Source organism: Scyliorhinus torazame, chromosome 4 (genome assembly GCF_047496885.1).
Source record: "Scyliorhinus torazame isolate Kashiwa2021f chromosome 4, sScyTor2.1, whole genome shotgun sequence".
NCBI lineage: Eukaryota > Metazoa > Chordata > Chondrichthyes > Carcharhiniformes > Scyliorhinidae > Scyliorhinus > Scyliorhinus torazame.
The window spans coordinates 209123111-210242400 of record NC_092710.1 but is presented as its reverse complement, the minus strand read 5'-3'; the positions used below and the strand labels follow the sequence as shown (position 1 = coordinate 210242400).

General features: G+C 48.4%; 3 protein-coding genes and 1 pseudogene across 9 annotated transcripts; 1 reads left to right on the top strand and 3 right to left on the bottom strand.

Moving 5' to 3' along the window:
- Positions 1-31800: 31800 nt before the first annotated feature.
- Positions 31801-75291, bottom strand: LOC140411471 (vesicular inhibitory amino acid transporter). Its single transcript, XM_072500568.1, is given in 6 exon segments — positions 31801-31854; positions 31857-32311; positions 32314-32636; positions 32638-32660; positions 32982-33257; positions 75202-75291. Coding segments are annotated over 6 exon segments (1221 nt in total).
- A 123017-nt stretch (positions 75292-198308) lies between these two features.
- Positions 198309-945407, top strand: lama2 (laminin, alpha 2). 6 transcript variants are annotated; one of them, XM_072499221.1, is made up of 65 exons: positions 198309-198474; positions 412538-412708; positions 415905-416017; positions 479488-479730; positions 482879-483058; positions 485396-485485; positions 499183-499300; positions 512643-512821; positions 522180-522279; positions 522373-522533; positions 540061-540201; positions 543836-544009; positions 566178-566270; positions 585829-586040; positions 598318-598429; positions 604758-604871; positions 618407-618534; positions 623780-623866; positions 665400-665611; positions 671867-671973; positions 673443-673727; positions 683882-684059; positions 688840-688976; positions 707608-707841; positions 715816-715959; positions 717997-718176; positions 725484-725669; positions 733341-733468; positions 734702-734819; positions 738298-738432; positions 741055-741179; positions 749951-750037; positions 754796-754851; positions 761555-761697; positions 778065-778163; positions 779258-779369; positions 790272-790434; positions 806814-807024; positions 808583-808699; positions 821980-822140; positions 829539-829677; positions 839857-839959; positions 846700-846816; positions 847268-847450; positions 851030-851184; positions 851274-851417; positions 860283-860416; positions 864638-864797; positions 873795-873919; positions 881048-881210; positions 881312-881456; positions 881542-881680; positions 893789-893909; positions 894743-894919; positions 895657-895805; positions 899722-899898; positions 903034-903190; positions 906930-906989; positions 909799-909911; positions 922725-922914; positions 928105-928260; positions 930566-930719; positions 939642-939772; positions 940638-940860; positions 944924-945407. In XM_072499221.1, exons 1-65 carry the CDS (start codon positions 198399-198401, stop codon positions 945073-945075), a joined length of 9477 nt encoding a protein of 3158 aa, XP_072355322.1. In that variant the 5' UTR covers positions 198309-198398; the 3' UTR covers positions 945076-945407. The 6 variants fall into 6 exon arrangements, with proteins under 6 accessions (XP_072355322.1, XP_072355320.1, XP_072355324.1 ...); XM_072499219.1 differs by having other exon boundaries at positions 754796-754989; XM_072499223.1 differs by lacking the exon at positions 673443-673727.
- LOC140411185 (proteasome subunit beta type-4-like) lies at positions 382224-391453 on the bottom strand (annotated as a pseudogene).
- A 33985-nt stretch (positions 945408-979392) lies between the features above and the next one.
- On the bottom strand, positions 979393-1097356 carry arhgap18 (Rho GTPase activating protein 18). Of its 2 annotated transcripts, none has more exons than XM_072499216.1 (15): positions 1097150-1097356; positions 1040880-1041079; positions 1036531-1036736; positions 1031283-1031364; positions 1030200-1030348; positions 1025655-1025820; positions 1023091-1023182; positions 1018416-1018493; positions 1015047-1015206; positions 1010261-1010343; positions 1002712-1002906; positions 995721-995873; positions 994998-995131; positions 994725-994783; positions 979393-983079 (listed from the first exon to the last, which is right to left on the bottom strand). In XM_072499216.1, exons 1-15 carry the CDS (start codon positions 1097254-1097256, stop codon positions 982988-982990), a joined length of 1956 nt encoding a protein of 651 aa, XP_072355317.1. In that variant the 5' UTR covers positions 1097257-1097356; the 3' UTR covers positions 979393-982987. The 2 variants fall into 2 exon arrangements, with proteins under 2 accessions (XP_072355317.1, XP_072355319.1); XM_072499218.1 differs by having other exon boundaries at positions 1025655-1025760.
- Between the last annotated feature and the right edge of the window lie 21934 nt (positions 1097357-1119290).

Below are 1119290 nucleotides of genomic sequence, written 5' to 3'. Positions count from 1 at the left end.
ATCACCGCATTGACCCTCTTAAAAAATGTCTTTGGGATAAAAATCGGGAGATACAGAAATATGAATATAAATCTCGGGAGAACCATTATCTTTACGGTCTGTACCATCCTCGCCAGTGACGACAGGAGCATATCTCACCTCCGAAAATCCTCCGTCATCTGCTCCACCAACCGGGCCAAATTTTATTTATGTAGCTGCTCTCATCCCCGTGCCACCTGAATTCCCAAGTATCGGAAACTCCCTCCCACCACTTTGAACGGCATCTCCCCCAATCTCCTCTCCTGCCCCCTCGCCTGGATCACAAAGACCTCTCTCTTACCCATATTCAATTTATACCCCGAAAACCAGCCAAATTCTCCTAGGATCCGCATAATCTCTCCAATCCCCCCCAAACAGGTCAGAAATATAACATCAGGAGGTCGTCTGCAGATAACAAGACCCTGTGCTCCACCCCCCCCCCCCCCCCCCCACAAACTAGCCCATGCCAGTCCTTTGACGCTCTCAGGACCACCCCCAACGGCTCTATCGCCAAGGCAAACAACAGCGGGAAGAGCGGACATCCCTGCCTCGTCCCCTGGTGCAGCCTGAAATATTCTGAGCTCACTCGGTGCCTCGTACAGCAACCGGACCCAGTGTACAAAACCCTGACCAAACCCGAACCGCCTAGGACTTCCCACAGATACTCCCAATCCACCCATTCTAAGGCCTTCTCCGCATCCATAGCGACCACAACCTCCACCTCCCTACCCTTGGAGGGCATCATGAACACATTCAGGAGCCTTCTGACGTGGGCCGTTAACTGCCTCCCTTTCACAAACCCCGTCTGGTCCTCCCCTATCACCCTCGGAACACAATCCTCTATTCTCGCGGCCAAAATCTTGGCCAGAAATTTGGCGTCTACATTCAAAAGGGAGATTGCTCTGTACGACCCGCATTGTTCCGGGTCCTTCTCCCACTTCAAAATCAGGAAAATCGCTGGGAAAGAACACCTCGCTCGCTAGTCTCATTGAACGCCCTCACCAGCAAGGACCCCAGCACCCCGGAAACGTTCTTGTAGAATTTCAGTGAGTACCCATCCGGCCCCGGGGCCTTGCCCGACTGCATAGCGTCCAAACCCTCCACTACTTCATAAAACCCAATCGGCGCTCCACCAGCTCTTTCTCCACCCTCGGAAACTCCAATCCTTCCAATATCCACCTCATCCCCTCCACCCCAGCTGGGGGTTCAGACTCATACAGCCTACTACAAAATTCCCTGAACACTCTGTTCACCCCCGCTGGATCCAAGATCGTGTTTCCCCCCTCTATCCTTCACTCTCCCTATCTCCCATTTCCTAAGCTGCTGTGCTGGCATCCTGCTAGCCTTCTCCCTATATTCATACACCACCCATCTCACTTTTCTCAACTGCCCCACTGCCTTCCCTGTAGGTAGCAGCCCAAACTCCATCTGCAGCTTCTGCCGTTCCTTCAACAGCCCCGCCTCCGGGGCCTCTGAGTACTGCCTGTCTACCTGAAGAATCTCCCTCACCAGCCTGTCCATTTCTGCCCGCTCCACCTGCTCCCTGTGCGCCCGTATCAAATAAACTCCCCCCTAATTACTGCCTTCAATACCTCCCATATAGTTGCTGCCAAGATAGATTTTCATAGAATTTACAGTACAGAAGGAGGCCATTCGGCCCATCGAGTCTGCACCGGCTCTTGGAAAGAGCACCCTACCCAAGATCAACACCTCCACCCTATTCCCATAACCCAGTAACCCCACTCAACACTAAGGGCAATTTATCATGACCAATCCACCTAACCTGCACATCTTTGGACTGTGGGAGGAAACCGGAGCACCCGGAGGAAACCCACGCACACACAGGGAGGATGTGCAGACTCCGCACAGACAGTGACCCAAGTCAGAATCGAACCTGGGACCTTGGAGCTGTGAAGCAATTGTGCTATCCGCAATGCTACCGTGCTGCCCTCGTGTGTCGTTTATCTCCACATGTTCTCGATGGCCACCCTCACCCGCGCACACACTTCCTCCTCCGCTAACAGTCCTACATCTAATCTCCAGTGCGGGCGCTGACCCCACTCCTTGCTCACCCGTAAATCCACCCAGTGGGGGACATGTCCGACACTACAATTGCTGAGTATTCGGCGCCTATCACCCGCGCCAGGAAAGCCCTATCAAAAACAAAAAATACCATCCGGGAGTACACTTTGTGTACATGGGAGAAAAAAGAAAACTCCTTCGATCTCGGCCGCCCAAACCTCCACTGATCTACCCCTCCCATCTGTGCCATAATCCCCCTTTAGTTCCTTTGCAGCAGTTGACACCCTCCCTATCCTCTAAACCGACCGATCCAGTCTTGGATTTATAACCGTATTAAAGTCCCCCCCCCGTGATCAGCCGATGTGATTCCAGATCAGGAATCTTCCCAACACCCGCCTCATGAACTCTACATCATCCCAGTTCGGTGCATAAATGTTCACCAGAACTACCGGCATCCCCTCCAGCTTCCCAAGCACCATAATAATGTACCTATCCCCCCCACTGAGTCCACCAGTATGCTTCCCACTTCAAATGACACCCGCTTATTAATCAAAATCGCTACCCCGCTAGTTTCAGATCTAGCCCCGAATGAAATACCTGCACAAACCAACCCTTAGAACATAGAACATAGAATATACAGTGCAGAAGGAGGCCATTCAGCCCATAGAATCTGCACCGACCCACTCAAGCCCTCACTTCCACCCTATCCCCGCAACCCAATAACCTCATCTAACCTTTTTGGTCACCAAGGGCAATTTATCATGGTCAATCTACCTAGCCTGCACGTCTTTGGACTGTGGGAGGAAACCGGAGCACCCGGAGGAAACCCACGCAGACACGGGGAGAACGTGCAGACTCCGCACAGACAGTGACCCAGCGGGGAATCGAACCTGGGACCCTGGCGCTGTAAAGCCACAGTGTTATCCACTTGTGCTACCATGCTGCCCATCCTCAGCTTAGTCTGATCTGCCACCCTCAGGTGTGTCTTTTGCAGCATTGCCACGTCCGCCTTTAAGCTCTTCAGATGCGCGAACCCGTGAGCTCTCTTGTCTGGCCCATTCAGCCCTCTCACATTCCATGTGATCAGCCTGGCCAAGCCCCCCCCCCCCCCCGCCCCCGATCAACCATAACCCTTCCTAGGCCAGCCTCCAGCAACATCTCAAACATGCTACATATGCACCAGCGTCCGCTCGCTCACTGCCTTCCGGCAGGCCGACAATCCTCAGATTCTGTCTGTGCGATCTGTTCTCCAGATCCTCCACTTTGTCCTACAGCCTCTTCTGATGGTCCCTCATCAACCCCACCTCCGCCGCCATCACGGCTAGCTGCTCCACGTGTTTGCCCATCATCTCCTCCACCTTCTGGACCCCCTGGCCCTTGGCTTCCAACCTCTGTTCCATCCGGTCAATCCCCACCTTTATCGGATCCACCACCCTGGCCAGGTTCTCCAGATATTCCTTTCTCTGCTGAGCGAAGAAATTAAAAAGTATAAAGTACAACAATTCCATTGGGAGTGTGAATGGAGAACGCATGTACAGGTTTTGGGGGGGCTTGTTTGCTTTATGGCACCCAGTTGCCCTGTACCGCTATTTATTCCAGGGGCTTTTTTGAGGTCACCCCGGTCTTTTCTCCTCTCTCCAATGCCCTTTTTTCCTCCAATCCGGTTTCCCCAGTGTCCTGGGTTGTGTCCTCCCCTCCTCCTCCTCGGATTATTTCTCCCCCACCCTCGCACTTTGTTCTCCCTTGCTTCCCCCACTGCTCCCTCTCCCCTGTTACTCCTCCATCCCCTGTTATTTTACGATATTGTAATATATATATTACTCTTTTTGTCCAGCTGAGTTGTTGAAATATTGATGTAGTCTTTCCAGTGATGATAAAGTAATTTAATGAGTAATATAATCTCATGAGTTCTTTTTGCTTAATACTGAACTAGTAAACAAACAATTAACTATAGATTAAACTATTAAATAAGATAATGCTATATACTGATATCTATTAACTTCTTCTCTCTAGCTGTCTCTCTTCTGTACTCTCTGCACTCCTGATACACTCTCCTCTAGTAAAGAGCAGGAAAACCTATTTGTAGACCCTGATAGTGTGGTCATCTAGTGTTCAATTGCCTGTACTTGCTTAACATAGTCTGATCATGTATTACTACATACAGAGATCTCCACATTCCCCTCTCTCTACTTTTCATTCTTTGTCTGTTCCAGTATCCCCCTTTCTCCTATTGGTTGCTGGCTACAAACAGGTCCTCGAACAGTTTGGTGAATTGCTTCTAGGTTTTTTGGAAGCCCTCTTCTGATTCTCTGATGCTGAATTTTTTTTCCCCCAATTTGAGGAATTTGGCTCGGTCTGACAGCCAGTCCGCTTTGGTGGCACTGCTGATCTCTAGCCAAGCAAGATTCTCTGGCGGGCGATCAGGGAGGCAAAGGCTAGGGCTTCATCCCCTCTCCCCGTGAAGAGCCCTGGCTGTTCTGATACCCCGAAGAGCGCCATTTTTGGGCATGGCTCCACCCTCACCCCCACAACCTTGGACATGGCCTTGAAAAAGGTGGTCCAGCACCCAGCCAGTCTTGGACATGACCAGAACATGTGAGCATGGTTGGCTGGGCCTCCCTGGCACCATTTGCATTTGTCCTCCACTTCTGGGAAGAACCCACTCATGCATGTTCTGGTCAAGTGCGCCCTGTGCCATACCTTTAGTTGCACTAGGCTCAGCCCTGTGCATGAGGAGGTGATGTTTGCCCTATACAGTGCCTCAATCCAGAGTCCTAACCCTATTTCCAAGCCTAGTTCTGCCCCCCATTTTTCCTTTGTCTCGTCCAGTGGTGACCTTGTTTCCTCTAGTAGCCATCCGTACATGTCAGCGCAGTTACCGTCCCCTAGTTCACCCGGGGTCAGAAGTCCGTTCAACAGGAGTGTCCTGGTCATCGGGGGAACGATTCGTTCTGTTAGCGGTGCAGGTTCTTTAATTGCAGGTATCGCAAGCTGTTCCCTTTTGGGAGCTGTCGTTTGTCTGTCAGTTCCCCAAAGTCACTATCCTGGCTTCTACATGTAGGCCCCCTACCGTCAATGTCCCCTTGTCCTGTCTCCAGCTTTTGAAGGAGGCATCCACACCGCCGGGGGGAATTTATGGTTCCTGCAGATGTTGGGCCATGGCGGACCTTGCCACTAGTCCATAGTGTTGCCTGAATTGGTTCCATGCTCTGAGCGCCAAAACTAAATTCTCCATCGCCTTAACAGCGTTCCACTCCTCACATACAGAAAACACCTTGGCCGTCATTCTCCGACCCCCCAGAGGGTCGGAGAATGGCCATTGGCCGCCGTGAATCCCGCCCCCGCCGGTTGCCGAAGTCTCTGAAGGGAGAAAAGTCGGCGGGGCGTTAATGTCGCCGCTGCCGCGGAGAATGTCACGGGTCTGCGCAAGGCAGCCGATTTTCGGTCTGCAGATATTCTCCCTTCCGGATGGGCAGAAGTCCCGTCGACGTGATGACCGTTCACGTCGACGTAAATTAAACCTCCTTTTCATCGGCGTGACCCTGTGCTCCAGGTTAACGCCGACCAGCGTGGAGGTGAGTGACGGCCTGGGGGGTTGGCTCTGGGCAGGCGATGGCGTGGCCGCAGTCTGAATGCATGAGGAGAGGTGTGTCTCGGGTTGTGTATGTGGAGGGGGATGGGGGGGGGGGGGGGGGGGGGGGGGGGGTCCGTGCCGGGGAGGGGGGTGGGGGGGGGGTCCGTGCCGGGGAGGGGGATGGGGGGTCCGTGCCAGGGTGGAGGTTGGGGGGGGGTCCGTGCCGGGGACGGGGATGGGGGTCCGTGCCGGGGTGGAGGTTGGGGGGGGTCCGTGCCGGGGAGGGGGATGGGGGTCCGTGCCGGGGTGGAGGTTGGGGGGGGGGGGGTCCGTGCCGGGGTGGAGGTTGGGGGGGGTCTGGGCCGGGGTGGAGGTTGGGGGGTGTCCGTGCCGGGGAGGGGGATGGGGGGTCCGTGCCGGGGTGGAGGTTGGGGGGGGGGGTCCGTGCCGGGGAGGGGGATGGGGGGTCCGTGCCGGGGTGGAGGTTGGGGGGGGGTCCGTGCCGGGGTGGAGGTTGGTGGGGGGGTCCGTGCCGGGGTGGAGGTTGGGGGGGGGTCCGTGCCGGGGAGGGGGATGGGGGGTCCGTGCCAGGGAGGGGGATGGGGGATGGGGGGGGTCCGTGCCGGGGAGGGGGATGGGGGGGGGTCCGTGCCGGGGAGGGAGATGGGGGGTCCGTGCCGGGGTGGAGGTTGGGGGGGTCCGTGCCGGGGTGGAGGTTGGGGGGGGGGTCCATGCCGGGGTGGAGGTTGGGGGTGGGGTCCGTGCCGGGGTGGAGGTTGGGGGGGGGGGGTCTGTGCCGGGGTGGAGGTTGGGGGGGGGGGGGGTCCGTGCTAGGGTGGAGGTTGGGGGGGGGGGTCCGTGCCGGGGTGGAGGTTGGGGGGGGGTCCGTGCCGGGGTGGAGGTTGGGGGGGGTCCGTGCCGGGGAGGGGGATGGGGGGTGCGTGCCGGGGTGGAGGTTTGGGGGGGGGTCCGTGCCGGGGGTGGAGGTTGGGGGCGGGTCCGTGCCGGGGTGGAGGTTGGGGGGCGGGTCCGTGCCGGGGTGGAGGTTGGGGGGGGTCCGTGCCGGGGTGGACGTTGGGGGGGGGGTCCGTGCCGGGGTGGAGGTTGGGGGGGGGGGGGGGGTCCATGCCGGGGAGGGGGATGCGAGGGCAAGTGAGTTGGTCCACCTGGCCAGGTGCCAGCCTCCAACAGTTGGATCCATGCGGTCCATGCCACCTGGCTGGGAGAAGGAGGGGATATGGGCAATGATGACATGTCGTTGTTCCCTTCCCCCCCCACCAGGCCGTCATGTTTTCCGATCATCCAGCGATGTTGGCCGCCGTGGCGGCAGCCGCTCATGTCTATGTTGCCCTGGATGAAGAGGAGGAGGAGGAAGAGCGTGCCAGAGAGGCGGCGCAGGCTGCCGCAGAGGGACAGGCGGCAGCCGCCCAGGCTGGAGGGACACCTGACCAACAGGACGAGGAGGGGGAGGAGGACGTCGCGGCCCCACGGCAATGGAGGCACCCGAGGGCGCCCCGTGTGTACCGGACCCGGCAGCCATACCAGGACCTCACGGACCGGGAATGCAGGAGGAGACTCCGGATGAGGCGGGAAACCGTGGCTCACATCTGCCACCTGCTGGCACACCTGTCACCGCGTGGCACTGGCGGGGTACAACCTCTCCCCGTGTCCGTCAAGGTTACGGTGGCCCTGAACTTTTATGCAACGGGGTCATTCCAGGCACCGAGTGGGGACCTGTCCGGCATATCGCAGCCATCGGTGCATCCGGGCAGTGACAGATGCCCTTTATGCCATGGCGCACCGCTACATCCGCTTCCCCGTGGACCGGGCCAGCCAAGATGCACGGGCCGTGGGCTTCTCTGCCGTGGCCGGGTTCCCCATGGTCCAGGGCGCGATCGATGGGATGCACATCGCCGTGCGGCCACCTGCAGATAACAGGGCCGTGTTCACCAATAGGAAGGGGACCTATTCGATGAACATACAGGTGGTCTGCGACCACCGCATGATGATCCTGCATGTCTGCGCCCGCTACCCAGGCAGTGTACACGACTCATACGTGTTGTCGCGGTCATCCATCCCGGCATGTACGAGGGACGCCATCCCCGGCTGAGGGGCTGGTTGCTGGGCGACAGGGGCTACCCATTGTGATCGTGGCTGATGACGCCTATACGGAGGCCACGCAATGAGGCGGAGAACCGCTACAATGATGCCCATGTAGCGACAAGGCGAGTGATAGGTGCTGAAGATGTGTTTCAGGTGCCTGGACCTCTCTGGGGGCGCCCTCCAGTATCGGTCAGATAGGGTCGGCCGCATCATTGTGGTGTGCTGCGTCCTGCACAACATAGCCCAGCAGAGGGACGATGTGCCGCAGGCAGAGGAGGGCGGAGTGGAGGAGCAGCAGGAAGAAGCGCAGTCCTCCCCAGATGAGGGGGATGGGGGTAGTGGCCAGGGCAGACGGGGTAGACGCAGGCGGGTGGCTGTCCACCGTTACCGGCTGGCCCAGCGGGCACGGGACAGACTGATAGCCGCCCGCTTCACTGACTAGATGGGCGTGGGAATCGGGTAGTAAGACCACAGACCGCACACCATGGCAACAGCCGACCACCCACACCCCCCACCCATCCACCCACCCAGCACCCTCACCCCCCTCCCCAACCCCACCCACCCCACCCGCATGCACACCACCCCCCCCCCCCCCCCATTGCCGATCCACCTGCGGGACAACGGGCCGGGCTCACACAGTTGCGGGTGGACGCGTGTCTATTGCAGGCCATGGAAGATGATGACAACCCGCCCTGCGGTGAGCTCCTGGCTCTACATCGTTGGACTATGTCTGACCCATGGCCACAGTACCACCATCCACCCGGACCATCCCTGCATGCGGCTGTGACACTGCAGCGCACGGTCCCGTCCTCTGCCCGGGGGATGTTGATGGCGGCCCAGGGGGAAGGGGGCAGACTCACCTGGGGCTGAGGCAAGACCACCCCTCACACACACACTTGCGCTCAACGTACATGACACCCCCGCACGCTTTGGACAGAGCACAAAGGCAGCTTCTGTAGGTGTAACATTGACTTTAATAACCAAAGGAGTTCATGCACGTGCCCTAGCCCCTAAAACTCATCTGTGCCCTGCACCCGTGCCAACTTACTCAGTGTCTAATTGTTTGGCCTTACGGGCCCTTTGACTACGTCTACGTGGTTCCCCAGACGGTACAGCAGAACTGGAGGTGGACTCCTGTGATTCCTGCCCTCTGACACTGGATCCCTTTGCGACGACCGGATCCCCGTTTCCTGGGGCGTCCTGGCCTAGATGGGCCAGGCTGCGGCCCGGGCGACTGGGATGACGAGCTGCCAGCCTGTCCTGCCCGTTGCCCACCCGATGCACCTGGGACGGAAGGGGGGAGTCCGAGGTGTCGTGGTGTACCGGGACCTCCCCTACAGGGGGGAGCCGGGACGGACCACACCACCTCCTCCTCCCTCGGGGTGCCCGATGGCCCCCAGGCCTCTACATGGGTGGGGGATGCGAACGGACTGGCCATCCGACGCCCCCCCGACATCTGGCGCTGCCAGTCCTGGAGGCCCGTGCTGGTATCGACAGGGGTCTGCAGGTTTGCAGCCATGGAGCCCAGGGGGTTGGCAAACCCTGTCTGTGACAGTGCGACGCCGGCTCGCACATGGCCACTGGCGTCGATGCCCTCAGCGATGGCCTGCAGAGACTGGGCCATGGCCTGCTGAGACTGGGCCATGGCCTGCAGAGAGTGGGCTGTGGCGTTGAGCGCCTCTGCCATCTGGCGCTGGCACTGGCTCATGGCCTCCTGTGAGAGGGCAGCCATTTCCTGGGCCACAGACGCCGCCTGCACGGAAAGCCCCAGGCCTCGCAAACCGTTCCCCATGTCTGACACCGTCGCACCCATTGCCTCCACCGCGGACTCCACCCGTGCGGTGTCAGCTTGGGTGGCACGCATGACCGGCACCACTCCCAGCTCCTGGACGCGGGTGGACTCCTCCACCTGCGACTGCAGCCGCCGCAAGCCGCCCGTCACCCTCTTCGCTCGTCTCCGGGTCGGTGGTTGCATCGGATCTATGTGTGGGTGTGGTAACTCCAGGAACCCGGGATCCATCTGGGCGGCAGATGTTCGCTTGGGCTGGGCTGCCCTCCGACCGCCCGGCCCCTCTGCTGCTCCTACCTCCACCTGCTGTACCGGGACGGCTGTGTTGTGCGCACCAGTGAGTGTACCAGACGCCTCATCACTAAAGTGCCCAACCGAGGTGAGTGTTTCTGCGATGGTGGAGGGTGTTGGTGACAGCAGTGGCGTTGTGTCGTGCTCTTCGTCCCACTCTGAGTCCATGGCACTTTGGGGTGGGGGTTCGTCTCCACCCATCCACTCTGAGTCACTGTCCGGTATTTCGTCTTCCTGGGTAGTGCTGTCCCGGGTAGGGGTGTCCTGGGCAGTGCTGTCCCGGGTAGGGGTGTCCTGGGCAGTGCTGTCCCGGGTAGTGATGTCCCGGGTAGTGGTGTCCCGGGTAGTGGTGTCCCGGGTAGTGGTGTCCCGGGTAGTGGTGTCCCGGGTAGTGGTGTCCTGGGTAGTGGTGTCCTGGCTCGGATGTGACGGGGGCCTGTGGCTGCCCCCCTCGTCGCTGGGTGGTCGCTCCCGCACGTGACGGGGGTGTCGTCTCCCTGTTGCTCCAGGTCTCTCCGTCTCCCATGGTGTGCGAGGGGCATCCTGCGGGCGTCGCATGCTGGAGGGTCCGGGTCTCTCCGTCTCCCGTGGTCTCCGAGGGGCATCCTGCGGGCGTCGCATGCTGGAGGGTGCGGGTCTCTCCGTCTCCCGTGGTGTGCGAGGGGCATCCTGCGGGCGTCGCATGCTGGAGGGTGCGGGTCTCTCCGTCTCCCGTGGTGTGCGAGGGGCATCCTGCGGGCGTCGCATGCTTGAGTGTCCGGGTCTCTCCGTCTCCGTGGCCTCCGAGGGGCATCCTGCGGGCGTCGCATGCTGGAGGGTCCGGGTCTCTCCGTCTCCCGTGGCCTCCGAGGGGCATCCTGCGGGCGTCGCATGCTGGAGGGTCCGTGTCTCTCCGTCTCCCGTGGCCTCCGAGGGGCATCCTGCGGGCGGTCTGCATCTGCGGGGATGGGTGCCTGGACGTTCGGTCCTGCGATACACAATGAAGCATGCATGGTTAGGCATCAGGCAGTGATCAGGTGATATGGGGGAGGGGGATATAGGGGAGGGGGGATATGGGGACGGGCTGTCGGTGGCCCACTTGCTACTACGCCCCCGACCTCTGCATCAGCAACCTCCCGGTCGTCAGGTCCGCCAGCCAGTTCCAGGCCCTTTCCTCGTGTTCGGTCAGTGGCCTCTCATCAGCGGGGCCTCCTCCAGTCCTCACATGCTCCCTATTGTTGTGTGCGCGCTTATCCTGTGGGGGAGGGGTGTGGCAGGGGTAAAAGGCAACACTGTTATGCAGATATATGAATGCACGCCATCGGTTGCGCGTGCATTGCAGAGGTTAAGGTTAGGGCTGGATTCACTTGGGGATATGGGGGAGGGGGGATATGGGGGAGGGGGGATATGGGGAGGGGGGATATGGGGGAGGGGGGATATGGGGGAGGGGGGATATGGGGGAGGGGGGATATGGGGGAGGGGGGATATGGGAGAGAGGGGGATATGGGAGAGAGGGGGATATGGGGGAGGGGGGATATGGGGGAGGGGGGATATGGGAGAGAGGGGGATATGGGGGATATGGGGAAGGGGGGATATGGGGGAGGGGGGATATGGGGAGGGGGGGATGCTCACCCTGCCTGCTCTGACGAGGTCGTTCACCTTCTTGTGGCACTGGGTGCCTGTCCGTGGTGCCAGGGCCGCAGCGGTGACGGCCTCTGCCACTTCCCTCCACAGACACCGGCTGTGGCGTGGGGCAACTCTGCGGCTGTGCCCGGGATACAGGGCGTCCCTCCTCTGCTCCACCGCGTCCAGGAGCGCCTCCACATCCCGTGACTCGAACCTCGGGGCTGAGCGGCAGCCAGCCATCCAGTCGGGTGTTCCGGTCGGGTGGGGGGGGAGCAGCGCGGCCTTATGAGCCGTCACGCCATGCGGCGTGTATGACGCTGCACGGCGTGAACCACTGCACAAGCGCGGATCCCGTTACGTCGTTGCTAGCCCATTTCGGGCCGGAGACTTTCGACCCATTTTTCCGACGTGCCGCAAGTCGGATTTGGGCCGTTTTTTGCGCCGATCGGCGGACTTTCCGCCGATAACGGAGAATTGTGCCCCTTTTGTTTATCATTAGTGGGCCTGACCCGGTATTCTCCGGGGCCTCCATGATTCTCCGTCTCCTCTGGGGGGAATTCCCAACAGCAAGGTTCACTTGTGCTTTAAAAAATCGAGAAACAGGCGCCGAGGCTGATGAGGGAGAGGGAAGCGGTAGGACATGGAGAGGCGCGACCGTGGGCTGCCGGTCCTGATACTGGCCCGGCTGGCTGGGGGCTTCTGCCAGGGCCAGGGGTGGGGTGTGACGGGGGGATGGGCCATGGGGCCGGGGTAACCCCCCTCCCCCCCCACTCTGGGGACAGGCATTGCCTTGCTGCGCACTCCACAGACCACTCACCTTGGCACCTGGTTCTGCATAGTGCCACTCTGGACCTATGAGCGCTTCACCCTACCACACCCGCACCTTAGCCCCCACTCACTACCCCACCACCCTTGCACCCCATCACCACGCAACACCCTCCACCATACGACCGCCCCCCCTGCCCCTACCGCCCACCGCCCGCCAGCGGGGCATAACGCAGCCCACCCAAGATCAACGCCACAGTAGCCCCTAAAGGGAGTTCACCAGACTGGAGCCACCAGCATACCGCCGGCATGGGTAGCTCCAGCCCACCGTACCCCTGGCAGAAGGGACAGGCAACCCTCCCAGTGCTATACTGGAGGCCCCTCCAGAACGGTGCAGGCACATGAACTGCATCTTTAGGAGGCTGAGGCACCGCTCAATCATGCCCCTGGTTGAGGCATGGGCATTGTTGTAGCGGGTCTCCGCGTTGGTCTGTGGCCTTCGGACAGACGTCATCTGCCACAACCGCAGTGAATAGGCCCTATCGTCCAGGTGCCAACCCCCCAGCCGGGGGTGCGCCTCGAAGTGGCCAAGAATCATCGCGTGTACCAGGATGAAGGCACACTGCCCGGGTATCGAACGCAGTCGTGCATGATACGCATCTGATGGTCACACACCAGCTGCACGTTCATCAAGTGGAACCCCTTTCGGTTGGTATAATGGCCAGTCATCTGCAGGTGCTTGTAGGGGGACATGCATCCCGTCGATGACCCCCTGGACCTGATGAATCTCGCCAATGGCGGAGAACCCCGCTGCCTGGTGGGCTCGGTCTACATTGAAATGGATGTATTGAACCACCTGCGCATATAGGGCCACTGTGATGGCGCCGATGCACCTGTGCACCGAGCTCTGTGAGATCCCAGACAGGCCCCACTTGGCATCTGGAAGCAGCCCGTGGTGTAAAGGTTCAGGGCGATCGTCACCTTGACAGCCACTGGGAACGGGTGTCCTCCCCTATTCCCCTGCAGTGCCAGATCTGCCATCATCTGGCGGTATGTTACACTGTCTCTCTGCTCAGCCGGGGTCTTCAAAGACATGCCCGGTCCATCAGTCCTCGAACGACAGGCGCTGCCGGTACACACAATGCCTCATTCAACGTCTCCTTTGCACTTCCTCTCCTCGGCCTGTTGGGCGGCTGGCTCTCCATCCTGAGCGGTTGCCACCTGTTGTTCTGCGGCACGCTCCATTCCTGTAGCTTCCTCCTCCTCGAGCAGCTCCAGCTTGTACAGCCACAGTGCTCCCCACAGAGCTGAGGCGACTAGCAGGAAGGCCACCATTGCTCGTTGAATTCCAATACCCATTGTCTGCAGGAGGTGAAAGGCCAACATGTTAGCATGGCGCATACCTCTGTGCCCAACCTGGTCCACCGGGCTATCTGGTGGTTCGGGTTGGCACTGCGGACCCTGCCCCGGCATGCCCCCCCCCCCCCCCACCGCATTCCTGCACCCTTGGCCCCGTCAAGAGCGTGGGTTCAATTCCCATACCAGCTGAGGTTATCCATGAAGACCTCACCTTCTCAAACTTGCTACACATCTCAAACCAGCTGTCCAACCAACTGGGCTAACCAACCCCCATTAAGGAAGTACAAAGCCAGGGAAAAGGGAAGCACAGGGGCGGCACAGTGGCACACTGGTTAGCACTGCTGCCTCACAGCTCCAGGGACCCAGGTTCAATTCCGGTCTGGGGTGGCTGTGTGTGTTTGCACTTTCTCCCCGTGTGTGCATGGGTTTCCTCCGGGTGCTCCGGTATCCTCCCACAGTCCAAAGATGTGGTGGTTATGTGGATTGGCCATGTTACATTGCCCCTTAGTATCCAAAAGGTTAGGTAGGGTTGCTGGGATACAGAGATGGGGTGGAGGCGTAGGCCTAAGTAGGGTGTGTTCTTTCCAAGGACCGGTGCAAACCCGATAGCCAAATGGCCTCCTTCTGCACTGTAGGGATTGTATGAAAGAACAATAGGGAAAAATCTGTGAAAAGCTTGTCGGCTGGAGTGATGAAGTGATGAAAGCGATACGGAACAAAGCACAAGAGGTAATAATGAGACAAGTATAGAAAAAAAGGGTCATGATGAGGCATAAATGAACAGCAGGAAAGCTGAGGGGTAGGGAGCATGAAAAATCTGGCAAAGTAGGTGGAGGGGGGTCAACAACAAAGAAATCCATGTCTGGTTACAGGCGCGTTTAGCAGGGTGTTTCTCGGTGGCTGCCTCGCCGAAAAACACCCTGCTGTCCCGCAGTACTTTGCCTTTTTTTCGCTCCGGGGGGTTTTCAATCTGCCGAGGGCACAATTGAGTCATTTCCTGCTACGAGCCCAGCAGAAAAGGCTCCTCACATATTGGCGTGCCGTTTTAACTGGCTGCCCCGATCTCTGCCCCCCCCCCCCCCCGCCCCCACCCCCCAACCCTTTCAGACTCCCCCCTATTTCTGGCCCCCCAAACTCGGGGAGGGACCCGGAAACACCCCCTCACCGTGAGGCAGCAGTGCTGACCACTGCTATGTCCACATGTTTTGGGCCTGTCCGAAACTGCAGGGATTCACTGACGTTTTGTCTGTGGTGTTAAGGGTGAAGGTTGTACCTAGTCCAGAAGTGGTGATTTTTGGAATGTCGGAAGACCTGGGAGTCCAGGGGGCGAGAGAGGACAAGGTTTTGGCCTTTGCCTCCCTGGTAGATGGATCCTCGTGGAATGGAGGGACTCGAGACCGCTGAAACTGGTGGTGGTGGATGAGCAACCTCGTGAAATTCCTTAGGCTGGAAAAAAATCAAGTTCGCCTTGAGAGGGTCTGTGGAGGGGATTGCCCGGAGATGGAAACCGTTTATCTACTTCTTCAAGGATAATGAAGAAGTCAACAGGGGGAGGGTGGGGGAATTCTGGGGTGGGCCAGATTTTGGGATTAAAAAAGGCCAGTTAGGTGGAGGTTAACGGCAGGGATTATTATTTGTTAAGTGACTTCCTGTTCTCTTTTTGATTGTGGTTGTGTTTGATGTATATATATATAAATGCCTTCATAAAAACATTTTTCAAAGAAAGTGTGCTGCCAGCCACAGTGGAGGAAAAACGAAGACATTTTGAAAGCACTGGTGCTGGAGGTAGTTTTGTTGGAACAGATGAGACAGGGAATCTGGGGGAACAGAATAAAGAGTTTCTCATAAGTGAAGTGCGAGGGTTTATAATTAAGATAGCTGAGAGAGTAGGTGGGCTCATTTTGGACACCGGTGGACGCCTATCCTTAGAAATGTAGAAATAAGTTGAGGACAGGAACGGAAGAGTTGGAGATGGACTATATAAAGACAAAGCAAAGATAATTCCATTTTCCTGTTCAGGGTGAGAGCAAGAAATGGCATCAATGTATCCACTTGCGTTAAGAGTGGGATCATGCTGATATTCCGAGAAATCATTCAAAAATGCAAGCGTGTAGTTTCAAGCTAAAGGTTTGTCCTATTGTGAAGCCATTTGTTTATTTTTTTCCTGGCAAAATTTGGAGTATTATGTAAAACCATTCATCTCTTTGTTTGTCATAAACTAGTATAATTATGGCATGACCATTCTCCAGAAACACATTCAGTTGGAATAATAACACTGATACAAAGCCACAGTTTTCAAAAGCTAAATGAAATAGATTCTTAGTGCTGTGATGGACTGCACTTAGAATTGACACAAATAATGAAATAAAAAACTGGTAGAAAAAAAAAATCAATTTTTTGCCTATTCAACACGAAAAGTATTGAATAGCTGGATTGCAAAAGTCAAATCACAAGCTGTTTTATTGACAAAGGCTATGTGCTAGACAATTCTATTTATAGCATTGTTCAAGTTATTTTCTTGATAGCTTTTAAATTGTTCTTTAATTTATGTATTTTTCTTTAATCTCTCTGTCTGGTCCTGGAGAAATTCTGACAAAACCAAGGATCTAAGCTGCAAAGTACTATTGAATGAATGAGTGGGAAGGGTTTTGTGGAATTAGAATTGTGGATTCTCAATAAAGACTGTATTGGTCCAAAGACAGATGAGACTGCCAAAGCATCCAGGTGCGATAGAAGAAAGAACTTCTCTTTATATTGTCTTTCAGAGCTTCAGAATGTCCCAAATATGTTTTTAGAGCCAATAAGGTAACTGGTTTGAACACAATGAAGCCTGCCTGGAATCAGTGAGAAGAAACTTTTGGTTCCAAGTTGGAAAGTTACAGGGATCTTGGAAAGAGTGAGATGGACGAATGCAATGAAAAGTGTCTGTGCCATTTACAAAAGGTTTGGTCCAAGCCTTCAGCCCCACACCTCTCACGCCAACAAAGCAAACCTTGACCCAGACCTCTCTCATCCAGTTGCCTCTTTCCCCCTCCACTTAGAAAGATTGAAACAAGCAGCACAAAAGACTCCTTTGTTCATAGCTGTCCCTCTGACCTAGGGAATCTTGCATCTCTTCACTGGAATGAGTAGGAAGTTGTGGATTGCATTCAAATCTTTAACAAGCTTCAATTTTATTTGTTCTTGACTAGTTGCATCTCCTTTATCAGACCCTTCATCTCTATTTCTTTTAAAAAAATATATATTTATTAAAATTTTTCAACAGATTTTAAACAAACCCCCCCCCCCCCCACAAAAATAAACAAGAACACAACAATCAAAAATTATGCGTTGGATTTCCCCCATATACAATAACCCCCCATATGACATTTAAAAGCATCAGTAGGGACCCCCCCCCCCCACCCACCCAAACGCCCCCCCAACAGAACTTCCCCCCCCCCCCCCCACCCCTGGGCTGCTGCTGCTGCTGACCACCTCCTAACGCTCCGCAAGATAGTCTAGGAACGGTTGCCACCACCCGAGGAACCCTTGCACAGACCCTCGCAAGGCAAACTTTATCCTCTCCAGCTTGATGAACCCTGCCATGTCATTGATCCAAGCTTCCACACTAGGGGGCTTCGCATCTTTCCATAGTAGCAAAATCCTCCGCCGGGCTACCAGGGACGCAAAGGCCAGAATACCGGCCTCTTTCGCCTCCTGCACTCCCTGCTCGTCCGTTACCCCAAATAATGTCAACCCCCAGCTCAGCTTGACCTGGGCTTTCACCACCTTGGACATAGTCCTCGCAAAACCCCCCCAAAATCCATCCAGTGCCGGGCACGACCAGAACATATGGATGTGATTTGCCGTGCTTCCCGAGCACCTCCCACATCTGTCCTCCACCCCAAAGAACCTACTCAACCTCACCCCTGTCATATGCGCTCTGTGAGTAACTTTGAACTGTATTAGGCTGAGCCTGGCGCAAGAGGAGGAAGAATTAACCCTACTTAGGGCATCAGCCCACAGACCCTCATCTATCTCCTCCCTCAGCTCCTCCTCCCACTTGCCCTTTAGCTCCTCCACCGAGGCCTCCTCCTCTTCCTTCAGCTCCTGGTAAATCGCCAAAACTTTGCCTTCTCCAACCCATACACCCGAAATCACCCTGTCCTGAATCCCCTGTGCCAGGAGCAGCGGGAATTCCCTCACCTGCCGCCTCACAAACGCCCTCACTTGCATATACCTGAAAGCGTTTCCCGGGGATAACCCAAACTTCTCCTCCAGCTCCCCTAGGCTTGCAAATGTCCCATCGATGAACAGGTCCCCCATTCTTCTAATCCCTGCCCGATGCCAGCTCCGAAACGCCCCATCCATCCTTCCCGGGATGAACCGATGGTTCTCCCGAATCGGGGACCAAACCGAGGCTCCCACCTCGCCCCTGTGTCGCCTCCACTGCCCCCAGATCTTCAGCGTCGCCGCCACCACCAGACTCGTGGGGTACCTTGTCGGTGAGAGCGGCAGCGGTGCCGTCGCCAGCGCCCTCAGGCTCGTGCCCACACAGGACGCCATCTCTAGCCTCTTCCACGCCGCCCGCTCTCCCTCCATTACCCACTTACGGATCATCGCCACATTGGCTGCCCAATAATAGCCGCACAAATTCGGCAGCGCCAGCCTCCCCCTGTCCCTGCTATGCTCCAGAAACACTCTCTTCACCCTTGGGGTCTTATTCGCCCACACAAATCCCATGATGCTCCTACTTACCCGTTTGAAAAAGGCCTTGGGGATCATAATTGGAAGGCACTGGAACACAAAGAAACCTAGGGAGGACTGTAATTTTGACCGACTGCACCCTACCCGCTAGTGAGAGTGGCAGCATATCCCATCTTTTAAAATCCTCCTCCATCTGCTCCACCAACCACTTCAAATTGAGCTAATGCAGGGCCCCCCAACTCCTAGCTATGTGGATCCCTAGGTACCGAAAGCTCCTTTCCGCCTTCTTCAGCGGTAGCTCGTCTATCCCCCTTCCCTGGTCCCCTGAATGCACCACAAAGAGCTCACTCTTCCCTACGTTGAGTTTATACCCCGAAAAGTCCCCAAACTCCCTTAGGATCCGCATGACCTCCGCTATCCCCTCCACTGGATCTGCCACATACAGCAACAGGTCGTCAGCATACAGCGACACTCGATGTTCCTCTCCCCCCCGGACCAGTCCCCTCCATTTCCTGGACTCCCTCAGTGCCATGGCCAGTGGCTCAATTGCCAGTGCAAACAACAAGGGGGACAGGGGGCACCCCTGCCTCGTCCCCTGGTACAGCCAAAAGTACTCCGACCTCCGCCGATTCGTAGCCACACTCTCCACCGGGGCTCTATATAGCAGCCTGACACAGCTGATGAACCCCTCCCCGAACCCAAACCTCTGCAACACTTCCCAAAGACACTCCCACTCCACCCGGTCAAAGGCCTTCTCCGCGTCCACAGCTGCCACTATCTCCGCTTCTCCCTCCACCGGGGGCATCATAATCACATTGAGGAGCCTCCGCACATTTGTATTTAATTGCCTACCCTTCACAAATCCCGTCTGGTCCTCATGAATCACCCCCGGGACACAGTCCTCAATTCTTGTAGCCAACATTGAGGAGCGAGATCGGTCTATACGACCCCCATTGCAGTGGATCCTTGTCCCGCTTCAGGATCAAAGAAATCAGCGCCCTAGACATTGTCGGGGGCAAGGTCCCCCCCTCCCTCGCCTTATTGAAAGTCCGCACTAGCAACGGGCCCAGCAGGTCCACGTATTTCCTGTAGAATTCAACGGGGAGCCCATCCGGCCCCGGGGCCTTCCCCGCCTGCATGCTCCCCAATCCTTTAACCAGCTCCTCCAGCCCAAACGGCGCCCCCAAACCAGCCACCTCCTCCTCCTCCTCCACCCTTGGGAACCTCAGCTGATCTAAGAATCGTCGCATCCCCTCCTCCCCCGCTGGGGGCTCAGACCTGTACAGATCCCCATAGAAGTCCCTAAATACCTCATTTATTCTCACCGCACTCCGCACCATATTCCCCCCTCTATCCTTAACTCCACCAATCATCCTCGCTGCCTCCCTCTTGCGAAGCTGATGTGCCAGCATCCGACTCGCCTTCTCCCCATATTCGTACGTCGCCCCCTGTGCTTTCCTCCACTGTGCCTCTGCTTTCCCCGTGGTCAACAGGTCGAACTCCGTCTGGAGGTTCCGTCTTTCCCTGAGTAGCCCCTCCTCAGGGGCCTCTGCATACCTCCTGTCCACCTTTAAAATCTCCCCCACCAACCTCTCCCTCTCCCTCCCTTCTCTCTTCTCCCTGTGGGCCCTAATAGAGATTAGCTCTCCCCAGACCACCGCCTTCAGCTCCTCCCAGACTTCCCCCCACCTGCACCTCCCCGTTGTCGTTGGCCTCCAAGTATCTTTCAATACACCCCCGCATCCGCCCGCACACCTCCTCATCCGCCAATAGTCCCACATCAAGGCGCCACAGTGGGCGCTGGTCCCTCTCCTCCCCCAACTCCAGCTCCACCCAATGCGGGGTGTGGTCCGAGATGGCTATGGCCAAATATTCCGTTCCCCCCACTTTCGGGATTCGCGCCCTACTGAAAATGAAAAAATCTATCCGGGAGTAGGCTCTATGGACTTGGGAAAAGAAGAAAAATTCCCTGGCCAGCGACCTGACAAACCTCCATGGATCCACTCCCCCCATCTGGTCCATAAACCCCCTGAGCACCTTGGCCGCAGCCGGCCTCTTACCCGTCCTGGACCTAGAACTATCCAGTGCTGGGTCCAGCACCGTGCTGAAGTCCCCCCCCATTATCAAGCTTCCTACCTCCAGATCCGGAATCCGACCCAGCATGCGTTTCATAAATCCGGCATCATCCCAATTTGGGACATATACGTTCACCAGTACCACCCGCACCCCCTGCAACCTACAACTCACCATCACATTTCGACCTCAATTATCCACTACAATATTCAGTGCCTCGAACGACACCCGCTTCCCCTCCAGTATTGCAACCCCTCTGTTCTTCGCATCCAGCTCTGAATGAAAGACCTGCCCTACCCATCCCTTTCTCAGCCTAACCTGATCTGCCACCTTCAGATGTGTCTCCTGGAGCATAACCACGTCTGCCTTCAGTCCCTTTAAGTGCACGAACACCCAGGCCCTCTTGACCGGCCCATTCAGGCCCCTCACATTCCAAGTTATCAGCCGGATTGGGGGGCTACTCGCGCCCTCCCCCTGCCGACTAGCCATCTCCTTTTCTAGGCCAGCCACCTGCCCGCGCCTCCCGCACCCTCCAGTCCCCCAGGCGGCGGACCCCCGCCCCGACTACCTCTCCTACTTCCAGCTCCCCTTTGGCCAATGCAGCAGCAACCCTGTTCCCCCCTCCCCCCCCGCTAGATCCACATCTAGCCATTTTGCTCCCCCCATGACACTCACGTAAGTCAGCTGACTCCTGCTGACCCCGGCCTCTCCCGCCATTCCATCGACCCCCCAGTGTGAGAATCCCCCCACCCCTTGGCTGTCAGTGTGTGCTCCTCTTCAGCACCGCCCTTCCCCCCCCAGCCCTACCCTCATCCTTCCCTAACGTGGGAAAAAGGCCGCGCTTTCCTGAGCTGGCCCCGCCCCCTCTGCGCAGCTCCTTTTTGCGGCCTTACCCCAACTCCCATTCCCCGCGCCTCCACTCCCCCTCTTCCTCCGTGGGGCCCTGCCCCTCCAACACCGACGCCCACAGTCTCCCACAGCCCCCACATCAAATCCATTCACCCATCCCCACCCAGCACTCAAACCAAGAGAACATTCCCCAAACACAATAAACATCCCCCCACGACCAACCCTCAATTTGAGTCCAACTTTTCAGTTTGTATAAAGTTCCATGCCTCATCAGGCGTTTCAAAATAGTGGTGCCGATCTTGGAACGTGACCCACAATCGCGCTGGCTGCAGCATCCCGAACTTCACCCCTTTCCGATGGAGCACCGCCTCAGCCCGGTTAAAACCAGCCCTCTTCTTAGCCACCTCCACACTCCAGCCCTGGTAAATTCGGATCTCCGTGTTCTCCCACCTGCTGCTCCGCTCTTTTTTGGCCCATCTCAGGACACACTCTCTGTCCATAAAGCGGTGGAACCTCACCACTACAGCCCTTGGTGGCTCGTTGGCTTTGGGTCTCCTTGCCAGGACCCAATGAGCCCCATCTAGCTCCAGGGGCCTTGGGAAAGCTACCGTGCCCATCAGCGAATTTAGCATCGTGCTCATATATGCCCCGGCATCGGGCCCCTCCACTCCTTCAGGGAGACCCAGAATCCGAAGATTCTTCCTCCTCGACCTATTGTCCAGGTCCTCAAATTTTTCCGCCCACCTCTTGTGCAGCGCCTCGTGCGCCTCCACCTTCACCGCCAGGCCCCAAATCTCATTCTTGTTCTCCGAGGCTTTTTGCCGCACCTCCTGGATCGCCGCCCCTTGGGCCTTCTGGGTCTCCACAAGCTTCTCAATCGCCGCCTTCATTGGCACCAGCATTTCTGTCTTCAGCTCCTCAAAGCAGCGTTTAAGAAACTCCTGCTGCTCCTGTGACCACTGCACCCATGCTGCTTGGTCTCCACCCGCCGCCATCTTGCTTGTCCTCCCTCGCACTTTTCGCTGCCACAGGATCACTTTTTTAACCGCTCCACTCCTGGTCCAATCCATATAATGTCGGGGGGACCTTGCTGTCACCTTCCCACACTGGAAGCCGTCGAACAATTTCCATTGGGGCCCCTCTAGAGAGCCCAAAAGTCCGTTCCCGGCGGGAGCTGCCGAACGTGCGACCTACCTCGGCATAGCCGCAACCGGAAGTCCCTCTCTATTTCTTGATGCTACCCACCTACTGACTGCCAATTCCTTCCTCCATCGACTGGCACCCACTGCATTCCCCAGCGCCCTCCAGCCCCTCCCCGGAGCAGCTGCAAATTCATTCTCCTTTTTACCCACCTTTTCTTCCAGATCAAAAGCGTCCCACACACATCAGCTTCCCCACATCTCTTTCACTGAACTGCATGCTTATTTCATTCTCTCCCCATAATTTTCTTCCTTCTTCTACTGTTCTCCATTCTGTGTCATTCCCATCCTCCATTTGCTTTCCCTTCCTCCCGTTCTCTCCTCTCCCCACCCTATCCCGACTCCCTCACTCCCCATCTCCTTTCCCCCTCTGCTCTGTTTCCTAATCACTCTTTACTCCCTTTTCTCCTGTTTGGTTACCATCTGCTTATTCCCTCTACTTTCTCACACCTCATCCTTTCCCTCCTTACGTCATTCCATCATCTTCCTCCTCCTCTTCCCTACTCTCTTCCACTTTCCCCACACTGTCCCTCCAACACCATCATCTACTTTTTTTCATGGTTGCCATTCAATCTCATCCTCCTTCTATTTGCCCTCCCTCCCTCCCTTCCTTATTCTGTTCGCCTCTTTCTCCTCTTCCTTCCCCCAATTATTCTCACCCTCTAGCCCTACTTAACCCGATTATTTAACACTCGTCTTGATGCAATGGGAGATTAATTAGCAATCCAAACTTTGAGATCCACAATGCATTGCACCTGCACAAGTTTGCTTCTAATATCAAAAACATACATTATGTTCTTCTATTGCCTTTTATATACCTGTTCACAGAAAATATACTGAACACAGCTTAGTGGTAGATAATTTAATACTTGTAACAGAGCAAACTACCAAGATTTTACTGAACATACAATCTGCACAAGGTAAGCTTTGACACATCACTGTAAAATAGTAACATGGTTTTGTCTAAAATCTTGCTCACAAACATCTATTTCAGAGCTTGAAATGATATACATGGGATAAATTGCCATCTTCAACAGCTGGGCTGCATGCTGGCAGAATGGATCACCTACCTGTTGTGACAGCCACCTGATTTTCATTCTATTAGGGATGGATAATGGGCAGGTTCTCTAATTGGTGGTGGCCTGCTTTGCTAGATTAACTTCCAAACAATAAAGATGAACATGTATGCTGCATGGTTTAAAAGTACCTTAACAATATGTCAGAGAATCCTGAGGTGCAGTGATCCTCAGGTTAAATTGCCACCTGTCAGCTCTCAAAGGGGAGAGTAGTCTCTGGGATATTGGTGATAATTATATTTTTTTTAAATTTAAAGTACCCAGGGCTGGTTTAGCTCAGTGGGCTAGACAGCTGGTTTGTGATGCAGATCAAGGCCAGCAGCATGGGTTCAATTACTGTACCAGCTGAGAATTCTTAATTCTCCCTCTGTGTTCCTGAACAGGCACCGGAATGTGGTGACTAGGGGATATTCACAGTAACTTCATTGCAGTGTGAATGTAAGCCTACTTGTGACAATAAAGATTATTATTATTGCTAATTCTTTTTTTTTCCAACTGAGGGACAATTTAGCATGGCCAATCCATCTACCCCGCACATCTTTGAGTTATGGGGGCGAGACCCACGCAAATACGAGGAGAATGTGCAAACGCCACACGGCCAGTGCCCCTTGGCCGGGATTGAACCCAGGTCTTCAGCACTGTGAGGCAGCAGTGCCAATCACTGCGCCACCGTGCTGCCCTACATTTATTTGTATGTAATAATTATAAAAATGCAATTTAACACCAATAACCAACTCACAAGTCGTTTCAATGTTATTCAGAATTTCTTACCCTGACTGTTGTAATGATGGAAGATTTCCACCAAAGCAACATACTAATATGTTTAACAGTACCCCAATAACGTATTCTTGTATGGTGCACTACTAATTTCCTTACTTGTGTTGCCAAGTATGGGGTTGAGAAACTGAGGGATAGAACATTTTCAGCAATGGTACATCATCCGAGGATCTACGGTCAAAAGCAAATACAAAGCACCAAATACAATGTACACAATCAATATAAGCATTTTGCTTCAAATACTTGGTGGCCAGATACATCTTTTAGGAAATTACAAGAAGGATTAAAATTGTGTGGCGCGAAAAATGTCAGAGATCCTACGCAGTTATGCAGAACAACCACCATAATCGGAGAATGCCTGCTGATAGAAAATGATGAAATAATGAGAGTTAGCTTCTTACACTCTCCACATCTCAAGTAATGTAAGAGAACAAAGGCTGATTTATTTGTATTCATTACTGTCAAATCAAAGAATCACTTCAATTCAATGGACATTACATTACACTGCATTTCACAGAGACTATATTGAGAATTTATTATTCAACAACAGTAGTCACTAACCCTTTGAATGCTGAGTATTATTTACTGCTTGAAAATGATTTATTCCTATTGTACAGTTTTTATAAATATTAGTTCTTGAAAGTACATAACATCGATTGCTTTTTAGAGGAGTAAGTGGGAGGAATGGGCAAAATATGGTATTCAGAAGAGGTGACCAAACAAATAAATTTAATTTGAGCAGCTTTGGATGGATTGGTTACACTTTGAAGAAGAAGAATTAAGTTTAGGATTGGTAAGTAAAAATGAATAATGCAAATGTTCTTTCGTCTGTAGGGGTGTAACTGAGATATGGAGGGAAATTGAACTGCCTCTAACAGTCAACAGTTGGCTGCCTCAATGCTACTGTTTCCTTGAACAGATGACATGCAAATTTAACTGCCTAACTAATGAAGGAGATTCTCTTTTTTAATACTTTCATGGATGTGGGCATCACTAGCAAGGCCAGCATTTGTTGTCCATCCCTAATTGTTGTTGAGAAGGGAGTGAGTCACCTTCTTGAACTGCTGCAGTCCATTTGATGTAGGTATGCTGTTAGGAAGGAAGTTCCAGGATTTTGATTTATTACCAGTGAGAGGACAGCAATAGAGTTCCAAGACAGGATGTGTTGTGGCTTGGAAGAGAGCTTGCAGGTGGTGCTGTTCACATGCATTCATTGCCCTTGTCCTTCTCGGTTGTAGATGTCGCGAATGTGGAAGGTGCTATCAAAAGAGGCTTGGTGAGTTCCTGCAGTACATTTTGTAGATGGTACATGCAGCTGCCTCTGTGCATTCATGGTGGAGGGAGTGAATGTTTCAGGTGAAGGATAGGGTGCCCTTTAAGTAGGCTGCTTTATCCTTGATGGTATCGTGTTCCTTGAATGTTGTTGGTGCCACACTCATCCAGGCTTATGCTGCCTATTCTGCACTGTATTATTCTGTGAATTCAGTGTCTGAAATGCCATTGAATGTCAAGGGGAGATGGGTAGATTTTCTTTTCTTGGAGATGGTTATTGCCGAGCTGGTATTTGTGCAGTGTGAATTTTATTAACCACTTATCAGCCCACCAGCTCTGCTACTAAAAACTGACAGACTCCAAGCAGAGATGCAGTCAAATGTGGGGTAAGGAAGAACAGAAGGGTTCCTCTGGGCCCCACAAAGAAAAGATGGTCACTGCCATCCATGGCTGCATCTAATCTAACTCATGAAATATTCTAAACGCTGCCCCCTCACCCAACTTACCTGAGTGCAGGCCTAATAGACTCTGGACTAATTAATCTTCGTCAATCCAAATCTGGCAAGCTGGTTCTGGGTTTTGTTCGTTATTACTTTTTGCAGGATGTGGGCTTTGCTGACTAGACCAGTATTTGTTGCCCATCCCTAATTGCCCTTGAGAGGATGGTGATGGTGAGCTGCCTTCTTGACCCGCTGCAGTTCATCTGGTATAGATAAACCCACTGTCCTATTAGGTAGGGAGTTCCAGGATTTTGACTCAACGACAGTGAAGGAACAGGGATATATTTCCCAGTCAGGATGGTGAGTGTCTTGGAGGGAACTTCCAAGTGGTGATGTTCCCATATATCTGTTATCCTTGTCTTTCTAAATGGTAGCGGTCATGGGTTTGGAAGATGGTGCCTAAGGAACTTTGGCGAGTTTTTGCAGTGGATCTTGTAGGTGGTACACACTCCTACTATTGTTCATCGGTGGTGGAGGGAGTGGATGTTTGTGGAAGGGGTGCCAATCAAGTGGGCTGCTTTGTCCTGGATGGTGTCGAGCTTTTTAAAAAAATATATTTTTATTCTCCTTTTTCACATTTTCTCCCAAATTTGCACCCGCCAATAATAAACAATAATCAGTAACAAATATAATGTCAATACCCATATCAATAACAACGATCCCATCCTCCCACCAAACTCCAAACATTAGCCCGCATGTTAACACAGGGAGGAGAGGTTGCTCTCTATCACATCAGAATCCGCCTTCAGGCGATCAATGTTCAACATCTGCCTCCACACCCATTTCCAACTGCGGCTGGGCCAACACCCCGAATATGCCCTCCCGAGGGCCTGGGTCCAGTTTCCCGTGCATCACTTTAGAAATTACCCTAAAAACCTCCTTCCAGTAATCCTCCAGCTTTGGACAGGACCAAAACATATGAACGTGATTTGCGCACCCACCCCCCCCCCCCCCCCCCCCCGGCAACGCTCATACACATCTTACACCCCTTCAAAGAATCGGCTTATCCTCGCACTTGTCAGGTGTGCTCTATATACAACTTTCAGCTGTATCAGCCCCAACCTCGCGCATGGGGTGGAGGCATTTACTCTCCGGAGCACCTCACATCAGACCCCCTCATCCATACCCTCTCGCAACTCTTCCTCCCACTTTGCTTTGATCCCTTCCAGTGGTGCCTTCTCTTCCAAAATAGCTCCGTAAACCGCTGACGCTACCCCTTTCTCCTGTCCCCCTGTCGTCAGCATCTCCTCCAGCAACGTGGTGGCTGGTTCCACTGGAAAGCTCTGTATCTCCTTTCTGACAAAATCTCGGACCTGCATGTATCTAAACATTTCCCCCTGCTCCAGCCCGTACTTCGCTTCCAGCACCTTCAATTGTGCAAACTGACCCCCAAGAAACAAATCTTTTAGTGTCTTAATCCGCTTCTCCTCCTATTTCCGAAAATTTCCAACCCACTTCCCTGGCTCAAATCTGTGGTTCCCCAGAATCGGCATTTCCTTTGACCCTGCCCTCAAACCAAAGTGTTGGCGAAACTGCCTCCAAATTCTCAACGAAGCTATTATTACCGGACTCCCTGAGCATTTCCCCGGCACCATCGGGAGCAGCGCTGTTGCTAGCGCCTTCAGTCCCGACCCCCTGCACAAACTCTCCTCCATTCTGACCCACTGGGTATCAACCTCTCTGACCCAGCTCCGCACCTTGTATACATTCGCCGCCCAGTAGTAATACATCAGCTTCGGAAGACCCAAACCCCCTGCCTGCCTTCCCCTCTGTAGCAGCACCTTTCTAATTCTGCCACCTTCCCTCCCCATATGAACGAGGTAATCATTCCTTCAATCTCTCTGAAAAATGCCTTTGTCAGGAAAATCAGCAGGCATTGGAAAATAAACAGAAATCGAGGCAATACGTTCATTTTAACCGCCTGCACCTGACCCGCCAGTGACAGAGGGAGACCATCCCACCTTGCCAGTTCAGCTTTCACTCTCCCTACCCAACTAGAAATTTTGTATCTGCGAAGCCCCCCTCCACCACTCCCGGGCAACCTGCACCCCCAGGTATCTAAAGTGAGTCCCTGCCCTACAGAATGGCAGCCCCCCCACCCCTGCCCCCACTCCCAGCCGAGAGACCACAAAATACTCACTCTTGTCTAGATTTAGTTTGTACCCCGAGAAAGACCCAAACACCCGAAGCAGCTCCAATATTCCCCCTATTGGCACACTCGGTTCCGACACGTATAACAGCAAGTCATCGGCACATAAGGACACCCTATGCTCTGTCCCCACTCCCCGTACTATCCCTTTCCATACCCCCGAACGTCTTAATGTGATGGCCAACGGCTCAATCGCGAGTGCAAACAGCAGGGGGGGACATAGGACATCCCAGCTTAGTCCCATGGTGGAGAGAAAAGTATCTCGAGCAGATGTTGTTTGTACGGACACTCGCCCTCGGCTCCTTATTTAGTAGCTTTACCCAGTCCACAAATCTTGGTCCAATCCCAAACCGCTCCAGAACTGCCATCAAGTACCCCCATTCTACCCGGTCAAATGCCTTCTCAGCGTCCAATGCCACAACCGCCTCTGTTTCCTTCCCCTCCGCCGATGCCATAACCACGTTCAATACCCTTATAATATTTGAAAAGAGCATGTCGAGCTTCTTAAGTGTTGTTGGAGCTTCATTCATCCAGGTATGTGGGGCGTATTCCATTACACTCCTGACTTGTGACCTGTAGATGGTGGACAGGCTTTGGGAAGGCAGGAGCTACTCGCTGCAGGGTTCCTAGCCTCTGACTTGCTCTCATAGCCACAGTATTTATATGTTTAGCCCAGTTCAGTTTCTGGTCAATGGTAAACCTCAGTATGTTGATAGTGGGGGATTCAGTGTTGGGAATGCCATTGAATATCAAGGGGCGATGTTTTGATTCTCTCTTATTGGAAATGGTCATTGCCTGGCACTTGTGTGACGCGAATGTTAATTGCCACTTGTCAGCTCAAGCCTGGATATTGTCCAGGTCTTGCTGCATTTGCCCGTGGACTTCTTCAGTGTCTGAGGTGTCGTGAATGGTGCTGAACATTGTGCAATCAGCAGCGAACATCCCCACATCTGACCGTATGTTGGAAGGAAGGTCATTAATAAAGCAGCTGATGATAGTTGGGCAGAGGTCACTACTCTGAGGGACTCCAGTGGTGATGTCCCGGGACTAAGATGACTGACCTCAAACCAGCACAACCATCTTCCTTTGTGCCAGGTATGACTCCAACCAGTGGAGAGTTTTCCCCCTGATTCCCATTGATTCCAATTTTGCTAGGGCTCCTTGATGCCATATTTGATCAAATGCTCCCTTGCTGTGACGAGCAGTCACTCTGACCTCATTTCTGGACTTCAGCTCTTTTGTCCATGTTTGAACCAAGGCTGTAATGAGGTCAGGAGCTGAGTGACCCTGGCGGAACACAAACTGAGCGTCAGGTTATTACTAAGTAAGTGCCGCTTGATAGCACTGTTGATGATCCCTTCCATCACTTTACAGCTGATGATTGAGAATAGACCTATAATTGACCGGGTTGAATTTATCCTGCTTTTTGTGTACATGACACACCTGGGCAATTTTTCGCATTGCCGGGTACTTGCCAGTGTTGTAGCTGTACTGGAACAGCTTGGATAGGGATGCGCGGCATGTTCTGGAGCACAAGTCTTCAGTACTATTGCCGGAATATGGTTAGCCTTTGCAGTAGCCAGTGCCTTCAGCCTTCTCTTGATATCAAGAGAATTGAATAGGCTGAAGACTGACTGAAATTAAATGAAATGAAAATCGCTTATTGTCACAAGTAGGCTTCAAATGAAGTTACTGTGAAAAGCCCCTAGTCGCCACATTCTGGCGCCTGTTCGGGGAGGCTGTTACGGGAATCGAACCATGCTGCTAGCCTGCCTTGGTCTGCTTTCAAAGCCAGCGATTTAGCCCTGTGCTAAACAGGGACTGTGGCCTCAGGAGGAGATGGATCATCCACTCGGCACTTCTGGCTGAAGATTATTGCAAAGGCCATGTGCTGGATTCTCCGTTTCCCGACGCCGAAATCGTGTTCGGCGAGGGGGCGGAGAACTCCGATGATGCCAAAATCGGGGGTGTCACCGCTTTCGTGATGCCCTGCCCCCTCTAGGAGTACGCCGAGCCACGTATCCATGGCCTCAGGTCCACACCGCAACGCTCCGTAATCGACCGGCCGAATTCCCAACGGCGTGGGATTCTCATGGTCTCACCCGTCGTGAATATAGCGTGGCAGCTGCGGACTCTATCCGGCCCCACCATAGTCGGTGGAGGGCCGATCCGTGGGCACGGGGGATTCATTCGGGGCTGGGGGCACTGTGGGGGGTGGGGGGCAAGCTGCCGAAGGGGGCTACTATTTTTGCGGTCCAGGTCTGCGGGCTGAGTCCGCCATGAAGCATGGCGCGGCCGCTGAAGGCCTCCGCCGTGCGCATGCGCGACCACAGACCTGGCAATGGCCTAGGCCACATTGGCTGAGAGCTCTACGCTACCTCCCTGCTGGCCCCCAGTAAAACGGCAAATCGGTGGCCATTTTGCGCCAATTTTCCTGGCGTATAGCACCACCGTTTCCACGCCGGCCTGGGGGCTTAGTCTTCCAAACGGAGAATCCAGCCCCTTGTCTTTCTGCACCGATGTGCTGGGCTCCTCCATTGAGTGCTAAAGGACATTAGTGAACTAGCTGTTTTTTTTTTAAACAAAAAAAATGGTTTTATGGACATTGTTAGACTTTTAATTCCATATATTTATTTGATTCAATTTCTACCACCTGCCATGGTGGGATTTGAACCCAGGTCCTCAGAGTGTTACTCTGAATCACCAGCCAAGGGACATTATCTCTATGCCACTGCCTTCCCCCGTTTTATGAAAGTAGTTGGCTGGTATGATAATGTCACAAGTAGGCTTGCATGAACACTGCAATGAAGTTTCTGTGAAAGGCCCCTGTTTTGTTATGTTTCCTTTGTAAAATAAGCGGCTTCCTTGTGTTGCATTTGTCAAAAGAAGGTCCAGACGTGTAGATAAGTTCAACACATTTATTTACACTATGTACACTTTTATAACTTGAGTTTGACACTACTGCTAATCCTATTATAGCTACCTAAACTGACTAACCAGCTGCTGTCTTCCATGTGGTAGGTGTAATATTGAATCAACCCTGTGCCTCTCCTCACTGACTGTCTCCATTGGCCAAAGGGCAGATCATGTGTGTGGTGTCCTTTATATATGGGTTGGTGTAATGCCCCCCTGTGGTCATGTCACCTCCTTGTGTATCGTGAATGTCCATTGGTCGCCTCCTATCTAACTTATCTATTGGTTGAGTGTGTGTGTGTGATGTTTCTGGTGCTCCCTCTAGTGTCTGGCTAGCTTACATGTATTTACAGTGATGCACATCACCACAGCCCCTATTCACCACATTCCAGCGCCGGTTTAGGTACACTGAGGGAGAATTTAGAATGTCCAATTCACTTAACAAGCATGTCTTACGGGACTTGTGGGAAGAAACCGGAGGACCGGAGGAAACCTATGCAGACACAGGGAGAACTTGCAGACTCTGCACAGAGAGTGACATCCAGCCATTAAATGCATCTAGCTTCCCTCTGCAACTTGCAGACATGTGGCCTGCACATCCCAATGGCATCTCACCCAGGAATTAAAACTCTTCCTTACATATCTCATAATAAGAATAAGAAACTATGATAAGGCAATGAACCAGATAGAAGAACAAGTAACACTAATTAAATGATAGGTTTCGGATTTGTTTACGTAGAACGGATACTTAATTTCAGCAATCAAAGGGATGAGGCAAATTTAACTTCTTCTGAAAGTATGAATTAACCCTTTCACTGAACAGAATATCCCAGAAATCCTAGGAAGATAATTGAAATGTCCAAAAATCTTTGCAGGTTACCTAATTTATACCAGAGCAGCCTCAAGTGAAAAAGTGAAGGAAGAAGAAAAGTCAAAAAAGCTCCTGTAACACTGCCTGTTAATCCCATTAAGAGGGCAAAGTGAGATATAAATATGGCCATTAGGAGTGTTAACACCAATAAACAGCCTCGCAAAACAAATGCCAAGACTTGAGCCTTTTTATCCACCGAGCTTCGATTCAAAATGCTGCTTTGTAGAACTTCAGCAGCTGCATAAAAGGGCAGTGGATAAGAATGGAGGGCCTTGGCAACCAAGCACACATTCACCAATATCCGTAGGGTGAATGGCAGATTATCTGTGATTACTTCCTTTGTTTCATTTCCCCAGGTTAAAAATGTGACAAGGGCAAATACTGTCTGAAAGATACATGCAGACCAATGAGTCCAGGTCACATGCACACAAAATTAGCCTTGTTTTTCAATCTGCCTTCCAAGGTTGGCAGGAAGATCTGTGAAGTGTAGCTAAAAATAATAACTCCGATGGAAACCAAAAACTTTTCAAAATCTACCGAAAATGTGACCATTTTCCATGACCATTTTTGCACTTGTGTCATGCAGTAAGTAATCACAATGAATGTCACCACAAAATGAACCACAGAACAAAGAAGACCCAGCTTTGATACAATCCGAAGATTTTGTATGAAAACACATGGGAGCAGCATAACAACTGCTATTACAAACCAGGCTTCCTCTGATATTTGCGTATGTGGGAAACTGGAACATGAGATTCCCACTTACCACCTGTCATGATATTCAAGTGAACATCACAGCACATACACTCATACATAATGATAGACAGAGCAACGGACCAATTAGCACACATAACATGACAGCCAATCACAGACAAGAGCATACACAGTACAAAACAAGAAACACAACACTTCCTGGGCAGTCCATCAGGAGATGGCACAGAGCAAGGACCTCAAAGCCAGACACTCACACAGTCACCACGTGCTGAGTACCAAGTTTGTTATATAAATAGTTTAAAGGAATAAAACTGCGTTGTACCAATCGCAAAAGTGTTGGTTCGTCTGTATCTCAGAGCACCCAACACTTCACCACCAGATATAAAATACAGGTCATAATTAGTTCAGCTAACTGGACACAATTAACAATTTTGCCTCCCAGTTCAGGGAACAGTTGCTTGCAACAGGCGTTGGCAATGTCTTCATCTGATGTCCTCGCTCTGACATGCTATCCTTCTTCATTTTCTTCATACAAACAAGTAATGAGAATTTTGCCAGTGTAGCAGCAAATAACAGCAGCTAACCTGATGAGAAACAACCCAGCATCTCCACTGTGCAGAACAGCATACGGCAAACCCAGGACAAAAATACCCTGAAGAAAACAAAATAGAAAGCTTTCAAACAACATTGCCTTTTATAGCAAGGTAATATGTAAAACCATGCATTGCTGTTAATAATATATTCATATATTCAGCTGACGGGAAACAAAAAAAGCAATGGATTAAATCTGCAAAAGTCAAACTGGTTGCATTTGTACGTAACAGAAATTAACCTGAAACTCATTGTTCATGATATTAGTGTCAGGATGTCCAACATGCTGCAACATCTGTGTGACATTCTTGACCTGCCATTTGAATGGAGCAAATAATCTATTTTATGCAAATGGATTAAAGCCTCCATTGAAACAACAGATAAAGATGTTTCAAAAATGATTACTTGTGTTGCAAACAGAAATTTCCAGACTATTACTCTATTTTATTTATTAGGAGGCAGTATTTTTTCTCAGAAATAATCAAAGCCAATGAATTATATCAGACTTTAAAGGGAAATCTTCCTTTGTGGTTTTGCTTCAATCCATAAATAGTTGTTAATACACTAATTCAAACCTAATGAGGCCAGCCAAAGAAGATATAGCTTCAAGCCTCATATTCATTAACTTAGCTTACACAGTGTTTGTGCGTTTATCCTTTATTAATATGCCCACGAGGAAGCTGTACAGAAAAAAGCATGAAATATTAATAAATCACATCAATGGTAAAAAAAATTACCAAATCCTTGACTAAAAGTTTGAAACTGATCATGAGTTTTCATTTCTCTCTTGTTGGCCTGAGCATTACTTATACAACAGCAAAACCATCTGAAATGACTGCAACAAAACCATTCACTATCTTTGAGACCTCAGTTGCAGGAAAAGGCTGGAGAAATTGTGTAGAATTTTACGATGCCCTAGTGGCAGGTCTGCAGGTGGCAGAGGGGGAGCGGTGGTCAAGTGGGGAAGTAGAGCGGGGGGGAGGGGGGAAACATCAAATTTCCTGGGTGGCCTTCCCAGGTAACTATGGATGTAATAATGTGACATCTGAAGAGTGACATCTTGTATCCTTAAATGTTGTCACGTGGTATTGGTAACATTAATGCAGGGCATGAGGGTGATGGGTGGTGCAGGTTAGGGGTGGGCGGGCAACAACTTCAGAGAAAGAATAAATCTTGAGATTTCTCCCCAGGGAAATGAAGCATGTGTTTTTCATTTGTATTTATTTTATTCACTACACAAATGAGTACCTAATACAGCTGCTTAATTAAAACCTCCTGTAAACAATTATTAATTTCAATTCTCAGTATAAACAAAATAAAGAGCAGTTTCTGTAATCACCCATTTCATCTTTCCTTCAGTGGTAGACCCTCGGAAGTAGCAGCAATGGCATTTAACCCAAAAAGCTTCTGTCATGACTATTACTTGCCACTTGTCATCCCAAACCTGGATATTGTCCAGGTCTACCTTCCCCACTTCTGACCTTATGACAGAAGGAAGGTCATTGATAGTCCATCTGAAGATAAACTCCTGTTGTGATGTCCTGGAACTGAGATGATTGACCTTAAACAACCACAACCATCTTCCTTTGTGCTAGGTATGACTCCAACCAGCAGAGAGTTTCCTCCCTGATTCCCCTTTGCTCCAGTTTTGCTTGGATTCCTTGATTCTCACCTCACCTCTGGAGTTCAGCTCTTTTGTACTTGTTTGCTATCTTGGCAGAAACCAAATTAAACGTCAGTGGGCAGGTTATTGCTAAGCAAGTGCTGCTTGATAGCAGTGTTGATGACACATTCCATCACTTTACTGATGATCAAGAGAAGACTGATGGAATGGTAATTGGATTTTTGTGTAGATCATACCAGGGCAATTCAATTTTATATCAAGATAGCTGCCAGCATTGTAGCTGTACTGGAGTAACTTGGCTGGGGGCGCAGCAAGTTCTGGAGCACGTCTTCAGTAATATTGCCAGGATATTGTCAGAAGTTGTAGCTCCACCAGGTTGACACCTCATTTTTCGGTATACCTGATGTTGCTCCTGGCCTGCTCTCCTGCAGTCTTCATTGAACCAGGGTTTATCCCTGGTTTGGCGGTATTGGTAGAATGGGGGATATGCCCGGCCATGAGGCTACAGATTGTGGTGGAGTACAATTCTGCTGCTGTTGATGGCCCACAGCACCCCATGGCTGCCCAGGCTTGACTTGCTAGGTCTGTTAGAAATCTATCCCATTTAGCACAGTGGCAATACAACACAACTTGATGGAGGCTGATGGAGACTTTGTCTTCTCAAGGACTGTGCAGTGGTCACTCCTACCAATACTGTCATGGACAGATGCATCTGCGGCAGGCAGCTTATTGAGGATGAGGTCAAGTGCTCTTTGGGGGAGTTTAAACTAATGCAGCAGGGGCATGGGAACCTGGATTGTAGTTTTAGGGTAAGGGAGAATGAGAGTATAGAGGTCAGGAGCACAGATTTGACTTTGCAGGAGGGGGCCAGTGTTCAGTTAGGTGGTTTGAAGTGTGTCTACTTCAATGCCAGGAGTATACGAAATAAGGTTGGGGAACTGGCAGCATGGGTTGGTACCTGGGACTTCGATGTTGTGGCCATTTCGGAGACATGGATAGAGCAGGGACAGGAATGGATGTTGCAGGTTCCGGGGTTTAGGTGTTTTAGTAAGCTCAGAGAAGGATGCAAAAGAGGGGGAGGTGTGGCGCTGCTAGTCAAGAGCAGTATTACGGTGGCAGAGAGGATGCTAGATGGGGACTCATCTTCCGAGATAGTATGGGCTGAGGTTAAAAACATGAAAGGAGAGGTCACACTGTTGGGAGTCTTCTATAGGCCTCCAAATAGTTCTAGGGATGTAGAGGAAAGGATGGCAAGGATGATCCTGGATAAGAGCAAAAGTAACAGGGTAGTTATTATGGGAGACTTTAACTTTCCAAATATTGACTGGAAAAGATATAGTTCGAGGACATTAGATGGGTCATTTTTTGTACAGTGTGTGCAGGAGGGTTTCCTGACACAATATGTTGATAGGCCAACAAGAGGCGAGGCCACGTTGGATTTGGTTTTGGGTAATGAACCAGGCCAGGTTTTGGATTTGGAGGTAGGAGAGCACTTTGGGGACAGTGACCACAATTCGGTGACGTTTACGTTAATGATGGAAAGGGATAAGTATACACCGCAGGGCAAGAGTTATATCTGGGGAAAGGGCAATTATGATGCCATTAGACGTGACTTGGGGGGGATAGGGTGGAGAAGTAGGCTGCAAGCGTTGGGCACACTGGATAAGTGGAGCTTGTTCAAGGATCAGGTACTGCGTGTTCTTGATAAGTATGTACCGGTCAGGCAGGGAGGAAGGCGTCGAGCGAGGGAACCGTGGTTTACCAAAGAAGTGGAATCTCTTGTTAAGAGGAAGAAGGAGGCCTATGTGAAGATGAGGTGTGAAGTTTCAGTTGGGGCGATGGATAGTTACAAGGTAGCGAGGAAGTATCTAAAGAGAGAGCTAAGACGAGCAAGGAGGGGACATGAGAAGTATTTGGCAGGTAGGATCAAGGAAAACCCAAAAGCTTTCTATAGGTATGTCAGGAATAAGCGAATGACTAGGGAAAGAGTAGGACCAGTCAAGGACAGGGATGGGAAGTTGTGTGTGGAGTCTGAAGAGATAAGCGAGATACTAAATGAATATTTTTCGTCAGTATTCACTCAGGAAAAAGATAATGTTGTGGAGGAGTATGCTGAGACCCAAGCTAATAGAATAGATGGCATTGAGGTACGTAGGGAAGAGGTGTTGGCAATTCTGGACAGGCTGAAAATAGATAAGTTCCCGGGTCCTGATGGGATTTATCCTAGGATTCTCTGGGAGGCCAGGGAAGAGATTGCTGGACCTTTGGCTTTGATTTTTATGTCATCATTGGCTACAGGAATAGTGCCAGAGGACTGGAGGATAGCAAATGTGGTCCTTTTGTTCAAAAAGGGGAGCAGAGACAACCCCGGCAACTATAGATCGGTGAGCCTCACGTCTGTAGTGGGTAAAGTCTTGGATAGGATTATAAGAGACAAGATTTATAATCATCTAGATAGAATAATATGATCAGGGATAGTCAGCATGGCTTTGTGAAGGATAGGTCATGCCTCACAAACCTTATTGAGTTCTTTGAGAAGGTGACTGAACAGGTAGACGAGGGTAGAGCAGTTGATGTGGTGTATATGGATTTCAGCAAAGTGTTTGATAAGGTTCCCCACGGTAGGCTATTGCAGAAAATACGGAGGCTGGGGATTGAGGGTGATTTAGAGATGTGGATCAGAAATTGGCTAGCTGAAAGAAGACAGAGGGTGGTGGTTGACGGGAAATGTTCAGAATGGAGTTCAGTTACAAGTGGAGTACCACAAGGATCTGTTCTGGGGCCGTTGCTGTTTGTCATTTTTATCAATGACCTAGAGGAAGGCGCAGAAGGGTGGGTGAGTAAATTTGCAGACGATACTAAAGTCGGCGGTGTTGTCGATAGTGTGGAAGGATGTAGCAGGTTACAGAGGGATATAGATAAGCTGCAGAGCTGGGCTGAGAGGTGGCAAATGGAGTTTAATGTAGAGAAGTGTGAGGTGATTCACTTTGGAAGGAATAACAGGAATGCAGAATATTTGGCTAATGGTAAAGTTCTTGGAAGTGTGGATGAGCAGAGGGATCTAGGTGTCCATGTACATAGATCCCTGAAAGTTGCCACCCAGGTTGATAGGGTTGTGAAGAAGGCCTATGGAGTGTTGGCCTTTGTTGGTAGAGGGATTGAGTTCCGGAGTCATGAGGTCATGTTGCAGCTGTACAAAACTCTGGTACGGCCGCATTTGGAGTGTTGCGTACAGTTCTGGTCACCGCATTATAGGAAGGACGTGGAGGCTTTGGAACGGGTGCAGAAGAGATTTACCAGGATGTTGCCTGGTACGGAGGGAAAATCTTATGAGGAAAGGCTGATGGACTTGAGGTTGTTTTCGTTGGAGAGAAGAAGGTTAAGAGGAGACTTAATAGAGGCATACAAAATGATCAGGGGGTTAGATAGGGTGGACAGTGAGAGCCTTCTCCCACGGATGGAAATGGCTGGCACGAGGGGGACATAGCTTTAATCTGAGGGGTAATAGATATAGCACAGAGGTCAGAGGTAGGTTCTTTACGCAAAGAGTAGTGAGGCCGTGGAATGCCCTACCTGCTACAGTAGTGAACTCGCCAACATTGAGGGCATTTAAAAGTTTATTGGATCAACATATGGATGATAATGGCATAGTGTAGGTTAGATGGCTTTTGTTTCGGTGCAACATCGTGGGCCGAAGGGCCTGTATCTGCGCTGTATCGTTCTATGTTCTATGTTCTAAGTATGTTTTTCCATCTTGTTGGTTTCCTCACCACCTGCTGCAGACCCAGTAGGGTTGCTACTGAGCCACTCCTCGTGAAAATCACTTTTCGTCCCCCCACCTACAGTACAGTTTGTGCCCTGCCAATGCTTCCTCCAGTGGTATTCAACATGGAGGGCTACTGATTCATCAGCTGCGGGGCAGGGAGGGGGCGTTTGGGGCAGCTGGGGGAGGTGGTTGAGGGGGCAGCATTAGGTGGTAACCAGCAGGTGGTTTCCTTGTCCGTGTTTGACTTGATGCCATGATACTTCACAGCTGGGTCCCCAAAGCTTTACCCTGGATAACTAGTCCAGCGATAATACCACTGCCCATTGCCCCCCCTATACTGAGCAAGTTGCAAAGGAACAAAAATGTCGCAATGACACAGACATTGTGTATTCTTTCCAGATTCAGACGCAGGTCTATATATTTTGAGATGTGAAGAAGACTGACAATCATTGTTCTTGTAGGCCAGGATTAACATTATGATTGACAAAATAAATTAAAGGCCCTCTGTTAGCTTACTGTAAACTATTCAAAGCCTGCACTATCAATCATATTTTAAAACATCCAGAGTGTCTAGGAAATGACAGTCTTATCCTTTCACTGTAAATTTGGAACCTTCCTTGACCAACTTTATTCCAAATAAAATTGAACATTACTACATTGTGGAAGCAAGAACAAATAGTCTGCTGTAGCATTTTTAATTTAAATTCCAACTCACTTAAATGATGCTGTCCTTGTATTTGTTTTATTAAATAAATAAACATGAGCAGCAATCATGACTTGTTTTCATGCATACCTTTTCCCACTGAATGTCAGGTTTGAGTGATTCATGAGTTTTTCTGACCCTGAAAAATATTGAAGTACCATTATTGATGCCGCATTCTATTTCTGTATATATCAGTCTCACCACATAAAAAGATGGTGAGGACGAATGAGTTTATTTCCACTGCTTTTTAATTTTGTTCATCGCTGTTTAAATCTCCCTGAACAATACCCTCTAATGCCTTTGCCACTCTCAAATTGCATATATTAGACAATTTACAACAGTGGACTTTGGTGACTTATTCTCTAATTTGCCTTCCTTCTCTTGGCAAGTATCTCCCCAGACGGTGTGGTCAAGACTGGCAACACAAGATGGGAAAGATTTTCTTTGTAGCATGTTCAGCAAATCACAGAGTGTTCTTTTAAATGTCATAGGGCATAGAGCCCTACAGAACATCCCAGGCATGTTTTTGGAGTGCACATAAAAGACGATGGGGCAGGCCCACTGCCTTTCTGCCCAGTCCCCATAAAATGGGAGGCTCGTGTTGAAATCGAGAACTCTCCTGATATGAAGAAAAAGATTACTGGGCAATTGAGCTTATTAACAAGTCAATTATCCAAATATTACATTGCTCATGCCAGAATACAATGGAAGTGGGCAGGCAGAAAAGAGTTAGAATTCTGTTTTATAAATGAAGGGGAGGAATCTTGGGGTGGGCTGGGGGCGGGGGGGGGGAGGAGGTGGGGTCCCCTGTGCACATTGTTGTGGGGCTCCCCCTAAGATGATGCCTCCCTCCTTCTTGCATCTCTGGTGGTTTGCAAAACCCATTCCCTTAATCGGCTCACACCCCAACCTATCCCAATCCCTTCCCTCCCTAAAAGCCCAGGATTTACTTTAGTCTGGGATCCATTGCTCTTCTTCCTGGGGCCTCCGTGCATTCCCCACGGAACCCACTACAGCTTACTGGCACTGCTGGGAGTGCTAGTGCTGTTGGCCAAGCTCTGGCAGCTCTCCAGCAGTGAATGTGTGAATAAATAATCATCTGCATTTCAACCCAGAAAACTTGATGCTGTGCTTCAAATTGACTCCATAGTTGAGGTGGCTAAACTCCATCCACACACTTTTTGGTTTATTCCAAACTCAAAATCAATGGATTTTTGGGCATCATCTCTCCAAATTCACAATTTAACAAAAGAGAACTGCAGAAAGCTAGTTAACCACAAATAGTTGTGAATGACCATCATCTATCTCCATTGCTTCGCAATGGCTTTTAGCTTTAACCAGTTTGGGTGGACATTAGCAGTTGATCATGTGACCAAACCTCACTCTGATACCAAAGCCCTTTACACATGCAAGGGGCCAAGGGGCACAGGGCTTGTTCAGAGGACTCCAATTAAAGTCCAGTTTTGCGCGCGTTTGCTGGGAAGTTTCACAACAGCCAGTGAGGTCGGTGGTGAGATCACGACCCCTAATCAACGGGTGCCAAAAACGAGTCCCCACAAGATTCTCAACATTACTGGCTCCCCGCCGTCTGACTCACCCGACTGTGCCTCAGCAGCAAGGGGAGCTCTTTTTAAGTCAACACACAGGCAGCACGCAGACCTGCTCCTCCTTTTGGGAATGCTGACCCCACAAGGCTTCTCGAGGCTGTGGATGAGGGGATGAGAGGTGGGACTGACGATTCCCTGAGGGGGTTGGAGGACCAGCAGCAGGGTCAGCAATGCCGCCTGTGAGGCAATGGCAGTAGCTGCCAGTGCAGGCAGGATGACCAGGAGGACCGCCATCCAATGTCAGAAGAAGACCAACGACCTCCAACGAGTTGCAAGACTAATTTACCACCTCTCTCCTGGCATTAGTTCCACTGCCACCTCATAAATTCCCAAACCGTCTCCTCGAAACTAGCTGACACCTCGCACCCTCCACACATCCGATCGTCATGATTGCTCCTCAGAACCCAGTGGCACCTACTAACACCCCTTCATGTCCAGGTGCGGTGCCACACAGGCCATCTGCTATAGACACCCCCACCCCCCAAGCCATCAAATCTTCACCCCCGCAGGAGAAAATAGCCCATTATAAAAGAGAAAGGGCCAAGACAGGTGGAGGAACCTCATAAATCTGAATCTCACCCCTTATGAGGAATATAAAATTGAGGGGCTGCCTGAGGAGAGAGCAGTTAACGACAGCGAGATTGGCCTGAGTCAGAGAGATGAGGAACCACTGCCTCTTCACCCAGATGACTTGTCTCCAGTGAGTTGTTCATGTCAGACAAAATTATCCTTCCCTCTCACTGACCACATGTCCATTGTCTCGCAGGATCACCATCTCATGGAGTAGAGCTCCGAGGAGGCAACTGGCAACATGTCACTGCTTTCACTTGCACCTTGCTCTAGGGCAGAGACATACACCTTATCATAGAATCATAGAAGTTTACAGCATGGAAACAGGCCCTTCGGCCCAACCAGTCCATGCCGCCCAGTTTTTACCATTAAGCTAGTCCCAGTTGCCCGCACTTGGCCCATAACCCTCTATACCCATCTTACCCATGTAACTATCTAAATGCTTTTTAAAAGACACAATTGTACCCGCCTCTACTACTACCTCTGGCAGCACATTCCAGACACTCACTACCCTCTGAGTGAAGAAATTGCCCCTCTGGGCCCTTCTGAATCTCTCCCCTCTCACCTTAAACCTATGCCCTCTAGTTTTAGACTCCCCTACCTTTGGGAAAAGATGTTGACTATCTACCTTATCTATGCCCCTCATTATTTTATAGACCTCTATAAGATCACCCCTAAGCCTCCTACGCTCCAGGGAAAAAAGTCCCAGTCTATCCAGCCTCTCCTTATAACTCAAACCATCAAGTCCCGGTAACATCCTAGTAAATCTTTTCTGCACTCTTTCTAGTTTAATAATATCCTTTCTATAATAGGGTGACCAGAACTGCACACAGTATTCCAAGTGTGGCCGTACCAATGTCTTGTACAACTTCAACAAGATGTCCCAACTCCTGTATTCAATGTTCTGACCAATGAAACCAAGCATGCCGAATGCCTTCTTCACCACCCTGTCCACCTGCGACTCCACCTTCAAGGAGCTATGAACCTGTACTCCTAGATCTCTTTGTTCTATAACTCTCCCCAACGCCATACCATTAACTGAGTAGGTCCTGGCCTGATTCGATCTGCCAAAATGCATCACCTCCCATTTATCTAAATTAAACTCCATCTGCCATTCGTCGGCCCACTGGCCTAATTGATCAAGATCCCGTTGCAATCCTAGATAACCTTCTTCACTATCCACTGTGCCACCAATCTTGGTGTCATCTGCAAACTTACTAACCATGTATCCTAAATTCTCATCCAAATCATTAATATAAATCACAAATAACAGTGGACCCAGAACCGATCCCTGAGGCACACCACTGGTCACAGGCCTCCAATTTGAAAAACAACCCTCTACAACCACCCTCTGTCCTCTGTCGTCCAGCCAATTTTGAATCCAATTGGCAACCTCACTCTGGATCCCGTGAGCTTTAACCTTCTGCAACAACCTACCATGCGGTACCTTGTCAAAGGCTTTGCTAAAGTCCATGTAGACAACGTCTACTGCACTGCCCTCATCTACCTTCTTGGTCACCCCCTCAAAAAACTCAATCGAATTTGTGAGACATTATTTTCCACGCACAAAACCATGCTGACTGCCCTGAATCAGTCCTTGCCTCTCTAAATGCTTGTAGATCCTGTCTCTCAGAATACCTTCTAGCAACTTACCTACTACAGACGTTAGGCTCACCGGTCTGTAGTTCCCAGGCTTTTCCCTGCTGCCCTTCTTAAACAAGGGCACAACATTCGCCACTCTCCAATCTTCAGGCACCTCACCTGTGGCTGCCGATGATTCAAATATCTCTGTTAGGGGACTCGCAATTTCCTCCCTAGCCTCCCTCAACATCCTGGGATACATTTCATCAGGTCCCGGGGATTTATCTACCTTGATGCGCTTTCAGACATCCAGCACCTCCTCCTCTGTAATATGCACACTTCTCAAGACATCACTATTTATTTCCCTTAGTTTCCTAACATCCATGCCTTTCTCCACCGTGAATACCGATGAGAAATATTCATTCAGGATCTCACCCAACTCTTGTGGCTCTGCACATAGATGTCCTTGTTGATCCTTAAGAGGCCCTACTCTGTCCCTAGTTACTCTTTTTCCCTTTATGTATCTGTAGAAGCTCTTTGGATTCTCCTTTGCATTATTTGCCAAAGCAATTTCATGTCCCCTTTTTGCCCTCCTGATTTCCCTCTTAACTCTATTTCGATTTCCCTCTTAACTCTATTTCAACCTTGCTGGACGACATTAGTGGACAGGCTTCTGGGGCACTATCTGTAGCTAGGGGGAATAGAAATCTGTCACAGTGAAATGTTCACTATTAAAAACATGTCACACCTCGTACATGTGAAGCCTCTGGCACGATAATCTTCACAGCGGGCCTGACCGCACACCGTCCCACTGTTGTCCTCCGCTCCACCACTCCCCAGCCATCCAGCCCCTTCACCCACTACCCCCCCAACCCCAGGCACAGTGGTTCAAGATCAGACCCCTTCAAAGGATGGGTATGAGCGTGCTGTCAGCAGAAAGACAAGAGTCAGACTTTAGCAGAAACAGAGGTGCACCAGAACTTGTATGTGAACCGCTGACAGTGCCAACACAGGCCCATCACCCTGGAATGATCATCGAACCATAGAAAGGTTACATCGCAGAAGGAGGCCATTTGGTCCATCTTGTCCTTACCAGCCTAAGGCCACCCAAGTTCCCTTTCTAATCCAACCTTCCAGCACCCGGTTCATAACCCTGTAGTTTACAGCACTTAAGATCCAGATCCAGGGGCGAAATTCTCCGGTATCGGCGCGATGTCCGCCGACTGGCACCCAAAACTGCGCAAATCAGTCGGGCATCGCGCCGCCCCAAAGGTGCGGAATGCTCCGCATCTTGGGGGGGCCGAGCCCCAACCTTAAGGGGCTAGGCCCGCGCCGGACCAATTTCCGCCCCGCCAGCTGGCGGAAAAAGCCTTTAGTGCCCCGCCAGCTGGCGCGGAAATGACATCTCTGGGCGGCGCATGCGCGGGAGCGTTAGCGGCCGCTGACGGCATTCCCGCGCATGCGCAGTGGAGGGAGTCTCTTCTGCCTCCGCCATGGTGGAGACCGTGGCGAAGGCGGAAGGAAAAGCGTGCCCCTGGGGCACAGGCCCGCCCGCGGATCGGTGGGCCCCGATCGCGGGCCAGGCCACCGTGGGGGCACCCCCCGGGGCCAGATCGCCCGGCTCCCCCCCCAGGACCCCGGAGCCTGCCCGCGCCACCTTGTCCCACCGGTAAGGTAGGTGGTTTAATCTACGCCGGCGGGACAGGCATTTTAGCAGCGGGACTTCGGCCCATCCGGGCCGGAGAATCGCGGGGCGGGGGCCCGCCAACCGGCGTGGGGCGATTCCCGCCCCCGCCGAATATCCGGTGCCAGAGAATTCAGCAACCGCCGGGATTCACGCCAGCCCCCGGCGATTCTCCGGCCCGGCAGGGGGTCGGAGAATCTCGCCCCAGGTATTTTTTTAAAGAGTTTATAGATATTACACAGACTCTTGGAGAGGGAACAGGGTGGTCGGGGAGGGGCCAGTATGATGGAGGGGTGGGGAATTGGTGGGAAATGGGGTATGGGAATGAGGGGGATTGGGGGATAAAGAAAGGAATGGGGCGTAGGGAGAGAAATGAGCGGTAGGGCAGAGGGTTGGGGAGGGGAATGGGGGGAGGTGGGAGGAAAATGGAGGAGAGGGGAGGGAGAGAAATGGCAGGGGGTGGGTGTTGAACTGATGGACACAATCTTGTCCTAGGAGAATCTAGAGATGATGAGGGCCTTCCTGGTACTGCTGGCATGTTGGACCCTTGCTGCCACCTGTCCTCCATCGTCTTGCTCCTCCTGCACCCCACAGGACCGCCTCCTCTTCCTCCTCAGATGAGGCCGCAAGTCGCGCCACCTCCTCCTGTTCCTCCTCCTGCTCCTCCAGCATGTACCCCTCTCCTGTGCACGATTGTGGACGGCACAGCAGACCATCAGTGGGAGACATTCTGGGGTGCGTACTGCAAGGTATCGCCAGAACAGTCAAGGCATCGGAACTGCATCTTGAACAGCCCGGTGCACCATCCAAGACAGCATGGGCGGCACCATGGGCCTTATTATATTGAGTCTCCATCTCGTTTTCAGGCCTCCGATGGGGACATCAGCGGGTATCCCTTGTCCCGTTGAGCCAATTTGCCATCCTGGGGTAGTCCTAAAGACACTGGGGATCTCCAAGTGCCCCAGGATGTAGCTGTCATGCACGTTCACAGAGTAGCAGGCAGACACACGCATGATTCGGTGCGATAGGCGTACACAATCTGAACATTCATACAGGGGATGGCTCTGAGGATGACTCACTTTTGCGCCTACTCAAAGTACAACAACAAAGAACAAAGAAAGGTACAGCACAGGAACAGGCCCTTCGGCCCTCCAAGCCCGTGCCGACCATGCTGCCCGTCTAAATTAAAATCTTCTACACTTCCTGGGTCCGTATCCCTCTATTCCCATCCTATTCATGTATTTGTCAAGATGCCCCTTAAATGTCACTATCGTCCCTGCTTCCACCAGCTCCTCCGGCAGCGAGTTCCAGGCACCCACTACCCTCTGTGTAAAAAACTTGCCTCGTACATCTCCTCTAAACCTTGCCCCTTGCACCTTAAACCTATGCCCCCTAGTAATTGACCCCTCTACCCTGGGCAAAAACCTCTGACTATCCACTCTGTCTATGCCCCTCATAATTTTGTAGACCTCTATCAGGTCGCCCCTCAAACTCCGTCTTCCAGTGAGAACAAACCGAGTTTATTCAACCGCTCCTCATAGCTAATGCCCTCCATACCAGGCAACATCCTGGTAAATCTCTTCTGCACCCTCTCTAAAGCCTCCACATACTTCTGGTAGTATGGCGACCAGAATTGAACACTGCACTCCAAGTGTGGCCTAACTATGGTTCTATATAGCTGCAACATGACTTGCCAATTCTTATACTCAATGCCCCGGCCAATGAAAGCAAGCATGTCGTATGCCTTCTTGACTACCTTCTCCACCTGTGTTGCCCCTTTCAGTGACCTGTGGACCTGTACACCTAGATCTCTCTGACTGTCAATACTCTTGAGGGTTCTACCATTCACTGTATATTCCCTACCAGCATTAGACCTTCCAAAATGCATTACCTCACATTTGTCTGGATTAAACTCCATCAGCCATCTCTCTGCCCAAGTCTCCAAACAATCTAAATCCTGCTGAATCCTCTGACAGTCCTCATCGCTATCCGCAATTCCACCAACCTTTGTGTCGTCTGCAAACTTACTAATCAGACCAGTTACATTTTCCTCCAAATCATTTATATATACTACAAACAGCAAAGGTCCCAGCACTGATCCCTGTGGAACACCACTAGTCACAGCCCTCCAATCAGAAAAGAACCCTTCCATTGCTACTCTCAGCCTTCTATGATCTAGCCAGTTCTGTATCCATCTTGCCAGCTCACCCCTGATCTCATGTGACTTCACCTTTTGTACCAGTCTGCCATGAGGGACGTTGTCAAAGGCCTTACTGAAGTCCAGATAGACAACATCCACTGCCCTACCTGCATCAATCATCTTTGAGACCTCTTCGAAAAACTCGATCAAGTTAGTGAGACATGACCTCCCCTTCACAAAACTGTGCTGCCTCTAGCTAATACGTCCATTTGCTTCCAAATGGGAGTAGATCCTGTCTCGAAGAATTCTCTCCAGTAATTTCCCTACCACTGACGTAAGGCTCACCAGCCTGTTGTTCCCTGGATTATCCTTGCTACCCTTCTTAAACAAAGGAACAACATTGGCTAATATCCAGTCCTCCGGGACATCACCTGAACACAGTGAGGATCCAAAGATTTCTGTCAAGGCCTCAACAATTTCCTCTCTCACCTCCTTCAGTATTCTGGGGTAGAGCCAATCAGACCCTGGGGACTTATCTACCTTAATATTTTTCAAGACACCCAACACCTCATCTTTTTGGATCTCAATGTGACCCAGGCTATCTACACACCCTTCTCCAGGCTCAACATCCACCAATTCCTTCTCTTTGGTGAATACTGATGCAAAGTATTCATTTAGTACCTCGCCCATTCCTCTGGCTCCACACACAGATTCCCTTGCCTGTCCTTCAGTGGACCAACTCTTTCCCCGGCTATCCTCTTGCTTTTTATGTATGTGTAAAAAGCCTTGGGATTTTCCTTAACCCTATTTGCAAATGACTTTTCGTGACCCCTATTAGCCCTCCCGACTCCTTGCTTAAGCTCCTTCCTACTTTCCTTATATTCCACGCAGGCTTTGTCTGTTCCCAGCCTTCTCTCCCTGACAAATGCCTCCTTTTTCTTTTTGACGAGGCCTACAATATCTCTCGTTATCCAAGGTTCCAGAAATATGCCGTATTTATCCTTCTTCCGCACAAGATCATGCCGGTCCTGAATTCCTTTCAACTGACATTTGAAAGCCTCCCACATGTCAGATGTTGATTTACCCTCAAACATCTGCCCCCAATCTAGGTTCTTCAGTTCCCGCCTAATATTGTTATAATTAGCCTTCCCCCAATTTAGCACATTCACCCTAGGACCACTCTTATCCTTGTCCACCAGCACTTTAAAAACCTTTTGTGCTTAACTCAGCAGACGAGTCTGGGTATAATCCCAAGCTGGAACAGGCACAGACTGTCCAGCACATCCTGGCATCATCAATGCGTCTGCAGTGGTGCCGGGGGAAAGGGCAGCGATTAATGAAGATGGGACATGCTCACAAGCCCAACTGGTCCTCAGAAGGTCGACCAGAGTTAGGCGCAAGACTGATAGACATAACCTGTGACTGAATACTCAAAAAATGTGGTTGTAAACAGAGTGTTTAAGACATGTGGTTGTAAACACACCTTTCCACAAAGGAAGGGGGATGTGGTGATATGCACATATGCATATCTGTATATAACTGTACTGTTATGGGCCAGGGTTTAGAGAACCCCAAAGTATATCATGGAGTTCACCTGACCTACAACTGTTTATAGATTTTGGTTATGAGGAGCACAAGGGCCCACTTTCCAGGTTGTATTCAACAGAAGGCTGTAAGTACTTAAAATCAAAACAAAGTTTATTCTACGAGTTCAGTTAACATTTTATAAACACACAGTAAGCATTTTTTATCAACTCCAAACATAAATTCCCCACACTGTCTTTAGTACTCTATATTTATATAACCATTAATAATTTCACTTTCTGCTGTTTCAACTTGATAACAACATCCAATACCAGACAAACCCTTTTTACCAAAACAGTAGGTATGAATTTTTTTTACAGAAAGCAGTTATCACTTTTAAACTATCAAGTGATCTGGAGACACCTTTTTATCATGCAGAGAAAAAGAGACCAAAATAAACTGAATGCAGCTTCCAACTGTCTAAACCGAAAGTAAAACTCAGAGCCACAAACAGCTCCCAGGTCAAAACGAAAATAAAAGCTAGAGCCATAGTCTAGCTCCACCCACACAATGACATCACTGCAGCCATTTGAGAAGACAAACAGTTCTTAAAGGGGCATTCCCATGACAGTACATAGTTGCACCAATGTACATAACTGTACATACCTATATATAACAGTACCAATGTATATAGCTGATGATCATTGTGAGTCATTCAATGAGCTGGCAGACACCATGTGCTGCAAAGACTGTGTCTCGGCAGAGAGACAGCGCAGCACCTGTGAGATATCCTCGCGATTATTATTTTCTGTGGCTCCCCTGATCATGAAGTCATGACCTCCTGCCAGTAGGTGAAACCAGACACACATGGAGACACCGGGGGATGGACGAGATGCGCCCACTTGGCGGCAGGACGGACAGCAATACAGTCACATCTGACCTTAGCTCTAAGGTAACTTAGATATAATTGCCTGTACATAGAATTGCTGGTTACCTTTCCACGGGTCAAGAATAAATACCTGTTGCAACCATTCACTCATGTTCTATTGTGTCTTCATGATCAGGGGAGCCACAGAACACAACAATTGTGAGGATATCGCACAGGTGCTGCGCTGACTCTCTGCTGAGACACAGGGCGCGATTCTCCACTCCAACGCCGGTTGGGAGAATTGCTTGGGCCGCCAAAATTTCCGGGGACGCCGGTCCGCGCCCTCCCGCGATTCTCCCAAGCGTCGGGAAAGGCCCGGTCGAGTTTTGCGGGCCGCAGGCCGGAGAATCGCCGGAGACACTGAAAATGGCGATTCTCTGGCACCCCCGCTATTCTGAGGCCCGGATGGGCCGAGCGGCCAGGCCAAAACGGCAGGTTCCCCACTGCGCCATCCACACCTGGTCGCTGCAGTCGTGGGCAGTGTGTGAACGCTGGGAGGGGTGGCCTGTGGGGGGGGGGGCGAGGGGGGATCCTGCACCGGGCTTCACCTGGAATGGGGTCTGGCCCGCGATCGGTGCCCACCGATCGTCGGGCCATCCTCTCTGAAGGAGGACCTCCTTCCTTCCACGGCCCCGCAAGATCCGTCTCCCACCTTCTTGCGGCGTGGACTTAGAGAGGACGGCAACCACGCATGCGCGGGTTGGCGCCAGCCAACCCGCGTATGCGCGGATGACGCCCGTTATGCGGCGCCGGCCGCGTCATCTATGCGGCGCCGCTTTTACGCGGCCGACAAGACCTGGCGCGTGTAGATGACGCGGCCCCGATCCTGGCCCATTGTCAGGGCCTGAATTGGTCGGGACCGGGGCCATTCCGCGCCGTCGTGAACCTCGACGGCGTTCACGACGGCGCGGCCACTTCGGCGTGGGAGTGTAGAATCCCGCCCACAGTCTTTGCAGCACATGTCTGCCAGCTCATTGAATGACCAGCAATGTCTGAAGCTGTCGCTGGCTTCCCCTTCTGGGTCCCTCCTCAGCCTGATGGGCAGTCGAGTCTTCAGGATGTGCGGCAGCCCCTGTACATGGGGTGCCACCTCCAACCTGCCCTCCTCAGCTACCCACCTTACTCCCACAATCAATGTTAGGGCAGCCTCCATGGGATCAACTACAGCAAAGAAAAGAGAGCATTAGGAAGCTGAAAGAGGAGCGGCATTGGTGAATCAGTGGTAAAATTATCGCCTGCTATGTGGGAGGCCCAGATTTGATACCCGGCCAATGCAAGGCCGGTCTTTCATTGTTATTTCTCTTCCTTACACTACATCTCTGTGGTGGTCACATGCAGTTTGCTTCAGCTGCTACTCATCAACATCTGCTTGCAACTCAAGTATTGGGATCAGAAATTCAGCTTCAGCTGTGTGGTTGGCATTGGTGGTTTCGTGGAAGAATTCTTGTTTGCCACGCAGGAGGCACGGGTTTGATTCCCGGCCAATGCCACAAATGGCACTTGAGATGTGATGGAAAATGAGGTACTCTCACAACTAACATGGCTAATTTCTTACTTGAAATAGTCTTCAGCTGTGAAGCTAGAGGCTGCTCATAGTCAAAGAGAAATTGAATTTCAGGATAGATGCAGCTCCGGGCTCTGTCCTGGTAGGACAGGTAGGATGCAGCTGTGATTGCCCCTGTTATAGGTCTGCACAATATAATTTTTTTGAAAATATTTTAATTCCATTTGTAACATTTTAAATATGCAACACAACAAAATAAAACAAAAAAAAACCCAACCCCCCTCCATCTTTCAACACCATAGTAACCCAAATCAACACACTGTCATCCCTATCCCCGCTTCCCCCTTCCTCCCATTAGTAGCTGAAGGTAACCTACTTTTTAAAGTGTAATATAAACAGGCCCCATCTCTTGTAGAACCCCCTCACTCACCACCCCCCCCCCCCTCCCCCCGCCCCTCAGAATGAACTTAACCTTCTCCAAGCACAGGAATTCCATCAAGTCCCCCAGCCACACTCAGGCACAGGGCAGAGAGGCCGACCTCCACCCAACAGGACCTGCCTGCAAACAATCAGTGAGGTGAAGGTAAAAACACCTGCCCACATTCCCGTCTACATCTCCAGCAGGTCTGACACCCCAAAAAAGGCCCCAGAGTATGGGCTCCAAATCCACATTCAGGATCGCCGACAAGCTGCTGAAAATCGATCTCCAGAATTTCACCAGCCTCAGGCAGCACCAGAACATGTGTACATGATCGGCTGGGCCCCCCCACAACATTTACTAATGTCCTTCACCCCCTCAAATAACCGTGTATCATCTTTAGCTGTATTAATCCCAGTCTCGCACACAAAATTGAGGCATTCGCCCTCCGCAACACATTGCACCACAACCCCTCCTCCAGTGCCATCCGCAGCTCCTCCTCCACTTAAATTAATCTCCTCCAACTGCACCCTATCCTCCTCCAAAATTCTCCCACAGGTCGCCGAGATGACTTCCTCTCCAACCCCATCATCGACAACACTCTCTCCAACAATGAGGAGGGTGTGCCATTGGAAAAGCCAGGAAAACCCTCACAAAATCCCGGACCTACATATAACTAAAGGCCTCCCCCCTGCGGAATCCCCAAATTCTCCGTCAAATCCTCGAAGCTCGTAAACAGCCCTTCGAGAAATAAGTCCTTCATTTCCATCAACCCCAGCTCCTCCCAACCCTGAAATCGAGCATCCAGCTTTGCTGGCGGGAACACACGGGGCGGGATTCTCTGTCAGCCAATGCCGAAATTGGGAAAAGCGATTGCTGGAGAATCAGCCATGAAGCCAAAATTGTGGCCGGCGTCAGGCGTGCGTCAGAATACCATTCTCCGGTGCCTCAACAGCGCCAATGTTTTCTCCGCACATACAGCAGCACGGTAGCACAGTGGGTAGCACTGTTGCTTCACAGCTCCAGGGTCCCAGGTTCAATTCCCGGCTTGGGTCACTGTCTGCGGAGTCTGTACGTTCTCTCTCTGTCTAGGTAGGTTTCCTCCGGGTGCTCCAGTTTCCTCCCACAAGTCCTGAAAGACGTGCTGTTAGGTGAATTGGACATTCTGAATTCTCCCTCTGTGTACCCGAACAGGTGCCGGAGTGCGGCGACTAGGGGCTTTTCACAGTAACTTCATTGCAGTGTTAATGTAAGCCTACTTGTGACAATAAAGATTATTATTATTAAATGCCATCCACATATCGTTAGCAGGTCTGACCTGGCAGTCACGATGCTCTGCCTCCGCCAGGGGTAATTACCGATGGCGTGTTTCACTTGTGAATTCAAAAATTGGGAAACAGTTGCACGCCGATGAGGGAGAAAGAAGAGGTAGGACATGCAGAGGTGCATTTGTGGCCTGCCATACCTGCCACTGGCAGGGCCGGCTGGGGGTGGGGGGGGGCCATCCAAGGCCTCCACTGTGGACTCCACCCGTGCAGTGTTAGCCTGGGTGCCACACATGGTCGGCACCACCTCCTTCACCTGCAGGCAGTTGGACACCTCCAACTGCACCTACAGGCATTGGATGCTTGCTGACATCCCGTCCTGGCTCTGTGTCTGCATCACCACAATCAATGGGACCGCCCTTTCCAGAAGCTCAAAACCCTCTGGGCGGCAGCTAGTCCCTGGGGTCTGGCGACCCTCTGACCACCTGCCCCTGCGAGGGTTTCTACCTCGACCTGATGAACCACAGGGCGTGTGTGCTGCACACAGGTTAGTGCCCCAGAAGCCTCTTCACTAACGTGCCCAACTGAGTGCATGTCTTTGGGATGGTGTTGGAGACAGCTGTGTTGGGAAGTCAGTGTCGTCCCGGACTGGTACTCCAGGGTGTCTCGGGCTGCGGGTTGAGGGCTCCCGCCGCTGTCCGTGTACTCCTCCTCGTTGCTATCCACTTGGGGTTGGGGTTGCGGTGTGGGTTGGGGGACATCAGAGAGACCCACCCCATTGCCAGGAGATCCTGCAAGACACAAGACATGATGCATGATTGTATCGTGGGTTGGGGTGGCGAGTGCTGGTGGAGGGGATGTGTATGAGGGTGGTGTGGGGGTGGGAGGGTGACGTGGGTGGAAGTATGGGGGTGATGGTGGTGGGGGAGTGGTAGGGGTGTGGAGTGGCGGTGGTGGAGGGAGATGTAGGCTGTGTGTGAGTGGAGGAAGGGTGTGGGGAGGGGGGGGTGAGAGGGAGTGTGGCAGTTGTGGTAGTGGAGGGGTGTGTGGGGGTGGTGGTGGTGGAGGGGGGTTACAGAGGGTGTAGGTGAGGATGGTGGGGGTGGTGTGGCACAGGTGGTATGGGGTGGTGGTGGGGATGGTGACACACGTGCCACCGGGAACCACAACGCAACGGGGTCTCACTTGCTCGCTCGGTGTTGACTTCCAACCTCAGGGACTGATCTCTCTTCAGGCCCACCAACCAAGTCCAGTGACTGCTGCTCTGCTGCAGTGAGAGGCTGCAAGTCCGGTGTTCCCCTCCAGTCTTTTCTCTCCCCTGTCAGTTGTGGGCTGCCTTCTCCCAGGGGCGGAGACAGAAAACGCAGTGTTAGACAGTCGGACACAGGCAGCACAGGGGATGGGTAGCTGGTGGCCTTCGTAATCATGGCACCCGGCCATGGCGACCGATATGAATGCTGACATGTGGTGCAGGGTGGGTGTTTGGTCGCCCTCCAGGTGGAGGGAGGGTGGGGTTACAGATGTGTGGGACATGTGATAGTACCAGGGGTACAGTGCTGTCTGCTCACCCTGGCCGCCCTGAGGCGGTCGTGCCGTTTTTTACGGCACTGCTGTCCAGTCCTGGCAGTGGGTTCTCCCTCTCACACCCCCTCCCCACACCCTTCCTCCACTCACACACAGCCTACATCTCCCTCCACCACCACCACTCCGCAGATTGAAAAAGAATGCCTAGGACTGGTAATTGGCCTGGAGAAATTCCATATATATATGGCCTACCCACATTTACTGTTGAGGTGGATCGTCGACCACTGGTTGCAATCATTAAAAAGAATCTCAACGAAATATCTCCACGAATACAGCGTCCCATGATGAAGCTTTGAAGGTACAATTATGAGTTGATATATATGCCTGGCAAACATATAGCAGATGCGTAATCCAGAGCCATCCAGATCCATGATGTCAGGTCTACTGGAGAAGATATACAGGCTCACATATACATGATCACTGACACACTGCCAGTATCAGACACAAAGTCAAAATGAATTGTCGCAGCGACAGCAAAAGATGAAGTGTGGCAGATGGTAATACAAAACGTTAACAATGTTTGGTCTAAAGGTTCATGCACATGAACTTCATGAAATCAGATCTGAGCTAAGTGTCGTAAATGGGCCGCTAATTAGGCAAGAAAGAATTGTGATTCCACAGTCTCTACGCAGCGATATGTTAAAACAAATTCATGAGAGTCACCTCGGGATTGAGAAGTGCAAATGGAGAGCCAGAGATACTGTGTTTTGGCCTGGTATAAACAAGGATATACAAGACATGATAAGAGAAATGTGAAACGTGTCATAAGTATCAGCACCGGCAACAAAAGAACCAATGAACATAGCTGAAATACCATCAGCTCCGTGGCAAAAACTTGTAATGAAATTATTCTACCTTAATGGCAAGGAATATCTGATAGTCATTGACTATTATTCAACTTTTCCAGAAATAGCCCTTCTGTCAAGCTCCTCAGCAAGTTGTGTGATAATGCATACGAAATCCACGTTTGCAAGACAGGCATACCTAAAACTGCGGTAAGTGATAACGGTCCATGTTTTAATTGCAAAGAATGGCAAGAATTTGCTGTGCAATATAATTTTGAACACATTACTTCAAGTCCATTATACCCACAATGAATGGTAAAGCGGAGAGGGGAGTTCACATAATAAAGCTGCTATTAAAAAAGGCTATGGACAGCAAAACTGAATCATATCTAGCTCTACTGAGTTCTAGAACTTCACTTTTACGCTGTTTGTCACCTGCACAGTTACTGATGAACCGTAAGCTACGTACCACATTGCCATTCCTCACAAAGGCAAGGCAAAACAAAAAAAGTTAAGATGTAAGCTGAAATCTCAGAAGCACAAACAAAGGCTTACTATGATAGAAGAACACCAGGAGTCTTCAACCTTAGTTACCAAGCGATGTTGGAAGGATTGAGGATCCTGATGGATGGTCTAGAAAAGCTACTATCCTACAAGAGGCAGGTCCAAGATCATACACGGTAATGACAGAACAAGGACAGATTTTGAGAAGAAATCATCGGGCACTATTGTAAACAAAAGAACCTGCTCAAGAACAGCAAGACAATAGTTTTAGTGAAGACTTCTATCAACCTGAACCAACACAAACATTAGAAGAGTCAGACTTGAATATACAGCTTGACATACAAAACAGTGACACAACCTTATCAGATACACCGACAGATGTTCAAAGTAGTAACACAGGTTCACCAAGCATACCAAAGTTGAGATTGAAATGAGGTTCAATTCCCGTAACAGCCTTCCCGAACAGGCGCTGGAATGTGGCGACTAGGGGCTTTTCACAGTAACTTCATTTGAAGCCTACTTGTGACAATAAGCGATTTTGATTTCATTTTAAATGAAAATAGCTTATTGTCACGAGGAGGCTTCAATGAAGTTACTGTGAAAAGCCCCTAGTTGCCACATTCAGCGCCTGTTCAGGGAGGCTGGTACAGGAATTGAACCGTGCTGCTGGTCTGCTTTAAAAGCCAGCGATTTAGCCCAGTGAGCTATTGACAAGGAAGTTAAAGAAACCAAAGCAGCTGAATCTGTTATTTGACAGTAAAATGAGTGAATTGTGTAAAGTACGTTGTTACTCATACCATGTGAATTGTTTACAGAAATGATGTGTAGTATGTTTTTAAAATCTCAAGGAAAGGGGATGTAATGATATGCAGTAACAGTGTATATAACAAGTGTGTATAGCCTCCAACCACTTGGTGTCATGCAAGAGGAACAGGACACTGGAATCGGACATGGCCAGAGTCACAGGAGCTGTTAGTAGCATGGTAAGAATCTCCACCGTTTGGTTCAAAATAGTTTAGTCTACCCATGGTTTATTGAACATTAAATAACTAGTCTTGAACTAGATGCCCTGTCATACACTGATTTATTTATTATCATAATACATGAACATAACAATTTCTATTTCTCATTTGATATTATTATCTCTTTCTCTTCTGTTTCTCAAACTCTCCTGTTTTCCCCCCTGTAATATGTCTTATTTTCCCTTTCCTCACTTCTGTTTCTCGTTCTTTTACTTCTTTTTGTCTAATTTTTGCACATGTATTTGCTTCTCTAATTACCATCTTTAATTTTGTTACCTCCCTAAAATCAGTGACTACGAATGATAAATGTTTTCCAGGGCACTGGTAGGCAACTGGTATCTTGCCCAAGTTTACAGTGCTGATGTGAGCCTGGATGGTATGTGTTAACTGGCTATTTATTTGATTATAGCAGGCAGTCATCAAGTGGAACATCCAAGTAGGCTTAATCCTCCTCCTATGACATGTTGCGATTGGGCCTGCTGCATCACCACCATGCTCTCTTTGCTGCTACTATTGCTGTTCCTTTTGCTTTTCTTCTTCTGCCCAAAATTTAGTTTCCAGAATCACTTCAACTCCTGCACTCTGTACTGAACCATCCTGAAGGCAAAGAATCAATTCAGCCAAGGACTGACGAAGAACCTCTGTATCATTTGCACATTGCTGTCCTCAGTTTTGTTGTATTGTATTCAAACTGTCTTACTCCAGGTTTCTGGGATAATGGCAATGGCAGAACCATTGAGGGGGTAAGAAGACTTTCCCCAATAGTTTTGGGGCCTTTCTATCTTGTTTCCACTGCATGCAAGGCATTAACATACACTCAGTGTTTTTATGGTGCAGGAAGATTTGAAGCCAATTTTTAACAAATGATGGCAAAAAGTGTAAAGATCCTGCAATATTAGAAATGAGTCATTAATTGATGTGTACCAAAGTCTAACACAAGAATAGTAGATGTTGGCTATAGTTGGTTTTTATGCTTTGTCTATATTAATCATTGTGTAATATTCTTGTTTCAAGGTTAGACTGCAGAGCACGATGGCTAGTTTTGCTGAAAAATGTCAATTTGTCACTTTTGGAGAATGTATATGTGTGTGTATATGTATATATGTATATGTGTCTGCGTGAGTCTGTGTATGTGTGCGTGTGCAAAAACTGCTCATACTGAAAATGTGAAGTTGCACATCTGGAGATGTCACATACTGACTCATACAAATCAAGCAGAGGTTGCAGGTTAGAAACGATAGAATTAATGATATATTGTATGTACTGATGTATTAAAGTCTGTTAATGCTTGCTTTATTATGAAATAATTTGATAAGACTGTACTCTGTTAAAACCTTTTTGTAAGAACACTGGAAAGGATAAAATGGAGGCTTTAGTGCTTGCTTGCAGAAGATTAAGGATAAAATGTACGTTGAAATAGCAGATTTGAGAGGTTGAGCCAAGAACAGAAATGTGATTCGTAGAACCGGAGGATAAACAGGAAGCATCTGGAAGTGCCTTTGTGTGGGGGCAGAGGGAGTTCATGGACTATTAATGGCATCAGCTTGATCCAATTATATTGGCCAGGGCATATTATGGCTTTGAATGGCATGATAAGTGTTCCTTATGTGGTTAAAAAAAGGAGGCGATGGGACATCATTGGCACATCTAGAAAAAGACAGACTGTGATCAACAGAATCACAGATAGAAATAAAAAAGACTGTCCAAGAGAGCTCAGAAGCAGGAACCATTGGAACCAAGTCTCAATGTATATTTATTGCCACTGTTGAGTATTAACTCTGTATGTCTTTGCGATACTTGATAAACTCTTTGAGTTGATTAATGAATGAGAGGCCATACTTTGAATGTCATAATTGGTCAAGAACCCTGAGAGTCAGGTTGGTGTATCCTCAGTTTCACATAGATGATCATGTCCAGGGTCTTTTTGTCCATGATAACTCTCAGAGAAATGCAGCTTCTCAAACATATTTTGAAAGTTTAGAGTTTTTTGTTCTGTAATGTCTCAGGAAAGTTCTGAACCAGCAAGAGTTTTCATGAAATAACCTGTAAATTACCTAATTAGTCAATGTGAAGGATACCTAGAATACAAATTTACTGTGAAACAAGAACAGCACTTCAGTAGGTATACTTTTATAAAAGCTAGAACAATAATTAATTTACATACTTTTAAAAGATTTGTTAAAAATATTACAACTGTCAAAACTGTACACAAAGGTTAATTTAAATTGTTTATTTAGAATTCAGATTAATTTCTCACATAATTGCTACAGTTATATAACAAAGAGAACATTGTTATCTGTTGATTCAGATAGCCAATAGCTTATTGGGCTATTATTGCCATCTTGTAAAAAGAACACATGATTCTTAATGATGGCCCTGAATAACACAAACAAATCCATCGATATTCTTATGCCACTGCTCATGAATTGAGATTGACCTGTTTTTAACACTATTAAGCCGTAATAGTTTATCTTTCTAACTTTAAAAGTTATCCAGCAAGCTCATAATACTTTCTGCCATTCTTTCTGTTTTACAACTAAGTTTCTTCAAAGTCTCATTTATTAAAAGGGGAGTAAATTACACTGTATTGCAACGGATAAAATGGATCACACCAGACCAGATTCTCTGTGATTGTAAATTACATTGTAAATGAAGATGCCTTTATATCAATATGTTCCTCTGTATTTTCCAGCATTTGGAATATAATATGTGTGAAGGAACCTGTGGTTTCGAACATTGTATTTTTGAGACAGACCCGAATTGAAAAAGGAAACTGAGAAAGGAAACCGAGGAAGGAAACTGGCCTAAGAAAGCAAAGACTAAAACTGATATTGGAAACCAAAACTTCTGGGGAGACTGAAACTGGTTGAAACCATATCAAAGGAGCCATCAAAGCATTTTAAAAACTCATTAATGGGATATGGGCATCACTGGAAAGGCTAACATTTATTGCCCGTCTTTAATTGCCCTTGAGAAGGTGAGGTGAGCTGCATGCTTGAATTGGTGTAATCCATGTGGTGTAGATACATTCATAGTACTAGGCAATTTGATTGAACTAAGCTGTTTGCCAGGCCAGTTTTGGAGTCAACCACACTGCTGTGGAATCACATGAAGGTCAGACCAGGTAAGGAGACCAGATTTCTTTCCTGAAAGGACATTAACGAACCAGATGGGTTCTTATGACAATTGACAATGCCATAGTGGGATTCGGACCAGGATCCCTGGGGCTCTAGATCACTGGTCCAATAGATCATAAGAAATAGAAGCAGGAATAGGCCATTCAGCCCCTCAAGCCTGCTCTACCATTCTACTTATTCTAAGACTATGCCCTCTGGTCCTAGGCTCTCCCATGATGGAAAACATCCTCTCAGCATTTACCCTGTGAAACCCCTTAAGAATCTGACATGTTTCATGAGGTCACCTTCATTTTTCTAAATTCCAATGAGTAGAGACCTAACCTGTCTAACCTTTGCTCATTAGTCAAACCCTCCATACCAGGATCATCGCAGTAAACCTTCTCTGAACCATCTCCAATGAAATAATATATTTCCGGTGGCACGGTGATTAGCACTGCTGCCTCACAGCTCCAGGGTCCCAGGTTCAACTCTGGCCTCAGGTGACTGTCTGTGTGGCGTTGCACTTTCTCCCTGTGTTTGCGTGGGTTTCCTCCGGGTGCTCCGCTTTCCTGCCACAGTCCAAAGATATGCAGGTTAGGCAGATTGGCCATGCTAAATTGCCCCTTCATGTTGAAAAGGTTAGGTTGGGTTATTGGGTTACGGGGATAGGGTGGAAACATGGGCTTAAGTAGGGTGCTCTTTCCAAGGGCCAGTGCAGATTCAATGGGCCAAATGGCCTCCTTCTGCACTGTAAATTCTATGATAAGGGACCAAAACTGATGGTCACACCACTAACTTGTACAGTTGCAGCAAGACGTCCCGATTATTATACTCCAACACCCTAGAAATAAGGATCAACATTACATTAGCTTTCCTGATCACCTGCTGCACCTGCGTGCTAGCTTTCTGTGTTTCCTGCACAAGTACCCCCAAGTCCCTATGTGTTACAGTTTTTCATTTAAATAATACCGTTCTTTTGTTCTCCCTTGAAAAATGAACAACTTAACATTTTCCCACATTATACTTCCTTTGCCAACTTTTTGCCCACATACTTACCCTATCAATAGCTCTATGTTTGCATCCCTCTCATACCTTGCCTTTCAACGTATTTTTATGTTGTCTGCAAATTTGGTTACAGTACATTCACTTCCTTCCTCCAAGTCATTAATATATATTGTAAACAGTTGTGGACCCAGTACTGATCCCTGTGGAACCCCAATGATTATAGGTTGCCAACCTGAAAAAGAACCCCTTATCCCCACTCGCCGTTTCCTGCCCGTTAGCCAATTCTCTACCAATGCCAACATCCTACCTCCAACACCATGGGCTGTTATATTATGACTTAATCTTTTGTGAGGTACCTTGTTGAATGTCTTCTGGAAGTCCAAATATAATACATCTACTGGTTCCCCTCTATCTACTCAGGTTGAGACTTCCTTGAAAAACACTAAAAAACTAGACATGATTTCCCTTTCATTAAGCCAAGCGGACTCTGTTTGATTAGATTTTGATTTTCCAAGTTTTCTGCTTTTACTTCCTTAATAATTGATTATTATAGGGATGTTGCATTGGCGGTTTTCCAAACCTCTGGTACTTCTTCAGAATCTAAAAATTTTTGGAAAGTACAACCAATGCATCCACTATCTCTGTTGTTACTTCTTTTAGGATCGTAGGATGCAAGCTAACAGGGCCAGGGGATTTATCTGCCTTTAGCCCAATCGGTTTGTCTAGTACTGCTTCTCTAGTGATGGTGATGGCATTTAATTGGCCCTATATTTTTTAATATTAATGGGATGTTCGAAGTATCTTCCACTGTATAAACTGATGGAAAATATAGAACATAGAACATAGAACATTACAGCGCAGTACAGGCCTTTCGGCCCTCGATGTTGCGCCGACCTGTGAAACCACTCTAAAGCCCATCTACACTATTCCCTTATTGTCCATATGTCTATCCAACGACCATTTGAATGTCCTTAGTGTTGGCGAGTCCACTACTGTTGCAGGCAGGGCATTCCACGCCCTTACTACTCTCTGAGTAAAGAACCTACCTCTGACATCTGTCTTCTATCTATCTCCCCTCAATTTAAAGGTATGCCCCCTTGTGCTAAACATCACCATCCGAGGAAAAAGGCTCTCACTGTCCACCCTATCCAATCCTCTGATCACTTGTCTGCCTCAATTAAGTCACCTCTTAACCTTCTTCTCTCTAACGAAAACAGCCTCAAGTCCCTCAGCCTTTCCTCATAAGATCTTCCCTCCATACTAGGCAACATTCTGGTAAATCTCCTCTGCACCCTTTCCAATGCTTCCACATCCTTCCTATAATTCGGCGACCAGAATTGCACGCAATTCTCCAAATGCGGCCGCACCAGAGTGTTGTATAGCTGCACCATGACCTCATGGCTCCTAAACTCAATCTCTCTACCAATAAAAGCCAACACACCATACGTCTTCTTAACAACCCTCTCAACCTGGGTGGCAACTTTTATTTTCTGGGGGGGTCTATGACACTACAGCACTGTCCCCCCTGCTGAGATGATGATTCCAGTCATGCAGCACAGGCAAACTGAAGAAGGCAGAGTCTAGATCTAGAAGCTGAAAATAGGAATTTTTCAGTTGCTGCAGTTGTTTCTGTTACTTGAAGAAATTTATGTGATTCGGACCATCGTAAGCACAGTTGAAGAGGTTCTGAAGATATGTGTTACTTTCAATTAAGACCCTGTTATGGAATGCAGATTGATTGTGCACTGCTGTCAGCTGGGCATCAGGCGAAATCTAGAACAGGAGCTCAAATTATTTGTGAGGAAAAAAGAGTTTTTTGAATGGCTTTCTGATTGAAATTGATTACATATATGCTGAGTGGACTGCTGAGTCAATTTGTCAGAACTATCTTAAGTTGTATCCGTCATTAAGACTGTGAGGTGCCATTTAATGGCCACTTTGCGCTGAAGCAATCGCAGAAGAGGCCAAAAATGAGAACCACATTGGGCAATCTAACCAGCCTGCTCCCTTTGGCGAAATCAGGAACTCGCCATAGCATGACAAGAAATCAATAATCACCACTTAAGGCCAATCGCCAAACAATCAAAGGGAGCGATCACCTATTTTTATTTTTTTATAAATATTTTATTGAAAATTTTTGGTCAACCAACACAGTACATTGTGCATCCTTTACACAATATTATAACAACACAAATAAAAATGACCTATTTTATAAACAGAAAATGAATAAATAATAAATAACAAAAATGAAAACTAACCCTAATTGGCAACTGCCTTATCACAAGTAACACTCTCCAAAAATATAATTTAACAGTCCAATATATAATTATCTGTAGCAACGACCTATACATATTATACAGTATATATTAACAACCCTGAGAGTCCTTCTGGTTCCTCCCCCCCCCCCCCCCCCACCCCGATCCTGGGCTGCTGCTGCCTTCTTTTTTCCATTCCATCTATCTTTCTGCGAGGTATTCGACGAACGGTTGCCACCGCCTGGTGAACCCTTGAGCCGACCCCCTTAGGACGAACTTAATCCGCTCTAGCTTTATAAACCCTGCCATGTCATTTATCCAGGTCTCCACCCCCGGGGGCTTGGCTTCTTTCCACATTAGCAATATCCTACGCCGGGCTACTAGGGATGCAAAGGCCAAAACATCGGCCTCTCTCGCCTCCTGCACTCCCGGCTCTTGTGCAACCCCAAATATAGCCAACCCCCAGCTTGGTTCGACCCGGACCCCTACTACTTTTGAAAGCACCTTTGTCACCCCCATCCAAAACCTCTGTAGTGCCGGGCATGACCAAAACATATGGGTATGATTCGCTGGGCTTCTCGAGCACCTCGCACACCTATCCTCCACCCCAAAAAATTTACTGAGCCGTGCTCCAGTCATATGCGCCCTGTGTAATACCTTAAACTGAATCAGGCTTAGCCTGGCACACGAGGACGACGAGTTTACCCTGCTTAGGGCATCTGCCCACAGCCCCTCCTCGATCTCCTCCCCCAGCCCTTCTTCCCATTTCCCTTTTAGTTCATCTACCATAGTCTCCCCTTCGTCCTTCATTTCCCTATATATATCTGACACCTTACCATCCCCCACCCATGTCTTTGAGATCACTCTGTCCTGCACCTCTTGTGTCGGGAGCTGCGGGAATTCCCTCACCTGTTGCCTCGCAAAAGCCCTCAGTTGCATATACCTGAATGCATTCCCTTGGGGCAACCCATATTTCTCGGTCAGCGCTCCCAGACTCGCGAACTTCCCATCCACAAACAGATCTTTCAGTTGCGTTATTCCTGCTCTTTGCCACATTCCATATCCCCCATCCATTCCCCCGGGGCAAACCTATGGTTGTTTCTTATCGGGGACCCCCCAAGGCTCCAGTCTTTCCCCTATGCCGTCTCCACTGTCCCCAAATCTTCAGTATAGCCACCACCACCGGGCTTGTGGTGTAGTTCCTCGGTGAGAACGGCAATGGGGCTGTCACCATAGCCTGTAGGCTAGTCCCCCTACAGGACGCCCTCTCTAATCTCTTCCACGCCGCTCCCTCCTCCTCTCCCATCCACTTACTCACCATTGAAATATTAGCGGCCCAATAATACTCACTTAGGCTCGGTAGTGCCAGCCCCCCCCTATCCCTGCTACGCTGTAAGAATCCCTTCCTCACTCTCGGGGTCTTCCCGGCCCACACAAAACCCATGATGCTCTTTTCGATCCTTTTAAAAAAAGCCTTCGTGATCACCACCGGGAGGCACTGAAACACAAAGAGGAATCTCGGGAGGACCATCATCTTAACCGCCTGCACCCTCCCTGCCAGTGACAGGGATACCATATCCCATCTCTTGAAATCCTCCTCCATTTGTTCCACCAACCGCGTTAAATTTAACCTATGCAATGTGCCCCAATTCTTGGCTATCTGGATCCCCAGGTAACGAAAGTCCCTTGTTACCTTCCTCAACGGTAGGTCCTCTATTTCTCTACTCTGCTCCCCTGGATGCACCACAAACAACTCACTTTTCCCCATGTTCAATTTATACCCTGAAAAATCCCCAAACTCCCCAAGTATCCGCTTTATTTCTGGCATCCCCTCCGCCGGGTCTGCCACATATAGTAACAAATCGTCCGCATACAAAGATACCCGGTGTTCTTCTCCTCCTCTAAGTACTCCCCTCCACTTCTTGGAACCCCTCAACGCTATCGCCAGGGGCTCAATCGCCAGTGCAAACAATAATGGGGACAGAGGGCATCCCTGCCTTGTCCCTCTATGGAGCCAAAAATATGCAGATCCCCGTCCATTCGTGACCACGCTCGCCATCGGGGCCCTATACAACAGCTGCACCCATCTAACATACCCCTCTCCAAAACCAAATCTCCTCAACACCTCCCACAAATAGTCCCACTCCACTCTATCAAATGCTTTCTCGGCATCCATCGCCACTACTATCTCCGTTTCCCCCTCTGGTGGGGGCATCATCATTACCCCTAACAGCCTCCGTATATTCGTGTTCAGCTGTCTCCCCTTCACAAACCCAGTTTGGTCCTCGTGGACCACCCCCGGGACACATTCCTCTATTCTCATTGCCATTACCTTGGCCAGGATCTTGGCATCTACATTTAGGAGGGAAATAGGTCTAGAGGACCCTCATTGTAGCGGGTCCTTTTCCTTCTTTAAGAGAAGCGATATCGTTGCTTCAGACATAGTTGGGGGCAGCTGTCCCCTTTCCTTTGCCTCATTAAAGGTCCTCGTCAATACCGGCGCGAGCAAGTTCACATATTTTCTTTAGAATTCGACTGGGAATCCATCCGGTCCCGGGGCCTTTCCCGCCTGCATGCTCCTAATTCCTTTCACCACTTCTTCTACCTCGATCTGTGCTCCCAGTCCCACCCTTTCCTGCTCTTCCACCTTGGGAAATTCCAGCCGATCCAAAAAGCCCATCATTCTCTCCCTCCCATCCGGGGGTTAAGCTTCATATAATTTTTTATAAAATGTCTTGAACACTCCATTCACTCTCTCCGCTCCCCGCTCCATCTCTCCTTCCTCATCCCTCACTCCCCCTATTTCCCTCGCTGCTCCCCTTTTCCTCAATTGGTGTGCCAGCAACCTGCTCGCCTTCTCCCCATATTCGTACTGTACACCCTGTGCCTTCCTCCATTGTGCCTCTGCAGTGCCCGTAGTCAGCAAGTCAAATTCTACATGTAGCCTTTGCCTTTCCCTGTACAGTCCCTCCTCCGGTGCTTCCGCATATTGTCTGTCCACCCTCAAAAGTTCTTGCAGCAACTGCTCCCGTTCCTTACTCTCCTGCTTCCCTTTATGTACCCTTATTGATATCAGCTCCCCTCTAACCACCGCCTTCAGCGCCTCCCAGACCACTCCCACCTGGACCTCCCCATTATCATTGAGTTCCAAGTACTTTTCAATGCACCCCCTCACCCTTAGACACACACCCTCATCTGCCATTAGTCCCACGTCCATTCTCCAGGGTAGGCGCCCTCCTGTTTGCTCCCCTATCTCCAAGTCTACCCAGTGTGGAGCGTGATCCGAAATGGCTATAGCCGTATACTCCGTTCCCCTCACCTTCGGGATCAACGCCCTTCCCAGCACAAAAAAGTCTATTCGCGAGTAGACTTTATGGACATAGGAGAAAAACGAGAACTCCTTACTCCTAGGTCTGCTAAATCTCCACGGGTCTACACCTCCCATCTGCTCCATAAAATCTTTAAGTACCTTGGCTGCTGCCGGCCTCCTTCCAGTCCTGGACTTCGACCTATCCAGCCCTGGTTCCAACACCGTATTAAAATCTCCCCCCATTATCAGCTTTCCCATCTCTAGGTCCGGAATGAGTCCTAGCATCCGCCTCATAAAATTGGCATCATCCCAGTTCGGGGCATATACGTTTGCCAAAACCACCGTCTCCCCCTGTAGTTTGCCACTCACCATCACGTATCTGCCCCCGTTATCCGCCACTATAGTCTTTGCCTCGAACATTACCCGCTTCCCCACTAATATAGCCACCCCCCTGTTTTTCGCATCTAGCCCCGAATGGAACACCTGCCCCACCCATCCTTTGCGTAGCCTAACCTGGTCTATCAGTTTCAGGTGCGTTTCCTGTAACATAGCCACATCTGCCTTAAGTTTCTTAAGGTGTGCGAGTACCCGTGCCCTCTTTATCGGCCCGTTCAGCCCTATCACGTTCCACGTGATCAGCCGGGTTGGGGGGCTTCCTACCCCCCCCCCCTTGTCGATTAGCCATCCCCTTTTTCCAGCTCCTCACCCGTTTCCCACGCAGCTGTATCTCCCCCAGGCGGTGCCCCCCCGCCCATCCCCTCCCATACCAGCTCCCCCTCTCCCCAGCAGCAGCAACCCAGTAATTCCCCCCCCCCCCCCCGCTAGATCCCCCGCTAGCGTAATTACTCCCCCCATGTTGCTTCCAGAAGTCAGCAAACTCTGGCCGACCTCGGCTTCCCCCCGTGACCTCGGCTCGCACCGTGCGACGCCCCCTCCTTCCTGCTTCTCTATTCCCGCCATGATTATCATAGCGCGGGAACCAAGCCCGCGCTTCTCCCTTGGCCCCGCCCCCAATGGCCAACACCCCATCTCCTCCACCTCCCCTCCTCCCCCCATCACCACCTGTGGAAGAGAGAAAAGTTACCACATCGCAGGATTAGTACATAAAACTCCTCTTTCCCCCCTTTTTAACCCCCCTCTTCGCCCCCCACATTCGCCCCACCACTTTGTTCAAACTTTCTTTTTAATAACCCGCTCATTCCAGTTTTTCTTCCACAATAAAAGTCCACGCTTCATCCACCGTCTCAAAGTAGTGGTGCCTTCCTCGATATGTGACCCACAGTCTTGCCGGTTGCAGCATTCCAAATTTTATCTTCTTTTTATGAAGCACCGCCTTGGCCCGATTAAAGCTCGCCCTCCTTCTCGCCACCTCCGCACTCCAGTCTTGATAAACGCGGATCACCGCGTTCTCCCATTTACTGCTCCGAGTTTTCTTTGCCCATCTAAGGACCATTTCTTTATCCTTAAAACGGAGGAATCTCACCACTATGGCTCTGGGAATTTCTCCTGCTCTCGGTCCTCGCGCCATCACTCGGTATGCTCCCTCCACCTCCAACGGACCCGCCGGGGCCTCCGCTCCCATTAACGAGTGCAGCATCGTGCTCACATATGCCCCGACGTCCGCTCCCTCCACACCTTCAGGAAGACCAAGAATCCTCAGGTTGTTCCTCCTTGCATTGTTCTCCAGTGCCTCCAACCTTTCCACACATCGTTTCTGATGTGCCTCATGCATCTCCGTCTTCACCACCAGGCCCTGTATGTCTTGCCGCTTGCCTTCCTTGCCGCTGTTCTAAAGGATCCACTGCAATCCGGCCACTTTCTCCTCCTTTTTTCATCCGTATCCAGGGGGGATTCCCTTCTGGTTTACCGCACAGTGTTTTTAGCCGTCAAAATTGCCGTTGGGGCTCCTATCAAGAGCCCAAAAGTCCGTTTCACCGGGAGCTGCCGAAACGTGCGACTCAGCTGGTCATCGCCGCACCCGGAAGTGAGCGATCACCTATTTAACAGCTGCCTGTGATCTAACTGCCTCCCCAGCAAGTGGTTATGCGGGCGCCGATTAGTACACCTTTAAAAAAAAAATTGGGTAATCTAAATTAAAACAATAAATAAAAATAAAAATAACTCACACTTGTTACATTGCATGCCTACCCACTGTAATCCACTTGGTGCTGTGAAGTACTCACTTAACAATGATTGCCAATTCCCAACTAGCAATAGCCTTCAGTCCCGTGGCCAGAGGCCTCTGTAATCAGTGGGAGTTATGGGTGGTCAATGCGACAGACAGGCAGTGGGCGTCAATCAAGATGAGGAACATTTTGCCCATAAATGGACCAGTGAATTCCACATGTAACCTAGTCCATGGCTACCAGGTTACATCCAAGGATGGGGGTTGGCTGTGGGTGGCAATGTCTGCTGTGCCTGGCAAGGATCACATGGCACACCATGAGTTCAATATCTTTATCTATTCTGGGCCACCAAATGTAGCTATGAGCTAGCATTTTTATTTTTGTTTGGCCTGGATGGGCACTTCTTGTAACCCCTTGGCTGTGGGCACTACCACTCGGGAACTCCAACCTCACAACTGGGTTTGTCCTTACATGCCAGGTAAGATCTTAAAGTCAGACTTATCATGGTGCCACCCAGTTTGGATAATGCATTTCACTGTGGACACTGGGCCGTGTTGTGTCCAATTCGTTATATGACCTGATGATATTGGCAAAGTGTAAAGTATGTTGCGTGCCAGGATGATTTCTTGAGGCATCAGTGGAGGAAATAGGAGCCGACTAAGCACATCAGCTTTTTTTTTGGGTGCCTGGCCTATGCTGAAAGATGTAATTGTAGGCCACGAGCAACAAGGCCCACTGTTGTATCCTGGTGGAGGCGATTAGTGGTATTGGCTTATCTTCACAAGGGAGCCCCAACAGAGGCTTTGGTCCATCAATTTTGTGATATGTTGCCCCGAAACATTCTGCTGAAATTTCTTGACACCACAGATTATGGCAAGGCCTTCTTTCTCAACGTATTTTCACTCAGTAAAAAAGTGTTCTGGAGGCAAAGGCAATTGGCCCCTCTGAGTCATCTTCCATTTTATTGGGTACGACCAACCCTAGCCCATACAGTGTTGCATCGCAAGTCAGGATGATGGGTTTTCCTGGGCCAAAGTGAACCAATAGACTCGATGACTAAGACATATTTGACGTATTGTAAGACCGGCTCCTGTGGTTCCTTCCAATATCAACGTTGGTGTTTTCTTTTTTTTTTTTAATATATTTTATTCAAATTTTTTCCGGTCAAACAAAACAATACAAAGGTTTACCTTTTTACAACAATAAAACAATATGTATAACAGTGACCGTTTTAACAAATAAATAAATAATATATAAACTAAATGGCAACTGCCGTAACAAAAATAATAACTCCCCAGAGATAAAATCAAACAATCCAATATACATAACCAAGTACAAATATCTATACAAATACACCCCTGAGAACATGCCGAAGCCCCCCCCCCCGGGTTGCTGCTGTTGCCTTCCCATTTCCTTTATCATTCTGCGAGGTAGTCAATGAACGGTTGCCACCGCCTGGTGAACCCATGAGCTGAACCCCTTAATGCAAACTTTATCCGTTCTAATTTTATAAACCCTGCCATGTCATTTATCCAGGTCTTCACGCCCGGGGGTTTGGCTTCCTTCCACATAAGCAATATCCTTCGCCGGGCTACTAGGGACGCAAAGGCCAAGACATCAGCCTCTTTCGCCTCCTGCACTCCCGGCTCTTCTACAACCCCAAATATAGCCAACCCCCAGCCTGGCTCGACCCGGACCCCCACCACCTTCGAAAGCACCTTTGCCACCCCCACCCAGTACCCCTGCAGCGCCGGGCATGACCAAAACATGCGGGTGTGGTTCGCCCGCCTTCTCGAACATCTCCCACACCTATCCTCTACCCCAAAAAATTTACTGAGCCTTGCTCCGGTCATATGTGCCCTGTGCAAAACCTTAAATTATATCAGGCTTAGCCTGGCGCACGAGGACGACGAGTTTACCCTACATAGGGCATCAGCCCACAGCCCCTCCTCAATCTCTTCCCCAGCTCCTCTTCCCATTTCCCCTTCAGCTCATCCACCATGATCTCCCCCTCGTCCCTCATTTCCCTGTATATATCCGACACCCTACCATCCCCCACCCATGTCCCTGAGATCACTCTATCTTGAATCTCCTGCGTCGGGAGCTGCGGGAATTCCCTCACCTGTTGCCTCGCAAAAGCCCTCAGTTGCATGTACCGAAATGCATTCCCTTGGGGCAACCCATATTTTTCCGTCAGCGCTTCCAGACTCGCAAACGTCCCGTCTACGAACAGATCTCTCAGTTGCACAACTCCAGCTCTCTGCCATGCTCCAAATCCCCCATCTATTCTCCCCGGGACAAACCTATGATTATTTCTTATCGGGGACCGCACCGAGGCTCCCGTCCTTCCCCTATGTCGTCTCCACTGCCCCCAAATGTTTAGCGTTGCCACCACCACTGGACTTGTGGTGTATTTCTTCGGGGAGAACGGCAACGGCGCCGTCACCAGTGCTTGTAGGCTGGTTCCTTTGCAGGACGCCATCTCCAATCTCTTCCACGCCGCTCCCTCCCCTTTTCCCATCCACTTACACACCATTGAGATATTGGCGGCCCAGTAGTATTCACTTAGGCTCGGTAGTGCCAGCACCCCCCTATCCCTGCTACACTGCAAGAACCCCCTCCTCACTCTCGGGGTCTTCCCGGCCCACACAAAACTCATGACACTTTTCTCAATTTTCTTGAAAAAAGCCTTCATGACCATCACCGGAAGGCACTGAAACACAAAAAGGAATCTCGGGAGGACTACCATTTTGACCGCCTGCACCCTACCCACCAGTGACAGGGGCACCATGTCCCATCTCTTAAAATCCTCCTCCACCTGTTCCACCAATCTTGTTAAATTAAGCCTATGTAAGGTTCCCCAACTCCTGGCTATCTGAATCCCTAAGTACCTGAAATCTCTTATTACCTTCCTCAGCGGTAAATCATCTATTCCCCTGCTCTGCTCCCCCGGATGCACCACAAACAACTCACTCTTCCCCATATTTAATTTGTACCCCGAAAATTCCCCAAACTCCCTGAGTGTCTGCATTATCTCAGGCATCCCCTCCACTGGGTCCGCAACATACAGCAATAAATCATCTGCATACAAAGATACCCTGTGTTCTTCTCCTCCCCTGAGTACTCCCCTCCACTTCCTGGAGCCCCTCAGTGCTATGGCCAGGGGCTCAATCGCCAATGCAAACAGTAACGGAGACAGGGGCACCCCTGCCTCGTCCCTCTATGAAGACGGAAGTAGTCAGACCCCTGCCTGTTCATGATCACACTCGCCACCGGGGCCCTGTACAGCAGCTGTACCCATCCAATAAACCCTTCTCCTCAGCACCTCCCACAGATAATCCCACTCCACTCTGTCGAATGCTTTCTCGGCATCCATCGCCACCACTATCTCCGCCTCCACCTCTGGTGGGGGCATCATCATTACCCCTAGCACCCTCCATATGTTCGTGTTCAGCTGTCTCCCCTTAACGAACCCAGTTTGATCCTCGTGGACCACCCCCGGGACACAGTCCTCTATCCTCGTCGCCATCACCTTGGCCAGGAGCTTAGCATCTACATTTAAAAGGGAAATGGGCCTGTAGGACCCACACTGCAGCGGGTCTTTATCCTTCTTCAAAAGGAGCGATATCATCGCCTCCGACATAGTCGGGGGCAACTGCCCCCTTTCCCTGGCCTCATTAAAGGTTCTCGTCAAAAGCGGGGCCAGTAGGTCCATATATTTCCTATAAAATTCCACCGGGAATCCATCCGGTCCCGGTGCCTTCCCCGCTTGCATGCTCCCAATCCCTTTTACCACCTCCTCCATCTCAATCTGTGCTCCCAGTCCCACCCTCTCCTGCTCCTCCACCTTCGGGAATTCCAGCTGATCCAGGAAACACCTCATTCCCTCCTTCCCTTCCGGGGGCTGAGCCTTATATAACCTCTCATAGAATGCCTTGAACACCCCGTTCACTCTCTCCGCTCCCCGTTCCATCTCTCCCTCCTCATCTCTCACCCCACCTATCTCCCTCGCTGCTCCCCTCTTCCTCAATTGGTGGGCCAGTAGCCGACTTGCCTTCTCTCCATACTCATACTGTACACCCTGTGCCCTCCTCCACTGTGCCTCTGCCTTACCCGTGGTCAGCAGGTCAAACTCCACATGTAACCTTTGTCTTTCCCTGTACAGTCCCTCCTCCGGTGCCTCTGCATATTGCCTGTCCACCCTCAAAAGTTCTTTCAACAATCGCTCCCTTTCTTTACCCTCTTGCTTCCCTTTATGTGCCCTTATGGATATCAGTTCCCCTCTGACCACCGCCTTCAACGCCTCCCAGACCACTCCCACCTGAACCTCCCCATTGTCATTAAGCTCCAAGTACCTTTCAATACACCCCCTCACCCTTAAACATACCCCCTCATCCGCCAAAAAACCCATATCCATTCTCCAGAGTGGGTGCTGTTCTTTTTCCTCTCCTACCTCCAGGTCTACCCAATGTGGAGCGTGGTCCGTAATGGCCATGGCCGTATATTCCATCCCTGTCACCTTCGGAATCAGTGCCCTTCCTAAGACAAAAAAGTCTATCCGTGAGTATAGACTTGAAAATGACTATAAACTATAAACTATAAAATGACTATAGACTATACAATGAAAACTCCTTGCTCCTAGGCCTACTAAATCTCCAGGGGTCTACCCCTCCCATCAGCTCCATGAAGTCCTTGAGCACCCTGGCCGCTGCCGGCCTCCTCCCGGTCCTGGACCTCGACCGGTCCAGCCCTGGATCAAGCACCGTATTGAAGTCTCCCCCCATTACCAACTTTCCCGCCTCCAGGTCCGGGATACGTCCCAACATACGCCTCATAAAATTTGCATCATCCCAGTTCGGGGCGTATACATTCACCAGAACCACCGCCTCCCCTTGCAATCTGCCACTCACCATCACATATCTACCCCCACTATCCGCCACTATGGTCTTTGCCTCAAACAGTACCCGTTTCCCCACTAAGATAGCCACCCCCCTATTCTTCGCATCTAAACCCGAATGAAACACCTGTCCCACCCATCCTTTACGTAGTCTGACCTGGTCTATCAGTTTCAAATGCGTCTCCTGCAACATAACCACATCTGCCTTTAATTTCTTTAGGTGTGCGAGTACCCGTGCCCTTTTAATCGGCCCGTTCAGCCCTCTCACGTTCCACGTGATCAGCCGGGTTGGGGGGCTCTTTACCCCCCCCCCCCTTGTCGATTAGCCATCCCCTTTTTTAACCCAGCTCCTCACCCGGTTCCCAAGTACCCGTATATCCCCCCGACGGTGCCCTCTCGCCTCGACCACCCCATCCCATAACAGCTCCCCCTTCTCCTTAGCAGCAGCAACCCAGTTAACACCCCCCCCCCTCCGCTAGATCCCCCTCTAGCGTAGTTGCACCCCCCATGTTGCTCCCAGAAGTCAGCAAACTCTGGCTGACCTCGGCTTCCCCCCTTATCCTCGGCTCCCACTGTGCGAGGCCCCCTCCTTCCTGCGTCCCTGTTCCCGCCATAATTACCATAACGCGGGAACAAAGCCCGCGTTTCCCACTCGGCCCCGCCTCTAATGGCCGGCGCCCACAGTTCCTCATGCTCTCTCCCCGCCCCCCCCCCCCCCAACATGGGGAAGAGAGAAAAGTTACAGGATCACAAAATTAACAATTGAAAAACCATCTCCCCCCCCCCCCCCGTCCCCTGTAATCACACCATCACTTTGTCCCAAAAGCTCTTTCTCTCGCCAGACTATTCCAGCTTCTCGTCCACAATGAATGTCCACGCCTCTTCTGCCGTCTCAAAGTAGTGGTGCTTCCCTTGGTGTGTGACCCACAATCTCGCCGGTTGCAGCATTCCAAACTGGACCTTCTTTTTGTGAAGCACCGCCTTAGTCCAATTGAAACTTGGCCTCCTTCTCGCCACCTCTGCACTCCAATCTTGGTATACGCGGATCACCGCATTCTCCCACCTACAGCTCCGAGTTTTCTTCGCCCATCTGAGAACCGTCTCTCTGTCATTGTAGCGGAGAAACCTCACCACTATAGCTCGAGGTATTTCTCCAGCCTTTGGTCTTCGCGCCAGAACTCGATAAGCTCCCTCCACCTCCAAAGGGCCCGTCGGGGCCTCCGATCCCATTAGCGAGTGAAGCATCGTGCTCACATATGTCCCGACGTCCGCCCCTTCTGCGCAATCAGGAATACCCAGGACTCTTAAATTCTTCCTCCTTGAGTTATTCTCCAGCGCTTCCAACCTCTCCACACACCTTTTATGCTGTGCCTCGTGCGTTTCTGCCTTCACCACCAGGCCCTGTATTTCATCTTTGTTTTCAGCAGTCTTTGCCTTCACGACCCGAAGCTCCAGCTCTTGGGTCCTCTGCTCCTCTTTTAGTCCTTCAGTCGCCTGCAATATCGGGGCCAACAGCTCCTTCTTCAACTCCTTCTTCAGCTCTTCCACACAGCGCCGCAGGAACTCTTGCTGCTCCGGGCCCCATAGCAAACGGCCACCTTCCGACGCCATCTTGCTTTGAGCTTCCCTTCCTTGCCGCTGCTCCAGAGGATCCTCTGCAATCCAGCCGCTATCCTCTCCCTTTTCCATGCGTGTCCGGGGGGATTCCCTCCTGGTTTACCGCACAGTGTTTTTGCCGTTTAAATTGCCGTTGGGGCTCCTATCAAGAGCCCAAAAGTCCGTTCCAACGGGAGCTGCCAAAACGTGCGACTCAGCTGGCCATTGCCGCACCCGGAAGTCTGTTGGTGTTTTCTTAAGAACAGGTATAGTGGTACCAACATCACTGCTATGTTGGGAATACAATGACTACAGTAGTTTAACATTCACGTTCTTAGGTGTTTGAACTTCTCTATGGCTGCCACCTTGTCGTTAGGTGTGTGCAGGCCTTTTGAACCCACTTTCAAAACTAAGTGAGTGACCTCACTAGTTTGAAAAATGCACTTCTTGTGTGTCAATCGGATTCCCGCATCTTTAAATCTTCTCAGTACCTCTTCTAGGATTGTGAGGTGCTCTTCATATAATGTTCCTATTACTAGAACTTCATCCAGGTAGATTACAACCTGGATGCCCTGGAGCATTTTTGTGCGATGGAATATCGCACACAAATTTTGGTCTCCTTTGTGCGATGGAATATCGTACAAGTCAAGGAGATGCCAAAGGGAAATCTGGTGTATTGAAACAGTCCTTTATGCATGTTACTTGTCGCAAACTTTTGGGAATCTTCATCCAGTTCTAGGTACAAATGGGAATGTCTGAGGTTGTGTCTGGTGTAAGTATGGCCCCCCCACAACTTCTCATGAATGTGGAGACTTCCGGTAATGACAAGTAGGAGAAGGTCGCACATACAATAGCTCCCACCATGGTCTTTGTTTTTAGGACTTTTTAACCTGGTTCCTGGGATTTTGATTATCAAAACTGCCCCGTCGTATGGGATAAGGAATTTGTCGGTGAAAATATGTCGAAACCTATGGAGGAGGTTGGTGGCAAGATGCTTACAGGGAGTAATCCTTCGACGGAGCCAGAAAACCCACGAAGCTCAGCAGGAGAAAATACAGCAGACCCGATCTTGGGTGTGGCTGCTCATATCACGGTGGAAATGCTGACTGGGGTGATGACGGAGGAGTTGGAAAAACAGTTTGCGAAGCTTTTTGAGGAGCAGGGCAGGATATTGATGGAAACCCTTAAGCGGTCAATTGAGGAGCCACTTGACCCGATTCCGGAGAAGCTGGGAAAAATGTTGGAGGCAGTGAAGGAGCATGGGGAGGTGCTAAAGGGTGTGGAGGCGGGCTTGTCGCGGCATGGTGATCGAATCACCTCGTTGGAGGCTGAGATGTTCCTGGTGGAGGAGAGGAAGAAAGCTCTCAGGGCAAAGGTGGATGACTTGGAGAACAGATCGAGGAGGCAGAACCTCAGAATGGTGGGGTTGCCAGAAGGGGTGGAGATCCCAAAGCCGTCTGAGTACTTTTCTCAGAGGTTTGCCAAGCTTTTGTGGGGGGGAACGGGAGAATGTCTCCTTCAAATTAGACCGACCCACCGGATACTCCGGCGGTAGCCTCGGGTGAATGAGCTGCTGCGGGTGGTGACTATTGGATTCCACAGCTTCCAGGAGAAGGAGCAGGTTCTGCAATGGACCAAAGTGAATTGGGACTTGAGGTGGGAAGAAAGCATCATCCGGATATACCAAGATGCTGGAGCGGAGTTGGGGAAGCGGTGTGCAGCTTTTAATAAGACAAAGTCAGCACTATACAGGAGTGGAGTCAGGTTTGGAGTGATGTACCCGGCGAAGCTGAGAATTACTTTTCAGTTGAAAGATCATTTTCTCAATATGTTGGAGGAAGTGGAGGCTTTTGTCAAGGAGCATGGAATTGGATTTGATGAAATGGATTCAATTGGGACTTTAATGGGCACCGTTGGGAGGGGTTGGTTTGCAATGTGTTGTAGATTGTATCTGTTGTATGTTTGGGATTGAGGGGGCTACAGTTGTTGGGGGATAGTGGTCAGTATGGGGAATAAATGGCTCACGGGGCGAGTTTAAGTATTGTAAGGATGGTGGGCTTTGGTTACTCTTCTGTAGCCAGGACATGCTGAGGAGCATCATTTTTCTTTGTTCTTTGAGCATAAAGCCCAAAGGGTTTACCTTTGCTAGCTGTAAACTTTCAGCTAGTGAATGGGAGTGAGGTGGGGGGAGGGGCTGCAGCTTGTTGGACCTGCTTGGACAAGGTTCAGTGAGCCTAGCTTGCTTGTTTGATGAGAGTGGGTGGGTGGGGGGAAAGAGGAGGAGAGAGGAAGGAGTCATTTTTCTGGTAAGCTCTTTTCAGGTTTTTGGAGCAGGGACTAGGGGGGGCGGGGAAGGGGTGTAGGCGAGGGGTAGAGATCTGACTGGGACGAAATACTTTTCTTTGACTCAACTTAGGGCCGGGTTTGGTGGTTGTCTTGGGTGGGTCCTGGGCTTGGGCCTACCGGAGGTGGTGACCTTTGTCTTCTACCTTTAGGAATTGGTCACAATCAGTGGTTCAGGAATCAGTGTTGTGATTTGGGATTTTTTTTCAAGGGTTGGGATTTGCATATGGCATTTTGTTTGTATGGATTTGTTTATTTTGAGTTTTATAAAATGAAAACACAGGGATGATGGGGCTGCCCATTCGGAATATTGCATAGCTCTGATAATTCCAAGTTCTACCAGGCGTTTATGTTCGGCTTCCAATTTCTGGTGCAAAGCTAAAGGGACCAGTCTCACTCTGCAAAATTTTGGTGTTGATGTAAATCTTAGCTGTTTCTCCCTTTATACAAGCCATCCCATTCTGGAATAAGTCTTTATATTAGATGAGACTTCCTGGAAGACACTGTCCGAGATTTTGAAAATCTCCAACCAGTTCAACTTGAATTGAAGCAACCAATCCCATTCCTCAAGAGTTGGTCGATGTCCCTCGACAATGATCATAGGTAGCTGGGCATTGTGTTGTTAATATGACACTAGCGTTGTGATTGTCCCCAAAATTTTCAGGGTCTCCCCCAAAAATGTCGCCAACTTGTCCATTGTGTGACTCAAGTTCAAATACTCAACTCCTCCTTGAAGATATTTGAACGTTCGTTCATCCACGACTGTGCCCAATGCCCCAGTGTCAATCTCCATCTTTAGTGGTCTTCCACTTACTGTGAGGACTATCTCAATTGGGGCTGTTTTGCTCACTTTCACCATGTTTAATATGTATGTTTCTGGTTCTTCATCTGAATTCCTTTCTACTTTGTTATTGGAGTCATGACTTGTAGCTATTGTTCTGAATTGGCGTGTTGTGACAGCTGTGGCAATGTGCCTGCATATGGTCCTTCCTATTGCATTGAAAACAAATAAACTCTCGGCAATGGCACAACTCTTGGGTGTGGTCTCCCCCACAAGAATAGCAGTCATCCTGATTTCTGAGCTGACGACCCAATTTCTTTCCTGGCCACTGACTGCGATCCTGCTCCTGGAATTGTGGTTGAACATCCTCTGTGCCTGTTGACCTGGCTGCTTGCCATGCAGCATAGCACCCCACAGCTGCTTCAGTTCCCCTCTCGCATGTTTTGAAGCTCTGACGTGCCCCTCTCAGTGCACTTGGCCACTTGAGTAATTGCCCTGTCTAGGGTAATCTTCATTTCATCCAGAAAGCTTCATTTGCATACTTAAGTTGTTAATACCGCATACGAAACGATTGTGCAGCATGTCACCGAGCACTGTGCCAAACTCACAATGCTCAGCAATTTGAAGGAGTCTGAGAATCATCGGGGATAATAACATGACTGTGAGGTGACTGACACTAGAAGGGCAGCGTAGACGGAAATCATCTCCCCTGGGTCCCTGACAGCCAAATTAAACTTGGATCGCTGTAGTATGATCGAGGGTCCAGGGTTAAAATGCTCCCTGACCAGCTTCACCAATTGACCAAATGACTTTGTGTCAGGAGCTTCCGGGGACGTTAAATTTCTTGTCAGGTTTTAGATTGTTGGCCCACAATTCATTAATAGAATAACCTTTTGTTTATGTTCCCCAATATTTAATTTGCTGTAAAAAAAGTAATGGAGCCACTCAATATACTGGCTCCAGTCTTCGGAACAGGCCGAATAGGTCCAACTTCCAAACCATGGGCATTTTTCACACACTGTTTTCTGATGCTGTCAATGCTTTTCAACTTCTCTGTTAATTTTGGAGGCTTCTCCCTTCCCCCTTGAATTCTAACTACTTACACTCATTGCCAATGTGGCGGTTCAATGCAATATGAGGGAGATTTCCAGTATAACAGAACAAGGGTTTACTGATAACAAGTAAAGATAAATTATACACAGGTACAGAGTGTTTAAACAGATGTTCACTCTCTGGCACCAGGGTCCACTCTGCCCAGGACCCTGCTCCCAGGACCCTGCACCTTTCCCCCGTTGGTCAGGGTTTGCACGCTACCATGCGGTAGGCCCTAAGTCAGTCACGTGGACTGCAAGAGCACGCCCCTTAAAGGGGCCACTCTACCACACCTAGCTTGCTCTAGAAGGAGGAATTTCCAGTTTAATCCTCACAGTGGAAGTCTGTTCTGGGGTTAGAAGTTAACTGGCTGATGAAAGCAATAAGGAAGCAAGTCATCAGGAGTTGAGAATAAATTTAGTCTGGTTCCTGGAGAATGAAATGCCTATTTAAGGGAAAGTGTAATGTCAAACCAAAATGGGAGATTTTGGTTTATGCAAAAGGTTTAATACAGAAATTCCTGTCTGTTATTTAGTGTAAAAGGTGCCTACTGAATCATGTTTAGACACTGTTGCTTTTCGTTTTTTTGTTACAATAAAAGTCTTAAAACTTGAAATCTTGATGTGTGATCCTTACAGTCAGTCAGTGGAAATTCAATATCCTTTTTAAAAAGATATCAGCCTCTATGGGAATCATAACAAGACAGACGGAACTTTCAAAAGGATGCTATTATTTAAGATCCAACCTAAATGTTGTAAGTGAGAATGTGTAAAAATCATTTGCTTTTGCCTTTTCACTCTCAAAGACTCTTTCAGAATTAGCAGCAGTGTGATTAAACAGAATATTGAATGCTGGGCCAAACTTTCATGTTCAAATTACAGTCTGATTGGTATTCATGTTTAAATTACTGGATTTTATGTCAGAACACTGACAGCGGGACAAACTGTCAGCTCTAATGATAATGTAAAGAAGTTTTAGGTGCAATATTTTCAGAATTATCACAAATTGTCCTCAGAATGGAGACAGTCATCATACTGAATGCTTGTGAAAACACTAGTGCTAAGTAAATTATAAAACCATATACAAATTAAACAATCTTTATCAGGGATAGAAAACCAGCCATCAACATCTCATGCCTGCAGATGGTTTTTTGAAAGAGATGTAAAAATACACTGTCTTAGCTGGACTGTGCTATCTACAATCTGAGAATGAAAAGAGTAAACAAAGTGACCCAGCATATCGAGGTGCCACTGCTTCACTGATGTGAGAATCATTAGGGGTAATAACATGACTGTGAGGTGACTGACACTAGATGGGCTGAATTCTTCTAACATGTCACTTAGATTGGACTAGAATTGAAACATTTCTTTGAAAATTACAGATAAGTATGATAGTGCTTTTGACTCTAAAACTGATCAATTCTAGTCCTTTTAGTAGTTCTTGTGGTAATCTTTGCAATAGAAAATGTAAGATCACTTTGTTTATTATGTGTAGCAGCGTGCCTCGATAAAATCCGCAAATGGATTTCCAATAGAAAGAGAGAAAGGTTAGAGAGGTTATGATACGAATCAAATGTGGGCAAATAAAAGTGTATCACTGAGATCAATGAGTTGAGATATTTTTCCAGACAGTCAATATACAGCTACCCAAGATATAAACAGCAGCAAAGGATGGAGAAAGGATAGATAGCGCCTCTATCAATGGAGGCTCAGCACTCTGATTTCTGTTAAGGCCAATACGACCTTTTCAGAGTTCATCCAGGCCAGCCTATTAGAATATGGTTAAGTCAATTTCTGGAAATGCTGCTAATTGCATGGGTCATTTATACCTGGTCATAAACTGACGGTACACCTCAAGACATTTCCTAGACAGATTTAGGTGAAGAGTTAAAGATTTGCCTGCATTTCTAGTGAATATTTTTGTCAGTTTATTAATCCCATTATTCTTACAAAGTGTACTCTGTCATTTACTTGATGGCCAGTTGCTCGGAAGTAAACAGCCCAGTATATCCTGATGTTTAGACATGCAGGCTGCAAAATTCAGTTGTGCAGCGCCTATGTAACGCTGATTTAATGCTAGCAGTGCCATTTTCAACCACTGTGCATCCTGCAAAGTTTTAAGAGATGCAGGCTGGCTTTAAGAATTGGAGGTTAGGGTGGCACAGTGGCACCGTGGTTAGCACTGCTGCCTCACAGTGGCGAGAACCTGGGTTCGATCCCAGCCCTGGGTCACTGTCCTTGTGGAGTTTGCACATTCTCCTCGTGTCTGCGTGGGTCTCACCCCCACAACCCAAATATGTGCAGGGTAGATGGATTGACCATGCTAAATTGCCCCTTAATTGGATTTTTTTTAAAAATTGCAAGCTGTTTGGAACTCATCTCTTTCAATTTTTCACCCTCTGGTCTGTATGCAGCCACTCAACAGCATGTTTAGCACAGGTAACACACTGAAATCATATAGATGAGAAGCCAGTGTGAGATTTGCATGTTGCCTGCATCAGAGGTGATGGGAACTGATTAATTTCATGTCATGATCCCTTGGTCCTGTATGGTTTTATCAAATTTCTTGACCATAGAATCATAGACCTAGAAAGTTACTGAACGAAACACCAGGGTGAAAAATATGCACTTTGATATGCTGATGTTTCTATTTATGCTCAATAACACGCAATGATTGCCTCATTTTAATTCATCATTGATCTCTCACGATCAATTCTGGTAGACTGAGGTATTCTTTCATTTTTGCAATGCATGGAAAGAATAAAAAATATGTATGTGGAACATAATTTTTCTTCAGAATTTCTTTGGAAAGAGCCTAAAATTTCTCTTATCATCAGTCTCACTGATTGATCTGTCAAAATGATACTTTTCATGTGTGGTTGAGTAGGCTGCCAGGCTCTGCCAGACACTGACACAAGGAAATGCTATTTCAGGTTTATTACTTATTAACTGATGTTTGCTTTAATTTCAGGTTTAAACAATTAAACTAATAGTTTTACATAAATGTGATCAAAATAGAATGCTACTATGCATTATAAATTTTCCCGTTTTTGTCTGAGATTTTATGAATTTTATTCAATCCAACCAACCGTTTATATTTAATGGTCTGGAAATTGCTGCCAATAGAATGCACTGTGCTGAAGGCAGTTGATGGAAGGGGACACGGTGTCAGCAGTATGGTGCAATGCTTACAACCCTAGCAAAATTGCTGCAGAGTAAAAAAAATCAAATGTGAATGTTTTTGTTTACAAATCATCAGATTGGGTAATTAAGAGGCCAGATTGATTTGTTCTCAGTTTGTAAGTTTCTGGCTTTGACAAGTGTTCCTTTCACGTCTTCTGTAACACCTGAATTGGCACAGTGCAGGGATAGGCTGCCTGTGAAATAAAGTGACATATACAGGGACTGGGTTTTACTGACCTTGGAGTAACAGGATTGGAGGAACCAGTAAACTGGAGGGGGATATGTCGGAATGGAACCTTGACATTTTTCAAACTCTGGCCAAATATTAGACACAAAATTGCCGATCTTCTGTTCATCCATTCTTCAATTAATCTTCTTTCGCCTTACAACCCTCCAAGATCTCTGTATTCCATAAAAACGGGCCTTGTAGTCATTAAATGCTTGTATCTCACCCTATTGTTATGGAGTCCTTCTTCCTCCTCTTCTTCTTAGACAGTCCCTCAGAGTTGAGGATGACTTGCTTCCACACTACAAATTAGGCAAAGTTTGATCAGAAATAGCCAGCATGACTTTGTCAGAGGGAGGTCACGCCTAACAAATTTGATTGAAATGTATTTTCGGCTATTGCAGAAAATATGGAGGCTGGGGATTGAGGGTGATTTAGAGATGTGGATCAGAAATTGGCTAGCTGAAAGAAGACAGAGGGTGGTGGTTGATGGGAAATGTTCAGAATGGAGTTCAGTTACAAGTGGAGTACCGCAAGGATCTGTTCTGGAGCCGTTGCTGTTTGTCATTTTTATCAATGACCTAGAGGAAGGCGCAGAAGGGTGGGTGAGTAAATGTGCAGACGATACTAAAGTTGGTGGTGTTGTCGATAGTGTGGAAGGATGTAGCAGGTTACAGAGGGATATAGATAAGCTGCAGAGCTGGGTTGAGAGGTGGCAAATGGAGTTTAATGTAGAGAAATGTGAGTTGATTCACTTTGGAAGGAATAACAGGAATGCGGAATATTTGGCTAATGGTAAAGTTCTTGGAAGTGTGGATGAGCAGAGGGATCTAGGTGTCCATGTACATAGATCCCTGAAAGTTGCCACCCAGGTTGATAGGGTTGTGAAGAAGGCCTATGGAGTGTTGGCCTTTATTGGTAGAGGGATTGAGTTCCAGAGTCAGGAGGTCATGTTGCAGCTGTACAGAACTCTGGTACGCCCGCATTTGGAGTATTGCGTACAGTTCTGGTCACCGCATCATAGGAAGGACGTGGAGGCTTTGGAGCGGGTGCAGAGGAGATTTACCAGGATGTTGCCTGGTATGGAGGGAAAATCTTATGAGGAAAGGCTGATGGACTTGAGGTTGTTTTCGTTGGAGAGAAGAAGGTTAAGAGGAGACTTAATAGAGGCATACAAAATGATCAGGGGGTTAGATAGGGTGGACAGTGAGAGCCTTCTCCCGCGGATGGAAATGGCTGGCACGAGGGGACATAGCTTTAAACTGAGGGGTAATAGATATAGGACAGAGGTCAGAGGTAGGTTCTTTACGCAAAGAGTAGTGAGGCCGTGGAATGCCCTACCTGCTACAGTAGTGAACTCGCCAACATTGAGGGCATTTAAAAGTTTATTGGATAAACATATGGATGATAATGGCATAGTGTAGGTTAGATGGCTTTTGTTTCGGTGCAACATCGTGGGCCGAAGGGCCTGTACTGCGCTGTATCGTTCTATGTTCTATGTTCTATGTGACCAGGTGTGTAGACGAGGGTAGTGCAGTTGATGTAATTTACATGCATTTCAGCAAAAGGCTTTGATAAGGTCCCACATGGGAGAGTTATAAAGAAGGCTGATGCACAATGGGATACAGGGGAACTTGATAAGGCGAATTCAAAATTGGCTGAGCTGTCGGAGACAGAAGGTGTTGACAGGTGGCTGCTTTAGTGACCGGAAAATGAAATGAAATGAAATGAATGAATGAATGAAAATCGCTTATTGTCACAAGTAGGCTTCAATGAAGTTACTGTGAAAAGCCCCTAGTCGCCACATTCCAGCGCCTGTTCGGGGAGGCTGGTACGGGAGACAGTGTCCAGTGACGTACCGCAGGAATCTGTGCTGGGTCCCCAAATATTTGTCATTTTTATAACGACATAGATGACTACGTGGGGGGTACCGATCAATAAGTTTGCGATGACACAAAGATTAGCCGGGTGGTTAACAGTGAGGTGGAGTGTCTTGGGTTACAGGAAGATATAGAAGGGATGGTCAAATGGGCAGAAAGGTAGCAGATGGAATTTAACCTTGAAAAGTGTGAGGTGATCCACAATGGAAGGAGTAATATGACAAGGAAATATTCAATGAATGGTCTGACACTAGGAAGTTCCGAGGCACAAAGGAACCTTGGCGTGTTTGTAAATAGATCTCTGAAGGCAGAAGGGCAGGTTATTAGGGTGGTGAAAAAGACTTATGGGACACTTGCCTTTATCAATCGAGGCATAGATTATAAAAGCAGAGAGGTATTGTTGGAGTTATATAGAACATTGGTGAGGCCAAAGCTGGAGTACTGGGTGCAATTCTGGACGCTACGTTATAGAAAGGATATAATTGCACTGGAGGGTGTGCAGAGAAGATTCATCAGGATGTTGCCTGGGATGGAACATTTAAGTTATGACGAGTGTTTGGATAGACTTGAGTTGTTTTCGTTGGAGCAGAGAAGACTGAGGGGCGAGCTGATCGAGGTGTACAAGATTATGAGGGGCATGGACAGTGTAATGTTCTTTTCGGATGGCTTGATTTATATTACAAGTACACTTGTAGCTAAAGCTATAAATGATTTATTAACATTAACTGTGGGTCAAATATATACAAAACGACAGATGAATACCAGTATGAACATGCACAATCCACTACCTCTCCCAGCTCCCGAGTCAGTCTGAGGTCACCTGACTCTAACATTCACTTACATACTATTGAGACTCCTAGTGGTAAGTTGGTGAATTACAACACAACCATGCTATCACTACAGACAGGGTGGATTGGGAGCAGCTGTTCCCTTTAGTTGAAAGGTCAATTATGAGGGGACATAAGTTCAAGGTGAGGGCCAGGAGGTTTAAGGGGGATTTGAAGAAAAACGTTTTTACCCAGAGCATGGGGACTGTCGGGAATGTACTGCCTGGGAGGGTAGTCGAGGTGGGTTGCCTCACATCCCTTAAAAAGTACCTGGATGAGCACTTGGCACATCATAACATTCAAAACTATGAGCCAAGTGCTGGCAAATGGGATTAGGTAGACAGGTCAGGTGTTTTTCATGCATCGGTGCAGTGATGGGCCGAGGGCCTCTTCTGCACTGTGCTATTCTGTGAAATTAGTTCTCAGGTGACTGAGGAGTCCAATGCATGACCTACACTCTCTGTCACAGGTGAGGCAGACGGTGGTTGGAGGAACGGGTGGGTGGGGTGTCCGGATTGCCACACGCTCCTTTCGCTGTTAGCACTTGGCTTTAGCTTGCTCTCAGTGATGAAGCTCGAGGTGTTCAGCTCCTCAGATGTTTTTCCTCCACTTGGGCCAGGGATTCTTAGGTGTTGATGGAGTTATTGCACTTTTTCAAGGAAGCTTTGAGGGTGTCCTTGAAGCGTTTCCTCTGCCCTCCTGGAGCTGTTGCCATGTCAAAGCTCTAAGTAGAGCGCTTGTTTTGGGAGTCTCATGTCAGGCATGTAGATGATGTAGTCTGCCCAGCAGAACTGATCGAGCATGGTCAATGCTTCAATGCTTGGGACGATGGTCTGAGCGAGAACAATAATGTTTGTGCACCTCTCCTGTCACTGGATTTGAAGGATCTTGCAGAGGCACCGCTGCTGGTACTTATCAAGGGTTTTGAGGTCCATGTTATATATAGTTAACATCTCTGATCCATATAGAAGGGCGAGTATCACTACTATTCTGTAGACGTGATCTTGGTGCGGAGCCAGAGGTCCAGGTCTTCAACCGGTTTCTTCCTCTGCTGACCGAATATTGCGCTGATGCACAAGGCAGTGTTGAACCTCATTGGTGATATCTGCCCATGTTGACAGTATGTTCACAAGGTATGGAAAGTGGTCCACATTATCCAAGACCGCATCCTGGATTTTGATAACCGGGGTGCAGTGCTGTGTGGTGAGAGCAGGTTGGTAGAGGACCTTTACCTGATCGATGTTTAGTGTAAAACCGATGCTTTCATACATCTTGGTAAAGGTGTTGATGATGGCTTGCAGCATCGTCTACGTACTGTAGTTCAGTGATAGAGGATGGGATGACCTTGGATCTGGCCTCCAAGCAGCGGAGGATGAACAGATTCACGTTTGATCTGTAGTCTAGCCCCACATCAAGGGGAGCTTGCCAAGGGTAACATGGAGTACTGCAGCAAGGAAGATTGAGAAAAGCATTTGTGCGACAACATAGCCTTGCTTGACCTCAGTCTGAATGTGGATTGGGTCTTGGTGGATCTATTGGTTAGGATCACAACTTGCATGTCATCGTGGAGCAGGCGGAGGATGGTGACAAATCTTTGGGGGCAGCTGAAATAGAGAAGGGCGCTCCATAATCCTACATGGCTGGCAGTGTTGAACACCTGTGTGAGGTCAAAGAAGGACATGTGCAACAAGGGTTGGTGCTCTTCCCTACATTTGTCTTGTAGTTGCTACACGGTGAAGATCATGCCCGTTGCGCGTCTTAGTGGCAGATTCCGCATTGTGACTCTGGGAGGAGAAAGCGATAAAGGAGGACACTTGCGATGACCTCCCCTGTGGCCAACAACAGCGAAATTCCTCTGTAGTTACTGCAGTCGGACTTGTCACCTTGCCTGAAGATGGTCATGATTACAACACCTGTGAGATCTCCTGGAATGTTCTTCTCCTTCCAGAAAAGGAAAATGAGGTTATGTATTTGTGTTAATAGTGCTTCGGCGGGGATTCCATCTGCTCCAGATGCCTTGTTTTTTAGTTATCGGGTTGCCTTTTCTACCTCATGTCAGGTTGGGGTTGTGCTGAGATGGTGGTGGGTAGAATGTCATGGGTTGGAGCCGAGGAAACTTGCATTGAGGACAGAGTCTCTGTTAAGAAGGTCTTCGAAGCGCACCTTCCACCTGGCGCTGACTGCCTCTCTGTTCTTGGCCAGCAGTGGGGCTTTGGGTGTTTGGACCCTTTAGCACAGTGGTCTTCATTGTGCTAAACAAACCGCACGTGTCATGGTTGTCGGTTAACTGCTGGATCTCCTGCACTTTTTCCACTCCCATAGGTTCTTTAGGTCACGTTTTTTTTTTTTTGCAGGATCTCTGCCGTCAGCCATCTGTGAAGCTTCTTCTGTGGAAATGCTTCCCTGCTCTCAGATTGGGTTGCTGTTTCAGGTTCAGAAAAGCCTTGGTTTTCAGCTTATCACTCCTGTATCTCATGGGCATTCTCATCATACCAGCCTTAGCTTTTCCTGGTCGAGTGACGAAGTGTCTCTTCGCAGAGGCTGATCATGGAGGCCTTAAGGGCAGACCAAGTGCTGTGCACACTGTGGCCGTCATTCTCCGACCCCCCAGCAGGTCGGAGAATGGCCATTGGCCGCCGTGAATCCCGCCCCTGCTGGTTGCCGAAGTCTCCGGTACCGGATATTCGGCGGGGGCGGGAATCGGGCCGCGCCGGTTGGCGGGCCCCCCCGCTGGATTCTCCGGCCCGGATGGGCTGAAGTCCCGCCGAGAAATTGCCTGTCCCGCCGGCGTAAATTAGAGTACCTATTTACCGGCGGGACAAGGCGGCGCGGGCGGGCTCCGGGGTCCTGGGGGTGCCCCCACGATGGCCTGGCCCGCGATCGGGGCCCACCGATCCGCGGGCGGGCCTGTGCCGTGGGGGCACTCTTTCCCTTCCGCCTCCGCAACGGTCTCCACCATGGCGGAGGTGGAAGAGACTCCCTCCACTGCGCATGCGCGGGAAACTGTCAGCGGCCGCTGACGCTCCCGCGCATGCGCCGCCCGGGGATGTCATTTCCGCGCCAGCTGGCGGGGCAACAAAGGCCGTTTCCGCCAGCTGGCGGGGCGGAAATCCCTCCGGCGCCGGCCTAGCCCCTCAATGTTGGGGCTCGGCCCCCAAAGATGCGGAGCATTCCGCACCTTTGGGGCGGCGCGATGCCTGTCTGATTGGCGCCGTTTTGGGCGCCAGTCGGCGGACATCGCGCCGTTTGGGGAGAATTTCGCCCAAGATCTCTGGGTCACCGGGAGCCACAAGGTTTGCAATGAGGCGCTGGCTGCATAGGGCTCTCTTAACAGAGGCTTTGTGTGCCTCAGCATTGATTTACCTGTAGCATTGTTTCTGCTGCCATTACTTCTTTAGGGCTACATTGCTGTGCTTTAAAAAAATATTTTTATTGAACATTTTTGAATATATAAATACAAAAATATAAAACAAATGAACGATCCTCAAAAAAAACAAAGGACTACATTGATGTTGATTACAGAGTGGATTAGACGGTGATCCTCCAGCCGTCGCGGCTCCTGTTGTGGAGTGGGTGATATGCACGTCCTTATGGTCCCTCACTTGGACAATGCTTGGAACAAGAGTGTTGCCAAGAGGCCTTGTACTTGTCTCTCTGAAGGAACAAGGTGTTGGCAGGTGCAGGTCTTTGGCTTTGGATTTCCCTACCCCTCTCTGCCGATTACACCTGTCCAGAAGTCTGGGCCCTTGTCAAGGAGGATTAGACTCTGGCTAAAGATTGTTCGAGGCTGGAGCTAAATTTCTCTTTGGCGTTGTCTGTAGTTTCCTCCAAACATTCTGATGGAATATGAATTAATGATTGCTTTTTGCTACATGGTATTTTCTTGCTGAGACAGTGAACTTTGGACTCTAGAGTGACTCTAACAAATGTATCTTCCAAAAACATTGGGTCAATGATGGCCGGTTATTCTAAGCTGTCAAAACAGCTGCAGGACTGGCAACCCATAACCTTATGATCTTATGTATCACGTGCGCAACATATGGATTGGACAGAAAATAAGCTTCTGTGTAAATAATTGATAGCCATATATGGCATGAACTGAGATACTAAGAGAATAAGGATTGATAACTAAATATGGTATGAACTGCGATACTAAGAGAATTGATTGACTATGTAAATGAGAATACAAACTAATTCTGCTTTTGAAAGAGTATATTAACCCAGTTTAAGCCACAGCTCAGTGAGAAAGTGTACCGGCAAGACTGCGGTGTCTAGGATGTTTCTCCCAGAGCTCTGCAACAATAAATTGCTTCTTTTGCCCATGTTAAGGTCTATTTGTGAATATTTCACCCAGCACTTCCACTGTTGGGAGGACTGTTGCACACCGGTTCTAGGCTGGAGTGAGCTGAAGGGTCATGAGGTGTTCATTTATCCCACAAGGGGAGTGCCTGAGACAGCCAACTAGCTCATTTATAATGGCAATACCAACTGTGGACATGGCAATCTTCTTCTGGTTTACCTTTCCAGAAAAAGGTGCAACTGCCACCTTGTTCCTTTAGCTGGTCTTCCATTGCCCACCAGGTCTCACTTAGGGCAGGGTTGCCAATGTCGAAACGCTCAAGCTCCTGCTATGATTGTAGTATATCGTTCCAGCCTGCCTGTCACTGTTGGGATTGTCCATGAAGGTCAAGACATTCCAGGTCATGAACTTTATTTTAAGGGGTGGAAGATGCTGATGTGTGAGTTCCTTTAATGTGTGGTGGCCATTGCACACCAGCTACCATTTGGACTTGACGGAGCAAGGCCTTGGACTAGTGGCAAGGGGGTCCAAAATGACTGGAGACCGGGCTCTGCTGTATGGGCCGAGGACATATTGGCACACACACTCCCACTGTCCTCCTGTCTCCTTCCCATAGGACCTCTCCCCCTGGGATTCATAAAGTGGCCTCATGAACTCATGAGGATGGCACTGTGGGTCTCTTTCAAAAAATGTGATTCCGTTTGACATGGAGTCCTTGCTATGGAGTTCACCAAAAATATTCCCGAATATATCCTTATTATGAAGTTAGAACAGCAGCAGGAAAATGGGAAAATGACAGAGGAATTCAAGATAAGGCTATTCCCAAGGCCATTGATTAGGTACATTTCCCCCAGAGTCAACAGTTGATGCTTCTTTCTCAATGGTGTCTCAGAAGAACTCTGCTTAAAGAGGAAATTATTGGGGTTTCCGGGTGCGGTGATGACCAGCTAAGTTGCATGTTTCGGCAGCTCCCGTTGGAACGGACTTTTGGGCTCTTGATAAGAGCCCCAACGGCAATTTTAAACAGCCAAAATCACTGTGCGGTGAAATAGAAGGGAATCCCCCCCGGATATTGATGGAAAAAGGAGAGGATAGCGGCAGGATTGCAGTGGATCCTTCGGAGCAGCGGCAAGGAAGGGAAGCTCGAAGCAAGATGGCGTCGGAAGGTGGCCGTTCAATATGGGGCCCGGAGCAACAAGAGTTCCTGCGGCACTGTGTGGAAGAGCTGAAGAAGGAGGTGTTGGCCCCGATGCTACAGGCGATTGTGGTGTTGGGCGTTCTGACACACAGATGAGCCAACACGGTTGTATATGGTACAACGCTATTTTATTTAAACTTTCTATGTACAGTTTTGTCTTGATACTCTGCACGTGGGGATTCCCTGTTTGTGATCTTGTAACAGGTCTTGTCCGTGTCTTTGTCCCCAGACCTACTGAACACCAGGTGTCGTGCTCGTGCTTTTTATGTGGTTGGTGTTCTTGTGTGTGATTGGTTGTGGTGTTGTGTGCTCTGATTTGCCTGTTGGTGTGTCCATCATGATGTGTGTGTTTGAATATCATGACATCCCCCCTTTTTACAAAGATATGTGCCTACGTGGTAATAAATATGATCGCGTCGTGAGTGCATCTAAGAGTGTGTGTGTGTCGTGTACAGCATGTGCATATGACGTAACTATTTACATGGGGCGATGTCGGGTGCGTCACACGAACAAGGTTGTACCATAACATAACATGAATGCTAACGAGAAAAAAAAACTTGAACAGTTGTCGAGTCAGACGATATCTGGAACGATAAACAACAACAGGTTATCATGTAAAATTGTGTAACTTGTTAGACATATGAACGGTGTTATAAGTCCAGTCTAATGGGCTTGCGACGAGTTCGGGTTGACCGCCTCAAGGGTGGATCAAGAACCACCGGCTGCTGTGCAAGCATGGCGATGGAAAGGGCGTGATCTGCGGCAGCTCCACAAAGTCATCCTCGGAAGCCTGTTGAGGGTCTGGCGTGTGCGTACTGTGTGGCTGTGAGCGTGGAAGTCGGCGAAGGGCGCGCCGATTGCGGCGACGCACTGAACCATCCGGCATGCGAACCAGGAACGAGCGGGGAGCCACATGTCGGAGGACTTCGGCCGGTGCTGACCAGCCACCATACGGTTGATGGATGCGTACTTTGTCTCCGGAGGACAGGGGGGGCAGGTCCGTCACTCGTGTGTCGTACCGACTTTTCTGGCGATCACGCTGCATTTGCATGTTCCGAAGAACCGTCTCATGGTCTGTTGTTGGTGCCAGGATGGAAGGTACCGTCGTCCTGAGGGAGCGACCCATTAGTAGCTGCGCTGGCGAGAGACCCGTGGATAGCGGGGCCGATCGATAGGCCAGCAAGGCGAGGTTAAAGTCCGATCCGGCAGCAGCCGCCTTGCACAGGAGCCGCTTGGCGATGAGGACGCCCTTTTCAGCCTTCCCGTTCGATTGTGGATGTAGAGGGCTGGATGTCACATGAGTGAAACCATATGCTGCGGCAAAGGCCGACCATTCACGGCTGGCGAAGCAGGGTCCATTGTCTGACATGACAGTCCTTGGAATGCCATGGCGAGCAAATGTTTCCTTGCAGGCCCTAATGACTGCGGACGACGTCAGATCATGGAGAGGCATGACTTCCGGGTAGTTTGAGAAGTAGTCTATAATAACGATGTGATCTCTGCCGAGCGCGTGAAATAGGTCAACACCCACCTTCGCCCAGGGGGACGTCACCAACTCGTGTAGTAGAAGCGTCTCCGGAGGTTGCGCCGGCTGAAACCTCTGACAGGTTGTGCAATTGAGCACCATGTTGGCTATGTCTTCATTAACACCCGGCCAATATACCACCTCTCGGGCCCTTCGTCTGCATTTTTCGACGCCCAAGTGGCCTTCGTGTAGTTGATTAAGAATCATCTGCCGCATGCTGTGCGGAATAACGATCCTGTCTAATTTCATAAGGACCCCGTCTATGTTGGTAAGGTCATCTCGCACATTATACCCTTTGAGCCACCCTTCCGTCATGTGGCGCATCACTCGCTGCAGAAGGGGGTCAGTCGCCGTCTCTGCGCGTATGTGGGCCAGACTAGGATCATCAGCTGGCAGATTTGCTGCTGTCAGAGTCACGTGTGCCTCAATTTGACGCACGAACCCCTCCGCATCTGGTGGTGTGCTCACTGCTCGGGAGAGCGTGTCCGCCACGATGAGATCCTTCCCCGGAGTGTAGATCAGTTCGAAATCATACCTCCTGAGTTTAAGTAAGATGCGCTGGAGGCGAGGGGTCATGTCGTTCAGGTCTTTGTTAATGATGTTGACCAGGGGGCGGTGGTCAGTTTCAACCGTAAATCGTGGCAGGCCATACACATAGTCGTGGAACTTGTCCAGTCCAGTTAACAAGCCCAGGCATTCTTTTTCTATTTGCGCGTAGCGCTGTTCGGTAGGGGTCATGGCTCGTGAAGCATATGCAACCGGGGCCCATGACGACGTGCTGTCTTTTTGCAGGAGTACCGCTCCAATACCAGATTGGCTGGCGTCTGTTGAGATCTTTGTAGGGCGAGTCGTGTCAAAGAACGCCAGCACTGGTGCCGTGACCAGTTTGTGCTTGAGCTCCTCCCATTCCAGCTGATGCGATTGCTGCCAGTGGAATTCTGTCGATTTTTTTACGAGATGGCGCATATTCGTTGTATGAGAAGCCAGGTTGGGAATGAACTTCCCAAGGAAGTTGACCATGCCCAGGAATCTTAGGACAGCCTTCTTGTCAGCCGGCCGTGGCATGGCTGTGATGGCGCTAACTTTGTCTGCATCGGGACGGACCCCTGATCGTGAGATGTGGTCCCCGAGGAATTTCAGCTCCATCTGGCCGAAGGCACACTTGGCGCGGTTGAGACGCAGGCCATTTTGTCGTATGCGGGTGAAGACACGTCGTAGACGATGCATGTGTTCCTGCGGAGTGGTGGACCAAATGATGATATCGTCCACATATACACGTACCCCTTCGATGCCTTCCATCATCTGCTCCATAATGCGGTGGAAAACTTCAGATGCTGAAATGATGCCGAATAGCATCCGGTTGTAGCAGAATCTGCCAAAAGGGGTGTTGAACGTGCATAGCCTTCGGCTGGCCGGGTCCAATTGGATCTGTCAAAATCCTTTGGACGCATCCAATTTGGTAAATATTTTGGCTTGCGCCATCTCGCTGGTGAGGTCCTCTCGTTTCGGGATGGGATAGTGTTCCCGCATGATGTTGTTATTCAGATCTTTAGGATCTATACATATGCGGAGCTCGCCAGAGGGCTTCTTTACACAGACCATGGAGCTGACCCATGGCGTGGGCTCCGTGACCCTGGATAGGACCCCTTTGTCCTGAAGATCCTGCAGTTGTAACTTGAGGCGGTCTTTGAGTGGCGCAGGAACCCTGCGAGGTGCGTGAACGACAGGGATGGCGTCCGGTTTGAGTCGAATCTTGTACGTGTATGGCAATGTCCCCATGCCTTCAAAAACCTCCTGGTTGTGAGCAAGGAGGGAATGGAGATTTGCGTGGAACTCAGCATCCGGGAAGTCGGATATCTCATCTGGAGAGAGAGACATAATGCGCTGTACCAGGTGAAGGACCTTACACGCCTGTGCGCCCAGTAACGAGTCTTTTGATGAGCCGACAACTTCGAAGGGGAGTGTGGCCGTGTGCATCTTGTGAGTTATCTGTAGCTGGCAAGATCCTATGGACGGGATGACGTTCCCGTTATAGTCAACCATCTTGAGCCGGGATGGCGTGATGGGTGGTTTGACCTTCATGGCCTGGAATGCAGAATGTGCAATCAGGTTGGCGGATGCGCCGGTGTCCAGACGGAAGGTGACGCGCGATCGGTTGACCGTCAGGGTGGCACACCACTCATCGGCTGGATTGATGGCATTGACCTTGTTGACATCGATGACGGAAACGCGGAAGGCATCCTGGTCATCTGCATCACTTAACTGGAAGTCTTGATGCGTGGGCTGGACGGTCCTGACTTGTCTGCGAGATTGTCGGGGATGTGCAGGATCCATGGGTTGAGCCGAACGACAGTGGGCAGCATCGTGGCCCATCTTGCCACATCTGAGGCACTGTCGGTTTTTTGCAGGACATTGCCCTTTTAAATGTACAGCTCCACAATTGCCGCACGTCATGACGTCACGGCGTTCGTTGCGCCACTGCGCATGCGCAGTGCGATCTTGCGGTGGGCGCGCCTGCGCAGTGCGTCCCTCGATGTGGCCGTTATTTCTGGCGCGCACCAGCGCGGGAGACCGCGAAAAGCGCGGGAAGCGGCCGCTGTCGTCCGGGCCGTGGGTCGGGAAGTAATCGACGGCCTGGATGCGTTCGGCGTCGTGGGCGGCCTGGCTTGCCGATTCGACGGCTGGGGACCCCCTCCGTGCCAACTCGGACGCCTGAAATCGGGCAAAACGGCAGGTAGCATTTTCGTGGAGGACACCGGCTTCCACAGCAGATGCTAAGGTGAGGCTTTTTATTTTAAGAAGCTGCTGGTGTAGGCCACTAGAGGCAACGCCAAAAACAATCTGGTCCCTGATCATGGACTCTGTGGTGGTGCCGTAACCGCAGGACTGCGCCAGAATTCGGAGGTGCGTCAAAAAGGGTTGAAAAAGCTCCTCCTTACCTTGCAGGCGTTGCTGAAAGAGGTATCTTTCAAAACTTTCATTCACTTCAACCTTAAAGTGCTGGTCCAGTTTGAGGATGACCGTGTCATATTTGGATTGGTTTTCGCCTTCTTCGAACACCAGTGAGTTGAAGACATCGAGGGCGTGCTGACCTGCGTAGAAGAGGAGCATTGCAATCTTCGTTTCATCCGAGGCACTCTGTTTTTCGTTGGCACCGATGTACAGGTCAAATCGCTGCCTGAAGAGCTTCCAATTGGTACCTAGGTTCCCCGCGACTTGCAACGGCTGCGGTTTGTCGGTGCGGTCCATGTCCAGAATGGCAGGTTAGTTGGCAGGTATCGATCCACTCCTGTACCATGTGGTGTTGGGCGTTCTGACACACAGATGAGCCAACACGGTTGTATATGGTACAACGCTATTTTATTTAAACTTTCTATGTACAGTTTTGTCTTGATACTCTGCACGTGGGGATTCCCTGTTTGTGATCTTGTAACAGGTCTTGTCCGTGCCTTTGTCCCCAGACCTACTGAACACCAGGTGTCGTGCTCGTGCTTTTTATGTGGTTGGTGTTCTTGTGTGTGATTGGTTGTGGTGTTGTGTGCTCTGATTTGCCTGTTGGTGTGTCCATCATGATGTGTGTGTTTGAATATCATGACAGCGATTGAAGGGCTAAAGGAGGTGCAGAGGACCCAGGAGCTGGAGCTTCGGGTCGTGAAGGCAAATGCTTCTGAAAATGAAGATGAAATTCAGGGCCTGGTGGTGAAGACAGAGACGCACGAGACGCAGCACAAGAGGTGTGTGGAGAGTTTGGAAGCCCTGGAGAATAATTCGAGGAGGAAGAATCTAAGAGTCTTAGGTCTTCCCGAGGGCGCAGAGGGGGTGGACGTCGGGGCATATGTGAGCACGATGCTTCACTCGCTAATGGGATCGGAGGCCCTGACGGGCCCTTTGGAGGTGGAGGGAGCTTATCGAGTTATGGCGCGAAGACCAAGGGCAGGAGAAATACCTCGAGCCATAGTGGTGAGGTTTCACTGCTATAATGACAGAGAGATGGTTCTAAGATGGGCGAAGAAAACTCGGAGCTGCAGGTGGGAGAACGCGGTGATCCGTGTATACCAGGATTGGAGTGCGGAGGTGGCGAGAAGGAGGGCAAGTTTCAATCGGGCTAAGGCGGTGCTTCACAAAAAGGGGAAATTTGGAATGCTGCAACCGGCGAGACTGTGGGTCACATACCAAGGGAAGCATCACTACTTTGAGACGGCAGAAGAGGCATGGACATTCATAGTGGACAAGAAGCTGGAATAGTCTGGCGAGAGAAAGAGCTTCTGGGACAAAGTGGTGGGGTGACTATGTGGGACGAGGAGGGGGGGGCGGAGATGATTTTTCAATTGTTAACTCTTTAATCCTGTAAATTTTCTCTCTTCCCCTCGTTGGGGGGGGCGGGGGGGGGGGGGGTGGGGGGGGGGGGGGAGTATGAGGAACTGTGGGAGCCGGTGGGTAGGAAAGCGGGGCTGAGTGGGAAGCGCGGGCCTCATTCCCGCGCTATGGTAATTATGGCGGGAACAGGGACGCAGGAAGGTGGGGGCCTCGCACAGTGAGAGGCCGAGGGCAAACGGGGAAGCCAAGGTCAGCCAGAGTTCGCTGACTTCTGGGAGCAACATGGGGGGTGTAATTACGCTAGAGGGGGATCTAGCGGAGGGGGGGGGGAGGGAGCTAACTGGGTTGCTGCTGCTAAGGGGAAGGGGGAGCTGTTATGGGGCGGGGTGGTCGAGGCGGGAGGGCACCATCGGTGGGATATACGGGTACGTGGGAACCAGGTGAGGAGCTGGGTTAAAAAAGGGAATGGCTAGTCGACAAGGGGGGGGGGGTAAAGAGCCCCCCAACCCGGCTGATCACGTGGAACGTGAGAGGGCTGAACGGGCCGATTAAAAGGGCGCGGGTACTCGCACACCTAAAGAAATTAAAGGCAGATGTGGTTATGTTGCAGGAGACGCACCTGAAATTGTCAGATCAGGTCAGACTACGTAAAGGATGGGTGGGACAGGTGTTTCATTCGGGTTTGGATGCGAAGAATAGGGGGGTGGCTATCTTAGTGGGGAAACGGGTACTGTTTGAGGCAAAGACCATAGTGGCGGATAGTGGGGGTAGATATGTGATGGTGAGTGGCAGATTGCAAGGGGAGGCGGTGGTTCTGGTGAACGTATACGCCCCGAACTGGGATGATGCAAACTTCATGAGGCGTATGTTGGGGCGTATCCCGGACCTGGAGGCGGGAAAGTTGGTAATGGGGGGAGATTTCAATACAGTGCTTGATCCAGGGCTGGACCGGTCGAGGTCCAGGACCGGGAGGAGGCCGGCAGCGGCCAAGGTGCTTAAGGACTTCATGGAGCAGATGGGAGGTGTAGACCCTTGGAGATTTATCAGACCTAGGAGTAAGGAGTTCTCATTCTTCTCCCATGTTCACAAGGTATATTCACGGATAGACTTTTTTGTCCTGGGAAGGGCACTGATTCCGAAGGTGACAGGGACGGAGTACACGGCCATAGCCATCTCGGACCACGCTCCACACTGGGTAGATCTGGAGGTAGGAGAGGAAAAGGAACAGCACCCACTCTGATGAATGGATATGGGCCTGTTGGCGGATGAGGGGATATGTCTAAGGGTGAGGGGATGTATCGAAAGGTACTTGGAGCTTAATGACAATGGAGAGGTTCAGGTGGGAGTGGTCTGGGAGGCGTTGAAGGCGGTGGTCAGAGGGGAACTGATATCCATAAGGGCACATAAAGGGAAGCAAGAGGGTAAAGAAAGCGATTGCTGAGAGAACTTCTGAGGGTGGCCAGGCAATATGCAGAGGCACCGGAGGAGGGACTGTACAGGGAAAGACAAAGGTTACATGTGGAATTTGACCTGCTGACCACGGGTAAGGCAGAGGCACAGTGGAGGAGGGCACAGGGAGTGCAGTATGAGTATGGAGAGAAGGCGAGTCGGTTACTGGCCCAACAATTGAGGAAGAGGGGAGCGGCGAGGGAGATAGGTGGGGTGAGGGATGAAGGAGAGATGGAACAGGGAGCGGAGAGAGTGAATGGGGTGTTTAAGACATTCTATGAGAGGTTGTATAAGGCTCAGCCCCCGGAAGGGAAGGAGGGAATGATGCATTTCCTGGATCAGCTGGAATTCCCGAAGGTGGAGGAGCAGGAGAGGGCGGGACTGGGAGCACAGATTGATGTGGAGGAGGTGGTACAGGGGATTGGGAGCATGCAGGCGGGGAAGGCCCCGGGACCGGATGAGTTCCCGGTGGAATTTTATAGGAAATATATAGACCTACTGGCCCCGCTTTTGACGAGAACCTTTAATGAGGCCAGGGTAAGGGGGAAGTTGCCCCCGACTATGTCGGAGGCCACAATATCGTTACTTTTGAAGAAGGATAAAGACCCGCTGCAGTGTGGGTCCTACAGGCCTATTTCCCTTTTGAATGTAGATGCTAAGCTCCTGGCCAAGGTAATGGCGACGAGGATAGAGGATTGTGTCCTGGGGGTGGTCCATGAGGATTAAACTGGGTTCGTTAAGGGGAGACAGCTGAACACGAACATACGGAGGCTGCTAGGGCTGATGATGATGCCCCCACCAGAGGGGGAGGCGGAGATAGTGGTGGTGATGGATGCCGAGAAAGCATTTGACAGGGTGGAGTGGGACTACCTGTGGGAAGTGTTGAGGAGATTTGGTTTTGGTGAAGGGTTCATTGGATGGGTACAGCTGCTATACAGGGCCCCGGTGGCAAGTGTGATCACGAACAGGCAGAGGTCTGACTACTTCCGTCTTTATAGAGGGACGAGGCAGGGGTGTCCCCTGTCTCCGTTACTGTTTGCATTGGTAATTGAGCCCCTGGCCATAGCACTGAGGGGCTCCAGGAAGTGGAGGGGAGTACTCAGGGGAGGAGAACACCGGGTATCATTGTATGCAGATGATTTACTACTGTATGTTGCGGACTGTATGGAGGGGATGCCTGAGATAATGCAGACGCTCGGGGAGTTTGGGGAATTCTCGGGGTACAAATTGAACATGGGGAAGAGTGAGTTGTTTGTGGTACATCCGGGGGAGCAGAGCAGGGGAATAGAGGATTTACCGCTGAGGAGGGTAACAAGGGATTTCCGGTACTTGGGGATCCAGATAGCCAGGAGTTGGGGAACCTTACATAGGCTTAATTTAACACGATTGGTGGAACAGATGGAGGAGGATTTTAAGAGATGGGACATGGTGCCCCTGTCACTGGTGGGGAGGGTGCAGGCGGTCAAAATGGTAGTCCTCCCGAGATTCCTTTTTGTGTTTCGGTGCCTCCCGGTGATGGTCACGAAGGCTTTTTTCAAGAAGATCGCGAAAAGCGTCATGAGTTTTGTGTGGGCTGGGAAGACCCCGAGAGTGAGGAGGGGGTTCTTGCAGCGTAGCAGGGAGAGGGGGGGACTGGCACTACCGAGCTTAAGTGAGTACTATTGGGCCGCCAATATTTCAATGGTGTGTAAGTGGATGAGAGAAGGGGAGGGAGCGGCGTGGAAGAGATTGGAGATGGCGTCCTGCAAAGGAACCAGCCTACAAGCACTGGTGACGGCACCGCTGCCGTTCTCCCCGAAGAAATACACCACAAGTCCAGTGGTGGTGGCAACACTGAAAATTTGGGGGCAGTGGAGACGGCATAGGGGAATGACGGGAGCCTCGGTGCGGTCCCCGATAAGAAATAATCATAGGTTTGTCCCGGGGAGAATAGATGGGGGATTTGGAGCATGGCAGAGATCTGGGATTGTGCAACTGAGGGATCTGTTCTTGGACGGGGCGTTTGCGAGTCTGGGAGTGAATTTCGATACATGCAACTGAGGGCTTTTGTGAGGCAACAGGTGAGGGAATTCCCGCAGCTCCCGACGAAGGAGATTCAGGATAGAGTGATCTCAGGGACATGGGTGGGGGATGGTAGGGTGTCAGATATATACAGGGAAATGAAAGACGAGGGGGAGATCATGGTGGATGAGCTGAAGGGAAAATGGGAAGAAGAGCTGGGGGAAGAGATTCAAGAGGGGCTGTGGGCAGATGCCCTACGCAGGGTAAACTCTTTGTCCTCGTGCGCCAGGCTTCGCCTGATACAATTTAAGGTTTTGCACAGGGCACATATGACCGGAGCAAGGCTCAGTAAATTTTTTGGGGTAGAGGATAGGTGTGGGAGATGCTCGAGAAGCCCAGCAAACCACACCCACATGTTTTGGTCATGCCCGGCACTGCAGGGGTTCTGGGTGGGGGTGGCGAAGGTGCTTTCAAAGGTGGTGGGGGTCCGGGTCGAGCCAGGCTAGGGGCTGGCTATATTCGGGGTTGCAGAAGAGCCGGGATTGCAGGAGGCGAGAGAGGCTGATGTTTTGGCCTTTGCGTCCTTCGTAGCCCGGCGAAGGATACTGCTTATGTGGAAGGAAGCCAAGCCTCCGGGCGTGGAGACCTGGATAAACGACATGGCAGGGTTTATAAAACTGGAACGGATAAAGTTTGCACTAAGGGGTTCGGCTCAGGGGTTCACCAGGCGGTGGCAACCGTTCATTAACTACCTCGCAGAACGATAAAGGAAATGGGAAGGTAACAGCAGCAACCCAGGGGGGAGGGCGGGGGGGAGGGCTCAGGTGGGTCCTCAGGGGTGTTTTTGTAAAGATATTGGTACTTGGTTATGTATATAGAATTGCTGATTTTATTATTTGGGAGAGCTATTATTTTTGTTATGGCGTTTGCCATTTAGTTTATATATTATTTATTTATTTGTTAAAATACGGTCACGGTTGTCTATATTGTTTTGCTGTTGTAAAAAGGGGAAAAACCTTTGTACTGTTTTGTTTGGCCGAAAAAGTTGAATAAAATATATTTTTTAAAAAAAGAGGAAATTATTCAGTAAAAGGTAGAGAAGGAACTAATTGCAAACTCATCTCCAAATATTGAGTAGAATCTCGTTGGGGATGTGCCTGTTGGTTTGAGAACTGACAACAGGACCGTACTGCCTCTTTTCAGGAAGGTCTGCAGAATCACCTCCAAATAAGGCACTGGCAGGGCCAGCAACGGGTGTTTCCCTGGAATGAACACCTTTTGGGGGATGGCAGGGGAGGATGTCCCACGTTCTGAGAGCTGCAGGCATGGGGTCAGTGGAAGGGATGAGTCAGTCAGTAAGGCGATCAGTATTCACGTTTGACAGGCCCCCTGGGTGGAACCCGGTTGTTCCTCACTTCTGTGGTGACTGTCAGCCTCCGCGTGGGTGACCGATTTATCCTTGGCCACCCCAGTCACCTCCAGGGCCCGCTCCTCCAAGGAGGTGAGGAATCTTTTGTTTGACACCCCGCTGCCAGTCTCCCGACGATTGTGGGAGAACTTTTCCTGAGGAGACACAGAGAGACAATCGTTACCCACACATGTGGTTCACAGTGGTGGGAGAGAGGATGTGAAGACGGGGTTGGGGGGGTTGTGGGGGGAGGAGGGGGAGGGCTGGATCTCCTGGGAGGGGGGCGGGGGCGGAGATGGTGTCTACTCACCTGTGCTGCCCGGTGTAGGTCATTGACCTTCTTCCTGCACTGAGGGCCAGTCGTCTTAGTCGTACTAATCAAGCTTACCGTCACCTCCACCTCATCCCAGGCAGCACTGGCTCACCCGCCGGACCCTCGGGGGAACAGGACATCCCTCCTGGCCCCCACTGTGTCCAGGAGCTTCACCAGGTCAGCATCCCCGAATCTTGGGGCTGGCTGGGGTTGACTGAGCAAGTGCAGCTTAAGTGCTGCTTGACCTTGTTAGCGGGAGACTGGCGGGTGCAGTCCAGCGAATCAGCTTGGGGAGCCTTCATTTGTGGTCAGAAGCCTGTGAGGCCTCATTAAGTGGACCAATTAACGTTGAATTGCATTGCCAGCCTCGCTGGGCTGAGCGCCGGGAAGCTTGCGGTAATTCCTGCTCACTACCACACTTAGAAATTCTTCCAGCGAATTGTGCCCTTAGTCTCAAGAACGGATAATCCAACCCTATATCCTTCAAGGCACATGCAGATGCGGAGGCGAGGAGGGAGAGGGAAAAGCTGGTAGACAATATTATAGGGGTTGATCGCAAATTTGAGAATAGCACATACTCAGAGCTATTAGCGGAGAGAGGAAAACTGCAAACGCAGTTCAATTTGATCTCTACGGATGGAGTGGTGCAACAGTTGAGGCGAGCAAAATGGGGAGAAGGCAAGTCAGCTCCTGGCATAGCAACTGAGGAAAAGGGAGGAAGAGAGGGGAATTGTCCAGATTAGGGCGCGGGATGGGGGCTGGGGCTGGTCTCGGCTCAGGATAAGTTGAATGAGGTATTTACGGCCTTCTGCGAGAAGTTATAGAGGTCTGAACTGCTGCGGATGGGAGGGATATGTTGGAGTTCCTAGGGGAGTTGGAGTTTCCCAAGGTGTGTGTAAAGGTATGGGAAGAATTTGAAGCTCTGTTGGAGTTGGAAGAGCACAGTAAGAAGTCTTACAACACCAGGTTAAAGTCCAACAGGTTTGTTTCGAATCACTAGCTTTCAGAGCACTGCTCCTTCTTCAGGTGAATGAGATGCATATTTACCTGAGGAAGGAGCTGCGCTCTGAAAGCTAGTGATTTGAAACAATCCTGTTGGACTTTAACCTGGTGTTGTAAGACTTCTTACTGTGCTCACCCCAGTCCAACGCCGGCATCTCCACATCGAGTTGAAAGAGACCAAGGAGGCACTGATGTTGATGCAGTCGGGGAAGCACCGGGGTTCAATGGGTTCCTGGTGGAATTTTACAAAAATCTGTAGACCAGCTGGCCCCTTTATTGTTGGAAATGTTCAGGGACTCCTTGGAGAGAGGTGCTCTGACACAGGCGTTGGGGTAGCCATCAATTTCCCTGCTCCTGAAGAAAGACAAAGACCCCGCCGAATGCAGGTCTTATTGTCCGATCTCAATGTTAAATGTGGATGTGAAGCTTCTAGCGAAGGTGCTGGTGGTAAGACTGGAGCCTTGACTCCCGGAGGTGGTGGGGAAGGACCAAATGGGGTTTGTAAAGGGTTTGTTGACAGTAAACATGAGGCATCTGTTGAATGTGTTACTTACCCCGGGGGGAGGGCCAGATGTCAGAGGTAATTTCACTTGATGTGGCGAAAGCATTCAACCAGGGAGAGTGGGATTATCTGTTGCGATACTGGAGACGTTTGGGTTTGGACCAGCCTCGTAGCATAGGTGCGGCTGTCGTATGTGGCCACATTTGCCAGTGTTTGCTCTAACAAAGTGTTATGAGTCCTTTTGTCTACACAGGGCACCAGACAGGTGACCCCTTTGCTGTTTGCGATAGCAATAGCGTCACTAGCCATGGTGCTGAGGACTTCTAGTTAGAGGAAGGGTGGAGCATAGGGTCTTGCTGTATGCTATGTTGTTATGTGTTAGGGATCCGGAGACATCAGTGGGAAGCATTGAGGGGATTTTGCAGCACTTTGTGGCCTTCTCTGACTAAAAGCTAAATGTAGGAAAGAGCTAATACTTGGTGGTTGGGGCACCGGGGTGGAGAGGGGAGCTTGATGGGTTGCCGTTCCGGCTAGCAGCAAGTCATTTTCGGTATCTGGGGCTCTAGATAGCAAGGATACCAAGGATAAGGGGAAACTCCAGAGGTTAAACTACATGAGTCCGGTGGGGAAAGTTAAAGAAGACTTGCAAAGGTGGGATGGTCTCCCATTATCCCTGGCGGGCCGAGTGCAATCGGTTAAGATGAATATCTTGCCGAGATTTTTATTTTTATTTCAGTGCCTCCTGGTGTTCCTGCTGAAGGTGCTCTTCGGAGAGATCGACTGGCTTGTGACTGGGATTATTTTTGTGGGTAAGGGCCCGGGAATCAGGAGGATGGTGCTCCTGAGGGAGAGACAAGTATGGGGCTTGGCCTTGCCAAACTTTCAGTCTTACTGTTGGGTGGCCAATGCTGAAAAAGTGCGAAAGTGACGTGGAGATTCGGAGGAGCAATGGGTACGGGTGGAAGTGGAGTCTGTGAGGGGTGCAAGCCTGGGTAACAGCTCCACTCGCGGTGGTGCCAAAGAAACATTCAACTAACCCAGTAGTAGCAACCACGTTATAAATTTGGAGATAGCTCCGTCAACATTTTAATTTGAAGATTGCCTCAAGGTTAGCTCCCAAACATGCAAAACAGTTATTCGGGCCTGCTAGGCTGGATGTGAACTTTAGCGAATGGCAGGAAAAGGGGTTGGAGAAGGTGGGAGATTTGTTTTTAAAAGGTCAGTTCGCTAGCCTGGGGGAACTGAAGGAGAAATATGGACTTACAGATGCTGATAGGTTCAGGTATCTCCTGGTCCGCAGATGGATCAAAAGGCATTTTCCAGCCTTCCAGGTGAAGAAGCCTTCGACCTTGTTTGAGCGGATTTCATCCTGCTCAGGGTCAGAGGTGGCCAGTACATTGGGGATATACCAGTGGATAGTGGGGGAGGAGATGTGCTCGGTTGAGGTGTGAAGGCAAAGTGGGCAGAGGAGCTGGGGCCAGTTTTGGAAGAGGAGGTTTGGAGCGAGGCACTGAGGAGGGTGAATGCAGCCTCGTCTTCTGTGAGTCTGACTCTCATCCAGCTAAAGGTGGTGTTTTGGGCACACCTCACAAGGCTAGAATGAGTCGGTTTTTCGATTGGGTGAAGGACAGATGTGATCGGTATTTGAGGGGGCCGGTGTATTATGCGCACATCTTCTGGTCGTGGTCAAAGCTGGTGGGCTTCTGGAGGTCCTTTTTTGATACTATGTTGCCAATTGTGGAAATTGGGCTGGAGCCTTGCCCAGTAGTGGCAATTTGTGGGGTTTTGGTTGTGCCGAAGCTCTGGACGGGGCCAGGGTAGACATTCTGGCCTTTGCCTCGCTTGTGGCAAGGAGGTGGATCCTCTTGGCCTGGAGGTCAACTACGCCCCAAGCTCCTTGGCGTGGCTCAGTAACTTGAAGGAGTTTTTGCACCTCGAGAAGGTCAACTTTATTGTGAGAGAGTCGATGGAAGGGTTTTACCGTAGATGGTGGCTGTTTATAATATATTTTAAAGAATTGGTCACTGTTAGCTGTAAGGGTGTGTGTGTGTGTGGAGGGCGGGTGAGGTTATCGTGTTTGGGAAATTTGGGGGGGGGTTCTTACTGTTTGGTTGTTATTCTGTCTTATTGCATGCTTTGTAGAAGAATGGTTAAAAATTACAATAAAAACATTTCCCCCCAAAAAAGCTTGGTAGCTTTGAGGTAGCTCTTAAAGAGAACCTCAAGATGGATAGAGTGGTAGAGAGGCTGTGAGCTTCCGGGAGAGAATATCCAAAGTTATTATGGCCAACAGGGCAAAGTGAAGATGTGGTAACATCACTAGGCTGGTGCCCAGAGGTGCTGACTAATGCTATGGGATGATGAGTTCAAATCCTACCTTGGTAGTTGTTGGAATTTAAATTCAAGAATGAATAAATCTCTAGCTGGTCACAGTAATGATGACTGAAGCTACTGGATCAGTATTAAGTAAATTAGGCCAGTGAGTGCGCCGCCTGAGTCGTCCTCTTCCTTCTCAGTGGGCCGCAAGATTGACGTTGGGCATGTTCACTAACCATGACTATGAACAAGATTAAATATATTTGATATACACCAAATATTTTATTTTATTTTGTTTATTTATTAATTTTAAAAATAAATTTAAAGTACCCAATACTTTTTCTTTTCAATTAAGGGGTAATTTATCGGGGCCAATCCACCTACGCTGCACATCTTTGGGTTGTGGGGGTGGGACCCATGCAAACACTGGGAGAATGTGTAACTCCACACAGACAAGTGACCCAGGGCCGGGATCAAACCCAGGTCCAAGACGAACCCGGGTCCTCGGCAACTTGAGGCAGCAGTGCTAACCATTGTGCCACCGTGCCGCCCACCGCATATTTTATAACGGGTTATGGAAAATAATTAATCATTTATATATTAATATATTCATCATCAACTTCAAATGGTAAGAACAAAAGAAATATTTACGCTTGCTTGGACACAGACGAAGAGTATGGCTCTCACAGTCAATATCGTGTATAATTAACATGCACACTCATTTCATGAGCCCTTGCTTTAGGTGTGTCGCTTGAGTCATAAAAATAGGAAAAAATTTATACGGATGGAAATCAGCAACCCTGCACGTGGGCAACGGTCAACAAAATGTCTGGTGGGCCAGACTCAGAACCCAGAAGGACCGCATGTGGCCCCCTTGCCACAGGTTGCCCACCACTGTACTGGATTGTTGTAAAAGCCATCCAGTGCACCAATGTACTTTTGGGAAGGAAATCTGCTGTTCCATATGTGACTCCAGACCTCCAGTAATGTGGGTGACTTCAAATTGCACTTTGAAATAGCCTAGAAAGCCATTCAATATTATGAAATTTCTGCAGATATTTGAAAAAGACCAGATGGACTGCAAAGTTTCAGGAAGCCGTATACTTCAGGGCAGTTAGGGATCAACAACAAATGGTGGTCTTGCCAATGATACTCACATTCCCCCCCCCCAAAACAATCCTGCATCCTCTTTGAACTACTAATTCAACCTTATATCATCCTCTTGCTCTGTTGCACTTTCAGCCTTAACCCTCTCTGAATTCTCCACCCACCTCAATTTCAGTAAAGACCAGTGGTGAGAGGCCAGAGACCCTTTTGACCTGCTTCCCTTCAACGAGCGTAAAATTTCACATCCTGTGACTGCTGAAACCAATCTGGCACGACTGTTTGAAAACCAACTGCCCCTACCAGCAAAATAGCTATTTTTGGAATCACTAGCTTTCAGAATGTAGCTCCTTCATCAGGCGAGTCACCTGATGAAGGAGCTGCTCTCCGAAAGCTAGTGATTCCAAAGAAACCTGTTGGACTTGAACCTGGTGTTGTAAGACTTCTTACTGTGCCCACCCCAGTCCAATGCCGGCACCTTCACATCATAAGTAGAATAAAGAAAGACCTTCTATCTGGCTCTCTTTGTTTCTCTTTCTTCCCTTTTGATACATATTAGTGACTGGAATTGGTGTTTCACAAGTGCAATCAATTAGAACATTTAACTTTTCTGCCTGTTAGCAAAGTACTGCTGAGATAATTGGTTGGTTTCAAAATTCTGCCAATTGTTCTCTTTTTAAAAAAAAAAAATGCAGTCGATTTTAACTTATCAAAATCAAATGTAGCAGGCTGTTGATCACCTCAAAACGGGATCAGTAGTCTTACAACTCTTTTAATGCTTATAGTCATCTTATAGTCACTTTTACAGGAAGTGAATCACCTGTCTGTTTCATGTGGGGGGGGGGGGGCTCCTTATAATAGGGATAAACATGATCCTATGAAGTAAAGAGCACTTCTGTAGTAGCTAGCCACTTTGAAGGGCTAGCACCGTTGTGGAACATTGCCTGAGGGAGGGGTCATGTGACCCACTTGTCCAATCAGGAATGAAGTTGGGAATTCACTGGGAAGTTGACCCTGGAGTTGGACCCAAGAGATGAATATGGAAAGGCTGTTTTGTAGCATTCTGTAAATAGTGTTTCTAGTTTAAATAAATCATTTCTTACAAGTTAACTGGTGGAAGCAATTCTTGAAGTTATTTGGAACCTATGCTTGAAGTTATTCGATTGTCTTTTTAGGAAAAATTGGTCAGATCATGCACTCTCCTAACCGATCATTGGAGATAAAGCTGAAGAGATAAGTTATATTATTTCTTCAGGGGTTGGGGCAGAAGGACTACAGGCTGGGTGGCCTTTGTTCAATCTGAAACATGCAAGTCTGAATTTGGTCAAATATATGAATGCCTGCATGTCGTCACACTAGACTGCAGTAGGGACCTCAGCTGCCTCTGAAAATTATTTGCTAAAAATGACAGTGAGTAGAAGTACATTGAAAATTCAGCATTAAGCACTCAACTATTATGTTCGCTTCCTGCACACCAGATTTCTGTTGTCGAGACAGTGTTAAAAATTGGGACCAAGGAGCCTAGCATCACCAAAATGTTTGTATTTGTTCAGTTAATATATTGCATAGCAGGAATAAACACATAATTCTAGATTTATTTAACTGAAACAGCATTATCTGAGACAAGGCATTTATCACACTGGATTCTGTCCACGTTATCAAATTGTCAAATATAATTTCAATCTTTGTGCAACTGGGGACCCAAATCTCACCAGCAGCACCAATAATGTTGTAGGACCATGGTAACAGGCAGTATAAAGTGCCAAAATAAAATTAATTTTACTCAACTCAAAGCAAAACAGCACTAAATATGCTTTATACTGGAACAAAATATACACCCTTATCATATATTGAAATAGTACAAATTTTCATTATTGCATCATCGCCTCAAAATGAAATACTGTTAATATGTATAGAAGTGTACAGTCAACTAGATAAGTGAGCGGCGCTCACAAAAATCCCTCCGTAATAATGCTGAAAACAAAGGTTTTGGAATTCAGCCAAAAATAATGCCAACGTGATGAGAATAACAATAAAATCATGCAGATTTGATTTGAAACATGACATTTTGATTTATTGTTGTTAAGCTTCATTAGTGCACAGTTTTCAGCATCATTCTTTTTGGTGTAAAGGAAAAATGTGTAAACTTAAAAGGGAACATTAAAGATATTTACAGCAATGAATTTACTCTCACATTGAATTTTTTTAATATTACCAAATTTGTTATGGCATTGCTGATTATAAGTTGGAAGGTACAAAATCCAGAGCATCAAGCCATGCAGCTCTATTATTGTATATGAATTAGAGGAGTATTTATACCTTTTTATACATTTTACAATGTAAATTACACCACAGTCCCAGAGGCTGCTCTCCCCTTTGAGAGATAGCTGACTGGTCATGATTTAACCTGAGAGTTACCCCACCTTAGACAAAGGACAAGGTTGAGAAGGCTTCATGAATACCCCCAGCAGGTATGGCAATTGAACCTGGGCTGTTGGCGTCACTTCACATCACAAATTAGTCATCCAGCCAACTGAGTGAACAAACCCCCTTTTCCAGGTAGGCATAATGGGACTGCCTCGATGCTAACACCTTTTTACTGTGGTGGAGCTATACTTAATCCAGCCAGCTTCTCTCTGCCCAAGTCTAGGTCGACTAGAGAAGAAACCCAATGTGCTAACAACTTCCACACTTCCCGCACTGTCACATAGTCTATCTCTGACTCTTCCACTCCTCATGTCTCCATTTCTGAGCTGATATTGACCAATATTCACCATAACCCCACTGACATCCACAGCTATTTTACATACGCTTCCTCCCACCCTGCTTCTTGAAAGGACTCTATTTTATTCTCCAAGTTTCCCCATCACATGATCCCTTTGCTTACCAGAGCTTTCAAAATGTCTCCCTATCTCTTCAATCAAGGATTTCTCTTCACCATGGTTGACAGTGCACATGATAGTGTGAGTTTCATTTTCTGCACTCTGCTCTCATCCCTTCCCCTTGCTCCCAGAATCACAATAATGTTCCCCTTGTGCTCACCTTCCAGCCCAAGAGTTTCCACATTCAATGGATCCAGTTTATTACCTCCAGTTCAATACTGCCACTTACCTCTTCCCTTTCTGAAGGACTATTTCCTTTGTGATATTCTGATGCACTCCGTAATGACCCCCCCCCCCCCCCCCACCCCCCCAACATCCCTTTTTTAATGCAACTATTTATTACTATCTTATGCTTATGGTACTTTGTTTTGACTCCTACCTTTTCTTTACATCTACCCTATCTTACCCCTTCATGGCAAGTTTCCTACCTGCTCAGGAGTGACTTGTTTCTACCGATTAGGTGCAAATGTGGCATATTGTTTTAATATATGACACTTTCAAGTGTGATTCAAGCTTTGACAGTGCTGGAGGCAAGATTTCTAATACACATCTAAATACATCGGCTGTCATGTGGCCTGTGATGAATTGGAAATTATGCTGTTCAAAGGAAACAAACAGGACCCTCAGACATTTAAGCCTGAGACAGAGTGAAAAATCGAAGTAGTATTTCTGTAGGAGGAGGAAGTGAATGTCTAGGATTGTGAAGGAGCCTGTCTCTGGACTAGTAAAAAGGAATAATAAAATAGGATTAAGTCATTCAACCCTGAGAACTTGCTCCACCATTGGAATAGATTGTGGCTGATCTGTAACCTCCACTTCATTTACTTACCATGTTTTATTTGCCTTGATACCCTTATTCAGAATTCTTTTTAAAAATCCGATAACATGGAATAATTTGTTCCCAGTCATACTAAGGTTAGAGCTAGACCTTCGTAATCATACTCTTCATATGGTTTGATGTTTTTAATTCAAAAATAAACATATTCATTGCCTATTTTCAAAAGCCTAATGTTGAATTATTGCCTTTGTGCTACCACTTACCTGAAGAAAATTCAGGCATGGCTTGACAGACCAGATGGTCTTTTCCTGCTCGTCATTTTCCAATGTGTGTATGCTTTGTGACTAGCCAGTTTGCTGTCAATCAAAATTAAAAAAAACTTCTGGCCAATATATGTAGACTCAGATGCATGTCACCTTGTAATTTGTTATCTGTTAAGCCTCAGTAAATAATTGTGAATAGTAAGTTGCTTTTCCAAGAGAAAATTGAATTGTTTATTCATTTGAATTAGAATAGATAAATAATGAAGGAAAGTCGGAGTTTAGTGCGATAAGTGAATTATCAGTTTATTCAAATTACAATACAGGTATTGATAATTGACTTTTTTAACATTTCCTGGAATATGTTCTGGGAACTGTTGGGAGCCTCGATCTGCCACCTGCGCATTTCTGGTCTACCCATCCCTGGAAGCGACAAAATCTGTACACTTTACCTCGTCCAGTAAGCTCTCAATGCACCCCACTTCTCCACCTCCCCACAACCTTCCATTCCCAACAGAATAGAAAATTATGCCTCATGGTTTCCTTTATAAAGGGCCAGCACTTAATCTTTAAAAAATCTTTACATTTTTCTACAGGAAACAAAGGATAAGATAGGTTCTGTTTCAAAAAAGAAACACACATATACCATCTGGGATTGAGAGAGAATCCACAATCAGTCTTGTCAGTCTTGTACCTCTAATGCAGAATACCATAGCGAGGCAAATGTTTCTTTGTACTCTAATAGTTTAAGTGCAACATTGTCTACCTGCTTAGTTAGATCTGTAAATGCTCAATTGAGTCAAACAAGGGCTTTTGTATTTTAGATGACAAATAAGTGAATGTCTACTGGATGTGTCTGAAAAAGAAAAGAACCCACCTTTTTCAGATTTCAAATATATTTCAATAGTTGATCTGTTAACTATTAGGTGAGCTGTGACCTGCTTTTGGTACATGGTCAACTGCTTTTAGTAATCTTTCTTTCTGAACAGATTTGTTCAAATATTTTGACAAAATTATTTTGGTTTAAGTTAATGTTTTCAATGTGAATTCAAGCTCAGTATGCTTAAGGATTAATTTTCAAGTGTGCAACCTCCTGACACCTTGATAGAGGAACACAGGCTGAACTCATTGAAACAAGGGAAAGGGCCAGGGTGTTAGTAGCTTTCTTAAAAGTTATCCTTTATAATCTGATGAGGTGATGGGGTTAGACGAAGAATGTTGGGAGCAAGCTAGAGTTCAATATGGGCTCACAAACCTCTCTCTGTAAAAGAATTTGTAACATTGTATAATCTGGGATCTTCTCCTTTACAGTCTCTCAGGATTGAGGAGGACTGGTTTCCATTCCGAATCGGAGTTCACCAGAGGCTGATAAGACCAATGTCTGATCCGCATACTCTGCGACATGTGGGGCAGGTGGTGCCTAAAGGGTTGAATCGATGGGTTGTTTGGAGGTTTGTGCGCTGTCATGATATTCAGATAAACATCATGGTGCAAACATACATACACACTGATGGACAGATCAACGGACCAATCAATACACACACAACATCACAGCCAAGAACATACACACTATAAAACGGGGAACACGATACTTCCCGCTCATTCCAGCAGGAGACAGCTCAGGGCACAGAGCTCACAGCAAGCCACTCATCCATTCACCATGTGCTGAGTGTTTCTCCAAGATAGTGTTAGGGCTAGGCCCACAGGTTAGAGGGTAGTGAACAAACCACAGTAGCCAGTTTACAGATGTTAATATTGTTAGTAATAAAACTGAGTTGTACCATCCGCAACCGTGTTGGTTTGTCTACGTAGCAGAGCACCCAACACGACATGCGCTTTCTGCAGCACCTCGATTTTGCCCCCGGATGTTCCCAATGAAGTCTCTTGATCTGTTCGATGCCTTCTCAAGTGAGCCTTCTTTATTTTGGTCATTAATAAGTCAGGGTCTTTTATGTGTCAGAGGTATATTTGACCTCTGTAGGGTGGCACAGTGGTTAGCACTGTTGCTTTACAGCTCCAGGATCCCAGGTTCCTGGCTTGGGTCACTGTCTGTGCGGAATCTGCACGGTCTCCCTGTGTCTGCGTGGGTTTCCTCTGGATGCTCCAGTTTCCTCCCACAAGCCCCAAAAGATGTGCAGTTTGGTGAATTGGACATTCTGAATTCTTCCTCATTGTACCTGAACAGGCGTCAGAGTGTGGCGACGAGGGGATTTTCACAGTAACATCATTGCAGTGTTAATGTAAGCCTGCGTGTGACAATAATAAAGATTATTACGATTATTATTATTCTTGTTGTCCTCCTGGGAGTCTCCTGTTGCAACCAAGTTCCGAGTAGAGCAGTTATTTCAGGAGTCTGATGTCAGGTTTATGAACAGCATTTATCACACAGCGGAATTGGGACAATATGGGATGGTATTTTAACTGCACTCAATTTTTAGTCACTTCCAGAAGCCACTCACATGAGATGTTAGGGTAGGCTGCATTCAAGCACAAGCAACATAAAAACGTCCATGATATTGGTTTGGGTGGCAGGCCAGCTAGCTAATTGATGGACAAAATGAGGGCTAGAGTTCAAATTGTGAACTTCCTATCCAACAAGTAGATACAATAGGCAGATATGAGGATTTGTGGATCAGTTTGAAAATTGATTACTGACAAAAACAGGCAGGACAGGCAGAGAGACAGAAAATGCTGGATAACGTTCGCAGGTCTGACAGAATCTGTGGTCAGAGAAACACAGTTAACGTTTTCAGTCCATGTGACTCTCGTTCAGAGATAATGAGAGGGAGAAATGGGATGGCACTGTTGGCAGTGGTACCAGTGACTGGCGTTACCCATGCCAGCAGTACACTCTGCCTGCCCCTATCCAGTGCCCTCCTGTAGACCTTACCATGGGCTGCATGATGCTCCACCGGCAACTGGCATCCGGTTGTGGGTGGGGGAGAGGTGTAGTTGGGGTGGGCGTGAGGTGTAGTTGGGGTGGGGGTGAGGTGGAAGGAGGAGTTGCACGGAGGGTTTGGTGGGGTGGAGGAATGTTTGGGTTGGGGGGGGGGGGCAGTGTGTGCCACCATACAGCCGGAGCCTCTCTGTGCAACCAGGGTGGGTGGTCAGGGCGGTGCGCAGCAAGGTGGCTGCCGTGCAGGCCACAGCAATGGTGGTCCGTGCCTGGTTACTGCTCCGGTCCTAGGGGCCATCGCGGCCCACGGTCCATGCCCTGGTCACCACCTGCTTCTTCCCCCCTTGGCACTAGCAGATGCCCTCCCTCCCCCCAGCCAGCCATGCCAGCAGCAGGACAGGCAGCCTCCTGTCACGCCTCTGGGAACATGTCTTACCTCCTCTGCCTCTCTCAGCATCCACGGTGCCTGTGCCAGCCATGATTTTCGTCTCATCGCAATTTCCCACTCAATCGCGTTTCACGATTCCGGCGTCGCTGGACGGAGAATCCGTCTGTAGCATCACTACATTTAAGTGATCTTTGGAAAGGAGGAATAAAAGCAAAGAGTTGAAAACTGGAGACTATCAGGAAATCTAGTCGCTCAATAGGCATGAGAAGGAAGTTTTACAAGTGGGGGACAAACACTCTAGAGAGCCAGTGAGAGATGAATAGGTTGGGAGAAAGTTGTCAGTTTGGTAATGAGACGGACGACCCACAAGGTTGCATGTTTTACTATCATACAACATTTTTAAAAAAAAATAATAATTTTTATTAAGGTTTTCATAAAATATCAATAACAAAATGAAAAAAGAACCCAACAGGGTTAAGTACAAAACACAGTCTAGAAAAGCAACCCTCCATACCCCCCTCCCCTTGTACATAGATAATAACTTAACATTAACTCCCCGACTTAACACAACACGTATATACACCCCCTCAGACCCTTCAGTGTAAATAACAAAAATAAAGTAACCCCCCCCCCGAGCTGCTGCTGCCATTGACCAATGTCTACCGTTCTGCCAGGAAGTCTAAGAACGGTTGCCACCGCCTAAAGAACCCTTGTACCGACCCTCTCAAGGCGAATTTCACCCTCTCCAACATAATGAACACTGCCATATCGCTGATCCAAGATTCCACGCTTGGGGGCCTCGCATCTTTCCACTGAAGAAGAATCCTTCGCCGGGCTACCAGGGATGCAAAGGCAAGAATTCCGGCCTCTTTCGCCTCCTGCACTCCCGGCTCCTCTGCCACCCCAAATATTGCGAGCCCCCAGCCCGGTTTGACCCTGGATCCTACCACCCTCGACACAGTCCTCGCAACGCCCTTCCAAAATTCCTCCAGCGCTGGGCATGCCCAGAAATAATGGGTGTGATTTGCTGGGCTCCCTGAGCACCAAACACACCTGTCCTCACCCCCCAAAAAACGGCTCATCCTTGTCCCCGTCATGTGTGCACCTTAAACTGTATGAGGCTGAGCCTCGCGCACGAAGATGAAGAGTTCACCCTCCCCAGGGCATCTGCCCACGTCCCTTCCTCAATCTCCTCCCCCAACTCCTCCTCCCACTTACCTTTCAACTCCGCCACCGAGGCCTCCTCCTCCTCCTGCATCACCTGGTAAGTTTCCGAGATCTCCCCCACTCTCTCCCCCAATTCCATCACCTGCCGTCTGGCAAATGCCCTTACCTGTAAGTACCTGAAGGTTTTCCCCGGGGGGAGCCCGTACTTCTCCTCCAGCTCACCCAGGCTCGCCCTCCACCTGTTCTCCCTGGGGCGAACCGGTGGTTCCGCCGTATTGGGGTCCACACCGAGGCCCCAACTTCCCCCTATGCCGCCTCCACTGCCCCCAAACTTTGAGGGCAGCCGCCGCCACCGGGCTCGTGGTATACCTCCTTGGAGGGAGCGGCAGCGGTGCCGTTGCCAGCGCCCCCAGACTCGTACCCACACAGGACGCCGTCTCCAGCCTCTTCCATGCAGCCCCCTCCCCCTCCATCATCCACTTGCGCACCATCGTTGCATTGGTGGCCCAGTAGTACCCACAGAGGTTGGGCAGCGCCAGTCCCCTCCTATGTCTACTCCGCTCCAAGAACACCCTTCTCACCCTCGGAATCCCTCGCGCCCACACAAACCCCATTATACGCTGTTAACCCGCCTAAAAAAAGCCTTCGGGATAAACATGGGGAGGCACTGGAACAGGAACAAAAACCTTGGGAGCACGGTCATTTTGACTGACTGCACCCTACCCGCCAAGGACAGCGGCAACGCTTCCCACCTCTTGAACTCCTCCTCCATTTGCTCCACCAGCCTCGTAAAATTAAGTCTATGCAGGGCCCCCCAGCTCCTGGCCACCTGGACCACCAAATACCTGAAGCTCCTCTCCGCCCTTTTTAGTGGGAGCTCGCCAATCCCCCTCTCCTGGTCCCCTGGGTGAACCACGAACAGCTCGCTCTTCCCCATGTTGAGCTTGTACCCCGAAAAGTCCCCAAATTCCCTAAGAATCCTCATTACCTCCGGCATTACCCCCATCGGGTCCGCCACATACAGCAGCAGGTCGTCGGCATAGAGCAACACCCTGTGCTCCTCTCCACCCCGCACCAACCCCCTCCAGGTCCTTGACTCCCTCAGTGCCATAGCCAGGGGTTCAATCGCCAGTGCGAAGAGCAGGGGGGACAGGGGACACCCCTGCCTCGTCCCTCGGTGCAACCGAAAGTACTCGGACCTCCTCCTGTTTGTGGCCACACTCGCCATCGGGACCTCATACAACAGCCTGACCCACCTGACAAACCCCTACCCAAACCCAAACCTCTTCAGCACCTCCCACAGGTACCCCCACTCTACCCTATCGAAGGCTTTCTCAGTGTCCATCGCCACCACTATCTCCGCCTCCCCGTCCCTCGCTGGCATCATGATAACGTTCAAAAGACTCCGCACATTCGCGTTCAACTGCCTCCCCTTCACAAACCCCGTCTGGTCTTCATGGATGATCTGCGGCACACAATCCTCAATCCTCGTGGCTAAGACCTTCGCCAGCACCTTGGCGTCTACATTTAGCAAGGAAATCGGTCTGTAAGACACACATTGCAGGGGATCCTTGTCCCGCTTCAGGATCAAGGAGATCAGTGCCCGGGACATCGTCGGAGACAAAGCCCCCCCTCCCTTGCCTCATTGAAGGTCCTGACTAGCAACGGGCCCAACAGGTCCATATATTTTTTCTAGAATTCGACCGGGAAACCGTCCGGCCCCGGTGCCTTCCCCGCCTGCATGCTTCCTATCCCTTTGGTCAGCTCCTCCAGCCCAATCGCGGCCCCCAATCCCACCACCAGTCCCTCTTCCACCTTTGGAAACCTCAATTGGTCCAGGAAGCGGCCAATCTCTCCCCCCTCCCGTGGGGGCTCGGATCGGTACAAATCCTCGTAAAAGTCCCTGAAGACCCCATTGATGCCAACCGCACTCCGCACCACACTCCCTCCCCTGTTCTTAACTCCCCCGATCTCCCTAGCTGCGCCCCGCTTCCGAAGCTGATGCGCCAGCATCCGGCTTGCCTTTTCCCCAAACTCGTAAATTGCCCCCTGGGCCTTCCTCCACTGCACCTCCGCCTTCCTGGTGGTCACCAGGTCGAATTCGGCCTGGAGGCTGCGCCTGTTCCTCAACAACCCTTCCTCGGGTACCTCCGCATACCTCTTGTCTTCCCTCACCATCTCCCCCCACCAGCCTCTAACTCTCCCCCCACTCCTTGTGGGCCCTAATGGAGATGAGCTCTCCCCTCACCACTGCCTTCAGCGCCTCCCATACCATCCCCACTCGGACCTCCCGTTGTTGTTGGCCTCCAGGTACCTCTCTATACTTCCTCGGTCCCGCTCGCTCACCTCCTCGTCCGCCAACAGCCCCACCTCCAAGCGTCACAACGGGCGCTGGTCCCTCTCCTCCCCCAGCTCTAAGTCCACCCAATGTGGGGCGTGGTCCGAAATCGCTATCACCGAGTACTCGGTACCCTCTACTCTCGCTATCAGCGGCCTGCTCAAAATAAAAACGTCGATTCGGGAATAAGCCTTATGGACATGTGAGAAGAATGAAAATTCCCTAGCCCCGGCCATACAAATCTCCAAGGGTCCACCCCTACCATCTGGTCCATAAACCCCCTCAGCACTCGAGCCGCCGCCGGCTTCCTACCCGTCCTAGACCTGGAGCGCATCCATAGGCTCTCCCCCTCCCATCCCAAGAGCGGGAAACAACCCTCACTTCCCCGCCCCGGCTCCGCCCCTCCAGACTTCAGCGCGGTAGAAAGCCCGCGCTTTCCACATACCCGGCCCCGCCACCTCTGACGCAGCTCCTTTTACAGGCCCAGTCCCCTCACCCCCGACTCGGGCCTCCCCCCTCCCCCGCGGGGCCCCATCTCACCGCCGGCCATCCACACCTGTTCCATTTGCTTACCCCCCTCCAAGAGCCCCCCCGACCAACCCAACCAAAACAGTGCCCAACCCGCCCTAACCACCCTCACCGACCAGAAAGAGAAAAACACCGAGAAAAAGAAACCAGGAGCAAAGCAAAGGCCCCCCTTCAAAAACAATAAAAATAACATATCCACCGCAATCCCCAATCGCCCATCCCGACCCTCAGTCTGTGTCTAGCTTCTCGGCCTGAACAAAGGCCCACGCCTCCTCCGGAGACTCAAAATAATGGTGCCGGTCCTTGTAGGTGACCCACAGTCGCGGCGGCTGCAACATGCCAAACTTCACCCCCTTCCTGTGCAGCACCGCCTTCGCTCGATTGTACCCGGCCCTCCTCTTCGCCACCTCCACACTCCAGTCCCAGAACCTCCGCGTTTTATCACCTGCTGCTCCTCTCCTTCTTGGCCCACCTGAGCACACACACCCAATCGACGAACCGATGGAACCTCACCAGCACCGCCCACGGAGGCTCGTTAGCCTTGGGCCTCCTCGCCAGCACTCTATGGGCCCCTTCCAGCTCCAGGGGCCCCTGGAAGGACGCCGCTTCCATCAGCGAGTTCAACGTGGTGACCACATAGGCTCCCACGTCCGGCCCCTCCGGGAGGCCCAGAATCCGCAGATTCTTCCGCCTCGGCCGATTCTCCATCTCCTCAAACCGCTCCTGTGCCTCCAGCTTTACCGCCAGGCCTAAGATCTCGTCCTCGTTGTCAGAGATCTTTTGTCGAGCCTCACGGATCGCCACCCCCGGGGCCGTCTGTGTCTCCAGCAGCTTATCAATAGAAGCCTTCATCGGCTCTAGCAGGTCCGCTTTAATCTCTCTGAAGCAGCGCTGGATACCCTCCTGCTGCTCCTCCGCCCACTGCATCCACGCTGCCTGGTCTCCGCCCGCCGCCATTTTGTTCTTCTTCCCTCGCACCTTCTTCGCGTCCACCACCACCTTTTTAGTCGCCCTGCTAATAGTAGAAGCCATATACTATCGGGGAGCTGTTATAAACTCCTTCCCACACCGGGAAACGTCAAAAAAGTGCTGTTGGGGGCCCTAAACAGAGCCCAAAAGTCCGTTTTTGCAGGAGCTGCCAAATGTGCGACTTAGCTCCGCATAGCTGTAACCGGAAGTGATCATACAACATTTTGATTACTGATATTATTGCTCAGTCTTAGCTTGCGATTGACAAGTCAAATAAGGGCAGCACGTGGCATTGTGGGCAGCACTGCTGCCTCACTGTGCCAGGGATCCGGGCTCAATTCTGGCCTTGGGTGAGTGCGTGGAATTTGCACATTCTCCCCTTGTCTGCGTGGGTTTCCTCCGGATGTTCTAGTTTTCTCCCACAGTCCAAATATGTGCAGATTAGATGGATTAGCCGTGCTAAATTGCCCCTTAGTATCCAGGGATGGGCAGGTTGGGTTATGGGGATAGGGCAGGGGAGTGGACTTGTGTAGAGTGCTCTTTTGGAAGCTCAGTCTAGACCTGATGGGCAATATGGCCTCTTTCTGCACTTTGGCTATTCAATGAAATGACACTCTTCTAAAATGAATGTACTATGTGTATCCCACAGATGGAGCTAAAGCTTACAGAAAGAATCTTCCAACAAACATCATGGTACCTCCAGGGAGTCCCTTCCCTTATTTTGTCAGCACATATGAAAACACCTGTCCGGATACACACATTCAGGATTGGGATGGTGGTGGGGGTGGAATTACTGAGACAGAGGGTATATCATTGCATGAATCACTGTAAGGGAATAATGACAAAACAACCCTGTTGCAAAAATGGCTGACCTCTGACACATCTTGTATCTTTTTCAAAAGAGCTATACATTTGAAGCACTGATAATATGCAGGCTGTAGAGACAGTTTCCTTGCAGATGGTAGAAAAGTGAGAGTATTCAGCAATGCAATGCAGAAAGTGTGGCATGACATTATGAATACTTTGATTGTAGCCTCAAAAGTCAGAAACAGACGTCAGGGGCAGTTGTTGCTTCCAGAGTTGCAACAGTATATGCCCTGAACAGCACAGCAGTTCGGACTTTATGGACTTAATTGGGAACATTGGGCTTGCTTTCATGTAGACCATTCCTTCAACTGAGCCTGCACTCAGCACTGATGGGCTTAATATGCTGTAGATATTGTTGCTTCATTGAATTGTATTGGGTGCACAAGCAACATGACATTGAAATCTTTTAAGGACAACAGGATTATGGAGATGAATACTACCTCAGTTCTTGAAAGCTTTGTCAGCACATCTGAAAACACTTTGCACAGCCACCTTGCAAACCCATGACCACTATCACCGAGAAGGACAAGAGCAGCAAGTACATGGAAATGCCACTGGAGGTACCCCTCCAAGCCACTCACCATCCTAACTTGGAAATGTATCACTGTTCCTTCACTGCCGCTGTGTCAAAATCCTGGAACTCCCTCCCTTACATTTGGGTGCACCTACAGCATGTAGATTACAACGGTTCAAGAATGCAGCAAGCCACCACTTTCTCAAGGGCAATTCGAGATAGACAGTAAATGCTGGCCTAGCCAGCGAAGTCCTTGAATGAATACAAAAATAATAAAATGTATAAACATTAACTGCTGTTGTAATTTTCACAGCCACAGAGAAGATACACCGCGGGTCAAAAATAATGTAAAGCACATACCAACAGCTGACATTTAGGTCTCAGGGCCTGAGTGCTGATAGAAAAAGGCAAATAGGAAGGCCATGGTTCATTGACCCTATACTATGGATTCCTGTGGGATGCTGTTGCAGAAATCTACATTCTTTTGGCTTCTATCCATTCCTCCTCCATGTCGTTGCCATTGTTCTCCAAAAAACAAAGAAAATTTCACAGGATCAGACCGTTCGGTCCTCCAAGCATGCACCGACTATGCTGCTCGTCCGAACGAAAACCTTCTGCACCCCCGGGGCCCATTTCTCTCTACTCTCATCCTATGCATGTGTTTGTCAAGATGACCCTTAAACGTCACTATCATACCCGCTTCTACCACTTCCTGCAGGCACTCACTACCCTCGGTGTAAAACAACTTCCCTTGCACATTTCTGCTAAACTTTGCCCCTTGCACCTTAAAGCTATGCCCCTAGTAATAGACATGTCCTCCCTGGAAAAAAAAGCTTCTGACTATCCACTCTGTCCATGCCCCTCATTATTTTGTGGACATCTATAAGGTCACCCCTCAAGCTCTGTTGTTTCAGTGAGAACAAAACGAGTTTATCCAACTTCTCATAGCTAATACCCTCCATGCCAGGCAACATCCTTTTAAACCTCTTCTGAACCTTCTCCAAAGCCTCCACATCCTTCTGGTAAATGTGGCGACCAGAATTGAACGCTATATTCCAAGTGTGGCCTAACTAAGGTTCTGTACAACTGCAGCATGACTTGCCAATTTTTATACTCATTGCCCTGGCAAATGAAGGCAAGACCTGGTGCTGGTTTAGCACACTGGGCTAAATCGCTGGCTTTTAAAGCAGACCAAGGCAGGCCAGCAGCACGGTTCAATTCCCATACCAGCCTCCCCGAACAGGCGCCGGAATGTGGCGACTAGGGGCTTTTCACAGTAACTTCATTTGAAGCCTACTTGTGACAATAAGTGATTTTCATTTCATTTCATTCATATGCCTTCTGGACTACCTTCTCCACCTGCTTTGCCACTTTCAGTGACCTGTGGACGTGTACACCCAGATCCCTCTGCCTATCAATACTCTTTGGGGTTCTGCCATTTACTGTGTATTTCACACCTGTATTAGACCTTCCAAAATGCATTACGTCACATTTGTCTGGACTAAAGCATCTGCTATCTTTATGCTCAAGTCTGTAACCGATCTCTGTCCTGCTGTATCTTCAAACAGTCCTAATCGCTATCCGCAATTCCACCAACCTTTGTGTCGCCGCAAACTTACTAATCAGACCAGTTACATTTCTTCCAACTCATTTATATATACTACAAACAGCAAAAATCCCAGCACTGATCCCTGTGGAACACCACTAGTTACAGCCCTCCAATCAGAAAAGGACCATTCCACCGCTACCCTCTTGTCTTCTGACTGAGTCAGTTCTGTATTCATCTTGCCAACTCACCTCTGATCCTATGTGACTTCACCTTCTGGACCAGTCTGCCATGAGGGACCTTGTCAAAAGCCTTACTGAAGTCCATGTAGACAACATCCACTGCCCTGCCTTCATTAATCATCTTCGTCACTGTCTCAAAAAACTCAATCTAGTGAGTGAGACACAACATCCCTTCACAAAACCATGCTGCCTCTCGCTAATATGTCCACTTGCTTCCAAATGGGACTAAATCCTTTCTCGAAAAATCCTCTCCAATAATTTCCCTACCACCAGCTTGTAATTTCCGACAATACCCTTGCTACCCTTCTTAAACAAAGGAACAACATTAGCTATTCTCCGGTCCTCTGGGACCTCACATGCAGCCAGTGAGGATACAAAGATTTCAGCCAATGCCCCAGCAATTTTCTCCCTCACCTCATTCAGTATTCTGGGGTAGATCCCACCAGGCCCTGGGAACTTACCTACCTTAATGTTTTTCAAGACGCCCAACACCTCCTCCCTTTTGATCTCAATGTGACCAAGGCTATCTACACACCCTTATCCAGACTCATCATCCCCCAATTCCTTCTCTTTGGTGAATACTGATGAAAAGTACTCATTTAGTACTCCGCCCATTTCCTCTGGTTCCACACATAGATTCCCTACTCTGTTCTTGAGTGGACCAACCATTTCCCTGGCTACCCTCTTGCTCTTTATATATGTACAAAAAGCCTTGGGATTTTCCTTAATTTTGTGACCCCTTTTAGCCCTCCTGACTCCATGCTTAAGTTCCTCCTGTCACGATTTGCAAACATGCAGCTAATGAATACGTAGACTAGGTCACGACGAATGAGCAGTCAGGACACCTCTTTCATGCGAATGGTCGCGACTACGTATTGATCATCGACTATTTCTCGAATTACCCCGAGGTGCTGAAGCTCCCGGACCTCACCTCTCGGACCGTCATCCAAGCCTGTACGGAGACGTTCTCAAGGCATGGCATCCCAATCACCGTCATGAGCGACAATGGCCCGTGCTTCAGCAGTCGACAATGGTCCACGTTTGCCAGGTCATACAATTTCCAGCATGTCATCTCCAGTCCGCACTATCCGCAGTCCAATGGAAAAGTCGAGAAAGGGGTGCACATTGTGAAACAGCTGATCTTCAAGGCCGCGGACTCTGCTTCCGACATACACCTTGCACTGCTCGCGTACAGGGCGACTCCATTGTCCACTGGCATGTCGCCGGCTCAACTCCTGATGAACAGGGACCTGCGGACGACGCTTCCAGCCATACACCTGCCCAAGCTGGATCACCTCCCGGTGCTGCAGAAGATGCAGCAGCTCAGAGACTGTCAAAAGCAGGGCAATGATGCCCGTGCCGCCGATCTGGCCGTGCTATCCCCGGCAGACACTGTCAGGATCAAGATACCAGATGGTGGGTGGCCTGCCCCGGCTGTCGTTGTTCGACACGCAGCGCCCCACTCTTATGTTGTACATATGGCTGATGGCTCCATCGTGCGATGGAATCGACGGGCACTGCGCAAAGTTGCCTGCCCGCAACCACTTTCTCCTCCATTTCCATATGTTGAATTGCCACCTCCTTATACCTCGCCCCACGAGGCCACCAGTCAGGCTTCCATCCCGCCTGTCAAGGCGCCTTCGTCCCCTCCGCCACCTCTCCGGCCGTCGACCAGGATCAGACGCAAGCCTCAGTGACTGGACTTGTGAACGTTTGTTTTGTTTGCTATGGTCTGTTGTCCTCCTTCAGTCACGTTTGACAGACTCATTCACATGTAAATACATTCACATACGCCAACAAAACATTTTTAAAAAGGGGAGATGTCATGATATGCAAACATGCAGCTAATGAACACACAGAATAGGACATGACCAATGAGCAGTCAGGACACTCAGGGGTGGTATCTCACTATAAAAGGGATGAGGCACTCACACCCCGCCTCTTTCCACAGACCAACATCTACAGAGTGAGACAGGGTGTATCCTCAGCATCACACCCCAGCACGTGGCTTAGAGCAAGGCCAGTTCAGTAAGACTGGGTTACTACATTTAGATTACCAGAGAGTCAAACTCATTGAGAACTGTGCTAATAGTTCAAGAAAACATATTGAACTCACTTCAAAGTCTGGAGCATCTTTTACTCAAAACTGCATCAAGTGGCAGCTTGTGTTATTCCGAATCACATAACATAACATGATACCAGGAGTCTGTTCAATCTAGTTAGTTCAACCCAGCAAGATCCGTGACGACCAGCGAATGTATGCCGGCACAATGGAAAAGATTACGGCTCCTCACCAGCTCAGGACCTCCAGCAATCTCAGTGCCAACTGGCGGACATTCAAGCAGAAGGTTCAGCTTTACGTCGAGGCATCAGACCTCAATGGTGCGTCTGATGCACGGAAGATAGCTCTTTTCCTCACCACAGCGGGTGATCATGCCTTGGAAATATTCAACTCCTTTCAAAGACCAGGACAAGTTTGACAGCCACTGTGAGGTGGACACAAACAAAATCTTGGAGCACTGCATATTCAAGCAGCGATTGCAAGGTAAAGACAAATCCTTCAACTCATATTTAACTAACCTTAGATTGTTAGCGCAATCCTGCAACTTCGGTGATATCACTGACTCCATGATCAGAGACCAAATTGTTTTTGGAGTTCACTCTGATCCTCTGAGAGAGCAGTTACTGAAGATCAAGCATATGACCCTGCCAGTCGCGATTGAAACATGCACAGTGCATGAGCACGCTGAAAATCGCTATTCCCAATACGAAACGGCAGAAAATGATAAACTAGCCTCCCACAAGGCGGAGTGTGTGCAGGCCATCTCCCGGATGCAACGCCTTAACATTGACGAAAGCGGATATTTCACGTGCTCTTCCCGGGGCCCGACGCATGCGCGATACGAATGGGATAACGAAGCGGCCGAAACCCGTACTGCACAGGTGCAGATGTCTGAGAACCACACTGTGCATGTGCAACGACGAATGGGCGTCAGGACGCCGACGTAATGACGTGTTCGAACTGTGGCACCGCCCATTTAAAGAAACACTGCCCTGCAAGAGGCAGACGCTGTTTAAACTGCGGGAAGCCAGGCCACTATGCAGTCCTGTGCAGATCTGCACCACCAGTCAGGAGCCAGCGCTCCCAATTCCGATGAGTGTGCAACAACGCCCACAGGATTCTGATCCCGGCAGTGCAACGGATCCAGATGATGAATGCCTGGACAACGCCTACCATGTGGGCATTATTACAACGTGTGAATATGCCACACCAGACTCATCGCAAGTCCAGTCAATCCTAGCTGTGGATTCCGAGGACGACTGGCGAGCAGTGGTGAAGGTCAACCACTGCCCCATCCAGTTCAAGCTGGACACAGGTGCCTCTGCCAACCTCCTCTCACAGGCAGACTTCAGACGCATTAAGAAGCCCCCCACGGTCCTTCCAGCTGCCTGCAAGCTCCTGGATTACAACGGGAATGCCATCATGGCACTGGAATCCTGCCATCTGCATGTATCCAACCGACACACACAAGCACGGTTACACTTTGAAATTGTTAAGCCGGACAGGGATCCCACTAGGTGTGCACGCCCAAGCAGCTGAACCTCATTCAAAGGGTTTACACCACGACATCCTCGCCCAGTATCCAGATGTGTTCAACGGGATGGGCACGCTGCCGTATCGAGACAAGATTCTGGTATGACCTGATGCAAAGCCAGTGGTCTATGCACCACGATGTGTCCCTGCTCCACTGAGAGAGCGCCTGAAGGCACAGCTTAAGGATCTTCAACAAAAAGGCATCATATCCAAGGTCACCAAACCGACTGACTGGGTCAGCTCGGTGTGCGTAAAGAAGCCTTCGAGGGGCCTGCGCATCTGCATTGATCCCAAGGATCTCAATAAGAATATCATGCGGGAACACTACCCCATCCCGAAGCGGAAGGAACTCATGAGTGAGATGACACACGTGCGCTTCTTCACCAAATTGGATGCATCACAGGGATTTTAGGCAATTCCAGCTGGAAGAGTCCAGCAGAAAGCTCTGCACCTTCAACATGCCTTTTGGCAGATACTGCTACAATCGCATGCCATTTGGCATCATCTCGGCATCGGAGATATTCCATCGCTTCATGGAGCAGTTGATGGAAGGCATTGAAGGGGTCGTGTGTACGTGGACGACATCATCATATGGTCCACGACACCTAAAGAATATGTGTCCCGTCTCCAGAAGGTATTCCGCTGTGTACATGCCAACGGCTTAAAGTTAAACAGGTCCAAATGTTGTTTTGGCACATCGACGCTCAAGTTCCTAGGCGACCAGATCTCACAGCATGGTGTGCGCCCGGACACAGACAAAATCAAGGCCATCAAGGCGGTGAAGGTGCCTGAGGACAAAAAGGCGGTGCTGCGCTTCTTGGGTATGGTCAATTTTCTGGGCAAGTTCATTCCAAACATGGCCACACACACCACGGCCCTATGCAACCTGGTGAAAAAGTCAATTGGCTTTGAGTGGAAGGCGGCACACCAGACAGAGTGGCTGGAGCTGAAAGCCAAGCTCATCACTGCACCAGTCCTGGCATTCTTTGAACCGGACTGGGAGACAAAGATATCCACAAATGCGAGTCAGGATGGCATTGGTGCGGTGTTGCTTCAACGAGATGACACATCATCCTGGGCACCAATAGCCTATGCATCAAGGGTGATGACGCCCACTGAAACCAGATATGCACAGATTGAGAAGGAGTGCTTGGTTCTTCTCACCGGCACCCTCAAATTTCATGATTATGTCTACGGCTTGCCGACATTCACTGTCGAGACAGATCATAGGCCTCTGGTCCACATCATCCACAAGGACCTGAACGACATGATGCCTCGGTTGCAGAGAATCCTGCTTAAACTTAGGAAGTATGACTTCAACTTGGTGTACACACCTGACGAGGAGCTTAACATCGCTGAAACATTGTCCCCGCTCCATCACCTCGCCCAGTGAGCCGCTGGAGATCATCCAACACATCGAATCGCAGGTGCAGCTGTGTGCTAGCACTCTCCCGGCGACAGATGAGAAGGTAGTTCTCATCCGTGATGAGACAGCCAAAGAACCCCTCTTGCAGCACGTCATCCACAACCTCACCAATGGCTGGCAGAAAGGGCAGTGCTCACAATTTAACAATGTGAAGGATGACCTGACGGTAATTGATGATATCCTCCTCAAGCTGGACCGGATTGTTATTCCGCTCAGTCTCCAGAGCTTGGTGCTGCGCCAGATTCATGAGTGACACCTGGGTGTCGAGAAGTGCAGACGCAGAGAGCGGCAAGCTGTCTACTTTCCCGACATCAGCCAGGACATCACGAACATGGTCCTGAACTATGCTACCTGTCAGCAGTTCCAGCCAGCGCAGAGCACGGAGACACTCCAACATCATGACAGTGACCTCACCGTGACCTCTTTCATGCGAATGGTCGCGACTACGTATTGATCATCGACTATTTCTCGAATTACCCTGAGGTGCTGAAGCTCCCGGACCTCACCTCTCGGACCGTCATCCAAGCCTGTACGGAGACGTTCTCAAGGCATGGCATCCCAATCACCGTCATGAGCGACAATGGCCCGTGCTTCAGCAGTCGAGAATGGTCCACGTTTGCCAGGTCATACAATTTCCAGCATGTCACCTCCAGTCCACACTATCCGCAGTCCAATGGAAAAGTCGAGAAAGGGGTGCACATTGTGAAACAGCTCATCTGCAAGGCCGCGGACTCTGCTTCCGACATACACCTTGCACTGCTCGCGTACAGGGCGACTCCATTGTCTCCTGGCATGTCGCCGGCTCAACTCCTGATGAACAGGGACCTGCGGACGACGCTTCCAGCCATTCCCCTGCCCAAGCTGGATCACCTCCCGGTGCTGCGGGAGATGCAGCAGCTCAGAGACCGTCAAAAGCAGGGCAATGATGCCCATGCCGCCGATCTGGCCGTGCTATCCCCGGCAGACACTGTCATGATCAAGATACCAGATGGTGGGTGGTCTGCCCCGGCTGTCGTTGTTCGACACGCAGCGCCCCACTCTTCTGTTGTACGTATGGCTGATGGCTCCATCGTGCGATGGAATCGACGGGCACTGCGCAAAGTTGCCTGCCCGCAACCACTTTCTCCTCCATTTCCATATGTTGAATTGCCACCTCCTTATACCTCGCCCCACGAGGCCACCAGTCAGGCTTCCATCCCGCCTGTCAAGGCGCCTTCATCCCCTCCGCCACCTCTCCGGCCGTCGACCAGGATCAGACGCAAGCCTCAGTGACTGGACTTGTGAACGTTTGTTTTGTTTGCTCTGTCCTGTTGTCCTCTGTCAGTCACGTTGGACAGACTCATTCACATGTAAATACATTCACATACGCCAACAAAACATTTTTAAAAAGGGGAGATGTCATGATATGCAAACATGCAGCTAATGAACACACAGAATAGGACATGACCAATGAGCAGTCAGGACGCTCAGGGGTGGTATCTCACTATAAAAGGGATGAGGCACTCACACCCCGCCTCTTTCCACAGACCAACATCTACAGAGTGAGACAGGGTGTATCCTCAGCATCACACCCCAGCACGTGGCTTAGAGCAAGGCTAGTTCAGTAAGACTGGGTTACTACATTTAGATTACCAGAGAGTCAAACTCATTGAGAACTGTGCTAATAGTTCAAGAAAACATATTGAACTCACTTCAAAGTCTGGAGCATCTTTTACTCAAAACTGCATCAAGTGGCAGCTTGTGTTATTCCAAATCACATAACACAACAACTCCTACTTTCCTTATATTTCTCATTGGCTTTGTCTGTTCCCAGCCTTCTAGCCCTTTCAAATGCTTTCTTCTTTTTGACTAGGCTCACGATATCCCTCGTTATCCAACATTTGCAAAACTTGCCACTTCTCCTTCTTCCTCACAGGAACATGCCATCCCGAATTCCTATAAACTGATATTTGAAAGCCCCCCACATGCCAGACACTGATTTATCCTCAACATCCACCCCAATGACTTCCGGGTGCGGCGATGACCAGCTGAGTCGCACGTTTCGGCAGCTCCCTGTGAAACGGACTTTTGGGCTCTTGATAGGAGCCCCAACGGCAATTTTAACGGCTGAAAACACCGTGCGGTAAACCAGAAGGGTGTTCCCCCTGGACACGGATGGAAAAAGGAGAGGAAAGTGGCCGGATTGCAGCGGATCCTTTGGAACAACGGCAAGGAAGGCAAGCAGAAACCAAGATGGCGTCGGAAGGTGGCAGTTTCATATGGGGCCCTGAACAACAAGAGTTTTTGAAACGCTGCGTGGAGGAGATAAAAAAGGAAATGAAGAAAGAGTTGTTGGCTCCGATATTACAGGCGATTGAAGGGCTGAAAGAGGAACAAAAGACCCAGGAGCAGGAGCTTCGGGTCGTGAAGGCGAAAGCAGCAGAGAATGAAAACGACATACAGGGCCTGGTGGTGAAGTCGGAGATACAGGAGGCACACCAGAAACGATCTGTGGAGAGGTTGGAGGCACTGGAAAATAACGCAAGGAGGAACAACTTGAGGATTCTTGGCCTTCCTGAAGGTGTGGAGGGGGCGGACGTCGGGGCATATGTGAGCACGATGCTGCACTCGTTAATGGGAGTGGAGGCCCCGACGGGTCCGTTGGAGGTGGAGGGAGCATACCGAGTTATGGTGCGAGGACCGAGAGCAGGAGAAGCTCCCAGAGCCATAGTGGTGAGATTTCTCCGTTTTAAGGATAGAGAAATGGTCCTTAGATGGGCGAAGAAAACTCGGTGTAGTAAATGGGAGAACGCGGTGATCCGCGTCTATCAAGATTGGAGTGCGGAGGTGGCGAGAAGGAGGGCGAGCTTTAATCGGGCCAAAGCGGTACTTCACAAAAAAAAGATAAAGTTTGGAATGCTGCAACCGGCAAGGCTGTGGGTCACATATCAAGGGAGGCACCACTACTTTGAGACGGCGGATGAAGCGTGGACTTTTATTGTAGAAGAAAAATTGGAATGATTGGACTACGAAAATGAACGTTTGGACAAAGTGGTGGGACGAGTGGGGGGGGGGGGGGGGGGGGGGGCGAAGAGGGATTGTATGATTAATCCTGCGGTATGGTAACTTTTCTTTCTCCCACAGGTGGTGATGGGGGGAGGTGGGGAGGGAGAGGAGATGGGGCGTTGGCCATGGGAGGCGGGGCCGAGGGAGAGGCGCGGGCTTGGTTCCCGCGCTATGATAATTATGGCGGGAATAGAGAAGCAGGAAGGAGGGAGCGCCGCACGGGGCGAGCCGTGATCACGGGGGGAAGCCGAGGTCAGCCAGAGTTTGCTGACTTCTGGGAGCAACATGGGGGGAGTAATTACGCTAGCGGGAGGTCTAGCGGGGGGGGGGGGGGGGGGAGGGGGGAATTACTGGGTTGCTGCTGCTGGGGAAAGGGGGGAGTGGGTGCGGGAAAGGATGGGCGGGGGGGCACCGTCTGGGAGAAATACAGCCGCGTGGGAACTGGGCGAGAAGCTGGAAAAAGATGATGGCTAACCGGCAAGGGGGGGGGTGGGAAGCCCCCCAACTCGGCTGATCACGTGGAACGTGAGGGGGCTTAACGGGCCGATAAAGAGGGCACGAGTACTCGCACACCTTAAGAAACTTAAAGCAGATGTGGTCATGTTACAGGAAACGCACCTGAAACTGATAGATCAGGTTAGGTTGCGCAAAGGATGGGTAGGGCAGGTGTTCCATTCGGGGCTGGATGCGAAAAACAGGGGGGTGGCTATATTAGTGGGGAAGCGGGTAATGTTCGAGGCAAAGACTATAGTGGCGGATAACGGGGGCAGATACGTGATGGTGAGTGGCAAATTACAGGGAGAGATGGTGGTGTTGGTAAACGTGTATGCCCCGAATTGGGACGGTGCCAATTTTATGAGGCGAATGCTAGGACGCATCCCAGACCTAGAGACCGGAAAGCTGATAATGGGGGGAGACTTTAACACGGTGTTGGAACCAAGGCTGGATAGGTCGAAGTCCAGGACTGGTAGGAGGCCGGCAGCAGCCAAGGTGCTTAAGGATTTTATGGAGCAGATGGGAGGGGTGGACCCGTGGAGATTCAGTAGACCTAGGAGTAAGGAGTTCTCGTTTTTCTCCTATGTCCATAAAGTCTATTCACGCATAGACTTTTTTGTGTTGGGTAGGGCATTGATCCCGAGGGTGAGGGGAACGGAATATACGGCTATAGCCATTTCGGATCATGCCCCACACTGGGTAGACTTGGAGATAGGGGAGGAAACAAGAGGGCGTCCACCCTGGAGAATGGATATGGGACTAATGGCGGATGAGGGGGTGTGCTTAAGGGTGAGGGGATGCATTGAAAAGTACTTGGAACTCAATGACAATGGGGAGGTTCAGGTGGGAGTGGTCTGGGAGGCGTTGAAGGCGGTGGTTAGGGGGGAGCTGATATCAATAAGGACACATAAAGGGAAGCAGGAGAGTAAGGAACGGGAGCGGTTGTTGCAAGAACTTTTGAGGGTGGACAGACAGTATGCGGAAGCACCGGAGGAGGGACTGTATAGGGAAAGGCAAAGGCTGCAGGTGGAATTTGACTTGCTGACCACAGGCACTGCAGAGGCACAATGGAGGAAGGCGCAGGGTGTACAGTATGAATATGGAGAGAAGGCGAGCAGATTGCTGGCACACCAATTGAGGAAAAGGTGAGCAGCGAGGGAAATAGGGGGGGTGAGAGACGAAGATGGAGAGACGGAGCGGGGAGCGGAGAGAGTGAATGAAGTGTTTAAGACATTTTATAAAAAATTGTATGAAGCTCAACCCCCGGATGGGAGGGAGAGAATGATGGAGTTTTTGGATCGGCTGGAAATTCCCAAGGTGGAAGAGCAGGAAAGGATGGGATTGGGAGCACAGATCACGGTAGAAGAAGTGGTGAAAGGAATTAGGAACATGCAGACGGGAAAGGCCCCGGGACCGGACGGATTCCCAGTTGAATTTTACAGAAAATATTTGGACTTGCTCGCCCCGCTACTGACGAGGACCTTCAACGAGGCAAAGGAAAGGGGACAACTGCCCCCGACTATGTCAGAAGCAACGATATCGCTTCTTTTAAAGAAGGAAAAGGATCCGCTACAATGCGGGTCCTACAGACCAATCTCCCTCCTCAATGTAGATGCCAAGGTCTTGGCCAAGGTAATGGCAATGAGAATAGAGGAATGTGTCCCGGGGGTGGTTCATGAGGACCAAACTGGGTTTGTGAAGGGGAGACAGCTGAACACGAACATACGGAGGTTGTTAGGGGTAATGATGATGGCCCCACCAGAGGGTGAAACGGAGATAGTAGTGGCGATGGATGCCGAGAAAGCATTTGATAGAGTGGAGTGGGATTATCTGTGGGAGATGTTGAGGAGATTTGGGTTCGGAGAGGGGTATGTTAGATGGGTGCAGCTGTTGTATAGGGCCCCAGTGGCGAGTGTGGTCACGAATGGACGGGGATCGGCATATTTTCGGCTCCATAGAGGGACAAGGCAGGGATGTCCTCTGTCCCCATTACTGTTTGCACTGGCGATTGAGCCCCTGGCGATAGCGCTGAGAGGTTCCAAGGGATGGAGGGGAATACTTAGGGGAGGAGAAGAACACCGGGTATCTTTATATGCGGATGATCTGCTACTATATGTGGCGGATCCAGCGGAGGGGATGCCAGAAATAATGCGGATACTTGGGGAGTTTGGGGATTTTTCAGGGTATAAATTGAACATGGGAAAGAGTGAGCTGTTTGTGGTGCATCCAGGGGAGCAGAGTAGAGAAATAGAAGACCTACCGTTGAGGAAGGTAACAAGAGACTTTTGTTACCTGGGGATCCAGATAGCTAAGAATTGGGGCACATTGCACAGGCTAAATTTGACGCGGTTGGTGGAACAGATGGAGGAAGATTTCAAGAGATGGGATATGGTAGCATTGTCAATGGCAGGGAGGGTGCAGGCAGTTAAGATAGTGGTCCTCCCGAGATTCCTTTTTGTGTTTCAGTGTCTCCCGGTGGTGATCACGAAGGCTTTTTTCAAAAGGATAGAAAAGAGTATCATGGGTTTTGTTTGGGCCGGGAAGACTCCGAGAGTGAGGAAGGGATTCTTACAGCGTAGTAGGGATAGGGGGGGGCTGGCACTACCGAGCCTAAGTGAGTATTATTGGGCCGCTAATATTTCAATGGTGAGTAAGTGGATGGGAGAGGAGGAAGGAGCGGCGTGGAAGAGATTAGAGAGGGCGTCCTGTAGGGGGACCAGCCTGCAGGCTATGGTGACAGCCCCATTGCCGTTCTCACCAAGGAACTATACCACGAGTCCGGTGGTGGTAGCTACACTGAAGATTTGGGGACAGTGGAGACGACATAGGGGAAAGACCGGAGCACTGGGGGGGTCCCCGATAAGAAACAACCATAGGTTTGCCCCGGGGGGAATGGATGGGGGATATGGAATGTGGCAAAGAGCAGGTATAACGCAATTGAAAGATCTATTTGTGGATGGGAAGTTTGCGAGTCTGGGAGCGCTGACCGAGAAATATGGGTTGCCCCAAGGGAATGCATTCAGGTACATGCAATTGAGGGCTTTTGCGAGGCAGCAGGTGAGGGAATTCCCACAGCTCCCGACACAAGAGGTGCAGGACAGAGTCATCTCAAAGAAATGGGTGGGGGACGGTAAGGTGTCGGATATAGATAGGGAAATGAGAGACGAAGGGGAGACTATGATGGACGAACTAAAAGGGAAATGGGAAGAAGAGCTAGGGGAGGAGATTGAGGAGGGGATGTGGGCAGATGCCCTAAACAGGGTAAACTCGTCGTCCTCGTGCGCCAGGCTAAGCCTGATTCAGTTTAAGGTATTACACAGGGCACATATGACTGGAACACGGCTCAGTAAATTTTTTGGGGTGGAGGATAGGTGTGCGAGGTGCTCGAGAAGCCCAGCGAATCATACCCATATGTTTTGGTCATGCCCGGCACTACAGGGGTTTTGGATAGGGGTGACAAAGGTGCTTTCGAAAGTAGTAGGAGTCCGGGTCGAACCAAGCTGGGGGTTGGCTATATTTGGGGTTGCACAAGAGCCGGGAGTGCAGGAGGCGAAAGAGGCCGATGTTTTGGCCTTTGCGTCCCTAGTAGCACGGCGCAGAATATTGCTAATGTGGAAAGAAGCCAAGCCCCCGGGGGTGGAGACCTGGATAAATGATATGGCGGAGATCATAAAGTTAGAGCGGATTAAGTTCGTCCTAAGGGGGTCGGCTCAAGGGTTTACTAGGCGGTGGCAACCGTTCGTCGAATATCTTGCGGAAAGATAGATAGGGGAGAACAAAGAAGGCAGCAGCAGCGGCCCAGGACTTGGGGGGGGGGGAGGGATGGGGGGGGGATGGGGGGGGGGTGTGGCCTGAGACAAGGCAGTTGCCAATTAGGGCTAGTTTTTTTTTTTTTTTTTGTTATTTAATATTTATTTATTTGTTGTTGTTTTTGTTTAAATTAAAAAAAGGTCATTATTATCTGTATTGTTACAATGTTGTGTAAAGGATGCACAATGTACTGTGTTGGTTGACCAAAAATTTTCAATAAAATATTATTTAAAAAAAAAAAAACATCCACCCCAATCTAAATCTTTCAGTTCCTGCCTAATAGTGTTATAATTAGCCTTCCCCCAATTTAGCACCTTCACCCGAGGATTACTCTGATCTTTATCCAACAGTTCTTTAAAACTTACTGAATTATGGTCACTGTTCCCGAAATGCTCCCCTACTGAAACTTTGACCACCTGGCTGGGCCTATTCCCCAATACCAGGCCCAGTACGGTCCCTTTCCTCACTGGCCTATTTGCATATTGTTTGAAGAAACCCTCCTGGATGCTCCTTACAAACTCTGCCCATCCAAGCCCTAGTACTTAAGTGAGTCCCAGTCAATATAGGGGAAGTTAAAACCATCCACCACAACAACCCTGTTGCTTTTACACCTTTCCAATATCTGCCTAAAAATCTGCTCCTCTATCTTCCACTGGCTGTTAGGAGGCCTGTAGTAAACCCCCAACATTGTGACTGCACCCTTCCTATTTCTGTGCTCTACCCATATTGCCTTGCTGCATGAGCCCTCTGAGGTGTCCTCCCGCAGAACAGTAGTGGGGCAATCAGTAGTGCTACTCCCCCACCCTTTTTACATCCCCCTCTATCCTGCCGAAACATCTAAATCCTTGGACATTTATCTGCCAATCCTGTCCCTACAACCAAGTCTCTGTAATGGCAACAACATCATTGTTCCAAGTTCTAATCCAAGCTCGAAGTTCATCTGTCTTACCCATCTTGTGCCTGCTCCGCCATTTAGTGAGATTATAACTGGTCTGTTTGTGTTTCGAAATGCACATTCTCATCTACCCTTGATAACTTTTGATTCCCTTGCCTAATAAGAATCGATCTACCTACATCTTAAAAATATTCATTAATCCCACGTCCACTGCCTTCTGAGAGTTTCAAAGTCGCACAACCCTCTGAGAGAAAAGATTTCTCCTCATCTGTCCTAAATGAGTGACCCCTAATTTTAAAAAGGTGCCCTGAGTTCTGGACTCACCCCCAAGAGGAAACATCCTTTCCACGTCCACCTTGTCAATACTGTTCAGGATCTTAGATACTTCAAGTACCACTCACTCTTCAAAGCTCCAGTGGAAACAAACTCAGTTTGTCTCACCTTTCCTCAGAAGACAATCCACTCATTCCAGGTATCAATCTTGTAAACTTCCTCTGAACTGCCTCCAAGACATTTGCACCCTTCCTTAATTAAGAAGACCAAAACTACACACAGTAGTCAAGCTGTAGTCTCACCAATATCCTGTATAACACCCTTACTTTTATGTTCAGTTGCTCTTGCAATAAAGGATAATATTCCAATAGCCTTCATAGTTACTTGCTGTACCTACACACTGACTTTGTGTCTCATGCACTAGAACACCTCAATCCCTTTCCACCTGGAATTCTGCAGCCATTTCCCATTTAAATGATACTCTGCTTTTTTATTCTTCCTGCTGCCAAAGTGACCTTCCCATTTTCTCACATTTCACTCCATCTACCAGATTTTTGTCCATTCACTAAACCTGGCATTATCCGTCTGCAACCTCCTATGTCCTCTTCACAGCATACTTTACTACCTATCTTTGTGTCATCTGCAAGCTGAGCGAGTGCCTATGCCTTCACTCTCCTCATCTAAATCGTTGACATAAATGGTAAAAGGTTAAGGTCCCAGAACACACCCCTGACAGGACTCCACTTGCCATTCAGAAAAAGACCCATTTATGTTTTTTGCCAGCCAGCCAACATTCTATCCATGTTGATATCTTGCTCCTGCCACACTTTGAGCTTTTACTATCTGCAATAACCTTTTTCCCGAAATGTTCACAATTTACAACAACCCCATAACCCCTAACCCCCGCCCCCTCCCTTAGAAATCAATGGTAATCAACTCTCCAAAATGCAAAATAAACAAACCCTTACAATTATAGAACCCATCATTTGCCTACTATCTGCCCTTTACAAATTCTGTCTGATCTTCCCCAATCACCTTTGGAAGGCATCGCTCCAACCCTAATGGCAACACCTTTGTCAATATCTTGATGACTACATTCAGCAGAGGTATGGGTCTGTACGACATATACACTCCTACAGATCCTTGTCCCTCTTAAGCAACACGAGATGGAGGCCTGCTCCATCCTTTGCGACATTACACTCCTGTCTATTGCATCCTTGAACATTCCCACCATCAACGGCACCAGCCTATCTTTATATCTTTTGTCAAATTCAACCAGGAATGCATCTGGCCCCATTGCCTTCCCTGCCTGCATCCTCCCGATTGCCACCGTCACCTCCTCCACACCCATCGGCTTCTCCAACCCTGCCCTCACCACCTCCCACAACCTCAGGTATTCTAACCCACCCACAAACCCCCTCATCTGGTGGCTCAGACTTATACAAGTCCCTATAGAACTCCTCGAATGCCTTAATTGGTGTTGTTTTTTTATTGTGCTCTTCACTGGGAAAGGCTGAAAAATCAAAAGAAAATAATGGACTGCCTGAAGGATCATGAGTAATAAAAGCTGCAACAGGACTCCAGAGCCTGATCTTGGAACATGTCTCTCAAAAGCACAGTTTAATTTAGATGATGGCAAGTTTCCCTCCCAGACATTGAATAATGAAAGTTGAATGTAGCTTTAAGTAGCCCTCAAGATACTCAACAAACAATTGTTTACTCCGGTTCAGCTGGTCGATGTTAAGAAAGGTTGTTAGCTGAAGTGTTATCCACCAAAATGGCATGTAGCCTCTTTAATGAGCACTCGTCGGCAACTTAATTGTCAATCAGTCCCTTAATGATCTGCTCTGTGACCATTCCTCGTATACTTCAACTCCTTCATCTAGAAGGCATCTTGTGCAAGATGTGAGTAAACAGGTGTTGCAGCTCAACACCCCATCTTGGCCAATTCTTTACCTCCTTAGAACCTGAAGTGTTCAGTAAAAATTGTTCCCATCAAAAGGCGTTTGATGAAGTACCACATAATAGACTTTTTAGATCTGGGATTAAAGGGGCACCAGCTGGGTGGATAAATTGGTTAAAAGACAGAAAGCAGAGCGTTGTAGAGAATGGTATTTTTCCAGGTAAGTTGGTAGTGTTCCTCAGGGATCAATGCTTGAATCACTGCTCTTTGTTATATATTGTTGACCTCAACTTGGTTATACAGGGCATAATTTCAAGGTTTGCAGCTGACATGAAACTCAGAAATGTTGTAATGAGGATTCACTCATGGGGGGAACCAGACAGGCAATTTTGCTTACATTGATGTGAGACTCCTGTAGTGTGTTGCCTCCCAGGTGCCCGTAAGGGAAGGTACTGAATATTTTTCAGGGGTGGGTGCAGGGAAAAAGCCACAAGTTATGTTCCATTTTAAAACCCACAACATTGTGCAGAAGAGGGTGGAAGTCCTGCAGTTAGAGTTTATGAGGATACCAAGGAAGTTAAAAAGCAGGATCTGCAAGGTCGTAATTGTAATAACCTGTAGGGGACACACGGGTTTGGATCAGTTGCCTTCACCATGTGGCTCGAGGAGTATGAGCTCCCCCGCTAACTACAGGGCTGAAAAACCCTCCCGCTCCCGCGACTAAGTGCCCATGCCGTCGTGAACGCCGTCGAGGTTCACAATGGCGCTAAACAGCCCCGATCTCGACCGATTCAGGGCCCGAAAATGGGCTAGGATCGGGGCCACGAGAAACTCTGGGGGGGGGGGGGGGGGGGGGGGGGGCGCGGCGTGTCGCAAAAGCAGTGTCGTCACCGCGCGACAGATGAATGACGTGGCGCTGTGCCATAAATGGCACGACCCGCGCACGGAAGGACCCGGAGTAGGAGAAGGAGTAGAGATAGTTGAGCTCCGACGAGCCGCACCGAGGTTCCGGGACACGGACCTGGACACCCTGCTAGATGTGGTGGAGAACAGAAGGGCCACCCTCTGCCCAAGATGTGGGCATTGCCAGCCATCCAGCGTGGAGAGGCACGGTTGGCGTGATGTTGGCACCGCTGTCAGTGCTGTGGGGCAGACCCCCCGGACAGGGGAGCAGTGTTGGAAGAAGCTGCACGACCTCACTCGGGCTGCCAGGTAAGTGCCATGAGGGTGCCCCCACCCCCCCATGGGCAAGAGGGGGGGAAGTGGGGTGGGGGGGGTTTGGGGGGTCAGGGTGCACAACGATTTACTCGACCCACATGAGCCCCGGGACCCCCCCGTGGAGCGATGCCATGGCGTGGCTCCAACTGTCTCCTGAACCTAGAACCGGAGGGGGTTCTCCGGTGCTGCACCCCCTAAATGTTCACGAGCAGAGGGCCCTGGACCTCGCTGGGGGATCCGCCACCCGGGAGGTCGCGATATTCCAGGTCGGAGGCGCAGAAGCAAGTGAGACAACCCTGCATGTCCTCACCCCCCCCCAACCCGTCATTGCCCCCCTCACACTTTGCCCATTGCAGCCTCTATCCTCTCCCCCCTCACACTCGTGACACTGCACCCTCGCTCCCCCCCCCCCCACCCCCCACCCTCACACTGTGCCCCCACCACCACCATACACCCGGCCCACCGTGTCTAATGAACCCCGTATCTTTTATGTTCCCCAGGGCCAGCTGCCGAACGTCCCGGGATGTCTCGGCCAAGAGACAGCCGAGCATCTCCAACGTCAAGCGCACCCAGGGACGCACGCCAGAGGGTGGCAGTCGGTCGGACAGGAGGGCCATCCTCTCAGTATGGGACGCAGGACGGGGACGCTCAGACCACAGACAGAGACAATACTGAGGGGCACAGGGCGGACAGTGCTGAAGACGCACACATCATGGCCACACACCCCGTGGATTCACCTGGCGGCCAGCACGACATGGCCCGCATGTAGCTTGGGCTGGGCCATGAGGGGGAGCAGTACACACAAGACTGCCTAAAGGACGATGACCTCGAGCTAGCGGCACTGCTGTCTCCCACACCAACCACCATTGCAGAGACACCGCGGTTGGGCAGATAAGTGATGAGGCTCCCGGGTCACGGACTGGTGCGCATCCCACATCCGACCCGATACAGCAGGTGGAGTTTGGAGCAGCCGAGGGGCTGGACGGTCGGAGGGCAGCCCAGGCCCAGCAAACAGCTGCCGCCCAGACGGTTCCCGGGTTCCTGGATGTACTTGACCCACCCAGACAACCGATGCATGAGGACATCGAGGGACTGAATAACGGGATAAGGGCCATCTTCCAGGACCTGCACACGCAGTTGGAGGAGTCCATTTGCGTCCAGGAGCAGGGAGTGGTGCCGCTCATCGCAGCCACGCAAGCCGCCATCGCACGGGTGGCGTCCGCAGTGGAGGCAATGGGTGAAACTGTTTCGGCCATGGGTCAGGTTCTGCAAGGCGTTGGGCTTCACGTGCACGCGTCATCCATGGCTCAGGAGAGGGCTGCCGTCTCACAGGCAGCCACACGCCAGAGCCAACACGACATTGCCGCCGCTCTCCGGGCCCTGGCCGATTCTCACCATGCCATGGCCCGGTCCCAGCAAGCGATGGCACAGTCCCAGCAGTCAGTCGCGGAGAGCATTGACCGCCTGGCGCACGTGATGGATGGCGTGGCGCAGTCACAGGTTGAGATCGCACAGGAATGTCGCACTCCCTGGGCTCCGTCTCTGCGAACATTCGGACCGTGGTCGATCCCGCTGCAGGCCTCCAGGACTGGCAGCGCCAGGTGTCGGTGGTGCGACGGGGCATGTCTCTGATCACATCTCCATCCCACAGTGAGGCCCGGGGGCCACCGGGCTCCCCGAGGGAGGAGGAGGTTCTGGGGCCGGTCCCGGTACCTCCAGCAAGGGACGTCCCGGGACACTCTGCCTCCCCCTGTTCCGTCCCTGGCGTATCTGGTGAGCAGCGGGCAGGTCAGGGTGGCACAACGCCATCCAGCACACCTGCCGAGCAACCTGGCCCATCGAAACCGGGCCGCCCCAGGAAACGTGTGCCGACGGGGAGCCATGTCGAAGGGCGTGATTCTCAGCAGTCCGCCTCCACTCCTGCTGTACCATCTGGGAACACACCTAGACGTAGTGGTAGGGCCCGTAAGGCAAAGAAGTTACGCACATAAGTTGGCACGGGTGCAGGGCACAGTTTAGTTGTAGGGGGTATGGCATCTGTATGTTAATCTCACAAATAAACTCTGTTGAATTTGACTTGTAAGACTCTGTGCTATGTCCGGTGCCAGGGGGCTCGTGAGGGTGCCCGATTGGCCCAGTGGTATACGAGCGGTTCAAGGTCTGTTCCGGATGTGCTGTCCCTTTCCCCCCTGCCTCCCATAATCGGACACCGTTGTCCTCGGCACACCGACGCCAGCCACCCCACACGGGCACGTGGTGAAATATCCGCCAGGAAGGCTGTGACCACCGGAGTGCATGGTTCAGCTATAGTCATGAGTCAGACCTTGGCTGGCGAATCTGAGCACACAGCTCATCGCAGAGCGGGCCGTCATCATTCAACATGGCACTGATCACACCCGCTTACCCAATCATCAATGTTGTGCCACCCTGTAGCGCCGCAATGGTAAGGTGATGTGGAATTGGTGCTGTGAACGCGGTGCGGTGGGGAGGGGGGGGTGGTGGTGGTGGTGGGTGCTGTGTGGTGCCCGTGTGCAGGACTGATGGTGCAAGTGGCAGTGTTCAGCGAATCCCACCCCCACAATGCGTGAACCGTGCGGCCACCAATACGTCGTGTGCCTGCTGTCCGCGACGGTGTCGTCGTCCAGCCTCCTGGACGTAACCAGCACCCGGGCAGTGTCTGTGTCCTGCGCCCCTTCCCCCACCCTGATGCGCATCATCATCCTCCTCCTCCGCATCCTCCTCTTTCCCCCTCCCCCTCCCCCTCGTTTCGTGAGCGTCGGTGCCGTCGGGTCCTCCCTCCGACTCCTCCACCAGGGCATCTCCCCTCTGCATGGCAATGTTGTGCAGCGCACAGCAGACCACAACTATGCAACCGACCCTGTCGGGCCGGTACTGCAGGGCCCCTCAGGATCGATCCAGGCATCTGAAGCGGATCTTCAGCAGGCCGAAGCACCGCTCCACCACACCCCTGGTTGCTCCATGGGCCTCGTTGTATAGGCTCTCCGCATTGGTCTGAGGCCTCCGTATTGGCGTCATCAGCCATGACCTCAATGGATAGCCCCTGTCGCCCAGCAACCAGCCCCTCAGCCGGGGGGGGGGGGCATCCATCGAACATTGCGGGGATGAATGACTGTGCCAGAATGTAGGCGTCATGCACACTCCCGGGATACCTTGCACACACATGCATGGTCTTCATGTGGGGGTCGCACACCACCTGAATGTTCATGGAATATGCGCCCTTTCTGTTCATTAACGCTTCCCTGTTGTCTGCAGGTGGGTGCATGGGGACGTGCACACCATCGATGGCACCCTGGACCATCGGTATCCCGGCCACCTTGGCGAATCCACGTGCCCGTGCTTCCTGCTGTGCTCGGTCCTCGGGGAATTGAATGTACCTGTCCACGATGGCGTACAAGGCATCGTTCACGGCCCTGATGCACCTGTGGACCGATGCCTGTGAGATCCCGGATAGGTCCCCGCTCGGCGCCTGGAAGGAACCAGTAGCGTAAAAGTTTAGGGCCACTGTCACCTTGACGGAGACTGGTGTAATGTGTCCTCCACCCATTCCAAGTGGTGCGAGGTGTGCGATATATGTGCGACTGTCTCCCTGCTGAACCGTAGTCTCCTGCATGTGATGTCCGTTAGGGTCTCAAAAGATATTCTGTCACGGTACACCCTCCTCCTCCTCCTCATCCTCATCCTTCCCCCCACCCCCAAGCACTTCCTCTGCATTCCTCGCCGTCGGGGGGCGGGGGTCAATGTTCCCCTCGGCATCCCCCTGTACATTCGGGTCCTGAGTGCCTGCGGCCTGCGCGGCGACAACGGGCCACTCCGCGGCCATCCCCTCTGCTGCAGCAGCAACCGCTGCATCTGCAGCCACTGTGGGCCGTCTGACTCTACGCTGCCGGATGGCAAACTCCAGAGCTGCGGCTCCGACCATGGCAGTGAACATCGCTGTCTGGTTGGCATACATGGTGACCAGCAGGAGGGTGGTGGGGGGCAGAGAAACGACATGTTACACGGAGGTTCTTCCAAACCTCGCCAGCCGGGTTGCATGGGATATCTGTGTGCCCCGGTGGGATGGTCGCGCTGCAGATACGCAGCCAGCCTAACACCTGGTCACTGTCTGCGACCAACAGTCAGTTCGCATCGTTCTCACCAGTGTGCCAGTCGACTGTGCCCATCAGCCACACGACAACCTGCGGCCGTGTCCTCGTCACCGTCCTGCCATATCAGGGCGGCTGACGTGGCATCCGCGGATGGACGATACCATCCACACACTCCCTCACCCCCCTCCCACCTACACACTCACCCTCATCCCCCCCCTCCCACCTGCACACTCTCCCGCACACCCCTCCCACCTACACACTCTCCCTCATCCCCCCCTCCCACCTGCACACTCTCCCGCACACCCCTCCCACCTGCACACTCTCCCTCATCCCCCTCCCACCTACACACTCTCCCTCATCCCCCCTCCCACCTGCACTCCGCTCCCTCATCCCCCCTCCCACCTACACACTCTCCCTCATCCCCCCCTCCCACCTGTACACTCTCCCTCATCCCCCTCCCACCTACACACTCTCCCTCATCCCCCCCTCCCACCTGCACTCCGCTCCCTCACCCCCCCCACACCTGCACTCCGCTCCCTCACCCCCCCCACACCTGCACTCCGCTCCCTCACCCCCCTCCCACCTGCACACGCTCCCTCACCCCCCTCCCACCTGCACACGCTCCCTCATCCCCCTCCCACCTCCACACTCCGCTCCCTCACCCCCCTCCCACCTGCACTCCGCTCCCTCACCCCCCTCCCACCTGCACACTCTCCCTCATCCCCCCCCACCTGCACTCTGCTCCCTCATCCCCCTCCCACCTGCACACTCTCCCTCATCCCCCCCACCTGCACTCTGCTCCCTCACCCCCCTCCCACCTGCACTCCGCTCCCTCACCCCCCTCCCACCTGCACACTCTCCCTCATCCCCCCTCCCACCTGCACACACTCACTCATCCCCCCTCCCACCTGCACACTCTCCCTCATCCCCTCTCCCACCTGCACACTCTCCCTCATCCCCCCTCCCACCTGCACACTCTCCCTCATCCCCCCTCCCACCTGCACATTCTCCCTCACCCCCCTCCTACCTGCACACTCTCCCTCATCCCCCCATCCCACCTGCACACTTTGCCTCATCCTCCTCCCACCTGCACACTATCCCTCACCCCCCTCCTAACTGCACACTCTACCTCACCCCCCCTCCCACCTGCACACTCTCCCTCAACCCCCCCCCTCCCACCTGCACACTCTCCCTCACCCCCCTCCTAACTGCACACTCTCCCTCATCCCCCCCATCCCACCTGCACACACTCCCTCATCCCCCCCCATCCCACCTGCACACTCTCCCTCATCCCCCCCCCTCCTACTTGCACACTCTCCCTCATCCCCCCTCCCACCTGCACACTCTCCCTCAACCCTCCTCCAACATGCACATTCTCCCTCACCCCCCTCCCACCTGCACTCCGCTCCCTCACCCCCCCCCACCTGCACTCTCCCTCATCCCCCCTCCCACCTGCACTCCGCTCCCTCACCGTCCTCCCACCTGCACACTCCCCCTGAACCCCCCCTCCCAACTGCACTCTGCTCCCTCACCCCCCCCCCACCTGCACTCTCCCTCACCCCCCCTCCCACCTGCACTCCGCTCCCTCACCCCCCTCCCACCTGCACACACTCCCTCACCCCCCCACCTGCACACTCTCCCTCACCACCCTTCCCACCTGCACACTCTCCCTCACCACCCCTCCCACCTGCACTCCGCTCCCTCACCCCCCTCCCACCTGCACACTCTCCCTCACCACCCCTCCCACCTGCACTCCGCTCCCTCAACCCCCCCTCCCACCTGCACACTCTCCCTCACCACCCCTCCCACCTGCACACTCTCCCTCACCACCCCTCCCACCTGCACACTCTCCCTCACACCCATCCCACCTGCACACTCTCCCTTACACCCATCCCACCTGTTCTCCGCTCCCTCAACCCCCCTCCCACCTGCACACTCTCCCTCACCCCCCCACCTGCACTCCGCTCCCTCAATCCCCTCCCACCTGCACACTCTCCCTCACCCCCCTCCTAACTGCACACTCTCCCTCATCCCCCCCATCCCACCTGCACACTCTCCCTCATCCCCCCCATCCCACCTGCACACTATCCCTCATCCCCCCTCCCACCTGCACACTCTCCCTCACCCCCCTCCAACCTGCACACTCTCCCTCACACCCATCCCACCTGCACTCCGCTCCCTCACCCTCCTCCCACCTGCACACTCCCCCTGAACCCCCCTCCCACCTGCACACTCTCCCTCATCCACCCTCCCACCTGCACTCCGCTCCCTCACCCCCCTCTCACCTGCACACACTCTCCCTCACCACCCTTCCCACCTGCACACTATCCCTCACCACCCCTCCCACCTGCACTCCGCTCCCTCACCCCCCTCCCACCTGCACACTCTCCCTCACCACCCCTCCCACCTGCACTCCGCTCCCTCACCCCCCTCCCACCTGCACACTCTCCCTCACCACCCCTCCCACCTGCACACTCTCCCTCACCCCCCCCACCTGCACTCCGCTCCCTCAATCCCCTCCCACCTGCACACTCTCCCTCACCACCCCTCCCACCTGCACACTCTCCCTCCCACCTGCACACTCTCCCTCACACCCATCCCACCTGCACACTCTCCCTCACACCCATCCCACCTGTTCTCCGCTCCCTCACCCCCCTCCCACCTGCACACTCTCCCTCACCCCCCTCCCACCTGCGCACACTCCCTCACCACCCCTCCCACCTGCACACTCTCCCTCACCACCCCTCCCACCTGCACACTCTCCCTCAACCCTCCTCCAACCTGCACACTCTCCCTCACCCCCCTCCCACCTGCACACTCTCCCTCATCCCCCCTCCCACCTGCACTCCGCTCCCTCATCCCCCCCTCCCACCTGCACACTCTCCCTCACACCCATCCCACCTGCACTCCGCTCCCTCACCCCCCCCCACATGCACTCCGCTCCCTCACCCTCCTCCCACCTGCACACTCTCCCTCATCCACCCCTCCCACCTGCACTCCGCTCCCTCACCACCCCTCCCACCTGCACACTCTCCCTCACCACCCCTCCCACCTGCACACTCTCCCTCAACCCTCCTCCAACCTGCACACTCTCCCTCACCCCCCTCCCACCTGCACACTCTCCCTCATCCCCCCTCCCACCTGCACTCCGCTCCCTCATCCACCCTCCCACCTGCACACTCTCCCTCACCCCCCCTCCCACCTGCACTCCGCTCCCTCACACCCATCCCATCTGCACTCCGCTCCCTCACCCCCCCTCCCACCTCCACTCCCTCCCCCCCCCCCCCCCCCCCCGTTGGCCGCAGCCTTCACGGGGAAGCTGACCCGGTCTGCAGGAGCTCCGGAACAGTCCGTTCACCTCCTCACTGCTCAGCGTCAGCCAGCACGACTGGCTGACGACTTTAAATAGCAGGTGTGAACGGCGACGGTGTGAACTGGGGTCACGCCGTCGGGATTTCGGCCCATCCGGCCCTGAGGATAGCGGGGGTGGCGGAGAATCGCCATTTTGGGTGGCTCGGGAGATTCACCGGACTGCACCGCGCAGAACTCGATAGTGCCGATCTCGCCGCTTGGGTGCATCGGGCGTCGGACCGGCGTCGCGTGATAAAATGGCGTCCCAGGCGATTCTCCCAAACGGCGCGGCATTGGAGAATCGTGCCCATGGGCGGGATTCTGTGATCCTGAGGCTAAGTGTTGACGCCGTCAGAGACGCCGTTGCGTTTCTCGACAGTGCCAACATGGCCTCAGGATCAGCAATTCTGGCCCCTACAGGGGGCCAGCATGGCACTGGAGCGGTTCACACTGCTCCAGCTGCTGATCCTGGCGTGAACTGGGTGCCATGGGATCCGCGCAGGCGCAGTGGCACCGGCGCCAACGCGCACATGCGCAGTGGCTTCCTTCAACGTGCCGGCCCTGACGCAACATGGCGCAGGACTACAGGGGCTTGCGCGGAGGAAAGGAGGCCCCTAGCCAGAGAGGCCCCCCCCCCCCCCCCCCCCCCCCCAAACGGGTCGCTCCCCCCGACCCTTCCATGCTGAGTTCCCGCCGGCTGAGAGCAGGTGTGGTCAGCGCCGGCGGGACTCGGCATTTTTACGACGGCTGCTCGGCCCATCCCAGGCCAAGAATCGGCGGGCCGGCTGCGTTAAGCGGCCCCCAACCGGCGCGGCGCCAACCGCCAAACGCTCTGCGGAGAATTGCGTGCCGGCGTCAGGGTGGCGTGGCGCGATACGTGCCGGTCGCGGGGATTTTCCGGCCCTGCGCTGAGAGAATCCCACCCCATGTTGTTTAAAAGGTCAGCCAGATAGGAACAGACCAACAAAGAGCGGACCTGGTGAGGTTTAACCAGGCCCCATGAAATAGTTCTTAGAAATAAACGGCTTCTTTTGGTTATTCGTCTGATTTCCCTCGCCTTTATTAAACTGCCGACAAGGATAAACTGGAACTGTCGATGTGCAACTCTGCTAACAACACCTCCTCTCCGTAGCTTTGCTTCTGCCAGGACTAAGGTATGGCGTTAAGTGCTTCAGTCTGCCTTTGTTTTGTCGATTGGATGCTTTTGAGTCTGCTGTTGAATTCTGGAATCAGTTTGTGGAAGGCCTGCGATACCTTTTCAGAGCAAACAACGAAAACGAGGGCCAGACAATGGTCCTATTGACGGTCTATGTCTTGCACACGCTCAGCGTGATTAGGGACATAACTTTTAGTGGCAGCACCTGAAATGGTAGCATTTGACCAGCTTAGCACGCTGGTGTGGAATCATTTCAACCCGATTCCATCCATCGTTGGGCATGCTAAATTGCCCCTTAGTGTCCTAAGTTGTGTATGTTCAATATGGCAAATTCAATATGGTGGAAAGAGTGGAAGGGGAGTCAGTTGCCGAGTATGTTACCCGTTTGTGAGAAATCATCAAATGTTATGAATATGGCGCTGTTTTGGCAGATTTGCCCCGCGACCGCCTGGTTTGTGGTATTAACTATCTCAAAATCCAAAAGAAACGTCTCGATGAAGGTTCCCTAACATTCCAGCAGGCTTTTCACAGGAGAGTTCTGCTTGCAGTGTCCAGGAACTCCAGAGAATGGAGGGGAATGTTGTTCGGTGCTGCCCGACCCACGGCTCTTCGACTTGAGCGGAGTGCCGTAATGCTATATCACCAAGGTCTCGAGGCCCTGGACCACGGTGCACACACTCTCTGGATTTGTGAGGTGACTACTCCGCCCCCTGCAAGAAGTGTGGATGTCGGGGTGGTCGAGGTGGCCGGCATGTGATGGACAGCGCCTGACCGTCTGGGACAAGGTAGGCGTGGCCGCATGCGAGAACCCTACATTTGGACAAACCTGAAGAAGCTCTGATGAGTCGAAAATGCAGATGAACCGTGTGGCTGCACCACGGGTGGTCCCTATTCATATCCTTCTGCAGGACAATGGATACTTAATCCAAATGGAGTTGGATACAGGTACTGCTGTCTCAGTGGTACCACACCACATGTTCAATCTGATCCGACACTGGCTGAGTCAATTATCATTGGCTGATTCGGTCGCTCGTCTTGCCACGTATCCATGGAAGCGTTTGGCTATTGTTGACTTTACGGTCACACTTGTGGTCTACGGTCGTCAGTGATTTAAAAAAAAAAAAATAAAAAATTTCGAATACCCAATTCATTTTTTCCAATTAAGGGATAATTTAGCATGGTCACTCCACATACTAATGCATCTTTGGGTTGTGGGGGTGAAACCCACGCAAACACTGGGAGAATGAGCAAACTCAACACTGACAGTGACCCAGAGTCAGGATCGAACCTGGGACCTCGGTGCCTTGAGGCAGCAGTGCTGACCACTGCGTCACCATCATTAGACCTTGAACCTTGCCCTCACTGTGGTATATGGGGATGGCCCCAACCTGCTGGATCGGGATTAGCTGCACCATTTGCAGATCGACTGGCAATGTATCATAGAATCTGTACAATGCAAAAGTCTGCACTGACCCTCTGATAGAGCACTCCGCCCTATCCCAACCTAACCTACACAACATTGGTCACTAAGGGTCAATTTAGGCCCAATCCACCTAACCTGCACACCTTTGGACAGTGGGAGAAAACTGGAGCACTTGGAGGAAACCCATGCAAACACGCAGAGAATGTACAAAATCCACACAGTCACCCAAGGCTGTAATCGAATTTGGGTCCCTGCCATTGCGAGGCAACAGTGCTAACCACTGTGACACCATGCTGCCCTCCAGGTTTAGACAGGGGCTTATATACAGTCCCACGAAAGTTCCCTGACATTTCCGGGTCCGGCCTTGTGCAAATTAAGGGAGCCATGACGAAAATCCAGGCGGAATGGCAGACCCTCCCTTATGCTGTTGTTGGTAAGGTTGAGGCCGAACGGCAGCGATTGGAGAACATCTATATAATTCGGCTGGTTTGTTTCGCTGACTGGGTAGCGCCGATTGTTCCAATGATGAAGCCGGATCGGATGTCTGCCTTTACGGCGATTACAAGTTAACTGTCAATACGGCTTCACGTTTAGACAATTACAACGCCACGGTGGCAGGGGGTGGGGTTCTACATTTACCAAGTTAGATCTGAGCAATGCTTATTTACAGCTTAAATTTCACAAAGCCTCGAGAAAATATGTTACAATCAATACTCAGAAAGTATTATATGAGTACACCCGGCTTCCATTTGGCGATTCCTCAGCTTGCGCTATGTTTCAACAGGTCATGGAAGGGATATCATGTGGTCTTCCATGCGTTGCCATCTATCTCGATGATGTGTTAATCATGGAGGCTATGGTTGCCGAGTACCTGCAAAACTTCGAAGCAGTATTGCAGAGATTTCCGGACTTTGGCATCCACCTGCGTTCAGTGAAGTGCATTTTCAATGCTGAAGAAGTGGTGTACCTGGGCTACCGGGTCGACCAGGATGGCCAGTAACCGACAAAGTACAGGCAATCAAGATTGCCCGTGCCACGTGATGCTACAGAGCTTTGTTCCTTCCAAGGCCGGATCAATTATTACGTGAGTTTTATTCCAAATTTAATGATGATCCTGGCTCCCCTTCACTTTCTTCTGCGCAAATGCTGGCCCTGGGTTTGGGGCGATGAATTGTAAGCTGTTTTCTGGCTGGTGAAGTGGACATTGGTTTTGTTAAGCGTACTGACCCATTTTGACACAACTAAGCCTCTGTGCCTGACGTGCAATGCATCGCCGTATGGCATCGGTGCCGTCCTCTCCCATTGATGGGCGATGGCCATGACCGTCCAGTAGCTTTTTGTCTCCGGGACGTTGGCAGCCATGGAACATAACTGCACACACCGAGAAGGAGGGTCTAGCGGATGTGTTCAGAGTCAAACGTTTTCATCAGTACGTTTACGGCTGCCATTTTTTCATAATTACTGATCATATAAACCACTGCTTGGCCTGTTTAGCGAAGATAAGGCAGTGCTGCCGATCGCTTCAGCCCAGATTTAGAGATCTGCTATTGGCTCCGTACAGTATTCCTTCGAACACCACCCGGGAACACTGGTAGTGAATGTGGATGCATTGAGTTGTCTTCCTGCCTGTGGTTTCCTTGGATCTGCCTGCGGCCGACAAAATTGTTGCAGTCCTAAATTTCATGGACACTCTGCCCAGGCCGGCTGCCTGTATCCGTGAGTGGATTCAATACGACACGATGCTGGGTAAGGTGCAACGTTTGGTTTGTACGGTGGACCGTGACAACAACTTCCAGTGGAGTTGAAGGCTTTTTCTACCAAGATGTCAGAGCTGACCGGCGAGGATGGTATTCTCTTGGGGGGCACGAGGGTCGTCGTTCCTGCAAAAGGGAAAGCTTTGGTTCTGAAAGACCTTCATGTGGCACATCCTAAGTGTCTCCAAGAAGAAAATGCTAGCTAGGAGTTATGTCTGGTGGCCGGGAATCAACGCGAACCTTGAGCAGACAGCCCAGGACGTCCTTTTTTGTCAGGAACATCAAAAGCTTCTGGCAGCAGCGCCTCTGCACCCGCAGGAGTGGCACGGACGTTCCTGGGCTCGTGTTCATATGGATCCATGTTTCTCATCTTGGTGGATGCACGATCAAAGTGACTGGAGGTCCACAAAATGGCATCTATCACCTCCCGCGTAACCATTGAACATTGCGTACCTCTTTATCAACCCACAGCAAACCAGAGGTGCTCGTTACCGACAACGGGGCCTCGCTTACTCAGGCGGAGTTCACTGCATTCAAGAAATCAAATGGCAGTTGCTAGGTTCACACCACTCCTTACATCTGGCCTCGAATGGTCTGGTGGAGTGTGCCGCACGGATGGTGAACCGGGCCTGACAAACCATAGGTTCGATGGATGGCAGGCTGGTACGTTTTCTATTCTCATATACAACTACACTTCATGCTGTGAATGGGGTGAATGTTGATGGGTCGCCAACTTCGGACTTAGTTGGATTCGTTGCTCTTTGACAACAGCACAAAAGTGCACAAAAGATTTACAAGTGGGTGGCCCGACTAGTCATTGTTTCCTACAATACTTTGCACCTGACGACGCGGTCTACACCCATAGCTTTGATGAAGGTCCTCGCTGGCTCCCGGGAGTTGTCATTCATTACTCCTGGCCTGTATCATACCATGTCCGTGTTCGAGGTCAGCTAATGAAGCATCACCTCCGTGTCTGGCGGTCCCCCACTTGGGAGGCTCCTCGGGGGAACTCCATCCAGGTCCTACCGTTGCTCCGGTTCCAAAGCCTGTGCAACTGGTTGAATCGTCTTTTTCCCATGATACAGAAATGTCTGATGTCTGGTCATCTGATTCCGGCATGGAGCCACAGACCTTTGGGGTTTTTGATTTGGATGTCGTCGTTCAGAGGGTTTTCCACCCAGACGTTCCAGCCACAAGTGTTGTTCTCTGGCTTGGTAATCGCCGGCTGGCCCACCGCCAGGCAACGATGTGCTGAAGCCAAACCACCTGCGTCATCCGCCATCCATCGGGACCGCGCTGGTTTCTTCTGTTCCTTCCTCACCATCGATGTTTTTAAATTCACCATTGAAGTGGGAAATGGTTCAAAAGGGCACTTGGCACAGAAGATGGCTGTCTGCCACAAAGAATAAAGCAGACATAACTGATGCCTGGAATCCAGCAGGGTGCCAGTAGGACAGATAGGAACAGATCCAGGACAAAGGAAGCCAGACAGGAAGATTAAGAAATACATAAATGCGTGACACCACTTGAATAAAGCTGACTTCAGCCAAGGTGTACACAATGATATGCTAATACGAATGTCTTGGGCCATTTCCTAAAACAAAGGGACAATCGATACTACCTTCCTGCTGCCTGTAACCTGTTAAACCTCTTTGACTGTGGCCATGTGTAAATGGCAAAATGCTTACAAATAGCGATGTACAATTTATCAAATGTTTAAAGATAACAAGGTGATAATTGTTTTGTATCTGGGCTCATTGTGAACCCAAAGTATAAAATGAATGACTGCCATTCAAACCGGGAGAAAGGCTGGCTACTGTACCGCGGGGTACGTACGCTTTCTCCCGAAGCTTCGTGTAACAATAAAACTGCATTTATCTGATGACAGCAAGTCTGACTCTTGAAGTGGTTGATTTTTTCCCACAACAATCATCTACTCATCATCCTCATCATTCCCTTTGGGGATCTTCCAACTTTGGGAGAGGAGGGGTGTAATAACCTCCATGGGACACATAGGACGGGCTTAATTCGTTTCCCCGTGTGGCCTGAGGACTTTAGGTCTCCCGTTAACTATGGGGCTGATAACCACGTTGTATAAAAGGTCGGCCAGATAGAAACCGACCGACACACATAGAGGACCTGGTGAGGTTTAACTGGGCCCATGTAAATAGTTGTTCTTATAAATATATGTCCTATTTTTTTTATTTGTCTGACTCCCCTTGCCTTTATTAAAATAATCTTCTGATTCTTTCCAGAGCTTATGACAGTAGAAATAGGAGATTGTGGCAGGACAGTGTGTGAGTCGTGACCTATTGCAGGAGAGAGAATTTCCTGGGACTCTGGAATCAGTTCTATGGCAGGAGAGATCTGCTGAAGATAAGATGGATCACCGATGGACAGAACTGGGACCAATATCCTTGCAGGCAATTAAAAGAATGCTGAAGAGCCAATTTAAACTCACTCAGAAGGAGGCTGAACATCCAAGATGTAGTATGAAAAAGTCGAAACAAGTTGCACAGAAGACTAGGAGTGGTAGTTAAAATTACCAATAATATAGACTATAAAATGCAGTATCAATTAATTTTGAAGTGCATGTGTGTAGATGTACAGAAATTGGCTAATCAGTTGGTGAGCTGCTGGCATAAATAGCAATATATTCATATAATGTAGTGGTAATAACAGACCTGGCTTAAAGAAAAGGAGGATTGGATGTTTAATATTCTAGTGTACAAGGTATGATGAATATAGGAATTTCATTATAGGTATTTGATGCAGTAAGGGTTAAAAGTCTGGGTTAGTGTGTGTGTGACTGCTGCAGTCATGTTTTAAAATAAATCCGAGTTTCAAAGAGAACAAAGGTTTTGGGAGCCAGGGGTGCAATTTAGCCATCCTGATAATCTTGTGCTGATGGAGTTTTGTTTGGATTAAGGGAATTCCCTGAGGAGTTAATTAGATTTCAGCTTGGTAAGATGGTGTTGTTACTGAGTGGAGCTAAGGTATCAGGCATTTTGCAGAAAAGTTCAATTGTGAGCTAGATGGAGCTGTGAACAGAGGTTAAGCAGTTTGCTCTCTGCAGTTCAGTTAAAAGATATGCCTGCAGACAGAATGGAAAGGTGAACAAACCAGCTGAACAGATTCTGAAGAAATACAGCCAGAGCTTCTGCATGGGTCTGCCGGTTTTCAAGCATTTTCTTTAAAGCGGTGTCAAAAGATTTATCTTTCGCAAAATATATGTGTGTACAGCAGGTATTCCTATGTGCTAATGGTAGTTAAAATGGATTGAGAGCTGAGATAATTTTTCTTGTTGCTTGAGTGGGAATAAAGATAGCAGTTAAGGGTATTGTATTCACTATATTCAGTAATGTTGTTTAAGATGTAATTGTATGCTATTTTCCGATGTGATGCTATCTTTAATGTTTATGTTCGTAATACGTTTGTTTTAATATACCATATTCCTATTTATTCGTGAAATCAATCCTGGAGCGAGTTATCCTTTCCTCAGTGTTACAAAAGTAAAATAAAATATTGGGGTTACTGTCCAGTATCCTAGCCACTGTTGGGGTCTGGCCTGGGATCGTAATAAAGGTACACGGTATTCAGGAAAGGTGGCGAATAAAAAAGGAGGAGCAGTTGCAGTTTTCATTTAAAGAGAGAATATCTTTGAGGGTCAAAGACTAAATCCATTTGGTTGGAGTGACAAAATAATATGGAAACTATTCCACTATGTAGTGTATTATAAAGGCCACCAAATAATCAGAAGAAGATAAAGGAGTTGATTTGCAAAGAAATTGCTGACTGGTGTAATAGTGATAATGATATAGAGCAACAAGTCCAATATTAAATATGGTAGTGATTGTTTTGCTGTCAGAGATAGAGGAATTTCTGAGGTATTTTCAGGCGAATTTTCTTGATCAGTATATTTCTTGCTCAATGAGGTATTACTGAATCTAGTTCTGGGTCAAGTGGGAAATATATTCAGGTAGTCTCTCTGGAATAGTGATCACAATATCATTAGAATTAAGTTGTGTAGTTGGTGGAGTTCTGAAACTAAAAACAGAAAATGGTGGAAATACGCAGTAGGTCTGGCCTGGCAGTAGACAACTAAAGGGGCCCAGATTTCAGAATCACAGACTTATTATGGGGCAGAAGAAGACAATTGGCCCATCATTTTTTCACTGGTTCTCCGAATTAGCATTATGGCTTAGTGCTATTTTCTTACCTTTTCGCCACAATCCTGCACAATTTCACTTGAAATAATCATCTAAAACTTTTCGCACCGTGCCTGCATTGCCTGCAACTGTGGTAGAGGCAAATTCAATCAAGGCGTAAATGCACCCTAACCACTTACTGTGTGAAAAGTTTTTTTTCTTGCATCACATTTGCTTCTTTTGTAAATCAGTTTAAATCTGTGCCCTGTTGTTCTTGCACCTTTTACGAGCAGAAACAGTTTATCCCTATCTGCTCTGTCTTTCCCCCCTCATGATTTTAACACCTCTATCAAATCTCTCCTTCGCCTTCTCCTCTCCAAGGAGAACAGTCCCAACTTCTCAAATCTTATCTTCATAAATGAAGTTCCTCATGGCTGGAGCCATTTTTGTAAAACTCTTCTGCACTCTCTCCAACGTGCTCACATCCCACCTGAAGTGTAGTGCCTAGAACTGTACACCATACTCCAGCTGAGATCTAACTAGTGTCTTGTATGAGTTCAGCATAACTTCCTTGCGCTTGAACACGGCGCCAAAAAAGCTGAGCATACAGTATATTTTATTAACTGCTCTCTCCCCATGTTCTGCCACCTTTAATGACTACAGCTATTCATAGTATCAATGAAAAATATCTATTATCCAATTCACAACTCTTAATCTTATATAATTAAACACAAAGGCATTGAAAAACTCTTCCAAGAAGGAAAACTTATCACAAGGTCATAAAGATGTAAATCAAACGAAGCTTACACACCCCTGACAGCCGTGAAAACATTGCCTGTGCAGTGCCAAGAGCATTTGCAATTCTTCAAGTTCAGTCAGGTGTTCATAATGATGCCATCTAGAAAAACAGTTGTCTGGCCATCTGTTCAAATTTATTCTGTAGGTACATTTGCTCCTAACACCATGAACCATATATGGTATCTTATCAAATGCCTTTTGGAAATCCAACTACAGCATATGTAATGACCTCCAATTGGCATTATTGGTTGGCCAATTGGAGTATGAGCTCCCTCAATGATAGCTCATTGGGGGCCCATATAAGCACCTGTGTAGGCTTTCTGATCGAGTCTTAAGTTGATTGGAATGCTAGCAGCACTGTTTGGAGCTGCTCTTGGATATAGTTATTGCAAATAAATACTGTTGTAGTGACGGTACCCCTGCCTCCTGTGGATTATTACAGTGGCGACGAGGTAAACAAAGAACCTTGCGGAGACCAGCTGCCGCACTCGGAGGGTAAGCCTTGATATTTCAAAAATGCCGTTTTTTGGGGAAGTTAGATGCATTCGACCCGACTATTGAGGACTGGTCCCAGTATGTGGAGAGAATGTGTTACTTCTTCCAGGCCAATCAGATAATGAACGACGAAAAGAAACGGGTTATTCTGCTGTCGGCGTGTGGACACTCCGCCTTCGCCATTATACGTAGTCTAACTTATCCCGATACGCCGGACAAGATACCTTTCCAAGAATTAACGAAATTGGTGGAGGAGCACTGTGACCCAAAACCACCCCTCATTTTGCGTAGGTACAGATTCTACACAACGAAGCGGGAAGACAGAGAGTCAGTCACAAATTTCTTGACCCGCCTGAGACGGCTGGCGGAAAAATGTGAGTTCGGCCCGACGCTAAATGAAATGCTTCGGGACCGGTTAGTGTGTGGCATAAATGACCTCCAAATACAGAAGCGCCTGTTGGCGGAAACGCAGCTAGACTGCAGGCGGGCGTTACAGCTTGCACTGTCCCTAGAAAAGGCAGCAAGTGGGGCGCAGGAACTACAGGGCACGCCAATGGAGGTAGATACCTGTGAGAGGGACTACCACAACGGGTCCAGCTACCAGATAGCCACCCTCAGGAAAAGCCTGAGGAATAGAGGGCCAAAGGAAAACCCCAGAACTGCCCCCAAGTCTGCTAGGACTAACTGGAGACAGAGGGAACTACCGGCTGAGGCTCCCCCAACAGAGGAGGACCGTTTCTGGCACCAGACAGAGTGGGGTAACAGCGACAGAAACCCTAGAAGGAGGTGGCAAAAGAGGAATAGCAGGTGGGGACGCAGGGAAGTACACAACCTAGACGCCCCATCCTCCTCCGAAGGGGAACAGTTATATAATATTGCGACAAAGAAAGCGGAACCTATTAAGATTACCCCACGGGTGAACGGTCGGCTGACAATAATGGAAATAGACACAGGTGCGACCGTAGCAGTAATGGGAGGGGCAGCATTTTGAAACAAATCATAGATGGACTCCAGCCACTAACCCTAACAAAAACATCGACGAAACTTAAAACCTACACTGGGAAACCCCTGGAAGTTCTAGGCACGACTCAGGTACCCGTGGAATATGACAAACAATTGCTCAGATTACTGTTGATGATAGTAGAGGGCTCCGGCCCGAACTTAATAGGACGGAACTGGCTGAAAGACCTAAAATTAGATTGGATGAAAAATTTCCAGAGTAGAAGTGGGCAGTTGAGTGGAGTACTCCAAAAATACCCTGAGGTCTTCCAAGAAGGTTTGGGGGAAATTATAGGCGCCAAAGCAACTTTGCACGTGGACCCAGAAGCCCTTCCGAAATTTTGTAAGGCCAGGCCGGTACCTTTTGCATTGAGGAAGAAAGTAGATGTTGAAATAGAAAGGTTACAGCGCGACGGCATTATCAGACCAGTACAGTTCTCGGAATGGGCAGCGCCGGTGGTACCAATTTTGAAGCCAGATGGCTCGATACGTCTCTGTGGAGATTTCAAACAGATGGTAAACAAATACGCACTACTGGCCAAATACCCGATCCTGAAAATAGACGACCTATATGCCAAATTGGCAGGTGGGCTTTAAAAATTTTTTAAAAATATATATTTATTAAAGTTTTTTTAACAGCACAATTTTTCTCCCTTACAAACAATAACCCCCCCCCATAACAAAATAACAAAAAATCGCACTGAGCAAGATATATACATGGCAAAATGGTATATTTACATAGCTTTATACACTGGTTCTCTCCCGCATGTGCCAGTTTCCCTTCATGTTATCTCTAGCTCATCCATCCCCCCCAAGCAGTCCCCCATTCCCCCCCCCCCCCCTGGGGTTGCTGCTGCTGCTGACTGACCTTCCTCTAACGCTCCGTGAGATAGTCTAGGAACGGTTGCCACCGCCTGTAGAACCCCTGCGCAGACCCTCTCAAGGCAAAATTTATTCTCTCCAGCTTAATGAACCCAGCCATGTCATTTATCCAGGCCTCCACGCTGGGGGGCTTCGCCTCCTTCCACATTAGCAAGATCCTTCGCCGGGCTACTAGGGACGCAAAGGCCAGAATGCCGGCCTCTTTCGCCTCCTGCACTCCCGACTCGTTCACTACTCCAAATATTGCTAGCCCCCAGCTTGGCTTGATCCGGACTTTCACCACCTGAGATATTGCTCCCGCCACTCCTCTCCAGAACCCCTCCAGTGCCGGGCATGACCAAAACATATGGACATGGTTCGCCGGGCTCCCTGAGCACCTTCCACATCTGTCCTCTACCCCAAAGAACCTACTCAGCCTCGCCCCCGTCAAGTGAGCTCTGTGAACCACCTTAAATTGTATCAGGCTGAGCCTGGCACACTAGGAGGAGGAATTAACCCTACCTAGGGCATCAGCCCACAGACCTTCCTCGATCTCCTCCCCCAGCTCCTCTTCCCATTTACCCATCAACTCTTCTACTAGCACTTCCCCCTCTTCTTTTATCTCCTGGTGTATTGCCGACACTTTGCCCTCCCCGACCCATACACCCGAGATCACCCTATCTTGAATTTCTTGTGCCAGGAGCAATGGGAATTCCCTGACCTGTCGCCTCACAAAAGCCCTCACCTGCATATATCTAAAGGCATTTCCCGGGGGTAACTCAAACGTCTCCTCCAGTGCCCTAGGCTCGCAAATGTCCCGTCAATGAACAGGTCCCCCATTCTTCTGATCCCCGCCCAATGCCAGCTCTGGAACCCCCCGTCCATCTTCCCCAGGACAAACCGGTGGTTACCCCTGATCGGGGACCACACCGAGGCTCCCACTGCACCCCTGTGCCGTCTCCACAGGCCCCAGATCCTTAACGTTGCCGCCACCACCGGGCTCGTGGCATACTTTGACGGCTAGAACGGCAACGGTGCCGTCACCAACGACCCCAGGCTCGTTCCTTTACAGGACACCATCTCCATCCTCTTCCATGCCGCCCCCTCTCCCTCCATAATCCACTTGCGGATCATCGCCACATTTGCTGCCCAGTAGTAGCTCCCTAGGTTTGGCAGCGCCAACCCTCCTCAGTCCCTACTGCGTTCCAGGAACCCTCTCCTTACCCTCGGGGTCTTATTCGCCCACACAAACCCCATAATGCTCCTACCTACTCTCTTAAAAAAGCCTTTGGTGATCACGATGGGAAGGCACTGAAACACAAACAGAAACCTCGGAAGGACCACCATTTTGACCGACTGCACTCTACCCGCCAGCGAGAGCGGTAACATGTCCCAGCTTTTGAAGTCCTCCTCCATTTGGTCCACCAACCTCGTCAGATTCAGTTTATGTAGGGCCCCCCACCTCCTGGCTATTTGGATCCCCAGATACTGAAAACTCCCCACCGCCCTCCTCAGCGGTAGGTCCCCAATCCCTCATTCTTGGTCCCCTGCCTGTAATACAAAGAGCTCACTCTTCCCTACATTGAGCTTATAGCCCGAAAACTCCCCAAATTCCCTTAGAGTCTGCACGACCTCCACCATCCCCTCCATTGGGTCCGCCACGTACAGCAACAGGTCATCCGCATAGATGCTCTTCTCCCCCTCGGACCACCCCCCTCCATTTATTAGACTCCCTCAATGACATGGCAAAGGGTTCGATCGCCAATGCAAACAACAGGGGGATCAGGGGGCACCCCTGCCTCGTTCCTCCGTACAGCCGAAAGTACTCCGACCTCCGCCGGTTCGTCACTACACTCGCCACCGGGGCTCTGTAGAGGAGCTTAACCCAGCTGATAAACCCTCCCCCGAACCCAAACCTACGCAGCACTTCCCAGAGGTACTCCCACTCTACTCGGTCAAAGGCCTTTTCCGCGTCCATAGCTGCCACTATCTCCGCCTCTCCCTCCTTCGATGTCATCATTATCACGTTTAAGAGCCGCCGCACATTGGTATTTAACTGCCTGCCCTTTACGAATCCCGTTTGGTCCTCATGGATCACCCCCGGGACACAGTCCTCAATCCTCGTGACCAGCACTTTTGCCAACAACTTAGCGTCCACATTGAGGAGCGAGATCGGCCTGTACGACCCACATTGCAGTGGGTCCTTTTCCCGCTTTATGATCAAAGAAATTGTCGCTTCCGACATTGTCGGTAGCAGGGTCCCCTCCTCTCTTGCTTCGTTAAAGGTCCTCACTAGTAGCAGGGCCAACAGGTCTACGTACTTTCTGTAAAACTCCACCGGGAACCCATCCGGCCCCGGGGCCTTCCCCGCCTGCATACTCCCCAAACCCTTGCTCAGCTCCTCCAACCCAATTGGTGCCCCCAAACCAGCCACCTCTTGCTCCTCCACCCTCGGAAATTTCAGTTGGTCTAGGAATCGTCTCATCCCCTCTTCCCCTACTGGGGGCTGGGTTCTGTACAGCTCTTAATAGAAGGCCTTGAATACCTCGTTTATTTTCGTCGCACTCCGAACCGTGGCTCCCCTTCCATCTTTGATTCCCCCTATTTCCCTCGCTGCCGTCCTCTTACGGAGCTGGTGTGCCAGCATCCGACTAGCCTTTTCCCCATACTCCTAGGTCGCCCCTTGCGCCTTCCTCCACTGTGCCTCTGCCTTCCCTGTGGTCAACAGGTCAAACTCCGTCTGCAGCCGTCGTCTTTCCCCTAGTAATCTTTCCTCCGGGGCCTCTGCGTATCTCCTGTCCACTCTCAAAATCTCCCCCACTAACCTCTCCCTTTCCATGCCCTCTGTCTTCTCCCTATGAGCACTGATGGAGATTAGCTCTCCCCTGATCACCGCCTTCAACGCCTCCCATACCACCCCCACTCGCACCTCCCCGTTGTCGTTGGCCTCCAAGTACCTTTCGATACACCCCCTCACCTTCCCACACACCACCTCATCTGCCAGCAGTTCCACATCCAGCCGCCACAGCGGGCGTTTGTCTCTCTCCTCTCCCAGCCCCATTTCCACCCAGTGCGGAGCGCGGTCCGAAACGGCTATGGCCGAATACTCCGTCCCCTCCACCCTCGGGATGAGCGCCCTGCCCAGAACAAAAAAATCTATCCAGGAGTAGGCTTTGTGCACGTGGGAGAAGAAAGAAAATTCCCTGGCCTGCGGTCTTGCAAACCTCCATGGGTCCACTCCCCCCATCTGATCCATAAACCCCCGAAGCACCTTGGCTGCCGCCGGCCTCTTTCCAGTCCTTGATCTGGAGCGGTCCAGTGCTGGGTCCAGCACTGTATTGAAGTCCCCTCCCATTATCAGGCCTCCTACCTCCAGGTCCGGAATGCGCCCCAACATGCGCTTCATGAATCCAGCATCATCCCAGTTCGGGGCGTATACATTTACCAACACCACCCACGTCCCTTGCAACCTACCGCTCACCATCACATATCTCCCTCCATTATCCATGCCTCATAGGTTATTAGGCCAATGTCATTACCTCTACACCTCCATCTCCCCTTTGGTGTTTGCAGTGTCTTGGCTTTATCTATGGAAGTGTAGAGTACAAAACCAAGGATGTTATGCTAAAACTTTCTAAAACAAGGTTTAGAGTATTGTGTCAAATTCTGGGCACTCAGAAGTATGTCAAGGTGAAAGGGAGTGTGCAGAGGAAATTTACTAAGGTTTCTATCAGCGATTAAAGATACCAAATATATGAAGAGACTAAAGAGACTGGCATTGTTCTCCTTCGAGTAGGAAAGGTTCAATAGAGATTTGATAGTGTTCAGAATTATGAAGGGTTTTGATAGCGTGTTTAAAAACGGTTTGCAGTAGCCAGAAGACTCCGATTTAAGTAATTGGCATGAGAACCTGAGATAACATGAGGAAAACTATTTTTTCACTGTGAGTTGTTATGATTTGGAGTGTGCTATCTGAAAGGGTGCTGCGATCAGGTTCGATAATTACTTTCAAAAGGGAATTGGCAGATTTACAGGTATGGGGAAAGAACACAGGAGAAATTGAATAGTTCTTTCAAAGAACCAGCAGAGGCATGATGGGTTTTTTCACCTCTTTTGGTGCTGTATCATTCTATGATTCTATGGTAATCTTTGCATGAAAATAAAATGCTAAGGCTAAATGAAGCACAATATAATTAATCTAAAACAGAAACAATTTTCATCTAGATGTTTTTAATTGGAGGGCTATAAGTCAACTTATTCGGTTGGTATCAAAATCAATATTTGAGGGAAAATCACTCTGTTACATGAAAACCGGTGGATTTACATATTAACAGTGAGTAATGTGATCTAGTGACAATGATTTATCCTTTTTCAGCCTTACTACTGAAACTGCTGAAGTTGTATATTTGTCCTGTTTGCATTGTTAAATGCCTGTACAAATGCCAGTCAAGTGATTTGCCAAATTCAGCAGTCTCACACTGGTTACGTTTCAAAATGTTTCTCTCCTAAGAGTTAGCACTTGAAAATAGAAATGCTCAGCAGCAACTCAATTTCAAAAACAAGTTTTTAATTGAAATTGGTCACATTGTAGTCAGCACCAATAATAATGAAGTATTGGGAAAGGAAGTGAGGTTGACAGCTCTAGACTGTGGGAGGCATTGGCGAACATTCGGAATACACCCCTATCACTGTTGTCAAGTGTAATGCTCCTGGATCAGCTATCTCGAGCTGTCAAAGAAACAGTAACCAAGAAGTAGCAAACTAAATAAAGAATGGGTGGGTGATAAGTGCCACTTTTTAGAATGAGACCTACAGATATATTGGGCTACGGGGATCACTGTTTCGGTGACAATTAAAGTAACTACTGCTCTAAAGCTGTACCCATCAAGGTCTCTCACTCTCGCGACTATCTGCGGTCATAGAATGTGAAACGTCTCAGGCAAGCGACCAGTCAGAAGCAATAACTGTAGAAAAGTTTGGTTTTATTCTCCTACGTTTTACACTCCTCCTACTCCACGAAGGATCTCTTGCCCCTGACCCAGGCCAGGGTATTTATATCCCAGCAGTCCTAGGAAAAGGGGGGTGGCCCCAACCGCTCATCTGGGTAAATCTTATTCGGCAAGGCCAGAGGGACTCGGATGTTGCAGATCCCTGGGCCTCCTGTCAGGTTGGAACAGCATGACTAAGCCAAGTTGCAGTGCCTTTACTTTTATCTAATTGCATCTAACCTCCTTTGCAGTAAGAAAGACAAAAGCGGGTTTGCTTTTCTCTGTGACAGTTCTTGCAAGGTAGAAGATGCTATTACCATGTCATGATCATTATACTGATGGAACAAAAGGCGAATAACAATCCGGCTCTTTAGGATACGGGTGGACCATGCTATTGCATGTGTGAACAAAAGGGATACCTTTTCACAAATGATCTTTTGAGAGGCTGGGCATACAGGAACTCTAGGCATCGGGAGTGCCCCATGCCACGCCCCCCCCCCCCCCCCCCCCCCCCCCCCCACCACCACCACCACTGTACCCACCCAGTATTTCCTATTAAATTTGGTATGCACTCTGCACATGTTAAATTTCCAATTGTAATGATAGGTGCAAAATGGTCCAACTCGAGAGGCAGCATGATTTCTTCCAAATTTTGCATCACCATTCCACAAGGCCACAGCACTTTATAACCTTCTTACAGGAGTGAATAGATCCTCTTTCCAAGAGTGCCTTCAGTACATTTGCACCATTAAAAATCAGCTTATGCAAAGAAAGGAAGAGCATAACATTTATTATGTATAAATTGTGCTCAATGATAAATGGCTTTAGCCTTTAATGCTCCTGTGCACTCACTACTTACCCTACCTCCTTCATTAGCATTAATATCCTGTTCAATTTCCCTGTTAGCTAGGTCCACAGTATTGTGAAAATAATTTATGCAGCTTTTCACATTGTGAGAATTATGCAGTTTATGTATATAAGTGCCTCATAATGGCTGGTCTCAGAGGAAACACTTGTGTTTTGTTGACATACGCGATTTGCGGTTGGACAATTGAGATAACATTTGAAATTGACCCATTTAACGTCATTCCATAACATTGTATGGCAGGTATGTCCAAAATTGGAAGGAACGGCAAATCATTATTATGTGAAGCATTTTAAGTTAGAAATTGACTGAGGGGACTGTACAGGAAAAGGCAAAGGCTACATGTAGAATTTGACTTGTTGACTACGGGTAATGCAGAGGCACAGTGGAGGAAGGCACAGGGTGTACAGTACGAATATGGGGAGAAGGCGAGCAGGTTGCTGGCCCACCAACTGAGGAAAAGGGGAGCAGCGAGGGAGATAGGGGGGGTGAAAGATGAGGAGGGAGAGATGGAGCGGGGAGCGGAGAGAGTGAATGGAGTGTTCAAGGCATTTTACGAAAGATTATATGAAGCTCAGCCCCCGGATGGGAAGGAGAGAATGATGTGCTTTCTGGATCAGCTGGAATTTCCTAAGGTGGAGGAGCAGGAGAGGGTGGGACTGGGAGCACAGATTGAGATGGAGGAAGTGGTGAAAGGGATTGGGAGCATGCAGGCGGGGAAGGCCCCGGGACCAGACGGATTCCCAGTTGAATTCTATAGGAAATATATGGACTTGCTGGCCCCGCTACTGATGAGAACCTTTTAATGAGGCGAGGGAAAGGGGGCAGCTGCCCCCGACTATGTCAGAGGCAACGATATCGCTCCTCCTAAAGAAGGAAAAAGACCCGCTGCAATGCGGGTCCTACAGGCCCATTTCCCTCCTGAATGTGAACGCTAAGATTCTGGCCAAGGTAATGGCAATGAGGATAGAGGATTGTGTCCCGGGGGTGGTTCATGAGGACCAAACTGGGTTTGTGAAGGGGAGACAGCTGAATACGAATATACGGAGGCTGCTAGGGGTAATGATGATGCCCCCACCAGAGGGGGAAGCGGAGATAGTGGTGGCGATGGATGCCGAGAAAGCATTTGATAGAGTGGAGTGGGATTATTTGTGGGAGGTGTTGAGGAGATTTGGCTTTGGGGACGGGTATATCAGGTGGGTACAGTTGCTGTATAGGGCCCCGATGGCGAGCGTGGTCACGAATGGACGGGGGTCTGACTATTTTCGGCTCCATAGAGGGACGAGGCAGGGATGTCCTCTGTCCCCGTTATTGTTTGCACTGGCGATTGAACCCCTGGCCATAGCATTGAGGGGTTCCAGGAAGTGGAGGGGAGTACTCAGGGGGGGAGAAGAACACCGGGTATCTCTGTATGCGGATGATTTGTTGCTATATGTGGCGGACCCGACGGAGGGGATGCCAGAGATAATGCGGATACTTGGGGAGTTTGGGGATTTTTCAGGGTATAAACTGAACATGGGGAAAAGTGAGTTGTTTGTGGTGCATCCAGGGGAGCGGGGAGTTTGGGGATTTTTCAGGGTATAAACTGAACATGGGGAAAAGTGAGTTGTTTGTGGTGCATCCAGGGGAGCAGAGCAGAGAGATAGAGGATTTACCGTTGAGGAAGGTAACAGGGACTTCCGGTACTTGGGGATCCAGATAGCCAAGAATTGGGGTACATTACACAGGCTTAATTTAACGCGGTTGGTGGAACAGATGGAGGAGGATTTCAAGAGATGGGACATGGTGTCCCTGTCACTGGCAGGTAGGGTGCAGGCGGTTAAAATGGTGGTCCTCCCGAGATTCCTTTTTGTGTTTCAGTGCCTCCCGGTGGTGATCACGAAGGCTTTTTTCAAAAGAATCGAGAAGAGTATTATGAGTTTTGTGTGGGCTGGGAAGACCCCGAGAGTGAGGAGGGGATTCTTGCAGCGTAGTAGGGACAGGGGGGGCTGGCACTACCGAGCCTAAGTGAGTACTACTGGGCTGCCAATGTTTCAATGGTGTGTAAGTGGATGGGAGAATGGGAGGGAGCGACGTGGAAGAGATTGGAGAGGGCGTCCTGCAGGGGGACTAGCCTACAAGCAATGGTGACTGCACCGTTGTCGTTCTCACCAAAGAAATACACCACAAGCCCGGTGGTGGTGGCTACATTGAAAATTTGGGGGCAGTGGAGACGGCATAGGGGAAGGACGGGAGCTTTGGTGCGGTCCCCGATAAGAAACAATCATAGGTTCGTTCCGGGGAGAATGGATGGGGGATTTGGAGCATGGCAAAGAGCTGGGGTAGTACAACTGAGAGATCTGTTTGTAGATGGGACGTTTGCGAGTCTGGGAGCGCTGACAGAAAAATATGGGTTGCCCCAAGGGAATGCATTTCGGTACATGCAATTGAGGGCTTTTGCGAGGCAACAGGTGAGGGAATTCCCACAGCCCCCGACGCAGGAGGTGCAGGATAGAGTGATCTCAGAGACATGGGTGGGGGATGGTAAGGTGTCGGACATGTACAGGGAAATGAGGGACGAGAGGGAGATCATGGTAGATGAGCTGAAAGGGAAATGGGAAGAAGAACTGGGGGAGGAGATTTGAGGAGGGGCTGTGGGCTGATGCCCTACGTAGGGTAAACTCATCGTCCTCGTGTGCCAGGCTAAGCCTGATACAATTTAAGGTGTTACACAGGGCGCATATGACTGGAGCATGGCTTAGTAAATTTTTGGGGGTAGAGGATAGGTGTGCGAGATGCTCGAGAGGCCCAGCGAATCACACCCACATGTTCTGGTCATGCCCGGCACTACAGGTGTTCTGGGTGGGGGTGGCAAAGGTGCTTTCGAAGGTGGTGGGGGTCCGGGTCGGACCAAGCTGGGGGTTGGCTATATTTGGGGTTGCAGAAGAGCCGGGAGTGCAGGAGGCGAGAGAGGCTGACGTGTTGGCCTTTGCGTCCCTAGTAGCCCGGCGCAGGATATTGTTAATGTGGATGGAAGCCAAACCCCCGGGTGTGGAGACCTGGATAAACGACATGGCAGGGTTTATAAAGTTAGAACGGATTAAGTTCATGTTCAGGGGTTCGGCTCAGGGGTTCACCAGGCGGTGGCAACCGTTCGTCGATTACCTCACAGAAAGATAGAGGGAATGGAAAAGAAGTAGACAACAGCAGCAACCCAGGGGGGAGGGGGGGGGGGGGGGGGAATCGAACGGACTCTCAGACGTTATTGTATATGTATAAAATGTATAGGTATTTGTTATAGGTAATTGTATATTGGATTGTTGGATTGTATTTTTGGAGAGTATTTATTTTGGACAAGGCAGTTGCCATTCAGTTTTGATTTTGTTTATATATTATTTATTTGTTTAAAACTGGCCACTGTTATTTATATTGCTTTATTGTTGTGTAAAAGAAACACTACGTACTGTTATGTTTGGCCAAAAATTTTGAATAAAATATATTTAAAAAAAAGAAATTGACTGAGCAACTTTTTCACATGCTAAGAGCAATATCCAAGCAATTATTTTTAGAAAGGAAATATTTGACAATAAAGTACTTTGTATTTCATCCTCTGAATGCATGGGGCCTGAAACCCCGTTGGGCTTTTGATCCTGAAATGTGCTCAGATCCATCTTCTGGGAACTTCTGTCTGTGTGCCAAATTATGCACGATGAGGGGGAACTTCCTTCATTAACATGAACCTGTCATTGCACAGGAGCTGGAAATCTGAAACTGCCCTGGAGGCAGCCACTGGCACTGGGATAAAGGGACAAATATTGCCACAAATTCGACTTCTTTCTTCGGAAACTGCTCAATACAAAAAAAAGGTTAAAAATCTGCAGGCATCATGAGCAAGTTTCTCCAGTGGCCTCTATTCTGTATGGCTGGAAGGTAATGGGTTGTTTATGAATTTTGCTTGTGTGTGTGGGGGGGCGGGGGGGGGGGGTGAATTGGAGAAAATAAGGTTCAGAAAAGGCTGTTTTAAAAATTCTAAGAGGATTAGATAATATAGATCATGACAGGTGGGTCCCTCTTGCCCAGAATAGTAGAACTAAAAGACAAGCCCTGCTCTTGAAGAGGGATGGGAGGGGTAAATTCAAAATCAATTCCTGGAAATAATGACCCCATCGCTCCCAAGACAATGGGCAAGAAATGGTTGGAATGGGGTTAAATTCCTAAAAATCAAAATTCTGCCTCCCAGCAGCTATGATCCTGGCTGCTGTCAAACTGACAGTGATGTTTTGGGCTCTAAATGAGACTCCCACTGAAAACAGACAGAAGCCTACTTAAGATTTAAGTCCAGGACTTCCGGTGGTGGCTATGAAGGAGTAAGTCGCACATTTGGTGGCTCCCGCTCTGGTCGGACTTTTGGACCTTTCCCCAGTTTTTCTACCGGAATTGAATTGTAAAATGGATGTCAGTGGCAATTGTTGACTGAATTCCCACTTCGGTGCATGGAGAGAAGGACTAGAAGTCTTCGTAAGGGCAGATACAAAAGGATAGATAAGGCTTGGGTTGTAGTCGCAACAGGAGACAGCATGGCGGAGGGTCGGACCTCTGGTTTGTCGAGCCAGCAGTCTATGGAGCAGCTGATGCAAGTCATTCAGGAAGGCTTTGCTACGCTGAAACGGGACTGCTTGGACCCGATAAAAGAGCCGATTGAGCGGCTGGAGCATAGATTGGACGCCCAGGATCGGGCGATCCAGAAGGTGGAGAAGGTGCTGGCTGAGCAGGAGGAACATCAGACTGCGGTGGAGCTGGAGGTGGGGTTGCTGAGGGACCAGCAGAAGAAGCTCCTGGAGAAGGTGGAGGACCTAGAAAATAGGTCCCGCCGGCAGAACCTAAGAATTGTCGGGCTCCCAGAGAGGTCCGAAGGAACGGACGCTGGGACATACATCGCAGACATGTTTGTGAAGCTGCTGGGGGATGGGGCATTCTCCCAGCCCTTGGAGGTGGATAGGGCTCACAGAGCACTCGCAAGGAAGTTGCGAATGGGAAACCCCCCGAGGGCAATGGTGGTGAGATTCCACAGGTTCTCTGATAAGGAGCGCATTCTGCAGTGGGCCGAGCAGACACGGAGCTGTAAATGGGACAATAGCATCCTGCGGGTTTACCAGGACCTGTGTAGAGGTGGCCAGGAGGAGAGCAGGCTTCAATCAGATCAGGCCGATCCTTTTTAAGAAAAAGGTCAAGTTTGGACTGATACCCAGCCCGTCTCTGGGTCACACATGAGGATCAGCACTTCTACTTCGAGTCGCCTGAGGACGCGTTGGACTTTGCGAAAAGGAAAGGGCTGGTGATGGATTGAGAACTTTTGAACTTGGCTGCAACGTTCATGTTTTTGTTTTTTCTTTTTGTTTCTCTGTTTTTGTAAAATGTTTCTCGTTTTGAGTTTTATGGAAGATGTTTGTGATGACGTTTGCACTGATTTGGAGCCAGCGGTAGAGCTGAGTGAGTTAAGGTTTTCATTTGCACTGCTGGGGTTGGAGGTGTCCTTGTTTTGATCTTGGTGATTTTCTGTTGGGCAATTGTGTGGGGATTGTTTGATGTTGGAGTTTGTTTGTATGAGCGGGGGGAGGGGGGGTGGAGAGGGAACAATAGGTGTTTGTATGAGCGGTGGGGAGGGAACAATAGGTGGGAAACTATCTGGCGCCGGGGATGGGAGCCACCAAGCTAGCTGGGCGAGCTAGCTCTCGGACGCGGGGGGTGTGCATTTGTTTTATTTATTAAAGGGTTGGGTGACAGGGTGTTGTTACTAGGACAATGATGGACTGGTGCAGGTGCGCAGCACGGGCTGGAGGAGGGCCTAACAAAGGGGATAGCTGATTGCTGATCGCCGTAGGGGCAATGAGCCCCCCAACCAAGCTGATCACCTGGAATGTTCGAGGGTTAAATGGGCCGGTCAAAAGGGCACGTGTGTTCGCGCATCTTAGGGGATTGAAGGCGGACGTGGTAATGTTGCAGGAGACGCACCTTAGAGTTACGGACCAGGTTAGACTGAGGAAAGGCTGGGTCAGTCAGGTCTTTCACTTGGGACTAGATTCAAAGACTAGGGGTTGCGATCCTGATCAATAAGCGGGTGGTGTTTGAGGCGGGTAGAATAGTCTCGGACGTGGGAGGTCGGTACATTATTGTCAGTGGGAAGCTAGAGGGGGTGCAGGTGGTATTAGTAAATGTTCATGTGCCAAATTGGGATGATGTGGAGTTTATAAATAGGATGCTGGGGAAGATATCGGACCTGGACTCGCACAGGCTGGTCATGGGAGGGGGGACTTCAACACCGTTATGGACCCTGGCTTGGACTGGTGAAGCTCGAAAACAGGCAGGGTGCCAGCAATGGCAAAGGAACTAAGAGGGTTCATGGAGCTGATGGGGGAGGGGGGGGGGGGGGGGGGGGAAGCGATCCATGGAGATTTGGGCAGCCGAGGGTGAAGGAGTTCTCCTTCTACTCCCACATGCATAAAGTGTATTCCCGGATTGATTTCTTCATTTTGAGCAGCGCCTTGCTGACGGGGGTGGTGGACACGGGGTACTCAGCGATCACAATCTCAGACCATGCTCCGCACTGGGTTGACCTGCAGGTTAGTCAAGACAGTAACCAGCGCCCGCACTGGAGGTTGGATGTGGGACTTTTGGCGGATGAAGGGGTGTGCGAACGGCTGAGGAAATGTATTCAGAACTACCTGCAGGTCAACGACATGGGGGAAATCTCAGCAGCGGTGGTGTGGGAAGCACTGAAGGCGGTGGTCAGGGGGGAGCTGATCTCCATCCGGGCCGGTAGGGAGAAGGTGGATCGGGCAGAGATGGACCGACTGGTAAAGGAGTTACTACAGATTGATAGGAGATATGGGGAGACCCCAGAGGCAGGGCTTTTAAGGGAACGGCGGAGGTTACAGGTGGAGTTTTAGCTTGCTGACCACAGGGAGGGCGGTGGAGCAGTTGAGAAAGGCGAGGGGGCGATCTATGAACATGGAGAGAAGGCCAGCAGAATGCTTGCACAGCAGCTTAGGAAGAGGGAGGCAGCTAGGGAGATCGGGAAAGTAAAGGACGGGGATGGGAACGTGGTTGGTGATTCAGTAGGGGTGAATAAGGTGTTTAGGGATTTCTACAGCAGGCTGTACAGGTCGGGACCCCCTACGGGGCCAGAGGGGATGAGGCACTTCTTGGAGGGGCTGAATTTCTCAAAGGTGGATGGGAAGTGGGTAGAAGGGCTGGGGGCCCCAATCGGGCTGGAGGAGATAGTGGAGGGCTTGAAGGCCATGCAGGCGGGTAAGGCCCCGGGTCCGGACGGGTACCCAGTGGAGTTTTATAAAAAGTTACCTGGGATATTGGAGCCGGTGTTGTTGAGGATGTTCAGTGAGGCAAGGGAAAGAGGGGTGTTGCCCCCGATGATGTCACAGGCAACAATTTTGCTGATTCTTAAGCGGGACAAGAACCCGTGGGTCTTATGGCTCTGTGGGTCCTATAGGCCGATCTCCCTGTTGAATGTAGATGCCAAGTTGCTGGCCAAAATCTTGTCCTCCTGAATCGAGGATTGTGTTCCGGACGTTATTGGGGAGGACCAGACGGGGTTTGTTAAGGGCAGGCAGTTGGTGGCCAATGTAAGAAGGTTGTTAAACGTGATCATGATGCCCCCGGAAGGGAGGGAGGTAGAGGTAGTGATCGCGATGGTTGCAGAAAAGGCTTTTGATCGGGTAGAATGGGACTATCTGTTCGTGATACTGGGATGGTTCGGATTCGGGCAGGGCTTTATTGACTGGGTCAGGTTACTGTATCAGGCTCCTGTGGCAAGTGTACGGATGAATAGGACAACATTGGACTATTTTAGACTGCACCGGGGGACGAGACAGGGATGCCCCCTCCCCACTGTTGTTTGCGCTGGCTATAGAGCCGTTGGCAATTGCTCTGAGGGCCTCGAGGGGCTGGAGAGAACTGGTCTGGGGGAGGGCGGTGAAGCACAGGGTCTCGCTCTATGCGGATGACCTGCTTCTGTACATTTTGGACCCAATAGAGGGGATGGAAGAAATCATGAGGACACTAGGGGAATTTGGCCGGTTTTCGGGATATAAGCATAATATGGGAAAGAGTGAGATGTTTGTGGTCCAGGCGAGGGGGCAGGAGAGGCGATTGGGAGAGCTGCCGTTTAGGTTAGTAAAGGGAAGCTTTAGGTACCTAGGCATCCAAGTGGCGCGGGAATGGGACCAGCTGCATAAATTGAATCTGGCCTGGCTGGTGGACCAAATGAAGGACGATTTTCGGAGATGGGACGCGCTTCCGTTGTCTCTGGCTGGGAGGGTTCAAACGGTGAAGATGACGGTCCTCCCGAGATTCCTATGTATATTTCAGTGTCACCCCATCTTTTTTCCGCGGTCCTTTTTTTAAGCGGGTCAACAGAGTGATCACGGACCTTGTATGGACGTGCAAGACCCCGCGTGTAAGGAAGGTAATGCTTGAGCGGAGTCGGGGAGAGGGCGGACAGGTGCTGCTAAATTTTAGTAACTATTACTGGGCTGGGTGGCTAATATAGCCATGCCCAGGAAGCGTGTGGTGTGGGAGGGGATGGCATGGGAGCGGATGGAGGCGGCTTCATGAAAGGGCACCAGTTTGGGGGCGTTGGTAACTGCGCCTCTGCCGTTCCCGCCGGCATTCCACCAGTCCAGTGGTGGTGGCGGCCCTGAGAATTTGGGGTCAGTGGAGGCGGCATGTGGGAGCAGTGGGAGCATCGGACTTGGCCGCAATCTGTGATAATCACCGGTTTGCCCCAGGGAGTATGGACAGGGGGTTCCAGTTATGGCGGAGAGCGGGGATTGAGAGGATGGGGGATATGTTCATAGAGGGGAGCTTTCCGAGTATGAGGGCGTTGGGGGAAATGTTTGGGTTCGCAAGGGGAAACAAATTCAGGTATCTGCAGGTGTGGGTCTTCCTTCGTAAACAGGTATCAACTTTCCCGCTCCTACCGCTAAGGGGGATTCAGGACAGGGTAGTTTCCAGAGGATGGATAGGAGAAGGGAGCATTGCGGACATTTATAAGGAGCTTATGGGGTCGGAGGAGACGCAGACCGAGGAGCTGAAGCGCAAGTGGGAGGAGGAGCTGGGAGGAGAGATAGAGGATGGTCTATGGGCGGACGTGTTGAGTAGAGTCAACGCGTCTGCAACATGTGCCAGGCTCAACCTGATACAATTTAAGGTTGTTCACTGAGCTCACATGACAGTGGTCCGGATGAGCAGGTTCTTTGGGGTAGAAGATGGGTGTGCAAAGTGTGAAGGCGGGCCAGCAAACCATGTCCACATGTTCTGGACATGTCCAAAGCTGAGGGGATTTTGGCAGGGGTTTGCAGATATCATGTCCACGGTGTTAAAAACAAGGGTGGTGCTGAGTCCAGAGGTGGTGATTTTCAGGGTGTCAGAAGACCCGGGAATCCAGGAGGAGAAAGAGGCAGATGTTCTGGCCTTTGCTTCCCTGGTAGCCCAGAGACGGATACTATTAGCATGGAGGGAGTCAAAGCCCCCTGAGTCGGAGACCTGGCTATCGGACATGGCTAGTGATGTGTTGGATGTTCTGGATCACAAACAGGTCACCAACATTGGAAGTGGTGCAACTCTATTTTATTATAAGGTTAACTATATTAACATACTTGAACTGTGGGTAAATGCAATACCAGCTTTAACTGTTGACCCTTGCCTAGTCCTAACCAGGTGATGCACTCAGCACATGTTGAATGTCTGCGTTGCAGGCTGTGAGCTCTGTGCTCCGAGCTGGCTGCTACTAGAATGAGCGGGAACTCTCCTGGCCTCTGTCTTTATAGTGCGTGTGCTCTCACTGGTGATTGGCTGCGGTGTGTGTATGCTGATTGGTCCCACTGCATGTCCATCAGTGTGTGTGTGTGTGTGTCTGCACCATAATGTACTGGTGTATATTATGACATCCCCCCCTTTTATATAAAGAACATGTGCCTGCATGACAATAAATATCGTGTACTGAATGTACCTGACTATGTGTGTGCATGTTATTTACATGACTATGTACATGAGGCTAATCTATTTACACGGGAAGGTGCCTGGTGCAGAGAAATGGGGTGTCACACCAACAATGAAATGTACATTATATACAAACTACTGGAACGATGAAACAGGATAACAGAACAGATCAAAGAGTCCGACATTGTAAAACTCATGAGTCAAGTCTCTGAGGTGGGCGACAAATTCTGGTTGACCGCCTCAAGGGTGGGTCAGGAGCCACCGGCTGAGGAACGGGCTGGGCCACGGCAGAGTGAGGAGGATGCAGAGTATTCGGAATCTCCACATAGTCCAGGTCGGGGACAACAGGAGGGCGTGGCACCGGTGGAGGATCACGTAGCTAGCGTGGAACGAGACGAAGGGCACGCCGATTGCGGCGGCGAATGGAACCATCTGGCAGACGAACTTGGAACGAGCGGGGAGACACCTGCCGAAGAACCACCGCTGTTGCAGACCAGCCACCCTCCGGAAGATGGATGCGGACATTGTCATCCGGCGCCAGAGCAGGGAAATCAGTCGCCCGAGCGTCATGCGCCGCCTTGTGTTGTGCACAAGACTGTTGCATCTGCTGAAGGACTGGAACGTGGTCGAGTACTGGGACATGAATGGATGGCACCGTGGTCCTGAGTGTGCAACCCATGAGCAGCTGGGCTGGCGACAGGCCCGTGGAGAGTGGGGCCGAACGATAGGCCAGCAAGGCGAGGTAAAAGTCGGATCCTGCATTGGCAGCCTTGCAGAGGAGCAGTTTGACGATGTGGACGCCCTTTTCCGCTTTGCCATTGTCTGACATCACAGTGAGTGGGATGCAGTGATGAGCAAAGGTCTCCTTGCAGGCACGGATGACCAGCGATGATGTGAAGTCGTGCAGGCATACCACCTCCGCGTAGTTCGAAAAATAGTCTACAATCAGACCATAGTCCCTGCCGAGCGCATGGAACAGGTCCACGCCTACCTTAGACCAAGGGGACGTGACCAACTCATGGGGCTGTAGGGTCTCACGTGTTGGGTCGGCTGGAACCGCTGACAGGTGGGGCAGTTGAGCACTGTGTTGGCGATGTCCTCATTGATGCCAGGCCAGTACACAACCTCTCGGGCCCTCCGTCGGCACTTCTCCATGCCAAGATGGCCCTCGTGTAGCTGTTCCAAAACGAGCTGGCGCATGCTGTGCGGGATCACGATGCGGTCCAGCTTCAGGAGGACACCATCGACTACTGCCAGATTGTCTCTGATATTGTATAACAGCGGGCATTGGCCCTTGAGTCACCCGTCCGTCATGTGGCGCATGACACGCTGTAGTAGGGGGTCAGCCGCAGTCTCGCGGCAAATGTGGATAAGTCGTTCATCCGTGGCCGGCAGATTGGAGGCCGTGAAGGCCACATGGGCGTCAACCTGGCAGACAAACCCCTCTGGGTCACACGGGGTGTTGACTGCCCTGGACAGAGTGTCGGCTATGATCAGGTCTCCTTGCCCGGGGTGTATAGGAGCTGGAAATCGTACCGCCGGAGTTTAAGCAGAATGCGCTGGAGGTGAGGGGTCATATCATTTAGGTCTTTTTGTATGATGTTGACCAGCAGGCGATGGTCAGTCTCGACAGTGAATTGGGGGAGGCCGTACACTTAAGTGGTTTCACAGGTCGGCGCAACATCGAGGGCCGAAGGGCCTGTACTGCGCTGTTATGTTCTATGTTCTAATCATGAAATTTGTCGACCCCAGTCAACGGCCCCAGGCACTCCTTTTCGATCTGCGCGTAGCGCTGTTCCGTGGGGGTCATGGCACGTGACGAATATGCAACGGGGGCCCATGATGAGGCCTCATGGCGTTGCAGGAGCACCGCCCCAATGACGGATTGGCTGGCATCCGTTGACATTTTTGTTTCCTTCGTGGGATCAAAAAATGCCAATACCGGGGCCATGGTAAGCTTGGTCTTAAGCTCCTCCCATTCGCGTTCGTGGGCGGGAAGCCATTGGAAGTCTGTCGTCTTCCTGACCAGATTCCGGAGAGCTGTGGTATGGGAGGCAAGGTTGGGGATGAACTTCCCCAGCAAGTTGACCATGCCCAGAAATCGGAGGAACACCTTCTTATCCGCTGGCTTCTGCATGGCCGTGATGGCTGCCACCTTGTCTGCATCCGGCCGCACACCCAACCGGGAGATGTGGTCCCCTAGGAACGAGTTCCGTCTGGCCGAAGGAACATTTGGCTCTGTTGAGGCGAAGACCTTGGTCCCGTATTCGTTTGAAAACGCGTTGGAGGCGACTGATATGCTCCTGCGGGGTGGTGGACCAAATGATGATGTCGTCAACATAGACGCGCACACCCTCAATGCCCTCCATCCTTTGCTCCATGATCCGGTGGAATACTTCTGATGCCGATTATGCCCAAACGGCATCCTGTTGTAGCAGTATCTGCCAAACGGGGTATTAAAGGTACACAGCTTTCTGCTGGACCTGTCTAGTTGAATTTACCAGAATCCTTTCGAGGTGTCAAGTTTGGTGAAGATGTTGGCTCGAGCCATCTCGCACGTGATCTCCTCGCGCTTGGGGATAGGGTAATGCTCCCTCATTATGTTGCGATTCCGATCCTTTGGGTCAATGCAGATCCGGAGCTCGCCGGAAGGCTTCTTTACGCACACCATAGAACTGACCCAGTTGGTTGGTTCCGTCACTCTGGAGAGCACTCCTTGGTCCTGGAGGTCCTGCAGCTGCTCTTGAGGCGGTCCTTGAGGGGTGGTGGGACTCTGCGAGGTGCATGAACCACAGGCGTGGTGTCTTGTTTGAGCAGGATTTTGTAAGTGTATGGAAGAGTGCCCATGCCTTCGAAAACGTCGTGGTGCTGGTCGATGATGGCATTGAGTTGCGCCCTGAAGTCCGCATCCTGGAAGGCAGACGTGTCCTCTGGAGAGAGAGAGTGTACTCGTTGAACGAGGTTTAGGAGTTTGCACGCCTGTGCGCCTAGCAGAGAGTCCTTCGAAGAGCCCACAATCTCGAAGGAAAGGATGGTTTTTCGCGAGTTGTGCATCACTTCGAGTTGGCATGAACCGGTAGCAGGAATGACATTGCCATTGTAGTCCACTAGTTGGCAGGTTGATGGAAGAATGGTTGGTTTAACCCCAAGGGTCTGAAAGTCTGACCACGCTAGGAGAATAGCGGAAGCACCAGTGTCCAGGCGGAATCGTATCTGGGATTGGTTGACCGTCAGGATGGCACACCACTCGTCTGGATCAGTGCTGTGCACCGACAGCGGCTGGTGGTTTTGATTCGGGGACAGCCTGTTCTTTGTTATAACAGCGACTCGAAAAGGCTCCCTCGGGTCCTCGGTGTCATTGATCTGCGGGAAATCGGAATCTGACTCTGTGAATGTGGGTTGAATTGCCCGAACGTTCCTGCGAGGCTGGCTGAAGCGATGCGAATTGGCAGGCTCAGCTGCTCAACAGCAGGCAGCATAGTGGCCAAGTCTGCCACATCGGAGGCATTGTCGCGATTTTGCAGGACATTGCCGCTTTAAATAGACGGAGCCACAGTTGCCGCACGTCGTGACGTCAGTATGCTCGTTGCGCCACCGCGCATGCACGGTGCGGTCCTGCGTGGTGCGCGCCTGCGCATCATGTTCCTCCACATCACCGTCCCCTCGTTTGGCGCATACAAGCACAGGAAGCCGCGAAAAGCGCGCAAAATGGCCGCCCTCATCCAGGCTGCAGCCTTGGAGGTGTTCAATTGTTTGGACCTGTTCGGGACCTTGCCGCGCTGTTTCAGCCGCTTGTATGTGGGAGTACCAGATGGTGGCATTTTCATGCAGGACACAGGTCTCGATGGCAGTCGCTCGGGTGAGTTGCTTAATTTTGAGGATCTGCTGATGCAGGGGATCCGACAGAACACCAAATATGATGTTGTCGCGTATCATGGAGTCGGAGGTGGGCCCGTAGCCGCAGGACTGCGCAAGGATGCAGAGGTGTGTTAAAAAGGATTGGAAAAGCTCGTCCTTACCCTGCAAGCGCTGCTGGAACAGGTATCTTTCAAAGCTTTCATTGACCTCTATGCTGAAGTAGGTATCGAATTTGAGGAGAACCATCTTGTACTTTGTCTTGTCCTCGTCGTCTGCGAATGTGAGGGAGTTGAAGATGTGGATGGCGTGTTGCCCAGCCGTGGAGAGGAGCAGAGCAATCTTCCTGGTGTCCGAGGCGTACTCCCTGTCCGTGACTTCGAGGAAGAGCTGGAAGCGCTGTTTAAAAATCTTCCAATTGACCTCGAGATTGCCGGCGATGCGGAGCTGATTAGTTGCAGGTGGGTCTCAGAAGTGCGAGTATGCAACCACTCCTTGTACCATGATGTGTTGGGTGTTCTGGATCACAAACAGGTCACCAACACTGGAAGTGGTGCAACTCTATTTTATTATAAGGTTAACTATATTAACATACTTGAACTGTGAGTAAATGCAATACCAGCTTTAACTGTTGACCCTTGCCTAGTCCTAACCAGGTGATGCACTCAGCACAAGGTGAATGTCTGTGTTGCAGGCTGTGAGCTCTGTGCTCCGAGCTGGCTACTACTAGAATGAGTGGGAACTCTCCTGTCCCCTGTCTTTATAGTGTGTGTGCTCTCACTGGAGATTGGCTGCGGTGTTGTGTATGCTGATTGGTCCTACTGTATGTCCATCAGTGTGTGTTTGTGTGTCTGCACCATAATATACTGGTGTATATTATGACAGCTAGCCTTCTCTGTTTGGAGAAAATCAAGTTTGCCTTGAGAGGGTCACTGTTAAGGTTCACCTGGAGGTGGCAACCGTTCGTCGACTTCTTTTGTGCAGGAAATTAATTGTCAGCAGACGGGTTGTGGGGGGGGGGTAGTTTAGATTAGAGTAGGGGGTCAATATGGGTTTGACCTGCACAAGAGATAAATGGCTTTTGTACTATGTTTATGGGTTCATGTATATTGTTTATTTTGTTGTTGTCACTATACCAAAAATACCTCCATAAAATGTTTATTAAAAAAAAAAGATTTATGTCAAGGTCCAATTATGTAATTGGTATCACAACATAATTCTAAGATCCATTGAGTCATATTTCATGTCCTCTACAGCCAACCGTGTCAACATGGCGGCAATGAAATTGCAGTATTAATGTAAACCTACTTGTGACACTAATAAAGATTATTATTAATTACGAGAGACAGGTGAGTTTTGAAACTTTGTTTGTCTTTGAGCTTCTTGTGGACCAGGATTCTGCCTCCTAGGTTCTTCAAAGAGCCCTTGGACATCCCTGATCTTTGTTCAATTCCCAGCAGGGAAACCTTTGCACTTTCTGATCTATTACAGAGAGGAAACTGCTGCCAGCTTTTTCAACCAAAAGCCAAGGGAATCCCCTCCAATTCCCATGGGTCTGCATTGCTGCCCCTGCCACCAAATTTCCACTCCCACCTGTAAACTAAATGGTCAATCTAGCAGGACTCCATATTTGTTCAAATGAGACATGGCCATTCATATCAGCACAGCCTCCATGCTTCTGACCATGACAGTTTTGTCACCCACTACCAGGCTCCTCTGCACCATTCTTGCACCCTGTCTAAATATCAATGCGATGATTTTGGCAATCTATGAAGCAGAACCCCTCTGGAGGCAGGGAATACAGAAAGCATTGTTTATTTAAAATGCAGATCAGATATTTTGGACGACAGCATGATGACAGCGCAGACGCATGGGAATTGAAGGGGATTCCCTCGGCATTCGGTTGAAAAGGCAGGTTGCAGTTTCCTCTTTGTAACATATCAGAGAATGCTCAGTGTGGTAAATCACTGCATTGCATTGTATTGTGTTGTGCATGCCTGGGCTTGTCCCGGCTGGCTCTGCCTGTGGCTCCTCCCCTCAGGCTCATGTATAAAGGTGACTAGTCTCCGCCTCCGACCCAGTTCGGGTCCAGAGGCAGGAGGCTTTCTGTTTAGTGTATTAAAGCCTCAGTTACATTTATCACTCGTCGTGTGTTCATTGATGGCACATCAATTTAATACACTAAACATCAAATATGAATTCATCACTCAAACCTGATCGCCTGGAGCTGGACCCACAGGCAGCCGACGCCACAGAAACATTCGAGCACTGGCTAAGCTGCTTCGAAGCGTACCTCGCATCCTTCACCAAAGACTTCACAGACCTCCAGAAGAAGCAGATCCTCTATGCACGGGTGAGCCCACGAGTCTTTTTTCTCATCAGGGACGCCCCCTCGTATGCGGAGGCAATAATGCTGCTGAAGGGACAATACGTGAAGTCCGTTAACGAGGTGTATGCTAGGCACCTCCTCGCCGCGAGATGGCAAAGCCCTGGGGAATCACTTGTAGAATTCCTGGATGCCTTGCGTGTACTCTGCCGGAACTGCGATTGCCGGGCGATATCGGCTACCCAGCACGCGGAGCTGCTGATTAGCGATGCTTCTGTCGCAGGCATGAAGTCAAACTATATCCGCCAGTGATTACTAGAAGAGGGTACACTCAGCCTCCCAGAGACAGTGCAGCTCTCAAACTCGCTAGAGGTGGCCTCCCAGAACATGGAGGCCTACACCTCCACCGTGCGGCACCCTCGTGGACCACGTAGGCACCACCATCATCCGACCCGGGTGCGACACAAGACTGTGCGCGCAGCGGCCCCCCGAGCTGCTACTTTTGCGGCCAGGATAATCACCCCAGTCAACGCTGCCCTGCACGGGACATGACTTGCAACGGGTGTGGGAGGAAGGGCCACGTTGCAAAAGCCTGACAGGCCCGATCTCCCCCTAAAACCTCTAGGCCCAGCAGCGCTGCCTGCTGCCTGTCGAGGCCGCCCCCAGTTGCCACGCCACCCGCCATGTGCAAACCTTGGGCGCCGACATCTTCAACGCCATCTCCAATTTCGGCCACCACGTGCGACCCATGGGTGCACTTTAACGCATCCTCCAACTGCCACGCGTACCCCACGGGGGCCGCCATGTTTGATGCCATCACCGCTGCCACCCGCCATGTGCGACTCATGGGTGCCTCCATCTTGAGACCACTCTGCAGTCTCCCGGGAGCCCGGCTCACCCACCCATACGCTGGCCGCCGCTACCTCCGACCGGCCTACGAACCGCCTTCCGAAGCTCGCCTCCAACACGCTCGACCGGTCCCGGCCGCACCACCTCGCGAAGTCTATGATGACCGTACGGATTAACGGGCACGAGACAGCCTGTCTTTTCGACTCCAGGAGCACAGACAGCTTCATTCACCCAGATACGGTAAGGTGCTGCTCCCTCCCAATCTTACCCGCGATCCAGAAAATCTCCCTGGCTTCCGGATCACATTCAGTAGCAATCCGGGGTACTGTGTCGCGACCCTCACTGTACAAGGTGTAGAGTACGCTCACTTCAAACTCTACGTCCTTCCCCATCTCTGCGCGGCCCAACTACTGGGGCTCGACTTCCAGTGCCACCTCCAAAGCCTTACTTTAAAGTTCGGTGGACCCCTGCCCCCCCCTCACCATCTGTAGCCTCGCGACCCCTAAGGTCGCCCCACCCTCGCTCTTCGTAAATCTCACCCCGGACTGTAAGCCCGTCGCTACTAGGAGCAGACGATACAGTGCCCGGGGCAGGGCCTTTATCAGGTCGGAGGTCCAGCGACTGCTGCTAGAGGGGATCATTGAGGCTAATACCAGCCCCTGGAGAGCCCAAGTGGTGGTCGTCAAGACTGGGGAGAAGCACCGGTTGGTCATCGATTACAGCCAGACCATCAACCGGTACACGCAGCTCGACGCGTACCCCCCACCCCCGCATATCTGACATGGTCAACCAGATTGCGCAGTACCGAGTCTTCTCCACAGTTGACTTGAAAACCGCGTACCACCAGCTCCCTATCCGCCCGGAGAACCGCCAATACACTGCCTTCGAGGCAGATGGCTGCCTCTACCACTTCCTCAGGGTCCCCTTTGGTGTCACCAATGGGGTCTCGGTCTTCCAAAGATAAATGGACCGAATGGTTGACCAGTACGGGCTGCGGGCCACATTCTCGTACTTAGACAATGTTGTGTTGTGTTGTACATGCCCGGGATTGTCCCGGCTGGCTCCGCCTGTGGCTCCTCCCCTCGGGCTCATGTATAAAAGTTTTGTCACCCACTACCAGGCTCCTCTGCACCATTCTTGCACCCTGTCTAAATATCAATGCGATGATTTTGGCAATGTATGAAGCAGAACCCCTCTGGAGGCAGGGAATACAGAAAGCATTGTTTATTTAAAATGCAGATCAGATATTTTGGATGACAGCATGATGACAGCGCAGACGCGTGGGAATTGAAGGGGATTCCCTCGGCTTTCAGTTGAAAAGGCAGGTTGCAGTTTCCTCTTTGTAACATATCAGAGAATGCTCAGTGTGGTAAATCACTGCATTGCATTGTATTGTGTTGTGCATGCCTGGGCTTGTCCCGGCTGGCTCTGCCTGTGGCTCCTCCCCTCAGGCTCATGTATAAAGGTGACTAGTCTCCGCCTCCGACCCAGTTCGGGTCCAGAGGCAGGAGGCTTTCTGTTTAGTGTATTAAAGCCTCAGTTACATTCATCACTCGTCGTGTGTTTATTGATGGCATATCACTCCGGTATCCCTTCAATGTAAAAGGGGGTATGTCAGAACTGGGAACTGAACAAAGATCAGGAAAGTCCAAGGGCTCTTTGAAGAACCTAGGATGAGGACTCCTGCTCCTCCTGATCCACAAGAAGCTCACTGGCGAGCAAAGTTTCAAAACTTACCTATCTCTCGTGGCCAGTTACTCTTCCAGCAATGTTGCTGCTGTTGGGCTGTAGAGGACATGAGTTACAAGAAATATGGTGACTTTTGTATGTTTCAAAGAAATAGAGGACTGGATTCTCTGTTCCTGCAGAGGATCTTGGTGTTCCATGACGGAGAAATTGGTGCCCACCCGCATCGATTCCGCTACCAGTGAGGGGCTAGCATCAGCGCCACGTGAAACAACGGCTGGACGCGCGGAAAATGGTGGGAGATTTGCCGTGTCTGTGTTGGACATGTGCAGGGCTGACAAGCTGCAGCCGTGTGTCCTCCTACACCCCCCACTCATGCACCAATTGCGCCCGAAAAGATGGCGTCGGTTGTTCTGGACTGCGTACCCGTCCACCCCTACCCCATAGCCCACCTCCTGGTCACCCCCCACTACTCCCTCCAGTCCTGGCAGACCCCCCCCCCACCCCCCCCCCCCCGGCCAGCGGCACGGCTTTCGGCAGAGTATGGCGATGCTGGACACTGTCCGCATGCCCTCTCTCTCTCTCTCTCTACGCAGCCACCACGATAGGCTCACGGCCGCTGAGACCACACGTGGCCTGTGCCATTGGGAACTCGGCACATCGGAGGTGGAGCATCGCGGGCGGGCCCCGATAATGATATTCAGACACTGTTGCGACTGCGCGTGTTGTGCGTCTCGATGACACCGATTTGGAGCGGGCGGAGCACCGCGACCCGGCGTCAAGCCGGCACCTGCTGCCATTTCGGCGTCGAGAGCCATACTCCACCCGATCGCCGTTCCCAATTTCGGCGTCAGGCAACGGCGGATCCCGCCCAGGGAATTTTGAGCACATGCTTCCCAAAAACCTTGATCATTGATCGGTTTTATCTTATCTTGAGGCTCTTGATGAAGATTGATTAATGTGATTAGTCATTAATTCCATTTGTTGTAACATGCAACTACCTGAATAGTCGAAGGTAAACAAAATGCAGCCCAGTCTTTTTTTGTTTAGTAATTCCAACGACCCTATGAATTCTTGCAAGAAGGCGAGATGCAGGACGATTTGGTTCAGATTCATGGTGAGGAAACTGATGGGTGATTTGAAACAGGCTGCTAGTTTGACCAATAGTCTTTTATTGGCAAAATCATTACCATGTTACGACGACCTTAATATATACACCCAACATTCCTTCACCTGTGTGAATGAAAGCCTTAAAAGGAATACACATGTGGAATTTGTGAGACAAATAAAATAACTTTCGGTGTGATTTTCAATTGACTAATAAATGTTCTAAATCTGTTGGAGGTATGGGTCTTGCAAAATGTATTTATTGCTTTCAAGTGGATCTGGGCATATTTTCCAACAGCCCAATCTGCCATTTTTAGGAACTAATTACTTCTGTACACCATAAAATATTTTCTCACCGTAACAGCATAATCGATTATTGGAAAGAATGTAAATTTATGGTTTATTAAAGATAAATTGTCTTTGCCAATTATGGAAATCCGAAGTATTTATTTTATATCATTCAGGATTTCAGTCCTTGGTTGGGAATTTTTGTAAGGGCCACGAAGAATCCAGCACGAGTTTTAAGGATACAAAGTAATAACATTTATTTACGATAACATATATACATAACAGTAGCAGTAACTTCCCTTGCTACATACTCCTTCCTGCTGGTTCCTGAACTGGCCAGCTTTATTTATACTAGGAGTTTACTAGTGGTTTCTCCGCCCCCCTCATTGGGGAAGCTCATACTCCCACAGGATTGTGGGATAGTCATTAGTCCCCAGCCAATGGTAAGTAGGCAGGTTATAATAGGAATATTTTAAGAAATCCCACTTGCTAATTACTTCTGTGCTGCAAAAGGACAATCCTCTGCACCTGTCACCTACTTTTCTAACTGCATCTCTGTATATGAGCATTGATACCATTCCCTTTCTTTTGCTGCTCCACACTGATCCATTGATTATTTGAATCAATTTTAAGAGATAGTCATTTAGAAAAGAACAGATTATCAATAATGTCAGATCGTGTGTTCTGGATTGCAGAAAGAGGTGGTTCTGGAAGGAGCGTTGTGTTTATCTATTCCTGTATATAGTTAATATGTGAATAAAGCACAAAGAAAAATTACAGCACAGGAACAGGCCCTTCGGCCCTCCAAGCCTGTGCCGATCCAGATCCTCTCTCTCTAAAACTGATGTCTATTTTCTAAGGATCTGCATCCCTCGGCTTCCTGCCCATTCATGTATCTGTCTAGATACATCTTAAATGACGCTATTGTGCCCGCCTCTACCACCTCCGCCGGCAATGCGTTCCAGGCACCCACCACCCTCTGCGTAAAGAACTTTCCACGCATATCTCCCTTAAACTTTTCCCCTCTCACCATGAACTCGTGACCCCTAGTAATTGAAACCCCCACTCTGGGGAAAAAGCTTCTTGCTGTCCACCCTGTCTATAACTCTCATGATTTTGTCGACCTCAATGAGGTCCCCTCTCAACCTAATGAAAATAATCCTAATCTACTCAACCTCTATTCATAGCTAGCGCCCTCCATGACAGGCAAAATCCTGGTGAACCTCCTCTGCACCTTATCCAAAGCATCCACATTGTTTTGGTAATGTGGCGACCAGAACTGTACGCAATATTCCAAATGTGGCCGAACCAAAGTCTTATACAACTGTAACATGACCTGCCAACCCTTATACTCAATACCCCGTCCGATGAAGGAAAGCATGCCGTATGCCTTCTTGAACACTCTATCGACCTGCGCAGCCACCTTCAGGGTACAATGGACCTGAACACCCAGATCTCTCTGTACATCAATTTTCCTCTGGGCTTTTTCTTTTTTTTTTTTTAAATATGTTTTATTGAAACTTTTTTCCCAAACAACAATTTTTCCCCTCTTACAAAGCAAACGCAACAATAATACAGAAATTTTTAACAATACACAAGTAACAAAACCCCTTTATCTTTGACCTAAACTAAACTAAACCACCCCCTCCCCCCTCCCCCCTCCCCCCCCCCCCCCCCCGCTTCCCCCTGGGTTGCTGCTGCTGGTCATCTGCCTTCCCTCTAACGTTCCCCTAGGTATTCGAGAAATGGCTGCCACCGCCTGGTGAACCCTTGAGCCGATCCTCTCAGGGCAAACTTTATCTGCTCCAGTTTAATGAACCCCGCCATATCATTTACCCAGGCCTCCAGTCCGGGGGGTTTCGCCTCCTTCCACATGAGTAGGATCCTGCGCCGGGCTACTAGGGACGCAAAGGCCACAACGTCGGCCTCTTTCGCCTCCTGCACTCCCGGCTCTTCCGCAACTCCAAATAGAGCTAACCCCCAGCCTGGTTTGACCCGGGCCTTCACCACCCGCGAAATCACTCCCGTCACTCCCTTCCAATACCCTTCCAGTGCCGGACACGCCCAAAACATATGTGCGTGGTTTGCCGGGCTCCCGCCACACCTCCCACATTTGTCCTCCACTCCAAAGAACCTGCTCAATCTTGCTCCCGTTATGTGTGCTCTATGTAGTACCTTAAATTGAATCAGGCTAAGCCTGGCGCATGAGGAAGAGGAATTTACCCTGCTTAGGGCATCAGCCCACATACCCTCCTCTATCTCCTCCCCTAGTTCTTCTTCCCACTTTCCTTTTAGTTCGCCCACCGACTCCTCCCCCTCTTCCCTCATCTCTCGGTAAATCTCTGACACCTTGCCCTCTCCGACCCACACCCCTGAAAGCACCCTGTCCTGAATCCCCTCTGTCGGGAGCAGCGGAAATTCCCTCACCTGTTGTCTAATAAACGCCCTCACCTGCATATATCTCAAGAAATTTCCACGGGGCAACTTATACTTTTCCTCCAATGCTCCCAAGCTCGCAAAAGTCCCATCTATAAATACATCTCCCACCCTCCTAATTCCCAACTGGTACCAGCTCTGAAATCCTCCATCCATTCTTCCTGGGGCGAACCTATGGTTGTTCCTGATTGGGGACCCCACCAGGGCTCCCCGCACCCCTCTCTGTCGCCTCCACTGTCCCCAGATATTCAATGTTGCCGCCACCACCGGGTTTGTGGTAAACGTTTTAGGTGAGATCGGTAGCGGCGCCGTCACCAGCGCCTCTAAACTCGTCCCTTTACAGGACTTTCTCTCCAGTCTTTTCCATGCCGCTCCCTCACCCTCCATCATCCATTTACATATCATTGCCACATTGGCAGCCCAATAGTAATCGCCCAAGTTCGGTAGTGCCAATCCTCCTCTGTCCCTACTACGCTGAAGGAACCCCCTCCTTACTCTCGGAACTTTCCCTGCCCACACGAAGCTCGTGATGCTCCTGTCTATTTTATTAAAAAAGGTCTTGGTGATTAGTATAGGGAGACATTGAAATACAAATAAGAACCTCGGGAGGACCATCATCTTAATTGCTTGCACCCTGCCCGCCAGCGATAGAGGCTGCATGTCCCACCTCTTGAAGTCCTCCTCCATTTGTTCTACCAACCGTGTCAGATTAAGTCTGTGCAAGGTTCCCCAGCTCCTAGCGATCTGAATCCCCAGGTATCGGAAGTTTCTTTCCACTTTCCTTTGAGGCAAGCCTTCTATCTCTCTACTCTGGTCCCCTGGATGTATCACAAATAATTCACTCTTCCCCATGTTTAGCCTATACCCCGAGAAATCCCCGAACCCCCTCAAAATTCGCATAACCTCTATCATCCCCCCCGCTGGGTCCGACACGTATAACAATAGGTCATCCGCGTATAACGAGACTCGGTGTTCTTCTCCCCCTCTAATCACCCCTCTCCATTTCCTGGAGTCTCTCAACGCCATGGCCAGAGGTTCAATTGCCAACGCGAACAACAATGGAGACAGCGGGCATCCCTGTCTTGTTCCCCTATATAGTCGGAAATACTCCGATCTGTGTCGACCTGTAACTACGCTTGCCGTTGGAGCCCCATAAAGAAGTCTAACCCAGCTAATAAACCCGTTCCCAAACCCAAACCTCCTTAACACTTCCCATAAATACTCCCACTCCACCCTATCAAATGCCTTCTCTGCGTCCATTGCCGCCACTATCTCTGCCTCCCCCTCCACTGGGGGCATCATTATCACCCCTAATAGTCGTTGCACGTTAACATTCAGTTGTCTCCCTTTTATGAACCCTGTCTGGTCTTCGTGCACCACCCCCGGGACACAGTCCTCTATCCTCGATGCCAGTACCTTTGCCAACAATTTGGCGTCCACGTTCAATAATGAAATGGGTCTATAGGACCCACACTGCAACGGATCTTTATCCCTCTTCAAAATTAACGATATCGTCGCCTCCGACATCGTCGGGGGTAGAGTCCCCCCTTTCCTGGCCTCCTCCTCTGGGCTTTTTCATTTACCGTATTGTTCGCTCTTGAATTGGATCTTCCAAAATGCATCACCTCGCATTTGCCCGGATTGAACTCCATCTGCCATTTCTCCACCCAACTCTCCAATCTATCTATATTCTGCTGTATTCTCTTACAGTCCCCTTCACTATCTGCTACTCCACCAATCTTAGTGTCATCTGCAAACTTGCTAATCAAACCACCTATACCTTCCTCCAGATCATTTATGTATATCACAAACAACAGTGGTCCCAGCACGGATCCCTGTGGAACACCACTGGCCACAGTTCTCCATTTTGAGAAACTCCCTTCCACTACTACTTTCTGTCTCCTGTTGCCCAGCCAGTTCTTTATCCATCTAGCTCAGTGTTCTTCAACCTCGGGCGCAGACCCACAGGTGGGTCGTGGGTGAGTGTTGGCAGGGTCGCGGAGCCATCCTTCACGACGCTCCCGATCGCGCAAATCCTCGCGCAGCAGCCGGCTTTTAATAATGCCGGCTGCAAGCGGCCATTAAAATGGGCGTGAACATGTAAAAGAAATTTGGCCGCATTGCTCATGCGTGCCGATGATTGGGCGTGCCTGCGCAGTGCAGCCGCTTTTTAAAAAACGGTCGCAGTTTTTTGTTTTACAAGTTCGGGGTTTTTTATTCATTTATTTTATTCAATTTTTATTTGTTTCATTTATTTTATTCATATTTCTTTTACAAGTTCGGGGGCTTTTAAAAAAATATATATTTTATTAAAGTTTTCAAACACAATTTTTTCCCTTACAAATCAACAAAAATGGTAGCATGATACCTGCTATATAACATTGTTTAAATAATATAGTAAACTAACCAAATAACCCGAAGTAATGCTCCCCCCACCCCCTCTCCCCATCTAGAACACAAACAATTTACCCCCCCCCCGGGCTGCTGCTGCTGGCTATCTATCTTCCCCCTAACGCTCCGCTAGATAGTCGAGGAACGGTTGCCACCGCCTGGTGAACCCTTCAGCCGATCCTCTCAGCGCAAACTTCATCCGCTCCAGTTTTATGAACCCCGCCATATCGTTTATCCAGGTCTCCAGGCCGGGGGGGTTTCGCTTCCTTCCACATGAGTAAAATCCTACGCCGGGCTACTAGGGACGCAAAGGCCACAACATCGGCCTCTTTCGCCTCCTGCACTCCCGGCTCATTCGCTACTCCAAATATAGCTAACCCCCAGCCTGGCATGACCCGGACCTTCACCACCTTCGAGATCACTCCCGTCACTCCCCTCCAGTGCCGGACACGACCAAAACATGTGTGTGGTTCGCCGGGCTTCCCCCGCATCTTCCACACTTGTCCTCCACTCCGAATAACCTGCTCAACCTTGCTCCCGTTATGTGTGCTCTATGCAGCACCTTAAATTGGATCAGGCTAAGCCTGGCACACGAGGAGGAGGAATTTACCCTGCTTAGGGCGTCAGCCCACAAACCCTCCTCAATCTCCTCCCCGAGCTCTTCCCATTTTCCCTTCAGTTCGTCCACCAGCTCCTCCCCCTCTTCTCTCATCTCCCGGTATATCTCGGACACTTTGCCCTCCCCGACCGACACCCCTGAAAGCACCCTGTCCTGGATCCCTTGTGTCGGGAGCAGCGGAAATTCCCTCACCAGTTGTCTCGTGAACACTCTCACCTGCATATACCTAAAGGTATTTCCCAGGGGCAGCTCATACGTTTCCTCAAGCGCTCCCAAACTCGCAAACGTCCCATCTATAAATAAGTCTCCCACTCTTCTGATTCCTGCCCAGTGCCAGCTCTGGAATCCTCCATCCAGCCTCCCTGGGGCAAACCTATGGTTGTTCCTGATTGGGGACCACACCGAGGCTCCCAGCACACCCCTCTGTCGCCTCCATTGCCCCCAGATACTTAATGTTGCCGCCACCACTGGGTTCGTGGTAAACCTTTTCGGGGAGAGCGGTAATGGCGCCGTCACTAGCGCCTGCAAGCTCGTCCCTTTGCAGGACTTCATCTCCAACCTTTTCCACGCTGCTCCCTCTCCCTCTATCATCCATTTACGAATCATCGCCACGTTGGCGGCCCAATAGTAGTCGCCCAAATTCGGCAACGCCAGTCCCCCTCTGTCTCTGCTACGTTGTAGGAACCCCCTCCTTAACCTCGGGGCCTTCCCTGCCCACACGAAGCTCGTGATGCTCCTATCTATTTTTTAAAAGAAGGCCTTAGTGATCAGTATAGGGAGACATTGGAACACAAATAGGAACCTCGGGAGGACCATCATCTTAATTACCTGCACTCTGCCCGCCAGTGACAGCGGCTGCATGTCCCACCTTTTGAAATCCTCTTCCATTTGTTCCACCAGCCGTGTCAGATTGAGTCTGTGTAAGGTTCCCCAGCTCCTGGCTATCTGAATCCCCAGGTATCGGAAGTTTCTTTCCACTCTCCTTAGCGGTAGGCCATCTATCCCTCTACTCTGGTCCCCAGGGTGTATCACAAAAAGCTCACTCTTTCCCATGTTAAGCCTATATCCCGAGAAATCGCCAAACTCCCTCAATACCTGCATGACCTCTGTCATCCCCCCCACTGGATCCGTCACATACAGCAGTAGGTCATCCGCGTAGAGTGACACTCGGTGTTCCTCTCCCCCTCTAACGACCCCTCTCCATTTTCTGGATTCTCTCAGCGCTATGGCCAGTGGTTCAATTGCCAGCGCGAACAGTAATGGGGACAGCGGGCATCCCTGTCTTGTTCCCCTGTGTAGTCGGAAATACTCCGACCTTTGCCGATTTGTGACCACACTTGCCGTTGGGGCCCCATAGAGGAGTTTAACCCAGCTGACAAACCCCTCCCCGAACCTGAACCTCCTCAGCACCTCCCATAGATACTCCCACTCCACCCTATCAAATGCCTTCTCTGCATCCATTGCCGCCACTATCTCTGCCTCCCCCTATGCTGGGGGCATCATTATCACCCCTAATAGCCGTTGCACGTTGACATTCAATTGTCTCCCCTTTATGAACCCTGTCTGGTCTTCGTGCACCACCCCCGGGACACAATCCTCCATCCTCGTTGCCAGCACCTTTGCTAGCAACTTGGCGTCCACATTCAGCAGTGAGATAGGCCTATAGGACCCGCACTGCAGCGGATCTTTATCTCGCTTCAAGATTAGTGATATCGTCGCCTCCGATATTGTCGGGGGTAGGGTCCCCCCTTCTCTTGCCTCGTTAAAGGTTCTTGCCAGCAGCGGGGCCAACAAGTCCACATATTTTCCATAGAATTCCACCGGGAACTCATCTGGTCCCAGGGCCTTCCCTGCCTGCATGTTCCCCAGCCCTTTGGTCACCTCGTCCACCCCAATTGGCGCCCCCAGGCCTGCCACTTCCTGCTCCTCTACCTTCGGGAACCTTAGTTGGTCCAGAAACTGCTGCATCCCCTCTTTTCCCTCCGGGGGTTGGGACCTATATAGCCTCTCGTAAAAGGTCTCAAACACCTTGTTTATCTTCCCTGCTCTCCGCACCGTGGCTCCAATTTCATCCCTAACTCCCCCTATCTCCTTCGCCGCTGTCCTCTTTCGCAGCTGGTGGGCCAACAGGCGACTCGCCTTTTCCCCATATTCATATCTCATCCCCTGTGCCTTCCTCCACTGTGCCTCTGCCCTCCCTGTGGTGAGCAGATCGAACTCCGTCTAGAGTCGTCGCCTCTCCCTGTATAGTTCTTCATCCGGGGCCTCCGCATATTTTTTATCTACCCTCAAAATCTCCCCCAGTAGTCTTTCCCTTTCTTTGGCCTCCGTTTTCCCCTTGTGAGCCCTGATGGAGATCAACTCTCCCATGACCACCGCTTTTAGTGCTTCCCATACTACTCCTACTCTGACCTCCCCGTCATCGTTGGCCTCCAGGTATCTTTCGATACATCCCCGCACCCTTCCGCAGACTCCCTCATCCGCCAATAATCCCACATCCAGTCGCCAGAGTGGATGCTGCTCCCTCTCCTCTCCTAGTTCCAGGTCCACCCAATGTGGGGCATGATCTGAAACAGCTATGGCTGAGTACTCAGTTCCTTCCACCCTCGAAATCAGTGACCTTCCCAAAACAAAGAAATCTATCCGGGAGTACACCTTATGGACATGGGAGAAAAAGGAGAACTCTTTTGCCATCGGCCTAACAAATCGCCACGGATCCACTCCCCCCATTTGGTCCATAAACCCCCTAAACACCTTGGCTGCTGCCGGCCTTCTTCCGGTCCTAGATCTAGATCTATCTAACCCTGGGTCCAGCACGGTGTTGAAGTCCCCCCCCATTATCAGGTTTCCTACCTCCAGGTCCGGGATACGTCCCAGCATCCGCTTCATAAATCCCGCATCACCCAATTCGGGGCATGTACATTAACCAACACGACCTCCATTCCCTGCAGTCTGCCGCTCACCATCACATATCTGCCACCGCTGTCCGCTACAATGTTCCTTGCCTCGAATGACACCCGTTTCCCCACCAATATGGCCACCCCCCTATTCTTTGCGTCCAGCCCCGAGTGGAACACCTGCCCCACCCATCCTTTCCTTAACCTAACCTGGTCCGCCACCTTCAGGTGCGTCTCCTGAAGCATGGCCACATCTGCCTTCAGTCCTTTTAAGTGTGCGAACACTCGGGCCCTCTTAATTGGCCCATTTAGGCCTCTCACGTTCCATGTGATCAGCCGGACTGGGGGGCTGCCCGCTCCCCTCCCCTGTCGACTAGCCATCACCCTCTCTGGGCCAGTCCCACGTCCCGGTTCAGCGCTCCCACTCGTCCCCCAGGTGGCGCATTCCCGCCCCGACCACCTTTTCTTTTACCAGTTCCTTCTCGGTCTCCGCAGCAGCAACCCATCCCCCCTCCCTACCCCCCCCCCCCCCCCCCCCCGCTAGACCCCCATCTAGCATGGTTACTCCCCCCATATTGCTTCCAAAAGTCAGCTGACTTCAACTGACCCCGGCTTCTCCCGCTCTCTCCTTGACCCCCCCCCGTGTGAGGAACTCCCATCCACCTTGCGCCTATCTTCCCGCCATCATCTTTCTGACGTGGGAACAAGAAAAAGAAACCTTGTGTTCTCTAGAGCCGTCCCGCCCCTCGTGGCGCAGCTCCCTCTGCCGCCCCACTCCCATTCCCCATCCCCCGCCTGAGTCTCTTCTTCCCCCCCCCCCACAGGCGCCCACATTTCTCAATGTCCCCCCCTCCCCAATTTACATTTCTATATACATCGGCATTGTCGTTCCCCTCCAACATCAATCCCTCAGTTCTGATCCAGTTTCTCGTTTTTAATGAAGGTCCATGCTTCTTCCGCCGTTTCGAAGTAGTAATGCCTCTCCTGGTGTGTGACCCACAGCCGCGCCGGCTGCAACATCCCGAACTTCACTTTCTTCTTGTGCGGCACCTCCTTGGCTCGATTGAAGCTCGCCCTCCTTCTCGCCACCTCCGCACTCCAATCCTGATACACTCGTACCACCGCATTCTCCCATCTACTACTCCGTACCTTCTTGGCCCATCTCAGAACCGCCTCTCTATCATTGAAGCGGTGAAATCGCACGATCATCGCCCTAGGTGGTTCTCCCACCTTTGGTCTCCTCGCAGGGACCCGATGGGCCCCTTCCATTTCCAAGGGGCCCGAGGGGGCCTCAGCTCCCATTAGCGAGCGTAGCATCGGGCTCACGTAAGCCCTGCCGTCCGCTCCTTCCACTCCCTCGGGGAGACCCAGGATCCGGAGGTTTTTTCTCCGTGATCTGTTTTCTAGGACTTCAATCTTTTCGATGCACTTCTTATGGAGCGCCTCGTGCGTCTGCATTTTGACCGCCAGGCCCAGGATCTCGTCCTCGTTGTCAGTCACCTTCTGCTCCACCACAAGGAGCTCTATCTCCTGGGTCTTTTGTGTCTCCTTAAGCCCCTCAATTGCTTGTAGCATCGGGGCCAGCACCTCCTTTTTTAGCAGCTCCACACACCGTCTTAAAAATTCATCCTGGTCCGATCCCCATGTCGCCTGGGCTCCCTCCGCCGCCATCTTGCTCCTTTCTTCCTTCTGCCACTGCCCTCGAAGATTCTTCGAGATCGGGCCGCCGCCACCGATATTTTTCTTTTTCGCTGGGGAGGACTCCCTGTTGTCTCAACCCACACCGGGTTTTGTCCCGAAAAAATTCTTAAAAGAGCCTGAAGGTCCGTTCAAGCTGGAGCCGCCGAAACATGCGACTTAGCTGGTCATCGCCGCAACCGGAAGTCAGTTCGGGGGCTTTTATTCATTTATTTTATTCATTTTTATTTTTTTCATTTATTTTATTCTTTTTTTTTATAAGTTCGGGGGGATTTTATTTGATAAAATATTACAGGAAAAAATGCCAAACTTTGGACAGATGGAGACTCCATACTTTCCGACACCGGATGGCTTCACCTTCATCCAACAGGTTCCATTGGAGGAGCGTGTAAGAGGGCCAAAGGGATCCAAAACCATTTCCTCCATTTTTATCAGCAGCGAACAAGGTCAGAGAAAATGGTGGGTGGTTCAGGTCGGCCGGCGGGGTCGCTCAAGTCGGCCGGCGTGGGTCGTTCAGGTTGGCCAGGTTGGGTCCCGAAGGTCAGCCAGGTTGGGTCCCGAAGGTCGGCCGGGTTGGGTCCCGAAGGTTGGCCAGTTGGTAAAAATGGATCCCCGGAAAAAAAGTTTGAAGAACACTGATTTATATAGAATTTAGAATTTACAGTGCAGAAGGAGGCCATTCAGCCCATCGAGTCTGCACCGGCTCTTGGAAAGAGTACCTACACAAGGTCAACACCGACCCACTTCCACCCTATCCCCCTGACCCAATAACCCCTCCCAACCTTTTTGGCACTAAGGGCAATTTATCATGGCCAATCCACCTAACCTGCACATCTTTGGACTGTGGGAGGAAACCGGAGCACCCGGAGGAAACCCACGCACACACGGGGAGGCTGTGCAGACTCCGCACAGACAGTGACCCAAGCCGGAATCGAACCTGGGACCCTGGAGCTGTGAAGCAATTGTGCTAACCACTGTGCTACCGTGCTGATCTAGCTGGTACACCCTGGACCCCATGAGACTTCGCTTTCTCCATCAGCCTACCATGGGGAACCTTATCAAATGCCTTACTGAAGTTCATGTATATGACATCTACAGCCCTTCGCTCATCAATCAATTTGTCACTTCCGCAAAGAATTCTATTAAGTTGGTAAGACATGACCTCCCCTGCACAAAATCATGTTGCTGATCACTGATAAGCCCATTTTCTTCCAAATGGGAATAGATCCTATCCCTCAGTATCTTCTCCAGCAGCTTCCCTACCACTGATGTCAGGCTCACCGGTCTATAATTATCTGAATTATCCCTGCCACCCTTCTTAAACAAGGGGACAACATTAGCAATTCTCCAGTCCTCCGGTACCTCACCCGTGTTTAAGGATGCTGCAAAGTTATCTGTTAAGGCCCCAGCTATTTCCTCTCTCACTTCCCTCAATAACCTGGGATAGATCCCATCTGGACCTGGGGACTTGTCCACCTTAATGCCTTTTAGAATACCCAACCCATCCTCTCTCCTTATGCCGACTTGACCTAGAGTAATCAAACATCTATCCCTAACCTCAACATCCGTCATGTCCCTCTCCTCGGTGGATGCAAAGTACTCGTTAAGAATCTCACCCATTTTCTCTGACTCCACGCATAACTTTCCTCCTTTGTCCTTGAGTGGGCCAACCCTTTCTCTAGTTACCCTCTTGCTCCTTATATATGAATAAAAGTTTTTGGGATTTTCCTTAACCGTGTTTGCTAAAGATATTTCATGACCCCTTTTAGCTCTCTTGTTTCCTCGTTTCAGATTGGTCCTATATTCCCGATATACTTCCAAAGCGTCGTCTGATTTCAGTCACCTAGACCTTATGTATGCTTCCTTTTTCCTCTTAGCTAGTCTCACAATTTCACCTGTCATCCATGGTTCCCTAATCTTGCCATTTCTATCCCTCATTTTCTGAGGGACATGTCTGTCCTGCACTCTTCTCAACCTATCTTTAGAAGCCTCCCACATATCAAATGTGGATTTACCTTTAAACAGCTGCTCCCAATCCACATTCCCCAGCTCCTGCTGAATTTTGGTATAGTTGGCCTTCCTCCAATTTAGCACTTTTCCTTGAGGACCACTCTCGTCTTTGTCCATGAGTATTCTAAAACTTACGGAATTGTGATCACTATTCCCAAACTAATCCCCGACTGAAACTTCAACCACCTGGCCAAATATGGCCCTTTCCCGAGTTGGACTATTTACATACTGCTCTAGAAAACCCTCCTGGATTGGATGCTCCTTACAAATTCTGCTCCATCTAGACCTCTGACACTAAGTGTATCCCAGTCAGTGTTGGGAAAATTAAAATCTCCTATCACCACCACCCTGTTGCTCCTACATCTTTCCATAATCTGTTTACATATTTGTACCTCTATCTCACGCTTGCTGTTGGGAAGTCTGTAGTACAGCCCCAACATTGTTACCGCACCCTTCCTATTTTTGAGCTCTGCCCATATCGCCTCACTGCTCAAGTCCTCCATAATGCCCTCCTTCAGCACAGCTGTGATATTCTCTCTGACCAGTAATGCAACTCCTCCACCCCTTTTACCTCCCTTTCTATCCCGCCTGAAGCATCGATATCCTGGGATATTTGAAATGAAAAAAAAAAAAAATGAAAATTGCTTATTGTCACGAGTAGGCTTCAATGAAGTTACTGTGAAAAGCCCCTAGTCGCCACATTCCGGCGCCTGTTCGGGGAGGCTGGTACGGGAATTGAACCATGCTGCTGGCCTGCCTTGGTCTGCTTTCAAAGCCAGCGATTTAGCCCAGTGAGCTAAACCAGCCCCTATTTAGTTGCCAATCATGCCCTTCCCTCAACCAAGTCTCAGTAATAGCAATAACATCATACTCCCAGGTACTAATCCAAGCCCTAAGTTCATCTGCCTTACCTACTACACTTCTTGCATTAAAACAAATGCACCTCAGACCACCAGTCCCTTTGCGTTCATCATCTGCTCCTTGCCTACTCTTCCCCTTAGTCACGCTGACTTCATGATCTAGTTCCTTACAGGCTTTAGTTACTACCTCCTTACTGTCCACTAACCTCCTCATTTGGTTCCCATCCTCCTGCCACATTAGTTAAAACTCTCCCCAACAGCGTTAGCAAAAACACCCCCAAGGACATTGGTTCCAGCCCGCCCAATTTGTAGTCGTTCTACCTCTCCCAGAACCGGCCCCAATGTCCCAAAAATCTGAACCCCTCCCTCCTGCACCATCTCTGAAGCCACGCATTCATCCTGCCTATTCTTTCATTTCTACTCTGACTACCACATGGCACTGGTAGCAATCCTGAGATTACTACCTCTGAGGTCCGACTTTTTAACTTGGCTCCTAACTCCCTAATTCTGCTTGTAGGACCTCATCCTGTTTTGTTACCTATATCATTGGTGCCTATATGCACCACGACAACTGGCTGTTCACCCTCCCCCTTCAGAATGTTTGCAGCCAATCTGAGACATCCTGACCCGTGCACCTGGGAGGCAACATACCATTTGGGAGTCTCGTTTCCGTCCACAGAACCACCTATCTACTCCCCTTACAATTGAATCCTGTATGACTATAGCCTTTCCACTTTTTCTCCTGCCCTTCTGTACAGCAGAGCCAGCCACAGTGCCATGAACCTGGCTACTTCCGCCTTCCCCTGGTGAGCCATCTCCCCCAACAGTATCCAAAACGGTATTCCTGTTTTGGAGGGAGATGACCGCAGGGGACACCTGCACTGCCTTCTTGCTTTTTCTCTGTCTTTTGGTCACCCATTCCCTTTCCCCATCAGCAATCCTAATCTGTGGTGTGACCAATTTGCTAAACGTGCTATCCACGACTTCCTCAGCAGCGCAGATGCTCCAAAGTGAGTCCATCCACAGTTCCAGAGCCGTCATGCAGTCTAACAAGAGCTGCAGCTGGACACACTTCCCGCACGTGAAGGAGCCAGGGACATCATCCACGTCCTTGAGCTCCCACATTGAGCAAGAGGAGCATAACCCGTGTTTCAAAGTTCCCTGGCCTTGTTTCCAGTAGTCTCTGTCAAACACATCCTGGTACAGTTTATGATGATATTTCACTCCCACATTGAAGTCCCAAGACTTTAGACCCATTGAACAACTTGATCATTGTAGATTTTTTAGTGGCATTCCACTCCCACTTCCGGCGCCAGTTTTGCCCCACCCCACAAGCTCCCAAACCCAAATGCTGCTACCCCCAAGTACAAACTATTAACACCCAGGCCATTCTTCTCTCGTGCCTTAGAGACCCACAACCCTGTTATACACGTCCGAGCACTGATGACCATTTCCACCCCAGAGCTCCCGCCTGTTTCAACGAAGTTCGCAGGGCACCAAAAACTGAGGTGTTCGTGAACATCAAAGGAAAATTCAAAAAACCAAAGTCACTCAATAAGGCACAGTTAAATACTGGAGACAGGAAATTCAGCTAGTAAGAAGTGCACATTTTTTGTGGGAAAGTGATGCTCGGCTTTGTTGTCAAGAATCCAGCACCTTCAACATCTATCTGTTGTGCTCATGCATTTTGCTCAAGAGTTGGAGGGCAGTCCCAGGACTGATTCACTGATCGCATTGGCGCACTCTCTGCCCTGGGCGCCAGGGGGCGCTTGCACGTGTCTGTGCTGCGGGAGTGCGAGCAGCGCAAGGAGCAGCAGCCCCTCAGTGTCACTTCAACTCACTGAAGACAGAGAGAGCAAAGTTTGCTGAAGTGAATGAAAGCTCTGGTAATGAAGTAAGAAAATCACAAAACAACAACAAAAATGAAAACGTCTCGTTTACTTGTGTTTGCAGTCACTGCACTGTTATGTTGGCATTGCAGCAGCGGTCAGCAGAGAGGTAAGTGAAAGTTGACAACTATTTTTAGTGAACTGTTACGACTGAGCACTTCATTAGCAGCAACTGCAGTGTCAAACTTTTCACATTTGTATCAGCCTCAGAAATATTCAAGTGCTGTGTATTACATGACAAGCACCGAAACGGTACAGTGTAATCATGTTTGAAATCTAACTTCGTGGAGAATACATACTTAAAGACACCGCTCTGGAGGCAGTTTGGAATAGTCCATTAAAACAATGGGGCTGCAGTAATGCAATGCCACTGTAGTTCTATCCGGTTGCAATCGAACTGTAAGCTAATTTCCAGACTTGAACTTCTTTGAGAAATTAAATATTAACGTGGTGAATATGGTAATTAAAATGTAAGGGTATTGAAGATTAAAGTATTAATCTTCTAGTTCTTTGATAATTAGTAAGTTTGCTAATGTGCTCATTGGCCGATCTACTTGATTGTGGGAAATTGGAATGCTCAAAATCAAAAGTGAATTCTGTAATTTAACAAAAAACACAAATTTCACCCAGTACATTGCGGTGTTCTGAACAATTGAAAATTTATATTTGGGTATTTCATCTTTTTAATGCGGCAGAATTTATAAAATGTCGCAAATCAATAGAGATTTTCAGAGGACAGAGATACAAGCAGAACAAGAGAACAACAAATGTATAACTTAAAAGTATTAAGAGTTTAGAAATCATCGTTGATATTTCTTGTAGTTAATGAAAAGTTTAGTTAAGAAAGCAACAATTACAGATATACTGTAGCATGTAAATTATTCCAGAGATTTGTATAATTTACTTCTGTGGCAGGGCAAAACGTTGGAGAGATTAAATTGGGTTAAATTAATAGAGACACCACTATTTGACACATCATTCTTTGGGGAAATTAGTTTTGTTAGTTCTAATGGGTATGTACAGTGAGTAATTATGTTACTGCAGTACTAATCTAGGGAACACAAATTCAAATCCTGCCATGACAAGTTGAGAATTTCAATTTTAGAAAATCATTGGGATCAGTGATTATGACCATAAAACTGTTGGATTGACAGCAAATCCCAACTCATTCACTAATGCCCGAGAGGAAGCTTAAACCTGCTATCCTTACCCAGTCTGGCCCAGGTCCCAGACCAACCTGATTGACGAGACTGTCCTTCAAAGTGTGTTAAATTGTTACAAAGAATCTACACGGGCTGCAATGGCTCAATGAGATGATCCACCAGCTTCTCAGTTACAACTAGGGTGAGACAATTAATGCTGGCTTGCCAGTGGTGCTCACCCAAGAGCAATTTTTGAAAACGAAAAATTCTGACCACAATCAGCACTGATTTTCTCTTTGACAAGGATTTTTAAAATATTAATTATTTCTGGTCGTGTATAAGTTTTGCATCAAGTAATTTTAATTACTAGTTAGTTCAAAATGTGTATAGCGTTAATACTTGAACATGATGACCTAAAATCAACATTGATACAAATTATTTGATGAAATATTTCAGAATTTCTTCAATATCAAAAGGGAGCATTACTATATATTTAAAAAAATGAATTTATGGGATGTGGGTGTCGATGGTTAGGCCAGCAATTATTGCCCATCCCTAGTTGCCCTTCAGAAGGTGGTGGTGAGTCGCCTTCTTGAACCGCTGCAGCCTTTGCGGTGTGGTACACCCACTGTGCTGTTAGCAAGGGAGTTCCAGGATTTTGTCCCAACGACAATGAGGAAAGGCAATATATTTCCAAGTCAGGGTGGTGAGTGACTTGGAGGGGAACTTCCAAGTGGTGAAGTTCCCAGTTATCTACTGCTCTTGTCCTTCTCGATGTTAGTGATCATTGATTTGGAAGGTGCTGTCTGAGAAACCTTTGTGAGTTCCTGCAGTGCATCTTGTAGATGATAGATAAGGCTGCCACTGTTCGTTGGTGGTGGAGGGTGTGAATGATTGTAGAAGGGGGAGCAATCAAGCGGGCTGCTTTTTACTGGATGGTGTCTAGCATCTTGAGTGATGTTGGAGCTGCACTCATCCAGACAAGTGGAGAGTGTTCCACTGCACTCCTGACTTGTGCCTTGTAGATGGTGGACAGGCTTTGGGAGAGGGGGTCAGGAGGTGAGTTACTCACCGTAGGATTCCTAGCCTTTGACCTGCCCTGGTAGCCACAGTATTAATATGGCTAGTCCATATGATGTATACATATAGCCCACTTGTCTTTTCTCTCTGTACATGTTCATTATGCAATTACTATCTTAATTAAATAGAGTTAAAAGAATCACAGAATCGGGAGGCCATTCAACCCATCATGTCTGCACCGGCTCTCTAAATGAGCATTTCACTCAGTGCCATTTTCCTTCCTATTTCCCATAAACCTGCATGATGTTCCTTTTCCAAATAGCGGTCGAATTCCCTTTTCAATGCCATGATTGAGGCTGCCTGCACTATACCCTGAGACAGTGTATTCCAGACCTTAACCACACTGCGTGAAAATGTGTTTTTTTCTCCTACGACTTTTTCTTTTTCCAATTACTTAAAATCTGTGCTCACTTGTTCTGAATCCTTTCATGAGTGGAAACGGTCTCCCCCCCCCCCCCCCCCACCCCACATCTATGTCCAGACCCCTCATGACTTTCAATCCCACTATCAGATCTCGTCTCGGCCTTCTCTTCTCAAGAAAAACAGTCCTAACTTCTCCAATCCATGCGCATAAATGAAGTTCCTCATCCTTTGAAGCATTTTCGTGAATCTTTTCTGTGCTCTCTCTCCAAAGCCTTCACATCCTTCCTAAAGTGAGGAACCCAGTATTGGATGCAATACTCAACCTGAGGCCAAACTAATGCTTGATACAAGTTCAACATAAAAGATGTATGTTGGTAAGGTTGGCTAAGAAAGAGGTCAGGGGCTTAGAGTCTGAATAGTAACTATTTATTGTAGAACATAACTGTGTACAAATATAACTGACGGTAAGCTTTTTCAGCCCAAGCCATGAGCCATTTACATTCAGACTACACCCAGACAACTAGGCATGTACTTCCCTTTGCATCATCATGTGTGTCATACTGTTTCCCTAGTCCCGCATTAACCCTTTCAGTTTGAACACCCTAACACTACACCTCGCCTCAAGTCTTTATCACAATATATTTACATTTATATTTACTTGTCACCCCCTTCTCCCTGCAAGATCCTGACTCTACATGTTTGAATAGTCAGTAGGTTTCACGACTCTTCCTGATCGGGCTCTTTTGAAGCTTGATTAGTCTCAACTTGGGTCTCTTTGTTATAACTTGCTTGTTCTTCAGTAGAAGCTGCAGTATTTGGTGCTCATTTGTTTGAGGTTCAATGCTTCATCCTTTTATTCCTCTCCTTGCTATTGTACTTTTTGCTATCAATAAATTCCCTTTCATGGCTGGATGTCATGGGTTTATCCTATTTTACTTCAACACGTGGTGGGCCAGTCGCTGACTCTGGGCTACAGCATGCTTCCAGCTGCGCACTGAAAAATGACTTGCCTCCCAATGCGGCCTGGTTACTGCGGCTTGTTTAGAAACTTTAAAAAACTGTTTGCTCACACTTTCTCAATTGTCACTAGGATCTTTGATTGAGCTTTCTGATCAGGGCTTTTAACGAACCTTTGCATGCCATGGTGGAGTCTGCCTTTAGATGCACAGTTGATTTCTTCTCGACCTCGCAGCCTCCACAGGAGCTTTTATGGTGATCTATTGCTGCATGCGTGCATATATCATGTCTTCGGCATGCAAGCACATTCAAATCTCCATAGGAAGGGTGGTGGTCTGGCAGTTTGTGCTGGATTTGGCCTGGCAGTTTGTGCTGGATTTGTACTCTACTTGTGTTCCTTCACTCTAGCCATGGGTCGGATCCAACAGTAACCTGGTGAGGGGTATTGGGCACCTCAACCTTCCTCCACATGCCTTTTCCCATAAGAATCAGGGAGGGGCCCACAACCACCCACAGGGAGCTGGAACATCAGCCAGGCATCCTGGGGCATTCACCCAAGACACTCCGAGGGTGACCACTTCCTATTTCCCAGTGGCCCACCATCTCCAACACATTAGACTGAGGAGGGGGCACCTGCCCCAGAGCAGGAGACCTTTAGCAGGCCAGGGCCCTATAGGCCTCATGACAGGTTACTGGGCAGAACAGTCAGCAGGCTGCCTCAAACTGTGCTGCAGATGTCACAACTGCATCGAAATAAGTGGTAGAATAAGGAAAATTTAAAAGTTTGAATGCACGTTGGTGGCACGAGTATTGACTCATTGTATATACTTTGCACTTTTGTAAATATGTTCTATTTCTTCGTCTCATGGATTCAAAGAATATTCTAGTGATACAATGGTTGCATGAATTCAGGGTGAAACATACTCCCCACCAAGGAACTCGCATCTGGAACTACAGATGCATTGATTCCCACATGATCTCACCACACTGAGTAGGCTTTGTTTTCACATCTGCGCCACAGCAATATCACATAACATGGGTGGCACAGTGGTTAGCACTGCTCATAGTTTCAAAGAACTGGGTTCAGTTTAAGCTTTGAATGACTGTCTGTGCGGAGTTTGCACATTCTCCCTGTGTCTGCATGGGTTTCCTCTGCCTGTTTCAGTTTCCTCCCTCAATCCAGAGATGAGCAAGTTAGGTGTCCTGGCCATGCTAAAAGAACATTGCCCTTAGTGGGGCTAGAGTTTTAGGGCCGGGGAGTGGGCTGAAGTAGGTTGCTCTTTTGGCAGGTCATGCAGACTTGATGGGTCGAATGGCCTCCATTTGCACTGTCGGGATTCCATGGATATGTGAGCATGGTGGCTGGCGAAGATGTGACCATTCAATCTCAAGCAGACATCATGGCCGGGATTCTCCGAGCCCACGCCAGGCCTGAGAATCGGCGGGGGAGGCGCGAGAATCCCACCATGCCGCCGATTCTTTGGCGACCGGAGAATTGGTGGCAATCGCGCCCGCACGGTTGCGGCGCCGGTCAGGGGCCGTTGAAAGCGGCCACCTCGACGATTCTCCGTGCTTGACAGGCCGAGTGCCCGCCAAGTTCTGCCGTGTCTGGCCGATGTGGTTTACATATGGTCCCACCCGGTGGGACCTCGGTGTTCTGGCTGCGGGGACTGTCCTGGTGAGGGGGCAGGGGGATCCGACTCTGGGAGGTGGCTCCATGGTGGCCAGGCCCACGATCGGGGGCTACCGATTGGCGGGCGCGCTCACTCCGGGGGGGGGGGGGGGGGGGGGGGCGCCTATGTTCCTCTGTACTGTGCCCCTGTAGGGCTCCGCAATGTTGTGCAGGGGCAGACGCGGAGACGGCAACCACGGGTATGAACTGGCGCGGAGACGGCCGTCGCGCACATGCGCAGATCTGCGGCAGCCACGCAGAGCCGGCTTTCGACGCTGGAGCAGCACACAGCACTCCGGCGCCGTTCTAGCCACCGAAGAACAGGAGAATTACTGGGCCTGGAGGCCCGTTGACGTCGACGTCGCTCATGCCGGTTTTGACGCCGGCATTAACACTTGGCCGCGATATCGCAGAATCCCGATCCATGTGGGTGAGAGAATCACTCACCAGGCTTATTCTCTGGGTGGATGTTCCCAGGGACATGAATTGCCTATAAAGTATGATTCCATGAGTATGACTATGTCAGGCTGTTCCTTGTCTATCGATGGGGCAGTTCTCCGAAACATGTCACAAGCCCTCAGATGAGGAAGTCTTCAAGGCTGATGGGATTTGGTGTGCCATTGCCGTCTCCATTGTCTCGGTTGGTGCTGGATGGTCTGCCAGATTTAATTCTTTTAGACATTGTAGCGATTTTATACAACTGAGTGGCTTGCCAAGGCATTTCAGAGGGCATTTAAGATTCAACCACATTGCTGTGAGTCTCGGTTTTATGACCATGATTTTGTGATTAGACTAGCTTTTAATTCCAGATTTATTGAATTTGAATTCCACCAGCTGCCATGATGGGATTTGAACTTTCCCCAGAGGATTAACCTTTCCCTCTGAATTACTCGTCCGGTAACATCACTACTGTGCCACTTCCTCCCCTCATTGTGTAGGATGTACACTTGAGATTTGTCCGTGAGGAGTAGACGTAGAACCTTGTGGCTGCTATTCCAGTACCGCTGACTCCAGCATGTAAATATCGGTTTCAAGATTCCAGTGTTCTGTTGTTTAGCCAATAAGCTGCCCTGTCTCTTTTTCAGCTGTGGCTGTGTGGACTTGTGTAATCTATCGGAGAGTTACCTGCAAAAAAAGGAGCTTCATTCCTGTGGATCGGTGAAGGGGGGATGATGGATGGGAGGGAGTGCGAGAGCCATATAGGGATGGGAGCACTGGTCATGGTAGGTTGGGTGGGATATGTTGGGGGGGGGGCGGGGGTGGTGGAACCGGTGGGCGCCAGGTCCCGGAGGGAGACCGTATCCTGTCGGCCATCGGGGTGTTCTATATAAGCGTACTGGGGGTTGGAGTGTAGGAGCTGGACCCTCTCTACCAGAGGATCGGACTTATGGCTCCTGACATGTTTTCTGAGTAGGACTGGCCCCGGTGTCTTCAGCCAGGACGGAAGCGAGGCCCCTGAGGTGGATTTCCTGGGGAAAACAAATAGGCGGTCATGAGGGGAATGATTTGTGGCCGTACAAAGTAGGGATCTAATAGATAGAGTGGAGCGCATCGGGGAGGACCCCCTGCCAGTGAGAAACTGGGAGATTCCTGGACTGTAGGGTCAGTAGGACGGTCATCCAGACCGTCGCGTTCTCCCTCTCCCCCTGTCCGTTTCCCCTGGGGTTATAACTGGTAATCCTGCTCGAGGCGATGCCCTTACTGAGCAGGTACTGACGCAGTTCATCGTGCCTGAACGATGAGCCCCGGTCACTGTGGACATAATTGGGGAAATCAAACAGGGTGAATACACTATGTAGGGCTTTAATGATAGTGGACGTGGTCATGTCAGGGCAAGGGATTGCAGAGGGGAAGCGGGAGAACTCATCAATAATGTTGAGGAAATATGTATTGTGGTTTTTGGAGGGGAGGGGCCCTTTGAAATCGATACTGAGGTTCTCAGAGGGCCAGGATACCTTTACCAGGTGGACATTATCTGGTCGATAGAAGTGCGGTTTACACTCCGCACAGATCTGGCAGTCCCTGGTCATAGCTCTGACCTCCTCGGTGGAGTAGGGTAGTTTGCGGGCCTTGATATAGTGGATAAGCCGGGTGACCCCCGGGTGGCAGAGGTCATCGTGGATAGCCCATAGTCGGTCATCTTGCGCGCTGGCGCATGTGCCGCGGGACAGGGCATCTGGGGGCTGGTTGAGCTTCCCAAGATGATATACTATGTTGTAATTCTAGGTGGAGTGTTCAATCCTCCACCTCAAGATCTTATCGTTCTTGATTTTGCCCCTCTGCCTATTATCGAACATGAAGGCTACCGATCATTGGTCGGTGACGAGGGTAAACCTCCTACCAGCGAGGTAGTGCCTCCAGTGCCGTACGGCTTCTACGATGGCTTGGGCCTCTTTTTCGACTGAGGAGTGCCGAATTTCGGAGGTGGTGAGGGTGCGCGAAAAAAATGCTACCGGTCTGCCTGCTTGGTTGAGGGTGGCGGCGAGAGCGACCTCTGATGCATCGCTCTCCACCTGGAAGGGGCCGTTCTTGTCCACCGCGCACATCGCGGCTTTGGCGATGTCCGCCTTGATGCAGCTGAAGGCCTGGCGGTCCTCGGCCGCCAGTGGGACGATGGTGGCCTTGATTAGTGGGCGGGCTTTGTCCGCATAGTTGGGACCCACTGGGCATAATATGAAAATAACCCGTGGCACCTCTTTAGGGCCTTGGGGCAGTGGGTGAGGGGGAGTTGCAGGAGGGGGCGGATACCGTCAGGGTCGGATCCTAGAACCCCGTTTTCTACTATGTAGCCGAGGATGGCTAGTCTGGTTGTTCGGAAAACACATTTCTCCTTGTTGTACTTGAGGTTTAGGGTTTGGGCCGTTTGGAGAAATCGTGGTCCTGCTGATCATGGCCGCAGATGGTGACATTGTCCAAATACGGAAATGTGGCCCGCAGCCCGTACCGGTCCACCATTCGGTCCATTGTTCTTTGGAACACCGAAACCCCGTTTGTGGCGCCAAAGGGGACCCGGAGGAAGTAGAAAAGGCGGCCGTCTGCCTCAAAAGCCGTGTAGTGGTGGTCCTCCGGGCGGATTGGGAGCTGGTGGTATGCAGACTTCAGATCCACCGTGGAGAACATCCGGTAGTGCGCAATCTGGTCTGCAATCCGGGGAAGCGGGTACGCATCGAGTTGCGTGTACCGGTTTATGGTATGGCTGTAATCTACAACTATCCTGTTCTTTTCCCCGGTCTTGAAGACCCACCACTTGAGCTCTCCAGGGGCTATTGCTGGCCTCGATGACTCCCTCCAGCAAGAGTCGCTGGACCTCGGACCTGATAAAAGTCCTGTCCTGGATGCTATACCGCCTGCTTCTGGTGGCGTCTGGTCTGCAGTCGGCGATGAGGTTTGCGAAGAGTGGGGAGTGTCGACTTTTAGGGTCGCGAGGCTGCATATGGTGAGTGGGGGTAGGGTCCCCCCGACCTTCAGGGTTAGGCTCCTGAGGTTGCATTGGAAATCTAGTCCCAATAGGAGAGGAGCGCAGAAGTCTGGGAGCACATATAATTTAAAATTGGCGTACTCGGCACCCTGTATTGCTAGGGTTGCGGTAGTGCACACTCGGATTTGCACCGAGTGCGACCCAGAGGCGAGGGAGATGGTTTGGTGCGCCGGGAAAATTGGGAGCGAGCAGCGTCTTACCATGTCCGGATGAATGAAGCTCTCTGTGCTCTCGGAGTCGAAAAGGCAAGGCGTCTCGTGCCCGTTTACCCGGGCGGTCATCATGGAGCTCCGGAGGTGCTTGAGTCGTGATTGGTTCAGGGTGACCGCGCTGAGTTGCGAGTAGCCGGCGTGGTCGGAGGTGCTGGGGCGGTTCCACGATGGCTGCCCTTGTTGATCATATGCGTTGAGCGGAGTAGCAGATGACGGCCCCTGTTGGTTGAGCGTGGTGGGCGGTAAGGAAGATGGCATCCAAGATGGCGGCCCCCACGGATAGCACAAGGCTGATGACGCGTCTACAGGGGGGGAAGTCTGCCAGCCGCGTGGGAGAGGTTGGCCAAGCTGGCGGCCTCCGTGAGCCGCACATGCTGTGAGGGCTGGAAGATGGCCGCCCCCATGGATAGCACGAGGCTGATGACGCGTCTACAGGGGGCGGAGTCGGCAGACACGCTGCCACACGGCGGGGTCTGTGGGCCTGTGAGTCTGAGGATCGGGCCTGTGAGTTAGAATTCTTGGACCTGGCCAGGCAAACTTTGGCGAAATGTCCTTTTCTCCCGCAGCTGTTGCAGTTCGCATTACGGGCCGGGCAGTGCTGCCGGGGGTGTTGGGACTGCGAGATAGGCCTTGAAGCAGCGGAGCCAGTGCGAAAAAATTTATTTCGCCGGCTTGCGGATCGACCTCCAGTCGGTCAGGTTTAAGGGCCGATTCCATAGTTGCGTTTAAGTTGATTAAATTGATGCGACCATCAATTCACTCGAGACGGGAGTAGAAGTAAACTGTGAATTTAATTAACTTCGAACAGCCTGCGACTGATCCAATACTGAGAACCACCTCCAGGTCGACTACTCTTTTCCCTCCCTTCAAGGGGAGGAGCCATGGTCGGAGCCCATACAGGCCCCAACATGTTCCCCTCTGGATAATACCATACAATGGCCCATAGGAGGAGCCCACAAGGGCAACAGCATAGCACAGATACAAATACAAGGGCAACAGCACAGATACAAATACAATGGTGGATTATTGGCATAATACATTCACCACAGTGTCACACACAGACACACCCAACACTAGTCGGCAATGACCAAGTTTTGCAGTTTGCTTTTATCCCAGACTTTGTATATTCCTGCAAGGCAAAAATCCACAGATTAGACTGGAACATTGCTCACAAAATATAATTCCTGCTGAGATTATAATCCACTCCCATTATCTCCACAGAAGGTGGCTGTTAGTTTCTGTCTGGCTTTCATGCATTTGAGATGTATTTGTTTGGAAACGGGGTGCAGCTCCATTGCCTCTGCTTTAGCATCACCCACCAGCAAGTCAGTCAGACTAAATGAATTAACATCCTCAGCCATGTTTTGCTTGTATGCCCATTTTTAAACCAACAGGTCTTATTTACAAATTCAGTATGTCTCTATGTAATTCAGGGTTTACCTCCATAATCAAAATTCAGGTGGTAACTATTATAACCCCAGTGCACACCATTAGATTTCCCGTGCCCTCTGGGGAATACGAACAGCCCCGGTAATGGGGCGGGGCTTCCCCTGAACAGGAATAGCCCCTCTAGTATTAAAACCCCAACCTGGGTGCAGGTTGAGGAAGGAGACCCTCTGGGGAGTAGTGGTGTTCGACTATAACAATTAATAAACCTCTTTGTGCTTTTCCAAATGACCGTTTATGTATGGCTGCTTACCTCTGATCTAACACTGGCGATGAGAGTGGGATTCAAGGGAGCTGCCATCGGCACCAGTTGCTACGCGCCCGGTCTCATCAGAGTCCACTGGAAACCATCACAATGCCGCATATCGGGAAGTTGGAGCAATTCGATGCAGGTACGGATGGCTGGGGACAGTACATCGAGAAGACACAGTACTTCTTCCGCACTAATGTGATTATTGGTGACGAGCAGCAGACTGTTACCTTACTGACATCATGTGGGGGGGCCCACGTACAGCATTAATAAAAGCCTACCCCACCTGGACCCTCCAAACACCTGCTCATTCAACTCCCTGGTAGCCTTGGTGGCCGAGCACTTTGACCTGAAGCCTCTGCTGATAGTGCGCTGTTTTAGTTTCCACACAGGCCCAAGGCGAACTTATCAGCAAATTTCTGGCCCACCTCAGGAAACTTGCTGAGACCTCTGAGTTCATCCCAATCCTGGTCGAAGCTTTATGTGACCACTTAATATGTGGGATATGCGATGTAGCCACGCAAAGGAAACTGCTAGCCGAGGCTCATTCAGACTTTCAAAAAAGCAATGGAAATTGCGGTATCCAGGTAAAGTGCTGAACAAGGAGCCGAAGAACTCCAGTGGATGGTGCTTCCCAGTTTAGGACACCAAAACAGGCCCCGCGATCTCCCGTTAGGACCAAAGAACCCATTCCTCAGCACTGGGACACCTACAGGCAAAGGGTGAAATGTGGGAATAGGCCCCCGGGAACACCACCAAAATGTTTCTCCGGATCAGGAGTATGATTACCGGCCTGCAGTGGTTGCAGCGGGACGCAGAAATCCGGGACACACAAGACCCCACGAGGAGACACACACCCACCACACCACCCAGGTGACCTCCCTGTTAGTGACAGGGCCCACTACATGGAGGATGATGACGAATGTTACCAACAACTACATTGCGTAGTGGCACCAACGATTGCGGCCATCCAAATCTCTCGCTCCAGGTGATCAGCCACACGTCCTGCATGGAACCCGACAAGGGGGCTTCCTTGTCCGTCGATTAAATTAGTCGTCACACCTTTAACCATATATGAACCGGAATTCGTCCACTGACTCTTCAGGATACCAACGCGAGGCTAGTGACCTACACAGGAGAGCCTCTCGCGATTGTGGACATGTCCCCGTTGAATAAGGCTGCCAGTCAGCCAATCTATCATTCATCGTTATACATGGGAGTGGCACAAGCCAGTTGGAGTGCAACTGGCTTTGGCACCTTCGCTTAGACTGGCCCGAAGGCAGACTGGCCAGGTTTTCGACTGTATTCCAGGAATGTTTGGGGACCATCAGGGGGGCTGTATCCTGAATAAGTGTGGACCCCATGGCCCAGCCCATGGCCCAGCCAGGCTATGTCTGCCCCACCCCATCCATTCGCCTTTTGTCCAAAGGGAGGTGTGGCGTTGAACCGCATGGAGAACTTGGGGATCATTGGACCAGTATAATTTTCCAACTGGACAGTGCCGGTCATACCGGTAATGAAATCGGAGGGGTAGGTGCGTCTCTGTGAGGATTATAAAATGACAGTATCTGGGAGGCATTGAAGGCATGGTTCGGGGGGAGATCATCTCGTTCAAGGCTCATGGTGACAGGAGGAAGAGAGAGGAATATGGATGATTATTGGATGAGATAGTCGAGGTGGACAGGGATTATTCGAGGGACCCCACCCTAGAGCGATTGGCGAAGAGAAAGAAGTTACAGGGGCAATTCGACAGGCTGACGACAGGAAAGGCTGTTGGGCAGCTATGGAGGGTGAGGGGGTGCAATATGAATATGGAGAGAAGGCGATCTGGATACTAGCCCATTAGCTATGGAGGCAGGTCGCGTCCAGAGAAATCCTGAGAGTACAGACAGGGAAGAGGGAGGTAGTGTTGGAGCTGGGGAGGATAAATGATGCATTCAGGGAGTATTATGGGAAACTGTTCAGGGCTGATCGGAGGTTGAGGAAGGGATATGGAGCAGTTTTTGGACCGGATGGAATTCCCATGGCTGGATGAGGAGAGGAGGCAGGTGCTAGTGGAGACATTAGGGTTGAGAGGGGCGATGGAAAGCATAAGAGGGATGAAGTTGGGGGAAGGCCCAGGGCCGGACGGCTATCCAGTGGAGTTCTGTAAGGAGATTGCAACGGAGTTAGCACCACATTAATTGGGTAAACTAATAGCTATCTTGGGGAGAAAGGAAGAAGATTCACCAACTACTGGGGGGAGGTAAGGAACTAGAAAACAGGGCACCTCTTTTTCCCCTCTGCAACAATTCCCACGTGAACCAAATTCCCAATTACAAACTTTGTTGACATCTCTCTCTGGCAGTCTCCTCTTCTTGCATCCTCTTGTGGGGTTTGAAAAATCTGTCTACTTCTATTGAGCCTCAATAAGTCACTAGTTAGCTTACCTACAGTAATTAACACCTAATGATCCAACTAATTTCAACTGATTGCCAAATTTAATAGATAACTGTCTCTGTCAGGCACCTCATTGTTCAACAAAGCTATTTTACTCACTTTGTGGCTGCAAATTCTATATCAGAGCCTGACGCTTAATCTAAATTCAAAATTGAGAACAAAGTTACCCGAACTTACCATGTGAACCAAATTCCCAACTATACACTCTGTCAATGTCTCATTCTGTAGTCTCCTCTCTGTGCGTCCCCTAACTCCGAGAAAAAATAATTTACTTCTTTATTAATACTCTTGACATTTTTATAGTTTGCCTGAGGATATTTTTAGAGATGAGGCACACCTCGTGATAGAAATTACAACACATGTATGCACAAACACAACACAGAAAAGATTGCTTACATGTGTATATAGATGCAATGATTTATACTGGTATATATTAAATGGATAACTTCTGAAATTTGGCCGGTAAGCAAATATTTTAAGCCCTGTGAGATTTGAGAAGTGTGAGACTGTATCTCTCAATAGGAATCCAAGAATAGCATTTGAATTTTGGGTGACAGTGAGTGATTTCTGGAATCTGTGCAAATACACATGCCTATGTGCATATGGTGTTGGTGAAACTGGAGTTGTTATATTCAAGTTTCACAAAGAGGCTACTATTTAAGTCAATCAAAACTGAAACAATATAAGATCATCCATGCAACTTAACCTTGAAGGTTAGTTATCTGACTTTTAAGTGCATTGAAACCAGGGTGATAAAGCAAAGAGTTTGTGAAACTGAATGGAAATAACATTGAGGTTCACAAGATAACTAGAAGATGAGGAATGTCATTTGGCTCATCTTAATTTATCTATTCCGAGAGATCCAAACCCCATTGTAATATCTAGTTGTTTCGTAAATTAATTGAGAGCTTTTTCATCCACTATTCATGAGCTTGGAAATGTATTTCCTACTCATTCTGTGAAGCTGATATCTGCAAATTATCTTTTACTAGTTCAAGCCCATGCACGCTGGTTGTGCTACATTTTATTCCAGTTAACGTTTTCTCAATTTTTAGCAACCTCATTTTAATAGCAAGCTAGCTTCACCGTCTTCACCGAGTAACATAAAGAAACAAAGTTTTATTTACAGCACAATATATACACAGCCCGGTAGATCCCTACCGGGTTCTATTTTGATTGGTGCCTTACTGGCTGATCTTTTAAACAGAGGTTAATAAAGATCTCCCAGCCCTAGCAGGGGAGCTCGTATTCTGCAATGGCCATGGGCAAGATAATCATTCTCACCCTACAGGCCCCATGCAGGCTATTACACTCATTTATCTCTATAAAATCACCTCATTGTATTTCTATGCTGAAAAGTCCATGCTCCAGTAGTCTTTCCTCATTATGCAATGGCAATGGTGATAAAGTAGGCTGAATTGAATCTCACCAAGCTAAGTTGTGAAATTGAATTGAACAAGTCTATTTTAAATTAGAATAGAATAGAACATTACAGTGCAGTACAGGCCCTTCGGCCCTCGATGTTGCGCCGACCTGTGAAACCAATCTAAAGCCCATCTACACTATTCCATTATCATCCATATGTTTATCCAATGACCATTTAAATGCTCTTAATGTTGGCGAGTCCACTACTGTTGCAGGCAGGACATTCCATGCCCCTACTACACTCTGAGTAAAGAACCTACCTCTGACATCTGTCCTATATCTATCTCCCCTCAATTTAAAGCTATGTCCCCTCGTGCTAGCCATCACCATCCGAGGAAAAAGGCTCTCACTGTCCACCCTATTTAATCCTCTGATCATCTTGTATGCCTCTATTAAGTCACCGCTTAACCTTCTCTCGAACGAAAACAGCCTCAAGTCCCTCGGCCTTCCCTCCATACCAGGCAACATCCTGGTAAATCTCCTCTGCACTCTTTCCAATGCTAACATAAGAACTAGAAGCAGGAGTAGGCCATTTGGCCCCTCGAGCCTGCTCCACCATTCAATGAGATCATGGCTGATCTTTTGTGGACTCAGCTCCAGTTTCCGGCCCGAACACCATAACCCTTAATCCCTTTATGCTTAAAAAAACTATCTGTCTTTATCTTAAAAACATTTAATGAAGGAGCCTCTACTGCTTCACTGGGCAACGAATTCCATAGATTCACAACCCTTTGGGTGAAGAGGTTCCTCCTAAACTCAGTCCTAAATCTACTTCCCCTTATTTTGAGGCTATGCCCCCTAGTTCTGCTTTCACCCGCCAGTGGAAACAACCTGCCCGCATCTATCCTATCTATTTCCTTCATAATCTTATATGTTTCTATAAGATCCCCCCTCATCCTTCTAAATTTCAACGAGTACAGTCCCAGTCTACTCAACCTCTCCTCATATACCAACACCTTCAGCTCTGGGATTAACCTAGTGAATCTCCTCTGCACACCCTCCAGTGCCAGTACGTCCTTTCTCAAGTAAGGAGACCAAAACTGAACACAATACTCCAGGTGTGGCCTCACTAACCACCTTATACAATTGCAGCATATCCTCCCTAGTCTTAAACTCCATCCCTCTAGCAATGAAGGACAAAATTCCATTTGCCTTCTTAATCACCTTAATCTTCCTGTAAACCAACTTTTTGCGACTCATGCACTAGCACACCCAGGTCTCTCTGCACAGCAGCATGTTTTAACATTTTATCATTTAAATAATAATCCCTTTTGCTGTTATTCCTACCAAAATGGGTAACCTCACATTTGTCAACATTGTATTCCATCTGCCAGATCCTAGCCCATTCACTTAGCCTATCCAAATCCCTCTGCAGACTTCCAGTATCCTCTGCACTTTTTGCTTTACCACTTATCTTAGTGTCGTCTGCAAACTTGGACACATTGCCCTTGGTCCCCAACTCCAAATCATCTATGTAAATTGTGAACAGTTGTGGGCCCAATACTGATCCCCGAGGGACACCACTAGCAACTGATTGCCAACCAGAGAAACACCCATTAATCCCCACTCTTTGCTTTCTATTAATTAACCAATCCTCTATCATGCTACTACTTTCCCCTTAATGCCATGCATCTTTATCTTATGGAGCAACCTTTTGTGTGGCACCTGGTGTGGCACCTTACACATCCTTCCTATAATGCGGCGACCAGAATTGCACGCAATATTCTAAATGCGGCCGCACCAGAGATTTGTATAGCTGCAACATGACCTCATGGCTCCGAAACTCAATCCCTCTACCAATAAAAGCTAACACACTGTACGCCTTCTTAACAACCCTCTCAACCTGAGTGGCATCTTTCAGGGATCTATGTACATGGACACCGAGATCTCTCTGCTCATCCACACTGCCAAGAATCTTACCATTAGCCCAGTACTCTGTATTCCTGTTACTCCTTCCAAAATGAATCACCTCACACTTTTCTGCATTGAACTCCATTTGTCACTTCTCAGCCCAGCTCTGCAGCTTATCTATGTCCCTCTGTAACCTGCAACATCCTTCCGCACTGTCCACAACACCACCGACTTTAGTGTCATCCGCAAATTTACTCACCCATCCTTCCAAGCCCTCCTCCAGGTCATTAATAAAAATAACAAATAGCAGTGGCCCCAAAACAGATCCTTGTGGTACACCACTAGTAACTGAACAACAGGCTGCACATTTCCCATCACCCACCACCCTCTGTCTTCTTACAGCTAGCCAATCTCTGATCCAAACCGCTAAATCACCCTCAATCCCCAGCCTCCGTATTTTCTGCAATAGCCGACCGTGGGGAACCTTATCAAACCCTTTACTGAAATCCATATACACCACATCAACTGCTTTACTCTCATCCACCTGTTTGGTCACCTTCTCAAAAAACTCAATAAGGTTTGTGAGGCACGACCTACCCTTCACGAAACCGTGTTGACTATGTCTAATCAAATTATTCCTTTCCAGATGATTATACATCCTTTCTCTCATAAACCTTTCCAAGATTTTGCCCACAACAGAAGTAAGGCTCACTGGTCTATAGTTACCAGGGTTGTCTCTACTCCCCTTCTTGAACAAGGGGACAACATTTGATATCCTCCAGTCTTCTGGCACTATTCCTGTTGACAAAGATGACTTAAAGATCAAAGCCAAAGGCTCAGCAATCTCCTCCCTAGCTTCCCAATGAATCCTAGGATAAATCCCATCGGGCCCAGGGGACTTATCTATTTTCACCCTTTCCAGAATTGTTAACACCACCTCCTTATGAACCTCAAGCCCTTCTAGTCTAGTAGCCTGAATCTCTGTATTCTCCTCGACAACATTGTCTTTTTCCTGTGTGAATACTGACGAAAAATATTCATTTAGCACCTCTCCTATCTCCTCGGACTCCAAGCACAACTTCACACTACTGTCCTTGACTCGCCCTACTCTTACCCTAGTCATTCTTTTATTCCTGACATATCTATAGAAAGCTTTAGGGTTATCCTTGATCCTACCTGCCAAAGACTTCTCATATCCCCTCCTGGCTCTTCTTAGCTCTCTCTTTAGGTCCTTCCTAGCTAACTTGTAACTCTAGAACTCTAGAAAGGAATAATTTGATTAGGGATAGTCAACACGGTTTTGTGAAGGGTAGGTCGTGCCTCACAAACTGCTCCTCTGCCACCCCAAATATTGCGAGCCCCCAGCCCGGTTTGACCCTGGATCCTACCACCCTCGACACCGTTCTCGCTACGCCCTTCCAAAATTCGCCCAGTGCTGGGCATGCCCAAAACATATAGGTGTGGTTTGCTGGGCTCCCTGAGCACCTAACAGACCTGTCCTCACCCCAAAAAAACCGGCTCATCCTTGTCCCGGTCATGTGTGCCCTGTGCAGCACCTTAAACTGTATGAGGCTGAGCCTCGCGCACGAAGATGAAGAGTTCACCCTCCCCCCATCTGCCCACGCCCTTCCTCGATCTCCTCTCCCAACTCCTCCTCCCACTTACCTTTCACCTCCAACACCGAGGCCTCCTCCTCCTCCTGCATCACCTGGTCAGTTTCCGAGATCTTCCCCACTTCCTCCTTCCCTTCTGAGCAACAGGGACAGACTCTGTGCCAGAGACCTGTACCCCATGGCTTACCCCTGGCTCCTCTCCCGCGCTTTTAAATCTCCGGCTCCTCTCCCGTGCTTTGAAATCTCCGGCTCCTCTCCCGCGCTTTTACATCTCCGGCTCCTCTCCCGCGCTTTTAAATCACCGGCTCCTCTCCCACTCTTTTAAATCTCCGGCTCCTTTCCCGCTTTTAAATCTCCGGCTCCTCTCCCGCTTTTAAATCGCCGGCTCCTCACCCGCTTTTAAATCTCTGGCTCCTCTCTCGATTTTAAATCGCCAGCTCCTCTCCCGCTTTTAAATTGCCGGCTCCTCTCCCACTTTTAAATCGCCAGCTCCTCTCCCGCTTTTAAATTGCCGGCTCCTCTCCCGCTTTTAAATCGCCGGCTCCTCTCCCGCTTTTAAATCTCCGGCTCCTCCGCGCTTTTACATCTCCGGCTCCTCTCCTGCGCTTTTAAATCTCCGGCTCCTCTCCCGCGCTTTTAAATCTCCGGCTCCTCTCCCGCGCTTTTCAGTCTCTGGCTCCTCTCCCGCTTTTAAATCGCCGGCTCCTCCGCGCTTTTACATCTCCGGCTCCTCTCCTGCGCTTTTAAATCTCCATCTCCTCTCCCGCGCTTTTAAATCTCCGGCTCCTCTCCTGCGCTTTTCACTCTCTGGCTCCTCTCCCGCTTCTAAATCACTGGCTCCTCTCCCGCTTTTCAATGTCCCGACTGTCTCTCCTCTGGCGCTGTTTCACTCTCCCGGCTGTCTCTCCTCTCGCGCTGTTTTCACTCTCTCGGCTGTCTCTCCTCTGGCGCTGTTTTCACTCTCCCGGCTGTCTCTCCCCTCGCGCTGTTTTCAATGTCCCGACTGTCTCTCCTCTCGCGCTGTTTTCACTCTCCCGGCTGTCTCTCCTCTGGCGCTGTTTTCACTCTCCCGGCTGTCTCTCCTCTGGCGCTGTTTTCACTCTCCCGGCTGTCTCTCCTCTCGCGCTGTTTTCACTCTCTCGGCTGTCTCTCCTCTCGCGCTGTTTGCACTCACCCGGCTGTCCCTCCTTTCGCGCTGTTTTCAATGTCCCGGCTGTCTCTCCTCTCGCGCTGTTTGCACTCTCCCGGCTGTCTCTCCTCTCGCGCTGTTTTCACTCTCTCGGCTGTCTCTCCTCTTGCGCTGTTTTCGCTCTCCCGGCTGTCTCTCCTCTCGCGCTGTTTTCGATGTACCGGCTGTCTCTCCTCTCGCGCTGTTTTCACTCTCCCGGCTGTCTCTCCTCTGGCGCTGTTTTCACTCTCCCGGCTGTCTCTCCTCTCGCGCTGTTTTCACTCTCCCGGCTGTCTCTCCTCTCGCGCTGTTTTCACTCTCCTGGCCGTCTCTCCTCTCGCGCTGTTTTCACTCTCCCGGCTGTCTCTCCTCTCGCGCTGTTTTCACTCTCTCGGCTGTCTCTCCTCTCGCGCTGTTTTCACTCTCCCGGCTGTCTCTCCCCTCGCGCTGTTTTCAATGTCCTGACTGTCTCTCCTCTCGCGCTGTTTTCACTCTCCCGGCTGTCTCTCCTCTCGCGCTGTTTTCACTCTCCCGGCTGTCTCTCCTCTCGCGCTGTTTTCACTCTCCCGGCTGTCTCTCCTCTGGCGCTGTTTTCACTCTCCCGGCTGTCTCTCCTCTCGCGCTGTTTTCACTCTCTCGGCTGTCTCTCCTCTCGCGCTGTTTTCACTCTCCCGGCTGTCTCTCCTCTGGCGCTGTTTTCACTCTCCCGGCTGTCTCTCCTCTCGCGCTGTTTTCACTCTCCCGGCTGTCTCTCCTCTCGCGCTGTTTTCACTCTCCCGGCTGTCTCTCCTCTGGCGCTGTTTTCACTCTCCCGGCTGTCTCTCCTCTCGCGCTGTTTTCACTCTCTCGGCTGTCTCTCCTCTTGCGCTGTTTTCACTCTCCCGGCTGTCTCTCCCCTCGCGCTGTTTTCAATGTCCTGACTGTCTCTCCTCTCGCGCTGTTTTCACTCTCCCGGCTGTCTCTCCTCTCGCGCTGTTTTCACTCTCCCGGCTGTCTCTCCTCTCGCGCTGTTTTCACTCTCCCGGCTGTCTCTCCTCTGGCGCTGTTTTCACTCTCTCGGCTGTCTCTCCTCTCGTGCTGTTTTCACTCTCCCGGCTGTCTCGCCTCTCGCGCTGTTTTCACTCTCTCGGCTGTCTCTCCTCTCGCGCTGTTTGCACTCACCCGGCTGTCCCTCCTTTCGCGCTGTTTTCAATGTCCCGGCTGTCTCTCCTCTCGCGCTGTTTCACTCTCCCGGCTGTCTCTCCTCTCGCGCTGTTTTCACTCTCCCGGCTGTCTCTCCTCTTGCGCTGTTTTCACTCTCCCGGCTGTCTCTCCTCTCGCGCTGTTTTCGATGTACCGGCTGTCTCTCCTCTCGCGCTGTTTTCATTCCCCTGGCTGTCTCTCCTCTTGCGCTGTTTTCACTCTCCCGGCTGTCTCTCCTCTCGCGCTGTTTTCACTCTCTCGGCTGTCTCTCCACTTGCGCTGTTTTCACTCTCCCGGCTGTCTCTCCCCTCGCGCTGTTTTCAATGTCCTGGCTGTCTCTCCTCTCGCGCTGTTTTCATTCCCCTGGCTGTCTCTCCTCTTGGCGCTGTTTTCACTCTCCCGGCTGTCTCTCCTCTCGCGCTGTTTTCACTCTCTCGGCTGTCTCTCCTCTTGCGCTGTTTTCACTCTCCCGGCTGTCTCTCCCCTCGCGCTGTTTTCAATGTCCCGACTGTCTCTCCTCTCGCGCTGTTTTCATTCCCCTGGCTGTCTCTCCTCTTGCGCTGTTTTCACTCTCTCGGCTGTCTCTCCTCTTGCGCTGTTTTCACTCTCCCGGCTGTCTCTCCTCTCGCGCTGTTTTCACTCTGCTGGCTGTCTCTCCTCTCGCGCTGTTTTCACTCTCCCGGCTGTCTCTCCTGTCGCGCTGTTTTCAATGTCCTGGCTGTCTCTCCTCTCGCGCTGTTTTCACTCTCCTGACTGTCTCTGCTCTCGCGCTGTTTTCACTCTCCTGGCTATCTCTCCTCTCGCGCTGTTTTCACTCTCTCGGCTGTCTCTCCTCTTGCGCTGTTTTCACTCTCCTGGCCGTCTCTCCTCTCGCGCTGTTTTCACTCTCCTGGCTGTCTCTCCTCTTACGCTGTTTTCACTCTCCTGGCTGTCTCTCCTCTCGCGCTGTTTTCACTCTCCCAGCTGTCTCTCCTCTCGTGCTGTTTTCAATGTCCCGGCTGTCTCTCCTCTCACACTGTTATTAGCTCTGGAAGAATAAAAGCAAAATACTGTGGATGCTGGAAATCTGAAATAAATACAGAAAAACGCTGGAAAACCTCAAGTAGGTCTGGCAGCATCTGTGAAGAGAGAAACAGAGTTGACATTTTGAGTCTGTCTTGACTTTTCGGAGCTAAAGAGAGGGAGTAATGTGATGGATTTTATGCTGCATAGGAGGTGGAGCAAAGTAGAAGATCAGCGATAGGTGGGAGCTGTGAGAGATTCCACATAGATGTGTTGGGCACAAGACTAAGGACATGCCAATGAATGACATGTGAAGGACTATCGGAAATGATAAACGCTTCCCTATAAAATAAACCGTTTAATTGACCTTTAACTTACAGGAGCGGATTAGAGAAAACTGTCCATTTAAGGCATTAAAACCAGATGCTGGAGATGTTCAGCAAATCTGTCAGTGTCTGTCGAGAGAGGACTGGCAGGTTGATTCGATCATTGTGCCATGAGTCCTGCTGACTGATCCGCCCTGCTTCAGTGGCCTGTGGGACCGAGAACAATTCATTGGCTATTGACGGGCCTGCCATCACAGTTCAGAATGGTTTCCCATCCCCAGGAGCTTCTAGCATATCAGAGATTCTGCAGCCTAGCAGTCCCACTGGGAGTGCTTCCACGACTGCACCTGGATGATGCCCTCACAACCTGGGTCTATCACAGGATCGTTTGGTCAGGGCAGATTGCTCGGCTGTTGCAGAATTGACCATTGCTATTGGGCATGTCACTCCATAGGCTAGTGTGTAGTCAAATTGCGGCCACTGGTAAAATGGCCATTGGTTGTGGCATGAGGCCCTTAATTGGTCACTTAAGTGTCTCAACTGACCTCTGGGTGGGAGGACTGTCTGCCACCTTTTGTGCTACCTTTGCTCACTGTTTTAGGGACCCCCCCCCCCCCCCCAATCCCCAGAGGACGATTGAAATCGTTCACGGTGTTAAACATTCACTTTCATTGAAACTAATTTGAGAGTTGTGTTTGTGAAGGATTTTAGGTTTTCCCCTTAAATGGCAGGGCCACTGAGCATGTAACGTGGTTAGGATTATCTCCCAAGTAGTTGGTGAAATGTAATTGTCATTTCAACATTTAGCAGGCTTATAGTACAGCAAAAGCAACATGGATTAAAATTGTTTCTTATATGTTGCGCAAATATATTCTTTCTCCTTGCACTAATTGAAGCCAGAACACTTAGGTGATTTATCTTTTCACTGTACTTTTGGTCAAAATACCTGTCAGTAGGAAATCAGCTTTCTGATGTTATTAATTTTGATCAGTACTGATATGATTGTGAGGCAGGTGCTTGCTGTAGGTTTAAAGGATGGATATTTCTGTTATTCTGGAGAATAGTACTAAAAGGCATGAAGAATCCTTTAACTAGGTGTCTGACTAGGTAAGGGAAAACTTGCCTTTAGCAATCATTCCATCTTGCCCCTCAGACCCTCTGATTTGAGGGAGTCCTGATGCAGTACCCTGTGCCAGTTTCATGGTGGTCACGGGAAGTGCAGCAGAACCTGATATTTGTGGATGAACAGTGGCTGGAGGAACAAGAACATTTTAACACTGCCATGTTGAAAATCTGGACTTACATTTATTGGGGATGCAAACTCTCCTAATTAGGAAAGCATTTGAAGATAACAGCAAGGGGGAAAAGACTCAATATTACAGGACACTATCCTCTTAAACTTTTCTAATGCTTGGGAAATGAGAACTCCTCAGGCTTGTAGAGAGAAAAATTAGGAACACCGTGAACATAATCAACTTATTTTCTGAAGCATTATGAATAAATGGTGCATTATCTGGGAATTCGGGTCAAAATAGCAATAGAACATGCCCAGTTGGTGTAGCTGCAATTAGAATTGCTGCGAAAGTGATGAAAATGCAGCATGTTTTTTGTGTTCTCGATATGCTACAATAGGCAGCACGTGATCACACATTTTCCTAGAGGTTTCCACAGGATCGTGTCTCTGACTCTTGGACACATGATCATGTTCAGAGGAACATAATGAATACTGAGATACACAGCACTGGTGCGAATGGTCAGGTGATTTTGACAACTGAATACCAAACTATTGCTGCACAAACGTTCAATTTTCCTGTGACCTTCATCACCATTCTCTCTTTTGGGGAATTTAGGAAGGGTTTCATATGAGATCACTGCTTATTCTGGGGCAACCCGAGATACCCCTTTGTCTGCTGATTGAGATTGTATGTGGATGACTGATGGATCCGAAACCTGATGGATCCCTGTTCAAAACAAACTACTGTCCTCTACTGGGTTATTCATCCCTTTTCACTCCATATATTTTTAGGCCATTAACTGCACAGACCCTTTTAAGTTTAAAATATTCAACCTCCTTCCTAAGTTTGAATAAGTTCTTCCATTGCGCTCTTTATGAAGGTAGACCCACTTTTACCAACCAGCTGACTTTGTGACACACCATTTTCACTTACCTTTAATGTGACCAGTGAGCCTTTTGGTCCCCATGAACTCACTTGCTTTGTCATGCAATGTTACATTTTTGCTTAGGACTTAATTTAAGTTCTCGCTGCATCCATTGAAAAAAATCAAGAGGTTTGTCCTCAAACTCACCAGGTTTCAAATACTTTTGACGTTTTGAGGGTTTTAAACTTTCATTTGCCAGTGCTTCCCTGCATATATCATACATGGGTTTTGCATCCTGATTTGCACAATTAACAAAGTCAAGAAATCATCTTTATTCTGCTTTGTTCCCATTTTCAATTTCTTCTTGGTTTATTCACCAGAGGCCCTATAGCTCTGTATAGAGCTCGTACTAGCACTGCTTTGTCCTGCTATGGACACCCTGAGTAGCTTTCTCCAGCAGATTCAGTTGTGAGATCCTGGCTGTGGTAAACCACTGTGTTCTTATATTAAGGGTTGTAAGGTAGAACCTGCACTACAGTTTCACCTGGGCCCCTGCATGCTAGCTCCGCCCAGGAGCCGGGTTATAAATAGGCGTGGCCTTCAGCTCGCAGCCATTTCGTCAGCTGCTGTGGGAGGCCACACATCTGATACTGATAAAGCCTCAGTTTGAATCCAACCTTGTCTCCAGCCAAATTGATCGTGCCTCAATTTATTAGTATCAGATTCAGAAGATGGACTCCGGATTAAACCAGATCGACTGCAGCTGGATCCACAAGCATGCGATGCCAGAAAGGACTTCCAGCACTGGCTAGCTTGTTTTGAAGCGTATATCAATGCGGCGCCAAACCCTGTTCCAGAGGCTCAGAAGATTCAAATTTTGTACTCCAGACTCAGCTCTAAAGTCTTCCCGCTGATCCAGGATGCGCCCAATTACGCTGATGCTATGACTCGACTCAAAGAAAGTTATGAGCAGAAGACTAACACGCTCTTCGCCAGACACGCGCTCGCAACGTGTACTCAACTACCTGGTGAGTCAATCGAGGACTTCTGGAGGGCCCTGATCCCACTAGTTCGGGACTGTGACTGCCAGGACGTTACAGCTAAGGAGCACTCAGGTCTCCTTATGAGGGACGCTGTTGTAACTGGGATTGGGTCCGATGTTATCAGGCAGCTGCTCCTAGAAGGGGCGACGCGCGACCTTGCAGAGACTAAACCACTAGCGTTTTCCATGACGGTCGCCCTGCGCAATGTACAGTCCTACGCCCCCAACCGCGCGGCCCACTCCTCTACGCTTCATGGGCCCCACAGGCAGCCGCCCCAGTGGGGGCGCTACCCACCCAATACGCCTGCGCTACACGCCAGCCAGTGATCTCCGGGGGGCCCGATGCTATTTTGGCGGCCAAACAAAGACACCCCCGCCATTGCTGCACGGCCCGCGCTGCCCTTTGTAAGGACTGCGGGAAGAAGGGCCACTACGCAGCGGTGTGCCAGGCCCGCTCAGCGGCAGCGGTCCTCCCCCCCCCCCCCCCCCCCCGCCCCGGTCACACCGCCGCTATCCTCCCCTCCCCCCTTGCCATGTGCGAGCAATGGGCGCCGCCATCTTCTCCCTCGCACAACACGTGCGTTTCATGGGCGCCGCCATCTTGCTCCACCCCCGCAACGTGCGTTCCATGGGCGCCGCCATTTTGTGATCCCCAGGACCTCCGGGCGCCGCCATGTTGTCCACCTCACAGCACATGGAGACCAATGGCGTTTCAGGACCCCAACTCAGCGGCCGCCTCACTACCCAACGATCAACCACGACTCACATCCATGGCAATCGACCAGACCCGACCACATACTCTGACCAACGCATCCACCAGCGTGAAAGTCAACGGCCATGTGACCTCCTGCCTACTGGACTCTGGGAGCACCGAGAGCTTTGTACATCCAAATACGGTAAGGCGCTGCTCCCTTAAGGTACACCCTACCAATCAAAGTATCTCCCTGGCCTCCGGATCCCATCGCGTAGAGATCCAGGGGTACTGCACGGTCACGCTCACAGTCCAAGGCGTAGAGTTCCACGGTTTTCGCTGTTACGTCCTCCCTAACCTCTGAGCTGCACTTATCCTCGGCCTGGATTTTCAGTGCAACCTCCAGAGCCTGACCCTTAAAGTCGGCGGACCCTTACCACCCCTCACTGTGTGCGGCCTCGTGACCCTAAAGGTCGACCCTCCTTCCCTCTTTGCCAATCTAACTCCAGATTGCAAACCCATCGCCACCAGGAGCAGACGTTACAGCACCCAGGATAAGGCCTTCATCAGGTCCAAGGTCCAGCGGTTGCTTCGGGAGGGAGTCATCGAGGCCAGCAACAGCCCCTGGAGAGCTCAAGTGATAGTGGTCAAGTCTGGGGAGAAAAAACAAATGGTCGTGGACTACAGCCAGACCATCAACAGGTACATGCAGCTCGACGCATACCCCCTCCCACGCATATCTGACATGGTTAACCAGATTGTACAGTACCGGGTCTTCTCAACGGTGGACCTGAAATCCGCTTACCATCAATTCCCCATCCGTAAATCACCGCCTTCGAGGCAGACGGCCGGCTATATCACTAACTTAGTGTCCCCTTCGGCGTCACCAATGGCTTTTCGGTCTTCCATTAGGAGATGGACCGAATAGTCGACCGGTACGGCTTGCGGGCCACGTTTCCGTACCAAGACAATGTGACCATCTGCGGCCATGATCAGCAGAACCACGACGCCAACCTCGCTAAATTTCTCCGCACCGCCACTCTCCTCAACCTCACGTATAACAAGGAGAAGTGTGTGTTCCGTACAAACCGCTTAGCCATCCTCGGCCACGTGGTCCAGAACGGAGTTCTGGGGCCCGGTCCCGACCGCATGCGCCCCCTCATGGAGCTTCCCCTCCCGAACTGCCCCAAGGCCCTCAAACGCTGCCTGGGGTTCTTCTCGTATTACGCTCAGTGGGTCCCAAACTATGGGGACAAGGCCCGCCCACTCCTACAGTCCACTCATTTCCCCCTGACGGCCGAGGCCCACCAGGCCTTCGCTCGGATCAGAGCTGATATTGCCAAAGCTGGAATGCACGCCGTAGATGAATCACTTCCTTTCCAAGTAGAAAGCGACACATCGGAAGTCGCCCTTGCCGCCACCCACAACCAGGTAGGCAGGCCCATAGCATTCTTTTCCCGCAGCCTCCATGCCTCCGAAATTCAGCACTCCTCCTTCGAAAAGGAGGTCCAGGCTATCGTTGAGGCTGTGCGACATTGGAGGCATTACCTGGCCGGCAGGAGATTCACTCTCCTCACTGACCAACGGTCGGTTGCCTTCACGTTCAACAACACACAGCGGGGCAAGGTCAAAAGTGACAAAATCTTGCTGTGGAGAATCGAGCTCTCCACCTATAACTACGAGATTAAGTGTCGCCCTGGCAAACTCAACGAGCCCCCAGACGCCCTATCCCGAGGTACATGTCCCAGCGCACAGGTAGACCGACTCCAGGCCCTGCACAACAGCCTTTGTCACCCAGGGGTCACTCGGTTGTACAACTTCATTAAGGCACAAAATTTGCCCTACTCCATCGAGGAAGTAAGGACGATCACCAAGGACTGCCAGGTCTGTGCGAAGTGCAAACCGCACTTCTACCGGCCGGAGCGCGCGCAACTGGTGAAGGCCTCCCGCCCCTTTGAACGCCTCCACGTGGATTTCAAAGGCCCCCTCCCCTCCTCCGACCGACACACGTATTTCCTCAGTGTGATCGATGAATACTCCCGTTATTCCTTCTCCATCCCATGTCCCGACATGACGTCTGCCACCGTCATTAAAGCCCTTAATTCTATCTTCACTCTGTTCGGCTTCCCCGCCTACATCCACAGTGACAGGGGATCCTCCGTTCCTGCTCAGCAGGGGTATGGCCTCCAGCAGAACGACGAGCTACAACCCCCGGGGAAACGGACAGGTATAAAGGGAGAATGGGACGGTATGGAGGGCCGTCCAGCTGGCCCTACGGTCCAGAAATCTCCCAGCCTCCTGCTGGCAAGAGGTCCTCCCTGATGCACTACATTCCATTCGCTCATTACTCTGCACTGCTGCTAACAGTACACCACATGAATGTCTTTTTGCCTTCCCCAGTAAGTCCACACCCGGGGTATCACTCCCAACTTGGCTCACAGCTCCGGGAACCGTGCTTCTCCGTAAACATGTGCACCTGCTCCATGCAAACCCACAGTACGCCTACATGACGTTCCCCGATGGCCGCCAGGACACCGTCTCCCTCAGGGACCTGGCACCAGCAGGTTGCACCCCCACACCACCCCCGTCGCCACCCTCCCCTCCCCCACCGCCCCCATCACCCCCCTAGGACTGTCCATCCTACCCCTGCCCACCCCTGTTGATGAAGAGGATTTTGGCATGCTCCCGGAGTCAACTTCGACCAGGACAGCACCAACATTGCCGGCTCCACTTAATCGATCTCAAGAGGACGATCAAGGCGCCGGACCGGCTGAACCTCTGACCGCCCCGCCGGATGACCAGAGACATTGTTTTTACTTTCTGTAAATATTAAAGATTGCGAATTGTATATAGTTATCCACCGCCCCCGCCGGACTCAATTTTAACAAGGGGTGAATGTGGTAAACCACTGTGTTCCTATGTTAAGGGCTGTATGGTAAAACCTGCACTACAGGTTCACCTGGGCCCCTGCATGCTAGCTCCGCCCAGGAGCCGGGTTATAAATATGCGTGGTCTTCAGCTCGCAGCCATTTCGCCAGCTGCTGTAGGAGGCCACACATCTGATACTAATAAAGCCTCAGTTTGAATTCAACCTTGTCTCCAGCCAAATTGAACGTGCCTCACTGGCCTATTTGTGTCTCTGGCCCTCACTCTTCCTTATAACAAAACGAGCCATCTTCAGTTCTGCATAGTCCTGTTGTCTTTTTTGCTCACAGCTAGAAAATGGAGGAATCACTCCTCTATGATTTTGTGCAAAAAGCACAGATATACAGGGTGTGCGATGCCAGTGTACATGCGAGGCACGTGACCTGCTCTCTGCCACCACTTCAGGTGGAACGATTGCATTGTTCCATTGTAAATCCCGGCTGTGGACGGCAATCTCAACTTAAAGCCGGTCGTGGCCGTTGGGTGCTTCTCCCGTGATTGGGAATGCCGCGACCAATCGCTCCACAACCCACCCGTAGGTTGCAACCCACAATTTGAAAAAGCCTGCATTACACTGTGCACTTAAAGCCGGTCGCGGCATTCACATTCATGGGCGAAGCACCCAACAGTCGCGACCGGCTTTAAGTTGAGAATGCCAGCCAAGGCCGGGTTTTGGAGGGAGTCTGTATACAAGGTGGTGGATTGAGTGCCAATTAATTGGCTGCTTTGTCCTGTTTAATGCTGAGTTATGGAGATGCATTCATCCAGTCAAATGGCATGTGCACCATCTCACTCTTGACTTGTGCCTTACAGATGGTGGACAAGCTTGGGTATTTAGGTGAGGAGTCACTCACTAGATAATACCCAGCCTCTAACCTGCGATTGAATAATTATATTGTAAAATACTCCTATGCTTTTGTATGACTGTAGTATCTTGAAAGACTGGCAACCACCAAGTATCTAATAAACTGTTTATTAGGGCAAATATCTATAAACAGAGAGTGCGACAAAGGCTACTATTCTCAACGACTCCTAACCTACAGTAAAACACGCTCAGCCCCAGGCTTCTCGAGCTTTGGCCGGATTGGCCCTATGGGTCACCTAACTTTTGGAGAACTTGCTCCCTTAAAGGGGCATGCAACCACAATGCTCTTACTTCATTTCTTAACTTAACTAAGGTAATAACTAATTTCAAAATAATTGAAAAATATTTTAAGTCATTAAATAGCAAGTCAATCTTATATAAAGTGTCCAGATGGTGGTAATGCATCACATGCTTTTTCAGGTCTTCATATGATCAAAACAGTCTTTCTGGACCACTGAAGATGCTTATGAAAACATAGAGGGTGCAATCTAACAGAAACGTTTCTAAAGTGTCATTTGTGGAGGATTTTCCTGGGAATTTCACCCGGCTCTGTCGGTGAGTTCCCACCAGTGTCTAACCACACAGTCACTTTTTTGGGCCGTGGAGAGTTACTCCTTGGTCAAGCCCTTAGAATTGTTTTCATCATTGGGTAGCTGAATTCGCTGGCCGGACCAGCTCCTCAGATATTGGGTCACCATTTTGAAAGGGTTCCCCAATTTCTAAGTGGCTATGCGGACACCCAGCTATGGGATCGATGATGACGCCCCTTTTCAGGCCCCCCCCTTCCCGGACTCCCACCCTTCACACAGCCCCTCTGCCCTCCTTTCATGAGCATGGCCCCCTCTCAGGCCCTGACATCCTGACACCTGGGCACATTGTCAGTGTCACCCTGGCATCCTGGCAGTGTTCCTGCTGCCTTTGTAGTGCCATCCAGGCACCTTGACCGTGCCAGAGTGGCAACGCCAAGATGCCCGCGTTCAAGGACGAGGGCCAGTGAGCCACCCTGCCTGTTCCTAAACACCCCCGGGGCTTCCGATGACCCGGGAGACCCCACCTGTGTGCTGTTCTGCCTGGTCCAAAGTTTGTGTAGACCAGTACTGAACAGAGCCAGGCTGGTGACTCCTTGGAGGCCAGGAGATGCTGGGAGCCGGATAGCTCCCAGCATGCCTAAGTGGGTTTTACACCTACTTAGGCATGCAGGGCTTGGTCCTGCCCATTGTGGGTGGGATCCTGATCATGACGCCTCACGAGACCTGGGTTGTTCTCGTGAGGCGTACTGACTGTCAGGAAGGCCACAGGAGGCCTCTCCTCGCATCTACCGGCTGCGTCGCACCGTTTGGGTACAACCCAGCCGGTAGATCTCGCCCATAAACATCATTGTCACATTTGTTTTTTCAAATTTCAAAATTTGGATATACAATTTTGCATTTAGTGCTCCTACAAGGGTGCTCGAGTCTTAATTTGGGCAGTGTGGTAATTAAAGTGGTAAGTGGCGAATTCAAATCTTCAAAACTGTTTTTCAGTTAAAGGATCAGGCTGATTGGCTGAAGCTGCACCCACCCGAATTGCTGAGAGGCAGTTATCTGTCAGTCACCTGAAGCCTGTTTAGTGGCACAAGGGGGGGTACGTTGTATTCTTCAGTTTAAAGCTTAAATAGTGTGACTCATCTTGATTAGCTGGGTTCTGTATAAAAGACAGACAGAAAGCGCACTCAGTAAGCTTTGCGCAGGTGAAGGAGACACAGCCTGAGTGAGTGAGACACAGCTAGATTGGGAATTGGAATTTGGTAATTTGGGCAGTGTGGTAATTCGGCGCGGAGTGGGAGGAGGTGCTGTTTCCCTTTTTGTTCTGTTTCCTTCATTTGGCTTTGTAACTGGTAACCAGCAGGGAGAGATCCAGAGTGCATTCAGGGAAGCAGAGAGAAAACCAGGGAGCAGCCTGGGAAGGTAGGTGATATGAAATCTTACCCCCAGGTTCTAGCGGCCTTCATTTCCGGGAGCGAGAGAGCCGGGGAGCAGCTTTGGAACAGGTAAGTGATAGATATTCTGCTATTCTGAGTGATCCGAGGGGGGTGGGGGGGAGAGGAGACCGAAAAGTGCCGTCACAGGAATGCTGTGACCTGATTGGCTGATGGGGAACCTGCACTAAATGTAAAAATTAAACCAGGTTAAACTAATTAAACATAATTAATTAATTACTTAATCATAATTTAGAGGAGTATCTAAGCCAGAAATCAGAGAGTACTGTATGTAGCTTTTACATTTATAGTAGAAATCTAGAGCTAGGAAACATATAGTTAACAGTAACTTTAAAAAACATTTTTTTAAATTTAATTTACTAATTAATTAATGCAATGTCAATTAGAGGGGTGCAGTGCTCTGACTGTGAGATGTGGCAGGTCCGGGAGGCTTCCAGCGTCCCAGATGGCTTCATCTGGACCCAACTGGAACAAAGAACAAAGAAATGTACAGCACAGGAACAGGCCCTTCGGCCCTCCAAGCCCGTGCCGACCATGCTGCCCGACTAAATTACAATCTTCTACACTTCCTGGGTCCATATCCCTTTATTCCCATCCTATTCATGTATTTGTCAAGATGCCCCTTAAATGTCATTATCGTCCCTGCTTCCACCACCTCCTCCGGTAGCGAGTTCCAGGCACCCACTACCCTCTGCGTAAAAAACTTGCCTCGTACATCTACTCTAAACCTTGCCCCTCTCACCTTAAACCTATGCCCCCTAGTAATTGACCCCTCTACCCTGGGGAAAAGCCTCTGACTATCCACTCTGTCTATGCCCCTCATAATTTTGTAGACCTCTATCAGATCGCCCCTCAACCTCCTTCGTTCTAGTGAGAACAAACCGAGTTTATTCAACCGCTCCTCATAGCTAATGCCCTCCATACCAGGCAACATTCTGGTCAATCTCTTCTGCACCCTCTCTAAAGCCTCCACATCCTTCTGGTAGTGTGGCGACCAGAATTGAACACTATAGTCCAAGTGTGGCCTAACTAAGATTCTATACAGCTGCAACATGACTTGCCAATTCTTATACTCAATGCCCCGGCCAATGAAGGCAAGCATGCCGTATGCCTTCTTGACTACCTTCTCCACCTGTGTTGCCCCTTTCAATGACCTGTGGACCTGTACTCCTAGATCTCTTTGACTTCCAATACTCTTGAGGGTTCTACCATTCACTGTATATTCCCTACCTGCATTAGACCTTCCAAAATGCATTACCTCACATTTGTCCGGATTAAACTCCATCTGCCATCTCTCCGCCCAAGTCTCCAAACAATCTAAATCCTGCTGTATCCTCTGACAGTCCTCATCGCTATCCGCAATTCCACCAATCTTTGTATCATCTGCAAACTTACTAATCAGACCAGTTACATTTTCCTCCAAATCATTTATATATATATACTACAAAGAGCAAAGGTCCCAGCACTGATCCCTGTGGAACACCACTGGTCACAGCCCTCCAATTATAAAGGCATCCTTCCATTGCTACTCTCTGCCTTCTATGACCTAGCCAGTTCTGTATCCACCTTGCCAGCTCACCCCTGATCCCGTGTGACTTCACCTTTTGTACTAGTCTACCATGAGGGACCTTGTCAAAGGCCTTACTGAAGTCCATATAGACAACATCCACTGCCCTACCTGCATCAATCATCTTAGTGACCTCCTCGAAAAACTCTATCAAGTTACTGAGTCACGACCTTCCCTTCACAAAACCATGCTGCCTCTCACTAATACGTCCATTTGCTTCCAAATGGGAGTAGATCCTGTCTCGAAGAACTCAAGCTCCTCACAAACCGCATGGTTTGGTTGGAGCAGCAGTTGGATGCACTTAGGAGCATACAGGTGGCGGAAAGCGTCATAGATAGATGTTATATAAATGTAGCCACACCCAAGGTGCAGGCAGAGAAATGGATGACCACCAGCAGGAGCAGGCAGTCAGTGCAGGAATCCCCTCTGGTTGTCCCCCTCTCGAACAGGTATACCCCTTTGGATACTGTCAGGGGGAATAGCCTATCAGGGGAAAACAGCAGCAGCCAGAGCAGTGGCACCACGGCTGGCTCTGATGTTCAGAAGGGAGGGTCAAAGCACAGAAGAGCAATAGTCATAGGGGATTCTATAGTCAGGGGCACAGATAAGCGCTTCTGTGGATGTGAAAGATACTCCAGGATGGTATGTTGCCTCACTGGTGCCAGGATCCAGGACGTCTCCGAATGGGTAGCGGGCATCCTGAAGAGAGAGGGCAAACAGGCAGAGGTCGTTGTACATATTGGTACTAACGACATAGGCAGGAAGGGGCATGAGGTCCTGCAGCAGAAGTTCAGGGAGCTAGGCAGAAAGTTAAAAGACAGGACCTCTAGGGTTGTAAACTCGGGATTACACCCTGAGCCACGTGCCAGTGAGACGAGAAATAGGAAGATATAGCAGCTAAACACGTGGCGAAACAGCCGGTGTAGGAGGGTGGGTTTCAGTTATCTGGACCACTGGGAGCTCTTCCGGGCAGGTGTGACCTGCATAAGAAGGGCGGGTTGCATCTAAACTGAAGAGGCATAAATATCCTGGCGGCGAGGTTTGCTAGTGTCACATGGGAGGGTTTAAACTGGTATGGCAGGTGGGGTGGGCACCGGAGTAATATGTCAGAAGGTGAAAAAATTGAGGGAGAACTAGGAAATAGGGCCACTATGGCTCTGAGGAAGAGCCGACAGGGAGATGTTGCTGAAAACAGCGGGACTGGTGGCCTGAAGTACGTATGGTTTAATGCAAGAAGTATAACAGGTAAGGCATATGAACTTAGAGCTTGGATTAATACTTGGAACCATGATGTTGTTGCCATTACAGAGACCTGGTTGAGGGAAGGACAGGATTGACAGCTAAACATTCCAGGATTTAGATGTTTCAGGCGGGATAGAGAGGGAGGTAAAAGGGGTGGAGGAGTTGCGCTACTGGTTAGGGAGAATATCACAGCTGTACTGCGGGAGGACACCTCAGAGGACAGTGAGGCTATAAGGGTAGAGATCAGGAATAAGAAGGGTGCAGTCACAATGTTGAGGGTTTACTATAGGCCACCCAACAGCCAGCGGGAGATAGAGGAGCAGATAGGTCGACAGATTTTGGAAAGGAGTAAAAGCAACAGGGTTGTTGTGATGGGGGACATTAACTTCCCCAATATTGACTGGGACTCACTTAGTGCTAGGGGCTTGGACAGGGCAGAGTCTGTAAGGAGCATCCAGGATAGCTTCTTAAAACAATATGTAGATAGTCCAACTAGGGAAGGGGCTGTACTGGACCTGGTATTGGGGGATGAGCCCGGCCAGGTGGTGGATGTTTCAGTAGGGGAGCATTTTGGGAACAGTGACCACAATTCAGTAAGTTTTAAAGTGCTGGTGGACAAGGATAAGAGTGGTCCTCGAGTGAATATGCTAAATTGGGGGAAGGCTAATTATAACAATATCAGGTGGGAACTGAAGAACATAGATTGGGGCAGATGTTTGAGGGTAAATCAACATCTGACATGTGGGAGGCTTTCAAATGTCAGTTGAAAGGAATTCAGGACCGGCATGTTCCTGTGAGGAAGAAGGATAAATATGGCAAATTTTGCGATCCTTGGATATTGTAGGCCTCGTCAAAAAGAAGAAGGAGGCATTTGTCAGGGCTAGAAGGCTGGGAACAGATGATGCCTGTGTGGAATATAAGGAAAGTAGGAAGGAACTTAAGCAAGGAGTCAGGAGAGCTAAGAGGGGTCACGAAAAATCATTGGCAAATAGGGTTAAGGAAAATCCCAAGGCTTTTTACACGTACATAAAAAGCAAGAGGGTAGCCAGGGAAAGGGTTGGCCCACTGAAGGACAGGCGAGGGAATCTATGTGTGGAGCCAGAGGAAATGGGCGAGGTACTAAATGAATACTTTGCATCAGTATTCAGCAACGAAAAGGAATTGGTGGATGTTAAGCCTGGCGAAGGGTGTGTAGATAGCCTGGGTCACATTGAGATCCAAAAAGACGAAGTGTTGGGCGTCTTGAAAAATATTCAGGTGGATAAGTCCCCAGGGCCTGATGGGATCTACCCCAGAAAACTGAAGGAGGCTAGAGAGGAAATTGCTGAGGCCTTGACAGAAATCTTTGTATCCTCACTGTCTTCAGGTGATGTCCCGGAGGACTGGAGAATAGTCAATGTTGTTCCTTTGTTTAAGAAGGGTAGCAAGGATAATCCAGGGAACTGCAGGCCGGTGAGCCTTACGTCAGTGGTAGGGAAATTACTGGAGAGGATTCTTCGAGACAGGATCTACTCCCATTTGGAAGCAAGGGGTCGTAATAGCGAGAAGCACACGATTTTGTGAAGGGAGGTCATGTCTCACTAACTTAATAGAGTTTTTCAAAGCGGTCACAAAGATGATTGATGCAGGTAGGGCAGTGGATGTTGTCTATATGGACTTCAGTAAGGCCTTTGACAAGTTCCCTCATTGCAGACTGGTACAAAAGGTGAAGTCACACTGGATCAGAGGTGAGCTGGCAAGATGGATACAGAACTGGCAAGGTCATAGAAGGCAGAGAGTAGCAATGGAAGGGGGCTTTTCTGATTGGAGGGCTGTGACTAGTGTTCCGCAGGGATCAGTGATGGGACCTTTGCTGTTTGTAGTATATATAAATGATTTGGAGGAAAATGTAACTGGTCTGATTAGTAAGTTTGCGGACGACACAAAGGTTGGTGCAATTGCGGGTAGCGATGAGGACTGTCAGAGTATACAGCAGGATTTAGATCGTTTGGATACTTGGGCGGCGAGATGGCAGATGGAGTTTAATTCGGACAAATGTGAGGTGATGCATTTTGGAAGGTCTAATACAGGTAGGAAATATACAGTGAATGGCAGAACCCTCAAGAGTATTGACAGTCAGAGAGATCTTGGTGTACAGGTCCACAGGTCACTGAAAGGTGCAACACAGGTGGAGAAGGTAGTCAAGAATGCATACGGCATGCTTGCCTTCATTGGCCGGGGCATTGAGTATAACAATTGGCAAGTCATGTTGCAGCTGTATAGAACCTTAGTTAGGCCACACTTGGAGTATAGTGTTCAATTCTGGTCGCCACACTACCAGAAGGATGGGCAGCACGGTAGCACAAGTAGATAGCACTGTGGCTTCACAGCGCCAGGGTCCCAGGTTCGATTCCCCGCTGGGTCACTGTCTGTGTGGAGTCTGCACGTTCTCCCTGTGTCTGTGTGGGTTTCCTCTACGTGCTCTGGTTTCCTCCCACAGTCCAAAGACGTGCAGGTTAGGTGGATTGGCCATGATAAATTGCCCTTAGTGATCAAAAAGGTTAGGATGGGTTATTGGGTTACGGGGATAGGGTGGAAGTGAGGGCTTATTTTGGTCAGTGCAGACTCGATGGGCCGAATGGCCTCCTTCTGCACTGTATGTTCTATGTGGAGGCTTTAGAGAGGCTGCCCAAGAGATTTACCAGAATGTTGCCTGGTATGGAGGGCATTAGCTATGAGGAGAGGCTGAATAAACTTGGTTTGTTCTCACTGGAACGAAGAAGGTTGAGGGGCGACCTGATAGAGGTCTACAAAAGTATGAGGGGCATAGACAGAGTGGATAGTCAGAGGCTTTTTCCTAGGGTAGAGGGATCAATTACTAGGGGGCATAGGTTTAAGGTGCGCGGGGCAAGGTTTAGAGGAATGTGCGAGGCACGTTTTTTACATAGAGGGTGCCTGGAACTCGCTGCCGGAGGAAGTGGTGGAAGCAGGGACGATAGTGACATTTAAGGGCATCTTGACATTTACATGAATAGGATGGGAATAGAGGGATACGGACCCCGGAAGTGTAGAAGATTTTAGTTTAGATGGGCAGCATGGTTGGCGCAGGCTAGGTGGGCCGAAGGGCCTGTTCTTGTGCTTTACTTTATTCTAATAGGTCACAATATTTTCTGAGAGCTGTATTAAATATTATTTAATTATAATTATTTTTGAAATATATCTGAAGTCATGTATATGACATGCAACTGTGCTGGTTCTGATATTGAGCAGAGATTAGATTGCACCTCAGGCAGATTCAGAATAAAGCTTTTGATTTATTCCAAAATATGTACCTTGCCGTTATCTTATTTTAGCAGTACAAATTGTTCTTTTATCACAACAGCCATCCTTGTATTTCTTGAAATGAGACAGGTCTGAATTATGAGTAGCTTTGCATAGTAAACTGACACCCACTGAGAACTAGATTGAAACCTCTAAACTCATTCACTTCAGACCCCTACAGTAAATAGGATTAATATCTTCTCCCTCTGACAGCTGGAATCCATCACAGAAATGAAAGTATATTGTTGCGACCCACTAGAGTCTCAAATCGCCTCTACTGATTTAGATTCTATAATTCTAATCAGCCTTGGACTCTATCTGATGCAGTCGTGCCATCCATGCCTCTACATCAGAAGACTGGGTTCACGTCCACTGCAAAATTTGAGCACAAAATCTAGACACCTGTAAATTATTGTTGAGGATGCAATGTCTTTTGAATTAAATGCCAAACAATCCACTTTCCAATCTTAGCTGAACTGTTGGGATGCTACCAAATGTCTTGGATATCCTTCATCCTTCAACTAACATCACAAGACAAATTAGCTGGTCAGCCATCTCAGTGGTGCTTGTGTGATCTGACTGTGTATATATTGGTAGTGTGCTTGCCTACAAAACAGCAGACTGTATTTCAATAGTAATTAAGTGGCTGTGTGGCACTTGGGCATTCAGAGGACATGAAAGGAGATATATATGTGCAAGGGGCAATTTAGTGTGGCCAATCCACCTAGCCTGCACATCTTTAGATTGTGGGGGCGAAACCCACGCAGACATGGGGAGAATGTGCAAACTCCACACAAACAATGACCCAGAGCCGGGATCGAACCTGGACCTCAGTGCCGTGAGGCAGCAGTGCTAACCATTGTGCCACTGTGCTGACCCCCCTTTCTTGCAATAAGTTATGTTACTTTCTGCACACTTAACAGATTGGTTTATATTTTCTGCATTTGTACATGAATTTCTTTCAAATATGAAGGCATATTATAATTTTTAAAATATTGTTTCAATATTGGAGAAAATGGTTTAGAGCAAGTCAAAGAGGCAACACTCATCTCCACTACTTAGAAGAACAAAAGCAGAGTGCCATGGGAGTAGCATCTGCTCCATTGTTTTGACTTGGACATGTGCCAGCGTTCCTTTGCCGTTACTTTGGCAATATTCTGGAATTCTGTATCTTACATCATTGTGGAAGTTGTCCAAATAAAACTGCATTGCTACCCCTCTGACATCAAGAGATAAACAATAAGTCTTACCTTCTTGGCATCACCCACATCCCGAGCACCATTTTTAAAAAAATCATCACAACTAAGGAACACAAATGTTGGTGAACGTCGTTTCTGACAGATTGCAAAAATGTACTGCAGTGTGCTAATAAACACATGGGGAGATGATGCTCTTGTGGTGATGCCACGAGACCAGTAATACAGGGGCTCAGGCTAGTGCTCTTTGGACAAGAGTTCAAACTCGCCACACTCCTAACCAAACTGTACAGCCACAACACTGGCATCTACCTGACAATGTGAAAAATTGCCACGCTACGTTCTGTCCACAAAAAGCACAACAGATCTAACCTGGTCAATTTCCACCCCAGCATTCTACCCTTGATCATCAGCAAGGTAATGGAAAGTGTCATTGACAGTTTTATCAAGCAGCAGTTAATAATAGCCTGCTCACTGAATTTGGTTCATCCAGGTCACTCAGCTCCTGACTTCATTACAGCCTTAGTCCAAAGATGGATAAAAGAGCTGAACTCAAGTGGTGAGGTGAGAATGACTGCCTCTGTAATCAAGGCACTTGACTGAGTATAGCATCAGAAACCCAAGGAAAAATTGAAGTCAATGGAAATTGTAGGATAACTCTCCACTGGTTGGAGTCATACTTCGCACAAATGAAGGTGAATGTGATTGTTGAAGGTCAGTCATTTCAGTCCTAGGACATCACTCTGGGAGTTCCTCAGGATTGTGTCTTAGGCCCAACCATCTTCAGTTGCTTCGTCAATGATCTTACTTTCTTCACAAGGGCAGAAGTGGGGACTTCTTCAGATAATTGCAAAATTTTGAGCACCGTTCACCACTCCTCAGATACTGTAGCAGTCCGACTCCATGTTCAGCAAGACCTGGACAATATTCAGATGTGGGTTGATCAGTGCCACACAAGGACCAGGCGATGACAGTCTCCAACAAGAGAATACCAAGCCATCTCCCCTTGACATTCAATGGCGTTACCATCACTAAATTCCCCACTATCAACATCCTGATCGACCAGAAACTGAACTGGACTAGCCATATGAATACGGTGGATGCCTGAGTCTGGAAACACCACGGAGAATAGCTCCCCTTTAGACTCTGCATACCCTGCCCACCATTTACAAGGCGTAAGTTAGGAGTGTCATGGAATACTCTCCATTTGCCGAGATGAATGTAGGTTCAACAACACTCTAAGAAGCCCGACATTCACCTGAGACGTTCACACCCTCCACCACCAATGCAGCAGCACCAGTGTGTACCACCTAGAAGATACACAGCAGAAACTCAGCAAGGCTCATTTGATAGCACTTCCAAATCTGTGACCTCCACCACGAAGGCAGCAGATGCATGGGAACACCAGCTACACACAACCCTGATTTGCAACCGTACCTTTGTCCCTTTGCCGTCTCTGGATCAAAATTCTGGAACTTCCTTCCAAACAGCACTGTGGATGTTCCTACAAAGCATGGACTGCAGCAGTTCAAGAGGACAGCACACCACCATCTTCTCGAGGGCATTTAGGGAGGAACACAAGTCTTGTCCTGGCCAGTGACACCCACATCCCATGAATGAATAAAAGAAACCCCACCAGGACAGCTAGTGGAATTCAAATTTGATCAATTAAATCTGGAATTGAAAGCTAGTCTCAGTAACGTTGCCATGAAACTATCACTGTTGGTGTAAAAACCCATCTGGTTCACTGATGTCCTTTTGGAAAGGAAATCTGCTGTTCTTAGCTGGTCTGACCAATATCTGATTCCATACCATCAGTAATGTGGTTGACTCTTAATTAACTGCCCTATGAAATAGCCGAGTAAGTCACTTGGTTCAAGTGCATTTAGGCATGAGAATAAAATGTTGATCTCACCAGCGACACCCACATCCCATAAAAGAATTAAAAAATGGTAAACTTTATGCCCCCTTTTTTTGTAAAGCAGCAGAAATCCATGAAATGAATTTTGTGCACCTTCTGGTGAGCTGAGTGCATTAGGTGACTTAAATGTGACACACAACTGAGTAGGCAAATGTGAAGACCTGAAAAATGAACAACCGCTTGACATTAAATTTCTTGGAATGCTTTTGAGTTCCTTTTCCCCCCAAAAAGGACAACATTTGGCTGCACATGCAAAATGACAGTTTCTAGCATACATGAGGAGGAGTCTGTTGTTCAATCCTCAGATTGCACTATTTTTGACAAGCAGATTAACCTTTATACAGGTTTCTGAAAGCAGATGCATTTGTTTTAAAATATGATGTAATGTGCATTGCACATGAATTAACCATGTACCCGTAGCAACTTAAAGCTTTTTTAAAATTAATTTTTTATTTAAAACAAATTTATAACATTTACAGAGAGAAAAAAAGGCCCTATGCAAAGAGCCTTAACATAGTGAAAACGAACAGTGGGAAAGAATAAACATGTTAATAAGGCACTTCCCCTGTCAGCTCTGTTTGCCCATGCCACACGTGTTCAACTAAACTAATGTGGCTCTAAACCCCCCCTTGGGTGCTGCTGCTGTCGGTTTCCTGCGCTGTTCCCTGAGAGTCTGCAAGCGACCTTCTCCCCCCCGGGGGATCCCTGGTTAGCCCCCCTTGCCCACTTAAGTCTCCTCTGCTCTACTTCTCAGCTGCAACCCCCCCCCCAACCTCCCCCCCCCCCCCCCCCCCTCCCCTGCCCCCCGAGGCCTGACCTGCCAGGCCAGCCCTGCGTTTGGCCCTAGCCCGCCCCTCCTCCTACTCTCCCTGGTGCCTCCTGACCTACGCTAGCTACGCTGACCCCTGCCTTTGGCGCCTGACTGTCTCCCGCCCGAGTGCTCGGGGCCCTCCACCCACACACCAAGAACCCATTAACCTGATTGTATCTCCCCGTGCCGTTTCAAGTCCCTTAACCAGTCCCTAGCCCATTCCCCTGTCAGAGGCCCCGATCTCCCGCCGAAAGATACCAAGTGCAGGGCCCCCTTTACAGGGACCCCCTCCCCCTTCGTTGCAATCTCCCAAAAACACCCTAAGCAGTGCGCCCTCCAGCCCTTGCTCTCTGTCCAGGCTGAAAACAATCTTGGATAAAACATTACAGTACAGGATAATTTAACAAACCGCCGCCAAACAAAAGCTCTGAGAGCCCAGAGTCCTTTAGTTCAAGTCCAGCTTCTTCTTTTAATAAAGGTCCACTCCTCGTCAGAGCAAATTAGATTAACAGACCGCCACTACTGTACAACACTGAAAAAACTAAGTGCCCGTCAGTTCAAATCCAGCTTCTTATCTTTAATGAAACCCCAAACCTGTTCTGGTGTCTCAAAGTAGTAATGGAGTTCCTCAAACGTAACCCAAAGCTTCGCAGGATACAGCATTCCAAACCTCACCTCCTTTTTGTAGAGGGCTGCCTTTACCTTGATGAATCCTGCCGCCTCTTGGCCAGCTCCGTTCCCAAGTCCTGGTAGATGTGCACCTCGCAGTTCTCCCATCTGCTGATTCTCTCCGCCTTGGCCCATCGCAGCACACGTTCCCTGTCAGCAAGCCGGTGAAAGCGGAGCACCAAGGCCCTCGGTCGGTCGCCCGTCCTGGGCTTCCTTGCGGGGGCTCTATGCGCCCCATCCAACTCCAGGGGTTGAGGGAAGGCCTCCGGTCCCATCAGCGCCTTGAACATACCCATCACGTATGCACCCACATCCGATCCCTCGCAGCCCTCGGGGAGGCCAACGATCCTCAGGTTCTGCCTCCTGGCTCTGTTCCCCAGCTCTTCAAACTGCTCCTGCATCCTCCTCTGGCGGGAGTTCAGCTCCTCCACCTCGTGTTCCAGCTCCATTACCGTGTCCGCCTGGCTGGAGAGCTTCACCTCGACCTCCCTGAGCACCTTCTCTTGGACCGCCTGTGTCTCGACCATTCGGTCCATTACCGCTCTCATCGGGTCCAACGTGTCCCTCCAGTTCGGCGAAGCAATTCCTGAAGAACTCCATCTGTTGCTCTCTTGGCCAGTGGGCCTCCGCTCCCTGGTCCCTGCCATCCGCCATGCTTCGCCGCCCGGTCTGGGGTCCCCGCTGCTCCCGCTTCGAGCCCTGCCGCTCCACTCGACCACTTCTGGTCCAGCTGTCCATATCCCGGGGGGGAAAGCCTCTTCCCTATCGTCCCCTCCACCGATTCAGGTCACCAGGTCCCGAAAAGGTCCGTTTGCCCATCGTGGGCAGGAACGATCCGACCTGCCAGCAACTTAAAGCTTATTAATAGACAAACCTCTAATGCGGCACAGAATTTAGAAGATTACTTGCATCTATATTTATATCCCACAAGTACTACAACCTTGGTTACTGTAGAGCCATTGTTAATATGTCATGTGCATGGGGTCATTGAAGATGGTGTTCTTTAGTATAGCTTAGACACAAACTACTTGGAGTTTTATTTTCTGTATTTAATGGTTAAGGATAGAGTTCAATGTTGATGGAAACAAGTGCATTTCAGCTCAAGGTTATCTCAGGGACCAATGTTTTTATATATAAAAATGATTTGGATGTTGGAATTGTTGCGTCTGTAAAATCTGAGAAACTTCGACCAGTTTATTATTCAAATGTTTTACCCAGGTGCCCGTATTTGCAAGATGAACGAAACAGGCTCACGGTTTAGCGCAATTTTAGATGCAATTCTCTCACTTGCACAAAATATGACTCAGACTCACAGCTGACCTCTAGGTATTAGTGAAGGAGGCTGGCCAGGCTATAATCACTCGATGTGGATGTCTTCTCTGGGCTTCGAAACCCAGTGTCCCTTCTTACGGTGGTTATGCCTCAGGGACTCCCAGGTTATCACTGAAGATCTGTTCTGATGTTCCTTCCTTTATACTGGTCCGCTAGCATTGAGTCATTAGCCCATAACTGGCCTGAGTTTTATTGTTCCATCCAGACCTAAACCCATTAATGGGAATAAACAGGATACTCCTGTTCATCCAGGGTGATTCAATCAAGATCCATCGCTTTCTGAAACACCCCTGTCTGACCAGCTGTTAGCCCATTAAGGAGTCTGATGGCTTCTTTTGTCCGTCCATTGTTCAGCTGAAAAGTTGATAACCTATGTCTGGAAACTCGTTACATATCATAGCATGGTCTTGTTCTTTTGTGTAAACACAAGTGGGTAATCACAATGTCTATATAGCAATAATGAGTTTATGTGTTAACTGGAGTGCTCTCGCAGACAGCTAGTATTAATTCATCCAGGATCTTGTGGCATTTTCTGTTCCTGGTTTTTTGTGTCTCATCAGCCTGTTTCCTTTACCACAGAATGCAGACTATAATTTTCAGAATTTGGCGATTATACCTAAATTGGAGGCGTGGCTGACGGGGAAAAAGACATAGATAGGCTAGCAGAATGGCAGACAAGTGGTAAATAGAATTGAATACAGATAAATGTGAGGTGATACCCTTCAGGAGAAGGTATAGCGTGAGATTATCTGGACTAAATGGCACAGTTCTACAAAGTGTACAGGGCCAGAAGGACGAATAGGTTGAAAGTAGCAGGACATATTGAGAGAGCAGTTAGAAAATGGATGGGATCTTAGGTTTCATATCTAGAAGCATTTATTACAAAAGCAGGAAGATTATGCTGCACCTACATATATGGGGAGTAGAAAGCTTTGGTTAGGCCGAAACTAGTGTTGATTTCACCTCTGATCATCACACTTCAGGAAATGAGTCAGGGTCCTTGAGAGGATGCAGAGGACATTTAGCAGAATGGTTTCAGGATATAGGATTTTAGCTGGAAGATTAGGTTGGAAAAACTGTTTTTTTTTTACGTGGGTGGCGCTGTACTTTCCCACGTATCGTACTAACTCTAAGGGCCGGCCTGAACGTGTCCGGCTGGAGAAAATGGTCAAGGCTCACAACCCTTTTGAACGGCTTATTGTAATATTGATAAACTTGAAATTATCAGTGAGTACCCTGTTTCCCCCAAGTTAAATTGGCACTGAGAGAGCCAGCATTGACAAAGTGTCACCCAGACTCGAAACTCCCTTCTCTCTTCACAGATGCTGTCAGACCTGCTGAGATTGTCCAGTATTTTCTGTTTTTGTTTCAGATTCCAGCATCCGCAGTAGTTTGCTTTTAACTTAGAGATGCTGTTTACCATCGATAACTTTCAAACATGTTGTCTGTCCCCTTAAGTTGAATCAACACTACTTCCAAATGTCGTTCCCGTAATGTCTGAACTTCACTAATGTTGTTGCACCTGAAAAGAATTACTGCTCTTTCTTAAATTCCGTTAGCTTCATCATCCCATTCTAGTTAATCTAATCCACTTATTAAACATATTTTCTGAGGAGCTTTATTCTGTGTGGTGCTGTTGCTGTTAAAACATGTTTCTTTAAAACTGACAAAAAGTCACATCGATTGCTCCAAGCCCCTCTCACTTTTGAATGTACCTTCCTGCATATTGCAAAATCTTGCATTCTGGGTTCATGCATAGTTCATTAACATTGTAAGGCATTTTGATGGGGAAGATTGTGGTTTATCACATCATCAGGTCTCATTCTAGTGAAATAGTTTTTGGGGATTAGGGTTTCCAAGGAATGTGACATTTACGAGGAATGTTTCCCGACATCCTGGAAACCACATCTTATTAGCTTGTAAGTACTATTTGCAATGTTCAATGGTCCAAGACACACCATTTAATTGGATAGATGCATGCCCATTGTGCCCCATTTAGCTGGATAGGTGCATTACTGCTTGTCTGCTTTGTCTTGACTAGTATTCCAGAAGTCACTTATGGGGGGATGGGCGGAAGAACCTTTTAATGTAGTGAGTGCCAATGATTTGGAACTCGCTGCACACGAGGGTGGTGAAAACAGAGATGATAAATGATTTCCAAAGTAAATTGAAATGGGCAGTTGAGTGAGATAAACCTGTGGAGCTATGTGAATAAAGAGGGGTAATGGACTGATTGGATTGCTCCATGGGGAACCAGCCGCAGCAATTGGACTCCTCCTTCTGTGCTGATCTGACTGTAGGGGTGGAATTTAATGTCCAGCTCCTAAGGCATGTTCTGAGCAGGGGCAGCCATTTGATCAGGCAGAAGGGCGTGTGGCTAATTGAAGCCCTCAATTGGGCCGTTAATGCCCACATAAGAGCCTCATCTCATTGGCGTCTCTGGTATTTAATCAACAGCAAGCAGGGACTTGTCATGAGGGAGATGGACAAGCCAACCCGATTGTCTTTGTTTTGCAGCCTAGTGATGGGGGTGGGGGTGGGTATGGGAGGGGAGGGAAGGGAGAAAGAGTCCCTTATTCAAGCCTGATCGAGGAATCTAGCATCGTGAAGAATGGGCTGACTGAGCCACCTTACTGCCTTTTCCTCAGACCATTTCCACCCCCCCCCCGCCCCCCCCCCCCGCCCCACCACCACCACCATTCACACACACTCCACAGGGCATCCCCAGTGTTATGGTCAGATCCCAACCAGAACCACAACGTTTTTAATTTTTAAGACTGCGGAACGATCGATTGGCTCCAGGAGCGATTGCATAAGAAGTAGGGCTTGGTTATTTTTACAATCAAAACATTATGAAAATAGAAGAAAAACCTGTATCTCTTAACCTAATACACTATTTCCCATTAGACAACACATACAATGAACATACACCTCTCAACTCCACTAGACAGGCAAAAATTATACTTGCATTTACAGAACATATTCCTGCTGTTAGTGCAGCTTCTTCAGACCCCTGTCTCTGTGGTGGCTTTCCAAATACTTCTGTCCTGGGGTGTCAAGACTTGAACTCATTATTGCTATCTGGGCTTTTGCCCACTCCCGTTTACACAAAAAAACAGAGCCATGCTGTGAATATGCAATTAACCACCAATCCATTTTGAGTGAATCACCCCGGCTGAACAGGGGTATCCTGTTTATTCCCATTAATGAGTTTAAGTCTGAATGGGACAAGGTAACTCAGACCAGGTGTGAGCATATACCTGTGACTCAGTGCTAGCTCTTTTACTCTCAGTCTGTTAACCCCTAAATTGCCCACTACATCTTCGATCCAATTTCCAAACATCTCCCTATCGTACCACCCATCCTGCCCACATTCACTTTTCTCCAGTGCTTCAGCAATGATCCCTGGTGAAAATCCAAGTGTATTACAGGCAGCAGCCACTGCTGATGGTGGAAATGCAATTAATGGAGAGCTCCTGGCCTCTGATTGTGGAGCCGTGAAAAACGTTCTCTCCTCCAATTAAGGGACATGATTCCTACGGGGCTCCGGGAAATCAGGTCAGTAGAGGTGCCACAGTTTTGTTAGCAGACGCTAGATCTCCACCACCCTTGTTAAATTCTGCCCTCTGACACTCTACTTCTACGTAGCCCTTTGAAGCTACAGCACACTAAAGTTTCAATTGTTCTGCTATATTCAAGCTGTAACAATATTTTTGTGGAGTTGAATAATTCATTGTCATATTTCTTTGAACAGGGTGAGTAAATGTGACTGGAATTATTTCTTTGTGTTGATTAAATACTGGCTCCGCTTGTGTCAAATGCCTTTTTTCTGCATTGTAACTTTTACACATTTGTAATTGTAATTGAGAAGGCAAAATTGCCTCCATATGCGGGCTACACACTGGGTGGGCAGACACATAAATATGTTGATTTAATGGTTCTGTAAATATTTCTGACTTCCGTTTCTTCAAATCCCAATTTGAAAAGTTAGACATTTTGGACCATCATTCCTTGATGCTTGTCACATCTGTAAATTCATCAAGAGGTCATTTTCTAAATTCAGACAGAACCAAATTGCACAGAGTTTGCTTACAAGCCAACTCGTCATACTGACTGTAATTGACTAATCCTTTGATGTCCTGAGCCTTGTTGAGAGCTCCTGTTGATAGGTTGTACCAAAACCTTTCCTCTGCTAATAGTTTGTCACAATTTCGAGCTTGATGTTCTGAGCAGTAGACATCTGGTCTTATTTTGCTGAAAAAACATAAAAACATTACCTCTATCACTCTGTGTTTTACAGCTCCTAAAGGCTGTGCTGCCAATGAAGTTGTGCAAACAATTTTATACAAGTCGTTGGGTGCAATTCTCCCCCAAAATTACTAAGTATCATTTTGGGCAGTTATTGGGGTGATTCCTGCCGGGTGTTTGCGTGCGATCCAGATCTGTATTCACCCACATTTAGTTATCCTCACCCATGGACATTGTGAACCCCCCCCCCCCCCCCCACAGACATGGGAAATGCCCCAACCTTGGACCCTGGAGGGGCAACTGGCCTCCATCTCAAAAAAGACCGCCAGACACCTCCCCCCCCCCCCCCCTCTTCTCCCCTTCCCCTCCTCTCCCCATCACCACCCAAGCATGAGGCTGACCTGACCCCACACCCATCCATTCTCGTCGGCATTGGGGCATCGCACCGTCCCCCCCACAAGTGAGCATTCCCCTCCATGGGATCGCTGAAGTCCCTTTTGTGGGCATGGTCTCCTCAGTCCTTGCCCTTTGGCACGCTGACAGTGCCAACCAGACACTTGGGCACTGCCAGAATGCCTGGTTGGCATTGCCAGGGTGTACCATATTGGTAGTGGCAGGTTGGCAGTGCCAGGGCTCTGAACATCCCTGCTCCCAACCACCCGGGAGTTCTAATGGCCTCCAACACCCCCCCCCCCCCCAATGTCAGGTTTCCATTTTGACCAGTACGATTTGCGCCCGCATGACACCTCGCCGGTGGGGCCTGTAAATACTGGGAGCCAAGAGACTGCGCCTTGAATGTCAGTTCAAATTAACTTAATGTCTTATTTATATATGCTGATCTCGATCATGTGCGGAGAGACCATGATTTAGATTGCGCAGTCTAGCGGGTCAGGTGCATCCGCGTGGTTCGAAGCCCAGCGCGAAACCTATTTTTGATCTTTCCCGCTCTTAAACCGATGTAATGGGATCGGCGCCAACAAAGTGGGAAAATCGCGCCCTTTGTTTTTAAATATCAGCAAATGCTTCTATCATCTAATTAAATCCACATCTCACTACCCAATGCTCTACAATCCAGACATTTGAAATATATAATATTGCTTTTAATAATTGTTACACCGGAACTTGATGGTTTTGCTGACACAGACTGCTGCTTGCTAAGCATCTCATAGGGGCATTGAGATTATGTTGCAGTAAGTATATAACATTGCCACGGTACACAAATCTGTTCACAATTTCTTCCACGTAATATTCCCCCCATCTTTCTCTCTGCTGGCTTGTAGTTTATTCAAGGCAATGAAAAGAGCTTGCTAGTTTGCTGCCCTTTTGCAACCTTGGCCAAAGAGTGTTCCTGAATTATTCAGTCATTCAGGTCATAACAACATCTCACATGAACACATGCATTTCGAGCAGAGGTTGCTCAATAATAGCCAGAAGCAAGGGCCTATTTCTTTCCCCTTGCCTGGGGCTGAGCGTAAGCTAAGCAGAATGTCAGCTTGCCCATTGAGAAAGATTAACTTGACATAGATGAGGAACAAAAAAGAACATTCTAGTTTTGAAACTTCAGTGTTGCATCAAGCAGTCAATTTATTGAATGTTGTAAATACCAATTGACATCGTCAATTGGAAATAATTGCAAATGAGGTTTGAAAACTTTAGACTTGCTTCTGCTGATGGTTCATCCAAATATCAGCAGCTTTTTTGACCTTGGTTTCCTTTTCTTTGCGAAGCTCAACTGCTTTGTCTTGAGTTTTCTTGTAATTCAAAAGAGTCTCCTTGACTTTGTTCTACTCGTTCTCTATTCTTGTGTTAATTTCTTCATACTGCTGACGGTTTGTACTCCTTTTCTATTTGATCTTGAATAACCAATAGCTGTTCTTTCAACTGCTTATTTTCTTGTTGACATCTTGCCAACTCGTGTTGTGCTCCAGTGCATTGTTTTTTTGTTACTGATAGATCCAACATTGCTTTTTCAAAGTTGTAGTCAACATCTTTTTTTAACTCCTCGTGTTTTTCTATGGCCATGTATTGGTTTCATCGAAGAGTCTTTTAAGGCAGTGACTTCTTGAGTACCTTTTCTGCATGCTATTGTGCCTGGCTGTAATTCTGGTTGAGTTCTTCCAACTCAGCTTTGACAAACATTTTCCTTTGGAATAGCTTTGGAATAACCTGGAAGTTCTCCCCCAAGTCACTCACCACCCTGACTTGGAAATATATTGTCATTCCTTCACTGTCGCTGGGCAATGTCCTGGAATTCCCTCCCTAACAGCATAGTGGGTGTACCTACACCTCAAGGACTGTAGCGGTTCAAGAAGATAACTCACCACTACCTTCTGAAGAGCAACTAGGGATGGCCAATAAATGCTGGCCTAACCAGCAACATCCACATCCCATAAATGATTTTTTTTTTAAAATCAGCAGATGTCTGCCCTTGAGAATTAACCTGTGGAACAGTTATTGCAAAATAACACACAAGTGTAGTACTAGGCATGGAAAATATTTTGTAATTCGATGTAGTCAGTAGAATGACTTAACTATTGGCGAATTTAAAAATTGGATTATATCTTGTAGTACAAGTCCGGAATAACAAATCCACCAGATGACAATGAGATGATAGGCTTTTCAGTACGTTTGAATGATTATCCAGATGTTGCTGGGAGTTTTTGTATGTGTGCTAAATGCATAGATTTATTGTTAAAACTTCCTTATTACTTAACTTCCTGATGGACCTATTTAGCTTTTCAAATATGAATATCTGTTTTTTCATAAGATATAGGCAACAAAATGGAATAGAGGAGTCCAAAACAATGATATTCTTGAACAACCAAAGCCGAAAGGCAGAAATGCTGGAAATACTCAACAACTGCATTGAAGAGAGAAACAAAATATTTCCAGCATTTTCTATTTTATTTCAGATTTCCAGAATCCATGGTATGTTACTCCTTTTTAAAATGCCTTTATCCCCTGCATTTCGCATACCACCACAACATGTCCACAGCAGACGCCATCTCCCTGGCCCTACGCTTATCCCTGGAGCATCTCGACAGCAAGGATGTTAGTACGGTGGTTAGCACTTCGGGCAGCATGGTAGCACAGTGGTTAGCACTGTGGCTTCACAGCACCAGGGTCCCAGGTTCGATTCCCCGCTGGGTCACTGTCTGTGCGGAGTCTGCACCTTCTCCCCGTGTCTGTGTGGGATTCCTCTGGGTGCTCCGGCTTCCTCCAACAGATGTGCAGGTTAGGTGGATTGGCCATGCTAAATTGCCCAGAGTGCCCAAAAAGGTTAGGAGAGGTTATTGGGTTACGCCGATAGGGTGGAAATGAGGGCGTAAGTGGGTCGGTGCAGACCCGATGGGCCGAAAGCCTCATTCTGCACGGTATGTTCAATGACTCCTACGTCAGAGTCTTATTCATTGACTACATCTCCGCCTTCAACACAAGAGTCCCAGTCAAGCTCATAGGACTTGGCTCTTCCCTCAGCTATTGGATTCTCGACTTGCTGACCCATAGACCACAATCAGTAAGGATGAACAACAAAACCTCCTACATGATAGTCCTCAAGACCGGGGTCCCGCAAGGCTGCGTACTTAGCCCCCTACTATACTCCATGCACACACATGACTGTGGTGGCAAAATTTGGTTCCAATTCCATCTACAAGTTTGCTGATGATATGACCGGAGTGGATCGGATCTTGAACAACAATAAGTCAAAGTATAAGAGGGAGACAGAGAACCTTGTGGCATGGTGTAAGAACAACAATCTCCCTCAACGTCTGCAAAACTAAGGAGCTGGTCATTGACTTCAGGAAGCAAAGTATCGTACACACCCCTGTCTGCATCAATGGTGCCGAGGTGGAAATGGTTGACAGCTTCAAATACTTAGGTGTGCACATCACGAACAATCTGTTCTGGTCCATCCACGACGACACCATGACCAAGAAAGCACAACAGTGCCTATACTTCCTCAGGAAACTAAGGAAATTAGGCATGTCCACATTGACTCATCAATTTTTACTGATGCACCATAGAAAGCATCCTATCTGGCTGCATCACAGCCTGGTATGGCAACTGCTCTGCCAAGACCGTAAGAATCTGCAGAGTCGTGAACACAGCCCAGTCCATCACACGAACCTGCCTCCCATCCATTGACTCTGTCCACACCTCCTGCTGCCTTGGGAAAGCGGGCAACATAATTAAAGACCCATTCCACCCAGCTTATTGTCTCTTCCAAACTCTTTCATCGGGCAGGAGATACACAAGTCTGAGAACACACACTAACAGGTTGTTACCAAACTCCTGAATGACCCTGTTATGGACTGATCTGATCTCTTCACACATCTCCTCTACTGAGTAGTACTACACTCTGTATGCTTCACCCAAGAAAATTAGAGACAACTTGTTTATCACTGATTTAGTGCACCGGAGATTCGGCGGGGCCTGGAATCGCGCCGCGCCGGTTGGCGGGCCCCCCCCCCGGCGATTCTCCAGCCCGGATGGGCCGAAGTCCCGCTGCTAGAATACCTGTCCCGCCGGCGTGGATTAAACCACCTCTATTACCGACGGGACAAGGCGGCGCGGGCCGGCTCCGTGGGGGCACTCTTTCCCTTCCGCCTTCACCATGGTCTCCACCATGGCGGAGGCGGAAGAGACCCCCTCCACTGCGCATGCGCAGGGATGCCGTGAGCGGCCGCTAACGCTCCCGCGCATGCGCCACCCGGCAATGTCATTTCCGCGCCAGCTGGCGGGGCACCAAAGGCCTTTCCCGCCAGCTGGCGGGGCGGAAATCAGTCCGGCGTGGGCCTAGCCTCTCAAGGTTAGGGCTAGGCCCCCCAAGAAGCGGAGGATTCCGCACCTTTGGGGCGGCACAATGCCGGACTGATTTGCACTGTTTTTGGCGCCGGTCGGCGGACATCGTGCCGATTACGGAGAATTTCGCCCCCTATATTTCTCATTGCTGATTACTGAGCTGATGGTAAGGGTGCAGAGTCGCAAAGAAAATGCACATTTTGGATTTTCAGTCAAACATTTTACACTAAACATTTAATCCTAGTTATAATTAGGTTTAGTGTTGCTATAGCGTATAATCCACAAACCCTGCATGTGCACCTGGAACTGAATGCAGCAAGATGATGGTGATGATGAACACAGGAATAGGATGAAGTGCCAGTGCACATGACCCCTACAGATTACTTAATTTTGAATGTAAAGCAATTACTGAGGTTCAGCAGAGAATTTACCGATGAATTCAAATGATGTCTTTTCTTCAAAATGCCAGATGTCTTAAAGTGACAACGATAAACACTATGGTACTGGCTGCTTCTGGACAAATAAATTGATTTTAAAATGATACATGATAGGGACAGTTTTCAGAGTAAATACTGACAGCAGGGTCCTTCCCGACTGGATGTGCTGCCTATGATTTTTCATCCATTTAAGTTTATTTATACAGAGCAGAGCAGGAAAGGCTGGCAAAATGGCATTGACCGGTATCTGATGGTGTGCCCCTTGTCTTCCTGCTGCCAAGCAGATTTGCTAGCTATGGGAAAGATGACCTGCCCAACTGGTAGCATATTGAAAATTGCTTTGTGCATTTTGTTCACTTAAGGTCAACATACCCATATACCAACAGATGGAATGTAGAAGGAGAATAAGGGAATCCATGTTTTAACAACCCGCCCAGCTGTTCTGATTTTTACTGAATCTTTCTGTTTTCTTCCAAGAAAATCACACACCTGGAGCCAGATTGAGTCATTCAAGTGACCAATAATAAGCCCATTTCTACCAGTGACAGGGTGACCTTCGATCACATGGGAGGATCAGCAAGTAAATCTCGGCAGCTGGGATCTGAGGGTCAAGGCCTCCCTTTTCGACCTTCTTTGGGCCATGAAAGGGACCTCAGCAGTGGTGAACACCCCTGTGGGCATCACCTTCTTTCAGCAACATTGCCCCGCAATCTCTGAACCAACTCCCCGCCACAAGTCCTGTTTGTTTGACTCCTGCCCCCAGACTCCATTTAGTGTAACTTGAGGATATCATCCATTGATACATCCTCATTCTTTCAAGTGCAACCCTAATAGTGGCCATCACTGTTGGTTGTGACTACTGGCCCTCATTGAGGTCTGACAGATCTTGCGGGTGAACTACCATCATTAATAGGAACAGCAGCCCTGATTGTAACCACTTAATCGGCTGCTGCTAGCAAAATGCAGCCCTGGGTCCCACCAGCCAGCAAAGTGGGGTAAGCTTCTCCAACCACCTCCCGCACCTTTGATTCTAGTGATGGGCGGAGGGCACGGAATCTGTCATGTCCAACAAATAATCAATTTTTAAAATTTATTTTAACATTTCGCAATCTTGCCATTCTTCTTGAGTATAGAATATTTTATCTGGCAAGGAATGAAATGAAGAAAAGATTTCTGAGAAAATGAATCTATTTGGCTGCAATAAAGACAAACATATGTTATGTTTGCAATGCTCCATTAAAGTACTTTACCTTATGAACTTGGTTATGAACGCTAACCTGGCTCTGCTCTTATAAAGTTGCAAATGTAAACATCTGCTGCAATGTCAGTTGCAGGGGGAGGGAGGATGGGATTGTGTGGGTGGCGGAGAGCCATTTGCTCTACGCAAGTAGAAATTCTCATTTGGAGCTGAATAAAATAAATGAAATTTTGGTGGCTGGACCAACATTGAAACTCCCAGTATCGGAACCTAAGGCCGGAAAACTGACTTGCCTGTAAACTGCTGGGTATAACCTAGAAACAGGATACTTGAATCTTATTTGTTAAGTATTAGAGTGAGGAAGCATCTAGATTTGGGGAGAAAATGCCTAAAGAAATAAACAGAGAAAAGAAACAAAAGCTCTAGAGCAAAGTCTTGATATTATCTTGAATAAAATTCAGAATTGTTTTTGGAACTCCAATCAGTTCATGAATTAGTTTAATGCTAAATAACTCATTATTTCTATAACGAGTTATTTAACTTTAAGGGCAACAGCCAACTCTGGAAATCCTGCTTAATCATGTTTAAAGTTCTGTACATTTTGAGTGAGAGTGTAGGTTCAGCACATGTTCATTCATTTAAATGTTGCTGGCTTCCTCTCAGAAATACACCATTTATTTTCTTATTTCCATCGTTAGTCTGGTTTTCTTTCTGTGCTGACTGTGTTGGTTCATGAGGGCATGCAATTCCATGGTCACTGGTTGTGAAACATCTCATCAAAGAGGACGTTTTCACCATGTGACCTTACAAAGGCCAGTGCAGCCTTTTGCTCTGAGATGTAGCTGAGCCCAGTGCTGACATTATCCACAGTCCAGTTATTTTTCTCAGAGTAGTTTACTGGACTGCAGTCAGTAGCAGCAATCTTTGTCAATTATTTCCACCCTTAGCCTGGGATACTGAAGATTCGTTTTGATTATTAAACAGATTTGTAATACCCCTCAGGAAGATGTTTTTTTGCTCAGTGATGTAAAATAGGATGATTATGTGGCACTAACAATCTTGATTGAAATTTAGTCGAAGAGCTTGCAAGAAGAGTATCCCTTAATTTCAATATCTATTGTAGTTAGTAATGCCATTGTTACAGGCTGCTGACAGTTGCAAATGAGATCCCGGAAAAAGATAAGGCAGAGAAGGTTCATAAACATCAAATTATCAAGAAACTTTGAAACGTCTTTGACATGTTCTTTTCCAGTTTTTCTCCCATTATTTGGGAATCTGTTTGGCAATTCGTTGATACCTTTTAGAATCTTAAAATCATTCTGCACAAGAGAAGTACATTTGGCCCACCATATCTCTGCTGGCCCTTTGAAATAAATATCCAAGGGTTGGATTTTTAATTGCCCATCGGGCCAAGTTTCAATTGTACAGGTACAATTTGAAAATTGTGTTTCCAGATAGTGCCACTGAATCCCAATGGCTCCAAAGCATGAGGTCATTTTCAAAGGCGGAGGGAGCCAGAAACGTGCACGCCGAATATTAAAAAGCTATTTTTCTGACAATGGAGGCATTGTTTTTGGTCCCCACTCCAAACTCCATTCCCGAGCTACCAACTCCATTCAACAGTTTGAGATTAAGCCAGTGTGTCCACAACCTTGCTGTCATATTTGATCCCAAGATGTACTTCCGACCTCAAAATCACACCATCGCTAAGCTGCCTATTTCCATAACCCTTTCCGACTTCACTCATATCTCGGACCATTTCAGGGTATGGATTGGTTTGGGTCAGAAGCATCACCCTGCACTCCTGGTGTGACAGGCTTCATTGCAGGGATAGGCATGACCTAGTCCTCCACAATTTTCATGGATTCAGGCCAGCTTCAAAGATGGCCTGAGAGGTGTCCACACAGTCAATCATAATTAAATTGAGGATCGTCTTTTGTCCTATCAGAAGTGGAGACCCAGTCTGAAATCCGTAATTCTGTCTGGTGGCCTGGATCCATTTTGAAACTGTCTTTAAATTCAGTCCAAGATATTTTTTTAAAAAGTAACCTTTCTAAAAATTTGCAATATCATAACTATGCAACAAGGTCTAATCCACCACCTGCCCGCAAAACAACCCCTTGGCTCCTCATGCTACCCATTTCAAGGCATGCTCCCCATCCCCAAAACTCACTATGGTCCCTCATGAACATATGCTAAGGTATATCCTCAAAACAGCCCTTGCGGTCCCCCATTCTCCCACTGTACACTATATAGAACCAAATAACCCTATAGTGACAATACTACGCAAAAAAAACTTTTGATGAAAGTTATTCATCGATAACTTTCCATTTTCTTTAAAAAAAAAGCTTTTTAACGATCAAGCAATAAAATATCAATCATTCAAAGTCTTTAAAATATTAATAAGAAACTGAAAGCCCTTGAAACGGTGTAAATAAACATTGTGGAATTGGCAACACAGATTAGAGAGCCCGAGCTGAAAATCAAGCAATGTTTTCTCTGGGGCTCAGGTGTTTCAATTAGCGAATAGATTTCTGGGCTCTCAGCGAAGCTTCATTATGTGTTCTTGGCAGATAGTCCAGACATTCATTCAAGTTGTTTGTGGGTGCGCATGAGGGGCCATAGGGGGTGGTTGGAAGGCATGAGTATGTAGGTGGATATGACATGGGAGTATGTGTGTGGTGATGATGAGGGTTGAGGATTGGAGGACCTTTTTGTTTTAATTGTAACTGGGATGAAGTCCTATAGCACCTATGCGGGCATTTTAAACAGCCCATCTCAGCACCCCGCGCCCCAGTGGCTGCTTCAAACTTGCTTTCCAGAGCAGCTCTCCTGGCTGTAGCCCACATCTGTGCCCCAACAATAAAAATCCTGACTTACGGGCACTTTCTCCTGAGGATGGCAGGCCAAACAAACAATTTCCCCAAGTCTTGTTACTCACCTTGAGGATGAAAATCCCACCCAATATATCCTTATGTGGATTGGTGTCATGTTTTCTTGTATGATTTTTATGTGAATTCTTTTGGGACATTCGTGACATTAATGTAAGTTATTGTAAGCTGTTGTTGGATGAAATTATTGACTGGAAAGCAGCTGGCTTCCACTCCAAGCATCTCTGCATCATCATTGCTACTGAATGATCCGTGCCATAACGTTTCGCTCTTTCTGTGTATGTCAGCGTGCTGCTCGTGCATTCACTCAGAGTAGTGCTGTATATGGCTCTCCCAAGAGGGCAGCACAGTAGCACAGTGGTTAGCACAGTTGCTTCACAGCTCCAGGTACGAGGTTCGATTCCCTGCTTGGGTCACTATCTGTGCGGAGTCTGAACGTTCTCAATGTGTGTGCGTGGGTTTCCTCCAGGTGTTCCGGTTTCCTCCCACAGTCCAAAGATGTGGGGTTAGGCGGATTGGCCATGCTAAATTGCCCTTAGTGTCCACAAAAGGTTAAGTGGGGTTACTGGGTTACGGGGCTAGGGTGGAGGTGTGGGCTGGGGTAGGGTGCTCTTTCCAAGGGCCGGTGCAGACTCGTTGGGCTGAATGGACTCCTTCAGCACGGTAAATTCTATGAAGAGGTTGGCCACTTTCTCAGTGGAGGAACTTGTACTCAGAGCCCTCAGTCACCAGAGAGTGCAAGCACTTTATGGACTCCTCCATTGACTGAACATGGCTCTGCAATGCCTCAGGGATCTCTGACATTTGGAAACGCTGCTGCTGATGTTCCAGAAAACCCCTCCTTGTTTGTCACACCTGAGGTCCAGCAACTCCTCCCAGCAGAACACAGCTGTGTCTGCTCCCCCACCACCCCCTCCCCATGCTCAGAGGGGCACCACCCACTGCTTACCCTGTCTCACTCCCTTAATCCTCACACAGGATGTGCTGTTCACCCTGTGTCCCCTGGTCTAAGCAGGAATGAGGCACAACTGAGGTGAGGGTGTCTGAACTGGCGGCAGGGGGAATTATATGAGGTTGCTATCTGTGGAACGTCTCTCCTCGCTGAAGAGGCTGGTGATGTTTTGGTTGGGCCAACCTACTCCCCCCTCCATGATGTGGGAAACACAAGAAAGTGGTGTTGATAAATTGGGCACTTTAAGTGCCTTAGCAGACCCAACCCCATAACTGTACAGCCACAGTTTGCATTGGGCAGGAATGATGCCCATGTCCTTTACCTGAAGGTAGAATCATCAAAGGACACTGCTCTTCACAACCTCCCATCACACTCTTTCCAATGGTTTTGTGAAGGCATCTTCACAATGTCTAGCATTTTTATTGGGGTCAATGTGTGCACAACATCCCCCCCCCCCCCCCACCTTCCTGGCACACCACCACCAGTTTGAGATATTTCCCACAAGTCATTCACTCTTTTCATCTGCAGGATAAGGACATAAAGATTTATGACTAAGCTGCCCTTCCTCACCTATTCCACCATGATATTCAAATGAGGTGTTGTCTTCCTCATTGATGCCTCCTGTTAAATCATGCTCCAAATGTTCAGGTTGTTGATACCTTCATGCATTTGTTCTGTCAATGTTCAGGAAAACAATTAGCACTCAGTCTGCGCAGCTTGTGTACACACAAAGTTTGTCGCCTAGGTGTCTCTTTCCTTTACAGACTGTATCAAGTCATTGATTCTCATTCTGCTTTGGACCCACATCCTTCTGGTCACTCCCCGGCTGCTGACCTCTATTACCACCTCCATGCAGGCCCTCTTTGAGTCGTCAGATGTATTTCGTCTTCCAGACCTGGGGCCAGGTTATATCTCCTGTGTCTGTTAAAGGCTCAAGGGAGATATCTGAAAATCATGGTGCTACCTGCGGTTTCCTGCGCTATCCCTTTGTGACCACTGCGGCTGCATTGCATCAGGAAACGGCAAGCCCGGCAATGGGTGTGTTCACCTTTTCAAAAGGCTTTCAGTTACGAGGTCACTTCTCCAGACCATGGCCAGTGAATGCTACTAATTGGGCCCCTGACCAGGCCCTTTGCCTTTCAAAATTGCATCGGTTCACTGCTGCTGACACATGGGCTCGGGACCCAGGAATAATCCAGGTTTTGTATTCCTCACCTTGGATTGAAATTCAAGCTCATCCATTTAGTGGCGCTCGATGAAATTTCGTCATTATCCTGCATTTTATTCCCAAGATGTATCAATTCTCTTTTGAAAGTTATCATTGAATCTGTTTTCATGACATTTCAGGCACTGTAACCAGATTACTGTCACAGTTTAAAAGGGTTCCTCATGTCATTGAATTTACAATGCAGAAGGAGGCTATTCGGCTCACTGAGTCTGCACCAGCCCTTACAAAGAGCACCCTCCTCAAGCCCAGTTCTCTACCCTATCCCCCTAACCCCACTTAACCTTTTTGGACACTAAGGACAATTTAGCGGCCAATCCATCTAACCCACACATCTTTGGACTGTGGGAGGAAACTGGAGCACCTGGAGGAAACCCGCGCAGACACGGGAAGAACGTGCAGACTCCGCACAGACAGTGACCCATTCATATTTGGGCTGATAAGTAATAACTAACAAGTGCCAGGCAATAACCATGTCCAACAAGAGAGATTCAAGGCACTGATCTTTGGTATCCAACAGGATTGCCATTGCTGAATCCCCAACATAAACAATCTTAGGGTCACCACAGATCAGGAAATTAACTGGATGCATATAAACACTGTGGCTAATTGAGCACATCAGAGACTGGGCCAGAATCTTCCCTTCCCATTCATGGTGGATTTTGAGGTGGGGGTCAGGGTGGTGGGAGCAAAGAATTGCATGGATGGGATTCCCTCCCAGACACCAGACTGGAAAGAATCTTATGGTGGGGTGGGGAGAGGGAGGGGGTGAGGATAGATGGGAGTGGGCTGGAGAGCTTACCCTTGCCCTAAGGCTTGCAATAGGCCACTTAATTGCTATTTAAGGATCTTTTTACACCCAGCCTTCACTTTCTGGCTGGCTGGCAAATGACAGATCAGGGGCGAAACAAACACCAAACCTATAGTGTGGGTGGGCAGGGAGGGGCCTTGGAGGTGGGTGGGGTGGTGCCGCCCCACCATAAGCTCCCTTCTGACTGGGGCACCCTTCTCTTAAGGCCCAGAGATCTCCGGACCCCTCTCCTTCCCTAAAATATCCCCTGGGACCTAAAACACCCTCCTCAAAACTGCGCCCAGGCATCTCCAACCTTCCTCTCTCCAAAACCCTTGCCACTGACCTTTCTTCTGGCTTCCTGCACTTAGTTCTTCCAGCCCCTGCAGCGCTGAACCTGGTGGGATTGATTGGCTGGCAGCCCTCCAATGCGCAACGTCCACCAAAGTGAGAACAGAACTCCTGCCTTCTGCCAATTAATGCTCGCTAAATGTGTGAAGTGGCAGAGGGCATGTCAGAGTTGGGTTCCCTGTCGACTCTCCGGATGGTATTGGCCATGCCCCCACCATCCTAAAAATTCAGCTCTGGGTATTTTGCACTCACCACAGAACATACAAGTCAGGAGTATGAAGGAATACTTTCCACTTGCCTGGATGAGTGCAGTTCCAACAACACTCAAGAAGCCCAAAACAATCCAGAACAATTAGTCCGCTTGACCAACACCCCATCTACCACCCTGTACATTCACTCCCTCTACCGCTGGCACACTGCAGCAGCATTGTACACTACCTACGGCAACGGTTTCCTTCATGTGAACCATAGATCGTCATCTAAGGCTTTTGCAGACAACAATGTACGCACCAATTTTAAACATTCTTTTTTACATCGCCTATGTCTGAAGGGAGTCAAACCTATATCAAAGGCTGTTAAATATGCCGTTATTCCTACTGATTTATGAAATATTTTGCAAATTAAATTGCACAAAGATGTTTGTGATTAAAATTACATTGCAAATAATAATGTAACATCGATTATGGTACACACAAGGTACATGTAATTCTATTACATTTGTCCCCACGGAGCAACTGCAGTACTCTTGCAGACCACCAGTGGTCTGCAGATCACAGATTGGGAGCCACTGACCTGTAGTATCCACTGCAGCAACTCACTAAGGCTCCTTCACAGCCCCGTCCAAACCCATGATCTCTATATCTAAAAGAACAAGGGCACCAGATCCATGGGAGCGCCACCAACTTACCTCCAAGCTTCACACTATGGCACTGGGCATCGAAGGCCACGGGAAGTGGTAAACAGCTGGATGCCTTCGTCTCTGATGAACTGGTTCACATGATCCAGGGGTTGGCATGGTGGTGCCACATACGGTTGCTCCCAATTGCATCCCCCAGCACCTCCAGCAACCTCCCCATCCTCCCATGGCAGCCGGAGGGTTCCACAGCCCCAGCTGAGGATCTCCCAACTGCCATCGAGCACTGCGGTGGCAATCCCAGCACCCCGGGCTCTTTGCCTATGAGCAAAGATGGCTACTTACCTCCTTGGCTCCCCACTGAAGCACTTCCGTCAGATTCACATTATTCACTTCCCGAAGACCCTGGATCAATAAGGAACCCCGACCGAAGGTGAGGGAGAGCGGGGTGCAAGTTACGGGAGGCGATGAGAGGTCGGAGACAAGGGCAGGAAATTGCCTTTAGTCCATCTCGGCTCTTTCCCAATGCAAAATCTATCAATCAAGCTCTTTCAATCAGACAACTTTGAATGAGGGACCCGCTTGAAGCCTGTAAGCAAATAGGCAAATGCAACATGGTTTTCTTTTTGGACTTCACTCATAGCGACTGATCTGTCTGCCACTGGTTTAATGTCATTAATTGCCTCAATTAGGGATTTAGTGGGAAGGCCTTACATAAGACTTCCTGCCCTGGACTTAATCGGGCAGAGGTAGGAAGGCAGTGGGGCTCCCACCTCACTATCTCCAAACTTGTTGCCAGGAGATATTAAATTCCAACGTTACTTTGGGGTATAGGATGCAGGACGCCAGGTTTTAGTTGGCTGCAGTCATTGGGTAGGATGTTGGTTAGTATTTTCTGTCACAACACTCATATAGAGACCCATGATGGTTGGACTTTATTGGCCAAGTCAGTTAACTGTGCAAACCCTGAAGGGCCCATCAGGAAATAGCATTGGGCTGCTGTTCTGTGGACCTCGGCGCCAGCATCACCACTTGCTGGGAAGGCCGCTGAATGACGGGAGGCCGTTGGATATGGGGTGGCTCTCATTAATTGTATAGAAATAGGGTTTAAGTGGTGATAATTGGTTTCTTGCCACGCTATGGTGAGATCCCGATTTCACCTACAGGAGTGGAACGGTTGCATCGCAAACTGTTTGTAGCCTGACACGCTTCTAATTTTTGGCTTCTCCTGCTATTCACCAGCCTCTTTTCACTTGAGTGAGAGTGTAACCAGGCTGGAGAATCATGCCCTATATTGCTGTTCCTTCATCATTGCTGGATCCAAATCCTGGAACTCCTTACCTAACAGCACTGGATTAACCCACACCACGCAAAGTGTGAACGTTCAAGAAATTGGCAAACGAGTACCATCCCGAAGGTAATTAGGATTGGGAAATAAATGTTGACCTTATCAGTGACCAACAATATCCCATGAGTGGATTAAAAACATTCCTCTCTAAGGTCCTAACATCCTTCCTAAAGCATGATGGTCAAAATTGAACATACTACTCCAGCTGGGACCTAATAGTGTTTGTTAAAGGGTCAGGCTAACTTCCTTACTTTTATACTGTACACCTCTATTTATAAAGCAAGGATCCCATATATCGTTGTAATAGCCTTCTCAATCTTGTTGGCACAAATTAGATTCGAATCCAAATTTCAGATGGATAGTGAGAGTAAATCTTCATCCGACTTTGGATGAATGGATTTATATTCCAATGTTTTGTGCTAGCATTGCTTAGTAAAAATTGTTTTCATCTTTGAGAATTAAGAGTCTGTAAATATGTTGTAGATATGCTGGGCTAATGACCAAACGACAGCTGCCTCATCAGATTGCTCTGGTCCGGTTCATCTGGCTGACGTCTAAGATTTATGGTCCCACATTGTGAGGCTAATGTGCTGCAAGATATCAAAAAGAATCTTGTCCAACTTTGATTTATTTTCTGTGAAATTGCATAATGTCAGATGGCTTTTAGCGCAGGTGGTTAGATGGTTGAATAGTTGTCTAGGGGCAGAATTTAATGTTTGTGATGGAGGGTCTCCCTCTTGGCTGCAGAACTGGCAGGAGCCCCACGTGTCCACCATTCGTAAAGGTATGTCAGCATACATGCCCATCAGGTAATAATAATAGCTTATTGTCACAAGTAGGCGTCAATGAAGTTACTGCAAAAAGCTCCTAGTTGCCACATTCCGGCGCCTGTTCGGGAAGGCCGGTACGGGCATTGAACCCACGCTGCTGGCATTGTTCTGCATTACAAGCCAGCTGTTTAGCCTATTGTGCCATACCAGCCCCTAGATTGTGCTAAAGCAGTCCCAGGTACTTAATTGTCCAGCTTGAGCCTTCCCTTAGATTAAGGACCGCTGGGTTGGAAATCCCTCCTGAGAGTTGCCAGCCAACCAGAGTTTGGCAGCTTTCCATTGCTGCCAGCCTCTCTGGAAGTGATGATAGCTGTCCTTTATTCACCTCCTGGATCAATAAGGAATCCCGACCGAAGGTGAGGGAGAGCGGGGTGCAAGTTACGGGAGGGGATGAGAGGTCGGAGACAAGGGCAGGAAATTGCTTTTAGTCCATCTCAGCTCTTTCCCCAATGCAAAATCTATCAATCAAGCTCTTTCAATCAGACAACTTTGAATGAGGGACCCGCTTGAAGCCTGTAAGCAAACAGACAAATGCAACATGGTTTTCTTTTTGGACTTCACTCACAGCGACTGATCTGTCTGCCACTGGTTTAATGTCATTAATTGCCTCAATTAGGGATTTAGTGGGAAGGCCTTACTTAAGACTTCCCGCCCTGGACTTAATCGGGCAGAGGTAGGAAGGCAGTGGGGCTCCCACCTCACTATCTCCAAACTTGTTGCCAGGAGATATTAAATTCCAACATTACTTTGGGGTATAGGATGCAGTCATAGTGCCTCACCGTCAATTCTGATATCCATGTGCACAGGCATATTCTACTATGGGGAATTAAATAGTGAATATTAGTGTGAACCAAATCTGATTCTTTCCCTCCTCTCCCCAAGGACACTGATCAATTACAGTACTATCACTGGTGCTGGCTGAGATCACGTCACTAAATATGGATTTAAGATAGAGACATGAAGTGCCGACTATATGGTTCATCATTGAATCATCATACCTATGCTTTTTAATACCAGTGATTTATGAAACTCCACTTTAATCTCCCAATGCAGGAAAATGGTTTTGTTAAAAGGGTCTGCTGTAATGAAGTGTGGTTGTTGAAATCCCCCCAAAAATCACATTAAAATGTTCCCTGTAATAGATGCGGGCTATTGAGCTGCTCAAATCTGACATAGTCCGAGGTATTATTAACAATGATCAAATTATTTGTGAGAATTAAATTGCGTCAAAGAAATTGAAGAGCAATTTTCCAAATAAGGCAGTAAATAGAATTAGCAGTACATTGTGAAAACTCATTTCAAATAGTGTCAAAACCTTGCCCTGAAGCTCATAGTTTCATTTTAAAACTGGTTGTATTGATTGATTGCTTCTTATTGTGGATGTATCACTTAAAGCAGTGTTCTTCAAACTTTTTTTCCGGGGACCCATTTTTACCAACTGGCCAACCTTCGCGACCCACGCCGGCCGACCTTTGCGACCCACCATTTTCTCTTCCCGTTAATGCGAGAGGTGAGCCTGCTTGGTCCTCACGATCTCACTCCAATCAGGTTCACAGGAAGAGAGGGTTATGCGCATATCGGGTGAAGGATTCAGTCGGTTCCTTTGTGAGGGCGGAAAATCTAACCTCGCACATGTAGGTCGTTGTGAAGGGCAAGAGCAAAAGAATGCTTGATTTACTCAGCTCCGGATACTCCTCAGAGATGCTACTCCAGAATGCTGACAGCCTCATTTACTTGTGCCGTGTTTTTAATATGCTGTCACAGCTGAGACGCATAAGCTCAATTTCTTCTTTTGGAGTCAGCTGCAAGTTAAGAACTGATTCTGGGGTCTCAAACTCAAAGGGATTTTTCACCCACCCCCTCTCTCTCAGAATCTTAAACTTCTCCTCTGGAAAGTAGCGACCAAAATTGTTGATCAGGGCAGCCAGATGCAACTCAATAAGGCTTGCCAATCCATTTACAGTTTCCTTACTAATGCTGTTTTCTTTAGTGTGTCGTAGCAGTGTGGGAAACATGTAGTAGTTTTGGCTTCGCACTCGCAATTGCCAAACTTTCAATATCTTGATGCACTATCAATTACGACGAGACGAGAGTAGAGAGTAATCAAGGCTTTATTACGCAGAGATGTGTGGCCTACTACAGCTGCTGCCGAAATGGCTGCAGTTCGGTGAGCACACACATTTATACTCCGCCTACTGGGCTGAGCCAGTAGGCAGGGATCTACCCCCGTACCTGTAGTGCAGGAGCCTTACTGTATTACCTCTCATATATAGAACATAGAAAAATACAGCACAGATACACCACAATGTTGTGCCGAACCTTTGTCCTAGATTAATCATAGATTATCATAGAATTTACGGTGCAGAAGGAGGCCATTCGGCCCAGCGAGTCTGCACCGGCACTTGGAAAGAGCACCCTACCCAAGGTCAACACCTCCACCCTATCCCCATAACCCAGTAACCCCACCCAACACTAAAGGCAATTTTGGACACTAAGGGCAATTTATCATGGCCAATCCACCTAACCTGCACATCTTTGGACTGTGGGAGGAAACCGGAGCACCCGGAGGAAACCCACGCACACACGGGGAGGATGTGCAGACTCCGCACAGACAGTGACCCAAGCTGGAATCGAACCTGGGACCCTGGAGCTGTGAAGCAATTGTGCTATCCACAATGCTACCGTGCTTCCGTTAAGAACAAATTAATCTACACTATATCATTCTACCGTAATCCATGTACCTATCCAATAGCTGCTTGAAGGTTCCTAATGTTTCCGACTCAACTACTTCCACTGGCAGTGCACTCCAGGCCCCCATACTCTCTGGGTAAAGGACCTACCTCTGACATCCCCCCTATATCTTCCACCATTCACCTTAAATTTATGTCCCCTTGTAATGGTTTGTTCCACCCGGGGAAAAAGTCTCTGACTATCTACTCTTATCTATTCCCCTGATCATCTTATAAACCTCATCAAATTGCCCCTCATCCTTCTCCATTCTAATGATAAAAGGCCTAGCACCCTCAACCTTTCCTCGTAAGACCTATTCTCCATTCCAGGCAACATCCTGGTAAATCTCCTTTGCACCTTTTCCAAAGCTTCCACATCCTTCCTAAAATGAGGCGACCAGAACTGTACACAGTACTCCAAATGTGGCCTTACCAAGGTTTTGTACAGCTGCATCATCACCTCACGGCTCTTAAATTCAATCCCTCTGTTAATGAACGCTAGCACACCATAGGCCTTCTTCACAGCTCTATCCACTTGAGTGGCAACTTTCAAAGATGTATGAACATAGATCCCAAGATCTCTCTGCTCCTCCACATTGCCAAGAACCCTACCGTTAACCCTGTATTCCGCATTCCTATTTGTCCTTCCAAAATGGACAACCTCACACTTTTCAGGGTTAAACTCCATCTGCCATTTCTCAGCCCAGCTCTGCATCCTATCTATGTCTCTTTGCAGCCGACAACAGCCATCCTCACTATCCACAACTCCACCAATCTTCGTATCGTCTGCAAATTTACTGACCCACCCTTCAACTCCCTCATCCAAGTCATTCATGAAAATCACAAACAACAGAGGACCCAGAACTGATCCCTGCGGTACGCCACTGGTAACTGGGATCCAGGCTGAATATTTGCCATCCACCACCACTCTCTGACTTCTATCGGTTAGCCAATTCGTTATTCAACTGGCCAAAATTCCCACTATCCCATGCCTCCTTACTTTCTGCATAAGCCTACCATGGGGAACCTTATCAAATGCTTTACGAAAATCCATGTACACTACATCCAATGCTTTACCTTCATCCACATGCTTGGTCACCTCCTCAAAGAATTCAATAAGACTTGTAAAGCAAGACCTACCCCTCACAAATCCATGCTGACTATCCCTAATCAAGCAGTGTCTTTCCAGATGCTCAGAAATCGTTTCCCTCAGTACCCTTTCCATGACTTTGCCTACCACCGAAGTAAGACTAACTGGCCTGTAATTCCCAGGGTTATGCCGATTCCCTTTTTTGAACAGGGGCACGACATTCGCCACTCTCCAATCCCCTGGTACCACCCCTGTTGACAGTGAGGATGAAAAGGTCATTGCCAACGGCTCTGTAATTTTATCTCTTGCTTCCCATAGAATCCTTGGATATATCCCGTCAGGCCCGGGGGACTTGTCTATCCTCAAGTTTTTCAAAATGCCCAACACATCTTCCTTCCTAACAAGTAGTTCCTCGAGCTTACCAGTCTGTTTCACACTCTCCTCTCCAACTATATGGCCCCTCACATTTGTAAATACTGAAGAAGAGTACTTGTTCAAGACCTCTCCTATCTCTTCAGACTCAATACACAATCTCCCGCTACTGTCCTTGATCGGACCTACCCTCGCTCTAGTCATTCTCATATTTCTCACATATGTGTAAAAGGCCTTGGGGCTTTCCTTGATCCTATCCGCCAAAGATTGTTCATGCCCTCTCTTAGCTCTCCTAATCCCTTTCTTCAGTTCCCTCCTGGCTATCTTGTATCCCTCCAATGCCCTGTCTGAACCTTGTTTCCTCAGCCTTCCATACGTCTCTTTCTTCCTCTTAACAAAAAATTCAACCTCTCTTGTCAACCATGGTTCCCTCACTCGACCATCTCTTTCCTGCCTGACAGGGACATACATATCAAGGACACGTAGTACCTGTTCCTTGAACACGTTCCACATTTCACTTGTGACCTTCCCTGACAGCCTATGTTCCCAACTTATGCACTTCAATTCTTGTCTGACAACATCGTATCTACCTTCTCCCAATTGTAAACCTTGCCCTGTTGCATGCACCTATCCCTCTCCATTACTAAAGTGAAAGTCACAGAATTGTGGTCACTATCTCCAAAATGCTCCCCCACTAACAAATCTATCACTTGCCCTGGTTCATTACCAAGTACCAAATCCAATATGGCCTCCCCTCTGGTCGGACAATCTACATACTGTGTTAGAAAAGCTTCCTGGACACACTGCACAAACACCACGCCATCCAAACTATTTGATCTAAAGAGTTTCTACTCAATGTTTGGGAAGTTGAAGTCACCCATGACTACTATCCTGTGACTTCACCTTTCCAAAATTTGTTTCCCAATCTGTTCCTCAGAATGCAGTATACAAACAGTGGTGACTACCACATTCACCCCCTGTTAAAAAAAGAGTCCAGCGGGAGTTGTGGAAATACTATTTACATGGTATGTGAGCAATTTTAAAGTGTACAGATTGGTGAAAGTTCACAAATTTAGCCGGTCGGGTGCCTTGATCCTCTGTTGTGAGCGCTGCAGTCCCGGTGACGATGCAGGCGCCGGCTTGGTCGCCGGTGACTCCGGGAGCGTGTAGTCCTCATCTTCATCCCCGGGTGGACCCAATGGGAGGACGGATCGTCCTGGAGCGGGGGCTGTGGTGAGGTGCGCTGGGGGGAGGATGGATGGCGCTGGGACAATTGGAGGGGGGGGGGGGGGATGGGGACCCAGCTGGTGCCAGGTCCCTGAGGGAGACTGTGTCTTGGTGGCCATCGGGGTATGCCAAGTAGGCGCACTGCGGGTTTGCATGCAGCAGCTGTACCCTTTCGACCAATGGGTCCGCCTTGTGGAGCCACACGTGTTTGCAGAGGAGGACGGTTCCTGGAGCTACCAGCCATGTTGGGAGCGAAACCCCGGAGGTGGACTTCCGTGGAGGGTTGGATGAAGCTTTCTGTGCTCCCGGAGTCAAGAAGGCAGGATGTCTTGTGCCCATCGACCTTTACCGTCGTCGACGCGGTTGCGAGATTGTGCGGCCGGTACTGGTCGAGCGTGATGGAGGCGATTTGCGGTTGGTGTTGGTAGGCCCCGGATGGTTGGCGGCGGTGGCAGGTGATGAACGGCCCGATGAAGTACCCAACGAGCAGGGGTCCTGAGGCGCCATCCAAGATGGCGCCAAAGATGGCGGCGCCCACGGGGCACACATGGTGGGTGTCGTTAAAGATGGCGATGCCCATGGGCCGCACGTGGTCTGTTGGGAGGAAGATGGCGGCACCCACAGGATGCACGTGTTCTGCTGGGAGGAAGATGGCTGCGCCAAATGGGCCACACATGGTCTGAGGGGATGAAAATGGCGGCGCCCAGGGGTCGCATGTGAGGGATGCAGGAACAATGGGCCTGGGTACAGCGGCGATCCACCGGGCCTGGCACATGGCAGCGAAATGTCCCTTCTTTCCGCGGGCCTTGCAGGTTGCGCTCCGCACTGGGCAGCGTTGTTGGGGGTGCTTTGTCTGCCCGCAGAAATAGCACTTGGGCCCCCCGGGGTTGGCTGGCTGCCACGCGGCGCAGGCTTGGGGTTGGCTGGGGCGACCGCTTATGGGGCCCACGATGTCCATGACCGCCGTGCGGTCGGGGGTGTATACCGTGCAGTCGGGGGCGTACGACTATACGTTGCGGGAGACTACTGTTAGTGAATTCGCTAATTGCCTGGTCGCCGCGAGGTCAAGCATACCCCCTTCTAATAGGCGCTGACGGATGTACGCCGACTGCATGCCTGTAACGAAAGCGACCCTGATTAAGAGTTCTGTGTGTTCCTCGGCCGAAACTGCCTGGCAATCGCAGTTCCTTGCCAGGATGTGCAGGGCACGCCAGAAGTCGTCTAACGACTCACCGGGGAGTTGTTGCCGCGTGGACATAAGGTGCCTGGCGTGGAGTTTATTGATCGGCTGGATGTAGTTCCTTTTCAGAAGCGCCATGGCCTCAGTATAGTTGGGCGCATCCCGGATAAGTGGAAAAATATCGGAGCTCATTGTACTTTGGAGGCTAATTGTACTTTGTCGTTCAATGTAACATTTCTGCTGAGGACTTTAGCCGACGATTTAAGTTCTCGTTGCATCCTTTGAAAAAAATCAAGAGGTTTGTCCTCGAACTCGCCATGCTTAGCCTTCAAATGCCTTTGAAGTTTTGAGGGTTTTAAACTTTCATTTGCCAGCACTTCCCTGCATATAACGCACATGGGCCTTGCATCCTGATTTGTATTGGCACAATTAATAAATCCATACCTTAAAAAATCATCTTTATACTGCTTTGTGTCTGATTTCAGTTTCTTCTTAATGGGCTGTTCACCAGAGACCCTGGAGCTCACACCAGCACTGCTTTGTCCTGGCGTGGACCCTCCTGAACAGCTCACACCAACACTGCTTTGTCCTGCTGTGGACTCTTCTGAACAGCTCACACCAACACTGTTTTGTCCTGCTGTGGATTCTCCTGAGCCACTCTCTTCAGCAGGTTTAGTTGTGAGATCCTGGCCTGTTTGTGTCTCTGGTCCTCTCTTCCTTATAACAAAACAATCCATTTTAAATTTTACTGTCCTGTTGCTTGTTTGCTGCTAACAAAGTGGAGGAATCGCAATCGTGCCCAAAGCACGTGACGTCGACGTTCGGGGGGCCTGACCTGCCCTCTGCCTCCATTTAGGTAGGAAGATTAGATAGATTAGGTAAAAAAAGTCTTCTGTGTCTCTGCAGCAGCTGGCTTTTAATAACGCCGGCTGCAAGCGGCCTTCAAAATGACCACGAACATATTTTTTAAAAATCGGCCGCATTGCGCTTCGCGGCCCGATCATCGTGCGCACTGCGGCCGATTTAAAAAAAATATGTTCGTGCCCATTTTGAAGGCCGTTTGCAGCCGGCGTTATTAAAAGACGGCTGCTGCGGCTGATTCGCACGATCGGAAGCGACGCGAAGGACGGCGCCGCGACCCTCCCGACACCCGCCCGTGACCCACCCGTGGGTCGCGCCCCCGAGTTTGAAGAACATTGACTTAAAGTTCCTGTAAGATACAATGCAAAGGAAAATTATGAGTTATATAAAATGGAAGTACTCATTCAGTTTATTACAAATTTCAATGCAAATTTCAAATTTAGGATTCGGATTTGATCGTTTTCAGCCATGGCTCAAGGTGAACACTTCTCACCTCAAAGTCAAAGTCATGGGGCTGGATTCTCCATTATTGGGACTATGTCCCCACGCCGGCATCAAAACGGGTGAATTTTACGCCAGAAAAATTGGCAACAAAGGACACGATTTCCCAGCCCTGCAGGGGGCTAGCAGGGAACCGGAGTAGATCTTGCAGTTTTGCTGCAAATACGGGCCCCTCACGTCCGGGTCGGAGGCCGCGCACGTGCTTGGCGGTGGCCTCCAGCGGCTGCTCCATGCTCCATGGCGGACTCAGAACAGGGAGCTAGACCCACAATAAAAGACCCCCCCGATCGGCCGCGCGCCCGACCCTCAAACCCCACACAAACATTCCCTGGCCGCCTATAAGGCCTCTCCTGGCCTCCACTTCGCCCGCCCCTGAATATCCCGACCAGCTGGAGCTCATTCGTTCCACGCTGTTGGGACATCGGCTGGTTGGGGGCGGAGAATGGCTGAGCGGGTCTCTGGCAATGGCACCAGGCAGGTCCCATGCGGCGCACTTTTCGGGGCCAGCAGAATCGAGGAACCACCGCCGGTACCGATTTCTTGAGGGAACATCGATTCTCCACCCCTGCGCACAATTTTGGCGCAAAGGTGCGGAGAATCCAGCCCATGGATGTTTGGATGGCAAAATCTCGGTGATATTCCAGTGCAGGACTGAGCAAGTGCTGCACTGTTGGAGTTGCTGTTTTTTTGGATAAGATGTCAAACTGAGGTCCTGTTTGCCTTCGCAGGTAGATGTTAAGGATCCTGTGGCACTAATTGAAGAGCAGTAGAGTTTTTCCGGTGTGCTTGCCGACATCTCACCCTCATTCAAAACCTGAAAAACAGATGATCTGGTTATTATCACATTGCTGTTCATGGCACCTTCCTGCGGGCAGTTTCACTGCTGTGATTTTCTGCAACCGTTTTCACAATGTGCATCATTGGCTTTAAGTGCTTTTGGATGAATTGAGACCATGACGGGTACTATATAAATGCAAGTCTTTTTGTTTAAATGTTCAGAATGAGTAATATAAAAATTACTTTATACATGCCTGAAATCCAGGATTGAGGCACTACAAGTGCAAAATCAAAAGTCATTGAATATCCTTCAATCTGACTAACTTAAATTGCTTAAATTTTATTTAAATGCTATCGGTTACTTCACCTTTTGTTTTGGAAATTTAGATTTGGGTGCTGCATACCTATATGACACTACTGAAGTGATTAAGGTTCTAGAAACAGTAAACAGGATTCACTTTGAGAGCTACAATATTACTACTGGGCAATCCAGCACTTTAGATGGTTGATTAGAACGCACTCTCCTTTAAGGTCCCATGAAAAAACATTGTTAAAGCCGCCGCTTATCCACTACATAATTTGGTCTTGTTGGAAGTAGCTGATTGAGTTCAATGGCCCAACACAGCAGCTGCTGCGTGAAGAGACGCCTGCATTTGGATTAAGCTTCCATGGCATGTTCAGTTTACTCCCATGTTGTGCAACAGTAAATTCCCAGAAGCCCAGCTCTTGCATAAATTTCAGAAAAATGTCACACATCTGCTACAGTCTCAGTCTTTTTCAAGAACTTGTGAGCAGCTTGGCCGTTGGGAGATATTTTCTTATATTTCAATCCACCAATATATCTGGAACCTTGATATACATCACAAGTTTGTAGAAGTGCAGATATCTAGAACTTTGCTTCTGAGACCTTTTGAAGTGCAACCAGGCACTTAACTGGATAGCAAATGGCCTCCCATGCGATCAAGGCCCCAAGGGCGTGCAAATACCATCCCCAAGAGCTGTTGGCCAATCAGAGACCGACAGTTCTCTGTTGTCAGGAGTGGTGGTTGCTGCTGCTAATGCTTTGAGCACTTCACCAGGGATCACCGCTTGATTGGATGGGATGGAATTCACTGGGGAGGTGGTGGTGTTGGAGGTGGGGCCTGTGCCGGATGCAAGACAGGGTTTGGATTTTCAGTGACTGCCTTCACCTTCTGATGCTGAGTCTCTCAATCGGGCTCTGTACCCATGAATGAGGAACCTAATGTTAAAAACGCCAGTCTGCCATAATATGGAAGTAGGCTCCATTTAAAAAAAAAAAATAGTTAACAAGCAGTGGATGCGGGGGAAACACAGTCACTGGGAGTTATGGTTTATATCAGGAAGTGTTGCAAAGTATGTAAAGGCTGTAAGTGGGATTATCACCAGAACAGGGCTGGGAGAGATTGCTGTTCTGGTAATTGGGCTTTTCATTCATTTTAACACGGCATTTGGGATTTTCCTGAGGCAAGGGATCAATCAGGAGCTCAACCAACATTTTGCAGTGTATCAATTGTGCTGATCACCACAGTTCCCATGGGAATCATACATACAGTGGGAGGCTTCTCGTTCAGTTAGCAGAAGGTGAGGAGAAGAAGAAAAAGGAGGGCAGCTGACCAGGGACTGGTGCATCCTGCAGTCAAGGAGGTTGAGGGACTTGCTGCAGCAGTGCCAGGGCCTGTGGAGAGGAGGCAGCAGCAGAGGCAGACGGAGGAGAAAGCAGTTTCATGCTAATAGTTTACCAGACAAGTTGTCTAGCTTACAGATGATCAGTCCTTGGAAGATTCTGGCTGTTGAGGGAGACAGTCACAGCAATCTGTGATATCGGCTGGCTGCCGATATTGCATCCAGTTGCATGTGGTCTTGTGTTATGATCCATGCTGATGTGAGGCTATCCCGAAACCCAGAAGGGTAACTTGGAAACGCCGGTTCTTAGTGTGTATATTTTCAATTTAGTATAATGTGAGGAACGATAGGCAAACCAGTGCGAATCAATCCAGTTTTGTTGTAATCAGTTATTAAAGAATGTTTATTAACTTAAAAGAAACACATAACTGTTATGGGCCAGGGTTTAGAGAACCCCAAAGTATATCATGGAGTTCACCTGACCCACAACTTATAATAGATTGTGGTTATGGGGAGCACACGGGCTCACTCTGCAGGTGTGATGCAAACAGAAATCTACAGTACTTCTAAATTAAAACAATGTTTATTTATGAAACCAGTTAACACTTTATAAACCCACAGTAAACATCTGAACAACTATCAACACCAATAAATCCCCAAAGAATACAGCACTCAATAGATAACCCTCAATAAATTCCCAAACAACATCCGGAAGACAAAAGACCCTTTTTAACACAGAGATCAGGTTTAAATTCACTATTGAGAGCAGCCAGCACTTTGAAATCACCCAATTGATTTGGAGACAATCTTTAGTTTGCAGAGAGCTCCTTATACAGCTCCTTGCTTTACCTGCAGCTATCCAGCTCTCAAAATGAAACTAACCACGCCTGTAGCAAACAAAACGCCTAAAACGAAAGTAAAGCAGACAGACAGCACAGCTCCACCCACTCTCTGACATCACTGCAGCTCTCTAATAAACACCCATTTCTTAAAGATACTCTCATATGACACCTCCACCCAAGAAAAAAAAACCCATCAACTTCAAGATGGTTTCATTTTTCACCTTTTCACTTACCTTTAAGAAATATGGACAATGAATATACGTTTTCTCAAACAAAACAAAACACACAAACATTTAATAATAACAGTCCATTTTGGTTCTTCTTCCACCAACTGGAATCCTTCTCGATTGACTGTCCCTTTGGACAAGAAGGGTAAGAGTAGGGCCAGTCAAGGACAGTAGTGGGAAGTTGTGCTTGGAGTCCGAGGAGATAGGAGAGGTGCCAAATGAATATTTTTCGTCTGTATTCACACAGGAAAAAGACAATGTTGTCGAGAATACTGAGATTCAGGTTACTAGACTAGAAGGGCTTGAGGTTCATAAGGAGGAGGTGTTAACAATTCTGGAAAGGGTGAAAATAGATAAGTCCCCTGGGACGGATGGGATTTATCCTAGGATTCTCTGGGAAGTTAGGGAGGAGATTGCTGAGCCTTTCGCTTTGATCTTTAAGTCATCTTTGTCAACAGGAATAGTGGCAGAAGACTGGAGGATAGCAAATGTTGTCCCCCTGTTCAAGAAGGGGAGTAGAGACAACCCCGGTAACTATAGACCACTGAGCCTTACTTCTGTTGTGGGCAAAATCTTGGAAAGGTTTATAAGAGATAGGGTGTATAATCATCTGGAAAGGAATAATTTGATTAGACATAGTCAACACGGTTTCGTGAAGGGTAGGTCGTGCCTCACAAACCTTATTGAGTTCTCTGAGAAGGTGACCAAACAGGTGGATGAGGGTAAAGCAGTTGATGTGGTGTATATGGATTTCAGTAAAGTGTTTGATAAGGTTCCCCACGGTAGGCTACTGCAGAAAATACGGAGGCATGGGATTCAGGGAGATTTAGCAGTTTGGATCAGTAATTGGCTAGCTGGAAGAAGACAAAGGGTGGTGGTTGATGGGAAATGTTCAGACTGGAGTCCAGTTACTAGTGGTGTACCACAAGGATCTGTTTTGGGGCCACTGCTGTTTGTCATTTTTATAAATGACCTGGAGGAGGGCGTAGAAGGATGGGTGAGTAAATTTGCAGATAACACTAAAGTCGGTGGAGTTGTGGACAGTGCGGAAGAATGTTACAAGTTACAGAGGGACATAGATAAGCTGCAGTGCTGGGCTGAGAGGTGGCAAATGGAGTTTAATGCAGAAAAGTGTGAGGTGATTCATTTTGGAAGGAATAACAGGAATACAGAGTACTGGGCTAATGGTAAGATTCTTGGCAGTGTGGATGAGCAGAGAGATGTTGGTGTCCATGTACATAGATCCCTGAAAGTTGCCACTCAGGTTGAGAGGGTTGTTAAGAAGGCGTACAGTGTGTTAGCTTTTATTGGTAGAGGGATTGAGTTTCGGAGCCATGAGGTCATGTTGCAGCTGTACAAAACTCTGGTGCGGCCGCATTTGGAGTATTGCGTCCAATCTGGTCGCCGCATTATAGGAAGGATATGGAAGCATTGGAAAGGGTGCAGAGGAGATTTACCAGAATGTTGCCTGGTATGGAGAGAAGATCTTATGAGGAAAGGCTGAGGGACTTGAGGCTGTTTTCATTAGAGAGAAGAAGGTTAAGAGGTGACTTAATTGAGGCATACAAGATGATCAGAGGATTGGATAGGGTGGACAGTGAGAGCCTTTTTCCTCCGATGGTGATGTCTAGCACGAGGGGACATAGCTTTAAATTGAGGGGTGATAGATATAAGACAGATGTCAGAGGTAGGTTCTGTCATGATATTCAAACACACACATCATGATAGACACACCAACAGACAAATCAGCACACACAACACGATAACCAATCATAGACAAGGACAGAGACAGTATAAGAGAAGAAACACGACACCTGGTGGCCAGTAGATCTGGAGACCAGGACAAGGACAGGACCTGATTAACATCACACACAGGGAGTCACCACGTGCAGAGTATAAAGACAGAACTGTAAATAACAAGTTGAAATAAAACAGCGTTGTACCAAATACAACCGTGTTGGTTCATCTGTACATCAGAACACCCAACACTACATGGTACAGGAGTGGATCGATACCTGCCGGCAAACCTGCCATCCTGAGATATGGACATCACCAACAAACCGCAGCCGTTGCAAGTCGCTGGGAACCTTGGCACCAATTGGAAGCTTTTCAAGCAGCGATTTGAACTGTACATGCGAGCCAACGAGAAACAGAGTGCCTCGGACGAAACAAAGATTGCGATGCTCCTCACCACCGCAGGTCAGCACGCCATCGAGGTATTCAACTCACTGGTGCTCGCGGAAGGCGAGAACCAATCCAAGTATGACACGGTCCTCCTCAAGCTAGACCAGCACTTTAACGTTGAAGTGAATGAAAGTTTTGAAAGGTATATCTTTCAGCAACGCCTGCAAGGTAAAGATGAGCTCTTTCAACCCTTTCTGACGCACCTCCGCATACTCGCGCAGTCCTGCGGTTACGGCACCACCTCAGAGTCCATGATCCGGGACCAGATTGTTTTTGGTGTTGCCTCCAGTGGCCTACGCCAGCAGCTTCTTAAAATTAAAGGCCTGACGTTAGCGTCTGCGGTGGAAGCTTGTGTCCTCCATGAAAATGCAACCAGCCCAATTTCAGGCGACCGAATCGGCACGGAGGGGGTCCCTAGCCGTCAAATCGGCAAGCCAGGCCGCCCACGAGGCCGAATGCATCCAGGCAATTGATTATCTCCCGGCCCGCGGCCCGGACGAGGGCGGACGTTTCCCGCGCTTTTCGCGGTCTCCCGCGCTTGTGCGCGCCAAAACCAACGGCAACATCGAGGGACACACTGCGCAGGCACGCCCGATGCAAGACCGAACTGTGCATGCGCAGTGGCGTAACGAACGCCGTGATGTCATGACGTGCGGCAACTGTGGAGCTGTACATTTAAAAGGGCAATGTCCTGCTAAAAACCGACAATGCCTACGATGTGGCAAGATGGGCCACTACGCTGCCTACTGTCGAGCGGTTCAACCGATGGATCCTACACATCTCCGACAACCTCGCAGACACGTCAGGACCATCCAGCCCGTACATCAGGACATCCAGCCAAATGACACAGATGACCAAGATGCCTTCCGGGTTTCAGTCATTGATGTGAACAGTGTCAACACCATCAATCCGGCCGATGAATGGAGTGCCACCCTGACGGTCAACCCGAATTCGTCGCACACCTACTAGATTGGACTTATGAGACTGTTCACACGTTAAAGTTGAAACACTATTGTATTGTAACATGTTACTGTTTTATCATTCCAGATATCGTTTGACCGGACCACACTTCAAAGTTTTTCGTCTTCCTGTTTTGTTATGGTACAACCTCGTTAGCATGACACACCCGACATCACCCCATGTATATAGTTATGCCACATGCACCTGCTGTAAATATCACGCACACACACTTTTAGATGCACTCACGACACATTTGTATTTATAACCTCGTAGGCACATAATTTTGTAAAAAAAGAGGGATGTCATGATATTCAAACACACACATCATGATAGACACACCAACAGACAAATCAGCACACACAACACGATAACCAATCATAGACAAGGACAGAGACAGTATAAGAGAAGAAACACGACACCTGGTGGCCAGTAGATCTGGAGACCAGGACAAGGACAGGACCTGATTAACAACACACTCAGAGAGTCACCACGTGCAGAGTATAAAGACAGAACTGTAAATAACAAGTTGAAATAAAACAGCGTTGTACCAAATACAACCGTGTTGGTTCATCTGTACATCAGAACACCCAACACTACAGGTTCTTTACTCAGAGAGTAGTAAGGGTGTGGAATGCCCTGCCTGCAACAGTAGTGGACTCGCCAACACTAAGGGTATTCAAATAGTCATTGGATAGACATATGGACGATAAGGGAATAGTGTAGATGGGCTTTAGAGTGGTTTCACAGGTCGGCGCAACATCGAGGGCCGAAGGGCCTGTACTGCACTGTAATGTTCTATGTTCTATGTTGTACGATCCATCCATTTCTCTACAGCTCGGCATTTCTATATAAAGTCAGATACTTTAGTTCAATCTGATCACAGAGTCCCTTGTAATGCTCCAACACAGGAGCATTGGTCATCACAGCTTTCAGGCAGTCAAATGTCTGTTGAAACTCTGCTGTCCACTTACATTTTCGATGTTTCTTCAGCAAGTCCATTCGTGGAGCAACCACGCTACAAAACTTTGGCACAAATGATCGATCAAATCCACTCCTGCCAAGAAATCGCATTATTTCCTTTTGTGTCGAGGGTATTGAAAACTCCTCAATAACTTTGTTTTCACATCCCATGTGACCATTCAATCCTGTCCAATTGTATGGCCAAGGAAAGTGACTTGGGCTTTTCCAAATTCACTTTTGACTAGGTTTACCACCAAACCCACCACCTGAAGTCGATCGAATAACTCCATCAGATGTTTTAAATGTTCTTTCCATGTCAAGCTGAAAATTACCAGATCTTCGATGTACACCGCACAATTGGGTAATCCTGAAACGACTTGGTTAGTTAACTGTTGAAATGTGGCTGGGGCGTTTTTCATGCCAAATGGCATAACTTTGAATTGGTACATACCACCTGGAGTTACAAAAACTGAAATCTCCTTTGCCCTCTCGGTTAAAGGTACCTGCCAGTAACCTTTAAGTAAATCCAGTTTGGAAATAAATGCTGATTGTCCCACTTTCTCAATGCAATCCTCCAAACGTGGAATAGGATAAGAGTCCGTTCTTGTAACTGCATTAACCTTCCTATAGTCCATGCACAACCGTTGGGTACCGTCCGGTTTTAGTACCATCACTATGGGTGAACTCCATTGGCTACAACCCCTTTCAATTATGCCATTTTTAAGCATACTCTCAATCTCTTTGTTAACCTGTGCCAATTTTAAAGGGTTAAGTCTATATGGATGTTGTTTGATTGGATCAGCATTTCCCACATCTACATCATGTACAGCCATTTTAGTACTTCCCAATTTATCTCCATAAACTTGCCCATGTGATATCAATAACTCTTTCAGGTCAGTTTGTTTTTCCTCTGGAAGATAACTCAAAAATTTATCCAAATTTTGAAAAACATCCTCGTTTTCCAATTTAATTTGAGGTATGTCAAATTCGAAGACATCTGGATTTGGTTTGTCACTTTGAGTTAGAATCATTAAAACCTCCTCCTTTTTCTCTCCTTCCTTTTCAAAGTACCTTTTAAGCATATTCACATGACACACTCAGTGAGTTTTCCTTCTATCTGGCGTTCGTACCACATAATTCACCTCACTTAATTTCCTTTCAATTTGATAAGGTCCACAAAACCTAGCTTTTAAAGGTTCGCCTACCACTGGTAACAATACTGAAACTTTATCTCCACTGGCAAAACTACGAACTTTGGATTTCTTGTCCGCTACCCGTTTCATCACGTTTTGTGCACCTTTTAAATGCTGTCTAGCCAATTCACCTGCTCTATTTAATCGTTCCCTAAAATTTGACACGTAATCCAATAATGTAAGTTCCGACTGCTCACTCACTAATTTTTCCTTAATCAATTTAAGTGGTCCTCTTACCTCATGACCTAAAATTAGTTCAAAAGGACTAAATTTGGTTGACTCATTAGGTGCATCCCTAATTGAAAACAGTATGAATGGATTTCCTTTATCCCAATCCTCTGGATAATCTTGAAAATAAGCCCTCAACATTGTCTTTAATGTCTGATGCCACCTTTCTAACGCTCCCTGCGATTCTGGATGGTACACAGTTGATTTAAATTGTTTTATTCCTAAGCTATCCATAACTTCTTTGAATAACTTTGAGGTAAAATTCGATCCTTGATCCGATTGTATTTCCGTGGGTAGTCCATATATCGTAAAGAATTTAAGTAACTCCTCCACAATCTTTTTAGCTGTAATATTGCGTACTGGAATGGCCTCTGGAAACCTAGTAGAGACATCCATTATAGTCAAAAGATATTTGATTCCCACTTTTCGTTTTAGGAAGTGGTGCTACACAATCAATTAAGACCCTTGTAAAACGTTCCTCCAATGCTGCAATGGGTATTAAGGGCACTGGTTTTATTACTGCTTGAGGTTTCCCTATCACTTGACATGTGTGACATGATCGACAAAATTTAACTACATCTGTAAGTAGTCCAGGCCAATAATAATGTTTTTGGATTTTAGCTTGAGTTTTCCTTACTCCCAAATGACCTCCCACTGGTTCCTCATGTGCTACTCGCAACACCTCCTTTCTATACACTTCTGGCAATACCACCTGATGAACATCTGCCCATTTTTGTCGTGGAAATCATAATAAAGACAAATTCCTCGAGTTTCGATTTAAGGAAATTTATTTACACAAATATATTTGCGGAGAGAGAGTGTTCCAGCTGCAAAACCAGCACACTGCACTCTGAGATTCGATTGAAGAATGCATATTTTTGTAGTCTGAAGTAACAGCTTGAAGTAAACAGGCATGTTTATATTAAATAGACCTTGGAAAGTACCTAAGATGAAATATGTAGTACGTGTGTTCTTGCCCTTGGCTAAAAACAACTCGAGTACACATTTTGTTATCTTTCGGAGGACAATGTGTTTTCATAATAAGACCTAGACCAGAATATTAAGTAGTATTTTGTATATGTTACCGGACCGACTTATTTTAGTCCAAATGCAGTATTGAACTATAGTGAAGCACTTCCCAGCATGCTTCTAAGTTGGTTTATGTTAATTTCCTTTCCACAATTCCCTCCATGTTGATATTTTGATCAACTCCTTTTCGTAAATTATTGTGTCATCCGTAGAGAAGGGTGGTTTATAATGTGAGGGGAATGGACGTATGACAGTTCCTGCGTGTTATGAGCCTGGTAGCAAGGAGGCAAGGCGGCTAGGGCTGTTCCCGTGTTCGTACAATAAAAATATCTTGCGCAATATTAAAACAGTAACCATACGACAATCAAGATTATAATGGCGATTATAATCCAGAACACAATCCTCTGTCCTAACGATCCTACCATCCACAGCCAAAGTCCCATCCCTCATTCTCATGTAATCTTGATTCCTCTCTACGAATGTGATCCACCAGATTATCAATTTTCTCTGAGTTATCAGGGATGTATGTGCAACAGTCACTTCCAATCAGGGCACAAGTGCCTCCCTTTTCAGCCAACAAGAAATCAAGAGCCATCCTATTCTGTAGGGGAACCGCTCTTATAGCGACCATCTCAGTTTCTATCTGGTTAACAGCTTCTGCAGTGTCATTGGCGACCTGCTCAAGGATGTCTCGTAGTTCACGTAGTTTGTGTGCATTCGTGGCTATTCCTAATGGTGGTATCATTATTCCCAGCATTTGTGCCCATGTCATAATACTTTGTGTCGTCCTATGATGGGGATGGTCCTGCAATTGCTGAACGTGATGCACATAAGGGACTACGTATCCAAATAGCAGGAGCCTTCCCAATTTTCTGGTATGGCCACAGATAAAATACGTGCCATTATATGCGGTCAGGTTTCCTTTACTATCAGTCATCATTAGTCTAATCAGATCCCCTTCCCAGGAGCCTTCACTAGTTTGATTTTAAACTCCTGACCAATCAAAGATGAATAGTCCTTTAGCTGTAAGGTGGAACATAGGGGGTTGCCAATTCAAGGTCTGATCACACTGACTTGTGCCTACTGAGTGGGTCCCATATGTTTTATGATTCTTAAAGCATATACTTCCTTTTGGGACTCCAGTATAATTGGGAAGGATCAACCAGGGCGGTTGATGTGTTACATTAAACTTAGGCCCCCACCATTCCTCAAAGCTATTCATGTCGTATCCAGCTAATTTCCAATCTAACCTATTCTGTGTATCTTCACCACGTCCTGTACTATTTTGTCTTAGAGCCCATTCTGCTATCTCTTTACTGGTGAATGGGCTATGTCGCACAGGGAAGCCTCCGACAAGCATCTGGGAATTTGTGTACAAATCCAACAACTGAATTTATTTACCCTCTCTGCGTATGAGTAAGACATATATATCAAGGTGTTAGTGTTCACTTCCGGTTGCGGTTATGCGGAGCTACGTCGCACATTCGGCAGCTCCCACTACGGACTTTTGGGCTCTTTTCAGAGCCCCCAACGGCATTTCTTCAACGTTTCCCAGTGTGGGAAGGAGATTGCAATAGTTCCCCGACAGTGTGTGGCTTGGACCAGGAGCGGGGCGACTAAAAAAGTGGTAGTGAACCCAAAGAAGGTGCGAGGGAAGAAGAGCAAAATGGCAGCGGGCGAGGACCAGGCAGCGTGGATTCAGTGGGCGCAGGAGCAGCAAGAGGTTAGCCAGTGCTGCTTCAGGGAGATTAAAGTGGACCTGCTGGAGCTGATGAAGGCTTCTATCGACAAGCTGCTGGAGACCCAGATGGCCCAGGGGGTGGCGATCCGCGAGGTCCGACAATAGGTCTCCGACAACGAGGACGAGATCTTAGGCCTTGCAGTAAAGGTGGAGGCGCACGAGGTGTTCCACAACAAATGGCAGGAACGGTTCGAGGAGATGGAGAATCGGTCGAGGGGGAAGAATTTGCAGATTCTGGGCCTCACGGAGGGGATGGAGGGGTCGGACGTGGGGGCCTATGTGGTCACCATGCTAAACTCGCTGATGGGAGCAGAGTCCTTCCAGGGGCCCCTGGAGCTGGAAGGGGCCCATAGGGTGCTGGCGAGGAAGCCCAAGGCTAATGAGCCGCCGCGGGCGGGGCTGGTGCGGTTTCATCGGTTCGCTGATCGGGAGTGTGTGCTCAGGTGGGCCAAGAAAGAGAGGAGCAGCAGGTGGGAGAACGCGGAGGTTCGAATATACCAGGACTGGAGTGCGGAGGTGGCGAAGAAGAGGGCCGCGTACAATCGGGCGAAGGCGGTGCTGCACAGAAAGGGGGTGAAGTTTGGCATGCTGCAGCCGGTGCGACTGTGGGTCACCTACAAGGACCGGCAACATTATTTTGAGTCTGCGGAGGAGGCGTGGGCCTTTGTTCAGGCCGAGAAACTGGACACAAACTGAGGGTCGGGATAGGTGGTCGGGGATTGCTGTTGGGGTGTTACACTTTGAGGGGGGTTCTTTGCTCTTATTTCTGTTTGGTTCGATGAGGGTGGTTAGGTTGGGTTGGGCACTGTTTTGGTTGGGTTTGTCGGGTGGGCTCTTGGAGGGGGGTAAGTAAATGGAGGGTGGCCGGTAGGGGGGATGGGGCCCCGCGGGGGAGGGGGAGGCCCGAGTCGGGGGTGAGGGGACTGGGCCTGTAAAAGGAGCGGCGACAGAAGTGGCGGGGCTGGGCAGGTGGAAAGTGCGGGCTTTTTCCCGCACTGAAGGCTGGAGGGGGCCGGGGCGGGGAAGCGAGGGTTGTTTCCCGCGCTTGGGATGGAAGGGGGAGGCGGAGAGCCTGTGGATGGGTAATGGAGGAGGAGGGTTATGTCCCACAAAGGGAGGATTCAAAGGAGAGGCGGGAGTGGCCGGGGTCAGCGGGAGTCAGCTGACTTGCGGGAGTGCAATTGGGGGAGTAAAGCAGCTAGGAGGGATCCTAGCTGGGGGGGTTGGGGGGGGGGCGTGGATGGGGGGGAACTGGGTTGCTGCTGCTATGGTCAAGGGGGAGCTGGAGCGAATAGAGAGGGTCGGGACGGGGGTCTGCCGCCCTGGGGAACGGGCCGGGCCGGGCATGGGGTGCGAGTGCGTGGCTGGCCGAGGAGGGGTTATGGCTAGTCGGCGGGGGGGGGGGATGCCAAAAATCAGGGGGTGGAAAAGAGGGTGCCGTTTGAGGCGTCGAGCATTGTGACAGACAATGGCGGCAGGTACGTAATGGTAAGTGGTAAGCTGCAAGGAGAGAGGGTGGTGCTGGTCAACGTGTACGCCCCGAACTGGGACGATGCGGGTTTTATGCGGCGCATGTTGGGTCGGATCCCGGACTTGGAAGTGGGGGTCGGATCCCGGACCTGATAATGGGGGGAGGGACTTTAACACGGTGTTGGATCCGGTACTGGATCGCTCCAGGTCTAGGACGGGTAGGAAGCCGGCGGCGGCTAAGGTACTGAGGGGGTTTATGGACCAGATGGGAGGGGTGGACCCTTGGAGATTTGCAAGGCAGGGGGCGAGGGAATTTTCATTCTTCTCGCATGTTCGTAAGGCTTATTCCCGGATCGACTTCTTTATTATGAGTAGGTCGCTGATAGCGAGAGTAGAAGATACCGAGTTCTGGGTGATAGCCATTTCGGATCACGCCCCGCATTGGTAGACCTAGAGCTCGGGGAGGAGAGGGACCAGCGCCCATTGTGACACTTGGAGGTGGGGCTGTTGGCTGATGAGGAGGTGAGTGAGTGGGTCCGAGGAAGCATAGAGAGATACCTGGAGGCCAACGATAACGGGGAGGTCCGAGTGGGGATCGTATGGGAGGCGCTAAAGGCGGTGGTTAGGGGAGGACTGATCTCCATTAGGGCCCACAAGGAGAGGAGAGAGCAGAGGGAGAGGGAGAGGCTGGTGGGGGAGATGGTGAGGGTAGACAGGAGGTATGCGGAGGTGCCGGAGGAGGGACTGTTGAGGAAGAGGCGTAGCCTCCAGGCCGAATTCGACCTGTTGACCACCAGGAAGGCGGAGGTGCAGTGGAGCAAGGCAAGTCGGATGCTGGCGCATCAGCTTCGGAAGCGGGACGCAGCTAGGGAGATCAGGGGAGTTAAGGACAGGGGAGGGAGTGTGGTATGGAGTGGGGTAGACATCAATGGGGTCTTCAGGGACTTTTATGAGGAATTGTATCGGTCCGGCCAGCATGGGAGGAGGGAGGGGTGGACCGCTTTCTGGACCAAGTGAGGTTTCCGAAGGTGGAGGAGGAACTGGTCGTGGGATTGGGGGCCCCGATTGGGCTGGAGGAGCTGGCCAAAGGGATAGGGAGCATTCAGGCGGGGAAGGCACCGGGGCCGGACGGTTTCCCGGTCGAATTCCACAAGAAATATGTGGACCTTCAATGAGCCAAGGGAGGGGGGGGCTTTGCCACCGCCGATGTCCCGGGCACTGATCTCCTTGATCCTGAAGCGGGACAAGGATCCCCTGCAGTGTGGGTCTTACAGGCCGATTTCGTTGTTAAATGTAGATGCCAAGGTGCTGGCGAAGGTCTTAACCACGAGAATTGAGGATTGTGTGCCGCAGGTGATCCATGAAGACCAGACGGGATTCGTGAAGGGGAGGCAGTTGAACGCGAATGTGCGGAGGCTTCTGAACGTTATTATGATGCTGGCGAGGGAGGGGGAGGCGGAGATAGTGGTAGCGATGGACGCTGAAAAGGCCTTCGATAGGGTAGAGTGGGGGTACTTGTGGGAGGTGCTGAAGAGGTTTGGGTTTGGGGAGGGGTTTGTCAGGTGGGTTAGGTTGTTGTATGAGGTCCCGATGGCGAGTGTGGCCACAAACAGGAGGAGGTCTGAGTACTTTTGGTTGCACCGAGCGACGAGGCAGGGGTGTCCCCTGTCCTCCCTGCTTTTCGCACTAGCAATTGAACCCCTGGCTATGGCACTGAGGGAGTCGAGGAAGTGGAGGGAGTTGGTGCGGGGTGGGGAGGAGCATAGGGTATCGCTCTATGCGGACGACTTGCTGCTATATGTGGCGGACCCGGTGGGAGGAATGCCGGAGGTAATGAGGATCCTCAGGGAGTTCGGGGATTTCTCAGGGTACAAGCTCAACATGGGGAAGAGCGAGTTGTTCGTGGTTCACCCAGGGGACCAGGAGAGGGGGATTGGCGAGCTCCCACAAAAAAGGGCGGAGAGGAGCTTCAGGTACTTGGGGTCCAGGTGGCCAGGAGCTGGGGGGCCCTGCATAGACTTAATTTCACGAGGCTGGTGGAGCAAATGGAGGAGGAGTTCAAGAGGTGGGATGCGTTGTCGCTGTCCCTGGCGGGTAGGGTGCAGTCAGTTAAGATGACGGTGCTCCCAAGTTTATTGTTCCTGTTCCAGTGCCTCCCCATGTTTCTCCCGAAGGCCTTCTTTAGGCGGGTGAACAGGAGCATAACGGGGTTTGTGTGGGCGTGAGGGACACTGAGGGTGAGAAGGGTGTTCCTGGAGTGGAGTAGGGATGGGGGGGGGCTGGCACTGCCCAACCTCTGTGGGTACTACTGGGCTGCCAATGTGGCGATGGTACGCAAGTGGGTGATGGAAGGGGAGGGGGCTGCATTGAAGAGGCTGGAGACGGCGTCTTGTGAGGGTACGATTCTGGAGGCACTGGCAACGGCGCCTCTTCCGCTCCCTCCAATGAGGTACATCACGAGCCCGGTAGTGGTTGCTACCCTCAAAATCTGGGGGCAGTGGAGGCGGCACAGGAGAGAGGTTGGGTCATCGGTGTGGACCCCAATACGGGGGAACCACCGGTTTGTCCCAGGGAGAATAGATGGAGGGTTTTCGGGGTGGCACAGGGCAGGGATAAGAAGGTTGGGGGACCTGTTTGTGGACGGGAAGTTCGCGAGCCTGCGAGAGTTGGAGGAGAAGTATGGGCTCCCCCCCCGTGGAACACCTTCAGATATTTACAGGTAAGGGTGTTTGCCAGGCGGCAAGTGGTGGAATTCCCGTGACTGCTGCCACGCACAGTATAGGACAGGGTGCTCTTGGAGGGGTGGGTTGGAGTGGGGAAGATCTCGGAAACTTACCAGGTGATGCAGGAGGAGGAGGAGGCCTCGTGGTGGAGTTGAAAGGTAAGTGTTTTTTTTGTTTATTTACCCTGGGGGATCTGAGGGGGTGTATATATTTGCTATGTTTGCTTTGTGTTAATTCGGGGTGTTAATTTATTATTTATGTATGGGGGGAGGGGGGCACGGGGGTTGTTTTACGTTCTGTATTTAATTCTATTGGGTTCCTTTTTCATTCTGTTGTTGCTATTTTGTGAAAATCCTAATAACAATTTTTTTTTTTTAAAGTGTTAGTGTTCAGTTTACCCTCTACATGATGTTGGATTAATATGATAATATAAAATCATCAATGCCGTCATTCTCTTCGGGTCAGCGTTTCGCGAGTACTCTCAAAGTTCCATTTGATGTAGTTTACACCGAGTTACGTGGATCCCATCTGGCTTTTCTTTTACTTTAACGGCTGTTCGGGTTGTTAGCAGCACTTGGTGGGGTCCTTTCCACCTGGGAGAAAAATAATCTTTGTTTAGTGCTTTCACATATACTTGATCTCCAGGTTTAAAGGGTGTGTGTTTCCCTCTTTTGGATGCCTGTCGCACCTTTTCATGGTTTATTATTTTTTTCCTAGCGGTTTCACACAAACCCTGGGCATATTTTAGTGATGCCTCATCTGCCCATATTAAGGCTACTGCCGCTGGAGTCATTGGGGGTTTAGTTCCAGTTGTCATGGGACGTTCCATTAATATCTCATACGGAGTTAAACCTGTATTATGATTTCTCTGATTTCTCAGGTCATACATTACTATGGGTATGGCATCTGGCCATAGCATCCCATCTTTTTTAATACTGTTGATTCCGATATGTAAAGGCAAATAGATATTGACACACATTTTGTTGACACACTTTTGTAACTGCAGCTTTAAATATTCCACCCACCCTTTCCCCCATTCTGGCCATAAATATCCTGGCCGCGAGGTTTGCTAGTGTCACACGGGAGGGTTTAAACTAGTATGGCAGGGGGGGTGGGCACGGGAGCAATAGGTCAGAAGGTGAGAGCATTGAGGGAGAACTAGGGAATAGGGACAGTGTGGCTCTGAGGCAGAGCAGACAGGGAGAAGTTGCTGAACACAGCGGGTCTGGTGGCCTGAAGTGCATATGTTTTAATGCAAGAAGTATTACGGGTAAGGCAGATGAACTTAGAGCTTGGATTAGTACTTGGAACTATGATGTTGTTGCCATTACAGAGACCTGGTTGAGGGAAGGGCAGGATTGGCAGCTAAACGTTCCAGGATTTAGATGTTTCAGGCGGGATAGAGGGGGATGTAAAAGGGGAGGCGGAGTTGCGCTACTGGTTCGGGAGAATATCACAGCTGTACTGCGAGAGGACACCTCCGAGGGCAGTGAGGCTATATGGGTAGAGATCAGGAATAAGAAGGGTGCAGTCACAATGTTGGGGGTTTACTACAGGCCTCCCAACAGCCAGCGGGAGATAGAGGAGCAGATAGGTAGACAGATTTTGGAAAAGAGTAAAAATAACAGGGTTGTGGTGATGGAAGACTTCAACTTCCCAATATTGACTGGGACTCACTTAGTGCCAGGGGCTTAGACGGGGCGGAGTTTGTAAGGAGCATCCAGGAGGGCTTCTTAAAACAATATGTAGACAGTCCAACTAGGGAAGGGGCGGTACTGGACCTGGTATTGGGGAATGAGCCCGTCCAGGTGGTAGATGTTTCAGTAGGGGAGCATTTCGGTAACAGTGACCACAATTCAGTAAGTTTTAAAGTACTGGTGGACAACGATAAGAGTGGTCCTAGGATGAATGTGCTAAATTGGGGGAAGGCTAATTATAACAATATTAGGCGGGAACTGAAGAACATAGATTGGGGGCGGATGTTTGAGGGCAAATCAACATCTGACATGTGGGAGGCTTTCAAGTGGCAGTTGAAAGGAATTCAGGACCGGCATGTTCCTGTGAGGAAGAAGGATAAATACGGCAATTTTCGGGAACCTTGGATGACGAGAGATATTGTAGGCCTCGTCAAAAAGAAAAAGGAGGCATTTGTCAGGGCTAAAAGGCTGGGAACAGACGAAGCCTGCGTGGAATATAAGGAAAGTAGGAAGGAACTTAAGCAAGGAGTCAGGAGGGCTAGAAGGGGTCACGAAAAGTCATTGGCAAATAGGGTTAAGGAAAATCCCAAGGCTTTTTACACGTACATAAAAAGCAAGAGGGTAGCCAGGGAAAGGGTTGGCCCACTGAAGGATAGGCAAGGGAATCTATGTGTGGAGCCAGAGGAAATGGGCGAGATACTAAATGAATACTTTGCATCAGTATTCACCAAAGAGAAGAAATTGGTAGATGTTGAGTCTGGAGAAGGGTGTGTAGATAGCCTGGGTCACATTGAGATCCAAAAAGACGAGGCGTTGGGTGTCTTAAAAAATATTAAGGTAGATAAGTCCCCAGGGCCTGATGGGACCTACCCCAGAATACTGAAGGAGGCTGGAGAGGAAATTGCTGAGGCCTTGACAGAAATCTTTGGATCCTCGCTCTCTTCAGGTGATGTCCCGGAGGACTGAAGAATAGCCAATGTTGTTCCTCTGTTTAAGAAGGGTAGCAAGGATAATCCCGGGATCTACAGGCCGGTGAGCCTTACTTCAGTGGTAGGGAAATTACTGGAGAGAATTCTTCGAGACAGGATCTACTCCCATTTGAAAGCAAATGGACGTATTAGTGAGAGGCAGCACGGTTTTGTGAAGGGGAGGTCGTGTCTCACTAACTTGATAGAGTTTTTCGAGGAGGTCACTCAGATGATTGATGCAGGTAGGGCAGTGGATGTTGTCTATATGGACTTCAGTAAGGCCTTTGACAAGGTCCCTCATGGTAGACTAGTACAAAAGGTGAAGTCACACGGGATCAGGGGTGAGCTGGCAAGGTGGATACAGAACTGGCTAGGCCATAGAAGGCAGAGGGTAGCAATGGAGGGATGCTTTTCTAATTGGAGGGCTGTGACCAGTGGTGTTCCACAGGGATCAGTGCTGGGACCTTTGCTCTTTGTAGTATATATAAATGATTTGGAGGAAAATGTAACTGGTCTGATTAGTAAGTTTGCAGACGACACAAAGGTTGGTGGAATTGCGGATAGCGATGAGGACTGTCAGAGGATACAGCAGGATTTAGATTGTTTGGAGACTTGGGCGGAGAGATGGCAGATGGAGTTTAATCCGGACAAATGTGAGGTAATGCATTTTGGAAGGTCTAATGCAGGTAGGGAATATACAGTGAATGGTAGAACCCTCAAGAGTATTGACCCTCAAAGAGATCTAGGAGTACAGGTCCACAGGTCATTGAAAGGGGCAACACAGGTGGAGAAGGTAGTCAAGAAGGCATTCGGCATGCTTGCCTTCATTGGCCGGGGCATTGAGTATAAGAATTGGCAAGTCATGTTGCAGCTGTATAGAACCTTAGTTAGGCCACACTTGGAGTATAGTGTTCAATTCTGGTCGCCACACTACCAGAAGGATGTGGAGGCTTTAGAGAGGGTGCAGAAGAGATTTACCAGAATGTTGCCTGGTATGGAGGGCATTAGCTATGAGGAGCGGTTGAATAAACTCGGTTTGTTCTCACTGGAACGAAGGAGGTTGAGGGGAGACCTGATAGAGGTATACAAAATTATGAGGGGCATAGACAGAGTGGATAGTCAGAGGCTTTTCCCCAGGGTAGAGGGGTCAATTACTAGGGGGCATAGGTTTAAGGTGAGAGGGGCAAAGTTTAGAGTAGATGTACGAGGCAAGTTTTTTACGCAGAGGGTAGTGGGTGCCTGGAACTCGCTACCGGAGGAGGTGGTGGAAGCAGGGACGATAGTGACATTTAAGGGGCATCTTGACAAATACATGAATAGGATGGGAATAGAGGGATACGGACCCAGGAAGTGTAGAAGATTGTAGTTTAGTCGGGCAGCATGGTCGGCGCGGGCTTGGAGGGCCGAAGGGCCTGTTCCTGTGCTGTACATTTCTTTGTTCTTTGTATTCCTGAGGATTGTGGCTTATATGGTATATGCAATTTCCAATCAAATCCCAAGGCTTCTGTTAGGGCTTTGGTCAACTTGCTAGTGAAATGAGTTCCTCTGTCACTGTTAATACCCATTGGTATCCCAAACCCAGGTATTATTTCCTTGAACAGAATATTTACCACTGTTCGAGCATCATCTCTTGTGGTTGGAAAAGCCTCTACCCACTGTGAAAGCATGTCCAGTATCACTGATTGGTCCTTTAACAAATCATACATGTGCGGGCTACTTTTTCAATTGTTACCGTAATATCTCGAGCATACCATTGTTGACATATGTCATGTGTCATTCCTCCTTTGCCCACATGAGCCTGCCCATGGGCGAGGCGACAAGAGTGGCAAAAACAGACTTCTGGGGCATACTGCGTGGGTATCTGGGTTGATCCAGATTTGATGATTGTCTTGATAGCAATCACTTATTGTCACAAGTAGGCTTCAATGAAGTTACTGTGAAAATCCCCTAGTCGCCACATTCTGGCGCTTGTTCGGGGAGGGCGGTACGGGAATTGAACCCACGCTTCTGGATTGTTCTGCAAAATGCCCTGTGAAATTAACTAGGAGAGCCACTCAGTTCAAGGGCGATTATGGATAGGATTCTGGCTTTTCCAGCGATACTCACCTCCCAAGAAAGAATAAAGAAATAAAACATTGCTGTACATTTAGAGCCACATGCAGGCCAGATTTCCTACCATAGAAAATAGGAACAGGAGAAGGTCATTCAGCCCTTTGAGCCTGCTCCACCATTAAACCATTGATCATGGCTGATTCTCAATTTCAACACCATACTTCGGGGTTCTCCCCATACTCTTTGATTCCTGCAGAACATAAGGGGCGGAGAACTTGGAATGATGCCATTTACGTCTTTTCACGTAATCTAAAAACTTATTCATATTCAATTACTTTTATTCGTAAAGGCACTTTCTTTTAAACTGATCGTAATTTCCAATGTTTCCGTTCATTAGAGAAATCTCAACAAAAATCACTTCAGTTATAATCTCTGACTCACAATGACAGACGATAAAAAATACAACCCACCTAGCACTTCATGCTTTGACTAAAATTAAATGGTTAAACAAAACACACAGATTCTCACAGCTCACAAATATCACAGTTAACCAGTAGCTTTATCTCACGGTGACAGACAAATCTGAATTCCGTTTTTCTACAGGAACCCATCTGTTATGCTTTTACCTTAATCTTCTACTTACTTTTACTCCCCTGTTTTTTATTCTGAGAGGGGGTCAGCTTCATTAGATTCCCATGCGGGACATATAGGTTTTCCTACCTCATTCCGTTGCTTTACGATTGTTTCTTTTCATTTTCTTACTCATTTTGACTCCCTTATCTGTCCTCTTTCAGGAGTTCACCTTCTTTCTCGCTCCAGATGTTCTTTACCGAGGCTTTGGGATGACCTGTGAGGGGGCGTCGAGTTTATTGCTCATCGTTCCTTCTGCAAATTACTTCAGAACATATATATAACAATAACAACGACTGCGGAAATCATTTACAAATACTACAAGGAGCACACACCAGTGTTTATCCTTTCACGAACCTCAAAGTCTTTTTAAAAAAAAAAAATTTAGTCTCTAAGGCACCTTTTTTTCTTTCCATGCAGCTATCATTAATTTATTAATTAAGATAACTCTCCTAGCATGAGTCACTGGCCAGTAATTAAGGCTGCTTTCAGCTGGGGCGCGCTATGGCTCTCTCCCTTTCAGCTGAGAGTGTCCTGTTTAGAGATACGTTTCGGGGTTCACTTCCCGTTAAATTAGGGAAATTGCAACGACTACGCCAATTTGCTGTGAAAATCATAATAAAGACAAATTCCTCGAGGTTCGATTTAAGGGAATTTATTTACACAACTATATTTGCGGAGAGAGAGTGTTCCAGCTGCAAAGCCAGCGCACTGCACTCTGAGATTCGATTGAAGAATGCATATTTTTTGTCGTCTGCAATAACGGCTTGAAGTAAACAGGCATGTTTATATTAAATAGACCACCTTGGAAAGTACGTAAGATGCGCTGGCGCAAATGCACACATGCGCAGTGGCGCCGGCGACAACGCGCGCATGCGCAGTGGCTTCCTTCATCGCGCCGGCCCCAACGCAACATGGCGCAGGACTACAGGGGCCGGCACGTAGGAAAGGAGGCCCCCAGCCATAGAGGCCGGACTGCCAATCGGTGGGCCCCGATCGCGGGCCAGGCCACATCGGAGGTCCCCCCCAAGGTGGGACCCACCTCTCCGCCCCCCCCGCCACAGGCGCCATCTGACCCTTCAACGCCGAGGTCCTGCTGGCCCAGAGCAGGTTAGAACGGCGTCGGCGGGACTTGGTTCTTTTCTTACGGCTGCTCGGCCCATCCGGGCAGGAGAATCGGTGGGCCGGCTGCGTAGAGTGGCCCGCGACCGGCACAGCGCCAACCACGCTGGCGCCAATGCCGCCGATTCTCCGCTCTGCGGAGAATCAGGTGCCAGCGCGGGGCGGCATGGCTCGTTCACAGAGATTCTTCGGCCGGCCCCGGGCTGGGAGAATCCCGTCCCATATTCCTGATGTAGTGAGAACTCATGTGGAAGAGCAGAGGTTAAAACAATGAGATTAGCAGCATAAATGGCAGATGATTATGAATTAGTTCATAAATCAAAGTTTGGTTTCCGACATCAGTTTCAACCTGTGAGGGATAGAATCTGGGGACATGAGAAAAACTCAAGTGGTAAAGGTAAAGGTGATCTGATGGGAGATAATAAGGAGAGTGTACCTCGGATTAAAAAGGAAATCCAGGAGGGTGGAAGAGAAATGAAAAGTTTCAAATGTTTTCACTGTAATAAACTAGGCCATGTAAAGTCACAGTGTTGGTGGTGGAAGAAAAGCACTGGGTGTGTATCAGTTTGCAATTCAGTCGGCCCACTCCCGATGGTGAGTTCCAGATCATGCCCGAAACTTGAAAGTATATAATTTACTCTTATTTGCATTCATTTCAATCCCATTAGCGAGACTGAAATCGAATGCAGCAACCGCCTGGGAGATACCTGACTCCCCAGCAAGAAATCACGTGGGTATTCTTTATTACTCCTTTCTAAAAACGCAGAGCTCCGCGATGGCTTCTGAGGGGAGGTGAGCAGGTGAGCAGCCATTTCCATTTTCCAGCATGCAGCTCACGGGCACTTGCGCTGCTGCCCCAGTTCTTGGGTGGGGGGGACAGGGGGATCTCCTCAGGGAAGGTTTGGCTTGGTCGGAGGGCTGAATTGTTCCAGGCCAGGGTTCATTCCAGGGCCGGGGAGAGAGGTCTTCAAGTTGTCTTTCAATATTGTAGGTACCCATAATGGTTGAGCTGCAGCCTGTCTGTCCCACCAAACACTTCCAGGACAGATCCTTTCCTTGCTGTGCCTTCAGTACTGAAGCTCAATTTCACTCCCTTTGACTGCGAGCAGCCTCTAGCTGCACAGCTGAAGGATTTTGCAAATGATGAATTTGCCTTGTTAGTTGTGAGAGCACTTCCAAGCTGCAGGTTGAGTTTGCTGCTGCTTAGCTGCAAATGCCTGGAGGCTGCAGCTGAGAGTTTGTTTGCTGCTGCCATTTCTGCTTGTCTGCTGCCTCTTCCCCTTGGACTTCCTTGCTGCTTTCTGGATGAAGAGAAGGTAGAAATAAGGCCTTTCGGTCACTTATACCTGGAGTGAGGTGAGGGGAGAATTTTGGCAGACTTAGGACGTAGAAGGACTTGCTTGAGCAGTCTGTGGGTGTTTTTAAAAGACCTGTTTTGTGCGTTGATTGTGTATTCTGTTCGAGACGTGTGGGTCACCTGTTAATGCCACCTGTGCTCCTGTGGCCCGGTCCTTCAACAAGGTGGTGATGCCGATACTGCAGGAGAGGAGAGGCGGCGGCGGCATGGCTGGGCTGCGCAGCCCGAGGGTTGCATCCAGACACTTAATGGACTACCGGTGGTGTTTTATGTTCAGTAGCTATCTGGTCCCATTATGGGAGCCGTGCAGGTCGCTGGTGCCTCTTGTTTTCCTTTTGTTCTATGTTTGGTCTGTTCGTGTTGAGTGGGGGGGTGGGGGGATTGTATGATGGCTGCCATGTAACTGCGAATGCAGGCCCTTCCCCCGTTTTTGTGGCCTGGGAGTCGTTGGAACCAGGCGCTGCTATTGCTGGAAAGGGAGAGGTGGTTTTTGCTTTCTCTCCCTCAGCTATGCTCCATGTCAGTACGATCTTCAAGTGGTTCGCTCACCAAGTGCCTTTCCACTGTTGAGGTCCACTGTAGGGTAGGGGGGGTGGGGGGAGAGTCGTTTTTGCACCATTGGCAGTGAGTTGTTTTTTTTGTCTGGCAGCTATGTGCTTGTCTGCTGCGACCCCTCTCGCTTCTATAGCCTGGTCCCTTGGCAAATTACTGGTGCTGGAGAAGGGGTGGGGTATTCTTTCCCCTTACTCCGCAGTGCCCCATGTCAGCATGCCCTTTTCCAGTGGTCTGTGCTGCTCGTTCTCAAGCACAGGTACTCTAACAAGCATGCCACGCACAGTCATTCACACACATACTCTTTATGCATGCACATACTTACCGATATGCACGCATTGATGACATATACATATCTTTCTGTATACACATTGGACGCCTTTCGACCAATGTGGGTCTGCTGCTGCGGGGGGTGGGGGGGTGAGGGATTGGGGGGGTGGAGGGTGGGGGGATGGGGGGGGTGGAGGGTGGGGGGGGTGGGGGGGTGGAGGATAGGGGATGGGGGGGATGGGGGGGTGGAGGGTGGGGGGATGGGGGGGTTGGAGGGTGGGGGGGTGGGGGGGGTGGGGGGTGGAGGGTTGGAGGGTGGGGGGATGGGTGGGTGGAGGGTTGGGGGATGGGGGGGTGGGGGGTGGAGGGTAGGGGATGGGGGGGGTGGAGGGTGGGGGGATGGGGGGGTGGAGGGGTGGAGGGTGGGGGGGTGGGGGGATGGGGGGGGTGGAGGGTGGGGGGATGGGGGGGTGGAGGGGTGGAGGGTGGGGGGGTGGAGGGGTGGAGGGTGGGGGGATGGGGGGGTGGGGGGATGGGGGGGTGGAGGGTGGGGCGGTGGGGGGATGGGGGAGTGGAGGGTGGGGGGATGGGGGGATGGGGGGGTGGAGGGTGGGGGGGTGGAGGGTGGGGTGATGGGGGGGTGGAGGGTGGGGGGATGGGGGGGTGGGGGGATAGAGGGTGGGGGGGCGGGTGGAGGGTAGGGGGGTTGTGGGGGGTGGGGTGGGGGGGGGAGATGCGCTGCCTCGGCAGCTGGTGGTGTTGTTCCTTTGTTTTTTGCTTTGGTTTTTGTTCTTGGTGTACGGCTGGTGACTTTGTCGCCTTCCTGCCTGTTTTATGCTCTGTTTGGTGGTTGAATCATCATAGATTCATAGAGAAGGGGGTAGTATCTGTGGTTTATGGGGCTATTTTGGAGGAGGAGAAGGCGCCACTAGAACGGATCAAGGCAAAGTGGGAGGAAGAGTTGGAAGATGATATGGAGGAGGGGTTCTGGTGTGAGGTGCTCCGGAGGGTGAACGCCTCCACCTCATGAGGTTAGGGCTCATACAGCTGAAGGTAGTGTATAGAGCACACCTTACAAGGGCGAGGATGAGCCGGCTCTATGAGGGGGTAGAAGATGTGTGTGAACATTGCGGGAGAGGCCCCGCAAACCACATTCATATATTTTGGTCTTGTCCAAAGCTGGAGGATTACTGGAAGGAGGTGTTTAGGGTAATCTCTAAAGTGGTGCACGTGAAACTGGACCCGGGCCCTCGGGAGGCTATATTTGGGGTGTCGGACTAGCCTTGGTTGGAAACGGGCGTGGAGGCAGATGTTGTAGTCTTCGCCTCGTTAATCGCCTGAAGGCGGATCCTGTTAGGATGGAGATTAACCTCTCCACCCTGTGCTCTGGCCTGGCGGGGGGACCTGCTGGAATTCTTGACGCTTGAAAAGGTAAAATTTGAACTGAGGGGAAGGATAGAGGGGTTCTACAATTCGTGGGCGTTATTCGTTATGCACTTTCGAGAATTGGATCACATCGAACATTAGGAGGGTTGGGGGGGTTTATGTGTTAATGGTGTGAATGTGTTAACTTTATGTGTTAATGGTGGCTATGGGTGATTCCTGATACCTTTTAGTCATTTGTTTATGTTAACATGTGGGCTAATGTCTGGGATTTGGTGGGAGGATGGTATCGTTGTTATTGATATGTGGATTGATATTACATTCGTTACTAATTATTGTTCATTGTTGGGTGTAAATTTGGGAGAAAATGTGAAAAAGGAGGAAAATAAAAAAATATTTAAAAAAAAAAAAATCATAGATTCATAGAATTTACAGTGCAGAAGGAAGCCATTTGGCCCATTGATTCTGCACCAGCCCCTGGACAGAGCACCCCACCTTTGCCCTAGCCCCACACCTCCACTCTATCCCCATAACCCGACCTAACCTTTTTTGGACACTAAGGGCAATTTAGCATAGCCAATCCACCTAACCTGCACATCTTTGGACTGTGGGAGGAAACTGGAGCACCCGGGTGTAACATCACTCCACGTGTGTCGGCGACGTCAGCAGGTCAATATACAAGACAGGAGCTTGATGATAACTTGCTGTGAGGAAAGCTCTGGTGCCCCTCCGTTTCTGCAAAAGTCTGACTCCTGTCTTTCTGCTTAGAGTGGGCTCACGCCGATCCTCTGAATGGGATCTGCATTGGGAGCATTTGATCTTAGACCACTGTGCCTGAGGAGTGGGGGGCAGAGGAGTGGAGGGCAAAATGGGATAGTGGTGTAAGTGGTGTCATTGTGGAGCAGGTGGATGAGTATGATGAATTTCTGCGGGCAGCCAAATTTGCAGAGGATGCTCCACAGTCCCTCATGGTTGACATGGTCAAAGGCCTTTACAAGATCGAAGAAGGCCCTGTACAGAGATTGAAGCTACCCCTGCACTTTTCATGGATTTGTTGCACGCTGAAGATCATGTCCATTGTGCCTCTTGATAGGACGCACTGAGACTCAGGGAAGAGGCGGTTGAGGAGTCTTTTCACGATGACCTTTCCAGTGGCGGAAAGTAGGGAAATCCCTCTGTAATTTCCGCAATCGGACCTTCTCCTTTCTTGAAGACGGTCACAATTAAGGCATCTCTCTGAGACCATCCGGCATGTGCTCCTTCCAGACAAGGGTGATGAGGTTGTGGATTCTTGTCAAGAGTGCATCGCCATCATATTTAAATACTCCTGCGGGGATTACATCTGCACCAGAGGCCTTGTTGTTTTTCAGTTGTTGGGTGGCTTTTTTGACCTCAAGGCGAGCTGGGGTTGCACTGAGATGGTGGCGGATAGCGTGTTGCGGGATGGTGTCGAGGGCACTTGTGTCAAAGGCTGTGTCTTGGCTGAGGAGGTCCTGGTAGTGCTCTCTCCAGTGGTCGCTGACTGCCTTTCTGTCTTTCATGAGCGCCTTTCATGATCTGTTTTTGGATCTGTGAGGTGGGCCCTGGGGTAGTTGGACCATAGATGGTTTTGATTGTGCTGAAGAAGCCATGCACATTGTGGTTGTCACGAGTTGCAGAGTCTCCTGAACTCTTTCCACCCACCATCTATTCTTTAGGTCACGGATTCTTTGTTGCACCTTGGCTTTCAGTTGCCTGTAGGCTTGTTTCTCTCACTTGAGTATTGGTGGAGCTGCCAGTTCAGGAATGCCTTGTGCTTTCAGTCAAGGAGATCCCGGATCTCCGGTTCATTCCCGTCGAACCAGTCTTGGTGTTTCCTGGTTGAGAGCCCGAGCATCTCCTAGAAGGTGCTGACTATGGTGGCTTTTAAGGCGGACCAGGCTCTGTGGACTTTCTGTGGCTCTGGCTTGTTGGTGGTTGTTGCCAGATTAGCTGTGAGGCGCCGGCTGAGTAGCTCTTCTCAGGGTCTTTGAGTCCAGCGACATTGAGTTTCCTGCGGCAGAGTTTCTTCTGCCTGAGCTGGTTTGGGGCCAGGATGATGGAGATGATAGAGCGGACTAGCAGTAGTCAGTCCAGCAGTCTGCGGCTCCAGTCATGCCGCGGGTGACATAACATAGAACATAGAACGATACAGCGCAGTACAGGCCCTTCGGCCCACGATGTTGCACCGAAACAAAAGCCATCTAACCTACACTATGCCATTATCATCCATATGTTTATCCAATAAACTTTTAAATGCCCTCAATGTTGGCGAGTTCACTACTGTAGCAGGTAGGGCATTCCACGGCCTCACTACTCTTTGCGTAAAGAACCTACCTCTGACCTCTGTCCTATATCTATTACCCCTCAGTTTAAAGCTATGTCCCCTCGTGCCAGCCATTTCCATCCGCGGGAGAAGGCTCTCACTGTCCACCCTATCTAACCCCCTGATCATTTTGTATGCCTCTATTAAGTCTCCTCTTAACCTTCTTCTCTCCAACGAAAACAACCTCAAGTCCATCAGCCTTTCCTCATAAGATTTTCCCTCCATACCAGGCAACATCCTGGTAAATCTCCTCTGCACCCGCTCCAAAGCCTCCACGTCCTTCCTATGATGCGGTGACCAGAACTGTACGCAATACTCCAAATGCGGCCGTACCAGAGTTCTGTACAGCTGCAACATGACCTCCTGACTCCGGAACTCAATCCCTCTACCAATAAAGGCCAACACTCCATAGGCCTTCTTCACAACCCTATCAACCTGGGTGGCAACTTTCAGGGATCTATGTACATGGACACCTAGATCCCTCTGCTCATCCACAGACATCTTTGTGGTCCCTTGCTTGGACGATGATGTAGTCTATTAGGTGCCAGTCCTTGGGAGTAGGGTGTTGCCATGGTGTCTTCTGCTTGATGCTCTGGTGGAACAGGGTGTTTGTGATGACCAGGTCATGTTCTAAACATTTTGTTAGGAGGAGGACTCCATTGCCATTTGTTTTCCCCACACCTTCCCTGCTTAACTCGCCGTTCCAACAATTTGCATCTTTGGCATTGTTGTTGCCGAGGACAATCAGATTGTCTCCCTTTTGGGATGTGGGACCGCGATTGGTCGAGGCTTGAGTCAAATGCCTCTTTTGCCTTGTCTGTTATATCTAAGGTTGGGGCGTTGGCACTGGTGGCTGTGATGTGCTGTTTCTGGGGCAAGGTGAGCCTGAGGGTCATGAGTCATTCACTTACCTCACAGGCTGGTTCGTTGAGACGTTTGACCAACTCATTCTTTACGGTGATGCCGACCCTGTAGAGATGCCGTTCTTCTTCTTCAGATTAACTAGACCAATGACGAGGGTTAAAGTTTCGGCAAATAAGTGTTGCTTGAGCTGTTGAATGGGTGATGCCCTATTTAATACTTTTTTGGTTTCGCTTTTTTTTTCGATGTACTTATGCATCCTTCTGAGATTTTCTACTGTCCTTGTCTCTGTTTTTTGACAAATTGTGTTCACGTTGCACTTAAATGCAGCCCAATGATTTGAGTTCTGATGAAGCGACCTAAACTATTGGGCTGAACTTTCAATAGGAGGGCCAGGAACCAGACATGCAGATGACTTTTGCAACCCAACCCTATGCCCGAGCTGCACGGCAATTACAATGTTATTTTTAACATGCAATAGTTCAATTGGTCAGGCTGGGAGCTTGGTTCCCAATGAGAGGCACTTCGTGCAGGAGCGACCTGCATGATCCCATCAGCAAAGGCAGGCGGCAACCATGATGGTGCTGCCCAGTGCTGGTTGGTCCATCTTATTTCCATTTTTAACAAACAACAATAACATTTCAAATGGCCCCGAAATGAACCTGACAGTTGGACAACAGAATGTTTGGGTTGACCAAAATAAACGTTGAAATGAACATGCTTGGCCACATTCGCACCCCATAACAAATTCTTCAAGGTGTTTTCAGGCCTGGCAATGGGTGGTGAGCAGGTTACCCGTTCCACATCTCCCCCCGCCTCCACCAGCCAGGCCTTTGAAAATTAAAACTGTCCCAGAGGCATTGGGGTTGGGTGATGACCTCTGGGACCACAATTTTCAAAACCCTCTTGCACTGGGTCCTGCCCCGTGTCCCTTTGAAAATCCCAACCATTGTTTTTCTCTTCGCAATTAACCTGCTGAATGTTGTGACATTGCAGTTGATGGAAATCTGAAATAAAATCAGTAAATATTTGCTTTTGATATAGTTGTAGGTTCATCATTGCAAGGCCGGGGGGTTAAAAAGAAAAATAGTTAGAGGGAAAGATTTGAAATAAACAGACCCTGTCAACTGAAGCATGAATGAGCTGATGCATAATCAGTTATGGTTTTTAAAATGCTAGGTTTCAATAAGGTAATTAGGAAAAAACGTTCCTCTTATTTTGTTGACAGTGGTGAGAAGTCACTAATTTGAAATTATAATGTGAGGAGAAATTTTTGAAGCATGGAAATAATAGGACGAGTTGCGGTAGAAATAACAAAATATTGTGGGAAGCATGTGGAGCAGAGGATACAAGACTCTGGAAGGAGATCCAGGGCTCTGGGATCAATCTTTTGAGTAAGGAGTTCTGGATTTGTGTCCATGTGGAGTGACCTGTCCATGGCTGTGTGCAGAGTAGCAAGACTTATAGTTCCTTGCACCAAGCGACAATCTGAACAGGATGCTCTGACCCTAATGACTAGGGTCACAACGATCCATTTACATCTATTTAGTGGGTCTGGCGCCCTTTGCTTCGGTCGCCCGTAATTCTCCAATCCCTGCGGCTTCAAAACATGTGGGCACGGATCACGTGTGGTCTCAGCAATCGTGAACCTGAGGTGGTGGACTGGTGCCCCCTTGGCCACCGCGGGCTCCGCCACATCAGGGCCAAGCTGGTAGAAACCGCCTGAAACAATCCAAGGGCCACCGGACCCCCCCCCCACAAACAATGCACTGCCTGCCCATTCCTCCTCTAACAGACCCTTCCTGAGGAATCCATGTATTAGGGAGCCCCTCCCCCCCGCCCCCGCACAGGGACTGCTTTATTATTAGGGAGATCCTCACAAGGACCCTGTAACCCTGCAATAGGGAGATCCCTCCAGGGACCCATGTAATAGGGAGATTCCCCCCAAGGAACCACTGTAATAGGAGCCCCCTCAGGGGACCTGTGATAAGGGGACACCCCGCAGGGACCCCCTACCTAAAGGAACCCCCTCCACTGCTCCCCCCCCCAACAGACAGATTCCGCTCTCCACCCCCGCTCCCCAGAAAAGGGACCCCCTATCTGGAAGCTAGAGAGCAGTCCAGACAGGGGCAGCCGGAAGCTTTATAGCTGTAATACTTAGCTTACCGCCCCACGTTTCCATTCCTTGAAGGAGAGCAGCTACATTTGTACCTGGTTCCCACAGATCCACTATCTGCAAGCCATTCATAGCTTTAGAGTAGTTGTCTGTGATTGACAGCTTGTAAAAACTATCTGCAGCTTTGTAGCATTCACCTCCATTCATGCTTCAGTGGCCAATGTTTTCACTAATATTTGTAAACACTGACCACATCAAAGATGTGTAAGTGCATTCCGATCACTCAAACATGTGATTTCATTGCACTTACCTCTGTTTGATGTGGTCAATGGGTGGGGAGGGGTCCTCCTATTACAGGGGTCTGGGGCTGGGGAGCAGGTCAGGTTACCCCAGGTCACCCAGGGGACTGGGGAGGTAAGGGGTCGGGGCTAATTTGCCGTGCAGGGGAGGGGGGGATTGGCTGTCTGTGGGACTTCGGGCCGCTCAGTCAAAATGGATGTCAATAACTGGATTCCCTGGACACCTTTGGATTCCACACCATGCATAGATGTGGGGTGGAGCACTGAATTGGCGGCGACCCCTCACTGCAGTGAGCGACGAGCACCGGCGGCGATTGAAACTCCCGCCACCCACATTGGAAACAGCCTGAGAATGGCTAGGTCCCGGGCCATGCATGTGCACGGCTGAGGACCTGCACCGGTCGCGCCGTACAACATGAGTGCTGGCCGTGCAAGTAACCTAGCCCTCAAACCGTGATCCCATATTCCACCCCCCTGGCCCTGCGCCACCAGTCCCCCCAGCCCTAGTAGAGGCCCCCCTGGCCAGAGACATGGGTCCCAAGTGTGGCGGCATTGGACACAGTCCGCAGACGGCAAGCCGGCTCAGGCCACACGTTTCCTGCACCCTCGGGAACTCGACCCATTGGAGGGGGAGCAGCGCGAATGGGCGGCCGATGATGTGCCAATGGCGCTGAAACGGCATGCAGCATGTGTCATGGTGACGCCATTTTGGAGGGGGCAGAGCATGGTGGACTGACGTCAAACCGGCACTTACCCCGATTTCGGCGTCGGAGTCCATTCTCCGCCCGATCGCCGAACACTATTTCCGGGCCAGGCTGTGGTGAATTCTGCCCAGTGTCTCCAGAATGGAGAATCCCACCCAACATCTCTGCAACAACTCTTTCCAGCTCTGTCAGAATTTTATACCTTTCAAATAAATCCCCTCATTTCTCTGAATTCCACTGAATATGGGCCCAATCTTTCCACTTACGGCAACCCTGCCATCCCAAGAATCAGTCTGGTGAACCTTTGCTGCATTCCTTCTGTGCAAGTATATCCTTTCTTGCATAAGGAGACCAAAACTGCACACAATAATCCAGGTGTAGTCTCACCAGGTGTAGTGTAGTTCTGTTTCGACATCCTTGATCCTGTACTCAATTCTTTTGAAATTAAGTCCAACGTACTATTTGTCTTCTTAACTGGTTGCTGTACCTGCATTCTAGCTTTCAGTCAGTACGCTAGCATTCCCCAATCAAGCACTATTTACGTAATACTCGGACATTCTATCTCTCCATCCAAAATGGATAACTTCATGATTATCCACATTTATACTGCATTTGCCCTGTATTTGCTCACCCTGCAGCCCCTCAACAGCCTCCTTCACCACTCACATTCCCACCATGTTTTGTGCCATCAGCAAACTTGGAAATATTACTTTTGGTTCCCTTACCCAAATCTTTGATGTATATTGTGAATGACTGAGGCCCAAGCCCTGATCCCTGCGGGACCCCACGAGTCATTGTCTGCTACAGAAATAAATTCCTATTCTGTTTCCTGTCTGTTAACCAATTCTCAATCCATGCAAATATATTACCCCCAATCCCATGCACTTTAATTTTGTGCACAAATCTCTTGGGTGAGATTCTCCGTCGGCCGACACTGGAATCGGGAAACGCGATTGGGTGGAGAATCGGTTCCCACACCGAAATCGCGGCGGGTGCCGATTTCGCACCAAATTGTAATTCTCCGTCACCTTGGCAGGGGTGTCAGTGCATTTCAGAATGCATATACGGTAAACATGTTGGCATATCATTAGTGGGCCTGACCCGGTATTCTCCGTGGTCGCCATGATTCTCCACCTCCAATGGACCAAATTCCTGATGGTGAGGCTCACGTGCTTTGAAAAATTGTCAAACCGGTGCCGTAGCTGCTGAGGGAGAGAGAGGGGGTACAGAAAGTGTCCCAACATCGGCACAGTTTGCAAACAGTTGTGCCGCTTGCCAGGGGGCGTCTGCCAGGGCCGGGGGGAATAGCAGAGGGTGCAGTTGGGGTGGACTGGCATGAAGCACCATTGTGGCAGCCTGCAAGGCTGCCATGCAGCTGCACACACTGCTGACTGCCCACTGCGAACTTAGAGCCACGGGTCATATGGGTGTCCCCCGGGCCGCTGACCCCCCCCCCTCAGTGCCGTCTGTTCCCAGCCGACCCATCAGCCGTATGGACTCACTCCAGCATAATCAGTGCCATTTTGTTGGCTGGGATAGTGTGTGTGGAGATTGAAGTGTGTATATGCGGCTGCAGCTTGTCTGCCTCTTGAGTGTCAATCGCAAATCCAACACCATTTCTCATTGGAATCCATTGTGTTCCATGTGGCGCCCGTGCTAGCCCCTTAACAGTCACTGAATCGGTCCAGGTGCGGTACCAGTTTTGCTGTCGTGGAAGTCCACGAATACTGCCCTGGCATCAACGCTTAGTCTCAGGAACGGACAATCCAAACACCTATATGGGACTTTATCAAAAGTTTTCTGAATATCCAAATACATACATCCGCTGGTTCACCCATATCTATTCTATTTGTTACATCCTCAAAAGACTTCAGTAGGTTTATCAATCACAATTTCTCTTTCAGAAATCCATGTTGACTTTGTCCAATCCTGTTTATATTTTCTAAGTATCCTGTTATCACATATTTTATACATAGACTCTAGCATTTTTGCTACTACTGATGTTAGGCTAGCTGGTCTGTAATTCCCTGTCTTTTTTTAAATAGCAGGGTTACATTTTCCACATTCCAATCTGCCACGACTGTTCCAGAATCTACAGAATTTTGGAAGATGATAACCAACGCATCTCCTATTTCTATGGTCACCTCATTTAATATCCAGGGGATGTAGAGTATCAGATCCTGGGGATTTATCGACATTCCATTCCATTAATTTCTCCAGCACAATTTTTCTAGCAATATTAATTTCCTTCAATTTCTCCTTCTCACTAGATTCTTGATTCCTTCGCATTACTGGGAAGCTAATTGTGTCTTCCTCCATGAAGACAGAACTAAAGTAATTGCTTAATTGCTCTACCATTTCCATGTTTGCTGTTATAGTTCAGACTGTAAGGGAAGTACATTTGTCTTCCCTAAATGACCGTCTCTTTTTATATACTTACAGAAACTTTTACAATCGACTTTTTTGTTACTTGCAAGTTTATCGTCATACTCTATTTATCCCCTCTTAATCTCTTTGTCCTCCTTTGCTGAAATCTAAACCTCTCCCAATCCTCAAGCTATTTTTTCTAGCAACTTTATATGACTTTGGACCTTTGGACCTTCACTCTCCTTAGTTTATTTTGTAAGGCATGATTGGGCGTCTTTTGTAGTTACGTTTTTGCACCAGAAGGGAATGTATAACTGTTGCAAGGTGTTCATTCATTCCTTAAATATTAACCATTGCCTAGCCACTGTCACGCCAATTAATGAAGTTCTCCAGTTGATCTTAGCCAACTTACACCTTATAGCTTCATCGTTTCCTTTGGTTAGATTTAGGACCCTAGTTTCAGATCAGACTTCTTCACTTTCCATCCTAATGAAGAATTCTATCATGTTATGGTCACTGTTCTCTAAAGGACACTGCGCAACAAGATTATTAATTAACTAGTTCTCATTGTATAATATCAAATCTAGAATAACATGTTCTTTAGTTGGTTCTTCAATAAAGGTCAAAAATAACCATCTCGTATACACTCTAGGAATTCATCTGCCACAGCATTGTTGTTAATTGTTGGTTTGTCGAATATCTATGTAGATTAAAGTCATCCATAATTACTGTAGCACCTTGTTACATGCATCTCTAATTGCTGTTTAATGCCATCTTCTACCTTACCACTATTGTTTGGAGGCCTATAGAAAACTTTCAAGAATTTGTTTTGCCCTAGCTCCACCCAGACTGATTCGACATCTCTATTTTCTGTCACAATATCTTCTCATTATTATACTGGTTTCATCTTTAACTGCACATTCTTTCAGTGTCTGTGTGGATTTCCTCCGGGTGCTCCAGTTTCCTCCCACAGTCCAAAGATGTGAAGGTTAGGTGGACTGGCCATGCTAAAAAATTGCCCCTTTGTGTCCAAAGGTTAGGTGGGTTTACAGGGCTAGGATGGGGGCATGTTCATTTCAGAGATCGGATGTTCTTTCAGAGGGTTGGTGCAGACTCGATGGGCCGAATAGCTTCCTTCTGCACTGTAGGGACTCTATGAACTCCATTCTATGAACTAACAATACCACCCCACCTTTCCCTTTTGTCTGTCTTTCCTAAATATCGAACACCCTTGGATATTCAGTTCCAAGCCTTGGTCACCCTACAGCCATGTCTCTGGAAGTGCGTTCAATTTGCGCTGTTAGTTTGTCAACTTTTTTTGGGAATGCTCTATGCATGCATTCAGATTAAATGGGCGGGATTCTCAGTTTATGGCGAGTCGGAGAATCGCTGGGCCGGGCGCGAATCGTGCGACGCCGCCCCGACGTCGGTCCGGCAATTCTCCGGTGAGCGGAGAATCGGCGTCATTGGCGCCAGCGCGCCGTCGGTCGGGGTGTGCTCTAGGCGGCTCCCCCGGTGATTCTCCGCCCAAGATGGGCCAAGTGGCCACCAAAAAAAATCCGAGCCCCGCCGACGCCGGCCACGTGGGGTCTTACCCGGCGGGCCTCAGCATGCATCCTTTCGGGGGCGACCTGGTGGGAGGGGAGGGGGGTCCGACCCCGGGTGGGGGGGGGGGGGCCTCCACTGTGGCCTGGCCCGCGATTGGGGCCTACCAATCGGCGGGCCGGCCTCTCGGGCTGTGTGCCTCTTTTGCTCCGCGCCGGCCCCTGTAGTCCTACGCCATGTTGCGTCGGGGCCGGCGCAGAGAAGGAAGCCACTGTGCATGCGCGCAATTGCGCTGGTCCATCCGCACCGGTTGCAGCGCGCATGCGCAGACCTGCGGCGCCCATTTGAGGCCGGTATCGGCAGCTGGACGGAGTGGGTCGCTCCACTGCCGTGCTGGCCTCCTGTAGGGCTCAGAATCGCTGCTCCTGAGGGCCTGTTGACGCCGTTGTAAAACGCGACGGCGTTTTACGACGGCGTTAACACTTAGCCTCAGGATCAGAGAATTCCGCCTTTAGACTTGTCCGTATAACATTTTTACACTTTTTAATACGATGATTCTATTTGCTGCTTGCTCTTGTTTCCTCTTCTTTCTATTTATGCTTCCTGTCTGTCATTTCTATCTTTGTTTCCCTCACTTGCATCTTCCATCTTAATTTCCCACCCCCCTGCAATTCTAGTTTAAATTATCGGCAGTATTACTGGTAAATGCCCTTGCAACAGGTATTTTAACTTCCCTAAAGCTGGTGAAGCAGCTGGGTTTTTAGAACATAAAATGATAGCTTTATGGTCAACATTACTGCAACTAGATGTAATATTCCAGCATTTATTATTTGCATTTAATTTCCAGCAGTAGCTGTGGTGGGATTGAATCCATGTCCCAGAGACACAGGCCTAGGTCTCTGGATCCCTAGATCAGTGACAATACCATGCCGGCATCATCCTTCAGACTAATATCTGAGAGTCTCTGCAAAAATTGGGAGTGATGTTCCATGGGCTAGTCGTGAAATACCCTGACATAGTCATACTCACAGATTCGTACCTACTAGCCAATGTCTCAAACACGACCATCACCATCCCTGGCTATGTCCTTTCCCACCAGCAGCACAGACCCAGTCAGGAGGGAGTCGCCCTCGGAGTCCTCAGCATTGAGTCTGGAGCTCATGGCATCAGTCAAATATGGGCAAGGAAACCTCCTATTAATTACTACATATCACCCCCATCCTCCCTCAGCTGTTGAATGCGTACTCCTTCATGTACTGCAAGTGGGAAATGTTTGGGAAATGTACTGCAAGTGGCTCAGTCACGGAATGGGAAACTTCATCGCCAAGAGCGGCTTGGTATCACCATTGCGACCGAGCTGGCTGAGTCCCGAAGGACATATTGTGAATGCTGGGCCTTTTTTTAATCATTCATGGAATGAGGATGCACTGGCTAGACCAGCATTTATTGTCCATCCCTAATTTCCCTGCAGAAGGTGGTGTTGAGATGCCTACTTGTATCACTGCAGTCCATGTAGTGTAGGTACACACACAGTGCTGTAAGAGATGGAGTTCCAGGATTCACCCAGCCGACAGTGAAGGAATGGTGATATAATTCCAAGTCAGGATGCAAAGTGGATGTGTTTGCTGCCATTGTGCTTGTAAATTGCAATGGTCATGAGTTTGGAAGATGTTGTCGAAGGAACCTTGGTGAGTTACTGCAGAGCATCTTGTAAATAGACACACTGATGCCAGTGTGCATCGGTGATGGAGGGAGTGAATACTTGTTGAAGGGCTGCCAGTCAAACGGGCTGCTTTGTCCTGGATGGTGTCGAGGTTTTAAAAAAAAAATGTTTATTAAATGTTTTTATATTAAACAAAACCACGCGAAACATCAAATATAATCACAAGGGGCAGTAACAAGGTTACCGCGCGAGTTGCGTATTTGTGAGATCTCCCGTGAGGCCACTTGCCGTTTAAACTGGTGAGCCAAAAGAGGACTGACCTTGTCCCCGTATTCATAAAACAGGCCCGTTGAACATCACAACTGGCTCGCCGCCCTGCCAGTCGACAATAGTTTGAATTGTGTTTGCAGCTTTTTCCTACTTACCAGCAGGGTAGGGTCAAGTCAGTACTGGTGGTCCACCTTAAGAATGGATTCCACCAGCCCTCTGCTGCTCCACCCTTGCTGTCCTCACCAAATGCACTTTAAGGAGAGAAGGGAGGAGAGACCGATCTGGCACAAAAAAAATCAATCCGTGAATATTTGATTTGATTTGATTTGATTTATTGTCACATGTACCGAAGTGCAGTGAAAAGTATTTTTCTGCGGCCAAGGGAACGTACACAGTACGTACATAGTAGACAAAAGAATAATCAACAGAGTACATTGACAAATGGTACATCGACAAACAGCGATTGGTTACAGTGCGGAACAAGGGGCCAATCAAAGCAAATACATGAGCAAGAGCTCATACAATTGCTCATGCAAGAGAGCAAGAGCAAGAGCTTGCCAAGAGCAAGAATATACCTGAGCACATGCGAAAAAAACAAAAAGTCTGTATTGTCTGGGTGCAAGGAGCGCCAAGGATCTACCCCCATCCCCCCATCTGCTCCACGAAAGATCCCCCATCCCCCCATCAGCTCCATGAACATAAGAACTAGGAACAGGAGTAGGCCATCTGGCCCCTCGAGCCTGCTCCGCCATTCAATGAGATCATGGCTGATCTTTGTGGACTCAGCTCCACTCTTCGGCCCGTACACCATATCCCCGAATCCCTTTGTTGTTTAGAAAGGTATCTATCTTTTTCTTAAAAACGTTTAAAGAAGGAGCCTCAACTGCTTCACTGGGCAAGGAATTCCAGAGATTCACAACCCTTTGGGTGAAGAAGATCCTCCTAAACTCAGTCCTAAATCTACTTCCCCTTATTTTGAGGCTATGCCCCCTAGTTCTGCTTTCACCCGCCAGTGGAAACAACCTGCCCGCATCTATCCTATCGATTCCCTTCATAATTTTATATGTTTCAAGAAGATCCCCCCGCATCCTTCTAAACTCCAATGAGTACAGTCCCAGTCTACTCAACCTCTCGTCATAATCTAATCCCCTCAACTCTGGGATCAACCTAGTGAATCTCCTCTGCACTCCCTCCAGTGCCAATATGTCCTTTCTCAGGTAAGGAGACCAAAACTGAACACAATACTCCAGATGTGGCCTCACCAACACCTTATACAATTGCAGCATAACCTCCCTCGTCTTGAACTCCATCCCTCTAGCAATGAAAGACAAAAGTCAATTAGCCTTCTTAATCACCTGTTGCACCTGCACACCAACTTTTTGCGACTCGTGCACCAGCACACCCAGGTCCCTCTGCACAGCAGCATGTTTTAACATCTTACCGTTTAAATAATAATCCATTCTGCTGTTATTCCTCCCAAAATGGATAGCCTCACACTTGGCAACATTGAATTCCTTCTGCCAGACCCTAGCCCATTCACCTAACCTATCCAAATCCTTCTGCAGACTTCCGGTATCCTCTGCACTTTTTGCTTTACCACTCATCTTAGTGTCGTCTGCAAACTTTGCCACATTGCACTTGGTCCCCAACTCCAAATCATCTATGTGAATTGTGAACAACTGCGGGCCCAACACTGATCCTTGAGGGACCCCACTAGTTACAGGTTGCCAACCAGAGAAACACCCATTTATCCCCACTCTCTGCTTTCTGTTAGTTAACCAATCCTCTACCCATGCTACCACTTTACCCTCAATGCCATGCATCTTTAGTTTATGCAGCAACCTTTTGTGTGGCACCTTGTCAAAAGCTTTCTGGAAATCCAGATATACCACATCCATTGGCTCCCCGTTATCTACTGCACTGGTAACGTCCTCAAATAATTCTACCAAATTAGTCAGACATGACCTACCCTTTGTGAACCCATGCTGCGTCTGCCCAATGGGACAATTTCCCTCCAGGTGCCCCGCTATTTCCTCCTTAATGATAGATTCCAGCATTTTCCCTAAGATCCCCCATCCCCCATCTGCTCCATGAAAGATCCCCCATCCCCCCATCTGCTCCATGAAAGATCCCCCATCCCCCCATCTGCTCCATGAAAGATTCCCCATCCGCTCCATGAAAGATCCCCCATCCGCTCCATGAAAGATCCCCCATCCCCCCATCTGCTCCATGAAAGATCCCCCATCCCCCATCTACTCCATGAAAGATCCCCCATCCCCCCATCTGCTCCATGAAAGATCCCCTATCCCCCCATCTACTCCATGAAAGATCCCCCATCCCCCCATCTGCTCCATGAAAGATTCCCCATCCGCTCCATGAAAGATCCCCCATCCGCTCCATGAAAGACAACAAAGCTTTGGCCACCCCGATGGAGTCAGAGATTTGGGGCTGGATTCTCCGCTTTTGGGATTCTCCGTGGATGAACACGTGGCTACAGGGCTGGTGCAGGAGGGAAGGCTTCAGATATGTGGATCAGTGGGATACCTTCTGGGGAAGATGGGACCTGTACATGAAGGATGGATTTAACCTAAACTGGAGGTGCACCAATATCCTGGGTGGGAGGTTTACTAGAGCTCTTCGGGAGGGTTTAAACTAGTTTAAACTAGTTTGGCAGGGCGTTGGGAACCAGAGCTATGGATCAGAGGACAGGGTAGCTGTTGGACAGGCAGAAATAGTATGCAGCGAGTCTGAGAGGAAGGATAGACAGTTGATGGGGCAAAGTTTCACTCAGTGGAATGGTTTAAAGTGTGTCTGTTTCAATGCAAGGAGTGTCAGGAATAAGGGAGATGAACTTAGAGCATAGATGAGTACCTGGAACTACGATGTTGTAGCGATTAGGGTTTCACAGCAGCAGGAATGGTTGTTAGATGTTCCGGGGTTTAGATGTTTTAATAAGAATAGGGAGGGAGATAATAGAGGAGGGGAAGTGGCACTGTTAATTAGGGAGTGCATCACAGCTGCAGAAAAGGAGATAGTCGAGGAGGGTTTGTCTACTGAGTCAGTATGGGTGGAAGTCAGAAAGGAGCAGTCACATTATTGGGAGCTTTCTATAGACCCCCCAATAACAGCAGGCAGATGGAGGAACAGATTGGGCGGTAGATCTTGGAAAGGTGCAAAAGTAAGAGAGTTGTTGTCATGGGTGACTTCAACTTCCCTAATATTGACTGGAACCTCCTTACTGCAAATGGTTTGGATGGAGCAGATTTTGTCAGGTGTGTACAGGAAGGATTCCTGACTCAATGCGTAGATAAGCCGACTAGGGTGGAGGCCATATTGGATTTGGTGCTTGGCAATGAATCAGGCCAGGTGACAGATGTCTCAGTGGGAGAGCATTTCAGCAACAGTGACCACAACTCCTTGACCTTTACCATCGTCATGGAGAGGAATTGGAACAGATGGTATGGGAGGTATTTAATTGGGGGAAGGGAAATTATACTGCTATTAGACAGGAGCTGAGGAGCATGAAGTGGGAACAGTTGTTCTTGGGGAAATGCACAACAGTAATGTGGGGGTTGTTTAAGGAGCACGTTCTGCGAGTGCTGGATAGTTTTGTCCCACTTAGACGAGGAAGGAATGGTAAGGTGAAGGAGCCTTGGATGACAAGAGAAGTGGAGCTTCTAGTCAAGAGAAAGAAGGAAGCTTATGTAAGGTTGAGGAAGCAAGGATCTAGCACAGCTCTGGAGGATCACAAGGTAGCCAAGAAGGAACTCAACAATGGACTGAGGAGAGCTACAAGAGGGCATGAAAAAGCACTGGCGGGAAGCATTCGGGAAAACCCCAAGACGTTTTACACTTATGGGAGAAATAAGAGGATGTCAGAGTGAGAGTAGGGCTGATCAGGGATAGTGGAGGGAACTTGTGCCTAGAGTCTGAGGAGATAGGGGAGGCCCTAAATGAATATTTTGCTTCAGTATTCACCAGAGAGAGAAGACCTTGTTGCTCATGAGAACAGTGTGAACCAGGTTAATAGGCTCGAACAGGTTGATATTAAGCAGGAGGATGTTGTAGAAATTTTGAAAAACATCAGGATCGATAAGTCCCCTGGGCCTGACGGGATCCTGTCATGTGAGAGTGCCTTTAAGAAATGGGTGTTTATAAATGAGTGTGTAAATAAGTATCTGTAGTGAGAGTACCTTTAAGAAATGAGTGTTTATGACTGCAGTGATGTCAGAGAGTGGGTGGAGCTGGGCTATCTGTCAGCTTTTTACTTTTGTTTTAGGCTGTTGCTGCAGGGTGTGTTTTAGTTTCGTTTTCAGAGCTGGATAGCCGCAATCACAGCCAGAAGATGTATTAGAGTCTCTCTCTGTAATCTAAAGTATGTAAATCGAGCCTTTGGTGATTTAAAACTAATAACTGCTCTCAGTAGTGACTTTAACCTGATGTGCTTCTGTTGAAAGGTTTTGTTTTAAGTCATAGGGATGTTAAAAGAAAAGTAAGAATTACTTAGTGTTGTATTCTTTGGGGGTTGTATTTGAATTAATGGTTGCTAAGATGTTCACTGTATGTTTTAAAAAGGTTAACTTGAGTTTATAGAATAAACATTTGGCTTGAAAAAATACTTTTCCATTTCTGCTGTACCACACCTGTAGAGTGGGCCGTGTGCTCCCCATACAACAATCTAGTTAAAGTTGTGGGGCAGATGAACTCCATGATACACTTTGGGATTCTCTAACTCTGGCCCATAACAAATTGGGGGCTCGAGGGGGATAAAGGTCTATCTATTGGATTGGCTCAGTGAACTTAAAGACAGTGAGGTGCTTTTCAGGAGTGGTATTATAGTTTAAGTGGGAAGTGTGTTGTGGACAATGGCTCCTTCAGAGGCTCTGAAGTTTTTGGGGGTGGAGATGGTCACAAGCAGTACCTTACGGACAGAGGCTAAAAGCAGACTGTTAGATTTGGCAAAAACATTGCAGTTTCCATTACCTGACAAAATGCGAAAAGATGAGGTAATTATGGCGGTGGCTAAGCATTTAAAGTTGCCTGAGATACAGATTGACTCATTGAAAATGGCAAAAATTCAGTTACAAATTAAACAAATGGAACATGAGAAAGAATTAAAGCAGCTTAAATACGAAAGAGAGAGAGAGGAAAAAGAAAGAGAAAGAGAGAGCGAGGAAAAAGAGAGAAAAGAAAGGAATACAGAAAGAATAGTCCTAGCAGAACAAAAATAAAGAGAAAGGGAGATACAGATGAGGGAAAAAGATAGAGAGCATTTGAACTTCAGAAAATGGCTATGAAATATGACAGTCAGTTAAAATTGGCAGACGTAAAGGGAAAAGTACAGTTGGATGATAGTGATGATGATAGTGAGAAAGAGCATCATAGTCAAAGGCTTGGTGGGAATCTATTTAAATATGTCCAAGCATTGCCAAGGTTTGACGAGAAGGAGATAGAAGCCTTTTTCATTTCATTTGAGAAGGTGGCTAAACAAATGAAATGGCCACAGGACATGTGAGTATTACTGATTCAAACAAAGCTGGTAGGTCGGGTTATTGAAGTGTTTGCATCACTAACGGAGGAGGTATCTGGGTCATATGAGGAGGTGAAAAAATCCATCTTAGGTGCAGATGAACTAGTGCCTGATGCTGACAGACAAAGGTTTCAAAATTTAAGGAAAGAATTTGGTCAAACATACATGGAGTTTGAAAGGATCAAACAGAGTAATTTTGATAGGTGGATAAGGGCTTTGAAATTAGACCAAATGTATGAAGCTCTCAGAGAAATTATACTTTTGGAGGAGTTTATAAGTTCAATTCCTGATGTAGTGAAAACTCATGTTGGAGAACAGAGGGTTAAAACTGCGAGATTAGCAGCAGAAATGGCAGATGATTATGAATTAGTTCATAAATCAAAACTTGGTTTCCGACATCAGTTTCAGCCTGTGAGGGATAAAAACTGGGGACATGAGAAATACTCAAGTGGTAAAGGTAAAGGTGATCTGATGGGAGATAATAAGGAGAGTGTACCTCAGGTTAAAAAAGAAATCCAGGAGGGTGGAAAAGAAATGAAAAATTTCAAATGTTTTCACTGGAATAAACTAGGCCATGTAAAGTCACAGTGTTGGTGGTTGAAGAAAAGCACTGGGAAGGTTGATGTGGTAAAGTGTCAAGTGACACTTAAACCCGAAACACTTCTTCAGTGTTTCCCTCCCTACCCCCTCCTCTAACCCAAAAAAAACAACCGCTGTAAAGATCAAGAGGAAGACTCGAGGCCAGGTAGAAGTAGTAAGAAGTTGAACCGTGACGTCACAGCCTGCAGGTAAGGTATTGGCTGGTGACTGGTAAGTAGTTTTTCTTTTCTTTTCCCTCAGGTGTTATCGTGCGGGGAGCAGAGGTTGCTGAGTGCGTGCTTGCTGAGAAGGGGAGTGAATAACAGGTAAGCTCTTTTTTTATTTTTTATCTAGAGGGGATGACAGGGAAGGTAGTGCAATGTTCCTCCTGCAGAATGTTTGAGGTGAGGGACGCCGTCAGTGTCCCTGCTGATTTCATCTGTAGGAAGAGCACCCATCTCCAGCTCCTCAGAAACCGCGTTAGGGAACTGGAGCTGGAGGAACTTCGGAGCATTCGGGAGGCAGAGGTGGTCATAGATAGAAGCTTCAGGGATGTAGTTACTCCGAAGAATAAAGATAGATGGGTGACGGTGAGAGGAGCTGGGAGTAAGCAGTCAGTACAGGGATCCCCTGTGGTCATTCCCCTTCGTAACAAATATACCGCTTTGGATACTGTTGGGGGGACGACTAACCAGGGGTAAGCCATGGGGTACAGGTCTCTGGCACAGAGTCTGTCCCTGTTGCTCAGAAGGGAAGGGGGGAGAGGAGTAGAGCATTAGTCATTGGAGACTCCATAGTTAGGGGGATAGATAGGAGATTCTGTGGGAACGAAAGAGACTCGCGGTTGATGTGTTGCCCCCCAGGTGCCAGGGTGCGTGATGTCTCGGATCGTGTTTTCGGGATCCTTCAGGGGGAGGGGGAGCAGCCCCAAGTCGTGGTCCACATAGGTACCAACGACATAGGTAGGAAAAGGGATAGGGATGTAAGGCAGGAATTCAAGGAGCTAGCGTGGAAACTTAGATCTAGGACAAACAGAGTTATTATCTCTGGGTTGTTACCCATGCCACGTGATAGCTAGACGAGGAATAGGGAGAGAGAGGAGTTGAACACGTGGCTACAGGGTTAGTGCAGGAGGGAGGGTTTCAGATTTCTGGGTAATTGGGGCTCATTCTGGGGTCGGTGGGACCTCTACAAACGGGATAGTCTACACCTGGACCAGAGGGGTACCAATATCGTGGGGGGGGAAATATGCTAATGCTCTTCGGGAGGGTTTAAACTAGTTCAGCAGGGGCTTGGGAACCTCAATTGTAGCTCCAGTATAAAGGAGGTTGAGAGTAGTGAAGTTATGAGTAAGGTTTCAAAGTCGCAGGAGTGTACCGGCAGGCAGGAAGGTGGTTTAAAGTGTGTCTTCTTCAATACCAGGAGCATCCGGAATAAGGTGGGTGAACTTGCGGCATGGGTTGGTACCTGGGACTTCGATGTTGTGGCCATTTTGGAGACATGGATAGAGCAGGGACAGGAATGGTTGTTGCAGGTGCCGGGGTTTAGATATTTCAGTAAGCTCAGGGAAGGTGGTAAAAGAGGGGGAGTGGTGGCATTGTTAGTCAAGGACAGTATTACGGTGTCAGGAAGGACGTTTGATGAGGACTCGTCTACTGAGGTAGTATGGGCTGAGGTTAGAAACAGGAAAGGAGAGGTCACCCTGTTAGGGGTTTTCTATAGGCCTCTGAAAAGTTCCAGAGATGTAGAGGAAAGGATTGCAAAGATGATTGTGGATAGGAGCGAAAGCAACAGGGTAGTTGTTATGGGGGACTTTAACTTTCCAAATATTGACTGGAAACGCTATAGTTCGAGTACTTTAGATGGGTCCGTTTTTGTCCAATGTGTGCAGGAGGGTTTCCTGACACACTATGTAGATAGGCCAATGAGAGGCGAGGCCATATTGGATTTGGTGCTGGGTAATGAACAAGGACAGGTGTTAGATTTGGAGGTAGGTCAGCACTTTGGTGATAGTGACCACAATTCGATTACGTTTACTTTAGTGATGGAAAGGGATAGGTATATACCGCAGGGCAAGAGTTATATCTGGGGGAAAGGCAATTATGATGCGATGAGGCAAGACATAGGATGCATCAGTTGGAGAGGAAAACTGCAGGGGATGGGCACAATGGAAATGTGGAACTTGTTCAAGGAACAGCTACTGTGTGTCCTTGATAAGTATGTACCTGTCAGGCAGGGAAAATGTGGTCGAGCAAGGGAACCGTGGTTTACTAAGGCAGTCGAAACACTTGTCAAGAGGAAGAAGGAGGCTTATGTAAAGATGAGACATGAAGGTTCAGTTAGGGCATTCGAGAGTTACAAGTTAGCTAGGAAGGACCTAAAGAGAGAGCTAAGAAGAGCCAGGAGGGGACATGAGAAGTCTTTGGCAGGTAGGATCAAGGATAATCCTAAAGCTTTCCATAGATATATCCCCAGGAATAAAAGAATGACTAGGGTAAGAGTAGGGCCAGTCAAGGACAGTAGTGGGATGATGTGCTTGGAGTCCGAGGGGATAGGAGAGGTGCTGAATGAATATTTTTCGTCAGTATTCACACAGGAAAAAGACAATGTTGTCGAGGAGAATACTGAGATTCAGGCTACTAGACTCGAAGGGCTTGAGCTTCATAAGGAGGAGGTGTTAGCAATTCTGGAAAGTGTGAAAATAGATAAGTCCCCTGGGCCGGATGGGATTTATCCTAGGATTCTCTGGGAAGCTAAGGATGAGATTGCTGAGCCTTTCGCTTTGATCTTTACGTCATCTTTGTCTACAGGAATAGTGCCAGAATGCTGGAGGATAGCAAATGTTGCCCCCTTGTTCAAGAAGGGGAGTAGAGACAACCCCGGTAACTATAGACCACTGAGCCTTACTTCTGTTGTGGGCAAAATCTTGGAAAGGTTTATGAGAGATAGGATGTATAATCATCTGGAAAGGAATAATTTGATTAGAGATAGTCAACACGGTTTTGTGAAGGGTAGGTCGTACCTCACAAACCTTATTGAGTTCTTTGAGACCAAACAGGTGGATGAGGGTAAAGCAGTTGATATGGTGTATATGGATTTCAGTAAAGCGTTTGATAAGGTTCCCCACGGTAGGCTACTGCAGAAAATACGGAGGCAAGGGATTCAGGGAGATTTAGCAGTTTGGATCAGAAGTTGGCTAGCTGGAAGAAGACAAAGGGTGGTGGTTGATGGGAAGTGTTCAGACTGGAGTCCAGTGACTAGTGGTCTACCGCAAGGATCTGTTTTGGGGCCACTGCTGTTTGTCATTTTTATAAATGACCTGGAGGAGGGCGTAGAAGGATGGGTGAGTAAATTTGCAGATGGCACTAAAGTCGATGGAGTTGTGGACAGTGCAGAAGGATGTTACAAGTTACAGAGGGACATAGATAAGCTGCAGCGCTGGGCTGAGAGGGGGCAAATGGAGTTTAATGCAGAAAAGTGTGAGGTGATTCATTTTGGAAGGAATAACAGGATGACAGAGTACTGGGCTAATGGTATGATTCTTGGCAGTGTGGATGAGCAGAGAGATCTCGGTGTCCATGTATAGAGATCCCTGAAAGTTGCCACCCAGGTTGAGAGGGTTGTTAAGAAGACGTACGGTGTGTTAGCTTTTATTGGTCGAGGGATTGAGTTTCAGAGCCATGAGGTCATGTTTCAGGTGTACAAAACTCTGGTGCGGCCGCATTTGGATATTGCGTGCAATTCTGGTCGCCGCATTCTAGGAAGGATGTGGAAGCATTGGAAAGGGTGCAGAGGAGATTTACCAGAATGTTGCCTGGTATGGAGGGAAGATCTTATGAAGAAAGGCTGAGGGACTTGAGGCTGTTTTCGTTAGAGAGAAGAAGGTTAAGAGGTGACTTAATTGAGGCATACAAGACGATCAGAGGATTGGATAGGGTGGACAGTGAGAGCCTTTTTCCTCGGATGGTGATGTCTAGCATGAGGGGACATAGCTTTAAATTGAGGGGAGATAGATATAGGTCAGATGTGAGAGGTAGGTTCTTTACTCAGAGAGTAGTAAGGGCGTGGAATGCCCTGCCTGCAACAGTAGTGGACTCGCCAACACTAAGGGCATTCAAATGGTCATTGGATAGACATATGGACGATCAGGGAATAGGCTTTAGAGTGGTTTCACAGGTCGGCGCAACATCGACGGCCGAATCGCCTGTACTGCGCTGTAATGTTCTATGTTCTGAAACAGGATAAGACAGTGGGGTTTGTTAAAGTCGTAAAGGAAAACCCAAGGGAAGCGAAGGAGGTGCAAAAGATTGTGCAGCCTGATCAAGAGGTGATTGATAAAAGGTGCCAGATGTCTTTAAAGAATTTACTTGTGTGGGTAAAGTTTACTCATGTGTATCAGGAGGAGCAGGTAAAGAAGTCACAATTTTAAGAGATAAGGGAGCTAGTCAATCGTTGATGGTAAGAGATGAGGAGTTATGTAGTCTGGGAAGAATATTGCCAGAAAAGTTGTTAATATGTGGAATTCAGGGTGAGAGGAGTAGTGTTCCATTATATAAGGTAATGTTGGATAGTCCAGTGAAGAGTGGTGAAGTGGTAGTAGGAGTAATAGAGAAACTATCTTGTCCAGGAATACAGTTTATCTTGGGTAATGATATAGCTGGATCGCAGGTGGGAGTGATGCCTACTGTGGTTCATAAACCAGTAGAAAATCAGACAACTGAGTGTTGAAGGATGAATATCCTGGGATTTTTCCGGATTGGGTAGTAACAAGGTCGCAAAGTCCCATGTTCAGACAAGAGGAGAAATCAAAGAGTGAAAATGAAGTTGAAGTGCAATTATCAGAAACAATTTTTGATCAGATGGTTGAAAAAGAACAAGAACAGGTGGAGGACGAGGCAGATATTTTTAGTTCAGGAAAATTGGCGGGGTTACAACAAAAAGATGTAGAAATAAAACAGATGTATCAGAAAGCATACACGGAAGAGGAATCTGCGTGTATACCAGAGTGTTATTACGTAAAAGTGATGTCTTGATGAGAAAATGGAGACCTTTACATATGCAGGCGGATGAAAAGTGGGCAGAAGTTCATCAAGTAGTATTGCTGGTCGGGTGTAGAAAGGAGGTGTTGCGAGTTGCACATGAAGTACCAGTGGGAGCTCATTTGTGAATAAGGAAAACGTAAGCTAAAATCCAAAAACATTTTTATTGGCCTGGAGCACATAAAGATGCAGTTAAATTTTGTCAATCACATCACACATGTCAAGTGATAGGGAAACCTCAAGTAGTGATAAAACCAGCACCCTTAATACAAATTCCAGCATTTGAGGAACCTTTTATAAGGGTCCTAATTGATTAGGACCGCTTCCTAAAACAAAAAGTGGGAATCAATGTCTTTTGACTGTAATGGATGTCTCTACTAGGTTTCCAGAGACCATTCCAGTACGCAATATTACAGCTAAAAAGATTGTGGAGGAGTTACTTAAATTCTTTACGAGATATGGACTACCCACGGAAATACAATCGGATCAAGGATCGAATTTTACCTCAAAGTTATTCAAAGAAGTTATGGATAGCTTAGGAATAAAACAATTTAAATCAACTGCATACCATCCAGAATCGCAGGGAGCGTTAGAAAGGTGGCATCAGAAATTAAAGACAATGTTGAGGGCTTATTGTCAAGATTATCCAGAGGATTGGGATAAAGGAATTCCATTCGTACTGTTTGCAATTAGGGATGCACCTAATGAGCCACCAAATTCAGTCGTTTTGAATAAATTTTTGGTCATGACGTAAGAATTGATTGAGGAAAAATTGATGAGTGAGAAATCGGAAATTACATTATTGGATTACGTGTCAAATTTTAGGGAACGATTAAATCGAGCAGGTGAATTGGCTCGACAACATTTGAAAGTTGCACAAAATGTGATGCAACGGGTAGCGGACAAGAAATCCAAAGTTCGTAGTTTTGCCAGTGGAGATAAAGTTTTAGTGTTGTTACCAGTGGTAGGTGAACTTTTAAAAGCAAGGTTTTGTGGACCTTATCAGATTGAAAGAAAATTAAGTGAGGTGAATTATGTGGTAAAAACGCCGGATAGAAGGAAAACTCACTGAGTGTGTCATGTGAATATGCTTAAAAGGTTCTTTGAAAGGGAAGGAGAGAAAAAAGAGGAGGTTTTAATGATTCTCATTCAAAGTGACGAACCGAATCCAGATGACTGTGAATTTGACATACCTCAAATTAAATTTGAAAACGAGGATGTTCTGAAAAATTGGGATAAATTGTTGAGTTATCTTCCAGAGGAAAAATGGACTGACCTGAAAGAGTTATTGATATCACATGGGCAAGTTTGTAGAGATAAATTGGGAAGTACTAAAATGGCTATACGTGATGTAGATGTGGGAAATGCTGTTCCAATCAAACAACATCCATACAGACTTAACTCTTTAAAATTGGCACAGGTTAACAAAGAGATTGAGAGCATGCTTAAAAATGGCATAATTGAAGTGGGTTGTAGCCAATGGAGCTCACCCATAGTGATGGTACCTAAACCAGACGGTACCCACCGGTTGTGTGTAGACTATAGAAAGGTTAATGCAGTTACAAGAACTAACTATTATCCTATCCCACGTTTGGAAGATTGCATTGAGAAAGTGGGACAATCAGCTTTTATTTCCAAACTGGATTTACTTAAAGGTTACTGGCAGGTTCCTTTATCCAAAAGGGTGAAGGAGATTTCAGCTTTTGAGTCCAGATGGTATATACCAATTCAAAGTTATGCCATTTGGCATGAAATACGCCCCAGCCACATTTCAACGGTTAACTAACAAAGTTGTTTCAGGATTACCCAATTGTGCAGTATACATCGACGATCTGGTCATTTTCAGCCAGACATGGAAAGAACATTTCAAACATCTGATGGAGTTATTCGATCGACTTCAGGAGGCGGGTTTGGTGATAAACCTAGCTAAAAGTGAATTTGGAAAAGCCCAAGTCACTTTCCTTGGCCATGCATTCGGACAGGGTCGAATGGTCACATGGGATGTGAAACTAACAGTTATTGAGGAGTTTCCGATACCCTAAAGACGAAGGGAAACAATGTGATTTCTTGGCATGAGTGGATTTGTTCGGACATTGGTGAAAAATCTTTGTAGCATGATTGCTCCACTGACTTGCTCAAGAAGCATAGCAAATTCCAGTGGACAGCGGAATTTCAACAGGCATTTGACTGCCTGAAATCTGTGATAACCAATGCTCCTGTGTTGGAGAATTACAAGGGACTCTGTGATCAGATTGAACTTAAGTATCTGACTTTAAAGAGAAATGTCGAGGCGTAGAGAAATGGATCGTGCAGAGATCTTGTTCAAAGAGACTGTCAATCAAGAAGGATTTCAGTTGGAGGAAGAAAGAAAAATGGACCATATTAGTATCCCTGTTTGTGTGTGTTGTTTTTTGAAATGATAAAGTGTATTTACTGTGTGCATTTCTTAAAGGATGATGAAAAGGTGAAAAATGAAACTATCTTGAAGTTGATAGTTTTTATTTTCTTGGGGGCAGGTGTCACGTGAGAGTACCTTTCAGAAATGGGTGTTTATAAATGGGCGTGTATCTCAGTATCTGTAGTGAGAGTACCTTTAAGAAATGGGTGTTTATTACCGCAGTGATGTCAGAGAGTGAGTGGAGCTGGCCTGTCTGTCAGCTTTTTGCTTTTGTTTTAGGCTGTTTGCTGCAAGGTGTGTTTTAGTTTCGTTTTCAGAGCTGGATAGCTGCAGTCACAGCTAGAAGGTATATTAAAGTCTCTCTCTGTAATCTAAAGAATGTAAATCGATCCTTTGGTGATCTAAAACTAATAACTGCTCGCAGTAGTGACTTTAACCTGATGTGCTTCTGTTGAAAAGCTTTGTTTTAAGTCTTATGGATGTTAAAAGGAAAGTAAGAATTACTTAGTGTTGTATTCTTTGGGGGTTGTATTTGAATTAATGGTTGCTAAGATGTTCACTGTATGTTTTAAAAAGGTTAACTTGAGTTTATAGAATAAACGTTTGGCTTGAAAAAATACTTTTCCATTTCTGCTGTACCACACCTGTAGAGTGGGCCGTGTGCTCCCCATACCCCAATCTAGTAAAAGTTGTGGGTCAGGTGAACTCCATGATACACTTTGGGGTTCTCTAACCCTGGCCCATAACAGTACACCCAAGGTTACTATGGGAAGCAAAGGTGGAGATTGCTGCGCTGTTGGCGATGATCTTTGAGTCCTCACTCTCCACTAGAGTACGACCGGATGATTGGAGTGGGGCAAGTGTTGTTTCCCTGTTCAAGATAGAGAATAGGGAAATCCCTGGGAATTACAGACCAGTCATTCTTATGTTTGTGGTGAGCAAAATATTGGAAAGGATTCTGAGAGATAGGGGTGGGATTCTCTGACCCCCCCGCCGGGTGGGAGAATCGCCGGGGGTCGGCGTAAATCCCGCCCTCGCCCTCCTCCCAATTCTCTCGCCCCCTAAAAACCGGCCCGGCGTGAGTCGCGCCGCTCGCCTCGGAGAATGGCGGAGTCTGGCGCGACTCAATGGGCGCTGGAGTCGCCCAAATTCTCCGGCCCGCGATGGCCCGAAGTCCCGCCTGTCTGTAGCCGGTCCCGCCGGGGTAAATTAGAGTAGGTCCCTTAACGGCGGGACCTGGTGGCGCGGGCGGGCTCCAGGGTTCCTGGGGGGCCGCGGGGGGATCTGGCCCCGGGAAGTGCCCCCACGGTGGCCTGGCCCGCGGTTGGGACCCACCGATCCGCGGGCGGGCCTGTGCCGTGGGGGTACTCTATTGTTCCACACCGGAGGCTGTGGTCTTCTGCCATTCCTGGTGCGGAAGCGAATCCCTCTGCGCATGCGCGGAGATGATGCCAGCACGCGCTCCCGCGCATGCGCCGGCCAGCGGAGGCCCTTCGGCGCCGGTTGGCATGGCGCCAAGCCCCTATCCTGCCTGCCGGCGGGGCTCCAACCACTCCGGGGCGGGCCTAGCCCCTGAAGGTGCGGAGGCAGCTTTGGGGCGGCCCGATGCTGGAGTGGTTCACGCCACTCCATCCCGCCGGGACCCCCCGCCCCGCTGGGTAGGGGAGAATCCCGCCCAGTAGTGAGATGTGGCAGGTCCGGGAGGCTTCCAGCGTCCCGGATGGCTTCATCTGCAGAAAGTGCACCCAACTGCAGCTCCTCACAGACCGCATGGTTCGGTTGGAGCAGCAATTGGATGCACTTAGGAGCATGCCGGTGGCGGAAAGCGTCATAGATCGCAGTTATGTAAATGTGGTCACACCCAAGGTGCAGGCAGAGAAATGGGTGACCACCAGAAAGGGCAGGCAGTCAGTGCAGGAATCCCCTGTGGTTGTCCCCCTCTCGAACAGATATACCCCTTTGGATACTGTCGGGGGGGATAGCCTATCAGGGGAAAACAGCAGCAGCCAGAGCAGTGGCACCACGGCTGGCTCTGATGTTCAGAAGGGAGGGTCAAAGCGCAGAAGAGTAATAGTAATAGGGGACTCTATAGTCAGGGGCACAGATAGGCGCTTCTGTGGACGTGAAAGAGACTCCAGGATGGTATGTTGCCTCCCTGGTGCCAGGGTCCAGGATGTCTCCGAACGGGTAGAGGGAATCCTGAAGGGGGAGGGCAAACAGGCAGAGGTCGTTGTACATATTGGTACTAACGACATAGGCAGGAAGGGGCATGAGGTCCTGCAGCAGGAGTTCAGGGAGCTAGGCAGAAAGTTAAAAGACAGGACCTCGAGGGTTGTAATCTCGGGATTACTCCCTGTGCCACGTGCCAGTGAGGCTAGAAATAGGAAGATAGAGCAGACAAACACGTGGCTAAACAGCTGGTGTAGGAGGGAGGGTTTCCGTTATCTGGACCACTGGGAGCTCTTCCGGGGCAGGTGTGACCTGTATAAGATGGACGGGTTGCATCTAAACCGGAGAGGCATAAATATCCTGGCCGCGAGGTTTGCTAGTGTCACACGGGAGGGTTTAAACTAGTATGGCAGGGGGGTGGGCACGGGAGCAATAGGTCAGAAGGTGAGAGCATTGAGGGAGAACTAGGGAATAGGGACAGTGTGGCTCTGAGGCAGAGCAGACGGGGAGAAGTTGCTGAACACAGCGGGTCTGGTGGCCTGAAGTGCATATGTTTTAATGCAAGGAGCATTACGGGTAAGGCAGATGAACTTAGAGCTTGGATTAGTACTTGGAACTATGATGTTGTTGCCATTACAGAGACCTGGTTGAGGGAAGGGCAGGATTGGCAGCTAAACGTTCCAGGATTTAGATGTTTCAGGCGGGATAGAGGGGGATGTAAAAGGGGAGGCGGAGTTGCGCTACTTGTTCGGGAGAATATCACAGCTATACTGCGAGAGGACACCTCCGAGGGCAGTGAGGCTATATGGGTAGAAATCAGGAATAAGAAGGGTGCAGTCACAATGTTGGGGGTATACTACAGGCCTCCCAACAGCCAGCGGGAGATGGAGGAGCAGATAGGTAGACAGATTTTGGAAAAGAGTAAAAACAACAGGGTTGTGGTGATGGGAGACTTCAACTTCCCCAATATTGACTGGGACTCACTTAGTGCCAGGGGCTTAGACGGGGCGGAGTTTGTAAGGAGCATCCAGGAGGGCTTCTTAAAACAATATGTAAACAGTCCAACTAGGGAAGGGGCGGTACTGGACCTGGTATTGGGGAATGAGCCCGTCCAGGTGGTAGATGTTTCAGTAGGGGAGCATTTCGGTAACAGTGACCACAATTCAGTAAGTTTTAAAGTACTGGTGGACAAGGATAAGAGTGGTCCGAGGATGAATGTGCTAAATTGGGGGAAGGCTAATTATAACAATATTAGGCGGGAACTGAAGAACATAGATTGGGGGCGGATGTTTGAGGGCAAATCAACATCTGACATGTGGGAGGCTTTCAAGTGTCAGTTGAAAGGAATACAGGACAGGCATGTTCCTGTGAGGAAGAAAGATAAATACGGCAATTTTCGGGAACCTTGGATGACGAGTGATATTGTAGGCCTCGTCAAAAAGAAAAAGGAGGCATTTGTCAGGGCTAAAAGGCTGGGAACAGACGAAGCCTGTGTGGCATATAAGGAAAGTAGGAAGGAACTTAAGCAAGGAGTCAGGAGGGCTAGAAGGGGTCATGAAAAGTCATTGGCAAATAGGGTGAAGGAAAATCCCAAGGCTTTTTACACGTACATAAAAAGCAAGAGGGCAGCCAGGGAAAGGGTTGGCCCACTGAAGGATAGGCAAGGGAATCTATGTGTGGAGCCAGAGGAAATGGGCGAGGTACTAAATGAATACTTTGCATCAGTATTCACCAAAGAGAAGGAATTGGTAGATGTTGAGTCTGGAGAAGGGGGTGTAGATAGCCTGGGTCACATTGTGATCCAAAAAGACGAGGTGTTGGGTGTCTTAAAAAATATTAAGGTAGATAGGTCCCCAGGGCCGGATGGGATCTACCCCAGAATACTGAAGGAGGCTGGAGAGGAAATTGCTGAGGCCTTGACAGAAATCTTTGGATCCTCGCTGTCTTCAGGGGATGTCCCAGAGGACTGGAGAATAGCCAATGTTGTTCCTCTGTTTAAGAAGGGTAGCAAGGATAATCCCGGGAACTACAGGCCGGTGAGCCTTACTTCAGTGGTAGGGAAATTACTGGAGAGAATTCTTCGAGACAGGATCTACTCCCATTTGGAAGCAAATGGACGTATTAGTGAGAGGCAGCACGGTTTTGTGAAGGGAAGGTCGTGTCTCACTAACTTGATAGAGTTTTTCGAGGAGGTCACTAAGATGATTGATGCAGGTAGGGCAGTAGATGTTGTCTATATGGACTTCAGTAAGGCCTTTGACAAGGTCCCTCATGGTAGACTAGTACAAAAGGTGAAGTCACACGGGATCAGGGGTGAACTGGCAAGGTGGATACAGAACTGGCTAGGCCATAGAACGCAGAGGGTAGCAATGGAGGGATGCTTTTCTCATTGGAGTGCTGTGACCAGTGGTGTTCCACAGGGATCAGTGCTGGGACCTTTGCTCTTTGTAATATATATAAATGATTTGGAGGAAAATGTAACTGGTCTGATTAGTAAGTTTGCAGACGACACAAAGGTTGGTGGAATTGCGGATAGCGATGAGGACTGTCTGAGGATACAGCAGGATTTAGATTGTCTGGAGACTTGGGCGGAGAGATGGCAGATGGAGTTTAATCCGGACAAATGTGAGGTAATGCATTTTGGAAGGGCTAATGCAGGTAGGGAATATACAGTGAATGGTAGAACCCTCAAGAGTATTGAAAGTCAAAGAGATCTAGGAGTACAGGTCCACAGGTCATTGAAAGGGGCAACACAGGTGGAGAAGGTAGTCAAGAAGGCATACGGCATGCTTGCCTTCATTGGCCGGGGCATTGAGTATAAGAATTGGCAAGTCATGTTGCAGCTGTATAGAACCTTAGTTAGGCCACACTTGGAGTATAGTGTTCAATTCTGGTCGCCACATTACCAGAAGGATGTGGAGGCTTTAGAGAGGGTGCAGAAGAGATTTACCAGAATGTTGCCTGGTATGGAGGGCATAAGCTATGAGGAGCGATTGAATAAACTCGGTTTGTTCTCACTGGAACGAAGGAGGTTGAGGGGCGACCTGATAGAGGTATACAAAATTATGAGGGGCATAGACAGAGTGGATAGTCAGAGGCTTTTCCCCAGGGTAGAGGGGTCAATTACTAGGGGGCATAGGTTTAAGGTGAGAGGGGCAAAGTTTAGAGTAGATGTACGAGGCAAGTTTTTTACGCAGAGGGTAGTGGGTGCCTGGAACTCACTACCGGAGGAGGTAGTGGAAGCAGGGACGATAGGGACATTTAAGGGGCATCTTGACAAATATATGAATAGGATGGGAATAGAAGGATACGGACCCAGGAAGTGTAGAAGATTGTAGTTTAGTCGGGCAGTATGGTCGGCACGGGCTTGGAGGGCCGAAGGGCCTGTTCCTGTGCTGTACATTTCTTTGTTCTTTGTTTGTTTGTTAGTATTTATGATTATTTAGAAAAACAAAGTTTGATTAAAGATAGTCAGCATGGCTTTGTGACGGGCAGGTCATGCCTCACAAGCCACATTGAATTCTTTGAGGATGCGACAAACCACATTGATGAAGGTCAGGCAGTGGATGTGGTGTATATGGATTTCTGTAAGGAATTTGATAAGGTTCCGCATGGTAGGCTCATTCAGAAAGTTGGGGGGCATGGGATACATGAAAATTTGGCTGTCTGGATATAGAATTGGCTGGCTGAAAGAAGGCAGCGAGTGGTAGTGGATGGAAAGTATTCCACCAGGAGGTCGGTGACCAGTGGTGTCCTGCAGGGATCTGTTCTGTGACCTCTGCTCCTTGTGGTTTTTATAAATGATTTGAATAACGAAGTGGAAGGGTGGGTTAGTAAGTTTGTCGAAGATTGGTGGAGTTGTAGATCGTGTCGAGGGCTGTTGCAGGTTACAACAGAACATTGACAGGATGCAGAGCTGGGCTCAGAAGTGGCAGATGGAGTTCAACCAAGATAAATGTGAAGTGATTCATTTTGGAAGGTCGAATTTGAATGCTGAATACAGGGTTAAAAGCAGGATTCTTGGAAGTGTGGAGGATCAGAGGGATCTTGGGGTCCACGTAAATAGATCCTTCAAAGTTGCCACCTAGGTTGATAGTGTTGTTAAGAAGGCGTATGGTGTGTTGGCTTTCATTAACAGGGGGATTGAGTTTAAGAGCCGCGAGGTTTTGCTGCAGCTTTGTAATACCCTGGTTAGACCACACTTGGAATATTGTGTCCATTTCTGGTCACCTCATTATAGGAAGGATGTGGATGCTTTGGAGAGGGTGCAGAGGAGATTTACAGGATGCTGCCTGGACTGGAGGGCATGTCTTATGAAGAAAGGGCTTTTCTCACTGGAGTGAGGAATGAAGAGAGATGACTTGATGGAGGTGTACAAGGTGATGGGCGGCATGGATAGGGTGGATAGCCAGAGACTTTTCCCCAGGGCGGAAATGGCTGTCACGAGAGGACATAATTTTAAGGTGTTTGGAAGAAGGTAAAGGAGAGATGTCAGAGGTTGGTTATTTACACGGAGAGTGGTGGGTGTGTAGAATGCACTGCCAGCAGAGGTGGTGGAGTCAGAGTCATTAGGGACATTTATGCGACTCTTGGTCAAAGAGACACAGCCTGAGTGAAACACATCCAGAGTGAGAATTTGGAACTTGGTAATTTGGTGCAGTGAGGTGATCAGGAAAGGTAAGTGGTAAGTCTAATTCTGCTGTTTTTCAGTCAAAAGTGCAGTGTGTAGATTAGTGTCTGATTAGCTGAAGCTGCCCCCACCCTAATTGCTGAGAGGCAGTTATCTGTCAGTCACCTGAGGCCTGTTTAGGGGCACAAAGGTGCACATTGTATTCTTCTCTTTGAAATTTAAGTAGTGTGAGTCACCCTGGTCAGCTGAAGTCTGTCTAAAAGACAGACAGAAAGCGCCCTCAGTAAGCTTTGCACAGGTCAAAGAGACACAGCCTGAGACACATCCAGAGTGGGAATTTGGAATTTGGTAATTTGGTGCAGTGAGGTAATTCGGTGCAGAGTGGGAGAAGGTGCTTTTTCCCTACTGTTTTTGTGTTCTCTCTTTTTTCTGGCCTGTAACTTTTAATCAGCAGGGAGAGAACCAGAGAGTATCTGAGACCCTCAGAAGGTAAGTAAGTGATTTTTACTCATTTTTACTTTTATTACCATTTCAAATTGTGTGTGAGGGGTGGGGAAAACTGAAGTGACATCACAGAAAAGCTGTGACCTGATTGGCTGGTTGGGAATCTACACTAAATTAAAAAAATTAAGCATTGATAAACTAATTATACATAATTACTTAATTATAATTTAGAGGGGTATCTAAGCCAAAGATCGGAGAGTACTGTATTTAGCTTTCACATTTACAGTAGAAATCTAGTGCTGGGAAACATATAGTTAACAGTAACTTAAAAAAAAAGTTTAAATTTAATTTACTAATTAATTGACGCATTGTCAATTAGAGGGGTGCAGTGCTCTGACTGTGAGTTGTGGCAGATCCTGTCCTGGAGGCTTCCAGCGTCCCGGATGGCTTCATCTGAAGAAAGCGCACCCAACTGGAGCTCCTCACAGACCGCATGGTTCGGTTGGAGCAGCAGTTGGATGCATTTAGGAGCATGCAGGTGGCGGAAAGCGTCATAGATAGCAGTTATATAAATGTGGTCACACCCAAGGTGCAGGCAGAGAAATGGGTGACCACCAGAAAGGGCAGGCAGTCAGTGCAGGAATTCCCTGTGGTTGTCCCCCTCTCAAACAGGCATACCCCTTTGGATACTGTCGGGGGGATAGCCTATCAGGGGAAAACAGTAGCAGCCAGAGCAGTGGCACCACGGCTGCCTCTGATGTTCAGAAGGGAGGGTCACAGCGCAAAAGAGCAATAGTCATAGGGAATTCTATAGTCAGGGCCACAGATAGGCGCTTCTGTGGACGTGAAAGAGACTCCAGGATGGTATGTTGCCACCCTGGTGCCAGGGTCCAGGATGTCTCTGAACGGGTAGAGGGCATCCTGAAGGGGGAGGGCAAACAGGCAGAGGTCGTTGTACATATTGGTACTAACGAAATAGGCAGGAAGGGGCATGAGGTCCTGCAGCAGGAGTTCAGGGAGCTAGGCAGAAAGTTAAAAGACAGGACCTCTAGGGTTGTAATCTCGGGATTATTCCCTGTGCCACATGCCAGTGAGGCTAGAAATAGGAAGATAGAGCAGCTAAACACGTGGCTAAACAGCTGGTGTAGGAGGGAGGCTTTCCGTTATCTGGACCACTGGGAGCTCTTCCGGGCAGGTGTGACCTATATAAGAAGGACAGGTTGCATCTAAACTGGAGAGGCATAAATATCCTGGCCGCAAGGTTTGCTCGTGTCACCCGGGAGGGTTTAAAATAGTATGGCAGTGGTGTGGGCACGTGAGCAATAGGTCAGAAGTTGAGAGCATTGAGGGAGAACTAGGGAATAGGGCCAGTATGCCTCTGCGGCCGAGCAGACAGGGAGAAGTTGCTGAACACAGCGGGTCTGATGGCCTGAAGTGCATATGTTTTAATGCAAGAAGTATTACGGGTAAGGCAGATGAACTTAGAGCTTGGATTAGTACTTGGAACTATGATGTTGTTGCCATTACAGAGACCTGGTTGAGGGAAGGGCAGGATTGGCAGCTAAACGTTCCAGGATTTAGATGTTTCAGGCGGGATAGAAGGGGATGTAAAAGGGCGGTGCTGTGCTACTGGTTAGGGAGAATATCACAGCTGTTCTACGGGAGGACACCTCAGAGGGCAGTGAGGCTATATGGGTAGAGATCAGGAATAAGAAGGGTGCAGTCACAATGTTGGGGGTTTACTACAGGCCTCCCAACAGCCAGCGGGAGATAGAGGAGCAGATAGGTAGACAGATTTTGGAAAAGAGTAAAAACAACAGGGTTGTGGTGATGGAAGACTTCAACTTCCCAATATTGACTGGGACTCACTTAGTGCCAGGGGCTTAGACAGGACAGAGTTTGTAAGGAGCATCCAGGAGGGCTTCTTAAAACAATATGTAGACAGTCCAACTAGGGAAGGGGCTATACTGGACCTGGTATTGGGGAATAAGCCTGGCCAGGTGGTAGACGTTTCAGTAGGGGAGCATTTCGGGAACAGTGACCACAATTCAGTCAGTTTTAAAGTCCTGGTGGACAAGGATAAGAGTGGTCCTAGGGTGAATGGGCTAAATTGGGGGAAGGCTAATTATAACAATATTAGGCGGGAACTGAAGAACCTAGATTGGGTGCGGATGTTTGAGGGTAAATCAACATCTGACATGTGGGAGACTTTCGAGTGTCAGTTGAAAGGAATTCAGGGCCGGCATGTTCCTGTGAGGAAGAAGGATAAATATGGCAATTTTCGGGAACCTTGGATAACGAGAGATATTGTAGGCCTTGTCAAAAAGAAAAAGGAGGCATTTGTCAAGGCTAAAAGGCTGGGAACAGACGAAGCCTGTGTGGAATATAAGGAAAGTAGGAAGGAATTTAAGCAAGGAGTCAGGAGGGCTAGAAGGGGTCACTAAAAGTCATTGGCAAATAGGGTTAAGGAAAATCCCAAGGCTTTTTACACGTACATAAAAAGCAAGAGGGTAGCCAGGGAAAGGGTTGGCCCACTGAAGGATAGGCAAGGGAATCTATGTGTGGAGCCAGAGGAAATGGTCGAGGTACTAAATGAATACTTTGCATCAGTATTCACCAAAGAGAAGGAATTGGTGGATGTTGAGTCCGGAGAAGGCTGTGTAGATAGCCTGGGTCACATTGAGATCCAAAAAGACGAGGTATTGGGCGTCTTGAAAAATATTAAGATAGATAAGTCCCCAGGACCTGATGGGATCTACCCCAGAATACTGAAGGAGGCTGGAGAGGAAATTGCTGAGGCCTTGACAGAAATCTTTGGATCCTCACTGTCTTCAGGTGATGTCCCGGAGGACTGGAGAACAGCCAATGTTTTTCCTCTGTTTAAGAAGGGTAGCAAGGATAATCCAGGGAACTACAGGCCGGTGAGCCTTACGTCAGTGGTAGGGAAATTACTGGAGAGAATTATTCGAGACAGGATCTACTCCCATTTGGAAAAAAATGGACGTATTAGTGAGAGGCAGCATGGTTTTGTGAAGGCGAGGTCGTGTCTCACTAACTTGATAGAGTTTTTCGAAGAGGTCACAAAGATGATTGATGCAGGTAGGGCAGTGGATGTTGTCTATCTGGACTTCAGTAAGGCCTTTGACAAGGTCCCTCATGGTAGACGAGTACGGGATCAGGGGTGAGCTGGCAAGGTGGATACAGAACTGGCTAGGTCATAGAAGGCAGAGAGTAGCAATGGAAGGATACTTTTCTAATTGGAGGGCTGTGACTAGTGGTATTCCGCATGGATCAGTGCTGGAACCTTTGCTGTTTGTAGTACATATAAATGATTTGGAGGAAAATGTAACTGGTCTGATTAGTAAGTTTGTAGATGACACAAAGTTTGGTGGAATTGCGGATATCGATGAGGACTGTTAGAGGATGCAGCAGGATTTAGATTGTTTGGAGACTTGGGCACAGAGATGGCAGATGGAGTTTAATCCGGACAAATGTGAGATAATACATTTTGGAAGTTCTAATGCAGGTGGGGAACATACACACAGGTGGAGAAGGTAGTCAAGAAGGCATACGGCATGCTTGCCTTCATTGGCCGGGGCATTGAGTATAAGAATTGGCAAGTCATGTTGCAGCTGCAGAGAAATTTAGTTAGGCCACACTTGGAGTATAGTGTTCAATTCTGGTCGCCACACTACCAGAAGGATGTGGAGGCTTTAGAGAGGGTGCAGAAGAGATTTACCAGAATGTTGCCTGGTATGGAGGGCATTAGTTATGAGGTGCGGTTGAATAAACTCGGTTTGTTCTCACTGGAACGATGGAGGTTGTGGGGCGACCTGATAGAGTTCTACAAAATTATGAGGGGCATAGACAGAGTGGATAGTCAGAGGCTTTTCCCCAGGGTAGAGGGGTCAATTACTAGGGTATATAGGTTTAAGGTGCGAGGGGCAAGGTTTAGAGGAGATGTACGAGGCAAGTTTTTTTTACACAGAGGGTAGTGGGTGCCTGGTACTCGCTGCCGGAGGAGGTGGTGGAAGCAGGGCCAATAGTGACATTTAAGGGGCATCTTGACAAATACATGAATAGGATGGGAATAGAGGGATACGGACCCAGGAAATGTAGAAGATTGTAGTTTAGTCGGCCAGCATGGTCGGCACGGGCTTGGAGGGCCTGTTCCTGTGTTGTACTTTTCTTTGTTCTTTGTTCTCTGTTCTTTGGACAGGCACATGGACAGCAGTACATTGAAGGGGTGTAGGTTAGGTTGATCTTAGATTCGGATAAATGATCAGCACAATGTCATGGGCCGAAGGGCCTGTACTGTGCTGTACTGTTCTATGTTCCATGTTTCGAACTGCGTGGGCCTGCCCACAATGGGAAACCCCATCAGCTGGCTAGCGAGACGGAGAATCCCACCCTTGGGCTTTGAATGATCCAATCTATGGTCCAATACACAGTTAGAGGGAGGGAAGCCAGCAGGATGTTAATAAAATTTGTATCATTCTAGTTCGGGGTTTAAATATGATTACTGGGGTGCCCATCAGAGAACCACAGACAATAACATGTCTGCTGTTAGGGTCTGCCAAAATCTTATAGGCAGAAAACAGAATCCTTTTAGTAATTAATATTGTCGTACCCCTGATCCTACCATCAAAACCCAAATAAAAGATTTGCCCTACCCATCCCTTTCGCTGCCTGATCTGGTCTCTGACCCGCAAATGGGTCTCCTGCAGAAACACGACATCAGAGTTTAAGCTCTTAAGGTGAGCAAATACTCTTGATCTTTTTACTGGGCTATTCAAACCCCAAAGTGACCACAAGAATTGGGGGTCTCCTGCCACACCCCTCAATCCAGCCATTTTGAAGAAGAGAGGTTATAAAAGGGACAGCAAGCAGGCCCACACAAGATGGCCACTCAACCAAATCATGAGACAGGACAAAGAGAAATCTGCAGACACACCCTAAGGCAAAAAGAAACAGAGACAAGGCAAACACAGAATACCAAAATCTGCTTCCAACAAACCGAAGCAAAACAAGAGCTCTCGGCTCATAATCTAAAACGATGCTACTATTATGAGCTGCAGCCAATCCTTGAAAACCACTCCTGTTAGCTAATTCTTAGGTTAGCAGGAATGTTCCCGACTGGAGATAGCAAAAATGGTTACAGGCATCAAAATACCAAAACCCCATAAACCTTGTGCTCCGAAAGGTTGCTATATATGATCACAACAAACTTTAAAAAAAAAAAATTTAGAGTACCCAATTATTTGTTTCCAATTAAGGGGCAATTTAGCATGGCCATTTCACCTACCCGGCACATCTTTGGGTCGTGGGATGATCACAACAAACTGAGCCCCATGTAGAGCTAAACCCCAAATCTAAACAAAAACTATAAATTTTTTACCAGAAACAGAAAATACAAGAACAACCATGGAACCCCAACAGTGCAGCAATTCAATACGCCTGTCAACAGAATCAAAAACTCAATTACATCGCATCCAACTTGTGTTTTTTAATGAAAGATTCCACCTCTCCTGGTGTATCAAAGAAATAGCATTTTCCTTTTAAAGTTGCTTGAGGCTGAGCAGGGCAGATCACACCGAACCAGATTCCATTTTTCTACAGGGCGGTCTTGGCTTTATTGAATACAGTTCTCTTCTTCGCCAGTTCCACACCCAAGTGACCTTTCCACTTAAAGTCACAGTTTTCCTTCGCCCATCTTTGAACCCTCTATTTCTCCTTGAAGCTGCAAAACCTCACTATCACTGCATGTGGTGGATCCTTAGGACAAGGACTTATCCGGAGTGTACGATGGGCTCGGTCCAACTCAGGAGGGGATGTGAATCCATCCTCACCCACCATCTCCCGAGCTCTGCGAAGTACTCGGCAGGGATGGGGCCTTCCATCCCCTCCGGCAGCATCACAATTTGAATATTTTGCCTTCTGGTACTATTTTACAGGTCTTTCACCTTGGCTTTCGACGATTTGTTCACTTCAACCACCGAAGATAGCTCCGATTCCAGCAAGGCAATCAGCTAGATAGATAGATAGGTTCTTGATTAATAAGGGGATCAGGGTTATGGGGTGAAGGCAGAAGAATGGCGATGAGAAAAATATCAGCCATGATTGAGAGGCAGAGCAGACCCGATCAGCCGAGTGGCCTAATTCTGCTCCTATGTCTTATGGTCTTATCATTATGGCACTTCCATACCTTTGATCGTGACCCCATGGGCTTCCAAAATTTCATTGGTTTTCCCCAGAGCTGCTTGAATAGGAGCCAAGGCACCTTCCGTTGATTTCCGAAGGTCTTCTCTTTCTACTTGAGTTCCATCTTATTGAGAAGAACTTATGGACTTCCTTCAGTGAAAAAGACTGTCTATCATCCACCTAAAGAGATATTCTGCAACAAAATTAGTGTTGGAGTCCTTTGGGAGCTGATGGACACAACATGCTCTGCTTCCTCTGATGAATCAGTGCTCCACACGCAAGTGGAAAAAACTCACATGGAACCTGAACATAATGCTCCTGAATTTCACTGGAGTTTTCTCAACCTCCTGCCTCTACTTTGGAGGAAGATCAGCAGAACACCTTGAGAAATGAAATCGCCATATTGAGTCATTTACATTGTTTCTCCAGGATTTCTGCCAATCCTCTACTGAAGACACCAGCTTGAATTCCAGGTGCTCATTTACATGATGCAGCTGTACAAAATCTAGACTATCAGGCATTCACACAAACAGCAGCCTGATTGTTTTTCTTGATGATATGGGAATTGATCCTTTGTTTGACATTAAATAAATGAGACTTGCAAACCCTGTGATTAGTTCTTAATATTAGAAATTTATATACTTGATAATATTTAATTTTATTTTATGCTGTTTTAACTTTGGTCTTGCTTACAAAGGTCAAATGTCCCTATTTTTATTGTCTCAAACATATGAAGAAGAGTATAGAAGTCCTTGGAGAGAAAAAAAAGAACATAAAGGAAGTAGAACAGAATGTACTGAACTATCTCCAGAGGGTGCAAATTACTTCAGCCTCTTGGCTGACCCATTGCATCTGTGCAGTGACTCTTGCTATAACATTGACTAGTGCCTGTAAGAGTTGTGCTGGAATTTGTTTCTTTGCATGATTTAACTTTACTTTGAGGTTTGTGAACATTTGTACAGTGTATGTATGAGCACATGGAAATGAAGTTTGATTTTAAAATACGGAAGGGAAAGCGAATCAGATACAAATTGAATCTACAGAGGAACAATGTTCCAAAGTGGTTAATGTAAAAAATGTTATTGCAGTGAAACCAAAAATTGACAGACCTCTGTAAATCCGCCAGTTTGAACATGACATTTAACCCGCATATCCGCTGAGCCAGTACCATTAAACATTTAACTTATCTGAAATTATCTTTGTGAACTTTAATTTACTAATTATTGTAAAGTGACTTCATTTTAATTCTTCACCAATTTCCACACATCCTGATTAATTTTCACAATGTTCATATGTGTTATATTGTTGATGGTGTTTTTCCACTTTGGATTTCAGAAAAATGTCCACTGGGACAACAAGAAAATTAATCATTTTTAAAGTTATGGTGTAGCTGAACTGTTGCTGCTGACCCAACAGCTCCCAGTGGGAATCTCCATGACACTCGGACTGCTTCCAGGCTGCATGCATCCAAAGGAGGTTATAAGACGCAGACAGATCAAGAATAGTTAAGTGTAGGAAGTCTTTGTTTGTATAACTTGCTGCATATCATTAGGGAGTAGCCACATCATGAAATTATTACAAGGACAAGACCGTGCGATCTACTGAGAATTGCTGCACAGGTTTATGTCCATTTAATGTTCGTATAGGCCCAAAATACTGGTTGGACTCATCAGAGGTGTTTCTGAACAACAGTCCTGTTTGACTCAAAACTTGAACTCTGTTCCATCTCTCTTCACATATGTTGCCACAACTGCTGAGTATTTTCAGCATTTTGTTTTTAGTTCAGATTCCCTGGGCTGGATTCTCCGCTGACGGGATTCTCTGTTGCGCCAGTAGCGCGCACACGCCTGGGGATTTCCCGACTGTGTGGGGCTGCTCACAATGGGAAACCCCATTAGCTGGCTGGCGGGACAGAGAATCCCGCTGCTGGCGGGGTAATGCCGCACAAAAAAACTGGAGCAGCGGAATGGAGAATCCCGCCCCTTGTATCCAGAGTATGTTGGTTTTATTACATGGTCCATATCAGTTTTACCAGGATTTTGCCTTAATAGCTGCAGCAATTTTCCTTTTGAGGGCAGAATGACAGCTCTTCCATGTATCTACGTGTATCAAGGGCATGAGTTCCCAGGTTCTTTCAGCATTTTGCTCATTCGGTGCATACAGGACTTCAACCGAATATGTCCTACTGAGGATACAGTGAAAGGACTCAAACCTTTAACAAAAAAAGTGACCAACCCTAGAGAGGATTGATTAGCTGAAAACGATGCTCTATTAGGATCCAAATTAGAAAAACACTTATCTTTTGGACCAGTCCAAGCCTCTTTCCCACCTTCAGAGCAGCTGCACAAGGCCTCAATTAGAGCAGGTGTTCCAAATACATCCTTGCCAATGTTTGTAGCCCATCTTGATCATGTCAATTTGATTTGGAATGGTCTGCATGTTTCATCTGGGTGGCTATAAACTTCATTCTATTGAATGTGTGTTTAATGACAGACCTGTAGAACGTCATCTGTGGTGTTTAGCTCAGTGCTGGACGGCTGGTCTATGATACAGAGCGAGGCCAGCAGAGTGGGTCAATTTGCATACCGGCAGACGTTATTCAAGAAGGCCCGCCTTCTCAGCCTTGATTTTCGTATTAAAAAAAAAAATATTTATTAAAGTTTTTTAACAACACAATTTTTTCCCCTTACAAACAATAACCCCCCCCCCCCCCCCACCCCCCCCCCCCCCCCGCCCCCCCGTAACAAAATAACACAAAATCGCACTGAGCAAGATATATACATGGCAAAATGGTATATTTACATAGCTTTATACACTGGCTCTCGCCCGCACGTGCCAGTTTCCCCCACCCTCCATGTTATCTCCTGCTCATCTATCCCCTCAAACAATCTCTCGTTCTCCACCCCCCCGCCCCCCCCCCCCCCAGGGTTACTGCTGCTGCTGACCGACCTTCCTCTAACGCTCCGCGAGGTAGTCTAGGAACGATTGCCACCGCCTGTAGAACCCCTGCGCAGACCCTCTCAAGGCAAACTTAATCCTCTCCAGCTTTATGAACCCAGCCATGTTGTTTATCCAGGCCTCCAGGCTAGGGGGCTTCGCCTCCTTCCACAATAGCAAGATCCTTCGCCGGGCTACTAGGGACGCAAAGGCCAGAATGCCGGCCTCTTTCGCCTCCTGCACTCCCGGCTCATCCACTACTCCGAATATTGCTAGCCCCCAGCTTGGCTTGACCCGGACTTTCACCACCTGAGATATTGCTCCCGCCACTCCTCTCCAGAACCCCTCCAGTGCCGTGCATGACCAAAACATGTGGACATGGTTCGCCGGACTCCCTGAACACCTTCCACATCTGTCCTCTACCCCAAAGAACCTACTCAGCCTCGCCCCCGTCAAGTGCGCTCTGTGAACCACCTTAAATTGTATCAGGCTGAGCCTGGCACACGAGGAGGAGGAATTAACCCTACCCAGGGCATCAGCCCACAAACCTTCCTCGATCTCCTCCCCCAGCTCCTCCTCCCATTTACCCTTCAACTCTTCTGCTAGGGCTTCCCCCTCTTCTTTCATCTCTTGGTGTATTGCCGAAACCTTGCCCTCCCCGACCCACACACCCGAGATCACCCTGTCTTGAATTTCTTGTGCCGGGAGCAACAGGAATTCCCTGACCTGTTGCCTCACAAAAGCCCTCACCTGCATATATCTAAATGCATTTCCCGGGGGTAACTCAAACTTCTCCTCCAGTGCCCCTAGGCTCGCAAATGTCCCGTCAATGAACAGGTCCCCCATTCTTCTAATCCCCGCCCGATGCCAGCCCTGGAACCCCCTGTCCATCTTCCCCGGGACAAACCGGTGGTTACCCCTAATCGGGGACCACACCGAGGCTCCCATTGCACCCCTGTGCCGTCTCCACTGGCCCCAGATCCTTAACGTTGCTGCCACCACCGGGCTCGTGGTATACTTTGATGGCGAGAACGGCAGCGGTGCCGTCACCAACGCCCCCAAGCTCGTTCCTTTACAGGACACCATCTCCATCCTCTTCCATGCCGCCCCCTCTCCCTCCATAACCCACTTGCGGATCATCGCCACATTTGCTGCCCAGTAGTAGCTCCCTAGGTTTGGCAGCGCCAACCCTCCTCGGTCCCTACTGCGTTCCAGGAACCCTCTCCTTACCCTCGGGGTCTTATTCGCCCACACAAACCCCATAATACTCCTACCTACTCTCTTGAAAAAGCCCTTGGTGATCACGATGGGAAGGCACTGAAACACAAACAAAAACCTCGGAAGGACCACCATTTTGACCGACTGCACTCTACCCGCCAACGAGAAGTCCACCTCCATTTGGTCCACCAACCTCGTCAGATTCAATTTGTGTAGGGCCCCCCAACTCCTGGCTATCTGGATCCCCAGATACCGAAAACTCCCCACCGCCCTCCTCAGCGGTAGGTCCCCTATCCCTCTTTCTTGGTCCCCTGCCTGTAATACAAAAAGCTCACTCTTCCCTACATTGAGCTTATAGCCCGAGAACTCCCCAAACTCCCTCAGAGTCTGCATGACCTCCACCATCCCCTCCATTGGGTCCGCCACGTACAACAGCAGGTCATCCGCATATAGCAACACCCGATACTCTTCTCCCCCGCGGACCACCCCCCTCCATTTATTAGACTCCCTCAGTGATATGGCCAAGGGTTCGATCGCCAATGCAAACAACAGAGGGGACAGGGGGCACCCCTGCCTCGTTCCTCAGTACAGCCGAAAGTACTCCGACCTCCGCCGGTTCGTCACCACACTCGCCACCGGGGCGTTGTAAAGGAGCTTAACCCAGCTAATAAACCCTCCCCCGAACCCAAACCTGCGCAACACCTCCCAGAGGTACTCCCACTCTACTTGGTCAAAGGCCTTTTCCGCGTCCATAGCTGCCACTATCTACGCCTCTCCCTCCTCCGATGTCATCATTATCACGTTTAAGAGCCGCCGCACGTTAGTATTTAATTGCCTGCCCTTTACGAATCCCGTCTGGTCCTCATGAATCACCCCTGGGACACAGTCCTCAATCCTCATGGCCAGCACTTTTGCCAATAACTTAGCGTCCACATTGAGGAGCGAAATCGGCCTGTACGATCCACATTGCAGTGGATCCTTGTCTCACTTCAGAATCAAGGAAATTGTCGCCTCCGACATTGTCGGGGGCAGGGTCCCCTCCTCTCTTGCCTCGTTAAAGGTCCTCACTAGTAGCTGGGCCAACAGGTCCACATACTTTCTAGAGAACTCCACCAGGAACCCGTCCGGCCCCGGGGCCTTCCCCGCCTGCATACTCCCCAAACCCTTACTCAGCTCCTCCAACCCGATTGGTGCCCCCAAACCAGCCGCCTCTTGCTCCTCCACCCTCGGGAACCGCAGTTGGTCTAGGAATTGTCTCATCCTCTCTTCCCCCCCCCTGGGGGCTGGGACCTGTACAGCTCTTCATAGAAGGCCTTGAATACCTTGTTTATTTTTGTTGCGCTCTGAACCGTGGCTCCCCTTCCATCTTTGATTCCCCCTATTTCCCTCGTTGCCGTCCTCTTACGGAGCTGGTGTGCCAGCATCCGACTGACCTTTTCCCCGTACTCATAGATCGCCCCCTGCACCTTCCTCCACTGTGCCTCCGCCTTCCCCGTGGTCAACAGGTCAAACTCCGTCTGGAGCTGTCGCTTTTCCCCAAGTGATCTTTCCTCTGGGGCCTCTGCGTATCTCCTGTCCACACGAAAAATCTCCCCCACTAACCTCTCCCTTTCCATGCCCTCTGTCTTCTCCCTATGAGCCCTGATGGAGATTAGCTCTCCCCTGATCACCGCCTTCAACGCCTCCCATACCATCCCCACTCGCACCTCCCCGTTGTCGTTGGCCTCTAAGTACCTTTCGATACACCCCCTCACCTTCCCACACACCACCTCATCGGCCCGCAGTCCCACATCCAGCCGCCACAGCGGGCGTTGGTCCCCCTCCTCTCCCAGCCCCATTTCCACCCAGTGCGGGGCATGGTCCGAAACGGCTATGGCCGAATACTCCGTCCCCTCCACCCTCTGGATGAGCGCCCTGCCCAGAACAAAGAAATCTGTCCGGGAGTAGGCCTTGTGCACGTGGGAAAAGCAAGAAAATTCCCTGGCCTGTGGTCTTGCAAACCTCCATGGGTCCACTCCCCCCATCTGATCCATAAACCCCCGAAGCACCTTGGCTGCCGCCGGCCTCTTTCCCGTCCTTGATCTGGAGCGGTCCAGTGCTGGGTCCAGCACCGTATTGAGGTCCCCTCCCATTATCAGTCCTCCTACCTCCAGGTCCGGAATGCGCCCCAACATGCACTTCATGAATCCAGCATCATCCCAGTTCGGGGCGTATACATTTACCAACACCACCCACGTCCCTTGCAACCTACCACTCACCATCACATATCTCCCTCCATTATCCACTACGATAGTCTTGGCCTCAAATGACACATGCTTTCCCACCAGAATTGCCACCCCTCTATTTTTCGCGTCCAGTCCCGAGTGGAATACCTGTCCTACCCATCCCCTTCTTAACCTAACCTGGTCCGCCACCTTCAGGTGTGTCTCTTGGAGCATAGCCACGTCTGCCTTCAGTCCCTTCAAGTGCGCGAACACTCAAGCCCCCCCCCCCCTCCCCCGCTAGATCAGCCTTGCTTTTCACCTGAGGTGTGGTGACCCTCAGGTTAAATGACCATCAGTCAGTTCTCCCCCTCAAAGGAGAAAGCAGCCTATTGTCATGTGGGACTATGGAGACGTTACCTATGGGAGGAGGAGAGGCCTGGGTAAGGTTCCCTGTAACTGGTTGGACTGTAAGGGGAAAGGGGGGTTTGAACCAAATGCAAGTGAGGGTCCCTGCTGAGAACTTGGCTGTCTGCACTCAACTGCAGTCTGATTAGAGAGTGTCCCATATTATAATGAATAAATAAATAATCTTTATTGTCAAAAGTAGGCTTACATTAACACTGCAATGAAGTTAATATGAAAAGCCTTATGATCCCAGACCAGACCCCAACAGTGGCTAGGATACTGGATAGAAACACCAATAGTTTATTTTAATTTTGTAAGTCTGTTGAGGAAAGAATATTTCACTCCATGAGTGGTTTCACGCAAAATAGGGATATGATATATTAAAACAAACATTATTGCTAACACAGCATTAAAATATCTTTAACATCACTGATGAAAAAGAGCTTACAATAACCACTTAAAGAATGTTAATGAATACTGTGACACAATGACCCTTAACTGCTACCTTTATTCCCACTCAAAGAACAAAGCCATCTCTGCTTTCAATCCACTTTCAGATACAGTTAGCACTACTGTACAGAGATGTCTGGATACTCAGACTGTTGTCAGAGACCTGAATCTTGTCAGAACAAGGCAGGATTTCTCGTTCAAGTTTTCAGAAACATTCTTCATGTTTTTGCCTTACTTCTCCAGAACAACTGCAAAATTCCTGTCTGTCTCAACTCACTGTTAAAACTGCCTATCCTGTGCACAGGCAAATTCTGCTTCTGATCTGTCTGCAGTCAAATCTGCAGTGAGTGCAGGCACTTGACTTATGCTCACATCCCAATCTAAAACCCAACCAAATACCTTTTCTAAAAAACGCCTGGTCCCTCAGCTCTACCCATTCACTACATAATCTGACCGAACTGAAATCTAATCAACTCCAAAGGAAACCCCCTTAATCCAAACAAAACTCCATTAGCCCAAGCTTTTTACGATGCCTTAATTGCACCTCTGGCTCCCTAAAATATTAGTTGTCTTTTAAACCAGGATTTTAAAAAGTGCTACTGCAGCAGTGATACATGCAATAAGCAAGGCTTTTAACCCTTACGGCACCAAGTACCTACAATAAAATATATCTGAAATTCTGACATTCATCACATCCCATTCAGAAGTTCCTTATGGTCCCAGGACTCAATCTGGAGCTGTATGCCTCAAAACGGACCACAGCATCTAAGGAACCAAACCCAGTATGCATTTTTTAAAAATAGATATTTTTATCCCATTTTTAACATTTTCAATGTACAACACAAGATAAAACAGGAAAAAAAAAAACAGCTCCCCCCCCCCCCCCTCCTCCATCCTCCAACACCCCAGTAACGCAAAACAAAAGGCGCCCCCTCCTCCCCCCTTTGCAGCTGATGGTAATCAACTCTTTAAAAGTGTAACATAAACAGACGCCGTCTCTTGTGGAACCCCTCACTCATTCCCCCTCAAAATGAACTAAACCTGGGGCAGCACAGTGGCGCAGTGGTTAGCACTGGTGCCTCATGGCCCTGAGCTCCCGGATTCGATCCCAGCCCTGTCCATGTCTGCATGGGTCTCACATCCACAGCATTAAAAGATTTGCAGGATAGGTGGATTGGCCACACTGAATTACCCCTTCATTTGGAAAAAAATAATTGGGAACTCTAAAGATTATATAAAAAAAATAAAAAAATGAACTTAACCTTCTCCAAGTACAGGAACCCCATCAAGAGTCCCCTAGCCATACTGAGACACAGGACGGAGAGGCTGACCTCCACCCTAACAGGACCCGCCTGCGAGCAACCAGCAAGGCGAAGACTGAAACGTCTGCCTCCGCTCCTGTCTGCAGCTCCCGCAAGTCCGAGACCCAAGATAAGGCCCCAGGGGACGGGGCTCCAATTCCATGCGCAGGATAGCCGACATGGTTTCTGAAGAACTACCTCCAAAATTTCTCCAACTTTGGGCAGGACCAGAACATATGTGCGTGATTGGCCAGTGACTGCCTATTTAACCCACACAGTCCATAATCACCTTCCCCATCTTTACACAAAAGTTCAGATCCGCCAGTCGTCCCACATCCAACCTCCACGCTGGCCTTTGTGCAGGCCCCTTTTACAGGATCACATCCACCAAATGCAGAGCATGATCTAAAATAACAGTCACCGAGTACTCTGCTTTCCTCACCCTCGACACCAACAACCTCCCCATGCTCCGGTTTCTTCCCACAAGTCCCGAAAGACGTGCTGTTAGGTAATTTGGATATTCTGAATTCTTCCTCTGTGTACCCAAACAGGTGCCAGAATGTGGCGACTAGGGGATTTTCACAGTAACTTCATTGCAGTGTTAATGGAAGCCTACTTGTGACAATAATAAAGATTATTATGTGGAGTTTGCATGTTCTCCTGTGACTCAGTGGGTCTCGCCCCCACAATCCAAAAAGATGTGTAAGGTAGATGAATTGGCTAAATTGCCCCTTAATTGGAAAACATAATTGGGCACTCCAAATTTATCAACAAAAAAATATATATATGGGAAGCACATATGTGATCCATGCATACTAACCTGGAAACTGCAGGTTAAATTAACTTTCAAGGATAATGGATGAGAGAACGATTACTTGAGTTTTATTTCAATGGAATGGTGAATTAATTTTTAAAAAATTTTAAACTCCAAGCCAAGTGTATCTTTTCTGCTCCTTTTGTATTTCATCTTACCCTCCCGAAAATGTGTACTCTTGTTTTGGGAGAGGCAAAATACCAATCAAGATGTGGGGATGTATAAGGATAGGTAGAATGGGATAGATATAAAGAGTAGAATTGGATGTGTGGGCAGAAGAAAATTGCAAGCAGTGAGCGGAAGGTTTGAATGGGAGATATGCGAGTAGAGGTGGAATGGAATGCATGTGAAGAGTTAGAATGGCACATGAGAAGAGAGGCATGTGAGAGGGGGGTAAAATGGGACTTATGAGTGCGGTAGAATGGAACGTGCAAGAGGATAGGAAGAATGGAACATGAGGGGATGGGGAGGATGGGAGGCGAGATATAAAAAGGAGAATGGGAAAAGGTGCATGCATTACTGAGTGGTGCATTGATGTTCCGCTAGGATTGGTAGGACCAAATAAGTCCTTAAAAAAGAAAATTAAAGGCGGCGCCCCCTTTAGTGGCCATTCTAAATGGGAGTTGTATGGCTGATACGCCAAGAAGACATTTAAAGTGCTTCATGAAGCATTCATTCATTTAAAAAAACAGGTAATAGCCCTTAAGAACAACATGACTACTGTATTGGTTCCCAGCCCACTTTATGCTGGCATTGGATGTGCTGAGTGCATTGCACTGTAGGCCTCATGCCTCTTCATTAGATTTTGCAAGGGCATCCGCCAATGTATTATCAGCCCCCGTGTGGTTACATTTATAATGAATTTATGCTTTTCACATCAGCAAGATCAATGAAACCTACGAAGGTTTTCCTTGGTGACATGTTACTTTAGGGGGTTAAAATATGCATCATTTTTGAGTACTTGCATAATTGCATTAATTATTGTTAATGGCCTGTTTGTGTCATAGAATGTGAATACAGTCTTGGTAAATTGTTTTGTACTCAGTTAATATGTGTGGACCTTAGTGTAAAATTGACATATGCTTCAGAATTTTGACATTTTTCTTGTGGTTCCTAACACCAAATTTCTGGACAATTTGGGATGTTATGTATAGTTTTTTTTTAATAAATATTTTATTGAAAATTTTTGGTCAACCAACACAGTACATTGTGCATCCTTTACACAATATTATAACAACACAAATAACAATGACCTATTTTATAAACAAAAAAAATAAAAATAAAATGAATAAATAATAAATAACAAAAATGAAAACTAACCCTAATTGGCAACTGCCTTATCACAAGTAACACTCTCCAAAAATATAATTTAACAGTCCAATATATAATTATCTGTAGCAACGACCTATACATATTATACAGTATATATTAACAACCCTGAGAGTCCTTCTGGTTCCTCCTCCCCCCCCCCACCGATCCTGGGCTGCTGCCTTCTTTTTTCCATTCCATCTATCTTTCTGCGAGGTATTCGACGAACGGTTGCCACCGCCTGGTGAACCCTTGAGCCGACCCCCTTAGAACGAACTTAATCCGCTCTAGCTTTATAAACCCTGCCATGTCATTTATCCAGGTCTCCACCCCCGGGGGCTTGGCTTCTTTCCACATTAACAATATCCTGCGCCGGGCTACTAGGGACGCAAAGGCCAAACCATCGGCCTCTCTCGCCTCCTGTACTCCCGGCTCTTGTGCAACCCCAAATATAGCCAACCCCCAGCTTGGTTCGACCCGGACCCCCACTACTTTTGAAAGCACCTTTGTCACCCCCATCCAAAACCCCTGTAGTGCCGGGCATGACCAAAACATATGGGTATGATTCGCTGGGCTTCTCGAGCACCTCGCACACCTATCCTCCACCCCAAAAAATTTACTGAGCCGTGCTCCAGTCATATGCACCCTGTGTAATACCTTAAACTGAATCAGGCTTAGCCTGGCACACGAGGACGACGAGTTTACCCTGCTTAGGGCATCTGCCCACAGCCCCTCCTCGATCTCCTCCCCCAGCTCTTCTTCCCATTTCCCTTTTAGTTCTTCTACCGTAGTCTCCCCTTCGTCCCTCATTTCCCTATATATATCTGACACCTTACCATCCCCCACCCATGTCTTTGAGATCACTCTGTCCTGCACCTCTTGTGTCGGGAGCTGCGGGAATTCCCTCACCTGTTGCCTCGCAAAAGCCCTCAGTTGCATATACCTGAATACATTCCCTTGGGGCAACCCATATTTCTCGGTCAGCGCTCCCAGACTCGCGAACTTCCCATCCACAAACAGATCTTTCAGTTGCGTTATTCCTGCTCTTTGCCACATTCCATATCCCCCATCCATTCCCCCCGGGGCAAACCTATGGTTTTTTCTTATCGGGGACCCCCCCAAGGCTCCAGTCTTTCCCCTATGCCGTCTCCACTGTCCCCAAATCTTCAGTGTAGCCACCACCACCGGGCTTGTGGTGTAGTTCCTCGGTGAGAACGGCAATGGGGCTGTCACCATAGCCTGTAGGCTAGTCCCCCTACAGAACGCCCTCTCTAATCTCTTCCACGCCGCTCCCTCCTCCTCTCCCATCCACTTACTCACCATTGAAATATTAGCGGCCCAATAATACTCACTTAGGCTCGGTAGTGCCAGCCCCCCCCTATCCCTGCTACGCTGTAAGAATCCCTTCCTCACTCTCGGGGTCTTCCCGGCCCACACAAAACCCATGATGCTCTTTTCAATCCTTTTAAAAAAAGCCTTCGTGATCACCACCGGGAGGCACTGAAACACAAAGAGGAATCTCGGGAGGACCACCATCTTAACTGCCTGCACCCTCCCTGCCAGTGACAGGGATACCATATCCCATCTCTTGAAATCCTCCTCCATTTGTTCCACCAACCGCGTTAAATTTAACCTATGCAATGTGCCCCAATTCTTGGCTATCTGGATCCCCAGGTAACGAAAGTCCCTTGTTACCTTCCTCAATGATAGGTCCTCTATTTCTCTACTCTGCTCCCCTGGATGCACCACAAACAACTCACTTTTCCCCATGTTCAATTTATACCCTGAAAAATCCCCAAACTCCCCAAGAATCCGCATTATTTCTGGCATCCCCTCCGCCGGGTCTGCCACATATAGTAACAAATCGTCCGCATACAAAGATACCCGGTGTTCTTCTCCTCCTCTAAGTACTCCCCTCCACTTCTTGGAACCCCTCAACGCTATCGCCAGGGGCTCAATCGCCAGTGCAAACAATAATGGGGACAGTGGGCATCCCTGCCTTGTCCCTCTATGGAGCCGAAAATATGCAGATCCCCGTCCATTCGTGACCACGCTCGCCATCGGGGCCCTATACAACAGCTGCACCCATCTAACATACCCCTCTCCAAAACCAAATCTCCTCAACACCTCCCACAAATAATCCCACTCCACTCTATCAAATGCTTTCTCGGCATCCATCGCCACTACTATTTCCGTTTCCCCCTCTGGTGGGGCCATCATCATTACCCCTAACAGCCTCCGTATATTCGTGTTCAGCTGTCTCCCCTTCACAAACCCAGTTTGGTTCTCGTGGACCACCCCCTCTATTCCTCTATTCTCATTGCCATTACCTTGGCCAGGATCTTGGCATCTACATTTAGGAGGGAAATAGGTCAATAGGACCCGCATTGTAGCGGGTCCTTTTCCTTCTTTAAGAGAAGCGATATCGTTGCTTCAGACATAGTCGGGGGCAGTTGTCCCCTTTCCTTTGCCTCATTAAAGCTCCTCGTCAATACCGGGGCGAGCAAGTCCACATATTTTCTATAGAATTCGACTGGGAATCCATCCGGTCCCGGGGCCTTTCCCGCCTGCATGCTCCTAATTCCTTTCACCACTTCTTCTACCTCGATCTGTGCTCCCAGTCCCACCCTTTCCTGCTCTTCCACCTTGGGAAATTCCAGCTGATCCAAAAAGCCCATCATTCTCTCCCTCCCATCCGGGGGTTGCGCTTCATATAATTTTTTATAAAATATCTTGAACACTCCATTCACTCTCTCCGCTCCCCGCTCCATCTCTTCTTCCTCATCCCTCACTCCCCCTATTTCCCTCGCTGCTCCCCTTTTCCTCAATTGGTGTGCCAGCAACCTGCTCGCCTTCTCCCCATATTCGTACTGTACACCCTGTGCCTTCCTCCATTGTGCCTCTGCAGTGCCCGTAGTCAGCAAGTCAAATTCTACATGTAGCCTTTGCCTTTTCCTGTACAGTCCCTCCTCCGGTGCTTCCGCATATTGTCTGTCCACCCTCAAAAGTTCTTGCAGCAACCGCTCCCGTTCCTTACTCTCCTGCTTCCCTTTATGTGCCCTTATTGATATCAGCTCCCCTCTAACCACCGCCTTCAACGCCTCCCAGACCACTCCCACCTGGACCTCCCCATTATCATTGAGTTCCAAGTACTTTTCAATGCACCCCCTCACCCTTAGACACACCCCCTCATCTGCCATTAATCCCATGTCCATTCTCCAGGGTGGGCGCCCTCCTGTTTCCTCCCCTATCTCCAAGTCTACCCAGTGTGGAGCGTGATCCGAAATGGCCACAGCCGTATACCCCGTTCCCCTCACCTTCGGGATCAACGCCCTTCCCAGCACAAAAATGTCTATTCGCGAGTAGACTTTATGGACATAGGAGAAAAACGAGAACTCCTTACTCCTAGGTCTGCTAAATCTCCACGGGTCTACACCTCCCATCTGCTCCATAAAATCTTTAAGTACCTTGGCTGCTGCCGGCCTCCTTCCAGTCCTGGACTTCGACCTATCCAGCCCTGGTTCCAACACCGTATTAAAATCTCCCCCCATTATCAGCTTTCCCATCTCTAGGTCCGGAATGCGTCCTAGCATCTGCCTCATAAAATTGGCATCATCCCAGTTTGGGGCATATACGTTTACCAAAACCACCGTCTCCCCCTGTAGTTTGCCACTCACCATCACGTATCTGCCCCCGTTATCCGCCACTATAGTCTTTGCCTCGAACATTACCCGCTTCCCCACTAATATAGCCACCCCCCTGTTTTTCGCATCTAGCCCCGAATGGAACACCTGCCCCACCCATCCTTTGCGTAGCCTAACCTGGTCTATCAGTTTCAGGTGCGTTTCCTGTAACATAACCACATCTGCCTTAAGTTTCTTAAGGTGTGCGAGTACCCGTGCCCTCTTTATCGGCCCGTTCAGCCCTCTCACGTTCCACGTGATCAGCCGGGTTGGGGGGCTTCCTACCCCCCCCCCCCCCCTTGTCGATTAGCCATCCCCTTTTTCCAGCTCCTCACCCGGTTCCCACGCAGCTGTATCTCCCCCAGGCGGTGCCCCCCCGCCCATCCCCTCCCATACCAGCTCCCCCCTCTCCCCAGCAGCAGCAACCCAGTAATTCCCCCCTCCCTTCCCCCCCCCCGCTAGATCCCCCGCTAGCGTAATTACTCCCCCCATGTTGCTCCCAGAAGTCAGCAAACTCTGGCCGACCTCGGCTTCCCCCCGTGACCTCGGATCGCACTGTGCGACGCCCCCTCCTTCCTGCTTCTCTATTCCCGCCATGATTATCATAGCGCGGGAACCAAGCCCGCGCTTCTCCCTTGGCCCCGCCCCCAATGGCCAACGCCCCATCTCCTCCACCTCCCCTCCTCCCCCCATCACCACCTGTGGAAGAGAGAAAAGTTACCACATCGCAGGATTAGTACATAAAACTCCTCTTTCCCCCCTTTTTAACCCCCCTCTTCGCCCCCCACATTCGCCCCACCACTTTGTTCAAACGTTCTTTTTAATAACCCGCTCATTCCAGTTTTTCTTCCACAATAAAAGTCCACGCTTCATCCGCCGTCTCAAAGTAGTGGTACCTCCCTCGATATGTGACCCACAGTCTTGCCGGTTGCAGCATTCCAAATTTTATCTTCTTTTTATGAAGCACCGCCTTGGCCCGATTAAAGCTCGCCCTCCTTCTCGCCACCTCCGCACTCCAGTCTTGATAAACGCGGATCACCGCGTTCTCCCATTTACTGCTCCGAGTTTTCTTTGCCCATCTATGGACCATTTCTCTATCCTTAAAACGGAGGAATCTCACCACTATGGCTCTGGGAATTTCTCCTGCTCTCGGTCCTCGCGCCATCACTCTATATGCTCCCTCCACCTCCAACGGACCCGCCGGGGCCTCCGCTCCCATTAACGAGTGCAGCATCGTGCTCACATATGCCCCGACGTCCGCTCCCTCCGCACCTTCAGGAAGACCAAGAATCCTCAGGTTGTTCCTCCTTGCGTTGTTCTCCAGTGCCTCCAACCTTTCCACACATCGTTTCTGATGTGCCTCATGCGTCTCCGTCTTCACCACCAGGCCCTGTATGTTGTCCTCATTCTCGGCTGCCTTTGCCTTCACGACCCGAAGCTCCTGCTCCTGGGTCTTTTGTTCCTCCTTTAGCCCTTCGATCGCCTGTAGTATCGGGGCCAACAGCTCTTTCTTCATTTCCTTTTTGAGCTCTTCCACACAGCATTTCAAGAATTCTTGTTGTTCAGGGCCCCATGTTAAACTGCCACCTTCCGACGCCATCTTGGTTTTTGCTTGCCTTCCTTGCCACTGTTCTAAAGGATCCACTGCAATCCGGCCACTTTCTCCTCCTTTTTTCATCCGTATCCAGGGGGGATTCCCTTCTGGTTTACCGCACAGTGTTTTTAGCCGTCAAAATTGCCGTTGGGGCTCCTATCAAGAGCCCAAAAGTCCGTTTCACCGGGAGCTGCCGAAATGTGCGACTCAGCTGGTCATCGCCGCACCCGCAAGTCATGTTATGTATAGTTAATGGACAGAGTAAATTAAATTTATATATCAACACATACAAACCTAAACTTATTCCTTGGATATAAGTTAATATCGGAAAACCTTTCCTCTCTGAATGTACCTAAACAATGCTGAAATCTACAGTGTTCTGTTTATATTTATTTTTGGGTATCTGCCTTGGCTTAGTGGACAGCATGGTAGCACAAGTGGATAGCACTGTGGCTTCACAGCGCCAGGGTCCCAGGTTTGATTCCCCGCTGGGTCACTGTCTGTGGGGAGTCTGCACGTTCTCCCCATGTCTGCGTGGGTTTCCTCTGGGTCCTCCGGTTTCCTCCCACATTCCAAAGACGTGCAGGTTAGGTGGATTGGCCATGATAAATTGCCCTTAGTGACCAAAACGGTTAGGAGGGGTTATTGGGTTACGGGGATAGGGTGGAAGTGAGGGCTTAAGTGGGTCAGTGCAGATTCGATGGGCCGAATGGCCTCCTTCCGCACTATGTTCTATGTTCTAGTGGTAGCAGTCATACTTTTGAATCAAATGGGCATGGGATCTAATCCCACTCCATATGTTTGGGGACAAAATTTCGGCTGATGCTTTGGTGCAAAACTGAGGCAGCGCTGATTCCTGGATGCAATGCTAAACTGAGATGTTGGGCGCGATCTGTCAGCTGCGTTGTACACTTGCTCGAGCGCTGCACGGCCAGTAGATCCCGGGAGAGGCCTCCCATAGGCTTCGTGGCAGCCTTTGCGTCTCGCAGGATAGACCCAGATCCAGCAAGGCGTCGGAACCAGAATTGTGCCCAAAAAGGGCGTAACCAAATGGTGAGCGCCTAAGTAGGTTTTAAACTTACTTAAGCAAGCTTACCCGGGATCTACTGGCCTCTCTGATCTACCACTTTCCCCAGTGAGGCTGCAGCCGGGCATAATTCAGTATTGGTCCACACAAACATGGACCAGGCGGAATTGTACCCGGGGTCTCTCAGGCCATTGGAGACCTCTAGGTGGCCAGGGATAGTTCAGGGTGCCTCACTGGCCCTCCCCCTGGAACATGGGCACTTTGACACTGCCCAGATGGCATGTTGGCACTGCCACCCTGACACTGCCAAGGTGCCTCCTGGCAGGAGCACTTCCAGGATGGCAGTGTAAGGGTGCCCACGTGCCAGGGTAGCAGTGCGAGGGGGCCAAGCCCATGAAAGGAGGGTGAAAGGAGGTTTAAAGGGTGGGAAGATGCAGGGAATGTACGTAGCGGCCTCTGGAAGGTTGGGGGTGTGACAGTTGGGTGTCGTGGAGGGGAAGCCTGTAAGGGGGAGTGAGGGGGCTCCAGGAACCTCATATGTCCTCATGTGTCCTCACTTGGGGGGAGGGGTGTGGGTAGTACCCATGTGTGTGGGTGATGACATTGCCCATGGGTGGGGATGTGGGGGACCCACAAGCTCACTTAAGAGATCACAGCACCCTTTCAAAATGGCGGCCCAATCTCTGAGTTCAGCTCCTCAGTGCGGAAGAAAATTCTAAGGGCGGGAATTACCGACCACTCGGCCACAGGTGTTTCGACAGCGGAGGCGGCCGGCCATCGTGATCTACTGACCCCACCATTGTAAACGAGATTTCTCAGTAACAGCACCCCTTGTCACCGGGAAACCCGTGCGTCCCATGGGACCGGAAGTTCCCGCTGAAGTAAATCCTACCGAAAGTGTGGGCGAAACCGGTGAGAAAGTCTGCAGGGTCCAAAAAAGTGACGAATTGTGGTTTGATAGCAGTGGGGAACTCGCCGGCAGAGCCAACGGGAAACTCCCTGAAAAACACGCTGCAAGTTATTTTTCAGTTAGATTTCTCCTGTTTTTCCTCTCCAACGAATGTAAAAGATCCATGATATGTTGAAGTAACTTGGCAGGGGTGTGTGAATCAGGAGGTAATATCAGAGAGGAATACAAAGGTGCACAGAATACTGGAAGACACTGGAATAGGTCATTTTAGGTTATTAGGTGTGACCAGAGTAAGGGAGAATAAATTGAGTTTAAATCAGGGTTACTATGCATGTACGTGAACGCACAGAATGTGGTAAATAAAATTAGTGAGTTACAGGCACATATGTGCAGATTGCTAGGTGGAAACATGATGTTGTGGCTCTAACAGCGTGGCACAAAGCAGAAGAGCCGGGCTGGCTGTTACAAGGTATTCAGAAAAGATGGGAAAGGTGGAAGAAAGAGGAGGGGTGGCGGTCTATTGTTTGGAAGGCTGTGGCCATTCTGAATGGTTCGCTGAGTTTCAAGTACTAATGGGTTTTGGCATAGTCGGTGTTGCATTGGTCTGAGAATGAATGACAGTTCCAAGAAGTTCTAATAACAGATTGACCGTTTGATTTGGTTTATTGTTTGTGGACACAAGCTAATAGGATGACTCATTTCAAGTTTTTTTCCACTGAGCAGAATATCTTTTTTGTCAGATATCGATAGAAATTATATCAATGTCATGCTTACATTAGATGGTGATTTTCTCCCCCAAGGCATTTCATGGAATCTGAATAATGTACACAAATGCTGGGTGAGTGGCTATGGATATTATATGGGGGACATGGAGGTGGCATGGGTGAGCTGAAGGTGCATGAAGGACACATGAGCATAATGTGGCATTGGTGATGTGAGGGGACATGAAAGATACATAGGGCACATGGAGATGGTATTGATCTGAGGGGCATGGGCTGGCGTGGAGTAGTGGGGGTGAGTTTCAAGGTACTCTTAATTACTTTTGGGAGCTTTGATACTGTGTTGGAGAAGGGCAGGCTGTTTAAGCGGCCTCCTTTGCACCAACACTTCTCCCATGCTGGTTCGCGACTTACAAACTGCACTGCAAACCTGACCCCGCAGTGAAAAGACATAAATGACTTGGGAATAGCACATGGGTTGGGTTATGAGTCATGGAAGTGCGCAGGTCTCATTTTCCTGAATGTACAGGAAGATTGGCCCAAGTGCAAGGGAGGAATACAATTTTACAGAATTGTCCTCTTTGCCAAACTGTTGTTTGGAGTCACTTTGCCATTTTGACCCTTTTGCATAATGCTACACTATATTGGATTAGGAATGGTTTTAAAACTAAAATTGGGATGTTGTATGTAACCACTTGTGTATGGCAAATTCTACTTCTTCAACCACTCTCTCAATACTTTCAAATTAGGCTGATTATTTCTGCTGCTATTACCTGAAGGCAAGTGAAAGTTGGAATGATGATAAAGAGATAGCCCAAATGGCACTGATGCATCAGCTGCAAAGTGAAGGAGAGTTAGTTCTATGATCTGTAATCATACCTGAATTGGGGTCGAACAGTTGTGAAAAATGTTTCTAAATCTGGCAATCATGCCTGCTGCCATCTCATTTCCCTGATTACTTTTGTCTTTCCCTGCAATTCTGGTCCCTACTGATTTTATCTGTGCAATCAGTGAAATAATGGGTTTAATTTATTCAGAAATAAACAAGAACTTGCTTTTACATAGTAATTACCAAAGTCATTGTATGAATCGAAAACTCGAAGCTCCATGAGTGCAGATCTGATAATACAACTTGAAGTATTCAACAAGGCTTAACTGAGCTGGTTAGAATGACAAAAAATATATACAGTTTATTGCAGTGACAATTATAAGGTCACGGTCAATGTGCTATGAATTCTGCATTCATTTTCCCAGCATGTTTACCTGTACATATTAAAGTAGATTTAAAAAAAAAAAAGAAATTCCCCAGAGTTTAGGTTTTACTGTAAATATGTATAGACTGGATGTTGAAGAAAATGCCATTTGTTCATTAAGAGAAGTTTTATCCCTGCTAGAATATCCTTTCTGTGCTCTTCCAGTGCAATAGTTAACACCCAAGTAGTAAAGATGAAATCTTTACCCAAATAATTTCGAACTTTACTTTCCTTAATTGCAATGGAATGGTAGTAATCTCATGAAACATCTGCCAGGCTTGTAAATTGTTCATATGGTAAGCATGCATTTTAAAATAAAACACATGGCGCAAACTATGCATATCTATGATACAGTTTGCAAAGTTCATAATTACCTAGCAGCGTGACAGCATATCGAAAATCTGGGATCAATGAAGCCACATCTCAACATTCCCTCAATGATCCCCAAACCTATTGAAGCCAGAAAATATAATTCTGTCTATGTCCAACCTTGCGCCTCTGTAGCAGCAGTCATATATCCATTGGAGAAACACTGACTGGCCTGAGGGCCATTGTCTTGCAGATGTACATGGAAATGGAATAAATGCAAACCCATTATTTCACTGATTACACAGATAAAAATCAGTCGGGACATGTGCATGTTGCGCAGAGAGAAACGGCCAGCCAATGTTTCAGGGGAAGATATAACTAACCAGGGAAATGAGATGGTTCACATGGTAGTTTGCAGTGTAGACCTGTCATGGAAAGTTTTGCACATGTTACTAGTGAACTCTTCTACCTGGACTGTCACCTGCAACATGCCTCTTGCCACGATCCTCCGCACTTGTACCAGTAATTGTTGCTCAGAAAGGGTCCCTCTTTTAAGATGGGTCTGGCCATGTCCAAACCTCCAGGCTCAGCTGCTGTCATTGTGGGATGTAGGCGATCGCTCTGGACAGCTGATCACTTCATCTGCAACTATTCATTTGGGTTGAGATTGAAAGTTGGAGCTATATGACCTTTAAAGGTGGAACTGTGGGTGGAATCTTGTGTTTTTTCCATGGTTGGTTTGGTGACAGGAGGGCACTTAATTGAGTACGGACTGTCACATTCCCATCTCCACCCCAATTAAGTTTGTGATGAGAAGGACCATGCACAGCCTCCTGTCCTATCCACCCCCCTCCTGTGACCATCACCCTGCCACACCTATCTGCAACACTCACCTGTGCCTTGATTCGAGGCTCTGGTGGATCGTGCACTAGCGACCTCCATTGCCTCCTCGGTAATGCTGCGGAGTATTCCTTCCCCAGTGAAGCAGTTGAGGCTCCTTCTTTAAACGTTTTTAAGAAAAAGATAGATGCCTTTCTAAAGAATAAAGGGATTCGGGGATATGGTGTACAGGCCGGAGAGTGGAGCTGAGTCCACAAAGATCAGCCATGATCTCATTAAATGGCGGAGCAGGCTCGAGGGGCCAGATGGCCTACTCCTGTTCTTATGAGTACAGAAGAGCTGCCGGTCTCTGATTGGCTAGCAGCTCTCAACTGGTGGGACTTCTGCCCTTGGTCCTGGGTGTAGCCAACTTGTGGCCTATTAAATGCCTGAGTGGCACAAGTGACATCGTTTTTGCCACCTTAAAGAAAGGCACTCTTAAAAGGTTCACTGTTTGTCTTCTGAGGAAAGGTTGAGAAGCTTAGGCCCCAACTCACTGAAGTTTAGAAACAAAAGAGGTGGTCTTATTGAAACAAAAGATTCAGAAGGGGCTTGTAAATGCTGAGAGGATGCTTTTACCTCGTGCGGGAATGTAGAACTAAGAGGCACAGTTTGAAAATAAAGGATTTCCTATTTGAGATGGAGATAAAGAGAAATTTCACAATACTCATGGTGTCGATAGCGTTTGAAACATATCAGTTCTGCAGAGAAAGTGTTAGTAATCTTAATTGTAACACCTAATAATCGAAATGGGAGCTGGTCATTATTTTCCTGTATTGATTTCTGAAATCCAAATAGCCAACCACTGCGGTTCATCTTGATGCTTATTTTACATGCCTGAAGTAGCTAAATTACCAATGAGCTCGTATAACTAATGGAAAGTTCAATCCTACCTAAAATTATTTGATGGACAAAGAGAAGACTCAAATTTATTCACAACATTCGACCAAAAGGTATTCAACTGAATCATAAATCATAAATATCTGCCTTCTGCAATAAATTTCAAAATTGTATGTTGTAAATTACTTGATCCATGCAGGTCCCCTACGTTATTTAGAAGTTATTTAATCTTCAGGCATTCAAGCCAAGGCTGTTTCTGAAGTCTTTACATGGGTGTTCAGCAAAAATTACTGTACAACAATCAAGAACCCTGGCTCCACTCAAACCTTTCCTAATATAGTTAAGATTAAATATAAGACCCCCAACTGTTGTTCCTGAATTTGCTTAACTGTTTCAACAGAGATCAGGGATTAGATCATAGAATCTACAGTGCAACAGGAGGCCATTCAGCCCATCGAGTCTACACCAGCCCCTGAAAGAGCACCCTACTTAAGCCCACATCCCCACCCTCTCGCCGCAACCCCACCTAACCTTTGGAAAATATGGGCAATTTAGCATGGCCAATTCACCTAACCTGCACATCTTTGGACTGTGGGAGGAAACCGGAGCACCCGGAGGAAAAAAACACAGACATGGGGAGAACGTGCAGGCTCCGCACAGACAGTGACCCAAGCCGGGTATCGAACCTGGCTCCCTGGCGCTGTGAAGTAACTACTGTACTACCATGCCGCCCTTAATTGAACATGCACCTGTATACCTATGTTCTAAATTAAACGCAAAATACTGCGGATACGACTGAAATAAAAACCTAGTCAGAAGCTCTGGCGGCATCTGTAGAGAAAGAAACGAGTTAATATTTCAAGTTGAATATGACTTTTTTTTATTCATGGGATGTGGGTGTCACCGGCTGGGCCAGCATTTATTGCCTATTCCTAATTGCCCTTGAGGGTCCAGTTAAGAATCAATCACATTGCTGGGGTCTGGAGTCACATGTAGGCCAGACCAGTTAAAGACGACAGATTTCCTTCCCTAAAGGACAAGTGAACCAGATGGGTTTTTGCGACAATCGACAATGGTTTCATGGTCATCACTAGACTTTTTTTAAAAATTCCAGATTTTTATTGAATTCAAATTTCACAATGACAGTGGCGGGATTCGAACCCAGGTCCCCAGAGCATTACTCTGGGTCTCTGGTTTACTAGTCCAGTGACATTACCACTATGCCACCACCTCCCCTCTGACTAAGGAATAATGTACCACCCCGAAGGCAATACAGCAAAGGTTCAAAGGCTGGTTTCTGGATAAGAGGGTTGTCCTATAATCGGAAACTGAGTAAATTGAGCCTATACTCTCTGGACTTCAAAACATGGCAGGTTGATGCACTATCAATTACCACAAAGACGAGAGTAGTGGAATAATCGAGGCTTTATTGAGCAAGTATGTTGTGCCTCCTGTAGCTGGAACCAGAATGGCTGCAGCACCGGCGAGCACACACATTTATACGCCGCCTACTGGGCGGAGCCAGCAGGCAGGGATTTACCCATGTACCTCTACTATACGGGCAGTGCCGTAATACATGTAGTATACTACTTGTGGTGACTACCACACTGACCCTCTGTTAAAAAAAGAGTCCGGCGGGGATGGTGGAAAACATTACAAGTTAAGTCTGTCGGGGGCCTTGACCCTCCTCTGCGATCGCCTCAGTCCTGGTGGTGATGTGGGCGCCGACTTGGTCACCTGTGACTCTGGGAGCGCGTTATCCTCGTCTTCGTCACCCGAGTGGGAGGACGGATGCTACTGGGGCGGGGGCTGTGGTGAGGTTCGCTGGAGGGAGAGTGAGTGGCGCAGGGGTGAATGAGGCAAGCGGGAAGGGGGGGGGGGAGGGTGGTGTCAGGTCGGGGGTCGTGGATGGGGATCCAGGGCGTGCCAGGTCCCGGAGGGAGATTGTGTCCTGGCGCCCGTCGGGGTGTGCCACGTAGGCGTACTGCGGGTTCATATGTAGGAGGTGGACTTTTTCGACCAAGGGGTCCGACTTATGGATCCGCAATGCTTCTGAAGGAGGACTGGTCCAGGAACTGTCAGCCATGTTGGGAGCGAGACCCCGGAGGTGGACTTCCTGGGGAAGCCAAACACACGTTCGTGAGGGGTCTCGTTAGTCGTGGTGCAGAGGAGCGATCTGATGGAGTGGAGCGCGTCGGGGAGGACCTCCTGCCAGCGGGAGTCCGGGAGAGTTTTAGACCGCAGGGCCAGCAGGACGGCCTTCCAGACCATCCCATTCTCCCTCTCCACCTGCCCATTTCCCCTGGGGTTGTAGCTGGTCGTCCTGCTCGAGGCGATGCCCTTGCTGAGCAGGAACTGACGCAGCTCATCGCTCATAAAAGAGGATCCCCGATCGCTGTGGATGTAGGTGGGGAAACCGAACAGAGTGAAGATGCTGTGGAGGGCTTTAATTACCGTGGCAGAAGTCATATCGGAGCATGGGATGGCGAAAGGGAACCAGGAGTACTCATCAATCACGTTCAGAAAGTACGTGTTGCGGTCGGTGGAGGGGAGGGGCCCTTTGAAGTCCATGCTGAGGCGTTCAAAGGGGCTGGAGGCCTTCACCAGGTGCGCTCGATCTGGCCGGTAGAAGTGCAGCTTGCACTCTGCGCAGACCTGGCAGTCTCTGGTGATGGTCCTGACCTCCTCAATGGAGTAGGGCAGGTTGCGGGCCTTGATGAAATGGAAGAACCGGGTGACCCCCGGGTGGCAGAGATCATAGTGGATAGCCCGGAGTCGGTCCACGTGTGCGCTGGCACATGTACCGCGGGATAGGGCATCAGGGGGCTTGTTGAGCTTCCCCGGGCGATACAAGATCTCATAATTATAGGTGGAGAGATCGATCCTCCACCTCAAGATCTTGTCATTTTTGATCTTGCCCCGCTGTGTATTACTAAACATAAAGGCAATCGACCGTTGGTCAGTGAGGAGAGTGAATCTCCTGCCGGCCAGGTAATGCCTCCAATGTCGCACAGCTTCCATTATTGCTTGGGCCTCCGTTTCGACAGAAGAGTGACGAATTTCGGAGGCATGGAGGGCGCATGAAAAGAAGCCCATGGGCCTGCCCGCCTGGTTGAGGGTGGCAGCCAGAGCTACGGCCGATGCATCGTTCTCCACAATGAAGGGGAGGGACTGGTCGACCGCGTGCATTGGCGATGTCTGCCTTGATGCGGTTGAAGGCCTGGCGGGCCTCAGCCGTCAGGGGAAAAACTGTGGACTGAATGAGTGGGTGGGCCTTATCCACATAATTAGGGACCCACTGGGCATAGTAGGAGAAAAACCCAAGGCGTCGTTTCAGGTCCTTGGGGCAGTGGGGGAGTGGGAGTTCCATGAGGGGGCGCATGCAGTCGTGGTCTCCATTTTCCACGACATAGCCAAGGATGGCTAAGCGGTTGGTGCGGAACACCCATTTCTCCTTATTGTATGTGAGATTAAGGAGATTGGCGGTCTGGAGGAATTTAGGGAGGTTCGTGTCGTGGTCCTGCTGATCGTGGCCGCAGATGGTGACGTTATCTAGTTACGGGAAGGTAGCCCACAGTCCGTACCGGTCAACCATTCGGTCCATCTCTCGCTGGAAGACCGAAACCCCATTAGTGGCGCCGAAGGGAACCCTAAGGAAGTGATAGAGGTGGCCATCTGCTTCGAACGCAGTGTATTGGTGGTCCTCCGGGCGGATGGGGAGCTGGTGGTAGGTGGACTTCAAGTCCACTGTGGAAAAGACTCGATACTGTGCAATCTGATTGACCATGTCAGATATGCGTGGGAGGGGGTAGGCGTCAAGCTGCATGTACTGATTGATGGTCTGACTGTAGTCAATGACCATCCTATGCTTCTCCCCAGTCTTTACTACTACCACTTGAGCTCTCCAGGGGCTGTTGCTGGCCTCAATGACCCCCTCCCGCAGAAGCCGTTGCACCTCCGACCTGATGAAGGTCCTGTCCTGGGCACTGTACCATCTGCTCCTAGTGGCGATGGGTTTGCAATCCGGGGTGAGGTTCGCAAACAGGAAAGGTGGATCGACCTTAACGATCGTGAAGCCACAAACGGTGAGGGGGGGTAGGGGTCCGCCGAATTTTAAGGTTAGGCTTTGGAGATGGCACTGAAAGTCCAGGCCGAGTACATAGAACATAGAACATAGAAAATACAGCACAGAACCGGCCCTTCGGCCCACGATGTTGTGCCGAACCTTTGTCCTAGATTAATCATAGATTATCATTGAATTTACAGTGCAGAAGGAGGCCATTCGGCCCCCCCGAGTCTGCACCGGCCCCCGGAAAGAGCACCCCACCCAAACTCAACACCTCCACCCAACACCAAGGGCAATTTGGACATTAAGGGCAATTTATCATTGGCCAATTCACCTAACCCGCACATCTTTGGATTGTGGGAGGAAACCGGAGCACCCGGAGGAAACCCACGCAGACACAGGGAGGACGTGCAGACTCCGCACAGACAGTGACCCAAGCCGGAATCGAACCTGGGACCCTGGAGCTGTGAAGCAATTGTGCTATCCACAATGCTACCGTGCTGCCCTTAAGAACAAATAAATCCACACTATATCATTTAACCGTAATCCATGTACCTATCCAATAGCTGCTTGAAGGTCCCTAATGTTTCCGACTCAACTACTTCCACAGGCAGTGCATTCCATGCCCCCACTACTCTCTGGGTAAAGAACCTACCTCTGATATCCCTCCTATATCTTCCACCTTTCACCTTAAATTTATGTCCCCTTGTAATGGTTTGTTCCACCCGGGGAAAAAGTCTCTGACTGTCTCCTCTATCTATTCCCCTGATCATCTTATAAACCTCTATCAAGTCGCCCCTCATCCTTCTCCGTTCTAATGAGAAAAGGCCTAGCACCCTCAACCTTTCCTCGTAAGACCTACTCTCCATTCCAGGCAACATCCTAGTAAATCTTCTTTGCACCTTTTCCAAAGCTTCCACATCCTTCCTAAAATGAGGCGACCAGAACTGTACACAGTACTCCAAATGTGGCCTTACCAAAGTTTTGTACAGCTGCATCATCACCTCACGGCTCTTAAATTCAATCCCTCTGTTAATGAACGCGAGCACACCATAGGCCTTCTTCACAGCTCTATCCACTTGAGTGGCAACTTTCAAAGATGTATGAACATAGACCCCAAGATCTCTCTGCTCCTCCACATTGCCAAGAACTCTACCGTTAACCCTGTATTCCGCATTCATATTTGTCCTTCCAAAATGGACAACCTCACACTTTTCAGGGTTAAACTCCATCTGCCACTTCTCAGCCCAGCTCTGCATCCTATCTATGTCTCTTTGCAGCCGACAACAGCCCTCCTTACTATCCACAACTCCACCAATCTTCGTATCGTCTGCAAATTTACTGACCCACCCTTCAACTCCCTCATCCAAGTCATTAATGAAAATCACAAACAGCAGAGGACCCAGAACTGATCCCTGCGGTACGCCACTGGTAACTGGGATCCAGGCTGAATATTTGCCATCCACCACCACTCTCTGACTTCTATCGGTTAGCCAGTTCGTTATCCAACTGGCCAAATTTCCCACTATCCCATGCCTCCTTACTTTCTGCATAAGCCTACCATGGGGAACTTTATCAAATGCAAAGTAACAGGGCAGTGCAGAGGTGGGGGAGAACCTAGAGCCGGAAGTTGCTGAACTCTACGCCCTGGACGGTGAGGGTCGCAATACAGTGCCCCCGGATTTCCACAGAATGGGATCCGGAGGCAAGGGAGATTATCTGGGTGACGGGGTATACCGGGAGGGAGCAGCGCCTGACCGTGGTGGGGTGGATGAAGCTCTCTGTGCTCCCGAAGTCAAAAAGGCAGCTCATCTCGTGCCCATCGATCTTCACCGTCGGCGTCGCGGTCACGAGGTTGCGGGGCCGGGACTGATCCAGGGTGATAGAGGCGAGCTACGGGAGATGCTGGGATGTCCCGGGCTGGTCAGCGGTGGTGGAGGTAGCAGTAGGCGATGAACGGCCAGACGAGCAGGGGTCCTGAGACACAGTCCAAAATGACGGCGAAGTTTGCGCCGCCCATGGGGTGCACATGCTGGGCGACATCAAAGATGGCGGTACCCACGGGCCGCACGTGTCTTGCGGCGAAGAAGATGGCAGCGCCCACGGGCCGCACGTGACTTGCGAAGGGGAAAATGCCGGCACCCGTGGGTCGCATGTGGGGAGTGTAGGAACACCGGGCCTGGAAACAGCGCCGACCGACCGGGCCCGGCAAACAGAAACAAAGTGTCCCTTCTTCCCACAGTTGTTGCTAGTCGCGCTCTGCTCCGGGCAGCGCTGCCTGGGGTGATTGTTTTGCCTGCAAAAATAGTACTTGGGCCCCCCAGAGTTGGCTGGCTGCCGCGTGGCGCAGGCTTGCAGTGAGCTGGAGTCGGCAGCTGGTGGGGCCCACAAGGGTGCCACGCGGTTGGGGGCGTAGGACTGGACATTACGGGAGGCCACTTCTAACGAGTTTGCGAGCTGCCTAGTTCCCGCAAGATCAAGTGTGGCCCCTTCCAGTAGCGGCTGGCGGACGTACGCAGACTTCATGCCCGTAACGTAATCGTCTTGAATTAAAAGTTTGGTGAGCTGGACTGCCAAAACTGCCTGGCAGTCACAGTTCCTACCTAGGATGAGCAGGGCACGCCAGAAATCGTCCAGAGACTCCCCGGGGAGTTGCTGACTCGTGGCCAGGAGGTGCCTGGCATATACTTGATTGATTGGTGGAACGTAGTGTCCCTTCAGGAGCTCCATCACTTCGGAGTAAGTGGGCACATCCCGGATGAGAGGAAAAATGTCAGGGCTCACCCGTGAATAGTGGACTTGGAGCTGCTGCGAGTCAGAGGATTCCTCAGCGGATGTTCGGAGGTAGCGGGCTCAGCTGCAGGCGATCAGGCTTGATGTGGAGATCCATCGTTTAAAAAAATCTTCGCTCAATAAATTGATGCACCATTGATCCACAAAGACAAGAGTAGTGGAATAATCGAGGCTTGATTGAGCAAAGATGTTGTGCCTCCTGTAGCTGGAACCAGAATGGCTGCAGCACCGGCGAGCACACACATTTATACGCCGCCTACTGGGCGGAGCCAGCAGGCAGGGATTTACCCTTGTACCTCTACTATACAGGCAGTGCCGTGATACATGTAATATACTACTAGTGGGGACTACCACTCAGGTGATATCATTGAAATGTACAAGATTCTGAAAGGGATTGAAAGGGTAGATACGGAAAGGTTGTTTCCCCGGCTGGAGAATCTAGAAAACAAGGACACAGTCTCAGCGATAAGGGTTGATTCTTTTTTTCCGTGATGAGGAGAACTTTCTTCAGTCAGAGGATTGTGAATTGTAGGAATTCTGTACCTAGAGTGTTGTGATGTTCTAATATTGAATATTTTTAAGGTTAAGGTAGACATATATTTGGTCATTTGGGGATTCCGGTGTTATGGGGAGAAGGCAAAAAAGTGGAAATTAGCCATGATTGTGTTGAATGGTGGATCATACTCCAGTCATGGTCCTGCTCTTTTTTTTTCATGTTTCTTTGCAACACCTTAGATAATGAAACAGTGTGTGCCCTCACGCAGCAACATCTGAGTAACATTCATGCGTGCGCTAATAAATGGCAATAATATTCATGCCACACAAGTGCCACACAATGTCATTCTCCAACAAAAACAAGTCTAACAACTATTTCTTTGGCATCCAGTGTCCTGACTCCTGAAAACCTGTCTCTCCGCCCCCACACCCACGCACACATAAGACATACATAAATATTCACCACTTTACTGGATGAATGAAGCTTGACTAAAACCTAAGAAGTTCAAAACTTTCCAGGGGAAACACTTGATTGGCACCCCATCCACCACCTTATAATCCCTCCACCATAGCACACCGTGGTTGCAGTGTGCACCACCTACAAGATGTACTGCAGCACCTTGTCAAGGCTTAGAAAAATAGGTGCAGGAGTAGACCATTCGGCCCTTCGAACCTGCACCACCATTCAATATGGTTGATCATGCAAATTCAGTATCCCACTCCCGCTGTCTCTCCATACCCTTGATCCCTTTAGCCACAAGGGTCACGTCCAGCTTCCTCTTGAATATATCCAACAAACTGGCTTAAACAACTTTTTATGGGAGAGAATTCCACAAGTTCAAAGAACAAAGAATAAAGAAAAGTACAGCACAGGAACAGGTGCTTCGGCCCTCCAAGCCTGCGCCGACCATGCTGCCCGTCCAAATTAAAATCTTCTACGCTTTTGGGGTCCGTATCCCTCTGTTCCCATCCTATTCATGTATTTGTCAAGATGCCCCTTAACCGTCACTATCGTCCCTGCTTCCACCAGCTCCTCCGGCAGTGAATTCCAGGGACCCACTACCCTCTGTGTACAAAACTTGCCTCGTACATCTCCTCTAAACCTTGCCCCTCTCACCTTAAACCTATGCCCCCGAGTAATTGACTCCTCTACCCTGGGAAAAAGTCTCTGACTATCCACTCTGTCTATGCTCCTCAGAATCGGCTCGATGTCCGCCGACCGGCGCCGAAAACGGCGCGAATCAGTCCGGCATCGCGCCGCCCCAAAGGTGCGGAAGTCTCCGCATCTTGAGCGGCCAAGCCCTCACCTTGAGGGGCTAGGCCCGAGCCGGACTGATTCCGCCCCGCCAGCTGGCGCGAAACTGACTTTGCCGGGCGGCGTATGCGTGGGAGCGTCAGCGGCCGCTCATGGCATCCCCGCGCATGCGCAGTGGAGGGGGTCTCTTCCACGATGGTGAAGGCGGAAGGAAAAGAGTGCCCCCACGGCACAGGCCCGCCCGCGGATCGGTGGGCCCCGATCGCGGGCCAGGCCACCGTGGGGGCACCCCCCGGGGTCAGATCGCCCTCAGGACTCCGGAGCCCGCCCGTTCCGCCGTGATCCGCCGTCCCAAAGGTGGTTCAATCCACGCCGGCTGGCGTGGGTTGACAGCGGCGGGACTTCAGCCCATCGTGGACCGGAGAATCGCCGGGGGATTCCCGCCCCCGCCGAATCTCCGGTGACGGAGAATTCGGGACACGGCGGGGGCGGGATTTACGCCAGCCCCCGCCGATTCTCCGACCCGGTGGGGGGGTCGGAGAATCGCGCCCAAGAAGTTCTTCCTCATCTCAGTCCTGAATGGCTTACCCCTTATTCTTAGGCTGTGACCCCTAGTTCTGAACGTCCCCGACATCGGGAACATTCTTCCCGCATCTAGCCTCTCCAGTCCCATCAGGAATTTATATGGTTCTATGAGATCTGGTTGACAGACAGGAAGCAGAGAGTGGCAGGTGGTGACTAGTCAGGTACCGCAGGGTTCAGTGCTGGGATCCCAGCTGTTCACAATATACATGAATGATTTGGACGAAGAAATTGCATGCTGTATCTCCAAATTTGCAGATGACACTAAGCTGGGTGGCAGTGTGTGCTGTGAGGAGGATGCTCAGTCGATCCAGTCGTTCTTCATATGTCAGTCCTGCCATCCCGAGAATTAGTCTGGTGAACCTTCACTGGACACCCTCAATAGCAACAATGTCCTTCCTCAAACTAGGAGACCTAAACTGCACACAATAAGGTGTGGCCTCATCAAGGCCCTGTATAACTGCAGTAAGCCATACCTATCCTTCTACTCAAATCCTCTCACTATGAAGGCCAGCATGCCTTTAGCTTTCCTCAATGCCTGCTGTACCTTCATGCCAACCTTCAACGACTGTTCCACTGTGACACTCGGGTCTCGTTCCACTTTCCCTTTTCCTAAACTGCCACCATTCAGATAATAATCTGCCTTCCTGTTTTTGCCACCAAAGTGGATATCCTCCCATTTATCCATATATTGCATTTGCCAAGTATTTGCCCACTCAGCCAATGTATTTAAGTCACCCTGCAGCCTCTTTGCATCCTCCTCACAGCACACACTGCCACCCAGCTTAGTGTTGTCTGAAAATTTGGAGATATTGCATGCAATTCCTTCGTCCAAATCATTCATGTATATTGTGAACAGCTGGGGTCCCAGCACTGAACCCTGCGGTACCCCACTACTCACTGCCTGCCACTCTGAAAAGGACCACTCTCTGCTTCCTGTCTGCGAATCAGTTCTCTATCCATGTCAATACATCACCCCCAATACCATGAGCTTTAATTTTGCTCACTAATCTCTTGTGTGGGACCTTGTCAAAAGCCTTTTGAAAGTCCAGATACACAACATCCACTGGTTCACCCTTGTCTACTCTACTGGTCTCAGTCTCAGAAGATTTGACGAGCATGATTTCCCTTTAGCGGATCCATGCTGGCTTGGACTGATCCTGTCTCCACTTTCCAAATGCTCAGTTATTTCATCCTCAGTAATTGACTCCAGCATTTTCCCCACCACCGATGTCAAGCTAACCGGTCTATAATTCCCCGTTTTCTCTCTCCCTCCTTTTTTAAAAAGCGGGGTTACATTAGCTACCCTCCAATCCATTGGAGCTCTTCCAGAGTCTATAGAATGCTGGAAGATGATCATCAATCACGGTAGCATTGTGGTTAGCACAATTGCTTCACAGCTCCAGGGTCCCAGGTTCGATTCCCGGCTTGGGTCACTGTCTGTGCGAAGTCTGCACGTTCTCCCCGTGTGTGCGTGGGTTTCCTCCGGGTGCTCCGGTTTCCTCCCACAGTCCAAAGATGTGCAGGTTAGGTGGATTGGCCATGCTAAATTGTCCTTAGTGTCCAAAATTGCCGTTAGTGTTGGGTGGGGGTAACTGGGTAATGGGGATAGGGTGGAGGTGTGGGTTTGGGTAGGGTGCTCTTTCCAAGAGCCGGTGCAGACTCGATGGGCCGAATGGCCTCCTTCAGCACTGTAAATTCTATGATATGATCTATGCATCCACTATTTCTAGGGCCACTTCCTTAAGTACAGAGCATCAGGCCTTGGGGATTTATCGAATTTTAATCCCATCAATTTATCCAATACAATTTCCTGACTAATAAAGATTTCATTCCGTTCCTCTTTCAGGCTACCCTCTGCCCCCTAATATTTCTGGAAGGTTGTTTGTGTCCTCCATACTGAAGGCAGATCCAAAGTAATTGTTCAACTGGCCTGCCATCTCTTTGTTGCCCATTATGAATTCACTTGATTCTAACTGTAGTGCTCCTCAGTTGCGTCTCCCAAACCCGTCACGTCTAATGCCTGGAATGAAAAGGGCAGCAAGCTCATGGTGGCACTGCCAACTGCCAGTTCTTCTCCAAAGCATTGAACATTCCAATTTAGGAATATATTGCAGATCCTTCAACATCACTGGGTCAAAATCCTTGAACGACCAACCTAACGGCATTATGGTTGTACTTTAATTTCACGGGCAATTCGCTGCAAAGTCTAAAAGAAATTAAACTGGATGGACCACCTGACATACTAACATAAAGAGTGTGCACCAGGATTGGGAGAGCTGTCCCACAGATTAGTCAAGCATCAGCCTGACATAGCCATAATCACGGAATTATACATCACAATGTCCCAGACACCATCACCATCCTATGGCTATGTCTTGTCTCACCAACAGCAGCGTAGTGGTGTACAGTTGACAGGGAGTTGCAGTGGGAGTCCTCAACATTGACTCTGCACCCACTGAAGTCTCTTGGTATGAGGTTAAACATGGGCAAGGAAAAGTCCTGCTGGTTACCAACGACCATCAACCGATGAATTGGTACTCCACCATGGTGAACAGCAGTTGAAGTATGCACTGAGGACGGCTAAGGCACACAATGTACTCTGGGTGAGATCTTCAATATCCATATGCAGCAAGACCTGGACAGTATTCAGACCGGTAATATTCACAGCACACAAGTGGCAGGCAATGGCCATCTGCACCAAGAGAGAACCTAACCATCTCCCCTTGACATTCAATAGCATTACCATCTATGAATGCCCCACTATCAACAATCTTGGGGTTACCAGTGACCAGAAACGGAACTGGACTAGCCATATAAATACTGTGGCTACGAGAGCAGGTCAGAGGCTGTGGATTTTGTGGTGAGAAACCGCTTGACTTCAGAAATCCTGTCCACAACCTACAAGGCCCAGGTCTGGTGTGTGATAGGAATATCCTCCACTTGCCTGGATGAGCGCAGCTCTGACAGCACTCAATAAGCTCAACACCATCTAAACAAAGCAGGCCGCTTGATTGGCATCCCATCAACCACTTCCCACATCTAGTCCCTCCATTACAGATGCACAGTAGCAGTGTGTAAGGTAAAGTCGCTCAGACTGTGTTCTCCTTTGAGGGAGCGAGCTGACTGATGGTGATTTAACCTGAGAATCACCACAAGGTGAGGTTGAGAAGATGGGGCCTTCATGAATAACCTCAGCCGGTACGGGAATTGAACCCACGCTGTAGGCCTCGCTCTGTATTACGAACCATCTGTCTAGCCAACTGAGCTAAATCCGCCACATCAGCAGTGTGTACCATCTACAAGATGAACTGTAGCAACTCACCAACAGCACCTTCCAAACCGGCGACTGCTACTACCAAGAAGGATAAGGGCAGCAGATACATGGGAACATCACTACTTGCACGTTCCCTACCATGTCACTCACCATCCTGACTTATCGCTGTTCTTTCACTGTCGCTGGGTCGAATTCCTGGAAACCCTGAATAGCAATGTGAGTATAGCTACAACATGTGCGTTGCAGAGATTCAAGAAGGCAGAACGCTGCCACCTTCTCAAGGGAAATTAGGGATAGGTAATAAATGTTGGCCGAGCAGGTGATGCCCATTTCTTATGAATGAATAAAATAAAATAAATTAGGATGATCAATAAATGCTGTCTTTTCCAGTGACTCCCTCATCCCAAGAATGAAATGAAAAAATGCTCAGGTGCAGGCAGTCATTGAGGGAAAAGGATTTTAGGGCAGGAAAGCATACTAATACCTTCCCATAACATTCCACTAAATATTTTGGCTGGACATCTTTCAAACTTTTTGAATTGGTTTTCTGCCTAATAGCCAGTAAGATTAACATCTGCTTGCCTCTTGGGTGGAACAACAGCTTGAGAGCAGATATCAGGTAGGTCTGACATCAGGTTGTGCTGGACAGTGAATTGAATGTCCGTTGGGGCCCAGCCGAGAGTGTGGAGCTGAGCTTGTTTAGACCTAGAGGCCCATTTTATTTCTGTTACTTGAATTTGTAGTGAAGTCTCAAAAACTGCTCTGGAATTTTTTTTGGCAGATTCTGACTGAGGTCCAAAAGCAAAATGTATTCACAAAATAGACCACCAATGAAACTGGATTAGAAGAGAAATTTGTTTGTGGATAGATTTTCTGCACAGCAGGAGTTTCCTGTGACCTTCTACTTATCACAGTACTGTCTGCAATTTATTGCCAACGGAAGCATTAAATTATTATATAAACAAAAATTACAACCTGATGACTCACTGTATGACTCTATGTCAAAATTGAAGGAAACATTCCTGATTGTAGACAGATATAATCACAGACTTGTTAATGGTTTTCCGGATGGTATCTTAGAAGTGTAGTAGACCTTAACCACCCCTCCCTAATATTCCCGAATGAATTTTCCTCCTCCAAGTTAAAATATGTCCAATTCTAACAAAGGAATGGTTTTTTTTCATACCTTTGTTAGTTTAATAAAGGAAAGTAAAAGATAGTGTTTGTTTCCCTTCTTTTCTCTGTTCGATAATCGTTTAATTGCTAGTTCCATTTAAGTATGTTGAGTGCATTATTTAGAGATGAATATGATGTGTCCAAAAGAAAATATAAGTTTTTGTTGTACATCAGAAAATGCAGATATGAGACTTGGTGAATTGATGAACAGACAAATATTATCATACTAAATCTATGATTGCAAGTTTATAAATGTTATGATTTAAGCATAATTAGCTACATTTTCCTACATTGCTGGTATTAGAGAAAAGGTAGACATGAGTTTAAAGTGTGAAATAACCTGACACAAAAATTAGAGAATGGATGAAACTTGCACTGCAAGAGAACTTTGCATTCCATTTTCAGCATATGTTTATCATATAATAGCACAAGTAACTGTTTTAACAGCACGGTGGGACTGAAGCCCTTTCTACAGGTTTTCCACTGCAAAATCAATTTCCTACTCCAATGACTCAATCCTCCATCTCCTCTTCGCACCCCCCCCCCCCCCCCCCCACTATTTTAATATTCCTTTTGACCCTTACCCTGAATTGCCCCAAGGGCCTGACTTTGCTGTCGGACACATAATGGCATCCGTCATTAGTTAGACATTCCCCTGAACCTTTCAGATCAAAGATTTTTGCCCACAAATTTGCTGAAAGTGCAAGCTGATAATGGCACAGAAAGGAAACGGCATTTTGGATCTGAATGAATTGGGTAACCAAGGAAGGTATCACCTTAACGAATGAGAGTATCGCATTGGGAAATAAACAGGAGGACTTAGAAGGAATGCGAATTAGAGGAAGGAAATTCAATGTCAAATAAGGTACAGGTAGAGAAATAGACGGTGAAAGATTTGATTGAGCGAGAGCGATAAAAAGGAAAATGTAAGAATTTTTAAACTTGAAATTAAAACCTTTTCTGAAAAGTCCAAAACCGAAGAAATGATACTCCACATGTGCCAGAGTTCAAGTTGATTGGCAGTAAGTGACAATGGTCACAGCATTAAAAGAATAGTTATGCGACAATTTACTAACCCTCATAATCAGTGGTGGGTTTGGTTCCATTTTGGGTATCAAATACAACAGCTTCATGATTGTGGTGAGGTGCACTGTGAAATAATTTTAAACAACATTTGTTTTTCCTCTTTTGTCAAAAACAATTCCAATTAAGGGGAAATTTAGCGTGGCCAATCCACCTATCCTGCACATAATAATAATAATCATAATCTTTATTATTGTCACAAGTAGGCTTACATTAACACTGCAATGCAGTTACTGTGAAAAGCCCCTAGTCACCACACTCCGGCGCCTGTTCGGGTACACAGAGGGAGAATTCAGAATGTCCAATTCACCTAACAAGCACGTCTTTCGGGACTTGTGGGAGGAAACCGGAGCACCCTGAGGAATCTCAAGTATGCACGGGAGAACGTGCAGACTCTGCACAGACAGTGACCCAAGCCGGTATCAAATTTGGGACCCGGGCGCTGTGAAGCAACACTGTTAACCACTGGGCTACTGTGCCGCCCCGATCTTTGGGTTGTGGGGGTGAGACCCATGCACACCCTGGCAAATCTGCAAACTCCACACAGACAGTGTCCCGGGGCCGGGATCGAAACCAGGTCTTTGGTGCCGTGAGTGGATATTGACATTTAACTAAGTATCTGTGCCTAGCCTAAAGCTGTTGTACCATTTATGCATAAATAATGTGAAGACCTTTAACGTCACTTTCAATTCAACAACAAATTCTCTCCCACTGAGTGTTTCATTTTAAATATAAGAAAGGGGGCACGGTAGCACAATGGTTAGCACAGGTGCTTCACAGATCCAGGGTCGAGGTTCGATTCCCAGCTTGGGTCATTGTGCGGAGTTTGCACCGCACGCAGTCACGCACTCACCTTTATTTATACAGGGAGTCTGCTAATGATTTCTCCGCCCCCCCTCATTGGGGAAGCTCATACTCCCACAGGATTGTGGGATTGTCATTAGTCCCCAGCCAATGGTAAGCAGGCAGGTTATAACAGGGTGAAGGTGTGGGCTTAGGTGGGGTGCTCTTTCCAAGGGCCGGTGCAGACTCGATGGGCCAATTGGCCTCCTCCTGCACTGTAACTTCTATGATACGAGAACCAGTCACACTGCAGTTCCATGTTTCCAACTTGTAAATTGGCAAATCTCTCATTGTAAATTAATCGGTAAATTCCATGGTTTAGCAGGATCAACTGAGATGGATCTTTCTGAACTTGGAGAACAAAATGTTTCACTCGTGATATTTGTAGCTGACGACAATTCTTTTTATTTTGCAGTCATTTTGCTTTCTACCTTTCTGTCTGCACAGATGCAGGCTCCAGATAGGTTAGCTATGACCAGGACTCGCAATTTCTCAATTTAAAGTTGCAAAAAGTCAGATCTAGCTTAGATATCAGGGAGGTGGTTCTTTCTCTTGAGTATAGTAAGCCTCTGGTGTAGGATTAGCAGTGGACAGACTTGCTGAATTCCTCAAGTTAGAGCTAGATTTTTTTCTGGGTTGGTGACCTTTTTCTAGTTTCAACTGCTGACCCCCCCCGCGCGATGGCCTGTATTTGTTTGAATCTGTTTTTTGTTTTACTCAGGAGGTCTCAGTTTTGGTTGTGTATATATTGTGATACACAGGGCTTTCCATTTGTGTGAGATATGCTGCGTTCCCAAACACTGGTACCAAGAACTTGTAACAAACAATGATTTATTCACTAGCTGAACAGCTACTCCACACTTGTACTCTGCTCGTGTCCAGGGACTTCCGTCACATGGCCTGTTAAGTAACCGTGTTATCACGTAACCACTCGGTCTACATTTTATCCATTTAAGTTAGGGCAACGGAGGTACTGCGCGAACATTAATTTTACATAATAATAATACTAATCTCTATTGTCACAAGTAGGTTTACATTAAGATTGCAATGAAGTTACTGTGAAGAGCCGCTAGTTGCCACACTCTGGCGCCGGTTCGGGTACACAGAGGGAGAATTCAGAATGTCCAATTCACCTAACAGCACGTGTTTCGGGACTTATGGGAGGAAACACCGGGGCCCTGCAAGGCTGCGTACTTAGCCCCCTACTCTACTCATGTACACACATGACTGCGTGGCAAAATTTGGTTCCAACTCCATCTACAAGTTTGCTGACGATACGACCATAGTGGCCAGATCTCGAATAACGACGAGTCAGAATACAGGCGGGAGATAGAGAACCTAGTGGAGTGGTGTAGCAACAACAATCTCTCCCTCAATGCCAGCAAAACTAAAGAGCTGGTCATTGATGTCAGGAAGCAAAGCACTGTACACACCCCTGTCAGCATCAACGGGGCCGAGGTGGAGATGGTTAGCAGTTTCAAATTCCTAGGGGTGCACATCTCCAAAAATCTGTCCTGGTCCACCCACGTCGACGCTACCACCAAGAAAGCACAACAGCGCCTATACTTCCTCAGGAAACTAAGGAAATTCGGCATGTCCACATTAACCCTTATCAACTTTTACAGATGCACCATAGAAAGCAACCTATCGGGCTACATCACAGCCTGGTATGGCAACTGCTTGGCCCAGGACCGCAAGAAACTTCAGAGAGTCGTGAACACCGCCCAGTCCATCACACGAACCTGCCTCCCATCCACTGACTCCATCTACACCTCCCGCTGCCTGGGGAAAGCGGGCAGCATAATCAAAGATCCCTCCCATCCGGCTTACTCACTCTTCCAACTTCTTCCATCGGGCAGGAGATACAGAAGTCTGAGAACACGCATGAACAGACTCAAAAACAGCTTCTTCCCCACTGTCACCAGACTCCTAAATGACCCTCTTATGGACTGAGCTCATTAACACTACACCCTGTATGTTTCATCCGATGCCAGTGCTTATGTAGTTACATTGTATATGTTGTGTTGCCCTATTATGTATTTTCTTTTATTTCCTTTTCATGTATTTAATGATCTGTTGAGCTGCTCGCAGAAAAATACCTTTCACTGCACCTCGGTACACGTGACAATAAACAAATCCAATCCAATCCAAACCGGAGCACCCTGAGGAAACTCCCGCAGACACGGGGAGAAAGTGCAGACTCCGCACAGACAGTGACCCAAGCCGGGAATCGAACCTGGGACGCTGGTGGTATGCAGTGCTAACCACTGAGCTACTGTGCCACAATGAGGCCAACACTGCAAGGGTGTGGATTATGGAGTCAATGACTGCCTCCTAGGGAGTGAACTGAGGGGGTGTGGTCGGAACAGATGATTAGAGTAAGGAGGGGCAGAGGTAGCCAGTTGGGTGGGGGGGGTGAGAATGCAGCGGTAGCAATTGAAGGAGTGGCGAGGGTGGTTGGTTGGGACAAGGAGGTAAGCAGGGACAAGGGCAGCATGGTAGCACAGTGGTTATCACTTGCTTCACAGCTCCAGACTCCCAGGTTCGATTCTCCGCTGGGTCACTGTCTGTGCGAAGTCTGCACGTTCTCCCCGTGTTTGCATGCGTTTCCTCCGGGTGCTCCGGTTTCCTCCCACAGTCCAAAGTTATGTGGGTTAGGTGGATTGGCCGTGCTAAATTGCCCTTGGTGTCCAAAAAGGTTAAGTGGGGGTTACTGGGTTACAGGGATCGGGTAGATACGTGGGCTTGAGTAGGGTGCTCTTTATAAGGTGCAGACTCGATGGGCCGAATGGCCTCCTTCTGCACTCTAAATTCTATGACTATGAACAATGATCACAATGCTCACAGACTCAGCCCTCTGACACCTGATCAAAGCATCAGGATCCAGATCATGACAAGCTGGCGGCGGTACACAGCCATGCCCCGCAGCCTTGAACAGCACCCATTATGGACAAAACCAATGTCACCTACTACAGGTATGGTAAGCAGCACCAGCAGAAGCCACAGTACCCCTAACCATTCAGCCTGCAACCCACGCCACTCCAGAGACCTATGCAACAAGCCCTGCACCCACTAGCCATACAAACGGAACGCTTCAAGTGGTCCACACTGAGAACACTAGCCCGAGAACATCTGGAGCACAGCCAACTGGCACAACCACATGGGTGTATAATTAACCCAAACACAAGGTTTCAGCACTAAATAACAAACTAGTCTACAACTGCCCTTCGTCTTTCTTCTGTACAGGGGGGTGATGGGCTATCCACCAGCTAGCTCAATCCATGCCTCACCCTACATAAATAGTTATATTTTGTTAGTCTGTATGTTGTAAAATGACTTATATGGGCAGCACAGTAGCACAGTGGTTAACACTGTTGCTTCACAGCGCCAGGGTCCCAGGTTTGATTCTTTGCGGAGTCTGCACGTTCTCCCCGTGTCCAGGGTCCCAGGTTTGATTCTTTGCGGAGTCTGCACGTTCTCCCCATGTCTGCGAGGTTTCCTCCGGGTGCTCCAGTTTCCTCCCACAAGTCTCGAAAGTTGTGCTGTTAGGTAATTTGGACATTCTGAATTCTCCCTGTGTGTACCCGAATAGGCGCCGGAATGTGGCGACTAGGGGCTTTTCACAGTAACTTCATTGCAGTGTAAATATAAGCCTACTTGTGGCAATAAAGATTATTATACATTCTGACCTCCTTCATTAATCTCTGATAATACTCATAACAACACCCCCAACTTTCACTCCCCCAGTCACCATACATTTTAATTAGTTACATTTTCCTACTCCTCTGGAGTAGTTAGGCTGGTCCTGCTTGATCGTTCCGTTAATCTCATCTTTCTGCTCCTATGTTGACCTGCTGCTCTGGTTCCCATTAACCATTATACTTTTTGTAGTTTCACCCTCCCCCCCCCCCCCCCAATTGGCTAATTTAAAGTCCTTGTGACCACCTGTTGTACCATCAATTCACTGCAAGACGATGAGAACGAGTGAACAGAGGCTTTATTAACCGAGAACTTGCCTGCCTGTGAGTTCAGTAACAATGAGTGCTGCCCACAGGTGACCAGGTCTATATACAGTCCTGGGGGGGGCGGAGCCCACCGGGGCTCCTGTACAATACATGGTAGTAGATCGTATTACTATTTCCTGGTCATAGGCCACAGTACTATACAGCCAGTGTATTACCATTTCCTGGCCATAGGCCACAGTTCTAAACAGACAGTTTATACTCTGGTGAATACATTCACTACACCACACTACTTATCCTTTCCGCTGGAACACTGGTCCCAGATCAGCTGGGTTGAATATTGTATCACATTCAGTATTACGTGGGTTATTGGGAAAGTGGGTGTAAGTGGAAATGTGGAGGAGCAGGTACAAGGAATGGCGTGGGGGTGGGGGGGGGGGCGCTGTTGGGGGAAGGCAGCTGCCTTGAGTGGGAGCCACCATGCTTACGGATAGACTAGTTAACAGGAATGAAGTGCGGGATAGATCTGTTGTGGGGGGAGGAGAGGGGGGCTAGTTTTCTTTCTCTCTTCCTCTGTTAGGGATGGCAGCGGAGGCGTGGGGGAGTTGCTGACTTGGACTGAGTTGGTGTGGCGCAGTTGTTTAAAGGGGTGATGGCGGCGGACATCTTAGGGAGACCCTGGGGGGCATGGGGCATGGACCTGGGGGAGCTGGTTAAAGTCATGATATGGCAGGAGGGGAGGGAGGCCGGGATCCCCTGACGCGGCTGATTTCATGGAATGTTTGGGGATTAAATGGGCCAGTAAATAGGTCACCCGTGTTCGCGCATTTGAGGAGTTTGAAGGTGGACGTTGTGTTTTTGCAAGAGAATTATTTGAAGGTGGTGGATCATGTCATGATATCCATATTAACATATCATGGTGCAATCACACACACACACTGATGGACCAACCAACACACACACAACATCACAGCCAATCACCAGTGAGAGCACACACACTATAAAACAGGGAACACCACAGTTCCCGCTCATTCTACCAGGAGATAGCTCAGAGCACAGAGCTCACAGCGTGCCACTCAGACATACACCATGTGCTGAGTGCCTCACTAAGATAGTGCTAGGGCTGGGTCCACAGGTTAGCTGGTGAAGTACGAACCACAGCCAGAAGTTAATAGTTATTATTGTACAGAATAATAAAACAGAGTTGTACTATCCACAACCGTGTTGGTTCGTTTGTGTATTGGAACACCCAACACGACAGATCAGACTAGGCTTAGGAAGAGATGGATGGGAAAAGTGTTTCATTCTGGCTGGATATGAAGACGAGGGGGGTGGCAGTGGGTTTTGCGGTAGGGAGCATAGTGGCGGACCGTAGGGGTAGATTTGTGATGGTGAGCGGGACTGCAGGGGGCGCTTGTGGTGCTGGTGAACATTTATACCCCAAATTGAGACGATGTGGAGTTTCTGAGGCGAGTCCTGGCAAAGATCTTGGGCCTGGATACGCAGCGGCTGATCATGAGGGGGAATTTAATATGTTGCTGGATCCTAGGCTGGTCCAGTCATTCCCCAGGTCTATGAGGTCTTCGGCAATGCTAAGGAGTTGTTGGGGTTTATGGAGTGAATGGGGGTGGTGGACCATTAGTGGTTTGAGAGGCCGAGGGCAAAGGAATTTTCGTTCCTTTTGTATGTCCACAGGGGTACGCCCGGATTGACTTTTTTGTCCTAGACAAGGCACTGCTGGCCGGGGTGGTTGGGACCGAGTATTCGGGGATGATGGTGTCCGACCACGCGCCACACTGGGTGGACCTGCGGGTGGCGGGGGCGAGCTCCCGGAGGCTGCAGTGGAGTTTGGATGTGGAGTTATTGGCCAAAAAGGAGGTCTGTGGGAAGATAGGAGTGGCTATTCAGGACTACGTGGAGCATATTAAGATGGGAGAGCTCTCTGCAGCTACATTGTGGGAAGTGTTGAAGACATTGGTTAGAGGGGAGTTTATTTCAATTAGGGCGTATAAGGTGAGGGAGGAGCGGGCAGAGAGGCAGCAACTGGTGGAGGCCATTCTGCCGGTGGACCGCAGCTACTCTGTGGCACCAGAAGAAGCGCTGCTGAAGGAGAGGCAGAAGCTCCAAATGGAATTTGGGCTAGTAGGAGGTGGTGGGACAACTGCGCAAGGCCAGAGGGGCAGTGTACGAGGCTCGTGCATCAGCTGAGGAGGCAGGCGGCAGCGAGGGAGATTGGACGGATGAGATACAGGGGCGGGGGTGCAAGCTGGTAACGAAGCCAGAGATAAATGGGTGTTTGAGGCTTTCTATTGGAAATTGGACAGCTCGGAGCCCCCGGCTGCGGTTGAGGGCATGAGATGGTTTCTGGTTGGGCTGGAGTTCCTGAGGGTGGATGAGGTGCGGGTAGATGAGGCGAGGGTATAGGTGTTGGGGGAGGTGATGGATTGTGTGGGGTGATGCAGTCGGGGATACCTTGGCCCGGATGGATACCCAGTGGTTTTCATAGATTATCATAGAATTTACAGAGCAGAAGGAGGCCATTCAGCCCATCGAGTCTGCACCGGCTCTTGGAAAGAGCACCCTACCCAAGGTCAACACCTCCACCCTATCCCCATAACCCAGTAACCCCACCTAATCCCCATAACCCAGTAACCCCACCCAACACTAAGGGCAATGTTTGGACACTATGGGCAATTTAGCATGGCCGATCCACCTAACCCGCACATCTTTGGACTGTGGGAGGAAACTGGAGCATTCGGAGGAAACCCACGCTCACACGGGGAGAATGTGCAGACTCCGCACAGACAGTGACCCAAGCCGGGAATCGAACCTGGGACCCTGGAGCTGTGAAGCAATTGTGCTATCCACAATGCTACCGTGCTGCCCTCATTTTTATAAAAGGTTTGGGTCGGAGCTGGGGCCCCTGCTAGTGGAGATGTACAATAAGTTAGTGGGAGAAGTGAGCTGCCTCAGGCGTCTATCGCGCTCGTTTTAAAGAACAATAAGGACCCGGAGCAGTGGGTCGTAACGCCCGATATTGTTGTTAAATGTGGAATTGAAGCTACTGGCGAAGCTGCTGGTGGTGCGGATACAGAATTGTGTGCAGGGGTGATAGGGGAGGACCAGATGGGGTTCGTGAAAGGCAGAAGCTATCGGGCAATGTTCGGAGGCTATTGAATGTGATGATGATGCCCTCGACAGGCTGGGATGTGGTTGTGTCTATGAACGTGGAGAAGGTGTTTGACCGTGTGGAGTGGCCATACTTATTCGAGGTACAGGGGCGGTTCAGGTTTGGGCAGAGTTTGTTGATTGGGTGAGATTGTTGTATAGGGCTCCTAAGGCGAGTGTGCAGACCAATAATGTCAATTTGGAGTATTTTGGGTTGCATCGGGGGACGAGACAGGGGTGCCCGCTATCCCCTTTACTCTTTGCCCCAGCAATCAAACTGTTAGCAACGACACTTACGGCTTGGAGGTTTGTGTCTCTTTATTGGTTGATGACATCTTGTTATATATTGTGAACCCGGTTAAAAGTTTCAACATGATTATGGGGATCTTGAGGGAGTTCAGTCTTTTTTTGAGAAATAAGCTCAATATGGGGAAAAGTGAGATCAACACCCGGGGACAGTGGGGGAGTTTAAGGAGGTTGCCATTTCAGTTGGTAGGGGCTTTTGTTATCTTGGAATACACGTGGCACAAAGCTGGGCCCAGTTGCACAAGTTAAATCTGGAAAAGCTGGTGGAGGGAATGAAGGAGGACTTTAGGAGGTGGGGTGTATTGCCTTTGCCGTTGGCTGGAAGGGTTCAGACGGTAAAGACGACAAAGTGTCGTTTGTGTTTCAGAATCTCCCGATTTTCATGCCCAAGTCTTTTTTTAGTGGGGTGAATAAGATGATACTGGCGTTCGTGTGGGCGGGTAACGTTCCCCGGACCAGGAGGGTGTTTTTGGTAAGAGATAGCGGGGGGGGGGGGGGGGGGTGCTGGCTGCCAAATCTGTGGAATTATTATTGGATGTCGAACATAGCTAAGGTACGGACGTGGGCGGTGGAGGAATGGTCAGTGTGGGGACGGATGGAGGAGGCTTTGTGTACAGGGACCAGTCTGAGGGTGCTATTGTTGGCACCCCTTCCATTCTACCCGGCCACGGTACTCCACATGCCCTGTGGTGGTATCAATATTGAGGATGTGGAATCAATGTCGGCCGCACTGTAGGATGTAGGGCATGCCCCTGTGGCAACCACAGGTTCGTTCCGGCGGGGCTGGATGCGAGGGGGAGGGGACGGTTGGGGATAGAGTATTTTCGGGACCGGTTTGTGGGGGGTACATTCACGGAATTGGAGGAGCTTGAGGAGGTGTACTTGCTGCCGAATGGGAATGGGTTCTGGCACCTGGAAGTAAGGGACTTCTTGAGGAAGGAGGTGGGTTCATTCCCGCAGCTGCTACCTCCAGCGCTATAGGACAAGCTGCTCTCCGAGGATGAGATAGGCGAGTGAAGGTGTCAGATATATAAGGGGAGCTGATGAAGAGCGAGGACGCCCCACTGGAGGAGGTCCGGTGCAAGTGGGAGGAGGCGTTGGGAGGGGCGATGCAATCTGAGGTGTGGAATAAGGCTCTGCGGAGGATCAACTCGTTGTGTACAAGACTGAATCTCATACAGTTTAAGGTGGTGCTTAGGGCTCATGTGACGGGGTTAGGATGAGCCGTTTTTTTCCAGGGGTGTGCAGGGAGTACGATGAACCATGTCCATATGTTTTGGGAATGTCTGAGGTTGGAGGGGTTCTGTAAAGAGTTTGCAAACGTAATGTCAAAGATTTTGGGAGTGGCGGTGGCATTGAGCCCTTGGATGGTGATATTTGGGGTGTCGGAGGATCCAGGAGTGCAGGTGGGAGAAAGACTGATGTGGTAGCCTTTGCCTCCCTGATAGCCCGGAGGCAGATCTTGCTGTGCTGGCGGGACTCAGCGGCTGAAAGTGGGGTAATGCGTGAGAGACTTGGCAGAGTTCTTCCACCTCAAAAAAATCAAGTTCGTCATAAGACGGGCGGAGGAGGGGTCCTCCACAAGGCAGAGGCGATTAATTGACTTCTTTAAGGGACAGTAGCACGTTTTTGTTTCGTTTGGATTTTGGGAGGGGTCCTGGGTGTAAAAAGAGGAGGTGGAAGGGGCTGTACGGGGGAATAGTGTTAATCGTTTTGGTTTACTGTTGCTGTTGTTCGCTCGTTTCTGATCTGTATATATTTGAAAATACCCCCAATAAAATATTTCTTAAAAAATGAGGGTTCCCAAAGACTGGCGACCCAGGACTTTGAACAAACAATAGTTTATTCACTAGCTGAGCAGCTAATGCATGTTTGTATTCTGCCCGTGCCCTGAGGAGAATTCTGCTTTTCTATCACAGAACCTCTTGAGTCAGTGTTTTTCAAACTTTGTTTCCGGGGACCCATTTTTCCAACCTGCCAACCTTCGGGACCCACGCCGGCCGAATTTGAGAGGTGAGCCTGCTTCGTCCTCATGGTCTCACTCCAATCAGGTTCACAGGAGGAGTGCGTGGATTTCGTACCTCAGTTCATAAACTCTGAGTAGCTCCCCTATTGACTGATTATTACAGTAACACTTCAAACGGATGAAGTCCACCGTCATTGGGACTGACTGGTCACTATTTCGATTCAGTGCTTTAATGTAGTCTAAAAGGACAGCACACAATACACAGAGGGCGACGATGTAATGATTTCCCATGGCTTTCATTATATCCCTTACCAAATGTTCAGTTCTGTCCATGATTAGACCATAAGGAATATATACTCTCTCCAGATCATTACAGTAATGTTTAGGGATGCAAAACAGATCAAAGTCATAGCCTTGTTCATCATCAGTGATCACCACGCAGTCAGCGGCCACGATTGCACTTTGACCCCGGGATCAGGTCCCAACACTCCTGGGCCACATGCGCACTGATGAGCGGACACGTATGCACAGTGCACCCGCATTTCGTTAGCTGGTCGTGGCTGCCATTTTTTTTTTTTTTTAAACATTATTTTATTTTCCCCAGCGATTATAGACATACCCATCACAGGAAACACAATGAAACATCAGCAGGATACATTGGCAGACTAGCGATCGCAGAGAGAACGTTTCTGCTCCTGTCCATTGATCAGCCGTTCTGTAAATACACACTCTTCTTCTATTCAAACCCACTGATCAGATGCACTATTTCCCAGTTGGTTTCTGTAGACGTAGGTCCGGTAATCGCCACACCAACCGCTGTCACAGTCGCTATCTGATACCTGTTGTAGGAGCGTGTGTCCCGGTAATACAGGACCTTCAGGCAGCGCTCGATCAGCTGGCGTGCCTCATCTTTCGAAATCTGTGCCTGCCTTTCGGCAACTTCTCTCTGGGGCTGCGCCAGGTAGGCCCCGAAGCCCGTTGCCACCTTCGCAGACTCGTAGGCGACTCCCAGCTTGTCCATGTAACCTAGGAAACTCTTGCCATTGTTCATTCCACCAATGATGACGGTGTTCCACAGAGGGTTCATCTTACTCCTCCAATTGTACTTGACTCTGGTCAGCCAGGAATGGATAGCTTTCGGACTGTAGCTGTGCCCATCCCCCAGTAGTTCATCAATCATCATCTGCTCGATGGCCTGGTTCAGGTACTGGTATCTGCATAGTCACCCGATGCTCCTAGTATCGTGCTATTGTTCACCTTCATCAGCCTGGAGATGTTGCGGAATCGCGCCATCGATCCGTAAGAGCTCAGCATATCGGCGGCAAGAATGACCCCGCCGTCGAACTGGGGGCACCTTGTGGAAGAGTCCAGGACCCGGCCCCTCAGCCTTCATCCCGCTGCTGGCTCCCAACTCCACTCGCACTGCCGCCGCCATTTTGAGAGATCCACGGACTGTACCACCCGCTCGCCGCCCCGCCCACTAACTCTAAGAGAGCCCGGGGGTGGGGTTCACTCCATACCGCTTCACTCAAACCCCCCTCCCACTCCTCCCCAGCGCCGCAGGAGAGAGGCTCCCTCGTCCTCAAATCATCCCCTCTTCCATTTCCACTCCCTCACCGCCCTCCCGCTGCCTCTTCCCCAACTCCATCTCTTGGCTGCCATTTTCAAAGCTGCTCGCAGCTGGCATTGGTAAAAGCTGGCTGCTGCGGCTGTTGCATGTGAATTCCCGCGATCGGGAACACCACGATGGCTGGCTCCGCGACCCTCCCGACACCCGCCCACGACCCACCCGCGGGTCGTGACCCCCACTTTTAAAATGCCTGTCTTAAGTAGTCGCGTCATTAAGCCATCGAGTGACCACTCTTGTCTATAGTGTGGACAGGCTGAATGTACCAGAGAGTCTTTCCCTATCAGCCAGTGCTCATATGTTTGTAACATGGACACATATATCTCACATTTTTGCAAAGTAGCAACAGAACTTGGAAGACACTAACTCAATTGACAGTAAATCTGCTGCTGAACAGAGCTCCCGATGTTTTTGATAACTTCCCTGATGGCATTGTGAATAACTGTACTGCCCTGTGGCTTGGAGAGTAATAGAGAACAGGAAAATCCCAGATTCGATCTGTCATTTCTGCTGAATTTTCTAACTCAGTCGGAACAGCACCTGGAGTTGGCTGCAAGGCCCTTGGGCTGTGGAAGAAGCTCAGTTAGGTTTCCGATACTCATGTAATTTCCGGATTGGATAGCCATATGAGAACATTTATGCTGACTGGTGATGTTCCATGAGACGGTCATCTACTGACACCCAGCAGTCACAGTGCGCCAATGAAGAACGGTAACTTGGGTGAGATCAGAGAGTTGCCAGCGCCACTCAGTGTATCCAAGAGAGTCTGCATCCTCAGGAGGGGAGTGGAGAAAGGAAGGGGAAAAAAACATGTGTTGTGGTGAGGGGGGATAGTTTGCAGCTTCAAAAAAATAATGGACCCATTGGAAACCATTCCAGAATACCTCTTGAACAAAGTTTCAAAGTTACAAATGTTTTAAACTCACGAGCTGCTCAAGGTCTCTCAGTATTTTCTCCAGGGGCTTCAACCTCTGAATAGAGCTTTCTTCAGATCTCCTATAGTGCAACAAGCAATATTTGGGAAGTTATTTGTTCCTGTTTTTTTTTCCATTACAGCTGTAAGGGTCTATACTGACGTATGTAATGCCTGTCTCTGGAAGAGGTGCATGGAATATAGCAGCAGTTGGCAAAACTGTTATTTAATACCGCGTCGCAGATTTGATTTGTTTCCCTCCTAATTATTTTTCAGCATGGAAAATATACCACTCAGGATGTTATACGTGAAATTAGCCTCCTCTGGTCATGATTCCAAACACACTGATGAATTTAGTGGATGAATTTATTCACAAGGGTCTAATCAGGCAGGCTTGGCCTGCCAAAGCTCATTGAGCAAGGTCTATTCGGTAGAGGTTTTGCATTCATGGGCAGTTGCTAAGGCAGATTACAGCTCCCTTTGATGTGGGAACATGATTGAATATAAAGTCCAAATGCAGGCTGGAGGGTGTGTGCAGTCATATATTTTTTTTAAATTTACTTTACTTCCCATAAATAAATAGCAACATTTAAGCGCATGTTGAAATTTCCCCTTGATTATTGTCCAGAGTTATAGTTCATCCCATTGACTAATTCCGTTACACACATCAATCTGTAAATGTGATGCTGTTCTCATAAATCTGTGTTTTATGGCCGCATTAGTACCACATTAGCAACGTGCCTTGTGGAATTGAATTAATAAACATGGCTTCTATATCTATCAAGTCTGGTGGGAACCCGCAATGTATAATGTTTAAAAAAAATTATTTCATGTGTGAAGCCAAGATATTTCTGCCAGCTTCATTTTGAATGAACCTACAATTCTAATCTTTCTGGGGGTTCCCCAAGTGGGGAGTGATGCTGGACCTTAGGGTAGAATGTTTTAGCTTTACATCCCATGCACAAGGGGATCAGCAAGAGCGTAATCTCAGCTCTAATAACTGAATCATTATTTTGACAATAGTATGCAGTAGGAGGAATATCCTCATAATTGGGATAGAATTCCTACAGTGCAGAAGGAGGCCATTCGCCCTGTCAGGTCTGCACCGATCCTGTGGAAGAGCACCCGACCTAAGCCTATTCCTTCCACCCTATCCCTGTAACCCCTTAACCCCACCTAACCTGCACATCTTTGGACACTAAGGACCAATTTGGCACGGCCAATCCAACTAACCTGCACATCTTTGGACTGTGGGAGGAAACCAGAGCACAAAGAGAAAGAGCAAACTCCACACAGGCGGTCACCCAAGGCTGAAATCGAACCCGGGTCCCTGGCACAGTGAGGCAGCAGTGATAACCACTGTGCAACCCTAGTATAAAAAAAACCCTCAAACAGGTGATCAGTTTGTGCATGAAATCCCAGCAATATGGCAGTTAAATATACTTACCAAGGGTCTGATTTTGCAGCACCTGGAGGTGCGGGAGGCATAAAATAGGATACTATGGTATAGCACCTGGTGTCAGTCGCCTACCTGCCACTGCCCCTGCCTGCTGGTATTTTACCCTCAGCAGAGTTGGATGGACTGCATGCATGTAGGCCAATTGAGGCTCTTAAATGACAAATTGATGTCCAATTAAGGGCCTCCTCATGCTGCAGCTGGGATTCTTCCTGGGGCAGGGTCAGGGGGTCCTGTTTGAGTTCTCTGTGCCCATTAAAGGTTTTCCCCAAACCTTTATACTGGGGGTTGGGGGTCATATCCATCCCCCATGTAACATTCGGGGCCCAAACGTTTCTCCTTTGGGAGTAATCGGTAATCTGGGCACTAACTGAATTCTAAAGTGTGCTAAAAGCAAATTACTGCAGATATTGGAAATCTGAAATAAAAACAGAAAACGCTGGAAAATCTCACCAGGTCTGATAGCATCTGTGGAGAGAGAAACAGAGTTATTGAACGGGATTTACCGACCAACCTGCCAGGTGCTTTTCGGCAGGGGAGGCGGCCCGCCAGCGGGATTTCCTGGTGAAATTAGAAATAATAAATTCTTTACCCGTCAGTCTGGCCTCAATAAAACTCGAGATGGATTTGTAGGCATAGCATTAGTTATTTTTATTTGACTTGCAAGTCTGACTCGTTTCACACAAACCCAGAACGCAAGCTGCCTCCTGGGTCTCCAGAATCGAGTGATTCTGTAGAACAAAGAAATCTCTACCAACACATTCAAATGGCATCAAGTTTCACATACACGATTCCCATAGGTCATCCTATACACCTCCTGACCTGGCCATGCATCCTAATTGGCTCACTTCTCATCCCTTCCCCTGGCCTCTTATTACCCAGCATCCTTTTCTCCTCATACTCTAAACACCCCATCCCCCCCTCCTTTGCCATGCTCTCTGAAATCCTTTGTCTGTGAACTAACATGAATTAGACCGGCCTATATCTACATTACAGTAACTAATATCATTAAAGTAACTATTTTATATCACATTCGTCAAATGCACCCCTCGTCGCTGGGAAACCCGTGCGCCGGTGTGGGACCGGAATATCCCACCGGTGTGACCAGCCGGTAAATCCCACCCGATGTTTCAAGTATGTTCAACTCTGAAGAAGAGTCGTACAGACTCGAAACGTTAACTCTGTTTCTCTCTACACACCTGCTGAGTTTCCCCAGCATTTCCAGTTTTCATTTCTAAAATGTGCTAGCTATGAGATGGGTTTTCCTTTTCCTTCAGTTTCTACATGGGCAGCACGGTAGCATAGTGGTTAGCTCAGTTGCTTCACAGTTCCAGGGTCCCAGGTTCGATTCCCAGCTTGGGCCACTGTCTGTGCGGAGTCTGCACATCCTCCCCGTGTGTGCGTGCGTTTCCCCCGGGTGCTCCGGTTTCCTCCCACAGCCCAAAGATGTGCAGGTTAGGTGGATTGGCCATGATAAATTGCCCTTAGTGTCCAAAAAGGTTAAGTGGAGGTTACTGGGTTACGGGGATAGGGTAGAGACGTGGGCTTGAGTAGGGTGCTCTTTGTAAGGGCCGGTGCAGACTCGATGGGCTGAATAACCTCCTTCCGCACTGTAAATTCTGTGAAATTCTATGAAAATACTCAAACTAATTTTCATATCACAGAAATTAAAATTTGCCACATGCTACTATTGAGGAGCATTTTAGAAAGTAGTGTTTTCTTTTCAAAGTAGTTCTGGCTATTTTTAAGAACAGTAACCTAATACACTGAAAATGGATTATTCATCAAAAATATATGTTGGGCTGGATTCTCCCTTTCAACGACGAAGTGTTGGCGCCAACGGAGCCGTGTGGACTTTTCCTACCAAAATATCTGCGTGAAACCCTCACTGATTGCGAGGCGAGTGAGGGGCTTGCAGCAGCGCCGGGTGAAACTCCTTGCTCCCACGCCAAAAATGGCCGGAGAATCTCTAGGTCCCTGGCCATGCATGCGCACAGCTGACGACCTACAGCAACCGCACTGTACAACATGACGCTGGGCATGCACGGACCCAACCCGCCATCAACAACCCCACAGCACACTCGCTGGCCATCCCCTGGCCACCCTCCACCAGTCCCCCCAGCCCTTGCAGAAGACCCCCCCAGCCAGCGGCACAGATCCCGGCCGAGTGTGGCGATGCTGGACACAGTACACAGCCATCAGGCCGGGTTCCCACATGGCTGAAACCACACGTGTCCCGTTGCATTGGGAACTCAGCCCATCGGGGCGGAGCATCGCGGACGGGCTGGCTAATGGCACGGCGCGCAGCGCACAACGCGATGATGCCATTTCCAAGGGGGCGGAGCATGGCTGACACTTGCGGCGGCCCCGATTTTGGCGTCGGAGTCGATTATCCACCCAGTCGGCGATTACGATATCGGCGTCGGGCAACGGAGAATCCCGCCCATTGTCTATTCCATTACTCATGAGTAACCTGATTTTTAAAAAAGGTATATGATATTTAAAAATATATAGTTTCCTTAATTACAGCAGCAGGTCTATTTGGAAAAAAAGTTTGACAGCTTTTAAAACATAGTCATTAGCGTGTCCTTGTGCTGACACCAGACAATCAAAATGAACGTACGGCCCAGGTACCTCTTCCGACTTAGATCCATTCCGATCTACATCCTCAAGGCCTTTTTCAAAGCACTGGACAAACTAATCATTGCGTTCGTATGGGGGGGGAAGAATGCTAGGATCCCAAAGAAGGTCCTACAAAAAACAAAATCCAGGGGCGGGCTAGCCCTCCCAAACCTACAATTCTACCACTGGGCGGCGACGGCCGAGCGAATAAGGCGAAGGATCAAGGAGCCAGAAGCTGAGTGGGTGGGTGTGGAAGAGGCCTCCTGCATGGGGACCTCCCTCCGAGCCCTCGCCACGGCAGCACTCCCATCCCCACCCAAAAAACACTCCAGCAGCCCAGTGGTGATAGCCACCCACCAATCCTGGAACCAACTACGGCAGCAATTTGGCCTGACCAAAATGTTGGACAAAGCTCCCATCTGCAACAACCATAGGCTCACACCAGCACTGATTGATGCCACCTTCAAAAGGTGGGGGCAGGACAGAGGGACACTGACAGTCAGGGACCTATACACGGACGGCAGGATCGCAACACTGGATGAACTGACAGAGAAATTCCAGCTAGCCAGGGGGAACGAGCTAAGGTATTGTGGTGAACGTATTGCTACTGCAATTCACCACTGTATTGTACTGTATTATGTTGATGCCCCTGTGGGCTCCGCCTGTGGCTCTGCCCTCTCAGGGGTGGTACATAAACCTGCAGCCTGTAGGCGGCACTCAGTACAGAGCAGACGCAAGCAGGCACAGATCTAGCTGATTAATACCACTGTTCACTTCTACTAATCGTCTCGTGTGAATTGATGGTCTCATCAGGTATCTACAACTCAAAAACTTCCTACGAAAGGAGACAAGGACGTACCCACAACCGCCACGACAGATATTACTGGAAGAGTCACTGGACGCAAGCATACTAGATAAAGGAAACTGTAGCGACGTGTATGACCGACTGGTAGAGAGAGCCGACACCATACTGGATGCAACAAGAAAGAAATGGGAGGAGGACCTGGGGATTGAAATAGGTTGGGGACCCTGGGGCGAAGCACTGCACAGGGTCAACTCCACCTCCATGTGCGCAAGGCTCAGCCTGGCGCAGCTAAAAGTGGTACATAGAGCCCACTTAACAAGAACCCGTATGAGTAGGTTATTCCCGGAGGTGGAGGATAGATGTGAACGGTGCCAAGGAGGTCCGGCCAACCACGCCCCAGACTTGCGGGGTTCTGGACAGCCTTCTTCGAGGCAATGTCCAAAGTGTTGGGGATGAGGGTGGAGCCATGCCCGAAAGTGGCGGTCTTCGGGATTTCAGACCAGCCAGATCTATTCCTGGGGAGGAGGGCGGATGCCCTTGCCTGTGCCTCCCTGATCGCCCGGCGTAGAATCCTGTTCGGCTGGCGGTCAGCAGCACCACCCAAAGCTACAGACTGGCTGCCCGACCTCTCGGAATCCCTCCAAATGGAGAAAATCAAATTCGCCATCCGAGGGTCAGACGACGGCTTCCACAGAACGTGGGAGCCATTCACCCAATTGTTCCGAGACCTGTTTGTGGCCAACGAACAAGCAGAAGAATAGCCAGGTAGCCAGGAATCAGGGGAAAGTAGCCAAAGCATGAGAGGGAGAGGGAGACCGGGAGGACAGCTAAACCTAAGAGGAAAGAAAGGTGAACCACAGGAAGGGGAGGGGGGGGGGGGAGAGGGAATGGACAGGGAACAAGAGAGGAGAACCAGGGAGGTGGGGGGAAGGCAGTGAAATGACAGCCGGAAGGAGGGCACTGGATACGATAACAAACTTGGCATCACCAGGAACAGAGAAAAAGGAGAATACAGGTGAAAGATGGTAGGAACGGCTGAAGCGGAGGTGAGCGCGAGACGACAACAGCAGCGAGATCCGTCCGGGAGAAGCAAGTGACAACACCAACACCAAACCCATTCGATTATTGCCCACTGTAATTGTTTCTCCGGCACCCAAATGTATATTTACCTCCCCAGTCTCCACCCCCTCCCTCCCCCCCACAAACAGTCGCCTACTTAAGTGTTGTAAATAATTTTGCCAGTTGTACAGAGTTGCTGCTGCTGAGCTGATGCACAATACCCTACCAGTTATTCTATTTTATTTTTTATTATTACTTTTTTGGTATGTTTGGGTGTGCCCTTCTCTTCTATATATGTGTATATATATATATATATATTTCTTATTCTGTGTACATAACGGTAAATATACTTTGTTCAAAAACCCAATAAAAACATTTATAAAAAAACATTTTTTACAAGCTTCTATGTAGTTCTGTACATGGGTGCAGTCAGTAGCAACTTGCAGTGGCGAATAATTTGATCCCAGGGCAGGACAGCTTTTTTTGGCAGGGCTGTCTTCTAGCACAACTAAAACTAGCACAGAAGATTGCAGAAACTTGATTTGCACTGAGCGTAATTGCCGCTTAAAATATTTATCACAATTTTGTTTTAATTAATTTGAAATATCTTCTCATTTGGAACCTGATTTTATTCTCACAATAATGCAAACATTATACACAGCTGGAGCATAATTTTAAAGCAGAAGCATGAGGTGTGGGATGATAAGCATAAAGAAAGTTTGTACATAGTGTTATGCATGACCTCCGACCACTAGGTGGCAGTGTAAAACCACTTCTTGACCCCGGAGTTGGGAGTAGGTCGTGCTGGAGGATGGACGTATTTTGCAGTAACTTTACAATAGTTGATTAGTGTTAGTAATTTATTACTTTATTCATCCTAGTTATCTTATCACGCAGTTGTTCCATAATAAATTAATTAAACTAGATGTTCTGTAGTTCATCATTCACTTCGGCCAGTCTACAGAACATGACAAGGTGTGCATCACGTAGGTAGCTTCGAAGCTGCTGGGCACTTTTGTTGTCATAATGAGTTTGTAGATGGCTGCTGTTTGTCATTCCCATTTACTCAGCATGGATCTCAATTACCATTGAAACTTCAGGAAACAAAGCAATTGGACAGACATCTTTTCTATTTAGATTTTCATTGTAACCTGAGCAAGGCTGGTTCATATGTAATAAAGGCCACTACAGCTTTTTAAATTTGTTGGTGTACTTTGTAGAGGAAATTATAATAGGTGTCACAATCCTGTCTTTTGTGATTTAGACATGCAAGGGTCAGAATATTGGGTCCCCACATGATCTTACCATGTTAAAACTATCACATGGCAGGACTTTCCAGCCCTTCTTGTCGGCAGATCTTCCAGTTCCACCAGAGGCCGGTTCTCCAGCAGTGGGGCGAGCCACACTAAATGCCACAGACCTCCGCAGGACCAAAGGATCTCGCTGGCAGCCAATGGTGAGCTGTCAATGTTTCCTGAAAACATGCCGAGGAGAATGGGGGTGGGGAGCTGCGGAAGATCCCGACACATGCTTTCTTATTCAGATGGACTTGTGACAAAACTGAATTCTTTGCTCTTGACTACTCTTGTTATATTTAACAAGATATTTAAACAGCTTTTTGACATTAAATAAATAATCCAATTTAAGAGCTGTGAATTTTATTATGCTCGTGTATGTAATCCCAGTCCCTGGGGAATGGTGGGATAGTGCTAATGTTGCTGGAGGAGTCAGCCAGAGGTCCAGGCCAACCCCCTGGAAACATGAGCTCAAATCCCTAAATTAATCAATCTGGAATTGAAAGCTAGCCTCTGTAATGGTGACCATGACAATTGCCATTGATTGTTGGTGGGAGCATTGATTGTGAGCTCATTGGCTAGACAGCTGATTTGTGATGCAGAACAAGGCATGGGTTCCATTCCCATACTTCTGAGATTATTCATGAAGGCTCACCTTCTTAACCTTGCCCCTCACCTGAGGTATGGTGATCCTCAGGTTAAACCACCACCAATAGCTCTCCCCCTCAAAGGGGAAACAAGCCGATGGTCATCTGGGACTATGGTGACATTAAATACCTTGATTGTTGTAAAAACCCAACTGGTTCACTGATGCCCCTTTGGAAAGGAAATCTACCATCCTTAACTGGTCTGGCCTACCCATGACTCTAGACCCACAGCAATGTGGTTAACTCTTACCTGCCTTTGGAAATAGCTTAGCAAGCCACTGAGTTCCAGGGCAATTAGAGGTGGGCAAAAGTGCTGGCCTTGCCAGTGACACCACATCCCATGAAAGAATTTTAAAAGGGGCCAACTTTACTACTAATCTCCCTACTAGATAGTCCTGCATAATAAATTGAAGGTGTACTGTATCTGCTCAGCGAACAATGCAACAGAATTCCCTCAACCAGGCAGCTGGCTGCTAACTTTCCTATGCCATTTGCTTCACTTGTATTATAGGAATACCCAAGCAAGGCCTTCTTAATTTGTCTGCACATTCTGCCCGTGCCTGCGTGGGTCTTCCCCTCACAATCCAAAGATGTGGAGGTTAGGTGGATTGGCCACACTAAATTGCCCCTTAATTGGGGGCTGGTTTAGCACAGGCCTAAATCGCTGGCTTTGAAAACAGACCAAGGCAGGCCAGCAGCACGGTTCAATTCCCGTACAGGTGCCGGAATGTGGCGACTAGGGGCTTTTTACAGTAACTTCATTTGAAGCCTACTTGTGACAATAAGCGATTTTCATTTCATTTCATTTCGTTTCATTTCAAGGGAAAGTGATCGGAGCCTTCTTTGGGATGGGTGCACAGGGATTCTGGTCAGCTCAGATGCAGAACTGAAAGAGAACCCCAGCAGGCAACACTGGAAAAGCTCAGCACAGGCAGATGGGTGTGATGGAGGATTTAAGTGCGTGGGGAGTGCTTAGACAAGGCTGTGAAAATCCCTGTCATAAAACGTTGTTCTTCCAGAATCACCCGTGGTGCATCTGTGTGCAGCTGAATTGCGAGTGATGGAGATGTGGGGGAGGAGTGGGAGTGTTTGGGGGAAGGCTTCGCAAAGCTTGTATGATGATGCTGAAAGACAACAGTAGACATTATTTTGTGACAGTGAATAATACAGTGATACTGTTCACCCATGCAACCATTTGTGATCAAAACTTTGTGATTTTACCTGGCTTACTTCTACTTCTAAGTGCTGCCGTAACATCTGCAGCATGAGTGGAGGCATCCTGTGGAGTTTTCTGCTCTTGTCCTTGATGACTTGAGCGACCCATATTCTGGAGAACTGAGGCCAGTAGGGCCCTGGCTTACTTTGGCTTTCCACCATTGGACCAGCTTCTCCCTTTGTGGGGACATAGGACGAGGGTGAAGGGGTCACAGGCCGAGGGGATTTGGATGGAGCATAACCTCTTGAGAGTCCAGAGTATGTGACCCAGAGGTGTCAAGCTGCTGCTGCTGCTCCTTGTGGATAGCACAATTGCTTCACAGCTCCAGGGTCCCAGGTTCGATTCCGGCTTGGGTCACTGTCTGTGCGGAGTCTGCACATCCTCCCCGTGTCTGCGTGGGTTTCCTCCGGGTGCTCCGGTTTCCCCCCACAGTCAAAAGATGTGCAGGTTAGGTGGATTGGCCATGCTAAATTGCCCTTAGTGTCCAAAATTGCCCTTAGTGTTGGTTGGGGTTACTGGGTTATGGGGATAGGGTGGCGGTGTTGGCCTTGGGTAGAGTGCTCTTTCCAAGAGCCGGTGCAGACTCGATGGGCCGAATGGCCTCCTTCTGCACTGTAAATTCTATGATGATTCCTTTGGGTGCCCGAGGGCCCAGGCTTGGTGCCTCGAGGGAAAGGGGTACCTGGAGGGAGATCCTGATACTTCTCACTTTACACAGAGGGTAGTGGGTGCCTGGAGGAGGTGGTGGAAGCAGGGACGATAGTGACATTTAGGATGGGAATCGAGGGATACGGACCCAGGAAGTGTAGAAGATTGTAGTTTAGTCGGGCAGCATGGGCGCCACGGGCTTGGAGGGCCGAAGGGCCTGTTCCTGTGCTGTACCTTTCTTTGTTCTTTGTTCTTTATTCTCGTTTTGCCACTGTATGAATTATTCCATGCCAATGGTAATGGAGTGCAGGTCCATGTCAAAAATGGAGGATGGGGGAACTGCAACTTTAAATTTCCCAGCCAATTCCTGATGGGCACCATTTTGATCAGCATGGGAAAAATGATTGGCTATGAGCTGACACTCACATCAAGTGACAGCAAGTTTCAGCCTTTTAAATGGTTGTCTCAATTTTCCCTGAGTTTGAGGTCTTCAGTGAAGCAGGTGCCTATCTGACGCCTGTGTGAAACACGTCAGGTTTGACAGTTCATGAATCTTGGAGGAAGGCTAATGTGGAGTTGGGAACCTTTGGACAAGTAGGTGTAAAAGGTCTTGCCAACTTCAAATGTCATCATATGCTGTATGATATTTTAAGTATATTTTAATGCAATGATTGCTCATAAGGACTCTCTCCTTCAAAGAGAAGTGACCATTAATATTACCAACATTGTATGAGTATTCAGATTACTTAGAGTATTTCCCTCAGTGGATAAAATGTTCTTATGACTTCAGCAGTATAAAGAGTCAGATGTCACTGTGTCATCTAGACCCTCATTGGTATTTTGCTTATCTTTTCAATTCTGGAATACTGCACTTTTATTATGAGCAAAAGACAACGACTTATGCCCGTTAACAATATGTGACAGTGAAACAGCAGTTCAAGGAATATGAATTAAATGCCCGAGACGGGATTCTCCGTAGCCCGCGCCAAAATCAGGTTCGGCGATCGGGCAGAGAATGGCTTCCGACGCCAGATTCGGAGCAGGTGCTGGTTTGACAGCGGTTGGCGATGCTCCGCCACCTCCAAATCCGAGTCATAGGGCCGCGCGCAGTCGTAAGGCCGTCGGTGCATCATCAGCCGGCCCCTGTGATGCTTCGCCCCCTATCCACTCCCTATGGGCCACGTGTGGACAGTGTTCAGCGCCGCTACACTCGTCTGGGAGCCATGCTGCTGGCCGAGGAGTTGCTGCTAGGGCTGGGGGTATTGATGGGAGGTGGCTATGGGGTGGGCTGTGATGTCAGGGTGGCGGGTTAGGGTTCCAGCACGGCCGGCGCCACATTTTCCGGCGCGACCGATGCAGCCCGTCAGCCCTGTGTATGCGCGGCCCGGGACCCGCCGATTCTCCGGCCGTTTGCCATGTTACGCGGGTGTTTCACGTGGCGCCTGTGCTAGCCCCTCACCGTTACCAGAATCGGTGAGGGGTTCGTGCCGATTCTCCCATCAGGCATCACCTGCGGATTCTCCGTTGGTGCCAGCACTTAGCCTCAGGAAGGAGAATTCTGCCCCGGATTTTTTACCTAGGATGTAGATTGTTTGCACTGGGCAATAGTTTTTGATAAGTAATTTCCTCAAGCTGCAGAAAGTAGAGTGTAAGGATATATTGAAGTGGACAAGTGGGAGTTCCTTTTAAAAAAAAATGTTTAAAGGTATTTCAAAACAAATGTTAACTGCAGTCTTGGCACTGCAGGGTAAACTGTTCCCTTTGGCTACAGCCAATGTCTATGGAATAGCTGTATGTTATTTCCTTACAATCATTTTAAAAAATCCCGACTGTAATTGAAAGCAGTAATGTTGTACTCCCTTCCATTTCTTTTAACTGAACTCTACCTGGTCAAGTTTTTTTTATACCAAAGTTGAAGTTATTTTGAAAAATTCTAAAGTTATTTGAACCATTTTTTTTTGACATCCGGAGCTGAATAACAGAGCCCTCAGTACACAGCTGGGAAAGATTTCCGGCACAACATTTTATTTTCTTTATGTTCTTTAGCCATGATCTTCCCACACTTCATGCTACTAAAATTTAAAACAGATTTTGATCAAAGAATATTCTTCATTTTTCTTTAACCACTTCCAAAGAAAATAACTTGCATCAGCTGAAAACCAGAAAAAGCCATTTCTAAATTAAATGTAAGTGTAGTCTGCCTTGTCTAAACACCATATTGTCTGAATCATGAATGGGTGCTCACAGGAATTGTATTTTTCTCTGACATTAAAAACAAAATTCTTCTGATGTTTTGAGTATTTATCTTGAAAATGCAAGGTACAAATGTTAATTTAGTGTTAATCATTCAAAATATAGTGTACTGGAGGATGCCTCAGAAGTTTTTTTTTAGAAAACAACATAACTATCTACATGACCAGCTGTACTGATATTGTTGCACCAAAATGCAACCTCCCTTCACTCGAGGCTTAATCTCCGTTACATTGCTATGGGCAGATGCAGCAAAGAGCTCAGTCATTTCTCCAGTCATGGCAGAGACAATCATAAGAGTAATTCATTCCTTACTTACTCTTGAGAGCAGCTTTTAGGAAGTATGTGAAGCCTTTAGAGAGGGTGAGGATAGGATTCACAAGAATGGTTCAAGGGATCAGGAACCTCAGTTAGGGATAGTAGGTAAATTGCAGAGGCTCATGTCCTTCTCTTTGGAGAAGAAGGTTTAAGAGGAGATTTAATGGTGATGCTCAAATTCATGAGGGACATGGACAGAGTAAATAGAGAGTAACTGTTCCTTTTGGAGCAAACATTGAGAACCTGAAGGTGGCGATTGAAAGCGATTGGCATATAATCAAAGGCGATGTGAGGGAAAGACTTTTTGCACTGTGAGTCATTGTAATCTGGAATGCACTGCCTGAGGGGGTGGTGGAAGTAGATTCAATCATTTCTTTCAATTAGAATAGCATCTGAAGGAAAAGAAATGCAGAGCTATGGGGGAAGATGTAAGACGAGCAAAATTGCTCTTGCAGAGAGCCCGCATTTGCACAATGGGAAAAAAATAAAAATTCAAAATAAATAATCTTTTCTATTGTCACCAGTAGGCTTACATTAACACTGCAATGAAGTTACTGTGAAAAGCATTCCGGCACCTGTTCAGGTACACAGAGGGCGAATTCAGAATTTGCAGCAGGTATGGGAACTGAACCCACGCTGCTGGCCTTCTCTGCATTGCAAACCAGCTGTCTAGTCCACTGAGCTAAACCAGGATTTAGCCCACAAACCAGCTGCCTAGCCCACTGAGCGAAACCAGCCCATTGAGCTAAACCTGAGCTAAACCAGGGATAATAATAATAATCACTTATTGTCACAAGTGGAATGATCTCTTTCTGTGCTGTAATCATTCAACAATCCTATTCTATGGTACTATTTTTGTATCATAAGCACATTTCAATATTGCATCCCGTTGGGCGGCGCGGTAGCACAGTGGTTAGCACTACTGCTTCACAGCGCCAGACTCCCAGCTTGGGTCACTGTCTGTGCGGAGTTTGTATGTTCTCCCTGTGTCTGCATGGATTTCCTCCGGGCGCTCCGGTTTCCTCCCACAAGTCTCGAAAGAGGTGCTGTTGGGTGAATTGGACATTCTAAATTCTCCCTCAGTGTACCCGAACAGGTGCTGGAGTGTGGCGACTTGGGGATTTTCACAGTAACTTCGTTGCAGAGTTAATGTGACAATAAGAAAGATTATTATTATTAAAATTGAGATCATTTATCAATACTGAGAAGAACAACGTATGTTTCAATGAACTACTGCTGCTCTTATATGCTCCTCGTTGAGATATGTCGGGCCATCATGTTAAAAATTGTCATGATATAAAATTTTGATTGTGATGGACCACAAGGTCCTGAGCTGGTGAGGAGCCTGAATCTTCTCCATGGTGCCGGGACACATTTGCTGGTCGTCCCGGAACGGACTGAGGTAAGCCACCTTGTAGCGCAACAATTACTCACTCAAGTCGAGAAGTGATGAAGTCAATCGAGGCTTGAGTGAGTAATTGTTGCGCTACAATTTATTAAGCAAGACTTGTTCCCCAGCAGCTCAGTTACAGAATGCGGCTGCTGGGAGAACTCGGGCTCTTATACTCTGCCTTTCTGGGCGGAGCCAGCAGGCGGCAGATCCAACCAGAACCCAGGACCTGCCAGCCAATAGCCTCTCGGCTTCACAGGTACCATACTACCCCTAATACATACCACCACACACCTCAAATTAGTAGTCTCCTGGTATCATGCCATGTTCGGGACACTGGTCTAACAGTGGCTGCAACTGGATGCAGCTTAGATCAGAAAGATACTCCAGACCTTGAAGTTAGTTCAATCAGGTTTATTGAACTAATAGCACAGTTAGCACAGTTCTCTGTGAGTTTGACTCTCTGCTAACTTAAGTGTGGTTACTCTGTCTGACTGAACCAGACTAGCTCTTAGCCACATGGTGGAGGTGTGAGATTGTAAAAACACCGTCGACTGACTCTCTAGATGTTCATCAGTGGAAAGAGGTGGAGTGTGAGTGCCTCGTGTCATTTATAGTCAGATCCCACCCCTGCGTGTCCTGCCTGCTTATTGGTCATGTCCTGTTCTCTGTGTCCATTAGCTGCTTGTCTGTATATCATTATGTGTGTGCCTGCATATCATGACAAAGGGGAAGGAGTAGGAAGGAAGGCACGGGTAGGAATCCGGGGGGGGGTTGGTGGCAGAGTTCTTACTGGGAGAGATTGTTGGAATCCTGAGGGGAGAACTAGGGTGTTGGCGATATGAGACAACAGTCTCTGTAGGAGGAGTAAATTGGAAGCAATCAGGTGAAAACTGGTCAGCCTTCAGGTGTGACAGGTATCGTTCTCGTCCGGGGAGAGTGGAGGGGGGGCATTCAGGAGGAGAAGCGTGATGACGAGGATTGCGGGAATTGGGAGGATAAGGGTCGGCGTAAGACTGGTGACTGGGGTGAGCTCAGCAGTTAGAGAAGGCATGTGCAGATTAACAGTGAGTGGGTCCAGGGTAAAGGGTGGCTGGTGTGTGACAGGAGAGGCCAAACGATTATGGAGACCGTTTGAAATGAAACATGCTTCAACCTGAGACAGAACCAGTTCCAGACCAAGGCAAAGCCCTCGATGTCTAAGTACAAAACATTGCTGGAGAGTACGGGGAGAATTATGAGCTTATTAGAGACGTTCGGGGCTTTCTCGGATTATAAATTGAACGTGAGAAAAAGTGAGGTGTTCCCGGTGAACGAGGCGGGTCGGGGAACTAATTTAGGAGTGTTGCCATTTAGCATAGTCAGGGATAGATTTAGGTATCTGGTGATCCAGGTGATGGGGGAGTGGGAGACATTGCACAAATGGAACTTAACAAAGTTGGTGGAGGAGATAAAGGGGGACTTTAGGGGGTGGGATACGACATTGGCGGTGAGGGTCCAAGTGTGAAAATGAATGTCCTGTCAAGGTTCCTATTCGTCTTTCAGATACTCCCGATTTTTATTCCCAAGGCCTTTTTCCAAAAGCTGGACCCAGCGATCTCAGAGTTTATATGGGCAGGAAGATACCTAGGGTAAAGGGGGGTCAGCTATAGAGGCAGAGGCAGAAAGGGGGATTGGTGTTACCGAACCTAAGCAGTGAACTACTATTGGGCAGCGCATGTGGAGAAAGTGAGGTGGTGGTGGGAAGGAGAGGGGTTAGAATGGTTTAAGATGTAGGAAGAATCCTGTAGGTGGTCCAGCCTGAGGGCCGTGGTGATGGCAGCATTACTGCTGGCATCGAGGAAGTATATTGAGATGCCATTTGTACCGTCCATGAGGGTGTGGAACCAGCTGAGGAGACACTTTAGGATGTCGATGTGAGAACCAGGGGTTCAAACCAGGGGAGATGGATGGTATATACAGGAGGTGGAGAGAGTTACGGTTGGTGAGGGTGAGGGATTTATATTTGGAGGAGAGGTTCGCAAGTCTGGAAGAGCTGTGTGGGAGGTAGAGTTTCTGAAGGGAAGTGAATTTAGGTATATAGAACTGAGGGACCGCACAGAAGGCGTGGAAACGGTTTCCCAGGCTGCTGAAATAGCCCTTTTGGAACGATTGCTGCTTCCAGAAATGGAAGGGGAGGGTAGGATTGGGGACATATACAGGTGACTGGGGAAGTATGGGGGAACACAAGTGGTGAAGATCAAGGAGAAATGAGAGGAGGAGTTGGGGCGAGGTAGGTTGTGGAGTGTGGGGTGAGACTGCGGGCTGCGTAGGGTGAATTCGACCTCGCGTGCGAGGATGAGTTTGATATAGTTTAAGGTGGTTCACAGGGTACAGATGACTTGGGCGAGGATGAGTGGGTTCTTCCAGGGGTGGCGGGCGAATGTGAGAAGTGTGGCCGAGGACCAGCAAACCAAGCACATATGTTTTTTTTTGGGGGGGGGGGGGGGTGAAGTTAGACTGGGCCGGAGTGTTCGGGACGCTAGCAAAGATTGTGGAGGTAGAGGTTGGGCCGGACCCTATGGTGATTTCTGGGGTACTGGAAATGCTGGAGCTGATAGAGGGAGGAAGGCTGATGCCGTGGCCTCTGCCTCTCCGGTTGCCCGGCGAAGAATTTTGCAGGAATGGCGGTTGACAACACCGCCAGAGTGGCAGCTTGGCAAGGGGACCTGTACGATGTCCTCCGGTTGGAGAAGATGAAGTTTGAATTGAGGGATTCAGCGGAGGGCTTTGAGACACGGTGGGGATTGCTCACAACCATGTTTGAGGAATTGTTCGTTGCATGGGGGGAGAGGAGGGGGGAGGGTGTGAAAAACGGGAAAAACTTGTACAGGCTGTAAGATTGTGAGTTGGGGAGAATGTTCCCCAGATTATTTGGGCGCGATTCTCCGATGCCGCGCCGGTTGGGAGAATCGCCTGCTGCGCCAGTTTTCCACGCGACGCCCCTTCCGCGGTTCACCCAAGCGGTGAGATTGGCCCCGTCGGGTTCTGCGCGGCGCAGGCCAGAGAATCGCCCGAGATACCCAAAATGGCAATTCTCCGCTCCCCCCGCTATTCTCCGGCCCGGATGGGCCGAAGTCCCGACGGCGTGACCCCAGTTCACGCCGTCGCCGTTCACACCTGGTAAATAAAGTCGTCAGCCAGTCATACTGGCTGACGCTGAGCAGTGAGGAGGTGAGCGGACTGTTCCGGAGCTCCTGCAGATCGGGTCAGCTTCCCCGAGAACGCTTCGGCCAACGGGGGTTGGGGGGGGGGGGGGGGGGGATGGAGTGGAGGTGGGGGGGAGGGAGTGGAGGTGGGAGGAGGTTGAGGGAGGGAGTGGTTGTGGGAGGGGGTGAGGGAGGGAGTGGAGGTGGGAGGGGGTTGAGGGAGGGAGTGGTTATGGGAGGGGGTGAGGGAGGGAGTGGAGGTGGGAGGGGGTGGGGAGGGAGTGGAGATGGGCGGGGAGGGAGTGGAGGTGGGAGGGGGTGAGGGAGGGAGTGGAGGTGGGAGGGGGTTGAGGGAGGGAGTGGTTGTGGGAGGGGGTGAGGGAGGGAGTGGAGATGGGAGGGAAGTGAGGGAGGGAGTGGAGGTGGGAGGGGGATGAGGGAAGGAGTGGAGGGGGGAGGGAGGGAGTGGAGGTGGGAGGGGGGTGAGGGAAGGAGTGGAGGGGGGAGGGAGGGAGTGGAGGTGGGAGGGGGGTGAGGGAAGGAGTGGAGGTGGGAGGGGGAGGGAGGGAGTGGAGGAGGGAGGGAGGGAGTGGAGGAGGGAGGGAGGGAGTGGAGGTGGAAGGGGGGGTGAGGGAGGCAGTGGTGGGAGGGGGTGAGGGAGGGAGTGGAGGTGGGAGGGAGGGAGTGCAGGTGGGAGGGTGGAGGGAGGGAGTGGAGGGGGTCGGCCATCCGCGGATGCCACATGTCAGCCGCCCTGCCATGGCAGGACGGTGACGAGGACACGGCCGCAGGTTGTCGTGTGGCTGATGGGCACAGGCGACTGGCACACTGGTGAGGATGATGGTGTGAACTGACTGTTGGTCGCAGACAGTGACCAGGTGTTAGGCTGGCTGCGTATCTGCAGCGCGACCAGGCCACCGGGGCACACAGGTATCCCATGCAACCCGTCTGGCGAGGTGTGGAAGAACCTTGGTGTAACATGTCGTTTCTCTGCCCCCCGCCACCCTCCTGCAGGTCACCATGTATGCCAACCAGACAGCGATGTTCACTGCCGTGGTTGGAGCCGCACCCCTGGAGTTTGCCATCTGGCAGAGTAGGCTGCGATGGCCCACAGTGGATGCAGATGCAGCGGCTGCTGCTGCAGAGGGGATGGCCGCGGAGTGGCCCGTCGTCGCCGCGCAGGCCGCAGGCGTTCAGGGCCGGAATGTCCAGGGGGATGCCGAGGGGAACATTGACCCCCCGATGGCGAGGAATGCACAGGAAGCGGGCACTGATATCGAAGTGCATGGGGGAGTGGAGGAGGAGCCACTGATGATGGTGCCAGGGCGCCACAGGCAGCCAGCAAGGGTGTACCGTGACCGAATGTCGTTCGAGGCCCTACCGGACATCACATGCAGGAGGAGACTACGGTTCAGCAGGGAGACGGTCGCACATATATGCCACCTCGTGACGCACCTCGCACCACGTGGAACGGGAGGAGGACACGCTATACCAGTCTCCGTCAAGGCGACGGTGGCCCTAAGCTTTTACGCTACCGGTTCCTTCCAGGCGCCGAGCAGGGACCTATCTGGGATCTCACAGGCATTGGTTCACAGATGCATCAGGGCCGTGACCGCCGCCTTGTACGCCATCGCGGACAGGTACATTCAATTCCCCGAGGACCAAGCACAGCAGGAAGCACGGGCACGTGGATTCGCCAAGGGGGCCGGGATACCGATGGTCCAGGGTGTCATCGATGGTGTGCACGTCCCCATGCGCCCACCTGCAGACAATAGGGAAGTGTTCATGAACAGGAAGGGCGCATTCTCCATGAACATTCAGGTGGTCTGCGACCCCCACATGAGGATCATGCACATGTGCGCAAGGTACTCCGGGAGTGTGCATGACGCCTACATTCTGGCACAGTCGTTCATCCCCGCAATGTTCGAGGGACGCCCCCCCCCCCGGCTGAGGGGCTGGTTGCTGGGCGACAGGGGCTATCCATTGAGGTCATGGCTGATGACGCCAATACGGAGGCCTCAGACCAACGCAGAGAGCCTATACAACGAGGCCCATGCAGCAACCAGTGGTGTGGTGGAGCAGTGCTTCGGCCTGCTGAAGATTCGATTCAGATGCCTGGACCGCTCCGGAGGGGCCCTGCAGTACCGGCCCGACAGGGTCGGTCGTATAGTTGTGGTCTGCTGTACGCTGCACAACATTGCCATGCAGATGGGAGATGCCCTGGTGGCGAATCGGAGGGTGAACCCGATGGCACCGGAGCCAACGCAAAAGAAGGGGAGGAGGAGGAGGATGGCATGCATCAGAGTGGGGGGAGGGGCACAGGACACAGACACAGCCCGGGTGCTGGTTATGTCCAAGAGGCTGCACGACGGCACCGTCGAGGACAGCGGGCACGTGACGCGTTAGTGGCCGCACGGTTCACGCACCGTGGAAGAGGGATTCGCTGAACACTGCCACTTGCACCGCCAGTTGTGCACACGGGCACTCCACAGCAACCCCCCCCCCCCCCCCGCACCGGGTACACGGCACCAATGCCACATCACCTTACCATTGCGGCGCTACGGGATTGCACTACATTCATGATTGGGTAAGCGGGTGTGATCAGTGCCATGTTGAATGATGACAGCCCGCTCTGCGATGAGCTGTGAGCTCAGATTCGCCAGCCAAGGTCCGACTCATGGCTATAGCTGAACCATCCACCCCGGTGGTCACAGCATTCGTCATGGACACTTCATCATGTGCCCGTGTAGGGTAGCTGGCGTCGGAGTGCCAAGGACTACGGTGTCCGATTTTGGAAGGCGGGGGGAAAAGGGACAGCACATCCGGCACCGACGCTGAACCACCCGTTAACGCCAGCGCCACTCGGTCACCCTCACGAGCCCCCTGGCACCGGACGTATCACAGAGTCTTACAAGTTAAATGCAACAGTGAGTTTATTTGTGAAATTCACATACAGATGCCTGACCCCCTACAACTAAACTGTGCCCTGCACCAGTGCCAACTTACTATGTTTGTAACTTCTTTGCCTTACGGGCCCTCCCACCACGTCTAAGTGTCTCCCCAGATGGTACAGCACGAGTGGAGGCGGACTGCTGAGAATCACGCCCTGCAACATGGCTCCCCGTCTGCACGCGTTTCCTGGGGCGGCCCGGCTTCGATGGGCCGGGCTGCTCGCCGGGCGTGCTGGATGGCGTGGTGCCACCCTGCCCTGCCCGCTGCCCACCAGATGCGCCAGGGACGGAACGGGAAGAGGCCGTGTGTTCAGGGACGCCCCTTGCTGGAGGTACCAGGACGGGCCCCAGAACCTCCTCCTCCCTCGGGGAGCCCGGTGGCCCCGGGCCTCACTGTGGGACGGAGGTGCGCTCAGAGACATGCCCCATCGCACCACCGACACCTGGCGCTGCCAGTCCTGGAGGCCTGCAGCGGGATCGACCATGGTCCAAATGTTCGCAGAGACGGAGCCCAGGGAGTGCCACATTCTTGCCAGGGACTGTGCTACCTTAACCTGTGAGTGCGCTAGGCCATCCTTCACGTGCGCCAGGCGGTCGATGCTCTCCGCGACTGACTGCTGGGACTGTGCCATGGCCTGCTGACGCTGGGCCATGGCATGGTGAGACTCGGCCAGGGCCCGGAGAGCGGCGGCAATGTCATGTTGGCTCTGGCGTGTGGCTGCCTGTGAGAGGGCAGCCCGCTCCTGGGCCATGGATGACGCGTGCACGTGAAGCCCAACGCCTTGCAGAACCTGACCCATGGCTGAAACCCTTTCACCCATTGCCTCCACCGCGGACGCCACCCGTGCGGTGTCGGCCTGGGTGGCTGCGATGAGCGGCACCACTCCCTGCTCCTGGACACGGATGGACTTCTCCAACTGCGTCTGCAGGTGCTGGAAGCCGGCCGTCATCCCGTTATTCAGTCCCTGAGTGTCCACATGCATCGGGTGTCCGGGTGGGTCAAGTACATCCAGGAACCCGGGAGCTGTCTGGGCGGCAGCTGTTTGCTGGGCCTGGGCTGCCCACCGACCGTCCAGCCCCTCGGCTGCTCCAAACACCACCTGCTGTACCGGCTCGGCTGTGTGGTGCGCACCAGACCGTGATCCGGGAACCTCATCACTTATCTGCCCAACCGAGGTGAGTGTCTCTGCGATGGTGGATGGTGTGGGAGACAGCAGTGCCGCTAGCTCGAGGTCATCGTCTGTAAATCAGTCTGGTGTGTCCTGGTCCCCCTCATGGCCCGGCTCAAGGTGCATGCGGCCCATGTCATGTCGCCCTCCAAGTGAATCCGTGGACTGTGTGGCCATCCTCTGTGCGTCACCGTCCACTGTCCCCGTCCTGTCCCCGTCACTGTCGTGGCTCATGGCCCTACCTTCGGGCAATGCACGGCCTTCACTTGCGTCACTGTCCGTCCTGTGCCCCTCAGTATTGTCTCTGTCCGTCCTCTGTGCGTCCCCGTCCAGCGTCCCAGACTGGGAGGTTGGCCCTCCTGCCCGACCTCCTGTCACCCTCTGGCGTGCGTCCCTGGGTGCGGTTGAGATTGCAGATGGTCGGCTGTGTCTTGGCCGAGACGACCCTGGACGTTCGGCGGCTGGCCCTGGGGAACACAACGATATGGGGTTCGTTAGACACGCTGGGCCGGGTGTATGGTGGTGGTGGGGGGGGGGGCAGTGTGTGAGGGGGGAGAGGTTCAGGGGTGCAGTGGCCAGAGTGTGAGGGGGGAGGGGATCGGGGGTGCAGTGGCCAGAGTGTGAGGGGGGAGGGGATCGGGGGTGCAGTGGCCAGATTGTGAGGTGGGCGATGACGTCCTTGAGGGGCGGGGGGGAGGACATGCAGGGTTGTCCCACTTGCTTCTGCGCCTCCGAGCTCACATGGCACGACCTCCCGGGTGGCGGATTCCCAGCGAGGTCCAGGGTCCTCTGCTCGTGAACGTTTAGGGGGTGCAGCAAAGGCGAACACCCTCTGGTTCTCATACGCTCACGGTGGTTGTGAGCTGTCTTGTCCTGTGGGGGGGATGGATAAAGCATCACAATTAGGCAGGTATCATCAGGGCGTGCAGATATAGGCTACATTAATGCTGGGTGGGGGGACAGTTGGAGCCACGCCATGGCATCTCTCCAGGGGGTCGCGGTGCTCATGTGGGTCGAGTACAACATTGTGTACCCTGAGGCCCCCCCCCCACTTCCCGCCCCTCATGCCCGGGTGGGGGGGGGGCGGGGGTGTTAATGAGGGACATGGCGGGGGGGGCGGGGGGGTTGATTGTGACCCAGAAGCCCCCTCGTGGTACTTACCCTGGCAGCCCTAGTGAGGTTGTGGAGCTTCTTCCTGCACTGCTCCCCGGACCGGGGTGTGTGCCCCACAGCACTCACAGCGGTGCCAACGTCACGCCAGCCGCGTCTCACCATGCTAGACGGCTGGCGATGCCCACGTCTTGGGCAGAGGGTGGCCCTTTGTTTCTCAACCTCATCGAGGAGGGTGTCCAGGTCCGTGTCCCGGAACCTCGGTGTGGCTCATCGGGGCTCAGCCATCACTCCTCCTTCTCCTCCTCCTGGGTCCTTCCATGCGCGGATCGTGCCATTTACGGTGGCGCGCGGCGTCATTCGGGCATCGCGCGCTTACGACACTGCTTTCGCGCCAAGCCCCCCTGAGTTCCTCGCGGCCCCGCTCCTAGCCCATTTTCGGGGCCTGAATCGATCACGATCGGAGCCGTTTCGCTCCGTCGTGAAACTCGACGGCGTTCACGACGGCGCGGGGACTCTGTCGTAACATCAGAGAATCGCGCCCATGGTGGTTTAGTATTTTTGAATATGTTTGGAATAAAATACATTTAAAAAAAGTACAAAACATTGAGATGAGGCAGGATATTCTCAGGTGGGTAACGTTCAAGGACATCGCAACTGGACAACCAAAAGGAAAGCCTAATGAACATGTGGAGACTGTGAGAGAGACGTCTCATCTACTATTCTCCACTATTTGCTGAAGGCCGTACGAAGCAGATCTGGCCTGGTTTTCATGAAGAGATCCCAACATGGTGTAGAGCTGCCATTCACTCTGAGCCATTGGCCAGTTGCTCCAAGCAGAATTAGGGAAGAAGGAGGAACGGGAGAGAGGGGCAGACCTACAAAGGGCATACAGGTGATTGGCAGCCAAGCCGTGACTGCAAACCTCCATCAGCTTGGGGGAATGGACCTTCCTAACAAGGATTCAAATTGTGATTCGAGGGCAGTGAACACAAGCTAATAGTGTGTGGGGGACCTCTCACACATGGCAGTCATCACCCTTGGCAGGAGTCACTTCGACTTTCTCCCCCATGGAACGTATGGTGGGAAGAGAAGATTCCGTCCATTTTTCAAACACTTTGCTCGGCTTAAAGCCAGCTACATTTTGTACAGCTGCATTATTAAGATGATGGACATCGACCACGGTCCAAATGTTCGCAGAGACGGAGCCCAGGGAGTGCCACATTTCTGCCAGGGACTGTGCTACCTTAACCTGTGAGTGCACTAGGCCATCCATCACGTGCGCCAGGTGGTCGATGCTCTCCGCGACTGACTGCTGGGACAGTGCCATGGCCTGCTGACGCTGGGCCATGGCATGGTGAGACTCAGCCAGGGCCCGGAGAGCGGCGGCAATGTCATGTTGGCTCTGGCGTGTGGCTGCCTGTGAGAGGGCAGCCCTCTCCTGGGCCATGGATGACGCGTGCACGTGAAGCCCAACGCCTTGCAGAACCTGACCAATGGCCAAAACCCTTTTTACAAATGCAAAATGCAATTCTTTCCGGATTTGTTGCTGAATTTGGAAGAAAATCACATTGTAGTTTTCCTTGGTGTGATTCTCTGTGTAAGTGCTGAGATGCAAAGCTTGGAGAGTCAGCGAAGTATCCTCACCAGACCATTGCCAGGCATCTGTACCAGCTGGTTTGTGATGCAGAACAAGGCCAGCAGCGCGGGTTCAATTCCCGTACCAGCCTCCCCGAACAGGCGCCGGAATGTGGTGACTAGGGGCTTTTCACAGTAACTTCATTTGAAGCCTACTTGTGACAATAAGTGATTTTCATTTCATTTTCATTTTATTTCACAAGGACTCCATCAAGGTTTCTCGCAATTACAGGAATTATTGTGCCTTCGATTCTTTTGCATTAGTTCAGAATGTTAATTTTCCACAGCACCAACCCTCTACACCAACCCTCTGAAAGAGCACCTCACCTAGCCCCACTCCCCCGCTCTATCCCCTTTACACCCCACTAAGCCTGCACATTTAGACACCAAGGAGCAATTTTAGCATGGCCAATCCACCTAACTAGCACATCTTTTGACTATGGGAGGAAATCGAAGCACACGGAGGAAACCCACGCAGACACTGGGAGAATGTGCAAGCTCCATATGGATAATCACCCAAGACTGGGATTGAACCTGGGTCCCTGACGCTGTGAGGCAGCAGTGCTAACCACTGTGTCACTATGGGGTCTGGGTCCCATCTTGGTTTCCAACTGTTTTGTGTATTCTGGTTAGACTTAAAATTTGAAATATATCTTGTGGAAATTGAAATGCATTTGAAAGAAGAAGAAAGAACTCAATCAGTGTTACTATCTGGAAAAATAACATCTTTGTTATGTTGCTACATTTTAAATTTACCCTCAGATTTCAATGAATACATAAATGTATTCTGGGAAGAAACTGTTAACATTTATTTTCAGCATAACAAATTAACAAGATATTTTGCACAATGTTTTATTAATTCCTTTGGATAATTCTGCAATAAATAGATCATTTATTTTTGAGGGCGTTGGGTTTATTTTCAAATTTGTCTGCTTGGTTGAGTCCATCGAGTAGCAATGGAAGGTCATGGGTTCAAACTGCACTCCAGGAGCTTGAGAACATAATCTTGGCTGGCTTTCCGATGTACTAATGTGGGAATACTGAATTGGAGGCAATGTTAAACGGAGGTCCTGTCCACCTGTTAACTGCATGTAAAAGATCCCAAAGGAATAATGTTCCCTTTAGGTTTATGGGCGCACGGCCCTCCAGCTACCCAAAGGTTTATGCCAGAGACTGCACAGGTTGGACCCTCTAAGTGAGCGCATCTGCAGCACAAAACAATTTAAAGTGCCCACATACTTGACTGAATCAGCCACGCACAAACCTAAAAGTCCACTGTTTGAAGAATTCCAGGAGCTGAGTCCTTGCATTTATCCTCCAAAATATTGTCCAAGAGTGGATGGCTGGCGATGCCCACGTCTTGGGCATAGGGTGGCCCTTTGTTTTTCAACCCCATCGAGGAGGGTGTCCAGGTCCATGTCAAGATAACTTGTTATTTATCTTGCTGGTTATGGGATCTTGCTGTGTGTCGGTTAGCTGTTGTCTTTGCCTATTTTATCACCATGATTATACACCAAGCTGAGTTCATTGTTTGTGAAATATTTTGGAACAATCTGGAAATGTGAAATGCTAAATAAATGCAAGTTCTTTCTTCCAAGTGTGCTTCTGTTTTGAATAAAGTGGACAGAATATGAATGTTAATTTTTTTCAGGAAAATCTGATAAAGTACATCCCCCCCTACTGATGGGTAACAAGTAAATTACATCCTCGCTGATCTGTAATCCCCAAGTTGTTTTAAAATCCTGATCAAAGTTGCCGCGGTCAGCAACGGTTAATTTTCCAAGTAAATTTACTAACGCGCTATTTCTTAATTGTTGGCCTTTACTGAAAGCACAGCGATTATTTCTGTTAGTGCTGCGAGCTCCGGCTAATCATGTTTCGAATTTCTGAGGCACAGTACATGCAGCTGGCAATGGATTCCAAAACTGTTAAAAACATATTGGCCAAAATTTCCGACTTGCTACACCAATAGAAACAACATCTGCTATATTTGAGGTGATGCCATTATTCCTGGCACGAGCACAAAACAGCCATCGTACCAACATTACATTATATCCCAATTCTCATTCAGTGCTGCCAGTTTGGACTTGGCTCTCAATGCAAAAAACAAGTCACTTGTTCTTTCCCCCCCCCCCTTCAAAGCGTGAACTAGAGATCTCTCAAAATGCAGAGCATTTATTTTCATTAGGTTGCAAACAAAAAATAAATCCAATAATCTATTTTATTTCTATTTTCTTTAAATATCCGTGTAATTTAGTGAGAATAATTTTTAAACAATATAAGCGGTGATGTTTTTACATATTCTATGGGGTCAATTTTATGAAGCCCTGCCAGCATATTTGAAGGCGGGGAGGGGAGGGCTGCCTTCCTGCCCAGGCATGTTACGCTAAATGCAGGCAGTCTATCTGCCCTTGGGCCTATTCATGGTCACTTAAATGCCTCATTCCACCTCTGCTATAATACTGTCGCGGTGGAGGAAGGTGAAGACAAGCCGAGCACCCTGGCAGCTTTCACCATGCAAGCAGAACGGGTGGAATGCCTCCTTTGGGGGTTTCCAGTGCTCATTGGGGACACTCACCCTCCACCTCCAAAATTATATCCCCCCCTTTATCCTTTCCCCATGCGTCCAGTTGCATGCTCCCTGGCCCTCTTGCATGAGTGTGCCAAGCATGTCCAGCAAAAATCCTTGACTTACCAGAAATTTGATTTCCATCATTTCCTCATCTTCGTTGACTGCCTGTTGTTGGGGTGGTGTTGGCTGCAGGATGTTTATTTTAAAGATGGCTTCGTAGTCTTCTTTATATTAACAGCAAGTCTTCATTAACCACATGTAACTATGTACAACTGTACAGTAAAGGCTGCAGGCATGGAGCTATCTCCATCCTTGGTCTTACCATGTCTCTTGCCAACACACTGACCCTGGGTTTAGGTCATGTGCCTTCTTCTATCATTGTGTAGGTGCTACTGTACTCAGTCCCACATTAAGCCAGATGCTTCTACTGCACCCAGCAGTGACCATCACTCGATTCTGGTGGTACTGGAACTACAGAACTACCAGCCAATCAGATTGGCCAGCAGCTCTCCAGGATGGGACTTCCTGCGAGATGGTGGCAGAAGACCAACTTTGACTCTATTAAGGCTGTCCCCAGCATTTTATTTTAAAAATATATTTTTATTCTCCTTTTTCACATTTTCTCACAAATGTACACCTATCAACAATAAATAATAATCAGTAACAAATATGTCAATCCCCATATCAATAACAACAATTCCATCCTCCCACCAAACCCCAAACATTAGCCCGCATGTTCACATAAACAAATGACACAAAGGAATCAGGAATCACCCATAGTCACCATTAACACACACCGCTCCCCTCCCCCCAACCCCCCCACCCACCCGCCCCAACTAATGTTCGATGTTATCCAGTTCTTGAAAGTGCATAATGAATAATGCCCATGAATTGTAGAACTCCTCCATCCTTCCCCTCAATTCAAACTTAACCTTCTCAAGAGTCAAGAATTCCATCAGGTCCCCCCACCACGCCAGGGCACAGAGTGGAGAGGTTGCTCTCCAACCTATCAGGATTCACCTTCGGGCGATCAACGAGGCGAAGGCTAGAACATCTGCCTCCGCGCCCGTTTCCAACCCTGGCTGGTCCGACATCCCAAATACGGCATCCCAGGGGCCCGGGTCCAGTTTCACGTGCGCCACTTTAGAAATAACCCTAAAAACCTCCTTCCAGTAATCCTCTAGATTTGGACAGGACCAAAACATATGAACGTGATTAGCGGGACGCCCCCCGCAACGTTCACACACATCTTCTACTCCTTCAAAGAATCGGCTTATCCTCGCCCTCGTGAGGTGCGCTCTATTTACCACCTTCAGCTGTATCAGCCCCAACCTCATGCACGAGATGGAGGTGTTCACTCTCCGGAGCACCTCACACCAGAACCCGTCCTCGATATCCTCTCCCAGCTCTTCCTCCCACTTTGCTTTGATCCCTTCCAGTAGTGCCTTCTCCTCTTTCAAAATAGCTCCGTAAACCGCCGACACTACCCCCTTCTTCCCCAGCGTTTTATCACTGTGGGGCAGCCAGATTTCTGGCTGGTGCAGTGCAGACGAACATTTTGGTCGGGTGGGTGGGTGGCAGGTAATCATTCCTCTTGAAAAATCCACCCCTATGGAATATTTCAGAAAGCAATATTGGCATAGATTATCATAGAATTTACAGTGCAGAAGGAGGCCATTCAGCCCATCGAGTCTGCACCGGCTCTTGGAAAGAGCACCCTACCCAATTACAAAACATAGCTTGCCAATCATATAATACAACTGTCATCAAGACGAAATGGAAATAATGGGTGAGATTTTCCCGTCGTGTCAGCCCTAAGTCCGAAAACTCCCACCTGAGGTCAACGGACCGTCAAACTTTCCATCCCTCCCTTGACGAATGCCATGGGTCGGGTCCAGAAAATTCCCCAAATATATATTTGTGTGCAAAGCAAGTATATAAAAAATAACGGTTCAATATCATACACCTTAAAAGTATAAAAGATAATATCTAAATATGCTGAACAATTTCCTGCATATTGTATCTAATCCTTTGAAACAGAAGCAATATTGTAACAAAATGTGTAACGTTATGAAGAGAGTATTGCTTATCTTTGAAATTTCCCCTTCAGTTGTAGTGAATGAAAAGTCAGTCCTGAGAAGCTGCCTTTTAACGCAATTGATTTTGTTCTTTTCAGGGTTGTTTCCAGCTGTGTTAAATCTTGCCACCATGGCTGAAATCAGTACCAATGCCACCTGTGGTCAAGATGGGCCTGAAATGTATTGTAAACTGGTAGAACATGTTCCTGGACGACCATTTAGGAACCCACAGTGCAGAGTCTGCGACTTGAAAAGTAGAAATCCGAAGGGTATGTGACAGATTCTTCATGGAGACAGACGTCAAGGAATTGTTTATTTTTAAATTATTACTGTCTGGAATTTTTCCTGTTGAATGTACTTATGTTGTCTTCTGTAATTATTTGGAAGGGAGGGAGACTATGCTTGCTCTTTAACTTTCACATGGAGATTTGGCTGAAGAGTCGGATGTTAGCTTTTTTTCTTCTTCAAGAGACCGCTGAACTTTAATGACTTAGTTTGGATATTTTAATGAACTATTATTTTGCAACTATTATAGAGGTTCAAAATCTAAAATTGACCCATATAACAAAACTGGATCTGCAAATGATTCAGAGATGTTGCATTCAATTATATCTGATGGTTTTAATGTTGATTATGGTATTTTGGATCACAGTAGCATGTGTTCCCTCATTGTAATACAAGCATTTGAGTTTCCATTTTTTACTCTCTGTTTTAAAGAGCTTCTGGCTGCACTGTCGTCTTGTCTGTTGTCGGAAACTTCCAAAGAAAGGTGTCAGCAAACAGATTCTTTTTCAGTCACTTCTTGAACGTACTCCTGGTGGTAACCAGCACATTTAAATGATGTTATCAATTTATCCAACTTTAGACATGGTGATACCATTTCTAACCGTATCCCCGTCTGCGATAATGCAAATCCAATTTTACAATGACAAAAAGCCATTTTATTGACTTACTAGGTTCCATTGTAAAAGCTTCCTTTTCAGGTTTCCATAGTCCAACATGTAAAATGGCCCCATGAAAAATTCCCTGTGAGTGTGGACATGATACATTAGGCCTTAATCTTTCCCTCTCTGCGATCTCAGAATCCTCCGTAAACACCTGCCCTCCATTGTTCAGCTCCGTGACACTGCCCTTGCTTGGTTTCAACCCTACTTATCTAATTGTAACCAGAACATCTCTAGTAATGGCTTCTCCTGCCAATCTCACAATATATCACTTCTAGGGTTCCTCCGGATCCTCTCCGTCAAGGATTATTTTTCTTCATCATCTATATGTTTGTAACATAGGAACAGGGGTCGGCCATTCAGCCTCATGAGCCTCTTCTGCCATTCAGTGAGGTCATTGCTGATCTGCCACCTGGCTCCATAAATCAGCCTTTGTCTGGTATCACTTATTTTGCAGTAACTTTATTGCCGTGTAAATGTAAGTCTACTTGTGACACTAATAAAATGATTACTATTGTTATAATACATTTAGTTCACAAATGTCTGTCACTCTCAGATTCAAAATCAACAATTGAAGCAGTATCAAATGCTATTTGTAGAAGAGAGTTCCAAATTTAAGTTATCATTTTGGGTGTTGAAGTACTTCCTCATCTAATTTATTAGACGATGCCCACTCACCCAAGACTCCTCGACCCATGGAAATAGTTTCTCCAGATCAACCTTATCTGTTGTGGTTAATGTCATGACAGCTTTTGATTAAATCACTGCTAATCTTCTACATTGTAGGGACTTCCGGTGACGGCGGGTGGGAAGCAGCCACACACTGGAGGGCTCCTGCTCGAGAATAGAAATTTCAGAGTTTTAACGCCTGGTCCCGGGGGCAACGGAGGCTGAAAAGGTTGGAAGAAGGCACAGGAAGGAGAAATGTCCCAAGTTTGGGAGAAAAACGGCCGTGAAAAAAGGGGTTAATGCTTTTGAGTGAGTGAAAAAGTCAGCGCAGGAACTGTAAGGAAAGCGGAGGCTGGAGCACCAGGGGAGGCCACATCACTCACAGCAGAAGAAATGACCAAGGTAATGGCTGTGGAACTTGAAAAACAGTTTATAAAACACATGGAAGCGATGACGAAGGAGATGGGGGCTGTATTGAAAGTGCTGGTGGAGGAGGCGATTGCCCCGGTGAGGGCAGCGGTATCAAGCGCAGCGGCGGAGGTGCGGGAGCAAGGTGAGACACCGAAGGAAGTGGAAGAGGCATTGTCGCAACACAGTGATCAACTCACTTCGATGGGGAAGGAATTGCGGAGGGTGATAGAGACCAACAAGGGTCTGCGAGCCAAAATGGAAGACCTGGAAAACAGATCTAGGCGACAGAATCTGAAGATTGTGGGTCTGCCCGAAGGGGTGGAAGGCCCGAGGCCGACGGAGTATTTTGCCACAATGTTGGCGAAGCTGTTGGGGAAGGGGTATGATCCCTTCCGATATGAACTGGATCGGGCTCATCGGTCATGGAGGCCTATACCAAAGGCGAGTGAGCCCCCAAGAGTAGTAACTCTATGTTTCCGTAGGTATAGCGTGAAGGAGAAAGTCCTGTGCTGGGTAAAACAGAATCGGGTGGTGCAGTGGGCTGGGGCTGGTATACGCAAATACCAGTACTTTACGGTGGAGCTGGAAAGGAGGCGGGCTTCTTTTAGCCGGGTGAAGAAGGCACTGTATATCAGCAAGGTGCAGTGCGGCATAGTATATCCAGCTAAGTTGAGGGTGACCTACAAATCCAAGGACTTTTATTTTGGGACAGTGGAAGCAGCGGATGAGTTCGCGAAGGCAGAAGGACTGTGGCAGAATTGAGAAATGGTCATGTACCGAAGTAGCCTCATGTAACTTTATTTTTTCACTGCGTGTTGGTGTATGTACTAAATGAGTCGACGCTGTATATATTTGGACAAGGGAAGAGATGGGACTATCATTTGCAATGATGGATCTTTGGGGCTTGGGTGTGTATGCGGGGGTTGTGTGCTAAAGGGGATTTCTTTGTTTTCCTGGATTGGGCAAGGGGGAGGGAGACCCGGGCGGGGGCCTCCACGCTGGCCGGTTTAAGCTGGCCAGTGAACAGGAGTGAGGTGGGAGGAGGGGCTGCGGCCATCGGAGCCTGGTAGAACAGGTTTCAGTGAGCCTAGCCGAGGTGAAAAGTTAGGGGAAGGAACCGAGGTTGGGGGGGAGGAATTTACAAGAGGAAGTGGAGGGGAGGAATCTGGGAGGGGGAGTGGGGGAGGGGGTGGTGTCTACAATTCATGGGTGTCATTCACGGTACTCTTTCGGGGATTGGATGGTATTGAACATTAGGGGGGGGCGGTTGGGGGGTGGACCGTATATGTCAATACATATTCCAGAATTTCGTTAACCTTTGATTAATTTCTGCACCTGTTCATGCCGTTTTAATAAGCTTTACAAGGCCATATATAAAATAAACCTTTTTTAAACTCATATTTTATACAATTTTTGAGTTTCATCCCAATTTCCTTTACAGAACGACATTCAATAACAAATGCAATTGATGGCACGAACAGATGGTGGCAAAGCCCCAGCATTCAAAATGGAATGGTATACCATCATGTGACCATCACTCTCGACTTAAAACAGGTAATTAACATGATAGCGTGATAACCTTCGGCTGCTTGTCATTTCAATTCGCTATCTTGCTCTCTTCGTATTTCTGTCCTTGGCCTGCTCCAAATTTCTGGTGAAGCTAGAGGTGTTGTGCTCTGGTGCTTGACTGGTAGGAATAAGTGCACTATAGAATGTATGGTTCGTTACTAGTTAAAGTTTTATTGTTCATCAATTATGTGGGCTAGATAACCAGAAGAATATTATCAAGTTTATCAAAAACTACTAACTATTATAAATAACCTAAGAGCTACTGCAAATTGTGCCTATCCACTATGAGGACTGCCCCCAGACTCCCCGAGGTAACCCACCCCCACGCTGCTCGGTATTGTTTCTACTTAGGCAAATGAAGCAAGCAAAACAGTGTCACGTGGTTGTTCTCTACTGTCACCTACTGGTTGGAGGTCTTGTCTATCGCTATAAGCATGATTGCTTATGCATATCATCATAGAGGAACAGCATGTCATCTTATCATGAGGCAATTTCCAGCCTTCTGGACTCAACATTGAGTTCAGCAAAGTCAGATTGTAAACTCTTGTCCGTCACATTGACTCTTCTTTTGCCAAGTGCCAGTGTGTATCTTTTTTAAAACTTCAGACTGAGCTAACATTTATTTGGCTGTCAACACCTACTCTGGATCTATGCTTTGCTTCTTCACTGCAACCATTACCATTCCCTTTGCCTTTTGTTCCATGGAATCCTTGTTCTTTAATCTTCCCCCATCCTCTAACCGATCTGCGACCTTCCCTTTTGTTCCACCCCGTCCTAACACCCTTTTTTAAACCAAATAAAAACATCCCACTACCTCTCCAGCTCTGAAGAAGAGTCACATTGAACTGGGAATGTTAACTCTGTTTCTCTCTCCACAGATGCTGTCAGACCTGCTGAGTTTTTACAACATTCCCTGTTTTTATCTGATTTCCAGCATCTGCAGTTTTTTGATTTTATTTAACTAACATGATCATCAATTATATAGGGTATTTATATTGAAAGCCTAGATAAAGGGTAGATTATACAGACTAATTTGTAATTAATACAGAGCACAGTACGGCAGATGTTGGAAATTTGAATTAAAAACAAAGTTTTGTAAATATTCTGATATGTCTGCAGGCTCTTTGGAGAGAAAAACAAAGTTAATGGGTGAATTTGGCAGATACAGCTGGAAAGCCAGGGAAACCCTATTGCAGCCATTTTCAAAAGCCTTGATGCAATTCAATGGCCATCCGCTAAACGGCTGGTTGTCGGAGCTCTTAGTCAAATTCCACCTCTAGGAGCTGTTATCCAAGTGAAATGCCAGTGGCTCTTCAGTCTCAGAACCATAGCCGGGAGTGCTAGCCACTAATTGAAAGCCTAGATAAAGGGTAGATTATACAGACTAATTTGTAATTAATACAGAGCACAGTACGGCAGATGTTGGAAATTTGAATTAAAAACAAAGTTTTGTAAATATTCTGATATGTCTGCAGGCTCTTTGGAGAGAAAAACAAAGTTAATGGGTGGATTTGGCAGATACAGCTGGAAAGCCAGGGAAACCCTATTGCAGCCATTTTCAAAAGCCTTGATGCAATTCAATGGCCATCCGCTAAACGGCTGGTTGTCGGAGCTCTTAGTCAAATTCCACCTCTAGGAGCTGTTATCCAAGTGAAATGCCAGTGGCTCTTCAGTCTCAGAACCATAGCCGGGAGTGCTAGCCACTAATGGGACCTAGACAATGTCCAGATTTAGGCTGACAAGTGGCAAGTAACATTCGCATCACACAAGTGCCAGGCGATCATTATCTCCAACAAGAGAGAATCTAACCTTCGTCCCGTGACATTCACATTGCTGAATCCTTCACTCTCAACATGCTGGGAGTTATCAGTGATCAAAAACTGAGCTGGGCTAGCCATATAAATACTGTGGCCACAAGAGCAGGTGAGAAACTGGGATTTCTGTGGAGAGTAATTTATTTCAGGGCTCCCCAAAACCTGTCCACCACGCATAAGGCACAAATCAGGTGGCACTGTGGTGCAGTGGTTAGCACTGCTGCCTCATCTTGACTCCAAACTGACCTTACAATCACATTCACTTAATCATGAAAACTTCTTACTTCTACCTCCTTAACAACACCCAATTTCGACCCCCCGCTCAGCTCATTTGCTGGTGCAGCCATCATATATGACCTTGGACTTGACAATAATTCCAATGCTTTCCTGGCTTTGTATGTTCCACCTTCTATAAATATATGCTCATCCAAAACTCTGCTGCCTGCATCTTAATTTGCTCCAAGTCCCATTCACCTCATTTCCCTGTGCTTGGTGTCCTACATTAGTTTCCAATTCAACAGCGCCTCAATTTTAAAATCCTAATCCATGTTTTCCCGCTCCCTAAATCTGTACCTACTGCAGCCATGTAAGCTTTTGCGCTCCCTCACGGCCTCTCCATCTCTCTTTCTCTTTTTTTTTAAGATGCCCCTCAAAACTGACCAACTCTGGTCACATGACCTGGTATCTTTTTTGCTCAGTGTCAAAAATGCTGTAATTGATGTTGTCCTTACTAAACACCTAGGTACATTTTTAAAATGTTAAATATTCTATATAAATGCAAGTGGTCATATTTCAGCAGCTAGTGATCAATTAGGTGCAAGGAATGCAAAATATAGAGAAATTACACAGTTGCGTAAGCTAAGTTAATTTAGCCTTTCCCACAATAATAGACAAGGGGTGAGATCCAACTAAAGAAAATCAGAGTCCGATCTGGGCAGGACTGGGCAGATGACACTGCCAGGGTGCCTGGGTGGCACCACCAGTGCCAGGGTGCCACCCTGCCCAGAGGCCGACCATCTGGGGCATCTGATTGACTGGGAGACCCCCCTCCCCCTCCTAGTGCCACCCCACCTGGTCCCTGTAACAACCTTCGGGAATCCGGAGGGATGCGGCTGGTAAATCGCCCCCTAGTTTGATGTTTTAATTCAGTTGTGGTGTGCTCATCACTGAAATAAACCCCAGGTTAAAAAGTGCAATGTCGCATTAAGGTAGGTTAAGCAACTGTAATTTCAAGGACACAATTTTCTCTCTCACACTAAGCCAACGTGAAAATTACTGACATCTGGAAAGCAGGCCCTTTGGTCTTCACATAGCACATTAGCAACACTTAGCCCAGCATGTATCTATGCAAGTCCAGGGCTGGGTATGCAGCACAATATGTTCAGGGAATGATTTTACTCTTGTGACTGCCCCATTTTTGGTGACTTGCCATCGGAAGTCAGTCGATATTAACTTTGATGTAAGCCTCAAATGGCCAGTTCTCCATCTCAAAACTGGCAATGCCCAAATAAACATATTTAAATGAGAATCCTTTGTCGTTTTTCAGGACCTGACAGCTATTTTCGTGCCAATCAGCACTGCCGCTTCCACAACCTGTCGACAAATAGTGAGCACTGCAGTGTGAGAGGTGTTACCCTTATGTAGATTTCTGTCAACATTTTTCACAATTACCTTCATCGTCAGCTCAAAAAAAAATCACTTCTTTACTGCTGGTTGTAGCTAGACAGCGTCCACAAAGTTTAATGGAATACCAGCAGCTTTATTTTTTGGAGGGAAATTGGCATATTTGCTGTTCCGTTCTGCATAGAAGGAGAGAGCAACAGTAACAGGTGGAAGAATCATGTGGGATTTCAAATGCTGGGCGTCCACAGAGGAGAGCTTGCAGAGTTACAAATCTCAACTTTACAGAGAGATGGTACATAAGAGACGATGCTTCCCCCAGTTGACTTTTACAGAACTTCCTGGTATGGAATTCCCAGTTGCAGTGTAGGTATTGAGGGGTCGGTTCTCGAGTCCTATGATGTCAGATCAGGGGTTGTAAAATTAGGAACCATGCCATGAACACCATTCTGGTGCCAACCCACCCGCCCCTGCTCTAACCTCACCAATGGTGAGCAAGGTGTCAGGAGGCCTGCATGCTGGTGGGCCAACCAAGGCCATTTATTGAGCACTTGAGAGCTCTTGTTACGTCGCAATTTTACATCTGATATGAGAGGCCCACGCCAACCGTGCAATCCGGATGTTGCACTGATCAGGCTGGTTGCCAGTCAAAGGCGAGGGTGCCCCCTGTGCTCATCAGAACTACCCATCCCATTTATTCCCAGCCCTGCATTTCCCCACCCCAGTGTCCTTTACCCTCCCACAGAGTTACCGCCGACTTAGTTCACAGTCTGAGCTCCATCTTACATACCTTCTTCAAGACTGGCTGCAGCCTCAGCAATGGCCACTGAACCCTTTCATACTGCTGGGACCAGAGAGCCTCTGGTCAATCTGTTGGAGTTGGGACTTTCCTTCCCTGACTCCAGAAGAGCAGGCCAAGTGGAAGCAGGCTCGTTTCTGACTGCTACATTGGGATTGGGGGAGTGGCTACCCCCTTAAAATCCAGCCCCAATAATCCTCCACTTTTTTGCCTTAGTTTGTTCAAACTGTAGCAAATATATCAACAGAATCAATTAGTCCACAAATCATACTTTCATTTGAACAAGTGGCTGATACTGTGTTCTCTAAAATGAACAATTCAATCACAGTCTCGATAGAAACAGGAGAACAGGTGGGAGTTTGCACAGATAACAGGGCGGAATTCTCAGTTGGCTGATGCCAGAATCGCGAAACACGATTGCGCGGTCAATCGAGTTTGACCCAAAACTGTGGCGGGTGCCAGGTTCACGGCAAATTCTCCTGTGTCTTGACAGTGGCATGTACAGTAAATGCTGTTGGCATATCATTAGCGGGCCTGACACGGTATTCTCTGGGGTCTCCGCAATTCTGCGCCTCCCCGGGGGAATTCCCGATGGCAAGAATTTCAAGAATTGTGAAACAGGTGCCGTGGCTGCTGAGGGAGAGAGCGGGAGGTACAGAAAGTGTCCAACATCATCAATATGTGCTGACCATTGAGCTGGTGGCCGGGGATTTCTGTCAGCGCCGAAGGGAGTAATAGGGATGGCCAGTGATGCATGACGAGACGAGAGTAGAGAGTAATCGAGGCTTTATTACACAGAGATGAGTGGCCTCCTACAGCTGCTGCCGAAATGGCTGCAGTTCGGAGAGCACACACATTTATACTCCGCCTACTGGGCGGAGCCAGCAGGCAGGGTTCTACCCCCCGTACCTGTAGTACAGAGGCCTTACCGTAATACCCTTGTATGCAGTGCAGTAAAAACAATATAATACAACAGTGGTGACGGCCACATTCACCCCCTCTTAAAAATGAGTCCAGCGGGGGGGGGGGGGGGGGGGGGGGGTGGAAAACTGTTTACACACAGGTTGTCATTAAAATTTCAGAGAAGTTTACAACTTTAGAAGGTCGGGCGCCTTGATCCATCGTTGAGAGCGCTGCAGTGCTGGTGGCGAGTCAGGCGTCGGCTTGGTCGTCGGTGACTCCGGGAGCATGTCGACATCCTCTTCATCCCTGGGTGGGACTAAGGGGACGACGGATTGTCCTGGAGTGGGGGCTGTGGTGGGGTGCGCTGGGGGGATGCAGGGTGGCTCCGGGGCCGAGGGGGGGGGCGTGTGGGGACCCAGCTGGTGCCAGGTCCCTGAGGGATCTGTGTCTTGTCGGCCGTGGGGGTACGCTACGTAGGCGTACTGCGGGTTTGCGTGGAGTAGCTGTACCCTCTCAACCAACGGGTCCGCCTTGTGGAGCACCACGTGCGTGCGGAGGAGAACGGGTCCTGGAGCTGCCAGCCACGTTGGGAGCGAAACCCTCCTTTTCGAAGGAGGATTGCCGAGTTTCGGAGGCATGGAGGGTGCGGGAAAAGAATGCCACGGCCCTGCCTGCCTGGTTGAGGGTGGCGGCCAGAGCGACGTCTGATGTATCGCTCTCAACTTGGAAGGGGAGCGTCTCGTCGACCGCGTGCATCGTGGCCTTGGTGATGTCGGCCTTGATACGGTTGAAAGCCTGGTGAGCCTCGGCCGTCAGTGGGAAACCGGTGGAGTGGATGAGTGGGCAGGCCCTGTCCGTATAGTTAGGGACCCACTGGGCGTAGTACGAAAAGAACCCCAGGCATCGTTTGAGGGCCTTGGGGCAGTGGGGAAGGGGGAGATCCATGAGGGGGCGCATGCGATTGGGGTCGGGCCCTAGAACTCCGTTCTGAACCACATAGCTGAGGATGGCTAATCGGTGGACTTCCTGGGGAAGGCAAAGAGACATTCATGGAAGGTTTCGTTAGTCGCCGTGCACAGGAGCGACCGAATGGAGTGAAGTGCGTTGGGGAGGACCTACTGCCAGCGGGAGGCCGAGAGATTTCTGGACCGTAGGGCCAGCTGGACGGCCTTCCAGACCGTCCCATTCTCCCGCTCAACCTGCCCGTTTCCCCGGGGGTTGTAGCTGGTCGTCCTGCTCGAGGCAATGCCCCCGTTGAGCAGGTACTTGCGCAGCTCTTCGCTCATGAATGAGGATCCCCGGTCGCTGTGGACCTAGGCGGGGAAACCGAACAAGCGAAGATGGTGTTGAGGGCTTTGATGACGGTGCCAGACGTCATATCGTGGCATGGGATGGCGAAGTGGAATCTGGAATATTCATCGACCACATTGAGAAAATACGTGTTGCGGTCGGTGGAGGGAAGGTGCCCTTTGAAGTCCACGCTGAGGCGTTCAAAGGGGCAGGAGGCCTTCACCAGGCGCGCACGGTCTGGCCGGTAGAAGTGCGGTTTGCACTCCACGCAGACCTGGCAGTCTCTGGTGACAGCACTGACTTCCTCGATGGAGTAGGACAGATTAATGAAGTGATAAAAGCGGGTGACCGCTGGGTGACGGAGATCGTCATGCAGGGTCCGGGGTCGGTCCACTTCTGCGCTGGCACATGTACCTCGGGGCAGGGCATCGGGGGCTCATTGAGCTTACCGGGGCGATACAAAATCTCGTAATTAAAGGTGGAGAGCTCGATCCTCCACCGCAAGATCTTATCATTTTTGATCTTACCCCTCGGTGTGTTAAACATGAAGGCAACCGACTGTTGGTCTGTGGGGAGAGTGAATCTCCTGCCGGCCAGGTAATGCCTCCAGTGCTGCACAGCTTCAACGATAGCTTGGGCCTCCTTTTCGAAGGAGGATTGCCGAATTTCGGAGGCATGGAGGGTGCGGGAAAAGAATGCCACGGGCCTGCATGCCTGGTTGAGGGTGGCGGCCAGAGCGATGTCTGATGCATCGCTCTCGACTTGGAAGGGGAGGGTCTCGTCGCCCGCGTGCATCGCGGCCTTGGCAATGTCGGCCTTGATGCGGTTGAAGGCCTGGTGAGCCTCGGCCATCAGTGGGAAACCGGTGGGGCAGATGAGTGGGCGGGCCTTGTCCGCAGAGTTAGGGACCCACTGGGCCTAGTACGAAAAGAACCCCAGGCATAGTTTGAGGGCCTTGGGGCAGTGGGGAAGGGGGAGATCCATGAGGGGGCGCATGCGATCGGGGTCGGGCCCTCGATCTCCGTTCTGAACCACATAGCTGAGGATGGCTAATCAGTTTGTGCTGAACACACACTTCTCCTTGTTGTAGGTTAGGTTGAGGAGTTTGGCGGTGTGGAGAAATTTGGCAAGGTTAGTGTCGTGGTCCTGCTGGTCGTGGCCGCAGATGGTGACGTTATCCAGGTACGGGAAAGTGGCCCGCAGTCCGTACCGGTCACCCATTCGGTCTAGCTCCCGTTGGAAGACCGAGACCCAGTTCATGAGGCCGAAGGGGACACTAAGGAAATGGTAAAGGCGCCGTCTGCTACAAACGCGGTGTACAGGCGGTCCGCATTGCGAATAGGAAGCTGGTGGTGGGCAGATTTCAGGTCCACTGTAGAGAAGACCCGGTACTGTGCAATCTGATTGACCATATCAGATATGCGTGGGAGGGGGTACACGTCGAGCTGCGTGTACCGATTGATGGTCTGACTGTAGTCAACGACCATCCTGTTTTTCTTCCCCGTTTTCACCACTACCACTTGGGCTCTCCAGGGGCTGATGCTGGCCTCGATGATAACTTCCCGCAGCAGCCGCTGGACCTCGGACCTGATGAAGGACCTGTCCTGGGCACTGTACTGTTTGCTCCTGGTGGCTTCGGGTTTGCAATCCGGGGTGAGGCTTGCAAACAGAGAAGGCGGTTCGACCTTAAGGGTCATGAGGCCGCGTATAGTAAGGGGTGGTCGGGGCACGCCAAATTTCAGGGTTAGGCTCTGGAGGTTGCACTGGAAGTCCAGGCCGAGTAGCAAGGCAGCGCAGAGGTTGGGGAGGACGTAGAGCCGGAACCCGCTGAAGTCTAAGCCCTGGATGCTGAGGGTGGCGATGCAGTACCCCCGGACCGCCACGGAGTGGGATCCGGAGGCCAGGGAGATTCTTTGGTTCATGGGGTGTACCGGGAGGGAGCAGCGCCTTACCGTATCAGGGTGGATGAAGCTCTCAGTGCTCCAGGAGTCCAGAAGGCAGGATATCTCATGCCCGTCGACCTTCACCTTTGTCGACACGGTCGCGAGGTTGTGCGGTCGGGACTGGTCGATCGTGACGGAGGCGAGATGCGGCTGGTTGGCGGCGGTTGCAGGCGATGAGCGGCCCGATGAGGTGCCTGACGGGCAGGGGTCCGAAGGCGGGGAAGATGGTGGCGCCCATGGGCCGCATGTGTCCTGAGGCAGGCAAGATGGCGCCGCCCTCGGGCCGCACGTGTCCTGGGGCAGGCAAAATGGTTCCAACCATGGGTTGTGAGGCAAGCAAGATGGCGGCACCCATGGGCCGCACGTGTTGTGAGGGGAACAAGATGGCGGCGCCCATGGGCCACACGTGGTCTGAGGCGAGGAAGATGGCGGCACCCACTGGTGGTGGGTGCAGGGACAATAGCGGCGATTGAGCGGGCCTGGCACACTGCAGCTAAATGTCCTTTCTTGCTGCAGGCCTTGAAGAGTGCGCTCCCCGCCGGTCAGTGCTGCCGGGGGTGTTTTGTCTGTCCGCAGAAGTAGCACTTGGGTTCCCCGGGGTTGGTTGGCTGCCGTGCGGCGCAGGCATGGGGTTGGCTGGGGATGGTCGCTGATGTGGTCCACGATGGTGTGGCTGCTGGCGGGGTCCACGATGCCCAGGAGGGGTGGGCCGTGCGGTTCGGGGCATACACCTGTACATTGCGTGAAGCGACTGTGAGCGAGAGCGCTGGTTTCTTGGTCGCCGCGAGGTCAAGCATAGCGCCTTCTAAGAGGCGCTGGCAGATGTAGGCCGACCCTATGCCTACTGTTCGGCGGCCGAAAAGACCTGGCAATCACAGTCTCTCACCAGGGCGAGCAGGGCACGCCAGAAATCTTCCACAGACTCACCGGGAAGTTGGTGCGCGTGGACAGGAGGTGCCTGGCATAGCACGCTGCTGACTGCCCACTGTGAATGTAGCACCACTTGTCGTATGGTACCTCCCCTGGCCTCAACCAACCCATCAACAGGATGGGGGCGCTCCAGCGCAACCAGTATCATTGTGTTGGCTGGGATGAGTGTGTGTGGGGAGTAAAGTGCTAATATGCAGCTGCAGTTTGTCAGCTTCTCGAGTGCCAATCGCGACCCTGGCGAATCTGACACCATTTTCCATTGGAATCAATCTTGTTCCATGTGGTGCCAGTGGTCGGTGAATTGGTCCAGGTGCAGCGCCAGTTTTGTTGTCAGAGAACTCCACCAATCCTGCCCCGGCGTCAACACTAGTCTCGGGAACGGAGAATATGGCCGCAGGCATTTTCCAAGCCCAAGTCAATTGAAATACACACAGGTCACCACACAGGTGAACCAAGTGCTTTTATGTATTGTAATGGCTTCTATTCCATTAAAGTACAACTGTTGATACTATCAGGGAGACCTGTACTCATGGCAGCCGTAATGAAGCTAATTCAATCTGCAACCCCTGCTATTTGCCCCTGCAAAGCAAGTGGAAGGGTGGTAGCAGAACCTTTTATCTAGTTATCAGAATTGTTTTACGTTTTTAGATATCCTTTGCTGGTTTCTGAAATTTTCCCAATCTTCTGGCTTATTCCTAATCCTCACAGCATTGTACACCTATTTTTTCACTTTGATACCAGCCTTAACTTCCTTAGTTAGCCATAGGTGATGCATTCTTCGTGTATAGTCTTTCTATATCATGAAATATACCTTTGTTGAGATTTATGAAATAGCCTTGAATGTCTGCCACGATTTCTCTACCAACTTAGTGCGGAACCTACTTTCTCAGCCTATTTTAACCAACTCTGTATTCATTCTTTTGTAATTGCTTTCATTTATGCTCAAGATATTGGGTGGGATTCTCCGTTGGCTGACACCAAAATCGCGAAACACAATTGGGCGGAGAATAGGTACCAACAACAAAATCGCAGCGGGCGCCGATTGGATGCCAATCACAGTTCTTCATCACCTCCACAGTGGCGTCAATGCTGTCTGGAACACACGTACCGTAAACACCGTTTGAATGTCATTAGCCGTCCCAACCAAGTTTTCTTCGGGGACTCTGTGATTCTCTGCATCAGATGAGCAGAGTTCCTGATGGCGTGGTTTACTTGTGCTTTTAAAAATCGTGAAACCAGCTGATGACGGAGGGAGAGGAGGTAGGAGACAGAGCGATGCGACCGTGGCCTGCAGGGCCGACACTGGCTGGTGTGGCAGGGGGCCCTGCCGGGCCGGGATGGGGAGGGGGAGTGGTTGTCGGGGGAACGGGCCGAGTGGGCGGCGTGATCCCTCACGGGACTGGGGCGGCGTCCAGGCACGGACCGTCATTGCCACGGCCTGCAAGGCAGCCATTTTGTGGCACACCCACTGACCTTGGCCCCTGGGATTCTGCAGAGTGACATCGGTAATATGGGTGTCCCCTCCCCTCCACACCCCATCCTCCGCCATACTCCGTACCACCCAACTGAACGCCACCCTCCTTGCTGCCATCTTGTTGGCTGGGATGGTGTGTGTGGGGAGTGAAGTGTGTGTATGCGGCTGCAGCTTGTCAGCCTCCTGAGTGTCAATCACAAAACCGGTGAATCCTGCACCATTTCTCATTGGAATTGATTGTGTTCCACGTGGCGCCAGTACTAGTCCCTCAACAGACACTGAATCAGTCCAGGTGTGGCGAAAGTTTTGCTGTCGTGGAACTGCACGAATTGTGTGCTGGCGTCAACACATAGTCTCATAAATGGAGAATCCATCCCATTGTTTTGGACCATAAGTCATAGGAGCAGAATTATGCCATTCGGACCCTTCGAGTCTGCTCCGCCATTCAAATATGCCTTTTTCGTCACTCTATTAAACTGCTCTTCTGCCTTCAGAGATCTACGGACAAACACACCAAGGCCCGTTTGTTCCTGAGAATTCCCCAGTGTGGTGCCATTCATTGAATACTTCCTTGGCACATTACTCCTTCCAAAGTGTATCACCTCACACTTTTCAGGGTTGAATTCCATCTGCCACCTTTCTTCCCACTTGACTATTCCGACTATATCTTCCTGTAACCCAAGACTCTCAATCTCACTGCGAACCACCCAGCCAATCTTTGTGTCATCCGCAAACGTACTGAACTTACCTCCCACACAGTCATCTATGATATTTGTATAAATGACAAACAATAGGGGACCCAGCACAGATCCCTATGGTATGCCACTGGACCCTGGTTTCCAGTCACTAAAGCAGCCGTCTGTCATCATTCTGTGTCTCCTACAGCTAAGCGAATTTTGAATCCACCTTATCAAGTTACCTGGTATCCCATGTGCATTTGCCTTTTCAGTCTCCCATGTGGGACCTTGTCAAAGACTTTGCTGAAATCCATGTAAACTACATCAACTGCACTATACTCATTTACACACCTGGTCACATGCTCAAAATGGTCAATCAAATTTGTTAGGCATGACCTCCCTCTGACAAATTCATGCTGACTATTCCTGATCAAACCTTGCTTCTCCAAGATGGTGCGACACGGTAGCACAGTGATTAGCACTGTTGTTTCACAGCTCCAGGGTCCGAGGTTCGATTCCCGGCTTGGGCCACAATCTGTGTGGAGTCTGCACGTTCTCCCTATGTCTGCGTGGGTCTCCTCTGGGTGCTCCGGTTTCCTCCCACAAGTCCCGAAAGAAGTGCTGTTAGGTGAATTGGACATTCTGAATTCTTCCTCCGTGTAGCCCAACAGGTGCTGGAATGTGCCAACTAGGGGCTTTTCACAGTAACTTCATTGCAGTGTTAATGTAAGCCTACTTGTGACAATAAAGATTATGAAAAAAAAGAAGTGGAGATAGATTCTCTCCTTCAGACTTTTCTCCAATAGTTTCCCTGCCACTGACTCACTGCTTTAGAGTTCCCTGGCTTATCTTTACAACCTATCTTAAATAGTGGAACCACATTAGTTATTCTCCAGTCCTCTGGCACTTCTCCGAGGCCAGAGAGGAATTAAAAACTTGAATCAGAGCCCCTGCAATCTCCTCCCTCGCTTCCCACAGCACCCTGGGACACAATTCACCCAGACCTGGAGATTTGTCCACCTTTTAAGCCTGCCAACACTTCCAATACCTGGGGCGTCATTCTCCAACCGCCCGCCGGGTCGGAGAATCGCCGAGGGCTGGCGTGAATCTCGCCCCCGCCGGTTGCCGAAGTCTCCGGCACCGGAGATTCGGCGGGGGCGGGAATCACGCCGCGCCGGTTGGCGGGCCCCCCCGCTCGATTCTCCGGCCCGGATGGGCCGAAGTCCCGCCGATAAATTGCCTGTCCCGCCGGCGTGGATATAGTTATAGAATATCTTTGGATTTTCCATACTTTTACCAGCCAGAGCTTTCTCCTATCTCCTCTTTGCTCTCCTAATTGCTTTCTTTAACTCCATCCTGCACTTTCTGTACTAATGCCTCCGTTGCTTTGCTCCTCTTTTCCTTATCTCGTATCCTGAATGTCTCTGGTTATCCATGGTTCTATGGGCCTGTTACCTTAGAGGGAACATGTATGGCCCATACCCTCCCCATTTCTTTTTTGACAGCGCCCCTGCCACTAGTCTTCTGTAGATTTCTCCACAAGTCACTCTTTCCAGTCTACCGTGGACAGATCCTGCCTTATTTTACTAAAATCCGCTCTCCCCCAATCCACAACCTTTTTTTGCAACTTGTCCATTTCTTTGTCCATAACAAAATTAAATTGCATCATGTTGTGGTCACCAAAATGTTCCCCCACCAACACATCAACCATTTATCTGTTTTCATTCCCCTGGATTAGGCCCAGCATTGCACTGTCCTTTGTCTCATTACATATTACAAGGTCTAAAATAGCATGTTCCCTCGTTGGCTCCAGAATGTATTGTTCTAGGAAAATGTCCTGATACACTCTCTCAACTTATTCTTAAATCTGCCTTGCCAATTATATTTGTCCAATCTATTTGAGGGTTAAAATCTTCCACGATTTCTGCAGTACCTTGCTTACAAGCATCCATTTTTACTCGAGTTATATTCTGTCCTGAAGTGCAGCTACTGTTTAGAGGGTTTATAAGCTACAATCTTTGAGCCCTGCTCCCAACTCTCTAATCTTAGTTACCCCATGCCAAATTTACTTGAGGCGAAACATCATTGGGCTGGATTTTACACCCGTCCCCCGCCGGCTGGTTTGAAGATGGGTGCCGGGCACGTGAAATATAGGGGGTGGTTTCCTGCTGCCGACTCCACTGACAGTACCACCAGCTGTGCTTTTTCAGCATTTTCAGTCTTTACTTCCTTTCCGTGGTTTGTTTTCCGTAGCTGCTTTCCTGCTGCGATATCTGTAGGTATCCTGTACCCTTTGTGACTAATGGACACAAAATTCCAAGGGCTGGATGATCCGATTCTGTGGCTATCTCTGCAGGATACGTCTGGTCTTACGACCAGAAAGTCGGCGCCGCCACCGCACCAATCCTCCGCCCGGTGGGGGGGCTAGCAGCCACACTACGTAAAGCCCCCGGCTTTACCTGCGGATACAGATGCAGAATGGCCGGGTCTGTGGCCGCGCAGGTGCACAGCGATGGCCTGTGGCTGCATAGCCGTACAGCATGGATCTAGGCGCGTAAGGAGCCGGCTTGCCAAAAAATGCCCCTCTGTAACCCCCCTCGCCACCCCAGACCACCCCCCGCCGAAGCCTTCTCTGCCAGTGAAACAGCTCCCCACCGACTGTGGTGGTCAATAGGACTTTAAACTAAAGATTGGGGGGGGAAGGGAAAGTCAGGGAACCAAGAGGTGAAGTAATCAGTGGAAAGCGTAGCTGCTTAGGAATACAAAAAGCACGAAAAGACAGAACTCAGGAGAGGTTACAATAGTCCCCATCCCACAAAATATGACAGTGTATGGAAAGGCTCAGTAAACCAAGGTCCACCACACTAAGAAAACAAAAAGGGACGGTCAATAGAGAATTAAAGGTGCTATATTTAAATGCGCGCAGTGTACGGAACAAGGTAGATGAGCTTGTGGCCCAGATTGTGACTGGCATGTATGATGTGGTAGGCATCACAGAGACATGGTTGCAGGGGGTTCAGGACTGACATTTAAATATCCAGGGATTCACAACCTATCGAAAAGACAGAGAGGTGGACAGAGGGGGCGGGGTTGCCTTGTTAATTAGGAATGAAACGAAATCAATAGCACTAAACGACATGGGGTCGGATGATGTGGAGTCTGTGTGGGTAGAGTTGAGGAACCACAAAGGCAAAAAAACCATAATGGGAATTATGTACAGGCCTCCTAACAGTGGTCAGGACCAGGGGCACAAGATGCACCACGAAATAGAAAGAGCATGTCAGAAAGGCAAGGTCACAGTGATCATGGGGGACTTTACTATGCAGATGGACTGGGTAAATAATACTGCCAGTGGACCCAAGGAAAGGGAATTCATTGAATGTTTGCAGGAGGGCTTTTTGGAACAGCTTGTGATGGAGCCCACGAGGGAACAGGCCATTCTGGACTTAGTGTTATGTAATGAGCCAGACTTGATTAAAGATCTTAAAGTAAGGGAGCATTTAGGAGGCAGTGATCATAATATGGTCGAATTCAATCTCCAATTTGAAAGAAAGAAGGTAGAATCAGATGTAAAGGTGTTACAGTTAAATAAAGGTAACTACAGGGGCATGAGGGAGGAACTGACGAAAATCGACTGGGAGCAGAGCCTAGTGGGAAAGACAGTAGAACAGCAATGGCAGGAGATTCTGGGAGTAATTGAGGACACAGTACAGAGGTTCATCCCAAAGAAAAGAAAGGTTATCAGAGGGGAGATTAGGCAGCCATGGCTGACAAAGGAAGTTAGGGAATGCATCAAAGCAAAAGAGAAAGCCTATAATGTGACAAAGAGTAGTGGGAAGTCAGAAGATTGGGAAGTCTACAAAAACAAACAGAGGATAACAAAGAGAGAGATAAGGAAAGAGAGGATCAAATTTGAAGGTAGGCTAGCCAGTAACATTAGGAATGATAGTAAAAGTTTCTTTAAATACATTATAAACAAACGGGAGGCAAAAGTTGACATTGGGCCGTTCCAAAATGACGCTGGTAATTTTGTGATGGGAGACAAGGAAATAGCCGAGGAACTGAATAAATACTTTGCCTCAGTCTTCACAGTAGAAGACATGAGTAATATCCCAACAATTCCGGAGAGTCAGGGGACAGAGTTGAATATGGTAGCCATCACAAAGGAGAAAGTGCTAGAGAAACTAAGAGGTCTAAAAATTGATAAATCTCCGGGCCCAGATGGGCTACATCCTAGAGTTCCAAAGGAGATAGCTGAAGAAATAGTGGAGGAGTTGGTGATGATGTTTCAAAAGTCACTGGAGTCAGGGAAAGTACCAGAGGATTGGAAAATCGCTGTTGTAACCCCCCTGTTCAAGAAGGGAACAAGGAAAAAGATGGAAAATTATAGGCCAATTAGCCTAACCTCGGTTGTTGGCAAGATTCTAGAATCCATTGTTAAGGATGAGATTTCTAAATTCTTGGAAGTGCAGGGTCGGATTAGGACAAGTCAGCATGGATTTAGTAAGGGGAGGTCTTGCCTGATAAACCTGTTAGAGTTCTTTGAAGAGATAACAAATAGGTTAGACCAAGGAGAGCCAATGAATGTTATCTATCTTGACTTCCAAAAGGCCTTTGATAAGGTGCCTCACGGGAGACTGCTGAGTAAAATAAGGGCCCATGGTATTCGAGGCAAGGTACTAACATGGATTGACGATTGGCTGTCAGGCAGAAGGCAGAGAGTTGGGATAAAAGGTTCTTTTTCGGAATGGCAACCGGTGACGAGTGGTGTCCCGCAGGGTTCAGTGTTGGGGCCACAGCTGTCCTCTTTATATATTAACGATCTAGATGACGGGACTGAGGGCATTCTGGCTAAGTTTGCCGATGATACAAAGATAGGTGGAGGGGCAGGTAGTATGGAGGAGGTGGGGAGGCTGCAGAAAGATTTAGACAGTTTAGGAGAGTGGTCCAAGAAATGGCTGATGAAATTCAACGTGGGCAAGTGCGAGGTCTTGCACTTTGAAAAAAAGAATAGAGGCGTGGACTATTTTCTAAACGGTGACAAAATTCATAATGCTGAAGTGCAAAGGGACTTGGGAGTCCTAGTCCAGGATTCTCTAAAGGTAAACTTGCAGGTTGAGTCCGTAATTAAGAAAGCAAATGCAATGTTGTCATTCATCTCAAGAGGCTTGGAATATAAAAGCAGGGATGTACTTCTGAAGCTTTATAAAGCATTAGTTAGGCCCCATTTAGAATACTGTGAGCAATTGTGGGCCCCACACCTCAGGAAGGACATACTGGCACTGGAGCGGGTCCAGCAGAGATTCACACGGATGATCCCAGGAATGGTAGGCTTAACATACGATGAATGTCTGAAGATCCTAGGATTATATTCATTGGAGTTTAGGAGGTTGAGAGGAGATCTAATAGAAACTTACAAGATAATGAATTGTTTAGATGGGGTGGATGTAGGGAAGTTGTATCCATTAACAGGGGAGACTAGGACCCGGGGGCACAGCCTTAGAATAAAAGGGAGTCACTTTAGAACAGAGATGAGGAGAAATTTCTTCAGCCAGAGAGTGGTGGGTCTGTGGAATTCATTGCCACAGAGGGCGGTGGAGGCCGGGACGTTGAGTGTCTTTAAGACAGAAGTTGATAAATTCTTGATTTCTCGAGGAATTAAGGGCTATGGAGAGAGAGCGGGTAAATGGAGTTGAAATCAGCCATGATTGAATGGTGGAGTGGACTCGATGGGCCGAATGGCCTTACTTCCACTCCTATGTCTTATGGACCCTGGACACAGCCCGCAGCAGCCATGCGGGGTCCCTGAAAGTTGTGAGGACACGTGTCCCACGCCGTTGGGGACTTGGCCCATCGAGGGCGGAGCATCGGGGGAGGGCCTCGGGTGCGGCATACTCCTCGAGTACGCCGTTTCTGAGGGGGCTGAGCATCGGAAAAACGGCACCGCCCCCGATTCCAGCGTAAAAGTGAATTCTCCGGCCAATCGCCGAACGTGATTTCGCCGTCAGCGATCAGAGAATCCAGCCCCAAGTGTTTCTCAACCCACTGAATGAAAGATGTTTTCTGATTACCCAGATAAATTAATAAATATTTTATTATGTAGCCTCTGGGGGAGTAAATACTTTTGTTGAACAGATTAATAATCCTTCATGGGCTGCCCTTTCATAAAGTTGACAATGTGTATTATTTTAAAAGCAGAGTATATCTTTTTCCAACTCTATTCTGCAGAAAAAAAGTCAAAAATTCTGAATTGTCACAGATCTCCATTCCCATCTCTATAATTTTAATACAAGGAGAAAGTGGATATGACATCTATTCTTTTAGAATTTAATATATGCAACACATGCTTCACCTTGCATCACTCCCAAACATTTTTCTCGCCGTCTCCGTATTTGCAGTGAGCAGCCATGTCCCCGTCATTTTCTTCTCCATATTTCACGACTTCCAGCTAGAACACTGCCGTGAAGGAATGACATGACGTGACTGCAGATATTTTGGTATGAGGCATTGTGTTTGCTTGGATTTATTTATAAGGCACGTCAACATCTAAAATCGACTCAAAATGGTAAATAAGTCAAAGCAGCGTACAGGAGAAAAAAGTCGGTACTGTAAAATACAGCATTCGGGAGTCAGATTGGGACCCGACTCTCGAGTTTTATAATTCAATTTTTGCGTCTATTTCTCCTTTTTTTTAAAGTACATTTTTATTCCAAACTCAAATGAAGTTGGGGTACCAAAACCACCCACAAACACAGTCCTTACACAGTTTGTAACATTTTTGCCCTTAGAAACCCCCACTCCACCCAGCCAGCAAGGGGCACGACGCTACTTGGAATCCCACTATCTCTAATAGAGCCTTGAACATCGCTTCCCATGAGACTGATCCTTGAACATGAGGACTCTGCAATATCTCACTCCATATCCCCCACCCTAACTTGGTCCCCAACTCTTCTTCCCAGCTGCCCTTGATCTTTTCAAGAAGGCCCCCAAATTTATACAATAATGTTATAATTCTTCCCATACTCTCCAATGGGTCTGCCACCTTTAACAATAAGTCGTAGGTGTACAACAACACCCTGTGCTCCTTCCCCCTCTATTCCCCCGATGCCCGGAGTGCAATCTAAAGGCTTTATCACCAATTACAACAATAGTGGTGACAAAGGGCTCTCTTGCCACGTTTCCCTGTGTACTTTGAGCCCAACCCATTCATTCACACACTCGTCATGGGGATGCATAGAGTATGTGTGATCATGCCACAAATGTCGGCCCAAACCCAAACCTTCGTAGGTCTTTGAATATGTATCATCACTCAACTCAGTCAAAGGCCTTCTCCGCGTCCATTGACACTATCACCTCCGGTATCCTGCTCCCTGACGGGGTCATGACCACATTCAATAGCCTCCTAATGGTGCTCAACAGCTGCTGCTCCTTCACGAACCCTGTCTGATCTTCTGATACCACCTCCGGCACACATCTCTCCAATCGCCTTTCCAGCACCTTGGCCAATCGCTTCACATCCATATTTAGCAACAATATGGGCCGACAGATTCTTATGTTTAGGAATTAAAGAGATCGAGGCCTGTGACAATTGTAGCCAGCAACTCCCCCCTCTCCAGTGTCTCCTTAAACACACTCAGAAGTTGCGGGGCCAATTCCCCCAAAACATTTTGTAAAATTCGATTGGGAAACCATTCGGCCCCGGCACCTTCCCCCAACCACCTCCTTCATTGCCATGCAGAACGTGGCTGCTGAGACCTCCCAATTCTGATTACATTTCACGTAATTCTTTGTGGCCAATCACACCTTATCACCGAACTCTTCATCCGCGAGTAATCCCAAATAAAATCCCCATTCCGGTCTCTATGCCTGCCCTGCCTCGAACCTCACATCCACATAGTGCAGCAAATGGTCCGAAATACTATGTCTGCATACTCTGCCCCCACTACCCCAACCAGTACATCCTTCCCCATCACATAGAAATCTATTTGGGAGTACAACTGATGAACCTGGGACAAAATGGAATATTCCCTCTCCCCGGGGTGCCTCAACTTCCATGGATCAATCCCTCCCATCTCTTCCGTAAATACCCCTAACTGTCCGCACCATCGACTTGTGCTTCGACCTGGCCATCCTCGGGTCCAGCACACAATTAAAATCTTCCTCCATAATCATCTTAATGAGAGTCCAATCCTGGAATGGGCACTAACATCTTCTTAATAAAATCCACATCGTCCCAATTGGGTGGGTACACATTGACCAGAATCAAGGGCATCCCCGCCAATAGCCCACTCACCATTACAAACCGACCCCCGGGCCCTGCACCACTCGTGACACTTCAAAAGTCACCTTTTCACTGAACAGGGTCACAACACCCTTGGCTGATTCAAACCCCCGAGTGGAACGTTTACCGAACCCACCCTCTCCTCAGTCGCATCTGGTTCTTTATCTATAAATGCATTTCCTTCAGGAAAACCACCTCTGCCGTTAGACTTTTGAAATGCACAAATACTCTTGACCTTTTAACCGGCCCATTTAGCCCCTGAACATTCCAGGCAACCACCCACACCGGGGGCTTCCACCCCCCCTTCCCCTCCTTCTGCTAAGGTCTGCCATCATCCCCTAGCCTATGGTCCATCTACCTTTCCCGCTCCAAACTACTTGTGTCACCCAAAATGGCCACACCTCCATATTCCCCTCGGTCTACCTTGAAAAACAACTACGTCATCGATCTAACCCCCTCCCCCACTGGCTACCCACTGCAGTCCTCATTCCTACATTGCTTCTGTTTGCTAGCACACCTCGCTATCGTGACGGCCCCTGCATGGGGAGCCAAACAAAGGACCTCACCTCCACCACCCATCTCATCTATCCCCCCCCCACTCCATTTACTCCCTCCACTCCCCTCTTTGACCCCTCATGTCTCCCCCCCCCCCCCACCTTACATGCCTTCCAAGATATTGGCCAAACCTAAGCCCCTTCACACTAGAAAGTGCACATAAACAAAAACAGCACACTTACATACAAAATTATGAAATCAGTAAACATGCCCCCGACAAACTGCGAACCTTACAAAGCATCCCAACCCAACCTCTCCCCCAACCTGTGGGCTTGGACAAAGTCATTCACCTCTTCTGGTGTCTGAAAATGTTCCTTGCCCTCGAATGTTACCCACAACCTGGCCGAGTGCAACACCCCAAACCGAACCTTGCTCCGATAGAGCGCTGCTTTCGCCCTGTTGAACATCGCCCACCTCTTGAACAGGTCAGCCCCAATGTCTTGATTATATCCGGACCTGACTCCCTTCCCAGCTACAGTCTCGAGTTGCCTTGGCCCACCTCAGAATCTTCTCTTTATCTTGAAACTTGTGCATACGCACAATCACAACCCGGGACGGCTCCCCCGCCCTCCGCTTCTGTCTCAGGGACCAGTTGGCCCGATCCACGTTGGGGGCCCTCCCAAATACCTTGTCTTCCACCAACTTCTGAAACACCCTCATCACGTAGCTGGCGGCCCTCATTCCCTCCACTCCCTCCAGCAAACTCATGAAGCGCAAATTCTGCTGCCTGGACTGATTCTCCTGGTCGTTGACCCTCGCCCACAGCACCTTACACATTTACCCCAACATCGACATATCTGCTTCCAAGGAGACGATTCGGTCACTCTGGTCTGAGTTCGTCTTCTCCACTTCTTTTATTGTCGCACCCTGTACCTCCAGGTATTCCATTCACTCCAGAAACCCACCAAGAAATGCTACCACTCCCTCAATTGCTCTCGACCAGTCTCCCTGAATTTCCTTCTGCTAATGTCAAAACTCATCTTTAATGAAGCTCATCCCCCTCTGCCATCTTTCCCACTGAAGCTGCACGAGGCTCCTCCAACTCCTGGGATGGGGCTGTCACCGCCTTCTGCCGGGTCTGGTACCCCATTGTCATCCGACACACGGGGTAGAATCCACCATCCACCTCTCTCCGCACAATTTGACACCAAATATCACCCCTCGAGTGGGCAGAAAATTCCAAAACCATCACCTCCACGCAGGAGCCGCCCTGTGTGCGACCGATCAGAACATGGCCGCTGCCGGAAGTCATGTCGATTTCTCTCCAAAGCCAATTCAACTTGATGTGCAAGTGTCGGCTTATTGTGTAAAATACACTCTTGTGGAAACTGATTAGGAAGAGCAAAACTTAACTATAGCCACAGCTTAGGTGAAAATTAAGAAATTAGATGAAACAAAACAATAACAGTAAAAGTGGAAGAGATGTACAAATGAATTGACAACGAGTAATTGCTTGTGGGAAGAGATGAGAAGATTCCCGGATTGGGACTTGTAACATAAATAGAAGAATAAAACATAAGAACACGAGAAGGAAGCCAGCCAGCGTGTTTGACAAAAATGATATCTTGAACAGGAATATGTCCCATGGTGGTGCTCAGATGACAGCTTATTATGATTTTCCTTCAGTTGCAGTGTAAAAATAGAAAAGCACTCATAATTTCTACTAACATGAAAACTTATAGGGCGCTATTCTCACCCCCCCCCCCACGCCGGGTGGAAGAATCGCCGGGGCGGCGCACAAATCGTGCCACGCCGCCCCGACCCCCGCACGCGATTCTCCCACCCCCCGGAAACCAGTGGCACACGATTCGCACCAGGCCGCTTGGAGAACCGGCGAGCGGCGATTCTCCGGCCCGGATGGGCCGAGCGGCCGCTACGACATGACAGGTTCCCGCCTGCGCCGTCTACCCCTGGTCGCTGCCGGCGGGAACGCTGGGGGGGGGCGGCCTGTGGGGGGGGGGGGGGGGAGCTCCTTCACTGGGGTGGCCTCCGATGGGGTCTGGCCCGCGATCGGGGCCCACCAATCGGCGGCCGGCCTCTCCCCCCCCCAGGGCCTACCTCCTTCCGTGCGCGGCCCCAGAACACCGGCTCCATGTTGGTGAGGGGCCGGCGTGCGTAAGACATTCCCCATGCATGCGCAGGATTGGGCTGCCCCAACTGCGCATGCGCGGGTTGGAGCGGCGTGAACCACTCCAGCACTGTGCTGGCCCCCTGTGGGGGCCAGAATAGGTCGTGTCCGGGCCCTGTTTGCGCCGTCGTGAAACGGCGTTCATGACGGCGCGAACACTTGGCCTCAATATCGGAGAATCACCCCCATATTCTTTAGAAAAAGCCTATTTATTCCTAATGGTGCAAATTTATAGGTTGTAAATTGTATTTATCAACAAGAATGATCGAGACTTCCTTGAAAAATTGATGTATTACACCCTGTGTAGGTATTCTAGATGGTTTTAATTTCATATGGACACATAACATGAATTAAACAAAGGCCAAAATTTATATTTTATAATTTCCCTTCCAAGTTTCCGACTGCTTTTCTTCTTTGCTTCTCTTCTGAAGGCAGTAATTTGTTGTGGGGCACAAGTCCATGATTACTGCAGTTCCTGACACTTTGCCCAAGGGCTATTTTTCAAGTGCAGTGAGCGTTTGTGCTTAATTGACTTGACTGTTATTTAGGTGCCTGCTGAGCATAGAAGTAAATAGTCTTAAAACATTTTGAAGCATCAATTTAAAGAAAGACTCAAAAGCTGGCAACACCTGTTTTGATGCCAATCCGCTGCAAGGATAATGGCCAGGAAAGTCCTCGGAGATGGCACCACTTCACTGCTGTAACTAGGTTGGTAAGTTGGTTTTTCACCATACTCCTGGCAGTTTCGGTGGAGTGGGAACGGCTTTGAGGAAACTTCTAGCCAGTAATCTTATCGGTCGGTGCAAATGGAAGTTGAATTATTTGAGTTATCATAAACATGTTGATGTAAACCTTTTGTGTTTACCATGTTACTCTCGTATTCATATTGTTGTGATTTATGTTATTCATGACCCATTCTTGGTTATGGTGGTTAGTAGCCCCCCTGGTATTTTGACATAGTATCCATTCTTTGGGTGCCTTCATAATGTAAAACATTGAGTATTAAAACCTGCAAATCCTCCCAACACACCAATGGTGGGAGGGACTCTTGGTCAGCAACACTTTGATGTGTCATGGCGCCCCTCAAGTTATAAGCCCACGGTGACCTGTTCCAAGAATTACTAGCTACGGAAACAGAGATGAAAGTCTGCTTTAGTGCAACATTAGGTGTGGGTAGAGAATTGGAATCCATTTCTTAAGAATGACCTGACTTGTGAGTACAGATTTCTAACTGTTTATTTGACTTGAACCCAATCCTGGTTTCATTTGGAGGCTGGAATTCTTCTCAGTGTTGTTCCTGCACATTTTATGGGGTGACGTGTTCCCCGCCACTCCTGCTGAAAGTCAGTTGGAAGTCCACCCAAGAGAGGGTGGGGGGACGGACTGATTTGGGAGATTAAAGATGAGGGCTAATGTGGGCAGGGGGGAAATAAATTAGCCACGGGGAAACGAGGAGGCACTTAAATGGCCAATAATTGGGCTTCAATAGGCTCAATTGTGGATGCCCCTGTCACCCAATGCCTCCACCCCCCTTGTAAAATGGAAGATGGTCAGGAGCGGGAAGGTAGGAAGCAGGCATTTCACGAGAACCCACTTCAAACACACTGATACAGGGGTGAGCATCCAGCGCAATGTTTCATGCCTTCATACCATATTAAATTGTGGAGACTCACTGCTTCAGTAACATGAACATGAATTTGAAAGAAGCATGTTAACTAATGTGCTAAGAATAATGTACTGGGAATTTCAACCCCCTACTAATCATCTACATATATTGTTCAAACTAGATAGCAATCAGTAGCAGGGCTGCTGTACTTATTTTTTCTCACTTAGTTGAGGATTCTTGGGCCATCTTGTATTGATATTGGTAGCAAAATGTGGTGATATGTATTAGGGGTAGTACGGTACCCAGTGATGCCGAGAGGCTATTTGTGGACAGACACTGGGTCCTAATTGGATCTGCCGCCTGCTGGCCCCACCCAGTAAGGCGGAGTATAAGAACCCGGGTTCTCCCAGCAGCCGCATTCTGTAACCGAGCTGTTGGCGAACAAGTCTGCGTAATAAAGCCATCGATTGACTTCATCTCTTCTCGCCTCGTGAGTGATTGATTGTGCTACACAAAGGCTATGCCTTAAACCTCAATATGGCTGAGTATGAACTTGTGGTCCATTTATTGACCAATTTTGATGATTTAGAAAAAGAATTATGAATGAGCTTACTGTCAAATTAACCGTCTATGAATGAAACCCAACCAGTTGCATGGAGTGATATAACTTCTGATTTCATTTTCAAATATGTTTCTAAAGACATAATGGAAAATAAAGAGCAGTGTAGAAAACTGAATGCACTCATCACACCTCACATTCTTTTAAGACAAAAGTTGAAAAATATATACAGTAAGCACGTGGAAATTGATAGGCAACTGACAGATTTTTCCAGCTGACAAGATATAATAGAGGTGAAGGTTAAGAAAATTGCTTGTCAACTTAAGAATAAATCACTTCTGTATTGACAGCATATGCCAACATTTACTGTCATTCACTTTTCACCTCAATCCTTTTATGCAATGTTAGAAGCGTATTTTTAACTTAAATTTCTTTCGAGGCCAATTGCCACAAGGGTAAGGTTTTGAGAATCAAAATAAAACATTTACGGTGCAATGTAATCAGATGAAAATCATTGATGTCATGGGAATAAGTAAAACTTGGGTCGAGATTTTCCCATCGTGTTGCACCCGGCGCCGATCCTGTTTTGCCGGGTGCATAGCGGAAGTGGCCAAAAATGGGCGACGAACACCTCACCCACGGGACCCAACAAGATCTGGATCATATCCTCGCTGGCCGTGATCCTGATAAGAATATTTAAATGAGCCATTAAGCTAATTTAAATATGCACAGCCTGTTTGAGGCCACAGTCTCATGGTTCCCGGTATTCACTGGCCCCACTGGTGAGGCCCTCATTCCAGTGCGATGTAGTACTGGCCCCCAGAAATTAGAACGGAAACCAGACACAAACCAGGGGGCTCAGAGACTATTGGAGCCCCCGGATTGTTGTGGGCAGGGCAGTTCCTGGCACCCTAGCCATGCCAGGGGCAGTGTCCAGGTGCCAGATTGGCACTGCCAAGGGGTGGGACCTGAGCCTTTCCCATGAAAGAGAGGGGGGTATAAAGGGTGCGTGTTATGAAGGGGAGGGAGGGAGTTTAAAGGTGAGGGGGCCATCAGTGGCCCTGTAGTGGGGAATTCTCACTTGAGGGGACGATGCCCCAATGCCTACAAGGATGGATGGGTGTGGGGCCGGCTCATCCTCATGTCTGGGTGGTGTGGGGAGCGTCTCGCAGACCTTTAGTGAGGATGGAGGGGAGGAAAGTTGCCCCTCAGGGTAGAGGGCTGGCGGTGTTGCCCAAGTCTGCGGGGGAGTCACGATGTCCATGGGTGGGTGTGTGGGGGACCCTCAACCTCACTTTAAGATTGAGAGCTCTTTAAAAATGGTGCCCTGGTCTCTGAGGAGCTCGTCGTGACGGTGTCTTTAGTTCTCCACAAGTGTGTGATTTTTCAGTGAGAAACTCCCCAAGCTCCCAAAAAAATGACTAAGTGTGGGTGAAAACAGATCTGGATCGCACCCACATCTTGACAAGAATCACCCACGAAACGCATCCAGAATGACGCTTGGGACGCGATCTTCCAGCCTCGTTACACTCGCACCCAAAGGTAACGAGGCCGGTGAATAGTGGGAGAGACCAAAAAACGGGAACCGCGCCATGCGCCAAACAGTTTGCAATGCAACCGCCCTGCTCCCGGGGGCGAAATCGGGATCCCGCCGTAGCGTGGCGAGAAACCAATTATCACCATTTAAGCCCCATTTCCATCAATTATCGAGAGCCACCCGTCATCCAACGGCATCCCATCATTCATCAGCATCCGCAGCAGGCGCTCATGCTGGCGCCGATTTATACACCTTTTTAAAAACATGAACCTGACAGAAGGGCTTCTGTGGAGGTATTAAGGAGGTGGGGAGGCTGCAGAAAGATTTAGACAGTTTAGGAGAGTGGTCCAAGAAATGGCTGATGAAATTCAACGTGGGCAAGTGCGAGGTCTTGCACTTTGGAAAAAAGAATAGAGGCATGGACTATTTTCTAAACGGTGACAAAATTCATAATGCTGAAGTGCAAAGGGACTTGGGAGTCCTAGTCCAGGATTCTCTAAAGGTAAACTTGCAGGTTGAGTCCGTAATTAAGAAAGCAAACGCAATGTTGTCATTTATCTCAAGAGGCTTGGAATATAAAAGCAGGGATGTACTTCTAAAGCTTTATAAAGCATTAGTTAGGCCCCATTTAGAATACAGTGAGCATTTTTGGGCCCCACACCTCAGGAAGGACATACTGGCACTGGAGCGGGTCCAGCAGAGATTCACATGGATGATCCCAGGAATGGTAGACCTAACATACGATGAATGTCTGAGGATCCTAGGATTATATTCATTGGAGTTTAGAAGGTTGAGAGGAGATCTAATAGAAACTTACAAGATAATGAATGGCTTAGATAGGGTGGATGTAGGGAAGTTGTTTCCATTAGCAGGGGAGACTAGGACCCGGGGGCACAGCCTTAGAATAAAAGGGAGTCATTTTAGAACAGAGATGAGAAGAAATTTCTTCAACCAGACGGCGGTGGACGCCGGGACGTTGAGTGTCTTTAAGACAGATGTTGATAAATTCTTGATTTCTCGAGGAATTAAGGGTTATGGAGAGAGAGTGGGTAAATGGAGTTGAAATCAGCCATGATTGAATGGTGGAGTGGACTCGATGGGCCGAATGGCCTTACTTCCACTCCTATGTCTTATGATCTTATGGAGAGCTGAGGAGGTGAGTAGCCATCTTTGCTTAGAGGGAAAGAGACCAGGGGCGCTGGGCTTGCTGCCCCTGTGCTCGGTGTGGATGGGGTACCTTCTGCTGGGGGTGGGGGGAACTTCCGCAGGTGTGGACCGCCATGGGAAGGTGGGGGTGGGGGGGGGGGCGGCAGCCGGAGGCAACTGCTCGCTGCACCATCATGTCAACTCCTGGATCGTGTGTACCTGTTCCGGGGGCAAACCTTGTCCCTGCCTGCCTGCCCCACCGACCACCCATAACCCCCACCAACTGCCGATGCCTCTGGCCGTGCAGCTGAAGACTATTATAGGGAATTAGCAATCGTGGTTACGTCGTGAGCACTTCACACATGCCAAGTATTCCTGTGGGTGGGCAGGCCATGTAGCAAGTTGGAGGCATTACCTAGTATCCTAATCAGACTGCAATGCTTGGACACTGTGCCTGAAGATTGCGGGAGGCAACACCACACACGCAGCAACCATCATCCGAACACGCAGGGGATGGAACACAGCTCCAGCGACATGTCCACGGCCGGATGTTGGTAAGTGCCACGGGGAGGTGGCCACTGCCCGGTCCAGGCGATGTTGTGAGTGGGTGTCCGGGGTACAGGGTCTGGGGCCCACTGCAGCCTGCAGTGCATGCGGAAGGCATTCCGGGTAGGGTGGTGGAGGGGGAATCAATGGGGGAAATGGAGGATCCTGGGGTGGGATCCACTGCTGTTTGTTAGTCTATCACCCTCTCCCAATGCCTTATGGATATTGAACGCTACGGCAGGGATGTTGGATGCAGAAGTTGCCCTAGTGATGCTGGTGCTACGCGATGCGGCCAGACGCCAGAGAAGGCGACAGCAGCAGCGTCTGCAGCTGCTCGAGGCAGCGGCCCATGTGCTGGATCCCGCCAGGCTGGGGGGGGGGGGGGGGGGGGGGGGGGGGGAAGAGTCTCGCGATGGCCCAGTGTGTACAAGCTTCGCTGGTCATTCGAACAAATGTCAGACAGCGGGTGCCGCAGGGGGCTCCGTTTGAACAAGGAGACAGTGCGGCACCTGTGCTACATCCTCGCGGACTTAGCACCCTGTGGAGGAGGACACCCACTCCCGGTGGCTGTCAGGTCACTGCAGCCCTGATCTTTTATGCTAAGGGTTCATTCCAGGACTCGAGTGGGGACCTGTGTGGTATCATACAGGCCACAGCCCACAGATGCATCCAGAAGGTCATGAATGCCCTGTCTGCCTGGGAGGAGGACTACATTGTTTTTGACATGGGCCAGGACCAATAGGATGCCCGTGCAGCAGGTTTCTCCACCATTGCCGGGATTCAGGAGGTAATAAATGCCACCATGTTGCCCTGCGCTCACCGGGCCATCTGGGGGTGCCCTATGTTAACCGAAAGGGGTTCCACTCCCTGAACATACAGCTCGTGTGCTTCCCAGGGCGTGTGTCATCCCTGCCCTGTTTGAGGAGCACCCCAGGATGGGTGGTCAGCTCATGGTGGATAAGGGATATCCACTGAGGACCTGACTGCGGTATGACAGCGGTACGAAGGCCGGAAGCTGAAGCGGAGACCCGGTACAACGAGGCCCATGCAGCCACTTGGACTGTCATTGAGTGGCGCAACAGACTCCTCAAGATGCGGTTCCAATGCCTCCACTGCTCCAGAGGTGCACTAGAGTACACCGCCCGGAGGGTTGCCCGCTTTGAATCCACCACAACATCGCACAGTAGCGGGGCAACGTGCTGGAGGTTGGCGACGAGGAACATGTGGCCACCTCGGAGGAGGAGGTGAAGGGTGACGGGGACGAGGATGATAATGAGGCACGGAGCAGCAGGGGCTGGAGGACGAGGCCGAGGACGAACCTGAGGCTCAGCTGGAGGCTGCAGGACAGGCGACGGTGGTGAGGGTCCGGCAAGCCTGGAGGGCCAAGGAGGCCTTCATACTGGCCCGATTTACCTAGGACGTGAACTGGTCCATCGTCGCATCCTTACCCACCCACCACCCCATTTCCCACCCTCTCAGGGTATGTGTCACATCACTCCAGGGTGCCGGGACTGTGTCGGCCCTGTCAGTAGATCACTGTCAAGGGCAGGGGGTCGATGCTAACTCGCAGAGAGCCGAGCGCTAGTGCTCTTCGATCTGTGACATAGTCTGACCCCTGCCTGTCTGCTGACTGCCCACTCACATCAATCACGTGGTGATGCATTGTGGAAAAAAGGAACAGAGGCCTCCTACTGGTTGTGCACAAGGGTGTTTATTGTTCAATATATGTGCCTAATCTACCGATGGTGCCCCCCCCCCCCCAACACCACCACACTCTCACCCCTACCTACCTATCTCCCCCCCCATCTACCCCGTCGCCCTCCCCACCCAGTGCCCCCTCCCCTGGTGCCTTCAGTGATACTCAATGTGCTTTGCCTGCCTAGCTCTACCACTACGTCTACGTGTGTCCCCAGGATGCACATCTGAGGTGGAGGCAGCCAGCTGCTTACCTCATCCCGTGATTTTCGATGCCCTTTGCGGGCATCCTCTTGGGGCTCTGGGGCCAGAGGGCCCCGGCTCACTTGTCAATGGCACATGTACAGCTGTGCCGCCCTGTCCCGTGTGCTGACCGCGAGACGCGGCCTCATCAGAGGGGTGGAACTCGGGGGAGCTGGTGGCCACCGTCGCCGCCCCATGCGATCGGTCTGGGTTGGCACAGCGCCTCCTTTTCCCGGTTGGTGACCATAGGGTCCTGGGGTTCACATTGGGATGGAGAGACAGCTGGTTCAAGCCCCGGCTGCCCCTGCATCATCTGGCTCTGCCAGCCCTGGTGGTTCCCCATGGTCTGCACCATCGTGTCGACACCCTCAGTGATGCTCCTCAGTGATTGGGCCATGCTCTGCAGCGCCGCGGCAATGCCCACTTGCGACTGGGACAAGCTCCGCAGCACCTCGGCCATTCCCATCTGAGATCGGGACATAATCCGCAGAATGTCATCAAGGTCGGTCTGGGACTGAGTGACATCCTCCAGTGAGGCAAACATACTGCCGTGACCCTCAGCCAAGGCTGTCACCGACTGCGCGACACCTTGGAAACCTTTACTAATGGTGCCGACGTCGTGCACCAGGCTCTCCACTGCGGTCGCCACCTTAACAGTGTTGGCCTCGGTGCCACTCATTGCTGGTGCCATCTCCTGTGCCCGTAGCCACGGGACTCTTCCAATCGGCTATGGATCTGCTGGAGTAACACTGACTCTCCCTCTGAACGTCCAGGTTGGTCCCTATTGTCTCCATCAGCTCCAGGTACCCCTGTACCACAGGCTTAGCATCTGCCTGGTATCAGCCGGGTACTGGGATCCAGCAGACCTCCGACTGCTGTCTCGACTGGGCGTTCCTGCCTCCACCTGGTGTGCATCAGCAGCTGTGTGGTACTTACCAGATTGTGCCCAGAAGCCTATCCACTAACTTTTCCCACCGAGGTGCGTGTATCTGCGCTGTTGGAGGGTGGGGATGACAGCTGTGCCGCGACTATAACAGTTGAATCTCAGAGCTGTCCTCCGAGGTGTTCGCCAGGGATGGGCTGGCCCTGCTGAACCTGCAGGAGAATGGACGGGTGGTCAGTGGGAGGGATGGGTCGGTCAGTAAGGCAATCAGTACTCACGTTTGACAGGTCCTCCGGGTGAAGCCTGGTGGTTCATCACTTCTGTGGCATCCGCCAGCCTCTGCGTTAGTGACAGCCCTGTTCTCAGCCACTGGGTACCTCCAGGGCCCGCTCCTCAAAGGTGGTGAGGATTCCTAAGTCCGGCACCCCACCGACAGTCTGGGTCCTCTCCCAGTGATTGTGGGATAGTTTTTCCTGAGGGGGCACAGAGAGGGCATCATTAGCCATACGCGTGGTTCACAGTTGTGGGGGGGGGGGGTGGGGAGATTAGGGTGGAAGGAGGGTTGAAGGGGTGGGTGGAGGGAGTGCTGACGGGGGAGGGGGATGGAGGGAGGTTGGGGATCGCATGGGGGGATACTCTCTTGGGTGGGATGGGGGGGGCATTGGTGTCTACTCACTCGTGCTGCCCAGTGTAGGTCGTTGACCTTCCGACACTCGAGGCCAGTCCTCCTGGTCACACTGCTCAAGCTGACTGCTGTGTCCATCTCATCCCAGGCAGCACTGGCTGCCTTGTGGTTCACCCTCCGGGACCCTCGAGGGAACAGAACATCCATCCTGGCCTCCACCGCATCCAGGAACCTCCCTGGGTCTGCATCCCCAAATCTTGGGGCCGGTCTCCTCGGTGCCATTGTTGCGAGCTGGCTTTGATTGGCTGAGCAAGTGCAGCAAGAGTGCTGCTCGACGTTAGCGGGGGGCTGGCGAGCATTGTCCCGGCGAATCAGCTGGTGAGCCAGTATTCAGGGCGAGAAGCCCGTGACGCCTCGTTAAGTGGAGCAATTAACGTTGAATAGTGTGGCCGGCCTCGCTGGGTCAAGCGTCGGAAAACTCGCAACAATTCCTGCTCGCTCGCACACATGGAAATCTTTCCGGAAGATCGTGCTCTTAGTCATTTTTTGGGAGAATTGCTCACGTGAGTTAATAATTTTACTCGTTTATAAAGACAGCAATAATTACCTGCATGAAAATTTGGTTGGAAATTATGTCTGTTGGGTGCCAGAATCCCAATCTTTGAAATTGGAAATTTTCCACTATTTGTGCTTCAAAGCAGTTTCCTCTCATCTTTATAGTCCACCAGGACACCAAGCCTGAAACAAAGCTGACAGGTGATTTGCTGCCAGCCCTCAGGCAGGGTTGTTCTTTTATTGGTCATTAGAAGCTTGATGAAGTTGAATTGCTCCTTGAAATACCTTCCTTTCAGCTGGCAAGAACTTTTCTCTTTCCAGGGGTTTCTCCCTCAATGATGAATCAAGACTGGAAACTTGCTATGTGGGGAATAACAGATGCTAATCGACACTTTTGCTACTTTGTAGTTGAACATTTTGATGCATCAGTGTGTTGCAAACATGCTATTTAAAATCAGCAACGATTAAGTGTGACATTTCTAATCACACTTAGATAAATAAAATTCAATTCTGACTAAATAAGTCATATAATACATGTCCCTGTCTGTGAAACAATGATATTTTGAAGTCACAACTACCACTGAACAGAAAATAGAAATTTCTCACTAAACACGATGCAATTGCTAATGTGAAAAATTACATTATGATGAAAATACAGCAGGCGGCCCAATGGCGGAGTGGTTAGCACTGCTGCCTCACGGCGCCGAGGTCCCGGCTTCGATCCCGGCCCCGGGTCACCGTCCGTGTGGAGTTTGCACATTCTCCCTGTGTCTGCAAGGGTCTCACCCCCACACCCCAAAGATGTGCAGGGTAGGTGGATTGTCCACACTAAATTGCTCCTTAATTGGGAAACAAGTAATTGGGTACTTTAAATGATGAAAATACAAAAAAAAAACAGAAATATTAATCTGTTTCTTGACATGCGGAGAAGGTTAGAAGATTTCTAATTATTAAAATTTAGTTTTTCTTAAAATCAGTTCACTAGAACATAACTCATTTTGGGTCATTGTGACCAAAACCCAACATTTCCCAGATATGGAGCTGTATTTTTAAAATAATAAATATGAAACAAACCTTTTAGCGGTTGCCATTCTCCCTCAGGATACAACCGTTGTGCTTCAATTGTTGTACTTTACAGAAGATCATTTAAATTCAGATAATTTTCCAAATATGCACTGGGCATCTTGCCCACTTTAAGTACATACTTGAAATTCAGGCATACACTTTACATAATTTTCTGACCATTATTTAATACACACTGGAATTTCTGATATGTAGTCACAGGGGAGGAGGTTCACTGCCAAGAATGCAAAGTTCAAACACTACCCATCCACTGCTAACATAGAATCATACAATTTACAGTGCAGAAGGAGACCATTCGGCCCATCATGTCTTATTGTCCTTTGTTGAAAGGAATGTATTGACCATTTTAAGTTCAAATTTACATAATGCTGGTGAAATCTTACAAATATATGGATCCAGAATGTTCATGTCGTGATTTACACCTCTGTTGCACTTTTAAAACAAATTGCTACATTGGCTACTGGCTTATTGGAAGAATCTGGTGCAAGCAACTGAACTGACTTTTCAATGTACTGTTCAGCCTGTAGGGCTCTGCAAAACACTGAATCAAATAGCTAAAGCAGGAGCATTGCTCTCTCAGGGTTCCCTCTTAAATTAATTCCCTGCCTTTCTTACCAATACTGTTATATTTCTATATAATTTTCAATGTTCCAGTGATATCTGTGTTCAGAGGACATCAGGACATGACATCAGTCAGAAATGAAGGTGCACTATGCCACTCATTGAAATTCCCAAAGATTTCTCGGTGGGGGGGGGGCATTGAAGACCGGAGAAACAAGTGTGGCGCCCTTAAGTCAGCCCCCACCCCTGGAAAGAGGTGGCCATGGCACTGATTGCATCTCTCATTCCCCAAGGCTACAGAACAGTGTCATAAAAAGTTCAACATCTGAAGCGGGGCAATCAATGAAGCATGGTTTACATGCTTCCCTTTTTCATCAGACGCTTCTAACAAGCATGGTGAGCCAGCCATAACCCGTAATGCTGGTCCCCGAATGGCACCTAGAAAAGACCCGAGAAAATGCCAGAAGAAATGCCACATCAACCTCATGATACCTCTAATTATTGATGGGATTTGATGGAACAGGGGAGTGGGGTGGGAGGGGGCGGAGGGAGAAATCTAAAAATCTATTTGTGCTCTGAACCTCTGAAATGCAGTCAGAGGAAATGCCAGATGCCTGTGGACAGAAAGTTAACAGGTGATCTGGGGCGGGATTCTCCGACCCCCCGCCGGGTCGGAGAATCGCCGGGGGCTGGCTTGAATCCCGCCCCCGCCGGTTGCCGAATTCTCCGGCACCGGAGATTCGGCGGGGGCGGGAATCGCGCCGCGCAGGTTGGCGGGCCCCCCCCTGGCGATTCTCTGGCCCGGATGGGCCGAAGTCCCGCTGCTGGAATGCCTGTCCCGCCAGCGTGGATTAAGCCACCTCTCTTACCAGTGGGACAAGGCGGCATGGGCGGGCTCCGGGGTCCTAGGGGGGTGCGCGGGCCGATCTGGCCCCGGGGGGTGCCCCCACGGTGGCCTGGCCCGCGATCGGGGCCCACCGATCCGCGGGCATGCCTGTGCCGTGGGGGCACTCTTTTCCTTCCGCCTTCGCCATGGTCTCCACCATGGCGGAGGCTGAAGAGACCCCCTCCACTGCGCATGCGCGGGGATGCCATGAGCGGCCGCTGACGCCCCCGCGCATGCGCCGCCCGGCAAAGTCAGTTTTGTGCCAGCTGGCGGGGCACCAAAAAAGGCCTTTCCCGCCAGCTGGCGGGGCGGAAATCAGTCCGGCGCGGGCCTAGCCCCTCAAGGTTAGGGCTGGGCCCCCCAAGATGCGGAGGATTCCACACCTTTGGGGCGGCGCGATGCCGGACTGATTCGCCCCGTTTTTGGTGCCGGTCGGCGGACATCACGCCGATTACGGAGAGTTCCGCCCATAAATATATCTGGAGTGCACCTTAACCTGAGTGCAATAATGATGAAAGACCAGGATGGGCAGCTCTGATGAAGATTTGTTGGTGCATTATGGATTGCCTCTCCGAAGCACCGGAAAGTTGGTGAAGCTGTTTTCCAAAAGGGTAGGTGTAAAAGTGCCAGTAATTGCTCCTCACTGGCACTTTCCAAGGGAATATTCTCCCAAGCTTATTCAGCACCACTAATCTGCCTGAAACAATAAGGAAATCCATTACCATGGTTTTAAAATATCATTCCTGAGAAGCAATTTCATTAATGGAAGTGAGAAAATGCAATCAATTCAACACATCTGCAATAATAATCCTTCAACATTTCTCAAGATGCAAATTAACCACTTCACTGATATAAATATGAGAAATTTTCTCAAGCTAGCCATGAAACGAACCGCATTTATGTAGAATCTTTAGCACAGTAAAACATTCCATTCATGTCATGGGAGTGTAATCAGACAACAATTGATTCTGAATGAAAGAAGGAAATATTAGGAGGATGACTAACATTTGGTTAAAAAGGAATGGTATGGCCTTAGAGGAGAGAGGCGGATAGGTTTGGAAATGGTATTCCAGAGCCCTAAGGGAGAGATGACTAAAGAACTGGGCACCAAAGGGAATGGGAGATGCATGAGAGGTCAGTGATCTGAAAGCACATGGCAATAATCTAAATAAAAGCGTAATTCGTTAAAGAATATTGGATGAACTGAATGTTTTTGCTGTACTGTGGAGCATCTCAAAATCACGAAGGAATAATTTAAGACCTTTTCTCTACTGTATCTTGATTCTTGTCCATCGCACATGATAACATTCATTTACATTTTCACTGCTTTCTGTTGATATAAATACAAGTATTTTACTTTCATGTTTCAGATTTACCATGTCTTTTAAAGATGTTACACATTAGAAAGGATCAAACTTCATAGAACAAAGGACCATATGCCCATAGCTTAAAAAGTGAATTTATATTGTACCTTTTAAAAAATATATATATTTATTAAAGTTTTTTAACAACACAATTTTTCTCCCTTACAAACAATAACCCCCCCCCCCCCGTGACAAAATAACAAGAAATTGCACTGAGCAAGATATATACATGGCAAAATGGTATATTTACATAGCTTTATACACTGGCTGTCTCCCGCACGTGCCAGTTTCCCCCACCCTTCATGTTATCTCTTGCTCATCCATCCTGCCAAGCAATCCCCCATTCCCCCCCCCTCTCCCCCTCCCCCCCCCCTTCCAAGACGTCCCGTCCCCCTGGGTTGCTGCTGCTGCTGACCGCTAACGCTCCGCGAGATAGTCTAGGAACGGTTGCCACCGCCTGTAGAACCCCTGTGCAGACCCTCTCAAGGCAAACTTAATCCTCTCCAGCTTTATGAACCCAGCCATGTCGTTTATCCAGGCCTCCACGCTGAGGGGCTTTGCCTCCTTCCACGCCTCCCTCACCCTCCAGTCCCCCAGAGGGGGGACCCCCGTCCCAACCACCTCTTCTGTGTCCCATTCCCTTTCGGCCAGTGCAGCAGCAACCCTTTTTCCCCCCCCTTCCCCCCCTCACCCCCTCCCCTCCCCCCCGCTAGACCCCTGTCTAGCTTTTTTGCTCCCCCCATATCACTCCCGTAAGTCAGCTGACACCTGCTGACCCCGGCTTCCCCCGCCGTCCCTTTGACTCCCCCGTGTGGGAGTCTCCCAATCAATATGCGTTCCATCGTTCCCCTTCCCGCCTTTCTTCCCGCACGCGGGAAAAATCCCGCGCTTTCCAAAGCCTGCCCCACTCCCTCTGGCGCAGCTCCTGTCGCGGCCTTGTCTCTCTCCCCCAGCCCATGTAACATTTCCTGCGCGTGATTGACCCCCTATATACAACAACCATCACACATCAACCCTCAAACATCCCCCCCACCCTCACAAACCCTCAGTTAGAGTCTAACCTTTCAGTTTGTATGAAGGTCCACGCCGCTAAAGGCGTTTCGAAGTAGTAGTGTTGATCCTTGTATGTGACCCACAATCGCGCTGGCTGCAGCATTCCAAATTTCACTCCTTTCCGGTGCAACACCGCTTTGGCCCAGTTGAAACCCGCTTTCCGCTTTGCAACTCCGTGCTCCAGTCTGGGTATATTCGGATCTCTGTATTGTCCCACTTGCTGCTCTGCTCCTTCTTGGCCCATTTCAGGGCCCTCTCTCTGTCCGTGAACCGGTGAAATCTCACCACCATCGCCCTTGGCGATTCATTTGCCTTGGTCTTCCTCGCCAGCACCCGTTGTGCCCCGTCCAGCTCCAGCGACCTCGAAGGGGCCTCCGCGCCCATCATCGCCCCGAGCATCATGCTCGCGTATGCCACAGCATCGGCCTCCTCCACTCCTTCTGGGAGACCCAGGATTCGCAGATTCTTTCTCCTCGACCTGTTCTCCAGGTCTTCGAGTCTTCCCGCCCACGTCTTGTGTAGCGCCTCGTGCCGCTCCACTCTCACCGCCAGGCCCAAGAGCTCGTCCTCATTCTCACTGTTCTGTAGCTCCTGGATCTTCACCTCATGGGCCTTCTGGGTTATCCCTAGTCCTTCAATTACCGCCAGCATAGGCGCCAGCATCTCCTTGCGCAGCTCCTCGAAGCAGCGCTTGATGAATTCCTGCAGCTCCGACCCGCACTCCGCTTTGTCCCCGGCCGCCGCCATTTTTCCCTCGCTTCTCCCGCTGCTCCAATGCTGCTTTTTTGGCCGTTGCACTTCTGGTCCGGTCCATAAAGGTTGGAGGGGGACCTCTCTCTTCACTTCCCCACGGGTTGTCGTCAAAAAAATTCCGTTGGGGCTCCTCCAATGAGATTAAAATTCCGTAGTAGCGGGAGCTGCCGAATCTTGCGGCTTAGCTCCGCATAGCCGCAACCGGAAGTCCTTATATTGTACCTTATTAAAACTGAATGAAAAAGTAACTTAATTTCCCAATAATGAGCACATATTCATTTTTAAAAAATATTTAAGAGAATACATGCTGCCAAGGCCAGCATTTATTGTCCATCCTTCATTGCCCTTGAACATTCCCGAGGACAGGTAAGAGTCAAACATATTGCTATGGATCTGGAGTTACCATGCCAGATTTCCTTCCCTGAAGGACATCATGAACCAGATGGGATTTTACAACAATTGATGATACCTGTCATGGGCCAGATTACAATTCCAGATTTGTTAATTGAATTCAAATTCCACCAGCTGCTATGGGAGGATTTCAACCCATGTCCCCAGAGCATTATAGCACAATGGTTAGCACTGCTTCCCCACAGCACCAGGGACCCAGGTTCAATTGTGTGGAGTTTGCACATTATACCTGTCAGGTGCTCCGGTTTCCTCCCACAGTCCAAAGATATGCAGATGGATTGACTGCTAAATTGCTCCTTAGCGTCCAAAGGTATGCAGGTTCGGTGGGTTTACGGGGATAGGGTGGGTGAATGGGCCGAGGTGGGGTGCTCTTTCAAAGTGTCGGTGCACACTTGATTGTCCAAATGGCCTCCTTCTGCACTGTAGGACGCCGCTGGATGACTAGCCCAGTGACATTACTACTGGACCACCATTTCCCCTTTCTTCCTGCTTTCATATTTAGAATTTATGAATTAGAACAGCTTAACACTATTAAGTAAAATTGCTGAAATAAATTGAGTTTCTATAATCAATTTCAATATATAAGTATGAATAAAATTTGCAACATGACAGACACATTACTGGATCATTTTGTACTGATTAAAGAAAGCCAACATGGACTTGAAAAGGTAGACTAATTCTAATGAACCCACCAGATATTTACAGGAGGGAACTCAAGTGGTATCCAAGGGAATGTGGATAAATGTAGTACATATGGACTTCTAGAAAGCATTTGATAAAATTCCAAAAAGGAGTGTGTTAGGTCAAATGAAAGCCCATGGAATTGACAGAAAACTGTTGACCTAGTTCAGACATTGTTTAGGCAGTGGAAATCTAGGAGTAGGAATATTGGGTGTGCATGTGAATTGAAATGAACTTAGTAATGGTCCACAAGGATCTCTGCTGGTGCATCAACTAACTATTTATTAATAATATTGATAATATTGTAGAGAGCCATATCTTCAAGATCTCTGATGCCACAACTATTGGTGATAAAGTAAGTAGTGTAATCATTTGTTTGCCACAAAAGGATAGAGTGGAGTATTATTGAAATGGTGAAAAGCTAAGAATAGTGGAGGGCCAAATATAATTGGGAGTGTGTGTACTTACATCATTGAAATGTAATTAGGTATGTTCGTCTTTATATATATAGAGTTAGAAAATAAAGGGAGCAGGCTTTTCATTAGCTATTTAAATTCCCACGTGTAGATCATATTTGGAGTACCGGGAACAGTTCTGGACCACCTCAGATAGGATGTATCGCTGTGCAACATAAATTCACCAAAATGTTATCAAAGGACCAGTATTTAGATTATAAGGAGCAATTATATGAACCAATTATATTCCCTGGAATATGGAGGATTTGAAAAAAATGTATTTGTTTATGGGACATGAGCATCGCAGGCAGTGCCAACAATTATTGCCCATCCCTAATTGCCCTTGAGGGGGCAGTTAAGAGTCAACCACTTTGCTGTGGGTCTGGAGTCATTACTCTGGGTCTCTGGTTTACTAATCCAGCGACAATACCACTATGCCACCGCCTCCCCTGGCAGGTTGATTCGGTTTTTTTAGGATTTTGAGAGAAATTGATGTGGCAGATCGAGCTAAACTCTGCAATGCAGTGGTCTAGGTCAAGGGGGATAACTTTAAAATTAGAGCAGGACCAGAGAAGATATGAAACTTTTTATTTTGCAAAGGCTGGTTCAGACATCTGTGATTCGATACAGTAGATGTTAGCTAATTTTAAATTTGAGATTGACAGAATTTTGCGAACGAAGGATATTTACCGATATGGAACACTGACAACTGAATGGAATTAAGATACAGGGAAAGTTGTGTTTCAATGCATGAAGAGTTTTTTTGAAGGAGTAACGAGGAGGATTGATGAGGGTAATGTAGTGGGTATGGTTTACATGGATTTTAGTGAGGCATTTGGCAAGGTCCCATATGGCACATTGGTTAGAAAGTAAAAGCCCATGGGATACAGGGGAATGTGGCGGGTTGGATCCAAAATTGGCTCCCTGGCAAGTTTCAAAGTTTAATGATGGACTGATGTTTTAGCGAATGGAAAGTGGTTTCCAGTGGCATAACACAGGGCTTAGTGTTGGGTCCCCTGTTGTTTGTGGCTTATTTGGACTTAAATATGGGCAACATGATTGGGAATTAGGATTGGCAGATGACACAAAAATAAGCCTTCTGATTGATAGTGAAGAGAATAGCTGTGGACTCCAAAATTATATCAATGGTGTCATGTGAGAGTACCTTTAAGAAATGGGTGTTTCAGAAATGGGTGTTTATAAAAATAGCTGTACTGGATGTACCTTTAAGGAATGGGTGTTTATTAGAGAGCTGCAGTGATGTCAGACAGTGGGTGGAGCTAGGCTGTCTATTTGCATAACTTTCATTTTAGGCTGTTTGCCACAGGGTGTGGTTAGTTTTGTTTTGAGAGCTGGATAGCTGCATGCAAAGCAAGGAGCTGTATAAGAATCTCTCTGCAAACTAAAGACTGTCTCCAAATCAATTGGGTGATTTCAAAGTGCTGGCTGCTCTCAATAGTGAATTTAGATCTGGGGCAGGATTCTCCACTACCCGGCAGGGCGGGAGGTCCCGGCGGGATGGAGTGGCGTGAACCACTCCGGCGTCGGGCCGTCCCAAAGGTGCGGAGAAATCCGCACCTTTAGGGGCCAAGCCCTCACCTTGAGGGGCTAGCCCCGCGCCGGAGTGGTTGGCGCGCCGCCAGCCGGCGGGAAAGGCCTTTGGCGCCACGCCAGTCGGGGCCGAAAGGACTTCGCCGGTCAGCGGAAGTCCGTGCATGCGCGGGAGCATAAGCGGCTGCTGACATCATCCCCATGCATGCGCAGGAGCGTGTCTCTTATGCGTCGGCCATCGCGGAGGCTGTGGCCAAGGCTGAAGGAAAAGAGTCCCCCCACGGCACAGGCCCGCCCACGGATCGATGGGCCCCGATCACGGGTCAGGCCACCGTGGGGGCACCCCCCAGGGCCAGATCGCCCCGCGTCCCCCCCCAGGACGCCGGAGCCTGCCCGCGCCGCCAGTCCCGCGATAAGGTAGGTGGTTTGATTCACGTCGGCGGGACTGGCATGACAGCAGCGGGACTTCGGCCCATCGCGGGCCGGAGAATCGCCGGGGGGGGGGGGCCCGCCGACCGGCGCGGCGTGATTCCCGCTCCCGCAAAATATCCGGTGCCAGAGAATTCGGCAACCGGCGGGGGCGGGATTCACACCAGCCCCAGCCGATTCTCCAACCCGGCGGGGGGTCGGAGAATCCTGCCCTTGATCTCAGTGTTAAAAAGGGTCTTTTGTCTTCCAAATGTTGTTTGGGAATTTATTAAGGGTTATCTATCGAGTACTGTATTCTTTGGAGATTTATTGTTGTTGATAGTTGTTAAGATGTTTACTGTGGGTTATAAAGTGTTTACCGGTTTCATAAATATACATTGTTTTATTTTAAAAGCACTGTAAATCTCTGTTGCATCACCCCGATAAGGTAGGCCCGTGTGCTCCCCATAACCACAATCTATTAAAAGTTCTGGGTCAGGTGAACGCCATGATACACTTTGGGGTTCTCTAAACCCTGGCCCATAACAAATTGGGGGCTCGTCCGGGATAAAAGTCTATCTATTGGATTAGCTTAGTGAACTTAAAGACAGTGAAAGGTGAGCATATTGTGGGTGCTTTTCAGGTGTGGTATTCCAGTTTAAGTAGGGAGTGTGTTGTGGACAATGGCTCTTTCAGAGGCTCTGATGTTTTTGGGGGTGGAGACGGTCACACGCAGTATCTTACACAGAGACTAAACACATGCTTTTAGAGTTGGCAAAAACAATGTAGTTAACATTACCTGAAAAAATGCGAAAAGGTGAGGTAATTATGGCGGTGGCTAAGCATTTAAAATTGCCTGAGATACAGTCTGACTCAATGGAAATGGCAAAAATTCAGTTACAAATTAAACAAATGAAACATGAGAAAGAATTAAAGCAGCTTAAATAAGAAAGAGGGAGAAGAAAGAAAAAAAGAAAGAATAGCCCTAGCAGAACAAAAAGAAAGAGAAAGGGATTTACAGATCAGGGAGAAAGAAAAAGAGAGAGATTGTCAATCAAGAAGGAATTCCAGTTGGAGGAAGAAGAACAAAAATGGACTGTTATTATTAAATGTTTGCGTGTTTTGTTTTGTTTAAAAAAAAATGTATATTCATTGTCCATATTTCTTAAAGGTAAGTGAAAAGGTGAAAAATGAAACGATCTTGAAGTTGATGGTTTATTTTTTTTTCTTGGAGGGAGGTGTCATCCAAGTGTTTATTAGAGAGCTGCAGTGATGTCAGAGAGTGGGCAGAGCTGTGCTGTCTGTCTGCTTTACTTTCGTTTTACGCTTTTCGTTTGCTACAGGTGTGGTTAGTTTCGTTTTGAGAGCTGGATAGCTGCAGGCAAAGGAGCTGTATAAGGAGCTCTCTGCAAACTAAAGATTGTCTCCAAATCAATTGGGTGATTTCAAAGTGCTGGCTGCTCTCAATAGTGAATTTAAACCTGATCTCGGTGTTAAAAAAGGTCTTTTGTCTTCCGGTTGTTGTTTGGGAATTTATTAAGGATTATCTATCGAGTGCTGTATTCTTTGGGGATTTATTGGTGTTGATAGTTGTTAAGATGTTTACTGGGGGTTTATAAAGTGTTAACTGGTTTCATAAATAAATATTGTTTTAATTTAAAAGCACTGTAAATCTCTGTTACATCACACCTATAATGTAGGCCCGTATGCTCCCCATAACCACAATCTAATAAAAGTTTTGGGTCAGGTGAACGCCATGATATACTTTGGGGTTCTCTAAACCCTGGCCCCTAACAATGGTTTGGTCGAATGGAAAAGTGGCAAATGGAATTCAATCTCAATGGATTATGAGGTCATAGATTTTGGGAAGGCAAATAAAACTGGAGATTACTCAGTAAATGGGAGGTTGTTGAGAGGGATTGAGGAAGTGCGAGACCTTGGAATGCATGTCCACAGATTTCTGAAAGCGGTAGGACAGATGGATAAGGTGGTAAAGAAGGCAAGTTGAATGTTTTCCTTATTGCATGAGGTGTAGTACATAAAACCAGGGATGTAATACTGGAACTGTATAAAATGCTGGTTAGGCCACAGCTGGAATTTTGTATACAGTTCTGAACATCACATTACAAGAAGGACATAATCACTCTGGAGAGAGTGCAGAGGGGATTTACAAGAATGTTGCGAGAGGTGGGAAATTACAGCTATGAGGAAAGATTAGGCTAAGGTTGTTTTCCTTAGACCAGAGGAGGCTGAGGGGTGACTTGATCAAGGTGTACAAAATTATGAGAGGCCTGGATAGAGCGGAAAGGATCCCCCCCTCCCTCCTCCCCCGAGTGGAGAGGTTGTTTATCAGGAGACACAGATTGCAGGTGATTGGTAGAAGGATTAGTGGAGATAATAGGAAAAAACATTTCACCCAGAGTGGGTGTTTGGAATTTACTGCCCAAATTGATGGCTGAGGTAGAAACCCTCAACTCATTTCAAAGTTACTTGGATCTGCACCTAAAGGTGGATTAGAATGGGAGGATCATTGACGCTCTCTTTTTCGGCTGATGAGCTGAATGGCCTGTCTATGCTATAACTTTTCTACGGTTCTAAGCAAGATCTCATTGAATAGTGTTCCATGTTTGAGCGGTTGAATGGCCTACTCCAGTCCATTTGTATGCATTTCTGAAACTAAATCAATTAATTTACTCATTAATGTCATTACTTATATTTGGAAGCATCTGGCAACACATTCTTGCATGTGGATGTGCCCTTCTTCCTTTACACTGAGCTTCAATTGGCATTTTCACCTGAGACTGAGTGTTGTGAATTTGTATTGAGAATTCTGTGGGGGGATCTTGTGGAGATGGCAGGAGTGGGAAAAATGGTATGCAAAAGTTTGGTTTCCTGACGGGTTGAAATGCAGAGATAAAGGGCGCGATTCTCAGGCCTCATTGCGGTCTCGCTTGAGCGAAACATGGCCGATAAATAGCGGAAGACGCCGAGAACGGGAACCGCGTGAGGTGCCAAACAGTTTGGGACAAATGGTGAAATCGGGATCTCGCCGTAGCGTGGTAAGAAGCCAGTTATCACCACTTAAACCCTATATCCATACAATTAATCGGACCCACCCCATATCCAACGGCCTCCCATCATTCATTGGCCTCCCCAGCAAGTGGTCACGCTGGCGGCAATTAATACTCCTTTTTAAAAACGTGAACCTCATGATGGTCTTCTGTGGGGAACTGAGGAGGTGAGTAGCCATCTTTTCTCACAGGCAAGTAGCCCTTGCTGCTCTTGTGCTTGGTGGGGATGTGGAACCCTTCACTGGGGTTAGGGGACCCTTCGCAGGGGTGGGCCACCATGAGAGGGTGGGGGGCGGCGCTTGTGGACAACCACATACGGCACCACCATGCCAACCCCTTGATCGTGTGTATCCAGTCTGGGGAACCCTAGTCTCTGCGCGTCTCCCCCACTGACCACGCATAACACCCACTGACTGCTGAGGCCTCTGGCCATGCTGCTGAAGGCTATTACTAATGGGGAATTGGCATTCGTGGTTGTGAGAACTTCACACTCCCCAGGTGGATTCTCATGGATGGGTGGGTCATGTGGCATGTCTAGCATCCCAATCAGACCTTTATGCCTGGACACCGTGCCCGAACACTGCGGGAGGCAAAAACCACACATGCAAGAGCCGAGATCCGAACACCCCGGGGATGGGGGACATGTCCACGGCCGGAGGGTGGGTGAGTGCCACGGGGAGTGAGTCAGTGCCCAGTCCAGGTTACGTTTTGAGCTGGTGTCCGGGATATAGGTTTTGGGATCTGGTGAGGGGAGCCTGCTACGGCTGGGAGTGCATAGGCAGGGCGTTGGGTGGGGCGGGGGGGGGGTCAATGGGGGAATGGAGGGTCCCGAGGTGGAAGCCACCACCGTTTGTCAGTCCAACACCCTCTCCCAATGCCTTACAGATATTGAATGTTATGGCATGGATTTCCGACCCTCAACTTGCCCCAGTGGTGCTGCTGCCAAGCCAGGCAGCCAGACGCCAGAGAAGGCGGCAGCAGCAGCATCTGCAGATGCTCGAGGCAGCGGACCATGTGCCGGACCCCGCTCAGCACCCTGAGGACCTGGCCACCCATCAGGCCAGGGAGGGCCCCAGAGGGGGAGTCCTGCGACGGCTCAGGGTGTACAGGTGTCGCTGGTCATTCGAACAGATGACGGACAGCGCGTGCCACAGGAGGCGCCGCCTCAACAAGGAGAGTGTGCGGCACCTGTGCCATATCCTCACGGACCTGGCACCTCATGAAGGAGGAGGACTCCCACTCTCGGTGCCCACCAAGGTCACCGCCGCACTGAACCTTTACGCTTCAGTATCTTTCCAGGGTTTGAGCGGGGACCTGTCTGCCCTTGATCCGCAGATGCATCCGACAGGTCAAGGATGCGCTGTTTGCCCGGGCGGAAAACTACAACTTTGGCGTGGGCCAAGCCAAGCAAGTTGCCCGGGCAGCAGGTTTCTCCGCCATCGTGGGATGCCCCAGGTCCAGGGGGTAATAGATGCCACGCATGTTTCCCTGCGTTCACCGGGCCATCTGGGAGTGCCCGACGTTAGCCGAAAGGGGTTCCACTCCGTTCGTTTGTGACCGTGTTTGAGGAGCTGTTCGTCACAGGGGGAGAGAGTCTGGAGGTCGGGAGGGTGAAAAATATGTACAGCCTGTATAGTTGATTGCTGGGAAGTATGTTTCCCAGGGTGTTTATGTGTTGTAGCCTGTTTTGATACATAGTTGAAATAAAATACATTTAAAAAAAAGGAAACGTCTCGGGGGGAGGGGGGTGCACCGATGCACTGGTATCTATTCTCTCATGCTGCCTGGTGTAGGTCGTTGACCTTTTTCCGGCACTGGAGACCAGTCCTTATGGTCACACTCCTGGTGCTCATAGCTGTCACCACCTTCCTAGGCTGCACTGATTGCCTTGTGGCTGACCCACCGACACCCTCGGGGGAACAGGACATCTCTCCTGTGCCGAGTGACCTCCACTTGCCTAGTAACCTCCCCAGATCTGCATCCCCAAATCTTGGGGCCGGTCTCCTGGGTGCCATTGTTGTGAGGTGGCTTGGGTAGACTGAGGAGTGCTGCTTAAGTGCTGCTCAACCTTTTTTTGGGGGGACTGGCAAGCAATGTGCCAGCAAAATGTGCCGGGGAAGCACGGTAGCACAAGTGGATAGCTTCACAGTGCCAGGGTCCCAGGTTCGATTCCCCGCTGGGTGACTGTCTGTGCGGAGTCTTCATGTTCTCCCCGTGTCTGCGTGGGTTTCTTACGGGTGCTCCGGTTTCCTCCTTCTGCACTGTATGTTCTATGTTCTATGAATTGGCAGGCGAGCCTTCATTTCTGGCTAGAAGCCCGTGGGGCCTCGTTAAGTGGACGAATTAAGGTTGAGCAGTTCCCGCTCGCTACCACTCTTAGAAATGTTTCTGGAGAATCGTGCCCAAAGTCAGCGGCGTGTTTGTGGCACATTGTGAGATCCTGACCTGTGGCAGGTTCATACTTGTAATACATTTGATACCATGAATACTCATTGGCGTAAAACAATTTTCAATGAAATCCTGCCCTCTGGATAAAGCCAACAGCACCTGCAAATCTCGTGGCAGCAAGTTCCTGATTATCTAAAGATGATGTGCATCAGTCAACTACTACCAAATTCACCAAGCACGTTGGCTCAAGGAGTCCATCCCTAGGATCTATTACACTCGGATGTTGCTACAACATTTTGAGGGACAAAGGTGGGATAGGCAGGAAGAAACATTTCCCCTTCGTAGAGGGGTCAATAATCGGAGGGGGTAGATTTAAAATAAAGGGGAGGGGATTTGAGGAAATATTTTTTCACTCAGAATCTAGAACTCACTAACTGAAGGTGTGGTAGAGGTGGGAACTCCCATGGACACAGGAGCGAACCTCCTCCCCCCCACCCCCAACCCCCCCCCGCCACCCCACAGACATGGGAACCCGCCAACCGCCCCCCCCCCCCCCCCCCCCCCGCCACAACAGAGGCAGGAAGCCCCGCCCCCCTCCACAGAGCTCTCACCTCCCAACAGATGCCCCCTGACTCAGCACTGCCCAGGTATTGCCTGAATACCCCCACCACCCCATGGAGAGCTGCCTGTGCGCCCCTGACAGGAACTGCTTGCCAGGTCCCCATTGGTATAGATTTGTTGTAAACCCTGTTAACTGGACGGAGTAATTCCTTATGTGGCGAGATAATAGAGCGGTGAAGTCCGCTATGATATTTAAATATATGATAATGGGGTTCCTGACTTTTGATGGTGGGGACCCCATTATGCCATTGGCGGGGAGGGTTGGGGAGGGGGGGGGGGGGGACAATCGAATGGGGAAATCCTACAAACGAAAAAGTGATTTTGGGATTGCCCCTTGATTTTCTGCCGCCCAATGAAAACAAGGGTAGAAAATTCTAGCCATTATGTTGTGCAAAGTTCTACAAGTGATAAACAGCTGGATAAATCACCCTTGCAATCTTAGTGATCATACTTTTTCCACTTTCTTATTCAATCTCCGCATCTTGTAACATGTAAATCTACAGCTGAGGTGGAGGCAATGTGCTGAGTGTCATGACCTGTAACGTTGGATTGCAATGATAAGGTGGAGGGCTCTGGAATGCCTTGTGGGCCAGCCGACTGGGGTTTCTTGCAGTGGTGCAGGAATGTTCCCATACCTCACATACTGGAGCTATTGGTCAATGAGTGGAGGGATGAGGAGAGCCACTCATCCTGCGAGATTCCTAATAAAGATGTCACTTACCCTGGCGGATCAGAGTAGGTCATTGAGCTCTTTCCTACACTGGACCCAGGTTCTGTTCATTACCCCAATGCTGATCATCTCCTCTGCCACCTTGTTCAGTCGGGGGGGAGGGGGACGGGGCGGGTTTCTGATGCCATCTATAGGAAAGAGCGCTTTCTGCCTTTCCCTGATGGCCTGAAGGAGGATTTGCAGGGAGGCATCACTGAACCTTGGGGCTGGTCTGCTTCAGCGGTCAGGCATCGGATCTGATGGGCTCTTTGGATGAAGCTCTGAAGAAGCTCACTCTCCCGTGCTGGAGCATCCAGGCAGTGATGCACAGCCTCCTGATTTTAACATCAGGTTCCAGAATTAGAATCACATGGAAAATGGCAAAAAGAGAGTGTGGAAGTGGCACATACTTTTGGTTACACAATTGGGAATGACACATTGTCGACAAAGTTTGCGCCACGTATGTGTGTATGTGTGTATGTGTTGTGTGTGCTGCAGATTTGGGGAACTGCAAGGGGAGTGATGGGATCCAGAAATGTGGAGGGGTTTTGGAGCATCGGGGAAGAGTTTGTCATTTTTCAGATATTATGGGATCTGGCAGCTATGTGATGGAAGGGAGCCCAGGAAAACAGGACAGAAACATGTAATTGATTTGTTTTGGACTGTCACACACCATCTTCCAATAGTGGTCCCACCATTCCGCTTCCTCTCCTACCAGTTTGCAGCTGTTTTTACACTCCCCTGTGTTCCACCTCATTAGTTCTTGCCTTGAAGCATTCATGGATAAATTACCTACTTCTGCACTCCCAGCACACATTCTGAGCACATGTTGTGAAATTACACACTCGAGCCTCTGATTTTGCCTTCTCTAAATTTATTGCTCTCCTGGCATGCATAGAGGTAGAATAATTACCCTTTCGTACAATATTAGGAACTTGCCAATTTGAGTAGCCTTTGATAAACACAGAGTTTCATCAACAAATTAAGTTAGAGAACTTTCAAATCTTAATCATTTGAGCAGGTTATGGGTTTTTATATTGAACATGTATATAAGGAACTTATATATCCTTAAGACTCAAAGAATGAAGAGTGGTTTTTAAATGAATGAGTGAATGAGTAAAAGGAGTAATCTACACTCAATGAGCAATTGGGGTTCTCTTTTTCAAACTTCAACACACAGCAGGTACTGCTAATCACTGAGCTCTGCGACATATTAGCACAGAAAAGCACAATTGTTAATCAACTTACTAAATGTTATCCCTTATACAAACGCAAAATACTGCAGATGCTGGAATTAGATATTTTAACCAAAGATGCTGAAAATGCTCAGTAGGTCAGATAGTTTCTATATAGAGGGAAACAGAATTTGTGATTGAGATTTTATCAGGGCAGCTGCACCCCTGACGGTGAGCCAGAAGGTCAGAGGCAAACCTGCCTCATCTACTTGAGGGAAATTTTTTGCCCAGATTCAATGCCCATCAGTCAGCTGGTGAGGTGCGGGTTGGGGCTCCAGGCCTTTAAGGAGTGAAACCCCACCTCCATGAGCTGCTGGCCCATTGTAGCAATGGCCACTATTGGAATTGCACTCAACTGAGAGATTCAGGGGCAAGAGAAGTGGGGTCAACGTTTGCTGGGACCAGCCAGGCAGACGCTGGTGAGGGTGAGGAGTGCTGGGGATTTAACGGTTTGTGAGGTTAGTGGGGGTGTTGCCAGGGAGTAGCTACAGCTGTTGCAGGTGGCAGGAGGGGGGAGGGCAGGCGGGGACAGGTGGCAGGAGGTGGAGGTCATCCTCCATGGGCCACAGAGTGTGGTACCAGCAGCGCATCCCCAGATGCCCACAGGGAGTGTGTTATCCCTCCGATATTTTGCACTTACTGTTTCCAATCCCACAAGCCAATGTTTTAGGACAATAACCTTTAATCAGAACTTGCCTGAAATAAAACTCTGAGAATTCAACGTACGTTTTGTTCAGTCTTTTGGAAAGAACAAAGAATCAATCAGGCCGGAGCGTGCGAATCCTGGTGCGGAGCACAGGTTTTACTGTTAGTTAGGAGCCTGGAGTCATGGTATAAGGTAGCCTTATCATACTCTCTGCGAATAATTATTTACCTTAATAAACTGTTTTATTCATTAACCTCCTTGGTGGTCACCTACTTTGGGGACGAGGTTCTATTAGAGTGCCTCCCTACTGGTACAGAAATTAGGAGAGTAGACCTCGTGTGAATGTTTACCCTTTGCAGAAAACATATTCAGTAATCTGTGAGTGTCAAAACTTTCTCTTTTGGAAAACCTAGCCTTGATCCCTAACATGGAGCAGTGGGTGTTATATGTTGAATGCCTGTGTTATTTCTTTAAGGCCAATGAAATCAGGGGGGGGCGGGAGGGACGCAGCTGGTAATTCTATTAACAGCTTGCGGGTCTCCAACCTATAATCTGAATGTGAGTCTGATTTCTCTAGATGTTCCCAATTCCAAAACCTTTGAAGAGCTGTGGAATTAATCAAAGGACATTATCGCCTGAAGCCCTTGGTGATAATGCAATGTGACAAATTTAACTGGTGGGAAAAGTGCAGGGTAGATGATGGCAGCATTCATGGTGCGCCTGAAACAAATGGCTGAGCATTGCGAATTCAGGACTGCAGTCAATGACATGTTGAGAGACAGGCTAGTCTGTGCAGTTGACGACATGGCCATACAAAATAAATTGTTAGCAGAGGCAGAGATTACCTTAAAGAAAGCATTAGATGTTACCCAGGCTATGGAAAGTGCTAAAAGGTGGGCTATGGGGCTGCAGAGCTTGCAAGCAGGATAGGTTTGGGCATCACCGTAGCATTGTGGATAGCACAATTGCTTCACAGCTCCAGGGTCCCAGGTTCGATTCCGGCTTGGGTCACTGTCTGTGCAGAGTCTGCACATCCTCCCCGTGTGCGTGTGGGTTTCCTCCAGGTGCTCCGGTTTCCTCCCACAGTCCAAAGATGTGCAGGTTAGGTGGATTGGCGATGATAAATTGCCCTTAGTGTCCAAAATTGCCCTTAGTGTTGGTTGGGGTTACTGGGTTATGGGGATAGGGTGGAGGTGTTGACCTTGGGTAGGGTGCTCTTTCCAAGAGACGGTGCAGACTTGATGGACCAAATAGCCTCCTTCTGCACTGTAAATTCTATGATAGGTCCACCAGGTTTGGCAGAAAGCTGTTGGCAGTCATGGTGCCAGGGTAGAAGGCGCAGAAAGTAATGAGAAAAGAGGCTTGAAGCAAAAGAGAGTGCAGAGATACAGAGAATTTGGTCCACAGACCAGGGGCTATGAAGAATACTGCTGGTCTGGGAATGCTACACCCAGGACAGATGTAAATTCAGCGAAGCTACATGTTGCGCCTGCAATAGGAAGGGTGCTTCAGGAGGAATTGCAAGGTTAGGCAGAGCCTACAGTGGGCCAACAAAAAGAACTCAGAATCCAGAGCACAGTGTTGAGCATAACCCTAAAAACGGATTTGAAGTATACAGGGCGGAATTCTCTCAGCCCGGGGCCGAGCCGGAGAATCCCCGTGACCGGGCCACCACAACGCCGGCACGCGATTCTCCGCAGAGCGGATAATTGGAACCATTGGCACCGGCGTGTTTGGCGCGGCGCCGGTCGCGGGCTGCTCTCCGTGGCCGGCCCGTCGATTCTCGGGCCGGGATGGGCCGAGCGGCCGTCGTGGAAACACTGAGTCCACACCTGCTTTCAGCTGGCAGGAACTCAGCGTGGAAGGGTCGGGTGGCGGCCTGTGGGGCGGGGGGGGGGGGGCGGGCGCCAGCCCTGGGGGGGCCTCCGATGCGGCCTGGCCCGCAACCGGGGCCCACTGATTAGCGGGCCGGCCTCTCTGGCTGGGGGCCTCCTTTCCTACGTGCTGGCCCCTGTAGTCCTGTGCCATGTTGCATCGGGGCCGGCGCGTTGATGGAGGCCACTGCGCATGCGCGCGTTGGCAATGGCACCACTGCGCATGTGCACGTTGGCGCCGGCGCCACTGCGCAGGCACGGATCCCGTGGCACCCAGTTCGCGAAGGCATTCACAACGGCGTGGACACTCTGCCGCGGGATGAGAGCATCCCGCCCACAGTTTCAACAACATTAAAGTGGGCAATGTGGCCCAATTACAATTGTGCTAATGGTAAACGGTCAGCCATTTGGATTGGAGGTGGACATGGGTGCTGCCGCTACAGTTGTTGGTGAGCAAATGAATCATTACCAGCCCCAGAAGTTAAGAAGCACGGCCAGGCTAGCCACGTCTACTATGGAAGCTGGGAACAACCAAAACACCCACGAGCTACTGGCATAAGTCAGCTCAACTGTCTCTGTTAGTAGTGGCGGGGGTGGGGTGGAAGTCTGATGGGCTAAGAATGACTTTTTCACATTAGATTAAATTGGTTAGAAATCTTCAAAATTAATAAAGAAGACTTTTGAGACAAAGCAGCTGAGTACACTGGCATAGGACACGTTGGTATTCGGAGAAACAAATTCTCTAGAAGCTTTGTCTAATCCTAATCCAATGGAAAGCTTACTGCAAGACCTACCCAAGGTGGTTGTCCATCTAGATGATGTACAGCTAACAGAGGCGTCTGAAGAGGAGCACTGAAGAAGATTTTTAAAAATTTAAGAAGGCCGGAGTAAGGTTGAGAAGGGAAAAATGTACGTTCCAAATTCAGGAAGTGAAGTACTTAGGATTTAGGGTAGATGCCAAAGGGCTGCACCCTATGGAGGAGAAGATGAAAGCAATTAAGCAAGCACCAGCTCCCAAAAATACGTCATAATTGACATCCTTTTGAGGAATGGTGAACTATTATGGCAGATTTATTCCTAATCTTTCGCCAATGTTGACACCTCTACACACACTACTCAAGAAGCGCCAGGGTGGTATTGGAGAGAGCATCGGAGGAGGCCTTTGAACAGGTCAAACTAGCTTTGTAGTCAGCGAGACTCTTGGCTCATTTTAACGCCTCAAAAGAGTTCATTCTAACCTGCGACGCATGCCTTTATGGAATCAGGGAAGCTTTGGTGCACAAGATGGAATATGGGGCAGAAAGACCTGTCGCCTATGCTTTGAGGAGTCTGACCGATGCTGAACACCCTTACTCGCAAATCGAAAAAGAGGGACTAGCATAACCTTTGGATGATAAAGTTGCACAATAGGTTTATGGCCGACAGTCCATAGTAGTCACCGACCACAAACTCGGTTGGGCTTTTTTATGGAGGAGAAGGCGGCTCCCCCTATACCTTCAGTAGGTGCTCAACACTGGGCTCTATTGTTGGCAGCCTATGAATATACATTTCTACATAGGCCTGGCACACACATTTTGGACAGCAAATGTTTTAAGCCGCCTTCCACTACTCAAAAGTATACCACCTCCACCAGTGCTACAGGAGATTGTTCTTGCTTTAAACTTTCTCAGTCCATTGCCTGTATCGGCATGACAGGTCAGGTTTGCGATTCAAAAAGACTGCATCTGCGGCGGGATTCTCCTCTACCCGGCGGAGCGGGCTGTACCGACGGCGAGGAGTGGCGTGAACCACTCCGGTGTCGGGCCACCCGGAACGTGCGGAATCCTCTGCACCTTCAGTGGCTAGGCCGGCGGCGGCGGGTTTGGCGCCACGCCAGTCGGCGCGGAAGGACTTGGCGCCACGCCAACCGGCGGCGAAGGGCCTCCGCCGGCTGGCGTGAGTTGGCCCATGCGCGGGAACGCCACCATGTGCTGGCGCCATCCCGGTGCATGCGCAGGGGGGTTCTTCTCTGCGCCGGCCATGGCGGAGGTTGACAGCAGCCAGCGCGGAGGGAAAGAGTGCCCCCAAGGCACAGGCCCGCCCGCGGATCGGTGGGCCCCAATCGCGGGCCAGGCCACCATGGGGCCCCCCTTGCAAGGACCACATCTCCCCGCGCCCCCCCCCCCCTCCCCCCCCGAGGACTCCGGTACGGACCTGCTGTATTTTATGCCGGAGGGACCCGCCAAAAACGGACGGCCCCTCGGCCCATTGGGGGCCGGAGAATCGCCGGGGGGGGGGGGGCGATGCCAACGGCCCCCAACCGGCACTGCACGATTCCCGCCCCGGCGAAAACCGTTGGCAGAGAATCCGGCAACCGGCGTCGGGGTGGCAGGGCAGGATTCACATCGCCCCCAGGCGATTCTCCGGCCCGGCGGGATGTCGGAGAATCCTGCCCCTTGGGCGAAATTCTCCGACCCTCCGCCGGGTCGAAGAATCGCCGGGGGCTGGCGTGAATCCCGCCCCCGCCGCTTGCCGAAGTCTCCGGCACCAGAGATTCGGCGGGGGCGGGAATCGTGCCGCGCCGGTTAGCGGGCCCCCCCCGCGCGATTCTCCGGCCCGGATGGGCTGAAGTCCCGCCGCTAAAATGCCTGTCGCGCCGGCGTCAATTAAACCACCCACCTTACCGGCGGGACAAGGCGGTGCGGGCGGGCTCCGGGGTCCTGGAGGGGGGGCGGGTTGATCTGGCCCCGGGGGGTGCCCCCACGGTGGCCTGGCCCGCGATCGGGGCCCACCGATCCGCGGGCGGGCCTGTGCCGTGGGGGCACTCTTTCCCTTCCGCCTCCGCCACGGTCTCCACCATGGTGGAGGCAGAAGAGACTCCCTCCACTGCGCATGCGTGGGAAGCTGTCAGCGGCCGCTGACGCTCCCGCGCATGCGCCGCCCGGAGATGTCATTTCCGCGCCAGCTGGCGGGGCACCAAAGGCCTTTTCCGCCAGCTGGCGGGGCGGAAATTCCTCCGGCGCCGTCCTAGCCCCTCAATGTTGGGGCTCGGCCCCCAAAGATGCGGAGCATTCCGCACCTTTGGGGTGGCGCGATGCCCGTCTGATTTGTGCCATTTTGGGCGCCAGTCGGCGGACATCGCGCCGTTTCCGGAGAATTTCGCCCCTTATCTCTAGTCAAACATCTTGGGCGGGATTCTCCAATAGTGGGGCTATGTCCCCACTCCAGCATCAAAACGCAGGCGAATCAGTCTGGACTTTCCTGCAGAAAGATCAGAATGATTCTCCTACCTGAAGTGGGCTAGCAGGGCCCCGGAGTACTCCTCGCAACTCCGGCTGCTGATACGGGGCCCTCCACTTCCTGACCGGAGTCCACACATGCGCACGGCGGCGGCCTGCGGCGGCCGCCCGCGCGACATGGCGGACCCACACTGCGGACTGGCCCCCAAACGATAACCCCCCCCCCACGAAATCACACGCGCCCATGGATCTGGCACCCAATCTCTAGCCTGGCCATCTGTGAGGCCCCCCCCCCCCCTGTGAAGGACCCCTCTGCCCCCCACCAAGGAGGCCGTGGACTGAGTCCGCAGCCGCCACGCCAAATTCCCGATGTGTGGGACCATGAGAGACCCACGCCGTCGGGAACTCGGCCAGATACACTTGGAGAATCAATCAATGGCCCCCTACCCACGCTGCGTGAATTTGCGTCGATTCTCCGGGGACCGGAGAATCGTGGGAGCGGCGGCACGCTGGACTTTGCCGTCAACGGCCATTCTCCGCTCCCGCGCCGATCGCAATTTTGGTGCGGAGGCTCGGAGAGTCCCGCCCCTGGTTCTCCATGGCTGGCATGACACCAACAGGTCTGAGCAGTTACGACTCTTTCAGAAAAGAAAAGACAAGTTAATTTGTGAAGGCGGCGAAATATTATGGGTAGCAAGGGTGATCTTTCCCTCTCCCGCTGGACAGCTATTATTGCAAGAGCTACACTATGCCCACCCTGGGATGACAATTAAAATGCTCGCATGCAGTTATGTGTGGTGACCCAGGATGGATATCGAAATAGAGAATCTGGCCAAACAATGTGACCAGTGTCAAATGCAGCGAAAATTGCCATCTGCGTTAATGCACCCTGGAAGTGGCCAGGCCAACAATGGGTGTGACTCTTCATCACTTTTGTAGGCCCATTCATGGGCTCCAGTTCTTGCCCATCATAGATGCTCACTTCAAGCAGTTTAACATGCACAAAATTAAGTCCACGGCCTTATCAGCAACAGCAGAAAAATTACGACAGACATTCACCACCCACAGGTTGTCCAAGATGCTGGTCTCAGATAATGGGACTGCTTTTGCTCGTGAAGTGTTCCAAAATTTCATTCGAACCAACAGCGTTCAACATATTTGGGCAGCTCTCTACCACCCTACTTCAAATGGATTGGCTGTCCAAACATTCAAAACTACCATGAAGAAACAGTCATCAGCCTCTCTACAAACCAGACTGGCCCATTTCCTGCTCACCAATAGAACAACACCTCATCTCACCTGCAATGCAGAACAATGCGAGCAGCAGGGTTCAATTCCCGTACTGGCCTCCCTGAACAGGCGCCAGAATGTGGCGACTAGGGGTTTTTCACAGTAACTTAATTGAAGCTTACTTGTGACAATAAGTGATTATTATTATTAGGTGTTAGACCCGCTGAGTTGCTAATGGGCATATGCATTAGAGCACAGTTCAATGTGATATTTCTGAATTTGGCGGGGAGGGTGGAGGTAAAGCAGAACGCACAGAAGAGTCACCATGACTCGAGAAAACCTGCGAGAACACTTGAGGTGGTGACTAGGTATAGGTAAAGAATTTTGGTGCTGGTCCAAATTGGGTCCCTGGAACAGTCGTGACCAGAACAAGTCCAATGTCATTTGAGATATTAATAACCTTTATTGTCACAAGTAGACATATATTAACACTGCAATGAAGTTACTGTGAAAGTCCCTTAGTCGCCACATTCTGGCGCCTATTCGGGACACGGAGAGGAATTCAGAATGTCCAATTCATCTAACAGCACATCTTTCGGGATTGTGAGAGGAAACCCGGAGGAAACCCACACAGACATGGGAGAACATGCAGACTCCACACAGACAGTGACCCAAGCCGGGAATCGAACCTGGGACCCTGGAGCTGTGAAGCAACGGTGCTAACCACTATGCTATCATGCTGCCCACATGTCCAAGGAAAACGGTAAGAAACATCTGGCCCGTTTGATAAGGAGAGAACTGCACACTGAACCAGTGGGGTAGCCTGCCCCTAATACCATGGCAGCGATATTGCTATAGATGAAAGTAATACTGCAGCAAGCTACCCTGAAGAAGAACCCAGTAATGTTCAAGGAGGAATTAGCGAAATTATCTGCACCAATGTACCTTCACAAATTGAGAGTCAAATAAAGAGGTTCAAACCAAAGTTATCTTCACTGCGGGAGCAGCCATTAATGAATTACGATGCTCTCAAAGGATCAGGAAGTCCCTAGGCATGCTTAGCTTATGAGGGACTGTGCTAAGATCCATTCGTTGTATAATATTGTAAATAGTTCAAATGTTATTGTAATGTGTTAATCAGGAATGTAAAGAGGGAGGGATGCTGAAGCGTGCCTCTTGAAGGGGGTAATTCTCAGAGTGTCATGTGACCCACAGAGCCAAAGGGATCAGAGCATGGGGTTGACCGCGGGTTCCCCTGGCAATAAGGAGTTTGGAGTTGTGGAACATAAGAACTAGGAGCAGGAGTAGGCCATCTGGCCCCTCGAGCCTGCTCCGCCATTCAATGAGACCATGGCTGATCTTTTTTGGACTTAGCTCCACTTTCCAGCCTGAACACCATGCCCTTAATCCCTTTATTCTGCGAAAAACTATCTATCTTTATCTTAAAAACATTTAATGAAGGAGCCTCTACTGCTTCACTGGGCAAGGAATTCCATAGATTCACAACCCTTTGGGTGAAGACGTTCCTCCTAAGCTCAGTCCTAAATGTACTTCCCCTTATTTTGAGGCTATGCCCCCTAGTTCTGCTTTCACCCGCCAGTGGAAACAACCTGCCCGCATCTATCCTATCTATTCCCTTCATAATTTTATACGTTTCTATAAGATTCCCCCGCATCCTTCTAAATTCCAACGAGTACAGTCCCAGTCTACTCAACCTCTCCTCGTAATCCAACCCCTTCAGCTCTGGGATTAACCTAGTGAATCTCCTCTGCACACCCTCCAGTGCCAGTACGTCCTTTCTCAAGTAAGGAGACCAAAACTGAACACTCCAGGTGTGGCCTCACTAACACCTTATACAATTGCAGCATAACCCCCCTAGTCTTAAACTCCATCCCTCTAGCAATGAAGGACAACATTCCATTTGCCTTCTTAATCACCTGTTGCACCTGTAAACCAACTTTTTGCGACTCATGCTCTAGCACACACAGGTCTCTCTGCACAGCGGTATGTTTTCATATCTTATCATTTAAATAATAATTCCTTTTGCTATTATTCCTACCAAAATGGATAACCTCACCTTTGGCAACATTATATTCCATCTGCCAGACCCTAGCCCAAATCCTTCTGCAGACTTCCGGTATCCTTTGCACGTTTTGCTAAAGTACGATAACTTTATGTCACTCTTTGTAAATAGTATTTACCTCAATAAACTGTTTATTCGTTAATTTACTTGGTGGTTGGCAGTCTTTCAGGATACAGCATAGACAGAAAGTTCCTGCTATTATACAATATTTTTATTCTAAAAACAAGGGAGAAATGCAATGCATATTTTCTGAAATTAAAGATTTTGGGAAGGCAACAGCAAAGTTATTTGTATCTTAAGCAAATTTCAGGAAGCAGTGGATGAATAGAGCTACAATTATACCATGAGGTCGGTATTTTTTGATGTACTTGGGGTGTGTAATGTCCTTACCTCAAGTCAGTCACGTAGTATGCTGTTTCAACAAACCTGTATTTTAATGATGGACAACCACTGGTCATCCTTTGGCTACAGTGGAACCCAAGGCAATTTCGACAACTGCATCGGTAACCTTTCATAGAATTTACAGTGCAGAAGGAGGCCATTCGGCCCATTGAGCCTGCACCAGGAAACACCATTGACAATGGCGGGAACGGTAGATACCGCTGGCGGGCCACCTCCCCCCACCAAAAATCATGCACTATGGTTTCACATTACCAGGGTCCCAGGTTCGATTCCTGGCTTGGGTCACTATCTGTGTGGAGTCTGCATGTTCTCCCCGTGTCTGCGTGGGTTTCCTCCGGGTGCTTCGATTACCTCCCACAAGTCCCGAAAGACATGCGGTTAGGTAATTTGGACAGTCTGAATTCTCCCTCTGTGTACCCGAACAGGTGGTGGAGTGTGGCGACTAGGGGCTATTCACAGTATTTTCATTGCAGTGTTAATGTAAGCCTACTTGGGACAATAAAGATCATTATTATTATTATAAGGTGAAAAGATGCAGACAGGCTCAATTAGATCTGGAGACATGGCCAGTTTTGTGGTATATTTTAACAACATCTCCAGGACCTTGGCTGTCATGTTTCATTGAACATTACACCTGCGGCAAGTAAATTATGTCCACTAGCAGTGGTGATGACTGTACTAAGAATTTCAATCACCTTGTATATATTGTATATATTACAGTTGTATGCTTATTTGGTGGTGACAGTATGTCATAACATTCTGGTTTTAAGTTGGCATTTTCAGACAAATTCAGCTGTCGGTTATCACGACATTTTTAAACTCATTCATGGGATTTGAGCATCGCCAGTGTTGAGTGTCAGGTATTTGTGTGACAATCTTAGGTTAACAGTCATCAAATGGCTTTCTCTCTATGCATGTTTCTAATCATACTGCAATCTGTGTACTGGTTCACATCAACAGACAACATTCATAGAATGCTCAATATTAGAGATCATCAATAAAGCTGTAATGCACAATAAAATGAAGATGAAATTGTTAAACAGTTCATAAATTTGTAAATTGGACTGTGTGAACACTGGAAGTCTATCTGGTATAGTCATGAGTATTTGGAGAGAGATTTGACGTGGGCAAACTGCTAGAATCCTTCCTGTTTATTTTCTTTGTTCCCATTCCTTTTTTATTTTATTTTATTATTTTGGTCCCTGGACCCAAAATCAGGATGTGTCTTTAAGCAGAAGACTCAGTTGAAACAACCTACTTGCCAGGTCACTGTGTTCCCAGGTTTTGTATTTTGGAGAGAAGAAGCCAGACTCTTTGTCACCGAGTGGATCTTAGGAACCAACTTTGGAGGGAATTGGTTCAGTTGGTCAACTGGAAACCGGTGGGTTGGCCAGAGAGAGGGGGCAAAATTCTCCCCCAACGGCGCGATGTCCGCCGACTGGCGCCCAAAACAGGGCCAATAAGACGGGCATCGCGCTGCCCCAAAGGTGCGGAATGCTCCGCATCTTTGGGGGCCGAGCCCCGACATTGAGGGGCTAGGCCGACGCCGGAGGGATTTCCGCCCCGCCAGCTGGCAGAAACGGCCTTTGTTGCCCCGCCAGCTGGCGCAGAAATGACATCCCCGGGCAGCGCATGCGCGGGAGCGTTAGCGGCCGCTGTCAGTTTCCTGCGCATGCGCAGTGGGGAGAGTCTCTTCCGCCTCCGCCATGATGGAGGCCGTAGCGGAGGCGGAAGGGAAAGAGTGCCCCCACGGCACAGGCCCGCCCGCGGATCGGTGGGCCCCGATCGCGGGCCAGGCCACCGTGGGGCGCCCCCCGGGGTCAGATCGCCCCGCGCCCCCCCCAGGACCCCGGAGCCCGCCCACGCCGCCTTGTCCCGCCGGTAAATACCTACTTTAATTTACGCCGGCGGGACAGGCAATTTCTCGGCGGGACTTCGGCCCATCCGGGCCGGAGAATTGAGCGGGGGGACCCGCTGGGGGGTCGGAGAATGACGCCCAGTGTTCTGCATGACAACCGTCAGTGATTGATTCCTGTATGGTGCTTGCTGAGAGAACTGAGTAGAAGTGTTTCGACCTTGGAAGTGAAAGAAATGCTTTCTCTCTCTCTGTTGCTTGCTGAAGTGCAAGACCTGCTTTATTGTTCTGAAAGCAATGAATGCCTGGCACATCTTTTGCTGTAAACCTGAAATGATGTTGAATCGATTGAGAAATCAGCCGTTTTCAGAATAAGACATCTTGAACATAGAAGGAAGAAGTACCTAAACATTGACTGGAAGTTATTCCATTGTATCAAAGATCCTTATCCCTTTATTTTTATTAATATTTTTTTCTTTCCCTTTCAACCACCCTTTCCTCTGTGTTGTTTGTGTGTGTGTGTAGAGAGGGAGTGGAGAGGTAGTAGGTAGTAAGTTACATTTTCTGCCCATTTAATTATAAAACTGTACATAATAAAAGGTTACTTGTGTTTTAAAATTATGTAATTTTAGTTTATTGCACTCAGCCAAGGACTTCAGGGGCGGAATTCTCCCCCCCACGCCGGGGGGGAGAATCGGCGGGGCGCCGCGCGAGTCCCGCCACGCAGCCCCGGCACCCGCACGCTATTCTCCCACCCCCCCAACCGGCGCGGCGAGAATGACGGCTGGCCGCTGGGAGAATCGGCGCTTGCTGGTTTGCAATGTGCGAGCGGCGATTCTCCGGCCCGGATGGGTCGAGCGGCCTGCCCAACACGACGGGTTCCCGCTGGCGCCGTCCACACCTGGTCGCTGCCGGCGGGAACAGCGCAGGAACCCTGGGGGGGCGGCCTGTGGGGAGGAGGGGGGTTCCTGCACCGGCGGGGGGGCCTCAAAAGGGGTCTGGCCCACAATCGGTGCCCACCGATCGGCAGGCCGGCCTCTCTGAAGGAGGACATCCTTTCCTCCACCGTCCCGCAAGATCCATTCAACATCTTCTTGCGGGACGGCCTTTGGGGAGTTCGGCAACCTCGCATACGCGGGTGATGTCATTCGCCGCTTTTACATGGCGCCAAGGCCCGGCGCACGTAAATGACGCGACACCGCTCCTAGTCCCCCGGGGGCGGGAGAATAGGGGGCTGGGAGCGGGCTCCGACGCCGGAGTGAAACACTCCAGGGGCGTCATTCTCCGACCCCCCGCCGGGTCGGAGAATGGCCGTTGGCCGCCGTGAATCCCGCCCCCGCCGAAGTCTCCGGTACCGGAGATTGGGCAGGGGCGGGAATCGGGCCGTGCCGGTTGGCGGGACCCATCGCTGGATTCTCCAGCCCGGATGGGCCGAAGTCCCGCCCAGAAATTGCCTGTCCCGCCGGCGTAAATCAAACCTGGTATTTACCGGCGGGACCAGGCGGCGTGTGCGGGCTCCGGGGTCCTGGGGGGGGCGCGGGGCGATCTGACCCCGGGGGGTGCCCCCACGGTGGCCTGGCCCGCGATCGGGACCCACCGATCCGCGGGTGGGCCTGTGCCGTGGGGGCACTCTTTCCCATCCGCCTCCGCTACGGCCTCCACCATGGCGGAGGCGGAAGAGACTCTCCCCACTGCGCATGCGCGGGAAACTGTCAGCGGCCGCTGACGCTCCCGCGCATGCGCCGCATTTCCGCGCCAGCTGGCGGGGCAACAAACGCCATTTCCGCCAGCTGGCGGGGCGGAAATCCCTCCGGCGTCGGCCTAGCCCCTCAATGTTGGGGCTAGGCCGCCAAAGATGCGGAGCATTCCGCACCTTTGGGCCGGCGCGATGCCCGTCTGATTGGCGCCGTGTTTGGCACCAGTCGGCGGACATCGCGCCGTTGGGGGAGAATTTCGCCCCAGTTTTCACTCTGGTGTCGGCACTTAGACTCCCGATGGGAGAATTGCGCCCCAGGTATTTTAAATAAAATCTCATTTTGCCTGTATTGTAAATCCAGGTCACGTGGGGCTGGAATTGACCAAGCCCAGCGTGTCGTGACACAAATATTAGACTGTATTTCACAGGGAAGAGGAACATATTGTTTCCTGCCCACCCACAGCAAGAGTTGACTCGCAGCTGATGCACCTGAGAGAAGCCAGCTCAACAGCCGTAGTGAGCTGGGGTGGGCTAAATGAATAGAGAGTGGGACTTCCGCCCTTTAGTGGAATCTTTGAGATCTGCCAGCCAATCTGATTGGCCAGGAGCTCTAGCAAGCCAAGCAATGCCAATAGCTAGTAGGGAGTGCTGCTGGGACTGCAAGGAGGCCCGCAGACAAAGAGGACATGGATACTATGAGATGCTATTGGATGAGGAGGGATCTGGGACCCTAAGGTGATGGGGACGGATGGAAGGTTTTAAGGCCAGGCAGTGAGGAACAAAGGAGAGGTATCATCTTGGGGGAGGGTTGCCCCGATGCACACAGGCTGTGCCCTCCTTCCTTCCCAACCTTTAAGCAGTTTCCTAAAAGAAATGGCCTGAACACTCCTGTCCGCTTACCCATGTAAACCATTTGATGGCAAGGGTATCAGTTAGCTTGGTAACAAGCTCAATAGCCATTCATTATTTATGTAAAAATGGTGGGCGGGCTACTGATTTCAGCACCGACCTGCCTACTGTGTTATGGGGGACAGCTCGGGGGGTAGGCACGAACGTAGTGAGCTTAAATCCCCCTGCTGGAAACATGCCTGGTGAGGGGACGTGTTAGGGGTGACGTGGCAGGGGTGATTTCTGTAAATTCCACACCATTAACTGCAGACTGGCCTCCGAATTTGTCATGTGTCAGAAATTATGTCACAGAGATTTGAATATCTTAATACAAATGTTTCTGCATGGAATTGTCTGATTAAAATGATTCCAACCTAAAACTATCTGCAAAGTAGATTCAGGTTTTTTTTAAAAAGAAAACTGCATGAAAATATTCCGTTTTACAAATGAGAAACAATTTTAAAATTATATTGACTGATTATTACTGGAAATTTGATACTAACTTGAACATGCATATTTTATAGGTGTTCCAGATTGCATATGTTATAATAAAGGCAGCTAATTCTCCACGTCCTGGGAACTGGATTTTAGAGCGTTCAATTGATGGAATCACTTACAAACCATGGCAGTACTACGCTACAACCGATACAGAATGTCTTACTCGTTACAACATTGTGCCTCGGTCAGGTAACCCAACGTACATATCAGATGATGAAATTATTTGCACCTCCTTCTACTCAAAGATTCAACCCTTGGAAAATGGTGAGGTAAGGCTGGAAGTTAAGCTAAACAGTTCTGATGTTGTGTGTAAAAAATACTGTCATTTAAAGTAAATGTAAACAGAATTGAGTCATGCAGGTATTGACTTGCTCCTAGTATTGCATCTGTGCAGTTTGACCTGATATCACTAATGCATGTACTGAAAAATTTCTAATAAATAATTTACGATGTGTTGAACGGTAACATCATGGACTCAACTCGCAGGTGAATGGAAATAATGCACAAAATGAAAAAGGTGCTGCAGAGAAACTCAGGAATTACAACACAGAAAATACTCAGGGGGCAGCATGGCAGAGTTAGGGGCAGGATATACCCACCTGCACGCTCCACTGCCGACCCTCTTGATATTTACGGATCAGAGGGTAGGGCCAGGAGAAACAGATTTTTGATCCCCTGTGAATTGCCCCTAGCAGAAGAGACCACATATTACATGGTATATGTGTTCAGCTGGGGCCATTGTAAGAAACAAATAGAACCTCAACCCCACCTGCTTTGAAATGTATTTATTTTTGGCCCGCCCTTTCGACAATCATAGGTCCTAACTACGGATTGGAAATGGAAATTGCTGTCCTCTGGAATCCTCATCCTTTTGGTGTCACTGTCTTTTTAAAGGTGTAGCCGCATACAACGGTGTGGCTTTCCTCATGAGTTCAGGATTATAGGAAGGATGTGGTTGCGCTAGAATGCATGCAAAGGGGATTCGCCAGGATATTGCCTGGGCTGGTGCATTTCAATTATGAAAAGAGGCTTGTTAGGCTGGGGTTGTTTTCCTTAGAGCAGAGAAGGCAAAGGGGGGACATGATTGAGGTGAACAAATTATGAGGGACATCAAAAGGGTAGATTAGAAGAAAATTGCCCCCTTATAGGGGGGGTAATTAACCAGGGGCATAGATTAAAGGCAAGGAGCAGGAGGTTTAGAGGGGATTTGAGGAAATCCTTTTCATCCAGAAGGGGGGTGGAAATCTGGAACTCACTGCCTGGAAGGGCGGTAGAGGCGGGAACTCTCACAACATTTAAGAAGTATTTAGATGAGCAGTTGAAATGCCGTAGCATACAAGGCTGCGTACACGTTCTGGAAATGGGATAAGAATAGGTCGGCGCTTGATGGCTGGCACAGTTACGATGGGCTGATGGGCTTCTTTCGGGCCACCTGGAATACAGGTGGTACCCTGACTTTGGTGAGTATGATACAGGCTGGACTCTGCCCGACAATTCTATTTCAAATTTTAATGGAAGTACTGTTGAAGAGAAGTGGCATCCAGATCCAGATGAAACATTGTACATTGTACAAAGACCTTTGAAGAAAAGGGCAAAAATACAATACTTTGTAACTCATGCACCATCAAAATATGAGGGGATATTTTTCTGGATAATGGTGCTCGTGCATGCAGGTTAGCCTGATGCACAGCAGATATTGGAAGATTGAATTGTCTACAAAATTATGAGGGGCATAGACAGAGTGGATAGTCAGAGGCTTTTCCCCAGGGTAGAGGGGTCAATTACTAGGGGGCATAGGTTTAAGGTGAGAGGGGCAAGGTTTAGAGTAGATGTACGAGGCAAGTTTTTTACACAGAGGGTAGTGGGTGCCTGGAACTCGCTACCGGAGGAGGTGGTGGAAGCAGGGATGATAGTGATATTTAAGGGGCATCTTGACAAATACATGAATAGGATGGGAATAGAGGGATACAGACCCAGGAAGTGTAGAAGATTGTAGTTTAGTTGGGCAGCATGGTCGGCACGGGCTTGGAGGGCCGAAGGGCCTGTTTCTGTGCTGTACATTTCTTTGTTCTTTGAATGCGTTGTACTGTACACAGAATCCGTGCGATTTTATGAAATGCACTGCACTCTGACAATCTATTGCCTCTGGCTCAAGGAAACTAGCTCCTATAAAATTTTTGTAACCTCCTTGCAGTCATCCTAAAGGCCACTGTGGGAATCTTCTCTGTGACAGCAAGATCAGCTCACGTAGACGAAGATGAGCTTCTCGCTAATGATCCCTGATTCTGGCTATTTTAAAGGATTTAGAAATGTTCAGATTTGCTGCATTTCTGCCATGATTCTAAAACATCAATAATTCCTTTGAGCCTCACCTCCTCTCCCTTTGAAAATTGGTCTGACAGGAAAATAATTCAGAAAGCTGGTGTTTGCTGTTTTTGATCCTGAAAAATAAGTTTTCTCCACGAGTGCTGTTGTGAAAGGACAACATTGTTTCATTGCTGTTCCTTCATTCTGTTGATCAGGAACAGTGCCAAGGGCAATCATTTTCAAACTTTCCCTCCTGTCAAATTCAAAAAGGCAAACTTAGTGGCGTAGGAAATATTAGCAGAAATTGAAACAGAGTGGCACGTTCAATCAGGCTGTGAGCCCATTCTGAGAAAGGCAATCAGCTGGTCCCCCTGCATCGCCTAAGTTGTCACTTCCGAATATGATAATCAACCAGCTGGGTTGGCTGCATAACTGCGAGCTATTGAGTAACCTTATGAAAACAACATCTGGAAGCATATTATGTTGATATAGTGGTTGTAACGCAAAAATATCTGCAGTAGAGAGGAAACAAAATACATTTGTAACCGGATTCAAGTCTTTTGTTTAGCTTTTGGAAATTAGAAATATTTCTGGCTGCTCACATTAGACTGGAAAAATATTTGCTGAGCTTCATTACTTTAAAATTAACTCCCTTGTTCAAGATAAGTGAAAGAAGTAATCCAAATAAATAATGTCTTCAGTTCCAGACATGTAATTACTTCAACCATCTGTGAACCACTGTGCAATTGTTTGTGTATTAAAGAGCTGTTATTACAACACAATGGTCAGATATGATTTGTGCATTAATATTTAGAAAATTACCAGTTACACAATTTTGTACGTGAAGTATTTCTATGGTGTAGGATGAAATATGGGCAATTTCTTTGAAGTATGGATTGTTTGGCTTAGTCATTTAAGCAGTTGGAATTCAACAAACAGTATATTACAGTTCTTACTGTGATGCTCTCATTCAGTAATATCATTGTATCAATAGATGTTTAGAGAATAAAGGACACATTTGTAAACATTTGATGAACGTGAATTCTTATAGCATACTTGCGAATATGAAGTTAAGTACTTACTCATGATATTGCCCTATTTTGGGTTCAGATTCACACTTCCCTTATTAATGGAAGGCCGAGTGCTGAAGATCCATCCTCAACTTTGCTGGAGTTCACCTCGACTCGTTACATTCGTCTGAGGCTTGAGAGAATTAGGACCCTTAATGCTGACCTCATGACATTAGCTTACAATGATGCAAAGGATATTGACCCTATTGTTACAAGAAGGGTGAGATGTTTTGCCTTTTATTTAACAAAAATGTCAATCTTGAGTTATATTACCTTCAATAATTATCTATGATAGATTATATTTTGAGGGCTCTAATTTTTTCATTCCTTTGACTTTAAGAAACCTTATTAAAATAATATTTAATTAAACTTTTAATATGCAATCCATTTCTTGGGCGAGATTCTCCGACCACCCACCGTCGGGTCGGAGAATCGCCGGGGGCTGGCGTGAATCCCGCCCCCGCCGGTTGCCGAATTCTCCGGCACCGGATATTCGGCGGGGGCGGGAATCGCGCCGCACCAGTTGGCGGCCCCCCCCCCCATGATTCTCCGGCCTGGATGGGCCGAAGTCCCGCTGCTAAAATGCCTGTGCCGCTGGCGTAGATTAAACCACCTACCTTACCGGCAGGACAAGGCGGCGCGGGCGGGCTCCGGGGTCCTAGGGGGGGGGGGGGGGGGCGATCTGGCCCCGGGAGGGTGCCCCCACGGTGGCCTGGCCCGCGATCGGGGCCCACCGATCCGTGGGCGGGCCTGTGCCGTGGGGGCACTCTTTTCCTTCCGCCTTTGCCACGGTCTCCACCATGGCGGAGGCGGAAGAGACTCCCTCCACTGCGCATGCGCGGGAATGCCGTCAGCAGCTGCTAACGCTCCCGCGCATGGCCGCCTAGAGATGTCATTTCCGCGCCAGCTGGCGGGGCACCAAAGGCCTTTTCTGCCAGCTGGTGGGGCGGAAATTAGTCCGGCGCGGGCCTAGCCCCTTAAGGTTGTGGCCCGGGCCCCCAAGATGCGACTGCGCCGTTTTGGGCACCAGTCGGCGGACATCGCGCCGATACCGGAGAATTTCGCCCCATATCTTAAGTTGTAAGTTTATTTTAGTCAACCCAGATTTTGCACAATAATAGGGGTATTAACAAACAACATGCAGCTGTTTCACCCTTATTGTACATTTATACCTGGATTAACAATGTTTAAGAAGTAATTTGGGAAGATAAAGTATAGTCGTGTATGTATAAGGGTCTAGAAAATAAAGGGTTACTGGAGGATTGAGTGCAGTACTACTCACAGAATGGTATAAGAAAACACATGACACTACATCAGTGTAGTGTTGGACAGAGCCATGTGTAGAAGCCAGCATGGAGACAAACTTGGACCATTACTGTACTTACGTGTATAATATCTTGTAGTGAATAAATATTGCTGATGAACTACCTAAGACTACAAATACCTTAATAAGACCTATTGAACTGTGCACAACAATCAACGGCAGTATAGTGATTATGGTACTGAATCCAAAGGTTGAGTTTAAATCTTGCCATACCAAATTGTGAATTTGAATTAAATAAAGCTGGCAATAGATCAGTTAGCACTAGAAAATGACCATGAAAGCCATCGAATTTGTTGTGAAAAAAATACAATTGATTCACTAATAGCCTGAAATCCTATTGAACCTACTTGTGACCCTTATTGCCCCCAGGAAACTAGATGGACAAGACCTATGGTCATGCTCATCTTGCCCATATCACAAGAACACATTTTTTAAAATGCTTAACGTTATGCTGAAACTGATACAGAACTAAAATAATGTGAAACAATGCTTAAACTTGCAAAAGTGTAATTATGCTTGATATAATACAAAGCTGCAGGACAACTGGGCTATAAATTTGTTAAAATCTGCATATATCTCTGGATGACACAAACAAACGGTGTTACTTTGACTAAAACTATTTCAGATTCTGTCTTATCCACGTTACTAATAGTATATAGCAGTGAAGTGGATATGATTAACAATTACAATAACACATTTCATTGGAAGTGTTAATCTTGGGTAATGGTTTTTAATATTGCTATTCAAGACATTTTAATATTGATCACAGGGAGAAATTGTTAGTTTGTAATTACAATGATAATAGCTTTAAAATCAAACATTTACTTTTTGTAAAATCAGTTTGATTATTGGTATACAATATAAATGGCTATTTATTTTCAAAAGGCTTTTGTGACATGAGTGCTAATTTTCTTATTTTTTCATTGCCAGCCAATGTTTGAGAATGGGGTTATTGATCGTGTGTGAAGCACTGTTTCCAGTTTGTGGCTCCTTCTTCCTTCTTTCACCCTATTTTATTTTGCTCACTGGAGATGATTTAAGATAAAATAAAACCTGCCAGCATTTAAGTTTAGGATCCTAACTGTATGCCCTGGTTGGGACAATGAACTGGGTTTAAAAAGGCAGCCCCTATGTTTGAGATTCTCATTTCAATGGCCACATCCAGAGTAAGTAAGGTAGAATAATATTATACACTTATTGAAGTTTATAATGCTTGTTCCTTTTCCTTTTTAGTATTACTACTCTCTGAAAGACATTTCTGTTGGTGGGATGTGCATCTGCTACGGACACGCAAGTGCTTGCCCTCTCGATTTAGTAACAAATGTATGTATATTTCTTTTTTAAAGAAGCAATGTAGAGAATTGTCATGCACTTTATCTCTTACTCAGAAAGATAAGAACAAGTGTTGTAAAGCCTACTCATGGTGGATTAGCCAAAAGGTATATGTGACTCACAGACCACCTTTATCAGACATACATTCATTCCTCCAAGCAACTAATTGGATGCATTGGTTTTGATCTTCGAACATTCCTAGATTTTCGGATGATTTGTGGAATACAAGGTGGCACACATAACCCTGCTATTCAAGAATGGATGGAATGAGAACAAGGAACTTCAGTCCAGTTAGCCTGACATCCATATATGAGCAAATGCTCAAATCTATTATTATTATTTAAAAAAATATTTTTTGAAAATTTTTGGCCAACCATCACAGTACATTGTGTATCCTTTACACAGTAATATCACAATATAAATAACAATGGCCAGTTTTATAAACAAGAAATAAATAATATATAAACAAAAACAAAACTAAATGGCAACTGCCTTGTCCCAGATAAATATTCTCCAAAAATATGTTTTAACCGTCCAATATACAATTATCTATGACAACAACCTATACATATTATACTTATATACTTATATATTAACATCCCTGAGAATCCCTCTGGTTCCTCCCCCCCCCCCCCCCCCCCCCCCCCGGGTTGCTGCTGCTGTCTTCTTCTTTTCCATTCCCTCTATCTTTCTGTGAGGTATTCGACGAACGGTTGCCACCGCCTGGTGAACCCTTGAGCTGATCCCCTTAGGACGAACTTAATCCGTTCCAGCTTTATAAACCCTGCCATGTCATTTATCCAGGTCTCCACACCCGGAGGCTTGGCTTCCTTCCACATCAACAGTATCCTGCGCCGGGCTACTAGGGACGCAAAGGCCAAAACATCAGCCTCTTTCGCCTCCTGCACTCCCGGCTCTTCTGCAACCCCGAATATAGCCAACCCCAGCTTGGTTCGACCTGGACCCCCACCACCTTCGAAAGCACCTTTGTCACCCCCCACCCAAAACCCCTGTAGTGCCGGACATGACCAGAACATGTGGGTGTGATTCGCTGGGCTTCTCGAGCATCTCGCACACTTATCCTCTACTCCAAAAAATTTACTGAGCCGTGCTCCAGTCATATGCGCCCTGTGTAACACCTTAAATTGTATCAGGCTTAGCCTGGCACACGAGGACGATGAGTTTACCCTACTTAGGGCATCAGCCCACAGCCCCTCCTCAATCTCCTCCCCCAGCTCTTCTTCCCATTTCCCTTTCAGCTCATCTACCATAATCTCCCCCTCGTCCCTCATTTCCCTATTTATGTCTGATACCTTACCGTCCCCCACCCATGTCTTTGAGATCACTCTGTCCTGCATCTCCTGCGTCGGGAGCTGCGGGAATTCCCTCACCTGTTGCCTCGCAAAAGCCCTCAGTTGCATATACCGGAATGCATTCCCTTGGGGCAACCCATATTTTTCGGCCAGCGCTCCCAGACTTGCAAACGTCCCATCTACAAACAGATCTCTCAATTGTGTTACTCCTGCTCTTTGCCATGTTCCAAATCCCCCATCCATTCTCCCCGGAGCAAACCTATGATTATTTCTTATCGGGGACCACACCGAGGCTCCCGTCTTTCCCCTATGCCGTCTCCATTGCCCCCAATTTTCAGAGTAGCCACCACCACCAGGCTTGTGGCGTATTTCTTCGGTGAGAACGGCAACGGCGCCGTCACCATGGCTTGTAGGCAAGTCCCCCTACAGGACGCCTTCTCCAATCTCTTCCACGCCGCTCCCTCCTCTTCTCCCATCCACTTACATACCATTGAGATGTTGGCGGCCCAGTAGTAATCACTCAGGCTCGGTAGCGCCAGCCCCCCCCTATCCCTACTACGCTGCAAAAAATCCCTTCCTCACTCTCGGGGTCTTCCCGGCCCACACAAAACTCATGATACTCTTCTCAATCCTTTTGAAAAAAGCCTTCGTGATCACCACCGGGAGGCACTGAAACACAAAGAGGAATCTCGGGAGGACCACCATTTTAACCGCTTGTACCCTCCCTGCAGTGACAGGGATACCATGTCCCATCTCTTGAAGTCCTCCTCCATCTGTTCCACCAACCGCGTTAAGTTTAACCTATGCAATGTACCCCAATTCTTGGCTATCTGGATCCCCAAGTAGCGAAAGTCCCTTGTTACCTTCCTCAGCGGTAAGTCCTCTATTTCTCTGCTCTGCTCCCCTGGATGCACCACAAACAGCTCACTTTTCCCCATGTTCAGCTTATATCCTGAAAATTCTCCAAACTCCCCAAGTATCCGCATTATCTCTGGCATCCCCTCCGCCGGGTCCGCCACATACACCAATAAATCGTCCGCGTAAAGAGATACCCGGTGTTCCTCTCCTCCCCTGAGTACTACCCTCCACTTCCTGGAACCCCTCAATGCTATTGCCAGGGGCTCAATCGCCAGTGCAAACAATAATGGGGACAGAGGACATCCCTGCCTCGTCCCTCTATGGAGCCGAAAATACGCAGACACCCGTCCATTCGTGACCACGCTCGCCATCGGGGCCCTATACAGCAGCTGTACCCATCTAATATACTCATCTCCAAAGCCAAATCTCCTCAACACCTCCCACAAATAATCCCACTCCACTCTATCAAATGCTTTCACGGCATCCATCGCCACCACTATCTCCGCTTCCCCCTCTGGTGGGGGCATCATCATTACCCCTAGCAGCCTCCGTATATTCGTATTCAGCTGTCTCCCCTTCAAAAACCCAGTTTGGTCCTCATGGACTACCCCCGGGACACAATCCTCTATCCTCATTGCCATTACCTTGGCCAGAATCTTGGCATCTACATTTAGGAGGGAAATAGGTCTATAGGACCCGCATTGCAGCGGGTCTTTTTCCTTCTTTAGGAGAAGCGATATCGTTGCCTCCGACATAGTCGGGGGCAGCTGTCCCCTTTCCTTTGCCTCATTAAAGGTTCTCATCAGTATCGGGGCAAGCAAGTCCACATATTTCCTATAAAATTCGACTGGAAATCCATCCGGTCCCGGAGCCTTCCCCGCCTGCATACTCCTAATTCCTTTCACTACTTCCTCTATCTCGATCTGAGCTCCCAGTCCCACCCTCTCCTGCTCCTCCACCTTAGGAAATTCCAGCCGGTCCAGGAAGCACATCATTCTCTCCTTCCCATCCGGGGGCCGAGCTTCGTATAATCTTTTATAGAATGCCTTGAACACTCCATTCACTCTCTCCGCTCCCCGCTCTATCTCTCCTTCCTCATCCCTCACTCCCCCTATTTCCCTCGCTGCTCCCCTTTTCCTCAATTGATGGGCCAGCAACCTGCTCGCCTTCTCCCCATACTCATACTGTACACCCTGTGCCTTCCTCCACTGTGCTTCTGCAGTACCCGTTGTCAGCAAGTCAAATTCTACGTGTAACCTTTGCCTTTCCCTGTACAATCCCTCCTCCGGTGCCTCCGCATATTGCCTGTCCACCCTCAGAAGTTCTTGCAGCAACCGCTCCCGTTCCCTACTCTCCTGCTTTCCTTTATGTGCCCTTATTGATATCAGCTCCCCTCTAACCACTGCCTTCAGCGCCTCCCAGACCACTCCCACCTGAACCTCACCGTTATCATTGAGTTCCAAGCATTTTTCAATGCACCCCCTCACCCTTAGACACACCCCTTCATCTGCCATTAGTCCCATGTCCATTCTCCAGGGTGGACGCCCTTCTGTTTCCTCCCCTATCTCCAAGTCTACCCAATGTGGAGCGTGATCCGAAATGGCTATAGCCGTATACTCCGTCCCCCTCACCTTCGGGATCAACGCCCTTCCCAAGACAAAAAAGTCTATTCGCGAATAAACTTTGTGGACATGGGAGAAAAACGAAAACTCCTTACTCCTAGGTCTACTAAATCTCAAACAAAGAACAAAGAACAAAGAAATGTACAGCACAGGAACAGGCCCTTCGGCCCTCCAAGCCCGTGCCGACCATACTGCCCGACTAAACTACAATCTTCTACACTTCCTGGGTCCGTATCCTTCTATTCCCATCCTATTCATATATTTGTCAAGATGCCCCTTAAATGTCCCTATCGTCCCTGCCTCCACTACCTCCTCCGGTAGTGAGTTCCAGGCACCCACTACCCTCTGCGTAAAAAACTTGCCTCGTACATCTACTCTAAACTTTGCCCCTCTCACCTTAAACCTATGCCCCCTAGTAATTGACCCCTCTACCCTGGGGAAAAGCCTCTGACTATCCACTCTGTCTATGCCCCTCATAATTTTGTATACCTCTATCAGGTCGCCCCTCAACCTCCTTCGTTCCAGTGAGAACAAACCGAGTTTATTCAATCGCTCCTCATAGCTTATGCCCTCCATACCAGGCAACATTCTGGTAAATCTCTTCTGCACCCTCTCTAAAGCCTCCACATCCTTCTGGTAGTGTGGCGACCAGAATTGAACACTATACTCCAAGTGTGGCCTAACTAAGGTTCTATACAGCTGCAACATGACTTGCCAATTCTTATACTCAATGCCCCGGCCAATGAAGGCAAGCATGCCGTATGCCTTCTTGACTACCTTCTCCACCTGTGTAGCCCCTTTCAGTGATCTGTGGACCTGTACTCCTAGATCTCTTTGACTTTCAATACTCTTGAGGGTTCTACCATTCACTGTATATTCCCTACCTGCATTAGCCCTTCCAAAATGCATTACCTCACATTTGTCCAGGTTAAACTCCATCTGCCATCTCTCCGCCCAAGTCTCCAGACAATCTAAATCCTGCTGTATCCTCAGACAGTCCTCATCGCTATCCGCAATTCCACCAACCTTTGTGTCGTCTGCAAACTTACTAATCAGACCAGTTACATTTTCCTCCAAATCATTTATATATACTACAAAGAGCAAAGGTCCCAGCACTGATCCCTGTGGAACACCACTGGTCACAGCCCTCCAATTAGAAAAGCATCCCTCCATTGCTACCCTCTGCCTTCTATGGCCTAGCCAGTTCTGTATCCACCTTGCCAGTTCACCCCTGATCCCGTGTGACTTCACCTTTTGTACTAGTCTACCATGAGGGACCTTGTCAAAGGCCTTACTGAAGTCCATATAGACAACATCTACTGCCCTACCTGCATCAATCATCTTAGTGACCTCCTCGAAAAACTCTATCAAGTTAGTGAGACACGACCTCCCCTTCACAAAACCGTGCTGCCTCTCACTAATACGTCCATTTGCTTCCAAATGGGAGTAGATCCTGTCTCGAAGAATTCTCTCCAGTAATTTCCCTACCACTGAAGTAAGGCTCACCGGCCTGTAGTTCCCGGGATTATCCCTGCCACCCTTCTTAAACAGAGGAACAACATTGGCTATTCTCCAGTCCTCCGGGACATCCCCTGAAGACAGCGAGGATCCAAAGATTTCTGTCAAGGCCTCAGCAATTTCCTCTCCAGCCTCCTTCAGTATTCTGGGGTAGATCCCATCCGGCCCTGGGGACTTATCTACCTTAATATTTTTTAAGACACCCAACACCTCGTCTTTTTGGATCACAATGTGACCCAGGCTATCTACACCCCCTTCTCCAGACTCAACATCTACCAATTCCTTCTCTTTGGTGAATACTGATGCAAAGTATTCATTTAGTACCTCGCCCATTTCCTCTGGCTCCACACATAGATTCCCTTGCCTATCCTTCAGTGGGCCAACCCTTTCCCTGGCTACCCTCTTGCTTTTTATGTAAGTGTAAAAAGCCTTGGGATTTTCCTTAACCCTATTTGCCAATGACTTTTCATGACCCCTTCTAGCCCTCCTGACTCCCTGCTTAAGTTCCTTCCTACTTTCCTTATATGCCACACAGGCTTCGTCTGTTCCCAGCCTTTTAGCCCTGACAAATGCCTCCTTTTTCTTTTTGACGAGGCCTACAATATCATTCGTCATCCAAGGTTCCCGAAAATTGCCGTATTTGTCTTTCTTCCTCACAGGAACATGCCTGTCCTGTATTCCGATCAATTGACACTTGAAAGCCTCCCACATGTCAGATGTTGATTTGCCCTCAAACATCCGCCCCCAATCTATGCTCTTCAGTTCCCGCCTAATATTGTTATAATTAGCCTTCCCCCAATTTAGCACATTCATCCTCGGACCACTCTTATCCTTGTCCACCAGCACTTTAAAACTTACTGAATTGTGGTCACTGTTACCGAAATGCTCCCCTACTGAAACATCTACCACCTGGCCGGGCTCATTCCCCAATACCAGGTCCAGTACCGCCTCTTCCCTAGTTGGACTGTTTACATATTGTTTTAAGAAGCCCTCCTGGATGCTCCTTACAAACTCTGCCCCGTCTAAGCCCCTGGCACTAAGTGAGTCCCAGTCAATATTGGGGAAGTTGAAGTCTCCCATCACCACAACCCTGTTGTTTTTACTCTTTTCCAAAATCTGTCTACCTATCTGCTCCTCTATCTCCCGCTGGCTGTTGGGAGGCCTGTAGTATACCCCCAACATTGTGACTGCACCCTTCTTATTCCTGATCTCTACCCATATAGCCTCACTGCCCTCTGAGGTGTCCTCTCGCTGTATAGCTGTGATACTCTCCTGAACAAGTAGCGCAACTCCGCCTCCCCTTTTACATCCCCCTCTATCCCGCCTGAAACATCTAAAACCTGGAACGTTTAGCTGCCAATCCTGCCCTTCCCTCAACCAGGTCTCTGTAATGGCAACAACATCATAGTTCCAAGTAGTAATCCAAGCTCTAAGTTCATCTGCCTTACCCGTAATGCTCCTTGCATTAAAACATATGCACTTCAGGCCACCAGACCCGCTGTGTTCAGCAACTTCTCCCCGTCTGCTCTGCCTCAGAGCCACACTGTCCATATTCCCTAGTTCTCCCTCAACGCTCTCACCTTCTGACCTATTGCTCCCGTGCCCACCCCCCTGCCATACTAGTTTAAACCCTCCCGTGTGACACTAGCAAATCTCGCGGCCAGGATATTTATGCCTCTCCGGTTTAGATGCAACCCGTCCATCTTATACAGGTCACACCTGCCCCGGAAGAGCTCCCAGTGGTCCAGATAACCGAAACCCTCCCTCCTACACCAGCTGTTTAGCCACGTGTTTGTCTGCTCTATCTTCCTATTTCTAGCCTCACTGGCACGTGGCACAGGGAGTAATCCCGAGATTACAACCCTCGAGGTCCTGTCTTTTAACTTTCTGCCTAGCTCCCTGAACTCCTGCTGCAGGACCTCATGCCTCTTCCTGCCTATGTCGTTAGTACCAATATGTACAACGACCTCTACCTGTTTGCCCTCCCCCTTCAGGATTCCCTCTACCCGTTCGGAGACATCCTGGACCCTGGCACCAGGGAGGCAACATACCATCCTGGAGTCTCTTTCACGTCCACAGAAGCGCCTATCTGTTCCCCTGACTATAGAGTCCCCTATAACTATTACTCTTCTGCGCTTTGACCCTCCCTTCTGAACATCAGAGCCAGCCGTGGTGCCACTGCTCTGGCTGCTGCTGTTTTCCCCTGATAGGCTATCCCCCCCGACAGTATCCAAAGGGGTATATCTGTTCGAGAGGGGGACAACCACAGGGGATTCCTGCACTGACTGCCTGCCCTTTCTGGTGGTCACCCATTTCTCTGCCTGCACCTTGGGTGTGACCACACTTACATAACTGCGATCTATGACGCTTTCCGCCACCTGCATGCTCCTAAGTGCATCCAATTGCTGCTCCAACCGAACCATGCGGTCTGTGAGGAGCTGCAGTTGGGTGCACTTTCTGCAGATGAAGCCATCCAGGACGCTGGAAGCCTCCCGGACCTGCCACATCTCACAGTCAGAGCACAGCACCCCTCTAACTGACATTGCGTCAATTAATTAAAATTAAAATTTGTCTTTTTTTTTAATAAATACTTTTTTTTTTTTTAAATTACAAAGTTACTGTCAACTATCTGTTTCCTAGCACTAGATTTCTAATAGAAATGCGATAGCTAACTATAATATCCTCCGATCTCTGGCTTAGATATCCTCTAAATTATAATTAAGTTATTATGTTTAATTAGTTCCCAAATAGTCAAAAAAATTTAGGTTAGAATCCCAACCAGCCACTCAGGTCACAGCTTTTCTGTCCCACCCGACACACACAATTTGAAAAAAGGTATAAAAGTAAAAATCACTTGCTTACCTTCTGAGATGTTCTCAGGTTCTCTCGCTGACAGAGACTGCTCCTCCACCTCCAATCCTTGGCCTGCACAATCTCCACGGGTCTACTCCTCCCATCTGCTCCATAAAATCTTTAAGCACTTTGGCTACAGCCGGCCTCCTTCCAGTCCTGGATCTCGACCTGTCCAGCCCTGGCTCCAGCACCGTATTAAAATCTTCCCCCATTACCAACTTTCCCACCTCTAGGTCCGGGATGCGTCCTAGCATGCGCCTCATAAAATTGACATCATCCCAGTTCGGGGCATATACGTTTACCAAGACCACCGCCTCCCCCTGTAATTTGCCACTCACCATCACGTATCTGCCCCCGCTATCCGCCACTATGGTCTTTGCCTCAAACATAACCCGCTTCCCCACTAGTATTGCCACCCCCCTGTTTTTCGCATCTAGCCCCGAATGAAACACCTGCCCCACCCATCCTTTGCGTAGTCTAACCTGGTCTATAAGTTTCAAGTGCGTCTCTTGTAACATAACCACGTCTGCCTTAAGTTTCTTAAGGTGTGCGAGTACTCGTGCCCTCTTTATCGGCCCGTTCAGCCCTCTCACATTCCACGTGATCAACCGGGTTGGGGGGCTTTTTACCCCACCCCCCTCGTCGATTAGCCACCCCCTTTTTCCAGCTCCTCACCCGGTTCCCACGCAGCTGTGTCCCCCCCAGGCGGCACCCCCCCCCCGCCCACCCCACCCCATTCCAGCTCCCCCCTTTCCCCAGCAGCAGCAACCTAGTAACTCCACCCCCCCACCCCCCCCGCTAGATCCACCACTAGCGTAGTTACACCCCCCATGTTGCTCCCAGAAGTCAGCAAACTCTGGCCGACCTCGGCTTCCCCCCGTGACCTCGGCTCGCACCGTGCGACGCCCCCTCCTTCCTGCTTCCCTATTCCCGCCATGATTATCATAGCGCGTGAACAAAGCCTGCGCTTCCCTTTTGGCCCCGCCCCCCATGGCCATCGCCTCATCTCCTCCACCTCCCTTCCTCCCTCCACCACCACCTGTGGAAGAGAGAAAAGTTACCACATCGCAGGATTAATAACATAAGACTCATCTTTCCCCCCCTTTTTCCCCCCTCTTCGCTCCCCATACTCGCCCCACCACTTTGTTTCAAGCGTTCTTTTTTAGTAACCCGCTTATTCCAGTTTTTCTTCCACAATAAAAGTCCACGCCTCATCCGCCGTCTCAAAGTAGTGGTGCCTCCCTTGATATGTGACCCACAGTCTTGCCGGTTGTAGCATTCCAAATTTTATCTTCTTTTTGTGAAGCACCGCCTTGGCCCGATTAAAGCTCGCCCTCCTTCTCGCCACCTCCGCACTCCAGTCTTGATATACGCGGATCACCGCGTTCTCCCACCTACTGCTCCGAGTTTTCTTTGCCCATCTAAGGACCATCTCTTTGTCCTTAAAACGGTGGAATATCACCATTATGGCTCTATGTATTTCTCCTGCTCTCGGTCCTCGCGCCATCACTCGGTATGCTCCCTCCACCTCCAGCGGACCCGCCGGGGCCTCCGCTCCCATTAACGAGTGCAGCATCGTGCTCACATATGCCCCGGCGTCTGCTCCTTCTACACCTTCAGGAAGACCAAGAATCCTTAAATTATTCCTCCTCGCGTTATTCTCCAGCACCTCCAATCTTTCCACACATCGTTTATGGTGTGCCTCGTGCATCTCCGTCTTCACCACCAGGCCCTGTATATCGTCCTCGTTCTCGGCAGCCTTTGCCTTCACGACCCGAAGCTCCCGCTCCTGGGTCTTTTGCTCATCCTTTATCCCTTCGATCGCCTGTAATATCGGGGCCAACAGCTCCTTCTTCATCTCCTTTTTAAGCTCTTCCACGCAGCGTTTCAAAAACTCTTGTTGTTCAGGGCCCCATATTAAACTGCCACCTTCCGACGCCATCTTGGTTTTTGCTTGCCTTCCTTGCCGCTGCTCTAAAGGATCCACCGCAATCCGGCCACTTTCCTCTCCTTTTTCCATCCGTATCCAGGGGGGATTCCCTTCTGGTTTACCGCACAGTGCTTTTAGCCGTTAAAATTGCCGTTGGGGCTCTTATTAAGAGCCCAAAAGTCCGTTCCACCGGGAGCTGCCGAAACATGTGACTTAGCTGGTCATCCCCGCACCCGGAAGTCGCTCAAATCTATTATTAGGAACATGGTAACAAGGCATTATAAAATCATATTACGATTGAACAGTCAATGTGGATTTATTGAAAGGAAAATTATGCAAATCTGTTGAAAGATTTTTAAAATTGAAACTAAGGTAGAGAAATGAATCTAGTGTATTTGGATTTTCAAAAGGCATTCTTGTGTCACACAAGACGTTACTGCACAAAATGAACATGGGTGTAGGGATAATTCTTTAGAATGGATGAATGATTGGTTAATGTACAGAGACAAAGGTTAAGCATGAATGTTTTTTTGGGGGGGTTGGCAAGCTGCAATAAGTCAGGTATCGCAAGAGGAGTGATTATTTATCTGTTATTTACAATCTATGTCAATGATTTAGATGAGCGGATTGAGTGAAATGTACATAAATTTGCTAATAATCCCCTGGGTGAGAAAGTAAGCTGTGAGCTGGATGCAAAGAGACTGCAGAGGATTTTGGATTGGTCATGCATATGGTGTAAGGGTAGTTCCTGTTGATTCTCTTATTTCCCCTTTGTTTTGCCGTGATCATTTTTGATCCATGGATGTGCAATGGGCGGCACGGTAGCCTATTGGTTAGTACTGTTGCTACACAGTGCCAGGGACCCGGGTTTAATTCCTGGCTTAGGTCACTATCCGTGCGGAGTCTGCATGTTCTCCTCGTGTCTGCGTGGGTTTCCTCTGTGTGCTCTGGTTTCCTCCCACAATCCTGAAAGACGTGTTTGTTAGGTGAATTGGACATTCTGAATCTCCATCTGTGTACCCGAACAGGCACTGTAGAATGGCGACTAGGAGGGGTTCACAGTAACTTTATTACAGTGTTAATGTAAGTCTACTTGTAGCACTGATAAAGATTATTTTGGGACTTGTGGGAGGAAACCGATGCAGATACGGGGAGAACATGCAGACTCCCCACAGACAGTGGCCCAAGCCAGGAATCGAACCCGGGTCCCTGGTACTGTGAAGCAACAGTACTAACCACTGTGTTACCGTGCCACAGCTATTAGGGATCATTTTGGGGAATGTTTAATTATTGCATCAGAAGTACCCAAAATATCTTTTATAAATGATGGGGAGGCATGGTGGTACGGTGGTTAGCGCTGTTACCTCAAAGCGCCAGGGATCCGGGTTCAATTCTGGCCTTGGGTGACTGTTTGGAGTTTGTACATTCTGAAGAAAAAATAGACAGGAGATGTTTTAAATGATGAGAGACTGAAAAATATTGGTATTCAAAACAACCTGGATATCCTTGTACAGGAATTACAGAAAGTTAACATCCAGATTTAGCAAGCAACTGGGCAAGTAGCTGGTGTGTTAGCTTTTATTACAAAGGGTTGGGGTATAAGAATAAAAATGTTTTACTGCAATTATATAGGACCTGTTGCATTAGAGGTAAGTGAAAATGGTGTGTCTTGAAGGTTGGCCGATGTGCGTCCTGAAGGTCGGCTGGTTGGCAAAAATGGATCCTGGGAAAAAAAGTTTGAAAAATAGTGCTCTGGACCTCCAAATAGTCAAAGGGTAATAGAAGAGCAAATGTGTGTGGTACTGGTAGTAACCCAGAGATTCCTACCTCGGAGGCCCTATGTTTTGATGTCTTACCTACCTTCCTTTACGTCCAAGATGTCATCCTTCTTCCTACATTTGCTATTGGCACAAATGTGAACCACAATCCCTGGCTGTTCATCCTCACCCTTAGGAATGCTCTGCAGCCACTCTGTGATACTCTTGATCCTGGTACCATGGAAATAATGTTCCATCCTGCAATCGTGGCTACATTCGTACAAACATATGAGCCCCTTACTGGTCTTATCCCACTGGCAATAACCCAGCTGTGGGTGGGTCTATCACCATGCAGCAAGCACGACTAGCAAAACCGTGCTGTCTGCTTGTGGTTTCCAGGGCGGGATAAGGGAATGTGGAGCATTGGGTGGAGGTTTAGGGAAAGGGCGGTCCTTGGTAAAGGGACTCAGTGCCTGGTCGAGGGACCTGGTGTTGGAAATGGGGGGGGTCCTGCTGAAAGTCAACACCCCTGCCTTTGTTGCCAAGCCCCTTACCCCCTCCCCGTGACACACATCTGTAAAATTCCTGCGCCTTGACTTACCTCTGGCCTGGGTTGCTCCTCAATTCTGGACCTCTGGTGGCTGTCGTTTTTGCAGCAGCCACCGCCTCACTGTAGATGCTGTGAGCAAAAGAGCAACCAGCATCTGAATGGCTGGCAGCCCCCGGGGGTGCAGGATTTCAGCCCTCAGTGTCCTTGGTCATGGCACGTCCTGCGGGTAGCTACTGAAGTGCCTGAGAATAGCAATCTGGCTATTTCTTCATACCAAGTGGCATCTGTGACATGTGCGCACATTTTTGATGTTCGAGCAGATTCTGGAACCATGTATTGGAAGCATGCAGAGTAGGCAGATGTTGACGTCAGTCAGTGTGTAGCACTGATTTGATGCCAGTGGTGCAATTTTAGATTGAATATTCAAGCTAATGTCCCCACTTAAACTCGTACAGCTGGCAGTGAGAGATCACCAACAAATTTCAATTTGATTTCTTCTGGCTGTTATTGAGTTATTTTGGTGGTTTCTATTGTTATTTAAAGCTGCTGAAGCTTAAGATAATGCCTTTGCACATGAAATTTTGGATCTGATTTCAAGGGTTCTACTCAGAACACTTGCTCCTTTTCATGGGCTTCGCACCTTCTATTCCCCCTTGGCCTGCAGCATGACTGGGAGAATGAATAGAGGGTAAGTGGAGGACAAATTGCCTGAAGAGGGATGAGGCAAGAATATCATTCACTGGATTGATTCCTGGCATGAGAAGGTTGTCCTCTGAGGAGTGATTTAGTAGACTGAACCTATACTCTTCCGTTTAGAAGAATGAAGGTAATCTCATTGAAATATATAAGATTTTGAGAGGGATTGATCGGATAGATGCTGAAAAGTTGTTGCCCTTGGTTGGTGAATTTAGTGCTACTTAGGGTAAGAGGCTAGACATTTCAAATGGAGGTGAGGAGATATTTCTTCACTAAGAGATTTTTGAGTCAAGTATTCTGTACCCCTGAGGGGTGTGGACACTCTTATTGAATACATGCAAGACTGAGAATGATAGGTATTTGGACTCCTAAGGAAATCAAGAGATTTGGGAATCGTGTGGGAAAGTGGATTTGAGGTCTCAGATCGTGATCTTATTGAATGTGGAGCAGGCTCAAGGGACTGTTTGTCCTAACTCTCTTATTTCTTGATACGTTCTATCTTTTTTGTAGAAAGTGGGTATAATTACATTTATTTAAGTTAATAAATAATTCTGGTCAATTTCACTTTATTTAATTCTGTTCATCTGGCAGAAGTTCAGCTGCAAATGTGAGCACAACACCTGTGGAGAAAGTTGTGACCGTTGCTGTCCAGGATTCCATCAGAAACCATGGGCAGCTGGAACATTTTATAGCAGAACGTTATGCGAACGTAAGTAAATAAACAAACAGATAATTCTGCAAATGGATCCATCATTTGGAAAAGGACTGCCAGATTCATTTAAACATAACAGTGGATGTGCGGTTTGTTGAGAACCACATAAGTACCAATGTTAGTTTAATGTTGATGAATTGTATCTTGTTAACAGTGTTGTTTATGCTGCATTTGAATAAACTGATGTGTCTACTGTACATGCTGCGCAAAAGTAAATTATCGAAAGGGTCATAAGCCACATACTAACAATTTATTTTTATGAAATGCCAGAATACTTGGGGGAAGAAACTTGTTTGACACAGACTTTTGTTGATTTCCCCCAGGGTGGGCGCTCTGTGACTTGTGCAGTTATTGGGCCATGCTGATGACTGCCTCCGGGGCATCAACTCGGGTCCATTCTCGAACAAATTTATTCCACACTTCTTTTTGAAGTGGTATTGTGCACAATATTCATCAAAAAAATGTAGGGAACGGTAAACCAAAATTAAACATCCCTCCCGGTGACATGACAATTGTTCTGTTGCGAAAATATACAAAATATGTGTTAGGGTAGAGGATGGGACGGTAAAAGAGGGAGAGTAGTGTAGAAGCTGGCCGATATTCTGTTATAATTATAGCATGTTTTATCTCTATTTTTGTTATAAATGAATAGTTGTTGTGTTTCACTTACAATTCTGATGCTTGGAAGTCATTGGAGCACAGTCAAGGACCAAAGATCTTTTAAAAAATGTGTTCATGGTCAGGCCAGCATTTATTGCCCATCCCATTTAAGAGTCAACCACATTGCTTCAGTCTGGAGTCACATGTAAGACAGACAGCTACCGATGACAGATTGCCTTACCTAAAGGACAGTAGTGAACCAGATGGGTTTTTATGACAATCGACAATGATTTTATGGACATCATTAGACTTTTAATCCCAGATTTTTATTAGATTCAAATTCCACCATCTGTCCTGGTGGGATTCAAACTCAGGGGCGTCATTCTCCGACCCCCCAGCGGGTCGGAGAATGGCCGTTGGCCGCCGTGAATCCTGCCCCCGCCGGTTGCCGAAGTCTCCAAGGGAGAAAGATCGGCGGGGCGTTAATGGCGCCGCAGACGTCGGAGAATGGCACGGGTGTGCACAAGGCTACCGATTTTGGGCCTGCCGATAGTCTCCCGTCCGGATGGGCCGAAGTCCCGTCGACGTGATGACCGGTCACGTCGACGTAAATCAAACCAGCGTGGAGGTGAGTGACGGCCTGGGGGGTTGGCCGCTGGGCAGGCGATGGCGTGGCCGCAGTCTGAATGTGTGGGGAGTGGTGTGTCTAGGGTTGTGTGTGTGTGCGGCGGGGGGGGGGGGGGGCGGATGGTTAGAGTGGGCTGGGCTCCGGGGGAGTGCCAGGAGGGGGGTCAGTGCCGGGGAGGAGGATGGGGGGGGGGTCCGTGCCAGGGAGGAGGATTGGGGGGTCCGTGCCGGGGAGAGGGATGGAGGTCCGTGCCGGGGAGGGGGATGGGGGGGGGGGTCCGTGCCGGGGAGGAGGATGGGGGGTCCGTGCCGGGGAGGGGGATGGGTCCGTGCCGGGGAGGAGGATGGGGGGTCCGTGCCGGGGAGGGGGATGGGGGGCCCGTGCCGGGGAGGGGGATGGGGGGGTCCGTGCCGGGGAGGGGGATGGGGTCCGTGCCGGGGAGGAGGATGGGGGGTCCGTGCCGGAGAGGGGGATGGGGGGCCCGTGCCGGGGAGGGGGATGGGGGGGTCTGTGCCGGGGAGGGGGATGGGGTCCGTGCCGGGGAGGAGGATGGGGGGTCCGTGCCGGGGAGGGAGATGGGGGTCCGTGCCGGGGAGGGGGATGCGAGGGCAAGTGAGTTGGTCCACCTGGCCAGGTGCCAGCCTCCAACAGTTGGACCCATGCGGTCCATGCCACCTGGCTGGGGGGAGGAGGGGATATGGGCAATGATGACATGTCGTCGTTCCCCCCCCGCCCCCACCAGGACGTCATGTTTTCCGATCATCCAGCGATGTTGGCCGCCGTGGCGGCAGCCGCTAATGTCTATGTTACCCTGGATGAGTAGGAGGAGCGTGCTAGAGAGGCGGCGCAGGCTGCCGCAGAGGGGCAGGCGGCAGCCGCCCAGGCTGGAGGGACACCTGACCGACAGGACGAGGAGGGGGAGGAGGACGTCGCGGCCCCACGGCAACGGAGGCACCCGAGGGCGCCCCGTGTGTACCGGCCCAGGCAGTCATACCAGGACCTCACAGACTGGGAATGCAGGAGGAGACTCCGGATGAGGCGGGAAACCGTGGCACACATCTGCCACCTGCTGGCACACCTGTCACCGCGTGGCACTGGCGGGGGACACCCTCTCCCCGTGTCCGTCAAGGTTACGGTGGCCCTGAACCTTTATGCAACGGGGTCATTCCAGGCACCGAGTGGGGACCTGTCCGGTATATCGCAGACATCGGTGCATCCGGGCAGTGACAGATGCCCTATATGCCATGGCGCACCGCTACATCCGCTTCCCTGTGGACCGGGCCAGCCAAGATGCCTGGGCCGTGGGCTTCTCTGCTGTGGCCGGGTTCCCCATGGTCCAGGGCGCGATTGATGGGATGCATGTCGCCGTGCGGCCACCTGCAGAGAACAGGGCCGTGTTCACCAATAGGAAGGGGACCTATTCGATGAACATACAGGTGGTCTGCGACCACCGCATGATGATCCTGCACGTCTGCGCCCGTTACCCAGGCAGTGTACACGACTCATACGTGTTGTCGCGGTCATCCATCCCCGGCATGTACGAGGGACGCCATCCCCGGCTGAGGGGCTGGTTGCTGGGCGACAGGGGCTACCCATTGCGATCGTGGCTGATGACGCCTATACAGAGGCCACGCAATGAGGCGGAGAACCGCTACAATGATGCCCATGTAGCGACAAGGGGAGTGATCGAGAGGTGCTTTGGCGTGCTGAAGATGCGTTTCAGGTGCCTGGACCTCTCTGGGGGCGCCCTCCAGTATCGGTCAGATAGGGTCGGCCGCATCATTGTGGTGTGCTGCGTCCTGCACAACATAGCCCAGCAGAGGGGCGATGTACCGCAGGCAGAGGAGGGCGGAGTGGAGAAGCAGCAGGAAGAGGCGCAGTCCTCCCCAGATGAGGGGGATGGGGGCAATGGTCAGGGCAGACGGGCTAGACACAGGCGGGTGGCTGTCCACCGTTACCGGCTGGGCCAGCGGGCACGGGACAGGCTGATAGCCGCTCGCTTCACTGACTAGATGGGCGTGGGAATCGGGTAGTATGGCCACAGACCGCACACCATGGCAACAGCCGACCACCCACACCCCACACCCATCCACCCACCCAGCACCCTCACCCCCCGTCCCCAACCCCACCCACCCCACCCGCATGCACACCACCCCCCCCCCATTGCCGATCCACCTGCGGCACAATGGCCGGGCTCACACAGTTGCGGGTGGACGCGTGTCTATTGCAGGCCATGGAGGATGATGACAACCCGCCCTGCGATGAGCTCCTGGCTCCACATCGTTGGACTATGTCTGACCCATGGCCACAGTATCCATCCACCATCCACCATCCACCTGGACCATCCCTGCATGCGGCTGTGACACTGCAGCGCACGGTCCCGTCCTCTGCCTGGGGGGATGTTGATGGCGGCCCAGGGGGAAGGGGGCAGACTCACCTGGGGCTGAGGTAAGACCACCCCTCACACACACACTTGCGCTCAACGTATATGACATCCCCGCACGCTTTGGACAGAGCACAAAGGCAGCTTCTGTAGGTGTAACATTGACTTTAATAACCAAAGGAGTTCATGCACATGCCCTAGCCCCTAAAACTCATCTGTGCCCTGCACCCGTGCCAATTTACTCAGTGTCTAATTGTTTGGCCTTACGGGCCCTTTGACTACGTCTACGTGGTTCCCCAGACGGTACAGCAGAACTAGAGGTGGACTCCTGTGATCCCTGCCCTCTGACACGGGATCCCTTTGGCGGCCGTTTCCTGGGGCGTCCTGGCCTAGATGGGCCAGGCTGCGGCCCGGGCGACTGGGATGGCGAGCTGCCAGCCTGTCCTGCCCGATGCCCACCCGATGCACCTGGGACGGAAGGGGGGGGGGAGTCCGAGGTGTCGCGGTGTTCCGGGACCTCCCCTACAGGGGATCCCGGGACGGACCACACCACCTCCTCCTCCCTCGGGGTGCCCGATGGCCCCCAGGCCTCTACATGGGTGGGGGATGCGAACGGACTGGCCATCCGACGCCCCCCCCAACATCTGGCGCTGCCAGTCCTGGAGGCCCGTGCTGGTATCGACAGGGGTCTGCAGGTTTGCAGCCGTGGAGCCCAGGGGATTGGCAAACCCTGTCTGTGACTGTGCGACGCCGGCTCGCACTTGGCCAATGGCGCCGCTGGCCTGCTGAGACTGGGCCATGGACTGCAGAGACTGGGCTATGGCCTGCTGAGACTGGGCCATGGCCTGCAGAGACTGGGCCATGGCGTTGGGCGCCTCTGCCATCTGGCGCTGGCACTGGCTCATGGCCTCCTGTGAGAGGGCATCCATGTCCTGGGCCACAGACGCCGCCTGCACGGAAAGCCCCAGGCCTCGCAAACCGTTCCCCATGTCTGACACCGTCGCACCCATTGCCTCCACCCCGGACGCCACCCGTGCGGTATCGGCCTGGGTGGCATGTATGACCGGCACCACTCCCAGCTCCTGGACGCGGGTGGACTCCTCCACCTGCGACTGCAGCCGCCGCAAGCCGGCTGTCACCCTCTTCGCTCATCTCCGGGTCGATGGTTGCATCGGATCTATGTGTGGGTGTGGTAACTCCAGGAACCCGGGATCCATCTGGGCGGCAGATGTTCGCTTGGGCTGGGCTGCCCTCCGACCGCCCGGCCCCTCTGCTGCTCCTACCTCCACCTGCTGTACCGGGACGGCTGTGTTGTGCGCACCAGTGAGTGTACCGGACGCCTCATCACTAAAGTGCCCAACCGAGGTGAGTGTTTCTGCGATGGTGGAGGGTGTTGGTGACAGCAGTGGCGTTGTGTCGTGCTCTTCGTCCCACTCTGAGTCCATGGCACTTTGGGGTGGCGGTTCGTCTCCACCCATCCAATCTGTGTCACTGTCTGGTATTTCGTCTTCCTGGTTAGTGCTGTCCCGGGTAGGGGTGTCCCGGGTAGGGGTGTCCTGGGTAGGGGTGTCCTGGGTAGTGGTGTCCTGGCTCGGCTGTGACGGGGGCCTGTGGCTGCCCCTCTCGTCGCTGGGTGGCACACGCCTGCGTCGTCGCACCCGCACGTAACGGGGGCGTCGTCTCCCTGTTGCTCCAGGTCTCTCCGTCTCCCGTGGTCTCAAAGGGACATCCTGCGGGCGTCGCATGCCGGAGGGTCCGGGTCTCTCCGTCTCCCGTGGTGTGCGAGGGGCATCCTGCGGGCGTCGCATGCCGGAGGGTCCGGGTCTCTCCGTCTCCCGTGGTGTGCGAGGGGCATCCTGCGGGCATCGCATGCCGGAGGGTCCAGGTCTCTCCATCTCCCGTGGCCTCCGAGGGGCATCCTGCGGGCGGTCTGCGTCTGCGGGGATGGATGCCTCGACGTTTGCTCCTGCGATACACAATGAAGCATGCATGGTTAGACACGCAGGCAGTGATCAGGTGATATGGGGGAGGGGGATATAGGGGAGGGGGGATATGGGGACGGGCTGTCGGTGGCTCACTTGCTAGTACGCCCCCGACCTCTGCATCAGCAACCTCCCGGTCCTCAGGTCCGCCAGCCAGTTCCAGGGCCCTTTCCTCGTGTTCGGTCAGTGGCCTCTCATCAGCGGGGCCTCCTCCAGTCCTCACATGCTCCCTGGTGTTGTGTGCGCGTTTCTCCTGTGGCGGGGGGCGGGGGGGGGGGGGGGGGGGGGTGGCAGGGGTAAACGGCAACAGTGTTAGACAGGTATATGAATGCACGCCATCGGTTGCGCGTGTATTGCAGAGGTTAAGGTTAGGGCTGGATTCATTTGGGGATATGGGGGAGGGGGGATATGGGGGAGGGGGGATATGAGGGAGGGGGGGATGGGGGATACGGATATCGGGCAGTGGAGGGGGAGGCTCACCCTGCCTGCTCTGACGAGGTTGTTCACCTTCTTGTGGCACTGGGTGCCTGTCCATGGTGTCAGGGCCGCAGCGGTGACGGCCTCTGCCACCTCCCTCCACAGACGCCGGCTGTGGCGTGGGACAACTCTGCGGCCGTGCCCGGGATACAGGGCCTCCTTCCTCTGCTCCACTGCGTCCAGGCGCGCCTCCACATCCCGTGACTGGAACCTCGGGGCTGAGCGGCGGCCGGCCATCCGGTCGGGTGTTCCGGTCGGGTGGGGGGGAGCAGCACGTCGTTATGAGCCGTCACGCCGTGCGGCGTGTATGACGCTGCACGGCGTGAACCACGTGAGCAAGCGCAGATCCTGTCACGTAGCTGCTAGCCCATTTCGGGCCAGAGACTTCGCGACGATTTTTGCCACGTGATGCAAGTCGGATTTGCGCCGTTCTTTGTGCCGATCGGCGGACTTTGCGCCGATAACGGAGAATTTCGCCCCAGGTCTCCAAAGCATAAACCTATGTCTCTGGATTATTAGTCCAGTGACAATACTGCAACTACATCTCAGAAACGACGTACAAATTAATGGTTAATTCACTCGTTTTGGAACTCTGGGGCCTGTGGGACTGGAATTGATCACACACTAGCCCACGGTGTCGTACAAAAAGAGGGAAGTTTAAATTAGAGCAGGTAAATGCAATGTCACAAAGTACAGAAATAGAGATAAAGAAAGGGAAAGAAAGATTGGCTAGAGAGAGACTGACAGAAAGAAAAACAATTTTTTGTTAAGTAGAGAAAGCAAAATTGGTATTTTAAAATCTCTAATAACAAATAAAACTTGAAGGTATGAGGCTCCACATTTTAGTGGTTAAACATTGAAATGCCGTTTCACAAAGCTTAGCGCAGCAGTTCAGCATAAATTCTTGGATATTAACTGCTTACCTGCCTGTCACGCTAGTTTATACATAGTGAGTGCCGTTAGCCCACACTGTTATTTTGGCAGCAACATTTGGGCCATCAACAGTTGTGCTAATACCGTTCCCAGCACTTGGTTTAACTTCTGGTGGTCTCCAAAGAAAATGGCCTGCTTTGCTCCTTGGGAAAAGCATGTGCATGCAGAGTTCAAAATTAACAGGAATATAAATAATATTAATGGCATCACATATCTTCTACATAATAAAGATCTTGCACCTGGTGCATACTTTTGCTTTTGCGCTTATTTTCTGTTACTTGCATTAATTACCTACCATCATTATCTTCCTGTCACACTTTGCTATTACACTTTATGCTTCAATATTTTCCGCATTGTATTGATTCACTCAAAAGTAAGAATCAGCAAATAGAATGAAAAAGGTAGGGCTGGCTTGAATCAAAAATAAGGAAAGCAAGTACAAAATCACTATTGAGAAATTACTAAGGATTTATGAAAGTAATCAATCACAAGTGATCACTCAGGAGAATGTAATAAGTAAGAATTCTAAAGAAAAGATAAATTAATCATTTAAAATGCTGTGAAAATTTTCTTTTCCCCACAAATAATATCCAAAATAAGGTTCTGAATGGATCCAAGGCAGGTAGATGCAGTTAAGGGACAGATCAGCCTTGATCCCGAAAAGAGACATCCAAATACAGGGGGCAGCGCAGGGAGAAACCGTGAGGCTGATTTAAGGTGAGCACTTAGGCCTAGAAAGGGGAGAATTCAGAAGTGATCTTTCAGAAATAGATTAAAAATAGTTAAGTAATGTAAACTGTAAATCCAGAATACGACTATAAATTAAATTTTGAGGGTAGGGTTAAAGGGAGATGGTCTCAAACGCATCAAAGACAAGATTACAGCTGCTATCGGGAACTTTTTTTCTATATAACGGGTGATGAAAACATGGAATGGAATTCTAGATTGAGTGGAGGAGTGAAAATTCAAGAATCATGGGCGACATTCTCCTATCCGCCCCGCCACATTTCTGCCCTGACCCGCCGGCGGGAGTCTCCGTAACACCGGCCGGTCAATGGGGTTTCCCATTGTGGGGCAGCCCCACGCCGTCGGGAAACCCCCGGGCGCCGGCAAAACGGAGACACCCGCCGGCGGAGAATGACGCCCCAGTTCAGAAACATATCATATTTTGGCTTTTAAGTTTCCCCAGATGGATGAATTAAGATGGCTCAAAAGGTCTTTTCTTTCAGTAACTGCATTTAATTCAGCCTGTCGTAGTGGGAAATATGGTGGCCAGGCCCTTTTAATTGTGGGAGAGGCCCTTCATTGCTCTCTCTGCAACAGCAAAACCTCTCCCAATTAAGATGGAGGGCACAACCAAAACGGGAAGGTCTCACCCTCCACGTTCTGGGAGGCACTGAAGGCCGTGGTTAGAGGAGAGATCATAGCCTACAAGGCAAGCAGAGATAGGGAAGAGAGGGTGGCCAGGCATCAACTGGTGGAGTCCATCCTGGAAGTCGACAGAAAATACTCCGAGGCCCCGACTGTAGGGCTGCTGGCGGAGAGAAAAAAGCTGCAAATGGACTTTAACCTGATATCCACGAGGAAAGCAGTGTACCAACTCCACCAGACACGGGGGACCTTCTACGAACACGGAGACAAGGCTGGCCGCCTATTGGCTCACCAGCTGAGAAAGCAGGCAGACACGAGGGAAATAGCGCAGGTAAAGGATAGTAGAGGCAGACTGGTAACAGAGCCAAAGGAGGTCAATCGGGCATTTGAGACCTTCTACTGGGGACTACGCATCCGGGCCCCCCAATGGGGCCGCGGGGATGAAACAATTCCTAGACAGACTGGAACTACCAGTTGTGGGGGAAGACAGACGGGGGGGGGAACTGGAAGCACCAACAGACCTGGGAGAAATCTTGGAGAGCATCAGCTCCATGCAGGCAGGGAAGGCACCGGGACCCAACGGGATCCCGGCAGACTTCTACAAAAGATTCGCACCAGTCCTGCCCCACACTTTAGGGACATATTCGCGGACTCACTGGCAAGGGGCACCCTGCCCCAACACTAGTGCAGGCCACAATTTTACTGATACCCAAAAACGATAAAGACCTGACGGAATGCGGATCATACAGACCCATTTCACTGCTGAACGTGGATGCAAAAATACTCGCAAAGGTCCTGGCCAAAAGGCTGGAGGGCTGTGTACCAGAGGTGGTCGCAGAGGACCAAACCGGCTTTGTCAAGGGTAGGCAGCTCACAGCGAACATCAGGCGGCTGCTGAACGTAATAATGACCCCCTCCAGGGAGAGAACACCAGAGGTGATCATCTCCCTGGACGCAGAAAAGGCCTTCGACAGAGTCGAATGGAAATACCTCCTCGAAATACTGGAACGGTTTGGACTAGGAGCGGGGTTCACCGCCTGGGTGAGGCTCCTGTACAACACTCCCAAAGCGAGTGTCCAAACTAACACCACCAGCTCTAAATACTTCCAGCTGCAAAGAGGAACAAGACAGGGCTGCCCCCTATCCCCACTCTTGTTCGCGCTAGCGATCGAACCCCTGGCGATAGCCCTGCGGGACGCGAAAAGCTGGAAGGGAATCCGGAGAGGAGACAGAGAGCACAGAGTCTCACTCTATGTAGATGACCTGCTCCTCTATGTCTCAAAGCCACAGGAGGAACTGAAGGCAATACTACAAATACTGAAAGAGTTTGGAACCTTCTCGGGCTACAAACTTAACCTGGGCAAAAGCGAGGCATTCCCAGTGAACCCAAAGAGGGGAGGGACAGAGCTGGAGTGGCTCCCGTTCAAAACAGCGCAGAACAGATTCCACTACCTGGGGATCCAGATAGCCAGAGACTGGACACATATCCACAAGTGGAACCTGACCAGCCTGGTGGAGGAAGTAAGAAGAGACCTTCAAAGGTGGGGCTCATTCCCACTCTCCCTGGCGGGGGGAGTGCAGACGATCAAGATGAACGTACTGCCAAGCTTCCTCTCCTGTTTCGATCCATTCCGATCTTCATCCCCAAGGCCTTTTTCCAAAACATAGACAGTCTAATCATGGCGTTTGTGTGTGGGGGGGGTAAGAACCTGACAATTCCCAAACAGACACTGCAAAGAAGGAAAATCAAAGGGAGTTTGGCCTTACTAAATCTACAATACTACCACTGGGCAGCAATGACAGAAAGAGTGAGGTGATGGGTACAAGAACCCGACACAGATTGGGTACAAATGGAGGAGGCATCCTGTAAAGGAATGACCCTCCGGGCCCTGGCCACAGCAACACTCCCATCCTCCTCAACCAGATACACAACGAGCCCAGTGGTAGCGGCCACGCTGAGAGCATGGACCCAGTTGAGACAACACTTCGGGATAGCCAAAATGTCCCCTATGGCTCCCATATGCGGCAATCACAGATTCCCCCCCAGCCATGCTGGACACCACCTTCAAAAGATGGAGGCAGGACGGGGGCTCATTGACGGTCGGGGACTTCTACGTAGGGCACAGACTGGCGACACTGGACGAACTGACGAGGAAGTGGAGGCTAGCAAAAGGACAGGAAATGAGACACCTCCAAATAAAATACTTCCTCCGCAAAGAGACGGTAGGGTACCCCGGGATCCCAGAAACCATACTACTAGAGGACCTGATAGGCACAAGCAACGAGAAGGAGGAGCTATGTGGGAAAATATACGGACAGCTACTGGACAGAGCCCGGACTCCACTGGACGAGACCAGACCTAAATGGGAGGACGAACTGGGGACAGAGGTAGTTTGGGGACTCTGGAGCGAAGCAGTGAGCAGGGATAGCTCCACCTCCTCCTGCGCAAGGCTAAGCCTAATGCAGCTCAAAGTGGTGCACCGAGAGCACCTGACCAGAACCCGAATGAGCAGGTTCTTCCCGGAGGTGAAGGACAAATGTGAGCGGTGCCAGAGGGGCCCGGCCAACCACACCCACATGTTTTGGGCTTGTCCCAAGCTTGTTGGGTTCTGGACAGCCTTCTCCGAGGCAATGTCTAGGATTGTGGGCGTGAGGGTGAATGCATGCCCAATCGTGGCAATCTTTGGGGTATCGGAGCAGCCAGAGTTATACATGGAGAAGGGGGCCATCGCTCTCGCTTTCGCTTCCCTAATTGCACGCCGGAGAATCCTGCTCGGCTGGCGATCAGCAGCACCACCCACAGCTGCAGACTGGCTCGCTGACCTCTCGGAATTTCTCCACCTGGAGAAGATTAAGTACGTCACCCGAGGGTCAGAGGAAGGCTTCCTGGATACTTGGGGGCAGTTTGTCGGGCTGTTCCAAAACCTGTTTGAGGCCAGCAACGAGGGGGGAGGGGGGCAGAAGGAAGGTGGGGAAGCCACGAGAGATGAGGAGGGGGGGGGCTACTCCCCCCTTGTTTATTTATTTATTTTCTCTCCATTCTGTCCGGAAAATAAACGAAAAGCACAGCCGAAGCCTGGGGGGGGGGGGGAGAGGAGCAACGGGGAAGGGGGAAGAACCATAGACCGATCCAGAGGGCAACAAAATGCACATAGGGTCAGTTAAACGAAGGACAAACTAAACCTCTCTGTATAATAAAGGAAATTAGCGCCGGCGAGAAAAATGTGATGTGTGTATATACAACTGCTTATAAATATGGGAAATGCCAAAAAAGATTTATTAAAAAAAAGAAAAGAAAAAAAGGATGGAGGGCGGAAAGGGCTGACACAGGAAACCCGGCCATCAGCATAAGAACTAGGAGCAGGAGTAGGCCATCTGGCCCCTCAAGCCTGCTGCACCATTCAATGAGATCATGGCTGATCTTTTGTGGACTCAGCTCCACTTTCCGGCCCGAACACCATAACCCTTAATCCCTTTATTCTTCAAAAAATATCTATCTATCTTAAAAACATTTAATGAAGGAGCCTCTACTGCTTCACTGGGCAAGGAATTCCATAGATTCACAACCCTTTGGGTGAAGAGGTTTCTCCTAAACTCAGTCCTAAATCTACTTCCCCTTATTTTGAGGCTATGCCCCCTAGTTCTGCTTTCACCCGCCAGTGGAAACAACCTGCCCGCATCTATCCCATCTATTCCCTTCATAATTTTATATGTTTCTATAAGATCCCCCCTCATCCTTCTAAATTCCAACGAGTACAGTCCCAGTCTACTCAACCTCTCCTCATAATGCAACCCCTTCAGCTCTGGGATTAACCTAGTGAATCTCCTCTGCACACCCTCCAGTGCCAGTACGTCCTTTCTCAAGTAAGGAGACCAAAACTGAACACAATACTCCAGGTGTGGCCTCACTAACACCTTATACAATTGCAGCATAACCTCCCTAGTCTTAAACTCCATCCCTCTAGCAATGAAGGACAAAATTCCATTTGCCTTCTTAATCACCTGTTGCACCTGTAAACCAACTTTTTGCGATTCATGCACTAGCACACCCAGGTCTCTCTGCACAGCAGCATGTTTTAATATTTTATCATTTAAATAATAATCCCTTTTGCTGTTATTCCTACCAAAATGGATAACCTCACATTTGTCAACATTGTATTCCATCTGCCAGATCCTAGCCCATTCACTTAGCCTATCCAAATCCCTCTGCAGACTTCCAGTATCCTCTGCACTTTTTGCTTTACCACTTATCTTAGTGTTGTCTGCAAACCTGGACACATTACCCTCGGTCCCCAACTCCAAATCATCTATGTAAATTGTGAACAGTTGTGGGCCCAACACTGATCCCTGAGGGACGCCGCTGGCTACTGATCTGGCTACTCAACCAGAGAAACACCAGAGAAACAGCAGCAGGAGGTCAATTAATAAGCCAATAGACATTAACTTTCTCTGAGCTACTTAACAATTAATGAATCAAATGGAGGCAGCACGGTTTTCTTGTGCCCGTGGAAGGCTACCCAGGAAATCCTGCCTGTGACCGATCGACGGATCTGACATTGAGCATGGGTTGGCAGCCGAAAGCCACCCTCTGCCCTTGCCTCTGAAACCCCTGCAATTCTTCTCCCACGACTCCCATCCTGTGATCACCATCTGCTCTTCACTTACCTTTGATTTGTGAGCCCACAATGTTCCTGGATCTCTGGTGGGTGCACTGTCGCCAGCTGCCGTCATTTTTCTCAAGGTGGACTGGGAAGGAACACCCAAAACTGATGCCACTATTCTGCACATCCTAGTGACTGGACCAATAGCACAACTAGCCAAATTGTGAAAATAGACAGTCTTTCTGCTGTGAGTGTGAGAAGTGCTTTTTAAAAGGAATTAATGATCCAAGGGAAAATATCGTACAAAAATTCCATAATTTTGTGACATTATTTTGTCTTACCAAAGCAACGTTTATAATTTCAGAATGCAATTGCCATGGACAAGCTAGAGATTGCTACTATGATCAGAATGTAGCAAACAGGAGCCAGAGTTTAAATATACAAGGAGAGTACATTGGTGGTGGTGTATGTATTGGCTGTGCTAACAATACAACTGGGATAAATTGTGAAACCTGCATTGATGAATACTTCAGACCGGAATGGGTACAGTAACAAAGATTTTTTTTTCCCGTTTGTTTGTTTCCGCTCAAATCTGACAATTCCTACAAAGATAATGTTTAAGGTGCATTTAAAACAATTTTCCACAGCAACACTTTCATAGGTGCCCCACCTACAAATAGACGCAAAACTAATGTGCAAACTAACAAAAGTGGTTATCCATTTGTCATAATCTTCCATTTATATAAATAGATGTAGATATGAACATCAACATTTATTAGGTGGGTTTTTCCGGTCGTTCAAGCTTTTGTTTCGTTTGTTTCATATTCTCAACATAAACATGGGATTGGGTTAAAAACTTCATTTATGTTAACTTTTCTGTGTTTTAAATTAGAGGTAACACATAAGAACTCATATAAGTGGCTCAATAGACTTGTCACATCCAGTGCATGTCAAGAAAGTATGGGCACACAACTCACAATATTTTGTGTTTTGAAATCAATGGACACCAATCTGAAGCTATGCAAACTTTACTCATTTAAGTAAAACTCCATTCCTCATTTCTTCCTAGTCATCCATCCCTTTCACCAGATGCTAGTTAGATGTAGTTGGGGTTGGAATTTAATGCCCTACACCGAAGGGAGTTTGAAAGTGGGGAGTATTTAATCAGGTGGGAGGGTGCTGGGTCGGGCCTGAGTGCCTCTGCCTCAATTAAGCTTAGAGCAGGAATGCTCATGGAGAACTTTCCCATCCATAAACTAATAGCGTCACTTAAACAGGAAATCAATGCCCACTTAAGAGCCTCATTATGTCACACCTGGGGCGTCATTCTCCGACCCCCCGCCGGGTCGGAGAATGGCCCTTGGCTTCCGTGAATCCCGCCCCCGCCGAAGTCTCCGGTAGGAGATTGGGCGGGGGCGGGAATCGGGCCGCGCCGGTTGGCGGGACCCCCCGTTCAATTCTCCGGCCCGGATGGGCCGAAGTCCCGCCCAGAAATTGCCTGTCCCGCCGGCGTAAATCAAACCTGGTATTTACCGGCGGGACCAGGCGGCGTGGGCGGGCTCCGGGGCCCTGGGGGGGGGGCGATCTGACCCCAGGGGGTGCCCCCACGGTGACCTGGCCCGCGATCGGGGCCCACCGATCCGCGAGCGGGCCTGTGCCGTGGGGGCACTCTTTCCCTTCCGCCTCCGCCACGGCCTCCACCATGGTGGAGGCGGAAGAGACTCTCCCCACTGCGCATGCGCGGGAAACTTTCAGCGGCCGCTGACGCTCCCGCGCATGCGCCGCATTTCCGCGCCAGCTGGCGGGGCAACAAACGCCGTTTCCGCCAGCTGGCGGGGCGGAAATCCCTCCGGCGTCGGCCTAGCCCCTCAATGTTGGGGCTAGGCCGCCAAAGATGCGGAGCATCCCGCACCTTTGGACCGGCGCGATGCCCGTCTGATTGGCGCCGTGTTTGGCGCCAGTCGGCGGACATCGCGCCGTTGGGGGAGAATTTCGCCCCTGGTATTCAACCATCAGTCTGCTAATCCTCAGAGCAAACCTTGTCATTGTTGCTTTCAGCTTCCTGGGGTGGGGGCTTTGGGGGTCCTTCATTGTCAGTGTACACTCAGTGTATGAACAAGGGGTCCGGCATCCGGAAGGGTAGGAGTATCACTGAGAGGTAACCCCCCCCACCGCGCCCTTCCTTCCGACCCCCCCGGTCCTCCCCAGCCAGCAACTAAAAACACCTCCCCATGATCCCAATTCTGCCATTACTCACCTATGCACTGGGTCCCTCGCTGATCCTGGATCTCTGGTGGCTGCATTTCTGGCAGTTACCACCGCTCTTCTAGTATTGCTGATAGCATTGTGAAAATGCTGGCTTCTGATTGGCCAGCAGCCCTCGAGAGGTGGCTTGTGTTGTTGGAGTAATGGTCCCGGGAAAGTCAACTGAACTGCCTGACTGGCACTGAATGTGAATGGACCATCCCCAAAGAGGTGATGTGGGCTTCTTGCTGGCTATCCAGCTGTGGTTTCAATTCCTGTCACCTGGCTTAGATTTCTGTTTGGATCTGAACCTGTATGTGTTAAAGCATGGGTTGGATAAGCTTGCACAGGTTTTACCAATGACAGGGGAATGCACCCAGAATTGAGACTATGCCCTCTGGTCCGAAACTCCCCTATGAGGGGTAACATCCTCTCAACAGTTACTCTGTCAAGCCCCTTAAGAATCTTGTGTTTCAATGGCATTACCTCTCATTCTTCTAAAGTAGAGTCTCAATCTGTTTAACCTTAGCTCATAAAATAATCCCTCCATACCCGGAATCATCTCAGTGAACCTGCAGCACGTTAGCACAAGTGGCGAGCACTGTGGCTCCACAGCACCAGGGTCCCAGGTTCGATTCCCAGCTTGGGTCACTGTCTGTGCAGAGTCTGCACGTTCTCTCTGGGCGGGATTCTCCCGAATCCCCGCGATGGCCCAACGCTGACGTAAAGAACGACACAAACCACTCCGGCGTCGGGCCGACTGGAAATTGCGGAATCCTCTGCACTTCCAGGGGCTAGGCCGGTGGCGGAGGAGTTGGCGCCGCGCCAGCAGGCGCCAAAGGGCCGGCGCGAGTTAACGCATATGCAGAACCGCTGGCGTGGTTCCGTGCATGCGCAGACTAGCCGGCGTACTGTAGCGCATGTGCAGGGAGGAGTCATCGTCGCACCGTCCATGGTGAAGCCCTACAGGGGCCGGTGCAGAAGGAAGGAGTATCCCCTTGGCACTGGCCAGCCTGCAAATCGGTGGGCCCTGATCGCGGGCCAGGCCACTGTGGGGGCCCCCCCAGGGCCGGACCCCCTTGAGGACCGCACCAGCCAGCCTACCAGCCAGATCCCACCGTGTGGGACCATGTCCAATTCACGGCAGCGGGACTGGCCAGAAACCGATGGCCGCTCAGCCCATCGGGGCCCAGAGAATTGCCGAGGGGGGCCGCTGCCAACGGCCCCTGACCGGCGTGGCGTTAAACCCCCCCCGCCCGAAAACCGGCGCCGGCGAATACGGCAGCCGGCATCGGAGCAGCGGGGCGGGATTCACGCCGACCCCGGGGATTCTCCGACCCGGCGGGGTGTCGGAGAATCCCACCCCTTGTGTCTGCATGGGTTTCCTCCAGGTGCTCCAGTTTCCTCCCACAGTCCAAAGACGTGCAGGTTAGGTGGATTGGCCATGATAATTTGCCCTTAGTGTCCAAAAAGGTTAGGATGAGTTATTGGGTTATGGGGATAGGGCGGAAGCCGAATGGCCTCCTCCTGCACTGTATGTTCTATATTCTATATTTTCTGAATCGCCTCCAATGAAATAATATATTTCCTTAAATAAGGGGACAAAAACTGCTCACAGTACTCCAGATGTGGTGTCACCAGTACCGTGTGCAGTTACAGCAAGAATTCCAGACTCTTGTCATAAGAGTCCTGAAACCTCCTGAAATAAGGGCCAGCATTCCATTAGCCTTCCTAATTACCTGCTGCAATTGTGTGCTAGTTTTCTGTGTTTTATGCACAAGTACCCCAAGTCCCTTTATGTTGCAGCTTTCTGCAGTTGTTCTCCATTTAAATAATACTATGCTCAATTGTTCTCCCTTCCAAAATGAACAACTCACATTATAATCCATTTGCCAACATATTGCTCATGTACTTAACCTATCAATTGCTCTTTACAAACTGTTTGCATCCTTCTCGCAACTTGCTTTTCCATCTATTTTTGTGTTGTCTGTAAATTTGGCTACAGTACATACTTCCTCCAAGTCATTAATATATATTGTAAACAGTTGTGGTCCCAGCATTGATCCCTCTGGAACCCCACTGATACATAGAATCATAGAATTTACAGTGCAGAAGGAGGCCATTCAGCCCATCAAGTCTGTACCAGCCTTGGAAAGAGCACCCTACTAAAGCCCCACAACTCCACCCTATCCCCCTTTATACCCGTAACCCAGTAACCCCACCTAACCTATTTTGGACACTAAGGGCAATTTAGAATGGCCAATCAACCTAACCTGAACATCTTTGGACTGTGGGAGGAAACCGGAGCACCGGGAGGAAACCCACACAGACACGGGGAGAACGTGCAGACTCCACACAGACAGTGACCCAAACCGGGAATCGAACCTGGGACTCTGGAGCTGTGAAGCAACTGTGCTAACCACTATGCTATCATTCCGCCAGGTCACCAACCTGAAAAAGAACCCCTTATTCCCCACTTGCTGTTACCTGCCCTTTAGTCAATTCTCTATCCATGCCGATATACTACCTCCAACAGAGACCTGGACTATCCCACCGTGCATTTTAATTCGATTAATTAAATAAACCAGGAATAAAACGCTAACAATCTGTAATGATGGTGACAAAAATATCAAATTGATATTAAAGATCCACCTAGTTCACTGATATCGGGGTGTGTCGGGGGGAAACTGAAGTGACATCACAGAAAAGCTGTGACCTGAGTGGCTGGTTGGGATTCTAACCTAAATTTTTTTGAGTATTTGGGAACTAATTAAACATAATAACTTAATTATAATTTAGAGGATATCTAAGCCAGAGATCGGAGAATATTATAGTTAGCTATCGCATTTCTATTAGAAATCTAGTGCTAGGAAACAGATAGTTGACAGTAACTTTGAAATTTAAAAAAAGTATTTAAAAAAAAAAAAAGACAAATTTTAATTTTAATTAATTGACGCAATGTCAGTTAGAGGGGTGCTGTGCTCTGACTGTGAGATGTGGCAGGTCCGGGAGGCTTCCAGCGTCCCGGATGGCTTCATCTGCAGAAAGTGCACCCAACTGCAGCTCCTCACAGACCGCATGGTTCGGTTGGAGCAGCAATTGGATGCACTTAGGAGCATGCAGGTGGCGGAAAGCGTCATAGATCGCAGTTATGTAAGTGTGGTCACACCCAAGGTGCAGGCAGAGAAATGGGTGACCACCAGAAAGGGCAGGCAGTCAGTGCAGGAATCCCCTGTGGTTGTCCCCCTCTCGAACAGATATACCCCTTTGGATACTGTCGGGGGGGATAGCCTATCAGGGGAAAACAGCAGCAGCCAGAGCAGTGGCACCACGGCTGGCTCTGATGTTCAGAAGGGAGGGTCAAAGCGCAGAAGAGTAATAGTTATAGGGGACTCTATAGTCAGGGGCACAGATAGGCGCTTCTGTGGACGTGAAAGAGACTCCAGGATGGTATGTTGCCTCCCTGGTGCCAGGGTCCAGGATGTCTCCGAACGGGTAGAGGGAATCCTGAAGGGGGAGGGCAAACAGGCAGAGGTCATTGTACATATTGGTACTAACGACATAGGCAGGAAGGGGCATGAGGTCCTGCAGCAGGAGTTCAGGGAGCTAGGCAGAAAGTTAAAAGACAGGACCTCGAGGGTTGTAATCTCGGGATTACTCCCTGTGCCACGTGCCAGTGAGGCTAGAAATAGGAAGATAGAGCAGACAAACACGTGGCTAAACAGCTGGTGTAGGAGGGAGGGTTTCTGTTATCTGGACCACTGGGAGCTCTTCCGGGGCAGGTGTGACCTGTATAAGATGGACGGGTTGCATCTAAACCGGAGAGGCATAAATATCCTGGCCGCGAGGTTTGCTAGTGTCACACGGGAGGGTTTAAACTAGTATGGCAGGGGGGTGGGCACGGGAGCAATAGGTCAGAAGGTGAGAGCATTGAGGGAGAACTAGGGAATAGGGACAGTGTGGCTCTGAGGCAGCGCAGACGGGGAGAAGTTGCTGAACACAGCGGGTCTGGTGGCCTGAAGTGCATATGTTTTAATGCAAGGAGCATTACGGGTAAGGCAGATGAACTTAGAGCTTGGATTACTACTTGGAACTATGATGTTGTTGCCATTACAGAGACCTGGTTGAGGGAAGGGCAGGATTGGCAGCTAAACGTTCCAGGATTTAGATGTTTCAGGCGGGATAGAGGGGGATGTAAAAGGGGAGGCGGAGTTGCGCTACTTGTTCAGGAGAGTATCACAGCTATACAGCGAGAGGACACCTCAGAGGGCAGTGAGGCTATATGGGTAGAGATCAGGAATAAGAAGGGTGCAGTCACAATGTTGGGGGTATACTACAGGCCTCCCAACAGCCAGCGGGAGATAGAGGAGCAGATAGGTAGACAGATTTTGGAAAAGAGTAAAAACAACAGGGTTGTGGTGATGGGAGACTTCAACTTCCCCAATATTGACTGGGACTCACTTAGTGCCAGGGGCTTAGACGGGGCGGAGTTTGTAAGGAGCATCCAGGAGGGCTTCTTAAAACAATATGTAAACAGTCCAACTAGGGAAGGGGCGGTACTGGACCTGGTATTGGGGAATGAGCCCGGCCAGGTGGTAGATGTTTCAGTAGGGGAGCATTTCGGTAACAGTGACCACAATTCAGTAAGTTTTAAAGTACTGGTGGACAAGGATAAGAGTGGTCCGAGGATAAATGTGCTAAATTGGGGGAAGGCTAATTATAACAATATTAGGCGGGAACTGAAGAACATAGATTGGGGGCGGATGTTTGAGGGCAAATCAACATCTGACATGTGGGAGGCTTTCAAGTGTCAGTTGAAAGGAATACAGGACAGGCATGTTCCTGTGAGGAAGAAAGATAAATACGGCAATTTTCGGGAACCTTGGATGACGAGTGATATTGTAGGCCTCGTCAAAAAGAAAAAGGAGGCATTTGTCAGGGCTAAAAGGCTGGGAACAGACGAAGCCTGTGTGGCATATAAGGAAAGTAGGAAGGAACTTAAGCAAGGAGTCAGGAGGGCTAGAAGGGGTCATGAAAAGTCATTGGCAAATAGGGTTAAGGAAAATCCCAAGGCTTTTTACACTTACATAAAAAGCAAGAGGGTAGCCAGGGAAAGGGTTGGCCCACTGAAGGATAGGCAAGGGAATCTATGTGTGGAGCCAGAGGAAATGGTCGAGGTACTAAATGAATACTTTGCATCAGTATTCACCAAAGAGAAGGAATTGGTAGATGTTGAGTCTGGAGAAGGGGGTGTAGATAGCCTGGGTCACATTGTGATCCAAAAAGACGAGGTGTTGGGTGTCTTAAAAAATATTAAGGTAGATAAGTCCCCAGGGCCGGATGGGATCTACCCCAGAATACTGAAGGAGGCTGGAGAGGAAATTGCTGAGGCCTTGACAGAAATCTTTGGATCCTCGCTGTCTTCAGGGGATGTCCCGGAGGACTGGAGAATAGCCAATGTTGTTCCTCTGTTTAAGAAGGGTGGCAGGGATAATCCCGGGAACTACAGGCCGGTGAGCCTTACTTCAGTGGTAGGGAAATTACTGGAGAGAATTCTTCGAGACAGGATCTACTCCCATTTGGAAGCAAATGGACGTATTAGTGAGAGGCAGCACGGTTTTGTGAAGGGGAGGTCGTGTCTCACTAACTTGATAGAGTTTTTCGAGGAGGTCACTAAGATGATTGATGCAGGTAGGGCAGTAGATGTTGTCTATATGGACTTCAGTAAGGCCTTTGACAAGGTCCCTCATGGTAGACTAGTACAAAAGGTGAAGTCACACGGGATCAGGGGTGAACTGGCAAGGTGGATACAGAACTGGCTAGGCCATAGAAGGCAGAGGGTAGCAATGGAGGGATGCTTTTCTAATTGGAGGGCTGTGACCAGTGGTGTTCCACAGGGATCAGTGCTGGGACCTTTGCTCTTTGTAGTATATATAAATGATTTGGAGGAAAATGTAACTGGTCTGATTAGTAAGTTTGCAGACGACACAAAGGTTGGTGGAATTGCGGATAGCGATGAGGACTGTCTGAGGATACAGCAGGATTTAGATTGTCTGGAGACTTGGGCGGAGAGATGGCAGATGGAGTTTAACCTGGACAAATGTGAGGTAATGCATTTTGGAAGGGCTAATGCATGTAGGGAATATACAGTGAATGGTAGAACCCTCAAGAGTATTGAAAGTCAAAGAGATCTAGGAGTACAGGTCCACAGATCACTGAAAGGGGCTACACAGGTGGAGAAGGTAGTCAAGAAGGCATACGGCATGCTTGCCTTCATTGGCCGGGGCATTGAGTATAAGAATTGGCAAGTCATGTTGCAGCTGTATAGAACCTTAGTTAGGCCACACTTGGAGTATAGTGTTCAATTCTGGTCGCCACACTACCAGAAGGATGTGGAGGCTTTAGAGAGGGTGCAGAAGAGATTTACCAGAATGTTGCCTGGTATGGAGGGCATAAGCTATGAGGAGCGATTGAATAAACTCGGTTTGTTCTCACTGGAACGAAGGAGGTTGAGGGGCGACCTGATAGAGGTATACAAAATTATGAGGGGCATAGACAGAGTGGATAGTCAGAGGCTTTTCCCCAGGGTAGAGGGGTCAATTACTAGGGGGCATAGGTTTAAGGTGAGAGGGGCAAAGTTTAGAGTAGATGTACGAGGCAAGTTTTTTACGCAGAGGGTAGTGGGTGCCTGGAACTCACTACCGGAGGAGGTAGTGGAGGCAGGGACGATAGGGACATTTAAGGGGCATCTTGACAAATATATGAATAGGATGGGAATAGAAGGATACGGACCCAGGAAGTGTAGAAGATTGTAGTTTAGTCGGGCAGTATGGTCGGCACGGGCTTGGAGGGCCGAAGGGCCTGTTCCTGTGCTGTACATTTCTTTGTTCTTTGTTCTTTGTTCTTTGATATCCTTTAGGGAAGCAGATTTAGGACTATGTCTTGAGACCCACAACAATGTGGCTGACTGTTAGCTGGCCGTTGAAATAGCCCAGCAAAGCACTCACTTAACATAGACATTGAATTTACAGTGCAGAAGGAGGCCATTCGGCCCATCGAGTCTGCACCCGTCCTTGGAAAGACCACCCCATTTAAGCCCACAACACCACCCCATACCCGTAACCCAGCAACCCCATCGAACCCCTTTGGACACGAAGGGCAATTTATCATGGCCAATCCACCTAACCTGCATGTCTTTGGACCTGTTATGGATGGTCCTTAAATGCTGGTCTTGCCAGTGATGCCCACATCCAATTATTGAAAAATAAAAAGATTGGTGCTTCTCTCAACCTCTGAAAATGACAGGAGAATACAGTGTGGCATAAATGCCAGAGACGATATGATGGAACAGGTGCCCCCGATTTCCTGTCACCTGCCTGCCTGAATAACAGTACAAATTTACTGAGAAGGTGCCAGGTTTCCAGATTCCATTGTAGCCAAGAGGATCAAATATGAAATGTGGCAGCTGCCAACTCTCACCAATTGCAAGTAAATAAAACTTCCTCCAAAACCTTTTCTTTCAGCGATTTGGGTGCTAGAACAGTCGAGATTGGCGCTGTAATACAAGTACAAATCATACAAATCATATTGCATAATAGTATGGAAAAAATAAAGACTTCATTTTTTTGTGAAACGTTTTCTTTCACTTTTTTTCCAGGCTTCCCCTTATGAACCAAATCCATGTATACCTTGCTTGTGCAATCTAATTGGGTCCCTGCATAAAAAATGTATTAAGGATATCAAACACATTAAAGGAGGTAATGTCCTTATGAAACATATATCATATTTCTGTTCAGCAACACTGTGAAGTGCTTGGATTTTAATACAGCAAGTTCTCATTATCATTCTAGGTCTGCTTCCTGGGTCCTGCTACTGCAAGACTGGTTATGGTGGAGATAAATGTGACAGATGTGCATTTGGTTTCACTGGCTATCCTAATTGCATTCCATGTAATTGTAGAATTGACGGCAGCTTGAATGTTGATCCGTGCATTGGACCATGCACTTGCAAGGTAGCATCCTGTTTATCCATAACTAAAATTACTGCTTTAATGGGTATTCCATAGAATTATAGATTAATTGGGGTAAACCATAAATTTATTTACAATGTTTACTGTATCAAAATGTGTTTTTATTTCTCTTCAGTTGAACATGAGAAAAGTATGTACTATGCACCATATCATTAAGAGTTGAATGTTCATAAAATGTTCATAATAGGAATAAATCGTTTTCCGGGTCGCTGGGCCGCTCCTGGTAAAGGCTTTTAATCAGTCCAAGGAGCGAGGAGTGCTCCCCCCAACATTATCGCAAGCATCGATTTCCCTTATTCTGAAGCGGGATAAGGATCCAGAGAACTGTGGATCGTGTAGGCCGATCTCTCTTTTAAATGTGGATGCGAAATTGTTGGCAAAGATCTTGGCCACGCGCATAGAGGATTGTGTCCCGGAGGTGATAGGGGACGACCAAATGGGGTTTGTGAAGAGGCGTCACCTGATGTCCAACATTAGACAGCTATTAAATGTGATAATGATGCTAGCGGAGGGGCGCGAGGTTGAGGTGGTGGTAGCCATGAATGCAGAAAAGGCCTTTGATCGGGTAGAGTGGAAGTACCTGTGGGATGTCCTGGGAAGGTTTGAGTTCAGGCAGGAATCGTTGACTGGGTCCGGCTGTTATATCAGGCACCGTGGCGAATGTATGGACCAACCGGGTCTGGTTAGAATATTTTAGTTTGTGTAGGGGGACGAGACAGGGGTGCCCACTCTCCCCACTACTGTTTGCCCTGGCCATAGAGCCCTTGGCAATGGTGCTTAGGTCATCGAACATCTGGCGGGGGATAGTGAGAGGAGGGGTGGAGCATAGGTTTTCCCTCTACGCGGACGACTTGCTCCGTTACATAACAGACCTGTTGGGGGGGATGACTGGGATCATGGAGATATTGGAGGAATTTGGTCGGTATTCGGGCTACAAATGAAACATGGGTAAGAGTGAGGTGTTCGAGATCCAGGCACGGGGCAGGAGAGGAGACCGAGGGAGTTACTGTTTAAAGTGGTGAGAAGGAGTTTTAGGTACCTGGGGATTCAGGTGGCAAGGGACTGGGGTCAGCTCCATAAGTTAAATTTGGGCAGTGCGGTTGAGCAAATGAAAGGGGACTTCCGCAGGTGGGACATGCTCCCGCTGTCATTAGCGGGGAGGGTACAGACTGTGAAGGTGACAGTCCTCCCAAGATTGCTATTTTTGTTTCAATGTCTTCCAATTTCTATCCCTAAGGCATTTTTCAGCAAGATGAACGCGGTGATCTCGGGTATTGTACAGGCTCGTGAGGCCCCGAGGGTGAAGAAGATCCTTCTAGAATGAGGGCACGGGGTGGGGGCTTGGCCCTTCCGAATTTGATTAATTATTACTGGGCGGCGAATATATCGATGGTTAGAAAGTGAGTAGTGGGGGAGGGGTCGATGTGGGAGCGAGTGGAGGCAGCGTCCTGTAAGGGCACGAGTTTGGAGGCTTTGGTAATGGCACCTCTGCCATTCTCGCCGGCTCGGTACTCCACAAGCCCAGGGTGATGGCAGCCCTGAAGGTGTGGGGGCAATAGAGGCAGCACATGAGACTGGAGGGAGCGTCGGTTTGGTCACCGATCTTTGACAATCACCGGTTCGCTCCAGGGGGGCTGGATGGGGGCTTTAGGAGGTGGCAGCGGGCAGGGATTGAGAGATTTGGTGATCTCTTCATTGAAGAGGGTTTTCCAAGCCTGGCGAGATTAGAAAAAAAAAGGCAAAATTATTTCAAAAGTATGAGCCTAGATTCCCTATATTTGTATTAATTTGTCTGTTCAAAAAGGCAAGTTGAAGGGCAGCACGGTAGCACAGTGGTTAGCACAATTGCTTCACAGCTCCAGGGTCCCAGGTTCGATTCCCGGCTTGGGTCGCTGTCTGTGCGGAGTCCGCACGTTCTCCCCGTGTGTGCGTGGGTTTCCTCCGGGTGCTCCGGTTTCCTCCCACAGTCCAAAGATGTGCAGGTTAGGTGGATTGGCCATGATAAATTGCCCTTAGTCCAAAATTGCTTTTAGTGTTGCGTGGGGTTACTGGGTTATGGGGATAGGGTGGGGGTGTCGGCTTGGGTAGGGTGCTCTTTCCAAGAGCCGGTGCAGACACGATGGGCCGAATGGCCTCCTTCTGCACTGTAAATTCTATGAAGGATATATTGCTCTTAAATTTGTTATTGTTTACTTACTCATCTCAAATAAATTTGCTACACTGTTTTAAGCTTAAAGTAAATTTTGAGAATGTGATGCAGTATTTGCCAAGGTGCAGTCTGAGGCAAAGGATAGGTTCAGTGGTTACAAGTGATTAACAAACAAAATTTCTTGTTCTCAAAGCTAAGATCATCTTGAAAATATAGAGAGTTAGTTCTTCCCATGAGAACGATTAAAGATACAAAAAATTAGAATTAAAAGGTAGAAAAAATCCAAATATTTAACAGGAGTGTGGGGGGAGATGGATAAAAGTAGGGTGGAAGGAATTTAGGAGGTTCCTACTTTTGCCTGTAATAGCATTCGTTTGCATTTTCCATTTTACCTGTGATAGCATAAGTGTTCCAAAGTAACATAAAGCTTGAGATTTCAATGCTGAATTTTCTCGGTCCTGCAATTTTGAGCCTTTCATTAAAGATGAGGAAGCCATTGACAAGTCTTAAAACTCTTTGCTGTTCATCGTATTGTCTTAACACCTGATTGCTTGGGAAATATTCAGGCTAACCTTCTCAACAGTCTGTTCGGACTTGTCTGCATTCTGTGGCCTTCAGCTGGGTGTCTCTGATCTCCCAGGATTTGCTTGCAGGGGCCCATAGGGAATATGGAATTGTTGAGGAGTATGCTTCCACCTCAGAAATGAGTGTCAAGTGATGCCCTGTAACCTGGTTGACTGGAGCACGCGATAGTGTTTCAGCTGTGGTCTGACTTTTCCGTGGCATGTACTCCATTGCAGAGTCAGAGTGCATGTCTTCGCGGGAAATGCTGTATTCTTGCTGGCGCTGTAGCAATTGCTTTAGAGTTCAGGGGAATGACCAGAGGTTCATGGTCCACATCAATCCTGAATTGCAAGCCCATTAAGTAATCAGAACTCATCACAGGCTCATGTTGCTGCCAGTGTTTCTTTTCAATCATTGCATAACTTTTTTCAGGTTTGTTAATGATAGAGAATCTTGAGTGGCACGGCAGCACAATGGTTAGTACTGCTGCCTCACAATGCTAGGGATCTGGGTTTGATTCTGGATTTGGGTGCCTGTGTGGAGATTGCACGTTTTTCCCGTGTCAATGTGGGTTTCCTCCGGATGCTCTGGTTTCCTTCCACAGAACAATGATATGGTGGAATGGCCATGCTAAAATTCCCCCTTCGTGTCCAAAGATGTGCAGGTCAGGTGGATTTGCTATGATCAATGTGTGGGGTTTTGGGGTGGGGCCGGGGGAGTGGTCCTAGGTAGGTGCTTTTTCAGAGGGTTGGTGCAGACTCAATAGGCCCAATGGTCTCCTTCTGCACTGAAGGGATTCTGTGGAGTCTGAACTAGTTTTCTGCTGCCATCCTCTGGTTCTGCAGAAAAACAGCTCCAAGCCCCGCTGCTGGCACATCAGCCGCTACTATTGGTTTTGAAAAAAATGTATTTTATTACAAACATGTATCAAAACAGGTTACAACGAACAAACACCCCGGGAAACATGCTTCCCAACAATCAACTATACACTCTGTACAGATTTTTCCCCTTTTTCACGCCCCCTCCCCCCCCCCCCCCCCCCCCCCCCCATCCCCCGTGACAAACAGCCCTCAAACACGGTCACAAACATCCCCCACATTCTCTCAAAATGCCCTGCTGAGCCCCTTAACTCATACTTTATCTTCCCTAATTGCAGAAAGTCGTACAGGTCACCCAACCATGCTGCTAACCCCGGTGGCGATGCCGACCCCCACTCCAGCAAAATTCGCCGCCGTGTAATCAGAGAGGCGAAGGCAACGACATCGGCCTTCTGCCGCTCCATGAGCTCCGGCTTCTCTGAAACCCCAAATATCGCCACCAAAGGGTCCAGGTCCACTCCCTCCTCCACTATCCTGGCTAAGACCGCGAACACTCCCGCCCAGAATTTTTCCAATTTTTCACAACCCCAAAACATGTGCGCGTGATTCGCTGGCCCCCGCCCACACCTCTCACACTCATCTGCTACCCCTGAAACAACCCACTCATTCTCGCCCGAGTCATATGCACCCTGTGCACCACCTTAAACTGTATCAGGCTCATCCTTGCACATGAGGAGGTCCTGTTTACCCAATGCAGTGCCTCACTCCATACTCCCCAATTGATCTCCGCTCCCAACTCCGCTTCCCATTTCTCCTTGATCCTCACCACCCGCTCGGCTCCCTCCTCCCCCCAGCCACTTGTATATATCCCCAATTCTTCCTTCCCTTCCAAATCCGGGAGCAGCAGTCACTCCAGCAGGGTGTATCCCGGCAACTTAGCGATCCCCCTCCAGACCTTCGAGCAAAGTCCCCAACCTGCAGATACCTGAAATCACTCCCCCTTGGCAGCTCTACCCTCTCCTTTAGCTCCTGCAGACTGGCAAACCCTTACTCCAAATAAAGATCCCTCACCTTGACCAGCCCCACTTCCCTCCACCTCGTGTATACACTATCCATCCCCCCGGCTCAAACCCATGATTCTCGCACAGCGGCGTTAGCACCGACATCCCTTCCACCATAAAATGCCTCCTCAGCTGATTCCATATCTTCACTGTGGACCATACCACCGGGCTCCTTGAATACCTACTTGGAGCCATTGGCAACGCTGCCACCACCAAAGTCCTCAAACTAGGTCCCTTACAATATTTCTGCTCCATCCTAACCCACTCTACCTCTTCTCCTTCCCATCACCACCGCACCTTGTCCACATTCGCTGCCCAATAATAATGAAGCAAGTTCGGCAATGCCAAATGTTGCCTCTGCCTCTGTAGCAGAGTCCTCCCTCGGCACCTTCCCCGCCCAGACAAAGTCAGAAATGATCGTGTCCACTTTCTGAAAAAAGGCCTTTTGGTATAAAGATCGGGAGAGCTTGAAAGATAAACAAGAACCTCGGCAGAATATTCATTTTTCACCACTTGGACCCCTCACTGCCAGCGTTAAGTGTAGTGTATCTCACCTCTTAAGATCCTCCCTACCCTCCTCCACCAGCTCATTTATGGAGCCCCATCCATTCCCTCGCTACCTGAATCCCCAAATACTTAAACCTACCCCTCGCTACCGTAAATGGATTCCCCCTAAATTAGCCCGCTGTCCCAGCTCATTCACCGGGAATACCTCGCTTTTCCCTATGTTCAGCTTGTACCCTGAGAACCGTCCAAACCTCCCCAGCAGGCCCATAATCCTTCCCATGCTCTCCAATGGATCCAAAACATACAGCAAGAGATCATCGGCATAGATCGACATCCGAAGCTCCCTCTGTCCTCTCATAATACACTGCCACTCTGCCGACCCCCTGGGAGCCATCGCCAATGGCTGTATGGCCAACGCAAACAGCAGCAGTGAGAGGAGGCACCCCTGCCTCGTACCTCTGTGTAAGTCAAAGCTTTGTGAGCTCATATCATTCATCCTCACCCGCGCCCTTGGCGACACACAGCAACCGTACCCATGCCACAAATCTCGGCCCAAACCCAAGCCTTCCCAAAACCTCGAACAAGTACCGCCATTCCACCCAATGAAATGCCTTCCCCGGTACCGGAGCCCCCGACAGATTCATCACCACATTCAACAGCTGTCTTATATTACTCGCGAGCTGCCTGCTTCACGAAACCTGTTTGATCTTCTGCTGCCACCCCGGGGACACACTCCTCCATCCTCCAACAACTTAGCCAGTACTTTCACATCTGTGTTCAATAGTGATATGGGCCTAGACGACCTATATTTCACCGGGTCCTTCCCCTTTTTCGGAATTAGTATGATTACTGCCTGCGTCATGGTCTCCGGCAATTCCTCCTTCTCCAGTGCTTCATGAAATATCCCCACCAGATGTGGTGCCAGGTCTGTTGCAAATTCCTTATAGAATTCCGCTGGGTACCCATCCGGCCCATGGGTCTTCCCCGATTTCATACCTCTGATACTATCCAGCACCTCTCTCAGCCCCAGTGGCTCCTCCAATGCCTGCCTCTTTGCTTCCTCCACTTCGGGAAATTGCAGCTTGTCCAGAAACCACCCTATGTCCCCCTCCTCTCCTCCCAGGTCCGCCTCATAAGGTCCCTGGTAGCACTGCTACTATTGTTGGCAGCTTTGGGACATAATGTGCCAGCACATTGAAAGAGACAAACAATTCTTTAATCCTGTCTGAGGCTCGACTCCATAGTACCATTGCTGACCTTTTCTCAGGACGTCACTTAGAGGTCCATTGATGGTGGACAGGTGTGGGATGAATTTCCTCATCTGATTGTGACAAATATAAATTTCTTTACCCGTCAGTCTGGCCTCAAAAAAGTCGAGATGGATTTGCAGGTATATGTAGCGCACAATGACTTACGAGAGAGACGAGTAGTGATGAAGTCGATGAGGCTTTATTAAGCGAGACTTGTCCCCAGCAGTTCAGCAACAGAATGAAGCGGCGGGGAGAAGCTCGGGTTCTTATACTCCACCTTCAGGACGGAGCCAGGAGTCAACAGCCAACCAGGACCCGGGATCTGTCAGCCAATAGCATCACGGCTTCACAGTCCCACATGACCCCTAATACATACCACCACATTCGCCCCTTGTTAAAAAGGAACCCGGCGGGGTGGTAGTTCGCATGGTCGTAGGGGTTTACAAGGCTGGTCCTGGGAGGAAGATTTCGGGCATGTTACTACAGTTTTAGCCCTACACTGGCTATGTACAAAGTTTGTGAAACTATTTACAATATTAGTAAGAGAAAATTTTTTGTTGTTGTTACAATCCAACAACATTCTTGGTGTCACGCCGATGCCACGAGTCGAGCGAGCGGTCTGGTCTTCCTCGTCGATCGCCTCAGCCCCGGTGGTGGTGCAGGTGCTTGTTCAGGCGTTGCCGTCTCCGGGAGCGTTTCGGTGTTCGTTCCTGTTTCACTTCTGGGCGGGCACGGGAGGAGGATCGATCCTCCCGGGAAGGGGGCGGTCGCGGAGTGCGCTGGTGGTAGGGAGGTGATGATCGGTGTCGGGGGGGTGTGTGTGTTGCCGGCGGGCGCCAGGTCCCGCAGGGAGACCATGTCCTGTCGGCCGTCGGGGTACGCCACGTAGGCGTACTGCGGGTTCGCGTGGAGAAGGTGAACCCTCTCGACCAACGGGTCCGATTTGTGCGCCCGCACATGTTTCCGGAGCAAGATGGGTCCTGGGGCCGCCAGCCAGGTCGGCAGTGACGTTCCGGAGGAGGACTTCCTGGGGAAGACAAGGAGGCGCTCATGAGGCGTTTGGTTAGTGGTGGTACACAGCAGCGACCGGATGGAGTGGAGAGCATCCGGGAGGACCTCCTGTCAATGGGAAACTGGGAGATCCCTGGACCGTAGGGCCAGCAGGACGGTCTTCCAGACCGTGCCGTTCTCCCTTTCTACTTGCCCGTTCCCCCGGGGGTTGTAGCTGGTCGTCCTGCTCGAGGCTATGCCCTTGCTGAGCAGGAACTGGCGCAGCTCGTCACTCATGAAGGAGGACCCCCTGCCGCTATGGATATATGCGGGGCAACCGAACAGTGTGAATATGGTGCCAAGGGCTTTAATGACTGTGGCCACTGTCATGTCAGGGCAGGGGATGGCAAAGGGGAAACGAGAGTACTCGTCCACCACGTTCAGGAAGTATGCGTTGCGGTCGGTGGAGGGAAGGGGCCCTTTGAAATCCAAACTGAGGCGTTCAAAGGGGCGGGAAGCCTTGATTAGGTGCGCTCTATCCGGCCTGAAAAAGTGCGGTTTGCACTCTGCGCAGATGTGGCAGTTCCTGGTGACTGTACGGACCTCCTCCACTGAGTAGGGGAGGTTGCGGGACTTTATGAAATGGTAGAACCGAGTGACCCCCGGGTGGCAGAGGTCCTCGTGGAGGGCTTGGAGACGGTCTATTTGTGCGTTGGCACATGTGCCGCGGGATAGGGCATCGGACGGCTCGTTCAGCTTTCCGGGACGGTACAAGATCTCGTAGTTGAAGGTGGAGAGCTCGATCCTCCACCTTAAGATCTTGTAATTTTTAATTTTGCCCCGCTGTGCATTATCGAACATGAAGGCTACCGACCGTTGGTCGGTGAGGAGAGTGAATCTCCTGCCGGCCAGGTAATGCCTCCAATATCGCACAGCTTCCACTATGGCTTGGGCTTCCTTTTCCACTGAGGAGTGGCGGATTTCTGAGGCGTGGAGGGTCCGGGAGAAAAAGGCCACGGGTCTCCCGCTTGGTTAAGGGTGGCCGCTAGAGCTACGTCGGATGCATCGCTCTCGACCTGGAAGGGGAGGGACTCGTCGATGGCGCGCATCGTGGCCTTTGCGGTATCCGCCTTGATGCGGCTGAAGGCCTGGCAAGCCTCTGTCGACAGGGGGAAGGTAGTGGTCTGTATTAGCGGGCGGGCCTTGCCTGCATACTGGGGGACCCACTGGGCGTATTATGAAAAGAACCCCAGGCAACGTTTCAGGGCTTTGGAGCAGTGGGGGAGGGGAAATTCCATAAGGGGGCGCATGCGTTCGGGGTCGGGGCCTATTATCCCATTGCGCACTACGTATCCCAGGATGGCCAACCGGTTTGTGCTAAAAACGCACTTTTCCTCGTTGTGTGTGAGGTTCAAGGCGTTAGCGGTCTGGAGGAATTTTTGGAGGTTGGCGTCGTGGTCCTGCTGATCGTGGCCGCAGATGGTTACGTTGTCGAGATATGGGAACGTGGCCTGCAACCCGTGCTGGTCAACCATTCGGTCCATTTCCCGTTGGAAGACCGAGACCCCGTTCGTGACACCAAATGGGACCCTTAGGAAGTGGTATAGACGCCCGTCTGCCTCGAAGGCTGTGTACTTGCGGTCACCTGTGCGGATGGGGAGCTGGTGGTAGGCGGACTTGAGGTCCACGGTGGACCAAACCTTATACTGGGCAATCCGATTTACCATGTCGGATATGCGGGGGAGAGGGTACGCATCTAGCTGTGTGTACCTGTTGATGGTCTGGCTATAGTCTATGACCATCCTTTGCTTCTCCCCAGTCTTTACTACTACCACCTGGGCTCTCCAGGGACTATTGCTGGCCTGGATTATGCCTTCCTTCAGCAACAGCTGGACTTCAGACCGAATAAATATCCGGTCCTGGGCGCTGTACCGTCTGCTCCTAGTGGCGACGGGTTCAACCTTGAGAGTTGCGAGGCCGCAGATAGTGAGTGGGGGTATTGGGCCGCCGAATTGAAATGTTAGGCTCTGCAGGTTACACTGGAAATCTAATCCCAGTAATGTGGGCGTGCAGAGTTGGGGAAGGACGTAGAGCCTGTAGTTTTTAAACTCCCTCCCTTGCACCGTTAGGTTCGCAATGCAGAACCCTTTGATCTCTACGGAGTGGGATCCTGCAGCTAGGGAAATCTTTTGCGTACTTGGATGGATGGTCAGAAAACAGCGTCTTACCGTGTCTGGGTGAATGAAACTTTCGGTGCTCCCGGAGTCGATCAAGCATGATGTCTCGTGTCCGTTGATCATCACCGTTGTTGTCGTCGTCTGGAGCGTCCGGGGCCGTGATTGATCCAGAGTCACCAAAGCCAGTCGTGGTCGTAGTGTTGCGGCGTCTTCTTCGGACCCCGTGGAGCTGTCGATGCTGGGGTCCTTTGTTGTCATCCAAGATGGCGTCGTCCATGAATCGCACGCGGCCGGGGGTGGACAAAATGGCCGCCCCCATGGATTGCACGTGGTCGGGGGTGGACAAAATGGCCGCCCCCATGAATCGCACGTGGCTGGGGGTCACAAGATGGCGGCGCCCATCCTCCACTCGTGGTGCCCGGGACCCAAAATGGCAGCGCCCGCGGGTCGCACATGGGGCGCTGGGGGGTGGTTGGGGAGCGTTCGGGCTATGCTGGGCTCGTTCTTCTCCGGGGATTGCGGCGACCCCCCGGGACCGGCACACAGCTGCGTAATGGCCCTTCTTGCCGCAGCTTTTACAAATAGCTGCGCGGGCCGGGCAGCGCTGCCGGGGGTGTTTCGCTTGCCCGCAGAAATAGCAGCGGGCCCCCCCGGGATGGTCTGGCGCTTTAACCGCGCAAGCCTGTGAGGGAGGGGGGGGGGGGTTTGTCGCGACGGGGGTCCACGGAGCCCAAGGGGCTGCCGCGCGGTCGGGGCCATAGGCGCGGGCGTTTTGCGAGGCCACATCTAGGGAAGCTGCAAGGGCCCGTGCCTCTGAGAGTCCTAACGACTCTCTTTCTAAAAGTCTTTGGCGGATTTGGGGAGAGTTCATACCTGCCGCAAACGCATCGCGAATTAGCATGTCCGTGTGTTCGATTGCGTTCACCGGCGGGCAGCTGCAGCCCCGTCCCAAAATTAGCAGCGCGGCGTAGAATTCTTCTAGCGATTCTCCGGGACTTTGCCGTCTCGTTGCGAGTTGGTAGCGCGCGTAGACCTGGTTCACGGGGCGAACGTAGATGCTCTTCAGTAATGCGAGCGCCGTCGGGAAATCCTCTGCATCTTCTATGAGAGCGTAAATTTCCGGGTTTACCCTCGAATGCAGGACCTGCATTTTCTGGTCTTCTGTGATCCGGCCGGGGGCCGTTCGGAGGTAGCCTTCAAAACATGCTTGCCAGTGTTTAAATACTGCTGCCGAGTTTGCTGCGTGGGGGCTGATCCGCAGGCATTCCGGGGCGATCCGGAGCTCCATAGTCCTTTAAGCTCGCTTAATAAATTGTAGCGCACAATGACTTACGAGAGAGACGAGTAGTGATGAAGTCGATGAGGCTTTATTAAGCGAGACTTGTCACCAGCAGTTCAGCAACAGAATGAAGCGGCGGGGAGAAGCTCGGGTTCTTATACTCCGCCTTCAGGGCGGAGCCAGGAGTCAACAGCCAACCAGGACCCGGGATCTGTCAGCCAATAGCATCACTGCTTCACAGTCCCACATGACCCCTAATACATACCACCACAGTATAGCATTAGTTATTTTATTTGACTTGCAAGTCTGATTCGTTTCTCACAGACACAGGACACAGAGCCAGTCTCCTATACCCCTTGAAAATGAATGAAGAAGGAGACAAAGGGATTTCTGCAAATTCATTCAAATGGCATCAAGTTTCACATACACGATTCCCATAGGTCATCCTATACCCCTCCTGACCATACATCCTGATTGGCTCACTTCTCATCCCTTCCTCTGGCTTCCTATTACCCAGCATCCTTTTCTCCTCCTTAGCTGGACACCCCTCCCCCGTCCTTTGCCATGCGTTCTGAAATCCTTTGTCTGTGAACTAGCAGAATCAGACCGGCCTATATTTACATTACAATAACTAATATCTCTAAAGTAACTATTTTATATCACATTCGTCAATTGTCTGTGCCTAAAAATTGTTGTATATCAGCAAGACTCTTGGACTGTGGAATCTCTAATTGCCTTGGTCTTTTGAGGATCATCCCTTCATGGTGGATGATATGATTTAAAAAGTCTAATGATGGTCTTCCCAAATTCACACTTATCAGTGAAGGTGAGGTCTGCTTGTTCAAGCGCTTATAGAACTTCCTGAACTCTGTGGTCATATTAATCTCAGTGGCACCAAGGATAAGCAAATCATTCATCTTTTCCTTTCAGGATGTTGGACATAGTGCATTGATTTGATTTGATTTATTATTGTCACATGTATTAGTATACAGTGAAAAGTATTGTTTCTTGCATGCTGTACAAGCAATGCATACCGTACATAGGGAACATAGAACAGTACAGCACAGAACAGGCCCTTCAGCCCTCGATGTTGTAAGAGACTGCAGAATATAATATTACAGTTGTAGAAGGTGTAGCAAAAAGATCAACTTAATACGGGGTAGGTCCATTCAAAAGTCTGATGGCAGTAGGGAAGAAGCTGTTCTTGAGTCGGTTGGTACGTGACCTCAAACTTTGGTACCTTTTTCCTGACGGAAGAAGGTGGAAGAGAGTATGTCCGGGGTGCGTGGGGTCCTTAATTAATCTGGCTGCCTTTCCGAGGCAGCGGGAATTGTAGACTGAGTCGGTGGATGAGAGGGTGGTTTGCGTGATGGATTGGGCTACAGTCACAACCTTTTGTAGTTTCTTGCAGTCTTGGGCAGAGCAGGATCCATACCAGGCTGTGATACACCCAGAAAGAATGCTTTCTAAGGTGCATCTATAGAAGTTGGTGAGAGTCGTAGCTGACATGCCAAATGTCCTTAATCTTCTGAGAAAATAGAGTCATTGGTGGGCTTTCTTAACTATAGTGCCGGCATGGTGGGACCAGGACAGGTTGTTGGTCATCTGGACACCTAAAAACTTGAAGCTCTCGACTCTTTCTACTTCGTTCCCATTGATGTAGACAGGGGCATGTTCTCCACTACGCTTCCTGAAGTCGATGACAATCTCCTTCATTTTGTTAACATTGAGGGAAAGATTATTGTCGTCGCACCAGTTCACCAGATTCTCTATCTCATTCCTGTATTCTGTCTCGTCATTATTTGAAATCCGACCCACTACTATATCTGGTGCAGAGAATATGCCAAAGCAATATCGGTTGAAGCAAAACTGAAAAAAGGATTGATAAAGGTGGTCAACATCCTTGATTCTTGGTCAAGGAGAATCTGCCAAAACCCACTGTTGGAATCCAGGGGCACTCTTGGACAACTTCACCAGACTGTCATCAACAGATGACAGTGGGTGTACCTCTCTTTGAATGGCTTTATTTCACTGTGTCAGGATTCAACCACTGGATTTGGGGACCATCACCAGACCTGAGCACCACTTTGTAAGCACTATAAAAGAAGAGATAACTCCTTCAAACAACATCTTTTCGAATAGCTCTTTGACTTTTATGATCACTGGTAAATAAACTGGTTTGGCATCTGGGAGTAGTGATGTGATATTCATTTTTAAGCTTTCTCAATCCCCAGAAGAATCTAGGAAATTTCCTCATAATTATGGCTCTACAGTAATCTTGGCCGGGATTCTCCCCTACCCGGTGGGGCGGGGGGTCCCGGCGGGATGGAGTGGCGGGAACCACTCCGGCATCGGGCTGCCCCAAAGCCAAGCCCTCACCTTGAGAGGCGAGGCCCGCGCCGGAGTGGTTGGCGCGCTGCCAGCCGGCGGGAAAGGCCTTTGGCGCCACACCAGCCGGGGCCGAAAGGACTTGGCCGGCGGAAGTCCACGCATGCGCGGGAGCATCAGCGGCTGCTAACGTCATCCCCGCGCATGCGCGGTAACTGTCTGTGTGGAGTCTGCAAGTTCTCCCATGGCTGCGTGCGTTTCCTTTGTGTGCTCCAGTTTCCTCCCACAGTCCAAAGATGTCTAGGTTAAGTGGATTGGTCATGCTAAATTACAACTTGGTGTTCAAATGTTAGGTGGGGTATGGGGCGGGACAGTGGGCCTGTCTGGGCTGATCATTTGGAGGGTCGGTGCAGATTCAATTGATCTTGAAACCTTAAAGCTTACTATTCAACAGGGAGAGGCAATGGCGTAGTTGTATTGTTGCTGAACTCGTAACCCAGAGACCCAGGTTAATGCTCTGGGGACCTTGGTTTGATTCCCACTAAGGTAGATGGTGAAATTTGAATTCAATAAAATCTGGAATTAAAAGTCTAATGATGACCATGAAACCATTGTCGATTGTCGTAAAAACCCATTTGGTTCACTAATGTCCTGTCGGGAAGGAAATCTGCCATCCTTACCTGGTCTGGCCGACATGTGACTGCCGACCCACAGCAATGTGGTTGTCTCTTAAATGCTCTCAGGTATGGGCAATAAATGCTAGACAAGCCAGCGATGCCCACATCCCATAAATGAATAAAGAAAAAACTGAAGTCTCTATCCTTTTGTTAAAGCCTCCTTCTGCACTATAGGTATTCTATGATTCTATGATTATTAAGCCAGTACAATTTGTCTGACAAAATCTAGTTTAAATTCTGCTTTGTACCCTTTGACATCCAGGTCTACAGACCAGAACTGCTTATTGAGATCTTTTATTTCCCAGGAGCTTTTCATCTCGAATGTCCCTATATCCCATTTGCTATATTTCAGAATGATGATAAGCTCATTGCCTTTTCCTTTAAATCTGCAGAATTGTTTAAAATGTCCAGCCTTGCTACAGTGAAAGTATTTGGCTCCCCAGCTGGGCTTTTTCTGCAGTGATGCTGTGTTTTAATGCTACATTTGAAACATTTAGAAGTGAAAGGATTCTTCCCATCCCTCTGACAGTTTTAGCAGAATTTTTCATGGGCTTTTCAGTAGGTGGGGCTCCCAGCTTTGGGCCTGTATACTGGATCGACCCCTCTTGAGCCCCAAAGTCTACCCAAATTACATCACAATTCTGCTGTCACAACTGCGTTTGTCTTGTGAGTTAGTAGACTGTCTCTAAGGACAAATCATCTTTGAATTGCAAAAGATCTAACAGAGCATCATCAAGCCTTCCGACTACAAAGTGGTTGCTAATGGATTTGTGCTTTAAGACTCCATAACCACAAGTACTAGCAGATCGATACAAATGGTTTAAGAAATCAATTGATTCACCCGACCTCTGGTTGAACTTTGCTCTTTTTGTAGCTAGATTCTTCTTAGGGCTGGAGTACATATCGAAGGCCCTATAACCTTGACACACAATGATGATGTTTCCTTGATGTGCCAAGGCATCATCAGCTATGGCCCCCACTGCATATGCAAGTATACAGACTTGAATTTTACCGTGTAAATCAAAAGCTATTTGGTAACTTTTGAACTGTCTTTTCCAGAGCTCCCATTATTCTCCTTGTTGACGACCCTCAATGTATTAGAAAGGCTGTGCAAGGGATAGTAGATGTTCAGAGCTGTAGACGTAGAACATTACAGCGCAGTACAGGCCCTTCGGCCCTCGATGTTGCGCCGACCTGTGAAACCACTCTAAAGCCCATCTACACTATTCCCTTATCGTCCATACGTCTATCCAATGACCATTTGAATGCCCTTAGTGTTGGCGAGTCCACTACTGTTGCAGGCAGGGCATTCCACGCCCTTACTACTCTCTGAGTAAAGAACCTATCTCTGACACCTGTCTTATATCTATCTCCCCTCAATTTAAAGCTATGTCCCCTCATGCTAGACATCACCATCCGAGGAAAAAGGCTCTCACTGTCCACCCTATCCAATCCTCTGATCATCTTGTATGCCTCAATTAAGTCACCTCTTAACCTTCTTCTCTCTAACAAAAGCAGCCTCAAGTCCCTCAGCCTTTCCTCATAAGATCTTCCCTCCATACCAGACAACATTCTGGTAAATCTCCTCTGCACCCTTTCCAATGCTTCCACATTCTTCCTATAATGCGGCGACCAGAATTGCACGCAATACTCCAAATGCGTCCGCACCAGAGTTTTGTACAGCTGCAACATGACCTCATGGCTCCGAAACTCAATCCCTCTACCAATAAAAGCTAACACACCGTACACCTTCTTAACAACCCTCTCAACCTGGGGGGCAACTTTCAGAGATCTATGTACATGGACACCGAGATCTCTCTGCTCATCCACACTGCCAAGAATCTTACCATTAGCCCAGTACTGTCTTCCTGTTATTCCTTCCAAAATGAATCACCTCACACTTTTCTGCATTAAACTCCATTTGCTACCTCTCAGTCCAGCGCTGCAGCTTATCTATGTCCCTCTGTAACTTGTAACATCCTTCCGCACTGTCCACAACTCCACCGACTTTAGTGTTTCTGCAAATTTACTCACCCATCCTTCTACGCCCTCCTCCAGGTCATTTATAAAAATGACAGACAGCAGTGGCCCCAAAACAGATCCTTGTGGTACACCACTATTAACTGGACTCCAGTCTGAACATTTCCCATCAACCACCACCCTTTGTCTTCTTCCAGCTAGCCAATTTCTGATCCAAACTGCTAAATCACCCTGAATCCCAAGCCTCCGTATTTTCTGCAGTAGACTACCATGGGGAACCTTATCAAACACTTTACTGAAATCCATATACACCACATCAACTGCTTTACCCTCATCCACCTGTTTGGTCACCTTCTCAAAGAACTCAATAAGGTTTGTGAGGCACGACCTAAACCTTCACAAAACCGTGTTGACTATCTCTAATCAAATTATTCCTTTCCAGATGATTATACACCCTATCTCTAATAAACCTTTCCAAGATTTTGCCCACAACAGAAGTAAGGCTCACTGGTCTATAGTTACCGGTGTTGTCTCTACTCCCCTTCTTGAACAAGGGGACAACATTTGCTATCCTCCAGTCTTCTGGCACTATACCTGTAGACAAAGATGACTTATAGATCAAAGCCAAAGGCTCAGCAATCTCCTCCCTAGCTTCCCAGAGAATCCTAGGATAAATCCCATCCGGCCCAGGGGACTTATCTATTTTCACACTTTCCAGAATTGCTAACACCTCCTCCTTATGAACCTTAAGCCCTTCTAGTCTAGTAGCCTGAATCACATCTTGCTTGTCTCACTGCTCGCCAACCGCAGTACTTTTCCATTTTGATCTTTGTTGTTGTGAAGTGGATCTGGACTCGGTTTTCACCCATGGGTTATCAACCTGTAGCCTCAGTTTCTTAAATTGTGGCCTCTAGTGCTGCCACCAAATTTCATGTCGGTTTAACTATTTATTTAAACTATTTTCAAGATTACATAGTAGGTACAAGGGGCTGGATTCTCCTCCCTGCCAGATTTCTATTTCACCCTGCCGGCGGGATGCTCCGTTACGTCAGCCAGTCAATGGGGTTTCTCATTGTGGGGCAGCCCCATGCCGACGGAAAACTCCGGGCTACCGGCACAACATCCCGCCGGCGGTGAATCCAGCTCCTGGTTCCTAAGACACAGTCTGTTCTGTGCCTTGTCTCTTGGAGCCTTTTGGTCATCTGACCCTTGATGTCACACTTACATCATTAAATGGTCTTATTAACTTCACCATCAATCTATTATTATACAGGATAAGACTTAAGATTCCATCCATGGAGTGTGTTCAGCATATTATTGTGTGCACTACGTCAGTGATTGCTCAAGAATTTAAATAGTTTGTTGGAGGCTTTTAGTGTTGGTTCCTATGAGCTTTAAGCAATGGGTAATTTAGTTACATGTCACAAGCCAACTGTGCAGGTTTTTGTTAAGTTCACACAATAGCCAAAATGCTGCATGCATAAGCCCTTCTCCAACAATCAGATCTCACCATCAATTTAATGTTTTTGGTGTAATATAATTAACAATTCAAAATTTTATAGTGTCACTTATAAACACTGTTATACTGTGATTTTTTGGGAAACAAACGCAATGATCTTAGATGGAATTGTCTCATTTTTTGTGGAACGATGTGCACCATCCGTTACATTAAAACATTTGTAAATTAATCATAAGCATTAATATATTTTCTGTTTGATGCAATTTCCAGGCCAATGTTGAAGGAGAAAATTGTGACCAATGTAAAACAGGATTCTTCAACTTGCAGTTCGAGAACTACTATGGCTGTGACCAGTGCTTCTGTTCAGGGGTATGCAGTGAATGTGAAGCCTCTCAATGGACCTACAATAAGGTAAGAGATATCAAGTGGCAAATAACCTTTGTTGAATGTTTATATTTTACTGCTGGAGGGGATTTCTTTTCAGTTTACACTAAAGGCAGAGAGCTCATTCACCAGCCATGCACCTTTTTAACTTTCCATTCATTAAATTCATGGAAAATTATAGGTAGTGTGACAAAGGTTCCCTAATATATGTGGCTGGCAGTAATTGATCTTGGAGAAGTACCACTTTAATCTCTCTCTGCTCATATCTGTAAAATATGCTTGAGAACCGGGCCACTTTTCCAACTGGGTTTGTCCAATTAACTCCTGCAAATTGAGTGAACCCAATCGGAAACTCAACATTTATCAGTGCTAATTCTTGCTCAGTCACCTGAATCTGCGTTAGTTTTCCTTTCTTTCCTAGGCTCAGAGTTCAGATTGACAAACTCACTCGTCATGAGAATCCTTAATGTATTGCATTGACGAGATTACATGGAATTTGACATGCAGCATATGGACATGTAATTTCCGGATGTGGACCACAGAAGTTTAAGAAGGCAGCTCATCACCACCTTCTTGAGGACAATTAACGATGGGCAATTAATGCTTGCCTAGCCAGCGAAGCCCATCTCTCATAATTGAATTTAAGAGAATATGTCAGTTGAAAACATGATCTAAAAATCACCTGGTTAAAAATAAATTTTGGTTTCTCTCCTGTCCTTGTGAATTAAGACATAGGATGCCTTGAATTCCAAGGAGGGTTCTTCCTCACTGTAAATTTTGGAAGGAGGACTCAATTCAACACACAGGAAAACAGGCAAACAACTGCTTTCAAAAAAATTTCTGGAAGGTTTGGGTGGTTGCCAAAGTTAAGATGAGAGAGACTAGAAATCCGCAACATTTCGAGGCTGATATTTTAAGTCAGGCCTATTTGATCGCCAATAATAAGAGCAAAAGCTGCGGATGCTGGAAATCTGAAATAAAAACTGAATGCTGGAAAAATTCAACAGATCTAGCAGCATCTAAAGAACAAAGAAATGTACAGCACAGGAACAGGCCCTTCGGCCCTCCAAGCCCGTGCCGACCATACTGCCCGACTAAGCTACAATCTTCTACACTTCCTGGGTCCGTATCCTTCTATTCCCATCCTATTCATATATTTGTCAAGATGCCCCTTAAATGTCCCTATCGTCCCTGCCTCCACTACCTCCTCCGGTAGTGAGTTCCAGGCACCCACTACCCTCTGCGTAAAAAACTTGCCTCGTACATCTACTCTAAACTTTGCCCCTCTGACCTTAAACCTATGCCCCCTAGTAATTGACCCCTCTACCCTGGGGAAAAGCCTCTGACTATCCACTCTGTCTATGCCCCTCATAATTTTGTATACCTCTATCAGGTCGCCCCTCAACCTCCTTCGTTCCAGTGAGAACAAACCGAGTTTATTCAATCGCTCCTCATAGCTTATGCCCTCCATACCAGGCAACATTCTGGTAAATCTCTTCTGCACCCTCTCTAAAGCCTCCACATCCTTCTGGTAGTGTGGCGACCAGAATTGAACACTATACTCCAAGTGTGGCCTAACTAAGGTTCTATACAGCTGCAACATGACTTGCCAATTCTTATACTCAATGCCCCGGCCAATGAAGGCAAGCATGCCGTATGCCTTCTTGACTACCTTCTCCACCTGTGTAGCCCCTTTCAGTGATCTGTGGACCTGTACTCCTAGATCTCTTTGACTTTCAATACTCTTGAGGGTTCTACCATTCACTGTATATTCCCTACCTGCATTAGCCCTTCCAAAATGCATTACCTCACATTTGTCCAGGTTAAACTCCATCTGCCATCTCTCCGCCCAAGTCTCCAGACAATCTAAATCCTGCTGTATCCTCAGACAGTCCTCATCGCTATCCGCAATTCCACCAACCTTTGTGTCGTCTGCAAACTTACTAATCAGACCAGTTACATTTTCCTCCAAATCATTTATATATACTACAAAGAGCAAAGGTCCCAGCACTGATCCCTGTGGAACACCACTGGTCACCGCCCTCCAATTAGAAAAGCATCCCTCCATTGCTACCCTCTGCCTTCTATGGCCTAGCCAGTTCTGTATCCACCTTGCCAGTTCACCCCTGATCCCGTGTGACTTCACCTTTTGTACTAGTCTACCATGAGGGACCTTGTCAAAGGCCTTACTGAAGTCCATATAGACAACATCTGCTGCCCTACCTGCATCAATCATCTTAGTGACCTCCTCGAAAAACTCTATCAAGTTAGTAATCTGTGGAGAGAGAAACAGAGGTAACAGGTGGAATTTAACAGAAACTTTTCTAAATTCATTTGTGATGGGTTTTGCAAGGCGTTTAGTTCCCCACTGCTATCAAATGACACTTAGGGCAGAATTTTTCGGCTGTGCCTGCCAGGCGACCAGAATCTCCCACCCGAGGTCAATGGCCCTTTACATGGCCTCCATCCCAATGTCATGATACAAGACTAAGGGAGTGTTAATGATGATGTTAAAGACTGAGGAAGGTGCTAATGGTCTTAAGGTCAGACAGCAGAATGTACCAATGGCAGAGCAAGGCTCAGCGCCCTGTGAAAGCAAAACATAAAAACAAGTTACACACTAGCCATGTGGGAGAGGGGGGTTTTGGAAAAAAACCTAAGAAAAATAAAAAATAAAACAAAAGTGGAGGACAGAGTTTATGGTCTGAAGTTGCTGAACTCATTGTTATGCCCAGAAGGCTGGAAAACGCCTTCGCTCAGTTTGCAAGCATGATGCTGACCTTCCTGTCGCTTGCCGTTTCAATTCACCATCCAGCTCTCATGCTCACATTTTTGTCCCTGGACCTGCTGCAATGTTCCAGTAAAGCCCAACACAAACTGAAGGACCAGTACCTCATCTTCTGATTGGGCATTTTACAGCCTTATGGTCTTAACATTCTGAGTTAAACAACGTCGAACCGTGAACTCTCTCCTCCATTTTGATCATTTTATTTTTAATTTTACTTCTTTCTCCCAACGCAGTCCTTCCACAGAGCCTGACAGTAATTTGTTCTTATGCTTTGCATTCAGAGAACATTGATCCTTGTTCTAGATACCCTCAACACACTCTGCTATCTGACCTTTAGGCCATTATTCGCACCTTCCTTAATCTTTAATACTATCATTAACAACCCTTGTGTTCATAACACCATTGTCAAATCTCTCCTGAGTTCCTATCTATCCCTGAACTTCTGTTTTGCTCCCCTGCTCCGCTCCCTCTCTTTAACAGTATAAAACCCATCACTTTAGTTCTGAAGAAGAGTCACACTGACTTGAAACGTTAACTCTATTTCTCTTCTCCACAGATGTTTCCAGACCTCCTGTGTTTTTCCAAGATTTTCTGCTTTTAATTTCATATTTGACCATCTGTATTCCATAGATTTTTATTATGAGTGGACTCATTTTGATCATGTGATTTTCATAGAAACATAGAAAATAGAAGCAGGAGGAGGTGGCCTGCTCCGCCATTCATTATGACAATGGCCGATCATCAAGTTCAATACCCTGATCCCACCTTCTATAGAAAATAGAAGCAGCAGTAAAATACATGCTAGTAATGAGATGGCTAGAAGAATTTGATCCAGATAAATAATGCATTGTTCCCTCAACATTTGCTTTTTAGGTGACTAACATGTTTGATTGGTTCCTCACCGATTTGCAAGGAATTTCAAAAATTGTGCCCAAGCAGGAGACCTTGGATGGACTACTGAAGGTGAACATTAATAAATATGAAGGCAGCAGGATTTTATCACGCCCAGATTATTGGAGCGCGCCAAGTGCATATTTGGGCCACAAGGTATCTAATTTTTCAAGACTTTCAATGAAATAAATTTAAATTGTTGATTTGCTGCAATTTTTAAATAATATTTCTTCTCAAGGTGTCATTGTGAACATTATTTGATTCATTCAGTGTGGTAGGGCTCAGTCAAGGTTACTGTAACAGTCTGACTGTACTGAGCTTTAAACCTCCACTCTCTGGAACTTACTTGAAATCTGTGGTTATCTAAACAATTCTAACATAATTTTCACTGTTAACTAAGACGTAAAACCTGCACAGACTGCACACAAATTGGCATGTGTGTGTATGCACCTATGCAAAATATATTAAAGACTGAAATAAGTCACCTGTGCACCTCAAAACAAAATGGGGGGGAATGTAGCTCTATTTGCACATGACAGCGAAGCATCTGGTTTCTCCTTTCCAACATACAAAACCTGGAATACAACACTCTGACAAGCAGGCTTCTTCAGCTTGTGTCTTCTGCTTAAAGTCACATTCTGATTAATATCACAGTCTGATCATTGGTCCAAGAACCAAAAATAATAAAAAATAAAATAAAATAAATGAGAACAATGGAAATAACGGGAAGGACTCTTACAAACGGCAGAGATAGACATGCATCATTATCGGACCGAAGAACAATTAATCGTCCCAGAAATTCCTGCTTGCTTTCCTGGAGCAGCCTCTTCATGAGAGTTGCCACTCTTTCAATGGAGGAAGCTGTGCGTCCTGAACTCTGGGCCACCGTAGTCTGAGACTATGGCCCGCAGACCCTCCAGGAACTCTTGACAAATCTTCATGTGCATCCTGCTGGACATCCTGCATCTGCTGCCTGATGGGTGACTCCAGAAGCTCATTATCTGACTTCGGTTCAGCATCGCCATGTACTCCAGCAGTCATCATACTGCTGACACCCTAGGGATTCTCTGCTTCTGCCAACTCATCAGGTGGGTGTGACTTGCCTTCATCACTGTGCTCTACCATCTGCTCAAATTTGCATATGCCCACCAACATGCCTGTCTCTGTGCTGGTGCATGGTGCAAAGGGAGGATGTGGTGCGGGTGCATCTGGCTGCTCATCATCCTCCGAGGTTAAGGAAGAATCATCAGGGTCCTAGTGGGGTCATGATGATGACCCAACTGGGGGAGAAAGAAAAATGTCAGTACGGAAAAGGATTATGAAGTCAGAGTTTATGCATTCTGATTTCTAGCCTCAGAATGGACATCTAGCTGAGCAAAGACCTCTGAATGGACAGGCAATAGGGATAATTGGATCTCACGTGTCAGCCTTACAAACGTTGCCCTATATCTCTCAGACCCTCCATCAAGCTCTTCCCTGTCCACTGGGCTCTTGCCCTCACCGGGATCCCTGCCTTCTCCATGACAGTTACCTGGCTCCATGTTCACAGACTATCTCCAGTGCTTGCCCCACCGCTTGACTTAACACAAGAATATTTGAAACCCCACACCCATCCATCCTCACTCCTGTGAATTGTGACTCCCTTTTCTCCTGTAAGGACAAAAATGTTTTCATTAATCCCATTCCACATGACAGAAAATCCCAGCCTCCCACCAATGATGCAGGATCAGATGCCCATCAGAATGCTGTACCTCATCCTTGGGTTTATGCCAGATATGGTCCATCTTGACAGATGATGTGCCACTTTACACTCTGCATTACACACCCATGAACTTCAACAAGAGCTGCCATCTACAAAGACATCTCACCAAAATTTCAACTGGATTCAGTACTCATCCGAGCAGAGCACAGAAGGCCATTGAACCTTTTTCTGCACTTGGTCCAGGCCCTACATACGACGTCATGCCCACTGACCTGTCACCTCCATTGAGGCCTTCTTTGTCACGTGAGGTGACCTCCTCTTATTGTCTCTCAGCAGCATGATATTGCATTGGACACTGCCTCCAGCAAAATCCACAGGCACTCATTGGAAATATGGGGGGGCTGACTGGTTCCGAGCATTTCAATCCTGCTGGGATGGGTTGTGTGTACGGATGAAATCCTGCAGACAGTAACAGCTCAACAACGGAAGTAATGAGTCAAACTATTAGATTTTCAGAACAGCTCCCTGATGCTCTTGAACACTGACTACCAGCCTTCCATCTAAACCCCTGCGCACACCCTTATTGGTCTTGGTGCCCGCACTCACCAGCAGTGCTGAACCTGATTCAGTGTGCGTTTCATGCTATCCAGCAGTTAATTGACCTGCCAGGATAAAATTGACGTAGGGGACTGATCGCAAGATTTCACATCCACTTCTGGTCCTGCCAATCACGCTTGCCTGACAGACTAAAAGTGGAGCAAGTGACTCTATCACACTCCTGACTTGTGCCTTGTAGATAGTGCACAGTACGAAGTCTTACAACACCAGGTTAACGTCCAACAGGTTTGTTTCGATGTCACTAGCTTTCGGAGCGCTGCTCCTTCCTCAGGTGAATGAAGAGGTATGTTCCAGAAACATATATATAGACAAATTCAAAGATGCCAAACAATGCTTGGAATGCGACCATTAGCAGGTGATTAAATCTTTACAGATCCAGAGATGGGGTAACCCCAGGTTAAAGAGGTGTGAATTGTATCAAGCCAGGACAGTTGGTAGGATTTTGCAGGCCAGATGGTGGGGGATGAATGTAATGCGACATGAATCCCAGGTCCCGGTTGAGGCCGCACTCATGTGTGCGGAACTTGGCTATAAGTTTCTGCTCGGCGATTCTGCGTTGTCGCGCGTCCTGAAGGCCTTGTGTGAGAACCTCGCTGGCTACATCGAGTGCATCTTGAAACCCATCGTACAAGATACGCCCAGCTTCTGTCGCGACACGACGGACTTCCTACAGAAACTCAGCAACCATGGACCAGTTGAACCAGGAACATTCCTCGTCACAATGGACGTCTCGGCACTCTACACCAGCATCCCCCATGACGACGGCATTGCTGCAACAGCCTCAGTACTCAACATCGACAACTGCCAATCTCCAGACGCAATTCTGCAACTCATCCGCTTCATTCTGGATCACAACGTCTTCACCTTCGACAACAAGTTCTTCATCCAGACGCACGGAACAGCCATGTGGGCCAAATTCGCACCCCAATACGCCAACATCTTCATGCACAAGTTTGAACAGGACCTACTCACCGCAGAGGACCTTCAACTGACGTTATACACCAGATACATCGATGACATTTTTTTCCTTTGGACCCACGGCGAAGAATCACTGAAACGACTACACAATGACATTAATAAGTTCCATCCAACCATCAGACTCACCATGGACTACTCTCCAAAATCAATTGCATTCTTGGACACACTCGTCTCCATCAAGGATGGTCACCTCAGCACTTCGCTTTACCGCAAACCCACGGATAACCTCACGATGCTCCACTTCTCCAGCTTCCACCCTAAACACATTAAAGAAGCCATCTCCTATGGACAAGCTCTCCGTATACACAGGATCTGCTCAGACAAGGAGGAGCGTAACAGACATCTACAGACGTTGAAAGATGCCCTCGTACGAACGGGATATGGCACTCGACTCATCGATCAACAGTTCCAACGCGCCACAGCGAAAAACCGCACCGACCTCCTCAGAAGACAAACATAGGACACAACCAACAGAATACACTTCGTCGTCCAGTACTTCCCCGGAGCGGAGAAACTACGTCATCTTCTTCACAGCCTTCAAAACGTCATTGATGACGATGAACATCTTGCCAAGGTCATCCCCACACCCCCACTACTTGCCTTCAAACAACCGCGCAACCTCAAACAAACCATTGTTTGCAGCAAACTACCCAGTCTTCAGAACAGTGACCACAACACCACACAACCCTGCCATGGCAATCTCTGCAGGACGTGCCAGATCATCGACATGGATACCACCATTACACGTGAGAACACCACCCACCAGGTACGCGGTACATACTCGTGCGACTCGGCCAACATTGTCTACCTCGGCGAGACCATGCAGACACTGCGACAACGAATGAACGGACATCACGCAACAATCACCAGGCAGGAATGTTCCCTTCCAGTCGGGGAACACTTCAGCAGTCAAGGGCATTCAGCCTCTGATCTCCGGGTAAGCGTTCTCCAAGGCGGCCTTCAGGACGCGCGACAACGCAGAATCGCCGAGCAGAAACTTATAGCCAAGTTCCGCACACATGAGTGCGGCCTCAACCTGGACCTGGGATTCATGTCGCATGACATTCATTCCCCACCATCTGGCCTGCAAAATCCTACCAACTGTCCTGGCTTGATGCAATTCACACCTCTTTAACCTGGGGTTACCCCATCTCTGGATCTGTAAAGATTTAATCACCTGCTAATGGTCGCATTCCAAGCATTGTTTGGCATCTTTGAATTTGTCTATATATATGTTTCTGGAACACACCTCTTCATTCACCTGAGGAAGGAGCAGCGCTCCGAAAGCTAGTGACATCGAAACAAACCTGTTGGACTTTAACCTGGTGTTGTAAAACTTCTTACTGTGCTCACCACAGTCCAACGGCGGCATCTCCACATTGTAGATTGTGGGCAGGCTTTGGGGAGCCGGAGGTGGATTACTCTCTACAGAATTCCAACCTCTGACCTGCTGTTGCAGCCACTGCATTTATGTAGCTGGTCCAGTTCAGTTTCTGGTTAATTGTAACCCCCCCAGGATACTGGGGGACACAGTGATAGTAATATTATTGAATGTCAAGGGGAGATGGTTTAATACTCTTTTGTTGGAAATGAACATTGCCTGGCACATATTTTACTTGCCACTTATCAGCACAAGCCTGAATGTTCTCCACATGGGCATGGCTTCAGTATCTGAGGAGTCGCAATAGTGCTGAGCATTGTGCAATCATCGCTGAACATCTCCTCTTCTAATCTTTTGATGGAGGGAAAGTCATTGATGAAGCAACTGAAGATGGTTGGGTCTAGGACACTACCCTGAGGAGCTCCTGCAGTGATGCTCTGGGACTGATATGATTAACTCAAACAACCAGAACCACCATCCTTTGTGCCAGGTATGGCTCCAACCAAGGAAGAGATTTTCCCTTGATTCCCATTGACTCCACTTTTTCTTGGGCTCCGTGATACCACAATTGTCCAAATGCTGCCTTGATGTTTGGGTTTGGACTTGTTTATTGTCACGTCTACCGAGGAACAGTGAAAGGTATTGTTCTGCGTACAGCTCAGACAGATCATTCCGCACATGAAAAGAAAATACATAGGGCAAACATAAAATACACAATGTAAATACATAGTCACAGGTATCGGGTGAAGCATACAGGAGTATAGTTCTACTCAGTGGAGAAGATTTGTGAAGAGATCAGATCAGTCCATAAGAGGGTCGTTAAGGAGTCTGGTAACAGCGGAGAAGAAGCTGTTTTTAAATCTGTTAGTGCGTGTTCTCAGACTTTTGTATTTCCTGCCCGATGGAAGAAGTTGGATGAGTGAGTATGTTGGGTGGAAGGGGTCTTTGATTATGCTGCTCGCTTTCCCCAGGCAGAGGGAGGTGTCGATAGACTCAATGGATGGGAGGTGGGATCGCCTGATGGACTAGGCGGTGTTCACAACTCTCTGAAGTTTCTTACTGTCTTGGGCCGAGCAGTTGCCATACCAGGCTGTGATGCAGCCAGATAGGATGCTTTCGATGGTGCATCAGTAAAAGTTGGTAAGAGTCAATGTGGAGATGCTGTATTTCTTTAGCCAAGGGATGTCACTGAAGTTCAGAAGATTGAGAGGTTATCTCATCAGAACATCTAAGATTCTGAGGGTGCTTGACAGGGTGGATGCTGATAGGATGTTTCCTGTTGTGGGTGAATCTAGAATTAGTGGACACAATTTTTAAAAAGGGCAGCAAGTGGTTGTTAGCACTGCTGCCTCCCAGCACTACAGACCCAGGTTCAATTCCTGTCTTGGGTGACTGTATGGAGTTTGCACATTCTCCCCATGTCTGAGAAAAGTCTGAACAACATGCAAAATGTTTTCTATAATTTTCTGTATAAACAGAACAGATTAAAAAACAGCTTCTTCTCCGCTCTTACCAGACTCCTAAACGACCCTCTCATGGACTGATCTGATCTCTTCACAAGTCTTCTCTACTGAGTAGCACTACACCCCTGTATGCTTCACACAATGCCAGTGTCTATGTATTTACATGGTGTATTTACATTGATATGTTTGCCCTATATTTTTTTCATGTCTGGAATGATCTGTCTGAACTGTACGCAGTGACAATAAACAAATACAGAATCCATGTCTGCGTAGGATTCCTCCGGGTGCTCCAGTTTCCTCCCACAGTCCAAAGATATGCAGGTTAGGTTAATTGGTCATGCTAAATTACCCCTTAGTGTCCAGGGATGTAGGTTAGGTAGGGTTACGGGAATAGGGCGGGGAGTGGGCTACGGTAAGGTGCTTTGTCAGAGGTTTGCTGCAGACTTAATGGGCTGAATGGCCTCCTTCTTCACTTCATTTGGTTTTGGGTAATGAACCAGGCCAGGTGTTGGATTTGGAGGTAGGAGAGCACTTTGGGGACAGTGACCACAATTCGGTGACATTTACGTTAATGATGGAAAGGGATAAGTATACACCGCAGGGCAAGAGTTATAGCTGGGGGAAGGGCAATTATGATGCCATTAGACGTGACTTGGGGGGGATAAGGTGGAGAAGTAGGCTGCAAGTGTTGGGCACACTGGATAAGTGGGGCTTGTTCAAGGATCAGCTACTGCGTGTTCTTGATAAGTATGTACCTGTCAGGCAGGGAGGAAGGCGTCGAGCGAGGGAACCGTGGTTTACCAAGGAAGTGGAATCTCTTGTTAAGAGGAAGAAGGAGGCCTATGTGAAGATGAGGTGTGAAGTTTCAGTTGAGGCGATGGATAGTTACAAGGTAGCGAGGAAGGATCTAAAGAGAGAGCTAAGACGAGCAAGGAGGGGACATGAGAAGTATTTGGCAGGAAGGATCAAGGAAAACCCAAAAGCTTTCTATAGGTATGTCAGGAATAAGCGAATGACTAGGGAAAGAGTAGGACCAGTCAAGGACAGGGATGGGAAATTGTGCGTGGAGTCTGAAGAGATAGGCGAGATACTAAATGAATATTTTTCGTCAGTATTCACTCAGGAAAAAGATAATGTTGTGGAGGAGAATGCTGAGCCCCAGGCTAATAGAATAGATGGCATTGAGGTACGTAGGGAAGAGGTGTTGGCAATTCTGGACAGGCTGAAAATAGATAAGTCCCCGGGACCTGATGGGATTTATCCTAGGATTCTCTGGGAGGCCAGGGAAGAGATTGCTGGACCTTTGGCTTTGATTTTTATGTCATCATTGGCTACAGGAATAGTGCCAGAGGACTGGAGGACAGCAAATGTGGTCCCTTTGTTCAAAAAGGGGAGCAGAGACAACCCCGGCAACTATAGACCGGTGAGCCTCACGTCTGTAGTGGGTAAAGTCTTGGAGGGGATTATAAGAGACAAGATTTATAATCATCTAGATAGGAATAATATGATCAGGGATAGTCAGCATGGCTTTGTGAAGGGTAGGTCATGCCTCACAAACCTTATTGAGTTCTTTGAGAAGGTGACTGAACAGGTAGATGAGGGTAGAGCGGTTGATGTGGTGTATATGGATTTCAGCAAAGCGTTTGATAAGGTTCCCCACGGTAGGCTATTGCAGAAAATACGGAGGCTGGGGATTGAGGGTGATTTAGAGATGTGGATCAGAAATTGGCTAGCTGAAAGAAGACAGAGGGTGGTGGTTGATGGGAAATGTTCAGAATGGAGTACAGTCACAAGTGGAGTACCACAAGGATCTGTTCTGGGGCCGTTGCTGTTTGTCATTTTTATCAATGACCTAGAGGAAGGCGCAGAAGGGTGGGTGAGTAAATTTGCAGACGATACTAAAGTCGGTGGTGTTGTCGATAGTGTGGAAGGATGTAGCAGGTTACAGAGGGATATAGATAAGCTGCAGAGCTGGGCTGAGAGGTGGCAAATGGAGTTTAATGTAGAGAAGTGTGAGGTGATTCACTTTGGAAGGAATAACAGGAATGCGGAATATTTGGCTAATGGTAAAGTTCTTGAAAGTGTGGATGAGCAGAGGGATCTAGGTGTCCATGTACATAGATCCCTGAAAGTTGCCACCCAGGTTGATAGGGTTGTGAAGAAGGCCTATGGAGTGTTGGCCTTTATTGGTAGAGGGATTGAGTTCCGGAGTCGGGAGGTCATGTTGCAGCTGTACAGAACTCTGGTACGGCCGCATTTGGAGTATTGCGTACAGTTCTGGTCACCGCATTATAGGAAGAACGTGGAGGCTTTGGAGCGGGTGCAGAGGAGATTTACCAGGATGTTGCCTGGTATGGAGGGAAAATCTTATGAGGAAAGGCTGATGGACTTGAGGTTGTTTTCGTTGGAGAGAAGAAGGTTAAGAGGAGACTTAATAGAGGCATACAAAATGATCAGGGGGTTGGATAGGGTGGACAGTGAGAGCCTTCTCCCGCGGATGAAAATGGCTGGCACGAGGGGACATAACTTTAAACAGAGGGGTAATAGATATAGGACAGAGGTCAGAGGTAGGTTCTTTACGCAAAGAGTAGTGAGGCCGTGGAATGCCCTACCTGCTACAGTAGTGAACTCGCCAACATTGAGGGCATTTAAACGTTTATTGGATAAACATATGGATGATAATGGCATAGTGTAGGTTAGATGGCTTTTGTTTCGGTGCAACATCGTGGGCCGAAGGGCCTGTACTGCGCTGTATTGTTCTATGTTCTATGTTCACTGTGGGAATTCTATGATTCTATGGCTGCATTTTATGGCGTTATGTGGTCTCACCTGCTGGCTGGAGAGCTGATGCAAGACCTGCATTGCCTCCTTTGCGAAGCCCTGCTGTTACTCAGATACTTAAGTAGCCAACGGCGGCCCTTTCCTGTGATCATGGACCCCATGGGCAGAGGTGCTGCCTACCGAATGCTTGTGGCCAATCAGAGGTTGGCAGCTTCAGCAACACTGCTGGAGAGGCCATAGCTACTCTGGGACCTCACCTAATAGAAGCCCAAAATTAAAGAGTGACCCAGGCCATGGGTAACTAATGGCAGGAGGGGTTTTTGTGTGGTGTCAGGGTCACAGGGAGATGGATTTGGGTAGGTTGCAGCAAGGGTGGCTCTCAGTGGGCTCTTCCCTCTTCCAGTTATCATGTTCCTTGATCAGACACTTAGTGCCTTTGAATGAGTGATACCCCTCGAGAGATCGCAAGCACACCACACACTTCATCGTGCCTCATGTCGACAGCACCGTTCACCAATGGGGTTCATACCAGCACCATGGGATGAAACATTAATTTGTCATTAATTATCCACTTACAGGCGTCAGTGGCTGTAGGGCGGTTGGCCTGACCATGGGCTTTCCTGTCCCTAACTTAATTCTAGTCGAGGTGGGAAAATGGTGAGGTTCAGCCACGTTGTCATCCCACCTAATTAAATACCCTTCCCACCTCTAAACTCACCACAAGAGAGGCCACAGAATTACACCCATGGGGTCTTCCATTTAGGAGAGAGATGAGAAGAAATTACTTCTCTCAAAGGTTTATTTGTCTTTGGAATTATTTTCCACAGAGAGCATTGGAGTCTGGGTCAGTAAATATATTCAAGCCTGAGATGGACAGATTTTTGATTGAGAAGTGAATCAAGGGTTATGGGGGATAGGCAAGAGAGTGGATGATCCATGATCATATTGAATGGCAGAGCAGGCTCAAATACAAAATGGCCGACTCCTGCTCCTATGTCTTATGATCTTATGATGGCAATAGCTGGCACGACAGCCTAACCTGCCTACTATTCCTTTGTCGATGTTCTGATTCTTTGACAAAGCTCAATATCAGATTCTCATTGGGAAAAGCATTGCAGGCAAAAAAAGAGCATTACAATTTGTATAAAAACCTATTTAACTAAACTCCAGTGGGAAAGAAATTAAATGGTGACGTATCTAAAATATATTTCCTGCAACATTACTGTGTTCTTTACCAATATAATTGACATCTCTGGGTGCTTCATTTATATTATATTAATTGTAATCAAAATATTGCTGAAAAGAGAGACATGTTTCCAAAGCTTTTCTTTTTTTTAAAATATATTTTATTGAATTTTTTTTCCCAAACAACAATTTTTCCCCTCTTACAAAGCAAACGTAACAATAACACTACAGAAATTTTTAACAATACACAAGTAACAAAACCCCCTTATCTTTTGACCTAAACTAAACTAAACCCCCCCCCCCCGCTTCCCCCTGGGTTACTGCTGCTGGTCATCTGTCTTCCCTCTAACGTTCCCCTAGGTAGTCGAGAAATGGCTGCCACCGCCTGGTGAACCCTTGAGCCGATCCTCTCAGGGCAAACTTTATCTGCTCCAGTTTAATGAACCCCGCCATATCATTTACCCAGGCCTCCAGTCCGGGGGGTTTCGCCTCCTTCCACATGAGTAGGATCCTGCGCCGGGCTACTAGGGACGCAAAGGCCACAACGTCGGCCTCTTTCGCCTCCTGCACTCCCGGCTCTTCCGCAATTCCAAATAGAGCTAACCTCCAGCCTGGTTTGACCCGGGCCTTCACCACCTTCGAAATCACTCCCGTCACTCCCTTCCAATACCCTTCCAGTGCCGGGCACGCCCAAAACATATGTGCGTGGTTTGCCGGGCTCCCGCCACACCTCCCACATTTGTCCTCCACTCCAAAGAACCTGCTCAATCTTGCTCCCGTTATGTGTGCTCTATGTAGCACCTTAAATTGAATCAGGCTAAACCTGGCGCATGAGGAAGAGGAATTTACCCTGCTTAGGGCATCAGCCCACATACCCTCCTCTATCTCCTCCCCTAGTTCTTCTTCCCACTTTCCTTTTAGTTCGCCCACCGACTCCTCCCCCTCTTCCCTTATCTCTCTATAAATCTCTGACACCTTGCCCTCTCCGACCCACACCCCTGAAAGCACCCTGTCCTGTATCCCCTGTGTCGGGAGCAACGGAAATTCCCTCACCTGTTGTCTAGTAAACGCCCTCACCTGCATATATCTCAAGAAATTTCCCCGGGGCAACTTATACTTTTCCTCCAATGCTCCCAAGCTCGCAAAAGTCCCATCTATAAATAAATCTCCCACCCTCCTAATTCCCAACTGGTACCAGCTCTGAAATCCTCCATCCATTCTTTCTGGGGCGAACCTATGGTTGTTCCTGATTGGGGACCCCACCAGGGCTCCCCGCACCCCTCTCTGTCGCCTCCACTGTCCCCAGATATTCAATGTTGCCGCCACCACCGGGTTCGTGGTAAACCTTTTAGGTGAGAACGGTAGCGGCGCCGTCACCAGCGCCTCTAAACTCGTCCCTTTACAGGACTTTCTCTCCAGTCTTTTCCACGCCGCTCCCTCACCCTCCATCATCCATTTACGTATCATTGCCACATTGGCGGCCCAATAGTAATCGCCCAAGTTCGGTAGTGCCAATCCTCCTCTGTCCCTACTACGCTGAAGGAACCCCCTCCTTACTCTCGGAACCTTCCCTGCCCACACGAAGCTCATGATGCTCCTGTCTATTTTATTAACAAAGGTCTTGGTGATTAGTATAGGGAGACATTGAAATACAAATAAGAACCTCGGGAGGACCATCATCTTAATTGCTTGCACCCTGCCCGCCAGCGATAGAGGCTGCATGTCCCACCTCTTGAAGTCCTCCTCCATTTGTTCTACCAGCCGTGTCAGATTAAGTCTGTGCAAGGTTCCCCAGCTCCTAGCGATCTAAATCCCCAGATATCGGAAGTTTCTTTCCACTTTCCTTAGAGGCAGGCCTTCTATCTCTCTACTCTGGTCCCCTGGATGTATCACAAATAATTCACTCTTCCCCATGTTTAGCCTATACCCCGAGAAATCCCCGAACCCCCTCAAAATTCGCATAACCTCTATCATCCCCCCGCTGGGTCCGACACGTATAACAATAGGTCATCTACGTATAACGAGACTCGGTGTTCTTCTCCCCCTCTAATCACCCCTCTCCATTTCCTGGAGTCTCTCAACGCCATGGCCAGAGGTTCAATTGCCAACGCGAACAACAATGGAGACAGCGGGCATCCCTGTCTTGTTCCCCTATATAGTCGGAAATACTCCGATCTATGTCGACCTGTAACTACGCTTGCCGTTGGAGCCCCATAAAGAAGTCTAACCCAGCTAATAAACCCGTTCCCGAACCCAAACCTCCTTAACACTTCCCATAAATACTCCCACTCCACCCTATCAAATGCCTTCTCTGCGTCCATTGCCGCCACTATCTCTGCCTCCTCCTCCACTGGGGGCATCATTATCACCCCTAATAGTCGTCGCACGTTAACATTCAGTTGTCTCCCTTTTACGAACCCTGTCTGGTCTTCGTGCACCACCCCCGGGACACAGTCCTCTATCCTCGATGCCAGTACCTTTGCCAACAATTTGGCGTCCACGTTCAATAATGAAATGGGTCTATAGTATCCGCACTGCAACGGATCTTTATCCCTCTTCAAAATTAACGATATCGTCGCCTCCGACATCGTCGGGGGTAGAGTCCCCCCTTCCCTGGCCTCATTGAACGTCCTCCCCATCAACGGGGCCAACAGGTCCACATATTTTCTGTAATATTCCACCGGGAACCCGTCTGGTCCAGGGGCCTTCCCTGCTTGCATGCTTCCCAGTCCCTTAATAACCTCGTCCACCCCAATCGGTGCCCCCAGGCCTACCACCTCCTGCTCCTCCACTTTCGGGAACCTCAATTGGTCCAGGAACTGCCGCATCCCCTCCTCTCCCTCTGGGGGTTGAGACCTATACAGTTCCTCATAGAAGGTCTTGAACACCTCATTTATCTTTCCTGCCCTTCGCACCGTGTCTCCCCTTTCGTCTCTAATTCCTCCTATCTCCCTCGCTGCTGCCCTCTTTCGCAATTGATGAGCCAACAGGCGACTAGCCTTTTCCCCATATTCATACCTCCTCCCCTGTGCCTTCCTCCACAGTACCTCCGCCTTTCTGGTGGTCAGAAGGTCAAACTCCGTCTGGAGTCGTCTCCTCTCCCTGTACAATTCCTCCTCCGGGGTCTCTGCAAATTCCCTATCCACCCTTAAAATCTCCCCCAGTAATCTTTCCCTCTCCTTGGCCTCTGTTTTCCTTTTGTGGGCCCCAATGGAGATCAGCTCTCCTCTGACCACCGCTTTTAGTGCTTCCCATACCACTCCCACAGGGACCTCGCCGTCGTCATTGACCTCCAGGTATCTCTCAATACACCCCCGCACTCTTGCACACACTCCCTCAACCGCCATCAGTCCCACATCTAATCGCCAGAGTGTTCTCTGCTCCCTTTCCTCTCCTACTTCCAGGTCCACCCAATGTGAGGCATGATCCGAAACCGCTATGGCTGAGTACTCAGCTTCTTCCACCCTAGAAATCAAAGACCTTCCCAAAACATAAAAATCTATCCGGGAGTACACTTTATGGACATGGGAGAAGAAGGAAAACTCCCTGGCCCTAGGTCTAAGAAATCGCCATGGATCCACTCCCCCCATTTGGTCCATAAACCCCTTAAGTACCTTGGCCGCTGCCGGCCTTCTTCCGGTCCTTGAGCTGGATCTATCTAGCCCCGGGTCCAGCACCGTATTAAAGTCCCCTCCTAAAATCAAGTTTCCTACCTCCAGGTCCGGTATACGCCCCAGCATCCGTCTCATAAATCCCGCATCGTCCCAGTTTGGGGCATACACATTAACCAACACGACCTCCATTCCCTCCAGCCTGCCACTCACCATTACATATCTACCTCCGCTATCTGCTACGATGTTCTTTGCTTCAAATGCTACCCGTTTCCCCACCAAAATGGCCACCCCTCTATTCTTTGCGTCCAGTCCTGAGTGGAACACCTGTCCCACCCATCCTCTCCTTAACCTAACTTGGTCCGCCACCTTTAGGTGCGTCTCTTGGAGCATAACCACGTCTGCCCTTAGTCCTTTCAAATGCGCGAGCACTCGGGCCCTTTTTATCGGTCCGTTCAGGCCTCTCACGTTCCACGTGATCAGCCTCACTAGGGGGCTACCTGCCCCCCTCCCGTGTCGACTAGCCATTACCTTCTCTAGGCCAGTCCCATATCCCGCCTCCGCGCTCCCGCTCGCTCCCCCAGCGTCGCACACCATCCCCGCCCACCCACTCTTTAGCCATTTCCTTTTGGATTTCCGCAGCAGCAACCCAGTCCCCCCCCCCCCCCCACCCCGCTAGATCTCTTTCTAGCATGATTGCTCCCCCCATATTACTTCCGTAAGTCAGCTGACTTCAACTGACCCCGGCTACTACTGCTCACTCCTCGACCCCCCCGTGTGGGGAACTCCCATCCGCCTTACGCCTGTCTTCCCGCCTTATTCTTTCTGGCGCGGGAACATCCCTTTACCTGACCCGCCTCTTATGGCGCAGCTCCCTTTCCCCTCCCCCTCCCCTTCCCCATTCTCCAACTATGTTCCGTCTTTCCCCCTCACTGGCGCCCACATTTCCCCAATGTCTCCCCTCTTCCCAATTTACTTCTCAATTAACTTCAACCATAACATTAACAATAACATTTCCTGCAGCATCAGTCCCTCAGTTCCGATCCAATTTCTCTTCTTTGATGAAGGTCCATGCTTCCTCCGCCGTCTCGAAATAATGGTGTCTCTCCTGATACGTGACCCAGAGTCTTGCCGGCTGCAGCATCCCGAACTTCACCTTCCTTTTATGCAACACCTCTTTGGCTCGGTTAAAGCTCGCCCTCCTTCTCGCCACCTCCGCACTCCAATCCTGGTACACCCGTACCACTGCATTCTCCCATCTGCTACTCCGCACCTTTTTAGCCCATCTCAGGACCTCTTCTCTATCCTTAAGGCGGTAAAATCGCACGATTATCGCCCTGGGTGGTTCTCCCGCTTTTGGTCTTCTCGCCGGAATCCGATTTGCCCACTCCACCTCCAAGGGGCCCGTAGGGGCCTCAACACCCATCAGTGAGCTCAGCATCGTACTTGCGTACGCTCCACAGTCCACTCCTTCCACACCCTCAGGGAGACCCAGTATCCGAAGGTTCTTCCTTCGCGCTCCGTTTTGTAGGGCCTCGATCCTTTCAGTACACTTTTTATGAAGTGCCTCGTGCGTCTGTGTCTTAACCGCCAGGCCCAGGATCTCGTCCTCAATATCTGTCACCTTCTGCTCCACCACGCGGAGCTCTGTCTCCTGGGTCTTTCGTGTCTCCTTGAGCCCCTCAATTGCCTGTAGCATCGGGGTCAGCACCTCCCTCTTCAGCAGCTCCACGCACCGTCTCACAATTTCATCCTGCTCAGGCCCCCATGTCGCCTGCGCTTTCTCCGCCGCCATCTTGTACTTCTCTCCTTCTGACCCTTTGGTCGACGATTCCTCGCGCTGCAGCCGCCGCCGCCGGTTTTTTCCTCCTTCGTTTGGGGGGGACTCCCTTCTCACACACCCCACACCGGGTTGCGTCGTCAAAAAATTCCCCGTTGGGGCTCTTAAAAGAGCCCGAAGGTCCGTCGGAGCTGGAGCCGCCGAAACGTGCGGCTAGCTAGGCATCACCGCAACCGGAAGTCTCCAAAGCTTTTCATGTCGCACTCATTACGACAAAAACAGAATGCTAAATTCCAAACAATCACAACAATTTATAGTACAGGAGAAAAGGCTGTTGTTTGGCAAGTTGACCCTGATTGGCTGAGGCTTTGCTATTGGGAAAGCAAGAGGATACTCTAGGCTCCCCAAGCTGCCGCGTAAATCAAATTAGAGTCGGCTTGTCCATGAATCAGCTGCCTTTTCTCTTGTATTATTGATTGTATGATCATCTGAAATTTGGCATTCTTGCATTTGTTCCTGACGGATCCTAGACAAAATCTCTGGCAACATATCTCTCTTATCAGCAATAATTATATTCGGCACTGCAAAGCAATAGTTTACTCTTGTGCGCAAATTTGGGGTCTGTCATATAGCATAGTCCTGTTCATACTTCAGTATTTAAATTAAATGCCTGACGATTAAGATCTTTGACATGCTAGAAACAGATGCATGACATAAAGTGGGAAGATATTCTGTAAAATGGTTTAACCTCATTGTAAAATCTGTCCAATAAATCCATGGTGAAATGTCAATAGTGAATGCATAGTTTTAATTTCAATGTGTCCATAATGCATTGATCTAGAAATGGAAATGAGTATGTGGAAAACATCACAAAAAATGTGAAAGATTTTGCCAGATAACTAAGCCAGTAACATTTTCATGTTCTAATTATTATGGAAATAATAACTAATTAGCCATTTATTGAACGTATTATATCAAGTAATGTTATCTAGTTTACACGTCATTTACTTTTCCAAGTCACATTAATAATTTAATGGGTTTTTTCTAGAAAAAGTGTAACGCATTTGAGCATCTATATTTTCACATCATTGCATTAAAAAATGATATATTGGCTACTTAAATGCCTGTCATTAAATCATACAGCATGATGGTTTATAATCAAAAAGAAAAATTAACTCGATTATTCATGTGGGGATAGTACTGCAGCATTAATGATTTGCTCTTTGGATGATACTTCACAAAGGGGCAAGGAATTTGTTTGCAAGTATTGCTATTCTTATTTGAAAGTATTGATTTTTCATTCACATTCATATGCCATCTAAATTTTTGCTAAAGTTTATAAATTAGCTTAAAATTGCAAGTGCACTGACTGAGAGCAAATCAATTCTCAGTGAATAAGACCATAGAAATTATGTATATATATATATATAAAATATATACTGTCTCTTGGATGAGTAGTGACCTATTATCAGTAAGAGACTATTACGATGATAAATAACCTATCTTTCATGATTCTAGCTGAATACACACTCCAATGGTTTCACCCAAACCTAGAACATTGGCGCTCATCTTTAGATTGACGAGAATGACAGCTGTGTGTGGCATGTCTGCATGGATAGATACAGACATTTACTTTTACCTGACTGAACATATTTAATGCAATCCACTTGAAAAGTGAAAAGTGTCCCTTTCCAAAGTAACTCCCAACAAATCATGCCACTAAACATTATTTGCACAGAAACCTAAAGGAGAGTTCACTGAGCTTCTGATTGGTTACAGAGTTGAAACTGAACTTTAAACTCCTGCTGTCCTGTAAAAGGACGTTTTGTCCGTACATCCAGCTTCCATCATTTGTGCACAAATAGTGTCACAAGTAGCACCGTATATCAGGCAAATGGAGTTAACCATTTGACATTTCTACTGAAGTCAATTGCAAGCTGCTGCTTATAACTTACAAGCCTTGGCTATTTCCTGCACGGAATCTTCCTTTTAACTGACTCCAGCTTTAATCCTGAAGGATTTTATTCTTTAGCCAATTTCTAGGCACAGCTTGAAAGTTTGTTTTCCTTGTTCTGCTGGTTTCCTTTCTCACTGCACTCCTCTGTTCATTTGGATTGAAGGTCAAGCTCCCATGGGAGAGTCAATGGGGAGCATCTTGTAGAAGCACAAAATGAGAAAGCAGAGACAGCTCAAAGGTCAATCGATGGGCTGACAAAAAGATGAATAAAATGCAGCAAGAGCCTCTCTTATAAATGCTTGCATCTTTACCATGCAGGCCCTGGGCTTCTCCTATTTGGGCAGACCAGCAGACTGGATAGATATAAGTGCTTTAATGTTCTTTTTGAATCTGTTTCCATGTAATTAATGGACATGTTGAAAGAGAACACAGCTGGCGACTGCTGGTGCCGCAGTTATCTGATGAATAATTCTCAATGGGGGCAGCCATGTGCTCACATGCCTGAGACATGGTAGCACACCTGGTGCGGTTGGACTCCTCCATCATCCGTGCATGGGTACTCTGGCAGCTGTGCTAGCTGATGTACCTCCAACAGGGTCAGTATGGCCGACTCCAGAGGCATTGGCCTGCCGTCTCACAGTTCTCCGACTGTCAGTGGCCTTGGGTACAGCTTGGCTGTGGTCACCAGCCTGTGACCCTGAACCTAATCAGGAGTGCAGAATCACTGATGTAAGAGTTTCTGCACTCGTAGAGGGTGCATGGGAATGAATGAGGGTGATACTGCATGATTGAATGGCGGAGCAGCCTAGATGGGCTGCGTGGCCTCATTCTGCTCCTATGTCTTATGGTCTAAGGACCCCTCCTCCTCCTCAGACATGGTCTGCAGGCCCCTGCCTGAGTAGCCGACCAACCTTCTGGAATGTAGAAACCTGCACGAGGGAACACAAAGAGTTTGGATACTCCCATTCTTTCCTGTTCTGAATCTCCATTTGTCTACCTGCCAGTTCGATGGCTTCGTCCTCTGTAGGTGTCAGCATGTAAATATCAGCCATTTCACACTGGCCTTGGCTCTCTCCTTATCATTATGGGTCCTCTTCTTCTGCAGGCAGGAGGAGGAAAATTCTGAGTTTGCACAACACACAGGTCGCTGGCTTCCCTCTGGCCCATGATGAAGGCGCACGAATGCCTCCCTCATACACCATCTCTGATGTTGTTTGGAGCAGGTAAACAAAGATAGATTACCACCTGATGTCAAGATAAAGTCATGCATCATCAGGTGGTTGGTGCCTGCATTCCTCCTTCCCAGCGCTTGGCTGATCATTCCCTTCCCTTGTAGCACTCCAACCTGCCTTGCCAAATACAAGCACCAATGAAGGGAGCAGCAAGAGACTCCAGGCAACTCGTACCCCTCTCACCTTGCAACTGTTATGTTGAGCTCGTCCCAGGTAATGAGCATTGGTGGTGGAAGAGATTATTGAGCTGTTTGCAGCATTGAACCCAGGACAGGGCAGGGTTTGGAGAATAATACCCACAGCTGCTGACGTCCACTGCTATCTCTGCCCAGGTTTCCTTTGTCAGGAGGGCCTCCTTTTGTTATCCTTTGGGAAGAGGAGCACTGGCCTATTTGATGCAGCCTGGAAGAGAACCTGCCGAGAGGCATTGTTAAAGAGTGTGTCACCATTTGCTTTCCTCGAAGGAGCTCTTGTGTCGTCCTCACTGTCTACTTGACTCCCTGGCTGAGCCACAGCCCTTGCACTTATTTTCTGTCCCGACTCGTGAAGATGCAGCCGGGAACGCATCCCTGCTGACCACGATAGACTGACAGCCATTCAACTTTCCGAAAAGCATTAATTTGTTCGGGACTGGACTTCCACCCCACACCTGGGTAGAAGTCCCAATGCAGAGAGCTGCTGGCCAAATTGATTGGTTCCCAGTTTTGTTATCCTAGCAGTGCCAGTGGCAGGGGTGTCTAGGACTGGACTTCAGCTCACCTGTAGTTCCGGATTGAGGACTGGGATTTCCAGTCTTGGCTTCTCCAGCTCAGGAATGGCCCTTGGAATGGGCATGCATCTATCCCTGGGGGAGGAAATTGCAATTGAGACTGAAAGGTCCACAAAGCTATAATGGCCACTTTCTTCACATTCTTCTGGCTACTGAATAAAAGGTAGTAAAACAGTGATTTATAATAATAATAATCTTGACTATTGTCTCAAGTAGGCTTACATTAACACTGCAATGATGTTACTGTGAAAATCCCCGAGTCGCCACACTCCTGCGCCTGTTCGGGTACACTGAGGGAGAATTCGGAATGTCCAATTCAACTCACGTCTTTCGGGACTTGTGGGAGGAAACAGGAGCACCCGGAGGAAACACATGCAGACACGAGGAGAACGTACAGACTCCGCATAGACAGTGACCCAAGCCGTGAATCGAACCTGGGACCCTGGCGCTGTGAAGCAACAGTGCTAACCACTGTGCTACCGTGCTGGCCATGGGATGCATTACACTACAAATTTCTTGCATGAATTTATGTTATAAGTATTTTGTCTTATGCAACACTATTGTCAGTCTTTTGTAATGAACGTATTGAAAATTAAGTCAACAAAAAGAAATACTTATAAAATGATGAATGTAAGGAATTGCGTGCTTCCTTTCTAGACTAATGGAAATGCTTGTAATTTAATTGCTTTTCATAACAATAAGTAGCAAAGACTAAACAACTAATTGAATTGTCAACCATGGTAACTCAACAAAGATATTAATAGGCTGTGTTGCCTGCCTGCATCCTGTTTGTGGAAGTTTACAATGTTTGGAAAAACATATTTTCTTTGGAATTTTTCATTAAGAAATAAATTTCCAGTTTGCCTTATAATTTTCTATCTTACAGTATCAACATCCTGATAAAATCTTGCAGTCATCTCCCAACTAAAAATGCACAGACTTTAACATTTTGTTTTACACTGCAGAATTATGCGAGTGAAATAGGTGACCTGATAATGTCCACTTTGACATTTCCTATTTCAGATAAAGTAGATAAAAAATTTTGGCTCATGATTAACATTTACCATTGCGATAAATCATAATGTAATTTTCCCAGAGGACATATTCGATGGTTTTAAGCTAATTTATCTCATACATTAGTCAGTAAAAATTGTGTTTTATGTACAATACTGCATTGAATTTAACTTTGTGGCAATATTCTCTAATTTCTCACCCTCTCCTTAAGACATCCTCACTGCAGTACTTCCTTTTGCTACCTTGTCCACATGCTCAGATTTCATGTTTGATCCTTTATAATGATTGTTGCTAGGCTACCTGATGTTGGGACTCATCTGAACAATGCCTGGGGCGGCCTCCAGAGTCCAAGATGGAGGCCACCCACAAGCTCTACCCATTTGCTGCCTCTGTGTTGTCAGGTTGATTCTGCAGCCTTGAAGGTGTTGCTTTTTCCTCTACTTTAAACATTGGAAAGGCTGAAGCCACCATCTCGACTTCTCCCACCTTTCACTGAATCCAACCCCATCCCAGGTTACCAACTCAGGTTAGGTTCACCCTAGCTACTCACAGATTTGCCAACCCATTACCCCCAAAGTAAGTTTCTGACTTCATCACAAAGACAGCCCATTTTCACTCACAGCCCAGCCCACATGCTCCTGAAATGCTCATGCATGCCTTTGTTACCTGTGGACTTGCTGGATGCCCTACCATCCTTCACCCTGTTGAAACTTCAGCTCATCCAAAACATAGCTGACCACAGCCTGACCCACAGAATCTTTTACATCCACCACCCTTAATCTTACTGTCATACATTTGTTCCCAGTCCATCAGCATCTCAAATTTAAATTTCTCATTCCCATCTGCAATATCACCCCATATCTTTAATAGCTGTTCTTCCGCTATCCCCCAAACTCTCTGCTGTTCTGATTCATGCTTCTTCTACAAATCCCCCCCTCCCCCCCCATTTTCTTTAACCATGGCAACTATTCTGTCAATTGCCTGGTTCCTATGCTCAATACTTTCGCTTCTCCACCACTCCATCCATCTAGCCACATGGAAGGAAAAATGATATGTGTCCCAGTGACAATCACGTTTCAATACAGAATTCTATCTTCTTCACCTGTACCTACTTATGTTATCCTTGAGTTTAAAAAAAAATCATATAATTTACTCAACTTCTTTTTAAACAAGATAAGTAGCATAGCAGGGAATGTGTGTGTGCGCGTGTGCACACGTGTGTGTCAGTGCATGTGCGTGTGTGCAGTTGGGTAGGTTGGGATGGGTGGTGGTGAGGTGGAAGTTATTTTTCATATTTCATGTTTGGGGCTTGTTAATTTATACTTCCCCATCCTTTCATTTGCATTTAGACGGAGATAAATGATTTTCGTTTTTCAGTTTGGCGTAATGAAATGATTACCTATGTTGACCCAAAACATCAGCTGAACATCTATTATTAAATAGATTATTAGTAATCTTCAAATTTCTAACTGTTGTCTAAAAGCCATGTCCCATGTGTAAAATATTTGTTGATAATTCAGAAATTGCAATATTCTGGTGAAGCCTTGTTAATGATGGTGCTGTAAAAGCTATCATAAGGCACATTAGTTCACATAGTTTAGTTCAAGATCTTTATATTATCTGCTTTATAACAATATGCGTTATCATTGTATCACACATAATTTAGCGAAGTTATAGCTGTATATTAAAATGCTTCTTGCAACTGACATAAGAAAAATGACAGTATTTTAAAGGTTAACATGGATTTTATTTTCAGATTTCGAAATGGCCTATGAGAATATCTCAAGTGCATGTTTTAATCAGTACAAGAGAGAACTTTCTAAAAACATATTATTGTTCTTCTCTGACTCCAGCTGACAGCATATGGAGGGAAATTGATTTTCATCATCTCTGCTGACTCCACAGGACAGCTGTCACGCAATCAAAAGTCTCAAATCTTCTTTGAGGTTGGTGTTTATAATTCGCTTTGTTTGTATTTTCCAAATTAGAGACTGATGTTTATAACACTTTCTTATTTATTGTTAAATTGCACAAAGAACAAGTGGATCAGTTATTATCAAGTACTTATTACAAACGTGTGTGAAATAAGTATTTTCAGAAGCTTAAGGGAATTGCTCCTGGCCATTTGGAAGCTATAATTTGCAATTAATTTTATTTGTAGTTGAGGACATGTAAAATTCCTTATTTTATTCCTCATAAAATCATTGTTCAATCATGATCGGAGCTCATTTCGACTATCCCAGCCTTGAATCAATATTCATATATACGAGGTATTGATCCATTCACACTGAGACATATTGGCCTCTCTTCATTAACCTTAATGAAAAGTAAATGTGAATTTAACACTCTCATCTCCGAGTCAGAAGCCTCCTGTTAGGGAGTTGAGAACCTAAGCTGCTATCAATTCAGTGCAGTACAGAAGGAGTGCTTGGGTGTGTATTGTTGGAGGTGCCATCTTTTGGATGAGATAATAAACTTGCTTATTTTCCAGATTTCTCTCCCTATTCTCTCACCATGTTGTAAATTGTCCAGGCCACATTTTTTTAAAATACTCCCCCCTTTTCAAGTGACAATGGCATATTGTACGTCCAAGTGACAAAGCCACGTCAAAGCAACATTCAATCTTATTTACATGCTTTTATTCATGTTAGCTTTCTAAGATGCCATAGCACTACTGGAAGAAGATAGGGGCCCTCTCCCAATGTCCTGACCAATGTTTATCTCTTAACAAATATTAGTGAAACATTTATAAGGACATGCACTGAATTGTGCTTCAATACGAAACATGTTGGGATGTCCCAAGATGCGAAAGGACTATACAAAAGGAAGTTATTCCTTTCTGTAATTATGTGATCGTTACCCTGTTATGATTATTCATATTTCTCTAAAAGAGTAATTTAATAAATATAGAGAAAGAAAACATGTTGAATTTACAATATTTAATTAATTAACAGTTTACTTCTTAATGTGCTCATCCAGATTTTACAAGCAAACTAAAATGTGCCCCATTCTCTTAATGGGAGTGTAGTATTCAATTGTTTGGTGTTTGTATTTATGTGTCTTTTGCCACTTTCTTTTTCTGTGCGCCATTATTCAAGCTTGTGGTGTGGTTAGAGAAACAGAAACTAAACAGAATGCAAGCAGCAGCATGAGAGAGCTGGCATTTTAAAGAGCATTTGTAAATAAACGTCCAGCACACAGAACATTGTGTGTCATCTCTGCATATCTACAAGGCACAAAACATAAACGGTTGCCAATGAAGATTGAGATAAGTTTGACTTTTATGGCTCCAGCACCTTTCCTTTGCTCACCATGAAATCCATCCAAATTGTGGGATCAATGAATTTTAGGTTTCAAGACCTGCCATGGGCTTACTATGGCAGTGGACATCCTGGGCGCGATTCTCCGCTCCCGCGACTAAGTGCCCACACCGTTGTGAATGCCGTTGAGTTTCACGACGGCGCGAAATGGCCCCGATCGCGATCGATTCAAGGCCCGAAAATGGGCTAGGAGCGGGGCCGCGAGGAACTCGGGGGGCGTGGCGCGAAAGCAGCGCCATAAGCGCACGACGCCCGAATGATGCGGCGCTGCGCCATAAATGGTGCGATCCACGCACGGAAGGACCCCGGAGGAGGAGAAGGAGGAGATATGGCTGATTCCCGACGAGCTGCACCAAGGTTCCGGGACACGGACCTGGACACCCTCCTCGATGAGGTAGAAAACTGAAGGGCCACCCTCTGCCCAAGACGTGGGCATCGCCAGCCATCCAGCACGGTGAGGCGTGGTTGGCGTCAGGTTGGCACCGCTGTGAGTGCTGTGGGGCACACACCCCGGTCCGGGGAGCAGTGTCGGAAGAAGCTGCACGACCTCACTCGGTCTGCCAGGGTAAGTGCCATGAGGGTGCACCAGGTCACAACCAACCCCCCCCACGAGGGGGGGAAGTGGGGGGGGTTTCAGTGTGCGCAACGTTGTACTCGACCCACATGAGCACCGGGACCCCCCCTGGAGAGATGCCATGGCGTGGCTCCAACGTTCCCCTCACCCAGCATTAATATAGCCTGCATCTGCATGCTCTGATGATACCCGCCTAATTGTGATGCTTTATCCAAACCCCCCCCTCCCCCAGGACAAGACAGCTCACAGCCATCGTGAGCGCATGAGAACCGGACGGGGTTTGCCTGTGCTGCACCCCCTAAATGTTCACGAGCAGAGGGCCCTGGACCTCGCTGGGGGATCCGCCACCCAGGAGGTCGCGCCATGCCAGGTCGGAGGCGCAGAAGCAAGTGAGAGAACCCTGCATGTCCTCACCACCCCCCCCCCCCCCCAACCCCCCAACCCGTCATCGTCCCCCTCACACTCTGGCCACTGCACCCTCGATCCTCTCCCCCTCACACTCTGGCCACTGCACCCTCGATCCCCTCCCCCTCACACTCTGGCCACTGCACCCTCGATCCCCTCCCCCCTCACACATTGCCCCCACCACCACCATACACCTGGCCCAGCGTGTCTAACGAACCCCATATCGTTGTGTTCCCCAGGGCCAGCCGCCGAACGTCCAGGGTCGTCTCGGCCAAGACACAGCCGACCATCTGCAATCTCAACCGCACCCAGGGACGCACGCCAGAGGGTGACAGGAGGTCGGGCAGGAGTGCCAACCTCCCAGTCTGGGACGCTGGAGGGGGACGCACAGACGACGGACAGAGACAATACTGAGGGGCACAGGACGGACAGTGACGAAAGTGATGGCCGTGCATTACCCCAAGGTAGGGCCATGAGCCACGACAGTGACGGGGACAGGACGGGGACAGTGGACGGTGACGCACAGAGGATGGCCACACGGTCCACAGAATCACCTGGAGGGCGACATGACATGAGCCGCATGCGCCCGGCGCCAGGCCATGAGGGGGACCAGGACACACCAGACTGATTTACGGACAATGACCTCGAGCTAGCGGCACTGCTGTCTCCCACACCATCCACCATCGCAGAGACACTCACCTCGGTTGGGCAAATAAGTGATGAGGCTCCCGGGTCACGGTCTGGTGCGCACCCCACAGCCGAGCTGGTACAGCAGGTGGAGTTTGGAGCAGCCGAGGGGCTGGACGGTCGGAGGGCAGCCCAGGCCCAGCAACCAGCTGCCACCCAGACGGCTCCCGCGTTCCTGGATGTACTTGACCCACCCGGACAACTGATGCATGTGGACACTCAGGGACTGAATAACGGGATGAGGGCCGGCTTCCAGGACCTTCACACGCAGTTGGAGGAGACCATTCGCGTGCAGGAGCAGGGAGTGATGCCGCTCATCGCAGCCACCCAGGCCGACACCGCACGGGTGGCGTCCGCGGTGGAGGCAATGGGTGAAACGGTTTCGGCCATTGGTCAGGTTCTGCAAGGCGTTGGGCTTCACGTGCACGCATCATCCATGGCCCAGGAGAGGGCTGCCCTCTCACAGGTAGCCATGCGCCAGAGCCAACAAGACATTGCCGCCGCTCTCCGGGCCCTGACCGAGTCTGACCTTGCCATGGCCCAGTCCCAGCAGGCGATGGCACAGTCCCAGCAGTCTGTCGCGGAGAGCATAGACTGCCTGGCGCACGTGATGGATGGTGTAGCACGCTCACAGGTTGAGATAGCACAGTCCCTGGCAGGAATGTCGCACTCCCAGGCCTCCGTCTCTGCGAACTTTTGGACCGTGGTCGATACCTCTGCAGGCTTCCAGGACTGGCAGCGCCAGGTGTCGGTGGTGCGACGGGGCATGTCTCCGATCGCACCTCCGTCCCACAGTGAGGCCCGGGGGCCACCGGGCTCCCCGAGGGAGGAGGAGGTTCTGGGGCCGGTCCCGGTACCTCCAGCAAGGGACGTCCAGGACACTTGGCCTCCCCCCATTCCGTCCCTGGCGCATCTGGTGGGCAGCGGGCAGGGCAGGGTGGCACCACGCCATCCAGCACGCCCGCCGAGCAGCCTGGCCCATTGAGGCCAGGCAGCCACAGGAAATGTGTGCCAACGGGGAGCCATGTCGCAGGGCGTGATTCACAGCAGTCCGCCTCCACTCCTGCTGTACCATCTGGGGAGACACCTAGACGTAGTGGTAGGGCCCGTAAGTTAAAGATGTTAGGCACATAAGTTGGCACGGGTGCAGGGCACAGTTTATTTGTAGGGGGTAGGGCATCTGAATGTGAATGTCACAAATAAACTCACTGTTGCACTTAACTTGTAAGACTCTGTGTTATGTCCGGTGCCAGGGGGCTCGTGAGGGTGACCGAGTGGCGCTGGGGTTAACGAGTGGTTCATCGTCGGTGTCGGATGTGCTGTCCCTTTTCCCCCCTGCCTCCCAAAATCGGACACCGTAGCCTTGGCACTCGGACGCCAGCTACCCCACACGGGCACGTGATGAAATGCCCGTTACGAAGGCTGTGACCACCAGAGTGCATGGTTCAGCTATAGCCATGAGTCATACCTTGGCTGGCGAATCTGAGCACACAGCTCATCGCAGAGCGGGCTGTCATCATTCAACATGGCACTGATCACACCCGCTTACCCAATCATCAATGTTGTGCAATCCCGTAGTGCCGCAGTGGTAAGGTGATGTGGAATTGGTGCCGTGAACGCGGTGCGGGGGTGGGGGTGGGGGTGGTGGGTGCAGCGTGGTGCCCGTGTGCAGGACTGGCGGTGCAAGTGGCAGTGTTCAGCGAATCCCTCCCCCACTGTGCGTGAACTGTGCGGTGCCAACGCGTCGCGTGCCCGCTGTCCTCGACAGTGCCGTCGTGCAGCCTCTTTGACGTAACCAGCACCCGGGCAGTGTCTGTGTCCTGCGTCCCTCCCCCCACCCTGATGCACGCCATCGTCCTCCTCCTTCTCTTCCTCCTCCCCTTTGTTTGCGTTAGCTCCGTTGCCGTCGGGTCCTCCCTCCGACTCCTCCACCAGGTCATCGCCCCTCTGCATGGCAATGTTGTGCAGCGCACAGCAGACCACAACTATGCGACCGACCCTGTCGGGCCGGTACTGCAGGGCCCCTCCGGAGCGGTCCAGGCATCTGAATCGCATCTTCAGCAGGCCGAAGCACCGTTCCACCACACCCCTGGTTGCTGCATGGGCCGCGTTGTATAGGCTGTCCTCATTGGTCTGAGGCCTCCATATTGGCGTCATCAGCCATGACCTCAGCAGATAGCCCCTGTCACCCAGCAACCGCCCCTCAGCCGGCGTGGGGGGGCATCCATCGAACATTGCGGGGGTGAACGACTGTGCCAGAATGTAGGCGTCATGCACACCCCCGGGGTACTTTGCACACACGTGCATGATCTTCATGTGGGGGTCGTACACCACCTGAAAGTTCATGGAGTATGCGCCCTTCCTGTTCATGAACACGTCCCTGTTGTCTGCAGGCGGGCGCATGGGGACGTGCACACCATCGATGACACCCTGGACCATCGGTATCCCGGCCACCTTGGCGAATCCACGTGCCCGTGCTTCCTGCTGTGCTCGGTCCTCGGGGAATTTAATGTACCTGTCCGCGATGGCGTACAAGGCGTCGTTCACGGCCCTGATGCACCTGTGGACCGATGCCTGTGAGATCCCAGATAGGTCCCCGCTCGGCGCCTGGAAGGAACTGGTAGCGTAAAATTTTAAGGCCACGTCACCTTGACGGAGACTGGTGTAGCACGTCCTCCACCAGTTCCAAGTGGTGCGAGGTGGCATATATGTGCGTCCGTCTCCCTGCTGAACTGTAGTCTCCTCCTGCATGTGATGTCCGGTAGGGCCTCGAACGACATTCTGTTATGGTACACCCTAGGCCTTGCTGGCCGCCTGTGGCGCCCTGGCACCGCCAACAGTGGATCCTCCTCCTCCCCCCCCCAAGCACTTCGATATCAATGCCCGCTTCCTGTGCATTCCTCGCCGTCGGGGGGTCAATGTTCTCCTTGGCATCCCCCTGTACATTCGGGGCCTGAGCACCTGCGGCCTGCGCGGCGACGACGGGCCTCTCCGCGGCCATCCCCTCTGCTGCAGCAGCAGCCGCTGCATCTGCAGCCACTGTGGGCCGTCTGAGTCTACGCTGCCGGATGGCCACCTGCAGAGCTGCGGCTCCAACCACGGCAGTGAACATCGCTGTCTGGTTGGCATACATGGTGACCTGCAGGAGGGGGGCAGAGAAACGACATGTTACACGGGGGTTCTTCCACACCTCGCCAGCCGGATTGCATGGGATCCCTGTGTGTCCCGGTGGCCTGGTCGCGCTGCAGATACGCAGCCAGCCCAACACCTGGTCACTGTCTGCGTCCAACGGTCAGTTCACACCGTACTGCTCACCAGTGTGCCAGTCGCCTGTGCCCATCGGCCACGCAACAACCTGCGGCCGTGTCCTCGTCACCGTTCTGCCATATCAGGGCGGCTGACATGTGTGGCAAAATTCTCCGTAATCGGCGCGATGTCCGCCAACTGGAGCCAAAAACGGCACAAATCAGTCCGGCATCGCGCCGCCCCAAAGGTGCGGAATCCTCCACATCTTGAGCGGCCAAGCCCTAACCTTGAGGTGCTAGGCCCGCGCCGGACTGATTTCCGCCCCGCCAGCTGGCGGGAAAGGCCTTTGGTGCCCCGCCAGCTGGCGCAGAAATGGCCTTGCCGGGCGGCGCATGCGCGGGAGCGTCAGTGGCCGCTCACGGCATCCCCGCGCATGCGCAGTGGAGGGGGTCTCTTCCACCTCCGCCATGGTGGAGACCGTGGCGAAGGCGGAAGGAAAAGAGTGCCCCCACGGCACAGGCCCGCCCGCGGATCGGTGGGCCCTGATCACGGGTCAGGCCACCGTGGGGGCAACCCCCCGGGGCCAGATCGCCCCGCGCCCCCCCCAGGACCCCGGAGCTCGCCCGCGCCGCCTTGTCCCGCCGGTCAGAGAGGTGGTTTAATCCACGCCGGCGGGACAGGCATTCCAGCAGTGGGACTTCGGCCCATCCAGGCCGGAGAATCGCCGGGGGGGGACGGAACCCACCACTCCCTCCCTCACCCACTCCCACCTCCACTCCCTCCCTCACCCTCTCCCACCTCCACTCCCTCCATCAACCCCTCCCACCTCCGCTCCCTCCCTCACCCTCTCCCACCTCCCCCTCTCACTCCCCTCCCCCCCCCTCCCACCTCCACTCCCTCCCACCCCCCCGTTGGCCGCAGCGTTCTCGGGGAGGCCGACCCGGTCTGCAGGAACTCCGGGACAGTCCACTCACCTCCTCACTGCTCAGCGTCAGCCAGCATGACTGGCTGACGACTTTATTTACCAGGTGTGAACGGCGACGGCGTGAACTGGGGTCACGACGTCAGCCCATCCGGGCCGGAGAACAGCGGGGGGGAGCGGAGAATCGACATTTTGGGTGTCTCGGGCGATTCTCCGGCCTGCGCCGCGCAGAACATGACACAGCCGTTCGTGCCACTTGGGTGAATCGCGGGAGGGCGTCGGACCGGCGCGCGTGGAAAAATGGCGCACCAGGGGATTCTCCCAACCGGCGCGGGAGCGGAGAATCGCGCCCCCTGTATACAGCAGCAACCTGCAAGAAGGCAATACTCGTACATTAGCTATGAGCAAAAGGCCAGTGAATATTCGAGCAACTCATACAAGCCACATATACATTTGATACAGTGGTGTGTGATGAATTTCAGACATGTTGGGCGGGATTCTCTCACCCTGGGGCCGGGCCAGAGAATCGCCGGGACGGGTGCGAATCGCGCCACGCCGGTCCGCCTATTTCTCCGGAGAGCAGAGAATCGGCGCTATTGGCGCTGGCGTTGTCGGGGGCCGCTCTACGGGGCCCCCCCGGCGATTCCCGGCCCGAGATGGGCTGAACGGCCACGCAAAAAGAGTCACGTCCCGCCGGCGCCGTTCACACCGGTCTTACCCGCCAGGACCTCGGCGTGGATGCATCCGGGGGCGGATTGGTGGGAGGGAGGGGGCTCCGACACCGGGGGTGCCTCCGCTGTGGCCTGTCCCGCGATCGGGGCCTAACCATCGGAGGGCCGGCCTCTCGGCCTGGGGGCCTCTTTTGTTCTGCGCCGGCCCCTGTAGCCCTATGCCATGTTGTGTCGGGGCTGGCACGGAGAAGGGAGCCACTGCGCATGCGTAGCAATCGCGCCGGTCCCACTGTGCATGCGCGCATTGGCGCCGGTCCCACTGTGCATGCACGCATTGGCGCCGGTCCCACTGCGCATGCACGGACCCCGGAGCGCCCATGCATGGGTCGTCGCATGCGTGGGTCGCTCCAGTGCCATGCTGGCCCCTGTTGGGGTCAGAATTGCTGCTCCTGAGGCCATGTTGATGCCGCCGGGAAATGCAACGGCGTTTACGACGGCGTCAACACTTAGCGCCAGGATCACAGAATCCCGCCCACTGTATTATTGCTATTTGTTGCAGTAAGGGTTAAAAGCCTGGGTTAGACTGTGTTGGATGCTGCAGTTGGGTTTTTCAAAATAAATCCTAGTTTGAAAAGTTGGGAGTCAGGAGTGCAATTTAACCATCGTAAAAGGCTTGGGTTAATGAAATTTAGTTTGGATTAAGGGGATTCCCATGGTGGTAATTATATTTAAACTTGGTGAGATTATGGGCTGGATTTTCCGCTGTCGGGATTCTCCGTTGCACCAGCAGCCCGGGGATTTCCCGACGGCGTGGGGATGCCCACAATGGGAAACCCCTTTGGCCTGCGGGCGCGATGGAGAATGCCGGGGCCACACCACATCAGGGAAGGAGAACCCCGCCCTTCATTATTGCTGGGTGGAAGTAAGGAAACAGGCATTTTGAGAAAGCAGTTCATGCATAAAGCTGTATCCAGACGTCAAACAGTTTGCACACGTTGCAGTTCAGTTAAAAGAAATTCACTTTAAAGCATTGCAGACTTGCCTGAGAACAAGGGGGAGCTGAAACAAGCTACAAAACAGCTTCTGAAGACATACAGCCAGAATTTCTTTAAAGTTTCAGTTAAATCACACCCATTGTACATTTGACATTACATCAAACGCAGTGATGTCTTAGTTGTCCAACAGTTCTCCTGGCCTTGGAGGAAAAAATGAATTCTATTTCATTTTTGTGTGCGGTCTTATGAAGGAAGAGCCGGAAGTAAGAAAAGTATTTGTGCATTCTCTCATTCACATCAGAGGCACAGCTAGCAGGAACCATTTCCATTGTGCATAGTAGCTTTTAGAAATACTCCACAATCTCTGCGTACTTAGGAAAGAATTTGTGATGAATGTTTGTAGTACTAAGGAGGGATGCTAACTCTTTCATGTTAGATGGGGTCAGAATTGCAGTAATGGCTTTGACATTGTCACATGTACGCTTTGCTCCAGCTGTTGTCACTCTGTAACCTAGAATATATTTTATTTTCATTTTGTAAGACTGTGAGGAAAGGACATCTCGCTCCAGAAGTGATTACATGACGAATTAGGGATCTGGTAAATTAGAACAAAACTTTATCACTAACTTTACATCGCACCAGAGAATAACTTAGAATTACCTGGTAAAAAATACTACTCAATGCAGTGAATACAATACAACTGCTATCTTTATTCTCACTTCAATAAGGGGAAAGAACAGCTCAACTCTCAATCCACTTTCACTACCAATGGCACATAGGAGTACTTGCTTTACAGAGATGTTCTTTGAGAGAGAGATATCTTTATACTGCTTTCAAGGAACGTTTTAATAGATTTAAAGGAAACATTTCTAAGTGCCTTTTTGGGCACGATTGGCAATGTATTTCTCAATGGCCGGGTTGGCAAGATCGCGCCCTTGTTTAATGGCACTTCGTGCCGGAAATGAGCCCCCACGAGTTTCTTCCCATTACTGGCTGTCTCACCATCTGATTGACCTGACTCGAGTCTCAACATCTCACCGCTAAGAAGAGGGAGGCTGCATTTAAACGCTCCCTCACCACTCAGTCAACACACAACATGGCAGCTCGCAGACCGTCTCCTCACTTTTGGGATGGCGGCCTCACAAGGCCGCTCGACGCCGTTGATGCAAGACGGGACATCCTGTTCTTCCGAGGGGGTCAGAGGACCAGCAGCAGGGTCACCAATACCACTGGGAGGCAGTGACAGCGGCTGTCAGTTCAGGCAGCATGACCAGGAGGACCAGCGTCCAATGTCAGAAGAAGACCAACGACCTCTACTGAGCTGAAAGGGTAAGTTGCCACCTCTCTCCTGTCATCAGTTCCGTCTTCCATCCCTCAAACTCGCAGTCCCCACCACCCCCACAAATCACTGGCACCCTTCGACATCTGATGTTCATGCTCTTCAGAATCCACTGGCGCCCACCAGCGCAACCCCTTCATGTCCAGGTGCAGTGCCCACATATATAGACACCCCCGTTGACCTAACAAGCGTGTGGCCAATAGCAGCATGTATTGCACCTTGTGCGTGAAGGACGTTCAGGTGTTGTTTCGATAAATTTGATTCTGTGAAAAAGTCTGAAGGTCAGCAATAGATTGCAGCATGGAAGAGTTCATTAGAAACTGGGTACCGGGTACACTCAGTCCAAAATCTGTTTGTGTCCTGCACCATTACAGATGGCCCCTTGGCCAACAAAACCATGCCATCAACTCAGATGTAGATATTTGGGCGAAGTGTAAATAGCTGCTAGCCAACACTGTCTGATGTGTTGGGTGTTCTGGATCACAAACAGGTCACCAACACTGGAACTGGTGCAACTCTATTTTATTATAAGGTTAACTATATTAACATACTTGAACTGTGGGTAAATGCAATACCAGCTTTAACTGTTGACCCTTGCCTCGTCCTAACCAGGTGATGCACTCAGCACATGGTGAATGTCTGTGTTGCCGGCTGTGAGCTCTGTGCTCCGAGCTGGCTGCTACTAGAATGAGCGGGAACTCTCCTGTCCCCTGTCTTTCTAATGCGTGTGCTCTCACTGGTGATTGGCTGCGGTGTTGTGTATGCTGATTGGTCCCACTGCATGTCCATCAGTGTGTGTGTGTGTGTCTGCACCATGATATACTGGTGTATATTATGACACTGTCCTCTGCTTGTTGTTCGTGATCTGCACATTATATGGCTAAAAATCGCTACAATGGACTTCCAATGGCGGCCATGGAGTGAGTGGTCGCACATTTGTGGCTCCCGCTCAAGGTGGATTTTTTCGGTCCTTCCACACCCGAATGTTGTGATATTTGAGGGGAAAAGGTGTACGAGTGCGCAGCGAAAGTAATACTCCTCTGGTGACGATGGTGTATGCATCAGCAGACAAGAAGTGCCACATAAACGAAAGAGCAACTGGAACAGGAAAGCTTTTGTTGTGCGATACAGGTGAAGATGGCAGAAGGCAAGTGGACAGCGACATGGGCGACAGAGCAGCTGGTGGAGATTTTAAATGGCAAATTCCAGTAGCAGGGGAAAGAGGTCTTAGAGGATTTGGCCAAAGTGGTTAGGGTGGTGACTAAGCGAGTGGAGCAGAGGCAGGAGGCTCAGGCCTGGCGATCCACAAAGTGGAGGAGTTGGTGGTTGAGCACGTGGATTGACTGAACTCACTGGGTCGGGGATGGGGATGGTGATGAGCAGCCAGAAGATGCTGAGGGACAAGCTGGAGGACTTCAAGAAACACTCCAGGAAGCAGAATTTGAGAATTTTTTTTTTAATAAACAATTTTATTGAGGTATTTTTGGCATATAAAGCAATGACATTGTATAGTACCATACAAAAGGAAAAGCAAATAACGCATAGTGAAAACTATGACTCCATTCTCGCAAGGATCTGCCTAAACCACCCCCTACCCTACACTACCCTAGCCCCCCCCGCCCCCTGCTGACGATTAATTGTCCACGAAGAAGTCAATGAATGGCTGCCACCTCCGGACGAACCCCGATAATGAACTTCTCAAGGCGAACTTAACCTTTTCTAGACCGAAAAAGCTCGCTATGTCCGATAGCCATGCTTTGGTCTTCGGGGGCTTTGAGTCCCTCCATGCCAACAGTATTCGTCGCCAGGCTACCAGGGAAGCAAAGGTCAAGACGTCGGCCTCCTTCTCCTCCTGGACTCCCGGGTCCTCCGACACCCCAAAGATTGCCACCTCAGGACTCATTACCACCCCAGTTTTCAAAACCCGGGACATGATGTCCGGAAATCCCTGCCAGTACCCCCTGAGTCTAGGGCACGACCAGAACATGTGCACGTGATTAGCTGGCCCACCGGCACATCTGGCGCACCTGTCCTCCAGCCCGAAAAATTTACTCATCCGGGCCACCGTCATGTGGGCTGGTGCACGACCTTAAACTGGTTCAGACTGAGCCTGGCGTATGTTGCGGTCGTGTTTACTCTACCTAGAGCTTCTGCCCAAATACCGTCCTCCATCTCTTCCCCCCCCCCCCCAAGTTCCTCTTCCCACTTAAGCTTCAGGTCATCAGTCTGTGTATCCTCTGCTCCCATTAGTTCTTTGTTAATATCTGAGACTCTACCCTCACCTACCTCTCCCCTAGAAACTACCCTGTCCTGCCTCCCCTTTGGCGGGAGGTGTGGGAAGGACGGCACCAGTCTGCGCACAAAATCCCACACCTGTAAGTATCTAAAGTCATTCCCTTCCTCCAGCCCGAACTTCTCCTCCTTATGCTCGGAAAGCTCCCTTCGAGGAACAGATCACCCACCCTCACAATCCCCGCCCTCCGCCACAGTCGATACCCACTGTCCATCTTCCCCAGGGCAAATCAGTGATTGCCGCAGATTGGGGTCCACACCAATGCTCTCACTTCCCCTTTATGCCTCCTCCACTGGCCCCAGATACGCAAAGCCGCCACCACTATCGAGCTGGTGGAGTACCGCGCCAGCAGGAGCGGCAGAGGCGCTGTTACCAGGGCTGCCATTCTGGTGCGCCTGCACGAAGCAGCCTCCATCCGCTCCCGGACCGACCCTGTGCCCACCATCCATTTCCTTATCATCGCTATGTTGGCCGCCCAGTAGTAGTTGCTAAAGTTCGGCAACACCAGCCCCCACTCCCCTCTGCTCCTTTTGAGCATCACCTTCCTCATCCGCGGGGACTTCCCCACCCAGACAAATCCCAGGATAATTTTATTCAGCCTCTTAAAGAAGGACCTCGGGATGAAAATGGGGAGACACTGAAATATGAAGAAGAATCTCGGGAGAATCGTCATCTTAACAGTCTCACCCTCCCCGCTAGTGACAGCGGGAGCGCATCACAGCTCCGAACCTCCTCCCTCACTCGTTCCACCAATCGGGACAAGTTGAGTTTATGCAACCTGCCCCAGTCCCGTGCCGCCTGTATCCTCAAGTATCTAAAGCTTTCTCCTACCAGCCTGAACGGTAATCCCATCAGCCTACTCTCCTGCCCCCTCGCCTGAATTACGAACAACTCGCTTTTAGTTAGCCATGTTCAATTTATATCCTGAAAACCGGCCAAATTCCCTCAGGATTTCCATGATGCCGTCCATCCCCGCCATTGGGTTCACTATGTAGAACAACAGGTCATCCGCGTATAACGAGACTTTATGTTCCACTATGTAGAACAACAGGTCATCCGCGTATAACGAGACTTTATGTTCTGGCATCACGAATTGAGGACTGTGTGCCGAGGATGATAGGGGAGGACCAGACGGGATTTGTGAAGAGAAGGCAGTTGTCGACAAATGTGCACAGGCTGCTTAATGTAATTATGATGCCCTCTGAGGGGCAGGAGGTAGAAATAATAATCATAATAATAATCTATTGTTGTCTGATGTAGGCTTACATTAACACTGCAATGAAGTTACTGGGAAAAGCCCCTAGTCGCCACATTCCAGCACCTTTTCGGGTACACAGAGGGAGAATTCAGAATGTCCAAATTACCTAACAGCACGTCTTTCTGGACTTGTGGGAGGAAACCAGTGCACCTGGAGGAAACCGATGCAGACACAGGGAGAACGTGATGGCAATAGACGTGGAGAAGGTCTTTGATCGGATGGAGTGGGCTTATTTGCTGGGGTGGTTCAGGTTCGAGCACGGGTTTGTGGATTGAGTTTGGCTGTTGTACAGACCAACCGGTGGTGAGAGTTCGGATGATCCAGATGGGTTGTGGTACTTCGGGTTACATTGTGGGATGAACCAGGGGTGCCCACCCGTTGCTGTTCGCCTTGGTCTTAGAGCCGTTGGCAAGCTCTACGGTGCTTTGGGTATGGAGCCAGTGTTGGCAGCATTTTGGGCAGGAGGGCATGTCATTGTGCCGAGATGAGACAACCATAATTTGTGCCGGCGGGACTGGATGCAAGTTTCTGGGGCTGGTGACAGGTGGGGATAGAGTACTTTAGGGATTTGTTCTTAGAGTGCAAGTTCATGGGGCTGGAGGAGTTGGAAGAGTTGTATGAGTTGCCCGTGGAGAACTGCAGGTGAGAGATTCCGTAAGAGTGATGTGCCGTTCTTTCTGGAGCTGTCACCTCTGGTGTTGCAGGACAAGTTGTTATCGGAGGACAATCTAAGGGAGGGGAGGCTGTCGGATATTTACAAGGAATTGATGGAGAGAGAGGCCCCGCAATGGAGGAGGTTAAGCGCAAATGGGAAGAGGAGCTGGGAGGGGTAGTGCGGGCCGAGACATGGTTAGAGGCCTTGAGGAGGGTGAATGCACCCTCGTCGTGTGCGAGGTTGAGCCTCATGCAGTTTAAGGTGATGTATAGAGCTCACATGACAATGATAAGGATGAGACGGTTCTTTGCGGAGCTGGAAGACAGGTGTGGGCGGTATGCAGGGGGGGCGGGGGGGGGGGGGGGGGGGTTGCATGAATCACGTCCACATGTTTGGGCATGTCCAAAACTGAAGAGTTCTGGCAGGGGTTCTCTGTTGTTATGTCCAAGCGTCTGGGTGTGGGGTGGCCCTGAATCTGGAGGTGGCATCATTCGGTGTGTCAGAAGATCCGGGACTCCAGGAAGGGAGAGGTAGCCGATGCATTGACCTTTACTTCCCTGATCGCCCGGAGACGGATTTTGCTATGTTGGCGGGATTCGGAGCCACCAAAAGTAGGGGTATGGGTGAGAGACCAAGCAGAATTCTTGTGGTTGGAGAGGGTCAAGTTCGCTTTGTGGGTGTCAGCAGAGGCGTCACCCAGAGGTGGAAACCGTTCATTAATTTCTTCAAGGAGGGTTGAGAGGTTAGCAGGCAGGGGGAGGGGGGGGGGGGTTTGGGGGGGAGGAATAAGGGGGTAGAAATTGGGAAGGCAGGACATGGTGGGGTGTTGGTATCGGGGGTCGGAGATTTATGGGGCGGGTTTCTCCGCCGGCGGGATGCTCCGTTTTGCCGGCGCCCGGGGCTTTCCCGACGGCTTGGGGCTGACCCACAATAGGAAACCCCACTGACCGGCCGGCGTAATGGAGAATCCCGCCGGTGGGTCGGGGCAGAAATATAGCGCGGCGGGGCGGAGAATCCAGCCCGTGGTTTTTGGTCTGGTTGATGCTTTGGTCCTTGGATATTTTTGTGTATATGTGTACAAATCCTTGAATAAAAATATTTTGAAAAACAAAAATCGTTACAACAAATTCCATTACCACCATTTCATTCATTGACATTCCAGACAAGTTGTTTACTAAATGGAGTTTGCCAGAGAATATCACAACAGACAATGGACCACTGTTTGTTTTTAGTCAGTTCACGGAGTTCTTGCAAACTGCAGAATTCACCATCATTTGACATCGCAATACAATCCACAATTGAATGGTGGTATTGAATAATTCAGCAGTGCGATAAAGGACAGTCTGAGCATTAGTATTTTAGAAGCGAATATCTCTGAACTATCCATTCATACTTTGCGCATATTGATCCTGACACTGGCAGGACCTATGGTTGGAAGTGACTTTTGCATAGTGACGGTGCCAACCATTCTGGAGTCCTAACCATTATCCAATGAAAGTGTCAGTCCGAATTCAGAAGAAATCGCAAAGCACAAGGTCAAGTAAAAGTGTACTTTGACAAGCAAACGAGCAAAAGGAATCACAATTTAAAGTTGGAGATTGGGTTCGCATCCAAAGGCCAAATTGTGACAACAAACTCGTATCATCTCTCTCAAGGCCAATGCAAAATAAGGAATTGCTTAGTACCAACATTTATTTCAATCAAGAACAGAAGACATCGGAAAAGCAGATCTGCCAGCAACAATCAACTTTTATTTGTTGGGTGCCAACACAAAGTGGGACGTGAACTTGAAAGCAAATAGAGCATGAGAGTTTGACATTTCCTTTGCGACTGCGATGTTGATCATCTGTCTCATCGAGCTGATGACACAGAACAACAATTCATAGATCATAGATCTCAGTGATGTCATCAGGAACCTTTGTATCTCAAAGACTACTTTTTGTACCTGGAGAAAACAGACACGCTGAACTCTTTAAGAAATGACTCAATGTATGTTTGTTGCTTTTGATGCTTTGATTTAAAATAAGGTCCTTTAGTTTCAGCTCCTTGATTTGGCTGCCCAAAAGGCAGATCTGAACCAGAGCGCCACGATCTCCACTGTAGATGTGTGGAGCAATCCACCCCAATTGGAACAGGGATTGAACCCATGCTGTTGACACCAATCTAATGCACACTAGCCACCCAGCCAACTGAGCCAATCTGCACCCCAAGGAATCCAAATCATTGTGGCAACGTTCACTTTTACATGCATGTTAGTAACCTAGAGTTATGGGTAGAGACTTCAATTTCTTTCCATCACTTGGTTGATCAGGAATCGCTCCCATTCTTAGGGGCTGGATTCTCCCACCCCGCCTGCTGCAAGATCGCCACGGGCGGAATGCGGACCATGTAAAGGGCAGGACTTCGGGCAGGAATTCCCAGTCGCCGTGTGGGCTCGACCGGAGAATCCCACGCTTACTGTCTGCAAATGGTATATGTTGGAATGATTTACAAGTCGATGCGCACTCTTTTTGGCCACATTAAAAACACAACATCCTTGGTCTGGAGTCTGCCCCTTCTGGGGCACAACACACTGTGCCACAAGAACTCCCTCGTTTAGTTTACAAGGGGGAAAGGATGTTTGTTCAATTGTTTGTTTTTGATTATGTGTGTCTGTTGCCTCTCCACTGTTCTGTGTAACATTAATCAAGCCTGTGGATGTATTCAGAGAAACAGAAACTGAACTGAATGCAAGCAGCAGCAAACTGGAATCATAAGAGAGTAGATATTTTAAGAAGTATTTGAAAATAAAACTCCTGCATGTAGAATGTGGTGTGCCATCTTTACATATAAAGCTGGTCATTGAAATAAAACTGGGATTTTGATCAAGGCCTTTTAGGCAGCGTAGTTGGTGCTCTTCACCCTACCTTCTCAGGCCAACTGAGGATGGAAATAATGCTGACTTTATCAACAATATTTACACCCAAGAATGAATTTTATAAAATTAGTTCCCACTGCTCAACCAGACAGAACTGAATGTTTACTCCAATATATTGTTGGTTCAGAATAAATTAGTAAATTCAAAGTCTTGCCTTGAATGCAATAGATGTCAGATGGCATGATAGTCGGAGTCTCAGAGTGGAATCAGAGCAGATTGCAGGAAAATTTGTCCAGAAGGATGATGGGGTTGCATGATTGCCAGGCTTTGGGAAAGCAGCTCAACCAGGATGGATAAGCTGAGTGTGGACAATGTGGGTTCAACTTCCCATTGTATATCCAGATTCACTCGAGGTAGGTACGTTAGAATTAATAGTTTCCTGGTACCATGATGTGTTATATGAGTTGGTTTAACACTGACTGCAACTGGATGCAGTAAGACGAGAAACAGGCTTCCGACACAGGAGATGGTCCAACACTGTTTTATTGAACCTGCCGATTGCTGTACATAATCTGCTGTGGGTTAACACTCTATTAATCTAAACTGATAACCTCTGTCTGGCTTGACCAGACTGGCTCTCTGCCATATGGAGACGGTGCTCACTGCACTGTGCACCCTGACTATCTCTGTAGCTGTATCCAATGAGAAGAGGCAGAGTCTTGATGCCTCGTGTGTTTTATAATGGTGGTGTCCTCTGCAGTGTCCTGTCTGGTGATTGGTTGTTTTATGTCCTGTGTGCTTATTGGTTATTCTGTGTGTCAGTCACTGTCTGTCTGTATCTCATTATATACATGAGTGGATATTATGACACAACCCACCTCAAACTATGTTGTCTTTATCCTAGCTTGTACACACTCCTTGCTGACCTGCATTATCTCCTGGTCCCTCAGCATCTCAGATTTAACATTCCCATTTTAGCACTGCTGCCTCACAGCGCCAGGGACTCAGGTTCAATTCCAGCCCTGTGTGAAGTTTGCACGTTCTCCCTGTGTTTGTGTTGGTTTTCTCTGGATGCGCCAGTTTCCTCCCACAGTCCAAAGCTGTGGAGGTTAGGTGGAGTGGTCATGCTAAATTGCCTTAGTGTCCAATGGTTAGGTGGAGTTGTGGGGACAGAAAGTCGTTTCGGACACGATGGGCCAAATGGCACTGCAGGGTTTCTATGAACTTCTATGATCCTCATATTTGAACCGCTATGACCATGCTACAGTATATCTTGGCAACCTCCAGCCCTCCATCCAGAGTTCTGTTTCTCTGACTCTGATCTTTTGTATTTTGTTATGGGCCAGGGCTTAGAATCTCCAAAGTGTATTATGAAGTTCACCTGACCTACAACCTTTCTGTTGAATTTGGCTAGGATGAGCACAAAAGCCTTCACTGCAGATGTGATTCATCAGACTTCCTAGACATTTTAATCAAAACTGGGTTTATTCTAAGAATGTAGTTAACATATAAACACAGCAAGAATTTTTATCAATTACAAACATAAAAGACACAGCTACAGTAATCTATGTATAACACATAAACCAAAGCCCCTTTGCAAGGGTGCGGCCCAGCACACTGTATTCTCACTTGAATGGGACTGGCCAGCAGATTCGGACTCCTTCTGGAAATCAACTATATCTTTAAAGTTACCAAGGCCGTTAGCCAGAACCAATGGGCTTTTTACTGGAATAGCTTTTAAAATGAAAACAGGGAAAAACGTTTATTTCTCCTTCTACAGTCCATAGCAGTCAAATTGCAACTGAAACCTTAAAAAAACCCTCTCACCTGACGCCTGACAGCCGCAGCCCAATGTGCTACAAATCACTTGATGAGAGACTAAACCTTTCTTAAAGAGATACTCACATGACAATATCCACCCTTCCCTTCAGACTGTCCCTTCTCAGCTTCACACCATGGAATTCCCACCCAAGCCCCTCCACCTCTTAATTTCCACCTCCTCCCCTTTAACGCCTCCTGAAAACACACACTATGATGAACTACCTTCTAAATAGTCACTTGTTGGTGAAGCATCATGGGACATTTTTCTGGATTAAAGTTGCTCGATAAATACGAGTTGGTGTTCTGTTATCAAGGGAGGTTTTGCTGGATTACCAAGCCAGGCATAATATATACCTTTCAGGTCAATAGCAAAAATATTTCAAGCAAAGAATTGGATTAGGGCAACATTTTCTGGCAGATTTTGTGATATGCTAACTCTTGTCTTTCTCTTTGTTTGTTAGGGTAATGGCATCCTCATAACTAATGGTGTTGAAGGAATTGAGCTTGATCCATTGTCAAAGCAAACCAAAATGATAGTTTTACGACCAGAGAACTTTGTGATACATCCCACACTGTCACCCGTAAGCAGGAAGGACTTCATGACTGTTTTGGCAAACATGACACGTCTTTTAATAAGGGCCACCTATAGCTACGACCAGACTGCCATCTATAGGTAAAAATTATTGTAGTAGATTTTCTTTGCATTTACAGAAAATAAAATATGTTTATTGAAATTCAAGACCTCAGCCACCTTGTTGTACTTGGGTCTATTAACTGAAACATTTAATAATTGAATTTTATGCTGGCATGGATATAGAAAGAGCGAAGATTGACTACCAATGAGAATTGTTTAGTTAACCATTGCTGTTTGCTCTATATTTGGGCTGGCATTTTCCAGCCCTGTTGGAGGACTTGCAGTGGTCCAGCCAAAAGATCACTGTCTTTTGGGGCAATCAGACGATCCTGGCAACAGGCAGGGCTGGAAAATCTCACCCTTAAATATCCTGCAGAATACAGGTAAGAGGGGATTCTCCCTGTGACAAGCTACTGGTCTCGTGTACGAAAAGAAAATAGCATAATTTTCTTCAACTCCGCTCCTTGTGTGGTTGTAAGCATATGTATGGATTGTGATATGCTGAACCCAATAACATCCATAACGGACAGCCCATCATACCGTTTCCTATTATTCATTTGCAAACTTTCAGGAGATAGTTTACCAAAATTGAAATGACAGATGAGTTGCTTTGTTTTTGATTTTTTTACTTGCCCATTACAAATAGAAGCACAATATTAATTTTCTACAGTTATTGGCTGAAAGAATCACATTTTCCACTGATGAATCCACTTATGAAGAAGTCATATATGATTTGCTTGTGCCACAAGGAGGAGTGCTGTGAAATGTGCGACAGTTAATTTGCCATTATTTTTGAGTTACATTGAAGAAACTTGACTGAAGTAAATAACTAACCATGCTGTGCTGGTACACTCTTAGTCATGCATTTCAGAGTTGGTGATTTATTTAAAAAGAAAGAGAAAGTCTAGAGAGAGTTTGTTAATTAAACTCTTACTGCTTTTCATAAACAAGTATGTATTTCAGATGTTTCTGTAATTTGCCTGTTGAAACGATGAATCTCAAATTAGGGTCTTCCCCGATACAAACTAACCTCAACCTGATGATGTCAAATGCAGGGAGTGTCCCAAAGTGCCTCCATTATAAACAATGGGGGTTGGGTGTTCACAGTGGACAGTTGTGAAGTCATTATGCTACAGGCTGTAATACGGTTTTCCCAGATGTAGTGTGGATTCCTGTGTTCATAGTTTAAAAACAACCCTCAGGCTGGTTCAAAGTAATGCGCCTCCATTCCTACAATTGACAGCGAAACTGCTCCAGGATGCATGAACGTTCTCTGTAACTGACACCACCAAAGGGAGGCAGCTCTTATGTTATTCTCTAAGTCTGAATAAAGATTGTAAACTTCCAGTTAACACAAATACTTTATTCAATGAGTTTGTTCTGTTTCCAGAGCTTAACTAGATATAATAGTCAAGAGGTATGACCAGTGAAGCTAAGGTAAACTGCCTATGCTGAGCTGTCTCTGTGTGCTGCTGCTCACTAGCCCTGTGGATCCTACTTTGGGCTGGACCCTTTATACCCGTCTCTGATGCCCTCAAGTGATGCTGTGGCTGTTGCATCTGTCTGCAGTCCCTGGTGTATGTGCAGATGTATGTACAGATGTACAGATCACTACATCCCCCCCCCTTTTATTGGACATGTTTTCTAGACTGGCCTCAAGAAAACTGTACATGACAAATGGTGAGAATATGCAAATCTGCACACTGTGAAAATGATAAAAGTGACACAGAAACAATTAACTGTGTTGTGAGTCCATCGTGATAAATGTCCATATTCGTCTTGAGCGTGTGTTGAAGTGTCGTTACAAATCTAGCCGGTCGGGTGCCTTATGGTTTCTGCTGGAGCGTCTTAACGGTGGTAGTAGGGATAATGGTTTGATGTCATCAAGAGTACTGTCAGGCGTAGTGTGGCGAGGAATGTCCTGTGGACAAATGGACTCGGTCATGTGCAGTGTGGGAAATACTGGCATTGTAGGTCGAATCTCTAATAGATCCCGGCGGTTACGGCGAAAAAGTACTCCCGCAGACAATTTGACAATGTAGGACCGCCGTGCCTCCTGCCTGATCACCGTGGCTGACTCAGACCATCCGCCTTCTGGGTCCCTGATTCTGATGGTGTCACCTATTGTCAGTGGCTTGAGTGGGATCGCATGTTGATCGTAGTATAGTTTTGTTTGGAGCATAGTGCCCGCCTGTCATCGAGAACCGGTGTGTTGCCGGGGTCTCGGAATTGCTTTGCCGGTAGGGTTGTCCGGATGTCTCTGGGCCAAAGAGCATTGCCGCTGGCGACAGTCCATGGGCGAGATTCTCCGATCCCCCGCCGGGTCGGAGAATTGCCGGGGGCTGGCGTGAATCCCGCCCCCACCGTTTGCCGAAGTCTCTGGCACCAGAGATTCGGCGGGGGCGGGAATCGCGCCGCGCCGGTTGGCGGGCCCCCCCCGCTTGATTCTCCGGCCCGGATGGGCCGAAGTCCCGCAGCTAAAATGCCTGTCCCGCCGGCGTAAATTAATCCACCTACCCTACCGGCGGGACAAGGTGGCGCGGGCGGGCTCCGGGGTCCTGGGGGTGGGCGCGGGGCAATCTGGCCCCGGGGAGTGCCCCCACGGTGGCCTGTCCCGCGATCGGGGCTCACCGATCCGCGGGCGGGGCTGTGCCTTGGGGGCATTCTTTCCCTTCCGCCTCCGCCACGGTCTCCACCATGGCGGAGGTGGAAGAGACTCCCTCCACTGCACATGCGCGGGAATGCTGTCAGCGGCCGCTGACGTTCCCGCACATGCGCCGCCCGGAGATGTCATTTCCGCGCCAGCTGGCGGGGCACCAAAGGCCTTTTCTGCCAGCTGGCGGGGCGGAAATTCATCCGGCGCCGACCTCGCCCCTCAAGGTTGGGGCTCGGCCCCCAAAGATGCGGAGCGCCAGTCGGCGGACATCGCGCCGTTTCCGGAGAATTTCGCCCTGAGCTCAATGGGGTTGCTCGGTATGATAACAGAGCTGGGTTGATGTCGGAACGTGACTCGGCTGCTTTGCTGACGAGTCGTTTAATTATGTGGACACCTTTTTCCCCTGTTCCATTTGATTGCGGGTAGCGATTCTGTGTCGCACCGTTGTCTGACCTCGACTCTTTCCTGTGTTTGTGGTATTGATTCTGTATGTCATTGTTCGTGAAAGCTGTTTTGCTTATTTGTTCTGGAGCAGATGTGAATTCGTGAGATTCTTTATCATGCCATGGCATGTTTGTAGTCTTGTCATTGTTTCGCAGTGTGCTGTGGCATTGTCCTTTACGTGCAGAGTTGTACCATGTTGTACAGGTCGTTGTTTCATTGTTGTTCTTTCTGTCGTTTCTGTCTTTGTTGTTTTTGTTGGCGTTCTTGTTGTTGTCGTTCTTGTTCTGTTTGTCGCGCTTGTTGATTCTGTTTTCGTTGTTTTCGCTTTTATTCTTCTTCTTTTTCTTGTCCCGCTTGTTGTTTCTGAGATGCTTCTTGTTGCTTTTGTCGTTCTTGTTGCGCTGATGTTGGTTTTGTTGTTCTTGTTTCTGCTGTGCTTCTTGCGGTTTTTGTTGTTCTTGTTGCGCTCAATGAGTGTGCCATGTGGATGATTTGAGTCATTGTCACAGTTATTGGCGTCGGTGTCCTTTGTGGTATCTGCTACATTGAGCGTTTCTTCTTGAGAATTGTGAGAATGATCTGATGTTGCATTGATGTTGGTGACATCAGTCATTTGTGGTGGATTTGATTCCTCTTCTTTGCTTACTTGGTACTCCTCTTCTAGAGTCACTTCTGGTACACTTGAATCATCATTGAGTTCTTGGTGCTCCTCTTTTGGAGTCATTTCAGGTTCATTTGAATCATCTCTGATCTCTTTGTGCTCCTTTTCTGGGGCGAAATTCTCCCCCAACGGCACGATGTCCGCCGACTGGCGCCAAACAGACGGGCATCGCACCGGCCCAAAGGTGCGGAATGCTCCACATCTTTGGGGGCCGAGCCCCAACATTGAGGGGCTAGGCCGACGCCGGAGGGATTTCCGCCCCGCCAGCTGGCGGAAATGGCGTTTGTTGCCCCACCAGCTGCCGGAAATGGCGTTTGTTGCCCCGCCAGCTGGCGCGGAAATGCGGCGCATGCGCGGGAGCGTAAGCGGCCAATGACAGTTTCCCGCACATGCGCGGTGGGGAGAGTCACTTCCTCCTCCGCCCTGGTGGAGACCGTGGCGGAGGCGGAAGGGAAAGAGTGCCCCCACGGCACAGGCCCGCCCGCGGATCGGTGGGCCCCGATCGCAGGCCAGGCCACCTTGGGGGGCACCCCCCGGGGTCAGATCGCCCCGCGCCCCCCCCCCCCCCCAGGACCCCGGAGCCCACCCACGCCGCCTGGTCCCGCCGGTAAATACCAGCTTTGATTTACGCCGGCGGGACAGGCAATTTCTGGGCGGGACTTCGGCCCATCCGGGCCGGAGAATTGAGCGGGGGGTCCCGCCAACCGGCGCGGCCCGATTCCCGCCCCCGCCCAATCTCCGGTACCGGAGACTTCGGCGGGGGCGGGGGCGGGATTCACGGCGGCCAACGGCCATTCTCCGACCCGGCGGGGGGTCGGAGAATGACGCCCCTGGAGTCAGCATCTTCACGATTTCATTTTGTTGTGGCTTGTGGTGCTTTTCTGGAGTCAAAATCTTCAGGATTTCTATTGACGTGGTCTCTCTGGACTCTTGGTGCTCCTATTCTGGAGTCAAAATCTTCAGGATTTCTATTGATGTGGTCTCTCTGGACTCTTGGTGCTCCTCTTCTGGAGTCAAAATCTTCAGGATTTCTATTGATGTGGTCTCTCTGGACTCTTGGTGCTCCTCTTCTGGAGTCAAAATCTTCAAGATTTCAATTAACATGGTCTCTCTGGACTCATGGGTGGCCGTCGTCTGATTATTGAGTGCTTCTGTGCAGATGAGCTGAGATATGTCAGTCTCGCTGTGATTCTGCACATCCTGAATGGGAATTGTGATTTCTTCATCACTTGTCTCACATACAGTGGGTAGACATTCAGTGTCTTCTTCTGGTGGCTCAAATAAGCTTGATAGATCTTCATGGTCTTGTACATGCATGGCGTTCGCTATGGAGTGTTTGCTTGCTTCCATTTTTGAGTCTGTCACCGAGCTGTCTGGAGGCTTGCGTCACTCTCTTTGTGGAGGCTTGTGTTGCTCTCTCTGTGGAGTCCTTCATCGCTCTCTCTGTGGAGTTTGTCTTCGCTCTCTCTGTGGAGTCCTTCATCGTTCTCTCTGTAGAGTCTGTCATCGCTCTCTTTGTGGAGTCGTGCAGTGTTCTCACTGTAGAGTTGATCTGTGCTCTCTCAACGGAGTCATTCTGTGCTCTCTGTGTGGCGCTGTTTTCGTCTTGGGTATTGCTGTCATCCCATGTATCGATGATCTGCCATGGCACCATGGTATTGGATTCATCTACCATGAGAAGAGTCGTATTGAGCTTTTCAACCGTGTTGCTGATGCTGTGATCAGGATCTCCGAATAACTCAGCCATGTCTGAGTAGTATTGTGTGTATTGTTCGATAGACAAATCATCGCTTTTTGTTTCGGAGTTGTGATCGTTCTCTTCATGTTCAATGAACAAATCATCTTCTTGTGTGGAGGCTGGGACCCTTCATGGTGCGTGGACCACTCTCTGTTTCTTGGCGTCAGGCCGCAGCATAATCCTGCACTCATGAGTCGGGATGTCATATATGCTGGGCTGAAGATTTCCCAATCTGAAGAACTCATCGTCGGGGTCTTCACGGTACAACACCTCTAGTTGCAATTCGGATTTGGTACTGGAGTAGCCATCTCCCAAGATGAAATCTTCGTCTGAGTCGTAGTCTAAAAGGAAAGGACCATATCATCTTCTAGGGCGGTGCTAACTGCTTGTTCCAGGGTGTTGTGAAAGTTATTTTCAACTGCTGGTGTAAGTTCGGACATTGTTCTGTCTTTTGAGGCAAGAAAATTGGGTTTTGCAGCTTTAAATTTCTTTTTGTTCATTTTCGTGCATTTCCCTTTTAAGTGGGCGTGGTCTTGGTCCTCTGACGTCATGACGCTCGTGACATCATGCGTAGGATTCGATTGTCCATGCGCACTCCGAGTTTCCTGTACTGTGCGCTCTTTTCGCAACTGCGCATGTGCGGCTCATTTCTCAAGATGGCTGCCGCTCAGAACCTCCTTCTTCCTCCGATTCAATCCTGCCACTGCCTCGTGGTGAATGTTCGCGTCATTTTTACCAATTTTGTTTTCTAAATGATGATTCTGTGTTGGTAGAGACACAAAGTATTGATTTTGTTTTTGTTCATAAGCAAGGCATTTTTGTATAGCGATTTCTATTTTGTGAAAGTTCTTCCCTCAAATCTTTATCAGATAGTCCAGAAATTAATTGATGCATTATCACAGTGTCTCTGAAATTAGCATAATCACAGCCTTGTGGAATTAGCTTGAGATTTGTAATAAAATCAGAGATGGGCCCTCCGTTTCTCTGACAAGAGTTAAATCTTTCCAGCATCTCACCAGAGTGACTCTTACAGTGTTCATCAAATTTTTTGAGTATAACTTCTAATTTGGTGTTGTCCTCACCTTCTAAGTAATTAAAGCAATTATAGATTTCTCTAGCTTCATGCCCTCCTGTTGAGAGTAGTAAGGCTATTTTTGTTGCGTCAGAGGCAGTGCTTAAATCATTAGCTGTAATAAATATTTTGAACAGCTGTTCAAACATTTCCCAGTTATAACTTAAATTACCAACTGTTTCCAGCTGCCATGGAGTTCCAACAAGTTCCATCGGATCAGTTAGTCGTCGAGGATCCATTTGCTGCGAAGTCTTCCACACAGTCGAATATCCGGTTTAAGTTTTTCTTCTCTTGCTGGTGTCTAGCTCGCTTTCTGAAATCACTCCTGGTATCATATGTTATTCTCTACATCTGAATAAAGATTGTAGATTTCCAGTTAACACAAATACTTCATTCAATGGGTTTGTTCTGTTTCCAGAGCTTAACTAGATATAATACAGTCAAGAGGTATGACCAGTGAAGCTAAGGTAAGCTGCCTATGCTGAGCTGTCTCTGTGTTCTGCTGCTCACTAGCCCTGTGCTTCTGAAAGAGGCGGAGCCTACCTTGGGCTGGACCCTTTATATCCGTCTCTGATGCCCTCTAGTGATGCTGTGGCTGTTACATCTGTCTGCAGTCCCTGGTGTATGTGCAGATGTATGTACAGATGTACAGATGACTACAGCTCTGACTTTAAAGTTTCCATTTTGCTAACAAAATAGACAATCGATTCATGAACAAATCTTGTCAAGGGGTCAATTACTTCAACACACTTGATTGCAAACTTAGAAATTCCACAGGAAATCTTTTGCCTTGACAATGTTGCAGGAACTAAAAATGCTGCATAAAAATATTTTCGATAGCTGGTACTGAATTTTCATCTGGGTGCAGAAAGGTGTGTTTCAGTGCAGAAATGGCTGCACTTGGGTTTTTCTTTGGAGGAAATCCGGTTTTCCTCTGCATTCTCGGTCCCGTGCTATTTTCCTCTGGCTTTTTTGAAAATCAGGAATGCCTAGCATACACACACCCTCACTGAGGTCAGGTTCTCCATTTTAAAAATGGACTGAAAATTGGATTTCTTCCTGCACACCCTATTAACATTGTGCTTTGGGGTTTTAAAAGTCCATCGAAAGCACAGCAGGTTTGATAGTTTGTGAAGAAAATGGAACGGCTGATGATGAGCCAGGGACATCCTTAAAGGTAGGTAGAAAGTGTTTTCAAGCTTTCAAATATCAGTGTTAAGTGCTTCATTGTGATACATATGCGTTTTTAATGCAGTGATTCATCATGGAGATCTATCCATGAAAAGTAAGTTGACCCTTACATTTACCAGATTTGTACATATCTTCACATGCATTTCAGTGCTTTTCCAAAGGGGAAAGCACTATAATGCAATGAAAAATGTTACAGAATATCATGTCAGCTTGTGCTGTCATATTTTGTTACTGCGATTTAAATAGGTTTGATTGAATTTTTAAAGAACTGGGGCGAGATTCTCCGACCCCCCGCCGGGTCGGAGAATCGCCGGGGGCTGGTGTGAATCCCGCCCCCGCAGGTTGCAGAATTCTGCGGCACGGAGATTCGGAGGGGGCGGGAATCGCGCGCGCCGGTTGGCGGGCCCTCCCCCGCCGTAGTCCCGCTGCTAGAATGCCTGTCCCGCCGGCGTGGATTAAACCACCTACCTTACCGGCAGGACAAGGCGGCGCAGGCGGGCTCCGGGGTCCTGGGGGGGCGCGGAGCGATCTGGCCCCGGGGGGTGCCCCCACGGTGGCCTGGCCCGCGATCGGGGCCCACCGATCCGCAGGCGGGCCTGTGCCGTGGGGCACTCTTTTCCTTCCGCCTTCGCCACGGTCTCCACCATGGCGGATGCGGAAGAGACTCCCTCCACAGCGCATGTGCGGGGATGCCGTGAGCGGCCGCTAACGCTCCTGCGCATGTGCCGCCCGGCAATGCCATTTCCGTGCCAGCTGGCGGGGCGGAAATCAGTCCGGCGCGGGCCTAGCCCCTCAACGTTAGGGCTCGGCCCCCCAAGATGCGGAGGATTCTGCACCTTTGGGGCGGTGTGATGCCCGACTGATTTGCGCCGTTTCTGGCGCCGGTCGACGGACATCGTGCCGATACCGGAGAATTTTGCCCAAGGTTCCATTCCATTTCATCCTGGTTTTGACACAGAAAAACATCTTTACATGAAAATGATCTAACCACCTACACACTTACATTGATTGGCTGGCACTCTGGTTTAAATTGAAATCAGCACAGTTAGTGTTCCATTCATTTGAGAATGTATGCCAGTTGAAGAAGTTGGAATAACAAATTGTCTCTTTGATATAGATTCGGATTTATTCACAAATTAATAGAATTGCAAATATTACAACTTATTCTTAACATGTCAGAATACATTTTTAACATGTCAGAATATATTATTCTTTTCAGTGAAATGGAGATTTTTAATAGATGGTGAGAGGTTTTCGGCGTGATCTAACGACTCAGGTTGCGACCTGGGCGGTAAATCTTGCAAGATGCCACTCGTGGGATTTATCCTGCTTGCCATGCCTCACGAGATCTAACGGAATCTTGTGAGACATCACGATCTGGATCCCACCCATAATGGGCTACCTAAATTTGCATTTATGTGTGTAGTTAGATGTGTCTCCGCCAGAGTTAACCAAGCTCGCCGAGGAGACCCCAACCAGGTGCCGTTTAGCACTGATGTCCATAGGTGGGGACCAGACAGAATGGCACTGGGGGTGGGTTTCCCAGGTGATCGGAGACCCCAGGTGGTTGGCCTCTGGGCAGGGTGGCACCCTGGCACTGTTGATGCCACCCAGGCACCTTGATACTGCCAGATTGGCACTCTGGTAGTGCTACCTGGATGCCACCCTGGCACTGCCAGAGTATCCAGTCAGCACTGCCAGGCTGGTAGAACCAAGGTGGCATTTTGCTCGCATTGCGATCAGGCCCAGGATTACCCTGCCCTTATGAGGTGGGATGCAGTGGGGGAATCAAGGATGCCCCAACAGATAAGTTGGGGCATTGGGGGTCCGGAGGCTGTGTTGTAGGGATCGACATTTCAGGGTGTCATTTTTCAATGACTCTTAAAATTTTTAATTTTCAATCTTGCCCAAGAGAGCTTCTTCAGTGGCATGGCTGCTGTAGACTGCTGATTTTCCAATTAAGGTGACACCGTTGTACAAGGATGATATGATCCTAATTTGCCTTCATGCCTGAGACTCCCTCAACCTAATAATACTCTGATAAGGACAGCATTGTAGCATAGTAGTTAGCACTGTGGCTCCACAGCGCCAGGATCCCAGGTTCGATTCCCCGTTGGGTCACTGTCTGTGTGGAGTCTGCACGTTCTCCCTGTGTCTGAGTGGGTTTCCTCTGGGTGCTCCGGTTTCCTCCCACAGCCCAAAGATGTGCAGGTTAGGCGGATTGGCCATGATAAATTGCCCCTTAGTGTCCAAAAAGGTTAGGAGGGGTTATTGGGTTAGGGGGATAGGGTGGAAGTGGGTCAGTGCTGACGGGATGAGCTGATTGGCCTCTTTCTGCACTCTTTGTACTATGTTCTATGTAATATGCAGGACTTTACATTGGGTGAAATTCTCCGCAACCCACCACTGGTAGTGGGGTTCCCAATGCAGCGGAGAATCATGTTTTGGGGGAAAAAATGGGATTGGCGCTGCCCCCCCCCCCCCCCCCCCGCTGACGGCCTGGTCATGGTTTGCACCCATGGGCCAGCGGGAGGATGCAGGCCGGGCATCATCTGTGCCGGGAATTGCATGGCCGGGAATCACTATAAGTATTTCCCAGCGAGGGCCTGATGTGGTGGACCTTGCTGTTGGCCAAGGTTGTCTATGTGAATGTCTATCTGAGGGCCAGTCTCCACCCTCAAAATGCAAGACATGGCCACTCCACCCCAACAGAACACCTACAATTCCAGCTGAGACTCCCTAGATAAAGAGACCCTCCTAATTAGGGAGACCTCCACAGAGACCCCCTAAATAGGGAGATCCCTCACAGACCCCCAGAATAGAGACCTCTGTCAGGAAGCCCCCGCAGAAAAGAGGTTGCTGGCAGGAAGCTAGAGAGCAGTCCAGACAAAGGCAGTGAAAAAATTAGTGTTGCAGCACTTACCTGCTCGCTCAGACAGAGGACGGCCACGTGTCAATTCCTGGAAAGAGAAAGCAATGGCCTGTGTTTATACCTTTCAGATCCTTGAGCTGCAGGCCATTCAATAATTTCCCTTACTGGGCTGATTGACAGCCTCCACACGTACACACAGCTGTGAGCCTTGCTTCATTCATCTTCCTTCATGGTTGAGTAACTTTGAAGTGCTCTCACCACAATGTTTATAAACGTCAACCATTTCAAAGAGAGTTAAGTGCATTCCAATCCTCTTCATGCTTGTATGATTTTAAAGTGCTCAGCTGGAAATTGACAGCAATTAACTCCTAGGGGGTCTCTGTGGGGGGTCTCACTATTTAGGAGTTCTCTGTGGGGGAGGCCCTCCTAATTAAGGAGTCGTTGGGGGGGGGGGTTGGGTCGGGTCACACCCCGCACTTGAGGGAAGGTGAGGGGGCCCAGAAAATCTGTGGGGGTGGGGGGCTGATATACTATGCGGGCGGGGGGGGGGGGGGTAATTTGCAACCCAGGGACCTCGCTAACTGGCCGCCTGCTCAAAATGGCAGCCTGGTAACAGGATTCCCTCATCCCTTGCATGGCGAAGGATAGTGAACCGCTTCCTGGTCTGGGAGTGCAAATCACATGCAATTGACCTCCCGAGGGAGAACATAGCCTCCCAAACAGAGAATCTCACCCATTTTCTTTTTAAAAAATTCTTTTCACTGTTGTCCTGCCCACTTCCCCAATTTTACCCATTTCATTCATTAGTTGTGAGTCGCTTTTGGATTTCCTGAGGATGTGAGAGGTGCTATATAAATTGGTGTTCATTTTATTAGTTAGACAAATTTCATTAGATTTTCCACTTCAAGCGCTATGCAATTAGACCTGGGGCGTCATTCTCCGCCGGCGGGAGTCTCCGTTTTGCCGGTGCCCGGGTGTTTCCCGACGGCGTGGGGCTGCCCCACAATGGGAAACCCCATTGACCGGCCGGTGTTACGGAGACGCCCGCCGGCCGGTCGGGGCAGAAATGTGGCGGGGCGGGTAGGAGAATTTCGCCCCTGGTGTCTGTGCTCTGCATGAATTGTTAACTGAAAATTAAATTTATTTTAATTACTTTCACCTGAAAATAAAAATTGTGAGAATAGAGCTGCAGTGTTCCATGAAATAATATTGCATTCATACAGCAGTGATGCTTTGAAAGATCTTAACATATTTGGATCATTTTGAGACAATTTTAAAGAGGAGTTGGGAGAGGTATTTGAAGATAAGTAACTTACGGTGTGAAAAGTAGGGGAAGGCCATGATGGCACGAAGCACAATTGCTCTTTCAAAGAACAAATAAAGGCGTAACAGGCTGAATAGTCTCATCCATATGATTCCATAAGCTTGGTATGGATCAGTTACACTGACAGCAACAGTGTATGTTCTCAGCAAATGCCACTTCTGAAAATGCCACTATTTCTAATTAAAACAGAAGTCGCTGGAAGACCCAGTTTCTGAACTGTTTCATGACAATTAACTCACGACAAATCCACTGGGCAGAAATGTAATTAGAGCTTCTCTTCTGTGATTATTCGAATGGATTTAAATTTAATTATGTTTTATGAAGAGGATATATTTTTGTTCTGTCTTTGCCTGAACAGGTTGAGCTCTGTTGTACTCCAGACGGCTGATCCAAATTCATTAGGCCAACATACAGCTACAAGCGTTGAGATTTGTCTCTGCCCCCCTGAGTACGCTGGCACATCTTGTGAAGTAAGTAACAAGTGCACAGTCAAGATTTTGCTGTCAGTAAATTTCTCAAATCTCCAAAGTCTCATCCTTTATCATCAATATGGCAAAATGATAAGCAGCTAAATCAGTTCAGAACGTCCAACATCCATCAGCAAGGATGAATTAAATAGATGAAAAAACCTTCAAGGCCTTTTTACCTCCACGCCCAAATTCTTGTTGACTACAGTGTGCAGAAGAATCCCCAAATTCTGTGTTGCCTCTGCTTCCCCCCCCCCCCCCCCCCCCCTCCAGCCCCCCACCCCACCACCACCACCACTACTTACTCCCGTTATGACCTGGTGGTCTGACAATTTTTTAATTTTAAAATTTTCATCCTTATTTTCAAATCTTTTCTTGGCCTCAAGCTTCCCTATCTTGTGATCTCCTCCGGCCCCACAACCCTCCAATATGTCTGCACTTATCCAGTTCTGGGCTCTTGTACATCCACTCTCAGCGCTGTGCCTTCAGCTGCCCGAGGCCCTAGGTTCGGAATTCTCTCAAAGAACAAAGAACAAAGAAATGTACAGCACAGGAACAGGCCCTTCGGCCCTCCAAGCCCGTGCCGACCATGCTGCCCGACTAAACTACAATCTTCTACACTTCCTGGGTCCGTATCCCTCTATTCCCATCCTATTCCTGTATTTGTCAAGATGCCCCTTAAATGTCACTATCGTCCCTGCTTCCACCACCTCCTCCGGTAGCGAGTTCCAGGCACCCACTACCCTCTGCGTAAAAAACTTGCCTCGTACATCTACTCTAAACCTTGCCCCTCTCACCTTAAACCTATGCCCCCTAGTAATTGACCCCTCTACCCTGGGGAAAAGCCTCTGACTATCCACTCTGTCTATGCCCCTCATAATTTTGTCGACCTCTATCAGGTCTCCCCTCAACCTCCTTCGTTCCAGTGAGAACAAACCGAGTTTATTCAACCGCTCCTCATAGCTAATGCCCTCCATACCAGGCAACATTCTGGTAAATCTCTTCTGCACCCTCCCTAAAGCCTCCACATCCTTCTGGTAGTGTGGCGACCAGAATTGAACACTATACTCCAAGTGTGGCCTAACTAAGGTTCTATACAGCTGCAACATGACTTGCCAATTCTTATAATTCCCTCCACCTAAGAGTCTTGGGACATTTTACGATATAAGAGCAACTGTCTAAATGCAAGTTGTTATTGTTCCAGGTCAGTCAGTAACTCATGCGGCCTCGCTGTGGGTCTTGCATGTCTCCAGAATGCTCCCAAACTGTATTCTCTGTTTGACACAATGTTAATTGGTTCCATGAGATACTGCTGCTGAGTTACAAAGTATATTTGTTGACAGACCCTATGAGGTCCAGATTCTTGAGTTTAACGAAAGGGGGTTATACATTGAGTTCTTCCAGTTCCTTGGTATGGACACTCACAGGCGCAACAGTAAATCATAGAATGCTGGCCATGACAGCTTCACATGACAAGACATTATTTGCAATGCTGTACTACCTATGTGTGCTTTCGGATGTCCGGTGGATGTGGCAGATGTTACACAAATTGAAGTTCTTTTGCTTCTTTGCTGCCCTCCATTGATCAGAAGTGTACTCTCCTTAGACTATACTTAATTTTAAGCTGGCATTACTATAGCTTCATTTTGAGTTGTCTCAACATCATTCATGTAATCCATATGTTTCTTATTTTACCTTGCCTAGAACTGTACTTTGCACTTGTCCGCATTAAATTTCATCCACCCTGTACTTGGAGGCTGTGTAGATTGCATAGATGGGCAGCACGGTAGCATTGTGGATAGCACAATTGCTTCACAGCTCCAGGGTACCAGGTTCGATTCCGGCTTGGGTCACTGTCTGTGCGGAGTCTGCACATCCTCCCTATGTGTGCGTGGGTTTCCTCCGGGTGCTCCGGTTTCCTCCCACAGTCCAAAGATGTGCGGGTTAGGTGGATTGGCCATGATAAATTGCCCTTAATGTCCAAAATTGGCCTTAGTGTTGGGTGGGGTTACTGGGTTATGGGGATAGGGTGGAGGTGTGGACCTTGGGTAGGGTGCTCTTTCCAAGAGCCGGTGCAGACTCGATGGGCCGAATGGCCTCCTTCTGCACTGTAAATTCTATGATCTATGGCAGAACGAAGTTACACGAGGCCACAGAAAATTAAACATGTTTGTAACCTTGAAAGACAAACTGAAACTTTTGGGGAATATGGCGAATGACGAGGCTCTCTGGAGGAACATGAGAATTTTGATTCCCAGGGATTTTTCTTTCCCAGGTACACAAATTATGAAAGGGTCATGAACAGGTATAACAAGTCTCATACGAAGCTGGCCAGTAACTCCAGGGGACCGGAGCACATATTTCATAATGATATGAATAAAAACAGAACATGCTGGAAATATTCAGCAAGTCTGGCAGCATCTGTGGAGGGAGGAACAAAGTTAATACGTTGGATTCGCCGTTCTCCCAGCCGCGTGCTTCTCGGAGGCGCACGGTTCGCTGGCGGCGAGATTCTATCTTCCCACTGCTTGTCAATGGGATTTCCTATTGAAGCCACCCCACCCCACCGGGAAATCCGTGGGCGGATGTGTTCTGCCAGCAGGAAAAGAGAATCCCAAGGACCGGAGAATTCTGGCCAATGTTTCAGGTTCATCATTGGCCGGAAACGTTAACTCTGTTTCTCTCTCCTCCGATGCTGACTGATCTGCTGGTTATTTCCAACATTTTCTGTTTTTATATCAGATTTCCAGTAGTAGTATTTTGATTTTGTCGAACTGGTGTTTCAATTGAACAAAGTCTTAATCAGAGCTCATCAGGAGTACTGCGCTCAGCTTTAAGCTGAGATTAAAGTGGACTCAGAAGAGACGTTGCCCCGATTCACCAGTGAGGTACCAGGACTTAAAGAATTCAATTGAGGGCAGGTTGAATAAACTTGATTTGTATTCCCTCAGATTTAGAAGGGGGAGGAATTATTTATTTGACTAAAGGATTTGAGAGAGTCGATGAAAAGAAGCTATCTCCTCTTGTGGGAATCCAGATCAAAGCAGAACAATCTTAAAATTAGAGCCAGACCATTCAGTACTGCCATCAGAGCTCAGTTTTTCCACACAGGATTGTCATCTTGAAATTTTTCTCCAAATGATTGTGGATGTTGAGAAAATTGAGCTTTTCAAGTCGGAGAGATTTTTACTAGGTAAGGCTACTGAGGTCTCTAGATCAAAAGCAGATAAATGGAACTGAAGTATAGATCAGTTCTGAACTAAAGGAATGACAGAAGAGGAGTAGAACTTGCTTGAGTAAGTTGGCGCACTCTGATCAGCCACACAGCTACTCTTATTCTCCAACCTTTTGGGAAGGCACATTGATGAGGTCCATGGCTTAATATCTACACCTGACGTGGCAAATATTGGGCATTTTTGACACTTGCCCTATCTGCCCAAATCCCACTCGAAGTTTAATTCCTGCCTTTAGTATATGTATTAGCTCTGACACAGAATGTTATTTCACCTCCATAAGATTAATAATGTCTGATTTAATTTATCCTTTGCCAGATACTATGGTTCTAGAAAATGCCTTGACATTGTGATGATACAGTTAACCCCTGTGTGAGAAAGCAAAGAAAAGGTTTACTATTGCCTCTACCTTCATAGACAAACTTACCTTATTCAGGTCACATATTGATGCAGCTACCTTTCTTTCACTCCAAGCGTTTGGCTATATCTCATTCCGCTATTGAAAGAAAAAAAATTAACAGGACTTTCAAAGCTCCTGATTTGCTAAGAAAAACCAATCGTGATTTGTTTTCTGCATGAATCAGCTGCAGTGGGCTGTGTTTCTTTATTACACGAGAAGCAATTAACTATGTTGCTACACATGGAAGAATTTATTATTTCATTTGACATGTGTTAGGTCATGGTAGCCATCACAGTAGTATATTTGCAGTCAAATTGAATCATCAGACATTGTCTTCACAGTATTATTGGTGAGAATTGTAAAATGTAATCAAGTTTATGTAGCAATAGAAGTTTTAAATCTTTCAATAATGGATACAAGATAGCTCTAGTGAGATCATCTGGAAAAACTCACCGTTTTGTCGTAATGAGGCCCCTTTAAGGGGACCACATGACCAGTTGGGGTTAATAGCATGGGAGCACGTGCACCCCGGCCAATGGGGAGTTTGCTTGGGGCCCTGAGCACAGGACCCTGGGCAGTGTGGACCAGGGAGCCGAAATGTTAAGACCTGTTGGATAGTGTTCTGTGCTTGTTACTTAACTACCTTTGCCTTTCATCAATAAATCCCTTTCTTAACTACTGGAAGCTCCAGTGTATGTGTCGAGCCACCACATTACCACATTGGTGATGAGTAAAAGTTTTTGATTCTAGCCAGTCACCGTGAATTGAGGGGGGGTGGAGGGGGGCGGGGGGGAGGAAGGAACAGTTGAGAAAGTATGGAAGTTCTAGCAAGAGTCGGAACTATTCCGTTGCCTCAAGGATCCTTTTTGTAGCAGAATGAAATGAGGTCCAGCTTGAGAAGGAGAACTTTGCGGTTACATTCAGTCTGAAGAAACTCCACCAGTATGTGTACGGTCGATAGTTCAACATAGTATGTGCATAGTATGAGTATAGTGGGGGGCTAAGTATGCAGCCTTGCAGTGCCTTGGTTGTTGTGGACTTTCATGGAGGAGATGTCATTGTTTACCCTTACTGTTTGTGGCTTATGCGTCAGGAAGTTGAGGATCCAGTTGCAGAGGGAGGAGCCAAGTTCTAGGTTTTGGAGTTTGAATATGAGCTTGGCTGGGATTATTGGTGTTGATGGCAGAGTTGTAGTCAATGAATAGGAGTCTTACGTAGAAGGCATTGTTCTCGAGATGCTCCAGGAATGAGTGTACGGCCATGGAGTAGCGTCAGCTGTGGACCGGTTGTGGCGGTATGCGAATTTCAGTGGATCAAGGCATTCTGGGAGTATGGAATTGATGTGTCTCATGTCCAACCTCTCAAAGCACTTCATAATGATAAATGTTAAGGCCACCAGACAGTAGTCATTGAGACATGTTGCCTGGTTCTTTCTTGGCATCAGCAAACTTGTAGATGGAGTTGGAGCTGAATTTTGCCACGCAGTCGTATGTGTATAGCGAGTATAGTAGGGGGATAAGTATGTAGCCTTGTGGTACCCTGGTTGTTGAGGACTATCATGGAGGAGGTGTCATTGTTTACCCTTACTGCCTTACTGTTTGTGCTCAGCAACTGGTAAGATGGTGGTCAGCTTGAAGCAGGTGGGAACTTCGGAACGGAATAGCGAGAGGTTGAAGATGTCCACGAACACACTCGCCGGTTGGTCCATGCAGGATCTGAGCGCACTACCACGGACTCCGTCAGGAACCATTGCTTTCCGTGGGTTCACTTTCTAGAATATAAATCTGACTTCTGATGCCGTGACGGAGATGTAAGTGTGGGTGTGTCCGAGGCTGTTGGGGCAGTTGACAATGGTTCGTTGATTTCCTGCTCAAAACGAGCATAGAATGCATTGGGTTCAACGGGGATGGGTGCGCTGCTGCCAGAGATTCTACTCTGCCTTTCCTTGTAGCCCATTATGTTGTTTAAGCCTTGCCACAACCTGTGAGAGTCCATGTGATTAGTCTGTGACTCCAACTAAGTCTGGTATTGTCACGTGGCATCTCTGATGGCTTTGCAGAGGTCGTACCTAGATTTCTTATATCGGTCAGGGTCACCTGTCTTGAACGCCTCAGACCTGGACTTCAGTAGGGAATAAATCTCCCGATTAAACCATGGTTTCCAGTTGGGGAACGTACGTACTACCTTCTTTGTCACACAACCTTCTAAGTATTTACTGATGAAGTCTTTGACAATGGTGGCATATTCGTTTAGGTTGGCCACTGAGTTCTTGATCATGCAAACCCTAGCCAATGGGGAGTTTGCTTGGGGCACTGGGAGCAATAAACCCCTGGAAGCCTCCAGTGTTTGTCTCGAACCAGCAGACGTTCCTTTGCTGATTATCATAAAAATCTGATCCATTGACATCAAAGTAACACAGAGGAAGCTTTGCCCTGTATTTATTTATTGATATACCTGATCTTACTCACCGTCATTCCTCACCTTAATCAACACAAAAGTCAGATTCATGTCTTACAATTCTATCTTGTATTATCATAAATGAAAGAGGATAAGGTTAAAAAAACACCACATTGATTGTGTTTATACCAGTATTAAAAATATAACACTTCACATATGAAATCTATTCAAATACAAGAAGCATATTTTGTACCAGTGAAAATGTTCCTTCACTAAATAATAAATATTTTCCTTTTGACAGTCCTGTGCACCTGGATACAGACGAGTAAATGGCACCCTCTATGGAGGAATCTGTGTACCTTGTGTTTGTTATGGCCATTCTAATTATTGTGATGATGTTACTGGGGAATGTCTGGTAAGTGTTAATTAATGCAATGTATTTATCCGCCTGGCAGACGAGAATATATCTGTCTGGATTATATGTCTATGCTTGTGTAATATTTGGGGTGATATTTTTTATTCTGAAATATAGCTGCACCATTCACAAGCCTACTCGAGTGGAAATGTTGATCGCACCATCTGTTTCTCATGATATTTGTTGTTGCAGTCATTTAATGCCTCATGTTACCAAAAAAACAACTTACTTAATGGGAAATCTCATCTTCTGCTATAATGATGCTCTCATTTTCCTTGTTTTATATATTTTCCATGTTGATGTTCAAAACATCTGCTTTTAACTCTGAAAATGTGACAGTAGAATATCAAATGCAGTCAAACAACATATAACAGGGAGATTCTCTTTTAATCAGTATATGCAGTAAATGAGGTCTTTGGTTTTGTATATATGTAAAATTTGCATAAAAATCAACATCATGATGAATTGGCTTTGTACGTTTCACTGGTGGGTTGACCTGGTAATTTATACAGCCATAGAGTATCATAAAGTAGTGGCCCCAAACATCTGCATATATTTCTCATCACTTATCGCCTTAACTTCATCATGATTCCACCAGTGGATAGTTTCTGTGTGGCCAGCAAATCCCTGATTAACCTGATTAAGGCTTCTGATAATGAAACAAAGGAAAAGGATGAGGTTGAGGGTGTGTTGCAGGAACTCACTTGTGCGCCCAACCTCTTTAGGGTCCCAGGCTATTGTTGTTGCTGGTGTGTTTGATGAGATCAAACATCCTGGCTAACAAACTCATGGTTTTAGGGGCCACCAGATGTTCAAGATAAGAATCAATGCCTGAATTCCCAGCCAGACAATTAAAGAAATATATTTTATTCAGACCAGAGCATAATAAACATAAACACATAATCATTAAATAAACGTGACACAATACCTGCAGTTTGGCATTTCCCCCCCCCCCCTGTCTTCTCCCTAATACCCCCCGTCCTTACCTGTTGGCAACAAACAAGTCTTCAAACGGATAAGAGCAATGTCCACAGCGCCCAGATACCCCCTAATACCTGAGCCCCTAAAGGCGAACTTAATCTTTACCAATTTAACAAATGCTGCTACATCCCCCAGCCACGCCGACACCCTCGGTGGCTCGACCAACCTCCACTCGAGTAGAATTTGCCACCGTGAACTCAGAATGGCGAAGGCCATCAGCCCCCCCCCTCCCCTCCCACAGCTCCGGCACCCCAAACATCACCACCAAATGGGGCCAGACAATTTTACATTCATTTTTGCAGTGCCCTACATTGACCACACCCCCCCGCCAATTCCAGGGGCGCGATTCAGTGGACTTAAAACTAAGTCCGCTGTAGGATGCGTTTAGCGGGTTGTTTCTCTGAGGCTGCAGCGTCAAGAGACACCTTGTTATTTAACGGCACTTTGTCGTTTTATTAGCCCCAGGGAGTTTCTCTTTGCCAAGGCCACACTTAGAGTCATTTCCAGCAGGAACGGCTGCTCGCAGATTGGGACACCATTTTGATTGGCAGCCCGATCTATCCCCTCCACCCCTGCTTCAAGCCTCCCTGCTTTATTGCCCCCCCTCCTGCTTACACCCACCAACCTTGGTGAGGCCCCTGTATGCCCCACCCCACACCCCTGCTAATTAGCCACCCCCCAGGACCCGCCCCTGCCAGTATCATCCTGGCACTCGGGTACCACGGCACTGCCAGTCTGGCACTGCTAATGTGCCCGAGTGCCAGAGGAGTGGCAGGGCACCACCCTGCCTATACCCGACCACCCGGGGATCTTTAATGCCCTGCGAGACCCCCCTAGGTACCATTACGCCTGGTCCACGTTTGTGTGACCAGTACTAAATGGCACCCTGGCGCAGTTTCCCAGGCAAGGCCATTGAGCCCTGGACGCAGGGTGAATTTAAAAATGCTCATTTAGATATGCAGATCCGGATCTCACCCAGTGAGAGTGAGATCCAGATTGCGCTGTGCGGGTGAATCGGGTGATTTGTGATTGACCCGGAGTCTGGCTCAGAACCTGATTTGGGGCTCTCACGCAATTCACCCATTGCACCTAGTTCCACGTTGGCTGCCCGTTGAGCACAATGGGGTCGCTGAATGACACCCCGGACCTCTGGCTCAGCACTCCAGTTTAAACCTCTGCCACAATAAATAAATTTAGCTATGCAGATGAATGTGGAACTGTAGTTAAAACATAAATGGATGTACTCATCCTTGAACCATTTAAACCAGTTCAATCACAAATGAATAAAATATGTCACTGAGTAATGTGACTGGATGATTTTGAAGACTTGAGGGATTAGTGTAAAATCAGCATGAAGCTGATTATATCCATTGACTTTGTCAACACCTCCCATTGTCTTGGGAAAGTGGGCAGCATAATTAAAGACTCCTCCACATGGCTTACTCACTCTTCCAACTTCTTCCATCGGGCAGGAGATACAAAAGTCTGAGAACAAGCACAAACAGACTCAAAAACAGGTTCTTCCCCACTTCTAAACGATCCTCTTATGGACTGATCTGATCCCTTCACACATCTTCTCTGCTAAGTAGTACTACACTCCTGTATGCTTCACCCGATGCCTGTGTCTATGTATTTTCTTTCCATGTATGGAACAATCTGTCTGAGCTGTATGCAGAACAATACTTTTCACTGTACCTCAGGACACGTGACAGTAAACAAATTCAAATCCAAATCAGGCCTGGGGAAATATGCAAACCCGTTTACTTGGTTATTATAATCTAAATAAATAATCAGTTGGGAACTCTGAACTAATGAAGTGCAGAATGTGTTTGAAATGTTAAGAAAAACTTCTGAATCTTGACTGTGAATATCACACTGAACTGGGGAAAAGTGTCATCTCGGGCTGAATTGTTCTCTGCGATTGGTGCCCTGTCTCGCAGCAAAACATCGGGATGGCCCTGCCTGTGATTGGCTTGCCTCTCATCCATTTAATGGACATTGTGCCCCGATTTGGAAAGAAGTCCCAACTCTGAGTTCTGCTGGTCAATCTGCTGCAGTTCCCTGACCCCAGCAGTGCTCTGGGTCAGATGGCCTTCGCTGGAATTGCATGCAATCCCTGAGGAAACTAGGGATTAGATTTAAGGTAAATTTGGGGTCTCGCTGGAGCCAAGCTGGCTGGGTGAGGGCTGGAGGAGGAAGGAAAATCCCACAGATGGAGGGGTGGGATGGCGGGCGGAGGGCTGTTGAGATGCATGGTGATGCCGTAAGGTTGCACTTTTCCCTTGCCTGCCTCCAAATCATGCAATGGAAGCTACTGGATTGGATGTGTGGAACAAGCCTTTCCTATCACTGGTTAAATACCAGTGGCAGCAACAGGAGGCTCATTAATTGACCATTTTGGGACCTTAATTGGACATGGATCACTGGGCCTTCCAACTGCTTTTCACTGCTAAGGGGGTGGGTGAGAGGTGGGGGTGCAGATGGGGGCTGCTGCTGTAAAATCCAGGCCTGGATTTTCACAAAGTCGCATTGACTGTGGAGCCCTGTTGGGCCCCAATTCCAGGATTCCTGATCCCATTCCTGGGCTGCGTGATTTTTCGGAGTGCCTTTAAAGGGCACGTACTGGCAACAGTCAAAATGGCCACCTCCATTGCAGAGATAGGCACCTCCTACCTGTCTGCAATTCTCATAGAGTCGAGCGAGGTTTTTAAAGAGTTGTGGTTCATTCCATTAGAAGAGTTGTGAACTCAAGTCTGCATGAAGTGACCTCTTATAAGGCAAGTTCAGAAGGTCCCACTCATGCCCCATTGCCAAATTCTGCCTTTCCACCCACCCCGCTTTGTCCCCTCGCACCCCCTATGTCAAACATTGTTCCTCTGCCCATCCCATGGCCTCTTTCCGTATGCCAAGTTCTGTCCTTCCACCCATATCCTATATTCCCTCATAACTTCTCTATACCAAGCTATGATAATGCATCCCCATTGACCTACTGTACACCTTATAAAACCTGTGGACTCTTATGGTGTAAAATAAAGTAGGAAAAATAAACCCTTGGGGAAAAAAGGTAATTCCTTGAGAAGTTTCTCCTATCAGAAAAAAAGTCCAGTAGAAGTGTCAGTCATCCAGGCCCTTTGAAGTTTGAAAAACCAAAAATCCTTTACACAACTTAACTTATGTAAATAAACATTTTGAAATTGACCGCAGAGATCAGAGATCCTGAGCTGTCAATCAAACAATGTTCATCTGGGGAGCAGGTGTTCTCGTATTATAATACCTGCCTGGGCTGCCCACCAAGACTACATAATGAGGTTTACCCGACAGCTCCACTTGGTTCCCCACTCAAACCTGCCCTGAAGTGCACATACAAGTAGTCTGTTTTCATTTCATGATTTCAATTACGTGGAATAGCAACATGCACAATCAAAATCATTGCACTTCACCACAATCCCTTGAATGTTGGAGGCTTAGAAAATCTTTCAGAAATGTCCCAAAATACAGGATGGTCATGGTTATTACATAGAGTAAATAACAATTATTAAAACAATTATTAAAAAAATATTCCCTTGCAATATTTGTCCCCTTTTCTCTTCTCTTCTCTTCTATTGACTATTTGTTTCAGAGCAATTCACATATGCCAGGAACCCTCCAATAGTTTGCTTGGGTAGTTCTATTCAGGATTAAATAGTGAGTATTGGCAGGATGCCCAATTTTATTTTCACCCAACATTCACAAATGTGCACATAGAATAAGGATTCCCAAAAATATGTGAACCGTTGTCACATTTCCTCTCCCTAATAAAGGAACTGCGATGCCTTTACCGGCTATAGTGGCTACGGTTAGCAAACTCATGGGATAAGCTTAGCTTTTCACTGTGCTATCAGAGGAATCAGGATAAAGTTGTTTTGATGTCACTAACATTTTTGGAAGTTTATAGCATACTAGAATTATACATAAATATTACACAAAGACTATGGCATTATAATGAAACTTCAGACAAGATTTTTCAAAATTTGCATTTGATTCCATCTCTGCAAACGAAGAAGAATTTATTTAAATTGCATTTTTGATCAAATTAGCAAGTATGAATATTTTTCATAGCTAAATATTAAAATATTTTATTATTCACAGTAATCAAATTAGTGGAACTTTGAACCTGAGTTTGTCAGTGGCTCTGTACTTAATCCCAAATGTACTGACATCAGATCCATAACAATGAGGATGAACTTGCATCAAACTGATTTTCTTTCTTTTATTCTGAACACATCTGTGCCTTGCATACCATGTGCCAAGTTGACTATTATCATTCATTCAAAGACAATGGGTGAAATTCTCAGATTGGGAGACTCAGGCCGGAATTCTCCAGCTGCTGTGATTCACTTTACCCGCCAGAAGCGCACACTCGCCTGTGGGTTTCTCAACGGCGTTCGGTATTTTATTTTTGGAAAACATTTTATTAAGGCATTTATAATTTTATAATAATAACAGTAAACAGTACAAATACAAACATAGACATAGTGACATAGTGCAAATATGGCCTCCCTCCCTCGCAAGTCCCACCTCCTCGAAACAATAATCTAACCCCCCCCCCCCCCCTCGTCCACCTCTGCTGACAGTTTTCTCCAAAGAAGTCGACAAACGACTGCCAACTCCGGACGACCTCTAGCATTGACCCTCTTAGGGCGAACTTTATTTTCTCAAGTCTGAGAAACCAAGCCATGTCACTCAGCCAGATCTCTGAATTTGGGGGCTTCGAGTCCCTCCTAGCTAACAATATCCATCTCTGGCCTACCAAGGAGGCAAAGGCCAAGACGTCAGCCTCTCTCACCCCCTGGACTCCCGGATCTTCCGACACTCCGAAAATCACCACCTCTGGTCTCGGCACCACCCTTATTTTTAAGACCGTGGACATAACATCTGTAAAACCCTGCCAAAATCCCTTAAGCTTCGGACATGCCCAAAACATATGGACATGGTTTGCTGGCCTCCCGCACATCTCGCACACCTACCCTCTATCCCTTGCTCATCGGGCCACTGTCATGTGTGCCCGGTGGACAACCTTAAACTGAATCAGGCTGAGCCTGGCACATGATGAGGACGTGTTGACTCTGCTTAACGCATCCACCCAAAGACCTGCCTCTATCTCTCCCCCCCCCCCCCCCCCCAGCTCATCTTCCCACTAGCGCTTGAGCATCTTTGTCTGCGTTTCCTCCGACTCCATGAGTTCTTTAGAAACATCCAAAACCTTCCCCTCTCCCACCCGCATTCTGGAAACTACCCTGTCCTGTATCCCCCGTGGCGTTAGGAGCGGAAAGGTCGAAACCTGCCTTCACAAAAAAATCCCGTACCTGCAGATTTCTGAATCCATTTCCTGCTGGCAGTTCAAATTTCTCCTCTAAATCCTTCAAACAGGGGAAGCTCACATCGGTATTTTTTTTGAAAGGGGCAATTTTGTGTGGCCAATCCACCACCTACACATCTTTTGGGTTGTGGGGGTAAGGACCACGCAGACACGGGGAGAATGTGCAAACTGCACACGGGCAGGGGCCGGGATTGAACCTGGGTCCTCAGCGCCGTGAGGCAGCGGCGCTAACCACAATGCCACCCAGCCGCCCTTGTGTTGGGTGGTCACAATAAAATCCCACAGCCAGCGAATGGCTGCCGAGAAACACACGGCTGGGGGATCATAGAATCCAACTGTAACTGTTGAGGCCGGGACTGAATTGCATGTGGTTCGCACTCCCGTGGGGTGCTATTTATAGAGCAATTCAAGACATGCTAATGGACCAGTACACTGTTCATGGGAATCGAGAACAATTCCCATTCCCACCGGTGTCGGATTCGCTGGGCCAAGAATTGGTGCTGGAGAGCTTGACATGCCGGAGCTGCGTATAAGCACTCCACTCCCCACACATACCCATTTCAGCCAAGAAGATGGCTCCATGAAGAGAAGGACCGTGCTTTGCAGACGTGGAACTTGACCGAATGTTGGATGCGGTGGAGGAGAGGCGAGACACCCTCATCCCCAGGGTGGGCAGGAGGCTACCGTCCATGGCCATCAACTGGGCCTGTGTAGAGGTGTCTGAGGCTCTCACCATGGTGACCCTCACCAGATGGACTGGCCGCTGTGCCGCAAGAAGATGAATGACCTCCATAAGGTAGCTCGGTGAGTCTCCTCCTCTGCGTCCCTAGCATCACTCCTATCCCTCACTCCTCACATCACACCCCCACTCCCACAGAGGCCAATCACCTGCCTGCATCTCCCTCACATCCCACCGGGCACCAAACCCCAACATCTGTATTGTCCTCTTTGGCCAGGTGTCTTGCTCACACATGCCACCAGCTACAGACCCCTGTGTAATCTGCCTCCATGTGTCTCACCATGTCGTTTATGTGTTCCTTAGGAAAATATGGTCCATGACTGAAGGGAGTGGAAGAAGACCAGAGGGGGCATTACGGACCTCTGGGCTCTCACCCCTGCCGAGCAGAGGGTGATGGCATTGTCCGGGGAGGTCTAGGAGAAGGCTATCTCCAAGGTTGAGGTCGGCATGTGACAAACAAGTGAGCACCTATGCAAAATGATGGCTCTGTAGCATGTGAGTCACCCCTCTCCCCAGACCTCTCCTTCCACCTATCTCACCATGTGTCTTATCACCAGCAGACCATGCTGGCCCGCCTCCCCAAGCCACAACCCCAGCTCATCCCGAGGGATCAATCTGGGGATGACACTGACCACTCAGCACTGCATTCACCTGACCCTCCACCATTGCAGAGACTATCATTTCGGTGGGGCATTTTAGTGAAGAGGCTCCTGGGTCACCATCTGGTGCTCATGTCACACAGGCTGCAGTACATTAGGCGGAGGTAAGAATTCCCAAGGGAGTGGACATTTGGAAGTTTGCCCAATCCCAGGAACCAGCTGTAGTCTGGAGATGGATCGCGCTTCTGGAAAGTATGATCCCATCACTGGTGGAGATGTAGGCGCAGAGCCATGATCTACAGGAGAGGGTGTCAGCAACTTTGCAGTGCCTATAGGTGCAGTTAAAGGAGTCGAACCGCCTTCAGCTGCAGGAGACGGTGCCAACAATCCATGGTACCTAGGCCAACACTGAATATAGTTGAAGCCTTGGGTCAAAAAGTCACAGCCAATACATCCAAGGCTTGAGGCACATTATGCCGTCGATGGCCGAGTCTCGGTACAGGGGAGCCCAGTTGCAGGCAGTCATGTACCGGGCCCACATTGGCATTGCTGTGGCACTGCAGAGTTGGGCCCAGCCACAAAGGCTCATGGCTGAAGATATCAAGAACATTGTCAGCCAATGCTGACTGATCCGGGCCAGTCACAGAGGGACATGACCGAAGTGCAGAGGGACATGACCCCGTCTCTGTGCTCCATGGTTCAGGGCATTGAGACTTTTATAAAGGCATGGGGAGTCCATGGCGAGTTGCAGAGGCATTTATTAACACAACATTATATACATGAGCTTACCAGGTTCTCCCTCCTTCCTAGTCAGCCTCACTGGCTGACCTTTTATTCCAGTACTAGTAAGCTACCTCTTGCACTCCCAATGAGCGCAGGGAAACAATCATAAATTGGATCCTCAATTGGATGGGTCACGTGCATGTTATTACACTCTTCACCCCCCCCCCCCCCCCCGAAAACCTATGAAGGACAACGATGAGGAGGAGTCGACAAAATCAAAACGTCGAAAGCACCACCAGAGGACCAAACCTGCATAGCATCTGCGGCAGTCAGAGGACAGGGAAGAACAAAAAGTGTCCCAATTCCAGTTGGGCACCATATAATGGATGGTCAGGAGTTGACAGCATATACCCAGCCAGCAGTTACGTCTGGCCCAAAATCCTCCGCAGGTCACACACGGGAGGGAAGTTGCCAACAGACAAACCTTGGACGGCGCGCCACATGGCATCTAACTCATCACACCAAAGCGTGAATCGCTGCGGCGTTCCTTGCAAATCTCACTGGGGCCACGCGGGGACAGGGCCCGACAATTTTGCTCTCAACATCCTGAGCTCTCCCAATAGTGTTAGCGTGGAAGATCAGGGGCGAGATTCTCCGACCCCCCGCCGGGTATGAGAATTGCCGGGGCTGGCGTGAATCCCGCCCCTGCTGGTTGCCGAATTCTCCAGCACCGGAGATTCGGCGGGGGCGAGAATCGCACCGCGCCGGTTGGCGGGCCCCCCCCCCCCCCGGCGATTCTCCGGCCGGGATGGGCCGAAGTCCCCCTGCTAGGATGCCTGTCCCGCTGGCGTGGATTAAACCACCTCTCTTACAGGCGGGACAAGGCGACGCGGGCGGGCTCCGGGGTCCTGGGGGGGGGGGGGTTGCGGGGCGATCTGGCCCTGGGGGGTGCCCGCACAGTGGCCTTGCCCGCGATCGGGGCCCACCGATCCACGGGCAGGCCTGTGCCGTGGGGGCACTCTTTTCCTTCCGCCTTCGCCACGGTCTCCACCATGGCGGAGGCAGAAGAGACTCCCTCCACAGCGCATGCGCGGGAATGCCGTGAGCGGCCGCTAACACTCCCACGCATGCGCCGCCCGGCAATATCATATCCGTGCCAGCTGGCGGGGCACCAAAGGCCTTTTCCACCAGCTGGCGGGCGGAAATCAGTCCGGTGCAGGTCTAGCCCCTCAAGGTTAGGGCTGTGCCCTCCAAGATGCGGAGGATTCCGCACCTTTGGGGTGGCGCGATGCCCGACTGATTTGCGCCGTTTTTGGCGCTGGTCGGCGGACATCGCGCCGATACCGGAGAACATCGCCCCAGATCTATGTCACACACAGAAATGCCAAGGATCTGTTGCCCTGAAACGCTTCCTGTACTCCTTCCAGAACCAGATAGTAATTTTAAAAAAATGGTCCAGCGCACTCCGGCACAGGGTCGCCTGTGTGGAACGTGCCAAATAACTCTACGGCAATGGTGTCTGCAGCAGGCTGAGCAGTCGGACAGGAATTCTCTTCAATACCCACAATATGAGGGTCACCGCATTTGCGCTTAAATTGCCTTCTTCCACAGCGCAGAATCCTTCAGCGGAGCAATCCACAAACACCTGCAGTCGCATCACAACCATCAGCCTTGGGATGCAATATTACTGTCGTGTATCCTGCAGACTCGTCGGTCACGGAACATTGCAGTCAACAGAACACCACACTCACAACTCCGCGATGATCTTAAAATCCAGCAAAAAACTGGACAACGGACTAATGGACTACCCAGAAGTCCACTCCGCCACACCAAACCACCGAACCAGAGTCTGACCAACACATTGCGCCACTAACTGAATAAAATGGATAGATGACACCACATCCAGTATCGCCGGACACACAAGGCCCTGGACCTCTCCAAACAAACATATGTGCAAGTCAAGCCGGCAACAAAACCTTGGCCCAGCGCTCATTTTCCAAGTCATTACTGGCTCCATAAAAGCACCATCGACACACTGCACACCGATTCCAGACGTCCGCACCGGAGTCAAAAACATCCATCTCCGTGATGGGTCAGCTGGGTCTGAGGGTTTCTAGAAGGTTAAACTGGGTGGGCTCCCAGAGGCTCTGTGAACATTTACAGGACACAGTGAACAGTCAGCAGAGTGAGCAGCCAAGGGCCTGTAACATGTGCCAAATGGGTGTACTTAAAACAAATACTGCAGCAATGGCGGTCTGAGGAAGGCCACCCGATCCCGAGGGGATACCTCAAATCCACGGAACTGTCAGCAAATTGCTCCCCACTACTCCCCCGGCCCTGGCAGCCACCCCCTGCAAGCGGTACAATTTTAACATTTTTTCAAATTTTGCTTACCTTCTCTCTCCCCCTCAGTAGCCATGGTCACCAGTCCAAGTTTGTAAATACCAGTAATAAACCGTACCCGCGCGACTTCAATGCGCTAATCACGTTTAAATGAATGCAAGTACCAGTTTTGCATGCCGCCGCTGGAGAGAGGCACAAATCTCATTAACGCCACCAGCCCGGGACAGGAGCATGTCTCCCGAATCGATGCAGGGCGCGGACCTCGATTTTACCTGGATGCCCAATTCTCCGCCCGTTTGCGGTTCACGTTTGTGGCGTTGAGAGTCGGAGAACTTCACCTAGTTTGTTTTGTATCCTGTCTGATGAGGCATGAAGCTTAATACAACTTTTAACATTTTATTATTTAAATAGTGCTACATGGATTGCTACTGATTAGTAAGTTTGCAGACGACACAAAGGTTGGTGGAATTGCGGATAGCGATGAGGACTGTCAGAGGATACAACAGGATTTAGATTGTTTGGAGACTTGGGCGGAGAGATGGCAGATGGAGTTTAATCCGAACAAATCTTAAGTAATGCATTTTGGAAGGTCTAATGCAGGTAGGGAATATACAGTGAATGGGAGAACCCTCAAGAGTATTGACGGTCAGAGAGATCTAGGTGTACAGGTCCACAGGTCACTGAAAGGGGCAACACAGGTGGAGAAGGTAGTCAAGAAGGCATACGGCATGCTTGCCTTCATTGGCCGGGGCATTGAGTATCAGAATTGGCAAGTCATGTTGCAGCTGTATAGAACCTTAGTTAGGCCACACTTGGAGTATAGTGTTCAATTCTGGTCGCCACACTACCAGAAGGATGTGGAGGCTTTAGAGAGGGTGCAGAAGAGATTTACCAGAATGTTGCCTGGTATGGAGGGCATTAGCTATGAGGAGCGGTTGAATAAACTCGGTTTGTTTTCACTGGAACGAAGGAGGTTGAGGGGCGACCTGATAGATGTCTACAAAATTATGAGGGGCATAGACAGAGTGGATAGTCAGAGGCTTTTCCCCGGGGTAGAGGGGTCAATTACTAGGGGGCATAGGTTTAAGGTGAGAGGGGCAAGGTTTAGAGTAGATGTACGAGGCATGTTTTTTACGCAGAGGGTAGTGGGTGCCTGGAACTCGCTACTGGAGGAGGTGGTGGAAGCAGGGACGATAGTGACATTTAAGGGGCATCTTGACAAATACATGAATAGGATGGGAATAGAGGGATACGGACCCAGGAAGTGTAGAAGATTGTAGTTTAGTCGGGCAGCATGGTCGGCTGTGTGGTTTGGTTGATGAAATTAGCTATAATATCATGGTGCTTTCTTCATTGTAATAATTGGTTTTACGATTTGTTCCTCTCTTAAGGGAGTGTTATATCTTTATGGCACAGGTTAACTCTAATTAATGATGGACATGCCACATAAATGACTGCACATAGTTCACACATTTATGGAAGATTTTGATAATATTAATCAACCTACACATTTTAATACAATACAATGTGCTCTGTATCCTTATGAGAAATTAAAAGATGCAACTGCACAAATGATAGAAAACCAAAATGAGTGCTTCGAAGTCTGAGAAAAAATGTGTCTGATTTCATTGTAACTTTGAAATTATTATGCTTGTTGCAATGTTTTTCATTACTTGGAAGTTGCCTGAAATTGTAACGTAAATCGCTGTGCATTTTCAGCTAATTGTCTAATCAGTATTCTAAAGCATGTGTAAGGTAGCACTCTCCTTATGATGGTATGATTGGAGACTCGTTGCTCAGCTTTGCTGAGATCCAAATCTCAGGTTTGCTGCAGCTGGGCAGCACGGTAGCACAAGTGGATAGCACTGTGGCTTCACCGCGCCAGGGTCCCAGGTTCGATTCCCTGCTGGGTCACTGTCTGTGCAGAGTCTGCACGTTCTCCCTGTGTCTGCGTGGGTTTCCTCCGGGTGCTCTGGTTTCCTCCCACAGTCCAAAGACATGCAGGTTAGGTGGATTGGTCATGATAAATTGCCCTTAGTGAAAAAGGTTAGGAGGGGTTATTGGGTTACAGGGATGGGTGGAAATGGGGGCTTAAGTGGGTCGGTACAGACTCGATGGGCCGAATGGCCTCCTTCTGCACTGTACTATGTTCAGTGTAGGCCTGATGCCTTTCCAATTGCAGCAGGGTGACTGGAAGGCTCTTACATACTTCCTTGTAGCTGGCTCAGAATATAGTTGTGTTTGAGTACTGATCGCCCAGTGAGAAGAGGAAAAAGTCAGCGTTTCTACTCTCAAACCAACATTTAGTAAGTGTGTCCTTTGTATCAGGCAATCATTGCAGTTTTCTGAGGATCAAAAGATGTCCATATCAAATTTTTTCTTCGCTATTTTGACAGTGACATTAATATGGTTATTTTAAATGGGTTGATGCTTCCATCAAAATAGCATACAAAGAAATTGATGCAAATATATTAAAATTTTCATAATTACATTGTGCACAGTAATCTCCAGGCTTCTATGTTAAATTATTGCAAAGTCTGCAATGGTGTCAGCTTGTTATCTTTGGACAGAGACAATGAAGTTACTTCTAAGGTAGCTAATGAAGCTGAGATGTCAGAATTAATGTGTTCATTCAGAAAAAAGCAATTTAGTAACAAAGGACATCATGGAGTGACAGTTTGTTCTGCTGGTAACTCGTCGATGTATAATCGAATTGAAAATAATTGACTGAAACAAAAAAATAATTTGCCTTTGATTAAGAATGTTCGTAAAGAAATATTATTTATTCTAGAATTGCCAACATGATACCACTGGCCCATTTTGTGCTAAATGTCGGCCTGGCTTTTATGGAGACCCAACTCGTGGAACGGCCAGTGATTGTCATCCCTGCAGTTGCCCATTACTAATTCCTACAAATAAGTAAGTAAGATGTGAATTCATCTGTATTTGTAGAATTAGAAAATTAACTTAACATATTAAAGGCGGAAGCTTGCGGAGGCAATGAGGATTCTGGTTCCATATCTTTTCGGGAGGACTTCACATCTTGTTCCACTACCTGCGGGCGGTAGGCCTTATCTGGCAGTTCTTTTGAATAGGAGAGCCACCAAGTAGGCAATGGCTGCTGCTGGGACTGCACCCATCTGAGGCCTAGGATTGTCACTGGATCCCAGGACAAACGTGACTGATCGTTGGGTTGCGGCTGTGGGGGTGGGGGGAGGGGGAATTCATTAGGAATTTGAGTTCAGAAATGGGATCCAAGATGTAGCAGGCAATTTAGGGGTTAAACAGACCTAAGGGAAAAGACTGCTGGCAGCAAAGTCAGAGCGATACACCTGAGTTACCTTGTCTCATTAAAACGTAACCTTGTTAGTGGAAACACACAGGATGCCTAGGTCCAGCCAGGATGATCTACTTAAGATCCATTGTCATTTGGGACAGCCTTCCCTGAACAACCATTAGCTCATCACAGAATCTGATTACCTATTTGTCCATCAATGGAAGGTTAGTTACATATCAAATGGCATAGCTCTGTTCTTTTGTATAAACAAGAGTGGGCAATCAGCGAAGATATCGATAATAGCATACAAACATGTCTGGAAACCAGAGAACCTTTGTTTGAAGGGCTGGAGGAGCTCAGAGAGAGAGAGAGAGAGAGGAAATGCTGTTTTGAAAGTAAAAGAGAGAAGCCTTTGGAAATTGACCAGAGATGTCATGAACGTTGCCACCGAGACAGGCTTTGGAAAAAGGGTTTTGAACAAATGTCCCGAACAGAAGAAAATTTGCTTCATAGATTCAAGTATTGCCTTTTCCTGTTTATGTAAGTGGAACGAGAGCTGCATGTTCATGTAAAGTGTTGTTTAATGGGAAATATGGTGTTAAGATTAAGCAACTGCATGTGTTTTGTTAGTGTTAGAGCTGAAGTAAAAGTTTAAATCTTGTTTTATTTTCTTTTGTTTTAATAAAGTTTGTTTATAAAATAACCAAACCCTGTTTCTATATTATCACTCCTGGAACAAATCGATTTTTCCACACCACAGAAAAGTTATGACATCTGGTCCAGTCTCTTAGCCATTGTTGGCAACTTTCATGACCTCCCTGGTCGATTTTCAAAGCCTTCTCTGTAACTGTTCAAAACAGCATTTCCTCTCTCTCCCTCTCTAAGCCCCACCCAGCCCCTCCAACAAACGTTCTCTGGGGTTTCCAATCATTATCTTCGCCCACACCCATTTAAACAAAAGAACTGAACTATGCCATTTATATGCAACTAACCTTCCATTAACAGACAAATAGGTAATCACATCCTGTGATGGGACAATGGCTGTTCAAACAAGGTTGGCCTGAATGACAATGGATCCAAAGTGGATCATCCTGCTGAACCAGAGTATCCTGTGTATTCCCACTAACAAAGTTAAGTTTGAATGGGCCAAGGTAACTCAGGCTGTGGGCGTATCCCTCTCAATCTACTGCTAGCACTCTTTCCCTCAGTCTGTTTAACTCCTAAATTGGCTGCTGCATCTTGGACCCAATTTCTGGACCCAAGTTCCTAATATCTCTTTATCATGACAAAATACAAATTGGTTCTGATGAAACATCATCGACTTGAAATGTTAACTCCCAGCATTTTCTGTTTTCATTTATAGAATCACTACAGTGCAGAAGGAGGTCATTCAGCCCATCAGTCTGCACTGACCCTCTGAACGAGCACACTACTTAGGCCCAGTCCCCCATAACCTGCAATTTTGGACACCAAGAGGCCATTTAGCATGGCCAATCCATCTCACTTGCACGTCTTTGGACTGGTTACAAATTTTCAGCATTTGCAGTGTTTTACTTTTTGTCATAATTCGCTTCCCATTCTCCCCCAGAAATGCCCACCTCCAAGAATTTCTGCTCTTTGATGGGATTTCATTTGTCTTCTTTATATTGTTCACCTTCATTGCATTTCACTCAGCTTCTTTCCCGTGCCTCTATTCAATTCAGGGCTTTCACTTCTAAGAAGCAATAATGGATATTGTCTTTGTAACCTAGCTGAGAATCATAGTTTGATGCAAAACATTTTTTTTCATACATAGGTTCAGGCAAATATATATATTAATAACAATATCAAGTGCCAGAAAAATATAATTAAACTTTTATCTATTAAGATAATCTCCTAAATTACCACATAATCTAATTATGCTGAAGTATTTGAAGATACAAAATGAGGAAAACTATACAGCCTGGGTATCACACAGCTCCCTGCTGTGTAAATATGGCGACTACCTTTTGGGGAGATTTTTAAAAAATCTATTTTCCACGGTGACTAAAACTCTCAGAGGATGCTTTAATGCTTTCTTTGCTGTCGCCTGATTCATTGTTCCCTGTCCCCATCTTAATACCATTCACATTCTCAACCTGACAAGCACATAGACAATGAATCACTTGTTAAGAAAGTACAGACAGTCTTAATTTTTTAAAAATCAAATTGGTATTCAATATTAAACAAAGCCTGACAAAATCAAGACTCATGGCTCCAGTTCCGACATGTACTTACTGCTTTACATGCAAGAAAAAATAAGTTTCATTCAGTATCCTCTTAAAGAAGCACCTCACAGGTATACTCATTCAATTAAAAGCAAAACACGGCGGGCGGACGCTGGAAATCTGACATAAAAACAGTAAATACTGGATAAAGTCAGCAGGTCTGGCTGCATCTGTGGAGAGAGAAATAAAGTCAATGTTTCAAGTCTATTGACCCTTCTAAAGGATACGCATTTATGATTTTGACAGAGTTTTAGACATGGTTGTGGGATTTTAATGCCAAAGCAGTAGCAAAACTTTCAGAAAATAATTTTATAAAGCTGGGCTCAGACCAGTGGTTACCAACCTGTGGGAGTGATCCGTGCAAATACTGTAGGTGGTCTGTGAAAAGAATAAATACAATTACATGTACTTCATATGTATCATAATCAATGTTACATTATTATTTGCAATTCTAGAAACACTGAAAGCCCTGATCCCAATTGAGCACACGAGCTTTGCCACTCCCTGAAGTAGGAGTATGATGAGCATGCCATGCACAGCTCTGCAGCATGATTCGCGAAGCCCCAGCACTCTCTTTGATCCCTCACGCTTCTATGAGGTATATAAGTCTCCAGGACTGCCTTTAATATCTCACGTCAACCTCTTGGCCCAAACCGGAGAGAATGACAATTTTTCAATGAGCTCTTTGGTTCTCTCATGAATGCTCGCGACAATCTTCCTTACACTGCCCCCCACCCCCCCGCCCTCCCAACCAACCACCTTCCTATGAGAGTCTGTGCATCCCATCCCTATTTTGCTACCCTAACACAACCACCTCCTGCTATTCCAGAGTCTGTGTGCATCCCCTACCTATCACACAGTTCGGTTTCCATCCACCCATTCGGTGCCTGTGAACCAGTCTTCCAAATCAGACTCCAGCTTCCCTATCCTCGGTCTCCCCTCTGCTTTCCATCGTCCTCACACCATCCAATCCCACCATGGTCCCTCATGTCGTTGACATCCGTCCCTCCCCCACCCCCGGTGGCAATGCTGGTCTTTGTTTCGGAGTACAGCCTAGCCTGAGGCCTGCAGTACACCCTGAATGCTATCCTCCAGGACTATGGAGGCACACAGCATGAACAGACCAACCGTACAAGCTGTCAACCCATCACATTGGTATTGGTGAAAAATCAGAGCAGCGCTGTTGCAGGTCGGCTTTGAAAGTTGTACTCGCCTCAAAGCCCTGAGCGATATGAGTGTGGGCAGCTCCATGCCACTTATATGAATGACATTTAGACTGATCTAATTTTTCGCTGGTGTGTCAGTTAATTGGAAGAGGAAACCATGATTCTGGTGAGTAGCGTTTCTAATGAGCATTTGTGAAATGATAATGCATGGAAATGAGTTTGCACCATGGATCAGCAGAGAACTTGACCCGCCAACAGGTTGCCCTGAAAGTGGTAAGGTGGTAAATTCTGAATTGATCCTCCCCCCCCCCCTCCCCCAGCAGGAATCAAACTTTTGGCCTCTCTGAATTTTCTGCTCCCGCCTGTCACAAAACCCACTGCTGGCAAAACTGGGAAATATCTTTTAACGAAATAAACAATTGTTAATCATAGTAGTTAATTAAGCCAGAGTTTTGTGATTACAAACGGATACAATGGGCTGGATTTTCCACAGCCCCACGGCATAATTGGGGGCGGCGCGGGGGCGGAGAATCCACTTTCACGCCGTAATCGGTTCGGCGATTCTCTGGGACCCGAAAATCAGCGTGACCGCGGGGTACGCCGCACTGGCGGGAGTCCATTGCCAGAGGCCCGCCTAGCAATCCTCCGCTCCCGACCAGCCGAGTTCCCGATGCTGGGGAACTAACCACCTATTGCCGGTCAGGATGCTGGAGCGGCGACTGCAGACTCCGTCTGCGGCCGCCCTGATCGGGGGCGGGAGGGATCGGAGACCCGGGGTGGGGGGGGGCGCCTTATAGGCGGCCAGGGATTAAATCTGCGTGGTTTCAAGCTCAGGCGCGTGGCTGATGGTGGGGTGAGGAGGGGGGGGTCTCTTTTCTCTGTGTGGCTCCATGGTCTGAGTCAGCCATGGAGCTCAGCATGGTCGCTGGAGGGCACCGCCATGTGCATGCGCGGACTCCGAACTGGAAGTGCGGGGGGCCCATATCCGCAGCAAAAGCGGCGAGATTTACTCCGTATCCCTGCTCGACCCTGCAAGGCATTGAATTTGTTCAACGTTTTGTAAGGAGTTTCTGGAGTAAAACTCCACCGTTTTTACACCGGCATGGGGGCATAGTCTCATTTTGGGAGAATCCAGCCCAATGTGTTTCCAAGACCTCAGAGACACAGGAAGGCAGCTGTACATTCCTTTTTTTAATAGTACAGAGTTGTATGTGACAGGGAATTTCAGGCTGAAATGCCATTGAGATGGCGCCATCCTTTTACTATACACAGTGTCGGCTGAAACATCCAATAGCCATTCCAGAAACTATTAGTTGGAATTAGATCCCTGTTCTATCTTTGGTGCTGGAAAAGAAAAGCAGTTCATGTCTGTTCCACAGTGATGATTTCAGCAAAGAGTACTTGGCTATGCAGCTAATACAGTTTATATTGTTTTCTCTTTTTGTGTCTGTGTCTGAACAACATGAACAACATAGTTTTAGTCCAACCTGTCACCTGGATGCTAGAGGAGAGATAATATGTGACCGATGTCCCCCTGGATATGCAGGATCTCGGTGTGACAGGTAAGAACATTTCCAGTCGTTTAAATTTAATCCCACAAGTACTGGGAGTTTTAAAGGAAAGTTTGTTGCCGAAATGTTGTTTGTGACTTAATGTTTTGCATGGACCAGAAGCAATCTTTCACTTTGCTCACAAACAATATTTGCTTATATCTTCACTTTATTTTAAATAAACAATATCCCAAATTCTGTACTTCGTTTTTCTCAAGTCTTGTAATTGTAATCATTATTTAATTATAGTAATAGCACATCATTTTCAAAATAATTTGTTTTTAAATGGCGAACAAGTTGTCTATTACAAACTGAAAACAAAATCCTTCTTAAAGTATTTTGAAGGTATCTGGCACACAAATATGCATTTTACCTGAAAGTGATCAAACCAAAAGCCAGAAACCACCCTTTATATTTTCAGGGTGATTGAGAACAGCGCATAGATAAACCTGCTTATGTATGGCGTAGATCATTGAACTTTCAAAGTATTCTCGAATAGGATTACTCAAGATTAACTTTTTGAACACTTCAGTCTGACATGTTAAGAAAATGTGAGGTTCATTCCATTCAAATATTTTTAAAGGTAGAATTATGCTTTTATAAAACAGTGCGAACATAGGCTGCCCCATGAAGTGTTTCACCAAATAGACAGTCAGGGATTTCTGCACCTGTCGAAAATTATTAAAATGAAATGTCAGTGTTTTCAGTTCACTGACTTTTTGATCATAGTAAAAATAAAATGGGGAATCCAAAATAGTTAATAATTTATTGACTTTCTAGCATTTCTTTGCATCCCAGAAATGCAAAAACACAGCACAAGCGTTTGCAGAACTGGAAAGTTCACACCATATTAGGTGATGATTCATTTAAAGGGTAAGCTTTGATATACTGGTAGTCATGTCAAGGAAAGCATGTTATATTGGGAATGTCTGCAAGTTTTACAGTTGAGAGAGGCACCTGTCATTATATGTCACTGTAGCAGAGAGCTATTTCTGTCAGACTCCTCACACTACTCAGTGGGGAGCTACTGTCTGCAGTATACATTATTTTAGAAGCAATGGAGCAATGATACTACAAATAGGAGCATACAAGTGTCAGAGCAATAAAGAAAAAAACAAAAGAAGCAAATATGAAATAAGCTTAAAAATAATTGAGTTTTTCATGAATATTAAATGTAGTTTGTGTGAAGTGTGATAAGCTAATTGAAACATATTGAGGTCTATTCATAGTTGAATCATATTTTGGTCTGTTATTTGATAGTTACGGATAAACTCCATTTGAGACCAGACTCTGTCCATCCTCGCCCTGTTCCAAAATAAGAAAGAACAGTGGATTGCAAAATGGCTTTGGATTCTGATTCTGGTATCTTATATTTTCCTTGAAATGAAGGATATTTAAGTTTTATATTCAAAATAAGTAAGGGGAGGCCTGTGACAGGATGGAGGGCAGAAGAAATTAATTAAAAGATTTCATGGTGTAAAAGCTGCTGGCATTCTATTGGCCCATAACTGGGATCTGCAGATGCCTCGACTATACATCAATGGGACATTGAAGGGGCTGCCAAAAATAGACATTCAGATGCATTAATGCATCATCAGACAGCTGGTGCTAATGCACAGCAATGGGAAATCCCTCCCCATGTGGAAAACCATCCCGCATTATCAATTGCAAGCCTCAACATGTTGAGGCCTCTTTGCCCCCGAAAGGATTAGATGGACTCCACGCTGCCACGATGTTAATTGGCCAGTCACCACGTGATTGTAATCACCAATCAGAATTTTTTTGTTTTGTGGTGGCAGCCACTTGAGTGTCTGCTGTCAAGACCCTCACTGTGGGAATTAAATTCAGCCTTTTATATGCAGAAGTGTTCACAAATGTTGCTCCTGAAATGTCAGGCTGTAATTTTAAGACTATGCCCCATGTTCCCAGATTCCCCATCCAGCTGAAATGGTAACTTTCTGTCTACCCTATCAGTTTCCCTTAGTATCTTCCATGCTTTGGTCATCCATTAATGTTCTAAACTCCAGACATACATATACTCCTCGTAATTTAACCTTTGGAGTCCGGTATCATTCTGGTAAATCCCATTCCCTTCCAGGCCTATTCTTTTGTTCGTTCATCGGATGTGAGTGTCTCTGGCAACAATACTTTTATTGCCCATCTCTAGTTGCCCTTGAGAAGGTGGTGGTGAGTTGCCTTACATAAGAACATAAGAACTAGGAACAGGAGTAGGCCATCTGGCCCCTCGAGCCTGCTCCGCCATTTAATGAGATCATGGCTGATCTTTGTGGACTCAGCTCCACTCTCTGGCCCGTACACCATATCCCCGAATCCCTTTATTCTTTAGAAAGGCATCTATCTTTTTCTTAAAAACGTTTAAAGAAGGAGCCTCAACTGCTTCACTGGGCAAGGAATTCCAGAGATTCACAACCCTTTGGGTGAAGAAGTTCCTCCTACACTCCATCCTAAATCTACCTCCCCTTATTTTGAGGCTATGCCCCCTAGTTCTGCTTTCCCCGACCAGTGGAAATAACCTGCCCGCATCTATCCTATCTATTCCCTTCATAATTTTATATGTCTCAATAAGATGCCCCCGCATCCTTCTAAACTCCAATGAGTACAGTCCCAGTCTACTCAACCTCTCGTCATAATCTAATCCCCTCAACTCTGGGATCAACCTAGTGAATCTCCTCTGCACTCCCTCCAGTGCCAATATGTCCTTTCTCAGGTAAGGAGACCAAAACCGAACACAATACTCCAGATGCGGCCTCACCAACACCCTATACAATTGCAGCATAACCTCACTAGTCTTGAACTCCATCCCTCTAGCAATGAAAGACAAAACTCGATTAGCCTTCTTAATCACCTGTTGCACCTGCACACCAACTTTTTGCGATTCATGCACTAGCACACCCAGGTCTCTCTGCACAGCAGCATGTTTTAATATTTTATCATTTAAATAATAATCCCTTTTGCTATTATTCCTACCAAAATGGATGCTGAATTGCTTGAATTGCTGCAGTCCATATGGTGTAGCTACACCCACAGTCCTGTTAGGAAGGAAGTTCCAGGATTTTGACCCGTCAGTTGTGAAGGAGCAACAATGTATTTCTAATTTTCAAGCTCCTGGGTAATTCAAAAATGTTGGAGGATTTGAACATATTCCTTTTGTTTGCAGAGAGCAGGTTCTGCATATGAATGATGTTCTTTCTAGCAAGGGTAAATTACTCATGTTGGAGCTCAACTGATTATCTTAAGCTTTTTGTTAATGTGGCTATTTAGCACATTCGAGATTGTTCAACAAGTGTTGCACAATCATAGGGTCACAGCTAACATTTTGGTTTTGATTTTTGCAAGTGTGAGCTATTTGAATATGGTCTGTACTGTCCCTGTTACAAACAATCAAAGGATCACGCTTTTTGATTTCAGTACCAGTCCAATGCCAATATTTAGGCCGGTGTGGCTTCTGGCTAGTTACCCCCTTTGCCAATTGGATGCTGATATATTTCCATGCTCGAAGAAACCCTTGACCCCACCCGATTTTGGCTGACCCAAACCACCCATGGCATGAACTTCCTGACCCCAAGATCTGAAATCTGTCATGGTTTCAGCCCCAATGTTGCCAGTTTTGAGACATTGTGCCTATATTTTTCTATATACTTTTTTCTAACTTGCCATCAAAGTGCTATTAACTCAGCAACCTAAATTCATATTGTACTACTAACAAAGAAAACATCCTAAGGCATTTTATACAGGTCTAAGGGAAAAATACACGCTTAACCAAAGAACGATTTTAGGATTGGCATCTGAAAGCTTACAGAGATCGGTTTTAAGGAGAGTCTTAAAGGAGTAGAGGAAGGCAGAGGATCGCATGGGTTTGCAGAAATAAAATAATATTTTAGCAGGAGAAAGGCTGACAAAGCAGACAGTTTTACAAAGGTGCAAGCAGGTTCTTTGTTACATTTGTTGCCCATCCCTAATTATCCTTGAGAAGGTGGTGGTGAGCTGCCTCCTTGAATTGCTGCTGTCCTTGTGGCGTAGATACAATCACAGTGCTGTAAGGGAGTTCCAGGAGTTTGACTCAAATGAAGGAACAATGATATATTTCCAAGTCAGTATGGTGTGTGACTTGGAAGTAAAGGTGTTCCCATGCTCCTGCTGCCTTTGGGAGGTGCTGCTGAAGATACCTTGGGGAATTGCTGCAACATATCTTGTAGACGTACACAGTGTAACTATGGTATGGCTACTGATGCAGAGAGCAAATCTTTTTTTTATTTTTTCTATTAAGGGGCAATTTAGTGTGACCAATCCACCAACCCTGCACATATTTTTGGGTTGTGGGGTGAAATCAATGCAGACACGGGGAGAATGTGCAAACTCCACACGGACAATGACCTGGGGCTGGGCTGGAACCCAGGTCCTCAGCGCCATGAAGCAGCAGTGCTAATCACTGCGCCACCGTGCCACCCTTGGGAGCAAAGGTCTAAGGTGGTGGACGGAGTGTCCATCAAGCAGACTGCATTATCCGAGATCATGTTGAGCTTTTTGGAATAACTAATCAGTAGAACAAAACGATTCGCTGCTCAATATTTCTTCTGAAAATTAAATATTTTATCTGTATCAGTACTTGTTATGCAAGCCACAGCTCTGCAAAACACTTCTAAAATGAGAACTAAATATATAATTAGTGATGGAATGTCAGCCTCTAATTACTTATTTCATTATTGATGAAATTATTTGTTAATTTTCATTCAACTGGGGCATGTCTAACCATCTGTGGCTGTGACAATTTACAAATACGTGATGTGACAAATACATGTCATCATGCTGTGTGGGAGCCCCAAACTGTTGCTGAGAGTAATAGCGTTTATTTTGAAAATGAAATGAAATGAAATTCGCTTATTGTCACGAGTAGGCTTCAATGAAGTTACTGTGAAAAGCCCCTAGTCACCACATTCCGGCACCTGTTCGAGGAGGCTGGTACAGGAATCGAACAATGCTGCTGGCCTGCCTTGGTCTGCTTTAAAAGCCAGCGATTTAACCCAGTGTGCTAAACCAGCCCCTGCACAGAATAGCTTTTGAAAAATGTATGTAATTTTGACAAATTTGGGTTCGTTAAGTTGAGGGTATCTTTATAGTTTGGACCTAGTCTGAGCATTATGCCTTCGACAACTGCTGGAGCATGGGTCAGATATAAACTTTGATTTTGTCAGACTGGCAAACCCAGGGCGGGATTCTCCGAAATGGAGGCAGAGTGTTTGCGCCGTTGTGAACGCCGTCGAGGTTCACGACGGCCGAAACGGCCCCTATCCTGACCGATTCAGGGCCCGATAATGGGCTAGGAGTGGCGGCGCATCATTTACACGTGCCAGGCCTTGGCGCCGCGTAATGGCGGCGGCGCATACATGACGTGGCCGGCACCGCATAACTGGCGTCACCCGCACATGCGTGGTTGCCGTCCTCTCCGAGTCTGCCCCGCAAGAAGATGTCTGACGGATCTTGCGGGGCTGCGGAAGAAAGGAGGTCCTCCTTCAGAGAGGCCGGCCCGACGATCAGTGGGCACCGATCGTGGGCCAGACCCCATTTGAGGCCGCCCCCGGTGCAGGATCCTCCCTTGCCCCCCTGCAGGCCGCCCCCCCCAGCGTTCCCGCGCTGTTCCCGCCGGCAGCGACCAGGTGTGGGCGGCGCCGGGGGAACCCGCCATTTTGGGCAGGCTGCTCGGCCCATCCGGCACTGAGAATCGCGGGGGTACCGGTGAATCGTCATTTTGGCTGTCTAGGGCGATTCACTGGACTGTGGCGCGCAAAACGCGATTGTGCCGATCTGGCCGCTTACGTGAATCACGGGAGGGCGTCGGACTGGCGTCGCGGGAAAATTTCGCGACCCAGGCGATTCTCCCAACCGGCCGGGGAGCGGAGAATCGCGCCCCCAATGTTAGACTGGATATGGTGCACGGTACACACAGTTTGGGAGGACTGGCCTCACCAAATTTGATGATGCAAATCCTTATCCCTTTTTCAATAAGCTCAGTGTGTATGACAAAAAAACACTTCACCAGATCCTGGACTGCTGCTGCTTGACATTGCCTGTCATTGTTTTGCTAGAGGCTGATGGGAGCAACAACATGGGCAGCGTCATTGAGAGGGAGCCAACAAATATGTTCTCATTAAATCGTGAATTGTTAAGAGATATTGCTGCAGAGAGTGCTGCAAAGGAACATGTAAAATCTCAGGTGAAAGATTAGAAAAGCTGACAGGTTGAATGCAGTGTTCCAGGTGGACAGTGACATTCCATACAAAGCATGGGCTCCATCTAAATGGTCATTTGTCACACCAACAGACAAATAATCTGTAAAGCTGTCACATCACATTTACCCATTTTTCATAGAATTGTACAGCACAGAACGTCGAGACCAATCAGGTCATTGTGCCAACTCTTCAAAGACCTATCCAAACAGTCCCACTCTTCAGCACTTTTCTTGTAGCCGTGCAGTATATTTCATTTTCAAGTGAAAGGTACCGTTTCTAAGCTACTGTTAAATCTGCTTCCTACGTGTAGTGCTTTCTGGATGATCATAATTTACTGCATTAAAAAAAAATTATCAGCCCCCTGTTTTTTTTTTTTTGCTGGGTATGGTAAATCTGTGTCCTTTGGTCACTGACTCTTCTGCCAGTGGCAGTGGCACCAGTTACCTCAAAACACTCTCTTAAAACCCCTCTCAATTTAGAACACCTTTATTAATTCTCCCCTTAACCTCCTCTGCTTTAAATTTGACTAACCTCGCTTTCTCTAACCTATCTATATAAATGAAGTCCCTCTTCCCCTCTCTCATGCCTTCACATCCTTCCTAAAGTGTGGTGTTCAGAATTGAATACAACACTCAAGCTGAAGTCAAACCAAATACTTATAATGGTTTATCATAACTTCCTTTCTTTTGTTCTCTTGACTTACATTTAAGGTAAGAAACAGTTTATTTTATGAACAGCCTTCTCAACATGTTCTGGCAGCTAGAAAGATTTGTATACAAGACCCTCCTGCTCTCTCCATGTTCCTGCATCCTACTTAAATTGTTCCATTTGCAGTGTTGTTTCATTCAGCAAAAGCTGCATGACAGAATTGTTTGTTTTGCATCTTCACAAACACTTTTCTTCTCTTTGGGGAAAAGTGGGAAAATGTTGGAAACTTTGGCAGGCTGATTATCAACCTGTTTGAACTGCATCACAAGTGCTCCTTTCGAGGTCAACAAGTCGTGGGATATGAACCTAAAGCTTCTGGCTCAGATGGAGGAACCACATACTGAGCCATAGGATCCCCTCATGAAAAAGTTGTAGCACAAGACAAAAATACCTTCCAGAATATACTCCGCTGCTCACTTGCAAATCATTACTTGAAGAAGAAAATATGCACAACAGTGTGAGAAGGCGTGGTGAAGGAAAGACTTTCAGACACAGGGATGCTGCCTGATGCACTTGGACACTTCTTAACCTTTGATTAAATATGATTTTCTTTTTGACTTTGGCAGCCTTTAACGATTGGGGAGAACCAGGACAGGTGATGGGCAGGTGCAATTTGAGGAATTGCCCATTTTGACTGAGAATTTGACAAGGGCAGGTTGTGTTTAGCATTTCATCACCATTCTCCAAGCTGTGCACCTCGCTGAAACATCTGGAGAATGTAGTCACTGTGCTCTTGGACATGATACCAGTTGGCAAGCACAAAACTCCAGTACATGCTTATTCCTTGGGATGTTATCCTGCTACAATCGATTCTCTTTTAATGCACATGGCCCTGTGTGAACAGTCCAGGAATGTTTCATTTTCCCAACCTTGTTCACCGCAGCTTGTTTTGTTCAGCAACACTTGTAAATAATGAAGAAATGTGTTGGCAAGTAAACTAAAGGCTTTAATAGCATGGCTGTTATGGCACCCTGGGGTAGTGCATGGTCAATTCCAGCCCCACTTGAGCTTGCCCAATAATGACAGTCACTGGGTTTGTAAATGTAAACACAATTACTTTATAGAAATAGCAAGAACTGCAATGAAATATGCAGCAATTACAACTGGTTAACTGTTATCTAATTCCTAATTCACCACTTTAACTTACCCCCCCACCACCACCCTTTACACATATACACACACATGACAGACAAGCACAGAGGGGAAGAAAGAGGTAAACATTCATAAGCAAAAGGGAAAAAGAGTCTTTGTTTCAGATGGTTGTTTCCAGCACCTTACTCCTCTTCAAACTCTACTTTCAGTCCGAGGCTTTACTCATTCAGGCCTCTGTGTTTTCAGAAATTATAGCACTCACAGCCTTTCTGGAGAGAGAGACAGAGGGTGTCCCGGTCTTTGTTTGCAGCTGTAATGGTTTTCCTGTAGATTCATTCATTCAGGTTCCCTGCAGCTTCAGAAATACAGCACTCACAGTCTTTCTGGAGAAATCACAGTGGCAGGGAAGGTGGGGGGGAGAAAGTCCTTGTCCCTGTGCTTCAAGGAGTCCAACTGAGCTCATTCCACTGGGACGGGATCCAATCACCATCTGTCGCCATCGGGCAGAGTATGGCCTTTTGGGCCAATTCATTGGCCACCATCCAATCAATCAATCGGAGTCCCACCCCATTTCTCTCTCTGGTGCTGAAAAATATGAAGCTCCTGTTCAAGCTAGCAGAGACTAGCAGAGTAACGTCTCTGATGTAGCTCTGTCCTAGTTTTGCAGTTATTCCGACAAGGAACTGGAAACTTGGTTGGGATTGGGTAGGCCTTAAAGCATTAATGTCTATCAGAAATAAAAACAGAACCACCAGAAAACACTCAGGAGATCAGGCGGCATCTATGCAAAGAAACAATTCCTTTTTATGAATTGGATGTGGGCATCACTGGCTAGGTCAGCATTTATTGCTCATCCCTAATTTTTCTTGAGATGGCGATGGTGAGCAGCTTTCTTGAACCTCTGCAGTCCATGTGGTGTAGGTATACCCACAGTCTGTTACAAAGGGGATTCCAAGATTTTGACCCAGTGAAAATGAAGGAACTACGAAGTATTTCCAGGTCAGGATGGTGAGTGCATGGAGGGGAACTTCCCGGTGGTGGTGTTCCCATTTGTTTGTTGTCCTTCTAAATGGTAGCAGCTGTGGGTTTGGGAGGTGGTGACTAAGGACCCTGGGTGAGTTCTTGCAGCGCAACTTGTAGACGATACACAGGCTGCCACTGTGCACCGGTGGTCGATGGAGTGAGTGTTTGTGCATCTTTAAAAATTAATTCATGAGACCTGGGAATCGCCAGCAGGACAGCATTTATTGCCCATCACCAGCTGCCCTGAACTGCGTGATCATTTCAGAGGGCATTCAAGAGTCACCCATATTGCTGTGGATCTGGAGTCGTAGGCCAGACCAGGTGAGGATGACAGATTTCCTTCCCTAAAGGGCATTAGTGAACCAGATGGCTTTTGACAACAATCGACAAAGGTTTCACAGTCTTCATTGACTTTTAATTGCAGCTTATTTAAAAAAATGTTTTATTCAGAAAAGATTTTCATTGCAACAAAATAGCAACAATACAGCAAACCCCAATATAATTCATACTACACCCACCGGAAACTCAGTTCACCCCACCACCCATAAAGAAAACAGAACATTAACAAAAAGACCCCCCCCCCACCCCGCCCGCCTCAAGAGCTGATGGTAACCGGTTTCCTGAAAAAGGAGGTAAAAGGCTGCCACCTCAATTAGAATCCTTCCACTGACCCCCTCATGGTATACTTGATCTTCTCAGGATACAGCAATTCCATCAGGTCCCCCAACAAGACCGAGGTCTGAGGCCGCACCGGGGACCTACACCCAAGCAGAACTTGTCTCCGGGCTATTAGCGAGGTGAAGGCTGAGACATCTTCCTTTGTCCCCTTCTGCAGCACTGGCGAGTCATGAGACTCCGAAAATGGCCAGCAGTGGGCATGGCTCCAGCTGAACACCTAAATTCCCCGACGTAGTGTCAAATAACGAGACCCAGAAGTTAAGAAGCTTGGGGCAAGATGAAAATATGTGCGTATGATTCGCCGGCCCCCTTGAGCGTCGTTCACACCTATCCTCCACCCCGGAGAAGAACCCACTCATACAAGCCCTTGTGAGGTACGCCCTGTGCACCACTTTGAGCTGGATCAGGCTTAACCTAGCACATGAGGTGAGGTTGAACCTGTGAAGAGCCTCACTCCACTCTCCCTGTCACAAACCAAACCCTGTGCAGCCCCCCCCCCCTCCCCATTTCCCCTTCTCGCACCGAAGCCTGGTCCATCGACAACATCTGCCCATAAATATCCAAAATCCGACCCAGCCAAGGACGAGAATCTGTTCAAGAGCAATGGTGACGGTGCCTGGGGAAGTGAAGGAAGCTCCTTATGTAGAAAGTTGCGAACCTGAACGTACCTGAATACGTTTCCTCTCGGGAGCTGGAACTTTTCTCAAAACTTGTCCAGACCAGTGAACCTACCTTCAAGAAACATGTCCCTAAACTTCCAAACACTCTCTCTCTCACCCACGCCCTGAACGATGAATCCAGTCCAGATAACACAAACCTATAGCTCCTGCAAACAGAGGCATGGAGCCTATTTTAAAATACTGTCTAAACTGGTTCCAAATCCTCAATGTGGCTCACCACCAGGCTCAAGGTCAATCTAGCGGGGAAAAATGGGAGTGGGGTAGTAACCAGGGCACTCAGATGACCCTATGCGTGAACCCCCCTCCATCCGCACCTTATAAACATTTGCAGCCCAATAGTAACATAACACGTTAGGTAGTGCCAACACCTCCGACTGCCTATCCCTCTGCAGAAGCATCCTTCGCACACGTGGGGTCTTACCAGCCCAAACAAAAGTAGATATCAATTTATTGAGACTGCAAAAGAAAGCTTTGGGAAGAAAGACTGGGAGACACTGGAAAAAAAACAGAAACCTCAGAAAATATTGATCTTCACTGTCTGTACTAAGGTTGGAAGGAGGGTGTCCCACCTTTTGCAAGCCGGCCTTCACCCTATCCACGAGGCTAGCAAAGTTAAATTTATGGAGTGAAGGCCAATAATGGGCCATCCGGATTCCTAGATAATGGAAGCTTGTCCTGGCCTAGCAAAATGGCAACCGCCCCTCTGGGATTCACCGGAAAATATTCACTTTTGCCCAGATTCAGCTCATACCCTGACACGGAGCCCAAACTCCTGAACAGCTTCATTATCTTCTCCACACTCGAGAGTGGGTCTGTGATATATATATAGATAGGAGCAGGAGTAGGCCTTTTGGGCCTTCGAGCCTGCTCTGCCATTTATCACGATCATGGCTAATCATCCAACTCAATAGCCTAATCCTGCTTTCTCCCCATAACCTTTGATCCCATTCTCCCCAAGTGCTCTCTTCTGCCGCCTCTTGAATATATTCAATGTTTTAGCATCAACTACTTCCTGTGGTAATGAATTCCACAGGCAAATATAACAACAAATCATCCACATTTCAGAACACAAATTGCTCCCTCCCCCCACGCTCTATCACTCTCCATCTGGTGGACAAACGCAATGCAATGGTCAGTGGCTCAATTGCGAAGACAAACAAAAGCAGGGACAATAGTCACCCCTACATTGTACTTCTATTCAGTTGAAAATATCCCAAGCTCAGGGCATTAATACACACACTTGCAGTAGGGACCCTTTACAAAAGCCTAATTCATGACATAAAGTTTGGCCCAAAGCCAAACCTTCCAAGGATTTCAAAGAGGTATTCCCACTCAACCCTATCAAAAGCTTTCTCAGCATCCATCAAAATAATCACCTCTGGTGACTGCCTGCCCTGCTTCTTAACTTCATCCATCAAAAAGCTCACTAACTGCCATAACCCGCAAGGTATGTACGAAGTGGCAATGATTAAACTCCCCGTGAGCCTCACTGAATACCACTAAAGGGGGCAGGGACCACTAAACCATGTTTAGCTAAACTGTAAAGTCGGCCAGTTGTGGCACGGTGATGCAGTGGTTAGCACTGTCACCTCACGGAGCTGAGGACCCTGGTTCGATCCCGGCCTCGGATTACTGTCCATGTGGAGTTTGCACATTCTCCCCCACAACCCAAAGATGTGCAAAGTAGGTAAATTGGCAATGCTAAATTGCCCCTGAACAGAAATAAAAAGAATTGGGTATTCTAAATTTCTAAATATTTAAAAAAATATTTTTTAAATAAAGTTGGCCAGTTTGGGCACCGACAAAAAGGAGAGGCCTGGCTGGGATCTTTCACACCTTGTAAATCGTAGTTATTGTCATAAACTTTATTTCTTCATGCAACTCAGTGTGGACTCCCTTTGTGGTCTACTAAACTGATGGTTTTCGGAGGAAAAAAAAGGGGGGGGGGAAATGCCGGAAGGGAGCCAAAGCAGAGGGAGAAGGGACATCAAAGGCAGACGGGGCAATGGGCGAGCCAGTTCAGACGAGCCAATCAGCGAGCAAAGCGGCAGAACGGAAGTATCGCCTCATCAAAAAGAGCTGGGCAGTCAGGTGCAGTCTCCCCCAGGGCCAGGGGGGAGCTCGAACTGGAAGGCAGCCTTTGCCGATGCGCTGAGGGAACTTCAGCAGCTAAACAAGGCAGAGGCTAGGGCAGACATAGAGGCCACACTGCAGGCAGCAATGGCCAAGGCCCTGGCGGAGGTGCAGCAGGCCCTGGGCAGAACAGAGGAGACAATGGATGCCCAAGGGAAGAAACTGGAAGCCCAAGAGTCGACCATCAAGTAGCTGGAGAAAGCAGCGACTGACGTGAGCGACCGGATCACGGCCCTGGAGAGGGAGGTGGCGAGACTGGGCACAACACAGGGGAGCCTGAAGGGCAGAGTGGACGACCAGGAAAACCGCTCGAGGAGGCAAAATGTCAGGATAGTGGGCCTACCAGCGGGGATCGAGGGTAGAAACCCCACGGCCTACGTGGCTGAGATGCTGGGCAACTTCGTGGGGAAGGAAACTTTCCCCAACCCACCAGAAATGGACAGAGCACACCGGTCGCTGCGCCCGAAACCCAGGGCGGGGAAACACCTGAGGGCATTTATAGCTAAACTGCACCGGTACCAAGACAGGGAAACAATCCGACGCTGGGCCAGGAAAAACAGAACCTGCAAATGGGAAGGACATGCCATTAGAATTTACGAGGACATTGGGGCAGACCTAAAGGAGACGGGATAATAGAGCGAAAGCAGCTCTTCACAAGAGCAATGTGCGTTTTGGAAGCTGTACCCAGCGAAACTCTGGGACACATACCAAGAAAGAGAATACTTCTTTACAGCCCCTGCTGAAGCAAACAAGTTTGTCGAGGAACACGGGCTGGAAAACCACCAGCGAAGGTAGAAATGAGGGGCCCCTGGCAGGGGCCAACAATACGCCGACGGGGGGAGGGAAGGGGTGAGGCATCGCCAGGCCCCCCATACCCCGCCCCCGCCACGGCGAGCGCACCCTGAACAAAGAACAAACCGCTGCCCGAGGGACCGCTTTAGGTGGGAGGCCAGGCCCTAGCACGAGGGAACGAGAGTAGCGGAGAAGGGAGAGCAAGCAAGAGGAGTGCAGGGTAGGATAGGGGAAGAGGGGGCAGAAAACCGTAGAGGCCGGGCAGGGGAGAAGCGAGACAGTAACTCCCGAGAGGGGGGCCACCGTACTAGCGGGAAAGCTAGCGCTGGGGGCATGGAACAAAGGAGGGCCGTAGTGCGCCCCCAACAGGGGGGAAGGCGCCAGGCTGGAGGTGGGGGGGACCACTCAACAGAGACGGGAGAGCAAACTGGGACAGGAACAGGAGAAAGAGGGACAAAGGAGGGGTACAAGGGAGAGGGGGGAAAGGAGAGAGACCGGGAAGGGAGGGGCGACACATGGAAGGAGGGACAAACTAGGCTAGAAAAGGAATAGGGCTCCAAAGTGCCACAACCAAGGACTCAAAACAAGGAATCGCTGCAAGCACCCACCCAGTACAGTCTCTGGGTGAAGGGAGACCCCAGAGTGCAGGGGACTACCCGCATGGCCGACGCACAGTGGGCGGCCGTGTCGGGTGCCCCCGGGACAATGAAAAACCCTGGAGCACAGGGACCCTACCGCCTGGAGAGAGCAGTGACAGCGGCCATCCTGGACGGCCCCCTAACAAAGGGAAACCCCGGGGGGCAGGGGCACGTCCACCAGGTAAGTGTGGCTAATCCCACAGGAGCGAGGGGGCAGATGCCCCCCACCAGGATAGTCACCTGGAACATAAGGGGACTCAATGACCCAGTGAAGAGATCCAGAGTCCTCAACCACCTAAGAAATATGAGGGCCGACATAGTCTTCCTCCAGGAGACACACCTGAGAGAGCAGGACCGACTGCGGGTAAGAAAGGGCTGGGTGGGACAAACCTACCATTCCTGCTATGGAACAAGGGCCAGGGGGGTGGCAATACTGATCAGCAAGAGGACGATGTTTAGGGCGACAAAGATGGTTATGGACCCAGGGGAACGGTACGTCATGCTCAGCGGGGCCCTGGATGGGGCACCGGTAGTACTAGTTATCGTGTGCGCACCCAACTGGGACGACACGAGCTTCATCAAGAAGACGATGGCAGAAATCCCTAACATAGCGACGCATCGACTAATCATGGGGGGGGACTTCAGCTGTGTACAGGATCCAAAGACAGACAGATCAAACTCCAAAACGGGGAAAACCTCAAGCATGGCAAGGGAACTCAGTCACTTTATGGAGCAGATGGGAGCGGTGGACCCCTGGAGGTTCACCCACCCGGGGAGAAGGAATTCTCCTTCTTCTCCCCAGTACACGACGTATACACCAGAATTGACTTCTTTGTGGTGGGGGAAACGGTGCTTCCGGGGATAGACAAGGTGGAATACTCCGCAATTGTGATATCAGACCACGCTCCACACTACATGGACGTGAGGCTGGAGACGGGCAGGGCCCAACGCCCCACATGGAGGTTGGACGTTTCCCTACTCGCGGACAAGGCTTTCAATGAAAGGTTATCATGCGCCATTGCAGAGTGCACAGAGAACAACCAGAACGGGGAGGTCTCGCCCTCCATGTTCTGGGAAGCACTAAAGGCCGTACTAAGAGGGGAAATCATCGCTTTTAAAGCGCGAAGAGATAGGGAGGAAAGTGTAGCAAGGCAGCAGCTGGTCGACTCCATACTGGAGGTAGACCGTAAATACTCCGAGGCCCCGACCGTAGAGCTCCTGGCGGAGAGGAAAGAGCTACAAATGAACTTTGACCTGCTCTCCACCAGGAAAGCAGTGCACCAACTCCACCAGGCATGTGGGACCCTATACGAACACGGAGACAAAGCCAGCCGCCTGTTGGCACACCAGCTGAGAAAGCAGGCAGCCACCAAAGAAATTGCACAAATCAGGGATACCAGAGGCACGCTAGAAACAGAAACAGAAAAGATCAACAAAACCTTCAAGGCCTTCTACCAAGGGCTGTACACCTCAGAGCCCCCAATGGGGAAGTCTGGGATAAAACGGTTCCTTGATGGACTGGACATTCCAGTTGTGGGGAGGGCAAAAAACGGGGCTTGGAAGCACCACTAGCACTGGGAGAGATCATGGACAGCTTTAGCTCCATGCAGACGGGGAAGGCACCGGGATCCGACGGGTTCCCGGTGGACTTCTACAAAAGATTTGCGACAGCACTGGCCCCGCACCTGCGGGAGATGTTCCCAGGCTCGCTAGCGAGGGGCACACTGCCACCCACGCTAGCACAGGCCTCAATCTCGCTGATACCTAAGAAAGACAAAGACCCAACGGAATGTGGATCATATAGACCCATCTCACAGCTGAATGCAGACGCCAAAATACGGCCAAAGCCCTAGCCAAAAGGCTAGAAGACTGTGTACCTGAGGTGGTCGCAGAGGACCAGACGGGCTTTGTCAAAGGTAGACAGCCTACCTCGAACATCAGGCGCCTGATGAACGTGATAATGACCCCCTCCACGGAGAGAACACCAGAGGTGATCGTCTCCCTAGATGCAGAAAAGGCCTTCGACAGGGTGAATGGAAATACCTCATAGAGGTACTGGAGCAGTTCGGGCTTGGAACAGGGTCAACCTCCTGGGTAAAGCTCCTATACAACGCTCCCATGGCGAGCGTACGGACCAACAATACCAGCTCCCAATACTTCCAGCTGCACAGGGGCACCAGACAAGGATGCCCACTGTCCCCGCTGCTGTTCGCTCTCGCGATCGAACCGCTAGCAATCGCGCTCAGAGCAGCAAAAGGCTGGAGAGGGATCCGAAGGGGAGGCAGAGAGCACAGAGTCTCACTCTATGCAGATGACCTGCTCCTCTACATTTCGGATCCACAGAGCAGCATGGACGGAATCATCGCGCTCCTGAAAGAGTTTGGCGCCTTCTCGGGCTACAAACTCAACATGAGCAAAAGCGAGATCTTCCCGGTACACCCACAAGTAGGTGGGGCAGCCCTAACGGGAGTGCCGTTTATACAAGCCCAACACAATTCCGCTACCTGGGGATCCAAATAGCCCATGACTGGAAAGGGATCCACAAATGGAACCTCGCCAGTCTGACAAAGAAGTAAAAAAAGACCTGGAACACACTCCCACTCTCCCTCGCGGGGAAAGTCCAGACGATCAAAATGAACGTACTGCCCAGGTACCTCTTCCTATTCAGATCCATCGCGATCTACATCCCCAAGGCCTTTTTCAAAGCACTAGACAAACTAATCATGGCGTTCGTATGGGGGGGGGGAAAGAATGCTAGGATCCCAAAGAAAGTCTTGCAAAAAACAAAATCGCGGGGGGGGCGGGGGCTTGCCCTCTCAAACCTACAACTTTACTACTGGGCGACGACGGCCGAGCGAATAAGGGGATGGATCAAGGAGACAGAAGCCGAATGGGTGCGCGTGGAAGAGGCCTCCTGCAGGAGGACCTCCCTCCGGGCCCTCGCCATGGTGGCGCTCCCATCCCCACCCAAAAAACACTCCAGCAGCCCGGTGGTAATAGCCACCCTCCAGTACTGGAACCAACTACAGCAACAATTTGGCCTGACCAGAATGTCGGGTAAAGCTCCCATCTGCAACAACTGTAGGTTCACGCCAGCGCTGACTGACGCCACCTTCAAAAGGTGGGGACAGGGCGTAGGGACACTGACAGTCAGGGACCTATACACGGACAGCAGGATCGCAACACTGGACGAACTGACGGAGAAATTCCAGCTAGCCAGGGGGAACGAGCTAAGGTACGTGCAACTAAAAAACTTCCTACGAAAGGAGACAAGGACGTATCCACAACCACCACGACAGACATTACTGGAAGAGTTACTGGACGCAAGCATCCTAGATAAAGGGAACTGTAGTGACATGTATGACCGACTGGTAGAAGGGGCCGACACCGTACTGGACGCAACAAGAATGAAGTGGGAGGAGGACCTGGGGATCGAAATAGGGTGGGGACTCTGGAGCGAAGCACTGCATAGGGTCAACTCCACCTCCACGTGCGCAAGGCTCAGCCTGACACAGATAAAAGTGGTACATAGAGCCCACTTAACAAGAACCCGTATGAGTAGGTTCTTCCCGGAGGTGGAGGACAGATGTGAGCGGTGCCAAGGAAGCCCAGCCAACCACACCCACATGTTCTGGTCCTGCCCCAGATTTGTGGAGTACTGGACAGCCTTCTTCGAGGCAGTGTCCAAGGTGGTGGGGGTGAGGGTGGAGCCATGCCAAAAAGTGGCGGTCTTCGGAGTTTCAGACCAAACAGATCTATTCCTGGGGAGGAGGGCGGATGCCCTTGGCCTTTGCCTCCCTGATTGCCCGCCGTAGAATCCTGTTCGGCTGGCGGTCAGCAGCACCACCCAAAGCTGCAGACTGGCTGTCCGACCTCTCGGAATCTCTCCAAATTGAGAAAATCAAATTCGCCATCCGAGCGTCAGACGACGGCTTCCACAGAACGTGGGAGCCATTCACCCAATTGTTCCGGGACCTGTTTGTGGCCGACAAACAAGCAGAAGAATAGCCAGGTAGCCAAGAAACAGGGGAGAGTAGCCAAAGCATGAGAGGGAGAGATAGACCGGGAGAGGAGGGGGGGACAGCTAAATCTAAGAGGAAGGAAAGGCGAGCCACAGGGGGGGTGGGGGGGGGGGTGGGCAGGAGTGGGGAGAGGGGGGGTAGAGGGAAGAGATGGAACAATAGAGGAGAGCCAGGGAGGGGGAGGGAGGAGGCAGGAAAACGTTAACAAACTTAACGTCCACAGGAACATAGAAAACGGGGAAGACGGGAGGGCCGCAGAAGCGGAAGTGCGCAGAAGCGGAACGAGACGGCAATGGCAGCGAACTCCGTCTGGGAGAAACAAGGGACGACAACGCCACGAACAGATGCCTACTTATGTGTGTAAATAATTTTGCCAAGTGTACAGAGCTGCTGCTGTTGAGCAGGGCATAATACCGTCCGATGGCTTCTCAGGGAAAATGAAAACGTCAGCAGCAGCAGCGACCCGTCGGGGAGTGGGGGTGAGTGCTCCGTTGGGAGGGTGTGGGAAGACTGAGGCGCGTAGGGTCACGTCTAGTCAATTGCCATTGTATATTCTCTTTTTGCACTATGTTAATGTTCACTCTATTTTGCTGTGTTAGGATTATTACTATTTATTATGAAAAACTTTGCAAAACTTTAATAAGCAAAATATATTTTTTTTAAAACGGATGTTTTTCTATCGATGCTGCAACTCTGCTGGCCAAGCCACCTCACTAACCCTGCTGGATACAAGTGTGACTCTTTTCTGCTGCTTTTTGGAAAATTAGATGTGTTTGATGCCAATGTGGGGGACTGGACTCAGCATGTGGAAAGAATGCACAACTTTTTCATGGCTAATGGTATAATGGAGAGTGATCGGCAGACAGACATTTTGTTAACTACCCGTGGCGCACATACCAACGGTGTGATATGGAGCCTCACCTATCCTGCGGCGCACATACCAACGGTGTGATATGGAGCCTCACCTATCCTGTGGCGCACATACTAACGGTGTGATATGGAGCCTCACCTATCCTGCGGCGCACATACCAACGGTGTGATATGGAGCCTCACCTATCCTGCGGCGCACATACCAACGGTGTGATATGGAGCCTCACCTATCCTGTGGCGCACATACCAACGGTGTGATATGGAGCCTCACCTATCCTGCGGCGCACATACCAACGGTGTGATATGGAGCCTCACCTATCCTGCGGCGCACATACCAACGGTGTGATATGGAGCCTCACCTATCCTGCGGCGCTTGACACTCATACTTTCAAGCAACTAATGGCGCTACTGGGGCAACATTTTAAGCCAGCACGATCTGTAATTGTGTAGAGATATCGCTTTAATACAATGGAAACGAGCCCAGGTAAGGCAGATGAACGTAGAGCTTGGATTACTTGGAACTATGATGTTATTGCCATTCCAGAGACTTGGTTGAGGGAAGGATTGGCAGCTGAACATTCCAGGATTTTGATGTCTCAAGTGGGATAGAGGGGATTGTAAAAGGGGTGAGGAGTTGCACTGCTGGTTATGGAGAGTATCACAACTGTACTGCGGGAGGACATGGTTGACATGTGGCCTGAGTGGTTGGGAACCTGGGGCGAAATTCTCCCGAAACGGCGCGATGTCCGCCGACTGGCGCCCAAAACGGCGCCAATCAGACGGGCATCGCGCCGCCCCAAAGGTGCGGAATGCTCCGCATCTTTGGGGGCCGAGCCCCAACATTGAGGGGCTAGGCCGACGCCGGAGGAATTTCCGCCCTGCCAGCTGGTGGAAACGGCCTTTGTTGCCCCGCCAGCTGGCGCGGAAATGACATCCCCGGGCGGCGCATGCGCGGGAGCGTCAGCGGCCGCTGACAGTTTCCCACGCATGTGCAGTGGAGGGAGTCTCTTCCGCCTCCGCCATGGTGGAGAGCGTGGCGGAGGCGGAAGGGAAAGAGTGCCCCCACGGCACAGGCCCGCCCGCGGATCGGTGGGCGCCGATCGCGGGCCAGGCCACCGTGGGGGCACTCCCCGGGGCCAGATCGCCCCGCGCCCCCCCCAGGACCCCGGAGCCCCGCCCACGGCGCCTTGTCCCGCCGTTCAAAAGGTGGTTTAATCCACGCCGGCGGGACAGGCAATTTATCGGCGGGACTTCGGCCCATCCAGGCCGGAGAATCGAGCGGGGGGGCCCGCCAACCGGCGCAGCCCGATTCCCGCCCCCGCCGAATATCCGGTGCCGGAGACTTCGGCAACCGGCGGTGGCGGGATTTACGGCAGCCCCCGGCGATTCTCCAACCCGGCGGGGGGTCGGAGAATGACGCCCCTGGTGTGGCGGTTGCCGGCTGTGTCCAGCGCTGCCATACCCGGCCGGGATCTGTGCTGCTGGCCCGGGGGGGGGGGGGGGGGGTCATCCACGGGGGCTGGGGGGCTGGTTTGGGGGGAGTGGTCTGTGGGATTTCATTTGGTGGGTTTGGTCCACGCTCGGGCGGCGCCATGTTGTATGGCGCAAGCGTTACAGGTCGTCGCCGTGCACATGCGCGGCCAGGGACCCGGCCATTCTCCGGCCGATTTTGGCATGGGAGTCGGGAGTTTCACCCGGACCGCTGCTAGCTCCTTACCGGTCCCACAATCGGTGAGGGTTCAGCGCCGATTGTGACGTCGTAAAACGCCCACAAATTTTCCATTTTTGCCAGCACTTAGCCGCTGAAACGGAGAATCCAGCCCAAGTGTTGGCCTCGGGTGAAGGTGCTAAATTGGGGGTAAGCTAATTATAACAATATTTGGCAGGAACTGGAGAATCTAGATTGGGGGTGGATGAACAAAGAACAAAGAACAAAGAAATGTACAGCACAGGAACAGGCCCTTCGGCCCTCCAAGCCCGTGCCGACCATGCTGCCCGACTAAACTACAATCTTCTATACTTCCTGGGTCCGTATCCCTCTATTCCCATCCTATTCATGTATTTGTCAAGATGCCCCTTAAATGTCACTATCGTCCCTGCTTCGACCACCTCCTCCGGTAGCGAGTTCCAGGCACCCACTACCCTCTGCGTAAAAAACTTGCCTCGTACATCTACTCTAAACCTTGCCCCTCTCACCTTAAACCTCTGCCCCCTAGTAATTGACCCCTCTACCCTGGGGAAAAGCCTCTGACTATCCACTCTGTCTATGCCCCTCATAATTTTGTATACCTCTATCAGGTCTCCCCTCAACCTCCTTCGTTCCAGTGAGAACAAACCGAGTTTATTCAACCACTCCTCATAGCTAATGCCCTCCATACCAGGCAACATTCTGGTAAATCTCTTCTGCACCCTCTCTAAAGCCTCCACATCCTTCTGGTAGTGTGGCGACCAGAATTGAACACTATACTCCAAGTGTGGCCTATGGTGGAGGATAAATCAACATCTGGCATGTGGGAGGCTTTCAAATGTCAGTCGATAGGAATTCAGGACCAGCATGTTCCTGTGAGGAAGAAGGATAAGTATGGCAAGTTTTGGGAACCTTGGTTAACGAGAGATATTGTGAGCTTAGTCAATAAAAAAAGGAAGCATTTCTAAGGGCTAGAAGGCTGGGAACAGACAAAGCCCATGAAGAATATAAGGAAAGTAGGAAGGAACTTAAGCAAGGAGTCAGGAGGGCTAAAAGGAGTCATGAAAAGTCATTGGCAAATAGGGTTAAGGAAAATTCCAAGGGGTTTTACACAAATATAAAGAGCAAGAGGGTAGCCAGAGAAAGGATTAGCACATTCAAAGACAGGGGAGGGAATCTATGTTTGGAACCAGAGGAAATGAGCAAGGTACTGAATGAATACTTTGCGTCAGTATTCACCAAAGAGAAGGACTTCCTGGACGATGATTCTGGGGAAGGGTTTGTAGATAGTCTAGGTCATATTGAGATCAAAAAGGAGGTGATGTTGGCGTCTTGAAAAACAGTAAGGTAAATAAGTCCCCAAGGCCTGATGGGATCTATTCCAGAATACTGAGGGATGCAAGGGAAGAAATTGCTGGGGCCTTGACAGAAATCTTTGTATCCTCACTGGCTACATGTAACATCCCAGAGGTCTGGAGAATAGCCAATGTTGTTTCTTTGTTTAAGAAGGGTAGCAAGGATATTCCAGGAAATTACAGGCCGGTGAGCCTTACGTCAATGTTAGGGAAATTATTGGAGAGGATTCTTCGAGACAGGATTTACTCCCATTTGGAAGCGAATGGAGAGGCAGGATGGTTTTGTGACGGGTAGGTTGTGTCTCACTATCTTGATCGAGTTTTTAGAGGAAGTGACAAAGATGATTGATGAAGGAAGGGCAGTGGATGTTGTCTACATGGAGACTTCAGTAAGGTATTTGACAAGGTCCCTCATGGCAGACTGGTACAGAAGGTGAAGTCTCACGGGATCAGAGGTGAGTTACCAAAATGGTTACTGAACTGGCTCGGTCATAGAAGACAGAGGGTAGCAGCGAAAGGGTACCTTTCTGAATAGAGGGCTGTGACTAGTGGTGTTCCGCAGGGATCAGTGCTGGGACCTTTGCTGTTTGTAGTATATAATGATTTAGAGGAAAATGTAACTGGTCTGATTAGTAAGTTTGCGGATGACACAAAGGTTGGTGGAATTGTGGATAGTGACGACGACTGTCAGAGGATACAGCAGGATATAGATTGGTTAGGTACTTAGATGAGGGTGAAGAGAAGGCAGATGGACTTTAATCCTGACAAATAAGAGGTAATGCATTTTGGAATGTCTAATACAGGTGGGAAATATACAGTAAATGGCAGAACCCTTAAGAGTATTGACAGGCAGAGGGATCTGGGTGTACAGGTCCACAGGTCTCTGAAAGTGACAACGCAGGTGGAGAAGGTAGTCAAGACGGCATGCTTGCCTTCATCGGCCAGGGCATTGAGTATTATAATCGGCAAGTCATGCTGCAGCTGTATAGAACATTACAGAACATTAGTTAAGCCACACTTGGAATATAGTGTTCAATTCTGGTGGCCGCACTACCAGAAGGGGTGTGGAGGCTTTGAAGAAGGTACAGAAGAGGTTTACCAGGAAGTTGCTTGGTATGAAGGGCATTAGCTATGAGGAGAGGTTGGATAAACTCGATTTGTTCTCACTGAAACAACGGAGGTGAGGGGCGACGTAATAGAAGTCTATAAAATTATGAGGGGCATGGACAGAGTGGATACTCAGAAGCTTTTTCCCAGGGTGGAAGAGTCAATTACTTGGGGACATAGGTTTAAGGCGCGAGGGGCAAAGTTTAGTGGAAATATGCGAGGAAAGTGTTTTAGACAGCGTGTAATGGGTGCCTGGAACTCGCTGCCGGGAGAGGTGATGAAAGCAAATATGATCGTGACGGTTAAGGAGCATCTTGACAAATACATGAATAGCATGGGATTAGAGGGATATGGGCACCAGAAGTGTGGAAGGTTTTAGGTTTGACGGGCAGCATGGTCAGCGCAGGCCTCGGGAACTGAACAGCCTATTCCTGTGCTGTGCTTTGCTTTGTTCTTTGAGTCTATCACCGGGTTTTTTTGAGATTACAAACAATAGCCAAATTCTAAAAATATGGTATGTCCTTGTTAGAACTGCTGCGCGACCGCTTGGCCTGCGGCGTCAATAATCTGGCCACTCAAAAAAATTGTTGGCCCAACCATCCTTAAGCCTGCAGCAAGCTGTGAAAATTTCCCCATCACGTGAAAGTGCCGAACGAGGGATCAGTAAATCCAAGGAATGGAAGTGAACACCTTAGGGCATGCTCTCTTTCAGCGATTGATTTCCCTTCAAGGGCGGTACCCCACCCTGGGCCGCGCACCATGCAGGCCTGGTCCGTTGGTTGAAGACCGAGTTGTGATGGGATACCTGCACAGAATCTGCAGAGGGTGAACCAGACTGTTGTAGGACTTGCGATCATAGGTCCTGACGTGAGCGCAAGCCAGAGACCGGTCAGAGGTCCTGGTGTCCGGCAGACATAGATGCCTATCAAGGGCCAGTACTTTCCATCTGGATGAACCAGAGGAAGAGGATTGATTACAGCTCAATTGTGTGTCGGCACCTCGGGTTGTGCCCATCAAAATTGCTGTGTAGGTGAATGGGCACCTACTGGATATGGAGTTTGATACTGGCTGTAATTTCCATTGTAGGGAGGCAGACCTTCGACTACATTAAGAAATGCAACATTTGGATTTTAGAGACACTGAGGCCCGATTAGTCACTTAGACCGGCCAGCTGCTGGACATTGCAGGGATCACCTTGACCCCAGCGGTTTATGGACCGCAGTCAGTGCGCCTCCTGCTAATTGTAGTGAAAGGGCGTGGCCCTAGCTGGATTCTTCAGACTTTGATGGGAGGGGTTTCATAACCAACACGGGACTTACAAATTGGCAATGACTAAACTCCCCATGAGCTTTGCTGAATTCGAGCTCCTCCGTTAAAGGGGACAGGGAACCCTAAACTATGTATAGACAAACGTCTGTATAAAGTCGGCCAGTTTGGGTACCGACAGAAACGGAAAGACCCGGGTGGGGTCTTTCATACCTTGGAAATAGTAGTTATTTTAATCAAACTTTATTGTAATAAAACTTTATTTCTTTATGCAACTCTGTGTGGACTCCCTTCATGGTCTACTAAACTAACGTCTCCGACAACCACAGAGAGGCCTCTGCCATGCTCCCCCTCCACTGAGGCTCTAATAACCTCTGAGTCTGACAATGATCCCTTGCCCGACTTTTGCCATGCTGGACATTACTTTTTTTAAAATTTTGTGTGCCCAATTAAATTTTTCCAATTAAGGGGCAATTTAGCGTGGCCAATCCACCTAACCAGCACATCTTTGGGTTGTGGGGGCGAAACCCACACAAACACGGGGAGAGTGTGCAAACTCCACACGGACAGTGACCCAGAGCCGGGATCGAACCTGGGACCTCGGCACCGTGAGGCTGCAGGGCCAACCCACTGTGCCATCATGCTGCCCTAGCTGGACATTACTTTTATGAGGGGACCCTATCCCATAAAATTAAACAGAATTCCCCAAAAGGCCGCCCATCAATCGGGCAAAATAGCTGGAATCAAAGTACCCTGGCGGGAGCAACCGCATGTGCAACTCCTCACCACATAGCTGCCACCGGAAGTTAATTCCAGCTTATTTTATTGGATTTAAATTTCACCATGGCAGGATTTGAACCCGGGTCCCCAGAACATTACCCTAGGCCTCTGTCCAGTGACAATACACTGGGCCACATTGAATGTCAAGAAGCAATGATTCAATTCTCTCTTGTTGAACATACTAATTGCCTCGCACTTGTGTAGCGCAAATGTTACTTGCCACTTTCCTGCCCAAGCCTGGATATTGTTTGACCTGTGTGTTTCCAGAATTTTCTGTTTTTAATTCAGATTTCTAGCATCGTACTGTTGTAGTATTTTGCTTCTATTTTAATTTACATCAGAACCATCTTGGATTCAAATATTCCATCATTTCATCGTGCATTTTGATACAAAAGGACACGACAAAAGCTCAAGGAGGAATATGTGAGCATGAGATTGATTAATTGCTACAAATTAATGTTATACACTTACATCTACTGGGATCTAGTTTGAGACATTCCACTCTTGTTTCAGTTAACACTTTAATAACCAGAAAAGAAATGCCCCTCATTCCGTTGAAGGAGCTCTTTTGCTGTTACTCCTCTCATGTCCTATGGAGGCTGCATTTATACTTGCGTTAACTAATTAATTCTCCAGTTGTGCAGATTGCTGATGAGATGCAGGAATTTGTATGATATTCAGGACAAGGATGTAGGGAAGTTTGAACTGTGAAAAAATGGTTCCACCATTGACTCAGTTCCTTTTAACTAATTCATGCACGGTCAACAAATCTAATTTTCTGATCTTTATACTGTCAATTGTATAAAAGATGTAACTGTTACTTCTGATGGTCAGAAAAATGGCCATTGATAGCCACAAATGTTCATTTTATTTTTACATCTCCCAAGTAGTTAATTAAGTATTATAAAGGAAGAAAAGATAGTGGGCTGGATTCTCCGCAGCCATGCGTCAAAATCGCGTTTGGCGCGGGGGGGATCACCTTTCACGGCAAAATTGAGCCTGGCGCCGGTCTGGCGATTCTCCAGGACCCGAGAATCGGCATGTTCGTGGAGTACTCCGCGTGGCGGGGGGGGGGGCATTGCCAGAGGTCCGCCCAGCGATTCTCCGTACCCAGCTGGCTGAGTTCCCGACGGCGTGGTTCTAACCACCGATCACCGTTCGGGAACCTCGCGTGGCGGCTGCGGACTCAGTCCTCGGCCGCCTGGTGGAGGGGGATCGGGCACCGGGTCGGGAGCGGGGGGCTTTATGGGCGGCCGGGGGACAGATCAGGCCGGATGGATCTTCGGGCACGCAGCCGATCGGGGGAGCCTACATTTTGAAGCTGCCTCCACGGTCCAAGTCCGCCATGGTGCTCAGCGTGGCCACTGGAGGCTGCCACTGTGCGCATGCGCGGACTCCAGACCGGAAGTAGGGGTGGCCTGTAACCACAGCGAAAGCTCTGTGAATCACTCCGGGTCCCTGCTAGCCCCCTGCAGGTGAGTGAATCGACTAATCTTTTTTATTGGAAACTCGGGAGTGAAACGCCAATGTTTTCACGCCGGCGTGGGGACATAATCCCATTTTGGGAGAATCCAGCCCAGTTAGTCCAGCTTTGCCAAGTGAAAAATAGACTGAAATCATGTGTGAATCTTGATTCATTGAATGGTTTGTATGCCTTGCTGGACGTCATTATTTAAAGGTGACATTAACTGGGCTACAATGCCACAAAATTAGGTTGTGGAGCACATGGATTTTCAGCACTACAGTGCTCGTTCAGTACGAAACTCTCATATGCGCTGTGCTGGAGTCCATTTTGGTATGGATTGGAAGTAAACAGAGTAGGCAGCTTGTGATTCTGATTTGTTGCCTGTGATGCATTTTTTTAACCTTTAATGGTCCAATTAACACCCTATTCTTAACCTTGCACAGCTGAACATGAGTTCAGCAGCTTGAACGACACTTCACCAGTGTTATTTAAAGTGTTTATTTAAAGCAGGACACTGCCCTAGGCCGAACCATCTTTAGTGCTTCATCAATGACCTTCCTTCCATTATAAGGTCAGAAGTGGGGATGTTTGCTGATGAGTGTACAATGTTGAACACCATTCATGGTCTGTGTCCAAATGTAACAAGACCTGGACAATATTCAGGTTTGGGCTGACAAGTGCAATTAATTTTGCCTGGCAAGTTCCACGCAATGGCCATCTCCAAAAAGAGAGAATGGAACAATCATCCCTTGATATTCAATAGCAATACCATTGTTCAATTACCCCACCATTAGCATTCTGGGGGCTATCATTGACCAAAAACTGAACTGGACTAGCCACATAAATACTATGGCTACAAGAGCAGGTCAGGAGGATAGGAACCCTGTGGTGAGTATCTCACCTTATGATTCCCCAAAGCTTGTCCACCATCTACAAGGAACAAGTCAGAAGTGTGATGGAATACTCTCCACTTGCCTCGATGAGTGCAGCTCCAAGAATACTCAGGAAGCTTGATCCAATCGCTTCATTGCCGCCCTATCCACCACCTTTATTCACTCCTTCCACAACCGACGCACATTGGCATCTACAATATGCACTGCAGGAACTCGTCAAGGTTCCTTGGATAGTACCTTCCAAACTCAAAACCGCTACCATCTAGAGGGGCAAGGGCAGTAAACACGTGGGAACACCATTAGCTGGAAGTTCCATTCCAAGTCATCCTGACTTGGAAATATATCGCTATTTTTTCATTGTTATTTGGTCAAAATCCTGGAACGCCCTCCAGAACAGCACTGTGGGTGTAGCTACACCACATGGACTGTAGTGGTCCAAGAAGGCAGCTCACCACAACCTTCTCATGAGCAATTATGGATGGGCAATCAATATTGGCCTAGCCAGTGATGCCACATCCCATGGATGTATAAAGAAACAGTTGCTAATTATTTCCAGGTTAGATGCTGAATCATTTCTACTGGCTGCTGGTGTGTTTGTAGATGTGTTTTGAGGTCTGTGTTAATATTTAAATTTGCATAAGCCATCAAGGAATGGTGGGGCTCATGGTGAAGACATTGTTCTGACTACAAAAGCTCTGTTCATAGTCGAGGGTGGATTGGTTTCTATCCCCCTTGGCCTGCAGTATGACAGGAAGAATGAATAAATGTGGCACAGAGGATGATAAGCTGCTCTAGAAGAGAACAGTAGCAAGAGGGTTCTCAGCAGGAGATCCTATCAACTAAGAGTGTGATTTCTCTTATCTTAGTCACAGCAAGGATCAGTGTGCGTACAATGTCTCCATTCACCAAGGAGGTGCTCGCTGAAATCTGGGGCGAAATTCTCCGACCCCCCGCCGGGTCGGAGAATCGCCGGGGGCTGGCGTGAATCCCGCCCCCGCCGGTTGCTGAAGTCTCCGGCACCAGAGATTCAGCAGGGGTGGGAATCGCGCCGCGCTGGTTGACGGCCCCCCCGCGCGATTCTCTGGCCCGAATGGGCCGAAGTCCCGCCGCTAAAATGCCTGTCCCGCCGGCGTAAATTAAACCACCTACCTTACCGGCGGGACAAGGCGGCGCGGGGGGGCTCCGGGGTCCTGGGGGGGGCACGGGGCGATCTGGCCCCTGGGGGTGCCCCCACGGTGGCCTGGCCCACGATCGGGGCCCACCGATCCGCTGGCGGGCCTGTGCCGTGGGGGCAGTCTTTCCCTTCCGCCTCCGCCACGGTCTCCACCATGGCGGAGGCAGAAGAGATTCTCTCCACTGCGCATGCGTGGGAAGCTGTCAGCGACCGCTGACGCTCCCGCGCATGCACCGCCCGGAGATGTCATTTCCGCGCCAGCTGGCGGGGCACCAAAGGCCTTTTCCGGCAGCTGGCGGGGCGGAAATTCGTCCGGCGCCGACCTAGCCCCTCAAGGTTGGGGCTCGGCCCCCAAAGATGCAGAGCATTCCGCATCTTTGGGGCGGCGCGATGCCCGTCTGATTTGCGCCGTTTTGGGCACCAGTCGGCGGACATCGCGCCGTTTCCAGAAAATTTCGCCCCTGCTATCTGTCACGGCACAAACTCAAGTCTCAGAGGAAGGTGATGTAAATTTTGGGAGTTTTGAAGTACACCCTTTTACCTAGAATGTCTATGTTCTGATTTGTTAACTTATAACAATGTGGTCCTCAGTTGTGCCTGACCTAATAAGGTATGAATTAATCTATTTATGAATGAAGTAGAATGTATTAAACAAGATGTTACATATACGTAATGAAAGCAGTGAAGATAACATGAAAGGTTCTTATCCCTCAGGTCTCTTCGACTTCTCAAATCCTGCTAGCACAGGCAATGTCTTTCTTCTTCTGTCGCTTATGTAATGATACATTGAACTGTACCTCAGAAGAATTATACCAGAGAAGCAATGGTAAACTGTGCCAATGAAAACTCTGATTCCCCAACTTTTATCACTAATTGTGACTGATCCTCAACCTTATTAGGAAATAATCTAAATTAACCCTTTCATTGGCTGAGGGTGAGGGTCATCAGCTGTCATACCACCTTTATAACTAGAGTAATGTAGACTGATGACAAAACGTCCACCTCTTACTCCTCGAGCCGAGGAGTTACATTCCATTGTGAACAACCTTGTAGATGCAGAGCAGTTGTACAAACAATGTTATGTTCTCCGTTAATAATACACCTTACTGTAAACAATTCATTCCATTACATTACCCAATTCCCACAAATAAAAGACAATGAAAGTAATAATTCCTACCTTAATGTCAAGTAAAAATGTCCTTTTAAAATATAAATGTTCTGTCCTACAGGCATGATTCATAGATTAAGGCATTTAGTCAACTAAAATCTATTGAAATACATGGCTCTTGTTCAACGATAAGGTGTCATACTGCTGAATTCAAACCTTTTGCTTAGGTCTTTAAAACTGGCAAAGTAGCCCTCAATTGCATGGAGTGTAATTAAAACAAATGCAATTCCGTGCACTCGGGCTTGGCAGCTTTAAAGCCATTTCGGGCATCAGGTCCAGTTCCTCAGACAGCTCCCATCCTGTTCCCAGAGTCCTGACTGTTAATTGTCCGACTAGCACAAATTCAAACTGAACCGTTGAAAAGGTGCATATGCGTTACTTCAGACCTACATAGAACCCTAACAATTAGTATATTATCAAAATCTTACAATGAGTTTGCCCTACCAGAAGCTGCGAAGGTGAACATGGCCAGAAATCCTTTTGGTTGGACACCTTCTAGGCTGGAGCAGGCAATATTTCCAACATCTACCTTTTTGCTCTGCTCTGTTGTGTGAGGAAGATCATGACAGTTCTCAGTGCAAAAAGAGTTGAAAATATTTGATTTACTCTTGTCAGAGAGAAGCAAGCAGGGTGAGCATGCAGTTTTACCAGAATAGCAGGCTTTTACCCTGGGATACAAGATCTGTTGACTATGTACTCCGCCTTGCGGGTGCTGTATGTACATTTGGCAATGTCCTGCAACTGAAAGGGATTCTACTTCCTCAGTGTTCAGCTGGTGTGCAGCCATACTCAGTGTGTCATGCAGGTCAATGTTTGTATACTGGGAATATTAATGACCGCTTTATTCTGTGGCAGTCCACTGTTCCATTCGCATTTGAGTCACCATGAGAAATCAGTGGCTACTGTGGAGCAAGAGCTGTCCACTGATCATTTGGTTCAAGACTCCAGTGCACAACCCAGTCACCCATGTACAACAGACCTATAATGATTTGTTTTTTCATTGTCTAATTAAGGGGCAATTTGGAATGGCCAATCCATCTACCCTGCATATCATTGTGACCCACGCAGACACAGGAAGGATGTGCAAACTCCACACTGAAAGTGACCCGGGACCGGGATCGAACCTGGGTTCTCAGCACCGTGAGGCAGCAGTGCCAACCACTGCGTCACCATGCTGCCGAGGTCTATAGTGATAACCATGCTGCCACTTGAAATGTGTTTGAGCAGAGCACTGTGATGCTTAAATAACATTTCTGTTGTCTGTAAATCTCTGGTATACACTGGATGGGGACTTCAGTGTCCATCACTAAAATGGTTTGATAATATTGCTGTTGACCGAGATGGCTGAGTCCTGGAGGACACATCTGCTAGACTGGATGGGCAAGAGATGTTGAGGGAATCAATAATAGGGAAAAACCTGCTTGACCTTGTCCTCACAGATCTACCTGCCGCACATGTGAAAGTATTGATGGCAGTGACCACCGCACAGTCATTGCGGTGATGATGTCCCACCTTCACATTGAGGATATCCTCAATGTTGTGTGGCACCACAACTTTGCTGAATGGATAGATTTCGAACAGATATGGAAACTCAAATCTGATCATCCATGAGATGCTGTGGGCCATCATCAACAGCATAATCGTTATCAACTACAGTTTTCAACCTCATGGCCGAGTATATCCCCACTCTACCATTACCATCAACTCTGGTTCAATGAAGAGTGCCAGGAGTAGCAACAGACATATCTAGGTGTCAACCTGGTGACACTACATTACTAATTGTGTGCTAAACAGTGGAAGCAGATGTGATAACCAGAGCTAAACAATCCCTCAATCAATGGATCAGATAAAAGCTCTGCAATCCTGTCAGATTCAGCCATGAAAGGTGGTGGGCAATTAAACAACTAACCAGAGAAGGAATCCAGAGAAAGAATCTCCACAAATACCAGAATCCTCAATAATGATGGAGCCTGTCATATCAGTGCAATATATAAGGCTGAAGCATTTGCAACCATCTTCAGCCAGAAGTTCTGAGTGGATCATCCATATAGGCTTGCTCTGGAGGTCACCTGCATTACACACCACAAATTTCCAACTAGTTTGATTCACTGCAGCTTTATCAAGAAATGGCTGAAGGCACTAGATACTTAAAAGGCAATGGTTAACATTCCGACAGTAAAACTGAAGACTTGTGTTCCAGCAGTAGCCGTATTCTTAGCCAAGCTGTTCCAACACAAGTACAAGACAAAGATGTTGTAAGCTGCCCAGGTACTCCCTGTCTACAAAGTAAAACAGGATAAATCCATCCTACCCACTTACTGTCCCATCAGGCTACACATGCCCATCAGTGATGGGAGGTATAGTTGACAGTGCTACCAAGCGGCTCTTAATCAGCAGATACCTGAAGACTAATACAATTCAGCTCCTGACCTCATTAGAGCCTTGATTCAAATATGGACAAAAGACATGAACACAAGAATGAGATGAGAGTTACTGTCCATGACATCAAGGCAGCATTTGACTGACTGTGGCATCAAGCTGCCCTGAACACTAGGAAGATCAATGTACTCTACCAACCCACACCAACTGAATCAACTTAAATGCCTTCAATTACTCATTCACCATTTCATGGTGAAGTGTTGGAAAATGAACCTAATTTCCCATATCTTGGAAGATATTTGTCCTAAAAAGCTGACCTTAATGAAGAGGTACATCACCGAATCCAATGTGCTTGCTCAGCCATTGTTTAATTATGCACTCGAGCTTTCCAGAATCATGAGGTCACACCATAAAGTCTCCATGAAGATCACCTCTATTAATGTCATCACATGAGAAGTCAATGCCCAATCATGCTCAAAATCAGATCCATTACTGAGAGAAAACAATAAGAGAAAGGAAAAGAGAGGGCAGGTACATGAGCCAACAATCCGCCACAACAGGGCAGAACGGTGGTGCAGTGGTTAGCATTGCTGCCTCACGGCGCTGTGGTCCCAGGTTCGATCCCGGCCCTACGTCATTATCCGTGTGGGGTTTGCACAGTCTCCCATTGTTTGCGTGGGTTTCACCCCACAACCCAAAGATGTGCAGGGTAGAATGATTGGCCACACTAAATTGCCCCTTAATTGGAAAAATTGAGTTAGGTACTCTAAATTTATTTTAAAAAATAATCCACCACAACCTCCGCTCGCCAACAACTGACTGTGGGGGAGCCTGCAAGGCTAAGATGGGGCTCATAAGCCATCTGTAAATCGATGGCTAACATTGACATCTGACTTCGGTGGTGGCGAAGGGAATGGACCGAGTGGTTTGGGGACCTGTTTGTGGTGGGCAGCTTTTCAAGCTTAGAAGAATTGGAGGGGGAGTATGATCTGCCCAATGGGAACGGATTACGATACTTACAAGTACGGGATTATGTGAGGAAGCCGGTGCCATCCTTTCCTGATTTTCCGCCCCTGGGATTACAGGATAAGGTGGTATAGAAGGAAGGGTGTCTGAGGGTAAGGTGTCCGAGATTTACAAGGTGTAATGGACTGGGAGGGAGTCCCAATAGGAGAAGTCAAGTGGAAGTGGTAGGAGGAACTGGGGGTGGGGAAATGGAGGCTGGGTTGTGGGAGGAGGCTCTGAGAAAGGTGAATGCATCTTCGTCATGTACAAGGCTCAGCCTTATCCAGTTTATGGTAGTTCATAGGACGCATATGACAGTGGCCAGGATGAGCAGGTTCTTTGGAGGATGGAAGACAGGTGTGGGCGGTGCACGGGAAGGCCCATGAATCATGTTCACATGTTTTGGCCATGTCCAAAGCTGCAGTGCTCTGGTAGGAGTTCATGGACGTTATGTCGGAGGTACTGAAGGTGAAGGTGGCCCTGAGTCCAGAAGTAGCGATATTTGGAGTGTCGGAAGACTCGGGAGTCCAGGGGGCGAGAGAGGCCAACTTTTTGGCCTTTGCCTCCCTAGTAGCCCAGAGATGGATTTTGCTGGGGTGAAGGGACTCGGAGCCATCAAAGCTGGGGGTGTGGGTGAGCGACCTGGCAGAATTCCTAAGGAGAAAATTAAGTTTGCCTTGAGAGGGTCAGTTGATGGATTTACCCAGAGATGCAAGTTCATCGACTTCTTCAAGGAGAATTGAGGTGGCTGCCGGGGTGGGGGGTATAAAGGGGTTAAAATTGGGAAGGCAGGAGAGGAGGAGGAAAACAGAGGGGAGGTTGGGATGTTCAGATAGTTATTTATTTACAATGAGGTTTTGGTTTGTTCTTACTCTTGTGTTGGTTTGTGTTTAATGTATATACAAATGCATTAATACATTTTTTGTTATAACTCTGATACCACAATGGGGCTATATATCCATAAATCACTGCTTTCCAGACATTCAAGAGCACAGATATATGTTTGCTGACAGTATAGCTATGTGTACGTGCCTTGTTAACTATTGGGTATTGTAATTAGGCAAGCGTAGTGCTTCTGTAATAGCTTAAAAATTGCTTTGGGAAGCGAATGAAGTAATCAGGTTTATTAGTTGTGATTGGATATTGGTTATAGTCAAATAAGTGAACATATATTCAGCAGCTAACAACCATCATAGGTGTGAGGGGTTGTTTAGGCTGCCTAATCCATGCTTTGCGCGCACTTCACTCACTGGTTCTTCAAAATTTCAACAGTGATATAATAACACATATTGTTCTATTGGATGGCAAAGTTCAGTCCTGTTTCCAGTGACATTTGGGTCATCTACCAAAGTCATGACCTCCTGCAGGTTGGTGGGAATGTGATGGAAAAGTATGTACCCGCAGTTACATTGTGCTATAGCCCTACTTTCAGAAACCACCCATGATGCTTCAATAGCATCTCTTTATTTCACTGCTGTTCCGAATTGCGAATAGTATGATTCCTCTTGGCTTTGCTATGGTGGATTGTCCTCAAGACAGGAGAAGCAATGATGGCTGACTGCTAAGTATGACTGTTTAGAGTGTTTTGAGACTCAGCTGGCCAACCCGTTAGGGTTGTAAGTGATATATGAACAGGAAGGCTGGAAGACTCATCCATGTTCATTCATGAATTATAACAGCAGTGTAGGTAGACTCTTTCATGTTTTTAGTATTGGCTTCTGCATCCAGTTGATCAGCACGATTGTTTCAGTGAGAACTTGGAACTCCTGCTAGATGGTGACCTAACAATCTGAGAGACCACCTCATGTTGTTTGATGCTGCGAAAAGGTTTCTCCATCCATACATTCTCCTGACCTTCCAAGTGTTTCCAACATTGCTATCCTTATTCCAATCTATGCAGTCTCCAAAGGTCATTACATCCACCACATTGGAGGCACTGACCACTCTTTAACTTCCTTAATATACTAAATGTTCCAGGCGCTGCCATTCTGTCAAAAGGGCATTCCATGGAAGATGGTGGCACAAAGGATTGCATTGCACGCTATCATAGACTTTACCAATTGCCTCATGTTCTCAGAGATCGTGGGCGGCATGTGGTGCAGTGATTAGCACCTGGACTCCGCGTTGAGGACCTGGGTTCGAATCCCAGCCCTGGGTCACTGTCCGTGTAGAGTTTGCGAATTCGCCCCATGTCTGCGTGGGTTTCACCTCCACAACCCAAAGATGTGCAGGTTAGGTGGATTGGCCACGCTAAATTGCCCCTTAATTGGAGAAAAATAATTCAGATAAAAAAAGATGTTCTCAGAGATCATCCTCAGTGCCTTCACATTGTTGTGATCTCATTTAACATCTCTCTATTCAGAACAAGAGCCATGAGATTAGCGTCTCTACACTACACTATTCAATCAGAGGCTAGCATTTCCTAAATAGCACTTAGCACATCAGAATTTTATTCATACCTTCACTGGCTCATCCCATATATCGGATCCCACTGAGTGCCAATACCTTGTTAACATTATGTATCCCTTTCCCTCTCCAACCAGGTGAATTTCCCTGGATTGCTGAGTGAATGAGATTAATATTAGTGTGGATTTGTAAAGATATCCATTCTTAGGAATTGGTTTTAGTTGAGTTATAAACATTTATCTAGGAATCCAAGTGTATTCATCAATTAATTCAACATGTAAGGCACTGAAGTATCGGCGGCCATATTCTGGGAAGCAGTGAAGGCGGTGGTCCGCGGGAGATTATCTCGTTCAAGGTGCACGGAGAGAGGAGTACGAATGATTATTGGGCGAGATAGTCCAGGTGGACAGGGGGTATTAGAGGACCCCCGAGGGATTGGCAAAGAGAAAGAAGTTACAGGGGCAGTTTGACAGATTGACGACGGGATGGGCAGTTGGGTATCTACGGAGGGCGAGAGGGATGCAGTACGAATATGGAGAGAAGGCAAGTTGCATGCTTGCCCATGAGCTATTGAGGCAGGCCGCGTCCAGCAAAATCTTGAGGGTACGGACAGGTTAGTGTCGGAGCCAGGGAAGATAAATGAGGCGTTCAGGGAATATTATGAGGAACTGTTTGGGCGGATCTGCGGTTGAGGATGGGGATATGGGGCGGTTCCTTGATGGGTTGGAATTTCCAAGGCTGGATGAGGAGAGGAGGCAGGCGCTAGAGGAGCCACTCGGGCTGAGGGAGATAATGGAAAGCGTAAGGAGATGAAGTCGGAGGAGGCCCCGGGGCCGGGTGGTTACCCGGCGGAAGTTTATAAGGAGTTTCTGGCGGAACTGGCACTATACCTACTGGGGGCATTTAACAAGGTGCTGGAGAAGGGGGAGTTGCCGGAGACAATGACACAGGTGAGGATTATGCTGATACCAAATAAACGGAAGGACCCGTTAGAATGTGGATCGTGCAGGCCCATATCGGTGTTAAATACTGCATTCGGGGATGGTTGCAGAGGATCAAACGGGCTTTGTGAAGGGCAGGCACCTCTCGAGTAATATAAGGCAATTCCTGAAAGTGATCATGATCCTGTTGAGAGGATGGCTACTGGAGGTAGTGGTGTCTATGGATATGGAAAAGGCTTTTGATTAGCTGATGTGGTGGTGCCTGTTTGAAGTACAGGGAAGGTTTGGGTTTGGGCCAAGGTTTGTGGCATGGGTGCGTCTGCTGTATGTGACCCCCGGTGGCGAGCGTACGGACCAATGAGATAAACTCAGAGTTTTGGGTTGCACAGGGGAACGAGGCAGGGTGTCCGCTATCGCGCTGCTGTTTGCACTTACGATAGAGACCTTCCTGATGGTCCTTAAGGGGTCAGGAGTGGCAGGGGATTAGGAGAGGGAGTAAGGAGCACCGGGTATCACTATACACGGACGTCCTGCTATTATCTGTGTCGGTCCCACTGGAGAGTATGGGGAGGATTTTGAGCCTACTAGAAAGGTTTGGGACTTTTTCGGATTATAAGTTGAACATGGGGAAGAGTAAGGTGTTCCCGGTAAATGGGTCAGGGAACTAATTTAGGGGTGTTGCCATTTAGGGTAGCCAGGGACAGGTTTAGGTATCTGGGGATCCAGGGGAGTGGGCGACATTGCATAAATGGAACTTAACCAAGTTGGTGGAGGAGATAAGGTACGACTTTAGGAGGTGGGATCCACTGCACCTGACGCTGGTGGGGAGCATTCAAATGGTGAAAATGAATACCCTGCCAAGGTTCCTATTTATATTCCAGATGCTCCTGATTTCTATTTCAAAGGCCTTTTTTCAGATGTTGGACGCAGTCAGTTCAGAGTTTGTTTGAACGGGAAAGGGGGGGGGGTTGGGGTTGGCGTTACCGAACCTGCTGCACTACAATTGGGCAGCAAATGTGGAGAAAATGAGGCGGTGGTGGGAAGGAGAGGGGTCGGAATGGATTAGGATGGAGGAAGAGTCTAGTAGGGGGTCCAGCCTGAGGGACATGGTGATGACGCTGCTGCTGATGGCACTGAGGAGATATACTGAGAGTCCAGTTGTACAGTTCACAGTAAAGCTGAGGAGACATTTTAGGACGGAGGGAATGTCGGTGTTAACACCGTTGCGTGAGTACCACAGGTTTAAGCCGGGGGAGACGGATCGTATGTGCAGGGGGTGGAGAGAGATGGGGCTGGTGAGGGCGAGGGATTTGTATCTGCAAGAGAGATTCGCAAGCCTAGAGGAGCTGCAGGAGAGGATAGAGCTCCCGAAGGGAAGTAAGTTTAGGTATTTACAAGTGAGGGACTCTCCATGGAAGATGTGGAAGGGGTTTCTCAGGCGAAATATGCCCTTTTGGAACAGTTACTGCTTCCGGATGTGGAAGGGGAGGGTAGGTTTGGGGACATATATGTGTGACTGGGAGAGCAGGAGGATACGCAAGTGGTGAGGATCAATGAGAAATGGGAGGAGGAGTTGGGGGAGGGAATATTGGGGTGTGGAGTGAGGCATTGCGAAGGCATTACAGTTTAAGGTGGTACACAGGGTGCACATGACTTGCGCGAAGGTGAGTGAGTTCTTCCAGGGAGTGACAGACGAATGTGAGAAGTGTGGGCGAGGACCAGCAAACCACGTGCATATGTTCTGGGGATATGAGAAGTTTGAGAGATACTGGACGGGAGTGGTCGGGACCTAGGAAAGATTGTGGGGGTGGAGGTTGGGCCAGACCCGATAGTGGCGATTTTTGGGATGTCGGAAAAGCCGGAGCTGATGGAGGCTTGGAAGGCCGACGTTGTAGCTGGAATGCTGGTTGACTACGCCGCCTGGGATGGCAGTCTGGCTCGGGGTCCTGTACTTCCCCCTCTGGTTGGAGAAAATAAAGTTTGAATTGAGGGGTTCTCCGGGGGGTTTTGAGGCACGGTGGGGATTGTTCGTGGCCATGTTCGAGGAATTGTTCGTTGTGGGGGGGGGGGGGGGGGGGCTGTGGATGGGGAGAGGGGGGAAAACCTTGTACAGATTGTAAAACTGAGTTGGGGAGACTGCTGGATTAGTTATGTTTTTGTACTTTTTGACAAAGTTTGGAATAAAATACATTAAAAAAAACATGTAAAGCACTAGCATCATCCTATATGAGTCTTGTTCTTTAGGTATACTCCCACTTGACAAATGAAGTGTACCAGATTGTCACCTTAGGCCAAAGTAAGATTATATTTTATGGTTTTACTATCAGACAAATGTTGAAGGAAACTCACTGTTAAATTTTATGGCTTGATTACAGGACACATGTGAGGTCACTTGCCATTTAATTGTCAAAGCAAAGGCTGCAAAGATTGGACTGTGGGAAATTGCTTTGACTCTTATCGTGATATACTCCTCTCAAAAGCCTATTGTGTAAAGTAAAATAGTTTTAGGTTCGAATCTACAGTTCTATGTCTTAATTTGTCTTAGGTTTTTACAGTGTCTAAAAGAAAAACGATCACTTTATTTTAAAGTATATAACCAACCTATGTATTAACTGTGGTCTTTATTATCGGTTTCTGTAATCAGTGTTGTAGTTATGACATTTTTGTGACTTTCACTTCTTCCGAACACATATTTATAGACTATGGTATATAATGTGTATTTTGCTACCTCAAGTTCAACACACCAATCATACCTGTGTACTGACATTATATGTAGTGTAGTAATTCTGTAATCGCTGTATTAGTTTAAGATTGTGTACCTCTTAGAATTTAGTTATTTTTAAGTAACTTGCTTCAGGCATCAGCAGTCACTAGGAAGTTAGATATAGGCATTTGAACTTTCCACAAGATAAGGACAAAGGGCCTAAAGTATCAGCCATTAAGAAGTGACACCACACATCCTCTTATCACGAATAAAAAGACACAAAAATTACCTTGTGGTGACTTGTTATCTTTGTGGAACAACTATAACCTTAATAAAATTGCAGGTAAAGCTGTAAAAGAAGGATGCTCCCACAGTTTTGACATCTTGGGGAACCAGTCAGAACTTAATGGGAAGTCACATGGAGGGGTTGTTGAGCACAGGGCTAAATCGCTGGCTTTGAAAGCAGACCAAGGCAGGCCAGCAGCATGGTTCAATTCCCGTACCAGCCTCCCCGAATAGGCGCGGAATGTGGCGACTAGGGGCTTTTCACAGTAACTTCATTTGAAGCCGACTTGTGACAATAAGCGATTTTCATTTCATTTCATTTCATAAGGTCTTTCTGGTTTTGAACCACCATCACCCTGAAGAAACCAATCAACCGTTGATCATGCACCATATCAATTAGGGACTGTTCATGCACCATATAAATTAGGGACTGTTCATATGCTGCCTTGACCAATCAGATCTCAGGGATACCATTGACAATGCATAGAGGTAGTGGCTAGCAAAGGTTGAAAAGCAACAACTTTCAGTAGCTAGACATAAAACATAGCGCAAGAAGAAAGAAAATAGACTTTGGTCAGCAGAACAATAGACAGTCAACCGGATGTTTGAGAGCCATGTTCTTGATTGGACTGGGCAGCACAGTGGTTAGCACAGTTGCTTCACAGCTCCAGGGTTCCAGGTTCGATTCCCGGCTTGGGTTACTGTCTGTGCGGAGTCTGCACGTTATCCCCGTGTCTGTGTGGGTTTCTTCCGGGCCTCTGGTTTCCTCCCACAGTCCAAAGATATGCATGTTAGGTGGATTGGCCATGCTAAATTGCCCTTAGTGTCCAAAAAGGTTAAGTGGGGTGACTGGGTTACGGGGATAGGATGGAGGTGTGGGCTTAGGTGGGGTGCTTTTTCCAAGGCCGGTGCAGACTCCATGGGCCGAATGGCCTCCTTTTGCACTGTAAATTCTATGATCATCTGCCTTTGCTAAGTATCACAAATTCAATTAACTTAATAAATTCTGTGAAACTTGGGACAACATACTTGCACTGGGACTAGTCTGTAGCTGGTTGAAACTGCAAATTCCTTTTACATAACTCTCTCAATTCATTTGAGCAATTGTAATTGACTTAAGACACTGGAGCCCCAATTCCAGAGGTACCATCTCAGAATCTGGCACCCACAATTTTTGTTAGGCAGGGAACCACATCCATGGTTCAGAGAGGCAGTTGCACATGGTAAAGTGCAGCTACCTTCAAACAGATCCAATTTTAACCACTGGGCTGTCCAAAACATGACTTTTCAGGAGAAGATGTAAAACTGTCAGAGCTATTTGGGGAGGCAGGGTACCCTTTTGTATAGGTCCACGGTTACCACTGGGAGATATAAGATGCCCTTTGGGAGAGGTCAAATGTGCTTGGAGATTGTTTAAAGTGGACATGAATGTGTGTAAAAGTGGATAAATTCATTAGTACTGTCATTCTTGTTGGAACTGTCAAGCTTCCAGGGAAATTGTCAAGTTGTCCGGGCAATTAAATCTCCTGTCTTTACTTTAAATAAAAAAATCAGTGTTTGCTATTTCACTTTGTCTGTTATCATTGTAAGAGTTGTGCTACATGACTGATTCCACAACCTATCATTATCACAGTGGGATGCCTGTCAGTTCACAGATAGGTTGACAACTTCAAGTAGTGATAGTCTTTGATGTGGGGCGATGAATGCAAATTTTTGTACCCGCACACCTCAATCTCGTAAAAAAAAATCTGACTGTTCGGGGCACTTCCTCCCTCGCCAGGTTTGTGGACAAGAGTATTTTCCTGACTCTGCGCTCCTGGACTTGGGAGCAAAAATTTAAACCACCATTTTTAATTCTCTGAATATTGTTGTAATTCAAAACTGATGTAAAACTGATGTAAAATTAAATTATGCTTCTATCCATGAGTACCTCAAAACCAGTTGATTTGAGATTCTCGGAATATCTGAAGTTTAAATAATGTTACTAGGTAAAGCAACAAATAATTATTCTGAGATTTAATTCTGAATTTTGTTTTTGTTAACCAGGTGTTCCGAAGGATTCTTTGGACGACCTAATAAACCAGGTGGCTTATGCCAGCCCTGCCAGTGCAATGGTAACCTTGATCTGTCAGCACCTGGAAGTTGCAATTCTTTGACAGGAGAGTGTCTACACTGTATTGAGGGAATTTCTGGTCAGTTCTGTGATCAATGTGCTGAAGGCTTCTTTGGAGATGCTGTAGTGGCCAGGAATTGCCGATGTAAGTGTGTTACATTCTTGAGTTGGCCTTTGCTCCTTAAATATGACAAATTAAAATGATTGATGATCATTTTGGGCAGATGGAAAATGGAAAATGATTTTGAACCTTGAATCTTGAGCAAAAAGACCCTTGGATGAAGATGTTGCAGTAATGCTTGATGCTATCACAAGTGTAAATCTTATGGTTTGAGCATAGAAAAGGAGGAACTTGGACACAGTAGGTGCCATACCTGCTGGAATGGAGGATGCCCGCCCAATTATCCTAACACATCACAAGTTTGCCTGTCAATGTGAAAAAGTGCCAGTGATACGGGATTTAAAAGCCTGCTCCAGTGGCTAAAAGGGGTGGTCCATTTTAAATTGTTGTAATTGATAAAGCCATTAGAATCAATGACTAAACCAAATTAATAAACAAGTTGATGTGAAAACTAAGCACCCAAAAATAATCTTAAGTTAAAATGCTTGTGGTAATTTTATGACTTTATGCTTGCTAATGGTAACATCGCTGCCCATCAAGTGTGAATCAGAATTATTCGAAGTGCACTTGTAGCCGACAAGGTTTCCAACCAGAGCACAAAATTGTACAATTACTCCTCAATCCTTTGAGGGAAGGGTTCAAATTCAACCATACGAAAGATCAAGTGTGATTCAACGGCCTTGTCGTGCCTTGGTGTCAGGACAGGGCCATTGAATCTCACGCGATGCCGAGATAGAGATTCTCGATGCTCAAAACGTCTCACGCATTTCAACGGATTATTTACATATGCGCTCGCCCAATTCACCTGGAGCCTGGGATACACCAGCCTCGCCAGCGAGGTCTCAACCAGGTGCCATTTGGTACTGGTTCATAAAGTCATGAATCAGTCGTGCTGGCACTCCAGGGTGTCTCCCTGGGGAGTTGAGGCCAGATTATTAGAGTCAGGATGGGTGGTACCCTGGCACACCCTCTGAAACCTGGAAACCTTGGCAATGCCAGGCTGGCATCTTGGCAGTTCTACCTGGGAACCTGAGTGACACTGCCAGGGTGCCAGGCTAGTAGTGTCCCGGTGCCAGATTGCCCATGCCAGAGGCTAGGTCCAGGGGGAGGGGTGTCTTGCCCATAAGAGGTGAGGTGAGGGGGGGGTTCAAGAAGAGGTCCATTCGGTGACTTGGGAGGTGGTGGTAGGGGGGGGCCCTGAAGCCGTGAGCTGATCTCGCCAGTGTAGGAAGTGATTTAAAGAGTGGCCTCGATGAGGAGTTCCTCACCAAGACAAAATAAAACAGCAAAGTGATGTTGAATAGCAGGGTCTATCTTGGCACTGCAGGCACCTAGAAACACACTGCTAAATGTGCCATTCAATCATGTCGGGGGTTGTAGTTGAGGGCAGTAGCGATGCCTCGCTCCCATTTTCACTTGGGAAATATTTAGCAAATCTGGTGGTTGCCTCCACCCTGAGGCAATTTCTGCAACATTTTAAATTGAAGGCGGTATCGAAGCTGGCTCCAATCTGCATGAATCACATGTTCGAGCCTGCAAGGCTGGATGCCACGTTCGGCGGGTGGGAAGAGAATGGGTTGGAAGGATTGGGTAATCTGTTCTTGGAGGGATGGTTTGCGAGTTTGGAAGAGTTGTCGGAGAAATGTGGGGTCATGTGGTCTTATTCAGATACCTTCAAGAACGCAATTTTGCAAAATGGATCTTTCTGACATTCCCTTTGGAACTGCCAACCTCATTGATGGAAAGGGTCCTTTCGCTTGCAGTGTTGGAGGAGGGGAGTACCTCTGGTATCTATAGATGGATTATGTCTAAAGGCACAATATCGATGGAGGGGGTTAAGGCGAAGTGGGAGGAGGAGGTGGGGTTGGTGTTGGAGGATAGAATGTGGAGTGTGGCCCTGCGGAGGATGAACACCACGGGCGAGATTTTCCGACCCCCCGCCGGGTCGGAGAATCGCCGGGGGCTGGCGTGAATCCCACCTCCGCCGGTTGCCGAATTCTCCGGCACCGGAGATTCGGCGGGGGCGGGAATCGCGCCGTGCCGGTTGGCGGGTCCCGGGGGGTGCTGGGGGGGGCGCGGGGCAATCTGGCGACGGGGGGTGCTCCCACGGTGGCCTGGCCCGCGATCGGGGCCCACCGATCCGCCGGCGGGCCTGTGCCGTGGGGGCACTCTTTTCCTTCCGCCTTCGCCACGGTCTCCACCATGGCGGAGGCGGAAGAGACTCTCCACAGCGCATGCGCGGGGATGCCGTGAGCGGCCGTTAATGCTCCCGCGCATGCGCCGCCCGGCAATGTCATTTCCGCGCCAGCTGGCGGGGCACCAAAGGCCTTTTCCGCCAGCTGGCGGGGCGGAAATCAGTCCGCCGCGGGCCTAGCCCCTCAAGGTTAGGGCTCGGCCCCACAAGGTGCGGAGGATTCCGCACCTTTGGGGCGGCGCGATGCCGGACTGATTAGCGCCGTTTTTGGCGCCGGTCGGCGGACATCGCGCCGATACCGGAGAATTTTGCCCCACATCCCCGTGTGCGAGGCTTGGCTTAATTCAGTTTATTGGTTTATTGGGCTTATTTGACGAGGTCTAAGATGAGTAGATTCTTTGCGGGAGTGGAGGATAAGTGCGAGAATTATGGGAGATGTCCAGTTAACCATGTAATAACAATAATAATCACTTATTGTCACAAGTAAGCTTCAATGAAGTTACAGTGAAAAGCCCCTAGTCACTACATTCTGGTGCCTGTTCAGGGAGGCCGGTACAGGAATTGAACATGCGCTGCTGGCATTTTTCTGCATTGCAAGCCAGTTATTTAGCCCACTGTGCTAAACGAGCCCCATGTGCACGTGTTCTGGGTGTGTTCTAAGCTTGTGGCATTCTGTGCTTCCTTCTTTCACACCATGTCGGCGATTCTGAAAATTAAACTGGAGCCCTTTCCCTCAGTGGCCATATTTGGGGTGTCGGACTTGCCGGCGCAGCAGACAGGGAGAGAGGCCGATGTCCTCACCCTCGCCTCGCTGATTGCTCGGAGGCGAGAGCAGAGAGGATGGAGGTCAGCTTCTCCACCTCGTGCCTCAGTATGGCTGGAGGATCTGATGGAGTTTCTGTCCCTTGAGAAAGCCAATTACACTGTGACGGGTTCTACCAAAGAGGGCAGCCGCTTATCTTGCACTTCAAAGAGCTGGTCACCATTGGTTGCTGGGGGTGGGGGGCACGGGAAGGGGGGAGAGAGTTTGGGGGGTTAGTTCTTTTGGTTTTTTTTTATATGGCGGGGGAGGTGGGGGTTTGTGATTTGGTTTGTTGTGTTGTTTAGGTGTTCTGGAAAAATGGAAAATGTTTGAAAAAAAATGCACCTTTCAGCAGACTTTAACTTGAGTCCGCTGAATCGCATCCCAAGAATCACTTATTCTGAATCACTTACTGTGCTGACTTCTTCTGTCAGCACACAGCGTTTCTGTCCACAATACAGGTGATGCTTCTAGCTCTATTTTAAAAGGCATTCCTATTGTGTGTCAAAATCAGTTGGCTATTTCAGCTGATACACCTCTTTTACTCTGATAGAAATAGGTCCTCGGTAGATAGCTGGTACTTTGATAAGTACTTACCTCTTTTGTAATGCTTCCCAGATCCAGTTGCCTTTTTTTAAATTTAAAAGTGAAACAAGCACAATTATAATGCAGCTTATCGTGTCTCTCAAACACATTCTCAAACTAATTCATATACAATACATTACTTTGAAGTCAAATGATTAGTGTTATATAGAAAACTGTAAAGTAACTTCTCATTAACTGGAGACAGGATCCAAAGTCCCTCAAAGAATAATTGACATGATATTTGTATGAAAGTGTTAATGTGATTATAGAGAATTAGTGGTGTTGTAACCCACACGAGACCTACGGGGCTAGAGAATTTAGTTTCCCTGTGAGTCTCGTTGAGTACAAGCTCACCCGCTAGAGGGCAGGGAGCCCATGGATAGTGTTAGACATTAATATAAAAGTTAGCCAGACTTGGGATACCTCAGACCCAGCTGGGATCTGAAGAGTATTGTACATATTATTACTTGGCAATAAAACTAGTTTTGCTTTATCTACTCGCCTCGGACTCAACTGTGGTCACTAAAACTGGTAATAAAGCTTGGGCCCAGTCCAGGTCATGTTCAGTCGCCTGTCAGCTGTCATGGCCTGCTACAAATGGGTAAAAACTATCCTGAACATGTGGGCGTTGATGCTCTGGTCTATTTGCCTGTCATCATCAAATGATAATGCTGCTGCAACAACAAGTCAACGCAGCTGGCCAATCTTTGAAATGATTCAGCACCAAAACAAACAGGATCTGAGCTGGCTTTTGGTACTTTAATAAGCATGCATCTGGATGAGATAGGTTGCCTCTGGCACAATAATAGAAAAAAGTCAATATAAAGTATGCCACTGCACTGGAATCTTTTGTATATTGTATGCTGATAAATCAGCATGCTTTAATACGAACAGTGGGATTCATCTGTTCTTTCACCATTGTTTGTGTTATATTTTCATTGCTATCTTTAACTTAGAGGACAGTCTTTCTGATATATTGTATGTGCCCTTCTCTCTATTGTTGGAGAATTCAAAGAGCTGTCAATTGCAGAAAAAAATCCACAAAAGAAACCAAACAACAGCAACCAAATTACTCATTTTCTGTCCTTTTGCTATGCTTCTACTGTCTACAACTCCATTGTATTCAAATCTCAGCAGGATCCACAGCTGTTTGAAAGAAAATGTCTTTATTATATTTTTAATTACAGTAGGAATAAGAACATTAAAAATGCTATGAAAATTGCCCCATGTCTCCTTTTGATGATATTATTCTGTCAAGTATAGCAAACATGAGCTGGAAGAAACTTATGTTATTGGAAAAGAGATACAATAAGTCTGAGTGCACAGGAGTCAGTTGAACTTTGCTTACTTCTCTTTGAATAAACCAGTTAACATCTTCAGACTCATAGCTAAACATTGGTTGACAGCACCAAAGCAAGCAATGATCCATGCATTTTTTATTGCGCACTTTGAAAAATAATAGTGACCATAATTCAAGGTAAATCTTTGAATTTATTTGTGTACACGATAATAATGAATGCATTTCATAAATGATTGGGTGTAAAGCACTTTGGGAAATCCCAGGATAGAATAAAGTGCTCCAGAAATGCAAGTACTTCAATGTTTTGAAAACCTTCTGACTTTTATCGGTTAGAGATTGGGTGGAGTTTATCATAGAATCATAGAATTTACAGTGCAGAAGAAGGCCATTCGGCCCATCGAGTATGCACTGGACCTTACAAAGAGCACCCTACTGAAGCTCACATATCTACCCTATCCCCGTAGCCCAGTAACCCCCACTTAACATTGTTTTGGACACTAAAGGCAATTTAGCATGGCCAATCCACCTAACCCGCACATCGTTGAACTGTGGGAGGAAACCGGAGCGCCCGGAGGAAACCCACACAGACATGGGGAGAACGTACAGACTCCGCACAGACAGTGACCCAGCCGGGAATCGAACCTGGGACCCTGGCGCTGTGAAGCAACTGTGCTACCTGCTGTGCTACTGTGCTGTCCATGGCTTTTCAACTACTGCTTTCTTGATTAGTGAAGGTTCAATGCAACTGCACTTCTAAAATCTGCCTTTCCAGGACTGAAGTATGTTCTACCCTTTGGAGCCTAGAGTCTGAAACCAGTTATTGTGACAGGCAACAAATTTAGAATTATACAAATTCCTGCCATTTGTTACTTTTTCTATAGTTCTTAACCACATTGGTCTTTGGCGAAAGCACCTCCCTCCTCCAAGTTACTTGTTCAATCAGCATCTCCATTACTGCATCAGAGATCCTGAGTGTCATATTCGAAATAATTTTGCCTATTGCTGTTTACTTTTGCTGGCCAAACTTGAACATTATAAAAAGCATCTCTTTAAAATGCTGCTCAATGCCTTTATGTAGTAATTGGCCCATTAGATTTCCTGCCCTCCCAATTGGTTTAAATTTGCAGTTCTACAAGCTGATATAAATCGGCTCTGGCCCCAATTAAAATGCCACTCTGACTACTTCAGGCTAGGCCATACTTGCCCCGTCCACCATCTGCCTGATGTGCGCTTCACACAAAATCATCTCTGTAGTCACAAAATCACCTCTGTCGTTTTTAAAAAATACAGATTGTATCCCTACAAAACAATGATGTGGAATTGTTTATGTTGTATGGAACTGCCTGTGCACAGGATCTCTAATAGAAGTGTAATAATATTGATTTTGTTTATCTCAAGCCTGTGAATGCCATGTTAATGGATCCATCGCGGAGCTCTGTGACAAGCAGACTGGACAATGCCAGTGCAAACACAATGTTGCAGGAAGACGGTGTGATCATTGTTTGGTAGGTATTGTTAAATAAACTCTCGATATTGAAACATTTATAAACACATTTTTTGACAGCTTCTCATAAGTATCATTTTGTGTATCTTTCTTTAAATAAGGGGACCAATACTGTACACAATACTCCAGTTGTGGTCTCGCCAATACCCTGTATAACTGAAGCAGAACCTCCCTACTTGAATTCCCCTCACAATAAACAATAACTTTCCATTAGCTTTCCTAATTCCTTGCTGTATCTGTGTACCAGCCTTTTGTGATCCATGCACTAGGGCACCCGGGTCCCTTTGTACCTCAGAACTCTGCACTCTCTCACTATTTAGATAATAAGCTTATTTTTTATTCTTCCTGCCAAATAGTTTTTCTACATAGTGACATCCCATTAATGCTGTAATGCTTCATCAATGCTTCAGATTCACTATTCAATAATGCAAAGTACTCATGGCCATTGCACTCAATTGCTTTTTGATAATATGGGCCACATTATGACCATTATAATAATCTTTAATAATCTTTATTGTCACAAGTAGGCTTACATTAACACTGCAATGAAGTTACTGTGAAAAGCCCCTAGTCGGCACATTCAGGCACCTGTTCGGGTACACACAGGGAGAATTCAGAATGTCCAAATTACCTAACAGCACATCTTTTGGGACTTGTGGGAGGAAACCGGAGCACACAGTGGAAACCCACGCAGACACAGGGAGAATGTGCAGACTCCGCCCAGACAGTGACCCAAGCCAGCAATCGAACCTGGGACCCTGATTTGTCATTCTTCCCACATGTATCTGCCAGGTCAGAAATTTAGAAGCTTAGTTGACACCCATTGCATGCATTTAGATATAAGCCTAAAAAAAACTCAGTTTAATTTAAATTCTGGGGTATCAGTTCCCTCATGTTTTGTGAAATACAAGTAATTTAATGTCTCTCCAGTACTACTTGGGTAATTTCATAATTGCAACTACCTCATCTAGGAGGTCCTGAGTGGAGATGAGGGGCATCCCCAAGGGAGGTTCTGGAAGAAAGTATGTCAGAGAGTGTGAAAACCCATGCTACTCTCACAGCCTTTAGTATCCATTTCAGAGCAACATTCCCAAAAGCAGTTCACACACTTTTATTAAGGATGGGTTGTGGTACATTCCCTATATCATAACAGTGACTACATTTAATTGGCTGTGAAGTGTTTTGGGATGTCCTGAGGTCAGAAATGTAAGTTCTTTCTTTAGTCTGTGTGACTAAAACAAATGAGGGCGAAATCAATGGAAAAACATCAGGACCGAGGATTTACTTCAATACCTGCATCTTGAATAATTTGAAGTCTGTTTGAAATGCTGTTCAACTTTATTCTCTAATAATGAGAGCTTATCATAGCACAGTAGCTTGGGTCAGGATTGAAAATGTATTCATATCTATTTGCTCTTATGTTCGTGCTTTTATTTTTGTGTTTTCTTTTATATTCTGTGGGCTGCAAAGCCTAACTGCTGGTGGGATCATGAAAGGAAGGACTGCGTGCCATGTCTGTGCAGTCCCATCGGTTCCATGTCACTCCGGTGTGACAAAACAGGGCACTGTATCTGTAAGCCAGGCTTCTTGGGGAAACAGTGTGCTCTCAGCAGGCAGCTCTATGAACAGCAGCAGTATGATGAGGGTTCAGAGATGGCAAAACCTGTTCAAAGCCAACGTCGCCGGTGGTGGGCATCAGGCATTGGTGGTTGTCCACGTGGTGCATACAAACCTGCCACAACCTCTGCCAGAGGGGTAAAAGTGCATTGTGCCTGCGTGCTGTGTCTTCCTTCATAATTGTGTGGATTAAGAAACATGATTTTTTAACTTCTGCTATTGCACAATTTTATAGAGCAATACAATGTTAATGATTTCAGAGCTGGATTTAAATCCAAATTAATCTGATGTGGCACAGTGGTTAGCACTGCTACCTCACAGAGTCAGGGGACCTGGGTTCAATTCCCGCCTTGGGTGACTGTGTGGAGTTTACACATTCTCACAGTGTCTGCGTGGGTTTCCGCCGGGTGCTCCGGACTTGCCATAGTCCAAAGATCTACAAACTAGGTGGATTGGCCATGTTAAAATTGCCCCATAGTGTCCGAAGGTATGTGGTCTAGGCAGAGTTATGGGGATTGGGCGGGGAGAGTGGGCCTAGCTGGGTACTCTTTCAGTGGGTCAGATTACAGCATAAACAAACTTGGGCAGGCTTAACCTCATTTTTGTTAAGCAAGGGACTAATCAGAACACTGCCCAAGATTTGGCATAAATTTGTAACACTTATGGTGCAAGGTGGGCTACTATTTCAAGGCGAAATGCTTACCTGCAAGGCATTGCTTTTTGGGGTTGAGTACTGCTCTATAATTGGGCACAGAAGGTTGGGGTTTATTCTGTAACAGCTTGTACTCAACCTGATGTTGGCTCTGACTGAAAGAGTAAAAGCATTTCTCTTCATGCTCTGGTGAACACAATAGATCACATGAAGCAGACATTTTAATTAAAATTTTCAATGTTTTAGCTTCAAAATATATTTGCATTTCAGTTCTTTTATATCACTAAATATAAAGCAGAAGTGCAATATGAAATGATTCATGCAAATTGCCCAATTCCCATTTTTCAGTAAATTCCTGTTTATTAATGGCAATATTTTAGATCAAGGGTCTAAATAAATGAAAGCTCTTACAAATGGTCCTAAAATTACTGTCATTCCAGAGTATAGGATTTTCAGGTAAGACGGGGAAAGTGTAAATAAATTCACCACCCTGAAGGTGGTGTCAATTTATTAATTAAGGAGTCAGTTACTGCAGTAAGGAGTAATAATACCTTGGATGGGTCTTCAAATGAGTCTTTGTGGGTAGAGCGTATGAATAAAAATAGGCAATCACATTGCTGGGAGTGTATTAGAGGCCCCAAATAGTCAGCAGGCAATAATGGAGCAAATATATAGAGGTCACGGGTGGGATTCTCTAATCCTGCGACATAGTTTCCACGCCGTCATAAACACCGTCATGTTTTACGACGGCATGAATGGGCCGCTGCCAGGACTAATTCTGGCCCCTACCTGGTTCTCGCCGTTCCAGCTGCCAATCCCGGCGTGAACTGTGCGCCACGGGATCCACGCATGCACAGTGGCACCGGCACCAATGCAACATGGCGTAGGGCTACAGGGGCCGGCGCTTAGGAAAGGGGGCCCCCAGCTAGAGAGGCCGGCCTGCCGATTGGTGGGCCCCGATCGCGGGCCAGGCCACATCGGAGGCCCTCTCCTGGTGTCGGACCACCCTCCACCCCTACAGGCCGCCACCTGACCCTTCAACGCCGAGGTCCGGCCGGCTCAGAGCAGGTTAGAACGGCGCCGGTAGGACTCGGTTTTTTTTCACGGGCGCACGGCCCATTCGGGCCGGAGAATCGCAGGTGGGATGCGTAGAGTGGCCCGCGACCGGCGGTGCGCCAACCACACCGGTGCCAATGGCGCTGATTCTCCGCTCTGCGGAGAATCACATGCTGGCGTCGGGGTGGCGTGGCCCGTTCACGGGGATTCTCCGGCCCGGCCCAGGGCTGGGAGAATCCCGCCCCACATCTAACAAATTTGGTTGAATTGTTTGAGGAGGTGATCGGGTGTGTAGTGAGAGTAATGCAGTTGATGTAGTTTATATGGATTTCAGCAAACCCTTTGATAAGATCCAACATGGGAGACTGATAAAGAAGATAAAAGCACATGGAATCCAGGGTAGCTTGGCAAATTGGATCCAAAACTGGCTTAGTGATAGGAGACAGGAGATGTTGGTAGAAGGCTATTTGTGTGACTGGAGGCTGGTGTGCAATGGAATACCACAAGGATCAGTGCTAGGGCCCTTAATGTTTGTGATATATATAAACAATACAGATGAGAATGTGGGGGGGGGGGGGGGGATAATTAGTAAGTTTACGGATGACGTAAAGATTAGTAGGGTGGCTAATAATGAGGAAGAAGGTCTTTGGTTGCAGGAAAATGTAGACGATTGGTTAGATGGGCACATAAATGGCAGATGGATTTTAACCCTGAAAAGTGTGAGTTGATACACTTTGGAAGGAGTAACAAGACAAGGTACTCAATGAATGGCAGGACACTACGAAGCTCAGAGGAATTTTGTCGTGGCACAGATTATAAAAGCAGGGAGGTTATGGTGGAGCTGTACAAATCATTGGTTAGGCCACAGCTGGAGTACTATGTGTAGTTCTGGTTGCCTCACAATAGGAAGGATGTGATTGCACTGGAGAAGACATTCACCAGGATGTTGCTGGGATGGAGCATTTGAGTTATGAAGAGAGGCTGGATTGGCTCAGGTTGTTTTCTTTAGAGTAGCGAAGGCTGAGGGGGACCTGATTAAAGTGTATAAGATTATGAGGGGCATCGACAGGATGGGTAGGAAGCAGCTGTTTCCCCGAGTTGAAGGGTCAATAATGAAGTGCATGATGTTAAGGTGAGGGGCAGGAGGTTTAGAGGGAATTTGAGGAAAGGTTTTTTTACCCAGAGGATTGTGGGAGTCTGGAATGTTCTGCCTGGGAGTGTAGTAGAGGCAGGAAACCCACAACATTTTAAAAAGTACCTGGATGAGCACTTAAAATGTCATAACGTTCAAGGCTATGGGATAGAAGCTGGAAAGTGGGATTAGTGTAGATTTAATGTAGTTTATTCAGTGCAGACTCAATGGACCAAAGGCCTCTTCTGCACTATATGACTCTACGACTATAACTCAAAAATGATTTTTGATAGTACCATTACCAAACATCAGACAATGAGAGCTCAAGTAAGAAAAATAGTTTTCAGTATCAAATCACAGAATAAATACCGTCATTAATAAAAGAGATTATTCTGAGGAGGGACATAAGCACTTCAGTTCAAAATAGTTTAAAAGAAAATAATTCTTCTCCCTGTAAGGGGAAAGCCCAAGTTTTTAGTGTCAAAGCAACTAGCAAATTGTGAGCTCATCGTAACGTCCAGTCAAAACATAGCTGATGTGACAGAGTAATATTGAGCAGAGATTTAACCATTCCTGATTTGAGACAACCTTCTTCCACAGAAGAACTGATATTTGAAGCTTCTTCCAGGTATGTAATAGCGTTATATCTCTAGCCACCAGGTTTATGGTTGCATTCCGGTTGCCTCAATCTTGGGTACGGTCCTGAAAGAGAGCGCTAGAGACCCTTCAGAAAATAGCTCAGGAATGTTTTTTTTCCCTGGCAGAAAGAGCAGCACAAGCCTCAATCTTCCCTGGATTTGTCTCCTGTTCTTCCATGCCCTGACCTGACAGCCAATCTGAGACCTGGCTGATTTCCTGCCTGCCAATAACTAGCGAGGTGCTGACTCAGAAAAATGTCAACTCTTGCCTCAATGGTGACAAGTGGCGGATGGCGGCTGTGTTCAGCTCACTTATTGTATGCCTTAACTGAAAATCATAGAATCCCTACAGAGCAGAAGGAGGACATTCAGCTCATCGAGCCTGCACCGACCCTCTGAAAGAGCTCTCCAGCCAAGAATTATAGAACTAACTAGAATTGGCGTTAGGCAACTTTTCTTGACAATTGTTATGGGATAATTCATGAATTTGGAAGTGCTTCATCTGCCAAAATCTACATTTGCAAGTATTCTTATTTAGTATCACCAGAGTGAATAACTAGCGCGGCAACAGATTCTAAATGTGCTTCACAGTCAAAACTCTGCTGACATGAAGGTATCTGTCACAGAATAAAATCTGATGATAAAAGAATTTTATGAATTATTAAGTATGTTGTTCAGAGCTCATTCTTTGTTTTGCATTGTACACAATCTGGAATTGTATGCGTAGGATCTGATCCAGAATTTACTGCTTTTAATGATAAAAGAGCTACTTATTTCCTCAGTAAAAGTGATTTTATGAGTTACAAATAATCTACCCAATCCATGTTTTGTATGACTCTATAAAAAGAGGCACAAGCATTGAAGTGAATAAATTTTAGATCATTAGTGCATGCTTTTTTATTTGGACAAACAACTTAAAAAAATGAATATTTTTGCTGATTGCAAGTTTGAAAACTAATAACTGCATGGTGTGAATTGAATTAATATGGAGAACTCCAAATACAGACTCCTAAAATTATTATAATGAAATGCCAATCAAATTACTTCATTTTATTTATTAATCCTTTCAGTTAAATCTAGAATGGTTGCCATTACTATCAGGCATATTTCAAGTATGATGTGAAGATTGTTAATACTATGCATGTTTCAAAACATGCTTCACTTGTTTTCCTAAGTTGTATAAATGCAACATCATGGGCGGGATTCTCTGAAAATGGGGCTATGTCCCCACGCCGGCAGGAAAACTGGCACCAACGTCTCCGGCGCCAACGGCCCCCAAGGTGAGGAATTCTCACCTTTCTAGGGGGCTAGGTTGCCGCCGGAGTCGTCCCCGCTGCTCCAGCCGGCGCCGAAGGGCCGGCGCGAGTTCGCACATGCGCGGAACGGCCGGCGTGATCTGCGCATGTATGGACCGGCCGGCGTTTTTCCACGCATGCGCAGACCGGCCAGCGTTTTTCCGCGCATGTGCGGGGGTTCTCTTCTCCGTGCCGGCCCCCGGGCAATATGGCGGAGCCCTACAGGGGTGCGGCGCGGAGGAAAGAAGTCCCCCCCCACGGAACAAGCCCGTCCACAGATCGGTAAGCCCTGATCGTGGGCCAGGCCACTGTGGGGGCCCCCAGGGGTCGGGACCCCCCGTGCCCCCGCACACTCACCTGCCAGGTCCCGCTGTGCGTGAGGTGAGTAATTCATGCCGGTGGGACTGGTCAAAACTGGATGGCTGCTTGGCCCATCGGGGCCCGGAGAATTGCCGGGGGGGAGCCGCTGGCAACAGCCCCCGACTGACGTGGCGGGAATCCCGCTGCAGCCAAAAAAACGGCGCTGGAGAATAGGGCTGCCGGCGGCGGAGCGGGATTTGCGCCTCCCCCCGGGGATTCTGCGACCCGGCGGGGCGGTCGGAGAATCCCAGCCCAAATTTGTATTGTCTCAAATGTGTCACATATATTTCCAGAATTATGACATTACAAGTAAATTTATTCCATTAATTTGTGAACTTAATTACCCTTTCCCCTAAATGTATTTAATCTGAGCATTAAATATTGTGTCTAAAATGTAAACCCAACATTCAGCTTGAACAGTGATTACTCAATTCGCTGAATGATAATGTAAGAGAATTCAAAGGGTGGGATTTTATGGCCTTGGGAGTGGCCGGGCAGGGCAGGGTGGGTCTAAAAATCAGGTGTAATGATGAAACCATTGTGGATATCACCCACCTGCCTCTGCTGATATCTTACCTGCAATGGAGGAGGTATCGGGTAGCTTGTCTGGTCTTGGGACCAATGCAATAGCTGTTCCACCCGCTCCACTGCCCTCCCAAGCCTGATCTGACATCTGCCAGCAGAGCCTTCCAGACTGGCCCAGCAAGAGAGACTAATTTACCTTTACATCCAGCTCCATCGACTATTGTCATTGGAGACTGTCGACAGCCCCAGCAGCTGTGCAGCTGAGGTTAGAGAACTGTTGATAACCTGATTGGCCAATTGCTTACAGCAGTGGGACTTCAACCCTAAGTCTGTTAATGGCCTGATGGATGTTAAATCACTGCAGGGCGGCCTGACATAGTGGAGGCATGTTTGCCCCTACACTTTTCGACTGGGGTTGGAGCCATACCTCTGCCTAAAATTTGAGCTGAAGAATCAATTCTAATTTTTAAATTTATTTTTAATTGGATGTGGGCGCTCCTGGCTGGAGCATTGTCTTTTGCCCATCCCTAATTGCCCTTGAGAAGAAGGGTGCTTCAGAGATGTCCTCATAGATTGCCTGAAGAGATCAAACATCCCTGCTGATTCATGGGAGCCCCTGGCTTGTGACCGACCAAAATGGGGAAGATTCATTTGAAAAGGCACCAAATATCTTGTGAGATTTCTGATGGAATACGTAGATTTGAAATTGAGATGTTGAAGAGAGTGCACAAATTTCCCATCAACTCACCTACTCAACCATCCAAACACCACCTGCACCCCACGTGGAAGAGTCTGCAGATCGCGCATTTTATTGACAGTCATCTCAGAATCCATTGAAAGAAAGTCATTCTCCATTCCAAGGGACTATCTAAGAAGAAGACACTTAACATTATTGAAACTACAACAAATTATGTTCACCATTGTCACAGCAGCATTGCAAGTACATTATTGTTAAACTGCTTCTCTCTGTGCTCAGCTCACTAACACATAATACCCTCACTTTTTTTAATCTCACATTTTTTCATTCGTCATTGCTCATCCTTTGTTCTGCTGTTGTAGTTTGGTAGTTTTCTTCAAGTAGATATTGTGGCAAATAAGTTTTGTATGATTTTACAATAATTTTTTAATGGTTAGAAATTTATACAAAGTTGCATCCCAAAGTCTGATTTCACTCCCATCTCCCAGGTTCGGTGCCAGAGGACAACGGCAGACGATTACTTTTAAAATTATCTTTACTAATCGCTCTAGCAAGCTGTCACTATGTAAAAAATGTTTTCAAAAGTTGTAAAATGGAAATAAAAGTAGACCATACTGGAAATGCATAGCTGGATGTGACTTTTTCAGATTGTGAATGATTTGTTGTGTATTTTCAACTTTCTCTGTATTATGTATGAATAAAACTGTTTTTCTACCTGTGCGTATCTGCAGAATGTGGGGCTGCATTCTTCGATTCTGAGACTAAGTGCTGATGCCGGCATGGGACTTTTACGACTGAAGAAACGGCGCTGTGCGATATTGTATGCATGCAACACGTGCACATAAATGTTATGGCTAATGCGTGAGCCCTAATACGCAATTCAAATTTTCATGTCACAAAGGCAGTCATTTAGAATGCACCCAAAAACTGTCCAAGATCAAAGAATATTGGAGTCACCTTATCTACCACACTGAACAAAAGATAAATGTAGCCAAGCTGTGACAGATATGGTGACCAGCAGTTTTAACTTTGAATAATCTTGCCCAGTGATAGTAGTTAGGGCTTACAGCCATAAACGGACAAAGCTTCATCATAATAGCAGGATAATTGAACGGTTATGCAATGCTTCTATTCTCAGGACAAAAGCACTTCACACAACTTGCCTTAAGGAATACCATGGCTGAATTGTTAGTACTATGATAAAAAAATAGCACTTTGTGTGAATGTATTCTTGTCAGCTGTGACTTAGTTGGTAGCACATTGTGCCTCTAAACTTCAAGGTTCTATGTTCTAGTCCCGCTTTAGGGCTCATGCACAAAAATTAAGGATAGCCTTCCAGTGTCAGACAGCATTGCATCGTTACAGGTGCCATCTTTGGATGTGGTCTTAAACTGAGGCCCCATCTGCCTGTCCGGATAAATGTAAAAATTCCCACGACACTATTTAAAATAAGAGTAGCGGAGCTATCTCTGGTGTCCCGACCAATGTTTCTTCTTCACTCAACAAACACAAAAGACATATTGGGGCAGAATTCTCCTATTTTGAGACTAAGTGCCGTGGCTGGGGTGGAAGCATGGAGTGCTTCCCGCTGGGGCGGCCGGTGGAAAAACATGGCAAATCTTCCTTTCCCAGCGTCATTAATTATGCATCCGGGTGTTTTAGCCATATTCAGTGGCGGGGAAGGCCTGGATGCTGTGTTGTCTACAGTCATGTCCAGGTGCCACGTTGAAAACGTGCCCCAACATCACTGACTTACTATTGAAGAAAGAAGGTAGAGCTCCTGAAAATAAAGATGGATCTCCAGGAGACCGAAGTTGGGCCTCCTGAGAATGAAGATGGATCTCCAGGAACAGTCTAGAGCTGGAAGTTGGATCCTCTCCAGGACACCTACTCTGGAAGGTTGATCTACAGATGCTCCCCCTGTCCACTGCTGAGGTGTTCCAGGGTTGTGAGCAGCCTCCATCCTGAACGCTGGAGCCAGCTTCAGCCATTGCTCAGGTGAGTCCTGACACCTGCACATCACGTTGTTTCGAACGTGTTGCATGTGTTTTCCCGCCAGCATTGTGGAGAATTTGGTTGGGGGGGGGGGGGCGGACTTTCAGGATGCAAATGAGGTTCACGTTGACCTCCGGCAGGCTTTCTGACCTGCCTTGGCGGGCACCAGTGGAAGATCCTGCTGTAAATTCACATGGATGTGAAATTGATTTCTGGAGCTCCTGCCATGTTCTACCCATGCCAGCCATCAAACATGCCGGCAGGGGATTTGGAGAATTCCGCCTATTATCTCGCCATTCTAACATGGCTTTTTCTGGGGATTCGCTGAGCGCAAATTATTTACCACATTACTACATTGACTACACTTTGAAAAGTACTTCTTTGACTCTAAGGTGCTTTGAGACATTCAGTGGTTGTGAAAAGCTTTATATTAGTCCAAGTCTTTCTTTTATTTATTTCTGTAACAGAATCCTACGTCAAATTTTAATATCGTAAAGCAAATAAAGCAGTCATTTGGGAAGTACAGGAAAAGTCCCTGAGCAATTGAAAATACAGTGCACATGAACCAGCATGTTTATAACCTCTGATTCACCTTACCAATCACACTTTAAGAAATTACCTGAACAGCAGTGAAACTTTGATCTAATTTAATGTTTAGTGAACAATAATTGATGGGGTCACACCATGTAGCCAAGATCTCTGGAGCAGAATGATATACTGCTCAGTGCATTATGTAATACTCATATACTTATTAAATATTGTTTTCTTTGATTCACCATGAGCAGTGACATGGGAGATGAGCTTACATATGCATTTAAACATAATTTAAATTATTTATTTTACTTACCAAAAGTGAAACTCAATCATATCGACTTAAAAATTGAACTAGTTTTGAGTATATCATTGCAGCATTATCAGTAAATAGGACAGTTTAGTTAAAGCAGTGGGCAAAAAATTGTCAAACATGGTGGGCGTCATTCTCCGACCCCCCGCCGGGTCGGAGAATGGCCGTTGGCCGCCGTGAATCCCGCCCCCGCCCCCGCCGAAGTCTCCGCTCCCGGAGATTGGGCGGGGGGCGGGAATCCAGCCGCGCCGGTTGGCGGGACCCCCCGCTGGATTCTCCGGCCCGGATGGGCCGAAGTCCCGCCCAGAAACTGCCTGTCCCGCCGGCGTAAATCAAACCTGGTATTTACCGGCGGGACCAGGCGGCGTGGGCGGGCTCCGGGGTCCTGGGGGGGGGCGCGGGGCGATCTGACCCCGGGGGGTGCCCCCACGGTGGCCTGGCCCGCGATCGGGGCCCACCGATCCGCGGGCGGGCCTGTGCCGTGGGGGCACTCTTTCCCTTCCGCCTCCGCTACGGCCTCCACCATGGCGGAGGCGGAAGAGACTCTCCCCACTGCGCATGCGCGGGAAACTTTCGGCGGCCGCTGACGCTCCCGCGCATGCGCGGAGAAACTGACAGCGGCCGCTGACGCTCCCGCGCATGCGCCGCATTTCCGCGCCAGCTGGCGGGGCAACAAACGCCATTTCCGCCAGCTGGCGGGGCGGAAATCCCTCCGGCGTCGGCCTAGCCCCTCAATGTTGGGGCTAGGCCGCCAAAGATGCGGAGACTTCCGCACCTTTTTGCCGGCGCGATGCCCGTCTGATTTGCGCCAGCTTTGGCGCCAGTCGGCGGGCATCCCGCCGTTGGGGGAGAATTTCGCCCATTAATTATTTATCTGCTAATATCAACCGTAAATTGCAGCATTATAAGTTTTGATTTCTCCTTGGTATAAACAAATACATGAAAAATTAGGTTCATTGCATTTTGAATTCAGACATTTGCGACTTAATTGTGATTTCTTCCATTGGTTAATGCGGCTTTTTCCTGCAATAACCTATCGTTCTATATTATGGCTCTATTAATGTTGATTTTTGACAACTATTTACTCGTATTTTATAGAGTGGAACTTATCTGCATTCTTCAAGGGGCTGCGTTCCTTGCAATTGCAATTCCTTTGGATCAAAGTCATTTGATTGTGATAATAAAGGCCAATGCAGATGTCAGCCTGGAGTGGCGGGGCAGAAATGTGATAGATGTGCTCTTGGCTTCTACAACTTCCAAGAAGGCGGCTGTGATCGTACGTGAATTCATTTAATTTCTTCTTTTCAGAGATACATAAATTCATTAACATTGTAGTAGATTTGAATGTTACGCAATTTGCAGCTGCTGGTAATTAGTTATTGAAACTAAGTATTATTATGTCAAAGATGTGGTAAGAGATCTGAAGAAGCATCACAGATATTCCAGACAATAATATGACACTGTGCTTTCATTTTAAAAAATAATTTACAGTACCCAGTGCAGAAGGAGGCTATTCGGTCCATGAAATCTTCACCAGCCCTTGGAAAGAGCACCCTACATAAGCCCATGCCTCCAACTTAACCCAGTAACCCAACCTAACCTTTTGGACACTAAGGGCAATTTAGCATGACCAATCCACCTAACCTGCACATCTTTGGAATGTGGGAAGAAACCAGAGCACCTGGAGAAGCAAACTCCACACAGTCACCCGAGGCTGGAATTGAATCCGGGGCCCTGAAGCTGTGAGGCAGCAGTGCTAACCACTGTGCTACCGTGCCGCCCAGTGTGTCAAAGGACAACCTGGACAGGGACCATGTGGTCCCAGTGGGGTGAGTTCGGTTGGGGGGGAAGGGCAAAACAAAGATGGAAAGTGGGATGAAAAAATGGGTGGAAAAATTAGGGGTAATTTAGCGTGGCCAATCTACCTATCCTGCGCATCTTTGGGTTGTGGGGTGAGACCCACGAAGACATGGGAGAATGTGCAAAGTCCACACGGAACAGTGACCTGGGGCCGGGATTGAATCTGGGTCCTCAGCGCCATGTGGCAGCAGTGCTAACCACTGCACCACCATGCCGCCCTGACATTGTGATTTCGTAATGGGTTCCACAAAAGGTGCAGTAAAGGAGGGATTGGAGAATTAACTTGGTATTTAGTAAAATAAAAGAAAATTACTGCGGATGCTGGAATCTGAACCAAAACAGAAAATGCTGGAAAATCTCAGCAGGTCTGACAGCATCTGTGGAGAGAGAACAGAGCAAATCTCATCGGAGCTAGAGAGAACTGGAAATAGGATGAGATTTATACCATGTGGGATGGGGGGAGCAGAACATTAAGTGGGCTGGATAGAGAGCCAGTGATAGGTGGAGGCTAGGGAGAGATTGACAAAAATGTTGTAGGCAAAAAGACAAAGGGAATGTAAATGGTGGTGATTATGGCTAAGAAGGATGCTGATAGTCACACATTTTGAAATCAGAATATGTTAATGGAAGAACAAAGGTAAACAGTATGTCAAAGGACAACCTTGAACAGGGAATGTATGCACCTAGTGGGGTGAGTTGGGTTGAGGGGAGGGGAGACGGTGGTAAGGGCAAAACAAGATGGAAAGTGGGATGGAAAAGGGTGTGGAAAAATGAATCAATGGATGAATGAAAATAAATTGATAGAAATAAAAATGGGGTGAAGGTGGAGGGGAGAGTTCACAGCCTGAAGTTGTTGAACCCAATATTACGTCCGAAGAATGTAATGTGCCTAATCAGAAGATGAGGTGCTGTTCCTCCAGTTTACGCTGGGCCTCACTAGAACATTGCAGAAGGCCAAGGATGGACTTGTAAACATGAGAGCAGGATGGTATGTTGAAGTGGCAAGTGACAGGAAGGTGTGGGTCCTGCTTGCGGAAGGACCAAAGGTGTCCTGCAAAGCGTTCACCCAGTCTGTGGTTAGTCTCTCCAATGTAGAGTAGACTGCATTGCGAGCAGAGAATGCAATAGACAAGATTGAAGGAGGTGCACGTGAAGTGCTGCCTCACCTGAAAAGAGTGTTTAGGCCCTTGGATGGTGAGCACGAAGGAGATAAAGGATCAGGTGTTGCACCTACTGCAATTGCATGGGAAGGTGCCATGGGAAGGGCCCAAGGTGTTGGGGGTGATGGAGGAGTGGTTTGCGGTATCCCAGAGGGAATGGGCTCTGCAGGATGCTGACAGGCGGAGCGAGGGGAAGATGTGTTTGGTGGTGGCACCATGCTGCAGTTGGTAGAACTGACGGAGGATGATCCTTTGAATGTGGAGGCTGGTGGGGAGAAAAGTGAGGACAAGGGGGAGGGGAAAGGGTGAGAGCAGAGGTGCGGGAGATGGGTCAGCAGTGACCACATGCCCATTGTCTCGCAGGATCGCCATCTGAGTGGTTCTGCTCCCCCCGCCAGAGGGAAGGATCATTTTGTCTGACATGACCAACTCACTTGAGACAGTTGGCCTATGTGAAAGGGCAGTGCATCCTCATGTCTGTGGTGCAGGCCACCTCACTGTCTGTGACTGCTCTCTCCTCGGACAAACCTGCGATTTCCAGGGTCAAGTTCATAGGGGGTGAGGGCTTGGGTTTCTGGTACTCCGCCCCCCCACACCCCCACCCTCCCGCGACGTGGCCCTTTACCACTTGTTATGGGTTATCTTCACCTGTGGGGTCAAAGAGGGGGCACTTTGAGCCGCATGCTTGATGGGTCGGGTCGGGGAGTTCTATAGCAGACAACATGTGTGGGCACTGGACCTGGCCATGAAGGGGTTGTACTGGTGGGTGCCAAGGGCTTCTAAGGCTTACCGATGAAGATCGGATGTGGGGAGGGTGTGAGGTGTCAGTCAGTGATTTGTGGGGTGGTGGGGAAAGGGGCGGGTGTGGGGGGAGCTGTTCGGAATTCTAGGACTGGCAGGCGGAACTGATGCCAGGGGAGAAGTGGTAACTTTCCCTTACAGCTTGGTGGTGGTCGTTGGTCTTCTTCCAACATTGTATGGTGGTCTGCCTTGTCATGCTGCCCGCAATGACAACCACTGCCTCCCATGCAATATTGGTGACCCTGCTTCTGCTCCTCCGACCCGCTCGGGGAAACTTGATGTCCCATCTTGCATCGACGGCTTTGAGAAGCCTGGCCAGGTCTGAACCCCCAAAGCAAGGAGCTGGTATCCGCGCTGCCTTGCTTGTGTGTTCACTAGGAGTGAGTGGTGCATTTAAAATCAGTTCCCCCTTAGTAGCGGTGAAATGCTGAGGTGCGAGTGACAAATCAGATGGTGAGATGGTCACTAATGGCGAGAAGCTCATGGGGACTCATTTCTGGCAGTAAACACCATTAAATATGGGCCGCGATCTCACCAATGCGGCCGCCGGGAAACTCCCCTCCAGTCGCGCCCAAAATAACACTTTGAAATTTTTCCGTTAATTCACACTGTTTGGGCGCGATTCTCCGAGACCCACGCCGGGCCAGAGAATCGACGCAACCATGCCACGACGCCCAGACGCCGAGGTGCGGAGAATCGGCGCCATTTGCGCCGGCGCGTTTGAACCGGCGCCGGCCGTGGGCCACTAGAATCGGCGGGTCAGCCGATTCTCCATCCCGGATGGGCTGAGCAGCCGCGCGGAAAAAGCAAAGTCCCGCCGCCGCCGTTCACCCCTGGTTGCTGCCGGCGGGAACTCTGCGCGAAGGGTCGGGGGGCGGCCTGTGGGGCGGGGAAAAGCGCTCCTTCACTGTGGGGGGCTTGCGATCGGGGCCCACCGATCGGCGGGCTGGCCCCCCACCCCCCCGGGCCTACTTTGTTGCACGGCCAGCCCCTGAACCCCTACGCCATGTTGCGTCGGGGCCGGCGCGCTGAAGAAGTCTCCCGCGCATGCGCAAGTTGGCGCGACTCAACTGCGCATGCGTGGGTTGGCGCGGCGCCCATTTGGCGCTGGGAAGGGATGCTGGAGCGGCGTGAACCACTCCAGCGCTGTGCTGGCCTCCTGTGGGGGACATAATCGGTCGTCCCCGTGCCCTTTTCGCGCCGTCGTGAAACGCGACGGCGTTCACGACGGCGCAAACACTTACTCTCCATTTTGGAGAATCGCTCCCTATATGTTATTTATCTGTATGAAATGCACCAACCAAGGAAAGGTTAGAAATAAAGAGCAATTGCCTTTAAGTGAGGCTGCAAGGTGATAGCTTAAAACAACAATGCTGAAAGCACTTGTCGCTATTCGTTCTTCCAGTAATGCACAGGCATTAACGCCTTTATTTTAAACGGGTTAATGCTTTTTCTAAGAGAGGAATTTTAGATGGATATGTTAAACATTTGAACTCAATTAACCCACAATATAATTTTAAGCTCACTGACTATGGCATTGCAAATACGAAGAACAGGCATCGAGCATTAAGGTCCAATATTATATTAATAACTTGCATCCACTGTTGCACTTCATAGGAAATTTAGAATGATTGAAAAGCTTTATACATGATACAGAGAGATTAATGCAGGTCTGCCTCAGTATTAGAAGGTTACAGATTACATTGTAAGTCAATACAGCACAGCATGCTCTCTAACTGGCATGTCAACCCCAAGATCAGATTATTGCTACAAATCAATTCTCTGTTTCTGCTTTCAATTTTATTACATACTGTTTCAATGTTGTGTTGTAAGATTTATTTTGCTTTGGGTCAGCTTCTGTTCTATTACCAGCTATTAGCAATGCAAACTGTGAGTGTGTGCTTAATGTTCTTCATGCGATAACATCATTACTTCAAGGATATTGTGAAAAAGTCCTTGAATTATTACAAATTCATTCCAAATCCATAATATTTTTCATTTTCTGGTTTGTTGTTAATTTCTCCTCGTAAATATGAGTTACTCATCAATTATGACAAAATAATCATTGCCTCAAAGATTTGAAATTTTAAGGTAATTCATTTATGTGTAAATGTTGATGTGTAAAAATCATTTTTAAATGCTTGGCAGCTAAGTTGTCAATGGGAGGAGGAAAGCTGAATTGTTTTCTTTTGACAGTGTCAGATTGCTTATTTATTTTTTCATTTCTCTACAAAGCATGTAAATGTGCCCATGTTGGTAATCACTGTGATTCAGAAACTGGACAGTGTGTCTGCCCTCCAAATACAATGGGTGAAAAATGTGACCAATGTGCAGCAAATTTCTGGGGTCATAACTTTGTCAGTGGATGTCAGGTAAGTTTATCGCTTAATACATTTTTAACTGTCAGAATGATTTGATTAATATGTGCATGAGGATCGTGCCAAACTAAAAATTACAATCCCCTTCATTTCTATATTTAGGCAACATGGATTGTGAAAAATATATAGTTTGTAGGCAGAAAAATTGGGAGATTTTGATTTTAATGTATTGAAGTGTCTATTTCTCCTTTCTTGGGATTCTGCACAACTTTTCCAGCTGAGAGGATGGACCTCCGACCTCCTCTCCTCTGATAGTTCAATTGACAAATATTTTGAGTTCCTCGATGAATTTTCCTTCCTCATGTTTCCAGTCTGTGCATGATATTTGGTGAGTATGACGGGTATAACTGGTGCTCACTTGGCGGAGGATTATGAGCATGAATCTGTGCACCACAATTCCATAGTAAAGCTCTTCTAAGTTTTGACATTAAACTGTTCCCTGGTGTATCAACTTATCTGACAGATGAAATGTACTACATTACTAATAGCCTCCAGAGTTCAAGGAAGAGCACACACGTGACAAATAATATGACATCAAGCGGCTGTAACAATATTATAAAGTGCGGTGTTTCTACAAATTACTTATTAATCTAAATTTCTATGTGTGATTGTGCCTTGACACATAACCAAGACTGTAACCTATACAAATCAATACATGGCTCAACAATTTTTTGTATTTGAGTAGTGAAGATAACACTGTTCTCCCTGGAACTTGGCAATGTATAACACTCTACTGAAGTGATGTAGTTGAGACAAAACTAGAGGAGTTGAAGTGGTTTTATGATTACATCATTATTTTTAGTTCTAAGAATTCAAGAACAGTTTAATAGTTAATTATTAAATTGTGTGTAAAATAATGTAATAAAAAATAGCAGAAGATAAGGAGAAGCCAGTCTTGGTCATATATCCCATCGAGCCTTCTCTGCCATTTAATAAAATCATGATTGAATGAATAGAATGTTACTATTCTGCAATGTGTGCTGAGTAAAGTATGTTTATGGTGCCTGGTGGACTAGTATTGGCATGCTTCATGTGGAGATTCATTTTTATTATGTTCAAATTTCATTTGAGACCTTTTGAAAAGGTTTCTTTTCAGCGTAATTTTGTTTGTACCTGTAACTGGAGAGGGTGCTGATCTGATTTGTTAATACCATGATTTGAGAAAGAGTGCCCAAGCTGAAACAAATGGTCATTTGTAGTTCCTACCCCTGGAGTTAGGGTCTTAAAGCTCAAGCAATTCTTTATTTGATTTCTAACTATTCCCACAATATATCTTGCCACCTCAAGGATGCACATCGATCTTGGGGCCCTCAGCCCCTGCACACTCTCAGTATTGTGCCAGAACGTTTATAGTGCCTCACCCTGGCCGGGATTTAATCCTGGCCAAGTGTTGACGCTGGCGTCAACGGGCCTCCAGGCCCGATCATTCTCCCCCTCCACGGCAGTAGAGTGCTGTGCGCCGAAAACCGGCCCTACATGGCCGTCGTGGGTCCGCGCATGCGCGCCACAGCCGTCTCCGCGCCGGCCCCCGGGCATATGGCAGAGTCCTACAGGGGCCCGGCATGGAGGAACATAGGCCCACCCCCCCCCCCCCCCCCCCCCCCCCCCCCCCCCGGAATGAACGCGCCCACCGATCGATTGCCACCGACTGTGGGCCTGGCCACTGTGGAGGCCCCCCCGCCCCACCACCAGGACTGCCCCCACAGCCAGAACACCTAGTTCCCGCCAGGTAGGGCCACATGCGAACGACAACTGCGGGACTTGGCGGGCACTCGGCCCGTTGAGCTTGGAGAATCGCGCGGGGGCCGCTTTCAATGGCCCCTGACCGGCGGCACAGTGACCGCGCCGGCGCGATTGCCGTCGATTCTTCAGTTGCCAGAGAATTGGCGGCACGGCATTGGAGTGGTGTGCCGGGATTCGTGTGCCCCATCTGGCAATTCTCCGGCCCAGCGAGGGCTTGAATAATCCCGCCCCCTATACCTTCTGTCTGTGTATCCTTTACACTTCATGTATTAAATTCCATCTGTCCTTTCTCTATTCATTCTACTAGCCTGACGATAACTTGTTGGTTAGATTTGCATTAACTTCACTGTTTGCCACACCTCCGAGATTGCTATCAACAGCAAATTTGAAGTTTTACTCCATCGCAATATTCAAGTCATTTATATATATACATCAAAAAACCAGGGATCGTAATATTGATCCTGAAGTACTGTCTACCATTTACCATGGCCTAAGGTTGTCGGTTCTTGAGCTAATTTTTGATCCAAGCTGACATTGACCCTCCTATTCTATGTGCGTGGATTTTGTTTCCCATCCTTTTATGTGGTACTTTGTCAAATGCTTTCTGAAAACCATATAGACAACATCCATTGCATTCCCTACATCAACCTTCTCTATTCATCAAAACAATTCAATTAGATTAGTCAAACCTTTCATAAACCCATGCTGGCTCTCCTGAATTAACTCAAACCTGTCCAAGTGTCTGTTAATCTTTTTCCCGATTTTTGTTTCTGAACCTTACTCATTACTGATGTTAAACTAGCTAACCAGTAGTTATTATAATTTTCCTGCACTTCTTCTTGATAAGGATGCGATTATCTTGATCGGCGTTAACCCCAATGTGCACTTTAATGGCACTTGGAAACAAATTTACCCTCAATCGAGTTTTCAGTGCCATTCATTGGCACACTGGGGGTTTTCACTGGAAATGAGAGGGGCGGAGTCTAATCTCTCTGACAGGTCCCACTCTCTGACAGAGCCCAGATCTCATCATGCGGCTGCAGCCCCCATCCCCTCCTTCAGCGACCCCATCCCCCCAACACCCCCGATTTCCTCCATTCAGGCCCACCCCTTGGCAGTGCCAACACTGCACCATGCAGAACAAAGGGTGGCAAGGGGGGAGTACCCTCCCGACAATTGCCTCAAGGGTTCAAAGGGGGGGATGGTCCTTCATGGGAGGTGGGTTCAGGAAGTCGTGCTGGGCTGGAGGGTCTCAGGTCAGGGTTTTTTCCTGGGATGGGGTCCTTTGACTGTTTTTCCCATCTGCAGCCTATAAACCCATTAAACAGTCTGTCAGTATCTCAAAAATACAGTTCTGTGACAAAGTAAAAGTGTCCCCATCGTACCCCTAAACTGTCTGTCAGTATGCCAAGTTCAAAGATCTGTGAGGTGAATGTAAAAATCTTCCCTTTAATGTGGTGGACACCTTGGAAGTGCTTTTTGCAGTCAATTTCATTGTCCGTTAAAGTATTGAAGCCTCTCTCCAAGCTTAGAAGCTTAAAAACTTGAACTGCATTGTTTACATTCGATTTCACAGATCAGCTTTTACCAGTTTTCTGATTGCCAGATCAGGCAGTTTTAAAGGGAGGAATAAGATTGTTTATTTATATAGCTCTGCAGGGATCCATTAACTCAGAGGAGCATCTATTTTTCTGAAGCACAAGAGCTTCCAGGATGTTCAGCAATTCATGCCAGAGGGACCCGTGGCTGGGGGAGGGGGGGGGGGGTAGTGCATTCCAAGAGGCAGATGAATCAGGCGTCCTGCCAATAAATCACATTCAAAATGGCTCTGATGAACTATTTACATGTTCCACTGTGTCTGCGTGGGACCTTTGTTGGAGTCACCGGGAAACTCATTGGGGCAGATTGGGAGACTTGCCATGGGTTTCATGACCAGCGGGAAACCTGTTTTTGGCCCAACCTGATTCAGCGAGCCATTAGGATTCTATCCATTGGTGGGAGACCCCAGAGAATCCCAACCTAAGGATGTAACATTTACCACTCTCCAATACAAGGCATTTCCCCCACTGAAAGATTGGAAGATTATGGCAAGCACTTCCACTATCTCCACTCCCAGTTCTTTTAGCAACCTGGGGACCACATGACTTATCCAAGTACAGCCAGCATTTCCAGTACATCACTCCATCCATTACCATTACTGTCCCCGCTTCTACCGATATTTTGTTGCCATCCCCTTCCTTAGTAAAGACTGATCCAAAGTAATCATTAATTATTCTAGCCTTACCCTGCATCCCAAAGAATATATCATCTTCTTTGCCAATAGGTTCCACTCCGCCTTTTACTACCCGCCTATTGTTTACATACCAGTTAAAGATTCTTCAGTTCCCTTTTATCTCAACTGCGAATTTATACTCTTATTCTCTTTTGAGAATTCACCTGACATGCATTATGCACAATCTTTTCGTTTCATCATGTTTTCTATTTCCTTCATCACCTGTTCAGCAGCCTGACAGCATTCTAAAATACAGTTCTTTGATCATAAACAGAAAGTGTTCTCATATGTACCCCTACTCGCGGGTGGTGTTGTGGTAATACCAGGTATTGCAGTACCTGAGAGGTGGATGACGATTGGCTAGACCTAGGAGTCTACCATTGGCTAACGTACATAGCTCTGCCCTGAGAGGCGGGGTATAAGAACCAATGCCGTCCCAGCAGCCTTCACTTTCTGTATCGAAGCTGCTGGGTACAGTTCTAGCTTATTAAAGCCTATTAGTTATGACTCACCTTGTCTCGGGAGTAATTGATTGTGCATCAATTTAATCAGCTATTACTTCTGAAAGGATGGATCTCCGCATCAAGCCGGAGTGCCTACAGCTCAGCCCCCACGCAGACAACTCCGCTGCTATCTTCAAGCACTGGCTGGCGTGTTTTAAGAGCTTCGTCGACACGGCCGCCGACACCCCCACGGAAAGGCAGAAAATGCATCTTCTACGCTCACGGGTCAGCCCTGCAATCTACCCTCTGATCGAGGAGGCGGCGAAGTATGCTGCAGCTATCGAGCTGCTAGAAGGACATTACATCCATCCTCTGAACCAGGTCTACGCCCGTCACCTGCTGGCAACTAGAAAGCAGAGTCCAGAAGAAACACTGGAAGACTTCTATCGGGCACTACTAGTGCCGGGCCGAAACTGTGGCTGCCCAGCAGTTACGGGGAACAAGCACACGGAACTTTTAATTCGGGGCGCTTTCGTGGCAGGTATGACTTCCCCCGACATCAGCAGAAGGCTTCTTGAAATGGACACACTGGGCATCACTGAGGCATGGGCCCTAGCAGGGTCCATGGACGTTGCGTACAAAAACGCACTGGCTTTTGCTCCCGGACGCACGGCGCCCCCGTGGGCTGCGTGGCACCCCGTCGCGGCTGGCCCCCAGACTTTCCTGCTAACCCCGCAGGCCTGCGCGGCAAGACGGCCCGTTTTCACCGCCGGCCAAAGCTGCTTCTTCTGCGGCCAGGCGAATCATCCCTGCGCGCGCTGCCCGGCCTGCACCGCCACCTGCAAAGGGTGCGGCAAGAAAGGCCACTATGTCGCGGTCTGCCAGGGCCGCGCCGTGGCAGCGGTCTCCAGCGACTATCGGCAGCCTTTTTTTCAGGTCCCGGCCGTCCAAGGCCCACCGCCACCCTTCTATCCCCAGGCAACGTGCGACCCACAGCCGAAGCCATTTTGCTCCTCGGCCACCACGCTGGATGGGTGGGCGCCGCCATTTTGTCCCTCGCCACCGCCATCTTCTGCATCCCTGGACTCCATGTGCGACCCGTGGCTGACGCCACCTTGGATGGAGCCTCAAGCCCCCAGCACAGCCGACTCCACGCTGCCCGACCAGAACCCCCCCTTGCTGCAGTGGCCTCCGTTACCCTGGACCAGAGTCGGCCCCGGACGCTAGCGAAAGCCACCACAACAATCGCCATCAACGGCCACGTGACGTCGTGCCTGATCGACTCCGGGAGCACGGAAAGCTTTGTCCACCCCGACACGGTAAGGCGCTGTTCTCTTGTCACCCATCCCATAAACCAACGGATCTCCCTGGCCTCCGGGTCACATGCAGTGGAGATAAAGGGGTTCTGCCTAGCGAACCTCACTGTCCAAGGCAGGGAATTCCGCAAATTCCGCCTGTACGTTCTGCCGCACCTCTGCGCAGCCACCCTTCTTGGGCTGGATTTCCAGTGCCACCTACAAAGCCTGACCTTTAAATTTGGCGGCCCTATACCCCCCCCTTACTGTCTGCGGCCTCGCGACCCTTAAGGTCGACCCGCCTTCCCTGTTTGCGAACCTCACCCCGGATTGCAAACCCGTCACCACCAGGAGCAGACGGTACAGTGCCCAGGACCGGACCTTCATCAGGTCAGAGGTCCAAAGGCTGCTGAAGGAAGGGGTCATCAAAGCGAGTGACAGTCCCTGGAGGGCTCAAGTAGTGGTGGTAAAGACCGGGGAGAAACATTGGATGGTCATCGACTATAGCCAGACCATCAACAGGTTTACGCAACTGGACGCGTACCCTCTCCCCCGTATAGCCGACCTGGTAAACAGAATTGCGCAGTACAAGGTTTTCTCCACGGTGGATCTCAAGTCTGCCTACCACCAGCTGCCCCTCCGTCATGGTGACCACCAGTACACTGCCTTCGAAGCAGATGGGCGACTCTATCACTTTTTAAGGGTTCCCTTCGGTGTCACGTATGGGGTCTCGGTCTTCCAACGTGAGATGGACCGAATGGTTGGCCGGTATGGCTTACGCGCAATGTTCCCGTATCTTGATAACGTCACCATCTGCGGCCATGACCAGCAGGACGACGAGACCAACCAAAATTTCTCCAGACCGCGAATATCCTTAATCTGACCTACAATAAGGATAAATGCGTGTTTAGCACCGACCGTCTAGCCATCCTAGGCTACGTAGTGCAAAATGGAGTCATAGGCCCCGACCCTGAACGCATGCGTCCCCTCATGGAGTTCCCCCTCCCTCACTGCCCCAAGGCCCTAAAGCGCTGCCTCGGCTTCTTTAGCTATTATGCACAATGGGTCCATAATTACGCAGGCAAGGCTCGACTCCTGATCCAGTCCACAACCTTCCCCCTGTCGACGGAGGCCCGCCAGGCCTTCTGCCGCATCAAAGCGGACATCGCAAAAGCCACGATGCGCGCCATCGACGAGTCCCTCCCCTTCCAGGTCGAGAGCGATGCGTCTGATGTAGCTCTGGCGGCCACCCTCAACCAAGCGGGCAGGCCCGTGGCTTTCTTCTCCCGCACTCTCCATGCTTCCGAAATTCGCCACTCCTCGGTCGAAAAGGAGGCCCAGGCCATAGTAGAAGCTGTGCGACACTGGAGGCATTACCTGGCCGGCAGGAGAAGGTCGGTGGCCTTCATGTTCGATAATGCACAGCGGGGCAAGATTAAGAACGACAAGATCTTGCGGTGGAGGATAGAACTCTCCACCTACAATTACGAGGTCTTGTACCGCCCTGGGAAACTGAACGAGCCTCCTGATGGCCTGTCCCGCGGCACTTGTGCTACCGTGCAAGTGGACCGCCTCCGAGCCCTCCACGAGGACCTCTGCCACCCGGGGGTCACTCGTTTCTTTCATTTCATTGTGACCCGCAACCTGCCCTACGCCATCGAGGAGGTCAGGACAGTCACCAGGGACTGCCAAATCTGCGCGGAGTGCAAACCGCACTTCTACCGGCCAGAGAGAGCGCATCTGATAAAGGCTTCCCTTCCCTTTGAACGCCTCAGCATAGATTTCAAGGGCCCCGTCCCCTCCACCGACCGCAACACGTACTTCCTGAACGTGATTGACGAATGCTCCCGGTTCCCATTCGCCATCCCCTGCCCGGACATGACCACGACCACCGTCATCAAGGCCCTCCAGGGTATTTTTACACTGTTCGGTTTCCCCACATACATTCACAGTGATAGGGGGTCCTCCTTTATGAGCGCCGAACTGCGTCAATTCCTGCTCAGCAAAGGCATCGCCTCCAGCAGGACGACCAGTTACAACCCCCGGGGAAACGGGCAGGTAGAAAGGGAGAACGGAACGGTCTGGAAGACCGTCCTGCTGGCCCTCCGGTCCAGGAATCTCCCAGTCTCCCGCTGGCAAGAAGTCCTCCCAGTGGCCCTTCACTCCATTCGGTCGCTGCTCTGTACCATCACAAACCAGACACATCACGAACGTCTCCTTGTTTTCCGCAGGAAGTCCTCCGGGACCTCGCTCCCAACCTGGCTAGCGACACCTGGACCCGTCCTGCTGTGGAAACATGTGAGGGCGCACAAGTCGGACCCGTTGATCGAGAACGTCCGCCTGCTGCATGCCAACCCCCAGTATGCCTACGTAGCGTTCCCCGATGGCCGCCAAGACACGGTCTCCCTTCGGGACCTGGTGCCCGCCGGAGCCCCACGCGCACCCTTGCCGCTACCCCCACCCTCCCCGCAGCACCTGACCGGAGGGTCAGTACTGCCACTGCCCCTACCCAGCGCCGAACCGGCACCGACGCCCCCTACAGGCGCCCCTCCCCCTGCCCACTTTTCGCCCCAACAGCGCTGCCTATTGGTGACGAAGCTGCCTGGGAGGAAGACACCACATACCCGGAGCCACAACCGCTGGGACCCCCACCAGGATCATCGCCGAAGCCCAGACGCTCCAGAAGGACGACCAGGCCACCCGATCGTCTGATTGCTGCTCCATAAAACAAAAAAAACTTTTTCTGTTACCCTCGACATCACGGTACCTCCATACCTGGTCCTACCATGCAAAAGGCGACAGTAACGCTGGCCATCACCCCGCTGGGTTCTTTTTTAACAGGGGGTGAATGTGGTAATACCAGGTATTGCAGTACTTGAGAGGCGGATGACCTAGGAGTCTACCATTGGCTAACGTACATAGCTCCGCCCTGAGAGGCGGGGTATAAGAACCAATGCCGTCCCAGCAGCCTTCACTTTCTGTATCGAAGCTGCTGGGTACAGTTCTAGCTGATTAAAGCCTATTAGTTATGACTCACCTTGTCTCGAGAGTAATTGATTGTGCATCAGGTGTGTTGCCTCCCAGGTGCCAGGGTGCGTGATGTCTCGGATCGTGTTTTCGGGATCCTTAAGGGGGAGGGGGAGCAGCCCCAAGTCATGGTCCACACAGGTACCAACGACATAGGTAGGAAAAGGGATAGGGATGTAAGGCAGGAATTCAGGGAGCTAGGGTGGAAACTTAGATCTAGGACAAACAGAGTTATTATCTCTGGGTTGTTACCTGTGCCACGTGATAGCGAGACGAGGAATAGGGAGAGAGAGGAGTTGAACACATGGCTACAGGGATGGTGCAGGAGGGAGCGTTTCAGATTTCTGGGTAATTGGGGCTCATTCTGGGGTCGGTGGGACCTCTACAAATGGGATGGTCTACACCTGGACCAGAGGGGTACCAATATCCTGGGGGGGAAATTTGCTAATGCTCTTCGGGAGGGTTTAAACTAGTTCAGCAGGGGCTTGGGAACCTGAATTGTAGCTCCAGTATACAGGAGGTTGAGAGCAGTGAGGTCATGAGTAAGGTTTCAAACTTGCAGGAGTGTACCGGCAGGCAGGAAGGTGGTTTAAAGTGTGTCTTCTTCAATGCCAGGAGCATCTGGAATAAGGTGGGTGAACTTGCGGCATGGGTTGGTACCTGGGACTTTGATGTTGTGGCCATTTCGGAGACATGGAGAGAGCAGGGACAGGAATGCTTGTTGCAGGTGCCGGGGTTTAGATATTTCAGTAAGCGCAGGGAAGGTGGTAAAAGAGGGGGAGGGGTGGCATTGTTAGTCAAGGACAGTATTACGGTGGCAGAAAGGACGTTTAATGAGGACTCGTCTACTGAGGTGGTATGGGCTTAGGTTAGAACCAGGAAAGGAGAGGTCACCCTGTTAGGGGTTTTCTATAGGCCTCCGAAAAGTTCCAGAGATGTAGAGGAAAGGATTGCAAAGATGATTGTGGATAGGAGCGAAAGCAACAGGGTAGTTGTTATGGGGGACTTTAACTTTCCAAATATTGACTGGAAACGCTATAGTTCGAGTACTTTGGATGGGTCCGTTTTTGTCCAATGTGTGCAGGAGGATTTCCTGACACAGTATGTAGATAGGCCAATGAGAGCCGAGGCCATATTGGATTTGGTACTGGGTAATGAACCAGGACAGGTGTTAGATTTGGAGGTAGGTGAGCACTTTGGTGATAGTGACCACAATTCGATTACGTTTACTTTAGTGATGGAAAGGGATAGGTATATACTGCAGGGCAAGAGTTATATCTGGGGGAAAGGCAATTATGATGCGATGAGGCAAGACTTAGGATGCATCGGATGGAGAGGAAAACTGCAGGGGATGGGGACAATGGAAATGTGGAGCTTGTTCAAGGAACAGCTACTGTGTGTCCTTGATAAGTATGTACCTGTCAGGCAGGGAGGAAGTGGTCGAGCAAGGGAACCGTGGTTTACTAAAGCAGTCGAAACACTTGTCAAGAGGAAGAAGGAGGCTTATGTCAAGATGAGACATGAAGGTTCAGTTAGGGCGCTCGAGGGTTACAAGTTAGCTAGCAAGGACCTAAAGAGAGAGCTAAGAGGAGCCAGGAGGGGACATGAGAAGTCTTTGGCAGGTAGGATCAAGGATAACCCTAAAGTTTTCTGCAGATATGTCAGGAATAAATGAATGACTAGGGTAAGAGTAGGGACAGTCAAGGACAGTAGTGGGAAGTTGTGCTTGGAGTCCGAGGAGATAGGAGAGGTGCTAAATGAATATTTTTCGTCAGCACACAGGAAAAAGAGACTGTTGTCGAGGAGAATACTGAGATTCAGGCTACTAGACTAGAAGGGCTTGAAGTTCATAAGGAGGAGTTGTTCGCAATTCTGGAAAGTGTGAAAACAGATAAGTCCCCTGGGCCGGATGGGGTTTATCCTAGGATTCTCTGGGAAGCTCGTGAGGAGATTGCTGAGCCTTTGGCTTTGATTTTTATGTCATCATTGTCTACAGGAATAGTGCCAGAAGACTGGAGGACAGCAAATATTGTCCCCGGTTCAAGAAGGGGAGTAGAAACAACCCCGGTAACTATCGACCAGTGAGCCTTACTTCTGTTGTGGGTAAAGTCTTGGAAAGGTTCATAAGAGATAGGATGTATAATCATCTGGAAAGGAATAATTTGATTAGAGATAGGCAAACGGTTTTGTGAAGGGTAGGTCGTGCCTCACAAACCTTATTGAGTTTTTTGAGAAGGCGACCAAACAGGTGGACGAGGTTAAAGCAGTTGATGTGGTGTATATGGATTTCAGTAAAGGTTTGATAAGGTTCCCCACGGTAGGCTATTGCAGAAAATATTGAGGCATGGGATTCAGAATGATTTAGCAGTTTGGATCAGAAATTGGCTAGCTGGAAGAAGACAACGGGTAGTGATTGATGGGAAATGTTCAGACTGGAGTCCAGTTACTCGTGGTGTACCACAAGGATCTGTTTTGGGGCCACTGCTGTTTGTCATTTTTATAAATGACCTGGAGGAGGGCGTAGACGGATGGGTGAGTAAATTTGCAGATGACACTAAAGTCGGTGGAGTTGTGGACAGTGCGGAAGGATGTTACAAGTTACAAAGGGACATAGATAAGCTGCAGCGCTGGGCTGAGAGGTGGCAAATGGAGTTTAATGCAGAAAAGTGTGAGGTGATTCATTTTGGAAGGAATAACAGGAAGACAGAGTACTGGGCTAATGGTAAGATTCTTGGCAGTGTGGATGAACAGAGAGATCCCGGTGTCCATGTACATAGATCCCTGAAAGTTGCCACCCAGGTTGAGAGGGTTGTCAAGAAGGCGTACGGTGTGTTATCTTTTATTTGTAGAGGGATTGATTTTCGGAGCTATGAGGTCATGTTGCAGCTGTACAAAACTCTGGTGCGGCCGCATTTGGAGTATTGCAATTCTGGTCGCCGCATTATAGGAAGGATGTGGAAGCATTGGAAAGGGTGTAGAGGAGATTTACCAGAATGTTGCCTGGAATGGAGGGAAGATCTTATGAGGAAAGGCTGAAGGACTTGAGGCTATTTTCGTTAGAGAGAAGAAGGTTAAGAGGTGTCTTAATGAGGCATATAGGATGATCAGATGATTGGATAGGGTGGACAGTGAGAGCCTTTTTCCTCGGATGGTGATGTCTAGCACGAGGGGACATAGCTTTAAATTGAGGGGAGATAGATATAAGAAATATGTCAGAGGTAGGTTCTTTACTCAGAGAGTAGTAAGGGTGTGGAATGCCCTGCCTGCAACAGTAGTGGACTCGCCAACACTAAGGGCATTCAAATGGTCATTGGATAGACATATGGATGATAAAGGAATAGTGTAGATGGGCTTTAGAGTGGTTTCACAGGTCGGTGCAACATCGAGGGCCGAAGGGCCTGTACTGCGCTGTAATATTCTATGTTCTATGTTCTAAACCCTTTAAACAATCTGTCAGTATGCCAAGTTCAAAGATCTGTGAGATGAAGGTAAAGGTATTCTCTTTAATGTGGTGGAAACAAACATTTGATGTGGTTTTACACAGTCAATTGCATTGCCCTTTAAAGTATTGAAGCCTCTCTGCAAGCTTAGAAATTTAAAAGCTTTGAACTGCATTGCTTACATTCAATTTTATGAACTGTTGTCTTTTACAAACTTTCTGATTACAGGTACAGCTATTATAAAGGGAGGATTAAAATTGTTTATTTATATAATTCTTCAGCACTCCATAAACTGTACCTGAAAGATCTCCTCCTTGAAAGATCAGCCATTGTTTTGTTCTAGCATTTCTTGTCAATTTTTGGTTCAATTTTATCTTGGCCTAATCCATTGTCATCCCATTGAAGTAGCCCTTTTCTATTTTAGATGTTTTATTTCAGATTGTTTCTTGATCTTCTCCATTATTAGTCTAAAGTTAATGGTACATTTATCACTCTGAGCTAATTGATTCCCCCAAAGCCACTTGGTCTCTCTGGCCCACCTCATTCTCCAGAACCAGATCCAGTAATGCTTCCTTCCTAGTTGGACCAAGAACATACTGGTCAAAGAAGGTCTCTTGCACACATTTCAGAAATTACTCCCCCCCCCCCTAACCTTTAGTCTAACATTACCCAATTGATATTTGGATAATTAAAGTCCCCCAGTATCACCACTTCATAGGTCTTGCACATCTCTATGATTTCCCTGCAGAAGAAGGAGAATTTCAGTATGAACTAGCGTGAGCAAGAACACAAGGAAGAAAGTGAAAACTTTAACTGATATGGAGAGCAACAAGGAGTAGGCTGACGTGAATTGGTGGGTGGAGTCTGATGGAGAGAGTGATCATAAAGAGTGTGGGGAGCAGGGTAAAGAGTGCTTGCATGAACAGGGTGCATGTACATGATGGCTGAGAGTCAACTTGTACGAGGAGAGAAAGAGATGTTGCTCATTTCAAAGATGGGAATGAATGCCAAATTGAGCAGGAGAGGGAGGAGAGAGATGGACAGTTTTGAATTTGCTTCCCACAGTGCTCCCTGGAATAGATTTTGAACCTCTTGTTCATTGTTGGGCTTTTTTTCTTTAAAAAAATCAGAAAATTTATTAAACTTTTTAAATTAAAACTGTTCTTGGAGAAGGAACTTACTAAAAAGCAATATAATTAATTCCTAACTGTCAAAATAAAAAGCTGTTTTCAATAAAAATGAAGAAATGTCACTTGACCTTTTAGAGGAAATGAAAATGCAATCTCCTTGTTCATTACAGATTCCAAAATACTGGGAAAAAAATCAAATAGGGTGTCAAAAATCAAATACTTGAGGGGTCATGCACCTGAGGATCCTGGGAAAATAAGTTGCCTGAGCTTTTTATCGGGGATCTGCTGTAATTCTGCAAACTTTTCTGAGACATGAGCATGGAACTTCCCATAACCTTGTTTGAAAGTAGAGCCTCGTCTCACCCGCAAACAAAGCAAATTATGCAGACTGCATGAGCAGGCCCCAATCTGCTGGATATTGTCGCACATTTATTATTAGTAGGCTGCTATGGTGAGTGAGAAGAGACATTCTGACCTCCTGAAACTGAATGCCTGAAATGGAGTCAAGGAGGATAAGCTGTCGACTGGGCTTCTAGTCTGATGTCCTGCCGAGAATTATTTTACAGCAGTCCCATACTGGACTTTCATGATGTGGAGATGCCGGCGTTGGACTGGGGTGAGCACAGTACGAAGTCTTACAACACTAGGTTAAAGTCCAACAGGTTTGTTTCGATGTCACTAGCTTTCGGAGCGCTGCTCCTTCCTCAGGTGAATGAAGAGGTCTGTTCCAGAAACACATATATAGACAAATTCAAAGATGCCAAACAATGCTAGGAATGCGAGCATTCGTAGGTGATTAAATCTTTACAGATCCAGAGATGGTTTTTAAAGAGGTGTGAATTATATCAAGCCAGGACAGTTGGTAGGATTTTGAAGGCCAGATGGTGGGGGATGAATGTAATGTGACATGTGAACAGACCTCTTCATTCACCTGAGGAAGGAGCAGCGCTCCGAAAGCTAGTGACATCGAAACAAACCTGTTGGACTTTAACCTGGTGTTGTAAGACTTTGTACTGGACTTTCATGGTGGAGGGAAGGACCACACAGCCTGGCCATCAACACCACACTGCAGATCCTCCTGCGGTGAACATTTGTGTTGAACTCCAACTGGAGCAAATACCAGCCATGTAAATAGGGTGAAGTCCTATGATCCCTAGGTCAGGGGCAGGGTATGTCACTGTTGCGTATGATCATGTGGTAATCACAAAGCCATTGCATTAATTACCTCTCTCCCGTTCATCTTTCTTATCAAACAATACTGCAGCCTAATAGCTATGGCATTGAATGTGTGGATAGTTATAACATTACCGCCGGGATTCTCCGCCCCACCCCGCCACATTTCTGCCCCGACCGGCCGGCGGGATTCTCCGTTACGCCGGCCGGTCAATGGGGTTTCCCATTGTGGGGCAGCCCCAAGCCGTCGGGAAACCCCCGGGCGCCGGCATAACGGAGAATCCCGCCGGCGGAGAATCCCGGTCTACATGCGTCAAAATTGCCAACCGACTGATAGACATGGAGTCAAGGACAGATGCTACATTATAATACATATTACAATATATTTGCTTCACATGAGAATCCTGTTAAACTACCACAGTATCTTGCTTGCCGTTCATATGCTGAATGTACACCATTTTACATGGCCATTAGGTGCAAAGATAGTGCAGGGCTTAAAAGAAAGTTAGCTAAGCAGTTTTGAGGCCATCCAACTTACTTTTCCTATTTTTGCCTGCTTTTCTGTCTCCAGGCATACATGTTCTTTTGAGTCTTTGTGTGAATAATTCTTGTTCTTTAAATTCCCAAAACAATTTTGGACATTAGGAAGTTTCCCAATCAAAATTCCTTTTTAAGGAGATTTGAAGAAATAGAAGAGATTGATAGATTCTTGTAATCTAAGGGAATATGCTCCAGATCGGAATGCCTCAACCACTGCGCACCTCCCAGCAAATTAATCCCATCTCCCAAGACTCCATTCCCCTGGATTTCCAAGTCTGCACTCCAGCCTCCACTTACTGGTGCAATTTCAGCTCTTTAAAAGCAGGCTAGATTCACTGACCTGGCACTGCCACTGGATTTATCAAGCTTCAATCTCTCCAGCGACACCAAGCTATAAATGATTCCTATGGCTTCTTCTCATCGCTAACCCATTCCAACATGGAGCCAGAGGCCTTCTGCCACCTCCTCCGATCCCCAGGGTTTCTCCTGAGCTCTAACTGTGCAGAGCTATCAAATGGCTTCGAGAACGTCTCCTAAGCCACAACTACTCAAAGTCAGCTAACAACAACATCTTTGCCGCCTGGAGTCTGTTAATAGCAACACCTTTTTGATATAGCCTTTTACCATGTTGCAGACTACTCAATCACCCAGGAGAGGTGCTAAATGAATATTTTTCGTCAGTATTCACGCAGGAAAAAGACAATATTGTCAAGGAGAATACTGAGATCCAGGCTACTAGATTAGAAGGGCTTGAGGTTCATAAGGAGGAGGTGTTAGCAATTCTGGAAAGTGTGAAAATAGATAAGTCCCCTGGGCCGGATGGGATTTATCCTAGGATTCTCTGGGAAGCTAGGGAGGAGATTGCTGAGCCTTTCACTTTGATCTTTACATCATCTTTGTCTACAGGAATAGTGCCAGAAGCCTGGAGGATAGCAAATGTTATCCCCTTGTTCAAGAAGGGGAGTAGAGACAACCCCGGTAATGGTAGACCAGTGAGCCTTACTTCTGTTGTCGGCAAAATCTTGGAAAGGTTTATGAGAGATAGGATGTATAATCATCTGGAATGGAATAATTTGATTAGAGATAGTCAACATGGTTTTGTTGGGTAGGTCGTGCCTCACAAACCTTATTGAGTTCTTTGAGAAGGTGACCAAACAGGTGGATGAGGGTAAAGAAGTTGATGTGGTGTATATGGATTTCAGTAAAACGTTTGATAAGGTTCCCCATGGTAGGCTACTGCAGAAAATACGGAGGCATGGGATTCAGGGAGATTTAGCAGTTTGGATCAGAAATTGGCTAGCTGGAAGAAGACAAAGGGTGGTGGTTGATGGGAAGTGTTCAGACTGGAGTCCAGTTACTAGTATTCTACCAGAAGGATCTGTTTTGGGGCCACTGCTGTTTGTCATTTTTATAAATGACCTGGAGGAGGGCGTAGAAGGATGGGTGAGTAAATTTGCAGATGACACTAAAGGCGGTGGAGTTGTGGACAGTGCGGAAGGATGTTCCAAGTTACAGAGGGACATAGATAAGCTGCAGAGCTGGGCTGAAAGGTGGCAAATGGAGTTTAATGCAGAAAAGTGTGAGGTGATTCATTTTGGAAGGAATAACAGGAAGACAGAGTACTGGGCTAATGGTAAGATTCTTGGTAGTTTGGATGAGCAGAGAGATCTTGGTGTTCATGTACATAGATCCCTGAAAGTTGCCACCCAGGTTGAGAGGGTTGTTAAGAAGGCGGACGGTGTGTTAGCTTTTATTTGTAAAGGGATTGAGTTTCGGAGCCATGAGGTCATGTTGCAACTCCCCTGGGATTCATCCCCTCATTCCTCTCCCCAAGTGACTTATTTGCTTTGTGCCAGAGAACAACTCCATAAGGCCCATGTCGGTAGCTCCTGACGCCCAAAATTTGATACCCGCCAACCTGCTCACCATTGCTGCCACGTTTGAGCAGGAATCTATCCTTGTATATGGACAGGAGGCTCAAGGATTAAAATGACCAAACTTCTCACTCGCCTGCATTAGCATGCTGCACATGGCAAGAGCTAGGCAAAAGGACATGACCAATTAACTCACAAAGTTGATGCCACCATTTTGCTTGCCATGGTAACTCTATCTATGCAATACTGGTTTCTTGCTTTTTCTCTATAAACATACCGTGCAAAAACTTATTAGAATTACAAAATAAGAAGTAAGGAATAATTCAACTGGGGTATGTGTAAGACCACCAAAGAACAGAAAAGAGATAAAGAGGCGTACAGACAAATTGGAGAAAAATGCATGAAAACCAGGTGATTATAATAATGAGTGACTTCAATTATCCTTAGACTGAGGTAGCAACATACGTAACAATAAAGATTTTTTTTGCAAGTCTCTACAGTATAGGACAGCCTTCTACATCAGTACATTTTCTGACCAAGGCTGTGTCATTAGAGTCCTCTTTGAATTTTAGGTAACAAACTAAGACACTGAGGTTATGTAAGAACAAAACTCTGGTGCGACCGCATTTGGAGTATTGCGTGCAATTCTGGTCGCCGCATTATAGGAAGGATGTGGAAGCATTGGAAAGGGTGCAGAGGAGATTTACCAGGATGTTGCCTGGTAACATTCTCCGGCCCACGATGGGCCAAAGTCCCGCTGCTGGAATGCCAGTCCTGCCGGCGTGAATCAAACCACCTCTCTTACCGGCGGGACCAGGCGGCGTGGGCAGGCTCCTGGGTCCTGGGGGAGGCGCGGGGCGATCTGGCCCCAGGGGGGTGCCCCCACGGTGGCCTGGCCCGCGATTGGGGCCCACTGATCCACGGGCAGGCCTGTGCCGTGGGGGCACTCTTTTCCCTCCGCCTCAGCCACAGCCTTCACCATGGCTGACGCGGAAGAGGACCCCCCCCGCGCATGCGCGGGGATGACGTCAGCAGCTGCTGACGCTCCCGCGCATGCGCGGACTTCTGCCGGCCGGCGAAGTCCTTTTGGCCCCAGCTGGCGTGGCGCCAAAGGCCTTTCCCGCCGGCCGGCGGTGCGCCAACCACTCCGGCGCGGGCCTAGCCCCTCAAGGTGAGGGCTCAGCCCCTAAAGGTGCGGATCAGCACCTTTGGGGCGGCCGATGCCGAGTGGTTCCCGCCACTCCATCCCGCCGGGACCCCCCGCCCCGCCGGGTAGGGGAAAATCCCGGCCCATTTCTTTCTTAAGCTCACTAGCAGGACAGGAACATTTTGGCTTTCATCTTTAAATCTCCAGCTAAGTAAGCTCACCTGCTGTTTATCATCTTTACTTCCTAGCTGGCCATCCCTTAAATCAACATGACCCTAACCTTTTCAATGTAATAGTCTTCAAGGTGCATTAAGCCCATTTTCCAAAGTTAAACTTTAATCTTCCGAGAGCTAAATATTATCTCAAAAATATTACTATGAACCATGAACTCGTTATTCATAACAATTGGGACAGCCATTTCAGTTCAGTTCTTTTGTTCGTTTCTTAACTTGGGTATTCCGTAACGTTGTAGGTTTAAATTCAATAAGCATTTGGTCAAAATTTAGCAAATTTATACATATTTGTTTTCTTTTTTTTTTAGCACTGTGACTGTACTATTGTGGGCTCGTTAAACCTTCAGTGTGATGATGTAACAGGTTGCTGCTTCTGCCGTCCAGGATACACAGGGGAAAAATGTGACCGATGCAGAGCAGGTTACTGGAATTATCCACAGTGCAGACACTGTGACTGTGGTGTGGCAGGGACAGAGGGTCAAACTTGTGATGAAGCAGCAATTTGTTCATGCGCAGAATATAACGGACAGTGTAACTGTAAGGTGAGTCTATCTTTTGTCATAGATGGGACCTTGTTATACTCAATAAGTATTTGACTGGTAAAAATATTGTTTAAATGAAACTCATTGACAATCTTCAGGTTTATTTTGGGGGTTTTTAAAGTCCAAGTGCTTTTATCACAAAGAAAAAAAAATGAGTAAAAATTTAACAAAGGAAACAAAGATCCAAAGCATAGATTCAAAATTTATAATAACAGCAAGGTTAGAATGATTTTCTTTAGTGTCAGGGGAAACAGGTTTGCTTTTCTGGGTCAAATAAGGAATCCTTATAGAATCCTAGATTTTACAGTGCAGAAGGAGGCCATTCAGCCCATCAAGTCTGCACTGGCCCTTGGAAAGAGCACCCGACCTAAATCCACACTTCCACCCTATCCCCTTAACCCAGTAACCCACATAATCTTTTGGACACTTAAGGGGCAATTCTTCATGGCCAATCCATCGAACCCGCACATCTTTGGACTTGGGAGGAAACCGGAGCACCCGGAGGAAACGCACACAGACACGGGGAGAAAGTGCAAACTCCACACAGTCACCCGAGGCAAGAATTGAACCCGGGTCCCTAGGGAGATGTGAAACAGCAGTGCTAACCTCTGTGCCAACATGCAACTCCCCTGGGATTCCTCCCCTCATTCCTCTCCCCAAGTGACTTATTTGCTTTGTGCCAGAGAACAACTCCATAAGGCCCATGTCGGTAGTTCCTGACGCCCAAAATTTGATACCCGCCAACCTGCTCACAATTGCTGCCACGTTTGAGCAGGAATCTATCCTTGTATATGGACAGGAGGCTCAAGGATTAAAATGACCAAACTTCTCACTCGCCTGCATTAGCATGCTGCACATGGTAAGAGCTAGGCAAAAGGACATGACCAATTAACTCACAAAGTTGATGCCACCATTTTGCTTGCCATGGTGACTCTATGCAATACTGGTTTCTTGCCTTTTTCTCTATAAACATACCGTGCAAAAACTTATTAGAATTACAAAATAAGAAGTAAGGAATAATTCAACTGGGGTATGTGTAAGACCACCAAAGAACAGAAAAGAGATAAAGAGGCGTACAGACAAATTGGAGAAAAATGCATGAAAACCAGGTGATTATAATAATGAGTGACTTCAATTATCCTTAGACTGAGGTCGTAACATACGTAACAATAAAGATTTTTTTTGCAAGTCTCTACAGTATAGGACAGCCTTCGACATCAGTACATTTTCTGACCAAGGCTGTGTCATTAGAGTCCTCTTTGAATTTTAGGTAACAAACTAAGACATTGAGGTTCTGTAAGAACAAGCAATAATTTGCATTTATTTGTAGTTGAGGGAGCGAATATATGATCATTGCGAAAGGGAACGGTCAGGTTGAAAAAAGGGTTAAGGGTGTTACTGGAGCATGAAATGTGATCAGTTGTGTTACGGATGCCTGGTCAGCTCGCAACAGTGGCTAAGAGACTGCACCACGACTATAACGTTTTTAAGTTTTAAGGTGGTACGGAAAGATCGATTCGTTCCAGGGGTGATAATATAAGGGCTTGGTTATTTTATTAAAACAAAAGAAAAGAAAACAATATTTAAACTCTTAAACTTCAAGCCTAACCGTTGTAGATTACATGCAGTTTTCTATGTTAGGGTCAAACATTCAGAACCCTTTTCCAAAGTCTGCCTTGGTTGCACCTCTCATGACCTCTTTTGGACGATTTCTAAAGCCTTTTCCCCAACCTGTTCAAAACAGGATTCTCTCTCTCTCTCTTTCTCTCCTCCATCCGGCCCCTCAAACAAAGGTGCTCAGGGGTTTTCAGACTTGAACCTATCATCGTTATCTTGACTGTCTGACGGCCCACTCCCGTTTAAACAAATAACAGAGCCATGCTATTGATATGCACTTAACCTCCCATTGACGGATAAAGAGGCCATCAGACTCTGTAATGTGCTAATAGCTGGTTAGACAGGAGCGTCTTGAAGAACAATGGATCGGGGGGCATCCTGTGTATTCTCATTAACTAGTTTAAACCTGATGGGGAGAAAGTAACTCGGCCAGGTATGGTAACTCTGTCTCCGTGCTAGCAGTATTTCCCCCTCAATAGTTTAACCCCTATGTTGCCTGCTACATTGGGGTCTTATTTCTGGACTCAATTTCCTAATATCTCTCTCCATAAAAGTTGACCAGATTGATAATTGCAGAAGTACCATCGTATATGGAGAACCAAAGGCTAGACTTTTGGCACTTTGAAAGTGCAATTGTAATTGACCTGGGAGAAAGTTTATTTCAAGTGAATGCAGATTGAAGTTTCGTCAGAAGGAGGTAGAGGAATGTGGTTGATAAAGGACACAAGGAAGTGGTCTTTGTGAGCAAGAAGATGGATGCAGAATGCTCATATGGATAGGATGGTCAAGGCAGTGCCTATAAATATGGGTAAGATATCTCATATGGAGAGAATGATTGACAGAAGACAGAAGAACAAGGAGCTACCTGTCAATAAACAGAAAGCTTGATGTGAAGCTATGCCACTGATTGTAAGAACAACTGCTGCAAACATACGCATTAGTGTGGTCAAATCAAGCCTACTTCTACCTCTTTCTGTTGCAGTTCAGACTTATGGGGATGCACTTGTGAAATGGCACAGAAGTTGACCCTCTTCACAACCACCTTTTGTAGCACAGCTTCTATTTCAGTAGCTCATCAAGCAGTTCTAGGCTGCTCTGTCATTTCTCTGCAGACTCATGCCTGACCAAGCTACAGAGTTATGCCATCTGTTGGAAGGATACCTTCTGTGAATGCGCACCACATCCTCTTTTTCCCTACATCTATTACTGCCTAATTCCCTGCTCATTCAGAATTTGTAAATGCTGCCAATCGGTTCAGATGCCTCTGCATCTTTACTAAAAGCTTTCAGAATTCTGTCAGCTTGTTGTGACACTTTCCTTGTGATTGTTCCATCCATTTGTATTTCACTGTGTAGTTTTTTATTTGTATCCCTGGTGTGTTTCTACACTTTACCTTGATATGGTTTTGTGAATAATCCCAAGAATGGCTGATCTGATTTAGAACAGATTAGTACCAGTACTTTTGGAATTGATTTAAACCAATAATTACAAATTGAGCGACTCTTCACCATGTACCATCCTGAATTTGTAAACTGTGAAGATTTTAACAAATTGAAAACATGTGGCTTCCGCATTGATGCTGAATAAACGGCTGGCAGGAAAATTGATTTAAAGTATGAGAGACAATCTGTATTTGTCTACTTGCTCTTTGAGATGTAAGCCCAACCAAAACACGCAGGGGGTGGTGTTTACATACATGTTGCTACCAACAGGGGCAATCATCATCCTATTGATGACAGATCAATAGTTTCAAATTTCTATGTGACATTTTTCAATTCACAAATGTTCATAGGTTGACTTTCTGGCTTATAACCTTTTCTTTTGAGAGCACAGATTGGCAATTCTGCTTTGGTCTGGCTATAGCATTCTAATTATTATTCTAGATGGTTGGAAAATTATGCTCAGAGCATCATTGATGGGGTTTTCCTCTGATAATGCAATGTCATAAAATTATCTTGTCACAATGATGTGACTTGTGCATGAGGGATATCAATCTGATTTGCAATTTCATCAGCTGAACACACTTATATTGAACTATTTAAAAAGTACATTTTTAAAAGCAGGAAAATACACATTTTAAGATGGCTGCCACAAATCACCTGACATCTGGTATTGCAAGTTGATCAGTTTCTGGAAGCTCCCCATGCAAATTTCAATTCTGACATGCCACAATGCCCATCTGTGTAATGCCGCACATGCTGATATCAAGAACTTTTTCTAAAGGATTTAATGAAAACTGTACTAAACCTCACATTTGCATATCTATAAGGCTACGTGGAGATATAAAGTATATCAAGCCAATAGCTACATGGAAAGGTGTTCTCCTATCTCATCAAGAAAATAGATTTTCAGTAGTTAATGACTGGGACATTATAGTCTGATCACCTCAGCTATGAAGCAAAAGCCACAGATGGTTCCGAAATCAACTTCTGAAGTCACCTTCTAAAATCATTATTGGGAGAGGGGTCCTGTGACTGGAGTAACCATTCTATGAATCACTTTTAATACAGCATGCAATCTGCTGAAACAGTAGACTGGAACACCTCCAAGTGGGACAGTAATATTCTCCCTTCTCTCTTCTCCCTCAAGCCAAGGCCCTTTATTCCAGTTCGAAGTCCTGCGGCAACAGATAATTTTTAATTGAAAGACATTTTTGGAAAAGATAGATTATGGTTTAAAAAGAGATTGGGGTGACTTTGCGCCAATATTCCCCATGAAACTTACAGAATACTGCGAGGCCTGGATCGAGTGGACGTGGAGGGGATGTTTCCATTTGTAGGTAGAACTAGAAGACACCATCTCAGACTAAAGTGACGATCCATTAAAACTGAGATGAGGAGGAATGTCTTCAGCCAGAGGGTGGTGAATCTGTGGAACTCTTCACCGCAGAAGGCTGTGGAGGCCAAATCATTGAGTGTCTTTAAGACAGAGATAGATAGGCTCTTGATTAATAAGGGGATCAGGGGTTATGGGGAGAAGGCAGGAGAATGGGGATGAGAAAATATCAGCCATGATTGAATGGCGGAGAGACTCGATAGTCCGAGTGGCCTAATTCTGCTCCTATGTCTTACGGTCTTATGGTCTTATGAATGTAAATAGCAACAGTCTAAAACCTCGCGGGAATTGGAAAACTAAATTCTTGCCGGTGAGATCTCATTTTCTGATTTTCCCACCCCTCACCAGAGACGGAATGAGGTTCGTGCCCAGAAAGGATGGGAAATTTCTTAATTACATAGGGATGCAGTTAAAGAATTTCCTCGCCACATGCTCCCCCCACATAAAGAATTCCCCCTTTGCGACGTGACACCACGTTGGCGAGGTTTAAAACTGCTTTTGTAAAATGAAATGAAATTAAAATCGCTTATTGTCACAAATAGGCTTCAAATGAAGTTACTGTGAAAAGCCCCTAGTCGCCACATTCCAGCGCCTGTTCGGCAGGCTGGTACGGGAATTGAACCCGCGCTGCTGGATTGCCGTGGTCTGCTTTCAAAGCCAGCTATTTAGCCCTGTGCTAAACCAGCCGCTGTCAATCAGTCGAGGTGAACATGCCATGGGTATAAAGGTAAGTATAGCCACCGGGGGGAGAGAGGACGTGCTCGGGACCCTTGACTCTGCATCCTGGCAATGCTAACCTTACAGTGCCCCCCTGGCAGTGCCAGCTAGCAGTGTCAATCTTGTGCTTGTGTGGGGAGGGTTTCTCCGGTGTGTGTAAGGGGAATTACCCTGGTGTGCACTGGGATGGGTTTCCTGTATCCATTAGGCAGGGGGGGGGGGGGTGGAGTAGTCTTTCAGCGTAGATTGGGACACCCTTTAAAAAGGGCACCTCGAACTCTGTGAAGCCGGCATGAAAGCAAAAAGATTTTCTGCGCACAGGGTGCAAAATCCCGCTCACTGCCTCCAAACATTTCACTCTCTATGAATTTCAATTCCACCTAATTTTCAAGGCCACAATGAAAAGCTTCTGTTTCACCAACAGGAATGAGCCAAGGACTTGTAAACATTGAGCTCTGTGGGCAGAATCATCTCAACCTGTCCGCGACGGATTTGGTGTAGGTGGGCACGTCGTCTCTGGTGAGAGCCAAAAAGTCAGAAACCTGCTGGTGTAAAATTACATTGCAATTCTCCCAATAGTGGATTAATGGCGGGGCGGTGGCCCCACTGGCAGTTGCCGCAAATGCAATTTGCATTTATTTACATCTCATGAATGCATATTATAAGAGCTACCTGCTGTTGGCCGTCAGACCTTCCAATCTAGCATTGGGATATCATGTTGGTGTCAAACACGATTGCTTAAGACAGTGCAAAGTTCGCCAGAGACTTTGAGATGAGTGCAACAAATCCTTTCTGCCACAGTGCTGTGCTGCTCCTGATGCGCTATTCACCACTCTGCCGGGGCAGACCGGTTCCTGCCCTCCTTCTCCTTGCCAAGCTGGTCTTCATGGACAGCACCGTGTTGCTGGACCTATGGACCTTCCTGTGTCACGAACTCAGTTCAACAGTGTGACTGGATTTGGTGAGTACAGGGGTCTCCTTCCACCCTGGTGCCACACAATGGTGTCTATCTGGACAGCACTGTGCTATGGGACTCATACAGGCACCACAACAAAGGAGTGGAGTGTGAGATGAGAAGGGGGGGCAATATGGAAAGAGGCAGTTCAAGGAGGAGGGAGGGTGAGGGTTCATGATGGCAGGCAGAGGGACAAAGGGGTGCTTGAAGAAGAAATACAATGAACCAAGGAGAGGAAAGCTGGACCATGACATAGCTGCATGAAAAGCTCACAAACAAGGGGATCAAAGGGAGACCTCATTCTTTACTGGAAGGGGATGGTTGAAAACTCCAGAGGCAGTGAGTAGAGATCTAAGTGGGGCTTGGACACCTTGCAGTGATGTGTTTGGGGGGAGGGTGGTTGAATTGAGGAACACACTTTTTCTTATGGTTGCGAGCCATTCCCTCTGGGTTTCTGACATCTTGCATATTCTGGTGAAGACAGGTGGGCTGGAGAGAGTGATATAAGTGAGCTGGATTGTTCTTTAAATATGGTGCTATTACCTTTGAACCTGTCAACTGAGGGCAGGCGGACAAATCAGCTGCTGGCCCACCAGAATAAACGGAGGGAAACTCACCTCTGCATATTTAGTGAGGTTCCAAGCACTGCATCTGGTGTGGGATCTGCCATTCTGCTTGGTGAGACAGGTGCCGCTGGAGCTGCCCGCCACCGCACTTAGCCTTGGAATGGGAGAATTCCACCCTCTGTATTTTTCCAATTTGCATTGAGCTTCAATTTCATTAAGAAAGTAATTTTCTACTCCATAGCTTGTAATTCATCATGCTTGCGTATCTGTGTGAATACATTATAAGACCATAAGACATCGGAACAGAATTAGCCCATTCGGCCCGTCAAATCTGATCCACAATTTAATCATGGCTGGTATGTTTCTCACCCCATTTTCCTGCTTTCTCCTCATAACCCCTGATTCCCTTATTAATCAAGAGCCTATGAAGGTTGAACATGTGTTTCACCTTCTAACATTTTTAAATAGTTTTATATTTTTGCCTCGGTGGGCTTTTGACTCAATAAAAACGAACCCTTTTTTGTCTTGAACTCGAGGCATTCTGCCAGACAAGTTTCTTCACAATCAGCACATAAATACTTGAGCACAGACATTAATTAAATATCTTTGCTCGCTTACAAACCCACAAAAAAACTTTCTAATGGTCAAACTTGAGTAGTTGAAGCTAATAGTATCTATCAGAGGCAAGACAAGCATATCATAGAATCAATGCAATGCAGATGGGGCCATTCAGTCCATCAAATCAACACTGACCCTCTGAAAGTGTACCCTACCCAGGGTCAGTCCGCCATCCTATCCCCAATAACTCCACCCAACTTAAACTAACCTTTTGGACACTAAGGGGCAATTGATCATGGCCAATTCACCTAACCTGCACATCTTTGGACTGTGGGACGAAACTGGAGCACCCCGGAGGAATCCCACCCGGACACGGGGAGAACGTACAAACTCCACACTGACAGTAACCCGAGGGCGGAATTGAACCCGGGTCCCTAGAGCTGTGAGGCAGTGGTGCTAGCCACTTTGTACAGCCGCTTCTGAGGGGAATCTTGTGAAGGGGAAGGGAATATCGGGTTACACTGATAGATTTAGATAAGGCAAGATGGGAGGAGACTTGAGCGAAGCATAAACTGGGTTAGATTGGTTAGGGCTGATTAGCTTGTTTCTGAGCCTTGTATCCTATGTAACCGCATGCAAGGATATTTTCTAAAACAAAGTTTTTTAATAACAATTTAATCAGTATGTTAATGTTGATCTCTCAAGCAACCAATCATACTTTTGCAGGTGAACGTGGAGGGAATTAGTTGTGACAGATGCAAGACCGGAGCTTTTGCACTCTATTCAAGCAATCCTCATGGATGTAGTAGCTGTTACTGCTCAGGTGTGACTACACAATGTACTGAGGCAAAGGGGCTAATCCGCAGGAGAGTAAGTGAACCACTAATTATTTTCACATTTGATGAAATACTTCTGAGCAGCTTTGTATCTCAGTAAGGACTAAAGCAGTTGTTTACAGTAACCGTACCTCTCTCCTGTGTATTGCTATTCATTTTGTATTCATCTGTCAAGTGCCAAAAGAATCCCAGAACGATTTCAAAGATTGCTATCGTAATTGTAGCTGAGCAATTGAAACTTGAGTTTGCATATTTAATTTAAATGGAAATGTATTTGCGGATAAAGATCTTTAAGTTGGTTTCAGCTTTACACAGTAACATAATTGATCTCAACATTTTAATTGTGCTTTCTGAATTGAAGTACAGCGTTGAAAATTTAGTACATCTCTGCTTATGGTACAAGATCTTGAAACTATGGTATTCTTTTTAAAAATGTCACTGGTTCCCACATCTTAGGGCCTTTGATGCACCATTCCCTCCAAGTGTTGTATTGGTAATTAGAGATTTACAAGAGCAAATGATAGTGACAATCTGTCAATTTCCCTTCTATGTGGGGATATGTTTTGAATTTGTTCACCAGCTACTGCAAATGACACTGAGTTGGTAGATGCTCCATCATTGAATACAATCAAGGCTTCAATAAATACATTTTTGATCTCTCAAAGAATATGGGCACGGTTCAGCGGACTTAAAACAACGTTTTGGGCGAGTTTGACAGGGTGTTTTATCAGCTGCTGCAGTTCCAAGATTCACCCTGCTATTCACTGTTTTTTTGGGGCGAGGATGCAATTTAGTTGGTTTAATCGATTTAGCCATTTTGACTGGCAGCACCGATCTCTACACCTGCCTTTCAGGCCACATCACCCCCCCCCCCCCCCCCCCCACTTTATGGACCCCTCTTACACCCCCAACCATCTTGATGCCCCTAGAACATTTCCTCACCCCGCGACTAATGGGCAAGTCTCACCCCCCAGATCTGTCCCTGGTAGTACTAACCTGACACTGCCAGCCTGACACACTGGCAGTGCCCCTGACACCCTTTCAGTGCCACCTGGGCACTCTGGCAGTGCCAGGGTGGCAGTGCCAAGGTGCCTGTGTGCTAGGGGGAGTGGTACTACCCTGTCCTGTCCCTGACCAGCTGGTGGTCTCTACTGGCCTCCCGAGGTACTGTCACATCTGGTCCACATTTGTGGAAACCAGTGCTAATTGGCACATGGTTTTGGTCTTGTAGGCCCGGCTGTTGACTCCTGAGCACCATGTGCAAGCGGCATCTGTGTATTTAAATGAACCTAATGGCTCATTTTAAATGTGCTGATCTGGACCACGCCCTGTTGAGGGCATGATACAGATTGCGTCGGGCGGAGAGAGTTGGGTGACTTGCACAAAGTTGTGTGCCCGGCGCAGAGCCCGATCTGGCATGACCTCATTAAATAGCAGAGCATTCTCGAGGGGCTGTATAGTTTACTCCTGCTCCTTTTTCTATGTTCTAACTGACTTTACCGGGAGTTGTGACTGTGTGAAATCTCAGCTCAATACATTAGCACCTGCTGCGCCATCTTAACACAATGCTTTGTTGTTTGAACCGTTATGAAACTATCCTTCAGTTTTCATTTAATGGAAAAAAGGTCCAGCAAGATTTGTTTTGTTTGAGTAAAGTGTTGTCATAAATCATTGACCAAGGTTGGAATTGCCTGGAATCACTGGCAGTGGGATTCTCTGGTCCCGCTGGCAGTGCATGCCCCCCCCCCCCCTCCCCCACACCCCTCCATGTGTTTCCTGGCATGGGGCGGCTTCAATGGGAATTCCCATTGACAGCAAGGGGACTTGGGAATCCCGCTGTCAGGGAATGGCAAGCCACCTCCCACTGGCAAGAAACACAAGGCTGGAGACAGGGAGGGGGGGGTGGGGTGGGGGGGCGGGTGCCGGAGAATCCCGCCCCTAGAATTGTTCAGTTACTGTCGGGAGCACGCGTTTGCTATATGTTTTCAAATTGTTCCAAATGACAGTTGTGCTTTAACTGGAATTTTACATTCTTGCTGCATCTAATGACAGCTTTGTTTTTCTCTTAAAGCTGATGCTTAATCCTGACCAGACTGTACTGGAAATTGTAAGTAAATTCAACAACAGGAAAACAACCAGCGGTGTTTTTCATCAGCATCCGGAGATAGTCGCTAATGTAGACGCAGTGATCAAGCATCTTCTTTATGAACCTTTTTACTGGAAACTTCCAGAGCAGTTTGAAGGGGAAAAGGTAATTCATTATCTTCTCAACTTCATATTAAACTGACAACATGAATTACAGTTACTTACTAAACTGACTGATGAAAATCATTGACTATTTCAATAAATGAGAAAGTAAGGTTGGACCAATGGAGTTACGGTAGACTTCCTGATATGGTGGTAAGAGATGCACTTCTGGGAGTGATAAGTGTCTATTACAAAGCTGTGGACGTTCGGTGCACTATTTACAAGCTGTATTGAAGGGATGGGTGATCTTATGGTGCAGTGTTAGCGTCTCCACTTATGGGTCAGAAGGCCTGTGCCTTCATTTCAACAGTCAATTTAGTTTTACCCACAGGCAGTCGGGCCACCCAGATTTCTGGAAACCTGGCAACTTAAAGAAAGTGTGAAGAGCTGAATGCACAAAGTAAATGTCTTTACAGCATGTGGACCAGGAGGAGCAGGAACATTTTCCCCAGGCTCAACAAGAAATCCAGTAAATCTTGCCCTCACCCCATCATTCCTCAATCTGACTGCCTTCCTTCCATAGCCACCATCTGCTGCAACCACCTGCTACCTCGCCCACTCTTGGACCCATCCCCCAAATTGGGAGCCCCACCTTCTATATCCTCTCTCATTCCCCTAATAATCTTCTCTCATAGCCTTCAGCCTTGTGAAACAAATTTACCAGCCAAAAGTCCTCCTGTCTACCTATTAGGCTGCCTGTAGGTGGAAAACTCATGGAAAAATATTTAAAGCAACCCTGCAGCTTACAGTTAAATTCTGCAGTACATTTGGCCCATTCTTCTAGATTTCCTGAGCTCACAACTGATACCCAGTACACAACTTGCCTCTGGGCAATAATCTCGGCCACTGTTTCCAAACATTTGCTTTAAAGTGCCCTCTTCGGGTACAAATCATTATTGCAATCTCTACCATAGTCTCATATGTTGGATCGCAAATGTTGTGTGTTTTATTACCGAAGTCATTGACGCTTATAATTCTGTATTTTTTATGTGATATCCACGTAATGAAATGTGAGCAATGTTGTCTTTTACAAAGTATTCTGGAAAACTGACTGCCATTATCTTTTTAGGATGGCAAAGTAATATTTCAATAATAATCTCTATTGTCACAAGTAGTCTTACACTATCACTGCAATGAAGTTATCGTGAAAAACTCTGAGTCGCCACATTCCGGCGCCTGTTCAGGTACACTGAGGGAGAATTCAGAATGTCCAGATGATCTTTTAGCACGTCTTTCGGGACTTGTGGGATGAAATTGGAGCACCCAAAGGAAACCCACGCAGACATGGGGCGAACGTGCAGACTCCGCACAGACAATGACCCAAACCGAGAATTGAACCTGGGACCCTGAAGCTGTGAAGCAACAGTGCTAACCACTGTGCTACTGTGCCGCCCATAACGTGAAACAAGATTTAGTATTTTTGCAGAGAATATTCAGGACCAATGCAATGCAAGGGTCAAATGACCTTATAAAGGGTATTCAAAAAGCTAATGGAGAATTCAAGTGAATTCCTGAATTACTCAATTATGTCCGGTCTCCTTCTAGATATGAATATTGAGATTGCGATTCATTGTTGCTCTGAGCAGCAATTCAAATTCAGACGTTCGCTGCCAAAACATTATCAAAGTCAGGAATTTTTAAAAATGCCTTCTTTCTTCACAAAACATAGCTTTGGCCGAAAATTAATTCAATTTACATTCAGACAAAGCTCAAGCAATTTTTGTGATCAAAACCATCAGTCAGAAAAGGGCTAAATTAAAAAATATTAAAACAAACCATAACTGTTTAGATTCTTCTGGCAGGACTCCCAGAGTGGCATGTAATGGAGCGGTCGCACATGTAGGGGCTCCCGCCAGAGATCGCAGCTTAAGCTCTTTTCCCTGGCCGGTAATGAAATCCGGACCCAAGATTTTTTTGAACTCGATTGTTTAAGTGTCCCACAGCAAGGGGATGTGCAATCGGTATCGATCTAGGCAACACAAGGATAAAGAAGCAGCTTCAAAGGTGGATGCTTCGAGTGCCTTGGTGGAGAAGAGAATGGCGGAGGTGATTGCAGTGCCAGCGGCCACCCCACTAGCCGTTGAAACTTTAGCTGTGCAACTGCAGAAACTGAGTCGGGAGGTCTCAGGAGACAATGAGAAGGTGATCCCTGATTCGAGGGGCCCTGGCTAAGGTGGACGAGGTGGTGAAGCAGCAGTGTGCGGAGCTGCAATAGGTGAGGGTTGCTCTGTCGAGGCAGAGAGACCAGATTGCTTCACTGGCAGTGGAAATGGCAAAGGTGGTGGCTGACAATAAGAGTTTGAGGGCTAAGGTGGACATCCCTAAAAATCGTTTAAAAAGGAAGAATCTAAGGATGTCGGAAGGCCCGAAACCGACAAAGTTGCTCTGGAAGATGGTGGGCGGGGTGAAATGGCGGCCCCTCCTGAGCTGGGTCATGCCCGCAGATTGTTGAGTCAGAAGCCTCATCCGGATGAGGCGCCTCGTGCGATTCCACAGCTATTACGATCAAGCGGGTCTCCTCTGCAATTGAGGAGCATTTAAGATTTAACAGCAATTGTTGAAGGAAATTGTTAGAGGGGAGATTATTTCTTTTATGGCACACAAGGAGAAGAGTGAAGGGGTGGGGAGGCAGTGGTTGGTGGATGCCATCTTGGAGGCGACCGTCCATACTCGATCAGACACCGGAATTGCTGGCGAATAGGAAAAAGCTACAGTTCGAGTTTGGGCTGCTGTCAATAGATAGGGCAGTGCGCCTATTGTGATGTTCGAAGGCGGCTTTTTATGAGCATGGCGAAAAGGCTAGTCCCCTGTTGGCGCACCAGTTGAGGTGACAAGTAGCCTCTCGGGAAATTGTGCAGGTTAGGGACGCAGGGACTGGACTGGTTTCTGCTCCAGCCAAGGCTAATGAGGCATTTGAGGCATTTTATCGGAAACTCTACGAGTTGGAACCCCCGGAGAATGGGTCCTCAATGTCAGAGTTTTGGAAGATTAGGCTATTTCGGTGGTGGAACAGGAGAAAATTAAAAAACTGGAGGCTCCTCTGACTTTGAAATAGGTTATGGAGGGCATGTGTTTAATGCAGTCAGGGAAGGTGTCAGGGCTGGACAGATTTGATGGTCAATTTTATAAAAGGTTTGCCAGGTTGCTGGCCACAGTGGTGCTTGAGATACTTGAGGATTCTATGATGTTGCCAGCCTCATTGATGCAGGCGACGATCTCCTTGAAGGGTGAGGATCCGACAGAGTGTGGGGCGTATTGCCCCATTTCATTATTGATGCAAAGCTGTTGTCGAAGGTCTTGGCTATGTGCATAGAACACTTCCAGGGTTCATACCAGAGAAGCAGACAGGGTTTTGTAAGGGAAGACAGTTGTCAGCCAATGTTCGGAGGCTGCTTAATGCAGTTTGGTCCCCTCTTCATACCCTGAAATATAGGTGATTATCTCACTAGATGCAGAGAACGTGTTTGATAGGGTGGAGTGGGGGCTACAGGCGGCACGGTGGCATATATTTTAAGGCCTTGGGGAGGTTTGGCTTTGGGCCTAGATTTATAGCTTGGATCTGGCTCTTTTATATGGGCCCACCACAAGTGTCAATACCAGTGTCAAAATACTTCCAACTGAGGAGAGGCATAAAATGGGGTGTCCACTGTCCCCATTATTGTTTGCCTTGGCAATTGACCCTCTGGCCATAGCATTGAGGCCATTAAGTGGAGCAGGATAGAGAGAGGAGGGAGGTAGCATGGGGTGCCATTATTATGCGGATTATCTGTTGCTGTATGTGACAGATCCTGTCTCCAGTGCAGAGGAGATAGTGAAACTATTTGAGAGGTTTGGTTCCTTCTCGGGGTTCAACTGAACCGGAGTAAAAGCCAGTAATTCCCAGCGATCTCCCAAGGAGGGGTGATCCGATCAGGGGAAGCTGCCTTGTCGCTTGTTCAGGTCCAGTTTTCGTTATCTGGGAGACCATGTGACCCATGACTGGGACTCACTACAGAAGTTAAATTTTAGGGACCTGGTGAAAGTAGTGAAAGATGACCGAAAGAGATGGGATGACCTCCTGCTGACTTTGGTGGGGAAGGTTCAGTTGGTCAATATGAGTATCCTCCCAAGATTCCTATTTTTGCTTCAGTGCCTCCCAGTTTTCTTTCTGAATCTTTCTTTGTAGGAGTCAATGAGATGATCTTGTCTCTTATTTGGGCAGGAAGGACCTCAGGGGTCCATAGGGGTTTTTCCAAAGGGATAGGTAGTCAGGGGGCCGAGAGCATTACTCAAGCTGCTATACTACTACTGGGCAGCGAACATTGAAAAGATGCGGGGGTGGTATAGATAGACGGATTCCATGTAAGGGCATATGGAGAGGAATGATCATATAGGCACCATTTTGACAGCATTGGTCACGGCTCTCCTTCCATTTTCTCTGATGAAATGGACTGCCAATCCGGTGGTGGTGGTTACCATGAAAATGTGCGGACAGTTTAGATGGGTACTATGTTGGTGCTGGCCCCAATTTTTGGAATCCATCGTTTTGTGCTGGTGTTTTGGATTCGTCCTTTGGGGCTTGGAGGGTGCAGGGGTTAAAGCGGTTTGGTGACTTGTTTGAAGGTGGTACGTTCGCTAGTTTACAGGAGCGGCTGGCGAAGTATGAACTTCCAAGAGTTAAACAGTTTTGGTACTATCAGGTGCAAAACGTTTTGCACAGGAAACCCTCCTGGGTTTTGCCCTCCCCCACCCTCTTTGATAGACAGAGTTCTCTCGGTGGTTAATGTAGGCGAGGGGAGGGTGTCGGCTATCTGTTGTCGGCTGGTGTCAATGGAGCAGATCCTGTTGGACAAGATTAAAAGGAATTGGGAGGAATAGTTGGGCCAGGAGTTTGAGGGAGGGGAGTGGAGCAAGGCTCTAGAGACAGTCAACTCTCCCTCATCTTACACTAGCCTCAGCCTGATTCAATTCCAGGTGGTGCATCGGGCACATCTGACTAGGGCATGAATGAGTGGGTTTTTGCAGACATAGAGGATAGATGCGAGCGGTGCTCAGGGGGACTGGCATCAGACAAACGTTCTGGTCCTCTGCTGGGGTTTTGGATCTCCTTATTCAGCAGCAAGTTGAGAATTCTTGCAGTTGATTTGGAATGATTGGTGGATATTTTTGGGATCTCAGGTTTACTAGAGTTGCAGGCAGGAGCAAAGGTGAATGTTGTTGCCTGAGCTTCCTTAATAGCCCAAAGGCGAGTTCTGTTTGGTTGGAAGTCTTCAGCCTGCCCAATGCCGAGGCATGGTTAAACCACCTGATGGAGTTTTTCTACTTGGAAACCATCAATATGTAAAGAGAGGGTCGGCTGAAAAGTTCTGCCTGAGGTGGCAGCCGTTTATTTCCTATTTCAGGGAGTTGGTTGCTGGCGGGGAGGGAGAGGGGGAGGTGTAAAGGATTGGTTGTTTTTTTTGTGGTTTTTTGGGGCCGATGAAAATATTGTTAGCATTTGTATGTAAATGGATGTAAAGATGTAATTGAAAAATTTGTTAATAAAAATTTTTTTTTAAACGTTCTCCTGGCAGTACAATGAGAATTCATTTGGGCGGATGAGAGAGTTGTCCCATGATGAAAGGCTGACATAGGGATGGGGCCGGGGTGGGCCTCGGAGGGTGTTCTTTCAGAGGGCTAGTGCAGACCCAATGGGCAGAATGACCTCCTTCTGCACTGAAAGGATTCTAGAATTCTATGATTCACTTTGAAGGAGATCTGCAATGTCTTCCCTGTTCAGGCCAATGGTTAGTAGATGTTGGCTTCTGATTGCACCATTGTAAACCAATCTGCATATCTAAAACCCTGCCTTCTTCAGGAAAGCAGGCTAAAATCATGAAAGCCCTCCATCTCAATTCTCTTGTCCAAGGTTATCACCTCAGCCCTGGGCCATCACTACTTGAGTTCCTTCGTGCAGTATCCTAATCCCAACCATCTTCAGCTATTTCATCAAAGACTGTTCCCTCCATCATAAAGTCAGAAGTGGGGATGTTCGCTGATGGTTGCCCAGTGCCCAGTACCATTCATAACTCCTCAGATATTGAAGCAATCCGTGTCCAAGTGCAGTAAGACTTGCCAAATTTAGGCTTGTGCTGATAAGTGGAAAGTAACATTTGTACCACATAAATGCTTGTCAATGACCATCTCCAACAAGAGACACTCTAACATATCTCCTTGACATTCAATAACATTACCGTCGCTGAATCGCCCACGATCAACTTCCTTGGTGTTACCATTGCTAAATACTGTGATTACAAGAACAGGTCAGAATTCTGTTGCGAGTAACTTGCCTCTTGACTCCCCAAAATATGTTCTCCATCTACAAGGCACAAACCAGGAGTGTGTAAGCATACTTTCGGCTTGCCTGAATGAATACAGCCACAACAACATTCAGGAATCTCAACATGATCTGGGTCAAAACAACCTGTTTGATCAGCATCCAACCCATTGCATTAAATACTCACTTCCTCCATCGCCAGCGCACAGTGGCAGCAGTGTGTAACATCTACAAGATAAACTGCAGCAACACACCAAGGCTCCTTCGACAGCACTTTGCAAATCCGTGCAAGTTCCCTCCAAGCCATATCCGCCCTCATTTGGGAATGTATTAGTGTTCCTTCACTGTCACTGGGCCAAAAACCTGAAACGTTCTTCCTAACAGCACTGTTGAGTGTACCGACACAACCAGACTGCAGCGGTTCAAGATGGCAGCTCACCAACACTTTCTCAAGTGCAAGTTGAAATGAGCAGCAATGCTCACCAGGGTAGAAACTTCACACCTGCGAGACTTCTTCAGTTAATTGAATAATGAATTAAATACATTTAATTCTTCGATTATATCTTCATTAATCTTCCTGTGAATGTGCAGCCTGCATCTTCAGGGCGGTTTGGGCTGGAGAAAGAAAGCCTGAGAAAATCCTCAGTGCCACAGCATCATAATTTTCTCCAGAAGTGATTTGTTGAAATTTGAAATCCAAAGATTTAACAAGGTTTTACTTTCAACTCAATAGATGTTGAGTTCCATTGAGACAGAATTCCTGGCAAACCATTAAACTCTCCCAAATATACCACTCAACACAGGGGTTCTCCCATAGCTCCTGCAGCCAGGGTTTGAAGGGGTTCTACAAATGGGACAGAATTCTGGCATAACCAGGTTCCACCTCAAATTCCTGGTCCTCCCAGTGGCTGTCTTGCTTTCTGCCATTTTGAGTGCTTTACAAAGTGTATTATGTGCTTAAAAGGTCAATGCAAATATAAAATTTACCTGTAATTATGCCTTGTTTTGTTTCATAGCTCAAAGCCTATGGTGGCAAGCTGAGATATGCGATTTACTTTGAAGCCAGAGAAGAAGTGGGCCAATCTACCTACGAGCCTCAAATTATTATGAGAGGTGGGCCCACAAGAGAGATGATTATCGTGAGACATGTATCTGCACCTCAAATCGGACAGCTAACCAGACATGAGGTAGAACTCACTGAGGTAAGTATTTTTAATGTCAAGCCGTGCAAATGGAAAAATCATATTCATTATTTTAAAGTTGCTAATAAAGTACATATTATCTGAACCATTGTTTGGCCAAGATATTAACAAGAACAGGTTACATAGGCTGGGACAGGTGGTGGGTGGAGTTTCGGATTGAAGCATACTGTGAAGTTTTAACTCCTTAGCCTATATCTTTCATCTTTGACATGCTCCTCGGCGGGATGTCAGTCAGGCAGACAGGACTCTAGAATAGGCAGCAGGAGCAGGTCCGTCCAATCCCCAGCCCTGGGGATTTTGAACGGGAAGCATGTTTGATTGAGGTGGTTGGAGCTAGGGATGTGATAGCTGGGTTGAAGCACCTCTGCTTCTCCTGGTCCAACCAGCCATTGTAAAACCTTCAGAATAACTTAAGGTACAGACTTCCCATCTCATTAAAATATCTGATATTACCAATGCACCTCCTGGGATTGTGTTGGCTTTCAATCCCTTGGCCTCCATCAACCCCAGAGATAGTAGGGATCAGGTTTGAGATATTTTAAGTTTAACCTCTGATCTAACCCCATCACATCTATTTTTGGTGCCAAAATGTATCCCCCCTCGTATTGTGTAAGAACGTCTGGTAATAGGCATAAATGATTATTGTATCCCATCAACCAATTATTTTACAAACAATGGTCAGATGAAAATGTGTTTCATTGTTCCTGAAGGAGTAATGCTCAGAAATAATCAATTATATTCTACCCAATAAGATCACCAATGTATTTTAGGGAAGGAATTCTGACATCCTTACCTGGTCTGGCCGACATGTGACTCCACAGCAATGTGATTGAAAACGAAAATGAAAAATGAAAATCGCTTATTGTCACAAGTAGGCTTCAATGAAGTTACTGTGAAAAGCCCCTAGTCGCCACATTCCGGCACCTGTTCAGGGAGGCTGTTACGGGAATTGAACCGTGCTGCTGGCCTGCTTTGGTCTGATTTCAAAGCCAGCGATTTAGCCCTGTGCTAAACAGCCCCTTAAATATCTTGACTCTTAAATATCCTGTATGATGCGTCATTGTCAGGGTGGAGTTGGTGGTCACTGTTGCCACTCCTTTCACACTCAGCTCCCCATCCTCCCAGTCAGTGCCCTTGGAGCCCCAGGGTTCACCTCAGGATGGAGGGGCAGTTGGATCGCGCCCCGGCTGCTCATGCATCACCTGGCTCTGCCAGCCCTAGTGGCTCCCCAGTCTCTGCAGCACAGTGTCGATGCCCACAGCGATGCTCCTCAGTGACTAGGAAAAGCTCCGCAGTTCCTCGGCTATGCCCACTGACTATGGGACATGCTCTGCAGCGCCTCGGCTATTCCCATCTGAGACTGGGGCATGTCCCGCAGCGCCGCAGCAAGGTCAGCCTGGTACTGGGTGACGTATCTCAGCGACTGGGACATGCTGTCAAGGCGTTCAGCCATGGCCGTCACCGACTGAGCCACGCCTTGGACATCTCCGCTCATGTTGCAGAAGTCGTACATCAGACTCTCCACTGCGGTCGCCACCCTAGTAGTGTTGGCGTTGGTGCCATTATCGACGCCATCTCCTGCGCCTGGAGCCTCTGGGACTCTGCCAATCAGCTGTGGACCTGCTGAGTGTCACTGATATCCCCTTCGGAATCTCACCCCACCGTCTGCATCAGCTCCGGGTAAACCTGTTCCAGAGGCTCAGCATCTGACAGGGACCCAGCTGGGTCTTGGGATCCAGCAGATCTTCGACTGCTGTCTCGCCTGGGCATACCTGCTGCCACCTGATGTGCATCATCGACTGTGTAGTGCTCACCAGATTGTGCCCAGAAACCTGACCATTACCGTTGACCACCGAGTGTATGTCTCTACGCTGGTGGAGGGTGGGGATGCCAGCTGTGCCGCAAAAATATTGGCATCCTTGGTAGTCTTCTCCGATGCGTTCTCTTACGAGGTGGTGTGGGGGGTCCACCCTGGATTGGTCGGCGGTGTCCGCTGCAGGTCCTGCGGGAGAATTAACATGTCAGTGTGAGGTTACGGTCAGTCTGTATGGCATTAACAACTCACGTTTGACAGTTCATCTGTGGGGACCGATGGATCCTCACCTCTGCGCTATGCGCCGACCTCTACGGTGGTCACTTATTTGTCCTTGACCACCCTCCGCGACATCCAGTGTCCATTCCTCATACGGGATGAGGACTCTCATGTCCGGCACTCCGCTGTCCCTCTGGGCCCTCTCCTGTCGGTTGTGGGCCAACTTCTCCTGCAGGGACACAGAGGGGGGGGGGTGGGGGAGGTCCTTTTTAAATTTGGCATCGGGGCACCCCCTTTTTTGATCATAGGACTCCCGATATTGCCAGCTTTTTGTAGCCCCGCCCTATTGGCCTGTCTGCGTGGACCGTGCCTGCATTTCCTATGCACTGTGTGCCGCACAATGTGGCGAGAAAAGCCAGTTGGGCAGCCTGTGAACCACATACGAGCCTGATCGCCTCAGCGAGCACTCTGTGCAAACAAAGTGAAAACTCTGCCCTGTGCCTTATTACATTGAATCCTCTCAAAGCACATTGATAGTAGTTATGGAGGAAAACACAGCAAACTAATGCTATATAGTCATTAATTAAATGAATAAATAAGTAAACTCCATATTCTACCTCAACTAGTGACTTGGAACAATAATGCACATCCTGAACCACGGGAAGAATCAGACTGAACCTTGGTTTAAAGGTCCTGAAATTAGAAGACTCCATTCCTGTTGCTGTGGTGTGGAATGCAGGTTGATGCATCAGGCAGGATGATTCACATGTCTAATTCTTGCATTCTTGCCTTTCACATCATTAAAGTCAATCGTTTTCCCTCCATACCCAATTATGGGTGGAATTTTACACTGGCGAGGTTTAACGATCTTGTCGAAGTCAATGGAGTTTTGAATGGCTTGCTGCATTTTACAGCCCAGTCTCCACCACAACAGAGCCGTGGAATTTGCCCTATTCTTCTATCAAACACAACTCATGCTAGAAGCAGAATCTTACATTTTCATAGTACGAAGTCTTACAACACCAGGTTAAAGTCCAACAGGTTTGTTTCGATGTCACTAGCTTTCGGAGCACTGCTCCTTCCTCAGGTGAATGAAGAGGTATGTTCCAGAAACAAATATATAGACAAATTCAAAGCTGCCAGACAATGCTTGGAATGTGAGCATTAGCAGGTTGTAGCGCACAAAGACTCCGTGAGACGAATAGAGTGAAGTCGATGAGGCTTTATTAAGCGTGTCTGTTCCCCCGCAGCTCGATAGTAAACTGGCCTGTGGGGGAAGACTCCGGCTTCTTATACTCCGCATTCAGGGCGGAGCTAGAGGTCAACGGCCAACCAGGACCCGGGATCTGTCAGCCAATGAAATTAGGGCTTCCAGTCCCACATGACCCCCAATACATACTACCACATTCACCCCTTGTCAAAAATGAACCCGGCGGGGTGACGCTTCGTATGGTGGTAAGGGTTTACAGGGCTGGTCCTGGGAGGAAAAAAAACATTCACAAGGCAATACAGTATTGTACAATTTTGTCCTGTTGCAACTATTTACAGAGGGTATGGGAAGAAAAGCAAAATGTTCTTGTGAAAAGTCCATATTTAGTTTTAGATCGACGCCACGAGTCGGTCGGTTGGTCTGGTCGTCCGTGTCGATCGCCTCGGCCCCGGTGGTGGTGGTGCTTGTACCGGTGTTGTCGCCTCCAGGAGCCTTACGGTTTCAGCTTGGGCTTTTTTCTTGGTCGGTGCTGAGGGGAGGGGAACCGATCCTCCTGGGAAGGGGGCGGTCGCGGGGTGCGGTGGTGGCAGGAAGGGGGGGGTTGGGTTGATGGTGTCGGGGGGGTGTGCGTGTTGCCGGCGGGCGCCAGATCCCGCAGGGAGACCGCGTCCTGTCGGCCGTCGGGGTACTCCACGTAGGCGTACTGGGGGTTCGCGTGGAGGAGGTCAACCCTTTCGACCAACGGGTCCGCCTTATGTGCCCGCACATGCTTTCGGAGCAGGATGGGTCCTGGGGCCGCCAGCCAGGTCGGCAGCGACGTTCCAGAGGAGGACCTCCTAGGGAAAACAAGGAGACGCTCATGAGGCGTTTGATTAGTGCTCGTACATAATAACGACCGGATGGAGTGGAGTGCGTCCGGGAGGACCTCCTGCCACCGTGAAACTGGGAGGTCCCTGGACCGTAGGGCCAGTAGGACGGCCTTCCAGACCGTGCCGTTCTCCCTCTCTACTTGCCCGTTCCCCCGGGGGTTGTAGCTGGTCGTCCTGCTTGAGGCTATGCCCTTGCTGAGCAGGAACTGGCACAGCTCGTCACTCATGAAAGAGGACCCCCTGTCGCTGTGGACGTAAGCGGGGTAACCGAACAGTGTGAAGATGCTGTTCAGGGCTTTAATGACTGTGGCCGCGGTCATGTCAGAACAGGGAATGGCAAAAGGGAAGCGGGAGTATTCGTCCACCACATTGAGAAAATATGCGTTGCGGTCGGTGGAGGGGAGAGGCCCTTTGAAATCGAGACTGAGGCGTTCAAAGGGGTGGGAAGCCTTAAATCAGGTGCGCTCCATCTGGCCTGAAAAAATGCGGCTTGCATTCCGCGCAGATGTGGCAGTCCCTTGTGACTGTACGGACCTCCTCTAAAGAGTATGGGAGATTGCGGGACTTGATGAAGTGGTAAAACCAAGTGACCCCCGGGTGGCAGAGGTCCTCGTGGAGGGTTTGGAGCGGTTAATTTGTGCGTTGGCACATGTGCCGCGGGATAGGGCATCGGACGGCTCGTTCAGCTTTCCGGAATAAAGCCTCATCGACTTCACTCTATTCGTCTCACGGAGTCTTTGTGCGCTACAATTTATTAAGCGTGTCTGTTCCCCCGCAGCTCGATAGTAAACTGGCCTGCGGGGGAAGACTCCGGCTTCTTATACTCCGCCTTCAGGGCGGAGCTAGAGGTCAACGGCCAACCAGGACCCGGGATCTGTCAGCCAATGACATTAGGGCTTCCAGTCCCACATGACCCCCAATACATACTACCACATTGGTGATTACATTTTCATGGTTGACATCAATTCTCAATAATGAAATTTGACAGTGCAGCATTGCAGTTCCAACCCATGGTTCATGAATTCTTATTGCATTTGAAATTCACCATTCAATCCGAGCATGAATGGCTAATTTACTGGTACAATTTTATATTTCTTTGTGAATCATTTCATTAATCTGTGAAATTACCCTTCACACCTGTGAAATAATAACATTTAATCACAGATTATAGGGTGCATTTATTGATGCTGTTTACCTAGTGGAAGCCATGAAGAATAAAATTACAATGTTGTACTACAGTGTATCTCTGATTCACTTGTCTTTCACGCACCATTCATCACTGGCAGTGCATGGTTAATAAACTTACCAATACTTACATTTTTATGTGGAAATGCCAATTAGAATAGGCGCGATCTAACGGAAAAGTGTCCACGTGTCATTTCAGGTGGGTTTTGCTGTGAGTTTTGCCCGGTTCTGTCGACAAGTTTCCCACCGCTATCCAGCCACACTTAGTCATTGGGTGCGAATCTCCGGCTGCGTTGGGCTCTCACTTGAGCACACTGTGGCTGGAGAATGCCGGAGAGGCCTCCAGCGAGCCTCCCGACAGGCTCCGTGCCTCCCGGGGTTCTCCGCAGAATGCAGTGGCCTCCCGTGATTTCTCGGCCACCCCAGCGAGGCTGCAGCTGGGTGCCGATCAATGCTGGTCCACACAAACATGGACCATGCAGAACAGTATGGGGGCGGTCTCCTGGGCCATGGAAACCTCAGGATAGTCAGGGGAAGTGCAGGATGGCCCCCTGGCCCTCCCTCTGGAATGTGGGCACCTTGGTACTGCCCAGATGGCACCTTGGCACTGCCACCCTGGCACGGCCATCCTGGCACTGCCAAGGTGCTCAGATGATACTACCAAGCCAGCAGGAGCATTATCTGGGTGCCAGCGCGGCGGTGCAAGGGTGTCTGAGTGCCAGGGTGGCACTGCCTATGGTCAGGGGGCAAAGGGGGCCATGCCCATGAAATGAGGATGGACATGGGGGATTGAAGGGTGGGGAGGTGCAGGGCAGGTAAGTAGGGACCTCTGGGAACTTGGGTGTGTGATGGGTGGGGAAGGGGGTGCTGTAAGGGGGAACGGGAGGGACCCCATAACAGGGTGTCCTCACTTGAGGTGTGTGGAGTAGAGTCCATGTGTCTGGGTGGGGGGGGTGGCATTACCCAGGGGTAGGGGGTTTGGGCCCACAAGCTCACTTCGAGATCAGGGAACCCTTTCAAAATGGTGGCCTGATCTCGGAGCTCAGTTCCCCAAAGCTAAATAAAATTTTAAGTGTGGGCTAAACCGGTGAGACACTCCCCAGGGCCCAAAACGGTGACTAAGTGTTATTGAGTAGCTTTGAGGAACTCGCCAGTAGAGCCGGAGGGAAACTACTTGAAAAACCGCAATAAATTAACTTTGCAATTTTGGGGGAGAATCAGGCCCATTTTATTGGGGCCCTGGGGAGTTTCTCACCGGGCTAGCCCACACTTAGGGCTGTTTTTTTTTACCGTGTCCACCACACGATTGCCACGAACAGGGCAGGGTCCATGTAATGGTCCGTTGACCTCGGGCAGGAATTTCTGGTTGCCGGGCAGGTGCTGCCTAAGAATCTCACCCTTAGAATTATTTTTATCGCTGGGGAGCTGAACTCTCTGGTCAGACCTGCTCCTCAGAGATCGGGTCACCATTTTGAAAGGGTGTCCCGAACTCTAAATGGGCTTGTGAGTACACCATATTCCCCCATCCATGGGCAATTTCATCCCCCACACACATGGGCATTGCCCCATATTGCCCCAAACGATGACAGCTGTTGAGGGCCCCCCTTTTCAGGCTTTCCCACTCCCCTTCCAAGGCCCCGCATTTCACCCCCTCCCCAACCTTCTGGTGGCCCCTTCATACAGGCCCTGCACCCCCCTCCCCCCACCCTTCATACTCCCCCCACCCACCGCCCCGCTCCCCTCCACCTTCCTTTCATGGGCATGGCCTCCCTACGTCTCTGACCCTAGGCAGTGCCATCTGGGTTCCCTGGTGCCCTGGTAATGCTCCTGCCAGCTTTGCAGTGCCAGCCTGGCAGTGCCAAGGTGCCTGGGTTCAAAGGGGAGAGCCAGGGTACCACCCTGCCTTGTCCCTGACCACCCAGTGGCCTCTAATGGCTCGGGAGGCCTCCCATTCCCCACCGGTTGCTGTTCCGCCTAGTTTGTGTGGACCAGTACTGAACGACGCCCGGCTGGGGTCTCCCTGGGGAGGTTGGCAGATGCCGGAAACCTGCCAAATCCCAGGTGAGCACACCTAAGTGGGGTTCAAACCTACTGAGGCATGCGATGTTTGATCCCGCCCATTTTGGGTGGAATCCTTATCGTGATGCCTCGCAAGACCTGGGTCGATCTCTCGAGGCGTTCTGGCTGTCTCCTGGCATCAACCAGCCATGTTGTGCTTCCGTTTGGATGCGGTGCAGCTGGTAGATCGTGGCTAATACCTTTATTCAAAATTGCTCATTTTTTCAAATAGTTAAAGACGACTGGGGGCCGAGGGAGGAGGTGAAGTCAAACAAAATAATTTTCTGTGAATGATCTTCAAAATACTTTTTCTTTAGCATGATTGGAAATATGACAATTCACCAGATGGCAGATCTGTTTCTCGCAAAGACTTCATGGATGTGCTGTATGACATCGACTCCATCCTCATCAAGGCATCTTATGGGACTTTCATGAGACAAACCAGGTATGCACAGAAGCTAACATAGGAAATTAGAATGCTAGTTTGGGAAATTCTAATTCTGCATAAACAGTTTTCGTTTTGCAATTGATTTTCTAGAACCTGAGTTCAGAATTCTCCCAAATCACTTATCAGATTTGGCCAGCCAACCCATGTTGGCGGGAGGTTGAAGTTATTTGAGAAGTTGTAAATTAGGAAAACTTGACTTGTGTGATGATTAGGGGTTGCAAGCAAGCTCGGACAAAAACATACATTGAAAAATAGGATTTTAAAACAAAGTGGGGAAAAAAAGCAAAACCATTTGGCCGGGCCCATTGTGACATGACCCACCATTGGAGATTCGCAGTCTCAGCCATAAATCCATTGGGTTTCCGCATGACTGGATGATCCCAACGGCGGATGGGACTGGAAATTCCCACCCATGTATATGTAGCTAGGTTGCAGACCAGCCATGATGTTCTCACTGAATAATGTAATAAACTTGAGGGGCAAAAATGCCTATTCCTGTTGCTCCCGATTGCTGCCTGTATATTTGCAACAGGGACATTTGCCATCTGAGATTTGATTGTATCACGCTGGTGATATCAGTGCTCCAGCAGCATGATTCACTTGATTAGATACCTTTTGTGATGCAATTCTTAAGACATTTTTTCGCTTCATTTATTGGGAGTCTTTCTTTGTTAAGACTCTCAGTAATTATCCATGTGTTGCAAAGATTTTAGTAGAATCGATCAGATTAAGGGGACCATTTCATTTCTCAAAAATGTTTACCCATTGAGATGATTCTGCTGTTTCAATAAATTACTACAAGTCATACCAATCATGAATGGCATATATCTGTGCAAGGACTTATGGAATTATTATTCTAATCGTGGCATTCCATTAAGGAACGAAAGTGACTTTTTTTTTCTCGCACTTGACTTTGAGTTGCAGGAACAGAATTTCACCCAGCATGTATTCGGGGAAAGCAGTGTTTGTAATATATTGCAAATAAAGTTCAGCGTGGCCGATTTGATGGAGAATGATGAGCTGCAGCTCCAACTGCTTGTGTGCTTGCCATAAATGTGCAATCTTACTAAACATAGTAAGAAGTCTTACAACAACAGCAGGTTAAAGTCCAACATACACATATTAATGACTGTGAAAAGCAAAATAGAGGGGAAGTTTCAATTTAAAGGCGCAATAGGATGTTTCAAGAAGTTTACCAAATTTATTTTTTTCTTTCAATTGTCAATCCAGGATCTCTGAGATATCCATGGAGGTGGCAGAAGCCACTGATAGTTACTTCCTGGCTGAACATGCCCAACAGATTGAACAGTGCTTTTGCCCAGAAGGTTATTCCGGCTTGTCATGCCAGGTAATATCAATGGTCCTTGGAGTCCGTGGTGGAATGAAACAAAGGGTGAACTAAAAATAAACATGCGCTTTTGTAGAGATAAGTGAAACAAATGATATACGTGAACAGATAATGATGTGATAAGAGTCTGGAAAGAATACACTGGGTGAAGAAGTTTTTATGTCAGGAGTAGGTTCAAGTTGATATTGTGGTAATGATGCCTTCTATGAGGAAATTAGTCTGAAGCTTTCTCGCAGTGAACTGGAATCGTGGTGACAATAAGCTGTCTACCATTTTCTAAAAATAATTTGGAGAAGCACTTTTTACACATCAAAACCCAAAAGCTCTGCTGCAGGCATGTGAATTTGTTTCACAACCTGCATTACTCAGAGGCTGAGGGAATTATCTGAAAATGAAATGTCTTGTCATTTTCATTTTTTTATTAGAGATGTGAAATTCAAATATCTGTCAGTGTTAGAAGCAGTATTATATTCTATGTTCCTAGTTTTATCAATAAATTATGTGCAGTTAGAGTAGAACCAGCTGGACAATGACTCATGCTTAAGACAATTTACTAAATAAGAATGGCATTTATATAAATGCATACCAAACCAATCACCTCCAAAATTAGATGATGAGAGGCATACAAAATATAACACTGTGTTCATTGTTATTCACTCAGCATGCTGAGAGTTTGTTCCAACAAATATTAATTTCAAGGAAAATTGATGCTATTAGTTTAGAAAAATGATTTTAATTTACACCTGTTACAAAAACAAATTTGTAGAGTAAGGAAAAGTGACTTAAATTGTTTGAGAATTACATTAATTGACCAGAACATATTTATCAAATTTTGTTTCAGAAAAGACAATTGTGTGGCACCAAATATTTATTGACTTAGATGGCTGTTTGGAATTATGATTGATACTGTCTTATTGGATTTTAATGGAGTGAAATGTTATTGGTGGTGATACAAACCAGCTTTAAAAATATTAGTTATGTTTCCTCTAGCACATTTTTCTGATATATTTTTTATTAGCAGACAAATATATGAGAAATGTATTGCATATTTTTAATTGATGCTGAGTATCCCATTTGTTTTGTCAGTGATTAAGCTGGCTACTCATTTACAATGATCAACCCTCAGACAAATACTTCAGGTGCATTTAATGCTCGCCAAGAGAGGGGAAAATAGGAGTGGGACCTTTGAATAGAGCCAGAAGAACAGTGTCAAGTCTCTGATGTGGGGGGTTGAAGTGCCAAATTATCCCAGTGGGGTGGGGACGCTGGATGGCAAAGTCAACGGCATGTTGAAGAAAGTTAACTATAATATGCTTGCCTGCAATGCATACTCGTTAAACCACAACTTTCAGCGATTAATTGCTAATTGATTGATTACGTTCACGGTGCATGGGATTCATCGGCCTTCATTTTCATGACTGGTTAATGTGGAAGGCAAGTAGGCATGTCAGTCTTCGAAGTGGACAGTTAGCGAGAAATGTTTGGAAGAGGAAGCTAAGAAGCATCAAATTCAAGTGCGACTGAGGGTAGGGCAAGGATCACTGACGGGAGGTTGAAAGCGATTCTGAGACCAACACCAGGATGATCTCCATCAAGACCAGAGTGAGCTCTGTCAAGACCAGGGTAAGCAACATTCAGTCAGAGGTGAAAGGTTCTGCCCTATATTGAACCACTGCAAATAAAATTAGTCTGGTCGACCCTGTGTTTCTGGAGCCTCAGGTGGAGGAGGAACTGCACAGAGGAAGGATGGAACAGTACAGGCTTCGAGGGCCGAAGGCCTATTCCTGTGCTGTATTGCTCCTTGTTCTTTGGAACCGACTGTAGGTGAAGTGCGGCTCCAGCTGTGATGAGAATAGATGCCGTGGGCTGCCAGGAGGTGGCAATCAGTGCTCAGTCCAATGCAGAGCAATAGGACATCGCTGAGTCCAATTCCCTCACCTCAACTGGCTGTAGGTGACAAAACACAACGCCCGTAATGGCTGAGGATTTCTTTGAAGACACTCCTTGTTGGAAGCGATACATGCTGTTAATGAGGCTTGAATTGTTGTCCCCAGGTCAGGCTTGCTGAATCGACAGATGTCCAGGCTTGATGAACCCAATAAAAATGTCTACGTGCAGATCAGATTTTTGATTTTGGGGTGCATGGTGCAGGTTTAGGTTGTTGACCGCCTGGTATGGTGGAAGTAATGGTGTCTCATGATTTGATCGTTGGAATCCTTGAGAGATCCTGAAGAGTGCTCATTGATCATGATCCTGCCTCATCCTTCATTTTGACTTTCTTCGTGTGCCAGAGACAAAGTCTTTATCCTGAGGACTGCCTTGCATTTCTGCTTCTCGGTTATTATCCTGTACTTTGCTCCCTGTTGATCATGTTGTTGTCTGCTTGATGTTGTCAGTTTTTTCCGTTTACAGGGAAGTGAATAGTCTGGGTGTGATAGCCTGTACCATTGATTATCCTGATTTTATAAGTTTATGTCATATCAAGTGTAATGTTGAATGTGGGATTTGTGCACAGCCTTTATCCTAAATATATTTGGACCTTATATTGTCTGACAGTAGTAGATGGAGGAGGGTGCTTTTTGTTGTCTCCTCCCCATCTCGCTTAGAAGGAAGATGTTTGGAAAGGGGTGTGGGGTGAAGGTTTGGAGTTGGTAAGGTTAGTTTGTTCTCGCTGTGATTGAAAAAGGCCCCCCCCCAGTTTTGGTTTTTTTTCTTACCTTTTCTCTTAATTTAGATTCAGAGCATCCATGTTTTATTATTTTTAGGCCCAGGCAGACTGCATGATATGGGATGGTTTCTCTGCTCTGTGCTGGATCCGAACTGCATTGTGGGTGTCAATGTGATTCCCCTTAGCTCTGGGGTTCTCGGGGTATTTATTTCTCGGTTATATTTCTTTAAAGCTAATAATAATAATCTTTATTTGTGTCACAAGTAGGCTTACATTAACACGGCAATGAAGGTTACTGTGAAAACCTCCTAATTGCCTGTTCGGGTACACTGAGGGAGAATTCAGAATGTCCAATTCACCTAACAGCACGTCTTTCGGGACTTGTGGGAGGAAACTGGAGCACCCGGAGGAAACCCACGCAGACACGGGGAGAATGTGCAGACTCCACACAGACAGTGACCCAAGCCGGGAATCGAACCTGGGACCCTGGCAATGTGAAGTAACAGTGCTAACCACTGTGCTCCGTGCCACCCATAACTTTGTGCTGCTGGTGCAGACCGGATCTTGAATCCGTGGAGGCAACACACTGGGGATATTATCCATGACTCTTCCGGTCTTGTTTGTTCCTATGTTTGTAATGACTTCTGTTATGTTCTGTCCCTGTTTTGCATTGATACTGATGTTTTCTCTATTTTTCTTATGTTTTGATGCAATATTTGTAAAAATGTGAAAACTTCAATAAAAATGCATTTAAAATAAACATGAAATTGATAAAATTGAACAATGACTTATTTTTTCTTTCTACTTCAGGATTGTGGCCCAGGTTATTACAGAACACCATTGAGATCAACAATCAGGGGGCCTAGACCAGTGACGTGGAGCTGTGTACAATGTCAGTGCAATGGCCATAGTGACATCTGTGACTATAAGACCTCCATATGTCAGGTACTAAATAGTTCCTTATTATTTGCTCAAAAAAACTGAAGAAGCTAATTCCCAGCAAGGAGTTTTGTTTTACATACATTATCACTGTTGTAAAAAGTGAAAAGGCTTACATTATTGTAGATCCAACACCAGATTTTGTGCTTTAATTTAAAAAACTAAAGCTTAAAAGTGAAAGAGCTTTAATCTGCATGATATGGCATGGTTTCTCTCTTTTAAAATCTGACTGAATTTAGCTCCAATAGTACTCGACAGGCAATATTCATGTCACAGAAGAGTCAAGTCATGCCAGCCTCTAGTAAGAAAAAGCCCTATTACCTCCCCTGACGTTTAAATACAGTTAGGTTGCTTGCTACAGCCACCTTGAGGCTAATTTTAAAGGACCAGCCATATCAGTGATAACAGAGCGGAGACCGGGCACTCTGCAATAACTCGCTCATCTCCTGGCCTCTTCACAAGGTACAAATCAGAAGTGTGATGGAATACTCATCCCTCATATGCTCAGACAGAAGAACATTTAATCATCTCAATATCGCTCAGGTCAGTGAAAGCTGTTGTTCAGCAGGTCTAATAGCTGACTCAGCATCCATCCAGTCACCACTGGTACACTATATTGTCTACAAGATGGACTGGATGCCATTCACCAAATTTTCTGTTACAGCAGCTCCTAGACCTGTAATTTCAAGCACTGAGAATGACAAGTGAAACAATATCATGCAAACATCCTCTCCCTAAGTTGTCCTCCAAATCACATACCATCCTGACTTGGACATATATGGTCCAGCCATGGGCCCCAAAAAGCCGCAGGCAACTCAGCAATCACCATTTCTGGGAACCGCAGGCCTTAAAAGGTCAAGGCTTTTCCACTAAAAGCTGCCAGACAATCTGGGAGCAGCTCCACTAGGAGCAGAGGACTCTACTGATGTTGTAGAAAGCCAGGAGCAGCAAACACTGAAGGAGACCTAAGAAGAAGGTGATTGGAACCTGCCCACCCAGGCCTGTCAGGCAGGCCCCAGAGAGGGGCAGATCATTGTGGAGGGCATAGGGTGCTCACTCAGTGTGCATATCACTGGTGGGGCACTTTAGTAAGCTTATGATGCCGCATACATTTTTCATGGAGAGTGCTTTGCTGAAAACGGTATGTGGCCTGAAGAAAACCTAAATGTGAAATACAAATATGAAACATATATTCATACACCACCGCTCATAATTGAATATCGCAAGACATTTTACCAAAGATATCAGTGGGAAATGAGTAGGGAATAAAAAAAAGGCTTTGACAAAGAGTCATCGGACTCGAAACATTAGCTCTTTTCACTCCCTACAGATGCTGCCAGACCTGCTGAGATTTTCCAGCATTTTCTCTTTCGTTTCAGATTCCAGCATCCGCAGTAATTTGCTTATAAATAAAAAAGGTTATAGCCGTGACCAACAGCATGAATAAAGTTGTAAGTTTTGAAGAGCGCTTTGAAACTTAACCTAAGATAACAAGCCGAAAAAGTTTTGAAAGAAGTCTTGAGCTTGTGGGTTGGTAGCTGAAGATTTTTTTATTTATTCATGGCTGCCAATCAATCTCACTGGCTGAGAAAGTGAACAATCATTAACACTAAATCTAATTTCTTTAGTTTGTTAATTGTTTTACAAGATTTTTATCATGGAAATGTTTTAATATTTTAAAATTTGCCTTTGTGTCTCTTCTTTCTCTTTCCAATCTTCCTTTCCCTCTTTTCATTTATTTTTCTGATGCAACATTGAATCCACGAACACTAACTTACCGACTTTATTTATTTCTCAATCCTTTAATCATGGTAAAGGAGATGCATTGTTTATCCCATCGTTTACCAAAGGCCCTGATGCCTTGCAAAGCCATTATGAGCTTGCAATTCCAGCAACTTTATTGGCAAAAAAGGTTTTAAAATTTACTTGTGCACAAACGAATCTAGCAGGGCACACTCCAGCAATATCCGGGCCATTGTGAATAATTTTCTAGTGGAAAGAGGTTATTGGTTTACTGCCAACAAAGAAATGATATCTAATGCATCATTTCTAACCAACAATCGTTGGACAAAAAGCAATTTTGCAACAATGGAAAATGTTTTTTTCCCCAGGAAGAAGAATGACTGCTCTTAGAGCTCAACTCTTTCAGTCGTAGATTGCTGAAATGAGAGATCACATAACTATGATTACAAAACAGTTATTTTTCCCCCAAAAAATACTCTGCCTCTGTTTGTGTAACTCAAAGTTATGAAGCCAGATTTTGAGTACTTGGCTGCTGACAGTCCTTTTCTACAAACCAATAAATCATTAGACCCATGAAATGATTAGGGACAGGAAGAATGTTAGGCACTGAGCTTGCTAATATGAACGCAGTCTTGATATTGGCTGCTGAGAGAAATTCTGAATTTTTTTCATCTAAAGAGACTTCGTCAAATGGCTTTGTTGCATTTTCCAGTGAAATACTTGGACAGATTTCGTTCAAAACATCTGGATAATATGCTTTCTGAAGCATTGTCTTTTTAATTTAAATAATATGACTTGAAGTGCTTAGATTTATAAATATCAACTAATGCAGTTTATAATGAGGATGCATATTTTTACTAAAGAGAATCATTTTCCATCCACCAGAATTGTCGGGACAATACAGCTGGTGTGCATTGTGAAGTGTGTGCTCCTGGGTACTATGGGACAGTAAGAGGATCTCCAAATGACTGCCGTCCTTGTGCTTGTCCTCTTCAGATCTCCAGTAACAAGTAAGATTCTAGCATTGAAATGTTTCAGATGCCGTTGGCAAATTCCATTGGACAAAATGGGCCTGAATGTTCATAGGGTCCTCATGGTCGCTCATCATGGCTTGAGATATCGGAACAACAATGAAGCGGTTGTTTATAGAAATTTACACCATTCTTCTAGAATGTTCTGCTAAACTCCAGTTGGAGAACATCTGTGGAAGTTCCACATGAATATTGAATTTAATAATTTTAAGAGCCAATGAAATTATGAACATGAAATGTATACAGGGGAACTTTCCAGCCTTCTCGCCAGCAAAATATACGGTGAAACCCCCCTGCCGACAAACACACTGTGGAGGGTGGAGTGGGGAATCCCCCACATAAACTCATCCAAATTATTCTGTGACCTTCAGAAACCATTCTTGCCACTTGTTTAAAAACATTTGCTCACTCAAAAAAACACCACATTGTGCATGTCACTAGATATTTTCTCCCATTTTTTTCTCCCCACATCTCTTCTCAAGGTGTTGATGTTTTGCTCTTATGCATTTTAACCTTGCTGGTCATTTTCTTGCTGGTCAGTTTGATATGATTCTCACCTTAATTCACTTGATCAATTGGAAACAAAGCAAAAAATAGCAATGAGCGACTGCAACCTGGTCAATCTTTCCCTCGAAACCTGCGGATAATAAGTTTAGTAATTGTTGGGCTTCCAGTTGCGGCATGTAGGTGGATGTTACAGGTTCGGTGGCTCCTGCCAGAGTTGTGTTTTATGGCCTTTTTAAGTCTAGTTTTTGGTGAAGATTTGTTCCTGAGGAGCTGTGGGAGGTCTAGGACATTTATAGAATGTTAAAAACCAGCGAGCGAAAGTCCACCGCCGACCGAGGTGCAGCAGAAGGAAAGATGGCGGGAAACAGCCCGCTGGGTGGGGCTGCGCCCATAACGGTGGAGAAGATGACGGAGGTGATGGCTGGGGAGTTTGAACGGCTGTTTTCAAAACCTTTCGAAAACCATTAGATGGTGATGATGGCCTCGCTTAAGGCGTGCGTGGGAGAGAGTCTCGCCCCGGTGAGAGAGGAGTTGGTGAGAACTTTGACGATGGTGTGGGAGCAGGGGAGAAAATGAAAGGGATAGAGGAGGCCTTTGGTGGCATAGTGACCATTTCACCTTGGTGGATGAGGGTAGCAGCGATCGACAGGGCTGAGAGCCATGGTAGAAGACCTGGAGAACAGGTCGCATAGGCATAACCTGAGCATCGTGGGTGTTTCCGAAGGGGTGGAGAGCCAGAGGTCTTCAGAATACTTTGCCAATATGATGGCAAACTGATGGGGCAGGAATAGGACCCCTCCCAGTAGGTGTTGTATAGGGCCCACCGGTGTTGTATAGGGCCCACCGGTTGCTCCGGCCGAAACAAAGGATGAATGAGCCACCCATTGCGGTGGTCGTCAATTCCCATAATGTTCAGGTGAAGGAGGTAGTGCTGAGGTGGGCGAAGCAGAGATGCGAGGTGGAGTGGAAACGCAAGGGTATACGCATAAACCAGGACTTGATAACGGAGCTGGCAAGGAGGCAAGCGGCCTTCAGCCGCCCTCAGGCGGCGCTGTATATGTGCAACGTGTGGTTTGGTGTGGTCTACCCGGCGAAGCTGAAGGTCACGTATAATGGCAGAGACTATTATTTTGAGATGGCGGCGGAGGCATTTGTGAAGGCAGAAGGCCTGGGATTGGACTGAATTTGGACTTTTGGCAGTTTCAGCTGAGTTCTAGCTCTGTTTTTTCTGAGTTGGATTATTTTTCGTACATGGGTGTTATGCATAACTTTGTTGGTTTTTTTTGATGTAATGGGGATTGGAGGGGGGAGGGGACATTGGCATTGGTGTGATTTAGTTTTTGATGTGGGAAGCGGGCTCTGGCAGGGGCCATCGCACTGCAAATACAATGTTGGCTAGTCTAGTAAATGGAAGTGTGGTTCACCGCCGCGGCTGTTAGAACTTGTATGGGGAGGTTTTGATGGGCCCAGGACGTGTGAATGGTGGGGGGAATGGGGCCGATACGTGGTGAGGTGTTTTCAACAGGAAGTGACGAAGGGGCTGCTGGGAAGAGGAAGGCGGGGGTAGCAGTAACTAGGGCTGGGGAAGTGTCCTGCCTAGGAGGCAGAGCCTGGAAGGATGGTCATGGCAGTAGGAAGGGCGGGGTGGGGTGGGGATGGGGTGGCGGGGGGGAGGGTTGGGGGGGGGGGGGGTGCATATGAGAAACCCCCGGTCAGTGTGGTGCTATGGAATGTACAAGGGTTAGGGAGATCGGTGAAGAGAGCGTGCGTTTTCTCGCGTCTGAAAGTGGATGCCGTACTGTTGCAGGAGACCCATCTGAGGGTAAAGGACAAGATGAGGCTGGGTGAGCCAGGTGTTCATTTCCGGCTTTGATAGCAGGGCTCGAGGTGGTGGCAATACTGGTGGGTAAGCGGGTGAGGTTCAACATGGAGAAGGTGGTGGCGGATGAAGGGGCAGGTACATGACGGATGCTCTGGAGGGGGGGTTAGTGGTGTTGGGCTGTGTGTATGCCCCAACTGGGATGACGCTGGGTTTGTGAGGAGGATGTTCCTAGCCATACCGGACCTGGATACTCACCAGCTGATAATGGGGGGTAAATTGGAATATGGCGTTGGACGCGAGGATGGATAGGTCTCAGCACGCTCACTGGCCCCCTCGATGAGGGGGGGAAAGTGTTAGGGGCGTTTATGAGGGAGATGGGAGAGGGAGATCAACATCCACGAGACAGGAAGTATTCCCTTTTCTCGTCGGCGCACAATGTGTGTTCAAGGATCAATTTTTTGTGAAAGGGAAGGCGTTGCTGGTGGGGGTAAAGAAGGCGGAGCACTCGGTGATTGTGATATCGGATCACACGGTGGATATCACTGGGTGGATGTGGTCTTGCAGAAGGGGCCGGCCCAGAGACCAGGTGTGGAGGCTGGATGTGGGCTTGTTGGCGGACCCAAACTTTTACGTTAAGATGGGGAGGGTGATGGAGGTGTATGTGGAGTTTAATTGATAGGGGGAGGTCTCATCGCCAGTGGTTTGCGAGGCAATGAAGGTGGTAGTGAGGGGAGAGGTCATCACATTTACGGCGAAGGTGTATAGGGAAGTGCGGGAGGAGCGGCAGCGGCTGATAGAGGAGATTTTGAAGGTGGATGGAAGATACACAGAGGATTTGGAGCCGGGGCTGTTGGTGAGAAGGAAAGAGTTGCGGGCGAAGTTGACCTTCTGTCATTGGGCAGGGCGGCTCGGCAGTTCAGACGAGCTCGGTGGGGTTGTGTATGAGTATGGTGAGAAGGCAAGTCGATTGCTGGTGGGCCAGCTCCAGCGGCAGGCAGTAGCGAGGGAGATTGTACGGATTAGGGATGGAACTGGAGGGGTGGTGGTGGCCCCAGAGCCGGTGAACAGGGTGTTTGAGGACTATTATAGGAGGTTGAGGATGAGTCGGGGCTGAGGGAGTTTTTGCAGCATCTGGAGTGGCTGGAGGTGGGAGAGGTGGAAAGGGCTGAGTTAGAGAAGCCGTTAGGGTTGGAGGAAGCGAAGCTAATTATAGGGAAGATGCAGTCAGGTAAGGCGCCGGGACTGGATGGGTTCCTGGTGGAGTTTAATAGAAGGTTTAAGGACAAGTTGGTGCTGCTGATGGTGGCAATGTTTGAGGCTGCGATGTCGAAGGGGGGGAATTACTTGAGATTATTTTGTTGTTACTGAAAAAAGATAAGGACCTGGTGGAGTGTGGGTCGTGTATGCTTATTTCTCCACTGAATTTGGATTCTAACATAGTGGCGAAGGTACTGGAGGTGAGGCTGGAGGGGTGTCTTCCGAAGGTGGTGGGGGAGGATCAGACGGGCATTCATCAAGGATAGGCAGCTGTTGCTGAATGTACAGCTGCCAAATGTGGTGCTCCCACCGTAGAAGGGAGGGAGTTAGAGGTGGTGGCGGCCTGAGAAACCAGAGGATTGGGAAGCCTTTAGAAGCGAGCAGAGGACAACTAAAAAAGCAATAAGGGGGTGGGGGGGGGGAAGATGACATACGAGTGCAAGCTAGCTAGTAATATAAAGGAAGAATGGAAGAGATTTTTTCAATATATAAAAGGTAAGAGAGAGGCAAAAATAGACATTGGACCACTAGAAAATGTGGCTGGAGAAGTAATAATAGGAAACAAAGAAATGGCAGACAAACTGAATAGTTACTTTACATCAGTCTTCACGGTGGGAGACACCAGTGGGATGCCAGAGCTCCACGAGAACCAGGGGGTAGAGGTGAGTGCAGTGGCCATCACTAAGGAGAAGGTTCTGGGGAAACTGAAAGGTCTGAAGGTGGATAAGTCACCTGGACCGGATGGACTACACCCCAGGGCCCTAAAAGAGCTGCGGAAATTGTGGAGGCATTGGTGGTGATCTTTCAGGAATCACTGGAGGCAGGAAGGATGCCAGAGGACTGGAAAATGGTTAATGTAACACCCCTTTTTAAGAAGGGAGGGAGGCAGAAGACGGGAAATTATAGGCCGGTTACCATGACTTTGTTCATTGGTAAGATTTTGGAGTCTGTTATTAAAGATGAAATCGCGAAGCACTTGGAAGTGCATGGTAAAATAGGACTGAGTCAGCACGGCTTTGTCAAAGGGAGGTTGTGTCTGAGAAATCTGTTAGAGTCCTTTGAGGAGGTAACAAGCAAGTTAGACAAAGGAGAATCAGTGGACATGATTTATTTAGATTTCCAGAAGGCCTTTGACAAGGTGTCGCATAGGAGACTGTTAAATAAGTTAAAAGCCCATGGTGTTAAGGGTAAGATCCTGGCATGGATAGAGGATTGGCTGACTGGCAGAAGGCAAAGAGTGGAGATAAAGGCGTCTTTTTCAGGATGGCAGTCGGTGACTAGTGGTGTGCCTCAGGGGTCTGTGCTGGGACCACAACTTTATACAATATACATTAATGATCTGGAAGAAGGTACTGAAGGCACTATTGCTAAGTTTGCAGTTGATACTAAGATCTGTAGAGGGACAGGTAGTATTGAGGAAGCAGAAGGACTTGGACAAGCTAGGAGAATGGGCAATGAAATGGCAAATGAAATACAATGTGGAAAAGTGTGAGGTTATGCACTTTGGAAGGAGGAATCTAGGCATATTTTATTTTCTAAATGGGGAAATGCTTAGGAAATCAGAAGCACCAAGGGACTTAGGGAGTCCTTGTTCAAGATTCTCTTAAGGTTAATGTGCAGGTTTAGTCGGCAGTTAAGAAGGCAAATGCAATGTTAGCATTCATGTCAAGAGGGCTAGAATACAAGACCAGTGATGTACTTCTGAGGATGTATAAATCTCTGGTCAGACCCCATTTGGAGTATTGTGAGCAGTTTTGGGCCCCGTATCTAAGGAAGGATGTGCTGGCCTTGGAAAGGGTCGAGAGGAGGTTCCCAAGAATGATCCCTGGAATGAACAACTGTCGTATGAGGAACGTTTGAGGACTCTGGGTCTGTACTCGTTGGAGTTTAGAAGGATGAGAGGGGGTTATCTTATTGAAAGGTACAAGATACTGCGAGGTCTGGATAGAGTGGATGTGGAGAGGATGTTTCCACTTGTAGGAAAAACTGGAACCAGAGGACACCATCTCAGATTAAACGGACGATCCTTTAAAACAGAGATGAGGAGGATTTATTTCAACCAGAGGGTGGTGAATCTGTGGAATGCTTTGCCGCAGAAGGCTGTAGTGGCCAATTCACTGAGTGTCTTTAAGGTAGAGATAGATAGGTTCTTGATTAATAAGGGGATCTGGGGTTATGGGGAGAAGGCAGGAGAATGGGGTTGAGAAAAATATCAGCCATGATTGAATGGCGGAGCAGACTCGATGGGCCAAGTGGCCTAATTCTGCTCCTATGTCTTATAGTCTTATGGCCTTGGATGCGGAGAAATCATTTGACAAAATGGAGTGGAGGTATCTTTTGCAGTACTGGAGAAATTTTGGATTGGGCCTAAGTTTGTGGCTTGGGCAAAGTTGCTGTATAGGATCTGACAGCTTGTGTACAGACAAATGAGATGTAGTCGGACTACTTTCCACTATTTCAGGCAACGAGGCAGGGATGAACCATGTCTGCCCTATTTGCGTTGGCGATTGAGCCTTAACGATTGTGCTGAGGGGTTCAGGCTTATGGAGGGGATAGTGAGGGGGGTTGGAGCATAGCATGTCTCTTTACACAAATGATTTCCTGCTGTACATCTCTGACCAGGGCTCTTCGGTGAGGGACATAATGGAGTTGCTAGGGAAATTTGGAGCGTTTTCGGAGTACAAATTAAATTTAGGGAAATGTGAGTGTTTTGTTGTGTCTCTTTTGGGTGCAGGGGCGGGAGTGCAAGGATTGCCATTTAGGGTGGCGACAACTCACTTTAGCTATTTGAGATGCAGATAGCGCGGGACTGCTCGTGACTCCGTAAGCTAAATTTCACAAGTCTGGTAGGGAATGTGATGGAGGATCTGGGGAGGTGGGATAGTCTCCCTTTATTATTGGCTGGCTGGGTGCTGGCAGTCAAAACTGTTGGAGTTCTTGGCCTTGGGGTGCAGGCTGTCAAAATGAATATTTTGCCACAGTTTCTGGTGTTGTTCCAGTGTCTGCCAGTCCTTTTGCCAAAGGCATTTTTTCAAGGGGTGGAAAGGCTGGACTCATCGTTTGTGTAGATAGTGAAGGTGGCAAGGCTAAGGAACATGGAGCTCCAAAGGGGGTAGCAGTCGGGGGGCTTGGCCCTTCCGAATCTGTTGCACTATTACTGATCGGCGAATGTGGAGAAAGTGCGGAGTTGGAGGACGAAGTCGGAAGCTTTGTGGGTGTGGATGGAGGTGGGACACTCTAAAGGGTCGGGGTTGTGGGTGCTGCCACTAGCCCCAGGGAAGTATTCTGGGAGGTAGTAGCCATGCTGATGATCTGGGGGAAATTTCAACAGCACTTCTAGTTGAAGAAGGGGTTGAGGGCGATGCCGATAAGAGGAAATCATGGGTTTGAGCCGGGGAGAATGGATGCGAGATCCCGGGGATGGGAAAGAAAGAGGTGAAAGAGATGAAGGAACAGTTTCTGGAGGGGAGATTTGCAAGTTTAGAGGACCTGGGCGTGAATTATAGGCAGCAGCGTGAGGAAGGCTTTAGGTATATGCAGGTGCCAAATTTCACAAGAAAGACTTTTCCGAGTTTCCCAGTGGCACTGCCCACCTTCTTGCTGAAAGTACTGTCCTTGGGGGTGGGGGTTGAGGGGGGTGTGGGGGGGCGGGTTCGAGAGTGGGATTGTATCAGCGATTAATGGCAGGATTATGGAGAAGGATAAGAAGTCTATGGAAGGGATTAAGGCCAAGTGGGAGGAAGATCTGGAGATGGGCTTGGAAGGAGGATTATGATGCGAAGTGCTGCAAAGGGTCAAAGCCTTGACCTCGTGTGCGAGGCTGGAGTTGATTTGACTAAAAGTGGTGAATAGGGCGCATTTAACGAAAGATGAGCCGGCTATTTGAGGGGGTGGAAGATAGTTGTGAGCGGTGTGGGAGGAGCCCAGCCAATCATGTCCATATGTTCTGGTCCTGCCCAAAGTTGGGGAGATATTGGGAGTCGTTTCTTAGCACCATGTCCGAGGTTCTGCATATGGATTTGGAGCCAGGTCCCCTAAAGGCCATATTCGGGGTGTCGGACCTGCCGGGGTGCAGGCGGGAGAGGGGACAGGCATCTTAGCCTTTGCATCATTGATCGCTCTCAGGTGGATCCTCTTAGGGTGACGGTAAGCTTCTCCCCTGGCTGGGGGACCTGTTGGAATTTTTGGCCTTGGAAAAGGTAAAATGTGCCCTGAGAGGGGCGGATGCGGGGTTCCACCAGAGATGGGAGTTGTTTATTTTCCACTTTGGAGAACTGGTTGCGGCTTGGGGGTTGGGGGGGTTGTTGGGTACGGTTTGTGTAAAAATGTTCAATAAAAATATTTTACAAAAAATAAAGTTTAGTAACTGTGCCTGTACAGTGGCCTGAGGTGAGCCCAGGTTCAACATGGTCTAGGGAATGAACCGAGGATCTGTTTACCTTTTACCACAGGCTCAACCAACTAAGTGATCAGGAGTACCTTTATTCGAGATTTGTTGAACGATGATTGATAGATTATCAGAACAAAAATGGAGCAGAAGATCAGAAAAAATTCCTCTTGCCTCATCTGCATTTTAGTAATGGAGTTGTGTTTGCGTTGGTACAGGCTTCGCATTGCCACCACCTCATTTCCCGAACTCAAGAAAGAATTGTTTATCTCTGCTCCTTTGCCCCTAATTTTTGTTTCTGAGCCAATGGGCATTTCTCAGGGGCATGTCTTTTCATTTTTCATTGTGGTTTTTAACTTTCTCATTATCTGTGATTACAATTACTCCATATTTCAGTGAGGACCAAAAGTTTAACAAAACTGCAGAGACAGCCCTGGCAGCTGTGTCACTTCATAATTTTTGTTGCATGAGTCAAGCATGTCACCTGCCTGACAAATCTGTTCACTTGTTTTCTGGATGAACTGAATGTTGACCCATGTTGCGATTTAGATATGGTATAAAAGGTCAGATTCTTTCTGCAGTGCAATGAATTAACCTCACTTTCCAGCCTAGCACTGCAAGGAAAACTGTGTACTTGCATCAAGTAATTAGTTTTATTTTAATATCAGTGCGACCTGACCCAATAATTGCCATTATTGAAAATGAATGCACAATATTTTCCAATTAATTTGCTATCAATTTAGCTTTAGTTGACCTTTTGTATTTAATTATTTTTAGCTTTAGTCCAACTTGCGTTATGGAAGGACATAATGCTTATCGCTGTGATGCATGTCAAGAAGGATATGAGGGACAGTACTGTGACAGGTAAAATGTCATTTCAATCATGTACATGTCGTATAATAATTCCAGGATTGATTTGTTAATTACAAGGATTATTGAATAACTATGAAAACAAAAATAATTCTGAAGCATTCTGCATATTTTCTTATACATTATAATGCCTAAGATTTTTTTTATATATAAAAAATCTCAATGTATATGGTGACCCAGAGATTAGGGGGAATCTGAAGGCAAAAGGGTTGCATCGTTTGGGCAAGAGTAGGTAGAAATTGGGTTGATATGATGTGATGTGATAACACAGAAATAAGGATGCCATGTCATCCAGGGCAGCACGGTAGCATTGTGGATAGCACAATTGCTTCACAGCTCCAGGGTCCCAGGTTCGATTCCGGCTTGGGTCACTGTCTGTGCGGAGTCGGCACATCCTCCCCGTGTGTGCGTGGGTTTCCTCCGGGTACTCCGGTTTCCTCCCACAGTCCAAAGATGTGCAGGTTAGGTGGATTGGCCATGATAAAATTGCCCTTAGTGTCCAAAATTGCCCTTAGTGTTGGGTGGAGTTACTGGGTTATGGGGATAGGGTGGAGGTGTTGACCTTGGGTAGGGTGCTCTTTCCAAGAGCCGGTGCAGACTCGATGGGCCGAATGGCCTCCTTCTGCACTGTAAATTCTATGAAATTCTATGAAATCATACAACCTATTCATTATTTGTACATTGCAATTCTGAAAACTAAGCATAATGGTACATTTCTTAAATCCAATGTTCCTAATGACCTTGGGGATTTAAAAATTTAACAGGCTAGTTTCCTGAAATCGTTCAATTGTCATGAGAATGTCACTTTAAGAGTCAGAGTGTGGGTGGAGCTGAGCTCTGGCTCTGCTTTTTAGTTTCACTTTGAGAAAAGCTTGGGTGTGCCTGTGGTTTTTTTGGTTTGGTTTCAGTGTTGGAGCTGCAGCCAGCCAAAGAATGTGTAATGTTGTTCTCTCTACAGGCGGATGAAAAGTGGGCAGAAGTGCATCAAGTAGTATTGCCGGTAGGGTATAGAAAGGAAGTGTTGCGAGTTGCACATGAGGTACCAGTGGGAGGTCATTTGGGAATAAGGAAAACTCAAGCTAAAATACAAAACCATTTTTATTGGCCTGGACTACATAAAGATGTAGTTAAATTTTGTCAATCATGTCACACATGTCAAGTGATAGGGAAACCTCAAACAGTGATAAAACCAGCGCCCTTAATACCCATTCCAGCATTTGAGGAACCTTTTACAAGGGTCCTAATTGATTGTGTAGGACTGCTTCCTAAAACAAAAAGTGGGAATCAATATCTTTTGACTATAATGGATGTGTCTATTTGGTTTCCAGAGGCCATTCCAGTACATTACAGCTAAAAAGATTGTGGAGGAGTTACTTAAATTCTTTACTAGATATGGACTACCCACAGAAATACAATCGGATCAAGGATCACCCTTTACCTCAACGTTATTCAAAGAAGTTATGGATAGCTTAGGAATAAAACAATTTAAATCAACTGCATACCATCCAGAATCGCAGGGAGCGTTAGAAAGGTGGCATCAGGCATTAAAAACAATGTTGAGGGCTTATTGTCAAGATTATCCAGAGGATTGGGATAAAGGAATTCCATTCGTACTGTTTGCAATTAGGGATGCACCTAATGAATCAACCAAATTCAGTCCTTTTGAACTAATTTTTGGTCGTGAGGTAAGAGGACCACTTAAATTGATTAAGGAAAAATTGGTGAGTGAGAAATCAGAAATTACATTATTGGATTACGTGTCAAATTTTAGGGAACGATTAAATAGAGCAGGTAAATTGGCTGGACAACATTTAAAAGTTGCACAACATATGATGAAACAGGTAGCGGACAAGAAATCCAAAGTTCGTAGTTTTGCCAGTGGAAATAAAGTTTTAGTATTGTTACCAGTGGTAGGTGAACCTTTAAAAGAAAGGATTTGTGGACATTATCAGATTGAAAGGAAATTAAGTGAGGTGAATGATGTGGTAAAAACGTCAGTGAGTGTGTCATGTGAATATGCTTAAAAGGTACTTTGAAAGGGAAGGAGAGAAAAAGGAGGAGGGTTTAATGATTCTCACTCAGTGACAAACCAAATCCAGATGACTGTGAATTTGACATACCTCAAATTAAATTAGAAAATGAGGATGTTCTTAAAAATTGGGATAAATTGTTGAGTTACCTTCCAGAGGAAAAACGGACTGACCTGAAAGAATTATTGATATCACATGGTTAAGTTTGTAGAGATAAATTGGGAAGTACTAAAATGGCTATACATGATGTAGCTGTGGGAAATGCTGTTCCAATCAAACAACATCCATATAGACTGAACCCTTTAAAATTGGCACAGGTTAACAAAGAGATGGAGAGTATGCTTAAAAATGGCATAATTGAAGTGGGTTGCAGCCAATGGAGCTCACCCATAGTGATGGTACCTAAACCAGACGGTATCCAACAGTTGTGTGGACTATAGAAAGGTTAATGCAGTTACAAGAACGGACTCTTATCCTATCCCACGTTTGGAGGATTGTATTGAGAAAGTGGGACAATCAGTTTTTATTAACAAACTGGATTTACTGAAAGGTTACTGGCAGGTACCTTTATCCGAAAGGGTGAAGGAGATTTCAGCTTTTGTGACTCCAGATGGTATATACCAATTCTAAGTTATGCCATTTTGTGCAGACACACACACACCCCAGCTACATTTCAACGGTTAACTAACAAAGTCCTTTCAGGATTACCTAATTGTGTGGTACACATCGACGATCTGGTAATTTTCAGCCAGACAGGGAAAGAACATTTAAAACATCTGATGGAGTTATTCGATCGACTTAAGGAGGTGGGTTTGGTGATAAACCTGGCCAAAAGTGAATTTGAAAAAGCCCAAGTCACTTTCCTTGGCCATACAATCGGACAGGGTCGAATGGTCCCACGGGATGTGAAACCAAAGGTTATTGGGGAGTTTCCAATGCCATCGACACAAAGGGTAATAATACGATTTCTTGGCATGAGTGGATTTGATCGAACATTTGTGTAAAATGTTTGTAGCGTGATTGCTCCACTGATGGACTTGTTGAAGAAACGTTAAAAATTTCAGTGGACAGTGGAGTTTCAACAGGCATTTGACTGCCTGAAAGCTGTGATAACCAATGCTCCTGTGTTGGAGGATTACAAGGGACTCTGTGATCGGATTGAACTAAAGTATCTGACTTTAAAGAGACATGCCGAGGCGTAGAGAAATGGGTGGATCGTGCAGAGACTTTCTTGTTCAAAGAGACTGTCAATTGAGGGGGATTCCAGTTAGAGGAAGAAGAAAAAAAAAAGGACTATATTATTGTACATGTTTGCGTGTGTTGTTTTTTTGAAACAAAGAAGTATATTTACTGTGTGCATTTCTTAAAGGATAGTGAAAAATGAAACCCTCTTGAAGTTGATGTTTGTTTTTTTTCTTTGGGGGGGATGTGTCATGAGAATGTCACTTTAAGAAATGTTTGTCTGCTCAACTTACTGCAGTGATGTCAGAGTGTGGGTGGAGCTGAGATCTGGCTCTGTTTTTAGTTTCACTTTGAGAAAAACTTGAGTGTGTCTGTGGTTTTGTTTTAGTGTTGGAGCTGCAGCCAGCCAAAGAATGTTGTTCTCTCTGCTATATAAAGGCTATCTCTTGATCATTTGGTGAATTCAGAGTGATAACTGTTCTCAGTAGTGAATTTAAACCGGATGTGTGATGTGTTGGATGCTCTGGATCCGTGGAACACATACAGGCCACCAACACTTAAAATAGTACAACACTATTTTATTAAGTTAGAAACTGTTGAACATACTTTCACTGTGGGTTAACACAATGTTAGATTAAACTAAATACCTATGCCTGTCGTAACCAGACTATGCACTCAGCACATGGTGAAGATCTGTGCTGTAAGCTGTAAGCTCTGTCCTTCTGAGAGGCTGCATCCCGAATGAGCGGGAACTCTGATGCCCTCTGTCTATATAGTGAGTGTGCTCTAACTGGTGATTGGCTGCGGTGTTGTGTGTGTTGATTGGTCTTGCTGTGTGTCCATCAGTGTGTGTGTGTCTGCACCATGATATACTGGTGTATATTATGCCAAAGTGCTTCTGTTAAAAGTTTTTTTGAATGTCTTATGGATGTTAAAAGGAAAGTTTAAGGATTACTTAGTGTTGTATTCTTTGGGGGTTGTATTTGAATTGATGGTTCCTAAGATGTTCACTGTATGTTTTAAAAAGGTTAACTTGAGTTCATAGAATAAACATTGTTTTGCTATAAAAAATACTTTTCGATTTCTGCTGTAACACACCTGTAGACTGGGTCGTGTGCTCCCCATACCACAATCTAGTAACAGTCGTGGGTCAGGTGAACTCCATGACACACTTTGGGGTTCTCTAAACCCTGGCCCATAACACAATCACAAAGAGATCACTTGTTTTGCAGAATCTGGCCCATTGAGAAAGCAACAACGATTAGATAGTTTTTAAACTTGTTTTCCTGGGAGTGCAGGCAGCCTTATGTTGCAGGTGGATTTGCATGTGTGTGAGCAGGCATGTATCAGCACTAGAAATGGTGGGGTAGGCATGTGCAATATCTAAATACATATGATTGAAGAATATGGGACTGGATCAGAGTGGGTTCCAGGATTTAGTTCCAAAAAATGTCTCCCAAAATGTCTGAGTTTACAGTTTATATTTATCAAATGCTTTTGAATATTACTGTTTTGAAAATTCTGATTTTGTTATTTTTAGGTGTTTATCTGGTTACTATGGTAATCCAAGAATTGAAGGAAGCTCTTGTATACAATGTGAGTGTGATCCAATTGGTTCATTACCTGTACCATGTGACAAAGCCACTGGTCAGTGTAATTGCAAACCAGGAATGAAGGGCTGGAACTGTGATAGCTGCACGGAGTGGCATGTTCGTGAAGGCACAAAATGTATTTGTACGTATCCTCACATCAAATATTATTAAAATCATGTGCGCTGACTTGTCTGCACTTACATTTTCTCCAATGTGACAGTTTCAAATGACTGGACTTCATAAACCATACAGCTATTGATTCATCATTTAGGTAGGTCTGCTATAAATACAGGTCAGTGATTTTTCAGAGTTCTATCCAAATAGCCTCCAACTTCAGTCATTTATGGTTTGATACAGATGCTGTTGAAACCATTTACAACAAACTAGATTCTCAATTTTGCAAACTTCGGGTTAATTTTAATTGTACCAAGTCCTTTGGTAACCAAACTCGAATGTTGAGTTTAGTGCTGATGTATTTACAAATAAGAAACATAGGGCGCAATTTAATCAAAATCATCAGAGTCCAGTCTGGGTGGGATTAGCAGGGCATTCCCAGCTTGTATCACTGGGAATGACCTCGTTATCTTTGTTGCTATTTTGGCCCCCCGCGGGGATCGCCCCTCTGGGGCCACACAACCGCAGTCCCTGCACTGAGAAGCTCCACTCACCAGTGCAGGAAGAGACCGGGGCACCATTTTTAGATGGCGGCTCGATCACTTGACCTCCCCCGCCATTGACGCAACCTCCGGATCCTCCCCCCATGGCCCAACCCGCCTATAAGGGGGTACCCGGGCTCCCCACACTCCACCTCACGTGGGTAGGACACCACTGGGGCCAATTCCCAGTGCCTGCAAAATGTCAGCTTGGCCCCTTGGCACTGCCAACCGGGAACCCTGGCAGTGCTACCTGGTCACCCTGGCAGTGCCAGGTGGGTCAAGGATGGAAGTGCTCAGGTTCCTGGGTGACATCAGCAGTGTCACAGTGCCACCCTGGCCAGAGGCCGACCACCCAGAGGCTACCGATTGCCCGAGAGACATTCCTTCCCCCCAAGTGCCGTTTCACCTGATCCGTTTTGTGGGGACCAGTGCAAAATGGTGCCCAACTGGGGTCTCCTCGGCGAGACAGGTAAATGCCGGGTGATTGTTCGATCTGGCATAGACGTAGTTGAGTGGACTTTTAAGTTCATTTAACTGTGTGAGTCTGGCCGCCCCCCATTGTGAGAGGGATCCAGATCTGGTTAGATCTCACAAGGCGTAACGACTGTCGGGAATTCCGGGAGAGGTTTCTCCCGGGATCTACAGGCCACGTCCCATCCCGATTCCGGTGGGATGCGTCCGGTAAATCACTCCCTTAGTATACTCAGAATTCTGAATTGTTTTTTAAAAATAAATTTAGAGAACCCAATTCATTTTTTCCAATCAAGGAGCAATTTATCAAGGCCAATCCACCTACCCTGCACATCTTTGGGTTGTGGGGCGAAACCCACGCAAACACAGGGAGAATGTGCAAACTCCACAAGGACAGTGACCCAGAGCCGGGATGGAACCTGGGACCTCGGCGCTGTGAGGCAGCAGGGCTAACCCACTGCGCCACCGTGCTGCCTGAATTCTGCATTGTTTAGCAGATCTGTCACAATCTTTCAAATCTACCAGAGAGTCTTGCTTGTTAAATGCAATTCTTTACTGAGAATGGCTTTAATCCTCAGTTTGTTTCCTCATAGGTTTCTACCGTGCATTCAGATAGGTGGTTTTCATCAGGTTAAAGAATGAAGTATCTATCTTGCCAAAATGTTGTTCCAGAAATCGAAATGGCAGCAGATTCATAAACTTCCAGTACAAAAGAATAGTGTTAACTTTGAGAAGCTCTTCATTTGACTTTCATTTTGTGTAAAAAATAAAGGGAGCTGTATTTTCAAAATTCTACACAAATGATGACTAATCTCAGTCTTTTATGATTAAGTACTGAATCTGTAGAAATGATTTACATCGGACTTTATTTTAGACTTCATCTTCTGGAAAGCTATGAAGTTGAGTTAGTTAATTGGGAAGTAAATTATAACAAGTGTTTATTTCCCCTTTGAGAAACCTGGGTGAAAGTCTGAGGCCTGCGCAGATAGTACTACAAAAGCTGAATATAAAACCAACTGTAAAGCTGTGATGAGCTTTGAAGCCATGAGATTGAAAATTGCTGTTTACAATAATATTTGATATATGATTAACAATTTGGTAAACAAGAAGTTGTTTGGTAGTACAAAACTTGAGTATTACTAGAACAAAGACATGCTGGCAAAGCTTTTCGCCATGCACTCATTAGGACAATGCAAACATGCCAAATTTCAAAGAGAACAACAATTTATACTGTATAAGAAATGGGGTGCCGATTAGTTGGGAAGCCACCTATGATTGCTTGAGATGTTGGTGAATGCGCCATGTAGCTATTCTTCCTCCTTTTTTTATTTATTGAATAAGTTTGCCCATCGCACAAATGAGTAATATGATGTATAAATTTTAGTGCCGGTGCAATGCCAGGTGCAGAGGCCTTCTGTCCCGCTGATTGATAGATCACATCAAACAACACATCCATTCGACAGTTCACAATAGACAGCATACTGACTGTACTCAACCAACCTGTACTTGCAAAACTCAGAATATAGGGCGCGATTTTCCCAGAGCCGGGCTTGATGGGTGAATTGCTGGAGATCCCCAAATTGGGCTCAGCACCATTGCCAAAACCCGTGCGAGTCACCCGATTTGCAGCGCTCAGCGCAATCTGAATCACATTCCCGCTGGACATTAGCTAGATAATAATACTTAAATGAGCCATGAAGCTCACTTAGATATCGGCCATCATATTCACCCAGCACCCGGGAGTCAACAGCCACACCTTCGAGGCCTCAAGGGACGCTGTTTAGCACTGGTTTCCACAATTGTGGACCAGGCCTGATGGTGTCGCAGGGTCTTGCAGGCCATTAAAGCCCCCCCGGGTGGGTGGGCCTCAGTACTCCCCCTGGCACTCGAGTACATTGGCACTACCAGCCTTACAGTGCCATCCAGGCACACTGGCCGTGCCAATGTGACCCTGCCGGGGAGCTGGGGCACTGCCTGGGTGCCAGGCTGACAGTGCCAAGGTGCCCAGGTGCCAGGTTGGCACTGCCAAGGGTCAGAGACTGGGGAGCGCATGCCCATGAAAGGGGGATGGGGGGCCTGAGGGAGCCAAAGAAAGTTTCAGGGGTGAAGGGGGACATGAAAGTGGGAGGATCTTGAAAGGGGGAGGGTGTAGAGATTTGTGCAAGCTTTCAAAATGGCACCCTGATCTCAAAAGAGCTGATCCTGCTGGCGAGCTCAGCACCCCAGTGCAGGAAATCTTTCTATGTGTGGCCTCAACTCCCCATGGCCCAAAGAAATGGTTAAGTGCCGTTGAACAGCAATGTCATTCTCAGCACTTCAGGCGCTGAGAAACACCCCTCCAAACATGCCCGAAACTGGACTTGGAAATATTTCCGGTGAATTGCACCCATAATGTCGGAACATTTCATGTGATTCCTTAATTCAGCAGCAGTTACTGCATAATCCCGAGTGCGATAGAAATTATACTAACAGCCAATTTAAGATAATCAGTCGGGTTTGCAATGCCATTCACTTACACTTGCTGGAAGCTACATATATTCATATGCTGGAAACTGACCTCTACAAACAAAAGGAATATGTCCAGACATTGCACCTTTTTTAATAATCAAAAGCATGAGGGACAATACTTCCCTGGTACATTCGCAACGGGAGATTCTCGAGTAATCACACGTGGCTTGCCAATCAATCAGCACCCATTTTCTTATGCAGTATAAATTGTTGTTCCCTTTGAAATTTAGCAATTTTGTGTCTGTCCTGATGAGTGCAAGATGAAAAGCTTCAACAGCTTCTCTATTTCTTCAGTAATACTTTGGCAAGCATTACTCCATCCGTTATTGGAGGTATTGGCATGTGGTTAACTTCCCTTTGGATTTTGAAAAGCCTTATTAATAATATATTTTCTTAAGAAGGACAGACTTCTCATTTGTGGTTAATTTCTTTTAAAATAGCAGTAAGGGGTATGTACTAAGTACTTAGTCACCAACATTTCTTCAACTCAGAGGGTAGTGAGTGTCTGGAATGGGCTGCCAGAGGTAGTAGTAGAAGCGGGTACAATTGTGTCTTTCAAAAAGCATTTAGATGGTTACATGGGTAAGATGGGTATAGAGGGTTATGGGCCAAGTGCGGGCAACTGGGACTAGCTTAATGGTAAAAAACTGGGCGGCATGGACTGGTTGGGCCGAAGGGCCTGTTTCCATGCTGTAAACTTTTATGATTCTATGATTCTATTACAAAATAAACTTTTTTGGCTATTACCAGTTCATTATAACTGTTCAGTACTTCTTTTTGTGAATGTGTCCTTTGCTGCCATAATTAATGATATATTTAATACCAAAACCCCTTAATTATTTCAAGAATCCACCACCGCAAGGAGATCTAAATTTTATTATTATGTTTGGCACACTGACTTCCACATAGAACATAGAACATACAGTGCAGAAGGAGGCCATTCGGCCCATCGAGTCTGCACTGACCCATTTAAGCCCTCACTTCCACCCTATCCCCATAACCCAATAACCCCTCCTAATCCAAACCTTCTCAGCCCAGAATCAAATTCTGATGTGCTAAAGCTCTCCGGATTTGGCCCAGAATTTGAAGAGAAAGATGTGGAGACTGTCTTAACAGAGCTAATTATATATTTTGACAGGTTTTAACCATGGGGTAGTTGAACAATCAATTCTTGGTGCCACTAATGATCTGTATGTGATAAAGCACAAAAAAAAACTTGTCAATGCTTGAAATAATGGGCTGACCTTTGCTTTACGTGGTTTGTTCTTAATAAGCTGCAGTCACTTCCTATATTTGTAGGAAAATTGCTGATGGCATGAGAGCTTTATGTTTACAAATTAAGTGACAAAATTAAATTTCTTAAATATATGTGACTTTCTGGATGTAAAATTAAATGTACTGATCCTGCAACTTAGCAATGGGACCATTTTTCAAGTTTAGCAAGAGTTGGTGGTCCGAGTAAATAGGTAGAATGACGATTTTACGAATCACTCTATTTGAGCATCAACTATAATTGCGAGATCTTGAATTTCCCTTCTAACATTTCTGAATATACGGCTTGACAGAAATGTAATTATTTTGATAAAAGTCGAGTAAGGCAGGAGAGAGGTTACACAAACTAGAAATATATGCATGGAATTTTGTTTTTGATTTGGGTCATGTGTTTAAAATTGTGCCTTTTGATTTGTTTTGAAATGTGTGTTGTGTTTTAACATAGAACTTAAGTTTTATATTTTCACACTAACAAGTGCCAGTTGTCAGCCTTGGAATGTGATGATGTTCCCACAATAACAGCAATTATTTCTAGACTGGTATAACAGACATTTGGTTTTCAGTTTATATAAAGGAAAAAAAAATAACTTTTTTGTAGAATCATCATGGTATTCATGAAGAAAGTTTGTAATTGTCGCAATGAGGGCGGGATGGTGGCGGAGTTGTTAGCACTGCTGCCTCACGGCGCCGAGGACCCAGGTTCGATCCCAGCCCTGGGTCACTGTTGTCCATGTGGAGTTTGCACATACTCCCTCTGTCTGCATGGGTCTCACCCCCACAACCCAAAAATGTGCAGAATAGGTGGATTGGCCACGTTAAGTTGCCCTTTAATTTTAAAAAAAAGTAATTGTCACAATATTCTCATATATATATTCAGGAGGAAGAAAAGTTCACAGAACATAGTGTTGAACGGTCGTCACACTACAATTTGGGAGAAAGGGAAACAGAAGAACTGGTAACCAATAGAGGTAGAAAGAGTCAGGGGAAAAAAGCAAGGAAAGTGTCTTATTGAGGAGTAACAAATAAATTGCCAGGAGCACTACATTAGATTTCAACTGACATGGGAGAATGGCAGATAAGTGGCAGGTGAAGTTTAATGCTGAAAGTATCTGAGTGAATACATTTTGAGAGGTAATTCAAAGCCAAGAAGCCATGATTTCAAGCTAAACATTAAATGTGGTTGGGAGCAAATCAAGAAGATTAGTAAAGAAAAGTCAGAATGAATTTAACCTTAATGCTGGTCAGGTATGCTAAACTTCTGTCTCACCCTTTAGTTATTCCATGGTTTTTTAATAAAAATATTTTCATATTACTTTCTCCACACACATCTGTAGTACTGATTGTAATCATATTTTGGTGGATGAAGAATAGAAAATGACCATTGAGGAAATGAGAATGAAGCGTTATGCTGCAGACAATGTGGAAAGGATAGAACATATGATTGACAAAGTGTTTCACTGCCATGTCTATATTGTTACACACTCCATTGGCCAGTATAAAATAAATCAAATAACTAACTGAGTTAAAGCATGAATTAATATAAGAGTTGAAAAATATCATACAAATACATTGCGACAATGACCAACTGTAATATCTAGCTTGTACATTAAAATATTTTCAAGGATGAGATCTATGTTAATTGTAAAACTTTATTGCAATAATTTATTGTCTCCTGAAATATAGTAAAATTTTGTTGTGTAAACATATAAACATATCAATGTGGAAAAGATAGATTGCTTTAAACTTTTATATTGTTTGCTTCTAATTTAATGTATTGATGTTGAATAAATCTTACATTAGCCTGTGATGATGAATGCACTGGACTTCTGCTGAATGACCTTGAACACCTTAATCAACTGATTACAAGGCTGAATCTCTCAGGACCCTTCCCTCCTCCTTATAAGGTGCTTTACAGATATGAAAATGTATCTCAAGAATTGAAGGCAAGTACAGATTTCTGTTTCAAATTAGTCTTTCAGGATATGCTAACTAAATTAGGGAAAGAATAACTAAGACAAAGAAAAGAATTGTCTTGAAAATATTGATTTAATGTGTTTAATGTACTTTGATTGTAGTGCATCAGTATAAAAGTCAGCATTTTTCTTCTATTTATGTAACCAAATTGTGAATAGTTTTAGAGCTGAATAATGATTTCAATTTCACAACAATTTACTTTTTGTAGGACAGAGGATTCACAGGATGGTGAATTTATTAAAAACTGAAGGAGAAATATAAACTGAATCACAGAATCAAAGGATTATTATAGCACAAATGGAGACCATTCAGCCCATCATATCTGCACCAGCTTTCCATATGAGAAATTCACCGAGGGTCATTTCCCTACCTTCTCCCTGCAACCCTGCACATCCTTTGTTTGCGATTAATTCCTAATTCCGCCTTGATTGAAACAGTCCCCATCGCATTTATCAGGAAGCGCATTTCAGATCACAACAACCCGATGAATGAAAACGTTTCTCTTCATGCCTCCATTACCACCTTAGCTAATTACCTTAAATCTGTGCCCTCTCATTCTCGATCCTTCCACCAGTGGGAACATTGTTTCTCCATCTACTCTGTCTGGAACCCTCAGAATTTTGAACACCTCTGTCAAATCACCTCTTAACCTTCTCTTCACCAAGGAAAACAGTCCCAATTTCTCCAACCTATTTGCATACCTGTTTTCACACACCTGAAACCATTCTCACAAATCTTATCTGCATCTTCTCTGATGCCTCCGCATCCTTCCTAAAGTGTGGCATCCAGTGTTTTATACAAGTTTAGCATTACCTCCTTTCTCTTGTACCCTCTTCCCCTATTAATAAAGGATACTGGATGCCGTATTAATTCTTCTCCCAACCTATCCAGCACCTTCAATGACGTATACACACGTACAGACAAGTCCGTCTGCTCCTGCACTCCCTTTATTTTATTATTGTCTCCATGCTCGTCCTACCTGCTATAGGATGCCTCAGCCTTTGGTGATGAATTGTCTCAGGTATTAGCAGGTCTGCTGAGCCTGTATCCGCTTGTATTTTAATTTCATGATCTTCAGGTTTTGGATATGCCCAAAAACATGTTGATTGTTCTGTGTTGACAAAACACCTGGCTTTAGCACTTGCAGTAGATCGGTTTCACTGTTCTTTGAGTGATCTTGAGCTTCATCCACTAATTTGTAGACTTAACTAGATTGTTTACTTGTGTTCTTCTTCTTGCACTTAGTTAGTGTCGAAGATGCTTTCTGAGCCCAACATGCCTTGGCAATATGTCCCTTCTTGTCACAGTTCTTGAATGCATTCAATTTACTCCAGCATTCCTCCACTGAGTGTCCAACCTCTATACAATGGTGACATGCTTGCAATTTTGCAGCCCTGTTCCTTGAGGTGTCCGTTTTGTGGATCTTCACTCCAGCCCCTAGCTGTGAACCTTCTCTCATTGCAAGCTCCATAGATGTGGAAACTTATACTCCTAGAACCTACAGTGCAGAAGGAGGCCATTCAGCCCATCAAGTCTGCATTGGCCCTTGGAAAGAGCACCCTACCTAAGCCCATACCTCAACCCTATCCCCTTAACCCAACCCAACCTTTTTGGACACTAAGGGCAATTTAGCATGGCCAATCCATCTAACCTGCACATCTTTGGATTATGGGAGAATACCGGAGCACCCGAAGGAAACCCACGCAGACATGAGGAGAAAGTGCTAACTCCGCACAGACAGTGACCCAAGCCGGCAATCGAACTTGGAACCCTGGAGCTGTGAAGCAACCGTGATAACGTCTGTACTACTGTGCTCCTTTTGTAAGGGCCATGAAGAATCCAGCACGAGTTTAAGGATACAAAGCAATAACATTTATTTACAATAACATATATATATATATATAACAGCAGCAGCAGCAACTTCCCTTGCTGCACACTCCTTCCTGCTGGTTCCTAAACTGGCCAGCTGTATTTATACTTGGAGTTTACTAATGGTTTCTCCGCCCCCCTCATTGGGGAAACTCATACTCCCACAGGATTGTGGGATTGTCATTAGTCCCCAGCCAATGGTAAGCAGGCAGGTTATAACATCCCTCCCCCCCAAAGTCCAAGGAATCCACCGAAGACTCTGGCGAAGGAGGGCGTCGGACTCGTTTTGCCGCAGGCCGGACACCATTTGCACGCGGCGCTGAATCAGGCGACGTGTAACGAGACGGAGACCGGCGCTTCCGTGATGAACAGTGTAACGGTTGTACATCCACGGCCCGTGGACCCGAGGATTCCCCCTCTGATGCGTCCTGTGTCTCCATCTCGGAGTCAGAGTCTGCTGCCTCCGTCATGTCAGCATCTCTATCTCCATTCGGTTCTGTAACGACCTGCGCAGGCTTTGAGTGAGGCACCAGTGGAAGATTGTGAGGACTACCTTCCCTTGTCTCTGGTCTCTGCGGCTGTAGAAATTAGCTCCGGGGGCGGGGAATCTTTTGAGGGGATAGTCTTCTGGACCGAACGTGTTCTACATGTTTGCGCTGGAGACGACCCTGGGCTTGCACCTGGTAAGATATAGGGCCCGATTGGCGAAAGATTACGCCAGGAACCCACTGGGCACCACCAGCAAAATTCCGAACGAACACTGGGTCACCGGGCGCAATCTGCCGAATCGGCCGATGCCGAGAAAATCCTTGTCCCTGCCGTTCTTGTGTGCGGCGTACTTTTGCGCCAATGTCCGGGAAAACCATACTAAGGCGGGTGCGAAGTCTCTGGCCCATTAGGAGTTCTGCGGGAGCTACCCCAGTCACCGTATGGGGGGTGGTCCTATACGTAAACAAAAAGCGAGCCAGTCTCGTGTCCATTGATCCGGAAGACTGCTTCTTTAGTCCTCTTTTGAATGTCTGCACTGCGCGCTCTGCCAACCCATTTGAAGCCGGGTGGTAAGGGGCAGTGCGGATATGGCGTATGCCGTTCATCTTCATAAACCTCACAAACTCCTCACTCGTGAATGGAGTGCCATTATCCGTGACCAGCACCTCGGGGAGGCCATGCGTGCTAAAGGACAAACGCATCTTTTCAATTGTTGCGCAGGACGTTGTCCCCTGCATCTTATGCACCTCTAGCCATTTAGACTGGGCGTCGATTAATAGAAGGAACATGGATCCTTGAAAAGGGCCTGCGAAATCTGCATGCAAGCGTGCCCAAGGCCGCCCTGGCCATTCCCAGTGATGTAGGGGCGCGGCCGGCGGAAGCTTCTGATGCACCTGGCAAATGGAGCAGTTTTGGGCCACCTTCTCAATGTCGGTGCCGAGGCCTGGCCACCAGACATAACTCCGGGCCAACATTGTCATTTTGGTCACACCTAGATGCCCATTGTGCAAGTCTCTTAGTATCAGCTCCTGGCCTTTTTCCGGGACAATCACACGCGCCCCCCACAAGAGGATGCCGTCTTCCACGCTGAATTCTGACAGCTTGGAGGAAAATGCCCGCAACTCGCCTGGGAGCTGTCTATGCTGCCCACCGTACAGGACTATGTGCCGAACCTTTGACAGGACTGGCTCTGTCTGGGTCCACTCACGGATCTGTGATGCCGTGACAGGCAAGGTGTCCATAAAATGTAGGGTTGCAACCACCTCACCGGGCGTGGGGGTCGACATGGGGCTGCTCGATAAAGGCAATCGGCTCAGTGCGTCGGCATTTGCTATCTGCGTTCCTGGTTTGTGCTCCAGAGAATACTCATATGCAGCAAGCAACAAAGCCCAGCGCTGGATCCGTGCGGAAGCAATGGGCGGTATTGGCTTATCCCATCTTCGTCGCCAGTTTTGTAAGGGCCACGAAGAATCCAGCACGAGTTTAAGGATACAAAGTAATAACATTTATTTACAATAACATATATAAATAACAGCAGCAACAACTTCCCTTGCTGCACACTCCTTCCTGCTGGTTCCTAACCTGGCCAGCTGTATTTATACTAGGAGTTTACTAATGGTTTCTCCGCCCCCCTCATTGGGGAAGCTCATACTCCCACAGGATTGTGGGATTGTCATTAGTCCCCAGCCAATGGTAAGCAGGCAGGTTATAACAGCCCCCTTCTACAGCAGCTTTCAGTGTTAAATTATTTACAATAAGCAGCTTCCTCTGAATAGTTTCACTGTGTAGTCCACAAACCAGCCTGTCTTGAAGAGTATCGTCAAGTGTTGTACCAAATTCACAACAGCTAATCTTCTTAAAGGCGCTACAGACTGTAAAATGGTTTCATCTTCTTCCTGACTATAGTTGTGGAATTGGAGCCTTTCTGCAATCAATCATGGTTTAGGAGAGAAATGTACCTCTAAACCTTTCATTAATTCACTGAAGGACTTGTGTCCCCTGATTTTGTTAGGTAAACAAGATTCTGGAACAGCAGCATAAATGTTTTACCGTTAACTAAGCTGAGAAATGTTGAGACCTTTGAGTCCTCCAGTATCTGATTAGCTGTTAAAAATAATTGGAACTTTTCTTCATATGAATTCAATGTTTCATAATCCTCATCAAAAGCATCCATGGAACCCATTTTTCTCACCATTTTTTGATTCCGTCTCCGAGGGTCTACGCTTCCTCCCTTCTGACTGTGTTCGAAGGTTTGGCACAAACAATCCCTTGAACAAGCAACTGGGAAGTCTTTCCCCTTTTTGTCTGAGTATATTTCAAAGGTTCTCCCATATAGTGGCCCATGCAGAGTTGGCAGACTTCAAATCCCAATTCCCAACAGCCGATGTAGCTTTGCCACATGTGCATTTCCTGCAGCCCAGACCCAACTCACTATAACACAAGCAAGTCTTCCTAGCTGTTGGTTTTCTTATTCACAGTTGCTGTCGAAAATCTTTGTTTAATCTTCACATCGGTGTGAGTGCTTCGCCTGACATCTGTTTGAGTGCAAGTCTGTCCAGAGAATCTTCCATTATCATAGAATTTACAGTGCAGAAGGAGGCCATTCGGCCCATCGAGTCTGCACCGGCTCTTGGAAAGAGCACCCTACCCAAGGTCCACACCTCCACCCTATCCCCATAACCCAGTAACCCCACCCTACACTAAGGGCAATTTTGGACACTATGGGCAATTTAGCATGGCCAATCCACCTAACCCGCACATCTTTGGACTGTGGGAGGAAACCGGAGCACCCGGAGGAAACCCACGCACACACGGGGAGGATGTGCAGACTCCGCACAGACAGTGACCCAAGCCGGAATCGAACCTGGGACCCTGGAGCTGTGAAGCATTTGTGCTATCCACAATGCTAATCCACAATCCACAATTAACCCACAATTTGTCAACGAAAATCTTTTTTCCAACAATTTTTCTGCCACAATCTTCGTCAGCAGTTTTCTCTCCTATTATATTCTTTGTTCTGCAAAAAAAAGGTTTTCTCGAGGAATTAAGGGCTATGGAGAGAGAGCGGGTAAATGGAGTTGAAATCAGCCATGATTGAATGGTGGAGTGGACTCGATGGGCCGAATGGCCTTACTTCCGCTCCTATGTCTTATGGTCTTATGGTGATGTCCACATTCTAGATTCTTGTAAAACACGATGAGAGGTTTCTTAAGGGTGTTGCTCATACAATCAAGATGATGATCTGCTCAAAGCCCACGCAAACACTCTACTAACATCATTACTCAGATGTGACGTGAACCAGCAAGATTGTATTCCCAGATGCATAGCACTACCTAAATCAATTACTTCACATTTTTCTGCATTGAATTTCATCTGCTATTTCTCTGCACATTCAACCAACTTATATACACCCTTTTGACGGTCTGCAATATTCTCCTCACAATTCAGAATGCCCCCAAGCTTTGTATTATCAGCAAATTTTGAAATTGTGCCCTGTATCCTAAGGTCTAAGTTGTTAATATATGTCAGTAAGATCAAGAGTCCCAAAACTGATCACTACGGAACTCTATCATAAATCTTCTCCAGTCCGGAAAGCCATTAACCACTACTCTCGATTTCTAGTCGCTCAGCTTGCTACTGTCCCTTTTATTCCATGAGCTATAACTTGGCTCACATGTCTGTTATGCAACACTAATCAAATTCCAATTAGAAGTCTACATGCAACATATCAACAGCATTGCTCTCATCAAACTCTCCACTTGCCTGGATGAGTGCAACTCCAACAACACTCAAGAAGCTCGACACCATCCAGGACAAAGCAGCCCGCTTGATTGCCCCCCCTTCCACAAATGTTCAAACCACCCACCACCGACGAACAGTGACATTCATGTGTACCATCTACAAGATGCATTGCAGTAACTCACCACCGTTCCTCAGACAGCACCTTCCAAACCCATGATCACTACCATCTAGAAGGACAAGAGCAGCAGATACCTGGAAAACCCGACACCTGGAGATTCTTCCCCTCCAAGTCACTCACCACCCTGACTTGGAAATATATCGCTGTTCCTTCACTGTCACTGGGGCAAAATCCTGAAATTCTCTCCCTAATAGCACTGTGGGTGCAGTGGTTCAAGAAGTCAATTCACCACCACCTTCTGAAGGGCAACTAGGGATGGGCAATAAATGCTGGCCAACTAGCGACACCCACATCTCATAAATGAATTTTTTTTAAAACCTCTCTGTTACCTCAAGAAACTTCAGCAAGTGCCAGAAGGAGGGCAGGCTACAGGCAAGTTAAAGAGATTTTATCTAAGAAGCAGGTGAAATTTGGGCTGCTCTATCCGGCTCGACTGTGGGTTACGCATAAGGGCTAGCACCATTATTTCGAGGAACCCGAGGAGGTGATGGACTTTGCAAAGAGGCAAGGGCTGGTCCCGAGCTGAGGACTCTTGGACTCGTGTTGGAACTTTTCATTCTTTTTCTCTTGTTTCTGAGAGATGCCTGCATGTTTTTTCATGCTTTTGTATCTTGGTTTTTATGTGTTTTTTGTCTTTTTTCTCTTCATGTCTCTTTTTCACTTTTGTGTTTGAGTTTTGTTAGAGAAAGATAATAGTTAGAATGGGCCGGATATGGGGGGGGCGGTTTCTGGGAATTTTTGCGATCTCTTTCTACAGTCAGATAGGAATGGTTGACAGTGCCTGCTATTTTGTTTTGTATGACTTAAATTGCACTATTGTTGGGGCTGTCTCTATCCTGTTTAGAGTATTTGTGCAAGCAGGGCTGATTTGGGGAAGTCGTGTGGATGGGCCGGGGGGAGGGGAGCCAGGAAATAATAGGTGAGAGACTCGCTGGCGCCAGAGTTGGGAGCCACCAGGCTAGCTGGGTGGGCTAGTCAACGGAAGCCAGGTGGGGGGTGTTCATTTAGCTAGTTTATGTCAGGGGTTAGGTTTTAGGGTGGTGTTGCTGGAGGGGGAGGGGGGTGTAGGTCTGCTGACGATGTTGGAAATTGGGCATGGTAACAGTGAGGAGGTCAGGGGTGGAGGCGGTCAGGAGGCGGGCCAGAGGAAGCGTGACACATGGCTTGGGGGCTGGCCAAAGAAAGGAGATGACTGATCGGCAAAGGGGGGGGGGAGGTAGGTGCCCCCCAACGAGGCTGATCACCTGGAATGTTAGAGGGCAAAACGGGCCAGTCAAGAGGACGCGTGTGTTCGCGCATTTGCAGGTTTTGAAGGCGGACGTAGTCATGTTACAGGAGACTCGTCTGAAAGTGGCTGACCAGGTCAGATTAAGGAAGGGCTGGATTAGTCAGGTCTTCCATTCGGGGCTCGACACTAAGACCAGAGGTTTGCGATCTTGATCAACAAGCGGGTCAAATTTGAGGTGGAGGGCACAGTTGTGGAGGGGGGTGGCAGATTTGTTATGGTTAGGGGAAGCTCGAGGGGGTGATAGTAGTCCTGGTCAACGTATATTCCCCTAATTGGGATGACGTAGATTTTGTTAAGAGGTTGCTGGGGAAGATCCCTGATTTGGACTCACACAAACTGATCATGGGTGGGGACTTTAACACAGTTCTTGATCCTGGCCTGGATCGGTCGTGTTCAAAAACAGGTAGGGTGCCAGCGATGGCAAAGGAACTGAGAGGGTTCATGAAGCAAATGGGGGGAGCTGACCCATGGAGATTTAGTCGGCCGTCGGCGAAGGAGTTTTCGTTCTATTCTCACGTCCACAAGGTGTATTCCCAAATCGATTTCTTTATCATGAGCAGGGACTTGCTGACAGGGTTGACGGGTGCAGAATATTCGGCAATTACCATCTCGGACCATGCTCCGCACTGGTTTGATCTGCAGATTCACTAAGATAGCTTTCAGCGCCCACAATGGAGGCTGGAAGTTGGGCTGCTGGCGGATGAGACGGTGCGTGAGAGGCTGAGGAAATGCATGCATAATTACCTGCAGGTAAATGATACTGGAGAAGTCTCAGCAGCGGTGCTCTGGGAGGCATTGAAGGCAGTGGTGAGAGGGGAGCTGATTTCAATCCGAGCCCATAGGGACAGGACAGACAGGGCAGAAACAGACCGACTGGTTAAGGAAATTTTACGGACGGACAGGAGCTATGCGGAGTCCCCGAGGCCAGAGTTACTTAGGAAACGACAGAGGCTGCAGACCGAGTTTGGGGTGTTGGCTACAGGGAAGGCCGTAGGGCAGCTTAGGAGGGCAAAGGGTGCAATATACGAGCATGGGGAGAAGGCCAGCAGAATGCTTGCACAACAACTAAGAAAGAGAGAAGCGGCTAGGGAAATAGGAAAGGTAGTCGACGGGGAAGGAAACCTGGTGAGGGACCCGGTAGGACTGAACAAGGTGTTTAGGGACTTCTATAGCAAGCTGTACACCTCGGAACCCCCCACGGGACCGGTGGGGATGAGGCGCTTTTTGGACGGACTGACCTTCCGGACGGACTGGTTGGTAGACGGGCTGGGGGCCCCGATCAGGACCGAAGAAATACTGGGGGGCCTGAAGGTCATGCAGTCGGGTAAAACCCCAGGGCCGGACGGATACCCGGTGGAGTTTTATGAAACGTTCTCCGAGATAGTGGGGCCGGTGCTCGTCAGGGTGTTCAACGAGGCAAGAAGCAGAGAGGTCTTATACCCGACGATGTCGCAGGCCACTATCTCGCTTATACTGAAACAAGATAAAGACCCAGAGGCATATGAGTCCTCTAGGCAGATCTCTTTGATTAACGCAGATGCTAAGTTACTGGCCAAGATCTTGGTGCCTAGAATTGAGGACTGTGTACCACACGTGATTGCGGAGGACCAAACCGGGTTCGTAAAGGGCAGGCAACTGGTGACCAATCTAAGGAGGCTGCTCAATGAGATTATGATGCCCCCGGAGAGCAGGGAGGCAGAGGTAGTGGTAGCAATGGATACTGAAAAGGCTTTCGACCGGGTTGAGTGGGACTGTTTATGGGAAGTGCTGGGACGTTTTGGGTTCCGGTTGGGATTCATTGACTGGGTTAGGCTGCTAAATCAGGCCCCAGGGAATGAGCAGGACGACATCTGACTACTTCCGACTGCACCGAGGGAGTGGACAGGGATGCCCCCTCTCCCCACTGCTGTTTTGCTGGCTATAGAGCCACTGGCAATTGTTCTGAGAGCTTCAAGGGACTGGAAAGGGCTGGCCCGGGAGGGAGTGGAACATAAAGTCTCGCTATGCGCTGATGACCTGCTGTTATATGTGTCACTCCCAATGGCGGGGATGGACGGAATCATGGAAACCCTGAGGGAGTTTGGTCGGTTCACAGGATATAAATTGAACATGGCAAAGAGCGAGATGTGGGTAGTGCAGGCGAGAGGTCAGGAGAGTAAGCTGAGGGGGCTGCCGTTCAGGCTGGTAGGAGAAAGCTTCAGATATTTAGGGATACAAGTAGCGCGAGACTGGGGTAAGTTGCATAAGCTAAATTGTCCCGGTTGATGGAGCAAGCGAGGGACGGGTTCCGGAGATGGGATGCGCTCCCGCTGTCATTGGTGGGGAGAGTGCAGACGGTGAAGATGTCGATTCTTCCGAGATTCTTGTTCATATTTCAGTGTCTCCCCATTTTCATTCCGCGGTCCTTCTTTAAGAGGCTTGATAAAATTGTCCTGGGATTTGTTTGGGCGGGAAAATCTTCACGGGTGAGGAAGGCGATTCTCAAGAGGAACCTAGGGGATGGGGGGCTGGCGTTGCCGAACTTTAACAACTACTACTGGGCAGCTAACAGAGCCATGGTAAGGAAATGGATGGTGGGCACGGGGTCGGTTTGGGAGCGGATGAAGGCTGCTTCGTGCAGGGACACCAGTTTGGCCCTATAGTGGTGGCGGCTCTACGGATCTGGGGCCAGTGGAGGAGGCATATAGGGTAGGTGAGAGCATCGGTTTGGTCCCCAATCTACGGTAACCACCGATTTGCCCCGGGGAATATGGACGGTGGGTTCCAATTAGGGCAGAGGGCGGGGATTGCGAGGATGGGGGATCTGTTCCTGGAAGGGAGCTTCCCGGGCATGAGGGTGTTGGAGGAGAAGTTCGGGCTAGCGAGAGGGAATGATTTCAGGTACTTGCAGGTGTGGGATTTTGTACGCAGATTGGTACCAGCCTTCCCACGCCTCCCACAAAGGGGGATCCAGGACAGGGTAGTTTCCAGAGGAGAGGTGGGAGAGGGGAGAGTCTCCGACATTTATAAAGAACTAATAGGAGCAGAGGAGGCACAGACCGAAGAACTGAAGCTTAAGTGGGAGGAGGAGCTCGGGGGGGGGGGGGGGGGGGGGTTGGGGGGGGGGGGGGGGGGTAGATAAAGGACGGCATATGGGCAGACGCTTTGAGTAGAGTAAACACGACCGCAACAAGCGCAAGGCTCAGTCTGATCCAGTTCAAGGTCAGACATCGGGCCCACAGGACGGTGGCCCGGAGGAGCAAATTCTTTGGGCTGGAAGACAAATGTGCTAGATGTGCCGGAGGACCAGCGAACCATGTACACATGTTCTGGGTGTGTCCTAAACTAAGGAGTACTGGCAGGGATTCGTGGACGTCATGTCCCAGGTATTGAAAACTAGGGTAGCAATGAGTCCTGAGGTGGCAATTTTTGGGGTTTCGGAGGACCCGGGAGTCCAGGAGGAGAAAGAGGCCAATGTCTTGGCCTTTGCTTCCCTGGTAACCCGGCGACAAATACTGTTGGCATGGAGGGACTCAAAGCCCCTGAAGTCTGAAGTATGGCTTTCGGACATGGTGAGCTTTCTCGGGCTGGGGAAAATTAAGTTCGCCTTGAGAGGATTGCTGTCAGGGTTTGCCCGGAGGTGGCAGCCATTCGTTGACTTCTTCACGGAGAATTAATCGTCAGCAGGGGAGTGGAGGGGAGGTTAGGGAGCGTAGAGTAGAGGGTTGCTTATGGCGGTTCTTGCGAGAGGGGAGCCGATGCTTGCATTATATCTTATTTGCTTTTTGTACACTACGTTATAATGTTGCTGTTTTATATGCCAAAAATACCTCAATAAAATTGTTTATTAAAAAAAAAAGAAACTCCAGCAAGTTGATTAAACACAATTTCCCCTAACCACCCGGAGCTGGCTTTCTTTAATTAATCCACATTTGCCCAAGTGGTTTTTAATTTTGTCCCAAAGTATTCTTTCCTAAGCTTGCCCATCACTGAATTTTATCTGACTGGCCTATAGTTTCTAGGCTTATCTTTTTTGAGAAAGGGTGCAACATTTGAAACTCTCTAGTCCCTGGCAACACATCTGAGTGTAAGAAAGACTGGAAAATGATGACTAGTGACTCTGTATTTTCCGCTCTCACTTCCGTCAGTATCCTTGGATACATCTCACTCGGTCCTGGTGCCTCATTAACTTATCAAGTACAGGCAGCCTAACAGTACCAGCTCCGTATCAATTTTAAACCCTTTGAATGTCTAGACTATCTTGTCTTTCATCATGATCTAGGCAGAATAATCTTCCTTGGCAAAGTAGTCATTTAATAGCTCAGCTATGCCCTCTGCCTCCATGCTGCCATTTTTGGTCTCTAATCGATCCCACTCCTTCTTTTACCACCCTCTTCCTGTTAATATGCCTATAGAAAACTTGGGGATTCCTTTTATGTTCATTGATGGTCCCTTTTCATATTCTCTTTGCTTCTCTTATTTCATTTGCTTTATCACTTCCCCTTTGAAGCTTCTATTTTCAGCTTGGTTCTCCATTGTATTATCCACCTGACAAATGTCATAAACACACTTTCTCGCCTTCATCGTAACCTCTATCTCTTTTGTCATCCAGGGAGCTCTGGATTTGTTTACCTTACCTTTACCTTCATGGAAATATATCTTGACTGTATCCTAACTATCTCTTCTTTAGAGTCCATTGTTCAGTTTCAGTTTTTCCTGCCAATTATTATCTTCTCAAAATGTCCAGATCCATTCGCTTTCCTCCAGTAAATTATGCTCGCTCTGGGTTGTTCTTTGTCCTTTTCCATAGCCAACCTAAACCTTATGACACAATGATCACTGTCCTCTAAATGTTCTCCTCGTGACCTTTGGTCCATTTGGCTCACCTCATTCCCAAGTACCCTTGCACTGCCTCCACCTATTGGACTGGAAACATACTGCTGTTGAACGTTTTTCTGAGCATCCTCTGGGAACTGTTTCCCCTCTTTGCCCTTTACATTACTTCTACCCCAGGAGAAATTTGAATAACAAACGTCCCTCATTATAACCACTCTAGAATTTTTGCAGCTGTCTGTAATTTTCTTGCAAATTTGTTCCTTGATGTCTTCCCCACTAGTTATTGGCCCACAGGCTACAGCGAGCAATGAAAGTACAACTTTTTGTGTTTGCAACTTTTTTGTTCTTTTGCTCCCACCAAATAGATACTGTCCTTGACCCCTCTGGAACATCCTCTCTCTCCAGCACTACAGTGTGCTCCTTAATCGATTAGCACTGATCTTACTGAAAACAATAAGAATTCATTTGGGCACTGTCCACAACCTTTTCACCATAATGATCTAAAAATCGAGAACAAAGTGTGGTTTAGTTTTCCAAGATGTGCTGTTGACAATTCAGACTATTTACCGGAAACCTCATTTTAAAAAATTGCTCCAATTGTAAAATAGTAAAATAGCAGCATGGTAGCACAGTGGTTAGCACTGTTGCTTCACAGCACCAGGGCCCCAGGTTCGATTCCCTGCTTGGGTCACTGTCTGTGTGGAGTCTGTGTTCTCCCTGTGTCTGCGTGGGTTTCCTCCGGGCGCTCCGGTTTCTTCCCACAAGTCCCGAAAGATGTGCTTTTAGGTCATTTGGACATTCTGAATTCACCCTCTGTGTACCCGAACAGTTGCCGGAATGTGGCGACTAGGGGCTTTTCACAGGAACTTCATTGCACTGTTAATGTAAGCCTACTTGTGACAATAAAGATTACTTTAACTTTTGCCAAGGGTAATTTACATACACTGTTACAATTTAAAGGTCTTGCATTGCACATTTTCTCAGGCATAACAGTTCTGGTCACTTCCATAACCAATCTAAGCATTTTATGCCTAATATCTAACCGCACAATAGCACAACCCAAGGTGTAACAATAGTATCCACTTGTCATTTGAAATAAATATTCGCAGTGGACTTCTTCAACCTCCTGTATGGTAAGCTGACAAAACACGTATAAAGACCAGGTCAAATATGAATCATTAACAATAGCATGTATTCATAGAACACATTTAACATGAGGCAAACATCCCACTGCACATCAGCTAATAAAATGCACGTTGAGCCAAAGGAGAAGATAATAATAAGGGTGTCCAAATATTTGGTCAACGAGGTAGGTTTTAAGGAGGATGTTAATGGGGGAAAGAGGCAAATCAATTTAGGGAAGTAATTTCAGAGTATGGGACCTAAGTAACTAAAGGTAGCACTGAAAATGGTGGAGTGAGGGGAAGAGGAGATATACAAGACCCCTGAGTCAAGTGGAACAGAGATATTTTGAACATGGGCCACAGGGCTGGAAGACTTTACAGAAATAGTGTGAGGTGAGGTTATGAAAAGTTTTACATAGAACATACGTCAGATATCCAGCACATAAACAGGCATTCAGCCCAACCAGTCCAAGCTGCATTTAAACACAGGGACGGGAATTTGGAAAGATGAGGTAATGGGAAGCTACTGTGGATTTGTGAGGACAGAAATGTTGGATGATGCAAGATAGGATATGGGTAGTTAAGTCTTAGTTATTTCTACATCTGATTGTTGTCATAGCACAGATATTAATGTAAATTGCTTTAAGTTGCACACCACAATAAATTCCTGATACTTTCTCATAATTTAATTCTAGGTGTTTTGCTCATCAGTTTATTTTGGGCAGTTGAAGGCTTCACCTAATGAACTTAAAATTAGGACTGTGTGGTTTTTAGAATACTGCTTTCTGCTGCTGGAAGTAATTTATATGTTTATTTCTAAGTTATTGATTGTGCAGTAGGTTTTTTTGCCCACTGTTTCCACTAGTTTTTGTAACATTTGGCTTTTCTTGCACAAACTTCTATCTACAATATTGTTTCATCCACAAGCTTGTAACTTCAGTTCTATCCAGATTGCCAAAAATGAACATCTCACAGAGCCTTTCCAATAACTGTCATCAATCTGGAAAAGAAAGAGAAACTCAGGCAAAGGATAGAAAAGGCACATAAACCTGTGCCTCAGCAATCTGATATCCTCAGCATTTTGGCCCAGACTCTGTATTTTAGCCCTGACATATCTCTTTTGTCATGTCTGTGAAGACATGCCCTCACCTGACACAGTTTTGCCACCTATAGAAGTCTGACCGATGGACAATTTTCAAGGTATTTCCCCAATCACCTGTTGCTACTTCGATGGGAAATTGACAGAACGCCAGAGAAACAGAGTATACTATTATGCTATTTAACAAATTGCATCTTTTTTGGGGGGCTTCCACCAATCTGCCATGAGAGAATCCCGCCAAAATATAGATGCCATACCTGCATAGAGACAACTCTGCTTATTGCTATGTGGGTTAACATTGCATTCGACTTTTAAACTCCGAGGATTCTCTCCAGCCACCACTGGTGACATTGCCACTTTAATCAGAATTCAGTCCACCACCACATCAAACAGGCCACAGATATTTTGTTTGCTAGTGCACTCATTTTCTTGCTTTTGCCACTCTAATCAGAATTCAGTCCACCACCACATCAAACAAGCCACAGATGTTTTGTTTGCTAGAGCACTCATTTTCTTGCTTTTGCCACAAAAGAGGCAACAGCACTTTTGCCAAATGGCATTTTAAAGTATGAAGCCTTATTAATGATGCACATCTTGCCCAATTTATTGACATACATATTATTACCAAGGCCCCTAAAAGTAAAACACTGGCATATGAATAGGAAAGGCTTTATTGCTTTAATATCCATATGCTGGATATCCCCATAACCCAGTAACCCCACCCAACACTAAGGGCAATTTTGAACACTAAGGGCAATTTATCATGGCCAATCCACCTAACCTGCACATCTTTAGACTGTGGGAGGAAACCGGAGCACCCGGAGGAAACCCACGCACACACGGGGATGATGTGCAGACTCTACACAGATAGTAACCCAAGCCGGAATCGAACCTGGGACCCTGGAGCTGTGAAGCTATCCACAATGCTACCATGCTGCCTATGCACTATGGAGTGCTTGGTGGGTGCTCGCACAATCAGCTAGCTTTTTCTCTTCCCTGATCCCAGCTATATAGTTCCATGCACAGAGAGAGGGGATTTGTGTTAACGTGAGGAATGCAACAAATTGCTGCTCATACAAAAGCAAGCCAATACAAGGCGGTATTACTCTTGGGCAAATATGCTGTATACTGACCACTGAGTGAATTTAAGAATTTGAAAGAAAAACCTATCTCGCTGCGATGCCTGGAAATGACTTTTATACACTTAGCAATCTACTGCACATACTTCTCATTAACTGCCAATTTTCCACATTCCTCTGTTGCACCTTCTCCTACATCTCAGTGTTCTTTAGTGAATGGCCAGTCTTCCCACTTTTTCTGGGTATCATTGTGTTAGAAAAGGCAGACTTTCCTGAAATCAGCAAACAGCCTTAAATGAGCTGCTGCAGTACTATTGCATTTCTCATGGAAGTCATTGGTGTGATTTTGTCTCTGAATGTTAATGTATAACAGATTCAGCTATCTCTCTCCTGATTCCCGTTTGCATTGAAGTCTGAGGATAATATTTATAGTTTGGTTGAGTTTCCATGTTATTTTTCTTGGATTATGCCACTACAATGTATAAAAGATTATGCTATTCATCATAGCTGGCATAAAGCTTTACGTTTGATAACTTTGGTGTGTTGTGCAGTAAATGCGAGTTCAACTGTGGAAAATACAGTGTTCATTAATCTTTCATATGTGCTTACTCTGAATGCCTCTTGTAATTAATGCATTTGTTCATATATCTGCAGTACCTAATGTCACCTCAGCGAGCACCAGAAAGACTTCTACAGCTGGCTGATAGTAACTTGGATACCTTAATCACAGAGATGGATGAGTTACTGAACAGGGTAAGGGACAGATACAGTGATGCGGAATTAACATCAAAATATGAATGAATGCTTAAAATTTCTGTTTCGCAACACCTGACGGCAACATTGAAAGGACTTAGGGGCCACATGCGACCCATCTGGGTTCTGAGAATGGCCTACAAGACATTTTGTTGACTGTTACCCATGTGCAGGATTGTCTCATTCTGCTGATTTTCATTTTTGTAGTTCTTTTTCCTACCGATATGACTGAAGTGATATGCACATAAAGCAAGGTCAAGTGAAGTGAGGTGCAGGTTCATTGCACACAACATAGACTGAGAGCCAGAACATGCACGACAGATTCAAAAACAGCTTCTTCCCGACGGTTACCAGACTCCTGAATGACCCTCTTAAGGACTGAACTGATTTCTCTACGCATCTTCTCTATTGCTGTAGCACAACACCCTGTATGCTTCACCTGATGTATTTGTATTTACATTTTGTATTTATCGTATGTCCTATGTTTTTCATTTATGGAACGACCTGTCTAGACTGTATGCAGAACAATATTTTTCACTATACTCGGTACACATGACAATAAATCTAAATGTGCTCCCTCTCTATCTAAAGTGTAAATATTTTGTTTGTTTTTACCATTTGAAGTTGATTACAGGTCTATTAATACATAAATGATTAATCATTTTGTCTAACTTGTTATGAAATATTTGGCATGTATTAAATGTATTTAATCTTATTCATAGCGTCATGGTTAGTGAACGTACCGAATTTCAATCTTGTGATCCACTGAGATGAAGGAGGGTCACTCATGTGGCCCATTCACTAGCCGAGGTTTCCTATCATTGATTTAGAGCTTTAATGTTTTCGCCTTTTTTAATAAAACATTTATATAATCAATAAATGTTTATTTGTTGCATTAGTAAACATTCTATTATAAATGACAAAATACCTTTAATAAATAAAAGCAAAAAATAAATGTATAGTAATAGAGCTAAAATTACTGTTGTAATATTTTCAAGAGTTTAAAAGTAAACTAAAGCATCTTTGCTTCTAATTATTATGTTTCCTATGTTGGCTAAATCATTTTAACTGAACTATTTTTACATTAAAATTAGACAACAAAAGTTTCAGCAGATGGTGAGCAAACTGATAAGGACACTGAGAAAACTCATAAGAGAGCAATGGAATTAGAAAAATCTATCGGATATACTGTGTTGTCGTCTCAAGGTATACATTACCGCACTTATATAAAGATAATTAGTTTTTTTTACGGTTATGCTCAAACATGACTTGCTGTGACTCTGAATTTTGATAGTGTTTTAATTTCATATGGCATGATACATACTTACAGCCTGGATTTTTTTGTGCAATCAACTCCGGAGGCACTTAAAATGACACGCAGGATTCTGGGATTCCCACTCCATTCCCATGGCAGTTTTTGCTGACAGGGGACAGGGCACAAATATCCAGCCCATATCATAGAACATAGAACATACAGTGCAGAAGGAGGCCGTTCGGCCCATCGAGTCTGCACCGACCCACTTAAGCCCTTACTTCCACTCTATCCCAGTAACCCAATAACTCCTCCTAACCTTTTTGGTCACTAAGGGCAATTTATCATGGCCTTTTTGGTCACTCAGGGCAATTTATCATGGCCAATCCACCTAACCTGCACATCTTTGGACTGTGGGAGGAAACTGGAGCACCCGGAGGAAACCCATGCAGACACGGGGAGAACGTGCAGACTCTGCACAGACAGTGACCCAGCGGGGAATCAAACCTGGGACAACTGGCGCTGTGAAGCCACAGTGCTCTCCACTTGTGCTGCCCATATTCTGCACTCTCAGCCTGATTGGCTCCATTGTGGGTGCAGGCATCTCGTATCATAGAATATAGAACATAGAACATTACAGCGCAGTACAGGCCCTTCGGCCCTCGATGTTGCGCCGACCTGTGAAACCACTCTAAAGCCCATCTACACTATTCCCTTATCGTCCATATGTCTATCCAATGACCATTTGAATGCCCTTAGTGTTGGCGAGTCCATTACTGTTGCAGGCAGGGCATTCCACGCCCTAACTACTCTCTGAGTAAAGAACCTACCTCTGACATATGTCCTATATCTATCTCCCCTCAATTTAAAGCTATGTCCCCTCATGCTAGACATCACCATCCGAGGAAAAAGGCTCTCACTGTCCACCCTATCCAATCCTCTGATCATCTTATATGCCTCAATTAAGTCACCTCTTAACCTTCTTCTCTCTAACGAAAACAGCCTCAAGTCCCTCAGCCTTTCCTCATAAAATCTTCCCTCCATACCAGGCAACATTCTGGTAAATCTCCTCTGCACCCTTTGCAATGCTTCCACATCCTTCCTATAATGCGGCGACCAGAATTGCACGCAATACTCCAAATGCGGCCGCACCAGAGTTTTGTACAGCTGCAACATGGCTCCGAAACTCAATCCCTCTACCAATAAAAGCTAACACACCGTACGCCTTCTTAACAACCCTCTCAACCTGGGTGGCAACTTTCAGGGATCTATGTACATGGACACCGAGTTCTCTCTGCTCATCCACACTGCCAAGAATCTTACCATTAGCCCAGTACTCTGTCTTCCTGTTATTCCTTCCAAAATGAATCACCTCACACTTTTAGAACATAGTACATAGAAAAATACAGCAAAGAACAGGCCCTTCGGCCCACGATGTTGTGCCGAATCTTTGTCCTAGATTAATCATAGATTATCATTGAAATTACAGTACAGAAGGAGGCCATTCGGCCCATTGAGTCTGCACCGGCTCTTGGAAAGAGCACCCTACCCAAAGTCAACACCTCCACCCAACACTAAGGACAATTTTGGATGCTAAGGGCAATTTATCATGGCCAATCCACCTAACCTGCACATCTTTGGACTGTGGGAGGAAACCGGAGCACCCGGAGAAAACCCACGCAGACATGGGGAGGATGTGCAGACTCCGCACAGACAGTGACCCAAGGCGGAATCGAAACTGGGACCCTGGAGCTGTGAAGCAATTGTGCTATCCACAATGCTACCGTGCTGCCCTTAAGAACAAATAAATCTACACTAGATCATTTTACCGTAATCCATGTACCTATCCAATAGCTGCTTGAAGGTCCCTAATGTTTCCGACTCAACTACTTCCACAGGCAGTGCATTCCATGCCCCCACTACTCTCTGGGTAAAGAACCTACCTCTGACATCCCCCCTATAACTTCCACCTTTCACCTTAAATTTATGTCCCCTTGTAATGGTTTGTTCCACCTGGGGAAAAAGTCTCTAACTGTCTACTCTAACTATTCCCCTGATCAATTTATAAACCTCTATCAAGTCGCCCCTCATCCTTCTCCGTTCTAATGAGAAAAGGCCTAGCACCCTCAATCATTCCTCGTAAGACCTACTCTCCATTCCAGGCAACATCCTGCTAAATCTCCTTTGCACCTTTTCCAAAGCTTCCACATCCTTCCTAAAATGAGGCGACCAGAACTGTACACAGTACTCCAACTGTGGCCTTACCAAAGTTTTGTACAGCTGCATCATCGCCTCACGGCTCTTAAATTCAATCCCTCTGTTAATGAACGCTAGCACACCATCGGCCTTCTTCACAGCTCTATCCACTTGAGTGGCAACTTTCAAAGATGTATGAACATAGACCCCAAGATCTCTCTGCTCCTCCACATTGCCAAGAACTCTACCGTTAACCCTGTATTCCGCATTCATATTTGTCCTTCCAAAATGGACAACCTCACACTTTTCAGGGTTAAACTCCATCTGCCACTTCTCAGCCCAGCTCTGCATCCTATCTATGTTTCTTTGCAGCCGACAACAGCCCTCCTCACTATCCACAACTCCACCAATCTTCGTATTGTCTGCAAATTTACTGACCCACCCTTCAACTCCCTCATCCAAGTCATTCATGAAAATCACAAACAACAGAGGACCCAGAACTGATCCCTGCGGTACGCCACTGGTAACTGGGATCCAGGCTGAATATTTGCCATCCACCACCACTCTCTGACTTCTATCGGTTAGCCAGTTCGTTATCCAACTAGCCAAATTTTCCACTATCCCATGCCTCCTTACTTTCTGCAGAAGCCTACCTTGGGGAACCTTATCAAATGCCTTACTAAAATCCATGTACACTACATCCACTGCTTTACCTTCATCCACATGCTTGGTCACCTCCTCAAAGAATTCAATAAGACTTGTAAGGCAAGACCTACCCCTCACAAATCCGTGCTGACTATCCCTAATCAAGCAGTGTCTTTCCAGATGCTCAGAAATCCTATCCTTCAGTACCCTTTCCATGACTTTGCCTACCACCGAAGTAAGACTAATTGGCCTGTAATTCCCAGGGTTATCCCAAGTCCCTTTTTTGAACAGGGGCACGACATTCGCCACTCTCCAATCCCCTGGTATCACCCCTGTTGACAGTGAGGACGAAAAGATCATTGCCAACGACTCTGCAATTTCATCTCTTGCTTCCCATAGAATCCTTGGATATATCCCGTCAGGCCCGGGGGACTTGTCTATCCTCAAGTTTTTCAAAATGCCCAACACATCTTCCTTCCTAACAAGTATTTCCTCAAGCTTACCAGTCTGTTTCACACTGTCCTCTCCAACAATATGGCCCCTCTCATTTGTAAATACAGAAGAAAAGTACTCGTTCAAGACCTCTCCCATCTCTTCAGACTCAATACACAATCTCCCGCTACTGTCCTTGATCGGACCTACCCTCCCTCTCGTCATTCTCATATTTCTCACATATGTGTAAAAGGCCTTGGGGTTTTCCTTGATCCTACCCGCCAAAGATTGTTCATGCCCTCTCTTAGCTCTCCTAATCCCTTTCTTCAATTCCCTCCTGGCTATCTTGTATCCCTCCAACGCCCTGTCTGAACCTTGTTTCCTCAGCCTTACATAATTCTCCTTTTTCCTCTTAACAAGACATTCAACCTCTCTTGTCAACCATGGTTCCCTCACTCGACCATCTCTTCCCTGCCTGACAGGGACATACATATCACGGACACGTAGAACAAGATCCACATTTCACTTGTGTCCTTCCCTGACAGCCTATGTTCCCAACTTATGCACTTCAATTCTTGTCTGACAACATCGTATTTACCCTTCCCCCAATTATAAACCTTGCCCTGTTGCACGCACCTATCCCTCTCCATTACAAAAGTGAAAGTCACAGAATTGTGGTCACTATCTCCAAAATGCTCCCCCACTAACAAATCTATCACTTGCCCTGGTTCATTACCAAGTACTAAATCCAATATTGCCCCTCCTCTGGTCGGACAATCTACATGCTGTGTTAGAAAAGCTTCCTGGACACACTGCACAAACACTACCCCATCCAAACTATTTGATCTCAATGTTTGGGAAGTTAAAGTCACCCATGACTACTACCCTGTGACTTCTGCACCTTTCCAAAATCTGTTTCCCAATCTGTTCCTCCACATCTCTGCTACTATTGGGGGGCCTATAGAAAACTCCTAACAAGGTGACTGCTCCTTTCCTATTTCTGACTTCAACCCATACTACCTCAGTAGGCTGATACTCCTCGAACTGCCTTTCTGCAGCTGTTATACTATCTCTAATTAACAATGCCACCCCCCCCCCACCTCTTTTACCACCCTCCCTAATCTTATTGAAACATCTATAACCAGGGACCTCCAACAACCATTTCTGCCCTTCGTCTATCCAAGTTTCCGTGATGGCCACCACATCGTAGTCCCAAGTACCGATCCATGACTTAAGTTCACCCACCTTATTCCTGATGCTTCTTGCGTTGAAGTATACACACTTCAACCCATCTCCGTGCCTGCAAATACTCTCCTTTGTCAGTGTTCCCTTCCCCACTGCCTCATTACACGCTTTGGCGTCCTGAATATCGGCTACCTTAGTTGCTGGACTACAAATCCGGTTCCCATTCCCCTGCCAAATTAGTTTAAACCCTCCCGAAGAGTACTAGAAAACCTCCCTCCCAGGATATTGGTGCCCCTCTGGTTCAGATGCAACCCGTCCTGCTTGTGCAGGTCCCACCTTCCCCAGAATGCGCTCCAATTATCCAAATACCTGAAGTCCTCCCTCCTACACCATTCCTGCAGCCACGTGTTCAGCTGCACTCTCTCCCTATTCCTAGCCTCGCTATCACGTGGCACCGGCAACAAACCAGAGATGACAACTCTGTCTGTCCTGGCTTTTAACTTCCAGCCTAACTCCCTGAACTCATTTATTACCTCCACACCCCTTTTCCTACCTACGTCGTTGGTACCAATGTGCACCATGACTTCTGGCTGCTCCCCCTCCCCCTTAAGGATCCTGAAGACACGATCCGAGACATCCCTGCAGACCTTTCTGCATTAAACTCCATTTGCCACCTCTCAGCCCAGCGCTGCAGCTTATCTATGTCCCTCTGTAACTTGTAACATCCTTCCGCACTGTCCACAACTCCACCGACTTTAGTGTCATCTGCAACTTTACTCACCCATCCTTCTACACCCTCCTCCAGGTCATTTATAAAAATGACAAACAGCAGTGGCCCCAAAACAGATCCTTGTGGTACACCACTAGTCACTGGAGTCCAGTCTGAACATTTCCCATCAACCACCACCCTTTGTCTTCTTCCAGCTAGCCAACTTCTGGTCCAAACTGCTAAATCACCCTGAATCCCATGCCTCCGTATTTTCTGCAGTAGCCTACAATGGGGAACCTTATCAAACACACTGAAATCCATATACACCACATCAACTGCTTTGCCCTCATCCACCTGTTTGGTCAGCTTCTCAAAGAACTCAATAAGGTTTGTGAGGCACGACCTACCCTTCACAAAACCATGTTGACTATCTCTAATCAAATTATTCCTTTCCAGATGATTATACATCCTATCTCTTATAAACCTTTCCAAGATTTTGCCCACAACAGAAGTAAGCCTCACTGGCCTGCAGTTACCGGGGTTGTCTCTACTCCCCTTCTTGAACAAGGGGACAACATTTGCTATCCTCCAGTCTTCTGGCACTATTCCTATAGACAAAGATGACTAAAAGATCAAAGCCAAAGGCTCAGCAATCTCCTCTCTATCTTCCCAGAGAATCCTAGGATAAATCCCATCCAGCCCAGGGGACTTATCTATTTTCACACTTTCCAGAATTGCTAACAGCTCCTCCTTATGAACCTCAAGCCCTTCTAGTCTAGTAGCCTGAATCTCAGTATTCTCCTCGACAACATTGTCTTTTTCCTGTGTGAATACTGACAAAAAATATTCATTTAGCTCCTCTCCTATCTCCTCGGGCTCCAAGCACAACTTCCCAATACTGTCCTTGACTGGCCCTACTCTTACCCTAGTCATTTGTTTATTCCTGACTTATCTATAGAAAGCTTTAGGGTTATCCTTGATCCTACCTGCCAAAGACTTCTCATGTCCCCTCCTGGCTCTTAGCTCTCTCTTTAGGTCCTTCCTAGCTAACTTGTAACTCTCGAGCGCCCTAACTGAACCTTCATGTCTCATCTTTACATAAGCCTCCTTCTTCCACTTGACAAGTGTTTTTGACTACTTTAGTAAACCACGGTTCCCTTGCTCGACCACTTCCTCCCTGCCTGACAGGTACATACTTATCAAGGACACGCAGTAGCTGTTCCTTGAACAAGCTCCACATTTCCATTGTGCCCATCCCCTGCAGTTTTCCTCTCCATCCGATGCATCCTAAGCCTTGCCTCATCGCATCATAATTGCCTTTCCCCCAGATATATCTCTTGCCCTGCGGTATATACCTACCCCTTTCCATCACTAAAGTAAACGTAATCGAATTGTGGTCACTATCACAAAAGTGCTCACCTACCTCCAAATCTAACACCTGTCCTGGTTCATTACCCAGTACCAAATCCAATATGGCCTCGCCTCTTGTTGGCCTATCTCCATACTGTGTCAGGAAACCCTCCTGCACATATTGGACAAAAACGGACCCATCTAAAGTACTCAAACTATTGCGTTTCCAGTCAATATTTGGAAAGTTAAAGTCCCCCATAACAACTACCCTGTTGCTTTCACTCCTATCCAGAATCATCTTTGCAATCCTTTCCTCTATATCTCTGGAACTTTTCGGAGGCCTACAGAAAACCCCTAACAGGGTGTCCTCTCCTTTCCTGTTTCTAACCTCAGCCCATACTACCTCAGTAGATGAGTCCTCATCAAACGTCCTTTCTGCCACTGTAATACTGTCCTTGACTAACAATGCCACCCCTCCCCCTCTTTTACCATCTTCCCTGAGCTTACTGAAATATCTAAACCCCGGCACCTACAACAAGCATTCCTGTCCCTGCTCTATCCATGTCTCCGAAATGGCCACAACATCAAAGTCCCAGTACCAACCCATGGAGTTGCCCACAACTTACATGGAGTTATGATGTGGAAATGCTGGCGTTGGACTGGGGTGAGCTCAGTAAGAAGTCTTACAACACCAGATTAAAATCCAACAGGTTTGTTTCAAATAACTAGCTTTCAGAGTGCTCCGAAAGCTAGTGATTTGTAAATGGAGTTCGTCCAGCTTCTCGAAGACTTACAGTTCACAGCTCCTCAGAGGAGCCATGGACCGTAGTCTGTATTTAAGAACCTTTTGACAGGTAGGTTTAAAATGTCCTTAATATTCCCATCCGCCAATGCCCCTTCATAGTCCCCATTTCTTTTCCATGCCTCCTTTCCCCATCCATATCTGCTCATAACCCCAAAACTCCCTCCATAACTCCCTTTTTTTTTTCATTTACGGGATGAGGGCATCTCTGGGCCAGCAATTATTGCCCATCACTAACTGCTGGCCTTTTCAGAGAGCATATGTGAGTCAATCTCATTGCTGTCGACCTGGAGTCACATGTAGGCCAGACCAGGTAAAGATGGCACATTTCCCTTCCCTGAAGGACATTAGTCAACCAGGTGGGTTTTTATGACAATCGACAATGGTTTCACGGCCATCATTCCAGATTTTTAAAATTGAATTAAATTCAAATTTCACCTTCTGCCATGGCAGGATTTGAACCCGGGTCCCCAGATCTTGCTCTGGGTCTCTGGATTACTATTCCAGTGACAATACCACTACTCCTACAATATTCCATTATCCTCATGTCCTTTCCAAATGTTTTCCATTACTCCCAAATCCCTTCCATGCTTCCCCTCCCATAATCTCCATGCCAATTCACCCTGCCTGCAGAACTAATGACCATATAATAACAATGTGGTGTTTGAAATACTCATAATACACCCAAAAATATCTATTTTTAAAAAATTACTGCTCTTACAATCTCATCAAGTATCATACTCAGCCATTCAAATTAGCAATGACAGAAGCTTTACCCCACTTAACACATCTTAATCTTGCCCAAATAAACATGCAGACACTGAAATGTTACATCAAAAAAATAATAACTTAATTATATCCTCATAAAAATGTCAGCCAATCAAAGCAAACACTCTTCTCTAGATATATAAACAGACTTCCTGCTGGACTGATACCATGAGTGAATCTAAGCGCTCAACCAATAATTCAAACTGAGACCATCTGACAACTGCATTAAAAAATGATCACCAGACACCTTCTCCAGATGGCCTCGCTATGAATGCATGGCTGAGCTCCAAGAATGACTAATGGAATCAGTGAGGATACGAGAGAGCATAGTGATATGAAGGGCATGGGGAAATAGACAGGATTTGAGGGATATAATAGGGGTATAGAGGAAGTTGGGTATGGCTGAGTATGATACTTTGATAAGATTGTAAGAGCAGTAGTTTTTTTTGGGTGGGCATATGGGGGTGTGTAGGGACATGGAGTTAGCTGGAAAGATGAGTGGTGTTGGAGGTGAGAGTTAGTGAGGGCTGGAGGTCTTAATAGGCTTAAATACCAGAACCATGGTGGTCTATTGATGAGCCCTGCTCAGCATTCAGGTGCCTCTTTGGCCACCTCTGAACTGCTTCCAGCTGCAATGGGTCAAAACTAATCGCACCTCCGTCTCCCAGAACAAAAGTATAGCAGATACGGGCCTTTTAATCAGTTATGGGTGTCTGAGTTGGGAGGCTTTCATCCTCAACCTTACAACCTCCTCCATAAAAATCTGGCTTCACATGTCAAAAACATTCAGTGACCTTAGTATTATTGGATTTTCCAAGTCTTATTCACACTCCAGGCTACTATTCCCAGGCTTATTTATTTGTGTATAGTCGATTATTTGATTAGGTTTAGTTTTACATTTATCATCATCATCACCGGTTTTCTCTTTCATGCCTATCAGCCATTATACATTTCATTTTCAGTCTTTTCTGCCCTGCATTTATGTCTCCAAGACCATTTTATAAAAGCTGGGGGTTGTGTGGGATAGGATGCGATTTTGACCTTTTTCCACAAGCCAGATCTTGGTTCAAAATCTTGACTTTAATTTGAAGTATCTTTTTTGAGGAATGACAAGCGTATATATGCAGTGGAGGCACTTTTCCAGCTGATGTCACCATGTTTCTTACAGCAAATTGTGTAGTTACGTTATAAGAAAGGAAGCCCACACATGTCAATAAACAATCAGGAAAAAGCTATTTATTTCAATATCAATTGTGTGCATTTGATGAAGCCTCATTCAGCAGCAGTATGAGGATCGTTAACATCCTGTCTAATTGAGGCTTAAGATTTGAGATTCACACAGCCTTAAGATTAAAACATTAAATCAGTATTTTATTATCAAATCAGATAGTAATCAAGAAGTTTAAACTCAGCGCCACTGTGCTTTTAGAAGTAAACAAAAATATCAATGCCAGATTGATGAAATATTGCTCTCTGTGGAAATATTGGCTCAGTGGGTGTGAATATCAGGAATACAGGCATGTGTGCCCCACAATTTCCTATCCATTAAAATCGATCAATAAAATATCATGGGAGCCTACGTGAAAATTTTGGTATGCTCCTGTCTGAGCTCACAAAACTTGTGAAATTGTCCCTGCTGTGGTCACTTGTCTCAATAGCTAACTAATTTGGGGGCAGTACGGTAGCATTGTGGATAGCACAATTGCTTCACAGCTCCAGGGTCCCAGGTTCGATTCCGGCTTGGGTCACTGTCTGTGCGGAGTCTGCACATCCTCCCTGTGTCTGCGTGGGTTTCCTCCGGGTGCTCCGGTTTCCTCCCACAATCCAAAGATGTGCGGGTTAGGTGGACTGGCCATGCTAAATTGCCCATAGTGTCCAAAATTGCCCTTAGTGTTGGGTGGAGTTACTGGGTTAGGGTGGAGGTGTGGACCTTGGGTGGGGTGCTCGTTCTAAGAGCCGGTGCAGACTCGATGGGCTGAATGGCCTCCTTCTGCACTGTAAATTCTATGAAATAATTGTAGAAAATTGTGTGCTCAAATAAATGTGGCAACCTAGATAATGTAGTAGTGTAGGCACTGAGGGAGTACTCAATGTTCATAGAAATCATAGAATTCACTGTGTAGAAAGAGGCCATTCGGCCCATCGAGTCTGCACCGGCCCTTGGAAAGAGCACCCTATTTAAGCCCACTCCTCCACCCTATCCCCGTAACCCCAGCTAACCATTTTGGACAATAAGGGCAATTTAGCATGACCAATCCACCTCGCCTGCACATCTTTGGACTGTGGGAGGAAACCGGAGCACCCAGAGGAAACCCACGCAGACACGGGGAGAACGTGCAGACTCCGCACAGACAGTGACCCAAACCGGGAATCGAACCTGTGACCCTTGAGCTGTGAAGCAACAGTGCTAACCACTCTGCTACTGTGCCGCTCATGTTGGATGAGGTTGTGTTTCTCATGAGGTGACGATGAAGTACAATTTGTTTATTCTGGTGATGCAGACAAATGAAAATGTGCATGTCATGATTCAAGAAGAGTGGGACATTCAGTTAATGCTAAAAACAAATGAACTGATTATCCACCTTGTGTTTGCATGATATATGCAAAATGGGACTGATATCATAACAGCTTTCCAAAACGATTCATTTGAGTGAAATACTTTTCAAATTTCTGAAAGACATTGTACTAAAATGTTGCATAAATGAAAGCCTTGCACTGTTTGAAATGTAATATTTATAAATTGGCTCCTTTTATTTGTTTTCTTTCCAGATTTAAAAGAAAAAACTAAAAAATTAAATGAAACACTTCGAATCAAAGATGGGGTTACAGAGAAAAATCTGCAGCACATGCAGAAGGATGTCGAAACGATGATGGCAGAGATGCGTAGGAAATCATTCGATAAACACGAGGAAATGGCTGAAGATGAACTTGAGTACGTAGTTTGAGTCATTGTATTCTTCACAGACTGCAATCTCAGTTCAACATTTAGTAATTTCTTCAATAGGAGCCCAAAACATGAATTGTAAAATTTAGATTTCAACCAACAATACAATAATCATTTAGTACATTGATTTAAGTAAAATTGTGATGGCAAATTGTAAACCCCAGAGTGAAAAAGAGGAAGTATATATTTTTCATTTTTCAAAACACTAATACATCCCTTCACTTATTGGGACGAATAAAGAACAGGCAAAAATATATTGAACAGGTGAACAGAGAGTCCAAAGGGATATAGAAAAAAACCAAAGCAGTTGATGGAGAATACAACAACAAATTATTTTCAGTGCCACAACAGCAAGAGGACAGTCCTGGAAAAGGTGTGAACCATAAAATAAACAATGAGCTTGCCAGTTTATCCGGGAATAACGTAGTCATGCTCTGGGAACGTGTATTCAAATCCCACCATGGCAGCTGGTGGAATTTAAATTTAGTCAATAAAATCTGGAATGTAAAGTCATTCTCAGGGATGGTGACCATGGAACGGTCATTGTAAGAACCCACCTACTTTCACGAACAAAATCTGCTATAATGTGACTCCAGACCAACATTAAGTGTTGACTCTTCACTGCCCCTCTGTAATGGCCCAGCAAGCCTCACTGTAGCTTCAGGGTGGGCAACAAATGCTGGCCTTGCCAGCGATGCAAACACTCCATGGAAAGAATTTTTAAATAAGAGAAACGTGCTATCTAACTGAGGTGATGGAAGTCCAAGACAAGCTTTTAGAGGGTTGAACTCTATCCTGAGGAAAAAATGGAATTTACCTGAGAGTTTAGCTGAGAGTTGCCAGGGAGAAATAAGTGAGTTATTAATAGATTGGAAAAGGAAGGAAAAGAGGGACAAAGTAGATACAGATAACTACAAATACGTTAATTTCAACTTCAGTTCATTGTAAAATCAGTTATCATTGGTAAATGTGAAGAATATATGAAATAATCTAGTAAACCACAATCAACATTAGTTCATTGCAGTCTGCGAATTCTAGATTTTTTTGAGTGGATAACAAAGTTCTTCAAAAAGTATTTGGCATAATTGATGTACCACGAGACAAAAATGGTGAAACTATCGAGGCTTTATTGCACTAGATGTTGAGTCTCCTGCAGCTCGAACCAGAATGGAAGCAGTGCAGGAGAGCATACGCTTTTATACATCGCCTGCTGGGAGGAGCCAGCAGGCTGGGATTTACTGTGTACAGTGGCAGTACCGTAATACACGTAGTGTGTGACTAGTGGTGTTTACCACATTCACCCCCTGTTTAACAAAAGTCCAGCGGGGGTGAAAAAACAACGTTACAGATTGAGTCTGTCGGGGGCTTTGACCCTCCGCCGTGATCGCCTCAGTCCTGGTTGTGGTGTGGGTGCCGATGTGGGTACCTGCGAATCCGGGAGTGTGTTGTCCTCTCCTTCTTCACCCAGTAGTGGATCCGGTGAGGGACGGATGCTGCTGGGGTGGGGTCTGCAGTGAGGGTCGCTGGTGGGAGGGTGAACGGCACAGGGGCGGGGGAGGCAACCGGAGGGGGAGGGGACGGTACCGGGTCGGGGGTGGTGGTGGTTATGGGTGGGGGCCCAGCGGGTGCCAGGTCCCGGAGGGAGATTGTGTCCTGTCGCCCGTCATGGTGTGCCACGTAGGCGTATTGTGGATTTGCATGGAGGAGGAGGACTTTTCCGACAAGGGGATCCGATTTATGACTCCTCGCATGCTTCCGGAAGAGGACGGGCCCAGGAACTGTCAGCCAGGTTGGGAGCGAGACCGCAGAGGTGGACTTCCTAGGGAAGGAAAACACACGTTCGTGAGGAGTCTCATTAGTAGCAGTGCACAGGAGCGACGGGATGGAGTGGAGTGCATTGGGGAGGACCTTCTGCCAGCGGGAGACAGGGAGATTCCTAGACCGAAGGGCCAGCAGGATGGCCTTCCAGACCGTCGCGTTCTCCCTCTCTACCTGCCCGTTTCCCCGGGGGTTGTAGCTGGTAGTCCTGCTCGAGGTGATGCCCTTGCTGAGCAGGATCTGACCCAGCTCATCACTCATAAAGGAGGATCCCCGTTCGCTATGGATGTAGGTGGGGAAATCAAACAAGGTGAAGTTGCTGTGTAGGGCCTTGACGACCGTGGCAGACGTCATGTCGGGGCATGGGATGGCGAATGGGAAACGGGAGTACTCATCAATTATATTGAGAAAGTACACGTTGCGGTCAGTGAAGAGGAGGGGCCCTTGAAGTCCATGCTGAGGTGCTCAAAGGGGCGGGAGGCCTTCACCAAATGCGCTCTGTCTGGCCGGTAGAAGTGCGGCTTGCACTCGGCGCAGACTTGGCAGTCCCTGGTCACGGTCCTGACCTCCTCGATGGAGTAGGACAGGTTGCGGGCCTTGATAAAATGGAAGAACCGGGTGACCCCCGGGTGGCAGAGGACATTGTGGAGAGCCCGAAGCCGGTCCATTTGTGCGCTGGCGCATGTACCGCGGGATAGGGCATCTGGGGGCTCATTGAGCTTCCCCGGGGGATACAGGATCTCCTAGTTATAGGTGGAGAGCTCCACCCTCCACCTCAAAATCTTGTCGTTCTTGATCTTGCCCCGCTGTGTCTTGCTAAACATGAAGGCAACCAACCGTTGGTCAGTGAGGAGAGTGAATCTCCTGCTGGCCAGGTAATGCCGCCAATGTCGCACAGCTTCCACAATGGCTTGGGCCTCCTTTTCGACAGAGTAGTACAAACAAAGAAATGTACAGCACAGGAACAGGCCCTTCGGCCCTCCAAGCCCGTGCCGACCATACTGCCCGACTAAACTACAATCTTCTACACTTCCTGGGTCCGTATCCTTCTATTCCCATCCTATTCATATATTTGTCAAGATGCCCCTTAAATGTCCCTATCGTCCCTGCTTCCACTACCTCCTCCGGTAGTGAGTTCCAGGCACCCACTACCCTCTGCGTAAAAAACTTGCCTCGTACATCTACTCTAAACCTTGCCCCTCTCACCTTAAACCTATGCCCCCTAGTAATTGACCCCTCTACCCTGGGGAAAAGCCTCTGACTATCCACTCTGTCTATGCCCCTCATAATTTTGTATACCTCTATCAGGTCGCCCCTCAACCTCCTTCGTTCCAGTGAGAACAAACCGAGTTTATTCAATCGCTCCTCATAGCTTATGCCCTCCATACCAGGCAACATTCTGGTAAATCTCTTCTGCACCCTCTCTAAAGCCTCCACATCCTTCTGGTAGTGTGGCGACCAGAATTGAACACTATACTCCAAGTGTGGCCTAACTAAGGTTCTATACAGCTGCAACATGACTTGCCAATTCTTATACTCAATGCCCCGGCCAATGAAGGCAAGCATGCGTATGCCTTCTTGACTACCTTCTCCACCTGTGTTGCCCCTTTCAATGACCTGTGGACCTGTACTCCTAGATCTCTTTGACTTTCAATACTCTTGAGGGTTCTACCATTCACTGTATATTCCCTACCTGCATTAGCCCTTCCAAAATGCATTACCTCACATTTGTCCGGATTAAACTCCATCTGCCATCTCTCCGCCCAAGTCTCCAGACAATCTAAATCCTGCTGTATCCTCAGACAGTCCTCATCGCTATCCGCAATTCCACCAACCTTTGTGTCGTCTGCAAACTTACTCATCAGACCAGTTACATTTTCCTCCAAATCATTTATATATACTACAAAGAGCAAAGGTCCCAGCACTGATCCCTGTGGAACACCACTGGTCACAGCCCTCCAATTAGAAAAGCATCCCTCCATTGCTACCCTCTGCCTTCTATGGCCTAGCCAGTTCTGTATCCACCTTGCCAGTTCACCCCTGATCCCGTGTGACTTCACCTTTTGTACTAGTCTACCATGAGGGACCTTGTCAAAGGCCTTACTGAAGTCCATATAGACAACATCTACTGCCCTACCTGCATCAATCATCTTAGTGACCTCCTCGAAAAACTCTATCAAGTTAGTGAGACACGACCTCCCCTTCACAAAACCGTGCTGCCTCTCACTAATACGTCCATTTGCTTCCAAATGGGAGTAGATCCTGTCTCGAAGAATTCTCTCCAGTAATTTCCCTACCACTGAAGTAAGGCTCACCGGCCTGTAGTTCCCGGGATTATCCTTGCTACCCTTCTTAAACAGAGGAACAACATTGGCTATTCTCCAGTCCTCCGGGACATCCCCTGAAGACAGCGAGGATCCAAAGATTTCTGTCAAGGCCTCAGCAATTTCCTCTCCAGCCTCCTTCAGTATTCTGGGGTAGATCCCCTCAGGCCCTGGGGACTTATCTACCTTAATATTTTTTAAGACACCCAACACCTCGTCTTTTTGGATCACAATGTGACCCAGGCTATCTACACCCCCTTCTCCAGACTCAACATCTACCAATTCCTTCTCTTTGGTGAATACTGATGCAAAGTATTCATTTAGTACCTCGCCCATTTCCTCTGGCTCCACACATAGATTCCCTTGCCTATCCTTCAGTGGGCCAACCCTTTCCCTGGCTACCCTCTTGCTTTTTATGTACGTGTAAAAAGCCTTGGGATTTTCCTTAACCCTATTTGCCAATGACTTTTCATGACCCCTTCTAGCCCTCCTGACTCCTTGCTTAAGTTCCTTCCTACTTTCCTTATATGCCACACAGGCTTCGTCTGTTCCCAGCCTTTTAGCCCTGACAAATGCCTCCTTTTTCTTTTTGACGAGGCCTACAATATCACTCGTCATCCAAGGTTCCCGAAAATTGCCGTATTTATCTTTCTTCCTGACAGGAACATGCCTGTCCTGTATTCCTTTCAACTGACACTTGAAAGCCTCCCACATGTCAGATGTTGATTTGCCCTCAAACATCCGCCCCCAATCTATGTTCTTCAGTTCCCGCCTAATATTGTTATAATTAGCCTTCCCCCAATTTAGCACATTCATCCTCGGACCACGCTTATCCTTGTCCACCAGTACTTTAAAACTTACTGAATTGTGGTCACTGTTACCGAAATGCTCCCCTACTGAAACATCTACCACCTGGCCGGGCTCATTCCCCAATACCAGGTCCAGTACTGCCCCTTCCCTAGTTGGACTGTTTACATATTGTTTTAAGAAGCCCTCCTGGATGCTCCTTACAAACTCCGCCCCGTCTAAGCCCCTGGCACTAAGTGAGTCCCAGTCAATATTGGGGAAGTTGAAGTCTCCCATCACCACAACCCTGTTGTTTTTACTCTTTTCCAAAATCTGTCTACCTATCTGCTCCTCTATCTCCCGCTGGCTGTTGGGAGGCCTGTAGTATACCCCCAACATTGTGACTGCACCCTTCTTATTCCTGATCTCTACCCATATAGCCTCACTGCCCTCTGAGGTGTCCTCTCGCAGTATAGCTGTGATATTCTCCCGAACAAGTAGCGCAACTCCGCCTCCCTTTTACATCCCCCTCTATCCCGCCTGAAACATCTAAATCCTGGAACGTTTAGCTGCCAATCCTGCCCTTCCCTCAACCAGGTCTCTGTAATGGCAACAACATCATAGTTCCAAGTAGTAATCCAAGCTCTAAGTTCATCTGCCTTACCCGTAATGCTCCTTGCATTAAAACATATGCACTTCAGGCCACCAGACCCGCTGTGTTCAGCAACTTTTCCCCGTCTGCTCTGCCTCAGAGCCACACTGTCCCTATTCCCTAGTTCTCCCTCAATGCTCTCACCTTCTGACCTATTGCTCCCGTGCCCACCCCCCTGCCATACTAGTTTAAACCCTCCCGTGTGACACTAGCAAACCTCGCGGCCAGGATATTTATGCCTCTCCGGTTTAGATACAACCCGTCCATCTTATACAGGTCACATCTGCCCCGGAAGAGCTCCCAGTGGTCCAGAAAACGGAAACCCTCCCTCCTACACCAGCTGTTTAGCCACGTGTTTGTCTGCTCTATCTTCCTATTTCTAGCCTCACTGGCACGTGGCACAGGAAGTAATCCCGAGATTACAACCCTCGAGGTCCTGTCTTTTAACTTTCTGCCTAGCTCCCTGAACTCCTGCTGCAGGACCTCATGCCCCTTCCTGCCTATGTCGTTAGTACCAATATGTACAACGACCTCTGCCTGTTTGCCCTCCCCCTTCAGGATTCCCTCTACCCGTTCGGAGACATCCTGGACCCTGGCACCAGGGAGGCAACATACCATCCTGTATAGTGCTGAATTTCGGAGGCATGAAGGGTGCCGGAAAAGAAGGCCACGGGTCTGCCCGCCTGGTTGAGGGTGGCGTCCAGAGCCACGTCCGATGCATCGCTCTCCACCTGAAAGGGGAGGGTCTCGTCGACCAAGTGCATTGTGGCTTCGGTGATGTTCGTCTTGATGTAGTTGAAGGCCCGGCGGGCCTCAGCCGTCAGGGGAAAAACTGTGGAGTTGATGAGTGGGCGGGCCTTGTCTGCATAATTAGGGACCCACTGGCCATAATATGAGAAGAACCCCAGGCATCGTTTCAGGGCCTTGGGGCAGTGGGGGAGGGGGAGTTCCAGGAGGGGGCGCATGCGGTCGGGGTCGGGCCCTAGGACTCCATTTTCCACAACGTAGCCAAGAATGACTAAGCGGGTGGTGCGGAAAACGCATTTCTCCTTCTTGTAGGTGAGGTTAAGGAGTTTGGTGGTATGGAGGAATTTCTGGAGATTCGCGTCGTGGTCCTGCTGGTCATGGCCACAGATGGTGACATTATCTAGGTACGGAAACGTGGCCCGCAGCCCGTATTGGTCAACCATTCAGTCCATCTCTCGCTGGAAGACCGAGACCCCATTGGTGACACCGTAGGGAACTCTAAGGAACTGATAGAGGCGGCCATCTGCTTCGAATGCAGTGTATTGGCGTTCCTCCGGGCGGATGGGGAGTTGGTGGTCGGCGGACTTCAAGTCAATTGTGGAGAAGACTCGATACTGCGCAATCTGATTGACCATGTCAGATATGTGCGGGAGGGTGTACGCATCGAGCTGCGTGTACCGGTTGATGGTCTGACTGTAGTTGATGAACATCCGGTGTTTCTCCCCAGTCTTAACTACCACCACTTGAGCTCTCCAGGGACTGTTACTGTCCTCAATGACCCCCTCCCGCAGAAGCCGTTGAACTTCCGACCTGAAAGAGGTCCTGCCCTGTGCACTGTACCGTCTATTCTTCATGGCGACAGGTTTACAGTCTGGGGTGAGGTTTGCGAAAAGTGAGGGCGGATTGACCTTAAGGGTCGTGAGGCCACAGATGGTGAGGGGGGGGCAGGGGCCTGCCGAATTTCAAAGTAAGGCTTTGGAGGTGGCACTGAAAATCGAGACCTAGTAACAGGGCAGCGCAGAGATGGGGGAGGACGTAGAGTCTGAAGTTGCTGTACTCTACGCCCTGTACAGAGAGGGTCGCGACGCAGTACCCCAGATTTGCATGGAATGGGATCCGGAGGCCAGGGAGATTTTCTGGGTGACGGGGAGTACCGGGAGGGGGCAGCATCTTACCGTAGGAGGGTGGATGAAACTCTCTGTGCTCCAGGAGTCGAAGAGGCAGGTCGTCTCGTGCCCGTTGATCCTTACAGTCGTCGTAGTGGTCACGAGGTTGCGGGGCCGAGACTGATCGAGGGTGATGGAGGCGAGCTGCGGAAGATGTTGGGAGTTGTTGGGCTGATCAGCGGTGGCGGAGGTATCGATGGCCCGTGAATGGCTAGGCAAGCAGGGGTCTGGAGACGCGGTCCAAGATGGCACCGATGATGGTGACGCCCACGGGGTGCACATGGCGGATGACATCCAAGATGGCGGCACCCACGGGTCGCACGTGGCGGGCGTCGGCGAAGATGGCGGTGCCCCTGGATCGCACGTGGAGGGTGTAGCGATGCTGGGCCTGGAAATGGCAGTGACCGATCGGGCCTGGCAAACGGAGACGAAGTGGCCCTTCTTGCCACACCCGTTGCAGGTCACGCTCCGCGCTGGGCAGCACTGCCTGGGATGCTTGCTCTGGCCACAAAAATAGCATTTGGGCCCTCTATCACGCTGGCACAGGCTTGCGGTGTACCCGGGTGAGAAGATAGTGGGGCCCACGAGGGTGCCGCGCGGTCGGAGGTGTAGGACTCTAGATTGCGGGAGGCCACTTCTAGCGAGTTAGCGAGATGCACAGTCTCTGTAGGGTCGAGCGTACCCCCTTCCAATAACCGCTGACGAACGTAGCTAGACTTATTGCCCGTGACATAGGCATCTCTGATCAGCAGTTCTGTGTGTTGGACTGCTGACACTGCCTGGCAATTACAGTTCCTACCAAGTATCCGCAGAGGACGCAAGAAATCATCTTGAGACTCCCCCGGTAGTTGCCGTCTCGTGGCCAGGAGGTGTCTGGCGAACACTTGATTCACAGTCCTGATGTACTGTCCTTTTAGTAGCGCCATCGCTTCCGTGTAGGTGGGCGCGTCCCGAATGAGGGGGAAAACTTGTGGGCTCACCCGTGAGTAGAGGATCTGGAGCTTCTGTGGGTCTGAGAGGGCTTCTGTGGATGCTCCGAGGTATCCTTCAAGGCAGGCTCGCCAGTGCTCGAAGGTGGCTGTGGCGTCGGCTGCGTGAGGGTTCAGCTCCAGGTGATCAGGCTTGATTAAGACGTTCATCTCTAGAATTCTAGTGCAATAAATTGATGTCTCATCAATGACCACGAGACGAGAATGGTGAAGCAATCGAGGCTTTATTGCACAAGATGTTGAGCCTCCTGCAGCTGGAACCAGAATGGGAGCAGCGCAGGAAAACATACACTTTTATACATCGCCTGCTGGGAGGAGCCAGCAGGCTGGGATTTACTGTGTTAACTGTAGTACAGTGGCAGTACTGAAATACACGTAGTGTGTGACCAGTGGTGTTTACCACAATAATCTCACCTGGAGCTCTACTCGTTAAACTCAAAGTTGTGAAGCATTTAGCCTGAATCTTGGGAATTAGTAAAAAAAAAACTAGCTCACATATAAAAAAATCAACGTGTGCTTGTTGAGGAGTTATATCACCATAGGGAGAGTTTTGATCATATTGCCCACAGCTCTAACAACTATTCCTAATTTGCATCAATGCCTAAATTCAGTACCTCATTGCAAAATAGTCAAATATGTAAACGAGAGGGTAGTCGAGCCAAAGGAGCTAAACAGCACTTAAGCATTGTGTTTAATTGTGATTTGCGAAGAAACAAAGAAAGTAATTCAAACACTTGAAACAGTTCAGAGGAAAGTGTCACATGACTTGTTTCAAGGACTGGTTTTAACTTGGCTAAATTGAGGTTAACATGATCTCAAAATGGAATCAATAGGTTCACTGCATCCTGAATGCTGACACTCTAACTTCTGCCATTTTAAAGGCTCCTGCAGCTGAGTGCTTCGACTGCCTTTTTCAGTAGTCCAATGTTGTGCAGAAGATATTGATTGCCTTTCTACAATAGAACTGAGTAGAATATACTTGTGAGGTTCTTGGGAGTAGAAACAGCTAGGAACATCCAGAATTAAAAGTGTTTGAGCATAATGTCTTCAGTTATCCCTGCCCCTGCCCTCAGACTCCCTCTGTTGGAACAATTCTGTATTATAACTTAAAGTGGTGGGCTTTCTGGCGACAGAGGCAGCTCGATGTCAATATGAGAATCAAATTCAATAATTAGGAATGGTGGTGCCAGTGCTTTGAAGAATGACACATTTTGTGTGACGATTTGTGAACTGCGCTTAACAGTGATTGTTTCGCCTTTGTATTGGTCACAACAAATGACAAATGGTTGGATGTCACGGGGTTATTTCATTTCCAACATGACCATCACATTTCACAAGCACTTTATCTCATGGCTTTAGCGGGGTAGCTCCAAATTTCATGTTGTTCTCTGCATTTACTCTCATGCCATCCTTCTGTTCATGATCATGTTCGCATTTATGTTGACCATCCATGGACTAGTCAAGGAAATATGTGCAAGTCAGATGTGCAAAAGCTGGAGTATCTTAAGTCGAGTGAGGAATCACTCTGTGAAGAAAATGATGCAGCTTTTGCTTCCATGACTTGCTCTCAGCTGAGGCTTTATTCAAGGTACTCATCAAATGCAACACTTTATTCAAGATCCTCATCATTCTCTCGACTTCTCCATTAACTCTTGGACAATGGGGTGTGATTTTTCGATGAGTGAAACCTAGATAGTGCTCAAATTTACTGAACTCATCACTGGTGAATAGGGGTACACTGTCGCTTCTCACTTTTTGAGTAATTCAAACAAGGTGAGAATCTGTTCAAGCTTTGGGATGACTGTATTTGTTGAAGTAGACATAATTATTTTCATGATTGGGAATTTGCTGTGGTCGTCAGTGATGAAGATTTGACATTGCGGTTGCTTGACATGGCGAACATTGATTTATTTTGCGTTCAATTTTGCAGTCAATTCCTGGGAATTATACCTATTCCCTAAGGAGTTGCTTGGTTTTGAAATTCCTTAGTGACCTTCATGTGCTATATCAACAGCATATTTCTTCAATGGTTGTGGAATGAAAATGTAGTGGTTGAGTAAGACGAGATCAGAGTTGTTATAATAGTGGTCTCATTTTGAACATTGTGCCGACTTTCTAGTATGTGAACGACTTTATTTGTCGACATTCTTTCAATCATAGTTTTCCAGTTTGTGATTCCACAACAGTCTGGCATAGTTGTAACTCCTCACCTTGTTTTGTTGCCGCTTTGTTGTCAACTAGTTTTAGCAACTTTGGTATTACATTTAGGTTTACTTAGTTAAGATGTTGTTCAACAACCTTTTCCTCAGGATCAGTAGGTTTGACTGTTGACAACGGATGTAATGCAAGGTAGTCTGCTGGGTTGAGCTTGCCTGGCTGATGCTCAACATGGTACTCTTTTAGTTTGAGTATCCAATGCTGTATTCGAGTGAATGGATTGTTCCAGTGTACTGATTGTTGAATAAGAGGTCTATGATCAGTTGTGACTTTAAAATGGCTTCCATATAAATAGAAATGAAAGTATAAGATACTTCATGTGATTGAGAGTGCCTCTGTCTCTGTTTGCAGATAACAGTGCTCTATGGGTGTTAGCAATCGGCTTGCCATCACAACAATTGACAAATTCTCTGCCTTTTTGCATGAGAACTGCACTGGGGCCATTCGGGTTTGCACCCAGTGTCAAAGTAGACATTTGTACACCGCCCAACGAACTATTGTTTGATCTGTTGTACAGCTTGTTTAGGTGCTGGAGTCAATTCCCTCTTAGTAGTCTTTTTTGTCAGACTGCAGAGGCAGATGTCATAGCGACGTCAGGAATGAAGCAACTACAGTACGTGATGAACCCTAGCAGACTCTGGAATTCCTGCACTTTTGTAGGATCTGCAACACATGCAATGGCTTGAAATTTCCATCGATTATGTGACACACTTAACACATGACTGAAGAACTTGATTCTTCCTTAATTGAACAAGCACCTGTCTTTGTTCAAGGTGAGATTATATGACATTGTAGAAAAGGGTGTCATTACTAATGTCCTGTAGGCTTTCAAGTCCTTGAAGTGCAGACTGAATAGCGTGCTGAAATAACCTCAGCTGCTAAAGTGACTCCAGAGTTGAGCCTCTTGTAATGAAAAACTCTAACGTGAGTGCAGAATATTGTAAGAAAGCTGGATACTTCATCAAGCTCGAGTTGATTGTGTCCTGCATAGAGGTCAAGTTTACCGAAGTGCTTAGCACCATGCACTTTCTCTATATCATCAATTTTCGATGTTGTATCTTTCTCATTGTATTGCTTGATTTGGTGTCTGTATATCAAAAGAGATTCTAATCTGGTTCTCGCTCCAGGGTTTTTGATGACTTTTATGGGTGAGACCCAAGGGGTAGGTTCATCCCCAACTTTCTCACTAATGTTAAGCTCAAATGGATGTTGAAGTTCGTCTCTGTCTGCTTCTAATATGAACTGGTATTCTTCACCGTTGATACACTTGGGGCACAGGGGGATCTACATTCAACATGTAACTTGCATATAACATCTTTCAGTTTGCCGACACCAGTGAACCAGTCACCACGCGACTCAAGAATTTTATTGGTATGCGTAGGAGTCAAGTTTGTGATGGCAATCAAGCAGATCTGTTGCTGTATGAAAACAGATAAGCCTGTCATAGTCACCAGATACGACATAAAATAAAGCCTTCAACCTTTGAATAAGATTGGCGTTTCAAAAATCCTGAGACTTTTCAAAGATTTGTCACTGTTGCAAGGGGAAATTCCAGAGAAAGGGATAATCCAGAGTTTGTTGAATGTTTTGTCTCCCACGGCATTGACTGATGCTCTTGTATCTGTGAGAGTACCCACATCCGAGCAGCCAGTAGTTACTGTCACACACGGCTACTTTTAAAAGCGAGCACAAAATTATGATCAGGATCATCTGCCTCTACTTGGTTACATTCTCTCACCCTGTTTTTATGGCACACCTACTTGATATGTGCGGTATCAGTCTTAGAATTTGTTTTTTCTGGTGAGCAACAAACGCAAACAAAGTGTGTAGGCTTTCCACAGGCTTTGCCCTGTTTACTAGTAGCAGGACACTTGTCTGTTGTGGTGCGCACCACCACAATGGAAGCATTGTTTGAACAAGTCACATCTCTGAGTCTGCTTTTGTTGCTTTGCAGGCAGTTTCTTGGCACGTGAGTGATGTACAGTGTTCACAGGATTTGAATTTGTATTTTTTCAACTTCAGTAGCTCTAGACTCTGACAGCAATAGTGGTCTTGCCAGCTCCAGCAGTTCTGACAGTTTTCTATTTCATTTCCAGTGCTTACTGGCACAGTTGGCTGGAGAGACAACCTTTGTTGATTTGTGTTTTTATTTCTATTTTGACCTGTTCAACTTTACCAAGGTCTTATTTGGTTGCAAATTGCCTCAAACACGTGCAATACTGCTCAGTTGTCTCTTTGCTTCTTGCTTCGTGTGTCTTTAGATCTTTGTTTCATACATTGTGGGCGCAGTTTTACAGCCACGCTGCGCCCGAAACGCAGCTCTCTCCAGTGCAGCATGGCTGATAGAAGCCAGGAGAACCTGCTCCCGGGATCTACCCAGCTCACAACACCGCACGAGCTCTAATGTGATCTTGCGAGACATTGCAATGTAAATTCTGCCCACTGTGGGCGGGATCCCTTTTTAGCAAATCTGCATATTAGAGCGAGAGACAGCTAGTCTCACTTTAATGTATAGATTCCCGAGGTATAACAAGATGTTGGGATCTATCTTCTTCGCCTCATAGACCTAGGGTCTCCACAAAGGGGACCAGATGTACCAGTGCTTGTCGGAGTCTCCCAGTGAATCAGAAGCCCCAGATCCTTGCCCTTAGGGCAGGGTGGTAGCCTGGCACTGCTGGTGCCACCTGGGCATTCTGGGACTGGCACCCTGGAACCCTGTCACTGCCAGCCTAGCACACTGGCACTGCCAAGGTGCCCAGGTGGCACTGTCAGCTGGCAGGGGCACTGCCAGGATGCCATGTTGGCATTGCCAAGCAGACGTTTTGCGCAGCGGTGATTCAGCCGGATGTGCCCTGTGTGGGGTGGGTGGGGCGTGGGGGAACCTCCCATAGTGTTTTGGGGCTTGGGGTGTCGCTTCGGGAGCTCCAGAGATCAGGATGCATTTAAAAATGGCATCTCGATCTCTCTCTACACTGAGGAGTTCTGCTCGCAGTGCAAAAAATGGGCCTATGTCCGACATTGACCTCGCGTTCCCCGCTGAGGCCCCCCGCTCAGTGCTGTTTTATAGGGTGTTTCTCAGCACTGCGAGCGCCAGAAAACACGCGGCTAAATGCGCTCGCTATGGAATTTTGTTTCCATTAAATTAAACCCCGTCCTGTGATTCTCTTTAGTGTGAAGTAGGACTTTAGAGCCTTTGTAGCTGAGTCAAAGTCATTTTGCTCACTGTGAATGTTTCAAAAATGTCTTCTAATTCTTCACCAATGTGGTGGAGGAGCAATGCATTTACCCTTTTGTCTTCTGTGATAGCAAATCTTGCCATTTCACCTTCAAAACGTCACAGTCACATTTGCCAACATAGAATGTACTGCATAAGGTGGTAGATTGGGCATAAACAATGCCATTTTCATCAGCAATAGTGATGAAACGTCTTCCTAAAACCTTCCCTGTTTGTTTGACCTGAGCTTGTGTGCCTTTGGAACACCCAGTGTTTCTCTAAGTTTGCAATTTCCTGCAACTGGAAATGCTATTTTCTCAGCTGGGTAGACAAAATCCTCCAAAACAATTCATGCCTTCTTAGATTTCTTCATCCTCATTACCAGTGCGAGGTTCTTGGGACTAGAAACAGCCAGAGATAGGCCAGAATTAGAAGTGCATGTGCACCATGGCTTCTCTTATCCCCTCAGCTTCTGCTTGCAGACTTTCTGAAGGTTCAATTCTACATGATAAAATGAAGAAAATATATATTTTGTACTTTCCAAAACATTAATATTCTCTCTGATCAATTTTACATGTGCTACAGCAGAAGTGCTCCTGTGACGTCAGGAGGGGTAAGAGTCCAGACTTTACTCTTGCCACAGTGTGTATTCCTGTGCTCCACCTGCACCCTCCCCCATAATTACCCTATTGTTGGCTAAACTCCTTGAATCCGGCAAGCTGCATTAAGACTGCCCTCAGTGTTGCTAACTTTTGGTTGGTTCAATTGGCTCTGTTTTATAACCTTTGCTCTCGAGTCGCCAGGTATCTTTATGATACTGCCACGAGGTTCAAGTTCAAGTAATGATCAATAACTCAACACACCACTTAGTAAGATTCAAATCAAAACACATTTATTATACACAGTAAATCGCTACTCATGCATAAACTCTACTTTCTAGGCTATTTCTATCACTAAAAAGCCTATACTTAGCTTCGGACAGGCCCACCAGGTCAGGGGAACAAATGGCCTTTTGTTCAGGTCCTGAGTCTGCAGGATTCAAAAGCTGGTAAGGACTGGTAGCTAGGAGCGCCTATCTCGTCGCGAGCATTGACTTGAGACTTACTTGCTTGGCGGCAGCTGAGACAGGTCACTCTCACGGGTTGATTCAAGTTGCTGAGTGACCCTGCCAAAGAAGAACGATTTGAACTTGGGGGCTTTACTTTATAGTCCCCAGGGGCTTCCCGCCCTTCAGGGCGGATCCCGTATCTGGTTCCAAGTGATTGGACTACTTTCCGATCACTTGGATCGATTTCTCCAATGCTGGAGCGGTCCCCTGATCACTAGGCGGTCCCTAAATGTTTGTTGGCCTTCCTTTGTCTTGGCTCCTGCTGGCGCCGAGGAGTCTGGCTTGGCTTTATTTACCTTAACTGTTGCCATTGTGTCTGGGATCGCACATTACTATGCAGATGACTGCTGCATTACGATGCAGATGGCTGCTGGTTTCAATGCTGTCTGGTTCCTTACAGGTTTCAATACGCATGATTTCTGTATTTGCTAGTCTTTGCCTGTGTTGGCTGAATTTCCCTTCAGCCTTTGCGGTTCTCCATTTTAAGTCTGGAAGTGGCCAACTCAGGTGGCTACACTCAGATACCACAGTTTACCGTTTCTATTTAAATGAGTTCTTAGCCTCAATATGGCTTTGGCCATTTGTCTCCCAACACAGACGAACGACTGGTGCACTCAGCCACCAAAAAGATAAAATGTCCCCCGAGTGTCAAAGGATGGAGTCTGGAAAAACCTAGGCCATAATTTTCCGGCATTCACGCTGGCGAGATCTTCGCACCGGCGTTGGTGCACTGCCTCTGCAGGTTTCTGGGTGGCGATAGATACATTCAACAGGAAATCCCATTGTTAACGGTGGGATCAGAAGATCCCGCCTCCAGCCAAACACGTCGTAAGTTGTGCGGAAAATCCCGTCCTTAATCTTTTCAGTCTAGAGAGGTAGGCAGTCAGTCAGTGATGTATTACAGGTGTAGGATAGGCAAATTTGAAATATTACTTTATTTACATTTTAAATGTAGAGCGATGGACTCAATACAATCTAGTAAAAATCGATTTACGATTACAATGAATAATTCTTCATCTGATGAACAATTAACACTTGGAATGAACTTCTACATAAAATAGTGGATTTGAAAAGCTTGGAATTCTTTAAGAAATATTAGATGTAGTAATGAGGGGAATTGCAAAGTCCATTGGGTGGATGAATTAAGGTGAACTGCACCTATCATTATCTTGCGATTTGCGAAGTTGGTAGTTGTTCTGTAATGGGATAACTTTGGAACTGAAGAGATGTGGTTAATACTGAACTTCAGTCCAACCAGCCAATTTTCCACTCCTCCTTATTTATTTATGCCATAAAGTACTAACCTTTCTTCATTGTAATAATATCTTAATGCTTTTGGACTTTAGTGCTGCCAGCGCACTTTTGGAGAAGGTGAAAAAGATGTTTGCTGATCCCCATAAGACCACTCGAGCGCTCAAGGATGAGGTCATGAACAAACTAACTGATTACAAAGACAAATTTAATGAAGCCCAGGAGCTATTGAAAGAAGCACGAGAAAAAATCAAAGAGACTAATCGCCTGTCTGCTGTTAATCAGAAAAATATGACTGCATTGGAGGTAAACTATTTTTTCAACCACCATGGTTCTATCCCTTCTTAAACTCCTTCCATCTCTGTAATTTCCTCTCTCCCTTTAATTATCTTCTCTAATATTATAACGTCAATCATGGTTTTAATCATTTATTCTTAGTCTCCATGGCTTGGTATCCATAGCTTTTATTTTTCCACCTCCCATAAAGTGTCTTTGGACAGTTTCTACATTAAAGGCAGTTTCTGTTGTTACTATTTTGCTACATATTGATTCATTTAGACTTCTATTTTCTCCCTTACATTATGCTCCCTTTCTAATTGTTTTCTAATTAAAGGTGTCAATTCTTTAACTGGGCTCCAGTTTCACACTTGTCCCTGGTTCAACACCATTAAAGTTTCCTTGTTGGCACTGGTAGGTTCGCACTTGACTGCAGGAATCCCTCAGGAATAATCCAGCAGGATGCAAATAGTTTTATGGCTGAAAAATGGTTCAGCACTAGAGTAGATACGAAGGGATAGGAAGTTCAGTTTCACTAGAACTTCATCCCTTAGAGTATACGATCTATTCGTAAGAAGCAGAGTTTGAATGACTTTAGGTCAATTTGACTTGAAGGCATTGGCTGTTTAAAATAGAAGGGTGCAGTGTATATATGGCATCATTTCTCCTGTCCTGTCATTGATTTACTGCCATTATGGCAATCAGTATATCTCAGTTTTGGGGGAAAGAAAGCATTATTTTTCTAAATGTGTGCTGGAGTAATAGGAAGAATGTCTTGGCAGTTCAGAAATTGCTGCATGACTTTTGCAGGTAACGACTGGTGATACGGCTGGATAATGGTGTCCAGTTTGAATGTAGCACTTGTCTTGAGCTTGACAAGAACTTTAAACACATGCCCATAGATTTCCAGCACACATCCCTGGAACAGTAAAACAATTTCATCTCCTTTTCAAAACTGAGAATGCAGGAAAATAATTTTAGAAGTACCTTCTTTTTTATGCTAGTAGAAGGTTAAACGTTAGACACGTTCAGACAATTCAGCCCATCTTCCTAGATATGGAACATCATTTATTTGTGTTCTGATAGGCTGAAGAGTTAGGCGAATGGCACTGCCACATTTGTAATTCAAAGTGCTGCTTTCCAGCTGCTGTAGTTACTGGTTCCATGTACAATAGGATGGCATGGCGCACAGTGGTTAATACTGCTGCCTCAGAGCGCCAGGGACCCCGGGTTCAATTCTGGCCTCGGGTGACTGTCTGTGTGGAGTTTGCACGTTTTCTTCATGTGTATGCATGGGTTTTCTCCCACAATCCAAAAATGTGTAGATTAGGTGGATTGGGCATGATAAATTGCCCCTTGTTGTCCAAAAGGTTAGGTGGGATTACAGGGCTATGGGGTTAGGGTGGGAGCATGGGCCGAGGTAGGGTGCTCCTTCCAAGGGCCGGCACAGACTGGATGGGCTGAATACCCTCCTTCTGCACTGTAGGGATTCTATGATATTCTACTGCACTGAAATTTATATTAAAAATTGAAATTATTTGCTCACACAGTAAGAGCTGATTCCTTCTTTTTTATTTTTTGAATTCAGAAAAGAAGGCAGGCTGTTGAAGCTGGTAAAAAGGATACAGAATATGTACTTAATGAAGGTCACAACCTTGTAGCTGAAGCCAAACGACTTTTGGAAGAAATTGCTTTGGGATTAGATGTAAGTAAAAAAAAAGGATAATTAATAATGATAAATGGAACTTCGCTGTATAGTAGCAGCATATGGTTATCACGTGTGCTCAACATCAACAATTTAGGGGATAATATCCAGAAGTTTCTCATCATCTCACAATCTTATCAGTTGACAAGATAAATGACTTGCAATATAATATAGGATAATTTTATCCATGCTAATTATGACTCAAAACCTTGGATTAATGTGTACCAGCTTGACTGTATCATTCTTCACTCATTTCACAAAATACCTGCTTCAAGCTCCCTCTAATTTGCAGTTCTAAACCATGAACACAGTAACAAAGAATAACTTTTTAAAACTGGTACAGACTGTTTCATAAATCTTCCGGTCGAATACAATTCCCCTTTGCTGGGATCTAATTTGTGGTAAATATGTGAAGGGATTTCTATTTCCAAATGAAAACAATAAGGGTATGTTCATACCATGTATGAAAGTGATTTATATGACTTCCGGTGGCAGCCATGGTGTGAGTGGTCGCACATTTGGTGGCTCCCGCTTGTGGCGTTTTTTTCGGGCCTTTTCCCTGGTTAATGGGTGGATGTGAGGATGCAAAAAGGTGCAAGAGAGTTAGCAGAAGAGAATGACCCACTAGCGTATGGAGCTGAGGGCCAGAAGTGGTCACAAAAGAGGGGAACAGACGGCAAAAGTTGGTGCGGTGCCTGCGATGCACGTGGAGATGGCGGAGGATCAGGGAGCAGCCCTGCTGGCTCAATGGTCACCAGAGCAGCTGATGGGCTTCCTGAGCGAGAGGTTCACCCAGAAATGCAAGGACAATCTAGAGCACCTGGCCCGGGCGGTGGATTCGATTAAGGCGGTGAACGACTACGTGGAGACGAGGCTGGAGGCCCAGAGTCAGCCGGTCCAGAAGATGGAGGAGGTGGCAGGGGAACATGAGGCAGCGGAGTTGGGGCTGATGCGGGATCAGCAGAAGCAGCTCCAGGAGAAAGTCGAAGACCTGGAGAACCGGTCACGCAGGCAGAATATTAGGATTGTGGGCCTGCAGGAGGGGAGTGAAGGAGCCGACGCTGGCGCATATGTGGGGAGGATGCTGGAGAAATTGTTGGGAAAGGGAGCATTCGCACGACATCTGGAAGTGGATCGAGCGCACAGGGCGCTAATGAGGAAACCCCAGGGGACTGAGCAGCCGAGAGCGATGGTGGTGCGTTTGCACTTTTTCCTGGATGAGGAGCGGATCATGTGATGGGCCAGGCAGACGAGGCACTGCACCTGGGAGGGCAGTGAACTTTGAGTAGATCAGGACCTGGGTGCAGAGCTGGCCAAGAGGAGAGCGAGCTTCAATAAGGCCAAGTCAGTAATGTTTGGCATGCTGTACCCAGCATGTCTGTGGGTGAGATACGAAGGCCGGGAGTTGTACTTTGGGATGTTGGAGGGGGCGATAGAATTTATCAGAGACAATGGACCGGCAGGAGAATGTGGACGTTGAACTTTGGTGGAGATGCTTTGGCTTTGCTTTGGCGTTTAATTTGTGTTTGGGGCCCTTGCTCGGTTTCAGGTTTGTTTTTGTTCTTTGTTGGAAGCGGGGGGATGATCACTTCGATTGGGCTTGGGAAGGGGTTGTTTTTGTTTGTTTGCACTAGCAGGGGAGGGGGAGGGGGATACAGTGGAGGTATAGGCAAGAGAATCTATGTGTGGAGCCAGAGGAAATGGGCGAGGTACTAAATGAATACTTTGCATCAGTATTCACCAAAGAGAAGGAATTGCTGGATGTTGAGTCTGGAGAAGGGTGTGTAGATAGCCTGGGTCACATTGAGATCCAAAAAGACGAGGTGTTGGGCGCCTTAAAAAATATTAAGGTAGATAAGTCCCCAGGGCCTGAGGGGATCTACCCCAGAATACTGAAGGAGGCTGGAGAGGAAATTGCTGAGGTCTTAGCAGAAATCTTTGGATCCTCACTGTCTTCAGGTGATGTCCCGGAGGACTGGAGAATAGCCAATGTTGTTCCTCTGTTTAAGAAGGGTAGCAAAGATAATCCAAGGAACTACAGGCCGGTGAGCCTTACTTCAGTGGTAGGGAAATTACTGGAGAGAATTCTTCGAGACAGGATCTACTCCCATTTGGAAGCAAATGGACGTATTAGTGAGAGGCAGCATGGTTTTGTGAAGGGGAGGCCGTGTCTCACTAACTTGATAGAGTTTTTCGAGGAGGTCACAAAGATTGATGCAGGTAGGTCAGTGGATGTTGTCTATATGGACTTCAGTAAGGCCTTTGACAAGGTCCCTCATGGTAGACTAGTACAAAAGGTGAAGACACACGGGATCAGGGGTGAGCTGGCAATGTGGATACAGAACTGGTTAGGTCATAGAAGGCAGAGAGTAGCAATGGGAGGATGATTTTCTAATTGGAGAGCTGTGACCAGTGGTGTTCCACAGGGATCAGTGCTGGGACCTTTGCTGTTTGTAGTATATATAAATGATTTGGAGGAAAATGTAACTGGTCTGATTAGTAAGTTTGCAGACGACACAAAGGTTGGTGGAATTGCGGATAGCGATGAGGACTGTCAGAGGATACAGCAGGATTTAGATTGTTTGGAGACTTGGGCGGAGGGATGGCAGATGGAGTTTAATCCGGACAGATGTGAGGTAATGCATTTTGGAAGGACTAATGCAGGTAGGGAATATACAGTGAATGGTAGAACCCTCAAGAATATTGAAAGTCAGAGAGATCTAGGAGTACAGGTCCACAGGTCACTGAAAGGGGCAACACAGGTGGAGAAGGTAGTCAAGAAGGCATACGGCATGCTTGCCTTCATTGGCCGGGGCATTGAATATAAGAATTGGCAAGTCATGTTGCAGCTGTATAGAACCTTAGTTAGGCCACACTTGGAGTATAGTGTTCAATTCTGGTCGCCACACTACCAGAAGGATGTGGAGGCTTTAGAGAGGGTGCAGAAGAGATTTACCAGAATGTTGCCTGGTTTGGAGGGCATTATCTATCTGGAGCGGTTGAATAAACTCGGTTTGTTCTCACTGGAACGAAAGAGGTTGAGGGGAGACCTGATAGAGGTCTACAAAATTATGAGGGGCATAGACAGAGTGGATAGTCAGAGGCTTTTCCCCAGGGTAGAGGGGTCAATTACTAGGGGGCATAGGTTTAAGGTGAGAGGGGCAAGGTTTAGAGTAGATGTACGAGGCAAGTTTTTTACGCAGAGGGTAGTGGGTGCCTGGAACTCGCTACCGGAGGAGGTGGTGGAAGTAGGGACGATAGTGACATTTAAGGGGCATCTTGACAAATACACGAATAGGATGGGAATAGAGGGATACGGACCCAGGAAGTGTAGAAGACTGTAGTTTAGACGGGCAGCATGGTCGGCACGGGCTTGGAGGGCCGAAGGGCCTGTTCCTGTGCTGTACATTTCTTTGTTCTTTGTTGTTCTTTGTTCTAGGCGCCAAGGGTGGGGGCTGTCAGGCTAGCTGGGTGGGCTAGTTCACGGAAGTCAGTGGGGGGGATAGGTGTAGAGGTTGTTGTTTGGGTTACTGGGCGGGGAGGGTGTGTGTGGGGAGACGTACTGCTGACAGGGAAGCAGCTATTTTAAAAAGGTAATGGGAGGAGAATCGATGACCGTGGGCACACAAGGGCGAGCCTGAGGAGGTGCGGGTTGGAGGCTGGCCCAAGAGGGACTATGGTTAATCAACAAAGTGGGGGGGGGGGGGGGGTAGGGTGCCCCCGACCAGGCTGATCACATGGAACGAGCAAGGGTTGAATGGGCCGGTCAAGTGTGCTCGCACATTTAAAAAGATTAAAGGCGGATGTGGCCATGCTACAGGAGACTCATCTCAAGGTGGGGGACCAGACTAGATTAGGGAAGGGATGGGTGGGCGAGTATTTCATTGAATTGGACTCTAAAACAAAGGCGGTGGCAATTTTCATCAATAAGCGGGTGGCATTTAAAGTGGGAAGTATAGTGGCCGACTCTGAGGGAAGATATGTTACAGTGAGCGGGAAACTGGAGGGGATGCTGGTGGTGTTAGTGAATATCTCTGCCCCGAACTGGGATGATGTTGAATTTATGAGGCAGGTGCTGGGGAGGACCCCTGACCTGGACTCTTATCGGTTAATTATGTGAGGGGACTTCAATACAGTCCTGCATCCGAGACTGGACCCGTCGTGCTCGAGGTCGGGGAGGATGTCGGGTTTGTTTTGTTCTTTGTTGGAAGCTGGGGGATGATCTCTTCGATTGGGCTTGGGAAGGGGTTGTTTTTGTTTGTTGCACTAGCAGGGTGACTGGGCGGGGGGAAGGGAACAGTGGGAAACAGCTAAGGAGTTCCGGGGGTTCATAGAAAAAAGAAAAAAGAAAATTACAGCACAGGAACAGGCCCTTCGGCCTTCCCAGCCTGCGCCGATCCAGAACCTTTATCTAAACCTGTCACCTATTTTCCAAGAATCTACTTCTTTCTGTTCCCCGCCCGTTCATATATCTGTCTAGATGCATCTTAAATAATGCTGTTGTGCTCGCCTCTACCAGCTCCGCTGGCAAAGCGTTCCAGGCACCCACCATCCTCTGCGTAAAAAACTTTCCACGCACATCTCCCTTAAACTTTCCCCCTCTCACCTTGAAATCGTGACCCCTTGTAATTGACACCCCCACTCTTGGAAAAAGCTTGTTGCTATCCACCCTGTCCATACCTCTCATAATTTTGTAGACCTCAATCCGGTCCCCCCTCAACCTCCGTCTTTCCAATGAAAACAATCCTAATCTACTCAACCTTTCTTCATAGCTAGCACCCTCCATGCCAGGCAACATCCTGGTGAACCTCCTCTGCACCCTCTCTAAAGCATCCACATCCTTCTGGTAATGTGGCGACCAGAACTGCACGCAGTATTCCAAATGTGGCCTAACCAAAGTCCTATACAACTGTAACATGACCTGCCGACTCTTGTACTCAATACCCCGTCCGATGAAGGCAAGCATGCTGTATGCCTTCTTGACCACTCTATCGACCTGCGTTGCCACTTTCAGGGTACAATGGACCTGACCTCCCAGATCTCTCTGTACATCAATTTTTCCCAGGACTCTTCCATTGACCGTGTAGTCCGCTCTTGAATTAGATCTTCCAAAATGCATCACCTCGCATTTGCCTGGATTGAACTCCATCTGCCATTTCTCTGCCCAACTCTCCAATCTATTTATATTTTGCTGTATTCTCTGACAGTCCTCCTCGCTATCTGCAACTCCACCAATCTTAGTATCATCTGCAAACTTGCTAATCAGGCCACCTATACCTTCGTCCAGATCATTTATGTATATCACAAACAACAGTGGTCCGAGCACGGATCCCTGTGGAACACCACTAATCACCTTTCTCCATTTTGAGACACTCCCTTCCACCACTACTCTCTGTCTCCTGTTGCCCAAGTTCTTTATCCATCTAGCTAGTACACCCTGAACCCCATATGACTTCACTTTTTTCATCAACCTGCCATGGGAAACTTTATCAAACGCCTTACTGAAGTCCATGTATATGACATCTACAGCCCTTCCCTCATCAATTAACGTTGTCACTTCCTCAAAGAATTCTATTAAGTTTGTGAGACATGACCTTCCCTGCACAAAACTATGCTGCCTATCACTGATAAGTCTATTTTCTTCCAAATGTGAATAGATCCTATCCCTCAGTATCTTCTCCAACAGTTTGCCTACCACTGACATCAAGCTCACAGGTCTATAATTCCGTGAATCACCCCTGCTACCCTTCTTAAACAAAGGGACAACATTAGCAATTCTCCAGTCCTCCGGAACCTCACCCGTGCTCAAGGATGCTGCAAAGATATCTGTTAAGGCCCCGGCTATTTCTTCCCTCACTTCCCTCAGTAACCTGGGATAGATCCCATCCGGACCTGGGGACTTGTCCACCTTAATGCCTTTTAGAATACCCAAAACTTCCCCCTTCCTTATGCCGACTTGACCTAGAGTATTTAAACATCCATCCTTAGCCTCAACATCCCTCTCATGTCCCTTAGTCATGTCCCTCTCCTTGGTGAATACCGATGCAAAGTACTCATTAAGAATCTCACCCATTTCCTCTGACTCCACGCATAAATTCCCTCTTTTGTCTTGAGTGGGCCAATCCTTTCTCTAGTTACCCTCTTGCTCCTTATATACGATTAAAGGCTTTGGGATTTTCCTTAACCCTGTTAGCCAAAGATATTTCATGACCCCTTTTAGCCCTCTTTATTGCGCGTTTGAGATTTGTCCTACTTTCCCGATATTCCTCCAAAGCTTCATCAGATTTAAGTCGCCTAGATCTTACGTATGCTTCCTTTTTCATCTTAGCTAGTCTCACAATTCCACCTGTCATCCATGGTTCCCTAATCTTGCCATTTCTATCCCTCATTTTCACAGGGACATGTCTGTCCTGCACTCTAATCAACCTTTCCTTAAAACACTCCCACATTTCAAATGTGGATTTACCCTTAAAGAGCTGCTCCCAATCCACATTCCCTAGCTCCTGCCAAATTTTGTTGTACTTGGCCTTTCCCCAATTTAGCACTTTCTTTAGGACCACTCTCGTCTTTGTCCATGAGTATTCTAAAACTTACGGAATTGTGATCGCTATTCCCAAAATAATCACCGACTGAAACTTCAACCACCTGGCCGGGATCATTCCCCAATACCAGGTCCAGTGTGGCCCCTTCCCGAGTTGGACTATTTACATACTGCTCTAAACAACCCTCCTGGATGCTCCTTACAAATTCTGCTCCATCTACGCCTCCAACACTACACGAGTCCCATTTAATGCTGGGGGGGTTAAAATCTCCCATCATGACCACCCTATTGCTCCTACATTTTTCTATAATCTGTCTACATATTTGTACCTCTACTTCACGCTCGCTTTTGGGAGGCCTGTAGTAAAGTCCCAACAATGTTACTGCACCCTTCCTATTTCTTAGCTCTACCCATATTGCTTCAGTGCTCAAATCCTCCATCGTGCCCTCCTTAATCATAGCTGTGATATCATCTCTGACGAGTAATGCAACTCCTCCACCCCTTTTGCCTCCCTCTCTATCCCTCCTAAAGCATCTATACCCTGGGATATTTAGTTGCCAGTCTTGCCCTTCCCTCAACCAAGTCTCCGTAATACCAATAACATCATATTCCCAGGTACTAATCCAAGCCCTAAGTTCATCTGCCTTACCTGCTACACTTCTCTCATTGAAACAAATGCACCTCAGACCACCTGTCCCTTTGCGTTCATCATCTCTTCCCTGTCTACTCTTCCCCTTAGTCACATTGAGTTTATTATCTAGTACCTTACTGGCTTTAGTTGCTGTCTCTTTACTAACCTCTAACTTCCTAATCTGGTTCCCATCCCTCTGTCACATTAGTTTAAAACCTCCCCAACAGTGTTAGCAAAAGCACCCCCTAGGACATTGGTTCCAGTCCTGCCCAGGTGTAGACCATCCGATTTGTAATGGTCCCCAGAACCGGTTCCAATGTCCCACAAATCTGAATCCCTCCCTCCTGCACCATCTCTCAAGCCACATATTCATTCTGACTATTCTTGAATTTCTACTCTGACTGTCTCGTGGCACTGGTAGCAATCCTGGGATTACTACCTTTGAGGTCCTACTTTTTAACTTATCTTCTAACTCCCTAAATTCTGATTGTAGGACCTCATCTTGTTTTTTACCTATATCGTTGGTGCCTATATGCACCACGACAACTGGCTGTTCACCCTCCCCCTTCAGTATGTTCTGCAGCCGATCTGAGACATCCCTGACCCGTGCACCCGGGAGGCAACATACCATTCGGGAGTCTAATTTTCAACCACAGAAATGCCTGTCTACTCCCCTTACGATTGATTCCCCTATACTATAGCCCTGCCAGTCGTTTTCCCGCCCTTCTGTGCAGCAGAGCCAGCCACGGTGCCATGAGCCTGGCTACTACTGCCTTCCCCTGGTGAGTCATCTCCCCCAACAGTATCCAAAACGGTATACCTGTTTTGGAGGGAGATGACCGCAGGGGACATCTGCACTGCCTTCCTGCTTTTTCTCTGCCTTTTGGTCACCCATTCCCTGTCTCCCTCACCAACCCTAATATGGGGTGTGACCAACTCACTGAACGTGCTATCCACGACCTCCTCAGCATCGCGGATGCTCCAAAGTGAGTCCATCCGCAGCTCCAGAGCCATCATGCGGCCTAACAGGAGCTGCAGCTGGACACACTTCCCGCACATGAAGGAGTCGGGCATCGGCCGCGTCCCTGAACTCCCACATTGAACACGAGGAGCATAATACGGGTCTGGGATCTCCTGCCATTTTTACACTTTACCTTAACTGATTACAAATATAATATCAAATAATGAATAAGTGAAAGGAATAAGGATTTTACTTACCAATCACAATACTTACCAACCCAGGAAGAGTTAAAATTTCTCCCAGCTCCTTACCTTCCCGACAGACCCCTGGCCACTGCTCCCGCCGAAAATCTGAAGGCTGCTTCTCCTGCAAGGTAAGTTTTTAAAGGGTAAAATTACCTTCTCGACAGACACCTGGCCACTGCTCATGGAGTACATGGGGGGAATCCGTGGAGATTTGGGAGACCGAGGGCGAAAGAATTTTCATTCTACAGCCATGCGCACAAGGTGTACTCCTGAATAGACTTTTTTGTGTTTGACAAGACGTTGTTGGCAGGGGTGTTTGATGTTGAGTATTCAGCAATAGTGGTGTCAGACCATGGTCCACACTGGGTGGACCTACGAGTGAGCAGAAAGAGGGCCCAGCACCCATAATGGAGGCCGGATGTTGGCGAAGGAAGAGGTGTGTGAGCGGGTGAGGAAGGCCATCCGGGTAATGTGGAGATTAATGATATGGGGGTGGTTTCGGCAGGTACGGTATGGGAGGCACTGAAGACAGTAGTCAGGGGGGAGTTTATATCATTTCGGGCACATGGGGTGAAGGCTGAGCGGGTGGAGATAGAAAGGCTAGTGGAGGAAATCCTGCAGGTGGATAGGAGATATGTGGAGGCCCCGGAGGCCGGGCTGCTAAAGGAAAGGCAGAGGCTGCAGATGGAGTTTGGTCAATTATCTACGGGTAACGCAGTGGGGCAGTTGAGAAGGATGAGAGGGGCGGTATATCAGAATGGGGAGAAGGCGAGCAGGAAGTTAGTGCACCAGTTGAGAAAACAGGAGGTGGCAAGGGAGAATAGGGAAGTGAACGACACAGGTGGGAATACGGCCTTGGACCCGGAAGGGCTGACTGGGGTGTTTAGGGACATCTATAGTAAGCTGTACGAGTCGGAACGCCCAGCCAGGGAGGAGAGAATGTCTGGAAAAGTTGGAGTTCCCGTGAAGGGGAGGCATCTGGCGGCCAACATCAGGAGGTTACTTAATGTGATCATGATGCCTCCAGAGGGAAGCGAGGTAGAGGTGGTTCTGGCCATGGACGCAGAGAAGGCCTATGATCGAATGGAGTGGGAATACCTATGGGAGGTCCTGGGGCGGTTTGGGTTTCGGCAGGGATTCGTGGACTGGGTCCGGGTGTTATATCAGGCACAGGTCGTGAGTGTGCGGACGGACCGGGTGAGATTAGATTATTTTAGGTTACACCAGCGGAGGAGGCATGGATGCCCACTTTCCCCACTGCTGTTTGCCCTGGCTGTAGAGCTGTTGGCAATGGCACTGAGAACGTTGAGGGTCTGGCAGGCGATAGTACGGGGGGTGGGGAGAGCATAGGGTCTCGCTTTACGTGGATGATTTACTTCCATATATTTCAGACACACTGGAGGGGGATTGGAGGGACTATGGCACTATTAGAAGAATTTGGTCCGTTTTCAGGGTATAAATTGAATATGGGTAAGAGTGAGGTCTTTGCGATTCAGGCGAGGGGACAGAAGAAGGGATTGGGGGAGATGCCGTTCAGGATGGTGAGGGAGAGCTTTCGGTATTTGGGTATCCAGGTGGCACGGAAGTGGGAGCAGGTGCATAAACTGAATCTGGGTCGATTGGTAGAACAAATGAGGAGGGACTTTTGGAGGTGGGATGCGCTCCCGTTGTCATTGGCAGAGCGGGTACAGACAGTGAAGATGACAGTGCTCCCGAGATTTTTGTTCGTCTTCCAGTTTTTATACCCAAGGTGTTCTTCAAAAAGGTAAATGCGGTGATCTTGGGATTTGTCTGGGCAGAGTGAAGAAGGTGAGGTGCTGCTGGAGTGGGAGTGTGGTCAGGTGGGGGCTGGCTCTTCCGAATATTGCGATGGTTAGGAAGTGGGTATTGGGGGGGAGGTCGGTGTGGGAGCGGGTGGAGGCGGCCTCATGTAAAGACACGAGTTTGGGGGCACTGTTAATCTGCCGTCAGGTACTCCACAAGCCCGATAGTAGTGGCAGCCCTGAGGGTGTGGGGACAATGGAGGCAGCATATGGGGTTGGAGGGAGCATTGGTGTGGGCATCGATATGTGGTAACCACCTGTTCCCCCCAGGGGCAGGATGGGGGTTCCAGAGGTGGCAGCGGACGGGGATCGAGAAATTTGGAGATCTTTTTATTGATATGGGCTTCCCGAGCTTAGAGGAGTTGGAGGAGGAGTTTGAGTTGTCAGGTGGGAATGGGTTTTGGTATCTGCAAGTGAGAGATTTTGTGCGGAGGCAGGTTTCGACCTTCCCACACCTGCCTCAACAGGGGCTACAGGATAAGGTGGTGTCGAGAACATGAGTAGGAGAGGGGATGGTTTCAGAGATCTACAAGGAACTGATGGAGTGGAAGGGAGCTCCGATAGGGGAGGTGAAGAGAACGTGGGAAGAAGAGCTGGGTGGGGAGTTGGGGGCCGGATTATGGGAGGAGGCCCTGAGGCGAGTTAATGCGTGCTCGTTGTGTGCCAGGCTCAGCTTGATACAATTTAACGAGGTCCATAGGGCGCACAAGAAGGTGGCCCGGATGAACAGGTTCTTTGAGGTGGTGGAGGATAGGTGTGGGCACTATGCCCTGCGAACCATGTCCATTTGTTTTGGGCATGTCCAAGGCTGAGGGGTTTCTAGCAGAGGTTTGCTGATGTCATGTCAGAAGTATTAAAGCTGAGGGTGGTGCCGAATCCAGAGGTGGCAATCTTTGGTGTGTCCCAAGATCCGGGAGCCCAGGGGGTGAGAGAGACCGATGTCCTGGCCTTTGCCTCCCTGGTGGCCCGGAGACGGATCTTACTAGGCTGGAGGGACACGGAACCCCCAAAGTCAGGGGTATGGGTTAGTGACATGGCGGGGTTTCTCAGACTCAAGAAAATCAAACTTGCCTTAAGGGGATCGCTGCAGGAATTTGCCCGGAGCTGGCAGCCGTACATCAACTTCTTCGAGAAAAATTAGGTTGGCAGCAGGGGTGGAGGGGCGGGGGAGTGGGGGGTGCGGGTGGGGGGTGTGGAGGGAAGGGAGGCAAGGGGGGGGTGAGTAAGTGCAAGAGAACCAGTGGAAGGGGGTTGGGGAAGGTAGTACTGTTTGTGTAAGACATGTTGGCTGGGGTTTGTCACTGGGGGTATGTGTTGGTTATATTGTTTTGTTCTTGTTCAAACCTGGGGCGAAATTCTCCGGTATCGGCGCGATGTCCGCCGACCAGCGCCCAAAACGGCGCAAATCAGTCGGGCATCGCACCGCCCCAAAGGTGCGGAATCCTCCGCATCTTTGGGGCCCGAGCCCCAACCTTAAGTGGCTAGGCCCGCGCCTGACTAATTTCCGCCCCGCCAGCTGGCGGAAAAGGCCTTTGGTGCCCCGCCAGCTGGCGCGGAAATGACATCTCTGGGCGGCGCATGCGCGGGAGCGTTAGCGGCCGCTCACGGCATCCCCGCGCATGCGCTGTGGAGGGAGTCTCTTCCGCCTCCGCCACGGTGGAGACCGTGGCGAAGGCGGAAGGAAAAGAGTGCCCCCACGGCACAGGCCCGCCCGCGGATCGGTGGGCCCCGATCGTGTGCCAGGCCACCATGGGGGCACCCCCCGGGGCCAGATCGCCCCGCACCCCCCCCCCCCAGGACCCCGGAGCCCGCCCGCGCCACCTTGTCCCGCCGGTAAGATAGGTGGTTTAATCTACGCCAGCGGGACAGGCATTCTAGCAGCGGGACTTCGGCCCATCTGGGCCGGAGAATCACGGGGGGGGCCCACCAACCAGCGCGGCGCGATTCCTGCCCCCGCCGAATATCCGGTGCCGGAGAATTCGGCAACCGGCGGGGGCGGGATTCATGCCAGCCCCCCGCGATTCTCCGACCCGGCGGGGGGTCGGAGAATCTCGCCCCAGATGTTTAAAATTGTTAAAATTATAAAAGCCTCAATGAAATATTTTCTACAAAAAAAGAAAGTGATTTATATTTAGATTCAGAGACACAAAAGATTTACTTTGACTCTTCTGAAGCAGCTTTAGGAAAGCTGATAGTACACACTTCGTAAGTCAGTAAAATATGCATATGCAGGCAGCACGGTGGCTCAGTGGGTTAGCCCTGCTGCCTCACGGTGCCGAGGTCCCAGGTTTGATCCCGGCTCTGGGTCACTGTCTGTGTGGAGTTTGCACATTCTCCCCGTGTTTGCGTGGGTTTCATCCCCACAACCCAAAGATGTGCAAGGTAGGTGGATTGAACATGCTGAATTGCCCCTTAATTGGAAAAAAATGAATTTGGCACACTAAATTTATATTTAAAAAAATATGCATATGCCTACTGTTGGCCTTATTTTATGCATTCATAAGATGTGTGCATCGCTGGAAAGGCCTGCAGCCAGTGCCATTCTGTAATTGCTCTCGAGAAAGTAGCAGTGAACTGCCTTCTTGAGAACTGAGTGACTTGCTGGGTCGTTTCAAAGGGAAGATAAGAGCTAGTCACACCTCTGTGGATCTGGAGTCACATACAGGGCGGATCAGGGACGGATGGCGGATTTCCTTCTTGGAAAGCCTTTAGTGAACCAAGATGGGGTTTTACAACAATTTGGCCATTGTACCGTCACCTTTACTGATATTAATTTATTATTCCAGATTCATTTAATTAACTGAATTTAAGTACCCCAGCTGCCATCGTCAAATTTTAACTTGTTTGGCTGAGTAGTTAATCCGGGCCTCTGGATTACTAGTTCAGTAACTTAACCACTTTTCTTGGGATCCCATAAAGCCTCGAGTATTTTACTCGTGTTGTAGTTATCATTGCACATTTTTACTTGATTTTCCTGGTGAAATATATCTGGGTGTTTCCTACATGTAAAAAGCAGTGTGGAAACTGACAACTAATTATTTATTGTTTATTTTAAGCATGTTTCCCTGTTGGTTTACAGGAACTAGAAAGGCAAAAACATCTGGAGCCACCAATTTCAGAGCTAAAAGACAAAATTGATGCACTTGCAGCTGGCATTCATGATGAGAAACTTCCAAAACTGGTCCTTCGTGCAGAGGATCATGCTGCAGTACTTAACGATTCATCTGGAATCCTGGATGGGTAGGTTAACGAGAATATTGATCTCCTTTAACATAGCAAAGCATGTCAAGGTGCTTTCGGGAAATAGAGCAGGATTTTGAAAATGGGGTTGGGAATCCAACATCCAATGAATTCTAGTTCTGAACCATGTGCTTGTACTGCACCACTAACGCGTCACTATTTTAAAAAGTAAATGTACTGATTGGGCAGGAGGTGAGCTCAGTGTCCAATTATTGGCGCCAAATGCCTCCAGGAGGTCGGCGATGCTTGTTTGGCACCAGCAGCAAAGGCAGGCGTTAGCTATGTTGGGGCCTGTTGCTGCCCTGCTGGCAGCTCAACAGAAGGCTAGGAGCTGGAGCATGGAGGAAAGTGACCATTCAAGCACAGAAAAGGTATATCACTGGACCCAGTGTTAGGTGACCCATCAACGTTCAGTCTTCCGGGCAGCACGGCGGCGCAGTGGTTAGCACTGCTGCTTCATGGCACCGAGGTCCCAGGTTTGATCCCGGCTCTGGGTCACTGTCCGTGAGGAGTTTGCACATTCTCCCAGTATTTGCGTGGGTTTCGCCCCCACAACCCAAAGCAAGGTAGGTGGAATGGCCACGCTAAATTGCCCCTTAATTGGAAAAAATGAATTGGGTACTCTAAATTTTTTTTTAAAAGTTCAGTCTTCCGCAAAGTCAAATGAACATTTTGATGTCCCTACAATGATCCCAGCTTCCAAACTGTCCCAGCAGCATCATGATCCTGAGGTGACCGCTGGGACTGCCATTTTTAAATTGCACTCACACTGGGTTTGACTCCTTGGGCATTTGAACATCTGGCCCGTGTAATCAGACTAAAATGGATGTCAAGCCAAAGAAGGTAATATTGGGAAAGTCAATTAACAGCTTGGTCAATGAGATAGATTTAAAGGAAAGTATTAAAGGAAGAGATGTCACAATGCAGCAATGGAGAGGTTTAGGAAGGGAATTCCAATGATAGATGAAAAGGAGGAGATGAACAAAAGGCAAGAATTGGAGGAACAGAATAAGTTTGAAAATAATGCATTGATTCAAATTTCCCGAGAGAGAGAAAAATCAGTTTATATATCTAAGAAATGTGCAAGTTAATTTAAATTTAAAGTCCTAAGAATTCAAGGAGAAGAACACTATTATTTTTTTAAATTGCAAAGAATAACGAGACTGCTTTAAATACATATTGCTAGATATTAGAATAAAACAAGAACTGCTGGAAATGTATAAAAGACATCGGCCGGGATTCTCCCTTACCGCGTCCAAGTTCAGAATCGGCGCGAACGACTCCGGTGTCGGACCCAGCAAAAGTGCGCAAATTCTGCGCAACGGAAGGGACCAGCACGTGCGTCACGGGAAGCGCGACGGCACGACCCAGAACGGTGTCACTGATGTGCGCAGCGTCAATTACGCTGCACGGCGTCGCTGTTAAATTGACGGCATCAGCAGAGAAACGGCAACGCGGGAAGATGGCCGCCCGCCGCGCAGCGCCAAGGTTCCAGGACTGGGCCATCGAAGCGCTCCTGGACGCTCCTGGTGGAGCGGAGGAGGGAGGCCCTGTACCCCGGACATGGCCGCAGGGTTACTGCCAACACTAGCCGGTGCCTGTGGAGGGAGGCGGGAGAAGCTATCAGCGCCTTGGGGGTAAACCCCAGGACCGGCAGCCAGTGCCACAAGAAAGTCAATGACCTAGTCAGAGCAGCCAGGGTGAGTACCCCCCACTGTGCCCATGGCACCAACACCCAACCCCCCTTCTGCATGATGGGCGGTACAGCCCTAGCTGAGACCCACAGGGCTGCACCCACCCATGCACGCTGCTTTGGCAGCATGGCTTCTGAGCCTATGCCAACATACACCCCAACGAATGGGCTGCAAGTATATGTCCGCCTAACAATGATCTTTCTCTCCTCCCCCCCCCCCCCCCCCCACCCTCCAGGAGAAGCGCGCCTATAACAACCGGGAGCGTGCCCCCCACCCCCAGGAGAAGCGCGCCTATAACAACCGGGAGCGTGCCCCCCCCCCACCCCCAGGAGAAGCGCGCCTATAACAACCGGGAGCGTGCCCCCCCCCCCCCCCAGGAGAAGCGCGCCTATAACAACCGGGAGAGTGCCAGGACCAGAGAGAGTCTACCTGAATTGCGGCCCCTCACCATTCATGAAGAGAGGGCCTTGAACCTCGCAGGCGGACCCGGGGACTGTGAGGTCGTGGATGCAGAGATCGGGGGTGCACCACCAAGTGAGATATCCCTTCCCCCCTGCCCTCATCCCCCCTTCCACCCTGCCCTCATCCCCCTATTCCCCCCTGCCCTCATCCCCCCTTCCCCCCTGCCCCCACCACCCCCCCAGCCCCATCTGCATATCTAACCATGCATGCCGTCTTGTGTATTGCAGGACCACATGGCGATCCACCTGTCCTTGTGCCCCCAGGCCGTGCCAGGGCGACCACAGGCCTGGGATCGACCCGGGCCATCAGGCGTAGGCCGCCCCAATCCAGTGCCGGGTCCAGCACGACGTTGGGACTCATCCAGCAATGGGGAGGGCAGCCACACCAACAACTCCCCATCCCAGTCGACCCAAGACACGACGGCACAGGGCACCCACACTGATGACACCGACACCCAGGGGACACACACCCGGGACAACTAGGACACACAAACACAGGACACACCACCCCAGGGGACCCCAGACTTCCGCTCCGATGAGGACATCGACAGAACGCCACTGTTATCTCCAACATCCTCCACCATCGCAGAGACTCTCACCTCGGTTGGGCACTTTAGTGATGAGGCTTCTGGGACACTCACTGGTGCGCACAACACAGCCGTACCGGTACAGCAGGTGGAGGTAGGAGCAGCCAAAGGTCCGGACTGTCGGAGGGCAGCCCATCCCCAGCAACCAGCTGCCGCCCAGACGGGTCCCGGGTTCCTGGAGTTCCCACACCCACCCATAGACCCGATGCAGTCCACGTGGGACAAGTGGAGGGGATGACGGCTGGCTTGCGGCAGCTGCAGACGCAGGTGGAGGAGTCCGCCCGTCTGCAGGAGCAGGGAGTGGTGCCAGTCATTGCTGCCACCCAGGCTGACAGCGCACGGGTGGCGTCCGCGGTGGAGGCAATGGGGGCGATGGTGTCGGACATGGGCAGCAGTATACAAGACCTGGGGCTTTCCATGCAGGCGGCGTCCAAGGCCCACAACATGGCTGCCCTCTCATAGGCAGCCATGAGCTAGAGCCAACTGCAGATTGCAGAGGCGCTCAATGCCGTGGCCCAGTCTCAGCAGGCCTTGGTCCAGTCTCAGCAGGCCATGGCCCAGTCTCAGCAGGCCATCGCTGAGGGCATCGGCGCCATTGCCCACGTGTTGGCTGGCATCGCACGGACACAGGCAGGGATGGCCAACTCCCTAAGCTCCATGTCTGCAACTTGCAGACCCTCATCGCTACCAGGGCGGGCCTCCAGGACTGGCAGCGCCAGGTGCCGGGGGTGCCTTGGGTGCATGATCCGTTCACATCCCCGTCCCATGGAGAGCCCCAGGGGCCATTGGCTACCCCAAGGGAGGAGGAGGTGCTGGGGCCCATTCTGGGTCCTCTTGTAGGGGAGGTCCCAGATGCCCACTACACTTCGGACCCCCCGCCCCCCCCCCCCCCTCCGTCCCAGGTGCATCTGGTGGGCAACGGGCAGAACAGGCTGGCACCACGCCATCCCGGTCGCCCGAGCCGCAGCCTGGCCCATTCAAGCCGGGCCGCCCCAGGAAACGCACGCCAAAGGGGACCCTTGTCACAGGGCAGGAATCACAGGGGTCCGCCTCCAATTCTGCTGTACCATCTGGGGAACCACCTATACGTAGTCATAGGGCCCATAAGGCCAGAAAATTAGACACTGAGTAAGTTGGCACGGGTGCATGGCACAGACTAGTTATAGGGACTCGGGCACTTGTCTGATCCGTTTGTAATCAACTTTCACACCTCCAGAAGCCGCCTCTGTGCTCTGTCCGATGGGGGTGGGGTGGGAAGTGAGCGCCAGTGTATGTGAGGGGTCGAGCTCAGGTGAGTGTGGCATGCGCCCCTCCCAACGCCCTGTGTTACCTTCCCCATCCCGCCCTCGGGCAGACGACGGGTCCGTGCTCCGCAGTGTCCAGGCCGCATGCAGGGTACACCCAGGTGGAGGGTGTTACTATGGCCATGAGTCAGACATTGTCTAACGATGTAGAGCCCGCAGCTCATGGCAGAGCGGGTTGTCACATCCTCCTCGCCATGCAATAGACCCACTTCCACTGGCGACCGCCTGAGCCCGGCCGTTGTGCCGCAGGTGGATGTGTAATGGAGGGGTGGTGTGCATGTGGGTGGCTGTTGGTGGGTGGGGTGTGGGTGGTGGGCGGGGTGAGGGTGGTGGTGATGGGCAGGGTGGGGGTGGTGGAGTGGTGCGGTACTTTGCTGTCCGTACCCATGCTCAGCGATTTCCCCCCCCCCCCCCCCCACTAGTCTGTAACCGTGCGGCTATCAATTCTTCCTGTGCCCGCTGGCCCATCCGGTATCGGTGGGCAGCCTTCCGTCCCTGTTCAGCCCATATGTCCCGTGCATTCCCACCCCCTCCATATCACCCTCATCTGCATTCCCACCCCCGCCACATCGCCCTCATCTGGGTAGGCGTGCCCATCGTCTTCTTACCCTTGCCTCCTCCTCCTCCTCCTCTGCGTCCAGCACATCGGCCCTCTACTGGGCTATATTGTGCAGGACGCAGCAGACCACAACGATGTGGCCGACCCGTTCTGACGGGTACTACGGCACCTCCAGTGCGGTCCAGGCACCTGAAGCGTATCTTCAGCAGCCCAAAGCACCTCTTGACCACACCCCTGGTTGCTGCATGGGCATAGTTGTAGCGGTTCTCCACGTCGACCCGTGGCCAACATATAGGCGTCATCAGCCATGACTGCAACGGGTAACTCTTGTTGCCCAGGAACCAGGCGGGGGGGGGGGGGGGGGGGGGGGGTGGGGGGGGTGTTGTCCCTCGAACATGGTGGGCATGAACGATTGTGCCAATATGAACGATTCATGTACACTGCCCAGGTACCGGGCGCCGACATGCAGGTTCATCATCTGGTGGTCACAGACCACCTGCACATTCATGGAGTAGGACCCCTTCCTGTTCGCCTGTTATCCGTTGGTGGCCACAGGGCAATGTGCACACCATCGATCGCCCCCTGGACCATGGGTATCCTGGCCACGGCAGCAAATCCCGCTGCCCGGGCATCCTTATGGGCGCGATCCACAGGGAACTAAATGTAGCGGTCCGCAATGTCATACAGGGCGTCTGTCACTGCGCGGATGCACCGGTGCACCGATGTCTGGGAGATGCCGGAGAGGTCCCCACTCGGCGACTGGAACGACCCCGTGGCATAAATGTTCAGGGCCACCGTCACCTTTATGGCCACCGGGAGACAGTGTCTACCCCCAGTCCCATGCGGTGCCAGGTGTGCCATCAGGTGGCAGATATGGGCGACAGTTTCCAGTCTCATCTGGAGTCTCCTCCTGCATGCCCTGTCCGTGAGGTCCTGGTACGACGTGCGGCGCCGGTTCACAAGGGGCCTCATTGGGTGCCTTGGTCGCCGTGGCACCACTTCCTCCTCCTCCTCCAGTTCATCCTATTGGGCGGCCGGCCGTCTGGCCTGGGCGCCTACCACCTGCCCCTCTGTGGCAGGCTCCTCTGCGGCAGCCGCCGCCGCCGCCTCCCTGGCACTCCCCTGCTCCAGCTGCCATCGGGCTACATGCATGACAACGGCCCCCGCCACAACAACCAACATCGCTGGGTGATTGCCAAACATAACGGTCTGAAGGTGGTGGGGGCAGACGACATATCATCATTGCACATACCCACCTCCGCAACCTGGTGCCATGGGCTACACGGTCGCCACTGTTGTCAGGTGGCACCAGGGCACTCAAAACAACCCCCACCAATCCCCACCCTCCCCAGACACCAGCTCCGACCCTCCCCACCCCACCCCCACCCTCCCCAGACACCAGCCCCGACCCTCCCCACCCCACCCCCACCCTCCCCAGACACCAGCCCCGACCCTCCCCACCCCACCCCCACCCTCCCCAGACACCAGCCCCAACCCTCCCCACCTCACCCCCACCCTCCCCAGACACCATCCCCGACCCTCCCCACCCCACCCACACCCCACCCCCACCCTCCCCAGACACTATCCTCCCCACCCCGCCCCCACCCTCCCGAGACACCAGCTCTGACCCCCCCCCCACCTTCCCCAGACACCAGCCCCGACACCGCCCAGCACCCCCGGCCCTGGCCGGCCTCCACCCCCGCCAAACGCACCCCCCCCTCGCAACGGCCCAGCCGTCTTGACATGTGGCGGGTCCCCTCCTTCTTCGCCAGCGTCAGCCAGCACGACTTGTTGACGCCGTTAAATACCACGTTTGATTTACGCCGGCGTGTGCTGCGGTCACATCGGCAGGACTTCGGCCCATCCGGGACGGAGACTCGCAGCAGACCCAGGGACCAGCACGTCGCGCGAGGCCTGCCGATTCTGCGGGCCGCGCGGCGCAATCCCTGTCGGCGAGCTTTTTCCCGGTTCGGAGCATCGCAGTCCCGGCGTCGGTGCGGCGTGGCGGGATTCGCACGCCCCTCCCGGCGATTGTCCGAGCCGGCACGGGCTCGGGAGAATCCCGGCCATAATTATCTGACTTTGGGTATCAATGGAGATTTAACCCCTGAAAGCACTGAACAGAAATCCAGATAAGCATTGCACATGATTTTCTGATCATTGATTAAATGACAGAAATTAGGTCCTGTTCAGATTCTACCCAAGTTTAAGTCGTGTGCTGCTAACAGACAAGGTTCCTTATTAATGGGATGAAAGTGGGAAACAATCTCTATAGGTCCACCAGTATGAAAAAGAAGAAAATGCAGCTTAACAAGAGGCCTTTCACCATAATTGAAGTTCTAACAAAGCGTTTTTGCCCAAAATGTCTTTGTTGACTTTCCTCTTTTCAGATAGACCTGCTGTGCAGCAGAACCTTCCAGTATTTGCTGCACTTGACATTAATGTATAGGACCATGGAGTTACAATGATACTTATTCAAACTCCCAGTTGCTGAACTCCCTGTAATAGCCAAATCTCAGGATTGTTTCTGCCAGAAAGCTGTTGAGGTGTGGCACAGGTGGTGGCCCCTGGGAGCACACCAACTGCTTCATTGTCTTCACTGTAGAATGATGTGGTCTTCCCTTGCAAAGAAAAAGAAGCAAATCAGACACAATTAATTCATTAGAGGGAACACCTCTCTTCAAAGAAAATGTTCAAAGTCCTCTTAAGATACTAGCAAGTATAAAAATGTTCAAAGTTGTGATTGTTATTAGTTACTATTATTTACACATTTATCTTTTTCCAACCGAACAGCATCCTTGCTGAAGCCAAGAATTTGTCCTTTAATGCAACTGCAGCTTTCAAAGCTTATACTAATATCAAAGATAAAATTGATGAAGCTGAAAAAGTCGCAAAAGAAGCCAAGGATACTGCCCATCAAGCTGTGAGACTGGTAAGGAGAAAGGATGCCTCATGACTCTTAAGAATTAATTCCTATTATTGCCTAGTTGTACTTGTATGTACCACTTTACAATCACTAATTTATTTGTTACTTGACAGATTCATAAAATTATTTAAATACAAATAAGATATATTAGCCCAATAGAAATGGAACAACATGTTCCAAGGTTTGTAAAGTTTTAACCATTGAGGCATGGACCAATTATAATCTCGTTGAATGGTGGAGGAGGCCCAAGGGGCTGAATGGCCATCTCCTGTTCCTATCTTAAACTACTGGAACAACAAGTAAGACAGCCAGCATTATTGGAGAAACATGGGCTTTAGTTTCGAATAATGCAGGGACCAGGAGCATCTGCCACAGTCAAAAGGGGTGAGAAGGAGCATATTCATCCAGAGGGAGAATGGATGGTGCAATATCAATGAGAAATAGAGAGAAACGTCAACAGTAAAACCACCGGTAGGATCATAGAATCATGCAGGACGGGGAGAGACCATTTGACGGGGAGAGACCATTTGGCTCATTTGGCTCACCCCTGTGTGGGCTGTTAGGAAAACAAAAGGTAGTTTTAAAGGATTTCTAATTGTATTGGTAAACATTACAAAAAAGGTATAGTATTTCTGTGCCTGGGAGGGTAAAACCTATCGTCAGATACATGCTGGACAAAGGTGTATGTGTGGGGGTTCCCACTGTGTTTCTATTGTGCTTTTAGAGGGCTACAAAGTGAAGAATTAATAAAAGCCACAAGCATGTGGGTGTTGCTTCGCTTTTGATAAGCTTTTAAGTTTTAGGTAGCTAATTTGATTGCAGTTGGAGATATGCAGTAAGAGCGAAGGCAGCTCTCACACCTTTGCTAAAAGCAGTTGGTTTAGAAGGCTAGAGAGGGAACATATCTCTCAGCTTTGCTGGAAGAAAAGTCATACCATGGTGTAATGGTGAAGAAAACAATTGCGCAGATCTGAAGAGCAAATAGTTAAGGAAACTAGAAAAATGAAGAGGTGTCCAGGAAATCTGGAGTTAAGTGAACAAAAACCAAGGTATTGTTCAGAAGAATTCAAGGAAGAGTAAACAAAATGTTCTGAGTTAGAACATAGAATTTAGAACATTACAGCGCAGTACAGACCCTTCGGCCCTCGATGTTGCGCCGACCTGTGAAACCACTCTAAAGCCCATCTACACTATTCCCTTATCGTCCATATGTCTATCCAATGACCATTTGAATGCCCTTAGTTTTGGCGAGCCCACTACTGTTGCAGGCAGGGCATTCCACGCCCTTACTACTCTCTGAGTAAAGAACCTACCTCTGACATCTGTCCTATATCTATCTCTCCTCAATTTAAAGCTATGTCCCCTCGTGCTAGGCATCACCATCCGAGGAAAAAGGCTCTCACTGTCCACCCTATCTAATCCTCTGATCATCTTGTATGCCTCAATTAAGTCACCTCTTAACCTTCTTCTCGCTAACGAAAACAGCTTCAAGTCCCTCAGCCTACCCTCATAAGATCTTCCCTCCATACCAGGCAACATTCTGGTAAATCTCCTCTGCACCCTTTCCAATGCTTCCACATCCTTCCTATAATGCGGCGACCAGAATTGCACGCAATACTCCAAAGAGACAATTGCAGTAACCAGATTTATAGTGGGGCAGCAGCCTTAAAAGGTAAAACATATATTAGATCCCATTTTAATACATTCTAGGAATCAAGAGTTGAAACAATTGTGAGTAGTTTGCACAGCACTCAAAACAAATCCTAAAGAGGGTGGTGTGAAATCCCGGACTGTAGTCACTGTTAAAAGTGCAGCGAATGCTTTGTTTAAAAATGTCTTTCGGAAAACCTGGTCTGGATTCAGAATGCAAACTGCTAAGAGAAAGCATTATTATGAGAGAATATTTTAAAGTATACATTTGGGAGCGGAGTTTGGAAACTCATGTGATCATCATCTGGGGGATTATGAGGAGAAATTGGGTTCAGAGCGGAATGCATACATTTGACCTCATACATTTTTGTGCTTAAAAGGCACTTTGTGCCATTTAGTTTATATATTATTTATTTATTTGTTAAAAACGGTCACTATTATTTATATTGTTTTATTGTTGTAAAAGGGAAAAAATTTTGTACTGTTTTGTTTGGCCGAAAAATGTTTTGAATAAAATATATATTTTTTTAAAAAGGCACTTTGTGTGCCAATGAGACCATTGTATCTTAAAATGTACTTTGTAATCTGTATTAATCTTAAAATTTGTGTCTAATTATCAAGTTGAAGGGGGGAGTAAATGCCTATTGTATAATAATCCAACTTTCCATGTTTAATAAATGCTTTTTTCTTGTTGTTAAAACTAATTAGTGGTCCTGTGACTGTTCCTCAACGTTTTATTTTTTAAAAAGTTATAGGGCGGGATTCTCCGTTGCCCAACACCAATATCGTAATCAGCGATCGGGCGGAGAATCAACTCCAACGCCCAAATCGGGGCCGGTGCCGGCTTGACACCGGTCAGACATGCTTCCCCCCCTTGGAAATGCATAATTGCATTGCGCGCCTCGCACCATTGCAATGCCGTTGGCACATCATCGGCCCGCCCTCCCGCGACGCTCCGTCCCCAATGGACTGAGTTCCCAACCACGCAGGACACGTGTGGTGTCAGCGGTCGGGAACCCGTCATGGCGATTGCGGACTTTGATTGATTGACAAATTGAGTGGGCAGAGGACCTGAATTCCCATTCTTAATGGACACTTAACGCTAATTACCAGTTTGAATTATATATGATTGTAAAGAAGATCTAGATGAATTTTCACATATTACTAATGAAGTGTATTGGACAATATTATTAGAGCCCACCATGATTTGTGGCCTTCAGCTCCTGACCTCTGCTTCTGCTGTCAACATCAGACCTTTGCTGCACAGCTCACCCGAAACCTCTTTTGAATGTAAGCATGCAGAAGGTGTTTTACCAAGCAGGGAGAGAAGAGCAGACCAGACAAACCAGGAAATAGAACAGTTCAGAGAGAGTAAAACAGAAATTCATGGAGGGTTCAAACTAGGAGAGGGAAAGATGTGTTTGGAGAGAAACAAATCGCCAGAAAGATGGTCAGACGGATAGATCAGACACATGAAGTGAGTGAGGAGTATAATGAACAGGGAAAGTTAAAAGTTCAGACGGAGTGGATGAGGAGCAGACATGGGAGTGAGAAGAAAACCGAAATAGACACAAAGAGAACCACAGATATACACAAGGATAGAGAAAATAAAGGTGATAGAGGGAAGAGAAAATGGGATTCCTTAGAGAAAAGGGATAAAATCAGACCCATAGACACTCGGGGAGATCAGTTTGGGTAATGCACTGCCTTGATACCTGTTGCTTGTGTGATCCATTCAATGGTATGCTTACAAATAGTTGAAAATAGTGATTTTTTTTTTCATGTGCCTCAGAATTATGCTCTGACATAGCCACCCTGAGACATTGTTAGACTGGCTGAATTCTCCGTTATCGGCGGAAAGTCCGCCGATCGGCGCAAAAAACGGCGCAAATCCGACTTGCGTCACGTCGGAAAAATGGGTCGATAGTCTCCGGCCCGAAATGGGCTAGCAGCGACGTAACGGGATCTGCGCTTGCGCAGTGGTTCACGCCGTGCAGCGTCAAACGCGCCGCACGGCGTGACGGCTCATAAGGCCGCGCTGCTCCCCCCCCACCCGACCGCAACACCCGACCGCAACACCCGACTGGATGGCTGGCCGTCACTCAGCCCCGAGGTTCGAGTCACGCGATGTGGAGGCGCTCCTGGACGCGGTGGAGCAGAGGAGGGACGCCCTGTATCCCGGGCACGGCCGCAGAGTTGCCCCACGCCACAGCCGGCGTCTGTGGAGGGAAGTGGCAGAGGCTGTCACCGCTGTGGCCCTGACACCACGGACAGGCACCCAGTGCCACAAGAAGGTGAACGACCTCGTCAGAGCAGGCAGGGTGAGCCTCCCCCATATCCCCCCATCCCCCATATCCCCCCCTCTCCCATATCCCCCTCCCCATATCCCCCTCCCCCATATCCCCCCTCCCCCATATCCCCCCTTCCCCCATATCCCCCCTCCCCCCATATCCCCCTCCCCCATATCCCCCCTCCCCCATATCCCCCCTCCCCCATATCCCCCCCCTCCCCCATATCCCCCCTCCCCCATATCCCCCCTCCCCCATATCCCCCCTTCCCCCATATCACCCCCTCCTCCATATCCCCCCTCCCCCATATCCCCCCCTCCCCCATATCCCCCCCTCCCCCATATCCCCCCTCCCCCATATCCCCCCTCCCCCATATCCCCCTTCCCCCATACCCCCCTTCCCCCATATCCCCCCTCCCCATATCCCCCTCCCCATATCCCCCTCCCCCATATCCCCCCTCCCCCATATCCCCCCTCCCCCATATACCCCCTCCCCCATATCCCCCCATATCCCCCCTCCCCCATATCCCCCCTCCCCCATATCCCCCCTCCCCCATATCCCCCATATCCCCAAGTGAATCCAGCCCTAACCTTAACCTCTGCAATGCACGCGCAACCGATGGCGTGCATTCATATACCTGCCTAACAGTGTTGCCTTTTACCCCTGCCACCACCCCCCCCACCCCCCACAGGAGAAGCGCGCACACAACAATAGGGAGCATGTGAGGACTGGAGGAGGGCCCGCTGATGAGAGGCCACTGACCGTACACGAGGAAAGGGCCCTGGAACTGGCTGGCGGACCTGAGGACCGGGAGGTTGCTGATGCAGAGGTCGGGGGCGTACTAGCGAGTGAGCCACCGACAGCCCGTCCCCATATCCCCCCTCCCCTATATCCCCCTCCCCCGTATCACCTGATCACTGCCTGATGTCTAACCATGCATGCTTCATTGTGTATCGCAGGACCAAACGTCCAGGCACCCATCCCCGCAGATGCAGACCACCCGCAGGATGCCCCTCGGAGACCACAGGAGACGGAGAGACCCGCACCCTCCAGCATGCGACGCCCGCAGGATGCCCCTCGGAGACCACAGGAGACGGAGAGACCCGGACCCTCCAGCATGCGACGCCCGCAGGATGCCCCTCGGAGACCACGGGAGACGGAGAGACCCGCACCCTCCAGCATGCAACGCCCGCAGGATGCCCCTCGGAGACCACAGGAGACGGAGAGACCCGGACCCTCCAGCATGCGACGGCCGCAGGACGCCCCTCGGAGACCACGGGAGACGGAGAGACCCGCACCCTCCAGCATGCGACGCCCGCAGGATGCCCCTCGGAGACCACGGGAGACGGAGAGACCCGCACCCTCCAGCATGCAACGCCCGCAGGATGCCCCTCGGAGACCACAGGAGACGGAGAGACCCGCACCCTCCAGCATGCGACGCCCGCAGGATGCCCCTTGGAGACCACGGGAGACGGAGAGACCCGCACCCTCCAGCATGCGACGCCCGCAGGATGCCCCTCGGAGACCACAGGAGACGGAGAGACCTGCACCCTCCAGCATGCGACGCCCGCAGGATGCCCCTCGCACACCACGGGAGACGGAGAGACCTGGAGCAACAGGGAGACGACACCCCCGTCACGTGCGGGAGCAACCACCCAGCGATGAGGGGGGCAGCCACAGGCCCCCGTCACATCCGAGCCAGGACACCACTACCCAGGGCACCACTACCCAGGACACCACTACCCAGGGCACCACTACCCAGGACACCACTACCCAGGACACCCCTACCCAGGACAGCACTACCCAGGACACCCCTACCCGGGACAGCACTACCCGGGACATCACTACCCAGGAAGACGAAATACCGGACAGTGACTCAGAGTGGATGGGTGGAGACGAACCCCCACCCCAAAGTGCCATGGACTCAGAGTGGGACGAAGAGCACGACACAACGCCACTGCTGTCACCAACACCCTCCACCATCGCAGAAACACTCACCACGGTTGGGCACTTTATGATGAGGCGTCTGGTACACTCACTGGTGCGCACAACACAGCCGTCCCGGTACAGCAGGTGGAGGTAGGAGCAGCAGAGGGACCGGGCGGTCGGAGGGCAGCCCAGGCCAAGCGAACATCTGCCGCCCAGATGGATCCCGGGTTCCTGCAGTTACCACACCCACACATAGATCCGATGCAACCACTGACGCGGAGACGAGCGAAGAGGGTGTCGGGCGGCTTGCGGCGGCTGCGGTCGCAGGTGGAGGAGTCCACCCGTGTCCAGGAGCTGGGAGTGGTGCCGGTCATGCGTGCCACCCAGGCTGACACCGCACGGGTGGCGTCCACGGTGGAGGCAATGGGTGCGACGGTGTCAGACATGGGGAACGGTTTGCGAGACCTGGGGCCTTCCGTGCAGGCGGCGTCTGTGGCCCAGGAAATGGCTGCCCTCTCACAGGAGGCCATGAGCCAGTGCCAGCGCCAGATGGCAGAGGCGCTCAACGCCATAGCCCAGTCTCTGCAGGCCATGGCCCAGTCTCTGCAGGCCATGGCCCAGTCTCTGCAGGCCATGGCCCAGTCTCAGCAGGCCATGGCCCAGTCTCTGCAGGCCATCGCTGAGGGCATCGGCGCCAGTGGCCATGTGCGAGCCGGCGTCGCACTGTCACAGACAGGTTTGCCAACACCCTGGGCTCCATGGCTGCAAACCTGCAGACCCCTGTCGATACCAGCACGGGCCTCCAGGACTGGCAGCGCCAGATGTCGGGGGGGCGTCGGATGGCCAGTCCGTTCGCATCCCCCACCCATGTAGAGGCCTGGGGGCCATCGGGCACCCCGAGGGAGGAGGAGGTGGTGTGGTCCATCCCGGCTCCCTCTGTAGGGGAGGTCCCGGTACACCGCGACACCTCGGACTCACCCCCTTCCGTCCCAGGTGCATCGGGCAGGACAGGCTGGCAGCTCGCCATCCCAGTCGCCCGGGCCGCAGCCTGGCCCATCTAGGCCAGGACGTCCCAGGAAACGGCCGCCAAAGGGATCCAGTGTCAGAGGGCAGGAATCACAGGAGTCCACCTCCAGTTCTGCTGTACCGTCTGGGGAACCACGTAGACGTAGTCAAAGGGCCCGTAAGGCCAAACAATTAGACACTGAGTAAGTTGGCACGGGTGCAGGGCACAGATGAGTTTTAGGGGCTAGGGCACGTGCATGAACTACTTTGGTTATTAAAGTCAATGTTACACCTACCGAAGCTGCCTTTGTGCTCTGTCCAAAGTGTGCGGGGGTGTCATGTACGTTGAGTGCAAGTGTGTGTGTGAGGGGTGGTCTTACCTCAGCCCCAGGTGAGTCTGCCCCCTTCCCCCTGGGCCGCCATCAACATCCCCCGGGCAGAGGACGGGACCGTGCGCTGCAGTGTCACAGCCGCATGCAGGGATGGTCCGGGTGGATGGTGGTACTGTGGCCATGGGTCAGACATAGTCCAACGATGTAGAGCCAGGAGCTCATCGCAGGGCGGGTTGTCATCATCCTCCATGGCCTGCGATGGACACGCGTCCACCCGCAACTGTGTGAGCCCGGCCCGTTGTGCCGCCGGTGGATCGGCAATGGGGGGGTGGGGATGGTGTGCATGCGGGTGGGGTGGGTGGGGTTGGGGAGGGGGGTGAGGGTGCTGGGTGGGTGGATGGGTGTGGGGTGTGGGTGGTCGGCTGTTGCCATGGTGTGCGGTCTGTGGCCATACTACCCGATTCCCACGCCCATCTAGTCAGTGAAGCGGGCGTCTATCAGTCTGTCCCGTGCCCGCTGGGCCAGCCGGTAACGGTGGACAGCCACCCGCCTGTGTCTACCCCGTCTGCCCTGACCATTGCCCCCCATCCCCCTCATCTGGGGAGGACTGTGCCTCTTCCTGCTGCTCCTCCACTCCGCCCTCCTCTGCCTGCGGCACATCGCCCCTCTGCTGGGCTATGTCGTGCAGGACGCAGCACACCACAATGATGCGGCCGACCCTATCTGACCGATACTGGAGGGCGCCCAGAGAGGTCCAGGCACCTGAAACGCATCTTCAGCACGCCAAAGCACCTCTCGATCACTCCCCTTGTCGCTACATGGGCATCATTGTAGCGGTTCTCCGCCTCATTGCGTGGCCTCCGTATAGGCGTCATCAGCCACGATCGCAATGGGTAGCCCCTGTCGCCCAGCAACCAGCCCCTCAGCCGGGGATGGCGTCCTTCGTACATGCCGGGGATGGATGACCGCGACAACACGAATGAGTCGTGTACACTGCCTGGGTGACGGGCGCAGACGTGCAGGATCATCATGCGGTGGTCGCAGACCACCTGTACGTTCATCGAATAGGTCCCCTTCCTATTAGTGAACACGGCCCTGTTATCTGCAGGTGGCCGCACGGCGACGTGCATCCCATCGATCGCGCCCTGGACCATGGGGAACCCGGCCACGGCAGAGAAGCCCACGGCCCGGGCATCTTGGCTGGCCCGGTCCACGGGGAAGCGGATGTAGCGGTGCGCCATGGCATATAGGGCATCTGTCACTGCCCGGATGCACCGGTGCACCGAAGTCTGCGATATGCCGGACAGGTCCCCACTCGGTGCCTGGAATGACCCCGTTGCATAAAAGTTCAGGGCCACCGTAACCTTGACGGACACCGGGAGAGGGTGTCCCCCGCCAGTGCCACGCGGTGACAGGTGTGCCAGCAGGTGGCAGATGTGTGCCACGGTTTCCCTGCTCATCCGGAGTCTCCTCCTGCATTCCCGGTCCGTGAGGTCCTGGTATGACTGCCGGGGCGGGTACACACGGGGCGCCCTCGGGTGCCTCCGTTGCCGTGGGGCCGCGACGTCCTCCTCCCCCTCCTCGTCCTGTCGGTCAGGTGTCCCTCCAGCCTGGGCGGCTGCCGCCTGCCCCTCTGCGGCAGCCTGCGCCGCCTCTCTGGCACGCTCCTCCTCCTCCTCCTCCTCCTCATCCAGGGCAACATAGACATGAGCGGCTGCCACCACGGCGGCCAACATCGCTGGATGATCTGAAAACATGACGGCCTGGTGGGGGGGAGGGGAACGACGATATGTCATCATTGCCCATATCCCCCCCTCCCCCCAGCCAGGTGGCATGGACCGCATGGGTCCAACTGTTGGAGGCTGGCACCTGGCCAGGTGGACCAACTCACTTGCCCTCCCATCACCCTCCTCGGCACGGACCCCCCCCCCAACCTCCACCCCAGCACGGACCCCCCCCCCAACCCCCAACCTCCACCCCGGCACGGACCCCCCCCCCCCAACCTCCACCCCGGCACGGACCCCCCCCCAACCTCCACCCCAGCACGGACCCCCCCCCAACCTCCACCCCGGCACAGACCCCGCCCAACCCCCAAACTCCACCCCAGCACGGACCCCCCCCCAACCCCCAACCTCCACCCCGGCACGGAACCCCCCCAACCTCCACCCCGGCACGGACCCCCCCCAACCTCCACCCCGGCACGGACACCCCCCCCAACCTCCACCCCAGCACGGACCCCCCCCCCCAACCCCCAACCTCCACCCCGGCACGGACCCCCCCAACCTCCACCCCAGCACGGACCCCCCCCCAACCCCCAACCTCCACCCCAGCACGGAACCCCCCCAACCTCCACCCCGGCACGGACCCCCCCCAACCTCCACCCCAGCACGGACCCCCCCCCAACCCCCAACCTCCACCCCGGCACGGACCCCCCCCCCAACCTCCACCCCGGCACGGACCCCTTCCCGGCACTCCCCCGGAGCCCAGCCTACTCTAACCACCCCCCCGCCCCCCCCCCCGCCGCACACACACACACACAACCCGAGACACACCTCTCCTCACGCAATCAGACTGCGGCCACGCCATTTCCTGCCCAGAGCCAACCCCCCAGGCCGTCACTCACCTCCACGCTGGTCGGCGTGAGCCTGGAGCACCGGGTCACGCCGATGAAAAGGAGGTTTGATTCACGTCGACGTGAACGGTCATCACGTCGACGGGACTTCGGCCCATCTGGAAGGGAGAATATCGGCAGGCCGAAAATCGGCTGCCTTGCGCAGACCCGTGACATTCTCCGCGGCAGCGGCGCCATTAACGCCCCGCCGACTTTTCTCTCTTCGGAGACTTCGGCGGGGGCGGGGGCGGGATTCACGGCGGCCAACGGCCATTCTCCGACCCTCTGGGGGGTCGGAGAATGACGCCCCTCGTCTGTATTACACTGTTTAAGTAAAGATACTTTCCATGTTTCATTCTTCTTTCATCAGGCATCTGGTCCAGATGGATCTTTGAAGGAAACTGCCAAGGGTTCACTACAAAGAAGCTTTCGACAGTTAAATGAAGCCAAACGATTGGGAGAAGATGTAAAAGGTAAGCTTAAGGGATCTGTACTCAAAATGCGTCAGATGTAATAAAAACAATTAAATGTGTAGCTTGAAAGCTCTAAAAGCTTTGGACTCAGTATCTAATCGAAACACCAAAACAAAACAGTTTAAACCTCCAGTTACGAAAAGGAATATTTATGTTATTTTGTTCCATCATTTTGTTGCTGTACCCCTGAGGTTGAAATCCGGTTTATTCAAATGCCTGGGAAGCCCATTTTGTTATGCAGTGTTTTGCTTAACAGAAAAGACAAGTGGTTTGCACTTTGCCATATAATAGTCAACTGTCAAGCTGGGATTCGGCACTGGATGAAGAACTTCTTGATTATGTGCTGGTTTAGCTCTGTGAATGGATAAAACACATTTTCAGTTGTGTGAAAAATGGGTTTTTCGAAAGGTCAACACTGCAGCCACTCCAGAAAATCCCTGGAACTGTATACATACTGGGATGGATTTCTGATCAGAATTGGCCATTTCTTAAAGCACAAGGCATTCCCAATTTCCAATCAAAAAATTGGATGGAGATCTATAATGCAAGTCTGTGCCTTGATTGACCATGTTGCACTTTCCCAATCATATTGTGGCCTGATGCAGAGTGCACCCTGCCAGTCTGTACATGGATGCATGCAAATTGATGTACAATGATGTGATGGTGTAACATGCGTGATTTACCATCATTTCCAGACATTTAATTATATTGCCTTTAACCAACCAAAGATGAGTATGGAGATTGCAGGATTGCTGGCCATTGCTAAAGCCTTTTCGTGTTTTTCTTTGTTTTCTTTTACTACTGATGCACTGGAAGAATCTCTATGGTTACTGTTTCTAGTTCTACAATCTTTCTATGTTACTCCTTATTCACTGAGCTAGTTGTGGTGACAAGAGTTTCTGTTTAGTTGCAATCTACCCGAATGGGGACAGAGTCCTGTAGCTCGAGACTAGCTGGGTGTTTCCCGGCACTCCGGAGCGCCGAGAAACATCACACTATCTAACCCCCATCTGGGTAGATCGAGGACCTCAGCGGGCAAATCACCGACGAGGCTGTACTTGGCCCCGTTTTCTGCACTGAGGTGCTCCTCAATGCAGCAAGAGCTTGTGGCCACAATGGGTGGGATTCACATCGCAATGCCTCAAGAGATTGCATTAGATCTCGAGGTGCAGGGCGAGCCGGGTAAATCCCTGAAGTGAGATCTCCCGGCATCTACCACCGCTTTGCGCTGCACTGCTTTTCGGGCGCAAAGTGACTGGTAGATCCCGCCCTAAGTATTAAATATACACTGCTTCATAGTAAATAGAGGCTTACTCACAGGAGTAGGCTTTGTAGTTAAGAGAAATGTTTGCATAAAAATTACTGATTCAACGATGCCAATCATTATTTTTTCTAGCAGTCTATAATACAAAATTACTTGCACTGCTTGTTCTTGTCCAATGTTGTTTTTAAGCATTGGCTATGCTTAAATTTGTCGAACATCCTGGTAACATTTAATAGGGTGGTACTGGTACTGAAAATCTCATGTTATCAACTTTCTGCATGAGCTATAGACAGAAGAATCAAACTGATTAATTAATTAAGCTATGATCCTTGTCCTTAAATACGATGGGCGGGATTCTCCACTCCCCCGCCTAAGTGGCCACGCCATCGTGAACGCCGTCGAGGTTCATGACGGCGCGAAACGGCCCCGGTCCCAACCGATTCAGGCCCTGACAATGGGCCAGGATCGGGGCCGCGTCATCTACACGTGCCACGCCTTGTCGCCCGCGTGAAAGCGGCGCCGCATAGATGACGCGGCCGGCGCCGCATAACGGGCATCACCCGCGCATGCGTGGTTGCCGTCCTCTCTACGTCCGCCCCGCAAGAAGATGGCGGACGGATCTTGCGGGGCCGCGGAAGGAAGGAGGTCCACCTTCAGAGATAACCCCACATCTGAGGTACCCCCCGTGCATGATCCCCCCTCGCCCCCCCCCCGCAGGCCGCCCCCCCCCCCCCCAGCGTTCACGCACTGCTCACGACTGCAGCGACCAGGTGTGGACGGCACCGGGGGGAACCCGCCGTTTTGGCCTGGCCGCTCGGCCCATCCGGGCCTCAGAATAGCGGGGGTGCCGGAGAATCGCCATTTTGGGTGTCTCCGGCGATTCTCCGGCCTGCGGCCCGCGAAACTCGACCGGGCCGTTCCCGCCGCTTGAGAGAATCGCGGGAGGGCGCCGGACCGGCGTCCCGGGGAATTTTGGCGGCCCAGGCGATTCTCCCAACCGGCGTGGGAGTGGAGAATCGCGCCCAATGGGTGGGATCTTATGGTCCTATCAATGGTGTCACCTCCCCCGGCTGGTTCCCTGGTGGAACCAGTGGGAACAGAAAACACCCTTCCGGCACAACATATCTAGCCTGCAGTTTCTTTTTTTGTTGAAAAGATATTATTCCAAACATACACATCAACAGAATACACAGTCCATCAAAGCATAGTCAACAGTTAATACAGTTTTTCCCTTTTAATCCCCCCCTACAGCACCCCCCCCCCCATCCCCGCGAAGAACAGCTCCTCAAATAAGGTCATGAGCGGCCTTCACCGCCCCTCGAAACCCTCTTCCGACCCCCTCAACTTGAACTTCATCTTCTCCAGCTAATGAAGTCCCCTAGGTAGCGTATCTGATCTCCAATTCAAATGGATCCTTCGCCAGGCAATCAGAGAGGTGAAGGCCACAACAGCAGCCCCCTACCATTACAGCAGCTCCACTCCTCCGAAAGCCCAAAGATCGCCACAACAGGGTCTGGCCTGACCTCCATCCTCACTATCCTCGACAATGTCCCAAACACCGCCTCCCAAATGCTCTCCAGCTTCTCGCAGCCCCAGAAAATGTGCGCAAAGTTTACCGGCCCTCGCCCACACTTCTCACACCCATCAGCCACCCCCTGGAAGAACCCACTCATCTTCGTCTGAGTCATGTGTACCCTGTGCACTACCATGAACTGAATCAGGCTCATGCTCGCGCAGGAGGAGGTTGCAATCACCCGCTGCATTGCCTCCCCAAGAGTCCCCACCCTATTTCGCTCTCTAATTCCTCCTCCCACTTACTCTTTATCCTCACTGCCTGTGCCTTGGCCTACTCACCCAACTACCCATAAATATCCCCAATCCTACCCACCCCAAAATCGACAGGGAGATGGGGTTGCTCCAGCAACGTGTACTCCAGTAGTTGGGGAACGTTGGCACTCCTTTCGCACAAAGTCTCGCACCTGCCGCCACCTAAACTTACTGCCCCTCGGCAGCACAAACCTCTCCCGCAGTTCATCCAGCCCCACAAACATCCCTTCTGAGAACATATCCCTAACCCGCATTCCTTCACGTCCCATACATCCTGTCCACCTCCCCGGGCTTAAACCTCTGGTTTTACACAGTGGCATCAACACCAACATTTTATCCAATTTGAGATGTCTCCTCAACTCGTTCCATATCCTGAACGACGACTGCACCAATCCCCCTTTCTGCTCTGCCTCTGCAACAGAGCCCTCTTCACCCTCGATACCGTTCCCACCCATATGATCTCCAAGATCAGTGCCTCCACCCTCCAGAAAAAGTTCTTCGGGAGAAAAATCAAGGGGGCCTGAAAGACAAACTGGAACCTTGACAGCACATTCATCTTTACCACTGCACCCTCCCTGCCAACGTCAAGTGCAAGGTATCCCACCTTTTGAGATCCCCCTTGGCCTCCTCCACTCATGCTGTCAGGTTCCACATGTGCGGGCGGCATGTGGTGCAGTGGTTAGCACTGGGACTACAGCGCTGAGGACCCGGGTTCGAATCCCGGCCCTGGGTCGCTGTCCATGTGGAGTTTGCACATTCTCCCCATGTCGGCGTGGGTTTCACCCCTCATAGGGCAGCACGGTAGCACAAGTGGCTAGCACTGTGGCTTCACAGCGCCAGGGTCCCAGGTTTGATTCCCTGCTGGATCACTGTCTGTGCTGAGTCTGCACGTTTTCCCCCTGTTTGCGTGGGTTTCCTCCGGGTGCTCCGGTTTCCTCCCACAGTCGAAAGATGTGCAGGTTAGGTGGATTGGCCATGATAAAATTGCCCTTAGTGACCAATGAAGGTTAGGAGGGTTTATTGGGTTTCGGGGATAGGGTGGCAGTGAGGGCTTAAGTGGGTGGGTGCAGACTCGATGAGCCGAATGGCCTCCTTCTGCACTGTATGTCCCATGTAACCCAAAGATGTGCAGGTTACGTGGATTGGCCACATTAAATTGCCCCTTAATTGGAAAAAAAAATAATAATTGGGTACTCTAAATTTATATTAAAAAACAAAAGTTCCGTCTATGCATCGTGGCCCACTCATATGTTACCTGAATCCCCAAATACCTAAACCACTCTCTTGCTACCTTAAACGGTAGCCCCCCACCCCGCCCCGTCTCTGGAAACACCTCGCTCTTCCCTACATTCAGCTTATAACCAGAGAAGGTCCCAAACCTCTCCAGCAGGCCCATGTTCTGCCCATACTCTCTAGCAGGTCCGACAGAAACAACAGCATGTTGTCTGCGTATAGCGACATCCGATGCTCCCAGTCCCCGCCCCCCTCACAATCCCTCGCCACTCAGCCAACCCCAGAAGGGCCACTCTGCCAACCCCAGAAAGGCTCAATCGCCAATGCAAATAACAACGGTGACAGCGGGCATCCCTGCCTTGTCGCCTGAAGTACCCTGAACTCATCTTGTTCGTGCACACACTTGCCACCGAGGATGCATAGAAAAGACCCATGGTGCAAACCTTGGTCCAAACCTACCCAGAATTTCGAATAAGTACCTCCACTCCACCCGCTCAAAGGCCTTCTCCATATCCATGGATACAATAACTTCTAGTGCCCGACTTCCTGACGGGGTCATAACTGCATTCAACAGCCTTCTCATGTTGCTGGAGAGCTGCCTACCCGTCACCTGTTTGATCCTCAGAGACCGCCTCTGGCACAAACCCCTGCAACCTACACACCAACAACTTCAACAGTACTTTCACATCTGTGTTCAACAAAGAGATGGGCCTGTGGGACCCACACTCCAGTGGGTCCTTCCCCTTCTTCGGGATCAACAAAATTGACACCTGCACAACATTGCTGGCAACTCCCCCCTCTCCACCACCTCGCTGAACATCCCAACAGGTGGGTGGGCCAACTCTGTCACAAGCTGCTCATAGAATCTGCCGGAAAACCATCTGGGCCCAGGGTCTTCCCCAAATTTATTCCCCTGATACCGTGCATCACCTCCCTCAGCCCCAGCAGCTCTTCCAATGCCTGCCTCTTCCCCATCTCCAGCTCTGGGGCCCAAACCCATCCAGAAACCATCCCACATCGCCCACCTCTCCACCCATCTTGACCTTGTACAATGTCTTGTAGCATCCTCTTTTCCGGCTCCAACACCACGTCCCCTTTCTCCGGCCTTACCTTTAAAATTTCCCTCGATGCAGCCTGCCTCCTCAGCTGGTGGGCTCGCTTTCTCTCCATACTCATACTGCACCTCCTCTCCCTCCGCAGCTGCCTCTCCGCCTTGCCCATCATCGACCTATCAAACTGCCCCTGCAACCTCTTCCTCTCCACCAACAACTCCTTTGTGGGGACTGCCGAGTATCTTCTATCTAGCTCAACTATTTCGTCTAACAGTCAACTGAGCTCCTCCCTATATTTATGAGCCTCACCTTGGACCACTGCCTTCAAAGCTTCCCAAAATGAGGCCACCGACACCTCCCAATTCTGATTAAGCTCCACATAATTCCTAATCGCCACCCTCACCTTCTCACAAAACGCCTTGTCTGCCAGACATCCAAAATCCGACCTCCACCCTGGGCCTTTGCACCCAGCCCGAACTAAGCCTCACCTCCAGCCCATGCGGCGTGTGGTCCAAAATCATAATTCCCGCACATAACTCCGCCCCTACCACCCCCATCGGCACAGCCCGACTCAACACGGAAACATTTATCCTAGAATACACCTTATACACGTGCGAGAAGAAGGAATACTCCATCTTCCAAGGGTTTCTAAACCTCCACGGCTTCACCATACCTATACTCTCCATAAACCCTCCCAGCTCCTTCACCTTCCTCAAGCTTCCCATCGACATGGGGCTCGACCTGTCCACCTTCGGCTCCATTACACAATTAAAATCTCCAGACAATAAGTTGGTGTGTATCCAAACCCGGGATTGCTCCAAGTAAGCCCTTTACAAACCCCGCATTGTCCTAGTTAGGCACATATATGTTGTCTAACACTACCAGCATCCCCTCTAACACCCCACTCACTATTTGATAGTCTACACAGTGGCTGTTGGTAGGCTGACTATAGTGGAGTTCAGTCAGCTTGATTCTATCCTATCCCAACTCCATCCTCTCCCAATGCCCAGAGTTGAACGCTTTGTAGCATAAGTTAATGAATGGTGATCAGAAGTAGGAACACTTTGGTTTTTCAATTTCTGAGCTAAATGCCATTGAAATCAATCAAGCACCTCGATTGCCAACTGCAGGCGAGATCATCAAACTACGCTTGGATCGCGCATGAAATGGTGACTGCCCTGATTCAGATGGCTCATCACTAATTCGCATGGAACTATGACTTACTGAACCATAGCTTGAATAATTCACAAGCATAAAAGAAACACAGGCAGATAGAAATATATAAACACCTATTTTATTTACTTCAAGAAATCTATGCCATGACATAAATCCCATCCGCTGAATTTTTTATTGTTGTCTTTCAGAAAAAGGAGATAACTTGAATAGCTTACAAAATAGGCTAAATGATGGTGCTACAAAAAATAAAAACTTGTTGAAAGCCTTAAATGACACCCTTGCAAAGCTCTACGCCATTCCCAAAGGTAGGTTTTGTCTGATATGTCAATCTTTATGCTTCTACAGTGCTATCGTTTTTTTAGGATAAAGTTGGTCACTTTGTATTGTCATTATTTGCAAGTCTCATCTGCAACCAGAAATTATTCAGAGCTTCCCCTTTGATTCTGTGGTATAACTTATTACTAGGGGCTTTTCACAGTAGCTTCATTGAAGCCTACTTGTGACAATAAGATTATTATTATTAATATTATTATTATTAAATGGGCATAAAATCAATGGGAGAAGTATTCAAAAATGTTGGTCTGTGTCACCAGTGGATTTCCATTGGCAACGCAAACTCAGAAAAATCAGCTCTACCATGTCTCCTTTCTGTTCAATGTAAAATTTCTAGTGAAGTCAATACTCACCTATTTTCATACTGTCAGGTAATGTGAATAATTGCAATTGAGTAATGTGTACATTTCTTTCACTCGATAGATGCAAGCACAAAGATACAAGCAGCTAAAGATAAAGCTAAACAAGCAAATGACACGGCAAATGCAGTGCTGGCAGAAATAAAAGATTTAAATCAGAATCTACTTGGATTGCAGGACAACTGCAGCAAGCTCAAAGATGATGTTGCCAAAGCAAATGCTGCTGTTGACATGCCAGCTAAAACAAGTAAGTTGCTGTTTGTGCTGTTGCTGTAATTTGTGTGATCAAAAGACGTACAATTGCACAGTTATCATAGTTACTTTTTTTCCCTCTACTTCATCTTACTGACATCTTAAAACAGTTTTCTGAAAATCAAAGTAATTCCCCCTCCAGTACAATGCCTAATGTGGCTGATAATTTGAGACGTCTTCAGTGAATTTGAGGAAGCTCAACCTAATTCCCACTGAGCAAATTCCAAAATACAATCCTGTCTTTACATCAGCATGGTGCTGACAGTCTCAATCAGAAAGGTAACATGGATGACTTGTACAGAAACTACCTATCTTATAATAATGAACTTAGGACTATTCTATCAAATGTTGGACAGGTTGTTGCAGCAATATAGCAAGAGCTTTACCCAGCAGCTCATTTTAATTAGAAATACTTGATAGTACCACTGGTGAGCAAAATAGAAAATGTTCAATTTCCCTCGATTGACTACTTTTACGTTCATTAATTCAAAAATTCACCAATGTACTTCACAAAAGAAAATTAGTAAGTGGCTAATGGAATATGTAAATGATTTTTATACAGAGGCCAGGAATTTTCTTGATTAGACAACTCCATCGCTGAAATTATATTTAGTGTGGATGTAACTCGCTTTACTTCATAGTTTCCTGGGGCCATTACAGTGTAAAAATAAGCAATACTGCATGCTTCAAGAAAATTTAGGAATGAGTTAAATGTGCACTTACAGTGATATTCAAACCAACATTGTGAATTAGCTATTCTATTTACATTTAAGGGGCGGTTCTCCACCTCCATTGCACCCGGCACACATCCCACTATTCCCAGCGAATAGCAGGAGGGCCCAAAATGGGGTTTGCGCCAGGCGCTGAATGAAAGCAGATGCTCCCAGCCTGCAGCACCAGACGCACCGAGTTCACACTCAGCAAGGGCACGAACTTGATTTGCATATTTAAATATTCATTTAATTATGCAAATCTGGGATTTATCCGGAGTCACCCAGATCCCCAGGATTCTCCGTCTCCGCTGGTGCGAGGCCAGCAGGAATCACTACTCGTCTCTCTCAACAGAGATCTGATGTGATGACCAAGCTGGGCAGCTTGGAGGCCATTGGAGCCCCCGAGTGGTCTGGGTCAGGGCAGCCAGTGCCCGGGCACTGCCCCCTGATACCCTGGCACTTTGACAGTGCCAACCTGCTGGCATTGCCAGGGTGCCATAGGGAGGGACCCGAAAGGGGCATGGCCATTAAAGCGGGGGTTGAAGGAGGAGGCCTGAAAGGGAAATGGGGTGAGGGTGGGGCGCTGACAGTGACAAGCCCGTCGGCGACCCCGTAGCGGGATGTTGGCCACTTGGGGTACAGTGGGGTGGGTGCGGGTGCTGGAACCAGGGGGGAGAGGGCCCGGGCCTGGTGCGTGTTGTGGGGGTTCTCTGGTGGCAAGTGGGCGAGGGAAGGGCACTGTAGAGTTGTCTGGTGATTTTTTACCAGAACTCCCCGTTGTAGCGAGAGATCAGAACGCCATTTAAAAATGGCATCCTAATCTCCGAGGCACACAAAAATTAATCCCCACCCTCCTTCCAGTCCCGAACGCAATATGTGATGGTCCTCCACCCACAATGCCCATGGCGGGCAACTCCGGCCCGATCACATGTGCACAGAAAATGCCCACTTGGCACCTTGGCTGTGCCAACCTGGCACCATGGCAGTGCCAACCTGGCACCCTGGCAGTACCCCTGCCAGCTGGCAGTGCCACCTGGGCACCCAGATGGTACTGCTAGGGTGGCTGGCTGGCACTACCAGGGTACCCAGGTGGTACCAGCAGTGCCAGGTCACCACCCTGCCCAAAGGGCATGTAGCTGGGGGCTTCCGATCTGCTTGGAGACCCCCACGAGTGTCAGTCCATCTGGTCCCCGTTTGTGGGAACCAGTATCAAACAGCACTGGCTCGAGGCCCCCGAGGCAAAGGGATAGAATCCCAAAGCCTCAGGTACCTTGGGAATTTACACATTAAAATAAGGCTCGCTCTATTATGCAGATTTGCCAAAACGTGATCCCACCCATTGTGGGCGGGATTCCCCTTCCAACGTCTCACGAGATTATTTTGAATCGCGTGCGGCATTGAGAGCCGGGTAGATCCCGGGAGCGGGGTCTCCTGACTTTGACCAGCCATGCTGAGTCACGGGGAGATGCTTTTCCTGCGCAGCGTGGCCGGAGGATCGCACCCTATGTCTTCTTCAATTGTGTGTTAGTAGCATCAACTTCTAGGTTGAGGAAATGGTTGATATTTTTTTTAATCTCCTCTCGATCAGCTACAGTTTCACACTCTGCCTGATGTCTGCAAATTGTACAGTATTTTATTACTGGTTTTGAACTTAATTTTCACAGATCACTTCAGTTTTCTCATAGTGTCCAGTGTCAGTCTAGTGTGCATCCTATTCGGGATGCCTGGCGAAGATGCAAGCATACAAGCATAGTTTTGGGATTCATACTGCCAACAGAGATTGTTGTTTGCCAGTAGATCATATTCAGAGTATGATTTTCTGTCCAGTAAAAGCAATGGATGACAAAGTCCTTTGGCTCCTGTGGCCAATATCCTAATCTGTGGATCAGAATCAGTGAGGTCATAAAGATATACTTCAAAACCAGAATTTCCTGTTCCTCCAGATTTGATCCACACTGAAATCTTAAAGAGTGATTTATTCCTGGTTTAGTCATTTACATTGAGGAGTACATATAAAGCACACAAAGAAAATCGAATACACAAAGCAGAAGGTTTCTCAAAGCAACAAAAATCACAATTATTTGGCATGTATCCTATCATTAAAACTCAATGATATTTTGAAATTACACAGCCAATCCAAAAAAATCATATTAAATATGGGAATGGACCATGTCTTCTCATGTTGCTATGCATCTCAGAAATCTTAATGTTTTGCCATGCCCTCACCATAGTAATAATACAATTGTTTGTATGTCGAACAGAATTGGAAAGAACTGATGAGTGGAAGAGGACTGATAAGGGACGGATTTTTCAGATTGGGATTGTTCAACAAATATTGCACCTATTTTTGTGCTCATCTTGGTGTGGGTCTACTTCAGGGATGGGATCTTCTCTGGGAGTTTAATTAAGTTAATATTAATAGATTTTAGACATCTTCTGAAGGTACTCGTATCCTTCACCTGCAGATTGAAAGTTGGCAAGATCCATGGATAAGTTTGTGTCAAACACTACATTTTGAAACGGTGAAGACATTCTGGAGTAATTTAGAGTCATCCCTTTTCTTACAAAAGATGTACCAAGTGACCTAAAATGAAAGCAAATTACTGTGGATGCTGGAATCAGAAACAAAAACAGAAAATATTGGACAATCTCAACAGATCTGACAGCATCTGTAGAGAGAGAATGGAACTCCCGTTTGACTTTGATAAAGAGTCATCCAGACTTGAAACGTTAGCTCTGATATCTCTCCACAGATGCTGTCAGACCTCCTGAGGTTGTTCAGCACTTTCTATTTTTGTATCAAAATGACCTGATAGGTTCTAATTCTGAAAAATGTTGCACATTTATATTTCTTTCTTAAGTTTCTGATGCTGATATGAAAGTTAAAGAATTGGAAGAAAAGACAGATAAGTTGCTGAATAAACTCAAACCTATCAAGAATCTTCAGGACACTCTGGGCAAAAACATCTCTCACATCAAAGAGCTTATAAATCAGGCCCGTAAACATGCCAACTCCGTGAGTAACTTGATCAACAAGCTAAATTCAGCATTTTTGTTAACTTTGTCACTTTCCATTCAGCATCTAATTGTTGCTACTTACATTAGATCAAAGTATCAGTCTCGTCTGGTGGTGATTGTATCCGCACTTACCGTCCCGACATAAAGAAAGGCACCTACAATTCTATTGTTCTCAATGTGAAGACGTCAGAGCTTGAGAATCTGCTATTTTATCTTGGTAGTGCAAAATATGTGAGTATGCCTCTCCAGAGCTCACTCTGGATGTTTATGTCATTTTCTTCAAGGCCTAGAAAGTAAATGTGAACATTAAACAAAATGTTGAGGCTTCTAGAAGCGATCCTGTGCAGTGCCTGCAGCACTGGTGCCATCCAAGTGTCCTGCACACCAATGAAGAATGATCTGACTTTGCTTGACAACTCAAGGCCAGCTCAATTGAATAAAATTCTGGCGTTTTGGCCATGATGTGGTCAGAGTTATAGGTAGGGGTGGCAGGACCTGGAATTTCAGGTAGTTGCCCTTGGAGACACTGATTTAGCAGGATGGAAGAGCATGTGCCCGAGGTGTTATGGGAATGGGATCATAGTTCACAGCAGTGACAGAGGAGAAGGGTGGGCATCAGTTTTAGCATTGCTTCTAAATAATTATCATAGAATTTACAGTGCAGAAGGAGGCCATTCAGCCCGTCGAGTCTGCACTGCCGGCCCTTGGAAAGAGCACCCTACCCAAGGTCACCCTATCCCCATAACCCAGTAACCCCACCCAACACTAAGGGCAATTTTGGACACGAAGGGCAATTTATCATGGCCTATCCACCTAACCTGCACATCTTTGGACTGTGGGAGGAAACCGGAGCACCCGGAGGAAACCCACGGAGACACGGGGAGGATGTGCAGACTCCGCACAGACAGTGACCCGACTGTCGGCAGACCCAGCAGAATAAGATTTTTATGACCAGAGTCCTAGCCAGGTGTTTCAGTTTCAATATAGAGAAGTTTATTTGTCCAGGTGTAGTGAGCCTATGCAGATTTCTTTGTGGAACACCTCTAGGCAGTCTGCAAATATTCTTTTTTTTAAATAAATTTAGAATACCCAATTCCTTTTTTTCCAATAAAGAGGCAATTTAGCCTGACCAATCCACCTATCGGCACATCTTTGGGTTGTGGGGGCGAAACCCACGCAAACACGGGGAGAATGTGCAAACTCCACACGGAGAGTGACCCAGAGCCGGGATCGAACCTGGGACCTCGGCGCCGTGAGAAGGCAGTGCTAACCACTGCGCCACCGTGCAGACTAGCACTCTTCAAACATGACCCCACGTCTCGGTATTTGTCATTTCAATTCCTCACTTTGCCATCACCCTGACATCTCTGCTGCATACAATGAAGCTCAACACTACGTTGAGGAACAGCACCTCATCTTTCGATTAGATACTTTACAGCCTTCTGGACTCAACATTGAGTTAAATAATTTCAGACCATAAATTCTGTCCTTTCTTTTGTTTCATTTGCATGTGCTGACTTTTTATGCCTTTATTTTCAGTACTTTGAGACACAGCTATTTCACCCTGCCCATCACACCCACTCAGGACATGTCTTCTGTTTGCTCACTAACATAGTTACCACTTTCTTTGCCTTTTGTACCATGAAATCTTTTGTCAGTTATTCTCTCCTGCCCTCTAAACTGTCACAGACCTTCTCTTTTGTTCTTCCTTGTCCCCTCAAAGCCCATTACATTTCGAGCTTCCTTCAATTCTGAAGAAAGGTCCTTGACCTGAAACAATAACTCTAGGTTGCTTTTTACCTGCCCCTGCCTGGCATGTTTTCAGCAGTAGGGTATATAAAAAGGGTGGGTGCCCACTCCATCATCTTCTCACCCAGCCTCCTACTTGCTGCAACCCCTTTTCTTTTAGTAGAGATCAAGGTAGCTGCTCAAAATCCTCCTTTGATGGTTTAGTTGCTCTTGGCTGATATCTTCTGGCATTTGGAGCCCATGATGGTTCCCACTGCTTCACCCATCCCTCTGCAGGTACTGAATGAGTGCTGAGGGTGGCTGCAATGAGTGAGAAGTGGAAGCCGTTTCAGCAAAATGCCTCTTCCATGACCACATTCACCATCATCCCTGTCAAACTTTTCGTTTCTGAGAGTCCCCACTCCAGGATTATAGAAATCCTGCAGCACAAGTACTTTTACTACAAGCAATTAATTAGTTAGACAGTTAAGCAGGTATATGGGTAGCACAGTAGCACAAGTGGCTAGCACTGTGGCTTCACAGCGCCAGGGTCCCAGGTTCGATTCCCTGCTGGGTAACTGTCTGTGCGGAGTCTGCACATTCTCTCCATATCTGCGTGGGTTTCCTCCGGGTGCTCCGGTTTCCTCCCACAGTTCAAAGATGTGCAGGTTAGGTGGATTAGCCATGATTATCATAGAATTTACAGTGCAGAAGGAGGCCATTCGGCCCATCGAGTCTGCACCGGCTCTTGGAAAGAGCACCCTACCCAAGGTCAACACCCCCACCCTATCCCCATAACCCAGTAACCCCACCCAACACTAAGGGCAATTTTGGACACTAATGGCAATTTATCATGGCCAATCCACCTAACCTGCACATCTTTGGACTGTGGGAGGAAACCTGGAGGAAACCCACGCACACACGGGGAGGATGTGCAGACTCCACACAGACAGTGATGCAAACCGGAATCGAACCTGGGACCCTGGAGCTGTGAAGCAATTGTGCTATCCACAATGCTACCATGTTACCCCTTAGTGCCCTTAAATTGCCCTTAGTGATCAAAAAGGTTAAGAGGGGTAATTGGGTTACGGGGTAGGGTGGAAGTGAGGGTTTAAGTGGGTCGATGCAGGCTCGATGGGTCGAATGGCCTCCTTCTGCACTGTATGTTCTATGACAATGACTATGATATTTATTATTTAATTTTGCTTATCTAATGTGAAATTTGTTGCTGCTGACGAGGAATATCCGAAATACATGTCCTGCTTAATATTCACCATAACTCGGTTATGCATATGTTTGTGGACCGTTCTCGCTGTGTCAAAAAGTCAGACTGTGACTTTGAGGTTAGTAGCCTATTACTGTGTGGTTCGTAGCTTCTATGTAACTAGCAGACTGTTACTGTGTCGTTGGTAAACTGTTACGAATGTTGGTCAATTGTCACTGTGAGGTTGGTGGGTTGTCACTGTGAGGTTGGTGGGTTGTCACTGTGAGGTTGGTGGGTTGTCACAGTGAGGTTGGTGGGTTGTCACTGTGAGGTTGGTGGGTTGTCACTGTGAGGTTGGTGGGTTGTCACTGTGAGGTTGGTGGGTTGTCACAGTGAGGTTGGTGGGTTGTCACAGTGAGGTTGGTGGGTTGTCACTGTGAGGTTGGTGGGTTGTCACTGTGAGGTTGGTGGGTTGTCACAGTGAGGTTGGTGGGTTGTCACTGTGAGGTTGGTGGGTTTTCACTGTGAGGTTGGTGGGTTGTCACTGTAAGGTTGGTGGGTTGTCACTGAGGTTGGTGGGTTGTCACTGTAAGGTTGGTGGGTTGTCACTCAGGTTGGTGGGTTGTCACTGTGAGGTAGGTAGGTTGTCACTCAGGTTGGTGGGTTGTCACTGTGAGGTAGGTAGGTTGTCACTCAGGTTGGTGGGTTGTCACTGTGAGGTAGGTAGGTTGTCACTCAGGTTGGTGGGTTGTCACTGTGAGGTAGGTAGGTTGTCACTGTGAGGTAGGTAGGTTGTCGCTTTAAGGTTGGTAAGCTGTCACTGTGAGTTTATCAGGCTGTCACTATGAGGTTGGTAGATAACGACTGTGAATTTGGTAGACTGTCATTTTATTATGATAATAGTGATGAGATTGATTGTATTGACAGACGTACTAGCTTTCACTTCTCTTCTTGTCCATTCCGAACAACCTGAGTCTGCTGGGACCGAATGACGTGTCCTTGACAACCTAGCACTGGACCAATGATCCTGGGCAGGAAAGTGGAGCTGAACCAGAAGAATCAGCACTGCCTCTATTGAATGGCAAAAGAGGATCCAGAGACTGTTTGATCTATTCATGTTCCTATTTTCTATGTTCTTATGTCGCCTGAGCCTCTGACATTAATCAGCAGTTCTTCATGTCCTCTACCTGGCTGAGATCAGGACTAAAGTGATGCAGTGCTAGTTGATAAGTGACTTGAGACTGGGAGGTAAAACTCTGGATACTGGTTGCCATTAGATTTATTCCAAATTTGTTTCAACACATAGACAGATAGCCACTGTGGCAAGGAAGCTGTAGACCAGAAGCTGAAGACCCCTGGTTAGACCACAGTTTTGTACAGTTTAATACGATTTTAGTTGTGTTATACAAGAGAGATTAAGATCATTTAGAGTACTTCACATATATTCACCAATGTGGTTCAAAGTTTGGAAACTATATGTGATATTTCCACAGGAGAAACCTAAGAAATAATTGAACAGAGGTTTTTAAAAGTTCTATAAAGTTATGGTAGGTTGAACAGGAAGCGATTATATCTGGTGGTGAAGTCAGTCAGGTGGGGTCGTCAATTGAAACTTTACACTTTTGGTGGAGAGGAGAGATGTTAGGAGACAATTCTATAAGCAGAGGGTTGTTGGAATACGGATTAGGGAATGCTTGAGACAAAAATCATTATCTCTTTAAATGGAAAACTAGATGAATATTTGAAGCAAAGGAAAAGGGTTATGGTGTGAGAGCAAAGAGTCATCTGCACAGTTCTGCACAATTTAAAAATGGTTCAATTTACAATAAAGTCATTTTTTTGAGACGGTGGGTACGTAGAATTTAACATGACAGCTTTAGAAAAGCGTTTGTCGCCACCTATTGACTGAACAGTCAAATTGCAATGCCTTCAACCAACACCTGGAATGAATGTGCAAACCTCTCGATGAAAGCCTACTGCTGTGTTTTTCATAATACTTATGTGGTGAATGGTATCCGTATACATATGTACCCTTAATGCATAAGCCCCTTTAAGACCGGGTTTGGAACCCTGGGGGACTCCGCCCCCAGGAAGCTGTATATAAGGTTATGTTCAGTCGGCAGCGTGCAGTGAGCACACCTCTCGGCAGCTGTCTGGTTTTCTGGTTATTAAAGCCTTTGTATTATCAAACTCCTCTCCTAAGTCGTAATTGAGGGTATCTCAATTTAATAACCAGACTACATCATGATGGACGGCGGTCTAAAGCCGGAGAAGCTCAGTTTGGACGCTCGGTCGCCGGAAGACACTGAAATTTTTAAATACTGGCTCCGGTGCTTTGAGGCCTATCTGAATTCCTCAGAGACAGAAGTTGACGGACCTCGCAAGCTGAGCTACTACATGCCCGGGTGGGCCACCGATTATCCTCCCTGATCAAGAAAGCGACTTACGAAACGGCGGTCGAAATCCTACAGAAGCGCTTCGTAAAGCCGATAAACGAGGTACACGCCAGACATTTGCTCTCGACCTGCCCCCAGCACTCCGGGAAAACGCTAGATGAATACTTGGAGAGACTCACCGCGCTCGCCAGGAACTGTGACCATAAAGAGGTGACGGCAGAAGTCCACATGAACTTGCATATTCGTGATGCTTTCGCGTCCTGTATCCGATCCACGTACATCCGGCAGCAGCTCCCAGAAGACAGAGCGAAGGACCTCCAAATCACGGTAATGCTCGCCTCTTCCCTGGAAGCGGCCCACCATAATCTCCGTACGTACTCCGCGGGCCTTGCGAACCCCTCTCGATCCCCTCCAGACTTGGCCACGCTTCAGGCCTGCGCCGCACGGCGACCCGCTCACACCGGAGGCCCCCAATGCTATTTCTGTGGGCAAGGCCAGCACACACGCCAGCGTTGCCCAGCCCACTCCGCTATCTGCGGAGAATGCGGAAAGAAGGGGCACTTCGCGAAGGTCTGCCTGGCTGGGCCCAAAGGACAGAAACAAAAGTCTCATTGGGCCTAGAAATTGAACTCCCGGGACCACAGGCCCCACAACGCAGCCGCGCGGTGGCCAGACACGCCTACTTCTGACGCATCATCACCCTCGTGCGAGTCATGGGGGTGGCCATCTTGGCGGCGGCCATCTTCAAAAATCAAAACGTGCGACCGGCGGCGGCGGCCATTTTGCGAGTACGATTCAACCGAGGACTCTGACTGCCCGCAACTAGGAGCAATCACGCTCGATCAATCTCTGCCGAAGCACCTGCAAAACTCAATGATGCACGCTCAGTAGGCAGCGTGCAGTGAGCACACTTCTCGGCAGCTGTCTGGTTTTCTGGTTATTAAAGCCTTTGTATTATCGAACTCCTCTCCTGAGTCGTAATTGAGGGTATCTCAACTTATATCATTGGGTTTGCATTATTGAAGTACTTATGTTTGAGGCCAACTATCGACAGTTCACAAGCACTGACCGTCGATCAGTTTCCAGTGTTTCCTGTCCTGTGCACAGATGGGGTCAGGGACTAAAGTGACACTGTACTTTTGTTAGTCGGTGGTGACTTGAGGCTGAAAGGTAAACCTCTGGATACTTCAGGTATCTTCATGGCTGGCATTAAATTTATTTTAACTTTACTTCAATATGGAGACAGGGAGCCACTGTGCCAAGTGAAGTTAGGATCACCACTGCACAGAATCCCCAGTTGAGAAATCCTGTGTTAGGTCACAGTTTTGTGCAGGTTAAACAGTTTTAGGTGTCCAATTATTTAGGAGAGATAGGATCATTGAGAGTACATAACATAGATTCACCATTAGAGGCTCAGGGTACATAAGAACATTAAAACAAAAAGAGCTTGTGCAGGTCATACAGACCCTCCTGCACCATTCAATGCAATCATGGCTAATCTTTTGCCTCAACTCCACTTTTCTACCTGAGTCCAGTGCTGTGCTGTCAAGGAGACATCATCTGGTATCAGCAGACACATTCTGTTCAGATTGTTAGGAATGGATAAGAGGAGAAGTGAAAGCCGGTACGCCTGTCAATACAATCCGTCTCATCGCCATTCTATCATCCACACAATGTCAGTCAGCCAAACTCACAGTAACAATCTACCAACCTCATTATCAACTGCATGATAACAGTCTACTGATCACACAGCATCTGCAGTTTTATTGGACCAGCTACAACAAATACCATGGTCACAGGAGCAGGACTGAGGCTGGGAATCCGACAGCAAGTAACTCACCTGCCCACCTCCTACGAGGCACAAGTACAAAATATGATGGAATTCTCTCCACTTCCCTCAATGAGTGCAGCTCAAAACCATCTAGGATAAGCAACCTGCCTGATTACCACCCTATTCACCACATGAAATAGTTACTCCTTCCAGTACTGGTACTCTGTGACTGCAAGTGTGTACCATCTACAAGATCCTTTGCAAAAACTCACCAAGGCTCCTTCACAACAGCTTCCAAATCTGCGACCTCTAATACCTAGGTAGCAGGAACATGGGAAAGTCACTATTTGCAAGTTTCCCTTCAAGCCGCACACCATCCTGACTTGGAAATTAATTGCCGTTTTTTTCACTGTCATTTGATCAAAACCCTGTCATTCCCTCCGCAGCACGTGGACTGTGATGATTCAAGAAGTTGGTTCACCACCACGTTCTCAAGGGCAATTAGTGATTGACAACAAATACTAGCCAGAAATGCCCACACCCCATGAACGAACAAAAATAAAGAACTCTACATTTACAACTTATTTTTCTATTACATTAACCAACAGAAATTACAGACCGTTGAACCAATTTCTTACCTACACCTGAGCTGTAATCTAAATCCCCACAGTTTTGAAAATTCATTTGTGTTTTTTCCTGTAGAACTGTCAGACACCATAAGAGAAGCCAGGTATACCATATCATAATGGCTTGCTACAGTGCATCTGGGGTATCATATGAAACAATACATTTTAAGCTTTTAGATATCCAATTTGTTGAAAAGCTTTCATATTTTAGATTTAATTCAGAGAATAGTATAAAAATAATAAGAGCTGTGAAATTTCATAGGTTCTCCTAAATTTAGTTTAAAGTATTTAAAGTAAATTTGCATAATATTAGCTATGTGAAATTATACATTATAGGCTGTAGGCTACTTCAGCCACATTGCACTGCCACTGGAGTAAAAGTTGTGATCAGAACCATAGCATGTAGCACAAATTCGCAGAACCAATTGTCCTGTTTGAGCATGGCTCACTGCCGAAAATATTTTCACATCCTCAGGGCATTCCAAAATGTTTCACAGAAAACAAATGGCAATATGTAAAAATGCGGCAACCAATTGATGCCTAGCAATGTCTCACAAATATCAATGACTGTCAGTCATTTTAGTGATTTTACCTGAAGGACAGATGTTGGTCAGAATATCAGAACCTCTCTAGTCTTCTTCAAATAAGGCCATGCGATCATTTATGTCCACCAGAGACCGCAGATTGGTCTCGTGAAAAAGGGCACTTCTGACACTGCCTCGTCATGGTACTGATCTGCCAGCATGGACTATATGTTCAAGTCTTTTAAGTGGAGCTCTACATCAAAACCTTCTAACTCAGATCATGTATTACCACTCAGTCAATCGTGTGTGAATACATGTACTTTAAAGCTTAGCAGAGAAATCAGAACCAAATGGGTTAAAAGAAATGTGGAATATTAATTGATGAATCAATTATCTACTTAAATACTTAATTTGGCATGTGTACGAAATGAGATTTCCAAAATGATTGTTACAAAGTGTCTGAATGCTTTCATTGCTTTAGCTTTGAACCAGCAGCATTGTGGTAGAGGCAGATTTGAATGTGGCTTGGAAAAGATTTGATAATTGGATACTTATCTGAAGAGTAAAAATCTGCTAGGTTATGGGGGAAAGGCAGGAGATAGGGATTGGCTGGGTGAATCTTGCAGAGGGCTAGCACAGGTACAATGGGCTGAATGGCTTCCTCTATTGTAACCGTACTATGATTATACTATAGTGGTTAGTGTGTATGTTTTAAGAAGCATTTGACATTGCTGTGTCTGAAGATTTTGCATTTAACAGATATTACCGTCTTTGAATCTCAATTGTTCAAAGTTATACTGTGATTCCTAAATTAGCCTTCAACTTTCATTTTACTGTTATTCAACAGACTGATTTCTTAGCAATTGAGATGCGCAAGGGCAAAGTCAACTTCCTGTGGGATGTAGGATCTGGTGTTGGACGTGTTGAATATCCAGACTTGATCATTAATGACCAATACTGGTATAGAATTGAAGCCTCTCGGTAAGTTTCACACATTTATTTCTCCTGACCAAATACGGCGCTAAAATCATTAGAAATGTGAATGTAAATGACATTCTTTTATCCACACCCATCTATGGCATTTCAAGTCAGAATTTTGCTCGTTCCACTCGTGGTGGGCAAGAACTCCCCCTCAAAGAGAGCATGCTTGAATAAATCTGCCCTTCAATTTATTTGGAGCTGTTTTTCTTTCACATACTTTAAATATCAGGGTGGTTGGTCATTATAATAATATGACACTCTAACTGTAATATATGACGGTTTGGTGTTACAGACAGGAGAGGGGTTCATTTAATTAGCATTAATTCTTCTCTCACCACCTATCCAGAAACAAATATGTTTTGATTTGTTTCCCTCTTTATCAGTGATAGTGTATTTACCAGCCTCTCAATTTTGGTGCAATCCAATTTTCTATTAACAAACTCCAGATTGGATGAACTCAAATGGTTAGTTTATTTGCACAGATGGAGAACACAAAAAGATGGTTTGCAATGTCCCTCTTGCATTGAGATAGTAAAGAGAGGGACCGAGAAAATAATGATTTGCAGTACAGAGACCACAGAGAAAACAAAATGGTTTCAAGTGGGTTCTAAAGTCCAGAATCAAAGTCCAAAGCAATATTCCTTCACAGAGGTCTCAGGGTTAAAAATTGATGCTGGATAATTCACTTTTCCGGTGGTGTTCATTTCACACGATGAGATACTCATGTAGAAATGAATCAGTCTTTTGGCAATGGTACAAAGTTTCGAGCAGAAGCAGGGGACCAGGTATGTCACTTGGTTACAGTTCCTTGTCTGTGAGGCTGCTGGTTAGATGACTGAGCTTTGCAGTTCAGCAAGGCAATATTATTTGTTCCACAAGCCAGACGCCCAAGTCACATGACTCCCACCGCTCCACCAGGTCTTTGACAAAGGATGTTCATCCAGCATCTGGATTTCAAAGACTGATAAACATCTCAGCGATTCAGAATTGAAAGGAAGGTTGCGGGGCCTTTGTCTTAACAGCTGCTCCGCTTCTTTCTGGCTAGCCTGGGTTAAGTGCAGATGATATTTGTGTAGCTCCCTTTGAAGTAGGGCCATACAGTGGTTGTTTGAGGCTCCTCAGAGATAACGAGGTGTGGGATTTTCCGAAACTGCAAAGTGGCTTTTTTCTTCTGGGTGTCACAAACCCTCGCATTGGGGACAAATTATCCACATTTCTTTCTGGATTGAAATTTTGATGAAAAATAAAACAGGTAGAACCCATGGGTACATGTGAACCAGTCAGTTAGAAGAAAACAGAAAATTCACTCTGTTGTTTGGAAAATTATGGCTTCAGATTTATCCCTATTTTTGAGTGGGAATGGAAGAGTGGTATACTGAAAATCATGAAGCAGAACTGACTGCACTGTTCCTGCTGGATTGGTGCCAACAAAAAAATCCAAGGCTGCCATTTGTTTTCAAGTACTGGAGGTTCTGGATGTAGAGTGGGTTAACTGGCACTGCTCAGAGTTACTCCTGGAGACTGCTCGTAAGGGAGCAGGTATGTTTTTTCAGATTTGTTTGTGGGACCAAGCAGAGCCTTCATATCTCTCTTGGTGCTCCTCTTGACCCCATAAATACTGGCCTGCAGCACACTCAAAGTGCTGTAGAACTCACCCCTTCCCTTTAATCAGAAAATAGCAGTTTGGCTTCAAGTAGGAGTTCCTGTATTTCTGGCCTGCACTAAAATGCAACACACCACATAAACTTCTTTTCAGTGCCCCCAAAATTCTCCTGGTTGCCACGAATTTTAAAATGAAGCTCGACCCTGAAAATGGTTCAGATTTTTCAATACCATAAGGTGAGTTTCCTAATTGTTATCCCACGACTCAAAATCTACTCTGCTCCGTGATATGGATTTTTAAGTTTGTTCTTCAAATTTAGGCTGAATTTTAAAGGTGCTCTTCCAAAGTCGAATAATGATCCCCTTTTCTGGGCTTAATTACTGACTGAGAAAGTGCCTGTTAATGAATTTGTTATTTTTAAAAATAACACGCTCATTGATGATACCCATTCACGACATTGCGGCAGGGTGGCACAGTGGTTAGCACTGCTGCCTCACAGCTCCAGGGACCCGGGTTTGATTCTGGCCTTGGGTGACTGTGTGGCATTTGCATGTTCTCCCCTGTGTCTGCATAAGTTTCCTCTGGGTACTCCAGTTTCCTCCCACAGGCTAAAGATGAACAGGTCAGGTGGATTGGCCATGCTAAATTTCATTTAATTTCATTTAAAGGTTAGGTTGAGTTACAAGGCTATGGGGATAGGGCGGGGGATTGGCCTAGGTGGGGTGCTCTTTTGGAATGTGGCTGCAAACTCGATGGACCGAATGGCATTTAACTTCTTTCAATCACTTAATCCTTTACAAAAACAAGCATTTCAAGTTATTTATAAGCACCTGGAGCTATCAATGAAACTGTGAACTGACAGCCACCCCATTGTGATAATGACAGGTTGTGAAATAGTCATCCTATAATGCTAACCCATTTGCCTGTGTCAGCAGAGTGAAATAGCAAGCACTTTCTAAAAATTGCTGAGTGTTTAAACAGGAGATTTAAATGCCTTGGCAGCTTGACAGTTCCCTTTTGAACTTGACAATTCCAATGAGCTTGACAGTTCCCTTGACAGCATGATAGTTCCAATGAGATCCAATGAGTTTGTCCACTTTTTTTTTAACAAACATTCATGGATACTTTGAACAATCCGTAAAAGGCATTTAGCCTCTGGCACAGAGCATCTGAACTCCCAAAGGGCAATGCACATTTCCAAAAGATGTCCCTGGAACTACCCAAAAGGGTGCCCCATCTCTCCAAAGAACTGTTACAGCTTTAGATCTTTTATCTGTAAATTCTGAAGCTCACAAGGTGTGTTTTTGATATCCTACAAGCAAAAGCTGGATCTGACTGAAGGCAGCTCCTTTATAAACCATGGATGTGTAAACTACAATCCGGCCATGTTTCCTCATGAACTCTCTCTCTCTCTCGCTCCCCTCTCCTCTTCCCCCCCCCCCCCCCCCCACCCGCCGCCACCAAAATGGTGCAGGTTTTGGAATGCGACTTCTGGATGCATTTTGTTTAAGATGGAACCCTCCCAGTCTGTGTGAAAATTCAGGCTTCAGTGTCTACTCACGGTAGACACTGGGATTGTACTTAGGTTATTGCCCCAAGCTTAAATACCTTGCACCTTTCAGTAAAACAATCTGTGTCTTCTTTTGATCTCTATCAATCAAACCACTACTCAAGGTTACTCCTACATTTATCCTAGATTTAAAGGCACAGTCCCAAAATATAATAATCTTATCAACCTCATAATTATAACAATGTAGGTGAAACTTAGATTCTCATATATCTAAGAAACATGGTTAAAGAAACCCAACTAAGGATTAGCAGGATCCGTTCCACCTAACTTGTTCAGAGAACAGTGCATTGGAAGAATTAAACATTTCTCCAGAGTAGGTTCAAAGGAGATTTACAAGGATGTACCCATGAGTTGCAATCATTCGCTATGAGAAAAGATTGGATGGGCTGGAGCTGTTTTTCTTTGGAACCGAGGAAACTGAGCGGATATTTAATTGAGGCGTATTAAACTATGAGGAGCCTAGATAGGAAGAATCTATTTCCATTAAGAGAGAGGTCAATAACCATGGAGTATAGGTTTAAAGTTAAACGGATTAGTTGGGAATTGAGGGGAAATTCTTTTCAGCCGGAGGGCAGTCAGGGTCAGGAACTGAAAGAGTGGTAGAAGTGGAAACCCTCACCTCTGGGATATACATTTGAAGTGCCGTAACCCACAGGGTCACAGACCAAGAACTGTAAAGTGCAATCCGGCTAGATAACTCCTTTTTGGCCAATACAGACAGGAATCGCCAAAATGGCATCCTTCTATGCCACAGATGTTCTGTGTCTCTATGTAAAATCATGATAAAATATAGGATGATTAAAATTATTCTTCGCATTGTTCACTATTTCATTTTCTCGGAGCCTATTTTTCATTTTTGCCATGACAGTATTTATTTTCTTACCTTCACCTTCTTACATTGGAAAGAGTATTATATATTGCCTATTGAAGACTGCCGCAAAAACATTTCACTTGAATTAAATGTAATCTTATTCTTCAATGTTCAGTCTTTAATTAACTCTTAATTTGTAAACTACAACAGTAATTGATCATTTCTTTAAAAAAAAAGGTTTCGAAGAAATGGTACAGTTTCCGTGCGTGCACTAGATGGTCCAAGGGCAAGCATCGTGCCAACCACCTATAGTGCAGTATCACCTGAAGGCTATACAATTCTTGATGTGGATGAAAAGGCTTACCTGTTTGTTGGTGGTCTAACAGGAGAAGTAAAGGTGGGGTATAACATTTATTCAAAGATATGGGGCGGGATTCTCCGTTAGCCCACGGTAAAATCGGGAAAGGCGATTGGGGGGAGAATCGGTTCAACGCCAAAATCGTGGCAGACGGCGATTTGACGGCAAATCGCAATGCTCCAGCACCTCGACAGCAGCGTCAATGCATTCCAGAATGCACGTACAGTAAACACCGTTTGCATATCATTAGCAGCCCAACCCAATATTTTCTGGGGCCTCCGCAATTTTCTGCCTCTGATGGGCCGAGTTCCCGACGGCGCAGTTCACTTGTGCTTTTAAAAGTCGTGAAACTGGCGTGAGGGAGAGAGGTGGTCCAACATGGCCATAGTTTGCTGACAGTTGTGCCGCTGGCCAGGGAGCTTCTGCCAGCGCTGGGGGAGTAATGCGGAGTGGCCAGGAAGTGGGCTGTGGGGTCGGGGTGAACAGGCAGGGCAAGGCAGCCATGCAGCTGCGCACACCGCTAACAGCCTACTTTGAACTTAGTGCCATGGGTTGTATAGGTCCCCCCCCCCCCCAGGCCAGCCCACCTAGGTGCCATCAGCTGTATGGCCGTGCTTCAGCACAAGTGCCATCTTGTTGGTGCGGATGAGCGTGTGTGGGGAGTGCAATGTGTATGTGCGTCTGCAGCTTGTCAGCCTCCCGAGTGTCAGTCACGGACCGGGCGAATCCTGCCCCATTTTTCATTGGAATCAATTGTTCCACCAGTGCTAGACCCTCAATAGTAGCGGTCCGGGTGTGGTGCCAGTTTTTCTGTCGTGAAAGTCCACAAACTCTGCGCTGGCGTCAACCCTAGTCTCAGAAACGGAGAATCCCACCCATGGTTCTTTGATCTATCATTAATAATACAGCAGAAATATCATCAAAGATTAATTTATATAAAGTATTTGTTTCATAAGCAGTAGATATATTTATTTTAAAGTTTATGTTTTTCACAATTACATAACTATATCAATGAGCAGTAAGGAGGCAGAAGAATTGCATTTATAAGGCATCAAGAACATGGGACGAGATTCTCCGACCCCCCGCCGGGTCGGAGAATTGCCGGGGGCTGGCGTGAGTCCCGCCCCCGCCAGTTGCCGAATTCTCCAGCACCGGAGATTCGGCGGGGGCGGGAATCGCGCCGCGCCGGTTGGTGGGATCCCCCCGCGATCCGCCGGCGTGGATTAAACCACCTCTGTTACCGGTGGGGCAAGGCGGCGCAGGCGGGCTCTGGGGTCCTGGGGGGGGGGGCGCGGGGCGATCTGGCCCCGGGGGTTGCCCCCACGGTGGCCTGGCCCGCGATCGGGGCCCACCGATCCATGGGCGGGCCTGTGCCGTGGGGGCACTCTTTTCCTTCCGCTTTCGCCACGGTCTCCACCATGGCGGAGGCGGAAGAGACTCCCTCCACTGCGCATGTGCGGGAATGCCGTGAGCGGCCGCTAACGCTCCCGCGCATGCGCCGCCTGGCAATGTCATTTCCGCGCCAGCTGGCGGGGCACCAAAGGCCTTTTCCGCCAGCTGGCAGGGCGGAAATTAGTCCAGCGCGGGCCTAGCCCCTCAAGTTTGGGGCTGGGTCCCCCAAGATGCGGAGGATTCCGCACCTTTTGTGTGGCGCGATGCCCGACTGATTTGCGCCGTTTTTGGCGCCGGTCGGCGGACATCGCGCCAATACCGGAGAATTTTGCCCATGACACCCAAACTGCACAACAACATCCTCAAAATAGCAATTTTGAAATGGTTACATAATCCATTATAGTGATATAGTTTAAGGAATAAATGTTAACCAGGACAGTGGGGAAACTCACCTGCTCTTCCTCAAAATTGAATCATGGGATCATGGATTCCCGTACCAGCCTCCCCGAACAGGCACCGGAATGTGGAGACTAGGGGCTTTTCACAGTAACTTCATTGAAGCCTACTTGTGACAATAAGCGATTTTCATTTCATTACTTTTTTTTCACTTACATCCAGCTGAGGGTACACACCAGGTTGTGGTAAAGCAGCAGCTCCAATAATGTGTCACTCCCTCAGTCCTATATTGGAGTGTCAGCCTAAATTTTGTGCTCAATTCTCTGCAGTGGGAATTGAGTGCACCACCTTCTGACCCAGAGGCAAGAGTACTAAACACTGAGTCACAAATGACACTATTCTATATCAGGCCTTTAAGAATGAATACTCTTGAATGTTATTGATTGTGCTGCTTCATGCAACACTGTTGTTAGGGTTTGTGCACATCATTCCTATACTATTGTGGTATGATATTGAATGGAAGTCAGGCATTTCCCCGTCGGAAAGGAAGAATGGAGGGAAGGCATTGGAAGAATTAAACTAAAGTCACCTCTGGGTCACTGTTATGCTATCTCATAGCCAACTTTGCAAAGTAGCATTGATGAATGTGTGGCAGCAGGTCCACCAACAACCAATCAAATGCACAGAAGACAAAGGAAGATTTTTTAAAAACTGAAGATGAAGAGAAGTGTTTCACGCAATTCAAACTATTTTCCAACTCTTGTTTTCATATTCTTTTTTTTTAAGATATATTTTATTCAAGATTTTTTGGCCAAACATAACAGTACATAGTGTTTCCTTTATACATCAATAAAACAATATAAATAACAATGGCCAGTTTTAAATAAATAAATAATATATGAACAAAATCAAAAACAAAACTAAATGGCAACTGCCTTGTCCACGATAAATACTCTCCAAAAATACAATCCAACCATCCAATATACAATTACATATACCAAATACCTATACATTTACAATAACATCCCTGAGAGTCCTTCTGATTCCGCCCCCCCCCCCCCCCCCCCCGGGCTGGGTTGCTGCTGCTGTCTTCTTTTCCATTCCCTCTATCTTTCTGTGAGGTATTCGACGAACGGTTGCCACCGCCTGGTGAACCCTTGAGCCGACCCCCTTAGAACGAACTTAATCCGTTCCAACTTTATAAACCCTGCCATGTCATTTATCCAGGTCTCCACACCCGGGGGCTTGGCTTCCTTCCACATTAACAATATCCTGCGCCGGGCTACTAGGGACGCAAAGGCCAAAACATCAGCCTCTTTCGCCTCCTGCACTCCCGGCTCTTCTGCAACCCCAAATATAGCCAGCCCCCAGCTTGGTTCGACCTGGACCCCCACCACCTTCGAAAGCACCTTTGCCACACCCACCCAGAACCCCTGCAGTGCCTGGCATGACCAGAACATGTGGGTATGATTCGCTGGGCTTCTCGAGCATCTCGCACACCTATCCTCTACTCCAAAAAATTTACTGAGCCGTGCTCCAGTCATATGCGCCCTGTGTAACACCTTAAATTGTATCAGGCTTAGCCTGGCACACGAGGACGATGAGTTTACCCTACTTAGGGCATCAGCCCACAGCCCCTCCTCAATCTCCTCCCCCAGCTCTTCTTCCCATTTCCCTTTCAGCTCATCCACCATGATCTCCCCCCTCATCCCTCATTTCCCTATATATGTCTGACACCTTACCATCCCCCACCCATGTCTCTGAGATCACTCTATCCTGCACCTCCTGCATCAGGAGCTGCGGGAATTCCCTCACCTGTTGCCTCGCAAAAGCCCTCAGTTGCATACACCGAGATGCATTCCCTTGGGGCAACCCATATTTTTCCGTCAGCGCTCCCAGACTCGCAAACGTCCCATCTACGAACAGATCTCTCAATTGTGTTACCCCTACTCTTTGCCATGCTCCAAATCCCCCATCCATTCTCCCCGGAACAAACCTATGGTTATTTCTTATCGGGGACCGCACCGAGGCTCCCGTCTTTCCCCTATGCCGTCTCCACTGCCCCCAAATTTTCAGTGTAGCCACCACCACCGGGCTTGTGGTGTATTTCTTCGGTGAGAATGGCAACGGCGCCGTCACCATAGCTTGTAGGCTAGTCCCCCTGCAGGACGCCCTCTCCAATCTCTTCCACGCCGCTCCCTCCTCTTCTCCCATCCACTTACATACCATTGAGGTATTGGCGGCCCAGTAGTACTCACTTAGGCTCGGTAGTGCCAGCCCCCCCCCCTATCCCTACTACGCTGCAAAAATCCCCTCCTCACTCTCGGGGTCAAAACTCATAATACTCTTCTCAATTCTTTTTAAAAAAGCCTTCGTGACCACCACTGGGAGGCACTGAAACACAAAAAGGAATCTCGGGAGGACCACCATTTTAACCGCCTGCACCCTCCCTGCCAGTGACAGGGACACCATGTCCCATCTCTTAAAGTCCTCCTCCATCTGCTCCACCAACCGCGTTAAATTTAGCCAATGCAATGTACCCCAATTCTTGGCTATCTGGATCCCCAAGTACCGAAAGTCCCTTGTTACCTTCCTCAACGGTAAGTCCTCTATTTCTCTGCTCTGCTCCCCTGGATGCACCACAAACAACTCACTTTTCCCCATGTTCAATTTATACCCTGAAAAAACTCCAAACTCCCCAAGTATCCACATTATCTCTGGCATCCCCTCCGCCGGGTCCGCCACATATAACAACAAATCGTCCGCATACAGAGATACCCGGTGTTCTTCTCCTCCCCTGAGTACTCCCCTCCACTTCCTGGAACCCCTCAATGCTATGGCCAGGGGCTCAATCGCCAGTGCAAACAATAATGGGGACAGAGGACATCCCTGCCTCATCCCTCTATGGAGCCGAAAATATTCAGACCCCCGTCCATTCGTGACTACGCTCGCCATCGGGGCCCTATACAGCAGCTGTACCCATCTAATATACCCATCCCCAAAGCCGAATCTCCTCAGCACCTCCCACAAATAATCCCACTCCACTCTATCAAATGCTTTCTCGGCATCCATCGCCACCACTATCTCCGCTTCCCCCTCTGGTGGGGGCATCATCATTACCCCTAGCAGCCTCCGTATATTCGTATTCAGCTGTCTCCCCTTCACAAACCCAGTTTGGTCCTCATGAACCACCCCCGGGACACAATCCTCTATCCTCATTGCCATTACTTTGGCCAGAATCTTAGCGTCCACGTTCAGGAGGGAAATAGGCCTATAGGACCTGCATTGCAGCGGGTCTTTTTCCTTCTTTAGGAGGAGCGATATCGTTGCCTCTGACATAGTCGGGGGCAGCTGCCCCCTTTCCCTCGCCTCATTAAAGGTTCTCATCAGTAGCGGGGCCAGCAAGTCCACATATTTCCTATAAAATTCAACTGGGAATCCATCTGGTCCCGGGGCCTTCCCCGCCTGCATGCTCCTAATTCCTTTCACTAGTTCCTCCGTTTCAATCTGTGCTCCCAGTCCCACCCTCTCCTGCTCCGCCACCTTAGGAAATTCCAGCTGGTCCAGAAAACACATCATTCTCTCCTTCCCATCCAGGGGCTGAGCTTCATATAATCTTTCATAGAATGCCTTGAACACTCCATTCACTCTCTCCGCTCCCCGCTCCATCTCTCCCTCGCTGCTCCCCTTTTCCTCAGTTGGTGGGCCAGCAACCTGCTTGCCTTCTCCCCATATTTGTACTGTACTCCCTGTGCCTTCCTCCACTGTGCCTCTGCATTACCCGTAGTCAGCAAATCAAATTCTACATGTAGCCTTTGCCTTTCCCTGTATAGTCCCTCCTCCGGTGCCTCCGCATATTGCCTGTCCACCCTCAGAAGTTCTTTCAGCAACCGCTCCCGTTCCCTACCCTCCTGCTTTCCTTTATGTGCCCTGATTGATATCAGCTCCCCTCTAACCACTGCCTTCAGCGCCTCCCAGACCACTCCCATCTGGACTTCCCCATTATTATTGAGTTCCAAGTACCTTTCAATACACCCCCTCACCCTTAAGCACACCCCCTCGTCCGCCAATAGTCCCATATCCATTCTCCAGGGTGAACGCTGTTCTTTTTCCTCCCCTATCTCCAAGTCCACCCAATGTGGCGCGTAATCCGAAATAGCTATAGCCGTATACTCCGTCCCCGTCACCTTCGGGATCAGCGCCCTTCCCAAAACAAAAAAGTCTATCCGTGAATAAACTTTGTGGACATAGGAGAAAAACGAAAACTCCTTACTGCTAGGTCTACTAAATCTCCAGGGGTCTACTCCTCCCATCTGCTCCATAAAGTCCTTAAGCACCCTAGCTGCTGCCGGCCTCCTTCCGGTCCTGGACCTCGATCTGTCCAGCCCTGGTTCCAGCACCGTGTTAAAATCTCCACCCATTACCAGCTTCCCCGCCTCTAGGTCCGGGATACGTCCTAGCATGCGCCTCATAAAGTTGGCATCATCCCAGTTCGGGGCATATACGTTCACTAAGACCACCGCCTCCCCCTGCAATTTGCCACTCACCATCACGTATCTGCCCCCACTATCCGCCACTATGGTCTTTGCCTCAAACATTACCCGCTTCCCCACTAGTATAGCCACCCCCCTGTTTTTCGCATCTAGCCCCGAATGAAACACCTGCCCCACCCATCCTTTGCGTAGTCTGACCTGGTCTATCAGTTTCAAATGCGTCTCCTGTAGCATAACCACATCTGCCTTAAGTTTCTTTAGGTGTGCGAGTACCCGTGCCCTCTTTATCGGCCCATTCAGCCCTCTCACATTCCACGTGATCAGCCGGGTTGGGGGGCTCTTTGCCCCCCCCCCCTTGTCGACTAGCCATCCCCTTTTTTTAACCAGCTCCTCACCCGGTTCCCACGTAGCTGTCCCCCCCCCCCAGGTGGCGCCCCCACGCCCCGCCCACCCCACCCCATACCAGCTCCCGCTTCTCCCCAGCAGCAGCAACCCAGTTAACCCCCCCCACCCCCCCCCCCCCCGCTAGATCCCCCACTAGCGTAATTGCACCCCCCATGTTGCTCCCAGAAGTCAGCAAACTCTGGCCGACCTCGGCTTCCCCCGTGACCTCGGCTCGCACTGTGCGACGCCCCCCTCCTTCCTGCTTCCCTGTTCCCACCATAATTATCATAGCGCGGGAACAAAGCCCGCGGTTCCCTTTTGGCCCCGCCCCCAATGGCCGACGCCCCCAGCTCCTCCACCTCCCTCCCTCCCCCACAACAAGGGGAAGAGAGAAAAGTTACCGGGTCGCAGGATTAACAACTTAAAAATCATCTCTCCTCTCCCCCCCTTTTTCCCCCCTCTTCGCCCCCCATATTCGCCCCACCACTTTGTCTCAAACGTTCTTTTTTTTATATAACCCACTTATTCCAATTTCTCTTCGACAATAAATGTCCATGCCTCATCCGCCGTTTCAAAGTAGTGGTGTTTCCCTTGATGTGTGACCCACAGTCTTGCCGGCTGCAGCATTCCAAATTTGACCTTCCTTTTATGAAGCACCGCCTTGGCCCGATTAAAGCTCGCCCTCCTTCTCGCCACCTCCGCACTCCAATCCTGATATACGCGGATCACCGCGTTCTCCCACCTACTGCTTCGAGTTCTCTTTGCCCATCTGAGGACCATCTCTCTGTCCTTATATCGGAGAAATCTCACCACTATTGTTCGGGGAATTTCTCCAGCCCTCGGTCTTCGCGCCATAACTCGATAGGCTCCCTCCACCTCCAGCGGACCCGTCAGGGCCTACGATCCCATTAACGAGTGCAGCATCGTGCTCACATATGCCCCGACGTCCGCCCCCTCTGCACCCTCGGGAAGACCAAGAATCCTTAAATTCTTCCTCCTCGCATTATTCTCCAGCACCTCCAGCCTTTCCACACACCTTTTATGGTGTGCCTCGTGCATCTCCGTCTTCACCACCAGTCCCTGTATATCGTCCTCGTTCTCGGCAGCCTTTGCCTTCACGACCCGAAGCTCCTGCTCCTGGGTATTTTGCTCATCCTTTAGCCCTTCAATCGCCTGTAATATCGGGGCCAACAGCTCCTTCTTCATCTCCTTTTTAAGTTCTTCCATGCAGCGCTTCAAGAACTCGTGTTGTTCAGGGCCCCATGTTAAACTGCCACCTTCCGACGCCATCTTGGTTTTTGCTTGCCTTCCTTGCCGCTGCTCTAAAGGATCCACCGCAATCCGGCCACTTTCCTCTCCTTTTTCCATCCGTGTCCAGGGGGGATTCCCTTCTGGTTTACCGCACAGTGCTTTTAGCCGTTAAAATTGCCGTTGGGGCTCTCGTTAAGAGCCCAAAAGTCCGTTCCACCGGGAGATGCCGAAACGTGCGACTTAGCTGGTCATCGCCGCACCCGGAAGTCCCTTGTTTTCATATTCACAGAGTCCTGAATTCCTATTGCTCCGTAATCCCATATTGAAAAAAATATTTGCACGTGACACCTCGGCTAAAAAAAATGCATACAAAACCTCTTGAATTTAATAATAAGCTCTTGAAACCCTTAAATATAATACTAGATAGGTGGATGTTAGTGGCAACTGTTTTAAGTAGAGTCCATCTTGAAAGGTGTGGCTGACTCTTATTTTGCCTGGCCCACTAAGACTTGGGGAAGATGGTTACATGTCCTGCAGCCATTTGAAGATTAATGGAAGTGGCACTTAATGCCATCGTTTCTTGTCTCCAATTTGCCTGTCTGACTTCTTTGGATGGCCTCCTCCCCTGCATCTCAAAAGAGGTCCTCCCTTCTCTAGCTGATATAGGTAAGCAGCATTTCGACCAAATCTTCAAAATATGTCGAGGATCTATGGCCTACAAATGCACTTTCATGTTGTTTTTCTAATTAATTATTCTCCCATACCACAAAAATAAAATTATGGTATTGATGCCTGATGCTTTCAGGTATTCAGATTTTTAAACCTGGAGGACCAAGTGTTTCACATATCTCAATGCCAGGCTTTGATTTGAAGACAGTTTTACTGATGGGGCATGGCTTTTGTTCTCAAGTTGATTCGACACCTATTTGTTTTTAGTATCATCAAGGAAATATTAGCTTATGGATCAGTTGGATGCGTCTTACATATTGTTCTCCAATTCAGCAAGTCTCTGCATGTAACTGGGATCACAGTTTACAGGCTGGCAAAAATAAAACACAAGTGATAAAATCAATTGCATCAGTATTGTAATTATAGCACTTTTTTTCTCAAACCCTTTAAGAAATCAGATGTGGTCAAAACAACCACTTTCTCTGGCTGTATGGGAGAAACATCCTTGGATCGTAAACCTATTGGACTATGGAATTACAGAGACAGACAGGGCGAATGCAAAGGCTGTGTTGTGAGGTATGTATTCTAACTTTCATAGGACCTGGACAAGTATCGGTTCAATTTATTCCATTTAGAATTGGGATAAAGAAGGATAATTTTCGGACTTTGCATTCTGATGAGGAGCTTCTCCCACCAGAAGACAATAGCATAATGGTAATATTGCTGGACGTGGGCAAGACTGGTGACATGTGACAGCTGTAGCATATGGAAGCAACCAGATCTGTGCTAAGTGCCAGTAGCTTGAGGAGCTTTGACGCAGAGTTAATCATAGAATAGAATCATAGAATCCCTACAGTGCAGAAGGAGGCCATTTGGCCCACCGAGTCTGCACTGACCCTTCAAATGAGCACTTCACCCATGTCCACTCACCCACCCCACTCTACCCCTGCAACCCCATAACCGAACATCCCTGGACACTAAGGAGCAACATATCATTTTTTTTTAAAATTTAGATTACCCAATTCATTTTTCCAATTAAGGGGCAATTTAGCGTGGCCAATCCACCTACCCTGCACATCTTTTGAGTTGTGGGGGCGAAACCCACGGAAACACGGGGAGAATGTGTAAACTCCACACGGACAGTGACCCAGAGCCGGGATCGAACCTGGGACCTCGGCGACGTGAGTCAGCAGGGCTAACCACTGCACTTGAGCCGAAGGCAGAGCTACAGGCATTGCGACGCAATGCCCAGGGCTGCCCAGGGGCAACATATCATGGCCATTCCATGTACTCCATACATCGTTGGACTTTTGGAGGAAAAGCGGAGTACCCACGAAGACACTGGGAGAATGTACAAACTTCACACAGACAGTGCCCCAAGGGTCCCTGGCACTGTGAGGCAGCAGTGCTAACCACTGTGCCACATGCTGCCTGAGCTGAAGGCAGAGCTACAGGCATTGCGACGGATTAAGCAATGGAAAGGTTAGCTGGACACTTCGTTCCAGAAAGCAATCAAACCCCTTAGGTGAACATTACTTGATTTAGTTAGTGGTCAGGGACAGGATAGTTTGGCTACGAATCAGGCTGGTAAGAGGATTGAGAAGGCGGGAGTGCAGTTGAGAAACAAGTTTGCGGTCCTTGCAGCTTGTATGGACAAGAGTGGGGGCCATGGTACCATGGTATCATGGTACGGGAAGCCATTGAAGTGGATTGATGTGCCATCAATGAACACAAAACGAGTAGTGAACGTAACTGAGGCTTTAATAAACTAAACAGAAAGACTCCTGGCCTCTGATCCCGAACTGGGTCAGAGGCGGAGACCAGCCACCTTTATACCGGGCCCGAGGGGAGGAGGAGCCATCGGGCAGTGGTTTACCACATTACATGTATTACAGTAGCCGTTTACCACAATACACATATGAAATATTACAGTGGTTTACCACATTCACCCTCTGTTAAAAAAGAGCCCAGCGGGGGTGAAGTGGACTTAAAGATCACGTCTGTTGGGGGCCTTGACCTTCCGCCGTGATCGCCTCAGTCCCGGCTGTGGTGTGGGCACCGGTGTCGAGACCTGCGAGTCCGGGAGTGTGTTGTCCTCTTCTTCACCCAGTAATTGAGTCGGTTTATAGGCGTGGGTGGTGGTGATGGTCGCCGGTGGGCCTGTGGGTGCCAGATCCTGAAGTAGCTGGGTAGTGGTGGAGGGAAACAGTGTAGGGTCGGGGGTGGTGGTGATGGTCACTGGGGAACCTACAGGTGCCAAATCCCGGAGGGAGACTGTGTCCTGTCGCCCGTCATGATGCCACGTAGGCATTTGTGGATTGGCATGGAGGAGCAGGACCTTCTCGACGAGGGGATCTGATTTATGACTCCCCGCATGCTTCCGGAGGAGGACGGGCCCTGGGACTGTCAGCCAGGACGGGAGCGAGACCCCAGAGGTGGATTTCCTGGGGAAGGCAGACATACGTTCGTGAGGGGCCTCGTTGGTGGCAGCGCACAGGAGCGAGCGGATGGAGTGGAGCGCATCGGGAAGGACCTCCTGCCAGCGGGAGACTGGGAGACTTCCAGACCGTAGAGCCAGGAGGATGGCCTTCCAGACCGTCGCGTTCTCCTTCTCCACCTGTCCGTTGCCCTGGGGGTTGTAGCTGATCAACCTGCTGGAGGCGATGCCCTTACTAAGCAGGAACTGACACAACCCGTCGCTCATGAAGGAGGAACCCCGATCACTATGTATGTAGGTGGGGAACCCGAACAAGGTGAAAAGACTGTGCAGGGCCTTGATGACGGTGGCAGAGGGCATGGGATGGCAAAGGGGAATCTTGAGTATTCGTCAACAATGTTGAGGAAGTACACGTTACGGTCAGTGGAGGGGAGGGGCCCTTTGAAGTCGATGCTGAGGCGCTCAAAGGGGCAAGAGGCCTTTACCAGGTGCGTTCTGTCTGGCCGATGGAAGTGCGGTTTGCACTCCGCGCAGTCCTGGCAGTCCCTGGTCACGGTCCTGATCTCCTCGGTGGAGTAACGGGTGACCCCCGGGTGACAGAGGTCATTGTGGAGGGCCTGAAGTTGCTCTACTTGTGCGCTGGCACATGTACCGCGGGATAGGGCATCTGGGGGCTCATTGAGCTTCCCAGGTCGATACAAGATATCGTAGTTGTAGGTGCAGAGCTCGATCCTCCACCTCAGAATCTTGTCGTTCTTGATTTTGCCCGGCTGTGTATTGTTAAACATGAAGGCAACCGACCATTGGTCAGTGAGGAGAGTGAATCGCCTGCCGGCCAGGTAATGCCTCCAATGTCGCACAGCTTCTACAATGGCTTGGTCCTCCTTTTCGACGGAGGAGTGTCGAATTTCGGAGGCATGGATGGTACGGGAGAAGAAAGCCACGGGCCTGCCCGCCTGGTTGAGGGTAGCGGCCAGAGCAAATTCCGACGCATCGCTCTCCACCTGGAACCGAATGGACTCATCCACAGCGTGCAACGCGGCTTTGGCAATATCTGCCTTGATGCGGTTGAAGGCCAGGCGGGCCTCAGCCATCAGGGGAAAAATGGTGGATTTAATAAGTGGATGGGCCTTGTCCGCATAGTTGGGGATCCATTGGGCATAGTAAGAGAAGAACCCCAGGGCCTTGGGGCAGTGGGGGAGGGGGAGTTCCAGGAGGGGGTGCATGCGGTTGGGGTCGGGCCCGAGGACTCCGTTTTCCACAACGTAGTCAAGGATGGCTAGGCAGGTTGTGCGGAAAACGCATTTTTCCTTATTGTAGGTGAGGTTCAGGAGTTTAGCGGTGTGGAGGAAGTGCCGGAGGTTTTCGTCATGGTCCTGCTGGTCATGGCCTCAGATGGTGACATTATCTAAGTACGGGAACGTGGCCCGCAGCCCGTACTGGTCAACCATTCGGTCCATTTCTCATTGGAAGACCGAGACCCCATTGGTGATGCCGAAGGGAACCCTCAGGAAGCGGTGGAGATGACCATCTGCCTCGAAGGCAGTGTATTGGCAGTCCTGCGAGCGGATAGGGAGCTGGTGGTATGCGGACATCAAGTCAACTGTGGAGAAGACTTGATATTGCGCAATCTAATTGACCATGTCAGATATGCGGGGGAGGGGGTACGCATCGAGCTGCGTGTACCGGTTGAAGGTCTGACTGTAGTCGATGACCATCCGGTGCTTCTCCCCAGTCTTGATGACCACCACTTGTGCTCTCCAGCGCCGAGATGGGGAAGGACGTAGAGCTTAAAGTTAGTGTACTATACGCCTTGTACGGTAAGGCGACACGGATTTCGACTGAATGTGATCCGGAAGCCAGGGAGATTTTCTGGGTCGCGGGTAAAATTGGGAGGGAGCAGCGCCTTACCTTTCTAGGCGTATGAAGCTGTCTGTGCTCCCGGAGTCGAAAAGGCAGGCCGTCTCGTGCCCGTTGATCCGGACGGTCATCGTAGATTTTGTGAGGTGATGAGGCCGGGACTGGTCGAGTGTGATGGAGGCGAGCTTCGGAAGGTGATGGGTAGGCCGGTCGGAGGTGGCGGCGGCCAGCATACGGCCGGGTGAGCAGGACTCCCGGGAGGCTGCGGAGTGGCCCCAAGATGGCGGCATCCATGGGTCACGCGTGGCAGGCGAAATAGAAGATGGCGGCGCCCACGGATCGCACATGGCAGGTGGCAGCGAAGATGGCGGCGTCCACGGGTCGTGCATGGGGGGTGGCGCGGCAGCTGGGGGAGGCCCTGACAGACAGCAGGCAGTGCTGCTGGGCCTAAGAGTTTTAGGGAGAGATCGGGCCTGGCAGGCTTTCCTCCCACACCCGTTGCAAGTCGCGTTCCGTGCAGGGCAGCGTTGCCTGGGATGCTTACCCTAGCCGCAAAAGTAGCACTTCGGGCTTCCGGCATTGGTGGGCTGCTGCGCGGCACAGGCTTGCGCCGCACTCAAGTCGGATGATGGCGGCGTCCACGAGGGTGCCGCCTGGTCGGAGGTGTAGGCCTCCATGTTCTGGAAGCCACCTCCAGCGAGTTTGAGAGCTGCACTGTCTCTGGGAGGCCGAGTGTACCCCCTTCTAGCAATCGCTGGCGGATGTAGTTCAATTTCATGCCTGCGACATAGGCGTCCCTGATCAACAGCTCCACTTGTTGGGTAGCCGATACCGCCTGGCAAGCACAGTGCCTGCCGAGTACCCGTAAGGCACGCAGGAATTCTGCTAGTGATTCCCCAGGGCGTTGTCGCCTCGTGGCAAGAAGATGCCTCGCAAACACCTCGTTTACAGACTTTACATATTGTCCCTTCAGCAGCATTATCGCCTCCGTATACCAGGGGACGTCCCTGATGAGAAGGAAAACTTGAGGGCTCACCCGTGCGGTGAAGATCTCCTTCATTTGGAGGTCGGTGAAGTCTTCGGTGGAGGATCCGAGGTACGCTTCGAAGCAGCTTAGCCAGTGCTCGAATGTTGCAGTGGCGTCGACTGCCTGTGGGTCCACCTCCAGGCGATCAGGCTTTAGCGATGAATTCATCTTAGAAGTTTTGTTTATTAAATTGATGTGCCATCAACGAACACAAAACGAGTAGTGAACGTAACTGAGACTTTAATAAACTAAACAGAAAACCGGCCTCTGATCCCGAACTGGGTCAGAGGCGGAGACCAGCCACCTTTATACCGGGCCCGAGGGGAGGAGGAGCCATCGGGCAGTGGTTTACCACATTACATGTAATACAGTAGCCGTTTACCACAATCCACATTATATACTACAGTGGTTCACCACATGGGTGGAGTTGAAAGGAATGAAATAATAGTAGGGGACAGGATAGTCGGGGGGGGGGGCTGGATACTGTTCTCTGAGAATCCAGAAGGGTGTGTTGCTTTCCCGTTGCCATGGTTCAGGATATTTACTCAGGGCTGGATAGGGACTGGCAGTGGGAGGGGGAGGATCCAATTATTGTAGTCTATGTTGATCCCTACGATATAGGTTGAATTAGGAAAGAGGTTCTACGTAAGGGGCAGGATTCTCCGCCCCACCGTGCTACATTTCTGTTTTACCCAGCCGGCGGGATGCTCCATTACGCCGGCTGGCCGATGAGGTTTCCCATGCCGTCGGGAAACCCCCGGACTTCCAGCAAAATGGAGCATCCCGCCGGTGGAGAATCCAGCCCAGGGTATATGAGGAGCTAGGCACTAAATTAGGAGCAGAACCTTAAAGGTCTCTGCATTATTACATGAGCCACATGCAAATTAGCATAGGGTAAATACGATTAGAGAGAGGAAAGCGTGACTCAAAGACTGGTGTGGGAGAATTGAGCTGGAATTTTTTGTGATCCCTTCCACCCCCACCCAAGATGTAGGGCATGATTCAGAGACCGTGGGCATGATCCAGATCTGAATATTTAAATAAGCCAATTGGATAATTTTTGGCTAATTAATAATCTTGTTGTAAAAGAATCTCGTAGGTGGGAGGGTCCCCGCACTCCTGTTTTGTACAGTGTATCGAGATCAATGACGTCCCCGCACCCCACGCTGGGCAACCCCAGCAAGAACACGTGCAAGCAGAAAATGCCAGGTGGCACTGTCAATGCCGGCTGGCAGTGCCACCTGGGCACCTTGGCAATGCCAGGCTGGCACCTAGGTGCCAGACTGGCACTGCCAGTGTACCCAGGTTGCACCCGCAGTGCCAGGCCAGCATCCTGCCAAAAGGACATGCACCTGGGGGCCTCCAATCCCCTGGAAGATCTCAATGAGTGCTGTTCCGTATGGTCCCCGTTTGTGGGAGCCAGTGCTGAACGGTGCTTGCCCGAGGTCTCTGAGGAGAAGGTGTTGAATCCCAAAGCCTCAGGTACCTCAAGAATCTGCACATTAGAGTGAGGCTTACTGCTTTGCTCTAATATGCAGATTTGCCAAAAGGTGATCCCACCCATTGTGGCCGGGGTTCACATTGCAATGTCCCGCAAGATTCGTGTTTAATCTTGCAAGGCGTTACGCGCCGGGATGATCCCAAGATTGGGGTCTCCCAGATTTCAATGGCCCCGCTGTGTTGCGGCGAGATGCTTTTCGAGTGCAGCGTGGCCGTAGGTTCGCTCCCGTAGTTGACAACAAAAATACATTCCTTCATAGCATAACAACCCAGCAAGGGAAGTGTTCTGACCAGCTCTAACAAAAGAAATCAAGGTTTATATTAGATCAAAGGAAGAGGCTATAAAGGTGCCAAAAAGCATGAGGTGAGGATTGTGAGAATTTTAGAATTCTGCAAAGCAGGACCATTGAATGGGAAAAAAGATTACGAGAGTGAACTAGCGGGAAATATAAAAATGGCCTATAAAAGCTTTTATAGACATGTAAAAAGGAAAAGATTAGCAAAACAAATGTAGGTCCATTAGAACAGAGTCAGGAGATTTTATAATGGGGTAAAAGGAAATGGCAGAAAAACAAAACAAACACTTTGGCCTGGTGCCAGTAGCGTGGCGTGGCGGAGAATCGAAAAATCGGGATCGGCACCTGGCATTGGTGGGCGTCGATCTGAACATGTTGCTGTTGGTGGGATCGAGGTTCGTGTCTGCACGCCGGTGGGAGGAGTAAATGAATGCAAATGGGTCTTCTTCACCAACAATAATTTTTAGGCTTTCATAACCATTGTCGATCTTTTGACAGCTCCCAGGTGACTCTATCCCTGACAGTTTGAAATGAAGTGATGTTAACGTTATGAATAAAATTCTTTTGTTTCCCCTTTTTCAAAGCCCACAGCCCACTGACACGGAAGGCACTGTCCAGTTTGATGGAGAAGGCTATGCATCTGTTGGTCGGCCAACTCGCTGGAATCCGAATGTGTCAGCGATTGTATTCAAATTCAGAACTTTTACATCAGATGCACTACTCATGTACCTTGCCACAAAGGATCTGGTAAATGCAGTGTCAATAAATTGAAGGCAAACTATTCACGTCTGAGCAGAAATCCACTGATTAATTTTTGCTTATTTTTAAATCATGCTAAATTTTAATAGAGAGATTTCATGAGCGTTGAACTGGCTGATGGACGAATAAAGATGAGTTATGACCTTGGCTCAGGTCCAGTTAATGTCACCAGTAGAGGTCGCCACAATGATGGGAAGTGGAAATCTTTCACATTATCAAGAATTCTGAAACAAGGTGTGCTTTTTACAGTAATATTTTCACTACACAAAAGTATTCCGTTTACATTTGATAATTAATCTAATGCCTTCTTTATTGGCAGCAAACATTTCCATACGTGATACGATAAATAATAAAGAAGAAAACCTGGTCGTAGTTTCCCCAGGAACAAACTTTGGTCTCAATCTAAAAGCTGATGAGAAGATCTATTTTGGTGGCTTGCCTATATTACAAAATTTAAGGTACATCTTTCTACAGTAGAACATTTTTGGTGACGAGTTGTACATATCAGGCTTACACCCTTTCGGGGTGTTTTCTGAAATAGGAAATAGTTTTGCTTGTTTAATTTTTGACAAGTATGTGCATACCCAGAATATATAGAAACATTGAAAATACAGGGCTTACAGGGATTCTCCAGTCCCCCAGCTGTGTGTTTCACGGTGATGTGCCATTCACTGGCAGGAGGATTCTCCACTCCTGCTGCTTATCAATGGGATTTCCCATTGAAGTGACCCCACATGACCGGGAAACCCACAGGCAGGGGTGCGCTGCCGGCGGGAACAGAGGATTCAAACGGGTGAAGAATTCTGGCCATGGAAAGAAGGAGTAGGTCATTCAACCTTTGAGCCTGCCCCACAATATAATCTGATCATGGCTTATCCTTTATTTCAACACCATACTCCCTCGCACATCCATATGCCTTGACACCTTTGGAGTCTCGGAATCTGTCTATTTCCTTCCTAAATATACTAAATCACTTGGCCTTCACAGCCTTATATAGCAAATTCCACAGGTTCACTGCCCTCAGAATGGAAAAGTTTCTCACCATCAAAGTCCTAAATTACATACCCTGTAATGAATCAAATTCCATATTCACTATAAAGGAGCCAATTGGCACCGAGATTCGGGTCCGTTCACCACAGGCACAAATCTCATTAGGTTGTTAAATCTCGCGAGAAGGCCATAACGGGATTTGCGCCAGTGAGAATTTAGTTTGAGATCTTCCCTGTCCCCTGCTGGTGATGCCCAGGTACATGCCCCAAAAGGGTGTAAACCTGATATCATTCAATTAGCATTGAATTAAATCTCATTAAACGGCTTTACGCTGTACCTTCCAGCCCTGTGCATTGTCTCTCTTCCCCCCCCCCCGCCCCCCACCACCCTCCAGTGTCATGATAGGCAATGCCAGGGAGCTCTGAGGTGGGCTATGAGTTGGGCACTACTAAGGGCAGTGCCAGGGGTGTTACCCTTCTCCTTTGGGGAGGAGGGTTTCCTCTTGAGTGCAGTGGGGGGGAGAAAGGTACATGCTGGTAAACATGCGTTGGGAAGAAGATGGAAGAGAGTGTCCCAGATACCTCAATGCGTTGGGTCGGGGTGGTTGTCCCAAAATTTGTTGTGGTGGGGTCCTCCAAGGCCATGCAGTGGGTTGGGAGGAGTTTGATGTTCTCGCTGATCAGGGTGTCCTTTAAAGATGGCACCATGATCTCTGTAGAGCCGACTACATCATGTCCCGCCTTGCCAGAGTAATGGTGCAAACCGTGTCCCACGATTTCTTTTGAGAGCGTTGTGAGATGTGGACAGAAAACCTGGCTGTATTTCTGGGGAGAAACATGCTGGTTTTCTGACAGAACCAGAGACTTTACCATTTCGTTTGAAAAATTCTGCTGCATATTTCTGCAGCCAGAGTACTTTTAACAACCCTTTTGTATTTTCTTAGCTTCCCAAGCTAAAGGCAACACTTCCCATTCTCACCCATCAGAAATATAGGGCGCAATCTACCCAAATAGAATAGAGTCCCATAATGAGCGTGTTTATCTGGGTGCTTTCTGGCACTCGGAGCACGAGAAACCCCATGCTATCGAATGAGTCTCTGTTCCCATTTGGATAGATTCGGGGCCTCGGGGGGAAACTCCCCAACAAGACCACAGTTAGTCCTGTTTTCTGCAATGCAGAGCTCTGCTCACCGGAACTCTTTCCGATCTCTCAACCCTCCGACGCGACATCCAAACCCCATCCCCCAAGCCCCAATTCACCTATAAGATGGTCCTCAGGACCCGCACCCCCAGGGCCAATTCCTGTACCGGGGAAAATGCCATCTTTGCAATTTGGCACTGCCAGCCTGGCAACCTGGCAGTGCCCCTGCCACCTGGAAGTGATACTTGGGCACCTTGGCCATGCCAGGCTGGCAGCCATGTGGCAGCGCGGGGAACTGAAGAATTCCTTATAGGTGAACCTACCCAAATGGGAACAGAGTCCCGTTCAATAGCATAATATTTCTCGGCGCTCCGAGCACCGGGATACACCAGGCTAAACGCTCTTGTTATGGGTCTCTGCCAGGGTGCCAGATTGACTGTGCCAAGGTACCTGGTTGGCCCAACAATGAAGGGTGCCATCCTGCCCACAGGGCAAGCACCAGGGGGCCTCCAATCCCCTGGGAGACTCCCACAAGTGCTTTTGTTCCTGGTCCATGTTTGTGAAGACCAGCACTCACCCAAGGTTTCCAAGGCGAAGGAGTTAAATCCTAACACCTTGGATAGATTGTGGGAGTGCATGTTAGAGTGAGACTAGCTCTCCCCGACTAATATGCAGATTTGCTCAAACGTGATCCATCCACAATGGACAGGCGTCATATTGCGACGTCTCGTGTGATCTTGTTACATCTCGTGAGGTGTGGCAAGCCGGGTAGATCCCAGAAGAGGGATCCACGCTGCCAGTAGATCGCGCCCATAATGAAATCAGCTGCACCAGAATACAGGAAAATTAACGAGAAATATTGCTAGACGTGACGAGCTTCATCTTTTGGTCACTTAAGGATGGGAACTTAAGGACACAATTTCCAGTTTTTATTTTCTTTTTTTTTTATTTGTCCTTGAAACATTCTCTACTTTTGGGTGTTTCAGCAAAGTGCTTAATGTCAACATATCAAAACTAACATCTGGTCTAGCCTCCTAGCACAGCCAGTGTGACTGCCCAGTTAAACTTTACAATTGCTCTGTCTCTTCATTAGATCTGGATTCTCCTGTCTCCCGCCCCGTGGTTCTCGGCAGCGCACCATTCACAGGCGGCGGGATTCTCTACTCCCGCCGCTTGTCAATGGGATTTTGCTTTGATGCCACCCCACACCACCAGGATGGGGATGCACTGCCAGTGGGTTCAGAGAAACCCAACGGCTGGTGAATTCTGACCAATGTTATCTTTCTGTGATGAACTATTACGATTAACTGGGATGGGAGTCATATTCTCTAAATAGGATTGTTTTTTTAAATTACTTTATCAGAGTTACAAAGCCAGAGCTCAGAGTGTAGACAGGGGCAAACTCCTAATCCAGCTCCTTGCCTGCTCCAAAAACCAATTCAAATTGAATCCAGTTCATGGTCCGCTCAAGAGAGACATACCAGATCCAGGCATTACACCTGACCTCAAGCTTATGGCCGAGAAGTGATTTTAAATAGGATTGTTGAGTTAATGCTATTGCAGTCTTTTTTTGTCCTTCTACAACAGGGTGACTATTAGACAGGACATAAGGCAATGTAGGATTTTTCACATAGACTAATTGATCGGGGTTAAACCCTTTAACCATATTGAAATCTGGCAATCATGAGTCTTCTGTTCTTGGTGTCATCTTAAAATGTTTCATTTGTTCCATGAAAGTTGAAGGAAGTGATTGTATCCCAAGATATTTTTAAGACAGCAGATGCCTGGTCCAACAAGGTCTCCAACAGCCAGTTGTCTGCCCATGGGAAGTTCAACAAAATCCAATAATTTAAACTCCAGTACTGAGCCAGGGAACCCAAGTGATTTGTTCAGTCTTCTACTTAGGTCCGTTATATCATCTTCTATGAAATGATCATCTGTTTTCAAAATCTATCAAATTTTAACCATGTCTCATAAATATTCAACAAATAATTTTTCATGCAGATTTCATCTTAAGCCTCTGAAGGAATATCAAAACCTTCATCATAATCCAACTGATGGGAATTTATCACACAAAATACTTTTGATTTTTACTTCTCTTTGCAAGGGACAAACTGAGTCCACAACCCATTTCAGTCTTCCACTAGTCATATGGTGCAGACTCTCAGGAGATCTGAGGGTAATCATACCCTGAGAATTTACACTTGCTTTCTCGGATTTTCCACAATGAAGATTGGGTTTTAATTTTCTGGATGAAATACTTTTTTTTAGTCCCATACCTTTACCTTTAGGCAACCACATCATACGACAGAACGCCAGATGGAGAAAAATAGAACTGGAGCCAACCTCTACACACTTTTGTAGAATGTATTTACAGAGATACACATTACAAACATCCTATCTGGCTGTTTCACAGCCTGGTATGGCAACTGCTTAGCCCAGGACCGTAAGAAACTACAGAGAGTTGAGAATACAGCCCAATCCATCATCTAACCTCACCCCTCATCCATTGACTCTGTCTACATCTCCTGCTGCCTTGGGAAAGCAGGCAACATAATGAAAGACCCCTCCCACCCAGCTTATTCACTCTTCCAAATTCTTTCATCAGGTAGGAGATACAAAAGTCTGAGAACACTAACAGGTTCAAAAAAGCTTCTTCTCCATTGTTACCAGACTCCTAAATGACCCTCTTATGGAATGACCTGATCTTTTCACACATTTTCTCTACTGAGTGGTGCTGCACTCCTGTCTGCTTCTCCCGATGCTTGTGTCTATGTATTTACATTGTGTATTTCTGTATGCCCTGTGTTTTTTTTCATGTATGGACTACTGTTTAGCACAAGGCTAAATCGCTGGCTTTGAAAGCAGACCAAGGCAGGCCAGCAGCACGGTTCAATTCCCGTAACAGCCTCCCCGAACGGGCGCCGGAATGTGGCGACTAGGGGCTTTTCACAGTAACTTCATTGAAGCCTACTTGTGACAATAAGCAGTTTTCATTTCATTTTCATTTCATCTGTCTGGACTGTACGTAGAAAAATACCTTTCACTGTACCTCGGTACAATTGATAATAAACAAATCCAATCCACTTCCGAACTCAACCACTATAGTTTCAGTCTATTCCTATTCATAAGAACACAGGTGAATTCCCAGCTAATTTTCATCATCTACAATTAAATACAGTTAATATGCAATTAACAGTGTGGCAATATCAGAGAAAGGAAGGAGATAAATCTTTCGTGAGCTAAGAGTCCACCTCAACACCAGCTTTAACATATTGGGGATATAATAATAATAAAAATAATAATCTTTATTGTCACAAGTAGGCTTACATGAACACAGCAATGAAGTTACAGTGAAAAGCCCCTAGTCGCCACATTCCGGCGCCTGTTCGGATATAGAAATGACAGCATCACAGAGAAAAATCCAGGCCAGTGTACTTCAAAATCAAGGGCTGGATTCTCCATTCTTGGGATGTCATAAAAACTGTGGCCTTTCACGCCAGAACTGGCGTGAAATGGCTACATATTCATAGCTCTCCATGGCGGACTCGGATCGCCTGTCCAAAATTAGCCCGGTGCCGTATAAGGTCCCCCCAGCCCTCTGATCGGCCCGCCTCCGACCATGGCGGCCGTGGACTGAGTATCCCGCTAATATCCCGACCAGCAGGACAATATTAGATCCATGCCTGGGACTTCGGCCAGTTGGGGGCGGAGAATGGCGGGGCGGGGAGAGGCTCCAGCAAGGTAGAGGATAGGCGGTGCGGGATACTCCGAGAGTACGCCACTTTTCGGGGCCCGGAGAATTGGGGTACCGGGGCAGGTCTCGACTCCATGCGTGGAAATGGATTCTCCGCCTGGCGCCAGACTCGATTTCCGCGTCAGGGTGCGGAGAATCCAGCCCCAAATGTATGCACATTTTTTTTGTGTGTAACCTGTACACAAGGGTAACTTTATGAGTGTGCACTCCTGATTGTGGCATCACTGCCTTACTCACAAGCAGTGCATATCGTAAACTTCATTGTATATTGCCTCAGATTTTCTGGCTATGGATTTTAAAGGGTTTGCGGTAATTGTGCGCTCATATTTCCAACATGCTGTCCTAACAGGTAAAACTCTCTGCCGACTTGTAAAATTACCTCTTTGAGTTTAACTCCAAAATCCTGTGATTCTAGCATAAAATGTTGGAAACACTTAGCATCTGTGGAGAAAGAAAGACATAGAGTTAGCATTTCAGGATGACAACCTTTGGTCATAATCCTTTTCTTCAATCCTGATGAAAGATCATCGATCTGAACTGTTGGCCAGATGTTTCCCTTTCCACAGATGCTGCCTCACACTGCTGAATGTTTCCAGAATTTTCTCTTTTTATTTCAGATTTTCAGCATCGCAGTACTTTGCTTTTTCAAGCATCCAAGTGACATTGGTGCTACTTAGATTTCCTCCCCAGTTATAAATTCTAGCAATCGAGACGGTTGGAGAAATAACCTTTCACTGAGCTTAAGTCTACAACTATCAAATTCACCACAAAATTACGTTGGCAGAATCCATGGAATTTACTGTTGTCAAGTGGCTGTTTCTTCTGGTCATATTGCAATGAAAACATTTATTCTCTGAGATACCTGTAATGAATGTTTGAAACAATGGTAAATTTGAGCTGTTTATAGGAGCACATTTGTGAAGGAATCTTGTGCTCAGTGTCTGGTGAAAATCACACACTCAAAGCAAAAATATTCTCCAAAATCCAAGAGTAGGAAGAAAACAAAAAGGATGTTGATTCCAAACTATTTTTTTCTGCTTGATTACTAAGAAAGGTATGAACGAAAAATAAATCATTGATTAATCTTGTAATACAACAAGAATTATGAGAAGCTTTGCTTCCAAAAGCAGTATAGAATAAACTAGTCATATTTTAGGATACAAAAGCAAAATACTGCAGATGCTGGAAATCTGAAATAATTTTTTAAAAAACAGAAAATATAAGAAATACTTAGCAGTATCTGTGGAGAAAGATCTGATAAAAGGGGACAGGCACAAACGTTAACTCTCTTTCATCCTTCACAGATGATGTGGAGTATTTCCAGCATTTTCTGCTTATATTTCAAGAAATTTTGATTTTCTAATAGCTGTGTATAAATTATATTAAGATAATCATTTTGTTTTCCTTTTGAACTTTTTAAATCCAGTGTGAAGGCCAGGTAAGGAGTATTTCAGTGCATGTTTTTTTTTCAGTGCATAATGTTAATATTTGCAATAAAGGCGCTTATTTCCATTGTAATTTGCTGTTTTTCATGTCTTGTGAGGATAGTATTTCACATTCTCTATGCAATAGGTACAAGCTTTACTCCTGCTAGTCAGTCAAGCTGCTTACTGCTGCTGCACTCTGGCAAACAACGCAAATCATATGTTGCAATATGCAGTACGCTTGCGCAAAACGCTGACGGTGGTATATTTAAATGACTCATTGCTGTTCAGGAATAAGGTTTGATCGGGTCATGGAATATGAATAAAATCTGCTGACCCGTTCTAATAAGATGGCATCATGCACTGAAGATGTTTCCAGAACACAGGTATTTTTAGTTTTAGTTTATAACCTATAAACCAGAAATTGAGAAAAGATTATCTGCAGTTGGAAGTGCGGCACGTTGTGAGCTATGATTTTAATTTGGGTGTCACGGAAGAGGGGCGGCATATTATTGACTTCCTGTAGATTGCTCCAGAACTTTGAATGAATTGTTTGTTTATTGGCCCATTCAGAGATAAGAGGCATGATCTAACAAATTGCAATAGAGTTCCGTGACAAGTCCGTTTAGCCAGGTGTTTCGCAGCGCTGGGAAACACCATGCTATCTATCAGGGCTTTGTTGTAGGGTATGCCCCGCCGAGGCCACAGTTATTTGGCACATTTTTAAATGCCATCTCGATCTATCGACCCCCACCCCAAGCCCCAACTCCTCAGTGCCACCCACGCCCCACCTCACATGGGCAGGGCACCTTCAGGCCCGATCCGATCCCTGCAATGGCAGAAATGTCAGCCTAGCACCCTGGCAGTGCCAAGGTGCCTGGGTAGCACCAGCAGCATCAACGTGCCATCCTTCCCAGAGGGCAACCACTTGGATCCTCTGATCCCTGGGGGATATCCCCCCCCCAATGCCATTCCATATGATCCCCGTTTGTGGGGACCAGCACTGAACGGTGCTTGCCTGACATTTACGACGGGAAGGGGTTCGATCCCAGGGTCTTGGTGGGTCAGGTGAGTGGATATTAGAGTGAGACTAGCTGTCTCACTCTAATATGCAGATTTTCCAAATACTGATACTGCCCATAATGGGCGGGATTCAGATTGCGACATTACGCGAGATTACGTAAGACAATGCGAGGCAGGGTAGATCCTGGAAGAGCATCTACTGGCTGTGCCACCGTTCGGACATAATGCGGACGGTAGATTGCACTCAAGAGCTTGATCTGATGAGTGAATTTCTGATTTTGAGGTAAGCGAGAGGGGTCAATCATACAGTAATTATTGGAGATAGCTCTACGCATCAGACATGTGTGACTCTTAGTATTGAACACTGAGACTCACTTTGTGCTCAATGCGTAAACCATCCATTCCACACGTCAAGGATGCTCAGCAATCCAAGATGAGATCATTTAATTAATGCCCTAAATTTCATATAAATTAACTAATGCTTCTGTAATGCAATGCATTGCCAGAATAGTGATGTGTTACTCAGTGCCCATCTAATACGGGCACAGGCTGTTAGGTTCCATGTGCATATATGCTTTATCAATAAGTTATCAGCTTAGATGTTGTCTTGGCCCAGGAGTTTGTCTGCTGCTTTGTCTTCTTTAGTTTTCACTACTGAAGCTATTCAGATATTTTCAAACTGCACATCATCACCCAGCACAGGTGTATTTGGAAGTGGATTAATTATCCATGATCTACATAGGACTTGTCCGCATTCCTTTTAAAGGTAAAGGTTTTGAAAGACGGGTATTTAAACTTATCTAGGAAACCATAGGCTACCATCTACCAGCTATAGGGTGCATACCCTGATATGCTCAAAAAGATCCTACTCCGAGACAGCAGCCATGATTTTTAAGGCTTAATTGGGTGGCTTGAAGAAGCAACAATTACTTTACCAGAGTAAAATATCCCAAGGCAGCTCGAAGTAACATTATCAAGTAAAATTTGATACCAAAAGCCTTAACGAAATCTGAGAATCATAAAAAGGGTGCAGCACAGAAGGAGACCATTCAGTCCCTTGTATCCATGCTGGCTCTCTGCAAGCAAACTCAGCTGATGCCCCTCCCCTACTCTTTTTTTCGTAGCCTTACAGAGTTTCTCTGTCCAGATATGTCACCAATTTTCTTTTAAATGTCACAGTTGAACCTGTCTCCAGCACAAGTTAAGACGGTGCATTTGAGATCCACACCACACACTGGTGGGCCTCATATCACCTTTGGTTCTTTTGTCATTCCCCTTAAATCGGTGTCCTCAGGTTGTCAACCTTTTCTGCTAGTAGGAGCTGCTTCTCATACCTTCTCTGTCCAGAACCCTCATGATTTTAAACACTTCTATCATATCTCCTCTTAAGGTTCTCTCCTCTAAGGAGGACAGCCCTTGCCTATCCATTCTGTCTCTGCAACTGAAGCCCTTATCCTTGGAACACTGTAAAGGTTTTACATCCTCATTAAAGTGTTGTCCCCAGATTTGGACACACTACTCCAGTTGAGGTCAAATTAATATATTAAAACATTTTCTCTGTAACTTCCTTGCTTTGTACTCTATGCCTTATTAACCACTAACCTGGCTCTTTCAATGGTTTGTGAGCATATACCCCCAGATCTCTCTGCACCTGCACTCCCTCCTTTATTTTATGTTGCCTCTCCTCATTCTTCCTACCAAAATGTTGCACTTCATTTCACATTAGAGCAGGTGACTATCAACTTGGTCAAAGAAGTAGGTTTTAAGGTGGATCTTAAAGGAGGACAGGGTGGCAGAGACGTTTAGAAGGGCTTTTGAGAGCTTCAAGCAGCTGAAGGCATGGCCACCTGTGGTGGAGCATCTCTGCTCCTTCTGGTCCATGAGGGAACCTAAAAACATATCTTTACACTCGCCTTATTGGATCTCTTCTGACCTACAATCTGGTTAGGGCAAGGGTGAAGAAGCCATCAATCACTGCTGTCCCACGCAATGTTTTAACTAAAATTACAGATCAGGTTCTGATGGAGCATGCCTCAGTGCCTTTGTTGTAAGTGTCCCTCTCACCTGCTCAAAAGAACAGGCTAAGATCAAGACATGCAGGAAGAGGGCAGCACGGTGGCGTAGTCCTGGGTTAGCCCTGCAGCCTCACTGCGCCGAGGTCCCAGGTTCGATCCTGGCTCTGGGTCACTGTCCGTGTGGAGTTTGCACATTCTCCCCATGTTTGCGTGGGTTTCGCCCCCACAACTCAAAAGATGTGCAGGCTGGGTGGATTGGCTATGCTAACTTGCCCTTTAATTGGAAAAAATTAATTGGGTACTCTAAATTAAATTTAAAAAAAACAAAAGACATGGCAGGAAGGCACTGGAATCAGAGGGGGTAAGTGAGTTAACCCATCGTAACTGATATCTGATTGGTTTCCGTTTGCTGGAGGACTGTAAATTGGTGCATGTGGTTTATCAAGGAGGCTGTGAGACATTAACTTCTGCAGCAAAACTTAGAATCACTTCAAGGATTGTTCCATCAGAGTCTGTCAAGGCGTCAGCTAACTTGGATTTTCCTGCATCTCAGCTCTTCCAAACAACAGCAGGAAATATCTTTCAAATCACTCGGCGAAGTCATGCAAGTAACAGATGCATTATTTTCCTGGGCCAGTGATTTAATTAACTCTTCCGTGGAAACCAGCCAACAGGGACAGCAGATCTGTACGTTTCCCATCTGTCTTCCACCATCGCCAGCACCCCCAACAAAAAGCAGAATATTAGTGATGGTGTGCATAGATCCTCACTCACTATGGAACACAAAAGGGTTCCAATTGCTGAATGTACTGCTGTGGCCTCAGAAACAGAATCACACAAGTTAATGCCCACTACCCTGGTTATTGCTAGGATTCTTTTTTCCATCAGAAATCCATGGTATCACCATTATTCCAAGGGCAGGAAGAACTGATTATTTGATGGGATTTGAGTATCACTGGCAAGGCCAGCATTTATTGCCTATTCCTAAATGCCCTTAAAAGGGTGAATGTGAGCTGCCACCTTGAACTGCTGGAGTCCATCTGGTGTAGGTACACCCACAGAACTGTTAAGGAGGGAGTTTCAGGATTTTGCCCCAGTGACAATGAAAGAAAGTGATATAATTCTGAGTAAGGATGATGGAATGGCTACTTGGATATCAATAATAATAATAAGACTGATCTTGTGACCCCATTGAAACATCCTTGCACAAGACAAAATAAATATATAGTGAGGCACATGCAGTTACTCAGGTCTTGGTAGAGCAAGCTACCATGACATTAAAGTGAACTATCTGATGTATTGACTGAGGAGACTGTAGTAGAGCCTGGATGAGGTATCTGAAATTATTGTGAACTGCTCTGCATGATAGCACTTCTCCTGCTAAAGGAATATTGCTATGGAGAAGATTGAAGGAGAGAGCTAGCCTCAACTAATAGCAGAAGAGAACAATAAACAAGAACTAGAAGAGATCTCTGCAGAGGGAAATTACATAAAATGTACAGTGCAGAATCAAGCCATTCAGCCCTACCAGTCCATTCAGGTTATTATGCTGCACAAGATCCTTCTCCAACCCCTTTCTATTTAACCCTTTCAGCATGACCTTCTATTTATCAAACTTTCCATTAAATAAACCTACACTGATTGCCTCAACTGCTCCTTGTGGTACTGCGTTCCAGATTTTCACCCACCACTGGATAAAGAACTTTCTCCTGAACTCCCTAATAGATTAATTAGTAACTGTACCATATTGTCTCAGCAACAGGCTTAGTCTGCATTTAATGGAGACAGTTGAATGTTTGTACCAGCCATGGAACAATAGTCACCTACATGTGTTCCCAATATCCAATTAGAATGCAGGATTCCTGCAATACATTCAACCTTCCACCAGGAATCACAAATAACAGTGCATTTTGACACAAGAATTGTAATCACCCCATTCCAAAGGAATCTCAAGACACATTAGCAGAGCTGTTAAACCAAATTTCATTCATTCTAACAGTGAATCTTCTATATGTAACCAAGTGCTCCTTTTAAATGTTTCCCCAGTGGGTTAAAGAAGTAGGGAGAAATATTTTTTATCCGTTTAATATTATATTAATATCTCTTTTACCATCAGTGTTTTCATTTTATTTCTTGGGCATTATTTCAGTAAGGTGTCTATAATTTTAGAAAAATGTTGACAGACTTAAATTGACAAAATGTTTTTATATGTTACAGGCCTGAAGTCAATTTAAAGAAATATAGTGGCTGCCTCAGAGATATAGAAATTTCACAGTCTCCATATAATTTGTTGAGTGGCACAGATTATCTGGGATTAACAAAAGGCTGCATATTGGAGGTCTGTTATCTAAAACTATATGATATTGTATATTTTCTAGCAGTTTTCTTTGTTTTTAAAATATTGGATTTTAAAACTACCGAATACATGGGGTGGGATTCTCAGAACCCCCGCCGGGTCGGAGAATCGCCGGGGGGGGGGGGGGGGGGGGGGCGTGAATCCCGCCTCCGCCGGCTGCCGAATTCTCCGGCGCCGGGGTTTTGGCGGGGGCGGGAATCGCGGCGCGCCAGTCGGCGGCCGCTGGCAGCGGCCCCACCCCAACGATTCTCCGGCCCGCGATGGGCCGAGTGGCTGCCCGTCTTCGACAGGGCCCGCCGGTGTAAATCACAGCAGGTCCTTACCGGCGGGACCTGGCTCCACGGGCGGCCTGCAGAATCCTCGGGGGGGTGCGGGGGGATCTGGTGGCCTGGCCTGCGATCGGGGCTCACCGATCCGCGGGTGGGCCTGTGCCGTGGGGGCACTCTTTCCCTCCGCACCGGCCGTTGTCAACCTCCGCCATGGCCGGTGCAGAGACGAACCCCCCCTGCGCATGCGCTGGGATGACGCCAGCACACGCTGGCGCTCCTGCGCATGTGCCAACTCGCGCTGGCCGGCAGAGGCCCTTCGGCGTCAGTTGGCATGACGCCAAGCCATTCCGCACCGGCTGGCGTGGCACCAAACACTCTGGCGTCAGCCTAGCCCCTGAAGGTGGGGAGAATTCCTCACCTTCGGGGTGGCTCCTCGGCGCCAGAGTGGCCCGCCCCACCGGTTCGCGGAGAATCCCGCCCATGGTCCTGTTTATGAGGTTATCGCAGTAGTTTGCTTGATGTTCACCAATATGCTCTTCTTGACAGAATGTCTACACTGTTAGCTTCCATAAACCTGGATTTGTTGAGCTTCAACCACACTCATTGAACATAGGTACAGAAATATCTCTTTCCTTCAGTACAAAAAATGAGACTGGAATGATACTTTATGGAAGTGGAAAAACTCCAACTCAACTCAAGAGGAAACGGCGTCAAACTGGACAGGTATTGCTTACTATCATTTATTTTGTTGTATTGGTCACTTATAGCATCTTTTGAGTATTTGTTTTATGCTCTGCAGGTAACATTTACATATTGAGGCAATGGAAATAATATAGAACATACAGTGCAGAAGGAGGCCATTCGGCCCATCGAGTCTGCACCGACCCACTTAAGCCCCCACTTCCACCTTATCCCCGTAACCCAATAACCCCTCCTAACCTTTTTGGACACAAAGGACAATTTAGCATTGCCAATCCACCTAACCTGCACGTCTTTGGACTGTGGGAGGAAACCAGCGCACCCAGAGGAATCCCAAGCAGACACGGGGAGAATATGCAGACTCCGCACAGACAGTGACCCAGCGGAGAATTGAACCTGGGACCCTGGCGCTCTGAAGCCACAGTGGTAATCACTATCCTACCTTGCTGCCCAGTAATAGACATCTGAAATATTAAGTATGTTAAGTATTAATGTTATTCTCATTAAGTGTGCACAATTTTAAGAAGTTCTCATCTTCGTTTTGGTGCTGGTTATTAAATATTTTCAAAGATATCTAACTTCCAGTAGCATCCCTACAACCATGAAAATCAGTAAATCATATGCCTTGGAGGAGATATCCTTTTATCGCACTTATTTTGAAATGCCCTTTGTTATAAACAATGAATCATTGCCAATATTGTCAATGTAGTCTGTACAGGTACTGTACGTTTGTGCTTGAACTTTGTGATTTATACAAACAGGTCTACTATGCAGTTTTCCTGAACAAAGGGCGACTGGAAGTACATATCGCAACTGGAACTCGGGAACATCGGCGTGTCACAATCAAACCAGAATCTGGAGTGTTCAATGATGGAAAGGAACATAGTGTTAGACTGCAAAGATCGAAAGGGTAAATGATTTAACAATGCCGCAGATTGAATTTTCTTATTCCAGTGTGTGCATTGATACCTCCACTGTTAACAAAAGTTAGTATTTCAACCAGTAAGCCGACCATTAAAATTTATCAAGCTACTCAAATAATGTGCTTAATATAAATGAATTATATGGTGTAATCAGTGTTGTATGTGGATAAAATGAGAGGAAAGTATGTAGATCTTGCTCTCACTGCTCATATGCAGTTTTCAGCATGAACATTGAATCATAATTGGGAACAGGAACCCTATTTGATTTTAAACTCCCTTACCTCTCTGACGCTGGAGATACTGAGGTCACTAACCACCAGAGTACTTTGTGCCCATCGTTGCCCCAGCTGACTGCCATATGTCTCACTGTTGTCGCAGTTCGCTACAGTGTACCTGCAATGCTGCCCCAGCTGACTACTAAGTACCCCCAATTATGTCCTGCTGCCTACAATGTGCCACAATGCTGTCCTGGCAGACTACTATGTACCTGTAATGCTGTCCTAAGTGACTATTGTGCACCCCCAATGCTACCCTGCCTGACCTATGTGCACATACGTGACCTCGCTGCAGCAACTGAAACTGAACTTGGCAGCTTCCTGTGAAGGAGGATTTACTCTGAAAGTTAACAAATTTATAAACCTTAGGAAATATTCCTCCTCATTTGTATTAAGTTAACATAACCCTTCATATACAATTTTTTGTTGGAACAAATGGTTTAGCATGAATTTTAATTATTTCTATTGTCCTATTTAAACTAAAGATTGGGGGGGAAGGGAAAGTCAGGGAACCAAGAGGTGAAGTAATCAGTGGGAAGCGTAGCTGCTTAGGAATACAAAAAAGCACGAAAAGACAAAACTCAGGAGAGGTTACGATAGTCCCCATCCCACAAAATATGACACAGTGTATGGAAAGGCTCAGTAAACCAAGGTCCACCACACTAAGAAAACAAAAAGGGACGGTCAATAGAGAATTAAAGGTGCTATATTTAAATGCGCGCAGTGTACGGAACAAGGTAGATGAGCTTGTGGCCCAGATTGTGACTGGCAGGTATGATGTGGTAGGCATCACAGAGACATGGTTGCAGGGGGTTCAGGACTGGCATTTAAACATCCAGGGATTCACAACCTATCGAAAAGACAGGGAGGTGGGCAGAGGGGGCGGGGTTGCCTTGTTAATTAGGAATGAAATTAAATCAATAGCACTAAATGACATAGGGTCAGATGATGTGGAGTCTGTGTGGGTAGAGTTGAGGAACCACAAAGGCAAAAAAACCATAATGGGAGTTATGTACAGGCCTCCTAACAGTGGTCAGGACCGGGGGCACAAAATGCACCACAAAATAGAAAGTGCGTGTCAGAAAGGCAAGGTCACAGTGATCATGGGGGACTTCAATATGCAGGTGGACTGGGTAAATAATGCTGCCAGTGGACCCAAGGAAAGGGAATTCATTGTATGTTTACAGGAGGGCTTTTTGGAACAGCTTGTGATGGAGCCCACGAGGGAACAGGCCATTCTGGACTTAGTGTTATGTAATGAACCAGACTTGATTAAAGATCTTCAAGTAAGGGAGCACTTAGGAGTCAGTGATCATAATATGGTCGAATTCAATCTCCAATTTGAAAGAAAGAAGGTCGAATCAGATGTAAAGGTGTTACAGTTAAATAAAGGTAACTACAGGGGCATGAGGGAGGAACTGACGAAAATCGACTGGGAGCAGAGCCTAGTGGGAAAGACAGTAGAACAGCAATGGCAGGAGTTTCTGGGAGTAATTGAGGACACAGTACAGAGGTTCATCCCAAAGAAAAGAAAGGTTATCAGAGGGGGGATTAGGCAGCCATGGCTGACAAAGGAAGTTAGGGAATGCATCAAAGCAAAAGAGAAAGCCTATAATGTGGCAAAGAGTAGTGGGAAGTCAGAAGATTGGGAAGGCTACAAAAACAAACAGAGGATAACAAAGAGAGAAATAAGGAAAGAGAGGATCAAATATGAAGGTAGGCTAGCCAGTAACATTAGGAATGATAGTAAAAGTTTCTTTAAATACATTAAAAACAAACGGGAGGCAAAAGTTGACATTGGGCCGCTCCAAAATGACGCTGGTAATTTTGTGATGGGAGACAAGGAAATAGCTGAGGAACTAAATAAGTACTTTGCGTCAGTCTTCACAGTAGAAGACATGAGTAATATCCCACCAATTCCGGAGAGGCAGGGGGCAGAGTTGAATATGGTAGCCATCACAAAGGAGAAAGTTCTAGAGAAACTAAGAGGTCTAAAAATTGATAAATCTCCGGGCCCAGATGGACTTCATCCTAGAGTTCTAAAGGAGATAGCTGAAGAAATAGTGGAGGCGTTAGTTATGATCTTTCAAAAGTCACTGGAGTCCGGGAAAGTCCCAGAGGATTGGAAAATCGCTGTTGTAACCCCCCTGTTCAAGAAGGGAACAAGGAAAAAGATGGAAAATTATAGGCCAATTAGCCTAACCTGGGTTGTTGGCAAGATTCTAGAATCCATTGTTAAGGATGAGATTTCTAAATTCTTGGAAGTGCAGGGTCAGATTAGGACAAGTCAGCATGGATTTAGTAAGGGGAGGTCGTGCCTGACAAACCTGTTAGAGTTCTTTGAAGAGATAACAAATAGGTTAGACCAAGGAGAGCCAATGGATGTTATCTATCTTGACTTCCAAAAGGCCTTTGATAAGGTGCCTCACGGGAGACTGCTGAGTAAAATAAGGGCCCATGGTATTCGAGGCAAGGTACTAACATGGATTGACGATTGGCTGTCAGGCAGAAGGCAGAGAGTTGGGATAAAAGGTTCTTTTTCGGAATGGCAACCGGTGACGAGTGGTGTCCCGCAGGGTTCAGTGTTGGGGCCACAGCTGTTCTCTTTATATATTAACGATCTAGATGACGGGACTGGGGGCATTCTGGCTAAGTTTGCCGATGATACAAAGATAGGTGGAGGGGCAGGTAGTATGGAGGAGGTGGGGAGGCTGCAGAAAGATTTAGACAGTTTCGGAGAGTGCTCCAAGAAATGGCTGATGAAATTCAACGTGGGCAAGTGCGAGGTCTTGCACTTTGGAAAAAAGAATAGAGGCATGGACTATTTTCTAAACGGTGACAAAATTCATACTGCTGAAGTGCAAAGGGACTTGGGAGTCCTAGTCCAGGATTCTCTAAAGGTAAACTTGCAGGTTGAGTCCGTAATTAAGAAAGCAAATGCAATGTTGTCATTCATCTCAAGAGGCTTGGAATATAAAAGCAGGGATGTACTTCTGAAGCTTTATAAAGCATTAGTTAGGCCCCATTTAGAATACTGTGAGCAATTTTGGGCCCCACACCTCAGGAAGGACATACTGGCACTGGAGCGGGTCCAGCGGAGATTCACACGGATGATCCCAGGAATGGTAGGCCTAACATACGATGAACGTCTGAGGATCCTGGGATTATATTCATTGGCGTTTAGGAGGTTGAGGGGAGATCTAATAGAAACTTACAAGATAATGAATGGCTTAGATAGGGTGGACGTAGGGAAGTTGTTTCCATTAGCAGGGGAGACTAGGACCCGGGGGCACAGCCTTAGAATAAAAGGGAGTCACTTTAGAACAGAGATGAGGAGAAATTTCTTCAGCCAGAGAGTGGTGGGTCTGTGGAATTCATTGCCACAGAGGGCGGTGGAGGCCGGGACGTTGAATGTCTTTAAGACAGAAGTTGATAAATTCTTGATTTCTCGAGGAATTAAGGGCTATGGAGAGAGCGGGTAAATGGAGTTGAAATCAGCCATGATTGAATGGCGGAGTGGACTCGATGTGCCGAATGGCCTTACTTCCGCTCCTATGTCTTATGGTCTTATGGTCCTGTATTTAAGTCTTAAATATGCAGATAACAAGAGATTCTTTTTTGCTGTCAGGTTGCTTGTCGTGCAGGTGAATGAAGAAAGAGCTCAAAGACAACGACTACCCAATGATCTGCCTCTCAGCATTAAAAGGCTATTTGTTGGAGGTGTTCCTGCCTCATTCCAAGTCAGCCAGTTAAGAAGCATCACACCTTTTGAAGGATGTATATGGAACTTAGTTATTAATTCAGTGTAAGTAAGGCTTCCTCACTTCAAAGAAAAATACAAATTTAGAGAAAGGGAAAAATTAATGGGGTTATTTCTCAATCGGTCAGTCCCAGACAGTGCATTTTACAAAAGAACATAGTTAAATATAAGACCGAGTTAAGAAATCAGGACAACCGTCCATACATTTCCATTTATTAAAATTGGAGGGAAAATCACAGGCTATGGGCTCATGCCTTTTAAAGTGCTCAATTGGTAAACTACCCTTATAACAACATCCTTAAATTAATTGAATTGCGCACATTTTGCTCTGGAGAATGACTTAGATATTCCTGTGCCCATTAATATAGTTATTCTCTTTGTAAAATATTTGCTTTCATGTTAAATTATTTTACCCATTGAATATACTTTCACCAATTTGGACTCAGTATATTGCTTTCGCCGCACACATCGTGCTGAATTACATGCTAATGTTGCAATGTGAACAGCAGCATTTCCAGAGCATTTCTGTAGAAAAATGACCATTTTAAAAACTTAGGAACTGAGTTTGCTATGTTCTTTTTTTTTTGCTCACCTGCCATAAATGTGACATAAAAGCTGCAGAAATTCCACAAAAGGTGTCGACAGTGATTGTTATATTTCATGGTTCCCAAAGCTATTCCATGAAAGTACAGCCAATGAGTGATAGAACTCTGAAGAATTTCATCCCTTTTAATTCTCCTCTCTTCCCCTATTTTCTCTTGTTCTTTAGAATTTATGGGAGGGATTATCAGGCCCTTCCCACCGGCGGGATCTTCCAGCAGCGCCAAAGGCAACCCCCCCCCCCCCCCAACCCCCCTTCCCAGTGGTGAAGACATCACATTATTCACGAAGGCCCTGCCTTCTCAAGCTTGCCCTCACCTGAGGTGTGGTGGTGATTAAGTTAAATCACCATTAGTCAGCTCTCCCCCTCAAAGGACAACACAGCCTTGGACCGTCTGGGTTTATGGCGACTTTACAGACATCAGCGGGACTGCCAATGATAATCTGCCTTCCCTGTCAGAAACATGGGGATGGGGGGGTGGGCCTTGTATCTATTTCTACCCATATCTAATCCATCATCATTAATTATTTATTTTTCCCAAAATAACTTGTGTTTCTCCCACTACCGTTCTAATTTGTCTTCTTTATAAATTTGTATCGGTTGAAAGCTGTTTCTAATGGACAGTTGATAAACCAGTCAGAAGTGAGGATATTGGATTATGTTGAAGAAAACACTGGCTGTGTTTTTGAAGATAACAGCTGAATATACTCATTGATCGTCCCTGAAGCCCGGAAATATTCAGTGTATAAATCCTGTTCACAAAACCCGAAGATTAATTTTGGTGGTTTTTGTCACAGTCACTATTGGTGTTATAAGTAAAATCAACTTTTGTCTAAAACTTTCATTCTTACAAATAGCTTCTCTTTTCTCTTACTAGGGAGACTAATTATTAGATTACATCATAAACCCATGCCTGACATCAACTGTTCCACATAATAGTGGTACATTTGTGATAAATTTGTGCAATTAGGTAACCTTTATACTTAGCTGCAAATACTCAGCAGATTTAGCAGCTTATTGGGCAGAGTTAACATTTCAGGTTGACGAACTGTTTTGATGAAAATTCACTGACCTGAAGCATAAAGGGCGGGATTCTCCATTTGAGAGACACTGGGCTGCATTCTCCGACTTTTGAGGCTATGTCCGGAGGAATAGTCGAGTTTTACAATGAAAAGATCGATGCCGCCCCCACACCGATGCTCCACCCGGTAGGGGGCTAGCAGCTGTGCCACGTGAAACTCCCTGGCCGGGATTCTCCGAAATCCTGGCCAAGTGTTAACACCGGCGTAAACACCGGAGTGGTGTATGCCGGCGTCAATGGGCCTCCTGGCCCAGCGATTCAGCAGTCCTCAGGAGGCCAGCACGACGCAGGAGTGCTGCACGCTACTCCTGCGCCGAAAAGCAGCCCTGCACGGCTGCCGTGGGTCCGCGCATGCGCGCGACGGCCATCTCCGCACAAGCGCATGCGTGTGGTGGCTGTCTCCGTGCCAGCACATGCGTGTGGTGGCCGCCTCCGCGCCGGCGTCACGCAACATGGCGGAGACCTACAGCGGGCCTGTGTGGAAGTGGGTAGGCCTCCTCCAGATCGCAGGCGCCAGCCGATCTGTAGCCCCCAATCGCGGGCCTGGATGCATGGAAGCCCCCCAGGAGTCAGATCCCCCCATCCCCCCACCAGGACAGCCACAGTGGCCGTGGGTCCGAGCAACTGCTGGGTGGTACCAGGTTGGAACCACACCGGCGGGAATTTGGCCGGTCGACCACGGAAAATCGCCGCGGGGCCGCTGACCAGCACCACGTCGACCGCGCGGGCGCGATTGGCGCTGATTCTCCGGTCGCCGGAGAATCGCGTCCCGGCGTCGGAGTGGCATGGTGGGAATTTCCCGCTTCACCGCTGATTCTCTGAACCGGCGCAGCTCGGAGAATCCCGGCCTCTATGTTCTCGACATAAACGGCCAGAGAATTGCCAGATCCGTGGACGCGCATGCACAGGGCGACGACCTGCAGCGGCCGCGCCGTACAACATGTTGCCGGCCATGTGCGGACCCGGACGGCCAAATACTGTTCCCATGGACACCCCCCATCAGTCCCCCCAGCCCTCACCGAATCCCCCTGACAGCGGCACGGCTCCCGCCCTAATGTGGCGGCGCTGGACACAGTCTGCGGCTGCCACGCCAGGTTTATGAAAACTCAGACCACACATGACCCACGCGATCAGGAACACAGCCCATCGGGGGCGGAGATTGAGGGAGGGCCTCAAGGCTACGCGCTGACACCGTCAAAATGGCTGCGGCGCACGCCTCGATGACGCCGATCTGGAGGAGGTGGAGCATCCGAAAAATACCGTCGCCCCCGATTCGGTCGCAAATGGGGATTCTCCGCCCGATCGCCGAATACGATTTTGCCATCGGGCAACGGAGAATCCCGCCCACTGTTCTTCCGCCGGAGCTGAATTGCATCAATTTTACAATCGCCTTGCAGTCGTAAAGCAGAATGCAATTGAGTATTCCATGCCATGCATATTTATGTAGTACGATTTATGTTAGGCCTACAATTATTCATCCACATTTTCTTTCTTTTAGGCCATTGGACTTTGCTCAACCAGTATCTTTTGAGCATGCAGACATTGGAAGATGTCCAACCCTAAAACCTTCAAAGCCACTTCCTGATGAGCCTGAGACGGTTGAAATCACAGTCAAACCTATCACAGAATTGAGTAAAATTCCTACACCTGCTCCTGTAAGTTTCATTTTTCCAAAATATCATAAAATGCATTAATGAAAGTTATTCCTACCAGCTATGGACGCGGAGAAGGCCTTTGACCGAGTAGAGTGGGAGTACCTCTGGGAGGTGCTGCATAGGTTTGGGTTCGGGGGAGGGTTTATCAGTTGGGTTAAGCTCCTTTACAGAGCCCCGGTGGCGAGTGTAGTGACGAACCGGCGGAGGTCGGAGTACTTTCGGCTGTACCGAGGGACGAGGCAGGGGTGCCCCCTGTCCCCCCCTGTTGTTCGCATTGGCGATCGAACTATTGGCCATGTCATTGAGGGAGTCTAATAAATGGAGGGGGGTGGTCCGAGGGGGAGAAGAGCATCGGGTGTCGCTATATGCGGATGACCTGTAGCTGTACGTGGCGGATCCAGTGGAGGGGATGGTGGAGGTCATGCAGACTCTAAGGGGGTTTGGTTTTTTTTCGGGCTATAAGCTCAATGTAGGGAAGAGTGAGCTCTTTGTATTACAGGCGGGGGACCAAGAAAGAGGGATAGGGGACCTACCGTTGAGGAGGGCGGAGGGGAGCTTTCGGTATCTGGGGATCCAGATAGCCAGGAGTTGGGGGGCCCTACATAAACTGAATCTGACAAGGTTGGTGGACCAAATGGAGAAGGATTTTAAAAGATGGGACATGCTACCACTCTCACTGGCGGGTAGAGTGCAATCGGTCAAAATGGTGGTCCTGCCGAGGTTTTTGTTTGTGTTTCAGTGCCTTCCCATCATGATCACTAAGGCCTTTTTTAAGAGAGTAGGCAGGAGTATTATGGGGTTTGTGTGGGCGAATAAGACCCCGAGGGTTAGGAGAGGGTTCCTGGAACGCAGTAGGGACCGAGGAGGGTTGGCGCTGCCAAACCATGGGAGCTACTACTGGGCAGCAAATATGTCGATGATCCGCAAGTGGGTTATGGAGGGAGAGGGGGCAGCATGGAAGAAGATGGAGATGGCGTCCTGCAAAGGAACGAGCCTGGGGGCGTTGGTGACGGCACCTCTGCCGCTCTCGCCGACAAAATATACCATGAGCCCGGTGGTGGCGGCAACGCTAAGGATCTGGGGCCAGTGGAGACGGCACAGGGGTGCAATGGGAGCATCGGTGTGGTCCCCGATCAGGGGTAACCATCGGTTTGTCCCGGGGAAGATGGAGGGGCAGTTCCAGAGCTGGCATCGGGCGGGGATCAGAAGAATGGGGGACCTGTTCATTGACGGAACGTTTGCGAGCCTAGGGGCACTGGAGGAGAAGTTTGAGCTACCCCCGGGAAATGCCTTTAGATATATGCAAGTGAGGGCTTTTTTGAGGCGACAGGTGAGGGAATTCCCGTTGCTCCCGGCACAAGAAATTCAAGACAGGGTGATCTCGGGTGCATGGGTCGGGGAGGGGAAGGTGTCGGCAATACACCAGGAGATGAAAGAAGAGGGGGAAGCGCTGGTAGAAAAGTTGAAGGGTAAATGGGAGGAGGAACTGGGGGAGGAGATCGAGGAAGGTCTGTGGGCTGATGCCCTGGGTAGGGTTAATTCCTCCTCCTCGTGTGCCAGGCTCAGCCTGATACAATTTAAGGTGGTTCACAGAGCTCACTTGACGGGGGCGAGGTTGAGCAGGTTCTTTGGGGTAGAGGACAGATGTGGAAGGTGCTCAGGGAGCTCGGCGAACCATGTCCATATGTTTTGGTCATGCCCGGCTCTGGAGGGGAGTGGCGGGAACAGTATCTAAAGTGGTGAAAGTACGGGTCAAGCCAAGCTGGGGGCTAGCACTATTTGGGGTAGTGGACGAGCCGGGAGTGCAGGAGGCGAAAGAGGCCGGTATTCAGGCCTTTGCGTCCCTAGTAGCCCGGCGAAGGATCTTGCTAATGTGGAAGGAGGCGAAGCCCCCAGCGTGGAGGCCTGGATAAACGATAGGCAGGGTTTATCAAGTAGGAGAGGATAAAGTTTGCCTTGAGAGGGTCTGCGCAGGGGTTCTACAGGCGGTGGCAACCGTTCCCAGACTATCTCGCGGCGCGCTAGAGGAAGGTCGGTCAGCAGCAGCAATCTTGGGGGGGGGGGGGGGGGTTGGAAGCTGCCTGGTGGGGTGGAGGAGCAAGAGATAACATGAAGAGTCGGGGAAACTGGCACGTATGGGAGAGAGCCAGTGTACAAAGCTATGTAAATATACTATTTTGTCATGTATATATCTTGCTCCGTGCGATTTCTCGTTTCTTTTTTTTTTCTTTTTTGTTACGGGGGGGAGGGGGGGGGGTTATTGTTCGTAAGGGAGAAAAATGGTGTTAAAAACTTTAAGAATTATATTTTTTTTAAAAAGAAAGTTATTCCTACTTCCAAATCAAAGAGAATTGATTGATCACACTTGAACGTAACAGGTAATCTCATGATTTCATGCATTCTTGATTAGTCACAAGTAGAGATGAACTCAGCCCACTAAAAGATCTGAAAATCACACACAGTCTGCATACAAATTTCCAGAATTGCATTAATGAAGTCAAGGCTTCCGACTTGCATCAGAATCTTATGGTTCTCCTGTAATGATGCCTTATTGGGAGGTTAAATTCAATAAATGCTTCTTTGACTCTGGAAATAGATAATATAAATCACACAGTGCTTGATAGCACAGAGCCTCAATTTTCAATTATAATGACAAATATTTTATGATTTAGTTATTGGCACTAACTGAAAATTCACACAGATCAAAAGACAAAATTCTATTTTTAACAGATTTTAATAAATTGTTTACACCTTTGCAAATTGCCTCTTTATACTGCTATTGTGTATCAATTGAAACCAAAATATTTATGTCAGTAAAATACCGCATGCTTTTTTCTTTTTGTCTATGCAGCATGAATGGCCAATGAAACAAATTATTTAACTATTAGCAGTTAAATTATTTTGCAGAAGTGACATTTGTTGAGGGACATTTATTGCATGACATTGGCAGCAATGTGTTTGGGTTCCTAATATTTTATTATTTACGGACAAACTGGCAACTACTTTCTCAGTTATTACCACCTCCCATCAGGATTTGTTAGGGGATCATAAACGCTTTGAGGAGATTGATAAAATAGGAACCTCGACTCACTTATGCACTGGGTATATTAACATCCCTTTCTTATTGGTTTTAACTGCTTATTTTTGTAAAATGTGGGGTAATTACAACTGCCAAAATTGGTTTGGTGTGGCTTCCCTGACCTGGCTCTCCGGATCCTCCAGAACAGTTCAATTGTAATGGAAGGGCAACTGTTTGAATTACCTCACCACAAGGAGTAGTTGAGATACATTTAAGGGGTAGTTAGATTAGCAAATGAGAAAGAAACAAATTGAAGATTATGCTAAAAGGGTTAGATGAGGGATAGGAAGAAGCTTGATTGGAGCATACACCAGCAGGGCTGGTTCGGCCGAGTTGCTTTTGTCTTTGTGCTTTTCTATGTAACTCACCATTGTTGTTAATAATAACATGGATTATCAAATTTGAAAATGTATTCAGCTCATTTAGACCATTATAATTTGCCTTTTCAACGTTTTCAGTTATACATTTGGCTACTAACACAAGAGCCGAGCATCAGAGTGTTTTCTAATGGAGCTCAATTTAATATATTATTATCAATGAGGCTTCTGATATGTGCAGTATTAACAGCATTTTAAAATCCTTTACTGGAATTGGCTGACATATGTTCTTATTCTTTGCTTTGATCGCTAACATTTTTTACTTGCATTTACTGCTTCTCAGGATGTGCATCTCGCTGAACTGCGGAACAGCAAGCTTGCTACTGACCATGGCTCCATTCTGGTACCTTTTGTCATCCAGTCATTGTGTTTGAACAGATGTCATAATGCATCAACAGAATCTCGTTTTGGGTGACAGCAGCGCCGAGGGCGGCCCCGCGATCTAACGGGACTCTGCAGGTTTTTTTGGCCTCAGTCGGGAATGTCCCGCAGAGGCCGTACTTACCTACTTTCCAGGAAGGTGGCCCGCGGATTGGGGACGCCATTTTAAAATACTGTCCCGATCTTTCAACACCCTCTCTGCTTCCCACCGTGGCCTCTGGACCCCATCCCCCACTGCCTCAACTTACCGCTTTAGGGGTCCTCGAACCCCACCTCCTCATCCCACCTCTTAAGGGCAGGGCAATCTCGGGCCTGATCCCTGGCATGGAGAACCTGCCATCCAGGCACATTGACACTGCCAGCCTGGCACCTTGGCAGTGTCAAGGTGCCCAGGTGGCAGTACTGGTGCCAGTCTGGCAGTGCCAAGGTGCCCAGGTGGCAGTACCGGTACCAGACTGGCAGTGGCAAGGTGCCCAGGTGGCAGTACCGGTGCCAGAGTGGCAGTGCCAAGGTGCCCTGGTGCCAGTGGGAGTGCCAGGGTACCACCCATCCGAGACCCCAGCCACATGAAGCTCCAATGGCCTGGGAGACGCCCCTCCCCCACCCCCTCTAGGTGCCGTTATGCCTGGTCCATTTTTGAGTGGACCAGTGCTAAACGGCGCCATGGCAAGATCTCCCAGGCGAGACCATTAGTTTTCAAGCTCGGGAGAATCTGGCGCAGATATATTTAAATGATCCTATTGGCTCACCTAAATATGTTCATCTGGATCACACCCAGTGAGGGAGAATCAAAGCAACTGAGGGCGGGAAATTCCAGTCCCATGTCGGCGCACAAGTTTCCTAGAAATCTCGTTCCCAGTGGCGGGACCGGTAGATTCTGCTGACAAGCCACCTCCCTTGCCGGAGTGGTCGATAAATCTGGCCCTCTATGTGCAAAAAAACTTCCTCTTTCCTTTGATTCTTTTGCCACTCACCTTAAATCTCTGGTTACTTACATTTCTGTCAGTGGGCAGAATCTTCCCAGTCCCACAGAGGCAGATTTAAAGGCAAGACCAACTTGTGTACATTCCCTCCTCCATAGTGGGCAATAGAAATGGCTACCCACTCACCAGCAGCAGTAGCCAATAGTTAGTAATTGGGAGAATAATGGGAAATGAAGAAGACTCTTTTCAGGATGTTCCCAGCGTTCGAGCGGTCTCCCGCTCAATGCTGACCCTGCAGCTCTGTGGAGGTGAATGTCCATCTGCAGGCCAGCTGGACATCAAAGCCTTCAGCTCCATACTCTAATAATGGGCCATGGGCAGACAAGGCCACTGCCATGGCCACTATGATTCCTCCAGAAGGACTCTCCTCTGCTTTAAGGAGATTACCACCTTCAGCCATCATCATGTATGAAATTGTTGCTCGTCTCTGATGGCACCTTCTTGTTGAGATGCCCTCATGCTCTCCTGTCTGAGGGGCATACACGTCTCCCAGTTGGTGCCTGCCTTCCAAAGCTGCAGGCCTTCTAATGGGTCTACAGCTTCAGGGAAGATTACACAGGCCTGTGAGACCCAGAGACTATCAAAGATGGGCGCTACATTTGTTCCCAATGAAAGAATATTTTCAAAAGCAGTGTAATTCCACCTAACGTCTGTTTATTTACTTCATTAAAACCCTTCATGCATTTGAATTACATTATATCTCCCCTTAACCTTCTGCGCCGTAAGGAGATAAACAGTTTCACTGGTTTTTTCACATAATTGAAGCCCCACATCCCTGCTATCATTATAGTAACTTCCATCCAAACCATCTCTGAGACCTTGAAATCCTGAAGTGTGGTGCCCTGTACTCTTGCTAGCGTCAAACTAATGATTTATGAAAGTTTAGCCAGAGGTAATGGCTTAAAAACAGGCCGATGTAGTGCTTACATAGGAAAATCATGATAAAACAAATAAATAAAAACAGAGTAGTCTTGCTTCTACTGCATTTTTACTATGTAATTATCATTTTTTTTAAAGTCATGGAAGGAAAACATTTAAATCATAATTTTTTTAAATAATAACATTTGCAGGCAAACTTAAAAGTACCCCACCTAGCCTTTCCAATGTTTCTAACTGACATGATTCTTCAGCAGTTTTGATTGTATAATTCTGCGTGATGTTTTCACAGCTCAAATTTACCACATGGTTTTGTCATTTTGAATCAAACCACTGATAGAAATATGAATTGGTGTTCTCATACATCACCCTGATACCAGGAACCACAAAAAATACCTTCTGCTCAGAGAGACAAAGATATTGCTTGAACGATAACGTTGTCTTTACATCATAATGGGGGGTTGGGGGCGGGGGGCTCTTCTTCGTAGATAAAGGAAATTAGTAAATACTTGACTCTAAACTTTATACAACACACTTGGCAAAAGAATAGTACATGCATAATTTACAAAAAGGAACAAAAGAAGCCTTACATCATTTTATTTACTGAGAAAATGGAATGAAATACAAATGAAAGAAGTTGTCCATGTGATGAATTCTGGCAGAACAATTGGTGAGTAAATAATGCGAGATGGATAATGGAGGTTTCCCTGCAGCTTGATAATATTGGATCTTCATATTTTAATACTCAAACATACTACTCTGTTATAGCATTGGATCACTTGTGAAATTGACCGAGGATGTTCCTAAATTCAGCTGTTTTCCATGTTTTGTCAACAGTCTGGTTATATTTTAGTGATGATGCATTTCAGTGGTCTGAGTTTTGAATCTTTACCTTTGCTGATTTATATGTAGAATACATGTGCTGTGGATATACCCCCAGTTGCACTGCTGAGAGCTAAACACTTTGGACTCTCCAGAAATAGTCATGTTGCCATGGAGTTTGATGATACCAAAGTCAAAACTAGGTAACAATTGAAATTTTATACAATGTAAGAACTGTCTGATAGCCTATTTTATTTCACACGTTAAGTCAGAGCACACCCTTAATGTTTCACATTTTTAAAATATTCATCTTGGCATAGAACACATTAATACATATTACTGATGGTAATATTCTGGTAAATACAAAGAGAACAAGAAGATCATCATCAATAAGAAGAAGTAGAGAATTGAATGTAATTGAGGAACACATCACAATGATTTTTTTTCAACTTCTGATTTTTTGATTATTATGCTTGGAAAATTGTTTTTAAAGTAAATGGGAATTGTTTCTGTACTAATATGTTAGATATATAACAATAAATAATAATGTTAGATTAAATAAAATTTCTTCTTGTTTAAATTGCAAAGTATATTATTTGGATAGCTTGTTACAGATATAGCTTTATCATGATATCTTGATGAATTGAGCTGAATTGCCATAATTTGAAATATTTGATTATCTTTGGTGTTGTTTGATATAAGAAAAATTACATTTTTTGTTGTTGTTTCTGCCGTTGCATTCAGCATCATAGGGCAATTGTAGAAAAGGACAGCTAGCAGGGAGTATCTGCTCCATTAATATGATTACTTTGGTTTTCTTTTCATTGAAATTATCAGAGGATAAACTAATAGATTCTGGTAAGGGTATGCTATTCTCCTGGGAAGTTTTTTCTTTCTAGACTGTGCCCAGCTGATGTTTAAAGTCTATGGGTGTGGTTCTCCCAAATTCACTCTTGCTCTCACCAACAGCATGGGCAGCACGGTAGCCTTGTGGATAGCACAATTGCTTCACAGCTCCAGGGTCCCAGGTTCGATTCCAGCTTGGGTCACTGTCTGTGCGGAGTCTGCACATCCTCCCCGTGTGTGCGTGGGTTTCCTCCGGGTGCTCCGGTTTCCTCCCACAGTCCAAAGATGTGCAGTTTAGGTGGATTGGCCATGCTAAATTGCCCTTAGTGTCCAAAATTGCCCTTAGTGTTGGGTGGGGTTACTGGGTTATGGGGATAGGGTGGAGGTGTTGACCTTGGATAGGGTGCTCTTTCCAAGAGCCGGTGCAGACTCGATGGGCCGAATGGCCTCCTTCTGCACTGTAAATTCTATGATAATCTATGAAACAGGAAAACTGAGCGCTGCTCAGGTGGGATTCAATGGGACTTTTAAATTTTTTTCAGAGGGCCGGGTTTTTTTTTGTACTGGTCTTGAGAGGGATGGGCTTAAACTCACTGTCAGGTCCCAGTCCTCCGAGATCAGGGCACCGTTTTAAAGGGTTCCCCGATCTTAGAATAAGATGAGAGCACCGCCCCCCCCCCCCCCCCACCCTTCCAATCAAATCGCTGATAAGGGTCCCTTGCAAATGAGCGACACCCCTGTATGGACTCACCAAATGCTTCCACCTTCAAGGCTCCCCTTTGCCCCCCACCCCCCCCGTCCTTCAGATCCCCCAATCAATTCCCCCCTCTCACCATCCCTAAATTTCCAACCCTTGGTTCCCCCCCTTAAGCACCCTCCCAATTCCTCGCTCAGTCCACCCTTCAGCCCTCCCCTCAGTACCTCCAGCACCCCAGCAGTTCCCCTCTTCAGTCCGCGCCATTCCCCCTTTGGGCCCCACCCCTTGACTGTGCCAATCAGGCACCGTGAACTCTGTGGGGGGGGGGGGCAAGGGAGTGCGATCTTCAGGGTCAGAGGGGCTTGGGCTGGGCTGGAGGGGATCAGATCTGCGTTCTTTCCCTCTATAGCGGTTATGTGGCAGATCTTCCCTCTGCAGGTTTGAAAATCATTAAACTGCCTGTCAGCATGTCAAGTTGTAGTTAAAAAAACCTTCCCTCTGTGGCCCTGGCACCTTCTGATATCTCTCCCAGCACGTCAAGTTCGAAGATCTGTCAGACAAAGGTGTTCCCATTGATGTGTTGGAAACCTTTGAAGTGCTTTTTTCACAGTCAATTTCATTCCCCTTTAACTTTTTCAAACCTCTGGGCATGCTGAGAAGCCTTAAAGCTTTGAACTACATTGCTTTTGTTTAATTTCATGGTCCAGTACCTTTTACAAGTCTCTTCATTGACAGGTCCAGGCTATTTCAAAGCAGGTGCAGAGGCAGCACTTAGACAGGCATTTGTTCTTTCTGGGAAGCTCTTCAGAACAAATAGACAGCCCCTTTTAAAAAAAGACTGCAGTTGGAAAGAACACTTGCTCAAAACAGGAAGCACTTCAGAATTAATGGACCCTGAAGAGCTGAAAAAACAAACTTTGAAATAGTCTGGACCTGTCAATCAAAAGGCTTGTAAAAGTTAATGGATTACAAAATTAAATTAAAATCATGCAGTTCAAAGCATTTAGGTTTCTCAGCATGCTGAAAGGCTTGTCAAAATTAAAGGGGAATTAAATTGACTGTGAAAAAAACTCTTCAAAGTTTTCTAACCTATCAATGGCAACGCTTTCACCTTTATCCGAGAGATCTTTGAATTTGACATGCTGGGAGAGACAGTAAAGTGTTCCAGCAAATCAGAGGGTAAACTGTAAACTAGAACTTGACATGCTGAAAGACAGTTTAATGATTTTCAACAGTACAGAAAGAAGACCTGCCACATGGTCTCCCAACCTGAGCACCTCCAGACCAGCACAACCCAAGCCTCAAGGGAATATTCACGGTAACTTCATTGCAGTGTTAATGTAAGGCTGCTTGTGACACTAATGAAGATTATTATTATTAATCACATTAAAACAAATTTAAATTAGTAGTTTGCAAGTTCTCGCTTGCTGGAGGGAACCTATCTGGGGGCGGGTGGAGCAGGCCAGGAGATTTGCAACGGTTTTGACACCCGGCGAGAATCATGTTTTGGCCCTCGCCTGATTCAACGGGCCATCACGAAGCCTACCTGGGGCTAGGGGCCCAGAGAATCATCACCCAACCTAAATATGAAATCTACCCCATTTTACATTGCAATGGCAGCCTCAATTTTTTTGTTATTAGTTCAATTCTTTTTTTAAATAGTTTTATTCAAGGCATCTTCACATACATACACAAAATATCAGAAGAACAACTCAATAAACATCCACAATGTGCCTGCTTCCCTGACACAACAGCCTGCCACATCCCGCCTTCCCCATTTTAACACCCCCGACCTCCCTCTCACTTGCTGACCCCTCAATCCTCCTTCAAGAAATCGAATAATGGCTTCCACCTCCAGGTGAACCCCTCTGCCGACCCTCGCTGAGCAAACATGACCTTTTCCAGCCTCAGGAATCCTGCCAGGTCGCTCACCCACACTCCCGCTTTCGGCGGCTCCAAGTCTCGCCACCCTAGCAAAATCTGTCTCCGGGCTTTCTGGGAGGGAAAGGCCAAGACATCGGCCTCTCTCATTGCCTGGACTCCCGGGTCTTCCGAACCCCAAATATCGCAACCTCTGGACTCGGAACCACCCCCACACCCAAATTGGACATCACGTCCGAGAACCCCTGCCAGAACCTCCTCGGTCTTGGACACGCCCAGAACATATGGATGTGATTCACAGGTGCACTCCACACCTATCCTCCACCCCCTCAAAAAACCTGCCCATCCTCTCCACAGCCATGTAGGTCCTATGCACCATATTAACTGGATGAGGCTTAACATCGCACCTGACGAGGATGCGTTCATGCTCTGCAAGGCCTCTGCGCACGTCCTGGCCTGCACCTCCCCTCCAAGCCCCTGCTCCCATTTACGCTTACTATCCCCCACCAGGGCTCCCACCCACTCCATCAATTCCTTATAAATATCCGACACCTTCACCATCCCTAATTCTTCCTTCGACAGCAACTGGTCCTGCAACCCCAGGGATGACAGCCAAAGGACGAATGCCACCTCTTTCCTCCTGGGAAACTCATACACTTCCTCCAAGTGCTCCAGCCCCACAAATTTGCCCCCTCTAAAAAAGTCGCCAAAGTGCTCAATCCTCGCCTGCCGCCACCCCCGAATCCACACATCGAGCCATGCTGGCGGAAACCTAGTTTGTCGCAGATTGATGCTCACACCATGGCACCCTACAGCCCCAAATGCTGCCTCTACTGCCCCCACACCTTTAAAGCCAACACCACCACTGGGCGTGCGCAGTACCTGGCCGGTGAGAAGCGTAAAGGCGCCAACAACAACGCCTTCAAACCCGTTTCCCTACACAACACCCCCTCCATCCAGCCCCACACCATCCCCTCCCCACATCCCATTTCCTCACCATGGCAATATTCGCAGCCCAATAATAATTTATCATATTCAACAACGCCAGCCCCCCCCCACTCCTGTTCCAAAAGAGCCCGCTGCACCCATAGAGCCTTCCCCATCCACCCAAACCCGGAGTCTTGGCGTTCTAAAGAACGAAAAGGCGCTAAAGATAGGGAGGTTCTGAAACACAAACAGAAGCCTAGGCAGCACTGTCATCTTCACCGTCTGCACCTGCCTTGCCAGCGACTGCGGCAGCACATCCCACCTCTTAAAATCCACTTTAATTTGCTCCACCAGTGCCCAGATCCACGCCACCTGGATACCCAAATACCTGAAACTCACCCCCACCACCCTAAACAGCAACTCCCCAGTCTCCTTTCCTGCCCTCTGACATTAATCAGGAACACCTAACTCTTGCCCATGTTCGATTTATATCCCGAAAACCAGCCGAACTCCCCCAAAATTTCCATAATACCTCCAATACTGTCCACCGGGTCCGAGATATACAACAGCAGGTTGTACACATACAGCCGAGACCCTATGCTCAGCACCCCCCCCCCGCTCAATCCCTCGCCAATCCCGTGATTCCCCATGCACCATTGCAATGGCTCTTTCGCCAAGGCGAAAAACAACGGGGAGACCGGGCACCCCTGCCTTGTCCCACAGTGTAGCCCAAAGTACTCAAAACTCACTCAGTTCTTCCGCACACTCGGAACCGGCGCTTTACATAGCAACCGGACCCAATCCACAAATCCCTGCCCAAACCCAAACCGCTACAGCACCTCCAACAAATACGCCCACTCCACCCAATCAAAAGCCTTTTCGGTGTCTATCGCCACTACTACCTCTACCTCCTGCCCCTCTTAAGGCATCATAATTACATTGAGCTGCCTCTGCATAATTTCCGACAATTGCCTTCCCTTCACAAAACCTGTCTGATCCCTGCCTATCACCCCCAGCACACAATTCTCAATGCGCGATGCAAGCACCTTCGCCAATAACTTGGCATCGACATTCAATAACAATATCGGGTGGTACGACCCACACTGCTCCGGGTCCTTATCTTTCTTTAAAATCAGGGAGATGGAAGCCTGCAGCAATGCAGGGGGGAGTTTCTCCCTCTCCCTCGCTTCATTATTCATCCTCTCCCGCAGTGGCCCCAGGTCCGCCCCAAACCTTTTATAAAACTCTACCGGGAACCCGTCGGCCCCGGGTTCTTCCCTGCTTGCATTGCCCCCATACCATCCATCACCTCCCTCAACCCAACTGGGACCACCCAGGCTGTGAACCAGCCCCTCCTCCACTTTGGGAAGCTCCAACCCATCCAGGCCCTGCTTAGCCCCTCCTCCTCAGGTCGGAGGTTCCAGTTCATACGGTCTCTTATAAAAGGCCTCAAACACTCCATTCACCCCCTCCAAGTCCATCACCACTTTACCCTTATCATCCCTAACTCTACCAATCTCCCTTACCGCCTGCTTCCTCAACTGATGGGCCAAAATCCTACTCACATTTTCCCTGTACTCATACACTGGCACTCCGCAGCTGTCCCTCTGCCTTCCCCGTAGAGACTAGCCCAAACTCCAGCTGGTACCTCTGCCTCTCCTTCAAAAACCCTGCCAGTCACCAGCCTTGCCCTCTCCTCCCGCCCACATTCTCCCAGTGCACCGGAATCAAACTAATCTCCCCTCTAACTACAGCCTTAAGTGCCTCCCATAACATGGCGACTGTGACCTCTCTCATGTCGTTCAACCACAGGTAGCCCACACCTGCTCACACATCTCTGTCATGATATTCAAACACACACATCATGATAGACACACCAACAGACAAATCAGAACACACAACACCACAACCAATCACAGAAAGATATAAAAGCACAAACACGACACCTGGTGGTCAGTATTAGCTGGAGACAAGGACCAGGACAGACCTGCTACACGACGCACTCAGGGAGACAGCACGTGCAGAGTATCCAGAACGAACTGTATACAAGAGTTAAAATAAAATAGAGTTGTACCACATACAACTGTGTTGGCTCATCTGTGCACCAGAGAACCCAACACCACATGGTACAGGAGTGGATCGATACCTGCCGGCATACCTCAGTGTACAGAGACAACCAGCAGTGCCCAGGCAAAATGATAGAGCTCCCGGTTCCGCAGCCGCTCCAGTGCCACGGCGATCTCCGTGAAAACTGGCGGCGATTCCGGCAAGTGTTCGAATTGTTCCTGGTGGCAGCTGAACGCCAAGACCTGGATGATAGCGAAAAAATTGAATTTCTCCTCACCATCGCCGGTGCAAGGGCAAGAGAAATATTCACAAGGTTCAGTTTCTTCAGGAGGCAGCAAAGGTACGATTACCAGGCAGTCCTGGACAAATTCTCCAAGTACTGTGAAGAAAACGCAATCCAATCGGCAAGTAAAGGTAAGAAAAGAGGCAGTACTCACCTCGTGGCCGGGATCCCGGAGCCCGAATTCCCAGAGGCCGAAATCCCTGGCCTGAGAGAGGGCTGGGTCGAGGTCAGCAGCCAACTTGCTAAAGGTATCACGCTAGCACAGTTGCGCGAGCAGTGCGCAGAACCGGAAGTTTCGTTTGCGCATGCGCGAGATGCTGCGCATGCGCAGTCAAGAAAACGGCCATCGGTAAAGGAACAGCGATCTGAGCATGCGCAGTCACTTCCTACGTGCTACATACCGAGCGTCAGGATGTCAGAGGCCCAAGACCGCACCAATTTAAAGGGGAAACGTCCCAAATCCAATTTAAAAGGGAAACGTCCCAAATCAAAAAAACAAAAATCTGTTAAAGCTGTAAAACAACCTTCCCTCACCTGGAATGACAGCACATTGCCGCAAATTGACCCAGGAGATGAATTTGACCTCCGAAGAACCCTCCGACAAGCAGTTACCTACGCACAAGCCGATGATTCCGACCTCAAATACTTCGATGACGATCTTTACAGTGTTTCCGGACCTCGCGAGCCCAATGATAGCTCCGTGGTCCTAACGACTATGACTCGGACGAACCTTTCGTGTTGCACATTGGCGGCCCCCACATTGAATCCGACGCAGATGCGGATTCATTTTTTGGATTTGAGGATCTTCAATCCAGCAGATATGATGTCCCAACTTATCAGTACCGGATGATGCTGCAGCCTGACATTAACAGACAGGGAGCGGTGCAAGCACACGGAGAGCGCCCTGCTGCCACACAGAGCGTGGTCCACGTCCCGCTCAACGTTCCCGACTCTATGAAAGAAGACATGCAAGACTCCAGAGCGCAGTCCTCGCATGAACCAGAAGTGACTCCAGAGTCACAAGCCTCCACAGAGAGCTCGTGGACAGCCTCCACGATAGAAGCAACGCAAGACTCCAATGTGCGGTCCTTGCAGGAACAAGACCATGAGGGTCTAGTAACCTCTCCTGACCAACCAGCGGCAGACGATGCAAGTCTGCCATGCTCACGTGAACAGCAAGAAGGCTATAACAGCCTACCATGCTCCACTACACAGCAGCATGACCATGACGGTCTCTCATGCTACAATGAAGGGCACAGCGCTGAAGACTGTTCAAGCCCAACTGAAGACAAGCCTAAGGAATCGCCTCTTCCAAGCCCGAAGAAAAAAGGTTTATGCGCTGACCTTCAGGATCATTATAGCCGAACAGAGATTAATAATGCTGCACGGTCACAGAAGGATGCTGAGGATTTGCTAAAGAAATTAATTGAATGTTTAACTTGCAAGGAGCAGACTGAGAATTGCCAGTGTTTTAGTACGGATCGAAAAAATGGACAAGACATTGATCCTCAGGTAATGGAAATAACACAACCTGAATCATATCTACAGCAGGGACAAATGTCTCCCTTCAACACAACGCCGCAAAGTCCCAACTTCGGAGACCAGCAGTTAGTCAGTAATGACTCTTCAAACCTTGAGGGGAACATTAATTGCATTGAACCTATACACACTCCACTGATAAATGAGCAGAACATTGGAGCAAGAATCCTGAGGACACCAACATCGAGTAGCCAGATAATGAATTTAAAACCCGCAGCAGTTTCAAGTGAACCAAGTGTGCTTTCCACTAATGGTGAAGATGCAGATAAGGTCGACCCGATTATCCATTGTACCACACTAACCCCAGTGATTAAGCAGTTATGTATGGGGAGTATAATGTGGGCAATTGAGAACAGTAAAAGAGAGACTGTGATCATGCCAGTCCCAGCAAAATCAGACCCAGAGACCATGAAGGCATGTACATTAGACAAAGATACATATGAGGTACCTGAGAAGAAAAGTGAAACGGAATGTTCTTTGGAAAATAGTACAATGTCGATAGAAACATTGGATCCGATATTCGAGACCATACATATGGGAGAATTTGGGGGTAATAAACAAGGTTCTGCAATGTCTGGGGGAAGATTTAAAATTCCAAAGAAGAAAAGCCCAAATGAAGGACAACGGCAAGACAATGACAGTCCACCAACATGGTGTGCACCACCAGATGAAAACTCTGACAATTTACCCAAACCTAGTGAACAGCAAGCTGCTAATGAGGATCTATCCACGGGATGTGAGACTAGTGACGACAGCATCCCACTTCCCATGCAAAAGGTGCAAGGTGACAGACCTCGCCTAGTGCGTACCGAGGCACTCGACGATCACGGTGGGACCACTGACGACTGCGGTGGCGGCGCACCGCTTCCACCCTCGATGGCTCGACCCTCTCCACTGGTTGGTGCATTCCTGCATGTTCCGACTCCAGAAGTGCAGCTTCAGGGAATCTCGGCTGCCTCCAGTGAACCTGTTGGGACTCCGGACGGGGAGCATCGACGGAAGGCAGACCGGACTCCAGATGGGGAGCAGCCAAGCGCCGACTCTGATTCGCGCACGCCAGACCTTGCTCCGGACGGGCGGTGTCGCAGCCTCGGTGATGGCACGCTCAGGGTGACGGCGGATGCCACGGCGACAGGGAATGGATCGCGTGGCAGTCCCACTGGGTCGGCAGTGGCGACCAGCACCGGCGGTCCAAGACGGACACACCAATTCGCGCCATCGCCAGACGTTGATGCGAGCAACAATTCTCTCTCCAAGGCGACATGCTTCGACGTTTCTCTGTGGAGTCGCCCTTGAACCAGCGTGCACGGTCTCGGCCAACTTCCACATCTGGCACAGTCATCGCCTTGCATGATATTAGTGATGGTGCTACTTCGATGGCAACGACCCATCGGCTACAAGATGCCGTCCACCACAAACATAAAAAGAAAAAAGACTCCACCTTGTTCCTGGCATGCAGGGCGGATGGATTGGTGCGTAGGCGCAATCAGCGAGCTTTGCGCCGCCTTCCACGCTCGCAACTGAACCGTACGCACACGCCGGATCCTCCACTGGTTCCCAAGGATGACTTCGTGGAGATGCCACGGATCATGCCCCTTCCATCGCCACCAGAACCAAACCACAGCCAAGGCAACACTAACAAAGATGTTGAATGTTATATTTGCACAAATGAAAAACCAAGCACTGCACGAAGTACAACAAATGGAAAAGTAGAGACTTCGGCAACAGCATCACCTCCAACAGTCCAAGGTGAACCAGTGTGAACCCAAATCTCCACAGCTGAACCGGCTTGAGGACCAGCCTATTCTTGAGGCGGTCACCCATTAGACTGGACTTGTAACGTTGTTCATACGTTCAAAAAGTCAAACACTTCTGTATTATAACCTGTTGTTTATCGTTCCAGATATCGTCTGACCGGACCACTGTTCAAGTTGTTTTTTTTCTCGCATTCATGTTTTGTTATGCTACAACCTTGTTAGTGTGACGCACCCGACATCGCCCCATGTAAATAGTTACGTCATATACACACACTGTACACAACACACACACACACTCTTAGATGCACTCACGACACAATTATATTTATAACCACGTAGGCACATATCTTTGTAAAAAGGGGGGATGTCATGATATTCAAACACACACATCATAATAGACACACCAACAGACAAATCAGAACACACAACACCACAACCAATCACAGAAAGATATAAAAGCACAAACACGACACCTGGTGGTCAGTATTAGCTGGAGACGAGGACCAGGACAGACCTGCTACACGACACACTCAGGGAGACAGCACGTGCAGAGTATCCAGAATGAACTGTATACAAGAGTTAAAATAAAATAGAGTTGTACCACATACAACTGTGTTGGCTCATCTGTGCACCAGAGAACCCAACACCACAATCTCCTCATTTGCCAGCAACCTCACATCCACTGCGGCCATTGCGTCTCCCCCCCGAACCACCCGCAATCCCACCCAATGCGGCGTATGGTCGGAGTACATCTGGTGCACGTGGGGGAAGTATGAAAACTCCTCCACCCTCAGCCTCCCAAACCTCCATGGGTCTCTCCCCCCCCCCCCCCATTGTCTCCATGAACCCCATCAGCTCTCTCATCACAGCTGACACCCTCAATGACTTGGGACTTGGCCGGTCCAAGCTCGGATCTATGACCGTATTTAAATCACCCCCCAAAATCAACCCATGCAAGTCCAAGTCAGGAATCTCCCCCAAACCCTGCCTCATAAAATCCACGTCATCCCAATACGGGGCATAAATGTGTACCAGAACCACCAGCATTCCCCCCAGCTTCCCAGTATCACATACCTGCCCCACCGAAATTGGCCACATTGCTGCCCACCTCAAGCGCAACCCTCTGATTGACCAACACCACCACCCATTCTCATCTTCTTATCCAGGCTCCAAATGAAATACCTGCCTCAACAATCCCTTTCTCAGCACTTTTCTGTTCCCCCAACTTCAGGTGCTACTCATGTAAAAATGCCATGTCCACTTTGAGACTCCTCAGATGGGTGAACACACGACCATTTAACCGGTCCATTCAACCCCCTCACGTTCCACGTGACCTGCCTGGTCGGGGGAGCTCCCCGCCCCCATCCCCTGCCAATCAGCCATATCCCTTTTAGAGCCTGCGTCATGCGCCCCGCCAGGCCCGCCCACGGATGTCCACCACCATCAATCCCTTCCCAACTGCACCACACTAGCCACACCATAGTCAGCAACCCTCCACCCTCTCCCTCCCTCCCCCCCCCACTCTCAAACAAAAAACCAACCACTCCCCCCACACCTTCCACCTGACAACCCCTGATTTCACTCCCGTTTACTAGCCTACCCCAGCTAGCATCGTGGCCCCCCGTCCAATGCCTCCGACATCTCCTCTTCCTTGCAGTTCCCCCAAAACCATCCAACTGCCAACACGCATATAGTAACAAAATGCACACTCACCATCACTGCTCCCCCACCAAGATCTGCCTCAAAATACTCACCCCAAGACATTTGAAAAAGCATACAAAACTCCTCCAAAGTTCAATGTCCTCACACTCATTCCCAGTCCATTGTCCCTCATAAAGTCCGTTGCCTCTTCTGGCATGTCGAAATAGAGCTCCTGTTTCTGGAAAGTCCCCCACAGCGGGCTGAGTATAATACTCCAAACTTCACCCCCTTCTCAATGACAAAGGTCTTTATATGGTTGAACCTGTACCTGCTCTTCGCCAACTCCGCCCCCAGGTCTTGGTAGACCCGCAGCTCGCTCCCTTCCAAGGTACTCTTCTTGGGCTGCCTCGCCCATCATAGGATCTTTTCCTTATCAAAAAAGCGATGCAGCCTCTACGGTTCCCCCACCTGCGGCCTCCTCCTCAGCGCCCTGTGCACTCGGTCAGCCTTAAGAGGCCGATCAAGGCCTCCTCCCCCATCAGCTTCTCCAGCGTACTCACCAGATGCAAAGCGGCCTCCGCACCTTCAATACCTTCAGACATCCCGATATTCCTCACATTTTGCCTCCTGGAGTGGTTCTCCAGGTCCTCCACCTTCTCCCTCAGCCTCTTCTGGCTTTCCTACATCACTCCCAACTTCGCCGCCAACTTTGACCACCTGCTCCTCATGCTCCCCCACCGCCTCTTCCAGTTTCTGGATCACCAGGCCCTGGGACCCCAGACTCTGCTCAACACACTCGATCCCAGATCTCAGCCCCTCCACCACCTTGGCCAGGTTGTCCGCTGCCTCTTTCCTCTGCTGCTGGAACTTGTTTTTCAAGCACTCTACCAGCTGCTCCAATGACCACTGGGCAGGCAGTGCACCCCCCTTGCCCTCCGCCATCTTTACTTGTGGCGCAACACGACAACTCTCCCGCTCCAACTGCTCTTTCTTTCTTGCGGCACTCCTCGTCCACTGGTCCAGCCTTACCAGAGGAGTATTGCCTTACCTGGACACTCCTGTACCTTTTGCCCTCAAATACTACACTCTTCGGGGGGGAAGACCAAAAAAATCCACCTTGAGCGGGAGCTACCAAATGTGCGAGCACTCACTCCATGGCCACCACCTGAAGTCGTTATTGGTTCAATTCTGATTCTCAGAGACAAGCAGTTTGAGGAGATGCTTTTTTATACTTACCTTTTAACTGAAATGTTAGTAAAGGTTACATTGTAAATGTGTGATGAAACTAATCATGAAAATTAAGTTCTTGTGTAGTATTTCGTACTTATGTTTATGCTAACCTATTGGATGTTGATTAAAGGTTTTGACTTATTTGCAGGCTAATAATTGAGTTTGAGATCCAAACGGAAGCAGAATCTGGTCTTGTGTTTTATATGGCCAGAATTAATCATGCAGACTTTGCAACCATTCAGATAATAGATGGAATGGCTCATTTCAGCTATGACCTTGGAAGTGGAAATGCAAATACAGTTGTTCAAAAGAAGATAAATGATGGTGAATGGCATAAGGTAATAAATGCAAAATAAATTCCATTACTAATTTAATTAAGTGGAGTTCTGGTACAAGAGTTCTGGTACAAGAGTTCTGGTACAAGAGTTCTGGTACAAGAGTTCTGGTACAAGAGTTCTGGTACAAGAGTTCTGGTACAAGAGTTCTGGTACAAGAGTTCTGGTACAAGAGTTCTGGTACAAGAGTTCTGGTACAAGAGTTCTGGTACAAGAGTTCTGGTACAAGAGTTCTGGTACAAGAGTTCTGGTACAAGAGTTCTGGTACAAGAGTTCTGGTACAAGAGTTCTGGTACAAGAGTTCTGGTACAAGAGTTCTGGTACAAGAGTTCTGGTACAAGAGTTCTGGTACAAGAGTTCTGGTACAAGAGTTCTGGTACAAGAGTTCTGGTACAAGAGTTCTGGTACAAGAGTTCTGGTACAAGAGTTCTGGTACAAGAGTTCTGGTACAAGAGTTCTGGTACAAGAGTTCTGGTACAAGAGTTCTGGTACAAGAGTTCTGGTACAAGAGTTCTGGTACAAGAGTTCTGGTACAAGAGTTCTGGTACAAGAGATCTATTACAAGAGATCTATTACAAGAGTTCTATTACAAGAGTTCTATTACAAAAGTTCCATTACAAGGCAGGATAGTGGCATAGTGGTGAGCACCCGGGTTCAATTCCAACCTTGGGTGAATGTCTGTGTGGAGTTTGTATGATCTTCCGATGCCTGCGTAGGTTTCCTCCGGCTGCTCCGGTTTCCTCTTCCAGTCCAAAGATGTGTCGGTTAGGTGGATAGGACATGATAAATTGCCCCTTAGTGTCCAGGGGATGTGCAGGTTAGATTATGGGGTTACTGGGATAGAGTGCTCATTCAAAGGGTAGGTACATACTTGAAGGACCGAACAGCCTCCTACTGCAATGTAGAGATTCTCTGAATAAGAGTGTGGAGTTTGCACATCCCCCCCGTGTCTGTGTGGGGTACTTCCGGGTGCTTCTGTTTCCTCCCACAGTCCAAAGATGTGCAGGTTGGGTGGATTGGCCATGATAAATTGCCCCTATAGTGTCCAAAAGGTTAGGTGGGGTTACAGAGTTACGGGGATAGGATGAGGACGTGGGCCTAGGTAGGATATTCTTGCCAAGGGTCGGTGGAGATCCGATGGCCCAAATGATCTCTTTCCGCACTTATCTATGGTTCTATGATATAAAGCACCAATGTCTTAAAAACGCTTTGTAGTTGCACATGCAAAGGAATGGCGCCTGTAGGTGATGCTGTGTGCAGAATGTTGCATGGCATCAACCCATGACATAGCAAATATAAAGGAACCAACCTTTGGAATTCGCCATGAAATGCATAGTATTTTGTAACCACAAGCAGCTTGCCTGACTGACGAGAACTCCCTTTCACTCTTTCATCCCTCCTCCACTGAGATGACATTCATAACATGTCTCCTTTGGGGCAGCACGGTAGCACAAGTGGATAGCACTGTGGCTTCACAGCGCCAGGATCCCAGGTTCGATTCCCCACTGGGTCACTGTCTGTGCGGAGTCTGCACGCTCTCCCCATGTCTGCGTGGGTTTCCTCCGGGTGCTCCGATTTCCTCCCACAGTCCAAAGACGTGCAGGTTAGGTGGATTGGCCATGCTAAATTGCCCTTAGTGACCAAAAAGTTTAGGAGGGGTTATTAGGTTACGGGGATAGGGTGGAAGTGAGGGCTTAAGTGGGTCAGTGCAGGCTCGATGGGCCGAATGGCCTCCTTCTGCACTGTATGTTTTTACTCCGGCGTTGGTACTTAGCCGCCCGTTGGGAGAATCCCGTCCCATGACTTTTTGTTTCTCACTCCTTTTCCATATTTTCTTCTCTTTCCCCTTTCCTCCTTCCTATTCCTCCTCTCTGCCCTCTCTGTCCTTCCCAATGATGTCAAATCAAATAGCAAGCCCCAATCTAATTGGATGGAAAACCGCCACTAGCACTTCAGCCCAATTGACAGAAGATTATTTGACTTCCAGCTGTATCCCTTCTAATCTCTCTCACCATTCACCTTCCCACCCAACTTGGTATCATCTGCAAACTTTGAGATGTTACATTTTGTTTCCTCATCCAAATCATTAATATATATTGTGAATAGCTGAGGTCCCAGCACTGATCCCTGCAGCACCCTAGTGGTTACTGCCTGCCATTGTTTCCTCTCTGCCAACCAGTTTTATATCCACCTCAATAAACTTCCCCCAATCTCATGCACTTTAATCCTTCGAGGGTTCCTTCGAACTAAAGACTATTCAGCAGGTTGTGTAGACAAGCAATTTGGTATGTAATATCCAGAGGTCCAATTTCTTTACAAGTGAACTTGGGACTTTTGGAACAGGCTGGGGAGGCTTTTAAAAGGCTTTTAAAGTGGCACAGCCTTTCTCTATAGCTATTTTGTAGTCAATGCTGTTCTGCAGATTTACCATGTCGCTCTCAGTTCTGGGATAAAATATTTCAATATCGGAGAATGTTTCAGTCACATGATTAATGACCATTGATATTCAATCGAAGGTAGAAGATGATCTTTCAGAACCAGTTGTAATCAGATGGCCAAAGGCCATTGATATTCAATAAAAGGTAAATGGTGGTACTTTGCACTTAACTTGTGGTAACTGGCATTGTTAGCGTTCCTTTGTTATATCATCAACATGGAAACTTGAGTCTAGAAGTTGATTTTCTGTGGTTTGGTGTAAGCTTCAAAATACTTGTGAAATTCCACTAAGGAGTGCTGTTTTAGCATGACCATTTTGCAAAGTTCTGGAAGATCGATAGTCTGTGTTGAAGTTGCAATGGTCACATGACCCCCTTGGCAGCCAATTTAACATTCCCCTACCTCCTACTCTCCTAGCCCTTAACGTCCTCTCTCTTGATATCATGGGCGGAATTCTCCGACCACCCGCCGGGTCGGAGAATCGGCGCCGCGCCATGCGAATCGCGTCACACCACCCCGACGCAGGAACGCAATTCTCTGCAGTGCGGAGAATCGGCACTGGCGTGGTCATCACGCCGCCGATCGGGTATGCGCCGACTCTCCAGCCCGGGCCAGCAGAGGCCGGCGCGCTGATTCTCCGGCCCGAATGGGCCAAGCGGCCGTCAATAAAAAGCCGAGTCCCGCCGGCGCCGTTCTAACATCCTCTGAGCAGGCGGGACCTCGGCATTGAAGGGTCAGGGGGCGGCCTGTGGTAGGGTGGGGGGGGTCCGACCCCGGGGTGGGCCTCCGTAGTGGCCTGGCCCGCGATCGGGGCCCACCAATTGGCGGGCCGGCCTCTCTGCCCCCCGGCCTTTCCTTCACGTCGGCTCCTGTAGCCCATTTGGCGTCAGGGCCGCTGCGGGGAAGAAGACCATTGCGCATGCGCTAGTTGGCACCGGCCCAACTGCGCATGCACGGACCACGCGGCGCTGGGATCAGCAACTGGAGTGGCGGAGGTCACTCCAGCGTTGTCCTAGCCCCCTGTGGGCCGCAGAATGGGGTCCTGGAACGGGCGCCGACGCCAGAGTAAAACACTCCCATTTTTACTCCGGCGTCGGCACTTTGCCGCCCGTTGGGAGAATCCCGCCCCATGACATTTTGTTCCTCCTTTTCCATATTTTCTTCTCTTTCCCCTTTCCTCCTTCCTATTCCTCCTCTCTACCCTCTTCCTCGATTTTCTCCCTTTTTCCAATCTCTTTCCTTCCTTCTCATTGTTGGCTTTCCCCCTTTCACATCCCCTCCCTCTGACTCAAATTTCTCTCTTTCCTTTTCCTATGCTCTCTCTTTCCGAGCTATCTCATGTCCCTTTGATTCAATTTGTTTCAATTTGATTCAAAATTAAAGTGCATGAGATTGGGGGAAGTTTATTGAGGTGGATAGAAAACTGGTTGGCAGAGAGGAAACAATGGCAGGCAGTAACCACTAGGGTGCTGCAGGGATCAGTGCTGGGACCTCAGCTATTCACAATATATATTAATGATTTGGATGAGGAAACAAAATGTAACATCTCAAAGTTTGCAGATGATACCAAGTTGGGTGGGAAGGTGAACTGTGACAAGGATGCAGGGAACCTACAGCATGATCTTGACAGGTTGGGCGAGTGGGCAAATCAATGGCAGATGCAGTATAATTTGGATAAGTGTGAGGTTATTCACTTTCGAAGCAAAAACAGGAAGACAGATTACTACCTGAACGGTTGTAAATTGGGAGAGGGGAGTATGCAGCGGGACCTGGGAGTTTTTGTGCACCAGTCGCTGAAGGTAAGCATGCAGGTGCAGCAGGTAGTTAAGAAGGCTAATGGTGTATTGGCTTTCATTGCAAGAGGTTTCGAGTACAGAAGCCGGGATGTGTTGCTGCAATTATACAGGGCCTTGGTGAGGCCATACCTAGAATATTGTGTGCAGTTTTGGTCTCCTTTTCTGAGGAAGGATGTTCTTGCTCTCAAGGGAGTGCAGCGAAGGTTTACCAGACTGATTCCAGGGATGACGGGACTGTCATATGAGGAGAGATTGACTAGGTTAAGACTGTTCTCGCTGGAGTTCAGAAGAATGAGGGGGGATCTCATAGAGACTTATAAAATTCTAAGAGGACTAGGGTAGATGAGGGAAGATGCTCCCAATGGTGGTTGTGTCCAGAACCAGAGGTCACAGTCGGAAGATTCAGGGTAAACCATTTCGGACAGAGTGAGGAGATATTTCTTCACCCAAAGAGTGGTGAGCCAATGGAATTCATTACCACAGGAAGTAGTTTATGCTAAAACATTGAATATATTCAAGAGGCGGCTAGATATAGCACTTAGGGAAAATAGGATCAAAGGCTATGGGGAGAAAGCAGGATTATATAATAATAAAATAATATCATAATCGCTTATTGTCACAAGTAGGCTTCAATGAAGTTACTGTGAAAAGCCCTTAGGCGCCACATTCCGACACCTGTTCGGGGAGGCCCAGAGGGTGGTGGGCATCTGGAATTCACTGCCTGAGTTGGTGTTGAGGCCAAAATTCTCAACTCATTTGAAAGGTGCCTGGATCTGCATCTGAGGTGCTGTAACCAGGAAGGCTATGGACCAGGTGCTGGAAAGTGGGATTAAAATGAGCGACTAGTTTCTTTTTTTCTCTTTTTTGCCTGTCACAGACACGATGGGCTGAATGCTCTCTTCCTGCACCCTAACGTTTCTATGGTTCTATGTTTTAATAAATCTGCATTTATTTTTTGTAGGTCAGAATTGTCCGAGATAGGAAGAGAGCAACAGTTACAATTGGCCTCAACGTGGCAACTACAGTTACTCCTAAAAATGCAGATATTCTGGATGTTGTAGGTATGATTTATATCGGAGGATTGCCAAAGAACTACACAACAAGAAGAATTGGCCGTGTAAGTTGCGAACAAAAGTAGTCATGTAAACAGTGCATAACATTGAATTTCTGAAACTTTGAAGTTAAGCTCCCAGCAGAGTCTCATTTGATGTGAAGGTATATTAGCAAATCAGACGAGGAGGACTTAATGCCAAGTCACAGCACCCCTCATTGCCAGAAAATCAAGAACAGCTTAAGTTAGACATGCTGACCTTCAAACCCAAGTGTCTGAACTTAGCTCCCACTGCAATCATTCATGCTGGGAATTTAACTCCTAAAGACCTTGCAGCTCTTCAGTCAGGACTTAATGGTTTCTTTTTCAGCAACAGGTTATTTTCATTTATATCACTCAAAACTATATTTTCTTTACCTTCTACAAGAGGATGATGCTCATTAAGAGAGGCTATATCACTACTAAGTAATGGAATATTTTTATACTGGTGCTAATAGACTGCAGATCCTCTTTGCAACATTGCATTTCTATCTAGCCAAGAGCAGTTCTCTTGGTGAAATGTCTCATCAAAATAGATAAATATTAGCAGTTATGTTTTTTATTTGGTCAAAGGACAAAGTGATACAAATTGCACAATTTTGTCAGATTGGATCATTTAACATTTCTGGAAAGAAAGAGGTTATTTAACTCACTGTTTGATTAGCTCTTTTCTATAACAGTCTAAACTCAAACCCAGAACATTTCTGTCTCCTCTCTGCTTTCAATTGATGTTCCATCTGTCACCAACCAACATCAGAGAAAAGTTCTCTATACCTTTCAAATTAGTTACTTCTTCAAGGAAACTCTAAGAAATTTGCGAAACACACAATTCTTGCTACACTTGATTAATCCTGTATTTAGAAATGCAGTCTCAAATTTGGGGCTGCATTTTATGGGAAGGGTAGATATCTCAACCCCCCAGAACAAAACTTGGCTGGCAGCTGACATGCCAGAAAAAATATGCCCTGCTCTAATAACGCACAGGGAGAAGAACGGTGGAAGGATTTTGTAGGACTGGCATGTCATAATATACACCAGTATATCATGGTGCAGACACACACACTGATGGACACACAGTAGGACCAATCAACACACACAACACCGCAGCCAATCACCAGTTAGAGCACACGCACTATAAAGACAGGGGGCATCATAGTTCCCGCTCATTCGAGCTGCAGCTTTCTAGTAGGACAGAGCTCACAGCCTGCAGCACATACATTCACCAAGTGCTGAGTGCATCGACTAGTTAGGACAAGGCAAAGATCTTTAGTTAAAGCTAGTATCGTGTTAACTCACAGTGAGAGTATGTTAAACTGTTCATGACTCAATAAAATAGTGTTGCACTATTTCAAGTGGTGGTGACCTGTATGTGTTCCACGGATCCAGAGCGCCCACACAACATGGCAGTGAGTAAGGAAGTGGGGAGGGTGACATCTTGGGCAGGGGCAGTGCCCCTGATGCACAGAGGGCACCTGCTGAATTATGTGCCCCACTTCTATCCTGTCATTTCTCATCTAGGCCATAAAAAATAGCCTGCCCATCCCTGTCCTAGTGCTAACCGTATTATATTAGTGAGTGCAGAATATCATCCCAGTCAACTGACTTGCTAACGAGTCGAATTGACCTTTAATTATTCATTTAAATACGGCAGGTGGGTAGCAGATTTTCACACCCATTGACCTGGGATATTATGAGGGTCAGCTCAGGGGTAGGCAGGAAGAAGCTGGGCTGGACACCTGACATACATTACATGCCCACCTGCTGAAAAGGTTTGCCCACAATGGACGTTAGAATAGCTGGCCTATAATCGCCATGTGCATCTCAAGCAATAGTGTGGATTTGTCTACTATTTGTCTCAAAGCACAATGCTCATATTTAAGCAGAATTAAGAAATCGCATCCCAAGTCCATTTTATATCCTCTCCTTCGTTTTAAAGCCTATGAACGTTTACTTTGCTCATATATTTATATTTTTACTGCACAGGCTTCACAAAGTTCCAACCAAAAATGGTAATTACAACCTTATTTAATTTATAGGAAATCACTTACTGTATCAAAAGAGATCCAGTTCTTGAAACAGGCAGGAGCTTTGCAGACCTGGTCATTGGCATCTCTTAAAATAAACCTAGCCATGTCCTCAGAGTTAATGGGGCGGTGAGACCCCAGTTTGATGCAGTCAGACTGCACTCAGACCTTTTCAATACTATTTCAGACTGGTTTCAGGATGAGTTAACTGTGAAGACTTTGAAAGCATGTGAAATTTGGCAATCTAAACTTAGTGATTGCATTTACACTCGCGCTAATCTGTTGTTCGCCAATTTCATTTAACACAGGTTGTCTACAGTATAAATGCTTGCATCCGTAACTTTAAGTTGAACAACAAAACTTTTGATCTGAACAATCCGACTTCCAGCCTTGATGTTGGTACCTGTTTCCTGAATAGTCAAAGAGGAAATTATTTTGATGGAACAGGATTTGCAAAAGCAGGTAAAAAGAATTTGATTATTTTGACAATGAAATTGTTTGTAGTTGCTTTATTGTTAACAACCAATTTTACTTATTTTAGCCAACCACCATCTTAAAACACTGGACGGAATTCTCCCCAAATATTTCTGAGTGTGGTCTCCGGTGGGAAACAAGGGGCGGGATTCTCTAATAATGGGGCTAAGTCCTCACGCCGGCGTGAAAACCGGCGGCAACCACTCCGGCGTCAATGGCCCCCGAAAGTGAGGAATTCTCCCCTTCCAAGGGGGCTAGGTTGGCGCCGGAGTGGTCCCCGCAGCTCCAGCGGAGCGGAACGGCCCGCGCGAGTTCACGCATGCGCGGAACAGCCGGCGTATTTCTGCCATGCGCAGAATGGCCGGTGTATTTCCGCTCATCCACGGGGTTTCCCTTCTTCACACTGGCCCCCGGGCAATATGGTGGAGCCCTACAGGGCCCGGCACGGAGTAAAGTAGGCCCCCACGGAACCAGCCCACCTGCCGATCGGTAGGCCGCAATCGCGGGCCAGGTCATTGTGGGGCCCCACACCCGGGGTCAGATCCCCCCACCCACCCCCCTCCACGACGGCTCCCGCCCTCTCATCTTCCAGGTCCCGCCGTGTGGGACCTGAGTAACCCACTCCGGCGGGACTCAGCCAAACTCGTCAGACACTCGGCCCATTGGGGCCCGGAGAATTGCCGGGGCGGCCGCTGTCAACGGCCCCCGACAGGCGTGGCGACGATCCTGTGGGCGCCCAAACATCGGCGCCGGAGATTGGGGAAGCCGGCGTCAGGGCGGCAGGGCGCAATTCTCGCGCCCCCCCCCCCCCCCGGGGATTCTCCGACCCGGGGCTGGGTCTGAGTATCCCGGCCAAGGTGCGATTCCCGTCAGGTCGATCGGCGTGATCCAGATCACAAACAACAGAAATGTTTTTGGAGCCAGGGTGATTCCGCCATGAAACCCGAAGAAGCTAAGAAGGCCAGATCCTTGGGATAACACTACAGCCCACCACGCCTTAATTGCTGTCAAGGTCCCCCCATCGCTAGCAAGCACCCCCACCCCCCACCCCCCCAAGTGAACGACACCCCTCTATGGGTTCGCCATGGCCCCTCTCTCCTTCAGCCCCCTCACCCTCCTTCAGGCCCTTTCCCATGGCAGTGTCACGCTGGCAGTAGCAACCTGGCACTGCCAGAGTGGAGCACTGCCAGGGAAGTGCCAGGTCGGCAGTATTCAGATAAAGCACCTGATCTTTCGAGGAATTATTTAAGAGCAGAGGAATCCCCAGCAAAAAAAAATGCAATTCTGCAATTAAAGATGGCACATGCTCTTTCTAGGAAGCACTTTAGAACAAAGGAACAGCCTTTTTAAAAAGAATTGTGGTTAGAAACAACACCTGCTCTTTCTGGGAAGCACTTCAGAATAAAGAAAAAGCCTCTATGAAAACATTGAGAGTAAAAACAACACTTGCTAAAAAGAGCAAGTCCCTCAGAGTTAATGGACTGTGAAGAGCTATGAAAACAAAACATATCCTCCTTTGAAATAGCCTAGAGCTCTCAATCAAGAGGTAAAAGGTAATGGACCGTGAAACCAAATGTAAATAATGCGGTTCAAAGCTTTTAGCCTGCTCAGCATGGCCAGAGGCTTGAAAAAGTTAAAGGGGAATGAAATTGAAAATGAAAAAAAGCACTTGAAAGGTTTTCAACACATCAAAGCAAAACCTTTACCATCAGCTGACAGATCTTTGAACTTGACATGCTGGGAGTAACATCAAAGGTTTTTAAGGCTACAGTGGGAAAACTTGCTACACGACCCTCATTCTGGGAAAGACTCCCCACCTGAGCCCCACCCTCCCTAACCTAGCCCAAGGTCCCAGAACCCCACCTCACCTGAAGGACCCCCAATGGCACCCTGGAGGTAAGTGTAAAGAGGGTACTCACCTGCTTGCTCCCTACAGTTTCATAGGCGTCTGGTCCCCGCTTTTAGGGACCAGTAGTGATTTGCGTCTGTGGGACTTCAAACTTGGGGGTAAGTGAATACCGGGAGGCCACGACATTCAATTTTAATTTTGCTAATGAGATTAAAATGAATGTAAATGAGTTGTGATCATGTTCTCACCAGCCCATTAGCAGTACTGGAAAACAGAAACAACAAAAAAGAAAGAATTTGCATTTATATTGCATCTTTCATGATCTCTGATATCCCAAGGCATGATGTTAACTACAGAAATTTTGAAGGGTAGCCACTGTTGTAATGGAGGAAGCATAGCAACTAATTTTGACACAACAATATCCCACAAATAACAACAAGATGCTGAGCAAATAATCTGTATTAATCATGATTGGTGAGGGATAAATATTGGGCAGAGCACCAGTCATTATCAAAGTCTAATGAATACATACATAAATACATAAAAGATAGGAGGCCTTTTGGCCCTTCGAGCCTGCTCCGCCATTCATCACGATCATGGCTGATCATCCAACTCAATAGCCTAATCCTGCTTTCTCCCCGAAGCCTTTGATCCCATTCCCCCCAACTGCTATATCCAGCCGCCTCTTGAATATATTCAAAGTTTTAGCTTCAACTACTTCCTGTGGTAATGAATTCCACAGGCTCACCACTCTTTGGTGAAGAAATGTCTCCTCATCTTTGTCCGAAATGGTTTACCATACTTAGTTGAAATCAGCTGTGAAATACAGTCAGAAGACATTCATAGAACATAGCACAGCACAGTACAGGCCCTTCAGCCCATGATGTTGGGCCGACCATTTGTCCTAATCTAAGATCAACCTAACCTTCACCCCTTCAATTTATTGCTGTCCATGTGCCTGTCTAAGAGTCGCTTAAATGTCCCTAATGACTCTGACTCCACCACCTCTGCTGGCAGTGCATTCTGCACACCCACCACTCTGTGTAAAGAACCTACCTCTGACATCTCCCCTATACCTTCCTCCAATCACCTTAAAATTATGTCCCCTCGTGACAGCCATTTCCGCCCTGGGGAAAAGTCTCTGGCTATCCACTCTATCCATGCCTCTCATCACCTTGTACACCTCCATCAAGTCATCTCTCTTCATTCTTCACTCCAGTGAGAAAAGCCCTAGCTCCCTCAACCTTTCCTCATAAGACCTGCCCTCCAGCCCAGTCAGCATCCTGGTAAATTTCCTCTGCATCCTCTCCAAAGCATCCACATCCTTCCTATAATGAGGCGACCAGAACTGGACACAATATTCAATTGTGTTATAATTAGCCCTGTTTAGCACAGGGCTAAATCGCTGGCTTTGAAAGCAGACCAAGGCAGGCCAGCAGCACGGTTCAATTCCCATAACAGCCTCCCCGAACAGGTGCCGGAATGTGGCGACTAGGGGCTTTTCACAGTAACTTCATTTGAAGCCTACTTGTGACAATAAGCGATTTTCATTTCATTTTCATTTCAATCCCCATAAGAGAAAAATAACTTTTAAAAAGAGATTTGAACTTCAGGTTAATAGCTGAATAGACAAAAAGGCATGATGACCTGAGTCTTCTGAAGAGTGGCAATCACCATCTGAATGCCACTCTGCTCCTACTTTTCTGTGCCACAATGGAGTCCTACATTTCTGTCTCAGTCTTCCAATCCCGGCTTATTCGGAAATGCCAAGCAGCCTTCCATCAAACTGTAGTGCTGGATTGTCGGGGTGAAGACAAGCTATGCCCCATTTTTATGACACCAGCTTCCGTATTTTGGAATGTGTTCACTTACTCATTAAAAAGCTTTGGAAGTTCCTAACAGTTTTTCAGTGAGTTAGTGAATGAGTGTATGAGTGAATTTGTGAATGAATGGGTGAATATGTAAGTGTGTGAGTGGGCAGGGTCGGTGAGGAAAGAGGACAAGTGAAGATGGCGGAGGTAAGTAAGTAGGGTGGAAGCTGGATAGTTGATAGCTGGGTAGGGTGCTAGGTGGGAAGGGAAGCAGCTGGGTAGAGTGCTAGGTGACATCTGGACAGGTTGACACAAGGGTAGGGCAATAAAGTGGCAGGTGGGTGAGGCGGATAAGTATGTGTGGGTAGGTGGGTCAGGGGCATTCGGATCTGGTCAGGAGGAGTTGAATGGTCATTGGGGGATTTAGCTAGTGAGGGCTAGTCAGGTCTAGTGGGAGATGGCATCAGGGAGTCGTCAGGGATGGGGGCTAGTCAGGTTGTGTCGCAGTGGAGTCAGGTGGTCATTGGTCAGGGTGTCAGTTGAATAGTTACTCATCGTTAAGACTAGGATTTTGAGTCTAACATTTCCTGGGCATCAGTTCAGGTAAGTAAATCAAAATTGTCTGAAGTCTCCGACTCTAATTCTGCGTTGGATACTTTTTCTGTGAGTGCCGGGTAACAGGGCAAGTGTCCATCGGAAATTCAAACTTACAACCACTTTGGAGGCTCACAGTCTACCCACTGTTAGCACAAACTATCCAAGCTTACTGTCAGGCAGGCTCAGAACAGGCCATCTGTCATAAGACCCCTTCGTTTTACCTTAAATACACAGTCCCAGGACATAAAAATCCTATAACCACGTAATTGAAATAATCGTTTCCCCTTTATTTGTCAGCTCCACGTTGTCATCCAGCAGGTGTAAAGTGACTGTGGTTTTTCGATTTCTTTTAGCATCTGTTTCCTCTGCAGTTCACTTCTTCAAATAGTGACAGGGTGCAGCAGTTTCTGTTTGGGAAGCAGTTTTCCTGCTCCATAGCTGTGAGTCCCTCCAGCACACCCAGGAGCAGCGGCCTAGTCTTCTGTCAAACCTGACCATTCATATATGTTGTCCCCGTTCATGCATCACGAAGAGGATGCTACTCTGTGCAAACTCTGAGTAACTGGGAATAGTGAAGTGGTGGCAGCAGTACAGGAAGATAATACCACCTCCTTGGAGAGAGGAGTGGGGAGGGATTTGGAGTTCAACAATCTCATTATTTGCTTTCCAACATATCTCTGAATTTCCTGACCATTCCTGAAAAGAACAAGTAGCTAATAATGTTTAATGAAGCAAAATGACATGTTATGACCAGATGAGAAGAAGTGAATTGACTCCCCTTTATCCTTGGATAGTCACAGTCGAGGTTATATTTGTTTATCACAGCGATATGCCTTTTTTCAAATCAGAATGTATTCACCTATTTAAGCTGTGAACAATAAGGAGCTAATCAAAGAAGGTTTCCATGAGTCAAAGAAAGAGCAAGTTTATTAATGACTAAACCAAAGAAAAATAATAAAAAGGTGACTTCAAGCATGCGGACCTTGTGTAATTATTCGACACACTGACACACATACACATATACACACACACGCACACACACACATACCGGCACACAGACATGCTGACACATGCCCACACACACCAAGACACACACCTTGGAGTCAAATAACAAGAAGGTGAAGTAATGAGCTGCATTCTCCAGTCCCCGAGCCACATTTCTCTCGGTGGGATGCCATTCACTGGCGGCGGGATTCCCAACTCCTGCTACTTGTCAATGGGATTTCCCATTGAAGCAGTCGGGGAACCCGTGGACTTGGACTGTGCTGCCGGCGTGAACAGAGAATCGCAAAGGCCGGAGAATTCCGTCCAGTATTTGGTTAGTGTCCCGGAGAAATAGATTTTAAATGCTGAGGCTGATGTAAGTTTAGTTAGTTTCGTGGATGCAGTCAGATGTAAGAAGATGTTGCAGTTATTGCAAGCTCTTCATTTGCTAGTAGGTTTCTGGTAGAGATGGCTGCTCAAACTGCATGACATTCTTATTTCAAAAGGGGGAGCGAGGGAGAGGGTGCAGCACTCAGTTCATTTCCTCTGCCAAAGACTTTCGTGATACCGCCTGTGTAACCTGCAGTATTGCTAGTGGCTGGCAGCCTTGCTTTGAAATACTTCACCCATTGTGTATTTCCATGGTGTTTTGTGTCTGCCTGTCTGTGGCAGTCATTGTTTCACTGTCTGGTACTTTACATTTTTAATGTCTCTTCCTTCAAGAGTCTCAAGTTTCAATGAGTGTCAGGATTATGGTAAACTTCTCTTTCTTCACATTCCCCTGAGGGTCACTGTTTGTTTCTCGCCTTCTCCTTGGAATGTGGTCTTGAAATTGCGAAATTTCTAGTCTATTGAAAGCTGAATATTTTCAAAGCTAAAGGGTATGGACTAAAGGCCCCAGCACAATCAACATTCACTGAGGTGCCTGAAATCAAAGTATCTGAACATGTGCCTATTAAGCATGGCAAAATAAAATATTACCATTTTTGCTCCCATCTTTAAATGAATACAACAGTTCTCCCCAACTAATTTAACTTGGCCCATGATGCAGGGGCACATATTGCTGAATGATAACACATGAATGAAGAAAGATTCTTTTCTTTCTTGAAAAAGAATGCTGAGGAGTAACCAATAAAAGTCTTTTTTTCAGAGATTTTACAGTGCAGAAGGAGACCATTTGGCCTATCAAGCCTGCACCGGCTCTTGGAAAGAGCACCCTACCCAAGGTCAACACCTCCACCCTATCCCCATAACCCAGTAACCCCACCCAACACTAAGGGCAATTTTGGACACTAAGGGCAATTTATCATGGCCAATCCATCTGACCTGCACATCTTTGGACTGTGGGAGGAAACCGGAGCACCCAGAGGAAACCCACGCACACACGGGGAGGATGTGCAGACTCCGCACAGACAGTGACCAAGCCGGAATCGAACCTGGGACCCTGGAGCTGTGAAGCAATTGTGCTATCCACAATGCATCATGCAGACACAATGAAAATGAGACTATCAATATAAGTCAGTAATCTTTTTTAAAAATGGACTTCTTCATCCAGGCACACTAGAATGTGAAACTCACTACCACATGGAATAGTTGAGGTGAATAGTGTTGATGCATTTAAGCAGTAGCTGGATAAGCATATGCTGAAGCACGGACGACAAGATTTAGGCAAGGAAGGATGCGCTGCAAATATTGGACTCACTGGGCTGAACATAGGGCTGCATTTTTTGATTTGCAGACTAAGTGCTGACGCCGGTGTGGCAATAGTGGCGTTTTATGCCACAAAAATTGGCGCAACAATCCACCATCTGGTGGGGGGCTAGCAGCTGCGCAACGTAAAGCCCCCGGCTTTACCTACGGATACGGCCGGAAAATTGCCTGGTCTGTGGCTGCACAAGCGCATGGCGGCGGCCTGTGGCAGCCGCGCTGTGCAACATGGCACCGGCTGCATGCGGACCCCCCTGTATCCAGCCTCGCCATCCCTGGACCACTCCCCATCAGTTCCCCCCCAGCCCCCAATGAAGGCTCCCCTGCCTGCGGAACGCCCACCCCATCCCCGCCGATTGTGGCGGTCTTGGACTCAGTCTGCAGCTGCCACACCGGGTTCACGGAGAAAAAAAGGATAAGTGTTCCACGCTGTCGGGAACTCAGCCCATCGGGGGCGGAGCATCTGGAGAGGGCCTCCGGTGATGTCCTGAGGCCGTCCGTACGGTGTGCAGTGTACTCCATGAGTACGCCGGTTTTGAGAGGGCGGAGCACCGCAAAAGCTGCGCCACCCCAGATTTTAACACAAACGGGGATTCTCTGTCCGAACACGATTTCGCCATCTGCGACTGGAGAATCCCACCGATACTGTTTTTGTGTTGCATGTTCTGTATAAGGTTCAGTGTTTCCAGTGTTTCTGTGCCAGGACCACATTACCAACTTTCAGATGCAGACTAGCAGGAGTCGTATGTAAGATCTTTTTAAAAAAATAATCTTTATTGTCACAAGTAGGCTTACATTAACACTGCAACAAAGTTACTGTGAAAAGCCCCTAGTCGTCACATACCGGCGCCTGTTCAGGTACACAAAGGGAGAATTCAGAATTCTCAGCTGGGTGGGGAATTGAACCCGCGTTACTGGCCTTGTTCTGCATCACAAACCAGCTGTCCAGCCCACTGAGCTAAACCAGCCCTCTTGTGGCATGGTGGATAGCGCCATAACTGTTCCCTTCCAGAATTTCTTGGAATTTTATCTTGGGGTGGAGGTGGGATGTGCGTGGTTGGAGGTGTGGGGCAGCCCGCATCCTACCCTTTAGCCAATCGAGGTCCCCAAGTGTACAATTAAGGGCCACATAAAGGCTTCCAAGCAATACAACTGGTCTTAGACCCAGTGGGAATGTCCACGTCACAGGCAAGATTAGGCTGCCAGGTAAACTCTAGTGACCTGGCTGTAGACTAGGGAGGGGGGACTCTCTGGTTGGCACCCTATGCCAACGGATGTGCCCATTCCAATGGAAAGGTCCACTTCTGATTGTTCCCTCCCAGTCTCAGGTCTCCCAATTATCCCTCCCGCACCACAACCAACCCCCACCCAGTGTTTCTAATACTGAAATACTGCAACTCATTGTGGGACAGCTACTGAAAATGCGACAGTCTCCCACATACTGGTGGAAGCCACAACCTCAGGTCTAAGGGCTGTAAAATACGGTTGTGGTTTCCTGTCCCAGTGGAGGCCCTCTCACCTCTGACCTTTCAGCCAGTGGGTGGGACCGTACCTCCACAAACAATTCCGGCCCCTGATAGAGATTTGTGATCAAGTTTGAGATAGAAGTACAATAAAAAGGAAAGCACCCCATAATTTCTGTATCATCCTGATGCTCTATTCTGATCGCTCTCTAATGTACAACTGCCCTTTTGAAGCACCTAGCCCAAACCTTTTCCATATGGACTTACAAATAACCCAAAGTTAAGAATAACTTATCTTGCTTTGGCTCCAGTGTCTTTTATATATGCCAGTTTATAGTTAGTTCAATGTACAATCTACTTTTAGAAGCTTATCCACTTGTCAGCAATTAATATTTGTCTATGATACACATGTTAGCAGCATTAGTTTGATTGATTGCTCCATGCTAACTTACAGCATGCTGAGTCTCTTACGACTGAATGCTTTCTTGTATCATTTCAGTTGCACGTTACAGGGTTGGAACAGATTTGCGAATTGAGTTTGATTTCCGGACTGCTCAAAGAGATGCTGTTTTACTGGGAATCAGCAGTCAGAGAGTGGATGGACTGGGCATTGAATTAGTCGGTGGAAAAGTAAGTTATAATCATAATGTAAAGTGCTTTGATTCATTGTTTTTTGACAAGGAGGACTATATTGATGCACCCCATAACCTATAATATTTATTAGTGTCAGAAATAGGCTTACATTAATACTGCAATGAAGTTACTGTGAAAATCCCCTAGTCACCACACTTTGGCGCCTGTTCGGGTACACTGAGGGAGAATTCAGAATGTCCAATTCACCTAATAAGCACGTCTTTCGGGAATTGTGGGAGGAAACCGGAGCACCCGGAGGGAACCCATGCAGGATGGGGAGAACATGCAGACTCCGCACAGACAGTGACCCAAGCCGAGAAACAAACCCGGGTCCCTGGCGCTGTGAAGCAACAATGCTAACCACTGAACTACCGTGCCACGCCTATTAGGGAACATTGTGGGGAATGTTTAATTATTACAATAGAAGTACTCAAAATATATTTTTTAAATGATGGGACGACATGGTGGCACAGTGGTTAGCACTGGTACCTCACAGTGCCAGGGATCTGGGTTCAATTCCCGCCTTGGATGACTGTCTGTGTGGAGTTTGCACATTCTCCCCGTGTCTGCGTGGGTTTCCTCTGGTGCTCTGGTTTCCTCCCACAGCCCAAAGATGGATTGGTCATGCTAAACAATTACCCCTTCGTGTCACCTAGATGTTTAGGTTAGGTGGGGTTACGGTAATAGGCCTAGGGGAGTGGGCCTAGGCAGAGTGTTCTTTCAGAGGTTCATTGCAAACTCGATGGGTCAAATGGCCTCCTTCTGCACTGTAGGGATTCAATGGATTCCATCGTGTTAGTGACTTTCAAAAAGATCTCATCAATGCTTTGTTGATTCTTTTTCTTTTCATGTTTCAATGCAGATATTTGTTTATGTAGACAATGGAGCTGGCATATTTGCAGTTGTCTTTGAGCCTCCACACTTCAATGGGTTGTGTCAAGGACAATGGCACAATGTTGTGGTCAATAAAATTAAATACCGTTTGGAGCTGATAGTTGATGGAGAGAAAGTAGAGAGCAGAAGCCCAAGTGTAACCTCCACTGCAACTGACACCAATGATCCAATCTTTGTTGGAGGGTATCCAGGTATGTAGAAACTGATTAGTAACTGATCTCATCATGGATATGTAACACAAAAGTGATTAAGAAAATTGTCATGTTATTCACCCTGGGGTAACACAGACTGCAACATGATGCAGTTAAATGATCGAGCATACACCAAACGTAGGCGTTGGTTCAATAAGATTTATTGGACTTCAGTAACGAAGCACACAGCTGCCGGTGGGTTGACTCTCTACTACTCTAAGTAAATTAACATTAACTGTCTAGACCAGGCTAGCTCTGATCCACAGGTAGAAGGTGTTGAATGATATGTACACCCTGACTGTCACTACAGTTGTCACCAGTGGAACGAGGCAGAGTGCTGATGCCTCATGTGTTTTATAGTTGGAAGCCCCCCTCTGGTGTTCTGTCTGGTGATTAGTTGTGTTCTGTTCTGTATGTTGATTGGCTCACCTGGGTGTCTGTCACTGCCTGCTTTTACCTCATGATGTGCATGGGTGCATATTTTGACAAAAATTACTTTAAACTACAAATTTAAGAAACACTTTAAATAAGTTAACCAAGGTTAGGACTGATACTAGCATGTTATTCTTCACACAAATAGTAATAAATACATGATATAAACTCCTTCGTAAAGCAATGGAGGCAAAATGCAGGGATCATTTCACAAATTATTGAATACTGCACTGGGGTCTGGATGAATGGGCCGAAAAGTCTTTCTCATCCATAATTATTTTGAAATTTTAAAAAGTCTTTAGTTAATACACATTGTTCTGTTTAAAATTAAAGTTGAAAGAGAACTATAATCATAACAAAATCTTGTGAAGGTGGTGTCATAGTAGTAATATCACCAGACCAGTGATTCAGAGACACAGGCTAATTTCCTGCTCTGGGAACATGGGTTCAACCCCCACAATTAATATATCTGGAATTAAAAAGCTGGTCTGGGTAACAATGACCAGGAAACTATTGCTGATTGTCGTAACAACCCATCTGGTTCACTAATATCCTTTAGGGAAGGAAATTTGCCATCCCTACCTGGTCTGGCCAACATGTGACATACAGCAATGTGACTATTAAATGCCCACTGAAATGACCCAGAACACTATGCAGTTGTATCAAACTATTAAAGGGAATTAACCTGAACAGAGCATCCAGCATAGACGTAGGCATTGGAAAAAACCGCGGCTAAACCAGCCTTGTCGACCATGCAAAGTTCTCCTTATTATCATCTGGTGGCTTGGCATCTCATGCAATCAGCTTATGAATCAATATTCATCCATATAGAAGAAGCACTGAGGGTGGCTAGGGCAGAGAATGTACTCTGGGTAGGGGATTTCAATGTCCATCACCAAGAGTGACTTAGTAGTACCCCTACTAAACAACCTGGCTGAATCCGAAGGACATAGCTGCTAGACTGGGTCTGAGACAGATGGTGAAGGAATAACAGGGAAAAAACTACTTGATCTTGTCCTCACCAATCTACCTGTCGCAGATTTCCATGAAAGTATTAAAGGGAATGACTACCCACATTCCTTTTGGAAACTAAGTCCTGTCTTCACGTTGAAAATACCCTCCACTTTGCTGTATGGCACTACTACCACAATAGATTTTGAACATATCTAGCAACTCAAAGCCGGGCCAATGTGGGCCGTCAGCAGCAACAGAATTGTACACAACCGCAATCTGTATCTTCATGGCCCAGCATATCCCCCACTCTAGCGTTATTATCAAACTGAGGGATCAATGAAAGGACATAGGCTTCTGAGTTTCAGGTTACAGGGTAAAATAAGTTATTCCTCCCATTCCTTCCTGCATCCCTTGTCAAAATCTTAAATACATGGGTTAGGTTGGGATGGGGTGAGGCTGGAGGATTCTGGTTTTTATCAAACGCATTCCCCAGCAGCAGAGGGGGAGAGGCATGCAAAACCCTGTAGACAATGGCGGGACTGAAAAATCCTGCCCTATGACTAAGCTTGTTTTTATGTCCCCCTCATGAGATACGATTAAATTCTTCAAATGATTCATACTTATTTTTTTCAGAAAAGAACAGTATTTGATTAGGCAGGAGTGGGATATGCAGGCCATTACCTGCCATTCTGCCTCCGTCAATATTTAGTCTGAAGCTAGTTTCCATTCTGGGTCCCATACTGGGACTTCCCACTCAATCATCAATTGAGGCCGTTAAATGACCAATTAAGGACTTTGCCCCACTGCCACTGGTATAGCCAGCTGAAGGTGGGCCTGTCACCATGTTGCATGTGTGACAAGTAAAACAAGTGGGGGGGAGGGGAGGGGGTGGCAGCGTAGGGTCAGGGAAGGCAAGAGCCAAACCCTGTCCTTGCGTGCTCTTTTGCCCACAGCATCACCAGGAAACCCTGTCCTCTTCCCCTTTCTATGTGACTCCCACCCCATAAAACACTTCCTGCCATGACTTGGATTGCTCTTCAGTCCAGGGGCTTTGGGAACTGTGATTCTGACAGCAGCCACTGTCTCCCTGGTGATGCTGTGAGCAAAAGAGCTCACAGTTCGCAAGCATAGTGGGCTTTTCATCCTGGATCTCAGGGAAAGCCCACTGACAGCCAGTTAAGTGCCTGAATCTTCATGTATTCTTGTCCCTTTCCATTTCAGCCTAAATTTCAATTCCAATTTTCCAATTTCCACACACATACAAGTCATGTCATTTGAATTGCAGTCAGCTTGGTAAAATAACCTTTTAGACTAAAGAGAAGGGGAGAAAATTGATTGAATGTATGGCAGGATTTCATCTGTACCATAACTTTTCTAGTCTTGGGTGGCACAGTGGTTAGCACTGCTGCCTCACCGCACCTGGGACCCGGGTTCGATTCCGACCTCGTGTGACTGCGTGGAATTTGTATGTTCTCCCCGTGTCTGCACGGGTTTCCTTTGGGTGCTCCGGTTTCCTCCCAAAGCCCAATGATGTACAGGTTAGGTGGATTGGCCATGCAAAATTGTCCCTTAGTGTCGAAAAGGTTAGCTGGTGTAACGGGCGTAGGGCAGGGGAGTGGGCCTGTGTGGGGTGCTCTTTCGGAGGGTTGGTGTAGACTCGATGGGCTAAATGGTCTCCTTCCGCACTGTGGGGATTCTATGATATTTAAGGAGTACCGTCAGAAGGACAAATTCATAACTAAGTTATAATACATCTCTGGGCACTGCATTTTTGGGTTCCATGTTATCAAACCTCTTGTATTAGCCCTAGATAGAGTAATGAATCTTCCTTTTATACATAACTATAGGATGAATACTTGTTGTATAGCTTCAAGTAGTACAGCCAAAACGGGCTATCTCATACGAAAGGGATTGCATTGTGGTGTATTGATTACTTGAGCAGATCATGTCCCAGATTTAGCAATTAGCGGCCAGTCAGCCATCAAAAACCTACAAGTTGATGCCCAAATGCTTTGACAAAGAGTCATCCAGACTTGAAACATTAGCTCATTATCCCTCCACAGATGGTGTCAGACCTGCTGAGATTGTCCAGCATATATTGTTTTTGTTTCAGATTCCAACAGCCATAGTAATTTGCTTTTATGCCCAAATGTTTGCTTTGACTGAATCGGGAAATTCCAGAGGATCTGGACAAGGTTCTGTGGCTAATGAATTGACAAGTATTTCATGTCATCAAAGTTAATGGCAGATTATATTAAAGATATCTGTATAATACCCAATAATTAATGGTGAATGACAATGCTATATACTGGGAGACAAATTGATCAGTCATTCAAACACTGTTCGTGGTGATTTAGATTCCCCATAATGTATTATACTGCATAACATAAATAAAGTAGAAAAGAAGGCAAATAAAGGAGTAATAATAATAACAAACAATTTCACCAGCTTGCCGATTGATCTGCTGAAGGGTTCAAATGTGAAATATTAACTTCTCTGTTCCCTCCACAGAAGTTGACTAACCTGCTTCCAGCACTTTGCATATATATGTGTATTGTTCATTGTCAGATTTCCATAAAATTCACTTTGCTTTTGTTTGCCTTAATCATGGCAAGTTGTTTTCTGCAGTGTCTTTCTTGCATACATACCAAATAACGTGTTTTTAAATCCATTTCAGATGACATGAAGCAGTTAGCATTGACCATTAATACACCTTTCAAGGGTTGCATCCGTAACCTAAAACTAACAAAGGCAACGCAGACTCTAGAAATCGACTTCAGCAAAGCAGTCGAGCTCCAGGGAGTTCAACCCCTTACCTGTCCTGCATAATGGAGTCCACTGGTGTGTTTGAAACAAAGATGGAAGTATATGATTCAAAATAAGCCTACATATCTTGTACATGGCAGAAATATTTTTGGTGATGCAAATGTTACGTAATACAATTTTTTCCTCTGTACTAAGCCTTATCACTCTAAAAACATTTTCTCTGTTTTCATTTATTCATCAAAATTAAAATTAAACTATTTTGTCTTGCAAATGATCCCTTATTATTTACATTATGTAGAGTCTCAATTGAGCTTGCTTCTTTTGTGTGTAAGAATGTTGTGAAATAGTGTGAGATATGGTAGAAATACTTCAGTAAATGCCTCTTTCAAGTGAAAGTATTGCTTCTTCTGTTTGGGTGAGAGTTGGAATTTGCAAGAACTATTATCTATTATACTTAAGAAACCCATGTCTTTAAAAGACCAAAATGTACCATGTTAGAGTCATCTTCATCTGACTTCATTATGAATTTTAAAGTGGAAAAATGCTACTTCGGTACCATTGTGACTGCTAATTCTTTGGATTCTAAAAATTATAGTGGACATTGAAATACCACTTTTAGTAGGGAGGGAACACATACATGCCTTCTAAATGTTAGTCCAATTTAAGTTCACTGGGGATTTTTTGTTTTGTTTTGTTTTTTATAAATTTAGAGTACCCAATTATTTGTTTCCAATTAAGGGGCAATTTAGTGTGGCCAATTCACCTACCCTGCACATCTTGTTGGGTGTGGAGACGAGACCCACGTAGACACGGGGAGAATGTGCAAACTCCGCAAGGACAGTGACCCGAGGCCAAGATCAAACCAATTTCCTCACCGCCATGAGGTAGCAGTGCTAACCACTGTGCCACCGTGGCCTACTAGTTCACTGGGGATTATGACCAGTGTGTAATGCTTCCTTAATCACGTGTGAGGCACCCATGTATATATATTTTTTAATCCATTCACTGATAAACCATAAACAAACACTTTGCGACAATGACAAATGCATCTGCGTTTGGGATAATTGGGAAGACAAGGCTTCAGGAAATACGGAATAAATTTGAGCACAATCCGTCAGCAGGAGATTATGGTGCCGTCACATCAGTGAGGAGGCTACATGATCCCCTGCAATATTGACAGAGGCTGTAGTCTTTGCAAGGACATAGATCAGCCTAGGTGCAGACAGAATAACGATAGCTGCTGGCATAATACAGCATCCATGGGCATCTGGGAGAGAGCAAATGTTGGAGGATTATAGGAATGACTGGAAGGAGGAACTGCTGGGATTAAGTTATGTTGATATAGACAGGAGATATATATACTTGCGGGAGGCTAGGGCTGCAGCCGGTACTACAGTTATTCGAGGCTTCAGATCAAGGAGGAACCGTTGCAGAGGTGAGTGATGCTAGAAGGGTATCATGGAGTAGAAGCCATGGGGGAAGGGTTGCAATGGATTTGGCATCAAAAGCTGAGTGGTGGGGGAGCACGTGGCTCCCTTGATAAGGTATTGAGTACTTTTTAACAAGGGACCCATCTGCCATTTCCCCAACATCGCCCCTTCCCTCTCCACCACCCCACCCCACCCCTGGAGGAGCGGGTTTGCTTATCACACTCGCCACATAGTGAGTCTCCTTTCTGCTTCTGGGTTCATTTCAGCTGTGACAGGATGAGGGCATTCATTGCCCTCTTAAGGAACTTAATTAGAAGCAGGGCAAGAAGGCCAACCATGGGCCTTCCCACCACAACTTTAATTGATGTGGAGATGGGAGTTGGTAAGGTCCCCTCCTGCTACCCTACCTCATGATTAAATGTCACCCTACACCAAATTTTCCATGGGAGGGACACAAACCTTTCCCCCTTAATCTCTGCTCTGCATGCAGATATCTTTGAACTTATCAAAGTACAATTTTTGGCTTGTATATATGGATGGTGACTACATCTTAGGTTTATGAGATAGAACTGTAGCTGCCCTGCGTATCTCTTCTGTTCCCACTGTTCCTCCTCTAGAGCCCACAGAGCCAGATAAAAAAGAAAGATCTGCACTTCAATAGAGCCATTCTTGCCCACCAGATATCGCAAAATGCTTTACAGCCGATGAAATGCTATTTGAAATGCAATAATTGTTGTAATGTAGGAAATACAAATTTGCACTGAAGAAACTCCTGCAAACAGCAATGTGATTTGTGACCAGATAATGGGGGGTATTTTATGCCCTTTCCCATGGTGTTTTGGAGGCAAGGGGAGATTTAATCAGATGGGGTGTTGGGGTGTTATTGGCTGATTGGTTTGTAATTTAGTGGGCCTTCCCATGGGAGGCAATGTGGTTCTTTCCCCAGCACTCCAGTTGGTGAACGATACCCATGTCCCCTCCGTAAAATTCCCCCAAATTGTTTCAGTGATTAAGGGATCATTATTGGCTGGGGCACCGGGAATGATTTGCTTGCTCTTGTTCAAATTATTGTCATGGGTCAAAGGTATTGGATGGAAGATTCAGGGTAACTGGCAGTTGTTCTGAACTGGTGGTGGGAGGGTTACCGAAGGTAGTGTAAGAGTGATGGAATGAACGTCGAAGGTGACTGAGGGAGGTGGAGAATGATAGCTGGCAGCACCTGTGTGGAAAAGGTGAGGGACATCGATGTAACAAAGGGAAGACTTAGGTCGAGGTGGGAGTAGGAATGAGATGGGCGGAGAACAGTGTGTGGTCATTGCAGAACAGTGCGATCTCCATTGGCCCACAAGCATAATAGAAGGAAAGGGCCATACAGTGGCGCACATACCTTTGCTTGCTTTTGTCCACATCTCACTTTCTGGAGGCTACATGGACCAGTTTACCCAATATTTTAGAGACTTAGTAGTGGTGGTGGGGTGAGGTGGGGGGTGGGGGTGAAGAGATAAACCAGGAGGAAATGGTCGTGAACCAGATGCAACAACAACCAGAAGGCTGATATGGATGGTGTGAGAGTGTGAGGCTGCTTTGGCTGCTGGCAAATAAGGGTGTTACGTACTGGGCCATTTACTAGGCCCCAGTCCGAAACAAAGAACGCACAACTCGAGGATTGCTGTAACTGAATGGGTACGTTTATTATTATATGCTGTACACTCTCACAGGCTTAAATACAAGACTGGGCCTATTGTCACATCTAACTAGTGCACCTGACTGATGATGTCACCAGTGTTAACGCGGCTCACCTATTAAACGAACATAATATACACCAATTATAATGCATAATAACCCCTCCCCCTTTACTTTAAAACTTCCTCTGAAGCAAACATCCCCGGTATTTATATAATTCCAAAAGAACCACACATGCAAAAGGAGCAAAACTCTTTACAGCGACAGGAAAAACAGTTTCCAGGAGATACACAAAGCTGACTCTCCGTTACCATGAGAATCTATCTGGTGGGTGTCTATTTTGTGCCAGCTGTCTCCTTATGCATTTTGCTTTGAAAAAAAAAGGGCAGCACGGTAGTACAAGTGGATAGCACTGTGGCTTCACAGCGCCAGGGTCCCAGGTTCGATTCCCGGCTTGGGTCACTGTCTGTGCGGAGTCTGCACGTTCTCCCCGTGTGTGCGTGGGTTTCCTCCGGGTGCTCCGGTTTCCTCCCACAGTCCAAAGATGTGCAGGTTAGGTGGATTGGCCATGCTAAATTGCCCTTAGTGAACAAAAGGTTAGGAGGGGTTATTGGGTTACGGGGATCGGGTGGAAGTGAGGGCTTAAATGGGTCGGTGCAGACTCGATGGGCTGAATGGCCTCCTTCTGCACTGTATGTTCTATGTTCTATGTTCTTACATCTACTATAGGATTATTCCCCATCTTAGGAATACTTGGGACCTCAGATTAAGAGGGTACGTCCCCAGGGGGCATACAGATAGTCTCTTCCACAGGGGCAAGACATCCAACCTCCTAAGTGCTGGTTTGACAGTGAGATATGCTAGTCCACAGGTTCCAGCACGTTTTAATTTAACTCTTGGAATTCAGATATCATATGATAAATCTATATTGTGCTCCTTCTAAGGCTAATATATTCTTCCTAAGATTTGATGCCCAGGTTTATTCTAACCAGGGCTTTGTACAACTGAGGCATAACTTCAACACCTTGGGCGGGATTCTCCGAAATGGAGGCAGAGTGTTCGCGCTGCTGTGTATGCCGTCGAGGTTCACGACGGCGCGAAACGGCCCCTATCCCGACCAATTCAGGGCCCGATAATGGGCTAGGAGTGGCGGCGCGTCATTTACACGCACCAGGCCTTGGCGGCGCGTAAAGGTGGCACTGCATACATGACGCATCCGGCGCCGCATAACTGGCGCCACCCGCGCATGCGTGGTTGCCGTCCTCTCCGAGTCCACCCTGCAAGAAGATGTCAGACGGATCTTCGGGGCTGCGGAAGAAAGGAGGTCCTCCTTCAGAGAGGACGGCCCGACGATCGGTGGGCACCGATCGCTAGCCAGACCCCATTTGAGGACCCCCCCGGTGCAGGATACCCCCTCGCCCCCCCCCCCCCCCCGCAGCATTCCCGCGCTGTTCCCGCCGGCAGCGACCAGGTGTGGACGGTGCCGGGGGGAACCCTCCTTTTTGGGCAGGCCGCTCGGCCCATCCGGGCCTGAGAATAGCAGGGGTGCCGGAGAATCACAATTTTGGGTGTCTCGGGCGATTCTCCGGCCTGCGCCGCGCGGAACTCGACGGGGCTGTTCTCGCCGCTTGGGTGAGTCGCGGGATTCTCCCAACCGGCGCGGGAGTGGAGAAACGCGCCCCTTATGTTCTAACCTTCTAGAATAAAAGGCCACCATTGCATTTGCTTTTTTGATTGTTTTCTGTACCATTTTAATAACCTACGTGCTCCCAAGATCTTCACTGTTTCTAGCTTTTCACCATTTAGAAAGTCTTTTTGGTACCAAAACAGCACCTTTGGGATGAAATTATGAGCATTACGTAGACAACTTTTGTGACAATCAACTTGAATTCGCAGCTGGCAAATTAGTGCCATCCTCCTTGGCCTTCCTGATAACCGGACTGTTGCCCATCCAGTGACGGCCCTGACCTCCTCAATGGAGTAGGGCAGGTTGCGGGCCTTGATGAAATGGAAGAACCGGGTGACCCCCGGGTAGCAGAGGTCATAGTGGAGAGCCCGGAGTCGGTCCACTTGTGCGCTGGCGCATGTACCGCGGGATAGGACAACAGGGGGCTCGTTGAGCTTCCCCGGGCGAAACAAAATCTCATAATTATAGGTGGAGAGCTTGATCCTCCGCCTCAAGATCTTGTCATTTTTGATCTTGCCCCGCTATGTATTATTGAACATGAAGGCAATCAACCGTTGGTTAGTGAGGAGAGTGAACCTCCTGCCGGCCAGGTAATGCCTCCAATGTCGCACAGCTTCCACAATGGCTTGGGCCTCCTTTTCGACAGAGGAGTGCCGAATTTCGGAGACATAGAGGGTGCGGGAAAAGAAGGCCACGGGCCTGTCCGCCTGGTTGAGGGTGGTGGCCAGAGCTACGTCCGATGCATCGCTCTCCACCTGGAAGGGGAGGGACTCGTCGATCGCGTGCATCGTGGCCTTGGCGATGTCTGCCTTGATGCGGTTGAAGGCCTGGCAGGCCTCAGCCGCCAGGGGGAATACTGTCGACTGAGTGAGTGGGCGGGCCTTGTCCACATAATTAAGGACCCACTGGGCGTAATAGGAGAAAAACCCCAGGCATCGTTTCAGGGCCTTGGGGCAGTGGGGAGTGGGAGTTCCATGAGGAGGTGCATGCAGTCGGGGTCGGGCCCTAGGACTCCATTTACCACGACATAGCCAAGGATGGCTAAGAGGTTGGTGCGGAACACGTATTTCTCCTTATTGTCTGTGAGGTTAAGGAGTTTGGCGGTCTGGAGGAATTTTTGGAGGCTTGCGTTGTGGTCCTGCTGATCGTGGCCGCAGATGGTGACGTTATCTAGGTACAGGAAGGTGGCCCGCAGTCCGTGCCGGTAAACCATTCGGTCCATCTCTCGCTGGAAGACCGAGACCCCATTAGTGACACCGATTGGAACCCTAAGGAAGTGATAGAGGCGGCCATCTGCTTCGAAAGCAGTGTGTTGGCGGTCCTCCGGGCGGATGGGGAGCTGGTGGTAGGCAGACTTCAGGTCCACTGTGGGGCTGGCTCAGCACAGTGTGCTAAATCGCTGGCTTGTAATACAGAACAATGCCAGCAGCGCGGGTTCAATTCCCGTACCAGCCTCCCCGAACAGGCGCCGGAATGTGGCGACTAGTAACTTGATTGAAGCCTACTCGTGACAATAAGTGATTATTATTAATTATTATTAAAGACATGATACTGCGCAATCTGATTGACCATGTCAGATATGCGTGGGAGGGAGTACGCGTCAGGCTGCGTGTACCGATTGATGGTCTGACTGTAGTCGATGACCAGTTGATGGGCAGCACGGTAGCATTGTGCATAGCACAATTGCTTCACAGCTCCAGGGTCCCAGGTTCAATTCCGGCTTGGGTCACTGTCTGTGCGGAGTCTGCACATCCTCCCCGTGTCTGCGTGGGTTTCCTCCGGGTGCTCCTGTTTCCTCCCACAGTCCAAAGATGTGCAGGTTAGGTGGATTGGCCATGATAAATTGCCCTTAGTGTCCAAAATTGCCCTTAGTGTTGGGTGGGGTTGCTGGGTTATGGGGATAGGGGGGAGGTGTTGACCTTGGGTAGGGTGCTCTTTCCAAGAGCGGGTGCAGACTTGATAGGCCGTATGGCCTCCTTCTGCACTGTAAATTCTATGTAAATTCTAAATCCTGTGCTTCACCCCAGTCTTCACTACTACCACTTGAGCTCTCCAGGGGCTGTTGCTGGCCTCGATGACCCCCTCCTGCAGAAGCCGTTGGACCTCCGACCTGATGAAGGTCCTGTCCTGGGCACTGTGCCGTCTGCTCCTAGTGGCGATGGGTTTGCAGTCCGGGGTGAGGTTCGCAAACAGGGAAGGTGGATCGACCTTAAGGGTCGTGAGGCCACAGACGGTGAGGGGGGGTAGGGGTCCGCCGAATTTTAAGGTTAGAGTTTGGAGATGGCACTGAAAATCCAGGCCGAATAACAGGGCAGTGCAGAGGTGGGGGAGGACGGAGAGCCGGAAGTTGCTTAACTCTACGCCTTGGATGCTGCTGGTCGCGATGCAGTGCCCCCGGATTTCCACGGAATGGGATCCTGAGGACAGGGAGATTTTCTGGGTGACGGGGTGTACCGGGAGGGAGCAGCGCCTTACCGTAGTGGGGTGGATGAAGTTCTCTGTGCTCCCGGAGTCAAAAAGGCAGGTCGTCTCGTGCCCACCGATGTTCACCGTCGTCGTCGCGGTTGTGAGGTTGCGGGGCCGGGACTGATCTAGGGTGATAGAGGCGAGCTGCGGCAGATGCTGGGAGTTCCCGGGCTGGTCAGCAGTGGTGGACGTTACGGCAGGCGATGAACGGCCAGACGAACAGGGGTCCTGAGGCGCCGTCCAAAATGGCGCCGAAGATGGCGGCGCCGACGGGGCGCACATGGCGGGCGGCATCAAAGATGATGGCACCCATGGGCCGCACGTGGCTTGTGGTGAGGAAGATGGCGGTGCCCATGTGCCACACGTGGCTTGCGAAGGGGAAAATGGCGGCACCCGTGGGTCGCACATGGGGGGGGTGTAGGAACGCTGGGCCTGGAAACAGCGGCGACCGACCGGGCCTGGCAAACAGAAACAAAGTGTCCCTTCTTCCCACACCCGTTGCAGGTTGCGCTCCGCGCCGGGCAGCACTGCCTGGGGTGTTTGTTTTGCCCGCAAAACTAGCACTTGGGCCGCCCAGAGTTGGCTGGCTGCCACGCGGCGCAGGCTTGCGGTGAGCTGAGTCAGCATTTGGTGGGGCCCACGAGGGTGCCGCGCGGTCAGGGGCGTAGGATTGAACATTACGGGAGGCCACTTCTAACGAGTTAGCGAGCTGCCTAGTTCCCGCAAGATCAAGCGTGCCCCCTTCCAGTAGCCGATGGCGGACGTACTCGGACTCCATGCCCGTAACGTAAGCATCTCAAACTAAAATTTTGGTGTGCTGGACTGCTGAAACTGCCTGGCAGTCACAGTTCCTACCTAGGGTGTGCAGGGCCACACCAGAAATCGGCCAGAGACTCCCCGGGGAGTTGCTATCTCGTGGCCAGAAGGTGGCTGGCGTATACTTAATTGACTGGTCGAACGTAATGTCCCTTCAGGAGCTCCATCGCTTCAGAGTAAGTGGGCGCATCCCGGATGAGAGGAAGAATGTCAGGGCTCACCCGTGAATAGAGGACTTGGAGCTTCTGCGAGTCTGAGAGTTCCTCAGCGGCTGTTCTGAGGTAGCTTTCGAAGCAGGCTAGCCAGTGGTCAAAGACGGACGTAGCGTTGCTGCTTGAGGGCTCAGCTGCAGGCGATCAGGCTTGTTGCGGAGATCCATCATTTTTTGTTTTTTTTTACAAACTTTGCTCAATAAATTGATGCACTATCAATTACCACAAAGACGAGAGTAGTGGAATAATCGAGGCTTTATTGAGCAAAGATGTTGTGCCTCCTGTAGCTGGAACCAGAATGGCTGCAGCACAGGAGAGCACACATATTTATACGCCGCCTACTGGGCGGAGCCAGCAGGCAGGGATTTACCCTTGTACCTCTAATGTACGGGCAGTGGCGTAATACATGTAATATACCACTCGTGGTGACTACCACAACTAATTATGGATGAGTTAGTCACAATTAAGGTGATGGGAAGTCTGCGCCTGAATGAGGCGAGTTAGGGTAATCCTCGAAGCAGATGCTGGAAGCTAGTAGGAATTGATTAGTGGTCACAGGGATCCACATTTAAATGATTGTGAGGAAAGGTCGTGTGGTTGATGGCCTGCCAAAGGAAATTCTATCAAATGGAGGCAGAACTAATTAAACTGAAGAAAGACAAAGAGAAAAGTTCAGCTATTTCCGACATTCTAAGTCATTATACGAATAGTAATTTATTTCCATTACATGTTCAAGACAAATAAAAATTGATTTTTTGGAATCCGCCATTAATTTGCTAGTTTCTTTGTTCTCTTATGATAGAAGTTTTTTTGCTAAATATCTGCTTTCCTTTTAAAACACTTTAGTAAACCTTGAATCTGAAATGTTTAATCATTCATAAATGTTGACCTCCGCCACACCACAGTTTGAGAATGGTAAGAAAATAGCTTATACTGATCATTGCAGAACATTTGCTTTAACAAACATCCAGTAAACAACCAATGTATTACCTGCTTTTACTATCTCTCTGAATTTGAATAATGAGTTTGTTGAATACCTGACTAGTACAGTTTCTATGAGATCTCACATTTCACATTTTATTTACTTTTTCTTTATTTGTTTTAAATTGATCAAAAGTTATATAAAGCTTAATGTATATGTTTTCAAAGAAATTATTACTTTGACTCTCTGAGACTTTGTAACAAGTCAATCTTGACATTTTTATTTTAATCATTCTGATTTTGAATAGATATAAATTGTTAGCAGAGTTAAATGAGTCAAGTTCTTCAGACCGTATGAAACTTTAACAAAACGTCTTTTAATGCCAAACGCATGCGGGAGAACTAAACTCGGCTGCTTTAACTGCGGCTTGGTACAAGTCGCTCTACTTGAACGAAGCCCCCGCGCGCGCAACTCTTTATACTGTTTCAGCTCGTTACAGAGTAATTCAAAATGATTCAACGTGATACGAGTGATTAAAATAGTACATGCAACCAATTATCAGTACCGACAGGGATTACAATCATTCTCGATTAGATGACGCGGATACACTGTTTGACATACATTGCTCCTAATCATTTCAGAGGTCCATCTTGTCCACCTGCTTTATAATGCAAAAGACCGTGTCAAAACAATCGGTCCTTGATGGGGTGGTAACTACTCCATGTCCTTGATATTTGCATATAGCTAGCTGTACAGTGTCTCCCCTAGACAGGCCGGAGCCAGGCTGATCACTTTCCTATTTGTTCCTGTCGCTGAAGTGGAAGATGCGTTACCTGTAGCATGCTGGCTTGTACTATGCTAATTTGATTAGGTTCTTGGAGAATGTAAGTTTAACCCTTTCCAGACAGGTTTTTTCCTGCTGCCCCAAGAGTACCTCCGTGTCTCCATTTTCCTCACTACATTAATATTTCAACATATTTTATTAAAGAAAACAATACATCCATTAAATGTAATTTATTGTACAGTTGTAGCCACCTAAATTGGCCAACACCCGATTTAAAATGGCGAACGGCGAAGGCTGATGGGAAAGTCAGCCAACATAGACAGAAACAAGCAGGCGCAGGTTTGCTGTGTATTTAACTCTGCAAAAGGCCAGACAACATCAATACCAGCGACCATCAGCATAACAATGTAGCAGCCATCGACATACTGATGAGCAATCCCCGGGAACAATAAGTAACATTTGGGACACACAAAGCAAAGCCAGACTCCCTGGCGCCAGCAGGAGCCAACACAAAGGAGGTGAACGAGCACCTCAAGACCACCCATCGATCAGGGAACCGCTCCAGTATTGGAGAAATCGAACCAAGCGATTGGGACAAAGTCGAATCACTTGGGACCAGGTACAGGGTCCGCCCCGAAAGGCGGGAAGCTCCTGGGGACTATAAGAGTTAAGCCCCAAGTTTAAATCGCTCTCTTCACCTCTTCGTCCTGCCCGGGTCACCCAGCGACACGAACCAACATTGACCGTGACCAGGTGCAGTGACGACCGACAGAAGTAAGTCTTAATTCAATGCTCGCTACGAGATAGGCGCTCCTAGCTACCAATCCGTACCAACTTCGAATCCCGCAGACTCAGAACCCGAACGAAAGGCCATTTGTTCCCCTGACCTGGTGGGCCAGTCCGAAGTTAAGTATAGGCCTGTTAGTTGTAGAAGTAGCTTGGATGTAGAATTTGTGCATGAGTAGCGATTACTGTGTATAATAAATGTGCTTTGATTTGAATCTTACTAATCGGTGTATTGGGTGATTGATCATTACTCGGGCTTGAACCTCATGGCGGCATCATAAAGATACCTGGCGACTCGAGAGCAAAGGTAATAAAACAGAGCAATTGAACCAATGGAAAGTTAGCAACGTTATTTGGTGACTCTGGTGGGACCTGATCTAGAAGTGGCATAACCACTCCGGGAAAACCCAAGAATTTGAATTAGAGATCCAATTGGGAACAGAAAATCACAAGCGTTCAAGCAGTTCTGAACAATATTCATAATTTGGAAGTGTGTGTACGCATGCGTAACTAACAGGGCGATAAGGTAAAACTGATAGATTTTTTGTTGCGGCAAAACTGTCGGGAGTTTGTATTTCGGAAAGTAGCGTAAGCCCTCCCCCTATTTGCAACACCGCCTTAATACCCCTGTCCCAAATCTGAAGAGCAGCATTCGGATAGGAAAGCAGGCAATGCAGCGCATCATGAACCCAGAGGAATTTGCGGTCGCAGCGACCAGCAGCAGTAGAGTGGGACAATGTCCCATTTGGGAGGAAGAAATCAGGAAGTACCTCAAAGGGAAAGGATGGCCCCTTTGGAGCGAATTCTGTGACAATGAGGAATCAGGCCCCGGGAGTATAGGACATACTTGGTGGGAGACCCTGTGCGAGATCCATAAAAAGAGCTTTGGGAAAGCTCGCAAGCCGATGGCAATCGTGTTCTGCTTGGCACAGTTGTGAGGCACAGAGGAGGTCGTTAGGATGCTCCGGAAAGAGGTAGAAGGCATACATCGAATGAATAAGGTCGATGTAAGCGAGGTAGAAAGAGAGAACTTAGAATTGAGAAGGAAGTTGGCAGCAAAAGACGGAGAGGTGGAGGATGCCAAAAGGGCACACCAGTCTTGTCTGGCGCACTTAAGCAGCTTCCAGTCCCAATATGAAAAGGCCTATCAGGACACGCAACGTGCAGTCCTGGTACGTGAAGAAACAGAGAAGCAGGTAGAAGCATTGCAGAGACAGTGCAGTGACCTAAAGGCAGCGTTAAGAGCACTCCATGCTGCCACCACGGAGCAAAGACAAAGCTCACTAGACCACGCAAAGTGCCGGAAGCAGATTGCAGAGCTGCAATCTCTGATTTCAGTTCAAAAAAGATTCCAGGAAACCTTTGGAGCAAAATTAGATGAGGAAGACGGCCCTGATTGGGAAGAATTAAATGAGACAGCGCAGAGATATGTTCAGGGAACATGTGCGCAGGGAAAGCCACAAAAGAGGAAAGCACCCCAACCCCCCACAGAGCAGATAGTTCAGGCTCCAATGAACCCAGTCACCTCCCACCGCACAGCCACATCGGACGATGCGGAATTTCTATACTCCACCCCCTTAACAGTGACCCAATTACGGGACGCGTGCGATAAGATCACACCGTTCCTCCCCACCTCAGACCCCCACCATTTCTTTGCCAGAGTAAAGCAGCAGGCGACCATGTACGGCCTGGATGAGCGAGAGCATGTGAAGCCCAGTTTTAAGTTTAGATCCTTCAGTCGCAGCAGCCCTTCCTGATCCACAGAATGTAGGAGGAGGCATCCTTGCAGAAATGCATACCGCGATCCTGGATGCGATCGGGTATAACCGGGGTGACCCCGGAGATGGTCTCAACAAATGCAGGCAAAAGAAAGCCGAGCACCCCACAGCGTTTGCTGGACGCCTGTGGATCCACTTTGCAGCAGTCTTTGGAGACTTAGACTGTGCCCATTTGTCCCCAGACAACATGGCCAAATGGACCCGCACCCTTATCTCCCATGCCACAGAAACAGGACAGAAAGCGTGCGCAAATTATGATCCCTCAGAGGAGGCTCATAACGTGAAGTGGGTAGTGAAAAGATTGTCCCGTGCTTGGAAACAAACCCGCAGTTAGAAATCCCGAGGAAAAGCAGGCCGCTGCAGATATACAGGCAGTTACAACATACCAGAACCCCGCATGGGTGAATGAAGGAAAGAATAGCCCCCCACCCAAGTCACAGGAATGTTACAACTGTGGACAGTTGGGACACTTTGCAAGGGAATGCAATGCCCCTAGAAAGTCACAGAGAGCCCAGCAGACGGGCACTATGAGTAAGAAGAAGACAGAGCCGATTCATAGCGTTAGCGCCCGTTCAGATCAGATGGACCTGACCGGAACAAACTGACGGTGTACGGACTCCTCCAGTTGGGTCTGCGACACCCTTTGGGATAGGTCCGGACGACCGGTAGTTGCAGCAAAAATTCGGGGACAGCCCATCGAATTTCTATGGGACACAGGAGGGTCCCGCACCACAATAAATTCCTCCACCATGTTTCAAAAAGACACATGGCCCACTACAGCCACCATCACCCTCAGCGGCTTTACAGGCCACTCACAGCAGGGACACATCACAGCCCCTGTACCCATTCAAATCGGCAACATCATCACCAAGCACCCTGTAGTTTTAGTTGACCTGCCCCACACAGCAGAACACATTCTGGGAATCGATTTCATGAATTCCCACAACTTATCATTTGATCCAGTCAACCAGTGTATCTGGAAAATGGCAAAATCTGCAAGAGCCCCCGCAATGCTCAACATAGGAGAATACGCGAACAAAATTAGCGCAGTAGGCGGATTTTGGTTGAACCCGACCACGCTTAGCACGGACAAGCAGGTTAGGGCAGTTTTGCAAAAGAACAGGACAGCATTCGCGACCCACAAACACGACTGTGGCCGGATGACTGGTTCAGTACAGATCACAGGACCTGACCCTGGACCCCAAAAACAGTATGGATTTCCCCAAGAGGCAGAGGGAGAAATCGCGAAGGTAATAAACAGCTTATTAGAGCAGGGTGTACTTAGATCAGTAGCCTCCACTAATAATGCCCTGATTTGGCCAGTGAGAAAGCCCGATGGATCATGGCGACTGACCATCGATTACCGGGAACTCAACAAAATCACCCCTGCAGCAGCCCCCACAGTAGCAACAAGTCCCGAGACCATGCTCAAGCAGGGACTCAATTCCCAATTCTTTACGGTTTTGGATGTCAGTAATGGATTCTGGTCCATTCCATTGGCAAAGGCGTGCCAGTACAAATTTGCCTTCACCTTTAAAAATCAGCAGTACACATGGACATGCCTTCCACAAGGATTCCACAACTCCCCCTCCATTTTCCACCGACAGCTGGCAAATGGGTTAGCCAAATTCTCTCGCCCCGAATGTCTGGTCCAGTATGTAGACGACCTACTACTGCAGACAGACACCAAGGAAGAGCACATTGAGCTTCTGTCCAAACTCCTGGAACTTTTACATTCAATTGGTAGTAAAGTTAACCCCAAAAAGGCCCAGATTTTGGAAGATAAGGTGAGATATTTGGGAACAATTATCACACATGGTAAACGCGAGATCGAGCATAAAAGGATTGACTCGATTGCTAAATTGCCCCTTCCCCAGAACGTTTCAGCCCTCTGGTCGTTTTTAGGACTGGTTGGCTACTGCCAAAACCACATTGACGGTTTCGCCAGCAAGGCAGCCCTCCTAAGGAAAGGAGCCCCCTGGGAATGGCTTCCGCAGCATACGGATGCTGTGGACTCTTTAAAACAGGCACTCATAGCAGCCCTCGCACTACAAGTTCCAGACCCGCTTTCCCCTTACGCTATAGAGGTAGCGACCACAGACCGCACCCTTTCAGCCGTGCTCCTCCAGGAACGGCACGAACAGTTAAGGCCCGTAGATTACGCCTCCAGAATTTTAGATGCTGTGGAGCAGGAATTTTCAGCCTGTGAGAGGCACCTGCTCACAGTGTTTTGGGCAGTTCAGTATTTTTCGTACATTACCAGACTGAACCCCATCACAATCCTCACAGAACACCCCCCCACCCAGCTTTTACTGGACGGACGGCTCAAGGACGGTACAGTCAGTCAGATTAGAGCAGCTAGATGGACCCTTCCTTTGCAGGGACGGGACATCACTGTGAAACGGACAAAGACCCACACTTTTTTAGCCGACAACCTACAGTACCCCGGAACCCCCCATGAATGTGAAATTATCTTTCCACACCACAACACAGGCCCTTTATTGCGAAAACACCCCCCAGAAAGATAGGTAGTTCAACCCAGAGCCCCCAGCACACAGACACGTGTGAGCCCATAAGGATATATGTGGATGGATCTTCCACAATATTGGATGGGAAGCGCATAACAGGTTGCGGTATATATGTTGAGGACGCGCAGGGACGCGCCCTAGAAGAAATAGCAATAAAACTTCCAGGCCACTTAGGCGCGCAGGCAGCAGAACTTGCGGCCATCGCATATATAGTGGAACACCCAGATTCCTTCCCCAGCCCAGCAGACATATACTCGGACAGCCTCTATGTCTGCAACAGCCTCACGGAATTCCTACCCCTGTAGAAAGCAAGAGGATTTGTTTCCGCAGACGGGAAACCACTCCCCTCAGCCCCATTGCTCCGACACATTATAGAGAGAGCACAGAACAGGACTTTTGGTATAGTCAAAGTTCGAAGTCACCATCGTTCCTCCCCCCCGGAAATGTAAAAGCCGACGCACTGGCTAAAGCAAGTTCCAGACATGGATATTTTTGGACACCCCCCGAAAGCGCACCAGTGACTGCAGTTCAGGTCTCACAGACTAGGATCGAGGATCTAGTGGAGGCCCAGAAGCAGGACAGCAATCTCAGGGAGATTTTAAAAGGAAACTATCCAGCACCCTACGAGAGATTTAAAAATGCTCTGACCACACATGATGGTGTGGTGTTAAAAGACACCCTTTATGTGGTTCCTGAACAGGACAGGAATCAACTGATTTGTTTATTCCATGACGTTCATGGACATCAGGGAATCGATCCCACTAAAGCCCACCTCAAGCAGCTTTGTTGGTGGCCGAATTTAAAGGACGATGTAAATCACTACATCGAGAATTGTCTTATCTGCGCCCAGAATAATCCGGACAGATATGCCAAAAAGGCTGAGCTTAGTCACACCCGACCCATTAATGACCCCTGGACTAACCTCCAGATTGATTTTATAGGACCATTGCCCCCTTGCAGGAATGGTTATAAATATGTACTCGTTGTGATAGACACGTTTACAAAATGGGTGGAAGCATTCCCATCCAGAACAAACACGGCAAAGACCACAGCCAAGATTTTGACCCACCACATCTTTACAAGATGGGGACTTCCCCGCAGCATTGAATCCGACCAAGGTTCCCATTTTATGGGACGTGTCATGCAGAACGTCCTCACGATATTTGGCATCACCCAAAAATTCCACATAGCATACCACCCACAGTCGAGAGGTATCGTGGAGCGCATGAATCGGACCCTAAAATCCACCCTCAGAAAAGTGGTCCAGCAAAACAACACCACTTGGGACTCAGTCCTCCCTTTTGCGCTGATGTTTTTGCGTAATACAGTTTCAACTTCTACAGGTTACACCCCACACACCCTCATGACCGGACGCCTCATGAAAGGCACAGAATTTTTATTAGGTTTAGACTTGACCAGCCCCGAAGTGACAGCCCTCACACACGAGAAAGCAGTAGAGCAATTAGTGGATAATGTTAAAACGGCTTAGCTAGCAGCCGCAGTGAAATTGGGCACAAGAAAGAAACAGAGCAAGGCTTGTTTCGACAAGACAGTGAGTGCGACTGAGTACAGTGTATGACAGCAAGTCATGCTCTTCGTATACAACCCGAGCACATTCCTGTCACCAAAGTACTTGGGTCCGTACTCCATTGCGGACAAAGTAAGCCCTTCTGTCTACAAGATAAAGTATCTCAACGGTAAGACTGCGTGGTTCCATATCAACCAGCTGAAGGCATATGGAACACAGTCGAACCATGCATACCACGTCATGCTCGACGCAGCACACCACACCCCGCCCACAGCCAATGTAACCCTACCATCCCCCAGCACGTCCAGCCCAGCCACGGACTCGACCTCAACTCCACCCCCGAAATATATACTCCGCCCCGGAACGCCCACAGACTGCAGCAGCAGAGACAGCGACTGTGACTCGGACGATAGCCACAGCAGGCCTCCCTACTATCCCCATGGAACAGGACCCACACCCAGCGAATCTGACCACGATTCGAGTGATCCCTTCATGATCACTTTCCTAAACAAACCCTACCACCGACCACCGACCCACAATGACGATCCTGATTCCATCCCCACACAACTAGACACCACCTATTGGCACAGAGACAACTCGTTCAGACTCATCCGGAATGCCGAGAGCGATCTGAAATCATACCAAGCAGCCCTTTCAGCCCTAATACATTCAAGAGTTTGGCATCCGGGAGAAGATGACGACCTTGAGTCTGACTCCCAAAACGAGAACCCCTTTGCGACCCTGTTCGCAACCGATAACTGAGGTGTCCAGATGATGTTTTAAAGGAACCGCTTGGGAGAAACGGTGTCCTTTCTGATGGAACCTGCAGCATGTTTTATATTGTTTATACTGTTTGTTAAATGTCGTATGTCAGACCGAAATTGTTTTTTCCATGGCCCCACGCCCTTTCAGCAGAAACCTCTGAGGACTTGCCCACAGAGACTTGCTACTGTCCGAGATGCCAGTTCAGCGGAACTCGTCTGTCGACAGATACTACACGCCCGTTCGTAACTGCCCTTCTGGTTCGAGGGAAGGACCACTACGGCAGCCCCCCCACGATGACTACATTTCTTGCCCGTTCTTGTCGGTTGCTGAGGCAGTGGAGAAATGGCTTGGGACCCGCCCTGCCTGGGAACCCCCTTTCTGGTCAACTACGCTCGGGTAGGGGAGACACGGCATTGGTCACCGTCCTACCCGGGGACTCCATCCAACTCTTACCCGTCGCGGCCCATACGCACCTCATTTTGGAAAGTTTTAGTTCAAAAAGTTTTGTTTTGTTTCCGGTAACCCTTAGGTTGCCGACCATATGCTATTTACATCCTGAAACATTTGGATGGTAAACTGCACAGTCTGCGAGACGGCGCGCACTGGTTCATTATTTGTAAGTGTGTCTTGTCCTAAAATTTGGTTTTTGAAAAAAAAATGAGGGAGTCACACATAGTGACCAATTATAAAGGGAGTAATTGGCACTAAAGGACAGACAGGCTATCGTACGAGATATTAACACAAGATAGTTACAGACACTATGCTTGTTTCCACAGAACTCCAGAAGCTCCAGGACCGGAGAAGAGAAGAGAAGAGAAGTGAAAGAAGAAGAACCATGAGGACATCCTTCGCATGGTTCATCGTGTTAATGGACATTTGGTTGCTCGTGAACGCGAACCCCATGACCTCAAGCCCCCCAGCCGGTAATGATTCACTTCCCCACAGTACCCAGAGCCCAGTCACCAGCGACACCACACCACCTTGGTGTGACAGGTTTATAACCTGGTATTCCCTGTCCTACGTGATAGAATCCTTATTGGTATTGGCGATACTCTGCTGCATCGTGCAGACTGTGCGTCTGAGAAAATGGAGGAGAGCCTACCGCGCTCACACCCCGGTATTTAGGATCAGATCCCCTATTTTCGGATACGACCAGACCCCGACCCCCGCGATCTATAATAAAGAGCATTCGTTTGCGTTTTTGTTATAAATAAAGAAATGGTCATGTGCAATTGTACGATCCTGAGCTTGAATGCCAAGCCAGGAAACATGTGTATAAACTGCTATGATTTTGTTTGTATGGTTGAGGAAGTTAGAATGATGAAATGTTTAAGTGAGTCTAGTATATTAAGGATTGTTAGAGGTTCCCATTTTCTTGTTTTGTAATGCATGTCCCTGTTTGACATAGCGCCCCTTAGAATTGCTAGTTAAAATTTTTTTGCATAGTTATGGTCAGTGTAGAGGCCATAGAAGAGTGCTCGCCGGGTCAGGAAATGAAAACAACGTAGTTATGTGATCCTTCACACTTCGCGTTAGGATCACAAGGAGGGTGTGTAGCCATCTAAATTGGCCAACTCACGATTTAAAATGGCGAACGGCGAAGGCTGATGGGAAAGTCAGCCAACATAGACAGAAACAAGCAGGTGCAGGTTTGCTGTGAATTTAACTCTGCAAAAGGCCAGACAACATCAATACCAGCGACCATCAGCATAACAATGTAGCAGCCATCTACATACTGATGAGCAATCCCCGGGAACAATAAGTAACATTTTGGACACACAAAGCAAAGCCAGACTCCCCGGCGCCAGCAGGATCCAACACAAAGGAGGTGAACGAGCACCTCAAGACCGCCCATTGATCAGGGAACCGCTCCAGTATTGGAGAAATTGAACCAAGCGATTGGTACAAAGTCCAATCACTTGGGACCAGGTACAGGGTCCGCCCCGAAAGGCGGGAAGCCCCTGGGGACTATAAGAGTTACGCCCCAAGTTCAAATCGCTCTCTTCACCTCTTCGTCCTGCCCGGGTCACCCAGCGACACGAACCAACATTGACCGTGACCGGTGCAGTGACCGCCGACAGAAGTAAGTCTTAATTCAACGCTCGCTACGAGATAGGCGCACCTAGCTACCAATCCGTACCAACTTCGAGTCCCGCAGACTCAGAACCCGAACGAAAGGCCATTTGTTCCCCTGACCTGGTGGGCCAGTCCGAAGTTAAGTATAGGCCTGTTAGTTGTAGAAGTAGCTTAGACGTAGAATTTGTGCATGAGTAGCGATTACTGTGTATAATAAATGTGCTTTGATTTGAATCTTATTAATCGGTGTATTGGGTTATTGATCATTACTCGGACTTGAACCTCGTGGCGGTATCATAAAGATGCCTGGCGACTCGAGAGCAAAGGTAATAAAACAGAGCAATTGAACCAACGGAAAGTTAGCAACACTGTAAAAGATTGCTTTACTTTATATATTGAAAATTGCTCTGATAAATAGCAGTGATAGGGCATGGTCAGACTGAATGTCACATTGCAGCAACATTCCAGAGAAAGGTTCTGCACCTGATCACATCATGTGGCTTCATCAGGTATTTCTCCACTTTTATAACAAGAAGTCATGTTTAGATTTCTAGTTAACAGAAAACTCCTTGATCTACCACAAATGAAGATCTATGATTTTCATGCGCCATGGTGGCACAGTATTTGGCATTTCTGCCTCACAGCTCCAGGGGCCTAGGTTCGATTCCAGCCTTTGGTGACTTTCTGTAAGGAGTTTGCGCGTTCTCCCCATGTCTGCGCTGGTTTCCTCCGGGTGCTCAGGTTTCCGCCCACATCCCAAAGATGTACAGGTTAGGTAGATTAGCCTTGCTAAAATTGTCCCTCAGTGTCCAAAGATGTGCAGGTAATGTGGGTTTATGGGTTCCAGGGATAGTGTGGGGGAGCCGCCTGAGGAAATGTATTCTTTCGGAGGATTGATGCAGACCGATGGGCCAAATGGCTTCCTTCTGTGATATGCTCCGGAGGGTGAACGCCTCCACCTCGTGTGCGAGGTTTTAGGGTAATCTTTAAAGTGGTGCACGTGAAACTGGGCCTGAGCCCTCGGGTGGCCTTATTCGGGGTGTCAGACTAGCCGGAGTTGGAAACGGGTGCGGAGGCAGATGATTTAGCCTTCGCCTCGTTGATCGCCCGAAGGTGGATCCTGTTAGGATGGAGATCAACCTCTCCATCCTGTGCCCTGGCATGGCGGGGGGACCTGCTGGAATTCTTGATGCTTGAGAGGTCAAATTTGAACTGAGGGGAAGGATGGAAGTGTTCGACAACTCATGTGTGTTATTCATTATTCACTTTCGAGAATTGGATTACATTGAACATTAGGGGGGTTTGGGGGAGGGGGAATGGATGTGTTAATGGTGGCTATGGGTGATTCCTGATTCCTTTTTATCATTTGCTTATGTTAACATGCGGGCTAATGTTTGGGAGTTTGGTGGGAGGATGGGAGTGTTCTATTTGATATGGGGATTGACATTACATTCGTTACTGTTTATTTATTGTTGGGTGAAAATTTGGGAGAGAATGTGAAAAAGGAGAATAAAAATATTTATTTTTAAAAAGGCCTCCTTTTGTATTGTTGGGATTCTGTAGAGCTAGGCCCATTCCATATACTGTGCACCAGAAATCTTGAAGTTGCAAGATCCCACTTCCATGTGGCATCCCACTTGACAGGAGCACAGAACAGAAAGTCTTGTACAGATATTGGCACATCTGTTTCCTTTTCAGATTTAGTTCATCTTTACTCTGTCCATTGTTCAGGGTGACAGAAGGTGCAAAGTAGTGTTCACAACGATCAGTACTGGGATCAGTGCTGTTCACAATTTACAGTAACAATTAAGATTTTGGAATCAAAACTACAATTTCTAAATTTGCAAATGACACCACATTGTGGAGGATAGTCGATATTGAGGAGGACTGTAAATAATTACAAGAGAGCATTTATAAGGTTGCCAAATAGCAGAATAAGAAAATAGTGGCAAATAGAGTTCAACACACAGAAATGTGGGATAGTATATTTTGGAAGATTCCTTGGTTTGAGGTTGATGTCTGCTCAGGTTGATGAGTTTCTGCCATGGGTCTTCAAGTGGCTGAAAAGGCTGATTCTTAAGATAAAGTATGAGTTAAGGGGCTCAGCAGGGGCGTTTGAGAAAAGGTGGGGGATATTTGTGACCATGTTTGAGGAGCTGTTCATCGCAGGGGTGTGGGTGATGGGGAGTGGGGGTGAAAAAGGAGAAAAATCTGTACAGACTGTATAGTTGATTGGTGGGAAGAATGTTTCCCGGGGTGTTTATTTGCTGTAACCTACTTTGATACATGTTTGAATAAAATGCGTTTAAAACAGAAAGAAAAGGCTGTCTTGACCAACGGACATTTGGGCACATGGAGCAGGATGTCCCATGAGATAGTGCGATCTGGAATACAGGATTCTCTTCCTCTTCTTCCCTACTCGGCTGCCATTTTGTCTCATTATTAAGATGTCATGACTCAATGGGTGACGTAGTTTGAAGACACGTTGTCACCATTCTGAATGATTGGCAAAAAGTTCTTCCCAGTCATTAATGTCAATGCTTCTGTACTTCAAGGTAAGCTCCAGAACTTCTTTGAAGGATTTTTTGCCCTCCCTTGGATTGTTAGCCATCTGAGATTTGGGAAAAACAGGACCTGGTTGGGGGAGGGGGGGAGAAGGTTTTCGGCTAGTCGAACACAAAATGTCCAGTTTATCAAAAGTGATTTTTTTTTCCTCAACGCTTGTGGAGTTGGCTTCAAGATGGACACTAGCATTTTTTTGACTGTCCTCCCATTGAATCCAGAGAATGCAGCTGAGGAATTGCTGATGAAATTTCTCTAGTGTTCCTATGCGTCACTGATTCCCAGTCCAGGTCTCACAGCAGTACTTGTGCACGTGTACACCAGGGCATTTTTTGACTTGGGGAGGTTTTTGTTGTTGACCACTCACTGCCATCGTTTGCATTGTGCTACAGACGGTGCAGCTGATCCAGTGTTGAATCTCTTTGGCAGTGGAAGTCTTTTGAGATACGTGGCTGCCAAGGTATAGAAAGTGCTCAATATGTTCCAGCCTCTCCTTCAAAATATATGGCGTGTGGTTTGACTGACTAGTTATGGGTTGATATATGAGTTTTGCTTAGGCAACATTCAAGGGCAAGCCATGTTTCTTAAATGCAGAATTAAAGATATCGAGAGTGGCTTGCAAATCTATAAACTGTAGATCATATATGTTAATGGTGTTCAGTTTTGTTTCGGCACAGTGACAATTGAGGTTTAAAAAAAAAAATCAATCTAGAGGGTATGTAATGCAAACACCAGAGAACAATTGATCTTTGGTGAGGTGAAGAGCCACTGTCAGGTTTATTGTTAATAGTATGGGAGCTATCACATAGCCTTGCTTGACCCCAGCCAGGAATTTGAAGGCATCTGTTTCAGATCTCCTACTCAAGACAATTGGATTCATATTATCATGAAGCAATTGCAGGATTGTGATGAAGTTTCTTGAACAGAGCCTTGCGATTTACTGAGCCAAACACTTTGGGCAGGTTGATGAATGCATTGAAGAGTTCCTTGTTATGTTCTCGATACGTTCTTTGGAATTGCCTGGCAACAAGAACTTTGTCAGAAATTCCTTTGGCAGATCTAAAGCCATGCTGTGTCTCTGGGAGGTTGCTTATTACTTAGGAGGTTTGAGTCTAGATGGGACAGAGGAACAAAAGGATCTCAAGAGTACAAATAACACCAATCACTAAAGGTTGCGCCACGGATTAGCGGGACCATGAAACATAGCATATCAAGCACTGGGCTTTATATCTAGAGGGACAGAATTGAAAAGTAGAGAAGTTATTCTCAACCTGTGTAGCAGTTTGGGTGGATCATACTTGAAATATTGCATGTAGTTCTGGTCGCCATTTTATAAAAGTATAGATAAGCACTTGGGAGAGTTCACAGAATATTTACAAGGATGATACCAGAATTGCGAATGTGTAGATATCAAGAAAGGATTGACAGGCTGGGCCTGTTTTCTCTTGAAAAAAGAAGACTGAGGTGTGATCTAATTTGAAATTATGAAAGGTTTTGATAAAGTGGATACAGGGAAAATGTTTCATGCTTTGTGGAAAAGCATAACTAGAGGCCATTAATATAAGATAGTCATCAAGAAATCCAATAAGGAATTCAGAATAAACGTCTTTAACCAAAGAGTGGTGAGAATGTGGAACTCACTATCGCAGGGAGTGGTTGAAGCAAATAGTACAGAATCCTTTAAGTGGAATCTAAACAAACATAAGAGGGAGCAGAGAATAGAGGGTTACGATGATAGATTTAGTTGTGGGAAGATGGGAGGAGGCTCAAGTGGACCAAAATGTTGGCATGGTCATCTTGGGTCGAATGGCCGTTTTCTGTGCATTATACTCTATGTAATCCTATGTAAATAGTAGATCACCCTCCAGAGCAGATACTGAAATTGAGTTACTGATCAGGGTATATTTCTGGGAGAAATGTGATAGTAGTGGTAAAGTGGTTCCCACATTTTGAGGCCTAGGCTTCATTTTAATCCCATCTGTGAGCGAAACAGGCATACCGAGGTCTTTATCTGCAGACTCCCCCACTAAAAACCAGTAGCCTTTCACCAGCTATTCTGCAGGTACTGGGGTAGAATTTAGTCGAAGCACTCGGTCAGACCAAGGCACCCAGAAGACATGCATTAAAGGAATGTGCAAAATGAAGAGATGAGTACTGAATGTATTACTGGGAGCGTGTTGGATTAAGGTGTTGTGAAATAGTTGGTTTGTCCTCTCTTATATTTCAAGACTTTGAGAAAGAGGATTCATTAATGGTCCATAAAACAGGGCCAGAAAGATGAGGATGTGCAGAACAAAGGTGATCTGTGGATTTCTTCACAAGAACCGGAATTTGATGATATTCTCACAGATGATGATGTTGCAGATTCTTCCTCTTCTTCCTGAAGTGGTCATTGAAGCCTGGTTGGGGAAAGGTGCACATTTACATTGGCCAGGCCAGATCATGGGGTGTGCAGGAGACACGCTCCAACAAGTATTGTCGCATTCCTCTTGAGTTGTCAAGGTAGTGAGGGGATTTGTTGCTTGAGGTCACCAATGGTCTGCTCCATGATATTCCTGGTTGTAGCATGGCTCTTGGTGTTAGAATGTAGTTCTTATCTGCTTGGGTAGCAGTCATTAGTCATAGGTAGCGGTGTTAGAACTTGTCTCTGGTTTGACATGGTGATTCGATGATGGTGGGAATGGCTGACTGTTACATAGAACATAGAAAATACAGCACAGGACAGGCCCTTCGGCCCACGATGTTGTGCCGAACCTTTGTCCTAGATTTATTATAGATTACCATTGAATTTACAGTGCAGAAGGAGGCCATTCGGCCCTTTGAGTCTGCACCGGCTCTTGGAAAGAGCACCCTACCCAAACTCAACACCTCCACCCAACACCAAGGGCAATTTGGACATTAAGGGCAATTTATCATTGGCCAATTCACCTAATCCGCACATCTTTGGACTGTGGGAGGAAACCGGAGCACCCGGAGGAAACCCACGCAGACACGGGGAGGATGTGCAGACTCCGCACAGACAGTGACCCAAGCCGGAATCGAACCTGGGACCCTGGAGCTGTGAAGCAATTGTGCTATCCACAATGCTACCGTGCTGCCCTTGAGAACAAATAAATCTACACTATATCATTTTACCTTAATCCATGTACCTATCCAATAGCTGCTTGAAGGTCCCTAATGTTCCCAACTCAACTACTTCCACAGGCAGTGCATTCCATGCCCCCACTACTCTCTGGGTAAAGAACCTACCTCTGATATCCCTCCTATATCTTCCACCTTTCACCTTAAATTTATGTCCCCTTGTAATGGTTTGTTCCACCCGGGGAAAAAGTCTCTGACTGTCTACTCTATCTATTCCCCTGATCATCTTATAAACCTCGATCAAGTCGCCCCTCATCCTTCTCCGTTCTAATGAGAAAAGGCCTAGCACCCTCAACCTTTCCTCGTAAGACCTACTCTCCATTCCAGGCAACATCCTGGTAAATCTTCTTTGCACCTTTTCCAAAGCTTCCACATCCTTCCTAATATGAGGCGACCAAAACTGTACACAATACTCCAAATGTGGCCTTACCAAAGTTTTGTACAGCTGCATCATCACCTCACGGCTCTTAAATTCAATCCCTCTGTTAATGAACATGAGCACACCATAGGCCTTCTTCACAGCTCTATCTACTTGAGTGGCAACTTTCAAAGATGTATGAACATAGACCCCAAGATCTCTCTGCTCCTCCACATTGCCAAGAACTCTACCGTTAACCCTGTATTCCGCATTCATATTTGTCCTTCCAAAATGGACAACCTCACACTTTTCAGGGTTAAACTCCATCTGCCACTTCTCAGCCCAGCTCTGCATCCTATCTATGTCTCTTTGCAGCCGACAACAGCCCTCCTTACTATCCACAACTCCACCAATCTTCGTATTGTCTGCAAATTTACTGACCCACCCTTCAACTCCCTCATCCAAGTCATTAATGAAAATCACAAACAGCAGAGGACCCAGAACTGATCCCTGCGGTACGCCACTGGTAACTGGGATCCAGGCTGAATATTTGCCATCCGCCACCACTCTCTGACTTCTATCGGTTAGCCAGTTCGTTATCCAACTGGCCAAATTTCCCACTACCCCATGCCTCCTTACTTTCTGCATAAGCCTACCATGGGGAACTTTATCAAATGCCTTACTAAAATCCATGTACACTACATCCACTGCTTTACCTTCATCCACATGCTTGGTCACCTCCTCAAAGAATTCAATAAGATTTGTAAGGCAAGACCTACCCCTCACAAATCCGTGCTGACTATCCCTAATCAAGCTGTGTCTTTCCAGATGCTCAGAAATCCTATCCTTCAGTACCCTTTCCATTAATTTGCCTACCACCGAAGTAAGACTAACTGGCCTGTAATTCCCAGGGTTATCCCTAGTCCCTTTTTTGAACAGGGGCACGACATTCGCCACTCTCCAATCCCCTGGTACCACCCCTGTTGACAGTGAGGACGAAAAGATCATTGCCAACGGCTCTGCAATTTCATCTCTTGCTTCCCATAGAATCCTTGGATATATCCCGTCAGGCCCGGGGGACTTGTCTATCCTCAAGTTTTTCAAAATGCCCAACACATCTTCCTTCCTAACAAGTATTTCCTCGAGCTTACCAATCTGTTTCACACTGTCCTCTCCAACAATATCGCCCCTCTCATTTGTAAATACAGAAGAAAAGTACTCGTTCAAGACCTCTCCTATCTCTTCAGACTCAATACACAATCTCCCGCTACTGTCCATGATCGGACCTACCCTCGCTCTAGTCATTCTCATATTTCTCACATATGTGTAAAAGGCCTTGGGGTTTTCCTTGATCCTACCCCCCAAAGATTGTTCATGCCCTCTCTTAGTTCTCCTAATCCCTTTCTTCAGTTCCCTCCTGGCTATCTTGTATCCCTCCAATGCCCTGTCTGAACCTTGTTTCCTCAGCCTTACATAAGTCACCTTTTTCCTCTTAACAAGACATTCAACCTCTCTTGTCAACCATGGTTCCCTCACTCGACCATCTCTTCCCTGCCTGACAGGGACATACATATCAAGGACACGTAGCACCTGTTCCTTGAACAAGTTCCACATTTCACTTGTGTCCTTCCCTGCCAGCCTATGTTCCCAACTTATGCACTTCAATTCTTGTCTGACAACATCGTATTTACCCTTCCCCCAATTGTAAACCGTGCCCTGTTGCACGTACCTATCCCTCTCCATTACTAAAGTGAAAGACACAGAATTGTGGTCACTATCTCCAAAATGCTCCCCCACTAACAAATCTATCACTTGCCCTGGCTCATTACCCAGTACTAAATCCAATATTGCCCCTCCTCTGGTCGGACAATCTACATACTGTGTTAGAAAAGCTTCCTGGACACACTGCACAAACACCACCCCATCCAAACTATTTGATCTAAAGAGTTTCCACTCAATATTTGGGAAGTTAAAGTCGCCCATGACTACTACCCTATGACTTCTGCACCTTTCCAAAATCTGTTTCCCAATCTGTTCCTCCACATCTCTGCTACTATTGGGGGGCCTATAGAAAACTCCTAACAAGGTGACTGCTCCTTTCCTATTTCTGACTTCAACCCATACTACCTCAATAGGGTGATACTCCTCGAACTGCCTTTCTGCAGCTGTTATACTATCTCTAATTAATAATGCCACCCCCCCCCCACCTCTTTTACCACCCTCCCTAATCTTATTGAAACATCTATAACCAGGGACCTCCAACAACCATTTCTGCCCCTCTTCTATCCAAGTTTCCGTGATAGCCACCACATCGTAGTCCCAAGTACCGATCCATGCCTTAAGTTCACCCACCTTATTCCTGATGCTTCTTGCGTTGAAGTATACACACTTCAACCCATCTCCGTGCCTGCAAGTACTCTCCTTTGTCAGTGTTCCCTTCCCCACTGCCTGATTACACGCTTTGGCGTCCTGAATATCGGCTACCTTAGTTGCTGGACTACAAATCCAGTTCCCATTCCCCTGCCAAATGAGTTTAAACCCTCCCGAAGAGTACTAGAAAACCTCCCTCCCAGGATATTGGTGCCCCTCTGGTTCAGATGCAACCCGTCCTGCTTGTACAGGTCCCACCTTCCCCAGAATGCGCTCCAATTATCCAAATACCTGAAGCCCTCCCTCCTACACCATTCCTGCAGCCACGTGTTCAACTGCACTCTCTCCCTATTCCTAGCCTCGCTATCACGTGGCACCGGCAACAAACCAGAGATGACAACTCTGTCTGTCCTGGCTTTTAACTTCCAGCCTAACTCCCTGAACTTGTTTATTACCTCCACACCCCTTTTCCTACCTATGTCGTTGGTACCAATGTGCACCACGACTTCTGGCTGCTCCCCCTCCCCCTTAAGGATCCTGAAGACACGATCCGAGACATCCCTGGCCCTGGCACCCGGGAGGCAACATACCTTCCGGGTGTCTCGCTCGCGACCACAGAATCTCCTATCTATTCCCCTAACCACTGAATCTCCTACAACTATTGCTTTTCTATTCTCCCCACTTCCCTTCTGAGCCCCAGAGCCAGACTCAGTGCCAGAGACCTGGCCGCTAGGGCCTTCCCCCGGTAGGTCATCCCCCCCAACAGCATCCAAAACGGTATACTTGTTTTGAAGGGGAACGGCCACGAGGGATCCCTGCACTTTCTGCCTGTTTGTTTTTTTCCCCCTGACTGTAACCCAGCTATTCTTGTCCTTACCTTGGGTGTGGTTACCTCCTTGTAACTCTTCTCAATCACCCCCTCTGCCTCCCGGATGATCCGAAGTTCATCCAGCTTCAGCTCCAGTTCCCTAACACGGTCTTTGAGGAGCTGAAGTTGGGTGCACTTCCCGCAGGTATAGTCAGTGGGGACACCGGTGGTATCCCTCACCACCCACATCCTACAGGAGGAGCATGTAACTGGCCTAGCCTCCATCCCCTCTTACCTGACAGAATATAGCTGCCCTGTGGACTAACTAGATCTCCGCCCTCCGACCCTGCTCCCAGTCAGCTACACTTTCTGTAAACTCCTGGCTCTCTTCGCACTCTTTGCGGAAATGTCGGAAACAAAATGAAAGGAGCACCTTACTCCCTCCTCACCTAACTCCCTCGGTCACCAAACTCTCACTATCGCACTCAAATGCACCAAATTCAGCACTCAGTGTAAACAAAGTCTGCACTGTAGGGGATCACTTTTATACTGTGAATCTAGCCTCTGAAAACTGGCCTAATCCAATTAACTAATTAACAAGCTCCAGCTGCAAGTGCCTACAAGTAGAAGCCTGTTTAAAGCTTATTGAAAATTCACCTTCTTCTAAACCAAACAGCAACTTTTAAGTTAATTAACTAAATAAAAGACTGTTGCAGAATAAAAGCAGCATAGCGGCTGCAAGGGTACCAGGTATTCATAAACATGATGGTCTGTGCTTGGTCATATACCCATTCAGGAGGCGGAATCTTTTGCAGTTCAGGTACACCTCCTCATTGTGATGTGGCAGCTAAATAGTCATGTGCTTGCATCATTGGAATCCCAGCAAAACATCATGTTCACTCCTCCTGCCTCTATCTATTTAGAGAGAAGGCAATGATCTCGACTGATCGGAGGTTGCCTGGATGCCCCAGGTAGGCATTGAGAGTCTGCCTCCTTCCTCTGTGTGTAACTTCTATTCTCTGCTGCCTGTTCTCCATCTTCATGTCATGCTGCAGCCCATGTGGGTCTGCAAATATAGCACCTATGACTGAAAGCAAATTGGCTGTTCAGAGTACTTTCAAAGCCACAGCACTCCTTCCAAATCCAGCATCATTTCCTTCTGACTGAAATAGGCTGCACGATACGCTAACAACACAGTACACTGTATTTCCACGAACACTACAGTCGCAAAAGTCAAAGGTGCCTCACCTGAAAGTTGCATGATGTTCCTTTGAAAGACTATTGATGGGGGAAAATCCTCGTGTATCTGAACACATGTTCAACTGCGAGTCAAATCAAGATTGGACACTGACTGACATCATGATCTACCCACCTCCCATGCACTGGTGTGCTGTCGCCATTTCTCATTTCCCCAATTGCTACAGGTTGTGCTGAAAGGTCAGTGGGGGAGGATCCCAAGCCATTTTCTTCAACTCCCAAGCTCCCTGGGTGTTGAAACCAGCCGCACTATGGAGTCAAGTTTTGCCACCTTAATTCTTCATTGAATAGCTTACCTCATACAGTACAATCTCTCCAGTCCATCCCCTCAAGATAGTGTGATCTTTATTGTTCTACGGTTAGGAAGTTTTGAAGGAAGATTTATTTTAGTGTAGCGTAGATGATAAAGAACTGAGGTAGCATTTGCATCCTGAGCATTTTATATGACTTAGAGATCAGATAAGGTGGGTGCGGTGACATGAGGAATAAGAACATAGGCCAAATATTTCCTCAGATCTCCACCAGGAGGTGTGACAGAAGCAGGATGTGTGAGCAATGCTAGATGTCAAAGAATGTTAAAGACTATACAGGGTAGGTAATATTGCTTTCCAATTCTACGGGTCTATCTGCTTAAAATGTCATTTGACTGTTCAGTCACCATAAGCCAAGTCACCCGAGTAACAGGATTAAAAATAAATGGTGTAGGACAATTATTGCATGGATCATCAACATGAATATGATTGATTGTAATTTACATTCATTGTTATTCAGCTGTAATATCTTGTTTTTCCCCGAATATCACCCCACACTGCCCTCACCACTTCCATGTTTAGAAACATACTGCAGGCTATGAAATTCTACAAATTCATGCTCAGAATTTTTGTTTAGTAACTCCCTTCAATTATTCAAAAGTCATCTAATTGAAATATTAATAAATATGATTGAAAGAAAAATAATGGGTAAACTTAATCATTATTGCGAAAGCTTCACGGAGGCTCAACCAATTGCTTAGGCAGATACAAATGAACCCATTTGAAAAACAGCAGGAACCTCAGTGTCCCGGACAAATGTATCCCTCAACCAACATCACTGAAACAGATTATCTAGCCATTCTGTAATATGCTCTTTGTGGTTCTTACTGTGCACAAATTGGCTTCTGTATTTAACTACATAGCAACAGTGATTGAATTTCAGACGTAATATGTTGCCTAGGGGACATTCCAAGGATGTGCTATTGTGTTTTATACAATGAAAATGATTTATTTGTTATAATGATACTGTTGAGAATGATCTAAGTACTTTTGTGAAGATTAAAAGAAGGTCAGACATGAGGGGCGTCATTCTCTGACCCCCCGCCGGGTCGGAGAATGGCTGTTGGCCGCCGTGAATCCCGTCCCCGCCCCCGCCGAACTCTCCGGTACCGGAGATTGGGTGGGGGCAGGAATCGGGCCGCGCCGGTTGGCGGGACCCCCCCGCTCAATTCTCCGGCCCGGATGGGCTGAAGTCCTGCCCAGAAATTGCCTGTCCCGCCGGTGTAAATCAAAGCTGGTATTTACCGGCGGGACCAGGCGGCGTGGGCGGGTTCCGGGGTCCTGGGGGGGGCGCGGTGCAATCTGACCCCGGGGGGTGCCCCCACGGTGGCCTGGCCCGCGATCGGGGCCCACCGATCCGCGAGCGGGCCTGTGCCGTGGGGGCACTCTTTCCCTTCCGCCTCTGCCACGGCTTCCACCATGGCGGAGGCGGACGAGACTCTCCCCACTGCGCTTGCGCGGGAAGCTGTCGGCGTCCGCTGACGCTCCCGCGCATGCGCCGCATTTCCGCGCCAGCTGGCGGGGCACCAAACGCCATTTCCGCCAACTGGCGGGGCGGAAATCCCTCCGGCGCCAGCCTAGCCCCTCAATGTTGGGGCTCGGCCCCCAAAGATGCGGAGCATTCCGTTTTTGGCGCCAGTCGGCGGACATCGCGCCGTTGGGGGAGAATTTCGCCCGAGGTGTTTTCTCCCCAGATTTATTCAGTTTGAAAAGTAAAAATATTTTTTAGAGAGATTGAAGACCTTCCTGGATTATTAGTTGGAGTTTCACTGCGGAATGGTGGCACAGTGGTTAGCACTGCTGTCTCACAGCACCAGGGACCAGGGTTCAATTCCCATCTTGGCCGACTGTCTGTGTGGAGTTTGCACTTTCTCCCAATGCGTGGGTTTTCTCCAGTGCTCCGGTTTCTTCCCACAGTCCAAAGATGTGGTTAGGTGGATTGGCCATGCTAAATTGCTCCTTAGGATGAGATTACAGGGTGGCGGATAGGGCCTAGGTCGGGTGATCTTTCAAAGTGTCGGTACAGACTCGATGGACGAATGGCTTCTTTCTATAATGTAGGGATTCTATAAAGATACACCGATGATGACGTTTTGATTGCCGACTCTGAAGAGAAACTCCAAAAAGGTTTTGGATAGAGTGCTGAGTGAACATGAGGAGAAAGGACTGAGAATAAATTGTAAGAAAATAAAATGTCCAGTCGTGTCCAAAAGAAAGTAATATCAGAATGTAAGATCACAGTGAAGAAAAGATCCAACAGGTAGACAGATTCTGTTACCCTGGAAGTATGTGAACATGGGACGGAAAGTGTGACCAAGAAATAAGACCAAGGATTGGAATCGCCAAAAAATTCCTAAGACTATCGTCAATGCAAAATTAAACATGAAAAGAAAGCTGAAAATGTTCCATCGCACAAATTTTGACATACGGAAGTGGACGTTGAATGATCAGTGAAGCAGTGCAGCCTCCCAGCTGTGTCTCTCTTGGCTGTGGGAGATGGTGTGCTGCTCACTGGTGGTCAGATTCTCTGCTCCCGCTGCTGTTAATGGGAATTCCCATCGAAGCCACGCCATGCCACTGGGAAACCAGCAGGAGAACAAGCTTTGCCAGCAGGACCAGAGAATCCCACCGGTGTGAACGGCCAGGGAATTCCGGCCACAGAGGAAAATTGAGGCTGCAGAGCTGTGTTTTTGAGGGGAATAATGAAGATATCTTGGACAAGTCACACGACCATTAAAGAGGTGGCAGTAAAATCTGAGACCCTGATGCCAAAAGAACTCAGCTGACCAAAATCAGGAAGAGGAAGTTGGAATTTCTTGGACACGTAATAAGAAATCATGATTTAAAAGTCTGATGCTGATGCAAGTAAATGTGATTGAGGTACAGAAAGAACAATCTTTCTAAAGAGCCTGGCAAACTGGATGAATGTAATGAAGATAATCAATGAACGTGGAGTATCATAGTCGCCGACACCCTCTTAGCGTACGGTACCTGATGAGAGAGAGATTGCAGAAAAGAGAGACATGTTACCCAAGATTTGCACTCATAGGCTGCAATTTTCTGGCCGTTCATGCCAATGGGATCGTCCACTCCTGCAGACGGCGCACCCCTGCCGCGGGTTATCCGGCTGCGAGAGGTGCATTCAACGAGAAACCCCTTTGTCAATGACAGGACCAGAAGATCCCACCACCGGCCAATGGTGGGCCACCTCTGCCGTGGTGAAACACGCAACAGGTCGTGAAGAAAATCTGGCTCCTAAGCACAAATGTAAGAAAGTCCAATTTCAAACCAACATAATAATCTACTCCTGCATGAGTAACATTAGTCAAGACAAAAGGTTTCAGCAATATGTCTCTCTTTTCAGAAACACACAAGTTGTGTACTACCGAGTGACTTTATAATAATATCAAAAAAGACACAGGGAATAAGATTTACTTTGTTTATTAATAGACAAATCAAGTATAAAAATAAGGGGAGCATTTTATTATAGTGGACAGGGAAACGTTCTCCCTTATGCAAACACAGACTGCAATTGTGAGGGCAAGATCTGGGGACCCGTGCTCAAACTGTACCACGACAGATGGTGAAATTTGAATTTTTTTTAAAATCTGGAATTAAAAGTCTAATGATGACCATGAATTGTCATAAAAAAAACATCTGGTTCACTAATGCCCTTTGTTCCGTCCTTTAGAAAAGGAAATCTTACCCTACATGCGACTCAGATCCACAGCAATGTGGTTGACTCTCAAATGCCCTCTGAAATGGAGGGATGTTCGGGATGGGCATTAAATGTTGGCCCAGCCAGTGACACCCACATCCCGTAGAAAAAGAATTTAAAAATAAAATGAATGTCCAGTGACTAAACATTGGATATTTTATTATATTATCGACTATGCAATATTTTATCCCGATATGCACAGTGCATGTTGTCAGGGTGATGCATTATTATTGTACTATTGACTACTTGTTGAAATTGGAAGGTAACAATGCTATGTGACAAAATATTTGTTTGTTTCAGTGTTGATTACATTAGTATCTATAGAAATATTCTCCACATACAATGCATTCTTACTAACAGCCTTAAATGACAAATGCAACAACATTGCAACAAATAGATCATATATATTTTTATTTACAGGACTAGAAAATGTAACTGTACAGTTTGAAAACTGAAAATGTATTAAAACAGTATAAAACAATCAGTTAATTTTGAACATATTAAACAAAAGAAAAATCTAAAACAATTCAATAATTTGTTTCTTTTTAAAAATCACATCTCAATCCTCTTCAAAGCAGTACCATTGAATCAATATGATGGAGCCTCTTTAAAGCATGTTATTTTTGTTATAAACATCCCATGAGAAAAATTGTAGAATATTTACTAAATGCGATATGTCAATGGGATTGCAGCACAGGAGATCATTTTGATAAATCAGTTGAGTTACTTCATTCTTATTTAATCTGTCTCCCTTTTTCTACTTTTATAAAACTTCCATCACATTTATTTTTGCTGCAAACTTTTAGTCAAAGCATTGAAGTCTTTAGGTTGCATGGAAATAAATCTACATATTTCTGTTTGCAATATTAACACGGCATGTTCATGTAAAATTTCATTGCTATTTAATTGACATTAACCTGCTTATTTTAAGTCTGTTAATACCTCTGAAAGAAAAGTGCTGGAAGTAACCCAACCAGTTCTGGTTAAGAGTTGTGCTTAAAGTTAGTCTTGTATATCCATCGCTCTCTTGGATTATGGTGATGAGGTCCAAGGCCCAGTTCAGCAAGTGCCTTTAGCCTTCGGATATTGAACATGCATGATAATGGGCCTAACCAATGTCAAAAGAATTTCCAAAGTTCTGAAGAAGAGTTCAAAGGACTCCAAAAATTAACTCTCTTTCTCTCTTCACAGATGCCACCAGAGCTGCTGGGTTCTTCCAGCATTTTCTATTTTATATCAAAAGAGTTTCCCTCTACATGAGAGATTTTCTTCATCTAATTGCTCGTAATTTGTCTGTGATATAACTTGTAAAGTATTTTCAAACTTGTTCTTAGAAGAGTTTGGAGTTAATTTGTGTTTTGGTAATGTGCTGCATGACTGACTGATATTACTAAGCAATGTTCCCTGTAATTCTTCCAGCCATGTGTCTGACAAATGTTTTTTTCTGTGCCAATAGCTGGGTAGCATACAGGTGTGCACCATCAGTACAAACAAAAAGCTGGGCAGGATTCTCCGGTCTCCCTGCTGCATGTTTCTCGGTGGCACGCCTTTGGTTGATGACAGGTTTCTCTGCTCTCACTGCTGTCAATGGGAATTCAAAATGAAGATACCCCATGCCGCCGGGAAACCCGTGGGCGGAATGCACTGGTGGTGGGACCAGAGAATCCAGCGAGGGTTGGAGATTTCCAGCCCATAAGTGTGGTTGAAGAACAAAGAATCATCCCCCAGCCATTGAAACGATAATATGTTAGTCCACAAACCACTAGACTTAATTTACCAATATGGCATTTTAACTCATGCCATCTAAGTTTTACGTTCAATAGCATAACCACGACACTACCATATATGAAAGGCATTTCTTAGTTATTATATTATAGGTTGTATTTTATTTGTTTGGCAGAAGAGTTGAATTGGTAGTGATGACTCAAGACAAGGATGTTTTGGTTCAATTTGACAAGCTGGGAAAAAAAACAGCTAAGGAGGCTTGCCTGTTGAATTGATAGTAAATGTGGGGAAGACAGCTTCAACCTCTTGAGCTTATTGGTGTGTTGTTTCTGTAACACTGAGGAAAAGAGCTCAATAATGTCTTCACGTCATCACATGCAATCAGAGAGGTTAGGTCTTGTGAACTGGAGGGGGAAGGTCAGAGAGACACATTATCCCTGCAAATTATGTGAATATTGAAGGAGGAAATTAAATCATGGAAGATGGGTCAAACAATGTTGTAGTGAAGAGAGAATGGAATCCCAGGAGGAAGAACGACTGTTGAGGTCGGATTTGGGGAAGTAGTGACATTTATTCCCCCTACAGATTTTTAGATCAATAATCAATGAATTGTGAAGTAATAAAGTGATTCACTGAAGTAAACAAGGGGCGGCATGGTGGTGCAGTGGTTAGCACGGCTGTCTCACGGCGCGAAGGACCCGGGGTCTATCCTGGCCCAGGGTCACTGTCCATGTGGAGTTTGCGCATTCTCCCCATGTCTGCGTGAGTGTCTGCGTCAGTAAAGCAAGTCTCTCAAAGCACACAAAAATGAATTGAGGAGAGATAATGTTTGCAATATGCATTGTTTAAACTGTTCCATGAGATACCCTCACAAGAATCTTTGCATTATTATTTGGAAGTCTGGGATAGGAATCCAAAACATTTCACAAACTCTCTAGATATGACCTTCTGTTTCTAATGTGTCGAATGGCTTTGGGATCAATCTTGCTTTAATAATTCTACAAAACCAGTTGAAGCAGGATTACTGCACAGTACGGTGATATAGTGGCACAGTGGTTCAATTCCGGCCTTGGGTGACTGTGTGGAGTTTGTATGTTCTCACTGTGTCTGCATGGGTTTCCTCCGGTTTCCTTCCACAATCCAAAGGCGTGCAGATTAGGTGGATCGGCCATGCTAAAATTGCCCCTTAGTGTCCAAAGACGTGCAGGTTACGTGGGGTTACATGGGTAGAGCAGGAGAGTGGGCCTAGATAGGGTGCTCTTTCAGAGGGTCGGTGCATAATCGATGGGCTGAATGGCCTCCTTCTGCACTGTAGGGATTCCACGATTCTACGAGATCAGTGGTATCAACTGTTCCAAAATTTATTTTACTAACCCTTAATAACTTAACAACTCATTCAACTTATGTTCAGCAGACTGCTTCCCCCCGACCACACACCGTTTCCCACTCACCCCTGGAAGCAGTGAGCGGGAGGGTCAAGGCAGCAAGCAAAGAGATGAGAGGGAGAGTCGGGTAGGGAGGCAGTGAGCAGGGGAGTTGGGAAGAGAAGTAGCCAGCAGAGGGAGAGCAGAAGGGTTAGTGAGCAGGAGAGACGGAGAGTGAGCCTCAAGAACTAATGCAGTGATTCAGGCTCCAGGAACTGCCAAGAATGAATTTTGGCTGTTAATTATATCTGATTGATCATATCAGGCTTGACTATTATTTGTTAATTTCCGTCACGCCAGTCTACCAGTTCTACGCTGCTGGATTAGAGTGGCGGGAAACCTCATTTAACCATCAGGGTGTGTACAGCTGTACTAAATAAGTGTGTAGCACTTCATTTTATTATGGTTAGGGTTAGGGTTTTTATGTGTGGCAACACAGGCATGCAGCTTAGAGGGAACACTGCCACCAAATAATCTGTTTTCCAACAAAACTTTGTTTTTGTTGATGTGAATAATTTTTTTTATGTCCTTACCATACTATAACATGCTTTCTTCCAATTTCATATCCTTAAAAGAATACAAATCCAATAAATTTAAATTTTAAAAATGATAATACAGGGATTTGCTCTTTCAGTACCTGACCCTGTTTCAAGTTCGGTTTTGCTCTAGAATTTGACATTGCTGATCATAAACAACATTGTTTTCTCTTCTGGTCGCCTGTAATAAAATTCCAGTACCGGCATAATGAGTCTGTCTGGTTGGTGTCACTTCCTTAGCTGTACAGGGCCTGTTGTATCCATTATATCCTAATCATGCTGTCCATCTATTAATAAAAGAACTTCATTGACACCGAGGCTTTATAACCCACTCTGCATCTGGATTAAGTTGGTATAAGTCTTTCATATAAGTATCGTCATCCAGGCAGCGTTCTCCTAAAAGCAAAACATTATTTGTAAAGCTAAATTGATACTGACATTGCTTACATATAACCTTAGTTACATTTTAAAGCCACAAATGCTTCTAATCTACTTCCAGTATCAAAATGTCAATAGCTGTGGTGTTTTCCGAATAATCCCATATTGTTCCTGACAGAGAATTCAGCTTAGATAAGCACTGGCATGGCAATTTTCCGTATGTTTTCTTTATCTGTACAATATTGTCCCAGTGGCAAATGGTGTCCCAGCAGTCTACAGCTCACTTGGTAAGTACGTCAGTACTGCCAAATCCCAACTATTTACATCAACTGATTTTAGAGGATAAACTGAATTGACTTTGTTCCTTTTCCTTCCACTCTTACTGCCACGACAGAGCGATTTCTCCCACAGCTTGCATTATTATACCAATAAGTTTGGTTTAGAAACTACGAAAACATTTTGCGTCCAGATTTATATTCAAGGCTGCTTCTTCAACTAATGGGTCGAGTGTACCAAAATGTTTCTTCTTCAATGGTGTAAAGAGGACCCAGTGTCAATATCCACCACCTAGAAGAGTGGGTGGAAAGAGGAACCAGAGGCAGTATCCATCACCTAGAAGAGTGGGTGGAAAGAGGACACAGAGACAGTTTCCATCACCTAGAAGAGTGGGTAAAGAGGACCCTGTGTCAGAATTCACCACCGAGAAGAGTGGGTGTAAGGAGGACCCAGCGACAGTATCCATCACCTAGGAGAGTGGGTGTAAAGAGGATCCAGTGTCAGTATTCGCTACCTAGAAGAGTGGGTGGAAAGAGGATGCAGAAATAGTATCCATCACCTGGAAGAGTGGGTGGAAAGACGATGCAGAGACAAATATCCATCACCTAGAAGAGTGGGTGGAAAGAGGACCCAGAGACAGTATGCATCACCGAGAAGAGTGGGTGGAAAGAAGACGCAGAAATATTATCTACCACCTCGAAGAGTGGGTGGAAAGAGGACACAGAGACAGTATCCATCACCTAGAAGAGTGGGTGTAAAGAGGACCCTGTGTCAGTATCCACCACCTAGAAGAGTGGGTGGAAAGAGGGCCCAGAGACAGTATCCATCACCTAGAAGATCAGGTGGCACGGTGACACAGTGGATAGAACTGCAGCCTCACAGCGCCAGGGACTCTGGTTCAATTCCAGCCTTGGGTGACTGTGTGGATTCTGAGGGGGCATATGAATGTGATGTATAAAATTATGAGCATAGATAGAGTAAATAGGAAGAAACATTTCCCCTTGGGCGGGGATTCAATGACCAAGGGGTGTAGATTTAAGGTAAGTGACAGGAGGTTCAGAGGGTGGTGGGAGTCTGGAACTCGCTGCCTGAAAGGGTGGCGGAGGCAGAGACCCTCATAGGATTTAAGAGGTATTTAGGTGTGCACTTGTAATGCCAAGAGGAGATTAGTTATGTCCCTCTGAAATGTTTCCAATAATTTCCCTACCACTGATGTTAGACTCACTGATCTGTAATTATGTGTTTTTTCCCTACTTCCCTTTTTGAGCAGTGGCACCACATGAGCTGTCCTCCAGTCCTCTGTCCCGTTTCCAGTGGCCAGGGAGGACTTGAAAAATTGAATCAGAGCCACTGAAATCTCTTCCCTTGCCTCAAACAGCAGCCTAGAACATCTTGAGCGTGGTTCAGCGAAGTCGGCACACCCGTCTTGGTGTCGGGAGAGGCCTCTCTTGAGATTTACAACTTTCGAAACGCCTCGCGGGATTATATTAAATCTCGCGAGACCTCACAATCTGGTCTCGCCCTCACTGGGGGTGATCCAGAACTGCATATTTAAATGAGCTATTTAAAAATGCGTTCACGGGATTCTCCCAGCGCCTGGAACCTAATGGCCGGGCCTGGGAGACCTCGCAAGGGTGCTGTATACTACTGGTTTCCATTAACGTAATGGCATCCGCGGTCTCCCAGGCCATTAGAGATTCTCAGGGTGGTCGGAGACAGGGCAGGTTGGCACCCCAGCATTCCCACTGTTGGGGTGATAATTTAGCAGTGCCAAGGTGCCCGAATGCCAGGTTGGCACTGCCAGGGATCGGACTCGGGGGGACCTTACTAGATAGCTTGGTGTTCCCGGGGGCATTGCCGAGATGCGCATTGGTCCTCCAGAGTGTGTTCTTCTCTGCCTTGCTCTAACCAGGTGGCTTTGATGTGTAGTGTTGATCAGAGAACAAGAAGCCTTGTAAACTAACAAAACTATTTACTTAACACTACAATTGCATTCAACACTTATCCTTAAGAACTAACAGTTGATTTAACACACATAAACTATATTCATCTACTATCTAACTCACTAGCTCATTAACTACTCTCATGCTCTCTCATTATCTTCAGTACTCCTAGTTCAGCTCCTGCTCCTACCACCTACTCCAACCTTCTGTCCCACAAGGCTCTGTATCCTCTCTTATATACTTGTAGGATTAGCTCCCTCTAGTGGCTGTCTGGATCCATTCCATTTCCTCATTATCTTCATGGATGATAATACCACATTCCTCCTTTTTTTAATAGAAAGATTATTACACTTTAAGATATTTTTCTTACATCCTTATAGCACGCAGTATTAATCAAACATGCAGTACCAATGCCTACGTAACCTATTAACCCCCTATCTTTCTAATTCTCGTCTTTAAGATAAATGGAGATCGTTAGTATCAAATATCGCAAAATCATTGTCTTGGCATTACAAGTGTTTGAGCAGTTTTTTATTAAAACAATAAAACAATTTTTTGTTTTAAACTGTTCAAACTTTTTACAATCCATAACCTTGAGTAAGCACTCAGTCTTCACTGCAGTAATGGTCACATAATTATTAAACCATCATTCCAATCAGTCAAAAGTTTGAATGGTTGAACCATGTTCATCGTCTGATTTGGTCTCTTCCTGTGCCTGTGATGTTGAGTTTGTATTTCTTGCCTTCACAACCTGTGTGGTATCTGGTTGAATAACAAGAATCACCACTTCCCGACCATTGGAATGCTGTTGTTGCTTAAACAATATCCTGTTCTTCCTGGCATTAGTGTCATTAGTCTTGAACTTGGCCTTGTCAACACACGCATGTGTCTGTTCTACTTTGAATGGTAGTTGTGTTTCAAGCACTGTGCTGCAGTTCCAGTTCCTTGTCTTGCTGTCAATCATAACTGCACGTTCCAACACTTGCCTGTCATGCAAGTTCCATGTGTTATCAAATTGTCCAGTGGTGTCACGAACGTACCTCTGAGCAATGTATGTGGAACCCAAACCAGTGTGCTCAGGATCAGTTCCTTGATGCCTTATCAATTCAAATTCAACTTGTCTACCATCCATGCCCTCAGGATTCTCTGATGTACCATCGAGCTCTGTAACATCAGTTCCTGTTGGATGTTCAAGTGTATGTTCGAACTCTTGGTGTTCCATGTCTGGAACCAACTTGTCCAAGAAGTCTTCATCTCTTTGACAGCTGTTCATCATTGCTGTGCTCTCCTGTGACCTGTTTACTGTGGAACTACTAACATCAGCCTTTGTACAATCCTGTCCAACTTGAATGCTACTAGCAGTCTCTACTTCAATATTTGCAAATAACGTGTCTCGTCCTTCCTGGTCCTCTTCACATGATCCGATTCCTCATCGGTGTCTCTGCTGTAACCTACAGCGGTTAGACTCTCCCAATCTTCTTCTATAGGCTCTTTAAATAAACATGCTAGACTTTCCTAGTTTTCTCCTTGATCCGCCGCCGTATCTGTCGCATATACTCTCCGGATCAGATCCAATGCTGTACAAGCTTGCACATCTATTCCCGATATCTGCTCATTGTTGACCACCTCAAAGCTTAGAGGCATTTCAATGTTTTCATGGCTTACCAACAGACAACATGTACCTTACAAGACGACTGTGTTCCTACTGTAGTCCATCAGCTGACACCTAGACTTCCCTATGGTCGGTGTCTTTTTGCTTGCAGCAATGACTTCCGCAAAATCATATTCGCTTCAGCTCTCATATTAATGCTAAATGGTGTTGCTATGCCATTTAGATTGAGCTTTACAGTCCATCTCTGACTGATCTTTTGTTGGAGAGGCATACTGGATTCCTCACTTGAATCCTTTGGAGCAACCTCAGTGACTGTCGCTACCATGAAGGTATCCTCTTCTCCGAACTGCTCGTGTTCGCTATCTTTGGTTGAGTTTTCCAACCCTTTTTCGTCTCTGTGGACACTGCTGATGTTCGTATAGTCAGTGTAAGATTCTTCATTTCGTGGACCAACTCGTGGACAAGTGACTGTCATGTCACTACTGCTGCACAAGTGTTCTTGTGCTGCTGGTGGAGTTTCACTCCGTTTTCTGCACTTTAAAACGTTTTTTCCCATTACTGAGGACTGTCCCTTTAAGGATTTGCAACATTCTGACATCATCATATCAGCGACACCATAAGCACACTTCCAGTGCGCATGCGCAAAATGATCGTCGGCCAGTGTGTGCTCTTTTTTCAAGTGCGCATGTGGTAATTTTCTGAATCGGGTCTTCTTTCAATGTGCGCATGTGCAATCTGGTCCCGCACATGTCCAGAGCTTTCAAACTCTGAATCATGCGTTTTCTTCAGGTGCATTTGCACAAATTGGCCTTCACTTCCAGTGCACCCACTTTTGACCTGCGCCACAGCTCCAACTGACTCGCGAATCTTCGCGCCACTTTCCCGATTCAACATTTTTAGTTGCTGTATTCGCATGGGCCATTTTAACAGAATCTTCCAGATTCTGGAAGATCTTGGCCATATTTTACTTGGCTTTTACTCTGTTGGAAGCCCACAATACTCATCAAATTTCTCCATGACAATTAGAAACTGATTTTTCTCATCCTCATTCTCAAGATAGAATACGTTATACAGCTTTACAGCCAGAGGTCCAGCCAAATGTACGAGGAGTGCTAGTTTCTGTCGTTCTGAGACCTTTTCAAGCGCGGCAGCACACAGAAAATTTTCAAACTGCTGCTTGAAGAACGCCCAGTTTCTATATATTTTACCGTCTGTAGTGAGATGATCCGGTTTCCGCAGAATCTCCAGCATGCTTCTTGGATGTTCTTTTAGATGTAGAGGCTTGATTGCTTCGATCAATCATCGTGTATTTTTTCCATTTATGGTGTACTCACTAATCTACCTATGCTAGTTTTCTAGGGACAAACTCCTGGTACCATGTGTTTTTTTCTGCCTTGCTCTGACCAGATTCATTGGGACATCACGGTTGCATAGTGGTTAGCACAGTTGCTTCACAGCTCCAGGGTGCCAGGTTCGATTCCCGGCTTGGGTCACTGGCTGTGCGGAGTCTGCACATTCTCACCGTGTCTGCGTGGGTTTCCTCCAGGTACTCCGGTTTCCTCCCACAGTCCAAAGGTATGCAGGTTAGGTGGATTGGCTATGCTAAATTGCCCTTAGTGTCCAAAAAATGTTAGTTGGGGTTACGGGGATAGGTTGGAGGTGTGGGGATAGGGTGGAGGTATGGGATATGGTGGAGGTGTGGGTAGGGTGGAGGTATGGGCTTAGGTAGGGTGCTCTTTCCAAGGGCTGGTGTAGACTCAATGGGCCGAATGGCCTCCTTCTGCACTGTAAATTCTACGATTCTATGATATGGCTTTGGTGTGTAGTGTTGATCAGAGAACCACGAGTCTTGTAAAATAACAAACCTATTTATTCAACACTACAATTGCATTTGACACATCCTTAAGAACTAACAGTTTATTAAACACACATAAACTATATTCATCTAACTCATCCACTACTCTCATACTCTCTCACTATCTTCAGTACTCCTCGCTCAGCTCCTGCTCCTACCAGCTACTCCAACACTCTGTCCCACAAGGCTCTGTATTCTCTCTTATATACTTCTAGGGTTAGCTGCCTCTAGTGACTGTCTGTATCCATTCCATTAATCCTTACATTCCCTTCATGTATGATAATACCACACAAAGAATGAGGAATTAATAATGGTAAATAAGGAAATGGTGGGTGAATGGAACAGATATTTTGCACTGGTGTTCATTGTAGAAGATACAAATAACATCTCAGATATATTTGGGAATCAGGTGGTGAAAGGAAAGGAGAAATGCATAATGAGTATTGGAGCTAAAAGATGACAAGTCCGCAAGTCATGATGGATATCATGTTCGTGTCTTAAAGGATGTGTCTCCTCAGATAGTAGAATCAAGAAAGGTTCCATCAGATTGCAAAATAACAATGGGGTGGCATGTTGGCATTCTGGTTAGCACTGCTGCCTCACGGTGCTAGGGACCCAGGTTGAATTCCAACCTTGGGAGTTAATGAGGAGTTTGCACGCTCACCCCATGTCTACGTGGGTTTAGGTGCTCCGGTTTCCTCCCACAGCCCAAAGATGTGCAGGTTGGGTAGACTGCCCCTTAGTGTCCAAAGATGTTCAGGTTAAATGGGGTTATAGAGATAGGGTTGGGCCTAGGTCGGGTGCTCTTTCAGAGGGCCGGTGCAGACTTGATGATCCGAATGGCCTCCTTCTGCACTGTAGTGGTGCTATGGTTCTAAATAAATGTGACTGCTCTATTTCAGAAAATATGGAGGCACAAAACAGGGAACTACAGGCTGGTTAACTAACATCGGTTGTAGGGAAATTGCTGGGATCCATTATTAAGGCGGTTATAGTGGGCATCTAGAAAATCTCAATGCAATCATGCAGCGTCAACATGGTTTTGTGAAAGGGAAATCACGTTGACTAATTTATACGAGTTCCTTGAGGAAGTAACAAGCAAGATGAATAAAGGGGAACCTGTGGATGTGCTGTACCTAGATTTGACAGGGTGCCACATCAAAGGTTACTATACAAAATAACAACTCATTGTGGAGGGGGTAATGTATTAACATGGATAGAGGGCTGGCTAACTAACAGGAAGCCAAGGGTAGGCATAAACATGTCATTTTCAGGTTGGCAAGATGTGACAAGTGGAGTGCCACACTGATCTGTCTTGGGGCCTCCTTATGTTTACAATGACTTGGATTTAAACTAATGCAGCAGGGGCATGGGAACCTGGATTGTAGTTTTAGGGTAAGGGAGAATGAGAGTATAGAGGTCAGGAGCACAGATTTGACGTCGCAGGAGGGGGCCAGTGTTCAGGTAGGTGGTTTGAAGTGTGTCTACTTCAATGCCAGGAGTATACGAAACAAGGTAGGGGAACTGGCAGCATGGGTTGGTACCTGGGACTTCGATGTTGTGGCCATTTCGGAGACATGGATAGAGCAGGGACAGGAATGGATGTTGCAGGTTCCGGGGTTTAGGTGTTTTAGTAAGCTCAGAGAAGGAGGCAAAAGAGGGGGCGGTGTGGCGCTGCTAGTCAAGAGCAGTATTACGGTGGCGGAGAGGATGCTAGATGGGGACTCTTCTTCCGAGGTAGTATGGGCTGAAGTTAGAAACAGGAAAGGAGAGGTCACCCTGTTGGGAGTTTTTTATAGGCCTCCTAATAGTTCTAGGGGTGTAGAGGAAAGGATGGCGAAGATGATTCTGGATAAGAGCGAAAGTAACAGGGCAGTTATTATGGGAGACTTTAACTTTCCAAATATTGACTGGAAAAGATATAGTTCGAGTACAATAGATGGGTCGTTTTTTGTACAGTGTGTGCAGGAGGGTTTCCTGAAACAATATGTTGACAGGCCAACAAGAGGCGAGGCCACGTTGGATTTGGTTTTGGGTAATGAACCAAGCCAGGTGTTGGATTTGGAGGTAGGAGAGCACTTTGGGGACAGTGACCACAATTCGGTGACGTTTACGTTAATGATGTAAAGGGATAAGTATACACCGCAGGGCAAGAGTTATAGCTGGGGGAAGGGCAATTATGATGCCATTAGACATGACTTGGGGGGGATAAGGTGGAGAAGTAGGCTGCAAGTGTTGGGCACACTGGATAAGTGGGGCTTGTTCAAGGATCAGCTACTGCGTGTTCTTGATAAGTATGTACCGGTCAGACAGGGAGGAAGGCGTCGAGCGAGGGAACCGTGGTTTACCAAGGAAGTGGAATCTCTTGTTAAGAGGAAGAAGGAGGCCTATGTGAAGATGAGGTGTGAAGTTTCGGTTGGAGCGATGGATAGTTACAAGGTAGCGAGGAAGGATCTAAAGAGAGAGCTAAGACGAGCAAGGAGGGGCATGAGAAGTATTTGGCAGGAAGGATCAAGGAAAACCCAAAAGCTTTCTATAGGTATGTCAGGAATAAGCGAATGACTAGGGAAAGAGTAGGACCAGTCAAGGACAGGGATGGGAAATTGTGTGTGGAGTCTGAAGAGATAGGCGAGATACTAAATGAATATTTTTCGTCAGTATTCACTCAGGAAAAAGATAATGTTGTGGAGGAGAATGCTGAGCCCCAGGCTAATAGAATAGATGGCATTGAGGTACGCAGGGAAGAGGTGTTGGCAATTCTGGACAGGCTGAAAATAGATAAGTCCCCGGGGCCTGATGGGATTTATCCTAGGATTCTCTGGGAGGCCAGGGAAGAGATTGCTGGACCTTTGGCTTTGATTTTTATGTCATCATTGGCTACAGGAATAGTGCCAGAGGACTGGAGGACAGCAAGTGTGGTCCCTTTGTTCAAAAAGGGGAGCAGAGACAACCCCGGCAACTATAGACCGGTGAGCCTCACGTCTGTAGTGGGTAAAGTCTTGGAGGGGATTATAAGAGACAAGATTTATAATCATCTAGATAGGAATAATATGATCAGGGATAGTCAGCATGGCTTTGTGAAGGGTAGGTCATGCCTCACAAACCTTATTGAGTTCTTTGAGAAGGTGACTGAACAGGTAGACGAGGGTAGAGCAGTTGATGTGGTGTATATGGATTTCAGCAAAGCGTTTGATAAGGTTGCCCACGGTAGGCTATTGCAAACAATACGGAGGCTGGGGATTGAGGGTGATTTAGAGATGTGGATCAGAAATTGGCTAGCTGAAAGAAGACAGAGGGTGGTGGTTGATGGGAAATGTTCAGAATGGAGTACAGTCACAAGTGGAGTACCACAAGGATCTGTTCTGGGGCCGTTGCTGTTTGTCATTTTTATCAATGACCTAGAGGAAGGCGCAGAAGGGTGGGTGAGTAAATTTGCAGACGATACTAAAGTCGGTGGTGTTGTCGATAGTGTGGAAGGATGTAGCAGGTTACAGAGGGATATAGATAAGCTGCAGAGCTGGGCTGAGAGGTGGCAAATGGAGTTTAATGTAGAGAAGTGTGAGGTGATTCACTTTGGAAGGAATAACAGGAATGCGGAATATTTGGCTAATGGTAAAGTTTCTTGAAAGTGTGGATGAGCAGAGGGATCGAGGTGTCCATGTACATAGATCCCTGAAAGTTGCCACCCAGGTTGATAGGGTTGTGAAGAAGGCCTATGGAGTGTTGGCCTTTATTGGTAGAGGGATTGAGTTCCGGAGTCGGGAGGTCATGTTGCAGCTGTACAGAACTCTGGTACGGCCGCATTTGGAGTATTGCGTATAGTTCTGGTCACCGCATTATAGGAAGGACGTGGAGGCTTTGGAGTGGGTGCAGAGGAGATTTACCAGGATGTTGCCTGGTATGGAGGGAAAATCTTACGAGGAAAGGCTGATGGACTTGAGGTTGTTTTCGTTGGAGAGAAGAAGGTTAAGAGGAGACTTAATAGAGGCATACAAAATGATCAGGGGGTTGGATAGGGTGGACAGTGAGAGCCTTCTCCCGCGGATGGATATGGCTGGCACGAGGGGACATAACTTTAAACTGAGGGGTAATAGATATAGGACAGAGGTCAGAGGTAGGTTCTTTACGCAAAGAGTAGTGAGGCCGTGGAATGCCCTACCTGCTACAGTAGTGAACTCGCCAACATTGAGGGCATTTAAAAGTTTATTGGATAAACATATGGATGATAATGGCAGTGTAGGTTAGATGGCTTTTGTTTTGGTGCAACATCGTGGGCCGAAGGGCCTGTACTGCGCTGTATTGTTCTATGTTCTATGAAATGACAGAATGTACGGTAGCTAAATTTGTTGACGACACAAAGATAAGTAGGAAAGTAAATTGTGTAGAGGACATCGGGAGTCTGCAAAGGGTCACAGAGAGGCTAAATGAGAGGACAAAAAAATTGGCCGATGAAGAAAATGTGAACTTGTCCACCGTGACAGGAAGAATTAAAAAGCTGCATAATATTTAAATGGAAAGAGATTGCAGAACTCTGACACACAGAGGGATTGGGATGTCCTGGTCCATGAATCAGGAAATGTTATTATGCAGGCACTGCAATTGATTAGGGCCAAATAAAATGTTGTTGTTTATTGCAAGGGGAATTGAATATTAAAGCAGAGAACTGTTAGTTCTTAAGGATAAAAAAGCAGAGATGTTTTGCTACAATTGTACAGCGCATTGCTGAGACCATATCTAGAGTACTGTGTTTAGTCTCCTTTTTTAAGAAAGGATATAAATGCATTTGAAGCAATTCAGGGAAGGTTCACTTGACTGATACCTGGGATGAAGGGTTTATCCTACGAGGAATGTTTGGACAGGTTGGGCATTTACCCATTTGAGTTTAGAGGAATGAGAGGTGATCATATTGAAACGTACAAGGTCCTCAAGGGGCCCAACAGGCTGGATGCTGAAAGGATGTTTCCCCTTATGGGAGGGGACACGGTTTAGGGGCGGGATTCTCCCATCGGGCGGCTAAGTGCCGACGCCGGAGTAAAAACGGACTGGAGAATCGGCAGAGTCGGTGCATACCCCGGCTGGCACCGCGCCAACCACGGCAGTGCCGATTCTCCACACTGTGGAGAATTGCATCCCGGCGTTGGGGCGGCATGGTGCGATTCGTGCGGCGCCGCGCCGATTCTCTAACCCGGCAGGGGGTCGGAGAATTCCGCCCAAGGAGTCTCCCATTTAAGATGGCAATGAGAAGAATTGTTTTCTCTGAGAGTCCTGAATCACCCAGAGCATGGTGGCGGCAAAGTCAGTTAATATTTTAAAGACAGAGGTAGATAGCTTCTTGACTATCAATGGAGTTGAGGGTTAGTGGGTACAGGAAAAATGTGGAGTAGAGGTCACAATTACATCAGCCATGATCTTATTGAATGGCAGAGCAGGTCGATGGGCCGAATGGCCTACTCTTACTCCTAATTCATATGTATGTTTGAATGATGCACAACAAATTAGATTGGACAATGCACGCTCCTGTCACCTTTTGGTCCTTTGTCTGAATCCAGCTCAAAACAATATTATAGATAGCAGTGAAGGATATAAATTCCATCAGCTCCATCACAAATCAACTCTCTCAGTAATCACAAGGCAGAAAAGCAAACAAAAAGTTAACCAACCTAATAAACCTGTACTCAGAACATGTTTATAAATTTCAACAATAACTGGTGCTCTCTCTCAGAGCCAGCTGGTGTGAGAATTGGAATTGCCACACTGGTCTGAGGCAATGGACTTTTGAATGAGATTGACACAAATGTACAGGAAACCGCATCATGAATCTATGCATATCCATTGCTATCAGGACCTGAAGCCAAAACTGGCTGCAAAATTTCTCGACTCCGAACTTGATATCACTTAATGAAAACTAAAGCAAATTCCTTCCTGCAATTTAATTATAGATTCCTCATGCTAGATGCAACTGATAGTAAATTCTTACCAATGTTTCCTCCAATTTCATATAAGCAAACTTCCTCTTTATGCGGAGATTCAGTAATCCTGTTGTTGTGAACAAAGTGCAGTGTTTATTACATGATTGCTCTTTTTCCAAAATGGAATTAAATTTTTTTGATGTAGAATTAATAATAACAAGCAATAAAATACAGTCAAAACTGTAACCTGCTGGCAATTGGCTAATTTTGATGTCAAGGTAGACTACTGGGTAAGCGATAGAGATATTTTCGGAGAATGTAGATCCGAGGTTTCGGCTTACCTGCTCTGACTAAGACATTGCTGGAAACGTGCCAGTATATCACCAGCTTTGAGCTCTTCTGTTAGTTGAATTGCCATGGAAACTTTGGAAAGAGATGGTGCCTGAACTCGTATTACACCCTGAAGAGTGACTGACTGTAGAAACACATTGACAGATGATAATTGCATATATGCGTTTGTTCCAGAGATAGCACTTATTAATCAAAGTGATAAGATCAATGACCATAGGAGGTAATCCTTATCCAAAGAATAATTGGAATCTATGTGTGTTCCACATAAAAGCTGCAAAAGTATATGAATATATGCATTAACTAGCACTGTTACAGCAGTTAGGCCTAAGACACTTTGAGGCCCATGTCTCATTTGCAGACAGCTTGTCAGCTGGGAGCATAGCCTTTACTCTGTGGCAGCTTGCTCGCTGTTAGGAAGGAACAGAAATCAGCTGGCTTATGATCCCAGAAGGAGGATGCAAGTAAAAGTTCAAAATATCTTATGCTATTTTTGAAGTGGCCTCCTCTGGTTCCTCCCAATAACATTCCTTTGGCCCTATTAAGCAATTTTAGCCCAGTTAATGTAATATCATATTGTAACATTTTAGAAAATGCCCCTGGCTTAACATGCATCTTTTGGCACATATGTCACTCACATCAGGGTGCCATTAAATAATTAGTGACATTGATAAGCTATTTTAGAATAAATCTAAATGCTGGTGTGGCTTACTTACATTGGGTAGACTCTTATCAGTTTGGTTCCGGTCATGTTTATCTTTATCATACGCCATCTTTTTCAGAAGCTTTTTCACAGCCTTTTCCTTGGTCAACTTTTTATGGTTTTCAATGTTTTGTTGTCGCACTTGATTCATAATAAACTTTGGAATCTGAAAGGTGTTGGAAGGCAATGTTCATTTATAGGCTTCCTTTGACAGTTGTCAACATTTAGTCCATTAACTTAAGAGATCATGTCATCATCTTGATCGCCCAGAAAAATGTATATCAATGTGACAGGATCAGAATTGTTGGTTACAAAATATTACATGAGCCTCATCCTACTCCTCTTCTTCTAACCTATCAACATAACCTTCTATTCATGTCTCCTTAATGTACTTATCTGGTTGGAAAGTTATTACTTGAGATTACAATATTACATTGGAAATTTAAATGGTGTATTTTCTGCTGCTGTAAGAAATTATGAGCAGGATGGAAGTTTCTTTGGTGCATATAACATTCAGGGAGGAAGAGGCATGCTTTTCATATGCTTGAATGCCAAGTCCAGGGCCTACAATTATTGGTTCAGATATTGCTTCCTGAATCTTTCAGTGGAAACCAACTCTTCAAGTCTTCCACATCATAAAAAAAACTGTCACATAATTTAAAAATCTTCTGGAGATTGAGCAGTAGAGTGCTTGAACCACAGAGCCCAAGTTTTATTACACGCTTAAAGGTCTCAACTGCAATTCACCACCTTAAAACTTTGCTCCCTCCACCACCACACACCACGGGTGTGATACAGTGAATGCTTTGCATCTGGCGCGGAGCGTGCACTGGCCCAATTACGAGTCACCCAACTCGCTATTTAGGCTCATTTAAATACCCGGAAGCCTTATTCACCCGGTTCCTGGGAGTAAATGGCCACACCTACAAGACCTCAACCGGAACGCTGTTTTGCACTGGTTTCCACAAATGTGCACCAGGCATTATGACAGCTTGGGGGGAAGGGGGGTCTCGCTGGCCATTAGAGACCTCTGGCTGGACGGGGACATGGCAGGGTAGATCTTCATTTACAAAATGCTTTGCAGCAACTTTCCAAACTCCTTCAACAGCACTTTCCAAACCTGCAAGTTCTATCACCTAGTAGGACAATGGCAGCTGACACATGGGAATAGCATGATCTGCAAGTTCACCTGCAATTTACCAAATTGACTTGGAACTGTATCGCCATTTCTTTAATATTGCTGGGTGAAAAACCTGGGACATCCTTGAATGAACATCCTTCCCGATAGATGTATGGGTGTATCTGCACCATATGGACTGCAGCAGTTTAAGAATACAGCTCATTACCACCACCTTCGTAAGGGCAAGTAGGCTTGGGCAACAAATGGGACACAGTTTTGCATGGTTAAGTTTAAAACCCACTTAACCGTGCTGACTCCGGATGGAACGGCCACCCAGCATCTATTGGCCTCACCAAGGAGACGCCAGCCAGGCGCCGATTAATACTGGCCCCAAGAAATGGGGACCAGGTGCAATGAAACTTGAGGGGGTCTTCCAGGTGATCGGAGGACACTGGGTGGTCGGCCTCTGACCAGGCTGTCATCTTGGCACTGCTGGTGGCACCTTGGCATTACCTGGCTGGCACTGCCAGTCTGGAGTGGGCACTGCCAGGGTGCCAGGCTGAAATTTTGCCCCTCAGGCCTGGAGGTTCCCTGTCTATGTGAGGTGGGGGGGGGGGGGGAAGGGCAAGGACCAGTGTGAATTCGTATGGAAACTGTAAGAGTGGAGAGTGGGGCATGGGTTGGTATGAGTTGCCACTGAGTAGGCATAGAGGCTATAAAGGGCCATGGGTAGAGGGTCATGAAGGTGGCATGGGTTGGCATGGACAGGTCCTGGGGATTGTTTGGGAGGGATGAGGGCATGTGAGGCATAAGAGCTAAAGGGCTATTTCTTTCAAAGCTGGAACAAAGTCCTATAGCATCAAGGTGGGCCTTTCCACTCAGACTGCTTCCACACCCTGTACTGCCCATGGACTGTGTTCAGGGTTGTCCACCATGTCTCCCACTACATCTTGCATCTCCCCACACCCCACCCCCAGAGCAAATAGTTTAGTACTGCCGCCTCTGGCTCCGCCCCCCCCGGGGCTGTATATAGACCTGGCCATCTGTGGGCGGCACTCATTGTTACTGAACTCACAGGCAGGCAAGTTCTCGGTTAATAAAGCCTCTGTTCACTCGTTCTCATCGTCTTGCAGTGAATTGATGGTACAACAATTTATCAACCGAATCTCCGTGATGATTGAGAAAGCCGACATGTACGATGCAGCTGTCGCGACGCTGAAGGAGCGTTTCGTGAAGCCCGTAAACGAGGTGTTCGCGCGGCACCTTCTCACTACCCGCCGTCAACACGCCAGGGAATCGCTGGACGAGTACCTGGAGAACCTGACCCTACTCGTCAGAAACTGCAACTACCAGAGCCTCAGCGCGCTCCCCGCAGATCCAGCGAACCCCTCGTGGGCACCACTCGCCGGGTCCTACTACATCACAGGCTTGTGCCGCGTGGCTGCCCGTCCAGACCGGTGGTTCACCATGCTACTTCTGCGGTCAGGGCCAACACCCCCAGGAGCAGTGCCCCCCGCACCGCAACATGCAGCAACTGTGGCAAAAAGGGACATTTTGCCAGAGTCTGCCTGGCCCGACATAAAGCCCCAAAGTCAAAAGCGTACAAGGCCCGATCCACGGACTCACAGGCCCACAGACCCCGCAATGTGGCTGCGTGTCGGCCGGGAACGCCCGCTTCAGATGCATCATCTGCCTCGTGCAACTCGTGGGGGGGTGCCATCTTTCACGCTGCCCGACACATGCGACTCATGGGGGCGGCCATCCTGGCCACCATCTTCAAAACCAACCGACACGTGCGACCGATGGGGTTGCCATCTTGATACCTCGGACCATGCAGACTACCCGCAGCTCGGCACAGTCATCCTCGACCAGTCACAGCCAAAGCACCTGAAAAATTCAATGATGGTCATCCGGGTCAATGGGCATGAGACCCCCTGTCTGTTCGACTCCGGGAGCACAGAGAGCTTCGTCCACCCCGCTGGTAAGGCGCTGCTCCCTCCACATCTACTCAGCGTCCCAGACAACCTCCCTCGCCTCCGGATCCCAGTTGGTGCAGATCCGGGGGTACTGTGTCGCGAACCTCGCGATACAGGGCTCAGAGTACACCCAATTTAAACTGTATGCCCTCCCTCACCTCTGCGCCCCCCTACTGCTCAGACTAGACATCCAGTGCAGTCACCGAAGTCTGACCCTAAAGTTTGGTGGACCCTTACCCCCCCTCATGGTATGTAGCCTCGTGACACTTAATGTGGCCCCCCCCCACCTCCCCCACCCCCGCTCTTTGCGAACCTCACGCCCGTCGCCACCAGGAGCAGAAGGTACAGTGCACAAGACATGACTTTTATCAAGTCAGAGGTCCAGCGACTCTTGAGGGAGGAGATCATCGAGGCCAGCAACAGCCCCTGGAGAGCTCAAGTGGTAATTGTCAGGACCGAGGTAAAGAATCGGATGGTTGTGGACTACAGCCAAACCATAAACCGGTTCACGCAACTGGATGCGTACCCCCACCCCCGCATTGCGGAGATGGTCAACCAAATCGCGCAATACCGGGTTTTCTCCACGGTAGATCTGAAGTCTGCCTACCACCAGCTCCCGATCCGTCCAGAAGATCACCACTACACGGCTTTTAAAGCAGCCGGCCGACTCTTCCACTTCCTCAGGGTCCCTTTCGGCGTCACTAATGCGGTTTCGGTCTTCCAGAGAATGATGGACAGAATGGTGGACCAGTACGGGCTGCGGGCTACATACCCGTACTTGGACAATGTCACCCTCTGCGGCCATGATCAGCAGGACCACGACGCCAACGTTCAGAGGTTCCTCCAAACCGCCCAATCCCTCAACCTCACATATAACAAGTAGAAGTGCGTTTTCCGCACAACCCGGCTTGCCATCCTCGGCTATGTCGTGGAAAACGAAGTCCTAGGGCCCGACCCTGACCGCATGCGCCCCCTCACGGAACTTCCCCTTCCCCACAGCCTCAAAGCCCTCAAATGATGCCTGGGGCTATTCTCCTACTATGCCCAGTGAGTCCCCAACTATGCGGACAAAGCCCGCCCACTTATTAAAGTGGATGAGCCTTGTCTGGCCGATAGAAGTGTGGTTTGCACTCTGCGCAGACATTGCAGTCCCTGGTCATGGCTGAGGCCCTCTCGGCCTTCAGCCGCATCAAGGCCAATATCACTCAGGCCGCAATGCACACGGTCGACGAGTCCGTCTCCTTCCAGGTAGAGGGCGATGCGTCAGACGTCGCCCTGGCCGCCACCCTCAACCAGGCGGGCAGGCCAGTAGCCTTTTTTTCCCGAACTCTCAACGCCTCCGAGATCTGACACTCCTCTGTCGAGAAGGAAGCTCAAGCCATCGTGGAAGCTGTGCAACATTGGAGGCACTACCTAGCCGGTAGGAGGTTCACGCTCGTCATCGACCAACGGTCAGTAGGCTTTATGTTTGACAACGTACAACGGGGCAAAATTAAAAATGACAAAATCTTTGAGGTGGACAATTACGATATCAAGTATCGTCCTGGGGAGCTCAACGAGCCCTCAGATGCCCTGTCCCGCGGCACATGCGCCAGTGCACAAGGTGACCGACTTCGGGCTATCCACGATGACCTCTGTCACCCGGGGATCACCCGGCTTACCCACTTCATTAAGGCCCGCAACCTGCCCTACTCCACCAAGGAGGTCAGGGCCATGACCAGGGACTGCCACATCCGCGCAGAGTGCAAACCGCACTTCCATCGGCCAGACAAGGTTCATCTGGTAAAGGCCTCCCGGCCCTTTGAACGCCTCAGTATTGACTTCAAAGGGCCCCTCCCGTCCACCAACCACAATATACACTTCCTGACCATCATTGACGAGTACTCCCGCTTCCCCTTCACTGTCCCTTGTCCCGACATGACCTTGGCCACTGTTATAAACGCACTGCACAGCATCTTCACCCTGTTCGGTTTCCCTGCATAAGTCCACAGTGACCGGGGCACATCATTTATGAGCGATGAGCTGCGTCAGTACCTGCTCAGTAAGGGCATTGCCTCGAGCAGGACTACGAGCTACAACCCGCGGGGAAATGGGCAGGTGGAGAGGGAGAACGTGATGGTATGGAAGGCCGTTCTTCTTGCCCTTCGGTCTAGAAGTCTTCCGATTCCCCGCTGGCAGGAGGTCCTTCCCGACGTGCTCCACTCCATAAGGTTGCTCCTCTGCACAGCCACGAATGAGACCCCCATGACCGTGTGTTTGTCTTCCCGAGAAAGTCCATCTCCGGGGTCTTGCTTCCATCCTGGCTGACAACTCCGGGGCCCGTCCTTCTCCGGAAGCATACGAGGAGCCATAAGACCGACCTCCTGGTCGGGAGGGTCCAGCTGCTGCACGCGCACCAAGACGGACGGCAAGATACGGTCTCCCTATGGGACCTAGCGCCCTCTGTTTCCCCGGCCAACTCGCCCCCCCCCCTGCCACCTACCGCCACCCCCAACACTCCTTGTGACCCCCTGGGGCTCCTGTACTGTCCCACGCCTAAACTGCCGCCATCCACCACCCCCCTGCCTAACTCTTCCCCTCAACCGATGCCGACACGCCGGACTGAAGCTCCAGACAACACGCTCTCGGAGTTATCAACTGCAACGCCCGCATCCGCCGCACCGCCAGAACTGAGGAGGTCCAAAGGAACAATCCGGCCTCCAGACAGACTGAATATATGATGACCCCACTTCACCCCCGCCGGACTTCATTTTTTTAACAGGGGGTGACTGTGGTGAATGTATTTACCATAGTATAAACTGTCTGTTTAGTAGTGTGGCCTATGACCAGGAAATGGTAATACGATCTACCCTGTCTGTATAGTACTGTGGCCTATGACCAGGAAATAGTAATATGATCTACCACCATGTATTGTACAGGAGCCCCGGTGGACTCCGCCTCTGGCTCCGCGCCCCCCCCCCCCCGGGGCTGTATATAGACCTGGCCACCTGTGGGCGGCACTCATTGTTACTGAACTCACAGGCAGGCAAGTTCTCGGTTAATAAAGCCTCTGTTCACTCGTTCTCATCGTCTTGCAGTGAATTGATGGTACAACAGTTAGATTCTCTTTTGTTCGCGATGATCATTGCCTGGCACTTGTGTGGCACGAATGTTACTTGTCAGCCCAAGTTTGGATATTGTCCAGCTCTTGCTGCATTTGGACATGAACCGCTACATTATCTGGGGAGTCACAAATGGTGCTGAATATTGTGCAGTCAATTGTGAACATCCTCATTTCTGACTTTATGAGCAAAGAAAGAGGGCAACACGGTAGTGCAGTGGTTAGCATACTGCCTCACGGCGGCGAGGACCCAGGTTCGATCGCGGCCCGGCTCACTGTCCGCGTGGAGTTCGCACATTCTCCCCTTGGCTGCATGGGTCTCACTACCCCCCCCATAACCCAAAGATGTGGAGGATAGGTGGATTTCCAATGCTAAATTGCCCCTTAATTGGAAAAAAAAATGAATTGGGTACTTTAGATTAAAACAAAATGGAAGAAAAGGCATTGATGTAGCAGTTGAAGATGGTTGGGCCTTGGACGCTACCACTCCTGCAGTGATATCATGGAGGTGAGATGATTGACCTCCAACCACCACAACTATCTTCTTTGTACTGGGTATGTCTCCAACCAGAGTTTTCCCTCTGATTCCCATTGAATCCAGTTTTGCTAGTGTTCCTTGATGCCATACTCGGTCAAACATTGCCTTGGTGTCAAGGGCAGTAACTCTCACTTCATCTCATATACCTATGCAAAGTGTGCCAGACTCCTCAATATATAACCTTGAGGTGAGGCTCAACTAGGACATCAAAGTCATAACAAGAAGTTTAGTTTCAAAGGATATGTTTTGCAAACCTGATATTGTTCTTACCGTCCAAAGCAACTCTTGGTATTTAATCAAGTAGCGCATTATGTTGCTTGTCCCAGCAGCCATTTCTAACTGTGTCTTTGTGCAATATCCTTTAAACATAAACAGGTTGGGTGCCATGATGACGGAAACGTTGTTTAGTGTCATTTTGTTGCTCTCCTTGTTGTCTATTAATCTCTGAAGAAATTCAAGCAATGACTGGAAAAGGATATTAATTACATGATCAAGGCTGCATGGTATTCCTAACCTTAAAAAGAAAAATGTGTTATTTTGAAAGAAATCAAAAACACATGACTGCATATATTCTGGATAAATTATTTTCTTTCCGCATATTTAAAGGAGCTTTGCTCTCAGTGATTTCTGCACTGTATTTTACAATCTGTGATGTAAACAAGCAATTTGTTCAGTACCGTCAAACATTTTCCTCAAAATAATTGTTAACAAATTTACTGTCAGTCTTGTTGATGGTAAATGTAATTTAGTCATAAATTCCAAATCAAATCCAGGGCAAATATGATGGTTTATTTTTAACAAGCTTTGAGTTGATGACTTTCTTCAGCTTCAGACTCAGTAGATTCAGGCTTCAAGTCCACTCCAGAGACTTGGGCCGGGATTCTCCAAAATCCCGGCTACGTGTTGACACCGGCGTAAACGTTGGAGTGTTTCACGCCGGCGACAACGAGTCTCTTGGCCCAGCGATTCAGTGGCCCACGGGGGGCCAGCATGGCGCCGGAGTGCTGCACGCAGCTCCAGCGCCGATACGCGGCTCTGCACTGCTGGTTTGGGTCCCCGCATGTGCTTGGTGGCCGTTTCTGTGCTGGGGCATGCGCGTGATGGCGGTGTCCGCGCCGGCGCTGCGTACCATGGCATAGCGACAGAGCGGGCCCACGGGGAAGACGGTAGGCCCCCCCCAGATCGCGCACGGCCGCCGATTGGTAGCCCCTGATCTCGGGCCTGGCCGCTGTGGAGGCCCCCCCATTCCCGGAGTTTGATCCCCCTGCCCCCCCCCCCCCACCAGGATGGCCACTGCGGCCACGGGTCCGAGCTCCCGCCGGGTGGTATCATATGTGAATCACGCCGGCAGAACTTGGCGGGAACTCGGCCGGTCGACCGCGGAGAATCGCTGCGGGGGCCGCTTTCAACGGCCCCCTACTGCCGCCGCATTGACCGGCCTTGAACTCAAAAATCTAGGCCAACACTCTGAAGCAGTTCTGAAGGAGTGCTGCACTGTCAGAGATGCTGTCCTTTGAATGAAACATTAAATCGAGGCTCCATTTATCATCAGAAGTGGGGTGTTCAAAGAAGAATATTTATGCTCGGCCCCTTGGCCAATTAATTCCTCATCCAACATCACCAAAAATAAATTGCAGTTTGTAGAAGCTTATAGATTGGCTGCTGCATTTCCCAAAATACAACACTTCAAAAATGCTTATTTGGCTGTAAAGTATTTTGGGATGGACTTCCGGTTGCGGCGATGGGGAGCTAAGCCGCACATTTTGGCAGCTCCCGCTATAACGGATTTTTGGGCTCTCCAGAGGAGCCCCAACGGGAATTTTTTGATTGAATCCCGTGTGGGAAGGTGAAGTAAGGTCCCCCTTACGTTGTATGGCGGGGATTAGCGGTGGAACATCGGAGAAAGAGGCTTTGGAGCAGCGGCAAAAACGAGGGGGAAAAAAATTGGACTGGACCTGAGGGGCTGTGGTTGTGGGGGGGGGGATGTTGACTGTATACGGGGTTGTAAATATGGGTAAAGAATGTTTCATGGATGGGGATGTGGGAAGAGTTGTTAATTTTTTTTTTCTTTTGACGAAATAGTGGGGAATGTGGGCGTCGGTGCTAGAGGGAGGTGAGACTTGGGGATGGGGGAACTGGGATAAGGCCACAACAGGAGCTGTGCCACTAGGGGGCAGGGCTGGCTCAGGAAAGCGCGGGCTTTTTCCCGCGCTAGGGAGGGGGGGGGGGATGGAGGAAGGTAAGGAGGAGGAGAGATTCCCACACGGGGAGATCAACGGGAAGGCGGGGTCAGCAGAAGTCAGCTGACTCACGGAAGTAGTATGGGGGGAGCAAAAGAGCTAGATGCAGATCTAGCGGGGGGGGGGGGGGGAGGGAAGGGGTGGAGAGGGGGGGACAATAGGGTTGCTGCTGCACTGGCCGAGCGGGAGCTGAAAATGGAAGAGGTGGTCGGGGCGGGGGGACTGGAGGGTGCGGGAGGCGCGGGCACGGGACTGGCCTAAGATAGGAGATGGCTAGTCAGCGGGGGGGGGGGGTAGCCCCCCAATCCGGTTGATCACGCGGAATGTGAGAGGCCTAAATGGGCCGGTTAAGAGGGCCCGAGTGTTCGCGCACTTAAAGAGGGACTGAAGACAGACATGGTCATGCTTCAGGAGACTCATCTGAAGGTGGCAGATCAGGTCAGGTTAAGGAAGGGATGGGTAGGACAGGTGTTCCATTCGAGGCTGGATGTGAAGAATAGAGGGGTGGCAATACTGGTGGGGAAGCGGGTGTCGTTTGAGGCCAAGAACATAGTAGCGCACAATGGAGGCCGATACGTGATGGTGAGCGGTAGGTTGCAGGGGATGGAGGTGGTATTGGTAAATGTATACGCCCCGAACTGGGACGATGCTGGATTCGTGAAACGGTTGTTGGGGCGTATTCCAGACTTGGAGGTAGGGAGCTTGATAATGGGTGGGGATTTCAACACAGTGCTGGACCCAGCGTTAGATCATTCCAGATCTAGGACGGGGAAGAGGCCGGCTGCGGCCAAGGTGCTCAGGGGGTTTATGGATCAGATGGGGGGAGTAGATCCGTGGAGATTTGCCAGGCCTTTGGCCAGAGCCATTTCAGACCACGCCCCGCATTGGGTGGAGCTAGAGCTGGGGGAGGAGAGGGACCAATGCCCATTGTGGCGGTTGGATGTGGGACTGCTGGCAGACGAGGAAGTTTGTGGGAGGGGTGCATCGAAAGGTACCTGGAGGCCAACGACAACAGGGAGGTGCAGGTGGGAGTCGTATGGGAGGCACTGAAGGCGGTGGTCAGAGGAGAGTTAATCTCCATCAGGGCTCATAGGGTGAAGAGAGAGGGCAGGGAAAGGGAGAGGTTAATGGGGGAGATTTTAAGGGTGGACAGGAGATATACAGAGGCTCCTGATGAGGGACTACTCAGGGAGAGACAAAGTCTCCAGACGGAGTTTGACCTGTTGACCACAGGGAAGGCAGAGGCACAGTGGAGGAAGGCACAGGGGGCGTTATATGAATATGGGGAGAAGGCGAGTCGGATGCTGGCACATCAGCTCTGTAAGAGGATGGCAGCGAGGGAAATAGGTGGAGTCAAGGGTGGCAGGGGAACTACGGTGCAGAGTGCGGTGAAAGTGAATGAGGCATTTAAGGCCTTTTACGAGGCGCTGTATAGGTCCCAGCCCCCAGGGGGAAAAGAGGGGATGCGACGATTCTTGGACCAACTGAGGTTCCCGAGGGTGGAGGAGCAGGAGGTGGCTGGTTTGGGGTTGCCCATTGGGGTGGAGGAGCTGGTTAAAGGACTGGGGAGCATGCAGGCGGGGAAGGCCCTGCGGCCGGATGGGTTCCCGGTGGAGTTTTATAGGAAGTATGTAGACCTGTTAGCCCCGTTGCTGGTAAGAACCTTCAATGAAGCAAGGGAGGGGGGGACCCTGCCCCCGACAATGTCGGAGGCGACGATCTCTTTGATCTTGAAGCGGGATAAGGACCCACTGCAATGCGGGTTGTATAGACCGATCTCGCTCCTCAACGTAGATGCTAAGTTGCTGGCAGAAACGTTGGCTACGAGGATTGAGGACTGTGTCGCGGGGGTGATTCACGAGGACCAGACGGGATTCGTAAAGGGTAGGCAGCTAAATACCAATGTGCGAAGGCACCTAAATGTGATAATGAAGCCATCGGTGGAGGGAGAGGTGGAGATAGTGGCAGCCATGGACGCGGAGAAGGCCTTTGACCGAGTAGAGTGGGAGTATCTCTGGGAAGTGTTGAGGTTTGGGTTCGGGAGAGGGTTTATTAGTTGGGTTAAGCTCCTGTATAGAACCCCGGTGGCGAGTGTGGTCACGAACCGGCGGAGGTCGGAGTATTTCCGGCTGTATCGAGGGACGAGGCAGGGGTGCCCCCTGTCCTCTCTGCTGTTTGCATCAGCAATTGAACCTTTGGCCATGGCGTTAAGGGAGTCGGGGAAATGGAAGGGGGTGGTCGGAGGGGGAGAGGATCATCGAGTGTCGCTGTACGCAGCTGACCTGTTGCTGTATGTGGCAAATCCAGTGGAGGGGATGGTTGAAGTCATGCAGATCCTAAGGGAGTTTGGAGACTTCTCGGGCTATAAGCTCAATGTGGGAAAGAGTGAGCTCTTTGTGGTGCATCCGGGGGATCAGGGAAGAGGGATAGACGACCTACCGTTGAGGAGGGCGGAAAGGAGCTTTCGATACTTGGGGATTCAGGTAGCTAGGCACTGGGGGGCACTGCACAAACTTAATGTGACGCGGCTGGTGGAACAGATGGAGGAGGACTTTAAAAGGTGGGACATGTTGCCACTCTCGCTGGCGGGCAGGGTACAGTCGATTAAAATGGTGGTTCTCCCGAGGTTTCTTTTTGTATTCCAATGCCTCCCAATTGTGATTGCCAAGCCCTTCTTTAAGAGGGTAAGCAGGAGTATTATGGGATTTGTGTGGGCGAGCAAGACCCCGAGGGTAAGGAGGGGGTTCCTGGAGCGTAGCAGAGATAGAGGAGGGTTGGCATTGCCGAATCTGGGTGGCTACTACTGGGCAGCCAACGTGGCGATGATCCGTAAGTGGGTGATGGAGGGAGAGGGGGCGGCGTGGAAGAGGTTGGAGATGGCGTCCTGCAAAGGAACGAGCCTGGGGGCGCTGGTGACGGCACCGCTGCCGCTCTCGCCAACAAGGTACACCACGAGCCTGGTGGTGGCGGCAACGCTAAAGATCTGGGGGCAGTGGAGACGACATAGGGGAGCGATGGGAGCCTCGGTGTGGTCCCCGATCAGGGATAACCATCGGTTTGTCCCATGTAGGATGGACAGGGGGTTTCAGAGCTGGCATCGGGCAGGGATTAGAAGAATGGAGGACCTGTTCATCTTTCTTGGGGGGAGGGGGGGGGGGGGGGGGGGAGGGGGAAGGGGGGCTTCTCTGGGGGGCATTTGAGCAAGAAAATACATGAATGACCCGGGAAACTGATATGTACGGGAGGAATCCAATGTACAAAGCTCTGTATCATATTGACTTGCCATGTTCATGTCTTGCTATGGGAGCTTTCTTTCTTTTGTGTTACGGGGGGTGGTGGGGGTTGCTTTGTATGGTTGAAAATTTTGTAAAAAAATTCTTAAACAATTTTTAAAAAAAAAGTATTTTGGGATGTCCTGAGATCATGGAAGATTCTATCTAAATGCAAGTCTTTTTCTGGCTTTCACTTTGAGAAAATCAATGAGTGGCTGACATTAATCTCACCATGTAGTTCATGTGTGCTTTTTAAACAATACATACACCTGATAGTTGCAATAGAAGATACATTTATCTTCAAGGTGTCCGTTTTCCTTTATCCTGTGTTCCATGGTCTTCTGGGTAATGGCAGCAGCAATGAGCTTTGCTGTTGGCTCCTCCCATACAGGACGCTCTGCTGTCCTCTGTGGATGAGTCCTGGAGTGGCAAATGGGGTCTGGTGTATCGGTGGATTGTGGTCAGCGATTGTGGTGAGAGGCGTCTGGGACTGAAGTTGAAAGACTGGGAGTGGAAGGAGGTTTAAGAGCGGTATAGCCTTGAGGTGTACCTCTGATGGGCAACGGGGTCCCCCAAAGGAGGTCCCACTCTTTCACGACATTAGCTCAACTGATTAAAGCTGCTGGGTACCCGCTTGGCATGGGCTACCCTCTACCCTTGGGTAAAATATTTGTGGGGGCAGGACAAGGCACTTAAGTGGCCATTAATTAGCTACTTAATGAGTTCAATGTGCCCAAGTGGAAGCCTGCCTCTAAAATGGCTGGGCAGCGAGGAAGGTGGTGTGCATTTAATAGTCCCCTCTCAAACAAATTGGACAGAACATGTAAATTCCAGTCCTGTGTTAATGTTTCAGGTCAGTGATCTTTCACCAGAACAATTTTAATGAAAGGTCATGATGCACTATCAATTACCACAAAGACGAGAGTAGTGGAATAATCAAGGCTTTATTGAGCAAAGATGTTGTGCCTCCTGTAGCTGGAACCAGAATGGCTGCAGCACCGGCGAGCACACACATTTATACACCGTCTACTGGGCGGAGCCAGCAGGCAGGGATTTACCCTTGTACCTCTACTATACGGGCCTTACCGTAATGCATGTAATACTGCTAGTGGTGACTACCACAGGTCATTGATCTAAACTCTTTTTCTTATCCCCACAGTTGAGATCAGTCTTGCTGAGTATTTCTAGCATTTACTCATTTTATTTTCGCCCTGTGGCTCTTATAGACACTTTGAGCAAGTTATGGGCAATTTGGTGCTCTAGATCTGAATTCATAAGAGACGTACGTGGTTGATACTACCACCCAAACTCACTCTAAATGAAACCAGCACAAAAAGAAAACTTTCATCCCCAGACAAGATTGAATTGAAATCCTACAGGTGAAAGGCAATATGCTAACCCATGGGTTCTCAAACTGGGGTCTGTGGAACCCAATGGGTCCACAGCAGAGCAGGCACATTAAAAAATGCCGCAGAACTGCTTGTCCAATCAGTGGCTGGAGAAGCCAGCCTCTGATTGGATAAGCATGCACACTAGGGTGATGGGAAGAGCGGGCCTCGGAGTGGATAGCGGAACAGGGGCAAGAGCAGGAGACCAGCGGGGGGAGCAGAAGGCTAGAATGAGCCCTGGAGCGGGTGCCGGAACGGGGGCTGGAATGAGGGCCAGTATGGGCCACCAAATGGGGGGGCCAGAGTGAGCCTTGGAGCAGGCTGCGGAACGGGGTTTGAACGAGGGCCAGTGCAGCCTCAGAACGGGGTGCCAGAGCGGTGGGAGGTTAGAGCAGGGGCTGGAGCAATCCTCAGAGTGTGCAAAAGGGGAGAATGTGTGAGACAGAGTGGGGTGTATGAAATAGGGAGATGTGTTTGTGCAAGTGTGCAAGAGCGAGATGTGTGTGTGTGCCTGAGAGTGAGGGAGGCATGTCTGTGAGTATGAGTCAGGTAATTCTACCATTCAACTATCTGGTACTTAATTGGAGACCAAGTAAATTTTATTTACATTTAATTTTTCAGAAAAAATGTGTCAAAATATTAAGGGATAACCCCAATACACTTCATCGCGTGTTACACAAAGCATACCTCAGGGAATTGCAGAATACACACCCATGATTTCCTAAAATGCGCAAATGTGGATCACAGAGAAACCAACCTATTGTTAACAAGAGCTATGTGAATAATGATTCACTAAAATTATTTTGCTTTGAATAAGAAACTTGTGCCAAAGTTCTGCAATAAACATTTGTATTCACATTTTAAAATGAAATTTTGAAGAAAAAAAGATATACATATATATTTAATATTAGAATCATACCTTCAGTGTGTCCCTATTTTGGTCTGGGAGGAGAAGCACCAGCAAGTTCAGAGCCTGTAGCTGAAGTTTTCTACTTGATAGATCTGTCAATCAAATATTTGCATCTGGTTATTGAAAAGCATCCCACCCAAAAGTTTCCAAACCAAATTATAGTGAACTCCACACAAATGAACGGGCAAATAAATCATCTGGCTGAAATTCATTCGCTCAACTAAGAGACCGAGTCCAGTCCAAATATCAACCATGGGCTTCACTATCATCTTACATGAGAGCTGTTGCTGCCTGTCACCTCTTCACATACAGTTCATTCATCTTAACAGCACAAACGTTGGGCAACTTCCGGTATGGTCTGATGGGAAGTCCTAGGAAGGGCTGGCGATAGCAAGAGTGGAGTGGGCTTTTTAGGATAACTGTGGGCCAAGGCAATCTTCTTTTGGCAATACAGGAAGGTTTTTCTATGTTTGCATTCAAAGAACAAGCTACTATTTGACAACTACAGCATTCAGAGGAATCCTGGAGTTATTAGACTAAGGCCTGGGAGTTAAAATAGCTCTGGGATTATTTCGTGGGTTCAGTTCCTACCCAACTACCCAAAACCTGCCTGGAGTTAAAATTCAGAACTTCCTGTTCAAATGAGTAATCAGTGAAGACAGAAATAAACAAAATAGGAAATGGAAGTCAAGCACAAGCAAGTACTGGAAGGAGCAAATTTGTGTATTCCTCTCAAGTTTAATTAGAGGCCATATATTATGCATATATTTACAGTGGACCCATCTGGATGTTTGGTAAAGAGGAATGCTTGATGGTGTTGTTAGGTGGGAAATTGCCAACCTGTGAATTATGTTTTCAGATCCATATAAATGAATGGACCATCAGGCCCAATGTTTCTGCACTGATATCCCTGCAACTACTCTCCGTTCCAGAGTGAGAGCAGGGAGTTAGGCTTATTGAAAACTCAAATCACAAGATTCTCATCGGAACCTTTGCGGTATTTTATGTTTATTAAATTATGTCAGGAATTTACCCTTTCGCTTTCTAGCTGATGCAGCATGTCACCCGCAAATATATGTATATCTTTAAAAAAATGTTTTTTTTTAAATTCTCCTTTTTCACGTTTTTTCCCACATTTACATCCATAAACAATAAACAATAATCAACAAGATATGTCAATCCCCATAATAACAACGATCCCATCCGCCCACCAACCCCCAAACCTCAACCCGCCTGTTTACATAAACAAATGACAAAAAGGAATCAGGGATTACCCGTAGTCACCCTTAATCTACACGGCTCTCCACCCCCCCCCCCCCCACCCCCAACCAACGCCATCCAGCCTCTAAGAGAGTACCGTACATGATATCCCAAAGTTGTACCCCACCCCCCACCCCCCCCAAGTCTCCAGCTCCTCCCGTCCAATGCCTCTTGTAAAACTCCTCCTCCCAACCTCGGTTCCCTCCCCCAACCTAGGTTCCCTCTCCCCGACTTTCCACCCCGGCTAGACAACTCTGACCCCATTCTGTCAGGCTCCGATGGCCGCAGCCCCTCCCCCCACCTCACTCCCGTTCACTGGCCGGTTTAAACCGGCCAGCGTGGAGGCCCCCGCCCGGGTCCCTTTCCCCCTTGCCCGGCCCTAGGAAAGCCCAAAGATCCCCTTTTAGCACACAAATCCCGCATATCCACCTACACCCCAAAGAGCCCTCCTTTCGAGTGAAAGCCCCGTCCCTTCCCTTGTCCAAATATATGCAACATTGGCTCCTTTAACCCCTACACCCGCACGCAGTGATACAAAAAAAAAGAAGAAAATACAGTCATGAGGTTACATCGGCACATGACCATTCCTCAATTTGTCAGTTCTGCCACCGTCCTTCTGCCTTCACAAACTCCTCCGCTGCTTCCGCCGTTCCAAAATAAAAGTCCCTGAGCTTGTAAGTCACCCTCAGCTTCGCTGGATATACAATGCCGCACTGCACCTTGCCAATGTACAGTGCCCTCTTCACCCGGTTGAAGGCAGCCCGCCTCTTCGCCAGCTCCACCGTAAAGTCCTGGTATACATGTATTCCAGCTCCAGCCCACTGCACCACCCGCTTCTGTTTGGCCCAGCTCAGGATCTTCTCCTTCACACTGTACCTACGGAAGCACAGAGTCACTGCCCTTGGCGGCTCACTCGCCTTTGGTACAGGCCTCCACGACCAATGAGCCCGATCCAGTTCATATCGGGAGGGGACTCCCCCTCCCCCAGTAGTTTTGCCAGCATCGCGGCAAAATACTCAGTCGGCTTCGGTCCTTCAACTCCTTCGGGCAGCCCCACGACCCTCAAATTCTGTCGCCTGGATCTGTTTTCCAGATCTTCCATTTTTCCTCTCAGATTCTTGTTCGTGTCCATCACCTTCTGCATCTCCTTCCACATCGAGGCAAGTTGATCACCGTGCTGCAATACCGTCTCCTCCACTTCCTTCAGCACCTCCCCTTGCTCTCGCACCTCCGCCACTGCGCTCGCCACCGCCGTCTTCACCGGGGAAACCGCCTCCTCCACCAGCACATTCAAAACCTCCCTCATCTCCTTCCTCACCATCTCCATACATTTCTCAATCTGCGCCAACTGCTTTTGGAATTCCGCAGCCATCACCTTAGTTAGTTCTTCAGCCGTAAGCACTGCGGCCTCCCCTGGTGCTCCAGCCTCCATTTTCTTTGTTGACCCCGCGGTGACCTTTCCCCCCTCCAACGGACTTTCAGCCACTTTTTTCTCGGCCGTAATTTTGATGATTTTCGACATCCTTCTTCTCCTTGCGCTATCCCCCGACTTTTACTGCCGTCGCTGGCCCTAGGACCGGGCGTTACTCCGCAAAAATGCCGTTCCCGAACGGGAGCCCTCCAATGTGCGGCTGCCTCCCGCCCGCCGTCACCGGAAGTCCATATATATATATTCTAACAAACCATAAACATGAACTCATTTGGAGATCGATATTATCATTCTTCCAGCTTCAGTCTATTTTACACTAAAATCTTGAATGACCTCTGTGCAGAAAACAATCTTATTGTGCACACTTGAGAATTTATGTTTTGGATTGTTGCAGAGTCAGAGAGGTTCTGTCGACGGACAGGACCCAGATGCCCGACCCCCATCTCTGACAAATCCCATTTTTGCTGGGAAGGGAAGAGAGTACGTGGTGGGTGGAGGTATGGTGAAGTATATTTGCAAATTGGATGGCCCATTTAAACTTTGTACATAAGACAAGCAAACATGGTTTTTGCTCCAGGAATGATCTCAGCTTGAAGTGTATCCCTACCTGAAATTTTTCATATCATTTGACAACATTTGCTTTCAACAGCTTTCATTTAACATTAACTGCTCTCAATTGCGATCATTTTGTCATCATTTGATATCACTTACACTCACAGGTAATCATCAGGCTATCATCTTATTTTATTTTCTCTCAAAACTGATCATTTAACTTTCATTTTCACTCAGAACCATACTTGCGATGTCAAAGGATGGTCATCAACTGATATCATTGTCATCAATTTGTAGCTCTGCTGTGATCACAATGAAATGTGACTGTTTACAACCAAAATTTTCATAAGTCCCAGCTGATAATTTATGCAGTGTATAAGGTTACGCTGACCCTCCAATCAATCTCCATCTCTCCTTTCTTCCCTCTCCAATCCTTTCCCCCTCCCCTTCTTTCCCCGTCTCCCTCCAATCCCTCCTTTCCCCCTCCCCCTCTGTCATTTCCCGCTGCCTCGTTTCCTCCCCATCCCCAATGGGGTTAGCTTTAAGCACACTAGGATAGCTTTGAGCGCATGGGGATAGATTTAAGCATGTTAGGATAACTTTGAACGGATGGTGATAGCTTTAAGCACACCAGGATAGCTTTGACCACATGGATAACTTTGAACACACGGGGATAGATTTGAGGGTGCGGGGATAGCTATGAGCACACGGGGATATCTTTGGTTATGCAGGGATATCTTCGAGCATGCAGGGGTAGTTTTAAGCACACGGGGTTAGCTTTGAGCACATGGGGATACGTTTGAGCAGGCAGGAATAGATTTGAGTGCACAGAAATAGCTTTGAGCCTGCAAGGAAAGCCTTGAGTGTGCAGAAATAGATTTGAGTGTGCAGAATAGCTTTGAGCTGTTGGGGATAGCTTTGAGCATGAATGGAGTAGCTTTGAGCACGCAGGAATAGCTTTGAGCACGTGGGGGTAGCTTTAAGTGCATAGGAATAGATTTGAGTGTTAAGGAATAGCTTTGAGTGTGCGGGGTAGCTTTGAGCATGCAGAAATAGCTTTGAGCATGCAGGAAAAGCTTTGTGCAAGCAGGATAGCTTTGAGAATGCGGAGATAGCTTTAAGAATTCAGGAATAGCTTGGAGCATGCAGGAATAGCTTTGAGCACGTGGGGGTAGCTTTGAGTGCATAGGAATAGATTTGAGTGTTAAGGAATAGCTTTGAGTGTTCGGGGTAGCTTTGAGCATGCAGAAATAGCTTTGAGCGTGCATGAATAGCTTTGAGCATGCAGGACTAGCTTTAAGCATGCAGGAGTAGCTTTGAGTGGGCAGGAATAGCTTTGAACCTGCAGGGGAAGCTGAGAGTTTGCAGGAATAGATTTGAGTGTGCAGTAATATTTTTGAGCAGTTGGGGATAGCATTGCGTGCTTTGTCCTGAGGCGGGTGCGTCAAGGTGGGATATTTCCTGACTCAAGCTACTTGCCTCCATGTGAAAAATCAGGCCCTATGTTTCCATTTTTATTATGCATGCTAGTGAAACATGAGATTAGTAACTTACTTTGTACAGCTAGAAAGGCATCAAGGTACTCGAGAGTGACGAGTGGGCGTGGCAGTTCTCTTACAAAGAGCTTTAGTATACTTGCTGCATCATGCTGACGTACATTTTCCCAGTTAAAGGTTCCTTCATAGAACCTTGCTTCTAGTTCTTCACGTAGGCTCTTAAATCACATGGGAGGGAAAAGATGAACATATCACCTTCAACAACATCATCAGTACAGCATTATGTTACATTTGAGAGCAAAGTCCTGCGTATCTCTTAATATGTGTAATGTTGTTTACTTCCCCTATGGATTTATCTTCATATGGGTAATCTGTTTGTTTTTACAAGTTAGATCTATTGTATAACTGACTGATTCACTCTATTACCCTCACATGTCTTACTTTGAATTTCAGCAGCACTGAAATTACAGGCCTAATTTTAATATGATTAACCAATTAATCACATCTGAAAAGGGGCCTGCCAAACTTATCTGCACATTGAGCTCTTGAACAAAGCTTGCATTCCTTTTTGAAAGACTTTGTTGAAACAGTATGGAAACATTTATCATCACAGCAATGAGTAGCAGAGTTCCCCTCAGCTTTCTCATGCTTCAATGGAGGTCACTGTGGAGGAGGTTAAGGCATTAAGGAAGGTGCTGTCACCAAGTACCTGCAGGAACAGAAATAATCTATAGCTGGACCGTGGTGGCTGAGAGCAACATCACCTCAGGTTCAATGTACGAAACGTGAATAATCTTCCAACACAAGCCAAGATGCATAAAATCTTCATCACTCCATCTCTCTCAACAAAACTCCCTGGCAAAACTGGAGTCAATGGAAATCTTCACTGGTTGGATTCAAGCCAAGCACAAAGGACGATGGTTGCGATCGTTCAAGATCAATTATCTTAGTTACAGGACATCAATGCAGGAGCTCCTCAGGGAAGGGTTCTAGGACCACCCATCTTCAGCTGCTTCATAAATATCCTTCCTTCCAGCATGAGTTCAGAAGTGGAGTTACTCGCTGATGATTGCACAATACTCACTTCCATACGCACTCCTCAAATACTGAAGTTGTCCATGCTCAAGATCTGGACTTGGGCTGACAAGTGGCAAGTAACATTCATGCCACACAAGTTCCATGCAATGATCGTTGCCAATAAGACAGTATCCAACCATTTCCCCTTGACATTCAATGCCATTACAATTGTTGAATCCCCCAATATCAGAGTGTGATGCAATAATCTCCACTTGCTGGATGAGTGCAGCATAAACAACACTCAAGAAGCTCAACATCATCCAGGAAAAAGCAGCCAACTTGATTGGCACGCCATCCATTTATTCCCTCCACCACCGATGCACAGTAGTGGCACTGTGTACCATCTACAAGGAGCACTGCAGAAACTCACCACAGCTCCTTAGACAGCACCATCCAAACCCATGACAGCAACATCTAGAAGGACAAGGGCAGTTAAGTAGATGCGTGGAAACACGACCACCCGGGTGATCCCCTCCAAGTCACTCAGCATCCTGACTTGGAAATTTGGGACGTAATTCTCCGCCCTCGAAACGCTCTCGCTCAAGCAAAACAAGGCTGTTGAATAGCGGGAGAGGCAGGAAACGGGAACCGCGCCTGCCACCAAACAATTTAAGATGCACCTAGCCCACTCCCGTAAACAAAATCGGGATCTCGCCGTAGCGTGGCGAGAAACCAATTATCACCACTTAAGCCATATTTCTATACAATTTACGAGTGTCACCCCATATCCAATGGCCTTGCCTGATTCCGAGCCCTGCCCAGCAAGTGGTCACACTAGCACCGATTCGTACTCCTTTTGAAAAACGTCAATGCGGCAGAAGGTGAGGTGAGTAGCAAAGAGCCTGGGCACCACAATGCCAAACCCTGGATCATATGTACCCGTTCTGGGGCCAACTCCTGTCCCTGCCCATCTGCCCCATCGACCACCTATAACCCCCACCAACTGCCGAGGCTTCTGGCTATGCGGCCGAAGGCTATTGCTAACAGGGAATTGGCAATAATGGTTAAGTGAGCATTTCACACAACCCAGCTGTTAGGTGAATTGAACGTTCTTAATTCTCACTCTGTGTACCCGAACAGGCGCCGGAATGTGGCGACTTGGGACTTCTCACAGTAATTTCATTGCAGTGTTAATGTAAGCCTACTTGTGACAATAAAGATTATTATTATTATTATTATTATTAAGTGAATTCCCAAGGGTGGATGGGCCATGTGGCATGTGGGAGTCATTGCCTAGCATCCCAATCACACCTTGATGCCTGTACATTGTGTTTGAACACTGCGGGAGGCAACACCACACACACAACAGTCAACACCCACTCGGGGTGGGACATAGCTCCAGGGACATGTCCACGGCCAGAGGGTGGTTGCGCGGCGAGATGGGCCAAGCGTTCGAAGAAAGTGACGTACTAGTTGTGCACAAAGGTGTTTATTGTGTTTTACAATTCCCCACTCTCCCGACGGTGCTGCCCAATCGCACCCCCCCTAGCCCCCTCACCTTCTACCTATTCCCACCACCCCGCCCAACCGGTGCTCTAAGTGATCCCTGAAGTGCTTTGCCTTCCTAACTCTACCACTATGTCTAGGTGTGTCCCCGGGATGCATATCTGAGGTGGAGGCAGCCAGCTGCTTACCACGTCCCGTGGCCTTCGCTGCCCCTGCCAAGTGTCCTCTGGGGGCTCTGAGGCCGGAGGGCCCCAGCACATGCCGCCATGTCCCGTGTGCTGGCTGTGAGATGCAGCCTCATCAGAGGCTTGAAAATTGGGGGAGCTGGTGGTCACTATCGCCACTCCATGAGATGGGTTCGTCCTGGCAGCCGGCCATTGGGGTTTCCCATCGGGAATTCCGTGGGCGTGAGTGCGCTGCCGGCGAAACAGTGGATTCCGCCGACGGAGAATCCAGCTGGAAGTCTTTGTCACCACTTAACAAGTATCTATCAAATTTCAATTTATCTCGAACCGAAAGCCTTTTGAAGAAGATTGTTCCAGATTTTTCACTAGCCTTCGTGGTTCACATCTGAATTTTCTGGCTCTCATTTTAATATACTCTTGCCATGAGGTCCCCTACATGCCTCTTCTTACAAAAGAACTGTGATTTAAAATACTGCACGGCAATTTCAACTGCCTGCTCTCTTCTCACTGGAAAAATAGCGAAAATCACCTTCAAGCGGTCTTTAGATTTCTGATCTGTGCACACACAGCATAGGTGACTATATATTGACATTTCAGATGTAATTTAAATAACTTATTTAGACAATCACTCCCATAGAACTACTGCAGATTTACATATTTTCAGTTTGTACGTTTGCAGGTAGTTTCCTTCCAATGAATATAAGTTCTTCTAAAAATACCTTAATTCTAGATGCAAGTCCAGGTATTCGTAGAATTCCTTCCGTATTCAACCCCTCCTCCTCTATGTGAATAATAAGCTGCAGAAATATCGGTAATTTCATGTTAGAAAATCGGTATCACACCAACTAAAGTATCTAAATCAGAGACAAGTCAACTTGGCAACTGCAAAGAAGTTCCAACTATATTGAATAATTGGGTTATCTAGATAATCCATACACAATGCATTTATATAAAGACCTAGATCTTCCGAGGATCAGCAAACATTGTTGGATTGCAGCTCCATCCAAAAATTCCTGATTCAATGCTGCTATGCATTTCCTCTGGGACCTACCAAGCCCAGCCTTTCCAATAGTATGGAGTGCAGCATCCCTCAGAAAGCTCCATTAAAGCAGAGTAGGGGGGTTGGGGGGTGGAGAGAGCACAACCCTCTTTTTATGGTACCACCTGCCGTTTGGTATGTTTAACTGTTAGTGAATGGGTGAATGGATAAGTGCATGAATGATTGTTAGGGTGGGAACATGGGTGACGTCAGTGGGTAAGTGGGAGGTAAAGGTAAAGTTGCCACAGTCCCAGATGACCATAGACAGCTTTCTCCTTTGAGGGGGAGAGCTGATCGGTGGTGATTTAACCTGAGGATCACCACACCTCAGGCAGGGGGCAAGGTTTGAAGGCAGGACCTTCATGGATTGCCTCAGGCAGTATGGGAATTGAACATGCTGCATCATGAATCAGCTGACTAGCCCACTGAGCTAAACCGGCTCCCCAATAAGGTAGGTGAGGTGGGTAAGGTGGTATGGGATAGTTGGATAATTGATCTCCAGCCCAGGCAACAACTTGGTAAATCTCCTCTGCACCCTTTCCAGTGCTATGCAGTCCACATCCCTCTTATGATGTGGATTCCAGAAAAATACTCTAGCTGTGGCTGATTCAATATTTTATTCAGCTCCAGCATAACCTCCCTGCCCTTAAACAATATGCCTTGGCTAATAAAGTGTACATATGCATTCGTAACCACTTGCCCTGTTACATTCAGGGATGGCGTACTTGCACACCAAAGTCCCTCTGATCTTTAGTGCTTCCTAGGGTCCTTTCGTTCAGTATGTATTCCCTGTTTTTCCTGCCCAAGTGCATCATCTCACACCTATCTGGTTTGAATTCCATTTGCCACTGATCAGCCCATCTAACCAGCCTGTCTATATCCTCCTGTAATCTATGGCTATCCTCCTCACTATTTACCACCGCACAAATTTTCATATCATCTGCAAATTTACTGATGGTCATCGTGGTGGTCAGGGGATGGTTGAGTGGTCAGGTCCAGGAGCAGTTTGGTGGTTAGAGACGGTCGGATCTGGTTGGTGAGGGAGGTCTGATGGTCAGGGTGTTAGCTGTTAGCTAGGTGGTCTGGGGGTAATCAGGTGGTTGAGGGTATGGTTGAGGGAGGCATAGTGGGGTCAGGAGGATAGTTGGGTTGTTGGGGGTGTAGTTGGGGGTAGATGGGGATGGTCAGAAGTTAGATTGGGGTCGGGGAGGGGGTTCAGTTGTGTAAATATCCAAGTATTAGACTAGGTGTTCATCTGCTCATTGCCTGGATAACTATCCAGAAAGTACATCAGAACTGTCCCACGTCTGCAACTCTCCCTAAGAGTCAAGATACTTCTTCAGAGGGTCTTGGAGAGCGGGGGAATTGCCTGCTGGAAGATGAAACTTCCTTTGCAATCCCCACCAAGGTCTGTGTGTTAACTTCCACAGGGTCCCACTGTGCATTCATGTCATACATCCAATCTCACATATGAAGTTAATGACTGAGGTATTATGAACACCGCACCCTCCAAAGATTTATAGTATTAAGCCCCTAATGATTCAGATACTACACTAGCAACCTGCCTTTTGCCTCCACTGTAGTGCTCTTGATCTGATTTCTCGGTTGCAAAAATGACTTTCTTTGATGTAACATTAAAAGTCTGAGCAGAGAGCAGCATGGTGGTGCAGTGGTTAGCACTGGGACTACGGTGCTGAGGACCCGGGTTAGAATCCCGGCTCTGGGTCACTGTCCATGTGGAGTTTGCACATTCTCCCCGCTTCTGCATGGGTTTCACCCCCACAACCCAAAGATGTGCCAGTTAGATGGATTGGCCATGCTAAATTGCCCCTTAATTGGAAAAAAAAATAATTGGGTACTCTAAATTTATAAAAGAAAAAAAAAATTAGAGCAGCTCTTGAAGGATTTGGAATTTAGGTTTCCTCCACTTTGTGTTGGTCAGAACAGAACAGGGGGCGAAATTTTCCGGAAACGGCGCGATGTCCGCCGACTGGCACCCAAAACGGCACAAATCAGTCGGGCATCGCGCCGCCTCAAAGGTGTGGAATGCACCGCATCTTTGGGGGCCGAGCCCCAACATTGAGGGGCTAGGTCGGCACCGGACGAATTTCCGCCCTGCCAGCTGGCGGAAAAGGCCTTTGGTGCCCCGCCAGCTGGCGCGGAAATGACATCTCCGGGCGGCGCATGCGCGGGAGCGTCAGCGGCCGCTGACGGCATTCCCGCGCATGCGCAGTGGAGGGAGTCTCTTCCGCCTCCGCCATGGTGGAGACCGTGGCGAAGGCGGAAGGAAAAGAGTGCCCCCACGGCACAGGCCCGCCCGAGGATCGGTGGGCCCCGATCGCGGGCCAGGCCACCGTGGGGGCACCCCCTGGGGCCAGATCACCTCGCCCAGGATCCCAGAGCCCGCCTGCGCCGCCTTGTCCCGCCAGTAAGGTAGGTGGTTTAATCTACGCCGGCGGGGCAGGCATTTTAGCAGCGGGACTTCGGCCCATCCGGGCCGGCGAATCGCGCGGGGGGGCCCGCCAACCGGCGCGGCCCGATTCCCGCCCCCGCCGAATATCCGGTGCCGGAGAATTCGGCAACCGGCGGGGGCGGGATTCACGCCAGCCCCCGGCGATTCTCCGACCCGGCGGGGGGTCGGAGAATCTCGCCAGGCTGTCTGTTAATTCAGCTGAACTTCATTTTGGACAAAACATGCAAACCAGACATAATTGTGATGACAGGTAGACTATCATCTGTGTATAATATGAGTAGTTTGTCATTACTGTAAATTCTATGATCTATGATCTGCATGTGTATTATAAGTCATATGTTTTACTGTTGTAATTCTACCATGCGACCAGCAGGTGGGGTGAGTACGGAGTCCCAGGACCCGGATGCACCATGTGTTGCTTTTGTAAGGAGTTTGTAAGGTGTTGCCCGCTGGTGTGGATTAAACCTCCTTTTGAACGGCGGGACAAGGCGGCGCGGGCAGGCGATCTGGCCCCGGGGGATGCCCCCACGGTGGCCTGACCCGCGATCGGGGCCCACCAATCCGCGGGCGGGCCTGTGCCATGGGGGCACTCTTTTTCTTCCGCCTTCGCCATGGTCTTCACTATGGTGGAGACGGAAGAGAGCCACTCCCCTGCGCATGCGCGGGGATGCCGTGAGCGGCCGCTGACGCTCCCACACATTTGGCGCCCGGCGAAGACCTTTCGGCGCTGGCTGGCGTGGCGACAAAGGCCTTTCCCGCCAGCCGGGCCCCTAAAGGTGCAGAGAATTCCGCACCTTTGGGCGGCCCGACGCCGGAGTGGTTCCCGCCACCCCATTACGCCGGAACCCTCCGCCACTCCGGGTAGGGGAGAATCCCGCCCCTGAAGTAGAATCACAGATGCTACCAGAAAAATCTATCTTATAAATGTCACAAAGAAGTAATTGCTTTCAACTGTATTGGACTTTATAATAGTATATGGTTAGCCTGTAATGACACAAGTTTTAGCTATTGTTATTATGTTACTATGTATTAATTAAAACATATGTAGGAAGTGATGGAGATGGTCCATTATAAACTGTGATTAATGCCATACACTTATGTTATGAATTCACTTTGTATAACCTTTATAAATGGTAATCATGGATACACAGTTATATTAAGGACACACTTTGTATAACATTAAGTATAATTCGTATTATAACCTTTTACAACAGTCATCATAAAATATTCTGTGAATTAGGAGTCGTGACCATATTATCCTTTGTATTAAAAGATAAATGATCCAGTGCAAATTTTTAGGCTCGCAGTAAGAAGCTAGTTGGGGCCTCATGGCCAGATAGGTGATAAGAGAGACTCTTTGTTTTCATAAGGATCCAAGCTGCTGCCATTAGCCATTCTGGGAGGGAAGGAATTGGAAGCCATGAATTCCCCCCCATATAGGTTGAAGGAGTCTCCAGCTGGCAAATATCTAGAAATGTGACCAAACACTAATTCTAAAGTTCACGGGAGACTCCTCGGATATTAAGGTTAAAAGTGTCACTACAGAGATCTTGAGGGTCTAAAATAAACATTACTTGTTAGGAAGAGGCCAGGCTACAGAATATTGGGAGGAGCAAAGAGGAGTGATAAGACTGTCTAAAATGTATATAACCTATGCTCTCGTGTCTGTAAGCCGAGATGAGGTTTGTCTAACTCCTTACACGGAGGTTAAGGCAGACCTGCTCTCCTGGCTGTTTCAAGGTCTCTAATAAAGTCCATTAGCCGAATTTACCACGTCTGATCCTTGTCTACTTTTCCGAGTCTAACATCCTGCTATCAATCGTCAGGAGTCCAATATTCTGAAGTTACTCCCAAGTGAATATATATTGCATCCTCTACTTACTTTCTGAATGATGAGTGGGACCTTGGTTCCTGGTACTTTTTTCTGATCTTGTTCCAATAGCAATGAGAGTGGAACTCCGAACAATCCCATTTCTGAAAGCACATATTGAAAATCCTGAGTTCACTGAACTTTGAAGGACACCATTTGCTCCTTCAGTTCCATACACCTGATCCCCTGGCAATGTTTTATATGGTAATTTATATATTAAAAAATAATTTTATCTTTTCAAACATGTAGTGAGTTCAAAACTTAAGATCAGAAATAACTTGTTCACATTACAGAATGGTCCTAAACTGAAAAGAAAGGGAGAGAGAAGGGTTAGCTACTAACATGAACTGAGTCTGTGCGATTGATTTCCTGATGTGGCTTCCAAACGAGCATATGAGCACCTGACAGATCATTAATCTAATGATCCATATTGGTTATACAAATTCAGACTCATTCTGGGCCTACAACTACATGCCTTGGAGGCGGTTTTGCACCCCCATTCGCCATCAGCAAGAACGACGACCTGGGCACAAATTTCACAAGAGTCGGGAAACACGATTCTTGCTGGCAAGATCATGTTTCTCAATTTTCCACGACCCTCACCTATGATGTAACTATGTTCCTGTCCACAAAGGGCAATATATTAGCATAAATTTTAATGTAATTAATGAGCCCCCGGCACATGATCCCCCTTCATTTAATATTCATCGTTCTTTTAATGTGACATCACGTCGGCGAAGTTTACAACAGGTTTGTATGGAGACAAACAGCCAAGTGGATCCTGCCGGGTGCTCCAAGGTAAGTACAGTCCCCGGAGGAAAGGAACATGCCTGTGTAGTACCCTGGCACTGACCCCTGGCACAGGTTTGCACTGCCAGGGGTGGGCACTCTGGAGCCCCATGGGAGGGATTCCCCTTACGTATGTTGTGAAGGATTGATGCTCGTGAGGAGGGGAATGTGCCACTGAGACTGCGATGGGGGGGGGGGGGGGAGAGAGAGAGAGAGAGAGAGTGTCCCTGAGACTATGGTGGTTGCGGGTGGCATGTGGTCAACCTGACGATGCCTGTGAAGCGGGTGGGAGGGGGGGGGGGGGGGAGCGCTGTTACTTGTGTTGTGGTCGTGGGGGTGTTCGGGGGAGGGGAGAGCACCGTTGCCTGTGCTGTGGTTGGCGGGGGGGGGGGGGGCAGTTTCCAATATTTATGAGGGGAGTCCTCCCTGTCTGTGGGGGGGAAGGGTGTTTCCTTCTCTGCTGATTGGAGCGCCCTTTAAAGATGGCGACACACCAATCTCATTTCAGAATACCAGACCAGAAAACCCCACCGGCGTAAACGGAAAATTCCAGCCCTTGTCACTAAACCTCAGCAGCCAGAATATTTGAAGTTTATACTAGAATTAGGATTAATAAAATAACTTTGTGCGGAATGTGATTGCACTGGATGGGGTGCACAGGAGATTCACCAGGAGGTTGCCTGGGATGGAAAATTGCAGCTATGAGGAGAGACTGGATAGGCTGGGTTTGTTTTCCCTGGAGCAGAGGAGGCTGAGGGGGGAACTGATAGATATACACAAAATTATGTGCGACAATCGCCAGGCAGGAATGTTCCCTTCCAGTCGGGGAACACTTTGATGCACGATCAATTGCGCAAAGTCTAAAGTTGGGTACAACTGTGGCTTTCTAACAGTCAGATGCGAGGCCTCCTGCTGCAGCTGGCGAAATGGCAGGGCACTGGAGGTCATGCATATTTATACAGTTCGCCCTGGGCGGAGCCAGCCGGCAGGAGCTACCGGCGAACCTGTAGTGCAGGTCCTACCTTACATCTCCTATTACAGTGGACCACCACACACTTCAGCAGTCAAGGGCATTCAGCTTCTGATCTTCGGGTAAGCGTTCTCCAAGGCAGCCTTCAGGACACGCGACAATGCAGAATCGCCGGGCAGAAACTTATAGCCAAGTTTCGCACACATGAGTACGGCCTCAACCGGGAAATATGGAACATGTTGCCTGAGAAGGTGTGGAGGCAGGAACTCTTGCAACATTTAAGAAGCATCTGGACAAGCACTTAAGCCGCCAAAGCATAGTCGGCTATGAACCAAGTGCTGGTAAACGGGATTAGTATAGATGGGTATTTGATGGTCAGCATATGCATGGTCAGTCGAAGTTCCTGTTTCTGTGCTGTAAGACTCTATGGCTCTAATTACTCTCAGGTTGAAGATGACAACTTTCTTATTGTGGCGACAAGAGTTCATTCATTTTATTACTTTTCCAATGCAAACTTTGGACTTTACTGTAAATCAGCCATCCCATCTGTTGCTATGGTTGTGGAATGTGAAAAAGTATACGACAGAGAGCACTTTTTCCTGACTGAATTATCCCCACACACAGCACACATGATGCAATCCAGTGTTAGTTCAACCTGAGAGGAAATAATGCAATTAAGTCCATCCCCATGTGGGAAGAAAATCTAAAATTTCATGAATAATTAAAATAAATGAAAAGTTTATGCACAAGTAGTTAAATATATCAACCTCATATGGAAGCAATGTTTCAACATTTGAAAAGAATGTATTCTCATTACCTCTCATTTTGACTTTCGTTGCTTTATGATGTTTGAAGTCCACACCGAGTGTATCGTACAGAGCTGTCATTTCTATCAGGGCCAATGACCGGACTTTCTTCATATCCTGAGGTGCGAGATTTCCCGCTTTAGTGGTTCCTGTCTTTTCTTTTGGCAGCCGGTAGTTCTTAAGAATAAAATAAACTTTTCCCAGCCTCAGTCCACCCCAAAGTGCATCATAAACAATGAAATACTTTAAAAAAAATAAATTCAGAATACCTAATTATTTTTTTACACAATTAAGGGGCAATTTAGTGTGGCCAATCCATCTAACCTGCACAGCTTTGGGTTGTGGGGGTGAAACCCACACAGACATGGGGAGAATGTGCAAACTCCACACGGACAGTGACCCAGGGCTGGGATTCAAACCCGGGTCCTCAGCGCCGTAGTCCCAGTGCTAACCACTGCGCCGCGTGCCACCCCAACAATGAAATAATTTTCAAGCATGATCATTATTGTGATACAGCAAATTCCAGCATTTAATTAATGCACAGCAAGATCCCACAAAAAAGCAACAAAATAAATGATTGGACCATCTGTTTTGTGGTGGTATTCCTTAAAGGATAAATGTTGGGTGGACTTTTGAATTTTACCAGGATCACTTTTTAAGCATCTATAAGGAAACGTAATACTTTGGTCATTGTGGAGATATAGCAATGATATATGGAGATTTGCTTAATTGTCATATAGGGGCCTGGATATTAAGAATGGATTATCAACAAAGTGCATAAATTTAAGAAAGCTAGCTTCAAAGAAATGAGGGATCAACTCAATCATGGATGTCCTGATGTGCTGATTGTCTGAGGGAATTGTCCAGAATCGGTCCGGATCTCCTCTGGACCCTCCGCAAAATTCTCCAACTCTGAGTGAGAGACTTCGGATAGTTCTGATGTACTAACCTGGAGAATTACCCACGAAATGTTAGACAGAAAAATCCTCGTCGAAACTCTTGGGTAACAACAGATATAACCTCCAATCAATGACAGTGAGTTCCTCTGACACCCCCTCAATATCCTGACTACCTCCTGAAGCCTAACTATCCCCAAATCCCCTTGAGTACCCCGATCTCCCAACTATTCCCTCAACTGGACCTGACTACCCCTCCCGACCTGACCCGACTACCGTTCCCGATCCCCTGACTAATCTCCATACCCCCCCAACTAAATCCCTGACCTGCCCCTTCCCACCTAACACCCACCTACCTACTCACTCAGTTACCCACCTCATCCATCTTACCCAGCTATCCATCAGCCACCCTACCCCATTACCAGCCTGCCCACTTGCCACCCAAATCACCTTCCACCCTACCCACCTGCCACCCTGTCCACCTACCACGCAACTCACCTTCCACCCTACCCACTTACCACTTCACTCATCTGGAACCCTGCCCACTTACCCAATGATCTTCCCATGAACCCTCCCCACCATCATGTCTACTCAACCATTCAACTGCTCAGCCATCCACTACCATTCATACTGAACATTTAAACTTACCACATGGCAGCTAATACTATAAAAGGGTATATCTCCATTCTTTCCCCAATGCTACTCTGCTGCGAGTCCACCAATGGACTATACGCTCTGCATTTCTGGAGAAGCCAGGCTGGGAGGACCCAGAATTGTGAAGCTGCTTTGTGATTCAGAAAAATACGGTAGGAGCAGCAATCAAACGGTGAGTGACTCTTCGTGCAAAGTCTGGGCCAATTTTTTTCTTATTATCTATTTAAATTCTAACATTCTTTGCACAGCCTTCTTTCCATTAGTTGTCTGCCACTGTTGCTTTTTAAATTTCCTCTGAGTGGTGTATTACCTCACAATTAGGGTCAACCTCCTGTTGTTAGGTATAAAATATTCACATGAGGGAACAAATGGGTGATACGTGTTCTCTATGAATGGTGGAATAGCCAAGAAAGAAATTGTAAAAAGAGACCTGAGTATACTGGATGTTAAATATGACCAACCAATGCAGAGCAATAATCATCAAAACCAATAGACTGCTTAAACAAAAACCTATTATAGTGGAATTAAATTTAAAGTCACCATACTCCCAGATGACCATTTGCTGCTTTCCCCTTTGAGAGAGAGGGCAGACTGGTGGTGTTTTAACCTGAGGGTCACCACACCTAAGGTGAAGGGCTAGGTTGAGAAGGTGGGGCTTACATTAATAACCTCAGCCAGTACAGGAATTGAACCCACGCTGCTGGCCTCGCTCTTCATCACAAACCAGCTGTCTTGCTCACTTTGCTTTGCTTCCCTTTTCCTTTTCTGAAGACACTGTAGGGATTCTGTGGAGGAAATTGCAGGATAAACCCTTGCATGGGAACCTCCTAGAGGGACTCCCCAGCTCATCCTAAAAGCGACACTGGGGAACCAGGAAGTCATGCATATTTCACTGAATCCAAATCCTGGAACTTACTTCCCAACAGCATTGTGGGTGCAATTGCACCAGATGGACGTCAACAGTTCAAGAAACAGGTTCACTACCAGCTTCGCATTAACAACAATTGCTACATCCCATGAAAAAAATAAAACAAATATGGAAAATTGCTTCAAGTAAATTGCATTATATGACAAGGTTCAATCTAGTAACAGACAGATTATGGATGGATTTTAGGATCCTTTTTGGCCATGTCACGAGTGGATGAGTGATGCCAGCCTTAGAAGTATGTTGAATTGTATATTTCTGCAGTAGAATTAAATTCCTTACATTCAACTAACTCAGGATCAACAGTACGAAACTCAGCCTGTTTAAAAGACTTATTCCACGTCTGTGAAAAATATTTCTTGCAGTGAGTTTGACTATTTTCTCCCCATGTTCCTTCCCTTTTCCTTTCCTGAAGGCATTAGATAATCTAAATGATTCTTCAATAATTCCAGAGTTTTTGCCTTTACATCTGCAAGTCTATTCCATGTGTAGGCCACTTGGTGGGGAATGATTTCATGAGCAGTAACTATCCATCGGTACGTCGGCAAGATCATTATTCTTCGTTACTATCTATCCTCAAATGATGCTTAAACATACAAATTTTGGGCGCAGCATAATGGCGCAGTGGTTAGCATTGATGGCTCACAGTGCCGAGGTCCCAGGTTCGATCCGGGCTCTGGGTCAATGTCCATGTGGAGTTTGCATATTCTCCCCGTGTTTGCGTGGGTTTCACCGCACAACCAAAAGATGTGCACGACAGGTGGATTGGCCATGTTAAATTGCCCCTTAATTGGAAACATTGAATTGGGCACTCTAAATTTACAAAAAAACATGCAAATTTTGAGTCAGTGAAAGTAATCTTAAGAATCACAGATTATTGGGTAACATAAAAGGGAATCTAGAAGTTTAAAAAATATATATAAATAGAAACAGGGTAGTCAAGTGGAGGGTAATGTTGATTATGGACTGAAGAAAAATCACCTACAGAGGGCATTACTGAAATACTAAATCAGTACTTTGCATCCAGTCCAGAGTCTGTGCCATGGAGCAAAATAAGACGTATTCACATTTCTTCTTCCAAAGGATCCAGAGGGAGAGCGTTTTGTGATCAGCAAACTGAAGGAAGATGTCTTGGTAACATTGTTGTAGCCAGAAACACTAAGCATCAGCAAATCCTTTTGTGCCAGCTATACAACATCAAGCCCATGTCTACAGGCTCCCTTTTATCCACAGAGTATGTTACTCCTTCAAAGAACTCCAATATCCACCACTTTTAAGACCCGAGGATGAAGTCTACCAGGAAGCGGAGACTTGACAGCCTGTGGTTGCCTCAGTTTGCTCAGTATTGCTTCCCTAGTGTTGTAATTCACCAAGTTCTTCTCTCCCTTCCAACTCCTGATTTACATTGTGGTCACTGCTACCCAGGGGTAGCTTTACTCTGAGTTCATTAATTAATCCAGTCGCGTTACACAATACCAAGTCTAATATTACCTGCTCTCTGGTTGGTTCTAGAATGTGATGCTCTAAGAAAATATCTAAATGCATTCTCTAAAAGCATGCTATGAAGTCCTCATCCAAGCTATTATTGTCAATCTGATTTATGTGTCAATTAAAATCACCCATAATTGTTGCCGTCCCTTTATCACAAGCGCCCGATATTTCATCTTGTGCATTTTGTCCTACATTGTAGGTACTGTTAACTACAAACTGGAGAAGTAGGGAGTTGTTCTTATTGAAGCAGTAAAGTTTAAGGGGAGGTTTGATAAATGTGTTTAAAATCATAAAGGGTTTTGATAGAGTAAATAAGGAGAAACTGGTTTCAGTGGCAGAAGAGTTGGAAACCACTGGACACAGATTTAAAGGAATTAGCAAAAGATCAGAAGCAACATGAGGGAAAAAAACTTGTGCAATGAGTTCTAATAATTAACTTAAATGGTGCAGGAAGCAAATTTAACAGAATGTTTCAAATGGGAATTGGATATATACTTGAAGCAGAAAACTTTGCAGTGCAGTGGGGCTAATTATAAATCTCTCTCAAAGAGCTAGCACACTCACAAAGGGCCAAATGCCCTCCTACTTACAGGCAGAGATGCATCATCCTCTCCTTTGGGATTTATGTTGCTTGATTTTTCTTTCATATTTGCAGCTTGCTCAGAGTAAGATATTTCTAAATTGATATCAGCTGTTTGTTGAACACCTTCATCCTTGGTGGGCAGGTTGATCAGCTGGACTGGAAGGAAAAGAGGTGCTGGTTATTATCCTGAGTGTTCACCGAACTGAGAAATAGACTTCATTACTTACTGTTCCTTCACAGCTCCTGCAGCAAAATTCTACTTTATGAATGTGGGACATATACAGCATTGGAATCAAAGAACAATCTACAGGTTGAATATCCTTTTTCCGTACACCCGAAAACTGAACACGTTCAAAAACTAAACTTATTCTGAACAGCTATGCAGTTAATTTGTATGTTAATAAAACAATGTGATGTTATATTACAGGTGTAATAAATATTAACAGCTAAGAAGTAGTGATTTTTGGCAAATGGAGAAACTATGAAAGAAATTATGATAAGGTAACATGTTTCTACCCTACAACTTGTCCCAAGTATATGAACATTGTGATTATAGCTAGCCTAGGCTTAGCCTATAAGCCTGCCATATATGTTGTAGATCCAAAAATATCTAAATACCAAAATGCAGTCGACCCCAAGGGTTTCAGATAAACTTGATCTGTATTATACATTTTAAAAAGCTAACACATCACAACATTTTATAGGAATTGTACATGTTGGTGGCATGGTACGCATAAATCATAATCTGTCACAGCACACCGAGAAATCAGGAACTCAACTTTGGAATGGTGAAAGTTAAAAGAAAAAAAAATGCTTCTGTAGGAATCGCGGAACTTATTTTTAAAAGCATGACAAATGTTTTGCCTCAATAAGCAATTAAAAAATAAACAAGGCATTAGATGAAATGTACCCACTGATAGCAAGAGCTGAACATGGCCCATAATGTACAAATGCAACTCTTGTCACTCAACACTGAATATGTGAGCCAAGAATTGTTTCATCCAGTTGAGCAATGGTAAATAGAAAACAAGTGGCATAAAAGCCAAAATGGTAAATATGAGCAGAATAGTCTTTAAAATATATGTCATACCTGCCATTATGTCAGTGGTATCTTCTCTTTCATTTTCATCACTTGGAGCAGCTGAAGCTTCAGCTTCATTTGAACTTGAGGCCTGAAAGTCAATATAAAGTCCCCATCTATAACTCTGTATAATTGAGCGACAATCAAGTGATCACAGAGTGATAGTGATGGCTGATATTATTCCCTCATTAGCTGAAAGACTAATGGAGGAAAGGTGACAACTCAAACAGAAAGAATAATGAAAGGAACAAAATGCAAATTGAAGTGTTACAACCGTCCCTCTTGCGACAGTAATAAATAGTGTGCACTTGTGGAGGATACATAGCTGAGGGCAAATAAACCTGCCTTCATAAAATAACCTTTCCACTTACATTTATTTCAGAGGCATTCATATTTTTACAGTACTGAAATAAGAATATTTTTTAAAATCTGTTCTATAATTTCTCCTTAAGGTATTTGCTTTTTGCACTTTAGTTTGGCTACATGATTTCCAATAACTCAGAGGCAAAGAGCAGGGGTTGGTGCTGTAATGTGACTTTTACTGTGAAACCTGACTACCATCAGGCTGGACAGCACAGGAAAAGAAATTATGATAAGGTAACTCTACAACTTGTCCCAAGAATGACGTACATGAACATTGTAGTACCAGTGCAAAAAAAAGGAACCTTTGACTTTGTGATAGCATTCATACCGCTGGATCCAAAGTCCTGCTGAATGGGGACGAAAGCAGCAGCCCCGAATTCTGGCTTGACCTCCAGTTTGTAACTTGTGCCTAGTGGGTATAGATTATACCCCACAATATGTGGGTTGTGGGAGTTCAGAAAACCCTACCAACAAATAGGACCAACCAACGTATTTACTGACATAAAGGTTGAGCAGATGTTCACATCATGGCTGGACAGATTGTTAATGAGCCTGTGAATCCTCCAACCTCTAATGTGCAAGGAAAGAGTCTGAGGATATAGAAACAAAAGCCAGAACAATGAATAGATATTTCACCAATACTGACTGTCAATCTGGGGCAGAACGTTTCCGATGGTAAGGTTATGTGTGAGATGCATTTTCGCAAAACTAACAAGAGGAGCATTTTGTTCAAGTTTTTGGCCGATTTGCCCATTCACAATGGCATGTGCTGTTCACATGCTTATATTCTTCAAATTCATGGCCAATGTAGTATTAAAAAAACTATTGTTGGAAAAAGATATTGCTCTAAATATTCAGCGTTCAGATTGTGTTTTACATTAAATGAATTCATAAAAAAAGGACAGGCATGTTTTCCTTTCCCCAAGGCAAAAAATGAAAAGAGATGGGGCGGGATTCGCTGACCCCCCCCCCCCCCCCCCCCCCCCCGGCCGGGTCGGAGAATCGCCGGGGGGTGGCGTGAATCCTGTCCCCACCGGCCGCCGAATTCTCCGGCACCGGAGATTCGGCGGGGGCGGGAATTGCGCCGCGCCAGTCGGCGGGCCGCCCCCGGCGATTCTCCGGCCCGCGATGGGCCGAAGTCCCGCTGCTGTAATGCCGGTCCCGCCAGCGTGAATTAAACCACCTCCCTTACCGGTGGGACCAGGCGGCGCGAGCGGGCTCCGGGGTCCTGGGGGAGGGGGGCGCGGGGCGATCTGGCCCCTGGGGGTGCCCCCACGGTGGCCTGGCCCGGAATCAGGGCCCACCGATCCGCGGGAGGACCTGTGCCGTGGGGGCACTCTTTCCCCTCCATGTCGGCCATAGCCTCCGCAATGGCCGACACGGAGGTGATCCCCCTGCGCATGCGCGGGGATGACATCAGCAGCTGCTGATGACTTCCGCCGGCCGGCGGAGTCCCTTCGGCCCCGGCTGGCATGGCGCCAAAGGCATTCAACGGCAGCCGGCGGGACGGCAACCACTCTGGCGCGGGCCTAGCCCCTAAAGGTGACGGATTGGCCCCTAAAGGTGCGGCATCCGCACCTTTGGGGCGGCCCGATGCCGGAGTGGTTCACGCCACTCCATCCCGTCGGGACCCCCCGCCCCGCCGGGTAGGGGAGAATCCTGCCCATGATCTTGTGTTGTCGGTTGATACTAAATAATGGGAGCCTGATTTTATATTTGTGGCCTCTTCCTGGTTTACTTTAAATTACAGCACGAGAGACATTTCTAAAAGGGACACTGGAGGCAGGATGTCATTTCACCACAACAGCTAGTACTTTGAACACAATGAAACAGTCCACGTTGCTTCACAGTGCTTTACAGAGCAAAGTTTAGCACTAGGCCACATAAGGTGGAATTAGATGGCCAAAGGTTGGGTCAAAAAAGTAGGCTTTAAGGAGTGTCTTCAGGAAAAAAATAGTAGGGGGGAGGAGAGTTTTAATGAGAGAGTTTCAGAGCTCGGACCCTCAGTAACTGAAGGCGTGACCACCAATACAGGAACAGCTAAAATCGGAGAGGCAGAAGAGGCCTCTATTAGAGGAGTGCAGTTGTCTAGGAGGGTTGTGTGGTTGGAGGATATTATAGAGATGGATAGGAGGGATTTGAAAACAAGGATGGGAATTTTCTAATCGAGATGTTGCTTGACCAGGGGGCAATGTAAGGCAGTGAACCAGTGGTCATGGGAGAACGGGAAATGGTGCAAGTTAGGGCGCAGGCAGCAGAGTTTTGGATGGCCACGTGCACCAAGATGAGAGTGTGGAAGATCAGCCAGGGATGCGAGGGAATAGTCAAGTCTGGACATGTTAGAGGCATAGATGAGGGCTGCAGCAATAGATAAGCTGGGGCAGGGTGGAATTAGGCAGTTTTACACAGGTGGAAATAGGCCGTCTTAGTGATCGTTTGAAAATGAAAAATGAAAATCGCTTATTGTCACGAGTAGGCTTCAATGAAGTTACTGTGAAAAGCCCCTAGTCGCCACATTCCGGCGCCTATTCGGGGAGGCTGGTATGGGAATTGAACCATGCTGCTGGCCTGCTAGGTATGCTTTAAAAGTCAGCGATTTAGCCCAGTGAGCTAAACCAGCCCAGTCTGGTTTTGGAAGCTCGTCTCGGAGGTCAAAGGCTACATCAAGGTTGACAAGATTCACTTGAAATGCAGTTCTGAGACTATGGGCTGGATTCTCCAGTCCCCAAAACACGTGATTCTCGGCGGCAGGCCGTTCACTGGCGGCGGGATTTTTTCTTCCTGCGCTTGTCAGTGAGATTTCCCATTGAAGCCACCCCATGCTGCTGGGAAAGCCCCGGCACTGCCGGCAGGAACAAAAAATCCCTGCGAACGTAGAATTCTGGTCTTTGTAAATTGAGTTGGAACTTTGGATCTAGAATTTTGTGTGGAGTATTAATAAATTAAGATTGATTATACAGAAACAGACAAGTGTCCTGAATCATGGAGAACCCTCAAAGGCAATGAGGAGGAAATGGAGGGTGGGATTTTCCTGCCCTTCCTACTGGCGAGATTTTCTGGTTCCACTGAAGGTGAACCCCCTGTAGTGGGTTCCCCGGTGGCAGGATGAGCAAGCCATACAAAATGTCATAGACCTCTGCGGGAACAGAAAATTCCCTCAGCAGCCACTGGCGAGCCGCCTCTGGGAAACACCCTGCAAGGACGGGGATCCTGGTCACAGTCATTGTGTTGTGTTGTGGCATCAAGTGCAATATAAATCAGTGGTGTGTTTTCCTACCTGTTTATTTGAACTAAAATCTTAAGTCTAAAAATTAATTTTGGTGATATCAGCCAACAAATTCTTTATGCGTTGGATGGTATTCCTTATTCAGCAATTTAAGTATGTTAACCCATTTTACTGGAAATGTGTTGATTCCTCTACTTATAATAATTAACTGAGGAATGTCAAGATTAATAATTTAGCTTTCATCTGCTTACATCACCAGTAGCAATGTTGAAGCAATGGTTGCTTACGCCTGTCAGTAAAGTGTGACTTTTGAGTGCTACAAATGTATTTAAAGTGTTTTTCGATTCCGTTACATTGTTTTATATCGGTACAGATGTCCCCTGTGGATTCCATGACTGACATAGTTAAAAAATTGGAACTTGCTGTATGGAGAAACTGAAACTCAAATTCCATTCTTATCTCTTGGTACATTCCAGTCCCAATACACTGCGCCTGTGCACAACCCGTCTCTGTTGAACTCTATTGTCAGGAGGGTTCAATTTTCATGCCCAGTTAATTTATCATTGTATAGGTTGTTGCCCGTATTCAGTTTACCTACCATTGACATCTTTGCAGGTTACTAGACCATAAGAATGTCCACTCCAGGCAATAAACAGAAGGATGTAGATTATGCCATCCATGACTCTCTCCTCTGAGTTCCCTGCTCGTGCAAGAAATACTGCAGCTTGTAATGTTCACTGTTTAATATTCTATTTCCCTTCTGTTTATTATTCCATTTCCCTTTTTCTGAATGTTTTGGACAAGTTTCCACATTAAAGGCATCATACAAATGCAAGTTCTTGTTGTCACGATAAGATTTAGGGGCAGAATTAGGCCATTTGTCCCATCGAGTCTGCTCCGCCATTCGATCATGGCTGATCTCACCTTGGCCTTAACTCCACCATCCTGCCTGTTCTCCATAACCTGTCAACCCGTTACCAATTAAAAATCTATCTAACTCCTCCTTAAATTTACTCACTGTCCCAGCATCCACCGCGCTCTGGGGTAGCGAATTCCACAGATTCACAAGCCTTTGGGAGAAGTAGTTTCTTCTCAATTCAGTTTTAAATTTGTTGCCTCTTATCCTAATACTATGACCTTTTGTTCTAGAATGGCCTACAAGAGGAGGCATCCGCTCCACGTCTACTTTATCCATACCTTTTATCATCTTGTACACCTCAATTTGATCTCCCCTCATTCTTCTAAACTCTAGAGAGGAATAATGATGCTTAAATTCGTAAGTGGGGTTCTCCCCATTTCTCTTTGGTGAGACTCTGGCAGAAGTCCCAGAGGAATGGTGCAAATGATTGATAACACTGCATCTCTGGGAGATCTGCTAGGCTCCTACTTGCTTATTCCAAGTTGGAGCAGGAAATCAGGAGAACCCCATAGAGTTTCAGGGCCAAGGACAAACCAATTTCCGAGCATATATTTTAAGTCCTTGTGCAATGGTTATTCTTTGCCTCTACCATTATGCAAATCCTGCCAAATGTTGTCTCCTTATTATATGGGGAGAACCATCTTAATATTGACAAGTCTCCATCCCAAGCCCTTTTTAGGATATCCAAGCTTCAAGAAAATGAGAGGCCTGCTTCACGGATTTCTTTTCGACTGAATGTGCCCTCCTACCTGTGGACTAAAGATGTCCCTGACATCAGGGAACTGTTGTTTGTTCTTTTTCCTCATTGTCATTGTAAATGTTTCCACTCTTCTCTGAACAGCTTCCGCTTGGGTACGGGTTAGGGTTGACAGTAATGTTATGCTTTCCTGGGTGTCTCCACTGACTAGGCCTGAAAGGCCGGCATCCTTTAGCCACTCTGCCTCCACTTCCCCCTCTACACAGGAAGTAAAAGGAAAAAAATGAATGCAAGACTGTGACAATAAAGACCTTTTATGAATTAAGCTGTTGAAAAAATGATCCAGCCCCTACAATCTGGGGCTAGATTCTGAAACCATGGCTGGAATTTTCCAGCCGTTCACGCTGGCGGGACTGGCACTGGCACACCATATTTTGCAGTGGCGAGGGTTGCATTCAACAGGAAATCCAATTGACAGGAGATCCTGCTGCCTGCAATGGCAGCTCGTCTCCGCCACTGTGGAAACACGTGGTGGGTTGCGCAGAAAGTCCCGCCCAGAGGTGCCAGCTGTAATTAAATATATTCCTGGAACTTTCATCATATGACTTGTAGGACACTGGCGGATTTCCTGAGAAATGGCGGCACAGTGGTTAGCACTGTTGCCTCACAGCTCCAGGGTCCGGTTTCAATTCCGGGCATTGATATGTCCCTTCATACTTTGGCATCATGCTCCAGATAAGTAACTAGTCTGTGTATATATTTTAGAGTTAATATTGTGTAATAAAATTAATTTTACAGTAATTTAGAGTTATTTTCAGCTTTAACTGTTGGAATGGAGGAAGCCTTAACTAACATAAAAATAATAATAATCTTTATTAATATCACAAGTAGGCTTACATTAACACTGCAATGAAGTTACTGTGAAAAGCCCCTAGTTGTCATATCGCGGTACCAGTTCAGGTACACTGAGGGAGAATTGAGAATGTCCAATTCACCTAAAAAGCACGTCTTTCGGGACTTGTAAGAGGAAACTGGAGCACCCAGAGGAACCCATGCAAACACAGGGAGAACATGCATATTCCACACAGTGACCCAAGTCGGGAATCGACACTGGGACCCTGGCGCTGTGAAGCAACAGTGCTAACCACCGTGCTACCGCAATATAATTGTTTTGATTACATACTAATATACATACAAATTAGGAGCAGGAGTAGGCCACTTGGCTCTTCGAGTCTGCTCTGCCATTCAATAAGATCATGGCTATTCTTACTGTAAACTCCTCCCTACCCCTGGTAACCTTTAACCCCCTTGTTTATCAAGAATCTATGGGTTGGATTCTCCGATTCTGAGGCTATGTCCGGTGCATGTGTCTAGTCTTACAACCAAAAAGACGGCGGCGACCCGCACCGATGCTCTGTCCGGTGGGGTTCTAGGAGCCCCCGGGTTTAGCTGCAGATATGGACGAAGAACTGCCGGGTCCGTGGCCGTGCATGCGCACAGCGGCGACCTGCAGCGGTCGTGCCGTACAACAAGGCGCCGGCCGCGCGCGGACCTGTCCTGTCAAAGAGTACCTCCCTGTAACCCCCTCGCCACCCCAGGACCACCCCCACCAGTCCCCCCATCCTCCGCCGAAGCCTCTGCAGCCAGCGGAATGGCTCCCACCCCCCCAACTATGGCGGCATTGGACACAGTCCACAGCCGTCACGCGAGGTCACCGAAACTGTGAGCACATGCTCCACATGCCGTTGGGAAGTCAGCCCATCGGGGGCGGAGCATCAGGGGAGGGCCTCAGGTGACATCCTGAGGCTGCCCCAACGGTGTGCGGCATACTCAGCGATTACGCCATTTTTGAGGGGGCGAAGCATCCGAAACTCGGCGCCACCTCCGATTTCATAGAAAAAATGGATTCTCCGGCCAATCGCCGAATGAGATTTTGGCGTCAAAATCGGAGAATCCAGTCCTATCTCTCCCTATCTTTAAAACGTTCAAATTCTCCGTTTCCTACCTCTAAGATGGGGAATCCAGATTTGGTGGCGAATCCTGTGCTGGCCCAAAACCGGGATCAAAGCAGGGTGCCAGGCCTATCCCGTCTCCACGATATTGCACACAGCTCGTATGTATTCATTTGAATGCTATTAATGGGCTGGAATCTCCACCTCCACCCCCCCCCCCCCCCCCCCCCCCACCTCCCCAGCAGGAATGCCACCAGGTGGGCTTTGGTGCAAGTATAGACAAGTGCTGTCATGGCGCGATGGACCCCGAGGGGGTCAAGGAGGTTAGCCCTTAGCTCCTGTGCTCTTCTGCTGCTCCCTGACCGCAAAGGGAGAGTCCCGTAAGGACCCTAGGGGTTTGTGAACTTGGGCTGTGGGTAAGGGTCCCTTGTCTGGACTGCCCCTTCCAGCCCTGGGCAACCTGAAGATCCCTGTTTGCATGGTGATCTCAGACAACCCTCTGTACAAAATCAGCATCCTTGTCTGATCTGTTTAAACTTTCAAGAGGCCTTCTCACTCTGAAATGCTCTGCCTTCCAGCTGATGGGCAGATCAGATAGTTAATTGAAGATGCAAGAGTCTTTCCCTTTCCTCACATCTGCTCCTTCAGCCCTTTGCTTTCAAAAGTGTTGCTTTTTGAAATGTCTGAGCCTTCCTAGAAAGCCCCATAGCATTTGAAAAACCATAGAAATCTCCTGAGAGCCTTTGAAATGCTTCGCATTAAATCAATTTCACAGTGCAGTACCTTCAACTAGCCTTTGATTGACAGCTTAATGGTTCCAATACAGCAGACAGGGGTTTGTTTATTTATCTGTCCCTTCAAGCTTGAATTAATCCAAAGAACCCTCCATTGATGCTAACTGCAATGCTCATAAACAACCCTGTTCTCATTGACAGCTGCAGGTCACTTCGACAATACTAAGTGCTCTCTGCAAAGTCTATTAACCCAGCATTGTTGAAGTGGCCAGCAACTGTCAATCATAACAATGGTCAAGTGGGTGGGGTCACCCTCGTGCGTGCGTAATTTGTAGGGAAGCACGGTGGTGCAGTGGGTTAGCCCTGCTGCCTCACGGCATCGAGGTCCCAGGTTCGGTCCTGGCTCTGGGTCACAGTCTGTGTGGAGTTTGCACATTCTCCCCGTGTTTGCGTGGGTTTCGCCCCCACAACCTAAAGATGTGCAAGGTAGGTGGATTGGCCACGCTAAATTGCCCCTTGATTGGAAAAAATGAATTGGGTACGCTAAATTTATTTTTAAAAATGTTTAAAAATGTGTGCGTAGTGTGGGGATGGGTGACCCATTACTCCCCTTAGTGGCTGGAACGATGCCCCTCCTTGATGAGGGGTGGGAGGATGCACCCCTTGTCACTGAGGGAGGCCCATATTTGCATTGTGGACGGGAGGGATGTCTGCCTCTGGACGCTGGGATCAGGGTGCCCATTCAAAATGGCGGCCCGAGACCGGTAAGTGCAGGGAGACCAGTGTGCTCACTGCTATGCATAATTTTGCATAATAAAGGTATGAGAATATCACCTTGGCAATGCTGCTAGTGCTAGTGTGTCAATTCTCCTGTGGTGGGAGCACATAGGGCGGGATTCTCCGTCCCGCCGCATCCATTTTCTGGTGCGGTGCCCCCCCCCCCCCGCCAGCAGCGGGATTCTCCGCCCCGGCAGCCGGCCAATGGGATTTCCCATTTTCCCATTGTGGGCACCCCCACGCTGTCGAGAAATCCGCGGGCGTGAGTGCGCTGCTGGCGAAACGGAGGATCCCGCCGACAGAGAATCCAGCCCATAGTCTCTGAAACACAGAATCCCGCCCTCTGTCTGATGAGGAAGGGAGTTCCAAAGAAACGCTGCCCTTGAAGAGAAAATAAATTCTTCACATCCCTTTCTTAAATGGGCAACCCCTTACTTTATAACAGTGACCCCTAGTTCTAGATTCACCAACAAGAGAAAGCATACTCTGCATTTGGATGCTGTCAGGTCCCCTTAGGATCTTATATGTTTCAATCAAGTTGCCTCTCACTCTTCTAAACTCCTACTAGCCTGTCCAGTCTTTCCTCATAAGATAAGCTGCCCATTCCTGTTTTTGTTGAATGAACCTTCTCTGAACTGCTTCCAATGCATTTACATCCTTCCTGAACTAAGGATACCAATACTCCAGATGTGGTCTTACCAATACCCTGTATAACTGAAGCATTCCCGTAACAGCCTCCCCGACTTTTGCATTCAATTCCCTTTGCAATAAACAATAACAATCTATGTGCTTTCCTAATGACTTGTATCTGCATACTTGCCTTTTGCAATTTATGTACTTGGACACCCCAATTCCTCTGAACCTCGGAGTTTTGTAATTTCTCACCATTAATTCAGTTTAGTAACATTGGAGGAATTAGCCAAATAGATTTCACCTACCATCAGGCACTTTCACAGCCACCTCCTCCTGCTCTTCCTGGTCATTTTCCTGGGTCGTTTGGATGTGTTCCACTTCACTCCAGTAGTCATCCATAGACAGTTCGTCCAGGGAATCCTGGGAGTAGGACCGTTCATACTGGGGCTTCCCCATAGTGTTTCTGGAGTGCACTTGGTTCATACTATACTGTCCACATTTCCGACTGCAAAGCAAAGAGCACATGTCTTTAAAAGAGCTGATTCACAAACACCACTATTAGAATATCTTTTGTTCCTTGGATTTACTTTAGGAAAGCTTAGCTGAAAATGTTCAGGTTAATTTTACCAACGGTCTTATAAAACTGTTTTCTGTGCATGTAAATAAATAGCTTGATAATATAGTTATCAGTTTCCAAATCTAATCAGAAACTGCAGAGTTTGGAATTTTATTATACAACCGTTCTTATAAAAGAAAGTTTTTTGCTTTGATCTAAACAAATTCACATGGTAAGATTTTGCCTGTGCATATGATGTTACTGTTAAATGGAGTAAAGTGCAAATTACTTTTTCCTTTTCAGATACTGACAAATCAGTATTTTCTGTTTTTATTTCAAATTTTCATCATGCATTTTTACAAATAGTCACAAATATTGATGAGTGACCTCTTCTATCTATAACATTAAACACGACAGTGATGTAAACTGAAGTAAAATAGTGTGTTGGTACGCTATATTGCTGGATTCATACCGAAACCATTTTCTGCTGGTTATTCATTATGGCAGAAGACGTCTACTGCAATGATAAGTATATGATATTGTCCTTTTATAAAAACCAAAGCCTAGTATTATTACATTTCATTTGGGGCAACAAGTACAAGTGGAGAAATAGAATAACAGAAGAAATAAACAGAAAAAAAAGTAAATGGTGAAAATGCAAAAAGAAAATAAATCAAAGTAAAATACTGGATTCTATAAGCCCGTAACAGTCTGCATACAAGTCATGATTTGAGGAAGGATTTGAACAGAACAGCTTGGGCAGTGGGGATCTTTTGATTTTTAAAATAAGAGATTTAACGTAGCAATCCTTGAATTGATCATCTTGCAATCGATTATAATCCTTGAAGCTGTTAATATACAATCCTTCCTCCCCAACACCATAGCAACCATGAGCAACAGAACTGCTTGAATGTTCCTAGTGGCCAGCATTGCTATGACACAAATGGCAAGGTATAACTTTTCATCTGGAATTACTTTGGAGTATGCCTGTCCATTGTTTTGGTCTTGTTCACTGGCAGTATGCCAGCATGGCTCCAGAGGAAAACATGCTCCTGTAACTTATATTGATTCCATACCCTCCAGGAGTCGCAGAGAACCTCACTCAAGTTCTATTCTTCCAGTGCGAGCCAAGAGCACTACAGTTGGGCCGATCATTTCTTTACCTAACATTCAGAAGTATACTTTACCGCAGGAACTACTAGATTGTCGATCCTTGCTGATTTTCCCCTCCCTATTCCAAGAACACTGAGGCCAGTTCACATCATCCCTCTGCTCATTCATTATGGAACAGGGAAGAACCCATTCCCTCCTGGTCCATATGGTTCAGTGACACATCAGCTAATCTACTGCCTCTGATGGCTGCAACAGCCAATGCAATATTACTCCCAAAAACACGCTTTAAAATCTTCTCATAATAATGCTTTCCCTTAGTGGTTTGCCTTCGAAAAATCCAGCCCTGGTTTTACAAATGACTCCTTTTAACCCAAGATTCTGCTCCACTTTTAACTTCGAATCCAGTCCAGGAGTTTACACAATCTCCTTTTAGGTTTCCTTTGTTTGTCTTAACTGCAATTACACAAACTCCAGGATCCAACCATCAATTTCCATAGTTACTTCAACTCACATTCCACAGGCTGTAGAAAAATCTCACAAACTGTAAATCACTTCAGATATCTTTCTGACACTCCACTTTCTTCTCAGCCCTGTCTGTCTTTACTGAACAGTGCTCTATTCTAGTACCTTTATTTTAGACCTCTTGGAAACTTATTTTCAGTTCTCTGGTTTCCTTAGCTAGCTGCTCTTCAGATCTCTGCACTTGTTTTCTTCACCATTACTCCATGGTATGGCTTTTCTTCTAGAAAAGCTGAGAGGCATGTTCTCTCTCTAACCTTCTAAACCAACTGCTTCTAGCAGAGTAGTAAGAGCTGCTTTCTTGATCAATACATATCTTCAACCACAATCAAATTAGCTAAACTAAACATTTGCTAAACAACACCCGTATCTTTATGCCTTTTATTAATTCTTCACACCATGGCTCCCTCTGAGCACAATAGAAACACAGCTGGAATTTAACCAACCCCCACGCATACAAACATTTTTGTCCAGTATGAATCTAACTTTCAGGCACAGAAACATTAAATTAAGCCCATTTAAAACTATACATTAGTTCTAATGTTTACCAATACAAATATAAATTCTTTCAAACTACTTGTGTTTTCCTAACAGACAATAATTGAAGCAAGTCGCTCACATGATGCTAATGAAACCTATAAAATTGAGACACACCACAAGAAAGAAAATGACCATTTATCTCATTACACGTGTGAGGACCTGATAATGCAAAATCCCCATTTTCCTCAACCTCTCAGTCCACTACTTTATTTTTCCTCTCCTCAATCCTTCTCTCCTCTGCCTCCTCTCTGTCCCTTTCCCTGCAATCTCCCTAAAACGGGGAGAGGTGACTGGTGGTGATTTAAGCTGAGGATCACTGCATCTCAGGCGAGGGGCTAGGTTAAGAAGGTGGGGCCTTCATGAATAAGCTCAGCCGATACAGGGATTGAACCTGCACTTCTGGCCTCTCTCTACATCACAGACCAGCTGTTAACCAATTTAGCCACACATTCCAGTGAAAACCCCCATAATGGGAAATTCTATTATAATAGTACAAATATTTACCTAAAAATTCCGTCACACTTGTAAAGAATGCTATGGTAGGACTTGCAAAATTGCAGTTGTCATATATTTTGGCACATAACCGTTGGGTTGTCACAATAATTGCAACATTTTGAGAGCATGTTGAAAAAGAACTGCTTTGCAGTTGCAGGCTCAGGCCACTGAGTGGCGGCTGGGAGCAGGCAAAGGTTGCTGTCAGTTGAATACCATATTATCTTCTGATTTATATGTTGCAGTTAACTTATCGTTTGAAATATTACATTATTTCTGATTTATTTATTAATACTTTCTTTTTGGTGTCACTTTATTGTTTTGAGAATGTTGCCTTCTCAACATTTAAGCACAGGCCTAAATCGCTGGCTTTGAAAGCAGACCAATGCAGGCCAGCAGCACGGTTCAATTCCGGTAACAGCCTCCCCGAACAGGCGCCGGAATGTGGCGACTAGGCGCTTTTCACAGTAACTTCATTGAAGCCTACTTGTGACAATAAGCGATTTTTATTTCATTTTCATTTCATTTCTCCACAAAATGTACTCTTTTACTGTGAGTGGCGAAGCTCTTTATCAGGGTTTTCCTCTGCTCTTTTATCCAACTACTGTGCACACTTAGGTTCCAAGACCCTCCCTCACAGTAACATTCTGTGTCTCATAGCCCTTACTTAGCTGTTATAACAAAACACTACTTTTCACCACCCCACCCCAGACTGAAGTGTTTATAGGATATGTAGTTGGCATTAAGCCACGAGAGATCAGTTTCCACATGTAGTATAATACCTTGTACCTCTCACAAGCTCTCTCAGGTTTTCACTGCCTCTATGTAGCCAGGCTGTTTATGCAAAATCTAGCTTTGCAGAAGCTATATCTTTCTCCAGCTAAACACTGGGAATAACAAAGCTCCACACCACAAACGTCCCTTCACGTATTTTCCCATTTTTAAAGAATATGGTAAAAATGCAAGTTATTGCATTCAGTCATTACACTTGGGTGGATTTTGTACAGGCCTTGGATGGCTGGTAGTACTGGTGATTCCTCGTGGTTCCTCATAGGGCAGCACGGTAGCACAGTGGGTAGCACTGGGCAGCACTGTTGCTTCACAGCACCAGGGTCCCAGTATCGATTCCCGGCTTGGATCACTGTCTGTGCAGAATAGCATGTTCTCCCTGTGTCTGCGTGGGTTTTCTCTGGGTGCTCCGGTTTCCTCCCACAAGTCCCGAAAGACGTGCTTGTTAGGTGAATTGGACATTCTGAATTCTCCCTCTGTGTACCCGAACAGGCGCCGGAATGTGGTGGCGACTAGGGGCTTTTCACAGTAATTTCACTGTGTTGTTAATGTAAACCTGCTTGTGACAATAAAGATTATTACTATTATTATTATGTTCAAGTCTGTTGGATTCATTCAATTTTTATGGCTGGGATGTCCAGGGCCTGGATTCTCCGATTTTGAGGCTATGTCCAGACGAAGTGTCTAGTTTTATAATGAAAAAGGTCAGTGTCACCCCTCACTGGTGCTCCGCCCGGTGAGGGGCTAGCAGCTGTGCCATGTAAAACCCCTGGCGTTCACAAAAAAAAAGCTGGAAAATTGCCATGTCCGTGGCCGCTCATGCACATGGCGACGACCTGCAGTGGCTGCGTCGTAAAACATGGCGCCAGCTGCACGCGGACCTGGTGGCCAAATAGTGTTACCCCTGGACACCCGCACGCCACCCACTGGACACCCCCCCACCAGTCCCCTCAGAATTCGCTGAAGCCCCCCTGCCAGCAGCACGGCTCCCGCCCGACATTGGCAGCGCTGGACACAGTCCGCAGCCGACACGCTGGGTTTACAAACTGACAGACCACACGCGACCCGCACAGTCGGGAACTCGGCCCATCGGGGGCGGAGCATCGGGGGAGGGCCTCAAAGCGACACGCTGAGGCTGTTGCAACGGCGTGCGGCGCGCTCCTAGATGACACCGATTTGGAGGGGCGGAGCATCTGAAAAACAGCGATTCTGTCACAAACAGGGATTCTCCGCCCAATTGTCGAATACGATTTCTGCATCAAGCAACGGAGAATACCCCCCCCAGATCGCCCTCAGATTTTGTGAACGCAGCCAGTTCACAATGGGATCACCGCAGTCTGCGTAAGACTCAAATCAGGTGTCAGGAGCATTAATAACCATCTAAAGCCAGCATAATAACAACTGACATTTTCTGGTGGAAAAGCCATTTCTTCCAAGACAGCTAAGAACTCAAGTGCAACAATGTCCCCTAGAAAAAGACTTTGGCCGTGATTTTCCGGCCACGCTGTACCCGGTGCTGATCCCATTATGTCAGGGAGAGCCCAACAGTTTGACATTCTTCTGGCCTCCTTCAGCTGGCATGATCAGGTCTTGCCCAGAAAAGGCGAGAACCTGACCAAACCTCATTTGCGGGAACCAGGCACCATGGACACCAAGGGGAAGCGAGGAGGTAAGCAGCCCTCTCCATCTATCTGCATGCAACTCAAAAGTACCTTAGCTGATACCCCAGTGCTGTGAAGGAGGGGGGGGGGGGGTGGGTAGGCCCTTCAAGGGGGCTGGGGATGTTTGGTGGGCTGGAGGGGGCCAGGTTGGGGGTTGTCCCTCGACCGGGGGGGGATTGGGGGGGGGGTTGTACGTGAGGCATTCATGCCATCGTTAAATATTGTGGAGACCCACAACAGGGCCAAACATAGTTGCCGCCTGCCTGTCCTACCAAACCTTCACAGGACAGAGCCGTGGTATAGCTTGTCTTACGAAAGTACATTTCACCCCCCCCTTGAGGTTCCAGCAGGTTCTGTGGTTCCAATGTTGCAGTCTGCCTTCTGTCTAACTTTGTACTCGGGGGTGTTCAACTTTCAGTTTCACTCCCGTTTGACTGGGACCATCCTCTAGCTTGACAGCTGAAGGCGATCTCAAAGGAGGGCTTAGTCTTGTTAGTTGTGATAACATTTGACGGTCCCTGAACTCTCAAGTGCCTCTTTGAAAAATCAGGTGGCCTGTCTGAAAGGGTGATTAGTGGATTGGATGTCCTGCAACCTTTGATGCCTGAACAGTGTGCCTGAACTCTAGGAGCATCAGCACCATAGAGGCAGCTGCCAACACTCAAATAATAAAAAGCAGGGGAAACTAAAGGTAAAGTCGCCATAGTCCCAGATGACCATAGGCATTTGAGGGGGAGAGCTAACTGGTGGTGATTTCACCCGAGAATCACCACATCTCAGGCAAGGGGCAAGGTTGAGCAGGCGGGGCCTTCATGAATAACCTTCATAGGGGCGGTACGGTGGTGCAGTGGTTAGCACTTCTGCCTCACGGTGCCATGGACCCAGGTTCAATCCCAGCCCCGGGTCACTGTCCGTGTGAAATTTGTACATTCTTCCCGTGTCTTCGCGGGTCTCACCCCCACAATCAAAAGATGTGCAGGTTAGTGAACTGACCATGTTAACTGGAAAAAAACGAATTGGATACATTAAATTTATTAAAAGAGTGAATAACCTACATGAATAACCACTGAGCACCCTTTCACGGCCAAAGGGTAACTATCTGGATGACCGGATAACAGCTGAGCAGGACCTCCCTAATTTTGGCAATTTTGCGGGCGAGGTCTGGATCTAGGGGCTCCTGATCTGTACGGGTGCGAATGTGTAGAGCGAGGCTTCCCAGCACAACTGGCTCACTGGATGCCACTCTGAGAGGTGGCGGGGCAGTCGGAGTAAGGGTGGGAGAGGGTTGCAACACTGACTCCCTGTCGAGCTTAAAGGCACAGTGCAAGTTCAGGCAGCCCAGGTGCTTTGAGTGTGATGGCATGACAGCAATAAGATCTCGGGGTCCCAAGGCTGAGTCTCAACCAGGAATGATTCTTTGTCCCTCGTTGGCATCTTCTGCGGCATCTCCCAGTTGTCAGCCGACAGGTGAATCCGAGAGGTTATGGATGATCTGTATGCCTGGGCATCTGACTACAATATCTTTGAGCTGGACCAAGCCCAAGATGCCCAGACTGCAGGAGTCGTCACCAATGCTGGGGATGCCCCATGACCGGGGGCCATCTGTGGCATGAATGTTGCCCCGCAAGCACATGGGCATCAGGGAGTTCCCTTTGTAGACCAGTAAGCCTAACGTCAGTAGTGGGGAAAATTCTAGAATCCATTATCAAAGAATTTATAGCAGGTTACTTAGAAAACAGTGGCAGGATCTGAAAGAGTCAGCATGGATTTATGAAGGGGAAATCATGCTTGACAAATCTACTGGAATTCTTTGAGAATGTAACTAGTAGAATGGTGAAGGGGAGCCAGTGGATGTGGTATATTTGGACTTTCAGAAAGTCCTGCATAAAAGAGTAGTGTGCAAAATTAAAGTGCATGGGATTGGGGTAGTGTATTGAGATGGATAGAAAACTGTTTGACAGATAGGAAACAAAGAGCAGGTTTAACAAGTCTTTTTCATATTGGCAGGCAGTGACTAGTAGGGTACTGCAGGGATCAGTGCTGGGACCCCAGCTATTCACAATACATATCAATGATTTAGATGAGGGAACAAAATGTTAAATCTCCAAATTTGCAGATAACACCAAAATGGGTGGGAGGGTGAACTGTGAGGAAGATGCAGAGCTTCTTCAGTGTGATTTGGACAAGTTGAGTGAGTGGACAAATGTATGGCAGATGCAGTATAATGTGGATAAATGCGTGGTTATCCACTTTGGTCGCAAAAACAAGAAGGCAGACTATTATATGAATGGCCATAAAGAGAGGGGAACGTAGAACGAGACTTGGGTGTCCTTGTGCAGCAGTCACCGAAGGTAAGCATGCAGATGCAGCAGACAGTAAAGAAGGCAAATGGTATGCTGGCCTTCATTGCGAGAGGATTCGAGTACAGGAGCAGGGATGTGTTGCTGCAATTAAGCAGGGCCTTGGTGAGGCCACACCTGGAGTATTGTATGCAGATTTGGTCTCCTTATCTGAGGAAGGATGTTCCAGCTATAGAGGCAGTGCAGCAAAGGTTTATGAGACTGATTGCTGGGATGGCAGGACTGATGCATGAGGAGAGATTGACTAGGTTAGGATTGTTCTTGCTAGAGTTCAGAAGAATGAGGGGGGGGATCTCATCGGAACCTATAAAATTCCACCCGGACTGGACAGGGTTGATGCAGGAAGGATGTTCCTGATGGTGGGTGTGTCCAGAACCAGGGGCCACAGTCTGAGGATACGGGGTAGACCATTTACGACAGAGATGAGGAGAAACTTTCGTCACCCAGAGAATGGTGAGCCTGTGGAATTCGTTACCACAGGAAGTAGTTGAGTCCAAAACATTGTATGGTTTCAAGAAGCAGATAGATATAGCACTTAGGGCGAAGGGGATCAAAGGATATGGGAGAAAGCGGGATTAGGCTACTGAGTTGGATGATTAGCTGTGATTATAATGAATGGCGGAGTGGGCTTGAATTGAGACTAATAGCCTCCTCCTGCTCCTATTTTTCTATATTTCTATTAACTGGAAGGGGTTCCACTCTCTGAATGTGCAGATCCAGTGCGACCACCACCTCAGGATCATGCAATGTGTGCACGCTATCCTGGGAGCGTGCATGACAGCTACATTCTGGAGCATTTGTACATCGCTGGTGCCTTTGAGGCCCTCCCCAGGATGACCTGGTAGCTCATGAGGGACAAGGAAAACCCGCTGAGATCATGGTTGATGATGCCAGTGCAGAGGCCTGAGAGGACCCCAAGGATGGAGGACAGGTGGTGGCAAGGGTCCAACAGGCCAGGAGGGCCAGGGAGACCCTCACAACCTCCAGATTCACATGAGATGAGGTTGTGTGTCCGTCAGTTCTGCACACCCACTTCCACCCCCATCACACCATCTCTTCCCCAATCTCCCTGATCCACCTTCCCATACCCCACTGTCACCCCTCCAAGGGCCAATGGTGCACCCACCAGAGTAACGGGCCTTGTTGGCACTGTTTACGGGTCACTATCATGAGACACATCACCTCCATACTGCCAGAATGCCTTGATCCACTGCAATTCGCATACCGTCACAACTGGTCCAAAGCAGATGCTATCACCTTGGCCCTATACTCATCCCTGGAGCATCTCGACAACAATGACTCCTAAGTCAGACTCCTATTCATTGGCAACAGTTCCACCTACAACACCATAATCCCAGCTAATCTCACATCCAAACTCCAAAACCTAGGACTTGGCTCCTTCCTCTGCAACTGGATCCTCGACTTCCTGACCCATAGACCACAATCAGTAAGGATAAACAATGGCACCTCTTCCAGCATAGTCCTCAATACCGGAGCCCCGCAAGGCTGCGTACTTAGCCCCGTACTATACTCCCTATACATATGCGACTGTCAGAGTCAGAGTACAGGAGGGAGATAGAGAACATAGTGGAATGGTGCAACAACAATAATCTCTCCCTCAATGTCAGCAAAACTAAGGAGCTGGTCATCGACTTCAAGAAGCGAAGTATCGTACACACCCCTGTCTGCATCTCCGAGGTGGAGATGGTTGACAGCTTCAAATTCCTAGGTGTGCACCAACAATCTGTCCTGGTCCACCCACATCGATGCTATGACCAAGAAAGCCCACATCCCCTAAACGTCCTCAGGAAACTAAGGAAATTCGGTATATCCACATTAACTCTTAATAATTTTTACAAATGCACCATAGAAAGCATCCTATCTGGCTGTGTCACAGCCCGGCATGGCAATTGCTTGGCCCAAGAAGCTGCAGAGAGTTGTGAACACAGCCCATCATGTGAATGCGCCCCCCCATCCATTGATTCTGTCTATATCTCCCGCTGCCTTGGGAAAGTGGGCAGCATAACCAAAGGTCCCTCCCACCCGAGTTATTCTCTCTTCCAACCTCTTCCATCAGACAGAAGATACAAAGTCTGCGAACATGCACAAACAAATTCAAAAATGGCTTATTCCCCACTGTTACCAGACACCTGAATGACCCTCTTACGGACTGAACTGATCTCTCTACGCATCTTCTCTACTGCTGTGGCACTACACTCCGTATGCTTCACCCAATGTCTATGTCTATGTAATTACTTTTGTAAATACATTCTACTATCGTATGTCCTAGGTTTTTCATATATGGAACAATCTGTCTGGACTGTATGCAGAACAATACTTTTCACTGTATCTCGATACACGTGACAATAAATCCAAATCGAAATCTAAATATATTCAAGACAGGAGGGTGATGAGCGCTCAATATGAGGAAAGCTTGATAGCTCCTCAGGTTCTGATTAAGGACATGATTCAGCGGACCAATGTTAAAGTCCAGTTTTGGGTTTGGCGAGGAGTTCCATGATGGCTGCATTAGCGAGACTGCAGCCCAACGTTAACGGCACCTAGTGCCAAAAATGAACCCCCACGAGATTCAAGACATTACCGGCTCCCTTGCCATCTGATTCGCTGAATGTCTTGTTAAGAGGAAAAAGGTGACTTATGTAAGGCTGAGGAAACAAGGTTCAGACAGGGCATTGGAGGGATACAAGATAGCCAGGAGGGAACTGAAGAAAGGGATTAGGAGAGCTAAGAGAGGGCATGAACAATCTTTGGCGGGTATGATCAAGGAAAACCCCAAGGCCTTTTACACATGTGAGAAATATGAGAATGACTAGAGCGAGGGTAGGTCCGATCAAGGACAGTAGCGGGAGATTGTGTATTGAGTCTGAAGAGATAGGAGAGGTCTTGAACGAGTACTTTTCTTCTGTATTTACAAATGAGAGGGGCGATATTGTTGGAGAGGACAGTGTGAAACAGACTGGTAAGCTCGAGGAAATACTTGTTAGGAAGGAAGATGTGTTGGGCATTTTGAAAAACTTGAGGATAGACAAATCCCCCGGGCCTGACGGGATATATCCAAGGATTCTATGGGAAGCAAGAGATGAAATTGCAGAGCCGTTGGCAATTATCTTTTCGTCCTCACTGTCAACAGGGGTGGTACCAGGGGATTGGAGAGTGGCGAATGTCGTGCCCCTGTTCAAAAAAGGAACTAGGGATAACCCTGGGAATTACAGGCCAGTTAGTCTTACTTCGGTGGTAGGCAAAGTAATGGAAAGGGTGCTGAAGGATAGGATTTCTGAGCATCTGGAAAGACACTGCTTGATTAGGGATAGTCAGCACGGATTTGTGAGGGGTAGGTCTTGCCTTACAAATCTTATTGAATTCTTTGAGGTGACCAAGCATGTGGATGAAGGTAAAGCAGTGGATGTAGTGTACATGGATTTTAGTAAGGCATTTGATAAAGTTCCCCATGGTAGGCTTATGCAGAAAGTAAGGAGGCATGGGATAGTGGGAAATTTGGCTAGTTGGATAACGAACTGGCTAACCGATAGAACTCAGAGGGTGGTGCTGGATGGCAAATATTCAGCCTAGATCCCAGTTACCAGTGGCGTACCGCAGGGATCAGTTCTGGGTCCTCTGCTGCTTGTGATTTTCATTAATGACTTGGATGAGGGAGTTGAAGGGTGGGTCAGTAAATTTGCAGACGATACGAAGATTGGTGGAGTTGTGGATAGTAAGGAGGGCTGTTGTCGGCTGCAAAGAGACATAGATAGGATGCAGAGCTGGGCTGAGAAGTGGCAGATGGAGTTTAACCCTGAAAAGTGTGAGGTTGTCCATTTTGGAAGGACAAATATGATTGCGGAATACAGGGTTAACGGTAGAGTTCTTGGCAATGTGGAGGAGCAGAGAGATCTTGGGGTCTATGTTCATACATCTTTGAAAGTTGCCACTCAAGTGGATAGAGCTGTGAAGAAGGCCTATGGTGTGCTCGCGTTCATTAACAGAGGGACTGAATTTAAGAGCCGTGAGGTGATGATGCAGCTGTACAAAACTTTGGTAAGGCCACATTTGGAGTACTGTGTACAGTTCTGGTCGCCTCATTTTAGGAAGGATGTGGAAGCTCTGGAAAAGGTGCAAAGAAGATTTACCAGGATGTTGCCTGGAATGGAGAGTAGGTCTTACGAGGAAAGGTTGAGGGTGCTAGGCCTTTTCTCATTAGAGCGGAGAAGGATGAGGGGCGACTTGATAGAGGTTTATAAGATGATCAGGGGAATAGATAGAGTAGACAGTCAGAGACTTTTTCCCCAGGTGGAACACACCATTACAAGGGGACATAAATTTAAGGTGAAAGGTGGAAGATATAGGAGGGATATCAGAGGTAGGTTCTTTACCCAGAGAGTAGTGGGGGCATGGAATGCACTGCCTGTGGAAGTAGTTGAGTCAGAAACATTAGGGACCTTCAAGCAGCTATTGGATAGGTACATGGATTATGGTAAAATGATATAGTGTAGATTTATTTGTTCTTAAGGGCAGCACGGTAGCATTGTGGATAGCACAATTGCTTCACAGCTCCATGGTCCCAGGTTCGATTCCGGCTTGGGTCTCCTCTGGGTGCTCCGGTTTCCTCCCACAGTCCAAAGATGTGCGGGTTAGGTGAATTGGCCAATGATAAATTGCCCTTAATGTCCAAATTGCCCTTGGTGTTGGGTGGAGGTGTTGAGTTTCGGTAGGGTGCTCTTTCCAAGAGCCGGTGCAGACTCAAAGGGCCGAATGGCCTCCTTCTGCACTGTAAATTCAATGATAATCTATGATTAATCTAGGACAAAGGTTCGGCACAACATCGTGGGCCGAAGGGCCTGTTCTGTGCTGTATTTTCTATGTTCTATGTTCTATGTGTCTAAACTGCTCACTGCTAACAAGTGGGAGTTACTTTCAAATGGTCCCTCACCACTCACTCCCAGTCAACACACACGCATGCAGACCTTCGCTTTGGGGATTCTGACATCACATGGCTTCTCGATGCTATGGATGAGAGGTGGGGCATCCTGTTCCCTGGGGGGAGGGGGGCAGAGGACCAGCAGCAGGGTCAGCAATGCCACCCGGGAGGCAGTAGCAGCGACTGTCAGTGTGAGCAGCATGACAAAGAGGTCCGCTGTCCAATGTCAGAAGAAGACCAATGACCTCCCATGAGCTGCAACGGTAAGTTACCAGCTCTCTCCTGGCATCAGTTCCGTCTGCCACCCCTCAAAATTCCACCCCAAAAAAAAACACCCCTGCCCACCTCCCAGATTGGCTGACATCTCACACCCTTCCCCACATATGATCTTTTTGTTGTTCCTCAGAACCCCCTGGCACCCACCAGCATAATCTTTTCATGTCCAGGAGCGATGCACACACACATGCCACCTTCTACAGACCATGTCCGGGCATGCAGAGCATCCGTTACCTCCTGAATGCAACTGTGGGCAGAAGATTGGGATATGCCACACAGGTCCCTTCTTGAGCCCTGGAATTACCCAGTGGCATAGAGGTTTAGGGCTGCGGTGACCTTCACACAGCCACCGGGAGCGGGTATCCTCCTCCATGGGGTGTCATGGCTGCGAGGATGTGGCACAGGTGCCGCACTGTCTCACTGCTGGGATGCAGTCTTCTATGGCACATGGAGTCCGTTAGCTCATTGAATGCCAACGACGCCTGTATACCTTGGGCCGTCGCTGGCCTCCACTTCTGGGAACCTCGCCGGCCTGATGGGCGGCCGCGTCTTCTGGGTGTGTGGCCGCCCCCATGCACATGAGGTGCCATCTCCAGCATGAATTGTCGCTGCTACTTTCTACGGTGTCTGCCTGCCTTGGCTGCCACAAAAAACGCGAGGGCAGCCTCCGCAGGATTGACACAAGCAAACATAGTCATATTTGGAAAGAATTGAAGGAGAGAGACCAACAACAGTGAGGGTTACATCTTGGGGCCTTTAAATCCCCCAAACCTCCTCCACCTTACCATGACTGTACTGCCTTCTCTCAGTGTGCCATCCAGCAAGCCAGTTGTGCTGGCAAACCTTACCCTGCTCGCTCACCCTGGCCACATCAGGAGCCCCTAGACCCCAGACCTCTGCTGGGAATATTAGGGAGGACGTGCTCAGTTGCCCTCCCCTGATCCACACACTTACCCTTTGGTTATGAGAGGATCTCCAGTGCTGAAGTGCTCTTTAGTGTTTGATTGCTGGCAGCTGCCTCTATGGTGCTGATGCTCCCAGAGTTCGGACACACTGTTCAGGCTTCAAAGATTGCTGGACTTGTAGTGCGCTAATCATCCTCTGAGGCATGGCACCTGTGCCCTCGAGGAGGCACTTGGGAGTTGGGGAGCGTGACGCGTTCTCACAACAAGGTGAATTCCTCATTTGAAATAGCCTGAAGCTAGAGGCTGCTCACAATCAAACGGAATGAAATTGAATTTCAGGATCCAAGCCGCAGCAGGGAGAGCTTGGTAAGGCAGGCTGCAGCTGTGGTTGCTCCTGTTATGGGTCTCCACAATATTTGATGATTACCTGATGGCCTCACGGTTGCAAATCCCCTCACCCCTGCGGCCCAGAGACGACCCCGACCTGGAACATTTCAACCCCCTGACCAAGTCCAGCCCCCCTTGAAGGGTGCCCCACTCACCCCGAGCAAATCTCGTTAATGAGATTGAAATGAGGGTTGCAGATATCCTCGCCATTTTTGGGTGTGATCCGGAACTTGCCATCGTAAAATGGTTTGGCGCAAACCTCGATTTTGCCCACTCCCGCCATCCACCTGGCCGTCTCAATCTGTACCGGGCACAACGCGGTCGCTAAATTGCTCCCCAACTCTTGACTCCTGTTTTTCTGCTGACAGTACTCTCACAGCCATCCTCTTGACCAAGTGTGCAATTATTTATTTTGGGTAGGGGGGAATGCCTGTGTCTTGCAGTGCAGGATGTCAGTCACTGTGGATTTCCTATGCTCTCACTGGTGCTGTTCCTTGGGGGGCCTGTAGCAGGAAGCTACTCCAGACAGGGAGAAAGAACCACCTTGTAGTGAAGATTAAAATGACGGAGGCATTACATGTTTCAGGTGTGAATTGTTTTAATGTGACAATTATCCATTTCCCAGCTACAAATACTAGCCTCACAAGTACCCACTCAGTGTTTCTAAAATCTATTGATCCTCTGTGGTCTACTGCCACGGTGTGTCCCCAGGAAACACATCAGGGGTGGAGGCAGCCTGCTGCTTTCTGCGTCTCTGGTGTTTAATGCCCTTGACGGTCGTCCCCTGGAGGGCCTGGAGTCAGAGGGCATCAGCCGACTTATTGGTGTCACAGGTGTTGCAGTTCCACCCTGTTTTGCCCTCTCTGCCCTTGAGATGTATCGGTGTCAGGAGGGGGGTGATTCAGAAGGACGGGAGACTGCCTTAGTCTCCTTGGATGAAGACCCCAGGATCGACTACAGCACTTCTCCTCCATGAGGGCACCAGTAGGACCCTGAGGGCCTCCATGGGTTGGAAAGGCAGCTGAAGTGAGCTCCAGAAGCCTCTGAGTCATTTGGCACTACCAGTCCTGGAGGCTCCCCATTGTTTGCACCATGGTGTCAACACCCTCAGCAATGGTCCTCAGTGACGTGGCCTAGCTCTGGAGTGCCTCAGCAATGTTTCCCTGTGTCTGGGACATATCCCTCAGCGAATTGGACATGATGTTTAGGTCCTCAGCCACTGTCGGCGCAGATTGAGCCATGCCTTGGACACCACCACTCAAGACGCAGATGCTGTGCTCCAGGTTTTCCGTTGCGGTCGCTACCCTAGCAGTGTTGGCCTGGGCAGCATGCAATGCCGGAACTATCTCCTGTGTCTGAAGCCTTTGGGACTCTTCCAATCGGCCATACATTTGCAGGAATGTCGCTGACACCCCCTCCTGAATATCACAGCTCCACTTATCATCTGTAGCATCTCAGGGAGAACCTTGTCCAGAGGTGCAGCATCTCGATGGGGCACAGATGAGTCCTGGGATCCAGCAGACCTCCGACTGCTGTCTCGCCTTGGATATTCCTGCCTCCACCTGATGTACATCAGCAACTGTGTAGTGCTCACCAGATAGTGACCCTGTCTGCTAAGCTTGCCCACCGAGGTGTCTGTCTCTGTGATGGTGGAATGTACATGTGCAGATGATAGCTGTGGCGCATTGTCAGTGTTCTCCTCGGAGCTCTCCTCTGAGGTGTTCTTTTGGCTGGCAGTGGTGGTACGACCCCAGATGGCCCGGGCCTGGCCTCATCAATGGTGATCCTGCAAGACAATGAACATGGGTTCAGTGAAAGGGAAGGATGATTGTCTTCTCCCTTTCCCTCTTATTATGGGCTATCTTTTCCTGCATGGACAAAAAGAGGAGATTGTGAGCCGCATGAGGCTCAGGGGGTCTATAGCAGGTGGCATGTGTGGGCGCAGCTCCTAGGCATGAAGGGTTGTGATGGTGGGTGCCAGGTGGGTCTGAGGAACAAGCTTAGAGGTCGGATGTTGGAAGGGTACGCAGTGTAGGAGGGAGGGGTTAGGAACTGAAGGGTGGCTGGCGGAACTAATGCAAGGAGCAGAAAGATGGTAACTCACCCTTGCAGCTTGTAGGATGTCCTTGGTCTTCTTGCGACATTGTACGGTGGTCCTCCTGGTCATGCTGCCTGCACTAACTGCAGCTGCAGCTGCTACTGCCTCCAAGGTGGCATTTGTCACCATGCTGTTCGGTCTCCTACCTCCTCGGAGGTATAGGATGCCCCACAGCTCCTCTGCAGCGTTCAGAAGCCTGGCCAAGTCTGCATCCAGAAAGCGAGGAGCAGGTCTCTGCGCTGCCATCCACCTGGCTTGACAGGGAATGAGTGCTGAGGTTCATTTAAATGCTTCTCCCCCTTGTTATCAGTGAGCAGCTGAGCCCTGAGTCGGGTGCATCAGGCACCTGGGGATTCAGGCATGGCGTGTTTTATGTGGAGGGTCATATTTTGCACTAAGTGTGGGTGAAAAGCGATCTGGATCATGCCCATTCACCCGGCGCATATCACCCTGCGATTCCCTCCCAAAATGGCACTTAATCATTTTTCGGGAGAATCGCACCCTTTATCTAACTGAGTTGCATGTTTATGAAATAGTAAACATTGTTTGGCATGTGATATTGTTATTTAACTCCCCTTGTGAAAGACTTCAGAGGGATGATATTTTCTACTCAGTGTGTAACAGGATAAATAAATAGTGGAACAGTGATATTTCCAAGACTGCAGGTGAATGTGGAAGATAGTGAAAGGTGAAAAATTAAAAGCACTCAAATTCTGTCAAACATTTGCCGACATGATTTCGAAAGAAAAATTAAAACTATTTAAAGAGCTCGGTAATTATTTCTTGGAAAAGAGATCCTTAATCTTGCAATGTGAGACAGCAAAATATCTCCCTCTGCTAGGTTCCCCAATTGACATAACCCCCTGCGCACATGCTGAGGCCCCTAACCACAGGATTTCAGGCAAGGGTTGCAAAAGAAGACCTGCCACAACAGCTTCAGGTGTTTATTAAACCCCTAGCTTCAGGTGTTTATTAAATCGAGGCAACAGGTAAAGTTGCACAACACAGTGGCTCCACGCCACCCGCAGCAGTATACCAGGTCTTATTTAGATAAACTGAGTAAAGTACACATTTTACAGTTTTGCAACATCACAAGCAACTAAGTTAAGCTCACACAACCTGTGGACAATGTCCTCAACAAGGAGCCCTTACTGAGCAAGTCGTAAATAAGTTTAAACAACTAAAATCAGAGTGACAGTAAATTTCATGCACAGTACTGTTTCAACACCAGAAACAAACGTGTCAAGGAATATAGTCTCCATTCTGATGGAGGGTCGCCCCGACCTGAGCTCTGTTTCTTCTCACAGACGCCGTCTGACCTTCTGAAGTATTTCCAGCATTTGCTGCTTTTATTTCAGATTTCCAGGATCTGAAACATTTTGACTTTATTATATGTAACATACAATATAATATAGTGCTTACATGTGGTAAAACAACAGATTCAGATGGCTTTCTCTTTTTGGCAGACACTGTCCATGTTGCTGAATGTCATATCATTATTGCTGCTAATCATGCTGCAGTGACTTTTGCAGTTACAGGCAGGGGCTGACCTTGTGCTAGAGCTTGTCTGCAGCTAAGGCACCGATAAATGGCATATCTACAGTGTCCATTGTAGAGCACAGATAGCAAAGGTGATAACATGGTTTTTTGAGCTAATCCTGCATGTGTACCTGACAACTGAAATGCAAGAGTGTGTACTTTCCTTTCTTCTCAGTCAAGGTCACTTCCCGCTCGAATTACATGACGTCAATGGTTAGCCCAATGGAAAGACCATGCTAAACAATGAATATAGGTTGCAAGGAAAGAGCTGAATTGCAAACACAAGGGAAGAAAAGCATCATAAAAGTTTAGAAGTCACTGAGGAGTCTGGAAAGCAAAGTCAAACAAATGATTATGACCAAAAGTAAAGTATCTGCATGTACAGGCCCAGTTGGGAGTACTCTGCAGTTTGGCTCCTTCCTGGGCCAGCCTTTAAGGTCCCAAGTTAACTATCCCACTGATGAGCCTCCGCCTCTCAGCAGGGAAGCTCATACTCCAAAAGGCCCACAGGGAGATTAATTGGGATGTCCCTGTGGGTCTTGTGGGGTTATAACATCCCTCCCCACCGAAGTCCCTCCGAAGAAGGTCGAACTGGAGAATGTCTGCTCCTCTTCACGCACCGCTGTATTCACCACACCCATTCTTGGTGCTTCTACAGCAATGTGTGTAGTGGGGCGAGGATGGTCACTAGGTCATAAATTTCCCATAATAATTTACAAGACTGTAACTCTGTCGCATTTCCGGAGAGGGGTTTGCCTAATCGCCCGCACCTTCTTCTCTGCCGGATGCAGTGTGTCCCGATCCACAGGGTACTCCAAGTGTGTAACCTCCTTGCCGTAGAAAATGCACTTTCCTCTCTTGAGGCGGACATCCATCTCAGAAAATCAGCGGAGGGCTTCCTCCAGTTGCTCACTTTCTGTGGCTCCGGTGACCAGGACATTGTCCAAGTAGGCCGACACAACTGGAGCCCTCTTAGGATATTCTCCAAAATATGCTGAAAAATTGCACAAAGCAATGATGCTCCAAACAGTAGTCTCATGTATTTGCAGAGGCCCCTGTTGGTATTAATGGTTCCGTAACACCTGGAACCAGCGTCCAGCTCCAGCTGGAGATAGGCGTAGTTTATGTCGAGCTTAGAAAAGAAATGACCCCCAGCTAACATGTATAGGTCTTCTATCAGCCGCATTGGGTACGTGTCCAGAGGGGGAGGCCTTGTTGACGGTCAACATATAATCATCACCTCTGTGTTTTTCTCTTTCGGGTTGGGGAGGGTGGATGGGGCGGGTTGGGCACTGTTTTGGTTGGTGGCGGGGCCTGGTACGTGGAGAGCGCGGGATTTTTTTCCCGCGCCGAAGACTGGGGGGGACGGGACCGGGGCAGGGAAGTAAGGATTGTTTCCCGCGCTTAGAACGGAGGGGGAGAGCCTGTGAATGGGGAGCGGGAGAGGAGGGTGTGCCACACAATGGGAGGAGTCGAAGGGGAGGCGGGAGTGGCCAGGGTCAGCAGGAGTCAGCTGACTTGCGGAAGTGCAATGGGGGGAGTAAACCAGCTAGGATGGGTCCTAGCCGGGGGGGGGGGGGAATCGAGTTGCTGCTGCTAAGATCAAGGAGGAGCTGGAGCGAGTGGGGTGGGTCAAGACGGGGGTATGCTGCTGTGGGGAATGGGCCGGGTGTGGGGTGCGGGCGCGTGGCTGGCCGAGGAGGGGTCATGGCTAGTCGGCGGGGGAGGGTGGCGGGTAGCCCCCTAATCCGGCTGATAACCTGGAATGTAAGGGGACTGAATGGGCCGGTTAAGCGGGCCCGCGTGTTTGCGCACCTGAAGGGGCTCAAGGCGGATGTGGTTATGCTCCAGGAGACACACCTGAAGGTGGCAGACCAGGTAAGACTGAGGAAAGGGTGGGTAGGTCATGTGTTTCACTCGGGGCTAGATGCCAAAAATCGAGGGGTGGCGATCTTGGTGGGAAAGAAGGTGTTATTCGAGGCGTCGAGCATTGTGGCAGATAATGGCGGTAGGTACATAATGGTAAGTGGTAAGTTGCAGGGAGAGAGGGTGGTACTGGTCAATGTGTATGCTCCGAACTGGGACGATGCGGGTTTTATGCGGCGTATGTTGGGTCGGATCCCAGACTTGGAAGTGGGGGGCCTGATAATGGGGGGAGACTTTAACACGGTGTTGGATCCTGCACTGGATCGCTCCAGGTCTAGGACGGGTAGGAAGCCGGCGGCGGCTAGAGTGTTGAGGGGATTTATGGACCAAATGGGAGGGGTAGACCCTTGGAGATTTGCAAGGCCAGGGGCTAGGGAATTTTCATTCTTCCCACATGTCCATAAGGCTTATTCTCAAATCGACTTTTTCATTTTGAGTAGGGCGCTGATAGCGAGAGTAGAGGATACCGAGTATTCAGCAATAGCCATTTCGGACCACGCCCCGCATTGGGTGGACTTGGAGATGGGGGAGGAGAGGGACCAGCGCCCGCTGTGGCGCTTGGAGGTGGGGCTGTTGGCAGACGGGGAGGTGAGCGAGCGGGTCCGAGGAAGTATAGAGAGGTACTTGGAGACCAACGACAACGGGGAGGTCCGAGTGGGGATGGTATGGGAGGCACTGAAGGCGGTGGTGAGGGGAGAGCTGATCTCCATCAGGGCCCACAAGGAGCGGAGGGAGCGGGGGGGAGAAGGAGAGGCTGGTGGGGGAGATGGTGAGGGTAGACAGGAGGTATGCGGAAGAACCTGAGGAAGGATTGTTGAGGAAGAGGCGCAGCCTCCAGGCCGAATTCGACCTGGTGACCACCAGGAAGGCGGAGGTGCAGTGGAGGAAGGCCCAGGGGCGGTCTACGAGTATGGGGAAAAGGCAAGCCGGATGCTGGCGCATCAGCTTCGGAAGCGGGACACTAGGGAGATCGGGGGAGTTAAGGACAGGGGAGGGAGCGTGGTGCGGAGTGGGGTTGGCATCAATGGGGTCTTCAGGGACTTTTACGAGGAATTGTACCGATCCGAGCCCCCACGAGAGGAGGGAGGGATGGGCCGTTTCCTGGACCAATTGAGGTTGCCAAAGAGGGACTGGTGGCGGGACTGGGGTTCCTGATTGGGCTGGAGGAGCTGATCAAAGGGATAGGAAGCATGCAGGCGGGGAAGGCACTGGGGCCGGACGGTTTCCCGGTCGAGTTCTATAAAAAATATATGGACCTGTTGGGTCCGCTGTTAGTTAGGACCTTCAATGAGGCAAGGGAGGGGGGGCTTTACCCCCGACGATGTCCCGGGTACTGATCTCCTTGATCCTGAAGCGGGACAAGGATCCCCTACAATGTGGGTCTTACAGACCGATTTCCTTGCTAAATGTAGATGCCAAGGTGCTGGCGAAGGTCTTAGCCACGAGGATTGAGGATTGTGTGCCGCAGATCATCCATGAAGACCAGACGGGGTTTGTGAAGGGGAGACAGTTGAACGCGAATGTGCGGAGGCTTTTGAACGTTATCATGATGCCGGCGAGGGAGAGGGAGGCGGAGATAGTGGTGGCGATGGACGCTGAGAAAGCCTTCGGTAGGGTAGAGTGGGGGTACCTGTGGGAGGTGCTGAAGAGGTTCGGGTTTGGGGAGGGGTTTGTCACAATGGGTTAGGCTGTTGTACGAGGTCCCGATGGCGAGTGTGGCCACAAATAGGAGGAGGTCCGAGTACGTTCGGTTGCACCGAGGGACGAGACAGGGGTGTCCCCTGTCCCCCCTGCTCTTCGCACTGGCGATTGAACCCCTGGCTATGGCACTGAGAGAGTCGAGGAACTGGAGGGGGTTGGTGCGGGGTGGGGAGGAGCACAGGGTGTCGCTTTATGCGGACGACCTGCTGCTGTATGTGGCGGACCCGGTGGGAGGAATGCCAGAGGTAATGAGGATGCTTAGGGAATTCGGGGACTTTTCGGGGTACAAGCTCAATATGGGGAAGAGCGAGCTGTTCGTAGTTCAGCTAGGGGACCAGGAGAGGGGGATTGGCGAGCTCCCACTAAAAAGGGCGGAGAGGAGTTTCAGATATTTGGGGGTCCAGGTGGCCAGGAGCTGGGGAGCCCTGCATAGGCTTAACTTTACAAGGTTGGTGGAGCAAATGGAGGAGGAGTTCAAGAGGTGGGACGCGTTGCCGCTGTCTCTGGCGGGTAGGGTGCAGTCAATCAAAATGACGGTGCTCCCAAGGTTTTTGTTCCTGTTCCAGTGCCTCCCCGTGTTTATCCCGAAGGCTTTTTTCAGGCGGGTTAACAGGAGTATAATGGGGTTTGTGTGGGCGCGAGGGACTCCGAGGGTGAGAAGGGTGTTCCTGTAGCGGAGTAGAGATAGGGGGGGACTGGCGCTGCCCAACCTCTGTGGGTACTACTGGGCCGCCAATGCGACAATGGTGCGCAAGTGGGTGATGGAGGGGGAGGGGGCTGCATGGAAGAGGCTGGAGACGGCGTCCTGTGTGGGTACGAGTCTGGGGGCGCTGGCAACGGCGCCGCTGCCGCTCCCTTCCAGGAGGTATACCACGAGCCCGGTGGTGGTGGCGGCCCTCAAAATTTGGGGGCAGTGGAGGCGGCATAGGGGGGAAGTTAGGGCCTCGGCGTGGACGCCATTACGGTGGAACCACCGGTTTGCCCCAGGAAGACCAGGTGGAGGGTTTTCGGGGTGGTACAGGGCAGGCATACGAAAGTTAGGGGACCTGTTTGTGGACGGGAAGTTCGCGAGCCTGGGTGAGCTGGTGGAGAAGTATGGGCTCCCCCCGGGGAACACCTTCAGGTACTTACAGATAAGGGCGTTTGCCAGACGGCAGATGGTGGAATTCCCACGGCTACTGCCACACACAGTACAGGACAGGGTGCTCTCGGGGGGGTGGGTGGGAGTGGGGAAGATCTCGGAAACTTACCAGGTGATGCAGGAGGAGGAGGAGGCCTCGGTGGTGGAGTTGAAAGGTAAGTGGGAGGAGGAGTTGGGAGAGATCGAAGAGGGGACGTGGGCAGATGGCCTAGGGAGGGTGAACTCTTCCTCTTCATGCGCGAGGCTCAGCCTCATACAGTTTAAGGTGCTGCACAGGGCACACATGACCGGGACAAGGATGAGCAGGTTCTTTGGTGGTGAGGACAGGTGTGTTAGGTGCTCAGGGAGCCCAGCAAATCACACCCATATGTTCTGGGCATGCCCAGCGCTGGGGGAATTTTGGAAGGGCGTAGCGAGGACGGTGTCGAGGGTGGTAGGATCCAGGGTCAAACCGGGCTGGGGGCTCGCAATATTTGGGGTGGCAGAGGAGCCGGGAGTGCAGGAGGCGAAAGAGGCTGGAATTCTGGCCTTTGCGTCCCTGGTAGCCCGGCGGAGGATTCTCCTTCAGTGGAAAGATACGAGGCCCCCAAGTGTGGAATCCTGGATCAGCGATATGGCAGGGTTCATTAAATTGGAGAGGGTGAAATTCGCCTTGAGAGGGTTGGTACAAGGGTTCTTTAGGCAGTGGCAACCGTTCTTAGACTTCCTGGCAGAACGATAGACATTGGTCAATGGCAGCAGCAGCTCGGGGGGGTTGCGGGGGGGTTTACTTTATTTTTGTTTATGTTATTTACACTGGAAGGGTCTGAGGGGGTGTATACACCTGTAGGGGGGTTGCTTTTTTAGATTGTGTTTTGTACTTAACCCTGTTGGGTTCTTTTTTCTTTCTCATTTTGTTATTGATATTTTATGAAAACCTTTCATAAAAATTATTTTTTAAAAAAACATATAATCATCACACAGGCTTGGGTTTTGTCAGGTTTTAGTACCGGGGGCTACCAGCACTGTCCAATCAGCAAACCAAGCCAGCCAGATGATCCTGAGGCCTTCCAGTTGGCTGAGTTCGTCCTCGACTTTCACCAGCAGCGCATAGGGGACAAGGTGGATCTGGAAGTACTTAGGGTCCACATATATTGTGGCAATAGCTTCCTTAATTTTGCGCAGGCCTTCCTGGGAGACGTCAAAGTACTTCCCCAATACTTCGTAAAGTCCTCCGGTGGACCATCCAGAGATAAGTTGCCAGTCCGGCCGGTTGTGTTCCAGCCAGTCATGGGCCAGCAGACTCATTCCAGGACCTTTACTATTATTAACGGCAGCCTAACGGACTGCTGCCCGAAGTTAAGGGAGTCATCGTTGTGCCTCCTATGGCTAGGGGTTTCCCCCTATAGGTCACTAGCCTTGCCACAGTGTCCCACAAACTCAACTATTGAACGCCAAACCTGATTCTCTTGAAGGTCTGCCTCCCAATTACTGAACATATGGCCTCCATATCTAACTCCATATCTAACAGGTGGCCATTCACCTGGATGATAATCCTAATGGGGGCAACTCGTGGCTCGGCAATGCAATTCAACTGCATACATTCCTCATTATCAGGTTGTTCTAAGTGGATGATTGGGCTGGCATCTCCCTATCCCTGTGGTTTCGCCGGCTACAAATGCAGTACTGTCTTGGATTATCCACCATCAAGGTCCCACCTGGCTGTAATGGCCCTTGACCAATGGGTCTGACCCTGGTTCGGGCCAGGTCAATGTTCTAGGGGTCTGCCTTCCAGGGGGTGCTGTGCACCGGATTGGGGGGGGGGGGGGGGTCATGCTGTTCACCCTGTCATCTCCTTGATTTCCTGGGCTCCGTACTCTGGCTGTCCCGTAAAAGAGATCTCGACGGTCTTTTTTAGGTTCAGCAATGGCTCAACCAGCAATTTCCGCTAGGTCATCATATTATTGACTCCACATGCAAGGTGGTCCCCTAGCATGTGCTCCAAATGGTTAGCAGCGTCGATTATAGTTCCATCTTATCTTCATCGCCCATTTAGTAGTCCGAAAAGGAGAGTCTTTATCACAAGGAGGGAGGCATCCCATCGTCATTTCTCAGCGTGATCTCAAAGATCATTTTCCAACTTTGTCCTGTCAGTTCGGGTGTTGGTGGGAGTACAAGTAGAAATTCGGTCCATGCTGAAAGTAATTTTCTAACAATTAGATTTTCCTGCTACTGGTCTATCCCTCACGTCTAAATTACAACAGAGATTGTACTTATAAAGTAGTTAATTGATTGTAAAGTACTTTGGGATATCTTAAAAACATGAAAGACACGATACAAATGCAAGTTCTTTCTTTCTCCAAGGGCGGGATTTTCCAGCCATTCCTGCCGGCAGGATCTTCTGGTCCCGTCTACAATTCACTTCAATGACGGAAAATTGCAGGTCAGGAAAAGCAGAAGCAGAAAAACGGAGCCTCACCAGTTCAAATAATGGTTAGGTGTTTCATGTTGCATTCCAATTGCTTCTATTTTTCAGCTATTTCTTTTCCAAGGGATAATTAATGGTTTCTCTCCAACACACAAACTACTGAGAAAAAGAGCCTGCACTTTTTCAGATTGTTACCAAGGTCACCTGGGAACACATAACAGCGTCTCTACTTTCAACTGCCAAAATAAAAGGGTTGTTTATGCAGTACAAAGAATCATCACTGCAGTTCAGAAATAAAGTAAAATCATCTGTGACTTTTAATTTCTTTCAGAAAGGGGACAAAATGCCAGCTGCTGGTATCTTGTTTTAATCTAACATATTTTTACAGGGAAAAATAGATGTTATCAGCTAATGTTGCAGAATCAGTCAGCCAGGCAGCTAAATATTGAACTGCTTTGTGCCACCTGGAGCCTTGTTTGCTGATACCTTGTGTTCCAGGCACCTGAGCAAGTCCATTGCAGGTGCATGCAAAGAGTAACAACCACTTCGGAATTATAGGGGGTGAAATTGGTTTGCAGTGGAAAAAGGCAAGGTGGGCCATCCATTTTGCACCACCACTCAAGGCCAACTTAGCCCCTGGGAGAAGACTAATTGGACCTCAAGACCTGCACAGTTGGCCCATCAGCAAACCCCTCCCATGAACGTTATCAGGTACAGTGCAATGGTGATTGTGTTAATGGGCTAGTAACCCAAGGGTCTAGAATCTGTGCATTAGTTTAAATCCTAATGTGACAGTTTGGGAAATTGAAGTCAATTTAAAAAAAACAATGGGTGGGATTCTCCAGTCTCCGACATCTAAATCGCATTCAGATCGGCCGGAGAAACTACTTTGGCGCTGAAATTGGGGGCGGGGCTGCTCTTGCGATGCTCTGCCCCTTCCAAAACGGCGTACTCTAGGAGTACGCCCGCACAATGTATGGACGGCATCAGGACATTACCTGAGGCCCTCCGCCACCCCCCCCCCACCCCCGATGCTCTGCCCCCGACGGGCTGGGTTCTCGACGGCGTGGGTCACTCATGCTATCTTATTTCGGGAACTCGGCGTGGCAGCTGCGGATTGAGTCCAGCAGAGTTGGGGGACAGCCGATCCGCGGGCAGGGGGGGCTTTGGCAGGGGCTGGGGCACTGGTGGGGGGTGGTCCAGGGGTGGCGAGTTTGGCCAAAGAGGTGCCCTATTTGGCAGGCCGGGTCCACAGGAGGCCGGCGCCATGTTGCATGGCGCGGCCGCTGTAGGCCGCCACCGTGCACATGCGTGGCCATGGACACGGCAATTCTCCGGCCGTATCAGTAGCTAGAGCCGGGTGCTCTATATTGCGTGCCTGCTCGCCCCCCACCAGACGGGGGATTGGTGGCCGTTTTGTGCTGTTTTACCGGTCGTAAACACCACAGTCCTCACGCCGGTGTCAGGGCATAGTCGACAAATCGGAGAATCCAGCCCAATAAATCTGAGTTTAAAAGCTAGTATCAGTCATGCTGACCATGAAGATATCAAATTGTCATAAAAACAACACCCTTTAGGGAATAAAACCTGACATCCTCACTGGGTGATGCCAACCCCACAGCAATATGTTTGAATCTAAATTCCGCTCTGGAATGGTCTAACAAACCAACTGGATTAACCTGCTACAAAGATGTATGATGAAAAGAAAAACAAGACAGGCCACTTGGTTTTGAGCATCAGGTTAAACAAACCTCCTGCCATCCTGTTACCATTTACCATCCCCCTTCAGCTGATGAACCAGTACTCCTCCATATTGAGTAACACTTGGAAGTAGCACTGAGGGTATCAAGGGCACAGTATGTATTCTGGTTGGGAAACCTCAATGTAAATTATCAAGGTTCGCTTGATAACATCAATACTGACTGGACCCTAAAGGACACATCTGTCTGACTGCGCCTGTGGCAGTTGTTGAGGGACCAACGTGACAAAAAAATGTCCTGTTGCAGATGCAAATGTCAATGAAAGATTTGCTATGAGTGACAGCCCACAGTCCTTGTGATGAAGACCTGTATTTCACTGAGGATGTTCTTCATCTTGTTATGTGGTATTATTACTGTGCTAATTTAACAGCTTAAAACTGGGAACTTTTGAGGAGCATTGGTCTATCAGCAGTAGAAAAATTGCAATCTACTACAATCTGAAACCTCAACATGTCCCTCACTCAACCAGTACTATCAAGCCAGGGGACTATAATCAGGTTAATGAGGAATGTAAGACAGCATTTCAGAAGCATCACCAGGCATACCTAAAAACGAAATGCCAGCCTGGCGAATCTATAAGACAGGACCACATATTTGTTAAACAGCAGATACATTGTTAAATGAACAGAACCATTCAACAATCAACAGATCAGAGGCTGGATTCTCCTGCCCCACCTGCCGCAAGAACGCCACGGCCGAGCCATATCCAGTTGTGAATGGTGGTGGACAATGGAACTATTGGGAGGAAGGGATCCCACAAAAACCCCTGCAAAGCTTTGATCTGATCAGCTGGTTCTTGGATCACTTAGCTACTTCCATTGTTAGTTCTGGTTTTTGCTTTGCCAAGTCGACAAGTCATTTTTAGACAAATCTAGTTGACCAAGTCTCTATCCATTCTAATATATCACCCACAACATCATAAGTTCTTATTTTGTGTTATAACCTTTTATGGTGCACCTTAGCAAATGCCTTTTGGAAATCTAAATACACTACATCTATTGATTTTCCTTTATCAACTCTACTTCTTACATCCTCAAAGAGCTCCAATAAATTTGTCAAGTGCAATTTCCCTTTCATAAAACCATGCTGACTCCAGTTGCTTGTATTATGATTTTCTAAATGTCCTCCTACTTTTTCCTTGATAATGGTTTCCAATGACAAATGTAAGGCTAACTGGTCTATAGTTTCCTGTTTTCTGTCTCTCTCCTTTCTTGCACTTTTCTAGGTTGCTGTGACCTTTCCAGATGCTGGGAAATTTGGAAGATTACAACCAATGCAGGCCATCACGTTCAAGGGACCTGACAGTTTTTAGTCTCATTAGTTGTCTCAGTACTTTTTCTCCAGTGATCAGGGTTGTTTTAAACTCCACCCTTCCTTGTGCCTCTTGATTTCTACTAGTCTTGCGGTGCTTTTTGTGTTTTTACAGTGAAGATTGATGCAAAACATTTGTTCAAAAACTCTAACTTTCCCTTCTTTTCCATTATTAGTTCCTCAGTATCCAACACATTAAAAAAAAAATTTTTTTTCCAATGAAGGGGCAATTTAGTGTGGCCAATCCACCTAACCTGCACATCTTTGGGTCACGCAGACATGGGAAGAATGTGCAAACTCGACACGGACACTGACCTGGGGCAGGGATCAATTCTGGGTCCTAGGTACCGTGTGGCAGCAGTGTGCCACTGTGCCACCCAGAATTCCTCTGGAGTTACTGTAGTCGGACTGCTCACCTTTCTTGAGGATGATCACATTACGGTGTCTTTGAGACCTCCTGGCATGGTCTCTTCCTTCCAGGTAAGGTAAATGAGGTAATGTATTGCACCAATAGTGCTTCTCTACCATAATAATCTTTATTAGTGTCACAAGTAAACTTACAATAACACTGTCATGAAGTTACTGTGAAAATCCCCTAGTCGCTACACTCCGGCGCCTGTTCGGGTACACTGAGGAAGAATTCAGACACGGGGAGAATGTGCAAACTTCACATAGACAGTGACCCGGGACCAGGGTCGAACCCAGGTCCTTGGCGCCGTGAGGCAGCAGTGCTAACCACAGCACCACAATGCTGCCCGAGACCAATACATTTTTTAGCTACTCTTTTCCTTCTTGTGTACTTTTTAAAAAAAATTGTATAGGATATGGGTGGTGCTGGCTGAGCCAACATTTATTGCCCACCCTTAATTGCATTTGAGAAGGTGATGGTAGCGTAGAGGTTTTTACTGTTTGCTTTTATGTTTCTTGTTAGTTTTCTATACTAATTGGTAGACCAATTTCTCCCCCCTCTTTTTTTTTAATCATCCTCAGATGGTTTCTAAAATGTTCCCAATCTTCTAGTTTACCACGATTGTTTGCATCATTGTGCCACCCTTAATGAAATGAAAAGCTTCTTTACTTAGCCATGAATGGTGCATCCTACTCACAGAGTGATCCTTTCTCAGTGGAATATATTCTTGTTGGGAATTATGAAATATCTGCTTAAACGTCTGCCACCACTTCTCTACCATCTTACCTTTTAACCTATTTTCCCAGTCCACTTCAGCCAAGTGGCACATACTTTTGTATTTGCCTTTATTTTAAAGTTTGTTTTAAATAAATTTAGGATACCCAAGTATTATTCTTTTCCAATTAAGGGACAATTTAGCATGGCCAATCCACCTAAGCTGCACATCTTTGGGTTGTGGGGGAGAAACCCACGCAGACATGGGGAGAATGTGCAAACTCCACACGGACAGTTACCCAGGGCCGGGATTCGAACCCGGGTCCTCAGCGCTGCAGTTCCAGGGCTAACCACTGTGCCACATGCCGCCCCTTTATTTTTAAGTTTAAGGCTTATTTCAGAACCATGGCCGGGATTGTCCGAGCCTCCGCGCCAAAATGGTGCTCGCCGCCGGGGCGGAGAATAGGGCCTCAGACCCGCGATCGGGTCCGACGCCGGGAAGCGATTCTATTGACTGGAGAATCGTCGCCAGTTGCGCGTGCGCGGTCGATGCAGCGCCGGTCGTGGGCCATTGAAAGAGGCCTCCGCAGCGATTCTCCACGGTTGACCGGCTGAGTTCCCGCCGGCGTGGTTCACATATGGTTCCACCCGGCAGGAGCCTGGCATCGCGGCTGCAGTGCCTGTCCTGGTGGGGGGCGGGGTGATCATTCTCTAGGGGGTCCTCCATGACAGCCAGGTTCGCGATCGGGGGCCACCGATCAGCGGGCACGCACGATCTGCGGGGGGGGGCCTACCTTCTCCCGCGCCGGCCCGCTGTGTGGCTCCGGCATGTTGTGTGGCGCCGGTGTTTACGCTGGTGTCAACACTTAGCTGCATTTTTATAAACCCGGGCCACCCTGAAACTGAATGTGAAATCCTATCAACTGGCAATCTCTTAGCATATTGACAAACTTTTTAAAGGGGTAGAGATGGAATCATTTTCACTTTATTATAATAAAACTATTTCTTACATACTGACCTTACTATTTAAAGGGTTTATGGGTGTAAATAGGAACACTTTCAATTTATTATTACAGTAAGACATCTTACAGCACCAGGTTAAAGTCCAATAGGTTTGTTTCGATTCACTAGCTTTCGGAGCGCAGCTAGCACAGGGCTAAACAGCTGGCTTTTAAAACAGACCAAGGTATGCCAGCAGCACGGTTCAATTCCCGTATCAGCCACCCCGAACAGACGCCGGATTGTGGCGACTAGGGGCTTTTCACAGTAACTTCATTTGAAGCCTACTTGTGACAATAAGCGATTTTCATTTCATTTCCTTCCTCAGGTGAATGAAGAGGTGGGTTCCAGAAACATACATATAGGCAAAGTCAATGATGCAAGACAATACTTTGAATGCGAGTCTTTGTCGGTAATTAAGTCTTTACAGGTCCAGACGGAACGACTAGAGTGAGGGATAATCACAGGTTAAAGAGGTGTGAATTGTCTCAAGCCAGGACAGTTGGTAGGATTTTGCAGGCCAGATGGTGGGGGATGAATGTAATGCGACATGAATCCAAGGTCCCGGTTGAGGCCGTACTCATGTGTGCGGAACTTGGCTATCAGTTTCTGCTCGGCGATTCTGCGTTGTCGTGCGTCCTGAAGGCCGCCTTGCAGAACGCTTACCCGGAGATCAGAGGCTGAATGCCCTTGACTGCTGAAGTGTTCCCCGACTGGAAGGGAACATTCCTGCCTGGCGATTGCCGCACTTTATTATTAGGGATGTGTATTTATGAGATATAGAGAGATTGTCTAAATGGTACATGGATATGATTATGGGAGAACGTTAACTTTTATATACTGACTAACTTTTAATTGGTTTGATGGCTGCAGATGGGGAGAGCAGTCCAACGAGCCCCATTTCAAGGAAGACTCCTAGCCAACCCAGCATGAGCCTCCCGGCTCCCACCTCCCAGAAAGGAGTTCCCTTGGCACCCAGGCGGTAATTGTTGGGAGGGTAGTTGCCACCTTTCCGCCCCTCGGACTGCAAGCCGCCAAGTCCATGCTCCTCAAAATTTGCACCAATTCACGCAGCGGGACTCTCGGATGGGGATAGTGGGGGGTTGAATACCACCTGGCTTGTGAATGGTGTGTCCTGCCCGCTAGTGACATGCAAAATAGCTCTGTCAGGAAACCTGCAATGCCCGGCAGGGGTGGGCACGGAAAATCGTAACCTGTTTGTTGTCCGGTGAAAATCCTAATTTTGTCCCGCCACGTGATTCGTTACCCGATGGGTATTCCTGATCTTAGTGGTGGTGAACGGAGAATCCGGCCATCATGTTTTGATCATTGTTAATGAGAACATCCTTTACTCAGAGGTCATTAATTCATTACACATTACCAGGTCTAAAATAGCATGTTTCCTGGTTGCTTCCACAAGTTATTGTTCTAAGAAACTCACTCAAGAACTCATGAAAGGGTACCTTTGCCAATATGTCCAATCTATATGAAGATTAAAGTCACCTAAATAACTGCCATCTCTTTCTTACAAGCCACTATTACTTCTTGGTTTTAATTGTCAGAGGGCCTGAAAATGACTCTACCACTGATCTCTTTCCTTTGCCACTTCTTGGGCTGGATTTTCCGCCCTACCGCGCCAGATTTCTGGTTCAGCACGCCGGCGGGATGCGTCATTCCGCCAGCTGGTCAATGGGGTTTCCTATTGTGGAGCAGCCCCACGCTGTCGGGAAACCCCCGAGCTGCCGGCAAAACGGAGCAACCCAATGGCAGAAAATCCAGCCCCTTATCTCTATCCAAAAGAATTCTAGATAATTCCTCACTATCATACTAATCTCATCCTTTATCAACAGTTACCCCACCTCCTTTTCCTTTCTTCCTGTCCTTACAGAATGTCAAATTCATTTGAATATTCAGGTCCCAGCTGTGGTCACCTTGCAACCAAGGCTCTGCAGTAGTTATCATATCAAACTAATTTACTTCTATTTGTGCTATTAATTTATCCATCTTGTTCCAAATGCTGAATACACTCAGATTAAGAGCCATTGATTGTGATTTTAAAAATTGTTTCCCTACGCTGACCCTGTTTGCTGGTGTATTCAAGTTTGTACATTCTGTCCTTTCCTGTCACACTCTGGTTATCATCACCCATAATGCTGCCCTGCATTACTGCCTTGCCCTTTCTCTTCAACTTTCAAATCTGCCCTCAGGTGACCACTCCTCCCCACTACCTACAATGCACAAGTTAGATGTGTGATGGAATACTCCTGACTTGTTTGGATCAGTTCATTCCCATTCACCCCTCCACCACCGGTACACAGTGTCAGCAATGTGTACCATATAAAAGATGCAATGCAGCAACTCACCAAGCCTCTTTCAGCACCTTCCAAACTCGCAACCTCTAATACCTAGAAGGACAAGGGCAGTAGATGCATTAGAACACCACCACCAATAAAGTCCTCCCCGTGTCACACAACATCCTGACTTGGAAATATATAACTGTTCCTTCACTGCCATTGAGTCAAAATGCTGCAACTCCCTACCAAACGACACTGTTTGTGTACCTTCACCACACAGACTCTATCAGTTCAAGGTGGCAAGTCCCAACATCTTCTCAAGGACAAGAAGGGTTGGGCAATATATACTGGCCTTGCCAGTGATGTCTACACCCCATGGTCAATTATGCTGGAGAAATTTACCAGCTTTCTTATGCGATAATACAACATTTCATGGTTACCATGGAATCTAGTTACCCTGGGGTGAATGGTGAAATAATAATGTTACACAATATCATGCAATTTAGTTGAGCACAGCTGGGGAAACATATGTTGGCTCTTGTGCATTCATAATCACATCCAAGCAGATAGGGGGCATAGCAATCAAACGGATAGAAATGAAAAACTAGAATATGTCATGGTGGCACAGTGGTTTGCACTGTTGCCTCACAGCTCCAGGGTCCTGGGTTCAATTCCGGACTCAGGTGACTGTGGAGTTTGCACTTTCTCCCCGTGTCTCCGTGGGTTTTCTGTGAGTGCTCCGGTTTCCCCCCACAGCCCAAAGATGTGTAGGTTAGGTGGATTAGCCATGCTAAATTGCCCCTTAGTGTCCAAAAAGGTTAGGTGGGGTTACTGGGTTATGGGGATAAGGAGGAGGCATGGGCTTAAGGAGGAGGCATGGGCTTAAGTAGGGTGCTCTTTCCAAGGGCTGGTGCAGACTCGATGGGCCTCCTTCTGCACTGTACATTCTATGATTCTACGATGAACAGCCAATATACAGCCATCAAAAGTTACTGATATAAAGAGAGAGAACAATACAATTACTGCAGGTTTCCCCTTTAAAACCAAAGACTTTAGTTACTCCCCTAAGTTGAGGATATATTATTAGAAAGAGGTAAATAATAGAATAAAGATATAAAAATTAAAGAATTTATATGGAATTATTCAACTTAGAATTGTAGAACCCTACAGTGCAGAAGGAGTGGCCATTTGGCCCATTGAGTCTGCACTGACCCTCTGAATGAGAACCCTACCAGGTCCCCGTAACCCTGTACCCCCACCTAGCTTTTGGAGACTAAGGAGCAATTTAGCTTGGCCTAATCTGCACATCTTTGCACTTACCTTTACGATAGAAATGTCTCAGTCTTAAATCCCTACATCATTTCAAATGCATTCATAGAATCATAGAATTTACAGTGCAGAAGGAGGCCATTTGGCCCATCGAGTCTGCACCGGCCCTTGGAAAGAGCACCCCACTCAAGCACATACCTCCTCCGTCCCATCCCCCTTAACCCAGTAACCCCAATTAACCTTTTTGGACACTAAAGGCAATTTAGCATAGCCAGTCCACCTAACCTGCACATCTTTGGACTGTGGGAGGAAACTGGAGCACCCAAAGGAAACCCTCGCACACACGGGGAGAACGTCCAGACTCCACACAGAAAGTGACCCAAGCCGCAAATCGAACGTGGGACCCTGGAGCTGTGAAGCAACTGTGCTAATCACTATGCTACCGTGCTGCTCCTTGCATAAATCCACAATGTTGTTTAAAAATGATCTTCACTGTTAGTTCTCATCATGTCAGTGAGGTTAAGTCTTTCTCCATTGGAATGATTCACTGTTATTTTACAGCTGTCAGCGATTTTGACCTAGTTCCCCCATCATTTATGGCTCCAGTGGTCTGGAGTATTGAAAAGCGCTACTGATATTAAGATAACTTGCCTCCTCTAAATGGACTTAGTTGTTGTCTTTAGCCCCACTAATCTTAAGTAGTTATTGCTCAGATAATCCCAGACAAGTTGGTGTTAACTGTTAATTGTTAACACTTAATTTAAGTTTAAGATAATATTATGTATTAGTTTAACTCCATTGATATTACTCATGGCTCTGAATCAGACAGTTGTCGGTTCAAGCCCTATTTATAAGGCATGCAGCTTAGGTGCTGGTTCAGTGCAACAATGAGGGAGTGCTGCATTGTTGGACCAATTGTTTTTTTGATTAAATGGAAAACAGTCCACCCTGCCTGCTTGAGTGGGCATAAATTTTCCCATAGTAGTGTTGGAAAAGGAACAGAAAATTATCTAGACTAGCAATTACTGACCCAGACATAGGTGTACAGATTATACAAAATTTGAAAGCACTGTGAACTGTGAAGAGAATAATGTAAAACTTCCAGGACATTGATAGGTTGGTGGAATGGGCAGAAAAGTGGCAGATGAAATTCAATGCAGAGAAGGATGAAGTGGTTCATTTTGGTGGGAAGGCCACAAAGATGGAATATAAAATAAATGTTACAATTCAAAAGGGAATGCTATGTGTATTTGTGCATAAGTCATTGAAGGTGACAGGACAGATTGAGAGAGTGATTACTGAAGCATACAGTATTTACAGTGTCGAATTGATTAATAGGGATATAGAGCATAAAGAAAGGAAGTAATGTTAAACTTGTAGAGCACTGGTTCAACCTCAACTGGAGTATTCCATTCAATTCTGAGTGACACACTTGAGGAAAGATGTGAAAGTATTATTGAGAGAGTGCAGAAAAGATTCACGAGAATTACTCCAAGGATGAGGAACTTGAATTACGGATATGGATTGGAGAAGTTGGGTTTGTTTTCCTTGGGGAAGAGAAGGTTAAGAGGCCATTTTCTGGAAGTAGGTGGGTAAAACTATTCCCATTTGTGGAAGAATCAAGAACAAGAACAGATTTAAGGTAATAGGCAATGGAGACATGAGAAAATACATTTTCATGCAGCAAGTGGTCTGAATCTGGAATGTACTGTCTGGCAGTGTGGTGGAGGCAGGTTCAAGCATGGCATTAAAAAGGGAATATGAATATTAGTTGAAAGGGAAGAATGTGCAGGGCTACAAGGAGAAGGTTAAGGAATGGCACTGGAGGTAATTTCACCTTCAGAGAGCCAGCACAGACATGGCAGTCCAAATGGTCTCCTTCTTCATTATAACAAGTCTGTGATTCTGTGGCCAAATTACTCTCGAGCAAAATCAGATTAATTGATCCATCAGCTGATTTACTTATGAGCTAAATTGGTTGCGACGGGCAAAATCAAACCAAATTCGTCATAAGTGTGGTCATGAGCGGGAAATGCCATGAGTTTCCCAACAGCCGACGTAGCGGAGCCGTCAGCGGTATCTAGCGTTAATTAGGCTACTTAATGATGCCCAATGGGCTTCACGCCGCAAATGACTGTCCCACCAGTCAATTCATCGGGACCGTGCCTGGACGCTCCCCGCTAACGAGGGGGAGCAGCATTTAAACCAATTTCGCGGAGCAAACCCTGGAAAACACACAGCCATGCCACCATGCAGACTAGCTCTGCGATTCAGGGATGCCGACCTGACCAGGCTCTTGGATGCGGTCAAGTCCAGATGGGATAGAACATAGAACATAGAACGATACAGCGCAGTACAGGCCCTTCGGCCCACGATGTTGCACCGAAACAAAAGCCATCTAACCTACACTATGCCATTATCATCCATATGTTTATCCAATAAACTTTTAAATGCCCTCAATGTTGGCGAGTTCACTACTGTTGCAGGTAGGGCATTCCACGGCCTCACCACTCTTTGTGTAAAGAACCTACCTCTGACCTCTGTCCTATATCTATTACCCCTCAGTTTAAAGCTATGTCCCCTCGTGTCAGCCATTTCCATCCGCGGGAGAAGGCTCTCACTGTCCACCCTATCTAACCCCCTGATCATTTTGTATGCCTCTATTAAGTCTCCTCTTAACCTTCTTCGCTCGAACGAAAACAACCTCAAGTCCATCAGCCTTTCCTCATAAGATTTTCCCTCCATACCAGGCAACATCCTGGTAAATCTCCTCTGCACCCACTCCAAAGCCTCCACGTCCTTCCTATAATGCGGTGACCAGAACTGTACGCAATACTCCAAATGCGACCGTACCAGAGTTTTGTACAGCTGCAACATGACCTCCTGACTCCGGAACTCAATCCCTCTACCAATAAAGGCCAACACTCCATAGGCCTTCTTCACAACCCTATCAACCTGGGTGGCAACTGTCATGATATTCAAACACACACATCATGATAGACACACCAACAGACAAATCAGAACACACAACACCACAACCAATGACAGAAAGATATAAAAGCACAGACACGACCCCCGGTGGTCAGTATTAGCTGCAGAGGAGGACCAGGACAGATCTGTTACCAAACACACTCAGGGAGACAGCACGTGCAGAGTATCCAGAACGAACTGTATTATAAGAGTTAAAATAAAATAGAGTTGTACCACATACAACTGTGTTGGCTCATCTGTGCACCAGAGCACCCAACACCACATGGTACAGGAGTGGATCGATACCTGCCGGCATACCTCAGTGTACAGAGACAACCAGCAGTGCCCAGGCAAAATGATAGAGCTCCCGGTTCCGCAGCCGCTCCAGTGCTACGGCAACCTCCGCGAAAACTGGCGGCGATTCCGGCAATGGTTCGAATTGTTCCTGGTGGCAGCTGAACTCCAAGACCTGGATGATAGCGAAAAAATTGAATTTCTCCTCACCATCGCCGGTGCAAGGGCAAGAGAAATATTCACAAGGTTCAGGTTCTTCAGGAGGCAGCAAAGGTACGATTACCAGGCAGTCCTGGACAAATTCTCCAAGTACTGTGAAGAAAACGCAATCCAATCGGCAAGTAAAGGTAAGAAAAGCTGCAGTACTCACCTCGTGGCTGGGATCCCGGAGCCCGAATTCCCAGAGGCCGAAATCCCGGGCCTGAGAGAGGGCTGGGTCGAGGTTGGCGGCCATCTTGCTAAAGGTATCACGCTAGCACAGTTGCTCGAGCAGTGCGCAGAACCGGAAGTTTCGTTTGCGCATGCGCGAGATGCTGCGCATGAGCAGTCAAGAAAACGGCCATCGGTAAAGGAACAGCGATCTGAGCATGCGCAGTCGCTTCCTACGTGCTACATACCGAGCGTCAGGATGTCAGAGGCCCCAGACTGCACCAATTTAAAGGGGAAATGTCCCAAATCCAATTTAAAAGGGAAACGTCCCAAATCAAAAAAACAAAAATCTGTTAAAGCTGTAAAACAACCTTCCCTCACCTGGAATGACAGCACATTGCCGCAAATTGACCCAGGAGATGAATTTGACCTCCGAAGAACCCTCCGACAAGCAGTTACCTACGCACAAGCCGATGATTCCGACCTTGAATACTTCGATGACGATCTTTACAGTGTTTCCGGACCTCGCGAGCCCAATGATAGCTCCGTGGTCCTATACGACTATGACTCGGACGAACCTTTCGTGTTGCACATTGGCGGCCCCCACATTGAATCCGACGCAGATGCGGATTCATTTTTCGGATTTGAGGATCTTCAATCCAGCAGATATGATGTTCCAACTTATCAGTACTGGATGATGCTGCAGCCTGACATTAACAGACAGGGAGCGGTGCAAGCACACGGAGAGTGCCCTGCTGCCACACAGAGCGTGGTCCACGTCCCGCTCAACGTTCCCGACTCTATGAAAGAAGACATGCAAGACTCCAGAGTGCAGTCCTCGCATGAACCAGAAGTGACTCCAGTGTCACAAGCTTCCACAGCAAGCTCGTGGACAGACTCCACAATTGCAGAAATGCAAGACTCCAGAGCGCAGTCCTTGCACGGACAAGAAGTGACTCCAGTGTCACAAGCCTCCACAGAGAGCTCGTGGACAGCCTCCACGATAGAAGCAACGCAAGACTCCAGAGCGCAGTCCTTGCACGAACAAGAAGTGACTCCAGTGTCACAAGCCGCCACAGAGAGCTCGTGGACAGCCTCCACGATAGAAGCAACGCAAGACTCCAGAGCGCAGTCCTTGCACGAACAAGAAGTGACTCCAGTGTCACAAGCCTCCACAGAGAGCTCGTGGACAGCCTCCACGATAGAAGCAACGCAAGACTCCAATGTGCAGTCCTTGCAGGAACAAGACCATGAGGGTCTAGCAACCTCTCCTGACCAACCAGCGGCAGACGATGCAAGTTTGCCATGCTCACGTGAACAGTAAGAAGGCTATAACAGCCTACCATGCTCCACTACACAGCAGCATGACCATGACGGTCTCTCATGCTATAATGAAGGGCACAGCGCTGAAGACTGTTCAAGCCCAACTGAAGACAAGCCAAAGGAATCGCCTCGTCCAAGCCCGAAGAAAAAAGGTTTATGCGCTGACCTTCAGGATCATTATAGCCGAACAGAGATTAATAATGCTGCACGGCCACAGAAGGATGCTGAGGATTTGCTAAAGAAATTGCTTGTATGTCTAACTTGCAAGGAGCAGACTGAGAATTGCCAGTGTTTTAGTACGGATCGAAAAAATGGACAAGACATTGATCCTCAGGTAATGGAAATAACACAACCTGAATCATATCTACAGCAGGGACAAATGTCTCCCTTCAACACAACGCCGCAAAATCCCAACTTCGGAGACCAGCAGTTAGTCAGTAATGACTCTTCAAACCTTGAGGGGAACATTAATTGCATTGAACCTATACACACTCCACTGATTATTGAGCAGAACATTGGAGCAAGAATCCTGAGGACACCGACATCGAGTAGCCAGATAACAAATTTAAAACCCACAGCAGTTTCAAGTGAACCAAGTGTGCTTGCCACTAATGGTGAAGATGCAGATAAGGTCGACCCGATTATCCATTGTACCACACTAACCCCAGTGATTAAGCAGTTATGTATGGGGAGTATAATGTGGGCAATTGAGAACAGTAAAAGAGAGACTGTGACCATGCCAGTCCCAGCAAAATCAGACCCAGAGACCATGAAGGCATGTACATTAGACAAAGATACATATGAGGTACCTGAGAAGAAAAGTGAAACGGAATGTTCTTTGGAAAATAGTACAATGTCGATAGAAACATTGGATCCTATATTCGAGACCATACATATGGGAGAATTTGGGGGTAATAAACAAGGTTCTGCAATGTCTGGGGGAAGATTTAAAATTCCAAAGAAGAAAAGCCCAAATGAAGGACAACAGCAAGACAATGACAGTCCACCGACATGGTGTGCACCACCAGATGAAAACTCTGACAATTTACCCAACCCTAGTGAACAGCAAGCTGCTAATGAGGATCTATCCACGGGATGTGAGACGAGTGACGACAGCATCCCACTTCCCATGCAAAAGGTGCAAGGTGACAGACCTCGCCTAGTGCGTACCGAGGCACTCGACGATCACGGTGGGACCACTGACGACTGCGGTGGCGGCGCACCGCTTCCACCCTCGATGGCTCGACCCTCTCCACTGGTTGGTGCATTCCTGCATGTTCCGACTCCAGAAGTGCAGCTTCAGGAAATCTCGGCTGCCTCCAGTGAACCTGTTGGGACTCCGGACGGGGGGCATCGACGGAAGGCAGACCGGACTCCAGATGGGGAGCAGCCAAGCGCCGACTCTGATTCGCGCCATCGCCAGACGTTGATGCGAGCAACAATTCTCTCTCCAAGGTGACATGCTTCGACGTTTCTCTGCGGAGTCGCCCTTCCGGCACAGCAGGTGGCCGGAACCAGCGTACACGGTCTCGGCCAACTTCCACATCTGGCACAGTCATCGCCTTGCATGATATTAGTGATGGTGCTACTTCGATGGCAACGACCCATCGGCTACAAGATGCCGTCCACCACAAACATAAAAAGAAAAAGACTCCACCTTGTTCCTGGCATGCAGGGCGGATGGATTGGTGCGTAGGCGCAATCAGCGAGCTTTGCGCCGCCTTCCACGCTCGCAACTGAACCGTACGCACACGCCGGATCCTCCACTGGTTCCCAAGGATGACTTCGTGGAGATGCCACGGATCATGCCCCTTCCATCGCCACCAGAACCAAACCACAGCCAAGGCACCACTAACAAAGATGTTGAATGTTATATTTGCACGAATGAAAAAACCAAGCACTGCACGAACTACAACAAATGGTAAAGTAGAGACTTCGGCAACAGCATCACCTCCAACAGTCCAAGGTGAACCAGTGTGACCCCAAATCTCCACAGCTGAACCGGCTTGAGGACCAGCCCATTCTTGAGGCGGTCACCCATTAGACTGGACTTATAACGCTGTTCATACGTTCAAAAAGTCAAACACTTCTGTATTATAACCTGTTGTTGTTTATTGTTCCAGATATCCTCTGACCAGACCAATGTTCAAGTTTTTTTTTTCTCTCGCATCCAAGTTTTGTTATGGTACAACCTTGTTAGTGTGACGCACCCGACATCGCCCCATGTAAATAGTTACGTCATATACACACGCTGTACACAACACACACACACACTCTTAGATGCACTCACGACACAATTATATTTATAAGCACGTAGGCACATATCTTTGTAAAAAGGGGGGATGTCATGATATTCAAACACACACATCATGATAGACACACCAACAGACAAATCAGAACACACAACACCACAACCAATGACAGAAAGATATAAAAGTACAGACACGACCCCCGGTGGTCAGTATTAGCTGCAGAGGAGGACCAGGACAGATCTGTTACCAAACACACTCAGGGAGACAGCACGTGCAGAGTATCCAGAACGAACTGTATTATAAGAGTTAAAATAAAATAGAGTTGTACCACATACAACTGTGTTGGCTCATCTGTGCACCAGAGCACCCAACACCACAGCAACTTTCAGGGATCTATGTACATGGACACCTACATCCCTCTGCTCATCCACACTTCCAAGAACTTTACCATTAGCCAAATATTCCACATTCCTGTTATTCCTTCCAGAGTGAATCACCTCACACTTCTCTACATTAAACTCCATTTGCCACCTCTCAGCCCAGCTCTGCAGCTTATCTATGTCCCTCTGTAACCTGCTACATCCTTCCACACTGTCGACAACACCACCGATTTTAGTGTCGTCTGCAAGTTTACTCACCCACCCTTCTGCGCCTTCCTCTAGGTCATTGATAAAAATGACAAACAGCAACGGCCCCAGAACAGATCCTTGTGGTACGCCACTTGTAACTGAACTCCATTATGAACATTTCCCATCAACCACCACCCTCTGTCTTCTTTCAGCTAGCCAATTTCTGATCCACATCTCTAAATCACCCTCAATCCCCAGCCTCCGTATTTTCTGCAATAGCCTACCGTGGGGAACCTTATCAAATGCTTTGCTGAAATCCATATACACCACATCAACTGCTCTACCCTCGTCTACCTGTTCAGTCACCTTCTTAAAGAACTCAATAAGGTTTGTGAGGCATGACCTACCCTTCACAAAGCCATGCTGACTATCCCTGATCATATTATTCCTATCTAGATGATTATAAATCTTGTCTCTTATAATCCCCTCCAAGACTTTACCCACTATAGACGTGAGGCTCACCGGTCTATAGTTGCCGGGGTTGTCTCTGCTTCCCTTTTTGAACAAAGGGACCACATTTGCTCTCCTCCAGTCCTCTGGCACTATTCGTGTAGCCAATGATGACATAAAAATCAAAGCCAAAAGTCCAGCAATCTCTTCCCTGGTCTCCCATAGAATCCTAGGATAAATCCCATCAGGCCCCGGGGACTTAACTATTTTCAGCCTGTCCAGAATTGCCAACACCTCTTCCCTACGTACCTCAATGCCATCTATTCTAATAGCCTGGGTCTCAGCATTCTCCTCCACAACATTATCTTTTTCCTGAGTGAATACTGACGAAAAATATTCATTTAGTATCTCGCCTATCTCTTCATACTCCACACACAATTTCCCATCCCTGTCCTTGACTGGTCCTACTCTTACCCTAGTCATTCGCTTATTCCTGACATACCTATAGAAAGCTTTTGGGTTTTCCTTGATCCTACCTGCCAAATACTTCTCATGTCCCCTCCTTGCTCGTCTTAGCTCTCTCTTTAGATCCTTCCTCGCTACCTTGTAACTATCCATTGCCCCAACTGAAACTTCACACCTCATCTTCACATAGGCCTCCTTCTTCCTCGTAACAAGATATTCCACTTCTTTGGTAAACCACGGTTCCCTCGCTCTACGCCTTCCTCCCTGCCTGACCGGTACGTACTTATCAAGAACACGCAGTAGCTGATCCTTGAACAAGCTCCACTTATCCAGTGTGCCCAACACTTGCAGCCTACTTCTCCAACCTATCCCCCCCAAGTCACGTCTAATGGCATCATAATTGCCCTTCCCCCGAGGGGCTCAGGGTATCAGAGACCGGTCAGCCTGTGCTACCTGGGAGGTAGTGGCAGCAGGTGTCAGCTTGGGGAATGTCACCAGGAAGACCGCCACCCAGTGCCGCAAGAAGTTCAATGGCCCCCACGAGCTGCAAGGGTGAGTTGGCATCAGCCACCTGGAGTCCCCCCAACAATCCATTGCCTGGCAACCCCCACCCTCAACAATGGCGTGTCCCGGGGTCAGCATGAAGAACAGGATGGCATGGTGAGCCATGTTCCACCGCCAAGTCGGATGAGGCACTCCAGCCCCAAGCCCTCCTGGGCTTATCAAAGACCATGGGGCACAGTTAGCAGCAGGCTGCCCACCCTTCATGTGATGTGCATCCTGGGGGACACACCTAGACGTAGCGGTAGAGCACGGGGGGTTAAGCAGATAGACGATTACAGAGAGGGTACTGGGGGGGGGGGAGGGCAGCATCATTGGGGCTAGGGACGGCTGGGGTCACGACTGTACACCGTTAATAAACACCCAAAACATGTGAAGCCTCTGTCATATTATTCCGCACTATGGGCCAGCATGCACCCCTTCCCCCATTAGCCCTTCGCCCTCTGTTGGCACCAGCCCCCACCAGGCTCCCAGATACCAGGCCTGCCCCGCCCCCCCCCCCCCCCAAGACATATCAGGTGCAGCATGGGTGTGGGCACGCATTCAGCAGACAGACAGTAGTCCGGTTATGGCACATATTGAGGAGCACCAGAGCTCAGCTCACAGCGAGTTATCATCACCCTCCTGCCTTGTATATTGACCTACTGACTGTGCCAACACTGGGAGGGTGGAACAGGGCGATTGGGGCAGGAAAAGGCAACTAATGGGTGGGTGGGTGGGTGGGGTATAGACGGGGACGGAGGGGGTAGTGTGAGGCATGAGGGGGCAACGGGTAGGGGAAATGGTGGATGGGAAGGGGTGGAAGCGGAGAGATGATGGAGGAAGCCAATGCCCTGTGATAAGCAAGCGAGGATGAGGGCCTCCCTTGTCCTCCGGGCATGCCGGACCCTCGCCGCCGTTGCCTGTCCTCCTGCCTCCGGCTGGTCCCACAGGTCCTCCTCGGGCTCATCCTTCAGCCCCTCTGGTTCCTCCCCATCCACTTCCAGCGGGTGACCCTCCGGAAGGGGGGGGGGGCACTGCTCGATGACAGCCTCGGTGGCCACTTGGGCCTCACCGTTCGAGTCCTGGAATGATCCTGAGGCGTAGAAGTTCAGGACTGCAGTGGTCTTAATGGCCATTGTGAGTGGGTATCCTCCTCCTACATGTCCGCAAGGACATGGCACAGGTGCTGCACCATCTCCTTGTTGAGGCCAAGACTCCTGCGGCACACGCTTTCTGTCACCTGTTCGAAGGACCTACGACGTCTGTACACCTTGAGCCATCGCTAGCCTCCCCCTCTGGGTCCCTAACTGGCCTAATGGGCGGCCATGTCCTCAGGAGATGTGGCGGGGCACTGCTCATGGGCCACTGCCTCGAGTCTCTGTCGACACTGCTACCGCCGCCTTCTCCGGCATCCGGCCACCAGGCCTGCCAAAGCCACCACAAGGACAGCTTCCGCGGTTCCAAAATATCATCCACACTGTAACATCTGGGATTGGTGAGTGTGAGAGACGGACAATCAGCTATGGTTTCCACCCCGGTACCCTTGGTCCCCCAAGCCTTCCCCACCCTCATATCCCCTGCCATCCTTCAGGGTGCCATTCACCATGTCCTGCACACACACACACGGCCACAGCGGTGGCCCCCTGGGCACCGGATCCCAGACCCAGTATGCCAGACACCCACTGGAAATGATGCCTGGGCCAGGCACTGGTTCCTTCCCTGGACCACAGACCCATTCCCCCCCCTCTGGTTGCGGAGATGTCCCCAGTGCTGAGGGCCAGCTCCTGGGTGTTCGGATGCTAGCCTAGCCGCTGTCTTTGTGGTGTTGATGCCTCCAGTGTTTAGTCAAAAGTGTGGCAATTGGTTTCCGATCTAACCAGATCTCATAGCGTGATTGGGATGCTAGGCAATAACACTCGCCTGTTTCATGGCATGCCTACCCATGGGAATCCACTTGTGGAGTGCTTGCATTACTAGAATTGCCAAAAACAAAAGCCTTTGGCTATGGGGCCAGTGGCCGCCAAAGTCAGCGGGGCTTAAAGTGGCTATCAGAATATTACCACAGACGGAGCTCTTTAACGAGGGTGTTTGCTGAGGCAGACAGGTAGCAGCTGGAGTTGCCGCCTTTATGGATATGCATGATCCGGGGGACTGCATGGCAGACCTGTAAGTGTTGCGCCCCTTCGCCCCACCAGCCATGGGGTGCTTCCCCCTCCCCAGCGATGGCGGTCGACCCCCCGTCCCTGAGGGCTCTATCACCCTCGCCCCCTTGAGAACTAGGGCTGTGGCCCCAGCCCCTGGGCTGACTGCCCAATTTCCAAGATGGCTTCTCACCTCTGATGACCCCACACAGCAGCCAGTTTGCTAGTTTCACGTTTCTAAATAGGTGCCCCTGTAACTGCTCGCTGGGAAGCCGGTTAGATCACGGCAGGCCATTCGATAAGGGGTCCTTCCCGTTATGGGATGGAGATTGGTCTTAATTGGTGATTCATGGTTTCTCGCCCCGCCATGGCAGGAGCCTGATCTCGCCAACGGGAGCAGGCTGGTTAGATCGGAAACCAATTGCCACAAATTTCCTGATTTTGTCCTCTCCCACTACCTAACTGGACCACTCGTTTTCCACCTGGCTCGACGAGGCCAGTAGGTCACACCCTACATTTGTTGTATAACAGTGATATTCTGTTCAAAATCATTTATTCGATGTGAGGAGCTTTAGGGTGTCCTGACAACATGATAAGTTTAAGTTCTTTCTTATTTTCCAGTTGACATTAAGCCATTGATAATACTATTGAAAATTTGAAGGTAGAACCTACGGTGTGGTATCAGGCATATACAGCAAATGTGATTTGAAGATAAGTTGTGCTATGTATATTTAATTCTTAAACATTAAACCACGTCATAATCTAAAATGTTACTATTCGTTCACTGAAGGACACACAAGAAAATATAACAGTGTAAGAGTTATCTGAGTTAGAAGACAGCATGAATAACCTGATGTCATTGTTAAACAAAAATAAAATGAATGTACTGAAAATACAGAGCAGATCACAACCATCTGGAGGGAAGAAAACAACAATGTATCTTTAGGACATACGACCTTCATCTGATTGAAGGGTAAGAAATAAACAGGCATTGTAGTAATTCTGGAAAACAGAAGGGACTGGAGAGGGAAATAAGATTTCAAGCGACCTGCAAACACACAAAGTCAAAACAGGTGATATCATAGATCAGTGAGATAATGGAGTCATGGAAAGGACAAAAAAATGTGCAAGTAGGAGGGAGGGGGTGATCATTCACAATAAAAAGTGTTGGCTTGGCTAAAAATAATGAAGAATGAACAACTGAGAAAAAGAGGGAAAAGACTGCGTATCCAGCAGAAATGAAATGTAAGCAGAAAATGCCGTTGAAGTCATGTCCATAAAGATCTCCACAAACATTGTGCTTAATGAAGGGCGTGATTCTCCGGAAAGATTTCTAAGTGTGGTAGCGAGCGGTAAGTGCCACAAGCTTTCTGGATCAGCCCAGCGAGGCCGGCAACGCTATTCAACGTTAATTGGTCCACTTAACAAGGTCCCATGCGCTTCTCGCCGCAAATGAAGGCTCATTTAACCACAATTGCCAATTCCCTATTTGCAATAGCCTTCAGCTGCACAGCCAGGGCCTTGGCAATTGGTGGGGTTATGGATGGTCCGTGGGCAGATGGGCTAGGGTTGCTGCCGGAACAGATATACACGATCCAGTGGTTGGCATGGTGGTGCCGCGAGTTGTTGCCACCCAGCACTTGCCCCCCTCACCCCCTTCCCATAGCGGCCCACCCCTCCGGAAAGTGCCCCGCCCCAACCAGCCGAGGGTCCCCAACCCCCTACTGAGGTGGGAAGCCCAGCTCCCCTGGGCTCTTTGCCTGTGAGCAAAATGGTTACTCACCTCCTCAGCTCCCCACAGAAGCCCTTCCGTCAGGATCACGTTTTTCAAAAGGAGTATTAATCGGCGCAGCATGACCACTTGTTAGGGAGGCTGCTGAATAACGGGAGGCCATTGGACATGGTGTGGCTTCCATTAATGGTATGGAAATGGCGCTTAAGTGGTGATAATTGGTTTCTTGCCCGGCTAAGGCGAGATCTAGATTTTGCCAACGGGAGTGGGCCGGTTGCTTCATAAATTGGCACATGGCGCAGTTCTCATTTTCAGCCTCTTCCGCTATTTACCGATCTCTTTTTGCTCGAGTGAGAGCGCAACAGGGCCAGAGAATCGTGGCCGAAGAGTCTCTAACTCAAATGTTAACCTACATCCCATTTGCCCGGATATTAGCAGAGCTGGTGGGGGGGGGGGGATTTTCATGCCCGCTACTGTGACATGTTTCTCATTGGTGGAAAGTAGCCTGCCAGTGGTGGGATCTTCTGGCTCCACCGCTGTCAATGGGATTTCCCATTGAATCCACCCCTGTCACCGGGAAACCCACGGTGTTGGATTGCTGTCAGTAGAACCGGAAGATCCTGCTGGTGAGATCAACCGGAAAATCCCCTGTACACCCCCTCCCCCCTCCCACACCCAAACGTCCCACCGGTCTCTATCACAAGCCCTGAAAAGAATGGAGGGTGTAACTATAGTCTAAAGTTAGTTCAAACTCACACTCTATCCCCTCCGTCTCCACTCCCCACCATATTGTCCCTATTCCTCCCTCTTTCCTCACTTCTGTCTCACTTCCTCTTCCTGTGTCCTCCTCTAGTCTTATCCTCCCAGCTCTCCCTTATCTCATTCCCTCTCCACCCTTTCTCCATCCAATCTCCCCTGTCCCTCACCTTCTCCCCTCCCTCATCATTATCTCCGCATTCCCCCAACTCTCCCCCTCTTAATTCACCTCCTCTTCAGCAGCCACTCCCATCTCTTTCCTCATCTCCACCCCATTTCTTTCTTCCTTCCCCTCCTCTCCGCCCCTCTACATCTTTTCCTCATTCTATCTCTCTGTTTTGCATCATCCCACCCTTCCTCCCTCCAGTTCCCTGGTCGTCTTTCTCGTCACACTTCCACATTCCCAGCCATCGCATATGCACTCCTTTCCTCCCCATACCACTTCCTTAATCCAGTTATCCCCTGCCCTCTAGCCCTGCTTGTCCTGATTATAGCACTTAATCTTGCATTTTATAAGCAATGCACTATTGATTCATATTTATTCAACAACAGACCTGACCAGGCAATGGCAAGTAGTGATGTTAAGCCAAGCTTTTGCATTAGGATAACCTTCAGTGGCTTCCCGTTTGCCTTTTTTAAATTATTTGTTCATGGAATTTGATAGTCACAGGCAAGATCAACATTTAATGCCCATCCTTAGTTGCCCTTGAGAAGGTGGTGGTGAGCCGCCTTCCACCTGTACATTGAATTTGCAGTGTGGTTGCTATGGGAACACCGATTTCCAGTGATTTTCTTGTGTTGTGCAGATTAAAGAAAACAGCTGGTGCAGTTTAAACATTCAGTGGGTGCCACTATTTCTGTATATACAGCAGTAAAGGTTCCATAAAAATTGTGCGTTAAGGTGTTATCTTGTTGGCTGAATGAAGCAATCTATGGTATAAATTTTCATTTTAGAGTCAAAAAGTGAAAGAAAACAAATTCAAAGAATTTATCATTTGACCAGCATGATGCGATTTTCTTTCACAGCAGGTATAGAGTATCAATGAGGAATTGTGACTCCTACAGAAACCCTTCAATTATCTCAGCAGGAAAGACCTGGACTTCCTAAATCTACGTATCAATGACTTGGATGAAGGGACCGAATGTATGGTTGATAAATTCCTTGATGACACAAAGATAGGTACAAAAATAAGTTGTCAAGACACCATAACAAGTCTTACAAAGGGATTTAGATAGATTAAATGAGTAGATAAAAATTTGGCAGATGGAATATGGTGTGGAAAACTGTGAACTTGCCACTTTTGACAGGAAGAATAGAAAGGCTGCATATTATTTGAATTAAAGAATAGAAAAGCTGTCGGTCTTTTGGCTAAGATCAAGTGTAATAGGATCAAGCCGAGGTCAGGTGTAATGCCTTTTCTTGTCAGCTTGGATGTAGTATGTCTCTTTTGTGGGGACCATGAATTGGATTCAATTTGAATTTGCATTGCTTTTTGGAATAAGTAAGGAGATGGTTAAGTGCTTGTCCACTCTGCACATTGGCTTTGTAACTCTGATAAAGAACATAAAAACATAAGAACTAAGAGCAGGAGTAGGCCATCTGGCCCCTCGAGCCTGCTCTGCCATTCAATGAGATCACGGCTGATCTTTTGTGGACTCAGCTCCACTTTCCGGCCCGAACACCATAACCCTTTATTCCTTTATTCTTCAATTATTATCATTTAAATAATAATCCCTTTTGCTGTTATTCCTACCAAAATGGATACCCTCATATTTGTCAACATTGTATTCCATCTGCCAGACTCTAGCCCATTCACTTAAACTATCCAAATCCCTCTGCAGACTTCCAGTATCTTCTGCACTTTTTGCTTTACCACTCATCTTAGTGTCGTTTGCAAACTTGGACACATTGCACTTGGTCCCCAACTCCAAATCATCTATGTAAATTATGGACAATTGTGGGCCCACCATTGATCCCTGAGGGACACCACTAGCTACTGATTGCCAACCAGAGAAACACCCATTAATCCCCACTTTTTGCTTTCTATTAATTAACCAATCCTCTACCCATGCTACTACTTTACCCTTAATGCCATACATCTTTATCTTACGCAGCAACCTTTTATGTGGCACCTTGTCAAAAACTTTCTGGAAATCCAGATATACCACATCCATTGGCTCCCCGTTGTCTACCGCACTGGTAATGTCCTCAAAAAATTCCACTAAATTAGTTAGGCACAACCTGCCCTTTATGAACCCATGCTGCGTCTGTCCAATGGGATAATTTCCATCCAGATACCTCGCTATTTCTTCCTTGATGATAGATTCCAGCATCTTCCCTACTACCGAAGCATTCAGATAAAGTGCCTTTATGTTGGCTTTTATACCTGTTTTGAATCTTAACACCTCAATCAGTAACCTCTCCTAAGTTATTTTTCCTTTGAACTTTTCTCCTAATTTTCCTTATCGTTGCACCCATATCCTCATGTAACAACTTGCTGCGTCGCTTTCCATTTATGTTTCCACTTCCTATTTTATTCCTTTTAGTAATACTGGGCCTATTCACTGAGCTCTCCTCAGTCACTATACCCTGTACTGTGGCCCTTTTTGATTTTTGACTATGGCTTCTCTGCTACTTTCCTCCTTACTGTCTTTTGTTTCTGTCCCCGTTTTACTCCCCTCCGACTTCTTGCATTGTTCCCATCCCCCTGCCACATTAGTTTAAACCCGACCCAACAGCACTAGCAAACACCTCCCCTAGGACATCGGTTCCAGTCCTGTCCAGGTACAGACCGTCCAGTTTGTACTGGTCCCACCTTCCCCAGAACCGGTTCCAATGCCCCAGGAATTTGAATCCCTCCCTCTTGCACCATCTCTCGAGCCACGCATTCATCCTATCTACCCTGACATTCCTACTCTGACTAGCCCATGGCACTGGTAGCAATCCTGAGATTACTACCTTTGAGGTCCTACTTTTTAGTTTAACTCCTAACTCCCTGAATTTAGCTTGTAGGACCTCATCCCGTGTTTTACCCATATTGTTGGTGCCTATATGCACCACAACAGCTGGCTGTTCAACCCCCCCCCCCCCCCCCCCCCGTCAGAATGTCCTGCAGCCACTCAGAGGCATCCTTGATCCTTGCACCAGGGAGGCAGCATACTATCCTGGAGTCTCAATTGCGTCCACAGAACCGCCTATCTATTCCCCTTACAATTGAGTCTCCTATATTACTATAGCCTTGGCATTCTTCTTTCTGCCCTCCTGCGCAGCAGAGCCAGCCACAGTGCCATGAACCTGGCTGCTGCTGCCTTCCCCAAAATCCAAAGCGGTATATCTGTTTTGCAGGGAGATGACCGCAGGGGACACCTGCACTCCCTTCCTATTCTTGCTCTGTCTTTTGGTCACCAATTTTCTATCTCCCTCAGTGATTTTCACCCAATGTATTATTTGAATGGGGAGAAATTGCAGAACTATTGAGGTACAGAAAGGTCTGAGTGTCCTGGTACATGAATCACATAAAGTTACTCTGCGGGTACAGTAAGTAATTAGGAAGGTATATGAAATGTTGGTGTTTATTGCAAGGGGAATCAAGTACAAAAGTAGGAAAGTGTTCAGAGTCTTAGTTAGATCTCATCTGGAATACTGTGTACAGTTTTGGCCTCCATAAGAATGGATATAATTACATTAGAAGCAGTTCAGAGAAGGTTCACAGAACATTCTCGCCGCCAAAAGTGCCGGGGACGACCCCTCTAATCCCAGAACCTGCCCAGAACGGACTCTGCTTTTTTGGGGCTAGATCGGGCCCTCTGTTTCTCTCTCCAAAGATGCTGCCAGACCTGCTGAGTTTATCCAACATTTTCTGTTTTTACAACTTATAATAACCAAGTGGTTAATGCTGAGTTACTGTGATAAACTGTTCTGGTTTGGTTGTTCCAACAGGCTGTTTCTGTGCCATATATCCAATATAATAGCGGAGCTTCCTTTGAAACCGTTATTTATTTCATGAATTAAGCTTCTCTACAAATTATTTCTATGTACAATGTTAAAGTTCTGCTGTGATTCTATGGTTAATTAAATAAGTGTTACTTTATTGTGTTTTTGTTGCCTGACCTCTGATAATTGGCAAGAAAGGATTCCCCCAGCAGCTGTACAAATCCTGAGAAGTTAGCAGTGGAAATCCTATTACAATCAGAATTTTTAAGCATCATTCACTCCATGGCAACGACTATAGGGTAAGTAACATACAAATGTGTAAGTATGTAGCAAAATAGAAAATCTTAAATTGTATCAAACAATTAATTGAATAGCTTTTCTTTAAGGACGAGGGAAAGTACAGACAATTATAGTACGTCAATGGTCATGGATGATGACTCACGGCAGTGATGAAACCCAGGGCAAATGAAATGTCAAATGCTGCATCAGCCAATTTCTCTTCTACTTGGGCAGTCCCTCAGCCTCGAGGGTGACGTGCTTCCACTCTGGGGAGGTGGGTTCTGCGGTGGCTGAACAGTCTAATCCTGGATCCGCAGACTCTGCCACAGGTTTGTCAGGTGGTGTTTGCTGAGGTGGGTGGGATGCTCTGGATGCTGTGCTCTCTTTCCGCTGTTTATGATTAGCCTCTGCATGCTCCACCCTATGCCGCCCGAGGTGAATGGCACCGTCGCGGATGCTTTTTCTCCAGCTTGTGCTTTCTAAGGCACGTGATTCCCACATGTCAGTGGGGATGTTGCATTTATTTAGGGAGGCTTTCAGAGTGTCCTCGTAGTGTTTCCTCTGCTCTCCTGGTAATTGCTTGCCATTATGAAGCTCGGAGTAAAGCACTTGCTTTGGGAGTCGTGTCGGGCATGTGGACAACGCAGCCCTCCTATCGCAGCTGCCGAGCGTGACCAGTTCCTCGATACTGTGGATATTGGCCTGGGAGAGGACGCTCACATCGGTACGCCTAACCTGCCAGTGGATTTTCAGGATTTTGCAGAAGCAGCATTGGTGATATCTCTTCAGGGATTTGTGGCGTCTGCTGTGCATTTCTGATGCATACAGGAGGGCGGGGACCACGGTTGCTCTGTAAACCATGAGCTTGGTGCTGGGTTTGAGGTCTCGGCCTTCGAACACTCTGTTCCTAATTTGTCTGAAGCCTGCACTGGAGCATTGGGGTCGATGTTGGATTTCATCGACAATGTCTGTTCGCTTCGAGAGGAGGCTCCTGAAGTATGGGAAATGATCCACAATGTCCAAGGATCTTGATGGAAATTATGGAAATTACAGAGGGATTTCTCTGCTCTCCACCACGGGAAAGGTCATCGCATGAATACTCCTCAATTCCTCCTCCCAGTGGCTGAAGAGCTCCTCCCTGAGTCTCCGTGCATCTCCACCCATCAAGAGGCTTAATGGACATGATCTTCAGGAAAAGTGCAGGGAGCAGCATCAACCTCTGTACATGGCCTTCTTCCATCGTGCAAAGGCCTGCGACTCTGTCAACAGTGAGGAACTGTGGAGCATCCTCCTCAAACTCGGCTGCCCGCAGAAATTCATCACTATTCTCTGCCTGCTCCACGATGACATGCAGGCCGAGATCCTCACCAATGGAACCACCACTGACCCAAACTGAGGTAAAACAGGGCTGCGTCATCGCAACAAAGCTCTTCTCCATCTTCCTTGCAACAACACTCCACTCCGTCACCCTGAAACCCGCAGCCGGTGTGGAGCTACAAGCGGGAACCTGTTCAACCTCCGACGCTTCTAGGCCAGAACCAAGACCACCCCAACCTCTGTCATTGAGCTGCAGTACGCAGACGATGCCTGTGTGTGTGCACATTCTGAGGCCAAGCTACAAACCATCGTTGACGCATTCACTGAGGCATATGAGAGGACGGGCCTCAGACTAAACATCCGGAAAACAAAGGTTCTCTACCAGCTCGCTCCTGCCACACAAAACTGCCCACCAACCATCAGCCAACTACTGCAAAAGAGAACAGGATACATGGCATGGTAGCACAGTGGTTCGCACTGTTACTTTACAGCGCCAGGGACCCGGGTTTGATCCCTGGATTGGGTCATTGTCTGTGCAGAGTCTTTACGTTCTCCCCGTGTCTGCGTGGGTTTCCTCCCACAAGACCCAAAAGGCGTGCTGTTAGGTGAATTGGGCATTCTACCTTAGTGTACCTGAACAGGTGCCGGAGTGTGGTGACTAGGGGATTTTCACTGTAACTTCATTGCAGTGTTAACGTAAGCTGACTTGTGACAATAATAAAGATAATTATTATTACAAAAGGAACAAATATTGCAAACTTACCAATGATGTATTTAATATTGCTGTAAATTTAATATTGTTCTAAATTTTATATTGTTAAACTTCAACAATGAAGCCATGCTCTTTGTTAAACAAAACCCAATTGATACTGAAATATTGGAGGAGAATTTCCTTATGGCTCTCCTGTTTCACTAACAAAACTTTGGCAGAGGTTTGCCATAAATCCTGTTCATGCACATAAATGGGATTCAGCCAAAGTTATGGCAGCAAAACAAGAGAGGCCCCCTTGTGATGCACCTAAATTACCATAATGTCTAAAATAGTTCAATTGATATCGAATTTCCATTTATATAATCCTCAATGTTTAACCTTGGGATGGTGCTCATTGCATTATTATTGATATCGCTAAATAAAGCAGCATTTGTTATATATATGTGTTTGACTCATTCATTGGTGTCTGTAGCAATTAAGAGGTTTCATCAGCACTTTGTCCTGATTTGGCCTTCATGGGTCACCTGGACCAAATCGCAGCCTACTTAGAAAGAAAGATCATCAACCTGAAATGTTCCACTGTGCTGAAGGTGCTGCCAGACATGTTGCATAGTTCCACCATTTTAATAATAATAATCGCTTATTGTCACAAGTAGGCTTCAATGAAGTTACTGTGAAAAGCCCCTAGTCGCCACATTCTGGTGCCTGTTCGGGGAGGCTGGTACAGGAATTGAACCCGCGCTGCTGGTCTTGTTCTGCATTACAAGCCAGCTGATTAGCCCACTGTGCTAAACCAGCCCCTTTTCTTCTTTATTGTGGATTTCCAACATCTGCAGTATCATGCTTTTTTGTTATAAAGAATGCATCTATATCTCTTTTCATAATGTGGTATCCAATGTGGTGCTCCACAGCTAATGAAGCACTTTGAATGGTAGATTAACTGGCAGCAAATAACTCAATTCTATACACCAGCCTCAGAAAGGTGAATCCAAAGTGATTGCTATTGTACCCCCGCAGTGCATGTATACCTGCTGGATGCACTAATTATCTGCTGGAGGTTGGGAAGGACCTGTTGCAAAACACTAACACCAATGTCACTAATGTTTTTGACTAGTCTTGCTACTTGTATTGCTCTATCCAGAGCTGGTTAAAGGGCCTTGCCAAGGGAATGCAGTCCTCCAGCTGCTCCACTGTGCCGTCTATGGCGTCACCTTTTGTCTGCAAGCCAGTTATTTCCTTTCCTTTATCCACTCATTATGATCACCATTATGAATTTGTCTGACTCTTTCAATTAAGAATTAAAGGACCTGGATTTCAACTAAGTATATGAAAAAAATATAATTTGATTTTGGATTATCAAGCAACCGAAGGGCAGAGCAATTGACTGGCATCAGCCTGCAATCCATGAGCAAGATTAGCCCTCAAGCCTCATCGAAATATGACAGGTAACAGTCTTCAGTAATGCTGTGGAGATGGGAGCACTTTTGCTCCTGTAAGGTGAATGTTTTGGCCAGGGTATTTTACAATAAGGATTGTCCAGGGGACAGAACCAATAATTCAAGCATTTGTTTCTTGCAATACAAATTATTATGAAGATTTTACTGGAGGTTTTTAAGAATTCAGTAGAACACTACAGGTAAGAAATGCAATAACAACCGGCGTGCTGTGAACTCATTTGGAAGAGCCACACAACTGGCAACAAATAAAGACTGACATGATCAGCTGAGGCATCTCAAAATAAAGCCTGCTGAGATTTGAAGTAGATGGGATCTGTAATCACGTGACTGTAGCAACGGTAAACACACTTGAACACCCATACCTCGTAAAGTACAGAAATATGTAATGTATAATGTGATATAATTTCTGATTCGAATACAATGTATAATTTGTCTGCAATTGCCTTTTTAGAAAAATAGTCATAATGAGTTTCTGCTTTGTGAACAAAATTCCTCATTTCTAAGCAATCTTTTCTGCAAAAGGAAACTCCAACTAATTTTGAGCTGGCACAGTTGTAGTTCACTTCAAAGACTTTAGAGTGTAATTCAGCAATCTAGCCCAGTAAGACAAGCACGGACCTGTTTGACAGAAGCTCACTACGCGTCACATGGACTACGATCTGAACAGTATTCAGGTTTGTATCAACATGCAATTCCACAGTTTATGGGCAAATGCTGAAATGCTAGAAAACGTATTAAAAAAGCTTTGCATCATTGATCAACAGTAATTAACCACAGCAGCCGAAACCTTTGCACCGTCCTGACATATTTGAAATATGACTGACGCGCAGGCATGTTTCAAAGTGCTGAGATTTTTTAGAAGGCACTAACAGATAATGTAATCCTTATTGCTGAAGAATAAAATTCCTACCCCGGCGAAGGGAGTTCCTTGGAGCTGTTCGCAACACCATCAGTGGACTCATCGTTTAAATGATATCCCGTCAAAACTACACTCTGAGAAGTAGGCAGTGGATCCATAGTGTGTGAGGCATAATTTCTGCTAGTTATTGATCAACTGGACACGACCTAAAGTAAAGGAGAGTAATAAAACTCCTTCCTTGCCTGGCAACGTGGATTATTTCCATATTGAAACTCCACCCCTGCAGTTCTGAACAAGGGTAGGGCTGGTATCTGAAAAAAGCCTTTGTTGTTCCAAACATGGAACAAGGACACTGAACTTCGAGCATGCGGCTAATTCTGTCATTACTGAATCTCCTGATACTTTCCAACACCGGCATACATTTTCTTCCTCTTCATTTATAAATAAAAACATTTATAATTGTGAAGGAAACTAATATCAAAAAGTAATCTCATCCAAAAATACACATTTAAAAATAAGCTTTCAGCAATAAACATTAAGATTATTATGCTTTTTGATGTGTTTCATATTTTGTGTGCTTGTTTTGTTAAAAAATATGCTGTGTTTTCATTAATCTAATCTTTTATTATTGTCACAAGTAAGCTAACATTAACACTGCAATGAAGTTACTGTGAAAACCCCCTAGTTGCCACACTCCAGCCGCCTGTTCGGGTACACTGAGGGAGAATTCAGAATGTCCAAATCACCTACTCGTGAACTGCCTTAGAGGAACCTCTATTTGAATAATATGACTGGGATGCATTGACATGCACAGTTGAAATCTCCCAATTACTGAAAACAAAACCCCTGGATTAATGATATGTCTTTGTGAATTGTCTTTTCGTGAATGTTACTCTAGATGTGATGAAATTTAGTACTTTGGAATTGAACACTTTGGACACTCTTGTCAGAATCAAGTGTTCCGAGGTCAGATTGCAGTTCCTGCTGGCAAAATGGTCAGAGTACCAGTGGACACAGAGTTGAAAGTGATGTGCAAAAGAACCAAAGACTGCACAAGTGGTTACAATGTGGAATGCACTGTTTGAAAGGTGGTGGAAGCAAGTTCAATCATGGATTTTAAAAGGGAATTGGATAAGCACCTGGAGAAAACGAGGTTGCAGGACTTTGGGGTAAGAACAGCGAAGTGTGACTAGGTAAATTGTTCTTACAGAGCATGGACATGATGGTCAAATGGCCACTATCACAGACAGAATGTATCTGGACTCTTCTGATAATCTGTACATTTTGTATCGGAAGAGATGTGTCTTTACTTACACTTAGAGCGTGTATTCTAATTAAATAATTCAGCAACGAATGTTTGCGAGTTTAAAATAAATAAGGTTATTTATTCTCATACACTTACCCTGAATTAAGACAATGAGGGCACGATTTAACAGAACATCACACACCCGCCGCAATTTAAAAGAATGACATCACACATTGAGGGCGTGATTTAACAGAAATAATACAGAGTCCCATGTTGGGCATGTTTAGCCAAGTGCTTCCCAATGCTGATAGCGCCAAGAACGACCCCAACTGAACCACCCATCATGGGGGCCAGACTCCCAATTTGCCAAATTAGCAATGAGGAGGTCCTTGACCCCCCACATCCCATTTCTTAAGGGTAGGATATGCCCGGACCCAATCCCCAGCGTGGGCAAGGTGCCACCTGGCACCTTGGCACTGTCAACCTGGCAGTACCAAATTGCAACGTCTCGCAATATCTTCTTAGATCAAGCGAGGTGTAACAAGGTAATTAAATCTTGCAAGAGGCCTCTCATGGGATTTAACGGCCTTGTTGTGCCCCAAGTCGGGTGCGCCGAGGCTGATAGATCATCGCCTCAGTCCCTCTCTCTCTCAGGCACACACACAAATATTGGATGCACATCAAGATGATGCATTTTTACAGATTGAAGTTAATTTAGTCTCTGCCTTATGATTTCCAGGATCCCTTGTGGCAGGCCTGATTAGGGGTTATCACTGTTGCCTCACAGCGCCATTGACCACGATTCAATTCAGGCCGTGGGTGAATGTCTGTGTGGAGTTTACACGCTCTCCTCCTGTCTACGTGGGTTTCCTCTGGGTGCTCCAGTTTCCTCCCATAATCCAAAGATGTGCAGGTTAAGTGGATTGTCCTTGCTAAATTGGCCCTTACTGTCTAGGGATGTGTAGGTTATGGGGTTATGGGCATAGAGCCGGGTGGGCAGGGCAGTCGACCTCCATGGTCTTTAGGTGTTGGCCCATCCTTACACAATGAAACGTGTGAATTACACAAATCGCTGTGAGGTACTCTCACCTATGCCTGTACTTAATTAGGTATTTGCTGAAGATGTGACACTATCTGTGGTCAAAATGCCAAAATCACATGATTTGCAGTGGCTATCTTAACAACTTGTTTGTGTGCAATTTAAAAAAAATAATGACTGAAAGTTCATCATCAATTTAAAAAAAATAATGACTGAAAGTTCATCATATGACATTAACAGGCATGCCAGCTTCTTCCTAAACTGCAACTGTTCCATGATTCTATTCGACAAAGTACAGCATGAAAAATGTTCTTTTACATTGCACAAAAATCTATCAAAATTGTTACCCCAGTATAAAAGATTGATGATCTCCACTTCACCAAACTAACCTGTGCAGGAGAAACTCTGCCATGTTGTATTTTATTCCACCCTCCCCTCAATCTGCAGAAAAAAATCAAGTCAAGTTAAAATCCAATCTAATCTTTTAGTCTATGTCAAACATATTACACTAGTTTCTTTCCTTTGGCATCATGCAACAGCTCCTCCGGTTTTGCACATTATTTAATTATGAATAAAAACAGAAAATATTGGAAAACCTAGCGGGTCATGTAGTGAATTTGTGAAGAGGTTAATGTTTCATGGTTAACATTTCAGCTCTGTAACCTTTCATCAAGAAGTCCATCAGAATCTCTACATCAGCCTTGTGTGCAAAGATCAAGGCTGGCACTCCAGTGCAGCACTGAGGCAATGTCACATTACTTAAGGTGCCATCTTTCAAATGAGCCATTAAACTGAGGCCCCATTTAACTTCTCAGGTGGATGTGAAAGATCCTTGGTGGAAGTCTCCATTCCTGAGATTAAGTGTTGATGCCGGGGCAGGATTCTCGAAGTTCTATGACAGCAGAACTGGCGCCACACCTGGATTGATTCAGCAACCATTGAAGGGCTAGCACTGGCGCCATGTGGAATGCAATTGATTCCAATGAGAAACGGTGCCGGATTTGCTGGTTTTGTGACTGGCACTCAGGAGACTGAGAAGCCGCAGCCACATATACACACCACTCCCCCCACACACCATCCCAGCCAAAAAGGTGGCAGCGAGGAGAGTGACACCCCATTTTATTGACGGCAAGCACAAGACCCTCCTGGGCACCGTGAGGAGGCGGGCGACCCTGTACCTCGGCCTGAGAAGAAGGCTGCCAGCCGCCACCCTTCGTCATGCCTGGGCGCAGGTGGCAGAGGCAGCAGGCACCATGAGCTACACCGTCTGGACTGGCCAGACGGTGTAGCTCATGAAACTGCAGGGCATCCTCATGCAGGCCAGGATGAGTAGGCAGCACTAATCCTATCCCACTCCACCTCCCGAAGGGTATCTGAAACCCCACACTGCACCACATGCCAGCGCCCGTATCATCTGCCATGGTCGGGTGCCCTGGTCACTGAAAACAACAGCTACCCACCCCCTGGGCTGCATGCGTCGGAGTGGCTAGCATTGTGTGTTTTCTGTTCCTTCCCCCCACCCTAGGAGAAGGCTGTCCATAACCGTCGGGAGTGGAAGAAGACTGGAGTGGGAGAAGACTGGAGGGGGAGCGCTGGATCTGTGGCTCCTCACCACAGCAGACTAGAGGAGCTTGGACGTGATCCAGAAGAAAGGGCAGTCGCCGGGGTGGAGATCAGCGTCGGGAAAGGAAATGAGATCCCGCTGAGTTAGTTCCCCATGACAACCCACTCCCACCCCCACCCCCTCCCCCACACCACCCCCACCCCCTCCCCCACACCACCCCCACACCGCACCTACCCCCCCAATACCACCCCCACACCGCCCCACCCCCCCACATCACCCCCACCCCCACCCCCTCACCGCACCCCCCACCCCCCCATACCACCCACACACCTCCCCCACCCCCCCACATCACCCCCACCCCCACACCGCCCCCACACCCACCCCCACACCGCACCCACCACCCCCCATACCACCCCCACACTGCCCCCACCCCCCCCACAGCACCCCCACACGGCCCCTACCCCCACCGCACCCACCCACCCCCATACCACCCCCACACCACCCCCACCCTCCCACATCACCCCCACACCACCCCCACACCCACACCCACCCCACCCCAACACCGCCCCCACCCCCCACATCACCCCCACCCCACCCACACATCACCCCCGCCCCCACCCCCACTCCCACCCCCACACTCCCCCACCACATACCCCCATACCACCCCCACACCGCACCTACACCCCCCCCATACCACCCCCACACCGCCCCCACCCCCCACCACCCCCACCCCGCCCCCAAACCTACCCCCACACCGCCCACACCCGCACCCGCACCCCCACACCGCACCTACAACCCCCCCATACCACCCCAACACCGCCCCCAACCCCCCACACCACACCCGTCCCCACACCGCCCCCACATCAACCCACCCCCACACCCACCCACACCGCCCCCACACCCACCCCCACACAGCACCACCCCCACCACCACACCGCCCCCACACCACCCCCACCCCACACCGCCCCCACACCGCACCCACACCACCCCACCCCCACACCTACTCCCACACCAACCCGACCCCACACACCGCCCCCACACCGCACCCACCCCCACCCACACCCCCACACCCACACCACCCCCACACCGTCCACACACCCCCACACCACACCCACCCCACACTGCCCCCACATCGTCCTCACACCGCCCCAACCCCCACCCCCACCCCCCAAACACCCCCACACCGCCTCCACACTGCCCCCACACCCACCCCCACACCGCGCCGACACCCACCCCCACACCACCCCCACAACCACCCCCACCCACTTCCACACCCCCACCACCCACCCCAAAACCGTCCCCACATCCACCCCCACACCCACCCCAAAACCGTCCCCACATCCACCCCCACACCCACCCCAACACAGTCCCCACCCCGCACCCCACACTGTCCCCACACCCACCCCTGCCCAACCCCCCCATCCCCACCCCCACACCCACCCCCACACCATCCCACACTCACCCCCACACCGCCCCCAAACCCAACCCCACCCCCACCCCCACACACACCCCAACACAGTCCCCACCTCCAACCCCACCCCCACCACCCCTCACACCCACCCCTACACTGCCTCCACACCCACGCCCTCACCCCCCCACACCCACCCCAACACTGTCCCCACCCCCACACCGCCCCCACCCCCACCCCCACCCCAGAACCATCCCCACACCCATCCCCACACCTACCCCCACACTCCAACAGAACCCACTCACCCCATGCCGCCCCCTCACCCACACCACCCCCACACCACCCCCACCCCACACCGCCCCCACACCACCCCACCCCCACACCTACTCCCACACCGACCCGACCCCACACACCTCCCCACACCGCACCCACCCCCACACCGCCCACACCACACCCACCCCACACTGCCCCCACACTGTCCTCACACCGCCCCCACCCCCACCCCCCAAACACCCCCACACCACCCTCACACCGCCCCCGCACTGCCCCCACACGCCCCCACACCCACCCCCACACCGCGCCGACACCCACCCCCACAACCACCCCAAAACCGTCCCCACATACACCCCCACACCCACCCCAACACCACCCCCACCCCGCCCCCACACCCACCCCCACACCGCCCCCACGCCCAACCCCCCCATCCCCACCCCCACACCCACCCCCACACCGTCCCACAACCACCCCCACACCGCCCCCACACCCAACCCCACCCCCACATCCACCCCAAAACCGTCCCCACTCCCACCCCCACACCGCCCCCACACCCACCCCCACCACCCCTCACACCCACCCCTACACTGTCCCCACCCCCACACCGCCCCCACCCCCACATCCACCCCAACACCTCCCACACACCCCATGCCGCCCCCAGACCCACCCACACACCCGCCCCCACTCCCACCCCAACACCCCCAATACCCCCTACCCCCCCACACCGTCCCATACCCCCCCACACCCTCCCTCACACCACCCCCACAACACCCCCACACCGCCCCCACCCTCACACCCACCCACACACCACCCCCACTCCCACCCCAACACCCCCCACACACCCAACCCCCCCACCACCCTCCAATACCCCCCCACACCCACCCCCACACCACCCCCACACCATGCCCGCAGCACCCCCACACCGCTCCCACACCGCCCCCACGCCCTCCCATACCCACCCCACCGTTCCACACCACCACCCACCACCCCCACATCCCCACCCCACGCCCACACCATCACCCACCACCCCCACCCCACCCCCACACCGCCCCCACACCATTTCCACCCCACGCCCACACCACCACGCACCACCCCTACGTCACTCCCATCCCACCCCCAGACCGCCCCCACACCACTCCCAAACCACCCCCACACCGCCCCCACACCACCACCCACCACCCCCACACAACCCCCAGACCGCACCCACACCGACCCCACACTGCCCTCCCCCCCATACCCACCCTCACACCGCCCCACACCACCCATATCCACCCCCACACCGCCCCACAACACACCACCCCCACACCGTCCGCACACCACCCCACACCACCACCCACCACCCCCACATCACCCCCATCCCACTCCCACACACCCCCACCCACACCTACCTCACCCCCACCCCACCCCCATACTGCCCCCACACCACCACCCACCACCCCCACAGCGCTCCCACACCGCCCCCACTCCGTCCCCACACCGACCCCACACTGACCCCACACCGCCCCCACACCCTCCCATACCCACCCTCACACTGCCCCCACACCCTCCCATACCCACCCTCACACCGCCCCCACACCACACCACTTCCACACACCCCAATACCCCCCTCACACCGCCCCCACACCGCCCCATCTCCACTTACCCCCATACCCCCCTCACACCGCCCCCACACCGCCCCACCTCCACTTACCCCCATACCCACCCTCACACCGCCCCCACACCGCCCCCACACCGCCCTCACACTGCCCCCACACCGCCCTCACACCACACCACTCCCACACCACCCCCACACCGCCCCCACACCGCCCTCACTCCGCCCCCACACCGCCCCCACACTGACCCCACACCGCCCCACACCCCCTCATACCCACCCTCAAACCGCCCCCACACCACACCACCTCCACACACCCCTATACCCCCCCTCACACCACCCCCACACCGCCCCCACACCACACCACCTCCACACACCCCCATACCCACCCTCAAACCGCCCCCACACCGCCCACACACCACCTCCACACACCTCCATACCCAACCTCACCCCCCCCCACACCGCCCTCACACTGCCCCCACACCGCCCTCACACTGCCCCCACACCGCCCTCACACTGCCCCCACACCGCCCTCACACCACACCACTCCCACACCACCCACACACCGCCCCCACACCACCCTTACACCGCCCCCACACCGCCCCCACACCACACCACCTCCACACACCCCCATACCCACCCTCACACCGCCCCCACACTGCCCCCACACCGCCCTTACACTGCCCCCACACCGCCCCCACACACCACCTCCACACAGCCCCATACCCACCCTCACACCGCCCCCACACCACCCTCACACCGCCCCCACCCCGCCCCCACACCACCACCCACGGTATAATTATGCGTCTTGTCATGTGTCTTGCAGAACCTGCAGGTGATGTGGCGACCCTTCTGGTGTGTCCCCCCCCCCCCCCCCCCCCCCAAGCCACAGGCACAGCCAGACCCCCGGGAGCCAAGCAGCGGCGAGGGCACCGTCATAGATGCAAGCCACAGACCAGAGACCCAGGACAAGTCTGAGGAAGCCACTGATTTCCAATCACAGCTCTCTCCAACACTCTCCACAACCCCAGAGACACTCAGCTCGATTGGACACTTGCGTGAAGACACTATCTGGTGCGCACCACATACATGCTATGGGACAGAAAGTGGAGGTAGGAACACCCGAGGGGCCGGACGGTTGGAGGACGGGCCGACCCCAGGGACTAGCTGCGTCCAGACGGGTTTCGGGGTTCTGGAACGGACATCAATTGTGGAGATGCAGTTGCAGAGCCAGGGATCACATGAGGGGTTGTCAATGAACATCTAGCACCTGCAGCTGCAGTTGGAGGAGTCCAACCGTGTGCAGGAGCAGGAGGTGGTGCGGGTCATGCGTGCTACCCAGGCCAACACCGTACGGTGGCATCCAAGTTGGGGCATTCAGTGCCGGCGCTGGCCGAGCCCAGAACACGGGTACAGCCTCACGGGCAGCCATGTGCAAGAGCCACCTGGACATTGCAGGGTGCTCCTCAGCATGGCACAGTCACAGTAGGCTGTGACTGAGAGCGTCGGCGACATTGCCCAGGCACTGGCCGACGTGGCACAGACACAGAGGGAGGTGGCCCAGTACCAGAGGGAGGTGGCGCAGTCACTCACTGATGTGGCACAGACCCAGATGGTGGTGACACAGTCGCAGCGTGATGTGGCGCAGATCCAGATGGAGATGGTCCACTCCCTATGCTCCATGGTCGCGAGCTTGCAGACACTGGTTGAGACGGCAGTGGGCTTCCAGGACTGGCCGTGCCAGGTGGTGGGAGGGCCTCAGGGGACGTGCCGCAGCACCTTGGACTCCCCACCCCTTCCTGTCCCTGGTGCATCTCGTGGGCAGCGGGCAGAACAGGGCAGCACCACGCCACCTGGGACACCCGAGCAGCAGTCAGGCTTATCCAGGCCCGGTCGTCTCAGAAGACACCTGCCAAAGGGACCCAGGTCGCAGGGTGGGGATCACAGCAGGTCGTTTCTACTCCTGATGAACCATGTGGGGATCCACCTAGTAGCGTTAGGGCCTGTAAGGCCAGAAAAGTAGACACCAGTTACGTTGGCACGGGTGCAGGGCACAGTTTAGTGATAGAGGCTACGTCAGTCATTTTCAAACAAGGGTCGCGACACGCGGGTGGGTAAAGGACGGGTGTCAAGAGGGTCGCAGGGCCATGTGTCGCGGTGTTCCCAATAGTGCGGCAATGCACTGCAGCTTTCCCCATTATGGGAAGCAGTGCCTGACGGCATGTCCGGCTTTTAAAAATGCCGCAGGCGACCGGCTTTCAGAATGACGGTCGTTCTGCGCATGTGTGCCCCCTCAACAGCGCACAGACCCAGGAGCAGACGTTTTTTTAAAATCGCTGGATCTTCTTGTCTGGAGCGCTGGCAGAGAGCAGGGCATGCGCCTTGTACACTGACGTCATGTGTTCTGGGCGCGAGAGAGACTCCTCCATTTTGCAGCTGCCAGCAGTGGTGGTGTGAACTTCAGGGCCTCTGGTGAACAACCCATGAAGCAGGAGCTGAAAGCAGGAACACAGCAGTATAACGATGATTACTTGAGGTGTGGGATTATTAATTGTGCCACAGCAAATCAGGATTCAAAGTTCATGTGTGTTATATTCAGGGAAGCACTGGCAAATGAATGTTTAAAAACTTCAAAGACATTATAAGATTAAGCACAGCGAGTTCAAGGACAAACCTCTTGATTTTTTTTCAACGGATGCAGTGAGATATTAACTGAATAGCTGAAGTCATTATCAGAAATGTAACATTGAATAGCAAAGCAAGTGGGATTGTGAGGACCAAGCAGGCTCACCTGTCATATTAAAGGTAAGTGAAAATGATGGGTTGAGAAGATCGGCTCGTGGGTCACGAAAGTCAGCTGGTGTGGGCTCGAAGGATGGCTGGTTGGTAAAAATGGGTTCTGGGCAACAAAACTTGAAAAACACTGGGCGAGGGCACGTACCTGTGTGTACGTTTTCATATTAAACACCTGTGCACAACGTTGCTATCTGCCTCGGTGCTCTGTCAGATGTGTGTGAGGGCTGGGCTGGTCTGGACTTGCCCACGGGTGGCGCGGGGGGGGGGGGGGGGGGGGGGGGATGGACGTTGGGGGGGGGGTTTGGCTCAGGGACCACAGTTCAGCCAGCGCTCACCGCCCCAGTGGTCCCCCCACCGTCCCCACCACCGCCACCCCAGGGATCCGATGGCACTGGGTGATGGAATGGCCAGCTCGCATGCAAGATCACCAAGGTGGACGGTGGAAAGTGCTACCGTGGGCAGGAGTCAGGTGTTGTCAGACGATGAGAAGCAGCACAGCTCATCGCAGAGCAGGTTGTCATCATCCTCCATCCCATGGACCAGACCAGCTATTACTGCCAACCCAGGGCCCACACCCTGTAGTGCGGCAGGTATGTGTCACTGAGGGAGTTGCGGCAGTGGGAGGTGGAATGCCGTGTCCATGCCCCTGGCCAGTTAGTTTCCACCCACCCCCCCTCCCCCCAACTCGGTGAGCTAGAGGCAATCAGAGCCTATCATGCGGGTTGGCCCTGGCGCACATGTCTTGCGGCCTCTTGTGCCTGCCTGGGCCCCATGTCCTGCCCACCCTCCCCCTCCCCGCATCCTCATTGTCAGAGGAGGTCTGGCGTGCATCCTCCTCCTCCAGCACATCACCGCTCTGCTGCGCGATGTTGTGGAGGACGCAGCAGGCCACCATGACGTGGGCGGCCCTCCCACGCCATACTGGAAGGCCCCTCGCGAGCAGTCTGGGCATCTGAGTCACATCTTCAGTATGCCGAGGCACCACTCGATTGCACTCCTGATCGCAGCATGGGCGACATTGCAGCGGGTCTCTATGTCAGTCTGCGGCCTCCGGATAGGTGTCATCAGCTACGACCATAGAGGATAACCCTTGTCGCCCAGGAGCCAACACCCCAGCTGGGGATGCACCTCATCAAGTGTGCCAGGATGCAGGCGTCGTGCACACTGCCCGGGTATCGGGAGCAGACGTGCATGATGCGTATCTGATGATCACGCACCAGCTGCACTTTCATCGGGTAAAACCCCTTTCAGTTTGTATAGATCGGCCTGTCATCTGCTGGTGCTCATAGGCCCGTTATGGACAGCACGGTAGCACAGTTGCTTCACAGCTTTAGGGTCCCAGGTTCGATTCCCGGCTTGGTTCCCTGTGTGTGCGGAATCTTCATGTTCTCCCTGTGTCTGCGTGGGTTTCCTCCCACAGTGCAAAGATGTGTAGGTTAGGTGGATTGGTCACCATGTTAAATTGCCCTGAGTGTGCAAGAAAGGTTACAGTAAGAAGTCTTACAACACCAGTTTGAAATCCAACAGGTTTGTTTGGACTTTAACCTAGTGTTGTAAGACTTTTACTGTGCCCACCCCAGTCCAACGCCGGCATCTCGACATCCAAAAAGATTAGGTGAGGTTACGGGGATAGGATGGATGTGTGGGTATAGGGCAGAGATATGGGCTTAGGTAGGGTGCTCTTTCCAAGGACCAGTGCATTCTTGATGGGCCGAATGGCTTCCTTCTGCACTGTAAATTCTATGATTCTATTATCACCCACTGGATACGGGGCATCTCGGTGATGGAGACGAACCCCGCTGCCTGGGCATCCTGGTGAGCTTGGTCTACATTGAAATGGATGTATTGTGCCGACTGGACATATCGAATCTCCGTGATGGCTCGGATACACCTGTCCACTGAGCTCTGTGAGATCCCGGACAGGTCCTCACTCTGCCTGGAAAAGCCCCGTTGTGTAAAGGTTCAGGGTAATCGTCACCTTGACGCCATCGGGAGCAGGTGTCCTCCTCCATTCCCCCACGATGCCAGGTGCACCATGATCTGGCAGATATGTCACCCTGACCCCTGCTCAGCCAGAGACCTCAACGGCATGCCCTCCGGCAGGTCCTCGAATGACGGACGCTGCCGGTACACGCGAGGCCACATGCGGCACCTCCTTTGCACCTCCTCTTCCTCCTCGGCCTTTTGGGCGGCCAGCAATGCAGCCTCAGTGGCTGCCTCCTGTTCCACTAGGGCACAGTCCGCTGCAGAAGCTTCCTCCTTCTCGAGCAGCTCCAGCTTGTACAGCCGCAGTGCATCCCCCAGGGCTGCGGCGACTAGGAGGAAGGCCACCATTGCTTTTTGAATTCCAATATCCATTGTCTTCAGGGGTGAAAGGCCGACATGTTAGCATGGCGCATATCAGCATGCCCAACCATGTCCACCGGGCTACACGAAGGCCCCGGTTGGCACTGCGGACTCTGCCCCCACATGTCCTCCCCCCCCCCCCCCCCCCCATCCCCGCACCATGGGTGCCTCTGGCCCTGGCACCTGCCCCTGCTGCCAGGGGTACCGTCGGTGTAACTGCCCATTCCAGCAGTATGCTCCTCAGATCCCGCCCGGCGCCCACCTGTGGGGGCTACTGTAGGCGTTGCACTTGTGCGGGCCGTGTGATGCGCTGCCAGCGACTGGTGGCCGGCTGGGGGAAGAGGGTGATTTGGCAGAGGGTGGGGTGGAGGCTGGACTGGGGTGCAGGGTTGGTGGGATGGGGGCACCCATACAGCCGATGTCACTCTGCAGAACCAGGAGCCAGGGTGAGTGTTCAGTGGGGTGCATGGCAAAATGGCTGCCTTGCAGGCCACGGCATTGGCGGTCCATGCCTGGTCACCGCCCCAGTCCTGTGGGTGGGGTGTCATCCTGGCTGCATCCCTCCCCCTCGGCCCTGGTAGTGTTCCCCACCCCCCCCCCACCCCCAGCCAGTCCGGCCAGTGACAGGTCTGGCAGTCATGACGCCGCCTCTCCATGTCCTATCTACTCTCTCCCTCTCATCAGCCATGGCGCCTGTTTCTCAATTTCCAAAGCACAAATGAACCTCACCGTCAGGAAATCCCCCCAGTTGAGCGGAGAATCGTGCAGGCCCCGGAGAATAACCTATGCCTATGGCGTTTCCTGTACCTGCGTTCTGGATCGCATTGATGCTGCTATCGAGGCACCAGACCATTGCGATTTGTCATGAAACCGGCACCCACCACGATTTCGGTGTCAAAATCAATTTCCGGTCCCATCGCATTTCCCGATTCTGGCATTGGCCAACAGAGAATCCCGCTCCCATGTCACTACTTTTTTTAAGAAGAGCAGGGTAGTTATCCCCAGTGTCCTGGCTAATATTTATTCCTCAATCAGCACCACAAAATCAGACCATAATGCTGCCCACTGGAGTTTACAGAGCGCAAATTGGCTGCCAGGTTTCCTAAATTACAAGAATAACCACCCGTCAAAAAATATTTCATTGTTTGTAAAGTGTTTTGAGACTCTGGTGGTCGTAAAAAAAAAGCACTACATAAGTGCAAGCCTGTCTTTAGGAATTTTCCGTTTCTCTCAGAATTTTGGAAGTGAAATGCCACGCATTGGGTGGGATTTTGGTGGTGGAGGGCGGCTCGCTCTTGGCCGGCAACAGATTCTTGTCGTTTCACCGCTATCAACAGGATTTCCCATTGAATGCACCCCCCCACCACCTGAAAACCTGCGGCGGAATTTCGCCGTCGGGGGAATGGAAGATCTCACTGGCGAGAGTGGCCAGAAATTCTCCCCCATTCTATAACATTCCAATGATAGACTTATCATTGATATGTATGAGGCCAAAATATTATTAAGTGTGTTCCAGTATATAATTTGCAACCTAATTTTTATGCCTACTGCTCAATAACCTTATCCAAATTCATTTTCATATTTGTTAATTGATGTCCCTTTCGTGTGTACAGGTGCTATGTTTCCCCTTTATGTAAATGTCCTCCTCAGGACTTCTCCTATATAATTGGTCATGGAGTTTTAAAAAGTGAATCATGACTAAGGAAAATATTTTCAATGGCCTCTGCAAAACCTAGCAAAAACTTCTGAGTAGCTTTTATTAAACAAAATGCTGACGAGGATTCTGAAAAGCTAATAATGCAGAAAAATCAAACGTGATCTGAAAATCAGTCCTGAATAGGTGTATGATCAAGACTGCTACTTTACAGTGACTGAATCGATGAAATTTTAATTTTAATATATTAGTTGATGTATTTAGGGAACCATAAAAAAAATGGTTGTGCTTCCACATCCATATCAACTATAAAATATGGGTTTCTGCTCACATCCATTTTGTTTTCTGACACTTCCTTTTAATTCCCTCTTGTCTCCCCTTCTCGCAGAATCCCAAGGGAAACTCATTCATGTGTTTACCAACGGAAAGGAGGCACTATAATTGGGATAGACACAATGTACACATTTGGCAGGCTTGCCCGCAGGTCTAAGCATCATATCCCAGGAACATACAGCACTGACGTGGGCCATTCGGCCCAAAGAGTTCCAGCTCTTTGAAAGAGATACCATTTAGTCCCAATCACCTGCTCTTTCCTATAGTCCTGTAAGAAATGTCCTTTTCAAACATATATCAAATTCCTTTTTGAAAGTTATTACTGAATCTGCATCCACCACCCTCTCAGTGAATTCCAGCCCAGAGCAACTTGCATGTAAAACAACAAATGCTCTCTCTCCTCTGGTTCTTTGCCAATTTCCTACCCTCTGCTTATTAGGTACAGTGGTTACCACTGTTGCTTTCCAGCACCAGGGTCCCAGGTTCGATTCCCGGCTTGGGTCACTGTCTCTGCAGAGTCTGCACGTTATCCCTGTGTCTGCGTGGGTTTCATCCGGGTGCTCCGGTTTCCTCCCACAAGCCCCAAAACGCCGTGCTGTTAGGTGATTTGGACATTCTGAATTCTCCCTCTGTGTACCCGAACGGGTACTGGAATGTGGTGCTGGGGGCTTTTTGCAGTACTAGTAACAGTAACAGATGGATTGGTAGTATTGAGGAAGCAGGTGGGCTGCAGAATGACGTGGACAGGCTGGGATAGTGGGCAATGATGTGGCAGATGGAATACAATGTGGAAAAGTGTGAGGTTATGCACTATGGAAGGAGGAATTTAGGCATAGACCATTTTCTATATGGGGAAATGCTTAGGAAATCAGAAGCACAAAGGGACTTGGGAATCCTTGTTCATGATTCTCTTAAGGTTAACGTGAGGGTTCAGTCAGAAGTTAGGAAGGCAAATGCAATGTTAGCATTCATGTCACGGGGGCTAGAATACAAAATCAGGGATGTACTTCTGAGGCTATATAAGGCTCTGGTCAGACCCCATTTGGAGTATTGTGAGCAGTTTTGGGCCCTGTATCTAAGGAAGGATGTGCTGGCATTGGAAAGGGTCCAGAAGAGGTTCACAAGAATGATCCCTTGAATAAAGAGCTTGTCGTATGAGGAACGGTTGAGGACTCTGGGTCTGTGCCTGTTGGAGTTTAGAAGGGCGAGGGGGATCTTATTGAAACTTACAGGATACTGCAAGGCCTGGATAGAGTGGACATGGAGAGGATGTTTTCACTTGTAGGAAAAACTGGAAGCAGAGGACACAATCTCAGACTAAAGGGACGATCCTTTAAAACAGAGATGAGGAGGGATTTCTTCAGCCAGAGGGTGGTGAATCTGTGGAACTCTTTGCTGTGGAAGCCAAATCACTGAGGCTTCCACAGCAAAGGGCAGCACGGTAGCATTGTGGATAGCACAATTGCTTCACAGCTCCAGGGTCCCAGGTTCGATTCCGGCTTGGGACACTGTCTGTGCGGAGTCTGCACATCCTCCCCGTGTGTGCGTGGGTTTTCTCCGGGTGCTCCGGTTTCCTCCCACAGTCCAAAGATGTGCAGGTTAGGTGGATTGGCCATGATAAATTGCCCTTAGTGTCCAAAATTGCCCTTAGTGTTGGGTGGGGTTACTGGGTTATGGGGATAGGGTGGAGGTGTTGACCTTGGGTAGGGTGCTCTTTCCAAGAGCCGGTGCAGACTCGATGGGCTGAATGGCCTCCTTCTGCACTGTAAATTCTATGTAAATTCTATGAGTGTCTTTAAGACAGAGTTAGATAGGTTATTGATTAATAAGGGATTCGGGGTTATGGGGAGAAGGCAGGAGAATGGGATGAGAAAATATCAGCCATGATTGAATGGCGGAGCAGACTCAATGGGCCGAGTGGCCGAATTCTGCTCCTATGTCTTACGGTCTTATTGAAGTGTTAATGTAAGCCTACTTGTGACAATAAAGATTATTATTATATTAATCAGCCTGACAGTAGAAAAAGGAGCAAAACATTTGGATGCATAGTGCCCATATTTTCTATGCTGCAGATTTTGTTTCTAGTGTGTGTTGCGTCAGATAACATTTTGGTAGGCCATTGGCACAGGGGCTGGGAATGGAAATAGGCTGACTGTGATGTCAATCAGCATGTGATGGTGCTTTGGTGCCAGTGGTGCCATCTTGAGCAGGGTTCAAAGTACATGGGGGCATTGGGTGAACAAGCTGTTGCAAATAGTGGAGAAGGAAGGGAAGAAAGGTTTTCAACAAAAGGCCATATACACTCGGGAGCTTCAGGGAGATATTCTGCTGCCTCAATCTTCTTGAGGAACCCATATGTGCAACATTTCCACCTCACTAAGGAGGTACTCACTGAAAACTTTCATTTGTTGCATGCAGAACTCAGAAGAGCGAGGATAGCATTGCCAATGGCTGTGAAGGTCACCATGGCCTGGAATTTGTATGTGTCAGGCTCCTTCCTGGAGCAGGCAGTATATGCAACATCCTGTAGCGCACCATTCACTTTTGTGTAAGGGAGATCACTGGGGTTCTGAACTCCACTCCATTGTGTCTTGCCAGAGAGAAGCTCACAGAACAAGCAAGTGGCTTTACCTGGATAATGGACATCCCACATGGTACAGGATGCCATTGATTGCATGCTTATCGCTTTGTGGCACTATATGTCAATTTTGCGATTTATCACAACAGCAAGTCAATTCTCTCAACTTCCAGCGCAGTCAGCGCATCATGCAGGGCAATGCCCAATATCCTGATGCCTTCACCCTGGGGCAGTCCACTGTACTGACTGCATTTTGAGTCATCACAAAAAAACAGGAAAACAAAGCTATCTGCTGGCCAACTGGCACACAATCCATGCACACATGGGCAGCAAGCATACATAAGGCACTGCTTGAGCAGACCTTTAGGATACTTTAAATACAGTTCAGTTGCAATAATCTGCATAATGCATCTCAAGTTTTGTGATGGTCCACTCTGTGCTGCACAGTCTCTTCATCATGAGGACACACCTTTGCTACTACCTGTGGCAAGTGGCTGAGGAAGAGGATCAAACACAGAGAGCAGATACAATGGGGAAGATTTCCACCTTCACTTCCTGGGTCATTACCGGTTGAATTTATTGGAACGAAAACTCAAAGGCTTCTATTAAGAGCTGGCAATCCACTTCCTGAGGGAAAAGTGGCAGGCCTAAGAGGAATAGGATATGTTACGGATGCCAGTCTTCTGAATGAGTTAGAATTTCTGTACAGTGAAGCCCAGGATGACGGTGAAAAAAGAGCTTGGAAAAATTGAGGCCAGAGGTGACAATTTCTGAACAAGAATGGTGGGATGAAGTAGAGACGGAGATAGTTAATAATTCAGAGTGGAAGTATACAACCTTTGCGATGGAATGGATGTGAGGATAAACATTAAGATTCTGATTGAGTTAAGGTTAAGGTTGGAAGAACATTCTGGATGGACAATTGGATCAAGGACTAAGGAGTCAATTTTCTGCTGGGGGCAGCATAGGATGCCTTTCATCTTACTAACACTAAACTACAAAACAGTTGTATCAAGTTATTAGATGGACAAAAACAATCATGAAGCAAAAGGGTAGTGGAGGCCAAGCACGTACTGTTCTGTTGATTAAGTTTGTATTGGCCAATTCCATTCATCATTCTCAAAATGCAAAATTTATAGTAAGTCACTGTTTACTATTGCCTCCAGCTCAGAATCATGACATATTACCGTGATGGTGGTCTTAAGGCACTGGGTTGATACTCCAGCACTAATCATCTCCCACCTATTGCTCTAATAGATTTCACTTGGGTCCCTTCCAGCTGCTTGAAGCAAAGACAAACAGGGCGACCATGTAATACTTTCTCAAACTTGTCACAGACATCGCTCATGTTACGCTCAGTTGAACAGCAATGCTATAATATTACCAACAAGAACAATAGCACTGCACCCAGTGCCGGATGTAACTCAGCAGGAGACCTTAGTATGGCTGGAAAGCACCTTCATGGCCAATTTTTCTTTGTGGCCCAACCACATACCAGTACTATATTACAGTAATGTTGCATCCAATTTAAAATCCCATTTTTCAGTTACTGATCTGGTAATCATTCCATTTTAGATTCCACTTGAGAGCTCCATAAGCTATGCAATTACATTTCTTGTGAGACAGCATACTTACTCTAATAACAAATTTGCAGAAATAGCAAAATGGCAAGCTACAAATCAGATCCTTTCATCATAAATCAGCCTTTTTGTTTTTGGGTTCCATTGTTTCGAGCACTCCATTATCCTCCTGTTGAGGCAACAGAACTCAGCAGAACTTAGCTTTCCAGACCCTCCCCTTGCGACTTATATCTCTGGTACGGTCTGCTACCAACATGAGCAAGTTTATTTCATTAGGAAGCAAAGGTTGATAATGCATGGCCCTTTTGGAACGCACTCACCCGAGATCCAGCACGAATAGAGCAAGAGGTAAAAATATGGCCCCCTATCTGCCAGGTCCTCCACCTGCTCCAAAATTCAGCAAATCCAGATGGGGAATGCAAGGAATTCACAAGCTCTTGGACTCTCACGAGCCTTGTGGAGCATTTTTGGCACACTGGGCCACTGAGCACAAAATATGGGGCCTAACATCCTGTGGCTGAATTCCCAAAGAGGCGGGTCATATTTGGCACGGCAACTGTTAAGCAATCTTTACAAATGGGTGCACTGGACAGCTCCAATCTTTCTGGAGACAGAACTGCAACCCTATCATTCCCAGTCTTAACTTCTGGGCTGTTGCTTTGACCTCCCAGCATTACAGCGATGTAAGATGTGTCCTTACTGAACGCCAATAAGAGAACCTCTGTTGACCTCGAGAAATCTGCTAAGGTCAGCAGTGTAAGTGCCAGAATCACTGTCCTGTAGATTTTTGATTCAGTGAGGGCAATTGTGATTTATGCAGTCGTGTAAAATGGCTGATGGTGAATTGGCAGCTGGTCTTAGATTATTGCAGAAGACCAACTGATAAACTGTAGAAATTTTGCTGGTGAAAAGCTCTTAATAGTTTCAAGCTGCAAAGCGTGTTTCATGAAAAAATTACTGTCGTGTTGGTGTTCTGATGCACAAATGATCCAACACGGCTGTAGATGGTACAACTCTGTTTTATTGTCTAAACAACGGTAACAACTACTTACTGGCTTGGGTACGTGCTTCACCAGCTGACCTGTGGACCCAGCCCTATCACTGTCTTAGTGAGGCACTCAGCACATGGTGGATGTCTGAGTGGCGCGCTGTGAACTCTGTGCTCTAAGCTATCTCCTGGTAGAATGAGTGGGAACTGTGGTGTTCCCTGTTTTATAGTACGTGTGCTCCCACTGGTGATTGGCTGCGATGTTATGTGTGTGCTGGTTGGTCCAACTGCATGTCCATCAGTGTGTGTGTGATTGCACCATGATATGCTGATATCATGACAATTACCTCAAAACTTCAGGCTGAATTCTCCACCGACGGTATTCGCCATTTTGCTGGCAGCCCGAGGGTTTCCCTACGGTGTGGGGCTACCCCACAATGGGAAAACCCATTGACCAGACGGAAAAATGGAGAATCCTGATGGCGTGCCGTACCAGAAACCAGCGGCTGGATTCTCTGCACCCCAATGCCAAAATCGTGTTCGGCGAATTGGCGGAGAATCCGGTTTCTCGCATGAAATCGGGACTGGGACCGGCGCCGGTTCCGCGATTCTCCAGTCCCTGACAAACAGCATAATCGGGGAGTACGCTGCGCCGATTATCCACCGCCTCAGACCATTGCCTGAGTCCCGATCAACTATTCTCCGTTCCCGACCGGCCGAATTCCCGATGGTATGGACCACTCATGGTCCCACCGTCCGTGATACAAGCGTGGCGGGTGCGGACTCAGTCCGGGGCCGCCACAGTTGGGGGAGGGCCGATCGTAGGGCGAGGGGGGGGGCCTCATTCGGGACTGGGGGCTCTGTGTGTGGGCAGTCCGGGTTTGGTGAGTGGCTGATGTGGGGCACTATTTCGGCGGAGTCCGCCATCGAGCACGGCCCGGCCGCTGGAGGCCGCCACCATGCACATCGCGGCTTCTAACCCAGAACTGCGGGGGCCGTATACGCAGCTGGAGCTGCGGGCTCCACGACAGCTGCCTGCTAGCTCCCTGCAAGGCTGTGAATCTATGGCCTTTTGGCACCAGTTTTCCTGGCGTAAAAGACCACAGTTTTATTGACGGCGTGTGGACAAAATCCCCAAAACGGAGAATCCAGCCCCTGGTGCAGCGGGACAGAGAACCCCACTCTTGTGATTTATGTTAATGCAGGGTGTCAGCCAATAAATGAGTGGCTACTTTATTCCTCCCCCACAGATATTGAAATGGAAGCTTACAAGATGAACTACAAAAGATTCACCTGTTTATTACCTGTGACATTTTTACTGGATTGTGCAGTATTTCTTCAGTGAAGGTTTAATCTATGTGTTGTTATCTCTCGAAAGTCCTGAAGCAATAACACTTGTGAGCTCAGAGCTGACAGTTGAATATTCATCCATAATACGTATTCACAAACGTGAAACACACTTTGGGTGAAAATATATTTCTCATTTCCATTCAGAAAATGATATAAATCTTTTTGTGAAAGACTGTAAAATGTTATTGCTTGGTACTTTTGGAGGAACACAACATTGTTGGGGCAGGGAAAACAAGGTGACTCATGGTTAGTGGCTGAATTTCTGCAGACAGTATTTTGATGTGCATGCCCATCAGTGTTCTCCTATGTGCCACCCCACAGATGTTCTTACCTCAGTCCTCCACAGCAGAGCTTGTCTATGATCTTGCCGCTGCTGAGCTGGCACAAACGGTACATGTTCGCTTTGCCTGGCTGCAGTCCAGCCATACTCAGTGACGCACTATGTGTTGATTTCAATTCTATACTACTCTACCGCATGCCTAGAAGAAGTATGTGAAAAATGCACCTTAAAGGCCTCAGAAGTGACGTACCCAGGACTTCGCATTGATGTGACAAAGTTGCACTCATTGGAAGAAAAGAGGAGACATCCCTCCACCTAATGTCACAAAGGTTCCTTGGTATGGTCCATTACAGTGGAAGGTTTATTTTGAATTTAGCTACAACATTGGCACCATTGCACTAGGTATTATGGAAGAATCAGCGGTGACAATGGAGAGAGCCTCAAGAGGAATCTTTTTCAGTTGTGAAGCAAGCACAACAGTCCTCAAGCTTCTTGATGCATTTTGATCCTGAGAAACTAATCATGCTGACATGTGACGTGTCCCCTTTTGGTATAGGGGCCGTTTTATCCCTCAAAATGGGATCCTCCGTCCCAGCAACAGGCCAATGAGGTTTCTCATTGTGGCCACCCACGTCAGGAGGTCCGCGGTCATGAGTGCGCTGCCGGCGAAGCGCAGGATCCCGCCGCCAAAGAATCCTGCCCCCTATTCATAGAATCATAGACTTTACAGTGCAGAAGGAGGCCATTCAGCCCATTAAGTCTACACTGGCCTCTGAAAAAGCACGCTATCTAAGCCCATACCTCCGCCCTATTCCCGTAACCCAGCACCCCCACCTAACGTTTGGACACTACAGGGCAATTTATCATGGCCAATCCACCTAACCTGCACATCTTTGGACTGTGGGAGGAAACCGGAGCACACGTGGAAACCCACGCTGACACGGGGAGAACATGCAGACGCCACACAGACAGTGACCCAAGCCAGGAATCGAATCTGGGACCCTGGTGCTGTGAAGCAACTGTGCTAACCACTGTGCTACCGTGGCACCTTTCTTTTAAAGGACACATGAATGATGCAGTCTCGTGTTACCAGAGTTCTGAACAGCTGAAGCCCTACTTCACTCAACAAGATGAATTGACCTGTGAAGGTGGCACGATTCTGCTGG

Bases quoted from the DNA above. Each gene is read 5' to 3' on its own strand.
- lama2 (XM_072499219.1), top strand. From the start codon at position 198,399: ATGAAAACGTCTCGTTTACTTGTGTTTGCAGTCACTGCACTGTTATGT. The intron at 604,872-618,406 runs GTAAGTGTTAAT...TATTTATTCTAG, and splicing joins ATGTTACTGGGGAATGTCTG to AATTGCCAACATGATACCAC. The intron at 846,817-847,267 runs GTAGGTTTTGTC...TTCACTCGATAG, and splicing joins GCTCTACGCCATTCCCAAAG to ATGCAAGCACAAAGATACAA.
- arhgap18 (XM_072499216.1), bottom strand. From the start codon at position 1,097,256: ATGGATCCACTGCCTACTTCTCAGAGTGTAGTTTTGACGGGATATCAT. The intron at 1,002,907-1,010,260 runs GTATGATTCTAA...ATCCTTTTCCAG, and splicing joins AAAATAGGGACACACTGAAG to TCATTGCTTGAATTTCTTCA. The intron at 995,874-1,002,711 runs GTAAGAACAATA...AACACCTTTCAG, and splicing joins ACCAAGAGTTGCTTTGGACG to ATTCCAAAGTTTATTATGAA.